At 41.8% G+C, this 1,153,433-nt stretch overlaps 2 protein-coding genes, 1 long non-coding RNA gene, 1 other non-coding gene and 5 pseudogenes across 4 annotated transcripts; 4 read left to right on the forward strand and 5 right to left on the reverse strand.

Moving 5' to 3' along the window:
- Window positions 1–33,027: 33,027 nt before the first annotated feature.
- Window positions 33,028–33,618, reverse strand: LOC114497132 (annotated as a pseudogene).
- Window positions 33,619–34,797: 1,179 nt separating this feature from the next.
- Window positions 34,798–35,326, reverse strand: LOC114497946 (annotated as a pseudogene).
- A 9,564-nt stretch (window positions 35,327–44,890) lies between these two features.
- LOC114497131 lies at window positions 44,891–45,979 on the forward strand (annotated as a pseudogene).
- A 33,906-nt stretch (window positions 45,980–79,885) lies between these two features.
- On the forward strand, window positions 79,886–182,133 carry WAPL (WAPL cohesin release factor). The gene is given in 21 exon segments (XM_036026723.1): window positions 79,886–80,349; window positions 83,017–83,537; window positions 113,280–114,326; window positions 117,259–117,377; window positions 155,928–156,023; window positions 157,410–157,562; window positions 157,814–157,950; window positions 158,652–158,763; window positions 160,784–161,011; window positions 164,005–164,116; window positions 164,482–164,579; window positions 165,790–165,866; window positions 168,719–168,894; window positions 169,217–169,227; window positions 169,229–169,333; window positions 169,705–169,877; window positions 172,100–172,190; window positions 172,192–172,297; window positions 174,575–174,663; window positions 179,366–179,461; window positions 179,795–182,133. Coding segments are annotated over 20 exon segments (3,591 nt in total). The 5' UTR covers window positions 79,886–80,349; window positions 83,017–83,038; the 3' UTR covers window positions 179,861–182,133.
- On the reverse strand, window positions 177,442–177,541 carry LOC114498239 (annotated as a pseudogene).
- Window positions 182,134–237,989: 55,856 nt separating the features above from the next.
- GRID1 (glutamate ionotropic receptor delta type subunit 1) lies at window positions 237,990–969,654 on the forward strand. Its single transcript, XM_028514000.2, has 16 exons — window positions 237,990–238,380; window positions 240,484–240,639; window positions 401,608–401,892; window positions 468,617–468,822; window positions 678,526–678,579; window positions 722,506–722,676; window positions 736,206–736,367; window positions 738,356–738,475; window positions 839,943–840,044; window positions 841,464–841,661; window positions 845,111–845,435; window positions 846,611–846,749; window positions 923,848–924,043; window positions 950,404–950,570; window positions 956,952–957,192; window positions 966,678–969,654. Exons 1-16 carry the CDS (start codon window positions 238,302–238,304, stop codon window positions 967,104–967,106), a joined length of 3,030 nt encoding a protein of 1,009 aa, XP_028369801.1. The 5' UTR covers window positions 237,990–238,301; the 3' UTR covers window positions 967,107–969,654.
- LOC114498348 lies at window positions 581,832–581,957 on the reverse strand. The gene has a single exon (XR_003684772.1). It is a non-coding gene; the product is annotated as a U6atac minor spliceosomal RNA (small nuclear RNA).
- LOC118500792 lies at window positions 649,783–655,644 on the forward strand. The gene is made up of 3 exons (XR_004903373.1): window positions 649,783–649,898; window positions 650,699–650,703; window positions 655,633–655,644. It is a non-coding gene; the product is annotated as an uncharacterized LOC118500792 (long non-coding RNA).
- A 33,195-nt stretch (window positions 969,655–1,002,849) lies between the features above and the next one.
- Window positions 1,002,850–1,003,640, reverse strand: LOC114497130 (annotated as a pseudogene).
- Between the last annotated feature and the right edge of the window lie 149,793 nt (window positions 1,003,641–1,153,433).

Here is a 1,153,433-nt window from a genome sequence, read left to right on the forward strand (position 1 = left end):
TAAAATTCAGGGTGGGCAAAAGGGGTCAAGGTAATCAAAAGGTATGAATTTCTAGTTACAAAGTAAGTAAGTTCAGGGATGTAGTGTAAAGCATGGTGACTTTAGTTAATAATTCTATATTGAATATTTGAAAATCACTAAAAGAGTACATCTTGAAAAGTCTTATCACAAGAAAAAATTTTTGTAACCATGTATGGTGATACATGTTAACTATACTTATTTTGATGATCATTTTGCAACATATACAAAGGCAAAACTATTACATTGTATACCTGAAACTAACATAACATTATATATGAATTACACTTCAATTTTTTAAAATGCACAAAATTCATTCCTTAGACCTTTGACATTTCCTAGCTAACACACAGAACCCTCTAGTTAGGGCACACAGAGAGACTCCATCTATCCCAGGAATTATGTACTTTATTATTATTACTTTTTTTCCTTTGGTAACATGCTGAAACAGCAGAAGAAGCAATTTTCTTCTTTAAAATGATTTAGTTGACCTCAACCACGTTCCTGAGCAGTTCCCTGCAAAGCAGGGCATTTGTCTAAGGGAGAGGGGAAGGGAGGAAGGGACACACTGTGACTTATGGCAGCCCAGAGCAATTTCTGACTACTCAGAGAGGACAGGCATGGAAGACGAACGGGGTGAGATATAAATCTACATGAAATACGAAGATGTTCTTTGTGAAGAGTGATGCTGGTATATAACATGTGTCTGGGCCTGTTCTCTGACAAGCTCTGAAGCCCTCATTTATCTGAATGTTGCATAACTGGCACTGGAAGATTTCTGAATGAAAAATTTGCATTTGAATTAACTTTGTCTTTTGATGAGACTATAGACATAGCAGCTTTGCATGCGAAATCCCAAGGCTATAAATGTTGTATATTCCTTCTCATTTTAGTCTAGCAGGTAAAGAGACCTTGGTTGGCTTTCCAGCTTTGCCCCATCTGCTGTAAAAATCTGGGAAGTGACAGGAGTCAGGCATCTCTGAGACTCACCTGTGGAATCAGGGCATTAGCACCTGCTTCATCCATGAGAAAATATGTAGAGTGCTCTAGCATGCTTCCTCCAGACTTGGAGCCTTATGCCTTCAGATGCTACTGAAACAGGACAGGGGACATTCTGGCCTCACCTGGAGCTGCAGTGTTTGTACAGCACAAATGCCTGCACCATCCCCCAAAGACACTGGGGTCAGCCAGGCCTACACGTTGCAGAGCTATGTGACCTTGGACAACTCCATCTCACTCTCTGAGCCTCCCTCCTTCCTTATCTAAAGATAGCAATGCCAAACTCATTGGATTCAGTGCTTTAATTTAACCAGAGGACAAGAGTCATCCCACGTGGGCCTAGAACACAGCAGGCTTCAGCAGTGTCAACCCCTTCTCCTTTACCTGGTTGTTGAGGGCCCTGAGATGGACAATGGGGCTTTCCCTCTCCTCTGGAGCCAAGGCACTTCTTGTCAGGCTCATGGCCCACTTTGTGGCAGAATGGGGGCTCCTCACCAAGTCCTCTCAGGTGGGGGCTAGAAGGGCAGCAAGAGACGAGACAGATATATGGATCACAGCCCCTTTCCCAGAGAAGGGAGGTGAGCTCCCTGCCCAAGTACAGCCAGTACCCCACCTCTCCTGCCTTCAGGACATGTGGGGGTTGGTTACTTGCAGGGCAGCAGGTTGGTAGGAAGGTGCTCATTCAATCCTCTGGAAGACCAGCTTCTCCAGGAGCTGTGGTAAATCTCAGGCAGCCAAAATCAGGGACTGGTGATGGCTGCATCCTCCAAAGTAAGTTCTGAAATACAGCAGAACATTTCAGGGACTCCAGTTCTCTCTCCTGTCTTCCTTTCCCCACTCAGGTCAGTTGAGGCTCTGGACTGAGCTCCCAGTGAGCATACAGTGTACCTCTGTGAGCCTCTGAGACCTCTAGCCTCTCTCCTCTCTTCCTGCCCACCACCCTGTCCATCTGCTTTCACATCAAGCCCCCAAGGAATATCAGAATCGCCTGGTAGTCTAACAAATTATGGTACCTAGAGCCTACCCCCAGAGACTCTGGATTTAGTTGGCCTGGGGTGTGGCCTACACATTGGGATTTTTTTGAAATGCTGCCTAACATAAAATCATAGGCATCTGATTGCATCTTTCTGCCAGTACTGTCCATGCACACACCTAGACTCACAGATGACCCCACCCCTCCCCTCCCACTTGCTTTAGGTCCCCTTGGCTCCAAACTCTCTGTTCTGCATATTGCTGCTGCTTTGGAGCTTAGGCCTGAAAGCAAACTCTCTCACTTTCTCTGACCTTTAGCTGCTAGGGACTGGATTCAGGCCCTATCAGGTCTATCTAAGCCTCTGAAAAAAAAGGTGGTGATGGGGGGTTCAGGTACTTGTTGCTTATGGGCAGAGGGACAAAAGAGAGGAGCCTAAGTGACAAGGACTGTGATAAGCAGAAGCTGTGTGGCCAGGCAGACTAGGCAGGGTCCCTAGCCTGGTATCTGCAGGTAGAATTCAGGGCATCCATGAACTCAGGTGAGAAAATGATGTCATTGCTTACACTAATCTCTACCTAAAATTTAGCATTTCCCTTCATTAGAAACTCAGGCAAAACTCCACAATAGTCTTACCTATAAATTTGTCACCCAGAGAAATCACTGCTACTTTTATATGACAGTTGAATTGTTGCAGATAATGGTACAGTATTGATTTTGTTCATGACTACTTCAAAATTATGGTCCTGCTTGGACCTGTCACCAGATTTTATTGTTGATTCTTGAAGAAAACATCCTGTTACTCCATCGCAAAATGTGTTATCTAGTATTTTAGTAACACTACTTCACTGTAATTGGGTTCCTTTGTAGTCCTCTGTATTTTATTTTATGCCTTGAAAACACCCCAGAGACTGCAATGGAATCCAAAGCGATCCCTGGCACAGAAAGGTCAAGAACTGTTGAGTAGAAATTGAGGCAGGAGGTGTTCAGAGACCAGGAGGTGGGAGAGCTGCTGTTTTGCTGGAAGACTCCTGTCTGCGCCAACTTCAGTTGTTCAGCTGTGCCTGGATCCCCCCGCCAGCTGGTCTGACTAGGACTCTCCAGCCTTGAGGCCCCACCACACATCCCAACCTCTGAGCCTGGGCACCTGGCTGCAAGTTCTGCCTTCACCTTTCCTCTCAGATAAGCTGTGACTTCTTGCAGCCAGCATTGCTGACCAACACTGTAAGGGTGGAGAGTCTTTGGGAAGCCTGAGTCACCCAGAGACCAGGGGACCACGAAGTGTGACAGCTGTCCCCAAGATAGATTCTGAGCAGGTGAGCTGTGCTTGGGGCCTTTCACTGGAAAGACAGGGTCGACCTTTGCTGCAGGCCAGGGGCCTCCAGGGAGAGCTGGACAGAGACCAAGAAGCGAGAGGCAGGTGAAGAGCTGACTGCCATTTCCTGGGCTTCCCATCCGTCACAAAACAGAATGCCCAGTGCCCCACAGCATGGACCCTCCAGCTTGCCTGCTGCTCTGCACTTTTCACTTCTCTACACTTTTCACTTCAAGAAGCTGTCATCTCCACTAGGAACCTCACCTTTCCCCCTGATCATCTAAAAGCTTCTTGGAATCCTAATTCTGAAAGCAAAAACTTCACAGATTCTCCCCTAGGGCTATAGACCGGGAAGCCTGCAATTTCACACCCCTTCCCTGTGCTCCCCTCTGGACTCTGGACTGTATCTGCAGTGGTGGGCAGGGGTGAGTAACTGTGTGATGGGATTGAAGAGTGAGTGCTTCCTGCTGCCCCACAAATTCCTGAAGATGAGCGCAGGCAAGGGAATTATTGGACTTGTTTTGTAGTTTTAATGTGTGATCTAATTCATACCAGCACATACTTTCAAAATGAAATTACACAAAAGGTTTATCATTAAAAATAGTGCCACCCTGTCCAGTGTGGCTCAGTTAGTTGGTCATTGTCCTCCAAACTGAAAGGTTGCTGGTTCTATTCTCTGTCAGGGCACATGCCTCGGCATCAGGTTTGGTCCTGATCTGGACACATAAGGAAGGGTCGATGTTCCTCTCTTATATCCATGCTTCTCTCCCTCTCTTTCTCTCTCCCTTCATACCTCTCTCTCTCTCTCTAAAAAAAAAAAAAAAAAAAAAAAAAAAGTGCCCTGTCCTATTCCTTTTACTCCCCAGTTTCACTTCCTGGAATCAACAGTTTTTAACTCTTCAGTATTTCTCCTGCTGTTTATCTTCGTATTTATAAATAAAAGGTTTACACTATTGAATCTTGTTTAGAAAGATATGGAAAGAGACTTTTCTTGTTATTGGTTAAAACCCCAAAGCAGAGATCAAGAGGCTTAAGGTCCCTACATTCTAGAAATAATGGCACAGAACTGCTTGACAGCCTTCTAAGGGCACATCAGAGGAGCCCAATCTGACCCTTGGAACTCCTCTTCCCCACCACACCTCAGCATTTTTGAGAAGTGCACTGGTGTTTTTCCTCCCATAGAGCTGGGTTTGCCAGCTCTATGCCAGGTTTGCCAGGTTTGTGAGTGCCCATCCCCACTTCTTCACAGGGATGTTCAGCTAGGCCATTTGTTGGGGGGACCCCTGATAACAGTTTCCCTAGAGAGGAGCTGAGTGGAGAAGAGGAATGGTGAAGGAGAGGAGCATCTCAGCATTCCCTTAGCCTCCTGTTTTCAATCCCCTGACATTCACCTTTGCCTGATGCCCCAGGGATGAGACCCTGTGATTTACTCACTCCAGAAAAGACCCTGTAGTCTACTGTGATAGGGAGATAGCTGTGCAGAGATGGGAGGACTCCAAGGGCTCTGAACAGTGCCCTACAATCCTCTTTGTGAGCTTCTTTTCTCCCCTTCACCTCTTTCCCAAAGTGCTGCTCACAGTGAAGCCTTTGGCTAATCCTTTGGTGGATGGCTTATGGTTGTTCCATTGGTAGTTTAGGACTTGACTTTTGGGGGGCTACTGAAGCAGGGGTATCAGTTCACTCATCCACCTGTTTCTAGGTTCCAGACTTCTTTTGTTGTTTCCTCTTCAGTTTTCCTTATCTTTTGAGTTTTATGTCTTTATTATATCCATTTACTGGGATTTTAATGGAAGTTTGGGAAAATTAGATGCATGTGTAATTTAGAAAAATTAGATGCATGTGTTCCATCTTCCATCTTTATCTGGAAGTCCCCAGTTTTGTTTTTGCTCTGAGATATATGAGGTTGTGCGTTTTTTGTTTTCCCCTTTCCCTGTAGGCTGTGAGGATGGGGGCAGGGACAGGAGTGGACAGAAGGCACCAGAGCACAGGGCTGACACACTGCCAGTCTTTGTTAGGATAACCGTATTCTGCTGTCTTCTAAAAATGGTTAATTAGAGCCCAGGCTGGCGTAGCTCAGTGGATTGAGCGCAGGCTGCGAACCAAAGTGTCACAGGTTTGATTCCCATCCAGGGTACATGCCTGGGTTGCAGGCCATGACCCCTAGCAACTGCACATTGATGTTTCTCTCTCTCTCTCTCTTTCTCCCTCCCTTCCCGTCTCTAAAATAAATAATAAAATCTTAAAAAATAATAAAAATGTTAATTATCAATAGGATGTATTTTTTTTTTAGCTCACTTGGTTAGTTACTGGGGGAGAGAATATCTGTGTGGAACTTTTAATTGACTATTGGAATCCATGACTTGGAAGGTTCTCCATAATTATCTTTGTGCATCAATGTCATCCTTTTTGAGGCTTATTTATCCAAAGTGCCTGAAGGGGGACAATGAGATGTTTGTTGGTCAGGAATCTGGACCCTCTGCTTGAGATTGGCCATCTGCCCCCTCCCAGCTCCTCCTCCACAGTGTGGTTGCTTCACACAGTACAGCCAGCCCTGCATGACACACTATCCTGGAGTGCGCTGAATAGGAAAGCCCAAATTAAAACAAACTGCTTTAATTTGGGGACTTAAAACATTATTTGCTTTTACAGAACCCTGAGCCTTAAAAACTAAAAGTTTTTAAAGCACCTTCTTCCCCAAATCCTAGGTCTAGTTGAAAAACACAACCAGAGTTCCATAGTTTTCTTCCCAGCCCTGAACTAGAGTCTCCTGGATTTGGGTTCCTGACAACACAGAAGTGATGTCTCTCTGTGAGAAAAGAAGCCAGGTCTAGGATAACTGACTATAGTTTGTCTTCAGCCTCATGGAGGAAATCTGAGCTGCATTTGTCTCCATCACAATTTTGCTGTCCCTGCCTCTGGTTAGTGAACATGGAGAGGTTTAAACCTAGGAGGACTGGGTGTGAAGCCTCAGGCACCTCTGAGGCCCTAGATGGGGACAGGACTCCCTCCTGGGTCCAGCACCTGCTGAGAAACACAAGACAGAAGTCTGCAGGAGCCAGGGACAAGGCTAGGCTTTAAAGAGGAAACTGGCATCAGGAGTGACAGAACCTGTCCTCAGAGCCAGGCTCAGGCACACTGAGAAGGGTGGAGGTGCTCTTCAGACATGCATGTGCCTCACTAAGGGCCACTAAGCAAAAACTGGTCCCAGCCCTGGCTGATGTGGCTCAGTTGGATTGTCATCCCATAACTGAAGGGTTGTGGGTTTGATTCCTAGTCAGGGTACATACTTGGGTTGCAGGTTCAGTCCCAGGTCTGGGTGTGAAAGCAAAGCAGATGTCATAGCAATGTTTTTCTCTCTCCCTACCCCTTTCCCTTCCTTTCTCTCTAAAAGCAATGAAAAATGTCCTAGGTTGAGGATTTAAAAAAAAAAAACAACAAAACAAAACAGAAGAACTGGTCCTATTGAGGATTTACCCTCCTCCCTCCCTTCTGCCTCTCCCTCAGCCCTGGTCCTGTGCTAGAGTTGGCTCTCCCCGAATAACTACTGGTGTGTTTGAATGGGGCTGACCAGGGTGGGGCCCAGGAAAGTCTCCCTAAGGGCTTCCTGCTTGCTTCTGTAGCTTTACAAGGGGAGGGACTGTGACTGTATTGTGTAGGCCCTCAACCCACCCTCATCTGCCACTAGGTCCTGCCTCTGCCCACCTGCCTAGAGCTCTATGAACAGGGCCAGTCTTGAGGGCCACCCAGATGACATTCTTGCCACTTTTAAATCAGAATACCTGGAAGTTCAATTTTTAAAACACTGAAATATCAGGGTGGGAAGGACTGAGCTAGATCCAGGAGTGGGGAGAGCAGAATAGGGAAGAGGAAAAGCAGCCAAAGGTGAAGCAAAAGTCCTAGCCTCTGCCTGATACTGAGAACTCTGGAGTATAAATTACCCTTGGGAGTTGATTCAACCTCAAAGCAGGGAGCTGAAACTTTCATCACTAGCAATAAAGCAGTGACTACAAGCTACTTGGAGGAACAAAACACCTAAGCACTTACAGTTCATACAAGGGGTGAGAACTCTCAGGTGCCAGCCCTGAGCAGGGGCTGGTTACACAGGCCTGATTGAATGGGTGCTACAGGACTGGGCAGAACACCAAAATGCCTCCTGCATTTAGCAAGTAATTGGAATGAAATTCCCCAAAAGGTGAGCTGTGCTTAGTGAGGCACAGAATTCAAGAGTAAAAAGGAAGGTCAGTGGTCATTGTAGGTAGCCTCTGAGCTTCTGCCCCACCCCCTCTCTGGATATAGGAGGCTCCCCTCCCTTACAAAGATTTAACATTCCAATTTAATCATCCTCTCCATAGCCCACCAGAGTGTCCCGTCTGACCCATCAGCTAACTCTCAAGCTTCTAGAAGAGCCTTTGGCCAACATCTTCTCAGATGACTGCTATGATGACCCTAGTACTCATCTCACCAGCTCCCTCCATATTCACTCTTAGGAGACTTTCAGCAAAGAAATTATCTGACCTTGAAAAATTATGGTGAATCCATCTGCTTCTCCATTTTGCCAGTGTTTAGAATGACCATATGTAGGGGTTTAGACCAAACCACCCAAGATGTACCTCAGCGGTATGCAATGAGTTAAAAGCAATGGAGATCCTTTAGGCTCAAGATAAATTTGTGCCACCACCCCCGCCCAACTATCTAAAACAATTTAAATTAAGTGTCTGGCATGTGATAGGAGTAATCACTAGAAATGACTTTTTACCGATTTACTTATCTCTACGACATGACAAACTGATTCCTGAATATGTGCTCTCCTTGAAGTTACCTTCTGAGCCTTCAAGGTGCCTTACTTACCTCATCCCTAGCTCAGAATGTCATTTCTGTCTCTCAACCTTTCTTGTAGGTGGGGTCTCTGACTCTCCATTTATGTTGGGTTCCCATAACACTATGTATATAAATGAATTTAATTATTCATACATTTAATTATTCATTTAGTTTATCTTACTAATTTGTCTCATGTCTCATGGTTTGATTATTGGGCCAGCTGAGAGAACCTTGAAAGGAAGAAAGTTTCTTCCTCCCCCATACCAGCAATGGATGTAAAATCCTGAGGCTTCCAGAATTTGCCTTTTCTTGCTTTCTATATAGTGTGTCATTTGTCCTCCTTTAGTGTGTCCTCCATCACTGAAGGCTCTAGATGCAAGGTCCACACCTGCTGTGTTCACCACTGTTTCCTGAGGTCACTCCTAGTGCCCAGAAGAGAGGGAGGTGCTAAGTGATTGTGCACTGAAACAGAGCTGATGTCACAGGGTGATTTTTCTAAAACAAAGTTGTGAAGAATAAGCTTCATCTCAGTCAGATTCCGTGGAAAACAGTCTGAGGCAAAAGCTTAGGTGCTAACCACTTTGGGGGGGAGTAAAGACCCAGGGAAGCAGGAGTGAGACAGGGCAGAGAGGCAGGGAAGCAAAGGAAGGGTATGACTGTGCTGACCACAGCACTGTAATAAGATCAGTGATTACTTGGCCATCCATGATGTCTTCAGAGGGGCAGTATGAACCATCATGATGCCAAGAAGTCTGCCTTGGAGAAGGAAGAGAGAACTGACCCAACTCTCATCTCCGCATTGCTGTGTTTACTGAGTGTCCTGGACAGGGCCCTCTCCACCCTGCACTTGTGTGTGGTGCCACCCAAGGCCCAGCTAGCACTGACAGAACTGAATCCCAAGGCCATGGTGGCACATCTTTGGCATTGGCCATTGCTGGGCAGTAGCGGGTTAAGCTAGACAGTAGGCAGAAGCCAGTGGCACAACCCACCTGCCCTCCTACAGCCCATAGCTCTGAAACTGGCCTTGCAGGTCAATAAGCATGCTGACAGCTATGAGCTTTTGGCTTTTCAATGTCTCTGCATCTGGAGCTCTGTGTGCCTCACCTTGGGACCAGCCTTGGGACTGGCCTTGGGACTCAACTGACCATGCCCAGCAGCCCCTGCCCCTTTCAAGTGAGTGCCACTTGGCAGCTCTGGAATCCTCACCACCCAGCCCTCAGAGATCCCACCTTGGCACCAACATCCTTTAAGCTGCCTAGAAGCCCCTGGGGCAGGACCCTCCTGACTGAGTAGTTCTCTGGGAGGCAGAGAGTGCTCATTTCACAGATGAAACACTGGTGTAGACCAGAAGCCAGCCTCAGCATCCCCAAGGGCACCCTGAAAGCAAGAACACCCTCAATCTCAATCTGGTCCATCCTTCTACCCTCCCTCTCTGCAGTCTTAGAGCATCCCATGAGGGAGGCCTCAGGCTGCCCCATGGCGCCTCATTGCAACCACAAGGTAGAGCAGAGAGCCACTCTAGACAGAGCCCTACAACTCTCAGACCTCAACACCCCAGGGCTCAGAGCCCACAGATGCAGGTAAACCAGACAAGCAGTTGTCTTATAGCAGTGACAATCCCATTTTAGAGACTTTGCTACCTGGACCACTGAGAAGGAGGCACCAGTTACCCCTCCACAAACCTTTCTGGGTCTCCTCCTTTCCTGGTGAGCACCAAAGCACCTGACTACATCCCCAACGTAAAATTCAAACCTGTCATAGCTTTGATTCTCCCCCAGAAAGTCCATACATTGAATGCTGGAGAAAAAAACTCAAATGTAATTCTTATAACCTGAGAAAATAATTGTAAAATGACATCTACAGGAAGAAATACATGCAAACAGTGGAAGTTTTTTGAAAGAAGAAAAGAATAAAGAGAGGCCCATGTCTTGTCAGATATAACAAAATATGCACCAGAAAATCAGTGTAATAAAACACTGTGGGACTACAGAGATAAAATAAACAGATCAACAGAACAGAAAGTACAGAGACCAGAGACCCACACACCTATGTATTTGTATGTCACAGACCACACTTTCAAACTCTGGATAAGGATAGATTTTTCAATAAATGATGTTGTTAAGCATTTATACAGGTAATTTTAATCCATTTTAAAAAGAAACAACTTTTCACAGCAAACATTTAATAGTAAAAATCAGTTCATGATAACAGAGCAAAAACAATACAAACAAAACCAACTAAGCAAGAAATTGTAGGGATATATTTTCATAATCTTATAGGTCTTTCCAAAACATTTCAGAAAAAACAAGCCACATAGAAAAATATTGACAGGTTTGTCTACCTCAAAAATATAAATTTTATTTACAAAAAAATGCAGCAAAAACAGACAAATTAAAAGCCCAGAAAGAGCATTGATGACATGTATAACAGACAGAAGCTAATATTTAGGTTTTAATTAAAACCAAATGGAGATCCCCATAGATATCTGGAATCTGGTAAAAACACATAAAACAGCCAATCACAAAGAAACACTAATGGCCAAATGAGGATACAAAAGACACTAAGGCTCATTAAGTATATGAGAAGTGCACATTTAAAAAACAATGAACAGGCTTAAACTCTTTAGCAGTTTTCTTTTTTTAAGTATATTTTATTGATTATGCTATTACAGTTTTCCCAATTTTCCCCTTTACTCCCCCACTGCTCCCCCAACTCTCCAGCATTCCCCTCCTTAGTTTATGTCCATGGCTTGTACATATAAGTTCTTGAGTTCTCTGGTTTCTATACCATTTTTCATCTCTCCTTGCCTATTTTATGGCCTACCAATTATGCTTCTTCTTTCTTGTACTTTCCCCATATACCACCCGTGTCCCCTTCCCCACTGAACTCTCTCTATACGACATCCATTTCTCTGATTCTGTTCCTGTTCTGGTCGTTTGCTTAGTTTTTGTTTTTGTTGTTTTTCTTTTCTTTTTTCTTTTCTTTCTTTTCTTTTAGGTTAATTTTGTTGATAGTTGTGAGTTTGTGTCATTTTACTGCTCATATTCTTTATCTTCTTTTTCTTAGATAAGTCCCTTTAACATTTCTATATAATGGCTTGGTGAAAATGAACTCCTTTAACTTGACCTTATCTGAGAAGCACTTATCTGCCCTTCCATTCTAAATGATAGCTTTCCTGGATAGAGTGATCTTGGATGTAGGTCCTTGCCTTTCATGACTTGGAATACTTCTTTCCAGCCCCTTCTTGCCTGCAAGATTTCTTCTGAGAAATCAGCTGATAGCCTAATGGACACTCCTTTGTAGGTAACCTTCTCTTTTCCTCTTGCTTCTTTTAGGATTCTTTCTTTTATTTAATCTTGGGTAACATAATGATGATGTGCCTTGGTGTGTTCCTCTTTGGGTCCAACTTCTTTGGGTCTCTCTGAGCTTCCTGGACTTCCTGGAAGTCTATTCCTTCACCAGAGTGGGGAAGTTTTCCTTCATTATTTATTCAACTAAGTTTTCAATTTCTTGCTGTTGTTCTTCTCCTTCCGGAACCCCTATAATTCAGATATTGGAATGTTTCAGGTTGTCCCAGAGGTTTGTAAGACTCTCTTCACTTTTTTGAAATCTTGTTTCTTCATTTCATTCTGGATGGATGTTTATTTTTTCTTTTGTTCCAAATCATTGCTGCGACTTCTGGTTTCCTTCCTGTCACTGTTGGTTCCCTGAATATTTTACTTTATTTCACTTTGGGTATCCTTCATTTGTTTTTTCAGTTTTTGACTAAACTCAGTCAGTTCTGTGAGCATTTTGATACCAGGGCTTTAAAGTCTCCATCAGATAGGTGTTTTGTCTGTCTCCTCATCTCTATTCTCTTTCTGAGATTTTGGCTCGTTCTTTCATTTGGGCCATATTTCTTTGTCTTGTGAAGCTGATAGTTTATAAGTGGGCAGGGCCTTAGGTATTCAATGGGCCAAACCTCTTTGCTGCTCAGCAGTGCCACCTGTGGGGGAGGGGCCAGAGAGGGAACAGTGCAGCTTGCCTGCTCGCCTGCTTCTCTCTAGTGCACTTTCCAATGGATTGTCATGTGAGCCTGGAGTTTTCTCCCACCCCGGGCAAACTGCATAGCCCACAGCACCTCTGAGTCTCAGTTTCGCCTTTAGCTAGCCCCGCCCATACGCCCACTGCCCTCACCACAGCGAGCCTGCCAACTGGTCCGCAGCTTGCTGCTGTTTTTCTGAGTCAGCCTGCAGGGTCAGCTACCTTACCAGTCTGGTGGTTCTTGGTTGATTTTTTCTTTAATTCCTTGGTTATCAGAGTTCCATGCAGTGTTTGATTTTCTGACGCTTTTGGTTGTTTATTGATTTTAGATTGGTTGTTATCCTCCTTTTGGTTGTGTGAGGAAGTGAAGGGTTCTACCTGTGCCTCCATCTTGGCTGGGAACTCCTCTTCAGCAGTTTTCATTTCTAGTTATATGTGGCTTGTATTAACTAACCATCCTGCCGATAACATTTATAAATTCTACACAAATATCTTTTCTCTCTCTCTTATTTTTTACTTTACCTTTATTATTGATGCTATTACAGATGTCCCCATTTACCCTGTCCCACCTTTGCTCTCCCTCCACCCGTCCCCACACTCCCTTCCCTCAGGCCACCACCACACTGTTGTCTATGTGTATGGGTCATGCATATACCTTCTTTGGCTAATCCTTCCACCCTTTTTTTCATCCAACCCCTCGCTACCCTTCCCCTCTGACCGCTGTCAGTCTGTTATTGTTACATGTATCCATGCCTCTATTTCTATTTTGTTCGTTAGATTCCACATATAAGTGAGATCATATGGCATTTGTCTCTTTCTAACTGGCTTCTTTTCACTTAGCATAATACTCTCCAGGTCTAGCATGCTGTTGCAAAAAGGTAGATTTCCCTTCTTTTTTTTTTATGGCCACATAGTACTCTACTGTATAAATGTACCACCAGCTTTTTTATCCACTCATCTACTGATTGGACCAAATATTTTTGAAAGCAACTGTTTGAACATTTGAGAGCAACTAAAAGCAGGCAAGAACCAGAGGGTATATGGTCCTTAAAGAAAGGAAGAACATGGAGTGAGAGTTCTTGTTTACCCAGCTTTTTTCCCCTGAGGGTCACTCATCACTCCTCAGATCTGCAGAGGATAACTGGGATGGAGTAGGTGTAGGTGGAGTGGGGATGGGAATAGATATCAAGCAGAAAGATGCCACATTACTGGGCTGAGGGATCAGAGGTCAGGGCTTCAGAGTAGCTGAAATTGGGGGATGGCATAGAGGGAATCGCAGAAAGAAGGAGACAACAGAGGGAAAACCCCAAGTCCGTGTAAAAACCCTCAAATCTTGGCTGACTGATCCTAAACTGTATATGTATAGTGAAGACTCCAAGAAATTCAGAGGAAAGCAAGAGCTTGAACAGAAATTTCAACACCTCTCTAATGCTAGAGAAACAAGAGTTTGGAACTTAAATCCCATCAAATTAGAAGAGCTTGGCAGATACTTTGGCTTTTCTCATTGCAAACCCAGAAAGGCCACTTCCTGGGACTAAGGACTATACCTAGGGCTTAAGAAGCAAAATTGGAACAGAACGGCTCTAAAAAGTCTAGAACTAAGGCTTCATTGGACCAAAATACCTGCTTGTGATTTAATTTCCTCCAAAAACCAAACCTGACACTCGTAAGTGGAAGGTAACAGAATTTAAAATTTAAAATTTTTATCAAGCACAATATTTACAAATCAATAAAAATTTGCCAGCCATGCTAACAGGCAGAAAATGTGACTCATAATATAGAGGGATATGGTCACTAACAGCAGACTAACTGATGATAAAGATGTTGGAATTTCTCATAGCCAAGTATTTTTAATATTTATTATTTATTTTTAGAGAGAGGGAAGAAAGGGAGGAGAGGGAGAGAAACATCGATGTGAGAGAGAAGCATGGACCTGTTTGCTTCTCACATGATCCCCAGCTAGGGGACTTAACCAGCAACCTAGGTATGTGCCCTGACCTGGGAATTGAACTGACAACCTTTCACTCTGCAGGACACCCAACCAACTGAGCCACACTGGTCAGGGAAGCAGCCAAGCATTTTTAAATAAGTACTATAATATGTTTAAGAATGTGTGGGAAAAATAAATAGGAAAGGTAAATACATAGAAATTTCAGGAGAGATGCAAATTCTAAAAAAGAACCAAATGCAAATGCTAAAACAAACATAAACAATATCTAAAATAAAAAATAAAATTGAAAGACCTAAAAGTATAAATGTACCACAGCTTTTTTATCCACTCATCTACTGATTGGACAAAATATTTTTTGAAAGCAAAAAATATTAAAAGTTAATTGGACTGCACAGGGGAAGAACCATGAACCTGAGGACAGTCAATAAAAATACCCAAACTGAAGAACAGGGAAAGAGATCCGGACAAAAAGAACAGAGTTTTCAGTACTTGATAATATGACTGTTGCATATGTAATTGTTAGAGAAACTACTCAAATTATAGTGTGAAAGCTCTCAGTAAATGACAATAAATTAGATTGAATTATACTTGAAAAAAATGCTCAATTGGACCCTAAAGAAGTTAGATGAAGTGATGCAAAGAATAAATAAGACAAGCCCTGGCTGGCGTAGCTCAGTGGATTGAGCGCGGGCTGTGAACCAAGTGTTGCAGGTTCCATTCCCAGGCAGGGCCACGTGCCTGGGTTGCAGCAACTGCAACCCAGCAACTGCACATTGATGTTTCTCTCTCTCTCTTTCTCCTTCCCTTCTCCTCTCTAAAAATAAATAAATAAAATCTTAACAAAAAAAGAATAAATAAGACAAATAAAAATAAATAGCAAGGTAAAATAAATTCAACCATGTAAACTAATACTAAATAAAGATTACTAAAGTAAATTAAAAACAGAGGATAGGAAGTGGAGGGAAATGAGTGAAGGTGGTCCTAAAGGTGCAACCTTCCAGCTCTAAAGTTAATAAGTTCTGGAAGTGGTGACTATAGTTAACAATATTGTATTGTATATTTGAAAGTTGCTAAGAGAATGGATCTTAAAAGTTTTCATTACAGGAAAAAAATGTATCACTATGTGAGGTGAGATAGATGTTTACTAAACTTATTGTGGTGATCATTTCACAATATATACCTACTCATATATCAAATCATTATGCTGCACACACTTAAACTATACAATGTTATATCTCAGTTTATATCTCTGTGAAACTGGGGAAAACCTTAAAAGGCATAAATGATCAGGTTGGATAATAAAGCAAAATGCAAGTATTTGTTTCTTTATATATAAGTTGAAAACAAAATGGAAAGGCTGTACTTAAACTGATACAATATACACCTAAACCTAATACAAAATAATATGGAATGTAAAATGTAATTTAAAAATAAAATTTAAAAAGTGACTACACTGCAGCTGGAATCCTGGCATCACAAAAAAAACCCATGAAATCTGATATGGCTATACTATTATCAGACAAATTACACTTTAAGGCAAGGAGCAGTATCATAGATAAAGAGGGCAATTTTATTATCATTTTACCAATTTATGCCAATCAACTTTATTTGCAATAGCATACCCACAGTTCTTTCTTCTCATTTCCATCAATCACTTACTTAATACTAAGGTACCTTGAACCCATCCAGGTTGGTGGGAAAGTGTTATGAGCTGAACTGTATCCTTCCACCAAATCCATATGTTCAAGTTCTCATCTCCAGGACCATAGAATATGACTGTATTTGCAAATAGGGTCTTTAAACAGGTAATAATTAAGGTTAATGAGGTCATTGGGTGGACTGCAATCCAATATAATTGGTGTCCATCTAAGAAGAGGAGATTAGGACACAAATACAGGAAAGGAAAGACCATGTGAAGACACAGGGAGAAGATAGTCCATCTAAAAGCCAAAGAGAGAGTCCTGAGACTGAAACCAGCACTGGCAATACATTGATCTTGGACTTAGAAAATTATTTTTTGCTGTTTAAACTACCCAGTCTGTGGTACTTTGCCATGGAAGTCTGAGAAAACTATTACAGAGAGCAAAACCTTTATTTTCTTCTTTCTGAGCAATTTTATCCCATTGAAAGGATTTACTGGTGACACCTAAATCCATTCAGATTTTCATTATGGATGTAACAGGAATACTCTTGTTTTGTTCCTCATCAAAAGGCCTAGTTCTAATTGTGTTTTTGTTGAAGGGCTTCTCAAATTTATAGCTTCCCTATTGAGGGTGAGAAGCATTTGCCACCCCCAACCCTGAAACTTCCTGAATTTCTACGTGCTTTCTATTTCCCTCCATCCCTCCTTATAATAAGCTAGTCCATTATTTTCTGGGTACTTCCCTTGCTTAAAGTATCTTGTCATATGCAGCCAACCTTGACCAACACATTTTGTTTTTTGTCTCTTCTCCTGGAGCTATAAGCTTACTATGTTTATTTCTCTAACTTCTAAGTTACTATATGTGATGGTTTTGAAAGTTGTACCCATGTAAATCAGTTTTCTTGCCCCACCAGCTGATCCTTGTTTGAGTCAATGTCACAAAAATAAGGTTTTTGTTAAGGCACACTCCATCTCTCAGCATCAATTTCTGTATCAATTGAGGTATGATAAATTAAGTAAAAATCTTAATGACATAAAATTGTTACTAGAAAAACCCTGGTTCTTCTCACTGATGCAGTAAAGAATTACAGGTCAGCAAGCCTATTAGTGTGCTCAGGAAGTCTATTAGTAAATGGGAGAGCAAAAGCAAGGGTAGCTGGAGCAAGGGTGGCAAAAATCCCAAGCAGCCAGCACCCAGGTGGCCAGAAGCTAGATGCCAAAAAGGTCCAAGAGGCCAGGAGAAGAGAGAGAGTCCTTTGTTCTGAGGACTTATATAGTTGGTGGGATGAGAGTGAGGGAGTTACTTGTTGATGGATGGGTAAAAGTGGTGTCAGCCTTTGCCCCAGGAGATGTGACTACCTAAACATAGGTATGGGTTGGGGTCTGTTAGCCTGAACCCTTATCTTTTTTATTTTAATTGTTGTTCAAGTATAGTTGTCTCCATTTTCCTTCTACCACTCCCCCCTCCCCAGCCATCCCTACCTCCCATCCTTGATCCTACCCTTCTTAGGCTTTGTCCATGTGTCCTTTATACATGTTCCTTAACAACCCTTCCCCCTAACCACCCCCCAATATCCCCGCCCACCTCCCACCTGGTTACTGTCAGTTTGTTCTTAATTTCCTTATCTTGCTCCAGACTCTATTTGTTCATTTTATATATGTGATGAGGAGGTGGGAGGGGAGGTGGGAGAGGCAGGCAGTTAACCAAAGTTGTTTTATGGGCCTTTCTTTGGGCACTGTAGTACCCCTCCCCTTTCCCCTTCTAGGCCTGGGGACGAATACACAGTCTCAAGGTTTTCCTTTCCTGAACTTGTGGACATGATACACACAGAATTTCAAGGGTTTTTCCCCTGCGCTATCGTAGTTTATTTGTGTTGTTTGGAATGCCTGACAGCCTTATCAGACCAGACTCAGGATTAGTGGGTCATGGGTAAGACATGTTGTCCTTTGCTTTTAGCCTCCTGTATTAAGTTCTTTGTACAGATAGCAATGGTGAGGGCCCTGCCTTTATTTTCCCTCTGGTCACTTATTCCTAGCTGCTACCTAAGTGTTAAAAGGCATTGCCAGCAACCAGGATGCTAGCAGCTGGCCAGCAACTGGCCAGCAACAGCAGCACTGTCTCAGAGCTCTTCCTATGCTATCTCCTACAACAAAATAACAAAGTTTATTGTTTGTTTATACTGTACATCTATTGCCAGTTGCGGTGGTGCCTGCATTTCATACCCTCTCATTTCAGGATTTAGGCTAAAAGAGCAGTCACACCAGACTGAAAAGCATAGGTGGCACTGTAGAGTATGACGTATTGGCAATTAGATGTTCTGGCCCTGAAGTGACATACATCATCTGTTCTGATTGACCAGAACTCTTCATGTAGTTCCCTACCCAACCACAATGAGGCCAGGAAGTGCAAACAACCAGGTGCCCTGAAGGTGGATAGCAATTTTTTGGTCAAGAGCATAATCCAACTGCATATGAACTATATAATCAAATATATTCTAGTTCTGGTGAAACAGAGTCATAACATTACTAGAGTTGCAACACCCTCATAAGCCCATTTCCAAACCTAAGGACGCCCATGACCAGTTTTTTAACAGCACAAGTACATACTGTGAAAATTTCTCCTAGCCTTCCACCAAGGACCTGTTGTGCTTTTGTGAGGTAAATTTGCCAGGTAAGAGGGAACTCCTAAATTTCCATTACAAGTGACCCTGACTTTGAGATAAAACCAATTCCTTAATAGCTAGACCACCAACTTGGTCCACCAATCAGGGCCTTAAGGGCATCAGGTGAAAAAAAAAAAAAGAGTATCAGTGATAACTGAAGCTTTAACCAAAGTAAACAACACGAACTATAAAGCAGGAATCACTAGTGTCCGTCCCAGTTCTGATTACATAGATAGGTGCAGATGGCCTGACTAGCATGGACTCTGCTCCCCAACTTAAAGAGTGGAGCCTACTGTAAGAATTGCAATAGAAATCACCAAGTGAAGCCACTGGAGCCCCACCCCTCCTGGCCAAAAGAGGAAATGAAAAGGAAGCTAACTCCTTTAACTCCTAAATTGGAGGGAGTGTGGGAGTGGTGTTTGCCTTGTCTCCTGCACTTGAACATTGCTCCCACCTGGCTTTAAGAGTGCATGCAGCTCCAGAAATAGTGAGTCAGTGAGAAACCAGTAGAGACTCAGATAAGAGTCCTCAGGTGGTACCTAAGGATAGCCAATCACCAGGGACCAAATCCAGAGCATATGCAGAGTTCTTCTTGTGGAGGTATTAAGAGACCTATTCAAGGCAAGTAGGAGTAACTTCACAAAGTCAAAAAAAAAAATCTAGAAGGACAAGGGGAAGCAGAGTCTTCTCAGGAAATGAATCTGTCCTTCTATAACTAGAAAAGCACTGTATATAGCCAATGGATGAAACTCCTTATCAAAATATCTCAGTTTTTTTTTTTTTCCCAATTTGGGTCATCGTGGAATATAAAATTTTGAAATATAGAAGAAATAGTTATGTCTGTGTTCACCTACTTTATTAGTTACTCATATATATTTTAAAAATGTTTATTGATTTAGAGAGAGAGACATCAATGTGAGAGAGAATGTCGATCAGTTGTCTCCCCATATGTGTTTCCAACTGGGGATCGAACCCACAACCCGGGTATAGCCCTGACTAGAAATCAAACCCCCAGCCTTTTGTATAGGGGCTAATGTAGTAATACCAGTCAGGGTATAGTTACTCATATTTTAAACTACATGTTTTATAAAGCAATATTTCAATCTATAAATGTTTCTTTTTTTCCATTCTGCATTTGTCAAAACAACCCCAGGGTCTTGATCACCCCGAAGCTTCCTGTTGAGTCATCCAACAAGTCTTTTAAAAACTTATTTCTATAGAACAACAAAACCAAACGGCTTGAAAATTTCGATTTTCTGCTTATCATCAAAAGGTCCTATGGAAGTAAGTTTTCAGATGGCGCACTTATTGTAAGTGGAAATGAGGGACCCACTAGACCTCCCTGTGGAGGTGTGAGGCTGGTGTGACACTGAGGGAACACCCAAAGAACTGTCTACCAAGGGGGGTAAAAGCAGATAACCCTGGATTGACTTGTGAAATGGTCACAACAGATTATGTCACAGGCAAAGAATCTAAAAGTGCTACTTAGGTTAAAGAGAAAAAGATTTGATAGATTAAAAGTAATGCAAGTGTCCAGTCAACAGAATGCAATGTATGACTCAAACCAACATTTGGAGAATGACTGGGTATTGTATGTTTTTAAGAAATGATTGTTATTTTAAAAATAAGGTAATGGTATAGTATTTATGTTAAAAGAGTTCATTTCTACAAATACTGTTTAGCCTTTACTTTAAAATAGTCCAGCAGCAGAGGCTGGGGAGGAGACAGTGTGTGTGTTGGAGGGGAGAATAAAGAAGAAACATGACAGGCCACAGCTGATCACTGGTCAAGCTGGGTGACGTGTACTTGGGGGGGGGGGGTGATCATACTATTTCTCTCTACTTTTAAGTATGACTTTATCCATATTCAAAATAAAACAAACAAAATATTTTCAAAAGTTTGTTTTTCAAACTCAGGTAATTTAGAGTAAATCTTATAATGTTAGATACCTTTTACATTTTATTAATTTATTGGGGTGATGTCAGTTATAAAATTGACAGTTAAAAGGACTAGATTATTATTCTGTCTTCTCTGAAGAGTCTATGAAAACAATAACTTTCAATATGGTGTCTGTGTTGGTAATTGAAATGAGGTCCCACATTTACTAACTAGTAGAGTTTGGATTTGGTCTCTGGCAGCTTCACTCTGGAGCTTTCTCCCTTAATAACTATGGGAGTTAGAACTTCAGAACCTCATATTAGTTTATATCACAGATCTCTCTTCTGTCTTGATTTAGATCAGGACTCGTAGTTGGTCAGCTAATCAGGCAGAAGTGGGCACTTGTGCTGGAAAGTGGCCTACCAGCCTTGAACATTCAGTATGCCACAGTCATTGCCAATGTCTTAAAGAAGAAAAGGAGAACAAGGGTCAACCTGGAAATTCAGTTAAGTAGAGTTCAGTTAAAAGACGTGGAGTTTAGTTAAAATAACTGCTATTGTATTTTGAGGAAATAATGTATTAGTCAGCTTTTCTGTGGTAACAAATAGCCCCTAATCTCAGTGATTTATAATGATACACATTTTTCATTCACACTGCATGTTGGTGTATGCAAATCAGTGAAAGTGACTTCATTTCATGTCCCTCATTCCAGGGACTAGCCTGAAAAAGCAGCCCCTGTTTAGGACATGCCATGCTTAGAGCAAAGGGAAATAAGCAAGAAACAGAGCTGAATCATCTACTAGCTTGTTAAGTTTCTACTCAAATGTGGCGTGTATTACTCCTGTTCAATTCCAGTGGCCAAAGCAAGTGTCATATTGCAAAGGATGTGGGGAAGTGCACTCAGTCTTTGGGAAAGTGTTGGGAACCGCCCTGCCCAGTTGCAGAAGCTGTAACCACCGCCAAGGCTAAGGCTGAGGGAGCAACCTTGGACTGTAAGCCACAAAGGAGACAAAAGCTTATCTCCTGGCAGGAGTGCCACCTCTGTTTCTTTTACTTCATCCATAACTGGCCCCCAATGCTTGGTCAGTTAGCCAATGACAGGTAAGATTCCCCAAAGGGGGAAATGACCTAAGACAGCACAATCATGTGGAAGGCCCCCAAGGAAGGACTTTGGGGGCTACAGCAAAAGGGGGTGATGGACCCTTGCCCCTCAGCTTTGACAAAGCCTGAGTCCTCATTGTCTCCAAGAAATCTCCTAATCTCTTGGCTGCCTTAGTTCCCTTGCTCCACCTAAGCCTGAAACAATGACAGAGGGTGGTGCAGCCCTGTGCTGGAAAGGGCGGGCACCCCGGGGTGATCAGGCCTAAAAAAGAATATGTAAAATCCTGTGAAAACTGCTTTGTTTAGAATGCCCTCAATTAAATGATAAGGGTTCAAACAAGAAGTAAGTTTGTTCCTCAAAGTTTTACACCTCTTTAGCTCTCTGTCCCTGACTCAGAATAGGCCCTCAGAGTTCTTTGTTATCCACTGTTTGATCCTTACTTCCTGGCAATAATTAATGAGCTATACCTGAATTCTTGTGTAAACGAACCCAATAAAAGCCCATTGAGGAACAGGCTCCTGGCCCTTCTCCTTTGAGAGATCGGCCACCTTTCCTCCCCAAGCAGATCACATCCTGGTAGACTTATTCTCATCCGTGGTGGCTGCGGGAGCCCTGTGGGCAAAGCCCTCCCCCCACAGGGAAACCACTGAAGATTACACATAACCCTCTTATAGGGAAGAGAACAGATGGTTGGAATCAATAGTCCAATTTCTTGCATAGTTGAAAACCTTAACTGCAGTAGAGTGTAGGAATATTGGTATTATTTTTCCATTTTCACAGTTTCCCTTTTTGAATTATTTATATAATTTTTACCAATTTAAGATCTGTTCTGTTAGCATCAATTATAATGTCTATTATCTGGTCTTTAATATGTTGAAGAGATTTGCTGACTGAAAATCACACCATTCATCTTGCATCAATCAATCTGTGTGAAACTGGAAAGTCAGCATTTGTATTGCCTGTTACTACCAGAACCAATAAGTAGGGACAAGGATTTAATCTATATGGGTGCTTTATTTAGATGCCAGTGATCTGAGAAGACAGTGGGTTACTTACCCCTAAAAACCATCTTAACATCTCATCTCAAGCTGACCTTTCTATAAGAAGAAAGGGTAGGTTATGGGTTTGGAAAAAAGAAGCTTAATTGGATAAGAGTTTCAGTCCAGGGCAATTTTCCTTGTACTTCTTTATCTGTTGAGCAACAGTTCTTTATCTGTGTCCAGACATTCCCTCTCTAGAAGACAATGGCTTGCAGATACCTGGGGAACAAAGATTGAATTGCTTGTTGATATCTTGGAGTCATGTAGCTCATGTATTCTGGTTCCTGGAATAACAGCTGTCCACATGCAGTAATCACTTAAATCTATCAACTAAGGCTAAAATATTTAATTCTTGAGTTCCCTTAATATGTGTACTTGATTATTTGTTGTTGTTTTCTTTAAAGATTTTATTTATTTATTTTTTTAGAGAGAGTGGAAAAGAGAAAGGAAGAGAGGTAGAGAAACATCAATGTGTGAGGCAACATCGAAGGGTTGGCTCTTGGTCTGCAACTGAGGCATGTGTCCTGACAAGGAATTGAACTGGCAACCTGTTGGTTCTCAGGCCAGTGCTCAATCCACTAAGCTACACCAGCCAGGGCTGGGTTTTTTTGTTGTTTTTTTTTAAGATTTTATTTATTCTTAGAGAGAAGGGAAAAGAGGGAGAAAGAGATGGAGAGAAACATTATGTGTGAAAGAAACATCAATCAGTTGCCTCTCGCACATCCCCAAATGCGGACCCAGCCCACATCCCAGGCATGTGCCCTAACTGGGAATCAAACCAGTGACCTTCCAGTTTGCAGGCTGGTGCACAACCTACTGAGCCACACCAGCCAAGGCTTAATTTGTTTTTGACAGAACCCAGGATGCTTTGCTTTTACCTTTACAGCATTTGTGACTGAACCTCTTCCTCTCCCTGTCCTGGGGCATAGAGAAGTAGTCACACCATATTGATAAGTGAAACTAGTCAATCACAATATGATCCTTTTTTATATATTTGCATAGAGTAGAAATATCACTGAAAATATATCCACTACAATGCTAACAGTGACTTCCAGTCAAGATGGCAGCATAGGTAAACATGGTTTACCTTCTCACACAACCACATCTCAAAATTACAACTAAAATATACAACAACCATCACTCAGAACCATCAGAAATCAAGCTGAATGGAAGTCTGACAACTATAGAATTAAAGAAACCACCTCCATCCAGACTGAGTCACAGAGCTGGCAGATAAGTACCATATCTGAGACTCCATCAACCTGGCTAACACTGTTTGCTCTGCTCTGGAGATCCCCTGGGACTCTTCCCCACCCAACTTATTGGCCCACCCAAGCTGTTAAAAGAGAATTTTCCATATGAATGGCTGATCTTGGCTTATGCTTCACAACTTCCTAAATACTCTAAAAAAAGTAACAACTGGCCTCAGGGAGCTCCAGCTCACTTACCTCTTGCTAAGTGGCCCCAGGGCCAGCACTAGCAGCAGCCAGCCTTGATTCACAGCTTGTTTTCACCTGGGAACCTCCAAGATCAGCATGAATTGCAGCCATCTCAGATTGCTTTATGGGCCAGGCAGGGTAGCCCTGGGAAAAACACAGGAGGGGGCTGAACTTGGCCTGCACCTCCAGGGAAACCCCAGAGCCTGCACAACCAGTGGACAGCTACAGATCATGTTGGAGCACCACTACCCTGCCCCTGCACAGCTGATCCACATGAAGGGTAGACTCTAGTGGTCAGTGGTCACAGACAATCCTTACAGCTGGTTGGCCTGGGTAAATCCCTCCCACTGACTTGCCAATAGCAATAAAGGATTAACTACAAGAGGAGGGTATACTCAGCCCATACAAAGGGTGCGCCTTAGTACCCAGTTTGGGGGAGGCTGTACCACTGGACCCTACAGGACACTTACTACATTTGGCCATACTACCAAGACATGGAGCCAAAGTAGCTCTATCTAATTCATAGAAGCAAACACAGGGAGGCTGCCAAAATGAGGAGATAAAGAAACATGGCCCAAATGAAAAAAAAAAAAAAACAAATCAAAACTCCAGAAAAAGAACTTAACAACATGGAGGTAAGCAATCTGTCAGATGCAGAGTTCACAATAATGGTTATAAGGATGCTCAAGGAACTTAGTGAGGACCTCAGCAGCAATAAAAAAGATCAAGTCAAAAATGAAGGATATACTAATTGGAATAAAGAACAATTTACAAAGAAATAATAATAGAGTGATGAAGCAGAGAATCAAATCAATGATTTGGACCATAAAGAAACAAAAAAACAATCAGCCAGAACAACAAGAAGAAAAAAGAATCCAAAAAATCTGAGGATAGTGAAAGCAGCCTCTGGGACTACTTTAAATGTTTCAACATTTACATCATAGGGGTGCCAGAAGGAGAAGAGAAAGAGCAAGAAATTGGAAGTCTATTTGAAAAAATAGTGAAAGAATACTTTCCTAACTTGGTGAAGGAAACAGAAATGCAAGTCCAGTAAACACAGAGAGTCCCAAATGAGATGGACTTGAAGGGGGCCCACTCCAAGACACATCATAATTAAATTTGAAAGGTTAAAGATTGAGAGAGAATCTTAAAAGCAGCAAGAAAAAAGCAGATATTACCTACAAAGGAGTTCTCATGAGACTTGTTTGTTTCTCAAAAGAAACTGCAGGGATTGGCAAGAAATATTCAAAGTGATGAAAAGCAAGTACCTACAACCTAGATTATTCTATCTCGAAAAGCTATCATTTAGAACGAAGGACAGATAAAGTGCTTCTCAGACAAGGTGAAGCTAAAGGAGTTCATCATCACCAAACCGTATTGGCATGAAATGTTAAAGTTACTTATTTAAGAAAAAAAGATCAAACTATGAACAGTAAAATGGCAATACATACACAAATATCACTGAATCTAAAAAACAAACTAAGCAAACAAGCAGAACAGAAACAGAATCATGCATATACAGACCCTTGGGATAGTAGCCGTTAGGGAGGGGGGTCCAGGGGAATAGGGGAAAAGGTGAAGGGATTAAGAAGTACAAAACTGATAGTTACAGGATAGGCAGGGGGATGTTAAGGGCAATTATAGAAAATGAAGTTGCCAAGAACTCATATACATGACCCATGGACATGAACAAAGGAGAGGGGTCGCTGGACAGAGTTGGGGATGCTGGGTGGAGAGGTTTAGGGGGGGAAAGTTATGACAACTATAATAGTATAATCAATAAAATTTATTTAAAAATTAAAACAAAAAATAAAATAGTAATAGTTATCTTAGGGTGGTAAGATAATTTTATACATTGGCAAGATAAACAAAAATCGTTTCTGTTAGAAAATTATATCCTACCCTTAGGATTACTCCAATAAATTTTTAAAAGATTTTATTCATTTATTTTTAGAGAGAGAAGGGAGGGAGATAGAGAGAGAGAGAGAGAGAAACATCAATGCGCGGTTGCTGGGAGTTATGACCTACAACCCAGGCATGTGCCCTGGCTGGGAATCAAACCTGTGACACTTTGGTTTGCAGCCTGCGCTCAATCCACTGAGCTATGCCAGCCAGGGCTTCCAATAAATTTTTTAGCACAATTTCCTGCACACAATCAATAATAATCACACTTAGGAGAAAATAAAATAATAATAACAAGTATCAGAATAGTGTTCTCCCTCTAGGGAGAAACCCAGCCCTCTCTTCTTGCATCTTCTCCTCAAGCATGTTACCTTTGCTTTTCCCTCTCTAAAGCTCCAAGGGCCCTTATTTTGTTTCTGTAACTTGTTTCCTGAACTTACACAGGCCAGCTGGCTAACTTCTACTACCTTTGTAACTTTCTATATCAACTTTGTTATAATTTGAAAAAAAAAAAAGAGCCATAATAAATAATAACCCACAGAAAGAGACCCACAGATACTCCAGACTGTGGAATTATTAGGTTAACACACCTCTGAAGTAAACTGTACCACACTTTGGAGAACATATAATCATGTTAACTATGCAGTAATCCATTCCCCACCTTTCTTCTTCTACCTTCCATTGTAATCTTTATTAGTGCCCTCCTTAAGTTTCAAATGTATAAAAGAAGCTGCAAACTGTTGTTCTTGGGCGCATTTGAGAGTTTGCTCTCTAGCATATATGTCAGTCAGTTTGGCTCAAATAAACTCTTATAAAATTTTTCTACAGGTTTGGACATTTCATACATCAACAAAAGCCATTTCCACTCAGAACACAGCTCCTTTCCAGGAGCTTAATACAGTAATTAGAGACTTTCCCAAATCTAAGCAAGAAGGCCAGCTACCTGGGGGAGCCAAGGACAGATATGATGCAAGTATCTGCCAGAGCTCCCAGAGCTCATAGTGGGGAGGTAGCACTGACACCTAATGACTCTGACAGCAAATCAATGGCTTCACTAGTTACAACAAGTGAGTATTCCAATTTGGGGAAAGAAAGATGCATTTGAGCTGAGCTTTGAGTTTGGATGAGTCAATAGGTCACATAAAACAGTGTGACCAGAGCTGTGCTATTAGCCCCCAATGCCTCAGATACAGGCAAGGAGGGAGGAAACAGCTCCCTCTGGCTAGGCAAGGATTGCTAGATGAATCACAATGCCCAGGAATTTGGAAAGGGAGCCAGGGCTCAGAGCAGCCCCGTCTGCAAGGTCTGGTGTCTGCCCATGGCCCTGCCACCCACAAAGGGCCTGCCTGGAGGAAGTGGGAGAGAGGTCCCTGCTAGGATTTCTCTGGGGAGCATGGGGCCACCAGCACTCAGGTTCTTGCACCTCTGTGAAAGAGAGTCTTGGAGGAACTAAGATAGCCTGATGTGAAGGCCAGAACACAGGAAGAGAAACAGAAGCCTAGCTACCAGATCCACAAACTGTGTGAGGCCTAATCCAAAATACTTTGCTTGTTGTTCACATCTGTAAAATGGATCATTCATAAGGGATCTTATGTTCTTTAAGCTCTTTTCAAGTTTCGGCATTTTTGCAATTAACCCTAAAGACCCATGAGCAAATAAAGTCATTTTGTGAAATATAAGTGAACATGCAATATATTCAATGTATGTGATTGTAATTCTTTAGAAGTAACATACTTTAGTAGTATACAACAGTTATTTGCTTATTTCAGCCACTCGTCTGGACATAACTTCCATTTGCCCTCCAAACCCAACTCCACCCTTCTCCCCTTGCATCTGCTCTTTATGAATTGCCTCAATTTGCTTTCAGATGAGTTTGGCCAATGGGAGAAACCAAGCGAATACAGAACCTCGCACTTATGTCCTGGCTGCGGAAGTAGTTGCAACAGTCTCCAGGAGAGTTGGGAGCCCACCTGCAAGTTCATAGCCAGGGTCGCGACAGTACAGGCTGGCAGTGGGAACACAGGCAGCTGCTAGCAGAGGGCTTACTTGGCCCGCAGCCTTGCACCAGCACCTGGTTAAAACCTCCTAGTGTAGGCGAGCACTTGGTGCCCAGACTTGGAGCCAGGGTCCCGCACCAGCGCCGGGAAGGAGGCTTTCGCCCCTCTGACCCCACCCAGAAAGTGAGATTTTTCGAAGATAGGTGCTTAGTAGGTGAGTAGGGGTGGACAGTCAGTGTCCCGGACTAAGGTTCTGAGGTCTGCAGAAAGGAGGGATGCCAGGGAGGGACAAGAGGGTTCTTAACCCTCGACAGGCCCCAACTCTGACCACTAACAAATTAGAACTTTTCAAAGTAGTGGCAGATTGGCACCCGTCACACTGGGTGTGCCACTTGGTACTATCGGAATACTTTGGGATCCTCCACCAGCCCAAGGAACAGAAAGCACCCATTGTGCAGACGAGGAGAGGGAGTTTGGAGAGAGCACGTGACTTGCTCCAAAGGGCGCTCTGCAGGCACAGGCTTCTCAGGTGGGGATCCGGGAGTCCAGCTCCCGTCTATCCTCTGGACTATCCCAGCTGGCAGAGAAAGCTATTGAACCTCATTGGAACTCCAGGGCTTGGGTGAAACCCCACATGGGCCAGAGCCCGCATCTCTGCAGGCGCCCTCTGCACGGATGCCCTTGCACTTAGGTTGGGCCGCTCCAGGATGTGAACTTTCCCCTCCACCTGGAAACAAAGCATTTTGACTCCTTAGTGGTTCTCACACTTAGGTGGATATCAGAATCACCTGGGAACTTGGTAAAAATGCAAAGGCCCAGGGCCCACCTACTACAACTAGCCATAGACTCCCTGTTCATTAGTAGCTTCCCAGTGATTGTTGGAGAATCACTGCCTTAAGGCAATGACTGTATTTTGTCAGAGAGGCTGCACCACCTGAATTACACAGGGAAAAACTCTCAACACCCCCTATACAAAGTGACGAATGTTAACCCAAAGATATGCTGAATCTCTTCAAATTACCATATAGATATGCTCTCTCCAGTAAAAGCCACTTTGAATTTTTGGGGAAACTTAAGGAATGAATTTCAAATGAGACTAAAAAAATGAATGTATAGCCTGCGCTGGTGTGGCTCAGTGGATTAGTGCTGGGCTGCCAACTGGGAATGTGGCCTGTTGGTTCTCAGTCAGAGCACAGGCTTGGGTTGCCATATGCAGGATCCCCAGTTGGGGGCAGGCAAGAGACAACTGATGGATGTGTCCTCTAGCACATGGAGTTTCTCTCCCTATCCTTCTGCCTCCCTTTCCCTCTCTCTAAAAATGAATTAAATATTTTAACACTGAATGTATAACTAATAATGAGTGGCAACATAATGATCATTGGAGAAATTCAACTCAAAATCACAGTGAGATGCCATTTTACACCCATTAATTTGAAAAAAAAGGGGGAAGTAACAAGTGTTGACAAGGATGTAGAGGATTGGAACCTTATGTATTGCTGGGTGGAAATGTAGAATGGTACAACCACTGTGGAAAACAGTTTGGGGATTCATCAGGAAGTTAAATATAGGAATATATTATTCAGATTTAAAAAGAAAGGAAATTCTGACACTGTTGGGAACCACCCTGCCTGGTTTCAGAAGCTGTAACTGCTCCCCCCCCCCCCCCCCACCGACTAAGGCTGAGTGATGGGCCTTTGGACCATAAGCCAGGAAGGAGACAAAGCTTATCTCTCTGGCAGGGGCACTGCTTCTGCTCCGTTTTCTTCACCCTGCCTGGCCCCCCGATGCTCGGTCGGTTTAGCCAATGACGTGTAAGATTCTCCAAGGGGGAACGACCTAAGACAAGCATGATCACACGGAGACCCTCAGGGAAGGACTTGGGGGGCTATGGAGAAAGGGGGTGATGGACCCTCGCCCCTCGGTTTTGACATAGCCTGAGTCCTCATTCTGTCTGTGAGAAGTCTCCTCATCTCTTGGCTGCCTTACTTCTCCTGCCTGACTTAAGCCTGAAACAATGCTGGTAGTGGGTGCCACCCTGTGCTGGAAAGGGCAGGTTCCCTAGGGCAATCAGACCTAAAAAAGAATATGTAAAATACTGTGAAACATGCTTTGTTTAGGATGCTCTCAATTAAATAATAAGAGTCCAAGTGAGAAGTGAATTTGTTCCTCAAAGTTTTATGGCTCTTTAGCTAATTGACCCTGACTCACAATAGGCCCTCAGAGTTCTTTGTATGTTATCTATTGTTTGATCCTTACTGCCTGACAATGATTAATGAGCTTTACCTGTATTCTTATGCAAATGAACCCAATAAAAGCCCATTGAGGAAAAGGCTCTAGTCCTTCTTTTTGAGAGGTCGGCCACCTTTCCTCCCCAAACAGATCATGTCTTGGTAGACTTATTCTCATCCATGGTGGCTGGGGTGGGGGGTGGGGCCCTGTAGGCTGAGCTCCCCCGCTACATGACACATACAACATGGATGAGCCTTGAATACATTCTTTTAAACTAGTCACAAAAAGACTAATATTGTCAGATTCTATTTATATGAGATATGTGGATAAGTCAAATTCACAAAGATAGAATCATGGTTGCCAGAGGCTGAGAGGAGAGGAAAACAGGAAGTTGTTATTTAATGGGTATAGAGTTTTAGTTTTGCAAGATTAAAAATTTCTAAAGATTAGTATCACAGGTTCAATTCCCAGTCAGGGTACATGCCTGGGTTGCAGGTCATGACCCCCAGCAACCGCACATTGGTATTTCTCTCTCTCTCTCTCTCTCCCCCTCCCTTCCCTCTCTAAAAATTAAAAAAAAAATTTTCTAAAGATTAGTTGCACAAAAATGTGAATATATTTCATACTACTAGTACACATAGAAATAGTTAAGGTGGTAAATGATGTGTTATGTGATTTTTTAATTACAACTTTTTAAAAGTGAAACATAGAATTACCATATGATCTAACAATCTCACTTCTGTTTATATAACAAAAAAAAAAAAAGCAAGGTTACCTGTCTCCCAAAATATTGAAAGCAAGGACTACAACAGGTGTGTGTTCACCAAAGGTTATAGCAGCACTATTCACAATAGCCAAAAGGTTGAAACAACCCAAATGTCCATCAACAGATGAACTGATAAATACATTGTGGCATATAAACACACTGGAATATTATTCAGCCATCAAAAGAAATTAAATTTGATATATGTTACAACATTGTAGACTTGAAAGCATTATGCTTAGTGAAATAAGACAGACACAGAAGAAGGACTAAGGACTAATATAGTGTGATTCCACTTATCCAACATACCTAGAATACCTACATTCATAGAGACAGAAAGCAAATAGAGCTTATGAAGAGTTGGGGGATCAGGGGATAGAGACATTATTATTTAATGGGTCCAGAGTTTGTTGGGGATGATGAAAAATTTTGAGTATAGATAATGGTGATGGGAACAGCATCAAGAATGGTTCAAGACACTGAATTGTGCACTTACAAATGATTAAAATATGAATATTGTGTTATGTGCATTTTACTGCAGTTTGTTGAGTTAAATAAAAAATAATGAGTGGCAACTTTTTGGATCAGATTTTTTAAAAAGCTAAAATGATCAAAACACTGTAACACTGGGAAACAATATCAATGGATCAGAGCAAATGGTCCAGAAACAGAGCCTTGTATACACATAACTTCAGGAGGGCTCCATAGCGCAGCCTGGCTCTGAGATACTTGTGCAGTGATTTGCTAAGGAGGAGTTCTCAGAACTCTTGAGGAATAAGGAAAGCAAGATTGGATGAGGGAAGAAGCTGGACAAGCTGTGGATTCAGCAGAAGCCTAGCATCAGCCTGATCCTTCATGGGCTCTGGAGCATGACTGGCACCACAGAGGTTGTTTCCAGCTTCAGTGGCCTAGTATGCCCTGTATCCATCAGTCAGTGGCATGCATGGGGTAGGGTGGGGTGGACTTCCCAGGAACTGGTGGGCAAGCCAACTCCTGTAAGTTGAGGTCAACACTCCCTAAAACAATGCAAGTATGGGCTTTAGCAGTCGAGGGTCCCGGCAGCAAGGAAGTAAGTGTACCAGCCTGGAAAAGGGAGTTTGGACACCAAGACACCAAGAGTCTCTCTATAATATGGTTAAATAATAAATAAAATGTAGCATTTCAAGTTGAAATGGAAAGGATAGAAATCTCAATAAATGATGTTGATACTACTGACTATACATTTAAAAAAGAGTTTTCATAACGTGAATGAAAATAGGTTCCAAAATGGACCCAAACTTTACCCATCTTAAAGAACAATAAACTGAGCCCTGGCTGGCATAGCTCAGTGGATTGAGAGCGGGCTGCAAACCAAAGTGTCGCAGGTTCGATTCCCAGTCAGGGTACATGCCCCCCATGTACCCTACATGGTTGCAGGCCATGACCCCCAGCAACCACACATTGATGTTTCTCTCTCTCCCTCCCTATCTCCCTCCCTTCCTTCTCTAAAAATAAATAATAAATAAAAAATCTTTTAAAAAATTATTAAAAAACCAATAAACTGGATTAGTTCTCTATTTCTGTATAATAACTTAATCCAAAATTTAGCAGCTGCATAATTCTGGCTCAAGTCTATTATGAGGTTGTAGTCAAGATGTGAGCCCAGACTGAAAACATCTAAAATTTCAACTAGAAAGGGATTCATTTCCAGGATCACTTAGGTGGTTGTTGGAAGGCCTCAATTTCAGTGGCTGTTGACTAAAGTCCTTCTTCCTCACCAGGGGCATCTTCATAGCTTTTCCGAATGTCCTAACAATATGGCAGCTGACTTCTCCCAGAGTGAGGGGCCCAAAAGAGAAAGAGAGCCCAAGACTGAAGATACACTGGTTTCTAACCTACTGCCAGAAGTGACATGCCATTAGTTCTGCCATATTCTTTTGGTCACATTGTACCAACTCTGGCACTATGGAGAAGATTATATGAGGGTGTGAACATTAGGAACAAGGATCATAAGGGCTATCTTGGAGGCTGACTACATGAGTCCTTGAAAATGTATTAAAAAGTATTTTCATAGTCTTAGCAGCTTTGCATGTCAATAAATCCAGAAAGCATAAAGGAAATATTGACTATTTTATTCAGGCAGAAGACATGACTTCCTTGGTTTCCTTTTTTGACAGTAGCTTCTTCCTTGTTGCACATAGTTTTGGTTGGTATGGCTGTCTGGATATGCTTGCCACTGTAAAACAACTTTAAAAACTCAGTCTTTTTTTTTTTTTAGAAATGTTATTTTCTGTCAACCTTATTTGTGGTCCAGTCTGTTAAAATTTTGTGAAAGAACAGCTGAAGACCACTCACTGGTTGTTCCTACCCACTCAGTGGCCTGCGCAGTGGGAGCTGCAGGCTTCAGGGGCAGGCTGAGCGCTCCAATCTTTAGTAGGAAACTCCTGAACAGGCCAGAGGACATCTGCACCTTCAGACCAGTCTGTGACCTCAGGCTGATCGGCAGTGAATTTGGGAGCTGGAGCCATCCACTCACCCTGTAATGCTCCTTAGTCACAGCCTTTTCAGCAGTGGCCTGATCTCCCTTGTCGATCTCTTCAGGACCTCTGTAGAAATAGAGATCAAGCAGAATCTCCCATGGGTGTTCACAGGAGACAGTGCCACAAATGCATAGAACTTCTCAGGCCAGCATCTACCACATCAGACCCATTGAGTGAGCCACCTTGTTGTTGCCAGGGATGGCAGTGTCCACACAGTGCAGAGGAGAGTCTGTATGACACAGAGCATTGGTAGGCAGGTTAACACAAGACTCCTCTGTGAGATACTGGTGGTCAGTCCTGGGATCCACCAGAAGTAACCACCAGAAGTCTGGGTTCCTGGAAAGCTGCATGGATCTGGTTAGTGATGTTTCCTGGAGTGAAGCAGCCTGCACAGGGGTGGCTCTAGTGGCAGCAGCAACCTTCAGCACAGCTTACTGACGCAGACACCAACAGGGTTTTCAATGGCAACAATGGCACAGGCTGCCAGCAGAAGCCTCTCCCAGGTTCTCTTCAGATTTATGTTGTAGAAACCATCAGTTTTCCTATTGTAGATGTACTGTTCCATTTGGAAGTCAAGGTTGATGCCACCTAAGTGGGTTCCTGCTGCAAGGAATTTGAGGACATCCTTCTCCTTAATTTGCAAGACATCAAGGGCTTTGTACATTATGAAAGTTTCCCTTTAAGTTATGTGGTAACCAAGAATAATGCCATTTGGGTCCCTCTCTGGGTAACATGGAAAGTCAAAAACTCAGTCTTAACTCAATCAAGTTCTCCTCCTAGTTCAAACAGAAGAGAGAATGATAGAGTCCCCTAGGAGTGGAATGAATGGCAGGTTGGGAAGGCCTCTCTGAACAGGAAGCATGAAGGATCAGCAGGAGTCTTCACTCTTGTGGTGGATTAGGGCAAATCCATCTCAAAGGCTCGCAGTGACCATCTGACCAGTACCTGAACCACCCAGGACACTCAGCTTAGTAATTGCCTTTCAAAGAGAGTATGCCTGCATCATGCTATGAGGTCTTTTTGCCTGCCTGTAACAAAAAGATGCACCCAAGTTCTAATAACATTTCTGCTGCTCCAAATTTCAGGTCAAAATTTTCAACACCCTTAGAATTTATGCCTCTTTCACTATAACTTGTCATGGAGCTTCACTCAATCACACACTCAGTGAGCCTGAGTTGTCCTCAGTAAAATAGGGTAATAATCCCAAACTCCTAGGAGTATTGTGAGGATAAAAGGAGAAGGCAGGTGAAAACAAGCTGGCACCTAGAATGTACACTAGATATTTCTATCTGAATTACAAATAACTTACTGACAAGTTTTCAGTTCAAGTTCTTTAGGTGCTAGATCACTTTTTTTCATTTTCTCCTGCAAAAAAAAAAAAGCTTTATTGTTTCAAATTAGTCCATGGAATTGGAGAGGGCTCTAGGGTGGTTAAAAGGCCTAGTGATTGCAAGAAGAGGCTCAAGCAGAAGTCCAACACCAGGGGGATGCAGAGGGGACTCTCAAATGCTGCTGGGCTCTAAAGGCTCTTAGTTGTGCTTAAGGGTGAGCCCTTTGAAGAATACTCACCCAGCACAGCCTGGGGGACAGCCAGCCTGCTTAAGTTAGTCAGGTGGTCACCTATCTTCTTGATGAGTTTCACCTCCTCAACTAAAAAGGAGCTCTCCAGAAAGTCACAGAGATGGGTGTTTGTGTGGGCAGAACCCAGGGCATGCAGATCCAAAAGGGATCTGATTCAGTTTCTTCACTTTGACCAGGCAGGCTTCCATGTATCCTAAGTTTCACCCCAGTCGTCTTGGGACAGCTTCTGTAAGTCCTGAAGAGGGTGCAGTGGCCGCTGTGCTGGCTTTGCATCTGCAAGAGACATTTTGTGCCCTCATGTTTCTCCTTAGCCAGCTCACCAAAAAAGTGGCCCGTGCCCTCCAAAGCCACATCACTGAGGTTGAAATAGAAGCCCAGGGAGAGGTAGATGTAGGAGGCCCATAGATGCAGGTTGACCAGGAAGTTGATAACGGCCTCCACCTTGGTGGAATAATTCTGACAAATGTGGGAGCTCATGGTAGCTCAGCAAGGAACTAAGCTGAAAAAACAGTGTTGACTGGTCTCAGAGGCAAGGTGTGGCTAAGATGCTTCTTAGGGTGCGACTAGAAAAGAGGTTGGAGGGTGGCTGGAAGCCAGAAGAAGGGACATCCTTGGGTCTGTTCCTTTCAAACACTCTTGAAGCAAGAGACTGATCTCAGAGACTGCTAAGGACACTGCCATAAGTTATCTTTAAATAAATTATCTTCAATAATTATTTGCCCAATTACAAAAATCATACATCTTTATGGTTGAAAATTTGGAAAGGCAAAAAAGTAAAAATAAGCTAATAAAAATCACCAGTCACTACGCCTAGTCATATTGCAAACTCCCATGCAACTCTTAAATATCTCCATTTTAATATCTGTCGAATATGTCATTCTGTGGATCTATTGCGGTATCCTATTGGTGACTGCTTCTATTACTTCAATTGTGCATTGTTGTCAAAAATTCTATGATAAACCTCCTTGAATAAATCTTGGTGTACATCTACTGCTATTTCTTTAGGAGAGACACTCAGAAGTAGAATTTTAAGGCAAAGCACAAATATAATGGAAAGGGCCATTGGTATTAGGGGTGAACTAAATCCTCAAAGAATGGTAGAAGTTGGGACCCTAATATGTCACCTGCTGACCCACATGCATGACCTGCCTACTGGCAAAATCTCCAGGAGGACAGCTGACAACACCTACTCAGGGGTCCAGGACCCCAACCAAAACCCTTTAGAGGAACCCTTCTCAGCGTTTTAACCAAGGCCCCTGCACAGCACTTTCACTCCAGCTTTTGGGCATCTCCTAGAGAATTAGTTGAGCTTTACATTTGATTGTTTATTTGATTAAAATCCTAGATTTATTGAACACGCTTTTAACCTTTGAAGCCCTACCATCACATTTGATATTTTGGTACTCTTCTTAGAGAGCAGGACCTACCACTCCCCAGGTGAGGACCTACTCTATTAACTTGACTTTCTAGTTAGTCCCATAGCAGTGTCACATATTTGCTGGCTGAACACAGGATGTAAAAGCTGAAAGCTGATTTTGTGTTTCAGTTCCCTCCCTCCTCACTCTTTCTGGTGCACAGGGGTAGCCCAATCCCCTTTTTTGAACAGTGGGGCCCCCTCTTGCCCTCCATCTGAACCCAGGCCAGACGTATCCTTGCATCTTGGCTTCACCCTGTAAAGATAAACCTTATCCCTTGTTCCAGAGCTGCTCCTTCCTCTCTCAAGGCCAACTGCACTCCTTATCTGGAGTACAGGTCCTATCTATTGCCTGAGCAGGGAAGCTTTATCCTATAACTAAAACTCTTGCCAACTCAAGAAAAATGCTTGAGAGTAGAGAAGGTTTAGGGAGGGAAAACTTCATCCTCTTCTGAAATCAGGAGTCCTGGGGCGCCATGAGGGTCAGCACAGCTTTGTAACAGTACAGCCTAACCCACGTGACTTACTCATGAGCGAACTGAGGCCCAGAGACCGGTGTGGCAAGTCCAAGGCCACACAATGAAAGTGTCACAGCCAGGACTAGGATAGGGGTCTTCCCCTGCCCCCTCTTCTGACTAAGACCAAAGTCAAAGGCTAACTGTTCCCATGAATTTGGCAGGTGCAGCACCTCTGCGTCCCTGCCATACTCCATCACTGTGAGGATAAAATGGAGTAGATGCTGTGTTGTCCCAGGCACTGTAATTGGCTGAGGGATAATAGTACAAACTAAACAGGCCCTTTACTTGCCCACACTTAACCTGTATGGATTTATTTGTTCTTCACAACCCAGCCAGGCAGGTACTATTGTTATTCTCTGTTTTATAGACAAACTGAGGCCAATGAAGTTAAGTAACTTGCCTGAAGTCTCACAACAGATAATGGGGAAAGCTGGGATGTGAATCTAGGCTGCATAAACTAGATATCTGCAGGTGCAAGCATATGAGAAGTGCCAGAAGAAGGAAGTGTCTGAGCTGAATTTTGGAAATTTGGATAGATTGGCAAGGGAGAAAGGTCAGCAGGACAGGGAGAACCACATGAGCCTCAGGCAGATAAAGGAACGTAGAGCCAAATCTCTGTGCCCAAGGATCCCAAAGGCACTGGGTGCGCTTCTCTGCTGCTGTACTCCCATTTTGACCCTAGCTGTGGAGTACAGGAGGGCCCTAAGGTGGAAGCTGGTCGCCTTCAACTCCTGCAGGAAGTGGCTACCACTGGCCTCTGGTAGGAAGGAAGGACCCTCTTCAAGCAGCCTTAGTACAACTATCCTGCCACTGGGTGACACTGTAGCTCCTCAGAAAGGAAACAGCGCTCTCAGAGAGACTGGCCACAAAAAGGAGTGGGGGTACCACTGAGGCCTTCCTCTGCAGGGATTTGGTGTTCAAAGAGGTATGAGAAATAGCTCCTGCCTTCCAGGAGCCCACGGTGGGACAAATGAACACATGGGTAACTAGTAAATTTCTCCAATAATAGACATAGTTGTTTCAACAACTGGTTCCAACTGAGGGTACCAGGGAGGAGGCGGCATTTGAGCCTGGATGTAAAATTTGTGGATTGGCCATTCTAGGACAGGGTGGCTGTGATGGCACTGGCTCCCAGAGTACTGCATGCAGATGTGGGGATAGAGGAGGGGGCTTCCAGAATCTCTACGAGGGCAGTGGTTGGGACCTGAGAACTGGGGGTGGCAGAAGGCTGGGCCTCTGTGCACAGAGGCTTCAGCACAGCCTTGCCAAGGCACTCTTTGTCTCCATGAAGCACTTAGTTCAGAGGCAGAGGAGAAGCCCCTAGTGTTAAATGACTAGAAAGATGCTGGAAGCCCCAGGCAAAAATAGAAGACAACTGGCCTCCTGTCCTCTTGCTGAGCCTCCCTGGAGAGCACCCTCAGTCCCACCTTGCCACAGGACCTGGGTCCAGGTATAGCAGCTCTTGGGGCTCAGTGACTGTGTCTGTAAAAGGGTTTTTTCGTGTACACAAATATGTTGAAAAATGAAAAAGGTTAATCAGAAGCCACAGAGTAGGAAAAAATAAACCCAACAGCAAGAACAACCTCTGATGTCTCTGCTGGTCTGAGACCAGCCTTGGTCTTCTTTCTGGAGATGGGTCACTGGAGAGGAGGACCCACTCCCTGGCATCAGGCCTGGGCAGGGTCCAGAAAATATCATTGCCCTTGGAGAACTATTCATCTCCATGGTGTCTGTAAAATTTGATAGGCTGAGCTTAGCAACACAGAAATGGTTTAATATCTATCTGGTAGATACACTTTCATTACATTTTTAAAGGTAAAAAAATGACTCCCTATTTCCAGATAGTCTGTTCAGAAGTTAACCCATAATGATGTTGAAACCCACATCCTAGTGGCTGAACTAAAATCAGCTTCATAAAATAAAACACAAGGAGAGAGAGACTACCTGCAGTTTGTGACTAAACCGTTCAAACCACTGGAATAGTCCTGAGGGGCTTTGCTGGACTCTTGCCCGCCTGCATCCACCACCTGAGGGGACCGCCTGTTTCTTTCTGCCCAGTCCAATGACAAGAACTGAGGGGCAAGGGGGCCAGGAGCTGTGGGCCAGGGCCCAGTGTATTATTTCAAGCAGGTATTCCCATACCTCCTTTTATATTTACAAGTAATGCAGGTGAATGGTGATAAGGGCTCTTGGGGGCCCCAAGGGTTTGCCAGGAAGGGGGCTGCTCCTCACACTGTCCTCTACCAGTGTCCAGTCACAGAACCAGATTTGCCCACCCAAACTGGTCACCTTTTAGAGAGATTGTTCTCTTCAACCCAAAGACAACTCTAAAAAAGGCACATAGCCTTTTCTCCAAGCTACATGTATAGCATGTACAACCTTTTCATTTAAATAACATATTATATATATATATATATATATATTAAATTGCATCCAAAGATGCTTTTATTTACACATTTCACTTTAAAATAACAGATAATTATTAGAATAATGATGAGGGGAGGAGAGGAGGGTGCCTGAGAGGAGGTTATGGGGATTAAGGGAATAAAGCTTTTCTGCTCCTGCCCTTCCTTCTGCCTTTGCCCCTGTTTGCTTCTAAACAATTACTTTTTAAAAGTACAGAGTCTTGCAGCAATAAATCAAGAAATACATCCTTGGCTGATGTGGGTCAGGGGGTTGGGCATCACCCTGCAACACAAAAGATCACTGGTTCAATTCCTGGTCAGGGCACATGCCCTGGGTGCAGGCTAGGTCCCTAGTTGGGGGTGTGCAAGAGGCAGCCAATGGATGTTTCTGTCATACATCAGTGTTTCTCTCCCTCTCTTTCTCCCTCCCTTCCCCTCTCTCTAAAAATAAATAAATAAAATCTGTAAGGAAGAAGGAGGGAAGGAAGGAAGGAAAAAGAGAAAGGAAGAAAGAAAGAGGAAGGCACTTGGCCCAAGCTTTGGGATAACATACTCGGTAATCAGATTATATGTAAATTTCCCTGGCTGGCGTAGCTCAGTGGATTGAAAGTGGGCTGCGAACCAAAGCATCACAGGTTCAATTCCCAGTCAGGGCACATCCCTGTGTTGCAGGCCACGGCCCCCAGCAACGGCACATTTGTGTTTCTCTCTCTCTCTCCTTCTCCCTCCCTTCCCTCTCTAAAAATGAATAAATAAAAATCTTTTTAAAAAAGGATTATATGTAATTTCATTCCCAAATTGATACCTGACCAGATTTGGTGCACACTTGCTTCAGCTTTGCACACAGAAAGCTGATCTTGGAGGAGGGGCCGTTCAGTTCCCCCCACCCCTTTTCTCCAACACACACACACACATACACACACCATAGATGTATTATCTGCAACTGTGTGTCCCAGGAGAGGATTTGGGGGGACCTAGGAATTTATCTATTCCTCATCTGCCCTATAGAATACTTTTAATCTGTAGGTTTCCTGGCACCGCTGAGTTTTCTTTATCAATTTAACACATATGAATTTAAGCAGTGTTTTGTCTGGTCTTTCCATCTGAGTTTACTGTTGATTTTGTCATATTTTCCTTGTATATTATCTTTAATACATAAAGAATTCATATAAATAAATTAAAAATGAGTACTTCCATTTAAAAAATGGGAAAACATGTGAAAAATACAATTCACAAAAGGTTAGGAAATGCCCAGGGTTAGTGAGGTGTAACTGGCCCTCACTTTCTATGATTATGCATATAGTTTTATACAGTTCTTTCAATCAGTAATAGTTTCAAAATTTTGAATGTGTACTCTTTAAAATCAAGCAATTCCACTTCTGAAATTTATTCCATGGAAACATTTGCCAAACTAAGCAGAGGCAGATGTACAAGGATTTTCCTTGTAGCATTATTTGCTATATAGTCCATCAAGAGTAGATCAGTAAGCCTTGGTGAGGTGGTTCAGTTGGTTGTAGTGTCATCCTGTACTCCGAAAGGTCGAGGGTTTAGTTCCTGGTCAGGGCACATACCTAGGTAGTGGGAGGCAACAGATGGATGTTTCTCTCTCTCTCTCTCTCTCTCCCTACCTCTCTCTCTAGAGTCTGTGTATGTATGTGTTGTCTGAGAGCTCTCTCTTACTGCTGGAGACCACTCTGATCTCAAAACAGTCCAGAAGAGACAGAGGGTTAATCCTTGCATGTAGTAGCCCTTTATTTAAATGCAAGCAGCAAGTGGTGCATAAATGTGCCTGCTCCCTCCCTCCTCAGGTGGAGTAACATGGAAGCAGGAGTTCTACACTGGCTTCCAGAGTTCCATAGCATGATCTTTAGTTGCCTACAATAGTAACTTGCTTGATACATACTCTGTATTGACTTTCTTCCCTATCTTACTTTCCCATGCCCTTCCTAGGGTTTCCAGGGACCCCTTCTCAAATAAACTACTTTCACTTAAATCCCTATCTCAAAATCTGCTTCTGGGCTTACTCAAACTAAGACACTGTGCTTTGTTAGCCAGTAGGAAACAGGAATCAGCCATGATACAGGAGCCAAAAGGTCTGAGAATAATAATCACACCCCACATGGCTCCTTGATGCCCAATTAGCTCTCTGGGACAACCTAGAAAAGAGAACATATCAAACTTCCCTCACAGTTTCAGTGTTCTAGGACAGGGATTGGTAAACTTTTTCTGTAAAGGGCCACTAGTAAATATTTAAGGTTTTTTGGGCCAGGTGGTCTCTGTTGCAATTGCCCATCTTTGCTACTGTAGCATGAAAGCAAAGATAATACAGCAAAGAATGAGTGTCTGTGTTCCAAAAAACTTTATTTGTAAAAGGGCAGCAGGCTGTAGTAAAACTGTACTTTATTGAACCCAGGACTACAGAGAGAGGCTGGGCAATTAGCTGGCCTGTATGGTGTGCTAAGGGGGAGGTGAGGCCAGTACTGCCTTAGATTCTATGAGTCCAGCCACAGGACTCTTGCATGAAAGTCCCATGGCTGTGCAACCAAGCCAAGAAATACTATATCTGTTAATAATGGGGTACTCAGTGTATTTGTTTCCAAGTTCAAGATGAGCTTTCCACTTCACTTTCCTGCTAACAGGCCACTGTTCCTAATAAGGAGAGTGGTGCCCTGTAAGAAAAAAATTAAGCTTACCAGAAGGAAAAGCAACTCAATATTTTAAAAGATATATAAAATGGTGAATTCAATTGATATTCCAAATAAGTCAAAGAATGCAAAACTTGATTACAAATAATTTACAAAGCAATAAATGGAATCTTCTGCTAGAAACTGAAGGCGTAACATTGATAGATGACTGTGAGAAAGACTTTGTTTATGATACTGAAAAGTACAGAACCATGTTCACCAAGAGGGAGTTGATTTAAAGATGAGTGAAGGTGTTGGTAAAACAACTATTCTAAATAATGCATATCTCCTGATACGGTGAATTACATTTTGGAAAACCTGCAAATAAGCTACAAAACTACAGTTGGTTACCCATTCCAGTTCCCAAAAAGAATTCTCCATAGTGAGCTTTCTGTAGCCCTTGAGCCATGTTTAGACCCAGTTTTTGGAAAGGTTCATTTGTTAGCTTACCTAAAGAGGCAGTGAGCCCAAGAACGAAGAACAAGTAGTATCTGACTATTTTCTTTTTTGGTGGTGTTATTGGGCTTATGAGTAAGAAAATACAGAAGACAGACAGTGTGGCAGAAGCATGTGTTGAAATATTAATCTTTGTGCTTTTCTCTGTTCACTTCCTACTACCTTCTGGCCCTCTAAGTATAGTCAGCCAGGACCTTCCCACAATCCTGCCTTAAGGTCAGATGGGTAGGGATAATCAAAGAACTCTTAGAGGTTTTTTAAAATATATTTTATTGATTATGCTATTACAGTTATCCCATTTCCTCCCCTTCATTCCCCTTCACCCTGCACACCCTCTCCCACCCACATTACCCCCTTTAGTTCATGTCCATGTGTCATAAGTTCTTTAGCTTCTACATTTCCTATATACTATTCTTGCCTCCCCCCATCTATTTTCTACCTACCATCTATGCTACTTATTCTCTGTACCTTTTCCCCCTCTCTCCTCCTCCCACTCCCCTGTTGCTAACCCTCCATGTGATCTCCATTTCTGTGGTTCTGTTCCTGCTCTAGTTGTTTGCTTAGTTTTTGTTTTTGTTTTAGGTGTGGTTGTTAATAATTGCGAGTTTGCTGTCATTTTACTGTACATGTTTTTTGTCTTATTTTTCTTAGATAAGTCCCTTTAACATTTCATATAATAAGGGCTTGGTGATGATGAACTCCTTTAACTTGACCTTATCTGAGAAGCACTTTATCTGCCCTTCCATTCTAAATGATAGCTTTGCTGGATAGAGCAATCTGGGATGTAGGTCCTTGCCTTTCATGATTTGGAATACTTCTTCCCAGCCCCTTCTTGCCTGAAAGGTCTCTTTTGAGAAATCAGCTGACAGTCTGATGGGAACTCCTCTGTAAGTTACTGTCTCCTCTCTTGCTGCTTCTAGGATTCTCTCCTTCATTTTTACCTTGGCTAATGTAATTATGATGTGCCTTGGTGTGTTCCTCCTTGGGTCCAACTTCTTTGGGACTCTCTGAGCTTCCTGGACATCCTGGAGATCTATTTCCTTTGCCAGATTGGGGAAGTTCTCCTTTATTATTTGTTCAAATAAGTTTTCCACTTGTTTCTCTTCCTCTTCCCCTTCTGGTACCCCTGTAATTTGGATGCTAGAACATTTAAAGATGTCCTGGAGGTTCCTAAGCCTTTCCTCATTTTTTTTTGAAGTCTTATTTCTTCATTCTTTTCTGATTGTATGTTTTTTTCTTCCTTCTGGTACACGTCATTGATTTGAGTCCCAGTTTCCTTCCTATACTATTGGTTCCTTGTGCATTTTCCTTCATTTCACTTATTGTAGCCTTCATTTTTTCATCTAATTTGTGACCAAATTCAACCAATTCTGTGAACATCCTGATCACCAGTGCTTTGAACTGTGCATCTGATAGGTTGGCTGCCTCTTCGTCGCTTAGTTGTATTTGCTGTGGAGCTTTAATCTGTTCTTCCATTTGGACCATTTTTTTTGTCTTGTCATGCCTGCTACATAGTAAGGGGCAGAGCCTTAGGTGTTCACCAGGGCAGGGCAACCCAAGATGCTGGGTTGTGATGCTGTATGTGGGGGTGGGGTCCAAGAGGGAACAATGGTGCTTGCTCTGCTCTCTGTCAGATTTCAGTGCCTTCTGCTGCTTCCCCCAAGGAAACTGGGCCTTTCTGGTGCTGATTCCCATGTGGGTGGGCTTGCATATATTCTAGGACCCTGTGGGTCTCTCCAACAAACTCTCCTGTGAGGCTGGGAGTCTCTCCCTGTGCCTCAATCCCCAGAGGTGTTTTCAATCAGTGTTTTGAGGCTTTATTTCCCCGAGCTGGAACGCTGGGTTGTGTGGTCTGTCTTACTCCCCAGTTTCACCTGGCTTATCTGTGTGCGAATGTGGGACTGGCCCAGTCAGCCAGCTGCCTTGCATGCTGTGTCTTGCTTCACAATCACCGCCTCACTGGGTCTGCCCATTGCCACCCTGCACCCGGGGTCTGCCAGCTGCTGCCTGCGCGCCCAGGGTTTGTCAGCTGCTGCCTTGCACGCCCAGTGCCACCACTTTTTTTTTTGCTGCAACCCCTCTCCACCTGGCCAACTGACCCCCACCCCACCCCCGTCCTACTGGTCTGGATGAATGTGTCTATTTTAACTCTTTGGTTGTAGGACTTCCATACAGTTCAATTTTCTGTCAGTTCTGGTTGTTATTTTGCTTCTAAATTGTTGTCCTTATTTTGGTTGTGCGAGGAGATACCGTGTGTCTACCTATGCCTCCATCTTGGTCAGAAGTCTCAGAACTCTTAGAGTTTTAAAATAGGCTTTTGGCATTCGTGACAAAGACAGCACTTTGACAAACAAAATATTGGAATTCCCAAAGCTTTCTCTGGCCTTCAATAACCAAAAACCCCACAAAACAACAACAACAACAAAAAACCCACAAAAGAATTCAGGGCATATAACTTACACCACAAATAACTGTTTAGAGAAGTGTAGCTAAAATGCCAAATTAACCCCAACTCACACATAGGAGATAAAAGTTCCACTGATTGGCAAAACAAACTTGAAGAGATGATGGAAGGGTTCAAGTCAATGTTCAGTAGAGGGGAGGGCTATTGGCTGGGGCCTGCGGGATGCTGCTTCAGTGAGGGGCTTGATCATGGCCACCTGTCTGTTGCTTTTTTGGGCTCCACTCCTCCCGCCTGCCTGACACCACATGCCAGTAGTACAGACTCAATTCTTCTAGTGCTCTCGGGTGATGCTTTGAGCAGTGTCACATTTTATGCTGGAAAGCTGGTGGGTACTATGGGGAAAGATCAAAACAAAAGAAAGTAGAGCAGGTGCTAGGAGAGGAAGAGGAATATGTGGTGGAAAAAGTTCTTGACCATCAAGTGTTAAAGGGCAAAGTGGAGTACCTCCTCAAGTGGGAGGGGGTCTCAGATGAGGACCACATGTGGGAGCCATAAGGGACCCTGGATTTCCCCAACCTCGTTGCTGAGTTTCTACAGTCACAGAAAGCAGCACACGAGACAGATAAATCAGAAGGAGGCAAGTGCAAAGCCGACTCTGATTCTGAAGATAAAGGAGAGGAGAGCAAAACAAAGAAGAAGAAAGAAGAGTCAGAAAAGCCACGAGGCTTTGCCTGGGGTTTGGAGCCAGAGAGGATTATTGGAGCTACAGACTCCAGTCCAGAACTCATGTTCCTCATGAAATGGAAAAACCCTGATGAGGCTGACCTGGTCCCAGCTGAGGAAGCCAATGTCAAGTGCCCCCAGGTTGTCATATCCTTCTATGAGGAAAGGCTGATGTGGCATTCTTTTCCCTTGGAGAATGATGACAAAAAAAAGATGACAAGAATTAACTCTCCTGAGTACTAGCCCCTGTCACATCTGACTGTGGGTTTCAGGTGGAGTGGGGAAGGAGTTCTACTTGTCTTGACACCCTAGAGGTGGCTTGAGAAGATGTCCTTTGAAGAGCCTGTATAGTTTCTGTGTCCTACAGCAGCCCAAGTGCTTTTAAGTCATTCCATATTGTATAGTTTGCACACCTATCTGAGTGGAAAGGAAGGAGGATGTTTCAAGGCAACCCATTCTGCACTTTGCTGAGAAAAGCAAAGGGCTTCTATGAAGGACAAAACTTGCAGAATGGGTGTGTGGGAGAGAAGAAAGATACTGTAGATCTTTAAAAAGCATCTCCACAACACATAGCTTTCTTCCCAGTAGTGTTAACTGCATTTTTACAGCATAGCTTTTGTGTAGTTTTTTACTATTACTGGTGTATTATTTGGGGGTGGAAGGGGTGGAATGGGAAGGAAGGAAGATGGGTAGGATTATTTTTGTTAAAATTTGGGTCCATGTTGGGGAAATCATGAAACAATGGATAGAACAAATAATTAATGATTTGGTTCTGTGTCCAGAATATTTTATCTTTAAAAAAAAAAACATCATTTCCAACTAATTGAAGACTGTGAGAAACTATTTAAAAGCTGCTAATGCCTGAAACTTACAAGCCAAGGTGTTCCCTGCCTGAACTTAATGCTGTTCCCAACAAAGGACTAAGCCAATTGATAAGTTACCAAAGCTGCCATTTTGGGGATTGAAACTGGCTGAGAAGGGCAAGTCTTTTATTGGAGCATATACATAGGCAGGCCATTCTGTTTTAGAGGTGCTACTTCTTAAAATTGACAAGACCCTTTCTTTTCCAATTATGATGCTATAAATAATAGCTTGTCCATCCAAGTTACTGGTTGAGTTTTTTAGGGAGGGAAAGAGGGTGACAGGAGGCATGAGAGTAAAGAGAAGAGCCCATGCTCTTAGGGTAGAAAACTCTTGGTGCCTCTCTGTTTTTTGAACTTTGGACTCTGAAACCATTGGTGGCAGAGTTTAGTCACTGACAGCACAAGTTCACTGAATCACTTAAAGAGCTGGATTATTTCAATAGCTCTGGTCTCAAGGAGAAGATTAAACTTTCATACTGGGGCAGTGGTTCACTTTAAAAACACACACACAAAAAAACCTTTTTATCCTAAGAATTAACTAATACCCAAAATGCTGCCTTGGCTCATGAGATCCATCAGTTCTTGACATCATCCAGTCCTGCATCTAGAACTTCACTGTAAAATATTTTTAGGCATGTGTTAGGTTTCTGGGAAAACTTTGTTTAAATGTAAACTTCATACCACACTGTCAGTTTTTGTCTTAATAAAACTATATAGATTTACTTTAAAAAAGAAATAAAGAAAGGTTCAAGTCAAGTTTACATGGACATGACTGTCATGGCAAACAAGGTTAGAGTCAACATGAGGACATGGCCCAAAATGCCTCTCTAAGTTTGGACTGGAGAAGTCATTTCTAATTTTAAAGTTTTCGAAACTTCAGAAGTCATAGAATAAAAAGTCCATCAATAAATTATATAATATTCAAGTATTTCTGCATGGCAAAAAAAAAAAAAAAAAGCCCTGGCAAGTTAGATCAGTTGGTTTGAGCGTTGTCCCCATATACCAAGAATGCTGGTTTAATCTCCATCAAGGCACATACAAGAATGAACCAGTGAATGCATAAACAAGTGGAATAACAAATTGATGTCTTTCTCCCTCCCTCCCTCCCTCCCTCCCTTCCTTCCTTCCTTCCTTCCTTCCTTTCTCTCTCTCTCTCTCAAATTAATAAATAAAATTTCAAAAAAATTCTAGAAGAAATTGTCAAAACAAATGACAGACTTCCATTTCAGGCCATTAGGGAATAAAAAGCACCAGATTTAGCATCTCACAAAAAAAAAACAACAACAACAAAAACTGGACAAAATACATGAAACAATTGCTTTCAGACATCGAGTTACAGGCAACACACAACTATGATATTTGAAAGGAAGGAAACAAAGGAGTTGAGTCCTGTGATCTTCACAACTGTCTGCCAGAAGGCATATTTCAAACTATGGAGTAAGGAATGGGACACCAAACAGAGCCCAGCAATCTTGCTTAGATGAATAGCCAGAGACACAGTTCAGGGTGTCTCTGAACTGTGTCTCATGTGGCTAGAAATTTCAGGGCATAGTTCAGAGAGGACTGAATGATATTGAAAATTAATTCTCAAAATCTCCTTAGGGAACTTCCGGCCAAGATTGAGGCATAGGTAGACACCCCGTGCCTCCTCGCACAACCAAGATAGGGACAACAACAATTTAGAAATAGAATAACAGCCAGAACTGACAGAAAACTGAACCGTATGGAAGTCGGACACCCAAGAAGTTAAAATAGACACCTTCATCCAGACTGGTAGGAGGGGCGGAGTCGGGCAGCTGGGTGCGGAGAGCAGAGATTGATGGGACCCAGTACGTAAGGCATCTGGAGCACACAAGACCGCAGCTGGCAGACCCTGGCTGAGGGGTGGCAACTGGCAGACCCAGCGAGGCAGCGATTGTGAAGCAAGGCACTGAGCACAACCCAGGATCCCAGCGCTGGGAAACAGAGCCTTGGGACACTGGTTGAAAACACTTGTGAGAATTGAGGTGCAGGGAGAGACTCCCAGTCTCACAGGAGAGGTCCTTGGAAAGTCTCATGGTGTGCACAAGCCCACCCACACAGGAATTGGCACCAGAAGGGCCCAGTTTGCTTGGGGGAAGTGGCGGAAGGGACTGAGGCCTGATGGAGAGTGGAGCAAGCACCATTTTTTGCTCTTGGACCCTGCCCCCACATACAAAATCACAACCCAGTGACTGGGTTGCCCCGCTCTGGTGAACACTTAAGGCTCTGCCCCTTATACGTTACAGGTGTGACCAGACCAAAGGAAAAAAAAGGATGGCTCAAACAGAATGAAAGCCTCACACCATCAATACATTTAAGTGACTGAGAGATAGCCAACCTATCAGATGCACCGTTCAAAGCACTGGTGATCAGGATGTTCACAGAATTGGTTGATTTTGGTCACAAATTAGAGGAAAATATGAAGGCTACAATAAGTGAAATGAAGGAAAATGCACAAGGAACCAATAGTATAGGAAGGAAACTGGGACTCAAATCAATGACGTGTACCAGAAGGAAGAAAAAAACATACAATCAGAAAAGAATGAAGAAATAAGACTTCAAAAAAAAATGAGGAAAGGCTTAGGAACCCTCAGGACATCTTTAAATGTTCTAGCATCCAAATTACAGGGGTACCAGAAGGGGAAGAGGAAGAGAAACAGGTGGAAAACTTATTTGAACAAATAATAAAGGAGAACTTCCCCAATCTGGCAAAGGAAATAGATCTCCAGGATGTCCAGGAAGCTCAGAGAGTCCCAAAGAAGTTGGACCCAAGGAGGAACACACCAAGGCACATCATAATTACATTAGCCAAGGTAAAAATGAAGGAGAGAATCCTAGAAGCAGCAAGAGAGGAGACAGTAACTTACAGAGGAGTTCCCATCAGACTGTCAGCTGATTTCTCAAAAGAGACCTTTCAGGCAAGAAGGGGCTGGGAAGAAGTATTCCAAATCATGAAAGGCAAGGACCTACATCCCAGATTGCTCTATCCAGCAAAGCTATCATTTAGAATGGAAGGGCAGATAAAGTGCTTCTCAGATAAGGTCAAGTTAAAGGAGTTCATCATCACCAAGCCCTTATTATATGAAATGTTAAAGGGACTTATCTAAGAAAAATAAGACAAAAAACATGTACAGTAAAATGACAGCAAACTCACAATTATTAACAACCACACCTAAAACAAAAACAAAAACTAAGCAAACAACTAGAGCAGGAACAGAACCACAGAAATGGAGATCACATGGAGGGTTAGCAACAGGGGAGTGGGAGGAGGAGAGAGGGGGAAAAGGTACAGAGAATAAGTAGCATAGATGGTAGGTAGAAAATAGATGGGGGGAGGCAAGAATAGTATATAGGAAATGTAGAAGCTAAAGAACTTATGACACATGGACATGAACTAAAGGGGGTAATGTGGGTGGGAGAGGGTGTGCAGGGTGGAGGGTAATGAAGGGGGAAATGGGATAACTGTAATAGCATAATCAATAAAATATATTTTAAAAAATCTCCATAGGTATCTCTGTCAATCTTTGCTGATGTGTAAGGTGAATACCTATGACAAAACTCCAGAAGCCTGGGTATTAAGCAGTCAAGAAGCTATGAGCTCAATGGTTTCCAGAACTCACAAAGGGCTAAAACACATCTGAGTTCTGACCAGCCAGAGTGGAGATCTTTAACTGAGAAGTTAGGGCATTCAGCAGAGGTCCTAGGTGGGACATGCGTCAGCAAAAGGGCAAAACTATTCCTAGAATATAGGCCTCTCTATATCCACTTTAACAACACTTTTTTAAAAGCCTCAAAGGACCAAGCTAAACTGCAGGTAGCTTCACTGGTATGAGAACAAAGCCCAACACCTAGTAAAGGAAGACAACCAAATTCAGGCACTCAACAACATAAATCACTGTCTAGCACCCATTCAAATTTACTATACATTAAACAAACCAGAAAATGTAATCTATAACTAGGATAAAAATTAGGCAGTAAAATGGAGCATTGACTTTTTTTTAATGCTGCCAAGGATATGAACCTATCTATGACTCTTGGTGGAAGTAAGAGACCATCATTTTCCGCTATGGAAACCATGAAGACTAGATACTCACTTTTCCAGCTTCCTTTGGAAGTAGAGTGTGGGCACATATGACACAGGCTCAGCCAACCAGTTGTATCTCTCCAGTACCTGAAGTGAGAGCTAGTGGTCTGAAGAATCCTTTCTGGGATCATCAGTGGCAGCAAGGGCACCATCCAGGTCCTGGGGGAGTGAAGGTACCCTAGAACCAATGTTAGCAGAGATTCCAGGGCTGACTGTGGTGATAGCTCAGGTCCCATGTTGACAGATCAAGTAGATGCAGTAGTGTCCTCATTTCACATCACTGGTTCATTTTACAGCATAATTTTTGCTGTGATTCTGGCTGCATCACTTACCCTGGACTTGCCAATTTCCAGGCCTAATTTTCCAACTTTCCCAATATTTATTCTATAATATCATCCTTTTTGGAGAAATATATATTCAAGTCTTCTGCCCATTTTATTGTTAATCTGTAAGAGTTCTTTATATATTCTGGATATAATCAGTTCTTTATCAGATGTGTAATTTGTAGTTCTCTCATTCTATGGTTGTGTTTTCACATTCTTGATGGTGTTGTTTGTATCCCCAATGTTTTTAATTTTGATGATGTTCAATTGTCTTTTTCCCCTATGTTTTCTTGTGTGTTTGATGTCATATCTAGTGAAGGTCATGACGGTTTCATTCTGCATTTTTTTCTAAGGTTTTATAGTTTTAGCTCATATTTAGGTTTACCATTCAGTTTGAATTAATTTTTCCACATGATGTGAGGTGGAGGTTTGACATCACTTTTCTTCATGTGGATACTCAGTTGCCCAGCATCACTTGTTGAAAACACTTTTTCTTTCCCATCGAATGGTCTCAGCATCTTGTTGAAGCCAATTAACCATAAATGTAAGGGTTTATTGTTAGATTCCAAATTCTACTTTCAGGGTTATTTGTTATGAGCAACAGAAACCGATTCTGAAAGATTTAAGAAAAATGGAATAAGGGATAAACTCAATGAAATATAAACAAAAATATCACCAAAGAAGATATATGAATGGTCAATGAACACAGGAAAAGATGGTCGCCATCTGTTATTACGAGGGCAATGTAAATTAAAACTATAATCAGATACTATCACACATCCACTAGATCAACTAAAATTGAAAAGACTGACAATTGTTTTGATTATAGGGATAAACCAGAACTCATATACTTCTTTTTTTGTTGTTATGTTTTTTAAACATTTTATTTATTTATTTTTTTAGACAGAGAGGAAAGGAGGGAGAAAGAGAGGGAGACAAACATCAATGTGCAAGAGAAACATTGATCAGTTGCCTCTTGTATGCACCACTCCCCCCAACCAGGGACCTGGCCAGCAACCTGGGCATGTGCCCTGACTGAGAATCTAACCAGTGACCCCTCACCCTATGGGAGGACTCCCAACCCACTGAGCCACACCAGCCAGGGTTCTTTTTCTTTTTTAAATAATAGTGTGGGGGAGGAACAAATTTTCCTCTACACTCAAGGTTCTTTTAGCTGGTCTAATAATTAAATAGACGTGAAACAGATTAGCAAGAGAAAATAATCAAATTCAATACATACATATGTACAGAAGTACCACATGCATAAGAGAGTCTGAGACCCTGCACACATGAGAAGTTCAGAGACAGAAAGTGCGATTGATGCATATAAAACATCCTGAGCATCCTGGGCAAGTGGCTCAGTGGTTTGCGATGCCATCCCACACACCAAAAGTTTTCGAGTTCAGTCCCCAGTCAGGGAACATAATTAGGTTGAGGGTTCATCCCTGGTTGGGGCACATAGGAAAAGCCAACACAATCCATGTTTCATTTTTCTCTGTATTCTTTCTCTTTCCCTTCCCTTCTCTCTGAAATCAATTAGCATACCCTCATGTGAGGAATAAAAATAAAGCTAATTATTTTTTAAAGGACATTCTGAACTAGGGATGAGGTTATAGACCTTGGGAGCTTCAAAGGATCGTTGCAGGATAAGAAGAGCAGTTGTTTAGCAAATAAAAGTTTACTCTAACATATATGTGAGTCAAAATGAGATTATCACTAGTAATACTTTTTTATGGGCAAGGCCCCTAATTTAAACTCTTCTATGTAATTAAAGGGAGAGACTGAAGTGTCTCTTGAGCCAAAGCTAAAATTGCCTTTAGCTCAAAATAATTCTTGTCCCAGTGAGGCACATTTTGGGGAGGCTCATTCTAAACCCCCACAGTTGCTATCCTAAGGGTATGTCACTGTGGTATAATTACTTTTTTAATGCATAACCTCACAAAGCAAGGGCTGTGCACTAAAGCCTGTATGATCATGAGCTTTCCATTCTATATTCGGGCCCTTTTGAGGCCTAAATACGGTTGTGTCAACAAAGCAGAAAGTTTCCCCAACATTGAGAACTTAGCTTAGTCTTTGGTGTTCATGCCACATATCTCATCTTCTGGCCCACATCCCAGATTCACACTTCAGCCTATTATACAAACTTTGAGTATATAAAAATGTATTTCCTTAACAACATTTGCTTATAAAAGCAAAAAAGTCCTACAGTAACATAGTAAATGTACCAAAATAGGGGGAATGCCAGATAAATTACAGCACATCTTCTTAATGGATATTATGCAATGATTAAAACATGATATTTGATGTCTTTGTTGAACCATTGAATCACTGAGAAAACACTTAATGGAGAAAGTGATCTATAGTTATACAACAATATGAATTTACATAAACAAAAGCCAGGAAAACACCCCCTCAGAAAAGTTGCTATGTAGGATATGGGATTATAAGTGATTTTTTAATCCTACATATGAGGACATACTTATTGATTTTAGATAGAGAGCAAGGGGAGAATGGGGGGAGAGAGAGAGAGAGAGATCAATTGGTTGCATCCCCTATGCACCCTGACCAGGGATGGAAGTCATAACCTAGCTATGGTGTCCTGACCAAGGGATTGAACCTGCAACCTTTTTCATGTAAGGGATGATACTCCAACCACTGAACACCCTGCCAGAGCTACATTTTTCTATTTAATCTCTGAGCCAAGTATCTTCTGTTTCCTGTTCCATATCCTCATATCCATTTTTCACCCCTCTGCACCCACTGTGTGCCCCAGAGGCTAACCTGAGAAAGAAGCAGCCAGCTCCTTCCTTCTTCCAGCTTCCCCTTGGTTTTGGCCAATGAGGAGCATTAGCAGGAAATGGACACAGAGGAGAGAGCACCTGAGGTGCTGGTTCCCCAGGTCTCTCTGCAGACTTTCTACTGGCTCACTGGGTCCTGCCACCAATGGTCCCATCTCCCCATAACATGGCCCTTCACAAAATCTCTCTGTCTCCAGATTTTGTCCTCTAGACCCAAGGGAGGTGTCATTTGTTTTCTGCCAAGGCCCTGACCGATATAATCCCTAAAGAGACAAGGAGTAACTCATCCAAATTTAAGAGTTAGTAAGTAGTATAACTGGGTGGAAAAACAGGTCTGTCTGCATCTTTTTTAAAAATTACTTTATTGTTGTTCAGTTACAGTCGTCTGCATTTTCCTCTCATCACTCCCCACCCCTGACCCCAGCCAAACCCACACCTCCCTCCCTTGCTTCCACCCTCCCCCTTTTTTTTTGTCCAGGTGTCCATTATAGTAGTTCCTGAAAATCCTTCCCTCCACTGTCCCCTCCCCCCGTCCCCTCTGCTATTGTTAGATTGTTCTTAATTTCAATGTCTCTGGTTATATTTTGTTTGCTTTTTGTTGATGTTGATTATGTTCCACTTAAAGGTGAGATATATGGTATTTGTCCCTTCACCACCTGCTTATTTCACTTAGCATAATGCTTTTCCAGTTCCATCCATGCCTGTCACAAAGGTTCGGAGCTCCTTCTTTCTCTCTGCTGCATAGAATTCCATTGTGTAAATGTATCATAGTTTTTTTTATCCATTCATTTACTGATGGGAACTTAGGTTGCTTCAGCATCACTAGACAACAGAGAGATGCAAATTAAAACCACAATGAGATGTCACTTCACACCAGTCAGAATGGCCATCATAAACAAATCACAAACATGTGTTGGAGAGAATGCGGAGAGAGAAAAGGGAACCCCAGTACTGTTGGCAGGAATTCAGACTGGTGCAGCCACTGTGGAAAACAGTATGGCAATTTCCTCAGAAAACTAAAAATGGAACTGCCTTTGACCCCAAGCAATGCCACTGCTGTGATTATACCCTAAGAGCCCTGAAACACCCAACCCAAAAGAGAACCTATGCACCCTCAATGTTCATAGCAGCAATTTACAATAGCCAAGTGCTGAAGCAACCCAAAGTGCCCATCAGTGAATGGTGGAGATCAAAAAACTCCGGTACATTTACACAATGGAATTCTGTCTGGCATCTTTGTGCCAAGTCAACTGCACTGTCCAGGAGGGAGATTGCTTCAGGACGAGCAAGTTGAGCTCCTGAGATGAGGTCCAGCGCTGGGCATAGGGGAATGTACTCTTTGCCTGCTTCATGCTCTAGACCACCGCACAGCCAGGGCCCAGTCCCTCTTCTGTCTTTCCTGAAGTTCGTGTGTGTACCCCCTCATTATTAGTTGTCCACGCATTTGTCCAGGAAGCTTTTGCGAGCCCAGAGATTCTCCTTAGTTGGCCCTTGTAATAGGTTTTTTTAAAACATGCTTACAATTCCTTGAGATTCTTCCAATTGGGAGTGGAGTCTAATTATCCTCCTTCCCCTGAAATATGAGCTTCCCCTGGTGATTTGCTTTCCAACAATTAGAATACGAGAAGAAAGGATTGTGGCATCACTTCTGAGGTGGGTCATAAAAGTTTGATCAGTTTCTGCCTGCCTCTCTCCTTAAGATACCATCATTGAAATCTAGCTACCATGCTGTAAGGAGACCTGGGCCCACCTGGAAAAAGCCACACATGGGCTGGGTAATCTAGCTGTTAAGAAAACCTTTGCTCCTAGCCATGGTTTTACCTACAACTATGTGAGATAGCCCACTGAGAGCTACCTAGCTGAACCCAGCTTACTCCAGGAATGGAGAGATAATAATAAAATGATTGCCATTGTTTTAAGTCACAAAGTTTTAGAATAATGTGTGACACAGCAATAGAAAATTGATGAAGTCCCTCCTGCAAAGAAATAGTGGAGTCACCAATATTGATTCTATCTGAAGTGTCCAGTATGTTCTAGGAGACTACTCTTCTCTAATTCTTTCAAAAATTTTCCAAATCTGCAATTTTTAGCTCCACCATGATATTATCCTAAATTTTGCTCCTGGACACTTTAAAAGTTGATAACTTCTTAGAATTAAATGTACCTGAATTCTTGTTCAGAATAAGGTCATATCCTAGAACTTGCTTTTTTCACTGAGTGATATATTGTTGACAACTTTCCAAGTGAGTGAAGATAGGTATCTTGCTTTAAAAAAAGAAAAAAACAACTTCATAATATTAAGTTCCAGTTTTTAAGAGTTTTCTCAAGCTGTCTTCTTTTTGTCTTCAGAGGCAGTCGGCTGCTTCAGGATGAAGCCGAACACTTTCTTTCTAGCTGCCAGAAACTCATTGAAGTTGGACAAACCAATGCAAAACTTCATGCCTTTTATGAGAAATGATATAGCCATAGCAGTTGCTGCTGATACTCTGGGAGAAGAATGAAAGGGTTCAAAATCAGTGGGGAATGACCAACAAGGTTTCCTCACGAAGTAGGGACTCTGTAGGTGAGTAGGGACATTCCTGTTGTAGACCAAGGGTGGACTGGAGAAAGAAAGTGCAAACCTGTTCCCAGTTGCACTGTGGATGCCATCTCAATGATCTGAACTGGGTCATTGTAAAGAAAAAGGGGAGGGGGGAACTGTGGAGATATTCCTGGTCTCACTGATACTACCACTGCCTCATCGCTGGGGCCCAAAGACCTAGCAGAATCTACAAACTTTTTTTGACTCTCTAAAGAAGATGATGTATGCAATATGTTGTAAGAAAGCCCCTGAACCAAATAAGGTAAGAACCTAGGTCAGCCAAAGCACCCAAGATTGAGTTGTCTTGTTACTCCACAGTCCTGTAACACAAACACCACATATTGTTCTGAAGAAACACTGTATTAGAAAAATAAGAAAGAGACCACAGAATATGCTAAACTTTGGTTAAGAGAATGAAGACGCCAAGAAAAATGCTGGAACAGACTGCCAAGAGTTGTAGGCTATCATAAGAGCTTCTCCTCTAAGTCTGATATCTAATCAAAAATGAATTTTTCTAAGAGTAATGAATAAATAAGAACAGAGATTTGTTTTCCTGGTCAAGGAGGTTCCTCTTATTGGTGCTGGAGCTGTTCCTGAGGGAGTGGGGTCATGGGACCCTCACCCTCAGCTACTTCCTCCTGCAGGGGATACTCTGTCCCAAGGGTACCTCTTCCATCAGCTTCTGTAACAGGCAGGATTGATAGGCAGGGGCAATCCTCCCCAGCTAGTGGCTGTAGGGCGCATGTGCAAGGTAGCGCTCAGCAGCCAATCTCCAGCTCCTCTACCTCATACAGAGTGGCTGTGTCCAGTGAAGTGGTCACTGATGAGGCTTACAAGATACTATGTGTAGTGCGCCTGTATAGCCAGCAGGAGTCTCCTTGACAATGAGCTTCATCCTGGGCAGAGATTTTTTTTAAGAGTTTTTTCCAAGTTGAATATGTCCCCAGATAACATGTACTTACCACTAGAGAAGTCGTTAATTTATTCATTTTATACATTAATTTTCTCACTTTCTTGTTCAAAACATCTAAAGTGTTCCATACATATGTAGTGGTAGTTTTTTAAGAAATTAAGAACTTTTTAGAACTCTGACTAATTTATAGAGGCAATTTTTGCTTAAGTTAACCAAGGTGGTTTTATTTGCAGTGAAGATCCTTAATAGAATAGCAGTTTCACATGAAGTGTGAGCAGATAGACTTTCAGGGAAAGTAAAGGATCCAAAAGGTTCTATTATGTTTCCCATAACAAAGTACCCATTGAGACAAGGCTCTGGGGACCTATGGCTGCCACAAAAAAATATTGCATAGGAAATGAGGAATTCAAGAATTATGGTGATGGCATGCTTTAAACTCTGTTGGACAATTTAAGGAAAGAGATTGATAAAACAAGGTGCATAAATTATTTTTCTGTTTCTACTTCCTTTTACTTTTTATTCTTCCCTGAGGCTGGTCATCTTCTCTAGATAGGGCAGAAGATATCTGTGGTAGGCATCTTTTAAGATGGCTCCTGCTATTCAGTGCGATTGTATAAACATGGACCTATGACTTACTTCTAACAATGAATTTGATAAAAGTTGATGGGATATCACTTCCAAGATTAGGTTACAAAAGATATGACTTCCAACATGCTCTATTGCCTTCTGTGTTTGCACACTTTAATAAGTAAGCTGACATTTGGAGAGGTCCAAATGACAAGAACTGAGGGTGACTTCTGACCAACAGTTCTTAAGGAACTGGATCTTGTCAACAACCATATGACTGAGCTTCAACATGGATCCTTCATCAGTCATGTCTTCAGAGGAGACCACAGCCTTAACTGATACCTTGATTGCTGCCTTGACATAAAGGGTGCAAATAAACTGTGCCCAGATTCCTGCCTTACAGACATTGTGAGATAACAAGTATGTGTTAAGTTTCCTAAACTGTAGAGTAATTTGTTATGCACCGACAGATAACTAACATTAATTATTTCGGGATGGGAACTTTCAAAGGCATGGCATGTTGCTATGTTTCCCATAACGAAGTACCCATTGAGACAAGGCTCTGTTGGTATCTAGTGGCTGCCACAAAAAATATGCGCATAGGAAATGAGGAATTCAAGAATTATGGGTAATGGCATTGCTTTACACTCTGTTGGACAATTTAAGGAAAGAGATGATAAAAACAAGGTTCATAAATTATTTTTCTGTTTCTAACTTCCTTTTACTTTTATTCTTCCCTTCTCTTATTTTCCCTTACCTTCCTGAAAATTCAATCCTAAAAGTATTAGGTAGGACAAAGGAGGGAAGGCATTTGTGCCAAACAGGGAGGACCATGGAAGCACAGGGTGGAGTATGCAAATGAATTGGGTAAGGAGAGCATTTGCATAGGAGGGCTGTCCAACATGAAAAGTCAGAACCTGAGCTGTCATAGAAAGGCAGTCACTCAGGGTTGTGGTCTTACATAGGTTTAGAGTCCTAAGAAGTTGAGAAGGACAACACGCAGAAGAGAGCTCAGTGAGGTGTCACAGCCTGGAGCAGGGTAATGAAAGTGTGTTAGTTATCTCTTGCAGCATTAAAAAATTACGCCCAAATTTAGTAGGTTTAAAAAATAATCTTTTGCCCTGGCTGGCGTAGCTCAGTGGATTGAGCGCGGGCTGCGAACCAAGTGTCGCAGGTTCAATTCCCACATGCCAGGGTTGCAGGCCATGGCCCCAGCAACCGTACATTCCTGTTTCTCTCTCTCTCTTCTCCCTCCCTTCCCTCTCTAAAATAAATAAATAAATCTTAAGGAAAAAAAAGAAAGAAATTATCAAAAAAAGAATAATCTTTACTACTTCATTGTTTCTGCAGGTCAAGAATATGGACCGGGCACCGAAGGAATGGCCTGTTTCTGTTTGTGCCACTTGGGGCCTTGGCTGGTGGACTGATTGATGGAGGGCTGAAAATCATCTGAAGCATTGGCTGACACTTCTATCAGGTGGCTAGTTCATTTCTGGAAAGTCAGTGATAACAAACTGGCTTCTTTCCATGTGGGTCTATCCAACACATGGCCATCTTCACAGACTGTTGAGTGGCCTCATGAAGCAGGAGATAGAAGAGAAAATCCTGAGACACTGCAACTGTCATCAGTCAGCATCCTGATTTCTGAGAATCACCTTGTGGCAGCTGATAATAATTAGTATTGTGGTTTTTTTTCCTGAATGGACAATCAAGGAGATTGTGGAAATTGCATATGTAGAAATTTAAGTAAAAAATCCTATGAAGCCGTAACCATTCAATAGAAGGGAGCCATTTCCCTGGCCAGAGATGGCCTACTCTCGTGTGTTGGGAAGTATACTTTCCTTAATAATTTCCTGCTTGCTTTGCTTTACAATATATGTGTTATTAGTCCCAATTCTTTGTTCACAACCACCAAGAGCCAGGACCCCCATCTCCATCTGCAACAATTTGGTGAGCCAGCCAGGAGGTCTTCTGTGAAAATGCCAGAGTGGTAAGACCCTTCCACCCTCTCCAGTAGTTGAAGGAGACTTTCGTTCTCTCTGTCTCCTTTATGCCTGGGGACACCCTGGCTCTTTGAAGAGAGTTTGTCACTTTTGTGATGGGTTGGCAGTTAAGAGCCAAAAGGGCACCTGCCACCTAAAAAGACTCCCGAGTGAGAATTATCTGGTCATGGATTAGAATTAGAGACTAGCTTCCCACCAAGCACAAGACAATATCCACGCATGGAGGCGCTCTAAAACATACACCTTTCCCCTTCCCTGCAGATTTCCATTCAGGACCATTGTAACTCTTGGAAAGGGTTGCCGGGTGCACCTCCCTTCTTTGCTGTGTCCTCTTGTACCTTCAGCCTCATTTAAAAGGCAACCACATTCCAAAACTTGCTCCACCCACTAAATTTTGGCCTCTATTTGTACCTCTTCCCTTTGTGCCTACATTTGCTGAACTGAGGCCAACGTTGGTGAGCCCTTTAAAATCCTTTTGGAGGCCTTCCCAACCCAGGTTAAGTTTGTAAAAAAGATGAGGAAGAGCAGAGGTAGTAATCAATTATGAGAAGCAGAGGAACAGAGGAAACTAGGAGTTAATCAATTATGAAAATATTTCAAGTAGCAGCAGAGGAAACTAATTCAATTTCAAGGAAACTAGTCTGAGACAACCAGTTACAAGGAGCAGAAGAAACTAGTTTGAATTAAGGATGAGAAACAGAGGAGAGTTCATCAATTTCCTCTAGTACTTTAAAAGCAGTTTTTCTTTTGGTCTTAGGAAATGTTTCAAATGACTGGTACAGTCCCCTCCCTACAACTCCTTGCAGGAGTTCAAATTAGCCAGTCTCTTCATGAGGTAGGCCATGCCCAATTTAACTGAAGCCTCTGAATTAGACACCAGGAAAGAGGGTACAATTAGTCCATGGCAACTCTAGTTTGTTTTCTGCTGATCAGCACACTCAAGCTCTCTTAATTTCATAGAGATGTCTGGTAGCTTAGAGCGGTGGGATAATGGGGGATGCCCTGTAACCCAGTAGAGAACTCCTGAGGCAAATGAAAAGGGATGTTTCTAGGGAGCAAGGGAATTCCACTCTCTTCTTCTTTTCCGCATGTATGCCACAGACAAGATGGGTAACACACTCTTTATTCCCTCAGGATCCCTGTTGGGATGCATTCCTAGAAATTGGGAGAAATTTTGATCCTAAAATCTCAAGAAAAAGAGGCTAATTTCCTTTTGCAGTGTGGCTTGGCCTCAGTAAAAACTAGGAGTTGGGGAATTTTGGCCTGAAAATGGTAGCAAAAATTACAACACCATATTCAGTTAGACCTGTTATATAGAAAGTTAGGCAAATAGTCAGAAGTTCCCTATGTCCAAGCCTTCATGACATTGTACCACAACCCAGCCCTTTGCTCTGAGCTAAGGGAGGCAGCCCTTCTAGGGGTCAGTAATGACATTCCAGGTGGCTCCCTTCTAAGTTCCCCACTTGTCTCATAGGAGGAACCAAGTAGACCCCGGAGTCCTGAAGCCTCTGCTCCAACCTCAGCGGAATTAACTTCTCCTCCATCCTACTACCAGAAACCAGTCCAGCAAGGCATACTCATAGCAGAGCCTCATGTCTCCCCACCACTCCTGCCATCTGGCCTTGAGGGAAGTAACAAGTACAGAAGGCCCTATTTGGGTACATGTACCCTTTTCAATAACTGACCTGCAGCAGTGCAGGGATAGACTAGGAAACTTCTCTGAGGTTTCCTAGTCTATCCCTTATGCTTCACTATTAACTTCCAAACCTTAACCCTTGCCTTTGACATGTCCTGGAGAGACCTTTATATAATCCTGGCCACCTGTTGCTCTCCAGAAGAAAACCAACAAATCTAGGAAAGGCCCGTATACATACATGCCAATCACATGCTCAAAACCCCAATGATGTAGGATTCACAGTTCAGGCATTCCCAGATCAGGGTCCTGAATGGGACTATAATACAGTGGGAGGGAACAGAAATAAAGACACTATGATATAATGTTTATTGGCCAGAATAAAAAATTGTATTAAAATAGTGAATTATGATAAAATCAAGAAAGTCACTCAGGGAAAGGAGGAGAACCCTGCTCTCCTCTGTAACCAACTGGTGGAAGCATTCTGGAAATATACTAATTTAGATGCATCCTCTCCAGAGGGCCAAGTACAAATAGGACAACACTTTATCAGACAGTCAGCCACTGATATTTGTAGAAAGCTTCAGAAGTTACAGTTGGTCCCACAAACTCCTATAGCCCAGCTGATAGATATTGCCTTCTCAGTCTTTAATAATTGTGACTTGGAAAAGGGGCAGAGCCAACATAGGAAAAAGAGGGAAGAAAACAAGCCAAACCAGTGGTGTGAGCTGTTAGCAGAGCCATTGGCAACGCCAGGTAACCCAGGCACATTAAGGTAACCCAGGAAAGCCACAAAAATGGCAAGGGCAAAAAGACTGAATATGCTTTAAGTGCAAATGTTCTGGACATTGGGCAAGGGATTACACTAGGCAACCCCCAGGACCATATCCCATGTGCAAAGATGCAAACCCTGACTCCTGGCACTGGAAGGTAGACTGCCCCCATTCCCAGAGTGGAAAGGGGTCATCACTTAAGCCCATGGCAACACAAGGATTGAGGGTGCCCAGGGAGCAGATTGGTCCCAGCCTACACTTGCATTTTGATTGCTAATGAGGAACCCTGGGTAACTGGATGTGGCAGGTAAGAAAATTAACTTTCTTATTGATACTGGGGTTACTTACTCTGTTCTCAATTCTTACATTGGACCTTTTTCCTCTAGGTCAGTTAATCTTATGAGGGCTGAAAGAAAATCTTGAACTTCTTTCTATACACCCTCTGCCATCTGTCTATTTGAAAGCCAAATTTTTAAACATTCTTTCCTAATTATTCCACAGTGTCCTATACCATTACTAGGACAAAACTTTGGCCAGCTTAGGAGCCATTTTGAAGTTTTAGGAGGTCTCAGTTAAGATCTCTAAAATTATGTTAGCCAATGAAAGAAAACTAGCAAATGGCATCCCAGAACAAATTTTACAAAAAGTAGGTCCCATAGTTTGGGACCCTGGAGTTCCTAGAAAAGCTAAGACAGCCCAACCAGTTCAAATTCACTTAAAGCCTGGGAAGGCCTATCCCCACAGGAAACAGTGTCCTATCAAACAGGAGGCCCTAGAGGGTCTGCAGCCCATCACAGAGGAATTTGTTACACAGTGTTGCTAGTGCCCTGCCAACCCACCTGCAATTCTCCAATCCTCCTCTGTTCTTAAATAGACAAAGAAGTACAGATTGGTCCAAGATTTAAAATTAGTTAACAAGGCCATAGTTGCCTTCCATCCTCTTATAGCCAACACTTACACCATACTCACTCAAGTACCAGATTATACTCAGTGGTATATAGTTTTAGACTAAAAGATGCCTTATTTGGCATCCCTGTCCACCCAGATCCCTAATACCTGTTTATATTTGAGTGGATAGACCCCAAAACAGTGACCCATCAGCAATATACTTGGATGGTACCATGACAAGTGTTTAGAGATAGCCTTCATCTATTTGCAAAAGCATTAGAAAATGATCTATGGGGCCCTGGCTGGTGTAGGTCAGTGTATTGATTGCAGGCTGCGAACCATGCATCGCAGCTTCAATTCCCAGTCAGGGCACATGCCTGGGTTGCAGGCCATGGCCCCCAGCAACCGCACATTGATGTCTCTCTCTCTCCCTCTCTCTCTCTCTCTCTCTCTCTCTCCCTCTCTCTCTCCCTTCCCTCTCTAAAAGAATAAATAAATAAAATCTTAAAACAAACAAACAAAAAGAAAATGATCTATGGGAATTATAATTACAAGAGTGAGCTGTCTTACAGTGCAGCCCCCAAAGTAAGCCTCAGATCATAGTACCATCTGAACTCTGAACTTTCTTGGGGATTGGGGATATTGAATCTCTAAGAAAAAGGCCCAGCCCTGGCTGGTATGGTTCAGTGGATTGAGCACAGGCCTGTGAACCAGGGAGTTGCTGGTTCAGTTCCCAATCAGGGCACATGCCTGGGTTGCAGGCCAGGTCCCCAGTGGGAGGCACACGAGAGGCAACCATACATTGTTGTTTCTCTTCCTCTCTTTCTCCTTCCCTTCTCCTCTCTCTAGAAATGAATAAATAAAATCTTTATAAAAAAAAAGAAAAAGAAAAAGGCCCAAATTACCAGATAGAAAGTAAACTGTTTTTTTCAAGAGTACATTTATTTATTTTTAGAAAGAGAAGAAGGAAAGGAGAAAGAGAGGGAGAGAGAAACATTGGTTCATAGCCTCTTGCATGCTCCCAACCAGAGACACAGGCATGTGCCCTGACTGGGAATCAAACTGGTAACCTTTTGAGTTGCAGGCCAGCACTCAATCCACTGAGCCACACAAGCCAGGACAGAAAAGCAAAGTATTTAGGATATATCTTAACCCCGGGATCTAGACAGCTGTCAGAAGAAGGAATAAAAGCAATCACTGACATAATACCATCTGCTACCAAACAACAACTCTCCTCTTTCTTAGGAATGGCTGGATATTGCAGAATTTAGATCCCAGGCTTTGGATTAATTGCAAAACCTTTACAGGAAGCTACTAAGGGGCCATACACCAAACCCATTATATGGGGAAAGGAACACGATCAAGCTTTTAATAAAATTGAGTAGTCCCTAGTTGAGGCTCCCAGCCCTAGGCATCTGTACCTTAAACAAGACTTTCTGTTTATATATAGCAGAGAAGCAGGCAATAGCCTTAGAGGCCTTAGTCCCGTGAATCTGGATGGGTTGCATATTTCTCTAAAAATCTAGGCAATGTAGCAACAACCAGGTGGCCTCCATCTCTAAGAGCAGCTGCAGCCACAGCTATGCTGACAGAGGAGGCTACTAAGCGAACTCTCAGGCAGAGGTTAAAAGTCTTAACTCCATATCAGGTACAAGGAGTATTAGAAATGAAAGAGTATTTCTGGCTAACAGGAAATGGATTTACTGGATATCAGGCCCTTCTTCTGGACAATCCTGAAGTAACTGTAAAAACCTGTAACACCTTAAATCCAGCCTCCTTCATGCCTATAGAATCATCACCAGACTTGATGCATTCCTGCTCAGAGATTATTAATCTTACCTATTCTCACGGAACTGACTGGCTAGACCGACCAATCCTTAGAAAACCCTGATGAAGAGTGGTTCACTGATGAAAGCAACTTGTACAGAATGGGCAGAGAAAGGTGGGATAGTTAGTTTAAGTGACACCACTGAGGCATGACCCCTTCTATCTTTGACCTTGGCCCAAAAGGCTGAAATTTTGGCCCTTGCTCAAGCTCTTATTCTAGGACAAAGAAAAAAAAGGGTTAATATCTATATAGATTCCAAATATGCCTTCTTTGTTCTGCATGCTCATACTGTCATATGGAAAGAAAGGGGGCTCCTTAATGTTAGGAATTCCACCATTAAACATGGACCAAGTATCCTAAATGTATTAGAAGCAGTTAAGCTCTCTGAGCAAGTGGCAGTCATGCATTGCAAAGATTACCAGAAGGGTAGGTCTCCTATCTCTCAGGGAAATAGAAGGGCAGACCAAGAGGCAAAGAAAGCAGCACTAGGGACTATTGAACAGCTGAGCTTATTCCCCTCTGTGTATGGCTCAGATATCAAGCCCAACTATACATCTGGGAGATATCTTGGGCTTTGGAGCAAGGGGGCATCCATGAAGGACCTTGGATATATGTTGGCCAAAAACTCTTCCTTCCCCAAGCCTCCCAGTGGAAATTTTTAAAGGCTTTGCATGACTCCTTCCACATAGGAAGGGATGCCACAACAAAAAATGGCTTACAAATTATTTGTAGTCAATGGACTACAACTACCATAAAGGGCATTTGTCAAGCTTGCACCCTTTGTGCCTACAACATCCCTGGGGGAAAACAAAAACAAAAAACAAAGAAACCCTTTCCCTGCTGTGAAGAGCCGATTCAGTGAAGAAGGTCCTATCTAGGAGAAGACTGACAGATTGACTTTGCCAAAATGCCTCCCTGTAGAGGATATAAATAAAGGATAGATACCTTTATTGGATTGACTGAGGCTTTTTCAATAAGAGCAGAGAAGGCCACAGAAGTAGCAAAAACTCTCCAAAAGAAAATAACACCCCAATTTGGTCTCCTATGCTTCCTACAAAGAGGTAATGGGCCATCCTTTACATCAAAGATTATTCAATCAATCTCTGAGCCTCTAGCATAAAATATTACTTTCATTGTGCTTGGAGGCCTCAGTCCCCTGAGAAAGTAGAACAGGCAAATCAGACCTTAAAAAGGGCATTGGCAAAGCTCTGTCAAAAACTTTGGAAAGTTGGGTTAAATTACTACCTATAGCACACATGAGAATCAGGGGCTCCCCTAAGATCAGTACTAGACTCAGTCCACTTGAAATGCTAAATTGTAGAACTTTCTTAACTCTAGATCTGATATTTTATACAGAGACCCATCAAATAGATAAGTATATAATAAACTTAGGACAGGTATAAAAAGCACTACAGGAATATGAAAATAAGGTTTCACTTGCTCCTAAAGGAGAATTCTGGGGGATCAGATACTTCTCAAAATTTGGAAAGAGGGATCCCCTACAGAAAAACTTAGTCATAAATGGAAAGGACTATATCAGGTTGTCCTAAGTACCCCCATATCTGTGAAGCTACTAGGGGTAGATAGTTGTATCCATATTTCTAGAGTAAAACCAGCAGATCCTTCCCCAGATCAGCAGAAGAATTGGACTCCACTTATGCCTGTGAACCCTTAGAAGACCTCAGATTCCTATTCAAAAAGAAGAAACCATAAAGATGAATCAATATGAAGCCTCTTCTGACTAACAATCTGCACTCTTGCTATTCCTTCTTAGGTCAATAACTCCTTCTTCCAAATTACCCAGGATTTATTCTGGAGCAATACCTATAACAGTTGATGGGTTGCCATCACCAACCAAATTACAGTGGGTGAGGAATATCCCTAATAGTACTTTGGCCAAACAAACTACCAACAGATAGTCCTAACCTCTGGCCCTTGTATCTTTCCAGTCTTGAACAGTGCCACATCAACAAAATGATGCTCGAGGGTCTTCAACCAATCTGTAAGGAATCTGATGCCAACACTTTACAATACCAGGTGTCCATGCCAGTCTTAGGAGCTCTTCCCCAACCACTAGATAAGATAGGATGACAGTTTCATGGTTCTCAGCAGGCAGGGTCTATTGTCCCATTCCAGCAGGAATTGAATACTGAAGACTGGCCACCTTTCTCAGAAACTGCCCCCCCCCCACAAAGTTTTTGAGAACCGTGTCTCTCAGTGGAGAGTTGAAATAGGAGATAGAAAAGGAAACCCTGAGATACTGCAGCTGTCATCAGTCAGCGTCCTGATTTCTGAAAAATCACCTTTTGAGAGCTGATAACAGTTAGCATTATGGTTTCCTCCCTAAGTGGGCAATCAAGGAGGATTATGGGAAATCACATGTGTAGAAGTTTAAATAAAAATCCCATAAAGCCTGTAACTATTCAATAGAAGGGAGCCATTCCCTGGTCAGAGATGGCCCAGTTCCATGAATAAATTTCCTGTTTGCTTTGCTTTATAATATCTGTGTGGTCAATCCAATTCTTTGTTCATAACCACCAAGAGTCTGGACCCCTTCTCCATCTGCAACACTCACAACATGGCAACTTCTTCCCTGAGAACCCTGAGATTCTCAGCGATCCCTGAGAATGAGCCAGGAAGAAGCCATGCTTTTTATTACCTAGGCTAGAAAGTCTTGTGGTGTCATTTCCATTGTATTTTGTTCATTAGAATTGAGTTACTAAATTCAGGTCCCAGTCAAGGAGAGGGGTTCCGCTTTTTTAAAAAGATTTTTATTTAGCCCTGGCTGGGTAGCTTAGTTGGCTAGAGCACTATCCCAATACACCAAGATTGTGGGTTCAATCCTGGTCAGGGCACATACAAGAAGCAACCAATGAATGCATAAATAAGCGGAACAACAAATCTCTCTCTTTCTCTCCCCTTCCCTTTCTCTCTCTAAAATCAATCAATACAATTTAAATCAATCAATACAACTAAAAATAAATAAATAAATAAAATCTTTTTAAAGATTTTATTTATTTATTTATTTTTAGAGAGAGGGGAAGGGAGAGAGGGAAAGAAATATCAATGTGTAGTTGCCTCTCATGCGCCCCCACTGGGGAACTGGCCTGCAAAGGGGTTCCACTTTTTGAAGAAAGGAATATCAAAGAATTTGCAGACACATTTCCAAACCATTACAGAAGACATGGAGGGGTAGTCTGGTGTAGGGGCTCAGAGCCTGAGCAGAGTGAAAGGGCATACACATAGAGGCTGGGGAAGGAGGACAGCTAGCATTGATGTTAGAGCCCCAGCAAAATGAAGAAGACATCCATGCAAGAGAAACACACTGGTGTGGGGAGTTGGACTTTAAGTGTGTTTAAGGAATCCTGTGAAGTTTCTAACACCTAAGGGTTCACCTGGAGATTTCTGAACCATTCTTGGTGGCATCTCTAGTCAAAGCAGTTTTTGGGAGATTATCTTGGAAGTGATATCATCAAAGGGGTCCACAAACCAATGATACAACCTGACAAATTCTGAGAGGGAGCTAGACTAACAGGAAGGGAGGGGACAGAGAAGAGCAAAGTAAAAGCTGTCCTAGGAGCATGTCAGTAACAGGGACTGAAAAAAATTCAATGAAATAAAAGTCTAGGAGGCAACGGGCTCTATGTCTAAAGGTTCAACCAGCAGCTGTAGTGATGCAGGTGTTCCAGAGGTCTGGGGACCAAAGGTTTGCAACTCACTGTGGGTTCTTGGCTTCACACAGGAAAGAATTCAAAGATGGGTCAGTATAGGGTTTAAAGTGAAAGAGAGTTTATTAGTAAAGTAATGAGACAGAGTGACTTCCACAGACAGAGCAGCCCCTCCATAGTGGGTTTTAATTCTTTTTGTTTAACCTTTTCTATTTTTTTATTGTCATTCAAGTACAGTTGTCTCCATTTTCCCCCATCACTCCCCCCCCATCCCAGCCATCCCCTTAATTCTTTTATCGAGGTTTATTTAATCAAAGGGTAGGGCATTCAATAAGAGGGAGAAATGTTCAGAATTTTTCCAGGGTGGGGGAAAGGTGGAGACTTCTCAGAAGAGCCCTCTTGGCCATTGTGTGTCCTTAGATGGACTTTCCTTTTCTGATCATGGTGGGGAGGGGTACATTATTTAGCATGCTGCTGTATGACAACGAGTTTATAATGAGGGTAAGGGTTGTCTCAAGGTTAGATTAGTTGTCATGTTGGATTTAGCTTGTCTTCTGCTGGATCTAAACCATAAATCTGTTGGAGATTGGTTTTACTATCTCCTAGCACTTTATAGCCCTTTGGCCACATACCCTATTTTATCTCAGCTGCAGCAGAGAGGTGATGACCATTGGCTGTGGTGGAGGGTGGAGGAAAAGAATGTCAAAGGGGAGCATTCCATTAGGCAACTCACTACTAACAAAAACACACCGAAACTGGACAGCCCAGGTAACTACTACGGAATAACAAAGACCAACTTGGCAGGAGAAAGGAGGTATAAATAGGGAAGTGGAGTCTAGGAAGGTCCTGGAACTGAATACTTGTATTTGGGCCTGAACAAATTTCATGACCTGGTGCCTGAAACTGGATGCAACATTGGGAGAAAACGTGCATTTTTCAAGGCAAAGTTAAAAGAGGGTAGGCATCCTTTCTCAGTGTTTGAGACTAGTAAGCAGTCTCTGTAACTGTCAGGCAACTGGCCCTGGGCAGGGCAAGATAAAACTTGAAGCTCCCTGGGATGGACCTTATAGTTTATCAAGCAGTCCTGAAGCAGCATGGCCCTTAACTCACTGGTGCCTCCTAAAAACCTTTTGGGAGGAGGGAAGAGGACTGTATAATTGTCCTCATTTTTTAAAAACTGACACCAAATTCCCTTTCCACAATTTCAAGGGCATTCTTGGAGGTATCTCCGTGATTCCAGAGACTAGTGCACAGCCCGAGGTGAATACGGGAGACCCTGTAAGAAAACATTTATTCTTCAAGGGAGGCCCGTGTGGAGGGAAGCCAAGGCCCGGGAAAGCCGAGGGCACACACATCTAATTATAACGGCGGCTACCAGCTTCGTAGAGTACTATCAGGGGTCGCTGAGGGGTTTGGGAGCAAAGAAGAGGCCACGGGCCAGAGGGTTTGGGTATTCTGTTTGGATGAGCTGAAGCAGGACGAAGGGAGCGATGCAGATGTGATTGCGGGGGAGAGGAGAGTGCCGCAAAGACGCGAAGGAACGGTGAATCTGGGAGCTAAGGCAATGGTAGCGTCACGCCGCGGCTGGGTAGGCAATGCAGCCCGTGACGCACCATTAAGCGGTCTCGGGTGCCCAAAGCCCGCTCCCCACGGCAAGTTCGCGCCCACGCTTTCTCGGGCTGCAAGGCTGCGCCACAATGGGAGCAGTGGGTGCCATGGGAGGCATGGAGGTGCGGGGTGTTCACCTAGTCAGAGCTGGTTAAGTGCCCGTTGCTAAGCACTTTTGGGCTTAACAGCCTCAAACACGGAGGTCAAAGCCCAGATGGGGTGGACAGCCAATCTCACAGCCCCTTGTCGGTCCTCCACAGCTCTCCAGCAACTGAATGCAGAGGCCGCACGCTCTCGGACCGAGGGAGCCCTAGGACCTGCCTTCACTCCTCGCTCTGCATCTGCTTCCCGAGCTTCGACCTTTCAGCCGCATAACCTTGGGGCCATCGACCTGCCTGGAAAGTGGCCGGGAGGTCATTAGCACACCAAAAGGGGGCCCAAATGGTGTCTCTGTCTTGTAAATGCAGAATCCGGCCCCAGGGAAAAGTGGATCCCCAGGGTACCCCAGCTCACTCGGCCCATCTCCCAACTCCGGAGCACATTCATTTGAAATGAATGTAAATATTTTGAAGCTTTCCTTGAGTCTGGGTCTCGCTCTTTGAAAGCAGGCTGAAGCCTCTGGGATTAGTAAACAAACCAAACTCGCTTTTGGCTGGGTGGGAACAGGATAAACATTTGTTGGTCTAAAAGAGGGTGGAAGGCAGTATGTAGACAATCGCGGGGAAATTATTACACAGTGCCAGCCACTCTTTCAAAAGACCACTTTGTACACAAATTCCAGGACAGAGCCTTATTTGCACCCCACAGTGTCAGGGCTGCCGTAGCCTGGCCATGTACCCCAGCTGCGTGGCTTTCGGCCCCAGCCTCATGCAAAAGAAACCGGGTCACAGTAGAGGGCGTTGGTAGGCGGAGCCAAGCCCAGGTCCCACCCCGGTTCTGCTTGGCTGGAGCCCAGCACAGTTCCACTGTGGAGTGGAGGCTAGGTGATCATAGTATCCGCAAAAGATAATAGTACCTTGGAGCATTGACACTCCACCAAGCACTTTTTCGGAGCCCTTCACGTGGATTAACCTGTGAAAAGACTTAAGTCATCGAATCACTTCTTTCTAGAAAGGGTACATTATCTGCTCTCCATCCATCCTCACGAAGTGAGAACAGATTGGGGGTGCACCCCCGTAGTTTATGGGGTCCCAATTATGCAGGTATGCTGCCCACAGCCGGGTACTTGTGCTGGGGAGGAGCTGCGGCCGTCATCAGGGCACCACTTCGTGGTCCTGAAATGCTGCCAGGCCTCCACAATCCCCAACTTCAAGGTTCTTTTAATCCACTAAATCCTCCAAGCAGGCGCTGTCTGGTCTCCCAAAAGACTTGCCTCAAGCTGGGAAAGCCCAATAAAGGAGTGATTTAACCACGGGAGCCAAGAACACTCATACATAATGAAGCAAGGCACACAAAGGACAGAATTCTTTCCCACTCTCCTGGGAGAAGCCCCTCAGCACAGGCAATCTCAGAGCTGCCCAACCTATCCAAACTATGGATCAGGCTGTAGTATATACAGAGGAAAGGTGGCTCACTGAGGAGCTGTCATACCCACTAAAAGTCTAGAGTTGGTCACCAAAAGAAATCCCAGCCCGGATTTTTCATAAGCATTTCTTAGAAATCCAATTCCTCCTTTTTCTCTTTCCCAAGGGCAGTTGTGGATGCTCTGGACCAGCTGAGGGACACAGGGAAGGGAAGAAAAATATAGTAGAGGAGCCCCCCTGTATTCCAGTGACAGCATCTGGGTGCTGTCAGAGGACCCAATGGGCAGGGTGGGAAGAGACTGCATCACTTGGTTAAGAGAAGACACTGTGACCTGGAATCCGTGATGCCTAGCTTTGTACATTTCCATCTGCCGCTCTATCCTCGGTGCTCACAGAGACCATACCTGACTCCACTAACCTGGCCTTTTTCCTCTAAACACCTCTGAAATCTCAACTGGAGCCTCACTTCCCCAGACAGGTCTGAACCTCCTGCTTGAATGGACAAGCAGAAGGATAGGGTTTCTCTACCTGGCATATTTAGGACCAAGGATAGTACATGCTTCATGCCTATAACTCTTGGAAAAACTGACACCTCTTAAGTTGCTGGGTGACCTTGGGCAAGTCATTTATCATTGTGCAGTATTCATTAAATTTCCCATCAGTGAAATGGTGGGGTGGTACACCCCTGAAAGGGGGATGTCAAGACACCTGCACTGTAAACCCTGCACCTGGAAGCCTGTTCACCTGTTACTACAATCTCTCCTGGAGCTCCACTGTTAAGATGGTAGAGAGAAAGTAATGTCACTGCCACACTATCATCAGTCCTGGAAGTGAAATACCTGAAACTGAATCACCCTGGCATCCTGGTTTGGGTGAGTAGCAGTCAGAGACAGATCGGCTTTCAGAGCAGGTGAGACCTCTCTCCTATCATTCTAGGGAGGCAGTCAGCTAACACCACCTCACTGCTAAGGTGGATCTTGCTTCCAGCAGGATATCCCACTGCCTTCTGCATAGGAGGTGAGCCCAAGCAAACCTTCACTGACATTCAATACCTTCCTTGTTCTGCTTCCACTGTTTCCATCTTAAGGATATTAATCCCTAGCCTGCCCATGGTTATCAGAATTCTTTTACAATATTTCCAAGATTAATATGTAAACTCATATTATCCACTTTCCAAACTTAGTCTAGTAGCGCAAAATACCATGTTCCTGGTTTTCTGTACCTACTTTTAATTTAGAACCTATGGAAATAAGAAAGAAAGGATGACTGACTTATATGGGAGAGTGTATGACACATGAGGAGGTCCCTCAGTGGAGAGGGAGAAGGGTGGTCCAGGCAGAGGGGAGTGCATGAGTCCAGCAGTGGAGGCTTGAGACCCTTGAGTCATGTTGTTATAGCAGGGGAGGAGAGGAGGTGGGAACCAGGAATGTGTTTGGGTGGCAAAAGGCTGTAAATGCCAATGCAAATACCAATGGATATGCACTTATTTCTGGGAGACAATGGGGAGTCATCAAAGTTTTTAAAGAGGAAAGTGCCTTATTAAGTTTATGTTTAGAAATACCATTCTGGAGTGCAGGCTGTGAACCAAAGTGTCGCAGGTTCAATTCCCAGCCAGGGTACATTCCTGGGTTGCAGGCCATGACCCCCAGCAACCACACATTGATGTTTCTCTCCCTCTCTCTCTCTCTCTCTCTCTTTCTCCCTCCCTCCCTTCTCTCTCTGGAGATAAATAAATAAAATCTTTAATAAAAAAAAAGAAATACCATTCTGGTGGTGATGCAAGACTGGATTCATGTTTTAAAATACACTTTAAAGTTCACAGAGCAATTGAGTATATACGGCATATAGAGCTCCTATATACCTTCCTCCCAGCCCCCACATTTATCATTGTCTAGTATTAGTGTGGCATATTTGTTACAATTAATGAACCAGTACTGATACATTAACTAAAGTCCATAGTTTACATCAGCATTCACTTTTTGTGTTGTACAGTTCTCTAGGTTTTGAAAAATGCATAATGTGGACCCACCTTTACAGTATCACACAGAATCATTCACAACTCTAAAAATTCTTGGCACTTTGCCCATTCATTACTCCTCCTCCCTCACCATGAACCCCTGGCTTGATAGCTCACTTATTTTGGTAAGTCTATTTTATATTTTCCTTCAACAAATATTTATTGAACTTCTGTATCAGTTCTCTAACACAGACATATGACATAACTAACAAATTTACTCCTAGTGGCTGCATTAAGAAGGTAAAAAGAGATTAAATTAATTTTAATAATATTCTATTCACTCACTATATTAAAAATATTTCAATATTTAATCATTATAAAAATTGAGATACTTTATATATATATATATTTGTACTAAGCCTTTGAAATCCAGCTTATATTTTATATATCTAGTGCATCTTAAGTTGGACTAGCCATGTTTCCCATGCTCAGTGGACACATGTGGCCAGGCAGTGCATTACTGTGTGGGGAGAAAGCAGGGATCAGAATAGACTGTGTCCCTGCCCTCACATAGTTTACAGTCTAGGGTGGGAGACAGATAATAAAAAGTAAAATTATTTCAGAGAGTGTTGTTACTAAGAAAACAATACACCTGAATTATACAGAGACTAGGAAGCTGATTTAGATTGCTAGAAGCTGATTTAGTCGGGGAAAGCCTTTCAAGACTGAAATCCAAATGAAAGGCAATTAAACATCAATTATCTATTGCCACAATAATTGCAGAACAAACCATTCCAAAATTCAGAGGCTAACATAATAATAACTAGTTATTATTGCTCATGAGTCTGTAAGTCAGCTGGGCAGTTCTGGTCCCAGGTAAAACTCACATGTGCATCTGTGGGTGGCTGCAGGTCAGGTAGGTGGCTATGCTGATCTTGGCTAGGCTTGCATGTTTGGGGTCTGCTGGCTGTTGACTGGTGTTGGATGACCTCAGCTCTTTTCAATGTGGCTTCTCACTCTTCAGCAGGCTAGCCCAGGCCTGTTTTCATGGCAGAGGCAGGGATCCAAGAGAGAATGTGGAAGCATTCAAGAATTCTTAAGGCTCAGACTATATAGTTTCTGCCATGTTCTTTTGGCCAACACAAATTACAAGTTCAGCCCCAGACCCATGGAGGAGCTGCAAAATCATATTGCAAGAGGTGTGCATATAGGGAGGAATGGAAAGTACGGGTAATTTTTGCAATTAATCTCCCATATTACTTAAAAAAGCTTTCAATTTCACTAGGAAGTTATAAAAATTCTGTACTACTTATGTGTGCCCAATATTTTATCCTCAAAATATAAACACAAAAGTAGAAACTGCAGGGAGAAATTGGCCCTGGCTGGGTAGCTCAGTTGGTTAGAGCATTGTCCTAACATGCCAAGGTGTGGGTTTGATCCCCTGGTCAGGGTACATGCAAGAATCAACCAATAATAAATGAAAAATATAAGAAAACTTAGAGAAAAAAAAGAGTTACAGGGAGAATTTGACAAATTACTCTTAAATTGGGGAGGTTTTAATGTACCTTTTGCAATTATTGGTAGACCAAGAACACAAAAAACATTAGTATATCTTTGTAAAGATATAGAAGAGTGGAACACAATTTATGAAGTTTTTGGTCAACAAATACTTATAGTGTACTCTCTGTGTGTGAGGCACTGTTTTAGGTCTTCTGGGCAGATAGCAATGAACAAAGCCAACAATCCCTGTCCTCAAAGAGTTTATATTCTAGTGGAAGGAAAACAAAAAAGAAACAAGTTAATTATGTATAACAAACATGATTACTTTGGGGGAAAATGACAGGTAAGGATGTAAGAAGTGCTGGGATGGCAAGGTAAGGAGTAGTCACTACTGAGCAAGACACTTGAGTGAAGACCTAAAAGAGGTGAGGAAGTGAGTCATGTGTGTATCTCCAGAACTAGTGGAGGGAACAGCAAGTACAATGGCCCTGACAGGAGCTGGTTTGGCAGGTTTTAGAAGTTGACAGAGGCAGGCTCGGCACTGTGGGAAGAGATGGAAGTAGTCAGAGGCCAGATCATGGAGGACCTTGTAAAGTCATGCTAAGGATTCTGGATTTTCCTCTTGGTGATGGGAAACCCCAGGAGGGTTTTTTTCTGGGGGGGAAGGGGTGAACACCCTGGGGAGAAGACAGCTGTTTCAAGACAAGAGTCAGGTAGCCGGGATTTAGAGATTGCTGGGTACCAATCCTTGTCAGGCAACATGTCCCCAGGTAATTTCCATAGTTTTGTCTTTCATTTACTTAGAGAGTAGTTTATTTCCCAAAGGATATCACAACCTCCAGAGAACATATTCCAATTATCCTGGAAAACAAGGTAATTGGGATTATAGTAGTATTTATTTTCTCCAGTCTCAGAATGAAAACCTATCCAAAGCAAGAACAAAACTCCATTAACTCCATAAAGCACCCCTCTCTCCATTGGGAAAACTGTCAACAATTATAGAGTCATAGGTTATTGAACTTTTAGTTTCAAGTCACTTTCCTTTCACAATATAATTTACATGAAAAAAGGAAATAAATGGAACCATTTATCCAACAAATATTTGTTGGGCACCTGCCATGTGCCACACACACACTCTTCTAGGTGCTAGGGATACAGCAGAAAACTAGACAGGCAGAGATCGCTGCCCTCACAGGGATGATGAATATATAAGAGAAACATACAAAATGTGACATTATATGAGAATATAAATGCCCTGGAGAAAAATAAAGTAGGAATAGTGAGCATTTGGGAATGTGGGTGTTAGAATTTAAAATAGGTTGGTCAGGGTGAGATTAATTAAAAAGTCACATTTGCCCACATGGGCAGAGTTGAGAGTGTCCACAGAGAAAGGGCAGTGCCTGGCTTACCTCTTGCAGGGCCTCGTAACACAGCTACTGCAAGGTCAAAATGTACAATTTATACTTTTATTTTGCATTTGATGGCAAGGAAGAATTTTCTGTAAATGTGTTAATTTCTGACTTCCAGTTCTCTGAACTGAATTTTATAAGTTGTAATATATTTTATTAACATTATCAGAAAAAGACTGAACAGCTCTATTTAGCGACTCCAATTCTGAGAGTTCCCATGTCAGGAGTAGAACAAAGGCACAGTAATGGCATACAGATCCTTCTGTTTTCTTTGCAGGATTTTCCTTATTCAGCTAAAGTGAAGTTTGAGTCCACCTAAGTGGAACCCAAGGTCACAGGGATTCTGCCCTCCTCCATACAGCATACAGGAGGGCTGTCTGCTGTGTCAAAGGGTATGAGCTTGGCGCAGATCCAGGATTTCAGTTTCTGGAATAAATATGACAACAGCGAGAAAAAGCCCTGTCCAGCATGACTCATTTGGTTGAGCATCATCCTGCAAAGTCAAAGGTTGCTGGTTCGATTTCCAGTCAGGGTAGAAGCCTGGGTCACAGGCCTGAGAGGCAACTGATTGTTTTGCTTACACTTCGATATTTCTTCCTCTTTCTCCCTACCTTCCCCTTTCTCTAAAATAAATAAATAAAATCTTTAAAAAATATGGGGAAAAAAGCCAGATGTTTGAGAGCTTGCACAGAGGCAAGCTAGCAAAGAAGAAAGCACCTAGCTACCTGCTGTGTAAGAGGCAGATCTGAATGAAGAGAACCAATCTAGATGATGGGACTTCAATAAACCAAGGGAACTTAGCAAACAAAAGCAAAATAAAAATAAAACAAAAAGCTGGTTGCCTATGTGTTATCTACACTGGAATCTAGTCTGCTCACTCTGGTGTGGAACTCAGGGCCAAGTAAAGGGATGAGGGGCCTTCAGGGCATTTGCTTGCTACTTCGGAACAGAGGAAGTAAAGCCTGCAGGCCTAGAGTCTGGGCTTCCTCCAAAAAGGCCTCACAGTGGCCAGGTTTCTCCGCTTGTCTCAAGTGTGGGTCATATAAGGGTCGAGAGGTCTACCATAGCTCTGCTCCATATTCATATACTAAGCTTCCATATATTTAAACACATTTTTTTTTACTTTTCAAAACATGTACCATTTTCTACCAGATCTAAGAATGTCTACAATGGAAATCAAATATTTAAGAAAAAGTTCAACTCCCTCATTAGTTGCAACACCTTGAGTGAACGCCAACCTCTCCATTTCCTTGCCTGTAAAATAGTGATAACAGGCAGGGATGCATATGAGGCTTTCCAGAAGAGCCCAGCCTCATACTTGACACATAGTAGGTTCTTAACATTCCCCCTTTCCCCTTCATACAAACAAAAAAATATCAGGCTGTTGCCAAATGCTATGGGTACACTTTAAATCAGTGATTGTAAACCTTTAACGTGTGGACCAGTCACCTCAGGGAATCCTGTAAAGTGGAGATTCTGATGCAGTGGAGTTTGGTTGTGAACAGGAATGCTGTGTTCCCAACAAGATCCCAGGTCAAGTCTATGCAGCTCACTAGGGAATCATTCTTTGAATAACAAGACTTTAATACTACTAAGTTCTATTATGTAACACTATTACCACACAAAAAGCCCTCAAAAGGGTTCCACAGATTGTCTATTTCTTTTGAAAAAAGGAACTCTTCATTTCAGCTTAGTGCTGTCACTGACCCAGTCAGTTCCCAGCTCCAGCTAGGCCAGGGCACAATGAATTTATCCTGTGGTCCCAGAGGGTTCACAGCACCCTTCTACAGGAAGATCTTGAAATTGTCTCTCCACCACTTTTGGCTTTTTGATCTTAGCCTTTGCCTCTGATAATTACCCCATAACTACCACCTACCACCGTGTTATTTAAATAATTATAGTAAGGGCAGTATGTGCCTCAGGGGGCGATCTTCAAACAAACTGATAAAACAAGATCCTATGCTGATTTTTTTAAAAAGACAAAACTGACCTATATATGTGCACACCAACCAAAGTGAAATATACAAACTTGTTATAACTTCCATTTTTATGGGTTACCTAAGAGCTGAATTGTTTTGAACCAAAGAAAGTATCAATACAGCATTTGGAAAATTGTAAATGTCAGAATATTAATTTTGCAAGCAGTGATGTGGAAGTTAAACATTTCAACCATGCTAAGATCCACCTCAAATTCCTATTGGGAAGGGCTGCAAGATTTCTGAACTACTTTTTTCTTTATTCGGAGTTTTCGAATATATTGAAAGAACTTGGTATCTTCTGGGTGCCTTCAAAGCAAATTATCCGTTTGTGGAAGAGGCGGGTTTTTCATTGAAAGCAACGAGCAATTTTCTAATTTCCCAGGTGGATCTCCATTAACAGGCTACCAAACGAAGGGCCGTCGGAGCCCCATAAATATCGTGCCCCTCTCGGGAGAAACCGACTGCGTTACTCTTGAGAACTGTTTTCCGTTACAGCCTTAAAAAACAAAACAAAAAAAACAAAAACACCTTTCTACTTCTATGAATATGCGTGATACACTGACCTGCGAAAATCTTAACGTGGCACATGAGATTGAACAGTGAAAAAGACTTTTTCTGTATCTCCCACCTCTTTGTCCTCGCCGACAGTTTCTTTAACTTTTTTTAATGAAAAACTATACACAAATGGAGACTAAAATAATGAGCTCATGTGTACACATCACGCAGCGTCAACAAATAACATCCCGTTTGTTTGTTTTATTCTTTCTCCCCCTCAGTTTCTATGGGAGTTGAGGTACATTCCAGGTATCAGCATCAGATCATTGTATCTGTCAAAACTTTAGTGTCTTAAAAAAACCCCACATAGCCATATTACCGTTATCACACACCCCAGAATGTAATGTTAATTCCTTAATACAATCTAATATTCTCGGGGTCACTTTTAACCGGTGCGCGAGTCGGAGAACTACGAAGGTAAGGGGCGAGGGGTGGGAGCGGACGCATTAAGTCGCTGCGGCCCGCGGGGGCCCGGCACCCGGGCCTCTCTGCTTCCGCTGTCGTTACCTGCGCCGGGCCAACACCAAACAGGCCCAGTCGAGGGCAGCTCTGAGACCCGAGCTCCCGACACCCACACTCCCGAGCTGCGGTCCCAGTAGGCCCGGCGCAGCTGCACAACCCACCGTCCCCAGACACCGGCAGGTCCCTGGAGGGGAAACGATTGATACAGCTGCCTGCACTGTGCCCCCGACCCTCCCCCGCGACACGTGCATCTGCCGGCGGAGCCGGGATCTGGAGATGGCTACCGAGCCCGGTCAAGCCAAGGCCGCCAGAGGCATTCGGCCAGTCGCCCGCTCCCGCGCGGGGATCTCAACACCCGCGACTTCGAGGACAGGGACTACAACTCCCGTCGGGCCCCGCGGCCGGGCCTAAGGCGGGCACCCGAGCGTGCGGGGCGCGGCGCCTGCGCGGCGGTTTGAGTAAGCGGCCGCGCGATTGGCTGCGGGGTCAGGCGGCCGCGCGGAGCCTGTGGGAAGCAGAGTGACGGAGCGAGCGGCTGTTGGAGGAAGGAGGTGGGGGCCGGGAGCGCAAATGGCGTTGAGATGGTTCAGGGCCCTGTTCAAACTCCAGCGCTGACCATTCACCGGCGGAAGCGGCGGCGCAGGAGGCGGTGGCGGCCCAGCGGGAGCACGTAACAGAACCAGGTGGCCAGGGAGGCCTAGGCCCAGACTCGGTTGGCGGCGCTCAAGGCTAGGAGGGAAGTTGCGGTGCCGCCGCTCCTCCCCCCCCCCCCCCCTTCATCGGGTTTCCTATTTACCGCGGGCGGAGTCGCGGGTTTTGACGGTGGTGGAGCCCCTTGCCACTCTTCGCGCACCAGCGGGCCCTGTTCTTCCGTGCGGGACTCCGGAGCCCGCCCGTGGGCCGTTTGGGGCGGGAGAGGCGGAGGCGGCCCGAGGCCAAAGCACCCGCTTGGCGCCGAGGGTAAGTAAGGTTTCGGTCGGCTGTCTAGGGCCAGAGCGAGCCAGTGAGGTCGAGGAAGGAAGGATTCTGGCTGAGGGTGATGATAGTCTCGCTATGTCACCCCCCCCCCCCCCCCCCCGGCTTCTGAGGAAGTTGGGTAGGGGAACCAGAAGAACTCTCCTTTTCCTTTATTTGTCCCTTTTCTGAGTTCTTTCCTTGCGGCTGCATTTACTTCCCGCCCCAACTGCTGTCGAGTGTGTTGGTTTCAGCCCTGAATCCTTGGCCGTCTTTTCCTTCTTCTCTGACCGCTACCGAGGCCTTACACTGCCCTGGGTATTCGGTGGCGGAGGCTTCCGGGGCGTCGGAAGCGACATCGCTTTCCTGGGCGGTGGGGGCGGGGAGGAGAAAAGTTGCGTGAGCTTCCAGCCGAAGGCGGGGGGGCGCCTACCTTCTGGCGTACCGACGGCCCGCAGGTGAGGCTTTCTTGGTTAGCTTTACCTTTTCCGGTTTCCATTCCTAAAGTGAATCCCCTAAACCCTTGGGGAGCCGAAAGACACTAGATGTGGAAGGGGTTTGGTAAGTGTGAGGACTTTTTATCCCAGAGCACATACCTGAAAATTCGACCTGGCTTTGGGCTAAGGGAGGAAAACACCCAGCGACTGAAGACGACTAGTTTGAATCCTTCTTTCCATTATGGTAGGGTGATAGTCTTTTGGAAGTTGAAGCCTGAGCAAGATAGCCTGGGTACTTAAAATAATAAACATATGAAATAAAACTTAAAATATAATGTCAAGTATATCTGCACACTTATTTTGAATTTATACGTATTTTACACTAGTGACTTATAAAAAAAGACAAAAAACTGTAAAGGGGGTATTATATAATGAACTCCCATTTCTTATCTCTCAGACTTAACAGTAACTCCACTAAAATTTTCTCGTTTACACGCCTTACATTCTGCACCCATTAACATGAGAGAATCGTTAACATTATTTCATCAATATTTCAGTATATCTTTGTAAAAGATGTAAATTCCTTTTAAAAATATAAGCATGATTTTTCTTTAAAATAATTCCCTTGCAGACTTTCAAGTTACAGCAGATTGTAGGACTATTGAATGCTTTGTGGTTCTAGGGCCATTTTTGCAATGAATTTTTCTGGTGTGGTTCTAAAGGTGCTCAAGTTTAAATTTTTAGCTTGGATTTCAGTCAACATTTTTAGGTCATTACCGTGTAGGTGTATCCAAAACATTACAGCTTCGTTGGGGTGTGTGTTAATGTAGGTCTGTAGATCAGGGCTTTATATTCTTGTAGAAATGAAAACCACTTTATTTTGTAATTCTTGTAGCTGCCAAATGTACTTAGTTGTGGTTAGGATATACTTAAGAAGGACAATAAGATTTTTTTTAGTGTAAATCTACAGTAGAAAGGAGAAGAGATCTCCCTTAGCAAGAAGTTTTGTGATGTGTTAAAAGGTTTTCAAACTATTTTGGAGTCTTAATGTAGACGTGTGTGATGACTAACTTATTATTTTGTCATATTAGAGTTAGCTTCCAATCATATATGAGAGGAGGAAATCCTTTACTGAATATATATAAAACTAAGTTTATAGTGATTAAGTTAATGAAGAGATAACATTTAAAGGTAGATCAACACTTACTCAAGTATCATTTCAGTTGTTTTAAGGGTGAAGATATTTTCAGTCCCCTAGGCCATTGTTCATTTTTTTCTAGTTATATTTAAATATTGATAATTAAACTTAAGGTCAAAGAATAAGAAATGGATAAGAGTTGGAAGTGCTTAAGAAGTACTGTAACTTTTCAAGTTTTTGATTATTTTGATTTATGTCCTAAAAAGTTTTGTCCTAGAAATTGTTATTAAAATGTAGCCAAATCAGATAAATCAATGTATCTTTTATAAAGTGAAGAAAAATTAAAGTTATGTTTTTGTTGCTTGCTTTAATAATCCATGGACCACTGTAAAATGTTGGAATTCACCAGCTCCAGAAAATGTAATTTCAGCAATGAGTTCAATGCTGTAGGGACAAGAAGACAAAATAAGTATGGTTTCTTGTGCTTAGGGAGATGACTAACTAAAGAATATTTTTCAGATCACACTTCAGATTACATTAGATCAAGAATTAGAATTTAAGGTTGGGTTAAAAGCTACATGTTATATGTAAAAAGAGCTCACAATTTCCCCAAATTCCCCCCCATATTAATAAGTGTTCTGAAATTTCAAAGAACTAAATTTAGTAAATTATTTGATATTTCTGAGATCCTGAAAAATATGAATATTTTGTGCTTGATTTTATATTAGGGAAAATTACCATTAAGATTATTTTTGAAGGTATAACTGATGTTCTTAATAGTAGTAAGTAGAGTCATTTGAAACAAAAAAATTGATGTTCCACTATAAGTTGGTTTTTGTATATGTTGTATTATAAGTTGGTTAGTCTTACTCTGTAAGGAGCATATGAATACATACTTGTAGAAAAATTGACATGGAGTACATAGAGTAAAAAATGAGCCTCTTTACAACCTCTCCCCATATTTATTTAATGATTTTAAAAGATTTTTATCTTGAAAATTGAGAAGTCACACGAGGAGAACTCCTTAGTTCTTATTTTTGTGTTCAGTGTTAACTTGTGTATTTGGTGATTATATATTTTCTTTTTTTTTTTCTGCAGAGAATATGAAACAGGTGTCAAAATGACATCCAGATTTGGGAAAACATACAGTAGGAAAGGAGGAAATGGCAGTTCAAAATTTGATGAAGTCTTTTCCAACAAACGGACCACCCTTAGTACAAAATGGGGAGAGACCACATTTATGGCTAAATTAGGGCAGAAAAGGCCCAATTTCAAACCAGATATCCAAGAAATTCCGAAGAAACCTAAGGTGGAAGAAGAAAATACTGGCGATCCTTTTGGATTTGATAGTGATGATGAGTCTCTACCAGTTTCTTCAAAGAATTTAGCCCAGAGTAAGGGTTCCTCTTATTTAGAAACAAATGAAGCTGCTCAGCTGGAAGATGTCACTTCTGTACTTGAAGCTAATAGCAAAACTAGTCATGCAGTGGATGAAGACAATGTTGTAATAGATAAATGCTTACATTTAGAGGATACTTCGCTTGAGAAAGAAAAGAACACAAACCGAATCTTAGAAGATGACGCAAGCAAAAGTAGTTGCGCTAAATTAATGACTTTAGGTAAGTTTTGATTTTCTTTATTGTGAGCCAGAGTTTTGTGTAAGTTATTTAGTTAAAGGATTTACATTCTAAAATACCATACTTGTTGGGTTTTCTTCCTGCATTTATGATTAATGGGGACTACAAATAATTTTGTAGAAGATTTAAGAACTTTAAAGAAAGCAATTAGGGGTTGAAATTTTACAAAACACCTGGACAATATTTCTAGGCCATAACTCATTTTGGGAATAGTCTTTTATAAATCCCTAACTCCAGTTGCAATAAGAAATATCTTTTTGTTGTGTTAGGATTACACAATATCTCATTTTTGTTACTGTGGAGGATTTGGATGGCTACTGATATTGAAGATGAAATGAGCATTTACAATGAAGGTTAGGTTTAGGAGTGTTAAGCTTTCCTCCAAAACTAGTTTAGAAAGACTAAGGAGGTGTTAAGTGCAAACGCTGAATAATTGAATTTCATTGCAAATTGAGACTAGTTTGTAGTCTGTTCTGCACAGGTAGCAATGTATATTAATAGATTTTAATCCACAAAATTAGATGTATTTTTAAAACATTAATTTATAAATTTGGCAGCTAGTGTTCATTCCTAAAACAGTATATTTTATCAGTTGTACCCCTACTCTTTTTGTAAAGGACTTGAGACTTATAATAAGTGATTGAAGTTCAATGAATTAAACACATTGGAGTTCTAAGATTGGAGGTGGTGGGGAGAAACACATGCACCTTATCAGCAATTGGACAACAATGCCACTGCAGTTGAAAACAAACTTTAGCTCTTGACCTATATTTACTTTACTTTGCCAAGAGGCTTGGCAAAGTTTAGTAATATTCTGGTTATATAAATCTCATACTTTGAAAGAAGATATAGACAAAACTTCAGTACTCAGTTCTTAAGAGGAATTTGTTCTTTGGAGGCTTTTAATATTGGGGGGCTTCAAACAGTATGATAAAAGACTGCCTTGCACCGTTTCTAGTGAAAATGCTGGACCTTTTTTCACTTTTTCTCACCTTTGAGTGAGAGGACGAGCCAGCTGTTATCGTCATTCCCTTCATCCTCCTGGTTAATTCTGATTTGACTCTCATTATGCATTGGTCATGTTTTTCCTGAAGCATTATTTATAACCTAGGTTAACTTTACATAAAAAAGCAGAGCGGAAAAACTGCTCCCCAAAATCAGGTCCTAAAAAATGTAGTATAATCGAGCAAAAATGAACTTTCTTGTATAAAGCTATTTATGTATGCATGTATTTATTTTTAGAGAGAGGACAAGGGAAGGAGAAAGAGGAGGAGAGGAACATCAATCAATTGCCTCTTGCATATACCCAACCAACTGAGCCACACTGGTCAGGGTGATCCAAAATGAACTTTTAAGTTAGCTCTTCTCATTTTATAATCAGGCTCAAAGAGCTCAAGTGACTATCCAAAGTCGGCTAGTAGGAGAGTTGGGATGGGATTGAATTATTGATCTTTCAACATGTTGAGCAGCTACTGTGTGTCTTCCACTGTGCTAAGGCTCTTGAAAGGCTATATTCTTAACTGTCATATCTTGTCCTCTGACAGTTGACTCACAGTGTGGGGCAAATAGGCTAGAGGAAGATGAGGCTGGAGAAATGATAAAATTGGTCAAGGAAGGCAGACATAGTCTTTCCTAAGGGCCATCTTTTGGAGGACAATAGGTTGGCATCATTGGTGGGCAAAGGGTATCAAGAGGATGGATGTTTATATAGAGGGAGAGCAGGAAAGTTAAATATTCAAAGGCAGCAACTGCATATATTGCTTTGCTGATGTTACATCTATGTATGAGGGGGGACCCCCCAAAAAGCAGAATTGTCTTCTGGAGGGAGGGCCACTTGTAGTACGGGCTTCCCTTGCTAGGTGAGTGTCCTCATCCTAGCTGGTGCAAACTGGTGTTATGAAAGGCTGTGTTGGGCTTCAGTGAATTTTTTGAAGACTTTCAATGAGTTTGTCCATTTCATGATGGGTGATTTACAAGTGCACCTGCCCACACCACGCTGAGTGTTCAGTTTTTGACCAAAAATGGCATGAGCACTGTGCCCCACCCTCCCTATTCACCCAATCTCGCCCCTACTGACTTTTGTTTCCCCTGATGAAAAAAGTCCTCAAAGGGAAACATTTTGCCCATATGGAGTAGGTGGAACAAAAAACAGCAGAAGCACTAAAAGGCATCAAAACTGACAAGTTCAAAAGCTGTTTTGAGCAGTGGAAAAAATGTCTTGATGGGTGTATTGCATCAGATGGAGAGTAGTTTGGGAGTGACTGAAGTTTAAGCATGTACCAATAAATACATACGGTTTTTAAATTTTTATTTTATTTTATTTTATTTTATTTTATTTTATTTTATTTTATTTTTTATTTTATTTTAATCATTGTTCAAGTACAGTTTTCTCCCCTCTACTCCCATTCCAGCCCACCCACCCAACCCTGCCCCCTTCCCCCCCATTACGCCCCACACCTAGTTTTTGTCCATCTGTCCTCCAAATTTGTTCCTGTAAACCCTACCCATTCCCCCCTGAAATTCCCTCTTCTCTCCCCTCTGGTCACTGTCAGACTATCCCCTATTTCAGTGTCTTTGGTTATATTTTGCTAGTTTTTTTTTGTTTTGTTTTGTTGTTTAGATTCCTGTTAAAGGTGATATCATGTGGTATTTGTCTTTCACTGCCTGGCTTGTTTTGCTTAGCATAATACTTTCCAGCTCCATCCATGCTGTTGCAAAGGGTAGGAGCTCCTTCTTTCTCTCTGCTGCATAGAATTCCATTGTGTAAATGTACCATAGTTTTTTGATCCATTCATTTACTGATGGGCATCTAGGTTGCTTCCAGCACCTAGCTATTGTAAATTGTGCTGCTATGAACATTGGGATGCATAAGTTCTTTTGAATTGGTGTTTTAGTATTCTTAGGATATAGTCCCAGCAGTGGAATTGCCGGGTCAAAAGGCAGATCCATTTTTAGTTTTCTGAGGAAGTTCCAAACTGCTTTCCATAGTGGTTGTACCAGTCTGCAGTCCCACCAACAGTGCACTAGGGACCCCTTTTCTCCACAGCCTCTCCAACACTTGTTGTTTGTTGCTTTGTTTATGATGGCCATTCTGACTGGTGTGAAGTGGTATCTCATTGTGGTTTTAATCTGCATCTCTCTGATGGCTAGCGATATTGAGCATCGTTTCATGTGTCTTTAGATTTTCTGTACGTCCTCCTTGGAGAAGTGTCTGTTCAAGTCCTTTGCCCATTTTTTAATTGGGTTACTTGTCTTCTTAGAGTGGAGTCGTGTAAGTTCTTTATATATTTTGGAGATTAAACTCTTGTCTGAGGTATCATTGGCAAATATGTTTTCCCATACAGTTGGTTCTCTTAATTTTGACACTGTTTTCTTTAGCTGTGCAAAAGCTTTTAATTTTGATGAGGTCCCATTGGTTTATTCTTTCCTTTATGTCCCTTGCTCTAGGAGACAAGTCAGTAAACAAGTTTCTGCGTGAAATATCTGAGATATTCCTACCTACGCTCTCTTCTAGGACTTCAATGGTGTCACGCTTTATATTTAAGTCTTTTATCCACCTTGAATCTATTTTTGTATAAGGTGTAAGTTGGTGCTCAAGTTTCATTTTTTTGCACGTAGCTGTCCAGTTCTCCCAACACCATTTGTTGAAGAGGCTATTTTTATTCCATTTTATGTTGCTGCTTCCTTTGTCAAATACTAATTGACTGTAGAGGCTTGGGTTTATTTCTGGGCTCTCTGTTCTGTTCCATTGGTCCATGTGCCTGTTTTTATGCCAGTACCAGGCAGTTTAGATTACAGTGGCCTTGTAGTATAGTTTAGTGTCAGGTATTGTGATCCCTCCTACTTTACTCTTCTTTCTCAAAATTGCAGCAGCTATTTGGGGTCGTTTATGGTTCCATATAAATTGTTGAAGTGTTTGTTCTATGTCTGTGAAATATGCCATTGGTACTTTAATCGGTATTGCATTGAATGTGTAAATTGCTTTTGGTAGTATGGACATTTTGATGATATTAATTCTTCCAATCCATGAACACGGTATATGTTTCCATTTGTTTGTGTCTTCCTTGATTTCTCTCCTCAGTGTTATGTAGTTTTCTGAATACAGGTCTTTTACCTCTTTGGTTAGGTTTATTCCTAGATATTTTATTTTTCTTTTTGCTATTTCAAATGGAATTTTTTCTTGATTTCTGCTTCTGCTGTTTCATTGTTGGTGTACAGAAATGCCTTTGATTTCTGGATATTGACTTTGTATCCCGCTGTTTTACCAAATTCATTTATTAGGTCAAGCAGTTTTTTGGTAGAGTCTATAGGATTTTCTATGTATACTATCATGTCATCTGCAAACAGTGACAGTTTTGTTTCCTCCTTTCCGATTTGGATGCCTTTTATTTCTTTTTCTTGTCTGATTGCTATGGCTAGAACTTCCAGTACTATATTGAATAGAAGTGGTGAAAGTGGACATCCTTGTCTTGTTCCTGTTCTTAGTGGAAAAGATTTTAATTTTTGCCCATTGAGTATAATGTTGGCTGTAGGTTTCTCATCTATGGCCTTTATTATGCTTCCTTAAACCAGTCCCTTTAGCATCTCTTGCAGAGCTGGTTTAGTGGAGGTGTATTCTTTTAGACTTCTTTTGTCTGAGAAGCTTCTTACTTGGCCTTCTATCTTAATTGAGAGCCTTGCTGGGTAAAGTAGTCGTGGTTGCAGGCCTCTGGTTCTCATTACTTGGATTATTTCTTGCCATTTTCTTCTGGCTTGGAGTGTTTCCATTGAGAAGTCAGCTGTTAGCCTTATTGGGGCCCCCTTGTATGTTACTTCCTGTTCTCCCTTGCTGCCTTTAAGATTCTCTCTTTGTCTTGAAATTTTGCCATTTTAATTATGATGTGTCTTGAGGTGGGCCTCTTTGGGTTCCTCTTGATTGGGACTCTGTGTTTCCTGGATTTGTGTGACTTTTTGTCTCATCAGATTAGGGAAGTTTTCCATCATCACTTGTTCAACTAGGTTTTCGATCCCTTGTTCTTCTTCTTCTCCTTCTGGTATCCCTATTATACGGATATTATTACGTTTCATATTATCTTGCATTTCTCTTAATCCCTCTTCATTTTTTCTGAGCCTCCTTTCCTTTTCTTGCTCTTTCTGGATGTTCTACTTTGTCCTCTAGCTTGCTGATCCGATCTTCTGCTTCATCGATCCTGCTTTTCATTCCTTCTACTGTGTTCTTCAGTTCAGAAATTGTATTCTTCATTTCCTCTTGGCCCTTGTTGAGAGTTTCTATTTCCTTTTTTATGCTGATGTAGTGTTGAGTGAGTTCATTGTAGCTTCCCTGTAGTTTCTCGTAGCTCATTGTGAGCTCATTGAGCTTCCTGACAATCACTGCTTTGAATTCAATATCTGGTAGTTGAATTGCCTCTATTTCATTTAGCATTCTTTTTGAGGCTTCCTCCTTTCCTTTCATTTGGGGATTATTTCTTTGTCTTCCCATTGTTTGTGAGACTCTTGTTCGCCTCAGCTTCTTATATTGATCTGTTCTGGCTCCCTGGGTTTATGTTGTGAACTTCTTTAGTAGAATAGCAGAGAGTTTCAGTGGTGCTGTTTCCTTAATCTCCCAAGCTCACTGGTCTTGGGCTGTCGTTTAAGTTGGCTTTGTGTTTGCCTTTGGGTTTTGATTGTTGCTGAGTCTTTCTTTGGTGGTTCCTTCCCACCAGCTGGTTAAATGTGGGTCACTCTGTCCACCACCTTCTGTATTTTGTTGTGCTGGTGAGGGCAGGTTGTGTTGAAGCTGGTTCTTCTGTGTGTACAAGGTTTAAAGAAACCTTGTTCAGTTGTTTGTATTGGGTACTGCCTCTACTGTTTAGTTGTATTTCCAGATAAGTCCTGGATTGAGGTTTGTGTGGTTACTACTCCCTCCTTCACCTTCTTCTGCTGTTATCTGTTAGTGGTTCCTTTGTTGTTGGGTTTCCTCTTCCAGTGGGTATCCTCGTGTTCACCTCCTCCACCTATTCTTTTGTGTCATCAGTTGGAGGGGGAAGGCAAAATGGTTTAAGACAGCAACAGAGAATTCTATGCTATTTACAGTAGTAACAAGTAGGGAAGATATAGGAGATCCTTTCACTATGTATAGTGTTAACCGTGGTCTTCCACCCAGCTGGCTGATTTTTAGAAAGGATGGAAAGAAGATAAGACTCTTGTTGGTGGAGGAAGGATTGTGAGTTGGATCTATAAAGCAGGGAGGTTGTGGGTGGTCAGATTCTGGGGTAAGGTGAGAGTAAAGGGTAGTAAATAGGTGTAGTGTGTGAGAGAATAGAGTTAACCACTACAGTAATAGAGTTCAGGAAACTTTGAAATGGGCTACGATCTGGGGGGGGAGGCGTGTTGTGAAGTAATTACAATTGCATGGAACAGCAGTTATTTACAATAATATTATGGCAACATTCATATGGCAGAGTCTATGAGATCTAGGTAACAAGAATAGGGAGTACAGAACATCGAGTAGTGTGCTGATGGGACACAGGTGAGTTAAACGACAGTAGATTAGTAATACAGTATAGAAAGAGATATCAGGGGAAAGCTGTCAGGTCATACAATATATCCAGCCTAGCAAAGCAGGCTGTACAAAAAGAAGAGGGACATAAAAATACCGTTAAAAAAAGATGTAGGAACACTGGAAAAATAATAATAATACAAATATGCAATAACTTGCAGGTTCTCTGTAATAGCAGAGTGACATTTATCTCACTGTCCCAGCTGTTGTGATGCCCCTTCTTTGGGTTCAACTTTGGTCTTTTCACAGATCCAGGATTTTGTCTCACTTGTAGGTATTTAGGAAAAAATTTAAAAAAGTAAAAAATAGAAAAGGCAGATGAAGGAAGGAAGAAGAGATAAAATTGGAGGACAGGAAGGAGGAAGGAGTAAAACAAGAAATCAGGTAAGAGAGGAAAAGGAAATCAAAAGAGAATAAAAACAATAAAACTTTAAAAATTAAAAATTGTTAAAAAAATAAAATCAAATTAAAAAGTCTCTTGATTTCAAAGTGGCCAAACCGGTTTTTCTGCTCTTGCTGGTTGAGGCAGGCTGAAGGATGATTTGTTTGGCTTTTCTTCCTTGGCCAAGTGGAGTTCGCACTGGCTCCTCAGCTTTGGGCCCTGGGTGTGGGAATCAGGTCTTTCCCCAGGGTTACTGCTGTGGGCTGGTGTGCGGGGATGCTCTCCTTGCAGGCACGCCCCTGCGACGGTGTGCCCGTCCGCTGGTGGGCTGGTGGGCTGGTGGGCTGGTGTGTGGGTGGGCCGGTGTGCCTGTGCCTGCTCGCCCACAGCTGGGGACCAGACAGGCTGGAGCCACTGATCACTTTAGGAGAATTCCCCAAACAGTGTCTGTGTCTATTCACTCCTTCCTCTTGAGAAATTCCTCCCGTTCAAGCCCGCCGCTCCCCACAGTGGCCTGGCTTCTCCCACCGCCAAAGCTCCAGCCAGACCAGTGACCGTGGGAGTATGGGTCCACTGCGCGACTTGGCCCCTCCGGTGTCCACCGCCTCCAAAGCTGCTCACATCCCCCGTGTGTTTGCCAGCACCTGGATTACTCCCAGAGCTGCTCAGACCTTGTTTGGCTGGGGAGGGAGCAGTTGACCTGGCTCTCTCCCAAGAACCCTATGGTAAACCCAGCAGCGGCCCTGGGCCTGGGGCTGCAGCCCCGGGACCACACACTTGTCCTGGGACCCTACCTTGTTGCAGCACTCCCCTTAGGATCCGTTCTTTGTCCTTTCGGTTCTGCCACAATCCTTGGTCCTCTGTTTTCAAAAATGCTGAAATATGTTGGTTGCTTGCCTTTCTACTCCATAGATCGGTCAGGATTTTCTCTCCTGAGCAGAGGAAAGCCGAATCTGCTCCTTCCTACTCCGACGCCATCTTAGATCCCCTAAACTTTTTTTTAATTATATTTTTTTAAAGAGTGAGAAGGAGGGAGAAAGAGAGGGAAAGAAACATCAATGTGTGGTTGCCTCTCGAGTGCCCCTTACTGGAGATCTGGTCAGCTATCCAGGCATGTGCCCTGACTGGGAATTGAATCAGCGAGCCTTTGATTCACAGACTGGCAGTCAGTTTACTGAACCACACAGCAGCCAGGGTTAAATACACTTTTTAAGAAAATTATTTATTTGCTTATTTATTTATTTTCAGGGAGAGGGGAGGGGAGGTAGAAAGAGGGAGAGAATACATCCATGAGCCAGAGAAACATCTACCAGTTTCCTACTGCATGCTCCCAACCTGGAACCCAGCCTGCAATCCAGGCATGTGTCCTGCCTGGGAATTGAACCAGTGACCTTTTGGTTTGCAGACCATTGCTCAATCCGTTGAGCAACAGCAGACAGGGACAATATTTTACAAATAAATTACGTTTTTTCAGGGGGTCCCCCTCATGTATATGTACTGTATATGTCTAAACTGCTATTTGAAGTTTGGTGGGAATTGGAAACAGTTTTGTGTGGAAAGGAGATACTAGCTTCCTAGGCTGATGCAGCTAAATGATACTGTTTTGTTGCTGCTACTGTGGCTTGACTGAGAATCCAAACTCCATTATAATGGGCTTGTGAGTAGAAAATGTATACCAAAATACAGACAAATAAATGTTAAAGAACATCTTGTCCTTACTCTTTCCTCCTTCTCAAGGCACCCATAGTTGGAAGGGTGTAGCTCTGGGAATATTTCATTTTTATCTCCTCTCCTTTGGCCACTCAGAGCTGCAGCACCCTGGCAGCCCCTTGTAGGATAAGAAGGGAGCTTTGAGGGGGTGCTTTTAAATCTCATAGTAGTCTCATTCTAAATTGTTTTTACAAAATTCAGTTCATAGGTTTACAAGTTGGTTACAGTTCTGGGAATACTTTGACATGTTGTGACCTTTTTTTTCTTTGCCTCTGCCCTGTAAAATTTGGCTTCCCTGTATCTAAACTCTTGAATTATGTCTGTCAGATTGTCATTGCCTTTATTCTCATCCAGAAAGCCTTCTAATTTTATAGGGTTTTAGAAACCCAAACCTAAGTTTTTGATAAAAGGAATCTATAAATGTAAAGTGGTTCTTAACCTTTTAAAAAATATATTTATTTATTTTTAGAGAAAGGAGGAAGGGAGGGAGAGAAACATCAATTGGTTGCCTTTCTTATGTGCCCCATCTGAGGGCCAGTCTGCAATCCAGTCATGTGCCCTTACCAGGAATTGAACTGGCGACCTTTCGCTTTGCAGGATGATAACCAACCAACTCAGCCACACCACTCAGGGCTCCTAACCGTTTTTTGAATTGGAGATCCTTCTGAGAAGGATAAAATTTGGGCTTAAGGTAAAAGTACTCGTATACCTACTTATGTCATAGAAGTCTCTGAAATCCTTAGCAGGTCATGTTCAGGCATTTTATTCAAGAACCTTTGAGAAATTTAAGATCAAGCTTATTCAGAGTGTACACTTTCCATAGTTTCTGCCCAGTTGAATGTTCCTGTTCATTCAGACCATTTTTCACTGTATAGTTAGAGTAGTCCCTCCTTATCTGCAGGGGATACATTCCAAGACCTCCAGTGGATTCTGGAAATCATAGATACTATTAAATCCTACATATACTATGTATTTTCCTATACATACCTACTTCTTATAAAGCTTAATATATAAATGAGGCATAGTGAGAGATCAACAATAATAAACTAGAACAATTATAATAATGTTCTGTAATGAAAGTTACACGAATGGCTTCAAGGTCATTATGAAGTAAAATTTACTTGAAACAAAAGCATTACGATACCTCGACAGTCATCTGATCAGTGGAAAAGGCTACTAAGTGAGTAACGGATAGGTAGCTATATAAAGCTATATATATGTGGATATGCTGGACAAAGGGATGATTCATGGCCCCGCAAGTTGGAGTGGGATGGTGAGATATTTTATTATGCTACTCAGAAAGGCACAGAGTATAAAACTTATGATTTCTTTATTTATGTCTTGCTCTGTTTAATAATTTTGGATCCTGGTTGACTGAACAATTGAAACCATTGAAAATGAAATTGCATGTAAGGGTGGAGAGGTGTGCTATTGTATATCACATCAGTGAGAAGGGCTTATCTAAGCTCAAACTTAAAGTGATCTCCTCCTCTGTAGGGAAGTTTGTGGTTAATTTTTAGGTACTGTTGAAATTATTTGTTTTAAATATTTTATACTGGATAACAGTTTCAAAAACTATGATTTGTTTGAAGAGGAAACTCAATGATGAGCTCATGATAAAACATATTGGTTGCCATTTTCCAAATAGATGCTTTTGCTTGATGGGTAAGGGAATAAGAAGTAGGATTACAAACTGAGAACCACAAGGAATAATTGAGTTAGTAAAATGTCCTAACTTTTGATTTAAAACAAAACTAAGCTAAAAATTTAACCAGCTTCAGTGGTTGTCAGCATATGGCATATTTTATTTCATCTATTGTATGTGCTATTTCCATCTCCCATCCTCTACCCCCTGCAGATTTAGGGTTTCCTATTTATAAATACTTCAGTTGCAGTTGCTGTTAAAGCCATGAGTACTCAAACAGGTGTGCCACTTAAAAACAACTGTTAACAGGACCTAAATGTTTGCTCTTTTAAGAGATCTTAGAATATTCTTCAGTGTAGAATCCAGAGCTGTGTGCATTAAGGGAGCTTCTCTTGTATTTTGTATAAGGTTTTGTATAAGGTTACTTCCATTTTCCATCTGTGCTTTCGGCTCTAGATTTTTAATCTGGAGTCTAGAAAAGTGCGCAAAGATTTATGTCTATTTGGAACACTTTACTTGCCAGCCAACTGGGATGCAGTTTATACATCCTGCTAAATATTGAGATAACTACTGCATAGGCTTTTAATTAGCATAACTGATTTTGTAGCCAGTAAATTTTTTTCCATTTGCTTAAGCTGTACTGAATGTGTGCAAGAGGGATGCTACTGTCAGGAAGTTAAGAACTTTGATTTAGAATTGAGAATGATTTTTAAAAAGGGAAATGATTGTTCTATTTCTGAAAGCTTAAAGTAGGCCAGGAACTTATGACCTCAGATGAGATTGTCATCTGCTCATTGGATGCATAAAGTCTAGGCGATTAATGAGGATTATTAAATAATTTTGAAAATGTGTATCAGCAAGAGTTCCTTGCCTTAATTTATGTATTGAATGTATTTATTGTATAAAATATATTTAAGTCATACCTAAAATCAGCTTCTTTTAAGAGAAGTGTGTAGGACTCTGCCATAAAAGAGAATGAAATCTTACATTTGCTACAGCATGGATGGACTTAGAGGGTATTATGCTAAATTGAAGTAAATCAGTCAGAGAAAGACAAATACTATATGATTTCACTTGTTTGTGGAATCTAAAGAACAAAGTAAATGAGCAAACAATTGAAACATTTTTAGATACAGAGAACAGACTAATGGTTGTCGGGGTGGGAGTTGAGGGTTTGGGTGAAAGGTGAAGGGATTAAGAAGTTACTGATTGGTAGTTATAAAATAGATATGGGGAAGTAATGTACAGAGTAGGAAATATATTGACTATATGGTGCCAGGTGGGTACTGCAAATATTGGGGGAGTACTTTGTGAAGGGTATGATTGTATGACCACTGTGCTTTACCCCTAAAGCTAATACAAAATAATACTGAGTGTAAACTGTAATAAAAAAGATAAAAAGGAAAGAGAAGTGGGAAAGATTCCTATTGTTTATCAAGTTCCTACTGGTGCCAAGTCCTTTATATATCAATTGATTCTGAATCACAACTATGTAAAGCAGGCTTTACTCCTATTTTTGGCAGGTAAGGCACAGTTCATAGAGGCTGAATAACTTGGAACTATTAGGTGGAAGATCTGAGAAACATCGACAGTATTTTTTTATATAGTGCTGCTGTATTTTGATGTGAATAAATACAATTTTATCATTTAAAGTAATAGACTTACTAAATGATCAGCTTTGTCATGATGTTGGAAATTATTTTGATAAAGAGCAAATTATGGATTCTCTCTAAGCAATTTTTTAAAAAAATATTTTATTTATTTATTTTTTAGAGAGGGAAGGGAGGGAGATAGAGAGAGAGAGAAACATCAATGTGCGGTTGATGGGGGTCATGGCCTGCAACCCAGGAATGTACCCTGGCTGGGAATCGAACCTGGGACACTTTGGTTCCCAGCCCACGCTCAATCCACTGAGCTACGCCAGCCAGGGCCCTCTAAGCAATTTTTTTTAAAAAGATTTAATTTTTTTAGAGAGAGGGGAAGGGAGGGAGAAGGAGGGAGAGAATTGGTTGCCCCAACTAGGGACCTGGCCCAAAACCCAGGCAGGTGCCCTGACTGGGAATCAAACTGGCAACCTTCCGGTTGCAGGCTGGCACTCAGTCCACTGAACCACACCAGCCAGGGCTATTTAAGTAATTTTTAAAAATAATAGACATGATGGCCAAACTACTTACAATACTTAGTGAATAAAATGGCCTTTTTACAATTAATAAGTATATCCTTTTAAATTTTTTTGTCCTGTATGCAAATGAAAATTCAACAATATGGAAATTCTGAAAGAGGCACTATAATTTATCTTTAATTCTTGCCCAAGGATATGTTTATTTATTTTGAGAGAGAGAGAGAGCGCGCGCACGTGCAGTAGATAGATACAGGCCTCCCCACTGTGGATCGGACTTGAAACCTAGGGATGTGCCGTTACTAGGGTTTGAATCTGTAACCTTTCAGTGTGCAGGATGATGTTCCAACTAAATGAGCCACCTGGCCAGGGCAGCACTATAATTTTAATTAAATTCATTTTTTTTTAAAGTAGAGCTTCAACTTTTTGTGAAAGATTTTCTTAGTAAAAAGATCATTCTTACAGCTTAAGCAACAATAAAAGTGCAGGTGACAACACATTTTTGTATAGCACTTGATGCTTTTCAAAAATTTTCCTTATGTATTTCATATTAGAATTTAGAGTGGGAGTTACATCATTAATTTTTCTGATGTAGCCACTGGCTCTTCAGGAAGCATTTCTCAACTTTTCCAGGGCCCTGAGGGTAGAGGAAGATGAATTTGTTCATCAGAAGGTCTGGTGGAGTCCTTTCTAAGTATCTAATTCTTATTTGGTGTCCTTTATATCAGGAGTCCCCAACCCCTGGGCCTCGGACTGGTACCAGTCCTAGCCACACAGCAGGAGTTGAGTGGCAGGAGAGCAAGTGAAGCTTCCCTTCTGGAGAAGATACTGCTTATTCATATTCTAATGTGCAATACAGAGATTGAATAAAAAATAAGAAATGTGCTGGAAATTATGGAAAAGTGTAGCATGCTATGAGAGTGTATATGTGAGCTCAGTGGAAGGATGGGAGATAAGATTGTTTATGGATAGAAGCATTGTTTTGTTTTTCTCTTATATAGTGATAGAAGTTAACTCTGCAAAGGAGAAGGTAGGGCAGGGATAGTATGGGGGCTCAACGGGAGACGCAAAGGGTTCAACCATGTTGCCGAAAGTGGAAGAAGAAGCCGTCTAAAGAGAGGATTTCTGGGCATTACTGGGGACTAAGTTGAAGTTTGTCACTAAAAACTCGTTACTAATCTGCTCATTGTATGAGTGAATGTGTCCCCTCCCCCCAGTAGGACCTATTAGCCAGAACCTGCACAAAATATAGAGTATTGATAGGATATTTAGAATTATTCTGAATTGGCATTTTATCTGACAAGATGTGGAATGAACAGCAATAGAAGAAAGAAAATTTCTCAGAGTGATGGAAGTGATAGACTTTTGGGATTTAAAATGGTAACTGCACAGGCCTGGTTGGTAAGAGAAAGGAGAGAGAGGGTGAGTATACTGAGAGTCTTATTAAATAAAAGTCAAGAATGGGATTACTGGAACAAACAAAGTGGGTAGTTGGTAGGTTGTGATTTTAAAGTCGGTTCTTTAGTTTTAATACTTAAGAAGTGAAACCTTTTAGGACATAAGTTCCTGATGACATTGTGAGAACTGGTGGCTGAGATGGAATGTGGAAGACTGTTGCTAGGAAGTTAAAGTACTGGGAGGTTGGGGGTTGGGATTTGGTGGAATTCAGGATAACAAAACTGGCCTGGAGAGGTAGATTATAATCTTGTGTGAAACCCTTTAACTAAATGAAAACTAAGAGGTGGTTAACATAACAGGTGTGGGAAAGATTAGAGGGTAACTAGCTAGGCGGCAAAAGCCTCAAAAGAACGGGCTTTTATAAGAAGGGGGCGGAGTAACAGTTCAGTAAAGAAGCTCTGGTGGTTTGGGATGGGAGTAAAAGATAGAAAATTGTGCTGCAACAGCAATTAAAATGAAAATTAAAAAAAAAAAGAAGCTCTGGGGAGCCAGCATACCATTGACCCCAAAACATTTTTAGTTAGGTTTCAGCTATGATAAGGAAGTGGGAGTAGAGTGAATGAGCTCCAAGTACATGTGAGTATGGTGATGACTCAGGGCTGGATACTCTGGACTTAAGGAGTGGGTGGGTGGTGGTGGTGGGCTGTTGGATTACAAGATTGGAAAGACATACCGATGCATTTTGAGTATTAGAGTATGAGGGAAGGTAAATGACAAAATGTGTTTACATTTTGGATCGTGACCCAGAGAAATGGATGAGAGGCATGGTGGCTCTAGAACCAGATTTTTCTAGAGTAGTTTTCAAACCTTTGTTTATAAATCATCTGAACAGTTTTTTGAAAACTGTCCCCACTCCATACATTTACCACCTTTCCCAAAATATTTTTAAATTTTGCATTTTGATGTATTACTCAAGGTTCCAACTGGAAACATGTCATGCTCCAATTACTCTCATATTAGAAAAGTTAATTTATAAAGGGGTTATTTATAGAGATGTGGGAGGAATGTTAGAGAAAGCAAAAGAGATGATACCCTGGCCTTGGTTAGCTGCAGTGAAGCTGGTATCCCCCATTTTCACAGGGACAGTATTATCTGAGCCATATAGAGGAAGCTACCTTCTGTAGAAGGGCCTTGTAAGGAAAACACTGGAGGAAGGAGTAAAATACCATATTTTCAGATCGTAAGACACACCTAGGTTTTAGAGGAGAAAAATAGGAACAAATTTTGAAGCAAAAAATGCGGTAAAATATTTAATAACGTAAATACCATAATATTTCACCAATGTAAAATGTAAACAACTCAACAGCAGCATTAACAACCATTATTCTGCCCAAATGGGGTGGTGTGTCTTATAGTCTGAAAAACACAGTACCTTGAACCTAAACTCTTTTCCTTCCTTTGTTCTTCTGGGACTCCTCATGGGTTGAACCGTGGTAGCCTGAGGGTAAAGAAACTGTTTGATACAAGTCACCTCCTAGGGCTGAAATTATGGTGGAGAGTAAACCTGGAAGGCCAAGTGGAAGATACCTGGTGTATTATTTAAAATAAGAACCTAAACACCAAACTAAAGTTCTATGGAAATGTATACAATTATGTATTCACTGTCAAGAGATAGAATAATAAGACTATTTCCATCACCTCAAAAGTTCCTCTGTGGTCAGTCTCTTCTCTCTCCAACCCCTGGCATCCACTGATTTGTTTTTTGTCCCTGTAGTTTTGTCTGTTCCAAAATGTCATATACATGGGCTCATTTAGTATGTAGCTTCAACAATCTGGCTTTTTCTAACTTTGTATAATGCTTTTAAAGAGTATTCCATGCAGTCGAATCATTAGTTCATCATTAGTTCCTTTTTATTACTGGGTAGTATTGCATGTGCATTTGTCCCATGATCCATTAAGTAGTTGAAGGACATTTGGATTGTTTTCAGTTTTTGACAATTATGAATGAAGCTGCTGTAAAACATTCACATTGAGGTTTTGTGTAGACATGTCCTCATTTCTCTTGGGGAAGAACTAAGATACAGTATTTCTGGTCATGATCTTAAATGTTTGCAAAGGTTATAATTTCCTGTAAATATTGACATTTTAAAATAAAACTAACATGTACTTTAGGTATCATAGTGATTTCTTTTAACCTTTACAAAATAGATGCAGAAAAATACACAGCATGATACATAGAAATATGTATTTAGCTTAATGAATTATTTATAAGAGCAATAACCTTATATCCCCCAGCCAGGTCAAGAAACAGAATTTTGCCAAGCACTCCAGAAGGTCTTCCATGTGACCCACTCCTTTACCCACCAAATAATTGCTGTCCTGTCTTCTATTGTAATCTCTTTGATTGCAAATGCCTTAACTATTTATTGTTCATTTTCATACATTAAAAAAAAGTTCTTCAACAGCCATATTTATATTGCTCCTTTTCCTTTTTGAAACTGTAGTTCCTACTTCCTCTTCAGAATTTTATACTAACAAATATATGTTTAGTCTTTTAATGATCATTTCCTCATAAATCTTTGAACAAACTATGTATACTTATATTTAAACCTCTGAGAATTTCTGTGATTATAATGCTCTAAGTATTAAGAACTCTTGATTTTTATGGTCACAATTACTAGTGTATTATTGATCAAATATGAATGCTATACATTTTAAAGGGAAATCTATTGGAAATGTACCTCTTAATGACATGGTAGGGCTTTTTCCAGTTAGGTCATGTATATCTTAGATGATGAATATCATTTCTAGAATAAGAAAAGCTTGGACATCTGTCTTTTTTTTTGTCCATGTAAATATTGAGAGACCATATTGATAAAAATAATGGACAGAGTTTTGTTAACAGCAGTTTCTATTTGTAGAGCAATAATTGGGAAGTAACTGACATGGAGAGGATTTGTTACCTAGATGTTAAAGTTACTTAGTTATTAAAAATAGGAGCCAATAGTTAGAGCAATATACCATAGTAATATTAAAGATAGGTGAGTGATAGGCTGTTTTCATAATGTGGGAGAACGATTAATTTCTAGTGGGTGGTTTGTGGACCAGAGTACATGTGAAGTTGAGGATTTAGAAGTGAATTTCCTTAAAACTTAATTGTTTGTATATGAGGTCTATCCAGAAAAAGCCCAGCCATTGTTAATATAATGAGAATGGTTTGTGTGATATCAGTGTAACCTAGCAGCCAAGGAGAGTGGACTGGAATTCGAATGTGTGAACAATGACGACTTCACCGTACTAGTCAGTGGCGGTGGTAGACACCATTGAGTGAGTGATCATGTGCATTGTGGGGCCGTTGCATTCAAAATGACTGAGCGAGTAGAGCAATGAATCTGTGTCAAATTTTGCATTAAACTTGAACATTCCTCTGTGGAAACCGTTGGGATGATTCAGAAGGACGCAGCTATGGGCAACTGGTGATTGGCAGCTTCATCACAACAATGCACCTGCTCATGCATCACATCTTGTGCAGAGTTTTTTGGCACAACATCAAATCACCTGAGTGACTCAGGCCCCCTACAGCCCAGATTTGGTGCCCTGCGACTTCTGGCTTTTCCCAAAACTAAAATCGCCTTGAAAGGGAAGAGATTTCAGGCCTTCAATGAGATTCAGGAAAATACGAAGGGGCAGCCAATAGCTATTGGGAAAACTGTGTGAAGTCTCAAGGTGCCTACTCTCAAGGGCACTGAGGCGTCATTGTCCCATGTACAGTGTTTCTTGTGTTTTGTATCTTCTTCAATAAATGTCTCCATTTTTCATATTACATGGCTGGATACCTTCTGGACAGACCTTTTTTGGAAGGTGTTAGTGTAACTTGAGGGGTCTGAGGATCTAATTAAAGAGTTAATTGCCACCTACAAGGGAGGCCCACTGGTTGAGGAGTTGCTGGGGTATGTGTTGTGCTTCCTGTTTTATTGGTGAGCAGGTTGGGTAGCTTGAGCAGGAGGCCACAGGCTTGGGTGGACTATGGTAGTTGGCAATATGGCTGGCTCTCAACAGGCTGTGTGGATGTGGGATGACAGGCAGAGTTGACTGTAGAGGACCAAGTTGAGTAGCACTTCCCAAGTTTTATGTTTCTTTTTAAAATTACATGTAAAAGCTGTGTTTCATAGGTATGCTTTATAAAATATAGAAATGTTTTAAAATACCAGTTGAAATGTTTAACATTTTTAAAGGTACTTTTTACCTTTCCAGTCTTTGAGTAAAATTGATCCAGTGTGGAAGATGTGGCTATTTTTCCTGTGGCTTTTTAGGTGTCTCTAAACAGCCACATATCCTTGTTGGCAGTGAAAAAAAAAAAAACATTTCCTTTCCATAGAAGCAAATACTTCTTACATAACTTTTCAGTGTTTAATGTACATAGCATCAAATCTTTTTATCCTTAAATCACACAAATGGCAGCATGATTCTGTGTGTAATATGTTTTATATATATATATAGTGCCTTTAAAAACACTTAAGGAAAGATTTTTTAAGATGTGAACTTAACTATATTTTTATATCTACCTTGTTCTTGTTTTTTAGCATCTTCATGGTTTTCCGTTGTATGGATGTACCTTGTACCTTAGTTTAAACTAGTCTCTTAGGGAATTTTGGCTATTTTAAGTTCTTTCCTATTACAAATAAATGCTACATTGATAATCTTTCTATTTACATTTTGAAGCATTATGTTTCAGTATAGGAGATGCTTCTGTAAGTGGAATTGCAAGGGCATACATTTTTTTTTCCCCTCCTCCTCCTATTAGACTGGACTTTGCCATTTGAAAAGTAGGAAAGTGTTTATTTTGGGAGCTTAAGTTTTAAATTTTAGGATATGTACATCTTGTTTTTTTAGTTTAAAATTTTTATTTGGAAGCTTCCCAGTCATCGCTAGTCATCCCTAGGGTGACCATTTATTATTGTTTCAGCCTTTCTGGTATAATGCTGTGCTCATCCAAGCAATTATGACTGTTATGTATAGTTAAATCCACATGCTCTTTGGCATCTTTCTCTTTCACTTATTGTATTTTGGGGCTAATTCTCTATCAATATATAAACATTTTTTTTTCTGGACTCCATTCATGTTTTACTTAAGATATTGCTGCATGGTGTGTCAGCTTCTATACATGCTAGAAATTCCTTAACTGAGTCTTTGTTGATGTCACACTTTTGAGTTGCTTTCACTGTTTCTGTGAAAGCTAAATTTTTAAGTTGCTTTAGTTTTCAAACAAACACCATTTAATAACTGTGTGACCATCAACCAATAACTTAAGTGTACTGTTTGTCATCTCCAGAATGGGATACAGGCTCATATTTTCTTATCTGAAGCCGCTGGAGCCAGATTTGTCTTGGAATTTAGAATTATTTTGGAATATAGAAAATGTATACATCCATCAGGGTCTAAGGTGTCAATCAAAGACAGTGTTTCCTCATAAAAATACCATCCTAATAGGATAAACACTATTAATAGCCTCACTTAGGTTAAGGTCAAGTTTTGCTTCAGAATTATTACCTTCCTCTGATGGCTGCTATGAGATCAAATGAATTGACAGAAAGTTTTTAGAACAGTACAAGAAACATGCTGATGGTTTTGTGAATATAAATTTAGTTCAACTTTGTTTTACCCTGATTTTTTCCCCTAGCTTTATTGAGGTATAATTGACATATAATGTTGTGCGCTTTGATTTTTAATTATAAATGAAAGAGTATCTTTTCATAAGTTATTCATTTCTATTTTTTTTTCTATTAATTGCCTCTGTATCTCTAGTTTTTTTCTACTGGGATGTTGGATTTATTGATGTGTAGAAATTCTTCATATATTTTAAGGAAATTAGAGTTTTATATTTTCCTAGTAACTACTGAGTGCCTATTTGATATCAGTACAGTTTGTTTGGTGATGATTGTTCAGGTTTTCCTATTTTTATTTTTTTTCCTTTTTTAAAAAAGATTTTATTTACTTATTTTTAGAGAGAGGGCAAGGGAGGGAGAAGAGAGGGAAAGACACATCAATATGTGGTTGCCTCTTGCATGCCCTGATGCCCTGCACTGGGTGGGGAACCTGGCTTGCAACCCAGGTATATGCCCTGGCTGGGAATTGAACCAGTGACCCTTTGGTTCACAGGTCTGAGCTCAATCTACTGAGCCACACCAGCCAGGGCTTGCTTATTTTTAATTGGATTGTTAATTTCTCATTGAATTTTAAAAGTCTTTTACATATTCTGGATACAGGACTTTTTATCAGATATATTTATTGCAGACATTTTTTCCAAGTCTGTGGCTTTCTCTTAACAGTATTTTTTGCAGGGAGATGTTACTAATTTTAATCAAGTTCCCCTTTTAAAAACAGATTTAGTTTTAGAGAGGAGGAAGGGAAGAGGAAAGGGAAGGAGAAAAATACAGAAGTGCGAGAGATATGTCAGTCCATCACCTCTCACATGCCCCAAGCTGGGGACCTGGCTTGCAACCCAGGCATGTACCCTGGCTGGAAGTCGAACCAGTGGTTCCCAGACTCGCACTCAGTCCACTGAGCCACAAGCCAGGGCTAATTAAATTCCATTTCATTAAACATTTCTTTTATGAGAATGAGGTATATACTCTCTTTTCCAGGCAGCTCCTTCTTTGTTGGGCAGTTCTAATTACTCTTAAATATTCTTGCTTGGACTCCTGGCCAAGATGGAGGCATAGGTGGATGCACCGTACCTCCACGCACAACCAAGACTGGAACAATAACAATTTAGAGGCAGAATAACACCCAGAACTGACAGAAAATTTATCTGAATGGAAATTGGACAGCCAAGAAGTTGGAATAGACCCGTTCATTCGGACTGGTAGGAGGGGCGGAGACAAGCAGCAGGGGTGCAGGACACAGCGCAGAGAACAGTGACAGTTGGGCGCATAAGGCAACCGGGAGCATGCAAGGCATCTGGGACACGCAAGATCTCAGTGGGTGGACCCTGAGTACGCAAGCAGCAGGTGGCAGACCCAATGAGGCGGCAATTGTGGAGCAGGGCAGAGCATGCAACCCAGGATCCCAGGGAAGGGACTGAGGTCCCATTGAGAACGAAGCTACTGCCATTGTTCCCTCTTGACCCCGCCCCCACATACAACGTCACAATCTAGCGACTGGGGTGCCCAACCCTGGTGAACACCTAAGGCTCCGTCCTTCACTGTAATAGAAGCAACCAGACCAAAAAAAAAAAAAAAGAGAGATGGCTCAAACGGAAGAAAAAATCAGTGCCCCAAAACTCATCCTTTTGAGTGACCAAGAGATAGCTAACTTATCAGATGCACAGTTAGCTAACTTATCAGATGCACAGTTCAAAACACCTGGTGATGAGGAAGCTCACAGAGTTGGTTGATTTTGGTCGCAAATTAGATGAACAAATGCAGGTTACCATAAAAGAAATGAAGGAAAATGCACAGGGAACCAATAGTGATAGGAAGGAAACTGGGACTCAAAACAATAGAGTGGACCAGAAGGAAGAAAGAAACAACCAAACAGGAAAGAATGGAGAAACAAGAATTCAAAAAAAAACCCGAGGAAAGGTTTAGGAACCTCCAGGACATCTTTAAACATTCCAACATCCGAATTATAGGGGTACCAGAAGGGGAAGAGGTAGAGCAACAGATTGAAAACGTATTTGAACAAATAATAAAGGAGAACTTCCCCATTCTGGCAAAGGAAATAGACTGCCAGGAAATCCAGGAAGCTCAGACAGTCCCAAAGAAGTTGGACCCAAGAAGGAACACACCAAGGCACATCATAATGACATTAGCCAAGGTAAAAATGAAGGAGAGAATCCTAGAAGCAGCAAGAGACAAGGGGGCAGTAAACTACAAAAAAGTTCCCATCAGACTGTCAGCTGATTTCTCAAAAGAGACCTTACAGGCAAGAAGGGGCTGGAAAGAATTATTCCAAGTCATGAAAGACAAGGACCTATATCCTAGATTACTCTATCCAGCAAAGCTTTCATTTAGAATGGAAGAGCAGATATAGTGCTTCTCAGATAAGGTCAAGTTAAAGGAGTTCATCATCACCAAGCCCTTATTATATGAAATGTTAAAGGGACTTATCTAAGAAAAGAAGATAAAAAAAATATAGTAAAAGGACAGCAAACTCACAATTATTAACAACCACACCTAAAGCAAAACCAAAAGAAACAGCAAACAACTAGAACAAGAACAGAACCACAGAAATGTAGATCACATGGAGGGTTAGCAACAGGGGAGTGGGAGGAGGAGAGACGGGGAAGAGGTACAGAGAATAAGTAGCATAGATTGTAGGTAGAAAATAGGGGGAGGGTAAGAATAGTATGAAAAATGTAGAAGCTAAAGAACCTATGACACATGGACATGAACTAAAGCGGGGGGGGGGATGTGGGTGGGAGAGGGTATACAGGGCGGAGGGGAGTGAAGGGGGAAAATGGAACAACTGTAATAGCATAATCAAAATATATTTTAAAAAATAAAATATTATCAGTTCTTATAGTTTTTATTAATTAAGTGATTTCTACACATTGAATAATTTTTTCCCTTTCCTCAGAGGTACTCAGATATTTAATTTAAAAGCAGCTTGTGTCCTGACTGGTATGGCTCAGTTGGTTGGGCATTGTCCCACAAAGCAAAAGGTTGTTGGGTTTAACTGACAATCAGGGCATATGTTTGGGTTGTGGTTCAGTTCCCAATCAGAGTGCATACCGAGAGTCAACCAATTGATGTCCTCTCTCACATCAATATTTTTCTCCCCCTCTCCCTCCCTTTCCTTCTCTGAATGAATGAATGAATGAAATCTTTAAAAGCAGTTCACACATGATGGTAGCACCCATTTACCTTCCAAGTTATTTCATGGGTTATGATGTACAAAGCCACTTATTTATGATTTGTACAGCCCTCTTAGCAGAAGTTGTAGGGGTGTGTGTGTGTGTGTTTTAATTGATTTGAGGGGGAGATAGAAACATTGATTTATTGTTCCACTTATTTATGCATTCATTGGTTGATTCTTGTATGTGCCCTGACTGGGGATCAAAGCCACAAGTTTGGTAGTTTGGCGTATTGGGGTGACTAACTAACTGAGGCACCCCTCCAGGGTTGAAGGTTTTATTTAAATTTAATTCTCAGCACATCACATGATATACATTTGCCCAATACATTAGATTTTTTAACCTCTCATTTGGATGTTTTTATTAATGTAGATTAAAAGTACATGATTTACAGGTACATGAGTATTTAAGTAAAAATGAAGGTCAGTAATAAAAAAGAAGATAGTTTGTCTGCTTTAGTATTTCAGTTTTTTTAGCAGCCATCACTACAGTTAGTGTAATGTAACATAACTCAGTATGGGTCTTTTTGTGAGGTCTTGGGCCATTGGTTTAATTGGTAGCCTTTGCTGTTGTTAGCCTCTCTTTCCTCATCTGTGTAATGATGGGTTTGGTGAAAAGTGAAAGAAACTATTTTCACTTTTTTATAAGAAGGGTGAAGGAAATACACAAGATCTGTCCAGAAGGTATCCAGCCATGTAATATGAAAAATGGAGACATTTATTGAAGAAGATACAAAACACAAGAAACACTGTACATGGGACAATGACGCCTCAGTGCCCTTGAGAGTAGGCACCTTGAGACTTCACACAGTTTTCCCAATAGCTATTGGCTGCCCCTTCGTATTTTCCTGAATCTCATTGAAGGCCTGAAATCTCTTCCCTTTCAAGGCGATTTTAGTTTTGGGAAAAGCCAGAAGTCGCAGGGCACCAAATCTGGGCTGTAGGGGGCCTGAGTCACTCAGGTGATTTGATGTTGTGCCAAAAAACTCTGCACAAGATGTGATGCATGAGCAGGTGCATTGTTGTGATGAAGCTGCCAATCACCAGTTGCCCATAGCTGCGTCCTTCTGAATCATCCCAACGGTTTCCACAGAGGAATGTTCAAGTTTAATGCAAAATTTGACACAGATTCATTGCTCTACTCGCTCAGTCATTTTGAATGCAACGGCCCCACAATGCACATGATCACTCACTCAATGGTGTCTACCACCGCCACTGACTAGTACGGTGAAGTCGTCATTGTTCACACATTCGAATTCCAGTCCACTCTCCTTGGCTGCTAGGTTACACTGATATCACACAAACCATTCTCATTATATTAACAATGGCTGGACTTTTTCTGGACAGACCTTGTATATGTTGTTAATGTGTGTGCATGTGCATCCATCTCTAGGAAATGCACATAGTGTTTTTTCTTTTGAAAATTTGTTTCTATTTTTAGAGAGGGAAAGGGAGGGAGAAAGAGGAAGAGATACCGATCAGTTGCCTGTCCAATGCAAAACCAGGGACCAAACTCAAACCTAGGTATGTGCCCGGATGGGGAATGGAAGCAGCAAACTTTTGCTTTTGTTCTATTTTTATCCCCACCTATTCTCTTTTAAAAATGGATTATTTTGAATTAAGCCTAGGCATTGTACTACATACATAAATGTAATTCTTTTACAGGTAAGGTTTCCAAAAAGATATCTATAGTACTAAGGTAAAGTACTTAACTATGTACCTTGGTCAATTTTTATGTTTTAAGCTTTTGAACAGGCTATATATGGACAGTACACTATTCAAGAGGTACAGATGTCTCCTCATTCATCCCCATCCCTAATGGCAGCTATATTTATACATAATATTTTATACATGATGTAGATCTGCCTCATTCTTTTTATAATTACGTAGTATTTAGATACGTACTGGGTGATAATTTAGGTTTTTATTGATAGGTATTTGTGTTTATGAAAACAAAAACTAGAGAACAATGTTGTGAGTTTCCTTGTTATATTTCATACTCATGGATAGTTTTTGTAAATACTTAACAAATAAAACTGCTTGCTTAAAGGTAAGTTTATTTCTTTGACGGGTACATTTTTAATTCTAAAAATATTACCAAATTGCTCTTTGTAGTGGTTGTACTGACATATGCTCCTACAGAAATGTAGTTCTATTTTTTATTGCTATGCAGTATTTCTTTGTATGAAAAGATTACTCTAGGTTATACTGTTAATGAATATTTAGGTTTCATTGTTTTGCAGTGATGTTGCTGTGAACATATTTGTTATGTTGAACGATGTGGAATTGCTAATATTTGATTATTTTAAAAATGAGAGTTTTATATGGTTCAGTTTAATAGGTCTTTTGGTGCACATATGCATGAGTTTCTCTTAGGTAAGTACTTTTTAAGTGGAGTTTCTGGGTCTTATGTGTTAAACAACACTGGTTGTGTGTGTGGTAATGTCTCATAGTTTTAAATTGCATCTTTCTAGTAACTAATGAATATAAGCACCTTTTAATATATATATATTTTATATGTTTGTTGGATATCCTTTCTTATCAAATGATTGGTCAGGTCCCTTGATATCTTTTACTATTGAGTTGTTGGCATTCCTTTTGTAGTCTGTATACCTCCCATTTCCACTATGGTTTGTCTGGTAGTTCTCGTAAGTAGTGTGGTTTTTTCATAAGTAGTGGGTTTTTTTTGTTGTTTTTTTTTTCCAGTGTGTGTTTGTTTTTTTTTAAATGTACAAATTGGTTTTGATGCAATATCTTTTCCTTTATGGTTAATGCTTTTGGTATCTTGTTTTTAAGAAATCTTTCTGTGCCTGACAACATAGAGTATACTCCTGTGTTTTAAAACTTTTACCTTTTCTCCTTCATATTTAGGTTTCTGATTCATCTGGGTTTGTAGGAAGAACTCTTTAAATTAAGGAAATTGACCTTCTAAAAATAAAATGAATTACAATTATATTTTCTACATTTTTTTGACAACTTTTTTTTGCAGGGCTGAAATTTTAGATTTTATGTAAATTAATGTGGATTATGAGTTTTGTATCAGAGAAGGAACTTCATCATTCCAGGGTAATGCATTTTTAAAAATTATCTTTTGTGCCCTGGCTTGTATGCCCAGTGTATTGAGCACTGGCCTGTGAACTGCTGAAAGGTTAGATTTCTAGTGGATTCCTTGTCAGGACACATACCTGGGTTGTGGGCCAGGTCCCCAGTAGGTGGCATGTGAGAGGTAACTGATGAGATGTTTCTCTCTTTCTTTCTCCCTCCCTTTCCATCTTTCTAAAAATAAATAAGTAAAACCTTTTGAAAAATTATTTTATAAAATCTAGTTTCCGTTTTTGTGTTTAAGCCTTAGATTCATCTAAAATATATTTTCATGTTTGAGGGAAAATCCAGCTTTTCTTTTTCCCACATATTTAAGTACCTTTATTGAATAATCTATCTTTGTAGAGAATTGATATTACAGTCAGCATATACTGATCTCCTGCGTTTGGTTTGCTCTTTCTCTTGTCCTTTAAACAAATAAAAAATATAGAGTGTTTGAAAACTTGGTAAAACAATAGATGCTCTCCTTGAAAAATGGGTGCATAAACTTTTTTTCATACAGTTTCATAAGATTTGCATAACCTGTAAAAGGCATTCATAGATCTTTGATCGAACTCTCCTTCCTACTTTTTAAATACTTCAGCGAGTTCACTTCACTCACTGAAGCCTTGCATCAGGGGTGCCAAACTCATTTTCACTGGGGGCCACATCAGCCTCGTGGTTGCCTTCAAAGGGCTGAAATAATTTTAGGACTGTATAAATGTAACTGTTAAGGCGTTGAAATTACATTTGACCCTTTGAAGGCAACTGTGAGGCTGATGTGGCCCCCAGTGAAAATGAGTTTGACTTCCCTGCCTTACATCATCCTACCTGTTTAATTTCTTCTATATAAAAGTGTATATACACTCATTATTGAAAAGTACTGATATGCTTATATTTATTATTAAGGGAGTCATTTGTTTCCCTTTAAACTTAAAAATCCTTAAGAAAATAATGGGCATTTAATTAGTCTTTTATGTGAGGTTGCTCACTGTTTTGTTTTTTTTTAGATAATCGGAATGAGGATTAGAGAAGTAATATGACTTGGCAAACTTTTACACATGTAGTTGTTGGCTTAGCTGTGTGGTTCAACCCCATGCTGTTTAAAACTCCCAAATTCTGTGTAGTCTTCATTAAGATAAATTCCCTCCCTTGTGTGTTACCTAATACACTAAAGATTGAGTAACTATCAAGTGATGCTAAAATGAAATGAAGTCAAAAGGCATTAAGTATCTAATTGAATTACAGATGGTGCTCAGTTAAGTTGTGTACCAAACTTTCTACACATCCATTGTTTACCCTTTAGCTTGAGGAAAAGCAGTAGGCCTTATAATGTGGTTATGGATTCCTTGCATGAAACTGATAGACACAGGACATAAGGGAGTTAGTTTATTTTTTTAATACTCACTGGAGGACATGCTTACTGATTTAGTTTTTCGGCAAGAGAGGGAGAGAAACATCAGTCGGTTCCCTCTTGTACCCAAGCTTGACTGGAGACTGAACCTTCAACCCAGGCATGTGCCTTGACGGAAAATTGAACTGGTGACCTTTTGTTTTACTGGATGGTGCTTTAATCCTCTGAACCACACAGTCAAGGCAAAAGCATTTGTTTTATATATTAGGATACTCTTGTGGAGAACTTGGACAGCTTTTCTTAGGCAGAACTTTTTGTTGATTAAATTGGATTTTATCTGTGTAATGTATTTCAGAAGTTTAAAAATGTAATGTACTGTAATAATTCAACTGTAGGATTGTTTGCATATATAATTAAATACATGAATAGATTATACTTACTAATACAACTTAATTGTATATCTTTTAGATGTAACTTGTTTCTATAGGGCTCTTTATTACTCTGCATTTAAAACAAATTTATAAGATAGGCTCACAACTCTTATATAAAGACAGCTTATTTATGAGAATAGTTACTATTAAGACATAATATGGACTTTCTGATTTTAGGGTAAATGAATGTAATAAGTGAAGCTTGGAGTAGTAATTTTTAATAAAGTTTAATAAAGTTTATTGTTCACTTAAACTTTTAATTTTAAGTCAGAAGGTGTTTATTACATAAAATAATTAGAAACAGCCTAAATAAATTTTGTGACATTAAGACAATGGGATGTGCTATACAGTTATAAATATGATGTAGTATGACATTCAGTTGACATCTTACGAACCTTTATGGAGCTAAATACTAATCATTCCCATAAACATTTATTCCTAAATAGTTCCTTCAGTAACAATATGAAGTAGTTGGGGTTAGTGGCTTCCTTTTTAAACAGGTGAGGCAATTAAAGTGTTCAGGAAAACTCCCAAAGTTAGGAGTCTTACCCGAGCTCTAAAGAACTAGTTTAACCATGGAAATAATAGTTTCTGGATTCAGCTAATAGTGCTCTTTCCACTTGTTATAAAAGCAGTCATATTATTTCTTCAGGTGTGAATTTAGACTTGGCCTTACTGTTCCTCCTTTTAGAGTATCAGATGTCACCCTGACAGGGTGGCTCAGTTGGTGGGTGTGTGGTCACGGGTTCGACCTCTGGTCCAAGCCTCTGCCTAGGTTCTGCGTTTGGTCCCTGGTTGGAGTATATAGGAGAAGGCAGTCAATTGATATTTTTTTCTCACATCTATGTTTCCCTTCCTCCCTCCCTCTCTAAAATTTCAATGAAGAAAATGTCTTCAGGTGAGGATAAAAAAATAGTTATCAGATGTCATAGCTTTTAAATTTTGGTTTTAATATTTTATACTTAGTGATTGGAACTTCTAAGGTTATGATATTATAGTACCTAGCCTTGAGCTGGGAAATATCTAAGAATAAAACATATACCTATAATATAAATTAGATGTCTCCTAAATAAATATTGAGTAAATACAAATCGTAACAAGTTAAATAACATTTAAACCCATTGGGTAGCATTAACAAGTATAGGTACACTTTTATTTTTTGGTGTAAACATTTGCCAGTGTTTTTCTACCAGTGAGTGCTGGGAAAATTAACATAAGTTTGAATTGTGTTTCCATCTCTCATTTAGAAAGGTTAACAAAAATGTCTCTGATAAAAAGTACAGACAACAAAAATGATTCCTCAAGTACAAAATGAATAAGCAGTTTAAAATTTACTCCTGACTGATATGCATAAATAACCACTGTAGCCATTTAACTTAGGCATATCAGAGCCACTATTTAAAAAAAATTATTGGCCCTGACTGGTGTGGCTCAGTGGGTTTGGTCATCATCCTGCAAAGCATAAGTTCACTGGTTCAATTCCTGGGCAGGGCACATGCCTGGGTTGCAGGCTTGATCACTGGTGTGAGAGGCAACTGATCGATGTTTCTCTCTCACATCAATGTTTCTCTCTCTTTTTCCCTCGCCCTCTCTCTGAAAAGAAAGAAAATCTTTTAAAAAGCCAACATCTTTGAAAATATTTTAAAAAATTATTTGAAGTCATATGACTTTTAATTAATATGAAGAAAGAATGGAAAGCAGAAATAGCTAAAGAGACCTGATCTTGTGACAGGTTTCTGGACAGAGCTGATTTGCCTGATGTGTACTCTTACCCCAGAGAAGTACAAATATATCAGGATGTTTTTATTTATTGTATTGATACTGTTTTTATTCTACTAAATACATTTTAATTTAAGCATTTTTATTTGACAGACTCATGGTACCTCTGAGGTTTGGCTGAGTCATTTATATGTCATTTTGAATTGATCCAGTTCCTTAGCATTATTGAAATCTCTTGAATTAGAACAGTAATTTTAAGGGACCCGGGTTCCTAGGGAGAGGTCACTAGAAGGCATGAAAGCTGTATGTGTATATATACAAAAAAATGTGGAAGGGGAAATGTCAAATGTATAAACATTAATTTTACAATTTAAAATTATTGCAATTCAAAATTAATTGATTCTGTCCTATTAGTCAAATATCCTTGTTATTTGTTAATTTACTTTGATGTCTCTTGTCTTTAATCCTTTGACTTAATTTTTATTTTATAGATAAAGTGGAGAATTTTAGTGATGAATATGAAAAGAATAGTCACCATATTTACAAAAATGCTGAAGACATTACTAAAAAACTCAATGCAGAAACTATAGTGGCTTCTGGATACAAAGCTGATGAAATCAAGGAAACAAATGATACTTGGAACTCCCAACTTGGAAAAAGGTCAGACTCTCCATCAGAAATATCTCTGATTAAGGGATCTGTAAGAACTGGTTTGTATGAATGGGATAATGATTTTGAAGATGTCAGATCAGAAGATTGTATCTTAAGTTTGGATAGTGATCCTCTTTTGGAGATGAAGGATGAGGATTTAAAAAATCGATTGGAAAATCTGAATGAAGCCATTGAGGAAGAAGACATCATGCAAAGCGTTCTTAGGCCAAGCAACTGTAGGACGTACTGTAGGGTCAATAAAGCAAAATCCTCACAAGGAACATCAAATTTTGATAAGCTGTTAGATGGCACCAGTCAGGCTTTAGCCAAAGCAAACAGTGAATCAAGTAAAGATGGCCTGAATCAGGTAAAGAAAGGCAGTGTAAGTTGTGGGACCAGTTTTAGAGGGACAGTTGGACGGACTAGAGATTACACTGTTTTACATCCATCTTGCTTGTCAGTTTGTAATGTTACCATACAGGATACTATGGAACGCAGCATGGATGAATTTACTGCATCAACTCCCGCTGATTTGGGAGAAGCTGGCCGTCTAAGAAAAAAGGCAGATATTGCAACTTCTAAGACCACTACTAGATTTCGACCTAGTAATACTAAATCTAAAAAGGATGTTAAACTTGAATTTTTTGGTTTTGAAGATCATGATGAAACAGGAGGTGATGAAGGAGGTTCTGGGAGTTCTAATTACAAAATTAAGTATTTTGGCTTTGATGATCTCAGTGAAAGTGAAGATGATGATGATGATGACTGTCAAGTGGAAAAAAAGACAAGCAAAAAAAGAACTAAAACAGCTCCATCATCCTCCTTGCATCCTCCTCCAGAAAGCAATGATAATTCCCAGGACAGTCAATCTAGTACTAATAATACAGGTAAGACGTTTAAGAAAATATTATTGTAATAAATCCCTGTCAAGCTTAAATCAGCAGCTACATAGTTTCCTCCTAGATACTCAACTTTAACTTATGTTTAATTTTAATAGAAGTACTGTTTAGAACAGGAGTGCCCAACCCTTTGGCATCTCTGCACCACACTGGAAGAAGAGTTTGTCTTGGGCCACACATAAATACACAAATACTAACGAAAACTGATGAGCAAAAAAAAGGTCCGTGCATAATTTTCATGATATTCGCCACCACAGATAAGCAAAAGTAGTCCTCGCATAATAACCCTAATTATGCAGCAGCACTTTCGCTAATCTTTTAAAATCATCAAGCAGGTCCCAAATTTGTGATCACTAATATAAAAAAATGTACGTATCTAAGTAGCAAAACTTAGTATAATACTAAGTAATGTTTTAAGTAAATTTACGATATTGTGTTTCATAGCCATCCTGGGCTGCAATTTGGACACTCCTGGTACCTTATCCAAAGATACAACATTTTAGGTGTTAATAATCAAGTTCTATATTGTAAGGAACTAATTTGTAGATCATGGAGTCTTTCCATATTTTTGAATTCTACCTTTAGTACTTGAGAATTTTTAAAAGAGACAGAGTGTGTGTATGTGTATGTTCATGGTTAGCAGACATCTTGATGTTTCAGTTTTGAAAATTTGAATGTATTGGAGACATAAGGATAGATTTTGGACATTTAGAATTACATTGATAGTAGATGGTTGTAATGAGGGAAATACTAGAAAATTAAAATTGATTAACAGCTGTGCATTTGGCTCAAAAGTAATCAACTAATGAATGTTTAAAACATTCTCAAGAAATCTTAAGTTTAAAGATTTAATTAAGATTTAATTTAATTAATTAAAATTAAATCTTTAACAGTAAAAATTAAATCTTAAAAATTATTTTCTTAAACTTATTTAATAAAATTGAAAAGTGATAGTTAAGTATTGATTCTTAATAGTAAAAATTTAATTCGTCTTTTAATATAGTAGGATCACTAATGACTATAGGTCCTCAAGGAGTTGATAGTCTTCACTGTGAGAGACAAATAAAAGGAATAGGTTAGCTTTGCTATAGTTATTAGCTCACAGAGGCTTTGTGAAGTGGATTGACTGTTGAGTGAGGAAGAGTATGTGAAAACCTCTGGGACAGGAGCTATATTTATTTGTATTAGACCAAATGCAGTTTTTCTGTATTGGTTTACTTGTTACATAAAGCTTTTGTCCTGCTAGGGTCATAGAGGAAGTGTCATGGTGAATTAGAATTCTAATAGTACTCTTCCACATAGGTTTTCACATAGAATATAAATCATACTTGAAACCACCTACTATTTTGCCTTATTTGGCTTAAAAATAGTTTTGCTAGATTAGAATTACTGTTCTTTTAAACGATTTTATTTTTTTATTTCTAGAGAAGGGAGAGAGAATAAGAGAAACATCCATGTGTGGTTGCCCCTCGTATGCCCACTACAGGGGACCTGGCCTGCAACCCAGGCATGTGCCCTGACTAGGAATTGAAACAGCGACTCTTTGCTTCACAGTCTGGTGCTCAATCCACTGAGCCACACTAGCCAGGGTGAGATTAGAGTTACTATTAATTTCAAAACTGGAATTATATAGCCCTCTAAAGGGCTCACCCCTGACTCCCCTACTGCAAAAAAATAAGAGTATTGTCAGAATTTTCCATGTTGTCTTGAATGTCTTTGGAGAACTAAAATTTTAAGAACCTTGCTATAGTTACTTGAGATCTACTGGGAAATCAGATTTAAAGTTAATCTCTCAGGGGGATGATAAGTAGCAGTGTATGAAAACTGAGCTCCTGTCCTGCTGCAATTTATGTAGCTCTTATGCTAACCTTGATAGCAAATTACCTGCAGTTGAATATCTGTGGCTGAAATTTATATCTTGGGGTAATGTAACCTTTTAGACTTTAAAATGTGAAATCAGCCCTGGCTGGTGTGGCTGAGTGGATTGAGTGCTGGCCTTGAACTGAAGGTTCAAGGTTTAGATTCCCAGTCAGGGCACATGCCTGAGTTGCTGGCCAGGTCCCCAGTTTGGGGCATGTGAGGGGCAACTGATTGATGTATCTCTCTTACATTGATGTTTCTTTCCTTCTTTTTCTCCCTCCTTCCCCTGCCCTCAAAAAATAAATAAAAACAATCTTTTTTTAAAAAGTGAAATCATTAGGCTCTTTCAAAAACTTGATACCAAATAAAATTTTAAAATTAGAGACCATTTGATTTGCAGTTTAAATCTTCATAGAATGTATAAAATAACAAACATTTTTAATGTTTGGTCTTGAGAAAAGTTATCATCTCTCCTTTTCAAAGCTTTAAAAAAATAAACATTTATAATTATTTGGGAATTAATCTGATCTTTTGTGTGAGGACCCTTAAATTATTGAACTACATTGTATTAGGTCATTTTGTATCTTTTGTCAAAGATAGCTATCCTTTAAAATCTTTTAAAGTAGATGTAAGTGGGCATTCTTTGAAGGCCAACATGACTGTGTCCTTAAATTCTAGGAAAATGTTATAGATACCACCTGATTTGTGTGTGTGTGTGTGTGTGTGTGTTTAAACTAGACTATGCCAATGTCAGTGTCCATATCCAGGAGTTATTTTGTAAAAGAATTGATTTTACCATTTATACAAAATAAAACTGGAACAACTAGGTTTCTGATTTTTTTCTTGATGGGGGTGGTGGGGGTGGGACAAGTAGGGTGAGAGTGGGAGAATGAGACTGAATATTGTTGGGAATATTTTGTATTTTGTCAACTATGTGGTGCTTCTGTTCCTTTGTTCTTTTTCCTCTACAGTATCCCTCTCTCCCCATCAAATGTGTATAGGTCATTTGGTAGAAAATTTCAAATATTAGAAAGCTAGCTACTTTTGATTACCATTTCAGAAAACTTGGATTTCACAGAGGACTTGCCTGGTATACCTGAAAGTGTGAAGAAGCCCCCAAATAAACAAGGAGATAAATCAAAGGAAAATACCAGGAAGATTTTTAGTGGCCCGAAACGGGTAAGTAAGGCATTATCTATGACTTGTGTTATGTTTATTATTGGAGGGCTCAGTTCTTTATTTTTTTTTTAATTTGGAAATCACTGACAAACATGGCAATTAACTTTTCTTGCAAAGAATAAATGTAAGTCGTTTTTTTAAAACACTGTCACCATTTTTTTCAAAGCGTGGTAAAATATATTTATTATATGCAAATAGACACCTTGGTGACTTGGTGACATTAAATACATTCACAGTGTTGTATAACCATCACCATTATTTATATCCAAAACATTTTAATCATCTTTAACAAAAATTCTGCACCCATTAAACAATAACTCCTATGATTCTCTGTACCTTTACTTCTTCCTCCCAGTCCCAGTAAACACTATTTTTTCTGTCTCTATGAACTGGCCTGTTGTATCTCATGTAAGCAGGTTATTTCACTAAGCATAATCTTGTTAAGATCCATCAATGCTATAGCCTGTATCAAAATTTCATTCCTTTTATGGGCTAAATAATATTCCATTGTGTATCCATTTATCTGTTGTTGGACATTTGGGTTATTTTTACCTTTTTGGCCATTTGAGTCCCTGCTTTCAATTCTGTTGGATGTATACCTAGGAGTAGAATTTTGGGGACATATGGTAGGTCTTTGTTTAACTGCCCAACTATTTTCTACTTTGGCTGTACCATTTTATACTCCTACCAGCAATGCATGAGGATTCTAATTTCTCCATGTCCTCACCAGTACATATATTTTAGTTTTCGTTTTTTTTTTTTTTTTATAATAGCTATACTAATGGCTGTGAAATGGTATCTCATTGTGGTTTGATTTGCATTTTCTTAACCAGTGATATTGAACATCTTTTCATGTCCTTGTTGGGTATCTGTTTTGGAAACATGTCTAATTCAGGACCCTTTGCTCATTTTTGAATTGAGTTGTTTTTATTGTTGAGTTACGGTTCTTTTATATTCTAGATATTAATCCCTTATTAGATACATAATTTGTACATAGATTTCCCCATTCTGTGAGCTGTCTCTTTACTCATTTGATAGTGGGCTTTAATACACAAAAGTTTTTAAAATTTTTATTCTTTTAATTTTAAGATTATTTTATTTTTAATTTTAGAGAGAAGGAAAGGGAGGGAGAAAAGAGGGCAAGAAACAAAGAGGGCAAGGCAACATTGGTTGCCTTCCTGTGTGCCCCAGGGGACCAAACCTGCAACTCAGACATATGCCTTGGTGGGGAATCAAACTGTGGTGACCTTTTGATTTACTGGACAATGCCCAGCTAACTGAGCCACAGTGGCAGGGCACCCAAGTTTTAACTTCAGCCAATTTCAGTTTATTTTTTTTTTTTGTTGCCTGTGCTTTTGGTGTCATATCCAAGAAATCATAGTGAAATCAAATGTCATGTAAGCTCTTCCAATGTTTTCTTGTAAAAGTTTGAACTTTAAAACTTACATTTAAATCTTTGATTCATTTTGAGTTAATTTTTATATATGGTGTAAGCAGTGGTCCCCAACCTTTTTGACACTATGAACCGGTTTCATGGAAGACAATTTTGGGGGGAGCGGGGTTGAGGAGTGGCCGCAGGGGTATGGGGTAGGAGGCAAAGCTCAGGTGGTAATGGAGGGAAAGCTTCCCTCACCTGCTACTCACCTGCTGCAGTGTGGCCTGGTTCCTAACAGGCCACAGACCAGTACACTGATCCATGGCCCGGGGATCGGAGACCCCTGGGTCTAAGTTAAGGGTCCAGCTTCATTTTTAATGCATTATGTGAGTCATTTTAATATGGTTTAGCATAATATTGAGAATAATTTGCTTGACTTTACCGTTTTATTAAAAATTTCTTAAATTAGCCTTGGCTGGCGTAGCTCAGTGGATTGAGCTCGGACTGGGAACCAAAGTGTCCCAGGTTTGATTCCCAGCCAGGGTACATACCTGGGTTGCAGGCCATAACCCCCAGCAACCGCACATTGATGTTTCTCTCTCTCTCTCTGTCTATCTCCCTCCCTTCCCCTCTAAAAATAAACAAATAAAATCTTTTTAAAAATTTCTTAAATTAAGTTGTTTTATAGTGTTAAATCTATTTGTTATTGAACATTATAGTTAGAAGTTGTCTGAACCTTTTATAGATTGAATTGATTTTAAATAACTGAAGAATGAATGTGTCTTATGGCTTCATTTAATTTTTATTTTTTTACTCTTTGTAAAGAGGAAATTGGGAATCTTGTCAAAGTAATTGTGCCCTACTCCTGTGCCCCTGGGTGCCTCACCCCCAGGAGAAAAAAGTGCTTAATGCTAATTTCAACAGAGCTAACTTGTTCTAGGGCTAGGAGCCAGAGTGGTGTGGTGTAGACTAGTCATTAACGCTTAGGTGAGGTTTTTGGTTTATTGAAAATTGTGTATGACATGCATTGATTTCCAGAGCAGCAATTTAAATCAATCTGGTTTTTTTTGGTCTCAGGACCACTCTACAGTCGTAAAAAAACTTTTGAGAATCACAAAGAGCTTTTGATTATATGTTATATCAATATCATCAAATTAGAGAAATGAAAACATTTCAAACATTTAACAGTTTTACTTTAAAATAACAGTAACCTATTACATGTTAACATATTTTTATGAAAAAATTTTCTTTAAAAAATAGAATAACATTGTCTTACATTTTTTGCAACTTTTAAAAAAAAGTTTGGCTTAAAATTGACAGCTGGATTCTCATATCCCCTGCATTCCATATATTTCATTATATTATTTTGGTTGAAATATATGAAGAAATCCAGCCTCACACAAATATGTGGTTATATTTTCAGTAGCCTATTCACATATCTGCCAACAATCTGTGATACTACACTTAACTCAACAAGTAGGATTTTTTTGAAGATTAGTTTCTTAAAGAACTTGGTATCTAAAACCATTCCAATGAACTTTCTATGCTGTTACATTAAAATCTATTAGTCTGTCTTGCACTTTGAATGCATTTTTTTACACATGCCTGCTTGTAACAATTATACATTGGTCATTTGTAAAATTCTGGTTATATTCATGCAGATCTTTCAAAGGGGCTCACATCTCATTATGCAGCATCAAAAATTTTTGTTAATATTGCTGCCAAACTCATCACAAAATCCTTTTACAAGACCAATACTCTAACCCATCACAAAATCCTTTTAAGTATTGGGAAGCTATCAAGTTCACAGTTTTTCAAAATTTTAGTTTTTGCTTAAAAGTTGAAAATGTTTTATTGGTAGAAATTACTTTAGGGAAAATGACTGACAGTGAGAGGACCACTTTGTTTAATTGGAAAAATGTCTGCCTAATAAAGTCTGTGTAGGCATAGTGTGTCAATCTTTCAAGTAAGGAATGGTGTGCCAGGAAAGAAAGTGGCTAGTTTAGCTTGCAGCCTGAGCAGTGGTGTTTTTTTTCTTTAACTGAACCACCATACTTTGTATACAGCAGAGGAGTTTTATGCATACTCGTTTTGTCACACAGAATATTAGTGCATCAAGGGTTGTGATTTGATAAAATTAATACTTTTTAGTCCTTCATCACAGGCCTTTTCTAATGTGAAACTGGCATTTTATTTTTAACTGTGAAGTAGATGGCAGTGAAGAGTCTGACTACTTAGTACACTTAAGAGTCCCTACCCAGGGTGGTAAGGCACCAACAACTTTACCACAATTGCTTTTGTGCTATCTGTACAAGTGTCATAATTGTGAAAAAGGCAAATAACATTATTATTATTGTGGAAATGATTTAGGCTTTGTAGACAACCAGAAAGTTTTGTGGATCCCTAAGGGATGCACTTTGAGAATTTCTGGATTACAGCATTCTACTTTATTTTCCTCCCTCTGAACTTTTTTATTTTGAAAATATATGAAAGAGCAGTACCCATGAATTAATTACCCATATCCCTCTACCTAGATTGATTTCCATGTAACATTTTTACATAATTGCACACATATGGTGTTCTCTCTCTCTCTCTCTCTCTCTCTCTCTCTCTCTCTGTATATATATACACGTGGTTTTTTCCTGTTTGGAAGTGAGTTATAGGTAGTATACATTTCTTAAGAAAAAGAACAGTCCCATGGCTGTCTTTGGTGATGTGATTATAATACTTACATCTTTATTCTTGAGCACTCTCCTCATCTAAACATTTCCTATAGAACTGATTTTTTTTTTGTCTTCTAGAAGTACCATATTAAAAATTTATGTGATTGTTTTCTGATGACAATCATGTAAGCTTTTATACCACTATTAAAGCAAGACTAGTGTCTGAGAACACTGGAAGTGAAGTTTGATAAGCTTAATTGGGTTCAGGTTAAATATATTTTGGCAAGAATACTTCAAAATGACATTGTGTATGTTGTTTCACATCAGGAGGCACTATTCTTAATATGTGTGACCACCTAATGAAGGTTGTGATCACCAGCTTTCTCCAAAATAAGGCTACATTTTTTCTTTTACAATTTAATTAGTAAGTAAGCTTCTGGGTGCTGCTCTGGTACCATGTGAATATCCAGCCTCCATTATTGTTTTACTTCAGCATTTTAGCATCCATTGTTGATCTTTGCCTGCATCATTTATTACACTGTCAGTTGAAGAAGGGAGTTTTCTAATTGCTATTTCTTCCGCATTTAATAATGGGAATTCTGTAAAGAGGAGTTCCCCCCCTCCTATAACTGAAGGTAGGTCCGCCTGCTTACTGCTTCAAGAGCCCATACTTGAGAGGCAGGTGCTGATGTTAAGGAAAGTGATTTTAATTCGGGTGCTAGCAACCTGTAAAATAGAGGGCTTGTCTCAAAGCCCATCTTAACATCTCAGTGCAGGCAGGGGTTTTTATAAAGAAGGGAAGACAAGGAGAACAAAAAGAGATCGGGGGAGAAGCTGTGGAAGTGCAGACAGTATCCTTTCTGGTCCTGATATGGGTCTTTAATGTCAGCGTTCTGTAACCCATTGGTGCCAACCACATTCCTGCAGTTGGGTGATCTGTGTTACCTAAAGTTGTGGTCATGGCTGTTTTTTGTACAAGCAGGAACTGGAACTGCTGGCACTTGCAATATGCTTACAAAAAAACTGTCAGTATGTGAGTTCTTTTTATCAGTTTGTTAGTACATTTTACTCTAATTCCATTTCATGGTAAATCAGAGTAGTAGAAAGGCTTTATTTCCTGTTACACCTCACCCCACTCTATCACAATAGACCAATAATTTTTACTTAATAAACATACTTAGATTTGACCACTGTGACCTTTCAAGCTATCTCTTGTGTTCTTTTGCTAGAACCCCATCATCTTTGAACACTTCCCTAGCTTTCTGCACAAAAGATTACCCAGACTCATCTTGTACTTCACATGTTTAAATCATGGAATCTTCCACTGATCCAGGGATCCTTGGTTTTTCTGTGTGTATGGATTAGTATTTAGAAACTGGATTAGAGTGCTGGGTATATTCATTGCTTCTGGGCTCTTTCATTGGACACAGCTATGAAATATGTTGAAAAATAAACTCTGAGATTATATTGATAGTTTGATTTCAAGTTCAACATTGTAGAATTTTGTACATAGCTTACTTGCTCTATTCTATATACAGCACATATTACTTTTAAAATTGTAATTACCAGTATTACCAGTATTATGAACAGTAAATAAAAATTTCTTTCCAATTCTTTTTGTCTTCAGATTACTTCACTAAGGATGAAGTAATAGTGATGGGTTCCCACAAAATGCTTGGGTTGCGGGTTTGGTTCCCAGTAGGGGCATGTGCACAAAGCAACCAGTTGATGTTTCTCTCTCTCACATGGATTTTTTCTTTCCTTCCCTTCCACTCCCTCTAAAGTCATTAAGTATGTCCTCTGGTGAGGATTAAACTTTTTTTTTGAAGTTTTATTTTATGTGTTTATGTTAACTCAATATATTCATTTGAGTTCATTTGTACTGGTTTGTGTTCAGCTTTTTAACTTTTGTTTTAAAAGTAATATTGGAGTCAGGTTTTTTTTGGCTAATGAATGGCATAGAAGGCAGCAGTATAACATGTACTTGACCTGATTATGAAGGAGTATCTCTGGGTTAAAGTAAATCAGGTCATGCAACCTAGTAAGCAGAAGACCTATTTACTGTTGATAGATAATGTCAGAGGAAACATTGCTTATTTATAAAACCAAAAGAGATTTGAGGTTGAACTCATTTGAAAGATGTAACATGGTTAAAGCCCTGCCTTAAAACTGTAGTTCTAAACATTTTATTTCCTGAAGAGGCTTATTCCACTAAATATTTTAATTTCTTTTTTTTTCTTTTTGAAAAAAGATTTTATTTTTAGAGAGGGGGAAGGGAGGGAGAAAGAAAGGGAGAGAAACATTGATGTGCTAAAAAAACATCAGTTGGCTGCCTCTCACACACCCCCAACTGGGGACCTGGCCTACAACACTGGCATGTTCCTTGATGGGAAATAGAACCAGCAGCCTTTCTGCTTGCAGACTAGTACTCAATCCACTGAGCCACAACAGCCAGGGTTTAATTTCCTATTTAACCTTCCATTGCAGTATTTTTCAAGACCCTTTTAATTTTAAGTGGAATTAAGTTAGAATTTTAAAATGTGATACTACTACTATTTAGATGGATCTGTAAGCTTCAAAAATGAAACTTGGACCCTTAGTCTTTAGTTCTTTAAAAAGGAATAAAAAGTGTTCTAGACCCCATGAAAGTTACGTGTTATTATGGAAATATCTAGGAAAAGAACTTGGCCTTGACCAGTGTGGCCCAGTTGGCTGGGTGTTGTTCCGCAAAGTCAAAGGTCTCCAGTTCAATTGTTGGTTATAGCACATGCCAGGGTTGCACGTTCTGTCCCCAATTGGGTCATGTATGAGAGGCAAGGGATTGATGTTTCTCTTTCACATTGATGCTTCTCTCCATCTCTTTTCTCCCCTGTTTCCCTTCTCTCTAAAAGTGAAATAAATACAGTCTTATAAAAGAACTTAGAAGTGGACTTCAGGAATAGAGCAACAAGAAATTTAGCAGCATAAAATCCCCAGTGTTTGTAAGAAGTAGGTCATCCATTTGCCTTTAACATTAAAAGACTACTTAAAAGTTGTTCAAGACAACCACTGAGAAACAGAAATAGGAATTTTTTTAACCTATTAAGATTTGATGAGTATAAGGAAATAGAGGAAATAAATGGAATCAAAGTTTTTTAAGCATTAAGTTAGGTTACATAAATTAATATAGTGGAAATGATAGAACTGGTTTATATATAACGAATTAGGATTCGTGTTTTCTGTGCAAAACTAAGATAAGCTCAATTCCTGAAGGAATTTTTATGTAGGTTATTTCTCAAATCTCCAGAGAAAGAAGAAAGGTGGGGAGCGCTTGTAAGTGGGTGTAGAAAATATTCTCAGCAGTTGTTCCACTTCTCTATTATAATAGAAACTCCATCCTGTAGCTGATAGGTTAGTGGGAATATCTGGGTCTTCAAGACACTAATGACTCCATTTTCGAATGCTAAAGAGGTAGCCAGCCCATAGCTTATAGTGGCAGGAGTTTCCTTCCTTACCTATCAGGCTTAGCCTTACCACTGGAGATGTTTTGCACTGAATAAGTCTTTGCTGTGGAGGGTGGCCCTGCATATTGGAGGATTGGCAACACATCTGGCTTCCACCCACTAGATGCAACACCACTCTCCTGCAGTGCTGCTTTTCCCCACCCCCTTGTTTCAACCAAAAATGTCTTTAGATGTTGCTAAATGTCTTTTGGGGGGTCAAAATGGAAGCCCTTCCCATGTGGGGTTATGAATGGTTTGAGAGTATGGCACAGACTTGATGCCCATTACTCCTATATACTTTAACATGTAGTCTCTATACACAAAAACACTCTCTTGTATAGCTATAGCATGAAGTCTATCCAGAAATTATCCAGCAACTTAATAAGAACAACAGAGATATTTATTGAAAAAGATATAACATACAAGAAATATTATACTTAGGACAATGACACCTCAGTCCCCTTCAAAGTAGGTACCTTGGGACCTCACACAGTTCTCTTGGTGTCTTTTCTACAGTTAGAAACATTCTGCAAAATCTTTTGTTGGAATTGCCATCAGCTGCCCTGTTGTATTTTCCTGAATCTCACCAATGGTCTGAAATCTCTTCCCTTTCCAAAGGTGATTTTAATTTTGGGTAAAGCCAGGGTGCCAGATCTGGGCCGTAGCGGGGCTGAGTCACCTGGGTGATTTGATGTTTCACCAGAATCTCAGCACAAGATGTGATGCATGAACAGGCACATTGTCATGATGAAGCTGCCAATCACTAGTTGCCCATAGTTGCGGCCGTTTTTGTGGTATTGCATTTCAGTCGATGGAGAACATTGAGGTGTAGTACTCCTTATTAATTATTTGGCCTGGAGGGGCATACTTGTGATGGACAACATCTTCCCAATAAAAAAACACAGTTAACATGGTCTTGATCTTGCTGCAACTTTGCTGCACCTTCTTCGGTTATGGAAGCCAAGCAACTTCTATTGGGAGAACTGGTCCTTGGTTTCTGGATCATAGCTGTAGACCCATGATTCATCTCTGGTTGTGACCTTCTTGAGGAAATATGGTTCATTGGTAGTGGTTTGAATCAAGTCATTAGCACAGTGTTCCTTCTCCTCTGGTAACAGAAGTCATGGAACGAATTTTGTCATGACATAATACATGCTGAGATCCTCTTTCAGTGTCAGACACAGTAGTTTTCAGACACAGTAGTTTTTGGAATCTCCAGATCAGCTTCTAGTTCTTGCACTGTCAGTTGCCGATCTTTGTTGATGCAGTACCTGTTCAACAGTCTCAGGTGTTCTGCCTGTTGCAGGCCTTTCAGAAAGCGGATTGCTTTTCAACAGATTTTTGGCCATCTTTGAAGTGTTTGTGCCACACTTTTATTTGCATTACACTCATTGCATTGTCCCCCCAAAGCCTTCTGAATCATCTGAGTAATTTCCGTAGAGGAAGCTTAATGCAAAATTTGATGCAGATTCATTGTTTTACTCGCTCAGTCATTTTGAATGTGATGACCCACAGAATACATGCTCATTCAACAGCATCTACTGCCTCCCACTGACTAGTACAGTGAAGTCATCATTGTTCATACACGTGCATTCCAGTCCACTCTCTTTGGCTGCCAGATTACATTGATGCCATGCAAACTGTTCTCATTATATTAACAATGGCTGGAATTTTTCTGCACAGAGCTTATATACCCATCAAAACCAATGCAATAATATAGTCTAATCCACACATTAGTTCAAATTTCACCATTTGTGTCAATACTGGCCTTTATAGCAAAACATAATCACCCATCCCAATCTCCCAAACTGCCCATGATCCAATCCAGAACCGTATGTACTGTATTTAGTTGTTATAAATCTCTATTCTCCTTCATTCTGTAACAACTGTGTCTAGGTTTTTTCATGTCTTTGGCATCTTTGAAGAGTTAAGATGAGTTATGTGTGGAGTGTGCCTCAATTTGTGTTTGTCTGATGTTTCCTCATGATTAGATTTTGGTTATGTGTATTTGGCAAAAATACCACAGAAAAGATGCTGTGTTCTCACTGCATCATATCAGATGGCACAGTGTCAGTTCGTACCATTACTAATGATGTAATCATTTGGTGTGGTATCTGCCAGGTTCCTCAACTTCCTCATCAAACTTGGATCCACTAATTTCAGCATTGATTTTTGTCTGGATCAGTTTTTACTCTGATGGTAGTTTCGTATTTTTTCCTAATTACACTGTTTCTTCTGCAGTTATTGGTATTTGACTTTCTACTCCAAGGTAGATCTTTTTCTCCCTTCCATATCTATAAGAACACATGTATTCATATATTCATTATATAATATATAAATATATTCATGTATTCATTCCTTTATGCCAATGTGAACATAAGTTCTTGTTTTATTAAATCATGTATTACTGTTATTTAACTGATAGTACTATCATTTTGATACTAAGATTTTATTTTTTTAGGATTTGCCTGTGAGTGTTTCTTCACAGTGACTTTTAACATGTCCCACCATTTGGCATTTTCTTACACACTGTGTTCAAGGCCCATCATATAAATGCCAAGCCCTGTGCTCAGCCATTGCTCCAAGGACTCCTGTTTTCATTTTTTTAAAGATGTGTTTATTTTTAGGGTGGGGAAGGGGGGAGGAGAAATAAAGGGAGAGAAACATCTGTGTGCAAGAGAACCATCAGTCATTTTGCCTTTCACACAGCCCCCAACCATGGACCTGGCCCACAATCCAGGCATGTGCCCTGACCTGGATCAAACCAGCATCCTTTTGGTTTATAGGATGATACCCAACCCACTGAGCCACACCAGTCAGGGAGACAGACCTCTGTTTTCTTTTAGTGGAGAATGGTATTTAGAAATAAAGACCTGGTCACTAGGCATGGTCATTTCCTATGGGGTATCATTGCTTCTAGGCCTTTTTTGAGTTGACAGAGCAGGAAAAGTAGATGCATATTCCCTTCTCTGTCATGCACATACCCTTTTGTTTTCATATATGTTTAGAATCATGAGTTCAAACTGATAATTTCAATTCTAGTTCAACACCATATGTCTTATTCTGACCTTAGTACTTTCCACATTTTATTTCACTTTGCTGACAGTATGAAATCTGGTTTCTGTTATGTTCAATATTTTTATGTATTTGCTCAAACCTCATATATACAACCAGTTTTCTTTTTCTTTTTTCAAAGATTTTATTTCTAGAGAGAGGGAAAGGGAGGGAGAAAGAGAGGGAGAGAAACGTCAATGTATAATAGAGGACACATGATCAGTTGCCTTTCATATGCCCCCACTTGGGGCACTGGATTGCAACCCAGGCATGTGCCCTCACTGGGAACCAAATCAGTGACCTTTTGGTTTGCAGGTTAGTACTCAGCCCACTGAGCCACAGCAGCCAGGGCTGTATATAACCAGTTTTCTGACCACATATATCTCTGCAGGTTTTAGTGCCACTGACCAAGAGGTCCATCTTCCCTCACCTCATTTCCCCATGTTAGAAAGCATTAATTTTTTAAAATATATATTTTATTGATTATGCTATTACAGTTGTCCCATTTTTTCTCTTTATTCCCCTCCACCCTGCACCCCCCTTCCTACCTGCATCCCCCCCCCCCCTTAGTTCTTGTCTATGGGTCATACATGTAAGTTCTTTGGCTTCTCCAATTCCTATACTGTTCTTAACCTTCCCCTGTTTATTTTGTACCTACCATTTATGCTACTTAATCCCAGTACCTTTTCCCCCATTCTCCTACTTCCCCTCCCTGCTGATAACCCACCATGTAATCTCCATTTCTGTGATTCTGTTCCTGTTCTAGTTGTTGGCTTAGGTTTTTTCCTCCTTTTTTTTAGGTTCAGTTGTTGGTAATTGTGAGTTTGTAGTCATTTTACTGTTCATATTATTCATCTTCTTTTTCTTAGATAAGTCCCTTTAACATTTCATAAAATAAAGGCTTGGTGATGGTGAATTCCTTTAGCTTGACCTTATCTGAAAAGCACTTTATCTGCCCTTTCATTCTAAATGATAGATTTGCTGGATAGAGTAATCTTGGATGTAGGTCCTTGCCATTCATGACTTTGGAGTACTTTTTTCCAACCCCTTCTTACCTGTAAGTTTCTTTTGAGAAATCAGCTGACACTTGTATAGGAACTCCTTTGTAGGTAACTCTCCTTTTCTCTTGCTGCTTTTAAGATTCTCTCCTTATCTTTAATCTTGGGTAATGTGATTATGATGTGCCTTGGTGTGTGCTTCCTTAGGTCCAACAAAAAAGTTGGGAGACTGAGCTTTCTGGACTACCTGGAAGCCTATTTCCTTTGCCAGATTGGGGATGTTCCCCTTCATTATGTTTTCAATTTCTTGTTCTTCCTCTTCTCCTTCTGCCACCCCTATGATTTGCATGTGGAACATTTAAAGTTCTGTTCCTAAGCCTCTCCTCATTTGTTTGAATTCTTGTTTCTTCATTCTGATCTGGTTGAATGTTTATTTCTTCCTTGTGCTCCAGATGGTTGATTTGAGTACTGGTTTCCTTCCTTTCACTGTTGGTTCGCTCTATATTTTTATTTATTTCACTTTTCATAGCCTTCACTTTTTCCTCTATTTTTTGACCATACTCAGCCATTTCTGTGAGCATCCTGATTCCCAGCATTTTGAACTCTGCATCTGATAGGTTGGCTATTTCTTCATCTTTACTTCTATTTTGGGGGCTTTCATCTGTTATTTCATTTGGACCATACTTTGTGTCTCGGTACACCTGTTACATTGTAAGGGACAGAGCCTTAGGTAATTGCCAGGTCAGGGCAACCCATGTTGCTGTGTTGTGGCACTGTATGTGGGCGAGGGGCCTGAGAGGGAACAGTGTAGCTTGCCTTTCCCTTGCCTGGCTTTTAGTTACTTCCCTGCTACCCACAAGCAAATTGGGCCCTCCTGGTGTTGATTTCCAGGTGGGTAGGCTTGTGTACATTCTAGGACAATGTGGGTCTCTCCAGCAAACTCTCCTGCAAGCCTGGGAGTTTCTCCCACTGCTGCAACCCCCACAGGTTTTACATCCAGAGGTTTCGAGACTTTATTTCTATGTGGTAGAACCCTGGGTTGTGTGGTCTGTTTCACTCCCCAGTTCCTTCTGGTTTATCTGCATGCAAATATGGGAATACCTAGTCTGCAGCTACCACCTTGCTGCGTGTCCTCTCTTCCTGGCTGCCCATCTCCACCCCTCCTACCAGTCTGGATGAATGTTTCTTCTTTAACTCCTTGGTTGTTGGACTTCTATACAATTTGATTTTCTGGCAGTTCTGGTTGTTTTTGTTTTCCTTCTTTTGTTGTTTGAAGAGGCAAAGTGTATCTACCTATACCTCTATCTTGGCTAGAAGTCAGAAAGCATTTTTTCAGCATGCTAGCTGTGAGAATTTTCTTCAACACCTCACCAAGGTGGGTTGTTCATAACAGTATTGAGGGCTGGCTGGAGCAACACATGAGGCAGAAAGAAGACGAGGAGAGTGAAGAAAACTTCTGGTAAGAACATAGTTGAAATGATTACTCAGAAAAGTTGTTACTTGTTGCCCTGACTGTTTTGGCTTAGTGGGTCAGGCATCATCCAGCAAACTTAAGGTCGCCTGTTCAGTTCCCAGTCAAGGCACACGCCTGGGTTGCAAACCCATGCCTGATTGGGGGCGTGCAAGAGGCTACTGATTACACATTGATGTTTCTCTTCTTCTCTTTCTCCTACCCTTTCCCTCTCTCTAAAAATAAACAAAATCTTTTTTAAAAATTGTCACTTGCTGGGGAGAAAAGTAAAAATAGGGTTTAAGAGATTGGATTGGAACATACTTGGATATAAGTACATGTTTCAACATACAGGTTTATTCATAATTTGGCAATTTTAATGCTTTTTAAAAAAAAATATGCCATCATATTTCTGATCGCTGGCTACTGTTTCCCTACATCCTGTTATTTGCAGTTGTCATATGTGTGCTGGTATACTTATATTTTTGTTTAAATTCTAGCTTTTCATTCAGTTGCTGACCATCTGCCCTCTTCAAATTGTTTTACTTACGGTTATCTTTTTTCTGTATCTGGAAATTTATTGACCATCCTGGGATCTAGTCATTAAGATGTAACTGTGAGATTCACTGTATTCTCACGGACTAGATAGAAACCTGAGACATACAATGGGTGTGAAGTGTAAAGAAAACAGACTGTAGCTATTGGTTTGCTGATGAGGGATACTAGCTGAAATGTAAAAAAAAGTACAAGGCCACGGCTCCCCATTTATAGCTCAGAATTTGGTGATCCAAAGAGCCGTTGAAGCTGAACATGTTCTGGCAGAGCCTGGATGTAGAAGTGGGTCAGTTTTAGTTGGCTTTTCTTTGTCACCTTTTTCAATTGATTTTAGAGAGAGGGAGGGAGGGAGAAAAAGAGAAACATTGATTTGTTGTTTGACTCATTTATGAATTCATTGGTTGATTCTTGTATGTCCCTTGACGAAGGATCCAACCCACAACCTTGGTGAATCAAGGGCGATGTTCTAACCAGCTGTGCTTACCAAGCCAGGGCTCTTTTTCATTGTTTTTATTCAACATACTTGTATACTACGTGTATTTCACTGTTCTAGGTGCTGGGTATACAAAAAGAGTAAGACGATTGTCTTAAAAATGCTGTCTGGTGAGGTAGAATGTTTTTGCTGTATGGAAACTTTTCAGTAGTCTTAGTATTTCTTCAGTGTGTTCGTTCCAAAGCAGAAACGTCTGTCTTCCTTTCGTACAGATAGTATTTAACTTAAATTTTAAGCCAGGTACTTAGACCATTGATCTGTATTACATGAAAACTTAGGAAAATGTATATAATATTTTCTATGTAGTCTAAATCTTGTGGGATTTTTTTCCTGTAGTATTTTATTCTGGAAGTATTTTAATGAGGAATAAAAGTACTATTAATATTTTTATTTCCTTTAGTTCAAGTGCCTTTAAAGTTTGAAAGTTCAAAATATTCCACTGTAATTTATTTTCTAGAAAATAAAGTTTGAAATAAGAAAATACAGCCATACCTTAATCAAGAGCCTGAGAACTTTGACATACATTTGACACTTGGCCAGAGAGTGTGTATATGTGTATGTTAGGGTGTTTATAGTTTGGAATTTTATTTTTCCAATTTTTCATATACTCTATGGTTCATCAGGATTCAGACATTCAGAATACTCTTCTCAACTTTTCTTGATTCTCTGATGACTTCATGCTAATGATAACCACAAGTTAACATAAGATGTAGAATACTGGGAGTGTTTGTGGGTGGTCACCATATTTTTTTCACCTTTAAATTTCCAGAGTCTGAAATGTACAAGGAGTTCATAAATGTTTATTTCTGGAATTTTTGGAAGTACCTTTCAGTAAAGAGTTGACTTTTAGTACTAACTACTATTTTTATATGTCTTTGAAAATCAGTAAGCCTATTAAATTTCAAAAGATTTCAGCCAATATTCTTCAAATACTTTTTGTCTTTGTCTCTGTTTCCCTTTGGAACTTCTAGTTTACACACTTGTCCTATGTCAAGTCAGCCTAAAATCATCAGGTAAAACCTGTAGTCTGACAAAATCAGCCTACTTACTGTAATAAAGGATATTGCGTATCAGTGAAACCATGAGGCATCTTACCAAAGAAAAGCTTTTGTAGGATGTGGGGGAAACTGGGGATTTTAGATGAAATTTAAATGAAACTGTTTGAGGAGCAAAGTGGTACTTTCTTTGAAGGGCTCAACATCAAGTCATGCCTGCAGAGTGGGCCCAGGGGTTCTCTTAGGAACCATGATATTAAAGTAATTGTGGAATGTTATCTCTTCAAACTCCTTATTTGAAGCTCTGCACCTCTCCAAAGTTACTTAGATTGTCCGAGAGAGTATTGGACATTTTAATCTTAAGATTTCAAACAGCAAAGTTTCTGACAGCTTATGGTTACAGTAAATTAAATTTCACTTGAAGTGAGCAAGCAGCTGGAGTAGTCGAAGACAGTGTTTTTATAATACTACAGCTGTAACATGTCCTTTGGAACAATATTGTTTCCTATTGACTTTACAGCTTTTTTTTCCCTGTCATTCCAGCCTCATGAATGACAGCAGAGTTTTATAATTGTAGTTCATTTTTGCCTTGTCGTATACTTTAGAATCTAAAGTTTAGATGTTTAGTTTCTATTGCTGCATTTTTCAGATGATCTCCAATGTCTAATCTGTTATTAACCTCAACCATTATAATTTTTACCTCTGAAAGTTTAGTTTGGGTCTATTTTGTAGCTTTCTTGTCTACTTAACATTCAGTGCCTTAAAAAGGCATAGTCTATGCCTTTTTAAATACTATGTGGAATATAGTTATTTTTAATGGCCTTGTCTACTAATGGTATCATCTGTATCATTTTCTGGGTCTGTTTGTATGGTTGATTTTTCTCCTCATTATGAGTCATATTTTCCTGCTGTTTTTGTATGTTTGATAATTTTTTTAAAGATTTTATTTATTTATTTTTAGAGAGAGGGGAAGGAAGGGAGAAGGAGAGGGAGAGAAAGATCAATGTGTGGTTGCCTCTCCCCTGGCTCTCATTGGGAACCTGGCCTGTAGCCCAGGCATGTGCTCTGACTGGGAATTGAACTGGCGACCCTGTGGTTCACAGCCCACGCTCAATCTGCTGCGCTACACCAGCCAGAGCTGTCTGATAATTTTTGATTGGATGCTAGTTATTTAAACTTTTACTTTGTTTGGTACTGGGTATTTCCCTTTCGAGTTTTGGCTTATTCTGAGATGTATTTTTGTTATTTTTGATCTTTATGAGGCTTGCAAATTTTAAATGGGAGACCAGCCTTTAGGGTTCACGTCCTCTCCCCCCAAAACATATTACCTGGCTGCCCTGAATTATAAGATTTTCTGTTGTGGCTAGTAGGAACATGAACTTTTTTCGTCCCTGGGACAAAATAGTTTAGGGACTACTTCCTTTGGTCTTTGGGGGAAGTCCTTTTTCTTGCCTCAAGTACTTTTTTTTCACACATTAGTTCATCATTATTCAGCCATCAGTAGTTGAGGAGGACCCTCTGTAACTCTCTGAGTTCTTTGTGCATCTCTCAGAGAACTGTGTTGCATGAGCTCTAGCCACCTTCATCTCCCTGGACTCCAGAGAGACTGCTACTGGTTGGACTCTGCGTTCTCACCAGGGTAATTGTAGGGCTTATAGCACGTGTTTCCCCTTCTCAGGGTTCACTGTGCTGATGTTCAGTGTCTAAACACATTTCATAGAGTTTGTTCAGTTTGTTTCAGGTGGAAAGGTAAATTTGGTCCCTGTTACTCCATCTTGTCTAGAAATGGAAAGCCTAGATTCATAATGTGTTAGGATAATTGCTATGCTCTGTATCCTGTAGTCTAGAAAATGTTTTTTTTTCTTTGATGAGAATTTAGGAATATAATGATTAACTCCAAAATTAATGATCCATTCTTGTTTCCTTCTCATTTTTTTCTCTTCTAACCTTGCTTTTGACTTGATCTGAAATTTCATATTAAGTTGAAATACAGTTGTATCCTCTTATGTTTAGTCATGATTTATATATTGCCTGTATAAAAAACATTTGAGAAAGTATACATGTATAAATTTGGCAGAATCAGGTTAAAAAAATGAGAAAATTGTGTTAAAAAGTAGGGAATAGAATGAGATGAAGTTTAAATTCAAGCCTTCTTGTCTGATTGATTTCCTAGAGACCTACCAGAACTATAACTTTGAGCTTCTTAAAAGCCAGAGAAGAGATTGTTAGTTATATCCCTTTGCTTTTTAGGAAGGACCACTAAAAAAGAAAACTCTTACTAACCTTGGGTCAGGTATGGGTTATGTTTTAATCTTTTCCTGTGCCTCAACTGAGGTAGTATTGCTATTAAACCTTAATTTGTTGTTGATGGGTTATTAACAATATTTAATTTTAGAGTGTAAATGAAGGATATCTTTATCCCTTCCTACTTTGTAAAATTGCCTGTATTAAGGTTATATTCATCTTTTATTACTCTTTGATTTCTTTCTTTTATTCTTATCTGCATTTCATGTAGTTACTTCATGGAAATTAAAATTGTATCAACTGATAGAATAATAAATGATTCATACTTTTCTACCTTATAAGTTTTTTGAGAGAACTTAAAATTTTTAAAATGTTTTTATTTGGAAATAATTCTTTAAAAAGTTGTTTTGGAAATAATATCAAAATTGTGGAAAAGTTGCAAAAATAAAATAGTACAAAGGACACTTTTTTGAAAAAGATTTTATTTATTTTTTAGAGAGAAGGGAAGGGAGGGAGAAAGAGAGGGAGAGAAATATCAGTGTGTGAGAGAGACATATGTATTGATTGGTTGCTTCTCGCATATCCACAACTGGGGACCTTGCCTGCAACCCAGGCAATGTACCCTGACTGGGAATCAAACTGGTGATCTTTCTGTTTGTAGGCTGGTATTCAGTCCACTGAGCCATACCAGCCAGGGCCTTCTTAGTCTGATTACCTTATAAATTTATTTTTAGTTGTAGTTGACATACAAAATTATGTTAGTTTCAGGTGTACTATATAGTGATTCAACATTTACATACCTTGTGAAGTGATCACCACAGTAAATCTGTCCACGTACGTAGTTATTACAATATTAATGACTATTCTTTATGCTGTACATTACATCCCTGTGACTTATTTTATAACTGCAAGTTTGTACTTAATCGTCTTTCCTACACATCTCCTCCCCCAACCATCAGTTTGTTTTCTATGTCTATGAATGGTTCATTTTGTTTGTTCATTTGTTTTGTATTTTAGATTTAACATATAAGTAAAGTCATACAGTATTTCTCTTTCTTACTTCACTTAACATAATACTCTCTAGGTGTATCCATTTGATTTTTTTTATTGGTAAGTAATATTGTAAATATATTCACCACATCTTTATTTGTGGCAGTGGACACCTAGGTTGCTTCCTTACCTTGGCTGTTGTAAATAATGCCACAGTGAACATAGGGGTGCATATATCGTTTTGAATTACTGTTTTCATTTTCTTCCAGTAAATACCTAGAAGTGGAATTTTTGGGTTGTTTGGTAGTTCTTTTTAATTTTTTTTTTTTTGAGGAATTTCCATAGTGGCTCCCCTAGTTATAATCCCACTAACAGTGTAATAGGTTCTCTTTTTCCCATATCTTTGCCAGCAATTGTTGTCTCTTACCCTTATTATCTTAACATTTGCTTTTTCATTTGTTATCTCTCTATTTGTGTGTGTGTTATATACACCCAAACATATAAACACTAAGTTTTTTTTCCTGGGTAAGTTATAAATACCATAGCCCTTTACCCCTAAATACACTGTATATTTCCTAGTCCAGTTATATGTCCCCATCACAGTAACCAACTTATGTAAATTTAACATCATCTGGTATTGTTACCTGATCTGTTGTGTCACTTTTGTCATTGGACAAAGTAATGTCCTTTATAGCATTTCTCTTCTGATCTAGGGTCCAGTTTTGGGTGAGGGACTCCATTTAGCTGTTACATTTCTTTATTCTCTTTTAACCTGGAATGTTGCCACAGTCTTTTCTTTGTCTTTTATGACATTGACCTCCCCTGATCCCTTTAAAAAAATTTTGTCATTTTTGTTTATTCTGAGGTTTCCTCATAATTGGGTTCAGGTTATTCATTCTAGGTCTGGATTCTGTGTAAGCGATGATGTTTTCTTTCAGTGTACCACATTTGGAGGATGTTAATTATGATCAACCAGTCAAGAGGTTGTCTATTCTCCTACTGTATAATTATTTTTTCCCTTGCAACTAAAAAGCAGTCTTTGAAAAGATGGTGTAAGACTATTCATATACCTTATTCCTTATTAGATACTCTCTGATTTAGATTACATTTCCTGATCTAGTGTTTACTATGCTGCTTGTAAAATAATTACTTTCCATTTCTCACACTCTGTCTGTGTTTACTAGTCAGTTCTCAATACTGCTATAATTGTGAGCCCACCCTTCACCCATTTATTTATTTTTCTTTTATTAGTATGGACTCATGAATCCCTATTTTTGTTTTTAGAATTCATAATTCATTACTTATTTTGGGGGTTAAATTTGTCTCTATTTGGCTAGTGAAACCTCTTTAGGCTGGATTTTTTGTCCATGTGACATGCCATAATTTTATGAGCATTTCCTTTTTCTGGCATAACATAATGTTCCAGGTTCATCTTGTACCTATTTACTCCAGCCTTGAAATCAGGCCTATTCTCTGAGGAATTGTCATTCCATTTAGAGGGATATGATACTAGAGACCAAGATCTGGGCTCTAGATGTACTTATTGCTCCTTGGCCCATTTAGCAGATGGAGATAGGAAACCTGCATATGTATGCTTATACATTAACATACATTCATATATGCATATAGATTCTTGCATATGTACATATTTGTTTCAGAAATCATGAGTCCACACTATCCCCAATATTAATCCATCCCCACAGGATTCTTTCCTTGCTTTCTGTCTAAACCCTGACTCCCATCAATGTCAACACATTTACTCAAACCTATAATACATTGAAATAGTTATAGAATTTTTGTCCATTCCGCTACAATGAATTAATTTAATGTGTTCAGGATTTCTTTGCAATCCTGCACATGCCCCACTTTAACCCAGTGCCTTACTGAAGGTATAAAGTTGAATACGGTGTTCATAAATTACTTAGATTAGTTCTATCTGCCTGCCTTTTGGTTTGTCTTTCTGTTTTCCCTTTAATGTGTCTATTTCTTGCTTGAATTACAGGTAGGTTTATTTGTTCTGGCTTGCTTTCAGTTTTAGTTTTTTTCCCCCTCTTCATTTTTAATGATTTATTCTTTTGAATGTGTACAACATTAAAATACTTCCAGAAGTCAAAACTACAGAAAGGTAAGTTCATTGAAGGGTCACTTTATTGAGATATATTCCAGTCCATCATCCACCCCTTGTATGGTTTTCTGCTTTGTCTTTTTTGTTTCTTTTTATATAAATTAGTGCAAAATTTCTTGCTTTCCCTCATTCTTATATAAATAACATCTATATGTGCTCTTTTGCACTTTGCTTTTTTAATCTAGTAATAACTCTTGTAATCCACTCTGTTTGGATTTATAGAGATCTTGAGTATATATATATTTACAGTTTTTTAAAAGTTGGTTTTAGACTATATTTTGAAATTGTAAATTGTTTCTTAAAGCTATATGTGTATAGGTTATATATGTACAGGAAGTCTGCACTTAACATTGTTGATAGGTTCTGCAACTTTAAGTGAAAACGTATAACAAAACCAGTTTTACCATAGGTTAATTGACGTAGATAGGAGTTAAGTTCCTGTGGTATATCATCAATATTATGATGAAACGATGTTATTAAAGGACCTGCTATGTACCAATTCAGGGTTGGCAAATTTTTATATTCAGCACATTTGGTCCTAATTTGAGATGGAGATTGTTCAGAGGTTGTTGTCTTAAGGTTTGGTTCAGTTGCTGTAAGAGAAGTTTCAAGTTAGTTCTTAAATAAGTAGCTTATTTTTCTCTGGCTTACCAGTTCTTAGGAGTTTATCTCGTTCTTAGGAGTTTATCTCTGGACTGTTTTCATTTTGTATTGTTGTTGCTAACTTCCTCTCTGGTGGTGTTTTACCATTTCTAGACTATTACAAGAGCGTAGAAGGAATGAGAAAGGGGTAGGCAGTGAATAGTCCTAGAAGACCTGGACCCAGAAGGTTACTATTTGCCCACACAAATAGCAGATTTGTTGGATAATCTGGTCAGGTATCTGTCAGTTAAATATTCTTAAAGGAAAATGAAAGGGATAATGAATATTCTCTAGGCACAGGTGTCTCAGTTTCTCTTTTTGTATTTTGAAGTATGATAATCCTTTCCCTCATACAACCTATCAATTACATACTTAATGGTATTTTTAGTTGTAAAAAGCTGACACCTATTTCAGCTGATATTTTTATCTTGGTTCATTCTAATATCTTTAATAATTGTTGAATTAAAGACTAAGTTATATTTTCACAAAGTGCCAAATATGGAATTTTGTGCTTTGTTACTTGGATTTTTCAGAGTCCAGGTTATAATTCTGATACAGCAATGGCTGTCTTTTATAAAACTTCTACTACCAATTATACTTTTGAAGTTATACTCACAAACAGCGGAGTTGTAGTGTGCATTATTCTTCAGGTAGAAAATTGACAGTGATTGACAGTTTTCTTATAAAAATAGCAGCTGTATCTTTAAAAGGTTTATCTGTAGCATTTAATTGAATCAGGCAATAAAGAAAGATTTTTCAGCTCTACTACTTCCTTGTACCTGTGGAATACATTCTCTTCATAATGCTCTGTATTATATCTAGTTCTTAGCAGCACTGACATTCTTGGTTTTAGTTTAGCGATACTGGCAGTTTTCCTTCCAAATAATTTAGTTCTCTGAGTATTTTTTAAATTTTTTTCTTTTAGATTTAATTTATTTGTTTTTAGAGAAGGGGGGAGGGAAAGAGAAAGACAGGGAGAGAAATATCAATGTGTGGTTGCCTTGAACTCCCTATACTGGAGACCTGGCCTGCATCCCAGACATGTGCCCTGACTGGGAATTGAACCACTGACCTTTTGGTTCACAGGCTGACAATCAACCCACTGAGCCACACCAGCCAGGGCTAGTCCTCTGAATATTTAATAAATTACGAAATTTTAAGCTTATTTTTGTCATAGTTTAGAATTTAGAACATTTTGAGATTAGATGATTATGCTCAAAAGTTCTAAAGAGCTAAAAGTTACCTTAATCTTTGTAAAGCTTTTGCCTCAAACTTCCTCAGCATTTAACACCCATCTTTTAAAAAAAAATTTCTTAACAGTTTTTTAAAAGGACAAACCCAGATTAATTTTCCCTTTTGGATTGCCATCAAAGTACCATGCATACTTGTACATAGTAGCCCTTTGCGTTTTTCAGAAGTCACTTACTTGTAGAGCATGCTGATTGAATGTTGGTGAGAGTGACTCTGTTTTTATGATATTCTTGAGTGGATGAATCCAGATCAGCACACTGTATTTGTCCTCATTTAGTTTAAGTCTTTGAAATTCAAATCAATTTGGTTATATTGTTTAAAAATTTCACATGACTTAAGGGAGTTATTTTAATTTTTTACCCTTTTGGGAACCAGTTTAACAATGGATAGCATAATACTGCCGTTTTTTTCTTAGCTTTTCATGAAGGAATTCTTCTTTCCTCTGCTTTTTAATTGTGATTTGACACACCAATTTGCTAACCACAGCCTTGGCATTATAATAGTAAAAAACTGGTATTTATCCATTATTTTGATAGAAACTAGATTGTCTCTCATGGGTAAATGCTTCATAAGCCTGTCATTGACATATTTTTTCCTTAGCTGTAATAGAGTGTTAAGGTTCTCTTGTCATAATTGCCTGAATAATTAAATAGTAAGGAATAGTATGTTTAAGATGCCTAGGACTGAAATATGTTATAATGATTCCAAATGTTAATAGAGTATTCCTAAAGAGCTTTGTATTTAATTTATGCTAAATAATTTTTCTCGTTAGATTTCAGAATAAACAGAAATCACAAATATTTTAATACAGAAAATATAAAGAATTTGGTTAACATGAAGTGTCTGCTTTTTAAACCAAAATAAAATTAACAAGATTAAAGATAAGCCTACTGTGGCAATCAGAATGGCCCAATTAAAACTTAGCTAGGTTGCTGAATGGTCAGGATAATTTTCATTTTTCATGAAAAGTTGACTGCTTTTGTATTGCAGATACTGTACACAGTAACTTTCACTGAGTGACATTAGCATGTGACATAGTGTTGTGATTTTCATATACAATTCATTTAGGTGCATGTAAATTGTCATATCATTTTTGGAATAATGGAAAGATCTCAGTCTGTCATTGTCTGTGGTCCCCCTCTTCCAATGTGTATTAGCCAATTCATATATTTTTTTATCTCACTAATTTTTTAGGTAGTAGGATGTGTCTTCACCCCTCCCTCTTTCTATAATAAACCTTATATTAACCATGTACAACTTTCAGTTAATAGTCAAAAGTTATCATTGGATCTGTTTTCTTTCAGATTACTTATTAGCATTAAAATGGTAAAAACATCATCAAAAACATTAAAAATAATAGGTCCTGGCTGGGCTCAGTTAAAGTATCTTTCTAATATACCAAGGTTGCAGGTTTTATCCCAGATCAGGACACATACAAGAATCAACCAGTGAATGCATAAATAAGTGGAACAAGAAACTGATCTTTCTTTTCCTCCCTCCCTCTCTAAAATCATTAAGTAAAAAAAATATATATTTAATAGCATTACCAAATAAACAGAAAGTTTATCAAATGTGTTCTTTTAATATAACTTAGTTATCCTCTCCACAGTTTTCAAGGGCTTTTGAAAGAAATTCATGTGGTAACCTCTTAAGAAAGTTTGTGTGACAGGCCCCTGTGCCAAAATGGCTGCTAGGCTTCTCACTGAGTCTAGTTAGCCACAGGAGCTCTTCTTAGTAGGTGTCTGTTTTTCCTCTTCAATATTTACAGGGTTCATCCATATTTTAGCATATAATAGGATTTCCTTCTATTTTATGGTCAAATAATACTCTGATGTGTGGCTGTATCTCATGTTTTCTTCATCCATTCATCTGTGGACCAGATATGTTGTTTCCACTCCTTGGCTATTGTGATAAAATGCTGCACTGAGCATGAGAATGTAGATATATCTTTGAGATCCTGATTTCAGTTCTTTTGGATAAATAACCTTGAGCTAGAAATGCAACATGTGGTGGTTCTATTTTTAATTTTGGGGGGACCTTTATACTGTGTTCCATAATGACTTTACCATTTAAATTCCCACCAGCAGTGTTCAGGGAACCAATTCTAATTTGTCTGAATTCTTGCCAACACTTGTTTTTTACTGTGGGGTTTTGTTTTTGTTTTTGTTTTTGTTTTTGTTTTTGTTTTTTACAGTGTGATATGATATTGTGATTTTTTTTTAAAGGTTTTATTTATTTTTAGAGAGGGGAACTGAAGAGAAAGAGAGGGAGAGAAACATCAATTGGTTGCCTCGTCACACATGCCCTAACCAAGAACCTGGCCTACAGTCCAGGCATGTGCCCTGACCAGGAATTGAACTGGTACCCTACAAGTTTGGGGGACAACACCCAACCCACTGAGCCACTCCAGGCAGGACTGTTCATATAAGTTCTTTGGCTTCTTCATTTCTTATACTATTCTTAACCTCCCCCTATTTTCTACCTACCATTTATGCTACTTATTCTTTGTATCTTTTCCGTCTCTCTCCCCTTCCCATTCCGCCGCTGATAATGCTCCGTGTGATCTCCATTTCTGTGACTCTGTTCCTGTTCTAGTTGTTTGCTTAGTTCATTTTTGTTTTTATTTTTGGTTTTTAGGTGCAATTGTTGATAGTTGTGAGTTTCTTGTCATTTTACTGTTCATGTTTTTCATCTTCTTTTTCTTAGATAAGTCCCTTTAACATTTCATATAATATAGACTTGGTGATGGTGAACTCCTTTAACTTGACCTTACCTGAGAAGCACTTCATCTGCCCTTCCATTCTAAATGATAGCTTTGCTGGATAGAGTAATCTTGGATGTGGGTTCTTGCCTTTCATGACTTCAAATACATGGCTCTTCTAGCCCCCTCTTGCCTGCAAGGTTTGTTTTGAGAAATCAGCTGACAGTCTGATGGGAACTCCTTTGTAGGTAACTGTCTTCTTTCCTCTCGCTGCTTTTAAGATCCTCTCCTTATCTTTAATCTTGGGTAATGTAATTATGATGAGCATTGGTGTGTTCCTTCTTGGGTCCAACTTCTTTGGGACTCTGAAGCTTCCTGGACTTCCTGGAAGTCTATGTCCTTTGCCAGATTGGGGAAGTTCTCTTTCATTATTCATTCAATTAAGTTTTCAATTTCTTGCTTTTCCTCTTCTTCTTCTGGCACCCTTCTTGATTTGGATGTTGGAACGTTTAAAGATGTCTTGGAGGTTCCTAAGCATCTCCTCGTTTTTTTGAATTCTTGGTTTTTCATTCTGTTCTGGTTGAATGTTTTTTCTTTCTGGTCCACACTGTTGATTTAAGTCATTTTCCTTCCTGTCACTATTGGTTCCCTGTACATTTTCTTTAGTTCACTTAGCGTAGCCTTCCTTTTTTCATCTAAATGTGACCAAGTTCAACCAATTCTTTGAACATCCTGATTACCAGTGTTTTGAACTGTGCATCTGATAGGTTGGCTATCTCTTCGTTGCTTAGTTGTATTTTTTCTGGAGCTTTGATTTGTTTTTTCATTTGGACCTTTTTTTTTCAGATGGGGGGTGTCTCCGGGCGCCTTTTATGTAGTAAGGGGCAGAGCATTAGGTACTCACCAGATGGGACAACCCATGTGGCTGCGTTGTGAGGGAGGGGTCTGAGGGAACAATGCCACTTGCTTTGCTCTGTGCCAGTTTTTAGTCACTTCCCTTACTACCTACAATCAAATCGGGCTGTTCTTGTGCTGATTCTTGGGTGCGTGGGTTTGTGTATGTTCTGGGATCCTGTGGGTCTCTCCAGAGAACTCTCCTGTGAGGCTAGGAGTTTCTCCCACTGCTGCCTCAACCCCCACAGGTGTTGTCATTCAGAGGTTTGAGGCTTTATTTCCCCTCACTGGAACCCTGGGTTGCATGGTCTGTCTCGCTCCCCTGTTGTTCCTCCCAGTTCATTTGCACTTGAATGCGGGACTGCCCAGTCTGTCCCCCACCGGGTCCTCCAGTCGCCACCTTGGCGTAGGTCCTATCCACCACCAGACTGCTTGTCTCTCCCCCTCCTACCGATCTGGATGAATGTTTCTTCTTTACCTCCTTAGTTGTCAGACTTCCATACAGTTTGGTTTTCTGTCAGTTCTGGTTGTTTTTGTTTTTAAATTTGTTGTCCTTTTTTGTTTGTGCAAGGAGGCACAGTGTGAGGAGACACATGTGTCTACCTATGCCTCCATCTTGGCTGGAAGTCTCGAAATCTTTTTTTCTTTTAAAATGTATTTTGTTGATTATGCTGTTATAGTTGTCCCAGTTTTCCCCCTTTTACCACCCTCCACCTGCTACCCCCATTCCTTCCAGTGATCCCCACCCCCTTAGTTGATGTCCGTGGGTTATGCATATAAGTTCTTTGGCCTCTCCATTTCCTATACTGTTCTTAACATCCCTCTGCTATTTTGTACCTATGGATTGGTACTACTTAATCCCTGCACCTTAACCCCATTCTCTCCCTTCTGCCTCCCAACTGATAACCCTCCAAGTGCTTTCCATATTTGTGATTCTGTTTCTTTTCTGCTTTGTTTGGTTTTTTAGATTCATTTGTTGACAGTTGTGACTTTATTGCTATTTTAATGTTTATAGTTTTGATATTCTTTTTCTTAGTACATTTTCCTTTAACCTTTCTTGTTATAATGGCTTAGTGATGATGAACTCGTTTAGCTTTACCTTGTTTGGGAAGCACTTTATCTGCCCTTCAATTCTGAATAGCTTTGCTGAGTAGAGTAATCTTGGCTATAGATCCTTGCTTTGTATCACTTTGAATACTTCTTGCCAGTCTCTTTAGCCTCAAAGTTTCTTTTGAGAAATCAGCTGATAGTCTTATGGGAACTCCCCTGTAGGTAACTACTTTTCTCTTGCTGCTTTTAAGATTCTTTCTTTAACCTTTGGCATTTTAATTATGATCTGTCTTATGGGCCTTTTTGGGTCCAACTTGTTTGGGACTCTGCCCTTCCTGGACTTGTATGTCTATTTCCTTCACCAATTTGGGAAATTTTATTTATTTTTTCTTTTTTTTTCAATTAAGTTTTCAATTTCTTGCTTCTCTTCTCTTTCTGGCACCCCTATGATTTGGATGTTGGAATGTTTGAAGATGCCCCAGAGAGCTTCTTTGCCTATTGTAGTTTTTTTTTAATTCTGTTTTCTTCTTGCTGTTTTGATTGAATGTCTTTTTCTTACTTATGTTCCAAGTCATTGATTTGATTCTTGGCTTCATCACCTTCACTGTTGGTTCCCTGCAGATTTTTCTTTATTTCAGTTAATGTAACCTTCATTTCTGCCTGGATCAGAAATGCTGTTGAAGTATCTGATGAGTTCTTTGAGCATCATGATACACCAGTGTTTTGAACTCCTCATCTGATACATTGCTTATCTCCATTTTGTTTAGTTCTTTTTCTGGAGTTTTGTTCTGTTTTTTTCATTTGGGACATATATCTTTGTCTCTTCAGTTTGGCAGCCTCCCTGTGTTTGTTTCTGTGTATTAGGTAGCACTGCTTTGAGTCCCTGTCTTAGTAACGTGGCCTGTTGTAGAAAAGCACACCTGTAAGTTGTATGGGGTGGAGCCTTAGGCAATAGGCACCCGTGTTACTGCTTTGTGGCTATATGTGGGGGAGGGCTCAGAGAGGGGACCTACTGCCTGGCCTCTGGAGTTTTGCCTGGGAGGGAGCTGTCTCCCCCCATTTGGCCAGATGATAGTCACTTTAATTTCTCTCCATATGCCACTAGTGCCCCTTTATCTGTTGTCCTGGTGCTGAATTCCAGAGGAAGTGAGTCTGTGTAACTCATTTATGGGCCCTTTAAGAGGAGTCTCCCAAGAATCCTGCAGTTTCTTCTGCTGTCCCAGTCTCTACTGGTTTTTACAACCAGAAGTTATAGGAGCTTCTCTTCCTGGTGCTAGAACCCTGGGCTGGCTGGTCTGGTCTGGGGCTGAGATTCCTTGCTCCTGAGTTGCCTCTCCCGATTTTTATCCACCACATGTGGATGTTGGATTGCCCATTCTGTGTCTCTGTGCAACTTGGCACTACTCAGCTGTGCTTCTCCACCTCTCCACATCTCAGCACCTTCTACCCATCTGGAGAAATGTGGCTTCTTTACATCCTTGGTTGTCACACTTCCATACAGCTTGATTTATGATTCTGGGTGATAATTTGTTTTGTAGTCTAGTTGTAATTTTTTCTGTAGTTGTGTGAGGCATATTTACCTATATGTCCATCTTGAGCAGAAATCATCTAATTTGCATTTTTTCTTCTTTATTTATACAGGAAAATTTATTAGACTAGATAAAACCAAACTAATAGAGTCATGCCAGTGGGCTGGCAAGTGAGTTTCTTCTGGGTTGAAGGGAAAACCTAAGTGAAAAATGCAGACTGATCTGAAGGAGGTGTCTGGGGTTGGGTGGCGTGTGCCTGTCCTCAACTTTGTCCCTGGCCTCCTGGCCTAACCTAGTAGGGATGAGTGGGTTCTGGTAGCAATGACTCCAAGAAATTAGACAAGTAGGACAGGAAACTGATTGGGTACATTCTCTCAGTGGCCACTGGATGGGGACCTCGGGGACCCTTCCCTGCTGTCTCGCCTTCCTCCTCTTGAGGCCCTGTTTCCTCCATGGGTCTCTCTTGGATCTGTTCTAGCATGGTGAGCTTCTTCATGGCGGCAAAGCGCTTTGCTCGGCTGGCTGTGGATTTGTCAATAGCCTCATGCTTCTTCATGAGTTTCTTTATATTGTCCACTGTGTTTCTAAAGTCCTGACTGGCTAGGTAGAGCTTTATCCAGAGGTGTACTGAGAGAACTGGTACACTTCCAGCAACATGCTAAGCCGCTCCCAGTTAGCCTCCCGCTTCTTCATCTCCTTCCTCCTGGAGTTTTTTTGTGATCTCTTCAGAGGAATGGTGCTGCGGCTGCAGCCAGGGACTCACCAAGCTCTAGGCAGGCGTTGAAGTTCTTCGATACGTATTTTTCTTAATGATTACTGATGTTGAACTTTTTTTCATGTACCTTGTTGGCCCTTTGTTTTCTTTGGAAAAATGTAAGTAGTCCTTTGCTCATTTCTTGTTTTTTTCTTTCATTCTTTTCTTGACATTGAATTGTAGGAATTTCTTTTTTAGTTGACCCTTGAACAATGTGGGAGTTAGGGGTGCTGACAGCTCACCCCCTCTGCAAGTCAGAAATCCACATATAACCTTTTTTTTTTAATCTTGGGGGAGAGAAATTTTGTTGTTTCACTTATTTGTTTATTTATTGGTTCCCACCTGGATGTTGCTCCAGCCACTTGAACTACTCAACCAGTATAGAAATCCATGTATAGCTTTTCACTCTCCAGAAAACTATACTTGGTACTTAGCATCCATTGATTCAGCCAACTGTGGATTGAAAACAGTATTTCAGTTTACAGGTGGGAATTTGAAAGTACTGTTTTTGATCCACCATTGGTTCAATCTGGTGTTGGTTGATCTGCATATGCAAAACTGTCAGATACAAGGGCCAACTATATTTACTGAAAAAAAATTGTGTATTAGTAGACCTGTGCAGTTTACACCCCTGTAGTTCACAGGTCAACTATATTTTGGATAGTAATCCCTTACCAAATATATGGTTTGGAAATAGTTTCTCCCATTCTGTAGGTTGCCTCTTCACTCTTTTAATCTTTTCCTTTCCTGTGCAGAAACCTATTAGTTTGATGGAGTCCTACTTGTCTATGTTTCTTCTGTTGCTCATGCTTTTGGTGTCATTGCCAAGACCAGCATTACCTATCTTATCTTGCATTTTTTTTTCAGGAGTTTTGCAATTTCAGGTTTAATGTTTAAGTCTTTGATTCATTTTGAGTTGATTTTTGTGTAATCCAGTTTCCCTGCACCTTTTTTTTTTTTTTTAATAGAGGGAGAGAAACATCTATGTGTGGTTAGCTGTCACGCGCCCCCTACTGGGCACCTGGTCTGCAACCCAGGCATGTGCCCTGACTAGGAATCAAATCGCCAACCTTTTGGTTTGCAGGCTAGCACTCAATCCATTGAGCCACACCAGCCAGGGCCCCAGCACCATTTGTTGAAGAGACTATTCCCATTGTGTAATTGGTCTTGGCACCCTAAAAGATGATCATTTGACCATATATATGTGGATTTAATTCTGGGCTCTCCATCCTGTTCCATTGGTTTGTATATATCTACAATACCTTTATGCCAATACCTTACTGTTTTGATAACTGTAGCTTTGCAGTATGTTTTGAAGTAGTATGTTTTGAAGTCTGAGTCCTCCACGTTTTCAAGGGGTTTTTTTTGTTGTTGTTATTTCTCAAGTTTGTTTTGGCTACTTAAGGTTGTTTGTGGTTCCATATGAATTTTACTTTTGTTTTTCTTATTAGTGTAAAAAATGCCATTGATAGTAATTCATTGTATCTATAGGTCACTATAGATAGTGTGGACATTTTAACAATATTTTTTTGCAGTCCATGAAGACAGAATATCCTTCCATTTCTTTGTGTCTTTAGTTTCTTTTAAACAGCGCTTTGTAGGTATCAGTATAAATATCTTTGGCCTCCTTGGTTAAGTTTATTCCTAAGCATTTTTATTCCTTTTTTCCTTTTTCTTTCTTTTTTAAAAATATATTTTATTGATTATGCTATTACAGTTGTCCCATTTCCCCCCTTCATTCCCCTCTACCCTGCACACCCTCTCCCACCCACATCCCCCCCTTTAGTTCATGTCCATGTGTCATACTTACAAGTTCTTTAGCTTCTACATTTCCCATACTATTCTTACCCTCCCCCTGTCTATTTTCTACCTACAATCTATGCTACTTATTCTCTGTACCTTTTTCCCCTCTCTCTTCCTCCCACTTCCCTGTTGCTAACCCTCCATGTGATCTCCATTTCTGTGGTTCTGTTCTTGTTCTAGTTGTTTGCTTAGTTTCTTTTGGTTTTGCTTCAGGTGTGGTTGTTAATAATTGCAAGTTTGCTGTCCTTTTACTATATGTGGTTTTTTTTTATCTTCTTTTCTTAGATAAGTCCCTTTAACATTTCATAAAATAAGGGCTTGGTGAAGATGAACTCCTTTAACTTGACCTTATCTGAAGAGCACTTTATCTGCCCTTCCATTCTAAATGAGAGCTTTGCTGGATAGAGTAATCTGGGATATAGGTCCTTGTCTTTCATGACTTGGAATAATTCTTTCCAGCCCCTTCTTGCCTGTAAGGTCTCTTTTGAGAAATCAGCTGACAGTCTGATGGGAACTTCTTTGTAGTTTACTGCCCCCTTGTCTCTTGCTGCTTCTAGGATTCTCTCCTTCATTTTTACCTTGGCTAGTGTCATTATGATGTGCCTTGGTGTGTTCCTTCTTGGGTCCAACTTCTTTGGGACTGTCTGAGCTTCCTGGATTTCCTGGCAGTCTATTTCCTTTGCCAGAATGGGGAAGTTCTCCTTTATTATTTGTTCAAATACATTTTCAATCTGTTGCTCTACCTCTTCCCCTTCTGGTACCCCTATAATTTGGATGTTGGAATGTTTAAAGATGTCCTGGAGGTTCCTAAACCTTTCCTCGGGTTTTTTTTTGAATTCTTGTTTCTCCATTCTTTCCTTTTTGGTTGTTTCTTTCTTCCTTCTGGTCCACTCTATTGTTTTGAGTCCCAGTTTCCTTCCTATCACTATTGGTTCCCTGTGCATTTTCCTTCATTTCTTTTATGGTAACCTGCATTTGTTCATCTAATTTGCGACCAAAATCAACCAATTCTGTGAGCTTCCTCATCACCAGGTGTTTTGAACTGTGCATCTGATAAGTTAGCTATCTCTTGGTCACTCAAAAGGATGAGTTTTGGGGCACTGATTTGTTCTTCTGTTTGAGCCATCTCTCTCTCTCTCTCTCTCTTTTTGGTCTGGTTGCTCCTGTTACGGTAAGGGGCAGAGCCTTAGGTGTTCACCAGGCCTGGGCTCCCCAGTTGCTGGGTTGTGACGCTGTATGTGGGGGCAGGGCCGAGAGGAAACAATAGCAGTAGCTCCGTTCTCTGTGGAACTTCAGTCCCTTCCCTGGGATCCTGGGTTGCGCGCTCTGCCCTGTTCCACAATTGCCGCCTCACTGGGTCTGCTAGCTGCTGCTTGCATACTCAGGGTCCACCCACTGAGATTTTGCGTGCCCCAGATGCCTTACACGCCCCTGGTTGCCTTATGCACCCAGCTCTCCCTGCTCTCTGTGCCACGACCCGCTCCCAGCTGCTCATCTCCGCCCCTCCTACCAGTCCGGATGAATGGGTCTATTTCAACTTCTTGGCTGTCCGACTTCCATTAAGATAAATTTTCTGTCAGTTCTGGGTGTTATTCTGCCTCTAAATTGTTGTTGTTCCAATCTTGGTTGTGTGTGGAGATACGGTGCATCCACCTATGCCTCTATCTTGGCCGGAAGGTCCCTTTTTCTTTTTTTATCCTCACCTGAGGACATTTTCATGTGCTTTTTTAGAATTAGAGAAGAAGGTAGAGAAGAAATATTGGTGCGAAAGAATCATTGATAGGTTGCCTCCTCATGCACCCTGACCGGGGGTTGTATCCACTTGGGCTGGGAATGAACCTACAACGTAGGCATGTGCCCTTAGCGGGAATCAAACCCGCAAACCTTCAGTTGTGGGATGATGCTCCACCACTGAGACACAGTAATCAGGGCTGCATTTTGTTCTTTTTGATGCTGTTTTAAATGGGACTTTATTAATTTCATCTTTTGTTTTTTGTTGTATGGAAATGCAACTGATTTTTATATGTTGATTTTGTGATGTACAACTTTACTGAACACATTTACTAGTTCTAAAAGTTTTTTTGGCATGTGTAATCTTTAGGGTTTTTAACATGAGATTGTTATTTGTGAATAGAGGAAATTTTACTACTTTCTGTTTTGGATGTCTTTTTTTTTTCCCCTGCCTGATTGCTTTTGCTAGTATGTCCAGTGCGATCTGTGTTCGGTAAAAGCAGTGAGAGGGTGTCTTTTTCTTGTTTTTGATGTTAGAGGAAATGCTTTCAGTTCTCATTGTTGAGAGTGATGTTAATTGTGTTGTGGGATTTTTTATAGATGCCCTTTATTACATTGAGGTAATTTCCTTCTATTTCTAGTTCATTGAGTGTTTTTATCATGAAAAATGGTTGAATTTTGTTGGATGATGCTTTTTATGTATCCGGTTGAGATGGTTGTGTGATTTTTGTCCTCCTTTTCTGTAACTATGGTTGGTTGATTTTCATGTTGATCCTTCTCTGCATCCTAGAGATAAATCCCACTTGGTCATGGCGCAGGATTTTTTATTTATTTGTTTTTACAGAGAGGGGAAAGGAGGAAGAAAGAGAGAAACATCTATGTGTGAGAGAAACATTGATTGGAGGCTTCTCACTTGGTCCTAACGGGATCTGGCCCGCAACCCAGGCATGTGCCCTGTCTGGGAATTGTACTGGCAACCTTTCAGTCCACAGGCGAGCACTCAATCCACTGAGCCACAATAGCCGGAGTTCATGCTTGATTTTTTTCTAACGTGTAGTTGAATTTGTTCTAGTATTTTGTTGAGGATTTTTGCATCTGTATTTATCAGGGATATTATCCAGCACTTTTGAGCTGAGTTAGAACACTGTGTCACAGTCTGCTTTTTTTTTTTTTTTTTTAGATTTTATTTAGTTATTTTTAGAGAGGGGAAGGGAGGGAGAAAGAGAGATAGAGACATCAATGTGTGGTTGCCTCTCATGTGGCCCCCCCACTGGGAACGTGGCCTGCAACCCAGGCATGTGCCCTGACTGGGAATCGAACCTGTGATGCTTTGGTTCTCAGCCCGTGCTCAATCCATTGAGCTACGCCAGCCAGGGCTCACAGTCTGCTTTTAATGGTGTTAACAAAGTGTTTTCATTTCAGTTACTCCATTTGTTTATTGCAGTCCCTCTGTTAGTTAGGTAGAGCATATATTCTAATTTTCTTATGAGGATACTGTACTCAGAATTGTATATGATCACATAGTAACTTATTATTAGTATTATCAACAATAATTCTTATATAACACATACTGTTTTAGGCATTCTTTTAAGTGTCTTACATATATTTATTTAATCCTCAAAACAATGATGTGTTAAAGGTACTGATATTAACCCTATTTTACATATGAGAAAAACATTGAATGACAAGTAATAGAGCTTACTGTTTATTTGGATTTTGTTTTTATTTTATTTTTTTAAGATTTTATTTACTTTTAGAGAGATGGGAAGGGAAGGGGAAAGAGAAGGAGAGAAACATGATAGGTTGCCTCTCACATACCCTCAACTGGGGACCCGGCCCGCAGCAACCCAGGCATGTGCCCTGTCTGGGAATCAAAACAGCAGCCTTTCAGTTCACGGGCTGGCACTCAATCCACTGAGCCACACCAGCCAGGGGGGTGTATTTTAATCTAGACCATCTGGTTTCTGAGTCTGCTTTGTTGACTGTTTGGTGTGTTGCCACTTACAATTAACTAGAAGGGTGTTAATTTAGTATATAACCTTGACCTGCTCTGGTATTTTGTTAACCTCTGGAACCAGATAACCTTTTTATTCCAAAGATTTCCTGAAATCAGTGCTTTAAAAAAAAATAGTGCTTGAGGTTTGAGGCACCTGTTCTTTCCAAAAGTTGGTTATGACTGTGGTTCAGATATTATAGGCTGCTTAAATGAGGGATCTCTCACCTAGTAGTCATACAGGTTATACAGCATATGCTTGAGTGCCTATGTGGTTGTGCCTCAAGAGGCTTAAGTTATTGCATGAGTGTATAAATTGCTTTAGATTACTAATGCATCATCACTTTTTGCAAACATTTTACACAAGACTAATGGATCTATATACTGAATACAAATGAGAGACTTTCTATTTCATGTAAGTTTCACAGTAAGATTCTTTTTAACATTGTGATTTCCTAACACATTTAGCCCTGGTGGGTCAGTTGATTGGAGCATTGTCCTGTACACCAAAAGGTTGTGGGTTCAATCCCAGTTGGGGCATGTACAGGAGGCACTAATCAGTATTTCTTTCTCACATTAATGTTTCTCTTTCTCTCTCTCTCTTTCCACTTTTTTCCTCCTTCTCCTTCTCCCTTACACTCTCTAAAATCAATAAACATATCCTTGGGTGAGGATTAAAAAGATTTCCTAACACATTTAATATGTGAATCCGTTTTAACTTGATCTTTTAAATACTAGTTCTTGTGGAATTTACACTGTTATCTTGATGTCATACATGGTTATTTTGAAGATATATTTGCAAAAAATGATAACTTTGTATGAATCTTATAGTTACATTAGTTCGTTGCTTGCTAGTAAGGGAAGATGGTGAATTTTTTTAAGTTTATTTATTTTTTACTCTTTTAGAGAGAGGGTAAGGGAAGGAGAAGGAGAAACATTGGTGTGTGGAACATCAGTTGGTTGCATACCCATAACTGGGAACCTGGGCGACTTTTCAGTTCACAGGTCAGCACTCAGCACACTGAGCCACACTAGCCAGGGCAGGTAGTTAATTGGTTAATATAGATTTTTCCCAATCTTAAAGTATATTTCTCCTTGTATTCTTTTTTTTTTTTTTTTTTTTTTGTATGTGGTGCTGGAAATTTGATTATTGCACTCTTTTGTTTCTTTTTTTAAATATATTTTATTGATTATGCTATTACAGTTGTCCCATTTCCCCCCTTCTCTCCCCTCCACCCTGTACCCCCTCTCCCACCCACATTTCCCCCCTTTAATTCATGTCCATGTGTCATACTTACGAGTTCTTTAGCTTCTACATTTCCCATACTATTCTTGCCCTCCCCCTATCTATTTTCAACCTACATTCTGTGCTACTTATTCTCTATACCTTTTCCCCCTTTCCTCCTCCCACCCCCCTGCTGCTAACCCTCCATGTGATCTCCATTTCTGTGGTTCTGTTCCTGTTCTAGTTGTTTACTTAGTTTCTTTTGGTTTTGCTTTAGGTGTGGTTGTTAATAATTGTGAGTTTGCTGTCCTTTTACTATACATGTCTTTTCTTTATCTTTTCTTAGATAAGTCCCTTTAGGATTTCATAAAATAAGGGCTTGGTGGTGATGAACTCCTTTAACTTGACCTTATCTGAAGAGCACTTTATCTGCCCTTCCATTCTAAATGAGAGCTTTGCTGGATAGAGCAATCTGGGATGTAGGTCCTTGTCTTTCATGACTTGGAATATTTCTTTCCAGCCCCTTCTTGCCTGTAAGGTCTCTTTTGAGAAATCAGCTGACAGTCTGATGGGAACTCCTTTGTAGTTTACTGTCCCCTTATCTCTTGCTGCTTCTAGGATTCTCTCCTTCATTTTTACCTGGGCTAATGTCATTATGATGTGCCTTGGTGTGTTCCTCCTTGGGTCCAACTTCTTTGGGGCTCTCTGAGCTTCTTGGATATTTTGGAAGACTGTTCCCTTTGCCATAATGGGGAAGTTCTCCTTTATTATTTGTTCAAATACGTGCTCAATTTGTAGCTTTTCCCCTTCCCATTCTGGTACCCCTATAATTCGGATCTTGGAACGTTTAAAGGTATCCTGGATGCTCTTAAGCTTTTCCTCGATTTTTTGAATTCTTATTTCATCATGCTTTCCTGCTTGGTTGATTCTATCTTCCTTCTGGTCCACTGTATTGTTTTGAGACTCAGATTCCTTCCTTTCACTATTGGCTCTCCTCCGTGTATCTTCCTGTATCTCTTTTATGGTAACCTGCATCCTTTCATCTAAATTGCGCCCAAAATCAACCAATTCCATGAGCTTTCTGATCACCAGTGGTTTGAACTACGCATCTGATAGATTGGCTTTTTCCTGGTCTGGTTGCTCTTGTTATGGTGGGGGGCGGAGCCTTAGGTGTTCACAGAGGCTTGGCACCCCAGTCGCTAGATTGTGACGTTATATGTGGGGGTGGGGGCAGGGGCGGGAGCAGGGATGGGAGCGAACGATGGCAGTAGTTCCGTTCTCCTGGGCTCAGACCCTTCTCTGTGATCCTGGGCTGCGAGCTCTGCCCTGGTCCACAATCGCTGCCCCACTGGGTCTGCCAGCTGCAGCTTGCGTAATCAGGGATCACCACTGTGTTCTTGCGCCCCGGTTGCTGTCGCACCAATTTCGCGCCAAATTTTCCCTGACCTCCGCGCGCCGCCGACCCGTACCAGCCCCGGGCCCACCCGGCTTGTCTTCTCCTACCAGTCTGGATATATGGATCTACTTCAACTTCTTGGCTGTCCGACTTCCATTCAGATAAATCCTCTGTCATTTCTGAGTGTCATTCTGTCTGTAAATTATTGTTGTTCTAATCTTGGTTGTGCGAGGAGGTACGGTGCATCCACCTATTCCTCCATCTTGCCGGAAGTCCGATTATTGCACTCTTAATAAAGACAGAAAATCTCTGAGATTCAAACCATTTATTTGAAGATTCAAGGACAAATTTTAACATTTGGAAAGGATAGACAAAATAGTTTTGCTCTTTGTTTAACCAGTCTCCTTTGAAAGTAAGAATTTGTACCTTTTATACAGGTTAAATCCTATAGATTTGGTTATACAGGCTCACAGTTCTTCTCAGCTCTGAAATTCAGATTATTAAACTGAAAGTTTTTTTCATTGTTACAGTAATTGATTTGCCAGCAAATTACCCTAAACTGAGGTGAGGCAATATCCTACTTAGTGTAAATATGTGTACATTTTCCTGCAGAAATCATAGATGCTGTTATATTAGTACTACTTTAGAATCTACTATGTTTTGTAACATGTGGCGTATGTACCGTATTTACCTTTATAAAATTTGAAAACTTTTGAATGATGGCACTCATCTGGTCACAACAGTTCCACTTGAATGAATGTGGACCTTTATCACTTGTCATAAGCTGCCTGATTTCCATGGTTGGAGGAATGTGGGGTGTGAATCAGCAGCATGAGGAATAATGGACATGTTGAATGAACTATATTGATTAAGTTAGTACAAGCCTGGCAAGAGTTTTAATTTCTTCTCTTGGATGGTAATAGTTGTTCAGAGTACTGATTGTCAGTTTTGTGGCAGAATACCACAGTGACTCCATCAGGAATAGTCATGGGAGTATGGTGGGAATACAAGCCAGATACTGTGTAACCTGCTCTGGATAGGGTATATGCGTATGCATTTATATTATTCATTATGATCTTATTTATGAAATGAGACAGTTTTATAAGAATGCAAAATATGGAAACAGTTGACTTTTTTTTTGTCTCTCATTTCTGTAGTCTCCTACAAAAGCTGTATATAATGCCAGACATTGGAACCATCCCGACTCAGAAGAACTACCTGGGCCACCAGTAGTAAAACCTCAGAGTGTTACAGTAAGTGAACTGTACTTTTTAATTTTGTGTTTGTTTGATTTGCTATCTTTGTACATAATTGGAAAGTCCCTGGCTTCCCTGTTTAACAGTTTATTTATTATTATTTTTAGAGAGGGGAAAGAAAGGAGAAAGGGAGTAAAACATCAGTTGGTTGCCTCTCACATGCCTCCAGTTGGGGACCTAGCCCACAACCTAGTCATGTGCCCTGACCGGGAATCGACAACCTTTTGGTTTGTGGGACAACACCCAGCCCACCAGTCAGGGCTAGCAGTTTCTTTTGGACTTCCTAACTAAAAATTTGAGGCTTCAGTTTTATTCTGTGGAAAAATAAGGATTGTGGACAGGATTATAAAAATTCTGTTCTTACTAGGTTATAAATAAAAGCCTTAAAAAATATTTGGCCGCTTTTTACTTCTGACCCACATCGTATGGAATTATGGTATTTAGTTTTAAAAATGCAATTAGTCCATATTTGAAATTTGTATTAACTATTAAGAACTGGATTATAAATTACATCTTAAATCAATCTTAAAGTGGCTTTGAGTGGTTAATTTGCTTTTTAGAGGAGGACTTTTTTTTTGCATTCCTGTAATACCTTTCACTTCAAAACACATTTGAAAAAGATTCTTATCAAATTGCTTTCTTCAAAATAATTGGTAGGACCATACATTAATACTTCTAGATAATGGTAGTAGCACCTCAGTCATCTGGAGCTATCAAAGAGTGAGTTCTTTATAACAACAAAAGTCAGAAATAGAGATCTTTCTAAAATACAACGTGTAGTTAGTTCCCTCTCTTCTTAAGTTGAGTATATGAAATTCCTTTTACTAGTATAAAACACATTGTGCAAATTAGTAATTAGTGGTTCTTTATCTCTTCTAATGGTCCTGGAGACAAATAACAAATAACAGATTGTGTGAAGTGTTAAGTTTGAAAAAGAACAGAAGGAATTCCTGAGTGGTTCTTTGTAAGTAAAACCTATGTTAATCTTACCTAGTAGTTGAATGAAATTTTAAAATATCTTTTATTACTGCCCTGTGACCAGGATGGCTCAGTTGGTTGGAGAGTCATCCTGTTACCAAAAGGTTGCCAGTTGGATTCCTGGTCCGGGCACATGCCTAGGTGGCAGGTTCAGTTCTCAGTCAGGGTGCATGCAGGAGGCAGCCAACAGATGTTTTTCTCTCACATTGATGTCTGTCTGCTTATCCCCCCATACCTTCCCCCCTTTCCTCCTCTCTCAAATGAGAATGAAATAAACCTTTTAAAAAATGCCTTATGACCTTTCAGAGGTGTCCTTTCGTCTTTTTTCTTAAGCTAAATTTGCTAGGTACAAAAGATGTTACTATTTTTATATATTTTAGAATAACCAACTACCTTTTTCAATAGGTGAGGCTGTCTTCAAAGGAACCAAATCAAAAAGATGATGGAGTTTTTAAGGCTCCTGCACCACCACCCAAAGTGATAAAAACTGTGACAATACCTACTCAGCCCTACCAAGATATAGTTACTGCACTAAAATGCAGAAAAGAAGACAAAGAAGTAAGCAGCCATATAGTTTTACTGCACGTGGATAGATTTCTGTATGTAACATTTAGCTTTTTAATGTCTGATATTCACAGCTTTGAGTCACAAGCTTAATCTTGAATTAGTACCACCAGTGTTTTGAAAACATCTTTTAGTTGCCCTGTAATGATTTTATACACTTAAATAAAGTACAGCACACCCATAGATTTAACTAAATATGCTAGTTCATAGTTAAAAAGGAGGTGGACTCATTTTTTTCTTGGCAGTTATACACTGTTGTTCAGCATGTGAAGCACTTCAATGATGTGGTAGAATTTGGTGAAAACCAAGAGTTCACTGATGACATTGAGTACTTGTTAAGTGGCTTAAAGAGCACTCAGCCTCTAAACACACGTTGCCTTAGGTAAGTTCTTCTTTTTATGTTTAATAATTGTATGTATGCTATAGCTCATTAAAATTTTCCAAGTGGATAGAGCTAAACATTTGTGATTTAGTTATCGTGGATGTAGTTTATAGCCAGTAATAACATGTTAAAATATGATTGATTTCTTTAAGGGACTTGATTTTACATGGACAAAGGAAAGTTGGATGATCATAGCCTTTTAGCATAGTATATGCTTCAGTTTTCAGATTCTTGAAAGAAGCGTTATGTTAAAGAATCTTTTAAGTTCTTTTCCAGTCCAAAATTTTAGACATGCATGTGATAATTACATTCATTTAAGCATGTTTTAATTTGGACAGTCTTTTGCATACTATAGTAGATTGAATATCTTTGAATTATCCAATCAGAATATAGCCAATGAAATATTTATATCTTCATGTATCAAAGGTTTTATGAAAAGCACCTGAGACTTTCTGCTTTTAATGGTAATAGAATGTAAGAAATACATTGAAGATGATGGTTTGTTATTTATATAGTTTAATATAACATACCTAATTATATATTATGCATGAGTAAATTTTTAATAATTTAGTTTGGCCATCTTTATATTTTGATCTACACAAGCAATGCTTTGACACCCACCCGCATTTGCTTGTTTTGGTATTGCGCAAACAAAATACTAACTATTTTTAGTCTCCCTAACCTAGTCTGTTTTCTTCCAGTGTTATTAGCTTGGCTACTAAATGTGCCATGCCCAGTTTTCGAATGCACCTGAGAGCACATGGAATGGTAGCAATGGTCTTTAAAACCTTGGATGATTGCCAGCACCATCAGGTATTTTTAAGTTTCTGGAATTGAGAAGCAATATTTTAAAATTACAGTCTACTTGGTTATTGACAAATATGTTTATTTGATATTCACATATAAATATTTGCTAAGTATTGGTTGAACTTTAGTTAAATATGTAGAGCTTCATGCCAGAAGTTACTGCTTAATAAATCATTTAAGATTATTTTCTCATGGCAGTTTTCCTTTTGTAGCTTTATACTATTAAAACATTGTTCAGCCCTTGCAGGTGTGGCTCAGTGGATTGAGTGCCAGCCTGAGAACCAGAAAGTTGCTGGTTTGATTCCTGGTTCAGGGTACATGCCTGGGATGCAGGGCAGGTCCCTAGGTGAGGCATGCGATAGGCAACTAATGGAATGTTTCTCTTGCACATCAGTGTTTCTCTCCCTGTCTTTCTTACTCCCTTCTTCTCTATCTAAAAATAAAATAAAAAAAATTATTCAGGTATCATAGCTAACATACCATATCGTACTGGAGATTTAATTCTATGGGCACTGATTTTCTCTAATTAGAAGGTACTGGAAAAGAATTTTTACTATTTGATATTAATAGTATGACCAAAAAAAAGGTTTTGAATTTTTTTTTAAAAAAGCATTTTGTCTGAATATTGAATCTAGCTTGGCTCATTGTGAAAAAGAAATTCATTTTCATTTTGACTTTGATGCATTCTCTCAAAAATATGTAATAAAAGTCATGTTTAATGTTTCTGAAGTTAAAATATAATCATCATTAATTATCAATAGTGGTATTTAAGAGGGCTTTATTTTTGTTCAGGGAAATCATGGTTTGTTTGTTTTTTTAATTTTACTTATTTATTTTTAGAGAGGGAAGGGAGGGAGATAGAGAAACATCAGTGTGCAGTTGCTGGGGGTCATGGCCTGCAACCCAGGTATGTACCCTGTGACTGGGAATCAAACCTGCGACACTTTGGTTCGCAGGCCGCACTCAATCCACTGAGCTACGCCAGCCAGGGCTGGAAATCATGTTTTAAATGCAGAATAGTATACATAATCTAATACTTAGTCTTCTGAAATGGAAAGCAATGTATTTAACCTTGAGTGAGAATAACTTCATCACTGAGTTGTAATAGATATAGAACAATGAGAGGGGGAAAGAGAAAAAACTCTTAATTTCCTTTGTTACGCAGTTATAAGAGGACCAAGATGTTATTGATGTGTTCTTGGGGGAGGATCTCCCAAGGCCTCTACTTGTGTCATTCTAATTTCCAAAAGTAACTTCCTGTGTAAGCATTTGATTAGTCACTTAGTCTGAAATCTCTCTGCCTTGGAGGGTTTAAAGTTTAAATGTTTACATAGTTTATTGTGTTTCTATGTATTGAAATAAGTACAAGTACAATGTTATTATATGTTGGAATAATGTTACCTAAACTATACTTGTAGATTTTACAACCTATTAGAAGCAAAGTGTGCTGATCTGAATGATTTTGAGAACACATAATTTTATTTTTAATTACTTGGTTCAACCAAATCTGATTGGTTTATTTTAAAGAAATGATCTAAATGTGATTATTTGGGCTTCTTATTTTTATATATTGACACAGACTCAGTTTCGTTTATTTTATAGGAAAAAAGTAGCTAAGTTTCTGATACAGATTTTAAAACACAGATTACTGATTTTGTTAATTGAAATTGGGTTTTATTTGCTTAATCATAAAGAATAAGTGAAATGTATTGTAAAATAAGATTATATAGAGCTGAAAAAAACATGTTCTGTAAACTCTTCCTTTAGCATGGAATGGCCAAAGAAATACGTACTTCTACTTATATTCTAGCTTTGGAGCATTCATGTAGGGGAGATCTAGAGAAAGCAAAAATTTAAGCAGCAGTACTTTGTTTAATTCACATTTCTATAGAATATTTTAAGAGGTAGGAGTTTCAATAAATAAAACATTTTTAATGTTTCCACCATGTGAATAAATGTCAAAATGATCTTATTTCCTGAAATTGCCACTAATTAATTACATTATATTTTTTGGGATCTGTTGAAGAATCTGTCCCTTTGTACAGCTGCCCTCATGTACATATTGAGTAGAGATCGTTTGAACATGGATCTTGATAGAGCTAGCCTAGATCTAATGATTCGACTTCTAGAACTGGAACAAGATGCTTCTTCAGCTAAGCTACTGAATGAAAAAGACATGAACAAAATCAAGGAGAAAATTCGAAGACTCTGTGAAACTGTACACAACAAGCATCTTGATTTGGAAAATATAACGGTGCGTTTCCTCCTTTCTACTATAAAATGAAAATTACTTCTAGAAAGTTTTTAATTAGCCACAGCAAATGTGCAACTTTGGACAGATCATTTAACCTCTTGGTTTATAATTCAGCAAATTCTCCTAAGATTTAGTTCTGAGCATGATTTCTGTTTCCTGTCTAAAGTTCCTAAACTACCTAATTTTTTTATTATACTTTGCCTAGTCCTTTTCTCTTGTTGTTGTTGTTGTTGTTGTTGTTGTTTTTAATATAGAAACTATGTTTAAACTATTAGGAATTCTCATTCTCATTCTCTATGGATCTCTGCAGTAAGGATTCAGAGAATTTGCAACAGCCATTTTCAATGAGCAGTCACTTATTCCAGTATCTCAGGGTGTCTCATTAACTGCTTCAAAGAACTAAGACTCAGAAGGAACATTCTAAGACACCTCCCTCTCTGGAGCGGTGTCCTTCATAATCAGAGTCATGGCCAGTTGGCCACCCTTATGCTCAACATGTCTCTCTCCCAAGTTTAAGATGACTGTGCTGCTTTTCAATGATTCTAGTTCTTTTTACTTTTATAATCAGTAATATCCCCCAGGATTAATGGGCCAGTGGAAGATAATTTGTCTTGTTGCTTTGAAAAAATAAGATTATTTGTTCATATATAACCTGACTTTCAGGTATTTCCAACATCAAAACTATATAAACAGTGTTTTTTTTTCTACTACACACTAAACTGAAGGCTGTGGTAATTGCCTCAAAAATTATAGAATGATTTGTTATGCTAGCCAAATATGACTTAGGGATATTGCTGTGTTTGGCAAAGGTAAAATAGAGAGTTTGGGTAAAGTGGGGTTTGAGAGGGGAAAGCAAGTTAGCTTTAAAAGACAAGATACAAAATTGATGTGCACTATTAAGTAGTACTTTCATGTATTAAAGTTAGACAAATGCTCAGATGGTGGATAAATGGTCCCTCTACCTCACCAAACTGTTTTTATACTATTTTATATTAGTAATTTCTACTTGTTTTTAATATTTTTACAGCATATACACATTTCTACTAATATAAAAGTAAATTTGAGCCTATGATTTTTATTTGCTACATAACTGAATAATAAATGTATCTTTATCAGGTTTTTTTTTGTTTTGTTTTGGTGGTTTTTTTGGTTTTTGTTTTTTGGTGAGGGGGAAGGTCTCATATTGTTCAACATTTATATTCTTTACAAGTATTTGGTATTAAATAACATTATAACCTTGTTTATTGAATTTCCTCCACGGTTTGTTGAATTTATTAGGATGGTAAATACCAGCACAGTAATTTTCTTATATTGTGTTGAATAGAGTAAACTATTACTCTATGATTAAAACCAGAACAGAGTTGCTAATTTTAGAATGTCTTTCTTCCCTCCTAAGTTAATACTGTGTTTATTTTAAATCTTAAGTAGACATTGTTTATACAGTGACTGTCCTCTGTGCTTAAGTTTTGTTTTATTAGTTATTTAATTTTTTTTCCTTGAAGTATATTGCCACTCCTGATATGCCATGGATAATTTAAAATATTGCTATTATAATGCTTTCAGATATAACTCAGATAACAGAGCCAGTTTGGCTGTGCTTTGCCTTTTGAGGACTATTCCAGTTTTCAAATAAAATGTTTGAATTGTAGGTTGTGTTAAAATGCTAGTTTATAATACACTGAAAATAGCCTAAAATGTCAAGAGTTCTTTTAATGCCAATACAAACAAATGATAAAGTTCCCATTTAGTATAAGAACTTAGGATCCTTTGCCATATTGACATCAAATTACTATCCCCTTTCTTCCTAAATAAAGAATGCTTCATTAGGCTTCAGATTCACTATGTGACTTGTGAGCCTAATATCCCTGAGCCAGTCTCATTAAATTAGTCTTTCAGGGAATTAGAATGAGAATTGAGCAAAACGGAATGTTTTTGTGGTATTGAATTTTCTGTATTTGTCACTTTGGACATCAGCCTTGTTAAAGAGTAGGCTAAAATGTTCTAGATGTCTTCTAAATCTTTTGGGGACTAACTGTATATTTTTTAAAAGAAATACAGTAGAAGTTAAAATAATAATTAAAGGCAAATAAAGAGAAAGAAAAACTTCAGCCTGGCTGTAAATATAACTTACTGTTCTGTGTTTCCTCTGGTGGTGGTCCTGAATCATTATTTATGTATAATTTTGTCATGGTGGCCACATGGTATGTATCCAAGCTGCTAACCCTGCAATATAAAATTTAAACCTGGTAAATCTGAAACACTAAAAGTAACAAAGGATTTTTATTTGGAATAGATAAGAAAATATATATAATAAGAAGAAAAAGATATTATATATAATAAGAAGAAAAGATAAAAATATATATGATAGAAAGAGAAAAGATAATCAGGTGAATAGGGAAAGAGAAATTGATGGGGGAACACAGTTAATTAATATGTGAAAAATACTGAAGCTTATTATAATTGGAAAAATACAAACCAAAGCAATAAGATACCATTTTTTCACCCTTAGGAAAAAATTTAAAGTGATAAGCTTTTGAGGATTCAGGGCAACTGACACATCCACACTTTGCTCTTGGAGTGTTCCTTGTTATGGCGTTTGTGGTAAATTAACCCAATAAATTGATGTACATTTAAATGCATGTACACTTTAATTCAACAGTTCCACCCTTAAGTCTCTATACCTTAGAAATAACACCAGTATATATTTCATTGAACTGATAAATGATAGACTACTTTCAATAATGGGTTTTCTCCATGAAAACAAGTCCATAGTTAAATAATTCTTCAGCTTATACTATTCAGATAAAACTTAAAATCACTTCAGTTTACTTCTAAAAGCACTTACTACATTATAAAGAATACTGTGGAACAAAACAAAAGAATACTATGGGCTTGTAGCATGCAGTGAACTTTTCTAAAGAAAATCTGTAGAAGTGTTGCCTCAGAAACATTGCTAAGAGTGAATATTCATTAATGGTACTTCTGATTTTTAGACTGGGCATTTAGCTATGGAGACATTATTGTCCCTTACTTCCAAACGAGCTGGAGACTGGTTTAAAGAAGAGCTTCGGCTTTTGGGTGGTCTGGATCATATTGTAGATAAAGGTAAGATAAATGCATGTATAATGTTTTTATATATTACTTAAAATCCTAAAGAAAATATTTTATTTACATAATTAAAAATAATGGCATCAAGTTGAAAAGATCTGTTCTTTTAGTAGCATCTTGCAAATCTCTTAACTTTTAAAGGAAATACTATTAAAGCTTTGAAATTGGGAAGTTATAAAATAATTACAATAAATTAGTCTCATACATTTTAGCATCTCATAGTGCAAAACTTAGAATAAATAATGTTCAGGGAGGTTCCGGCATATTCGTAGCATGTGTACAGATGGCTTTTAATGTTAATTAAGGGGGTAGGTATTGAGATAATGAGACATACTAACATATATCCTCTTCTTTTCTTTTAGTGAAAGAATGTGTGGATCATTTAGGTAGAGATGAGGATGAAGAGAAACTAGTAGCCTCATTATGGGGAGCAGAGAGATGTTTACGAGTTCTAGAAAGTGTAAGTATGGATAACTATTTGAAAATTATTTAATCTTAATTGTGACTGCGTGAGACTGCTAAATCACTTATATTATATAGCTCTAGGGTTTTACATTTTAAAGTCCAAATTGAAATTGTATTCTTTGAGCAACCAATGTTAATTATCACAAGTTCAATGAAGAGCAGTTTAGTCTTCAAGAATACTTGCATGTCACATTTGTTTATATTGCCAAGTGTTATTAATATGTTCTTTCCTTAATGTGGAGTTCTGCTTAAATATCTTGAGGAAATGTTACTTAAATCCAGTCAGATTATTTAAAGAAACTAATAAGGATTTTCTTGATTTAGCCATTACTAGAGTCAGATTGTTTATAATCACAGTTTATAATAATATTTGGTATTGAATGATACTGTTGAACTATGTGCCATAAGTATATTTGTTTTGCTTTTATGAATAACTACCCAGTTCAGTATAGTTTAGAATTTATGCTGCCTGTGAAGTTCAGGATGCATAGATTGATTGTTGATCAGATTGGAGTAGCTAGGTGCTTTTTGAAACATCTATGGGAAAATAATCTAGTATAAGTTGAAAGTTTCTGGCCCTGGCCAGGTAGCTCAGTTGGTTAGAGTATCATCCTGATACGTGAAGGTTACAGGTTTGATCTCGGTTTTAGGGCACTTACAAGAAGCAACCAATGAGTATATAAATAAGTGTAACAACAAATAGATATCTCTCTTGATGTCTTTTTCTGTTTCTCTCTCTCTCACTGTCTTAAAACAATAAATCAAAATTAAACAAAAGTTACGGCATTGTTAAAATTCAAGTTGTTTCTTCTCTTCTGGAATGTATTAGGTACATTTCATAACATATGCAGAGGTGGTCAGAAGTATGTTATAGTTGTCATGTGTAAATAATACTGTAAATAATAATACAGTAATAAACTCTTTCATATACTCACAACTGTAAACCTACTTTTGCCCACCCTTGTATATTTATTCTAATGAATCCATTTAAGAACTTTATTGTATAAGTTAGAGACTGCTCTTTTAATTTTATTAATAAAGTGATTGCTCATTTAAATCTGGAACATGTGGGTTGTTATTCCCTTACATGACAAGGACTGAATTTTCTCATTTTTATGTATTTTAGAGCACCAGGCATAGTGTGTTGTATGTGAATGAATAAAAGTTATGTATTGCCACAATCATTTCAAGATTTTTCCTTCTAGGTAACAGTGCATAATCCAGAGAATCAAAGCTACTTGATAGCATATAAAGATTCACAACTCATTGTTTCATCAGCTAAGTAAGTTTTTCTGAAATATGCTTTTTATTTAAAGCATTTGTATTGATCATAAAGGAAATATGATTGTGTCACTTTTCTCCCTAAAATACTTCTGTCTGTTGAATTCTGTGTACCAGAAGCAGTATAGTATAGTAAAAGTTAGGAGTACAGATTCTGGAGCCAAAAAGACTGGAATGTGAATCCCATCTTTATAACTTCAGCCCTTGAAACTTTAGGCAAGGCAGTTACCATATTTTTCAGACTGTAAGGCACACTTTTTTTTACCACATTTTTTGCTTCAAATTTTTTTCCTGTTTTCCTCCTCTAAAATCTAGGTGCATCTGGAGTCCGTACCATAAGACACATGTAGGTTTTAGAGGAGAAAAATAGGAAAAAAAATTTTTGAAGCAAAAAATGTGGTAAAAAGGTGCATCTAGATAGTCTGAAAAATACAGTACTTGCTGGAAATTCTTCAGGGTTATTAATAATTGTATCTACTTAAGGTTGTTATAAAAATTTAATATACATTTATATGTTATGTATAATATTTAAAAATGTCTATTAAATAATAAATACTAAAATTAAAAAATTTAAGTTCTCTTGTATGTTATATATTATGAACATATATTAAGAAAGTTCATACAATGTGAAGTCTAGAACAATGCTTGATCTATAGTAAACACTAAGTATTAGTCCTTATTTTTATTGTAAGTGAACTTCACTGTTCCTCTTCTGCCCTTTTGTTATACCTGTTTTTCCAGATCTATATGTAGCTTCTTCCCCCATTCTACACTCTCTCAGCCCAAGTTGTATGACATTAGGCAAATACTATCACCCCAGTACAGCAGCCTCTTCCTAATATCTCTGCCCTAATTCTTTATATCTCTGGCCTCTAACCTGTCCAGTATAGTACCACAGGGGGTTAACCTTTCTCAGATCTCTGCTTTATAAAATAATGCCAAACTCCGAATCCCTGTGATTACTTTTTTTGCATGTATGTCCAAAATCCTTAGTATGGTGTCAGAGGCCCACTAACCACCTGACTCAAGTTTCTGGTTTTTAACCCCTTATTTTGGAGAATTTCATACATGACAAAAGGAGATGAAGTATGTATACATTATTGAGCTTGAATAATCATTGATCATGTCCAGTCTTGTTTCCATCTGTAACCCTATCCATTTCCCCTTTTATATTATCTTGAAGCAAAGTACAGGATTTCTTATCATTTCATACATAAATACTTAGGTACATAAAAGAGGATTCTTTAAATAAATATAACCACTTTACTATTTGCATACCTGTATATTAATTGCTTAATATTATCATATGTTTAGTCAATATTCAATATCTAGTAGTGTCTAGTTTCTGATAGATTTTCTTTATCTATGAATTTCCCCATCCATCTCTTATATCTTGTATTTTTGTAAATTTTGTATCACACTTAGTGTACCCTTAAGAGCATGTGGTCTAGTTTTGTTTTTTTTTTTACCCTGTTTTACCCTCCCTTTACCAGAGAGTGTTTGTTGCAAGTTAAATCTATTTCTTCTTTGTAAAATATCTTTTGTGTATTTTGACTCCTTACAAGGACAGGTTTTAGCTGTTTTGTCATAATTAGGAATTTTGCTTCAAATGTCAAATGTCTTAGCAGTAGAGGTTAGAGCTGGATATTTGTGAAAGTTCATTCATCTGGCTTTTTTAGCTTTCTGTAGAACTCTGATAAATGCAAGAATAGCATACTGAGTGCCCTTTGCCACTCACCTCTCAACCCAAACTGCGATATAGCTCATTACTACTTAAGGCAGTTAACAATAATGGCATGGTAGTTCTGGCTAACGTCCCTAACATATAAATAAATTATTTTAGATGAGACAATGAGGAATACCTTCCTAACCAAAGAATATGATTTAAGGAGTAGCTAGAGGGAACTGATAGAGTCAGCTTACATCATCTCTCATCTTTCATGTCCTTCTTAATGGACATGGTAATTTAAGGAGAATTTTCAGAAATACTAGGCCTGCTTCAGCATCACCTTTGTTGTTGTTTTTGTTATTAGGTAGCATATTGAGAATCCTGGGGTGCAGCTGATACCTTGATGTCTGCCAGAACACATACAATACATATATCAGTTAAATGACCTCTTGTCATTTGCTGTAATGTTTATGAAGTATTTCATACCCATCTATACAAGGCTACTTATTATGCAACACTAATATAAACAATATTCTCTACTTGCTAAGAGCAAGCATTCTAAATGAAATTCAAAATATTTAGTGTTAGCTCTTAAACTTTTAGCTTGGCCCTTACTGGTGTGGTTCAGTGGATTGAATGCAAAAGCAAAGGGTTGCCAGTTCGATTCCCAGTCAGGGCACATGCCTTGGGTTGTGGTTGAGGTCTCCAGTAGGGGACACATGAAAGGCAACCACACACTGATGTTTCTTACCCTTTCTTTCCTCCCTCCCTTCCCCTTTCTCAAATAAACAAACAAACAAATAAGTAAAATCTTAAAAAAAAACTTTTAGCTTGTTTGGGAGGGGTTGTGGTAAGTTATTTGCGTTGGAGAGATTGGTAAAATGGGAGGCAACTATAGGTAATACAGATAAAAAACTTCTATATTGAGTTTATAATTTAACTTGGCCTGGAAAAAATCAAAATTATCAATTTTCCCAAAATAAATCAAACATAGCAGCTAGTGTGATACCAGACATACTTGGTACCTGATTGAATAGTTGATACATTATAACTTTGGGAATAAACAAAATAAATTAATTTGGCAGCATTTATGACAGATTTGAAATATTGAAGTCTTAAGTGAATAGAAATTTTAGTATAACTCTTTTTTGTTTAGCCTAATATCTACATTGGTTCCTTTTAAGAGCATTACAACATTGTGAAGAATTGATTCAGCAGTATAACCGTGCTGAGAATAGTATATGCTTTCCTGATAGTAAACCTCTGCCACAGCAGAATGTAACTAACCATGTAGGCAAAGCAGTGGAAGACTGCATGAGGGCCATCATTGGCGTGCTGCTCAATTTAACTAATGATAATGGTAAGTAATAATTTTTTATGTGTGTTTCTCATTTTGAAAGATTGTATATTTACATACAAAAATAAGTTATTCCCCGTATTTCTTAATGTTGTAGTTTTTTTTTTTTAATTGCCATCATGTACAATTTATTTATATATAGATTTAACTGTTTTTAGTTGATATTTTAGAACTAGCCATGTATCTTGGCTTGGAAATATACAATCAAAAACGTATTTCAAAAAATATTTCATTTCTAATTTTAATACCGTTGTTAATAAATATTGATTGTTGGTATCATAAAGAAGAATCGGTAACAATTTTCACACTTGTATTTGTATTTTAGAGTGGGGCAGCCACCAAAACAGGAGAAACAAGATGGCTTGATTGGCACGCGATGAACTGTGTGCTTCAGGTTCCAAAGTACCTACCTCAGGAGCAGAGATTTGATATTCGAGTGCTGGTGAGTTTGAAGTGACGTGTTCAGAAATGAGTACTTAAAGTACTTGATTAATGATAAAAACGTCATCTTAGTTTTGGGGTTAGAACCAATTGTTTGCTATATTGTGGTTTCAATAGATCCTTATGAACATAATCTCATGGCACAAAAGAGCTGTGAAGGACCCTATGTACAAATAATAAATATAAAAACTAAAAGTGATTTTTTTAAAGTGGTGAAATCATTCTTTGGGAAGACCTTAAATGCTAGTTTTTAATTAATTTTGTGGGTGGCAGGATGCTAATTAGGTTTGTAGTTGCCATAAAGTTATGTATGTTGTGTTCATTTGCTTTTAATTCTCAACTATGGTAATAATACATGTTTTAATTTTGTAGGGCCTAGGTCTACTGATAAACCTAGTAGAATATAGTGCTCGGAATCGGCACTGTCTTGTCAACATGGAAACAGCGTGTTCTTTTGATTCTTCATTCTGTAGTGAAGGAAATGATAGTTTAAGAATAGCTGGACAAGTTCATGCTGTTCAGGCTTTAGTGCAGGTAAGCAACAAGTTAAAACAAACTAACAGCTTCAGTTTGTGCATCTGTCCAATTTCCTTATGGTTGTACCTTTTCTTCCCCTTACCCTCACCTCCTCTTCCCTCTCTTTTTTCCCACCTCTCTCACTCTCATTCTTCTCTCACCAGTTCAGCAATACCCTTACTTACACTTACTCTCCTGACTATATTCCACTGTTATAATCATTCTTAGGCTTTGTTAGTGAAAAGCATAAACAAGGCATATTTGTTTATGAGTCAAAAGTAGATTATTAATAAAAAATTAGGAATCAGCATCAGCCTCACCTTACCCAATGTAAGTCCTCAATCATTTATTCGTTTGACCTAAATGTAAGGCCATACTTTTCAAAGTACATATGTGGAGTAATTTTCTGGCTTGGGAATTGTGTCAGAAGGTATATATTTAAAATTGATGTCCTCAGTTCTCCCCACCCCAATCACCAAACATATACTTCCTCCCTCCAAAAAACTGTATGAGTTGTTATTTCTTGACAACAGGAGGCATTATAATTTTACTTTTTGCCAGTCTCATAAGTTCCTAGCTGCCTTTGTCATTCCCTTAGATAACAGTTTGCATATATTCAGAAGTGATAATGAAACATACTTTCCATTGTTTCTGAAGCCTTTGCTAACCTGTTAATCATTTGGCCTCTTTGAAACTAATAATGCTTGAGCTGTCTTCTAAAAGTAATCTATAACAACTTGATCTTTTCCTTAATTATAATTAGGAACCCATTTTCATCTCTTATTTTGATCTCAAACCTTTATACTTTTGCCCTGGCCAGTGGGACCCAGTGGTTAATTGAAGGGTTGTGGGTTCAGTTCCTGGTCAGGGAACATACCTAGGCTGTGGATTCGCACCCCAGTCCAGGGCATGTGATCCTCAGTCTGGGCACACGTGGAAGGCAACCAGTGCTTCTCTTTTGCATCCATGTTTCTTTCTTCTTCTCTCCCTTCCTCTCTCCTCTAAAAACAATGAAAAAAGGTCCTCAGGTGAGGATTTAAAAAAACAAAAAGACTTCTTTATAAAGTATTCTTAAGGACTTCTTAAAAAGTATTGGAGACTCCTAAGATCTTTTTGTTTTATGCGTGCTCTGTCTTTCCATATTTTACTGAATTAGAAATCAAAACTGAGAAAATTGGGAAACATAGGCACCCATTCCATTTAGCCATTAGAGCACTAATACAATCACATGACATGCATTCTGGAAAACTCATGAGAAAATGAAAGAAGTCACTTTGACTCTTGATATTATTATGAATGCAGTTTTGACCTCACAGACTCCCTGAAAGGAACTTGAGCCAATTTTAAGAAGTACTATACTTTATATATAAAATGTAAATTTTATTTTTTAAGGGTATTAAGGTTTATATACCACTCTTCTATATACTAAGCAAATCTTGGAGATCTACTTGGCATTTAATTTTCAGGTAGTCTTTAATAACTTACATTTTTTCCTAAATCATACCAGTATGTCAATGCTTTCTGTATGATCAGCACTGTACCAGCACAGGGGAAATAAAGTAAGTGAAGACAAGGAGTTTGATGACCCTTTTTGACGTAGAGTTTCACTGTGTACTTCCATTGACAATTGCACTTCCATTTTTAATAATATTAGTTGAGTTCAGTTCAGGGTCTTTCTCTGAGATCTTTTGTTTTTATTTTTTTATTGGTTTTGTTTATCTCTTAAATTTTCTTTTAAAGAAGCCATGTTGCTTTTACCCAATACTATGTAGTTTTAGTCAGTATGCTTTCTTCTGTTCAGTTAATCCATCCATTCTGCTTGCGTTTTTAAATTTTTTTTAAAAAATCAAGTTTTGGGGGTGTTTTGCTTAAATTTTTTGTCAGTATTATCCATCAAAGGAAAATAATGAGGTTTTCATTTTTACAAACAGAATGCCTCCATCATTAGTTAAACGCACTTAATTTACTTGGTTGAATCCCAGTAGCATTTATACTTTTGTTTTGGCCTTCATAGGATGTAGAGCAAGGATGGTCAGAGCAAAGGCTTTTATTGGTACTTAACCTTTTGGTCTACTGCTGTACTACCCTGAATATGCCTGATCTCATCTGATACTTAACCTTTTCATCAGAAAACATGCTTCCTAGGTTGTTTGTTTAAAAACAAACAACTTTATATTTGAGTACATATATGTTGGTTGGTGATGTCCTTTTAATGATCTTCAAAAATAATTTTTGTCAGCTATTCCTGGAGCGAAGAGCGAGCAGCCCCAGTTGGCAGAAAGTAAACAGATGAGTTGATCAAAGATGCTCCCACCACTCAGCATGATAAGAGTGGAGAGTGGGCAAGAAACAAGTGAAGAAATACAGTGGGTATCAACTGAAAAGACCGATGGTACAGAAGAGAAACATAAGAAGGAAGAGGATGATGAAGAACTTGACCTCAATAAAGGTATATTTATTTTGGGTGGTGTATTCAAATGGAAAATAGTGGGCCTATTTTTTTTTCAGAACATACTTTTAAATCATATGTTATAATCTTTTATTTAATCTGTCTTATGGCGTCTTTAATTCAGTGCACACAAGCTTTGATACTTCAGTGGTCATAGGAGTTCTTGCTGGCTTCCTAGCAGTGAGGAAGGCCTATGTGTATTTCCAGAAGGAAATACTTTCCTTCCTGGGCCAACCTACTTACCTGTAAAGAGAAGCAGCTAGTTTGCCCTCTGAAGGTTTTACAGTTTTGAAATTTTGAGATTCTTTTATTGGCCTCATTTTATAAACTGAGATCTGTCAAAAAATCATCGTTCTCAAATGGTGTATACATAGTTGGTAGCAAACACAGTAAGGAATATACTGAAGGTAAGTGCTTTCATTAACAAACATTACCTACTGTTTCAGGAATTGTGATACTTGATTTATGCAAGTTCTACAAAATAGCCACTTGTAATCTCATGTTACATAAGTTAGAAAATTTAAATAATATGTTCATTTTTACCCAGTTAGGAAGCAAGCACCAACAGTGCTTCTCAGTCTCTCTCTCATGCCCACTGCTCTCCAAATCTAACGTCATTAGTTCTGGTATTGTAATAAATCTGTTTTATTTTCTCATTTACTAAGTTTTGATGTTTCTTTCAGCATAATATTTTTGGTTGCTTAGCATCCTTTAAACAATAGCTTTTTTGGGAGATAAGTATTAGCTTGTGAGGGCTACCTTAGCAAAGCACCTTAGACTGAGTGGCTTAAACAATAGAATTAATTTCCTCATAGTTCTGGAGGTTTTAAGTCCAGCATCAAGGTGTCATCATGGTTGATATCTTCTAAAGCCTCTCTTTCTGGTTCGTAGATGATCAGATTCCCCTGTGTTTTTACATGGTCTTCCCTCTGGAGTGTCCTAATTTCTTATGTGGACAGTAGTTAATATTAGATTAGGCCTGCCCTAACAGCCTCATTGAAGTTAGCTGTCTTTTTAATGAAACACCCCATGTCCAAGTGTAGTCACACCCTGAGGTCAATACATAAATTGGGTGGGGATACAGTTCAGCCCCATATAAGATAAATTCATCCTTTTAAAGTAACCAATTGAGTAGTTATCAATATAGTCACAGAGTTGTGCAGTCATCATCGCTGTTAATTTGAAAACATTTTTATCACTCCCAGAAGAACCCTGTACCCATGAACAACAATTATCTCTTGTTCTTCCCTCCTTAGCCATTAGAAACTACTGATCTACTTCTGTCTCTGGATTTGCCTATTCTGGACATTTCATATAAATAGAATAATACAATATGACCCTTTTTGACTGGCCTCTTTGACTTAGCCTAATGTTTTCATTGTTCATCCATGTTATAGCATGTCTCAGTACTTAATTTCATTTTTGTAGCCAGATATTCCATTGTATGTATATATCACATTTTGTTTATCGAGTCATCAGCTGATGGACATTTGGGTTTGTGTCTACCTTTGGTTGTTAGGAATAATGCTGCTATGAACATTTCATGTACAACTGTCAAACCGTTTTCCAAAGTGGCTGTGCCAGTTTAATTTCCTACCAGCAATACGTAAGGGTTCCAGTTTCTCTGCATCCTTTCAGTTATTTGTTTCTTTCATTTTAGCCATCCTAGTTGGTATGAAGGTAAATGTCACTTGATTTGCAGTTCCCTAGTTAATAAATGGTGTTGAGCATCTTTTCACTTGCTTAGTGGTCATTTACATATCTTTGCAGAAATATCTATTCAAATGTCCATACTTTATATTAGTTTGTCTTTTTGCTGCACACATTCTTTATTATATTTTGGATACCTGGCCCTGATTACAGGTACATGATATGCAGATATATTCTAAGGGTTGTCTTTTCTGTTTCTTGATGGTATATGATATCTTTTGAAATAAAAGTTTTAAATTTAATGAAGTCCAACTTACCTGTTTTTTTAATTTTGTCATTTGTGGTTTTAGTGTTGTATCTAAGAAAACATTCCTAACAGTGTCACAAAGATGATGTTTTTTTCTAAGAATTTTATGGTTTTAGCTCTTATATTATCTTCCATTATCTCATATCTTCCATTTGAAGTTTTTTTTGTTGTTCATTTGTGTGGATATCCCATTATCTTAGTATCATTTATCAATATTCAGTGTTTTGGAGGAAAGGGTAACTAACAGTTGAACAGACTTGCTGGTTTCTTGAGTTTTTATTTTCTGATATACTGTTAACATTTTTTTTGTTTATTCTTAGCCCTTCAGCATGCTGGCAAACACATGGAGGATTGCATTGTGGCCTCATACACAGCACTGCTTCTTGGGTGTCTCTGCCAGGAGAGTCCAGTAAGTAATAGTTCAGTGTTGTTTTATGTGCACTAAAAAAGATTCTGTTATGACAGCTTCATACCATTATCTAATTAACTTATTTATTACTTTGGTGTGTCTCAGTTGATTGGGCATTGTCTTGCAAACTGCAAGGTTGCCAGTTTGATTCCCAGTCAGGGCACATGCTTGTGTTGCAGGCCAGGTTTCCAGTTGAGGGTGTGTGAGAAGCAACCGATGAATGTTCCTCTCCCTCTCTTTCCTCTATCTAAAATAAATAAAAAATTTTAAAGATAACTTTCAGATATTTGGTAAACTTTTTTACACTTTGTTCATTTACAGTTTACATTCATTATTATTTTGTACTAGTTTCAGGTACACAAAATAGTAGTTAGATAGTCATATGTACTTTATGTGTTCTATATTTCTAATACTCACTTGGTGCTACCATAGTTATTACAGTATTGACTGTATTTCCTATGCTGTACCTTAAATTCTCGTGACTATTTTGAATTTGGGTGAACTTTTAAAGGTACATTCCAGAGTAAGAGTATATTGTGTTTAATGAGAACATTCTTGACTAATGGATGATGAATCAATTCACATCCCTTAGGTTGAAATAAAAGAAGGGCATAATGTAAAACCTATGCTCAGCTGGCTTAAGATGGAAAAGTCTAGCCTCAGTGATACCGGGGACTCAGATAATTTCTGTCTTTAAACTCTACTTTTCCTTTGCTAGTTGTCCTCATGGTCCTGTGCTGGCTCTAGGTATATCTAGCAGAAAATGGTGGCCTCTTCATGTATATTTCTTTTCAGAATAATGCTTTTTTCCCCTATAGGACCCATTCCCACCCACCACAGCAAGTAGACTTCCCCTCATCTTGGCCAGTATTGACTCACATGCTTTTATTTGAAGTACTCACTGACTAGGAAAATGGGGCTGCCATATGTATTTAGATCATTGTGATTTAACTACAAGAAGTGTGAATGTCTAGTCAGTACAGTGCTGAGAGAGCACAGAAGTGGATGGTTCTGGCTTTGGTAGAGTCTGCTTTAAAATGGGGAACTCATGGGGGTTCAGTTGTTTTGCCTTTTGTTTTTCTTTTTAAAAGGAAGGGACCAGTAGAATAGCAAAATTTTAAAATGAAAGTAAGGTTTTTTTAGGCATTCAGGAGGCAAGAAAGTGTCTATTGTGTAGTAGAAAGGTTAACTTCTGTTTTCTGAGACTGGAAGATTGGAAGAAAAAGCACAGTAATATAGAATGGCTTTTTTAGGAGAGACATTCATGCTGTGGGCCTATCTACCATCCACACTTTCTCATTTTTCCTGTCCAGTTTTCTGTATTGCCTTTTCCCTACCTCCCCCGTCCTACAACCCTTCCCCTCCCATCCCATATCCGTGTGTCTTAAGTCCTGTATATTTTTCTGAATATTTTCTTATCTTTTCCGTGTTCATATTGTAGTCAAGCTCTGATCTAAATGCACAGTAGCCCACTTTGTTATGGCCCTTGCTGGCACCACTGCTTTTAGGGTCAAGAGCAAATTTCTCATCATGACTCTGGAGAGCCCTGTGAAATCTTCATTTTCTTTCTGTGAATCTCTTCAGCTAAGCCCTTCCAACAAAGGGAAGAAGAAAGAGGCAGATCTCAAAAAGGGAACCAGGGGTGAAGTATTTAAATTTTAGGGTGTCTTACGTCTCTAAAGAAGTGATAAGGTCTCTCTATTGTGGGGAATGTTGTGAATTCATAGAACCCAGATGTCTTTCTTGCCTTGGGAATCATTATGAGTAACCCAAAAAAGCTAGCCAATACCACAAAATGTGAAGGAAATTGGTTTGCCCAGTGTAAGTGGAAGAGAGACAGGAAAGCAGGTGGATTATGTATAGTAAATGCTATGGTGAAGGACATCATGCTTAGGAAGCCTAGGAGACTTGGTGTCATTTTCCATTGCCCACCAACCACCTGGTACATGCAGTGGTCAGTTCCCTTGATGGTCTGCTCTCTTGACTTTCTCCATTCCTGAAATCTAGTATGCTGCCACCATAGCTAACTCTTAGGAATTTTTCTTGGCTCACCGTCATTTAGGGAATGATGACTTTGTTTACTTCTATAAGACCCCAGACTTAAAGCTGCTTCTCCAGTTCCTCAGTCTGTCATACCCCTTGGATACTTTTCTAAATTTCCCAAATAGGCCATGCTGTTTCCTTCTGTTCTTTTTGTACCTCCCACACTACTCTTTTTTTTTTTTTTTTTTAAGATTTTATTTATTTATTTTTAGAGAGGGTAAGAGAGGGAGAGAAACATTAATGTGTGGTTGCCTCTCACACAACCTGGCCCACAACCCAGGTGTGTGCCCCAGGTGGGAATCGAACCAGCGACACTTTTGCTCATAGGCCCGCGCTTAATCCACTGAGCTACAACCAGCCAGGGCTCTGTCAAAGACATTCTTAAGTCCAGCTTTACCATGGCCATTACTCTTACATCCTCCACTTCAGTGTATTTTTAAAACATTTTTTTAAATCTCTTAAGTGTTTTAGCTACAAGGTTTGTGCTAGGGGGACCTATGGTGGCTTTTGGTGGGGAGGTTCACTTAGAATATGGGTGATTGATAGATATCACATATCTTAGCACACGGTGATTTTAGCAACTTTATTTTTTAATTGTTCAAGTACAGTTATCTCCATTTCCCTCCACCTCTCCCCTTGCTCCACTCATCCTTGCCTCCCACCCTCGATTCTATCCCCTTTGGCTTTGTCAGTGGGTCCTTATATATGTTGCTTGACGACCCTTCCCCTGTTTTCAAAAATATGGAATGGTTCACGAATTAGTCATTCTTGCATTGGGGCCATGCTAATGTTCTCTGTATTGTTCCAATTTCAGTGTATGTACTGAAGTGAGCACTGTCTTAGCAACATTTTTTATTAGATCTTTTTGAAACTGTATTTGTACCAATATTTTGTTCTTTACAATTTCAAAAGTACCCAGACAAGAATAAAAAACAGGAGAAGGGGACTCATGGCAGATTTCCTAAAAGAGAATAATTGTAGTTTCTCCTTCCCTGCCCCCATCAACAAAACTCAAATCAGAAGAACTCTTGCCCCTGCCCACCCTTCACCCTCAACCTCAGGACAACATGTTTCTTTTGTGTTTTTTGTTACAGGTGAACCTTTTTAAAAGAGCCTTTCCTTTTATTCTTTATGAACTTTTAAAGCATTTTAAAGATATACTGAAATAGTTTACTTCCCCACAAATAAGATTTTTTGTTTGTCACCATTAAGTTTGAATGTTAAACAGATCCTTGGACTGAGAGTTTATACCCATCAGCTCATTCAACTTCAAAGCCTATGTCCCCCAGTAACTTTTCCAGAACTGCTAACCTGAGTTTTCCCAGTTCAAGCTTGGGTTTCTTCAGCATTTTGACTTTTCTAACAGTGACATCATGGAACAGATAAATAGAGGCAAGCCTTTTCCTTATGTTTTCCAGTGTCGTCTGGGATCAATTTATTGACCACTTCTTCCAAGTCATTTGTTTGCACCCTGGGTCATGATTTCCATCATTGTCTCCAGATTTGGCAGACCTGTCTATAATTGAGAATAAGAGGTCCTCCAAGTCTGATTGTTTTGTTTTTGTTTTTTAGTAAAACCTACAGAATAGATGAAGCAAATAACCATCAGTAATTCTTGACATCAACATAAGCTTCAATCATGTTATGTCGTTTTTTGACTGTGGAGCACATTTTGTCTCCAGTAAGATCCATAGGAATTAGTCAGACAGTTTTTGCCCAGAACATCCTCAGTAATTAGCTTGAATTTTTTAAATGCAACTTCCTCATTTTGTAAATCATCTAGGCTTACTTCAAAAACACGACCCTTGAGACTATCAGATACGATGTTGGTTCCTTGAATTGGTTTTTCCACTATTTTTTCCATTGAACATAGCTCATGCTTTTACATCATACCAGTATTTCTTAGAAAATGGATCACCCACTTTGTTCTTGGCTCCCTTTTTGCTACCTTTTGTAAGGTGCTTGTTTTTATCAACTGCTGTGGTGCTGCTCAGAGAGCCAAAAGGCAAAATAGAACAGTTTTTAAAGCAGGTTGTATATTTTTCTTAAAACAGATTGGTTTATATATAGTTTGGCTGCCTCTGGCTAACAATGTAGGGAAACACCTTAATCTCTCCTTTTTTGATGTCATTCTCCTCCTGGATTATACTAGATTTATTGGAAAGATCTAGTTCATTCCTAACCTACGTAATTAGTTGACTTCACCTGTGGAACGTGAGAAATGTTCTTTGATCTTTTTCTTTCTATTTCATAAGCAGCCCTTGAGTACATTCTGAATTGTAACTTTTTAAATCTGCATTCCTTCCTCCTCCTCTCCTAACACCACTCCCTCGTAACATACACATAAATATACACTCAACAGCACATTTTCTTTTAGGCACTTTCCTGTGTATTTACAAAAGTAAAAATGCACACACAATTTTTTTTTATGGCCTTGACAGCTTTTTCCTTTCTGTAGATAGGATGGGCTAGGTAATGAGGACACACATGCACACATGCAGGCACAGTTAGGGAGTATGGAAAAAGGAAACTGTATGTTAACCAAGGAGTTTCAGGGACCCTGCAGAAGTTTGGAACAGGATGTGTGCCAAAACTACCAACACAATGCAAGATCAAGCTCGTGTTTTCTGCCACTAATATTTCTTTGATGTTTCCTCAGATTAATGTGACCACTGTGAGGGAGTATCTTCCTGAAGGGGACTTTTCAATAATGACAGAGATGCTCAAAAAATTCCTGAGCTTTATGAATCTTACTGTAAGTAACTTTTATTGCAACTTCTATGGCTTTATATATAAGTATGATACATTAATGACAGTAGAAATAAAAATACTGTGGCCATTGAGTGGAAGGCAAAAGGGATCTTCTTTTAATAAGTATGCTCTATTTTTTTAACATAATTGTTAAGTATTATGGCCAAATATATTGATAACTATATTATCAAAGCCACAGTTTAATCTCAGTGTGTTTTGATTCATAGTGTTCAGTTAGTAAAACTAAAGGATTTATGCTTTGATGTAATACTTTTTAAAAATTTGTAAAATATTAACTGTTACTTCCTCTCTATCCACCCCACCCTCCCCCTTTCAGTGTGCTGTTGGAACCACAGGCCAGAAATCTATCTCTAGAGTGATTGAATACTTGGAACATTGCTAGCTGCTTTACCTTTGCTTCAGGTGCTTGGTAATGCTGGAGCTATTCTTAGACAAAGAAAAGTCATGAAAGAAGTCCTTGAAGATATACCAAGAACATTCATCAGTATCATTCACATTTGGATTTTTAAGGCCTCCTGATTTCTTCGTCATGCATTCTGCATTTGCTAAATGACAGTTACTACATCAATCTGCAGCTATCAAAAATGAGGGAAAAGGTTCAGGCTGTTAATTCCATGCAGTATTTAATTACACTTACTTTGGCAGAGTTTATACTATCCCCTTGTTTTCTTGCTTTAGTCTAGGCAAGTTTTAAGGGGGAAATTTGTGCTGCTGTTAGTGCAACTGCTGTGTATGTTGAGCCACTGTTGTCATGCCAGCCAGGTGCAAAGGCAGCTTAGCTACTGAGGTATCGAATGTTCTGTGGACATTCTAGACAACAGCTTAGTTCCTTTTTTCAGGCTCATTTGCTTTTGCTATTTTGTTGAATGATTCCAATCGTAAATAAAGCTTCTAATAATTTTGTGAATTATTTTTCTTGTTGTTCCCTGAACTACTGTCTGTATTTAAAATTAGATGGAATCCAAAGACACAAGGGATGAATAGCATATTTTTTATTTTTGATTTGATTTGGGTTGTCAAACTGTTTTTCACTTTTAGAGACCATGACCATGTTCATTATATTATCATAATAAGTCATAACTATAGACGCAAGAAAACAAATAACAGCTTAAGGGACTATTATATAAGAAGATGTGCCCTGTTAAAGGATGAAGCAAAATAGACAAACCCAGGGTAGTTTACGCTTAATGTTAGGGGAGGCTCTTGAAACATTACTAAGTTTTATTGGAGGACTCTCTAGATATATTTTCTAATGTTCAATACAGTAAATTATAAGAAAGCTAAAACACCAATGTGGAATTCATGTTTCCAGATAATGTGTATATTCTTCTGTAGAGTGACAGGATCAAATGCATAAACGCAAAGCCTTAAATTGCTGGTGTAGAAAAGATCCTTTTTTTTTTTCCCATTCAGATTCTTAGTTCACAGAGCAATGTGTTGTTTGGAAAATAGTCATGAAACACAAAACATATTTAATTTCACAACATTGCAAATTTTTCTTGTATTATTTTTCAGACCACTGGTTATACATTTAATCTTAAAATTGATTGGGCCTGAATACAGGCGTTCCAGAGATGTATTTCTTTAATATTTTTAAATACCTTTCAGATAGTTATATCATGTTTCTTTATTGGATTTGTAAAACTTGAAGCCATAAAAATATTAGTTTGGTGTGTACTGGGGAAAATAGCTAAAAGTCTAATTTTTACTTATTTAGACTTTGTTATTTCCTTGTATAAAGTGACAAATCGGGGCTCTTGTATCAGTGCCAGCTGTAATGTTTTTTAATGCAGTGGCTGCCTTCTAATGTCTTCCTATTTTTGATAATGCAGATTGTTGGGAAATCTATAAGGAAGTAACTGGTTGCAGGCAAATTATTTTCTTCTTCCTCCTACCTACTCTGACCCCACCCATCACCTTTTGAGAGCATAGTATGCCAGTGTAACTTGGGAAAGACTGAGGTTGTATTTGCCCTGAGTATAAAAGCTAGCCTAGCCAGCTATTTTAAAAGCTTATCAGTAAATTATATCCTTAAAATTGCATTAGATATATTTTGTTTAATTTTAAAATACATTGATATTTATTAATCATTGATTTAAGAAAAGGAACAGAATGTTGGTAAAACTGACTTGACAGGTGGTAAGAAATATAAAACATTTGGATGAGAACAATCAGGGGCGAACTACATTTTTCTGTTACACTGGTAATCATTTGAGAATTGATTTACCTCAGTGTTTAACAGTTTTTTGTTTTGTTATTTAAATAATAACTAATTGTCAAGCACTGATAGAGATGTAGATTTTGGTGGGGCAAGGTGGGGGAGAAATCACCTCACCAAACTGCAGTGCATTTGTGTGTTTAACCCTCAGAGAACTCTGCATTTTAGGGTACTTGAGGCTGACTTAACAAATTAAAGTTTTAAAGTAATGTTTTTTCCATTGTAAATATTTCTGTAAATACTACCAGTTGGAAATTAGAACAGTAGAGTACTTTTCTGAATTTAATCTTATTTTTATTTTATACAGTATTTCTCAGCTGTGATCTTTGGAGCAAAAGCCAACGGCAGGAAAAAATAGTTTGTACCAGTTTCATGAAGTATGTCTTTGGGTTTTTGTAAATAATTTTAACTCAAATAAAATTGCTACTTTCAATACACATGTTGTCTTTAACATAAATCTGTTAAACTTTTGGAGGAAGAAATCTCATGAACTTGATATAGATGACTTAATGGGAAACATAATGTGTCACTTAAGTGAATTTCACACTTTAAATCTACACATAAAAATTTAACCAATTTTTGTTAGATATTACGTACTTCTCCATGTTTTTAATAATACTCATGTGAATATAATGTTAATTCTCAACAACTCAGGTTCATTAGGTACAGTGGTTTTCTCGTTGTGTAGTTAGGTCCTTGGTGTGCTTATTACAAACTTCCTTTAGTCATTTGTGCCTCTGAATATGACCTAAGACTGAGTTTTTACAGCTGGTTTTTAGTTTTTTCAATTTCTTCTTAGTTGTCAGCCTTTAAATTATTGGGTTGGGTAAAAGTCCATGTATTTTTTCTGTAAAATAAAAAGACATTTTTCATTTCCACCAATAACTTTGATTTGGATATTTTTGAGTATGTCAGCTATCAGCCACTGTTGGCTTCTAGTGGGTAGAGGCCAGGGGGTGCTGCTAAACATCTTTCAAGACATAAGACAGCCCCACAGCAAAGATTTGGCCAAAGTGTCAATAGTACAGAGAAATTTCACAAACCACTTTTTTAAAAGTTTTATTTTATTGGTTATGCTATTACAGTTGTCCTGATTTTTTCCCCTTCACCCCCCTCCCCAGCACCTGCCACTGCTTCAGGCAATCCACCCCTCCCCCCACCATTGTTCATGTCCATGGGTCATGTGTTTAAGTTCTTTGGCTACTCTGTTTCCTATACTGTACTTACTATATCCCCATGGCTATTCTGTAACTACCTATTTGTACTTAATTCCTTCACCACTTCACTCTTTCCTCTACACAACTCTCGTATCTGACAACCATCAAAACACTCTGTATATCCATGATACTGTCTCTGTTCTTGTTTGCTTAGTTTTTTTAGATTCAATTGTTGATAGATTTATATTTTTGCCATTTTATTATTCATAGTTACGATCTTTTTCTTAAATAAGTCCCTTTAACATTTCATATAATACTGCTTTGGTGATAATGATCTCCTTTAGTTGTTTCTTGTCTGGGAAGCTCTTTATCTGCCCTTAGATTCTAAATGATAGCTTTGCTGGGTAGTGCACTCTTGGCTGTAGGTTCTTGCTTTTCATGGCTTTGAATATTTCTTGCTAATCCCTTCTAGCCTGCAAAATTTCTTCTGAGAAATCAGCTGACAGTCTTCTGGAAACTAACTCCCCTGTAGATAATTAATTTCTGTCTTGCAGCTTTTAAAATTCTCTCTTATCTTTAACCTTTGGCATTTTAATTGTGTGTCTTGGAGTGGGCCTCTTTGCAGCCATCTTGTTTGGGACTCTGTGCTTCTTGGACTTGTATGTCTATTAACTTCACCAAATTAGAGAAGTTTTCTTTCATTATTTTTTCAAATAGATTTCCAATTTCTTGCTGTTTACCTCTTCTGGCACCCCTATTCTGTGAATATTGGACTTCTTGAACTTGTCCCAGAGGCTGCTTAAACTATCCTCATTTTTATGTTGGTTTTTTTTTTTTCTGATTGGTTGTGTTTGTTTTGTTTTGTTTTGTTCTGTTTTGTTTTTGTTTCTTGCTTCCTTATGTTCCAAATCTTATTTAATTTCTGACTTCATCCACTCTACTGTTGTTTCCCTGTAAATTGTTCTTTATTTCAATTAGTGTATCCTTCATTTCTGACTGGATCTTTTTTTATGACGGTGTGCTGAGGTCTTCACTAAGTTCTTTGAGTATCCTTATAAACTAGTATTTTGAACTCGGCATCTGATAGATTGCGTATCTCCATTTCATTTAGCTCTTTTTCTGGAGTTCTGATCTGTTCTTTTATTTGGGCCATGTTTGTCTCCTTGTTTTGGCAGCCTCTCTGTGTTTGTTTCTATCTATTAGGTAGAGTTGCTTTGACTCTGTGTCTTGGTAGTATGGCCTAATGTAGTAGGTGTCTTGTAGGGTCCAGTGACCTAGCCTCCCAACACCCAAAGCTACGTACTTGAGGTGTGCCCTTCAAGTGGGCTGAGTACATCCTCTTGTGGTTGAGTCTTGATTGCTGTTGGCAGATAAAAGAGAGGGATTTACCCAGGTCAGTCAGCTGCAAACATTGGCTGTGACCACTGACCACCAACCTCCATGCTCTGTGGAGGATCAGTTGTGCAGGGGTAGGGTGGTAGTGCTCTGGTGTGGTCTGTAGCTGTCCACTGGGTGCACTGGCCTTAGGGTGTCCTGGGTCGTGTAGGCCAAGGTCAGTCCCCACCTGTGTTTTGCCCCAGGGCCACCCTTTCTGAGCTGTCAAGCAATAAGATGGCTGCTATTTGTGCTGGAACCGGAGAGTCCCATGCAAAGCCAAGTTGTGAATCTAGGCTAGCTGCTGCTACTGCCAGGCCTATAGCTCACTGAGGCCAGCTCTTGCTTGTTTGATAAGATTTAGGAAGCTGTGAAGCATGAGCCAAGACCAGCCATTCATATGGCAAACCAGCCTGGGTGGGTGGGGCAGAGTCTAGGGATCTCCAAGGTAGGTCAAATGTATGGCAGGTTGATGGAGTCTCAGATATGGCACTAGCTTGCTGGCTTTGTGGGGGGAGGGTTGAGAAAAGGGGCAATAGCCTTTGTTTGCCTTGATGTTAGATACTTGAGTTTCTCCCTCTATGCCTGTAGTGCCTATCAAGCAGCTATACCCTGCTGTTGGAGCTCAGAGGGAGTGAGTCTGAGTAGGTGAGACTGTGTGTGGGTTCTTTAAGAGGAACTGCTTTGGGCTCCAGAAGTTTATTCCACTGACTAAATCCCCACCAGTTTTTGCAGCCAGAAGTGTGGGGACTTACCTTCTGGCCTTGGAATCTTGTGCTGGGGGTCTGATGTAGGGCTGGGACTCCTTGCTCCTGAAGATACCCCTCTAAAATTTTTGCCTACCATATGTGGGTGTGGGAGCAACCTGTTCTGTGTCTGAGCCCCTCCTACTAGGCTCAGTGGAAGTGTTTCATTTCTTAGTTGTCAGACTTCCATTTAACTGAGTTTCTGACAGTTCTGAGTGATGGTTCTATATTTCAGTTGTAGTTTTGATGTGGGAAGAGGTGAGCCGTGTCTGTTTATACCACCATCTTGACCAGAAGTCTGCAAACCACTTTTGACATGTTTGATCATTTACAACACCTTCTCCATACACTGCACAAATCTTTTTTGTGTTGCATTTTTACCTTTCTTGAAATAATAAATCATAATCTAAAAATGTATGTTTTCTTCCGTCTTCAGTATTAAAATGGCTGCACAAAATTTCAGTTTTGATGTTTTCTTAAAAATTATGTGACAGCTGTCATGATACAATCTAATGAAATTGTTTTGAATGAAGTTAAAAGACAACTAAGGACTACTAGAGCCATCTTACAGAAAAAAAACTAAATGGACTTTTTGGCCAACCCAGTACAAGTGGATTCCTCAATCTCTCCTCACTTTTAACCACAAAACTGGATTGAAAGACCTCTCATGGGTGTTCCAATCTACTTTCCCTCCTTACATAAACAGTGTAGAACCATGTTTAAGAATGCAAGGTATGGCTATAGAAGGACCTAAATCACATATATAAAATTTGAATATCAGTAATATTTTATTGATTGAGCAAACTTATGAACTAACTTTTGTTCTGTTTACTCAACTAGAAAATGGGGATAGTAAGTAGTTACCTAAGGGTTACCTAATAGTTGTGAATATTAAGTAAGACAGTATATGTGAAGCATTAGCATAGTGTTCCAAACCTTGGTCTTGGTAAATAGTAGCTTTTCCCAAACAATTCTGTTTTAATTCTGTTGGGAAATTTAAATGTTCAAAATAACAGTAGAATACTTGACCATTTTGGACACTTGGAGTAATAGCTTTCATATTACGGAGGTGATTGAGTTTGGGTTTATTTTTTATTTTTGAAGATTTTACTTATTTTTTAGAGAGGGGAAGGCAGGGAGAAAGAGGGAGAGATATATCAACATATGACAGATTGGTTGCCTCCTTCATGCCCCAAACCCCAGGGACCTGGCCCACAACCCAGGTATGTGCCTTGACTGGGAATCAAACCATTCAGTTAATGGGCCAGAGCTCAGTCCACTCAGCCACACCAGCCAGGGCAAGTTTGGTTTGGTTTACTTTTAACAGCGAGTCTCTGAAATTGTCCCCAAGTTTGTATTAATATCTTGGTAATGACTAATAACACAGAGGCAAGATGGAACAAATTTTAGAGTAAAATATTAAACACATCCTTCAGGTTTTTAACATTAGAAGGAAAAACTAAAAGAGGTTTGCACTATTCTCTGTCAGTTAATAGTCTTCTGATACAGGATGCATAGATTAGTAACTTCATGTACAAAGTCTTTACAAGCAAAATTGAAAAATACTGTTGAATGTTTTGGTAAAACCTATTAGCTTTTTGTATTTGCAGTTTGAAAACTTCAAGACAAGTATTAGGTTAAGGAGCAAAAATAGAAACCATATCTGTATATTACCTAGTTTTCAGTTATTTAAAGGACCTCTCTCTTACCCAGAATTATATTTCAGAGGATGTGGGTAAATGAACTTCTGTTCCAAGTCTCATAAATCTTAATGTAAAGTAGTATAATACGCAGTAGATTGTAATGAAGGCACATGTTAAAATCCTTACAGCATCCAGTAAAAAAATAATGCAAAGTGCTAGAGCTGCTTACAAGAATCAAAAGGAAAAAAAATGATTGACCAAGGGAAAAAATGATAAAAATAGAACAAATAGCAAACAAACAGAAGATGTAAGTAAAAGCAAAAAGTGCTTTTCTCTAGAACAGGAACAACTAAGGATGTCCACTAAACCTAGTGATTCCAATAAATATATTAAATGTAAGAAACAGATTCTCAGTTAAAAGGCAGAGATTATTAAAAGGTAGAGAGATACTAAATACAAGTATACAAATAGTTTGAAGAAAGGATAGGAAAAGATGTGCCATGCAGCTTAATTATAAACATGGAGTGATAATCAGTAAAAAAAAAATTATGTGTGCATCTTGATAGTAGGGCTGTGAAAATCACAAAAAACTCAAAAGTCACAAGTACAGTTTGATATTTTAACAACCCTCAGGAATGATAGGATATATTTTTAAAAATACGATCTGATGACAATATCAACTACCTTGACCTAACTGATACTTACTGTACAGTGCACTCAACAATTTGCCAAATGCACCAAGAAAGTTTCTGTAAGATCATATGATGGGTCATACAAGAAGTCTAATGAATTTCAGATGACTGAATCCTTGACCACAGGAAGTATATTGGGAGTCAATACAGTACAATAGGTAGAAAATAATATTGGAAAATTAAACACACAAAGTAGCAGTCAAAAAATAAGAGAAATTAGTATTTTAATCCAACTGACAAAATATAAGAATATGTGGGATTCAGCTAAAGCAGTGCTTAAAGAAAAAGAAGCTTGACATGTTAGAAAGAAGGCTTCATTCAAATCAACCATCTTAATCTCTACTTCAAGTTAGAAAATAAGCAGAAATAAAAATTTTACAAAGCCAAAATTTGTTTCTTCAAAAGTTAATAAATTGATAGATGATTAATAAGAACAATCCAGAAAAACATTATGAATTATCAATGTCATGAAAGATGGACTATAGAGCCTATAGATCTTTATAGAATAAATAGTAATATTATGAACAACTTAAGCCAGTAAGTTTTACAATTTAGATGAACAAATTCCTTGAAAAGCAGAACTTACCAAGACTGACTCAAGAAATACAAAACCTGATCTGCACGATTTTCTATAAAAGCAATTTATATTTTTAATCTTCCTAAAAAAAGTCCTGTGCCAGAAGATTACTGGTGCGTTATAAACCATTTAAGAAAGAATTAATACCTAATTCAATCTTCAAGATTTATTGAGAGCAGAGAATAATTCTCTGTGATTTACCCACATATCCCTAATACAAGGCAGAGAATGGGTGGGGAAACAGCTATAATCCAACATTTCATACATGTTACCAAACAGAAGTGGGATTCGGCTACATGCTGCCACCCATATACGCAAATCGCAGAGGCAGAGGTTTGGTGGGAAAGGGAAAGAGTTTTTTTACCCGAAAGCTGCAGAATCTGGTGGGATGGCAGGCTTCTGCCTCAAAGTCCATGCCCTCTGGAAAACCCAGGGACTCTATCTCAGACTAGTTGGAGGCTGTACGCAGAGTTCCTTCCTCCACTGAAAAAATACAGCCCCTTGGGAAATGCAGGTGGCCACTGCATGATTACCCAGGGAGCTTGGCTTGTTCCAGATTGCATTCTGGCTTTAGCCTCTGCCAGCCGCAAAGCAGTGGCCCGTACACCTGGATGAGCAGTGGGTTCTAGAGAGAGTGGCGGCTCTCCCTTCCCTCAGTTTATATCTCTACCCCTGTGGGCCAGGCCAGGCCAGGCGCTCCAATTTCCGCATGCTTTGGGAGGGTCCGTCCCCCAACCCAACCAATGTGTCTCCTCTCAGGCTGGACTGACAGGTCTCCACTGGACTTCTAAGGGAAGAGGGTTTTTCCCTTAGCCAGTCACCCTTGCTAGCCTTCCATAAGCTCAGCTCAATGGTTTCCTCTTGGGGCCTCCTGAGGTGGTGGTGGTGAGAAGGTGGGTAGTGTGTCTATGTTGCGTGCCAAGCTAGCCTGGTTACCCAGGCAACTTGGTGCTTCCTCTGCACCTCTCCCCTTGGCTCCTGGGGCACTGGCCAGGTTCTGGCTATCACATATAGATAAAAATCTAACAAAATATTAGACAATAAAATTCATTACTACACAAAAAGGATAATACATCACAACCAAGTGGGGTTTATCAAAGGAGTACAACGTTGGTTTAACATTTAAAAGTCAAGACAATAAACTGTTAACAATATATTGCATGATCATCTCTTTAGATAGAAAGTATTTGACAAATGCAACACCCATTTATGATTTTGGAAACCCCAAACTCTCAGCAAACTAGAAATAAATAGGAGCTACCTTAATCAGATAAAGAACATCTATGGGAAATGCAGTAATGCAATGTATAATATTTTATTCCTAAGCAAGAGCAAGGCAGAGATGTCCGCTATCAACACTTGTACTCTTTTCTAAAGTAGAACTGATGAGCTGACCTTAAATTCACATGGAAATACAAAGGGCCTAAAGTAGTCAACATAAACTTAAAGAATAACAAAGACGTACACTACTGAACTTCAAGTTTCATCATAAAGCTACAGTAGTCAAAACCACATAATATAAGCACAAGTACAACATAGATTAGTACAACAAAGAGAGCCTAGAAATACACCTACATATATATGGTCAACTGATTTTTTACATAGTCACCTAAGCAATTTAATATAGAAAGGAACATATTTTTAACAAATGGTTCTGAAACAATTGGATATACATTGCAAACAAAAACAAAACCCCTATCTCATGCCAAACACAAAAATTAGTTCCAGAAGGATCATACCTCTAAATGAAAAAGCTGCAACTATAAAGCTTTTAGAAGAATGAAAGAACATCTTCATGATTTGGAGACTGGCAATTTTTTAGACAAAATATAAAACCAATAACCACTAAGGAAAAAAACTGATTAATTAGACAATCAAAATCAACAACTCCTCTTCCTTAATAGATACCATTAAGAAAATGAAAAGGGCTCTGACTGGTGTGGCTCAGTGGATGGGCGTTGTCCCACAAAGAGAAAGGTTAGATTCCTGGTCAGTGCACATGCTCGGGTTGCGGGCCAGGTCCCCAGTTGGGGGCATGCTACAGACAACAGATCGATGTTTCTCTAGCAGATCAATGTTTCTCTTGCACATCAATGTTTCTCTCTCTTTCTCCCTCTCTAAAAATAAAAAAAATAAGTACAATCCTTAAAAAAAAAAACAAAATGGAAAGGCAGGCCAAGACTGGGACAAATTATTCAGAACTCATATGCTTGACTAAAGACTTGTATCCAGAATTCATTAAGAGAATAATACTAAATATTGGCACAATGATCAATTGGAACTCTGTGTGTGGGAATATAAAATCATAACACCACTTTGGAAAAGTTTGAGTAACTCTTCATAAAATTAAAGATACATCTGTCCTGCCCTGGCTGGCGTAGCTCAGTGGATTGAGTGCAGGCTGCAAACCAAAGCATCGCGGGTTCGATTCCCAGTCAGAGCACATGCCTGGGTTACAGGCCATGGCCCCCAGCAACCGCACACTGATGTTTCTCTCTCTCTCTCTCTTTCTCCCTCCCTTCCCTCTCTAAAAATAAATAAATGAAATCTTTTAAAAAATAAAATAAATAAATAAAATCTTAAAAAAAAATAGCCAAATATTGGAAACAACCCAGCTGTCCATCAACAGGCAATGGATAAACAAATTGTGATATATTTACATAACAGAATACTACTTAGCAATAAACAGGAATGAACTCTTTCAATTAACAAATGTGGATGAATCTTATATAATGCTGAGTGGGAGAAGCCAAATAAAAAGCCTACATATAGCATGAATCAACTGGTACAAAATTGTAGAACAGGCAAAACTAGTCAAAGGTGAAAATGGTCACAACAATTCATTTAAAAGATAAGAACAAAAATTAGATGAAAAATTCTATATGTTTAGAAATTTTAAAACACACATCTTGATAACTCATGGGTTAAAGAAATTATAATGGAAGTTTTTCAAGAATTAGAACTAGCCTTGGCCTGTGCAGCTTCAGTTAGTTGGAGTGTCATCCCATAACCAAAGGGTTGCAGGTGCAGTTCCCCATCTGGGCACATACCTGTTGTGGTTCTGGGACAGAATGGAGGCAACAAATCGATGCTTCTCTCTCACATCGATGTTTCTCTTTCTCACTCTTCCTCTCTCTCTAAAAGCAATGAAAAAAATGTCTTCGGGTAAGGATTAAAAAAAGAATTAGAATAAAATGATAAAAATAAAATGTATCAGAAATCCTGGGATGTAGCAAACTGTATGTAAGGAGAAATGTTTAACCTTAAATGTTTATATTTGAAAACTAAAATGGCTGAAGAAATCTAAATTATACACTCTCCATTTTAAAGAGAGAACAATAGTTATAGACTAAGGAAAGAGAAAGTAAGGAAAAAGAAGCTAATAGAATGTTAAAATAATTTGGCCAAAAATGGATCCTTTGGAAAGGGTAATCTAACTTTGGGAATACTGACCAAGAAGGGAGAAATAAAGTACAAATTTAAAAATTAAATGTAAAAATACATAAGTACAGAGACAGAGATAAAAAGTCATTAACTGAATACTCTGAATAAATATATGTGAATGAATTTAATAAACAAAGTTAAGTACTAGAAAAATAAAGTGAACAAAAACTGACACAAAATGAAATGGAAAGCTGAATTAGTATTGAAAAAAATTCCATAACACATATAACACAAAGTTTATGATTTTGAAAGTTATTTCCACTAAATTTTCAAGAAATAAACAATTCCAATTGTTTATACGAATTCTTCCACAGCATTGAAAAAGTGGGAACTTCCCCTACATACTCAATAAAGTCTGTATAACTTGGATAACAAAGTAAGACAAGGGCAACAGAAAAAGGAAAATTTCAGGGTTATTCCACTCATAAACATTGACACTAAATTCCTTACTTAAAGTTTGTTAGCAAGTTGAGTCTAGCAATTTATGAAAAGATAATACAACGTGTCCAAATGGATTTATCACAGGCATGCAGTGATAAATTAACAGAGAAATCAGTAACCACTGTTAGCTCACCACACATTAATGGAGTAAAGGAAGAAAACCATGGGGTCTTCTCCATGGGTGCACAAAAAGCATTTAATTAAATTCACATAGTATTGAAAGATAAATATTTAAAGTAAAATATTACCTAAAATAAATATTTTACTTTGAGTATTTGATATTAACAAAACAAAGTCAAAGGTACTAAGGAAAAACATCTTTTAGCAAAGTAGAAACGGAAGGGAACTTCCTCTAAACAACTAAAGATATCTAGTAAAAACCTACAGAAATTATTCTTAGTAGTAAGATCCCTAGAAGCATTTGTTTTAAAATCAGGAACAAAACAAGATTTTCCAGTGTTAGTAGTTCTATTTAACATTATCTTAGAGGTCCTAGTATTGTGATAAAACAATACAAACAATTACAGACATAAAAATTGGAAAGGAATAAGTAAAGCCTGAAACCATGTGCAGATGATAATGGTCCACCATGAAAATCCAAATAAAAACTTGGAGAATTTGTTAGAAGTAAAAGACAGGTTAACAATACAGCAGATATAAATTCAAAAAACAGCCAATAAAGGAGTTCAGATCAACTCTCCTGCAGAAAATAATTAAAATGCTGGAATTTTTTTCTTAAGGCTTTGCAGCACTCTCACAATGGCACATTACTTGGCCTAACTGAGAGAAAGTGAGAAGGAAGAACCTACCACCTACAGTCACTTTTGCCCCGAGGGATCTGCTACTCCAGAAAAAGTAACAGTGAAATTTAAATGCAACAACTTTTATGAGTCATAAACATTACACTTTCATTTTCTAATGATAAAATGGTCAATTCACCAGGAAGACAGAAAAGTTTAAAAATTGTTTTCACCTAATATGATCTTGAAATACATAAAGCAATAATTTCCAGAATTCTAATGATAAATAAATTGATAATCCAGACTTTATCACAATTAAGACCTGTTCTTAGAAGGACACTGCTCAAAGAACAAATACACAAATCACAGACTGGGAGATATATAAAAACTCCAAAAACTCAATCACAAATGGGCAAAAGATTTCAACAGACTCTTCACTAAAATAAATACAGTACACATAATTGTTATGTGGGTTTGTAGGAGATGCAAGCATCATGAGAAAACTTTTGGGAGTGAAATACACACTTATTATCTTGATTTTGGTGATGGTTTCATTGGTTATACCCATGTCAAAACTTACAGAATTGTACACTTTAAATATATGTAGTTTATTTGATGTCAATTATACTTCAATAAATTTGTTAAAAATAATAAACCTCCATATAAAGAAAATAGTAGGCCCATTCACCTTTACTGGTGACTTTTCCAACATATTAAAGGGAAAAATGATAGTCTTACACACTCTTTAAGGCAATAGAAAAAAAAGAAAACACTTTCCAACTAAACCATTTTATGGGACCAGTTTATCCTTCATATCAAAACCTGACAAGAGCATTACAAGAAAGAAATATTATAATCCAATCTTTCATAATTTAAATGTAGAATGGTAAATAAAGTATTAGTGAGTTGACTTTAGCAATATTTAAAAATGTTAATACCTCACAACCAAGTTGAGCTTAAATTAGGACAAAAGACAATCTGGGTATATGTACACGAGCTTGCTGAGTGGCCTGGTCTCAATCCATGGCCCTCTTCTCTACCCTCCCTCACTCCACAGTGGCCTTATCCAAACTCATGGGTTAGAGTATCATCTACATATTGATGACTCCTGAATTGATACAATACTCACCCTTTCCCCTTGTTCATCTAATAGTCCTCTCCTATCTAATATGTCTACAGTGAACTCCGTGTCCCTCTCCACCCACAACCTGTACTTAACCCATCAGGCTTTCATATCTCATTTCCTTTCGTTAAGCTTCTAGACTCCCAACTGGGAAAGATTTTGACCTTCCTCACTCTCTTTACATTGAATTCATTCATCACCCTCTCATTTCCATTTTCAAATATGCTCAGAATCCAATTATGTCTCACTACCTATTGCCAGGTATTATATTTTCATTATTTATCATCTCTCTCTCCCTCACTAGCATGAAACCTTTGTGAAGGCAGGTCCTCGTCTCTTCCATTACTACTAAATTTCAGTAGGTAACATCACCTGATATGTACTAGGCACTCAATCAATATTTTTATAACTAATGACTTACAGTAATTTTTCATATATCACAAAAGCTTAAAAAGTTGATAGCAATTTTATGAGGATGTAGGGCCACAGGTATACTGGGGGTGTGACTGTAATTTGTTACAGCCTTGTTAGACATCAATTTAATGATGTCTATTGAAATTTTAAAGTGTATATCTTTTGACCCAGGAAATTTATCTCTAGGAATTGACTTGGAGAAAATGCTTACACTGTACACAAAGAGTGAGTACTAATATTGTGCAAAGTCATATTGTCAGGGAAGAATTTAAGTTGTGTACAACTTGTAATCAAAATATATTTACATCATATACATGTACTTCTGAGTACGTAGGTAGAAATATTCTGGAAGTCTACCTATCAGGCTGATAACAGTGAATAAGTTTGGGGAAAGCTAAAGGGAGATTTCAAGGTGACCTTGTTTAATCTGTATTGATTTGAATTTCTTTTTAAATACATTTATTCCTTTCATATGTATTAAAAAATTTCAAAGGGACTTCTGGCCAAGATGGAGGCATAGGTAGACACACTGTGACTTCTCGCACAACCAAAATAAGGACAACAATAATTTAGAAACAGAATAACAACCAGAACTGACAGAAAATTGAACTGTATGGAAGTCCTACAACCAAGGAGTTAAAACATTCATTCAGACCAGTAGGAGGGGTGGAGTTGGGCAGCCAGAGAAGGGGTGGAGAGGGGTAGCATGGCACAAAGAGCATTGGGACCAGGCGCGTAAGACCCCAGCAGGCGGACCCTGGGCACACAAGTGGCAGCTGGCAAACCCCGGCCAAGGGGTGGCAACTGGCAGACCCAGCAAGGCGGCAATTATGAAGCAGGGCACTGTGCACAACCCAGGATCCCAGTGCTGGGAAATAGAGCCTTGGGACACTGATTGAAAACACCTGTGGGGGGTTGATACACAGGGAGAGGCTCCCAGCATCACAGGAGAGGTTGTTGGAAAGTCCCATGAGGTACACAAGCGCACCCACACGGGAATCAGTGCCAGAAAGGTCGAGTTTGCTTGGGGGAAGTGGTGGAAAGGACTGAAGTCCTGTGGAGAGTGGAGCAAGTGACATTGTTCCCTCTCGGACTCCGCCCCCACATACAGGGTCACAACACAGTGACTGGGTTGCCCCGCTCTGGTGAACACCTAAGGCTTCGCCCCTTAATATGTAGCAGGTGTGACCAGACCAAAAAAAAAAAAAAAAAGATGGCTCAAATAGGAAAACACATGAAAGCCCCAGAACTGATCCTTTAAAGCGACTGAGAGATGGCCAACCTATCAGATGCACAGTTCAAAGCACTGGTGATCAGGATGTTCACAGAAATGGTTGGATTTGGTTGCAAATTAGATGAAAAAATGAAGGCTACAATAAGTGAAATGAAGAAAAATGCACAGGGAGCCAACAGTGATGGAATGAAAGCTGGGTCTCACATCAATGGAGTGGACCGGAAGGAAGAAAAAAACATACAGTCAGAAAAGAATGAAGAAACAAGAATTCAAAAAAATGAGGAGAGGCTTAGGAACCTCCAGGACATCTTGAAACATTCCAGCGTCCGAATTATAGGGGTACCAGAAGGAGAAGAGGAAGAGCAACAAGTGGAAAAGTTATTTGAACAAATAATAGAGAACTTAAGCATACTCACAAAGGAAATAGACTTCCAGGAAGTCTAGGAAGCTCAAAGAGTCCCAAAGAAGGTGGACCCAAGGAGGAACACACCAAGATACATCATAATTACATTACTCAAGATAAAAATGAAAGAGAGAATCCTAGAAGCAGCAAGAGAAAAGGAGACAGTTACCTACAAAGGAGTTCCCATCAAACTGTCAGCTGATTTCTCAAAAGACACCTTGCAGGCAAGAAGGGGCTGGAAAGAAGTATTCCAAGTCATGAAAGGCAAGGATCTACATCCCAGATTGCTCTATCCAGCAAAGCTTTCATTTATAGTAGAAGGGCAGATAAAGTGCTTCTCAGATAAGGTCAAGTTAAAGAAGTTCATCATCAACAAGCCCTTATTATATGAAATGCTAAAGGGACTTATCTAAGAAAAAGAAGATAAAAAACATGTATAGTAAAATGACAGCAAACTCACAATTATTAACAACTACACCTAAAACAAAAACAAAAACAAACTAAGCAAACAACTAGAACAGGAACAGAACCACAGAAATGGAGATCACATGGAGGGTTAGCAACAGGGGAGTAGGAGGAGGAGAGAGGGGGAAAAGGTACAGAGAATAAGTAGCGTAGATGGTAGATAGAAAATAGACAGGGGGAGGGCAAGAATAGTATGGGAAATGTAGAAGCTAAAGAACTTATAAGTATGACACATGGACATGAACTAAAGGGGGGAATGTGGGTGGAAGAGGGTGTGCAGGGTGGAGGGGAATGAAGGGGAGGAAATGGGACAACTGTAATAGCATAATCAAAAAATATATTTAAAAATTAAAAATAAAAAAGTTTTTTAAAAAGAAACAATTTTATTAGGAGTACAGAATGGCTCATAAGATATACACAGTTGAGAACAACGTGCTTTGCTGATGGAATGGAGATAAGCAGAGTGGGAAGGCTGACTGCCTCAAGAATTTGTTTGTTTATTGAACAAAAGGTTTTTTAAAAATTTTTATTTATTTATTTTTAGGGAGAAAGGAAGGAAGGGAGAAAGAGAGGAAGAGAAACATCAATGTGAGAGGGAAACCTCAATCGTTGCCTCTTGTGCGCATCCTGACTGGGGACCAAACCCACAATCCAGGCATGTGCCCCAACTGGGAATCAAACTGGTAATCCTTCACTTTGCCAGAGGACACCCAACCAACTGAGCCAGAATGGTTGGGGCTTCAACAAACACTTTTGAATATCTGCCATGTGCAGACTTGTGCAAAGTTCTCCTTAAAGGATCAGGCCATCTTATTTACCCCTCTACAACAAAATTTGCTTGATTTTTCCCTAGAGATTCTGTTCCCCTCTGTACCTGCCTCACTCTTTCACCTTTTCACCCTTTTCTCTATGGACCTCTTGTGTCTCATGGGTTTAACTTGACTTGGATTCAACTTAGGCTCTTCCTAATAAGCATCTGTCTCAGTCAGCTATAGCTATGTAACAAAGTATACCTAAAGTTAGTAGCTTAAAACCACAGGCATTTTGTCCTCATGGTTCTCTGGGTCAAGAATTTGAGTGGAGCTCTGTGAAGACATGGCATCATCTTGTAACAGGGTGCAGCCAAGAGGGGGGCCCCAAATAGGGATTTGGAATGGGGTCCAGAACTCAAGGTATCCAGGAAATATTAGAAAGATATATAGGATGTCCTCATCCCTCCCCTACCCCAACCCCCCACCGACAGGTGTGAGTTGGGGGAAGGGACACATGGACCAGGAACATGAAGAGCTGTTTTGTACAGCGACAGCTTTGCAACTAACCTCTGGCATGGTCATTTAACATATCTATAACCTTTAACTGGTTTCATAGGTATGTTAAATAGCTGTGGTCATGTGGTGAGCCAGGGGGATGGAAGGCACTTCCACCCAAGATGTAACTGAAAGGCAGGTCCCCCTGGTTACAGTGCCTGTGTGAGAGCTTGGAGATGACTGGCTCCACACCACAGGGCCACGCCTGCCCAGACTCACTATGGCAGCCCAGAAAAGTTGGAAAATATGGAAGTGCTGGCAAGTGTAACTGATTGCAGGAGGAGTCATAAATGAGGGTGTAGAGGAAGATTGGCACGGGAACTTAAAACCCAGACACAGCAGCCATTGAGAGGAGAGCCACACAGTTTTCACCAGGGTGAATACCACCCCCATCCCCGGCAGCTTTGGTAGGAGAGGACCATGAGGCTGTGGACAGAGTGGGGACTCCTGCAACCATGCAGCTTTGGCAGAGAACCACCACTTGGCTTTGCCGGGGGAGAACCATGCGGCTTTGCCAGAGTGGGGACCCCTGCAGCTTTAGGGAGAGTGAGGACCCCATGGCTTTGGAGTGCTCCCTTCGGCCACGTGGCTTAAGAAATAAGAGAGACCTTGCCTGGAAGGAAAGGGGTGCAAGAACTTTTGTTGGTGAGCCATGAGAAGGTGCCACATGACTGGATTAATTGGAGATCCTGCCTGGATGGCAACACAGCTGATGGTGCCAAAAGCCTGAATCATGGACGTCTACTTCTTTTCCTGAGATACGGTACCCCAGATTAGGGCAGAAGAAGAAGGAAGGACTGTGTGCATCTGTCGGTATCCTAAAGGACTTTGATATTTTAATGAGGACATTAGGTCACTACTTTAAGTCTGTGTAGCTTTAAATAAACATTTCCTTTCCTTTTCACAAATCTCTGACATTGAGAGACATCTTTCCTCTGGCAGCAGACAATGCGAACCTAGTGGGGGTCCTTTTGGTAATAGTATATTGTACCCTGCCCCTTGGGCCTATTTCTATAACAATCTGGGGTGGCAAAGCTAGGCCTGCCCTCTTCTTAAGATGCCAGCTCATTAGGAATTACTTTATTTCCCTTTGAGCTCTTGTAAAACTGTCAAATAGTGGCTGCCACAATCCCTAAAACAAACATAAACAGATGCTAAACCAGGGCCTTGGGCTTTGTACCTGCATCAGTTATCCTCTGTGTTTAGAAGAAACCATGCTTAAGGAAATGCAGAGATATTGTTCAGTCTATGATTAGGAAACTAAGGCTGTTTTAAAAATATTTTCTTTCTTTTAAGAAAGGAAAGAGCCCTGGCGGGTGTGGCTCAGTGGCTTGAGTGCCAGCCGGCAAACCAAAGGGTTGCTGGTTCAATTCCTAGTCAGGGCACATGCCTGGGTTGCAGGCCAGGCCTCCAGTAGGGGGCACTTGGGAGGCAACCACATATTGATGTTTCTGTCCCTCTTTTTCTCCCTCCTTCCCCCTCTCTCTAAAACAAAATAAAATCTTTTTTAAAAAAATTTAAAAGTTATAAAAAAAAAGAAAGGAGAGAAAATTTTATCTTAGGTAAACCCCAGACTGGACAATTAAGTCAGTCCCTTCTCTTAACAGTGTTCCCTGCTACACCCAGCTACTTCCTTGATTTCCCATCCAGGATAGATGTTTGTAAAGCCAAAGCATCCATACAAATAAATGTAGGTGGGACAAAACAGAAATCAGTATCAAAGACTTAATGGATCAAACACATCAATCAGCCTTCTGACCCAGCAGATTATTTCAGGAAGCACCATGGAGCTCAGTCAGGAAATTCCTGTGCCCTTCTGAGCTTACAGGGGCAGGGAGTGTCACTGTTACAGGACAGACTTGAAGAACGGGGTACAACTGAGTTCACCCTTATCTGTTCACCATAGCCGTGGCCTTCTCTAGGCTACAGTTCCCACATCTGTTGGTGTGACAATTAATGAGAGAGTGCACTTAAAGCCCCTACACCATGCATAGTATCTGACAGGTGTTCATTAGGTGTTGGCTTCTACTGGGACAACTGAAGCAGCCCAGCCCTGCAGACAGCTAGCCGTGTCTACCCACTTTATCAGCAGTCATGGAACCAGGCCCCAGGAGGCTGTCACCATCCGGCGCTGCCTCCTGCAAAGTGGTTCCCCATTTTCCTGCCACACAAGGCTGTGCATACTGTAGCTCACCCCTGGAGTGTGCATCACTGTCAAGTCATTTCACCAGGTGAAAGTTTTGACTGAAATGCCATCGTCTTAATTTGATGTGTAGAGGAGATCTACATGCTACATCATAGCATGTACAAGTTAACTTTGGGGCAAGGCTCAAGGGAAACTTCTGTTGTTCCTTTTTTACCTTTGCACTGTCTTGGAAATTAGTTAGGAGTTAGCTTGTTCACAGTTTACAAACTCTTCAAGCATGGACCTGGAACCCCAGAGTTGAAACATCAGCTCTTCTGGAAGTATCTAAAAATTGAAGGCCATGTCAGGCAAATCCTAGGTGCTCAGCAAATGTTAGTAATTTATACTAAACATCCCTCAAAATGTCATCTTAGGTTAGGGAGGCAAGATGAGGTAGCAGTTGGGAAATAACAGGTGTCCAAGAAAGATAGTTTGCTTAACTCCATTCTGGTTTCTCTTGTATGTGATTTTGCTATGTCACTTGCTCCTAAAACCCTAAAAATAAATGTATTTAAAATTAGTCCACTTAAACTATTTCTGGCTGGACATGGTAGACCATACAGTCATTCAAGCTTACCATTTCAAACACTGTTCAATGATCCATGGGTAAAGGTTTATTCAGGGTCTGGCATATGTATATAGTGAATGTTCAGGACCAATGAGCTACTTTTATGAAAACTGTGTTTAACCAGTACATACTTAAGTAATATTTGGTTTGTATTATTTAATTTTCTTTGGTATGTTATATAGCCAGAGTACTGATAGCTACAATACTGAAACTCTGAAAGTTTATTTTTTATTATTTTAGTTTAATCACCAAAAATTGTTTGATGGTTCACATGACCAATCATGCAAGAATTCAAGCTGAAGCACTTCGGAAACTGTTCATAGTCTAAATGTTCAACTCAGGATGTGGTTTCCACCCTAAAGCCAGTCCCAGCTGGCACTCAGTTTCCTTTTATAATTTAAGTTTTATCTGTTTCAGAGTAAAATGTGTGTGTACTTTAAATGTCCAAAGTTTTACAATAAAAAAAGCTTAAAGTGAAACATAATGGTTCCCTGGGCTTACATTGCTGCTTCTTGATTTTTCTGTTGACTGGCTCCCCTGGAAACCTGGGACTCCCCTCACCCAGGTGCTGCCTGCATGTATGCTTGTCCTCCCAACATAGCTGTATCACAAGTTGTTGTGAGATCGGTGTTCAGTGTGAAGATCGAGTAGAGCAGCTACATAAATATTACTGTCTGTGAGCCACATATAACTATACCATGATTACATTTCTTGTGCAACTTTTTGTTACCTCTAAGTCAACAATTTGCCTTGTTTTCTAAGTACCTATCTCTAATTCTTCCCAAATCGCCAACTGGCATGTAAATCACTTTCTAAAACATTCGAGCTGATGAGGTACCCCATTACCTTAATTTTTTCCTTAACTATGTCCCTCCTGGTATCCTCCCATTTCTAATTACTCTCTTCCTTAGAACTTTAAGCCTTTCTTCCTTGCTGTAAGAAATTGGAATTTATTTTAGAAATTGACCAAGATAAAAATAAAAAGTTATTTTAAGGTAGTTTCATCAGGATCTTGAGTATTCAAACATGAACAAGTGTAGCTTCCTGCCCTTAACAAATTCAGTCTGGGCCAGGAAACCCATAGAACAGAAATACTTGAGATCACGTAAAGATGCAGGGGAGACAACAAGAGGCCACCCCAGACAGGCAGTGTAGGTGCTGGGCCCCTGCCTGCCTTTGGAATAAGGCAGACCTGGGTTTGGCCTGATTCTGCCTCTTGTGGGACCTTAGGTAACCAACTTAACCTCCTGAAGCCTTGATTTATTTCTGTGTTGAAGACAGACATCACTGCCTTCCAAATGTTGCAGAGATCATATCAGAAAAGAGACATGGAAAGCACCTAGCATCACACTGGACCCTTCAAATAGCACTGCCCTTCCAACCTCAGCAGTTGCAGTCACAAAAATGCTCCAAATAAAATCTAAGGTCCATATACCTTAGATTTATCCCAATAAGAATTTCACATCACAATCATCCTCCCAGAAATCATGATAAAATTTTTTGCAAAGTTGCAGTTTTGTAACTAGGGGAGTAAAAAGCTCAAAGGTACATAGTTCCTGGAAGGTAGTAACTTCATTTCAGTTCATGCACATTTCAGAGTATGAACTCTGAAGTTTTTTATGTGTCAGAAATTCCTTGCCATGGTTGTGAGAAAAATTCCCCCAGTAAAAATTCTCCTGTTTCCTACTCTCAGAGAAATATATGATTTCAATTAGTCATTAGTCATCATTAGTATTACTTAAAAGCTAAAGAACCATTTTTAAAGGGCCACAGTCCTGGGCGCCTCCCTCCACTGGATGCTCCCTCAGAGTCAATTGGGCTCCTGCCTATTGGGATCCGCCCTGCCTGGTTTCAGGAGCTGCAACCCCCCATAGCTAAGGCTGAGTGAGAGACACTAAGGAAACAAGCCTGTCTCCCTGGTATGAGCACTGTCTGCTCCACGTCTGGCCCCCATTGCTTGGTCTATTAGCCAATGACAGGTAACATTCCTCAGAGGCTGATGGATGTAAGACAGGCACGATCACGTGGGAAGGCCCTCAGGGAGAGACTCAGGGGGCTGTGGAAAAAAGGGGATGATCAACCCCCGCCCCCTCAGCTTTGACAAGCCTGAGTCCTTATTCTGCCTGTAAGAAATCCAAATCTCCTGGCTACTTTTGTCTCCTCTGTCCACCTCAGGCCTGTGGCAATGACAAGGGGCAGTGCAGTCCAGACTAGAGACAGCAGACCTCCCGGGGTAATTAGACCTGAAGCAGAGAATATGCAAGATCCTGTGAAGCTTACTTTGCTGGAGGATGCTCTTAATTATAATATGAAGAAGGTACGGGCAGGAAATGAAACTAGCCCTTTAGGTCCTGTGGTTTTTTAGGTGATAAGACCCCAACTCAGCATGAGCCCTTTTAGCTCTTTGAAAGTTATCTACTTATTTGGTCTTCCCTGCCAGACTATAATCAACAAACTGTATCTGTATTCCTACCCAAAGAACCTAAATAAAAGCCTGCTTGGGCAGGAAGGTGTGGCACTCCCCCCTTGAGAGAGTGGCCATTCTGTTCCTATTCCTCCACAGGACTCGGTAGTCCGTGTGTATTTCTTTCATTTCCTCGATCATCTGCAGCACTTGCGGTTACTGCTGACCGGTGACTATGTCACCTGCTGCTCAAGCACCTCCTTTTCCTCCCACAGTCATGACTGTTTATCAGCAAATAGTCACATTCTCATCAGAGCTTTGCTCGAAGCTTTTTGAGTTACACCCTGTTCCGATATTTTAAAGTACTTTAAATACCTTAAACTATGTGGAAACCGACTTTTTTCAATAGTATTCACTGTTTTCCAGGGTATTTTTAGAGGATTAAGACATTCAGTAAAAAGTTCTGAGAGCCATTTCCAGTTGTGCATTAGTCTATCATATGGAGTGTGGGGAAATGTACATTACCTGTTAACCCCTCAAGAACTCTTAGTTATAGGTAATATGTCATTTATATTCACTGCCTGCCACTGTCAATGATGATAATCTGTTACCACAAAGGTCAAGTTTACACTGTACTATTAGGACTGTTGTAACTAAGTTAAGTGTGATTTGCTGGGACCTTGTTGAATACAACCAGATCATCATTTAGGAATAGTTCAATATTTTAGCAACCTCTGCAGGCAGCTACTGAGTGGAAATGCCAATTGAAAGGTTTTTTTAGGCTCCGCTGAGGAATAAATGCTAATCAGCCACAAAGTTAGGCAGTATAGAGCTTTATTGGGGTTTGCGCACCCAGGCAAAGTTATCTGGTCTGCACTGTGAGGCCAGGGAAGTCGCATCTGAGCAGAGAATATGGCGGGGTTTTATCTTGGTTGGCTCTCTTCGTGGGACCTGGGGATTGGTCCCCTCTGAACAAAGAGGCAACATATCATTGGTGGTTCTCCTCATGCCCTGGTTTGATGTGAGCCAACTCTTCCAGGTTGTAGTTCAGCTGCCATTTTGTGGTACAGCTGCCAGTTTGTCCTACCCTGCCCATCCTGACACCAATAATACCAACTTTCCATCTGTTCATTTGATTTTCTGTCCTTTTTATTTTGTTGTATTAAAAAATACAACTAAGTGACTAAGAGATAGCCAACCTATCAGATGCAGAGTTCAATTCACTGGTAATCAGAATGTTCACAGAAATGGTTGAATATGGCTGCAAAATGAAGGAAGAAATGAAGGCTATACAAAGTGAAATAAAGGAAAATATACAGGGAACCAACAGTGAAGGGAAGGAAACTGGGACTGAAATCAGCCATTTGGATTATAAGGAAGAAATAGACATTCAACCAGAGCAGAATGAAGAAACAAGAATTTAAAAAAGTGAGGAGAGGCTTAGGAAACTCTGGGACAACTTTAAATGTCCCAACATCTGAATCACAGGAGTGCCAGAAGGAGAAGAGAAAGAAATTGAAAACTTATTTGAAAACTGAATGAAGGAGAACTCCCCCAATCTGGCAAAGGAAATAGACTTTCAGTAAGTCCAGGAAGCTGAGAGAGTCCCAAACAGGTTGGACCCAGGAGGAACACACCAAGGCACATCATAATTACATTACCCAAGGTTAAAGATAAGGAGAGAATCTTAAAAGCAGCAAGCAGAAAGGAGACAGTTACCTACAAAGGAGTTCCCATAAGACTATCAGCTGATTTCTCAAAAGAAACTTTGTAGGTAAGAAGGGGCTAGAAAGAAATATTTGAAGTCATGAAAGGCAAGGACCTACATCCAAGAATACTCTATCCAACAAAGCTATCATTTAGGATGGAAGAGCAGATAAAGTGCTTCTCAGGTAAGGTCAAGTTAAAGAAGTTCATCATTTTGAAGCCCTTACTATATGAAATATTAAAGGGACTTATCTAAGAAAAAAAAGAAGATGAAAAATATGAACAGTAAAATGACAAGAAATTCACAACTATCAACAACTGAACCTAAAAAGCAAAAGCAAAAATAAAAATGAACTAAGCAAACAATTAGAATAGGAACCGAGTCACAGAAATGGAGATCACATGGAGGGTTATCAGTGGGGAGGGTGGAGTGGGACAAATGGAGGAAAATGTACAGGGAATAAGAAGCAGGAGTGGTAGATACAAAATAGACAGGGGAGGTTAAGAATGGTATAGGAAATGGAGAAGCCAAAGAATTTATATGTATGACCCATGGACATGAACTAAGGTGGGGAATGCTGGTGGGAGGGGGATACAGGATGGAGGGGAATAAAGGGTAGAAAAAAATGGGATAACTAATGGCATAATCAATAAAATATATTAAAAAAAGAAATGTAACATATAATCCATATAAGACACAAAAGTTCATCACATACTACTTGACCTAACAAGTGTCAACAAATCCCAAAGAATTTGTAATATGAAGATTATGTAATGCTAGCTGGTGTGGCTCAGTGGATTGTTTGTCAGCCTTCAAACCAAAAGGTTACTGGTTTGATTTCCAGTCAGGGCACATGCCTGGGTTGCAGGCCAGGTCCTCAGTAGGGAGCACAAAGAGGCAACCACACACTGATGTTTCTTTCCCTCTGTTTCTCCTTCCCTTCCCCTCTATAAAAATAAATAAAAAAATATTTTTTAAAAGATGATGTAATTCTAATAAAAATTTAAAACAAAAGTTGTAAAAACTCCCATACATTTGGAAATTAAAAATATATTTCTAGATAATCTAGGGGTAAAGAAGAATGGATATTGAAAAAGACTTAAAAGTAACCCACAGTAAAAAATCACATCAACACTTAAGGCATACAGCTCAAGCACTGGTTTCAGAAATATTTCCGGATGGACTAAAAATCTAACCATTAAAAGCAAAATTATAAAACATTTAATAAGAAAATATTGGAAACTAGCTTATGGTATCAGATGTAAGAAAGAGTAAGATACAAAAAGCAAATCCCGTAAAGTAGAATGATAAATTTGAGTATATTAAACTTATAAACCAAAAATAAACAAAGAGAAAAGGCAAAGCACAGCATAGGAAAAGGTATTTCCAATGCCTATTGTTGACAATTAACATACAATGTATGACAAACTCCAATAATATAAGAAAAAGACATGCAACCTAATTAAAAATGTGTGAAGGAAAGAATGAGCAGTTTGCAAAGGAGAAAACAAAATGGGCCATGAAGAACACAACCTCACCAATAATTGAGAGATGCTAATTTAAAAAAACACAATGTACACTTGTACACACCCATAAAATCTGCAAAAATTACAGAGCCTGATAATACACTGAGCTGGCGAGGCTGTGATGGAAACAGGAAGTCATGTACTCTGCTTGGGGGAATATGAGTCAGCTGACCACTTGGAAAGCAACTTGGCAACCCTACATAGATTTTTGCACACCTTGTGATGACATCATTTTTAAATGTCTGCTCTAGAGAAGCCCTTTCCCATATTCATTAGGACACATTACCAAGACGTTCACCATATCACTGTCGATAATTCTAGAATGGAAACAACCCAACTCTCCTGTGGTTGGGGAATGGGTGAGTGAATTCTGGAATTGCTCCAAAGCAGCAAAGTCAGCAAGGTAGAACTCCACCTGCATCACACCTAAACATCAAAAGCACAGTGCAAAAAAACAGGCAAGTTACACTGCGACATGCAATGCGCAAATTGAAAGACACATGGAAACGTAATATACATTATTAATGGAGATATATGCATATATCAAAGTATAGAAAAGTCGATTAGATCTTACAGCAAAACACTTAACATAATAACTGGTCCTGCACAGCAAAGCTTCAGTTCTTAGGGAGGGGATGGGCCTCAGCTATAGTTAGAATGATTTCTTTCTTTCTCTCTCTCTCTCTTTTTAAGATTTTATTTATTCATTTAGAGAAAGTGGAAGAGAGGGAGAAAGAGAGGGTGAGAAACATCAATGTGTGGTTGCCTCTCACATGGCCCCCCCCTAGGGACCTGGCCTGCAACCCAGGCATGTGCCCTGACTGGGAATCAAACTGGCGATCCTTTGGTTCACAGCCTGAGCTCAATTCACTAAGCTACACCAGCCAGGGCTAGAATGATTTATTTCTATTATCAGGAGAGTGTAAGGCTCCAAGGCAAAAGGACATTGTGGGTTATTTCTGCATGATGGGTACAGCAATGTCTGTTATATCTTTAGTTGTCTGCATGTTTACAGGTTTTATAATTATAATATGTTAGCTCTGCATTGGTACTATTTTTCCCATTGAAGTAATCAGAAGAGTTGGAAAATAATTAAGAAGGACATAACTTTATTGCTCTGTGGTTCAGTGCTGTGTCCTTGGTGATTGGAAGAATCACTTCAGCCTACCAACAGCTTTTTGTGGGGAGGGCTGGCCCATGCCCAGCAGGCATGTGCCCAAAAGATGTTTTTTTCCCTGATGCTTCTCTTGCCCTACTGCTGGGCCCCACCCCAAATCCATCCTGGGGCCCTGCTCAGAGGCATGTCCTCCATGCTATCTACAGCATCCCCAGTCCTGTCCACCCTCCACCCCCTCAGTTTCCCCTTACTTATCTGGCAGTGTTAGAATTATGTGTGAGGTCATAGGAAGACTCACTAGCAGAACACAATAACAGAATGAGTGTTTTAAAAGAAAAACTGGTGGCAGCCCCCTCCCTAATCACACCCCAATAGCTGTGTTCCTCCCAGGTGTGTCCACATTCCTGGTCCCCACCTCAGTGTTTGGGTGGAGCTGTGCTCACTGACCACTATATCACTTGCACACATTTCTGCATCTTCAGTTCATCTGGGAGGATCAATGCAGGGGACAGTGTGGGGCCCCACTCAGGAGGAGGTGGGGAGGAAAGCTGGCAGGAGTATGACTTAGTCCTTCCCATTTCATTTGTCTTGGAAGTTCTTGTGACTTTCACCTATGCTGCTCAAGTGAATTCCCTGGGACACCCAAATATTATCTTTAAGCATCATTCACTTAGTCATTTTGTTTATTCACCCATCCCAGCCCGTCCTGAGCTATGTGTGACCTGAGTTGCAGGTGGGTACAGGCGCTAGTTTTGTTTCAGAGTGCTTGTGTGGGGACAGACAGGAAGGAGAACCTGAGCTCCTCTGGCAGTGTGTGAAAAGATTTCCAGGAGGAAGAAGGGCCTGGCTGGGCCTGGCAGGATGGGGCTGCAGGGCTGGAGGTATGTGAGCCCAGCCCCAGTGAACATGCTTTCCCTCTGGTCCCCATCTTGTCCCTTGCAGCTCTTCTAATTGTTCCACTTCTACTCTCCCTCCCTCCCTCTTTCCCCTATACTCAGTATTTTCTCACCGTTGCAGACTTAGGGCCCCATACCTCTGGAGAGTAGGTGGGGTGAGGGGCTGTTTCTTCTCCTCCCATCCAACCTCAGCCTGGGAGATGATGTAATCTGTCCTCCTTGCTGCTTTTGGAGCATTTCTCCTTTCCTTCCAGACTTTTCTTGTCTTTAAACCCCTGTGTTCCACACTCCACTCTCGTTTTTGGAGGACAGGGAAGCCACAGTGTTGCCCCCTTATTTCAGGTTCCTCACATGCTCTTGCCCAGCATCTCCCTCCTATCCTCACTCTAAGGTAGGCCCACAGGGCTCAGGGGCCTGTTCCCACACCCCCTCCTTCTCTCCTGTTTTTCCTGGAGGTTTTCCAGCACCCCCAACTGGCCCAGCAAGCCCCACCCTAAAAGAAAACAAACCAAACTTTCCTTGATTCCACATCTCCCTGCAGTTGCCCTCTGTTGTCCTCTTCCTTTCCATCTGCAAGCTTCTAAGAACTGTCTGCACAGGCCCTGCTACCCATTGTCTCCTTTCCCCATCTTCCTTGGTGCCTTTACTTGGTGCATATACACTTTAGTCTCTATCTTTACCCAGTATCCTGTCTGCTAAGGTCACTGGGGACCTCCCAGGGCCTTGTCCAAGTCCTGGAGTCCTTGACCTCCAGAGTTTGCTGGCCTCAGTCTCCTGGATGGCTCCTTCTCCTCAGCTGGCCTCAAATTGCACACCAGCCCTCTCCGCTACTGCTCATATCTTGGAGAATCTCCTTGCCTGCCCTGCCCAGATGGCAGAGTCTCAGCTCTGGCTGTCCATTAGAATTACCGGTGAAGCTTTGTACAATGCTGATCCCAGGCCATCTCAGTCTGAGCCTGCAGGGGAGGGGTGGGGTCATTGGTATTTTTCAGAGCTCCCAGGTGATGGTGATGCTCAGATTGCTTCCCAGCTTGACTTCTCTGCTAAGTGCCAGCTGCTGGTGTGACAGTGCCACCTGGTGGCTTTCTCAGGACATAAAGTGGGGTGGAAAGAAACAACTTCTAAAATCTGGTGTTTATTAAAGAAATCTGTGCTTGCAGCTTGAGCTTGTCCAAGATACTGCTCCCACACGATCAAGTCTCTTGATCAAATACAAAATTCTTTATAATGTGCCTAGCATTCTTTCAAGTGCTTCACCACAACCATATGACATAAATATTATTATTCCCATTTTACAGACGAGGAAACTGAGGCACAAAAAATTGCCTGAGGCCATGCAGGTAGCAAAACTTGAGCTGGGATTACACACCCAGACAGTCTGGCTTGACTATTGCGCTCATAACCACAGCACTGGCTGCAGCGAGGCTGCTGCCTTTGAGGGGCACAAAGGCTGGCAGGGTCGGCTTCTTGAGCTGTGCATAGGTTGGTATAAGGACAGGCAGGCAGATGGCGGCTGCTATCACAAGATACACTTGACAATCTCATTTGCTGCTGCATTTATCTGTCCTTGGACGTCTCGTCCCAAGAATGAGGCTGGCTGTAACATTTTATCCAGGCCCAACGCTAGTGTAAACAGAGTCCAACTTCACCAGTCACGAGCATTTTCATCAGCTGGAGCAAAAATACCCTCAGCTCCGGGGGAAGTCCCCTGGTAGGCATTTTTTTCTCAATGACCTCAGTAGGAAAGTGGATCAAATTTTATCTAATCTCTAGTTGTCTAAGGTTTAATTAGCCCCAAATTGTCTTCTGGAACTCTTTCCCCCCCCCCCCCCCCCCCCCCCCCCCCATCATGCAGCAGCTCCATCTCCCCAGTTGCTCAAACCAGAAACCTGAGGGGTTGCTGTGTCCCTTTCCTTCTTCACTTCACATGCAATCAACTCATGCCCATGTCCCACTGAACTTCAAAACAGACTGATCAGCACCATCGCTGCCGCTGTCCCTACCTCACACTCTTTTCCTCAATTTCTCACTCCTTCTTATCTAAAAGAGGGATTTAAAAAACAAACCTGTCTCTCTGCTAACAAATAGTAAAACTATCAGTGGCACTTCAAAGGGAAAAGTCCCAAACCTCAGCCAGCCCTCAAGCCCCTCCTCCTCCCGGCAACCGTCCTAGCCTTGTTCTCCTCAGTCCAGTCACATTGGCCTTATACCTGTCCTTCCAAGAGATGAGCCCGCCCCAGCTTCCAAACGCCTCAGGCTCGGACTCTGATTTGCTCTTTACCAGACAATGACTCACCTTCAGGTTGTAGCTCAAATAACAGAGGTCTGTCAGTCCAGAGTCCGCGGTTCCTCCGTCAGGCCTCGGCTCAGGGTCCCCAGCACTGCCAGTCCCTTTGGCTCAGTCCCTGTGGTCGCAGGAGGAAAAGGCGGGAGGCTGGGATCTGAGGCAACATCAGGTGCGCCCAGCGGGATCTGTCGCCCTCTGGCGGCAGGGGCGGACCTGGCCCTCTGGTTCCTTCACAGGTCCTGTGATGCTTTGAGTAGTCCGGGACGCGGAGAAGAGGTCCCGCAGCGCTCCCCGGATTCCCCGCTAGCTTCACACTTAACGGCACAGAACCAGGAGATCGCGAGCCTCCAGCTGGGGAGACACTTCAGACTTCAGATACTGACCCCGCCCCACCACTGGTTCCGCCCCTTCAGTTTCCTTGATGGTAACCAGGTTGATTGGTGGCCAGGCACATTGGTGCAAATTCTCAGTTCTGCAGTTTTACTGTGCAGCGTGTGCAGGTCACGTTTATTAATCTTAAAAAAGGTGGCCCACCCCCTTCTAAGTGCCAGGCATTCTTCCAGACACTGGGTGTGCCGTAGTGAATAAAACCGACAAAAACCTGCTGTTGGCTGCTTACAGCCCAGTGGGGGGAGACTGATAAATAAAATAAATGAGTTTAAAAAGTATAGTATGTTAGATAAAGATAAGTCCTTAGCGGAAAATATTTTAACACCCTAAAAAATCTTCAGAGCCATGGCTGGTTGTGGCTCAGTGGCCGGACCTCCCGCCTGCGAACCCAAAAGCGGCAGATTCAATTCCTGATCAGGACACATGCCTGGGTTGCCTGCCAGGTCCCCCAGCTGGGGGCGTGGGAGAGGCAACCCATCCAGGTTTCTCTCTCATATGGATGCTTCTCTCCCTCTTTCACCCTCGCTTCCCCCTTCTCTAAAAATAAATAAATGAAATCTTAAAGAAAAATCTTCCCAGTATTCCTCTCCTTCTGCCCTAGATGTAACCGCCATTCTCACTTCACCGATAATATATAAAAAATAGTTTTTACCATTTAAATGCATTCCAAAACCATTTTTTGGCTGCTATTTGTTTATTTTGTTTGTTTGTTTGTATAGAGAGAGAAGGGAAGGGAGGGATAGAGAGAGAGAGAGAAAGAGAGAGAAACATCGGTCTTGCCTTTTGCACCCGCCCTAACCAGGGACCTAATCCAAACCTGCATGTATCCGCAACCTTTCCATTTGCAGCAGATGCCCAACTGACTGAGCCTCATTGGCCAGGGCCATTTATTTAAAAAAATTAATTTAATTTTGTCTAGCTTTATTGAGATATAATTCACAAATAAAACTATAAGATGTTTAAAGTGCACACTGAGGATTTGATATTACGAATGCATTGTGAAAAGACCCTGCAAGGTAATTAGCACACTCATCACCTTACAGTTACCCACTTTTTTGTCGTTGTTGAGAACATTTAAGCTCTACTCTCATAGCAAATTTCAGTTATACAATACAGTGTTATCAACTATAGCTACAATGTGATACCTTAGATTTTCAGATCTTATTCATCTTATAACTGAAAGTTTGTACCTTTTACCAATCTCTTCCTACCTCCTTCCCCTTGCAACCAGTTTTCTACTCCTGTTTCTGTGATTTTAGCTTTTTTTAAAAAGATTTTATTTTTAGAGCGGGGAAGGGAGGAAGAAAGAGGGAGAGAAACATCAATATGTGGTTGCCTTTTGAGCGTCCCCTACTGGGAACCTGGCCCACAACCCAGGTATGTGCCCTGACTGGGAACTGAACCAGCGACCCTTTGGTTCACAGGCCAGCGCTCAATCCACTGAGCCACACCAGTCAGGGCTTAAGTTGTTTTTTTTTTTGTTTTGTTTTGTTTTTTTATTTCAATCATTGTTCAAGTACAGTTTTCTCCCCCCTACTCCCGTTCCAGCCCCTCCACCCAACCCTCCCCCCTTCCCCCCATTACCCCCCACCCTTAGTTTTTGTCCATGTGTCCTCCAAATTTGTTCCTGTAATCCCTACCCATTCCCCCCTGAAATTCCCTCTTCTCTCCCCTCTGGCCACTGTCAGACTATCCCCTATTTCAGTGTCTTTGGTTATATTTTGCTAGTTTTTTGTTTTGTTTTGTTTTGTTGTTTAGATTCCTGTTAAAGGTGATATCATGTGGTATTTGTCTTTCACTGCCTGGCTTGTTTCACTTAGCATAATGCTTTCCAGCTCCATCCATGCTGTTGCAAAGGGTAGGAGCTCCTTCTTTCTTTCTGCTGTATAGAATTCCATTGTGTAAATGTACCATAGTTTTTTGATCCATTCATTTACTGATGGGCATCTAGGTTGCTTCCAGCACCTAGCTATTGTAAATTGTGCTGCTATGAACATCGGGGTGCAAAGGTTCTTTTGTATTGGTGTTTTAGTGTTCTTAGGATAGAGTCCCAGCAATGGAATTGCTGGGTCAAAAGGCAGATCCATTTTTAGTTTTCTGAGGAAGTTCCAAACTGCTTTCCATAATGGTTGTACCAGTCTGCAGTCCCACCAACAGTGCACTAGGGACCCCGTTTCTCCACATCCTCTCCAACACTTGTTGTTTGTTGCTTTGTTTCTGATGGCCATTCTGACTGGTGTGAAGTGGTATCTCATTGTGGTTTTAATCTGCATCTCTCTGATGGTTAGCGATATTGAACATCGCTTCATGTGTCTTTAGATTTTCTGTATGTCCTCCTTGGAGAATTGTCTGTTCAAGTCCTTTGCCCATTTTTTAATTGGGTTACTTGTCTTCTTAGAGTGGAGTCGCGTAAGTTCTTTATATATTTTGGAGATTAAACCCTTGTCTGAGGTATCATTGGCAAATATGTTTTCCCATACAGTTGGTTCTCTTTTTATTTTGATACTGTTTTCCTTAGCTGTGCAAAAGCTTTTAATTTTGATGAGGTCCCATTTGTTTATTCTTTCCTTTATGTCCCTTGCTCTAGGAGACAAGTCAGTAAACAAGTTTCTGCGTGAAATATCTGAGATTTTCCTACCTACGTTCTCTTCTAGGACTTTAATGGTGTCACGCTTTATATTTAAGTCTTTTATCCACCTTGAATCTATTTTTGTATAAGGTGTAAGTTGGTGCTCGAGTTTCATTTTTTTGCACGTAGCTGTCCAGTTCTCCCAACACCATTTGTTGAAGAGGCTATTTTTATTCCATTTTATGTTGTTGCTTCCTCTGTCAAATATTAATTGACCGTAGAGGCTTGGGTTTATTTCTGGGCTCTCTGTTCTGTTCCATTGGTCCATGTGCCTGTTTTTATGCCAGTACCAGGCTGTTTTGATTACAGTGGCCTTGTAGTATAGTTTAATGTCAGGTATTGTGATTCCTCCTACTTTACTCTTCTTTCTCAAAATTGCAGCAGCTATTCGGGGTCGTTTATGGTTCCATATAAATTGTTGAAGTGTTTGTTCTATGTCTGTGAAATATGCCATTGGTACTTTAATAGGTATTGCATTGAATGTGTAATTGCTTTTGGTAGTATGGACATTTTAATGATATTAATTCTTCCAATCCATGAACACGGTATATGTTTCCATTTGTTTGTGTCTTCCTTGATTTCTCTCCTCAGTGTTATGTAGTTTTCTGAATACAGGTCTTTTACCTCTTTGGTTAGGTTTATTCCTAGGTATTTTATTTTCCTTTTTGCTATTTCAAATGGGATTTTTTTCTTGATTTCTGCTTCTGCTGTTTCATTGTTGGTGTACAGAAATGCCTTTGATTTCTGGATATTGACTTTGTATCCCGCTGTTTTACCAAATTCATTTATTAGGTCAAGCAGTTTTTTGGTGGAGTCTATAGGATTTTCTATGTACAGTATCATGTCATCTGCAAACAGTGACAGTTTTGTTTCCTCCTTTCCGATTTGGATTCCTTTTATTTCTTTTTCTTGTCTGATTGCTGTGGCTAGAACCTCCAGTACTATATTGAATAGAAGTGGTGAAAGTGGACATCCTTGTCTTGTTCCTGTTCTTAGTGGAAAAGATTTTAATTTTTGCCCATTGAGTATAATGTTGGCTGTAGGTTTCTCATATATGGCCTTTATTATGTTGAGGAATGCTCCCTCTATTCCCACTTTACTGAGTGTTTTTATCATAAATGGGTGCTGTACCTTATCAAATGCTTTTTCTGCATCTATCGATATGATCATGTGGTTTTTGTCTTTGCTTTTGTTTATGTGATGTATTACATTTACTGATTTGCGTATATTGTACCATCCTTGCATACCTGGAATGAATCCAACTTGGTCATGGTGTATGATCTTCTTAATGTACTGTTGGATGCGGTTTGCCAGTATCTTGTTGAGGATTTTAGCGTCAATGTTCATCAGCGATATTGGCCTGTAGTTTTCTTTCTTTGTTGTGTCTTTATCTGGTTTTGGGATTAAGATGATGTTGGCCTCATAAAAAGAGTTTGGTAGTCTTCCATCTTTTTGGATTTTTTGAAATAGTCTGTGAAGGATAGGTGTTAGTTCTTCCTTAAATGCTTTGTAGAATTCTCCTGTGAAACCATCTGGTCCAGGGCTTTTGTGTGTTGGGAGTTTTTGGATTACTGCTTCAATTTCTTTTGCTGTTATTGGTTTGTTCAGGCTTTCTGCTTCCATTTTATTGAGTTTTGGAAGGTTATATTTTTCTAGAAATTTGTTCATTTCATCTAGGTTTTCAAATTTCTTGGCATACAGCTCTTTGTAGTAATTTGTTACAATCCTTTGTATTTCTGTGGTATCTGTTGTAATCTCTCTTTCATTTCTGATTGTGTTTATTTGGGTTTTCTCTCTTTTTTTCTTGATGAGTCTGCTTAAAGGCTTGTCGATTTTGTTTATCTTTTCAAAGAACCAACTCTTGGATTCATTGATCTTTAGAATTGTGCTTTTAGTCTCTATGTCATTTAATTCTGCTCTGATCTTGGTTATTTCCTTCCTTCTGCTTGCTCTGGGCTGTCTTTGTTGTTGTTCCTCGAGTTCTTGTAGACGTAGGGTTAGGTTGTTTGTTTGAAATGTTTCTAACTTTTTTAGGTGGGCCTGTATCGCTATGATCTTCCCTCTCAGGACTGCCTTGGCTGTGTCCCATAAGTTTTGGGTTGTTGTGAGTTCGTTTTCATTTGTTTCCAAAAACCGTTTGATTTCTTCCCTAATATCATTCTTGACCCATTCATTGTTTAATAGCATGCTGTTTAATCTCCATGAATTTGAGTGTTTTGGGTCTTTTTCCTTGTGGTTGGTTTCTAGTTTCAGTCCCTTGTGATCCGAGAAATTGCTTGGTATGATTTCAATTTTTTTGAAATTGTTGAGGCTTGTTTTGTGTCCTATCATGTGGTCAATCTTTGAAAATGTTCCATGTACATTTGAAAAAAATGTGTATTTAGCTTCTTTGGGATGGAGGGTTCTGTAAATATCAGTAAAGCCCAGCTCATCTAGGGTATTGTTCAATGCCACAATATCTTTGTTGATGTTTTGTTTGGAAGATCTGTCCATTTTTGATAGAGGGGTGTTAAAATCCCCCACAATAATTGTGTTGCTGTCCATATCTTTCTTGAAGTCCTCTAAGATTTTCTTTATGTATTTAGGTGCTCCTATGTTGGGTGCATATATATTTACTATGTTTATGTCTTCTTGGTGAATTCTTCCCTTGAGTATTATGAAATGACCTTCTGGGTCTCTCTTTATGGATCTTCTTTGGAAGTCTATTTTGTCAGATATGAGTATTGCTACCCCGGCTTTTTTTTCCTGTCCATTTGCTTGGAAAATTTGTTTCCAGCCCTTCACTTTCAGCCTGTGCAGATCTTTTATCCTGAGGTGGGTCTCTTGTAGACAGCATATGTGTGGGTCATGTTTTCTTATCCAATCAGCTATTCTATGTCTTTTGATTGGAGCGTTTAGTCCATTTACGTTTAAGGTTATTATTGATAGGTACTTATTCATTGCCTTTTATGTATGTGTGATCCTCTCTCACTCTCTCTTTTCCTTTCTTTCCTTGAAGCAGTCCCTTCAGCATCTCTTGCAGAGCTGGTTTAGTGGAGGTGTATTCTTTTAGACTTCTTTTGTCTGAGAAGCTTCTTATTTGGCCTTCTATCTTAATTGAGAGCCTTGCTGGGTAAAGTAGTCGTGGTTGCAGGCCTCTGGTTCTCATTACTTGGATTATTTCTTGCCATTCTCTTCTGGCTTGGAGTGTTTCCATTGAGAAGTCAGCTGTTAGCCTTATTGGGGCCCCCTTGTATGTTACTTCCTTCTTCTCCCTTGCTGCCTTTAAGATTCTCTCTTTGTCTTGAAATTTTGCCATTTTAATTATGATGTGTCTTGAGGTGGGCCTCCTTGGGTTCCTCTTGATTGGGACTCTCTGTGTTTCCTGTATTTGTGTGACTTTTTGTCTCATCAAATTAGGGAAGTTTTCCATCATCACTTGTTCAACTAGGTTTTCGATCCCTTGTTCTTCTTCTTCTCCTTCTGGTATCCCTATTATACGGATATTATTACGTTTCATATTGTTTTGCATTTCTCTTAATCCCTCTTCATTCTTTCTGAGCCTCTTTTCCCTTTCTTGCTCTTTCTGGGTGTTTTCTTCTATTTTGTCCTCTAGCTCGCTGATCCGATCTTCTGCTTCATCGATCCTGCTTTTCATTCCTTCTACTGTGTTCTTCATTTCAGAGATTGTATTCTTCATTTCCTCTTGGCCCTTGTTGAGAGTTTCTATTTCCTTTTTTATGCTGATGTAATTTCATTGAGTTCATTGTAGCTTTCCCTGTGTTTCTCGTAGCTCATTGTGAGCTCATTGAGCTTCCTGACAATCACTGCTTTGAATTCAATATCTGATAGTTGAATTGCCTCTGTTTCATTTAGCATTCTTTTTGAGGCTTCCTCCTTTCCTTTCATTTGGGGAGTATTTCTTTGTCTTCCATTGTTTGTGAGACTCTCTCTTGTTCACCTCAGCTTCTTATATTGATCTGTTTCTGGCTCCCTCAGTTTATGATGTGAACTTCTTTAGTAGAGTAGCAGTGAGTTTCAGTGGTACTGTTTCCTTGACCCCCAAGCTCGCTGGTCTTGGGCTGTTGTTTAGTTGGCTTTGTGGTTTGCCTTTGGGTTCTGATTGTTGCTGAGTCTTTCTTTGGTGGTTCCTTCCCGCCAGCTGGTTAAATGTGGGTCACTCTGTCCACCACCTTCTATATTTGTTTGTGCTGGGGAGGGCAGGTTTGTGTTGAGGCTGGTTCTTCTGTGTGTACAAGTTTAAAGAAATCTTGTTCAGTTGTTTGTATTGGGTACTGTCTCTACTGTTTAGTTGTATTTCCAGATAAGCCCTGGATTGAGGTTTGGTGTGGTTACTACTCTCCCTCCTTCACCTTCTTCTGCTGTTTTCTGTTAGTGGTTCCTTAGTTGTTGGGTTCCTCTTCCAGTGGGTATCCTGGTGTTCACCTCCTCCACCTATTCTTTTTGTCATCAGATGGAGGGGGAGGGCAAAAAATGGTTTAAGACAGCAACCAAGAATTCTATGCTATTTACAGTAGTAGCAAGTAGGGAAGATATAGGAGATCCTTTCACTATGTATAGTGTTAACCGTGGTCTTTCCACCCAGCTGGCTGATTTTTAGAAAGGATGGAAAGAAGATAAGACTCTTGTTGGTGGAGGAAGGATTGTGAGTTGGATCTATAAAGCAGAGAGGTTGTGGGCGGTCAGATTCTGGGGTAAGGTGAGAGTAAAGGGTAGTAAATAGGTGTAGTGTGTGAGAGAATAGAGTTAACCACTACAGTAATAGAGTTCAGGAAACTTTGAAATGGGCTACGATCTGGGGGGGGGAGGGGTGTTGTGAAGTAATTACACTTGCATGGAACAGCAGTTATTTACAATAATATTATGGCAACATTCATATGGCAGAGTCTATGAAATCTAGGTAATAAGGATATGGAGTACCGAACATTGAGTAGTATGCTGATAGGACACAGGTGAGTTAATGGACAGTAGATTAGTAATACGGTATAGAAAGAGATATCAGGGGAAAGCTGTCAGGTCATACAATAAAACCAGCCTAGCAAAGCAGGCTATACAAAAATAAGAGGGATATAAAAATATTGTTAAAAAAAAAGATGTAGGAACACTGGAAAAATAATAATAATACAAATTTGCAATAACTTGCAGGTTCTCTGTAATAGCAGAGTGACATTTATCTCACTGTCCCAGCTGTTGTGATGCCCCTTCTTTGGGTTCAACTTTGGTCTTTTCACCGTTCCAGGATTTTGTCTCACTTGTAGGTATTTAGGAAAAAATTTAAAAAAGAAAAAAAATAGAAAAGGCAGACGAAGGCAGGAAGAAGAGATAAAATTGGAGGACAGGAAGGAGGAAGGAATAAAACAAGAAATCAGGTAATAGAGGAAAAAGAAATCAAAAGAGAATAAAAACAATAAAACTTAAAAAGTTAAAAATTGTTAAAAAAATAGAACAAATTAAAAAGTCTCTTGATTTCAAAGTGGCCAAACCGGTTTTTTCTCTGCTCTTGCTGGTGAGGCAGTCTGAAGGATGACTTGTTTGGCTTTTCTTCCTAGGCCCGTGGGGTTCGCACTGGCTCCGCGGCCCGTCCGCCGCCCGGCGCGACCGGCGCGACCCGCGCTCCCGGCCCTCCGGTGCGGCCCGTCTGCTGCCTGCACGGCCGTCTGCCGCACGCCGGTGCCCCCGCGGGCGGGCGGGGCGGGCGTGGCCCTTTGTCCCGCAAGCCTGCGCGCTCAAGCTGGGGAGCAAACAGGCCAGGGCCATGTCACTTCAGGAGAATTCCCCAAACAGTGTCTGTGTCCATTCACTCCTTCCTCTTGGGAAATTCCTCCCGATCGAGCCCGCCGCTCTCCAGTGGCCCGGTTTCTCTCACCACCAAAGCTCCAGCCAGAACGGTGACCCTGGGAGTCCGGGTCTGCAGCGCGACTCGGCTCTGGCGTTCACCGCCTCCAAAGCTGCTCGCCACCTGGTGTGCCCGCCAGCACCTGGACTCCTCCCAGAGCCGCCCAGACCTTGCTCGGCTGGGGAGGGAGCAGCCGACCTGGCTCTCTCCCACTAACCCTACGGCAAACCGAGCCGTGGCCCCCGGGCCTGGGGCTGCAGCCCCGGGACCACACGCCTGTCCCGGGAGCCTACCTTGATGCAGCCATCTGTTCTTTGTTCTTTCGGTTCTGCCACAATCCTTGGTCCTCTGTTCTCAAAAATGCTGAAATATGTTGGTTGCTTGCCTTTCCACTCCAAAGATCGGTCAGGACTCTCTCCCCTGAGTAGAGGAAAGCCAAATCTGCTCCTTCCTACTCCGACGCCATCTTAGATCCCCAAGTTGTTTTTTATGGATTGCACACATAAGTGATATCATGCAGTCTTTGTCTTTCTTTGTCTGACTTATTTCAAAGGAACCCTATGGCATATAGTATTTTTTGTTTTGTTTTTCTCTCCTTTTGTTCAACATTATGTTTGTGAGCATCGTGTATTCTATAGTGGTACCTTGTTCATTTTCATGACTGCATAGTATTTCATTGTAAAAATAGATCACATGTTATTTATTCTACTGAGATGGAAATCTGGGGTTGTTTGCGGGTTTTGGCAGTCACAAACAGTGTTGCAGTGGATGTTTGTGTGTCTGTCATTCATGCACCTGTGTGGGGGCCTCTCTAGGGGAGAGTGGACTTGCTGGACCAGAAGGCATATGCATCTTTAGCTTAAATTGATGATGTCAAACTGTTTCCAGACTGGTTATATGAATTTACACTCCTATGGTTTGAAGGGTATGCAGTGGTTTCTGTCTAGTTTTAATTTGCATTTCCCCCATCACTAGTGGATTTTCTCTTTTGAGAAGTACCTGTTCAAATCTTTTGTCCATTTTTTCTATTGGGTTGCTATTCCAGTTCTTTATTGCTGCATTTAAAAAAGAACACCCCAAAACTTAGTGGCTTAAAGTGGGAGCACTAGCTTTCCTCATGAGTCATCAATTTGAGCAGGGCTGGGCTGTCAAAGGCTGGGACGTGATCAGCTGAAAAATGCTTTCTCATAGCACGCATCTCAGCATAGTCAGATTTCTTACATAGTAGCTGGTTTCCCCTGAGAGCAAGCATTGCAGAACACCTAGGGGGAAGCTGCATGTTCCAGATATGTTGCATTTGCCAAGCAAGTCAACTAAGGCCAGCCACATTCAAGCAAAGAAGAGGCCCACCTCTCAATGAAAGAAATATCAGGAATCTGTAGTCACCTTTCATCTGCAGTTGTTTAGCTTTTTCTTATATGAGTAGAGGAGTTCTTTATATATTTGTGTGTGTGTGTGTGTGTGTGTGTGTGTGTGTGAGTTTTGGAATGATCTCTTTCGTCATGGCTTTCTACTCTTTGTTATGTCTTTTTCCTGTTTTTGTGACTAATGCTTTTGAATCTTGTTTAAGGTGTTTTCTCTCTCTCTCAAGTTCATAAAAAACTTTCTAACTTTCTAAACTTCTAAAAGCTTTCTAACTTTGTCTTTCCTAGTTATGCCTTTAATCCACCTGGAATTACTTCAGTGTGTGTTGTGAAACAGTAGTCTTTCTTCCATGTGGATATTTAAATACCATTTATTAAGAAGAATGTAGTTTCCCTCTCTGCTCTGCATGCCACTTCTGCCAGACAGCAACTATTGTGAAGTGTCCCTTTGTGCTCCCTGTTCTGTTCTAATTTTTCTCTCCTTAGGTCAATACCACACCATCTGAATTTCAGTCGCAGTATACTAGGTCTTGCTGTCACAGGTGTGCACAGGTAACCAGGTTCTTAGTGATCGAGGACAAAGAATTGAACCGAACACACAAAGTTTATAGCATAAAGAAAGAGGGAAGATTTATTAAGTGATAGTACACTCCACAGGACACGGGAGTGGGCCAGCTCTGAGCAGAGAAAAAGGGGCACATGGGCTGGGGGATTCTATTCTTATAGGGCAGAAGCACCTTGCTAATCTTGGCGGGCTTTTTCCTGCGCAGGTACAAGGAGTTGGATTTCAAAGCTACTGCGCATGTGTGGTTTCCTATGATTTTCTTGATTGGCTACTGGAGAAGGGAGTCCCACAATGTTATTTCATTATAATGATATTATAATGAATCAGGGGTAGCGCGCAGGCGCATTCTATGATTCAGAGTTATCCCAGTAAACAGGAACAACCCGTCTTAGGGGGTCTTTGTCATGTATAGATGTTTTCTACCTCAGCCCTGCGGGGGCCTCTGGAGCTTCCTTCCTGACTATCTCCTGCCTCATTGCTATCTGGTACAGTAAATTTTCCCACTGTGTTCTTCAGCAGCATCTTGGCTATCTTGGCCCTTTACACTTCCTACAAATTTTGAAGTCACTTGACAGCTGCCACAAAAATATCTGTTGAACTGATGTTTATACCATACTTACTCATCCAGTATTTATTCACCATATATCTTTCCATCTATTTAGGTGTTCTCTGGTACTTGTCAATAGTTTCATAGTTTTCTCCTTGCACACTTTTTTTTCCATATAATGCATAGGTTTGTCATCATAGTTTTTGACTCTGCTGGAAATCTGGGTTTTCAGCAGTCACAAACAGTGCTGCAGTAGGCCTTTGTGTGTCTGTCATTCATGCACCTCTGTGGGAGTCTCTTTTTCTCTTTCAAGCCATTACAATGCAGAGAATATCATCTGTGGATTTCTGTTGGGGACCGCCCTGCCTGGTCTCAGGAAGCTGTAATCCCCCGTGACTTAGGCTGAGTGAAAGACCTCCGGACCAGGAGCCACTAAGGAGACAAAACTTATTTCCCTGGCATGAATGCTGCCTGTTCTAATGCCTGGCTTCCCTTTTGCATGATTGGCAGTCAATGACCGGTAACAATTCTCTAAGAAAGAGAATGAATCTAAGACAGACGCTATCATGTGGGAATACCCTAAGGGAAGAGACACGGGGCTGTGGATATGAAGGGGTGATCGACATCAACCCCTGCCCCCTTGGCTTTGTCAAAGCCTGACTCTGTGAGAAATCCAAGTCTCCTGGCTGCCTTTGTCTTCTCTGTTAACTCAGGCCTGCAGGGGTGGCCCAGACCAGAAACCGCGGACCCCCAGGGTGATCAGGCCTGGGACATAGAATATGCAAGATCCTGTGAGATCTGTTTGCTGGAGGATGTTATTAACTTGGAATTTAAAGGCACAGACAGGAAACCTTTGGAACTTGTAGTCCTTTAATATGATAAAACCCGAAACTTTGCCCAGAATCACAATGGGGCTTCTGTCTGCACCTTTGTAAGTCACCTACTTCTTTTGATCTTTTCTGCTAGACTGTAAATCCACAAAGTAAGTCTGTGTTCTCAATAAAAATCTGCTAGGGAATGGACACAGGACACCCTCCAGGAGAGAGGGTGGCCAAGCGGCGCTCTCCACGAGAGAGAGTGGCCCTTTTGTCCCTATTCCCCCACAGGACCTGGTTGTCTCTGTATGTTTTTCTTGTGTTTGGTGAGCATCCGCAGCTGAGATGGATACTGCTGGCCAGTATCATCCACAGATTTCTAAAGTTGAACCAACTTTTATTCCTAGAATAGACCAGATTTGGCCATAACAGATGATTCTCTTTGTGTATTGTTGAATTTGATTGGTTAATATTTTTTTAGAATTTTCATTTACTTTCATGAAAGTAGTTGGCTTATAATTTTTATTTCTCTGTCTTTGTGTTTCCTTTTTTTCAATTTTGTGGAAGAGTTTTTGTAATACAGACATCATTTCTTCCTTAAATATTTGGTAGAATTCACCATTGAAGCCATTGGGCCTGGAGTATTTACATTTCTTTAATAATTATAGGACAAATCATATTTCCTATTTCTTTTGGTGTAAAATTTGTATTTTTGAAAGAAATGTATTCATTTCATCTGATTATGTTTATATGTTCAAATATGTGTTTATAATTTCTCATTATTTTAATGTTAGTAGGATGCTTAGTTAATTTCTCTTTTTCTTATTCTTGGTTACCTTTCTGTGTTCTTACTATCACCTCCTTTGTGCTCAGTCTTGCTAGGGGATTTTAACTTCAGTAGTCATTTTAAAGAATGCTTATTGGCTTTTTGTTTTGTTTTAATTTCTCTATTATATTTTTAATGTGTTTTATATATCATCAGTTTCTACTCTATATTATTTCCTTTATTCTACCTTTTTGAGTAATTTTTTTCTAATACTTGAAATAGATGCTTTCTCATTAATTTTCTGTCTTTCCTTCAAGGCTATATAACTCTCTTTCTAAGTATTCTAAGGACTTCTTAAATGGAAGCACAAATCTTGATATGTAGCATTTTTGTTATCATTCTACTCTAAATATTTTAAAATTTCAATTTGTCATTTCTTTTTTGCCCACTAGGTTCTTTAAAATGTATTTCTTAATTTTAAACATATGGAGATTTTCAAATTATCTTTTTATTATCAATTACCAAGTTAACATTGTTGTTAGAAATAATTTTTAATACTATTTCAGTCAAGCATGGTCTTCTTGGGAATGTTTCATGTATACTTGAAAAATGTATGTAGTCTTCTCTCATTGGGTGCAGAGTTCTTGATGTATCCTTTCAGGGGTGTCGAAACCTTTGGTGTCCCTGGGCCACACTGGAAGACAAGGAGTTGTCTTGGGCCACACATTAAGCACATTGTGACACGTAATCACAAATAAATTCTCATAATGTTGTAAGTAAATTTACGATTTTGTGTTGGGCCACATTCATAACCATCCTGGGATGCATGCAGCCTGCTGGCCTCAGGTTGGACACTCCTGTGTATATTAATAATAATATTGTTCAAATTGTCTGTTTCTTTATTAAATTTAAACTGTTTTTGACTCCTTTTTCTATTACTGGTAGACTCATGATGAATTCTCCCATTATGATTTTGGATTTATCTATTTATTTTTATAGATCTATAATGTGGGGTTTCATATATTTTAAGACTCCATTATTAAGTGCATACAATTTTAAAATTGTTATGTCTCCTTGGTAAGTTGAACATTTTATCATCATGTAATAACCCTCTTTACTTAAAATTTAGTTTTATAGTCACATAGCCACCCTAGCTCTTTTTCAGTTAGTGCTCATATAACACAGTTTTTATTCCTTTTACTCTCAATCTTTCTATATCTTTATGTTTTAGATATAACTTTTGTGAACAATATGCAGTTGGAATTTTAGCAAATCCAGTGTACTACCATTTGCCATTTAACTAAAGCATTTAATTTTCTTACATTTAAAGTAATCATTGTTGTATTTGTGTTTGGAAATAACATTTTATTTTGTGCTTTATACTTATCACTTCTGTTTCTTTTTTCCTCTTTTCTTGAATTTGATTATATTGTATCATTTTGTTACACTCCCCACCTCAGAAGTTTCCTCTGTCACTTTTTCTGTGTGTGTTTCCCCTCAAAATTAAAATATACATTTTTAATTTACCCAAATCCACAGTTACTCAATACTTTTCCCACATTCCTTGACAACACATGTATTGTCTTGTATTTTAATTCTGATTTTTTTTAACTCCATGGAAATTACTGTTGTAGACAGTGTTCATTTGTATTTACCCACATATTCAGATGCTCTTTGCTTTTTATTCCTCCTTGTGTATCAGACCTTCCATCTGGGATCACGTTCATCTGCCGGAATATCTCCTTTAGCATATCCTTTAGTGAATATCTGCTTCTAAATAAATGCTCCAAGTTTTTATTTGTCTGAACATTCTTATTTCATCATCATTCTTGAAAAATATAATTCCCTCTGTCTGGAGTTATAGGTTGAAAATGTTCATTCAGTTCATTAAACAATCATTTCACTATTTTCTGTTTTTTATATGCATGTGAAGAAGTCATCTGTCACTCTAAGAAATCTTTTTTTTTTCTCTAGCTGCTTTTAAAATTTTTCTTTGTTTCTTTGGTTTTCTCTCATTTCACTATGAGGTATCCAGATGTAGATTTCTTATTGATTATGTGATTGAGTTCCAAGGGTGTATCGAATGGGTTTTAGGAGTTCGGGAGGGCTGGGAGATAGGATCAGCCAAGGGGATATATAGGCTTTGTAGGGGGCTGGGATCCCACATCTTGGAGCCTCAGTTGTTGGCTCTGAAAAAGGATTGGTGATATTTACTTTGAATTCATGTATTAATTCAGTAAACATTTATTGACACTCTGGAAGGTGTCAGACCTTAACCTGGGTAGGGGGAACACAAGGATAAGCCTCTGCTTCTGAGACTCTGCCAGCTGGTTTGGAGGCAGATGTGTAAATTGGCATGAATGATGGATGTGCTACAGCCAAAGGCAGTACAAAGAGGGGGTGATTTTACATGGGGTTGGGTAACAAAGACTTTGTGGTTGGAGGAGCTTGCATTTATCTTAGAGGCTGAGTAAATTTTCACTTCTCAGGAGAGAGGGCATTCCTAGGAGGGAACTACATGATCTACATGAGCAAGGGCTCAGAGGTGAGAAATAGTGTGGCTCCTTACTATTTCTGAAATGTTTTGTAGTGTGGCTCATTACTGTTTCTGAAACTGGGGTCCCATTGGAGGGTTTCTGTCTTAGGCGTGTATCTCTGGTTGCCAGTGATACATCCTTAACAGATGACAGAAACTCACACCCCAAATGCAGGGTGGGCAGGGTTACCCTCACCACCTCTTCTCTGCTTCTCTGGGTCTTCCGCCTAGCAGAAGTTATGTCTGCCTACCTCACCTGAGTTTATATCTCACATTTACTATCACCCAAGAGAGACCGATTCTTTCTCTTCCAGTTAAAAACATCCTGGGGTGGAGGTTGCCAATTGACCTAGTTTCGATGAGGTAGTCATCCCTGGACTACTCAGGCATAGCCTAGGGTCTTCTAAGAACTTGGTTTCTCCCGCTATGGCCCCTAGTGTTGATGCAGTTCCCAGGGGAGGGGGCCTTAAGGTGGCATCAGTCCTGTAGATGTTCACTACAGGGTGAGGAGTCCGACCTTTGCTCTGCAGTGAAGGGGGCTCAGTAAAGGGTTTATTTTATTTAATTTACTTAAAAATTTTTTTCAATTACAGTTTATATCCAGTAATATTTTGTATTAGTTTCAGGTATACAGGTTGGTGGTTAGACAATCCTGTACTTTACAAAGTGGTCTGCCTGATATTTCAGCACCCACCTGGCACCGTACAGAGTTATCACAGTATTATTGATTATGTTCCCTGTGCTGTATTTTACATCTCCCTGACTATTTTGTGATTACCAACTTGTTACGTCTTTAATCCCTTCAACCGTTTTCACCACCAGTCCCCCAATCCACTTCCCTAATTTACTTTTACTTTTATTTTCAACTGTGATAAAGTACACACAACATACAATTTACCACCTTAACCATTTTTAAGTGTGTAGTTCAGTGACATTAAGTGCATTCGGTGTTGTGCAACCATCACCACCTGCCACCTCTGGAACTTTTTAATCTTCCCAAACTGAAACGCAATACCCATCAAATGTCAACTGCCCATCCTCCCTCTTTTCCTCCAGCCACTGGCAACCACCATTCTACTTTCTGTCTCTATAAATTTGACTTTGTTAGATACCAGGTATGAGTGGAATCATACAGAATTTGTCCTTTTGTGTCTAGTTTATACACTTAGCATAATGTCCTCAGGATTCACCCATGTTGTAGCATGTGTTGGAATTTCTTTTTTAAAGCTGAATAATATTCCATTGTCTGTATATACCACATTAAAAAGCTGTTGGTGGACACTTGGGTTACTTCTACCTTTTGGCTATTGTGAATGCTAAAAACATGGATATAAATATCACTTTAAGGTCCTCTTTCAATTCTTTTGTGTATATGCCCCAAAGTTTAATTGCTGAGTCATACGGCTAGTTCTACTTTTAGTGTTTTAAGAACTCCCACACTGTTTTCAGTGGGAGCTGCATCATTTTAACATTCCCACCAACAGTGCACAGGCTTCCAGTTTTCTCTACATTCTCACCAATTCTTGTTAATTTTTATTGTTTTGGTATTTTTGATACTAATAGATGTGAGCGTATATTTTTCATTTTTTGATTTTCATTTCCCCTTATTAGTGGTGTTGAACATTTTTTCATGTGGCTTATTCGGCCATTTGCATATCTTCTTCAGAGGAATGTGACTTAAGTCTTTTGCCTCATTTTAACATGTTGTTGTCATCATTGAGTTATAGTAAAGGGTTTTAAACAGGGTGTCATAAATTGACCTATGATTTGGGAAAACTTTTTTGGAGCTTCTGCAACTTTTTGCAGTAATTGTGTGAGAGGAGAGGAGGGCCAGAGCTGCTGGCTTTGGGGAGGACAGACACTGCACACAGAATGCCTTCCCAAAGGCCCACCTGGGCTTTCTTCCTGTTCTGGATCTTGGGTGGCCTATGACAAAGGGCCACCCAGGTCATTTTCCCTTGGATTCTGGGGTCTGCTTGGATCTAGCCTTTTACAGACCTAGGGAAGGCTCAGGGCAGCCCCATTAGGTCCATGTGAAGCATAGGGCCTTCAGTCCTTGCACATGGCCCAAACAGAGAATGGTTATAAGTGGGGATGCAGTACACCTGTTTTTCTCTTCTGCAACAGTGGTCTCGTCATAAGGGCTCAGCTCTAGAGACTGTAGAAATGCAACGCTGGGACATGTGAGGGCAAAGTTTCCTTTTCCCTTTTCTGACTATGGGATGGTTCAAAGGTTGTTGGGCTGTGGAGCCAGACTGCCCAGGGTTCAAATTCCACTCTGCTACATAACAGCTAGGAAGGTTACATAACCTTTTTTTTTTTTTTTTTTTACTTCAGTTTCCCTCTCTGTTCCATGGGAATAATTAGTGTGCCTCCCTTATAAAGGATAGAATGAGGATTAAAAGAATTAATAATGTATGTAAAGCATTAGAACGGTGCTTGGGCTCATAATACTGTGCTTGGCTCATATAACTGTTGGGTATTTTAATGTTATTTTCACTGAGATCAGGCCCTGTCTAGATTTCGACTGACCCTTCAGCTGTCCACAGCTCTCCCAGTCCAAGGCACTTTATCCTTTAGCCGTGTCCTTAAGTTTCACGGGGCTCTCAAAGCGTCACAGCCGGGCCTGTTCCCCAGGCTGCCAGAAGAAAGCAGCATTGCACCACGGCTGAACCTGGGCAACGCAGTTGGTCCAGTCTAGGTGGCTGCATCTTTTTCGTGGTCCCTCCAGCCAGGCGGGCTTGGCTGCTTGGCACAGGAGCGGGGTGACTGCGGACATCTCTGACTGGCCCGGGGCTCGTTGGGACCTGGGAGCCCCACCGCCTTCTCCCTACGCCCTCGGGGCACGAGGCTCTTTCTTGGCACCTTGAGCAGCCTGGAAACGCTCACCCAGTGCACAACCTCCCCCTCGTGAAATGGGGGTAACTATACGGTGTCGTTGGGTTTGCGCCAGGCCAGGTGCGGAGTGAGGAGCAAGAACTGTGATAACAACCTCCACCAGAGACTTCCTTAGCGAGGGAGCTGGGCGGGGCGGGAATTACCTGGGAATGTGTGACCGACTTGAGGGACAGTGTGGCCTTGAGGTTTCCACTCAAGGCTGGTGGTATGGTCCTGAAGAGAGGGCCAATCTGGGCACGAGGGAGGAAGAGCTTGAACACTGGCCAAGGGGATCCCACCTTCATCACTTGGGGTCACACACATCCCTCCAGCAGATGGTGGCAGATGCAGGTGAGCCCCCCTCAGGACTCCCCTGGCAGGGAAAGACCTGCCAAAGAGCCACAAGCTGGCAAAAGAACCCTGAGTGACCCCAGTGTTCAGGAAATGTACATTAAAACAACTTTGAGTACAACTTTTCAAAAAAAGAACCCAAACCACTGGAAATTAATAATGCTCCAGGCCAGGCTAGTGTTAGTGGAGGTGCAGAAAAACACAGGCATGAGTTGCTCGTGAAAATGTAAACTGGCTTTAAAAAACAACTTTCGAGAGCAATTTTGGAAATATGCATTAAGAGATTTAAACTATGCATAATCGTTCTAGGCATTTATCCTAAGAAAATAATTGCATAAGAGCTGAAAATGTCTGTATAAGTATTTTTACAGTAGCATTGTTTATAATGGTGAATACTGGAAAAAAATGTCCCATAGCAAATGATTGGTTAAATAAAGTTTGATAGATTCATGGAATGGAACTGTAATTGGCCATTAAAAATAATATTTTCAGGAAACAATTTCATGGCAGGGGGAAGTACTCACATTAAAATGTTCATTTATTAATTAATTCATTCATTGATTTAACTAACATTTATTGAACATCTAGACATACCAGGCATTGTTCTAGATAAGGGAATAAAATTATAAACAAGGTGGATAGTATCCTTCTTATCATGAGGCTTATCTTCTATAGAGGGAAAGAGACAATAAGCAAGTGAAAAATAAATTAATTTCAGGAAGTGATACTTTTGTCTGGTTCTATTTAAAAATTATACCTGAGTAGAAAAAAGGACAGGAAAATAAACATCATAATATCCAAGTGGTTATTTATGGTTGGTGGTATCAGTTAGGATTTGTGTTACTAATAACTGAAAACTTTCAAACAGTAAGGGCTTAACTGTCCCATGTACACAGGATTGAGAAAGCCCATCCCTGGTGTCTGGTGCTTCTGTCACCCTGGGACAAAGCTGTCAGTCCCCATGCTTGGCTTCTCAAGGCCACAAGACAGCAGCGTCTCTTCGAATCTCCCTTCCACATTCCAGGTGGGCAGAAGGGGAAATCTTTTTCCTCCTGAGGTGTTGCCTCTTTATTGTGGAGGAATAGAATTCAGCCATCTTCTGATTGGTCAGAAAGGGCCAGCCTACTCCTAGCTAAAGGGAGGTCAGGAAGAACTTGGAAGTGGTATTATGAATGATTGTAATTTCTTTCTTCATGTTTTCTGGCATTTTCTAAATCAAACTAGATATTAAAACAAGTTTTGCATAGAGGGGAAAAAAGGGCTTTTTATGTTTTAAGACATTGGGTGGGTGTGGATTGCTCCAGGGGAAGCCAGGGCAGAGTGAAGGCAACTGCAGCTGGGCTCAGACACACCTGAGAAGTGCATAGGCCTTTGCCACTGATTCCTGTCCCCTTTGGTCTTGTAGGCTCTACACCTACCCCCAACACAGGCTAGCACATCTTTGAGAGGATGACTAGAGGTGCAGGTCCATGGCTGCCTGAGTGAGGGCTGCTCCCTTCTGTCTGTCCTAGCTCTCTCCATTTGCTGGTCTGCAGGAGGGGTAGATGTTTGCAGCCTGGGCTAATGCAGGGCTGGGCCCACTGGCCCTTGGGTCTTTCTCTGGAAACAAGCTGGAGTTTGCCCCCATGCACAGGCCCTGGTGGCCCATGCCAGGCCCACCTGGGTTTGCATTGTGGCTTCTGTACTGTGTTTATTTCCTGTGGCTGTTGTATCAAATTTCCACAAATTGGGTGGCTTAAAACAACAGAAATGTATTCTGTCACAGTTCTGGAGTCCAGAAATCTGAAATGTGGCAGAGACTCTAGGGGAGAATCCATCCTCACCTCTTTTGGCTTCTAGTGGCTGCTGGCATTATTTGACTTGTGGCTGCACTGCTTGATCCCTGCCTACATGGTCACATTGCCTTCTGTCCACTTCTCTTATGTGGACACTTGTGATGGCAGTTAGGGCCCACACAGACAATCTAGGACCATCTTCTCAACTCAGTTGCAACTGCAAAGACATTTTTTCCAAATAAGGTCACATTTACAGGTTCCAGGGATTAGGACCTGTATGTATGTCCTTTGGTATATACATTTCAGTCTATCATACCCATTAACTGTCCAGGGACCTTACTTCACTGAGTCTCCATGATTTCATCTGTAGATTGGGGATGAGAACCCTGTTTCACAGGGTCTTGTATAGATCACCAACCATATGAGCAGATGACAATGGGACTGGGCCTCTTTGCAGTTGAGCCCTGCCCTTCCACTCTGAGGTCTGAGAACTATTTTCATCTTCTAGGGCAGCTTCTTCCCCCCTCCCCATTGAACATTGGCCTGTCCTGATTCTGGAGACAGCTAAAGAGGACCTGGGGGCCTGCATCTTCATGGCCTCTCATCTGCAGAGGCTTGTCCTCATCTCCACGCATTTCTCCTTCTTGCATTGCCAGCTCCCTGCAGCAAGGTGGATGCAGTGCCACGGTACAATGCACAGGCCTGGCACTTGGCAATGGTTAGCCACATGCAGGTTCCCTTCCTCCCCTGGGGGCCTCCCTTTGGGGCTTCTGCTCCCTCCTAATTCCACTTGTGTTCTCGAACACCAAATCCCTGGGTCTCTCTGTTTCCAGATAAATGTCCCTGAAGCTGGGGACCTTGCCCAAGCCTGCCCAGCATGTCAGGGGTGGATACAGGGCCTGTGCCATCTCCCTGCCTCTTCTGGAGGAGCACTGGGCAGCCCCTGCTCCAGGCTGAGTCCCCGGGAGCATCCCTGGGAAGCAGTACCTTTACTCTTTGGGTTTACAGGGTGCTAAATGCACCTTGACACTCATACAGAGAAAATCAATAAAAATTTCATTTCATTGCTGGATGAAGAGTTTTACAGGCCAGAAATCCTGCTCTTGGGAATGGGCGTGTCCACTATCAGGTCTATTAGGGGCTGCATGGCAGAAGGGCTGAGTCTGGGGAAGGGGCATTTTGCCAGATGAGCCAGGGCTCCAGGCAAATGTAGCTCCCCTTATCTCTGCTCCCCGGAATGATGAAGGGCTCAGCTCTGAGAGGCTACAGGCTCAGGCTGGTGGGAGCTGCTGGGCTTTACCTGACTTAGGATGAGAAGAGGTGGGATGGGTGAGCCTCTCACATTCATTTAACCAAGTGTTGGGGCCTCCCCTATACATCTCCAAGCCTGGTGTGCAGGCTGACACTTGAGTACCCTTCACAGGTATGAAGCAAGTTGGAGTGAGCCCTAAGGTTCCACTTTACCATGGACACCTGCAGCTCCCTTCCCTGGGGAGGGAAGATGGCATATAACTGGCACTGAGCCAGGATGGGTCAGTTTCCTGTGTGCATCCTGGTAGCCAGGGGGACAAGGGCTTTACCACTCTGTCTTGACTCTCTATTGTGTACCAGTGGTCCTATGGGTTCCCTAGGATGCCCACTGAGGACGCGGTGGTTGACATGACTCAGGCTGCTGTGTGGGGCTACTCCAGACCTTGCTCTGTAGAGACCTGTCTGGCAAGGGGTGTCTGGCCTCAGCATCTCCCACTAGAGCCATTCTGGCAACTTCCACCCCAGCCCCGCCACTGATTCTTCTTCACATTTTCCTGTTCTAACCTCTGCATTCCTTATGGGCTTCTACATCCATGCCTTTCCCTTCTGGTCTCTCTGCTTGGAATGTGCACCTTTTTCTTAACTCAGTTCAACCTGCATGGAGTCAGTCCACTGCAGGGACACACTGCAGCAGATGCGAGGGGCAGGAGGAGACTTGGCAGTGGCGGAAGGGCAGGAGGTCTCTGTGATGCTCCATGTCCTGGGTCTGCAAGGTTGTGACTCATGTTGGGTGTGGGGGGGGGTCATAACTTTAGCTCAGGGGATAGATGGGCCAGGATTTGGTTCCCTGCCATTTGGCCCTACCTAGGGAGTCAGGAGCTCCCCAAATGCAAAAAGGGAAGAACTACAAAGTCCAGGGGCTGGAGAAAAAGGGGAGAAGCTCCCTAGGCCTTGTAGCTAGGAAACAGGGACCCCAGCAAGCAGCCTAGGAGGTGCCTAGGCCAGCCTTTGGGCTTAGAGACACTTTGTGGCTGTGGTTTTCAAACTTTAGACTCTCAGTAGCCAAACATCTTCCTCATACACAATGGACTTAGGGTATCCATGTGTGAAACTGACACAAGTGGCATAGGTCTAGAGCCTTGGAAGCCCCAATCTCCTCTAAAAAACCTCCTAGGTCCCAGCTGGGGGATGCACACCTGGAGGATCACTGCTTTAGGAGGAGGTTGGGACACAGGCGGCCTCAGGTGGCCTGAGACTAAGATGGCAGCTCCTGGGGGGCCTTCCTGGGAGTGGAACCTTCCTTCCCTTTTGCTTTCCTTGGGTATTTGGTAATGCATTTGTGCAAACTCCAGCCTGCCTCTTTTGGCCTGAGAGAGGGATAAAACTTGCTGGACTCTGTTGGGTCAGGGGAGCCAGATGAGCCTGAGCTGGTGTTTGGTCCTGCCACCTATCCTGGAGAACATGGGTCCAGGGACCAACTTCTGTAGTTCCAGCTTGTTTTTGTGAAGGCAGCATCTTGTCACAGTGGTACCTTTTCAGACTACCTTGGTTCTAAGGAGACTGAGCACCCTATCCTGGGCCCGTTTCTAGACTGTATACTGCAGATAAAAGGGTTATTTTGCCCTGCAAAAATGAGGAAATGCTGTGTATGATTTCCTTCTTCCTCACTGGCCTATGGGATGTGGCTCCAGCAAGCAGAAACCCTCCCCACCTGGGCTGCTGGCCATGAACACATGCCCTGTGCCATGGGCAGTGCTGTGGGAAGGGTACCTGTCAATGTACAAAACCTGGTGTGGTCAGGGCATGGCTCCAGCAAGGTGTGTTCAGGAAGGGCATGTTCAGGCTATCTCCCCCCATGCCTAACCTTGGGAAAACTGAAGACCCAGTGAACAGAAGGTTGGAATAGTGGAATGAGTAATGCAAAAGATTGCCAGCCTGGAAAACTGAAAATAAAAACCCATGAAACTAACTAAGAATAAAAATAAAATAAAGAATATGGCAACATAAGAGAAGATCAAATAAAGCAAATACAAACTGAGAAACAGTAAAAATGAGATGAAAGAGTTTGACAAGCAGGTGTAAGGAAGACAAAGTAGAGGTGGGCAGTTAACATACAAGGAAAAGCAGCTACATACAAGGAAGGGTGAAATAAGCAATAAATAGGGTGTTTATTTTCTTTTTAAAGAAAACTCTGGTGGGTTAAGAGGGATTTCGTGAGCTCAGACACTGGCAGAGAGTGGGTTCCCTGGAGTCCAGGGGTCAGGCCCAGCCTGGAACTTGGTTTGTAGGGCTCCATGCCTGGTTCCTTCTAAGATGCTGGCTGGCCCCTCCCTGGGCAGTTGACCCCCAGGACTTGGGTTGGCCTCCTCCTGAGTACACAGGAGACCTGGTCTTCTGTACCAAACCTGCAGAGAATCCCCTAGGCTGGCCCTTGGTGTACTTGTGCTGGCAGTAGCCTCATTGCAGAACCTGGGCTGAATAGTTTTAGAAATCCATAGAGCCTGGGTCAGCTCTATGCTGGAGAGAGAGGGGGCAAGGCAATCTTTCACGGTACAGTACCATGTCTAGTACAGGGCTCTCTAGGAGAAACATGACTGGGGAGGGGTTGGGCTTTGATGGTTTTACATGGAACAGGTAGCTCCTCAGGGACTGTGCCAGGAGCTGACAGGGTCAGGACTCAGGCTGGCCCTTCCTTAGCCTGGTTTTTGGTGGGGTGAGAAAGAAGGAGACAGAGAAAGACGAGTTCTGAGATTGTGGAATGCCAGAGGTTAAGTTACAATGATTTTGGCTTTTTAGTGGATCACTGTGGCCTCTCTCTTTTTGCCTTGACATTTAATCTGCAGCTTTAGTGGCAAACTCCTGGTTGTCAGTAATGTTCCAGTTGAGATTCCCAATGGCTTCAGTTTATTTTTTTGCACCTTCCTTCAGTTTTCTTGTGTGTAAAATGGGAATGCCATCTCATGGATAAGATGTAGGGTACTACACACAGTGTCTGCCTGTGGTTAGAATCAATATAACTGAAGGTCTCTTTAGAAAAACAATGATCTGTGTTGGCTGAACTCTGTGCAAAAGGATTTATTGACTCAGTTTTAATTTCTGTGGATACACCTTTGTGTAATGAGTAACAAAATCAACAGGGCTGAGTTCTGGATCTGCTAGTAACTCATTTGGCACCTTGGGCAAGTCCCTCCTTTCTCTGATCCTCAGTTTCCCCTCTGTGAAATGAGTATCCATCATATGACCCAGAGAATGCTGATCATTACAGTAGGGGTGAATTTGCTTATTGGGTAGAGTGGCTTCCCTAGAAGCTAGTTTTTGGGCAGGAAGTTTTTGCAGTCCCAGAGGTTATCAGGGCTTAAAGGGACTGGGCTGGCCAGGATCAATAAGTAACTAGGGTCTTGATGAGCCTGATAAAGCCCTGATAGCGTCCCTGAACCTAGCAATTCCAACTTAAGATGGCAGAGAGGATTCAAATAGTCTTGCTTGAGATGGGTGTGCAGAGGGCCACAGTGATCTCTGGGCCTGCCTCCCAGCTCTAGGAAAAATGGGACCTGTGCAGAGTGATCTTTGTGGCTAGGAAAGGGGTACCCAAGGCATTCCAGTCTGGCAGAGAAACTGGCCAGGTTTGGCAGCATCTGGGGATGGTGAAGGACCCCATACTGTGGGAGATGGAGGGAAAAGAGGTACCCAGGAGAGGAGGTGAGGTTGCTCCAGGTCAACAGCTTCCAGGGTGTTCCAACCTGAGTCATTACCCTCAGGTGCCAAACCAGGGGGACCTCATCAGCCATTTCACCATCCAAACTAGAAACAGATAGAAGTATTCCCCAAACTGTGTGTGTTGGTGGGTTGCCTTCTTAATGTTTGGAAGTAGGTCTTACAGCTTGTCTCACTGCAATCATGCTACCTCTACCTAGCATAATATACATCAAGAAAAACTTTAGGCTGGGTTACAAGTATCACATGCCACCTCTACTGACACAGCAGGGGCTCAAACAAGTGAGCTTGGGGGTCCTTCATCCTATGACTCTTGACCTCAGATTTGAATGCCTGACCACAGCCACCACAGGAACCAAAATGTTATATAACAAAATCCTTTATTTTTTCTCCCTACAAACAGTGGATGGTGGAATTTCAAGGGGATGAGAATAGAGGCTGGAGGTAGGGGGGTGGAGAGGTTGGGTGTGGCATGTTTTACAATTCAGGGCTCCTAAGGCAGGTTTCTTGAGGAAGTGCTTTTGTGTGGGTGTCACACTCAGCCTAGTGGCCCAGCCTCCCACAGGCATAGCCATTCCTCTCTTCTCACACTTTGGCCTTCTCATCGTGGAAGTCACTACCTGCTTATGTGGTTCCTTGCAATTTCTCCAACCCAGCTTCTCCTCTCCACCGGGCTGCCCCTGCTTAGCTGAGTCAGCCCCATTAGCCACTGCAAAGATTGCTTTATTGCTCTCCAAGACTGGCCCCATCTGCACTGGCTCCTTCCCCACCTTTTCAAAGTGAAATTTGCCAGTAAGTCCTCTATGGGCCAGCCCAATCCCTTTAAGCCTTGATAACCTCCATGGCTCACAGCTTGGGACACGCGCATGCACGCGTGCACACACACACACACTTCTTTCTTCCTGCCTTGGCTGGCTAACAATCAACATCTGCAGTCCTCCCCTCTTTCTCCCTTGGTAATGCCCACTCAGTCTTAGAACAGTACCCTCCTCCAGGAAGCCATCCCTGACTGTATTCCAGGATGTCTCAGGGCACAGGATGCACTATGTATACATGGCTCATTTAAGGAAACTTGCCACATCTTTTAATGATCTGTTTCTGTGTCCGAGTCTCCCACTGCTTAGGGAGTTACGGGCAAGGGTTGTTGCAGAGCCTCTTGGAACCCCGCGTGCCCACTGCATGGCTTGGACCCCGGCAGGGGCCTTGGGATCAGACCAACAGGGCCAATGGGTTCTCCCGGGCTTGCAGGAGCGCCCCGTTGCAGGAGGGCGCAACGGGGCTTCCACCCAAACCGAGCTTCCACGGAATCCGGGTCCCGGAAGGCTCAGCTGCCTCCCCAAAATCGCGGGTGTCCCACGTGGAGCCCACTTTGCCAGGGACTTCGGCAAGATGGAGCTGCGGGTCTGCCTTGCGACCTCTTCCCGGGCTTAAGCCCAAACAGTTTAACTCTAACAATGGTAGTGGCCGGCTGGAGATATTTACCCAATAACAGAGGGAGCCCCACTTCACGGCTTGCGCGTGAAGGCTCGGTGCAACCTGAGACTGAGAACGGCGGCCGCTTGGAAGGCGCCTCACGTCCAGGCGCCGCAGTCACGGCTGCGCCGGTTTCCGGCCTTGAATTGGGCCTCAGAGTCCGAGCCTCCTGCACGCCTCCGGGCTGAGCGCGAGATCCGCGGGGCGGGGGGGGTGGGTGCATGCCAAAGTCCGGGCCGCTAGCTAGGATTCGAGCCTGCAGTGGCCCGTCTGCTAGGTGATGCTCGGCCGCGGCGGGTCCCCTTCAGTTCCCCTCGCATTCCGGTGCCCGTCTCAGAGCCCTGCCCCGTCTCTCCGTGGGCCCTGCGAGGGGCTCTATGCCTCAAGCGTGGGGGATGGCCGGAGACGCTCGGCTGCTGAGGTCGGCGGGCGCCGGCGCTCCGGGACTCTCCGAGGGCAGTCGGTGGCCGACTGTTGTCTATCCTTCCGCCCCTGGCGAAAGTGAGAAGGGGGGGCGGGGCGCGAAGCCCAGGGCTGCCAAGTCTCCGCGCGTCTAAGGCCCGACTGACCTTCGCCACGCGCCGGCCTCAGAGTGTACCCCAGGCCCGAAGCACCGAGCACCCGGCGCCCCTCTGAGCAGGGAGAGGGGGAGCCGCGCGGTTGAGGCTGAGGCTCCGCAGTCACGTGGTCGAGAGGCGGACGGTGGGGCGGGAGGCGGGCAGGGAGGGGAGGGGGAGCAGAGCCTAGGGGGAGGGGGGAGGGGGGGGGGAGGTGGGGGAGGGGAGGGGGCGTCCTCCGCAGTTCGCTCCTGGCCGGGGCTCAGACTCACAGCGAACCCAGAGCCGCCGCGCCGGCCTGGCCGCCCCCACCTCCACCTCCGCCTCCACCACCTCCACCTCCACCGCCCCTCCGGCCCCCCCACACGGTCTCTGCCGCCTCCGAAGCCGCCCGAGCCGCGGGAAACGCCACCGTCGCTGCTACCGCTGGCCGCCCCCGCCGCGCCGGCCTGGGATCGGGCTGCCACCGCCACCGCAACCGCCACCAGAGCCGGAGCGGGAGCCCGACCGCGCAGGGCTGGGCTGGGCTGGGGCGGCGGGGGGGGGGCGGGCACCGGGAGCAGGGGCGGGCGCGCGGGGAAGACGCACGGGCGGGTTCGGCTCTCCCGGGGACCGGCCCGGGACTGCACCCGGACGGGCGCCTCCCCGCTCCGCGCTGCCCTCGGCCTCACCCCGGGCCCGGGCGGATGAGCCGCGCGCCTGGGGGACATGGAAGCGCTGACGCTGTGGCTTCTCCCCTGGATATGCCAGTGCGTGTCGGTGCGGGCCGACTCCATCATCCACATTGGTGAGAGCTGCAGGCGGCTGGGCATAGGCTGGGCGGGGGCCTCAGCAGCGCAGGAGATGTGCGGCATCCAAACTTGGCAGTTCTGGGGTCCGAGGGGCTCTAAGGGCTGTGCTCCATCGAAGGGCCGCGCCGCGGTCCCGCGGGCCCCTCGCTGCTCCCCCTGGCTCCAATCCCTGCGCGGGGGCCCCTCGGCCTCTGCCGACACTTAGGGCCGTGGCTGCGGGGAACGGGGTGCTGGACTGGTGCCCAGGCCGGCACCCCTGGAGGAGCCGTCGGCGGGCTCCGGCCAGCCCTTCGGTGCAGCTCAGATCAGTGGGGAACAGGGGACGGACGCGGCCCGGTATCTTGCCAAGTTGTCAGGGCGGAATCAAGAGAGGCCCAACCGGAACCGTGTTGTTGTGGGTGGGTGCTGTCAGCTTGTGCCACTGTGTGTGCGCCTGGCACCGTATTGGTGTCTCTTCGAGAGGGCGTTGGGGTATGTGGGGCTATCTGAGCCTGTGTTGGTGAGTACGAGACTGTCAGTCAGCCTGTTTGAGTGGACCCAGTGTTTGTTTCTCCCGTGTGTGTCAGTGTATCTCTCCGTGTATGTGTGGGTGTGTGTGTATCTGGTTGTGGCGACTGCAGCCCAATCCTGGACAGTCCCAGACTTTCCTCAGGTTCAAGTCTTGGGGGCCAGCAGACGCTCCGGGTTATGGGAGCCGAGGGAAGAAGAGTGTGGGCGGTGGCGGTGGCGGTGGTGGTGGTGGTGAGGGGAGTGTGTTCGCTGAGCGGGAAGAGGTAGATGGAGAGAGAGAGCCGGTAGAGAAGATGAGAGTGGAGAGGAGGAGGGGGTGGACGGAGGGGGAATGTGTGGGAATTGGTAGCAGGAGAAGAATCCTAGGAAGTTGGGCTGGGTTGGGGGAACGACGGCTGTTGATTTGGGTGAGCTCCTCTGCATCGCCTTTACGGAAGTTGGGGGAGACCAGGGAGCACGGAGAAACTGGGGATTCGGAGGTGTGAGAGGAGGCCGGAATGGTGGGACAGGCGGGCGAGGGAGGAGGGCTTGGGGTGGAGAGGGGTGATGAGGGACCTAGGCTTGGGTTTGGTGGGCTGCATCTTCCCCCTCCCCTTGCCTGGGGCCGGGTATCAAACAGCTTCCCATGGCGGGTGGGATGAGTGTGGGTGTGTGGGCGCTTGGGTTGCGGTCAGTATTGCCGCTCTGGGTGCATCCTGGAACTGGGGGCCTCCCTCAGCCACCAGCTCTGGGAGGATCATTGGGTCCATCTCTGGGGTGGTGGGCACTTTGGAGTTGCCCAGGCTGCAGGGCCAGGCTTGGCCAGACAGAAGCTCAGAGTGGACTAAGGTGGTGCTAAGCGAGAAAATGGCCAGCCAGAGGCCACCCTCGAAGAGCTTCTGGCAATTCTAGAAGGCCCTTTCAAGATCAGCTCTTTTTGGGCTTCTCAGCCCTGCTGGGTCAGAAGGCAAGGGGTCTAGGGGACATTCCCCTCCACACAATATTCAAGCAGGAAGAGGAAGTGGGGAGAGATGGGGAGCAAAAGTTGGAGTCCATGGGCAGGGCTGGGCAGTGTTGCCCAGGAGCCAGGTTGGCACTGAAATGCTGGTTATTCAAGGCCCCTGAGTAAAGAAGCCCCTGAGCAAGAAAGCCACCCCAGACCTACCTGCTTAGCTCCACACACAGGGGAATGTGTAGGGCAGAAGGAAGTCATCATTCCCTCTTGAGTTTGGGGTAGGGGATCTTCCTGGTTTCTGGGGTGTCAGAGCATGTGTGTGCTACCTGAGGTCACTCCAGCTTGGTTTAGTCAGTTGTGTGGGGCATGGCTGGATCATGAGGGGGCTTGGTTTGAGACACTTGTGAACTGGTGAGAGCACCTGCGATGTGCATGTGTAACTCATGTCAACTGTGTGCACATGTGTGCTGTGTGTGTGTGTGGCATCCTGTGTTGGTTGACTTAGAAAAGCCTTTAACAATTCTGAAATGCTAGTCCAGAACTTCTACCACCTGGCAACCAGAAGTTCTGCCAGCCCCATGACTGAGGCAGGAGTGGGGAGGGGGTGGGGAGGGAGAGCTTTCCAGGCCGGGTCTTGACCCCTGCTTTCCTCCAGGTGCCATCTTCGAGGAGAACGCGGCCAAGGACGATAGGGTATTCCAGCTGGCCGTATCAGACCTGAGCCTCAATGATGATATCCTGCAGAGCGAGAAGATCACCTACTCCATCAAGGTCATCGAGGCCAACAACCCGTTTCAGGCCGTGCAAGAAGGTGAGTGGTCATGGTGCCCAGGGTTAAATGGGCCACGGCCTTTGCTGGCTTGCGACGGGCTTGGCCATGCGGAGCCTCCTATGTGCCTGGGCAGCCGCGGTGCCAGCCACAGTGCGCGTTCTCCACGCCTCCCCAAAGCAGTGACGCTGGTAGTACTCTGCGCAGGGAGGCTGGGGGGAGGGGAGCTTGCGAGCGCGGGGCGTGTCCTGGGTTCGTGAGCCTGCTTTCCAGCTGGGTTGGCGCGCGTGTGTGCCCTGTGCTGGCCGCGCCGGAGTGAGTAGCTCAGGGCCGCGTTTATTTCTTGAGTGTTTGTGGGTGGACGTGTCTGCGTCCGTGCACCTTCCCTGACCTCGATGGGCCTGTGTGTGGTGTCTTCCTCACTGCCAACGGAGGAGCACTTGGAGGCCGAGCCTGCAGTCTGTTCTCTCCGGGACACAGCCCAGTACGCGCCGCATTTCGCATCCTTCGTCCGCTCAGTGCTCTGGCTCCTCGTTTCTCGGCTAGCCTTGCACCTCTGCCGGATTTGGAGGAGCCGATTTCTCAGCTTTCGCTGTCAGCGCCGCAGGTGGAGGCGCCCCGGCCTGGGCCGAAGGTAGGCGCTGTTTGACCAGGAAAGGAGTGGAGTTGGTCCAGGCCTGGTTCAGGTAAATCCTAGCCTGTGCCTGGGCCGCTCTGGGTCACAGCCTCTGCCTTAGATCAGGCCTGGGGGCAGGGACAACAAGTGCACAGAGCACTAGACAGGATGGGGAGAGCAGTGTTAGGTGTTCCCTCCTCTCATTCCCTTCTTTCTCTTCTACCTGGCACTAGGCTGGCTCTGGAACCTGGGTTCCTCCCCCACACCACTCACTTCCTGGTTAGGGCCTGAGGCTCTTTTTGCCCCTGACATCTGCCCAGACCAGGTCCCTTTCCTTTCCTCTGCTTTCCTTCTCTTATCTGTGGACTAGACTTTGAGGCCAGGGGTGCTGAGGATAAAGGGCATGGCTGGTTGCACAGAATGTGGGGATTTTTCCTAGGAGGAACTGGCAGGACTGTGGGTGTAAGGAGGAGGTGGGTTGGTGGGGGCTCCAGGCTGGCCCTCCCTCCCCCAGCCTGCTGAGCTGAGTCCTTCTGCTGCCAAGGGCTATAGGTTGGCTGTGGGTTTCTTGGGTACTTGCAAAGACAGGGTGACTCAGTGAAGGCTCTGGTCTGGGTCCAGAAGGTTGGAGCTCATGTTAGGGAGAACTTTGGCATTGGAAATAGGTCTTTTGGGGAGTCTTCTATTCCTAGGTGTAATAGTGGGAGAAGGCCAGCTCTGGGGCCTGAAGGTCCAAGTACAAGCATGTTTAAGGTAGTTATATTGAACCCAGAGTTTTGAGTGTGCTTTGGGGCTGTAGTGAGTGGGGTGAGGTTGCTGTTGCCCATCATGATAACTGCTCGTCCTGGCTTGGCAGTACCCATGGTCAGATGTCCACTGGACTCCTGGGGGAGGAATCCCTGTCCTTGGTGTGTGTCCCACCAGCAGTCCCTGCCCCACCATTGCCCACCCCTGGATTTCTTTTGTGAGCCCTTGTGAAAGTGGGCTCTAGCCAGGTGATGATGGGCCTCATTAGGCAGGAGTAACTACCTTGAGTGGGGATCTGGCTGACAGAAGCTTGTCCAGTTATATGCCACAATTTTCAAAGAGCATCCTGCTTCCTTGGTATTGTTCCACATGCTTGTCTCTGTGGACATTCATTCTTTGTGCTGGGGAGCTGAGGACACAGTAGGGAAGCACACATTTCCTGCACCCAGGAGCTCACAGTGTGACAGGACCCTGCCTATGTCCCACAATCCTAGCCAATTTTGCCATCTGGGAATGAAAGTCCTAGTGTTGTAGATAAGCTGAATTTTTTAAAAGATGAGTCCCAAAACTAGGACTTTAATGTAAAATTTGATTTTGAATTACTGTTAACTAATCAAATTATTTACCAACATATTACAAGCCCAGGAAGAATAGCTATGGGGCATTCAACCCTCAAACTCCAATGCAACTTTTTTCCTGGAGACACAGGGCCCCACCCAGGGACTTTTTCTAATGGAAACCTTGCTTTCTAGGTCCTTAGTTCCTCTATTTGTGTAACTGAAAAATATCTCGGGCTCCAAGGATTACAGGCTGACGCAGTGTCACATGTGTGAGAGTGTGTGTGAACATTGTCCTAGGCAGTGGATTCTGATGGCTGCAGTTGTCCAGGTAGAGGGGTACTGACCAGGTATTGCTGAGCTGCCTGCAGCCCAGGAGAGTATGTGCTGGTTAAAGATGGTATGTGCTTTCAACTTATGAGCTGTGTGGGCAGAAATCCAGAGTGTTTTCCCATGCCCTTATATAGAACCTTGGATGTCTATGAGGGATGGGAGGAACCAGCCCCTCCAGGGCCTCAGGGAATGCAGAGAAGTGCTCAGAGGCTCCTTTTCCCTAGCCTGGGGCTTGGCTGGGCAGGTACTCAACTTGCTTAGAGCCTTTCCTTCTCTGCTGTCTGGGGTGCTGTCCATCTGTGGCTTGGCCCTGCCTGATGGATATCTTATCTTTCTTGGGCCTGGATGTTCATTGCAATAGGACATGGGTGGTAGATACAATTTGGGTGGGAAAGGAAAGGCTTTTTGGGGGAGGAGGAGAGGCCAAAGATGAAGGGGGCAAAGACAGACTGGGGTTTAATCTCCATCATGGATTGGAGAAGCTCCCAGTGATCCCCTGTGGATTGGGGATTGAGCTGATTCTGTCCCTGTTTTGGTCCAAGAGACAGCATTTTAACTGGGGTCCAGCTGCTTGCTACCATGTGCAAGAATAACGTGAAGATTTGTGGGGAAGGAAGGAGGTTTTTGTTAACAGGGTATGCAATTTGAGGGGGCCTAGAGCGTTCCTGTTCTGAGCCAACCTTATCCACAAAGCACAGGAAACCAGCCACCCACAGGGCCAGAGTCAGAGTCTAGCCACCTTGCCCCATCTTATCTGCCCTTTTGGAGCTCACAGCAGCTACACAAATGGGTCTCCATCCTCAGGCTCTCTGTCTTTCTGGTGCACATGTGGGTTCTAGTGTCACCATCACTTTGCTGCAGCTCCCTCTGCTGAGGTGTGCTTCCAGATCACTCCAGATTGCCGTACAGGGGAGGCTACATCCGTGGGGCCCTGGTGTCCAAGGTTGCCTGTGCCTCTGGGGCTGAGGAATGTTTCCAGCTCAAGCCTCTGTGTGCTGCTCTCAGGGTAAGCCCAAGGGCTGGTGCTGTTGAGGACTCTGTGACTTGGCTTCTGACTGTGCAAGGCCTAAGCCCTGAGCACACTGCAACTGAGGATGGGAGGCAAGCAAGAGAATAGATTTCTGCCTGTGTTCTGTTTTCAAGTACCCTCCCCAAGTCTCACCCAGTGTGGGAGTGTCCAGCTTTTCAACCAATGTGTACCAATGTACACCATGTTTGTCTTTGCCCCTCTTCTGGCCACCATGTTCCACAAGGGGGCAGTGTTCAGAGCCACGCATTAGCCTGTGGTATCTCAGCCTGGGGTGGGGTTCTGGCCTCTGCTGTGGCTTGCTGACCTCTGCCATACACAGGTGTTTTGACCTTTTCTGCCTGCGCACCCTCAGTATAAGCTCCCCCTGGGTCATGAGCTCGGCTGCCAGAGCCATGCACACTGGGTTGTTTACAGTTCCTCCAACAGCCTTCTCTTGCTGCTGCTGTTTTAATCTGTGGCCTTGGCATTTCTCCCTGCCCTTCTTCCCTGCAATGGGGGAGTGCAGCCTCTGTGCTGGGTCAGGGTTCCCCTGGATTGGAATCTCCCCCACTCCCTAGCGATCTGGTCAGACCCTCCTGTTATAGCACCATAAAGGAACTGTTTTGAAACCCTGTCTGCCTCACTTGCAGTGTGACCCTGGGGGAGTCCAGGCCCTGCCCTGAGCTTCTGTTGCTGTATGTTAAAAGGAAACAATCATAGTACCTTCCTTATGGGATTATTGTGAGGATTAAATGAGTGAGATGTGTGTGCATTGTCTGTAGAAGGCCTGTGTTAGGTGTTCAGTAAACACTGAGTCTCTCTCCTTTCTTTGATCCAGCTGTGAATTCATCTCAGCTTCTCTTGAGGCTGTTGATGTTTTCAGCTGCATTGTTTCTTAAGCTAATGAATTTCTTGAGAGCAGACCCTCACTGACCTTTCTACAATATTTTCAACTTTTTATTTAGCTTCCTCACCCCTGATTACAAAAGAAATGCATTGCTACAATGAGCATGTGTTAATTTAAAAATGTAAAAAGAGAAAGGGTAATGCATGTTCATTCTGTAAAATGTGGAATGTACAGGAAAGAGACAGGACAATTTATATTTGGGAGAAATTATATTTATAACCTTGCATTTCACCCCAAACACTTCCTTACTTCCAGTCTTGCTTGATTCTCAGCAGGGGACTCTGTCAGACTCATAATTAAAGTGATTAAAACTGTAAATAACTTCTTTCAGACTGAAAAAATGTTTTGTTTTATAATAAATAAGTTCTCTTAAGTAAAAAAAGAGACAGGACAAAATCATTCTGAATTCTACCTTGTTATTTCCTTCTAGTTTTTTTTCCCACTATATTTTATAAATGCTGAGAGCTTCTTGTTCAGTTGTAGGTCTTCCTTTTTTTGTTTAACATATCATTGACTTTTTCTGAAATCACTGGTGAACTATTTGTAACATTACTTTTAGCAGCTGCATATATTTTTCAATATTCAAAACCAACTTATATATTTTTTATACTTTTGATTTTATTGTTGTTCACGTACAATTTTCTGCCATTTCCCCCACCTCTCTCCACCACCCCAGTCCTACCTCAGTTCTCTTCCCGTTTCCACCCCCTTGTTGTATTGTCCATGTGTCCTTTATAGTTGTTCCTATAAACCCTTCACCCTTTTTGACCTTTATTTCCTCCCCCTCCCTTCTGGTTACTGTCAGCTTGTTCCCAATTTCAATGTCTTCCATTATATTTTGCTTGCTTGTTTGTTTAAAACAACTTATTGTTGTAAAAGTGGAATCATTTATGCTGAGATATGCTTAAGTATTACTGAAGAAAATAAGAAACTACTTTGAGTTTTGGTCCTGTGATTTATACCTACAATTTCTTCAGGCCAATTTTTGTATATAAGCTCCTTACAAACTACCTTTTAAGCTAGTTGGCCAGTCTTTATGTTTTTATGTTAAAAAATGGATGGCACTTGATAAAGATTTAAAGTTAGCAAATAATAACAAATTATATTTACATCTTGAAAATGTTATATCTTAGATTTAGTTGGCAAAGTTCATATTAACAAAGTGTCAACATTTGTCTTCTAGATACTAGAAGAGATGCTAATTTGCTAAATAAAAAAATTTATATTGCTCTGGCTGGCGTAGCTCAGTGGATTGAGCACGGGCTGGGAACCAAAGTGTCCCAGGTTCGATTCCCAGCCAGGGCACATGCCTGGGTTGCAGGCCATAACCCCCAGCAACCGCACATTGATGTTTCTCTCTCTCTCCCTCTCTCTCTCTCTCTCTCTCTGTCTCTCTCTCTCTGTCTCCCTCCCTTCCCTCTCTAAAAATAAGTAAATAAAATATTAAAAAAACTGTATATAAAAAAATTAAAAAAAATTTATATTGTTTTAAAGTGTCTGTTCAAGGAGAAGATTATATAAATGCATAAATGAATAAAAGAACTGGTTGAATACAAGTCTTCTCTGTTCACAGTATTATTTTGTACTATAAGTAAAAAACTCAAGTTATGAGTTATCCTGTAGAGATATCTGTCATAGAGTGGAAGGACAACAGTTTAAGGAAAAGAATGAATAAAGGAATATATGTGAGGCAATATTCCTTTTAAGCCCAAGTGTTTAGGAAGACAAAGTAAAAATCCACCAAAGTATAGCTTAGTGTTCACAGAATAAAACATGAACAGGGAAATAATATGAAGATAAACTCAGTGAGCTTGTTGAGGCCCTGATGGTCTTGGTTGTTTTGTGTTGGTTACTCCTGGGTTGTCACCCTGCCCTCACACACTGTGTTGGTACAGAGGCATTCTGCTAGATGGTATTTCTCCCTGAGCCTTGATGCCTCTGGCATTTTCCTTGGCTTCCCTTCAGAATTATAGATCCTATGGCAGCGATGTCCTTGCACCCCTGCAGTGGAGTCACCGTTCTCTCTGGCTCTCTGGGAGTGGCTTTATTGGTTCCTGCCTGGGAAATACTGTCAGGGTCTCCCTGAATGTGATGTTAGTGCCAGTAAAGATGCCTGTAGGCCCACTGCCATCATTCCCACTCACTCGGCTGTACTAGTTTTCTCTTAGCATTGAAGCAGATTTTGCCACAAAATTTTACTTGTTTAAAAACATACCGTGTTTTTCAGACTATAAGACACACCCCCAATTTGGGAGGAAAATGGGGGTGCATCGTATAGTCTGAATGTAGCTTACCTGGCTCACTCTGGTCAGGGGTGGGGGTGGGCGGGGGTGGGCAGTGGTGGAGTGGGATCTCAGGTTATTAAATATTTTACCACATTTTTTGCTTCAGAAAAATTTTTTCCCTATTTTCCTCCTCTAAAACCTAGGTGTGTCTTATGGTCTGGTGCATCTTACAGTCTGAAAAATTTGGTAAACTTACCATCTTATAGTTCTGCGGATCAGAAGGACATAGATCTCACTGACTAAAGTCAAGGATAAGTTGTGCTGATTCTATCTGAAGGCTCCTGAAGAGGCTCCATTTCCTCATCTTTTCAGCTTCCAGAGGCTGCCTGCCTTCCTCAGCTCCTGGTCCCCTTTCTCCATCTTCACACCAACAATGGTGGGTGTGGTTCTTCTCATGGCCTGTCACTCTGATTTTGCTTCTGTTGTCACAGCTCCCTGTGTACCTCTGATTCTTCTGCCTCCCTCTTCTAGAACCTTTGTGATTCCATTGGGTCTACCTGGATAATCCAGGGTTAAAGTTAACTGATTAGCAACCTTAATTCCATCTGTAGCCTTAATAGTCCTTTGCCATGTAGCCTAACATATTCACAGTTCCAGGGGTTAGGACCTGGGGAACTTTGTGGGCTGTTACTTGCTTCCATGTTGGCACACATGTTGGTGCCCACTGTAGGCAGTGCATGTTGTCCACCCTTTCCCTTTCTTCTGCATGGTTGACTGCACACTTGCTTACCAGGTGGCATTCTCTTGTCTTAGCCAGACCATTAGAGTTACCGGGGACTTACAGACATATTTTCATGTTTGCCAAGTTCGCTCTGGAGAATGGCACACTGCAAGCCTGTGGGCCTCTGTAGACTTATTTGTGCTCTCCAGCAACACACCGATATCCTTCCCTGAGCCTGGAAGCCGCTTGTGCCTAAAGAAGTTCCTAAAGAATATGCTTTTGTAAATTTGTGTCACTACTCAGGCCAATGACCTCCGTTTTTAGCCAGAATAGGTTTTCCTTCAGACCCTTCCCACTTGCCTCTCCTCTACCTCACCACCTACCTAGAGCCCAAGGGGGCCTTGCAGAGGTCAGTCTTGCTTGGGTGCCACAGAAGCTGCTTTCTTGGTCCCACAAGGGCTGCTGCCAGAGATGCTTTAAGTCTGAAGATGGCTGTGCCCATGGCTGTAGGTACGGATGGCCCCTTACTAGGGCTGGGCTAGGGCTGGGGAACCATCTAGTTCTCTCTCTGATTCCTCAAGCCTGTGGCTGTGTAAAGGAATGACTGCCATCTTTTCCCTGCCAAACCCCCAAGCTTCAGAGCTGTCTTTCGTTCTAGGGTCCCTCCTTTGTGTGTATACACACGCACATGTGCATATATATATGCATGCATGCACATGCACACACACACTCTGAATTTTTATAGACTATACTCCTGTCTCATCTATGTCCACATATTTTGGGTTCTAGAGGCTCCCTTTTAGTATTTTTATTGCCATGTGCTTGCTCCCAGATTGGGAAGCTGGGTTTAACTGGCAGTGAACAGGTGGACACCTCACACCACTTCTGCAGGTTTTTCTTTTGGAGGGTAGCTGAGTTTGACTGTTAGCACTCAGAGCCACATCTTCTAAGGGCAGATAGAGATTGTCTTTCCAAATTCTTGTCAATGCCAGGTCAAAATGCTCTAGCCTGTCCCCTCTAGCCATCATCTTACTTCTTTACTTGGCCGCCTCACTACCCAGAAAATGGTTTCCTAAAAACCTGGAACATTCAGTCTGTACTTGTTGTTCCTAGACCATTTCTAACCCAGTCTGATCCCTGGATGTGAATCTTTTTAGACTTGGCTACTTAGTGCAGTGACTCTTTGTCCCTACCCTTTGGTTTTGTTCTGTGGTTCACTTTATGTCAATCAGGTTAGACTAAGTCATGCTGTGGTAACAAATAATTCCCAAATCTCAGTGGCTTAACATAAAAATTTATCTCTTGCCCATGCTACAATGGCCATCACTGATCAGCTTAGAGCTTGGTTTATCTTGGTCACGGTCACTCAGCTTGAATATTTCCAGTGGCTGTGCCAGAAGAAAAGAGCTCTGGGGGTACTTGGTCTGATGTGATACATCTATGTCACTTCTGTTTAAAACTTACTGGGTGAAACAATCCCAGCCAGTCTTAAGGAGTCCAGAAAGCACAGTCTTACAGTGTGCCTGGAAAGGGAAGAACTAGAAATATTTGGTGAATGACACAAATACCTATGGCCCTATTCATGCAAAACAACCTCCCATTTCCTTGGTGACTTATTAAAACAATAACAACAACAACAGTTTTAGGTAATGGATCCTTATTGAGTCAAATCCATGGCTCCCATCAGTTCCCCTTTGCCCGTTCATTTACTTTTCCTTCTGCCCCCAAAAGATCTGGGCAGCTCTTTGATATGGTGGGAAGTCAGAAAGCCTGGGTCCTCAGCCCCAGCCGGGCTCTCACCTATACTTTTATCAGTGTCTACCAATCTTGTCCTCTGTAAACTAGGGCCTGGACAGTCCCTGTTCTCAGAAGACTTGGGCCAAATGCTTCCTAAGTAATGAGGTGGAGATTGGCATCCAGGCCTTGCCATTGCTGGGGCCAGCACCAGTGAGCTCCCCCAGCTGGACTTCAGCAAGTTGGCCCTTCTTGTGGCAGCAGCAGGGCTCCCTGTGGCCCTGCTCCTCTTACAGACCTCCCCTGCTTTCTCCTTCATCCCCTTCCCATACCCTTCTCACCCCTGTGTGCCTGCACAGCAGCTCCTCTCTCTTTTGTTACAGAATTGGGCAGGGCAGAGACTCATTTCTCTGCCAGGAGCTGGTGTGTTACAGCCCCTTGGGGGTGTGGCCTCTCTTGACAGGCAGGAGCCTAGCAAGGCGTATCCCGTCAGCTGGGTTCTCAAAGACCTTCCTCCTAGCGTGTATAAATAGCCAGTTTTCTGGCCAATGGCCATGGATTGGGAAGAGAAAGACCCAGAGTTCTCCCTTCCAGCCCTGAAACATCGGCAGGGTAGCTGCGAGGTGATTAGATGGCCTCCTTCTCTATGTTTCTGGGCTTAAGCTGTGGGGGCGGGGGCAGGCACCCAGTGGGGGAAGCCACAGGCTGCCATCTGGGGGCCCAGGATGGTCTTCAGTCTGGGGTGCATCTCCTCTTCCTGCCAGATCTGGGACATGTGGCCCTGGCTGGCCCAATCTACCCAGTTTGCTTCCCTCACATCAGTCCTTCATCAGACCCAGACAGAGGCAGCCAGATGTCACAGCTGCATCTCTGCTCCTGTTCCTTTCTATTGCTTAGCCTGGGTCGTCCACGCCTCCACATGAGAACAGATGTGGCGCTCAGGATATGGGGGCAGGAGGAGGCTTGTTGCCCTCCCTTACAGACTGGGGTTCCCGTTCCTGCTCTGCTCTCTTACTCTGTGCAAGTTTCTGTGACTGGAGGGTGGGAGTCACAACACAGAGGATAGCTTTGAGGGTCAGTTGAGAAAATGAACTAAAACGCCTAGCTAAGGGCCAGGCAAAGAGGTAGGGATGGTTGTCACATTACCAGCCTGAGTGGTCCCAAGGGGCTTTTGGCCTCCTGCCCTTCTTCACCTGGGCTAGGCAGGATCCTCCAGCTGCTGCACCATTTAGGGGAGCTGGGAGTTGTGCTGCAGCCTTTTGCAGTGTCCCGAGGGAGCAGGGGAGGAGGTCAGTACTGACAACATGGTTCCTATGGAGGCTGCCTAGAGCCATCTGTGTGGACAGGGGCTCCAGGAACCTGCAGACTGCCCCTGAACAGAATTGTAATCTTGCTGTTCTGAGTGCACAGAGTGGCTGGAATCTGCCCCATGTGGACTAGTCCCCTAGGAACCTGCCATAGGGCACACATAACTTGCTCTATTTGGTGGAAAGGTGTCAGGCAGGTCTGGGTTCAAATCTCAGCTCTGGGACTGACTAGCTGAGAGGTCACTTGCCTTGTCCTCCAAACCTCAGTTTCACCATCTGTGAAGTAGTGATGGTTCTAGAGAGGTGATGTATGCACGGCAGGAAGAAGGCTGTCAGCCAGCAGAAGTCCCATGGGATGCCCAGTAGAAGTGTGTTCAGCCTCATGCTGGGATTAAGAGTTTGGGTAGTGGCATGTAAGGGTGTTGGTAGGCATTTGTTCTCCCTGAGTCCTGGGCCCCTGCCAAGGGTATATGATACCCCTTGGTGGTACAACTCTCAGGTAAGGGCAGAGACGTGGACTCCACTGGCTAAACTCCATCCCCTCTCCACCCCACCCCTAGAAGTAGCCATTTCTGTGCTGGCTCTGGCATGGCCTGAGCCTCTGCACATTCAGCCTCAGCCTGGCCAGGCCAGTGGGCTCTGCACTGCCTCCCTGTTTAGCTTCTCCTGCTCTGTGCAGAGGTGGAGCCTAGAGGTCTTGCTATGGCTCTTCTCCTGAATTGCTTTCTTCTCAGCACCCAGAGGCTGGAGAAGAGAGGAACCACATTTGGGGGCTCTGGGCCGGGCTCCCTGTGCTTGTCTCAGCAGTGGTCATTATGTGGGCTGGCACTAGGCACTGCAGTGGTCTTGACTTGGCTCAGACCTAAGGTCCCCTCTGCCTTTCCTGTCATGGCTGCAGACATCAAATACTGTTCCTCAGCCCTAGGGCTTTCAGGACTCTGCTCAGAGCTCTAAGTAGCCCACACAATCTGGTGGGGTGCCTCCAAGTCCTATAGACTCCTATTTTGGGCTCAGATCTCTGACAATGCATCTCTCCCTGTCAGTGAGCCCCAAGCTGGAGCCTCTGCTCAGGGCTGGCTTAGAGCTTTTCCTGTGTACCTGATAAAGACTTTGGGGGGCTGAGGTGTGACACTACACACCCACAGCACTGAGCTGGGGCTGTACAGGGTGTCTATAGCCAGTGTTCCTCCAGGGACAGTAGGCAGGGTGGCCATGACCCTGGGGGAGCATGTTGTGGTGGGCAGCGCTGAGGAGGGAGGACTGTCAAGGAGGTTGGGTCAGGACCTTGGCAGTCTATGGAATCTGGGCAGAGATCCCTGGCCCTATGTGTGCATGAGCGCATGAGTCTGTGTCTATGTGATCTTGAGTATGTGTGCATGTGTGAGTGTATATGCACATATGTGCATGTGTACTTGAGCATGTGTGCATGAGTGTGTGCACTTGAGTATGCTTGAGTGTGTATGTGCATGTGGTGCAGATACTCATGCTGTCCGAGCACGTTCAGCAGAACTATCTAGCAGTTCTAGCTGCTGCTTGGAGCCCCTCTAGTCCCTTCCCTCTTTGTCCTCCTCCTGGACTTCCTTCAGGTCTTGGTTCAGATGTGGCATGCCAAGGGAGCCCCCAGTGCCCAGAGGAGGCTGGCCTTGTCATGTGTTTCCCCTTGCCCTGTTGATTGGGCTGCAGGAAGAAAGGGACTCAATCTCTTTTGTGGCATGTTGTATCCTCAGCTCTAAGACGGAGCAGTTCATGAGGCATTCAAAAAATACCACTTCCCCCGTGACTTCTGGGGAAATCCTTGGACCCAGATGTGTGGTTCTGACTTGGGGTCCCTCTGAGATCACCCCAAAGAAATGGTTGTTGTGGTGGTAGCTGCTCAACTTGGCCAAGGTCGAGAGGAGGCTGTGGGCAGTGGTTTGGGCCCTTCCTCATTGTCGGTGTCCTCTTTGGCACTTTGGCATTATGTCAGTGGGGTAAGGGTTGGAGCCAGTCTGCCTGCCCACACCAGGGAGTGACTCTCTTGTGGTCCCAGCCATTCAGGTAAGCAGAATCAAAGGGTCCTGGTGTCCAAAACTGGAGGTGATATGGTTGTGCATCCTCCCAGATTCATGTGTTGGAGCCCCAGCTCTCAGTGTGATGGTATTTGGAAATGGGGACTTTGGGAGGTGACTAGGTTTAGATGAGGTCTTAAGGGTGGGAGCTTCATGATAGGATTAATTATAAGAATAGACCAGAGAGCTGTGAGCTGCTTGTTCTCTCTCTCTCTCTGTCTCTCTCTCTCTCTCTCTACTGTGTGAGAAGGTGGCAGTCTGTGGGCCAGGAAGAGAGAGATCTTATGAGGAACTGGATCAGCCAACACCTTGATCTTGGATCTCCCAGTATCCAGTCTGTGAGAAATAAATGTCTGTTGTTGAAACCCCAAATCTATGGTATTTTGTTATGGCAGTCTGAGCTAAGACTGGAGGGGAAGGGCTGTGGGTGTCCCCTGGCCTGGCACCAGACTCTGTGGGCAAACTCACTGAGGGAATTGGGTCAGCCCTGCCCCTCCCAGGACCTTGGGGCTCACACACGTCAAATAAGATCCAGGTACCTCTGAGGATCAAAGATTCTCATCTCTAACCTAACTTTATATTCAGCCAGGCTGTGTCTACCCACATGTTTGAAGATAGCCACTGTGCCCCTTAAAGGGTTTCTCAAGGCTGCACATCCTGGAGCCCGATGATGTTTCATCTGATTCTCTTTTGGATCCATCCGTTTGTCACCACCCCTGTTAACACTCCTGGTGTGCCTCAACGAGGGACTTAACTTGCTGACCACAGCTTTCCTGCCTATAAAATGGAGATAGTGGCACCTCCCTTAACAGGTTGTCTTCAGGACCAAGTGAGGTAGTGACTGTAGAGAACTCAGCCAGTGCCTAGCACCATGGAGGTGCTCAGTAAACAGGAGCCACAGTTACTATCTTCATGACATCATCTGGCCAGTGCAGAGGGAGGGGGGCTGTCACTGCATCTTCTGGACTCTCTGCTGATGTTAATGAAGTCTGAGTGAACACTGGCTGTCAGCACCGCCTCCCCCTGTGGCTCTGGGGGAGACTTTGGTCCTTAAGCCTGGACTCTTTGTCCAAGAAAGGGTGACACCTCAGGTGACCCAATCTGGAGCCTGTGCTATTTGACTCCAGTGTGCACCTTCACACTGACTGCTTTCAAGTCCTGTTTGTTCAGGGCTTTGTGACTCTCACTCGTGCCTTCTGGGGACTGGCTCTCCCTACCGGTCAGAGCCAGCATGCAGGAGGCCTGTGCTATCTTCACTGATTTCATAAATGCTCCAAATGCTGGGCTTAGCCCCTCCCACTGCCCAGCTCCCTAGTCTGCTGTGGAGCTGATATTGGGTTTGACCAGCACCCATGGGACACAGGGTTGCATCAGATGGAAACACTGATATCTCACTAACTGCTGCACCATTGCACCTGACTCAGTCATGTACTGTTTCTGTCTGTGCACATTGTCTTATGTACAGCCTTCACGAATCAGCATGCTGCAGTCCTCTGGGAGCCTGAGCCTTTTCAGTTCATCCTTCCTTCATTGTAGAAGCCTCAGGCACAGTCACCAGGGTGGCGCTGGGACCCAGCACAGGAATCTCACCAAAGGAAAGAATAGGGTGGGCTCAGTAACATTTGTTCTACTACAGGCTCCTGGTGATGGCCTGTTAAAAAGCTGAGGTATCTGGTGATACCTGGTGTCTGTCGACACCTTGTGCCCAGGGCTGGATGTGCAGCATCGCAGGATGACCCTGGGGGCCACTGGGAATTATACAGGGAACAAAACTAAGTAGGAGTTGTTTGGGAAACATGAAGTATTGGTAGCCAAGCCAGGATTCTCCTTGTTACTTACCTGTGACCCTCCTTTTATCCTTGGCCCTTGCCCAATTCTTTCTAGTTTCACTGCCATCTCTTTAGCTTCAGCCTGGATCTCTGCAGTCACTTGCTCACTATTCCCTGCCTCTGCCTTTCCCTTTAGGCCCTTGTTCACAGAGCAGCCAGAGTTACCTGTAAAATCAATCCAATCATCTCCCCCTCCTGCAGAAACCCTTAAATGGTTCCTGCTATATTAACAATAAAATCCAGACCCCTTGCCAGAGACTGCAAACCCCTAAGTACCCTAACAAGGGCTGACCTTACCTGCTCTTGACCTCTCTGCTTTAGCCACATTGGCTTTCTTCATGTCTCCAATAGGCAAAGCATGCTGCTGCCCAAGGGCCTTTGCACGTGCTGTTACTGCCATCTGGAAGACTCCTCACTTGACATGCTCCTTTCCAGCCTTCAGCTGTGCCCCAGATATCACGTTCTTGGAGAAACTCCTCTTGGCTCCAAGTAGGGCCCCCCTTATTCTGTACCAAAGCCTTCTTTTCCTCCTTTGTGTGCCTCCCCATCTGTAGTTGTTCTTATTTTATTTCTGAGGAACAACAGGTCCGTGAGGGTAAGGAAGTATCTGTCTTATTTACTTCCAAATTCCCAGAGTCACACCTGGTTTGGGCTGGTCATGGGTGCTCAGTAAAAGTCCCTGGATGGGGGACACAATGGACAGACATATTGGACTTCCACTCTTGAGATGCCTGCAAGCTCACTGTGATTCTGCCTTCCTGTTCAGGACCACTTGGGGCCCTGTGACATGGGCCTGGAGGCTTGTTGCACTTACAGCAGTCCTCTCCTGCCCACTAAAGGCCACTTGTGCTGGCTTTTCTCTCCTGGCCAGTTCTGGATTTGAAGATCTTTTCTTGGAGCTGATGGCATTGCTCCTCCCTGGCATGTCTCTGGGGCGGTGAAAGGCCTAGCATGAAGGGTACAGCTGGAATGGAGGGATCTCCCACACTCACTGGCTGGTGTGGGACATAGTTTTTGTGGCTTCATTTTGGAAAAGTGTTTTCCTGCCTGAGCTACCCTGTCAGGGGCTCAGGACCAGTGGCCTGTCCACAACACCCACTATAGGCCTGGGGTGTGCCTGTCAGGGTGGGAGTGGAGTTTGGTGGGGAGGGGAGCTACACAGGGGAAGCAGAAGCTCCTCTGGGCCTAGGTGCTAGCTGTTGGGGACTCTGTGGCTGGTGGCTGCTTGGTTATTGGGTTGAGCCATGACCTGGGCTTCTAGTCTTGTCTGCTACCTGGTGTCCTCTGGTGGGCTTGGGAGCCTTGGTCTCCACATGAGTGATATGGGGATGACTAGGGCAGTAGAAGAGGTTGAGTTGGGGGGGGAGGAGCAGCTGCAGGTCTGGAACCAGGGACCCTAGCTGCTCTGAACTTGGTGGGGTGGGGCACTGTCCAATACTTCTACCAGCGCCTCTTTGGCAGGTGCTCCAGGGGCTGGTAAACAGTGGCTATGTGCCAGGATGTAGCTGGCACCCCTGCCACATTGGCATCTGATGGAGCAGGAACTAGAACTCTCCTGGTGAGCAGGGGCTGCAGGGGCTTTGAAGCTCTGTTGTTAATGATGAAAACTACATTAGGAGAAGACCCTGAGCATGGCTCGGGAGTCCGACTATCAGACTGCTTAGCTCCTGTCAAGAACATGAACTAAAGGGAGGAGAGCAGGTCTGTGATGAGTATTAGCACCCATTGATCAGTACTGGTAAGTGCTCTGCCCTGGCCATGCCGCTGGGACACCTGTACATTTGCACAAACATGTAGTGTGCATGGCAGTTCAGGCACCTGCACAGAGCAGATGGGTCCCTGTCAGCCTTGCACCTCAGAGCCTACCAGGGCATCTTCCTGACACCCATGTCTGGCTGAGCTCCTGGGCTCCTTGCCTGCAGGATGATGTCTGTGTCCAGCATTTGAGCCCTCATGGTCTGGCCCTGGCCAGGTGTCAAGCCTCATCCCTGCTGCATCCGGCTGCCCTCCCTGTGCCAGCAGAGAGGGCCTTGGTCTTCTCTGTGTTTACCCACTTGCTCCTGTACCTCAGTCTCCCCATCACCTTGAGGTCTGGTCTCAGTTTGGTATGCTCTGCAGGAGGCCTTCCCTGGCTGCTTTGCTCCCTTAGCTGGGTCTGGGGCCTCCTCTTTTCTGCCACCCTGTCCTACATGTGTCCCGTTGTGTCCTGGTTGGTGCGTATGAGGCCTGTGAACTCGAGTACCTTGAGCTCTGCCTCTCAGCACTCTGAGGCACACAGGAGTGAGTGTCCCAGTGAGCTCACAGATGTACATCTACAGATAGGCTGAGACCTAGGGGCTGGTGGGGCCAGGGGTCATCTCCACAAAGATCCCCTCCCTGGGGGATCCTGTCAGGTGGCCTGTTGGGTATGTGTTATGAGGACCCTGCCAGGTGGCTGAACCATTCCACCCTGGGGTGTGTGCCCCCACTTTATATGTAGATACAACCCATGCCCTTGGCCTCAGATTCAGCCTCTTCCCCGTGGGTGGGTTCTTCCTATCCCCACATACATATTGTGGGCAGGGGTCTGTGCTCCCTTCTTCCAGATGGCCCATTTGTGGCCACTCCTGAGAGCTCTGGTCAAGAATCCAAGGGAGTGGAGGAGTCCTGGGGCTGGCAACCCCTTGCCCCCTGACCAGCTCTGCTCACCCTTCTGTCTGGTGGAGGTACTGCCCCAGGCCAGCCACAGGAGGCTGAGCTGTCAGGGCAGTACTAGGAGTGCAGGAATTGGGGGTCGGCGGGGGGTGGGGAGGGAGAGGACGGGTTCTGTCATATTGTCAAAGGCTCCTGCAGTCTCCTGTGCAGTGTCTGCCTTGCTCTGAATCTGAAGACTAATTGAATAGAAATTCTCCACACTGTGAGACAGAGTTTGGACCCTCCCTAATCTCATTAAGAAGTCCCCTGACAGTCTCATTAGGTGGCTGGCTGCCCGGAGAAGGTATATCCCTGCCAGGGGGTGGTTAGGCCTTGGAGGCTGTTGCTGGGATCAGGTCCCTGTCCAGCCACCCCTTCCAAACACAGGTCCAGGCAGAAGTGAGGCTGTAGTAGGTTCACCAGCCCCTAGTCCTTACTTAATTGGTTACAGTTTGCTGGACTTAATTGCTTTAAAATTATTAACTGCAGTTGGAGCAAGCAGGTGACAGGGGTTGAGGAAGAAATTTGAGCCTCTTTATGGGGCATGAGGTGGGCCAGGACTAAGAGGTTGGTTTCAGATCAAGACCATTCTCCTGGGGAACCCTGGCAGGCTGTGTTTAGCAGTGAGGGCCTGGCCCTCCTGGCCCTCCACCCTGCTTGCTGTGGCAACAGATCTGGGTGTATCAGGGACAGACCAGTCGGCTAAGAATATGATCTATGCTACAACAGAACAAAGCCATCTCAGGGCTGTGGGAACACAATGTGGTGCCTAAGCTAGCATGAACTTGGGAGCAACCAGAGGAGGCTTCCTGGAAGAAGAGACTTTTGAGCTGAGTTTTAACTGGGGAATAGGGGGTTGGTCAGGTGAAGAAAGGGAAGCTGGATCTCTGGGTGGTGGAACAGCTTGAGCGATAGGCTCAGAGGCATGGCCTGGCAGGATCTGTGAGCTCTCCAGGGTTCTGGGCATAGGAGGAGGGTGCTGACATTCTGGTGAGATCTGCAGGGGTGTTAGAGCTCCCTCTCTGTGGTCCCAGTAGTAGTGGCTCAGTTTCTGGGCATTGTGCCATTGCTTGGGTGCAGGCTGCAGACCATAGAGAGGACATCAGGGCCCAGAGCCATACACCTAGGTCTAGACTTTGAGCTATGAGGGGAGAGACCCATAGGGATGTGGAGATCCTGAGGGGATAGTCAGCCCTACCCACTCCCTGCCCCTCCAGACCCACAGTAGATGAGCTGATGGGGTATGTATAGCTGTTGATTTTCTTCATCAGAGCTCTGGGTGTGCTCCTTCAGTTCAGACTGAAATACAAACTTTTGCTCCGCAATGAGGGGTTCCTGGCTAGATTATGAACTGTCATTTAGTCTATCCCCCTGTCCCAGGCCCTTTGGTTTTCCCTTCCCAGACACTGGACTCTGGAGTTCAGTAGAGAGAGACAAAAGGAGAACCAGCCATCACTAACTTTGAGACCAGAGTCTCCAGAAAGGACCCCCCCTCTCATGTTGGCTGATGTGGGAGCCACCTCTTTTCTGACTTGGGAGCCTCAGCCACCAGATGCTGTGTGCACCCAGCAGAGCTCTGAAGTGGAGATGGCTTATATTCTCTGTAAGGCATATTTCTCTGAAAGGAGTATCTTGTCTTATCTGATCAGGCAGTGGAGTGATGGTATGTGTGTGTTCTAATTCATAATTTTATAGTAATTTAAAAAACTCAAGATATTGGTTTTGTTTCCATTAGTGAGATGGTGGCAGGCAGTAAAGCCTGCTGTCTTTTTATAATCAGATTTAAATTGTTTTAATTATACAGCCCATATTCTCCCAGTAACATACCATCTCTGTGAGTTAATGGGCTTTGAAATCTCCCTTTGTTGCATACTCTGTAGATACAGATTTTTTTGTTAAATGATTTATTTTATATATATAAAATTCAGAAAATTAGCTTTGAGGTAGCTTCAGATGAGTATTGGGAGTTTCTGTTATGTTAGAAGAAGGCAAATAAATGTCTCTAGAAAACCCAGCCCCGATTCCTGGTTGGAATTCTTAGTATCTCCCCATCTCAAGAGCAGTGTTTTAAGAATACAAATGATGTACAGAACTATTAGCATTGTTTTGACAGCAGCAGAGAGAACATTTGCTGTATAAGTTTCTCTGTTGATCCTTCAGTGACAGATATGAGAAAGGATATCTTCCTTCTTTCCTTCCTTGTTCCTTCCTTCATTCATCCATCCATCCATTCATTTCCTGAGCACCTACTGTGGTTTGGCCCTCAACTAGGGGGTGCACAGCAAGGAAAGCCATGATGTTTATTCTGGGAGAGCTGATGCTTTCCAGGGAAACAAACATTTATTTATACTTGGGAATACTTATTCCTAAGTGAGACCTTTTCAATGGATGGTGCTTCCACACCTTGAACTACTGGGCAGGCTCACCCTCTGCTGAGGAGGGTATTTGGCAAGGAAGCTGTGCAGGCTCCCTGGGGCTTCCTGGAGGTGCGGTGGTCCAGAACAAATCTCCTGTTCTCCGGACCCACAGCTCCCCTCAGCGGGGGGCCTGACCTTGTCTCAAGACCCCCTTGAGATCTACAAAGGCCCACCCTTCATCAGTGGACCTCCAAACTGGGTGAGGCTTCCCTGGTCAGGCCATTGGAGTTGCCAGAAAAGATTCCTGGATCCTGGTGGCCATTGACTGGTGATTCAGATGGTGTGTGTGTATTGTGGGCAGGTGGGACTCAGCCTCCTTGGTTTCCCTGGCCTGGGCCTGAGGCACCACTGGGATCAGAACTTGGTTGACCAGGAAGTGTTGTGTGACTTTTGTGATTCACAGCCTTCTCTGTTCCTGATGCTGGCTGTGGCAGCATGTGCAGTGGTGCATCTCGGGCGATGTGCCCTCCAGTATGAGAGCAGTGTTACCTGGTCCTTCCCTAGCACCCTCTTCTTGTCCCTGCTTCTGGAGTACATGGGCACTGTATTTGGAGCCCCTTTGGCTAAGGTTCTCTTAACACTGGGATGGGGAAAGGCCTGAATCTCCTAAAGGACTCAGGAGTGAGCAGGGTGGGCAAGGCCGAAGAACCAGCTGTCCCTTGCCTGCACCACCCCCTCCATTGGAAAGGCCCAGAGTGACTCTTCTTTACCAGATATCCCAGTAAAGAACTTCAAGCTTAGAACCCTTTCCCAGCCTATGGGAGAACTTCTAGAATTAGTGTCCTTAAATCTGGACCTCCCCCCACCCTGACTAGGCTCAGAAACCATGGCAAAACATCCCAGGCTAAGAATCCCCATGGCAAAACCATAGGTTCTGCATCTCTAAGTTAACCCCTCAAAATAAAAACTGCAGCCTTAGAAGGCTGTAGCCTAGAGAACTACTTTGGAAACCTGCCAGCTCAGACCCTCCAAGCTAAGGACCCCTGTACCTTGCCCTTTCCCACCTCTCCTCCTGCTGTAGTCAGATCAGTGGTACATTACTGTTTAGAGTCTTTGCATCTCTTGTTCCACCTTTTATTTCCCTTGATGTTAATGACTGACTTTTTGGTAGTTTGGTGCTTTGTTTTCTATGCATTTCTTATTAATTTATCCCCACATTGGTGGCCAGTCATCTGAATTCCCTCTTGCTTGGCCCGTTCACGTTGGCTATGGCTTCCATTCCACCTCCTGTGTCCTGGAGCCTCCAACTGCTACAGGGGCCTCTCCCTCAGAATAACCTGTGAGGCTCACTTTTACCCTCACTTTAGCCTCACCTGTGAGGCTCACTTTTATAGGGGTTTGTCCCTAACCCCTGTTCAGAATTTCATCCTGTTCTCTGTGCCACTCCCTGGTACTTTTGATGGTGCCCTGTTTTTCTCTGTGGAATGCACCTCCCTCTAATGTTCCATTTGTCTAGATGCTTGATCTTGTTCTTCTTTGTCCACTTCCATCCTGAGTGGAAGCTTTAGGAGGGCGGGCACTGCTGTCTTTTGAGTCCCCGTCTCTGGCACAGGGTCTGGCACACAGCCAATGCTAGTCGGTGCAGCTCGCATGAACAACTGAATGCTTCGGAGCTGGTCACCAGACTCTGGCACAAGATGCTGTTAGTGATCTCCTGAGAGTCCCTCACTTGCATTTCCTGAGGTCACCTCCCTTCTGAGGCCACCTCCGGTTGTGCTGACTTCCAACTTTCCTCTTCTACTCCTGTCCTCTTTTGTTCTCATGGGTTCCTCAGCTATGTGTGGCTGGCCTCATCACTGCCCATCAGTGTGTCCAGTGTGTCCATCCCTGAGGGCCAGCTCCTGGCCATCCTCCCCAGTGGGAGAATGACTTCCCCAGTGTGTACTGTGCAGTACTGTTTTGCCTGCCTGGCCCAGCTTTGAGGTGCAGCGGGAACTACACGAGCCCTGGGAGCAGCAGGTTAATTAATGCAGCTGGAGCCAGTTCTGGGTAATTACTGAATCTATCCCCAAGCACAGGCACCATCTCCTGTGTGGGGCTCTGTAGTGCTAGGGCCCAGCCTCTGCCAGCCTTGTGTTTTCTTCTACTCTACACTCCCACTTTCTCCTCTTCCCTTGCCTTCCCTGCAGCTCCTCCAAGGGGCTTTTCTGGAGGGCAGGATTCCTGGAAGGCTCCTAGGAGATGCCCAGGTATGGTACTGCTGTGGATATCTGTTCACTTCCACAGATGTTCACTGGTGTCATGACTGGGTCAGCCACTGTGTTGGGTGCTGGGGTGGGTGGTGGATGCGGCAGGCACATGGAGCTCCCTGTCTAATGGAGAGGGGTTGAGAGACTTTGGAGGCAGAGTTTTTTTTTACCTTGAATAATTTATTTAAGCTCCCTGATCTTCACCTCCCTCATTAATCACATGGGGATAAACATAGCACCTGCTGCCCAGGTATTTGAATCAATTAAAGTGGAAACAGGATGCTAGGAGGTGTTTATTGGGAGTGGCCCTGTTCCCATCTCCAACACACCTCAGGGTGGCTCTGAGGAATTCAGGGGCATTCCCCAAGCTGGCTTCAGAACTCCAGGAACTCACCATGGAAGGGAGAGGAGAAGGGGAAAGATCAAGATGAGAGCTGTACTGGACAAAATAGCAGAGGAATAGGACAGAATTGAAAGTTTATGTAGGAATGGTCCTGGGGCCAGTGGGACCTCCTGGGTCCCTACAGGGAGGCCCTTTCTGCTGGCCTTAAGGGTTGAGCTGAGCTTGGTAAAGAAGGGCAGGGAAGGCACTCTGGGGATGTTGGGATGGGCATTGTCATGGAGTTCTTATGGCAGGTGGACCCTCAACATGGGTAGGAGCAGCAAGTTTCTTAAATGAATACCAGTCAGAGCTCCTTCAGTTGTATGGGACAAGGTTCAGCTCACCCTGGCCTTTGCCAAATGGGGGTTTAGAAGGGCTGGATCCTAGGCTTTAGAGTGAACAGTTTGTTGGTTCTGCTTGACTTCCTTCTTTTGCCAGTCTTCCTCCATCTGTCACTCATTCTTCCTTCTTAGCAAAAATGGCAGGGGAAGACACCCGTTCCCTATCTGCTCCAAGGGATCAATCCTCAGAGGACTCTAATTGGCCCAGCTTAGGTCGTGTGCCCCACTCATGAGCCAATCAGTGCTACCAGAGATGGGGGTATCCTCATTGACCAGCCATATACCTCACTCCTCTCCAGGAATGCATGGAATTGGAAGAAAAAGTGCCTTGAAAGAAAGTAAGACTTAGAAGAATAGGGTGAATGAGTAAATATGCTGTTCATTCAGAACTGTAACTGCTGTGGCCACCCCAAGAGTATTTCTGCTTCTGCAGCTATGCTGATGGGCCACTGTTTTCCTCACCATGTTGTTTTCACAGTGGGCCTGGGCCTTCTCTCCTAGTGGCGAGTTTCCTTAGTTTAGAATAGCATGTGTCTCCTTTATAGCTCTGGGGAAAGTCTCAAGTTTGGTCAGTGTCTCCCTAGGCAGGGCCTTTTGTTGTGTTATAGCTGGGGCCCTGCTGTGTTTAGGAGCCACTTGTCCCTTACAGGACAGTGTCGTTGGGGGGAATGGCCTGGCCACAGCCTCCTTGGTACATGAGTCAAGGATCAGAGGCTCCCACTCCTGGCATACCCTGAAGAAGCCTCTGGTTCCATCCTGCCCACACTTAGTTTGGAGGGGTGGGCTGGCTTGCTGGGGACCTCTGTCATGGCTGTGTTCATGGTGGGTGGGCTTGTAGCCATCCATTGTTAAGTGATCAGTCAGTTAGATAGAGTGGGACAGGCAGTCAGCTCGGCTGTGCGAGGTCTTTCTAGAATGTGTACAGCTGATGGGTGATGCTTGCATGAAATAAAACAACTGTCAGAAACAATTTATAGCCATATTTCCATGGAACCAGGCCTGGTTATGACTTTGCATGTTGCCTCCTGGCAAATGAGCTTTGTCACCCAGTCATTGCACTTTAGTACCTGCTGTGAAAGCCAGCCCTGCAGCTGGCTGGGCAGGGGTACCCCAGGGCTCCAGGCACCCAGGGGGTGGTACAGAGAGCTGATTCATGTCTGGGAAGGTGTGGAACCAGGGTAGATGGGAAGCAGCCCTAGCTGTGACAGTGGAGAGGCCAGGCTATGGACACATACTTGGATTTCTTGTGTAGCTGCCTGCTTGGGCTCTAGAAGACCTCCTGAGTCAGCAGGCTTCATATGCTGTGACTCTGCTTTAGGAACACCGACATTCTTGGAGGACCTCACCCCTTGCCCTCCTGTCTCTGAGGTGTCATAGCTCTTTCATTCAGTCACTAGGCTTAAATGTGGGCTTGGCCTGGGGGTTAGGGGCTAGAGATCACAGTGGACACTAACTTTTAGTGTCTGCATCTGCCATTGTTAGTGTTTTCTTAATGTACACAGACATGTACACATGTACATGTGTACATCTCTTGTAAACACAGTGAAAAATCTTAGACACAACATTGGATTTATTAGTCCAGTGATCCAACTCCTAGGAGGACAACTTAGTATCTATGACCAACCCAGGCTGCAGGCTGTAGAAAGGTGGAACAGCTGCTGCCATCTTGCTGTTTCCAATCAGAGCTGATATTTATGATCATCTACTGTGATGTTCATGTGACCCCTGGATTCCTACCCCTTCACTGGCTGCAGAGGCCCCCTGGAAACCATACTCTGTCAACCCCAGGGGAGGCCCCTTGAGGGTTTGCTTTGGGCCAGGACCAGGAGAGAGTCAGGAGCCTGCACATCCTTTCCCATCTTCACAGTCTCCTGGGGGAGGTGCCCTCCTGTCATTTTGGGAGACTCAGCCATGGGAAATGCAAGGAGTTGGGAGTCAGGTAGTTCCAGAGGGCTCTCTCAGCTCTCTGCAATGTACCAGTTCACTTGGCATCTCTTCATGCAGCTCCTAACTGTGTGCTGGGGGCCTGCTGAGTGTTGCTGTCTGTGCTGGGTGCTGGGGATATAGCAATGAATGGGAGAGGCCTCATGACTCTGTGTCATCATTTTTAAGATGGGGACAGCCATAGCTACCTTCCAGGGCTGGTAAGAAATGGAATGAAGTAACAGCATGTCCCAACATGAGTTCTATAGAACTAATTCTACAAAATGTTTTGGGAGAAACAGACTTTGTGGTTGTATACATGTGACTCAGATATTTCTCTTGGAGACATTGCCATGCACATTGGCATATTAAGGTTCTGAGAAGTCCTGCAGTTAAGCTCAGTACTTTTGTGAACTCAGCATTTGCAGGCTCAGTTGAACATGAAACTTTCTTTGGCAGAGCACCTAGTAACAGTTTGTATGTCAACCCATGGTTGTTGGTGCCAATTCAAATGCCAGTAGGAATTCCCAATTTGAGGGATGGTGAAGAAAGAAACTTTATTCAGTGTAAACAAAGATACAGCATGGTTGTGAAAACAGCACTGCTGTGGAACAGCTCAACAGTGTTACAGTGCTGCTGTGAAAACAGCATGGCTGTGAGACAGCTCTCGGGCCAGGAGGCCATGGGGCCAGGCCCCTCTCCAGCTAGACAGCTCTGCTTTGCTTCTGGATGGTCTGCTTTGCTCTTCTCTGCTCCACTCCACGCTGGGCTCTACAGATAGCTGTTTCAGCTTAGCCAGGGAGAGGCAATCAGTGGAAAGGGAAAGTACATTCCCCAGGCTAGAGGGGAGCTGGCTTATATGGACAGACATCTCTGCCCTGTCCCTGATTTGTCTGTCCTCATGCAAATCAGGGCTCCAAATCATTGCAGTTTGATTGGCTCAAAAGACACTGTCCTGATTGTTTCTAATAAAGCCACTCTGATTGGATGGGAAAAGCCTCAATCCTATTGGTTGAAATAGGATTCCAGGGAACCTTTATAAAGGCTGGCTCAGATGGCAGGAACACAGTGCAGGCAAGCAGTTCAGTGCGGAGGCAGGCAGTTTAGCTCAAGCTTCTCCCTGCAGTGTGAGAGGTTCCTATGCAGAAATGACTGCTAGGCTCTGCTTTTTAAAATTTTGAGCGCAGTTACCCACCAGGAGCACTTCTTACTAGGTATCTTTTTTTTTTCTCAGGATTTACATATGTAATTACTGCTTCCAGAAACCCATTTTGGAAATGCCAAGGCAGCATCTCCAAAATAACCCTGGGGAGTGCCCTGCACCTGGGAGGCTCTCAATAACTGTGAGTGTCTCCCTGTCTCTACCTTGAAGGAGGTCTAGGGACAAACCAGACCCTAGCTGCCCAAAAATTACCTTGGTGGAGCTGATAGTAGTTAACATACTCAGGTTTTAATGGTTGCAGCAATGACAGTCAAAGTGAGTTTAGTTGTAAAAAGGCAAGGAGTGATTTCCCCCATGCTCTGCCAAAATAGGACTCCATAAATACTGCAGCAAGGTGTGCTAGGTGCTGCACATAGCTCCTGGTGGGGAAAATCTCTGCAAAGCACCATCCAATAGCAAATGTCTCTGCCCAAGCCACTTCTGTTCTTGTTAGCAGGATACACCACTTGACAGATTTACCTGTTGGTGCCACTGGCTGGCTGGGGATGGCAGCTGATTTACCAGGTCTGTGTTCTGGAAGGAAGAGGTGTCCCTGTAGCCACTGCAGTAGGGAGAGATGAGGACATGGGAGGCTCTGCAGACCTAGCCACATACATCTTTAGCTTCCTAGTCATGGTACAGGATCAGGGAGTCAATTTATGTCTCTGGAACATGGGGACCATGATGCCCAGCATCATCTCTGCCTTGAGGTAGGGACTGCATCATTCCCTCCTGTGTTGTTATAATCCAGCACAGGTGAAAATCAGAATTGGGTTTTGAAGGATGAATAGGAGTTTCTTATGCATACAGTAGATGAGCATTCTAGGCAGGGAGCACCCCATATACAAAGGCATGGAGGTTTCAAAAAACTCCGACATGGAATGACTCATATATAATGAGGCACAGGGGAGTATGTAAGGACTGGACAAGTGACAGAAAATCCTTTTCACTCAGGTTTGTTAGGGCAGCTGTGGGAATGTGCTTCCTTGCCAGAGAGACACCAGGAAGGGAAACACGTTGTGTTCAGAGACAGTAGTGTTCCTTGCCCTTACCCCACTCTAGAGAACTGGTTTACTTCATCCTGACAGCCAGCAGCAGCGATAAATGAGGGAGATGGAATGTGTTATTTTAATTATATATTCTCACCACCTAATTATAATTTTAATTGATATGTGAGCAGGTGTTGTGATCCTCTAAGCAGTTTAAGGAAGCACATTCCCTGGAAAAGGAGCACAAGTTGTTCTATTCATTAGTCAAGCAGATGGAGAGGCTGGAAGTGATGGGCTGGAGCCAGGGGGCTAGAAGGTCAAAGGGAGGGGGAGGCAGCTTTTGCCCTGAGTGGTGCAGGAGGCGAGGGACTTGCCCTGGAGGGGCTGGGCACAACATGAGAAAAGAGGAGTGGAGGGGAGAGAGGGCATGGAGGGGACAGAAGGGAGGGGAAGAGAGGAGGAGGTGGCTAGCATCCTATGCTAGAATATACTTACTCATTTTATTTTACCTCAACAAACATTTATGGAGACATTGCTGCAAGGCAAGCTCTGTGCTAAATGCAGGGGATTTCAGAATGACTTCAGTACAATTCTTCCTAAACATGCTCCCGGTCTGGAGGGGGGGGGGAAGGAGGATACATGTGGAAACCATTCATTATAGTTCATGAAATAAATGGGAAGTTATCATAGAAGCAGCATAGACTACAGGGAAAGCTTTGCTTTCTAGTGAAGTCAGGGAAGGCTTCCTGGAGGACACTTGTGTTGGGGTTTTGAAGTATAAATAGGAGTTGATGAGGTTGTCTAGGGATAAGGATAGGAGAGAGTGGTGGGGGATGGCATTCTAAACAGAGGTGGGAAGCTGTGTGGGATGTGCAAGGAGTGCCTAGTGGTTTTCTGGATCACTGGTATAAGTGAAGATCTGGTGAGAGACGAGGCTGGAAATTTGACTGGTAAGGGAGTCTCCCAAGGACAGGAGCTGGACCTCATTGTGATGGTAGAGAGGAGATGGGAGGGATTTGAAGCTGGGTGATGTGATGAGGTTTGGGTTTCTGGGAGATCTTCCTGGTGGAAGATAGAATAGAAAGGCTGATGGTGCAACCAGGGGGAGAAATGGGGAGGAGCTTCATGAAGCCAAGGGCAGGTCCATGGAGGCTGGATTCTGGACATTGTAGTGAGGGAAGGGGAAGGTCAGGGTGAAGGCTGAGTCTGGGCTCAGGCCTCTAGGGGAGGCCGTACTTGAGATGGGAAGTTTGGGAGGAGCAGAGGGAGGCAATGAGGTTAATCTGGACTGTGGAATCTGGGGTGCTTATGGGGCCTCCTGGTTGAGACATCCAGGAGTAGAGGGCTCTGCTGGAGGCAGCACTGTGGGAGTCATTGTTGGAAGGCAGGGATTAGGAAGCCCCAGCAGGGATGAGGTAGGTATCTGGAAAACAACTTTAAAATTTTATTCCATTTAAAAATCATTTTTATTTTTCAATTACAGTTGACATACATCATTATATTAGTTTCAGGTGTATACCCCAGTGATTAGACATTACATAACTTACTAAGTGATCATCCTGATAAATCTCACATCCCTCTAGCACCATATATAGTTATTAAAATATTAGTAACTATGTTCCCTATGTTGTACTTTACATCCCCATGACTGTTCTGTAGCAATCAGTTTGTACTTCTTAATCTCTTTACCTTTTTCTCTCTTTTTTTCAAAGGTTTTATTTGCTTATTTTTAGAGAGAGGGGAAGGGAAGGACAAAGAGAGGGAGAGAAACATTAATGTGTGGTTGCCTCTCGAGTGCCCCCTACTGGGGACCCTGCCCACAATCCAGGCATGTGCCCTGATTGGAAATCAAGCTGGCAGCCCTTTGGTTTGCAGGCCGGCACTCAATCCACTGAGCCACACTAGCCAGGGACCCTTCCCCTTTTTCATCCATCATCCATCTCCACAACTGTCAAAATGTTCTCTGTATTTGAGTTTGTTTCTTTTCTGCTTGTTTATTTATTTTGTTTTTTTAGATTCAATTGTTGATAGATATATATAAGTTGCCATTTGTTTTTCATATTTTTTGATGATGACCCCCATTATTATTATTATTACTATTCCTCTTCTTCTTTCTCTCCTCCTCCTCCTTCTTCTTCCTCTTCCTCTCCTTCTCCTTCTTCTCCTTCTTTCTGTTTTAATGTTTCATATAACACTGGTTTGGTGGTGATGAACTCCTTTACCTTTTTCTTGTCTTCAAAGCTCTTTATCTGTCCTTCATCTAAGTGATAGCTTTCCGGGGAGAGTAATCTTGATTATAGGTCCTTGGTTTTCATCTGATTGAATATTTCTTGCCAATTTCTTCTGGCCTGTAAAGTTTCTGTTGAGAAATTAGCTGACAGTCTATGGGAACTCCTTCGTAGATAACTAACTGCCTTTCACTTGCTGCTGGTTAGATTCTCCCTTTGTCTTTAACCTTTGGAATTTTAATTCTAATGTGTCTTGGTGTGGGCCTCTTTGGGTTCATCTTGTTTGGGACTCTCTGCACTTCCTGGACTTGTATGTCTATTTCCTTCACCAAGTTAGGGAAGTATACTGTCATTATTTTTTTCAAATAGGTTTTCAGTTTTTGCTCTCACTCTTCTCCTTCCAGCACCCCTGGAATGCAAATGTTGATATGCTTAAAGTTGTCCCGGAGGCTTCTTACACTATCCTCATCTTTTTGAATTCTTTTTCCTTGCTGTTCTGATTGGTTGTTTTTTGTTTCCTTATATTCCAGATTGCTGATTTGATTCTTGTTTTCAACCACTCTACTGTTGATTTCTTGTAACTTATTCTTTATTTTAATTAGTGTATCCTTCATTTCCGAGTCCTCCTTTTTTATGCTATTGAGGTTCTCACTAAGTTCACTGAGTATCCTAATAACTAGTGTTTTGAACTTGGCATCTGGTAGATTGCTTGTCTCCATTTTGTTTAGTTCTTTTCCTAAATTTTTGCTCTTTCTTTCATTTGGGACATATTTCTTTGTCTCCTCATCTTGGCAGCCTCCCTGTGTTTGTTTCTATGTATTAGGTAGGTCTGCTACATTTCCCAGGCTTGGTAGAGTGGCCTGAATGTAGTAGTTATTCTTTAGTGTCCAGTGGCACAGCCACCTTGATCACCCAAGCTAGGCACTTGAGGTGTATCACCTGTGTGGACTGTGTACCCTCTCCTGTTATAGTTGAGATTTGATTACTTTTGGCATGGCAATGGGAGAGATTTATTCCCAGGCTGATCAGCTGCAAGCACTAGCTGTGTCCACTGACCACCAGCCTTTGACCACTGTGGAGGATCAGCTCTGTAGAGGCCTACCCCACAGAGCAGTACTTACTTCACTGGGGCTCTGGTGCACACTAGTCCACCACTTGAGTGTGTCGCTTCTGGAGGGGGTGGGGTGGTGATGTTTCAGTGTGGTCTGAAGCTGTATACTGGATGCGTTGGCTCTGGGGATGCCCAGGATGTGCAGGCCAAGATTAGCTGCTGCCTGTGTTCTGCCTGGGGCCACCTGGCATGAGCTACAAAGTGACTTGTTGATAGCTGCTCCTTGTGCTGGGCTTGAAGGTGCTCAGGCAAGTCCAAGCTGTGAGCAAGGCTGCTGCTGCTGGGTCTGGGGCCACTTAGCAAGAGGTACAGGCATGCTGAGGCCAGATGCTGCTTGTTTGAGAGATTTTGGGAAAATCTGAAACATGAGCCAAGACAGGTCTTTCATATGCAAAAGCCAGTGGAGACAGCCTAGGTGGGCCTGAAAGTTGGGTGGGGCAAGGTCTCAGGGAATCACTAGGACAGGGCAAACAGGGTGAGCTAGGTTGATGGAGCCTTAGATATGGCACCTGCCTGCTGCACTCTATGGGGTACAAGCACCAAAGGAACAGTGACCCCTGCCAGCACTTATTTATGGGAGAAAGCTTTCCCCTTCAATTCTTACCCTGATGCCAGATAATTCAGTTCCTCCCAGTATGTCTCTGGTGACTTTCAAGCTGCTTCCCTAGCATTAGAACTCAGAGGGATTGAATCCAAGTAAGTCTGTGTGTGGGATGAATGCCTGGGACTCCAGAAACCCCCTGCCTCCCTTGGCCTAACTCCCTGCTGGTTTTCATAGCCAGAAGTTATGGGTACTTCTCTTCCTGGCACTGGAACCCTGGGATGAGGGACCTGTTATGTGTCTGGGACCACTTACTCCTCAAGGAGGACCTCTGCAATCAAGATACCCTTCCCAATTTTTAACTGCCACCATGGGTATGGGACCAGCCCATTCCTCATCTCTGCCCCTCCTACCGATCTGGATGTCTCTTCTTTAATTCCCTAGTTGTAGGACTTCCATTCAGCCAGATTTAAGGCAGTTCTGAATGATGGTTATTCTGTAGTTTAGTTTTGATGTAGTTGTGGGAGGAGATGAGTACTGCATTTACCTATGCCATTGTCTTGCCTGGTAGTCTACATTATTTTTAATTTTAATTTTAATTTTTTTATTTTTTTAAAATTTTATTTTAATCATTGTTCAAGTACAGTTTTCTCCCACTTACTCCCATTACAGCCCACCCACCCAACCCTCCCCTCTTCCCCCCTTAATTTTTATTTTATTGTGGTAAGAACACTTAACCTGAGATCTATTCTCCTAACATATTTTTAAGTGTACAGTAAAGTATTTTTAACTATAGGTACTATGTTGTACAACAGATCTCTACAACTTACTCACTTTGCATGACTGAAACTTCATACCCCTAAATAGAAACTCCCCATTTCCCCTTCCTTCCCAGCCCCTGACGACACCATTCTATCCTGTTTCTATGAGTTTGTTTTAGATACTTTATATAAATAAAATCATGAGTATTTGTTCTGCTGTAACTAGCTTATTTCATTTAGCATAATGTTCTCAATGTTCATCCATGTGGTCACATATTGCAGGATTTCTTCCTTTTTTAAGTTTGAATTGTAAGGATATATCTCATTTCTTTATCCATTCATCCATTGAGGGATAATTATGTTGCTTCCACATCTTGGCTATTGTGAATAATGATGCAGTGAACATAGGAATGCTAATATCTCTTTCAGATACTAATTTCATTCCTTTTGGATATATATCCAGAAGTAGAATTGCTGGATCAGAGGGTAGCTCTATTTTTAATTTTTTGAGGAACCTCCATACTTTTTTCAATAGTGGCTACACCATTTTCATTTCTAGTAACAGTGTTCAAGGCTTCTAATTTCTCCACATCTTTGCCAGCACTTCTTTTTCTATTCTTAAAGTATTTTATTGGTCATGCTATTACAGTTGTCCCATTTTTTCTCCCCTTTATCACCCTCTACCCTGCACCTCCCCCGACCCTCCAGCATTCCCTCCCACCCTTAGTTCATGTCCATGGGTCATACATATAAGTTCTTTGGCTTCTCCACGTCCTATACTATTCTTAATCTCCCCTTGTCTATTTTGTTCCTACCAATTATGCTTCTCATTCCCTGTACCTTTTCCCCCATTCCCCCCCCCTGCTTCATGATAACCCTCCATGTGATCTCCACTTCTGTGATTCTGTTTCTGTTCTAGTTATTTGTTTAGTCTGTTTTTGTTTTCTAGGTTCAGTTGTTGATAGTTGTGGGTTTGTTGTCATTTTACTGTTTACAGTTTTTATCTTCTATTTCTTAGATAAGTTCTTTTAACATTTCATATAATAAGGGCTTGGTGATGGTGAACTCCTTTAACTCTACCTTATCTGGGAAGCACTTTATCTGCCCTTCCATTGTAAATAATAGCTTTGCTGAATTGAGTAATTTTGGATGTTAGGTCCTTGCCTTTCAAGTCTTCAAATACTTCTTTCCAGCCCCTTCTTGCCTGTAAGGTTTCTTTTGAGAAATCAGCTGATAGCCTTATGGGAATTCCTTTATAGGTCACTGTCACCTTTTCTCTTGCTGCTTTTAAGATTCTCTCCTTATCTTTAATCTTGGGTAATGTAATTATGATGTGCCTTGGTGTGTTCCTCAGTGGGCCCAGTTTCTCTGGGTATCTCTGAGCTTCCTGTACTTCCTGGAAGTCTATTTCCTTTGCTAGACTGGGGAAGTTTTCCTTCATTATTTTTTCAAGTAAGTTTTCAATTTCTTGCTGTTCCTCTTCTCCTTCTGGGACCCCTATGATTTGGATGTTGGAATGTTTAAAGTTGTCCCAGAGGTTCCTAAGCCTCTCCTCATTTTTTTAAAATTCTTGTTTCTTCATTCTGTCCTGGTTGGATGTATATTTCTTCCCTTTGTTCTAAATCATTGCTTTGAGTCCTCCTTTCCTTCACTTCACTGTTGGTTCACTGTACATTTTTCTTTATTTTACTTTGTATAGCCTTCATTTCTCTCTTCCTTTTGCGACTGAACTCAGTCATTTCTGTGAGCATCCTGATTACCAGTGTTTTGAACTCTGCATCATAAAGGTTGTCTATTTCCTCATCACTTGGTTCTTTTTCTGAAGTTTGATCTGTTCTTTCATTTGGGTCATATTTCTTTGTCTTGGCACACCTATTACTTTGTAATGGGCAAGGGCCTTAGGTATTTGCCAGCATGGGGGAACTCTCTTTGCTGAATTTTGGGGCTGTCTGTGTGGGAGGGGTCTGAGAGGGAACGATGTTGCTTGCTTTCATGCTTGACTCTTGCCTCACTTTCCATCACTTCCCTCACTTCCCACAAGCATATTTTGCCCTTTCAGGTGCTGATTTGCAGGTGGGTGAGTTTGTGTATGTTCTAGAACCCCATGGGCCTCTCCAATGGATTCTCCTGTGAGAGTAGGAGTTCCTTGCACCTTTGCAACCCCCACATGATCTTATAGCCAGAGCTTTTGAGTCTTTAGTTTCCTGCACTGAAACCCTGGATTTCTCAGTCTTTTTCTCTTTCCTGTTATTCCTCCCAGCTCATTTGCCTTGCCTGCAAGGTCTGCCACTTTGCTGCACATCCTGACACCTGGCTGCCCATCTCTGTCCCTCCTACCAGTCTGGATGAATGTTTCTTTAACTCTTCATTTGTTGGAGTTCCATGAAGTTTGATTGGCAGTTCCAGTTGTTTTTTGTTTTCAAATTGTTATCCTTCTTTTGGTTGTGTGAAAAAGCAAAATGTTTCTATCCATCTTGGCTGGAACTCTTCTTTTCTTTTTAAAGATTTTATTTATTTATTTATTTTTTAGAGAGAGGGGAAGGGAAGGAGAAAGAAGGGGAGAGAAACATCAATGCATGGTTGCCTCTCACATGCCCCCTGCTGAGGACCTGGTCCACAATGCAGGCAGGTGCCCTGACTGGGAACTGAACTGGCAACCCCTTGGTTCGCAGGCCTGCACTCAATCTAGTGAGCTACACCAGCCCTAACAGCTGGTATTAGGGTTTTAATACTACCATAATAGGTATGAGGTAATATCTCTTTGTGATTTTCATTTTCATTTTCCTGATGATTGATTATGTTGATCATCTTTTCATGTACTTATTTGCCTTTGTTTACCTTCTTTGGAGAAATGTCTATTCAAGCCCTTAGCCCATTTTTATTTGGGTTATTAGTTTTTGTTTATTTGTATTTTTTTTCCTATTGGCCAATGGAACAGAGTAGAGATGCCAAAATTAATCCACACAGTAGTTTCAGCTGATCTTGGACAAGAATATACAATGGGGAAAGAATAGTCTTTTCAACAAATGCATCTGGGAAAACTGGATATCCATAATCAAAAGAATGAAATTGTGCCATTATTTTATACCATATATAAGAATTCCCAAATCAACTCAGAATGGATTAAAGACTTAAACATAAGACCTGATACTGTGTAACTCCTAGAAGAAAACATAGGGGAAAAGTTTCATGACAGGTTTTGACAATGATTTCATAGGTTTCATACCAAAACCAAAAATTGACAAGTAAGAGAACATTAAATGAAAAAACTTATACACAGCAAAGAAAATAATTAACAGGGTTAAAGGTAACCTATGGAATGGGAGAAAATATCTGCGAATTATGTATCAGATGAAGGGTTAGTTTCCAAAATATATATTGAGCTTGGCTTTTAAGAGGCTTCTTAGTGGGTGCTCTTAGGATCCATGCCTGGGAAGGGAAGGAAAGAGACAGAGTCAGGCCTGGGCAGGTGCCAAGATAAGGAGTGAGGCCATTTCAGGAAGCCCCAGCAGATACCCCAGGAGCAGACACCCCAAGATGGGGTGTGATGACCCTGCAGCGGTGTTCTGACTTGGATGCAGAGGGCCAGGCCCAGCACACCCCATGCTCCTCGGCTCTCTCTGTTTAACCTTCTCCTGAGGTCCTGAGATAACCCTGTGGGGAGATTAGAGGTCTCTGTTCCCCATTTAGCCCTACCTGGTAATGTCTACCATATGTTGACCCTGGGCACTATAGTTTCAAATGGTGCTGGGGTAGGGGGTTCTGGGGGTACAGCCATGGCAACTGAGCTTCAGAGCCTTCCCTCTTGGCCATTCACAAAGCTGCTCAGACTCAACTGTGCACTCACCTACCTGGGTGGGAGACCCTTTCAGGGTGGCTTTGGGTGTGCTTCCTGCCTTGTTCAGGGGTGCCCTGCATGGCCAAAATGCCCAGTGGGAATTTGGGAAGGTGCTTAAAGAGGCCACAGGGCTCTGGGTAGCTGGGGAGGTGAGGGGTTGGGGAAAAAATGGAGTTTAGCGCATTCCAAAGAACAATCTAAGCCTCCAGCTTTGCACTGGTGACAGTGATCATCTGCCAGACCCTGCCTGCATGTGCTGGCCCTGCCACAGCCTACCCCGATTGTCTACAGCAGAAGTCTTGCCATCCTTCTGTGACGGGGTGTCCTTAGAGGAGGCCTGAGCCTGGGTCACACAGCCTGCCATCCCCTTCTGTCACTGTGCTTTTCTTCTCTTTCCTCCTTGCTCACCAGGGTGAGTGGGGCTGTAGGTCTCTTGCTGAGTGAACTTGCACTGGTCCTCCAGGCCTCTGGGCCTCAGTTCCTGCACTATGATGTGAATGTGATGACTGGTGCCATGGGCTTAATGGGCCTGCTTGGCACACGGCAGCCTCCCTGTACTTGTTGGTCTGTCTCCCCCCTCTCCCTCACCCTCACACCTGGCCTCACTCTGGCTTTGCCATGAGCCATGCCAGGATTAGTTCCCAGCTCCTCCTTTTCCTGGCTTTGTGGCTTCACACAGGCCATGAAGACTATCTGGGTCTCTCCTTGCTGCTCCACCTGATGTTAACTGTGACAGCAACCGTCTTACTTGATGAAGTGTGGACTGCATGCAATGATGTTCATGATGCTTAGTCAGGGCTGAGAAATGGATGCAGCCCTGTTGGTGATAGTGTGCAGTCTCCAGCTGTCTGCTCTAGGTGGCCTTTCTTGGGCCCTGGGCTACAGGTAAGCTTGTGGAGGGGGTGCTGGCAGTTGGGAGATCTGCCAAGCCCAGGTGGTATTGTCAGCTGGCAGAACCAGGGGTCTGCAAGGGGCATCCTGTGTCTGCCTGAGACACTATAGAGAGGGGACCCTGAGCTTCCCTGGGATGGATGGAGAGGGTGGAGGGAGAAAGGAAAGTTCGTGAACTCTAGAAGGGAGAGAGTGTGCACACAACCCCTGAGGCAGGAAAAGTGAGTCTGTGGTCAGAGGGCAGGGCTGTGTACCTGGTTGACTTAGCAACATTATTTTGAGCCTCTCCAGTGAGCTGGGGACTCAGAAGAAACAGAGATGTGGTCCTGTCCTGGGGGAATTCATAGTCACATCCTCATACAGGTCCTGATGCCTGACTGCTGGGATTGGGGTAGAAGGGCTGCAGGGACAGGGAGTGGGAGGGGTGGGCAAGGCTCAGCTTGTGAGGGAGGGCCCATCATAGAGGCAAGAGCATGGGAGCGGGACAGGAGCAGGGGAGGATGCTGCGGTTGGGCTGTTGGGCTCCTCACAGAAGCTGAACTGAATGGGAGGGCAGTGAGAAACCACTGATATGGGTCTGCTAAGCTGTGATGTGGCCTGGTTTGCACCATAAGAGGTTCCCTTCAACTCCTCCACAAAGATCAAGACTCTGGGTTCTTGTGTTGAATCTTGAGTTGCCCAAAATGTGGGTAAGGAGGAGATTGGAGTGCTGGGTGGAACAGAGAGACCCCAGCAGGGCCCTATCCCCTGGGAATCTGCAGCTGGGATCTCTGGGTTCTGCCAATGGGCTGGTCAGGGGGTGAGTGGTATACTGTAGGGGATGGTCATTTGGGCCATTCTGACATTGTTAGATGGGGCAATTAACTCCTCCTGGCCTGCTCCCATCCTCCGACCCAAAGGCAAGGGGTCCCTGTCCAAAGCCCTTCCCAGGGAAGGTAGCCCACAGGCTCTGGTTCTTAGACATTAGCTACATTCCTGGTTTTCATGGGGACATGTTGGGGTACTTGGCTCTCTAACCACATGGACCACATACCCTTGACTTGTTAGCAGTTGGTGGCCCTTTGTAACCACAGAGGCCCCTGAAGTCCTGACATTGTTGGGGGTGCTCAGGGACACGGTGAGGCTGTAGTGATGGGGTAGAGGCAGCCCAGTGTTGGCAGGGCAGCGGCATGCCAGGCTGGCAGGGCTGGTGAGGACAGGTGAGCCAGGCAGCTACCTTATAACTTCAGTTCTGGTGGTGGAAATGCCACATATGAAGGACCCTGCACCCCTGTGTCAATCCCTTAGCTGGGGCTCCTTGGACCCATCCACCTATCCTAGCATGGCAGGACTTCTGAGGGGATGGGCATTGAATCAATTCTCAGGACATGAGAGAACCTGTAGGGAATTTCTCCCAGTGGAGCAGTGGGCTCCAGCCATCTCCACATAAAAATGTTTGCTGAAGTTTTCTGATTGTAAAAGCAATACATAGACACTACAGAAAAATTGGGACATACTGAAAAACACAAGAAAGTAGATAAATTTTGCTAGGAACCCAGTCATGCAGAGAACCTCTGTTCACATCTTCCAGCCTCTTTTCTTGCAGACTTCCTCCTCACATGGTTGAGCTCATACTAATCACTTGGTTTTGTCTTCAACCTTAACACTTCAATTTCTTTAAATGTCACAAATGCATCCATTATAAAAGATTTAAGAAATAATTGTAAGAAATAAAAGTCCCAGTTCCCTCATCAGGGGAAAATTGAAAGCAGGTTGCTCTATATCCTTCCAGAACTTTCTTTTTGTGTGTACATTTATGTACACACAAAATGGAATATAGTGTTTTGCTTTGTGTGTTTTAATTATATAAATAAGGCTGACTATATGTGTTATACTGGACCTTGTTTATTTTTACTTACCAATGTGTCTTGGCAAGCTTGCTGTGCTATTTCATATAAACACACTGTATTCTAAATAGATTCTTGTAACACTTTTATCTGTTAATAGCTATCTAGGCTATTTCTGATTTTTCACAATTACAAGCCATACTGTGATTAAGATTTTTAGAAATGTCTATGAATATTTATCTAGGTAGATTCCAAGATGTGGAATTGCTTGGGCGAATGGCATGCACAGTTAAATTTTAGCTTTTGCCCAATTGCCTTCTAGAAAGCTGAATCAGTTTGCACTTCCACCTGACAGTGTAAGAAGAGCATCTACTTTCTCACATTCTCGGCAGCACTTGATATTATCAGCCTTTTGATTTTTGTCAATCTGATGGCTCATAGGCAGCACCTCATTGTTAATTTGATTTGCATTTCCCTAATTATGGTGAGTCTTTTCATACTAGCTACATGACATATGTTATTCTAGCAGATTTAATTGTTAATAAAGAGTATTTAAATTTATTTATCCAGATAGTTCATTGCAAACATAATTAACAAAGGCTCTATCCTCTGATAGAACACTTAGTGCGCTCAATGGAGAAATCAGCACTGGCTACTGCTGGTGATAGATAGATTGGTGCCTACTGATGTGTGTGCACACTGTCATTCTCAAGGTAGATTTGCTGCACTGTTTTGGAGCTTGTGTAAATTCTTTAAGATGCTGTTTTTGAAGAGTGAGGTCTCTGGCAGTGAACAGAGGGACTGGCTAGGGCTCTGGGTATAGATAACTAGTGTTTAACCAGGGTTATAGTGTGCCTTGGGATCTCTGAGCACTGGGATTTTAGGATATCCTACTTTCGTAACTAATTGAAAATAAAAACAGTGCCAAACTGCAGCATGAGTGTGAGGATGTCCAGTGAAGGTGTTAGTTTTCTCAGGTTGACTTAATTTGAAATAAAATTCTTTTAGAAACCTATTTGTGTTTAGAGCCCCTCCCACTATGCTGGTCATCTGTAGGTAATGTGGCACATGCTTTACTCTGGCCTCTGTTTAACCTGCAGTGTGCCTGCAGACTTGGCCACACCTCCCAGGTAAGTGCATCCAAGGGACCCCGCTGATTAGTGGAGCATGGCACTGCCCTTGCTTGGTCTAGTAGGGCTCCATTGCTGCCCTTCCAATGGCCAGTCATTCTTCTCTGTCTTATATGGCCTTTAGTGTTTTAAAATTAGATTTTAATTTTAGTTTCATGGTCTATTTAAACTGCCTTGTACTATTTAATTTTTTTCCTCTGATTTCCCAGTTTGTATGCTTTAGACCATTTTTCCCTTCTTAAAAACTTACACACATTTGATTAAGTAAGTGACTGCTCCGAAAATTCTTGTGATCATTAGCTTCTTGTCGCCTGCTTGTGTCAGTAATTGTAAATGAAAAGGTGTGTCTGTCACTGGGTGCTTCAGATATGTAGGCTGATGAAGTAAGAGCTGTTGTCATCACATCCTGATAGTCACCATGCAGGGACATAGTGTGTTTCTCTGTTTATTTGGAGTCTTTTGATGCTTTTAATAAAGTTTTACATTTTTCTTCACATAGATCTTGCACATTTCTTATTAGGTTTTCCCAGGGATTTATACATTTTTTTCCCCAATATGAATGAGTTTTCTAGTGGATTACATTTTCTAATTGGGAGTGCTGGCATACACAAAAGCTATTCATTTTGTATATAGATTTTACATCCAGGAGTTTTGCTGAACTCCTTTGTGACCTCTAATAGTTTATTAATTCATTCTCTTTGGGCTTATTGGTAGATGCTTATAATTTCTACAAAATATACCAATTTTTATCTCTCATTTTCAGGTGTTATCACATTGCCTAGGACAATGTTAAGTATTGCTAGTGGTACAGTATTTCAAAGTATCATATTTAAGTGTGATTCTTGCTGTAGCTTTCCAGGAGATGTACTTTATCAAGTTAGGGTAGTTCTTTTTGATCCCTATTTTACTAAGAGTTAGGAAGAGTTTTACTGAGAGTACTATTTTGGTCAAACCCAGCAGGTTCCCCAATTCAAATTCATATCTAACTAGTCTGGAATATCTGTTGCCATGTTCACTTAAGGCAGCAGTTATGAAAAAGAATGTTTTAAATTTTCTAAGTATATAGATTGGGGGTGGTTTCTTTTCATTGGTAATTCCCAATCCTATTGCATTGGATTCAGTTAATGTACAATAAATTTATGAATAATTTCTCCTTTAGTACTCCAGTGAGATTTTCACTGTAGAGAGCTGGGTGTACATGGCAAAGACTGTGCTGTCTCTGTTGGGCTCCATGAAAGAGGGCAGAAGTGGAGGTTGAGAGCAGACCCAGGAGCTAGTGCCTGGACTTGGGCCCAGCCTGCTGACTGTATAATGGTGGGTAGTGGCTGGGCATCAGTTTCATTCATGTAAAATTGGCATCACAACAGTGCCTATTTTTTTCCTATTGAACCTGAAATGAAAATGTTGACCTCACCTTTGTGAGTGGATTTGTTGGTTTCCTCTTTAATTAGCATCAGTTTGCTTTATCTATTTTGAAGTTGTGTTGCGAAATTCCTAACACACCTGTTATGTTTTTGGGATGAGATGTACCTTTTATCAGTATGAAATGTCCCTGTCTATTCCTTTGAGTGCTTTCCATCTTGAATTGTATTCTGTCTGATAAACATCTTCCTTTTCCTGAATTATTTTTTATTTGGTATTGTGTTTCTCATCCTGTTATTTTTAGCCTTTCTAGGCATTTACCTTTGTATCTTTTGTGAAATAAAAAAAATCTGCTTCATTTATTGCAGTATTTATTAGGGGAAGTTAACCCATTTACATTTAATGGGATGACTGATAGGCTTGGACTTTTTTTGTGCCATTTTATTTTGTGTTTCTTATTTATTCTGCTTTCTTGTACAGTTTTTCCCTTTTCTTGCGTTTTGTTGGGTTGATTGGGTTTTCTTTGTCCTGATTTTTGTTTCTTAAAGCAATGTCCTCTGTAACAGAATTGTTGCCGGCTCAGCTATCATTTTGGGTAGGGCTGTCCTTAGAAGGTTGCCCTCTTCCCTGAACTGTAGGACATTTAGCCTTCCTAGCCCTGGACACTAAAGCACAGGTAGATCCCTGCTCATCACTGAGACAACTCAAAAATGTCCCCTTCCCTCTGTTCCCTATGGAGAACCATCTAATAAGTGTTCAAATAGTGTATTTTTGTTTTGTAGTGATTACTTATATTTCCAAGAACTATTTGAGCTCACATTTGATCTCACCATGTAGCAGTGTTTCTGTGGTCTCCCTGAGCAAATCAAAAACTTTAGTGTGACTTAACTGCTTTCATACCCAAACCATGTCACCACTTAAGAAGAGATAAACTAGGATTTTAGTTTGAAATTTTAATACTTACAACCAATAGATGGTTTTAATAGTGAATTCACAATTTTTTCTCACCTCTGCTTTTGTTTCTCACATCTTGTTCTTTGAGTCATATATTCTTTTTGTTGTCATTGAGGCAAAATTAATTTTACATAAAATTCACGATTTTAACCATTTTAAAGTGTACAATTCAGTGACTCCAGTATACTCACAATGGTGTACAACCATCATCACTATCTAATTCTATAACATCTTTATCCCCCAGAAAGAAACTCTACCCATTAGCAGTCATTCCTCATGCCCCTGTTCCCCCTTCGCCTACTCGTCTGTTGCCTGGACTCATTTTCATGGTGCCACCACTTGGCAATTCTCTCCATGTGGGTGATGAACTTTTCTGTGGGAGATAAGCCTTCTGTGTACTCATGTGTATGAGAATGCCTGTCCCCTTCTTAAAGACTGAGGGGAGAATTTAAGGTTTATACCATTTCTCTCTCGGTGCTGATGCACTGTTTTACTGCCTTGTGTGCATCAGTTGTTCTTATAACAGTATGAGCTGAATCTTGTATAGTGGGCTGTATATGCCAGGGCCTTACACACGTCAGCCCATCAGACTTGGACATCACTCTGGGAGGGAGGTACTGTTCCCCATCAATGGACAGAGGCAGTGAGGCAGAATGAGGACCACTCTGTAGCAAGGAAAGAGGGGTTGCTGTTCACACCCAGGCCACCTGATTCTCAGGTCGACATTGATTGCTCTGACATCTATTCCTCTGTAAGCAACCTGTGTCTTTTTTTCCCTGGTAGAATTTGACATTTTTTCTTTTTCCTCTGGGTTCATAAATTTCACCATTCTCTGCCTAAACATTATGTTATTACATAACCCCTACTTTGCATTTGTGAGTTTGTTTGTTTTTTTTTAATCTGAGGACTTGTGTCCTTCTGGATTTATTTGTTTTCTAGCTTCCTATATTCTCTCAGATGTGTTCTTGGAACTCCTTTTAGATGATGGTTGCGGTTTACATTCCCCATTGCCCTTTGCTTGACTTTAGTGCTTTTCATCTCTGGGTTTTTGGGCCACCATCTTGGAGAATTTCGGTCTCCATCTCCAGATTACTAAATTGACCTTCATTTGCTCCATGCTGCTATTCACCCCCTTTATATACTTTAACCCTGAAGTGTTTGCTTTCTAGACGTAGTCCACTCCTTTTCTTTTGTGGGTGTGATGGCCTCTCCCATCACTCTGAGTTTACTTGTTTTAAAACATTGTTCTGCTTGTAGTCCCTCTGTGTCCTCCAGTCTTGGTTCTTATACCTGATGAGTTTGGTGTATCTCTTTCAATGTGTAGATCCTCTTAAATATAGGTGGGTGATTCTGAGTGTACTTGTATTTGTGTTTGAAATTTCCCATTGGACTGTGAGGCTAAGCCCATCCCCAGCAATGACTGGATTGGGTACCTGGGGTATTGTGTTGGTGGCCCCAGGATCTAGTGTTTGGGGTGTGGGGGTTCCACTTTCCTTCTTTGTGTTGGTGCCCCTTTAGGGCTACCTGACTCTTGGGAATCAAGTACTCCTACTCCTTGCTCCTGTGGGTCATCACTTTTGTAGTTCACTGCTTGGCGTTGTGGGAAGGGACACCTGGATGCCTCTCCTAAGACCCTCCCATCAGCCACCCTCACAGGCTTCCTCTGTGTCCTTATTTCCTCAGCTCTCAGCTTGGAGAAGCCTCCTTCACTGCTGCCTTCTCCTGGGTATGTTTTGGACTATGGTGCTGTTCCAGTCTGAACCCATCAGTCTTCTGCCTTTCAAGGATTCCTCATGATTTCTGCCCTATCAAAAACCCCATTATTGTTTTCCAGCACTATTATAGCTTTTAAAAATTATTTACCTTTTATGTCATTTTAAGGGTTTGTGTTGGGAAGGAGAGGCTGAGCATGTCCTCAGACCACCATCTTGATCCCATATCTGTTTTTTATGGATGACCTTGTCCCAGAAGGACCTTCCAATGTTGCACACCATTCCATGTAATTACCATGGTAGGGTAATCATTTCCTGGTCACAAAGGTTCTTTGTAACTACTATTTTAATGACTGCATGGTACTTTTTCTAGTGGCTATACCTTAACTGACTCAATCATTTCCCTTCCCCCCACCCCCGACAATTTGCTATCATAAAAAATGCTGTAACGAATGTCTTGTACCTAAAACCTTGCCCACCTTTGGAACTATTTTCCTACTGTAGAGTCTTAAGTGGATAAGTGTGTGTGTTTATTATGGTAAAATACACATAAAATCTATCATTGTAACCATTTTAAGTGTATAGGTCAGTGGCATTGCATAGGCTGATGTAGCTGTGCAGCCATTACCACCATGTACCTCCAGAGCTTTCTACCCAATAAATAACCCCATTGCCCTACCCCCAGTGCAGTAGAACAGCCACTGTTCTACTTTCTGTCTGGATGAATTTGACTACTGTAGATACCTCGTATCAGTGAAATCTTGCAGTATTTGTCCTTTTGTTATAGGCTTATTCACTTAGCATGTTTTCAAGCTTTACTCATGCTGTCAGTGTGTGTTTTAAAATGCCCATTCTGTCCCCCTTTCTCCCTGAAAGTCCCCCTCCCCCATGTTTGGGAATCGACAGTGCTCTTAGGAGATGGCCTGGGCGCCTCTTCATTTGTGTACAGAATGCCTTTTCCGGGAGATGGCCATCCTTATTTACTTAGTGATTCATCTCAGAGCCAGAGCCAAATGAAATGGAATTTCATTCCCAAAAGGGCTGGTCTGAAAGTTTGTGCCGATAAACATGCTTTACCGTAATCTGTACGTTGAGTTTTTGTGTTCTGCCTGCTCTGTTAGTCCTGCATCTGCCAGGTGCTTTGTTGCCATGGGCTGTGGGGCCCATGTGTGGGTAGGCCCCATGATGCTTTGTGCCTGTGGGGTGGTGACAGTAAGGGGATGTGGTTTAAGTATGAAATTACATTTTTGTTACTTTATTACTGTCACTGAGGGAGTGAGGGGCTCCAGATCCAGCTGCTTCTCACTGCAGTTCATGCTTGGATATATGATGCTAGGAGGACAGAGTACAAGAGTGGGAGGGAGAGGGCCACCAAACTCAGCAAACCCTCTTTAAAACCATCAGCAGAGTCCTTACCTCCTCACTGCCCTCATCAGCAACTTCTGCAGACAGCAAGAGTTCCTTCTGCCCAGATCATCTCAAGAAACTCTCTGAGGGAGCCATGACCACAGCCATTTTATAGGTGGGTAAATGGATCTCCTCACCCAATGTTACAGCTCTGGCTTGTTCCCTGTGGCAGGTTGTATGCTTTATCCATGAAGAGGACAGCCAGAGGTCCATGTGGTCTGGAGCAGGCATGAGGAAGCAGTGGGAGGGGGAGTCCTCATCACTTCTCCCTGCTCTACCACTCTTACCTCCCTGGGCCTCAGCAGGGACAGCAGAGCTATGCCAGTTCAGGCACCATTGTTTCTACTGCCCGCTGCAGGGGTTTCCCTGTGGAATGTTCGAGACTGGGCCAGCCAGGTGATGGTGCAGTAGACAGAGTCTTCGTAGGGTCCTGGAGGCAAAAGCTAGAGACCCAGATTGGATTCCTGACTCTGTGATCCTGGATGAGTGACCTGGGATCACCCACTTAACCCCTTGAAGCCTTGTTCCCTGTTGCTGTCACACTCTTGGGTTGTGGTGAGTTTTGCTAAGGTTGATATGTCAGTCTGGTCTCTGTGCTTCTATTACCAGCACAGCTGACAGAGTGAGACTTGTAAAACAAAGGCAGATTACATCACTCTTCTGGCTATAACCTACAGTGGCTCCCCATTTGTCTTAGAGTTGAAGCCCATGAGGCCACTCATGATCTGGTCCCTTAATACCTATTGGGCCTTATTTCTTTTTTCTCTCTGTGTGCTCCCTGTGCTTCAGCCACATGGCCTCCTCTGTGCTATTTGAGCACCCTAGGCATGGCCCAGCCTCCGGGCCTTTGTGCTCTCTGTTCCCTTTGCCTTCAGTATCCTTTCCAAGATACCCATGTGGCTTCCCTTCCTACCATCTCTGAGTGTTTGTTCACATGTCACCTTTTCAGTAAGACCTATCCTAGTCCCCTATTTTAAGTTAAAGCCCATTCCCCAATCCCAATTTTACTTTCCCTGCTCGGACACTTATCACCTGTATTTACTTGTGTTTTTTCTTATTTTTATTTGTCTTGAAGTTTTGTGCATTTATTTGAGCCAAACTGACAGCAATTGCTGAGAAGCAAAACCTCAACAGATTGAGAAAATGCTCCCTACTTGTTATTTATTTATTTTTTGCCCTTTCTCTTACTAGAATGCTTGGTACACAGTAGGTACTCAGTTGAGTCAATGAGTGAGTGAGTGAATAAGAGTGTCCGGCAAGTTGTCCTGCCTGTGATAGGGTCTCAGGAAGAATGAGTTCTTTCCTCTCCTGCACTCCCTTCCTTTGCCCCTGTCCTTAGGCCTAGCCCCCTGGCTCAGATGTGTCTAAGCAGAGTTTGGACAGGCAGGACACTAGTCTTCTCACCTCCAGTACATCCCTGGGACATCAGAAGTGGGGCTTTCACAGCTGGAGGGGCAGCGTTGTGGGCTTTACTCACACCTCACAGCCTGGCCCCGCAGGTGTGGAGCAGGGGCTTGGAGCTGCTACTGTAGCAGAGCACAGAACTTGATTGCGGACAGGGGGGCGTTTCTAACCCTGGTATGGCTTCTGCCTGGAAGTGGTGGCTTTGCCTATGTCTGAGTTAAATGCAACATGTAGAATTAAAGCCAGAGTGAGAAATGATTTCTGGGGTCAGCCTTGTGTCATTATCGATAGGAACCTTGATGGACAGTATGGGAGCTGCCTGCTTAGCTCCTGTGTGTCCCTTGTGTCCCAAACCCCTGTCCCCTGTTTCTCTTACCCTGAGAGTTCTATCGTTCCCCAGCTGTGCTGACTCTTAACAAGGAGCATGGCACTGTAGGGAGAACCAGCTCTCTATACCTGCTCAAGAACAATGGGCACAGCTGGAAAGAGAGGTTATAATCTACTAAAAGAAGAGTGAAAGGCTGGCTTCCTTACTATTTAATAGAGAGGCATAGGCATCTTGTTGTAGGGAAGGCTGGAAGGAGGCTATGTCCATCAGCAGGGTCTGGTAGGTGTCTGTTAAGGGCACCTCACCTCTGCCCTTGGGTTCTTCACCTGTGCAGAGTGAGAACCAGCACCCACTGCATTGTGGGCAGGCTGGTCACACTTGACACTATCACCAAGGTGTTGGGTCATTGCTAGTAGCAGCCCTGTTGAGGTGGGCCACGGCCTTTCTTTGAAGAGCAGGCCCACAGTGGTGTGAGGTGCCCCAAGCACCTGGGGCATTTTTTTCCTACTCAGGAAGCTCCATCTGGCCTTTCAGACTGTATGAGCCAAGTGAATATACCCTGGGAAGTGTCCCTTGGCCTCCTTCTCCCTAAGTCAGAGCCTGGGAAGAGGGCCCATTGTCCGCATGGCCCGGCCAGAAGCAGTGGCTGAGATCTCTGGGTGTAGGGTGCCTGCTGCATATGGCCTGCCCACCTTTCCTTTGCCATCCCAGTGAAGGCAGGGTATGAACATGGCAGATGGCTGCTCCCCCCAACAATGGCAGTGTGGAGAATTCATTTCAGAAGGTGGATGTAGTTGTGGGTAATTGAAAACACTGTCAAGCTATTTGTCATAGTTCTTACAAGTGCTTTCTCCTTGGGTTGTTCATAACACTCACAGAAACCCAGTGCCCACAGAGTACCCCCTCCCTGTATTCCTCTCTGTAGAGTCTGTCTTGTTCAGAGCAGGTGGCGGGGTGCTTGCAGGTGGGCCAGCCCGGAAGACGGGCGTGCAGGCCTGGGCTCTGCAGTCAGGGATCTGAACATTGCAGGACAAGGCACAGCCTGATCATAGCACTGAACTGCAAGCACAGTGTTTAGAATCATGGAGTGAGGAAGTCGGAACAAAGGGGCAGCTATGCTCCCTTGGGCTGAGCCCTGAGTCCCTAAGCAAGGGACCAAGGTGGGCTGGGGGTGGGGGACGGAGTGTCTGCTTTTTATAAGGAGGTAAAGGATGGGGTCTTGGGCAGTTCACTTCTGAGAGAATTTAGATATGTAGTGTTCTTTGGTGAGTGGCCCTGGGGCCACCTGTCAGAATCACCAAGGCTGGATTTCCATATAGCTTGCCGTTCCCACCAGCCCCACCTAGTCTTTTGGAGAAGGGCCTGGGATATACATTTTGACAGGGCTAGTTCTTGTGATCCCTGTACACACTGTGTGAGAAGCACTGGCTTGGAATAAGGTGGTTCTGAACTCAAGTCTGACTCTGTCTTGGAGGATACCACACAAGACCAAGACAGGTACCTTATCTGGAGGCTGAACAAGCTAGTGTTGGGTTTCTGTGTTTGTGAGCAGTGTCCATAAAGATGACCTTGGAGTGACAGAGCCTGGTGTCCAGGACCACCCAGGTTTCACACATTTACTGCCAGATCCTTCCAGGCCAAGCCCTCTAGGCACCCATCCTGAGGGACTGCTGGACACAGGAAGGAGCTCAATGGCTGGGATGAGCCCTGGTTTCAGGGATCTTAGCCATCTTTATGCCAGCCACACTCACTGGAGCTTCTGACATCACGGCTGGGGACAACCTTGGGATTTGTCACATCCATGCTTGTGTAGAGCTTATTTTATGGTGGGTTTCAGGCTGGGGGTGTCAGCCCTCATCAGTTCAGACCTTGAGCAGCCAGTGCTACCTCTTGAGGGAAAAGTTCAAGGGGCAGAGCATGGAGCCTCAAGAATGAAGAGCAGGGAGCCACCATGTTTGGGAGGAAGAAGAGAAAACTGGACCTGAGCTGGCCTTAGCAAGGAAAGATAAAGCTGGAAAAACAAAAAAGTGATTTTAGTGCATTAGGCTTTAGGTGGGAGAGACTGTTTATGGATCATTTTGTTTTGGATGGTGATAGGATAGTGGTTAGATTAGTAGGAAGCCGGTCAGCTTGAAAGGAGGACATTTATTTATGAGATTGCAAAGGGAAAATTGTTTGCAAGAAATACAGGGGTTTTGTTGTAATAGCATCAGGTTTAACAGAAACAACAAGTGCTAGCAGGCCTGGTTGTCCATCAGGGAGCCAGCAACCAGGAGTGCAAATCTGTGGGCGAGGGATTTAGGGGCAGCAGGAGCCTCCAGCTTTCAGCTGCTCCCCAACCTGGAGAACCCCAGCCTGGAGGAGGCTGTTCCTGTCCTGTAGTTTTTCTGAGCTTCGGCATGGAGGTTTCAGATCCTGGAACCTGGCCCTGGGGAACCTTGGTGATCATGGGGTTTGGGCAAGACCCAGGATGCCACCAGTCCTAGGATAGTGTTGCATCCCATGCCAGGTCATGTGGCACTGCACCTTTAGAGGGGAGACCTCCCGGTCACAAAGACCCAGAAAGGAGGCTTGCAGGTAGTTCTTCCGGTTCCTGTGCCACACCGTGAGATTGGGAGATAGGGGACCTTAGCAGGGAATCCCAGAGGCCTGGAGAATCCTCTGCTTATTACATAGACATTTCTGTGCTCAGCTCATGTGCCCAAGAGATGGGGAAGGCCACAGGGACTGGGCTCCAACTCCAGACCCACCACCTGGTGGTTGAGTGGCTTAGCAAGTGGTGGAGCCTTTCAGAACATTTGTGTCATCATCTGTCAACATCCCAGGGCTGTCGTGAGGGTACTCTGAGAAGATGTGTGTCAAGAGCCTGGCACAGTGCCTGGGACATTGTTAGTGCAGGGTAATGGCAGCTGCCAGTATAATTACTATATTATTAATGGCAGGGGAGTGAAAGACAGCCTGCCAAGCCTCAAGTTCTGGAGCCCTCCCCTCACTGCCCACCCTTAGCCCTGGTCCCCTCCACAGGAGGTACCTCTTACCTGGGCTCCTTCTTGTCCCAGGCCCTGACTGGCTGCTCTGTCCTGGCTCTGCTCTTGGCCTTTCCCTCAGCCCTGGAGCCTTCTGTAGCTGAGCCTGGTGAACCTTTGCCACTGCCCCCAATGGTACCATGGACAGAGTCCTGAGTTTGGCATCCTCTGTCTTGGTTTCCTGTCTTATGGAGCTATTTTGAGGTCCCTTCACTCCTCTGAATGGGACACCAAAGTTGCTGGACCATTGCTGATGTTTTCCCTGGCATTTGGTTGCCCATACCCCCTCCTGCAGGGGAGGAAACCCTGGTCACCATCCACTGCAGTCTAGGTGAGTTGTGCATCTGGGGATGGGGGGAGGTGGCTGTCCTGAAAGCACTTGACCATTTGCAAAGGGCTCATTCTCCTTAGTTGTCTTGTGAAATGTGGCCAGTGGTCACTTCCAGATGAGGAAATGGAGGCCAGAAAGTGGCAGGGTTAGTAAGTGATGGACCAAGATGTGAGCCTCTCTCCCTCAGCCCTGCCCATGCCACCAGCTCTTCCCACCCCACTGCTTCCAGGCCTAGCCTGCCCTAGGTTCAAAGGTCTAGGTGGGTCCTTCCCCATGGTTTGTAGGGAGGCAGGACCAATGCCTCTGAATCCACTGCTGGAGGCAGACAGAGAGAAATCCCTTCCTGGAAGAGCAGCTTGGAAAGGAAGGAAAGCAATCACTTTCCCTTATCTGACTAATGAGGGGTAAGCCTGCTCCTTGGGAGACAATAAGTGGATGCTCTTGTCATTAGCTCCAGGAGAGAAAGAGACAGCGTATTTAGGGTGGGGGCAGGGGACCAAAGAGTGCATTTTCTTCATTCACGTCTCAGTAACACTGTAGAAAGTCATTTTTTCAGGTAGGGGAAATTTCATTTTTGAAAGTGAAATGACTCTAATGTCATCTGGGCTTGATGGAGCTATACCACCTGGAAACATTAGGAGGTAGCTTTGCTTTGTTTTCACCCACATTTAACTTCACAGTAGCCAAGGTGGTCTGAACTTTACAGAAGTGCTCCTGTCAGCAGAAAGAGCCTACAGAATGGCACTCAGCCAGGAGGCACTTTGCACAAATTACAAGTGCTGAGAAACAGAGGCCAACCCAAGGGAGAAGCTGGCTTCCCACTTCTGTCAATGTGGGTGGGGCAGGTACCCTGGGCTGAGTCATCAGGGACCCTGAAAACAGTTGACTCAAGGATTGCAAAACCAGCCAATTAAAACAGATTGTGGTGCTGCCAGTGGGGCTTTGACTTAGCTTCTGAACCCCAACTCAGTTTGGGAGAATGGACAGACAGGGAGAGAGAATGAAGGATCATGTTGCATTTCCTTACTCTGGGCCTGGTATTCTTAGGAGTTAGGAGGCCCACGACACCTCTCTAGGTGTTGAGTGAGAAAGGTGTGGTCTAGGTGTTTGTCTTGCCTGGTTGTGTGGGGGTGGTGTGTGTGTGTGTGTTTGTGTGTATGTGAGAACAAGTAACACCTTCAGGTTTTGATGGAGGGAGGTTTTATTGCATGTGGGGTTCATACTCCTTGTGTGATATGATGGAACATTATGGGAGCAAGCCTGTGGGTGACATCCATCTGCTGTGACTGGGCCTTCCAGCTGCCCTGAGTGTTTCTCCTATTCCCTGTTGGAAACTGCATGATACAGTGCAGAGGGGATGGGCTTTCACATGTGACAGTCTGAGTTTGTACTTACTGGCTGTGTGCTTTCAAGAATATTTCATAACCTCTCTTGATTTCCTCACTGGTAAAGAGGGAATGAATTTCTAACAGGCTCTTGGGGAGCCTGTTAGAAATTCAACATATGTCTTAGCTTTCTGGCTGGCACAGAGGAGGTGCTCAGAAAATGTTAGTGTCTCCCTCCTAACCTTTTTCTTTCACATTCCCCACTGCCCCCTTCTCTTCCTCTTCCCCACCTCCTTCTTCCCCTCCTCCTCCTCCATCTTGACCCACGAAGCTCTTTCAGGATGGGTTGGCTGGAAATCTATCATGCTCACCTTCCTGTACTCTCTGCTGTCTGGGACAGAGAAATCTGAGCTTGGAGATAACAGGTTATTATTGTGCAGACCTCTTCACAGTGTTAGCAAAGCTGGCCAAGTTGTAAATTCCTCTGACTTTGGGTTTTTGGAAACTCCAGAAATAAATGTGGGGACATTTTAGACTCCAGCAACTGAAGTGTACCTGGAGTCTCTGGTACAAGATGACAGAAGGGCAGCAGGTGTGTTTGGCTGGGTTTGAGTGGCATCAGCTACCTCTTCTAGAATTTTAGCCTCTTTGCAGAAACAAACAAAGCAGGCAGTGGGAAGCCTGCATTCTGGACATGTATATGCCCCTCCCCTAACACTCAGACAGCTGGGTTCTCTGAAAGGGCACTGGAAGGATGGTGAATCAATCTGTAGTTGGAGTCTTGGAGACTCAAGGCTCATTGGTGGGGTCAGGCACAGGCTGAGGGCTGACAGGGCCCTGTTCTTACCACTCTCTCCACTGTGGGTTGGGAAACATCCACTAAAGGCCCTGATGAGAGTTCTGGGTGATGAGGAGGCATCAAGTGCAAGTATATAAAGACTGGAGCAGCACCTTGGGGTATAGTCTGTTGAGAAGGGAATGGTGGGAGAAGATATGGAGTATTGGGCTGTGTCTATTTATAGCAGGAATCCACTAATGGCTGTGGCCCTGGTTAGAAGGATATAAGCTTGGGGATGGGGAAGGGGGCATGAGAGTTGTCCCTAAATTACTCTGGATCAGTGTAGAGCCAGTGGAAGAGTGAGATGAGGTTGGGGGGACTGCCCTGTGCATTTGGGTTCTGGCTCAGATGACAATAGAAGGGATTTCAAGCTGTGCAGATGGTGAAGCTGAGGCTACTGGTCTTGTCAGGTGGCCTTGGGCCAGCCAGCTTGGACCAGAAGGGGTGGTGGTAGGCTTGACCAGATCTGTCTGTGAGTTCTGAGAGAGGATGGGGTGGGGAGACAGAATGGAGTTGACTGTCCTGGATGTGTGCATATTACAGGGTGGAATGGAGGGCAGGGTTTAGAGCTCCAGAGGCTGAGTTTTTTTGAGGCACTGGCTTCAAAGATGCACTAGAGAGGATGAGGTCTTTGTAGGAGGAGCAGCTTCAGTGCACCCTGTGCATGCACATTGCACAGGATACATTTTGGAAGGAAGGCTGTTGAAGGGTGTTGACCCCACTCCACTTATTGGTCTCCCTTATGTGGGTTTTTTGGTGGTAGTGACCATGGAGGCCAGAGATCATGCTGCTGCTACTTGAAACCCATAATAAGAGTCACCAGGAGAACAGTGTCCTTTTCAATTCAGGGTTCCCTTGAGGTAGAGGTGCTACCAGGTAGAACAGATGAGGTAGTGCAGACTCCTCCCATTTTCCACTCTACTTGAAACTATATGAATAAGAGACACAACAGGCAGGTATGTCCACAACTCCCTACAATGTGTGCTCAGTTGTTTCACTTCATAAATAACCTGGCCCTCACCCTTACACCCTTTTTCTTTGTCTACTATTCAACCCCTCTATTCTACCCCAGTACTACCTCTAGAATAGTTCTTATAGGACTGTTTCTGGTTACTTATTTTGTTAATTATCATTCATTAGTATAAGGAGGAGACCCCTTCATGGGTGATTGAGAATGGAGCCTGCAGTTTGTGTGTGAGCTGGACCCTTTTTTCACTTTGTCAAATCCAGCTGTATTTATGACTGTTGATGCTCCTGTGATCTCAAGAAAATTAATGCTCTGTAGTTTACCACCCCTTATCTCCCCTGTGATTTTATAAATCTTAAGTTCTAAGACAGGTTCTCCTAAACCTGCTAGTTTATTATATCATCTTACTATTAACATAAAGCATGGACTGTTTCCAAACATAAATAACAAAATAATTATATCTTTAGAAACTCTCAAACAAGTATATTTTATATACTTACTATTGAATCCAATACATTCTCCTTTTCTAGCACAGCAATTTCTGTTTTGATAATAATTTGATTAATATCACATGACAGGAGGGTTTATGACTTGTGAAAAGTGACACAAGGTCACCCTGACACTTTGTGGTATTTTTTGTTCATAGTCCACCAGTACATTTGGGTATAGACTTCCTAACTTTTTAGAATATGTAGGAACAACAGCCTGTTTGAACCAAATATCCACAGATGCTGAAGTGGCTCTGGCACTGCTGCCAAGGGTCAGGACCTCATCCCTATGTCTGATGGCCCTAGTTCAGGTCTGGGCATATAGGGACACATCTGATCACTCAGAGGTAGGCTGATTTCACAGGTCTTTGAAGACTATGGTAAGGCATATCTTGGGCAGGGTCTGGCTAGAAAGCAAAGTGTCTGGGGAAAGTAGCCGAGAAGGGCTTGAAGCAGGAGGTGAGGGCAGACCTGGTACTTGAACTCTGGATAGTAAAATTCACTCCAAGATGGCAGTCAGGTATGGGGATAAAGAATGGTGGTTCTGATATATAGAAGAAGGCACATTGATACTGGTAGGAGGGACAGAGATGCAGACCAGGCTGGTCCCATACCCATGTGTGGTGGGTAAAACCAGGAGGTATATCTTGGCTGTGGAGGTATCCCACTGAAGAGTGAGGGGGTCCCAGCCCCACAGCAGGCTCCCTAGCCCAGGGTTCCAGTGTTTCCATCAACCTGGTTCATGGTTTCTTTGCACTGGCCTTGTGATTCCCTGAGGTTCCAGGCTCAGTACTAGTGGCAGCTAGACTCAGTTTGTAGCTTGACCCCTCTTGGGTACCTCCCTGCAAAGCACAACTAGTATTCATCTGTTTTGTAGCTCGTATTGGGTGGTCCTGGGCAGGGCATAGGTGGCATCTGACCTTGGCTTGCACCTCCTAAGTGACCCCAAAGCCAGTTCACCCAGTGCCTACCTCAGACAATGCCAGAGCACCACCCACCCACCTCCACGAGCCACACACTCAAGGGGTAGACTCAGTGGTACCAGAACCATGCTGAAGTGAATTCTGCTCCATGAGGTTGACCACTGCACAGTACCTCCTCTGCTAGAGTTGTGGCTGGTCCTTGTAGCTAATGGGCCTAAGGGTCAATCCCTCTCATTGACAAACCAATAGCAGTGGAGACTCAACTACAACAGGGGGGTGCACACAGCCCATATCGGGGGATGCACCTGGAACCCAACTATGGTGTTTGGGGAGGCTGTACCACTGGGCCCTACAGGACATGTGCTACATAAGACTACCTTGCCAAGACTGGGAGACACAGCAGATCTACCTAGTATATAGAAACAAACATAGGGAGGCAGCCAAAATGAGGAGACAAAGAAACCATGCCCCAGATGGAAGATTAGGAGAAATCTCCAGAAAAGTCCTAAATGAAGCAGAAGCAAGCAAACTACCAGAGTTCAAAACAATGTTTATAATAGTGCTTAAGGAACTTAGGGAGACTTCAAAAGCATGCAAAAGGACATATACACCATAAAAACACTTTCAGAAATGAAGAATATAATAATTGAAATGAAGAATACACTAGAAGAAATCAGCAACAGATTAGATGAAGCAGAGTACTGAATCAGTGAATTGGGAGACAAAGTAGCAGAAAATACTCTATCAGAGTAGAAATAATAATTAAAAATGAGAATAGTTTAAGGGACCTCTGGGACAACATCAGGAGTAACAACATCTGCATCATAGGGGTACCAGAAGGAGAAAATATAGAGCAAGGGATTGAGAACCTGTTTGAAAAAATAATGATTGAAAACTTTTCTAACCTGGTGAAGTTCAAGAGGCACAGAGAATCCCAAACAAGATGAACCCAAAGAGGCCCATATCAAGACACATCATAATTTAAATGGCAAATGTTAAAGACAAAGAATCTTAAAAATGGCAAGAGAAAAGCTGTTAGTTATCTACAAGGGAGCTCCCATAAGACTGTCATCTGATTTCTCAACATAAACTTTGCAGGCTAGAAGGGACTGGCAAGAAATATTCAAAGTGGTGAAAGGCAAGGGCCTAAAACTAAGATTACTCTACCTGGAAAAGGTATCATTTAGAATTGAAGGATGGATAAAGAGCTTCCCAGACAAGAAAAAGCTGAAGGAGTTCATCACCATTAAACCAGTATTACAAGAAATGACAAAAGGTCTTCTTTAAGAAGAAGAAGAAAAAAAGATAAAAATATGAATAATAAGTTGGTAATAAATACATATCTATCAATAATTACTTTAAATGCAAATGGATTAAATGCTCTAATTAAGAGACAGGATGGCTGAGTGGGTAAGGAAACAAGACCCTTACATATGCTGTCTATGAGAGACTCACTTCAGATCAAAAGACACACACAGACTGAAAGTAAAGGGATGAAAAAATACATTTCATGAATATGGAAGCAAACAAACAAAAAAGGTGGGGTAGCAATACTTTTGCCAGACAAAATAGATCTTAAAGCAAAGGCTGTAACAAGTGACAAAGAGGGACCCCACAAAGAGGGACAGACAAATACCTACTTTTAGGTATTTATCCAAAGAAATCCACAATACTAAATAAAAAATATGTATGTACCCCTATGTTCCTTGCAGCGTTATTTACAGTAGCCATAATATGGAAGTGACCTAAGTGTCCATCAATGGATGAATGTAGAAGAAGTGGTACATATAGACAGTTGAATATGATTCAGCTGTAAAAAAAGAATGAAATCTAGCCATATGTGACAACATGTATGGAAGTAGATGGTATTGTGCTGAGTGAAATACATCAGACAGAGAAAGACAAATGCCAGTTGATTTCACTTATACTCATATGTGGAATCTAAAAAGCAAAATAAATGAACAAGCAAAGCCAGAACACTCATAGATAGAACATTTTGACAGTTGTCAGCTAGAAGAGGGGTTGGGGGGGATGCATGAAAAAGGTGAAGGAATTAAGAAGTGCAAATTGGTAGTTATAGAATAGCCATGGGGATGTAAAGTACAACATAAGGAATATAGTCAATAATATTGTAATACCTATATATTGTGTCAGATGGGTACTCGATTTATTGGAATGATCATTTTGTAGGTTATATAGATGTCTAATCACTGGATTGTATACCTGAAACTAATATGATATTGTATGTCAACTGTAACTGAAAAATAAAAAACATATATATAAAAAAAGAATGGTGGTTCTTCCCCTCCTAGCTCTGGTCAAGGCACACTTCAGGAGTGTAGGTCAGAACCTCAGACACAGCCAGTGTAGTGCCATTATCTCAAGCACTTCGGAATCTAGATACCCACGAGTGCGCTGCTTTCTCTCTGGAACTTTTAGTCCTTAGGGAACCTTGGATCCCTTTATGTCAACATGTGCCCCAGGACTTTGGATCTTTGTTTCAGGGAAGGCCCTTGTTTTCTAGCCTAGGAAAAAGATCTTTCTCCCTGTACCATTCTCTTCCTCTTTTTCTTCATTGCTGTGACTATTGGCTTCTGAAAGCCAGACTATGGCAAGGACAGGAGGGAGAGAATGGAGAGAATTGAGACTCTGGTTTGAATCCAGATGTTTCTAGATAGCTTTTTGGCCTCTTTTTGTGATTTGGAAGTCTCCTTGGAGCAGACAAAGGAGTGCCAAATGTGATTAGGTACTATTTTAAATCAGTGAGAGGAAGGTGACTGGGGAGGGTTACCCAAGCAAACAGCCTTCTCCACTGGCCTTAGCTCAAGAGAGCCCTGGACAAGCCACCAGGGCTCATTAACACTCACAGCTCTTGTGGGAGCCAAGACCTGCTGGGTCTGGGACTGTGGCAAGAGAGGCCCCCAAGATGGGCCATTTTTTTTCTGGTTTTGGAGAAAAGGCTGGGACCCAAGTTGTTTGTATAAAGAGTTGCTTGAAGAGTCTAGATGGAATGATCCCTCAAGGCATTCCCTCTTCTCTGCATTCACTTGTCAGATGGAGTCAGCATTTCCCATGTCTGGGAGACATCTGAGGAAGGAGCATTTCTAAATGTAGTCAGGGTGAATATTGGGGTGCTTATCAGCCACAAATGGTGGGAGGAATTGGGCTGGATTTTGAAGTCAAAATACTTGTTTGTAAACCTGGCTCCCTGCCATCTTGTTGCAGGGTCTTTGCAAGGATGGCTCTGATGCTCCTCAAGCCCCAGGTGCCTCAGCTGTAAATGGGGACAGTGTTGCCTGCCTTATAGAATTGTGAAAACAAGAGACAAAATACAGAAAGTGCTCAGAGGGAGTCTGAGCCTTCCCATTTCAGAGGAACCAAGACATTTTGTGATCCTTCAAAAATCCTTGGAGGGAGCCACAGCAGCCCGGCCCGGGAGGAGGACAGACTATTATTCCCAATTCCTTGTTTCTGAAAGTTGGTGCCTGTGGCTAATGAAGACCCCCACCCACTTCTCTGTGCATGGGAGGCTGAACTGAGGAGCCTCTCTGTCCATGCAGAGGTTATCCCAGTGATGTCGGCATTTCCCCCCTCACTCCACAACCCTCCAGCCATTGGGGCTTCTGATCTACATGTTAGATATTCCATTGTTTTCTAGGGCAGGAGGGAATGAGGGGTGGGAAATGAAGTCTGAGAATCCCATAGTTGTAAACTAACAGCTCTTTCTTCTAGGTTTTACATAATCATAAAGACAGATCAATCCTTAGCCATGCTACTTCTAGTTACTTTAAGAGAAATAAAGAAAGATCGATGGGACACACCTCAGGGCAGGCATAGGCCCTGCTCTCTGCTTACCTCTCATCAGCATGCTCCCCCTGACCCTTCCAGGATCTTGAGGGAGGGCTTCTTTCAGGAGGTAGTGTATTTGTCAGGGTTCTCCAAAAAAAAAAAAAAAGAGAACACATAGCTACGCTTCTTTCTCTCTCTCTCTCCCCATACAGAGAGAGAGAAAGAGAGGAAGAGAGAGCAAGTGGGGGGTGGGGGAGTGGTTGGTGGGGGAGATTTATAAGGAATTGGCTCATGTGATTGTGGGTACTGGCAAGTCCCAAATCTGTAGAGCAGGCCAGCAGGCTAGACACCCAGGGGACTGTCTTCCTTGGGGGACCTCATGTTTTCTAAGGCCTTCAGCGGGTTAGATGAGGTCCACTTACATTATGGAGAATAATCTGCTTTACTCAAAGTCTGCTGAGGTAAATGTTAATCACATCTTAAAATACATTTACAGTAACATTTACACTAGTGTTTGACCAAACAATTGGTCACGGTAGCCTAGTCAATTTGACACATAAAATTAACCATCACAGATGGGGACAGTGCCATCCAGTGGTTATGTTTAAATGCAAGAGGCTCAGATCTGGGTACAATCACACCTTGATCATGAAAAGAAAGTGGGTTCTGAGTATGCCGGGCTGAATTCTGGTCTCTGCTCCTCCATGTTCTTGGAAGTGAGATGTTACCTTGTTCTCCTTTGGGCCTTAATTTTCTCATCTGTAAAATGAAGATTATTTTATAGGAGTGCTAAAGATAGGCTGAGGTCATGGAGATCATGGGTGGGGCACAGTCTAATTTTACTCCCAATTTCTCTTTCTACCTTTCGGGGCTTCTGCCTGCAGCCCTGGTACCTGCCATGCTCTCTGGGCTGAGGGAAGTGGACGGAGCTGAGGTCTGCAGGGCTCATCAGATGACTGCTGGGTCCATGTCTGGGGTCCAGGAGCAGGTGGCACTCTCTGAGGGACCTCAGCAGTAGACTGTGGGTAGGGAAGGGCCAGAGTTCATGGGAAGCCTGATGTGGTAGCTGAGGATGGGATACATGGAGTATGTGTTCAGTTGTAGGAAGGGGTGAGAAATCCTTTCTGCCGATGTCCTTCTCATCTTAATCAGGTCTCCACTCTGCCCTCCCTTTGCCTTGGTGCCTCTTAAACTTACAGCTTCTGGGTTCCCCAGGAAAGGTCATGTGGTATGTCACTGAGCAGAGTGCATTTTGAAGCAGGTTGTTGAGGAGGCAGACCATGAACGCAAGACACAGAAGTATAGTGAAATGAGCTTGGGACCCTCTCAATGCCTCCTCTGAGTGAGGTAAGAACTGAGAGTTTCACCACCAGGGCCAGGGGCTTCAACAGCCTGCCTGGGAAGAGTGGTTGAGAAGATTTAACATTATATCTTCCCATGGCACCACCACCTGTTCACCAGGAACTGGTTCATCAAGTCCCAGGAACTTGGTCAAGGCACTGCTATTTGTTTCTAGGATCCACCTGCAGGAGCTTTGGCTGGGCGTGGTCCATGCCAGATGCCAGTGTGAGGAGAGAAGCTAGAGGTCACATATATGGAGCTGTGCGGAGTGAGGTGAGGCTTTCAGCAAAGCTGGGCCTGGAGCCAGGATGAGGGGGGAGTGGAGTCAGAGCCAGTCAGAGTGAGTGACTCAGGAGAGATGTGTCAAAGCATACCCTGTGTCAGAAGCCCATTTTGGGGGGTGTGGCAACAACCTTGATGGCTTAAGAGTCTGCTTCAGATACAGAGCAACCTAAAACTCTAGAATATGTTCACTCTATTGAACAAGCAAGCATCCTGATGAAGGGGAAGGAATATTGAAGATGAGAAAGGTCAGTATAATGAGAAGTAATGATCTGAGAATAAAAAGGGAAAATTCGTTGGGTCTGTGAAAGGTCAACAGCTGTGAGGTCAATTATCCTGGAGATAACTTGCAGAGGTGGGTCTTGGACGGGGTGTCCCAAAAGGTACTAGCATGGGCAGGAACAGCTCAGGATGAGCCTTGTCCCCTCTCCAGTCAGCATCAAGTGAGTGCCCAGGGAGAATTCAGGTTAGGCTTCTCAAATAGCTCTCTCTGAAACCAGGAGGGCTGCTGGTGTGTTACAGATAACTGGGGTTGTCACAGAAATCCTGGCCCCAGCCCTTACCAGCTCTGTGATGCGGTGCAATGTGGTATCCAGTAGGCAGCTCAATTTCAGTATATGAGCTGTAAAATGGGGCTAATAAGGCCAATCTCTGAAGTGATATGAAGATAAATGAGGAAAACAAATATCAACTATTCTCATGCCTAGTAGGTAGTAGGTGCTCAAGAAGTGTGTTTTCCTCTTGCTTACATGTCCTCTACTCGCTCCCTACCTGCTGAACCTAATCCCCGCAAAGTCAGAGAAGCACCCGAGCTGACTCTACTTTTTGTTTAGAAAATCTTTTTATGAAGTAAAATATTCTTTCCTTTTATTTCTAATTTGTATTATACAATTTTTCATACATACAAAGTAGTAGAATAGTATAATAAACACCCACATATTCATCACCTAGATTAAAATTGTTAACATTTTGCTACATTTCTGCTTCATTTATTTCTTTTTGGAAATATTTTAAAATAAATTACAGACATTATGATATTTTACTCCTACATACTTATGTATCCCTAAAAATGTAAGACATTGTCTATCCAATCACCAAGCCATTATTATGCCTAGCTGAATATCATAATTCCCTATTATAATCTAACAATTCATATTGAAATTTCCCTAGTTACCCCCAAAGTATCTCTTACAGCTGATAGGTTCAAGTCAGGATTCAACTAAGGACTATATGTTGGCCATTGGTTGTTATTTCTTGTAAGTCTCTTTTTATTGAGACTAGAGTTTGTCAGATTTTCATGTGTGCATGTGATTTATTTACCTGGAGTTTTGTTAAAATGCATCTTCTGATTAGAGGGCTGGAGAAGAGCCTGGGATTCAGCATTTCTGGCAAACTCTTAAGGGATGTTGTTGCTGGTGGTCCATGGAATATACTTTGAGTAACAAGAGTCTAGAACATTCTCCACATTTCCTTCACATGACTATGACTTGTTGTAGAGCATAGGCTGGTTGCCCTGTAAAATGTTTCCTCTGCTAAATTTAGCCAATTGTTCCCTTCTGGTGTCATTTTACTTGTTTATCTAGCATTGCATTGGAAGTTAGGTCTGTTAAAAGTGATCCAGGTAAGACATTTGTGGCAAAAATACATCACTGAGGTGCTGTGTGCTTTGTATTGCATCATATTGAGAGGCACTTAAAAATATCATTCATTGTGATTTATGGTTGGGCATCAAAGTGCTTGACTGCTTGGGATTGTAGCAGGTGCTATTAGATGTAAGGGTATACATTTGCAGATTCACTAGCTATGTCAGATTCTCAGAGTCGTTAGAAGTTTTCAGTCACAAAAGACACCCAAGAGTGCTTCTCAAACCCTTGAGTGATATCAGAGCTGTCCCTGGTTCATCCATCTGACCCATCTCCTCACCCATAGAAGTACCATTGCAGTGTGAGGGCCATTGCCTTTTGCTGCTGTGTCTCCCAAGGAGACATGTTTACACCTTTGGACTGAGTCCCAGGAACTTGGTCAAGGCACTGCGTTTGTTTCTAGGATCCACCTGCAGGAGCTTTGGCTGGGCGTGGTCCATGCCAGATGCCAGTGTGAGGAGAGAAGGTAGAGGTCACATATATGGAGCTGTGCGGAGTGAGGTGAGGCTTTCAACAAAGTTGGTCCTGGAGCCAGGATGAGGGGGAGTGGAGTCAGAGCCAGTCAGAGTGAGTGACTCAGGAGAGATGTGTCAAAGCATACCCTGTGTCAGAAGCCCATTTTGGGGGGTGTGGCAACAACCTTGATGGCTTAAGAGTCTGCTTCAGGTACAGAACAACCTAAAACTATAGAATATGTCGACTCTATTGAATCAGAATAGCTGGTATCCACAGTCTATAAACAGCTGCTCTCTTTAATAGTTACTGAGGCCTTAAGAAGGGCGGAGAGCCTGATCATAGAGGAGAACTTGGGGTGGGTTATCAGTGATTATTGTCAACCCCTGGGACCAGTGATGGCAATGGTTCAGGCAAACACTGCATGGGGGCCAGATGAGCCAAGGGCTTGGTGAAGTGGCTCTCATTCTGAGGCTTCTGGGGTCATTGCTGCCCCTTTCCCTGGCAAAGCTAGTCTACAGGTTGAATGGTACTACGTGTTTGAGAGTCCATCAGCTGGGCTGGTGTATGCCTTGAGAAACAGGTCTAAATCTGGATGTGCCTGCTCCCCTCTTTAAAGAGTAGGCAGAGCTGGAGAGAAAAGCACACGTGTGCAGGCTCAGGGGAAAGATAATGCTGTATGATTTTATATCTTCTTTTATGCTCTGGCTTAGCCACATACCGTTAGCACAACAGGAAGGAAAATGAATGGAAGTGAAGGGTGTCAGTGGCTGAGATAGAGATGGGGCTGATTGAATCTAGGTTTTCCTTTAATGCAGCTTGAAGGGGAAAGTCAATGAGATGGCCTGTGCCAGAGTCAGCCAGGGCCTTGGCACCGGGGCCAAGTGGAGGCATTGTAGGTGTGTGTACTCTCAGCTTACCTGTGACTTGTGGCTTGGTGATGACGAGCTGGCCTAGCAGTCTCTTTTTTGCTTTTCTGGTGGGTTTAGTTTCCTTTTCAAGTAAGTATTTATTCTCTTTGCCTTCCTTGGAGGGCAAAAGGGCTCTCTAGGGCTTGCACATGGTTTAGCTCTATAGAGTGAACTAGCAATGGTAGAGAGTGGGAGTGCCATGTTCCCCACTTGCACATGCTTACTGAGTTTCAACTGGTAAATGGTGGAGGTGAAATTTGAACTCAGTCTTTCTGTTTCCAAAGTTCCTGCTCTTCCTGCTGCCCCATAACATGGTGGTTCTGTTGTCTCCTAATTTTTTCCTCTCGGCCCAGGCTCCTGGGTCCTATCTGGACTCGAAGCCCATTTTCCAGGTGGGGGTGGGAAATTACTGTCTCCCCTGGGGCAGAGCCTGGGAAGTTTCTTCCTGGAGAGTGTGCAGACCATGGATGAGTCCTGAAAGATGGGGAGTTTTCCAGGAGGTGGGGTGGCTCAGGCATCCTAGGAGAAGCAAGGCAGAGGCCTGGGGCTTCCACAGAGCCTGAGCAGGCCAGGCCTGGTTGGGCCCCAGGGCCTGATCCAAAATGACCCAGGGGTACCATGAGTCCTTAGCCCTACATGGTTTTTGGAACTCAGTGGTGAACGTCAGATGAGGCTGACCACATAGCCAAAGAGATCCCTTTCTCCAAGTTTTTATGTAATACCTAAAAATGCTGTTCCACTGGAATGGAAATAATAGAGCTAAATCCCATGGTTCTATTTTCATTTTCTATATTCCTACACAGTCCTTGTCCACAGACATATTTGTAGTCACAGTACAACTACAATTTTGGTTACAACTTTATTTATTATACTGTAAACATTTTCCACTGTAGCTGCAAAGTTTTTTCATAATTATCATTTCAGTGGCTGCATAAATTGGCCATTAAGTTGATGTTCTCTCTCTCTCTCCCTTTTTTTTTTTACTTCATGTAATTTTCTTTTTTTTCCCTTACAGTTTTCTTGGGGAATAATTAACATATACCATGGTATAAATTTAAGGTGTACTAAGTTGATGTTCTTTATGTAAACATTCCCTTTTCTTAGAAGTTTAGATTTTTTTGTTGTTGTTGGATATTTTAAATCATGTATTGTTGAACATCTTCAAGTAGTGTTTTCCTTCTAATGAATTATTTTTTTCAGGAAAAGTGAGATTATTGGGCCAAAAACTATGGGCATTTTCATGGAACTTGCAGTGGTAACACCAAACTGTTTTTGAAAAGGAGATTTCTTCATCAGCTGTGGGAGATCAGTGTTATTACAACTCAGAAAGCATTTGGCATTGCAGTTACAAACTTTTGTTTTCCTTTGTTGTCATTTGAATAGATGTGAAATGACTCACCATTTGATTACCAGAGAGATGGAACCTTTCTGTGTGGCTGCTAAGGTTAAATCTTCACATGTGGATTTCTTGTTCGGTCCATTCACCTATTGGCATCTGGAAGTTTTCATAATGATTTGTGAGAACTCATTTTATTATAGAGTTATCAATAACCTGCCAGATACATTGCTGTAAATACTTTTCCCAGACTGTTTTTATTTTAGTTATCTTGTTTCTTTTCTGCAAAGCTTTTGTGCTTTTATATTGTTGAACCTGTTATCTTTTTATTTGTACTTTTTTAAAAATCAGTGTGGAACTTAAAAAGTTATAACTCTCTCCAAAGAACAGATAAAGTTTTTCTGCTATTTTTATTTGACTTTTCTGTTTGATTCTTTAACCTCTCCAGAGTTTATTTTTGTTGTGTGAGGTAAAGTGTGTTTAAGAATTAATTATTTTTCTTCCAAACTACCAGTTATTACAGCACAATTTATTCATCAAAATTCTTTTCTGCATTATTTGATGAGGCCCACCTTGCAATACATTAAATTTTTATGCGCAATTAGGTCTATTTATGGATTTTAAAATCAGGTCCATATTTCTACTTTGTACCAGTTTTAAAGTACTTTTGTTATTGCTTTATAATATATTTTTAGATCTAGTTTCCTCTTGTTATTTTTCTTTACAGAATTTTATGTATTATTCTTATCTGTTTATTTTCAAAATGATTTTAGAATAATTTTAGTTAATTCCTTGAAGAAATCCTTTTGAGATTTTAATTAGGGTTGAATTAAATTTATAAATTAACTTTTAGGAAAATTGTCATTTTTATAAGATAGTGTTCCCATTGGGGTACAGTTATTTTCTCTATTTATTCAAGTCGTTTTTTATAACTCCCAATAAAGTTTGGTCGTTTTCTTTAGTAGGTCTTGCACATCTCCAGTTAAGTTTATTCCTAAGTAGTTATACTCTGTTGCTGTTGTGAATGAGATCTTTGTTTTCACTTTATTTTGTATTTATGCCTGGCTAGAATACAATAGTAAAATAATTAATTTTTAAAAATTTATATAACCAAGATGGCAGTAATAATTGCAGAATTCAAAAAGAAAGCTAGGAAGTAACTCACAATCTCACTAGTTTATTTTACTTTATTTTATTGCTTTAGAGAGTGAGAGAGAGAGAGAGAGAGAGAGATTGATTTGTTGACCCACTTATTTATATATTCCTTGGTTGACTCTTGCCTGACTGGGAATGGAAACCACAAACTTGGTACATTGAAACAACACTCTAACCAACTGAGCTACCTTGCTGGGGCAATCTCACTGTTTTAACAAGGAAATGGTTTTAATTTTTCTGTGGATCTTTCTAGAATTTATTCTCAAATAGTCATTGTGCACAGCTGTAACCACAGTGGTGATCTGTTTGGCATCCTGTGGCTTCTCTTGTATTATATTATAAGCATTTCTCTTCTTGCTGCAGAATTTTGTTAATGGTCCAATTTAATGGTGAGCCATGGGGACTGCATGTTTTTTCTCAGACATCCTAATGAGCATGTGGGGGCATGGGAAGTCAGCTCTGGCACTGGCCATGGTGGGTAGGTACAGTGATTAACAAGAGGTTGGTGGAGTGAGCATTATGGAAGGCTGCCTGGTTCCCAGCTGGGCTTGCTAGGGCAAGGCTGATCCCAGCTCTATGAATCTCCCTGGAAACTGGAGGAGCCAAGTATCAGAAGTACAATTTGCAGGAGGAATGGGGAAGGCAGCTTTTGAATCAACTGATGTAAATTGTCCTCTACAGTCAGATGAACAGTATACTTTCCAGCTGTCTTTGGCTTTGGTGTCTTTTGGGCACAGTGCACATCACTGGTATGTCTGTATCTCTCTCTCATTGTTCCTTCCCACAAATGTTTATGGAGTGCCTGCAGAATGTTGATTAGTGCAGGAGATACAGATGAACAAGACAAGCTCAGATGTGACCTACAGTGTCCTTGGGCAAAACACCAACCTGCTGCTCCTGGTGGAGAAAAATGAGCTTCCATGCTGACCAGTCTCACTTTAAATTCATGATGCCCACTTCATAGGATACTTACTCATACTGGCTCCATCATAGTGCATTTCTCTAGTCCATTCATTCTACCATTTCCTTTGACCTTCTTGTCTCTTTTCAGACCTCTGACACCTTATCCCATTCATGCTGCCCACCCCCACTAACAGACTTGCTTCCCATATATAATATTATGGAGAGAAGAGAAGCCAATGGAAGGTAATTTTCCCATGCTGACCACCACGTCAGCCTGCCCACCAGTCTGCCCACAGATGCTGCTCTGGGTCCTCCTGACTTGCTCAGGGCCCCAGCTTCGGCCGTGCCTGCCTTCAGGCACTGGGTTCTGTCCCCTCTTGCTCATTGAAGGCCACTGCTCTAGCAGTTCTGTCTTTCATCCTCAAGTTTCCTTTTCTGCTAATCATTCCCATCAGCTTCCAAGCAGACTGTGCTATCTCCTGCCTGAGAAGCCTCTCACTAGGCCTCATTGTCTCTCCATTACTGTCCCATTTCCCTCTCCCCTTTATAGCACCATCTGTCCACTATCTCCAAAGCCTCTCCTTCCAATTGCTCAGGCACGTGCTCTTACAATGACAGTCAGGAGAGCTCCTCTCAGCCGAGAGTGGCAGTGAGGGTGGAGAGGATGCATGGCAAGGTGGCACTCCAGGTAGGTGAGGCGGTGGCTTCTGGACTGCGTGGTCCCACATTCACATGAGGATAAGCCTGGAGGAATAATTGGGAGACGAAACAGACCATGCAGCCCAGGGTTCCAGCACAGAAAACTAAAGCCTCAGAACCTCTGGCTGTAAAAATGTGTGGGGGTTGTGGCGATGGGAGAAACTCAGTCTCCCAGGAGAGTTCGTTGGAGAGACCCACGGGGACCTAGAACATACACAAGCCCATCCACCTGTGAATCAGCACTGGAGGGGCCCAATTTGCTTGTGGGTACCTGGGGAAGTGACTGAAAGAGGGGTGAGCGGCTGAGCAAGCAGCATTGTTCCTTCTCTGACCCCTCACCTACATACAGCGCCACAATGCAGTGAAGTGGGTTGCCACGCCCTGGGGAATACCTATGGCTCCACCCCTTACAATGTAACAGGTGCTCTAAAACAAAAAAAATAAGGCCCAAATGAAAGAACAAATAAAAATTTCAGAAAAGAGCTAAGCAACAAGGAGATAGCCAACCTATCAGATCCAGAGTTCAAAACACTGCTTGCTAATAAAGATGCTCACAGAAATGACTGAGTTCAGATGTAAAATAGAGGAAGAAGTAAAGGCTATGCAAAGTGAAATAAAGGAAAATGTACAGGGAACCAACAGTGAAGTGAAGGAAACTAGAACTCAAATCAATAATTTAAAACAAGAGGAAGAAATATATATCCAACTGGAACAGAATGAAGAAACAAGAATTCAAAAAAAATGAGGAGAGGCTTAAGAACCTCTGGGACAACTTTAAACATTCCCATATCCAAGTCATAGGTGTCCCAGAAGAAGAAGAGGAAGAGCAAGAAATTGAAAACTTATTTGGACAAATAATAAAGGAGAACTTCTCCAATCTGGCAAAGGAAATAGACTTTCAGGAAATCCAGGAAGTTCACAGAGTCCCAGAGAAACAGGGCCCACTGAGGAACACACCAAGTCACATCATAATTACATTACCTAAGATTAGAGATAAGGAGAGAATCTTAAAAGCAGTCAGAGGAAAGGAGGTAGTTACCTTACAAAGGAGTGCTCATAAGACTATCAGCTGATTTCTCAAAAGAAATCTTACAGGCAAGCAAGGGCTAGAAAGAAGTATTCAAAGGCATGAAAGGCAAGGACCTACATCCAAGATTGCTCTGTCCAGCAATGCTTTCATTTATAGTGGAAGAGCAGATAAACTGCTTCCCAGATAAGGTCAAGTTAAAGGAGTTCATCATCACCAAGCCCTTATTAGATGAAATATGAAAGGGACTTACCTCAGAAAAATAAGATTAAAACTATGAGCAGTAAAATGACAACAAAGTCACAACTATCATCAATTGAACCAAAAAAAACAAAAACAGACTAAGCAAATAACTAGAACAGGAACAGAATCGCAGAAATGGAGTTCACATGGAGGGTTATCAGCAGGGTGGGGGGTAGAAGAATGAGGGAAAAGGTACAGGGAATAAGAAGCATAATTGGTAGGTACAAAATGTGACAGGGGGAGGTTAAGAACAGTATAGGAAATGGAGAAGCCAAAGACCTTATAGATATGACCCACCGACATGAACTAAGGGGGGGAATACTGGGAGGAATGGGGGAACCAGGTGGAGAAGGATAAAGGACAAAAAAATGGGACAACTGTGACATAACATGATCAATAAAATATACTTAAACAACAACAAAACCCCAAGAAATTTAACCAATAAGAAAAAAAGAACAGTTCCTCTCAGCATCTTAAAGACTCCCACATCACTTTGTCCAGTGATCCAATCATCTCAGTCCTCTTACCTGAGCCAGGTCGGCATTTGGAACAACTGACACAGCCCCTCACCCTTTCTGCTGGGCTAAGGGGAGCCAGCAGGCTCCTTTCTCCCAGTTCTCCTGGCCTTCCCAGTTCTGTTGCCTGGTCCCACTCATCTTCCTGACCTCTACATATTTCAGTGTCCCGTGCCTCAGACTTTGAACATTCTCTTCCCTGGTGATCTGGGTGCTGCTCATCACTTTGAATACCACATACACCAATGACTTCCAAGTGTCAAGATCCAACTGGCCTCTGTCCTCAATTCCAGGCTTGCTTGTCCACTTGGATGTCCAAGTTGTCCACTCTGTTGGCTGACAGGCCTCTCAGATGAGCATTTCCCCAGCAAAGCTTGGTTTACTAGTCTAAGCGGGCTCCCTGAGTTTACTACATCTGCCCAATACTGTTCCATGTGCTCAGGCCCAATGTTGTGGGATCACCTCACCCTCCTCCCTTTCTCTTGTTGCAGAAGCCCATCCTTCCAGCTCACCCCACTTAATACCCCCACAGCTGCTGTTCTTTTTTAAAAAATATTTTATTTATTTTTAGACTGTTTAGGAAGGGAGGGAGAAAGAGAGGGAGAGAAATAGCAATGTGTGGTTGCCTCTCACATGCCCCACACTGGGGAACCTGGCTTGCAACCCAGGCATGTGCCCTGACTGGGAATTGAACCAGTAACCCTAAACAGCTGCTATTCTGATCCAAGCTGCCTCTGGCTTTCACCTGGATTATTCTAATAGCCTCCCTGCTCCTGCCTTTACCCCTTTAGTCTGTTTGCATCCCAGCAGCCAGAGTGATGCTGGTGCAAATAACTCAAGTCACACCACTCCTCTGATCCCAACCCCCAGTGGCTCTCATGTCACATGGCAAAAGCTAATATTGTGATGGTGGTGCCAGGCCCTGCACAGCCTGGCCTCTCTGTCTGACCCAGTTCCCGCTGGGTCCTCAGCACTAGTGTGGCTCCTCTGGGGACTGTGCCCCAGGTGCTCTTTCTGGAACTCCACACGGCACCCTCCCTAGCTTCAGAGGCATTTGCTTCAAGTGCTCCCTCAACAAGGATTCCTGGCCTCCTTTCTATACTCCTCCAACTCCCCACCCATGGCTTTTGAGACCCCATCCCAGATTTAGTTTTATCTACAGTGGTGATCACCAACTAGTATACTCTATAATCTACTAAGTCATTTTCTGTTGTCTTGACTAGAGTGTAAACATCTAAGACATCAGGGATATTTGTCCAGGGTGAAATGACTGCACCATGTGCCTGGAGCAGAGTGAGTGCTGATGATGTTTGTGAATTAATGAATAGTGAGTGAATGAAGGCCTTTCAGTCCAGCAAGAGTCTCCCCCTTCTGTATGGCTGGTGATACACACCTCCTGAGGTTGGTCTTCCTGCTGGAAGCTTGATGTGGATGCAGGTTAATACGTGCTCTCCACTCTCCCAGCAGCGTCTCCTCCCTGAACTGGGGCCCAGGCCTACAGACAACAGCCTGCTTTGTGGAGAACACAGAAGGGTTGGGTCTGGCACTGACCTGGGGGTTTTTGTTTGAAATGTAATGTATAGAATATTAACAATAAAGGAAAAAATCTTTAACATGTATGCAACTGGCTCTGTTTAACAGAGCCAACTAATCAAATCAAATGGCTCTTCTTTTATGCCCACTCCAATTCCCAAGGCCTCTGCTGGCACTAAAAAGTTTCCTTGGGTCTTTGTGAGCAAGCTCGTGGGGGTGACTGCGGGAGCCTCATGGGCATCCTTTGGGGGCTGGGACAGGACATGGGGCGAGGCCACTGTCTGCATTTGGCATATGTGAGCCCCAGAGGCCACGGGGCAGCCCTACAGTGGTCCAGAGAGAAGGGGGAGAGTGACTGCATGTCTGTGAAAAAGGCCTGGGCTCTGGGAGACCCTGGGCTTCATGGGATTATCCCACAATATCCTCTGGATAGTTCTAGGCTGGGCACAGTGCGAGGCTTGGGAGCAGATTATGGGCTGGATCTGCAGCAGGGCTGCTATGTGGCAGGTCTCTGGGGTGCTTAGGCCTGGGATTTTCGGAGAGCTCTGTCTGCTATCTTTCACTAAGTCCATTTTTTCTGAGCCCATCCATTTCCTAACACATATACCCACACTCACATGCACACAGAGACTTACACACTCTCACATCCACCCCACATACACTTTCATGCAGTCACACTTATATACATACACACACTCACACATGCATATACACTCATATACCCACACTCACACTCACATACCCACATTCATAGAAACACTTTGTGCTCTGAGGAGAGGGAGGAGGGAATGTGGTGAAAGCATGGACCTGGGCACAGGTGGCTCCCTCCAAGCCCGAGAGGCAGCAGATCTCTGTTTGCTCTTGAGGCCCAGAGGAGGTGTCCAGGGCTGGTATGTTCTGGGACATCAATAGGAGCTTACCAGCAAATGCAGTAGGCTCTGCCTTCCTGAGAACTGAGCCTTTCTTCCCAGTATAGTGATGCTTCCCTGGGGCATGTGGCTGCAGGGAGACACAAGAATTATTTTCTCTGTCATTCTGTTACCTTGCGTGTCTTGACAACCTCTTGAAATGGTGTTTGCAGCTGAGTAGATGAAACTGCGTCCTGCAAATAGGAGCCATGGATGGGCCACCCACTCTGCAGCAGAGCTGGGGCCACAGCAGAATGGGAGTAAGTGGGCCTGTAAGACCCCTGAGTCTGTGCTGGGGGTTGGCCTCCTGTCTTGGACAGACCTGCATTCTTTGTTTCTGCTGGTCTTTCCAGGGAGGGAGGGGCATCTGTGGAGGGGCTTCCCCAACAATGCGCAGTTCTCAGCCTCCTCCTCTGCCCTAGTCTCCAGGTGTCAATTACAGTGAAGGGGAGGAGGAGGCTCCAGTCTGGGAGGCTCCTCTGGTTGTGGGGCCCTGGTTGTGTCACTACCTTTGATTTTCTCTGTCGAATGGGGACACTAAGCCTCCATCAAGGACTACGTGTTGTTGGACTGCTGCCACCACAGGTGTGTGCTGTGTCTGTGTGTTGTCTTGGGGTATGGTGCTAGCATTTACTGGGTAATGCTTTGCTCTGGAAATGGTGGAAGTGATGGATATGGAAACACTCAACCCTGCATTGATTCTTGTACCAGCTGAGATGAATATGGTGGCAGGGGTAAGGCAGCCCCTCACCCAGGAGGAGGTATAACTAGGGCTTCCTTCACAAGGAGGATGGCTTGCATTGAGGCCTGAAGGGTGAGTGGGAGTTTTGTCCTATGTCCCTGGGCTAAGGCAAGGCCAGTGTTGAGAAGGCTGTTGCTGGGTGAGCTGGTGCTACCTGGAGGGGGCGTGGACCCTGACTCAGCTTGCACCTTCCCTGGGAGTGACTCCTTCCTGCTTTCTCTGGCCTCCTCAGCTCCCCTTGTCTAGCTTTTGATGCCATCTCTGGGCCAAGACTTGAGCCAGCTGAGGGCATTAGAGTCTGTGGGGCCTGGGAGTGGGGGCCTGGGTTCTGATCTTCCTGTACCCCAACTTTATGTGTAGATTGTTGACCTTGAGATTTCTGGGCTCCCCTTCCCATTTTTTTTTTTTTACCACTGTCTCCTCTGGCTTATTCATGGGTCTCATGTACATGGCCCAGAGTGGCCACACTCCTGGGGGCCTCTGAACCTCTGGGAAGAGAGCAGCTGGCACTCCCACAGTCTGTCCTGGTCCTGTAAGTCTTTCAAGGCCTGCACCTTTTCTGTTCCTTCTGTACCTCTCAGGGTCTGGCAACTGGACATTCAGGATGTCACCATCCTCCCTGGGGTGCTTTCTTTCCAGGGCTCCTCTCTCTGGCCTGGACCTCAGGGATGCAGTGTGGCCTGATGGCAAGTCCTTTCTCAATTGTCTATGAAATGAAGTGTGGGTGCTTCCCACATTGTAGTCTTTGCCTCCTTGCCTTTCCCCATTGTAGCCTTTCATGCTTTGCCATTGCTGTTTCCTGGAACATCCTTTAAGGGATGGCTTGGCTGCCTCTTCCTCTGGGGAGCACCCCAGTACTCTCAGACAAGGTGCACACTCCCTCTTCAGTGCTCCCAAGGTTGCTTTGCAGTCCCTCTTTGTTCAATCAGGTCTCCAGTTTTAGGATAATTACTTGTTTATTTTTCACTGAGTCCACTGCTTATTAGAGGCATGGGAAACTGTACTAATCAGGACTATTTCAATTGTAAGCAATAGAAATTCAAGTTAAACTGGTTCAAGTGAAAAAATGACAAAATTTTGTTTTGAAACTTAAAGAGGGTGATCCAAGGATATGGCTCGCTTCAGGCATGGCCGAATCTAGTGATAAAGTGTCTTCAAGACTCTTTTTTATTTTTTAAATATATTTTATTGATTATGCTATTAAGTTGTCCCATTTTCCCCCTTCGCTTCCCTCCACCCTGCCCACCCCCTCCCACCCACATTCCCCCCCTTTAGTTCATGTCCATGTGTCACAAGTTCTATAGCTTCTACATTTCCCATACTATTCTTGCCCTCGCACTGTCTATTTTCTACCTGTTGCCTATGCTACTTATTCTCTATATCTTTTCCCCCCTCTCCTCCTCCCACTTTCCTGTTGCTAACCCTCCATGTGATCTCCATTTCTTTTTTTTTTTAAGTTTTTAAAAAAGATTTTATTTATTTATTTTTAGAGAGGGAAGGTAGGGAGAAGGAGAGAGAGAGAGAGAGAGAAACATCAATGTGTGGTTGCTGGGGGCTGTGGCCTGCAACCCAGGAATGTGCCCTGACTGGGAATCAAACCTGCGATGCTTTGGTTCGCAGCCCGCACTCAATCCACTGAGCTATGCCAGCCAGGGCCTGTGATCTCCATTTCTGTGGTTCTGTTCCTGTTCTATTTGTTTGCTTAGTGTGCTCTTGTTTTAGGTATGGTTGTTACTAACTGTGAGTTTGATGTCTTTTTTTACTGTTCATATTTTTTACCTTCTTTTTCTTAGATAAGTCCCTTTAACATTTCATATAATAAGGGCTTGGTAATGATGAGCTCCTTTAACTTGACCTTGTCTGAGAAGCACTTTATCTGCCCTTCCACTATAAATGAAAGCTTTGCTGGATAGAGCAATCTTGGATGTAGGTCCTTGCCTTTCATGACTTGGAATACTTCTTTCCAGCTCCTTCTTGCCTGCAAGGTCTCTTTTGAGAAATCAGCTGACATTCTGATGGGAACTCCTTTGTAGGTAACTGTCCCCTTGTCTCTTGCTGCTTCTAGGATTCTCTCCTTCATTTTTACCTTGGGTAATGTAATTATGATGTGCCTTGTGTTTCTCCTTGGGTCCAACCTCTTTGGGACTCTCTGAGCTTCCCGAACTTCCTGGAAGTCTATTTCCCTTGCCAGATTAGGGAAGTTCTCCTTTATTATTTGTTCAAATAGCTTTTCCACTTGTTGTTTTTCCTCTTCCCCTTCTGGTACCCCTATAATTCGGATGTTGGAAAATTTAAAGATGTCCTGGAGGTTCCTAAGCCTCTCCTCATTTTTTTGAATTCTTGTTTCTTCATTCTTTTCTGTTTGGTTGTTACTTTCTTCCTTCTGGTCCCTTTCATTGATTTGAAACCCAGTTTTCTTTCCATCACTATTGGTTCCCTGTGCATTTTCCTTTATTTCTCTTATTGTAGCCTGCATTTGTTCATCTAATTTATGACCAAAGTCAGTCAATTCTGTGAGCATCCTGATCACCAGTGCTTTGAACTGAGCATCTGATAGGTTGGCTATCTCTCATTTGCTTAAAAGTACTGGCTGAGGGGCTCTTAATTCTGTTTGAGCTATCTGCCCCTCCCCCGCCCCCACTTTGGTCTGGTTGTGCCTGTTACACATAAGGGGCGGAGCCTTAGGTGTTCACCAGGGCAGGGCACCTCAGGCTGGGTTGTGACGTTGTATGTGGGGGCAGGGTCCGAGAGGGAACAATGGCACCTACTCCACTCTCTCTAGGACTTCAGTCCCCTTTGCCGCTTCACACAAGCAGATTGGGCCCTTCTGGTGCTGGCTCCTGGGCGGGTGGGCTTGTGTACTTTCTTGGACTCTGTGGGTCTCCCCAAGGAGCCTCCTGTGAGGCTGAGAGATTCTCCTGGCCTCAACCCTCACAGGTGTTTTCAGTCAGTGCCTTTAGGCTTTGTTTCCCGGCTCTGGGTCCCTGGGTTGTGTGGTCTGTGTCGCTGCCATTTTCGCCTAGTTTATCTGCGCACGAATGTGTGGCTGTGGACAGCCAGCTGCCTTGCGTGCCTCACTGGGTCTGCTCGTTGCTTCCCATGCCCAGGGTCTGCCACTGGTCTGTCAGCTGCCCCTGTGCTCCTGGGGTCCGCCAACTGCCGTCTGCGCCCTGCGTGCCCACGTCTGCCAGCCACTGCTTTTTCCTGCCAGTGCCCCTCAACCCCTCTCCGTAGGCCTCTGACTCCGCCCCTTCTTACTGGTCTGGATGAATGGTTGTCAGACTTCTGTTTGGTTGATTTGTCTCTGTTCTGGTTGTTTTTTGTTTCTAAATTTTTGTTGTCCTTAGTTTTGGTTGTGCGAGGAGGCACAGTGTGTCTACCTATGCCTCTATCTTGGCTGGAAGTCCACTGTCTTCAAGACTCTTGCTCTTGTTTTTTCTTTCTTGCTTCTTCTGTGTGTCTTGCCTCTCTTCTCTCATTTGGCTTCATTCTCAGGAATGGAGCACCAGGCACTCCAGCTTACCTGGTCTCTGGTGTCCACAGTCGCAGCACAGCTGAGGGTTTCTGTTCTGAAAGCTCCAGGAAAGACCCTAGGGATGTTATATTGGCCAAGCGTGAGCCACTAGCCCATCCCAGAACCAGTCAGGCACTTGGTATGGGTAGGTCTCCAAGTAGGGTATAGGGCCAGCCTACCAAAAGTCATGCACTCAGCCTGGAGGCAGGTGTCCCTGCAAATGAAAATCAAGGATGCAAGGCTGGGCAGTGGATGGCCCTGTAAGAGCCATTCAAGCTTTGTGAGCAGGGAACTGAGGGGATCAGAGCTGTGCTTTAGAAAGGTGAAGCCAGCAACAGTTAGGTGAATAGGTTGGTTTGGGTGTAGCATCCTGGGTCTGTGGAAGCAGGGGTGGAAGAAGCTGAGGTAACAGCTTGATCTTGGCCTGTATGGAATCACTAAGGGCAACGAAGGGGTGCAAAAGGGATTATAACTTATAGACAGTAAAAGTCATTGATGTTCTGTTTACCAAGGATTCCCAAGCAAGTGAAAATAATGCTAGTGACAGTCTCATGACACCTTCCTGTCTTCCTCATGCAAGTGTATGCCTCAGGAGTTCTGCTTCTTATTGCCTAGGGTTGATGTCTTTGGGTACTGATTACTCTTTGCAGAGAGATTGAGGGTTGAGGGTGCATTCGGCCTCACAGACTGTGCTTCTCCCAGCTAGCATGGTGGGGTTCTTTGGTTTGTCCATCTGATGACCTTGAGTGTCATGGACTTATGAATGTGCCTGTTAAGCTTGTGAAGGTGGGCTCTTGGGGCCCAGTGAGAGCTATGGGGCAGAGCATATTTTTGTTCACATCTGAGCTGGGGCAGTCTGTTAAGGGCCTGCTCCAGCTGCTGACCAGGGAGGCGGGTTTAGTGCTGGGGAACTGGGAGACTGCTGCTCTCCTGAAGCCTTTGCTCTGCAGCTTGTCTGGTGCCCACACTGCCTGCTGCTGAGGAGGCCAGTGCAGCTGTGTGTGGTGTTTAGGGCAAAACCCTGGCCAAGTTATTTGGCAGTTTGTGTGCTGCTGCTTTGGGGCTGTTGGTGGTATTGGCTGTGGTGAAATGTCAGGGGGAGCCTGAGGACTAAGGTGATGTTTTGAGGAGGCTATGATGAAACCAAGATCCTTTTCTTCTAGAATGCTCCTGAAGGACCACGATGGCTGTTCAGCAGAACTTCTGGGTCCTCATAAGGCCCTACGTGTTTCCAGTTTCTGAGTCAGTTGGAGAGGAAGGTTCTAAAGTGAATGGTGGTCACATTCTGGAATAAAGTGCTCCATTAAAAACTCATTCATAGGCCTGTTACCTATGTCTTGAACTGATCTTAAGCTGATGTTGCTAGAGAGAACCTCCTTCCTCAACATGTAAGTATGTACAAACTCTCTAAGTGAAAGGCACTGTTATTATCCTTCTCAAGTCCTAACTGGAGACGATGGGTTCTCACCTCTTTGAGCATGTTCCTGGGGTGCCTGGTCCTTCCAGCTGAGGGGCTGATTGGTCAGGAGACACTGGGGCCTCTTGGTGTTTGCTGCTGAATGCAGCTCTGGCATGGCAGGGAGGTGCATGGGCAGGGAAATTCTGACCTGTGGTGAATGCAGCCCGGTGGTCAGAACTGAGAGTCCCGTCCTCCCTCCATGTGCACAGGCTTGGTGTCCACTGGCCTGCAGTCCAGTAGAGCATCTCTGGTGTGGTGATCACAGCCATGGGGACCTTTCTTCAGGAGGCAGCAGTATGACTCAGCAAGCAGCACCTGTAGTGGAAGCAGAACATGGCAGGGACTGGGGAGCTGTGGGCATGGCCCCGGGCCCACGTGGAGCGCATGTCAGACCTGAAAGTTCTGGGTCATGTCCCTGCTGCGGGTGGACTGAGGAGGAGTTTCCTGGAGCCTGTGTGCACATTCTCCATTGATCCAGAGCACAGCCACTTAATGACTTGGGTGGCTTGGTAACCTTGGAACAGTCCCAGAGCAACAGGGGTTCTGAATTAAAAGCACATGGATCAGAATTGAGGTTGATCACATGAGATACTATCCAAACCAGGAAACTTCTGAGAGTGAAAGTTGGTACCATCAAAAATTGTGCCAAAGAACAAGTGCAGCTGTGCTGTGCTGGGTGAACCAGGATGTGTGTCACCCTGCCAGGGCAGGCTCTGTGGAGGGAGCCAGGGTGAGGCCCTGATTGCTGCAGGTCTGCCTGAGTTGTCACATCCTCTGGACTAGCTTCGCACCATTGTCTTTGCTTCTGGCACAGTCCACATGGCCTATTTGAATCAGGGGGCTGGGCCAAGTACTGTACAGTTGTTCATTTGGGTTTTTTTTTCTCTTGCAAAATGTACTTGATTAAACAGTAGCAGCAACTACCTCTAATTGAGTGGTAAGTTTTTTGGGGCCAGGGGTAATGCCCTGGACTTGCCCTTAATCATGTCTTGCTTTGAGATGGGCATCCAATTGTCAGTTAGGGGTGAATTAGTGACAAACCAGCCCCAACCCCTCAGGAATACCTTGGAGAACTTAGGGTCCCTTTACAATGAGAGCTTCTTACATGGCATGTCCACTTCTGCCAGGCCTTGTTTCTTCTCCACCCTCAGTTAGGCTCCTTTCCCAATGGGCCTCCTGTGCCCTCACAGGCTTGTGTATGCTTCTGCATCTCACTGTATCATCCTTGAGGGTCCTGTTTTGTGTAGCCTTCTGGTCTCTGGGTGGAATGGTCACCCTGTCCTGCTCTCCAAGCCCCTGTGGCACCAGCAGGAGTGAAGTGTCCATCTGCCTCACCAAGCTGGGGTTCTCCTGATGGCGCACAGGAGCCTGAACAATCACCACCTCGGTGGGAAGGAACAGGCATGCCTGCCAGGAACATGCTCAAGGAGGTAAGAACCCGTTGTCTCCAGTTAGGACTTGATGAAGATAATAATGGTGCCTTTCATTTAAAGACTTTGTGCTCACTTACATATTGAAAAAGAAGGTTCTCTCTAGCAAACACTCATGGGTGGCCATGTCTGTGACCCAGGACCAGGATCTTGTAGGTGCCCAAACAGTGGTGGCTCAGTGCCAGGGGGCTTTCTGCTGGGATGGGGTCCCCAGAGCCCCAGTTTCTTCCCTTCTTGTTCTATACAAGGGTCCAGCTTACTTTCCAGTCACAAGGGAGTGTAGGCAACATTGATGGAGCACTTGTGGGACCCAGGCCCAGAGTAGAGATCTTTGTTGACTCCATCATGAGGTATATGTACTGCTCTTACCTCTGTCTCACAGATGAGGAAGCCAGGTTAGAAGCCAATAACGCCATCATGGTCACACAGCTGTGCCCGGTGGGACTGTGATTTTATCCTATACCTATCTGATCTGATTCCAGGACAGTAACCCTGTGCTGAGCTACTGAGAAGCATTCTGTCCCTGCTTCCTGTGGAGGGCATTTCCTGCCGCAAATTCCTGCCCGGCTCCTTGTGGCTTCACTTGTTAGAGGAAGCTAGGCCCAAGGAGCCTATGGTGGGAGGTAGAGCTACTTGAACTGGGAATCTCTTCCCTGATGACAGAGCCATGGCAAATGCCTCCATCTCCATCCCTTGACCATCCAGAGATGGAGGTACACAGGCAGCTCTTAAAGACACTCTTCCTAGGTCCTTGATGAAGGCCTAGGCTCAGCTCTAGGGTCACTGCTGAGTGGTCACCCAGGCTTACTGCCATCCTTGATTCCTCATCTGTAAAATGGGGAGATTGAATATATGATCCTCACAGGGTTGTGGTAAGGATTAAGATTGAACCTATATACATGCATTTAAAAAAAGATTTTATTTAGCCCTGGCTGGTGTGGCTCAGTGGATTGAGCACTGGCCTGTGAACGAAAGAGATGCCTGTTGGATTCCCAGTTGGGGCACATGCCTGGGTTGCAGGCCAGGTCCCCAACAAGGGGCGTGTGATATGCAACCACACATTGATGCTTCTCTCTCTTTGTCCCTCCCTTCCCCTCTCTCCTAAATAAATAGAATAAAAAAAGATTTTATTCATTTATATTTAGAGAGAGGGGAAGGGATGAAGAGAGGGAGAGAAACATCAGTGTATGGGTGCCTCTCATGTGCCCCCTACCAGGGACCTGGCCTGCAACCCAGGCATGTGTCCCATTGGAAATTGAACCAGTGACCCTTTGGTTTGCAGGCCAGTGCTCGATCCACTGAGCCACACTAGCCAGGGCGATATATGTATACACATGCATTTATAACTCTAAATACCTCTACTTCCACCTATATCTAATCTGCATTTATGTCTATGTCTACATCTATATCTGCATCTATATGTAATCTATACCTATATCTATATTTATGCATTTATATGTATACATCTAATCTATATCTACACCTATATCTATACCTGCATGCATATCTGTATCTCCCTATTTCAGAACAGTACCTAGCATGCAGTGAGCACTGTGCATGTTAGCTGACTTACAGTTATTACTACTTAAAGCCAAGTGCTGGGGTGCAGTGCTTGGTCTATCTGAGGACCTGGAAGCACACCCACCCCACCCTGCCCTCTGCCACCTCCTTGCCCTATACTATCTCCAGGCTTGATCTGCAGATCATATGGCCCAGGTTTCCTGTTTTATTGACCTGTTCTGCAGGGACCCTGGTTGTTTAAACAGAATGTTTATTAGAAGGTGCTCCCTTTGTTTCTGTGTCTGAAGTCTCCCTGGCTGCACCCTCTTTGTGGGTCATTAAGAATGTCACACTTGGTTTAGGTGAGCATGTCACCACAAGGCTTCTCTGAATATTGCGTGCAGGGTGATCCTGAAGGCACCATCCAGGAGCTCCCCTTCTGGCAAGCTGAGACTGAATTGGGGTTGGTGTGTGGAATATGTCATCCTGATGGCCACGGTGCCCTAGCTTGAGGGACATAGGGCCTCTCCAAGCTGCTGAGTCTGATGTTGCTGGTGCTGGGGGACAGTGTTTACAGGAACACCTTGGGCCCTCACTCTGCCTGGTAGGGGCAGAGGCAAAGGTCCCTAAAGTCACTTCACTCAGAGGGAGAACTGTTGACATGTGGAATGTGAAGCTGGTGTAGTAACATGTAGGGCTGGGTTCAGGAACAGCAAAGTCCCATTGTACCCTTCAGTGACACCACTGCTAATGTTTCTGTTGTGTAGGTCATGACACTGAAGCCCAGGAGTGACTGAGCTACTCCAGGCCACCTTGTGGATTGGGGCAGAGCCAGACCTGTGTGATCACAGGTCCACTTCTCTTCCCTTGTGCCACAGGTCTTGCCCATCCCAGCTTGGCCATCTAACCTTACTCTTTCTTCTGTGACTCTGCCCTTTCTTTAGATTCTGACCAGGATGTTGGCACTGATGGCAGAGGTGGTTCAGTCTCCCCCATAGCATCAGGTTCTTCTAGGGAGTGGCACACTTGGCCTCTCTGCCCAGCACACCTGCCACACTTGTAGCCTACTGGACCATGCTGCGGCATGACCTGGAGGTCCCACATTCATTATTTCAGATCTGCTTTGAGATGGGAGTGTGAGGGCTCTTCTTGAACACGTGCTGTGTGCTAGGATCTCTGTGGGGTCTTGAAGTCTACCTTCCCATTTCATTCTCTAGCATCTATGCCAAATGAGAACTGCCTTCTCAATTTTCTGTTAAGCAAGCCAAGACTAAGTGGTAGAGTCACTTTTCAGGGTCCCAGCTTGTGTTGTTGGGATGTAAACCTAGGTGATGGATGCTAGGGCCTGTCAGTGCCTGACTACTGGTCTAGCCTGCCTTCCACAGAGGGGTACAGGGAGGAGAGACAGGCCTTGCCTCTAGCTGTGGGCACTCTCCTTTATGTGCTGACACTGAGGAGTCCTTCCCAGGCTCAAATTCTCCACCTGGCTGCCCAGGAGAATCATCTGGGGAACATTGAAAATGTGCTCATGTCTGGGCCTAAGCTCTGATCAATTGAAATTCCATTTCTGAAGGTGGAGCATGGGCTTCTGTGTTTACAAAAAACTACCTGAAGCTGATTCTGATGCCCAGTGAAGGATCAGGACCATTGGTCCCAGGCTTCAGGTGGGTAGGTATGTGGGCAGGAGAGAGTCCAGAGTCCCTGCTTCCTCCCTATTACGGCTGAACCTGGTCCTCCCAAGTCTGGAAAATTTCATAAAGAATAAAGTTGCTTTTCACCTTAGTTCTTCATTTTGAGTTTTTGTATGAACTCTGAACAGGCCTGTGTTAGGCCCAACCACCTGGCTTGTGGGCAGGAGAGGACTATAGATGTGGAAGAAAGAATGCCATAATTTCCCTCCAGTCTAGCACAGCCCTGGCTAGAAGTTCTATCTGAAAAGCTAGTCCACCTTACTGCACCTGATAACCCCTTAGCAGCCCCTGTGCACCTCAACTTCTTTCACAATTCCTGCAGTTTAGTGGCAGGCACAAGGTAAATGTCAGGCCCCTTCCCCTTCTCCATTTCCTGCCTTTCTTTATCTATGGGTTTCATTCTCTTCCTCCTCCAAGAAGTTACTTCCTCCCCTTCTTTCCTTCTAGCACTTACTGATGTTGTTTTTCTGTCTGTGCCAGGCCCTGTTAGAAGTGCTTTGGAGGTTGTAGAGATGAGCTAGATATAGTCTCTGCCAGTGTCTTTCAGTACAGAGATCAGACAAAAAAAATGTCCCAAAGGGAACCTACTCCTGGCCATGAGGGACGGACATCATGTCCTGAGAGCTCAGAGGCAGTGTGATCCACTTGACTGGTAGAGTCAAGACTTCTTGAAGTAAGAGGCATTTTTAGCTGATCTCTTAGGGCTGGGAAGGACTTGGATGTGAGTAGAAGGAAGAGTGATTGAGGCTGGGGAAGGAGCTTAACAGGGAGGAGTGGGGGTGAGAGAAAACATGAGATTTTATGCACTGACAAGGGACACCCTAGGGGATATATGGGCATCAGTGAGTCAGTTTAGCTGATAGGAAGGGTCAATAAAGGAGGTCACAGGAAATAACATTGGAAAGGTAGGTAGGGGGCTGGGTGTGACCTGGAAAGCTATGATGGAGTCTGGATGGGTTTCTAGTAGGGGGACAGGATGATGAGTTTTTGTAAAATAAATGAAAGGGAAGAGAGCTAGTCAGCCCCTGTTACAGTGCAGGTGACCAGTGACTGAGAGAGGAGGGCCTTACTCCCTGACATCTACAAGGATTCTTATTATAATGAATGATACCCAGGTTAATTGTTAAAAATTCCATTGCAACCGATACTATTGCTGTTCTGAGTTTAGCAGCCACATTGAGGAATTTTTGAGCTTGGCTTTGAATTTGCTCCTGAAATGGAGAGGCAAGGGATCATTGAAGGAGCAGCATTTACAGGAGGGAGAAGGAGGAGGAAAAGGAGGACATTATCTTGGCAGAAATTTTGTCCAACTTGTCCCTACATACTTCAGATTTTTGATGCTACAATATATTTTTTTGATTTTTTAAAATTTTAACTTGTGATTGCTTATTGCTACTATGTAGATGTACAATTGACTTTTGTATAATCTTGCACTTAGCTACATTGCTAAACTCACTAGTTTTAGCAGCTTTTTCAGGTCTCTTATATCCTATTTTCTACATAAATGATCATGTTGTCTGTGAATAAAGACAGTTATTTTTTCTAACTTGGATGACTTTTCTATTTCATTTTATTGCTGTATTTCAAGTACTAGAACTTCCAGTAAAATGTTAAATTAAAGTGGTAAGAGTGAACAACCCTATCTTTTTCCTGATTTGGGGAGAAAAATCATTCAGTCTTTTATCATTAAGTATGATGTTAGCTGTAGATTTTTGTAGATTTTTTTTTTGTCATATCAAACAGTCCCCATCCCTGTATAGTTTTCCGAGAGTTTTTATGAGGATGACTCTTTTTGTGTTTGTTGAGATATATATAGGAGTGGCTAAAAGAAAGTTTACAGTTATTCATATAGAAAAATAATATAATAATAAAAGAATAAATTCTATATTCTATGTACTCACAACTATAAACTTACTATATCTATATATCTCTGTCTCTATCTCTATAGTAAATTTGTTAATGTAGTGACTCATAGCAGTTGATTTTCAGATGTTAAACTAACCTTGAATTCCTGGGATTAAATCTCACTTAGTCATGATGAATTATCATTTTTATGTTGTTGGACTTTATTTGCTGAAGTTTTTAAAATCTATGCTCATGAGGTATATTAACATATAATTTATTATTTTTTCTTTTAATGTTTTTGGTGTTGTCAGGGTAACCTGCTACCAAGGTTATTTTGACTTAATAGAATGAATTGAGTAGTATTCACTTCTTTATAATTTTGTGAAAGGGTCTATGCAGAATAAGTATCACTTATTTCTTAAATGGTAGGTAGAATTCACCAGTGAAGCCACCTGCTTCACTGAAGTTTTTCTTGTTGGAAGGTTTTCAACTACAAATTCCATTTCTTTGGTAGGTATTAGGACTGTTCAGGATATCTTTTTCTTGAGTGAACTTTGGTATTACGTATCTTTCTAGGAATTAGTCTATTTCATCTATATTGCTGAACTTATTGTGGATGTTCCAACAATATAGTGATCTCCTACTGAAGGATATCTTGGCTTTTTCCAAGTTGTGGCAATTATGAATAAAGCCATTATAAACATCCTTATGCAGGTTTTTGTGAAGACATATGTTTTCAACTCCTTTGTGTAAATACCAAGTAGTGTGATTGCTGGATCATTTGGTAAGAGTATGTCTAGTTTTGTAAGAAACTGCCAGTCTGTTTTCCATAGTGATTGAACCATTTTACATTCCCTCTAGCAGTGTATAGGGTTCCTGTTGCTCCACATTCTTGTCAACACTGGGTGGTGTCAGTGTCCCAGACTTTGGTCATTCTAATAGATGCATAGTAGTATCTTATTTTTACCTGATGATATATGATGTGCACCATATTTTCATATGCCATCTTATCATTTTCCATCTGTCTACCTTCTTTGGTGAAGTGTCTGTTAAGGTCTTTGGCCTATTTTTTAAATTGGGTTTTTTATTTTCTTACTATTGAATTTTAAGAGTTTTTTAAAAAAATATTTTGTGAGACTTCCGGCAAGATGGAGGAATAGGTGGACACACCGTACCTCCTTGTACAACCAAGATTAGAAAACCAATAATTTACAACAATAATTTACTATCAGAATAACACCCAGATCCAGCAGAGGATTTATCTGAATGGAAGTCGGACAGCCAAGAAGTTGAAGTAGACGCGTTCATCCGGACTGGTAGGAGAAGACAGCCAGGCGGGCGCGGGGCTGGCTCCGGTCGGCAGCGCGCGGAGGTCGGGGGAAGGTTTGGTGTGAAATCGGCGCAAAAGCCATCCGGGGGCGCAAGAAGGCAGCGGTGATCCCTGAGTACGCAAGCTGTGGCTGGCAGACCCAGAGGGGTAGCGATTGTGGACCAGGGTAGAGCTCACAGCCCAGAAGCCCAGACAAGGGTCTGAGTCCAGGGGAACGGAACTACTGCCATTGTTTTCTCCCGTCCCGCTGGCGCTCCCGCCCCGCCCCCACATATAACGTCACAATCTAGCTACTGGGGTGCCCAGCCCTGGTGAGCACCTAAGGCTCTGCCCCCCACCGTAACAAGAGCAACCAGACCGGAAAAGAAAAAAAAGGAGAGATAGGGGAAAAAGAAAATATGTTTTCAACAGAGCAGATCAGTCCCCCAGGACTCATCCTTTTGAGCGACCAAGAATTAGCCAATCTATCAGATGCGCAGTTCAAAACACTGGTGATCAGAAAGCTCACGGAGCTGGTTGATTTTGGACGAAATTTAGATGAAAGAATGCAGATTACCATAAAACAGATGCAGGAAGACACGCGGAGGAGAGCCAATAGTGAAAGGAAGGAATCTGAGTCTCAAAACAATACAGTGGACCAGAAGGAAGATAGAATCAACCAAGCAGGAAAGCATGATGAAATAAGAATTCAAAAAATTGAGGAAAAGATTAAGAGCATCCAAGACACCTTTAAACGTTCCAATATCCGAATTACAGGGGTACCAGAATCGGAAGGGGAAAAGCAACAGATTGAGCACGTATTTGAACAAATAATAAAGGAGAACTTCCCCAATCTGGCAAAGGGAACAGTCTTCCAAGAAATCCAAGAAGCTCAGAGAGCCCCAAAGAAGTTGGACCCAAGAAGAAACACACCAAGGCACATCATAATTACATTAGCCAAGGTAAAAACGAAGGAGAGAATCCTAGAAGCAGCAAGAGGTAAGGGGACAGTCACCTACAAAGGAGTTCCCATCAGACTGTCAGCTGATTTCTCCAAAGAGACCTTACAGGCAAGAAGGGGCTGGAAAGAAATATTCCAAGTCATGAAAGACAAGGCCCTACATCCCAGATGGCTCTATCCAGCAAAGCTCTCATTTAGAATGGAAGAGCAGATAAAGTGCTTCTCAGATAAGGTCAAGTTACAGGAGTTCATCATCACCAAGCCCTTATTTTATGAAATGCTAAAGGGACTTATCTAAGAAAAGGAGATAAAGAAAAGACATGTATAGTAAAAGGACAGCAAACTCACAAATATTAACAACCACACCTAAAGCAAAACCAAAAGAAACTTAAGTAAACAATTAGAACAGGAACAGAACCACAGAAATGGAGGGCACATGGAGGGTTAGCAGCAGGGGGGTGGGAGGAGGAGAGAGGGGGAAAAGGTATAGAGAATAAGTAGCATAGAATGTAGGTTGAAAATAGATAGGGGAGGGCAAGAATAGTACGGGAAATGTAGAAACTAAAGAACTCATAAGTATGACACATGGACATGAACTAAAGGGGGAAATGTGGGTGGGAGGGGGGTACAGGGTGGAGGGGAGAGAAGGGGGGAAATGGGACAACTGTAATAGCATAATCAATAAAATATATTAAAAAAATATTTTGTATAATCGTCTTTTATCAGATGTGTGTTTTGCAAATATTTTTTCTTGGTCTATAGCTTTTCTTTTAATTCTCCTGATATTGCCTTTTGCAGAGTAGAAACTTTTAATTTAATGAAGTTCAGCTTATCAATTATTTATGTCATTGATCATGTTTTTAGTGTTGTATTAAAAAGGTAACACCATACCCAAGGCCATCTAGGCTTTGTCCTATCTTATCTTTTAGAAGTTTTAGTTTTTTGTTTTACATTTATACCTATGATCCATTTTTAGTTAATTTTTTGAAGTATATAAGGTCTGTGTCTAGATTATTTCTTTTCTTTTTCTTTTTTTGCATGTGGATGGCCAGTTCTAGCACCATTTGTTGAAGAGACTGTCTTTACTTCATTGTATTGCTATTGGCTGCTTTGTCAAAGATCAACAGACTATATTTATGTGGGGCTATTTCTGGGCTCTCTATTCTGTTCCACTGATCTGTTTGTCTATTCTTGTGCCAAAACCATAGTTTGGCACAAGAACATAGTAGTCTTGATTACTGTAGTTTTATAATAAGTCTTGAAGTTGGATAGCATCAGTACTTCAACTTTGTTGTTTTCCTTCAATATTGTGTTGGCTTTTCTGGGTCTTTTACCTCTCCATGTAAACTTTAGAATTAGTTTGTTAATATTTATAAAATAACTTGCTAGAATTTTGGTAGGGATTGCATTGAATCTACAGAGCAATTTGAAGAAAACTAACATTTTGACATTTCTTTGGTAGGTATTAGGACTGTTCAGGATATCTTTTTCTTGTCCATCTAAATATTTAGGTAGATATTCCATATCCCCATGGAAGGAAGGAAAATGGAATATCTACCTATATATTTAGATCTTTTTATTTTATTTATTATGAGTTTTGTAGTTTTCCTCATATAAGTCTTATACATATTATCTTAGGTTTATATCTAAGTATTTCATGCTTTGGGTGCTAATGCAAATGGTATTATGTTTTTAATTTCAAATTCTACTTCTTTGCTGCCAGTATATTGGAAAGCAGTTGACTTTTGTATATTAACCTTGTATCCTGCCATCTTGTTATAATTGTTTATTAGGTCCATAGGGTTTTTTTGGTCAGTTTAAAAAAAATTTTTAATATATATTTTATTGATTATGCTATTACAGTTGTCCCATTTCCCCCTTCAATCCCCTCCACCCTGCACACCCTCTCCCACCCACTTCCCCCCCTTTAGTTCATGTCCATGTGTCATAAGTTCTTTAGCTTCTACATTTCCCATACCATTCCTGCCCTACCACTGTCTATTTTCTACCTATTGTCCATGCTACTTATTCTCTGTATCTTTTCCCCCTCTCTCCTCCTCCCATTTCCCTGTTGCTAACCCTCCATGTGATCTCCATTTCTGTGGCTCTGTTCCTGTTCTAGTTGTTTGCTTAGTTTCTTTTGGTTTTGCTTTAGGTATGGTTGTTAATAATTATGAGTTTGCTGTCCTTTTACTACACATGTTTTTTTTTAATCTTCTTTTCTTAGATAAGTGCCTTTAACATTTCATAAAATAAGAGCTTGGTGATGATGAACTCCTTTAACTTGACCTTATCTGAGAAGCACTTTATCTGCCCTTCCATTCTAAATGAAAGCTTTGCTGGACAGAGTAATCTGGGATATAGGTCCTTGCCTTTCATGACTTGGAATACTTCTTTCCAGCCCCTTCTTGCCTTCTCTTTTGAGAAATCAGCTGACAGTCTGATGGGAACTCCTTTGTAGGTAACTGTCCCCTTATCTCTTGCTGCTTCTACAATTCTCTCCTTCATTTTTACTTTGGCTAATGTAATTATGATGTGCCTTGGTGTGTTCCTTCTTGGGTCCAACTTCTTTGGGACTGTCTGAGCTTCCTGGACTTCCTGGCAGTCTATTTCCTTTGCCAGAATGGGGAAGTTCTCCTTTATTATTTGTTCAAATACGTTTTCAATCTGTTGCTCTACCTCTTCCCCTTCTGGTGCCCCTATAATTTGGATGTTGGAATGTTTAAAGATGTCCTGGAGGTTCCTAAGCTTCTCTTCATTTTTTTTGAATTTTTATTTCTCCATTCTTTCCTGTTTGGTTGTTTTTTTCTTCCTTCTGGTCCACTCTATTGTTTTGAGTTCCAGTTTCCTTCCCATCACTATTGGCTCCCTGTGCATTTTCCTTCATTTCTTTTATGGTAACCTGCATTTGTTCATCTACTTTGCGACCAAAATCAACCAATTCTGTGAGCTTCCTGATTACCAGTGTTTTGAACTGTGCATCTGATAAGTTAGCTATCTCTTAGTCACTCAAAAGGATGAGTTTTGGGGCACTGATTTGTTCTTCTGTTTGAGCCATCTCTCTCTCTCTCTCTTTTTTTTCTTTTTGGTCTGGTCGCTTCTATTATGGTGAGGGGCAGAGCCTTAGGTCTTCACCAGGGTTCGGCACCCCAGTCGCTAGATTGTGACGTTGTATGTGGGGACGGGGTCGAGAGGGAATAATGGCGGTAGCTCTGTTCTCAGTGGGACCTCAGTCCCTTCCCTGGGATCCTGGGTTGCGTGCTCTGCCCTGCTCCACAATCGCCGCCTCACTGGGTCTGCCAGTTGCTGCTTGTGTACTCAGGGTCCACCCGCCGGGATCTTGCGCACCCCAGATGCCTTACGTGCTCCTGGTTGCCTTATGCGCCCAACTCGCTCTGTTCTCTGCGCTGTGCCCTGCGCCCATGCTGCTTGTCTCCACCCCTCCTACCAGTCTGGATAAATGGGTTTATTTCAACTTCTTGGCTGTCCGACTTCCATTCAGATAAATTTTCTGTCAGTTCTGGGTGTTATTCTGCCTCTAAATTGTTGTTGTTCCAGTCTTGGTTGTGCATGGAGGTACAGTGTGTCCACCTATGCCTCCATCTTGCTGGAAGTCTCTAAAATTTCCCATATAGACAATTATATCAACTGTGAACAAAGACAGTTTTATGCTTACCTTCCCAATCTATATATTTTTATTTCCTTTTCTTGACTTATTTTATTAGCAAGGACTTCTAGCATGATGTTAAAAAGGAGTGCTGAGAGAAGACATCCTTGACTTGTATTTGATCCTAGTGGGAAAGCTGCAAGGTTTTAACCATTAAATATGATGTTAGCTGCAAGTTTTTGTAGATAGTCTTTATCAAGTTGAGAAAGCTCCCCTCTATTCTTAGTTTACTGAATTTTATTGTGACTAGGTATTGGATTTTGTTAAGGGCCTTTTCCGCACTTATGAGATGATCTTGTGCTTTTTCTTCTTCAGCCTGTTGATGTTATAGATTACATTGATTTTTAAAGTATATTTTATTGATTATGCTATAACACTTGTCCCAATTTTTGTCTCCTCTTTCTTCCCCTCCTCCCTGCAATGCCCCCCTCACCCTCTAGCACCGCCCCTACCCACAGTTCATGTCCACTGGTGGAAGTTCTCTGGCTTCTCCATTTCCTGTACTATTCTTAACCTCCCCAGGACTATTTTGTGCCTACCTATTAAGCTTCTTATTCCTTGTACCTTTCCCCCTCATTGTCCCCCTCTCCTTCCCCATTTATAACCCTCCATGTGATCTCCATTTCTGTGATTCTGTTCCTGTTCTAGTTGTTTGCTTAATTTTTCTTTTTTAGGTTCAGTTGTAGATAGTTGTGGGTTTGTTATTTTACTGTTCATAGTTTTTGATCTTCTATTTCTTAGACAAGTCATTTTAACATTTCATATAGTAACAGCTGGGTGATGATGAACTCCTTTGACTTGATCTTATCTGGGAAGCACTTTATCTGCCCATCCATTGTAAATGATAGCTTTGCTGGATAGAGTAATCTTGGATGTAGGTCCTTGTCTTTCAAGTCTTCAAATACTTCTTTCCAGCCCCTTCTTGCCTGTAAGGTTTCTTTTGAGAAATCAGCTGGTAGTCTAATGGACACTCCTTTGTAGGTAACTATCTCCTTTTCTCTTTCTACTTTTAGGATTCTCTCCTTATCTTTAGTCTCGGGTAATGTAATTATGATGTACCTTGGCATGTTCCTCCTTGGGTCCAACTTCTTTGGAACTCTTGAGCTTCCTGGGTTTCCCAAAAGTCAATTTTCTTTGTCAGATTGGGGAAATTTTTCTTTATTATTTGTTCAAATAAGTTTTCAATATCTTGCTCTTCCTCTTCACCTTCTTGCATTCCCATGATTTGGATGTTGGAATGTTTAAAGATGTCCTGGAGGCTCCTAAGCCTCTCCTCATTTTTTGAATTCTTGTTTCTTCATTCTGTTCTGCTTGAATGTTTCTTTCTTCCTTCTGCTCCATACCATTGATTTGAGTCCCAGTTTCCTTCCCATCACTGGTGGTTCCCTGTACATTTTCCTTTACTTCAGTTTTCATAACCTTCATTTTTTCCTCTAATTTGTGACCATATTCAACCAATTCTGTGAGCATTCTGATTACCAGTGTTTTGAACTGTGCATCTGATAGGTTGGCTATCTCTTTGTCACTAAGTTGTATTTTTTTTCTGGAGCTTTGATCTGTTCTTTAATTTGGGCCATTTTTTTTGTCTTGGTGTTCCTTATTACCTAGTAAGGGGCAGAGCCTTAGGTGTTCACCTGGGTGGGGCAACCCATGTCTCTGCGTTGTGATGCTGTATGTGGGGGGGGGGGGTCTGACAAGGAACAGTCCTGCTTGTTACACTCTCTGCTGGTTTTCAGTCACTTCCCCTGCTACCCACAATCAAATAGGGCCCTTCTGGTGCTGATTCCCATGTGGGTGATTTCGAATATGTTCTAGGACAATGTGGGTATCTCCAACAAACTCTCCTGTGAAGCTGGGAGTTTCTCCTGCTGCTGTCTCAACCCCCACAGGTGTTTACAGTCAGAGGTTTTGAGGCTTTATTTTCCCACACTGAAACCCTGGATTGCGTGGTCTGTCTTACTCCCCAGTTGTTCCTCCTGGTTTATCTGCACACAGATGTGGGACTGCCCAGTCCTCCAGCTACCGCCTTTCCTGCCTCAGGCCTTCAGTCTCTGCCTCCTCGAGTCCTCTCTGCCTTGCTCGAGTCCTCTCCACCTGGCTGCCCGTCTCCACTCCTCCTACCAGTCTGGATGGATGTTTCTGCTTTAACTCCTTGGTTGTTGGAATTCCATACAGTTGGATTTTCTGTCACTTCTGGTTGTTTTTTGTTTTTGAATTTGTTATTGTCCTTCTTTTGGTTGTATGAGGAGGCACAGTGTTTCTACTTATGCCTCTATCTTGGCTGGAAGTCCAAAATACAATGTAAATCAGTTAAGAATGGTCATCTTTCCATTGTTACAAAGAGCAACAGTCCTCTTTTCCTTAGTCCTCTCCTCATTTACCCATGTTAAGGAGAGTCCAGGGGAAGTGGACCTCCACTCCTTCCAGGACACTGGGTAAGTGGATCTCTTTTTTCTTACTTAGCCTGGCTAGCGAGTTATTGATTTTATTGATTTTTTTTTGAAGAATTAGCTTTGGGCCCTAACTGGTGTGGCTTGGTTGGTTGGGCATCATCGACAAAGGGAAAGGTCAGTGGTACAATTCCTTGTCAGGGCACATGCCTCGGTTTTGGGTTTGGTCCCCAGCTGGGTGTGTGCAAGAGGCAACCAATCAATGTTTCTCCCTCACATCAATGTTTCTCTCCCTTTCTTTCTCCCTCCTTTACTTTCTTTCTAAAAAACAAATAAATAAAATCTAAAAAACCCACCAAGAATTAGCTTTAGTTTTGTTGATTTCCTCTGTTGATTTCCTGTTTTCAATTTTATTGATTTCAGTCTAATTCTTATGAATTATTTTCTGTTGCTTACTTTGGATTTAATTTGCTTTTCTAATTTCCAAATGTGGAAAATGAGATAATTTATTTTAGATCTTTCTTCTTTTCTAATATATGCATTTAATGCTATAAATTTCCCTCTAGGCACTGCTTTTTCTGTATCCCACAAATTTTGATAAGATGTGCTTTAATTTTCTTTTAGTTTCAAATATTTTCAGATTTCTCTTGAGATTTATTTTTTGACTTGTGTTACTTAGAAGTGTGTTATTTAATCTTCATGTATTTTGGGATTTTTCAGCTATAGTTCTTTTATTGATTTCTACTTTAATTTCATTGTGTTCTCAGAGAAGACATTGTATGATTTCTATTGTTTTAAATTTGTTAACGTGTGTTGTATGGCCCAGAATGTGATTTATCTTGAACATTTCATGTGAGCTTGAGAAAAATGTGTGTTTTGTTGTTGGATGATGTAGTTTATGGATGTCAATTATAGCCAGTTGATTGATAGTGTTGTTGAGTTCAACTATGTCCTTATTGATTTTCTGCCTGCTGATCTGTCCATTTTTGAGTGAGCAGTGTAGAAGTCTCAAACTATGATAATGGATTCATCTATTTCTCCTTGTAGTTTTATCAGTCTTTTGCCTCACATAGTTTGATGTTCTGTTGTTCAGTGTATACACATTAAGAATTGTTGTCTTCTTGGAGAACTGATGCTTTTATCATTCTATAATGCATTTTTATCCTTAATAATTTTCCTTAATTTCACATATACTCTGTCTGAAATTAATATAGTTACTCCTGCTTTTCTTTGATTAGTATTAGCATGGTTTATTTCTCTTTATCTATTTATTGTACTTTAAATTTGTGTGTCTTCATATTTAAAGTGGCCTTTTTGTAGACATTTAGTTGGGTACTGTTTTTAATGCATTCTGAAAATCTCTGTCTTTTAATTCATGCATTTAGATCAATGACATTCAAAGTGATTATTGATGTAATTGGATTAATATACAGAGGAACCTCGGTTCTCAAACTTAATTCATTCTGGAAAACTGTTTGAGAAGCAGTTTGTTCAAAAACTAAATTTCCTTTGTCTCCTGAGAGATGTGTGACTGATCATACAGGTATCAGCATGAAAGGGTAGTCAAGTAGAGAATCAAGACCTGAAGTTTTGTTAGATAACTGAGACATTTTTTCTGTGAACAAGTTGATTGAGAACCAAATTGTTCAAGAACCAAGACATTTGAGAACTGAGGTTTGACTGCATTCCATATTTGTTTTGGGTTTCTATTTGTTGCCCTTGTTCTTTGTTTTTGTCTTCCACTCTACTGCCTTTGTGGTTTTATGGAACTTTTTATGTGATTCAGCTTTCTCTGCTTTCCTAGCACGTTGGTTATACTTTTTTACAAACTTTTTTGTGGTTACCCTAGTGTTTTCAAAATACATTTACAGCTAATCTAAGTCCCTTTCAAATAACACTGTGCCACTTAATGGATCATGTATCTTATAATAGCAAAAATACCAGTTCTTGCATCCCATCCTTGTATTATTACTATCATTTGTTTCTCTTCTGTATGAGTTATACACACATATACCTAAGTATACACATATACACAAGATAAAAAGACTACATAATTGAATATATTGTTGGTATTTTTATTTTGAACAAACTGTTCTCTTTAGATGAATTAACAATAAGAGAAAGTTTTGATTTTACTTTTACTTATTCCTTTCTTGATGCTTTTCCTTACTTTATGTACATCTGAGTTTCTTTTTTTTTTTTTTTTTTAAAGAGTTTATTTATTTTTAGAGAGAAGGGAAGGGAAGGAGAAAGAGAGAGAGAGAAACATTGGTGTGTGGGCCTCTTGCGCGCTCCCAACTGGGGACCTGGCCTGCAACCCAGGCATGTGCCTTGACTGGGAATCAAGCCGGTTACCCTTTGGTTTGTCGGCTGGTACTCAATCCACTGAGCCACACCAGCCAGGTACATCTGAGTTCTTATCTATTTTTTTCTTTCTCTCTAAAGAACTTTTTTAGCATTTATTTTTTAAAAAAGATTATATATGTTTATTTTTATAGAGAGAAGGGAAGGGAGGGAGAAAGAGAGGGAGAGGAACATTGATTTAAAAGAGAAGCATCGATTGGTTGCCTCTCATAGGCACCCTGACTGGGGATGGAACCTGCAACCCAGGCATGTGCCCTGATGGGGAATCAAACTGGTGACCTTTTAGCTTTGCAGAACAATGCTCAACCAACTGAGCCATATTGGTCAGGGCTTCTTTTAACATTTATTGCTGGCAACAAATTCCTTCAATTTTTGTCTGTCTGAGAAAGTCTTTATTTCTCCTTTACTTTTGAAGGGTAGTTTCACAGGATACAGAAATCTGGGTTGATTTTTTTTCTCTCTCAACATTTAAAATATTTCACTCTTCTTGCTTACATGGTTTCTGTGGAGAAGTGTGAGATAAAATTCTTATCTTTGCTTCTCTATAGGTAAAGTGTTTTCCCTCCCTTTGGCTTCTTTCAGGATATTTTTTCCCAAGATTTTAAAAAATCACTGATTTTGTGTAGTTTAAAAATGATATGCATAGGTTTAGTTTTTCTGAGGGGGCTATTACCCTGCTTGGTGTTCTCTGAGCTTCCTGGATCTGTGGTTTGGTGTCTGACATTAATTTGGGGGAAATGCTCAGTTATTATTGTTTCAAGTATTTCTTCTGTTACATTTCCCCCCTTCTTCTGTTTCTATTACATGTATATTATGCCTTCTGTAGTTTTGCCACAGTTGTTTGATATTCTGTTCTTTTTTTCCAGGCTTTATTCTCCTTGTTTTTCAGTTTTCAAGGACACTACTGATATATCCTGTAGTTCAGAGTCTTTCCTCAGCCATGTTCAGTTTACTAATAAGCCCTTCAAAAGCATTCTTCATTTGTTACAATGCTTTTTAATGGCAAGCATTTTATTTTGTTTTTTTTCCTTAGGATTTTAAAAAAGATTTTATTTATTTTTTTAGATGGGGGAAAGGAGGGAGAGGGAAAGAAGCATCAATGTTTCTTTCAAAGTGGTTGCTTTTTGTGTCCCCTACTGAGGACCTGGCCTGCAACCCAGGCATACGCCCTGCTGGGAATTGAACTGGTGACTCTTTGGTTTGCAGGTTGGCGCTGAATCCACTGAGCCACATCAGTCAGGGTCTTCCTTAGGATTTTTAAATCTTTGTTGATACTGCTCATCTGTTTTTTCATGCTGTTTATTTTATTCATTAGTGTCCTTAGCATTTTAATCATAACTTAAAAAAAGTCTTGGTCTGATATTGCCCATATTTCTGACATCTCTTGTTCTGATACTTGTTCTGTCTCTACCAATTTTTTTTTTTTGCTTTTGTATGCCTTATAATTTTTTTCTGATAGCTGGGCATGATGTACCTGGCAAAATGAACTGCTGTAAATAGGCTTTTAGTGATGTGGTGGTGAGGTCTATTGGGGGAGGGAAAGTGTTGTATAGTCCTATAGTTGGTCTCAGCTTATGCCTCTGCTCTGTGAACTTCGTGAGTGTTTCTCAGGTTTTTATTTTCCTACTTTAGTCGGGATAGGATTGATAGAGTGGGCCAGGTTGGTTAGGTTCTGGTAATCTCCCAGCTGGTTAGCCTCTGGAACCTAGTTTCCTCTGGGGGCAGCTAAGAAGAACAGATTTAATTGGTATGTTTTAAAATGACTCCTTTCCCCTTCCTTCATCAGAAGTTTTAGGGGATTTTTCTCCGATATTTACTGTGGGAACTTATTTGATCTCCTGGAGGTAAATCTCATGGGATTGTGGAGGCTCCTCTAATATTGGGTTTCCCTAGCGTTTTTAACCCTCAAAGTTGTCCACATTGAACCTCCAGCAATTTGTCAATCACAATTCAGGCTTTCCTACCCCAGCACTGGTTCTCCCAGTGGTTTTCACTCACAGCAAGAAGCTGTGACTCCCTGTGTTTACCTCTTTCTTTAATCTTGAGGCAGCCACTTGCTCTGTGTTCTGCCCTCTCATTGCTCCAAGAAGACTTGGATCCATAGAGAGAGACTCTTTAATCTGTTCAGCTTTTTACTTGTCTTTAGGGCAGAAGGACGACTTCCAAGCTCCTAATGTGCAGAGTAGGAGATTGGAAGTCTGCTCTTCTTTTTAAAACAAATTTGTAAGATAGAAACAATACATAATGTTTTTCTTTGTTACAGTTTTGACATAAAGTCTACTCTTTCCTGTTATTAGTACAGTCACCCCCTTTTTTGTGTGATTACTTTGTGTGGGAAATAGCTTTCTCCCTCCTTTTATTTCAACCTACATATGCCTTTGGATCCAAAGGAGTTTTTTTTTTAAAGTATTTATTTATTTACTTTTTTAGACAGGGGAAGGGAAGGAGGAAGAGAGTGAGAGAAACACATGTGGCCACCTCTCCTGTGCTCTGAATCAGGGACCTGGCCCACAACCCAGGCATGTGCCCCAGCTGGGAATTAAACTGGCAGTGATCCCTTTGTTTGCAGGCTGATGCTTAATCCACTGAGCCACACCAGCCAGGGCCAAAGGGAGGTTTTTTATAGACAGAATCTAGTTGGATTGTGTTTTTAAAATCCATTCTCAACTCTCTGCCTTTGATTGGAGTTCAACTCACACATATTTAAAGTAATTATTGATAAGAATTGACTTCTGCCATTTTGCTTTTTGTTTCCTGTATGTCTAAATACAATTTTGTCTCTCATTCCCTCTTTTACTGCCTTTGCTGTGTATATTTTTTTTGTAGTAAACCATTTGGTTCTTGTTTAATTTCCTTTTGTGTTTATTTCTTAGATATTTCTTTTGTGGTTACCATGAGAATTACATTTAACATCCTAAATTTATAGGAACATAATTTGAATTGATTTTATCTTGACTTCAGTAGCACACAACTATGCTCCTGTACAGCTCCATATGCCTTTTGTTATTGTTATCATAAATCACATCTTTATATATTATTGGTCCATTAACATAGATTTATAATTAAAAAAATTCATTTGTCTTTTAAATCATGTAGGAAATAAAAAATGGAGTTACACATCAAAAATACAATAATAATGTCTTTTTTTTATTTGCCCATGCAGTTACCTTTACTGGAGCCTGTTATCTCATCATGTGGCTTTGAGTTACTATCTAGTGTCCTTTCATTTCAACCTCAAGGACTTCCTTTAGCATTTCTTACAGGGATTATCTAACAAACTCCCTCAGCTTTAATTTTTTTAAAATCTGAGACTGTTTTAATTAAGTTTGGTTTTATTAATTTTTTTACTGTGATAATTATATATCACAAAAACAGTACACCCCTCACACAACCACATCAAAATTACAACTAAACTATAGAACAACCATCATTCAGAACCACCTGAAATCAGGCTGAATGGAAGTCCTACAACTAGGGAGTGAAAGAAGTCATATGGAAACTGGAAGGAGGGTGGAGGCAAGGAATGGGCTGGTCTCACATCCATGTCTGGAGGATAGAAATCAGGAGGAATATTTGGTTTGCAGAGTTACCCCCTGAGGAGTGAGGGGTCCCTACCCCACACCAGGCCTCCCAGTCCAGGGTTCTAGTGCTGAGAAGAGAAGTCCTTATAACTTCTGGATGTGAAAACCAGTGTGGATTGAGGCTGAGGGAGATGGTAGGCTTCTGGGGTCCCAGACAGTTTCTCTCAAAGGACACATGCATGAACTTACTCAGATTCACTCCCTCCGAGCTTCAGTGTTGGGGAAGCAGATTGAAAGGCACCAGATACATACAGGGAAGAACTAAATGATCTGGTATCAGGGTGAGGGCTGTGGGTGGGGGAAGCTTTCTCCCAGAAAGAAGTGCTGGCAGAAGCCATTATTCCTTTGCTGAACCCTCCCCAAACAGAGCCAGCAGTAGGGTACCATATCTAAGACTCCAACCTGGCTTATACTGTTAGCCCTACCCTGGTGAATCCCTCAGGCACTACACCACTCAACTTTTGGTACCACTCAAGCTGTTTCCAGTGGTTTTTGTGTATGACTGACCTTTCTTGGCTCATGTTTCAGATTTTCCTAAAATCTCTCAAACAAGGAGCATCTGGCCTCTCTCTAAGCATACCCTATACCTCTCTCTAAGTGGATTCAGAACTTGCACTAGCATCAGCTGGCCTTGGTTCACAGCTTGGCCTCGCCTGCGCAACTTCAAGCATAGCACAAGTAGCAGCCATCTTCAGATCACATTGTAGCTCATGTCAGGTGATTATGGACAGAACATAGGGTACAGCTACCTCCCAGAAGCCCTAGAGCCAGTTTACTCAGCAGACAGCTTCACACTACATCAAAGCCTTACCACCCAAACATTTCCACAAGTGAGGCTGAAGAGGGGCACTTAGTGGGTAGAGCCTCTCTGAAGTAAGTCCTTCTTTGTGGGACTTACACCTGCACAACTGTTTGTCCAAGATGGTTGGGGGTCGGTGGTCATTGGTGGCAGCCAGTCCTTGCAGCTGATCAGCCTGGGGAGGTAAATCCTTTCCATTGATGTGCCAACAGCTATAACAGCTCAACTACAACAGGAGGGTGGACACAGCCCACTGAGGGGCACACCTTGAGTGACCAGCTTGGGTGATAGGTGAGGCTGTGCCACTGGATCCTACAGGGTACCTACTACATTAGGTCATGCTATCAAGACAGGGAATCATAGCAGCTCTACCTAAAACATAGGAACAAACACAGAGGGGCTACATAAATGAGAAGACAAAGAAACAGGTCCCAAATAAGAGAACAGAACAATACTCCAAACAAAGTGGAGACAAGCAATCTACTACATGCAGAGTTCAAAACACTGGTTATAAGGATGTTCAATGAACTTAAGGGATGAGTAGATGAACTTAGAGAGAACTCCAACAGCATATAAAGGACATGGAAGCTATAAAAGAGAACCAGTCAGAAATAAATGATACACTACTTGAAATGAAGAAGAATTTATAGGGAATCAGCAGTAGAGTAGATGAAGCCTAGAATCAAAACAGTGATTTGGAATATAAGGAAGCAAAAAATACCCAATAAGAACAGCAGAAAGAAAAAAGAACTTAAAAAATGAGGATAGTGTAAGGAGTCTCTGGGACAACTTTAAACATACTAACCTTTGCATCATGGAGGTATAAGGAGATGAGAGAGAGCAAAAAATTGAAAACGTATTTGAAAAAATAATGACAAAAAACTCCCCTAACCTGGTGAAGGAAATAGACATACAAGTCCAAGCAGTGCAGAGTCCCAAACAAGGTGAACCCAAAGAGGCCCACACCAAGACACACATCAGAACTAAAATGCTGAAGGTTAAAGACAAAGAGAGAATCTTACCATCAGCAAGTGAAAAGCAGTTATCTACAAGGGAGCTCCCATAGACTGTCAGCTAATTTCTCACCAAACTTTACAGGCCAGAAGAAATTGGCAAGAAATATTCCAACTGATGATAAGCAAGGACCTACAACTAAGATTTACCCAGCAAAGCTATTATTTAGAGCCAAAGGACATATAAAGAGCTTCCCAGACAAGAAAAATCTGAGGGTGTCATTACCACTAAATAAGTATTATATAAAATCTTAAAGGATCTTTTTTAAGAAGAACAAAAAAGATAAAAAATATGAATAAATTAAATGGCAATAAACTGGCAACTGAATCTGAAAAACAAAGTAAATGAACAAGCAGAGTGGAAACAGATTCATAGATATAAAGAACACTTTGACAGTTGCCTGATGGGAGGATGGTGGGGAAGGGGATGGAGAAAAAGGTGAAGGGGTTAAGAAGTACACATTGGTTGTCACAGAATAGTCATGAGGTATAAACTATAGCATAGGGAATATAGTCAATAATATTTTATTAATTTTGTATGGTGTCAGGTTGGTGTGAGATTTGTTGGGATGACCACTTAGTAAGTTATGTAATTTCTAACCACTGGGGCATACACCTGAATGCAATATAATAATGTTGCATTATTATATATGCAATGTTGACATATGTCAACTGTAATTGAAAAGTAAAACATAATTTAAAGTAAAAAATACTGTACTATCTTCTAGAAAATGATAAATTTCATTTTAATAAACCCAACTTAAATAAAAATAAAGGGGAAAGGAAGGAGGGAAGGCAGGCCAATTCTCCCAGAAAACTGGGGCATATTAATAGACAACTTTTTAAATGTAAATTTGTCTCATATTGTCACACATTAATGGTTACTATATTTTTAATAAAATATATTTTTTGTATAGACATAAGTCAAAGAGTTTATACCTGTAGTGGGTCAAACAGTGTGGTTCCCAAAAAGATATGTCCATGTCCTAATACCTAGATTCAGTGAATGTTATCTATTTAAAGTATCTTGTTATCTTGAGTGAAACTCATCTTGGATTTCTGAGTAGACTCTAAATCCAATGACAAATTTTTTTATAAGAGACAGAAGTGAAGAAGAGATACACACATGAAGAGCAGGATATAAAGTGACTATGAATGCTTATCTGGTAGTGATTCATCAATGTGGAATGCTAAGAGCATAGAGAAGAAAGGAAGGATTCTCTCCTAGAGCTTCCAGAGGGATTGAAGCCCTTCTGCCACCTTAAGTTCAGACTTCTGGCCTCCAAATTGTGAGAGAATAAATTTCTGTTGTTTCAAGTGACAAAGAAGAAAAAAATTACATAACATTAAATTTATCATGGTTATACCATACTTAAACATACAGTTCAATGGCATTAAGTACATTCACATTGTTGTGCAATTGCTACCCTTCATCTCAGAAATTTTTTGTCTTTCCAAACTGAAATTCTTTACTCATTAGGCAATAACTCCTCAATCCCCTTTTTTCTCTCCTCCTGACAACCACCATCCACTTTCTGTTTCTATGAATTTACTCCAAGCACCTCATATAAGTAGAATCGTACAGTATTTGTCCTTTGATTACTGGTTTATTTCACTTAGCATAATCTCTCTTTCATTTTGAAGTATAGTTTTGCTGGATATAGAATTCTTCATTGACAACTTTCTCTCTTTTTCCTGCACTTTAACTATGTCATCTCCACTGCCTTCTGGCCTTCTTGATTTCTGATGAAAAAATTGGCTGTTAATCTTACTGACTGTTATGGGTTCAATTGTCACCCCCCCACCCCAATTCATATGTTAAAGTCCTAGTCCACAGTATCTCAGATAGTTGCTTTATTTAGAAATAGGATCATTGCAGATATAATTAGTTAAGATGAGATCATTAAGCATAGGCCTTAATCCAGTATTACTGGTGTGTTTATAAAAATGAGAAATTTAGACACATAGGCAGATATACATAGGAGGAAGATAATGTCAAGGGAAAAAGGAGAAAATAGTCATATACTAGTCCAGGACAGAGGCCTGAAACAAATCCTTCCCTCACTGTCCTCAGAAGGAACCAACACTGCCAACACCTTGATTTCAGACTTCTGTGCTCTAGAACTGTGAGACAATTTCTGTTTAATCCACCCAGTTTGTGGTATTCAGTTACAGTGCCTCCAGTAAACCAATATATTGGGGATCAGTTGTACATGATTAGTTGCTTTTCTCTTGCTGCCTTTGAGATTCTCTCTGTGTCTTTCAACAGTTTTTCTTTTTAAGATTTTATTTATTTTTAGAGAGGGAAAGGAGGGAGGGAGAGAGAGAGAAACATCAATGTGTGGTTGCTGGGGGCCGTGGCCTGCAACCCAGGCATGTGCCCTGACTGGGAATTGAACCTGTGATGCTTTGGTTTGCAGCCCGTGCTCAATCCACTGAGCTATGCCAGCCAGGGCTCAACAGTTTTTTATGATAGGTCTGTGTGGTTCTCATTGAGTTTATTCTACTCAGAATTCATTGTACTTCTTTGATTGTAAATTTATGTATTTCATGACATTTGGGAAGTCCTTGGCTATTATTTCTTTAAATATTGTTTCTTCCTTCTCTCTCTTCCTTCTCCCTCTGGGGCACTCATAATGGTATTATTATGCCCCCCAAATCACCGACTGGTGTCCTTATAAAAATGAAAAATTTAGACACTTAGCATGTGTTGCTATAACAATACCATTGACTGGGTAGCTTAAAATACAAATTATTTTCTCATAGTTCTGTAGGATGGGGAGGTCAAAGATCAAATCGCCAGCAATTTGGTTCCTGGTGAGGACTTTCCACCTGGCTTACATGGTGGAGAGAGAGAGAAAGCCATTTTTTGATGTCTTTTCCTATAAGGATACTATTCCTATTTGGGCTTTACCCTTATGACCTCTTTTAACCTTAATTTTCTTGCTTCAAATACAGTCATGTGTCTGGGGAAAGGGCTTCAACATATACATTGGAAGAGGGGCACAATTTATTTTTTTGTTTGCCTGTATGTTTTTATTATTTATTTATTTAAGAGTTTATTTATTTATTTTTTGAGAAAGGGTAAGGGAAGGAGAAAGAGAGGGAGAGGAACATTAATGTGTGGTTGTCTCTCATGTACCCCCTACTGGGGACCTGGCCTGCAACCCAGGCATGTGCCCTGACTGGGAACTAAACTGGCAACCCTTTGGTTCACAGGCCTGCGCTCAATCCATTGAGCTACACCATCCAGGGAACAGCTTTAGAATTTGTGTTTGATTCCTTCTTAGTAATTTTATTTGTTGATGTTTTCATTTTGTTCATATATAATTTTCCTGATTTTTTTTAGTTCTTTATTTGCGTTTTCCTTAAGCTGTTTGAACACATTTAAAACAGTTATTTAAAGTTATTGTCTAGTAATTCTGATGACCCTGTTTCCTCAGGGATAGTTTCTGTAAATTAATTTTGTTCCTCTGCATGGATCATACTTGACTATTTTTTTTGTAGACCTTGCGATTTTTGTTGTTTTTGAAAACTGGACCATTTCAATATTATAATGCAGTAACTCTGGAAATTATATTCTTTCTGAGAAGTTTGATATTTTAAAAATTGTTGATGTCTGAGTAGTCCATTGCTTAGTGATTTTTTCAAACTATTTTTGAAAATACCATATACCTTGTTTTGTGTGTGGTCACTGAAGTCTGTTCCTTCGGCTTATGTTCAGCTACTATTTTGATAGAGAGTTTTTCAATACCAGGAGTTCAAAACAAAGCAAAACAACTACTACTACTACAACAAAAAGAAACACAAATAAGAAAAATGAAAAAATCCAAAACATCTCTGAGAGAGGTTTACAGACTTACGGTGTGCTAGAGAATTCCTTTAACACTTAGCCAGGCTTGCATTGGTTCTAGGAATCAGCCTGAGGTGAAAGTTTAGGGTTTTTTCAGTTTTTTTTTCCTGAGCATGGATCATTCCCTGTGATAGCGTGGCTTTCTAAATTTTTTCATACAAATGGGTACTTTTGTATATCCTAATTTTCCAAAGAATGCCCCCGCCCCTGCCGTGTTTTTTTCCTGAGCTTGAGGCAGACTGTCTTAACTGTATCTTTTGCCCCAGGTGTTTCTGGGTTGTTGTTCACCCTTCACTTTTTAAACTAATGTCTGCTGCATTTTCATCTAAGTTTCAAGATAGGCAAAACATAGACTAGACTAATGCCTATCCTAGTTCTTCAGGAAGCCCCCGGGTAGTCTGTAATAGACATACACAATAATTTGTGAATAAGGTCTGCTCTGCTGCCTTCGGACCCAGGGATTAAGGTTCTCCACTGGGAACACAGGCTGCCACAATTTTAAGATTGCTGCTTTATTGGAGGGGGAGTGGGGTTAGAGCAAGTGAAAATGACACAGTGTTTTCCTACTGTTTTAAAGTTGCCTTTTTCTTGATTAAGTGTTCTCTTGGTTTCTGTAAACCTTTGGCTCTTTTGAAGAGTTGTGGCAAAGTTGGTTATAGGAGTTTCTGCTTGTGGGTTTTTTTTTTAAATTTTTGTAGGGAGATGAGAGCTAAGAACTGCCTATTCTGCCATTTTGCTCCACTTTCATTTTTTTTTTTTTTTTTGGAAAGATATTTTAGCTGGATATAAAAATCTAGGTTGAGCCCTGGTTGGAGTGGCTCAGTGGACTGAGTGCTGGCCTGTGAACCAAAGGGTCACCGGTTCGATTCCCAGTCAGGGCACATTCCTGGGTTGTGGGCCAGGTCCCCAGTAGGGGGCACATGAGAGGCAACCACACATTGATGTTTCTCTCCCTCTCTTTCTCCCTCCCTTCCCTTCTCTCTAAAGAATAAATAAATAAAAGGTTTTAAAAATCTAGGTTGATAATTTTTTCTTTTATTAACTTAAAGTATATTGCTTCATTGTCTTCTGTTTTGAAATTTGCTGTCATCCTTGTGCTTGTTCTACTGTATATAACATATCTTATTTCTCTAGGTGGTTTTTAAAATATGTTCTCTTTATCCTGGTTTTGAACATTTTGATTATGATATGCCTTGATGCAATTTTCTTCTTTATGTTTCTTGTGCTTGGGAATTTTTAAGATTTTTGGATATGTTGGTTTATAGTTTCTATTAAATTTGGAAATTTTCATTATTTTTTTCTTTCTTTTTCTTTCTTTTTTTTGATCACAGTATACTCCAACCTTTATTTCGTTTTTTTAATATGTCATTAATTTTTTCTATAAATATTTTTTCATTTTCTTCTTCCTCTCCTTTCCTCTCTTCAGGAACTTTATTTATACATATGTTAGACCACTTGAAGTTGTTCCACAGCTCACTAATATTCCCTTGCTTTCCTTCCTCTTTTTTCTGTATTTTATTTTGGATTTTTTAGTCATGTCTTCATGTTCACTAATGTCTTTTTATGCTTTATCTAATCTGAAATTAATTTACTCAGTTTATGTTTTATCTCATTATAATTTTATCTCCAGAAGTTTAATTTGCATCTTATTTTATATCTTTCATGTCTCTACTTAACTTTTTAAAAAAGATTTTATTTATTTATTGTTAGAGAGAGGGGAAGTGAAGGAGAAAGAGAGGGAGAGAAACATCAATGTCTGGTTGCCTCTCACATGCCCCCCCACTGCAGACCTAGTCTGCAACCCAGGCATGTGCCCTGACCTGGAATTGAACTGGTGACCCTTTGGTTCTCAGCCTGTGCTCAATCCATGGAGCCACACCAGCCAGGGATGTACTGAACATATGGCATGTAGTAACCTCCGAACATATGGCATGTAGTAATATGACTTTTAATATCTTTGGCAATTCTGACATCTGTGCCAGTTTTGGTTTGGTTTTAATTGATTTTTGTCTTCATATGGGTAGTATTTTCCTGCTTCTTTACATACCTCATGAGTTTTGATTGGGTTATAGACATTGTGATGATATTTCTGTATTTCTAGAAATACTCTTGAGTTTTATTCAGGGATGCAGTTAAAATACTTGAAAATAGATCCTTTTGAGTCTTTCTGTTATCATTTGTTTGGCAGGACCTATTGCTGCTTAATCAGGACATTTCTGTGTAATCTACCCACTGTCTTTTGAATCAATTAGTTTTTCTAGTCTGGTTGGAAATAGGCACTGTTTTAGCCTTCTGTGAATGTCAGGCACTATTCCTTCAAATACTTTTGGACGGTTCTTTTCATGGCCTTGGGAAATGTTTTACTCTACTAAGTATGTGAGTGGGACATTCTGAAAAATGTCCAAATTTTTTTTCCTGTGTACATCTTTCTCTTCTCTGGTATCTCCTCTGTGAACTCTGGCTACCTTGATTTTCCTGGACTCTCAGTTTCAAATCCTTAAGTCATTTGCTAGATTCTGCCTGTATGGCCCCCACTCTGTGCCACTCTGGAAACTCTTATAAGATAGTAAGCTGAGGCAACTGTAGGGCTCACCTTGCTTTATTTTAGTCTCAGAAATCATTGTTATTTATTTCCTTGTGTTTAGTGTCTTGAAAACTATTTTTTTCATATATTATAGCCCTCTGTTTTGTTTTCAGGAGGGAGAGTGTTTCTGGCTTCTGTTACTCGATCTTGGTCAGAAGCAGGAGCCCAAATTACTATTGTTTTTAATATTGATAATTTAGGTTTATTTAATGATGGAGGGAATGGAGAGGATGAAGATGTGAGGGATGATGGGGCAGAGACAATTGTTGGAATGAGGTGGGATAGGAAAATGTAATTGTTTAATCTACTATTGATTAATACTCAGAATCCTATGGGTATTGGGGGAATAATTCATAGTCCCCTCCTTCAAGTAGCCCGTGATTTGAAAGAGTGGGGGAATGGTATATAGCTGTTTTAATAAGGAGACACAGTTGCTGACACAAAGATGTTTCATATTTCCAAACTCTAAAGAATTAGATTTATTTAGAACAGTTTTTTCACTTAATGCAATTATAAATGCTGTTCCAGGAAGGCCTACAAATCAAGATAAATTTGTTCAGCCTTTAAGGGAAGATGATAGTTAATTTTGTGAGGAGACTATAGGAAGGAGCTTGAGATCTGGGGTCAGAAGAACCACCTATGAGCCCTCCTGGCTCTTTCCTCAGGGTGCCTTAGTGCCTGCATGCACAGTAAAGTGGATCATGGCTGCCATCTTGTAAGGTTTTCTTGGGGTGCACATGTAAAGCATCCAGTGGGATGCCTAGCACCTAGGAGGAGATCTGTAAATGGTTCTCATGTCTTTATGCAGAATGAGTCGTTGGTTTGTGTCTTTGTACAGTGTGACTTTCTGATGGGCATATTCTAGTGAGTCCCATGTACCCATACCTGACAGAGGTGGACCCTTCCCAGACAGAAACTTTGGGGCTTTGGTTTATGTACTGCAATCTGCGAGATGCAATTTCTGTTTCTTATGAGTCTCCTTGTTCAATAGCAGTCACTCCACTGTTATGGCCTTTAATCAGACAAGTCTGAAGACTTAATGTGACAGCAGGAGGCAAACAGATGTGCCCATATCTCCAAGAGTTGTTGCCATCCTGCCTACAGAGTGGCTTCTGCTTGGGAATGGAGACTAAAGGACAGTGAAAGCATCCCTAGATGGGTCCTGAGGAAAGGACATTGTGATGCAAAGAGGAAGAGAGGAAGGACAGAGGACAAGGCGAGGCATGGGGATGAGGACAGGAGGACTCCTTATGAACAAGGTATCAGTGTAAGTCAGGGTTCAGGTGCCACAGAGGAGCCCTAAATAGGAGCTCTCAGAGTGTTGCCATTTGTCCATGTGCATGTGTGTCAGGGCGGGGCTTAACCTGGAGCACTGGCTTGGTGACTTTGGTGGGCTCAGTACACCAGGAGCCTGGGGCCTCTTTGTGCTCTGTGTGGCTGACAGATGCCATCACCTCAGATGCAGCCTGTCCTAAGTTGGCTGGATGGTGCCTGGGCTTACCCATGGCAAGCTGAGGGATCAGACTGGCTCATCCTGTTCCCTAACCCCCAAACATCTTGGACCCAATCAGAGGGACTGACAGCCTTCAGCAAAGGAGGACTCCTAAAGTGCAGGTACCTTACATGCAGTGTTTGTACTCCTGATATCTTAGGAATACCCCAGGGGGATAAGCATTGTTGCACCAATTTTACAATGAGGAAATGAGGTTCACAGAGAGTTGTCCAAGCTAAGATGTGTCTTAGTCTGTATTTAACTTATCTACGTCCAAACCTCAATCTTTCTTTCTTTTTTAAAATAAGATTTTATTTATTTGTTTTTAGAGGGAGGGGAAGGAAGGGAGACAGAAAGGGGGAGAAACATCGATGTGCAAGAGAAACATCAATTGGTTGCCTCTAGCATGCCTCCAATTGGGGACCTGGCCCCCAACCCAGGCATATGCCCTGACTAGGAATTGAACCAGTGATCTTTTGGTTTATGGGATGATGCCCAACCCAGTTGAGCCATACTAGTCAGTACCAAACCTCAATCTTTCTGACATGACCCAGTTTCCCTTTCTTTTGGAGATTTAGTCATGTGGTCATCACAGGCCTCTAAAACATATCCAGAAGCAGGCCTGCTTAGGAAGTCAGCAGGGGGTGGTGTGTGTTATGGTATCCTGCAAAGACTTGACACCTGTGCCGTCCTGGACAGGTCCAGGAAGCATTTGTTTTCTCACTCACTGCATTGCCCAAACAGGCTAGCCTATGTGGCTGTAATAAGCAGCTTCCAGTCTCAGGAACTATGAGCTTATTGTTATCTTCTCACTCCAGGGACCAGGACAAGGAACAGCCACTATCTAAAACACTCTTGATGATATTGGTAGAGAAGCAAGAACTAGCTGTGAAAATTCTGCCTAGAATGAGTACATATCACAACTGCTTACATTTCATTGTCCAGAGCAGGTTATGTGCCTGGCCTGGCACAGTGGCAAAGGGGAGTTAATCAGGCATTGGTGACAGTAACAGTCTACAGTGGGTTCTCTGTGCTGTCCCATCAGTGATGACTTTTACAGCCCCTGAAGGTATCTCTTTTTGTGAGAGCTGGGGATGTCCTGGGGCTGTCTGGGGACAAGGGTCCTGCTCTCTGCCACCAGGATCTCACTGTCTAGTGGAGAGACAGCCTTACTCCAAAATGGGCTGCCTCTGAGACAGAGGAGCTTTGTCTGACAGGTGAACATGGGGCTGGGGGGTACATAGGGGTAGTGTTGCATTCTGCATATGGAGAATTGCAGAGGAGCAACAGTTAGACACTACATTCAAAGATAAGAAGTCCCCAGCAAGGGACAAGAAAGGAAGGAGCTCTTTGGTCTGAAGGACAGGATGTGCAAAGGATGGAGGGCTGAATGCAAGTAGCATGTGTGTTTGGAGCCCTGGGGGCTTCTGGGAGTGTGGTGGGTAGGGGAAGAGGCCAGAGGGGTGGGAGGGCCAGGAGTGAGGCTTTCAGGGACTTTGCTGTCTCCTTACTGAGCTGTAGTTTTGGAATTTTAGCCTGTGGGTGTGGTGGGCACTGGGAATGGCTTCCTAGGAACCCCAGTTAGGTCCTTTCCCCACCTGCATCAGCCCAGCCTGGGTTGCTCCAGGCTACATAGCCAGTCTAAACCCTGCTTCCCTGATGGCAGCTCTTGCTGTTCACCCTGGGGACATGAATCAGCTCCATTCTTCGAGAACAAAAGCTCCTGGGTTGCCAGGGGGATGCAGGGGCTGCGGCCTGCACTTCCTGGAGCTGCTATTGGTGTTAAGAAGAGATGGGCACAGAGCTCCAGAGTCTTGTCCTGAGCAGGGTGGGGCTGCATGGAGGTGCCTCTCCTATGTCACCCTAGTTGAATGGGGTTTTCTGTGGGTCAGAGCTGAGCAGAGGATCTGCATAGACTTGGGTTTGAATGTGGCTCAATAAGTTGGTGGCTATATAAGTTTAGGTTTCCCATCTCTGATTCCTCAAATTATTTGGGGTAATACTAATTAGCTTGCTGGGTGGCTGAGATATTTCATGAGAGAATAGATGGAAAGTCCTTCATCTGTTCATCTATTCAGTAAAGGTTATTACTGTCTGCTGTGTGCCAAGCAGGTCCCAGATCTGGACTTCATGCAGTGATGTGAGGCTGACATGGCCCTGTGCGGAGTGAACAGTCTGGCTGGCACCATTCTGGGCACACAGGGCCACTCACTAAATGGTAATTGCGAGCTCCTGTTCTTGAGGTCAGGAACTCTGTGGGGGCTAGAAGAGCCTGCTCAGGTTTAGAGCATTTCTGGGAAGTGGAGGGACAAGGGAAGCCTCCTCCCTGGTAGCCCTGCTGAAAAAGATGGGGAGGGAGGAACTCATGGAAGACCCTGTGGATTTAAGCTCTGTCCTGTCTGTGAGTCCCAGGGTATTTCCTGAGCCAGTGAAGGTTGCTGCAGTTGGCTTTGGGCCCACCATGGAGTCAAAGCCCAGAGCAAAGTGGGGCTTTCTCCATCTCTCCCAGCAGGCCACAGAGCTGGGGGTGGGGAACCAGTTTGGGGAGGGCTCTGAGCTGAGCTGATACCAGTTTAGAGACCTGGGAGGGAGAACAGGGTCAAAAGGTCCCTTCCTGGGAAAGGACCTGTCTCATCTGGCACTGCTGCCTTGACCTCGCTGCCTGCTCACACAAGAAAGGTGGGGAGCCTTGGGCCAGATTCAGGCAGGACTGCAGCTGGTGCAGAGCCTGGGGGCTCCTCAGCTATATGAAAGTGCTGGGAATCTGTGATGTGTTTGGGGACCAGATGCGGTAGTTTGGGGGTTGTTGACAGAATTTTGGAGTATTCAGGAATGCTGTATGTGCATTGTCCATGATGGGATTTGGGGAGGGAGAGGGGTGTGCTTGGAAAGCTTTTGGATGGGTCATTGGTGCTCTGTGTTGATGGCAGGTGCTGGGGATCATAGGTGTGTTGGAGAGTCTGTGACACTGGGGTATTTGGAGAGGATCATTCATAGTGTACTCAGATTGCAGACCAGTGAGGATGGGGTAGATCCTGGTGGCCAGGCGGTCATTAGTGTCCATCCCAGTGGTTTTGTGTTTTAGCTCTGAAGGTGTGTTTCTTGTCTCAGCACCCCAGGGCCTTCACAGCTTGGGCCTGAGGCTCTGAGAAGGGTTATTGGGCAGAGGGTCCTCTCTGCAGGCTGAGTCTTGGGGGCAGGGGAGGCAACGGGGGTCACGGAAGTGAAAGAGCTGAGTCAGGGCAGCTGGGGCATAGGAGGCTGCTGCTCAGCAACTTTGCAGATCCTCAAGGTCATTACATACTGTTGTTAGTGGGAGAAAGTTACAAAATGAAAATTAACTGTTGGAGAAGATTGATTTGTTTGATGTCTAACCAGGAGCAGCCTTTTATTGCTGTAAAATGTTGATTTCCTCTCACTGCCAAAACAGGGGAGTCTTAGTGGCACTGAAGAAAGATAGACCCCTATTCAGAACCTGCAAAAAACATGCCTATGGGGCCCAGGTCTCTACCCTCCATTTACCGTAACTGCAGGAGCAGACTCAGTGTCTGGTCAGATTTCACTGACCAGATAAGGCAAGAACAGATATGTGGGCATACCAGCCATGCAGCAGGGGCTGGTAGTAAGACTCAGAGCTGTGGATTCAGATACAGCTGGGCTGAAATGCAGGCCCGGCCACTTAGAAGCTTTGTGCCCTGGGCAAACCTCAGTGTCCTCATCTGTGAAGTGGAGGAGTGTAGCTGTTTTTGACTTCATAGCATTCAGCAACAGTGCCTGGCTGGTCTGGGGTTATGGGGGGTGGTGGGGGGGTTGTCAGGGGGTTGGGCTGGGTATAGCTGAAATGATCAGAAGCTGATGTGATCCAAGACTCAGATCACTTTCCTAGTAGCAGCATCAATCAGGAGTGAGCATTAGACTGAGGGCAGGACACAGGTCAAAAGGCAGGGAAGTAGAATAGGCTAGCCAGGACAATTCATTAAGATGAGACTTTACCAAGATAGGGGCATCAGGAACTCATGCCTACTACTGGGGGCTGGATAGTGTTGACCATTCAGCCTAAAGGTCTGGGCCAGGCTGGCCTGGGGAGGCATGAGCAACACCTATCTGTCCCCAGGGTATAGGGAGCTTCTTCTAGCCCATGGCACTTTACTTGCTTGATTGTGGCTAGGAAGAAAAGGGCTGAGCAAATGCAGGTCCCACCTGGCTGGTCTCAGGCCTCAGTGGCATATGGCAATGTTCGGGGACTTACCAGGAGTTACGAAGCAGCCATCCTCTCCTCTCCTAGGAGCTTCTGAGTGGCAAAGGGTGTAGTTGGCTGTAGGTTGGAGGGACTTCTTCATCTGTGGGCCTGAGGAGGAAGGGGCAGTAGTGATGCAGTGAATGTATGGGAGGTCTCTGTGTTGGGCATCTGTCTGTCCGCATGCCTGCCTCTTTATTTCTCTGAAGGAGGCAGGGGCTGGGCCTGCAGCTGCCTGGGCAGAGCAGCTCCTTTGTGGGACACAGCTCCTCTCTCTGGTTACGGAATCACCGCCTTGCTCCTCATCTACCTCGACAGTCCACATGGCGCATTGGGCCAGCCTATTTTGAGTGAGAAGATTGTGGAAGTCTCATTTTCCAGGTGGAGCCAGCACTCTGGGAACTGTTCAGGGAATGGGCCTGACTGGGAGACAGCCCCTAGATTGGTGTGGTGAGCTGCGGATGGGTGTGAGCCTGCATCCAAAGCTTTGAGGTAGGGACAGCAAGGCCAGATGTCACTCAACCCCTAGGCTGTTCTCCAGCCCTTGGGGTGGGGATTTAGGGTGCTAAGGGACAGACAAGATGTAGGGAGGACAAGCAGTCCAAGGAGATGCTGCAGAAACTGGAGGATGAAAAGAAATTACAAATGAAGGACAAATATACAAGGAAGTGCCAGCCTTCAGAATGGGGGATGTTGAAGTTTGAGGGTCACTAGGTTTCACCTGTTGGTGCGGCTAGGCTTTCAGCTCCAGGGTGGGGCAGTACTGCAGCTGCTGCAATGGAGAAGGGGGGTGCCAGCAGGTATAATTCATGGTTCAGCCTGATCTGGCATTAGGTAGAGACTGGTAAGACCCTTACTGGTAATGAGGTGTATGAGTACCTTGGGGTCTCATACTGCAAACAAAAAAACCTGACCTGGGGGCAGAAGGCCTGGACTCTGCTCCTAGTTCAGTCATGAACTTGCTGGAGGCCCTGGAGAAGTTCCTCTCTGGCTTTCAACATGCTCCTCTGTAAAATGCAAGCCATTGAGGGGTAGAAGGGCTTTCAAACACTTTGAAGCAGTGGAATCCTTTGTTTAAATGAAATATTCCATTACTTCTCTTCTTAACTGAGTGTAATGGTTGGAATATCTGGGGGTGTGGGATGGGAGAGCTGGCCAGTGCTCTGCTCACCTCCCCCTATTGAGGACACATTTAATATCCAGTGGTCTAGCCTATTTCCAAAGCTATGCTTGCATATACTTGTTCTAGATTTTTAAAATTATGCACATTTTAAACCAACCTTTACTAAGCACTTGATATGTACCAGGCACTGTTCTAAGCACTTTACAAATACTAACTCATTTAATTCTCACAACCCAAGGAAGGAGGTGGGGAAACTGAGGCACAGAGTGGTAGAGTCACAACTCAAGGTCACACGGCTCTTTAATGGCACAACCAGGATTCCAGCCCAGGCAAGGGGAGTATAGGTTCAGTTTTCCCACCTGTTCCCTGTGTCTATAGATGACACTATAAGGAGGTGGCTTGTCTCCTGGGAGAAAGGCCACCCAGTATGTGACTCAGGGCCTGTTGCTGCAAGCTCTTGTCCCAGACAGTGAGTCTCTGTCTGTGGAGCCTGGATGTGGACCAGTTGGGAGAAACCAGATCTTCCTTGCTGTCCTCTCCCCATTTTCCAGCTGAGACCACCGAGGCATTGCGATGTCAATGGTGGAGTTTATAAAGGCAATATTGCAAAGCATTGGTGTGTAGGAAATTGAATGCAGGAATTTCTCCGCCAGGCACACACTCTATCTAACCACCAAATTTATTTAAGCAGATAAAATGCAGGGGGTGTAATGTCAGATTAATGGATAAATAACTGTTCTGGTTTTTGGCAGGATGGTGGGGAGCTGCAGTGAGAAGCCTCATTATGTGCTGCTCTGCCTCGAAGAACAAGCCTCGCGCAGCAACCCCAGCACCCGGGCCCATGAACAGAGCATTAAATTGTTGGAAATGGCTCTCCTTCACTTGCAGAACAAAGATGTTTTCTCCAGAATAAATTGACTCCCTCTCAGTGCGCTGAGCCTGGGTTTCCCACAAATGCAGCCTATACTTGTCCTCCCCTCCGCTCAACTCATGGGTGGGGAGGAGGAGGGAGGGTGTGCAGTCCTGGAAACCCAGGCACCGGGTGCTTCCTGCCAGATGAGGGCACTGGCCCAAGGGGCTTCTGGCTACTGGGCTCTCTGTCGCCAGGCCTCTGTGGATTTATGGGAGCCAATCGGTAGATAGTCGTGTGGGCAATGCAGGAGTTTCTGGAGGAATGAGGTTGGAATGAACATGCGTTGAGAGGCTGTGTGTGTTGATAGGACTTTGAGTTTAAGGTCCCCTGGTTTGTGTGTTGCTCTCTAGCAATGTGATCTTCAGGCAAGTTATTTAACCCCTCTGAGCCCAGTTATCACAGAAATGGGGATGGTGGCCCCTCCTACTGGGCTGCGGGGAGTAATGAGATAAATAATGCAGACATTAACTCAAGGATTTTGAAATGGGCCAGCCACAGCCAACTTTTAGGGGTGGAGGCATGGGCACAGTCCCACAAAGACTCCACCTCCTCTTTCAGCAAACCAGAGTCCCAAGGTGGGCAGGACCAAGGAGGCTGCTGTGCTGCTGCTGGGCCTTGACCTCCTAGCATGCACCAGGGTGCTGCACTGTAGGACTCAATCTTCTTTTTTTTATTTTTTTTAATTTTTTTTATTTTAATCATTGTTCAAGTACAGTTTTCTTCCCCCTACTCCCATTCCAGCCCACCCACCCAACCCTCCCCCCTTCCCCCCCCATTACCCCCCACCCCTAGTTTTTGTCCATGTGTCCTCCGAATTTGTTCCTGTAAACCCTACCCATTCCCCCCTGAAATTCCCTCTTCTCTCCCCTCTGGCCACTGTTAGACTATCCCCTATTTCAGTGTCTTTGGTTATATTTTGCTAGTTTTTTTTGTTTTGTTGTTTAGATTCCTGTTAAAGGTGATATCATGTGGTATTTGTCTTTCACTGCCTGGCTTGTTTCGCTTAGCATAATGCTTTCCAGCTCCATCCATGCTGTTGCAAAGGGTAGGAGCTCCTTCTTTCTTTCTGCTGCATAGAATTCCATTGTGTAAATGTACCATAGTTTTTTGATCCATTCATTTACTGATGGGTATCTAGGTTGCTTCCAGCACCTAGCTATTGTATATTGTGGTGCTATGAACATCGGGGTGCAAAGGTTCTTTTGGATTGGTGTTTTAGTGTTCTTAGGATAGAGTCCCAGCAATGGAATTGCCAGGTCAAAAGGCAGATCCATTTTTAGTTTTCTGAGGAAGTTCCAAACTGCTTTCCATAGTGGTTGTACCAGTCTGCAGTCCCACCAACAGTGCACTAGGGACACAGCCTCTCCAACACTTGTTGTTTGTTGCTTTGTTTATGATGGCCATTCTGACTGGTGTGAAGTGGTATCTCATTGTAGTTTTAATCTGCATCTCTCTGATGGCTAGCGATACTGAGCATCGTTTCATGTGTCTTTGGATTTTCTGTATGTCCTCCTTGGAGAAGTGTCTGTTCAAGTCCTTTGCCCATTTTTTAATTGGGTTACTTGTCTTCTTAGAGTGGAGTCGTGTAAGTTCTTTATATATTTTGGAGATGAAACCCTTGTCTGAGGTATCATTGGCAAATATGTTTTCCCATACAGTTGGTTCTCTTTTTATTTTGATACTGTTTTCTTTAGCTGTGCAAAAGCTTTTAATTTTGATGAGGTCCCATTTGTTTATTCTTTCTTTTATGTGAAGGACTCAATCTTCTTAAGGAGGCTAGGGGAACAAGGCTTCCTGCAGGCTCCCCAAGGTCAGCCCAGTGCATGCCAGGTCCCTGGCTGATTGGGATCAGAATCTCAGGGGAGACTGGGCTTTGCTCTGAGGTAAATTTGGACTGCTGACCTGGGTGTCCTGGGTGCCCTGGGCTCTGTAGTGGTGGGGCTCAGAGAGGCTACCCAGGGGAACATTAACTGCTTTCTGCTTTAGAACAGCCCTTACCTCCCTCTCCTTCCTCCTCCTAGAGGACATTTAGTGTAGTGGAAAAGGTTCAGGCTTTGAGGGCAGATTCACTGCTGTCACCTCCTAGCTGTGTTACTCTGGGCAAATTGCTTCCTCTCTGAGCCTCAATTTTGCACCCCCTGCAGGCAATGAAATAATACTCCCCCTGGTTTGGATATGAAGTGTGGAGCTCCTGGAGCAGTGACTGGCATAGAGTAGGCTCTTTGGACAGTAATGTTCTGTAACATTGTGAAGTGCCTACTGTGTACCAGGCCATGTGCTGGTCCCCAGAGATGCAATGGTAAGCAAGGCAGCCATGTTGTGGGCCCCTAAGGGTTGGATCAGGGAGTAGGGTGACGTGTATGCTGGTGGCTGCCAGGATGCATACATTTCCTTATGTGCTACATATACGTACCTGCCCTGGGCCTTCAAGGGTGGGTAATCTGGGATTTTGTGTGGGCCTGGGAATGCAACTGGGGACAGAGGACAGATCCTGGCAGTATCTGGTCTTTGGGGCAGTGGGCTACCTCTCTCTATCTCTGCCTTTTCCTTCCCCCTTCTTGCCTTTCCCCTACTCCTCACCTGTTCCACCAGAGTTTCTGACTCATTCAGCCCAGAGGTTGGAAAAAGGAAAGTTCAGAAAATGCCATGGGCTCACATCTGGTCAGATGGAGCCTGCTGCAGGTCCGTGGGGTACAGACCCCTAATCGTTGATGGAGTTTCTCCTAGCAGGTGTCATCAGGCACTCTTCAGGCCCTAGAGTCCCAGGTGGGCAGAGTAGATGAGGTTCCTGTCCATAGAGCTTTCAGTCTTCTTAGTACCTGTTCTGAAATGACAGGTACTAAGCACTTTCCCTACATCAGGCTCAGTGCTGGTGCTTTACACATCCAGTACTCACCAGGAAATGGACAGTCTGTGGCCAGCTTTGAACCCCACCTGCTTCCCATGCTGGCAGGTCCTGTGTATCCTCCCTCTTTCCTACGGTCCTGCAAGCCCTGCCAAGATAGAGCTCTGGGTTCAGACAAGGTACATTGAAACTCGACTCTGTCCTATTATATTGCAAGTCATATAACCTGTCTGAGCCTGTTTCTTCATTCAAAAAATTGGGATAATACTTGTAAGATCTGCCAGGGTGTGAGGAGGAAGCATGAAGCATAAAGCTTGGAATGCTCTGGGGTTTGTGCCATGTGGCTGGGCATTCTGTTCCCTGGGGACCAGACTTGGAGATTGCAGTGACATCTGCAGTCCCATCCCTGCCCCTGCCATGCCTCCAGTTTTGGAAACGCATGTTAGGGAGCCATGGAAAGGCTCCTGAGGCAGTTCTCCACCCTCCTGCCCCACATCTTTGTTTAGGTCCAAATTAAAGCCCAAACAGAAAATACAAAACATTTCCTTCACGGTGAGTCTGTCTTGTCATGAGAACTGTCTGTTTTGTCAGCTCTAGAGTGAGCACGTGGCTGGTAATTGTGGAGTCTGGCTGTGAGAGTCTCCCCTGTGAGGCTCACTTTCCATCCTGTCCATGTCTGTTATCATAGTTATCACATTCCTAGGACACTGGGAGAGAAGCTCGGCTGGTAATTGTGGAGTCTGGCTGTGAGAGTCTCCCTTGCAAGGCTTGCTGGTGATTTTCTATTTTCTGGAGGCATAGCTCCCACCTCTACTTGCTGGCTCATTCTACTGGCTCAGCCCCTTAAGGGTCTTCTTGGCCTCAACTTTGAGCCTTCTGTGAGGTCCTGATATTGGTATAGTTTATTTCAGTTTGTCTGTGTCCCCACTGAGACCATGAACTCCTGAAGACCCAGCTGGGGTCCAGACAGAAGAAAAAAAGCTCTGATGAGGAGGGCAGTGGAGCACTTGGGGGAAGTGCAGACCTCAGAAGCATACCTGGCGTCTAAATCTAGCTCTGTCACTTGCTGTGTGACCTTGGGAAATTTCCCTAACTTCTCTGATCCTTGCTTTCCTATTTCTAAAATGAGAAGTGATACTGATTCCCACTGGCTGTAAGGGTTGGTATAAGGATCATCATGAAGTGATATCCACAGTGTGTAGCTAATGTCTGGTGCATAGTCAGTGCTTAGAAATGTTGGCTCAATAGTGGCAAGAAGCCACATGGACAGTTCCTGAATTTTCCTGTTGAAGGTAGAGCAGAGAACAAGGCATAGAAATGGATGGGCCTTGTTGCTCAGGCCACTCTCCATGAGTGTCCCTTGGTTGGAGTGAGTTCCACAGGCTGGGAGAAGGGCCAGACTCATGGTTGTCTTAGGACCAAGTGGGGCTGACTCCCACCAAGCACGCTCATGAGAGACTAGTTTTTTGTTGAACACATGCCGGCATGTTAATTCACAGGGAGAAACCCCTGCCTGGGCTCTCACATGCTTCTCCAATGAGAATTCCCAGTAGGGAGTCCAATCACAGTCAGATTGTCTGTGAGCCGAGTACCAGGCATACCCACTGTCCATCTCTACTGGAGGGAGCCTCCTGTGTGTATCTAAGGAGCCTCCTGGATCACCATTTGGAGCCTGCTTGGGAAAGACATCAGGATGCTCCCGTAACCTGGCTCCTGTACTGGCTGCACTTTCTTAACTGGGCTCTTTCCATCCTTCTTTTTACCTTTGCCTCCTTTCCCTCTCCCCTGTCCCACTTCCTCACATGTGCTGAAACACACAGACAGGCACTATTAGGAATGCAGTTCCAGCTGTGCTGTGCTCTTGATTAAATTGAAATAATTAACTTTTTTTCTGATTTTAAACTTTCAGATTTCTTTCCCTCTGTTGGTGGTACCCAAGTTTCCCTAATTTCTCTTTATAATTTGTATATTAATATTCATACAATTATGTATTTGTATGACTTAATAATATTCTGTGGCGGTTCAGAGATATTTTGTTCTCTGCTTGCAGGTAGTTCACAGACACGAATAGGAAGGATGGAACTATAATGTCCTCAGTGAATGGGGGCGCATGCAGAACTGAAAGAGAGGGAACGGAAAAGACTGTGTGGTCTGGGAGTGGCCAGTCTTGTATTTACACTTTTGGGGAAAATTATTGAATTGACAGCTTGCAAAGCTGACCCCCTAGGGCAAGGGGCTGGGCTCATCAAAGGAAGCAAATCCATGTTCTTATGGATTCTCTCCAGGCTTTGAGGGCAAGGCAATGGAGCACATGACAGACTTCCCCTTGTCATTGTCAGCCTGCATCTACAGGTCAGCACCCACCTGTGTGAGGCTAAAACTTCACCATTTCCCCATCAGTGTATCACTCTCTTTTTCTTTGAAATGTAAACAGGATTCAGTTATGAAATTTAGCATTACTTCCTGTGTACAAACTTTCCCTTAGACAGGTTTTGTCCTTCTGATTTCTAACCTCAGCTGTTTGTTCAGTTCTGGGAACTCTTCGGTTTGGCTTATAAAGATAGCTGTATGTGTTTCTCTGTCTTCTTTGGGAATCATAGCCCTTGCATTTGGGTTCTCCTGTACTTTCTCTCGTATTTGTCATATTCCCCATTTAAGAAAGAGCCTCCACTCATTTATTCTGTATTCTGGATATGTGTAGTCGATGGTCTCATTGTTTAGAACATCTACTGCTTCTTTCTGAAGGAGGATTTAAAGGCTGTTCTGATGATGTCCCCTTCCATGTGACTTGCTTGAGCCAAAGAAATAGAGATAAGAGTGACATAAGCCTCTTCTGCACAGAGGATGTAAGAGTTGTCACGTGGCTCTGGCATGAGAGATAGGGCAATGTGGATAACGATGCTGTGGAGGAAACCTGCACATGATTGCAATAAACATGCATGCAGTCTGAGAGGAAAATAACCTTTCGTTGATTTAAGCTACTCAGATTTGGAGCTAGCTTGTTATGACAGTATATTTTAGCTTAAACTGACTGATGCAATACTGATACAAATGTTTCTCAAATGTATTTTTTGTCTTACTAGTACAATTCTTTTGGCAGTACCGATTCTGTTTTTACTGCTTCCAGTAGTGGTTTAATAGAACCAGAGATATTAATTCTGTTTTCATCTCTGTTATTCAGTTGATGCAATGCCTTTTTTTCTCTTTGAAAACAACTGGTAGCACATTTCTAAAATCTTATGCTGTATGTATTTGCTGGTTTTAGGATTGGCTACTCTGAAGTTGTACTGCTTTTTATAATGAAACTGTAGGGATTTTTATTCCTTTTACCCATTTACGTATCTTTGGTTTTTGTCTATTGTCCCTTTCTATTTTGCTGAGGGATTTGGTAGACTTATGGGGTAAAAAGCTAGGTTGTAAGGTTGTAAGGGGACGCCCCTCACCTTCAGGACCCTTGGGAGGTGGGAAGAGTATGTGGTTAGAAGCTGGGCACATTTTTGGTTCATCACTGTTGGTCCTGCTGGTGCTCTGTGTTTCCGTAATTGCAGACAGTTTTGATTAGACCAAAGGGAGAAAGTCCTTGGCACTGCTCCCTGGTTCTTTATCTTCCTAGAGATAATCACTTTAGGTGTCTGGAATTGGCTCTCCTGTTGCCTTCCTGCTTGGCCTACCTCTTCCCAGGTTCTATCTGGTTGCCTCCCTTGTCCCTGGCTTTTACTCTGCTTCAACCACTGGGAGGCATCAGCAGGCACTCAGAGGGCTGAGCTGGATTTGCAGTAGCTGTGCTCCCCCATCAAAGGACACAGTTCGCATCAGGCCCATCAGGCTGGCCCTCTCTACCTGCTGCATCCTTGTCTAGGGCTTGCTAACACTGCCCCTGCGCCTGCTCCTTCAGGCTCAGGAATGGTGCAGCGCCCTGGGGCCATGAGTCCCTGAGTATTTCCCTAACCCTGGTCGGTTCCTCTTCTGCTCAGTTATCCTTTGGAATATGTGATCCGTTTCTTGTCCAACACTAATTTACCTAGAGAATGTGCACGCTTAGGCTTTGATATCAAGTTGAATTTCAGCAAAGTATTCTACAGTTCTCTCTGAGGTGGGCTGGCTGCCAGGACAATTAGGTGGTTTCAGAGATTGGATTAACCAGATCCAAAGAAGAATGGTTCATAAAAAACAGCAAAGTGTCTCTAGTGATATGCCTAAGGGCTCTGTCCTCAGACCTGTTCACCCAGCATTTTTATAAGTGACTTGGCAGAGGACATTGATTACTACTGATCCCACCATAGAGATAGTTAGTACAATGAATGACAGTGTTTGGGATCCCAAAGATATCAGCCATCTGGAATAATGGGCCATATTCAGCAAAATATATCTCAGCAGAGAAAAGAGATGAAGGTTTGGAAGTTTCGAAGACCAACAGTATAAGAAGAGGTGAAGATTCAGTGAGAAGCTTGTGGGAGGCAGATTTGGGTTCAACTACCTGTAAGTTAAATATAAGCCAACAGACTGATGTGGACAATACCGGGTGATTAACAGTATGACACCCATGATAAGCAGGGAGAGACTTCTGCTGAACAGGCCAGATGTCTGCTTTAAGCTGAGCTCCACATTCCATAGGGACAGTGGTACTGTGGGGAAGGTGTGAAAGAGGACAGCCAGGCCAGCTGTACAGAACACAGGAACTCATCACAGACATGGCTCTGCCATTCCTGAGCCTGAAGGGACAGGGGCAGTGTTAGCGAGCCCTAGACAAGGATGCAGCAGGCAGAGAGGGCCGGCCTGTTGTGAGCTGTGTCCTTTGATGGGGGAGCACAGCCACTGCAAATTCAGCTCAGTGCGCTGAGCATCTGCTGATGCTTCCCAGTGGTTGAAGCCAAGTAAAAGCCAGGAGCAAGGGAGCTAGCAGTAGAGTCCCTGGGGGCCAGCCTTGCCCTGGAGGGCACACAGCAGGATGGATCAGGAGGCACTAGTAGAATAAAGTAGCTTAGCAGGTCAGGCTGTGACCATATGCACTTCTACAAAAGTGCTGCCTAACCTCCATGTGGTGCTACACACAGTTACTTCATTAATGTTCCAAACAGTCCTGTGAATTAAGTATTTGTTTGGGGACTGATACCTTGTAATAGAGGGCTTGTCTATTGTCGTTTATGTATTTGCTTGCCAACAGGATGAATTTGACTGTAGTTGGTGGGATGTGATGATATTTACATCCTTTTTGCAAATTGGATGCCTGTGAGAGCCAGCCAGACCATTGCTGGTGGGAGCAGAGGCCCTGTCCTGGTTAGACACATGACCTTAGGCCAACAAGAAAGAGAGGGAAGAACAGGCAGAGTCCCCAGATTGGGAAGGGTTGGGTGGGTACCCATGGAGTTGCCCCTCTGTCCAGCGCTGTTCTGAGCAAGGCACACAGATAAAATCACAAAGACACACCTGTGGTGCTAGGAGAGCTATGTCAGCTTCTGAAAGAGCTGGAAGTTTCTGGTCCATGCCTGCTTTTAAAGGAAATGAGGGGTTGCAATCTGAATGGTCCTGGTTTCCTCTCCAGGAGTGCTGGTTAGCAGCTGTTATGTGCACTCTGGGGAGGTTGTGTGGTGGCTGAGGGTATGTAGAACGTAAGGAGATCTCTCTAGCTGTGAAATCCAGAGCCTCTGACCTATAAGACCAAGTTGGGCTCTTATGGGGACAGTGCTGAGCATGCCCCAGGATCCCTAGGGACAGTGCAGGATTCCTCTGAGGCCCAAGGCTGGCACTGAGCTAGGGAGCTGGTGAGGGCAGCAGGAGGAGATCCTGTCTAGCTGTGTGCTCAGAGCCTGACCAGGTGTGCCCATAGGCTGCAAAGGAGCTCAGCCAAGACATTGGTGGGCACGGGAGAGGGGGGGTGAAAAGGACAGGAAGGGTGACCCTAAAGGGCTGGTGTGTGTGACATTGAGCTAGGTCATAAGGTATGGAGATAGTTTGTTTTAATTATTATTTTAATGTATAAAGGTAATATAATTATATGACAGAATCTTCGAAGAAGAAGAAGAAGAAAAAAACCCTTCCACACTGTAACCTGACCAGGGTTGCATTTGGGCTGTTTCCTCTCAGGCCTTTCTCAAATATTTGTGATTCCTGAGGGAGTAGAGGGCAGGAGTCACACTGAGGTGGCATTTGGTGGGTGGAGGTCCCATGGAGCAGAAGATAGGGTGGTAACATCAGGGAGAGAGATTGGCTCCCAAGGACAGTCCTGGCCATGGGCTTCCGGGGCCAGGCTCAGACAGGACTTGTCCACAGTGAGCTCCTTCCCACAGCCTGCCCTGGAGGCTGGTCCTTATCTGGGCTTTCTGTATCCTTGAGGCTTTCCACTGTGAGTGCAGGTGGCTGTCAGTGAGTTAATGAGCAGTACGGAGACTGGCACGGCCAGCGTGGGCCCCCGTGCAGCACGGCTGGGGCGGTGCTGCAGATGTGTGTCCAGCCAGGTCTACTGCCCAAACTTCTGGTCCCTGGGCATTTTTGTGGCCTAGAGAGGAGCTCTTGGACACCAGACAGATGATGGCCATTCACAGGCATCAGGTGACTCTGCTGTCAGCACAGATGGGAGCTTGCTGGGCCCTCTCTGCCATTCTGAAGAAGCGCACCATGCCAGAGCTCTGGCTCTCACCAGGTGCACATCAGAATCACCTGGAAGATATAAAAGCAGTGATGCCAGGGCCCCAGCATTCTGGGAGTACAACCTGGTTATGAGGTTTTGAAAGCCTCACAGGTGCTTCTCAAGAGCAGCCACAGTGGTTCTTAAATTTCATGTGTCTCAGGATTACCTGGAAATCTTCTGAAAAAAAAAACCCCATAAATTTTAAGGCCCCACCTAAAAAGTTTCTGATTCATTAGGTTTGGGTGGGGCCTGAGAATTTACAAGGTACTGAATTTCAACACATTCTCAGGATGCTGTTGGTCTTGGGACAACAATTTGAGAATCACTGGGCTAGAGGAAGATAATCAGGGAAAATCCTGGTACTTCCAGGTGTGAGGACAGGTATCAGCTCTGCCAGCTGATAGGTGCAGGTGTTTTTGTCTGCCACCTAGAGGGGGCAAGAGATGTTTGTTAAATATGGCAAAGGATGGGGCTGGCTATCATAGGTGGTGAGGGAAGGTGCTGCTTGTCCCAAGTGGAGAGGGAAGGTATTGCTTTAGCAGATGGTGAGGAAAGCTGTTGGCAGTCACACACATGTGATGAGAGAAGGTGCTGTCAGTTATAGGTGGAGAGGGAAGGTGCTAGCCCTCCTGGTTTGCTAATAGGGGCATTAGATAATCAGGTGGAAGCAGCCTCTGGTTCCCAAGTTCAATTGCCTGTCTTCCCCTTTCCTTTTTCCCAGTGCCCTCTGAGCCTGGCCTGTGGGGTACCCCTATGTTACAGTGTAGCAGGGGTCTGAGAAGGCCAGTGAAGCTCCATGGCCTCCTTTGAGGTAGGTGTGTTTCTTGGCCTGGGAGGGAGGGGTGTTAAGGTAGGGAAGTAGCGTTGGGGCTCTGTGGTGGAAAGGGTTTTGAACCCTAGCCTGCTGGTCATAAATAACACATTTGCCACAGAAGGATGGCCCCAGGAAGCATAACTGTCCAGCATGTATTCAGAAGGCACATTTCAATGCAGAAGCCACAGGAAGAGCACCTTCATCTCCGTTTTTTATCATCAGTTTCCAATTGAGAATTGCGGCACCTCATGTCCCAGGGCTGCAGCCTGGTGCCTGTGGGAAAAACAGTTCCCCCAGAGGAGGCCACCAGAAGTAGGATTTGGAGTCCAATCTTTGGAGCCAGTAGCATGCAGATGAGCTGTTCTTGGGGGAAAAGACAGAGCTGTCAGCCGGGCTGAGTCTGATGTCCCTCGTTTCTATAGCTACAGTAAATGTAATTACCAAAGAGTAACCCTTTGTGGATTTCATTGTAACCTCAGATAGCTAATGACATTTACTGCATTTCCAGCAATCTGGAACAAAATGCTCATTTTGAATTATCATGAATAATGCCATTTTCCATCTTAGTTAAGTACTTTGTGTCATAAAAGAGTTATCTGCACAGAGCCCTTGGGCCTGTCAGTAAACATATTACAAATATTATCACCACTTATTTTCTGGATGAAAGATGTGGTGAAGGCCCAGAGAAACACTCCTCCCTTACATTATGACTCTGCTTGGAGACTCAGCAAATTCAGCATAAAATCATCATGGAGGTAATTCAGACTGTGCACCAATATCTCATGTGCAGCCGGAGGCCCCCAGAGATAATAATGTTATTTCAGGGAGCCCAAACTATGTAAATACATCCTTCCACCACCAGCCATGGTAGGTGTGTCAGTGTCACTTGGCTACCAGCACAGAGGATGCATACTGAGTGTCTCTGGTCTAGGAAAATGGAAGTCACTGGCTGCAGCTTGTTAGGAAGAAGGCACATCTCCTCTCAGTTCTTGGAGACATAAAGAATTTGCACACCAATGTAGATTTGGCACCAAACCACATAATCATTTCTCATCCATTTATTCATAGGCCTTGTGATCCCATCAATAATTATTACAGTGCAGTGTAATGGGGGTTCTGATGGAGGGGTACCAGGAGGGCTGGGATGGGAGGAGGCACAGTGGGGCAGGCACCTGAACTCCCTGGAGGAGTCCAGCTAGTCCCATGGGCAAGTACTGCTCAATCAGGGCCTAGGTGCTGCGATGGAGTTGGGCAGCCTGAGACTGAAGGAAGCTGCTGCAGGCTGGACATAATAGGGGAGTTCTTCTTAGGTCAAGTCTAGTGCCTCTGGCCGGAGAGAAGACTGGCATTGCCCTGCTTCCAACTGGGCCCATCACTGCTTCAGAGGTTCATGTTTGGAGGGAAGAACTCCAGTGGGTTCAGAGGTCAGCTGGATTCAGGCCCTATACCTGGCTCCACCACTTAGTAGTGGGGTTACTTTAGGTGAGTCCAGAGCCTCAGTTTCCTTATGTATAAATGGGCACACTCATACCTACCTCCTAGAGTGGCAGTAAAGATGACGCAAAACAATGCACCCAGATGCAGGTGCTTCTGCAGGTCTTGCACAAGGCACCTACTGTATTTTTTGGACTGTAGTTTTTTCCCCCCAAATTTGGGAGGAATAATGGTTGTTAATGCTACTGTTGAGTTCTGTTTACATTTACATTGGTGAAATACGTTATTTATGTTATTAAATATTATACCACATTTTTTGCTTCAAAATTTTTTTCCCTACTTTCCTCCTCTAAAACCTAGGTGTGTCTTATGGTCTGAAAAATATGATAATTTAGGCAAGGAGAGCACCCATCAGGCTACTTCCTAGGGAGGTCTGTGCTTATAATACTTTCTGGGACAGCCCTTGGCCCAGGTGGATCTAGAGAAACCTCACTAGGTGCCCAGCCCTGAGCTGCCTCCTGGCTGCACAGGTGTGTGGGAGGTGTCTGTGTCTGTGCCAGGTGTCCATGCTCTCTGATCTTGGTGATAGTATTGGGTGACCACAGAGGCAGCTGGGTGTTTGAGGGTCTGTTTAACTCAGGCCATCACCTCATCCTGACTCTGACTCTTACCGGCAGTGATTGGCAGACAGATTCCAAAGTGCCAGACCTTTGGAGGCAGTGCTCCTGTGTTGTCCTCCCAGCAGTGGATTGAGTAGATTCAGGTGGCAGTACCCAGCCCAACTCCAGATCCACAGGCTGCTGTATCTGCGACCTGACATTCTGGGGACCTAAGTGGAAGAGTACAAATCTAGGATTTTTCAGGAAAAGCTGGGTGGTGGCCCTGCAAGTCTTATGGGGACCAGTTCCTGGCAGAGGTGAGGGGTCTGTGAGCTGTGGATTTGGGGGTTGGCTGTAGTCTTAAGGCTGTGCATTATTTAGGGTAATTTTGTTATGTTGCATATAAAAATACACTCAATTTTTGACAAGCTTACTGAGTGATCCTGTTGGGGAACTGAGATGCAGAACACTCATCGGACTGGATCTTTAGAGAAAGTTGGAGGCTTGGCTCCTTGCTGCTCCTTGAGACCATTTCCCTTTGTTCCCCAAAGATACTCTGAGGCTGAGGCCTCCGTGAACTGTTCTTCCTGGAAAGCCTGTGTTTGGAGAAAGTAACTGTGGGAATGAAGGGGGTGTTCAAAGGCAGCAGAAGGGGAAAGTGTAATGCTGAGGGGATACTGGAGAATTCACCTCATCCATCCCTCTGCCTCTGCATAGGGCAGCCCTGAAAGCCCTGAGCAGAGAGGAACGTGTGCCATATTTGTTCGCTGGTGGAGATGCGTCTGCATGGAAGGAATCTTGGTCACTGGAGACACTGTCCCTATTGGCTCCTGCCTGTGCATATGCTTTGTGGGTCATTCTTGTTAGACTTATTCTTCCATCCATTCTTGCAATCATTTATTCATCCAATCATATAATCACTGATCCATCCATTCATGCATCCATTCATCAATATTGATGGGGCTGCCTATGAGCTGACCCTGTACCAGTAACTAGGGATTGGAAGGTCCCTTGCAGGGAGGCAGACATAGAAGCAGTTGTGCAAAAGGGACCTGACCAGGAGGCCCAGTAATGGGGTGATAATTGAAGGCTTTCTTGTTGGGGGGGGGGGGCGGGTTGGCTGCCCTAAGTCTGAAGTTCAAGAAGGCATTAACTTGGCAAAATGGTGATTGACAGAAACAAGTCCAGGCAGAGGAGACTGACTGGGCAAAGGCATAGAGACCTGGAACTGCTCTGCATTTGCGGTGGGGGAGGGGGTGAAGACACGGAGGTGAGTGGAATTCAGCAGAGAACAAATGGAGGTGGAGGATGGTGAGAAAAGAGCCTGGGTTGTAGGTGATACCCTCAACGAAGGTGTGACCTGTTGTTTTGCTGTGAGGGCCCAGTGTAGGTGGGTGGGACAATTAGGTCTGTGTTCAGGTAGATGTGTCGGATGTCAGAGACTGGAGAGGGTGAGGTAAGGGTGTTGATGGGGGAAGGAACTTAATTCCAAAGGGCACCTTGAAGGTAGGATGGATAGTGACCCCAGCTGGCTTCTCATGGCCAAATGCTGGGTCCTTTCTTGACTCCCATTTCCAACCCAGGGCACAGGTCCTGCTGTCAGGAATGGGCATGTGGGAACCTTGCAATCTCCTAAGATTCAAATGGGGGCAGTCTGTCTCTCAATCTAATGGTATCAAAGGGGAAGGTGTTGGGGGCAGGAGGGTTTTCTAGGGGTCCTTGTGGCTACCCTGCATCAAAGTAAGTGCAGGCCTTAGCGCCTTGTGTGTCCCCCCCCCCCCCCCCCGCCCCGGGAAAGTGAGGGTGAGTGTGGCTTCCCTTTCCAGAGTTCTCTCGGCTTCTTCAGTCCTGACAAATACTGGCATGTGGGGATTGTCATGCCCATTTTACAGACAGGAGCTGAGGTCTAGAGAGAAGACTGATTTATCTGTGACCAGCCCAGAAAGTAGGGATTTCTTCCAAGTCTGCTCATTCCAAAGATCTAGGCTATTTTTTTGTTGATTCATATAATATTGTTATTGTTGTTTCAACCACTCCAGGCAGCACACCCACCTCCTCTCCTTTCTTCCAGTTTGGTCCTGCAAATCTGTCTGAATATGGCCACTCACCTGGGCCAGCCTCAGCACTTAGGAAGCCATAAGCCTGCTGGGGGGTGAAGGTGACTGGTTGCTGGCAGAAGCCACCTCATTAGACAGTGCCTTGCATCTGAAGCCACTGTCTCTACTCTGTCTCCCTGCTTCACTTGTGGGTTTTGGGAAAGGAACCATGGGTTTTTAGATAGGCTCATGCTGGGCCTTTGGGACAGGATTCCTTGGTTAGCCATCTTTATAGAGGTTGTGGTGGCATGTATACATGGCCCCATGTGTCTGGGGGACCCTCAGCCTCCTCCCAGGGTCATACCCCACTGCGCTGTGAGCTGGCCCAGGGGCGTCCAGGTTGGCTGAGAGCTGTCTGGAGTCATCATGAGGAGCTCCCCTGCTTATTTCTTCTGGTGGTGGCCCTAGTCCAATCCCAGCCTGGACTTCTCTTGGGTCCCAGACTCACTATCCCCATCACCAGAGAGGCCACAGAGAGTGAGAAGGAGTGTCCATGCCAGGTTCTCAGTGAGCCCAGGTGGGCCATGTGGGTTCCCAGGGCCCTTGCCTTTGTATGAGTGGCTCTGGTCAGAGGTGCTGGGAAGTGGCACGGCCAGTGAGGAGAGGTGAGCTGAAGCCAGAGGCCTGAGGGTGGGGTGGTTTTGGCCAGACCTGGTCCCTAGATTATGGTGCCGTAAGCATATGATACATGTTAGCTATGAGTAACTGAATAAAGCTGATGATGATAGAAGTTATGACCATAGTAATAACAAGCCTTGGGAATAGTTGACCATCTGAGGGGTGGGGCAGGTCCTGGAATGTGAGCCCCTGGGTGGACAGCATTCTGACCTCCTAGGACTCCTGCCTAGACCTTGCTGTGAGCCTCTTGCCCTGAGGTGTTTCTTTGTCAGCCCTAGGCCGGGTGGGTGGGGAATGTGTTCTCCTCTCTCCCCTTGGGTGAAACTAGTCCCTGAGGGCCTGGGAGAATTGTTTTCAGGTATTAGAAGCTGGACACAGGCCTGTTGGTCTTTGAGGAGCCCCAGGCCACTACCAGGCCAGGTTCCTGGTGTCTAAGGTATCTGCCATTGCCTTAGGAAGGGAAGGGAACAAAATGAACACACTGAAACAATGGGACAGGGGGCTAATGGCCCTGGGTAGCATCAAGCCTCCAATTTTGGCCCTGGTGCTTCATTTATTTTGGGGTTTTTAAATATTTACCCAAAATGGAGAGGAAAAATCTTTTGGGCTGCAAGGCTATTCTGGAGGCAATGTGCTGAGAAATTCATTAAACCACAGTTAATTAGGGGATGAAAGATACATATATAGCTCATTAATTCAACCCTCATAATTTACATCTCTGAGGATATTGAAGACTAGCTCAGCTCAGGCTCAGAAATGATGTCTCGAAATACGGCCTCTTTCTGTGGCTGCTTCTCTGGGCCTGTAGGTCTGGGAGGGGGTGGTGCCTGTCCTTCGTCTGTCTGTCTGCCCACAGGAGAAGGGAAGCTGTGAGTCTCGCTGTCCCTCCTGCTTTCCTTGGGAGCGGTTGGCTGGGGTCCTGCTGCAGGGATGATAAACTAGGCTGTGCAGCCCCCTCCAGCTGAGCTGCTTAGCATAATGGTGCCTTGTCTGAGCAGATTTTAAACCCTATTGGATCTGGTTCCTAGATTGAAGACATTATCCCCAATTTAATCTGTAGCCATCAGAGAAATCAGGGCTTGAGCATCAAATCCCTATGCCTCTTTACCAGATAATAGTTCTTGTTCTGGTGCTTGCCTGAGCCTCTGAAGGGGCTGGGGCTGCCATGGCCTGCTGAGCCTGGCCTTAACACCCAGCTGGTTCCTGGAAGAAGAGCCTGCTCCTTCTCAAGACCCTTCCTGACAACTTGGGGCTATGACAGGATTACTGACCTTGCTGAGGTTCCCATTTCCTCACTGTTTCTTGTGGGGACCTGGGAGAAGGTATTGTTGGTGGAAAGTGGGGTTGGTTTATAAAAATTACCTGTCCTGGCCCCACCATCCAGTGCGTACTCAGACAGTGCCTCTAATTTGGAAACAGTGACATGGAGAGGAAGGGAGAAGCTGTGTGTGTGTGTGTGTGTGTGTGTGTGTATGCACATGTGTGTACAGCGGGATGGCAGTGAGGGCCAGAGGAGGCTGGAGTGAACATCCTAAAGGACTGGCATCTGCCCAGGTTATGTGGGGGATATGAGTAGAAGGAGAGTGACCATGAACCTGCAGGTGGGCATCCCACTCAGCTAGTGAATGGCTGTAGCACTTTGCTAAGTACCTTTCATCTTTAAGCCTTGTCTTTTTCATCTGCAAACTGGCAGCAATAATCCCAATTCTGAGGCTGTTTTTGAGAATTTGAGGAGATCATGCAATGGAAATTATTTATCCAGGGCCTAGCATGGAGCAACTGCTCAACAAGTGTTAACTCTTTTCATTATTAATTTTTGTTACTTTACGTTTCAGTTTCCAGGTTCTCATCTGTTAAACAGGGTGGTTATTGTCCATCAGTACTTGGTGTATAGGACCCAGCCAGCCAGCTGGCTTGGGGTCATATGGATGAATAGGGACAGGTGGGCAGAGCCTGGCAGGGTTTGGTCTCCTGGCCTGTGGTGGGACTCTGGAGTAACTGAGCCTTCAGATCTTCACCTGAGGACACCTGGCCTCAATTATGGCCTTCCTCAGTGAAGCCCTGCTTTTCTGAGCTCTGGTCTATCAAGACAGACCATGTCCTCTTCCTTGGGATTGGTGCCTGTTTCTGATGGCACACCTGTGAACCTTGCTGTGAACCACATCTTCTACCATAGCAGTGGCACCTAAAGTGAGAGGTGACCCGCACTGTCCTTGTACCGTGTGCTGGGCACTGTCCCTGGAATTGACCTCCTCACCTCCACCCTGGGAAGTGGGCACCTTTGCGACCCTTGCTTTACAGGGAGTTTGAGCCTGGTCCCAGGCCAGGCTGGTGGAGGGGAAAGTGTGCCTGGGTCTGGGTAGGGGTTGGGTGTGGGGCTGATGGAGAGGCCATGTCCATCTTTCCATCTATCCATCAACTGTGAGGGTTGGATCTCTGCCCTGCCCTTAACATTGTGATAATGGGCAAATCACCTCTGTGTACCTGAGCTTCCTCATCTGTGACCTGGGGTGTCATCACTCAAAGAAGATGCGGGCGAGTTTGCCATGTGACATGCTTAGCCTTGTATGGGGCACATCGAGAGCTCTGCTTATTGGGGTCTAGGGAATGTGGTGAAATGTGCTTCTAAGGGACACGGGGGGCCTCTTAGAAGAGTGGGCCTGGAGCTGGTCCCGAGGTCCTGAGGCTGGCATATGCCACTCCCCTTACTGGGGTCCTCCTAGGTCCAGGCCCTATATGCTGTCAGCTGGCTGTCTTACCCCTGTGGACTTGTAGAAGTGACCTAAGAAAGGCTGTGCCAGGGTCTGCCAGGGTGCGGCCTCCTGTGGGAAATTCCTTAGGAGTATGGGTCTGGAGGCTGCCATACCCTCCCCAGCCTCATTCCCTTCTGGAAGTAGAAATGTGTCAGGTCCCTCTGCCTGGCTGCCCTGCGGCCTGGCTCCCCAGGTCTCCTTGTCCTTCCATGCCCTTCTCAGTATCATATGGGGCTTTCGCCCAAACATTCCCTGGATGATCCAAAAACTAACCACATTTCCCAGGGCCACCATGTCCTTCTGTCTCCAGGCCCTTGTACATACTATTCCTTCTGCTTGACCCTATTTACTAGGTGAGCCTAGCTCAGCTTTCAAAGCTCAGTTCATGCTTTTAAAAATCTCCAACACCTGTCAGGTGGGGTTATTGGCTCCATCAGACTCCACTGTGTTGATAGAACTGGCACAGGAGTTGGCACATAGTAGGAACTCAACAAAGACTTGTGTAATGAATTAATACATGTTCTTTCCATCTGTCTATGCCATGTCTCTGTCTTCTCCATGTGAGCCCTTGAGGCAGGGCCCTGCCATTGTAGGTTTTCTTGATCCCTGTGTCTGGGCAGCAGTGCATGGGAGTGCATTCCTGAAGATCTAATCAGCACAGTGCCACTCCTCAGGCTCTGGCCTGGTTGGCTCGGGTTTGGATATCTGCCCCTTCTCAGGCCAGCCTGGGTTATGTGCCCTTAAGCTCCTGGCAGGACATCTGCCTGCCGGCACCAGCTTCCAGGGGCAGTAGCTGGAAGCTTGTTCCAGTAGAATTTGAGTAGGGACTTGCACTTGAACACTTATCACTAATTATTTATATTGTGGAATTGAGACTCATTCCATTACTCACTGATGAGAAAATTGAAGATCTATTGATATTGCAATAATTAATTGAATAAAAAGTGGAAATAACTATACAAACTCTGTCTGGGATTAAGTCAGTGCTATTAACTCCCTGATGGTGCTGAAAAGGAGTCTTGCTTAAGGGGAGTGTGGACTGGCCATGGCTTAGGGACCCTGTCCATTAGGGAGGGAGTGTAGACTGATGGTGGCGTTCTCTCTGGCTGGGTGCTGCCTAGAGGGCTGAGCCTGTGCCTGAGCTGTGGTGGCTCTATAAGGATGCCTCATTCCTAACCTGACAGGGATAAAGGGATCCCAATGGCCAGGGCCAGCCAGAGGGCAGAGCCTTTCCCCAGAAGGATTGGCGAGGGGGCTGGAGTTACCAAAAGGAGCCAGAGTCACTGCAGGGAGCACATGTCTTAGCCCTGGGCAGGTGAGGAGAGCAGGAAGCAAGGCAGTTGGCAGGGATGGGATAGGCTAGGGCAGGTAGGTTGAAAGATCATGAGGAGAATGGTGAGTAAGTGACTGATCCTCATGTAGTGGGAGATGGGAGCAACTTAAAGCATAGCTCTTAGACAACTGATGAGAGCATAGGCAACTGCCACCCGCTGAACAAGAGGTGGTCTTTTTCCAGAGCCCCATTGCCTGGGCTTCAACATCAGACTGTCCCCCCATGTGGATCTGTAAAGAGACAGTGTCCACTGATGCTAGGTCCTCAGGGATCTGAGGGGCTTTTCAGGGTCTCTGCCTCTGCCTGGCAGGTAGTACTTGAGGTGCTTCATGGAAGGAAGGTCACCTTTTATACCTTTCCATGTGGTGGGGCACTGCTCAATGCCTGGCCCTCCTGCTCTGTGCTTTGGACTTCCTGAGTCTGACCTGGGGTTCCCATCCTGCTGCCTCTGGAGGCTGAGGGCATGGGGACAGGCACAGGGGAACCACTTTGTGGTGGTGGTCATGGTACTGTGGCCGGAATGCTAGAATAGTTTGCTGCTGCTCCTGTGCGCTGGTAGGTAGGGAGTCCTGAGACAGCATAGCCTTTAAGCTAGAGGACTTCGAGGAGAGCACCCTCTCTGCTCTCGTCCTGTGTGCATGCCTCACACCGGCACTGTGGCTGCTCCAATTCTTTACCAGGGAGCACATCCCATGCACATGTAGTCAGTTGGTTTTTCCTCATCTGGAGCTAAAATATTCTCTCTTGAGTTGTGGCTATGCCCCTGAGGCCCTAGAGCACAGCTGGTTGCTCCATCTGCTGAGGAGGTAGGGCCCTGAGGCATGTCTTCCCTCCAGACTCACACAAGGAATCTCTTAAGTTCTCACTAGGAGCTTACTTCTGATCTGCTCACCAACTTGCTGCCTTCTCTGCTCTTTTCTCTTGGTGTTCCCTGCACCTCCATTAAGGGGCTTAGTGCAGGGGGAGAGGGTGTTCAGCCTCCAACCCTCAGAGTCTCCCTGAGCCCCTATGTGCCAGGTGTAGTTCCAGGAAAGTTTCTGTGTCCTAGTGGGGGTGTGTGCTGGGGTGGGGTGAGGTGGAGAGGATGGAGACATAAGGTCCTAAAGCCAGATGGCCTGGCATGCCTCTCCCCAGCTGTGAGCCTGAGGCATCGTGCCACCTTCTGAGCCTCAATTTCTTATCTGGAAATGAGATGTTTTACTTTCCTAGTGCCATCAAAATGAAGCACCTCAGACTGGGGTGCTTAAACAACAGAAGTGTATTGCCTCATGGGCCTGGAGCCTGAAGACAGAGATCAAGATGTTGGCAGGGTTATTTTGTTCTGAGGTCTCTCCTTGGCTTATAAATGGCAGTCTTCTCATTGTGTCTTTCAACAGCACCTTCCCTCTGTGTTTATCTATGTCCTAATCTCCTCTCCTTATGAGGTTTGGAGGACACCAGTCATACTGGATTAAGGTCCACTCTAATGACCTCTTTTTAACTTAATTATCTCTGTAAAGTCACTATTTCCAAATACAGTCACATTTTGAGATGCTGAGGGGTTAGGACTTTAATATGTGAATTTTTGGGGCACATACCATACTGTGGGGTAACGTCACTTCCTGTCACAGTCGTAATGAGGGGATGGTACAGTGTCCTTTCGTTCTCTCTGGGCTGACAGTTCCTTCCAGGGGGAAGAAATGCAGAAGCAGAAGCAGAGGACTGTGCCATCCTGGCAGCATGTGGAATTAAACATCGTTCATGAATGCATCTTGTCTGTAACCATTCCAGAATGTGCTATGTGCCTTGTCATTCTCTGTGTTGTTCTTGTGCTGTCCCCTCTGCCAATATATCTTGTTGTTCTCCCCCTGATTAATATCCTGTGCCTTTCAGGCTGTGCTCCCTTCTCAGTGCTCACACAGGGTCCTCCCCTACTGCCCTGTACTCCGCTTTGCTGCTAAGAGGAGATGGGGGTCCTGGAGAGAACATGTGGGGGATGCCAGCATGGCCGTGGGCCCAACCTGACTGAGGTTTTCCTCTGCACCAGGACCACACTGGGGGCTTCAAGTCAAAGAGAAAGGCCAGAACTTGACTTCCAGGGATGGTGTCGATGGTGGTGGGTCCAATTACTGAAGGCCTAATGTGCGGCAGGTCTCATGCCAGGCACTTTGCATACATCACCCCTGTTCTTCATTACAGCATGACAAGGTGTTATGATGAGTTCAATTTCCACGTGAAAAAAATGGAGAGTTTGAAATACTGCCTGAGGGGAAATATTTGCAAATCACTTATCTGATAATGGATTTGTACTATATAAAGAACTACAACTCAGTAAGATACAGGTGGCAAACACAAGGCCCGTGGACTGAATCCAGCCCTCCACCTTGTTTTATCTGGCTCAGCACCTTGTTTCTACCTGGTGGCAGTGCTGAGCTCTCACTTAACTCTTAAGGAGTAGTTACATTTATACAGTCTTAAAATTACATTTGGTTCTTTGAAGGCAACTGCTAGGCTGATGTGGCCCCCGGTCAAAATAAGTTTGACAGCCCTGCAATAAGGCAAGCTATCTAATACAAAATGGGCAAAAGATTTGAATAATAGCAAAGAAGACATACAGATTGCAAATAAATGCATGAAAGGTGTTCAACATTGTTAGTCATTAGGGAAATGCAAATTGAAACATGAGCCCTGGTCAGGTGGCTCAGTTGGTCTAAGTATTGTCCCATACACTGAGAGGTTGTGGGTTCGATCTGGGTGCAGATGGGAGGCAACCAATCAATGCCTCTCTCACATCAATGTTTATCTCTCCCTTTCTCTCTCTTAAATCGTAAACATATCCTAGGGTGAGGATTCAAACAACAACAACAACATCACGGGTGCCCTTTCACACCTGCTAGGATGGCTGGGGAAAAAGACAGTGACAAGTAGTTCAAGGCTCTGCAGCCACTGGAACCCTCATATACTGCTGTGGGAACGTAAAATGATACAGATCCTTGGAAAACAGTTTGACAGTTTCTTAAAAAGATAAACATATACTTAACCATACTATTCAGGAATTCCACTCCTAGGAATTCACACAAGAAACGTGGAAACCTGTCCATACAAAAGCTTGTACAGGAATATTCATAGCAGCCTTATTTATGATCGTTCCAACCTGGAAGCAACCGTAATGTCTGTCCACTGGGGAACGGATAAACAAAACTGGACATATCTATTCAGGGGACTACTACTCAGCAATAAAATGAAACAAACCATCGAGACATGCAATACACGGATGAACCTCAGAAACAGTACTTTATGTGAAAGAAGCCAGACACAGAATACTTCATGTTGTATGGTTCCATTTATGTGACATTTCTCGAAAAGGCAAAGCTACAGAGACAGCAAGAAGCTGAAGTGTTGCTTGGGACTGGGAGTGGAAGCAAGGACTGGCTACAAACAGGCACGAAGGGACTTTTTGGGGGTGATAGCAACATTCTAAAACTGGATAGTGGAGTTGGTTGCACAACTGTATACATTTGCTAAAACTCATAAAATGTGCTTTTAAAATGGATGAGCTTCATGGTATGTAAATTATATCTCAGTAAAGCTGTTTAAACAATCTTGCTGAAGACCTCAAAGCTTTCAAATGGCCAAGACAGACAGAGTTTAAACAAAGACTAGTCTTCTCCAAGGCCCATGCCTCTGGCCCACACTGTTAGGTAGGGACAGAGAGGTCAGGCTGGGCAGGAGTCGAGAGGCCTCTGCCCTCCACAGAATAGGAGCCCTAGGTGAAGTTATAATTACATTTGGCAGTGGTTGGAGGGCTGGGAAGTTGGAAAGTGCCTTCTGGAGGGCCAAGATTTTGAGGAAGGGAATGTGTGCATATGTGTAAGGCTGGGTAAGGGTCTGGCCTAAGAGGTGCAGCCAGAGGCTAAGCGGGCTGGCCCAGCAGCTCCAGGTTCTTTCTGCAGAGTCTGTCTGTATGTGCATCCTTTGTGCTGTTCTCCTCTCCACTGTGCCTCCCTTCCTGCAAGGTTTCTCTACTGCTATTGATTGGGCTGGTGGTTTGGCCCTCCATGAGCCCGCAGGTAGTGAGTGCAGAGATTTTCCCCAGAATTCATCTCAGTTCATTAAGGAAGCCATGGCTCCTGGGGCCTCCAGAACCCCTGCTTGTGATATTTCGCTGATGGGAGGAGAGCTGCAGGACCATGGAGGTCGCTTTCTCATCCTCCCATTCCCATCATTAGCATTCCAAAGTGCAAAACAAGCCTGGTGTTTGCTGCCTAAATATTTATGGAATACTACTGGGGTCAGAGGATGGGAGCAGCAAATGAAATTAAAGATTTACACCAAAATACCAACCAGGGGAGGGCTTGGGCCACGGCTTGTTTTCTGTGTTGCTTGGAGAAAAGGGTTTTCATTTTTCTTCCCAAAACTTTGCTTTCATACATTTTTGAAACAAAATGTGTGAAATTTTAATCTATTGTTTTACATCACATCTTCAAAAGTTGTAAGTTCCTGGGGAACAGGCGTGCTGAAGGTGCGGGTACTTCTTTGTGTTTGGACACACACTTGCGGGTTTTGGAAAAACCAGCTCCTTTGCTTGGCTTTCATTCTCAGGAGGGTCGTTATACAGTGTGGGGAGCTGTGCTCTGTGTAAGGTGAATTAGCGGGGAGCAGAAGTATGGGGCCAGGGCTGTCTCAATAACCCTGGCAGTGGCATACTTTTTTTTATGGGGCTGCCTCTGATCATACTGTGCATTTCATCCTGAGTAGGCGAGGGGAGCTGGAGCATTCATTGCCTCCAGACCACACTCGAGGGCTGGCGGGAAAGGAAGGGTGCACTCAAAGGGTAATCGGAGTGAGGTTAGTGACCTGACTTTACAAATGTGGGCAAGGTTAGGGAGACCAAGTGAGCCAGTGCTCATGGGGAGCAGTTACTGTCCATGTCTTGAGGGAGCAGAGGGGACAGTGGTGAGAGTATGGATGCAGCCACACCAACGCAGCAAGGAGGGAGCAGGGGAGCAGGGGAGCACCCCTCACTTCACCCCCCCTTACCCTCTCACCCTCTTATTTCCTTCTGGAGTCCCTCATGGCCAGATCAACAAAGGAAGCATGGGACAGGAAGTCCTGGTGATGCCAGCAGTTAGCCTTCCAGGTCACAAAAGTGGCTCCAGAGGGAGGGACACAGTGTCTTTGCTCAGGCTCCTTAGGAGCAGAGCCTGGGGCAGGAGGTGAGGTCGGTGCTCTGTTGAGGGGAGCAGAATAGAGAAGGAGAAAGAGCCAGGCAAGGGTGTGTTGTCATGTAGGTCTAGCCTGCCCTGATCTGGGGACTCTGGGACATAGGATTGTCTCCTCTGGGGGTCTGGAGGAGGCACCATTCTCTACTACCATGACTGTGTGTGAGCTGCTCTTAAGTGGGGAGTGGGCCATTACCTCAGGCAAGATGGCTCCCTCAGGTGAGGAGAATTTGCTGAACGAGGGAGCAGCTGTGACTCAGCATCCCAACACTGGAGCAAGCGGGAGTGGGAGCACGGCCCACTCAGAGAAAGGCTGCCATGCCACAGACGACTTGAAGGGTGGACCAATGTCAATTAGCAGATGTCTCTGAATTAGAACCCAGCTGCTTACTGCTTAAGCAGGTATTTAATCTGAATGCCAGTCATCCAGAAGCAGCACTGAGCCCGGATAAGCTTGTGACAGCAGAGGCAGAGTCGCTCTGAGGCTGACGGATGTTCCTCTCAAGGTGCCCGGGGCTGTTCAGCTGTCACCCAAACACACCTGCCTACCACTTAGGTTGGTCTGGCTTCCTGTCCTGAGACACCATGGCCAATGCAAAGGTTTAACTGAAGTGCTAACTCTGGTTATCTTGAGAAATTATACTGGAGGGTTTCTGCAAGTGCAGAATTTTTGATGAGGATATTTATCAGAGCCAAGCATTAATAATAAATGTGCATGATTTTTTTTATTAGGGAAGCCACAAAAAGATGGTTGCTTCAATTTTTTAACTCAGTGGAATCTTGAAGTTGCAGGCTACTTGGCTGTGGGAAAGTGCCTGGCTAATCAGTTCCCATTCATGTGCAAAATACTTGCTTAGCCAAGTACATCAAAATTCAGTCATTTCTTAAAAAAATGTATTTATAGGCCTCCCTTCCTTCAAGGGACTATGAGGAAGGTGGATTGAGAAAAATACAAATTGTTAATACCCTGAAAAGGAAGCCTTGCTCTGAGCCCTGCTAAGCATTTCCGGTTCTTTGAGAAAAACTTAGAAATGGGCATTTACCAGTATACTGTGGCCTTCTCTACTTTCCTTTACTCCCTCCTCTTGTTCCCACTGCTTCTCAATGTCTCTTTCCTTGGAGCCTGGCCTGATTTATCCTGGGGGTGGACAGGACATGGAGCCTGGGAGGAAGCTACCTATATCAAGACTGCTTTGGCCATGCTGGGCACTGTGCAGGCCCTGCCTTTATAGTGACCCTGTCCCCATTATAGAGACTGGAAAACTGAGGCTCAAGAGAGATGCCCTCGACTGCCAGCTAGAGAGGGCTCAGTGTGTCAGTTCTTAAAGGAGCAACGTCTGGAGCTTTCAGGATTGGAGCTGCTCGGCTTTCCCTTCTGCTTGGTCCCTATCTGATGGCTGCTGTGTTACCCTGGGGACCTCCTTGGCCTTCCAGTTGTGTTTTTATAGGGACAGGGAGCTAAGATTCAGGGCTCCCATGACCCCTTTTTCTAAACTTCTCCTCTGTAATCCCCAAAGGCAATGAAAATAGGACACTCTAGTCCTTGGGAGGGAGAAAAAAAATGTCAATATAGATACGTGGGAGGGTTTGCAGCATGGGTCCAACCCTCACTTCATTTGCTGCACCCCAAACACATGGGCATTTGTGGAGTGTGTTCTGTGTGCCAGCTGTGGGAATTGCGGTGAAAGGGCCTGGACGGCTTGCCTGCTGGGGAGACAGACTGGCAAATGTAGATGACTGTAGAGGTCTTTGCTGATGAGGAAATGAAGACACAATATCAACAAATTCAAACACAGTGGATAGGTACAGAATGGGAATTGGGTCAATATCAGATATCCAGTGATCTCATCGGGTGCTCATCCTCTGCTGCCTCCCATGGTAGCAAGTATTTTTTTTTGAGACAGAGTTGGAAAGGCTATTGTTTCCATTTGTCAAGTGGGAAAACTAAGGTCTTTAAAGACACTGTGATTCATACAAAGCCTTGGGTGTGACAGTACTTGGATGCTTACCTGAGAGGTGGTCTCTTTGAGGGCCCCTGATGTGTGAGAATGTTTGAGTAATAGACCTCTGTGCCCACCTAGTCTCAGCCCACTCCTGGCTCAGGCCATGGGGATTTGTAGTGAGGCTGGAGTAAGGTTACAAGTGACCTGCTGGCTCAGGGTCATCAGAGCTGGGGCCTCTGTCCTGGGTACAGAATGACTGGTTCTGAGGCAGAAGGGCTATGCCCTAAGTGTTCGGAGGTAATGGGGGAAGATCAAGAGGGCATCTATGGCCTCCTAGGAACCAGCCCCAGGCCCTTCTGTCACCCATCCAGGGGACACTGTCTTCAAAGTTTCAGGCAAATTAGCAGGGACTTCAGCAAACCAACCATTTCCACTTGGAATTTGAAATTGATTGTGGATGGTTTTCTGACATGTGTGCCTCCTTTCATTTGCAAAATGTGTATCACAGGCCCCTTCTGGAAGCCTGGCGAGGCAGGGAGCATCTCCTGTGTTTCTAACCATCGACACAGGGTTCCAGGTTTGCTGGAGCCAGCATTGTGTTTAGGGACCTTGGATAGAGCCCAGTGCTGAAAGTTCTAAGGACAGAGGACAGAGAGCCTGGGATGGCACCTTGGACAGATGCAGGGCTACTTGGGGCCCATCACTGTCCACACTACAGGGCAGAGGTGATTGTGCATCATTCCTGTACCTATCTGTGGAAGGAGCCTGTCTATGGGGACTCCTTCCTGCCAGCCCTGGGAATACAGAGGAGGGACCTGGGAGAAATCAGAGAAGACTTTCTGGAGAAGGTGACAGCTGAACAAATTCTTGAAGTCTCAAGTATGAGTGCATAGTGGCCAATGTGGAGTTTTGCAGATGGATGTAACGGCATGCAGAAGTGCAGAATCTTAAAAGGTGAGGTGGTTTAGGGAAGAGTAAGATGTGCAGGTGTGGAGACAGAGCGGAGGACTATTTCCTTGCCATGGGCTTGGCTCATCCAAAGTGAACTAGTATTTGCTGCCCTTTCATTGTACATCACATGACCAACTGGCTTCTGGGTGGGATGAGGTTTCATAGAGGTCTGGCAAAGCAATTCCTGGTTTTCTTGTCCATACTCAGAGACTCATTTTCTCATCTGTGAAGTGGAGATCATGATGAAAACTCCACAGGTGATCATGAGACAAGTGGAGACCAGTGGTGGCCTTTCTCCTCTGTCATTCTTGTTATTAACTCCCAACCCTGGTGAGCAGGGACTCTGGGATGGGGCAGGAAACGTAGGGCAGTGAGCGCCACATGGGGTCTGGAGCCAGATTTAGGAAGCTGGGACAGTTGGGCTGTGTGCAGGGGTGTGAGGGAATGACAAGCAGGAGGGCTGAAGCTGGGATGAGGAACCTCTTTCATGAAATGAGCCCTGGAAGCTCAGGATATCTGGACCAACTGTCATGTTTTTCAGTGGATGAACACCTGCAGGGGTCTACTGTGTGCCAGGCTTTGTGGTGGGGGATTCTGAGGTGAGCTAGACAGCTGTGGCCATATGCTAAGAGAGTGCCTCAGAGACAGGGGCAGTGTGAGGTGGCAAAATTGTGTAACTTGGACTGGGGGCCAGGGCAGGTCAGGGAAGGTCCCCAGAGAAGGGTGCCCAGGCCAGACTCAGTGAAGTGGAGGCTCTGGAGGAGGCTATAACAGGTGCCAGGGCCTGAGCAGGAGGAGTGGCTTGCCTTGCTTTCAGGGGGGCATGGAGGGCACAGTGCTCATCTCTGTTGACCTGTCCCAGGCAGCCCTCCAGGGATCAAGGAAGGGTTGGGGACAAACTGTATCTACTCAACAGAGCATGACTTGGAGTCTCCCTGAGGCCCCCTCCCCACCCCCAGAAAGCATAACTCAGGAAAATTCCACCACCTGAGCAGTGATAGGCCAGGTGTTGAGAAGACATTTTGGATAATTCTGTGTTCCAGGCAGACTGGGCAATTATAAATCTGCTCAGAATTAAGTTCCATGGTGCCTGGAATGGGTCCCTTTCCTGAGCTTTAAATATTTTCTATTTTTGAGGATGCAGACCCCCTCTCTGGCCCAAGGTAGACCCTCCTCACTGATGTGCCAGTTGCCTCCATACAGCTCACCCTTATATGGGACACCCTTGGGCAAGCAGAGGATCTGGAGGGGATGTGCCCCTCTCCCTTACTCCCTTGCAAAATGATTGAGATGCTCTGACTGGGAATTGAACCCACAACCTTTTGGTGTATAGGACAATGCTCCAACCAACTGAGCTACCCAACCAGGGTGAGGTGCCAACTCTTCAGAGCTATGACCTGTGGCTGGTGAGTGTGGAAGGAGTTTGGCCAGGGCAGAGGGGACCCAGGTGCTCATTTCCTGAGGTTGACCCAGCTCCCTTGGGAGTGTAGGGTCTCCTAAGGTCTCCAAGCTCTGCTCTGGGCTACTGCCCATGGGGACTAATATCCCTGTTGGGCACTGGGGAGTCAGATGGGTGACTTTGCTCTGGTCTTGGCTGGGCAGGCCCAGCTCCTGTGGTCCCTTATATGGGGCCAACACCCAGCGGCTCCAAGTTTCCTGGCCAGGGTTTCAGGTGGAATTAACTGGCAGCAGGGACAAGTCAGTGTTGATTGAGGCTGATTGCTGCAGGCAGCGACTGCAGGCTGCACAGAGTTATTTCCAGCAGCTCCAATTGTATCAGGAGGGCTTAATCCTTCTTAGTTCGTTTGTGTTCTGGCACATTGAGTGAGGGCAGGGGGCCAAGGCCGGAGCAAGGTCACACTTCCCCCTGGTTGTCTGCATTTCCCTTTCCTTCTACCCATCCATCTACACATTTGCCCACCCACCCACCCGTTCATTCACCATTCCTCCTTCCATCCATGCACCCACCCACCCAGCTATCCCCCTGTTGTCATCAGTCATTCCCTCCCACCCTCAGTGTTCACTGTTTATCTATTACATGCCAGACATCATGTCAGGACCCCAAGATTTGAGCCCTTCCCTCCCCTGACTCACAGTCTGGTGGTGGGGACTGAGCAGTGAGGTCCCATGTTGGAGGGGAACATGGCCACCATGGCAGCACTGGCTTGCCTTGGGAGGCGATCTGTGCTCAAGCTGTGGGTTGGGGACTAATAGGGACTTCATGGGTGGGACTTGGGCTGACAGTCCTGCAGAGAGGGGGCCAGCATGGGTGAGGGCTCAGAGGCAGGGGGAAGGGCAGCAGGGGGCAGGAAGTCACCTGTGTGATGCAGTGTGAGTGTGGGGCAGGTACTGGGGAAGGGAATGGAGAACTGGATGAGGCTTAGCTTAGGAGGTGTTGCACCAGGCCTAGGAGTGTGGCTGGTCCCATAGGGATGGGAATCTTTGGAGGTGTTACACAGGAGAGGGTTTTAGAAAGATTGCTTGGGTGAGGAATGTGTCAAAGGGCCAGGCTGGAGGCAGGAGGATGAAGGAAAACTCCTGAACTCTGCTTCAGAGCCCTGCTCCTTGCTTCAAGCTAGGCATCCTCTTTCCTTCCCTCCAGGGCTACAGGCCCTGCTACTATGCAGCTAGCTCTGTGGGAGTACTCAGGGTGGTGCCCCTGGGACTCGGTGCCAGGCTTGTAGACTCTCTAAGGTACCTAAGGCCCACCCCTTCCAGTGAATGGGTGCTTCAGATGCCACTGTCCTCTGACCTCTTTTTCTTGATACATTGTCCTCCAACTTCTCCCTCCCCTGGGCTTCGTCTTTCCTCTCAGGCTTCTCCCTCACTGTGAGGGGAACCTGATGTGGCCACACTCAGGCCCAGGGGCAGCCAGAGGGGGCATACTCTGTTCTTCTGACAGTCCGTGTGTGTGTGTGTGTGTGTGTGTGTGTGTGTGTGTTTGTGTGCTGGCTGTTTCCATGAGCTGCATAAATAGCTCAGGGTGGCTCCTGCCCAGGTGTTTGATAAGGAAGGAGGAACTGTAGGCCCTGAAGCCTGTGTGGGTGGGGTACACAGCATCAAACCAGAGAAAACGACAAGGCCAAGGTGCAGTAGTTCTTTGTGCTAGTCTCCAGGTGACCTTTGGTGGGTCACCTAATTAGTGCTGCAAGCTGGCTGAGCTCAGGGGACACTGAGTCTGGTTAAGGAGGCTGCAGGAGAGGAGAAATCCAGCCATTTCTCAGTTCAATGGATCCCTGAGCTGCTTCTGGTGCATGGGTGAGAAGAGGCTGGGCCAGGACTCAGGGTTCCTGCCCAGGTGGCTCTTGCTGCTGCAAATACCCCTACTACTTTGTGGAGTCTAGGGTGGGGTGCCAGGGAGTGTCACTCAGGAAGGTGGCTCTTCCAAGGGTTTTGCATGAGTTGCATGTGTGTGTCAGTGTGTTGTGTGTGATGTGTGGTGTGCTTGTGTGTGTGTTGTGTATTGTGTGTGGTGGCCAGGGATGGGTGGGTAGGAGCAGATGGTTCCCTCTTTCCAGGTGTTTGGCCCTGAGAATCCTCTGGAGGATGCCTGTGATATGATTCTTCTCTTTCATCCTTACCCTCTTCTTGCTCTGCCTCTGCCCTGTGCCCCATTGGCTCCCTTTCCCACCTGCAGGTCTTGACACCTTTATTGGGCAACTATTAATTGAACCAGGCCCCTTCGAATGGGCCCTATGGGACCCCAGCTCTATAGCAAATGGTTGTGAATCTGTGAGTGCTCCCTGCCTGACCCTGGTTGATCTAACAACATTCATTTAACAACAGTTCATTTACTGAAGGCTCAGCTGCTGCTGATGAATGTTATCCTTCAGTAGTGACTAGAAGCACAACTACATCAGGTCAGTGCCATTTTTGAACTTTAAAAATAGGTCCTGTCACTCAAAGAAGTGTGGAGACTTCTAAGTTGTGAAGATAGATTCTTAGCAGATCTTTCTGCTCCTCTCCCTACAACCTGGAGCCCCTTGGCCTTCTTGACTCCACTCTAGGGCAGGCTGGCCTTGAATATCTAGGGTGGGGACTGGGATACCAGCACCTCTTAATGCACCTCCTGGACCCTGCTACGTCCAGGCACACTTCCAGGAGTCAGTTCTTCCTTATACAAAATGTTTTTCAAGGAGAGTGCAAATTGCAATGAGCAATACATAGTCCTCATCTAAATATGATTATGCTTAAACACTGTAAATATTTGTTGTTCCCAGCCCTGAGTAGTGCTTCCCTTAGTGTTATATCCTTTTAATAGCCACCATTTAAGGCAAAAAAAGTGTTGCAGTCACTGTGGGCAGCTGCCTTCTCTGGTGCCAGGCTGCAGACATGCAGGGAGTGAGTGGAAGCAGACAGCAGCTATGTGGGTCTCAGTGCTGTGATTCACCTGGGGACCAGGCAAGTCACTGGGCACCTTTACTTGCCCCTGGCCTGTGGGAAGGACTGGGAGATGGCTTATCCCTTCTTTCCTCCCCTCTCCTCTGTTTTTATGCCAGTGTTCTCAGCTGGAAAACTGGAGCTAAAGTTCTGTAGGGCAAAATCAATACTTTCTATATGGAAATAGTCCTCAGTACTTTTACTTGATCTGACTCAACAGCTTCACTCACTTCTTCAATAAACATTCCCTAGGCACCTGTGTCTTGGGAACCCTCACCTCCAATAGCTCATAGGTTGGTAGCAGAGACAGAGGGTGACAAGTGCCAGGCTGAGTTGAGCTCTGGGCACAGGGGTGGGAAGGTCCCAGGAGGTTTTCTGGAGGCAGGCAGGTGTGAGCTGAGCTTTGCAGGGGAGGAGGGGGACAGGGAGCTTGGGTGTTGGTGTGACAATGGCCACTGTTGTGGAAGGCATTGTTGAGGGAGTGCACCTGGGTGCACTGGGGATATTAGCTGGTTGTCTCCCCAGGTGAGATCAGGACCCCTGGGACACAGTGGAGGTGTGGGTGGGTGGTGGTGGTAAGGGGGGTCTGGGGGTAGGGTCTTTGGGAAGAATGAGCTGCGACTGTTCTATTTGTGTCTCCCCACATCCCATCAGGCCCAGTCTTCATGCAGCTCTATCAGAACAGAAACAGCTATGCTGGGAGGGCCCAGAAAGGGCTGGGGCCATGGGTGTGGGGTGGCCATGGATCTGACCATAAACAGGATGGGCTGCAGCATCCCATTGCCCACACCTCCTTGTGTCTCCCTCTGCACATTCCTATGCTTTGAAGCTTAGGGGTCATCTTCTCATTGACTGTGTAGGAGTGTGGGTAGCTCTTTGAGAAGGCAGTGGGGGAGGAGTGAGCCAGGGTAGGGAGTGGTGCTCCTCTCTGATAAAGCTTTGCCCAGATAGATGCTGATGTGTAGGCTTACTCAGCTGGATAGCAACACCTTCCTTCTACCAATGCTATTATGCTTTAAAAAGATGCAGGGAATAGATTTGTAAGTCTGTGTATGTTGGGAAAGTTGAGGGGTTGTGGAGAGAGTGGGAACTTGGGGGGTTTAGTAGGAGGTGGGAAGGGGAGAGGTAGAGCCCAGTTAGTGGGAACGTGCTTGGGATGAGAGTAGGAAGGTTTTCCTTCCTTTTTTTTTTTATGTGACTTTGAACATCAATCTGTTGCCTTCTAGTCCTTGATGTCCTTACTTCTTGCCTCTTGGTGTTCACCTGGTGGTCCTTGTTCTTTACCTGGTGGCCCTTGGTGTTTACCTGCTGGCTCTTGGTCTTCACCCGTAATGCTTGGGAGAGTGGGAGGAATAGCAGGATCTGCTAAGACAGAATTACTTGAGTTTGAATTCAGGCTCCACTGCCTTCTTGCTACGTGACCTTGGGCTACTGACTTTCCTCTCTGAGCCTCAGTGTACTGAACAATGGAGACAATACTCCTTACCTCAGAATTGTCAGGCAGATCGAGTGAGGGAAGAAAGAGAAGCTTCCATGCACAGAGTAGTTTGACCAGTGTCAGGGCTCTTCCTCAGCCTGTTTTGCCGACAGCACTAGACACAGTATGGGGTTGTCAGTTGCTGCCCATGCCACTTCAGCCACATCTTGGAGAACAGACCCAGGCCTAGCTGAGGGCTGCTTACTCACATGGGCCTATGGGAAGGTACATACTTACCCAAAGGGCTGTCTTAGGCTGCCCTTCATTGGGGTATATGTCCCTGCAGAGAGGAGAGAGAGTGCTGAGGCAGGATACAGAGTTCAAATATCTCCAGAAGTGTCTGGAGTCACCCCTGCCAAATCCTAGTGAGGCTTAGTGGCTTGGATTGTGGCTAGGGCAGCTGCTTGAATTGCCATGGGAACTCCCTCTCAGGGCAGAGCAGTCTGTATGTGCTTGTGTGGGGCTACATGGGTGCAGGTGGTGTGCATACATACATGCTTGCTGGGTGGGGCATTCAGAGGGGCAAAGCTCCCAGTCCCACAGCTTCCCCTTTCTTCTGATGTGGACACTGGTGGCTGTGTCTTATCCCCTTGTTCCTTTGCCTTTCTTCAGGGAAGGTGTCTGGGCAGAGGAGAGAGAGGGACCACTGCCTTCCATGCCTAGGGCAGGGCTGGCGCTGGGCACCACTTTAGTCTGCTGTGTCTTCTAGGCCTAGCTCTTCATGTGGAGCCTCATTCACAGCAGGAAAATGCCTCGAAGGAGCACAAATCACAAGGAGTGGCATATTGGGCTTTTATTTGGCAGGGGAAAAGGGGTGATTCTCATCTGCTCTCAGAGCCTCCCTGCCCTGGTTTGGTGTATGTACCACAATGTACTACACTGTCCCCCAGAAGCAGGCCTGTTGCGTGTGTCTCATTCAGCAGGAGCTCACCTGGGCCTGTGCCCAGCTGAGCTTGCCATGTGTGCCCCCATCTGGTGACGCTGCTGTTCTATGTGTGCACCTGGCTCTGCCATCTACTGGTGCCTGACAGTGAGACAGGGGGTTCCTGCTCCCCTCCAGCTGTGCTCCAGGGAAGGGCTCATGTGCTGTTTATGCCCACTGTGACTTAAGAGTTCTGTGGCACAGCTCTGCCTGTGCTTATGCTTTCTGATGCTTTCTGATGCCTTGGACATGATCAATCTCAGTGATAGGGCTCCTGCACTTCGGGTCTCCCTTTATCACTGATGCCCTGTGTTGCCAGACCGTGTCTTCTAGGGTGCATCATTCAGGCCCCCTACCCCTTCAGTAACCAGGTCTGCCTGCCAGATGTGCCGTTGTGTCTACGTCCCCAGATCAGCCTGGCCTGGGACACACATGGCCTATGTGGGATTTCCATTAGTGGCAGAGGTGGGTGAGAGCCCTGCTTTTCCTTTCCACCCTGATCCACTCTTCTCTGCCAGCCCCTTCCATGGCACTCAGGTCTCAAACCTCCGGGGCACCCCAGATACTGACTGAGGGCTGAAGGGCTGGCATCACTTCCCCCTGCCCTTTGGGCCCTTGGCCTGGGCTTGGAGTAGGCAGCTTGTGCCTCTTGGAGGGCCTGGGTTTTGGACTTAACTCATGCTCACCACCAGCAGGGTGTGGGTCATACCTGACAAGAGACCTCACATCTCCAGGCCTTGGCTGTCACCTCAGTAAAGAGGGGTATGTTGACCTTGTTCTAGGCCTGTGGAGGATGCCAGGTAATGGTGTGTAGGGGTAGCACGTGTCACAGGTGGTATATGTCCCTCCTCAGTCCAGTTGGCTCTGGGGTGGGGCCTGGGCTCCTAGGTCCACCCATCTGCTTGCCATGCCCCCCACCCCTGGCCCCACTCTGTGTTTTTTAGCTGACCCTGTCCTCTGTCCTACAATGGCCCTGACTGTCCTTACTGCCTCCTGCCCCTGTAGTCCCTACTCTAGGTCCTCCCAGGGCAAAGAGCAAGAAGAGGGAGCTTAGGCCTCCTGTCCTCTCACTGTATCCTCACTGGGACCACCTTTCTAAAGGCAAGCTCTGAGCAGTCCTCACCTGTGCTCAGGAAGCCTCCAAGCCTCTGTGGTGCTCATGGGATCAAAACAAAACCCCTCAGCTGAGCAGAGAGGAAGTCCACTGTGAACCCACCCTCCTTGGGTCCCCCTTACCCCAGCATGAGAGGCTTACTCCCGGCAGATCCATAAATGCCATGTGTGTGCCTTGGCTCATGCCAGACTGCTAAAGTGGTTGCCCTTTTTTATGGTCTTCTTCTTATCTATGTTCTGCCCCAGCATCAGCTGCTCTGTGAAACCCTCTTTGCACTCTGAGCCACATGACCACCTTCCTACACTTCTCCTGCCTGATATCCTCCTGTGGACAGTGAGCCACATCCTGACCCTACCCCAGCTCCCTCTCCAGACGGCGTTTTTGGGACTTGGGGCCAGATCTGCATGATCTCCATGTTCCCAACGTGGACCTTGGAGTGGCTAGGGTCTTGGAGAGATTTGTGGTGGGCTCAGGGGGCAATTTGATTATCTGGCGGGGAGGACCTGGCTCCTAGTCTGTCCTCTCATGGCTGGAAAGGTACCAATGGCAAACTTGAGCATCACCAATCAGGTTTCTCATAAGTTTCTGGTTTGTCAATTTTGTTGTATTGTGTTTTGATTTTCTCTAAGCATTTGCTACTGTGAAAATTTTCATTATCACTGGCAAAGATCCCTTCTCATCCCTGCAGGCTGCAGGAGATTTCTGATTTCTCTCCGCATCTGCTCCAAAGCACCTGGGAGCTGGGATGGGCAATGTCCCTGGGCCATTAGGACTCTTTCTGCCTGTCCTCAGGGTGAACTATCTCTGAATTGGAATCAGCAGGGCTGGCCTGAATGGTCAGGGTGGTGTGGCCACACTTGTGTCCTGACGGCTTTGCCTCCACTTCCTTTGGATGCAGAGTTGGCCCAGCTGGGAAAGCTGCCTTTGGGGATCAGGCCAGCACCTGCACCATCCCCTTTTCTGTTCTTGACAGATGCTCAGGTGTTGGCCACTGGGCACAGGGGAGCTGCTTCCTATAACGGTGGCACTATCTCTACAATTTTAGAAGCTGGTGCAACTGGCTGTTGTGATGTCCAGAAGATGATATGTTAGAAATCTTGGGGTGAGTGAGAAGAGCAACAGTGGGCTTTGGCAGGTAGACTCCAGACTGGGTATTGGCCCTACTCACCCCACATCAGCAGAGCTGCTCCTGGGACGCACTGGGCAGAGGATGGCCTTGGGCATGATCAGTACTAACAATCAGCCTGGCCTTGCTTCCCTGGCCAGGTTCTGGGTTTTGATGTGTTTTTGAACCTGGCTGGGCAGTACTTTTCTCTGGTCTTAGCTTGTTCTGCGTATAGTAGGTGATTGGTTAGCTGCTCTTACCACTGGTGGCCGAAGTGCTTCCTGGGTTGTAACTTATTTGATTCTCATTAGTATTCTATCAGGTTGTTACTATGTGTTTTTCCCCTTTTTCATTTTCTTTTTGGCAGTGTCAAGATAATGCATCTTTATTTTATAAACATGGAAATGATTTATTTATGTTTAACATTGTATAATTATTTATTTAACAATTACTTATTCATTTATTTATTTTTTCCAGATTTATTGAGGTATACTTGGCAAATATAAATTGTATATGTTAAAGGTATACAATGTGGTGTTTTGCTATACTTATACACTGTGAAATATTCCCTTTTTCTTGATTAAATGTACAGTTGACCCCTGAACAATACTATGTTTAGGGGTGACAACCCCCCATGCAGTGGAAAATCAGCATATAACTTCACTCCCCCAAAACTTCATAGTTCCAGGACTCCTGTGGGTCCCCAAACGGAGGATTCTCAAGTCCTCTATATAAAATGGTGTAGATCAGTGCATACAGTCGGCAGTCCACATTTGTGAACTCCTAACTGTGGGTTGAAAACAGTACAGGTATATATTGAAAATATCCATGCTCTGGCTGGGTGGCTTAGTTTGTTGAAGCATTGTCCTGTGCACCAAAAGGTTGTGGATTTGATCCCTGGTCAGGGCCGTACCTGGTTCGGTTCCATGCCTGGTCAGGGTGTGTATGGGAGGCCAATGATTGATGTTTCTCTCTCACGTCAGTGTTTCTCTGTCTGTCTGTCTTTCTCTCTCTCCTGTTTTCACTTTCTAAAATCAATAAACATATTCCTGGGAAAGGAGTAAAAAAAAAGTAATGATTGCTTCACTTTGGCTTTGAATCCAGTATCCTCTTGTTATACTACACTGTTTCCACTAATATAACATCACTCTTCTTTAGACATTAGTAAATGTTAATTGTAAATTACAAAAAAAAAATCCATGTATAAGTGGACCCATGCTGTTCAAACCTGTGTTGTTCAAGGGTCAACTGTACTGATTATGTTTGAAATCACTGTGGTAGCCCAGTTTTGAGGTAGGGCATGGAGCAGGTGTGACTTGCCCATAGTCACCTGTAGCTCCAAGACTCACAGCAGGCACCTGAGTCCAGGCAGTTCAGCATCAGAATGTGTCTTCTTACCACTGGGCTGCTCTATCTTTCTCTGTGGGAGTGAACACTTTATTCCTTTGATTTTTAGCTCCCAGAGGGCTGGATAGCAGCCTGCTATCTTCCCCTATGGGTAATTGGGCATCCTCTGCACTAATGTGGGTTTCAGTTTAAAAGATGCTGGGAAGGAGGGTGCTAAGCACCTGATAAGGGAATGAATGATCAATGAATGAATGGACACTTCCCACAGGGAAGGAATAGCATCTTAGAATTGCTAATGATTCAATATGTATTTTGTGCCAGAGGCTGTACTTTCATGTCTTGTGTGTGATGTGGGTACTGTGACCTATTCTTTCCTGCCCTCCTCCCATTTGATAAAATAAGACACCGATGTTCTGACAAGTGACCAGCCCTGGCTCCTGGATGCCAAATGACATGGTGGGGCCTGGACTTCATGATTTCCCCCTTCCTGGAGGAGCATCAGTGCCTGGATGGACAGGAGTTTGTTTGTAAGAGGCACATCAGTAATTTGTGGGGCCACTTTTTCAACACTGTTTTGTTCAGTCATCTGTGGGTTTGGCCCACAGCTGTGTAGGCCCACAGCTGTGTAGGCACCAGCCTGGTTGGACTTCTCCACACAAGGACCATGACAAGGATGTGAAGAACACAGCAGGGCCTGGATAGTGTAACAGGTTAATTGGCCACCACCAATCCCGGGTGTTGCCTGCACTGGTGTCATGTGATGAGGGCTGTGGGGAGTGGTCTGCAGAGATGTGAGGGAGTGTGAAGGAGCTGTCCCTTTCTGGTCATTTCTCTGGGCTTGGCTACAAGGCATGGGGCTGGATGGCGGCAAGGGGGTGGGTAAGTAGGCTGGGCAGAGTGAGGAAGGGGCTGAGCTATGGATGGTGGCACTAGAGGAGAGGTTGGCAGCCCAAAGACCTTATTTATGTAAGGAACATTGTGTACTGGCAGGTGGATGCAGCTCTTCCAGCCATGGAATCAGGGAAGGTGGCAGGATGGAATGGGGGTTCCCCTGGGTTAGTAGAGCCTAGAAGCTAGGGGTTCTGTGGTGGCTTTCTCCCCATGAGAGTGGGCTATCCCTGCCCAGTGTGAAGGCTTCAGGTCAGTTCTTCAGTTCAGGTCCTCATCAGGTGACCAGCTGGGGGAGGCACAGAGAGTTAGATCTACTCATATTCAATATTCCCAGGCTGTTGGAAGGGGACTGAGGTGGGTGTGAGTGTCCCTATGGATGCTCACCCTAGAGACGGACCCACAGGGTGGTAATGATGACTGATTGTCCAAGGTTTGCCTGGTGAGAGCAGCCATCTCAGGCTGCTCCAGTGATGGGGGATGGGCCAGGGCCAGCATTATGCTTACCTCAAATTGTCCTATTGTTGCCTGCTTTCCTGGTGCACCTGGCTGTCCAATCTCAGGCTGGGTGCTAGGTAGAGAAACCCTTAGGGAGGGAGCTCAGTCCAGGGGGTGAAAGAGACCCACAAACAGATAGTGACACTGAGCTGCAATCATGTACAAATCAGGGGGGCAGAAGGGGCATGGCCTGTGTTGTTCTGACTGGGTGAAAAGGCCTCTGGAGAGGCAGAGGCACTTGAATTGGGTCTGGGTGATGATAAAGGAACAGCAGGGGAATGCAGATGCAGAGATTTGAGCTCGATGCATTAGGACCTCCTGGACCTCTGCTTTGTACCTTGAAGCCTAGAGGTTGCCTTCTGGAAGCCTGCTGGCAGGCAGGCCAAGCTGCAGAATTAGTGGAAGGTCTTGGAGCTGGGCTCAGCTGGAGTTTGGCTGTTTCTGTGCCCTCCAGTGTTTACAGGATGAGGCCATGGCTGAGAGGTGATTCTTGTTCCTGCTATACTAATCCCCAGTGTGGGAGGGACAGTGGTGCTAAGTGCTTAGCAGGCAGGCATCCATGGGTCAGCTTTCATTCCAGGATGGAGACTGGGAGCCCAACCACAGATGTGGGGCTTGGTCCCTTTTGGCCAGTTAGTCCTGTCAGGGAGAGCGGGCACAGGCTGGGTAGAGAGACTTGAACAGAGAGCGTGGAAGATGTGAAGGTTGGGAAATAGACCAGTGTATTGCTGGTATGTGGAGTTGAGGGGTGGTAGGGGAACCTCACAAATTGACTCCCAAGAAGTGGGGAGCATGGCAGGTATTTTGGGGGTATATATGGTGCTGAACTTTGGCCTGTAGAGTGGGTTGGTGGAAGAAGAGCAGGGAGCTTGGAGACCAGGGAACTGATAGGGGATTTGGGCAGACATGGGTGGGGGGGTGGCATTCACAGGCAGCATGAGGGGAGCCCAGGGAGAGATATCTGGCTCAGGGCACTGAGCATGCTACAAGAGGCCCCTGGGTGCTTGCTTGCTTTCGAGGTTCTTCATGTCTCCTAGGACTCTGTTCTGATTTCACTTCCACAATGTACATTTCTGTGTGACTCCTGGCCTGGAAGCCTGGCGTGCCATTGACAGAGTAGTAAGAGTCATGAATGAGGAGCTGCAAAACTATACATGAGCCAGCAAGATCCCACCCAGGAAGTGTTCCCTGAGTTTCTAGTCTTTGGGAGCAAGGAATCAGTTTTGATTCATTAATTGGTATAAGGATGAGGTCCTAGAGATCAGTGTGGTGTCTCCAGCTCTTCCCTGCCATCCTGCTTGGCTGTGTGCATCCTGCCTGCAACAGCTGTCCTTCTTCCTCTAGCTACTGTTTGTCATCCAGTGGGACACTATGGCCTATTGGCATCCCTGGGCTGGGCTGACTGTGAGACCAGTGGGGTGTGGGAACTCCCAGCCTGGAGGTGTTCCAGGAGAGACACTTGCCTGGGCACTGCTGCTCAGGCCAGGCATTAGGCTCATTGTCTCCTTGGCATTCTCTAAACTCTTGGTGAAATCCTTTTTCAGAATGGAGGGTTGGCTTTCAGAAACTCCCCTTGTTCAAATTGTGGAAGGTGACTTCACTTTTGGGATGATGAGCATCTGGGGACTTCGGCAAATTTGAAAACTCTGTGTCTGTACCCTGAAATATGGACACCAACAGTGCTTATCTTAGCAGAGTTGTTAGGATTATTAATTACATAGTTTGTTGCTATGCAATGCCAAGTTGAGTGCTGGGCCAGGGGTTGGGAGGATAAGCAGTATACAGGTGCTTCTGCTCATGGGCTCGTGGTTTAGGGAATGAGACAACTGGCAGCAGTGACAACATAGTTCACAATGGCAAACATGGGTGAGTGCTATGCAGACAAAATGCAGTGAGGGAAGATTGGGATCACAGAAAGTTCTCTTGAGGGAGTGATGGTTACCCACAAAAGTACAGGATGAGGAGAGTTAGCCAGACAGATACAGGAGGAGCCTTGCAGGCAGGTAGGGGTATGAAGAGACCCAAAAGTGGCAAGAGCTTTGAGTATCTCAGTTACTGCACAATGGCCAGCCTTCCACAACACAGGATGCAGGTGTGATTAGGCAGGGCCTTGCAGGCTCTGTTGAGGGTGTGGAATTTATTTTAAGCATAATGGGAAGCTAATGCAGATTTTAAGCAGGGACCACACAGTCTGGTTGGTATTTTATGAAGGCTGTTCCACGATATTGTGTAGAACGGGTGGCATGTGTCCTGGGGGGAGGTCCAGTGGGGAGGTGATAGCAATTTAGATGAAGGTGTTGGCAGTGAAGACAGAGGAAAGTTGACAGATCTGAGATATATTTTGGAGATAAAACATCCAGGACTTGGTGATGGCTTGGGTGCAGAGAGTCACGGAGAGAGAAGGGTCAAGAGCAAGTGGGTGGTTGGGACTCTATTTTACTGAGATTGGCAGATTAAGAGGGACAAGATCACACCCAGGAAGCTCAGTGTTGACATGCTAAGTTTGAGCTGCTAGTGGACTTACTAGGGGAGACCCCCAAACTGGGGGGTCAGGAGCCTGGGGAGGGTTGTGGGCTGAAGCAATAACTGTAGAATCAACAACAGGGCTGGGGTTTAACTTTTAATGGGATGGGTCTGATATATAAGGAAGGTTGATGATTTCATTGAAAGAGGACATAAGTGAGGGGTCTGGGTCTGAGTTTAGGAGAAGGAAGAGGTGGGACCACTCAGAGCTCATGAGCCTGGGCTTGCCTAAGACAAGAGAAGGCTCTCTCTTCCTCGACTTTTGCCAGATAGGTTGAAGAATCTGGTGGTAAGAAGTGGGATGAACTCCTAGTGATGATGGCTTCTATTTTTTTCTATGAAGAATGAGCAAAGTCATTAGTTGAACTTGGGGGAGAAACCCAGGAGGACTGAGAACAGCAAGTAAGGTGGTTGAGGGATGCAAGATGAAGGGCAGGGTGGAGAGCCCTGTTGAGTTTAGCAGTGTAACTTGGCAAGGGTCACTGTGTCGCCAGCTGTGTAGCTCTCTGACCCTCCTCTGATTGCTCACAGACATGGAGAAGTGGTTGGGCAGGTTGCCCCACCACAGGCTGATCCTGGGTTGGGATTTCACCAGCTAGGCTATATAGGAGCAAGAAGGGAGTGAGGGGGTCTGCAAAAGAGTGACTGGAAGGACGAATGGACAAAAAGTAAACTGAGCAAGGGACAGGGAATAAAGGCAGAAAGTAGCTGGTGGGAGGGTTGCTTAAGCAAAGGTCTACAGGACAGTATGCTTGTCAGGACTGTCCTGTGCTCTAGAGAGAGGGCAGAGGGGCCCTGTGACCCTCCCCTCAGGGGCAGCTCTTCATAGTGAGTGGCTTTTGTATAACTCTCCACTGACTTCCCCCATTTTATGGTTTTGTTTATCTTTTAAACAGTTTAATAAAACATGAAAAAACATTCTCTATAGATCAATAATTTACTCTGAGTTATGACAATACTAAATTTGGTCAATTATTCATTGACTATAAAGTATTTATAAATGCTACCTTAATTTAAAAGCATTAGCCATTAGAATTCAAATATTAATAAAGCTGGTGCCAACTAAAAGGAGGAGGGGAAGGGCACAGGTAATGAGGGTGTCAGGAGAGGGTGAGTGCTGTGGTTGTTATGATTATTTGAAGTAACGGGGTGGCAGTGAGAGCCCCCTGCTGGGGCAGGCAGAGGTGCTGGCATGCCTGGGCTGGCTTACTGGACCCCCTCAGAAAGAGGCCTTTCCTTCTGGAGGGCTGGGCTGAGCCTGGGGCTGTCCAGACCCTGACTCTCCCTTCCACTACCTCTGAGACCAGTGAAGCCTCGCCAAGCTTCTTTGGGTTGAGGACGCCTCTACTATAGGCTGCTTGAGTGTCCAGGTAGAGTGTCCTCTCGTGCCTTGTACATCTGGAAAAGTCCTGTCATTCTGATTTTCCAAAGGCTATTTAATAGCACCGGATGTTGCCTATTCAGGGACCACAGGAGAAGCAGGTATGGGTGTGCCCTAGGGAATGATGCATTCAGGGCACATGGTGGAGGGAAGGGCTGGGTTGCTTGTGGCCAGCATCACTCCCAGGTAGTGGCACCAGAAATTGTGCATCTCTTCCACTACAAGCCTTTTATGGTATATTTTCCCTTGGCCCTGGCCCTGGCCCTGGCTCTGGAATTTTCTGGGAATCCCCATGGGGAACGAGAAGGTAGGACATGAATTAGCAGTGGTGCCATAGTGACCTCCATGTTTGGGGGCACTTGTCTTATCTCTAGCACCCACTGTAGGCATCCAGTGGCTTGAGCTAAAGATTTGTTCTCAGAGAAGAGAAGCTTTGTATCTGCTTGTGGGATTCTTCTCTGGGGCCAGTGCTAAGTGTGGAGTTGCCCCAGGAGTTTCCATCCAAGGGAGGGTGGGGTAGATGTTCCAGGATTCTGGGCTATGTCCAGTGCTGGCTATCATGTCTTCCTGGGACTGGCTATGGAAGTACCCGGTGTTCTGGTTCTGAGGCTCCTTGTGCCGTTTGCTCTGGCTGTGTGGCCCCGGCCAAGTGGCCAACCCTTTCTGTGCTTCACCAGGGGATCAGAAAACTCATTAGGGGTGCAAGTTATGGAGATCCCACCTGATGTGGCCAGTGCTGTGCCTGACTTGTCTCGCCCTGAGTCCTGTGTGTGGAGAGCCTGGATCAGCAGGGTGCTGACATCTCACAGAGACTAGTGGGATGTGATTGTGGGGCTGTCTGCTGATGTCGGCTGAGTCCCAGGAATCCTCTCCTTTGGCCTCAACCCCAGCCTCTGAGTGGCCTTTCTTCCCAGTTCCTGGGAAGCTGTTGAGTGACCCTCTGGTCTCCTAGGCCACCAAGCTTGGGTAATGGGGTTCGAAGCTGCTCATTACATTCGTCTCTGCTTCTTACTTTCCCAGTTGATGAGCCATTCTCAGGGAGCCTTTATCAATTCATCTGCCTGTATTGTTGTAATCAAGAGAGATCAGCTTTATGACCATGTGATATTGGAGTCAAGGAATTACAACAAAGGCGGTTATCTTCTAGTGAGCCACAGAAACACCTTTGGGATGGAGAGGCAATAACAGTGGTGACTCCTATATTCCTACTATGTACTAGGCTGTGTAAATGGCTCTTCACATACAAAGACCTTTCACTGGATGTGTACAACAGCCCTGTGAAGTGGGTACCATTGCCTTTACTGGAAAAAAAGACACAGAGGCCCGGCCCCTTGCCCAAGGTCCCATGGAGTCTCCATATCAGAGCCCAGCTTCAGACTCAGGCTATTGGACCCCACACTGGTGTTTAGCATCTCTCTTCACAACCATGGTGTGAGTTCTGTAACGTCCTATCCAGGGAATGAGCATGTAACCTTGATTAAACTAATAGCTGATCTCACTTTGATCTGATGTATTTTGATCTTATTATTTTTATGTTAAGAGCCTAACATAACCGTCTAAATAACCATCATTTCAAGAGTGCCCCAATTAGCAGGCCATTCACAGTGGATTGGAAATTGACTTGCATCAGGCCTCTCCATTAGTCCCTGGGAGAGGCTTCCAGCCCTAATTACCCACCCTGTTTGCTGAGCCTGGAGGCTTGAGGAGCTTGCATGCAGCTGCAGGTGGCCATAGGAGCATGAGTTGGTGGTGCCCACCTCTGAGGGGAGGGCTGTCAGCTGCAGGAGTGAGGTCACCCTCTATTGTAACTACTGTTTATTAGGATTCTATGCATGACTTGGGTGGGGACATTGGTGGGGAGGTGGGGGTGCTGAGGGAGAGGGGCAGGAAACTGACATCTATTTAGCATCTTTCCTGTGCCAAGTATGGGCTTGACACTTGTGGTCCACATTAAGTCACTGTTCTCATAGCTCTGCTGGGTAGAGATTCTTATCCTCATTTAATAGAAACCAGAGGCTGAGAAAGGAGACATGCCACAGTCACATGGCTGCTGAGTGGAGCAACCCAGACTGGAACCATGAGATTCCAGAGCTAGTTTTGCTGTCCCTGTGAACCCAGGCCCAGCCAGAGAGCTGGCGTCTCTGGCTGCTAGCAAGGATGGGTCAGGGTGACCAGTCAGATGCTTGTGTATTCCCTGAGCATGTCGTTGTTGCCTGGCCCTGTTTGGTCATACTGCCTCCTTATCACACTGCTCTCCCCATCTTCTGTTGTCTGGATCTTGCTCTTCCTTTGAGGTCCAAGATACCATCCCCACATGTGTTCATCTTCCTCTGGGTTCTTCTCTTTTTTCTCACAGGCTGAATTGTGTGGTCTGTCTCCTTGGTAAATCAAAGATGGGACCCCTAGTCATTCTTCTCTTTGTCTTCCCCTCACCAGTGCTTAGTGCAGGGGTTTTCAAATAGGAGTGTGCTAAGTGTGTGTATGAAATAGGAGGTAAGGAACAGTCTGTGAGGAGTAGGAAGCATGCCTACATGGGGAAACTGAGTCTCAGAAAGAACCCAATGTATTGGAGTGGGGCCAGGGTTTGCCATCATAAGTCAGATGAGACCTGGCAACAGAGACCTGGGACCCAACGAGGGCCACAATGAGGGCATTTTCACTGGTGTCCTGGGCTGGGACCAGGGCTGGAGTTCCTGGATAACTTTATACCCCAGTGATACACAGTTTATTTTGTAAGTTTACCTTTTTAAAAGTTGTAAGTGCAATGTATTGTCATTGAAGAGAGTATGTGCAAGAAAGGGAAGGGCAATCCTTTTATCATAGTACCTTAGCTTTGAGTGCTTTCTCTTGCCTTTTTCATGAGCATGCTTTTCACCTAGTTGTCATCCTAGTGAGCTCACAGTTCCGTGTCCTGGTTTTGTCACTTAGCCATGTCTCAGAGGTGTTTTTAGATCAGATGGCATCTCAGTCCAGCACTGTCCCTTATCAGTTGTGTGGCCTTATAACTTGATATTTGGAAAATGGGTGCAGTGACTCCTACTCTATACAGATGTCATGAGCATATTGTGAATTCATGCATATAAAGTACTTGAGAGAATATTTGGCACTGAGAAAATTCTCACAGAGGGGTCCCTCCTCTTACATAGCTTCATACTTATCCATTGTTGCAGGATTATATTTTTTTGCTAAAGAAATGATCTGTTCACAACATGAAATTTTAACAAAATACAGAAAAGAAGGAGAACCATTTCTAGGTCTCTTTTAAAATGTGGTCACTTTTAATATTTTGCAGGATGTCCTTCTGTTTTTTTTTTCATGCATGCTCTTTTATTTACTTGATATTATAAAATATATACCTGTGTATTATTTTCACATAACTTTTATGACAAGCACTTTCCTATGTTATTGTAGTGTCTTCGTGAATAGTTTTAAAGTCTGCATATGTTTTCAGCAAATGGGGCACTTTCATATCACTCACTTATTTGTATCTTCTAGATTGTTAGCAATATCTCAAGAGTATGCACTAGTGTCCTTTATAGTGTTTTTGTATCTAGAGCCATTTCCATAGTTTGGATAAGTGCTCAAAGTGGAATTATTGGCCAGAAGGCATGAAATCATCCAGGCTTATGGTATTTTGCGCCAGCCTTTATTGACTGTATGGGCTGAACATGGTGTGTGTCTGGGGAAGGATGGTGACCAGAATGGGCATGACCCTTGTCCCCTGAAACTTGCATTCATGTAGGAAAGAAAGAGTAGGGAAATGTGGGGGTGCAGAGGGAGCACTGGACAAGGGGTCCCTAGCCAGTCTGGGGATGTAGACTTTGAGTCTCGAAACTAAAGTTAATGTGAGGTTCTACAGGCAACAGAAAACATGGCAGATTCCATGGGCCAAAAGTTGGGCTATTAGTTGGGCATAGTGGGCAGAGGTATGTGAGTAGTGTGAAGCCACACATCTTTGGGGGTCCTGCTGGACTACTTAAGAGGTTTGACTCTATCCGCAAGGCTTTTTGGGAGCCACCATGATTGGATTTCTGTTTAGCAGAGAACTCTGCAGTGTAAAGCCTTGGATGAGGCTGCTTGATTCTCAAGAAGGCTTCAGAGTCTCTTGTTTAACCATCCCAACCCCTGCCTCATGTGTGGAGGGTGAGGGGTCAGCAGGCAGAGCTATGGGCATTTGAATTATTGTCCTGACTGTGCAATGTGAGTGTTCTTGCATGGGGAGCAGCTACTTGATAGCATGGAGGTGATCTGCCCCTTCCTGCATATCCCAGCCTCCCACCACCTTGTTCTTTGGGCGTGCTCTGCTCTTGGGTTCCTGCACCCAGCCTCACTGAGGCATTACATAAAACCATGGGCTCTGAATCAAAAGAACCACATTGTCAAAGTTGTTCAAAAGTTGGCTGTCTGCAGCAGATGGCCTGCTGACATTCATAGTCTGTGTTTTGAAACTGCAGCTGCTTTCCCACATTTTTGCCATCACATAAAGCATTATTAATAAATGTTGCTTCAAAACTAGTGCAAGGGGGTCCAGTATGGTGAGATGTATCTTTCTGTTCATTGGTATGATGTGCCCAAAAGGTATAGGTGTGTAGGGGCGCCCCTTGTGGTCACTGAGTGACTTCAAAAGGCGAGTGCAGCTGTCCTGGAAAGGGCTGCTGGTGCTGCCTTGTTGGTCCTTTGAGCTGTGGTAACTGTCCTCAATTGGGAGCATCTTCCTTTGTTATTGTCAAGTGGCTGTTGAATAATCCTGGGCTTCTGAAACTAACTGCTTCATCCTGGGTTTGACCTAGTATTTTGATGATATGAATAAAGTGGACTTGGCCAGAAGGCAGAGGATTCTGTCTCCCTTTTTATTGACAACCTGGCCCTCTGGGGTAAGTGTCTCCCTGATTTTCTGATGTAATTGACTCCCTTTAGCCCAATCAGTTCAGTTCAGCCAACTGAAGAGCAGAGCACACACTGTTTTCCTGTTCTGGGCTTAGCCTTGGGGATATGCAGACCAACAAGATGAGTTCTTGACTCTTACGGAGCTTACAGCCCAAGTAGGAAAGAAGATGGTTAATTTAGTATTGCTGATGGGTGTCTCAAACAGATGTGGGTTGGATCCCTATTCTGCTACCTGTCCCTTGAATAGCTTAGGGCAAATAATTCTGCCTCTCCTGACCTTCGTTTTCTTATCTGTTGAATGGGCACAAGGGTGTCAAGCTGGCAGGATCACTGAGGGCATTAGAGGGACTGTGTGTGTGGGAGCCACTGGCCTGGCCTGGCCTCGCCTGGGGTGGGGTCTTGGTTCTTAGAGGGGGGCAGCATTTCTTGGGGCCCAGGCATAAGCTGCTGGGCATAGGCTGTGTGGATCCTAGCCAGTGCAGCATCACCCCCATGCTGACCCTTTCCTGTCTCTCTCCTCTCTTTCTAGCTTGTGACCTCATGACCCAAGGGATTTTGGCTTTGGTCACATCCACTGGCTGTGCATCTGCCAATGCTCTGCAGTCCCTCACTGATGCGATGCACATCCCGCACCTCTTTGTCCAGCGCAACCCTGGGGGTTCACCACGCACTGCCTGCCACCTGAACCCCAGTCCTGATGGTGAGGCCTACACGCTGGCCTCAAGACCACCCGTGCGCCTCAACGATGTCATGCTCAGGCTGGTGACAGAACTGCGCTGGCAGAAGTTTGTCATGTTCTACGACAGTGAGTATGGTGAGTTGAGGGGGGCTGGGGCCACTCTGGGGCTCCGATGGAGGCACAGCTGGGTGCTGGGAGACCTGTGTGCTGGGCCATCATGCATGGCAGCTGAGTGCTTTGGAGCAGGTGTGGAAGGTGTGGAAAGTGGCGGTGGTCTGAGCTGAGTGGGTCTTGGGTGGTAGGGCCCAGTGTGGACCTCTATGAGTGGGGGAAGAGCTGTGAAAACAGATCCATAGACGGGCACTGAAGTTGCCTAGCAACACCACCTTATCATGACAGCTGAAATTTGAATCATCTTAGAGTTTTCAATAAAATATTAATAAACTGCTGGCAGGGATATGAAGACTGCAGGCAGGCGGTGTGGGAGAATAGTGAGCATGGGTCTTCTCAGAAGTCTCTGCAAAGATTGCCTCTTACACTGGTTGGTTGCCCATCCTTCCCAGCTCCTTCCTCTCTCCACCCTGATCTGTCCTTAGTTTTAGGGTCTCAAACCAGTTTCAGGGGGAGGAACACCCTTAGTGTCATAGAGCCAGGCTGGGGTTGTGTGGGTCTGGGGACACTGGAAAGGGCTGGACATGGATTCTTTGAATACTTGCCATATGAAGAAAATCATAATTTGCTTGTTAGAAAACTGGAAAAATAGGCTTTGGAGAAATAGCTTTAGGTTTTCTCATGGCTGCTCTGTAAAAACAGACCAGTCCTCGTTCTGAGATAAGGTGGTTTCCACATTATGTGTTTTTTTAAAAAAATTTATTTTGAGATAGAGATTCACATACAATTATGAGAGATAATACAGAGAGATCCCATGTGGCCTTCACTGAGCTTCCCCAGTGCAGCGTTATGCATAACTGTCATACAGTATCATAAGCAGTATTTGACGTTGACACTATGCATAAACCTTTTTTGTATTTCCCAGTTTATATGCAGTTGGGTATGTATATTCACTTGTGTGCTGTTTTATCATGTGTGTATTCATGGGGCCCCACAGTAAGGTTTCTGAGTGGTTTCCTCACAAGGACCTGCCCTGCTACTGTTTATAGCCACGGCCACCCATTATGTGCCTTTAAAGAGGATGGGGGATGTTGAGGGTTGGCATCCCCATAGCTGGGGCTGGGATGGAGTGAGTGAACCCTTGAAAGTCTTACTTTGTCTCTTGGTGAAATAATTCCTTTGCCAAGAATGTAACTAAGAAAAGAATCCAGCATATGTTTGCATTTGCCTAAATACTCTGCTGTTCTAGGATTGGAGTGTTTTCCTCAGTTCTTGAGCAAATATACTGTTGGAGACTTCTTGGGGGAATTGAAGGGGCAGTTACTGTGCTGAAATAAACATGAGGTGGTGATGGGCGTAGGGCAGCCTGAGACTCTGGGTTCTGGAACTGGACTCTGTCCAGGACTTGTCCTCTCCCTCCCACCTCCTCTTAGTCTCTGGCCCTGGGAGGAGTTGGAGACATGTCAGAGCCCTGCGTAGCCCTCAGGGCATCTCTTGGGACCAGCCTTCGTCTGAGAACTCTTAGTGTTGGTGGCTCAACCCCAGTGTTGGGTCTGCTCTGAAGCTGGCCTGTGGGTAGATGTGGATGTGGCCAGGGTTGGAGGATTCCCAGGCTCACTGTCTATGGACCCTTCCCACCTTACTTCTCCTGGCATCTTTGTTCACCTTCTCTTCTGACCTACAGAAACTCTTTAAGCCCTGGTTTTCCCTAAGGCTTTGAGATGGTTTTGGTAGGAACTTTAACAACAGGAGGTAGGGATCAGCTCTTCAGCCTGCCCACCCTGTCTGGACTCCTGTAATTCTTTTTTTTTTTTTAAGATTTTATTTATTTATTTTTTTAGAGAGGGGAAGGGAGAGAGAAGAGGAGGGAGAGAAATGTCAATGTGTGGTTGCCTCTCGAGCATCCCCTATTGGAGACCTGGCCTACAACCCAGGCATGTGCCCTGACTGGGAATTGAACTGGTGACCTTTGGTTCACAGGCTGGCACTCAGTCCACTGAGCCACACCAGCCAGGGCAGGGCTTCTGTAATTCTTGCAGACTGGGTGACACATGCTCAGACTCTGTGCTTTCATCTTATTATGTCCCTAATCCCCACTCAATTCAAGACAAGTCCTCAAGGAATGGTGCCCTGACCTCTGCCTGTCCAAGCCTCCTCCCTTTCCTATGCAGCTGGCTCCCTGGTTATATGCTCCCATAGACACATGTCTCCTTCTCATGGTCTGCCCTCAGCTGGCCCCAACATATTCTTGAGGGCTGATCTTTGATGAACACTCTGCTCCTGTTCCAGGCTGTTAACCCCAGAAGAGTGGGCTATGTGCTGTTCACTGCTGTGTCCCTGTGCTTAGTGTGGGCCATGGCACAGAGTAAGCCCTAAGAAATTTTCCTTGTGAATGAACCAAATCATATAGGAGGACATGGAGCTTTCAAAAAATTTTAGCAGAAGACAAAGTAGAAATAGGGGAAATACAAGGGCACTGGATAGTCTGACCTCTGAGGTAGGGAGATGGGTTAGGTAACAGATGTTTCATTCTTCAGACACTCTCTCCTACTCCTCTCCTTTCTTCTCTCACCCAGAACCTTCAGTCAAAATAAAAGGTGTGCGTGCCTTCTCTTCAAACACCTACACTATTGCAACCTTTGGTGAGGTTGAAGTAAGTTTTCAAACAGACTGGCCTTTATCAGTAATTCCATAAATATGCAGAGTGACCAATAGCTCTCCTCTGGTGGACCACTGCAGGCAGTTGGTTGGTTCTTGAATGCTGTGTTGGGAGGAATTCTGAGGCTGTATGTGAGCAGTAACAGAAAGTGTTGATTGCTCTGTGAGGCCTCCATGGCACAGGGGAGGGACTAGTGACAATCTGCCCTGCTTGCTGATTCTGATCTAGGAGGTGGGTGGTGCAAACCTGCTGTAATTTGAATGCTGCTGTCCAGGGTGCTGACCCATTTTGCTTTAGACTTTTTGGAGGCCAGAGCTCTTGCATTGGATTCCATGCAGGAGACGTCCTGCCTTTTCCTGCCATGGTCATTGGCCACACTGATTTGACAAAGTTGGAGGCCAAGGTTTTGCCTCAAGACATTCTCTAGTATAAAACTTTAACCACCCACCTTGCTGCTTGTCCTGGCTCTGTCACTCACTCACAGCCCAGCCTCTGGCCTGTTTCCCAATATGCTTTGTGCTAGGTGAGCCCAGGATGTGGAAGCCCACATGCTCTGATGCAGCACATTTAGCCCCAAGAATGCAGGGTCTGGGTCTCCCTAGGCATGGCTGGTATTGGCCTGTCTGAGGGCCTTGGGAGGATTTACATTGCTGATATGCCCAAATGGGGCCTCCAGAACTCCTCCCCCCACCACTACAGCACTAGCTGCAGATAAGCCCAATGAAAGGCAGATTGACTCTAAAGATTGTATTATTCCTTCCAAAGTCAAACAGAAGTGGTTTGAAGATATAGCGACTCTTTTGGATGCTGATCTGCAAGTGTTTTTACATATATTATTTCATTTAAGGCACTTGATGACTCCCTTGGGTGGGCTAATTGCTGCATTTTACAAAGGAGGAACACAGGTCTCAGAGAGTTTTTTTCCAACTGTAATGCTCCTCTACTTGGCCAAGGCACCATCCTATTTCTATAATCTGGGGCTTGCTAAGCTCCAACTTCCCTCTCCTGTTCCAGTCAGGCAGAGTTGATGGCAAGGAGGGTGGTGGTTTGTAACTGACTTGGCATGTGCTAGGCTGATGAAGTTGGTCAGTTTAGTGCATGTCATAAGTAAGGTCCCAACCTTGCTGGGCAAGGCCTCGTTTTTCCTCACTTGCCTTTCAGCCTTCCTTTAAACCCAAGAATGTTCTGCCCTGGGTGGAGACTCAGGACTGGCCATTTGAGTCAGGAGTCAAGGGTCAGAGAAGCAGAGCAGTGGGTCCTGAGACAGAACTTGGCAGAGGAGTGAGAGGGGTTTGTATGTGCATGGTTTACAAAATGCAAGATGTGCCATTCGATGAAATTTCCTCAAAAATACATGTATGCTTGTTATGACAGTGAAAGGAAAAATAAAAGAGAAGCTGACATTTGGGAGAGAAAATCTGTAACATTAAAATACCAAAAGTTTGGATTGAACAGAACAGAGAACTCTGACTTGCTACTGCAAATTCTGGGATATTCATTGGTGTGTTGGTGAGGACTGTGCTAGGAGCTGCAGCCATAATTCTTCCTTAGTGAATACTTTTGGATGAGTGGTGGAGTTGTGATGGGATTTTAGAAATCATTGACTCATTCATTCAACAAATATTCACTGAGTTCCTACCATGTACATTTTAATTATTTTGCTACACACTCATTTTAGGTGAAGAAAAAGATGAGTGGAGTGATTTGGCTGAAGTTGCACAGGGCTGGGCTATGAAGTCAAGACCCCAGAGCTCTTTTCTCCTGGAGTCTCCACCTCTACCTCTGGGCTAGCTGGCAGGACCGGGACCCGTCAGGTGCTAGAATCCCACAGAAACAAAACATCACTGACATTGTCTATTTGTGCTAGTTCTAAAATTATTTTGAAAACTTAAAAGCTGTACATGATTACAATGCATATGTTAAGTTAAGAGAATGACAATAAAATGAACTCTCATGGACCCATAGTAGTTTAAAAAATGCAAAGGAGCTCTACCCTGGGGACAACTGCTCTCCTGATTATGTGCTCACCAGTTCCTTGGTTTTCTTTATGGTTTGTCATATAAAGAAATACAAAAATACAGCCCTGGACAGGTGGTTTGGTTGCTTGGAGGGTCATTCTACACAATAAACCATTCCGGGTTCGACTCCCAGTCGGAGCATGTACGGGAGGCAACCAATTGATGTTTCTCTCTCTCTCCTCTTTCCTCTGTCTCTAAAATTAATAAAACATCCTTGGGAGAGGATAAAAAAGAGAAATACCAAAATACATATTGCTTAGGTTGACTTGTTTGTGAAACTTAAATACATGGAATGACTCTTCTGTATGCTTTTGTGTTTGCTTTTTTCACTCATTGTTAGGATTTTGAGATCCACTCGTGGTGATGTGGGTATATTCAATCATTTTGATTGCTGTATAGTGTCATGTGGCTTATTATCTATTTTATTGTTATGGGCATGTGGGTTGTTTCCAGATATTTGCTATTACAAATATCGTTAATAAGAACATTCCCCTGGCTGGCGTAGCTCAGTGGATTGAGTGCGGGCTGGGAACCAAAGTGTCCCAGGTTCGATTCCCAGCCAGGGTACATTCCTGGGTTGCAGGCCATGACCCCCAGCAACCGCACATTGATGTTTCTCTCTCTCTCTCCCTCTCTCTCTCTCTCTCTCTCTCTCTCTCTCTCTCTCTCTCCCTTCCTCCCTTCCCTCTCTAAAAATAAATAAATAAAATCTTTTAAAAAAAGTTAGAAACATTTAGCAATTATAAAAAATTAAAAAAAAAAAAGAACATTCTTGTATTTATTTGTCTTTGGCGTTCCTGTGAGAGTTTTTTGAGGGTCTCTCCTGAGGAGAAGAATTGCTGGACTTTGGATCTATGCATGTTTCACTTCATTAGATCATTCCAAATTGTTTTCCACCCTACTTATTTATACTGCCATCTGCAACATATGAGAGTTCTCAAAGCTCCTAAGCGTGCCAACACCTGGTAGTGTTTTAATTTTAAGATTTTCATGTGAAAATGGTGTATTACTATGATTTTAATGTACATTTTCCTGATAACAGATGGGTTGAGCATCTTTACATGTCTTTATGGGCTATTTTTATTTTCTGTTTTATGATATGCCTACTAATTTTTTTAAATTTTTACCCATTTTTAAAATTGAACATTTTTGTAAGTTGGGTGTGTTGCTCTTTCAGTTAGCTATCTTAATGCACAAAAATTCTTTATTGCTTTCTTATCAAATTTATTCATCTTTTATATGCTTAGCTTTTTCTTGTCTGTTTAAGATCTTCCCCACCCAAATGTCATAAAGATATTTTCCTGCTGCACTGAGGGCAGATGTTATCCTTCTGGCTAGGTACCCATAGTTAGGTTCCCATGCAGGGTGCACCTGGCACTCGATGCTAGGCCACCTCTCCCCTGAAGCTGTGGCCCAACATTCCTCCCTGTTATAGCCTTGGGGCCAATCTTTTTCTTGGTGGTGATTGTACAGCTTGAGGCAACGTGGTCAGGGAGAGCTTCCTGGAGATGCTCACATGTAATCAGGGCCTAAAAGACTATTAGGAGGTAGGCACACAAAGGGCTCTGGGATGGAGGGGCATAGGAAGAGTATCCCAGGCAGAGGGAAGAGCATGCTGGAAGGCTGGGTGGGGGGTAATGAGAAGAGGGAAAGATCATATGGCTGTATTGTGGGCAGTGGTTATAGCTGGGCAGGCCTTAGGGGTCTCACTGATGAGCTCAGGATCACTGGATATTTGTGGGATCCATCTCATGCTACCTCAGATGATGCCTGTAGGCCCTGTTCTACATGCCCATTCCAGAGACCTGAGGGCAGACATACAGCCTAGAGGTCTTCATCTCCAGAAGATTCTTGTCCTTCCACTGCCTGTGTCCAGACTCACTGGCTGCACCTGGAAGGGAAGAAACTGACACAGGTAGAGGATCTATGATCTGACTGAGGGCAAACCCCAGGCTCAGAGTCCAAGCCAGAGGCAGGGCCTGAATGTCCTGGATGGCCCAGGTGACTTAGAAAACTGAGGAGGCTCAGGTGTCAGTGAGAGCTGGCTCATGTCCCTGCAGTCCTTAGTCCATGCTGGGCACTGTGCAAGCGCTTCAGTTGCACCAGCTCACATCATCCTCACAGAAACCCTTCCAGGTATTTGTGTGATCCCTGTATTACAGATGAGGAAAGGGGTTCAGAGAAGTGAAGGCACTTGCTCTAGGTCACATGGCTGCAGGGTGTGGGGCTGGCTAGGTCTGATTCCCGGTCCTCGTGTCAAAGGTGTGGGTAGCAAACACCGCAGGTAGACTCTTTTTTTAATGCATAAGGTTTTATTGTAGCATTTTTGGTAACAGCAGAAATTGCCATATGTCCATCTTTAGCAAATTAGTTAAGTATGTTATGTTATATACATTTAATGGAACACTATAGTTCTTTATGTACTAAGAGGCAATCCTTCCAACACATGGTACTGTTAGCTGACAACTGCAGTGCAAGAACAGTGGTATGGTGTTGCTCTTCACAAAAGCAAGCTTGTATGTGCATGTATGTGAGCACACACACAGTATAAGAAAGTGTTATGTTTGGGAGGGAGACACAGTGACTTGGGACAGGGGTGGAAGATATATTTTTTGCTGCATTTTTTATGCCTCTTGAGTTTTATATTAAGTGCAAAAATTAATACAATAATAGGCTGCCTCCTTCCCTCCTACTTACTGCCTGTGATGACTTCTCTGAGCTTCAGCCTCCTTGCCTAAGGAACAGGGATGGGGATTTCTGGGCCACAAGAGTAAAGGAACAGGCAGAGTGCCTGGTGCATGGCAAGTGGTCTGATAATAAGCCATGTGTGGGAGCCATGGGCGGCAATATTATTTTTTACAGGGCTGGATGTGGGCACAGGACCCTTTTGGTACAAAAGGTTTGGTTGTTTGCCTGTCTATCCTGGTTAGGGGCATGGACTCAGGAGCAGTCTACCTGGGTTGAATCTGGCTCTGCCTGTCTAGCTGTGTGACGTTGGGCAAGCCACTCAATCTTTTGTGTACCAATCTCTGCACTTGTAAAATAGGGATAAAATAGTCATCCCTGCCTGCTGTGGTCTGTGAGTGGATTAAATGACTTAATAGACTCAAAGGGCTTTACCAGTTCTGGCACATGTTAAGTGCTCAGTAAGACTTTGTACTTAGGAACTGCGCCTGGTGGCAGCTCACTGCTGCCCATTCTTTCTTGGCCTCTGAGCTGGTGCATCTCTACTGTGGCTTGTTCTGTGGCCTACACCACATCTTGGTGTGTTCTTGGTTCCTGGGGAAACAGAGCTTGGGGTCAGCCCTCTTTCCTGCAGGGGACACTCCAGCCCTCCCTGAAGTCTTTCTGCAAGGTCACAGGTGGCTCTGGTGAGCCAATGCACCTTCCCAGCCAGACAGCCTGACTGGTTCTCACAGTAAGTAGCCATCAGCTGTTGGACCTCATTCCCAAGCTTTCTTGAAGCAAAGCCCCCATAAAAAAAAAGAGAATTATTAGGACAAATGCAATTTAATTAATGTTCCATGCTGACAATGTCTAGTTTCTGGCCCCTGGCAAAGCAGGCCAGATGACTAAACCTCATTGTTGAGTGATCTTATTAATAACACATGGTATAATTATGGCATTAATTTAAATTGAGGTAATAAATACTTTTTCAAGAACAAATGAGTAAGTGGGTTTAATTGCTAAGACACCTACTAAGAAGTTTGACAATAACTTTACGGGCCGGGTGTTTTGGGTTTTGTTCTTCAATTTAATTACAAAGCAACTGTACTTCAGGCATGTTAATTGTAGTGTTTGCTAGATGATTAAAGTTTATTAACTCTGAAGTTCCCTCACCACCCCCATCAGATTCCAGAGCCTGTTTAGGGATGTGAGGTCTCACCTGATGCAGGCGTGGAGGAAGGACTGGATGGTGAGACCACTCTGTCCTGTCACACCACATGCCCCATTGTGTACCTGGCCCTGAGGGAGTTGGCATGACTGCAGCAAGAGCTCAGCCAGACCTCTGTGCTCCCCTCTTGCCATGTCACACTATACTGTTCCTTGGAAGGCCCTAAGACATTTCCCTTCTGCTGATGTTGATTCTCTAGGTCTCTTCAGCTCCTGGACACAAGATGAAACAGCTTTTATTGTTAAGTACCAGAATTTCAGCAAGGACAGTAACAAGATATGGCCCCATCTGGGAGGATCATTGGCCCAAATGGGATCCCTCCCCTCACCTAGTGAAGCGAAATATTATGTGCTCTTCAGGGTCTCGGTAAAACTGTCTCGTACACTGCTTTCGGGGAGAGCAGTGGCTCTTTTCTAATGGGATCCAACAATGTCAGGAGAGTGCCTTCCTTCTTTATCGAGGCATAATTGGCATGTAATAAAATACATTTTTGTTAGATGTGTGCTGTTTGATGAGTTTAGACAAATGTATGTACCAGCATACCCATCACTGCAGCTGAGATCCAAAACATTGCCACGTATAGAAATGACTTTCTTCCTGGCTGGTGTAGCTCAGTGGATTGAGCGTGGGCTGGGAACCAAAGTGTCCCAGGTTCGATTCCCAGCCAGGGTACATGCCTGGGTTGCAGGCCATAACCCCCAGCAACTGCACATTGATGTTTCTCTCTTTCTCTCTCTCTCTCCCTCCCTTCCCTCTCTAAAAATAAACAAATAAAATCTTAAAAAAAAAAGAAATGACTTTCTTTTGAAGAGAGAAAATTGTCAGTCACTTGCCTCTGGCTCCAGTCACTTCAGCACTGGTCTGGTGGCCATGGGCTCTGTGCCTGGAGTCCACGGGGCAGCATCTCTGTAGCCACTCTTCTGCTCCTATGAGGATTCTCAGGGACCTGCAGTGTGAATGTGGTTGGACAGGAGAGAGGGAGCAGGACAGGGATGTGTGGAAGGCAGAGGGGGTGGGCGTGGGGTAGGGGGACGGGGTGGGGCATGGGGCGTGGGCAGAGCCAGCAAAGGCCTTTGATGGAAGTGCTCTCCAGCTGGGAAGAGAGTTTCGATCTTCTGCTCGCTTGCCAGAGGTGGTTACTCAGCCTTCGCCAAGTGATGTCTGGCCCCTCCTTGGGGGGTGGCATTGGGTGGTTAGGAAGACAAGTTTCCGTGTCAAAAAGAACTATATTTCCTGCTCCAGTTCCTCCTGCATCCCAGGTGAGCCATGTGTGCTTCAGAGCTGTTTTTTCCAATCTCTGAGATGAGTATCACTGCATCTTCTCCTAGGCTGCTGGCAGAGCCAGGCCAAGCATGTGCTCAGAACACAGTAGCAGGGTGAGAACCTTACGCTTTAAGTTTTCCTCTGTCTTTTGCAAAGGGATCTCACCCGATACCACTGAGCTCTGAATAAGCCTTTTTGGAGGACTGGAAAGTAGGTTTGTCTGGCTAGTTGTTCAGCATGACTTGACTGGGCAGGGCCTGTGAGGGGAAGGCCTGTGGATCTTGCTTGTTTGTGTCCAGGCAGCACCTCTGAATCACCTTTAGGAACATTTTTCCCCTTGGGAGTCTCAGGAGGCAGGAAGCCTCTGGGAGGACTCTAAGATGTTTCCCTGTGAAGTGTCCTGTGGGAACCTTAGATGTTAATCCAAAGGACCACTGTGACCACTAAGACTTTCCACCCTGCACTGTAGTAACACCACCATCCTTGCAGGGGCCTCTACACCTTGCCCACTGTCACCTCCCCTTCTCCAGCTGCTCCCCCCCAGCTCCTTACTGCTCTGTGAACATGCCAAGTGCAGTCGGGCCTCAGAGCCTTTGCGCTGGCTGTTCCCTCTGCCTGGGACACTCTTCCCACAGGTATCTGCAGGCTGCTTGCTTACCTTTGGGGCTTTGCTTTCATTCCACTCACACAATGAGGCCTCTTCTCACCAACTTATTTAAAAATGGAACTCGCCTTCTCTTGACACCCTTGCCTCCTTCCCTGCCTTATTATTTTTTCATTGAATTTATTACCATTTATTTTTTTCATGTTTGTCTTCTCTCAGCTAGAATGTGAGTTCCACATAGGCAGGGATTTTGTCTGTTTTGTTGAATGATGCTGCATACCCAGCATTTAGAACAGTTCCTGGAACATAATAAGTGCTCAAGAAATATTTGATGATTGAGTGAATGAATCTATACTTTGGGGTGTTTCATTGTCCATTTATTCTTCCAGGAAGCATTTGTTCCTTTATTTCAGATTTCTAATTACAACAATAATGCATGCTTACTATGGAGTCCAAAGATGTTTGAAGGCAAAGCTCTGCCCTCCTCTTCTCCCAGTGAACCAGTGTGCTCAGCTCACTGGGTTTCCGTCTGTATCTTCCTCCTTGGCAGGTGTGGAGGAAGGGCTTGTATATATATGGGACCTGGGCCTGGTGAGAGTTCAGACAGATGCAGTCCTTGAGAAAGTTCAGCTTTATTGGAGAAATGAACACAAACTAAATATTTATATCACAATGTGGTGGCAGTAGTGGCACCAGGGTTTTGTGGGTGAGCCTGTGGTAGGATTTGGGTTCCATTCTGCCTTAACCTTTTTCTAACTTATCTCTGGGCACACTGACAGTTCTTTCTCCTCCTTAGTTTTCTCATTTTATAGTGGAGATATAAATATACCTACCTCAGGGGGTTCTTGGTGGTTGAAATGAAAGGAAATGATGGATCTGAGAGGGCTGAGCTCCCTGTGGTCCCAGACCATTTCTCATTTTTCTTCCTCCTCCTTGGCACCTAGGACAGGGCAGCTGTGCTGGCCTCTGACTGAGTGCTGGATAAAACTGCCCTGAGAGTCCTGAAGCCAAAAACCCCACTCTGCCCCTGGAGGTGGTGGATGTTGACTTACATCCGGAAGCAAGGAGAGCTTTGTTGAGTAGAGGGGGTAGGAAGGAAATTCCAGTAAGGGGAAGCCTGTGTGTAGAACATCAGGGAGTGAAACAGTGTGGCATGCTCATAAGGGAGGAGGGCCGGGTGTGCTGCAACTTCCTTCAAGAGCTGGGAAGTGATGGGAGATGACAGTGGGATGGGTGGGTGAGGCTTAGTCACCAGACTTGGGGGCATCTGAGTAGCCGATTTGTGTATGTTCATGGTAGGACTCACCCTGGTCTGATGTGAGGCATGTGCTGTGACACCAGGCTCATCATCCTGCAGGACCTCTCCTGTCTAGTGGGACGCTCAGGAATGGAAGCCTGGCCTCCTTGCTTGCATCACTGGGGGTATGAAGAGGATGAAATTGCTTGTATGTGGTGTGGCCAGTTTTCCACTGTAACATGCCCAGTGTTTTGGATTGTGGAGGCAGCCGCCCACCCCATGTTTCCCAGTGGAGACTCTGAGAGTGTTGACAAGGCCACTTAGAACCAGAAGATGGAGGTCATGCCTGACATGGCCATTGTTCCTATGGGGAGCATTTTGTCTCCTCTCCAGGCCTCTGCTTATCTAATTCCTTGATAACCCCCCAGTGCCACCAGATATGTGCCTGTGAGTGTTTGGGCACACTCAGAGTAGAAACTGCCCCCCCCCCCCCCCCCCCGACAATGGCCTGGTATACTGTCCTTTGACTTTGGGTTTGTTTTGGGTTGCTGGTCTGCCTGTTTGCTTATTTGTTTATTTCCTGCACACATTCAGAGAGGGTTTTGGAGGCTTCTGATGAGGCTTAGAGAGACAGAGAGGTTAAGAAAGTGGCACTCAGAAGATCAAGACAGGGCTCCAGTGGCTCCACTGGCTGGGAGGGTGGCAAGGATGCTGTGATCACTTGTTCCTGGCAACCCCAGTGAAAAGGGAAGAAACCGTGGCTTATGGCAATTGTCCCCAACCTTTTTGGCACCAGGGACTGGTTTTGTGGAAGACAATTTTTCCATAGATGTAGGGGTTGGGGAGAAGGGACAGAAAGTAGAGCTCAGGTGGTGGGTAACGTGAGTGAAGCTTCACTTGCTGGCCCACTGATAACCTCCTGCTGTGCGGCCTGGTTTCTAAAAGGCCATGGACCAGTACAAGTCCATGGCCTAAGGTTTGGGGACCCCTGGCTTACAGTGACCTCTGGGTCCCCAAGAAGAAATAGCAGGAAGCTTGATCCTCAGAGGGCCTAGTCTTCTCCAGCTCTGTAAAGGGACCTGATCTATGCAGGGAGACAGAAGACAGAATGGGTGCTAACTCCTGCTCAACTTTAAAGCAGATGCAGAGGTGGTTTTGCTTTTCAGTTGAGTATTGTTCGCTGACTGTGGAGTATGGCCCTCTGACTGCCTTGCCCATCCTGAGGTGGAGCTTGCCATTCTGGGAGGAGGGCAGGGTTAGGATGGCCACGGGGAGCTTTCTTTAAAGAGGTGATGGAGTTTTTGCATTCCTGTTCTGGTGTTTCTTTTTGGCCACTGAGTGAGGCCTCTGGCCCATTGAGCTCCAGGTACTATGTGAGGCCCTGGGGAACTGCAGGTGAGCATGGCAAGCTTGGTCTCTGTGTCTTTAGCCCAGCTGTAACTGCCATGAGAAGGGATGACGATCGTGATGAAGGCTGTTCTGAGGACCCTGGAGCTTTGACAGGGAGCTGGGCTTGCTGGAAGAGCCTGGGAAGGCATTTTGGAGTGGAGTTGAGCCCTGGTGGAGTGAGGAAGGCTGAGCAGAGGGAAGGACAGTGGAGAGAGGAAGCAGAGCTGTTCCAGGAGCTGGAAGAAATGATGCCTGGCTAGAGTGTGGTGTCTGGGATCAGGGACTGAGACATGGGGCACCCAACCCAGCTGGTGGACGTGCTGTGTGTTCTAGGGAATGTGGAAATGTGGAAGGGTAGTACACTTTGCTTTTTTTTACCTGTGAGTATTTTTAAAAATTATTTTCTACTATGTAAAGTATGAAATGAATATGTTCTTGTTTTAAAAAATGTAATGCAGACTGGTGCAGCCATTGTGGAAAACAGTATGAAATTTCCTCAGAAAACTAAAAATGGAACTGCCTTTTGACCCGGCAATCCCACTGCTGGGATTATACCCCAAGAATCCTGAAACACCAATACAAAAGAACCTATATACCCCAGTATTCATAGCAGCACAATTTACAGTAGCCAAGTGCTGGAAGCAACCTAAGTGCCCATTACTAAATGCGTAGCTTGAAAAACTGGTACATTTACACAATGGAATACTAGGGAGCAGAAAGAAAGAAGGAATTCTTAACCTTTGCAACAGCATGGATGGAACTGGAGAGCATTATGCTAAGTGAACTAAGCCAGGCAGTGAAAGACAAATACCATATGCTCTCACCTATAAGTGGGACCTAATCAATAAAGCAAGCAAGCAAAATATACCAGAGACATTGAAATAAAGAACAAACTGACAGTAACCAGAAAGGGGGTTGTAGGGGGATAATGGGGAAAAACAGGAGAAGGGCCATCAAAGGACGTGTATAAAAGACACATGGACAAAACCAAAGGGAGTAGGTTTGAGGGTGGAAGGCAGGGATGGGTGGCACTGAGGGGCATGTTGGAAAATGAGGACAACTGTACTTGTACAACTGTACTTGTACAACAATAAAAAATGTAAATAACATAGACACTTACAGTGAAAACTGTAAGTGCCTTCAAGGCTGCCTTGTCTTCCTCCCCATCACTGGCCTTCCTCTAGAGGTGAGTGAAGGCCTTTCCTGGCATCCACATCCACATTCACATATGTGGTGCTTCTCGAAAGCAGAAGAAGGATCATGCCTTATGTGTAGTTTGTGCCATGCTTTTCACTGGAGCTGCTTTGGACCTTTCACCCAATGTTGGCCCATTTGGTTCGACTTTGTTCTCCTTACCTGCTGCACCACATGCACAGGGTGGACTGGGAGCTTTAGTCATCCATTTTCTCATTTGGGTGGTTTCTAGTTTGCTGTTATAAACAGTGGGATAATGCACACCCTTGAATGTAGAGCTTTGTGCATGTGTCTAAATATTTCGATGGGGTGGACTGCTAGAAAGTACAGTTGCTGAGTTGTAGGGGACTCTGTGTTTTTAGTTAGGGGGCTAGAAGGATAGTGGTGAAGTGCTAGGTACCAAAATAAGGCAGGCAGGAAGGGATGTGTTTGGAGGTGAACAGACCCTGTTCTGGTCCCTGTTTTTATCTATGGCTTGGAGAAAGAGAAATTCTTGGATGTCAGTGTTGCTAAAAAGAGTGTGATTAGGGACAAAATCCAAAATAAGAGGACCATATGAAATGGAACAGGGGTTCCTTTAGGTTAGCAACAGTATTTGTGAGAACTGATGTGAGTTGAGTCAGGTGCAGCTTGGTGGGGGAGGACAGTAGGAGGTAGATGGTGAGGAAGAAGGTGGCCCCTGTGGTGTGTCCTGCTCTGAAGAGACCACATCTGTCTGGTGGGATTGAGCCAAGCTGACATGAGTACAGTGAGAAGGGACCCCAAAGTCCCAGGAGGAGTAGCTGAGGGGCCAGGGCTGGGAGAAGAGCTGATGAGGTGAGGAGGGAGGTGGGGGACTGAGGGTAGGGGGTTCCTGAAGGCCCTTGAGTCAGGAGATGCTATAGTGCAACAAGACCCTGGGACTGCTCCACCTTCTCTTCATGCCCTTCTGCGTCTCACTCTCCAGGCCCTCCTGACACACACTCTGGCACCATTCACAGAGGGACACACACAGAGCTCAACCTTAGGGCTAGAACTCAGAGGCTGCACCCTCATTGTTTGGTAGGTAAGGATTTTGTTGCTGGAGATCTCTACAAGTCTGTGGCATTGGCACAAATGACAGTGTCGCCTATTAGTCTTTTTGACATGTACTGGAGTCTGCCTGTGTGCTGGGAACTTCCCACTTTGTTTTTCACTTTTTATTATTTTTTACTGAGGTAAAATATATACAATGTGAAAGTTACCACTTCAACCATTTGTAAGTGTACAGTTCAGTGGCATCAAGTACACTCCCACCGTTGTACACCCATCACCACCATACATCCATGGAACTATTTTCTTCTTGCAGAACTAAAACTCTGTACCCATCAAACATTAACTCCCTTCCCCCAGCCCCTGGCAATCACCATTCTACTTTCTGTCTCTGTGAGTTTGACTACTCTAGGCACCTCATATGAGTTGGATCACACAGGATTTATCCTTTTGTGACTAGCTTATTGTATGGCACAAAGTCTTTAAGGTTCATCCACATTGTAGCTGAATAATATTCCAGTGTGTGTACCACATTTCATTAACATATTCACCTGTTGATGGACATTTGGGTTGTTTTCACCTTTTGTCTACTTTGCTTTCTGAGGGTATTAGAAAAAAAGTGTAGTCACTTGGGAACCTCTGTGTGTGTGGCATGGATTGGTGTGGTGTGTGTGGTGTGCATTTGTATGTTATATCTTTTGGATGACATTCATTCATTCATTCTTTACTTTGCCAACAAAGTCACTTTCCTTAAATTCAGTGCCCTGCTTAGAGCCTGATAGTGGCAACCTGTCTCCTCAACGATTGAGTTCAGATCCCTTCAGGTAGCCCATGAGGCCTTATTGTCAGCCACTCACCCACTATGACCTCTTCTGTCATTACACCAGACTCCCTGTATGCTGGCTACATAGGACGTACCAGTCATTCAGAGAGGAAGGTACTTAACAGGGGGGACTACTGAGTTGTGTCGGCAGAGGTGAAACGTGTAGTGGAATCAACCCAGACCAACAACTAGAGTAGGAAGGCATACCCAGTGCTGAGGGGGCAAATGGAAGAGATGGTTCTGGGGTCAGGGCCACCCATGGGGCTGGGACCTCCCAGAGGGACCACCTTAAGGGAGCTGGGAACATGGAGGAGGCACTGAGCTAATGCTAATACTCATTGTATTAAATGGGTTAATTGTAACAGAAGCTCACACACACACACACACACACACACACACACACACAGCTTCAGATGCCTGTGGTAATTAAAGTCAGAGGCACAGATGAATGTAGTTTGTGGCCAGCTATGTGTCTTGCCAACAGTCACCAAGAAAGATCAATAAATTTTCCTCCTTCTAACTTGGCATAGGTTTCACTGGAGGGTCTAGGGCAGCTCAAGGTGAAAATCTTCCTGAGGACTTCTGGTTATGGACTGCTTGGGGAGGGGAAATCAGACTGGGAGTCAGGTGCACTGCTGACCTACAGGATGGGGATGGTGTGTCAGGGACACCTTGGGGCCTGGAGAGGGGGCTATAGGAGAAGCATTCCTTCCTCCCAAGGGGTCCACCTTGGGCCTCTTTCTAGCCTCAGGGACTGACACTACAGTCAAAGGCTTGGCCACAAGGCCAGGCTGTGCTATACTGCCAGCCTCTCTCCAACACTGCAGAGGGCATAGGCATTGGCACAGTGTGATTCTTTGGGCTCCCACATTTGTTATGGGGACAGGGGTAGTGAGGGGAGGAGTGTGTGTTGTGCCCTGGAGCCTGTGTGCACAGGCTCACTAGAGCCACCTCTCCCCAACTCCATGTTCAGTGACAGCACTTCGGTAGATAGAAATTAGTACTTACACCATAGATATCAGCAGGTCTGTGCACCAGGGCTTTATATTCTGGAGAGCCACATGTCCCACCCTCAGGGTTTTTGTATGCCTGGGGTGGGGAGACAATGTGGCAAAACAGAGGATAGTTAAGGACATAGTTTATGCTGAAAGAAAGGTGGGTGGCATGGGGCTGAGTGATGGGAAGGCTTCCTGTGGGGCCCACTGGACCCTGAAGGGCAGGGAGGTTTGGGTGGATGGAGTGGGGGCTTCAGGAGGGGAGCAACCTGAGCATAGAAAAGCACCAAGGTTCTGAGACTAGGAATCATAGGAATTAAAGTCAGGTGAGTTTGCAGGCAAAAATGAAGGGCCTGGAAAGCCAGCTTAGAAGTTTGGACTTTTTACCTTGTAGGGCAGTGGTTCTCAGTGGGATATTGTCTTATGTCTGAGGACAGTTTTGGTTGTCATAACAAGACTGGGGAGGAGTGCTAGTGGCATCTAATGGATAGACACTAAGGATGCTGCTGAACATCCAGTGCTCCTCCACCCAAGACAGCCCCTGACAACAAAGAACTTTCTGGCCCCAAATGGCAGTAAAACTAATGTTAGGAAACCCTGCTATTGGAGCTGATGCAGATTCATGGTCAGGGATGTATAAAGTTGTATTTTTTTAAAGGTTTTATTTATTTATTTTTAGAGAGGGAAGAGAGGGAGAAAGAGAGAGAGAGAGAGAAACATCAATGTGCGGTTGCTGGGGGCCGTGGCCTACAATCCAGGCACGTGCCCTGACTGGGAATCGAACCTGTGATGCTTTGGTTCGCAGCCCGTGCTCAATCCACCGAGCTACGTCAGCCAGGTAAAGCTGTATTTTTAGTTCAGTGAAGAAGTGTTTTGTGTTTGTGCATGCATGTGCATTCACATGCATGTGTGACAAGAGATGGAAGCACATTGGTTAGGGTGGTGCCAGGGAGGTAGGTATCAGATGCTCCCTGAAGATCCCAGTACAGTGAAAGGAAGTGATTCATTGATCCAAAAGAACAGAGCAAGAGACAGCTGAGAGGGAAGTGGCAAGTCCAGTTTGAATTATGGATTTCCAGGGAAATAGAATGTTACAGAACTGACCCTGTGTACCTCCCTTTCTTTTCAGAGGAAGGCAGTGGAGCCTCAAAAAGTGCCAGCATGTGCACGTGGAGTTTGAGACAGCAGGAAATCAGAGGAAAGTGTCTTTGGACAGTGGAAAATGGTACTTGAGAAATAAGGTCACAGCTGCTTCTTGGGCAGGTATCAGGAGAGTCCTGGGCCTGGCGGACTGTGGCTTTTCTTGTGGCTTCCATGCCCCAGATGCCTATTTCCCCTGTGTTCCTTGTGGTTAGAATCTCAGAAAGATAGGTTCAACTTCTGTCTGCTACTTTTTTAGCTCAACCATTCTGACCCTCAGTATTCTTATCTGTCAAATGGAGATAACACTAGTATCTATCACGTGGCATTATCAGAATATTAAATGAGATCATTGGTGTGCCAGGCAGGGGTAGCAATGAGTGGGATGTTATGATTATTAATTTTTTAATTGTCACTTGATATGTTTCATTGATTTTAGAGAGAGAGGAATGGAGGGAGGGAGGGGGAGAGAGAGAGAGAGAGAGAAAGAGAAAGAAATATCAATCGGCTGCCTCTTACATGTGCCCTAACTAGGGATGCAACCGAGGTATGTGCCCTGACCGGGACTTGAACCCATAACCTTTTTGGTGTACAGGATGATGCACCATCCAACCTAGCCATCTGTCCAGGACTGATTATTAATTGTTTAACAGAGAAGGTTAGCAGGGGTGGCTGGGGGATGGCAGGTGGAGTAGACACGTATCCTACAGCTCCAGAGCAGCTCTGGGTCTGTCTCCACTATCTGAGGTGTGGGGGTCAGGTTCCAGTGACATCAGTTACAAACTCTCCCCCATTTGGAGCACAAAAGTGAGGGCTGTCAGTGACTCCTAAAAGTAAATATATCTCTCAAGTAATGACCATATGTATTTTCCGATTGTAAAATTTCAAACAACACCAAAATATACAAAGTAAAAATAAAATTTCTTCTTTTCACACCCTCCTGTTTCACCCAGTTTCCTCTCGTCCACAAGACTACCACCAACATTTTCTTTAGGGGTCTCTCAGCAGGACAGCCAGTGTGTGTGTTGGGGAAGAGGGGCTGCTCATGACCACACTGCCATATGCTTTGTCGTGTTTGTCACTTCAAGTGTGTATGTGTCACTCAGCAGTGCTAATTGAGGGTCTGTTCTTAGGATCTGCAAGGGGTGGGTAGGACAGGGCAGGGTGAAGGCCTGGAGACCAGCCCCTGGGCCTTGGGTGGGTCTCTCTTCCTGTGAGACTCATTTCTGCCACTCATCAGGACAAGGGGTGGTCCCTGTGGCTCTGGCAGCTCTACTTGTGTGTCTCTCAGTGGCCGAACAGTAGAAGCACCTTAGAAGATGGGTGGTGGGTGCTTCTCCTTGAATTAATTTCCCCATGGAACTGCTGTATGGAAATGAACCAATAACCACCAATTCCAGGTGCAAATGAGCTCTAGGCCTAGATCAACTTGAGCAGATGTGATGCCTTTGCACTATAAATACCTCTCCTGGAACTGAGGCAGCCCCGAGTGGCCTCAGTGCCCAGGAGCATCACCTGTTCTGCCTGGGGTGCCTGGCACTCTGGCTACTTTCAGGGATCTCACATTTCCCAGCCAAGTTCAGTGCTGGGCTCCCTGGATATATTTGTTAATTCTTACAAAATACTGGTAGAATAGTCTAATTAGCAACAGTAGATGATGATTTAGTACTCAGCTTCTGGTGCATACTGTCTAAGTTCACATCCCACCTCCACCCTTTTAGCTAATGTGAACTTGGGTGGGGTGCTTAATCTGTGTATGTGTTTGATTGCCCATAGGTTTCTATAGCATAGCATTCTAGTGAGGTTTAGAAGAGCTGCCACTGAGATAATACTTAATGCCTGGCACGCACAAAGCACTTAGCAGGTGTTTGGTATTACTATTAATTTCATTTGCCAGAGATGAAAATGAACCTCAGGGAGGTTAAGTCTTGAGGTTAAACTTGTCTGAGGTCACAGATCCAGCAAGTGGCAGACCAGGTAAGTCTGATCTCAAAGACCATACTTTTTCCTACTACAACCTGTTTGGATCTGTGTCCTCTGAAGATTCGTTAATTGAAGGGTCACACGCTCAGGTAATATTTAAAAGTGACCAGGGGAAGCCTTTTCTTGATTATTCCCTGGGATAACTGCCAGGACCACTGAAGACAGGGAAATGCTGTGTCTGGGTTTCTGATTTTTCCAGCTTGGATCTCTATAGCTAACTCAAAGGGACAGGTGGTTCTGCTTAGGTCTTAGTTTGTGCATCTTGGTTTGCTTGTCTCTGCACCTGTTTGCTTCTTTGTAAATGAATAAACTAGACCTGTTGGACTTTGCAGCTACATCAGCTTCTGTATCTTGTGACTGTGGGGTACTTATGTTCCCTTGCAAGTCATCCAAGGAGGTGATGGAGTGATTGCTTATAGGAAGAGAAGAAGCACTTTATGAACAAATACTGTGGGCTAGCATTAGGTGTGGTGTTTAAAATTTGATCTCATTGAATTGTCATAACAGCCTTGAAAAGTAAGTACTTTGTTCCCATTTTCCAGATGGGAAAACTGAGGGTAGGACAAGTTATTTAGTTAGACTAAGGTCATAAAGCCAGAAAATTACAGAAACTGATGGCTATGTGACTGTAAGTTCCATTACCTCTTAGAAAGGCAGAGGGTCTCAAATTAAGTACCTCAGCTTCTACCTAAGAAACTAGAAATAGAAGAGCAAATGAAATCCAAAATAAGTAGGAGAAAATAAGCAACATAGATAGGCATGGAAAACAAATAAATAGAACAAAAATGGAGAAAATAAATGAAACCAAAAGGTGGTTCTTTGTGAAGATAAAATTGATAAACCTTTATCTTGATTAGGGGGAGAGAGAGAGACAAATTACCAGTATCAGGAATGAGCGAAGTGGCATCTCTACAGATTCTAAGATATTAAGAGAGTAATAAGAGAATACTGTAAAAAACTTTATGCCAGCAAATTTGACAAGCAAGCTGAAATTCCTTGAAAGACACAAACTACTAAAACATGCTCAAGAAAACTTGAATAGTCCTGTATCTATTAAAGAAATTGACTTTATAGATAAAAGACCCCAGGGAAGGAAACTCCAGATCAAGATGGCTTCACTATTCAGTTCTGCCATATATTTAGGGAAAAATATTAATAGTTTTACACAAAGTCTTTCAGAAAATTGAAGAGAAAGAAATATTTTCCAACTCATTCTGTGAGACCAGTATTATCCTGATACTAAAACTGACCAAAAAAAGTTACAAGAAAACTAAACCGATATCCTTTATAAACACAGACACATAAAAAACCTCAATAAAATATTGACAGCATGTAAAAATGATGCTTCATTTTGACCAAGTGCGGCTTAGTCCAGTGATGTAAGGTTAGTTTAGCATTCAAAATTCAATTAATGTAATTCACTATGACTATGGATTTAAAAAGAAAAACCATAGGATTATATTGCAGAAAAAAATTTGACAAAATCCAACATCCAATTCTATTAAACCTCACAGCAAACTAGGGATATAAAGGAACCTTCTCAAATTTTTATAAAGGGCATTTATGAACAGCCTACCACTAATATCATACTTAATGGTGAAAGACTGAATCCCTTCCCCTTTAAGAGCAGAAATAAGACTAGAATGTTCATTCTTTTTTATTTTTTAAGATTTTATTTGTTTGTTTTTAGAGAGGGAAGGGAGGGAGAAAGAGAGAGAGAGAGAAACATCAATGTGCAGTTTCTGGGGGTCATGGCCTGCAACCCAGGCATGTACCCTGACTGGGAATTGAACCTGTGACACTTTGGTTCGCAGCCTGCACTCAATCCACTGAACTATACCAGCCAGGGCAGAATGTTCATTCTTACCACATCTACTCAGCATTGTATGTAAGGTTTTAGCTAGTACATTTAGATGGGAAAAAGAAATAAAAACCTTCCAGGTTGAAAAGAAAAAAACCAAAACTTTCTATTTACTGATTACATGATCATCTATGTGCAAAATTCAATAGAACCCACAGAAAATATACTAAATATTAAATCAACACATTATTTCAGCAACAATGTAGCATAAAAAGTCAATATACAAAAATCCATTGTATCTACATAATATAATAACAGACAAAATAAAAATAAAATGTACTATTTATAATAGTATAAAAATGTGAAATATGTAGAGATCAATCTGATAAAAATCAGTAAGATTTCTACAATGAAAACTATGCTGCTATGAGAAATTAAAGATCTAAATAAATGGAAAAATATGCAATGTTCATGGACTGGAAGACTCATTGCTGTTAAAATATCAGTCCTCAAATTAATCTATAGATTTAATGCAATTTCAAGAAAAATCCCAGCATATGTTTTTTGGGAGGGGGGTAAAATTTATGTGCTGATTTTAAAATTCATATGGAAATGCAAAGTACATAGACTAGCAAAAACAACTTTGAACAGGAAGAATAAATTTAGAGGACAAACTACATGACATCAAAACATTTTAAAAAGCTATAATAATCAATACTGTGTTTTTGGTGTAAACAGACAAATAGAACACTGCAACAGAATAGAGAACCCAAAAGAGGCCCTCCACATATGGACAATTGATTTTCAACAGTGATGGAAAGGCAATTGACTGGAGAAAGTATAGTCTTTTCAACAAATGGTGCTGGACCAAGTAAATACATGGTAAGAAATAAACTTCAATCTAACCTTGCACTGTGTATAAAAAAGTAAGTAAAAGATGGGTCACAGACATATGAAAAGCCTAAAACTATAAAAATGTGAGGAAACACAAAAGGAAATCATTTTGGCCTTAGGTTAGCAAAGATTTTCTATATACAACACCAAAAGCACAGTTCATAAAAGGAAAAAATTGATAAGTGGGTTTTATTAAAATCAAGAACTTGAAGAATTAATTCTCAAGGTGGTGGTGTGGGCAGACATGCCTTGCCTCTTTACTCAACCACATCAAAATTACAACTAAAATGTAGAACAACCATCACTCAGAACCATCAGAAATTGAGTTGAATAGATGTCTGACAACTACAGAATTAAAGAAACCACATCCAGCCAGTATGGTAGGAGGGGCACAAATTTGGAATGGGCTGGTCCCAAACCCATATGTGGTGGATAAAAATTCAGGAAGGATATCTCAGGAGCAAGGAGTCCCAGCCTCACACCAGGCCCCCTAGCCAAGGTTACAGTGCCAGGAAGGTAAGTCCTCACAATTTCTTGCTGCAAAAACAAGCAGGGACTAAGTTGGTGGAAGAGACTGCTGGAGACTCAAGCAGTTTCTTTTAAAGAACCCGCACCCAGACTCACCTACTCAGCCTTGTTCCCTCTGGTCTCTGGCACTGGGGTGGCAGCTTGGAAGTTATGAGTGGCATGCTGGGGGAGATTGAGGTGTCTGGTATCAAGGTGATCAGAGCCCATTGTCCCTTTTCTGGACTTACCCCACAAGAGCCACAGATCTGGCAAGCTGGTGCCATATCTGAGACCCCATCAATCTGGCTAACACTGTTTGACTTGCCTTGGATATCCCTAGAGATCCTCCCCACTCAAATTATAGGCCCACCCAAGCTGCTTTTCCATATGAATGACTTGTCTTGGTTCATGCTTCACAACTTCCTAAATCCTCTCAAACAAGCAACATCTTGCTCCAGTGAGCCCCAGACTTTGCACTAGCAGCAGCCAGCCTAGATTCACAGCTTGCTTCAGCTGGGACTCTCCAATCCTAGCATGAGTATCAGCCATCTCAGATTGCTTTATAGCTTAGGCAAGGTGGCCCTGAGAAAAACATAAGCCAGGGCTGATCTTGGCCTGCACCACCTGGGAAACACCAGGGCCAGTGTACCCAGTGGATGGCTTCAGACCACATCAAAGCACCACCACCCTACCCCTGCACACAGAGTCAAAGCAGCTCTACCTAATACATAGAAATGAACACAGAGAGGCTGCCAAAATGAGGAGACAAAGATATATGGCCCAAATGAAAGAATAGATCAAACTTCTAGAAAGAGAGCTAAACAAAATGGAGATAAACAATCTGTCAGATGCAGAGTTCAAAACACTGTTTATAAGGATGCTCCAGGAACTTAGTGAGGACCTCAGCAGCATAAAAAAGATCAAGTCAAAAACGAAGGATATACTGATTGAAATAAAGAACAATTTACAAGGAAACAATAGTAGGATGGATGAAGCCAAGAATCAAATCAATGATTTGGAACATAAGGAAGCAAAAAACAACCACGGAGGACAACAAGAAGAAAAAAGAATCCAAAAAAAGGAGGATAGTTTAAGTAGCTTCTGAGACACTTCAAATGTTCCAACATTTGCATCAAAGGGATACCAGAAGGAGAAGAGAAAGAACAAGAAATTGGAAAGTTATCTGAAAATATAGTAAAAGAAAACTTCCCTAATTTGGTGAAGGAAACAGACATGCAATTCCAGGAAGCACAGAGAGTCCCAAACAAGATGCAATGAGTCCCACTCCAAGGCACATCATAATTAAAATGCCAAATGTTAAAGATAAACAGAGAATCTTAAAAGCAGCAATAGAAAAACAGTTAGTTACCTGTAGGGGAGTTCCCATAAGATTGTCAGATGGTTTCTCAAAAGGAACTTTGCAGGCTAGAAAGGATTGGCAAGAAATATTCAAAGTCACAAAAAGCAGGGACCTACAGTCAAGATTGCTGTACCCAGCAAAGCTATCATTTAGAATCAAAGGGCAGGTAAAGAGCTTCCCAGAGAAGCAAAAACTAAAGGAGTTCATCATCACCAAACCATTATTATATAAAATGTTAAAGGAACTTTTTAAGAAAAAGAAGATCAAAACTATGAACAATAAAATGGCAAAAATACATATCCATCAACAATTGAATCTAAAAAACAAACTAAGCAAACAGGAAGAATAGACAGAATCATGGGTATGGGGTATATTTTGATGGTTGCCAGATGGGGAGGGTTTGGGGGAGTGGGTGAAGAGGTGAGGGGATTAAGAAGTACAAATAGGTAATTACAGAATAGCTATGAGGATATAAATTACAGTATAGGAAATGGAGCAGCCAAAGAACTTATACATATTACCCATGGACATGAACAATGGTGGCGGGATTATCTGAGGGAGTGGGGAATGTTGGAGGCAGGCAAAGGGGAAAATATCAGGACAACTGTAATAAGCATAATCAATAAGATAAAAAAATAAAGAATGAATTCTTAGACCTCTTTAAAATTAAGCTCATTGAAAAACACAGTTAAGAGAATAAAAAGACAAGTCACAGACTGGTAGGAAATATTTAAAACTATGTATTTGATAAAGGAATCACATACAGGTTATAAAAAGCCCTTAAAACTCAATAACAGTGCCTTGGCTGGTATAGCTTAGTGGATTGAGCATGAGCCCGCTAACCAAAGGGTTGCCAGTTCAATTCCCCATCAGGGCACATGCCTGGGTTGCAGGCCAGGTCCCCAAGTAGGGGGCATGCAACAGGCAACTACACATTGATGTTTCTCTCCTTTTCTTTCTCCCTCCCTTTCCCTCTCTCTAAAAATAAGTAAATAAAATCTTACAAAAAACCAAACTAATAATAAACAACACAATTAAAAATGGACACAATATTTGAGTAGACACTGCACCAAAGAAGATATATGGATGACAAATAAGCTCATGGAAAGCTGCTTATAATGATTAGGGAAATGCAAATTAAAACCACAATGAAAAGATTCTATATATCTGTCAAAATGGCTAAATTAAAGAGATTGACAAATCAAGTATTAGTAAGGTTATGGAACGACTGTTGGTGCGAATGTGAAATAACACAACTATTTTTGGGAACAGTTTAATAGTTTCTTAAACTGTTAAACATACACCTACCACGTTAGCCATTCTTCCACTATATATTTTATCCAGGGGAAGTAAAAGCATATGTCTACACTGAAGATTTATATAGCAGCTTAATTTTTAATAGCCTCAAAATGAAAACAACTGAAATGTCCATCAAAAGTGATTGGATAAACAAATTGTGGTGTGTTTATAAAATGGAATAACTACTCAGCAATAAAATGGAATCATCTATTGGTAAAAGCAACAGTGTGGATGAATTTCAAAATTATTAGACAGAGTGAAAGAAGACAAAAAAGAGTACATACTGTATGATTACACTTACATAAAACTATAGATCATGCATACTAATCTATGGTGACAAGGAGATCAATCAGTGGTTGCCTTGAGATGAATGTGGGTGGGAGGGACCACAAAGAGGTACAAAGAAACTTTGGGGTTTTATGAATATGTTCACCATCCTGACTGAGTGGTGATTGTGGTGATACATATGTCAAAAATGTATTAGATATTCACACAAATGAAATGACAGAGCAGGATTTGGTGCCATGACCTCTGTGTGGTTTGCACCACATGGTGCTTCCACAAACCCAACTCAGTGGGTACAGAACTACAGGAGCCCTGTAGGCCCTAACAGTGGCCTGGGCCTGGGCTTCTTGGGAGGATTTCAACAGGTCCAGAAGACAGAGAAAGGGGGCTCCAATTTCAGGCAGGCCTCTGGACATCTAGTCCCAATGTTGAAGATAAGTTCGAAGTTGGAATCAGATGACTGGAATCCAGCACACAGCCCTGCCAGCAAGCTGCTTTTCAAAATGAACCTGGTCTGATGATAGGAATGTAAGAGGAAACACTTCCACACAGCACTGAACCTTGCCACTCCCAGGATCCCAGATGGTGGAGGAGTAAGTGGAAGCTACATTAACTTCCCCTCAGGAGTAATCTGGAATTACAACTAAATTGTAGAGAAAACATCGTGAATAACCAACTGAACACTAGATGGAGAGAAGCCTTATAAACAAGAAAAGACAGAAGAAACCATTTCACCACAATGAGACTGGTAGGGAGTGTGGAGGAGGCATGAGAGGGCTGGCTGGGCTCCCACAGGTGGCATGTGAAGATCCACAGGGCTATTTCAGCAGCCAGGGGGTTCCCCCTGAGAAGTGTGGGGACTAAATCCTAAGCTGGGCTCCCCAGCCTACAGCACTAGTGCTGGAAAGGAACCCAGATGACATCCAGCTACGAAAACTAGCAGGGTTTCTCTCTGCTAGGGTGGCATGGCTAGAGATGCAGAGAGCCTCTTAAAGGGTCAGTATACTAAATTTCATTTGCAGCCACATACTCTGAGCTCCAGCAGAAGGAGGGCAGAGTGGACTACAGAGACTTAAAGAGAGTCTGGGGTTGGTGACTATAGGGAGAGAACTGAAGGAACAGCTTCCAGGATCCCTGTGCTGAGTCATTCCTACACTGAAGAAGCCATCTTTCTCGTGCAGAGCACTCCTCTCTAACTGGCATCAGCCTGGGGGGAAGCAAGAGGCCTGCCTACAGGAATTACTTTGCCCCACCCTCTGGTGCTGATCACATCTTGATTACTTTAACAACTAAGGCAGAAAATACAAAGCAGCAGCCAAAATATGAAGACAAAGAAACAGACCCCAAATGAAAGAACAAAAGAATTCTCCAGAAGAAGGACTAGATGAAATGGAGGCAAGCAATTTACCAGATAGGAGAGTTTAGAGTAATGATTATAAGGATACTCAACAGCATGAAAAAAGACATAGAAACCATAAAAAAGGACCAATCAGAAATAAAGAATGCAATAACTAAAATAAATAATACCCTGGAAGGAATAAAGAGTAGGTTAGATGAAGCAGAGGATCCAATCAATGATTTAGAAGACAAGGTATAAAAAAAACATCCAGGCAGAGCAGCAAAAAGAAAAAAGAAAGTATTTAAAGAAACAAGGAGGGCTTAAGAAACATTTTGGACAACATGAAGTGTAACATCTGCATCATGGGAATACCAGAAGGAAAGAGAGTGAGCAAGGGATTGAGAACCTGTTTGAAGAAATAATGACTGAAAACTTCCCTAATCTGGTGAAGGAAAAAGACACACAAATCCAGGAAGCTCAGAGAGTGCCAAACAAGTTAAACCCAAAGAGGCCTACACTGAGACACATCAGAATTGAAATGACAAGGCTTAAAGACAAGGTAAGAATCCTAAAAGCTTCAAGAGAAAAGGAGGTAGTTACCTACAATGGAGCACCAATTAGACTGGCATCTGATTATACAACAGAAACATTTTAGACCAGAAGAGAGTGGCATGAAATATTTAAGGCGATGAAAAGCAAGTACTCCAACCAAGGCTACTTTACGCAGTAAGGCTATCATTTAAAAGTGAAGGAGAAATAAGGAGCTTCCCAGACAAGAAAAAGTTAAAGGAGTTTATTAACACCAAACTAGTACTGCAACAAATGTTCAAGGACTTGCTTTAAGAAGAATTAGAAAAAGAGAAGGAAAAAAAAGAGGAAAACAGTCTAACAATAAAATGGCACTACATACGTAGCTTTCTTTTTTTTTTTAAGATTTTATTTATTTTTAGAGAAGGAAGGGAGGGAGAAGGAGAGAGAGAGAGAGAAAAACATCAATGTGAGGTTGCTGGGGGCTGTGGTCTGCAACCCAGGCATGTGCCCTGCCTGGGAATTGAAACTGTGATGCTTTGGTTCACAGCCTGCGCTCAATCCACTGAGCTACGCCAGCCAGGGCGCATACATAGCTTTCAATAATTACCTTAAATCTAAATGGCTTAAATGCTGCAACCAAAAGACATAGGGTAACTGAATGGATAAGAAAATAAGACCCATATAAAAGGTCCAGCAGAAGTAATGCCTGCTTGAGTGTGGTTGGTAGGGTAGAAATATAGGTGTAATAACTTATAGTTTTAATTTGAACATTTCATCTAAAATGCCACATGATATGCTTGAGTGTGATATTGTTGTATTAGAGAATTACATGCTTATGATTTTGCAATAAGAGATTTTGTAATAAAAAAGGGGTGTTATTTGTGCCCTGCCCAGTATATGCTGCCTCCAAGAAATCCATCTCAGATCAAAAGATATACACAGACTAAAAGTAAAGAGATAGAAAAAGATACCTCATGCAAATGGAAAAGGAAAAAAAAGATGGGGCAGCCATAAGTAGCCATACTTATATCCAAGACTATAGTAGGAGACAAGGAAGGACACTACGTAATAATAAAGGGAACAATCCAACAACAGGATATAACCCTATCAAACATTTATACACTCAACATATGAGCACCTAAATAGGTAAAGCAAATCTTGATGGACACAAAAGGGGAGATCAACAGAAATACAGTTATAGTTGGGGATTTTAACACCCCATTGACTTCAATGGATAGATCTTCTAGACAGAAAATCAACAAGGAGATAGCTGCCTTAAATGACATGTTAATCAAGGGTGTCTAAACTTTTGGTGTCTCTAAGCCACATTGGAAGAAGAAGAGTTGTCTTGGGCCACACATTAAATATGTTGTGACATGTAATCACAAAAAAAATCTCATAATGTTTTAAGCAAACTTATGATTTTGCATTGGGCTGTATTCACAGCCACCTTGAGCTGCATGTGGCCTGCAGGCTGCAGGTTGGACACCCTTGCAATTAGATCAAATGGATTTAATTGATATCTTCAGAGCATTTTACCCCAAAGCAGCTGAAATTAAAGTTTTACCTTTTGTGACAGTATGGATGGACCCGGAAAACGTTATACTAAGTGAAAAAAGCCAGTCAGAGAAAGACAAATACCATATGATTTTATTCATACATGGAATCTAATGAACACAGTGAACTAACAAGCAAAACAGAGACAGACTCATAATAGAGAGCAGATGACAGCTAGTGGTGGGGTAAGTTAGGGGGTGGAGGGATTGGACAAAAAGGAAAAAGGACTCATGGACGTAGACAACAGTGTGGTGATTGCTGGTGGTTAGGGGGGAATAAGAGGACTGAATGGTAATGGAAAAAATACAATGAAGATTAAATAAAAATATAAAGAGGAAGAATATATTAAATTGTATACTATATATTTGCTGTTTATTGCATATCAATTATACTTCAATAAAGCTGTTAAACAAATTCCTTTGCCTTTTCCAGGTACCATGCTGCCTGTCACAGTGGTTCTGTTCCCATGCCAAAGAAACCATCATGCCTGAATTCATGCAAACAATTGCATATTCTTTATGGTCTCCAAAGGCATGTTAGTTTGATAATCCATCTGTGTAACATCCATCACATAAGTGAGTCGTGCTGGCTTGCTGGAATCTGTCTCACAGGGAAGAGAAAGGGTGGAACTGTGATGATTATATCAGGGCCCCTTCCTCTCCCCCTTATAATGAATGATTTCAACTAATAGTCCTTGAAATGTACTACTAAGAGTCTAAGTGAATTGAAATCTTCTACAAGCCAACATCATGGTTCTTAATCTCAGTGTTATAATTTTCTTCCTTTATCAACTGTCTGCATTAAGGTTGATTAGTGAGTTGAGTCTCTGGTCTGCTCAGAAGCCATTGGTGGGGACAGATTAGCATGTTGGTTATGGAATAGCAGTGGGGAGAAGCTGTTCAGATGTAGCCAGACAGCTCTGTAATTAGCATGCCTGAGACACCAGGCTGCTATGCTGGGGAGGCCTTGGCTTGAATCACTGTGGAGCAGTTTGTTCCTTTCCACAAAGAAATTCATTAGCGGAGATCAATGGTGAGCAGTGTGGAGGCCCCAAACCCCCACCTCACTGCTGCCTAGCATCTCTGTGGCCTGGAGGCAGAGGTACATGCTGGTTTGCTGGCTGTTGTCCAGAACCAGTGGGCAGGCTCTTCAGGGCAAGGCAGACCCTGGAATTCTGCACACCCACATCGTGTTGCCCCGAACTCTCAGGGGAAGGACTGGGCACTCAGCTCTGGGGCTTGCTGCATCTGCTCAGGTTGGTATGGAATTGATGCCAAGTTCTGGTGGTAGTGGTGGTGGGTGGTGAGGCCTGAGGTTGCTGAGTTAAGCTCTTAAAGAAGTCTACCTCTTTTTGTTCCATGCTAGTTTGCAGACCAGTGGGAGCAAGGTATAGCAGCTAAGCACTGAAGCACACAGTTGTAAATCTGTTCATCTGACAAGTATTTATTATGTGCCTGCTGCATGCCAGGCTCTGTTTTAGGTATTAGACATTCACCAAGAATGGCAGAGTCAAGATTCCTGCTCTCATGGAGTTTATAGTCTAGCATAGGAGACAGAGAATAAATGGTAAGGAAGCAAAAAAGATAGATACCAATTAGTAATTAATAATAACTTGTTATTACTTAATGCCCAAAATACATATGACTTCCTCTCATTCAGAGGTTCTCTTCTTGGGTTCATAGACTCCATAAGCCCCTTGAAATTGTATGGAAAAGTATGTGTGTGTGTGCACACACTTATGCATGTTTCTACTTTTTGTCTCTGGACAAAGTATAGTTTTCACCAAATACTTAAAATGTCCATGTTTCAAGGAAGAGTAGGTCCATGACTGTAGTTCACCAACAGCCCTCATGTTGATGGCATAGGTGTCCATTCCTCACTCTCTCCTGAGTCCACCATGACCCTCTCCTCCTGTCTTTCTGAGTCACCTTACTCCCAGAAAGGTCTATGTTCCCGTCTCACAGTTGTGCTCTGAGCTGTTGCCAACCTCTTTGGGATCACATTGGGCTTTCTGAGTGTCAGGGGCCACTGTGCCCAGTACAAAGTCTCCCTGTAGTGATGAGAATGGGGTCTCTATGTACCATGGGATGTCCAGGTCCTGGGGGTCAGGGCTAGTGGCAGTTGGATGAGGGATCATTCATCTCTGCCACCCCCACTTGGTTGTTGCATACCAGCCTCTGGGGCTCTCTGTAGTTGCCAGAGTCATCCACCCTCTCTACCCGCCCAGCCCCCAGGCATCCTGAGCCAAGAATTGTCCCACATGCAGAGAGCTAGATCCTCAATGCTGAGTCTCTTACCAACCCCTGACACACATTTCCAAGAGCTGCAGAGCAGATATCTGCAGCCATGAATTCATGTCTTTTTGGTGGTATTGGTATGGATGACCTTGATGCACCAGGGTTTCTATGCTTCCAAACAGGGCAGCTCCTGTGTGCCTTCCCTGATAACCTCCCCAAGGCTGTAGGGCCTCCAGTCCAGGGCACTTTTCACCTGCATGGGTCACAGCCAGAATTTCTTTTGTCTTGAGAGTCCCAGGGAGCCATGGAATGCCTGCTGCCATCTGGTGCTTAGGGTCTCAGGAAATTTCCTTAACAACAAACTGCTTACAAGACCTGAGAAATGATGAAGGACACTTTTTCTGTTTTGGAAAAACACAGTGCTGCTGGTGCTGGTTGGAGCCACGGTGTGTGGGCCTGCAGGTGCTCAGAAATCAGTGCTTTCCCTGTTCCTGTCCAGGTCAAAAAAGGCTGGTCAGGAGCCCACTGGGCACCAAGTCTGCTCCTGGACAGCTCTTAAAGTTGTCCAGCATCCAAGCGAAGATCTCCATCCAGCCTGCCTGGGTCCTCAGCAACACTTTGGACCCTCCAGGTTAATTTACCTTGAGCTTACCAGGTCCATTCTGGGCCTTGTGGCTTCTCTGGTCTGGCCTGGACTCCATCGGCCTCCTCTCAGGAGGGTGCTGCCGGGACCAGGGGAGCACCTGTTGCTATTTTTGTTCTAGTCCCAGAGGTCTTTCATGGCCCGACTCCAGGGCCTGCGTTAAGCCCCTAACAGCTGCCTTGCTCCTGCCTATAGCCTACATAGAGATAGGGCCTTTCATGGACAAGCCCCAGCAGAATGTGGGGGAGCCTTTGGAGTAGGTGGTACACTTGGGCTTTCTACCATGAGGCTCCCTTGCTCAGGCATTTGCCTCAGCCCAGCTTGGAGCATGAAGCACATGGGGCTGGCATCTCTGGTTCCTCAAATGGCCCTTGCCCTTGACTGCAGGACGTTTACTGAGGCTTCCCTAGTCATGGCACATGGGGGGGCTGTCTCTGGAATAGATGGTCCCATTTAGAATTAATGGGGATGCTGGGGAGAAATCGTGTGCTGGGAGAAGAATGGGTTGGGGTTGGGGAGAGAAAATAGTCTCTCAAAATCAGAAAGGCCCAGAAAAACCTAGCTGCAGCTCCCAGGCACTGAGGTGTGGGCCAGGAGGCTGCTGAATTTAAAGAGCCCCTGGTTCACCATGTATAGAACATAGTTCTAAGGAATGAGCCAATTGATGGTCACCTAGAGGTGGCATGTTGGAGCAGTCTCTCTTGGGTCTGTCCTTTTTGGCAGTTGGATAAAACTCTTTCTGGGGCCCCTGAGCAACAGCAAAGTGGCCCACGGGCATGGTTCTGTAGCATGGATGGGAGCAGCCTGGATGTCCTCACCAAAGGCACTGTGCCAATTAGCCGAAAGTCAGGCCAGTTTGCCTTTAGAGTAGTCATTGGATAGCCAGTTTTCTGAAAGCTCAAAGATATTTTCCAAGGTATGTTGTCACCCCAGCCACTGCCTCTGCCCCTGTGATTTCTTCAGGCCAGGCCTTCTTACTCCACTGCTGTTTTCTTTGCAAAGGTAGGCAGGGGGAGGGGCAAGATGAATACAGGGATGAGCAAAAGCAGGTTTACAGTTCTTCCTATAGAAAGATATGCCGATTATTATTATTATTATTACAGCTTTATTAACTCAAAATAATAGACTGTATTTTGTGTACTCAAAACTGTAAACCTACTTTTGCTCACCCCTATGTGACATATAGGGAAACAATTCTCAGTGATGCCAGTTGGTATTTGAGAAACAAGTGATCTTGAGATTTGGCTTCTGGTGAGTTTGCCCCTATAACAGGTCACTAGATCTTGTCATTTGGGGAACTGACTTTGGAAATTTAGTTTTTGTGGAATTCAACTGATTTCTGAAGTGAAATATCACACAGAGGTTTGCAGGAAGCCAAATACCCTCTCCCTTCAAAACAGGCACCTCACCCATTGTGACCCTCAAGACTGTGACTCAGTCTCCTTGGTGGAGGGCAGCAGGGCACGTTCTTCACCACTGTGGACTCAGGTCTCAGGTCTCTCTCTCACATACACACTGTCTCTCTCACACTGGAGTCTTTGTCTTTTTTTCTCTGACACATACACACATGGAGGAGTCTCTCTCTCTCTCTCACTCTCACACACACACACACACACACACACACACTCTTCTGCCTGAAGCCTGCAGAGGAGAAGGCAGTTGGATGTTGTGGGTTTTTCCCCTGGGTGGCTCAGATCACAGCCATAATTGGAAGGAATGGGGAAAAGACAATGTGCTGCAATTGGTCTAAATAACCCTTCTTACTGAGTGTTAAAGGCAAATAAGTTCTTCAGGAGCAGACACAGCTTCTCCCTCCCTTGGGTTTTCTCACTGTTTTTGGAAGCACTTGTTCTTAGAGGATGTGTTCATCTGTCTCCTCTCAGGATGGGCGGAGGACCCTGCATGCTGCTGGCCTTTGCTGCTGCAGGGGTGAAGCACTGACAGTGACGTGATGGCAGCTGTGAACTGTGTGCCCAGGGCTGTTTCATGGACGCAGTGTATGGACTCACCATTTCTCCCCCAGATTTGGTTCCCTTTGGTCTTGGCTGGTGGCACCACTGTTATCCAAGTGATATTTCTTACTTACAACTCTCAGATCTTCCAGAACATCCTTCAGTTTGCCCTTTTCCCATCCCTACTGTTGCAGGCACACATCATTCTTACCTAGATTAGTACCATAATAACCTATCAAAGTTTCCCCAACCAGTATTTTCCCTCCCTAATCGATGGCTACCAGAGGACACTTGGGAACATGAATGTGATCAGTTGAATCTCAGCCTAAAAACTTTCAGTGACTCCTGATTGACTCAGGATCAAGTTCAAGCCTTGTGGTATGACCTCTAAGACCCTTCCCAGTTCAGGCCTTCCCTTCCCTCCAATACTGTTTTTCCACACTCTTCCACCTTTGCTATTAGTCTCCAGCAATGCTGGATTGCTTAGTTCTCAGAAACTGTGTGTGAAATGCTTTCTGCTAATGCCCCCACATTTCCAAGCCAGGAGGAGAGAAACAGAGAGAATAGCCAGGTCAACATTTGGAGACATTGTATCTATATCTATCTTTGACTTACAATGAAGTTATGTCCTGATAAACCCATTGGAAATTGAAAATGCATGTTGTACACCTAACCTGCTGAATATCACAGTTTAGCCTAGCCCATCTTAAACATACTCAGAACACTTACATTAGCCTCTAGATGGGAAAAGTAATCTCACACAAAGCCTATTTTTTAAATTTATAGATATTTTAAATATGTATTTTATTGATTTTGCTATTACAGTTGTCCCATTTTCCCCCTTTCATTCCCCTCCACCCTGCACACCCTCTCCCACCCACATTCCCCCCTTTAGTTCATGTCCATGTGTCATAAATTCTTTAGCTTCTACATTTCCTGTACTATTCTTGCCTTCCCCCTATTTTCTATCTACCATCTATGCTACTTATTCTCTGTACCTTTCCCCCCTCTCTCCTCCTCCCACTCCCCTGTTGCTAATCTTCCATGTGATCTCCATTTTCTGTGGTTCTGTTCCTGTTCTAGTTGTTTGCTTAGTTTCTTTTTGTTTTTGTTTTAGGTGTGGTTGTTAATAATTGTGTTTGCTGTTATTTTACTATACATGTTTTTTACCTTCTTTTTCTTAGGTAAGTCCCTTTAACATTTTATGTAATAAGGGCTTGATGGTGATGAACTCCTTTAACTTGACCTTATCTGAGAAGCACTTTATCTGCCCCTCCATTCTAAGTGAAAGCTCTGCTGGATAGAGCAATCTTGGATGTAGGTCCTTGCCTTTCATGACTTGGAACACTTCTTTCCAGCCCTGTCTTGCCTGCAAGGTCTCTTTTGAGAAATCAGTTGACAATCTGATGGGAACTCCTTTGTAGATAACTGTCTCCTTATCTCTTGCTGCTTCTAGGATTCTCTCTTTCATTTGTATCTTGAGTAATGTAATTATGATGTATCTTGGTTCACCTTGGGTCCACCTTCTTTGGGACTCTCTGAGCTTCCTGGACTTCCTGGAAATCTATTTCCTTTGTCAGTATGCTTAAGTTCTCTATTATTTGTTCAAATAACTTTTCCACCTGTTGCTCTTCCTGTTCTCCTTCTGGTACCCCTATAATTCAGATGTTGGAATGTTTAAAGATGTCCTGGAGGTTCCTAAGCCTCTCCTCATGTTTTTGAATTCTTGTTTCTTCCTTCTTTTCTGTTTGGTTGTCTCTTTCTTCCTTCTGGTCCTCTCCATTGATTTGAGTCCCAGTTTTCTTCCCATCACTATTGGTTTCCTGTGCATTTTCCTTCATTTCACTTAGTGTAGCCTTCATTTTTTCATCTAATTTGTGACCAAATTCAACCAATTCTGTGAGCATCCTGATCACCAGTGCTTTGAACTGTGCATCTGATAGGTTGGCTATCTCTTGGCCACTTAGTTGTATTTGCTCTGGAGCTTTGATCTATTCTTCTGTTTGGGCCTTTTTTTTCTTTTCTTTTTTTTGATGCACCTGTTACATATGAGGGGCAGAGCCTTAGGTGTTCACAGGGCGGGGTAACCCAGTTGCTGGGTTGTGACACGGTATCTGGGGCAGGGGTCTGAAAGGGAACAATGGTGCTTGCTCTGTTCTCTGTCAGGTTTCAGTCCCTTCCGCTGCTTCCCTCAAGCAAACTGGGCCTTTCTGGTGCTAATTCCTGTGTGGGTAGGCTTGTGCATGTTCTAGGACCCTGTGGGTCTCTCCAACAAACTCTCCTGTGAGGCTGGGAGCCTCTCCTTACACCTTAACTCCCATAGGTGTTTTCAATCAGTGCCCCGAGGCTCCATTTTATGATGCTGGGACCCTGGGTTGTGAGGTCTGTCTCACTTTCCAATTTTGCCTGGTTTGTCTGCGCACGAATGTGGGACCTCCTGGTCAGCCAGCTGCCTTGCGCACAGTGCCTCACTTCACAATTGCTGCCTCATTGGGTCTGCCTGTTGCCACCCTGCACCCGGGGTCTGCCAGCCACCGCCTGCTGTGGTCTTGCACGCCTGGTGCCACTGCTTTTTGTGCTGTGACCCCTCTCCACTTAGTTGCTGACTCCGCCCTTCCTACTGGTTTGGATGAATGTGTCTATTTTAACTCCTTGGTTGTCTGACTTCCATACAGTTCAATTTTCTGTCAGTTCTGATTGTTATCTTGTTTCTAAATTGTTGTTGTCCTTATTTTGGTTGTGTGAGGAGGCACAGTGTGTCTACCTATGCCTCCATCTTGGCCGGAAGTAGTTTATAGATTTCTTGTATGTGCCCCATATAGGGATCAAACCAACAACACTGGTATATTGGGACAATGCTCTAACTGAATGAGCACCTGGCCAGAGCCCTGCACAAAGCCTATTTTACAGTAAAGGGTCAGATATCTCATGTAATTTGTTAGGTATATCACTTTTCCACTGTCATGAGGGTGAAAAATCTTTGAACTATCCTAAGTTGGGGATGGTCTGTATTTATATCTGTATCTACACCTGTTTGGGTGTATCTCAGTCTGTTCAGGCTGCTATCACTGTCTCTATTTCTGTTTCTCTCTACACACACACACCACTTACACTGGTCTTAATGGAACTTTTCATTATTCTTGAAGGTCATGTGGAACACTGGTGTGCTGCTTAGTAAATAGATACATAAAGCAACTGATTGTATGTAAGGGAATTTATTGAGACCCTGATTTGAAAAAATTTATAAGGCCTTGCAAAATTTGAATACTGATTTGATATTGGAAGTTATTAAGGCAGTGTTCACTTTTTTGGATGTAGCCACAGTATTGTGTTTATTTTTTTAAAAAACCTTGTCTTTCAGGGATATGATTTGAAATATTAATATGTGAAAGGTAGGATATTAGAGATTTTTTCAAATAATTTCAAAATAATGTGGGTGGCTGAGATACAGGCGATAAGAGTTGAAACTTTTTCAAATATTTGAGGTTTTTTATCATATAAAGTAAAATAAAATCGTATAATAGCAATTTTCTCTAGTTATGCAAGGAATATTATTTGTTTTTTATTTTAGGGTTTATGCCTTAACTTTTCTGGAATTTAAGGTGCTATTATCACTTGCAGCTAGAGAGAGGAGCAGATGGCAGGATGAATGGATAAGTACGAGCAAATATCAAGAGAACGTGAAACTATGAATTGAGTTTCCTGGACAGGTTGCTTTTGTCCCTAGATACTTTATAAAGTGACATACATATAATATGTCATATTTATTTTTTATGAGGAAATGATTCATATCATGGAATTAAGTGGGCCAGTACTTTATGGTGGTGGGAGTCTCTGAGAGGCTTGAGAGTGGGCTCTGGAGGCAGACTGCCTGGCTCTGCATACAGTCATCTTCTGACCTTGGATCATAACTCCCCATCTGCAAAATGAGGGTGAAGATGGCAGCTGGAATATTATTCAGTCACAAAAAGGAATGGAGTACTGAAAAATGCTACAAGGTGAATGAGGCTTGAAACCTTTGTGTTCAGTGAAAGAAGACAGTCATTAAAGACCACATATTGTGTGATTCCATTTATGTGAAATATTCAGAATAGCCAAATCCATAGACATAATAAGTGGTTGTCAGGGAGTAGGTTGTAGGGTATATCTCAGTCTGTTTGGGCTGCTGTAACAAAACACCATATACCAGGTGGCTTCATAAACAATGAACATTTACTTCTTATAGTTCTGGAGGCCTGGAAGTCCAGGATGATGGTGTCTGGTGAAGAGCCTTTTCTAGATTGCAATGGCCAGCTTCTAGTTCTATCCTCACATGGTGGGAGGGGGTAGGGAGATCTTTGGGGTCTCTTTTATAAGAGCTCTGTTCTCATTATGAGGGCTCCACCCTCACAGCCTAAGCATTTCCCAATACCATTAGAGTTTGAACATGTTAATTCTTGGGAGACACAAACCTTCAGACCGTACCTGGGAGTGACTGCTAATGGACAAGAGGGTTCTTTTGAGATGGTGGGAATGTTCTGAATTAGACTGTAGTAATGGCTGCACAACTCTGAATATATTAAAAACCATTTAACTCTACACTTAAACAGATGAATGTGTGGCATGTAAATTATGTCTCAATAGAGCTGTTTGAAACACCCCACCCATATCATAGAGTTTAGTTGAGGATGAAGTACAATACTGTGCATAAAGGGTTTGGAAGAGGGCCTGGTGCATTGCACAGGGTTTATAATCCTAAATCCTTTACTGAAATCACTGGGAGTGATTTCCTCCAGCATTTACTTTCTGTAATGTTTAATATGATTCATGCTATGAAAATTCTGAAAGTCAGTGGTTTAGGTAGAATTACCATCTCAAGGTTTTAATGACCACACACTGGTCTGGAATTAAAAGCCTTCTAAACAGCCCTAAAATAGATTATTTATATTTCTCTATATTTTTGGTCTTTAAAAAAACCTCTTTTAAAGAAGCTCCAAATACTTTGGACTGTCTATAAACTGGCATTTTCTTGCATTATTCCTCCCACCCCTGCTCTCCATACCTCCCTCCTTAGACTGTCTACTTCTAGTACTCCATTTTTTCAAGTTGTAGAAGTCTTTTTAAAAAAGTTATTTTATTTATTTTCAGAGAGAGAAGAGAGGCAGAAAGATACAGAGGGAGACATCAGTGTGAAAGAGAAATATTGGTCGGTTGCCTGTTGCACACTGCCTGACTGAGGGACCGAACCCACAACCCAGGCATGTGCCCTGACCAGGAATCAAATCGGTGACCTTTTGCTTTGCAGGATGATGCTCCAGCCAACTGAGCCACACTGGTCAGGGCAGGTTGTAGAACTTTTTGAATCTTGGTACAATGTTGACTTTTAGATTCCATTAACAGGTTTAAAGCTATTTACTAGCTAATCTAATTGATTCATCATCTCCTAATTTATCCTTTCTTTCTTCAATAATCCTTTAATTGACTAAATTGTTGTGAGAGAGATGGAGAGACCAGACCACAGAAGTGGCTGAGAGTTGGCCTTGAGGTTGGGGGTTTCCTGTTTTTTTCAAACTCCAGGCTTGCAGGCCATATCCCTGGGCTCTAGGCAGAAGGCCCAAGCACCTTCTGTTCCCCAGGTCCATTTTTCAGTCCCTTTCTGGAGTACGAGGTCAATGAGCAGAATCCTTGTACTTTGTACTTTTGCTGCCCTGGCAGAGCTAAAGCATGCTCCCCATGGTGGTTGACATTAGAATTACTTGGTGGGTTTAGGAAAATACTGATGCCTGAGTCCTGCCTCTGGGTGTTCTGATGTAACTGGTACTTGGTGCAGAGATTATTAAAAGTTTCCGGGTGATCTATTATAATATGTGGCAAAATTTGAGAACCATTGCCTCAGTGTGAAGACACACCAAATGGGAGGTGTGAAGGCAGAGAAATCAAGAGTACTTAACTAGAGGGGGGAGGAAAGAAATGTGGAGGGTAAACATTTGACTCGGTGTAGAGGAAAAGCTGTGAGTAAATGTGCTATTTTAAACTGTCTGGCGTTCTTCTGAAAATAGATGGGAAGCAGGAGTCCAGTAACCCATTCAGCTTTTCGAACATGGACTAAAATAGCTTTCTTTCTGCTCTGACACATCCTCGGGCAGGACTCTTCCTCTGTTGTCAACCAAACATATAAGCAGTTGTTCTCTGGCACTCAGACATGTGTGTGCTGGTGACAACAGGGAGGTTTTGCTTAGCCACAGGCTCTTTGTGGAGTACTTCTCTGTATTTTCCTGTTGCTGAGGCAGCGGAGGTGTCTGTCCTCCTGGAGAAGAGCAGGCCCACAGGGAGGAGAAAAGGGTCCCTTCATTAAAGAACAGAGTGTTGGCCTCTCCTGGGGAAGGCTCCTTTTGAGGCAAGCACTGACAAGTTCCATTGTCCTCTGTGGGCTTCAAATCTTACTCCTATGAGGGGGCTGTCCCAGCTCCACTTTACAGGGAGTAAACTGAGGCTGGGGTGGGGGTGCTGTGTTGAAGGATGCACAGTTGGTGAGTGGTAGAGCCAGGATGAGAACCACATCATGTGCCCCCTTGCTCAGGCAGGGGTGAGTGCCGAGGAGGTGACATCTGCAGCTGCTTTGGGTGAGTTGGTGCAGGACCCCAGTCCTGGGGCCTGGCCAGAGCCCCAGAGGCTTGGACATCGCTACCCACTTTGGACCCTTGATTACCTGAAATACTAGGCTTGCTTGGAGTCTTCCTGGAGAGGTGGGTTGGGAAATTTGCTTTTCATCCAGCATGTTAGGAAAGTCCTGCCTCCTGAGAGCCCTGGGAATGCTGGTTAGGAACTCACTCACCTGGGCTCCTCTGCTGCCTCCTCTGTCCCCTGCCAGCCCCATCTGTGCCCTGAGCAACAGGACAGATTAGGTACTGTACCTTGAAGAAGGGGGGTTCTCAGAGCCCCAGGTGGAGCCACAGGGATGGCCACTGCACTGTTATGACAGTAAATCTCTTGGGATGGGGTATCTTCTGACAGTCCCTCCTATAGAGGGTGGTGGGGCTTTGTCTCTAGAACAAAGTCTTTTCCTCAGTGTGGGAAGGACCCATGTTCTAGAAACCTCAGCCTGGATTGCTGCTTGGAAATGTGTGGAGGAATTCTGAGTTCCTCTTAAGTTGCTTGATTTGCAGGCCTGACCAGTTACCCTGTTAGCATTCTCTGTGATCTCCCTTTGGTTTTCACTCTCATTTTCTCCATGGTGACATGCTCTCCACACCTCCAAAATAGAGTGAGGCACATGTGGGTGCCCGCAGAGCGGTGGTATGCTGGAAGTGGCTCACACCAGCTGGCTTCCTAAGTCCCTGCTCAGTGATGTCACTTTGGTAGCATGAAATTGACCACGGTAGAAATATTTACACCATGGAAGTCTTTAGAAGTCAGGGATTTATCCTTATTTACTTAAACCTTTGCCAGCACACCACTGCCCCTGGGGCTGCAGGATGGCCCAACAGTGCCTGTGTCATTCTTCATCTTTCCAAGCCAGTGTCACTGCAGGACTTGGTACCGAGCTTTCTCAGACCAGTGTTTCCAGAGGGCACTTGTGGTCATTGGTCTGCTGTGACTGGATCCACAGGTCTGGCTAACATCTTCACTGCAGTCATGTATAGCTGTTGCCTGGGTCCTGGGCTGGCTTGGGTTGCCACCTCTCATGTCAGAGCCCACATCCTGTAGCCTCCCTATAATGCCTTCACACTTTGGCAGCTTCTGCATCCATGTAGGAGACATGTTAGGGTGGAAATGAGGGACCTGCTGGAGCAGTGGGCTTGCACTCCCCCTTCTAGTTTGATCCCCCCTTCCATACAGGCTGAGCTGAACTCACAAAGTCCAGCTCACCTCTCTGGGCCTATGGGTTTTGAACACTGCTGCCTCTCATGTCCATCTCTCTGAAGCACATCTTCCCCAGGTCCCCCACCTATTATGTAATGGGATGTAAATGCATGTCTGTGTGTTGGCATGTGCTCACCTGGGCTTCCCCCAGGATTTGTGGGGGCTGCCTCAGCGTGAAAGCATGTGAGGAAGGGCAGCTTTTCAGGGGATGGTTGGCAGGTACTTAGCTTGGAATCTCCACATCTTACAGGGCAGGGGGATGCTGCTTCAGCAGGTGCTGTGTGAACAGCAGGCTTATTGGGTGCTGCCAATTATCTTGAGGCAAAAGGTGAAGTACTCCAGTCCCTGAGGACTCTCCAGGCCTGGGAGGCACCCTATGGGTACACAGCTCCCAGCTGAGGCAGGGTTGGCCGTCTTGGTGTGAGGGACAGGGAAAGGGGCGGCTTGCTTTACCTGGCCTGCTCTCTCACTGGCTCCACACATCAGCTAGGGAAGTACGTGTCACAGTGCCTGTTTTTCACAGGTGGAAAGTGAGGCTCAGATTGCTTTAGTCCTTGTCCAAGGTCCCACATCCTATAAATGCCAGGGGAAAGATTTGTCTTGGACTTGAAAGCCCATGTCTTTTCTCACCATATTGACTGAGTCAGGGGAATGAAGGCCCACCTGTGCACAAGCTGACTTTGCCCTGTGGTGCCTCTTACAGTGTCTGGACTTCCTTGGGCTGCCATCATGCCTCTGAGGGATTTCAGAACACTGACACCTGTATCTACCCCCTCCAGGTAGCCTGCCCTGATTGTTCCCTTCTTCTACCTTCACTGAACTGAGTCATTTCTTAAGTCTGAACTATGTGCTCAGGAGCTATGGGGTCAACATTGCTTCTTATTGCTCCTTCCTCCCAGGAGAACCCACTGTAGGCCTGGCCTCTCCCTGCCCCAAATCCTAGCTGTTCAACCCTGAGTCTCCCCTCCCCTTAAAGTATCTTCTGTCTTACAGGTGTCCCTTGAGATGCTCAGGCCGGATGCCTGGGCTGTTGCTGGCCTAGACCAAGCCCAATGTTCACTCAGCCCTCTTTTGTGTCCAAAAGCCAGAGGCTGAGGAATAAACTAGGGAGGCTGAACCCACAGTAGCTATGAGGCAAAGAAGTCAGCAGAGGCTCAGTTTCCTCATCACTAAAACAGGGACAATGCTACAGACCCCACCTGGCCTTGGTGAGGCTAAATAGGATGGTCCAGGCCCAGCATGTTGGCCAGAGCTGGAGGATGCTGCCAGGAAGCCCTCCCACCTGCCACCCCTGCAGCTACTTCTCTCACCCCTTAGAACCTTGGGTTTATTTGCCTAGTTCTGGTGTCCTTAGGAAGAGCTAGGGGAGTGATGTGTGTGACCTTTGGGATCTATTCTCTGTATCTTTGGAAGTTGCATCATTCTCTTCCAGAGCAGACAAGTACTCTGTCTCAGGCTAGCTCAGTAGTTCCTGTTGGAAGACGGGCACTATTTCTGGGCAAGGCCTGTATGAAGGCTTTCAGGCTACCTCTGTGGCTCCCTGCCCCTGACCATCCACAGGAAGACAGGTGTAGGGAAGGTCTGGCCAGATCCTGTCCAGTGGCTGAACATTTTCCAGGGGTAGGCCCTTTGTTCTGCCTTGTTGGAAGCCCCAGGTTGGCTCCCCAATGGACCAGCTCTTAGACTATGGAATGACCTTTTAGCTCCCTGACAAGATGGCACCAGGGTTTGTGGGGAAGATTGCAGTGCCACAGGGAGGAGGTGGTAGTCTCCTGCCCTACTTTGCAGGTTTTTTTCTGTGCTGGTGAGGGGTATGCTGTTATTCAGCCTCTCTGCCAACAGAGCCCCAGTGTTTTTGCTGGAGCAGCTGGGCAGAGATGCCCACATGCTCCCAAATTCTGAGCCTGGGAACTTGGGACTTTGGGTTTGGGTCCCAGCTCAGGCTGAACTCTTTGGAAGGTAGGAAGGAACTGGGTATAGGGCAGCAACCAACCCTGCCACAGTGTGAAAATAGAGACACCCAGCAAAAACTTAGATATGATGGTGGGCACCGATGGAAAATACATTCTGTCACATAACATTCTGGTTTGAGAAAGCAAAGATGGAGTATTTGTTCCTACCTGAACTTCAAATATCAGCCAAACCAGCTTCCACTTGCAATTGGGCCATCTTGGCTGCAGGCTCTCTTTGATACTTCCTAGCTGTGGTGCTGCATTAAGTTATTTATCCTCTCTGAGCCTCAGTGTACTCATCTGCAGAATGGGACAGTAATACAGCTCTTAAAGAATTCTCAGGAGAACTAAGTGAGAAAATGGTAAAGCTGGGCCTGAGGCCCAGTAAATGATGCTAATGACAGTGACAAAAAGGATTGCTGATAAAGACAGAGCTCACATTATGCAGGCTGATTTCATGGGGAGCTTTTACTCCATAGTCAGATGAGGTATTGTGAACCCTGCATAGGATGCAATGAAGGAGAATAGTTAATGCACACAGAGAGCAAACCTCTAGGATCACAGCATTATTTGTATTTTTCTATTGGACATAGAGGGGCTGTTGGAACTCCCCAATGGGTGACTTCTCTGTGGCTGTTAGTCCTGCCAGGTGCTCAGTCTGCCTCAGAGAACACATGGCAGGCCAGCTAAGGGCATCCCCGCAGGGTTGGGCTCCTGGATTTCCACCCATCACTGCTCATTTGTTTTTGTCCACTGTTCCTTGCACCCTAGGATCAGTGGCTTTTGATCCTAGGTCTGGTTCCTGGCCTGCAAACATTTACAGATATGCTTTACCATGGCCTCCCCATTCCACTGATGTACAGGAGGAAGTCTGTACTCCACCTTTATGTCTAGTTGGGGTCCCAAGGGAGGGGCTGAGTAAGTTTAGGATCCAGTGGATTAGAGGAAGGGCTTCTCTTAGGTCCTCTCTTGTTCTTTCGTCTGCTCAAATGCATTCCCTCCTTATACAGCTGGCAAACTCCTCCTCCAAGCTTCAGCTTAAAATCATTTCTCAGGCAGCCCTTCTTAACCCTTCTGACCAGCACACTGAGCCCTTGTTTAATGTAGTGTAACTATTTGGTTGTGCAATGATTACACACTGTTTAATTACACACTGTCTCTCCCCTGTTCTGGGTGTGAGCAGGGACTGTCTTCTAGGCCTATGTTGAGCGGGCCGCTCGGAACACAGGTGCAACTCCATACATGTTTGTATAGAGCTTGGGGTCCAGGGCTGGGCCTCCATGCCAAGCATTCTTTTCTATGCTCCAAGGTGCCAATAAGTGTGGGCCCAGTGAGGTTCTGGCAGTTCTGGAGTCCTGGGAGCTTCACCCACCCTCAGTTCTGAGCCTCTGTCTTCCTGGTTCCTAGGCTGCTGTTTTAGGTCACTAGGCAGGAGCCTCCCCCAGATTTTGTCCTTTAAAACTCATTGATTTTTGTGCTGACTTTTACAGTACAAATGTCATTGTTAGATAAAGTAATTGAAGCAGGTAATCTATTCACTGACCTCATATGGCCTCCCCTGCTCTCTTTGGCCTGCTGTGTCCATGAAAGTACTACTGGTGGAAAGTGCTTTGTCTCTACAGCAGGCCCCACCTGGGCACCAGGGCCTGGGCCCGCTGGGGTGAGCAGGATGGAGTGATGCAGGTTGTCAGGCTGGAGACCCATCCCTGCCATACCAGTGCCTTCTAAGAGGTGTGTGTGATGCTAGGGGATGCGTGAGGCTGTGCAGGCAGCTGCTCACCAGCCGGGGTCCTGGGACCATTGTTTCTCAGCCATTCAGTAAGGATAATCATACTTCCTTAGAAAGAGGATTAAAATACAGGTCTCAGACCAGTGGCTTTCACTGTCCTGGCCCCAGAGTAGGGACTCAGCAGGTTTAGCTCCATCCTCCTTTTTTGAGCAAGTCCTCCAGGTATGGGAGGGGCCAGGTAACCAGCAAACTGCATATTACCTATCACTTGAAACAAAGGGGAGCAGGTGCCCCCGAGAACAGAACTATATCACAAAGAACAGAAAACTGCCACTCTTTTGTTTTCAGGAGCTGTTTTAATGTAAGTTGTACAGCGACCCTCAGTTTCCACTTCCAGCTTTCCCACATATGCCCTGTGTGACCCCTGGAAGGTTACTTTTCCTCTCTGAGCTGCAGGCTACTGATCTTACAGTGAGGGTGTTTATTCCCACCTAGGGTTGTTTTGAGGGCTAAATGAGATAGAGCATGATTTCTGACACACAGTATGTCCTCAATGCATGCAGATGGTTTTTTTCTCCCTGTAATGCTGGGGTTGTTACTGATAAGCTTCTCTCTGCTTAGCATGTATGGAGCAGAGCCATGAGCAGTCACTTGAGCTGGACAGTGGTGACCACTAATAGGTTGCTGGCTCATGGCCACATAACTTCCAGATCCTTTGTTGACCTAGCCTCCTTCCCTTCATCTGAATGCCAAAGGTACACATCCGACTTCCCTCCTTTTGACATGGTTGTGTAAACTGTTGAAGTCATTGTTCTTAAAGTTCCTTGACAGTGGCAATGCCAGGTTTGGCCTGCAGGAGGCACAGTGGCTAGAGAGGGTTAGGGGCAGAGTAGGTGGTAGAAACCGAGCTGGGAGTTCCGTGTGTTTGAGATGGAATGTGTGCTTTCGAGAGGTATGCTTAGTGGGGAGAAAGGAAGGCACATAGTGCTCACTTACAGGGTGACTCATTCTCAGCTGGGGACATTGGCAAGACTGAGCATAGTGTACAAATGGTCGTCCTTCTTTGCAGACATGAGAGCCAACCTAGCCCTATCCCCTAGCTTAGGGATTGGTGTCATGGAAATATGGGATGAGGTGTCCTTTTGGCCCATGTGATGATGATGATGATGATGATGATGATGACGACGACGACAGTGATGATGGTAATGTGATGATGGTGATGATGATGATGGTGGTAATGTTATAGGGTGCAGCCAAGAGGAGGGACCCCAAATGGGTATTTGAAATGGGGTCCAGAACTCAAGGTATCCAGGAGATTTTAAGATGTCTTCACCCCTCCCCCCACAGGTGTGAGTTGGGGGAAGGGACACACTGAGCAAGAACATGCAGGGCTGTTTTGTACAGTAACAGCTTTGCAGCTAATCCATGGCATGGTCATTTAACATACTTATAGCCTTTGGCTGCTTGCTTAGATATGCTAAATAGCTATGGCCATGCTCTGGGCCAGGGGGTTGGAAAGGAACTCCCCCCTACCTCCCACCCAAGATGTGACTGGGGAGCAGGTCCCCCGAGTTACAGCACCTGCGAAGGAGCTTGGAGAAGATTGGCTCCATGATGTGGGGTCACACCTGCCCAGACCCAGGATGGCAGCCAGAAAAGGTGGAAAGGACAGGAGATTGAGGGCAAATGTGGCCGAGTGTGGGAGGAGTTGGAAATGGGGCTGCAGAGGAAGATTGGTGCAGGGATTTAAACCCAGATGCTGCAGCCATTGGAGGAAGAACCACGCGGTTTTGGCTGAGTGGGGACTCCTGTGGCCCTGGGGGAGAGAGGACCACTCGGCTGGAGCAGTGGAGAGAGGACCATGTGCCTTTACCAGAGTGGAGACCCCGCAGTTTTAGAAGGGGGAACAACCACCTGGCTTTAGCAGAGATCCCGGCTACACAGCTGAGGGTGCCGGGAACCCAGGGAGGTCTCCCAGCCAAGACAGATTACTGGGAAGAACCAGGGGCTGCCTGAGCCAAGGACTTCTATTTCCTTTACTGAAATATGGTACCCCAGACTGGGCAAAGGGGGAAGGAAGGACTGTGTGTGTTTGTGGGTGTTTTAAGGGACTTTAGGATTTTTTTTTTTATAAACTGTCTTTTTTTTTTTTTAAGATTTTATTTATTTATCTTTAGAGAGGGAAGGGAGGGAGATAGAGAGAGGGAGAGAAACATCAATGTGCAGTTGCTGCGGGCCGTGGCCTGCAACCCAGGCATGTACCCTGGCGAGGAATCGAACCTGCGACACTTTGGTTCACAGCCTGCGCTCAATCCACTGAGCTATGCCAGCCAGGGGACTTTAGGATTTTGATGAAGACATTAGGTCACTACTTTAAGTTTGTATAGCATTAAATAAATATTTCCTTTCCTTTTCATGAATCTCTGGCATTGAGAGACATCTTTCCTATAGAGAGTGGACACAACGGACCTGGGGGTTCCTTTAGGTTATAGTATGTTGTCCCAGGCCCCCCTTGTTGTTCTGTAACAGTAATGCTGATTATGATGGTGGTGGTGGTGATGATAATGATGTTGGTGATGCTGCTGCTGCTGCTACTGCTGCTGCTGCTTCTGTAGTGATGGAGTTTGCAAAAGAGTTTGCAAAAAAGTTAGGGACCAGCTTTGTTGGCCTTACATAGATCATGTGCCCTCTCCTAGACCAGTGCATGGGAACAGAGGGCTCTGGATTATTATGTAGGTATTATTATGCTCATCTTATACATGAGAAAATTGATGTTTGGAAAGGTTTGAAGCGACTTCCCAAGGTCACATGGCTGGGGGCACTGAGCAAGCTAGGTTTCAAACCCAGAGCTGTCTAGTTCCAAACCTGGGCTCTCTTCACTGCAGCATGCTGCCCCTAAGTTAACATCTGGTAAGTGCCTGCTATGTGCCAAGCACAGCTCTGGGTCCTGGGGACATAGTTGAAGAGAAGATGTGAGGACTGATTAATGAAGATGATCATTTCAGGAGGTGAGAAGTGTTATGAAGAGGAGGGGCAGGGGTTGGCACAGAGACACAGGTAGGGTGGAGAGGGGCCACCTGGCAGCTCAAGGAAGGGTTCTTTGAGGAAGTGACATTTGAAATGATAATGGGATGCATTGAAGGAGGCAGTAGATAGAAGCTGGGGAAGAGCTTTCCAGCAGAGGGAATAGTGCATGTGAAATCCCTGAGGTGGTGACAAGCTTAAGAGTTTTTGAGAAAGAGAAAGGAAGGCTGTGTGGCTGGAGGGTGGGGAAGGAGGGGAGAGAGAGAAGTTGGGTTGGAGAACCAGTTGGGCTATGTCTTGCAGAACCTCTTAGGTCCTGGGTAATGAGTTCAGATTTTACTCTAAGCATGTTATGAGGCCACTGGCGGGTTTTTAAGTGAATAGAGACCTGTCTGCTTTATGCATAGAAAAACTGGTGTCTGTGTTATGTGGTGGACAGACTGTAAGAGGTGGGGGTGGAGGCAGGGAGGCCAGGTCAGTTGGAGGAGGCTGTCAGAACACTGTCTGAGAGAGATGTTCATGGTGTTGCACAGGGAGGCAGCAGTGGCAATGGAGATATTGACAATAGAGAGGTTGAGTTTGAAGTATCTTGTGGATTAGAGGTGACGAGTGAGGAAAAGGGAGGTCTCCAGGGAGAATCCCAGGTGATGCTCTTCACTGAGATAAGGATTGAGAATTGAGAGTTCTGTTTTGGCTGGTTTGTTTGAAATCTTGTATCCAAGTGGACAGATATGTCTGGAAATCCTGGCAGAGTCCAGGGTAGTGATTTAGGTCAGGTGTGCATGGTACTTGAAGCCACAGGACTGGAGAGAAATTATATTACAAACAAAATTGATAAATACCCAAAGCTCATCATTTCCTATTTTGCTTCATCTTACCATCATCCATGCTCATGAGGCTATTAATGCCTATCGTATCAGAAATACCACACAGTGGTGTGCCATCTCTTCCCAAATCCATGTCCAGTGAAACCACGATGCTCAAATCAGCCACCTTGAGAGTATTTACACCCCAGAAGTCGAGGTTTTCTGTTTTCTTGGAGGCCAGTGGTTAAACATTTACTAGCATGATACTGCTTACAATGCTCACACATTCACACACCCCACACTCACGTGCACCTGTGCATACACTCATTCACACATATACCACACCCACATTACACATTCACAGTGGCACTCAACTCACACACACACTTGCATGCACACACACGCATCCACACACAATACAGTCTCACTGTTACACTTGCACCAGCATTTCATCTGCCTTAACATTACAGTCAGAAACCACGCCCAGGCCTGGAAGGAGAGCCAAGGCTGCACGGAGGCTGAAGAAACTGTACATCCTGCTTGCTAGCTCCTCCCCCACCCTCCCGGGGCTGGGGAGCTGACTCCCATATCCCAGCAAAATGGAGTCCCCCCTCCCAAGAAGCTCCTTCCTCATGGCTGCAGGTATTATGGCAATAAACCGTGACCCAAGAGCCCTATGTCCCTTTCCTTCTGAGACCCCATGCAGTTCCTAGCCTCTGAAATCCCAGCTGTGTCTCTAAAGGGGTTGGTAGGCCAGCCCGTGCCCGGCACTCTGAATCTTGACCTATGGTTTCCAGGAGGAGTGTGAGGTCAGAGCATGGGCTGGCCCCAGGTGTCTGGGGGGCTTGCTCCTATCCAACAGACCAGGTCACCCTTGGATGTCTTGTACCACCCTCATTCCCTCTATGTTCCTCTGCCTTCCTATCCTCCTTGGACCTGTAACTGCGCAACAGGTCCTCAGACTTTCCTTGAGCGGCACACGTCGGAGACCCACCAGAACTCCCCTTCCTCCTCCCTCCTATACTCTGGTCCCTCTGTCAAAGAGAGCCCTGAGGACTGTTAACCTATTCCTCCTTTATTCTGATGTATATAGTCAGGAAAAGGCAGGGGAGTGGAGATGAGAAGGGAGAGCTCCTGCCAGAGCTTTGACGTCTCCGACTGCCTAACCCGTGCCAGCCAACAGACAATTGGACCTGTTTTTTCTTCTGGGGAAGGGCTTGCTATGAACTGCAAATATTTCATTCCTGACAAAGTTTTATTGCTACTCTAGACTGGTAGGATTAATTCTAAGTGCTTTCTGGGGTGCCCATTTCCTTCTAAACTGAAAATCACTACCATGGCAATGAAAACTCACTCAGAATTAGAATCTGCATCTCCAGTTGCTCTTGTGAAGTTAGTGAAAAAGGCAGCTGTGGACTGTGAAAAAACCCATTTGGTGTCCCAAGCAAAGGCTAAGTGGCTGCTGCTGTGAGAGTGGCCTGCTGGCCATCGACCTCACCTATTCAGCATAATGACATAGGCACTGAGCCGTCACCTGCAGGCTGTGGCATCTCTGTCCTGGGTCACTGTAGGGCAGTCCTCAGTCCTTAGTAGACTATACATAGTGCTGGCCTGGGAGGAGGACACTGTGAAGAATGTGGATTTACTTTTGATTATTGGTTTTCCTGGAGAGAAAGGGGGCTAACAATACTGAGGTTCTGTGTGGCAGACATGTCCCCATAAAGAAGAGAGGCTAACTAAAGTCAGGGGCTTTGGAGCTGTGGCTTTAGCAGTTCCTTTCTTAAGTCTCAGTTTTACCATCTATAAAATGGGATAATCATAGCATGGCCTCCCAGCACTGCTGGAGTCAGCAGATGAGATGGGGAAAGCAAGTGGCTGGGCACAGTGGCTACAATGCCAGGGCATCCTTCATGGTCACTGCTCCTGGGGCGGACCCAACCCCAGTGGGGCATCTACCTCAGTTCAGGGGGGTCTTCTTGGACCTGAGCTTCCACCCCTGGACAGAGAATTACTTTTCATTAATTCACATAGCTTCCACATGTGTCTTTATTGAAATGCTAGTAGGTACCAGGCTTTGTGCTTTGAGTTCAGAATGTGCAGGGTCCTGGGCCACTGGTCAGGCACACTTGTTGCAGCTGGGATGGAACCCATGGGATACTGAGGCCAGCCCAGAGTCAGACAGCAGTCAGGGGCCCTCTTGCAGATCAGGCATGGACTGTAGTCTATGGGGCTCAATATTATAGACCTGGCCAGCCTGTATTACTCGAGTGACCGATGCTCCTGGAGCTCCAGTTTTCTCATCTGTAAATCAGGAATGCTAGCACAGCATCACAGGCTTGCTGTGAAGAGGACACTAATGACAGCATGTGGGGATAGCACACAGGGGTGCTGCATGGCTGGCACTTTGCTCCCCTCCTCCTCTGGTCTCAAGTTCCTGGCAGGATGGGCATTTGCCTTTGGGAAGAGGTCTAGGGGTGGCATTGGCACTGGCAGCCATGGCCCTGTTGCCTCACTGGCAGTGATCCCCACTTGTCCCCAGTTGTCTCCATCCTCCTTCAAGCCCTCGAGTAGCCCTGGCTTTTCTAGGGCCTTCTGGTGGCTGATGAAGGATGATCCCACAGTTCAGCCTTCACTTCTTGGGACAGGCCTGGGCAGGGGCAAGCATATGATGGATCAGCTCAAGGACATATTTTGGAATGAAAGTTCAAATTATATTTCAGGATAATACCCTGTCTCCCCTGGTCCCCACCATGAATCCCATTTGTAATTTGGACCAAGAGGTTCTGCTGGGTATTAACTAGCTTGTGATGGATGGGCTGGCAGTCCACTTAAGACTGCAGATCCTGGCTCTTAATTAATATAGATGTGGGTTTAATTTGGGGGTTTAGCAGGCATGTTTTGAAAGCTGGGCTGTGTGAGGCCACAGAGGCCTTTGCCCACTATGTTTGCTCCCAGAATGGCCTGGCTGCCTGGGTTGGTGCGTCCAGCCATGTCACCCCCTCTTTGCAGAGCTCCTAGTCTGCTGACTACCCATTTGATTATGACTGATCTTTGCCATGGTCTTGCTTTCAATGGCCAGGGTGAGGTAACCTCTGCTTCCCAGGCAGCACAGGGAAGCTGCAGCGCGCACACCTTCTGGGGGAGTCAGCTCCCCAGCCCCGGGAGGGTGGGGGAGGAGCTAGCAAGCAGGATGTACAGTTTCTTCAGCCTCCGTGCAGCCTTGGCTCTCCTTCCAGGCCTGGGCGTGGTTTCTGACTGTAATGTTAAGGCAGATGAAATGCTGGTGCAAGTGTAACAGTGAGACTGTATTGTGTGTGGATGCGTGTGTGTGCATGCAAGTGTGTGTGTGAGTTGAGTGCCACTGTGAATGTGTAATGTGGGTGTGGTATATGTGTGAATGAGTGTATGCACAGGTGCACGTGAGTGTGGGGTGTGTGAATGTGTGAGCATTGTAAGCAGTATCATGCTAGTAAATGTTTAACCACTGGCCTCCAAGAAAACAGAAAACCTCGACTTCTGGGGTGTAAATACTCTCAAGGTGGCTGATTTGAGCATCGTGGTTTCACTGGACATGGATTTGGGAAGAGATGGCACACCACTGTGTGGTATTTCTGATACGATAGGCATTAATAGCCTCATGAGCATGGATGATGGTAAGATGAAGCAAAATAGGAAATGATGAGCTTTGGGTATTTATCAATTTTGTTTGTAATATAATTTGTTTAATTTTAAGTGTATACAATTTAATTTATAGTGGCTGTGTTTAATAACTGGCTCACAAATTTCTTGAAAATTTAACAGTTGTCACTAATGTGATAGTTCAGGCCAGTTCGGGAATACCACTATGTGAGCATGTGTGTGAATGAGTGTGAGTACGAGTGTGCAGGTGAATTTATATGTCAGCAAGTCTGTTCATGAAGGTATGTGTGAACTTGACTGTCACATGTGAGTGTGAGCAGGTGTGTGAGTGAGTTTGCCTGTGCAAGCTGACAGTTGGGAGGCTACCCTGCACTGCCAGTACAGGTCTGCCCAGGGTGAGTCCCTGCCCTCTTCTCTCCTATGTTTCCGTCCCATGTCATTCCCAGCCACCCATCCTGGAGGCGTGACCTAGTGTCTGTCATCCCGTACTCCTTGCTTGCTGTCCTTCTCTGCAGCCAAAGGCCCTCCTGTCTGCCCCAGTCTCCTGCCTGCATTCAGGCTCCACTGGGCTTTGGCTTCTGATGGCCTCCAGACATTTGCCCTCCACGCCATACTCCCTCTTACAGAATTGCCAAGTGGAATTTTGAAATTTAAATCCTCTCTTGCACCCCAGGGTGTGTCCACACTGTCCTCGGTGGTCTGCCCTGCCTTGGACTCCAGCCTCCTCTGCACCACATCCTTGGGACACCCACTCTCTGCTGCCTCAAAAAGGGCCTGGCAAATCCATCAGCACACCCACTGACTGCCCCTGACCCCAGCTCAGCCTGATGCCCAGCCCCACCCCTTCCCCAGCAGTACCCAAGCAGAGGACTCCTGCCTTCCTTCCGCCTGGCACAGCCTACACTATCCTCAGGGACTGGCACGGAGAGTTGCTCCTGGGATGGTGTGAGGTCTTTGTGGGCAGCCATCCACCCCACCTAGTGCCCATCTGGTACTGGGAGGTGTGAGGCTCTGTGCATGGTGCCCAGGCTTGGCTGGGGCTGTATTCTTTTGCAGAGGTGGCATTCAGGGGCCTCCAGGGAGTGGCAGTGGTATTCAGAGACCCCTTGACATGCTTCACTCCTGGGTCTGGTTGGCATTGCCTTTTCAAAGGCAACGTTCCAGAGGAAACAAATTAAACCCAAGTGAATACCAGAGAGTAATTATGTAAATTAAATACATAAGTAAGAGAACATCTGTCATGAGGTCAGTGGAGAACTGTGAAGACGGAGGCTTCCTGTACCAGGGCTGTCAAGGAGCAGGGGGTGAGGGATAGCAGTGGGGGTGGTGGAGGCAGTGGAGAGGTGGCTGTGGTTCCCAGCCCTCCCCACACCTGAACTCTGTCTCAGGTGCTGTGTCCATCATCCTTTATGCCCCTGAACATGATCCTGCTATGTAGGAGGCTCCACCCTGAGCATTTCACGGAGACAGCAACTGAGGCTCAAGAGAGCTGAGGAAGCATGTTCAAGCCACAGATGGCAATGTGGATGAGCCCCTCTCCTGATATCAGGCTGCCTGGCTCTGGCCATGGGGGGCACTCAGGCACACACTGGAGCTCCTGGCTGACTCCAGAGCACTGACTCTTTTGGCCCTCGGTCGTTCCTCTGCCTCAGGGACTTGACAGGGAGTGTGCAGGAGGGGTGGGCTCTTGTGGGTGGGGTGTCCTGCTGGGGCCATAGACCCTGGTCTCAACTGACCCACAGACTGCCTTGATGCCCTTCCTTCTGTCTGATGCTTTCTGGCCAGTCCCAGGAATGCCACCATGGCCGTTTCCCTCAGGCCACCTCAGGATTCATGCCCCTCCTGGCCACAGAGGGCCATCAGTGGATCCCCCAGGATCCCCCCAGCTGCTGGGTTCCAGGGGGTCTTTGATCCTGATATCTTTGTGGTCTGGAGTACTTTCCTTCTGTCAACCCAGAAAAGGCCGGTTTCTTCTGCAGATCCCAGTTCCTGTGCTGAGCTCTGTGAAGGTTTCCTAGAGACCTTTCCTTTCCCAGACAGCACATGAGCAAACACTGTCCTTCCCATGCATTTCTCTGGGTTCCTAGCATGTCTTTGAGAAGTGCTTGCTTGTCTGTTTCCATTGAGCTCCTTGTGTGATCCTCTGATCATCTCTCTACCTCCACAATGGTGTGGTGCAGTGTGGGCACCAAAAGCCTGAGTGAGTGAGGTGTTCATATGGCCATACCATATCCTTGTCACTGAGGAGGTGAGCAAGGACCAGGGTCAGCAGGTGGTGTCCCCAGGTGGTCCCTGGGAAGGTCTGCAGATGTGGAACCCAGCCCAGTCGAGGCTGCTGTTTCCAGAAGCATGGGCTTTTCCTCAGAGTGAAAATTTACAGAATTAGTGAAGACACTGCATTTCACTTGTAATGTCAGTTATTAATACTGATTGCAAATTAATAGCTGGTAATGGGATGTATGACATTTTTACCTTGTCACCATTCTTAAAAGCTAGACTCGAGCACTTGACCAGCGTGCTCCATAGTCTCCCTGGAGCTCCATGTGCCTGATCTGGCAACTCAGGGCCGGGTGGGGAAGAGGCCCTGGCAGCCACCATCAAGTCCCATGCCTGATGTGGCACCAAGAGCAGAGGCTCTGGTTGTAGATGGGTCTGGGGTTGAATGTCAGCTCTGTTCTGAGCCTAGGACTTACCTGTGAAATGGGCATAATCTAATAATTCCCCACAGGTGCTTAAGGCTCAGATGAACCTCAGCATCTGCACATGATTGGAGGAGCTGACCTGCCTCCTTTTCATCCCTTCCCAGGTGCCTTTGGCTGATTGGCAAGTGTTGGTAAAGTGTCCTGGGTCTGGTATCAGAGGCCTGGATTTGAACAGTCCTGCCTCTAACTGGCTGGATGACTTTGGGCCATACCTCAGGGTATCATGGAGGCAATACTGCGAAAGGCTTAGCATAGTGCCTGCACAGTCAGGCCTTAATAAGCAAGTGCTCTTCTGAAGACTGTGCCATCAACCTTACCACCTGTGACATGAGTCCTGCCCTGCCATGGAGGGAGGTCATTTGTCTGTGAAATTGGACATTCAAGCATGGCTGTCTTGGGCAGACACTGGGAAATCAATCACTTTTCTAGATTTGCTTCAGGATCTTACTTAAATTAGAGAGAAGTCCAGGAAAATAGCCCAAACTTTCTTAAAGTGTGACTGTGGGTCATTCCTCTTGCCTGCTGTGTGGTGTTAATAGAGGGAGTCAAACTCTCGAATTTGGTTTCCCCATCTGTGAAGTAGGATGTTTATCCCTTCCTCATAGGCTGTTGCAGAAACAGAAAAGAAATGAAGCATCTAAGCATCCTGCGGCTCTGGAAAGGGGAATTCTGGCTCTGGGACTGCCTGCCGGGCACCAAGGACCTGAGGCATGGAGTGGCCTCTCTGGGCTGGAGGCCAGTCTCCTGCAGACGAGTCTGGAGGGATCTTGCTCCTTTTCCGAGGGGTGTGTTGGCACAGGAAAGAAGCCTATTGAGAAAGGCAGTCCTGGGTCCTCATCCTGAAAAATGGCATCAGAGCTGCAGGACTTTGCAAACCAACCCTACAATCTTAGAGCAAGAGCCGCTAAAATCAATATCAAATACCTCTTAAGTGAAAGGTGACAGGAACATCAAACTTTATTTGTGAAAATTCTAAGATCATTAGCATATTACGGATTCTTTAAGAAAATGATCTTATTTAGTTTGCAGAAGGGAATTGCAAATCCAAGGGACTGTTTATTGCAATGGGAATAAGGGACCTGCTAGATTAAAAAAAAATACTGAAGGAGCTAGAGATTTGAAACATAAAGACAATAGCAGATCAACACCATGGAATTTTATCCAAATATTGGAACCCAACTTGGAACAGAAGTTGGTGAATTATTTTATGAACCTATTTTCATCATAACATGTAAAATGCAAATTTTGGTCATTATGTAAATTAGTTACTTGGTGTAATTTACTTAATTCAAAGCACTTAATGCAGTGTGGTATGTTTTTTCCAAAGTGCCAGAGTAGATGCTTATTTCAAATTGTTTTTAATCTTGATCTTACAGCCTGATTATTTAAAGTGTTTTCCCCTTGTGTTTGTTTTTTAAATGGAAAGGAACAGAACTTGGGAGAAATGAACAAGTTATGATGAGGAGATGCTCTCCATCGCCAGGGCTTCAGGCCAGGAGTATGGGTAGGGCTCATGCATGGACTGTTGTGTCTGAAATGACACACGTGTCACATACCATTTGTGCAAATATGATCACAGATGACGTTCTTCTTTCCGGAATCTGCTCTTGGGTGGTTTCCTGGCTGGTCTGAATGAAACCTGTTGGAGCAGAAGATTCTTCGATATTGTGGGCTCCTATTATGGGTAGAAATTTGTTCTCTTTCTCAGAGTTTTCAATGGCAGCCCTCCTCCTTCAACCACTTTACAATTTTGGAACCTCCATTATCACAGAAGAGAAAGCTGACCTTTTTAGTCTTCTATTGTGCCATCTGACTATCAGGATGGCACCTCCCTTCTTGATGAGCCTCTAGAGCGAGAGAGATGATTTATTCATTTGGGAACCCTTTGGGGGCATTCCCAGGGCTGATGAGAGAGAATGTTGGAAGGGAGCTGACAACCACTGAATATCTATTTTGCACCATGCAGCAGCGATGAGTCCTCAGAATTGCAGCACTCCTACGAGGCTGGTGGGGTTAGCTGATTTGCAGATGGAGGAATGGGCTCAGAGAGGTGGCTACCCAAAGTCACTGCCTAGTGAAGGGGGTGATTCAAACCCAGGCCTGTCCTTATTCTGTGCCTTGGGGGACTGCAGCCAATGGGACTGCTGCTGTGTCCCCCTCACCCCAACCTCAAGCTGCATCCCAGGTCACCATGGGAGAGTGTGACTTGTTATTATGCAGACATGGAGAGACCAGCAGATCGAGAGACAACCTTCACTGAAAAGGTAGTTTGCTACAATTCCCAGGAGAAGGGGGTGCACTGCACCAAGGGGACCATGGGGGGAAAGCACCAAGGTTGGTCAGGAGGCAGAAGGAGAAGGGTAGCTGTGGGCAAGCGTCTTTGTTGTGGTTTTTGCAGGAAAGAATGGGTGAGGTAGGGTAAGTAGGCCAGTTTGAATAATTTCAGTGGGCTCTGGGGCACAGGGGTGTCCTATATGGATTGACTGCCATGAATAAATTCATCCATGAAATGCAGTCTGCGAATGGAACAGGTCTGGCATATAGGAAATGCTCAGTACATGGCAGAGGAGAGCCGTGGTCTGCTTTGGGCTCAGTCTTACCTGCAGGACTGAACGTTCCTTGAGGACAGGTCTATGAAGTTTTACAACTCTGCTGCTCTAGTACCCACTGCAAGGCCTGACCCAGAATAGTGTTCCAGGAATTTTTGAGGATGAAGGAAAGAAAGGGTGGAAGGAAGGGAGGAGAGAGGGAATGCATAGCTGGGCAGCCCAGGTTTGGCAGGTGAGGCACCAAATGGATTCTGAGTAGAGGGAAGGGATAGTAGTTTTGATTGGAAACACAGCAGGTGGGTCTTTGCCATCCTTCTTCTTGGAAACACTGGCTGCTTCGTCACCTGCAGACCCAGGCTCCATCATATCCATTTCTGGAGCTGTTCCATGCCTAGGTGGTGGGGACAGCAGTGGGTAAAAGAGGAGAGGCCCTGGGTAGGGGCCTTGGGAATGAACTTGAATTTGGGTTAACTACATTTGGGAGGGAATTCAAAGCATATATTTGGGGGCCAGATAAGAAGTTTCAAAAAAGTCCATAGAATCAAAGTTGTATCTCAGATTTTAGAAAATTTGCCAACAATCCCCAAACACTTGTAACTGTGAACTCCATCTGGGTGTGAGGAAGCAGCCCTCATATATATATATATATTACAATGCTAAAATCTTCTTCATAGGTACTCTCAGTTGTTAGACCTTTCATGGAAATTAAAAATAGTTGGATGAAGCAATGGGAAATGTGTTCTTTTGTTTTATTTTCAGAAAGAAAGTATTTAAAATACCCAGAGACTATCTGATTTTCAGAAGAAGTATTAGAGAAGTCACAGGTACAATCTTAGATTTTGAGAAAACTTTTACTCAATTTCAATTCCTAGCAGTAGGGCTTTGACTCCACCAGATATGTGACTACAGTGTGGTTGTTGAAGTTGCTCTGCATTTCAAGCTGATTCTTACTTTGGTTTAATTTGATTCCATAGACTTCTACTATCTTTCACTCTGTGCTTCACACTGAGCCTTGGGGTGTGTAGCACAGGAGCCTCAAGCCAGGGAGCTGCTTAAGTGTTCATGATATTCTGACAGAAATCACCTGGTGAACTTGCTGGTGTAAACATGCCATTTATTACTCACATTACAGGGAATGTACCTACAGTGGCAGCTCGTGCAAGAGACCACACCTCCTCCAGTCCGAGGCTCATTATAAGGGGCCTCAGACAAACAAGGCACATGTCCCACTCATGGCTCTCAACTCTATTACTTCAGTGTGTAAAAGGGTCAGGAAGCAGTCATAGGATAAGAAGCCACTCCCAGAAGGAGATAAGGAGGGAATTACAATCCATTTTAAAAATGAAACACATTCCTTCTGGCCAGTGGCTGTCTGACCAGTCCTTAGTCATGGGAGGGGGAAGGGCCATGTCCATTGACCCCACAGAGTGAATGGAGAAATGAGAAAGACCTAGCTCCTTCTTCCCAGATCCTCAAGTTAAGAAACTTGGGGGAAGTTTGAATTCTGACTCTGGATCTGAAAGGGTCTCTGATGAGAGGTATGATTTCACTTGGGTCTTGATGGAGAAGTAGGGTTCTATAAATTGCAAATTGGGAGCACCCAGGTAGAGGATATGCATGTGTGTGGTATGTGTGTGTGGGTGGTAGTGTATGGTGTGTGTGTGTTGGGGGGGATGACCAGGGAAGGGCAGAGCTTCTTTTCTGGAGTTTGGGTGCATGATTTCTGGTTGTTGTGGCAGTAGGTGATGGTGGCATAAAATCAAAAACAGAAAAAACTGTTGGGAGCACGGATTCTTATGTACCAGGTTCACAATATGTACAATATTTTATGTACAATAACAAAGTCTCTAGAAGTGACTTTGCATTTGTTTGTGATTGATTGGTACTTTTGAGGATATTAATTTCTTGGCAACTTTAAAATTAACTTGTGTTTTTCATGGAGGTTTTGGAGGAGGGCTATATGTGAGCAGATGTGAACTTAACAAACATCCTGGTGGGATGTATGGGAGAGGGCCCCATAGGAGGTTGGTGTAGAAGTCCCAGGAAGAAGTTGGTGATGCTGGAACCCAAGATGGGATCATGGAGATGAGCTTGAGAGATGTTTAGGAGGAGAAGTTGAGAGCCCTTGGCTGGCCTAGGTGTCTGCTGTTGCTATTCTCTGAGCCTTCCAGAGGGAAGCCCAGAATTATCTGGGAATGTGCCCAGGAGTCCATGAGGGGAGGGGTTGGGAAATGGGTGGGAGCAGAAGGAGCACATAGTGTCTGGCAGCCCAGGGAAGAGAGGGCTTCAAGAACAGGTGATCACAGGCCGGGTGCTCTGGAGACCCCCACTTTGTTGAAGGCCATGAAGTGCCAGAGGGTACACAGACCCAGCATTAGGGAGCTGGTCTGTGGTGGGGAGTTGGGACAGATCAGAGGAGGCCAAGGGCTTGGGCTCTTGGGGCCTGTGTCCTCCCCCTCTCCAGTGCTGTGTGGATGCTCCCTGATGCCCACCGAGTCTACTTCCTTCCATGGCAGCTCCATGATCTAGGCCTCCCTTCATGTGGTGGCACAGATGTAGAGATTTCCATAGGCTTCTCCCTGGTCTCCTCCCAGGACCCTTTCCCACCCTACCCCCACAGTTTCCTCCAGCCCAACACCTGTTTTCTTAGGAGCTCTGAGCACTGTTGGAAATGACCTATGTAGCACATTGTTTATTTGTTCCAGTCTGTTCTCCAGCCCCTGAAATGTGAGTTCCATGACAGCAGGAACACTGTAGGCTCATTCACTCTTGCTTCCCAGACCCGAGGAGAGGGATCAACAGAGAAAACTTTTAGTGAATATTGGAAAAAGGAGGGAGTGAATGAGCCTTGACAGGACAACCTAGTCGGGTGTGGGTATTGCAAAGACTTCTGGTGATAGAGTCCCTTGATAGCTCACAGGGAGGATCAGGGAAGCTGAGACTTGCCCTGGATGTTGTCACACCAGATTCCTCATGAGGATGGACTTGCCCATGGTCCCTGAGCTGCCTCCTTTCCTAGGAGGCAGAAGGCCTGTCCCTGTTCTGTGGGTGGCCGATGCCCTCTACATGGTTCCTGCTTCTCCTCACTGCCTCAGAAAGCTGGCACCTTTGCCTTCTCCTGCCTTTTCTGAAATGGGACTGCTGTGAGGCCTGCTGTGGCCCCATCAGCTTCTTCCTCAGTGCAGGTGGGTCTGGTTGGGGAGTGACACCAGCATGGTGGACTGGGACAGCCAGTATGCACAGGGGATGGCTTGGGCCAAGGTCCAGGACTCTGGGGGCAACAAAGGGTGTACTAGGGTATCCATTCTACTGCCCATGGGAGTAACCTCAGTTCTGTCCCTAATCTGCCATCTTGGAGGATCTTTCCTTCATGGGGAGCAACAGTGGATAGCTGACTTTCCTGGGAGAATGGTGTAGGGTGGCATTGCAAACTCAATCTCTTGTAAGAAGAAATTTTTGTTGGAGAAGCATGTTTCCTTGGCCTCATTCATGGGGAACGGCAGGAGGGTCAAATTTAGCTTGTGCTCTCAACTGATATTCTCACCCCAGCCTTCTCCAAGTGCAGCTGAGTAAAAGCTTCAGAGGCTGAGAGCTGATCTTTTCAGCCAAGTGTGAGCAGACAGTTGTAGCCAAGGACTGTGGTCCCCTGGGAGTGCTGCCTTCAGCCCACATCACTTTTCGTAGGTGTGAAGATGCAGTCGCTTGACAGGGAGCTTAACTTCTCCCTGATGGCTCTGTCAGGGGCAGCCCGAAAAGAAGGTAGACAGCAGCAGCTGAGGACATGCAAGAGCTCTGAGGGTTTGGTTTTTCTGTGTGTGCATGCCCTCATGTCTTCTTGTGGCACTTGAGACACCTGTCACCCCCCGACCCACTCATAGTACATCCTCTTCCCCAAGGAAATGAAACATTCCTTTGGGTTGCAATAGCTTTAGGCAGATGACCTCAGGGAAGGGACTGAAGGGACTTCTCTCTGAGCCTGAGAGGAGTGGCCATGGTGGTGTGATGCTGAGGTCCCTGGAGACCTGCCAGACTTGTGGGGCTGCAGGCACATATGCAGAGCCTTGCTGGAGCCCTCCCTGAGCATGTGCTCATGTAAACATACAGAAAGCATGCTGAGACAGACACAGCCAGTCTCTGCCACTTTAAAGAATTTGCAATAGCCATGGAAGGCACTGGAAGAAGATTGGGAGCTGATAGATGGCATATCTCAGGGTGCTGCCTTCATGCTTGTCCTGGTTGGCTCTTACTGTCCTGTTCTCTGTTTTCAGGTCTAAGTCAGAGCCGAGGCCATCAGAGTGAGGACTGTTGGTGTCCAAAGGGATAGGGCTGCAGAAGCTACCAGTGGCCTTGCCCTGGGACTGGCTCTCATTCAGCCGCATGTGGGCAGTGGCATAGGAAATACATAATGCATCTGGTGAACTTGGTCTACCAGTTATTATTGCTGAGAAAGAAATCATCCCATGACTTAGTGGCCAAAACAACAATCATTATTTTTTATGTCTGTTGATCATCCGGGCAGTTCTGCTTTGGCGTCACTTGTGCATCTGAATTTGGCTGGCATGTGGCTGGGGGTGGCTGCTTGGGGCCAACCTGGTTCTTCCTGATGTGTGTGTACCCTCTAGCAGGCTGGTCTGGGGGTGTTCTGTGGCAGTTCCAGAGTCCAGGAGCAGAAACAGAAATGTGTAGAACTTGATTCAAACCTCTGCTTATGTCAAGTTGTAACAGTCTTGTGGGACAAAGCAGGCCATCTGGCAAAACTCACATTGGGGCTAGAAGGGTTATCAGAGTGACAGGGCAAGGCCTGGAAATAGGACAGCTATTGCTAGGGGCCTAAATGCAGCTACTGTCCCAAGTTCGGAAACATTTATAGCAGCTTGGTGAAAAGACAGTTTCTCAGGCAGTACCATGCAATAAAACTTTTTGTGATGATCCATCATATGTGATCTATATCTGTGCTGCCCAATATGATAGCCACCAGCCAGATGTGGCTATTGAGTACTTGGGATGTGGCAGGTGTGACTGAGGAACTATATGTGTGGTTTTATTTAACTTTAATGAATTTAAGTTTAAATATAAATAGCCCCACATGACTAGTGGCTACTATGTTGGGCAGCCTGGGTTGAGGGAGGAACCATCATTGGCACTGGCGGAAAAGGAGCTAATTGGATCATGGATGTCTGCTTGGTGCTGAGATGTTTAAGCTTATAACTGGCAGGTATGAGTTGTGCTGTTCTCAGGAGAGGGAGGGTGCAGGGTTGACACCAGCCCTGAGATTTTCTAGTTGGGAGGTCCTCTATCCCTGTTGCATTTCTGCTCCCTGAGCCATTTCTGCACATTTGCCCTGCTATTCCCTTTGATCAGTGAAGAATCTCTGAAGAAACACCGAAAAACCTCTTAATACTTTTTGTTCGAGAGTCTTCAGGGCCACAGATCTCCAGGGTAGGTTGATGGAGATGGCCTGGCCTCTCTGGGAATCTGAGGGGTTTGATAGCCACCGGGCCTGTGTGTCGGAAGCCCCAGTACTGGGGCAGGCATCAGGCACTGTGTGGTCTTCCGTCAGTTACCTTTCCTCACTTGGCAGCTTTGGGTGAAGAGGTACCATCATCCTACTGGGCACCTTCTTTCTGTCTGACTCAGTGGGCAGAGCAACACTGAGGTCCCCATGCTTTGCCAGGCAAGCAGTTCTGGGCACACATCTGTGCTCCAGGGGCCAACGCTGCCTATGGATGAGGCTGGCTGAGATATGGCTGGACTGGAACACAGGTGCCACTGGCTTGAGTATCAGTCATGTGTTTGCCATTTCTAGCCAGGCTTCTATTTGGGCACTTCTCTGCCCTCCCTGTGGATCATAAGGAGGTTGTGTCTCTGGGCCTCCCAGGTGTAGGCCCCTGAGACACAAGCAGGTGGTAGCTTTAAGAATGTAGTTTTTCACAGTCCTGTGAAAACTGTAGTTGGCGACTTTCATCTCCAGTTTACAGATGAGCCAGATGAGCACAGACTGGATGGGTGATTTGCCTGAGTATTTAAGGAACGGTACTTCGTTCTAAGTGTGGTTGTCCACTGCTGGCCCTGAGGCCCTATCCTGAGGGCTTTTCTGAGGTGGGGAATAGGGCCTGGGCACTGACCCCTGGACCCCAGTCAGGACTGCGTGCTCTGCTCCCCTCCCTGGCGCTGTGTTTGGTTCTCCATGGCTACTCTTGTCGTGTCCAGCTGGGATTAGATTTATTGGTGAGCCAGTGCATGGTAAGACAGGCAACACAGGTACCCTGTGGTGCTCTCGTGGTGCCCGGCATGTGTGGAGCTCTGGAAATTTGTGGAATGGGCCTGAGGTGAAGGTTTGAGAGAGGAACTGGTTGAGAAAAAATCTGGTTGAATTAACACTATTTACTTTGAATTTGATTCTTAGGCCTCTTCATGCCCGTGACAGCCCATGGGCATCCCAGGTACCAGAAGAGTGCAGCTTATGAGATCTAGGTAGGCCCAGAGTGTCCTTTAGAGGGAGTGGCTCAGGTGTGGGTCTTGTCTTTGGGACCTATGGGCAGATATGAGTGAGATGAAGGAAACATCCCAGACTTTGAAAAAGTGGTTTATGGGTTGAGACTTTGGGTTGCAAGTGACAGAAATCCACTTGACTTGACTTTGGCTCATGGAACTGAAAAATCCAAGAGAGACAGGCTGGACACAGATGGACCCAGAGGCTTAAATGACATCATCAGGACCCAGTCTCATGCTGGGACCTGTTTGCCTCTGTGGGCTCCATTCATTGGCAGGTCTGAGAGAAGATTGGGCTCTGGCTAAAAAAAATATTTAGCATTTCTGGCCCTCAGAAGAGGAGGCCTCTCTCTAGCCCAGGGCTTGCATCCTGCCCTTTTGCTGTTCACAGGGGAAAGAACAGTCCTCTCTTTCAGGTGCTGCACCAAAGTGCCAGGAGGGCACTTAGTGGACCATTTTGGACCATCTGCTCTCCCTGTTGGATTTGGGATAAGAGTCACCCTGGCTGGAAAGAGAGTGGAGAAGTGTTTCATCCAGGATAGTCAGGTCCTGGGAAGAAGCCTCAAGGTTGGGGTGTGAAGATATGTAGGCTATTCAGTCACAGGAGTAGTGCAGGGCCTGCTTCAGTCAGGGCAGTCAGTGGCCTTAGATCACCACTGAGGGTCAAGGAGTCTCAGCTGTGGTGGTAGTGGGAGGTGGAGGGGAGCAGGGGCCAGGGCCAGGGACCACCAGCACGTATGAGGACAGAACTACCAGAACTTTTACTCCCATTTGGTGAAAGAAATAGGGAGAGAAAGGAACTCCTCATAAAGGATACTTTCTGGCCACAGGACCTGTTGAGTGGCAGAAAGTGCTCTCCATAGTATAAGACACACTCTGGGACTGCATATAGCCCAGTGATACATGGTATATGTTTACTTAGTTTGTCGGGGCCTGGGCTAATGAGTGATTTTTAAGAAAACATCTCCATTGGGGTTAGGGCCCTCTAATAAAGACAGGGCTCATATGTTTAACAGAAAGTCAATTAATTTTAGAACAGACAACTAGAAAATACTCTGACCTGTCTGGTGCCAGTCCTGGTGGTCTGATGGCAGAGAGATGACAACTGGAATTGGTGGGTTTCTCTCTGGCCTGGGTTGGTTTTAGGGGGCAAGGGCCATGCTAATGAGGTAGTGTGCCTGGGAGCTAGGGCAAACAGAAGGGGGTATTGGGCAGCTATATGCTAGTAACAGGTGTTGGGACTTAATCCATGCCTTTATTCAGGGGACCACTGAGGTAGACTTGGGCCCTCACTTCTGTGGTGGCCTGTACTGGGTGGGAGTGTTGGAGTTAGACCTTCCACAGTCTCTCTCCGCTTAAAGATTGTTCTCTCCTCTTCCTCTTTTCCTCCTACGCAGATATCCGTGGTCTCCAAAGCTTCCTGGACCAGGCCTCCCGGCTTGGCCTTGATGTCTCTTTACAAAAGGTGGACAAGAACATCAGCCATGTGTTCACCAGCCTCTTCACCACGATGAAGACAGAGGAGCTGAATCGCTACCGGGACACACTGCGCCGTGCCATTCTGCTGCTCAGCCCACAGGGGGCCCACTCCTTCATCAACGAGGTAGGTGGTGGGGCCTGTAGCCACAGGAGTGGCTACACAGGTGGCTCAGGTGGGCTGTAGCCATGGTCCTCTCATTGTGCGTGGCCCAAACAGACATGGGAACCCCTGGGTGCTGGGATCACAGCACATGCCAGGAAGGGGGAAACTGAGCACAAATTGGCTTCCTGACTGGTCCTCAATAGGTGACCCAAGACTTTCCCAGATGCTAAGAGGTTTGGGGCAGTGAGTACGAAGCCTCTTTACAAAGCACTGCCAGAGATTTCTGAGGCAAAACTCAGGCTGATAGTGTTTTTTTTTTCCTTTTATCTTTCTTCTCTTTTTTGACAGGTGTAAGCCTCTAGAGGTAAAGTAAATTTCCAGCTGTCTGAAGAGAGGGGTAGCTCTGCCTTGGGATGTGTTAGCACCTGGGGGAGGTGTTGGCTGCATATAAGCCCAGTGATACATGGTATATATGGTATATGTTTACTTAGTTTGTCGGGGCCTGGGCTAATGAGTGATTTTTTAAGGAAACATCTCCATTGGGGTTAGGGCCCTCTAATAAAGACAGGGCTCATATGTTTAACAGAAAATCAATTAATTTTAGAACAGACAACTAGAAAACACTCTGAGCTGTCTGATTGGTGCCAGTCCTGGTGGTCTGATGGCAGAGAGATGACAGCTGGAATTGGTGGGTTTCTCTCTGGCCTGGGTTGGTTTTAGGGGGCAGGGGCCATGCTAGTGAGGTAGTGTGCCTGGGAACTAGGGCAAACAGAAGGGGTTACCCAGTGGCTGAATGCTCCCTGTGCCTTCCCCTCTAGCTCCTTACCTTGCTGGCCCTCTGTGATTGAAAGTAAAATGAAGTGAAAGACAGAATTATACTAATCCTGTTTGCTGTTCATTGCTTTCTTATTCTGCTCTCCCCCCTAATTAATTATTACTCAGAATGCTACCTCATGCATCTGGAACCAGCGTGAAGCCCACTGCTATAGAACTTTGCAATTGGCCAGCAGCCCTGACGCAGTCCGTTAATCAGGCTTGGATCACGCTGGTGGTCAGCCAGGCAGTGATGTCCTGTCGGCACTCAACGTTTTCACCAGAACACATTTCCCTGTAGGAGGGGATTCAGGCCAGTCATGGGTAGCCCAGGATTAGCAGCTCTAATGTGTCCAGGTGTTGTCAGAATGTTTCCAGAAGTGTTTGCTCACAGGAAGCTTTTCTCGTTAAATTCCCCAGCTGGAGGTAGCTCCCGTGATGGTGTCTGTTAATTCTGCCGACAGCCTCTTCCCTCTCTTTTCTCGCCAGTCCCTTGCCTCCTCTTTTTGCTTTCTTTCCTCCTTGTGCCTGCTCTTGCTGTTAAGCTTGGAAGTGGGAAGAATATTGGTTTGAAAGTTATACAATTTGGGGGCAAATCCCAGTACCCCCTCCACTTACCGATTATGTGGCTTTGGGTAATTTGCCTCACCTTATAACCTCACTTTCTTTGTCTATCAAGTAGAGATGAAGGAGATGACAGGTACAGATAAAGCATTTGGTGTGTAGCTTCTCAAGCAGCACCCATTCTCTTTTTACTGTATGCATTCATCATATCCCTTCCAGAGAATTCAGTCCTTCCTCTGTCCCTAGGGCCTGCAAGGATTTAACACAAAACCAAGAATGGCCTAAGGATATTATTTCCAAGTGGCTAATTGTGCAGACTCCTGCAGTGTTGGATGTGCTTGTCTGGCTTTGGCTTGTTGTTGCCTTCTCCTTCCCCTAGATTGCTTTGCAAAGCCTTTGCTTTGCTAGGTGCTGCAGAGCTAGGGGTGTCCCTGGAGTGAATATCTGGCAAGAGTGACAAGCCCCAGCAAGTCGTGGCTGGAGACTGTGGGGAAAGACAGCAGCTGGATTTCATTCCTTCAGCTCCAACTGGTCAGAGTCTTGGTCTCTGGTTCCATGTGTCTACCACCAGGAGGGGTATACTATCCTTTTGAGGGTGTCCGCCACAGGCATCCCCTAATTCTCCCATTTTACAAATGAGGGAACTGAAGCTGAAGAAATTAAAGGACTTGCTTAAGGACATGGAAATAGTCACCAGGGGACTGGACAGAATTCAAGTGCAGATTTGACCCACCCCAGAATCCTGACTGCCATGCTGCTGGGATGGCCACAGGAAGTACAAGGGATTGCAGTGACAGTAGTGGCTAAAGGATGGCTATGCTGGCTTCATGTGGAGAGTATGGTTCCAGGGTCTGACATAAGTTTAGGGTGTTGATGTTGAAAGAATTTTAGGGCATCTACTGTGAGCCATAGGAGAAGGAATCTGACCCTGGAGGTGAACATGATCTATATGACCCATGTGGCTGACTAGCCCAGCAGGTCCCCTGGTAGAGACCTGGGGATGCCATCGCAGCAAGGAAGCTTCGTTCACTACCTGGAGGCATTCCATGGGCTTCTTGAGCAGACTGACACAACCTCTTCTTTGTTGTGACAAGGACAATGTTCATAAGGGTGACATAATACCAGGACATGCCCTGAATTTGTGAACTGAAAACATTGTTATGGGGCAGTAAATCCCTCCCTGCCCCACTGCTATGGATGGCATGTAGCTGTTGTGCCTGACCAGGCCTGGCCTGGGTGACCACAGGAAAGATGGATTATGTGGCCCTCCCAGCTGTACCTGCTCCCCTCCCCCACTTAAAAAGTTTGGCTGTTGGCATGGATGGAACTGGAGACTATAATGCTAAGTGAAATTAGCCAGTTGGTAAAAGACAGATACCATATCATCTCACTTATAAGTGGATTCTAACAAACAAAATAAACTAATGAGCAAAGTAGAACCAGAGGTGTTCAATCAGGGAACAGACTGGCAGCTGTAAGAGGGCAGGGGTGAGGTGGGGACTGGTTGAAAGATGGTGAAGGGATTAGTCAAAGAACATACATGAAGGATCCATGGACATGGACAACGGTGTGGGGATTGACTGTGCAAGTGTGGGGGAGCAGACTGGGTGGAGGGGGGTAAAGGGAGAAAAATTGGTACAACTGTAGTAGCATAAACAATGAAACATTAAAGAAAGAAAGGAAGGAATGAGGGAAGGCAGGCAGGCAGGCCTGGCTGTTGGAAGTGAGAGAAGAAGATGGCTTTGCTTGAACCTTTTATATTTTGCTACATGTGTATTGTTGGGAAGGTTGGCACTTACACTGTCATTGGTGACAAGTTCTGCATGACATGGACTTAGCTGTCTGGGATCAGCCAGGCTGTCCATGTGCTGTGTGTTGGGAGCCACTGCTTCTCCTATGATTGTGGGGGTCTTGGCCTGGGATCCATGTAACACTAGCCTCTCTGTGATCCCTTCTATGGGGAGCTGTCCTGGCTGGAGCCACAGGTTTGGGAAGCCTGGACTCTGGTAGGTGGGGGGTTGGGGGGTGCAACAGGCTGGGGTATTGGGGTCTGTCTGGGTGCTGCTATAACAGGCCCACTTCTAGATCCCTTTTATTGCTCAGTCTTTTTCTTTAAGATTTTATTTATTTATTTTTAGAGAGAGGTGAAGGGAGGAAGAAAGAGAGGGAGAGAAATATCAATGTGTGGTTGCCTCTTGTGTGCCCTCTACTGGGGACCAGGCCTGCAACCCAGGCATGTGTTCTGACTGGGAATCAAACCAATGACCCTTTGCTTTGCAGTATGGTGCTTAATCCACTGAGCCACTGAGCCACATCAGAGAGGCTTATTGCTCAGTCTTGATTCCACATCCCCTTCTTTGAGGTCTTCTGATAACAGTCTTGACAACCACATATCAGTGCATTATCTTTAAAAGGCTCCCCTTAGGGAGACCAAACTCAGGGATGACAGCCATCTGGTCCTCTGACTTGATATCTGGAGCTCATTGTGAGCTGCCCATGGGGGCTGCCGAGGGTGCAGGCTATGGAAGGAACTCTTTTCTCAGCAGGAAGACAGCTTCTCTTTGGGCTTGGTGTGGGAGCTGAGTGAGGGTGGGGGAGTTTTATAGTTACCCTCTACCTGGGAAGTGAGTTGGAGTCTTTCTGTCCTTACCTGGGCCTCAGCCCCTCTCTGGATTGTTGGCTGCTACATGAGGCATCGCTGGGCAGTGACAAGCACCCCTGATGCTCTATTCTCATGTAGCCCATCAGCCTGAACTGCCAGCCAGGGCAAGTGTGTTTCTTCTCTTCACTCTAGGGCAGTGGAACTCCTGAAGTGATCAAGGTGACAGCTGCTGGGAGGGGCCAAGAGCGGAGGCTGTGCCCCTGGGACTCTTGCCTATGGATGCTGGAGCCTTTTCCCTTCTGTTCATGGGTTTCTTCTTTTATTTCTCCAGCATGTTATAAGCCTGAGCACTGTGCCAGGTTCTGTGCTGGACACTGAGGCTATTGTCCTTGCTCTCATGGTCCATGTCCACCAAGCTAGGTCTTGTGAGAGCACTAAGGACGGGAGCAATGCCCTCTGCCCAGCAACATATAGTGTTGGCCAGAGGGTCAGTGATGCTTCCTGGAGTAGGTGACATTGTGGCCGGGTCCATGGGAACAAACTTTCATTAACCCCATAGCCAAGGCAGGCATGGGGGGAGAGAGGTCAGAGAACCCCAGAATGTTCAAGGACTTGTGTGTCATTGGGTTGCAGTAGGGGGTGTGTATGGTGTGGAGCTGCTAGAGCTGAGGCTGGGATGTCAGCAGGAAGGGGCTCCCTAGTCCAGGGAGGGGAATCCAAACTTTAGGATGGTTTATTCTTGCGTCTTTTTCAGGGTCTTTGAGGTTAATGGCCTAGAGTACATTCTATAACTATAGCCCCAGGGCTCTTGGGCAGTATGTGTGTCTTACTGTTCTTTCTTCTCCAGTTCAGGTTTGATGGGCAGATCTGTAGTTCATGGTCTGTTTTGGCCCTGGGCTTCATCTCATATTCCTGGAGGAGATTCCTTCTGTCAGCCATCCATCTGTCCATCCATCCATCTGTAACTGGAAAAGAAACCGGCATTTGGGCTGCCTGTCACTACCAAATCCAATAAGCAATGACAGTGATTGAATCTTTTATAGGCGCTTTATTCAGATGGCCAGTGATCCGAGAAGATGGCGGGTTCATACCCTAACAAACCATCTTGCTCTTTCTTTCCCAGCCAGATCTTTTATAAGGGAGTTGGGGGAGGGCAAACAAGGTGTCAGCGGAAGCCTTTGAAATTCAACTGTTGCCTCTAAGGGTGAAGGGTAGTCGTTTGCTTCTTCCTGGTACAGATATTTCCAGATGAGGTAATCCCCAGTCAGTGCCCCAGGAGGTCAACTGCTTAAAACTCAGGTGCCAGGATGGGCCTTATCTGTAGTTGCTGAACCAAAAACTCAACATACACATTACTTGTTAGATTTATGACTATTTACCTTAAGTTAAATTTTCCCAAGTCTTAAACCCCTATCACATCCATCCATCCATCCATCCATCCATCCTCCCAGGCACCCTGTCATCCATCCATCCAATATGAATTGGGTGCCTATGACAGACCAGGAACCATATCAAGAGTTAGCTGGGAACACAGAGGTTCCCCCACTCTACGGCCATAGTCCTTCTGGGCATTCTTTCCAGTGGCCTGTCAGAGAGGGCAGGCTCAGGGCCCTTAGTCACTGAGGCCTCCTCTGGGTGTGTGTGGGGGACTCCAGGACTTTGTCCTTTCAGCTCTCATTCCTCATTTCTGTTCCCCATCTCTAGGTGTACTTAGGCCTTCCTCTTTCTTTTTGTGTCCTCTTTATTTCTTCCTCTCTTCTCCCCTCCCATCTCTCTCGTTTCACTGGAAAGAGTAGAAAAAGTAAACTATTTTAAGCCATTTTAAGTGATAGTGCTGCAGGTGGCATTTACTTTGCAGTTAGACAGATACCACTGATCTCTTTCTATAGTGAGAATGATGGGAGAGAGAACATGAGGGCAATGGCCTATTGGTGGGACAACTCCCCATTGATCTGGGAGTGGGGGTCTCCTGCCACCCAGGCTGGGAAGAGTGAGTGACTGTGAAGGGACAAAGGTAGAAACGGCCACTCCCAACAGCTCTCCCCACCCCCGCCCAGACTGGTTCCTCAGCAAGGAGTGTGGCTGGAAGCAATTTAACCTTCAATAGAAGCATAGCCTAGGGTAACTCCTGGCTTCTAATCATTGCTTTTCAGAATATGCTGCAATGAGTGAGCTCACTCCCACAATTTGAATATAAAGACTGTATTTTTTAATTCATTTGTAGCAAAGGTAAATTAAGTAATCATAATGCTCTGTTTTCCCACATGATATATGCAAATATTTCCCACTCTACCACGGTAACTCTTTAGCAGATGACGTTATCACTCAGAGCTAGGATTATTCTGTTCTATTTAAGTATCATTTATCAGAATATTTTAAATTACTAATTAATTATAGATTAATTTTTAAATGTGGCCCTGCATTTGCATTTAATTACATCCTACTGTTTACGGATTTTAAAGCCTCAGTACTGTAGCAAAAATGCTGCAAGTCTGAGAAATTCATTCCCCCTGTCTCTCTCCATTTTAGAAATTCTTAGAAAGGAGATGGTGAAGAAGGAGTATGCTTCTAGAACAGAGGTATCAAACTCATTTTCACCAGGGGTCACATCAGTCTTGTGGTTGCCTTCAAAGGACCGAATGTAATTTTAGGGCTGAATAAATGTAACTACTCCTTAACAGTTAAGTGAGAGCTCGGTACTGCCGCCAGGTAGATACAAGGTGCTGGGCCAAATAAAACAAGATGGAGAGCGGGATTCGGCCTGAGGGCCTTGTGTTTGCCACCTGTGCTCTAGAGTTTGTTCTGGCAGGTTTGGAGCTCAGTGATGCTCAGGGCAGCCAGCACTCAGGCCCTGGCTGACATGGAGAAGGGAACAGGGAGATGTCTGCCAGAGCTTGTCCCAGATTCCACATGGCCACTGTCTCCTTCCTTCTCTGTCCCCACACTCTGCTTATCCTTCCAAATCTCTTGCATGCTGTGGAAGCCATTGTGGACTCCCTCCCTGGACACCAACAACTTCTGGGCTTATCAGGATCTGTGCATCCCAGCTCACTGCCCCTTCTTGGTGATGATACCTTACATGCTGGCCACCTGCTGCACCCTCAGCACACCGCCACTGCCATCCCCACTCTGACCATCTGTTTGTACCTCCACCCAATGGGACCTAGGAGTGTGCGAAGGCAGGAGCTGGGACATGTTCATCTTTGTTCATTGCCTTCTGGGTTCTGTGGCCATTGGTTGGCAGGCAGGTGGGATTCAGAAGCTCCAACCTCTGCCCTAAGCAAACATTCTGTAGAAGCTGACTGCCCACTGGTCAGATTAAACACATTCATAAGTGTTTAGCCAAGCAGAGATACTTGATTATTCTGAAAGTATTTAATGTTTGATTTTTTTGATATTTCAGAGGAGCACCCAGGCCCTCGTCAGGAGGAAATGCCAAATGTTGCTGGACCTCCTGGTGTTTGTTTTGATTGATTGTTGTCTCAATTTCCAGTATGCCAGGAATCATGCCACCCCATTCATGAACTCAGGGACAAAGAAGGCCTTACTGGGCTGTCTGGGAAGCCTCTTGGCTCCTTTCCAGGGTCAAACAGAGGGCTTGTGAACCTGAAGGGTAGGCCTGGAGACACCTGGTGTTCTCTTCTTCCTTTATGGGTCATTAAATAGCCAGCAACACCGTATCAGTTCCTCCCTGCAGGAATCTCTGTGGCTTATTAGCAGGTAGCCCCTTTGGTCAGGAAGGCAGCAGGAATGAGAAATAGACGTTTACAAAAGGAAACAGCCTGCAGCAGTCAAATGACTCAATTACCCTTTCTGCTCCTGGATCTACAAGGCCATTCAAATTGGGGGACTCCCTGGGGTGGTGAGTCAGCCATTTGTTGATTGAAGGGGTGGGTGGGGAGCCCAGAGGGGAAGCAGCAGAACTCCCCCAGCACTGCAGGAAGCCAGAAATCTGGGAGTGTGAAGAGGTAGAGGTGAAGCAAGGTTATTTAAACTGGAACAGATTCATTCAGAGAAGCTGTCTGTGCCATACAGCCCACATCTGGTGCCATCCTCTGTATGCTCCCAAATAGAGCCCTTGGTCGGTGCCAGCAGGAACTTGGCCTTGGCCACCTGTGTCCTAGCTGCCATTCAGCTTGGAAAAGGGAAGGCCTCTGCATCAGTTAGCTGATGCTGTGTAACAAACCATCCCACAACTCAGTGCTGTGAAACAAGCCTTTGTTGTTACTCATGAGTCTCCCAGTCAGCAGACTTGACTCTACTGATCTTGCCTGGACTTGCTCATGCATCTGTGGTCAGCCCCCTTGGTGGGGGCTGGCTGGTTAGGATGGTGGTTGGCTGGCTGTAAGTTGGGGTGATGGGGTCACCAGGCCACGGGCCGCTCATCATCAGGCATGCTAGCCCACACTTAACTCATATGGCTGCAGCAGAGTTCCAAGAAAGTAAATGCAAGTGCTCAGGGCCACTCCAGGCCTGGGCTCAGACCTGGTACATTGTCGTTTTTGCCACGATCTCTGTCAAAGCAAGCCATGAGGTCAGCTCAGACTGAAAGGCCAAGTGAGGAAACTCCTGGGAAACTCCTCCTGGGGGAACTGTGAGGTCACATTGGATACAGGGAGTGGATACAGGAAAAGAATGGCAAGTTGGGGCCATTTTGTAATTTGTCCATCATGTCCCAGTGTGCAGATGGGCTTTTTGGGAAGAAGCAGACAACTTGCAGGTCAGTGGGTGACAGGATCATATGCAAAGGCACATGATCTTACTCTCTTTCAACCTTGCTCATCTTTGGGGTGAGAGTGGTGAGGAGGAGCATGTGAAATGGGGCGGGGGAGAGAGAGAGAGCAAGCCTTTGTTTATCGAGCTCCATTCATAGACCAATTAACCCACCTAATTTTCCAAACAGTGCTAGAAGGAAAGTGCTATTCAGAGCAGTGGAGCCTGGAGGATTTCGGGATTTGCTCCTGCTCCCTCAGATAAAGGGACAGAACTGGGATGTGAATTCAGACTCCTTGACTCAGAGCCCAGCTGTTTTCTACTAGTGCCATTGGCAGAAGGAAGCTTATTGCCCATTTCTTCCTAGAGCATGTTGAAGCGAAGAGTCAATGACCATGACCACTGAGGTGGGATGGGGGAGGGTGCACTGGACACCTCTGAGAACTCATCTGAGGAATGGGGACACTCTCTCTCACCACAGTCCTGTGTTCACTAACACACCTGCAGAGAGTGGGAGGTGATGGTCAGACCTCCAGTACCTCTCTCCTTGGCAGCTGGAAGAGCAGCTTCCATGGGACCCTCTGGTCACCAGTGAGTCTGAGGGAATTTTATGTAACCCTTTTGTGGTGTGGTCAGTGGGGCAGGAAAGGGCAGAGTCCCCGGTGGACCTGGCCCAGCTCCTATTCCACCTCCTCACCATGTGCCTCTCTTAGCTCTGCTTCCTCATCTGTGCAGTGGATTTCATGACACTTGATGCACAAAGTTACCTTAAGAATTAAGCATGGGGAGCATTCTGGGTTACAGGTCTCCCTTTTTCTCTCTCACAGTGTCTAACACAGAGCTGGCACCCAGAATGTGCCTAGTAACTGCTGTGTGAATGAGGAGATGGATGAGTCTTAGAAAATGTAAAGATTTGGGGCACTGAGGGCATTGAGAAAAATGAAAAATCTTCTGTGACTTTGGGCAAGGTCAATATTCCAAATTTTTAAAAGTTCTAGTGATTGACATCAGGGATTCTCATGGTAACCTGCTGCTGAGTTGATTGACTGAAGGAGAGAAGTGGACATGGTTGATGGACTGCTAACAGGTGTGTCTAATGCCCATTTCCCAGCTGTTTTCTGTGTAGAAGTGTTACAGAACACAACAAGGGGGGCCTGGGATGATATACTATTATTGAAAGAAGGCCCCGGGTCCGTTATGTCTGCCGCCAGAGGAAAGACGTCTCTCAGTGCCAGAGATTTGTGAAAAGGAAAGGAAATGTTTATTTAATGCTATACAAACTTAAAGTAGTGACCTAATGTCTTCACCAAAATCCCAAAGTCCCTTAAAACACCCACAAACAGACACAGTCCTTCCTTCCTTCCCCCTTTGCCCAGTCCAGAGTACCGTATCTCAGGAAAGGAAATAGAAGTCCATGGCTCAGGCAGTCCTCTGGTTCTTCCCAGTTAGAACTCCGTCTCGACTGGGAGACCTCCCTGGGTTCCCAGCACCCTCAGCTGAGTCACCGGGATCTCTGCTAAAACCAGGTGGTGGTTCCCCCTTCTAAAGCTGTGGGGGTCCCCACTCTGCCAGGCCACGTGGTTCTCTTCTCCAGGGCTGCTGCGTGGTTCCCTCTCTCTGGGATGCGGGAGTCTCCACTCTGCTAAAGACGCATGGTTCTCTCCCTCAGGGCTGCCACGTGGTTCCCCTCCTCAAAGCAGCATGGTTCTCCTCCTCAATGGCCACCAAATCTGGGTTTTAAATCCCTGTGGCCAATCTTCCTCTGCAGCCTCATTTCCGACTCCTCCCACACTTGGCTTCACATGCCAGAACTCGTATCCTTCCAGCTTTACTGGGCTGCCATCATGAGCCTGGGCAGGTGTGGCCCCATGTCCTGGAGCCAATCCTCTCTGAGCTCCCATGCAGGCGCTGTAACTCAGGGGACAGCCCCCCCCCCCCCCCCCCCCGCCAGTTACATCTGGGTGGGGAAGTTACTTCCATTCCCCTGGCTTAGAGCTGATCACAGCTACTTAACATATCTATGCAACCAGTCAAAGGTTATAGATATGCCAAATGACCATGCCAGAGCTTAGCTGCAAGGCTGTTGCTATGCTAAACAGCTCTCAATGGCCCTGCTCCATTTGTCCCTTCCCCCAACCCACACCCTGGGTGGGGGGGGGATGGAGACATCTTAAAATCTCCTGGACACCTTAAGTTCTGGACCCCATTTCAAATGCCTATTTGGGGCCCCCCTCTTGGCTGCACCCTGTAACAGAAGTGGTATGACATCTCCTTCCCCCAGTGCATTACTGGCGCATCTTTAGTGTCTTTGTCCGTGAGCGATAACAGGGAGAAAGCAGAGGATGGGGGTGTGGTTTACGGTTGGAACCATGAAGACCTGGGGGAGAAAGGAGCTGCTGTGGGAGATCAGTGTGAAGGTGAGAGAGAAAAGAAGAGATGGAAGCAGAACATCAAAGGAAACATGCATGCATCTTCTAGCCCTACTCACAGACCCCTGGTATGCTGGGGGCCAGGGCAGGTGTTGGGTTTCCACCATACAGGAAAGGCAGAACTACAGGCACTTTAACTGCAGTAACTAGAGACAAGGCAGAAGACCTGAGCATGTCCTCCACTCCTGTGTCCCCCCTGACATTTCCTTCTTCACAGAGGAAATCTGAAGCTTTCAAATACTTGGTTGGGGACACGATGATGCTTCTTCAGGGGCTATAGCTGCCGACTGCACAGAGGAAGGGGCATTGCCTTTGGAGCAAATAGACACAGCTCAGATCCCAGCTCACTGTTGATGCCGTTTTTCTGAGCCTGTTTACTAGCCTGTAAACCAGGGTAATAATACCTTTCTGTCTCTAAATGGTGTCTGGCTGAGATTGTAGAACAAACCTGGGCTGTTGGGGTCATGGGTGGAAGTGTTAGTAGCTCTGACAAGCACTGTTGAGGCCAGTCTGACAGAAAGATGGCTTGGCACTCAGTCCGTGTCAGGAGGCATAGCTCTCAGAGCCAAGTGAGGAAAACCAGATGCAGGCTGCACTGGGTGGTGGGGGACCGGGCTAGCAAAAAGTGACCAAGTGCTCATCGCCCTCAGACTGCCCAGCTGGGACTGAGCACCAGAGTCTTGTGGCAGCATGTGGCTGGAGTGAACATTAGAGCCCATGGGAGATGGGAGAAGAGAAGGCTGCTGATGGTGGCCCAGGAGCAGGCTGGGAGTACGCAGGGAACCTCTCAGCTGTGCCCCCCTGGCTGGTAGGAGCAGGCACAGCTGCTACTGGTTTCTGAGGACTGCTGGTGGCTGGGCTGATAGAAGAAGGTGCTTACTGGCTGTAGTATTACTCTTCAAACAAGAAAGTCTCCTTCAGGTGGCCAACCATAACCAAGATAGAAGGGGCTCCTGCTTCCAGGCCCCATGTACTGGGTGCTTTTCCTTGGGTCTGCCTCTAAAGAGCTGCCAGCTTAAATGTAGAGAAAATTCACACTCAGGAAGAATTACAAGCAGGAGAATTGGGTGCCCAGCTGTGAGCACCCAGTTGGAGAGAACTCCATGCCTAGCACAGCAGAGTGGGAAAGGGTGCTGTGTAGCAGCTCTTGTCTCATTGGGTCCATCCAACCCACACAACCACATGAACCACTCGAGAATAATTCTGTAACTTGGGGATTTTGAAGATAGCCAAGGGATTAGATAAGAATGGCTAAAGCCACCCTTCGGGATTCCAGCCAAGCAGGTATAGCATGTCACAAATCTGAATGCCCATGACATCCAGACAGGAATATCAAAGTGAAGAAGCAGGTGTACTATAAGAATGAAGCATATAGCAACCGTGGGGACCTGGAGGTCACATCCTTCCCTGAAGGGGCTGATCAGACCCCAGTGAGGTTCCATAGGAAGATCCGGTGTGGCTGCTGCTTCCTGTGTCTCAGGAGGACCCAGAAATAAGGGCTTTACTATGAAATCTCTTAATTTTTAAATGTTGGCAACTAATTACAAAATTTATAAGCTCTCTCTTGACCAACTTTGCCTGTGGCAAGGCTGAGGATGAGGAGCCACGGGTAGGCTTAAGGGGAGAGGAGCCAGAGCAGGTAAGTGTGCATGGCCTTGGAATTAGTGCATTTGAGGTGAGAACCTAATCATTGCTCTATGTCTGCTGGCTGTGGACAAGTTATAAAGTTTCTCCAAACCTTTGTTTTCTGATTTCTAAGGTGGGGATGATGATGATGATGATGGTGGCAGTGATGATGATGACAATGATAATGGTGATGGTGATTATGATGATATCTGTGGCTATGATGGTGACGGTGGTGGTGTGATGGTGATGACGATGATGATGCAGCTATGCTTCTCACCAGAACCACTGTCTTTGGCATAACCTTTGTCTTGCTTGGAAACATGAATAACCTAGAGATCTCAGCTCAACCACTGAGTGCTCAAGTCAATTTTTATTTCATTTCTGGATTGGTGAGAAGTAGGAGAGGAGTCTCTGCTGTATGGGGTTAATGGGGCCTGGGGGCCAAGCCCTGTTTGTGGAGTCTGAATGAATGTTTCAGGAGCACACCAGGGGGAGGGACAGAGCATCCTTCTCTGTCTCACAGTGGAACCAGGGCTGTTTGGAAAGCTGAAGTCAAGTTCGACTCCTGGAAGAAGGATCAAGAGCGGTTTACTGCAGTGGCTCTGATGTTGGGCATTTGTCCTGGTTATCTATTGCTATGTGATAAACTATCCCAATGTAGTGTTTTAAAACAAAAATCATTTTATTATCTCTCATGTTTTCCTTGGGTCAGTAGGTGGTTCAGCTTAAAATCTGTCACGCACTTCTGGTCGCACAGTGGCTGGATCAAGAGGAGTGAGGGGCTGGATAAGCTGGCCATCTCTCCTTTCTATGATCTCCCCCATATGCTAGTTTGAGCTTCCCCACAGCATGATGGCCTTGTGGAGGTAAGATCTGGTTATGTGGCTGCTCAGGGCTCTGGTATGAGGGCTGCAGCAAGAAAGAATGAAGCTTGGGCTTGTCTGTTTTAGAGTCCTGGCTGGATCCACAATAAGACTGGGCTACGGTGGGCACCACATATATTTGGCTTTTATGGTGTAAACCTTCATGGTCCTACCATTTGAGAGTGGCCTAAAAGTGAGTAACAGAAGGCAATGTTTTTGTCAAGACATGAAATGAAATTGCAGTTACTCAAGGGATGGAGCCAGAGCCAGCTTGTAGGGTGGTTGGAGGCAAGGGCATGGTAGAGGGTGGAGAACAAGGTGGGGCCTTCCTGGTCCACAGTGAGCTCAGCATCCCTTCCCTGACTTAGCAGTGCTGCCTGCACCTTTCCATAGCTTCTGAGGGCCCCTCATTCCTCGTAGTTGCTCTTACTTCTTGTTATGGAGGGAAATTGAGGTCGTGAAGGAATGTGAGATACATGGGGTTGGACAGCTACCTTGAGAAATTCAACTGCCTAAGGTCCTTGGCTCATCCAGACCAGGGAGTCCACTCTAAGGAATATGAGGGATGGGATCCATATCAGGGCCAGGGGTGCTGGAAACTGGCTCAAGCCAGAGAAGAGGCATGTTGCTTTGAGGACAGTGGCAGCTGGCAAACCAGATGTTCTTCTTGGCATGACTTCCTCATGACAAAGACACTTCTCATCAAAAACTGGTATTTCTAAGCTCTGTAATCACAGATTTGGAGACTAGTCACATTGAGGGTGATGTTTAATATTTATGTCCAATTTGGCAATACCTGGAAATTAATTATCCTAGTTATAATTAAATCTAGTAATCCATTACATTGCCATATAATGGAATGTGGTTATATAGGATTCTAGTGAGGAAAATGGAGTTCTGAAGAGTAGAATTTGTAATTCAAACCCCAAGAACAAAAGCTGTAGATTTCTGGCTGTCATTTTTTATCCTGCCTTTTTCCTCGGGGATTCACTCATCATTAATTAAACATTTGGTGAAGGTTGGTACTAGAGGTATATGGGTGAGACAACCCTTTCTGTCCTCAGGGAATGTAGGAAACCATCAACAGTATAGGATAGGTGCAAGTGTAGGGGTGACTGGGGTGCTCACAAAAGCTGACACATCCATCCTGTGGTGAGGGAAGGCTTTCTGTAGGAAGCAAGATATGGCCTGATTCTTGAAGGACAGGCAGGAGTCAGCCAGGGAAAGCAGTGGAGAGAGAGAGATCCTAGGTGACGGATCAGCAAATGCAGAAGCATGGAAGGGAAGCATATGGGAGCTAGAGGAATTTCATTCAGGGAAAAAGCAATAAGTATTTTAATATGACAACATCAAGAGAAGCATGTAAAGGAAGAGTCAGAGCCAAAGCTGTGAAACAAGCCTGGGTGGCATGCTGGGTGCTGCACTCAATCCTGTGGACAGAGGGAACCATCACAGTACAAGTGTGCCTCATCACATCTGTGTTGCCAAAGCTCTGGGTGGCCTCAGACAACAGCATAGATTGCATAGGGAGATCTGGGGCCAGGAAGGGAGGCTGGTGTCAATATTCGAGTAAGCACAGACCTAGCACTGAGGAAGGTAGAGGTGGTGGAGGGGAGGGAACAATTTGGAGGACTATTCAGGAAATATATTGTACCAAATTTAGGAAAAACTGTGAAGATGGTACAGAGAATTCTCATATACCCTATATCCAGTTTTCCCTATTATGAACATCTTGCATTAGTATGAGACACTTGTCATAATTAATGAACCATTGTTGTTACATTTGTTATTAGCTGAAGTCTATGCTTTATCCAGATTTTTGTAGTTTTTACCTACTGTCCCTTTTCTGCTCCAGGGTCCCATCCTGGACACTATATTACATTAGTCACTATGTCTCCTTAGGCTTCTTTTGTTTGTGACAGTTTCTTAGGCTTTCCTTGCCCTTGATGACCTTGACAGTTTTGAGGAGTGCTGGCCAGGTCTTTTGTAGAATGCCCCTCAATTGGTATTTGTCTGATGTTTTCTCTGGGGGTATGGTCTTTGGGGAGGAAGGCCATAGAGGTAAAGTGCCATTCTCATCATGTCATATTAAGGGTGCCTGCTATCAACCCTGCTGATGTTGATCATGACTAACTGGCAAGGGTGGTGTTTATGAAGTTTCTTCACTGTAAAGTAACCCTTTCCCTTTTTCCATACTGTCTGCTTTGGAAAGATGTCACTATGTGCAGTGCATACTTGACTAGGGGGCTATACACCTCTTTGAGGGTATCTACATACATTAATTATTAGGACTTTTTTTTTTGGCACGGAAGAGTCCAGTTCTCTTTTTGAAGGGAAAATTAGCTGGTTGTGGTCTGTGAGGTTGATGATGGATAGGCTGGCAGGAGAGGACTCATAGCTGCCTTGAGAAGTATTCCTTGGGCCAACTATGCCCTTCAGGCCTAGCTCTAAGGGATAGCCCGATTGGTGGTGGATGGAGGACTTGGACACATTCTGGGCCTCCCCGGTGAGGAGTGCCCAGCACCCCCTCATACCAGAGCCCTGTGATCTGTCCTACTTCTTTCCTCATCTCCCTTTAAAGTGGAGAAGGCTATTTAATTGAACTTAATTCATTTCAAGTCAAACCTATGAGCACTTTTGCATGGTGAATTTTAGGTGTGTGTCAGGCCTGGAACTGATCTCTAGGAATAGAAAGATGAGTGAGACATATTCTCAGCCCTTGAGAAGCCCATCACCTGTGGGTGATTATCTTCCTCCTACAAGCAGTCTCTGGCCTCATGGCCTCTCTCTAAGGCAAACCAAATTTGCTGGTGTTTCCATCTCTGCCCCTTCTGTCTGCTTGGGAGGGCCATCTTCTCACCCCTGGGGCTTCTCCCTGAGTGTTCTTTTGGGAAGAAGGGAATAGAGTTGCTTTGGGTGTTTACATGACATTTTGGGGGTAGAGGCATTGCAGACATGCTTTGGCATCTACATTCAATGCCCATTCCTTCCTAAATACCTATTTTTCATGTGTTTTTTGTGTTTCTGTAAAAGAAAATTTTGTAAGCACTTATTGAATGTAGCCAAGAAGGTGACAAGTGCACTTGGTTGGTTTTCCTACTGTTTATCCCTGAGCTGCTGGAAGATATGCACATGTTTTGTGCTCCCAGTGTCAGCCCAGCAAGCTCTTTTACGCAGGAGCAGCCAGGCCTGGGTAACACTCTGTGGTGGGGTAACTGGCTCTGTCTGTCCTTTCCTATGAGCAAGCTGGATCTCTGCTTGGTCAGTAGAGTGCCTGAGCAGATGGGCCTGGAAGCATCCTCCTGAGGTGCAGTTCTGGCTCTGCCACTTGCTATCTGTGGGACCATAGGAGAACGTCTTGCCTTTTTCACCTGCAAAATGCAGGTAATGTTTTATTTACCTCATAGATGGTTGCTAAGAGTAGATAAGTTAACACATGTAAAGCACTTTAAAAAGTGCCTAGTAAATCTCTATGTAGAAAGTGTTAGCTGTTACTGTTTCTAACATAGACAGGATCGACTTATGACTTTGTGGGCTAAGCAATGGATTTGGGGATTCTCATTCATTCATTCATCCATTCATTCATTCATAAAATGTATCAAGCATATATACATATACTCATAGATTCTTTTATAGTTGAGTATTCAAATAGACGTTTACTGTTTCAGAATTGGTGGTGGGGGCAACAACCTCTATGGAGAGATGAAAAAAGAGCTGAAGTTTCTTTGTATGTGATTCTAAGTATGTCCAGCAGAGTAAGTCGCAGGTACTATCAGAGGATACTGGTGTTTCATTTATTTGTAATCATATATAACCAGTGGTGTGTCATGTCACTCTCTTTGTAGAGTCACATTAGGAGGAAAAAACAGACAAGTGATGATTGCTTAACAGTTCTTTACTGTTGTCCTTTGAAGACTGTTAGAGGAGCTGATTCATAACTCACACCACAACCTCTTAGAATCCTCATTCTCTGTCTGTCTTCCCCCTTGTCTCTCACAAGCCATTGTTTCCCCAAACTCTCCAGATATGTCACTGCTCATAGTCCATGCGTGCTCTTGCTTTTTTCTCTTTCTTCCTTTCTGTCCCTGTTCCCCTCCACTCCCTTTCTGTCCCTATAAAAGCCCAGGAGCCAGCTCAGGAAGCCCGAGGAAGTGGAGAAGATACTGAGGCTGATATTGGATTTCTATTAGTGGAATGGGAGGGAGGAGGATTCAGACGTGACTTTGTCCTGCCATGTGGTGATTTGTCTGCCCCACATGAGCAGCTGTGCCAGGTCATAGGAAGGTGACTGTGGCATGCACAAGGAGATCTGTGCATACACAGGGCTGGGAGCAGACAACATGCAAATGCACTTGATCTACCAGCTTCCCTCCCAATGGGCTGGGTGACTGAACAAGGAACTGAGTGCAGTTCAGACTTATGCTCCATCTAGGGACTTCATTAAGGGGCTTCATTTTCTCAGAAGACAGGGAAGACAAAAAGGCAGAATGAATTGAGAATGTTTCTAAGTGGGCAGACCTAAAATCAGAAGGAAATTGCTTGGCATGTTGGGTGTTGAGGTAGCAGGATTGTAGACAGTGACATCTGTCAGATCTGACGTCAGCCCCTGGCATCATCAAGACCCAGTGCAAGACGTGGATGAACCTGTCCTCCCTGGACCTTGGTTTCCTCATCTGGGGGATGGAAGTCATGTTGCCCCTTATAGGGCTGTGAGGAAGGTTGACTGGGATAAGCAATCAAGTGCAGGTTGTGGTGTTCTGTGACTGCCCTCTCTTTCTCCTTCTTCCCTGATCACTCTTTGGGCTTGTGTCCTTGGAAGAAGGCACAGGCCATGATCTGAGTCCCACCAGGAGGGTGCCTACTTCCACCTGGGGCCCCATAGTGATAGCCCTGCCTGGAGCTCCTGCTTTTATCTTAAAGGGAGTAAGGCACATTTACTCCACTTCATGTCTGGTGGACCTGTGTGCTTCATCCAACAACTTGGCCCTGCCTTGTACAAAGTACTGTGGGGCCACACCAGAGAATGAATCCTTGTTCTTGATCAGGGGAGTATGATTTGGCCAGGAGAACAAGACTGAGCCAGAAGAAACCAAAGTGGATGTTGCCATGACTTGTAGCAGTAACCTAGAAGGATGCTGATGCTTACCTCTTCAAAATAGACTTCAGCTATTGACTCTGCTTACATATCTCCAGAGATGGGCAACTCACCATCTATTAAGGAAACCCATTCTGTCATTGGGTAGGTAGCTCAACAGTAAGAAAGCTTTTACTTAATGTTATGCCAAATCTGTCCCATTACTCCTGGATCAGTGTTCTGGGGCCACATAATAATTTATCTTTTCCCCATGTCAGCTCCTCAGTTATCTGCAGACAGCATGCATTTACCTTGTGGTTCTCTTGGTAAGCCAAACCCTACAAGCTCCCCACCTGGTCTTTAGTCCATTGATATTTATTGAGCATTTTCTGTGCATACCCAAGCAACCATGCAAGGTGCTTGGGTATGGTGGGGAACAACATAGGTGAGGTCTCCATACTTATGGAACTTACATCATAGGTACAAGAGGAAGAGAGAAAAAGCAAGGTAACATCAAATGGTGAAGAGCCCTGGTGGGTCATTCAGTTGACTGGAGCATTGTGCCAAACACCACAAGGTTTTGGGTTTGATCCCAGGCCTGGGCACATATCTATCCCTGGTCAGGGTGCGTACAAGAGGCAACAAATTGACGTTTCTTACATTGATGTTTCTCTCTCTCTGCCCCCTTCTCTCTCTCTAAAACCTTTGGGTGAGGACTTTTAAAAAATGGTGAACAGTTCCCTAAGGAACCCAAAATAGGATGATGCAATAGGGAAGTGCCTGTGTGGCCAGGCCTTTGCTTTGGTAAGGGAGATTTTGCCATTGCCAAGGTCCCAAGGTTGAGAATAAAGACTGGTTGGTCAAAGAACAGAAAGAGAATACCTGTATGACTGGAGCTCAGTGAGAAGAAGGGAGAGGGTGATGCGGGGACGTGAGAGAGGAGGGTGAGGGTATGCCACGTGGGCTTTGCAGCCCATGTGAGGAGATGGATTTTAAGTGTGATTCAAAGTCATTGAAGTGTTTTTATAGGATGATGACATGACCTATTTACCATTTAGTGACTCCTCTGGCTGCTCTGTGGGAAGCAAGATGGATAGCACTGCACACATTGCATGAATAAGACCCTCCAAGACTCACTTTGACAGCACTGGGCAAATCAGGCTAAAGTTCTAGTGTCTCAGCAGAGTTGTGGTCAATGAGAGCATCTGAGTGTTGGTCCCTTGAATACCGAACTACTAGAGTTTTTTTCTGCTAGTGTAAAATTTGTATGTATTTTTACCCCCAATTATGGGGAACCCTAGCCAATGTGAAGCCTGCACACCTCAGCCACTATTCCTGGGCTCTGTGCGTGGCCAGGCCCGGGAGAAGAATGCTCCTGACACCTTCACTTCAGCAATCCCCAGCGATGCCTCATTCTCATTATGTATCATTAGAAAATATATCAGTGGAAATTGGTCTTTCATCTTCATCAGCATCACTTTTATGTTGTGGAAAAGGCTCGTCCTCATTAGGAGAGGAGAGGAGATGAGATTTGAGTAGGAGCTCCATGGCAGATCCTGCCATTGTCACTGCCACCCCCACTCCGACTCAGCCACAGTTGTCATTGAGCTGTATTTCACTCCTGCTTTCATCCTTCACTCGCTGTTTGTCATTTTTGGAAAAGGATCCTCTCTGTTAGCACATTTGGAAACCTATTTCCTAGCAGAGGAGAAAGGAACAATACAGGTTTTCATCTCAGACTAATTATGCCTCCAATACATTGATGCTAAATAAAACCAAGGGGAAGGTAATTGGAAATTCTTGATGTGACATTCACAGCTTTGAGGAAAATAGACGTTCACTTGAGGAGCTGGAAAGAGAATGCATATTCCTGTGACTGGTCAATGAGATCAGTTCCAGGAGGTTGTGAGTGAGACCTGGGTCACCCCTCATCCTGCAGACTTGGCCTGAGGATTCTCTGCAAGCCCATCTGTTTCTTGTTGGCCTGGCCTGTGCTCTCTCCTCACCTGGGTTGACAGGGATGACTCATGTTGCCATCTAAGGCATTTAGTGCAGCTCAGGTTTGCAACAGAGGGCATCTGTCTGCAGCCTTGTGTAAGCTGTGGGACTTTGGGCAAGAACTCTAGTCTCTGTGATTGTCCATTTCCTCATCCATCACACAGATCTAGTACCTCACAGTGCTGTGCAGGTTCTTGGGAGAATTTGGTGAGACAGTGTGTGTAACATGGAAGATTCTCCAGAAGTTTCCATTTTCTTTCAAAAAGATGTTATCTTCCTGAGGATTAAGGCTGTGCTTACCATGAGTGCTTCTTAACGTAAGTTTGAATTTTTTAAAAAGATTTTATTTATTTATTTTTAGACAGGGGAAGGGAGAGAGAAAGAGAGGGAAAGAAACATTAATGTGTGGTTGCCTCTCACACGCCCCCTACTGGGCACCTGGCCTGCAACCCAGGCATGTGCCCTGACTAGGAATTGAACCAACGACTCTTTGGTTTACAGGCTGGCACTCAGTCCACTGAGTCACACCAGTCAGGGCTGAGTTTGAATTTTTCAACATCCTTAAATGACAAGACTGGTTGGATCAGCTCAGATCTGGTTTCTGTTAGTCTGGGAAATAGTACACACCAGACCTGCTTGTTTTTCACATGAACATTTTCACCAAAATGCAAATACAGTGGAGGACTGAAGCAGTGGAGTATGTCTTGAGCAAGCCCTTTTATCTCTCCAATGTATCTCTTCTCTACTTGTCAAGCGGGGTGAGACCTGTCCCGTCCAATTTATAGGACATGTATATAAGGGGAATGGGATGGGACAGGTGTCCTTCAGGCTAGAAAAGACTCTGGTCCCAAATGACTCCAGTGACTGGGGAAAACCATATTGTCTGCAATTATTATTGATGCGTTGTTTTCCCTCTATAGTCCAGGAGGAGATCTTGGAGGGCAGGGGCTGGGTGTGACTCACTGAGCAGTTGCTCTAAGTTCTTCATCACACCCTGCTGTGACTTCATGGTGGGTGCAGTATATGTCCTGTGCTTTTGCTTTGGGTTCAGCCTGTGTCTTGCTTTGTCCAACAGTGTATAGGCAGAGATGACAATGTGCCACTTCTGAGCCTGGGCCATAGAGATACTGTTGTTTCCACTCTCCTCTTGAGTTTCTGCCACTTTCAACATTAAGAAGAGAAGAAAGTCCTGGATAACCCACTGGTCCCAAGAGGATGAGAAACAGGGGCAGACTAGAGTCACTGAGCAGATCCACAAACCTACAGTGAGAAACACATCTGCCCCAACCAACCTATACATCTGTGAGAATAAGTGACAGTTTTAGCCACTAGCTTTGGTTTGTTAGTTATGAAGCATTATTTTGGCAGTTTCTCTTTCTCTTTGCACGTCATATTTGTTCCTTTCTCTCTTTGTTCACCATGTCCTGTTACTGCTATGCAGAGACCCTTACAGGAGTTAAGGTAATGGTTGTTTTAACTTACAGAGGAGGGAAACCACCTGCAAGCAGGATAAACAGGAAGACAAATTTGTGTTGTGAAAGGTGTTCAATCTCTGCCATGGGTGGAGGAATGTTTGCTTAGAAAAGGGTCAGGAGAAAAGCAGAAAAAAAGGACAATAAGGGAACGTGGAATGAATGTTTGGATTTCTTTAATGTGGAAGGCATTCGGGGCTGGGCAGAGGAGAGAACTCAGATAATGGTGTGGAGGAGGGGAAGGGGCTCCTAGAGGGATGTGGGCCAGGCTGGGATCATGAAGCCAGTTGTGGCAGGAGCTGCCCTGACACAGCCCAGGAAGCCAGAGGGAGCAAATGCAGCAGCTGGCAGACTCCAGGCACTCATGGGCTCTTTGATGCAGTGCCTTTTCCAAAGGTGCTGATAGGATTTTGAAAGTGATCAAAGACCTCCCCTATTAAACACAGGATGGGCAAATCAAAGAGTGTGGGAAATTAGAAAGACCAGAAGTAAGGCAAACAAGAAAATGTAAACAACCCTGTGGAGAAAAGATGAGGGGAGCCTGGTGCAGGTGGTGGGTGTCAGGGCTGGCACTGCCCTAGCCCAGAGGCTTCCCTGGCAGGGAGGGGATGAAGCTGGGTCCTGGAATATCACCTGTGTGTGTGCGCGTGTTTGTGTGTATTCCTTTTCTAATGGAAGTTTCCAGTCCCAGAGGAGAACAGGGCAATTTGGTGAGGAAATTTTCATTCCAAGAAGGTGGTAATAACAGGTAATACTTGTTGAAGCTTACTATGGGCCAGGCACTTCCCAGACACTTTTTGTATCTTTTCTCACTGAGTCCCTTCAGTTCCAGATATTTCTTTTTAAAAATCCACCCCCTTTTCATTTGGGGAAACTGAGATGCAGAGTTTAGGTAACCTGACCAGGGTTTGGGATGGCAGTCTGGCTCAGGGCTGCCTTCAGAGCTTACTGCTAACATTTGTGCTGCTTGTATATTACACAAGTTCAAGGGACATCCTTCTGATTGTGGTCACTGTAGCTGTGGATGGTTATCATAATACACTCCCAGCTGTCAACAGTCTTGAGTAGAATTGATCTGTGGGCTGGGGCAGGCCTCCCACCTAATCCTGGGTTCCTTCCTAGAGTAGTAAGCAAACAACAGGAATGTGAGCTCCTGGATGGGATGCAGTGAGTGGAAGAACTCCCCAGGCCCCTGCCCCACAAGCTCTTGGAGACGCCCATGAAGTTGGGCATCTGAGCTGCCTGGAGGAGGAAGAGGCCCAGCAGACTGAAGGAGCCATAGCCTGCATGCTGAAGGCCTGTCAGCCCCTGGCATGCCAGCCCCAGACTGGCACCCAGTGTCCGGTGCTGCCTCAGGCAGCCGTGCTCACACTCACTGAGCCATCAGCAGGTATGGCATCTGGGTTCCAGGTCTCAGTGTTCCTGCTGTGCCTGCACCAGGAAAACCTCCTTTTCCTGGGTCTGTCCTGTAGCACTCCATTTGTGTCCACTTGGGGTTTCCATAGGCAGGTCTGGCCCAGCCCACCACAGGGTGGTGGGATTCCCCCCCCCCCCCCCAGGGTCCTCTTAAACTAGAATCCATCTCTTCTTGGACTCCATTCCTCCCCTAACCTTCTTTTTATTTTTTTCTTCACTTCTGGATGTCTTTACCTTTTCACTTCCTTTCTCCAACCATCTTAGCTACCAGTTCCCATGACCATACCTGGAGCTTGGGCAGCCTCAGAACCACTCCACTTCTGGGCTCTGCCATTCAAACCTTCCATCCTGCTCCGTTGCTTTCCTAGACATGTATTTTGACCTCACTGAGACGCCCCTATCCTAATCTCATCAGTGACTAGGAATAAGAGAGGTAAATGAGTTGGCCCAAGGAACAGAGGTTTAACATGAACTTAAGTCTCCCTCTTCCCCTCCCCACAAACAGAAATCTCTGTTCCCATCTCTAACACCTGAAAGCAGGTCCCTCCTTTCGTCCCCATACCTGAAAACAGGTCCTTCCTCCCATCCCCACACCCAAAGGCAAGTTCTTCCTCATACTCTGACACCTGTTACGTTTTCTTATAAGTCATTATGACCATATCAGGAATAATTTCTTATCACCCTCTTCTTAGCCCAGCCACTCTTTTCATTGTCTGTGTTCTTCTCTGACTGCCTGTGTATCTGTGTTACATAGAGGTACTAATAATCTAGATGCAATTTTGTCTTCTGCTTTTTTTGGTCTAACATCCTGGTATAAACATTTCCTGTGTTGTTATAAACCCTTCCTAATGATCCTTTTTAATGATTGCATTGAGACAAAGAATTGATGTTCTATAACCTACCTAATGTTTCCTGTTATTGGACATTGAGACTATTTCCACCTTTTCAGTCAATTTTTTCTGGATGCTGTTTCAGTGAAAATCTTCATGTCATGTTTCATTTTCTCTTTGGATTATTGCTTCTGGGAAATTTCCAGAAGTGGGTCAGAAGGGTCAGTGTGTGGACTGCTTAGTGGCATCTTTGTCTTGGCCCCCATGCCCAGTAGTGGGCATCACCACCCTCCTTTTAGAAACGGAGAAACTTCCTTTCTAGAATCATTTCACTCTGGCTTCCCCTTCCTGGAGCAGCCCTCATGCTTGTGCCCCCTTTGTAGGCTTCGCTAACTCCCATCATTTTTTGCATATCAGTCCAATTGCTGCTCCTTGGGGCAGCCTTGCTTTCTGCCCCAACCCCTTGAGGCCTGTTAGACATGCGTATGATACCTGTGCTTTTCTTCAGAGAGTGTATTTCACTCTGTGATGCCATATTATTTGATCCATGTCGGTCTTACCTCCTAGATCCTAATCTGTACTACAGAGGGCAGTACAGCCACTGTTGTCCCCAGTACCACACAGGGTCTGGCATACTGGAGGGTCTCACTAAGACAAGGGAATGAAGGCCCCATGTGCCCAGAACACTGCTGGTAAGGGGCCATTGGTCCCTTGCGCTCTGCTTTTCTTGAAGAAAATGATCCCCACACAGTGTACGTGTGTACCTTGGAAGGTACATCTCAGGCCTGAGAACTGAGTGAGAGACACAGGGGGCAAGAACAGCGAGCAGATAGGAGGTGTTCTTGGGAGACAGCATGGTGCAGTGAGATGAATGGGGGCCTCAGTGGCAGAGGGGACGCGCTTCTGATCAACTGTGTACTCAGTAACCATGGGACCTCAGTAACTGTGGGACCTCAGTAACTGTCAGACCCACTCAACGCCTGTGGATCTCAGTTTTTTCACCTGGATGATGGACTTGTGAATTACCTTTCCTCCCTCACTGCCTCCTTGGGCACATTAAAGCCACTCCAGTGTCCATGTCATTTGGCTGTCTCTCCATGTATTTGGGATAATGCTTGTGAAATTAGCCCATAAATTGAAAATGCTCCTTCAACTTCAAAGGAATGTGGTAAAATCCTCATCCAGGAGTTCAGAGCAACTGTAAATCCCTGTATTAAAAAAAACTAGGGTATAATTACGTGAATAAATCATGAAGTCAGAAGTGGGTAGGATTGATTCGTCAGGAAAATGAATCTCAGCAGCAAGTGGAGGCGTGTGGGGGCACAGGACCTGTCACAGCCCTGTCACCTGCTGCCGGTCTTGTTTGCTTTCCAGCTCTTGCTTCTGCCTCCTGCCCTCCTGTTTTCCTCACCTTACAGCCCTGCACCTGCTTTCCAATATGCTGCTTGACCATTGGCCTCATGGAAAGACCCAGTGTACTCTCTCTGGCTCTGGAGGGTCCTGGGAGCAAGGTGTTAGGGCTGAATTTTAGCAGAGCTTGAGTAGGGTGTGAGCCTGGGTACAGGCATGTGTTGGAAGCTGAAGGCAGATCCTTGTCCTGAGGACCTTGGGTGGAGAGTACATGGAGGAAGACATGGATCGCTCTCGGCACTTTTGCTGAGTTTGGCTCTGATGTGTGGCATGAGCTGTTCTCTGGACACAAAGGAGCTGGCCCTCCCTATCTGCTTGTCTGCTGCCAGTTAGGGCTGGGCCCTGGGGCCTTGGGATGCTCTGAGCATGGTAATCTTGCCCCTGTCTGGGCCATCTTTGTAGCAGAGACCTGTCCCCTTGGTGGGTACCCCAAGTCCTCACCAAGAAAATGGGTATGAACTATGCCCCACTGAAGTTAAAGGATACAGGGGTGGATGGCCTGTATTGAGCCTTTTCAGGGTGGTTTGGGCACCCCTGCACTTGCTGAGGCCTTGCCCACAGAATGCAGCAGGTTTGCAGGCTTGCATTGGGAATTGGCTGTAGGTGCATCCTAGGCTTTTACTTGGGCTGCTTGGCAGCTTTGTAAGAGGAACAAGCTCTTCCTACACATCAGGAACATTTATACATGAGCACATTTATTCCTTATAAACCAAAAGAGTCATCTTACAGGTGAGGAAGCTGAGGTGTGGGAGTTAAGTAATCTGTACAGAGTTGCACGGATTACCTAACCCCCACGGGTTAAGTTAGGGACCTTCATCCCCCTAATGAGTGGCAGGGTTGGGATTTGAATCCTGGTCCATGTGATTCTAAGCTTGCTCTTGTCATCTCTGTGGTATTGAAAAGAGCCAGGGTGGCAGTTGGATGCTGCCTTACCCGCTGGAATGGGCTCCCACTTACCTCTCAGCAGACTAGTGTATGGCCAGAATAGACCCTGAGGGCCACCCCAGAGAGCATCGGTGCTTATGAGAGAAGTAAGGCAAAGAAGCCATCCCTTTGAGGTTTGGGATGAACAATTTGTGATAAATGTGTAGAGATGGGCTAGGAGTATTGAGGTATGTGCCCAGCATCCCATTGGCAGGGTTTGGCCCAACAGTGCTTAGTAATGATTTTTGCTCTCCCACTGGTGTGGTTGAGGTCAAGGGAGGTGGACAGTGTATCAGGGAGCTGTGCTCTGCTTTGCTAGCCTTATGGTCTAAGGCATATCCTTTCCTAAGAACTATGGCTGGGAAGCAATGTGAGATGCTGTGGAATAAGGAGAGCCTTTACCCCACATCTGGAGAGTTGATACGTGACCAGCAGTGGGAATGTCCTCCTTGCTAATCCTGTCTAGTGTCATCACTCATCCAGATGGGGTCCCAGCTCTGCTCACCCTTTGGAGTCTGGGTGCATGAGCTAGGATGGTGGGCCGTGGATTGGGATGAGGTGGGGTCTCCTTGAGTGGTGAATTGTAACTATAGCCCTAGGGACTGAACTGTGGCTGGTGGGTAGGCAGGAGGCTATGACATCCATCATAGGTTTACCAGGAACTGCTGAGGGGTACAGAATTCCCCACTTGAACCCTGTACAGAATTCAGGGCCAGCTCCAGCCTTTGGCCTCAGAAGGATCCAGGCTGCCATGGGTGGCAGAGTGGTGCTCAACTCTAGCATTGCTTTCTTCCCCTCCAAGCTCCCCAGCAGTGCACTCAGGCTCAGGGGGCTGATGCCCGTGGAGTGTGGCAGGCCTGCTAACCCCTCCTGTTTGCCTTTGACCCTGCTCCCCTGCCCATCCCTAGGCCTTGTATTATGGTTATGAATGGTCCAGGGGAAGTCCCAGCTCCCAACCTTGGGGCCTCTTGGTGGCTCTTCCTGGGCAGCTTCTCCTGGGCTGAGGCACTTTTGTGCTGTTGGAATCATTTTGGGAGGAATTCTGATGTGCACTTCTCCTTAAGAGAGTGATTGGTTCTTTCTCTGACATAAGGCACGTGGTCTGGTGATGCTAAGCAACTGGTTTCTGGAACACCAGTCCTGGCTCTGCCTTTGCTGGATGGCCATGAGCAAACATCTCATCCTCTGTAAGCCTGGATGACCTTATGTGTAAAATGGGCTGAACACCCTCTCTTCAGTTGCTCAGGGCAAAAATCTTAGTGCTGTCTTTGAAGCTTCTTTCCCTCACATTTTGTAATTAGTCCTTCAAAATTCTGTCAGTTTGACCTTCAGGGCATCTGGAATCTGGTTACTCATCACCACACAGTGGTTGCCTCCCTGATCTAAACCAGCATTGTTCAGACAACAATCAATAATTGGCTTTCCTGCTTCTGTCCTTGGCCCACTGTAGCCAGAGCGACCCTGCTAAGATGTCTGCTGATCATGTCATTCCTCTGCCCAGGATCTTCCCATAGCTTCACATCTTGTCAGGGTAACAGTGGGAGTCCCTACCTTGACTTGAGTCAGGTAAACACACTTCCCCATCTGTATGGGATGGTTCCCATTTATACCTCTTGTCCCAGGGGAATAGTCACTCTGAAAATTGTCCTGGTTCAATGTATGTGAATGCATATGGCGGCTTTGTTTATAACAGCCCCAAACTGGAAATAACCCAGCTGGTGAGTGGATAACAAACTGAGTAATGCACCGGAATATTATTATTCAGCATTAAAAAGGAATGACCTACTTGATTACACAGCAATGTGGGATGATTCTCAAAAACATATGCTGAGTGCAAGAAACCAGACTCAAAAGACTTTATTATACTCCATGAGTCTGTTTAATGATGTTGAAAATGGGCAAAAACTATAGGCGCAAAAACTAATCAGTGTTTTCCAGGACCAGGACCAGGGACATCGACTAAGAGGCACGGGGAATTTTGGTGGGTGATGGAACTATTCTATATCTTCATTATGGTGTTAGTTACATGACTATCTAAGTTCATCAAATTGATAGAATTGTATATTAAAAAGAATATATTTTGCTATATGTAAATTATACTTCAATTTTAGAAACACTCTGTTTTAGATGATAAATTATATGGTCAAACTCTAAAGTGTTACTTGACCCAGCCATTCATCATCTCTTTGACCTCATCTATTATCCTCTAGTTCTTGCTGTTCTAGCCTCATGGGCCTCTGTGCTGTGCCTTAAGTATACAAGGTGGGCCCCTGCATGTGATCTCTATCTATATTTGTTCTCCTCTCTGGAACAGTCAACCCCCAGACAGAAAAATAGACCCTTATCTCACTTTCTTAATGTCTTTACTCAAAAGTCCTGCTGTCAGTCACTGATGACCACATAATGCTGTGTAACAAACAACCCCAGATTTTACTGGCACCCAGCATCTTATGCATCCCTGCAGGCTGGCTGGCGTGGCTCAGGTAGGCTAGACTTGGTGGTTTCTGCTTCCACCTGTGGGTCTGCTTCCTGGCATCCCGGCTGGGGCCGAGGATGGAGGATACTCTTTTGGTCATGGCAGAAGCACAAGAAGGCATGTGCCTGCACAAGCATATTTCAGGCTCTTGTTCATGTAACGTTTTTAATAATCAAAACTGTCACTGTCACTTTCCCAGGGAGGCCTTCCCTGGCCAGCCTACTGAAATGTTAACCCCCAGCCAGACTTTTGCTCTCCTTCCTCTCTGTGTTACTGTTTTTCTCACTACTCATGCTGGTATAACTTACTATATATTGTATTTATTTATCTTGTTTATTTTCTGTCTTCCTCATTGGAGTGTAAGTTTCACCAGAGCAGGGACATTTGTCTGTTTTGTTCACTTCTATATCCCTAGCACCTAGAAAAGTGCTGAATAAATATTTGGCTAAATGATTGAATGGGTTATGCTGAGAAATTACTGAGATGATGTATGAGACATGGTCAAAGTACAGCCCTGCATGCAAGAAATGTTCCGTAATTGTGGGTCTTATTAGTCTACGGATGTTGTTGAGAGGCAGAGTGTCAGTTATGCTTGTGACTGCAATAATATGCGTGATACGCCTTTGAAGGAAGATCTGTTTTAATTTTGGCTTCAGAGGAAAGGCACTGAGGCACAGAGAGGCTGGCTGTTTTTCAGAGTTACCTGGTGAGCCAGGGTCTCTTTGATCCGGAGGTCATGCATTTCCCCAATGTCATGCTGTCTCTGTACCTTCCTTCATGCCAATGACCAGGCTCTGGCCTCTCCCTGTACCAGAGTCCCTGTGGAATCAGAATAAGTGATTGGATCAGATCCTAGTTCCTCGGGGATGCAGAAGGTTGGCCCCAAACACCTGCAAGAGCTTCCTGGGAGCCAGGTGCAGTGTGGATACTGGTGGCTGTCCTGTGCCACGTCAAGACACTAGGCCTCGGTGCCCTGAGACCCCAGAGGGGTAGTTCTCTGCAGACTCTGAGGTGGTCAGACCCTGAGGATAAGTGGCCATGCCATTCATTCTGGTTCTAGCTCTGCTAATTAGTGGTCATGTGACCCTGGAAAAACTAACTTACTCATTGGACCTCTGCTTTCTGATCTGTAAAATGGGGATTACAAATTTCATTAGGCCTACAAATAGGACTGTTGTGAAAATCAAACCAGAGTGTCTTTGTGTTGAGTGTTCTGTAGATCTAAAATATAGATTTCATAACCATTAATATTTCAGATGGGCATCAGTGGCTGTCAATAAATAGGAGAGTTGTAGCAGAAGTGTGACAGAGAGCTTAGAGAAACTTAAATATGATATTGATTATTCTTAGTAGGTAAATGTGCAGAGAAAACTGTCAAATAAATCACAAGAGAACATGCAGCTTGTTAAACATATGGAAAGCCACTAAAATCCCAGTTGTAATAAAAGCAGACAGGATGCCATTTTCACCACTCAATTAAAGAATACCCAGTGCTGGCAAGACTTTTGTAAAATGAACACTTGCTTCTGCTTTATATCTGGGGAAGGCTTTCTGGAAGATTATTTAGTAATGAGTATCTGGAACTATAAAATGTTTATATCCTTTGACTGTGATTTCATTTTTAGGAATTTCTCCTATGGAATTATCCTAATTACATAGAAAACTTTCTGCATGATGTAATTCAGAACAGCTGGTGATAATCTAAAGAGCCAATGTTATGGGAATGGTTAAGGAAATTGGCATAGCCAAGTGACGGAGTTTCATACCTGCCCTCATTTTACAAATATTTGCCTAATTGCATGAGATGAACACATAGACTATGAGGAAAAAAATAAGCCACAGGATTATACATACCTTGGGGATCTTTGCATAGAACCAACTCTAGAAGGATTGAATAAAAATATTAATAATGGTTGTGGTAGGGTGCACTGAATATGGGTAATTTGCAATCATCACTTAATACTAAGCATTCACTGTTTTCATATCAGAAGAGTAGTGGAATAACTACATTGACTTTAAGTGGCTATAGGTGGCGACCTGGATAGAGGTGCTGTGGTTGGCACACCAGGGTCAAGAAACTGCTTTTTAATGTGGTATTATCATTAAAATTCATTTTTTTAGAAAACAAAGAGCTGCATTCTGAATATGTCCTGCTGGAAAATAACCACTTGATTGTATTTTCTTCACATGTGAATTTTTTTCACATTTAGTTTCTTATTACTTTCTCTTTTTCTTAAAATGTAACTTGAATCTTTTTGTTCTGCTTTCAAACTGAAGAGACAGTTTTATACACTTCAATCATGATCAATCTCCATGCAATTGGAAGGGAACAAGGTATTGTCTCCCACCTTTTGGAGATAACCATTGTCAAGTTGGAGCCCATTCAAAAGCCAAAGGGAACCCCCAATTTGGAGTGTGGCGAAGAAGAAAACTTTATTCAGTGCAAACAGCTCAATGGTGCTACAGCAAGGCTCTGAGGCTGTACTGGGGCCAGGTCCCTTTTCAGGTAGGCAGCTCCGCTCCTGCGAGATGCCTTGGATGTTTCAGGAGAAACACAGTCTTCAATCTTCCATGAAAAGGAAAAGTGTGCTCCAGAACCAGAAGATAGAGGGGAGCTGGCTTATATGGACAGAGGTCCCTGCCCTGGTCCCTAATTAGTCCAACCTCATGCAAATGAAGACTCTGAATCCTTACAGTTTGATGGGTTCAGAGGCACTGTTCTGTCTGGTCAGAATAAAGCTGCTCTAATTGGTCAAACATGCACAGCTCTGATTAGATGGAGAAAGCCTCAGTCCTATTGGTTGAAATAGGACTCCAGGAATTCCTTTATAAGGGCTGTCTCTGCTGGTAGAAACAGTGCAGGCAGGCATTTTAGTACAGAGGCAGGCAATTCAGTGCAGGCTTCTCCATGAAGTGCAGTTTGTCTGAGAGGCTCCTGTGCAGAAATGGCTGCTAGCCCCTAGCCCCCCACTTTGCCTTTAACAAAAAAATTTGAGCCCAGTTAGTCACCAGGAGCCCTTCTTACTAGGTGTCTTCTTCCTTTTCTTTTACATTCAGGGTTCATATCAACCATAAGAGTTAGTACATATCTGTCTACCTTTCCCAACATATACAGTGTCATGTAATCACACTTTATTCTTTTTGTAAAGGTTGGATCAAAATATGTACCTGTTTGTTTTTCATTTAGCAACATGTCTTGGACATTTTTCTTTGCTCATTAGGTTTTATTAGTGTTTGTGTGTTTTTTTAAATTTTATTTTAATCATTGTTCAAGTACACTTTTCGCCCTTTTACTCCCAATCCAGCCCACCCACACAACCCTCCCTACTTCCCTCCCATCACCACCCTCCCTCTAGTTTTTGTCCATGTGTCCTTTAAATTTGTTCCTGTAAACCCTTCCCATTGTCCCCTGAAATTCCCTCTTTTCTCCCCTGTGGTCACTGTCAGCCTGTCCTCTATTTCAGTGTCTTTGGTTATATTTTGCTTGTTTCTTTGTTTTTTTGTTTAGGTTCCTGTTAAAAGTGAGATCATATGGTATTTGTCTTTCACTGCCTGGCTTGTTTCGCTTAGCATAATGCTTTCCAGCTCCATCCAAGCTGTTGCAAAGGGTAGGAGCTCCTTCTTTCTTTCTGCTGCATAGAATTCCATTGTGTAAATGTACCATAGTTTTTTGATCCATTCATTTACTGATGGGCATCTAGGTTGCTTCCAGCATCTAGCTATTGTAAATTGTGCTGCTATGAACATTGGGATGGATAGGTTCTTTTGGATTGGTGTTTTAGTATTCTTAGGATAAAGTCCCAGCAGTGGAATTGCTGGGTCAAAAGGCAGATCCATTTTTAGTTGTCTGAGGAAGTTCCATACTGCTTCCCATAGTGGTTGTACCAGTCTGCAGTCCCACCAACAGTGCACTAGGGACCCCTTTTCTCCACAACCTCTCCAACACTTGTTGTTTGTTGCTTTGTTTATGATGGCCATTCTGACTGGTGTGAAGTGGTATTTCATTGTGGTTTTAATTTGCATCTCTCTGATAGCTAGCGATATTGAACATCGTTTCATGTGTCTTTGGATTTTCTGCATGTCCTTCTTGGAGAAGTGTCTGTTCAAGTCCTTTGCCCATTTTTAATTGGGTTGCTTGTCTTCTTAGAGTGTAGTCATGTAAGTTCTTTATATATTTTGGAGATGAAACCCTTGTCTGAGGTATCATTGGCAAATATGTTTTCCCATACAGTTGGTTCTCTTTTAATTTTGATACTGTTTTCTTTAGCTGTGCAGAAGCTTTTAATTTTGATGAGGTTCCATGTGTTTATTTTTTCCTTTATGCCCCTTGCTCTAGGGAACATTAAAGTCAGTAAAAAAGTTTCTGCGTGAAATATCTGAGATTTTCCTACCTACGTTCTCCTCTAGGACGTTAACGGTGTCACGTTTTATATTTAAGTCTTTTATCCACCTTGAATTTATTTTTGTATAAGGCGTAAGTTGGTGCTTGAGTTTCATTTTTTTGCACGTGGCTGTCCAGTTCTCCCAACACCATTTGTTGAAGAGGCTATTTTTACTCCATTTTATGTTGCTGCCTCCTTTGTCAAATATTAATTGACCGTAGAGACGTGGGTTTATTTCTGGGCTCTCTGTTCTGTTCCATTGGTCTATGTGCCTGTTTTTATGCCAGTACCAGGCTGTTTTGATCACAGTGGCCTTGTAGTATAGTTTAGTATGTTATTGTGATCCCTCCTACTTTATTATTCTTTCTCAAAATTGCAGCAGCTATTTGGGGTCATTTATGATTCCATATAAATTTTTGAAGTGTTTGTTCTATGTCTGTGAAATACCCCATGGGTACTTTAATAGGAATTGCATTGAATGTGTAAATTGCTTTGGGTAGTATGGACATTTTGATGATATTAATTCTTCCAGTCCATGAACACGGTATATGTTTCCATTTGTTTGTGTCTTCCTTGATTTCTTTCCTGAGTGTTATGTAGTTTTCTGAATACAGGTCTTTTAGCTCTTTGGTTAGGTTTATTCCTAGATATTTTATTTTTCTTTTTGCTATTTCAAATGGGATTTTTTCCTTGATTTCTGCTTCTGCTGTTTCACTGTTGGTGTACAGAAATGCCTTTGATTTCTGGGTATTGACTTTGTATACCTCTGTTTTGCCAAATTCATTTATTAGGTCCAGCAGTTTTTTGGTGGAGTCTATAGGATTTTCTATGTACACTATCATGTCATCTGTAAACAGTGACAGTTTTGTTTCCTCCTTTCCGATTTGGATGCCTTTTATTTCTTTTTCTTGTCTGATTGCTATGGCTAGGGCTTCCAATACTATGTTTAATAGAAGTGGTGAAACTGAAAACCTTGTCTTGTTCCTGATCTTAGTGGAAAAGATTTTAATTTTTGCCCATTGAGTATGATGTTAGCTGTAGGTCTCTCATATATGGCCTTTATTATGTTGAGGAATGCTCCCTCTATTCCCACTTTGCTGAGTGTTTTTATCATAAATGGGTGCTGTACCTTATCAAATGCTTTTTCTGCATCTATTGATATGATTATGTGGTTTTTGTCTTTGCTTTTGTTTATGTGATGTATTACATTTACTGATTTGCGAATATTGTACCATCCCTGCATCCCTGGAATGAATCCCACTTGGTCATGGTGTATGATCTTCTTAATGTATTGTTGGATGCAGTTTGCCAGTATTTTGTTGAGGATTTTACCGTCAATGTTCATCAGTGATATTGGCCTGAAATTTTCTTTCTTTGTTGTGTCTTTATCTGGTTTTGGAATTAGGATGATGTTGGCCTCATAAAAAGAGTTTGGGAGTCTCCCATCTTTTTGGATTTTTTGGAATAGTTTGTAAAGGACAGGGGTTAGCTCTTCCTTAAATGCTTTGTAGAATTCTCCTGTGAAACCATCTGGTCCAGGTCTTTTGTGTGTTGGGAGTTTTTTGATTACTGCTTCAGTTTCATCTGCTGTTATTGGTCTGTTCAGGCTTTCTGCTTCTGTTTCATTGAGTTTTGGAAGATTATATTTTTCTAGAAATTTTTCCATTTCACCTAGGTTTTCAAATCTTGGCATACAGTTCTTCATAGTAGTTTCTTACAATCCTTTGTATCTCTGTGGTATCTGTTGTATTCTCTCCTCTTTCATTTCTGATTGTGTTTATTTGGGTCTTCTCTCTTTTTTTCTTGATGAGTCTGCTTAAAGGCCTGTCGTCTTGGACATTTTTCTATTTCAGTAATATAGAAGTTGTAGACAAATGTCCCCTTTCACACACTGTTGGTGGGAATATAAATTCATATAAATATGTTTGATGGCAGTTTAGTAATATGTGTTATATTAATAATTTAAAATTCTCATATCTGTTGACTCTACTCCTGAGAATGTATCCTCCAGAGATACTCTGTTATGGACAGAATGTTTGTGTCTCCCATCTCCCCCAGTTTATATGTTGAAGTCTGAACCTGAATATGATGGTATTTGGAAGGTAATTAGGTTGAGATGAGGTTATGAGGGTGGAGTCCCCATAATGGGTAGTGTTCTTATAAGAAGAGGAATAGGCTATTGCTCCCTTTCTTTCCCATGTGAAGGTACAGCAAAAATGCAGAGTGTCTCCTCTGCAAATCAGGAAGGGGACTCTCACCGGGAACCAAATCTGCTGCCTCCTTGATCTGAGACTTCCCAGCCTCCAGAATTGTGAGAAATAAATGCTTAGATTTTCTTTAAGCTAGTCAGTTGGTGCTATTTTGTTAATAGCAGCCCGAACTAATTAAGACATACTTCCCACAAGGAGACATCTACTGGAGTGCCAAGAGCGTTCACTTGGCACTCTTATAGCCCACACTAGCACTTTGGTGTCTGGAGAATCAAAACACCTGCTTTGATAGGACAAAGGACATGTGGGTGTGGCAGCACAGGCTTGCTGTGGGCAGCCATGGAAGGCTGCACAGAAGCTTAGCAGGGCTGGGACACTGTTAGCTGTTGAGAGCCCTGGTGTGGTTAAGGTGACTAGGGGACACCCGGGTGCATTGCTTAAATCCAGGCACTGCATTCTTAACAGGGCTTTGCAAATTGGAAGTGAGAAGGAACAGAAATTTTGCTGAGCATCCACTGTGTTATGAGTGCTTTACATTTACCCTGTTTAAGAGCACAAACACTGATGTCAGATGAATCTGGGTTTAGATTCCAGCTGAGCCATTCATCAGTGCTGATGGTAAGTAACATTGGGGAGTTCTTGACCATCCCTGAGCCTCTGCTTCCTTCTCTGATCTTAGAAATGTCTGCTATTAGAGTGGTGGAGTCCACCAAGCACAGTACCTGGCTCATAGTAAGTGATCCATAAAGTTTGGTATTACCATTATTATTATTATTAATGAACACTCATGCCTACTGTGTAATGCAGGCATTATTAGCTCATTTACACATGAGGAAATCGAGCATTTATACAATTTGCCCAAGGCCTTATCACTGCTTTTCTTGTAGCATAGCTGGATTCAGGTACACAATCGTTTTTCTTCAGAACCTTTGCTGTTTGAACCATGCCCAATGGCACTGTCCCCTGCTTAGAGAGGTGGTGAGCTCCTCACTCCTGCATGCAAACAAATTTGACCATTGAATCCTTTTTACCAGAGTGTCTTGTAAACCTAGGGTTCCCTAGAGTGTACCCTGGACAAGAGGCTTGCTTGGCACTTGGCATGTGCAGGCTCTTTGGCTGGGCTGGAAGGTACCTCCCAGAGTGACCCAGCCTCATGGTCATTATCTTGCCAGTGTATTCGTGAGCTAGAGCTTTGCCCTTGGAACTAGGTGATTCTGCCATCATCTCCCTCTCATGGCCTCAGCCTCATGCCTCCTTCCTCTTAAAGCAGTGTGCTGTGATGGGCAGCAAAGGTTGATGGCCACAATGGGATGCTGTGGAACATCTCCTTCACCATCCAGGCACCTTAAAGAAGTTGTCTTTTGTGAGGACAGTCCATCTCCCTTTCATTCTTCCTCCTGTGACATGAGCCATTTAGGCTCAGGAACTGGGTGTCTTGGTTTTGCACTTTGTGGGGCTCCTGCAAGTGGCAATCAGGGATATTGTTTGGCATCCTGGATGCTGGACTTTGCTCTGTTCTCAACTTCTTTTTAAATTAAACATTTTACTGAGACATAATTGTAGATTCCAATGAAGTTTTAAGAATAATGCAGAGATATTACAATGTATTTTTTTCCAGTTTCCCCAAAGGTAACATCTTGTAAAACTAGAGCACAATGTCAAAACCAGGATGTTGGCGCTGATACAGTGAAGTCACAGAATATTCCCATCAGCAGCAGGATCCCACTTCCCTCCTGCCCCCAGCCCTTCTTGACCCCTGGCAACCACTAATGTGTTCTCCATTTCTGTAATTTTGTCATTTCAAGAATGCTATGTAAATGGAATTATACAACATGTAGTCTATGGAATTAACTTGTTTTTCACTGAGCATAATTCTGTGCAGATCCTTCCAGGTTGTTTCATGTATCCATAGTTCATTCCTTTTTACTACTGAGTAGTACTTTATGCTATGATTTCACCACAGTTTAACTTGTCATTCATTAAAAAAACTGGGTTCCCCCTGCACCATCCCCACAGTTTTTGGCTATTACAAATAACACTGCTATAAACGTTCATGTGTAGGTTTTTATGTGATCATGCTTTCACTTCTCTGGAATAGATGCTCAGGAGTGCAATTGTTGGGTCATATGGTAGGTAGTTGCATTTTTTTTTTAAGACTGCCAAACTGTTTTCCAGAATGGCTGTACCATTTTATATCACTGCTAGCAGTGTATGACTGATCTCATTTCTCCTCACCCTCATAAGCATTTGACATTGTCATTGTTTTTTATTTTAGCCATTCTAATAGGTGTTTGGTGGCATATCATTGAGGTTTCTATTTGCATTGCCCCTGTGGCTAATGATGGTAAATATCTTCACATGTGCTTATTTGCCATCTGTATATTCTTTTCAGTGAAGTTTCTCTTCATGTCTTTTGTCCCTTTCTAATTGAATTTTTTTTCTGTCAAGTTTTGCTAATTCTTGATATTCTGGGTAGCAGGTCTTTGTCAGATATGTGTTTTAAAAATATTTTCTCTAAGTCTGCATTTTGTTTTTTCACCCCTTTGTAGTTTGAAAAATCTCTGGATCTTTTGTTGAAAGTTTTTCATTTTGATGAAGTCCAGTTTATCAATTTCTAATGATTTTAAACTTTATGGATCATGTCTTTGGTGTCAAGTATAAGAACTCTTTGTCTAGGTCTACACCCTGAAGACTTTCTCTTATTTTTGTCTAAAAGCTTTATAGTTTTAGGTTTCACATTTAAGTCTGTGATTCATTTGGAGTTAATGTTTGTATAAGGTATGAGACTTAGTTTGAGATTATTTATCTATCTATTTATTTATTGCTTCTGGATGTGCGGTTGGTCCAGCACTGTTAAGGCTATTCTCCCTCCACTGAATTTGCACTTTGCTAAGGATCCATTTGGCATACGTGTGTGGGTCTATTTCTGGGCTCTCTGTCCTTTACCCTTATTCTGTTTGTTTCTCCATCAACACAACATGGTCTTGATTACTGTGGCTATATCTTGTCTTAAAACTGAGTAGACTGATTTTTCCCACTCTTTTGTTTCTTTAAAATTGTTTTAGCTATTCCAGTTTTTTCCTTTTCAAATAAATTTTAGATTAAATTTGTCTATATATTGAGAACTTGCTGGGATTTTGCTAGAAATTACTTGAATGTATATTTCAGTTTGGGTAGTATTGATGTCTGTACTATGTTGATTCTTCCAGTCTATGAACACAATACATCTCATCTCTCCATTTATTTAGATCTTTCCCCTTTAATTTTATTTATCAGCATTTGTAGTTTTCAGCATACAAGTCCTATACATGTTATACTTGTTATTTTAGATTTATACTTAGATATTTATGTTTTGCAATTGTATATGGTGTTGTATTTTAAATGTCAGTGTCTGTATGTTCATTGCTAGTATATAAAAATAATTGATTTTTACATGTGTATCTTTTATTATGTGGCCTTGATGAACTCATTTATGATTTCTAAAAGATTTTTGTAGATTCCTTGTGATTTCCTTTATATCATGTCATCTGCAAATGGGGCCAGTTATATTTTTTCCTTTCCCATTTGTAGGCCTTTTATTTCTTACTTTTATTTGATTGAACTGGCTGAAACCTTTAGTACCATGTTGCACAAGAGTGGTGAGAACAGATATTCTTGCTTTGTTCCTTATCAAATAGGAAATAAATAAAAGAGGAAAGCATTCAGTTGTTTTCACTGTTAAATATGCTAGCAGTAGGTTTATTGATAGATGCTCTTTGTCAAGTTGAAGAAGTCCCTCCCCTCTATATTCTTTTTTTCTGAGAGTTTTTATCATGGACAGACAGTGTAACTTGTGAAATGCCTTTTCTGCATTGATGGATATGATCATGCAAGTTTTTTTCTTTAACCTGTTAATGTGGTGGATTATTACACTGATTGATTTTCAAATACTAAAACATACTTGCATTGCTGGAAAGAGCCCTACTTTGTCATGTTGTAGAGTCTTTTTTGTATATGACTGGGTTCCATTTACTAACACTTTGTTGAGGATTTGTGCATCTATATGCATGATGATATTGGTCTAATGTTTTCTTCTTTTGTAACTGTCTTTGTCTGGTTTGGTGTCAGGATAATATTAGCCTCATAAAGTGATATGGGAAGCATTTTCTCCTCTTTCATGTTTTGGAAGAGGTTGCATAGAATTTGTGTTATTTCATCTTTAAGCATTTGACGGAATTTGTCAGTGAAACCATCTTGGTCTGGAGAATTCTTTTGGGGAAATTTTAAAATTATGAATTCAGTTTTCCTTATAGTTATAAGGCTATTCAAATTATTTAATTCATATTGGGTAAATTGTATGGCTTGTGCTTTTTGATGAATTTGCCTGTCTCAGGTAAGTTGTCAGATTTAGATGTGTGGCGTTGTTCACAGTGCCCTCATCATCCTTCTGATGATTCCAGATCTACAGCGATCTCCCCTGCTTTATTGCTGGTATTGGTAATTGTGTCTTTTTCTTTTTTTGCTGGTCTTGCTAAAAATTTGTCAATTTTATTGATCTTTCAAGGAACTAAGTCTTTTTTTAGTTATCTTTTCTACTTTTTCTGGTTGTTCTGTTTGTTTTCATTGATTTTGAGTTTTATCTTCATGATTTTCTTCCTTCCGCTTGTTTTGGGTTTATTTTGCTCTTCCTTTTCTAGATTGTTTAGGTATGAGCTTAGTTTATTCATTTGAGACTTTTCCTGTTTTCTAATGTGTGCATTTGACATTATAAATTTTCCCCTCAATACTGTTTCAGCCATGTCCCACAAATTTTGATATGTTGTATTTTATTTTCCTTTAGTTAAGTGTATTTTCTTAGTTTTCCTTGAGACTCTTCTTTAACCCATGAACTGTTTTGTAGTGTGTTGTTTGGTTTCCAAGTGTTTAAAGCTTTTACTGTTATTTTTCTGTTATTAATATCTAGTTTGATTTTATTGTGGTCAGAGAATGTACTCTGTAAGATTTCAGTTCTTTGAAATTGTTGACATTTGCTTTATGGCTCAAGATATGGTCTCTCTTGGTCTGTGTTCCCTGAACACTTGAAGGAATGTGTGATCTGCTGCTTTGAGTCGAGTGTTCTATAAAGATGTATCAAAATCTTTTGGTTGATAGTACTGCTTATATACTTCTATATTCTTCCTCATTTTCTGTCTAGTTGTTCTATTAGTTGTTGAGAGAGAGATGTTGAAGTCTTCAATGATAATTACAGATTTTAATATTTAGCCTTTCAGTTCTATCAATTTTTCTATACATATTTTGTATTCTATTGTTTAGTGCATGTGCATTAAGGATACTGTGTCTTCTTTGTGGATTGACCTTTTTATTATTATTGTAATGTCTCTGCCAATTTTCTTTGCTTGGAAGTCACTCTTGCTTTCTTTTGTTTAATGTTTGCATGACATAGCTTTTTCCATTTTTTATTTTTGACCTTCAATTTTTATATAGGAATGATGTTTCTACAACAAACCTGTTTGTTATGGACAGCATACTTGCTAATGGTTTTTAATGTACTGTGCTAATCTCTTCTAGTTGTGTTTAGACTATTTACATGGTGTCATTTTGATATGTTAGAGCTTTAGTCTGCCATACTATTTTTTGTTTTCTGTTGATTTTGGTTTTTGCTTCTCTGTTTCTTTTTTCCTGTCTCCTTCTGCATTACTTGGACATTTTTTAGAATTCAGTTTTGATTAATCTATAGAGGTTTTAAGTGAATCTTTTCACCTAGCACTTGAAGTGGTTGCTGTAAGTATGGCTCTCTCACTTCACACACACACACACACACACACACACACACACAAAATCTAGTCACAACCTAATGTTGGCATTTTACCAGTTCAAGTGAAGTATAGAAACCTTACCTCCCTTTATTTTTTACACTTCCCATTAGTAATATATAATTGTCTTATCTTACATATTTACTCTACATACATTTACAACCACATCAGACAGTGTTATAATTTCCTTCCAGTTTCAACCGTAATTTAGAAAGCTTAACAGGAGAAGGAAAGTATATTGTACTTAGGCATATTTTTGCCTACTGTATTCTTTTCACTTTTGTAATATTCTAAAGTACTATTATATCATTTTCTTTCTGTTCAGAGAACTTCCTTGCACTATTTGGCCAGGTTTGCTGGGAACAAAGTCTCCCAGAGGCTTGTCATGTGAAAATATTTTTGTTTTCCCATCATTTCTGAAGGATCTTTTTACTGGACATAGGATTCCGGATGGCAGGTCTTTTCTTTCAGCACTTGTAAAATAAAATGTGTCACTTCCTCATGGCATCTATGGTTCTGATGAGAAACCTACTGTTACTCAAATTGTTTTTCCCCCATAGGTAAGGTGCTGTTATCTCTTGCTGTCTCAAATAATTTTTTCTGTGTCTTTAGTTTTCCTAAGCTTGACCATGATGTGTTTTGATATGGATTGGGGAGCTTTGCCTGTCTGGGGTTCACTCAGCTTTCAAAATCTATAGATTTATGTCTTTTACTCAGTTTGAGTTTTCAGCCATTATATCTTCAAGTACTTTTTTATGAGTCCCACTCTCTTTCTCCTCACTTTTCATGACTCTGATGACATGAATGTTAAATCTTTCTTTAAAAAAAAAGTCCCTCAAATCCTGAGACTATGTTCATGTTTTTCCAGCCTATTTTACCTTTGTTGTTAGAGTGGGTGATTTATATTGTTACCTCTGCTGTTGAGAACACTGAGCTTTTTTTATTTTTATATTTTCAGTTATTGTATTGTTCAGTTCTAAAATTTTCATTTGTTTTTTTTCTTTACAAGCTTATATTTCTTTCTGAGACTTTCTGTTTTTTTTCATTTGTTTCAAGTGTATTCACAGTTTCCCATTGGACCATTTTTATGATGGCTGCTTTAAAATCTTTGCCAGATTGTTCTTAGCATTTTCATCATCTCCTTGCTGGAATCTATTGCTTGTTTTCTTTTTTTTTTTGTTTTTAATATTCATTTTGAGTTCTTTCTGGTTCTTGGTATGAATAGTGATTTCATTTGAATCCTGGACATTTTTAGGGATTTTGTTATGAGGCTCTGGGTCTTGCTTAAATCTTCTGTTTTTTTTTGCTGATTTCTTCTGACTCCACTGGAAGGAGGGGGCTGCTGTCTGATTACTACCAAATGAAGAGTAAAGTCCAAGTTCTCCTCTTGGCCTCTGTTGGGAGGTGGTTTCAGGATGTTACTGCGGGTCATATGTGAGAGTTCTGCCTCCATACTAAGGCCTTATGGATCCCTCCCTGGCTGGAAGAAGTAGGGGTGCCTGTTACTACTCCCCATGTGCACTGATAGCCTGAGGGAGTTGACCTCTCTATCTTTGGGTGGTAATGAAAGTCCTGACTCTCCACTGAGCTTTGCTTCCTCTGGTATTGTTCAGGTGGGAAAAAGGGAACCTGTCACAGTCTGGTGAAAGTGGAAGTCTAGCATCCACACACGCTTTTGCTGTGGTGGGTAAATGTGGGGTGATGCTTTGTTCTGGAGTATTTGGCTGGAATAGGGTGGTTATTGCCTGAAAGTTTTCTGTCTTGTTAGGCTACCCTCTTAATGGACCTTTGGTTAGAGAGAACGGGCTCTTTTATTTTTATTTTTGCCTGTTTCTGTTGATGTTTTTGGGTTGTCAGCTCTTTAGCTCCAAGTCTGGAATATATGAAGCAAAAAGAAAACCTGGGGACCTCATTACCATGTACTTTAGGTTCCAGGGTCCCTTGCCAGTGGTCTGGCTTCTCTCTGCTCTTTAGGCTTTCCTTATGTTTGTCTTCTGTATAATGTTTGGGATTTTGAATTGTGAATTGTGTTTAGTGGGAAGAATAGGGAAAAAATATGTTTCATTTCCCTGGAAGCAGAAGGCTGCACTCTGGCCAGCCCTGAAATATTAAAGCCCCTTTTTTTGTTGAGCCCAAGTTTCTCCTGGAGATCCCATATTTGTCTTTGAGGAGCAGAGTCACTGCCTCAGAGCTAGAATTCCAGTGCTATCTGACTCTAAGAAAGTGTTTAAGGACTCTCAAGTGAAGGATATTTATTTAGTTCTGAATTAACAGTTGTGATCTGCCTCTTTTTTTTTTTTTTATTTGCCTTCTGTCCCACTGTTGTCTTTTAATTAAACAATTTCTTTACAGGGTGTTCTTTAATAATTATGAATTATTAAAGATGTAAGCTTTCCTTTATCAAACCATGAGCTGTGTAATTGCTTAGACTTTATGTTTTGCTCTAGGGAAATTTAAGAATTGCAGGAGAGAAGGTGCTTCATCAATTGGTTGAGCAAGATTATGCCTTTAATGGACCCAAAACTACGGAAGCATTTGTGGGGCTGAAACAGTCCTCAGTTGTTGGTGAGGACAGAGGCAGCCAGTGTTGGGGACTCTGCAGGCAGTTCCTCCTTCTGCACTGACTGCAGGACGTGACCTGCATGAGCAGATGGAAGGCCAGGGAGTGGAAAGACTACCCTCTGCAGGAGCCAGAATGGGAGCTGGTAACTGCAAGCCAACCTGAGCACACCCTTGAGAACTTGGGCTGCCTTTTCAGGGTCGGGTGTCAGCAGTCCAGGGGGTGCTAGAGGACAGGTATGAGTGGAGAAATGAGGTTGTCTCCCTTGTGCTATCTGGGCTGGGTGCTCATCACTGTGATGCTAAGAGGCCATCTGAACGGGGAGGCAGGAGAAGGGTGCATCCTAAGCTCACCTGCTGTTAATTTAACAAATTAGTTAGTTGTGTTTCTCAGACAGCTAGTAAGTGGCCAATGATGGAAATAAAGAACCCACTCTCTTGTCAGGAGTTCATAGTCTGGAGGAGGAGGCAGGAAATACACAGATACACACACTTAAGTCTACATGTAGATTCACAGCCGTAAAGAGTCTCAACAACATATCACGCAATGCACAGATACTCCCAGACATACACACAAGACTTCATCCACCTAGAAACACACACTATTTTCCCATACAGAGTTGACGTAGCAGGCAGGATGGAGAGGCTCAGATGGGAATTGTGTAGAGCCATTGAAGAGACATCGGCAGCTGTGTTGGTTCCAGGCTCCATGCCGTTCGTATAAGTACATTCATTTTTTAACCCTAAACTATTGCTAATCTAGTTTCTATAGTCTTGGGTACACTCATTTCTCTTGTCATACCCATGTAGAAAAGCAGAGGAACTTGAAAAATGATAGCTCACATATATATAGATAGCTCTTCAGCTTGCAATTGGTTCAGGTAACTTTTACTGAAGCTCAGTTGAAGGTCCTGTGAAATGTGCTGGGCATAAACATGTGAAAGAGGTGAGGTCCCTCTCTTCCTATAGCTCCTGAACCTGTGGGATGGAGCCATCCAGACCCAGGGTACTGGCCAGCACACCTGCAATGCACACACTGATGCAGGCCACACCTGTGCACACACACACATATACACACACTGTTTCATTTTCTTATGATCCCTGTGGGTTCTCCTGGACCCTCGGACAGAATTTGAACCCCAGGCTTGTCACTGCCTAGCTGTGTGACTGGCAGTCATTCTCCCGGGGCTCACTTTCCCATCTGTAAAGTAGGGATAGTAATTCCTATCTCAAAGCAATTTTCTGATAGATCCGATGAGACTATAGGTGCAAAAGTGCTTGGCAGATAATATTCACTGGTTTAGTTAGTCCAACTATGACTCCTGTGTGCCCAGTGCTGAATTGGGTGCTAGGCCAAACATGACAGGTAAGACCCAGCCCTCATGGAACTACATGGTAGTGGGAGAGAGATGGCAAATTAATAAGCAAATAAACAGAGACAACATAAGTGAGGTAGATGATTGTGGAGAGTGGCGAGCTCTGTGGAGGGAAGGTGCAGGGGATGTGTGAGAGAATAGCAGGGTGGTCAGAGAGTGCCTCTTTGGGGTGAGGCCTGGAGGGTGAGCATGAGCCAGCCCTGGGATTGTTGAGCCAGCACTCCTGGTGGAGGGGACAAGTGTAGAGGCTGGGGGCCTCTGAAGGGCTTGGCAAACTGAGGAACAGAAAGAAGCCCAGTGGGGTTGGGGTATGGAGAGCTGGAGAGTCAGGGTGTAGTGCCCAATGCAGGATGGTTCTGGTGGCTGTGGGGTGAGCCTGGGTTCTGCTGGCAGGACATGACACAGTGCCATGAGCATCAGGACATGTCTAGTCCCTCAGCCTGTGCCTGGCCTAGTGCCACAAGTAGGTGATCAGCAAGATGTGTGGGGCTCACATCTTCTCTTTCTGCAAGCCTTGTGTACCCATGGGGCCCACAGGAACATGGAGACTTCCAGGTGGAAGTGACAGTACCCAGTTGCGCTCTGGCCCTCCTGGGTGGCCAGGCAATGAAGGAACCATGAGAGGTTCCTTATGGTTCTCCATTTGTTCTATGGGAGGATTCATCTCTTTTGGCTTTGTCTTCCAGGAGTGGTCAGGGGATTGCCTTCAGCTCCTGGGGAGTATAGCTCTTGTGGGCTGCAGTGGGGTGGGGCGTATCCTCACACTGGCCCAGCCATCCTCCCCCCACCTTGACATGACTTTACTCTTGGTTCCAGTGTTTTCTCACACTTGCCTGCATCTGCCAGTCCTATTGTAATGTCTTGTCCTTGCATGTCACCTGTGTCATACTGTCCTTCTTGGGGCTGGTGTGGCAGGGCCTGTGGAATGGCCAAAGCAAGGCAGAACCTGTGTGGGCTGGTGGATGTGGGTGCATCCCCAAAGCCCAGGAAGTCAAACCAAGGACTTGGAAGGCTTGTTGACTCTCCAGATTACCACCCCACTGTCCCTGAAGGGTGTTCCTGCTCACTCCAAGAGCAGTTGTTTCTATCCTTCCAACTCTGTTTTCCTCAGAAGCAGTGAGAGAGGCTTATCACAGTGCTTTGTGCAGAAACACTGTCCCCTGGATGGAGACTCCTCTTCATATTTATTTCTTTATTTATTTTGGAAATTGGGGTAATATATGCATAATCTAAAATTTATGTTTTAACCATTTTAAGTATGTAGTTCAGTGGCATTAAGTACATTCACACATTGCTATGCAACTGTCATCACTGTCCATCTCCAGAACTCTTTCATTACCTCAAGCTGTAGCTATGTTTCCATTGAACAACTTCCCATTTCCCACTTCCCTTGCTGCTGGCAGCCAATGTTCCACTTTCTCTCTCTATGAATCTGACTACTCTAGGTACCTCATATCAGTGGAATCATATAATATTTGCTTTTTCTTGTTTTCCCTTTTAAAAAGGATTTTATTTACTTTTAGAGAGGGGAAGGGAAGGAGAAAAAGAGGGAAGAAAACATTAGTGTGTGGTTGCCTCTTGCACACCCCCAAGTGGGGACCTGGCCTGCAACCCAGGCATGTGCCCTGACTGGGAATCGAACTGGCGACTGTTGGTTCACAGTCTGGCACTCAATCCATTGAGCCACATGAGCCAGGGCTGCTTTTTCTTTTTTGTGACTGCCTTCTTTTACTTAGTATTATGTCCTTAAGGTTCATCCATGTTGTAGCATGTGTTAGAATTTTCCTCATTTTTAAAGCTGAATACTATTCCTTTGCATGAGTATACCATATTTTGTGTATCTCTTCATCTATTGATGGAAATATGAGTTGCTTTTACCTTTTGGCTATTGTGAGTAATGCTGCTATAAACATAATTCCTTTTAAATAGCACCCATATGTGGAATTGCTGGGTCATATGATAATTCATTTTTAATTTTTTAAAATATATTTTATTGATTATGCTATTACAGTTGTCCCATTTCCCCCTTCACTCCTCTCCACCCTGTACACCCTCTCCCACCCATACCCCCCCTTTAGCCATGTCCCTGTGTCATAAGTTCTTTAGCTTCTACATTTGCCACACTATTCTTGCCCTCTCCCTGTCTATTTTCTACCTATCATCTATGCTACTTATTCTCTGTACCTTTTCCCCCTCTCTCCTCCTCCCACTCCCCTGTTGCTAACCCTCCATGTGATCTCCATTTCTGTGGTTCCATTCCTGTTCTAGTTGTTTGCTTAGTTCCTTTTGGTTTTGCTTTAGGTGTGGTTGTTAATAATTGTGAGTTTGCTGTCATTTTACTGTTCATATTTTTATCTTCTTTTTCTTAGATAAGTCCCTTTAACATTTCATAAAATAAGGGCTTGGTGATGATGAACTCCTTTAACTTGACTTTATCTGAGAAGCACTTTATCTGCCCTTCCATTCTAAATGAAAGCTTTGCTGGATAGAGTAGCCTGGGATATATGTCGTTGTCTTTCATGACTTGGAATACTTCTTTCCAGCCCCTTCTTGCCTGTAAGATCTCTTTTGAGAAATCAGTTGACAGTCTGATGGGAACTCCTTTGTAGTTTACTGTCCCCTTATCTCCTGCTGCTTCTAGAATTCTCTCCTTCATTTTTACCTTGACTAATGTAATTATGATGTGCCTTGGTGTGTTTCTTCTTGCGTCCAACTTCTTTGGGACTCTCTGAGCTTTTGGATTTCCTGGAAGTCTATTTCCTTTGCCAGAATGGGGAAGTTCTCCTTTATTATTTGTTCAAATATGTTTTCAATCTGTTGCTTTTCCTCTTCCCCTTCTGATACCCCTATAATTCAGATGTTGGAATGTTTAAAGATGTCCTGGAGGTTCCTAAGCTTCTCCTCATTTTTTTGAATTCTTATTTCTCCATTCTTTCCTGTTTGGTTGTTTTTTTCTTCCTTCTGGTCCACTCTATTGTTTTGAGTTCCAGTTTCCTTCCCATCACTATTGGTTCCCGGTGCATTTTCCTTCATTTCTTTTAGGGTAACCTGCATTTGTTCATGTAATTTGTGACCAAAATCAACCAATTCTGTGGCTTCCTGATCACCAGTGTTTTGAACTGTGCATCTGATAAATTGGCTATCTCTTCTTCGCTTAAAATGATGAGTCCTGGGGCATTGATCTGTTCTTCTGTTTGAGACATGTCTCTCTCTCTCTCTCTTTTTTTTTTTTTTGGTCTGGTCGCTCCTGTTATAGTGAGGGGCAGAGCCTTAGGTGTTCACCAGGGCTGGGCACCCCAGTCGCTAGATTGTGATGTTGTATGTGGGGGCGGGGGCGGGGGGTGGGAGGGAACAATGGCAGTAGCTCCGTTCTCTGTGGAACCTCAGTCCCTTCCCTGGGATCCTGGGTTGCGCGCTCTGCCTTGCTCCACAATTGCTGCCTCACTGCGTCTGCGAGCTGCCGCTTGCATACTCAGGGACCACCCACTGTGATCTTGCACGCCCCAGATGCCTTACATGCTCCCAGTTGCCTTTTGGGCCCAGTTCTCCCCGTTCTCTGAATGCCACAACCCACACCTGGCTGCTCCTCTCCGCCCCTCCTACCGGTCTGGATGAACGGGTCTATTTCAATTTCTTGGCTGTCCGACTTCCATTCAGATAAATTCTTTGTCAGTTCTGGTGTTATTCTGCCTCTAAATTGTTGTTGTTCTAATCTTGGTTGTGCGCGGAGGTACGGTGCATCCACCTATGTCTCCATCTTGCCGGAAGTCCCATTTTTAATTTTTTGAGGGACTACTGTACTGTGTGACTACACACTTTTGCATTCCCACTAATAATGCATAAGGGTTCCAACTTATATGTATCCTAGCAAACACTTTCTGTTTTTTTCTTTTTCTTCTTTAAATTGACTTGAGAGGGCATGGAGAAAGAGAGAGGCAGAGAGAAACATCAACTTGTTACACTTATTTTATGCATTCCTGGTTCTTCTTGTATGTTCCCTGACCAAGTATCAAACTCATATCCTTGGCATATTGGGATGATGCTCTAATTGACTGAGCTACCCGACCAGGGCTATTTTTTTTTTCCTTTCAAAATTAATAGTAGCCAATCTAGCGAGTGTGAGGCCTTTTCATTTTTTAAAACAAAGGCCAGCCATCACCTCTTCTGGGAAGTCTTCCCTGGTGCTTCCAGTCTGGCCAGGCACCTGGCCTCTGTGCTCTCTCAGGCCCCTTGCTTCCTGCGATTACATTTGGGTGTATGCAGCTTCTCCCTGGCCTGTGAGCATGTGGAGGGAACATGCTATGAATATGCAGTGCTTGTCCCCCTGTTCATGCTAGGGTCTGACCCACAGGGGGCTCTCAGGACATCTTTGTGGAATGAATGCATAACACTCAGATTTAGGATCATCTCCAGGGACTGCAGACTCAGAAAAAGAGCCTGGTCCCTCACCCTGGGGCTGCTGGTCAGTCCTAGGACATCAGAGGAGCTTTTTGTGGACACTGACACAGCCCTAGAAAGCAGCTGAATATTGCCACAGGGTCTCACAGCTAAAAATACTGAACACAACTTTGTGAATTGGAGTTTGGCCTGCTTGGGAGTGCGGTATTCAGGTAGACAACTGCACGGGAGGTGTGTGCTGAGTGGAGGTGTTTGGCAGTGTTGGCCAGAGTGACCTGATTCCCAAAGCTGATGGTGGTAGATTTATCATTCTTCTTTCCAGTGATGAAGATAATAACACAACTTACATTCTTTGTGATTTACTGGCAGCCCCTTTATTTCTCAGAATGGCCAAGAGACCTGGATCTGAATGTTAGAGGGTCTTTTACTATGAGTTGCAGCTGTCCTCATCCTCTGGGGAATGTTGGCTTCTGAAATGAGATTAAGGAGCAGACTTCTTTGCAGAAATTGCCCCCTTGCATTGAGAAAGGGGATTAACTGGCCATAATTGAGTGCCTACTGCATGTCAGCACCGTGCAAACCCTCAATACACTTTCCCTCGCTGGCCTCCCACAGCGCCTGAGGTACAGAGCTCCACATAGGGCTTACAAAGGTACACTGACAGTGTGGGGCCCCTGTAGCTGGCAGGCTCAGGGCTGAGCCCTACTGAAGCCCCTGGTGCCCTTCTCAGAGTCAGGAGCACCCAGCAAATGATGCTTTAGAAAGGGCTCTGCATGAAATAATACTGTTCAAGGGAAGAAGAAAATGCTGCTTTAAATTCCAAGTTCAGCTGGAAGTTGGGCCAGGTGGCATGTCGTCCACTTATATTCACTCATTTCCCTCAGTCGTTCTCAGATTTTCTAGAACCCCCAGGATGTGCCTAGCTTTATGTCGGCTGTGGTGATAAGATGAATAATGTGACCTCTTCCATCCTCCAGAAGCTCCTGGTCTAGTGGAGCAGAAAGGCAGGTGAGCCCTTCTGCCCTTCACCATCATAAACGCTGGGATAGAAACAGGAGCCAAGAACTGCAAGAGCACAGATTTCTTCTGTGAACTTTACCTGGGCCTGCAGAGGAGGGAACACAAGATCTGGAGGGATGAAAGCAAAGAAAGAGGGCAGGTCAATGTGTGCGAGGTCACAGTGGCATGCTTTGCTGTGGGAACTCTGCATGGCGGGAGCAGTGGGTGTGGGGGGGGATGGGGAGAGGAGGCTGGAGAGCCAGGCTGGGCTAGGGTGGCTGGAGGTTTCCTTGTGTGTTGTGTGAAGAAGCCTGGTATTTATCCTGTAGGCAACTGAGCCCTGACAGAGATTGCAAAGCCAGGAAGTGACCCTCTTAGCTGAGTTTTCTTTGAAGCTCCCTGTGGCACTAATGTTGAGGATGTACTGCAGTCTGGGGGCCACTGAGTGGCTGTTACCATGGTCCAGGTGAGAGATGATGAAGATAGGGCAAAGAGAACATCTGAAGAAGCTTGCTTGCCTAGAACAGCCTGATCCTGGTTAAATCCCCTTCCTTTGCACTCAGTGTCTGCAGCTGCACCTGGGCAGTCAGAAGTAGTTGAAGAAAAACCCACAACCAGGCTGCAGCTGGTCTCTCTGTGACCTGGCTGCCCACCTAAAATAGGCCCTTGGTGCCACCCAGGGATCCTACCACCTTCCTTAGGCCATTCATTTTTCCACTCTCCTAGATGAATATTTCACATGTTTCCTGTCCTTATTTCTCCAAAATGTACTTACTCTTTACTTCTTTTTTGCTTTTTAAAAAGTTAATAGATGTTACTTCTTTTGAGCAGTTTTATGTTTACAGAAAAATTAAGTAGAAAGTACAGAATTCCATATATCCCCCTCACTCTCCTTCCTAACTTCCCCTATTAATATCTTACATTAGTGGGGTATGTATGGTACAAATAATCAACCAGTATTGATATATTATTATTAACTAAAGTCCATAGCTAAAATTAGGGTTCACTCCTGGTGTTGTAATTCCGTGGAGTTGAACAAATGTATAATGACATGTATTTACTATTATAGTGTCATACAGAATAGTTTTACTGCCCTAAAAATTCCCTGTGTTCCACTTAGTCCTTCCTTCCTCTCCCCTAACCCCTGATAATCACTGATCTTTTTACTGTCTTCATAGCTTGCTTTTTCCAGAATGTCATATAGTTGGAATCCTTTTTAGATTGGCTTCTTTCACTTAGCAATATACATTTAAAGTTCCAACATGAGTTTTTATGGTTTAGTAGCTCATTTATTTCTAGCACTGAATAATATTTCACTGTCTAGATGTACCATAGCTTATTTATCCATTCACCTATTGAAAGGCATCTTGGTTGCTTCCAAGTTTTGGTAATTGTGAATAAAGCTGTGGTAAACACAGTGACCTTGCTTCTAAAATCACCGAGAAGACAGGAGCTTTGGTGACAGGGGGCAGGACAGAGGTATCTGTGCACCTGCTGCCACACACACAGGCTTCCATCATTGGTACCCATGAGCTTTGGCCTCTATCCTGATGCTGTGTGTGACCACTGCAGGCTCTTAGAAAGGAAGCTGTCTCCTTGGATGCGGGAATCCATTTCCAAGGATATGATAGATTCTGTTAACTACTCAAGGCTGGAACTCTTGCATTGTTAATGTCTCTTTTTTGAATGGATCACGTAACATGCTGTAATTTTCCCCATCTTTGCATAACCCTCTGTCCACCCCACATTCACCTCCTCTTTAAGCAAAAACTCTTCAAAAGAGTTATCTGTACTTGCTATTTGCACTTCATCTCTTCCCATTCTATCATGGAACTGCTCTGTAGGAGGTGCTGTTAGTGACTGGTTCATACCCCTCAAACCTTCCCTTTCAGTGGGCTCTGCCTATACCTGCTTTTCTGTGCCCACAGTTTCTTTCTGGAAGCTAGAAGGCCATGCTCTGCTTCAACTCCTCACGGGCAAGAATTATCAGAGAACTAGTACACCTGGGACAGCCCTCACTGAAGATAGATGGGAGCTGGTGTACAGATACCTCATCCCCTGTCCCGTGGGTGGCACAATCCTGAGGCCCACATTGTTTTTCAGGGGTTCCCTGCAGAACAAAGCTCCAGTCTCTATGTGGAAGCTTATCAACAACCCCATTACTGGCTGCTTGCCCTTCCCTGTATCACTTCCTACTCTCCACTGATTTTCTCTGGCCTCCCAAATGAATCCCTAGCACTTGAATGCTTGACTCAAAGTTTGCCTCTGGGAACCCAAACTCAGACACTTGGACCCAGGTCCAGGCCACTCCCTGGGCATCATCTGACTCCATTTCTTGACAGTTTCTGGCTCTGTTGATCATTTTCTCACTTGGGCTGTGGGACATGCTCCCTATGACTTGCTGGTCCTTTCACAAACTTTTCTAGCTGCCAGGGCTCAGCACCCACTGCCATGGAGGTCAGCCAACATATACAGAAAGGAAGTTGCATGTGCTTCAAAGAGAGCAGATGTCAGTTTTCTTTAGCTTATAGGTTGAGGGGAAAGGTGATGAGGGCCCAATATATGCCAGGCACTTTGCACTGTTAACTCATTTGATCTTGGTTACCAGCCTATAAATAAAGGAGCTATTTATCACTGTGTACAGAGTTGGGAACAGAGGCTTGGGCAGGTGGAATGGCTTGGCCAAGGGATTCAAACCCTGGTGTGTTCCATTCCTTCAGCTTTACAGAGGGAGCTACCTCTGAGATAGCTGGACTTGAAGGGACCCTGGTTTCTTTTTGTCTTCTTTCCTCCTCATTTCCTGCTCTGATGCATGTCTTCTTCCCTCCAGCCCAGTGCCCTGAGTCCTTGAATTGGCTGAGCCATGGAATAAGCCCCAGAGGGTGGAAGAAAAGATTAAATTATCAGTAGTGTAGAACCCTAGACACTCGCTGGTGGCCCTCACTCTCACCTTCCTATAACATTCAGCCTCCAGTGGGGAGAATGAGGCTGACTTCAGAATTCCTTTTTGGAACTGTGTTTAAAGGATCCAGGCCATTGGCTGGAACAGGGCTAAGTAATTCAGCAGACCACTCCAGATGGTCCCTGTGATTTGGCCCAAGCTGAGGCATTGAGGTTAATAATGGGGCTTCCTGGAACTGATGCACTCATATCCCCACTTGTGCCTCTCTGACAGTTGCGCTGCAGCCCTGTGAGGGAGCACTAGGCACTGGGTACAAAGCAGAAGCCCTTTTATGTGTGAAGGAAACTGCAACTGCTGGTCTGTCACTGAGTTTCTCAGGGCTGTGGTACCCTCAGGGCAGCTCCACCATGGAAGGGCTCTCTGTTCACATCTGTTGAGTCCCCTGGAGGTAGACCTGATGCAGGACCTGGTGTAGCCAGGCTATCTGTGAATTCGCATATGTGAGGAATGCCTTGCTGGCTCTCCTCTTTGCTGCTGATGCTGGGAGAAGGCGAACTCAGTGCCAAGAGGTTAGCTGTGATGCCCAGGTCACCAGGAACCTGGGCTCTATGGTGAAGGCTAGGGTTGGACATGTGCCCACCACTCCCTAGCAGCATGCATGGCTCCTGTGGCTCAGCCAGCCCTGGGCCCTGAGTCATGCTCGCTGCTCTGTGAACAGTGGAATGGGATGGTGGTGAAGGCAGAACCATGTGCTCCCATACCCATCCCGTGTTTTATTCCACATTCATGCAAGACAGAAGACAGAAGGCAAGGGTTTCAATAACATAAAGGCTTTTGAGAAAGAAGGTAGAACCCCTAATTTACATGATAGGGAGAAGAGCGGGGAGTGAGAAGGAAACAGCAAGGTGATGGTATATGGAGAAGCTGCTGCAGGCACAGGGTGTACCCGCTCCACCACCTGCCCATGCCGAGGGGCAGCTACTGACTGTCCACAAGGGGACATTTTGGATTTATATGTTTTATACTTTGGGGTTTTGCAATGAAGAAACAGCCATGCATTTTAGAAGGGAATGAGAAGGAGGCAGAATGCCCAGGCAGGAAAGGATCAGTTGTGTTGCCTGTGAAATTCATTTAAGGGCTTTGCTAAGCGTATCCTTGGGGTTGTAGCTGTGTCCTGGCCTTTGGGAAAGATAAGCCATGTGACCACAGCCCTTATCTAGCTGTGGAGTTGAACATCAAGCCCCATGCATTTCTTTGGAGATAGCTTATGTGTGCTCAGGGTAAGGGCTGCCAAGGGTGATGAGTACTGGCCCTGGCACTGCCAGGTCTCTCTTTAATCCATGTCCTTGAGAGTCTTTGAACATTAAGGCCACTGTGCTGGCTATGGAGCTGGATGTTGGCTCCTGTAAGCCCCTTGGGCAGCCTCAGAGGAACCTTCCATGTGAGCTTAGGAACGAAAGTTCTCTGAGCTTGCCTTGTTAGCCATGACTCTTGAGCCATATCCTTGTTACTTGGTGTCCATGTAGAGGTGTGTGGGGTCTGAGGTCAAGATTCCTTCCCATCCATGATTTATCTGCCTTCCGTACATTTGTTCCCCAGCCTCCCTTCCTGACATCTACCTATCTCTCAATATATGTCCTCAGAAGGCCACAAAGAGCTTCCAATCTACAGGTGGAGACAGCTCAGGCATTGTTCACATCAAAATGGGGGCAGACTCCTCTTTTCTCCTTTAACATACATGAATCTCTAGTCATAGTCACACTATACATGTTTTGATGGGGGTTTGTGCAGCTAGAGATATAGAAAGTAGAGTACATGATTCTGTCTGCAGGGAGCAGGGAATGTTTCATGGATGGGGAGGCCCACCTAGTCAGCTCACAAGGTTCAGATGGGACAGAGTGAGAAGGGGGAAGGGCACTCCAGGTGGAAGAAATAGGTATGCAAAGGCATGGTGGCTGGAGACTGCAGGAGGCATTCAGACAGTTACAGTGTGTTTTGGAATTATTGGATCAGAAGGCTTCACATGGAAGAGTTGGTGGTGACCAGATGAGGAAGGGGCTTTGGAGACTGTGGTGAGAAGCTGAGGCTTATTTTGTGGTAATTTGGAGGTAGGAGAAAGGTGTTGATGAATGGGACAGTGGAGGGAATGCTAAAGTCTGCACTGTTGGTCAGTTTTGGAGGAAGAATTGGAGGGGGCTGGGCTAGAAGTCAGGAGGGCAGTGAGAACATTGATATGGGTCCATGGGGTGAGTGCTAGTGGGATCCTTTTCTAGTGCTGTTCTGGCCACTATTCTGATGAGCCTGAGGTCTGGGAGACCTACTTGGTGTTGCCCTTCAGGCCTTTCCAGGAGCAACTCACACTTTCATTCCCTAGGGATGATGATTAGTTTTGTATCAACCTGGCTGGGCTGTGGTGCTCAGATGTGTGGGAAAACACTGTTCTGGATATTACTATGGGGGTGTTTTTGCATGAGATCAACATGTAAATAGGTTGGGTGACACAATTTGATATAACAGGCTGCAACCACTGTTGCTGAGTCAAAGAGGCAGGGTGGGGTGGTGGTGTGTGAGGAACCTTTTGTGGGGTCCATGGCAGATGAGCTGAGCCAGGGCCCAGCCCCTCTACATCTCTCATTGTGGGATGTTATGCTCAGATAGAAGCTCATTCTTTTTATACATCCATTCAGCATGTGCAGTAATACTCATTTATCCATTCAATTACTCATTCCCACTTGTTCACACATTTATGGGTGAGTTTGTCTCTTCACTCATTCATTCATTCATTCGTTCATTCAACAGCCACAATAATATTTGGATATTTACTTCTCCCCTCTATCATTCACATATCAACACTTGTTCCATCATTCTTTCATTCATTCCCCCATAAAAGGTGGCGGAGCCTTGTCCTGTTCCTTCACTGTACCAGGAGCTGAGGTCATGTTTTAAAAACACCCGTTGAGGAATTCTATGCAGCAGAAAGAAAGAAGGAGCTCCTACCCTTTGTGACAGTATGCATGGAAGTTGAAAGCATTTTGCTAAGTGAAATAAGCCAGGAGGTGAAAGACAAATACCATATGATCTCACTTTTAACAGGATCCTAAACAACAAAACAAACAAACAAGCAAAATATAACCAAAGACACTGAAATAGACAACAGGCTGACAGTGACCAGAGGGGAGAGAGGAGGGAATTTCAGGGGAAAAGGGGAAGGGTTTGTAGGAACAAGTATAAAGGACACATGGACAAAAATTAGGTGGGGGTGGAAATGGGAGGGAGGTAGGGAGGGATGGGGGGTTGGCTGGAATGGGAGTAAAAGACAGAAAACTGTACTTGAACAACAATTAAATAAAAAAATAAAAATAAAAACACCCATTCATGCCCTTCCCTCATGGAACTCTCCAGGACTCTAAAGGTGAGGAATGGATTTTTTTTTCTCCCCTGTCTTTTGACAGTTAAACTGTTGAACTAGCTCCATGTCTTCAAAGTGGTGTGGTTTCCCAAGACTGAAGGAAAATAATGGTTTGATGATGAATGGATCTACATTGTACCCTTGGTTTCTTGACCACTTCCACTTGGAAGAATGGGAATGACCCACAACTGGCAAGGGTGGCTCTGTGTCCTGCATTCCCATCACAGATCCTTGGGCTTTACTGGTTTGAAACCAGTTCTTGTCTGCCCCAACTGTCTGTACCTCTCTGGGTGCTGGTCAGCTGTGTAGGACATGTGTGTTCCTTCCTGTGTTCCTACACATGGCTTTGTGTAGGTTCTGAGTCTTGCTCTGAGGATTCAGGCCCAGTGATGTAGTGATGTTGGTTCCTGGTACTTATCTCAGCCTCAAACTGGCATTTGAGTGGTGCTCACATTGTGACCTGGGGTTTGCTGGAGGCCTGAGAGTGTTTCCAGTTATCCCTGGAGGAAAGATGTATACTTAAACTTCCCATCTGCAGGATAGGATACCCAGCTTCCTTTTCCTTCTGTATCATTTCAGCAGGAGGCAAGGAAATAGTATCATTGAAAACTCTGTTTCCAGACAGCACAACCACATCCCCGTGAAATCTGCCACAGCTCTGTTGGGGTAGACAGTGGGAACCAAAGATGTCCCGTGAAGAAGGCAGTGGCTCCTGTCTGATCAGCAGCCCCTCTCCCAGGATACGGAGGCTGTCCTCAGCCAGCTTGTGTGCAAGGGAGTTAAACACTGGGTTTTCTGACACACAGAACTGAGTGAATCGGTCCCCACCTAGGGTCACTCTGATGGGTGGAAGGGCTGCATTATGGACACACGTATTAGTCTGCTTAGATGTTTATAGAGTCTGTTTTACCAGTCATTTTATTCAGAACTTATTTCACTTACTAAAATATCTGGGCTGTAAATGTATCCTCTTAAATCCCTTCAACAAGTGAGGATTTTTCCAGTACTAATAAGTTACCTCCAGGAAATATGAATGAAGCTGTTGCTCTCTATCAATTCCTTATTCTTAAGACTCACAAAGCCACATTTGGATAATAAGGAAAACCCTATCAATTATCTTGATGTTTCCAAATATTGTGATTTTGGCATTGGGTAGATAATAGAATGGAATTTGAAATAATTCACCTCACCGGCATGCTGTGTGGATGCAGTGTGTGCTGCGTAGGAATGTGCACCTTTGGCAGGGTGCAGTAATGTGGGTGAACTGAGGACAAGTTGCCACTTGTTTTCCTATATATCTTTGGTGTAGACTGAAGTCTGTGGCCATTAAAAAGTATGGGATAGATTGACGAAAACACATTGGAAAGGTAAGAAAGGCAGTATGCTGATAAGATCTGAGTTGCTTTGTTTATGGTAAGACTTCTAATGTAGGCGTGTTGTTGGATTTTATTTCTTGACTCAGCTTGAGAACTTATGTTTGTCATCCTAAAGGATATATTTGGTTTTATCTCTGATATTTTATATTTCTTGCTGTTTCTTCTGGTTTTGTTTTTTGATATGTGATTTTGGGTTTCCACAGGATTATTTTCCCTAGTAATTTGGAATGAATACATCTTATTTTACATTTATAGTATTGTTTTTAATTACCTGTACTATTTTTAAAAACATATCTGTATTTCCTGAAACATACCTGTATTTCTTTATGAGAGAGAGAGAGAGAGAGAGAGAGGGAGAGGGGGAGAGAGAGAGAGATATGCAATTGATTCTTCTGGATAAGATGAGAAAATGCTGGTTACTGTCTGAGGGAGAAAGCAATAATTAGCCTAAAAAATGGCCAGGCAGTGCTTGCCCATGAGTCTTCTTTCAGCACTGTAGGTGTTACAGATTCCAAAAGTCTCTCCTGGCACCTGGCCTTCGGTTAGCGATAAATCTTAATTTACCATTTTCATCTTGGTGTGAGTCTTCATAGATTTTTCTGTAGAGAAGTTGTCTGACATATGGATTGTTGCCAGATAATGTCTTAAACTTGAAAATTTAAAAGATAAAACTTACCTTGTTAATCCCCTGCATAAAATCCTTCTATGGTTCTCTATTGCCCAGAATCATGTCCTGTTCCTCTATCCCCTATAGGGTCCCCAAACAGCTGCCAGCCTTTCCTTCTCTGCCAGCAACACCAAGTGACCCCTGTCCAATCCTCACACTCTCCTTTCCTGGCCTCTGCAGGTCCCTCTGGTTTCTACTCCCTCTTTGCCTTACTATTCCTGCACATTCTCCAACACCCATCCAGGTGTGGTCTCCTCCAGGAAGCTGTCCCAGCACCTGTCCCAGCAGCTGGGAAGGCTCCCCCAGGGGCAGTCTGGGCTCTCTTCTTTCACCGGCTACCATCTTGTGTTAGCATTATCGCTTGTGTAGCGGTGCCCTGTCTCTCTCAGTAGACCAGAAACTCTGTGGGAGTTTATGCCCCACCTCCCCACCACCTCACACAGTATACATGGGGCACAGAGCCCAGCACATATTAGGTGCTCAGAAAATGTTTGTCATAACTTGTGAAAAGAAAGATCTCAATCATTGGTTTGTCAAAAAGAAGATGTATGAATTCAATGGAATGAGGGTAAAAATAGAGTAAGTAAATGGCTTGGACTTGAAGGCAAGCATTGCTGTTAGAAGCCATTGTCTGGGCTCCCACTCACTGAGCACCCAGCATACTGTCACAGCACACTTCAGAGCACTACGAACCCCGTTTTATGCATGAGGAACCTGAGACTCAGAGAAGTTAAGTTGCTGACTTTGCTGGCAGAGCCAGGACCCAAGTCCATGTGCCACCAGCTGCTGCACCTGAACTCTACATTCATGCCAGGTGGACATTCTGAGAAGCATTGGGACAATGGGCCAGTTTCTCTACTCTCCCACAGAGGAGCTTGCTCAGAGCAAGCTGGGAAAGGGCTGGCAAAGTTTGTGTGTGCCTGTTGGGGAGACACTCCATTTGAGTTTATGCTTAGGCATTTCTTCTTGTAGGAATGTTAAAATCAGGCCAAGTGATTAAAAATGTTTACAAAAGTTAATACTTAAAGTAGATGAGCGGAGGGCTGCAGGCTGCAGCCTCAGTAGCTATAGGTGAAAAGGGAGGGGTTGTGCAGTGGCTCTCAGCCTGTTCCAGACTCATTCTTTGTTGGGTCCCCTCTGTTAGTCCTGGAGCTCTTCCAAGAGAAGAATGTAATCTAATCCATCCTGTTAATCTCTATATTAGCAGTGCCTAGTTCAGAGCCTGGCACATTCAAATGTTTGAGGAGGTATCATTTAATATGAAAACTAGTGGTGTCATGCCACTGGAGTTGCTCTCTCTCATTGCCACTCTGGGGGTCTGAGAGGCCAATGAATAATAGTTCCTATTGTTCACTGTGGAGAAAAGGGAACTTGAGCACCTTCTGGGATTTCCTTCACCCTATTCTGGTCCAGACACCAATGTAGGTGAGGATTCCTGGGGAGGGGCTTTTGGGGGACTGTGGGACAGGCCAGACAGGCCAGTCAGAGTTTAAAATAATTACGTTAATTTGAGCATAAGACCCCAAGGGCTATGCTGGGAGGAAATTGCCTCAGTGTGACAGATTTGGTTCTGGAAGGAGATTGTTGGGTAAAGGTGGGTTTAGGGGGTTGGGTAAAGGGTGTGGACTGACTGCTCCCTAGGGGTTCATGCTTTTGTTTTCGCTGCTCCCTGGGGTGCTGGCAGCCACACTGCCAACCCCCTGGTGTTCTCATCTAAGCCTCGTGTCTTGTACTGCTCTGGACAGCCCAGCCAAGAGAGATTTGAACTTCCTCAAACTTTCTCAAACTCTGAGGGGAAATAACAAGGAGGTAAGCATGGGGTATAGGAAGCATAGATAAAAATGCTGGTGTTCCTGGGCTTATATTGGGGTTGCCATTCCATATTCTTCTGAGAGATGGTCTCATGCTCCAAAGCCAAGAACTGAAATGACCACAACGGCTCCTCACCCAGGCTCCCTACTTTCCTCCTACAAACTCGTTCCCTTGGCAGGCATTGTATCAGGACCTACAGCAACCCAGGAGTTTCTTCCAGGGCATCCCTGTCTCTCCATGGTCACGAACAAGTAGCCTCACTCCCTTCACACACCCACCATCCACTTGGGGTTTGCTGGGTTTGTTTCCTGACAGAAACAAATGATCCCTTCATCAGACCTCAGCTGAGGCATAGAGGATTGCTCTGTTCAACAGGAAAGGAAGATGCCAATGGACTAACTTACCTTGTGACTTCCTGGGAATTTCCCCACTGAAAATAGAATTCAGCATGATTTCACTGATGAAGCTTCTCAGATGTTTGGGTTGTCTGTCAGGGAGTGAAGTATTCTCAGGGGCCTGGCTGTGTGGTCTGGAGTAACCCCCAACTCCGGAAGCTGGGGGTTGCTTAGAATTCTGCTAACCCCTAGGGAGAGTACACCAGCAGCCAGCAGCCATCTCCAAGTCTGCAATGCCAAGCGTAGTTGCAAACCTGGCCTGGGTGAGTGGGGCCCACTCCTGTCTGCAGCTCACATTAGGGATCACATAAACATGCCCATGCTCCAGTCTTGTGCCTCAGTCCTCCACTTCCCAATCTTCCCCTGCTGTTTGCTCACACTTCACTACCCTGTGATTCCCCAGGAAATTGTCAGGTCAAATCTAGTCAGAGGCAGAGGGGCTGCAGACCAGATTGGAGTTTTGTACTGTGGCTGTGAGAGCCAGGACTTGTTGCACCTGTGGGAGGGGGTGGGAGCACAGAAAAGTGAGACTGTGAGAAGGGAGCTTCCCCAACTCATGGCCCTGTGCTCACAGCATGCTGCCTATCAGCTCTGGGGGTCACCCCCTGGGACAGGAATGAACATTCACACAGGAGAAGATTAAGGTTAAGCTACCTGACTCTTAGGAATGATGGTACCCTTGGGTGACACCACCCAAGCAGACTACTTCTGCTGAGAGGTTCGTCATGGAACATGCTCTAATTAAGCTGGAGTGTGAGGGAGTGTCAGAAGGCACTGTCGCTGGTAGGAGCCTCCTTTACCTTTATGGAAACTGTTACTTCCTTTAGGCAGGGGCCAAAAGTGGGAATGTGTGCCTCAATCTATCGACCAATGAAATGTGCCTTCTAAATTAAAATGTGGGACATGCTTTACAATGGGAAATCAGAGAGGCAGCCAGTGGTTAGTTCCTTGCCACCAGTATGTGTGGGCTCCACTGGGGGTGATGGGGTGCACAGAATGGTGATTTGAGCACCTCTGCTCAGTGTGGTGAGGTTTTCTTTCTTCCTGCTGGTCTGTCAGCCTTGTTTGTGGGTCTTTTCAGATCTGTATCTTTATTCAACCTCATTCCCTAAACATGGAGAAGCAACATGGTGTCATGGAAACAGACTCACTTTGACTTCAGCATTCACGGGATCTGGGCCAGATCTCACCTTTGCCACTTAGATACTATGTGTCCTTGTCCAAGTTACATTCCCATTCAGAGCCTTGGTTTTCTTATCTGTGAATGATAGCCTTACTCCATATTTCACAAGTTTACTAAGGAAAGTTAGTGAAATAGTGGATGGGAAATGTCTTAACACAGTGCCTGGTACATTACTGTGCTCAGAGGTTAGTACTTCTGAGCTGTCACCTCTCCTGTTTGCGTCTCCTTCCCTGGATGCAGAACCTGATGTTGCACAGTGACTGTTTCAGGGCAGCTGTCAGGTGAGAGTCTACAGGGTGTGAAGGAAATAGGACAGAGCAGGAGAAGATCCTGGACAAAGCTGGGGTTCCTGGAGTAGGAATTGTACCACAAATGTATCCAGCTTGAGGAGCTGGGCTTTTGCATCCCCTCGTCCATTGGCCACAGCACCTATCCCCCCTGCCCCCCGCCCCCCGCCCGCGCCCCCCTGGCCCGCGCGCCCCCCCCCTCCCCCAAGGGAGGAGGTAACCTTCCAGGCATTTCTGGGTGAGGCAGAGCCTGCAGCACAACAGCTGGTACAGGGTCTGAGCAGGGAAACAGACCCAGCTACAAAGTCCCCTTGCCAACTCTGAAACTTTTTATCCCAGGAGTTTTTGTGTCAGCTGTAAATGCACATTTGAGAAAATTTTAACTATATTTCTGAATACCTGATACTTAAAAGGTTATTTGGTGCATGAGGGATGTGTATCAATTTCCCTGGCCATTTGGGGTGCACCATGCTTACCCTGTCATTTGGTGCTTAGTTCCATCTCCACACCCTGGACAAACCACAGGTCAAGCCTACCTGCCTGGCAGCTTTGAAGCCCTGGAGAGGGTATCTGCTGCCAACTTGGGATCAGTTCCAAATCAAGAAGTTCCCACCTTTAATTGGCCAACCCTCCAGCGTGTGCTGGAACAGCAGCTCTGTGCTGCTGGAGCAGCCTCTAATCAGCATTTGCTAAGGTTTCTTAACAGTTTATCAGTGCTTGGGACACTCAGTGTACACTCCCTTGTCAGCACCATGATCTCACTCCAGAAAGCCTGGAAACATTAGATGCAGAGCCATCCTGCATGCCTCATCAGCTGTTCAAAGCATGTGTGGTTTGGGTGCCATCAGGGGGAAATCTGTCAGCTCCACGTGATGTTAAAGGAGGGTGATTGATAGGTTAGGTCTATGCCGAGGCTCTGCAGCAGCACCAGGGGCTCTCTGGGTAGGAGTGACAATGGCTCATGGGAAACTCCAGGCTCTGCTGACTTATGGGATGCTTGTGCCCAGGGGCAGCCCTGATGGGAACTGGGCTATGGCTCAGGGTGTATGTTTGCCATCTGAGTCCATTGCTGCTGTGCAGTCACACCAAAGTACATTTCCTTAAAGGGGAGAAGGTGGCTCTATGGCAGGAAGGAGTATCCAGAGCCTCTGGAGTTAAGGAAACTTGGGTTTGACCTCTGCTCTGCCGCTTAGAAGCTGTATGAACTTGATGTTTCCCTGTCTCTCCTCATTTGGAAAATGGGGATAAATCCTCCTCTTTCAGGGATAGTAAGTAACCTTGCCTCACACACTGCCCATTGGAAAGTTCCAGACACATTTTAGCTACTCAGGTACAAATGTTATTATTGTTATTGGATTTTAATTCTCAGCTTGGGATTGAGCTCATGGTGGTGGTAAGAGGTAGGGGAACATGTAATCCCTATGGGCCTGTCTTTGGATAGGAGCCACCCAGAGAGGAGCATCTCCGGGAAGGGCTGGGGGTGCTGAAGGGGATGGTGAATAACTTTTCAGTCAACTTAGCCTTCTGCTGCATGTGGGAAATTGCGCCATCTTAATATTGCTCTCCCCCTTCTTTAAGCTGTCTTTTAAGAATGTTCTGTCAATTAGAAAATGCTTGTCAGTGAAGTGACTATTCTGGAAAACAACCTACATGACTTCTCTAGCACTTGAAGAATTTAAAATAATAGAAGGGGATTAACTTGCAGGGGAAGGCATTGTTAGGAAGGAGGACTGCTATTCAGAACTGCCTCCTTATCTCTGTGGTTTCATTAATAACACCTTTCATGCTATAGCCTCTCACATCTAGAAGGATCTTGAGTGATTAACAGATGCTGTGAATAGGAATCACTTCATCTTCTGCTGAAACACCGTAGCTTCTACTGGAGTGGCAAGCATTTGATTCTTGACAGTCTTGTCATGTCTGAGGAGAGCTGAGGCTGCCTTGTGGTTATTCTTGCCTCAACAAATCAGGAAGATGCAAACAATCACCAAATGAGTAGATTCAGTTCTGTAGAAGTCCCTGAGCCCCCACTGGGGGCCTGCCTCTGTGCCTGGTGTTACAGAGGGAGGGATGAGGATAGTCTCCACCCCAAGGAATCTCATCCCTAGAAAGATAGTTGGACAGTTAAATGACTGGGGACACAGGGCCGAGGAGTGCATGAAACATAAGGGTAACCAATTCAGTCATGAGCTGATGCAGGACTCAACATTGCAGGGACTGAGGGTGGGGGAATGGAAGTTAGGGGTAGGGAAGGCTGGTTTTGAGAATACACAGGCTGCCTGCTGCTTGGGTGAGATCCCATGGTGCTAGAGCAGAGAGACTCAAATTTAAGCAGCTGTCAGTCAGAATCCTGTGGAAAGTTTGATACAGTGCAGGTTGTTGTCCCCCCTCCCCCTGCCACCACCATGGAGTTTCTGGTTCAGGAGGTCTAGGATGGGGCTGAGAATGTGCATTTCTAACAAGTTTCCAGGTGCTGCTGCAAGGCCAAGGGGCTCACCATGAGGTGTACTGCGCTAAAGCATTAAATGCAGGGATTGCAATCTTAGCTGCCCACAGAGGCCAGCAAGGGAACTGGGTAGAGGCACTCATGGGGTCTGTGGCCAACTGGGAAGCATGCACCCTATGAAGAGAGAACAGCTGCTACTCAGCCACAGACTGTGGAATGTGGGATGAGTGTTACTAGATCTTTCATTTGGTCTGGAAAGACTGGGAGTCTCAATTTTTTTTCATAAGGTACTTATTTTTATAACGCCACATGGGTCTGAGAAAACACATCTGCAGACATCCCATGCCCAGTAAGTTCTTAGTTTGCGACCTTTCTTTTAAAGAATGAATAGGAATTTGTAAGTGGCCAGGGAGAGGGGACTTTCCATGTGTAGGGAATCTTCTATGCAAATGCCCAGAACTATAAAATACCTTGAGTCGGGAAGTGCAAAGCCTTCTGATTGGCTGGAGCAGGAGTGGATGCCCTTGGAGGGGAAAGGGAGGGGTGGAGCTGGAGCAGAAGGACAGAGGCTGGCAGGGAACAGCCTTCTGTAATCTGTGTAAGGTTTAGATTTGATCTCTGATCCCAGTATTGCTGGCTTTGCCTGCTGACCTCAGTTTTTCTGTCTCAGACAGAGGACAGTTTGATTACCATTGCAATGGCCCTGGTAGTTGGAGGTAGACACTGTGGACACAGAGTTCTGATGCCTCACACCTGCCTAGGTGACATGCTTCCCTTGAAGGCCAGTTTCCAGGAGGGGCCTTGGGTTTATAGTGATGACTCTCCTATGAGCGGGCTCTTTGTTCCTGCTTTCTCAGGATGGGAGCCTGGGGTCCCTTCTTTTATTGTGATCCTGAGAAGGTGTTTAGGTCAGACAGACCCAGGCTGAGGTCCCACATTCACCACTTGCTGTATGACTTTGTGCAGATTACTATAACTTTCTCAAACCTGGTTCCTCAACTATAAAATGGAGAAAATCATTGGGAGCACTAATAAGATTATTATTGAAATTATTTTTAATATAAAAGCCAATAGATTATTTTTCTAAACTACATGCTTTTTTATAAATATCTACCCACTACCTTAAAATAAACATTATTAATATTTTAATATTAACATTTTATATCTATTATTCTAGACCTGGACTAACAAATTAATTCTTTCTTAAGACAGTATGTAGTAAGTATTGTTGGTTTGTAGTACACATGGTCTCTGTTACAACTACTCAGTTTTACCCTTATAGCCTGAAAGTAGCCACAGAAAATTCATAAATGGAAGGGTGTGGTTGTGTTCTAATAAAACTTTATTCCAAAAACAGGCCTGTGAGTTATAGTTTGCTGGTGCCTGCCACTCCCCCCCACCCCCCCCAAATGAGGATACCCAGTGCCATGCCAGCCAAGGGGCATGAGGCCATAGGAAGAGAGTGCCCCAGGCAGCGGGGATGATGTGAGGCTGCTGCAGAGTGGGCAGCTGCTCTGCCCCTTCCCTTGGGCTTTGGGAAGGTTTCACTTGGGAGTCCATTGATCCCCTGATGACGGGGAGCAGGGAGCTCAGCTCACTCACCGTCCAACTCTGTTAGGTGCAGCTGTTTGGAGGGCTTTGATGCTGTGAAGGAAGAAGCTGCTGGTGGACAAGACACAGGTTCAAATGTCATCCCATGAAAGGCCCCTAGATTCTAAGTGGCTTGTCAGATGTGGGGCAGTTCCCTGTGGCCTGGAGAATCAGGGTGTTGAACCCAGACTGGGAGCTGTGGTCTCAGGAGGGGTTCTGTTCACCCTGAGCTCTGGAGTACTGTTGCTGAAATAAGAAAGGGGGCCTGTGAGGCCAGGGCCCTACTGTGGTGGAACATCTGACACTAGGGTTTCGGACATAGTTAGGAGATAAGACTTCAGAGTGGGGCAGGCAGGCTACAATCCTGGTTTGCCCTTTCATGCCTGTGCTCTTGAGCCAGTGAGCCTCCCAGGCCTTTTGGACCTGATCCTGGGGATATGCCACCTTCAGATTTTGGGTATGCATGTCAGGTGCTAGGTTGGCAGGGCTTCTTCTGTCTGATGGGTGGCGCTGGACCAGTTTCACTCTGCCTCCAGAGCTAGTTCCCATAAATTCTAGAATTCAGAATGGCTTCCAATAGGAAGTACTTTTTGCACTTTGCTAGTGGGAATGTCCTTTTTTTAGGGGAGAGGGTCAACTTGAAGTTAAACATATAAACTCTTAGAGATGCAGATAAAAGAGTCAGATGTCTATTTGTAGCATTGGATTTATTAACTTAGTTACACATCCATATTTAAACTCACATGTTATGTAAAATAATATATTGATTTTAGAAATACTGCTTTCTTCCCCTCTCACATTTCATGGAGCAGTTTTATTCCAAGCCTTCCCAGGCCTCCTCAGCTTCCATGGCTGCCAGAGCCGCTGCATGCAGTGACTAACCTAGTTTTCCAGGGGACAGAATCTCTGTTTCTGTCATAGTTGTTTGAGATCCAGCATTTTGTGGATCTCTGTAAAATGCTATCACTGGAGATTTTATCCCAAGCCACCCCCATCATTTGCATAACATTAGGAGAGTGTCGTGTTTTTCTTTTGTCTTTTGTACTGTAGGTTTATTCATGCTCTCCACAGTGTAACTACTTATGGTCTTGCCCTTTATAGCAATTTGTAAAGGCTTGTTTAGAACAACATCCCAGCTTGCAATTCCAAGGTCATACTCAGGAATAATTATTGAATAGGGGTCAAGTATTTTTGCCTCTTTTTTTAAAATAATTTCATCAGGCAACCTTTTATAAGCATCCAAAACTAGCATTGAATGAGTTCATTTCAGGCTAATGTCTTTTCCCCAAATGGTACTTTGTTGGTTAAAAGAAAGTAAATGAGAGAACTACCCTTTAATAGGAGAGAGTTTGTCAGGAATTTAAATATAAGTTCACTCTTTCTTTTTTTGAAGGATGATTTTGCAGAAAACTATCCTGCTTTCTACTTGGTCATAAAGAGTATCAGTGGCTCTACCACTATTTGTTGAACTGAATGAATGAATGAATCTAAGGATTTTATAAATACTTAAGTTTTGCACAATGCCTGACATGTAGGAGGTACTCAGAAAAAGCCAGTTCTTTCCCCACTCACCTGAGTCCCATGGCATCTTTCCTCCTCTTTGTTTAAGAGGTGACCAGCATAGAAACAGAAAGGGGTGGGGGCAGGGGCTGGGTGGACATGGGCAAAGGTGGGGAAAATGGGGACCTTGTAATAGTATCAATAATAAAATTAAAGTAAAAAAAAAAGAGGTGACCATCAAGTCACCTTTGCATGACCTCTGTCACATGTGATGTTGCCAGGCCCCCTAGAATCAGGGACCTTTGACATTACCCTTCACAGTGGGACTCACAACTTGAACGGGTCCTGCTTCCTTTGCCTGCCTTGTCTTAGACAACACCTGCCTTCATCATCTATCTCTCCACTTTGTTATGATCCTCTTGTCAAAGGGCTTGACACATGTTGTTCCCTCTGCTACACATGCTTTCCCTTGGCTCCCTCCTCCTTAACTCCTCCTTAACTCCTATATCCATCGCTGGTGTCCCTTTTTCAGGGAGTTGTCCCAGGTCTTTAGAGCAGGTCAGTTCCTGCTTATCTTCTCTCAGTTCTGAGTACCTTTCCTTCTCAGATTATAAACGAACATGCATTTGGATGGTTGTTTGGTGCATGTTTCTTCTCCTGGATTATAAGCTCCTTAAGAGCAGGGACCTCATCTGCCTTTACAGCTATGCCCCCCATGCTCAGTGTGGTGCCAGACAGAATGCAGGTGCTCAAGATGATGTTTGCTGGACATTTGGAAGAGTGCATGGTAGTTGCAGATTAAGAAATTTGATGGAGGAGGAGGCATGTTATTCATATAATCTTGACCTGCTTCCTGTATCTTGAATGCCTTCCCATTGGGCTCTGGCAGTTTTTGGTTTCTGTCATTGTGCATAAATATTCTGGGCTTAAGAAATAAATACCTGTGGATGCCCAGAGCCTCCATCCATTGGTCATGGTGCCATTTCTTCCTTTGGAAGGAATGAATTTGACCTTTCAGTGTAGTAGCCAGTTTGGGGATCACATGGAGCCAAGGGAAAGGGCTGAGAGTTATCTGAAAAGATTCTTGTAATGGAGAAGCTGAAATTGAGTGCAAATGAGGAACCAGTAGTAGTGAAAACAAGAGTTTGGACCTGATAGTTTCTGTATCAGCATACCTAGAGTTTGGGCCTGGGCTCAGCACAAATCAAGTAGAAAGCCAAGCAGAAAAGGGTTGATTTCTTCCTTTCTTCTACCTGACTTTTCATGAACACAGGTGTTTCATCCAACCTCTAGTTTCTCCCTCCTCCCCTAGCCCTCTAGTGCAGGGGACTCATTTTTGTACCGTGGGGCTCCCTTCCCTTCCCTTCCCTTCCCTTCCCTTCCCTTCCCTTCCCTTCCCTTCCCTTCCCTTCCCTTCCCTTCCCCTCCCTTCTCTCCTTCCTCTCTCCCTCCCTCCCTGTTCCTCTTTCTCTAATAATCCCTTCTGGTTTTATTCTCCAAGTAAACTGACTTATACTAAACTTTTTGTACCAAGATCTGCTTATGGAGATAGCCAACCTAAGACACCATGGATCCTCCATTCCCCAGTGCAAAACTCTCAGAATTCTTGCAATTCATCCATCCATTCATTCATTTAACAAATATTTGTTGAATGTATAACATATGCCTGGCACTGTGTTAGATATTGAGCATGCCCTGGTTGGTGTGGCTCAGTGGATTGAGTGCTGGCCTGTGAACCAAAGGGTCATAGATTTGATTCCCAGTCAGGGCACATGCCTGGGTTGTGGGCCAGGTCCCTGGTTGGGGTTGTGTGAGAGGCAGCCACACACTGATGTTTCCCTCTCTCCCTCCCTTCCCCTCTCTCTAAAAATAAATCAATACAATCTTTAATAAATAGATACTGAGCATACAAGTATAAGCAAAAGCAAGCACAATTCTTGCTCTCGTGGGGTTTACTAACGTATGAGAAAGGTGAAAATTAACTACAAAATTTACATCGACAGGAATATGGCTTCAAGATGCATTAAAATGCAGGGAAAGAAAGGGATGTGGTTCTATGAGAGAGAAATCAGAGGAAGCTGACTCAACCTGGAGGGTCAGAAGAAACTACCCTGAGAAGTGATCTTTGAGCTGAGGCATAGGAAACATGTACCACACCTGTGTGTGAGGGATGTGGCTTCAGGAACTGAATGAAAGCCAGGGTTCCTGGAACCTAGCAAGAGATGGTGAGAGTGAACCCATGAGAAGGCCAATGGAGGGACAAAAGTCAAACTTTCAGGATCTTGTATTGAGGAGTATAATCTTCATTGAAAAACAAACAAACAGACCATGGCTTGGTTTTATACAGCATAGTAGCAATAAATAGGGTGGGGATCCAAGCCATTTTGATGGCCATTGAAGGAGAAGGTAAGACCACATCCTAGTCAGCCTGGCACATCTAGGAGATTGATATTTGGGTAGCATAGAAGACAGTCATTATCTACCTCATTCCTAACTTGAATCCTAGACATCTCCTGGGCAATCTCTAGGGAAGTGATCACAGGAAAGATTTTCCTGAAATAGAAGCTCAAAGATCATGTCTTCTGAGAAGCTCTCTTTAAGGCATTTCCTCCTCTTCTTTCCCTCCAGATCATAGTTGGTTACCTTTTATGCATACCTGTAACCGTGTAAACCTCTGCAGGACTCTTCTCGCTACTTGACTGGGGTTCTTCAAGGACTATATCCACATCTCATTCATCAGAGTGTTCCTAGAGCCCCAGAGACAGTGACTCTTTGCCTGTGTCCTTAGTGCATTTCATCTTTTCTAAGAGTTCCACTGCAGCCTAAAGGCTGGGGCACTGCTCCCACTCTGAGGGAAGTACATGTTGTCCTCTGATGCTTCATGACATCTGAAATGAAACTATCTTTGCACAGCAATTGGGCCCCAAGTCCCAAGGGCTCCTGATTGCTGTGTGATTTGCAAGCTCTTGGAAGTAGCTGCCAGGCCACCATATGCATGGCAATAGTCAAACTGCCTTCAGAAGCTACTGCCTCTGCTACAAGGTCTACCATGTGGCCTCGGAGAAGCTGTAAGGGGCTCTGTCTTCTACATGGGCATAGACTACAGCTGTCTTTATGGTGCTGGGGACCTGAAACAGCCTTCTGTCCTTGAATGTCCACTAGGGACCCAGGCCCCACCAGCTGCTCATGCTGTGTTAAATGTGTGGCTCAGCAAGCACATTTGTGGAGATAGGTTTGAGGAAAGGTAGGTAATGGGGTAGGAATAAGCAGCTCCTAGGAATTTTGGTTTCTAGAGCTCAAGACTGGAGTTTCTGGGGCACTGGAGTTGGGAGCAAGATGAAAATTCCTGAAGGACAACCCTTCCTTGTTCTTCTGTCTGGAGAGGCAAAGCAGACCAGTGTAGACAAAGTAGCAATTCCCTTGGGCTAGGAAAGCTTTGCTTCAGTCTTTTCTTTGTTTTATGTATAGTCTGACCTCAGACAATTCATTTGGATCATCTGGTCTTCAGTGTTATTACCTATGTAATGAAGGAGTTGGAGTTAATAACTTCCAGGTCTGTTTCCAGTTATGGAATTCCATGTGCCTGAGACATTTAGGATTATAGGATAGCTAGAAGCAGAGGGCAGCCCCTGGATGTGGCTGAGAAATATTCTGGAAGTGGAGTCCACCTGCTCTGCTTACAGCCCTTAACTGTTTCTTAAGAGTGCAGGCTTTGGACTGCTGTGAGATCTTATCTTAGTCAGCTTGGGCTGCCCTGACAAAATATCACAGGCTGGGGGACCTTAAACAACAGAAATCATCTTCTTATCATTCTGGAGGCTGGAAATCCTACATCAGGGTGATGGCATGGTTGGCTTCTGGTGAAGGCCCTTTTACTGGCTAAGAGACAGCTGTCTTCTAACTGTGCATTCTCATGGGATGGGGGGGGTGAGGGGGAGAGAGAGAGAGAGAGAGAGAGAGGGAGAGAGAGGGAGGGGGGGAGAGAGAGAGAGGGAGAGAGAGAGAGAGAGGGGGAGAAGAAAGAGATCTAGTGAGCTCTGGTGCTTCTTACATGGGCAATAATCCCACCAGACCAGGGCCCTGCCCTCAGGACCTCATAGAATGCTAATTACCTCTCAAAGTCTCTATCTCCAAATACCAACACACTGGGGGGTAGGGTTTCAACATATGGATGTTGGAGGACACAGATCATAAATTCACTCCATAACTGGAAAACTTCTCAACTTGAATGTGGCAACAATAATGTTACTCACCTGTATCTGTTACCTATTGCCATAATAATGCAGTGAGACAAACGATTCCCAAAGTTAGCAGTTTAAAAAATCATGTATTATTTTTCAGGCATCTATAGGTTAGCTGGGTGGTTTTGCTGATCTGGGCCCAGCTTGGCTGATTTTGGCTGGGACCACTCACATCTGTTGTTAGTGGAGGTCTAGGCTGGTCTATTTGGCCTTGGCCAGGGTGGCTGTTTTCCACATGGTCTCTCACCTCCAGTAGGTTAGCCCAGGCTTGTTCTCAGGAAAGTAGCAGAATTACAAGAGAATGAATGGAATTGAGGTCTAGGATTAGAATTGGCACATTATCACCTCTATTTTACTTATTTTCCCCCCAAAAGTCACAATATCTGCCCCAAATCAAGGGGTAAAGTACAGACTCTACCTCTTAATGCAAAGCCTCATGGCACAGGGCACACATACAGGAAGAAGTGGAGAGGTGGGGCCGTTTTTACAATGAGTCTTCTACACTACCTCCTACCCTTGCTGGTAGACTTCAATAAAAATTGTTTATATTATTGCAGTGCCTGAGAGTAAAAATACATTAAGTGATGGCTGCTATTGTATTATTAATAGATTGATGATTTTTTGTGACTAGGTACAGGGTCAGCCACTTTATGTAACCAAAGGCCAAAAGTGACAAGTACATCTCTGGCCTCAGTCTTTGCAGGGCATGCTCATAAGGAGAAAGGCTGTGGAAGAGTGAGGAGCCACCTCCTAGAAGGGGAGTCAGTGGGATGCTGGCCTTGACCTTCTTTTAGAGCAGAGGGAAGATCATCCAAAGTTTGAATTGCCAACATTGTCATCTTTGATGGGAGGTGCAGCTCAGCATATTCTCAAAGTTAGTCCACTCTGCTCTGGTACCTGCTGAGGGAAAGTATTCTGACCCCCCTTCCTCAGACTTTCTTTGCTTCTCAAGTGCCCACTCTGGTTTTACCTTGCCTGCCAGCTCTCCAACACTCATTTCATTTTCTGGTAGACAGACACAGCCACTCTTTGCCCCCCTCATGGGTCCTGTTGAATCACACCTCTGGATCTTCATCTATGCTTTCCTCTGCCTGGGACAAAGACTCCCTGGGCTCAGAGTTCTGAGAAGGCATTTCCAGGGATAATCAGAGTTATGTGGTTTCTTGGTTCTCGGACTGAGGCACAGGGACAGAACTTTGTGGGGTAGTATCCCACTATTTTTATCTGAAGACTCCCTCATTAAAGTTACATCTTAGGCAGGCCTATTTGTAGAGTTTGAACAAGTGGAGTTGCTCTAAGGGTGCGTGAGTGCATGTGCATATGTAAGGGAGAAGCTAAGTGTAGGGCGGACCCTCAAATCCTGCCTTCCTCCCTCTTGCCCTCTATAGCCCCTGAGGAGGTTTTGGATTTCATCATTAGTGCAATTTAAAAAATACTAGAGTAGGGAATCTGGACAAGTGATGTCCAGTAGGGTACATCTCTTGGATATCAATCAACTAAGCTGAGCTTTTCCTTCCTCCATCTTTTTAATAACATTTATTACTTTTATTACATAAGTAATACACATTCATTGAAGAAAACTAGAAAAAATTAATATGCAAAAAAGGAATAAAAGTTATCCATAATCCCGCTCCCAGAGATAGCTGCAGTGAATATGTTAGTGTACATCTTTGCCAGCAGAGAGTAAACATCTTTTGGTATCATTAATATTTGCCAGAATAATTTTGATGCTTGCTTGGCATTCTTTTGTATGGGAGGCCATGATTTGTTGACTCTATTGTTGAGCATTTACTTAGAGGTACAGTTTTGTGTCTAAGTCTTAAACCACATTCTTAATGATTTCCCTAAAAAAGGCTTCTAGATATTTAGTTGCTAGAGACAAAGAGCATTCATTGCTTCTTAAAATGTTTTGAATTATAAAATATGCATAGGTACATGCACACATGAGTTTTATATTATATATATGAAGAGTTCAAAAGCATTAGGATGCATATATCTTATGTTTTCTTTCTTCACAATCCTGTTATTTGTATTTGGCACTTGTTTGTTGAGTCCTACAGAGATTGGCCCTTTTTCTTTCCCATCATTCTCCTTCTTTTATGTCCTCTATCTCCGTAGTTCTAGAGTTTCACTTTATTTTTGTGGTCTCTATAATCTATTCTATTAGCATTTATTTCTTTTGAAAAATAATTTTAACATATTAACTTTTGAATAAATAATGCATTCCCATGGTTCAAAAATTAGCAGTGTAAATAGGTAGACAGTAAAAATTCTCCTAAGCTCTATTCTGCTCCATCCCTTTCCAGTCTGTCAGATAAACACATGAGTAATTGTGGTGTGTGTGGGTTCCTCCCAGATTTTCATAAGTTATAGGCAGATATGAATATAAATCCACATCCCCCACCTTTTATGCAAATGGGTGCATGCTACGTGTAGCTATTCTGCATTTGGCTTTTATCACTTGGAAACACATCTAAGAGGTATTTCCATACTGGTATATAGAGAATGTTTCTATTTTTCTCCCCAGTTGCATAGTATAATATTGTATTGGTGTGTCATAACCTACTTAACTAGGGCTCTAATGATAATATTTTGGTTCTGTTCAACCTTTTGCTGTGAAAAACAGGGCTACAAAGAATAATTTTGTAATGAGGTCAGTTTATATTCTTGCAAGTATCAGTTGGAGTCCTAATAATGGAATTGCAGAGTAAAAGGATGTTTGCACTTGTAATTTTGATAGAAATTGCACAGTTACCTTCCATAAGGGTTCTGCTGTGAATACTACCACCAGCAATGTATATGCCTGCTTGTTTGCCAATAGTTTCATCAAGAGGATGTGTTATCAAACTTTTGGAATTTTGTCAATCTGATAGATAAAAGTAGTATGAGAGAATAGTTTTAGTTTGCAATTCTCTTTTGAGTGAGAGTAAGCATCTTCTCACATGCTCAGGAGTTATATGTATTTCATTTTCTGTGCCATGAACTTTTCCTACTTTTTAGTGGTTTTAGGGAGCTCTTTATATTACAGAATTTATCCTTTGATCTTTTGAATAAGTTGAAAATATTGAACCCAGTTTGTTGTTACTTTGCTTTTTTTGTGAGCAAGTTTTTTATAGTAAAATTATTAATCTTTTCTTTATTGTTATTTTTATTACTTTTAAAATTTTATTTTGAATTACAATTTACATTCAATATTACTTTGTATTTTTTTCAGGTAGTTAGACATCATATACTTTACAAAGTATTCCCCCTGATATTTCAAGTACCCACCTGGCACCATGTATAGTTATTACAATACTTTGACTATATTTTCTGTGCTGTACTTTATATTCCATGACTATATTGTAACTACTAATTTGTACTTTTCAATCTCTTTACCTTTTTATACAACTCCCCAATGCCCTCCCATCTGGCAACCATCAGTCTGTTTTCTGCAGCTATGAATCTGTTATTGTTTTGTCTGTTTATTTATTATTTGTAGACTCCATATGTAAGTAAAATCATATAACATTTGTTTTTGTCTGTCTGACTTATTTCACTTAGCATAATACCTTCTTGATCCATCCATGTTCTTGCAAACAGTAAGATTTTTTTTTTATGGCTGAGTAATATTCCATTATATATATGTACCACAGTTTTTAAAAAACTTTTTCTTGTTATTCAAGTACAGTTGTCCCACATTTTTCCCCATTGCTCTCCCTTGCCACACCCACCCCCCTTCCCACAGCCTCCCCACCCTGTTGTCCATGTCCATAGGTCCTCTATACATGTTCCTTGACTTGCCCCTTCCCCTACTTTCCCTGTTATCTCCCTTCCTTTTCCCCTCTCCACTTGTCTATTGATGGGTGCTTAGGTTGCTTTCATATTTTGGCTGTTGTAAAATAACACTGCAGTGGACATAGGGGTGCATATATTGTTTCAAATTAGTGTTTTGGATTTTTTTGCACATATATCCAGAAGTGGAATTGCTGGATCATATAGGAGTTCCATTTTTAATGTTTTGGGGAAACTCCATACTGTTTTTCAGTGTGGCCGCACCAATCTCCATTCCTACCAGCAGTGCATAGGGATTCCCTTTTCTTTACACCCTTGCTAATGCTTGTTGATTTATTGATGATAGCCATTCTGACAGGTGTGAGGTGGTATCTGATTGTGGTTTTAATTTGCATGTCCCTGACGATTAGTTGCATTGAGCATTTTCATATGTTTATTGGCCATCTCTATGTCCTCTTGGGAGAAATGTCTATTTAGTAGATTGACTTTTTGTTTTGTTGATTATTTTTTTGGTGTGCAAAAAAAGAATGGATTATAATCCCATTTGTTTATTTATTTTTTGTTTCCCTTGCTTGAGGAGATATATCATTAAAAATATTACTGAGAGAAATGTTAGATTTTACTGCCTGTGTTTTCTTCTAGAAATTTTATGGTTGAGTCTTACATTTAAGTCTTTAATCTATTTTGAGTTTATTCTTGTGTATGGTGTAAAAAAGTAGTCTAGTTTCATTTTTTTGGCATGTATCTGTCCAATTTTTCAACATTTTTATTGACTAGACTGTCTTTAACTCATTGAATACCAATCTTATCATTTCTCCCTTTCTAACCCAGTTTCTGGCAGAATTAGATAAATAGACAATCTGAGATTGAGCTCTAGCAAGTGCTTAATATGCATGTGTGTGCTCCACGGGAATGGTGGAAGAGAGTCTCACCTCTGAAAACCAGCCATGTAAGGGGCAACTTGGCCATTCTGCTAAAGAAAAACTGACAACAGTGTGATGGGTTTGAGGGGCAACCAGGAGAAGGGGAAGCGCTGAGCTGCAGGCAGGACCCAAATATGTTTCAAGAAGACTTTTGTATTTTTTTAAATGCTGACAAGTAAGACGCATAGGATGAAATCTGGTTTCAGTGGTGGTCAAAATCAAGGAATGCAACCATTCCCCAACAGGCCGGAGTCCTGGGAAATGCATGACATCTGGGGTCACCCTGATTCTGGTAAGTTCCCTATGACTATGCAATGGCTAGATTTGCTCAGGACCAGTGAGAAGGAGCCTTTGCCTTATCCAGGGACCATATGTGTCTGTCCTTCGTTTGTAATATCAGGCTTGCTTTCCACCTTCTGGCTCAATCTCCCATCCTCACTATAAGGCCAACCTTTTCCATGCAGTAGCCCCCCTCTATCAGGCCTCCTTGTTCAGGAATAATGTCTGTACGAAATTGTATGGTCAAAAATATCTACATTGCTAGAACATTGGGTCAGATCTAATGGGATAAAATTCGATGTGAATCAATGTAATATGTAAGAGACATCACCCATCACCCCATCCCAACTATCTATTTGAAGTCTGACCCAAACTTTGGAGTGAGATTATGGTTTTCACATGAGAAGCTGTTGTGGCCCTGGTGTTTGTACACACACACACACATACACACATGCACGTACACACGTGGTGGCGATACCTCCAGGATCTGATGAAGGCATTTAGGTTTTCATTGGTTGACTGATTGTCAACACACCAAGTTCACATCTCAGCTCTCTCAGCTCTGTGATTGACTAGCTAATGGCTTTTGGACCAAGTTGCTTAACTTTCCCAAACATGAACTTTCAATCTGTGAAGTAATAATAGTAATGCTATGTTCAGGAAATGACTGAGACTGGCAATATGTATAAGTAGGCTGGCACCAGTATTGACATATAGAAGAGCTCTTTTTTTCCCACTTATTACACCAATTCTCTGAGAGTAGTGAGTTACTATTTCCATTTTTTCAGAGAAACTGGGCCTCAGAAAAGAGGAATCACAGATGTATACCTAGGTCTGTGGGTCTCTAAAGCTGGTGAGCTTTTCAGATATTCCTCAGAGTCCCATAAGTTTTTATGATTATTTTTTGACATTAAGAACAAGGTGAGTCTTCAGTCTGATATGTCATGAATAAAAAGCCTATGTCGATTTAGGCCACTTGGATTCACAGTTTTCAGCTCTCTCTCTTGTCTCTCAAATGGCATTTCTACAAGCATCTACCCAGCCTCCTGGGTTAGGAGGGAAGAGGCCTTTAGTGTCAGCTGGAAGCATTGGCATGGACCCTGTACATTGGACCTTGAGCCTAGAAATGACTTTATTTTCAAGTCCGATTGTGTGCCCTGCCTCTGAGCCTGAAGGATCCACTTGGGCCTACCCCGACAGTCTCTCTAACATAGAATATGAGGTTGCAGCAGTTGGGGTTTTAGTGTTTTCTCCCTTGGAGGTCCCATGAGGCTTTGTAAAGCTCAGAGAAAAGTGACCGTGTTGAGAGACTAATAATCCCAGGCAGCTGTTGCCTGTCTGCTCTGCTTCTGCTTGAGATGGGCACTCAAGTGATCCTTCAGAGGTCAAAGAAGTCAGTGTCTCTATTTTTTTTTTTTAAAAGGCACTATGATATGCCTATGGACTTAAAATAAAATGAATACCAATTAGAGCCCTTAACTGGTGACCTTTGATCCTGGAGCATCAAAATAGTTTCTCTTCCATCCTAGGCATTTGGAGTTAGCATCCAAAAATGAGGAAAACCTATAAATATGTTCATTTGTCTTCCAGGATGATAAAATTGAGATCAGGTCCAGGAGAGCAAAAGCTGGAGGGGACAAAGGGAATGCAGCCATCTCATTGACACGTGGGTGTTTCCTAGGAGGACAGAGAAGCCATTTATTTTCTTCTGGGAAATCCTGGTCAGCCAGAGAATGAAAATCCAAATGCCTTCATCAGCATAGTTTATGCTTAAATTCTCCACGGCTTCTGAGAACAGAAGCTCAATATTACAGTGAGCTCACTTGCTGGTGGTTTTGTGGCTGTTTTTATGTAATTACACATGTAATTCCATTTCCCAGTCTTGATTAAAAGTCATTTTTCTCCCTGGACACCGTGTCTCCAGTGTTTCTGCTGCACTGTGGAGTGCATTGAGGTGGCTCATGTGTGGATGAAAGACCATCAGGACTTGGCTGGTGCAGGATCACCACTGAAATTATCTCCAGCAATCATTGCTGGGTTCCAATTAGCCCAGCACTTCTTTGATTTCCTCTGTCCTTAAAGTTTACTTCATCACAGTATAAAGGCAGGGAGAAGTGCAGGGTTAGGAACTTAGTTTAGGCTAGGTAATATAGTGATGCTCCCCCCAAAAATCCTAATTAACCATGAAATTGTGCACACTGCCCTGGTAGTAATGAGTCCCTGAACATCTCCATTCACTGGGAGTAATTGCATCATTTCTCAGGCTGCTGCCATGTCACAGGAAAGGGCCAGCACTATTAATCACTTGATGCAGAATAAATGATTTTTAGCTTATGTTTTAATAATGTGTGCCTGGCTCAGGTTCGTGGACTCAAGGCTTGGCTCTAGTCCATGCTTGTGGGTTACTGTTCAGCCTGTTGTCACACTCCCTTCTCCCATCAGGGTCTGGGTAGCTCGGGAGGCTGAGTTATTTAGATGAGTGGGTTTTGTGCTGGGGAGCCATCTTTGATGGTGAATTCAGGTTTGGTCTTCTCGGTCATTGATGGTGAGGCTTCAGTGAGCTTAACTAAGATTAATTGGTTTTGACCATGAGCAGCTAATTAGCTTAAAGGCAGTCCTTTGTTCTGATGCTCAGAGAACATGTTACTAAGCTCTGGAGAAGTTCTGTAACCCACTGTTCCAGTGGCCTGTCTTAAATGGGGACAGGATGAAGACTTTGCTGTTAAATAGACCTGGATGATGTCTCCACTTGACCACTTTCTAACTATGTGGCCTCATGCAGACCCCTCTGAGTCTCCATGTCTTCTATATGAAATGGGCTTAACAATTTGTAGTGTCTTGCAGGGAATCAGTGCATTTACAGATGTAAAGCAGCTGCATAACAGTGATCAATAGTTGGGAGTTTTATGGGAGTAATTGTCCAGAGATGAACAAATGGTATTTCCCTCCTTGATAGTGTCCCTTGCCAAGATAACAATCCCTCTTTCCTCCTCCATTGGCATGGGGAAAGCAATCCAAATGGATGAAGGTGAGTTTAGGACTTAACTATAATGTATGGTTTTTGTCAGACCAACTCTTTGAGGGGATAAACTTTAAGAAGAGAATAAAGAGAGAAATTCTTAACTTTCTACTTGATGTGGTCATGCTGGCTATAACCAAGAACTCTTCCACAGGCTACTTTGTATCTTGAGACCAAGATAAAATCACCTTAATACCCTTGTATAAGTCCATGGCCAATGAAAGTCCAAAGCTGTCCCAGAGATAACCACATGTCTCCAGTGGTTTATAATCTACTGGCCTCCTTTCTCTCTGGGCCATGGTTTCAGCATGTGCAATCTCTACCCAGCCCCATGTCTCCCCAGTAGGAGCCTTTGCTCTCCTCTGGTTCCAACAATAACCAGAACAAGCCTTACATCAGTCAACAGTCATCACACCAATCAGTCATGGGATTGGGAGACTTTCCTCAGGATTTGCTGGTTGGGGCATCCTGAGATAGTCAGCTATCACTTAATGCCTAGCCTTCCTTCTGACATCTTGCTTTCTCTTCTTCTCTCCCTCTCTCCATCTCTGCTCCTTATTCTTTCCTTCCCAGATTGTTCCAGAGTTCCCATACTCTTTTCCTCTATTAAATGGACTGCATTCCCCTCCTCTGAAGCTTGGGGCTAGTCAACACTCAGGCCTTCTGTGGCTTATCTGTTGCCCTAAGCAATTGTCAAATGCTGCCCTCACTAGATAATTCTCTCCCTAAGAAAAATCCCAGTCCTACTTGTCAAGATAATTTTTCCCACTTCATTACCTATTGACCACCTATCGATCTCCTCATTATATGATCATTTTGCTCTGCAGTAACTGCTAGAGGACATGTGGATGTGGTAAATCAGCACCTCTAGACCTCTGTCCCATCAAGCTGCTGTAGAGGCAGAGAGTCAGGGTTGGGATTCCAGCTCTGCCAATGATAGTTGTGAGACCCTTAGGCAAGTTATTTAACTTCTCTGTGCCTCAGTTTCCTCATGTGAAAAATGGAAATAACAACAGAATCTATCACATTGGGTTGTTTGTGGATTAAATGAGTTAATGCAAATAAAGCTCCAAGAATACCACCTGGCACATGATAAGCACTCAGCAAATGTTATCAATATTGAAATAATTTCCATTAGACTAGGGTCCACAAGAAAAGAATTTGTAAGTCTCTGTATCCCAATGTGGAGAGAGGGCCTGGAACATGGCAGTTGCCCAATAAACATCTGAGGAATGTGATGCAGACACTGGCCTGCAGTGTCTGCGTCATTATGGCTGAAATGAGACATTCACGTGGACTACTGAGTCGGGTGGAGGAAAAGGGACAGCATGGCTTTTCTCTCAAGGGGAGCAAAAGTCATGGCCTCTGCCATGACAGGCCTTTATTGGGTTTCTCTGCCCATTACATGATGGTCCTCATTTACTATGCACAGGTTCGCTTTAGGTGGTTACCTTTTACAGGAAACAAAGGAGCCAATGCTGCTAATCACATCACAGAAGAGGGACATTTGCAAATGAAAAGTCAAAAGTGGTTGAACCAGTTACACTCATCCTTGGAAGGTTTAGCATAGTTTTTAGGAAGTTGCTTTGCAGTAAATGTCCTCAATTTAGGGTGAAAGAGTTTTAGCAAAAAGCAAGACTCATATTGCCCTAGGCACATTGCAGGCCTGATTCCCCATGGGAGAACCTATCCATGGGCATGGGTCCTGTGCATCTCCCAGTGGGAGCTGGGCCCATGCCACACAGAATGGTCTACTACAGGAATGAATGTATGATAAATTTGTCTGATTCTAAGACCAACTGAGCCAAGAATGCTTTCTAGACGTTTTTTTGACCTGTATGAAATATCTTGTCAAAATGAGCTGCCACGTTCTCCCCAAGAACAAAGGGTTTAGACTTCTTTAGCAGAGGAATGTGTGCTTTCAATGAGGCCCCCAGAAAGCCTGGAAATTACTCATGTTGTCCTCCCTGACCAACTCCCCCATTCCATACTGATGCTGATTTACATCCCAAGGAGCTGGGAATTCCCTGAGGGGTGGGGGGTTGTAATAGCACTTATGTGATGTGATTAGTAGGTTTGTTTCCTTTGAATAAGGCTTTCTATGGAAGGTCAGGAAAATTGGGTGGGCTATAATACATTCTCTGTGGACATGTGATAGAGAGAAGCCTGCTCAGATACAGAATTGCTTTTATGAATGCCTCCTTCTTCTCTAAGCAAATCACATAGCCTCTGTAGAACAGTAATGTTTCAGGCCTTTCTGGCTTGGCAGAAGGACTGGCATTAAAATATAAGCAAAGTTAAAATCCCCTGTTGGCACGTCAGAATGGTTAGGCCAATGCCGGTTTATAAGCTTATGCACTGCGATTACCAAGAAGGAAAGGAGGAAGGTTGTGGGGGTGTTTGCCTGGGATTTGAAAATTATACACTGGACACACTGGAATGCCATTAATTCCTTCATTCAACAAACATGTATGTGCACTGGCATAGAGAATTGAACACAGCACAGTTCAGTTCTGGACCTTTGGGACTCCACTCTCTTGAGCAGTGTTTATGGTGCTCCAGTGTACTGGAGCTTGGTAACATAGATGACGTTTTTCTCTCTCTTTCTCTGACATTTTTCAGTGGATGATTAAAAAGAAATGTAAAAGTGGTATTACATATTAATATATTACTTGCTTTCTTAATATTGAATACATGTGTAGATGATATTTATTAAGTCTTTCAGTAATCATATTAAAGTATTTTATTTTTATTTTCTATTGTCATGCATTAATTCTCACTGAAATTTAAAATCCTGTAGGCTTATATCACATCATATAATTCACCTCGTAGGTAAAGATCTAGTTATTTGAAGTTCCAGAAAGTACAAATTTTGTAGATTAATGAAATTCAATGTAAGGGCTGACATTTGGGGAAGAGAAATGGGAGATGTGAGAAGAAATTGTTTTTGTAAGAGTGGTCAGAATCTGGTGATTGAGTTATTTATGATACAGTTATAGTTCTGGAGAGGGTTTATTGAATACAGTCGAGCTATGAATTTGCTAGAGATCAAATCAAAGCTCTGGCTGGATGCAGAGCTGAGGTAGGTCACCTATAGCCTGCAGCCTGCCCACCTGTGCCCTTTCCTGCATATCCAGCCCCATCACTGGTAATTCAGGCTGGGGTCAGAGGGAGGCATGCAGGAGAGCCTTCAGGACACAGTCTTAGGGGAGGCCTGCCTGGGGCTCTCTGGCTTCCTTAATGAATGGCCCAACCCCCCTGGCTGTCATGAAAGTCTTCCTTTTGCTGATCTAATTCCCTCTGGATGGAGGGGGAGTGCTTTTCTTGATTTTGGTTCTCAGATTCTTTATAGTCTTTTGAGTGAGCCACAGAGATGGAGGGCTCAGGGTGTGTAGAGACGAGAGACTCTGAAAGGGCCCATGTTCTATGGGAACGTCAGGCTGCCTCAGGTGGACTCGCAGTTGGCCCCCTCAGGCCTCCCTCTCATTTCATTTCAAGTCACCACCCCCTATAAAAAACCGGCCAGGGAGGTTTCTAAACAAGGTCAGCCTCTTTCCCCAGGGTCATGGCAAAGGCCCTTGGGCTTCTCCTTGAGCTCCTGATGGTGGAGATGGTGCAAGCAGGTGGGCCTCTTGCTCTGTTGCTGTGGTGTCTGAAAGACTTCAGGCCTTGCAGGAGGCTCTATAGGGGCTCAAGTCCTTGCTCCAAAGGCTGACTGACACCCTGGGTTGGTGTGCAGGTGCAGATTTGAGTAGACCCACCCTTAAAACTACTGGTCCAAGGTATTCTGGGAGGGGGATGAGCGCGTGGAGTGTGACGTTACCCCTGTGTGATCCAGGAGTGGTTGGCATTCCTGCACCAATGGGCAGCCACATCACAGATCACACATGCAGTGAGCACAAGAGAGGAATGATAAGGAATCCATTAAGAGGGCAGACTGCAGAGGGAAGCAGAGCCATAGAGAGTGGTCCTCTGAGCTGTATCTAGAGCCCTCCAGGCTGAGTGTGTCCCTGCCCCACACTGCAGAAAGCTTGTGTCCTGCAGTCCAGAGGCCCAGGTTGGCCCAGAAGCCCAGCTTGGCCCAGTTCTTTTTTAGTGTTAGGCCACACAACAGCCGATGTTCCACCTGGAATGGGGTGGGCACTCCATGGAATGGGCTTCCCTTTTCATCTCTTCTTTCACCACCTGCGAGCTGATTGATGAACATTTACCAGCAGATACTGGTTGTGGTTCTCACTGCCAACTCATTCATCAGCCTTTTGGTGTACATCCATCTGAGTGAGCTTGGTGACTCTTCAGAGAAAAACAGCTTCTGAATTTCTTCATGAATAAGGCTAAGAACAGGCTCTAGAGCAGGGGTGTCAAACTCATTTTCACTGGGGCTGAATGTAATTTCAACTCCTTAACAGTTAAGGAGTAGTTACATTTATACAGTCCTAAAAATATTTTGGCCCTTTGAAGGCAACCATGAAGCTAATGTAGCCCCCAGTGAAAATGAGTTTGACAATACTGGCAACTCTTTTGGCTTCTCCCTATGGACCACACATGATGTAAGAACTTGGCATGAAGTAACATATTAGTCCTCATAGGACCCCTACAAGGTAGGTATTATTATTACTACCATATTAGTTTCTGGATGAGAAGCTTGCCTAACAGCACACTTAGTACCCAGCCAAGCCAGATTCTAGGCCCTTGATGTCCATACCCTTGACCCTTAGGCTCCTGGGCCCCACTTCTCTCAGGTCACACCTCCTCAAGTGACTGTTATTAACTCTTCCCAGAGGGCAGATCTTGGTCCTTGACAGCCTTTGGTTTCTTTCAAGAAAAGAAGTAGATCTTTCAGTAATTGAAGCTTGGATGGTGGGTTTGGTGATATTTCTGTTGTTCTGGAGCCCCTTGTTCTGTCCCAGAAATTGGTGTCAAAGGGTTCCTTTAGAATCCACTCTCATTGCATAAGAACTTTTAATAATACATCTGTAATTTGTGACATATATTCTCTAAGCAAAATATAGTAAGCCATGCTTCAGGGAACACATTGTGCTGCAGTACTAATTAATTTGTCAAGTTGTGACTAATTATAAAATGCAGTGTTACTTATTTTGATCTGTAATGTAGCCTACATTGTTTGAACTACTAAATGGGAAGTGGGAGAGTATGGGAGAGTGGAGCCTTCCTTCCAGGCTGCAGAAGCCGTGGGCCCAGTGTCTTGGTTCCCTCTGAAAGAGTGTATGTTTCAGCTGACCCCCCACTTCTCCCTGTAAGGCCAGAAGTCCTCCTGGACTCCTTGTGTGCCCCTAGGTGGTTCCTCTCCCTGCTGGTCAGCTGGCTGCTGGGTGCTCCCGCCTGGGATGCATATTCTGAGGAGGGGCTTTTGGGGTAACACCAAAGCCCTTAGTTTCCTAATTCTCCCACTCCTCCTCCACCCCCTGGGATTGGGATGCCAGACAGGATCACTCCCTGTGGGCCTCTGCTGGCCACAGGGAAGTGTCAGAGGAACTGGCTCTAGACCTCAAGGCTGGGTCTTCTAAGGGTTGGGGGTGACAGGCTCAAAGGGAACAGCAGGGTGGCCACAGCCAGACAGAGGCTGGCTTCCAAGACTTCTCGGGGGGCGGGCAGTGTTCCTTGGGAGATGCACCAGTACAGGGGCAGGTCTTTGGATTGGCTGCTTAGAAGCTTGATTTTGTCAGTACCTTTGGAGGGACTTCCTTCCCAGGATACACTCACAGCAAGGAAACTTCCAGCCAAGGAAACCCAAGTGTGACCCTAGACCAGGACACTTGGGATGGCAAAGCCCACACCTCCTGCCCACCCAGGGACCACTGTCTCTCAGCAGGAAAGCCAGTGCCTGAGCCATCATCCCCAGGTCTGGGGGGCTCAAGTCTGGGGTCCTGACAGCGCTTGCATGGGTGCTACCACGTTCTGCTCCTTTTGGCTTCCTTCCCCATGTTCCAGGTTGATCACTTCCCCTTCTTTTCCTCAAACTGATTATGATGCATTTGGTGAGGTACCCCCACAGCCCTGTGCTCGGAGATTACCCCCAGGTTGGCTATACTGGGATGGGCTACAGAAGGCTCTTTTGGTTTGAGGCTCCCACCTCAGTGTCTGATGACATCAGTTTTCCACCCCCATGTTATTCTATTAAAACAACTGCTATTTTCATTGGGAGTGTGTATTAGCTTATAAATATCTATATTAATATTTATATATTTATGTAATATGTTGTAGAAATATTTACTTTATACTTACTGTCTATTTTTTTAATGAATAATATCTGTTTTGCTCACCAGGGCATACTTGGTGGCTAGCTCAAGGCCTGGCATCTATGGGTACTTAATAAAATAGCTGCTGAATGCACAATTTTAGCCCTGAGAAGAGACCCTGGGAACACCTCTTAGACCTCTGTACTGCCGGCCCTTGGTTCTGGACACCCATTCATGGCATTTGCCTGGGACTTGTGGGCATCCGGCCGCCACTGGATCCTGCACAGCACACGCCCATCTTCAGTGTTTCCATAGTCAAGAGGGTGCTTGATGAAATTGAAAGCCTGCAAATTTAAAATAGATACGTGGGAACCCTTTTTTGGGCAACGTACAATTAATCAACCTTTGGAAGTCAATCCTGCAGGATATCATTGAGACAAATAATTCAGCATGACTAAGGAGGGGATTAGAAACCTCTGTGAATACGAATAGCATCTGATATCAGGGAGCTTCCCTTTCCAGAGAAACCCATCCCAGTGCTGTTAGGTAAGATCTCACCACCAGCTGTGATGGAGGGAGAACAGGCCATTAGAACAGAGTAGATAAGTAAAGAGGGCTGGGGAGAGGGAGGTTGTAACTACTTCCCTTTGCCTGGTGGGGGAGAGAGGTTCTGACAAGCAAGGCAGCCCAACCCCAAAAGCCTCTGAACAAATAACCACGATCCCTGAAGGCTAGGACCTACACTCAATAAGTCCCTTATGATTCTATGCATGTATGCCTCCATGCATCCATCCATTTGCTTATCTGCCTGCCTATCTCTTCATGCACCCATCTGTCCATCCATCCATCCATCCATCCATCCATCCATCTTTCCACTTGCTTGTCTGTCCATCCTTCCATCAAGGCACAGTACGTGGACATAAAGGTGAAAACATAGATGAAGCTCTTGTTTTTGGAAATTCACAGCCCAGTAAGGGAGAACATATTGAAAACAGACAATTGCAATAGTGCATGATGAGAGTGATTGCAGGGAACCTTCCAGATGCTATGGGAACCCTGGGAAGGACCTCTTACTAGGAAGTGAAGCTTCAGCTGGTTCCCAGGGAAGCAGCGTCATACTGTAGAAAGAAAGTTTGCTTTGAAACTAAACAGACATGAATACTGGCTTTACTATTTACAATGTGAGTGACTGTGGGCAAATTATGAACCTCTTAGAGCCTTCATTTTCCTCACCTTTAAAATGGAAACAAGAACATCCTGTGGGTTCTGTGGGGAGTCGGTGAGATGATGTTGGTGAAGGGCTCATTAGAGTGCCTGCCATTGGGAGCTGGGGGATGAGGGGTAAATTTTGGCATCTTTCCCTTTGCTTGTCCTGTGCTAGGTCTCCCTTTATTAGTTTATTTATAAGATACAGATACTGTTTAAGGATGTTTATACATCTTTTATTTAACACATACACATTCACACATATCCATAGAATTGACAATTCTTAATTCAATATTAAAGCCTTTTCCTGGACAACTCAGGAGGACATCTGTTACCTCAATGCCATTAGCTTCCTTAGCACACACATAAGTGCCTCGTTAAAAAAATATTAAATACTAACACATATAGCAGGAAGCTTGGGCTTTCTGTTTGATTACTCTGAAGGGTAAGTTTGCTTAATATGAACTAATTTATAATTCTGAAGTTGTAAATTTAAATAACACTGTTCTCATGGAACTTTTTTCTGATGAATCCAATTGTAGACATAGAATGCATTTCAGTGGTGGGAGGTGGGGGTGGAACCCAGGTAAGTGGGGTGAGGTGATACAGGATGACACCTAATTCAAAGGGAACGGATTTAGTATGTTTTAACACTGAAGCCCAGTTGGTGGGAACTTGGCATATATGGAGTGATTACCATTTCCATCTTGGGGCCCTCAGAGGGCCATTGGTTCTGTGGGTACAATGGGAGAGAGCTTATATTCTTGCCTGGTGGCCAGGCTAGCTTGGAGTTCCAGCCTCTAACTGAGGGCTCAGGCTGAGAGTGGGGGTAGGGGTTGACTGGCTGGGCAGTGCCTCCCTGTCTGGTGCTCCTGGTGGTTGATTTCAGTCCACACTTCTGTAGGGCAAGGCTGTAGTCCTCCTACAGAGCTTGAGGAGGTTTCCATGCAAGCCTAGGTAGGGTTTTTAAAAAAGGAAGTCTAGCTTATTTCACTTAGCATAATGTTCTCCAGTTCCATCCATGCTGTCACAAAGGGTAGGAGCTCCTTCTTTCTCTCTGCTGTGTAGAATTCCATTGTGAATATGTACCACAGTTTTTTGATCCATTCATTTACTGATGGGCACTTGGGTTGCTTCCAGCATTTGGCTATTGTAAATTTTGCTGTTATGAACATTGGGGTACATAGGTTCTTTTGGATTGGTGTTTCAGGGTTCTTAGGTATAATCCCAGCAGTGAAGTTGCTGGGTCAAAAGGCAGTTCCATTTTTAGTTTTCTGAGGAAATTTCATACTTTTTTCCACAGTGGCTGCTCCAGTCTGCATTCCCACTAACAGTGCAATAGGGTTCTCTTTTCTCCACACTCTCTCCAATACTTGTTTGTTGAAAGCCAGGCAGTGAAGGACAAATACCATATGATCTCACTTTTAACTGGAACCTAATCAACAAAAGAAAAAAGCAAGTAGAGTATAACCAGAGACATTGAAATTAAGAACAATTTGACAGTAACCAGAGGGGAGGTGGGAGGGGATAACGGGGGTGGGGGAAGGGTTTTCAGGAACAACTATAAAGGACGCGTGGACAAAACCAAGGTGGGGGGGGTGAAAGCAAGGAAGGGAGGTGGGATTGGCTGGGGTGGTGGGGATTGGTGAGGGGTAAATGCAGACAACTGTAATTGAATAATAATAAAATAATTAAAAAAAAGGAAGCCTAAGTCCCATCTCAGCTATACCAAGTTCCTAGCCTTCTTCAACTCTGCTTTCTTCTTACCCTACTGACAGAGGCTGAAGCATTATTCATATTAATGAGCCTCTTATTGTCTGCTGTTCTAGTTTTCTCTCTCCCTCTGAGGAGCCTGCCAAGCAGGGCACCATGTGCTCCTGGGCCCTTAATAAATGTTTGATGATGGTAATTAGATCATGGGCAATTTGTTACCATAACATTTATTTTTTACATTTTTCTTAGACATGGTATCTGTCTCCAGCTCTGCTTGACTCAGGACAGCGATTTCATTTTTGTAAAGAGTATGGCCCAGAGAGATAGTGGTACACTGGTGAGGACAGAGTGCAGGTTTTAGAGCCTTGCTGTGGGGCTCACATCAGGCTTTTTGACTCTCTAGCTAGAAGAATTTGGATGAGTTGAATCTTGGTCTGAATTTCCATTATTGGTGAAGATACCTATACCTAAAGATAATTCTCATCACTAATAGACTATTTCAGGGCAGACAACAAATACTCATTTTGTTGGTAGTGGTCAGGGCCAGGCCAGTGCACTACTCACCTGAAGTCAGACAGTAAATCAAGATCAGAGACCTGGGCTTCTAGTCCTTTGGCCCACAACCCCAGTTCTGTAACCTTGCTGAGTTTATAAAATTCCATTATCTTCCCAAAATTAAGTGGACAGAATTGTTCCCAAACTTAGCATAGAAGGGTGGGAAATTTGTTCACTCACAAAGATGTGGGACTACTTAGTTGGATGGGTCAGGGAGCAAAGAGACTCTATTGGAGACAAGAAGCAGTAGGCTAAGATGGCCCTTTGTTAATAATTATTCCATCAAGGAAGCATTGTGTTGTGACATGGGCTGCCTTGGGGCCAAACATATATAGAGGTTGACTGCTTGCTCAGCCTCTCTGTAGCTGTATAATTTGAGACAAGTCACTTTAGCTCTCTGAGCCTGAGTCTTCTCATTCATGTGACGGGATGTTAATTCCTACCTCAATGGGTAGATGTATGGATCAAGTCAGGTAAGGAGGCGATACAGAGCCTGGTGCCAAACCTAACATTTGTTCTCTTTCCTCAACTCTACATAGCCAACAATTCATGATGATGATAGTCACACTAATGATGAACAGTTACTGTAGTGACTATTATAATAATGTGAGCATGCATCTTATGCCAAATAATTGATTAGGAAACCAGAGGTGAGGAAACACAATGTGGAACCTGATGTTTAGGCAAAACAAAGACAACATCTATGAATGGAACAGCCATCAGCTGCTGGCTTCACATGAAGAATTTATTCTCAGGGGAAACTGGGAGGAGCATCTCCTGACCCCCTAAGGATGACATTTTTATCTGAGTTAATGAATAAAACTCTGAAACTGAAGCAATATTGTTTCTATCCATTAAAATGAGATAAGCATTTCATAGCAGCACTGTTCACAATGGCCAAAGAGTGGGAACAACCCAAATGTCCATTAGGTGTTGAATGGAGAAATAGAATGTGGTATATATCCATACAGTGGAATGTTATTCAGCCAGAAAAAGGAATAAAGTACTGAAACATGAGACAACTTGAATGAAACTCAAAATCATTATGCTAAGTGAAAGAAACCAGGCATAAAAGGACAAATATGATTTGGGTGTGATTCTGTTAATATGAAATGTGAAGAATAGGCAAATCCACAGAGATGGAAAGCATGTTAATGGTTGTTAGACCTGGGTGTGGGGGGGGGGCAGAAATGGCGAGTGACTGTTAACAGGTACAGGGTTTCATTTTGGGGAGATAAATTTCTTTTGGAACTAGTTAGAAGTGATGGTTGCACAACATTGTAAACATACCAGATGCTACTGAGTTGTACATTTTTAAATGGCTAAAATGGTGAATTTTATATTACATGTATTTTACTGCAGTTAAAGTAATCAGATAAGGGAGGTTTGGATTCCATCCTAGGAGGCTCTCAGGGTAGACTGCCACCACTGTGTGGTGCTCTTTTTCTGCCCCCACCACCATCTACTACTGTTGCTCCATGGGTCAGACATGGGACAGAACACTTTAGACACATTCTTTCTTTTTTAAAAAATTTATTTTATTTTTAGAGAGAGGGGAAGGGAGAAAGAGAGGAAGAGAAACATCGATTGGTTTTCTCTTGCACACACCCAAGTGGAGACCCGGCCTGCAACCCAGGCATGTGCCCTGATTGGGGATCGAACCAGTGACCTTTTGATCTGCAGAATGATGCCCAACCCACTGATCCACACCAGCCAGGGCATAGACACGTTATTTCTTAATCTTTACAGCAGCTCTCGAGTTCTGCTTTATAGACCAGGAGCCTGAGGCTGAGAGAATGTCATTCATTTCCTCAAGTCACAGAGCCAGCATATGATGAGCTGGTGTTCAAAGTCTAGCTGTGTCCATCTTTGTGGTATGGCTAGACTTGCCACCATAAATGCTGGTTTCTTGTCAGCCATTATAGTCATTGCCATTTATTGAGCACTTAATATGTGCCTGGCTTTGTGCAAGGTCTGGGCTGCCTTCTCACCACCAAGGTTTGCTTCTGAACCCCCTATGCCTAACATAGTGTGTGACCTCTGAAGGAGGGTAGAAACTGAGTGATAAATAAGTGACAGGTTTTTTGTCATTGAGGTTGTTGACTTGGTGGTTGATGGCTAACAGAACTGGATGGGGGAGGGGTTTTCTCTTTGACCACCATTAATGTGAGTGATTTCAGCAATTGTGAGCCTGCCTCCTAACTTCTCTGAAATAAAGCTTCTTAAAACCATCATCTTCCTTTCTCCTGATACTTGGCAGCCACAGCTCATCAAGCAGTTGAAAATCATTTTTATGTGCAGAAATGAACAGCTCAGTATTGTAAATTTTAAAAATGAACAAACTCTTAAAGTGTAAACAGTGTACTTCAAGTCATGGCAGAAAGCAAGCATTTCCATTCTTGTGAGAGCAATGTGCGCACATATAAGTTTCAGATATTACCGAGTGACGGCAAAGCATATGTCTAGAACCTGTCATCTATATGCAAATAGTTTGTGATGTGGTGCATGAATCCCCCACAAACAGTGTGAAGTGTGTATAAATTATACAATAATATAGATGTTGCACATATGTTAGTTTGAGCTAATTATCATCAAAACTTTGGGCTTGTGGTGGGTGCATTAACAACACATTTACAGGCCTGATAGGGGTATGGGGGATGATCTTTCTGCAGCGGAGCGTGGGAGAGCAGTGTGGCCCCTCAGGGCACCAAGAGAAATGGCTAGACCCTAAGGCAGAGGGCTAAGAGATAGGTTCCCTAGGCAGGGGCATGGCTTTCAGTTTTGCAGTCCTGAAATTCAGTTTTAAAGGGGTCCTGGGGAGTTCAATGAGACAGAGGCACTGTTTTACATTAGCTGAAGGGCTGAGACTGGGTTCTTCATGATGAGAATTCCACTGTCCACTGGGCTAGAGTCTCACCCTGGCTGAGTTGCATGGGTTCAGTGCAGAGAACAGACATTAGGTTCTTCTCAGGTTCAAAATCCAGCCCTCTCACTTACTGTGTGTGTGAAACACCTGGGGGAAACATGAACCCTTTGTAAGGGTCTGTTTTCTCTGTAAAATGTGGAGAGAATGGGTCCTCTCTCAGGGTTGTAGTGGGCATCAAAGTGATACCATTTGGAAAGAACTTGGCATGCGTAATGAAGCCCAGTTGGTGGGCCCTTGACTGTGGTTGTGATTGTAGGAAAGACACAGGGGATGCCGATTCTAGTGAGAAGACTGCCTGGTCTCCTTATCAGAGCCAGGTGATGGCAATGGCAGTGTCAGTGAGCAATGCAGCAGAATGCAACATGTCCCCATTAAGGCTGGCCCTGCCACCACACTGGGACACAGGGGGATTGCTATCATCATGATTTTTGAGGACCTACTATGTGCTAAGCAAATGCTTTGCATGTATTTTTTTTTTTTGCCCAATCTCCCAAATTGGAGGGGTGGTATTATTACTATTTCTGGTTTACCATTCCAGGAAATTGTAACTCAGAGAGTGGCAGCCTTATACCCAGGTCACAGAGCTGATCAAAAGGAGCCAGGATTTGAGTCTAGCTGTGTCTGAGTTTGGACCAGGCTGCTCTGTGGCTGTCTCCTTCCATCAGTGCAGCTTCTCCCCAAATAGTGCTGTCCACATGGGGACATGTTTCTGCATTTTGAGCCCTTCTCATTACATTTCTGTGTTTAAAGCAATTTCAAAACCATTGGTGCTATTTCAAGCTTCTGCTCATTGAGACTGAGAGTGCAAACTTCTCAGGCCTAACTTTCTGTTATAAGGACCACTGGGCCTCAGATGACGTCTTAGGATGCCTGGCCTCACCTTGCCTAGTATTTGGGTGTTTTCCTTGTTTATGTCTTGGCAGATGAGACTGAGGATCTCTCTGCTCCCAAAGTCCCTCTGTGCTGGGAAACTGGCAGCCCCCATATGCCTGCACCAGCAGTGAGTGATGAGGCTGGGCTAGGTCCTCAGAGAGGAAACTGCCAGGGGCAGGGAGGAGAGGCACTCTGGCCCATCTGCTGGGAAGTCATGTGGTGGACAGAAGGGAAGTCTGGACTGTAGCCAGCTGGAGAAGCTGACTCAGTGCTGGGAGCCATTTGCTGGGAGAGGCCTTGCACTTGGCTCAGATCAGCTCCCTTGCAGAGCCCTGGCCCCTACTGTGTCATGCTGAGGTTCCTCACTATGCCTTCTTATAGAATGCTGTGTACCATTTAGACTAGAGCATCTCACAAGCGAATTTAACCAAGTATATTTTGGGCCAATTGAAGTTGTAGGCACACTGCCTGGGGAAAAAATAGATCTTTTCTCATTTAATGTGTGGCAGATGAGAGTGATAAGAGGCCCATGTACTCTTCCCTGTGCACAGTGATTGCTTCTCTGGGGCCAGGGGCTGGCTACCTCATTATCCTGCTTTTCGTCATCACTTTGGAGATGTTTACATTGGTGGTTCCCACCAGAGAGCTGCGTGATAGTGGAAGAGGGGTGGCAAAGTGGGATCAGGAAAGTTATTTCACAGGATGCTAACCAGGTCTATCTGTTTCTACCCATGCATCTGGGAACTGGGTTGCCTCATCCCAGACTGACCATCACAACTGTTGCTTTGCTTATGCATGGCTTGGAGGCTGTCAAAGAATGGACACCCACCTTTTCCTCATCCTCTGTTGAAGGGTGGGGACCCTTGACAGGGAAAACTGATAATTCATATCATTTGCTCCCCCTGAGGGACTGTAGAGACATAATGAAGAGGAAGGTATGAGTTCAGCACAGTTAATGAGCACTCATTCACTATATGCCTTGCATTCAGACATGATTGTGATTATTATTTTGTGTGTTTGTGTGTGTACACTGGTTTGTTTATTGCTGTAGTCTCAGTGAGACCTGGTGAGGCCCTCATCATATGCAGCACAGAGATGGGAAAGGGAACTAACGTGTCATGTGAAGGGGGCAGATATGTTTGAGCTGAGAGAAGTGGGGGACAGATGAGACATAAGACAGAGGCTGGGATGAGGCCTAGCTGCTTGCTTGCATGGCTGTGTAAATTGTGTGTGATTCATGGAGAATAAGATGACAGGAGGAAGTACGTGTCTGACCAGGGGGCGAGGGAGAGTCCAGCCTTGGACATCTTGAGCATGCAGTTGTTTGTGCTGCATACACATGCAGGCATTTTCAGTAAGCAGATGGTAGTAAAGAAGTGGTGTTCAAGAGAGGGACCTGGGCTAGAGGCCAGGGTTTCTAGCTCATGGTAGAAGCACTGTGCTTGGAGTAAGTTGTTCAAAGAGATAGTTCAGAAGGAAAATGGACTTAGGGACACAACCAGAGTAAACAGGATGGGCAGAGGCAGTGGGAGGTCAAAATGAGCTCATAGTACTTAGCTTGTGGAGTTGTGAGAATCCTAGGAAGTGATGCAGGCTGAAGTGCTTACAGCAGAGCACAGAACACAGTGAGGCTGCAGGCTGTATTTGTTGCTGCAGTGGATTGTAGTGGCAACTATTGCTCTGTCTTGTGTCTGACTTGATTTATCCAGCCTTTCTTGGGCACACTGTTCACCTTTGTACTCAGTCAGTGAGGAAGGGAGCTGGGACTCTGGATCACATTCCTTAGCTGCTCAGTGGAGACCCTGGGACAGAGTGGGAGGTGGCTGTACAAGAAGGTGGGACTTCTGAGTGCCCAGGGCTGGATGGAAGGCCAGGAGAGCTGGGGTTGGTCTTCCCAGGAGCAGTGGTTAAAATCTCCTGTGGGTCTGCCCAACATGTGACTCTAGTTTGGGCCCTGGTCTCTTAATAATCTTATGGGTCTTGAAAGAGATATTTGTGATATCATCTATTTTTTAGTTGACTAATGGCTTCAAACTAGCCCCTCAAAGAGAACTTGGGAGGAAAAAGAACTTCAGAACCTTCCTCATTCTCCCACATTTCATTGACTTTGGGGTCCTGGGGGTTGGCATTGGCCAGCCCCTGGGACTTCCCTAGCTATGTCCTATAGTCTTTCTCTGTCCAACATGGGAACCACCAGCCGCATATGGCTACTAAGTACTTGAAATATGGCTAGGACCTGACTTTTAAATAATATTTAATTGTGATTAATTTAAATTTAAAAAACTGACAATTCAAGCATTAGAAAAATTTTAGATATTTTGGGAAAACTTGATTACCTGAATCTACTTTTCTAAAGGTAAATTTTATGAAATCTAAATCAGATTGGGTATTTCTGATACAAATTTAGCATTCAAATTGAGATGTGCTAAATTGTGTGTGTAAATGTAAAAATATACACCAGTTTAGAAGGCAATACAAATATAAGCTATCTTATTAATATTAATTTTATAATGATTACATGTTAAAATGGTAATATAGTAGTTTCCCCTTATCCATAGTTCTACTTTGTGTGGTTTCAGTCAACTGCAACCCAAAAATATTAAGTGGAAATTTCCAGATATAAACTACATAAAAGTTTTAAATTGTGTGCCATTCTGAGTAGCATGATGAAATCTTGTGTTGGGTCATCACATCCCTTAGTCTAGTGTATTCAGGCTTTATAAGTTACCCACCCATTAGTCGCTTAGTAGTCATCTCAGTTGTCAGATCTATTGTCCCAGTACCACAGTTCTTGTATTTAAGTTACTGGTGTTGCTCAGTGGATTGAGTGCCTGTGCATGAACCAGAGTTGATGGTTTGATTCCCAGTCAGGGCACATACCTGGGTTGTGGGCCAGGTCCTTGGTTGGGGGCACGTGAGAGGCAACCACACATTGATGTTTCTCTCCCTCTCTCTCTCTCTCCCTTTCCTTCTCTCCAAAAATAAATAAGTAAAATCATTAAAAAAATACTTATTCACGTATTCATGTGAATACTTATTCACAAAAATACTTAATAATGGCCCTAAAGCGCAAGAGTAGTGATACTGGCAATTCAGATATGCCACAGAAAAGCCATCAAGTGCTTCTTACAAGTGAAAAGGTGAGTGCAGTACGATAGGTTATTTTGAGAGAGAGAAACAGAGTTATATCAAATTCATATAACTTTTATTACAATATATTGTTATACTTTGTTATTGTTGTTAATCTGTTACTGTGCCTACTTTATAAATTAAACTTTATAATAGGTATGTGTGTATAGGAAAAAATCTAGTATTTTTGGGTTTGGTATTATTCACAATTTCAGGCATCCACTGGGAGTCTTGGACCATATACTCCATGGATAAGGGGGGATCTACTGTATTTTGGATCTATTGGGATAAATAAAATATGCTATTAAAATTAATTTCACCTGTTTCTCTTTACCTTTTTAAGGTGGCTACTAGAAAACTGGGGAGACTGACTCAGCTTCTGGTCTGAGAAGCCCACAGCTCTAGGTTTCACTTAGAGAATACGCCATGGGGTGAATGTGGAAGTTTTGCAGGTTTGAAATAGAGTAATCATAATGTATGGTAAACTACGGACTTATGGTGATAGTGATGTGTCAGTGTAGGCTGCTCAGTTGTAACAAATGGACCTCCCACACAGGTGGGAGGCTCTGTGTGTGACAGGGTCAGGGAGAATAGGGGGACTCCCTGTACTTCATACTCAATTTTGCTGTGAACTTAAAACTCCTCTAAAAAATAGTGTATTTAAGAAAAATACCAAACTTTAAGCAGAGAAATGGAAAAAACAAGAAACAAACAAACAAACAAAAATCAAAACCAGACATCTCAGCGTGCCATCAATGCTTTTTTGGTAAAGAAATTTGTTCAATTAATCTCTACTAATCAAAGAAGACACCTGCTTATCAAAGCTTGTCATCGTCTGAGCGTCCTTGAGACTGCTTGTCACACCACACAAAGCTGAGATGCAGGCAGGAGTTGCCTGCCCATAAAGTGAGGAGTTTCTCTTGAGATTCTCACCAGGGAACTCAGAGAGGGCCAGAAGTGAAGGGGATGCTGTTTCTTAATTTGTCCTCTGTTTTGGAGAACAAGACCTAAAATTAAACCTGGTGATTATAGGCAGACTCCCCCCCAGCTTTGCTCAGGGACGTGGCTTTGCACTGTAGAGCCAATTTCAGACACTGATCTTTTTCCCAGGCCCAGGGCTGAATTAAGCATGTTTGAGAGTCAGAAAGGACAAGAATATCTTACAAAGTGGCCCTCAAGAGTTTAGGGGGACTGTTAATATTTAATCTCCTCAGCTCTGTGTTCAGTTATGAAAATTATCAGTCAGAATTTTTTACTTTTCTGTTTGCATATTATACTTCAGTAAACATAGCATACTTAACAAAAGGCCCCAGATGTGGCTGTCACCATCACCAAACCCACAAGGAGCTGGAGGGTGCTGTTGCCCAAGGGGCTTTTCCACCTCCCCAGGGAGGCCTGGCTGTCTTTGCTGGCTTTGCTTGCCAAGCGCCTGTAGTGCTGGCTGAAATGACATTATGCTTTAGGATTTTGCAAATGGAGAGGATAGAGTTAATGATGATGGATTGCCAAGTACTGTTCACTCTTTTTTCACTGTCTGCTACTCCCTCTGACCTATAGTCACCTTCACAGACTTCTTCATTTTAAGAGGCTGGAAACTGGGGCCTAGAGAAGCCAAGAGACTTTAACAAGGTCACTGGGCAAAGATTTGAACTCAGTTCAATCCGAGTCCCCTGGGCCCCACAGGCTGTGCCAGGGGCCATGCCCAGGGCTACATGGGGTCCCACAGGCTGGAGCTAAGTGGGTGGGCTGCCTATACTGTGGGCTAGTCTGTCAGTGTCCAGGAGCCATCCTACCAGTCATGGGATCAACTTGTGTTCTTCTCCTGTACTAGGTTCCATCCTTGCTCCCGTCTGATACTTTACAAATGTGTGACAGCCCCCTCCCGACCCCACCACCATATAATGTAAATCAGTTTTTCTCCCACATTGGATCACATTTGCTCATGAGTGGCTCTGCGGCATCTCACCTCTGCCAGTGTGTTGCCAGCCCTCAGATGTGAGTGTGCAGAATGCTAAATGAGCTCCCTTGATGTTACACCTGAGATGTGTTTGTGTTATAAATGGGTACAAATTGAATTTGGCTTTAGGTGATGTATGATGTCTGTCACGTTTTCCTCCATGGTAGGACAGTTAGAGGAGAGCTAATTTGTTTTAGGTTGGGCATTTCCATGCCTTCGGAGTGTTTGAGGCTGCCATCTTCCCTCTGTTATTACTAGGATGGAGCCACAGCCCTCTGGTCTGTGAGTGAGCTGGCCGTTGCCACCAGGATGCTTGCTCAGGCCCCCTGACCCGTGGCATGCCTGCCCAGGATGTCCCGTGGCCCTGACCAGAGGTGCCTTTGCCTTCTTTGACCCCTGAAGACCTGGCTTGGAGTCAGACAGCACTATATTTGAGTTCTAATCTGCTGTTCATTATTACCTACCACATTGGGGTATGGCTTGAAGCAAGCCTTGTGCCTGCTCTGCACCTGAATGCTAACTTCCACTCAGGGACTTCTGACAAGGATCCAGAGGACAATCTGACAAGGGCCAATCAAGGGTGTTCCATATGTGTAAATTGCTTTTCCTGATCTGTAAAGTGAGAGTGTGAGGTCCACCTGCTACCCTGACAGGCTGCAGTGAGCAGGTTAGAGTGAGGTTGTGCTCGTGGGCAGGAAAAGGGGAAGCATCCTGTGTCCTGAAGCCCCCGGTCCTGCAGAAGCTCAAGGTTGCTACCTCCTCCCTGATGGGGCGCTGTGACCATCCTCATGAGAACCTGTGGTAAGCATGGGGAGCTTGCTGTTACAGTGTTTGTGGGAGCACAGTCACTTTACCAGAGCACAGTGTTTGTGCAGAGGGAAGTGGGGTGGAGGCAGCAGCTGTGAGGCAGGCTTGCAGTTGTCAGCACTGGGAGTATGTTGTGTGCTGGTCTCTAGATCCCTCTGTGGATCAGGAGCCAAACCTGTCTGGATGTATCCCCTAGTGGGCTTCCAGGAACCACCAGGCCTTTGGCTCAAACTGCTTATGTCCCTCCCTTTGCCCTGACTTGACTAGAGAGAGACCTCTTCCTGTCCTTGATCATCTCTGAGTCTGGACTCAGTATTGGGTCTGCTGACCATGCATCTTGATTTGGGGCTTTGCCAACTTCTCATTCCATGTGTTGAGTGTCTTTGGGAGGAGGTCCCTTGTGGACTGGATCTCCTGGAATGTGCCAAGTACAGAAAAATATATGGTTGCATCATGAGGAAGGAGAGGGTAGTGTTTTGTGGCTGGTGGCAGAACCCTGGGTCTGAGGCTGGTGGAAACTCCTGCCACTCAGCCTCTGACGGGGCTGGGAAGCAGGGCTGCTCCTCTCAGTGACACATCAGAGCCCAGTGATGCACACCTTGGGGATGAGTCTATGGCCCCAGCCTTTAGCTTTCTGTCCAGATCTGGTGGGCTCCAAGAGCTCAAAAGGAATAGCCTCTGCTGCCTAGCAGCTGGTGTGGGCCCTACTGTCCCATGGCACGCATCAAAGCCAGCTGTTTGCTCTTGGCCTTGGAACTGTAATACAGAACCTGGAAGTTGGAGTGAGAGATGGGTGGTTGAGCTGTGCTGACAATGCTGTATGTGCAATTGATGTTACACTGTAGGATGCGTCTGTCTTGTAGTATTTGCTCACTGCTGTGTTCTCTCTCCCTACAGAATTTGGGAGGCTGGAGAGTAAGTCACTGTTTCACTTGCATCTACCACAGGTGCTCACAAAATCCTGACTGACCTGGGGCATTTTTGGTGTTTCGAGGAGAGGTTTCTGATGCCAGGATTTGGTTATGGCTTATGGTGTGAAGCAGCTCATGAGAAGTCTATATCCCTAGGGCTGAGGGGGATGGCTCAGTGACAGTCACCCCTGAAATGATAGTGTTGATCCTCCTGCTTGGAATGTGATCATTGCCCCAGACTTTTCCCCTTTACCCACATTTATGAGGCAAACACATCACCAGCTGAGAAATGGTGTGTTTGCCTCATACCAAATTCCAGCAAGTCCAATCTTTTTTTCTGTACCCTCTAATCTTCATAGTGACATGTGTGTAACCTCTTTCTGGGATTTCAGGCCCTTCCTAGCTCAGGTGCCTGGGAGAGTCTGTGCTTGAGGAGTGAGAAGGATGCAGCAGGTGTGTGGTGAGGTGGTGCCAGTCTGAGGCTGGACTGTTGGACTCAGAGATGAGCCAGGCACTGGTGCAGGAGGCCAGTCTCCTTCTCACTTGGTAGCATTCCAGAGTCCACAAAAGACTTGCATTCTTTCCACTTCTTCCTCATCTCCCCTGCATGTAATCCCTTCAACTGCCTTTCTTGCCTCAACATGCTCAGTTAGCAAATCATTCTTTTTTCAAGACAAGCTACGCTGATTCAAGTGACTCAGTAGAAGGACATTTGAGTAGGCAGCTGAACTCTGATTGGATGTCTACCCCTTGTCCTGGGGACATTAGGGACAGCATGGCTCACTGTCACAGTGAGTAATGACTCTGGGAAGGCTCCTCAAAGATTCCAGGGAAGGTGGTGGCTGAACCTCCATCTCTACAAACAAGGCAGAGGCAATGGGCAGCAAAAGGTTAGTCTGTTCTGGGGCTGCATCAGTGCTCACTCAGATCTGATGTGGGGCCTTTCAACCCAGCTCTCTGATAGCTCAACTTGCTTTGTGACCAGCCATGCATTAGGTCCCATGGGAGTTGCAGAGAAAGGAGCTGCAGAGCAAGGAAAAGTGATAGACATCTCTTAATACTTACCCACATGCCTGGACTTTAACATTTGGTTGTTACTGTTATAGGTAAATGAGGAAGCTGAGCCTCAGAGGTCTGGCTCATTTGCTCAGTGTCTCACTACAGCAAATAAATGTTGGGATAGAATTTGAACCCAGGGACCTGCCAGCAAATCCAGTCCTTTTTTCCATACCATCTCATCTTCACAGTGACGTGTGTAACTTCTTCCTGGGCTTTCAGACCCTTTCTAGCTTAGGGCCTAACAGAATATTGCCACATTGTAGTGTTCAGTAAAAGTTTATGGAGTGGGTGCCCATCAGTAAATGAATGGATCAAAAAACTGTGGTACATTTACACAATGGAATTCTATGCAGCAGAAAGAAAGAAGGAGCTCCCACCTTTTGCGACAGCATGGATGGAACTAGAAAGCATTATGCTAAGTGAAATAAGCCAGGAGGTGAAAGACAAATACCATATGATCTCACCTTTAACAGGAAACCAAACAACAAAACAAAGAAACAAGCAAAATATAACCAAAGACACTGAAACAGAGAACAGGCTTACAGTGACCAGAGGGGAGAGGGGAGGGAATTTCAGGGGAAAAAGGGAAGGGTTTACAGGAACAAATATAAATGACACATGGACAAAAACTAGGGGGTTGGAAATGGGAGGGAGGTGGGGAGGGCTGGGTGGGTGGGCTGGGATGGGAATAAAAGACAGAAAACTGTACTTGAACAACAATTAAAATAAAATAAAAAAAAAGTTTATGGAGTGAATGGATGAGCCATTGCTAGACTTAAGATTGATACCGTCCCTCACCAAAGTCCCCTGGTCCTGTGTATATTGAGTGTAAGAGGTGAGGTCTCTACTCTAGTCTGTGGTCTCTCAGCCTCATGGTTCTGCCCATCAAAGTGCTCATTGTTTTGTGGGGAGACAGAATAGTACACGTATAGCCCTGGCTGGCGTAGCTCAGTGGATTGAGCGCGGGCTGGGAACCAAAGTGTCCCAGGTTCGATTCCCAGCCAGGGTACATTTCTGGGTTGCAGGCCATAACCCCCAGCAACCGCACATTGATGTTTCTCTCTCTCTCGTTCTCTCTCTCTCCCTCCCTCCCTAAAAAGAAATAAATAAAATCTTTAAAAAAATAATAATCTGATACTTTATTAAAAAAAAAAGAATAGTACACGTATAAGAGGGACTGAGTTTAGGGGTGGAAGCCCAGGCTCTGAGAGAGAGAAGAGGACCAAGGTATGTGGTTAAACAGTCTTCAGACTCAATAACAATGAAATATCGCAGGATCATGAAAGATGTGAAATGGAGGAAAGAAAGGCTTGCATTCATTCATTCATTTTGTTTTCTTTCTTTTTTCTTTTTTAATTACAGTTGATATTCAATACTATTTTATATTAGCTTCAGGTATACAGCATAGTTGTTACAGAACAACGAGGGGGGGGCAAAGGCGATATACTATTACCCGAAAGGAACCCCCCAGGTTTGTTATGTCTGCCATCAGAGGAAAGACATCTCTCAATGTCAGAGATTCGTGAAAAGGAAAGAAAATGTTTATTTAAAGCTATACAAGCTTAAAGTAGTGACCTAATATCTTCATCAAAATCCCAAAGTCCCTTAAAACACCCACAAACACACACAGTCCTTCCTTACCCCCTTTGCCCAGGCTGGGGTACCATATCTCAGGAAAAGAAATAGAAGTCCGTGGCTCAGGCAGCCCCCAGTTCTTCCCAGTATTCAGTTTCAGCTGGTAGGCCTCCCTGGGTTCCCGGCACCATCAGCTATGTCGCCGGGATCTCTGCTAAAGCCGGTGGTGGTTCCCCCTTCTAAAGCTGCGGGAGTCCCCACTCTGCCAAAGCTGTGTGGTTCTCCCTCCTCAATGGCTGCAAGGAGCGGGGTTCTCTGCTAAAGCCCCATGGTGATTCTCTCTCACAGGGCTGCGGGAGTCCCCACTTGGCTAAAGACCAGTGGTTCTCTCCTCAATGGCTGCTGCATCTGGGTTTAAATCTCTGCACCAGTCTTCCTCTGCAGCCCCATTTCCAACTCCTCCCACCATCGGCTACATTTGCTAGCCCTCTCATATCCTTCCAGCTTTACTGGGCTGCCATCGTGAGTCTGGGCAGGCGTGGCCCCATGTCATGGAGCCAGTCTTTAAGCTCTTACACAGGCCCTGTAACTCAGGGGACCTGCCCCCCAGTTATGTCTTGGTGGGGAAGTTATTTCCATTCCCCTGGCTCAGAGCATGGCCACAGCTATTTAACATATCTATGTAACCAGGTAAAGGTTATAGATATGTTAAATGACCATGCCAGAGGTTAGCTGCAAGGCTGTTGCTATGCAAAACAGCTCTTAGTGGCTCTGCTCCATTTGTCCCTTCCCCCAACCCACACCTGTGCGGGGGAAGGGTGAGGACATCTTAATATTTCCTGAACACCTTGAGTTCTGGACCCCATTTCAAATCCCTATTTGCTCCCCCTGCCTTGGCTGCACCCTGTTACATAGTGGCTAGACATTTATATAATTTATGAAGTGATCTTCCTGATAAGTGTACTATATACCTCGCACCATACACAGTCATTACAATATTATTGACTATATTCCCTATGCTGTACTTTACCTCCTCGTGACTATTCTGTAACTACCAATTTGTAGTTACAGAATTTGTAGCTACTCCTCATCTTTGCCACTCATCCCCCCAACCTCCTTCCCATCTGGCAAACATGAATTTGTTCTCTGTATCTAAGAGTGTTTCTATTTTGTTTATTCATTTATTTTGTTCTTTAGGTTCCACATATAAGTAAAATGGTGTTGCACTTGTTTTTCTCTGTCTGACTTATCTCTCTCATGAATGCACACTTTAGAGAGGACTCATAGAAATAAAGTTATTTATAACTTTTGCCTATGTGGTTGAAAATGCAGAGGGCTTGCTTTCTTTGATTCCTCAGCAAAAATGTGCTCTTTCATGTACTAGGGATTCTGAAATGGTGATCTCTGACACTCTTATAAGATATGCTGCTCTTTGGGGCCAATCTTTTGAGACTTTGGCCCCTGGATAGCTCTTTCTCGCCAGCCCAAGATCAGACATAACGTTGGGTGTCTTCACTGACCATGTGGTTACCCTTCAATTATGTGACTTCACATTTCATTTGACCTTATTTTCAGTGACCCTCTCCTCCATTGCCTTCAGCTTCCTACTTGTGTGGCTGCACCTTGGTCCTTAGCATCTTCTGAAACTACTCCACCTCCCAGCTTCAGCTTTCTGACCACATCCTTAACATTCCCTTCTTCTTTACCTTCCCCTCCTATACCTTCAGGGTTTTGATGGCAAACAATAGAAATCAGCTCTAGCTAATGTAACCAGTGAATATAGTGAATTGCTAGGATATTGGGAAACTCAGAGAATCAATAGGAAGTCTGGATAATCAGCTTGAGGAAACAGGCATCAACCATGTGAGTTGGGTCACAGAGGACACTGTTAAGTCACACACTTGACAACAGTCTGGTTAGACAGCAGGGCCATTGCTAGAGTCCCACTGCCAGTTAGTTGCACTCTGCCCCACTACTGTTACCACAATTACTCTCTTAATTGTACCACCATGGTGTCAGTCCTCTTAGAATTTTTGCATATTTTACCACTTTTATTAGACTTGGAGAGTTGGGAAAGACCATCTAGTTTCTGCTTTTACAGTAGCTGCCAGAGTATTGAGAGAGGAAATGTCTAGCCCCATGCAATACTCTTATTCAGAGGAATGACCTTTTCTTCTAATAAGGGTAAAGTCATGGTGGAATTTTCCCCACACTTGAAGGGAGTTTAAATGCTGGACAGCCAAATGAAAGCCAAATGGCCACTACATTTCATTCTTTTCACTGACTAGAGCCCGGATGCATTTATGCAATAACTATTTCTGAGCACTTGCCATCTACTGGCCCTGTTCTAAGGGCTGGGCAGTGAACAAAACAGAAGAATTCTTGTTCACATGAAATTTTGGGGAGATGGACAACAAATGCAATAAATAAGGATGTGGTATATTTTGTGTTGATACATTTTATTTTTTAAAAAAGAACCAGAAAAGGCCCCAGTTGGAGTGGCTCAGTGGATTGAGTGTTGGTCTGTGAACCAAAGTGTTGCTGTTTTGATTCCCAGTCAGGGTACATGCCTGGGTTGAGGGCCAGGTTCCCTGCATGGAGTGTGCAAGAGGCAACCACACATCAATGTTTCTTTCCCTCTCTTTCTCCCTCCCTTCTCCTCTCTAAAAATAAATAAATAAATAAATAAAATCTTTTTAAAAATACGGGAGACAGAGATATGAAATATTTAGAGACACTCAATTTCAAATATGGTGGTAAGGGAAGGTGTTACCAGGAAGTTGATATTTAAGCAAATACCCAAAAGGTGGAGAAGTGTGCTATCTGAATCACTGGCAGAAGGGTATTCTGGGCAGAGAGGGCAGCGGGTGAGGAGACCTTAATGTGGGAGCTTGAGTAGATATGGGAACTCAAATGCAATACTGTCTAATGAGGTGGGAAGCCAATATGGCTGGAGCCACATGAGACAGGCAGAGAGTAATAGGACATAAAGTAAGGCAGGTAACAGTGCCAAGTCTGAAAACTTGCTCCTTTTAAGTCTCTGACAATATGGACAGAAAAATACTGACTGAGTGTAACTAGTGCTATCACAGTTCACTTTTGGTTAGCATCTGTATATTTTGGCTAGTGATCTTTACAGTACGCCTGAATTTGTTCCTCCATTCTCAACTGAAGGCAGGCCTGTATGGGTTGATGTCCTGTATGGATTGAGAGAAGGACTGTTGTAGGGCCAAATGTGATGTTTGTGAGAGATGTTCTGGTGGTTTTCTTGTTGCTTCAGGACCTGATCAAATATGACCAGGGATATTCCACTTGCACTTGATGAGAGGATGCTGGTACACATGTCTACTCTTTTGACTCAGGAAATCTGAAGACATCCTTATACATTGGGAAGTTCAGCCTAAGTGATGATATTGTTTTCATTGTTAGGCATCCATTCTCTCCTACGTCTTGTAGCAAGTCAGATACTATTTTGTAAGATGGGAATAGCTATTTTCCAACAGGGCATAACTTTGCTTCCAAACCCTAGGAACCTCCAGACAGGCCCTACTTTCCTGAGCTCTGTACTCTTTACTGTTGCCACGTTGAGTCTGAGTTATGGGAGTGGAGTTAGCACAGCAGCTTGGACAAAGCAGAGAGATCACTCTCTATGGGCACTACTCAATGTTGTCAGAATTTCAACTCACTCACTAAGTAGTTGGAAGTGATACACCTAAAGATGATATTAATGCTTCTGAAATCCCAGTAGGCCCACCAGTGTTGTGCCAGTACCTCTTTATTAATGACACAAGATACAAGGAGCAACATCTCATCCTTTATTTGCAGAACATGTTATTAAAGCACTCAGAACATTGGCACCCCTAAAAAACTTGGCCATGTTTGGAAGGTTCCTGTACTTTCATGGAAATTATTTTCTAGATATATACACATGTCTTACCAAGGCACTTGGTACCTGCTAATTTATAATTCACAGCTTATCAACATAATGTCGTCAATGTATTGGACTAGCATGATATTCTGTTGGATGGTCAGACAGTCAAATTCTGGTGAACTGTGTGGTTCAGAGCCAGAAAGTTGATATCGCCCTCAGGTAGGACATTGAAAATTTATTTCTGTATCTACCTGGAGAAAGCTCACTGCTTCTAGTGGGTTTTGTTTGTTGGGAAAGAATAAAAAACGTACTGACAGATCAATAACTGTGTACCAGTGGCTAGGGTCTGTATTGATTTGATCCAATAAGGAGGCCACATCAGGAACAGCAGATATAATTGGAGTCACCACTTGATTAAGTTGATGATAATCCACTGTCACTCCATATGACTCATTATCTTTTGCATCTGCCAATCTAGAAACTTATCTAGGGATGTAATTGGAATCCTCTGCTTTACACCTTTCAAATTTTAATGATGATGCTAATTTCTCTGATTTCCCTAGGGATATTGTAGTGTTTTTATTTTCTTCTTTTGTCTGGGAGAGTGAAATGGTTTTCACTTTGCCCTTTCTGCCTTATTAGCCCTTAGTCGATTTTCAGGGAGTCAATCAGAAGGTTAATAATATTACTGAAGATATCTATTCCAAACACCCATTCAGAAAATGGAGAAACAACCATTGAGTAAGTCTGGGGTCCTTGGATTTCCTATGAGGCTGACTTGGGTCAAAACTCAATTTTCCTTTGACCTCAATTAGCCTGTTTCTGACCGATGGGCACCAGTGATGTTCCAGGTTTCTAGGAATTAGGATTAGCCAAAATTCAGCATCCAATAATACCCAGGAGGTCAGACTATTTCCTTTTCTTCAGTGAAAAGTTATCCTGTTAAATAGTTTCAGGTCTCTTTGAAAAAGGCTAAGAACAGTCATGATACTTAATTGTGATGATTCAGGAAGTCCAGGTCTTCCTTTCATTTAAAGAGTTCAGGGTCATTCAGGGGGTGCAGGGTTTGGACATTGAATGAAAATAGTCAGTGCTTCCATTTTTATGGCTTAAATAGGCTTCTTATTCCTTCAGCCCCCTGCCCCAGTTATATGAATTAAGTAAGGTCTTGGTGGGTCGCCAGTCTACTTTGTTTTGGAAACCTCAGGGTCAATTAATTAACCATCAGCTATCCCTGGAAGTGAGAACATTATGATGCCTATCTGGTCCTGCTGCTTATTCCAGTCACTAGGTTCACTACCTTTGGTGTTTGGGTGCTGCCACTTGTCTTCTGACTGTCTCTGTTGAAATTGGGGGTCCAGTTATAGTTTCAGTTGAACTCTATAGCCTATAGAGACTGTGCTCTGAAATATTTTCCCAAATTGCTGGTACTCCCTTCACCTTTGTGTCTCAATATTTCTCAACACTTGGTGAAGGGAGTGGCTTATGGGAGTGTGGTTGAGGGTGAGTAGAGGGAGATGGCATATGATAAACTGATCGTAGTAATCTATGGTCTTTGGAATACTCTATCTGCATTATGTCAGAGACGTTCTGGCATTTCACCTTCATTTGGAGTGAATCACTGTTGACTTTAGATGTCTGTCAAATAGCTGAGCAAACAATTAGATGGCTTCTAGCTGCTTGAGTTAGAACATTAAATATAGAAGTCTGGCAAGTACCTCCATTTCAATGAATTTAATCTGATCTGAGATTGTATTTCGGTGTCCTTGGTCTAGTCCATTCAGGGTCCATTCCTATACATGTATTCCTGGTGTAAATTAGCTAAGCCCTGTGACATTTTGTGTGTGAGCAAGCCTCCCGCTTGCAGGCTTAACTTTGTAATTGGTCCTTCAAAGATGCTGGGACTCTAATTATAGATGTAGAGACAGTGGAGAGAGAGAGAGAGAGAGAGAGAGAGAGATAGTTTGCAGTGGTGTTAGGGCACGATAAAATTGGGTTTCTTGTTTCAGAGTAGAAGCTGCAATCAGAGGAGTTTGAGCCCTACAAACAAAGGAGAATTATGCTTACAGGGAAGGGAAGAGAGGTTGTTTCAGCTGATATGAGAGGCTGAGCAGGATTGAGAGTAGTGAGGCCACTTTGAGTCCTCTTAAATTCTTCCATTAATACCCATTTCAATTATTTGCTCCTTCATTCTCAGTCATTGCCCCAACTCCACCATAAGAGACTTAGTGATATTGTGACTGCAACTAATATTATATTTCAACACCTGTAAGGCCTAAAATTCAGAGATCTGAGTTTTTCATTTTTACAGTACAGGTAGAAACTGTCACTCTAACTGACTTAATTCTCATTAATTTCTTCATGCCTTTCATACTGCTTTTTGGGAGTGGAGCCTTAGTCCCCCAAAGCCTTGCCTTTAATTAATTAATCAATCAATCCATTAAGTCATTAATCATTTCATTAATCCATTAATTAATCATTTAATAGTCCGTTAAGTGACCATTTAATAATCCATTAACTATTCAATCATTCCATGAATTAGTCAATCAATTAATTAATTGATGCATCCATTCAATAAATACTTCATGAGTATCTATTATTAGGTATTATTCTAGGTGTTAAGATATAGCAAAGGAAAACAAAAACAAAACAAAACAAAACAAAAAGAAACTGAGAAAAATCCCTGACCTCACGGAGCTCTCAGTTCTAGTAGACATTTTATTTCAGATGGTCACAGGTAATAATTTAATGAGCTGTTACTTCATCACTGCAAAGTACTGTTGGTTTTCAGCTTCTCATTCCTGAATTCCAATGAGAATTTCATTATTTTACCCCTAGTGGTGCCAGATTGTCAGTTCCAGATATCTCTCATTATTTCTTATTACAATAGACTATTAACTTGTCCTTACATATTCACTGTGACCACCTCTGATCCTCATTCAGAGTGATTTTTTTCCAAAGGCAAAATATAAGAGTCATTTCCTGCACCTACTCTCTCTTATCCAAAATTCCCTTTAAGATTTTAATTGAATTTGGTTAAAGACCAGAATCTTTGAGGCCTTTATGGTCTGTCTACCACCTAACTTTGCACATATTTCTTCTACTTTGTTGTTCCTTTAATCAAACACACACACACACACACAGACACACACACACACACACACTTTTAAGAGGTTACTTCCTTTTCATCTTTCATAAAGAATTTAAAGCTCATTTCCTGACTCCCTTCACACTGCTGCCAACATGACCTGGTCCCTCAGCACCCTACCTGCTCTTTAGAGCCCTTAGCTGTGTATGTGATCAAGCATCTGGCATTAGAACTGTCTGATGAAGGGTTCTTCCTTTGCTAACAAACAAGTGGGGCCCCAGACAGCAGGTGTCATGTTGATGTTTGTTTACCATTGTATTCCCAGTGCTCAGCACAATGTCTCAATGTAGCAGTATTCAACGAAGATTGCCTAATGAACTAATAACACCATGATATGCATTCTAAAGACTGTTCAGTTGCTGACAAAACAGGGACAGTACTGGTACTACTGTCAGTTGGGCCAGAGGCCCCTGCCGGGATTTCAGGGGCAATCAGGGATGGCTTCCTGGAAGAGAAACAGTTTGAGCCAAGAAGTAAACTAAGTTTGTCTCTAAATGAGTGTTTGACAGTAGCTTGGGTCTTTCTGTTCTAGATCCTATTTTATGCCTAATATTGAAACCTGGATGAGGTAATTGTTGGTTTGAAATCACTGTCTGGAGTCAAGGAAATGGAAAGAAGTAGCACTTTCATATCAGCCTTTGGAGACCAGTGAACATGTGTTTCAGCCTGTAAACTTCCTGCTCGTTTATCTGCTAATGATTATGATCTGGCTTTTTGGGTTTATTTCCTTTTTGTCCCTTCTGGTTTCTGATACAGAGAATTTAGGCAGTTTACAGAACCCAGCTTAGGTTGGGTTAGGAAACTTCCAGGTTATGTGTCCCTGTTCCTCATCCTCCTAAGTCCTTTTGGAGAGCAAGAAAGCCTTTGCAGGGGAGGAGCATAAACAGTGTTTGGAAACTAGAACATAACTACAGCTTATCCCATTATTCTAGCTATTTTTACCTTTTCTCTAGGCGATGAGGTCACCTCTTTTATCACTGCTGTTTCATTTGTCCAATAAACTACCCATTATCCATCTTCAACAGCATGGCTTGGCTTTATCTCAGGCAAATCGGTTCCAGCAGATAGACTGATTACAAGCCATTTCCTTCCCAAATTCAGTATCTTGATGTTCCTGTTAACTTTCATCATTAGGGCTGTAGAATTCTCTCTTGCTCTGCTCAAATGCTTGCATAAATAAAAATGGCTGCAGCTAAGCCCCAATCCTCTGCCATTTAAATCCCCATTTATCTCACTCTGGGATGCTGGCATAGAAACCTCATTTATGCTATTGCTTTGAGGAATGTCAGGAGGGACTTGCTGTTAAAGAATTCTCCTGCAATAAACATTTATGCTCTTTGCAAGGATGAGGTCATAGCATTTGTCTGACCAGAGAAAGACAGGTGTCTTCTCAAAAAAATGTTACTACATTTTTTCATTTATATTTTGGACTCACAATTGGATTAGTTATAGTCCCTGGTTTATGACACATTCTCATTATTACTTTATGTAGCCAGAGTTTGTTATATAGCATTTTGAATACTATATAATATTACAGTGGGATGCTATTGTAAATGGTTTCTCCTTTCTAATCCATTCTCCTATTGATGGGCATTAGGCATGATGCCAAGATTTTGCTATTATGAACTGTGCTGCTGTGAACATTCTGGTGCATGTTTCCTGCCATATATACATGGGTAACTTTTTTCTTGGAGTGGCATTGTTGGATTGTCAGGACTAAATGTGCAATTTACAAGAAAGTTATAAATTGTTTTCTAAATTGGCTGTATCAATTTATCTTCCTCCCAGGAATGCATAGGAAGTGCTCTCAATTCACTGCTCTGCAGCACATGGAGGGCCCTTGATCTGTGTTGATGGAATGTGTGTAAATGGTGTTTTATTATGGTCTTCATGCTTCATTTCTGTGATTACCCAGGAGAGGAAAGATCTCACAGCTTTATTGTTCACAGGTGTTTATTTTTCCTGAATTGCCCATTTCTGTCTTTTGCTCATTTTTTTGTTTGTTTGAAGACTCTTCTTTGTTGTTCTTTATATATTATTGATATTAATCCATTGTCAGTTGTAACTTATAAATATTATATTCTTATTTGTCTTTTTTTACTTTCTTGAAAGTTTCCTTTGATAAACAGGAGTTCTTAATTTGGATGTAGTCAATATTTATCAACCATTTATTTTATATAGTTTTTTTGTACCTAGAGCAGAAGATATTTACCTATATAAAGGTGTTAATGGTGTTAGTCCAACTACAGTTAATGTTTATGTTTGGAGCGAGTTAGGGATTGAAATTCACTTTTTCTCCCAAATGGATAGCCATATTTTCTGGATCCATTTTTATTTATTTATTTATTTATTTATTTATTCATTTATTTATTAAAAACAGTGGTTAAATGCTACAAAGTAGGTGGGAATGCCTTAACCGTATGCGTGTTGTTAGGCCCAAGGGCCTCTTCCATCCTTGTCAAGGGGAGTGCTAACCTTTTCTCCTTTTATACAACACTGGATCCATTTATTGAATAGTCCCTCATGTGTCCCATGACCTGATCTGCCACTTTTGTCATCTAGAATATTTTCATATGCCTATAGTATCTATTTCAGGGCTGTGTATTCTATTTCATAGGTTAGTCTATCTGTTATTGCCCTTGTGCCACAATGTCTCAAGATGTAGTTTGATAATAATTCTTGGTGTCTGGTAATAGAAGCCTTTTCTCATTAGCCTTGTTTCTTGGTAGAACGTTAGCTATTTTTGTCCTTTATACTTCCATGTAAATTTGAGAGCAAACTTATTAGGGTCCATGAACATCTTGTTGGGGTCTTGAGTAGAATTGCATTAATTATACAGATAAATTTGGGAATAATTTACATCAACATAATGGTATGCATTTTCATTTATTTAAGGTTTTCACAGCTCAGATAGAACCTTGTATCTAAAACTTCTCTTGGCTGCTGCCATGAGAAGCCCTCATCTATTCCTCCATAGTCATAACAGAAGCCATACCCCATAATTATACATTTCTGTATATTGCCTTAATTCAATGTCTGATCAGTTACTAAATACTACCAGGAAGTAATGATTATCTGACATCAAGGAGTCTGGGCTTGGTTGTTGCAGCCATAACTGTGTCCCTCCACCCGGATTTTGACCACAGATCCCTTACTTGACGTTGGCAGTTAATTTATCAATGGTTTCTATAGGTGTTTAGTTTCACTTCTCTTGGTACTGTTTTCCTGGTAGTCCAGGTATCTTGTGCTTTGTTAGATATTTCAATCATGCCCACACCCTCATTCACCTGCTACCTAATTGATTAACCAATTGATTAGTCTGCATGATTAACGAGGACACTCCCCAATAGCATTTACCCTCGTCCTTGGTTTCTCTTAGTGTGTTAAGGGAAGCCCCTTCTGTGGTAGGAGGGTTGAAGGTTCTCTTTGTTTCATTCATTTAGCAAGTGTTTATTGAGTGGAACTGGCCACTGGTATACACTAATGTATGTGCTGGGGGAAGAGGGTATCCAGGAAGCTCAGGGCAGAGCCATCAGGGTCAGCTGGTTAGAGCTCTGGGCCAAGCATAGGGTCTTCTGCAGAGAAAAGCATGTTCAAATCAGCAGTCCTAACACTGAAACTGATCAGCTTTTAAGATTTCTGACCTGTATGCTATTTGTGTTTGATTGCTGGCAGAGCCAAGCCATGTCTGCCGTCTTGGCTTTTGTGTGCTGTATGCTTTAGGGAAAGGTGTGGGATTTGAGTCCAAAAGTGCTTTGTCTTTGTGTATCCTGATGGGAGACCTGGACAAGTTATTTAGCTTCTGTAAGCCTCAGTTTTCCTCCTTATAAGATGGGATTAATATTAATAATAGGTACCTGAGAGTGTGGTGTTCTGATAATTAATGACTTCCTTGTGGTTCTTTCAAGAGACTCTAAACAGGAGGGAATAGGAGCAACCCACCCAGGCCTTTTTTCATCTGCCCATTGACAGCTGTATTTGGGCTGCCTCTGCCAAGCAAGGGCTGGTGAGAGGGTATATGAGTCAGGGTCTTCCAGAGAAATAGCACCAATAGGATATGCATATGTGGATGATATTTATTCATTCATTCATTCATTCATTCATTCATTTAAATAAGTGGCTCATACAGTTATGGAGGCTTGAAACTCTAAAATCTGCAAGGTGACCAAGGAAGAGCCAATGTTGCAGATAAAATCTATAGGTCTTCTGCTGGAGAGTTCCCTCTTACCCAGGAAGTCAGCCTTTTGTTCTCTTTAAGCCTTCAAATGATTGAATGAGGCCCACCCTTATTATGAAGGGTAATATGCTTTACTTAAAGTCTACTGATTTAAGTGTAAATCTCATCCAAAAATGTCCTCACAGAAACATCCAGAGTAATGTTTGACCAAATATCTGTCCACTGTGGCCCAGCCAAGTTGACACATAAAATTAACCATCACAGAAGGGCTTTGGGAAGTTCTTTTAGCACTTGTATGTCTTCTTCAGTAATTAGAACATTTTTCAAACATATGTAAACATCAGGGAGAATTGCAATATACCACCATGTCCATTTCACAGAGGCAGAATTACAAAGTGTAAGAGATCACAGAGATTTGGGGCCAGATGGCCTACGTTTGAATTCTGGATGTGTAACCTTGGGCAAGTTACTTACCTTGTCAGTGCCTCAGTCTCCCCACTGGTAAAAGGGGTAAATAGTACTGTTCCCTCAAAGTCATAGTGAGGGTTACATGATGTAATATATGTAAAGCATAGATCAGTGCCTGACACACGGCTGTTTCTATCACATCCTAGATCTAATAAATTTTAACATGCTATGTTTGCTTCAGATTTTTAAAAAAATTTATTTATTTATTTTAAACAGAGTGGAAAGGATGAAGACAGAGAGGCAGAGAAATATTAATGTATGGTTGCCTCCCATGTGCCTCCTACTGGGGACCTGACCTGGCCTGTAACCCAGGCATACTCCCTGACTGGGAATACAACCAGTGATCTTTTGGCTCACAGGCCGGTGCTCAGTCCACTGAGCCACACCAGCCAGGGCCTGTGTCAGACTTTTAAAATGAAAAATCACATATAGTTGAAGACTCCTATGTTTCTCTCCTCAAGTTCACTTCCCTTTTTCATTCCTCAAAAGCAGCATTGTCCTGAATTTGGCATCTAATTTTTTCTGCATCTTAACTACATATCCATTAACAAGATATAGTCATGTTTTCTGTGTTTCAAGTGATGAAATATGATATCATATTATACATAATATCCTGTAACTTGCTTTATTTCTTACTCAGTTAATGTTTTGGGGATTTAACAACTCTGATATATAGAGATTCATCTCATTTTAGCTACTGATTGGGTTCCTTTGTGTGAATAGTTGACTTTCCTTGACCTCTGTTGCTAGACATTGGACAGTTTCTAATGTTTCGCTATAATAGGCAGCACTGTGATGAAAGCACCCCATGGCTTTCCTTGTGTCCAGTGTGTGATGGGCTGCAGTTAGGGTGGCATGTTGGAAGTTCTCTGGGTATTGCCAAAGAACTTTCCAAGTTAGCTGTACTTTATTTTTTACATCCTAACACTTGGTTGATATTGTTAGACTTTAAAATCTGCCTATCAGATATGTATAAATGGTGCTTTGTTATCACATGTAGCTCCTTGTTTGCAGATGTTTGAACGTATTTTCAGATATCCATAGATCGTTAAGTTTCAAAGCCCTATGGAAAGAGAGCCACCCTAACATTTGGTGTCTGCTGATGGCAGCCTTCTGCACATATTTGAGACTGGTGAAGATAGCAAAGTGGTCAGGGACAGCCAGGGCTTCACAAGCCAGCTGCCCCATGTCCTGCTGGCTGCCAGAGGCCTTGATAGCTTTGAGAAGCTACATGAGCTCTTTGGAGTTCAGAGTGGTTAGGCTCTCCTGGTTAGTGACTGAAGTAGTGTTCTAAGTGGGGCACAAGTGCCAGAGAATTAAAAATACTTCTTGTTTTTGAATAGGAAGCTGACATGTTCTCAGGACAGCAGGGCTATATCTGGATGAGCAGCTGTCGGCTGCCTCGTGGGCTCTCCCAGCCAGCTTATGTGCTGAGGGCTCCCAATCTCCCAGCATTCTGCTTCCTGGGGGCAAGTCTAGAGTAGGTGCAGGTGCAGGCTCAGGGCCTGCAACTCTACTGCCACTGCAGCTCTGCTACCCTACAGGGCACTTGGCATAGTGTAGTTGGGCATTTTCATTTGTTAATGAATGTGCCAAGTGTCTCTGGTCTGTTATGAGCTGTACTAGGAAGGGGAGATAGGAGGGGAATATGCCTTTGTCCTTATAGGTTTACCACTGACATGGCAAAATGAATCAAACTAATTGCAGGGCAGTCACCCCTCACTCTCCAGGAAGTTAAGGGCAGCCCCAAGGTTCCAAGGTACTTACCTTCAATGAGGAGGCTTAAAACAGTTTTGTTTTTTTTTTAAAATCAGTTTATGGCTTATCCTATTCATATTTGTACCTTCAGCAGAATATATAGGCTATGGAACATAGTACATGCTCAGTGAATATTTGTCAGGTGAATAAATAAACTATTGAAGGAAGATGCAATGATTCTCGTCAACTGTGGTTTTGAAATGCTGCTTTTGTTTCTATATACTATAAAATTTAAATTCTACAGTCTTTTACTGTATGCATAATTCAACATAGTCACTTTAATCAAAAGAACACAGCAGTAAACATGTCTCCTTCTTCCTAGAATATGTGGTTGAATCTGGGGGCTTGTAAGGGGTAAGAGATTTGTTTATATCCTTCCCAGTCCCAGTAACTACCACTATTATTTTGTGAAAAGGCCAGACAGCTAAAGATTTCACTGAGACTTAGGAAAATTAAACACAGGAGAATGCAAGTACAAAAAAACCATTAAATTTTACATCTGTGAAGGCTGGTTCAAAACTTTATAAGAGGTATAGCCTATATTATGCAGGGCGGGGCAAAAGCAGGTTTACAGTTGTATGTAAAGCAGAATTTATTCTTGTATTATCACTTATTAATTATTGTATAATTTTTCACATAAACAACTGTAAACCTGCTTTGCCCCATTCTGTATAAAAACATACAACTCAGCCCTGGCTGGCGTAGCTCAGTGGATTGAGCGCAGGCTGCGAACCAAAGCATCGCAGGTTCGATTCCCAGTCAGGGCACATGCCTGGGTTGCAGGCCACAGCCCCCAGCAACCGCACATTGGTGTTTCTCTCTCTCTCTCTTTCTCCCTCCCTTCACTCTCTAAAAAAATAAATAAATAAAATCTTTAAAAAATCTTAAACATACAACTCAGGGAGGCTCTTTTTCTTTCTGAGCAGTTCAAAAATGTGATTCAGATAAGGGGCACAGAGAAGTAATGCCACTGGAGCGCTTTAGAATCAATTGCAATTAGTACATTGAACAAATTAATGCAGAGCTACTGTTTTACCTGATTTTTCCTATTTTCTATAAAATCTTGATTTTATAGGTTGAATTGTATCCTCCAGAAAGGTACGTTGAAGTCCTAATTTCCCTAAGTAGTCAATGTGAACTTATGTGGAAATAGAGTCTTTCCAGATTTGATAAAATTAAAATGAGGTTTAATTAGGGAGGTTCTAATCCAGTATATTTGTTGTTCTTAAAGAAGAGGGAAATTTGGACACAGACACACAGAGAGGAGACCATCATATGATAATATAGACACAGAGGGAAGACAGCCATGTGCAGATGGAGGCAGATTGAAGTGATGTGGACACCAGCCCAGGAATGCCTGGGGCTACTAGAAATTTGGAGAAGCAGGCAGGATTCTTCCCCAGAGGATTTGGAGAAAGCATGGGCCTGCCAGTACCTTGATTTTGGACTTGTAGCCTCCAGAACTGTGAGTGAATACATTTCTTTGTTTTAAACCACTCATTTTGTGCTTACGTGGTTACAGTAGCCCTAGCAAACTAATGCACTTGATGTAGCTGTAGTTTCAATAATCAATATCAGACATATCCTATGGATAAGGGGACTTTCTGAATCATTGGATGGGATTCTGAACTGTGCAGCAGAATCAGACACCACTGAAGCCAAATCTCTGCTTTTATAACAGATGCCCTTTCATTGCATGGCCAGATTCCTTTAGGAAACCCTTTCAGACTGCATACAAGAAAGGTTGGCGATCAGTGCTGTAAGAACTCACCAAGTTCAGGGAAAAGTACCTGAATGGTGCTCCAGGCTCAGGAGGGGACCACATCTGCTCCATCAATGCTTTATCATTCTTCTTCTGTGTCTTCTAGTTTCCATGTATTTTTTGTTTTATTTGTAAATTTTTAACCTAAGAAACTCTCATGCAAGGCCATGGAGACTGTTTGATGCATGCCACTGTGCCCCATCTGGTTTGTGTCATTTTACTACTGTTGTTTTTTTTGTTTTTTTAATAGTTCTCTGGATCTTAACACATATGGAGATTCATGGGGTCACCACCTTAATCAGGATACCCAACAGCTCCATAAAAATTTCTCTCATACTCTTCCTTTATAGTCCCACCACTTCCCCATGCATTACCCCGATCTGTTCTTCATCATGATAGTTTTATTATTTTAAGACTGTCATATAAATTAAATCAGACAGTATGTAGCCTTTTGAGTTTGGTTTCTTTCACTTAGAATAATACCTTTGAGATTCATTCATGTATGTGTCAATAGTTCACTCATTTTACTGCAGAGTAGTATTTTATTGGATGTACCATAGTGTGTTTATCCACTCACCTGCTGAAGACACTTGGATTGTTTCCAGGCTTTGGTGATTATGAATAGTGCTGCTGAAAACATTTGTGTACATGTTTTTGTGTGAAGATTTTATTCCTCTTGGGTAAACATCCAAGATTGGGTTTACTGGGTCATATAGTAAGTGTATATTTAACTTAATAAAACAGCCAAACTTTTCCAGAATGATTGACTTATTTTGAGTTAGCTCTTGTATAAATTGTGAGGCTTAGTTGAAGATTTTATAGGGGCAAGGGGTCCATGGACGTCTAATTGTTCCTACACCCTTTGCTGAATATCTTTCTCTATTGAGCAGCTTTTTCACCATTAAAATCAACGGGCCATATTCATGTAAGTCTATTTCTGGACTCTGCTCTGTCCTAGTGATCTGTTTGTCTGTCCCTTCACCAATATCATGTTGTCTTGACTACTTCAGCTCTTTAGTAAGTCATAAAATTAGATAAAGTGATTCTTTCAACTTCTTTAAAATTGTTGTAGCTATTCTAATTTATTTGCCTTTCAGTTGATTTTCAAATAAATTTTAGGAAAAAAATGTCCATATTTAAGAAGTACTCCTGGAATTTTGATCACATTTTCCTTAAATTTATAGACATATTTTGGGAGAATTGACATTATTGCTATGTCAAGTCTTCCAATCTTTTATCACAGTTTTTCTTCCATTTATTTAGGTCTTTGATTTTCTGTATCATTATTTCATAGAGATTCTTTACAAGTTATGTTAACTTTATAATTTATTTCTTTTTTGGAGCTATTGTAAATAGCAGTGCTTTAAAATTTTGTCTTCCAATTCTACATTACTTGTAAATCAAAAGTACAGTTGATTTTTGTGTGTTGATCTTGCATTCTGTGCCTTTGATAAACTTAATTGTTGGTTGTAGGAATTGTTTTGTAGAGTAATTGAAACTTCCTACATAAACTATCTCATGATTGTGAATAGGTCAGTTTTATTTCTTTTCAATCCATGTGTTTTAATTTCTTTTTCTTGTCTTATTGCACTACCTATAACTACTAATGAGATGTGGAATAACAATGGTAAGAGCGGATATCTTTGCCTTTTCTTGATGTTAAGGAAGAGCTTTCAGTCTGTCAATATTAAGTATAATGTTAGACATAGCCTGAAAAGGTTTTTTGGATACCCTTTATCAAGTTGAGGAAGTTCTCTTTCATTCTCAGTTTTCTGAGAGGCTTTTATAATAAATGCATTCTGAATTTTGTCAAGTGATTTTTATGATCCAGGGATACAGGTTTTATTCTTTAGACCATTAATATAGTATATTATGTTGATTTATTTTAAATATTGAATTAGTCTTATAGATCTCATGTAATCATTATTTATTATTCTTTCAATACAGGGTCTGGCAGAAGTAACACCTGCTTGAGTGTGATTGGTAGGATAGTAATATGGGTGTAATAATTTATAGTTTTAATCTGAACATTTCACCTAAAATGTCATATGGTGTGCTTGAGTGTGATACTATTATGTTACAGAATTACATGCTTATGATTTTGTAATAAAAGGTTTTATTTTTTTTATTTTTTTTTAAAGATTTTATTTATTTATTTTTAGGGAGGGAAGGGAGGGAGATAGAGAGAGAGAGAGAGAGAGAAACATCAATGTGTGGTTGCTGGGGGTTATGGCCTGCAACCCAGGAATGTACCCTGGCTGGGAATCGAACCTGGGACACTTTGGTTCCCAGCCCGCGCTCAATCCACTGAGCTACACCAGCCAGGGCTGTAATAAAAGGTTTTATAATAAAAAGGGGGCACTATTTGCATCAGACCCTGTATATTGCTAGATTCAATTTGCTAAAAATAATTTTTTGAATATTTTTGTGTCTATGTGCAGGAGAAATGTTGATCTTTAGTTTTCTGTTTTTGCGCTGTCTTTGGGTTTTGTCATAGGGTATGTTGGTTTCATAAAATGAGGGAAAATGTAACCTTCTCTTACATTTTCTTGAAGAGATTTTGTAGAATTGGTTTTATGCCTTCTTTAAGAGTTTGGTAGAATTTTCCAGTAAGATCATCTAGGATTGAGGATATTTTGGAAAGCTTTAACTATGCATTAAGTTAATTTGGTACTTATATACTATTCAAGTTATTGATTTCATCTTTGGTGAATTTTGGTGTTTGTGTTTTTCAGTGGATTAGTCTGTGTCATCTAAGTTACTGAATTTGTGTAGAGTCATTTGTTGTATTCCCTTATTTTCCTTTTTTTTTTTTTTTTAGAGAGGGAAGGGGGGGGGGGAGAGAGAGAGAGAGAGAGAGAGAGAGAGAGAGAGAGAGAGAGAGAGAGAGAGAGAGAGAGAAACATCAATGTGCGGTTGCTGGGGGTTATGGCCTGCAACCCAGGAATGTACCCTGGACACTTTGGTTCCCAGCCCGCGCTCAATCCACTGAGCTACGCCAGCCCGGTTATTTTCCTTTTTAATGTCAGCAGAGTCTGTAGTGAATCCTCTTACATTCCTGACATTGGTAATTTGTGTCTTCTCTCTTTTTTTTTCTTTTTTGGTTTTGTTACTCTTTGTTACTTTTTCTGAGAGGTTTATCAATTATGTTGATTTTTCAAAGAACTCATTTTGGTTCTGTTTATCTTATCTGTTGTATCATGTTTTCAATTTGTTTGATTTCTGCTTATCTTCATTATTTCCTACCTTCTGCTTCCTTTGAATTCAGAAAGCTGTTCTTTTTCTACTCTCTTAAAATGGAATCTTAGATTTTTGCTTTGAATTCTTTCTTATTTTTAATGTAAGTATTTTAATGCTACCATTTCTCTCTAAGCACTGCTTTACCTGTATCTCATAAATTATAAAATGTTGTGTTTTTATTTTTGTTTAGTTAAAAATGTTTTCCTACTTTCCTTTAGACTTTGTCTTTGATCCATGGATTATTTATAATTGTGTTCTCAAGTATTTGAATGTTTTTATATTATTTTTGTTACTGAATTTTAGTTTAATTCCATTATAATGAGAAAAGCTTTTTATGATACAATTATTTAAAAATTTTAAATATTTGTTTTATGAACAGCATATGGTCTTTCTTGGGGAATGTTTAACGTGCACTAGATAATAAAATATATCCTGCTGTTGCTGTGTAAAGTGTTCTATAAATGTCAATAAAATCTAGTAGGTTGATGGTACTATGATCTATATCCTTGCTGTCTTTCTGTCTACTAATTCTATTATTGAGAAAATAGTGTTGGAGTCTCTATAATTAAGAGTTTATTTATTGCTTATTTCATTTCCTCCAGGCATGTTTTGATACATTTGAATTTCTGTTTTTAGATACATACACATTTAAGGGTGTTATATTTTCTTGGGAAATTGACCCTTTCATTATTATGTAATGGCCCTCTTTATCTATGGTAATTTTCTTTGCTCTGATGTCTCTTTTGTCTGATATTAATATAGCTGCTGCAGCTCTCATCTGATTATGTGTTTTTCTTGTTATATGTTTCATTCACTTATACTTGCAGTGAGTTTTTTTAGGGAGCATATGATTAGTTTGTATGTAAAATTTCATTCTTACCACCTGTCTTTTGATTGGTATGTTCAGGGTTTTACATTTAATGCATTTGTTTAGATATAGGTCTATCATTTTCTTGTTTTTGTTTTATTCTTGTCATTTTTGTTCCTCTGTTTTCCCTTTCCTGCCTTCTTTTGGGTTAATTTAACATTTTTCTTTTTAGTATTTCTTTTGGATTTATGTACTGTGATTTTGGCACTAGTAGTTTGAGATAAGGTGACCATTATACTGTGTACTGAGATTCAATATTCTACCATTTTAAATGAGTATATAAGTCTTGCCCTCTTTTAGTTTCCTTTATTCTCCCCCAATTTTTGTTATAGTTGTCTTACATGTTATACCTACACATTATCAGAAACTCAGCCATTATTTCTTTAAATATTTTTTCTTTTTTCATTCTGGGAATTTAGTATACATGAAAGACTAGATCTTTTGTTTATATTCTACAGATTCTTGAGTTCATTTTTAAACAAAGATTTTATTTATTTATTTTTAGATAGTGGGGTAGGGAGGAAGAAAGAGAGAAACATCGATGTTCGAGAGATACATCTGTTGGTTGCCTCTCCAATGCCTCCAATTGGAGACCTGGCCTGCAACCCAGGCATGTGCCCTGACTGGGAATTGAGCCAGTGATCCTTTGGTTTTCAGGCTGCTACTCAATCCACTGAGCCACACCAGCCAGGGCTGAGGATCTGTTCATTTTTTGAATCTTTTTTTTTTTCTTAGTGGTAATTTCTACTGATGTGTTTTCAAGTTCATTCAGCATGATAGCTCCTCTATCGTCTCCATTCTGCTATTGAACTGATCCAATGAGTTTTTTTTAAGCTATTTTATATCTCAGTTTAACTTTTCTATTTGTTTTTTTATTTCTTCTACTTTGTTGAGATTTAACTTTCCAATTTATTTTAAGGGTTTTTACAATTGCTTGTTGGAACATTTTAAAAATACTTGTTTTAGAGTTTTTGCCAAAAAATCCCAACATCTGTTATCTTGGAGTTGAGGTCTGTTGATTATCTTTTCCCATGTGTATTGAGATTTTGCTGGTTCTTTTTATTGTGAGCGTACTTGGATTGTATCTTGGACATTCTGAATATTATGTTATGAGATTCTTGGTCTCATTTACATCCTATGCAGGATGTTGATATTTTTGTTTTAGTGGTCAAGATAAGGCCACAAGTTCTAGCATGTTGCTTGTAGGGTATTTCTAATGTCAGTTCTGTTTTCAAAGCATATGCAGTGTTCTTCTGATCTGCCCCATGTATGTGCCACCCAGTGGCCAGTCTGCAACTTAGTTGTAATCTGTTTTTAAATTTTGTTCTCACAGTTTTTTAGTGTTTTTTTTTGTTTGTTTGTTTTATATTCTGATTAGCATCCTACCCATGCATCAGGAGCTCAGGATGAGCCCAGGAGTTCATAAACAGCTTGACGGAGCTACTTTCCTAAGTTCCTCCCTCTCTGTGACATTCCTAGTACTTTTCTGTTCCTGGGTATTCCCTTTAATGGTCTTCCAGCCAGATATCTGTGACTTCTGTGCTTTTAACCTGCTGTATACTTTTGTGACTTCACCTGTCCAGGGCCAAGTGGTAAGAGAAACAGAGGGAAAAAACTTGATAAACTTAAAGCTAGTTTGGTGGTACTTCGAATTCTTGTTCCCTTTCTATATATGTCTGCCACTATTTACTCTTCAGATTCTTCCAATAGCTGCTGCATGCATTCTGTCCAGTTTTTGTGGCTATGTTCAAGGGGAGAATCAGGGTGGTGTGTTATTACTCCATCATGTTCTATCAGTGCTTCTTAACCAGATGTGTACTTCCAAATCTGCTATGGAATGTTCTTCCCTTGTGTAGTTTTTATGGAGCCCTCTAAGTGGGGTTGACAAACTTTCCTCACCCCTAAGACTTCAGACCCTTGAACAATGTAGTCATGATGGGGAAGTCCCTGGAAACTGAGACAGAACCAACAGACAGGGTGCAGGGGATCCAGCTGCTCACTAGTCGGGGATTACTCTGCTAGGCAGATGTTCCTAGGACATTTGGTCTACCCAGAAACAAAATACAGGATAGCCAGTAGATGGGAAATTAAAGAATTGGCTCATAATACCATATTGAGAACTACTTTGTTCCTGAGTGAGGCCTCCACATCAAGTTGTTACATGTGAAGCTTCAGTTTCCTATGGGTGCAGACAATTTTTCTATGGGCGCAAGATTCCACTTCTGGAAAATCACTTAGTAACATAAAGACCCTCAAGTCTAACATAAAAATAAATGAAAAGACTACACAACACAATTATGTGCCTTTGAAACATCTATAGTGAGTTTGTGAAACCAAACAGGGTCTATAAAGGTTAATTTTACATTTGCCTCTGTTTCAGCTAGATATTGGCTGGCAGCAATGCTGAAAACTATAAGCCTAGTGGCATTTGGAGTGAAGATACCATTTTCTCTTCTTTTTTTTTTTTAAAGATTTTATTTATTTATTTTTTAGAGAGGGAAGGGAGGGAGAGAGAGAGAGAGAGAGAGAGAGAGAGAAAGAGAGAAAGAGAGAGAGAGAGACATCGAGACATCAATGTGCGGTTGCTGGGGGTCATGGCCTGCAACCCAGGCATGTGCCCTTACTGGGAATTGAACCTGCGACACTTTGGTTCGCAGCCCGTGCTCAATCCACTGAGCTACACCAGCCAGGGTCCATTTTCTCTTCTTAATAAATCTCATAGATTAGGTGCTGTTTCATTGTTCAAGAAACTTTAAACTGCGTTAAAAAATAAGGGATTCTTGTGCACAGAAGCTTCTCCCTTTAAAACACCACAGGCTACTCTCCTAATCCTGCCTGGGTAACTGGAGATAAGGTTCCAGCCATGGTTTCCAGACCATCAGTTGACCACTGGGGTGACGTGACCCCAGCGTTTTGTCCACTGTCACAATTGCACCGCATGTGCCTAGCATGTAATAGCCCACCAGTGAATGAAGTGGATGCCTGGTGCTCTGGCCAAGATACACCTCTATTTCTGTGTCCCAAGGCCTCCCAATATGTCTTGGGTTCAGTTGGTTTTATAGATACATAGAAGTGGCAGCTGGGTGTCTGTGTAGTCCTCAGACCTTGACTCCAGGTGTGCAATTCAAGGGCAGCAGTGTTGTGTGCAGAGACTACAGTTGTTAGCAATTATTGGCTGGATTTTAGGCAACTTCAATCCAAGTAAGCTTTCCCCCAAGGAAACCACCTTGCCTTACTTCTGCCTGTTCATGGACACAGTGACTGTGGTCCCCATGGCTTTCCCTGAGGGCCTGGACGCCCAACTGTGGGTCACTGTACAGCATTGTAAGACCATATGGAGCATTTATTTTTTGGCTGGAAGAGCTATTTGGGGGCATTGACTGAGCCCCTTTCTGGGTCTAGTTTGCTCATTTTTCTTTCCTGTTTTTTGTTGTGTTTGAAAAATTGAAACAGCTTGCAGCCCCTGGCCCAAGACATGTCCAATTAGCTGATTCATCATGGAGATGACTCAACAGGACTGGAGTCCAGTGAGGTTAAAAGATGCAATGCTCATCCCTGTGGCAGGGACACCTGCTCTATGTTGCTGGGCAGCTGCCTGATAGGGTTTGGAGCACCCTCTGCAGGAGGGTTGCCCTTCAAGGAGACATCATGTCCAACAACAGAAAAGGGTTGCATGACTTTGACTTTGGGTGTCTCATTACTAAGCCACAATTCTCTCATCTTTAAAATGGGTGTGTAACGTAATTTACTTTGTAGCTTTGTCATAAAGACTAAATAAGAATGCATGCAAAAGCAATCAGCCACAGGTCTGCCATGGAATAAGGACTTACTTATTAATACTTACTAGTTGTGGGCCCTGGGTGAGATACCTAATTTCTCTGAATTTTCTCCTCATGTGTAAAGTGGGAACAGTAATAACTTCTCTGCAGACTTGTGAGAGGAGTGAATGGGATACAAATATAATTAATTGTCTTCCTAACCCTCCTTCATTTATATACATGTCTATGTATTGGAAACATTTGCTAATATCTGAAAAAGGTGAGCCTTGTACAGAGAAGTACCCAAGTGAGGTAGTGTCCTGGGATTAACCACACCATCAACCAGAGAATCAGAGACTTCATCTCTAAAACCATCGTTTTCTACTATGTATCTGTCAAATCCCATTTGGCTACCCCTGAACCTGCACAATTTGTACTCTCTGTCCCTTTCTAAACCCTTTCTTTCTCCCTGTGCAACTACATGCCCTGCCTGACCTACATCTCTTCTCTTTTCCTAATTACCTTAACAAGCCTTGTTGTCCTCTGGGGGCAGCCTTCAAGTTGAAGGTCTTTTTCCCCTACATTCCGTGTTCCCCAAGAGGTATCTTCTTTGCTCCATATCACTACTCGCAGACCGTATCTTTGCCTTCCTCCTCCAGCACTCCAGCTCTTTCTGGACTCTGCCTGTTTGCCTCTACCGCTCTCTCTCCACCCTCAAGGTCAGTTCCCTCCCTCCTCCTCCCTTTCTATTCACTGAACACTAAGGCTCACTCTCTTTCCATCCCAAGTCTGGCTCATTCCTAATGATTTTCACATCTTGGCCTCTCATTTTCTTAAACTTGATATCTAGAGTTACATTTTGCTACCCACCTGAATGAATCTCTACTTTCATGGGTATCATACTCTAGACCTGCCCACCAGAACTAACTACACTGGATCTGAAATGCAAACACAATATGGCGTTCCCCAAGCATTGCCAGTTTTTGAACTGACATAGTCTTCAAACTTAGTGAGGCCTCTAACCCTACACTTTTCCACAAAACCCTTGTCTCCATGTCTTCTGAGTTCAACTTCAAAGTAATAATTTTATAATACTCCCTTCCTTGCCTACCCAACTTCTTGAATCCTTTCCTTTGAAACATTTGCAGGAGCTGAACCCTGCTGCCACCTTTGCATATGTGTCGGAGCACTGAGTGTTGCCATAGAGAATCCGAAAACCAGGTGGCTGGTTTTACTTTGAGCTTCCATCACAAATTTCATTTCATGTGTTCTTCCTCCTTAAATCCCTATTTCATACTTTGTCTTCTGCTCTCAAACCTTCCTCCTCCTCTTTTCCCACTTTTCAGCCATTAGGTGGGAGCATCATCATCTCCATCTCCAAAATTATAACCTCACTGAATCACACCTTTAGGCTCCCAACCCCCACCTGTTATTCCAGGGGGAGTAAGTGTCCCTCCTTGCAAAGCCACTTCCTGCCCTGGTCTCTGGATCCATCCGCTTTCTTCCTCTCTAGGATTTTGTTTTTCCTTTTTTTTTTTAAAAGATTTTATTTATTTATTTTTAGAGAGGGAGCCTAAAAATAAATTAGAGAGGGAGAGAGAGAAACATCAATGTGCAGTTGCTGGGGGTTATGGCATGCAACCCAGGCATGTACCCTGGCTAGGGATTGAACCTGTAACACGTTGGTTTGCAGCCCACGCTCAATCCACTGAGCTATGCCAGCCAGGGACCTTTTTCTTTTCACATATCCTTCCTATATTATCAGTTTCTTCTTCTCCACTTGTTCATTGAGGCTTTGCCTAGGAACTTGTTTTAGAATCTTCTATCTAAAAACAAACAAAAACTACAAAAATTCCTACATTTTCTCACATTCCCCTCCCCCTACTGCCCTGTTTCTTTCATCTTCATTTCCTCTCCTTTTATCCACTTTTCAACCCACCACAGTGTGGCTACTAACAGCTTCATCAAAGCTAATGTCTTCATGTTTCTAGTCCAGCATGGTTTCCTCTTTCTTGCCTCTCTGGAACCTTTGACAGGGTTGAACATCACTTTCTTGACACTTTCTTTTTCTGTACTTCTAAGTTGTTACCATTAGCCTGCCCATCTGTTTCCCAGGCCCTTCTCTGCCATCCACAGGGCCCCTTCTCTTACCAAACTGAACTGTTGGCAGTCCCCCAGGAACAGGGCTGTGTGGCTTCTCACTCCTGTCAACTTCTCCCCGGTAATCTCATCTATACCAGTGCCTTTAAATATTTGCACGTTAAACTACTTCAAATGTTAGTCTCTATCTCAGGCTCTTCCTCTGAGCCTTGGCATCTGCTTGGATGTTTCACAGGATGTTTCACAGGTACCAAAGCCCTAACAGACCCCAAAGAGAATTCTCCAAACTCCTCTTCCCCCAATTGTGCCCCTGCACAAAATGGTCCTACAGCTATCTGGATGCTTGAGCCTTAAACAGAAGTCATCCCCAATCCTCCTTTCCTTCACACTCTGTGTTCTATTTGATGGACCCTCCAACATCATAAGGAACTATATCTAGCCAGTGGGAAACTAGGGGCCCGCACCTCAATGACAGATGATCAGATACTTCAGACAATGCTGGTCATATCTCTACATCTGTTCCCTGCCCACGTAGGCTGGAGGAGTGGAGGCCTGAGAAGTAAGAGGAGCCTCATAGGGGACCATAGTTCCTCCTCCAGGACAAAGATTAGTCATGCCTTGGGGGATAGTGTGAAAAAACATTAAATGGGGGTAGAAAGAGTCTGGATTTTTAAAATAACTAACAATGCTTAAAGTTTTGGGTGTGACTCTGAAACCAAGGAGGATGAGTGAAGGAAAAGAAAGCTTTATATATTTTTATTTCACTGGGTTCTCATTGTTACATAAGACAATGACAACAAACCTCCTGTTTAAGACTGTTCAGAGGCTTTCTATTAAACTTAAAAGGAAACCTGAATCCTCACAGTCTGTGTGTTAGCTGTAGGGACTCGATGGTGAACAAACTCAATGTTTTATCTTCCTTCATGAAGATTTCAGTGACTATGGGACATAGACATCAGGCATATAATTGCTCAGTCACGCAAAATAGTACAAATTGTAATGTCTGGAAGGAAAAGTCAAGGATATTAAGTTGTGAGATGGTATTGTTAGGGGTCTGATTCAGATCCAGGTTCTGGAAAGGAATGTGAAGAAGTGTCACTTATACTTGGATATGAAGGGTAAGGATGCTTTTTTTAAACAGGAAGTCATGGGGAAGAGCATCCTGGGTTCCAGAGGAAGAAAGAGCTGGCTGAGGTAAGACTGAAAGGGGTGAGGTAAGGCTGAGAGGGAGGGAGGAGAGGCTGAGGGGAGGGGGGTGAGGCTTGCTATGAGTGAAGTAAGGCTGGGAGAGATGTCCTGATCCTCATAGTGAGGCTTTAGAAGGTGAGAACAATGACTCCATTTGGGGCAGGTTTTAGAAAGACCACTCTAGCTTCTAGGCTGGGGAACTGGTAATACCCTCTGAGGCCTGGGCATTAGCAAAGGGTGGCTGCCCTGGAGTCTGTTGAGGTGCTCCACCCCCCTCCATCCCCCTACCCTGGCACTGACGCAAGATGGGAGGAGTGGTTAGGGTGGGGCAGGGAGGCAAGTTCTGACCCATTCTGAAGCTGAGGCTGCGTTCTCACCGAGGAATCAGCACCCACAGCTGGGAGATGCAGCCATGTTGGAAGGGGCTGGTCTGACCAGGGAACTGAACAGGGGCATAGGCAGAATCTGGGCTCTGTGGAATGAATGGAGCAAATGGGGACTGTCCCTATTCCCACTCTCATGGAGGCTTTGAGAGAGAAGGCAGCTTTTTCTGTGTTGTCTTTTTCTGCATTTCAGTACCTAGAATGATCCTTTGGGCTTAGTGCTCAGCAAACACTTATTGAACAAATGACTATTCCACATATGTTAGACTCAGGGGCAGAGACAGGTTGAGCTGACTAAGGAGCCAAGGTAAGTTCCAGAAGGCTCCAGCACCCCTGCCCACTTCCCCACCTCTGTGGGCTAGATGCTGACATGCCTTCGCTTGCTCAGACCTTTTCTTTCTCCCAGTGTAGCTGACAGGCAGGGCCAGTTGCAGGCAGGACTGGCTGGGATGCTTCTCACAGTTGGCCCCGCTGTCAGGCTTCTCTCTGCAGCTAAAGTTTTTCCCCCAGCAGAATGTATAAATGCTTCAGACAACAACCTGCATTATTATTTTTTTGTTCACTTGGACTGACTGCTTCGGTGCCCGCCAAGGGCTCTCCATGGACATCTCACTAGGAAATATTCTGGGCTTGCCACCTGCAGGTGGTTCCCTTTAAGACAAAGGAAGTCTGAGACAACTTCATTACCTTCCAGGTTTTTCTTCATTAAATCTGGGCTGCCTCAAATATGGAAGTATGACCTACCATGGACTACATAGCATACAATCTATATGCATTCAATTTATCTGTAAGTTCAAAAATACCCGTGAGGCATGCAAAGTTTTTCCTCTAGTCATGGTTAGTGTTTTATAACTTTATTAAATGATTTATCGAGCACCTTGAGTACAACAGACACTGTATCAGACATTTAGCTCCCAACATCTTGTTTTATTTCCACCATATCCCTGTGAGGTATTATTTTTTTTTCTTTAAGAGATGAAGGCACTTCTTCAAATTTGTCAGGATTTGTACCAAGGAACTGGGCCTTGCTCTTTTCTCCTTGTGACTCTGACAGTGGGGAGATAGGCTGATGACAGCTGACTTGTTCTATTTTTGTCTCTCCCTGCGGGCCAGGCAGCCAGATCTGAGAGATCAGGTGGGGCTACTTCTGGAGATGGGACCTCCTCCAGACACTGCTTTAGGTCCTGTGATAGAAAGATGGATGGAAGGGAGGAGCTCAGATGGGGGTGCGTGGGAGAGATAGACACAAACAATTATTCAACCAGGTGGTGACAATAGGGGGGTGGCATTCTGGGGGGCTCTGCAGGCACTGAGCAGCTATGCTGAGACCCTGAGAATGTGGGCTTTGTGCTGATAGTGGCTCCTGCAAAGAGGGGCTGCCCCATAAGCTCACTGTAGCATGCTACAGGCCCTGCCTGTGGCCTCTGAATGCCATAATCTAGGTAGATACAGGGAGGGTGCTTTGATTTTATTACTCAGGTTCAGACATTTTTCTCATGGTTACTGTTGGGGAAGTCTGAAGTAGGCGGCAACTTAGTGTTGCTCTTTGCATTAGGAAATAGAGTTATGTAGTGGAAGATGCCCTGTGCTTTCTTTGAATCAAAAAGCCCTGGTTTTGAACACAAGTCTGCTCCCTGTTTGGTGACCTTGGTGAAGTCAATGAAGCCTCTCTCAGTCTCACTTGCAGCTTGGGATAGAAGTATCTACTGCTATCATGAAGAATAAATGGTGTATATCAGTGATTCCCAACTCAAGATGCTTGTCCCCCAGGTGACATTTGGCAATATCTAGAGACATTTTTGGTTGTGACAGCTGGTGGGTGTGGTGGATACCAGCCAGCAGTATTCATCCCTGTTGTGGATGGTTGTCGAAACACAAGAAAAACATACACAGAGACAACCAGGTCCTGTGGGGAAATAGGGACAGAACGGCCACTCTCTCTAGTGGAGAGTGTCCCGTATTCATTCTCAAGCAGACTTTTATTGAGAATACAGATTTAGTTTGTAGATTCACAGTCTGGCAGAAAAGATCAAAAGAAGTAGGTGACTTACAAAGGTGCAGACAGAACCCCTGCTGTGATTCTGGGCAGAGCTTGGAGTTTTAACATATGGCTCAAAGGGCTAGTTTAGGTTTCCTGTCTGTGCCTTCAAATTCTAATCTAATAACATCCTCCAGCAAACAGATCTCACAGGATCTTGCATATTCTATGTCCGAGGCCTGATTACCCTGGGGGTCTGCCATTTCTGGTCTGGGCTGCACCACCCCTGCTATTTCCGCAGGCCTGAGTCAACAGAGGAGACAAAGACAGCCAGGACACTTGGATTTCTCACTTCTAAGAACCAAGACTCAGGCTTTGACAAAGCTGAGGGGGCAGGGGTTGATGTCCATCACCCTTTTATTTCCACAGCCCTGAGTCTCTTCTCAGAGGCCTCGTAGTGATCGTGCCTGTCTTAGGCGATTCCCTCTGTGGGAAATCTTACTCGTCATTGGCTAACTGATCAAACTTAGGAAGTCAGGCACAGAACAGGTAGCGTTCATGCCAGGGAAATAAGTTTTGTCTACTTAGTGGCTCCTGGTCCGGAGGTCTCTCACTCAGCCTAAGTCAAGTGGGGTGGGGGGCGCGGGTTACAGCTTCCTGAGACCAGGCAGGGCAGTCCCCAACAGGTGGGGAGAGCCCAGGTGCTGTTAAGTGCTATTCAGTGCAGAGGGCAGTCTTCACCACAGTAACTTATTCAGCCCAAATGTCAGTAGTGCTGAGGTTGAGAAACCTGGGTGTCAGTGATAAGCTTCGCCTAGTGCTGAGTACCCAGGAGGGCGTTAATTAAGATGAATTAGATCAGAGGATTAAAAGTGGAGGCCTCCTTGCTGGGAGTCCTGTCAGGTACCCTGATGCTCCACAGTGGGTTGCTGGGACCCAGGGTGGAGGTGGGAGATTGTGAGTAAGAGTGTTCATTGTCAGGCAGCATGAGGGGTCCTGCAATTTGCTGACTGAGGACAGTTCCTTTCCTCTTTGGGGCCTTGTTTCCACCACCTGTAACAAAACATATCCAACAGCTTCCAAGGCCTATCTGGGTCTGATGCTTCTTTCCAGGGACCAGCAGGTACCGGCCAGGACCAATGCTTTTGAGGGCCCACCTGCTCCCAGCTCCTAGCCTAGACTAGGCATACTCCAGACTATACCTGCCTGCACTTGCTGGAGAGAAGTTGCAGCAGCTGGGGGAGGGCTCTCTTTCCCAGAACCCTCATCATGGGCTTTGTTCTTGGCATAACAGCTTGTACCTTGGCCTCAGGTGGCCAGTTGGTAGAGAGACAACAGACTGTACCAGGTATGCTGAAGGAGGCCCTTGAGGTTAGACTGGGGGTGGCAAGGAAAAGGGGAACTCTTTTGTCTCTTCCACGTTCCACATTGGCTGGTTTCAGTTTTCTCTGAGGCCACCATGTAGGGGAACCAGGGGCAAAGGGCATCTGTTAGAGTTGCTGGCAGCAGGTACAAAGGAGATTAGTGGGGCAGGGAGAATGCCAGGGGGATGTGCTGGGCCTCCCTCTGTGGTCAGGGAGAGGTGAGGCCACTGAAGGTCATGGGGGGGTTGTGGAAAGGAGCGCTGGATTTGGGCCAGGGTGTGGGGGTTGGCAGGGTGTGGAGGACAGAGGCTGACACCTAGATGTCTAGAGGAGACAAGGGACCAAGGGAGGTGAAGCAGGCATGGGAAAAGCTCAGTTTGGACATGCTGAGAGTGAGGGGTCTTGGGAGCACTGGAGAGAACAGAATTGTGTGGTAAAGGATGGAGAGAGGGAGCCCTCTTCTCTTGGCTCTCCCCAGTCCCAAGGTTTAGTGATGAAGTCCGCTCTCCTTTGATGGAGACTTGGCAAAAGAAGTTCCTTGAGTGACAGACATGGCCTTGAGGAGAAGCTGGGCACCTGAGAGACTCCATAGTCCTTCCTTGAATTGGCTACTTCCTACTGACCATCCACAGGGTCCAGAGGCTTATTGGTCTGACAGCCTTGAATGTGATACACTGGCCCAGGAGAGGTTAGGCAAGCAGGATTCTTGGGTTGTCTTGGAGGAGGTTCATTCTGTTCAAGTCTTGACATCCCCTCTCTGGGTTTCAGTTTTCTCTTCTTTAAAATGGGATAATCACTTCTGCCTGTTCCTCTCACAGGGAAGCTGTGAAAATGAACTGGGCTCATTTCTGAGGCAATGCAGCACTGTGAATTCAGTAGTTACCACCAAGCTGAGGGCCCTCTCAAGGGCCACTGCATTGGGGCACACAGCTTGTCTCTCTCCATAAATTTGCACATCCACCTTCCTCCTGTCTTCCCCTCCCCCTTTTTTCTGCATGTGGCTCTCACAGCCTTCCTGGTTGAGCTGGGTCCTACCCCAAGCCAGGGCCCACTTGACAACTCAGCAGAGGCTGTCTAGTCATACTTGAGACAGAGTGGTGGGCACAGGACAGGAATGCCCACCTGCTCCTCTGGAAGCAGGTCATGGTTGGTGTCCACTTCTACTTGGGCAGCTTAACCCCTCTCTGGGGGTTGTCAGGCCCTGGGAATCTGTGATCTTTCTAGTTCTCAAATTGGCTAATTGGCTCCACAATAGAGGGCTTTGGGAGAGAACACCATGTGTATTTCTAAAGTGTCTTTAGGGAGCCATAAAAGTGCCAGGCTATGTTCTTTATGGTGGTTTTTAAGGTCCTATTTAAGAGATTCTTGAGATTTCCTGTGTTTGCCCGTGGGTTGCTGTTGCTGGGAAACTTGTACTTCTTGGAAGGAGTCTCCTTTCTAGCTGCAGCAGCACTTACGGGGAGAAATTCTCCCCACAGGGTGGAGATGGTAGTGGAGGAAAGAAAGTCCTGGTGTGAGCCAGGTGCTGTGCCAAATAGATAACATCTTATCACCTTGTACTCCTACTAGAGACCCATGTGGCACTGGGGTTGTCCAGGGACAGGCACTGAGGTTCCCAGAAGTTTCTGATCTGTCTCAAATCATGCAGCTTCAGAGGGTTGGGCTTACTAGAAGTCTTTGCCCTACTCCCTGCACCATCAAAACCACCAAAAACACCTGGACTCACCCTCTTAAATATAACTCAGATCATTTTTGCTCAAAATGCTTCCGGTGGTTCCTGTTCTCACATAGAATAAGACCCAAAGTCTTTTATTTTTTTGTTACCTGTAAGGCCCTCATGAAATGTCTGCTGCTCCCTCTGGCCTTATCTCTGACTTCCATTCCCCATGCTTACCTGGAGCCTGCTTTTTGGTTCTCAAACATGTCAAGAAAGCTCCCACCTCAGGGCCTTTGCACCAACTGTTCTTTCTAATTGGATCACCTTTTACCCAGATAGCTGGGACTCTGAGAGATGCTGCCTCATCAGAGCAGCAGTCCCTGACTGCCCTTCCTAAAATAACACCCTCTTGCTTCCTTCCAGCCCTTGCCATGCTTTACTTTGCAGTGTTTGCATGACTGGTTGCTCTATCACATGTTAGTTTGATGGTCAGTTGATGTGTCTCTCCTACCAGACTGAGATCAAAGGGGTCTTGCCCCAATTGCACCATCTATGCCAGTAGTGGCTCCCTGATGAATGAAGGACTCATTGAATGAAAACCAGGATCCAAGGGCAGTCGGGAAGGGGAAGCACAGAGAGTGACAATAAGGAGAAGACCAGGCCTTTTAGACAAAGCTTCCAAGTGTGGATACCTGGGCCTAAGGACACCAGCTTGCCAGGGAGCCTAGGGTAAGAAGGCCTAGGATGAAGGAGCTGGGGCAGCATTTGAAGGAGGCCAGCATGAAGTCGTCTGCCTAGCACTCTCGGCTTTTTTCTTTAATAATCTACCAGTCTTTTACCCCATAATGTCTGGGTGGGAAAGCAGGAGTGTTTCCCATGGAGCAAAGAGCAGAGAGGTTTGTCTCCTGGGTAGGAGACTGCTGGAGATGAGCTTCTGAGGGAGGAATCAGGGTTGTTCTGGTAGGCCCCAGCCTGGGAGCCAGTAGAACTTTGGTTGAGAAGTTGAGAGTAGGAGTTAGATTTTGTTAGCTGGGTGCCCTTGAACAATCATTTCTAGTCTCAGAAATTCAGTTTTGTTATCCATTAAATGAAAATGAAAGTTATCCTTTTAGCTAAAGCTCAGTTTTCCTATGGAAAACATGGGGACCACCAAAACATCAGCATACCTGGCTTCTGCTGTAGGAGATTCAGACACAGTGGTGGTGATGGGGCTTTGCAGGCGATGCTGATGTGCATCCTGGGGGTAGGGAGGGCTCATGTAGGCCTCCTGCTGTGCACTGGCACCCTTGGTCCTCAGCTCTATCCTTAGGGAAACCAGACCATCAGGAAGCTCTGCACTTGGCCTTCCTTATGCCCTCAGGCCTCTTTAGAGTCTCTTACACAAAGTGACAGCTTTTGTCAAGGGTTCTGAAGGAGACATGCCAAGTGAGATTTGCCTCAGTCTCTCTGGCTGTCACTATTATTGATACAGGTGTTGTAGAATGAAGCTGAATGTGGGAGTCAGAGAATGTATCATTCATTGCCACTTGTTAGCTTTGCAAACTCTGCCAAGTCACCATAAGGATGCAGAGAGGGTGTGTATAAAGATGGCCATTGCATAGAGCAGATTGCTCTGCACAGGGTGGATGGTTGGTGTGGGGTGAGTCCAGGCTGGACCTGGTCAGCACCCCTTCCATGCTGGGTCATGTTCTTCTAAGTGTCTGTGGGCTGAAGTGGTCCTCTGTGTCAAGGGTCTCATAGTGTTCCCAGCATGTAGTTGATGGTCAATAAACATTCGCTTTGTCCCTCGAGGAAATTGTTCATTGCACAGTTTGGAGGAATATCTTTCAGAATTTAGTGAACATCTGCTTCCTCCTCCCTGACAACATGATCCATGAAACTGAACACATTTTCCTTTGTTGTTTTCACTGTCAGGAAGGTCAAGGCTATTAATTCTGATGTTTGCACAATTGTATTCCCCTTACCCTTGTTCTAATTTATTATGCTTTATTTATGTTGTGCCAGTGATTAAATATGTTCTTTGTGGTAAACCACACCAGTTCCTCTGGAGAAAATGCTTATAAGTAAATGCAATATATTTTCTGACATTGACAGACACATTACTGGCCGTTCTGGGGACGTTAGCCTGGCTGACAGATAGAGGCGAGTGACAGCCTGGCTGCTGTGTGGTGCTGGGCTCAAGCTGCAAGGATGTGGCTTTGGGGCTAGCCCTTTGATCACAGGATGGGTGGGAGCATGCTGCATGTGGGCGCTGGGTAGTTGCCATGGCCTGGAATTTCTGCAGGGGCATTGGGGACCTGTGGTATAATTTTGGGAAGAAATGGAGACCATGTTACAGCATTGTGTCCTCAGGGAGCATCCTTGAGTGTGCGTATGCAAAAGGGAGTGCTTCTAGATTCTGCAGGTGTCTGTGGGAGCCTCGCTCTCCTCTGCTCACTTTATGTTGTTAGAAATGTCCACAGTGGTTCTTATGTCCTTGTTTCCCAGATTTTTTTCTCCTTCAGAGTTGAGATGTCACTGTCCATGGGCTGAACCTCACTCAGAGATGTGTTTGTGTGGCTGCATGGTGTGTTTACAACACACATTGGAATGCCTTTAGGTGGGCTTACACCCTCAGGTCAGGCACAGGCCTCAACCCCCTCTTGGAGTCCTCCCTGCCTGTTCCCCTCACTCCTCACTATATGACCTGCCTGAGTCAGAGTCTGTGCTGCCTCCAGCTCCTGTAGGTTGACACCATAGGCTGTAGGATGGAAGGAAAACACTGACTGAGCAGTCACTTTCCTAAGCATTTTTACAACTCTAGTCTCCTTTCCCACAGTGATGGGATTTCAATCCTACAGCATAGACATTAATTGTACTTACAGTGGAGGGGCTGAACCCTGAATCAATTGTGTAAGTAGAGCATATTCCAGTATTTTAAGCATTCCTGGATTCTACACGGGCTTTGGGGTGCCATCTCTCCCCAGGGGCTGCGTTTTGTCACAGGAAAGACTAGTCTGGGATCCATGGGCCAGCACCACCTGCTTAGGAATACCTGTTCTCCAAGGGCCTCCTGTTCTCCATGGGCCAGCTCCACCTGCTTAGGAATACCTGTTCTCCAAGGGGCAGGAGAAGGACAGTGGTTCCTTTGATGATTTCAGATCACTGTGGTCCCACAGCTCATTGGTCAGTTCCAGATTTGGCAAACTTGTGCCAATGTGCTACATTTTCCTGGGTGCTCAGCAACTCTGCATTTCTGCTTTTGCCTGTTATCTGGAACTTGTAAAGGCTGTCAGTCCTGAAGGCAGAAGTTTTCAAAGAGCAAGACAGAGATAAGGGGTTTGAGCTATAGCTGCTGTTTTTCCTTGGGCTGCTGTAGGTACCCTGGGAGACAGAACAGCTCTGTCTCCTAGGTATCAGCCCAGAATGTGAGCATCACTGTTGTTGGTGCATGCATGGGAGGGCCTGGGGTAGTGAAGGCCAGGGAGGCCAGATGGATGGGTCAAGTTTTCTAAAAACAGGAAGTAGAAGCTTGTTCCCTTTGTGAGTTATGGGGGGAGCCAGAATCTGGAACTTTCCTTCAAGGTCAGTGAAATCGGGGAAGGGGGCGCCCTTCTCTGCAGAGAGCCAGGCATGGTTCTGTTGAGTGATAGTTCAGACTGTCTTCACTCAGGCTGGAGGCACTCGTATTCCTCTGGGAAGTGACTCCAAATCATTTGACTTTGGGCCACTCTAGCAATTGTGCTGTACTGATGGAGCAGAGCCCCTAGTGATTAGTGTGGATCAAAGTGCTCAGCAAAACTCAGCCTTACAGATAGATTAATTGCTTCAGGTAATGATCACAGTAGGATCTTGGTTATTTTGTTTTTACTAGAAAACAGAACAGAAACATAATAATCAAATTAGAGGAAATAAATGCTTTTATATTATGGGAAAAGGGAAGAGCATAGCACAAACATATTCAGATTCTAAGAAAGACAGGACATATAATATGGAAACATTAGCATCCACTACACAACACTTGCCCACACAATGGTTAGCTGGTGAAGTGAACAGAGGCAGAGAGAGTTCTGAGCCTTAGGTGAGCTCTCTCATGGCTTCCTGGCACACTGACATATGATACATTATTTCTAAATGATAGATTTTGGAGGAATAAAAAAACACATATGTATTGTTGATATTTGTCATGTAGGTGACATATATTTTATAAGAAAGTAAATCACCATTGTGTTTTTTTTAGAGGGTGGGGATATGGCCTATGAAAGAGCTTAACCTTGAGTACTGACTTCCTTGATTACCCATTGGGCCATCTACTGCTTCATGGGAGCTTGCTTGAAGAAAGCTACTTGGAAACCCACTAAGCACAAGCCTGGATAAGGATAAGCTATTTCCTGGAATTTTGGGTTCTAGCTGAGCCTACTGCAAACTTGCCCCAACTCATTGTCCACAGGGAGGCATGTTGACTTCCTCTGTCTGCAAATTCTAGGCTGATCCCCATGCTGATCCCAATCAGAAACTCACCATCTACTAGGTCTAATGGAGTATCTTGTAGATTTCATTTCCCATATGACAGAAGAGTTGATGAGAACAATTGCTACCTTGGGCTTAAGTGTGGATGATGTAGAGGAACTGTTTGGCAAAGTAGAAGTGAGAAAAACCTGGTGCCTGGCTGCCCAGATGATCTTCCAGTTTCTGAAGTCAGGAATGGAAGGTTGGGCAAGCACATGCTCACCTGGGGCCTCCATAAGAGGGATTTCCAAAGGCCAGAGTTATCTCAGTGTGTGTGTGTGTGTGTGTGTGTGTGTGTGTGTGTGTATGTTTAATCCTCATCCGAGAACATTTTCCTTTGCCTTTTTAGAGAGAGATTGGAAGTGAGAGAAGGAAACATGGATGTGAGAGAAGCATCAGTTGGTTGCCTTTGTATGCACCCAGACCAGGGATGGTATGTGCCTGCACCAGGGTTTGCACATGCTGGCAACACCTGGACTGGGGATGAATCCACAACCCAGGCATGTGCCCCAACTGGAATTGAACCTGCAACCCTTTGTTTAGGGGACAGTGCTCCAACTGCTGTGCATACTGGCCAGGGTAACATCTCAGTGTTTTTGTCAAAATAAGGGAAGATGGTTCTTTGGGCTGTAGAGACCCTGAACTGAATGTGGGCAAATGATCAGAATACCCACAGAGGAGAGAGGGAATGTTGGAGCAAACTGACAGAGTCATATGTGGAGATTCTGGACAAATTCACATTTAGGACATGGACATACAATGGGGATGTCCATGTCCTAAATCTCTCTTAGGGGATGCCTAGTGTAGCAAATTCAGATTTATATGATGCCTTGGATATAGGTCTTGTAAAGAAAATGGAGAAACAGCACTTTGAGCAGGAAAATTAAGTTGATGTATGTGTAATTTTAAACATATGCACCCAGAGGTTATTGATTCACTGACTGATGTCAATCAGAAGAGGGCTTCAGAGATGGTCCTGTCTCCTTCAACATGTCCACCATCTATGAAGAGCAGTGGCATGATGACTAGACATGCAAATTACAGCAAATCAGCAGGGACATCTATTTCCCTGGTAATATGGGCCAGCTAATATATGAGAACCTACTTAGTGAAGTGCTTTCAGAGTTTGTTTACTTGATGGGTGACAATCCCAACTATCTCCAATGTCTGAAACAATATGTCAGAGAGAAGATCAAATCTGACATGGAAAAAGTAAGAGTATTCTACCTTGGTTCAAAAGGTCAATTGCAGTATTTGGTCCAAAAATAAAAACAATAACAATATATGACATTTGTTGAGCTCTTGCTACTGAGTAGGCATAATGCTGAGTGGTTGTCAGACATACTCCATCTAGTCCTCATGGCAGCCCCATGAGATAGGCCCCTAAGTAACTATCTCTAGGTCATGTGGTGTGGTAGAGTAAATTACTGTGCATCAAATATCCATTCTTTTCCCTAAATGTCCATCAGTGAGTTTAGTTCTATGCACAATTAGTAGTGAACCTGACCATGAACTTGCGTTAGCCAATGACATGTGGGCAAAAGTGAGTGTGAGTTCTGAGCCTGGGCCTTCAGTGGAAAGGCATGTCTCCACCTGCCCTTCCTCTTCTGACCATGAGAAAAAGCACATGTCCCAGGTATTCACTGCCTCCTCACTGAGCCCAAGAATGAAACATGTGGGACTGGGTCATCCAGCTGCCCCAGAGACCTGCCAGTGGGGAAAATATATCCTCAATATTATAAGTCAGCAAGGTCTTGTGGTTGTCACTTAACAATGCTGACTGATAAATAGCTCCAGTTTGTAGCTGAGCTGTGATTCAAATGCAGACAATGTAACACTAGAGCCCCTGCTCTTTGGCATGTCATCATGTTTGATTGAAAGAAATAGGGAGGAATAATTGAGGAGATTTACTATATTCCCAGGTATAATCTTTTGGCTAAATATAAAAAAAATCTATTCTCAATTTATAATTATAGTTAAATATCTATCAAGGTCTCAATCAAAGCGCCCATCAGTAGACAAGTGAATAAAAACCTGGGGTACATAAATACAGTGGAATATTACTTAAACATAAAAAAGAGCAAAATCTTACCATTTGCAACAGTGTGGATAGACCCAGAGGGTATTACCCTAAATGAAATAAGTCAGTCAGAGAAAGACAAATACCATATGACTTCACTTATATGTGGAATATAATGAACAATATAAATAAATAAAATGGAAACCAACTTGTAGATACAATCCAGAGAACAGACCGATGGTTACCAGAGGGGAAGGGTTGAGGGACTGGGTGGTAACAAAGGAGAAGGGATGGAGAAGTAACACATTGGCAGTTACAAGGTAGCCAGGGGATGTAAAGTACAGCATAGGGAATATAGTCAATAATTATTGTAATAACAATGTATAGTGTCAGGTGGGTACTGGAAATATCAGGGGGAACACTTTGTAAAGTATATGATTGTCTAACCAATGTGTTGGACACCTGAAACTAATACAGAATACTATTGAATGTAAACTGTAATTGAAAAAAATTTTTAAAAATTTTAGTCAACATTTTTATTGGACTTTAACAAAATGGTTAAACATTTGCACTGGAAAGAGAAATTTGGTTAATATAAAATTACTCAGGAAACAGAAAACAATAAAGGAGACCAGTATCAACAGAGTTTAGGACATACAAACCAGTTATTTGGTGAAGTAGAAGTGAGAAAAATCTTGTGACAGGCTGCTCAGATGACCTTCCAGTTTCTGAAATCAGTAATGGAAGGCTGGACAAGCACATGCTCACCTGAGACCTTGGTAAGAGGGATTTCCAAAGACCAAAGAAATTTCAGCATTTTTATCAAAATAAGGGAAGATGGCTTTTTGGGCTGAAGAGACTCTGAACTGAATGTAGGCAAAAAATCAAAATGACCACAGAGGAGACAGGGAAGTTTGGAAAAATCAGCAGAGTCACACATGGAGATTCTGGACAAATTCATACTTAGGACTTGCATGTGACAGGAGGGGGGATGCCTAAGGTAGCACATTCTTACAGACCATTTGGATATCCTCTTTTGTAAAGGACCTGTTCAGATCTTTTACCAGCTTTACTTTTTCTTGAGTTGTTGGTCTTTTTCTTTTTGATTTTAGGAGAATTATTTAAAATATATATTCTGGATAGAAATCCTATTTGGGTGTATGTATTACAAATATCTCCTGTCTTTCACTTGTTTTTTTCACTCTCTGGTATCTTTTGATGAAAAGCAGTTATTAACTTTAATAAAGTACAATAGATCATTATTTTTAAGGTTACTGTAGTTTGTGTCTTGTTTAAGAAATCTTTGCCTACTTCAAGATCATGAAGCTACCTTTTTGTATTTTATTTTAGAAACTTTATTGTTTTACCCTTTACATTTAGGTCTGAAACTGAATGACTCCTGGGGAAGGTTGTTACTGGGGAATTGCTGTATCTCCTTTCACTTAGGTTTGTTAATTATATTCCTAAATGTTTTATCTTTTTATGCTCTTGTCAGTATAATCATCTTATTGATTCATGTTCAGACTGTTCACTGTTAGCAGCATATAGAAATACAGTTGGTTTTGTATGTTGATCTTGTATCCTGCAAACTTGCTGCCTTAGTTTATCAGCTCTAATATTTTTTTTGTGCTTACCTTAGGATTATCTTTCCACAAGTCCATGTCATCTACAAACAGAGGTAGTTTTACTTCTTCCTTCCTACTTACAGGTGACTTTAATTTTTTTCTTTCTTAATTGTCATGATTAGAAGCTGAAGTACAATGTTGAGTAGAATTGGCAAGGGTGGATATTCATGTTGTGTTCTGATCTTAGAGAGACAGCACACAATCCTTAATCATTAAGCATGAAAAAATGTGGATTTTTCATAGATGCCCTTTTATTATCAGGTTGAGAAACTTTTTTCTAGTTTTGATTTGTTGAGTGTTTTTATCACGAAAAGGTGTGGTATTTTTTTCAAATGCTTTTTTTTTTTGTTTGTGTAGAGATAATCATGTGGTTTTTGTCCTTTATTCTGTTAATATAGTATATCACATTAATTATTTTTTTAGATGTTAAATAACCTTGCATGGGTGCATGCCCATACTTCCCCTGTTTCTGTCCCCACACGTGGGTTCTCTCTGCCTGTCTTTTGCCTCTGTAACTTAGAGAGAGAAAGAGAGAGAGGGAGGGAGGGAGGGAAAGAAAGTGAGAGAGATTTAGAATACCCTGGGGAAAGAAGAAGAGAAAGACTGCACCTTAATTTTAATTCTGTTAAGGTCTAATTAAAATCACTGTATGAGGGACCTCTGGCCGAGATGGAGGTGTAGGCAGATACAGTTTGGCTCCTCCCACAACCAAAAGTGGGACAACAAATTTAAAAACAAAAAATAACAAGAACTGCCAGAAAATCAAACTGTATGGAAGCCCTTCAGCCAAGATGTTTAAAGAAGAAATATTCATTCAGACTGGGAGGAGGGGTAGAGACAGGCAGCTAGGGTGGAGAGGACTTTCAGCAAGGTGCGGCTGGAGGACAGTGGGCAGTAGCTGGCAGAGCAGATGGTCTTACATTTGTGTGCAGATAAACTAGGAGGAACAACTGGGGAGCAAGACAAACCTTGCAACCCAAGGTTCCAGTGTGGGGAAATAAAGCCTCAAAACCTGACTGGAGAAAACCTTGGAGGGGGGGGGCAGTTGAGGTGGCAGGAGAAACTCACAGCCTCACAGCAGTGTTTGTTGGAGATACCCACAGAATCCTAGAACATACACAAAACCACCCACCCAGTGATCAGCACCAGAAGGACCCAATTTGCTTATGAGTAGCGGAGGAAGTGACTGAAAGCCAGCATATGCTGAACAAGCAGCATTGTTCCCTCTTGGACTCCTCCCCCACATACAGCACCACAACGTAGCAATGTGGTTTGCCCTGCCCTGGCAAATACCTAAGGCTCTGCCCCCTACTACATAACAGGTGCACTGAGACAAAAAAGTATGGCCCAAATGAAAGAACAGATCAGAGCTCTAGAAAAAACACAACTAAGTGAAGAAGAGATAGCCAACCTATCAGATGCACTGTTCAAAACACTAGTAATCAGGATGCTCACAGAATTGGTTGAGTATGGTTGCAAAATACAGGAAAAAGTGAAGGCTATGGAAAGTGAAATAAAGGAAAATGTACAGGGAGCTAACAGTGACAGGAAGGAAGCTGGAACTCAGATCAACAGTTTGGACCAGCAGGAAGAAATAAACTGTCAACCAACAGAATGAAGAAATAAGAATTCAAATAAATGAGGAGAGGCTTAGGAAACTCCAGGACAACCTTAAACATTCCAACATCTGAATCATAGGGGTTTCAGAAGCAGAAGAGGAAGAACAAGAAATGGAAAACTTATTCAGAAACATAATGCAGGAGAACTTCCCCAATCTGTCAAAGGAAATAGACTTCTAGGAAGTCCAGGAAACTCAGAGAGTCCCAAAGAAGTTGGACCCAAGGAAGCACACACCAAGGTACATCATAATTACATTACCCAAGATTAAAGATAAGGAGAGAATCTTAAATGCAGCAAGAGAAAAGGAGACAGTTACCTACAAAGGGGTTCTTATAGACTATCAGCTGATTTCTCAAAAGAAACCTTACAGGCAAGAAGGGGCTGGAAAGAAGTATTCAAAGTCATGAAAAGCAAGGACCTACCTGCAAGATTACTCTATGCAGCAAGCCTTTCATTTAGAATGGAAGGGCAGATAAAGTGCTTCCCAGATAAGGTCAAGTTAAAGGAGTTCATCATCACCAACCCCTTATTGTATGAAATGTTAAAGGGACATACCTAAGAAAAAGAAGATAAAAAATATGAACAGTAAAATGAAAACAAACAACTATCAACAACTGAACCTAAGAAAACAAAAAAAATGAACTAAGCAAACAACTAAAACAGGAACAGATTCACAGAAATAGATATCACATTTAGGGTTATCAGTGTGCAGGGGGAATTGGAAGAATGGGGGAAAAGGTACAGGGAATAAGAAGCATAAATGGTAGATACAAAATAGACAGGGGGATGTTAAGAATAGTATAGGAAATGGAGAAGCCAAGGAACTTACATGTATGACTCATGGACAGAAACTAAGGTGGGGGAATTATGGTGGGAGGGTGGATACAGGACAGAGGGGAATAAAGGGAAAAAATGGGACAACTGTAATAGCATAATCAATGAAATATATTAAAAAATAAAATAAGTTGCTTTGTATTTTAACCCTTTCAATTTTATTGAGGCTTATTTAATGAGACAGCATATGATGGATTTATCCTGGGGAAATGTGTACATGAGAAGAATGGATATTTTCTCATCTTGTTGAATGGAGTTTTCTTTGGAATTCTGTTAGGTCAGGTTGGTTTATAGTGTTCATAACTGTTTCATTGTTGACCTTCTATCTAGTTGTTTTATCAGTTATTGGAAGTGAGGTATTGTCATCTCCAACTATTATTGTCAAAGATCCATTTTTACCTTAATTCTTTCAGTTTTGCTTATATTTTGGGGACTCTGTTTTTAGATGCATATTTATACATATCCAGTTAAATATAATTGTTATATATTCCTGGTGGATTGACTATTTTATCATTATAAAATATCCATCTTTGCCTTTAGTAACACTTTATATCTAAAAGCCTATTTTGTCTAATATTACTCTCTTTTGGTTGTTGTATCAATGCACATATTTTACTTTCAAAGTATTGTATCTTTGAACCAACAGTGCGTCTATTGTAGCCTGCATCTGGTTGGATCTTTTAAAAAATTCATAAGTGCCAATCTCTAATTTTTAAAAAATCCTCACCTGAGGACATTTTTTTTTCATTGCTTTCAGAGAGAGAGGAAGGGAGAGAGAGCGACATCAATGCTAAAGAAAAGCATCAATTGGTTGCCTCCGAAATGCGCCTGGACCAGTGGTTAAAGGTGCAATTTAGATATGTGCCCTGACCAAGAGTCAATCCTGCAACCTTTTGGTTGTGGGACAATGTTCCAACCAACTGAGTCACACCAGCCAGGCCCCAATTTCTGCTTTTTGGTTGAGGTGTTTAACTTATTTACATTTAATGTATTACTGGTAAAGTATAATTTGCATTTCCATTTTGCCATTTTATATGGTTTGTTTTTTATATGCTTTATGTCTTTGTTCTACTATTATATCATTACTACCTTATTTTGCATTACATAGATATTTACTAGTATAAATTTTTAATTCCCTTTTTATCATACATTTTTGTGTTATTTTCTTAGTGGTTCCCCTGAAGATTTCAATTAAGACCTTAAAACAACCTAGTTCAAGTTAATAGTTGATGCAGACATTGGCCTGCAGTGTTTGTGTCATTCTGGATGAAATGAGACATTCACACAGACTACCGAGCCTGGTGGAGGAAAAGGGACAGCGTGGCTTTTCGCTCAAGGGGAGCAAAAGCCTGGCATCTGCCATGACAGGCCATTATTGGGTTTCTCTGCCCATTACATGATGGCTCTCATTTACTATACACAGGTTCGCTTTAGGTGGTTACCTTTTACAGAAAACAGAGCCAATGCTGCTAATCACATTTTGAGGGATATTTGCAAATGAAAAGGCAAAAGTGGTTGAACCAGTTACACTCATCCTTGGAAGGTTTAGCATAAATTTTAGGAAGTTACTTTGCAGTAAATGTCCTCAATTCAGGGTGAGAGAGTTTTAGCAAGAGCAAGACTCTTAGAGGCCTAGGCACATTGCAGGCCTGATTCCCCATGGGAGAACCTATCCATGGGTGTGGGTCCTGTGCATCTCTGAGTGGGAGCTGGGCCCCTGCCATGCAGAATGGTGTCCTACAAATAGTAGCTTAATTTTTTATTGATTATTCTATTACAGTTGTCTGAACTTTTCTGCCTTTGCCCCCTCCACCCAGCCTACTCCATTCTCTCTGGTGATCCCCCCTCCTTTGTTCATGCCCATGTGTCATGCATTTAAGTTCTTTGGCTACTCCATTTTCTATAATTACTCTTAATCCCCCTGCCTGTCCTGTAACTATCAATTTGCACTTCTTAATCCCTTCACCTTTTGCCCCATTCCCTTAGACTCCCCTCCCCACTGGCCACCATCCCAATGGTCTCCATGTCAGTGATTCTGTTTCTGTTCTGCTTGTTTGCTTAGTTCGTTTTTTAGATTCAGTTGTTGATAGTTGTGAGTTTATTGCCATTTTAATGTTCATTGCTTTGCTCTTTTTTCCTAATATCATTCCCTTTAATATTTCATATGATAATGGTTTGGTGATGATGAACTCCTTTAGATTTACTTTGTCTGGGGAGCACTTTATCTGCCCTTTGATTGTAAATGATAGCTTTGCTGGATAGAGTAATTTAAGTTGTACGTTCTTGTTTTTCATAACTTTGAATACTTCTCACCAATCCCTTCTAGCCTGCAAAGTTTCTTTTGAGAAATCAGCTTGAAAGTCTTATGGAAAATCCCCTGTAGGTAACTAACTTCTTTTCTCTTGCTGATTATAAGATTTCTCCTTATTTAATCCTTGGCATATTAATTGTGATGTGTCTTGGTGTGATGGACCTCTTTGCATCCATCTTGTTTGGGATTCTCTTTGCTTCTGGACTTGCGTGCCTGTTTCCTTCACCAAATCGGGGAAGTTTTCTTTTATTATTTTTTTCAAATAGATTTCAGATTTTTTGCTCCTTCTTTCTCCATCTGGCACCCCTATGATGAGAATATTGGATCATTTGAAGTTGTCCCAGAAGCTGCTTATACTATGCCCATTTTTTTTGGATTCTTTATTCTTATTGTTCTGATTAGTTGTTTTTTGCTTCTGTATGTTCCAAATCATTGATTTAATTCTTCACCTACTCTACAGTTATTTACCTGTAAATTGTTCTTTGTTTTGATTAGTATATCCTTCATTTCTGACTGGATCTTTTTATGCTGCTGAGGTCCTTACTAAGCTCCTTGAGCACCCTTGTAACCAGTGTTTTGAACTCTACATCTGATGACTGCTTATCTTTATTTTGTTTAATTCTTTTTCTGCAGTTTTGTTCTGCTCATTCATTGAGGCCATATTTTTTTCTCTTCTCATTTTGGCAGTCTCCCTGTGTTTGTTCCTATGTATTAGGTAGAGCTGCTTTAACTCCATGTCTTGGTAGCATGGCCTAATGTAGTAGGTGTCCTGTGGGGTCCAGCAGCAGAGCTTCCTCTAACTCTCAAGCTGAGTAGTTGAGGTATACCCTCTCTGTGGGATGAGTACTCTCTCCTCTTATGGTTGAGTTTTGATTGCTGTCAGTAGGACAATGGGAGGGATTTACCCAGACCAGTCAGCTGGTAGGACTGGCTCTGACTCCTGGCCAGCAACCACCTCCCTCCATGGCTTGTGGAGGTGGTTGGGTGTTGGTGCTCTGATATGGTCTATAACTCTTCACTGGGTGCACAGGCTCTGAGTTTTCCTGGATGGTGCAGACTAAAGTCAGCCTGCACCTGTGTTCTCTCTGGCACCCCTTGGTGTAAGTTACAAAGTGATCTGCTGATGGCTGCTGCTGGTGCCGGGTCTGGGGCCACTCAGTAATAGGTACAGGGTCTGGGATCAGCTGTTGTTTGTTTGAGTGGATTTAGGAAGGTCCGAGGCCTGCATCTAGTGCAGCCATTCAAATGGAAAAGTCCCTGTTACTAGTGTGGGTGGGCCCATAAGTTGGATGGGGCAGAGTCTTAGGTAATCATCAGGGAGAGAATAACTTTGTGAGCCAGGCTGATGGAGACTCAAATATGGTGCCTCTGCACTCTGACTCTGTGTAGGGGAGGGCTCAGAAAAAGAAGAGTAGCTGCTGTCTGAGTTCTGTCTGGGAGGAAGCTGTCTCCTAGGTCTTGCCCTGATGCCAGACACTTCAGTTCCTCCTCATATGCCACTGGTGCCCTTTAAGTTGCTGCTGCAGTGATGGACCCTAGAGGGAGTGAGTGTGAGTATGCGGGGCCCTGCAAGAGGAGATGCCATAGTTTCTTTTGCCCACCAAAACCACACTGGTTTTAACAGACAGAAGTTTTAGGGAATTATCTTCCTGGCACTGGAACCCTGGTATGCATGGTCTAGTGTGGGACTAGGATCCCTTGTTCCCAAGATATACCTCCATTTTATGCCCACCACACATGGGTTTGAGACCAGCCCATTCTGCATCTCCATGTCTTTGCCCCCTGCCTCTCCTACCTATCTGGACAAATGTGGTTTCTTTAATTCCTTAGTTGTCAGACTTCCATGCAGCTCAATTTTCTGACAGTTCTGAGTAACATTTGTTCTGTAGTTTAGCTGTAAATTTGCTGTGGTTGTGCACTGGGGCAAGCTATGTTTACCTATGCCTTCATCTTGACCAGAAGTCAGTAGTAGCTTAATTTTCACATTGTACAAAACTTTGCTCCAATATAGCTGTTTTTTCCTCCTCTTTTGTACTATTATTGTCATACAGATTATGCAGAGAAGTGATAGTCAGCACCTGGGACTAAGGCAGTGACAGTGGCTAAGTAAGGGAAAGTAGGAAGGGAGGGAGTGGAGAAAGAATTCAGTAGTGAAATCCATGGCCTTGGGACCTAGTTGTACGTGAAGGAAAAAGTCAGAAGAATCAATTTGTGTCTGACAGATGGAGCTTGTTCCACATGAAGAATGCTGTAGACTATTGGTTTCAGCTGGCTTTAGGAACATATCCCAGAATCCATAATGCAGGTACAGCAGGAGAAATGAATGTGGGAGTAGCAGTCCCCAGCACAGGCTTTGGCAACACAGAATATTTTTCAAGACTCCCTTGGCTGGTTGCGAGGCTCTTCCTAGGTCCATACAGAACCTACTTTTTATCTCCAGTGTATCCTTACCACAATATTTTAAAATTATCTGCTTATGTGCCTATCTTTCCTTGGAAACAGTGAGTGCCTTAAGCATGAGAACCACTTTGAGTTGCTGGCTTATGCCAGAATAAGAGCTTCCCAATGGTGTTTTGAACTGAAGGTGGTTTGAGAAGAAAAGGGAATCTATCAAGCTACTGCCTAGTGGTTACATCAATTCCTATATCCCTGTATAAGTTTAGGACTTCCCAAGCTTGAGCAGTGTATTTAGTGTCCTCAAAGAGCTGAGAGTCCACAGATTGTGAATCTGGTGCCCAGTGATCAGTGTGCCAACAGTGGACAGCATCATGAGTGCTTATTGAGCAAGGAGACTTAGCTTCCCAATTCAGGATGGCCAGTTGTGAGTTGGCCTCTCCCTAGCTTATACTGCCAGTCCTTGTCTATTTAGGTGGTGAAGTCATTAACACTTCAACCATTCTCCCAGCTCTGTTGACTCTTTTACCCCAGGTATTTGTGAGGTCCCTGCACTGACTTGGTGGTGCAGGGCTCACTGAACTAGTGCTCCAATACTTGTTGTCATGTGCTTAGCAGGACTGTGTCCACCTTCTGGAACTGGGCTCTTGCATTCTGGTTAGGCATGAAGTTGTCACAGCCCTCCTCAGTGTGTGAGATACCTCCCAGAGAAAGCTGCTCCCTGATGCATAGTGATTTCTCCAGAGCCACCTCCTTGTCTGCCATGGTCCTCCCTGAGAGCTCCCAGGTACCTGTGGGCCCACCCTGTACTGGAAACAACATTGTGATGGTACATTCTTTCTTCCCTCCTCATCTGGGGAGCTAATGTGGCTCGAGGCAACATAACTTCCCTGGGCATCATTTTTGAGTGGAGCTTTAGAGCAGCTATAGAGTTTGTTAGGCACTTGGCAATTCCACTTAGCCGAGCAGAACTTTTCCTGATTTAGAGGTAGGCAGCTTCAGGTTGTCTCCTTAAGTGGAGAAGCAAAGTAGACCTGGAGGAGAAGGCTGAATGAAGGGAGGGCTTCTCAGCAGAAGCATCTCCTCCCAGTCAGGTCCAGCCTCCAGATGCTGAGCAGCTTTATAGTCAGAAAAGTGAATCTGTGAATGCTCAGAAAGAGCATTGAGGAAGGAAGAGGGAAGGAAGAAGGGAAGGAAAAAAGGGAGGGATGGAGGGAGGATGGTAGAATTTCTGGGTCCTATAGCCTGAGGTCCTGGAACACATGCCTCCATTTGTTCCAGAGCCCCATTGGTGGGATACCCCCTTAACTGGTCTGGGCCTCATTGTGTTCCTCATACAAGGTCACTGGTGTATGCTGACTAGTTTTGTTCATAGCTTCTAGACTGACAGATATGAGGACTTATTCAGCACAGCTAATGAGCCTGGTGGTGCTCGCTGATGGGTGGGGAGCAGACTGGGTGAGGAGAGACAAATGGGCCTTACCTTTGGGGAACAGTTGCTATTTTTCAAAAAGCACTTTCATATACATTACCTCATTTTATCTGCAGCAATATCATGAATGTGTTATTACCATTCTGTTCTTTTTAGAGGAGAAAATCTGGGCTTAGAACAGTCCTGCCACTCAGCTGAGGCAAGGCTACTCCTGAGATTTATGACACCCAGCCCTGGAGTCCTTCACTCCCAGGCCCAGACAGCCACACTGGACTGTTGTTTGCCGGCACATGTGTGTGCAAGAGAGACTCCTCTAGCGGGCTTTTGTCAGTCCACTGGGTGAAGGCAAGGGTTAGTAGGAGGCTTTGCAGAGCCCTCTCTTCCCTCCCCAAGTCATCTACTTCAGGAATCAGCATTTTCCTCAAAAGACTGAAAGAAATGTTTTGCCTAAGAGAGGTCAGTGCTCAAAATTGTGCACCCAGAAAGAGAAAACGGGGTTCCAATTGACTGAGGGAGGCATGGAAGTAGAAGTGATTAAACCAGGCTCCATTAATCATTCATTCATTCACTCATTCATTCATTTAGTTGTTCATCACACATGTACCAGGAAATGGTAATGCCAGGCATGGTGCAAGATTCTTAGGGCTGGAGGTCAGGAAGAGAGACATCCACATGAATAACACAGAGCCCTGCCCTTGGCTACTAGAAGCACAGAGTGTTCTCCCTTCTCAGCTTGGCTAGTGTTGTGTGCATGACTGCATGTCACTGTGCACACTGAAGGCACAGAGGAGAGTTCAGAATTGAGGGCTAGAGAAGACTTCAGCCAGGAGGGGATTCCAGACCTGGCTGGGAAGGCCCACTGCACTGTGATTCAGTAAGAAGCTTTTCCAGTCTGCACACCTACAGGCTCCACATGAACACCTCTTCACTGTCTGTGGGAGCAGAGTGGTAAGAAGACTTTGCTCCTAGGAGTGGAAGGTGGTGCAACCACTGTGGAAGACTTAGAGTTGAGTATAAAATTACCTCATGAGTCTACCATTCTGTGCCTAAATATTTACCCAGAAGAAATGAAATCATATGCCCACACAAAGACTTGGATGTGAATGTTTAGAGCAGTTTTAATCATAATAGAAAATATCTGGAAATAATCCAGATTCCCATTTGGTGAATAGATAAAGAGACTGTCATGAATTCAGGTAATAAAAAACTACACAATGGTAAAAGAAAACCTGATGATCAATATAATGATGAGGATGAATCTCAAAAATATCCATCCATGTGGAGTAAAAGAAACCAGATTTAAAAAAAGAGTACTTTGTATATGATTCCATGTACATGGAACCCTAGAAAAGACTACTCTGATCTATGGTGAAAGCAGATCAGTGTTTTCCTGGGGTGAGGTGAGTGGGAGGCTGACTGGACAGGGCACAGGGAACTTTCTAGGGTGAAGAAAATGTGCTATATCATGATGATAGTGGGAGGCATGTATATACTTGTCAGCTCACTGACTTGCATACCTCAAAGCACAAGCTAGAAGAACATTGGGAAACATCTTGGAGACTTTCTGCCATGCCATGTCTTAACTCCTTTATCTGCCAGATATTGGGAGGCCTAGGGTTCCCAGGAGAGGGTTCAGTGTGGCTAAGTCAGTAGAGAGGTGTTACTGAGAGGTGTTGTATTAAGGCTGTCTAGAAGCACAAACAATAATATATATATGTTTTATATATAATATTTTATATATGTAAAGAGATTTACTATGAGGAATTGGCTCACACAGTTATCGAAGTTGCCAAATCCCCAGCTCTGTAGTCAGCAAGCTGGAGACCTCAGAGAGTTGATGGTGTAGTTCCAGCCTTAGTCCAGAGTCCTGAGACCCAAGAAGATCTGATATTTCTGTTCAAGCCCAAAGGAAAAAGACAGATATCCTTGCTCAACAGTCAGGCAGGAGGAGTTCCCTTTTACTCAGCTCTTTTATTCTATTTAGTCTTCAGTTGATTGGATGAGGCCCACTCACATCAGGAATGACAGTCAGCTTGGCTGGGACTACTGATTCAAATGTTAATCTTATCCAGAAACACCCTCACAGACACTTGCAGAATAATGTTTTCATTTGACTAGTTTGGGTACCACCACATGGTCCAGTCAAGTTGACACACAAAATTAACCACCACAGGGGTCTCTCTGGGGCCTTGGAGCAGTAGACAGGTGTTGTATTATTTGGTCTGTGTACACAGTTTAGTGTTCCAAGGTACTTGTGGGGCAGGGAGGTAGTTTGGAACAACCGTCCTGCCCCCCAAAAATAGAATCAGATTTTTCCCTGTTGGCACACATGCTTTCCACCCCACTAGCCCTTAATCTACATTTAGAATCTCTGCTGCACCATTGGAAAAAGAAAACCAGTATTTCCTATAGAATTTTGACCACACTGAAACAGGAGTGATACATGAATAATTGGGATGTGGAAAATGAGTGAGTAAGGCTTAGTTTGTTCATTCGTCTATTCATTGACTAATTTAACATGTGTTTACTGAGTTCCTACTTCTGTGTGCTAGATACTAAATGCTGGTGACATTTGTGGTGTCCTTGTCCTTGAAAAGATTATGCTCCAATAAGAGGGGCCATTGTGAATTAAAGTCACCCAGAGAAGTAAAATTCAGTCTGGTAATGCCCATGCAGGAGCCGTGTGGAGTCCAGGAGTGGCCCTGGGTGGCCTGACCAGAGGTGTGTCAGGAGGGGTTTCTGGAGGATGATGGCCCTGGATCTGAAGGTCTGCCTTTGTTGTCAGCTTGCCGAGTTCTGCCATCACCAGCCTGAAAGGTCCCTTTTTCCTGATGGTTTGTTGTGGCAGTTATGGGTTTGTAAAGGTGCATCTGAGTGGCAGGTTCTGGTACCTGATGAGCCAGAAAAGATAGACCTCCCAAGCCTACCAGCCTTTTCCTTTACCCTTCATCTTGCAACTCTGGGGAAGGTGTGTTGAGGAAGTGTGGCTGACCCTTGGGACTGGTGCAGAGAAAGAGTGGTTTGCACAGCAGGCTAGGGGTCTTGCAGGGCCACCTGTGACTGTGAACTAGAATGTCTGAGGCAGGTATGACCTACCAGGAGGGCTCAGAGTGTCAGGATGTTCTTATCTTCCTTTTCCCTGGGTGGGCACATTTATCTTTTCCTCTTCCCGCAGCTGTGTTCCTTTTGGAGAGCTCCTTCTTCCTCTGTGTTGTTTGGGGGGATTTCCCCTCTTACAGATGCTATAGGGACCTGATATTTTTCCTCATTGCCTTATACAATCAGAGAAGGCACCAAGACCCAACCTGGAGATCACATGCTTTTTTGTGGGGCTTTGAAAATTGGAGGATCAGAGACCCACCCAGCTAGAGTTAACTCATCTGTGGGTGTGCAGCTGGGGGACAGTCTTGTCATACCATTCCTGCTCCAAAGTCATTTTTGTAGTTTGTTCTCTAATCCCTGGAGCTGCCTCATATCCCAGCTTCATTCTCATGCCTTTGGCAGGGATTCTGTCAGCTCCTGTATCCCCTCCAATAATTCCCCGACTTTAATTAGAACTAATTCCTGATGTTTGCACTAGAAAACCCTGTAGTGGTTGTAACTTCCTGGACCTATTTCAAATTGATGCTTCCCATTCCTATCCTGCCCTGCACTTACATCATCAGTGTGAGGAGGGCACTTTCAATCAGCTCAGTGCACCTCTATTAATTAGAGTTTGTAGAGTACTGGACTGTAAAGGGGCTGTTCTTGTGCTACTATTGCATATGTGGGCAGCTTATGGGCATCAAGCCACACCCATGAGCCCAAACCAAGCTAAGATTCCCTTGGGGTCAAAACTGCATTTAACCCTTGCCGGTAGCTCAGTTGGTTGGAGTGTGGTCCTGTACACCAAAAGGTTGCAGGTTCCATCTCTAGTCAGGGTATAAACCTAGGTTGCAGGTTTGATTTCCGGTCAGGGCACATAAGGTAGGCAACTGATTGATGTTTCTCACATCAGTGTTTCTCTCTCTCTCAAAAAAAAAAAAAATCAATAAACATATCCTTGGGTGAGGATTAAAAAAAAATACCTGCACTTAATCCCCACCCACTTTCATCTGAAAAGAAAAATCCTGAGTATCTATTTTATACTTTCTTAATATATGACACTTATGTAGTATATTGAAGTTGCAAATATCCTCCTGAATTTTGAAAGGAATGAGCATCCAGAGAAGATTGTGGGGAAGGTTTGGGTTAGAAGGAGCTGGAATAGACATTGTTTGGGAAGAGAGCTGGCACAACCAACTAAAGGCTCAGATGGTCAGTGGTGCCCAATTGTAAGGACTTTTCTAGCAGACCAGACCATTTGAGGCAGTAGTTTACAGTCTGATTCAGGAAATTATCTTGGTTAAAATTAAAACAGGAAAAATATGGGGATAATGGAACATGAGCATAATGGGTGTTGAAGGGGGAGAGTATGAGCTGTCTGGCTGGTAGTGAGGCTGCCCAGAATGCTGAGCACCCTGGGTCCTAAGTAACCATAGTTGGACTGTAGCCCTCCACTTCAAGGGCCAGAATTTAGACTCAATTCTGCCAGGGTATTTGGAGGTGACTCAAGCTAGACAAGCTCACAAGAAGCTGTTGTGTGTGTCAGATCCAATTTCCTTATTATACTGAGAATTAGAAAGGGCCTGGCAGCCCACATGGCCAGTGGCAGCCAATAGGCCCTCTTGTGGAAGCTGAGCTGGAGTAGCTTCATGGGGGTCCAGTAGTTTATGTGTGCTGGGTGGTGAGAAGTACAGGAGTGTCTCTTCCAACACTATTCATGGTGCCACTGGCAGACAGGGGCAAAGTGCCTGGCACGTAGAATCCTCAGTAACACTGTTGACTGATGGACTGAGTGAATGAATCACGGAGGCCTGAAGTCTTCATCTGTCTGTTGATACAGACCTTTCTGTGCCACTGGACCTTTTGGTAGCTGGTTAGAGCTCTCTTTTTTCTTATCCCAGGCAGAGCTAGAGTCCTGGAAACACTTTTCTATTCTTCACTCTGCCCTGGGTCTTACAGTAGTGCAATAATACCCTTAATGAGTTCATGTTCCTAGGCCCCACTGTTTCTGCTTTGACTGCAAAGACCCTTCTAGGCCAGGGACTGAGTAGCTAGCCCGCCAGACCCTTCTCTACTGATTTCACCTTCCAAAGGAGGACCTTGCATTCAGGTTCTTAGCACTTCCAGGTCTCTTATGGTTAGAGGTTGGAAACCTGGATGCACTTTCTGGGGGGCCTGTTGGGATCTCCATTTCTTTTGTTGCTTGCTCATGGCTTAGAGGTTTGCCACCATGATGCTCACCTAGTGGTCCTAGTCCTTGTGGGCTGGGATTCTGGAGCAAGGTCAGAAAAGCTTCTGTGCCCTAGTTCCTGCTGAGTGAGCAAGTTCCTCTTTGTACCATGCAAGGGACAGGGAACAGGATTCTTTCCTTCCAGTTCTAGCAGCTCATCATCTCTGAAGGCCTGAGCCACTGAGGGGATCACTGCCCTCTCCATTCCATTATGTGCATGATTTGCCCAGGGAAGGGGCTGAGAGCTGACAATCATGTATTAAAGCATTGAGTGTACTTGTATCTATGCACTCCAATTCTTTACACCTGTTTCAGACAATGTTTTAGAAAAGGAGAAAAAACACTGAAGTTCAACAAGCACATGAAGTGGGGTTGACATTTGATATCCATGACCTCATTTAAACTCCAACATCACAGGGAACTATGGCTCAGAGCGATTAAGTGGTTTATTCTAGATCACACAATTAGTAAATGTTTGAGTTCACACTACTTCAACAATTATTAATAAATTTACTACCTTTATCTGCATTTTGAGCATTTAACACAGTTCAACAAGATTGAAAGGACCTGGGAGGCAGGCATAGGAACAAATAACACCCAATTTTCTGCTTATACTAGAGCACATAGTTTATCACTTGGCATATTTGTTTGATACAATAATTGGCAGCCATTGATTTATAGTGGAAGTGATGGCGTAGTTCTTTCTGACAGTTTATATTTAATTGAACATCCCTCCTCCTCCTGTTGTCACTCATTTATCATTAGAGGGCCATCCAATTATTACCTTCATTAATGGCATTTCCTGGTGGGGCCAGGGCTTCCCCCAGCTCATTCTTTCCTCCATTGTATATGTCTGTTAATGTCAGGTCAGTTTCAGTTGCTTCCTGTACTTTGTGGAGCAGACTTGGTTGTGAAGTGCCAAATGCAAGTTCAAAAGCTCTTGTTACTTGGAGATTATTTAGCTCTCTTTTGTAAATTAATTTTTTTCTTGCAAAGACAGCCAAAGCACCACAATGATTTTCTACCACAGAGAGTTAATGAGGCTTAGGGGAAGATGTTTAATAGAAAAACATTGTCCCACACTGAGAATTTGGAACTCTGGGTGGAAAAGTTGCTGATGAATATTAAAACCAGAAAGTGTGATGTTTTTGTGTGAGGGTTTCTGTCAGAGTGCACATGTGTTGTGCTGAGAAGGAGTTATGCCTGTGTCTTCATGCATATTATTGATATACTCACACAGAGAGACTAAAATGATAGGCCTAAAGCAAGGGAGAGGGGTATGTGATAGAGTTATTGCTGGGAAGCCAGGAGTATCCCAGGGCCCATGGAGTCTACACAATGGGGAAGATTTTCTAGCTTTGTGTAGTTTAGAAGTTTCTTCTTACAAAATGTCCTGAAAACTCTATTGTTCTCTCAAGGTGATAGCCTAGATTGGTGGAAGTAAAAAAAAATGTATACCAGTGAGCTCAGAGAACTGAGCTGCAGAGATGTAGTTCAGTCCCTTCCTCCCTCCCTCCCTCCCTGCCTCCCTCCCTGCCTCCCTCCCTCCCTTCCTTTGAAGTTTTTATTTGGAAAGGGAGGCAAGTTTTGGAGGAAAACAAACCTCCTTAAATATAAGTTTTGTGCATATACTGAAGGCGTTTCGATAATATTGTGATTAATATCAGAGTGCCCACTACATCACGGATGAATTGGGGTACTGACTTGTGTAGGGGGATTCAGGAAATAAAGAAAAAGATCAGTAAAAGAAAACAAAAATTTCTAAAACAGTAAAGTTCTGTCTAACTTTTTCTTTGTATAGAACTAAAAGTAGGCTGTTTTGTTCTCTGAATTGTTTTGAAATTTTAGCCTATTCTAGAAGTTTGGTTTATTGTGCGATGTTTCTAGGTTGGTGATATTTACTCCATATTTACTAAAAGTTATTAACTCCATTCATTTGCTCCCTCATACAACCCCCTCCTTTTTGTTTTTTAGAGTGCCTCAAAGGCCTTGCCCTACAAGAAATAGGAGGGGACTCAACAAACATGTTTTTAAGAGATTGGTTGGAAAGTTGGCATGTTACTTGAGATCATATTCCTTAGGAGCAGAGCTTGGCAGGGATATTTGTGAGCCCTTGATTTATTTATTTTTTTTTAAGATTTTATTTATTTATTTATTAGAAAGGGAGGGAGATAGAGAGAGAGAGAGAGAAACATCAATGTGCGGTTGCTGGGGGTCATGGCCTGCAACCCAGGCATGTGCCCTGACTGGGAATCGAACCTGCGACGCTTTGGTTCGCAGCCCGAGCTCAATCCACTGAGCTACACCAGCCGGGAGCCCTTGATTTATTGATTAAGGGAGAAACTTGGAAAGGAGTGAGGGACATGGGATGGAGGATGAGGTGAAGCTACTTAAGAATGTGATTTCAGCAGAAACCAAGCCTTGGCCTGACCCTGAGGAGCATGAATGGGTTCTGCAGAGTGTCACCTTTAGGTGAGAGAGCCAGCTTTTGTTTTCAAGCCAATGGCTATGGCATGGGAATGTGATTCTGCAGGTAACTAGCTCCCAGGTACCTGGGCTTTGGTTCCTCCTAGGAAGGTTGTAGGTGAGAGCCTTTAGCCCAGCATCTATATCCTCAGGGGCAAGGCCATGGCCACTAGACTAGGAAAAGGGATCCTGGAGTGTGCACCAATGGTGTCTTCTGCAGCTGTGTTCATAAAGAGCCTTAAATCAAAGTAGAAGAATAAGAAGTGTCCCTAGAGGTTCAGATAACATGAAATTGGAGTTCACAGAGGGTACCTTGATCTGGGTGAATCTGGGAACTGCATGGGAGAACTAGTATATGAAACAAATCTGGAGAGATTTGAAATTTTGCACATGGTTTTCTGTGACAGAATGCTAACTAAAGTTAGCACAAGGAGAAATTCAGAAATGAAACGTGTGAGTTGACTTAATTGTGATGTCTAAAGGATACACTTTCAGAAATCTCTCTTTTTTTTTCTGCCTGTCTCTTTCTCTGTACATCGATTCAGCCTGTCCTATTATTTGCCTGCTGATCTAATTAGATTCTGTCACATTCATTCATTCATTGAACAAATAAGCATGTACTGTGTTACAGACAGAACCCCCTGCCCTTCCAGGGTTCATAGGCCAATTTTCCCCATGGTGCATAGGATGGTGGCTTCCAGTCCCAACCCAAATTTTAATGGTTTCTGATCCCAAGGAAAATAGATGCTGAGTCTATCCCTGCATTTATCTGCCACCTCTCTTGGAAAGGCTAGGTTTGGTCTGGGTGGACTATATTCTTGTTATGTAAGCTGGTCACTGAACATGAGGATGGAAACCTTCAATGGCCAGGAGTAGAGTGGGATCTTGTGAGTGGTATCCAACCAGAACCAGATGAAGTCATGTAGGAACCAGTTCCAAATGGAATGCATTTGGAAGTCCGTGCATCCCTCCATCTATCCACTGGTCTAGACAGGCCCCAAACTCCAGGTGTCTACCATGGGTACACAGGCCAGGGTACAAGTCAGGCAGTCATTACCATGGAAGGCAACCCTTGAGTGGTTATGAGATCAGAGTGTAGGGTATGAGGAAAGGAGTGGGGCAAATCAGGCTCGGCGCACATTTGGGAGGATGCTGAATTCCAGGCCAGGACTTTAGACTTTATTCTATAAATCACAGAGGACTCGAGGGCTTTGCATGATCAACAGTGGGTTTATGAAGATCACTACAGCAGGAAGTTTGTACTTGACATATGGTTTATAAGATTTGAGAACTGACTGAATTAGAGGATAGGTCAGAGGTGACTGCAAGTCTGTGCTCCTGCTTTTAAATATTTTTAGGCCTTCTGAGATACTCCCTCCTACTCCTCATCAGGACTATTTATCTTAGTCTGGGCAGGTTTGGATTCTGGGATCTTCTCCCATCTGTAGCTATGTCATTAGTATTAGTCTTGCTTTTCGCTGGGTGTTTTACAATCCTTCTGGCCAAAGTCTGGGATGCACTTATGATTGTATAGAGCTTTACCCTCCCTGGCTAACACATTCTATTAAAATGATGGGGCTACTTTTCCCTCAGTGCGCTTACCACTCATTTCCTGAACCACTTGTCCTTAAATCCAGAATAGTGACTTCTCTTCCATCACTTCTTCCACCTCCTGAGGTGGGCAACTGTCACTTCAGGTGTAACTGCTCTTGGTTTAATGGCTCCTCAAGCAGATATTTTAGAGGATCTAAATTTCCCACAGCTTCTGTGTTTTGTCTTCTCCTATTTCTGCAAGTGGAAAGGAAGCAACTTAAATTTATTGATCATTATTTTATGAAATTTCCCCATGCCCTGTTAGCAAGGAATAGTTTCTGCTAGACTTCCTTACCAAACAGGTATCTCTCTGTCTGTCTATTGGTCTATGTATTTATCCATCCATCCATCTATCCATTTGTCCATCCATCAGTTTGTCCCTCCATCCATTTTTATATCTGTATCCCTCGATCTCTGTCTGTCTACCTGTCTGTTTCTCTCTCCCCTATCTCCATCTGTACACACACACACACACACACACACACACACTGGGGGAACTACCAGATGTTTTTGTTCATTTAATTTCATTCATTAACATAAACTCATCAAATCCATATAACCTCTCTCTAAAGTAAATATTATCTCCAATTAAAATGAGGGCACTGAGTTTCGGGGAGGTTAATAATCTGTCCAAAATCACAGAGTTAGTCTTTGGAGGTGCCAGGAGGGTAGGTCAGATGGCTTGATGTAAAGATTGTGCTCATTAGACACAAACAATGTGGTATCATCATCTATAACAACAAGACACTGAAAGCACTGTAAATGAAAATCAATAGGAGATTAGATGAATAATTTAAGGTTTATCCATGAAAGGGAATACAATGCAGCTTTTCAAAAGAATGAATTAGACCTATATACACAAAGGTTTGAAAAACATTCATGATCTATTGTTTCATAAACAAAAAGCAAATTATACAATTGTATTGATAACATGATCCCATTTCTGTTAAGATTATCTTTATATATACATAGAAAGTATCTGGAAGGATGCCCAAAAGTGTGCAGTTACCAGTTACTGCTTGGAAGTGAGATTGGGGAATAGAAAGGAGTTTTCAATTAAAACTTGTTTGAAAATTTTTTTTAAAAGATTTTATTTATTTATTTTTAGGGAGGGAAGGGAGGGAGGGAGAGGGAGAGAGAGAACCATCAATGTGCGGTTGCTGGGAGTTATGGCCTGCAACCCAGGCATGTACCCTGGCTGGGAATCGAACCTGGGACACTGTGGTTCCCAGCCCATGCTCAATCCACTGAGCTATGCCAGCCAGGGCGAAATTTTTATAAATATTATTTTAATAATAGTTACTTTTATTATAAAAATTTTAAAGCTAGCTTTTGACTATCACACCCAATACCAATGAAGAGTTGATATCTCTTCTTCTTCCTCCCAACTTTTCTTCATCTCAAAGTCAAAGCTTTTCCTTTGTTCTCTCTACCCAGATTCAGACATCATGTCCACATGTTTCACTCCTCTCCAGTTTGTGTATTTCTGTCAGCCTGAAGCTTTTTTGGAATGCTTTTCCTGATTATAAAGGTAATACTTAATAATAAAAATGTAAATTGAGACAACAATGAAATATATTACCGTTCAGAATGATAATATATAATTTTTCCATAAACCACATTTTATTTAAAATTTAAAAGAAATGCATATACTTAGAAGTATTCAGGATATCAACAAGGCAGTTGCAACTTTTGTTTTTTAATTATAAGCTAGCATTCATGTTCATGGATAGGAAGAATTAATGTCATTAAAATATTCATGCTACCCAAAGCAATCTATAGATTCAGTACAATTACTATCAAGATACCAATGGTATATTTCACAAAACTAGGAAAAAGATTCCAAAAATTTATATGGAATCACAAAAGATGTTGAATAGCCACAGCAATCTTGAGAAAGAAGAACAAAGTTTGAGGAATCATGCTACTTGATATCGAACCATCCCACATGGCCATAGTAATAAAAACAGCACAGTATAGAATAGAGGCCAGAAATAAACCCACCCTCTTGGTCAATTAATATTAGACAAAGGAGGCAAAAACTTACAATAGTGTAAAGATAGTCTGTTCAGTAAATGGTGTTAGGAAAATAGGACAGATGTGTGCAAAAAAAAAAAAAAATGACACTAGCCTTGGCCAGGTAGCTTAGTTGGTTAGAACATTGTCCCAGTAAGCCAAGTTTGTGAGTTTGATCCCTGGTCAGGGCACATACAGGAATCAACCAATGAATGCATAAATAAGGAGAACAACAAATCAAAAAATGAAACTAGACCACCTTCTTACATCATACATAAGAATAAACTCAAACTATTTTAAAGACTTAGATGTTAGACTCAAAACCATAAAAATCATAGAATCTCAGACATTTCTCATAGCAATATTTTTTTTTGATATATCTCCTCAGGCAAGGGAAACAAAAGAAAAAAATAAACAGATGGGGCTGACTAGATCAAACTGAAAATTTTTCTCACAGCAAAAGAAACCATCAGCAAAATGAAAAGACAATCCACTAGATGGCAAAACATATTGGCCAATGATTCATCTAATAAGGTAAACTTTGTAATATCCAAAATTTATAAAGAGCTTAAACTTAACACTAAAAAAAATCCAAATAAAAATGGACAAAGGACCTATGTAGACACTTCTCCAAAGAGGGCATACAAATAACCAATAGGCATATAAAAAGATATTCAGCATCGCTAATCATTGGAGAGATGCAAGTTAAAACCACAAGGAGATATCGCCGTACACTTGTCAGAATGTCCACCATTGATAAATCAACAAACAACAAGTGCTGGCAAGGATGTGAAGAAAAGGGAACCCTTGTATAGATTGGTCACTGTGGAAAGCAGTATGGAGTTACCTCAAAAAATTAAAAATGCAACTGCCCATGACCCAGTGATTCCACTTCTGAGAATTAATCCAAAGAAACAAGAAAAACACTAATTTGAAAAAATATATGCACCCCTGTACTCATTGCAGTGTTGTTTACAATAGCCCAGATCTGAAAGCAGCCCAAGTGTCCACCAGTAGATGAGTGGATAAAAAAGCTGTGGTACATTTACACAATGGAATACTACTTAGCCATAAAAAGAAGGAAATTTTACCCTTTGTGACAGAATGGATGGACCTGGAGAACATTGTGCTAAGTGAAATGAGCCAGTCAGAGAAAGACAAGTACCATATTACTTCACTCAAATGTGGAATCTAATTAATGAAATGAACTAATAGGCAAAATAGAGACAGACTCATAGAGAGCAGAGTGACAGCTCTGGGGTGGGGGTGTTGTAGGATTGGGTGCAGGGGGCATGGAGGGGTTGAACAAAAAAGAAAAAAAGAGAAAAAAACTCATGGACACAAACAACAGTGTGGGATTACCAGAAGGAAAGGGGGAAAGGGGTAGTTAGAAGAGGGTAAAGGAGGGAAAATGGTGATGGGAGGAGACTTGGGGTGGTGAACAGACAGTACAGTGTATGGATGGTGGGTTGTGAAATTTACCTGGAACCTGTTAAATTTTGTTAACCAGTGTCACCCTAATAAATTCAATAAAAAGGAAAAAAATATAAGCTGGTATTTAGTTGACAGAACAATGATTTAACTTAAGCTGTGTGAAAAGCAAAACTACCATTCATGTATAATTTATACAACACATGATCTCCTTTAGGTTTCCATGTAATTTACAGCCCCCACACTGTATTGTAGTAGGTTGACTGATGGCTATTGAAAACCTTACTAAAAGACAGGGTTATCTTACTATTAGGTTTACCATTAAAAATGATCTTACATATCCTTATAATTCAATTGTTCTAAAAAAAAAACAACAAGTGAGATGTGTGTAAGGCAGTTAATTCCTTTGGAGACTAAGGAAAACCTACACTAGAATGAGCCATTTCATCAACTTATCTTCAACCACCTCATCCTCATTTTCTTCTCTTCTTCCTTGTCTTTCTCTTTTTATCCTTGATAACTTCTATCTTGGAACTATAGAGTATTATGCTAAGTGAAATAAGCCAGTAGGTAAAAGTAAATACCATATGATCTCACCTATAAGCGGAACCTAACCAACAAAACAAACAAGCAAGCAAAATAGAACCAGAGACATGGAAATAAAGAACAAACTGACAGTGACCAGAGGGGTGGGAGAGGGGAATAACGGGAAAGCAGGGGAAGGGTCAAGTTAAGGAACATGTATATAAAGGACCCATGGACAAGGACAATGAGGAAGGAGGATTGAATGTAGGACATGGTGTGGACAGGGGAAGGGACAGCAATGGGGAAAAATGGGGACAACTGTAATTGAATGACAATAAAAAGTTACAAAAATTAAAAATAAACTCCATTTTGGAATAATTTTTGTTTATTAAACCTAGTATTGAGAGTTATCTACCCTTTCACCCTGTTTGCCCTAATGTTAATGGTCAATCTAATAAAATCTTACCTTACCATGCATGTTCAAAAACTAAGAGACAAAACTTGGCACATTACTACTAATTAAACCCCAGATTTTATTTGGATTTCATCTGTTTTTTCTGTAATGTCATTTTCCTGCTCCAGGATCTCATTAGGGATACCACACTGCATGTGGGGCAACTTCCTTTTTCCTATGCCAGGCTCTCCTTTAACCCAGGAAAGCAATCTCATTTTCAAAATTTTCTTCAGCTTGGCAGAGTTATAAGGCTTCAGTGTTATTCACTGTTCTCTCAATTCTTCTGCAACATCTCTGCTCCTTGATGGCTGTGTCATAGGCAGAACAAGCAAGAACCAGGTTAAAGGAAGCTGTTTTGCATATTGAAATTTTTGAACCTCTTTTCTTCCCCTTTAGAGGCTTCTATAATCAGATTTGTATACTTTTGTCATGTCTTCAAGGTCTTCTTTTTCCTTAGAAGACATGGTGATTCTTTTATTCACTAAACATTTTTGAGAAAATTCCGTGAAGTTGACTGAAGCATTGGGGTGATGCTTCCTCTGTGTCTTCCTGTGGTAAACGTCCTGTAGAAATGTTGTAACATTTTCCATGCAGGAATGCTCAGCGGCAGCCTGGAGGTGAACCACAACACACTAGGACATCACCTGGGTCTTCCAGAGCAATCTGTGACCACAGCTTCATTCACAAAACTGGCCATTATGACCCTTGCTGTAGGGGACATATCAGTGAAAATATTGCCGCATGAAATATCTGAGATTTTCCTGCATATGTTCTCCTCTAGGACTTTAAAGTTGTCACAACTTATATTTAAATCTTTTATCCACCTTGAATTTATTTTTGTGTATGGTATAAGTTGGTGCTCGAGTTTCATTTTTGTGCATCTATCTGTCCAGCTTTCCCAACACCATTTGTTGAAGAGGCTATTTTTACTCCATTTTATGTTGCTGCCCCCTTTGTCAAATATTTATTGACCATAGAGACTTGGGTTTATTTCTGGGCTCTCTGTTCTCTTCCATTGGTCTATGTCCCATCAGTAAATGAATGGATCAAACAAAACAAAACAAAACAAAACAAAAACACAATGGTACATTTACACAATGGAATTCTATGCAGCAGAAAGAAAGAAGGAACTCCTACCCTTTGCAACAACATGGATGGAACTGAAAAGCATTATGCTAAGCGAAATAAGGTGGGCAATGAAAGACAAATACCAGATGATCTCGCCTTTAACAGGAACCTAATCAACAAAACAAACAAACAAGCAAAATATAACCAGACACTGAAATTGAGAACAGGCTGACAGTGACCAGAGGGGAGAGGGAAGGGAATTTCAGGGGAAAAGGGGAAGGGTTTGCAGAAACAGGCATAAAGGACACATAGACAATAACAAGGCGGGGGTGTGGAAATGGGAGGGAGGTGGGGAGGACTGGGGTAAAAGGCAGAAAACTGTACTCGAACAACAGTTAAAATAAAAAAAACTGGGCAGTCTGCTGGCAAACACTCTCTAGTTTTTAAGTTATATTTAATCTGAATAATAAAAGTTATGAATGGCTATCAGAACAAGTAAAAGAATATAACGGAATATAAAGAAACATAAATCGGTGATTTCTTTCCCTCCCCAAACACCATGCCACCTCCCAACTCTAGCCTGCTGCACTAAAAGTTATTGAATAAAAATTATTTCTATGTCTATAGATGAATTTACTTTCCCCCCCTCACCTGAGACATGCGTTCATTACTTTTAGAAAGAGAGGAAGGAGATAAGAGGAGAGACAGAGAGAGACATTGAAGTAAGAAAGAAACAGATCGGTTATCTCCAGCATGTGTCCTGACAGGTCATAGAACCCAAAACCTAGGTATGTGCCCTGACCAGGGATGGAACTTGTAGTCTTTTGGTGTATGAGGTAATGTTCCAACTATCAGAGCCACCCAGCCAGTACTGAACTTATTTTTTACCTTGAGCTTGCATTTTGCTGGGGGCCAGAGAAAGCAGTCCTAGCCTTGTTGCATTTCCCTGTCTTCCCTTCTCCAGGAGTCTCTGAGTGGTGGTGGAAATGTTGGTAGTGAGGACTGCTCTGATCCAAGTTATCATCTGCCTCCCTTCTCCTGAGCCATACCCCATTTCTTCCAGAATTGAGTGCTGTCATCTTTCCTGCTGTATTCACTTTCTCATGTCCTTAGTCACTGACACTTACACTGTGTCCTTATATGCAGCTGTGATTGTCCTCATCCATGACTCTTAGGTCACCAGGCAGCTCCAGGCACCACACTGGCAAGTGTAGGCACAGTTCTGTGAGGTGCCTGAGGCCTGGCTTCCTGGGTGCCTAGGAACCCTAGCCTCCCAATGAAATCAAAGACCAGTTCCCCTTTACTCAGGGCCACTCAAGACTGATTGGCCATTTGCCTTATCACTCCTCCCCAGGGCTGGCTTTGGGCTGAGGCCCAAGATCTAAGGAACGAAGACAGCACACCCTTCAGAGACCTCACTGGTCTCTAGCATTCAGGTCTCTCTTGCTCTCTTTTCTTGTCTTACTGAGGTATTTTTATCTTTTATGGCACAGAAAGTAATTTTTCAAATGGGTTACTTAGGGCAGTGGTCTCTAAGTGTGTGGCACAGTTGATCCCGTGGTATATGAAAAGAAAATATTAAAACTTATTACTTTTTAATTAAAAAATAAAGGAGCTGTGCTTTCCTATATTTAAGTTGGCATTGGGGCCAATGGAGTGCTCAGTGAATTTGGAGTGGTGAGCACACCTGTCTCTCTAACGCAGCACATCCCATTAAACCTGCCATGGGACTCCACTGGCTGTTTGCTTTGACAACTCCCCTGCCCCCCAAACAAAACAGGACCTTTAAATTCTTTACAGCACTTTGTAATGAAATGGGGAAAAATTTTGAAGCCTTTTGTATACAACTCACAATGACCTCATGGCAGTGTTTAAATGGCTTGTTGAAAGTGATGTTAAAGTTTTTTTTTTTTTCACAAAAAGACAGATATTCAAGTTTATTGACCTTTGTTTGAGATGTTAGTATTAAATGCTACCTGTCATTAATTTTAAGTTTTGAAAAATTAAACATATTTAATCTGTTCCTTCAATGGAAGACATGAGAAAGTAATTGCTTTTTGAAACACAAATCTTGCTTTTGAGAAAGCATTTTGAAAATGAATGTTTTCAAACATATCACCCATAAATAATACTTTAAAAACCCTCATATCTGTAAATTAAAAACAAACAAACAAACAAACAAACAGGAAACAGTATTTTCTAACCTGTATTATGAAGTTTTTCAGAGTGAAGAGTTTTTAACATATTTAGAAACTACTTATTAAAAATATAAAAATCCAATCCCTGAATGCTAAGGAACACACATTTCTAATTCATGTATAAAAATTTTCTAGAGTGAAGAATTTCAATGTGCTTTGAAATTACTTCCTGAAAACATGAAATTTCAGTATGTTCTGAAACCTTTGCAAGAAGAACTGGTTAACATCTGGGAAGATGAAAATGTTTTAGCCAACTTTTGACATATTCTTTGCTTCTGAGATGGTGAGAAAGCAATGCCACTGATAATGAACATCTTCTATTTGGACAACTAAAACTTTTGAGAGCAGCCTCTTTCAGCTACAATAACTGTTAGAATCAACTATTGAAATAAATTGAAACTGGAATCAGGTCTTTGAATTATTGTATCACAAAAGGTTAAACCAAAATTAAAAAATAAAGCATTTCAATTACATTGCTGTAACTAAAATTTTCTGTGACTGAGAATGTTTTTAGTAATAGCAAAAAGATTTTCTTTAATAACTACATAATAATAATATATAATATTTAAAATAGATTAATTCCTATTTTGGCTGTCCTTTCAATAGTCATACTATTGTATATGTTCCATAATCTGTAACAATTCGTGTCTGTAATTTTTAAGTACCTACATACACATGGCACTTGCTTGAAAAGTTTTACTGATAGGTATACATAGTTAGGATGTTTGGTAGTCATGGTTTAGATGAAGACTTAAGAATTTGAAACTCCAAAGCCATGAATTAACCTCTCTTTTTATAATCTTCTGTGCAATCCATTATTTCCATGTCTTTCGGAAGACCACTGGATAAAAGTAAATTGTGAAATAAAAACATGTCAGTATTCTTCTGCTAAAGCATGTACACATACATCCTCTTTTTTATTTTAGAAAAATCAAATTATATCAGTTACACTGTCAACTACTTTAAAATTTTCAAGAGTAAATCAAATTCGTTCCTCTTAAATTAGTAACTAGAGCTTTAATTCATTTAAAAATATTTATATGTGCATGTACTACCTGTTATTACACATTTTTGTATTGAGAGATATCATTTTTTCTCAGGGGTTCTTTTCCTTTTTTTCCTTCTTTCTCTCTCTCATTTTATCTTTACCCTACCTTCCTTCTTTCCTTCTTTCTTTGATGATTCTCCCCAACCCCCACCAATACAGACAAAGCTCTAATAAATAGCCTTATACATTTTTATTTCTATAAGATAGATTCCCTAAATTAGTCAAAAGATATGTGTATTTTCACTACTTCTCAAATAAATTTGCAGCAATTTACACTCTTGTTTGTTCAGATTTCAAAACAAAAGACACATTTTTAAAATTTTCACCAATAACTTTATTAAACAATGTATTCACTGTTTTGTTCTAGTACTTTCTACCATCTTTCAGGCAACTTCATAATTCCATCTTCCCGAAACTTTTTATCATTTTGAGCAAGGACTATCCCAGGTGCCTTTTGCAGTCTTCCATGGAATTGAAATTTTTTCCATTAAGAGAATTTTGTAAAGACTGAAATAAATGGAAATCCAGAGGTGCAATGTCTGGTGAATACGGAGGATTAGTTGGAACTTCCCAATCAAACTGTAACAGTTTTTGCCTGGTCATCAAAGAAACATGCAGTCTTGCATTATCCTGATGGAAGATTATGTGTTTTCTGCTGAATAATTTTCATTAGAATTAGTTGAGGGCTGCTTTCAGTTGGTCTAACTGGGAGCAGTACTTGCAGGAATTAATCATTTGGTTTTCTGGAAGGAATAATAGTAGAGAACTCCCTTCTAATCCCACCATAAACACATCATCACCTTCTTTGGATGAAGACCAGCCTTTGGTCTGGTTGGTGATGGTTCATTTCACATGCCCCACAGTCTCTTCCCTTCCACATTATTGTAAAGTATCTACTTTTCACCACCTGTCACAATTTGGTTTAAAAAGAGAACATTTTCATTAGGTTTAAGTAGAGAATCACATGTGGAAATATGGTTAAGAAGGTTTTTTTTTTTTTTTTAACAATTTTTTTTTAAGATTTTATTTATTTATTTTTTTAGAGAGGGAAGAGAGAGATAGAGAGAAAGAGAGAAACATCAATATGCGGTTGCTGGGGGTCATGGCCTGCAACCCAGGCATGTACCCTGACTGGGAATCGAACCTGCGACACTTTGGTTCACAGCCCGCGCTCAATCCACTGAGCTACGCCAGCCAGGGCTAAGAAGGTTTTTATTGCTTAACTTAATGTGGTACCCAAACATCAAAATGATTAACATAACCAAGCTGGTGCAAATGATTTTCAATGCTTGATTTTGATATTTTGAGTATGTTAGCTATTGACCCTGTGGTGTAACATTGATTACTCTCAAGTAATGCTTTCATTTGATTGCTGTCAACTTCAATTGGTCTTCCTGACTATGGAACATCATCCAGTGATAAATCTCCAACATGAAACTTTGCAAACCACTTTTGGCACATTAGATCAGTAACAGGACCTTCTCCATACACTGCACAAATCTTTTTCTTTTGTTTCAGTTGCATTTTTACCTTTCTTGAAATAATAAAACATAGTATACTAAAAATGTTGCTTATTTTCTTCCATTGTCAATATTAAAATAGTTACACAAAAATTCACCAACTTTAATACATTTTTAAAAATGCATACTGATGTGATAGTTGTCACAGCACAATCTAACAAAATTGTCTCAAGTGAAGTCAAAGACAACAAAATGCTACTAGAGCCAGCTTACAGGGAAAACTGAATGAACTTTTTGGCCAACCCAATATTTATTCCTTCGCATCTTTGCCTGGACTGAAGTTATCATTCATCTTCATTTTTGTCAATTTGATGGGTAAAAATGATGTTATGTTAAAATTTGCTGCTTGTGAATTTGAAAACATTTTTTACTTATTAGTTGTTTTTGTTAGCTTTTGCTGCATAACAAACTCACACAAAACTTGGTGGCCTAAGGCAACAGCCATTTATTTAGCTTATATTTCTTTGGATCAACACTTTGGGCTGGGCTCAACTGGGCAGTTCTACTATTGGTCATACTTCAGCTCCCTTATGGGGCTATAGTTAGCTTCTGGTCAGCTTACCGGCTATGGTGGTTGCATTTGGCTGGCTGAGTGAGGTAGGTGAGTGGGCCTTTCATCTCTCATCTTCAGCCAGGCTATTTTGGGCCTGTCACAGGGTTGCTGTGGCTGGGATCCTCAGAGAAGCAAGGCAGGGTAAGCCTTAATACCAAATATATATCTCTGATTGCATTTCCTTTTGGCTAAAGACAGGGAGGATGTGGAGGAGTAGACTCCACCTCTGATGGGAGGGGTCTTTGTTTGCAATCAACCACACTAGCCTTTTAAGTTTTTTTCTGCATCTTTTTGCAATCTTTCACCCCTTTTTAAAATCAATCCTAAAGGAGCTCTTTGTTTAGTGATATCAACCAGCTGCCTGTTTATACATTGCAAATATATTATCTTGTCATTCATCTCTTGCCTTTGTTCGTGGTATCTTTCACAGTACTAAAAATGATCTGGCTTAAGAAGTTCTTTCTCAAGTAATACTCATATTTCTAACATTGTTTTCCCTAATAGTTTAGCCTTTTTATTGTTTCCATTTAGAGCTTTAATCTCTCTGGCATATGTTTTTATATGGTATATATCTTATGTATCTTTGATTTATTCCAGCATCCTTTATTAAATTTATTTATTAAATACAGCATTATTTTCCCATGAAGTTGAAATGTAATTTAAAAAAATTAAAGATTTTATTTATTTATTTTTAGAGAAAGGGAGAGAGGAAAAGAGGGAGAGAAACATCAATGTGTGGTTGCTTCTCATGTGCCCCCCTGGCCTTCAACCCAGGCATGTGCCCTGACTGGGAATCAAATCAGTGACCCTTTGGTTCACAGACCGATGCTCAGTCCACTGAACTATACCACCCAGTGCTATTTTTAATCTATAATATTCCTATATATATTTTGTTTGTATATATATAGTATATATACCAATACAACATAAAAATTCCACCTCTAGGAGTTTATCCTGCAGAAATAGTTAATCAAGTAAACAAGATTTATGGGCAAATATGTTTGTTGCAGCATTACAATAGTGAAAAATTGAGAACTACTCTATTTTGAATCATAGAATTAGATAATTGAATACATATCTTAGGGATATGTTCTGAGAACCCCAGTGGATGCCTGAAACCACAGATAGTACTGAACTCTATTAGTGGAGAACCTTTATGGCTTGTCTTTGGTGTATAAGAATTGCTAGTGTCACTACTCTTACAGTCTGGGGCCATTAATTGAATAGACTAAGGGTTACTTGAACACAAGCATTTCGGTATCGTGACAGTTGATCTGATAACTAGAAGGCTAATGGGGAGTAAGAGGGTACATAGCATGGATACACTGGGCAAAGAGATGATTCATGTTCTAGGTGGGACAAAGTGAAATGGTTCAAGATTTCATCATCCTATTACAGGGTGATTTAAAACTTATGAATTATTTCTGGAATTTTCCATTTAATATTTTCAGACCACTATTTGACCATGGATAAATAAAACTGTGGAAAACAGGACTGCAGATAAGAGGGTAATACTGTAGGATAATAGAATTTTACTCAGCTGTTACAGAGAATGTATTAGCCTGATAACTCTAAGACATATTGTTCAGTGAGGGAAAGAACACTGTGGAAAGCACATGTGGTATGATCTGACTGTTATTAAACTACCTGTGTACCCGTATTGCACACATCCAAAGAAACAGTCAGTAATATTTTAAAATACAGATGTGTTTTTCTTTTCTTTCTATGCCAAGTACCTGACTTCCTTCAGTTTCAGGCAGCAATTAGACTATGGCCTGCTCCTGCTATGAGGAAGGGACAATAGTGTTAGTGCAGAACAGGAGAGCTCAGAGTCAAAGTTAATTATCAGCTTTGGAACTTCAAAACTGGTTAGAAAGGAAGGGTAGTGCAGGCTGTGTCAAAGGGCTCCTGACATCAGGTTTGTGACATAAGCCTCAGCTACCCAAACGCACCGTCCAACCCACATAGAGGCTGTAATATCATAGATCACACCAGCCCAGGGGAGGAGAATCTGAGCAGAGAGTGATCTCAGAGTGTAGGAGGTGCATCTGAAAAGGCTTTGTGTCTTTGAGGCTCTTCAGGGTAAAGAAGGGAGGTCTGGGTCACAAGTTTCAGTGAGGGATATCTGAGAGTCAGGGAAACCCTGCCTGAACTCAGCTGAAGTGGTAGCCCTCACAGAAGTCCCCTGAGTCAAGTGGCTGCAGCACAAGGAGAACAAACATTTCTCTCAGAGGCAGAGAGAACCTGAGAAAGCCCCTCTCAGGGACGAGTGGGAGAGCATTGAGAAGTTTTCCATGTGGCTCCTTGAAAGGGGTTTTGAAAAATGGAGGACCAAAGCTGCTGCAGCAGAAGAGGGCTCACAGTAGAAAAAGGGATGTCTCAGAGTGTTTGACATGATTTGGGAAACTTGTGGAAACTTGATGCCTTGGAGTCTGACAGTTGGGATAGATCCTGCAGGCCAAGACCAGGTGAGAGGTATATCTCAGCACACACTAGCAAGGTCAGAAGATAAATCAGCACCAGACACCCACCCCCCCCCCACACACACACCTGAATAACATGTTAGACTGAAGATGCATGTCCAAGGAGAAGAGAGCAGGTGATAAATCCACAGAGAAAATCCTTATTTGCCTGAATTTATTCTCCATTCCTTCAAGTGAAGTTTCTGCCACTAGGTGGAATGGGGGCTTGAGACAGAAACAGCACTCAGTTACCTAAAACTGAAGCTGCCCCCTTTGCACACCTGCATTTGCAGCCTGTGAAACTCATGCCCTCTACATATATATTTAGATATACATAGAAAAACATCTGGAAGTATTCATAACAAGCTGTTCCCTGTGTTAACAAAGTTTAATTTCCTGTACTGAACACAGATCACTTTTGCAATAAAAATGCAAATCTAGAAAAATATTTCAAAGTATGTCATGTTCATTGTAGGCAATTTGGAAAATACAAAAAGTACATTTAAAAATAAATAATCTGAATTCCCACCAGGAAAATAACTATTTTTAATATTTTTATTTATTTTCTTTTATATGTATATATGCATATATATTCAAAGTTTATAGATGGGCATATATGTATATTCAAAGTGCATACAGTCTTTTTTTTCTCACCTGAGGACTTTTTTAAAGATTTTATTTATTTAGTTTTAGACTAAAGGGAAGGGAGGGAGAAAGAGGGAGAGAAACATCAATGTGTGGTTGCCTCTTGCATGCCCCCTACTGGGGTCCTGGCCAGCAACCCATGGATGTGCCCTCACTGGGAATTGAACCCATGACCCTTTGGTTCACAGGCTGGTGCTCAATCTCCTGAGCCATACTAGCCAGGGCACATACAGTCTTTTTACACAATCAAAATTATATTGGTATTTGCTATCTACTTTTTCCCTTTCAATCTTGTTAATGAGCATTTTCCCATGCTATTGAATATTCTTTGAAAACATACTGTAAAAGAAGGTACATGCTCTGTGAGGTATACACTATAATTTTATATACACATGTGTACACACACACACACACACACACACACACAGTTTCTATATATAGGTGAGAATATGGGGGTTAGAAAGGTTAATAAGCTTACCTAAGAACACCCAGCTAGCATATGGTACAATTGGGATTTGAACCTGTATCTTCCTGATTATTAAGACCAATCCTGGCAAGGTGGGATGAATAATTGAATAAATGTCATAGTCTGATCAAAAGTACCTGACAAGTGTAGGTCCTTAATAAATAAGATTCTTCAACCGTGCTGCTTTTCCTTCCTTGGGCAGGGCAATTCTCTTCCACAGAAGCTCTTGTTGCTTCAGCTCTTCTGAAGCTCTTCCCTTTGGCACCTGGGTCTCTGCCTTTGTCTGCTCTCCAGGGTCTGGCAGGCACTGTTCTCCAGCCTGGCTGTGGCTGTGGCTCCTGTGCATTTCCCTCCTGCACTGACACCATGTTATTACCATGCATCTGCAGGGCTTTGTGTCCAGGTTGTCCAGAAGTATAACAAAACTTTACCCAGAGGATAAGATTCAAATAGTTCAGGCAGCCAAAGTTCTCCAGCACCCCTTTAAATTTAAATGATCAATCCAATGAGTTATTGTGGAAGCAGTAACTGGATTTCAGCTAGGAAAAGTCTAGGGTCTATAAAATTCACATAAATCATTCTGAAGGTATCTAGAACTATAAGTCATCCAGACATCAATAGAAACAAATGCTTCTCCAGTTCCTTATTTGGAAGTCACATCAATATGTGTGTGTGTGTGTGTGTGTGTGTGTGTGTGTGTCCCAGAATCTACATTCATTCTTTTTTTAAAAAAATTTTATTTATTTTTAGAGAGGGGAAGGGAGGGAGAAAGAGAGGGAGAGAAACATCAATGTGTGGTTGCCTCTCGCACGCCCCCTACTGGGGACCTGGCCCTTGCAACCCAGCATGTGCCCTGACTGGAAATTGAACCAGCGACACTTTGGTTTGCAGGCCAGTGTTCAATCCACTGAGCTAGAATCTACATTCATTATTCACTCTAATAGCTTTAGAAAGGAATGCACACGGTACTGGGAATTCTTGGGGTCCATTCAAGATCATTCCTCTGAGCTTGGCTTCCTAAGAGAATAATCCAAGCTAAGCAAGATTTTACCCTCTCTCACAGATTTACTAATTCTAGATTTTAAAACCTAAATGCCTCCTTGATCTAGGCAGATAGTGTAAATGAGGGCAAAGGGCTGGGGAAAGACACTCAAGAGTGGTAGAGATTAAACAAACTAGAAAGAAAGGGCATATCCCTTAAAAAGGCTTTCAAATGCAATTAAGAAATTATTGTGGGAGCCAAAGAACCCTGACAATTTACTACTCCATCCAAGAGGTGATGTGGTTTGCAGAATAATGCCCCCACACATACATTTCTGCCCTAATCTCTGGAACCTGTGAATATACATACAGGGTGGGGCAAAAGTAGATTTACAGTTTTGAGTATGTGAAAGTTTATTTTTGTATTATTATTTATTATTGTTTTATTTTTCATATGAATAACTGTAAACATACTTTTGTCCCACACTGTATATGTGAGGTTATATGGCAAAGGAGGGATAAAGTTGCAGGTGGAATTAAAATTGCTAACAGTTGACCTTAAAATAGGGAAGTTATCCAGGTGAGCCAAATGTAATAACAAGGGTCCTCAAAAGTGGAAGAGTGAGGCAGAAGAGGCAGTGGAAGATGTGACTACTGAAGAAAGGCACAGAGAAATGCAGTGTTGCTGATTTTGAAGATGAAGGAGGCTCCACAAGCTAAGTAAAGAGATCAGCTTCTAGAAGTTGGAAAGGGCAAGGACATGGGCTCTGTCCTTAGGGCTTTCAGAAGGAATACAGCCCTGCTGACACCTTTATCCTAGCAGACCAGGACACATATCAGACTTCTAACATTTGAATTCCAAGAAAATAAATTTGTGTTGTTTGAACTTCTAAATTTGGAGTAATTTGTTGCAGCATAAATAAAGAACTAACATTAATGGTATCTTTTCCATGAACCATAAGGAAATCTCAGTCTGCCCCATTGGGGCCAACAAGACCTCTGTGGGTAGGGTGAGGGGGAAAGGCATAGACTTGACTAAGCTATTGACTCCAGTGAGCAGGATCATGGGCACTGAAGGCAGTTCAGGTGAGCTGGCAGAGAGGTTATTCTACAGACTTGGTTCCAAGTAGGGCTGAGCTGTGAACCATCTGTAGAGGGTTGGCCTCAGGGCACAGCCATTTGGCCAGGCATTGTTTTCTAGGGGGCCACAACCATCACAGTCCATGCTTAAGATAACCAGCCTTGGGCAGACTTTAACAACCACACTAAATTTATTTCATTAATTTTTGTTTTTTTTTGAGAAAATTAATTTTTAAAAGTGATTATACAGAGTGTATTTCTGTGTGACTTCTTTGGGTTCAATATGACAGATTTTTTTATTGTTGGCATTAGCACATTTTATTTATTTATTTATTTTTTAGCATACTTTAGTTTTTTAAAGCTTCCTGTGTCAAGGATTAAGTATCTGATTTCAATTGTCCAGCTAGGAGGGCTAATAAAATTGGTTTGTAGCCTATTTCCAACCTATTGCTATGTTGTTACAGGTGATGTCCCATGGAGCGCTGAGTTGTTGGCAAGTGTTTGGACTTCCAAACACTGCAGATTAGAGTTAGAGGGGCTCTTATACATTTTCAGCATGTGTAGTCACTACCCCTGAAGTTAAGTCCTGGCTGTGCTGTACCACAGTGCATTCTCATGTGTCTGAGCTTCATTATTCTCATCTGTGTAGTGGGCATAGGGACAGAAATTACCCCATAGGGTTGCTGTGAGCATTCTGGGAGCTCAGCCATATAAACTCTGAGCACATTGTCTAGCATATATAGTTAAGTGCTCAAATAAAAATAATAATTTCTTTATATTTTATTTAAAATTTGGAATATATACTCTGGAAAATTGGAGAAGGCTGTATTGAGGGTCAGGATAAAAAGTAGAGGGTGGGATTTAAGCCCATCTGAGCATTTATTTAGATGCTGGTGGTCCAGTAGAGATCATGGGTGTAGCTGAGAGCTCTCCCTCAATATCAGGCCTACTTATAGAAAAATATGTCCAGATATTTTCCTTCTTAATTCAGGCAGATTTTCTTGGAGAACTGGCCCTAGGGAGCTGGTGTTCCCCACCACATTTTGTCTATCAAGAGCTTTGGAGTCATCAGAAGGGAGGCAGTCGGGTCTTCTGAATAAACTGTGTTGGTTAATATATTAAGCTTACAGGCTTGTTAGTTTGAGACCATATAGCTAATGAACCTGACATAAAGAGTCTAGATGTTCACAGATCACATTAGCCTTATCTATATGATGAATACATATGTGAAGAAGAAAGTTCTTGCTGGGCTTGACTTTCTGATATTTAGTGTCAACTCTATGTCAAGGTTAGACTAAACCAGGGTTTCTCAACCTAGGAACTACTGACATTTTGGGGTCTGACAATTCTTAGTGTGGGGGGACTTCCCTGTGTGTTGTAGGATGTCTAGCAGCATGCCTGACTTCTGGATGCCCACTGGATGCCAATAGCTTGCCCCACTCCCCAAGTTTTGGCAACCAAAAGTCTCCTAATGTTCCCAAATGTTTCTGGGGTGGGGCCCCAAAATTACCCCTGGTTGAGAACCACACTGAACTAGGAAATGGGGTTACAAAAATTAATCAGTCTAAGGCTTTGCCACTAAAAATCTCACACTTTAGAGGGGAACCCCCATGAGAATTGGTCCATGACAGTGCAGGGCTGAATACATGTGGCAGAAGATTAGAAAGACCAAGAGGTGCAAGGGGTGGCTGTATATTCACCACTGTGGCTTTGCTGGGTCAGTATTTTGAATACCAGTTTTGTTTTCCTGAGGCCCATGGGGCCAGATGACCCTAGTGCAAATGACCCCAAACCAGTCTACATTTTTACTTTCTGAATCTGTTTCTCATATGTTAGATTAGGCAGTTTTCCCTTCTTGTTCCTAGTCTGGCTCTGGCACTCTTGCTCAGGCTCCACCCAGATTACACCAGAATTGCCAGAGGTAAAACCTGAGTATACACATTTTTTTTAAGGTTTCCTGGGTTAACCTATGTACAGGGTTGAGAGTCACTGGTGTCAAGGAAAAGAGAAGAGACTGACTGAGTGTTTGAGGAAAGTGGACCAGGTGGGCTTGTTGCATCTCTCGAAATCAGCTCTCCAGGGAGGGCTGGGCTGGTTCATGCAGTAAAGCCAGGGAATGACAACTATGAAAACCCCAAAGCATTGCTTTAATTTATAAAATTAACTCCATTGATTTGAAAAACAAATGTGAATTAAAATTAATTTATTAAACCAATCTTTAAACTTAGTACCAGAAATTTCATTAATGTTATTTTTAAACATGCTGTCTTTAACTATTTTAAATTGAACATCAAAAATGGTTCAGTAAAAACACTGAACATCAGCTTTTTCTCTCAAATTAGAGTCAAGTGTTTTTTCTTGAATAGATTCTGTGAGCTGGTATTCAAAAGAACCAGTTTTCCTTACCTTAAACTCAGAACTGAGGGGTGATGCATAACCAAGTCAATCATGCCACTGTATTCAGCACAGCTTGCTTCAGTTTAAGAGACCTCTGTGGTGCCTACTATGTGCCCAGCACAATCTTAGAGGTTGAGAGGCAGATGTCTAAAGAACAGTCTCTTGAGGAATGTGTACTGAAGACATATAAGGAACAGAAACTGTGCCTTTGGTTCATCCATCAGTCTATCCAGGGCCAGGCCAGGAAGTAGGTGGAATAGGTAAGGGATCTGAGCATTTTCAAATGTCCTCTGGGGAAGACAAAAGGCAGGTGCATTTAGAAGTGACATGGGAAAGGATGAAATGTTTTTCCTGCAGCCATGTGAGGACTATGAAGGTTATGGTCAAATGGAGGACATGGCAGAAACTTGACAGGCGTCTTAGTATCACAGGAGCCAAATCAGCCAAGCAGGATCACCAGGCACTTTCCTAGCCAGAAAACCAACCATCAACGCTGCCAGTGAGACCAGCACATGGGGCAAAGGACCAAACCAGACCAGCTGCATCAGAGGAGAATGCTCAGCTCTGAGGTCCTTCCACATCACTAAGTCATGAAAACCTGCCTTTGGAAGAAAGAGCAGGGGAAAGGGGAGGATATCTAGAAGGCCCAGAATCCACCAAAGAGACAACTGCAAGCATACCCCAGAGAAATTGTGGCTTCAGTTCTAGACCACTGCAATAAAGGAAGTATCACAGTAAAGCAAGTCCTGATCTTTTTTGCTGGTGGAGGATCTTGTCTTCAGATTATAAAAACAGAGTGTCTATTCTGGGTATTTATCCAAAGAAACTCAAAACACGAATTCAAAAAGATGTGTGCAGCCCTAAGTTCATTATTTACAATAGCCAAGATACAGAAACAACCAAAGTGTCCATCAATAGATAAATGGACAAAGACTATGTGGTACAGCCATACAATGGAATATTACTCAGCTATGAAAAAGAATGAAATCTTACCACTTGTGACAACATGAATGGACCTACAGGGTATTATGCTGAGGGAAATGAGTCAGACAGAAAAAGACAAATACCATGTGACCTCTCATATGTGGAGTGTAAAAACAAAATAAATGAACAAACAAAGCAGAAACAAATTGATAGATAAGGAGAACAAACTGATGGTTGCCAAATGGAAGGGGTTTAGGGAGCTGGGTGAAAAGGTGAAGGGATTAAGAAGTACAATTGGTAGTTACAAAATAGTAACAGGGGTGTAAAGTATAGGGAATATAGTCAATAATACTGTACTAACTGTGTATGGTGCCAGGTGAGTACTAGGCTTATCAGGAGATTCCTTCATAGGTTATGTAAATGTCTAATCACTATACTGTACATCTGAAATTAATATAATATTGAAAGTCAACCAAAAATCTTAAGAAATATTGATATGGAAAAGTAAAGGAAAATTGGGGAAAACTCCCAGAACATTTCTGAAGTACAATAAAGTGTTGTATTTCTGTAAACCCCCAAAGTGACCGAAACACAAAGTATGGACGTATGTGTTTCCCTGGTGCTCAAGGCTAGGGATGGAGCCCTGTGAAGATAGTTCTGGAAAATAAAGAGTCTATGTTATTTTTGCATATTTGAGTAAAGAGGGGAGTAAATTGTGAATCAGGTATGTATCATGTCATCTGTTCAGATCTGTTGCTTGTTTTCAATATTTGTTGAGTGAGTGTAGTGTTCTAAGCATGAATATCTATTGGGTAGTTCCTAAAGGCCAGGAATTGCATTAGGCACTGGAGATTAAAATAATCAGTAAGACATGCACAGTCCCCTAACCCTCAGGGAGATTGCACTTTAGCATGGAAAGAGCATATGAAGAGATGATCTATATTAACTGCCTGCTGTTTGCTAGGCGCTTCATATGCATTATCTTTGTAATGCTTCATAACCACCTCATTGTGTGGATGGGGACAAAATACCACTGATCATACAAGATGCAACACAAGAATTAGGGTGGATTTGGGTGTATGAGTGAACACACACTTTCTGAAAGGTAGCTACATTTTCCCTTTCATCAGAGTTACCTCAAATGCCTCTCAGCAGCTAGCCCTTAGAGGTCCCTATGAACATTTTCTTTTTTTCTTTTTTTTTTTTTAAGATTTTATTTATTTATTTTTAGAGAGGGAAGGGAGGGAGATAGAGAGAGAGAGAGAGAGAGAAACATCAATGTGCGGTTGCTGGGGGTTATGGCCTGCAACCCAGGCGTGTACCCTGGCTGGGAATCGAACCTGGGACACTTTGGTTCCCAGCCCGTGCTCAATCCACTGAGCTACGCCAGCCAGGGCCCCTACGAACATTTTCGGAGCTGTCTTGAAGATGTATAGATGGTCATGCCTGGAGAGGTTTGAGGGCCAGATCTTCTATTCTGAGAGGAGACACCATAGCACAGATGGGAGAGGGGGACCACAGGTCAGAGAGGGGGATAGTTTTGGCCCGTGGACCTTATTTGACTGCAGAGCTGGACTCCTCCCTTTTGGGTTTAAAAAGGATTTGAAGATAATAAATAATGGGAAATTGTTGGTATCAATGAGTTGGAGAACAGTGTGGGTTTTGAGTGTTAAGCAAGCCTGCCCATACTGTTTTGCATGTGCTGAATGGTGTCACAGTAGCATTGATAACAGGAAGTCTAGTAACAAAAAGGCATGCAATGATAAATTACTTAAAATAAAGTTACAATGTTAAAGCCAAAGGACCAAGGGCAAAGGGATCTTTATGCCAGAAAACCTACTAAGGGAAACTCTTAAAGTTGACCTCAGTTCTGAGCTTCCTGGTAGTCAAAGGCAACGACAGAATGAGACAGCGTAACGCTCTGTGCCCACTACAAAGAAGAATGTCAGTCCATTGCGAGATAGGCTCCTAGTTCCTATTTTATTTTTTAAGTTTAGTGCTTTGGGAGACATTTATCATACGAGTCTCTAGATAAGGGACACAGAACAACATAATGGATAATGTCTTTGCTAGCAGATTTACAAACAATGCAAATGTGATTCATACGGCTGCTTCTTATATTAGCCCTGGCTGAAAGCCAAAAGCATAAACAATGTGATATTCTAGTTCAGTGCTAGTTTTTCTGTGGGAAGCTGAAATGATATCACCCACACTTGGAGCTTCTGAGGGATTTGACTTAGCATGAGGTAGAGCTTAGAAACTCTAGAAGAATTAAAATGCAGTGTTTCTTAGGCTGTCTTGCTGGCTAGCTTCTCCTTAATTTTTAACATGTTGCTCCAGCATTATCTGTTTCAAGAAACCTTCCCTGACTCTTGAGGTTGAGTTAAATGTCCTGTTATGTGTTGCCCTAATACCCTGTGCATACCTCCTCCATAGAGTCTACCTCATTATACCTGGTTATGTGTTTGCATTTTAGATATGGTGAGATCTTGAAAGGTGGACATGACCTCAGTTATGTTTCTATTCCAAGCTTACACAGTGGCTTTGGAACATAGTAGGCCTTTGCATATATTTATTAAGCATACCAAAACTCAGGGTAGTTGTTAGTATAAGGGCAGGTAGTATACAGGCTGGTTAGGCTCTGGGCTTTCGCATCAGATTGCTGGGTCCCATTTTGGGCTTCTTACACTATCTAGCTCTACTACCTTGGACAAATTAAAGAATCACTCTGTGCCTTGTTATTCATCTGAATTATGGGACTAATAACAGTAGCTGCCTCAGAGGATTGCTGAGGGAATTAAGGAAATTGATATATGAAATGTTCTTAGTACAAGTACAGTCCAGGTGCATAGATATTGCTGTGTGTAACTGGCTATGATGAGTGGTGTCTGTGATGTCCCTGAATCTCTTTTGCCAAGGTTAGTGAACAGATGGGCTCAGCTGTGGTCTCTGCTGGGCTTGGCATAGAGCCACTTGTTGGTCACTCGAAAGCAGCTCCTGTGTCCAGGCTCATGGACCTGCAGGGAACCAGGGAACTGAACTAACACTCCACTCATTGACATTTCAGGACACCTCTGTCTAGAAGCAGCCTCACCCATCTTTCTCAGAGCTCCCTCTGCAGCCACACTGGAGCATTTCTGTGGAAGGACATTTGAGATTTCCGAGTTGGAACTCTGTCTCCGAGGCTTTCCAGCCTTCTTTGGGTGGCCTTTTACCTGGCCTTATTTTCTCTTGGGAGGCAGTTGAACTGTTTTGGGAGGCAGCTGGCAGAGACCTTGGGATCCTTTCCTGGGTCAGTTTCTTATTTCCTGTGTGAGCTTGGGTGGGTAATACATCATCTCCAGCCCCAACTGTCTCATATTTAATAATAGAGATGATAGTGCCACTTGACGGGGTGGTTGTTGTAAGGATTCAATGAGGTTATCTATGCAGGGTGCTGGGCCAGGACCTGGCATGTGGTCAGCACACACTCGAAGTTAGATGCTATTTCTCTAGACTTTGCTAAACTCACTTCTCTGAAGTCAATCCCTTGCCATTTCTCCATAACTCACATTAGAATTCAACTTTGGGAACACAGCCAGGAAAATTCTGAAGGCCTTAAAGGTTTAAGTCAGCTGTATCCCAATCAAGGCCCCTGGGACTTATTTGTGGGCAGGAATTAGTGCTCACTAACCTGATCCTGGAATTATAGGAGCCTTATGTACAACCCTCACCAACTTGGCCCTCTCACAGCAGGTAGGTAGCCTGGCACTGGGCCCAGGCCTGGCTAGCAACCCCAGCCAGCCTTGCCAGCCTCTAGCTACTTGTGGACATCCAGGCCAAAACAGGCTTCTCACTTCCCTGTTCATGCTAACTGAATTTTTTACTTTAAAAGGCACACAAGTATTTTACAAGAAAAGGATTAAGGAAAAAGTTAAGTACTTCCCATCAGACTTGTGCAGGAAGGATCACACTAGGAGTACGTCTAGCCACTATTTTGGGTCATTGTAGGCAACTTGGACTCAGAGCAATTTGTCTACATGCTTACTGTTATTTTTAAGGACAGGGGATGTTTTTGACCTTCACAGTTTTGCTCATCCTCACTCTTCCTACCTAGGACTTTAATGAACTCCTTTTTCCTTTAAGTTTATCTAGACTTCCTTACCCTCCAGACCAGCCCCTCCATGGACCCTTTTCCATTCTTCCAACTGCTTTTACTCATCTGTTTAGGGCCCCTCCAGGCAACTCATCCATCCATGAACTTGTCCCTCATCCCGCTTCTCCCAACAGAACCCTGGTCTGATCTCCCACAGCTTCCTTTGCTGCTCTCTGCCCACCCTCTGTGAGGACAGGGCATCTAAGAAACCCTCAGCCTGGATTTAGGTGGAAGGAGCCCAGATCCCTGTATTCTGTAGATGTTTAAATCATTCACACTTCTAGAGAGATGTGTTGATCAAAGTGAAGCCAGTGTGTTTGAACTATTTCTTTGAACAGGCTATTAGAAATCACCAGACTTCACGCACATCCAATTGATGGAACTGATGGAGACTCCCCTGTCCTTACCTTGGGCTGTCTGAAGTATGTTTATTTAAATGGGCTCTGTGATGAAGTTGCAGGATAAGAATCCGACATTCTCTCTGCCTGGGAGTGATAAACAGAACCTGAGTCCAAAGTATGCTTGTGGACATGCTCAAAAATTCTCTGTGAAATCGTACCTGTTCAGTTGCTTGATATTTCAAAGAACATGCTGCTCCAAAGAGCCTGCAGGGTTAGAACAGAGAAGGGAGCTGTCCTTCTCTTATTCTGAAGTCTGGGCAGGCAGCCTCACCACCCTACAGCTTGTAAGATCTGTATAAGAAGTTTTGGAGTTTGGATTCTCACAAGCTTTCCAAGCTTGGTGCAGAAAAATAATATTCCTTTTATTTCTAGTTTTGCCTCTGACTTTCCCTTTCTTGTCAACCCTGGCACAGGCCATGGTTATCCCCAGCATGCCTTCCTTCAGTGCCCTCTATCAGTCAGTATTCTTAGTTGCAACAACAAAAACCTACTCTAGTTGGCTTGAGCAAAAAGGGAATTTATGGACTTACGATTGATTAAACAATTCTGATTTGTTGCCCCTGTTTATTTTTTCTTTCCCCTAAACTATTCTAAACTGAGAGTTAAGTTAAATGTTATAAACCCATAAGTCAGAGAGTAAATGGGAGGGGACAACAGCAGTTGGGAGCTTGGGGCTAGATTTTGAAAAACAGGAAGTATCTGGAGGAAGAGTGACTTGCTCAGCAGAGTAAGGATGTTTTAATGGCAGTGTCTCATAATATAGATGCTATTGAAAAGTGAGGTCTTCCTACCTTCTCTGAGAGCCTCAGTCCCTACTGCACCCCACCAGGCCCCAGGAAGTGGAATGAGGCAGGTAGCAGAGACCAGAGAAAATTAAACAGAGATCTGCATGGTGGGTAGTGGGACTTTTATTTCCAGTTTTCTTGTCTGCTCCCCAAAACCTGGCAGCTGGAGTAGACATTTCAGGCAGGATGTAGAGGGAATCCTTTCTGGAGAATCTGAACAACTCTGGGGAAAAGACCTCCAGGTGCTGATATTGTAGAGGAGAGAGGTATCTTTACAAAGGCAAGGAAGCCCAACAATTCATCCATCCACAGGCACACCATGCCCTACAGTAGCTTTTGAATGCCTCACTTTGAATATGAAAGGACAACTAAGTATCTTATGCATTTCAGGAAACTCATAGGAGAGGCTACAAAATAAACAAAAAAGGGATTGGGGCTAACTTAGTTTGAATAGGATAATATGAAAAAGAACAGAGAGCACAAAAGAGCCATCAAATATAAAAAAATAATAACTGAAATGTAAAAAAATCCAGTTAAAGTATTAGAAAATAAAGTCGAGAAAATAAAACAAAAAGTAAAGAGGTATAAAATGGGAGTAAAAAGTTGACAAAAATGAATGACTCAATCTAGGTTTTTCAGTATTTTTCTACCATAACTTCTAGAGAGAACAGAACAAAAATGGAGAAAAGGCAAATATATATATATATATATATATAAACAACAGTCCACAACAAAATTGTCTTAGAACCAAAGGACGTGTTTTTCCAGACTACAAAGTCCCACCGACCATTTAATTCTTAGCCAAATAAATAAAAAGAACACTTGCATCAAGGCCCTTTAATGCCAAGTTTCAAAGTATGAGGGTAAGGGAGACAAGAAGAAAAGAAGGAGGAGGATGAAGAAAAGGAAGGTGGACAAGTGAAATACAAGGAATAGGAATCAGAATGGCATTAGGATGCTTAAAAGCAAGACTGGATTATAGAAGATACTGGAGAAACATGATTGCTGTGGAAGAATTAGTATTACCCTATTTTGTAGTAAATAAAACAATCAGTCAATATGATAGCATATTTTTAAAAATTCATATATGCAAAGACTCAAACATTTATACACCATGCACAGTTTCTTAGGATGGGTTTCAGAAAAATAAAAATAAATGAATAAATAAAAGCAAACAGCAACAGGTACAGGATTTCCCTGTAGTAGAGAAGAAAGAAAAGTGTCAGGGAAGCCTCTGGTCATTCATCTGGACAACAGGCAACAGAGAGCTCTGAGAGGCTGTCTCCATGGTGGAAGAAAACAGGCTATTTTATGTTGTTGAGCATTTGGACAAATACATTATGGAACCGGTATAAATACATACAAATGAAGGCAAATCTTTGGTTTGAAAAGCAAGAAACACACAAAAAAGCAAAAGTTATATAAGCAAGGAAATAATATGATCATCATCCACTACTCGGCTGAGTAGGGTCCAGTATTTTCATAATAAAGTCAACACTTATGATATAATTTAAAAATTGCAATACAACTAGGTTGGGAATATTGTGAAGGGAAATGAAAAGATTAGGGGTCATGTAAGAGATTTAAATCCTTAGAAATATAATTGATAATGCTAATGTCTAAAATTGATCAATCAAACTGGAGAACTATGAACATATGATTAAGAAATGGAAGGAAATATTGAAGAAATAGCTGGAAGAGTTATAAGTGTTTGCCTCTGGAGGACAGGACTAGGATCAGGGACTGCCATTTGTCAACAGAGGGCTTTTAATACTGCTTGATTTTTAAACTATGATTTAGTATGAAATAATAATTTTGTAAACTATGGCATATGATTGTCAATTGTGCTTTGAAATCACTTTGTTGTTTCTCCCTTTAAAAAATGTTGATTGTTTTTATTCATCACATTGGTCTTACCAGTGTTTGATATTCAGATTTAAAAAATAAATATTTTCTATTGCTTATAAAAAGCTTTAAAACACAGTTAATAAGAAATAAAAGGAACTTACTCAATATTAGGCAACTCACAGAGGTGTGTAGAAAGCTGGAGAACCAGAAATGGAAATCTATGGGAGGCTGGATACTGGGGACATGATCAAGGTTACTCCTAGCAAAAGTCTGGATAAGACATTATTGTTAGCTAATGTGTTATACAATTCCCTTGTCACTGGAATTGACTCCAAATTAAATCTTTGCCTCACTCTCTCAAGAGTCAGAGAATCTACTGAGATAAGCTAGGTCCTGCACTGACCTGTGTTACTGGAGAGAGGGACCTTCTTCCTTTTAACTAGCTAAGACACACACACAGTGGGTGTCTCCACAAATCAAGGATTTTCTTATATGGGGTGGACAAAATGCTACGATGGTCTCTTACTCCTATGGTCTCTTACTCCTTTCTCTCTCCCCCAAACCAGTGGGTTCCCCTAACCACAGGGAACCTGTCTATAGAACCTTAGGATATATTGAGACCCAAGCATCAGTCTTGTCAATCTCTCAGACTTTTCAGATGAAGACAGTGAAACCTAGGGAAGTAAAATGAGATAGAAGAAGAGAAACAGCTAGGACCCAGGTCTTGTTTACATACAGAATCTCCCTTGGCTAATCAGCATAGGCCTAAGCTGGTAAAATTCCCACCACCCTGTTCAACAAATCTGAAGTGAAGAGGATCATGTTGCCAGACAGGAAGAGGCTCCAAAGTTGTCTGAACAGTTTGAATGGTGCAGTGGACAGTTTCCAACACGTGGAATTTACAAGGATAACACGAAGTCTTCCAGTTGGGCTTAGAAACCTCTGAATCAGTATGGAGTATAGAGGGAAGGTAGGGGTATATGTGTGAGTGTGTAGGTATGCACATGCATATGCATACAAGTAATAATTTTAAAAAAATACATCCTTGGGGAATGAAAACAAGACAGCTGGGTATGTGCTCTGATGTCCCTGGGGTGTGGTGGATCCCTAGAAGCATCACTAGAAGCAATAGTGGTCCAAAGGTGAAAGTGCAGAAGTTCCTGTCTTCCTGTCATTCCGCCTGGCTCCCAGGCTTCCCGTGTCACTGGTCCTACTTGCATGTATCTGTAGATGAAGCCAGCTATCACCAGTTCTTACACCGGAAGATGGGCCCTCTAGGCTAACTTGATGCTGTGGAATCTGCCTTGTGCTGTGTGCACACCTTCACCTTTTGTCTGAGCTAAAGTCCTTGCTTTAGTCTGATTTCTTCCCATGATTACTTCTCTCTCCCAAACTTCTAAGACTTTTTCCTCCAACTCCCTGCTGCATAAGAAGTTACACTGGAATTCATCATCTTCCTCATTTAGCCTTACATGCCTCCTGTCTTTATGTAATTTCATGTAGCAGTCATGTCAGATTCCTTTATCTCCACAGCTCACTTGGTTTTCACTGATGAGTATATCCTGTCAGTGTTTTCATTCTAAATATTTTAAACTCCTTCCCCTCCTGTACAGCCTAGTGACTTCACTCTTCTTTGGACTTCATCACTATTTTTTGAACCACTGTAACTACTTTCTACTTGATCTCCTAAACTCACACTTGTGAAATTCTCCTCCCTGTGGTTAATCTTACCTATGTGAATTCCAGATCTGACCATACACTTCCCATCTGAATTTTCTATCCTGGGCTGCTGAAACCTGAAGTGCCATGCACCTGACACTGTTCTGTTGTAAATTTAGTGTGTTGTAAAGTATCATGTTTTCCTTGAACAAAGAAACAATAGTCTGGGAGATAAGTTTGGTAAATACTGGATTTAGCCAAATTCAATAATTTTCTGTGATATGAGGATTTTCCTGTTACAGTGTTTTGTGATTCTTCAGGGTAGGGATGTAAATGCAGTGTATCTTAAACCTTATGACCGCATATTCTTATTCCTTTTTAAAGATTATTTTCACCTGAGGACATACTCATTGAATTTTTTTTTTTTTTTGGCATGGAAGGGGAAGGGCAGGAGAGAGGGAAACATCAATGTGAGAGAAAAACATCAATCAAAAGTTGTCTCTCATCTCTCTTATACACCCTGACTAGGACTAAAGCCACAAGTGAGGCATGTACTGCGACCAGCAATAGAACCACAACCTTTTGGTTTATAGGATGATGCTCTACAGTTGGCCCATTTGTGTGTTTTTTTTTGACAGAACCTTTAGCATATCCTGTATTAGTGTGCTAGAGTTTCCATAGATTGGTTGGGTAAACAACAGAAATTTACTGTTTCATAGTTCTGGGGCTAGAAATTCAAAATCAGGGTGTTGGCAAGATTGATTTGTGTGTGTGTGTGTTTTTTTTTTTGAGGGCTTTCTCCTTGGCTTACAGATGGTGTTTGATGTCTCTTGTGTACCCTCACATGGTATTTTCTCTGTGACCAAAATCCCTAGTGTCTCTCACTCTTGAAATAACAGTCACATTGAAGTAAGCCTACTAAATGGCCTCATTTTAACCTAAACACCTCTTTATAAACCTTAAGCTCTTTTTTATTTTCATCATTGTCAAGTACAGTTTTCTCCCTTTTACTCCCAATCCAGCCCACCCTCCCAACCCTCCCCACTTCCTCCCATTACCACCACCCCCTAGTTTTTGTCCATGTGTCCTTTAAATTTGTTCCCGTAAACCCTTCCCATTGTCCCCTGAAATTCCCTCTTCTCTCCCCTGTGGTCACTGTCAGCCTGTCCTCTATTTCAGTGTCTTTGGTTATATTTGCTTGTTTCTTTGTTTTGTTGTTAGGATCCTGTTAAAGGTGAGATCATATGGTATTTATCTTTCACTGCCTGGCTTGTTTGCTTAGCATAATGCTTTTCAGCTCCATCCAAGCTGTTGCAAAGGGTAGGAGTTCCTTCTTTCTTTCTGCTGCATAGAATTCCATTGTGTAAATGTACCACAGTTTTTTGATCCATTCAATTTACTGATGGGCATCTAGGTTGCTTCCAGCATCTAGCTATTGTAAATTGTGCTACAATGAACATTGGGATGCATAGGTTCTTTTGGCTTGGTGTTTTAGTATACTTAGGATAGAGTCCCAGCAGTGGAATTGCTGGGTCAAAAGGCAGATCCATTTTTAGTTTTCTGAGGAAGTTCCATACTGCTTCCCATAGTGGTTGTAACAGTCTGCAGTCCCACCAACAGTGCACTAGGGACCCCTTTTCTCCACAACCTCTCCAACACTTGTAGTTTGTTGCTTTGTTTATGATGGCCATTCTGACTGGTGTGAAGTGGCATCTCATTGTGGTTGGTTTTAATTTGCATCTCTCTGATAGCTAGCGATATTGAACATCGTTTCATGTGTCTTTGGATTTTCTGTATGTCCTCCTTGGAGAAGTGTCTGTTCAGTCCTTTGCCCATTTTTTAATTGGATTCCTTGTCTTCTTAGAGTGCAGTCGTGTAAGTTCTTTATATATTTTGGAGATGAAACCCTTGTCTGAGGTATCATTGGCAATATGTTTTCCCATACAGTTGGTTCCTTTTAATTTTGATACTGTTTTCTTTAGCTGCGCAGAAACTTTTTTATTTTGATGAGGTCCCATTTCTTTATTCTTTTCTTTATGTCCCTTACTCTAGGAGACATGTCAGTAAAAAAGTTTCTGCATGAAATATCTGAGATCTTCCTACCTACATTCTCTAGGATTTTAATTGTGTCACAGTTTATATTTAAGTCTTTTATCCACCTTGAATTTATTTTTCTATAAGGCGTAAGTTGGTGCTTGAGTTTCATTTTTTGCATGTGGCTGTCCAGTTCTCCCAACACCATTTGTTGAAGATGCGATTTTTACTCCATTTTAGGTTGCTGCCTCCTTTGTCAAATATTAATTGACCATAGGACTTGGGCTTATTTCTGGGCTCTGTGTTCTGTTCCATTGGTCTATGTGCCTGTTTTATGCCAGTACCAGGCTGTTTTGATTACAGTGGCCTTGTAGTATAGTTTAGTATCAGGTATTGTGATCCCTCCTACTTTACTTTTGTTTCTCAAAATGCAGCAGCTATTCAGGGTTATTTATCATTCCATATAAATTTTTGAAGTGTTTGTTCTATGTCTGTGAAATACCCCATGGGTACTTTAATAGGAATTGCATTGAATGTGTAAATTGCTTTGGGTAGTATGGACATTTGATGATATTAATTCTTCCAGTCCATGAACACGGTATATGTTTCCATTTGTTTGTGTCTTCCTTGATTTCTTTCCTGAGTGTTATGTAGTTTCTAAATACAGGTCTTTTACCTCTTTGGTTAGGTTTTATTCCTAGATATTTTATTTTTCTTTTTGCTATTTCAAATGGGATTTTTTCCTTGATTTGCTGCTTCTGCTGTTTCATTGTTGGTGTGCAGAAATGCCTTTGGTTCCTGGATATTGACTTTGTATCCCTCTGTTTTGACAAATTCATTTATTAGGTCCAGCAGTTTTTTGGTGGAGTCTATAGGATTTTCTATGTACACTATCATGTCATCTGCAAACAGTGACAGTTTGTTTCCTCCTTTCCAATTGGATGCCTTTTATTTGTTTTTCTTGTCTGATTGCTGTGGCTAAAACTTCCAGTACTATATTGAATAGAAGTGGTGAAAGTGTACAGCCTTGTCTGTTCCTGATCTTAGTGGAAAGATTTTAATTTTGCCCATTGAGTATGATGTTGGCTGTAGGTCTGTCATAAATGGCCTTATTATGTTGAGGAATGCTCCCTGTATTCCCACTTTGCCGAGTGTTTTTATCATGAATGGGTGCTGTACCTTATCAAATGCTTTTTCTGCATCAATTGATATGATCATGTGGTTTTGTCTTAGCTTATGTTTATGTGATGTATTACATTTACTGATTTGCAAATATGGTACCATCCTCGCATCCCTAAAATGAATCCCATTTGGTCATGGTGTATGATCTTTTTAATGTATTGTTGGGTGCAGTTGCCAGTATTTGTTGAGGATTTTAGCATCAATGTTCATCAGCGATATTGGCCTGAAGTTTTCTTTCTTTGTTGTATCTTTATCTGGTTTTGGAATTAGGATGATGTTGGCCTCATAAAAAGAGTTTGGGAGTCTTCCATCTTTTTGGATTTTTTGGAATAGTCTGTGAAGGATAGGGGTTAGCTCTTCCTTAAATGCTTCGTAGAATTCTCCAGTGAAACCATCTGGCCCAGGGATTTTGTGTGTTGGAGTTTTTAGATTACTGCTTCAATTTCTTTGTTGTTATTGGTCTGTTCAGGCTTTCTGCTTCTTTTTCATTGAGTTTTGGAAGATTATATTTTTCTAGAAAATTTGTCCATTTCACCTAGGTTTCAAATTTCTTGGCATACAGTTCTTTGTAGTAATTTCTTACAAACCTTTGTATTTCTATGGTATCTGTTGTAATCTCTCCTCTTTCATTTCTGATTGTGTTTATTTACGTCTTCTCTCTTTTTTCTGATGAGTCTGCTTAAAGGCTTGTCGATTTTGTTTATCTTTTCAAAGAACCAGCTTTGGATTCATTGATCCTTAGAATGTGCTTTTAGTCTCTATGTCATTAATTCTACTCTGATCTTGGTTATTTCCTTCCTTCGCTTGCTCTGGGCTGTCTTTGTTGTTTTTTCCTCGAGTTCCTATAGACGTAGGGTTAGGTGTTTGTTGGAATGTTTCGTACCTTTTTATGTGGGCCTGTATCACTATGAACTTCCCTCTCAGGACTTCTTGGCTATGTCCCATAAGTTCTGGGTTGTTGTCAGTCATTTTCATTTGTTTCCAGACACCTTTTGATTTCTTCCCTAATATCATTCTTGACCCATTCATTGTTTAATAGCATGCTATTTAATCTCCATGATTTGGGTTGTTTGGGTTTTTTTTCCCCTTCAGGTTGGTTTTCTAGCTTCAGTCCCTTGTGGTCCGAGAAAATGCTTGGTATGATTTTCAATTTTCCTGAAATTCTTGAGGCTTGTTTTGTGTCCTATCATGTGGTCAGTCTTTTGAAAATGTTCCATGTACATTTGAAAAAAATGTGTATTTAGCTTCTTTGGGATGGAGGGTTCTGTAAATATCAGTAAAGCCCAGCTCATCTAGGGTATTGTTCAATGCCACAATATCTTTGTTGATTGTTTTGTTTGGAAGATCCCTGTCCATTTTTGATTACGAGGGGTGTTAAAATCCCCCACAATAATTGTGTTGCTGTCCATATCTTTCTTGTAGTCCTCTAAGATTTTCTGTATGTATTTAGGTGCTCCTATGTTGGGTGCATATATATTTATAGTATTATGTCTTCTTGGTGGATTGTTCCTTGAGTATTATGAAGTGACCTTCTGGGTCTCTCTTTATGACCCTTTTTTTGGAAGTCTATTTTGTGTGATGTGAGTATTGCTACCCCAACCTTTTTTCCTGTCCATTTGCTTGGAAAATTTGTTTCCAGGCCTTCACTTTCAGCCTGTGCAGATCTTTTATCCTGAGGTGGGTCTCTTGTAGGCCGCAGCATATGTGTGGGTCATGTTTTCTTATCCATTCAGCTATTCTATGTCTTTTGATTGGAGCATTTAATCCATGTACGTTTAAGGTTATTATTGATAGGTACTTATTCATTGTCTTTTATGTACGTGTGTTCCTCTCTCTCTCTGTCTGTCCTCTTTTCCTTCCAGTCCTTAAAGCAGTCCCTTTATGAATTTCTTGCAGAGCTGGTTGGTAGATGTGTAGTCTTTTAGACTTCTTTTGTCTGGGAAGCCTTCTCATTTGGTTCCTCTATCTGATGAGAGCCTTGCTGGATAAGATCCTTGGTTGCTCACCTCTGGTTCTCATTACTTGGAATATTCCTTGCCATTTTCTTCTGGTTTGAAGTGGTTCCATGAGAGCCAGCTGTTAGGCCTTATGGGGCTCCCTTGTATGTTACTTCCTGTTATCCCTTGCTGCCTTTAAGATTCTCTCTTTGTCTTGAAATTTTGCCATTTTAATTATGATATATCTTGAGGTGGGCCTCTTTGCGTTCCTCTTGATTGGGACTCTCTGTGTTTCCTGGATTTGTGTGACTTTTTGTCTCATCAAATTAGGGAAGTTTTCCTTCATTACTTTTTCTACTAGGTTTTCGATCCCTTGCTCTTCTTCTTCTCCTTCTGGTATCCCTATTATATGGATATTATTATGTTTCATATTGTCTTGCATTTCTCTTAATCCCTCTTCATTCTTTCTGAGCCTCTTTTTGTTTTCTTGTTCTTTCTGGGTGTGTTTTCTACTTTGTCCTCTAGCTCACTAATCTGATCTTCTGCTTCATCAGTCCTGCTTTTCTTTCCTTCTACTGTGTTGCTCAGTTCAGAAATGGCATTTTTCATTTCCTCTTGGCCCTTGTTGAGAGTTTCTATTTCCCTTTTCATGTTTACATAGTTTGCAGTGAGATTGTTGTAGCTTCCCTCCAGTTTCTGATAGCTCATTGTGAGTTCATTGAACTTCTTGATAGTCATTGTTTTGAACTCACTATCTGATAGTTGGGTTGCGTCTATTGCATTTAGCATTTTTCCTGAGGCTTCCTCCTTTCCCTTCAATTGGGGGTTGTTTCTTTGTTTTCTCATTGTTCGTGGGTTTCTTCTTGTTAGCCCTGTTTCTTAAATTGATCTGTTCTGGTTCCCTGTAATTATAGTGTGAACTTCTGTGGTAGAATACTTCTGAGATTCAGTGGTGCAGTCTCCTTCATGTATCCTGTGTTCACAACTTCCCTCTACTCTTTTTTGTGATCAGTTGGAGGAGTAAGGCAAAATGGTTTAAGAGAGCAAGATAGTATATTATGATATTTACATTAGCAGCCAGTAGAGAAGAGATGGGTTATCCTTTGGCTCCTTACAGTGTTAATCATGATCCTTCACCCCATTATCCACGTTTTAGAAAGATGGAAAGAAGGTAAGAATATTATTGGGGATGGAAGGATTGTTAGTTGGATCTAGAAAGCTGTGAGGCTGTGGGAGGTCAGATTCTAAGGTAGCGTTGGAATAAAGACTAGTAAATAGGAGTAGTGTGTAAAAGAATAGAGACAACCCCCACAATAGTATAGTTCAGGAAATTGCAAAGTGGGCTGAGATCAGGTAGCAGGATTGAGTAGTATTTACAATTGTATGAACTAGGTCTTATTTACAGTAATAGTAAAGCAACAGTCTTGTGGCAGAATCGATGCTACCTAGATAACAAGAATAAGGAGTATAGAACCTTGAGCGGTGTATTAATGGAACACAGATGAAGGATAGTAAATTATTAACATACTGTGACTGAGATACTAGGGGGGACCTATCAAATGACAGTATAACCAGCCAAGCAAAGAAGATTATACAGAAAGAAAAAGAATACCAAACTACTGTTAAAATAAAAAATGTCGGAAAAGTGAGAAAAATGATAATACAAATTTGCAGTAACTTGCAAGATTAAAAAAAAGGAAAAAAAGCAGAAGACAGAGTGCAGGAGAGATAAATTTGGAGTGGAAGGAATAATACTAGGATGAATGGAAGAGAAACATAAGGGATTTAGAGATATAAGAATAATAAGAATTGAAAAATAAAAAGTCACTTAAAACACAAGATAAAATCAATCAACCAACAACAGCCAAAACAAAACAAACAAAACAAAGCAAAACACAAAACAAAAAAAACCTCTTGTTGGTTCCTAACTGGCCAGACCAGTTTTTCTGATCTTGCTGGCTTCAGGTGGCTGAGGGACATTTGAAATGCTTATCACCCTTTCCAGCCAAATCTCAGTAAGTCTCTCAGGTACTATCCCCAGGGCCAATCTGACTTTCCCCTGCAGGACCCTGGGTTCTCCCGAGCACACTCTCTGGAGCTCACTGCAGCGGTCTCCCTGGCTCTGGGTCCTGCAGGGCTCCTGTGACTTTTTTGTTTCAGGATGCATGCTCCTGGGATTGCAAGGAGACTTGCCCTTCCCCCAAATTACACCAGGGCAAGCTCTATGATCTCAGGAAGGACCCTCGAGGTTTTGGGATTCACGGTGCCATCTCTGGGGATGGTAAAAGGCACGTGCATCCACAAAATTTTTGAGTTTCGGGCTCTAGGAACTCAGTAAGCAGCGTCCCTTCCGGGTTCACAGTGGGAGAGTCAGGATTCCTGAGGGGGTGTGCACTTTCACAGTTCAGCACTGCAGGCTCCAAAAACCTGATACCGCCCTTGCCCTTTCCTGGATCGGCGCTGGGATGTCTGGGTTTTCCATCGATTCACACTCCCACCAGGCTAGGAGTGCCAGCGCACTTCCTGGCCGCCCCTGGTCGTGTGGGCTGGAGGCACTCACTTCTCCCTGGGCTATGGGTGGGTGCTCACAGTCCCTAGGCAATTTTTTTCCCAGTCCCCTCTCCCTGGTGCCCTCAGGCAGACCCCAGAGTACCAGGCCTGGGGACTGCAACCCCCCTCCCGAGCTGATCCCTGGGCCCCTTTTGTCCTGAAGCAGTCTCCTTACCATCTGGTTTTTCAGTGATCGCTATAATTTTTGATGTCCTGTTTTCAAAAATGTTTCAGTAACCTAGGCCATTTGCTCTGTTCCTCCACCGATCCGCGAGTTTCCCTCCTCTTCACAGAAGCCGAGAATCACGCTGCTTGAGTAAAGCCGCCATTTTTCCCAAACATCAACCTTAGCTCTAAATACAGCCATATGATGAGGTATTGAGGATTGGGACTTCAACGTATGAATTTGGAGGGGCCAGAATTCAGCCTATAATGTCCTGAGGACATTAGTGTTAGTGTCCTTTGCTATTCTTCAGGGTAGGAGTAGAAATGCAGAAGGCAGATATGACCATGCACTTTCCACCTTAATTTGCAAGGTAGGAAGAGGCTCCAAAGCTGTCTGGTCTGACTGTTTGGATAGAATAGTGACCTATTGTGACAGGGTAGGGAGCAAGATAAATATTTGAGTATATTTACTCCATATGCTCAGGACAGAAAATGAAGTTCTGATTGAGGGCCATAGAGAAACATTGATTAAGAAGAATTAGAGGAACAGATATGGGGCTCTTTACACAAACTGTATTTTCTGTGCTATACTTTATCTATTTCTTATAAGAATAAGACATCTTTATGGTTGATTTTGATTATAATTATTTTTACCATCTAATAGGACCAAATCCCTATCCACATGCTGTTACTCAATCACCATTCCCCAGCCTAATTCCCTTTCTCACCTCTAGGCTTATACATGCTGTTACATTAGACTGGGAGACCCTACTGTCCCACTACTAGCCATCCCCAACATAGCAACTTCTACTCTCTAGGACAGTTGTTGTCTGGCTTCTGATTTGCTAAGCACATCACTATCACTGCACTTTCTCCCTTTACCCAGTAGAATTCTCTCTGTATGGGTCTCTCTCTCCTAGTAGGCTGGATTTACTGAAGGACAGGGTCCAAGATTGCCTTACCTCCACGTCCTGCTTTTGCCATAGTACTCGGCACCTTGTAGGAGCCCATGGCATTCTTGTTAAATGGGTGAGTAGGTACTGCTTTTGCCTCCATCTGGCCTTCTCATGGGTTTTCCTGAGTGTGACACCTGCTTCTTTGACTTTTTAATCCCATAATTTTCAAATTAGATGAGTCAGAGAAGCCTTTCATTCTTCCTTCGGCCTCCCTCATGCCTTGCTTTTTCTCTAGACATTGTAAATTCCTCCAGTGGCCTATGGGTCTGGGTTCTTTTCCAGCCCCAAAATTTATTTTAGTGGCCCTTTCCATGGGCTCTGTACAGCCATACCAGCACTAATCAGAATTTTCTACCCTACCCCTGGGCTATAGCCAACCTAGTGCTAGAGAGAAGAGTCAAGAAGCATCAAGTCTATGCTGAATGGATGCAGGGGAGGGGCTGAGACCCCCAATGAGCCTCCTACTGGTGGGATAGCTGGAAAAACAGTTTATAAGACATGGTTGGTGGTGAGTTGTCCTGCTGCTCTTTCTACCCCAAGTACTGATCCTGGAAGTCCTGTGTTCACAGGTTTCTTGCCCAGCAATACTATCCATGGGCAAGGCCTTTCTAGCCAGCCACAGGTGGAGGCAGGCTTGTGGGGATGGAGAGTAGGCAGGTGGTCCATGCCCTGAGCACAAAGCACATGAGTATTGGGCTTCTGCTTCTTCCCCTCCCAGCAACTGAGTTTGGGGTGACATTGTTTTACTATTGGGCCCAGAGGGCTTTGGGCAAAAGCTCAGCTGCTGGCCATGCTCAGGTCTGCATCCCAGCTTCACATTGCACAAAGCTCAGAGGCTTTGCATTGAACTTGGAGGGAAGCCATCTTAAAGGCTATAAGATAATTTATACTATGGATTCTGAAGAAGTTTCTTTTTCTCTCTTCCCATTTCACTGAGTTTGCAATATTTTTTATTCCATATTCTCTATGACCTCAGAGCTCCAGCCATGGCCTCTCTTGGTCATTTTCAGTGGAGCCAGAGTCCCAAGCTGAGCACCCAGGTGAGCCTCTGTGCAGCACCTCCTCCCCATCCCTGGTCCTCCAATGCAGGGTACTTCCCTGCTTTCCCATGTCACATATCAGGGACTCCTTTCCTAACAAATCCTGAGCCAGGAAACTCTTCTAACTCTTGTCTCCAGAGTCGAAAAGAAGATGTTTTTCTTTCTATTCCATTTTCTAAAAAGACTCATAAAAAAGTCAGACTCATAAAAAAGAATACAAATTATACCCAGTAGCTCTTATCAGGTAGGTAAAGAATTGCTCCTTTCAACTTTATTGCCTTAAAAAGAATTCAGATGCTTCCATCTTTTAAAAACAATTTAGGTTGAAGAAAGGAATTAGATCTATGTGCAGTTGTGGCTTGCCTGGTTTTGATGATTTGAGCGGGTTGCAATGTTAGCCTTGAATGCCACTGATGCTTTAATTGAGCAGCCTAGGCAGTGTAGTTCCTCCAAGGGACATCCCACTGTGGGTCTGTGTCTCTAGGCTGATAGCTACACATGAAGGCAGACCTGTGGAGCCTTGTGTGACCCAGAAGTGCTGGGAGGGACTCTTCTGCCCTAAATGGTGCCCATCCTCTCCTTCAGCAGCTTCTGATGCGGTGGATCCCAGGAGCCAGTCTTTGGATGCAGGCAGTTCCTTCTCAAGGTCCAGTATATATGTGCAAATACTGGTGTGAGGAGTAAGAAAACATTTCTAGTCAGTTTTGGACTTGCTTTGCTTGTATCTGAAAATCACTTGAAGCTGGAGCTGAACAGCAGAGTGTATGAGAAATGGCTCAGCACAGCTACCTGTCACCCAAGAGCCATGTCCTCTGCCCTCTGGAGGATCATGTTGTCCTCCAGATTGTTCACAGCCCACTGCAAAGGTTGGCAGCTGCTCTTGCCAAACCAGAGCAGGGCATAAATAGGCTCAGAAGTGATTTGTTTTTATATATCATGATCTTCAAAAGGGATTGTGTGGTAGCATCCATGGGACCAAGGGCCAGGAATGCGTTTCTCTTGCATGAGACAAGATGGGATAGAGAAGCTGGCTCCTGTGGCCTTCCATCAGGACACAGCCTAGACGTCTGTAAGAATGAGAACATGGAGAGACGTATTTGGCCTCTGTGCCCTCCAGGTGGCAGGGAAATTATCGACCATTGGTTAAAATCCAAGTATCCATCAGATGTTATCATTGGCACTGCCTGGCTGCACTTCTCTGAGTTTATCTCATTAAATGGATTGTGCCTGCGAGCAGACTCCATTTCATTTTTCTGCCCATATTAATGTTTCTTCATAAATTGTCCACATGTAGCATGTTCTCACTTTTATTACAGTAAATTACACCTTCTGCACAGCCCTGGAACCTGTCTCTATTTCATCTTAAGGATCCACAAATGATGTGTAATGAATCTTCATTCCCCAGAGGCTATGAGTGGGAACTTCTGCCCTCTGCACAAAGTGGAAGGTGGTTTGAAAGAGCTGTTTATCTTAAATTTGGTAAATAGGACTAAGGTTGGGGAGTTCTAATGATTGACTAGAAATTGTTCATATCTATCAGATTTTTATATGCATTTAATTAATTATACTTTCTTTTTTCAATAGCAACATAATAGTTTCTCTGAGATCAAAGCCATTGTCAAAAAAATTGATGAACACTATCTCTCCAGTTATGGTAATACTTTTTTAAATGCCATCAACTGACCAAACTAGTCCAGAACTTCCATTGTTGTTAAGTGGGATATATGGGAACTTGTATCAGGAGGTTCAGCACTCAGCACAAATGAAGAAACTTACTACATTCTGGTAGAAAAGCTCTAAACTTTGACCATGTTTTTATCAGCTTCCAAAAGGTCATAATATCTTACATTCATCCACCTTTCAAGTTCACTTTGTTTCATCTTCAAGTTCTCTCAGATGTGTAGGATAGAGTGCTATTTTCAAATACAGGCAGTACTTACTTTGCATGACGTAGTGTTAACTGAAAATCAAGTGCATACTGAAGCCATGCAAAGCAAGGACACAGTCCCATATGCATGGGTTTTCGTAAATACGGTACTATGCACAGCAAGACTGCCTGTATGTCAGTATCCCTTTTCACTGTTCAGAGCTTCCTGTTTATGTCCCTGACCTTTCTCATACTCAGCATAGGAAATAGATGGGAGTGTTAATCCACCCACTTGTTCATTCCATAGACATCTTTTGAATTTCTGCCTGGCACTGTGTTGGGCAAGGGTCTGTGTGATAACTAGACCAGGCCTTAGCCCTTGAGGAACTCACCTCTTTTGGAGGGACTGGAGGCTGCTCTACATGTACAGAAATCCTTCAGCAACCAGAGGACCAACTGACCCCGGGGTTCTGGGGGGGGTGGAGGGTGGTGGTGGAATCTGACCCCAGAATCTAGGATCTGACTTTACAGAAGCATCTGGGGGCTCCCCAGAGTCCACTGTTACAGGCACTCACACTGTTCTGCATCACTTTCCCAACTCAGCCTTTTGTTTTTGCATTAACTATTTACCAAAAATGCAGAGTGTGAGTTTGTCTTCTCTCAGCTCCATTGGCATGAAGCATTAGTAGATGCATGGCCTTTGCCTCTGAAAGGCTGCATTGTGCTGCCTTGTTGCACTAACCTGCTGGTGACTTTGGGCAATTTTTTCCAACTGTAGGCTCAATATCTATGGCTGTGGTGAGGGCCCAGTGAAGTATCATTGCAGAAGGCTTAGCTCAGGGTCTGGGGTTGGACCTGTCAGTGCCAATGATTGCACCATCCTGGACAGCCCTCACCTCCAGCCTTTTCCTGCCAGCACCTTCTCTGGACTTCCGGGTGGCAGGCTTAGATCTTCCTCAGCAAAGAGTCTTCTTTGCACTCCCCAGAGGTGGGTTTGGAAGCTATACAGCTTCCAGAGCAATGGTTGAGGTGGAAAGAGATAACCTATACTTGCTTAAGAGAGGCTGTATTCTAGGAAAGATCTGGGAGAAGAATCTGGAAAAGAGATTTGCATAGAGTCCAAGATTCCCCAATGGGACCTAGGAGTATGATCTCCCCAGAAACTAGGAGCCACAGAATTGGGGAGAATGTTAGGGCAGTTTTCCTGTGAAAGCAAGGCCCCAGGAGGCTCTGGAGATAAGGCTGGGATGAACGAATTAGCTACACTATAATCTTGAGTTCTTTTTTCCTAGAAGGCAGGCTCTGAGACTTGGAGTGGCCTGAGATAGTTCAGTAATAACCATGGTTTCCTGGTGATACTGGCATAGCTTCTGAAACTCAGGCCCCATGGTAGTTGCTTTTCTTATTTACTTGTAAATGGGCTCCTCAAATCAACCATAGCTTTGCAGCCAGTTACTCCCCTTGCCTGCAAGTGGAGGGTGGGGCATCACAGTCCCTCATGCTTCAGAGGGTGACAAGGCACAGAGGACATTGTTCCCAAGTAGCGTGTTGTTGCTCAGATAGCAGTGGGTCTTTAAACTTAGCTCCATATCTGCCCTTGGGAAATGTCAGGGCCTGGGCTCCACTGTGGGGGTTGGGTGGGAGAGGGGAGTTCTGAAGTGTTAGGGCTTGGGTTTTAAAAAGATGCTTACTGGCAACAAGCCTTCTGTTACCTCAAGGCTCCCAGTGTTTGGAGGGTGTGCCTAAATAAGTGGCCAAGAGCTAACACATACATAAACAATTGGTGACATTTGCTCTTTGTAAAATAAATCCTCAGTAATGTGGCTGGAAGGTTTCCATGTTGAGGCTTTTTTCTACTCCATTTATTATTCCTTTAGGCCAACCAAAAATGAAACAGGCTCATACTAGTGTGTGGTGGGCCTAGTCTGTTGAATGGAGGAAGAAACGAGAGATTATGCACTTCTATACATTCAAAAGAGACCACCAAATGCCAATCAGGTAGGAGATGTGAGTGGAAGGAATGGGAGGACCTTCGAGTTAACCGTTCATCTATAGTGCTGAAAGCTTTATATTTAATTTCATCTAGTTCTCACAATAACCCCAAGGTGGAAGGTGTTTGTGCTACGATGGGTTGCAGAAGCAGATTTGGAAGTGAGAATTTATTGAGAAGTTACCCACAGGATGAAAGGAAGACAGCAGGGAGTGAAGACTTGCAACAGGGACATGAGAGAAGCCAGGGAGTGAGCAAGGAAGCAGTTTTGGCTTGTCCTACAGAGGGATTCTGAAAACTGCTAAGCTTGCATGCAGAACTGTCCCCTTTGGGAACAGGACAGCAGAGATTTTGTGTGTGATGCCCTCAGTGCTTGGTTAGGGTTGTAGCTTTTCAGGCACCACGAATGCCAAGCAGGCTCTGGCAGCCTGACCCACAGGCGTCTGCCATTGGGAATGAGCACACAGAAGCCAGTGTGCTCAAGATCCTAGTGGGAATTGAGGGAAAGGGGCGAGCAGCAATAGCACTTTGGCATTGGACCACCTTTTAGACGAGGAACTGCTGCTGTGAAAGGTGGAATGGCTCACCTAGGAACACTCAGCTAAGCAATGGCCAGACTGGGATTTGACATGTTCCGCCTGCCTGCTTCCTCCTTACATTGCTCACTCTGAGAGGAAAAGGAAGTATTGGCCTCTGAGTGCGTCATGGTTGGGTGAAACAGGGATACAACAATACTTCAAAGGGGAATTTGGTCCTGGGAGGGACACTGCCCACTGGGCTCTTCCCACAGCGCTGGCAGCTTTCAGGTAATTAGGAAGGGAATGAGGGGTATTTTTGCTTATCTGCAGTAGCTTCTTCTTACCATCCATCTCAGCTTCTGTATGAGTTGCACCCTCTGGAAAAAGCTGCAGCCAAGTGCCATTTATTACACGTGAGGAAAAGAGGCTTAACAAATTAGCTGATGCTTAACTGGTGAGAAAAAGTAGAATAGAAAGTCCGCCAGTTGTCCTGTGGGGTTTTCTGATCAGTTCTCTTCATCAATATTCTCTGTGCATGAGTCTGAGACTAGGTGGGAAGATTCCTTAGATTAGCCAGGGCTCCCACCTGCTCAACTGACAAGTGCCCACAACTAAGTCAGGTCTCTGTGCTGCTGGTTCTCATGGGGACATACAGAGGACCTCTGTCACCTGCACAAGTGCACTCACATCTTCAGATTCCCTACACATTCTGGAGCAGGGCTCCCGGTCCTGAAGGTCAAGAGATGGTTGGGGCTCTGAAACATCGCAGGATCACCATTCTCAGTGATTTAGGATTTCTAGGACTGGAGCTGAGGTGTCTACATTTTTTTTTTAAATTTGCCTTTCTTTTTTTTTTAAATTTTATTTTTCAATTTACTAGTTTTTTTTAAGATTTTATTTATTTATTATTTTTAGAGGGAGAGGAGAGAGAGGAGGAGAGAGAGAGAGAGAGAGAGAGAGAGAGAGAGAGGAGAGAGCGAGAGAGGGAGGCCGAAGAACGAGGAGAGCGAAGAGAGAGGAGAGAGGAGGAGAGGGAGAGAGAGAGAGAGAGAGGGAGAGAAGGGGGAGAGAGAGAGAGAGAGAAACATCAATGTGCGGTTGCTGGGGGTTATGGCCTGCAACCCAGGCATGTACCCTGGCTGGGAATCGAACCTGGGACACTTTGGTTCCCAGCCCGTGCTCCATCCACTGAGCTACGCCAGCCAGGCTGGTGTCTACATTTTAAAAAGCTCCCTAGGAAGCCTTTACGTCAGAAGTGACAAACTCATTTTCACTGGGGCCACATTAGCCTTGCGGTTGCCTTCAAAGGGCTGAATGTAATTTTAGGACTGTATAAATGTAACTACTCCTTAACAGTTAAGTGAGAGCTTGGCTGTGCTGCTGGGTAGAAACAAGGTGACAGGCCAGATAAAACAAGGTGGAGGGCTGTATTCAGCTTGCGGGCCTTGTGTTTGCCAGCTGTGCCTTAGATTGTTGGGGAAGGTCATCCCGAAGATGTAACTGCTGATTTGAACTGTGAGCTAAACCCAGGCTTCCTACTCCCTCTCCTGTGCTTGGAATGTACTTTCTGCTTGCCTTCCCAGTGCTAGAAGCTACCCGAGGACATGGCCTTGAGATAGCAATGTGATGATGAGACTATCTGTAGTGGGTTCATGACTGAACCCAGTTAAGGCCCCTATGTGCATAACAATCTAGTTAAGGCCTCTAAATAAACTTTAAGATTCTGGAGGGCAGGTGTAGAAAACTGTCCTGCAGCCACCTAATACAGGCCTTATAAGTTTCCCTTGCTTATTAAATCTGCCATCTACCAATCTGGAGTGGTCTTCCCTTTTCTCCAGTCTCTTCCTGCCCTCTGGATATAGAGGCTGGTTTCAGATTATACTGAGGAAGCTCCTGGCTAGATTTGCAGAGCAACCTACATGCAGCCAAACTGGCGAACCACTGCTGCAGAATGTCAGTGCATGATGGAGCCTTAGCCCTCACCCGTGACCAACCTTCATGCCTATACTTAAAACCTTTCAGGGCACTGCTGTTCGCCTTCCACTTAGGCACTTTCCATGAGACTTTGTTACTCCTGAGGCAGCCTATTCCATCTTGGATGACTTGGAAAGTCAGAAAGTTCTCTCTTACATTGAGCTGATATCTGCCTTCCTGATTACTAGAGGCTGTTGTCCTAGATCAACATTCAAAGGCTGCAAAGAGTAATTTCAATCTCTCTTGCACATGACAGTTCTTTATGTGTTTAGAGAAACTTATACTGAACTGGCCTCTAAGCTTCTCCAGTCACTTTAACTGGGCACTGATTTACCCTGTTCCACTCCATGATCAATTCCAGTTTGCAGTGTTCTCCTTCAGGCCCAGTAGCCAATCCCTCAGGATGCAGAATGGACCTGTAGCTTTTTAACTTTCATGGGTCTTTATTCAATACTATTGCTTTCAAGTTTCATCTCCCCGTTTACCCTTCTCCTGGAAACAAGTATAGGACATTGAGATCAGCCTTGTTAAACCACATATCTTTTTCAGATTCAGTTCAGTGTTCTGGCTTTCTGAGGTGTGTTGGCCTCCTCACAGCTTTGTCATGTGCAGGTTTGATGGGCATATGACTGGTGTCCTCCTGAGAGCATTAAGGAGGTGCTGAGGGGTTAGGAATGAGGCAGACGAGAGCCCAGCAGGGTGCTTTGGAGTGTTCTCAGAGCACTGTGAGTCCATGTCTTCCTCCCCCACCCATCCCTTCCCTGGGCCTCCGAGCTCCTGAAGATACTCATGAAAGTCTGCATGTTGAGAGGAGAGAGGCTGTGGGCTGGGTGGCCATGACTGTCCCCTGAGGTGCTTTCCCATCGCCACCCCTTCTAAGCATCTGAAGTCCTCCTAACTTCTGTGGAGAGGGCTTGGTTTACCAATTTATACAATGAGGCAGGAGGTGTCTTCAGGATAGTACCCCATGAGGTGCCCAGGCTAGTACAGACTCCTGTCTACTTGTCTTCACAGGAGCTGGCCTCATATTCACAGGCTGGAGAAGGAGTCTGTACTCTTCACACTGACATGGCCCAGGAAAGCCCCCTGGGACACCCTTGGTGTAAAGATGTGTGATACTAGAGCTGTCCTGAGTACTCCCTAGGCTCTTATTTCCACATGCTTATTGTGTTGGTCAACAAACTTGTTCATTGCTTATGTAAGTGAGGTTCTAAAAGAACCCCATGTAATAACAGTGTTGTGTAATAATGGGTCTCACCTATGGCTGGTCACTGGGGAGGGAGGCTCTTCACCCTTCAATTCCTCATCTGTTAAGAAAGATGAGTCAGGTCTCTACATATTGATAAGGAAAACTATTCTTGGTATATCAATAAGTCAAAAAATGATAGGTATATCCTGATATGTATTTCATGATCCTGTTTTAATAAAAAAATCTGTCTGATATGTGTATGTAGATAGTACTTGCAGATGGAACTAAATATTTCTGGATGGAGACACCTCAAATGATCTCTCGGGTGTGAATTTGGGGGGATAATGGGCATTTTTACTACTTCAGCATGTTTAAAAATGGAGCAGGGTTATGGGATGATATTGAACATTCTTATTTTTTCTGTATTTTTTCAAATAAAAAGTAATAAAAATTATATTACAAAATTATAAAAAAATAAAAATGAAAGAGGGCTATGATCTGATAGCTCTTTGCCAGTTTCATAGATGGCCTGGCACAGTGCTTGGAGCTAAGTAAGTGCTTTGCACATGCAAAATGAGTATTTTTATGGGAACATGTTTGAAAACTATTGGTTCTTTCTGATGCAGACTTTGTCCAGCAGGGTCCATATGTTGTGGATACGATGAACAAATTCACATGGACTGCAGAAGTCCTGTTGAGAAAAATGGACAGCACGGTCACTCCCTCAGTGAGAGAGCACCCTGACCCTTGCCTGGACAAGCTGTTATTGCTTTTCTGGGAGCATTACCACAAGGAAGGTCTTCACTCATCATTGTCAGGCAGTAATGATCAAGCCATAGATAACATTAAAAGAACTATGGGTTTATTCTGAGGGTCAGTTAGCTAAAAAGCCATAAAACTTTGGGAAACAAACTCATTTCATGCTTGGACACTTATCAGAAAATTGAGGACATTCTTAGCAAAGCAAGTTTCATAGGATTTTATGCATTCTTTCATTGACCTGATTGCCCTGGAGAGCTGCCCATTTCTGCCCAGGGCTGCCCTGCCCTCTGGCATTGTTTCAAGCTTAAGTCAGGCATGGGAAGTAAGGCAGCCAAGAGATTAGGAGACTTCTTGCAGAGAGAATGAGGACTCAAGCTATGTCAAAGCTGAGGGGCGAAGGTCTATCACCCCTTTTTCTATAGCCCCCAAGTCCTTCCCTGAGGGCCCCTTCATGACAATGTCTGTCTTAGGTCATCCCTCCCTTGAGGAATCTTACCTGGCATTGGCTAACCAGTCATCCACACAGGGCCAAGCAGAGTGAAATGAAAGGGGGAAGAAGTGGCACCCCTACCAGGAAGATAAGCTTTGTCTCCTTAGTGGCTTATGGTCCCAAGGTCTCTTAACTGAGCCTTAGCCATGGGGGGTTACACCTTCTGAAACCAGGCAGGGCATTCCCAACACTTCCTACTTCTTTCAAAAAAGCACTAAAAAATATCTGAGAAACAGTATAAGTTACTGGGTCCTATTCACTTTGCCCTCCAACACTTCATTCACACATTCAAGAACACTTATTGAACACATACTCTGTGCTAATTATGGTTAAGTTTCTGGTACATAACTGTGACCAAAACAGACATGGCCCCTGACCTCATGGAGACCCCCACATGGTGGAGGAGATAGACAATAAGAAATAAATAAACTGATAACTATTCAAGTACAAGGATGGCAGGTACTATAAAGAAATAGAACGATGTGCTATGAGAGAGAATAATAGGGGTAGGGTTACTGCCCAGAATAGAAAGAGCCACTTCTCTGGGTCCTAAAGAATTGAAGGCAGCTTAGGGTCTCAGCTATGAGCTGTTATCTTCCTGGGTGTCATTTAGGTGGCTAGAAAGCTGCTGTAACACCCTCTTCCAGATTTCTGATACTCTTGCCTCGAGCAATGATGACACATCCTCTAAGTGCTCCTCAAAAAGGAGTTTGCAGGTATTCTCCGAGAGGGGAGAGGTGCCCAGCCTGGGGCCCTGTGATGCCCATAGGAACTGAAACTTCTAACCTTGCTCACGGTTGGTGCGTGAAAGCTCTGAAGAATAGCTGGAATCAGATGTCTGTGTTCAAATGACTTGTCTTGTAGCTCAGGCAGCCAGAGATGGCCCCAGGGGGACAGTATGTTTTGTGAGGAAAAAATTCTTCAATGTTTATCAAACCCTGTCTCAACAGTCATCCTGTGTATCTGCCAACTTCTGGCTTGCTTCTGTTCACATTCATTTTCTTTTTCTCTCTGCAGGCTGTTGAGACCAACCTGGCTTCCAAGGACAGTCATTGGGTCTTTGTCAATGAGGTAAGAGCTCAGAATGGTAAGGGGCATGGCCTTCCCTGAGCCCTGCCCCTTGGGAAAGCTTGGAGTGAACCTTTCAGGTCCAATTCTGATTTGGGGTGCTAGAATGATTTGAGGGGTCCACTGTGCCCAAATAAGAGGTTAGAGAGGTTAGGACTTGACTGCCAAGATGCTTACCTGAAGCAGGTATGAATCAATGAAAGAATCTAGACTTGAGTCCACAAGGAAGTCTGAAGTCAAAGAGAAGTTGTATCAGGTGTTTGGTGTGTAGGGTGAGTGGAGGCAGCCAGTCAGGTCAGGGGCTGGAGAGAATAGGGTAGGTTAGAAAATGGGGTACAGAGGGCATGGGGTAAAAGAATGAGGAGGAGACTGAGGTTGCATTTCATGAAGGAGGTTAAAGGTATGTGTGTTTTGTGATTTTGTGTGAGTGCATATATGTAAGAGTATGTGTGTGAGCATATATGTATGTAGAAATGCATGTGTGAGTGTATAGATAAGTGTGTGCATATGTATGTGAGTGTGTGAGAGTGTGCATGTACAGGTGTGTGATTGTATATATGTGTGCATGTTCCCCATGCAGCTGGTGGAGGTGAGATCTCTCCCATTGACTGGCCACCTTCTGGTTTGACCCTGGGAGGAATGGCAACACCAAAGTTCCAAGGTGGCTTGGTCCGTTCTCACTAATTACACCCTGGCCTCCTCCATGCTGCAGGCATGGCACAGGTGTGTCCTGTAACCACGCCCTAGCTTTACTAAAGAATCCCCTCTTCTCCCACATTCATTCCGGAAGCACTGACCCAGGCAGCGTGGGTGCCTTGCAGGCTATTAACAGAGCTGACTTCAGAAGATGTTTTCTGGTGCCTGCTTTCATCAGGGCCTTGGCCTCAGCTGCTTCTAAATTAACTGATCAGTTTCTAATGGCCTCATCCTAGAAGATGCAAAGTTTATCGTGTGAGTAATTTATTTGTTTATGATGTGTGTTTCTTCTTTAACTCAGTGCTAATATGGCTGGAATAGTTTTGGGTAGCTTATTTTAATAATTTCACAGGTATATCAGATAGTAGCTCCTTGCAAGGTCTACTTGTCATGGATTTCCTCCATATATTATTAGCTCCATGTCCCCGTGGGCCAATTGGAGACATGTGCAATAGCCACCATTGACCTTGAGTTGCTGATGGCTGTGCTGGTAATTAGGAGAAGGGATGCGACAGCTATTATTCGGAGCATGTAGAGTCCTCCTTGGTCTTCAGGAAGTTTTGATCCCCTGGGTTTTGCAAGCTTCTTTACAGGCTCTTCAAAGTCTAGTTTTGTTTGTTCCCGAGAAGGGCTGTGTTCCATGTGTCCCTTAAGGCAAATATCTGCTGCTGAGTTTACTTTTTGGTGACTCCTCCTAATTGAACAGGCAGTGTTTCTCTGTTTGCCAGTCTTTAAAAGTGCTCTGTTTTCATGTTTCTAGACTGTTTCCTTTTCTCTTCCCTACATCTCAACTCACCCCCAGGGCCCTCTGTCCCTCTTGATCCCCTCTTCAGAGCTGGGGTTCATTTCATACTGTCCTGTGTGAGGCACCCCCAGGGCATTGCTGGGGCACTAGAACCCAGGGTTTATTTCACTTCATCAGGAGGAATCAGGTGAAGGCACACTTATTAGAGCTACACTGGAGCAGGCTCACCCAAGAGAATATCTGTGCCTCACCTGTCAGCAGTGCACCCTGGGCCAGCACACCCTGGGTTGAGTGTGTTTTCCAAAAGGGACCTGCCTCTTTCTGGGCCTCCTTTTCTATGGGGAGGCCCTTGGCCCTTCCTTTTTAGAAATAAAGGGATAGCAGCTACCATTGCTTGATCATCTATTATATATGCCAGGCACTTTACTATACTTGTTACCATCCTTAGTCCTTATCAACAACCCTGAAGGCAGTTATTATCATCCCCATTTTACAGATGGGAAAAGGGAAGCTTGAGAGGTTAAATCACATGTTCAAGGTCATATAGCTATTAAATGGTTTATCTTGGTATTCTATATGATGACTTTCTGGCTCTGAAGCCTTTTACCAAGTGGCATCATCATGCACATGGCCTTGGCAAAGATTCTTAACTGGTGGACAGGATCTAATTCAGTAAGGCCAGTTAGTGGGTCTCAGGTATGCACACTGACAGGGACACATATGGACATTATTGAAGTCTGCAAGGGGGCCTCTTGCAAAGCTTGAACCCATAGATCCCGGCAACCCCTGTGTGGCCTCTGGCTAATGATGGAGGTGTTCTCTAAATTGTACACACACTTGTTCTTAGGAGCCAGCTATATTCACAATGACTGTTTCCTGTCATAACATGGCTCCATTGAACACACAGTCCTTGTTACTCTTAGGACAGTTGCTGGCTAGGATAAAATAAGGTGGGGAAAAAAGAGTCACATGCAGGCACTTGGGGCTCTAAGATTCAGCAACTATACCGGGGCTCCATCATTTTGCTTCTAGAACTAAAGAAATTCAGTTTCTCAGAGGAGGTGAGGTCTAGGCCTCTTATGTTTTCTTCCAAAGAGACCTGAAGTGGGTCCCCAGCTCTGCCTGTGCCTCTTCAGTCCTTACAGGATCTGTCTTCTGGTTTCCTTCTCTCTATTTGTCTTGCTTAATGTATTTTCCTGGATTCAAGATAAACACTCAAGAGCACATGTTTTTGTTTGCTTTCTTTATGCAGTGGTTTTCTTACTATGCCTCCCTTTACTAATGAATATTGGTGTTGCATATGACAGGGCCTGTTTCATTTGGAGAAGGGAAAATTGGATTCGTACAAAGGCTGGTGAGTCTGTGAGCCTCACTGATAGTTTCTTCAGGTCTCTGGATTCCACTTGGGGAGATGGCAGACAAGTGCTTTGGGGTATAAACTATATTTTCATTGATTATGTTACATTTAGCTTGGAGGAGGGTAGAAGATTCAAAGAACTTGAGGGAAGCAAAATGAACCATTAGTCAAGAGGGCCAGAATCTCCAATGCCCCATGCAAAGTGTAGATTTTTGAAAAGGTTTGCTTGAAGTCAGACTGGTGTACACAGGGTAGCACAAGTTGCTTTGATAAGCACTTACCAGTTGGTCTTCTAGAGAAGACAGTGGCAGTAATTAAGACCAGAGTCTCAGGGATGGTGGGGACCACTCTGGGTCATTCATCAGAAGCTGCCAGTTCAGGACCAGACAGCTTTGACTTTGGATGAGCTAGGTGTTTTCTGGAACCTCATTATCAGCTAGGTTGGAGTGCTGCCTCTTCACCTGGGTGGACTTTAGCAGATACCAGGTGAGCCAGTCCTCTCTCTGGCCCGTTGATTCCCTGATGTGCTCACTGCTGGATGGAATCTGTACAAGAGAGGAGTGGCCTTCTGTGAGTCTCTGCATCCAGGCAGGAGACATGTATCTCATGATCTGGCCACCTGGGAACCTTTTGGAGGAAATATTTTATGGAATATGTATATAACTTCCAGCTTCTTCTACAGCCAACCATGATGCAAACTTAGAGCTCGTTGTTGTTGGACAGCTTGCATTGTTAGTCTACTCCTTCCAAACATGGAACCAAATTACACTTTAATGGAAATGGTTCAAATTGCTTAATAAGCACTGCAGAAGCACATGTATAACTCATGAGGTGCTTAGGTTTTCTCAGCAAGTGAAGCTCTGAGTTATGACCTGTGGCTCAGCAGGGGCCCAAGGGGTAGGTGGGTTCTAAGTAGGGAGGAAACACAGCTGACAGGCCCTTAGCATCTCTGCCCTGTTTCCAGCATATGTTGATGACTCCCTATCCCATGTCCATTCCAGACCCTGCCTGTGAGCTTTAGACCCAGAGATCCAGATGCCTTCTTTACTCAGCTGCTTAGAGGCCTTATGACCATCTCCAGCTCAGTGCATCTTTATCTGAATCATCTGGCTCAATGTGGTTTTCACTGAGTGCTCCAATCTTAGGGCCAGTGTCCCATCCTTCTTGTTGCCTCCCTAGCTAATAGAGAAAAACCCCTCATCATGTGCCTGCCTCAAGCCCACTGCAAGATGACCTTTACCACATCTGTGGCGTGTTTACTTCTCAGCCTTCTGCTCACTAACTCAGGGTCATCCCAGCAAGCAATGGTGCCTTGCTGTTTCCTATATTTATTATCCACTCCTGACTCTGGGCCTTTGCCAGGATTTCCTTTTATGCCTGGAATGCCTTTCATGAATCTTTGATTGTCAAGGACATACGTTTCCTGCAAGGGTCTGCTAAACATTGCCTCTTCCCAGAAGTCTTCCTTCATTTACCCCATTAGAGGTACTCACTCTGCTGTGCTGGGGACTGATACAAGCATCTGACTCCCTGATCAGCCTGTAAGTAAGAGCTGAACTTCCTTTCTGACCTGGCAATTCTAAGGTCCTGAGTCCCCCATGCGAGGAGCTCAGCCACAGAAGAGGTGCTGGGTGAAGGCTCCCATTACAGCATCTGCCTGTTGCTTTCTCACCTTGATGCTGCTTGTTTAATGGCCTACACATGAAGGGAGAGGCATTTATAATCACCTCGGTCTTTCATGGGCTCAGAAAGCTGTGATCCTCCTTTATGAGCCACAGCTGTGGTGTGTCAGCACCCTTTGTTTCATGGCCCCACATTTTCCTGCACCTGCATTATGAGTCCCATGGGGTAAATACTTCCTCTGAGGCACATGCATGCTCCCTTCAGCCTGGAGCAGACCATTGTCAGGTAGTGGAGTATCCTGGGAGGTGGGCAGGGGAAGCACTGGCCAGGATTCCTACAGCAGTCTCCAAATTGTGTTTGGGAACAGATGTTGTGCCATTTCATAGGTGTTTGTGGGAAAAGGATTCTGTGATCAAAGAGGGTGGATAATTTAAATGGCAAGGAGCAGGTGTCTCCTGCAGGCATCTTTTGTCTCTCATATATGCAGTGCTTTCCAAGGATGAGGCAGTGCACACTGTCTGCCACATGCATTTGTGTTCCAACACACTCCTGTGCCTTTTCTCTTGTTACCTGCTCACCTCTGCTGAATAGGTTTTTGGCAGGTGGTGGAGTGTCAGGGCCCATGTGTCCTCCCATGTGACACATGAGGCTGTTCACAAGCTGACTTCAGAGCCCTCTGAACATAAAAAGACCATGAGATGAATACTGAATTGAATAGCTTAAAGAATTCTCTACTTGGGTCATAGAGAAAGAGAGGAAGGGAAAAGATTAATTTTTCTTCCTTTCATTTTGAATATTCCAATTCTGTTTGGATATTAAGTCCCTGTTCATCTACCATCTGCAAATTAATTTAGTAACACTCAAAAAATGTTTCTTCTAATCTATTCACTTGTTTTTCTCTCCAGTCCTACTGAGGAGTCTTTGAGGACAGGAATCATATCTTACCCACCTCTGTAGTCCCAGCTGAGAACTCAAATAAATAATCAGGGTTTCCCATATATCAGGCATTAGATGGAGCCAGGCACTTTTTTTTGAGCATCACTTTCTTTATCTGTATTGAACTTTAAAAATTAATAGCTTTATTCAAGTTTAATTCACATACAATAAATGCATGTATTTAAATGTACAACTTATGTTTGACATATGTCTCTATGAGACCGTAACTATAGTGAAGGTAGTGAACATGGAAGACACCAAAGTGTCTTTGTGTCCCTTTGTGATCCTACACCCTTGCCTCCCCTGGCCATCTGTTTCTGGCACTACAAATTATTTTTATTTTGAAGAGTTTTATGTAGATGGAATCATAGTATGTATTTTTTTATTTTCCTGTGGCTATTTCCCTTCAGATAATTATTTTGAGATTCATGCCTATTGCAATGAATAGCAATAGTTACTCTCTATTTGTTGAGAAGTAGTATTCAAATATATGGATATGCCTCAATTTGAATATCCATTTACCATTGATGGGTATTTGGGTTCTAGATTTTGATGATCATAAAAAAGTCTGCTATAAACATTCATGTACATACAAGTCTTTGTGTGGATATATGCTTTCATTTTGGGGGGTACATATTTATAAGTAAAATTGCTGGGTCATATGATACAATTATGTTTTAGTTTTCTAAGAAACTTCTAGTTCTATGAGAATTCAGTTGTTCCACATCTTCTTCAATACTTGGTTTGATCTGGGTTTTTGGCATTAGTCATTGTAGTGGTGTGTATGGTACCCCATTGTAATTTTTATTTCGCTAGTAAGAATAATACTGAGCATCCTTTCCTGTGTTTAGATGCATCTACATCTGTGTCTTTCTTAAGGGGAGTCTGAGATAATTGAGTTGAGACATTTATTTATTGATCTTAGTGCTATAAACTTCTGCTTAAGGGATTTAATGGCAACTCCCAAATTTTGGTATGTTGTGTTTTCATTGTTATTCAGTTCAAAATACTTTGTATATTACCTCTTGATTTCTTCTTTGACCCATGGGTTGTTTAGAAGTATGTTACATAGTTCCCAAATATTTGGGGATTTTTCTCTTATTGATTTTTAATTTTAGTTCCATTGTAGTTGGTAGAGAATAGTTTCTATTACTTGATTCCTTTTAAATTCACAGAGACTTATTTGAAGTCCAGTCTATTGTTATTCTTGATGAATGTTTTATGTGCATTTGAAAAAGATGTGTAATCTGTTGCTGTTTTATAAATGTCAATTAGGTCAATTTAGTTGATAGTGTTGTTTATACCTTTTGTCTCCTTGATGATTTTTTTGTCTACTTGTTCTATCAGTTATTGAGAGAGGGTATCAAACAGTCTTTATATTTTTATTATTTTATTTTATTTTATTTGAGAAAGGGAAGGAGGGGAAAAAGAGGAGAGAAACATCAATGTGTGGTTGCCTCTAGTGCACCACTTACTGGGGACCTGGTGGGAAACCCAGGGCTTGTGCCTTGACTGGGAATCGAAGTGATGACCATTTGGTTGACAGGCTGGCACTCAATCCACTGAGCCACACCAGCTAAGGGCAAAATAGTCAACTTTAATTGTGAGCTTGTCTGTTTCTCCTTGAGGTTTAACCAGTTTGTTGTTTCATATATTGTGAAGCTTTGTTATGAGGCGTAAATGTTTAGAATTTTTATGTCATTTTTTAAAAAAGATTTTTTATTACTTTATCTTTAGATAGACGGGAAGGGAGGAAGAGAGGGAGAGAAACATCAATGTGTAGTTGCCTCTAGCGCGCCCCCTATTGGGAACCTCTCTGCAACCCAGACATGTGCCCTGACTGGAAATCAAACCAGAGACCCTTTAGTTCACAGGCTGGAGCTCAACCCACTGAGCCACACCCGCCAGGGTAGAATTTTTATGTCCTTTTGATTAATTGATCTGGTATCATTATGAAATGACTTTATCTCTCTACTTCTGAAATATTCTTTGCTGGGAAATATACTTTATCTGATATTACTGTAGCTATTACAGATTTGTTTTGATTAGTGTTAGCATAATTCTTTTTCCATTCTTTTACTTTTAACTGACTTGTTTCTTTATGTTTAAAGCATGTTTATTGAAATCCTTTCATACTTGCCTCTAGTTATTTTATCCATTCTAACAATCTGCTTTTTAATGGATGTGCTTAGATAATTTACATTTAATGAGAGTGTTGATATTGTTAGTAGAGGGTGGAGTCAAATGGGAGGGGGAGCTCACTTATGTCACGCGCTGCCACCATGCGAATGTGATCGCCTAGGGGGTGATGCTGTGAACAGTTAGAGAACCAAGTCCCCAGGTACTTCAATTTATGTTAGTCCATTTTACAGGCAAGGAAACAGAGGCTCAGAGAGATGGATTGACTTTTCAGTGTCACTTAGTAAATGGCAGAGTCAAGATTTGAACATGGGTATGAGTGACTCCAAATTTAAGAAATACCTCATATATGCCCCATGTCATGCTGCCCCTCTCTTACCTGTCCCTCTCACACTCAGCACTAACTAAATGCTGAATACATGACTGATTCCCAGCAATATTAGAAATTTCTCATAATTTAAAAGTAGTAATAAGAGAGGAATATGGCATTGAGGTAGGAGGGAGCAGATTCCACTTCCCCTGACACACGGGAGAAAATCCTAGCTGATCTACTGAGTAAAACAGCAAACAACCAACAGTACCTCAACATATATGAAAATAACGGACCAAAAATTGTAGTGGAACTGAAAAACCAGATGGTAAGGAGAGTGCTTCAGGACAATAAGGTCCCAGAGATCAGCTTGGGGACGAGGTCACTGCAGCCCCAGGCCCGGCACACGCTGGGTCTGCCATAGAGTCCTTGGGAGGAAGCTGGGTCAACTGCTCCCTCCCCAGCCAAACAAGGTCTGAGTGGCACTGGGAGAAACCTGGTTGCTAGCAAACATACAGAGGCTGTGAGCACCCTTGGAGTCTGTGGACACTGGTAGAGTTGAGAGTCGAGCAACGGGCCCTGACCCCCATACTCACAGGTCTGGCTGGAGAATTGGGCTGTGGGAGAGGCCAGGTCAGTGTGTGGAGCGGCAGGCTTGAGTAGGAGGAATTTCTCAAAAAGAAAAAGTGAAAAGACAGACACTGTTTGGGGAATTCTCCTACAGCAATCATACCTGCCTCCCCGCCACCCAGCCAGGCAGCAATCCTGAGGTTGTGCGGAAGGTTGTGCTTGTGCGTAGGACCCTGCGCATCCCCATAGAATTGGGGAGGGTGAGGCAGCCTGGCTGAGCATGTGTGAGAGCACGCCCCGGCACCCCAGCCCACAGCAGTAACCCTGGGGAAAGACCTGAATCCCACACCCAAGGCGCAGGGGAGAGGTGATAGGATAGCTCCCAGGACAGTTCTCACGGCTGACTGAGTACAGATCTGGAAGGAAGAAAAGCCATACCAATTGCCCCTCAGCCTGCTGCAGCCAGCAAGACCAGAAAAACTGGGCTGGCCATTTTGAAACCAAGAGGATTTTTAATTTTATTCTATTTTTATTTTTTAAATAATTTTTAATTTTTTAATTTTTATTATTTTTTTCTCTTTCAGTTCCTTTTTTTCTCCCCTCTCGTTTTATTCCTTCTTCCTTGCTTTCTTCTAATTTTATCTCTTTTTTCTTTCCTTTGTCTGCCTTTTAAAAAATACCTACAAGTGAAACAAAAACCAAAACAAAACAAAACAAAAAAACCCCTGGAACTTTGAAAAGACCAGAGTTGGACCCAAAGAAGGGGCAATCACAACAGCTGTGACAGTGAGACAAATTTCCCTCTGCTATTACAGAGAACCTTCAAGTTATTGCATATTTGTATATTATTATTCTTCCATTATTCTTACATCTTTTATTTAATAGTATTTTTGTATTCCTCTTCTTTCTGTATATTCTGCTTTGCTAAGCTGGTTATATTGTGTCACTTGACAGGTTTTCTCTGATATCTCTTTCACAGTGTATGCTAATTTACTGTCCTTCACTTTACTTGTGTCCCATTAGCACACTATTCAAGGTCCTATACTCCATATTCTTATTACTAGATCACATAAGTTCTGTCATATGATTGTTGCTCTAATATTATTGTAAATAATTGCTGTTCCATACAATTGTAAATACTTCACAACACCACTCCCAGATCTTAGCCCACATCACGGTTTCCTGAACTCTATTACTGTAGTGGTTAACTCTATTCTCACACACTACACCTATGTACTATCCTTTACCCTCATCTTACCTCAGAATCTGACCCCCTACAACCTCACTGCTTTCTAGATCCAACTCTTAATCCTTCATTTCCCAACGAGAGTCTTATCTTCTTTCCATCCTTTCTAAAAATCGGCTAGTTGGGTGGAAGATCACGGTTAACACTATACATAGCCAAAGGATCTCCTGTCTCTTCTCTATTGGCTACTACTGTAAATATCATAGAATACTCTCTTGCTGCCTTAAACCGTTTTGCCTTCCTCCTCCAACTGATCACAAAAAAGAGTAGGTGGAAGCAGTGAACAGCAGGATACCCACTGGAAGAGGAAAGCCAACAACAAAGAAACCACCAACAGATAACGACAGAAGAAGGTGAAGGGGGGAGTGAAAACCACACAAACCTCAATCCAGGACCTATCTGGAAATACAACTAAACAGTGGAGACACTACCCAGTACAAACAACTGAACAAGAGCAAGAGACAATCCTCAAAACCTTGTACAGAAGAACACCCAGCTTCAACACAACCTGGCCTCACCAGGACAACAAAATACAAGAGGTGGTGGACAGAATGACCCTCATTTAACCAGCTTGTGGGAAGGAACCACCAAAGAAAGACCTAACAACAATCAAAACCCAAAGGCAAAGACAAAGCCAACGTAAATGACAGCCCAAGACCGGTGAGCTTGGGAGACCAAGGAGACTGCACCACTGACTCTCACAGGTATTCTACCACATAAGTTCACACCCAGGGAGCCAGAACAGATCAACTTAAGAAGCTGAGGCTAATAAGAAGAGTCTCACAAACAATGGGAAGACAAAGAAACAATCCCCAAATGAAAGGAAAGGAGGAAGCCTCAGAAAGAACGCTAAATGGAATAGAGGCAACTCAACTATTAGATATTGAGCTCAAAGCAATGATTGTCAGGAAGCTCAATGAGCTCACAATGAGCTACCAGAAACTACAGGGAAGCTATAATGAACCCACTTAAAACTATATCAACATGAAAAAGGAAATAGAAACTATCAACAAGGGCCAAGAGGAAATGAAGAATACAATTTCTGAACTGAAGAACACAGTAGAAGGAATGAAAAGCAGGATCGATGAAGCAGAAGATCGGATCAGTGAGCTAGAGGACAAAGTAGAAGAAAACACCCAGGAAGAGCAAGAAAAGGAAAAGAGGCTCAGAAAGAATGAAGAGGCACTAAGAGAAATGAAGACAACATGAAACGTAGTAATATTTGTATAATAGGGATACCAGAAGGAGAAGAAGAAGAGCAAGGGATAGAAAACCTATTTGAAAAAGTAATGATGGAAAACTTCCCTAATTTGATGAGACAAAAAGTCCCCAAAATCCAGGAAACACAGAGTCCAATCAAGAGCAACTTAAAGAGGCCCACTTGAAGACATATCATAATTAAAATGGCAAAATACAAAGACAAAGAGAGAATCTTAAAAGCAGCAAAGAGGAAACAGGAAATAACATACAGTGGAGCCCCAATAAGGTTAGCACCTGACTTCTCAATGGAAACACTCCAGCCAGAAGAGAATGTCAAGAAATATTCCCAGTAATGAGAACCAGAGACCTGCAACCAAGGATACTTTACCCAGCATGGCTCTCAATCAAGATAGAAGGCCAAATAAGGAGATTCCCAGAAAAAAGAAGTCTAAAAGAATATACCTTGATCAAACCAGTTCTGCAAGAGATGCCAAAGGGACTGCTTTAAGGAAAGAAAGGAAAATAGAGAGAGAGAGAGAGAGAGAGAGAGGAACACAGGTACATAAATGGCAATGAATAAATACTTATCAATAATAACCTTAAATGTAAATGGATTAAATGCTCCAATCAAAAGACATAGAATGGATAACAAAGCATAAACTACACATATGCTGCCTTCAAGAGACCCACCTCAGTACAAAAGACCTGCACAGGCTGAAAGTGAAGGCCTGGAAACAAATATTCCAAACAATTGGACAGGGAAAAAAAGCCAGGGTAGCAATATTCGTATCAGACATAATAGACTTCCAAAACAGGGCCATAAAGAGAGACCCAGAAGGTCACTTCATAATACTCAAGGGAAGAATCCACCAAGAAGACATAAACATTGTAAATATACATGTCCAACATAGGAGCACCCAAATACATAAAGAAAATCTTAGAGGACTTCAAGAAAGATACTGACAGCAACACAACTATAGTAGGGGATTTTAACACCCTACTATCAAAAATGGACAGATCTTCCAAACAAAATATCAACAAAGATATTGTGGCACTGAACAATGCCCTAGATAAAATGAACTTAAGACATATATAGACAGAATCCTTCATCCCAAAGAAGCAAAATACACATTCTTTTCAAATGCACATGGAACATTTTCAAAGATAGACCACAAAGCAAGCCTCAAAAAATTCAAGAAAATTGAAATCATACCAAGCATTTTCTCCAAACACATAAGACTGAAGTTAGAAACCAACCTCAAGGAAAAAATGCAAAAACACTTAAACTCATGGAGATTGAATAGCATGATATTAAACAATGAATTGGTCAGGAATGAGATCAAGGAAGAAATCAAAAAGTTTCTGGAAACAAATGAAAGTGAACTCACAATAACTCAAACTTATGGGACACAGCGAAGGCACTCCTGAGAGGGAATTTCATAGCAATATAGGCCCACATAAAAAAGTTACAAACATTCCAAACAAACAACCTAACCCTACGTCTACAAGAACTCGAGGAACAACAACAAAGACGGCCCAGAGCAAGCAGAAGGAAGGAAATAACCAAGATCAGAGCAGAATTAAATGACATAGAGACTAAAAGCACAATTCTAAGCATCAATGAATCCAGGAGCTGGTTCTTTGAAAAGAAAAACAAAATCGACAAGCCTTTAAGCAGGCTCATCAAGAAAAAAAAGAGAAAGGATCCAAATAAACACAATCAGAAATGAAAGAGGAGAGATTAAACTGATACCACAGAAATACAAAGGATTGTAAGAAATTACTATGAAGAACAGTATGCCAAGAAATTTGAAAACCTAGGTGAAATGGACAAATTTCTAGAAAAATATAACCTTCCAGAACTCAATAAAAAAGAAGCAAAAAGCCTGAACAGACCAATAACAGCAGATGAAATTGAAGCAGTAATCAAAAAAATCCTGACACGCAAAAGTCTGGATCTGGATGGTTTCACAGAAGAATTCTACAAAGCATTTAAGGAAGAGCTAACCCCTATCCTTCACAGACTATTCAAAAAAAATTCAGAATGATGGAAGACTCCCAAACTCTTTTTATGAATCCATCATCACCCTAATCCTAAAACCAGATAAAGACACAACAAAGAAAACTTCAGACCAATATCCCTGATGAACATAGATGCTAAAATCCTCAACAAAATATTGGCAAACTGCATCCAACAATACATTAAAAAGATCATGCACCATGACCAAGTGGGATTCATTCCAGGGATGCAAGGATAGTACAATATTTGCAAATCAGTAAATGTATTACATCACATAAACAAAAGCAAAGACAAAAATCACATGATCATATCAATAGATACGGAAAAAGCATTTGATAAGGTGCAGCATCCACTTATGATAAAAACACTCATCGAAGTGGGAATAGAGGGAGTATTCGTCAACATAATAAAGGCCATTTATGACAGACCTGCAACCAACATCATACTTAATGTGCAAAAACTAAAATCTTTCCCACTAAGATCAGGAACAAGACAAGGCTGTCCACTTTCACGACTTTTATTCAACATAGTATTGGAAGTTTTAGCCACAGTAATCAGACAAGAAAAGGAAATAAAAGTCATCCAAATCAAAAAGGAGGAAACAAAACTGTCATTGTTTGCAGATGACATGATAGTGTAAATAGAAAGTCCTGTAGACTCCACCAAAAAACTGCTTGACCTAATAAATGAATTTGGCAAAACAGCGGGATACAAAGTCAATATCCAGAAATCAAAGGCATTTTTGTATACCAACAATGAATCAGCAGAAGTAGAAATCAAGGAAAAAATCCCATTTGATATAGTAAAAAGAAAAATAAAATACCTAGGAATAAACCTAACCAAAGAGGTAAAAGGCCTGTATACAAAAAACTAGACAACACTGAAGAAAGAAATCAAGGAAGACACAAACAAATGGAAACATATACCGTGTTCATGGATTACAAAAATTAACATCATCAAAATGTCCATACTACCCAAAACAATTTACACATTCAATGCGATACCTATTAAAGTACCAATGGCATGTTTCACAGACATAGAACAAACACTTCAAAAATTTATATGGATCCATAAACGACCCCGAATAGCTGCTGCAGTTTTGAGAAAGAAAAGCAAAGTGGTAGGGATCACAATACCTGATATCAAACTGTATTACAAGGCCACTGTAATCAAAACAGCCTGATACTGGCATAAAAACAGGCACATGGACCAATGGAACAGAATAGAGAGCCCAGAAATGTACCCTTGTCTCTATGGTCAAGTAATATTTGACAAAGGGGGCAGCATCATAAAATGGAGTAAACACGGCCTCTTCAAAAAATGGTGTTGGACAGCTACTGGACAGAACTGGACAGCTACGTGCAAGAAAATGAAACTTGAGCACTCACTTACACCATACACAAAAATAAATTCAAGGTGGATAAAAGATTTAAACATAAGCCATGTCACTATTAAAGTCTTAGAGGAAAACATAGGCAGGGAAATCAGGGATATTTCATACAGCAAGATTTTTACTGATGTATCCCCCAGAGCAAGGGACATAAAGGAAAGAATAAAAAAATGGGGTCTCATCAATATATAAAGCTTCTGCATGGGTAAAGAAAAGAGCATTAAAATAAAAAGAGAACCAACTGTATGGGAAAACATATTTGCCAATCATACTTTAGACAAGGGTTTAATCTCCAAAATATATAAGGAACTTACATGACTCCACTCTAAGAAGACAAGCAACCCAATTAAAAAATGGGCAAAGGACTTGAACAGACACTTCTCCAAGGAGGACATACAAAGGATCTAGAGACACATGAAAAGATGCTCAATATTGCTAGCTATCAGAGAGATGCAAATTAAAACCACAATGAGATACCACTTCACACCAGTCAGAATGGCCATCATAAACAAAGCAACAAACAACAAGTGCTGGAGAGGTTGTGGGAAAAAGGGACCCTAGTCCACTGTTGGTGGGATTGCAGACTGGTACAACCACTATGGAAAACTGTATGGTATTTTCTCAGAAAACTAAAAATGGATCTGCCTTTTGACCTAGCAATTCCACTGCTGGGATTATATCCTAAGAACCCTGAAACACCAATCCAAAAGAACCTATGCACCCAAATGTTCATAGTAGCACAATTTACAATAGGCAAGTGTTGGGAGCACCTAGATTCCCATCAGTAAATGAATGGATCAAAAAACTATGGTACATTTACACAATGGAATTCTATGCAGCAGAAAGAAAGAAGGAGCTCCTACCCTTTGTCAAAACATGGATGGAACTGGAAAGCATTATGTTGAGTAAAATAAGCCAGGTAGCAAAAGACAAATACCATATGATCTCACCTTTAACAGGAACCTAAACAACAAAACAAACAAACAAGCAAAATATAACCAAAGACACTGAAATAGAAAACAGGCTGACGGTGTTCAGAGGGGAAAAGGGAGGGAATTTCAGGGGAATTTCAGAGGAAAAGGGGAAGGGTTTACAGGAACAAGTATAAATGACACATGGACTAAAACTAGGGGCAGATGGGAGTGGGAGGGAGGTGGGGAGGACTGGGTGGGTGGGCTGGGATGGGAATAAAAGATAGAAAATTGTACTTCGACGACAAAATAAAATTAAAAAATAAAAAAACGTAAAATGTTTAAAACAAACAAAAAATAAAAGTAGTAGTAAGTTCTTGTTGTAGAAGGTCTTATTATAAAACTTTTATTATTAGATTTATTCCCTTTATGTTATTTTACATTATTTTAAAAACTCCTATGGAAAAGGTGAAAGAACCTGCAAAAGTCACAGAAATAAGCTAATACCTGTTACATGAGTAGCGTTTGAAAGGAACAAACTATATTCACTAGAAATGTGTCTATGAGATTTCACTTTCATACTTATAGATACATGAGGAAGTTGTTATGTAATATTGTTCTTCATCCCTTTTCAATGTCCCCTGGGGAGGGTATTTGCTGTTGCACAGATGGGGGGTTTGGGGACCAATAACTAAAAAATTAGGGATGGACTGTTGTGTTAGACCAGTCTTTGGGACATACACTATGGATATGTGTTGGCTCCAGTGCTTGCCACTTCTGCGACTTTAGGCCAGTTGTTTTACTTCCTTCTTTGTACCTTATTTTCCTTATCTGCTCTGTGGTATTCATGATAGCCACCTCACAGGAAAGTTGTGCAGATTAGACTAGATAACTCATCTGAAGGGACCCAGCATGAGGTCTGGTTATAGCAAGCACTCTTAAACGATAGCTTGTCTTATTAATAAATAACGAATGTCTTATGGAAAAGTTTGTCTTTGGAATTTAATCAAGCATACCCATATTTAAGGAGCTGATAAGAGGTCAGTGCATGTCTTCATGGGGAGTGTAGGGGGATTGGAACATGGCTTGATGCATCAGTTGTAGGAATGTGAATTACAGCATTTCTGTGTTTTGGACTTACTGGTACCCTAGTTCTCCCTATCTCTGCCTTTTAAACTCTTATACATCCTTTCAGACCCAGTTCAAATTACTATCCCCCTACTCTGCAATACCTGTTAATTTCTTCCATGACCTTTCCTTCTTTCATCACCCCAGGAACTGAGACTGTGATTCTTCAGTGGTCCTTCATTTCTTCCTCTATGTCCTGTCTCCAAACCAGGACTTATAAGTCTTAACAATCTTCCATTTATTCATCACATATGCACCACCTATGAGTCACTAAGGATGGTCAGGAAAATCCTAGAGATGGGTTTCTCACCCTCAGAGAGCGTATGGTATCATGGCTTAGAAACATGTTGATTACTAAACTGGATCACTAAACTACAGCTAGACAGGGGTTGTAGGAGCCACTCCAGATCCCTGCTCCTTGCAGACAGAACAGCTTAGACAGACCCTTACCACTGCTGTGGAATCAAACTCCCTGATTTAGAAGTGAGCCAATTGTTACCAACAAGTGCGTTGTTGTTTTGTAGAGTTTTGACAGAAAATTGCTTGAGAAAGGGAGTGCTGACACTTAGGGAGTTTTAAAAATAGTTGTAATTACTACATGCAGCAAATGTGTATGAAAACTGAAGGTTAGTGTCTCTGCCTTTCTGCATTCCTATCCATCGCTCTTCCTTCAAATGGATTCTGGTGGATTCATATAACTTGACACTTGTTTCAGAAAGACCCCATTATCTGTGCCTCCTTCCCTGTTATTACACCTCCTTTGCCAGGCTAGATAATCATCATGCGTGGAGAGGTGAGAGGAAGTGCACACACACACACTCCTGCTGCCTTCACATGCAGCATGGGGGATAGCAGGCCTCCAGTGGAGCCCCCAAAGATCATCCTTTCAGACCTGGAATGTGGAAGCAGAAACAGAGGCAGGATACAGTTCAAGCCACCGGAACTTCTTGTGAAATGTCTTAAATGATTTTGAAGGGCTCACAGAGACCTTGCGCTCAGCTTTGGTTCTCTTTTTCATTGTCTCTAACCAGAGGATGTTATGTGCACTGGGGCAGCCTGTTTTTTAGAGCTTGTTGAAAAATCCCAAATGAATATTGTGCAATTTCAGAAAAGGGGGTAAGGAAATCCCTAACTGTCAGTGATCAGAGCTAGGATGCCATTTCCAGCAGCCTTGGAGACTGACTGCCTGTCAGCTGCTGAAGTGAGGAGGGCTGAGCAGCCTACGGCTGTCACCATCAGGCCTGCATTCCTGCTGGCCAGGTGCAGGGAGCAACTCCTGGTCAAGCACTGCTGAAGAACCCATCTTGTGAGGTCAGTAGGGTCTGAACTACACCCTTCTTGACCTCAGATTTGTGCTTTTGCTGTGGGTATGGAAGAACAGCTCTTCATGTGGTTGCCCTTGGAAGTGAGGAGACTCACATTGCTGTGTCTGCTGTGTGCTAGGTGCTGCTTTCCATGCTCTATAGACCTTGTTTCAAAGCCAATTAAATCTGTCTGTGAAATCCCATTACAGGGACAGCAAGAAATCTGATCCCAATTATAACAGGATTGCTTCCTCCTTGCCCTCACAAAGGTTGAGTAAAGGTTCCTGGGTTTTACACTGTCATCAAGGTCAATCATAGAAAATCTCTGTAGACACTCAGGAAGCTTTAACTTGCTTTGGGTCTCAAGCTTGGCATGGCAATTTTTTTTTGAGAGGCATGCTTGGGGCCCAGCCTTCCTAAATGGCCACCAGTAGTCCTTTCTGATATCACACCCTATGGCTAATATGTATGAGGGCAGGGACCCCCTCTCCATTAAAACTGGAAGCTTCCTTGCTCAGGCTGCTGTGACCACCTTCATTCTCTAAGCCTCTTAGCCAACCATCATTGTCAGTCCACCTATTTATGAAAAGGAAATCTTTTCTTGGGATAAAGAAAAGCACATACTTTCTAGAGCATAGAGTGTTGTTGATCTCTGTGTGGTTGTGGGAGGGACAGGGATAGAAGGAAAGCAGAGAAAAATTGCTGTAATTCTGATTCTTCTACAATAGTAGAACAAAATGCAAATTAATATACCAATGAATTATCCTTTCAAACAGTCTTACATATGTCATTTATTTTGCCAAATTGAGGTTTTCCTGTTATGTTCAGTTTGTGTTCAACTGTTTTCAATTAATAATTATCATGAACATTTATCATGTGAGTAAATAGTATTTGAGATAATATTTAATGGCCTTGTATTTGTCTCTCATTGGAAGAATCATAATTTAGGCAAATCTCATTTTTTTGAAACCTAGCTTGGTTACTGCTATTGTAAATAATACTGCAATCCTTCCACCTGGATCTGCTGCTGTCTCCGACTCCTCATGCTGGTAGAAGTATTGTTTCTAAGTATGGGAACTCTCAAAGAGCCTCTTTTATCAGTGTGCCTGTCCCATCTCACTCTTGTGTCTTGTGAATATGAATATAATCCATATTTTTCATTTTTAACAATATTATAGGTAAAAAAAGCTCACTACATTGTTTTAATTTGTTTTTCTTTTGCTTGCTATCCAAGTCAAACACTTTGAACATTTATTTATTGATCAAGTCTATTTTGAACTTCATGATTTGTTTGCTTATATTCTTTGAAGGTACTTTAGTGTTTTACTATATGGCTAATTTTTACAACAACCTTCTGAGAAAGGTATTATTAACACTGGAGTATAGAAGATGAAATTGAGGCTCAGAAGAGGTCTGAGGTATCACTGTTGTATAAAGACAAGTTGGAATTTTAAGCTCAAGTTTGTCTCATTTTAAAGCCTGTGTTATCTCCCTGTAGTACTACCTTTGAACCAGCTGAGTACTGCCTTAATGGGAGACACATGTTGATTCATGTATTTTAAAGGTCAACTTTTCTGCACCAAGCCAAGTAAGTCTTCCAGTTGCTACATTGGATTAGATCATTTTAAATTTTGAATCAAAGCTTGGTTTTGCATCCCAAAGTGACATAAAATTTTCTATTTACCTTAGTTAATTAACAGCAAAGTCATGAAAGCTACCCTGATTTTCATCCAATAGAAGGAATGAGCAAGGTCAAAGGCTATGGAAGACAATGTAAAGTCTGTTTATGATTAAACCCAAGAAATGCTATTTATCTGAGGCCCGGCCTCTGTTCTGTGGAAGTCTCCAATGGCTCTAAAGTGGGCCCCTCTCCGAGGACTTGCAGGGAAGGAGCGGGTACTCTTCTCACTCTTACAAGGAGTAGAAAGCACAAGTTCTCTTTCCCCTCAAAGAAATGTTCCCCACTAAATCCTCTTTTCCTCAATTTTGACTCTTCTGGACTTTTTATAGCCTCCTTGGGTTGAGAGTTTGTAGATACTGATTCTCAGTCATTTTCCTTGACCAATGTGTGTCAGGCACTTCATTATGGAATTTCATATCATTAAAGCTTGGTCCTCCAAGAGAAATTCCAATTTAGCATAACAATTCAATTTAATATAAAATGCTGTTTCCTCCCACATATATTGGTTTTAGGAAAAGGGGCTCTATTATTTGTTAGGTTTTTGTACCTCAGCTCACACCACATAGTCTTCCTGTATGGGATGAAAAGTAGTAATAGCAGTAAGCTACTTGGACTGGGAAGTGCAGTGATAATTGGGTATGAAAGTATGAACAGACATCTAATAATTGAATAAAGCCTTGGAGTATAAGGTGTTAGTAGGTGAGAGAGAGTGTGAGGAGACTGTGATGCACAAGGACTTTGACTTTTATTCTGAGTGAACTGAGGAGTGATGAGATTTGGATTATATTTTCACCCTGACTCCTGTGTTGAAAATACACTGTGGGGGTTGGGGTAGGAAACAACAGAAAAAAGGGGGAAAAAAAAGAAAAATTAAGGGCTTTAATTAGAGATGGTAGTGACTTGGACCAGGAGTGGTATGAGTGGTGGTGCTAAGGTATGCTTAGATCCTGGACTTTGGAAGGTCAGGCTGGCAGACATTGCTCACCAAGCTGATGTACAGAGAGGGCACATGACTAGTCCAAGAGCAAGCTCCTAGCAGGTGTTTAAAGCAGGGGAAGGGCAATGGGGGTTTTATGGTATGTGATTTTATGTAGGGTGCTCTGGATTTGAACCCAGGCAATCTGCTCCAGTGCCTACAGTCTTATCATTTTACAAACTTTTTGTCAAAGTTACAATTTGGAGTTTTGACACACACACACCCATGGAACTATCACCAAAATCATGATTGTGCATGTTTGCATTACCCACACAATCTTCCTTCTGCCTCCATGTAATCAATTTCTCCCTTGACCCAATCACACACAAGTTCTGATCTGTTTTCTGTCACTATAGATTACTCTGCATTTTCTAGAATTTTATATCAATGGAATCATACAATACATTATCTTTTTTGTCTAATTTATTTAATTGAGCCTAATGATTTTGAAATTTGTTCATGTTGTTGTGTTTATTGATGGTTAATTTTTGTATGTGGTATGCAATAAGGGTTGAAATTAATTTTTATTTTATTTTTGCACATGAATATTTAATTGTTCCAGCACTACTTGTTGAAAATGGCATCCTTTCCCCTTTGTATTTTTTGCTGAAAATCAATTGGCCTTCAATATTTGGTTGTCTTCCTGGACTCTGTTTTGTTTGATTTACTTTTATATCTTCACACCAGTGCCACACTGTATAATTATAGCTTTTTAGTTAGTTTTGAAATCAAGTGAAGTTCTCTATTTCTTTATTTTCTAAAAAAATTACTTTCACCCTTCTAGTTCCTTCACATTGTCATAGTGCTGGGACTCAGGTGAGTCATGTGAGGCACCAGAGGCTCAAAATTGAGGAGAGACTCACTCACTAGTTTATGCAAGCATCTCAGGCTAGCTCTGGCCCTGCACTGTCCATACCAGTGTTAGAATTAATTGGTCAGTTTTCAGGATTTAAGTTCCATTGTGTTGAATCCAGAGATAATTTGAAGCAGAATTGAGATCTTCACAATATTGTTTTCTGATCTATGAACAAGGTATATGTTTTCAGTTATTTATATCTTTCTTAATTATTTTTAGTAGTGTTTTGCAGTGTACTGGCTTGTTCAAATCTTCCATTCTTATTTAATAGTTTTAATCCAATTGTAAATAGCATTGCTTTTCACATTTATATTTGCAATTGTTTGTTGTTACCATGTAGAAAATACAATTAGTTTCTGAATATTGACCTTGTATCACTTTCTTTTGTGTCTCTTCACCTTTAATTATGATATCAGGTACAGGTTCATCATAGATGCCTTTAATCAGGTTGAAGAAATTTTATTTAGTTTGCTGAGGGTTTGTAACATAATTGGAAGTTGGATTTTGTCAAATACTTTTTATGCATCTATTGAGATAGTCACATGGCCTGTCTTTTTAAAAATTCTTTTAATGTGGAGAACTAAATTGATTCATTTTAAAATGTGAAACTAATCTCACAGTCCTGGATAAACCCCACTTGATCATGATGTTTTTCATTTTCTTTTTTTTTTAAATTGTTGGGTTTAATGTAGCTAAAGCATTTTAGCTAAAGCATTAGATACTTTAGAAAAGCTTTGTATTTACATTCATGAGGGATATTAGTATGTAGCTTTTTAATGTTGTAAACCCTTTAGTTGGTTTTGTAATCAGGGTAATGCTAGCTTCCTTAAATAAGGTGGGATATGTTTTCTTCTCATCACTTTTCTGAAAAAAATTATGTAAAATTGATATTATGTATTACTTAAACTTATGTAGAATTCACCAGTGATGATATCTGAGCCTGGAGGGGTTCCCTCCATGGGAAGATTTTTAAACAGCGAATCTGTTCTTTTTGTAGTTATAAGGATAATTAGGTTACCTGTTTCTCTCTGAGTGATTTTTTTTTATTGTTTGTGCCTTTCAGGAAGTTGTCCATTTTATCCATATCTAATCTATTTGTGATATATTATCCACTTTTTGTTTTTTATTCTTTAAAAATGTCATGTCAGTGACTTCTGGTTTGCCTTGCTTCTGATGAGAAGTCAGCTGTCATTCTTATCTTTATTTTTCTCTGTATTAAGTGTCTTTTTCCTCTAGTTGCTTTTAAGATTTTTTTCTCTGATTGTGTGCTTGGGTGTGGATTCCATCAAATTTAAAAAATGCTTGGCCATTATTTTTAGATATTTTTTTCTTTGTCTTTTCCCATAATGGACTTGAATGACATATATAATATTAGATTGCTTAAGTTGTTCCGCTGCTTTCTAATGCTGTATTGATTTTTTTTCCTCTGTGATTCATTCTGGAGATTTTTTGTTCCAAAGTTTTAAGTTTATTAAATGTTCTTCTGTAGTGTCTGATCTACTGTTGATTTCACCCAGAGTACTTTTCATCTCAGACACCACATCTTTTATTTGTAGAAATTCAATTTATGTGTTTAATTTCTCTCCCTCACATGCACATACTTTCCTTTAACTTCTTAAACAAATAGTGTGTATTTATAATATATGTTTTAATGTCCTGTTGTACTTATTCTGCCATCTGGGTTATTTCTGGGCTTGTTTCTCCTCATCATAAGTTGTATTTTCCCATTTCTTTGCATACCTGATCATTTTTAATTAGATGCCAGACATTGTGAATTTTATATGCTTGGGTGCTGAGTCCTTGATCCCTTTTTATTCCTTTAGTTACCACTCACCCCCTCCCAAGGGCACAGTTAAATTACTTTGGAACATTTTGATTTTTCAAGACTTGCTTTGAAGCTTTGCTAGGCGGGTCAAAAATAGTCTTTAGTTGGTGCTACCTTGTCTAATTAGACCCATTAATGAGGATTGTTAAACATGATCCTTTCAGGTGATTCTTTTTTTTTAATTATTAATACTTATTTTTAGAGCAGTTTTATGTTCACAGATAATATAGGTGGAAGGCACAAATTTCCCACACACCCTCTGCCATGACAAGCACAGTCTCCCCGTCATCACCATCCCAGCATTGTGGTGCATTTGTTATAGTCACTGAACTTTTACTGATATGTAATTATCACCCAGAGTCCATGATTTACATTATGTTCATTCCTGGTGGTGTACGTTCTCTGGGTTTAGATAAATGTGTAATTGCATGTATCCACCATTATAATATACCTTTTAAAGAGTAGTGTTACTGCCCTAAAATTCCCCTCTGCTTCACCTGTTCACTGATGCCTCCTCCCAAACCCCCTGGTGACTGCTGATATTTTACTATCTTCACAGTTTTGTCTTTTTCAGAATGTCAGGGTTGGAATTATACAGCATGTAGCCTTTTCAGATTAGCTTCTTTCACTTAGTAATAGGTATTTAATGTTCCTTCATGTCTTCATGGCTGGATATGTATCTTTTTTCTTTTTTTTTTAGTTCTTTCTCTTATTGTTTTTCAAGTACAGTTGTCTCCATTTTCCCCCACCATTGCCCCCACCCCAGCCATCCCCACATCCCACCTTCAATCCTACCCTACTTTGGCTTTGTCCATGAGTCCTTTATACATTTTCCTGACAACCCTTCTCCCTTGTTCCCCACATTACCCCCTCCGACTTCTCCTCTGGTTACTGTCAGTTTGTTCTGAATTTCAATGTTTCTGGTATATTTTGCTTACTTGTTTGTTTTGTTGATTAGGTTCCACTTGTAGGTGAGATCATATGGTATTTTTCTTTAACTACCTGGCTTATTTTACTCAACATAATGCTCTCCAGAACCATCCATGCTGTTGCAAAGAGTAGGAGCTCTTTCTTTCTCTCTGCTGAGTAGTATTCCATTGTGTAAATGTACCATAGTTTTTTGATCCATTCATTTACTGATGGGCACTTAGGTTGCTTCCAGCACTTGGTTATTGTAAACTGTGCTGCTATGAACATTGGGGTGCATAGGTTCTTTTGAATTGGTGTTTCAGGGTTCTTGGGGTATAATCTCAGCAGTGGAATTGCTGGGTCAAAAGGCAGTTCCATTTTTAGTTTTCTGAGGAAATTCCATACTGTTTTCCACAGTGGCTGCTCCAGTCTGCATTCCCACTGATAGTACACTAGGGTTCCCTTTTCTCCACAACCTCACCAGCACTTGTTGTTTGTTGCTTTGTTTCTGATGGCCATTCTGACTGGTGTGAAGTGGTATGACTGGTCATTGTGGTTTTAATTTGCATCTCTCTGATGGCTAGTGATGCTGAACATCTTTTCATATGTTTCCAGGCCCTTTGTATTCTCTCCTTGGAAAAGTGTCTGTTCAGGTCCTTTGCCCATTTTTTAATTGGTTGTTTGTCTTCCTAGAGTGGAGTCCTGTGGTTCTTTATATATTTTGGAGATTAAACCCTTGTCTGAGGTATCATTGGCAAATATATTTTCCCATACCGTTGGCTCCCTTTTCATTTTGTGTGGATGTTTTCTTTAGCTGTGCAGAAGCTTTTTATTTTGATGAAGTCCAATTTGTTTATTCTTTTCTTTATGTCCCTTGCTCTGGAGGACATTATTGGTAAAAATATTACTGCATGGACTATCTGAGATTTTTCTGCCTTTGTTCTACGCTGGGATTTTTATGGTGTTGTGACTTATATTTAAGCCTTTTATCCATCTTGAGTTTGTTTTGGATATAGTATAAGTTTGTGGTTGAGTTTTACTTTTTTTCTTTTTTTGCATGTAGCTGTCTAGGTCTCCCAACACCATTTGTTGAAAAGGCCATTTTTACTCCATTTTATGCTTCTGCCCCCTTTGTGTAATATTAATTGGCCATAGAAACTTGGGTTTATTACTGAGCTCTGTGTTCTGTTCCATTGATCTATGTGTCTGTTCTTATGCCAGTACCAGGCTGTTTTGATTACAGTGGCCTTGTAATACAGTTTGATATCAGGTATTGTGATCACTCCTACTTTGTTTTCTTTCTCAAAATTTCTGTGGCTTTTTGGGGTCATTTATGGTTCCATATACATTATTGAAAGGTTTGCTCTATATCTGTAAAATATGTCATTGGTAATTTAATAGGGATTGTGTTGAAACTGTAAATTGCTTTGAGTAGTAGACATTTTGATGATGTCAGTTTTTCCAATCCATGAACATGGCATATGCTTCCACTTGTTTGTGTCTTCCTTAATTTTTTTTTTTGTTCAGGGTTGTGTAGTTTTCTGCATACAGGTCTTTTACCACTTTGGTTAGGTTTATTCCTAGGTACTTTATTTTTTTTGTTGTTGCTATATCAAATGGGATATTTTTCCTGATTTCTGTTTCTGATATTTCATTGTTGGTGTGCTAAAATGCCTTTGATTTTTGGATATTGACTTTGCATCCTGCTGTTTTGCCAAATTCATTTATTAGGTCAAGTAGTTTTTTGGTGGAGTCTATAGGATTTTCTATTTACACTATCATGTCATCTGCAAATAATGACAGTTTTGCTTCCTTCTTTGAAATTTGGATGCTGTTTATTTCTTTTTCTTGCCTGATCACTGTGGCTAGGACTTCCAATACTATATTGAATAGAAATGGTGAAAGTGGACAACCTCATCTTGATCCTGATCTTAGTGGGAAAGTTTTTGTTTTTTTCCCATTGAGTATGATGTTGATTGTAGGTCTCTCATATATGGCCTTCATCATGTTGAGGAATGCTCCCTCTACTCCTACTTTGCTGATTGTTTTTTATCATAAATGGATGCTGCACCTTATCAAATGCTTTTTCCTCATTTATTGATAGGATCATGTCATTTTTGTCCTTGCTTTTGTTTATGTGATTTATTACGTTTATTGATTTGCAAATATTGTACCATTCTTGCATCCCTGGGATGAATTCCATTTGATCATGGTGTATGATTTTTTTAGTGTATTGCTGGATGTGGTTTGCCAATATTTTGTTGAGGATTTTAGCATATATGTTCATCAGTGATATTGGTCTGAAATTTTCTTTGTTATGTCTTTGTCTGGTTTTGGGATTAGGATGATGTTGGCCTCATAAAAAGAGTTTGGAAGTCTTCCCTCTTCTTGGATTTTTTATAATAGTGTGTGAAGGATAGGGGTTAAGTCTCCCTTAAATTTTTTGTAAACTTCTTCTATGAAATTGTCTGGTCCAGGGCTTTTGTATACTGGGAGTTTTTTTTATTACTGCTTCAATTTCATCAGCTGTTATTGGTCTCTTCAGGCTTTCTGCTCTTTCTCATTCAGTTTTGGAAGATTATATTTTTCTAGAAATTTGTCCATTTCTCCTAGGTTTTCAAATTTCTTGGCATATAGTTCTTTGCAGTAATTTCTTACAATCCTTTGTATTTCTGTGGTATCAGATGTAATCTTTCTTAGGTGATTCTTTCCATTGATTCAAGTAGTTTTCTCACACACATGTGCTTATTAATACTCAGCTACAGACTCAAAGTGAACTTGCTGCAGATTTCTGGAGGGCTTTTTCTTTGTAACTCCGTCTTCACTGGAATTCTGCCTTACGAATTCTAATTGTCTTGGCCTACTCAAAGCCCACACTCTCTTTTCAATTCATAAATACCACCACGTTCTGCTTGGGTTCCCCTTCCTCTGCTGAGCTTCCTCTGCATGAACGTCAGGCTCACTTATCTGTTTTTTTGCTCCTGAGTATCACTGTTTGATACAGACACTGGCCTGCAGTGTCCACATCATTATGGATGAAATGAGACATTCACATAGACTACTGAGTCTGGTGGAGGAAAAGGGACAGCATGGCTTTTCTCTCAAGGGGAGAAAAAGCTGCATCCTCTGCCATGACAGGACTTTATTGGGTTTCTCTGCTCATTCCATGATGGTCCTCATTTACCATGCACAGGTTCACTTTAGGTGGTTATCTTTTACAGAAAACAAAGGAGCCAAATGCTGCTAATCACACCACAGAAGAGGGATATTTGCAAATGAAAAGGCAAATGTGGTTAAACTGGTTACACTCATCCTTGGAAGGTTTAGCATGGATTTTAGGAAGTTACTTTGCAATAAATGTCCTCAGTTCAGGGTGAGGGAGTTTTAGCAAAAAGCAAGATTCATAGTGGCTTAGGGACACTGTAGGCCTGATTCCCCACAGGAGAACCTATCCATGGACATGGGTCCTATGCATCTCTGAGTGGGAGCTGGGCCCACGCCATGCAGAATGGCCTCATACAACTGTTCAGGTATGCTTTCTGTCCAGTATCTGAAAACAAACTTGTTTTTGTTTTTTGTTATTTAAAATGCAAGGTGAGTCCAGTCCCTATTAATTTCATTATGGTCAACATTTAAACTCTTAAATACCATGCTGTATACTCTCTATTCTACTGAATTTATATTCTCACATCTTACACTGGGTCTACACAGCTAGATCCATTTCGATGTAAAGGGTTTGATATGATCAACACAGGGCTTATAAATTTCAGAACCATCTTCTCCAGTGCTATGGGCCATGGACTTTTATTTTCAAATAATCTTTGGATTTTTTTTGCATTATTTCAAGATATTAAATTACAAATGAAATTGAAAATTATATTTTTTCAGCTCCTTGGGGATAAAAAGACATGTGATGTTAATGTGAGACATAAGGTCTCATTTTTGTAGTGTTAGAGGTAGTTGTGCACAAATAAAAGCAGATTTAAATATTTTCCTGAGACAAACAAATAGGTATTGCAAACAAAATAATTAAAGTGGTTTCTAACAGGTAAGCAAATCCATCTGCTATTATATATATTTTTCTGGTTGAATATGTGTCTGAGGAGTAAGGTGCAAAATGAACCCCCAATAGCCTTGTAGAATTTTAACAGAATAAAAAACAATGGCTTTTGTTACAGAGATAGTTACTTAGGTCAGAGTTTTAGATACCATAATTTTTGAGGTTCTCATTATTTTGGTATGCAGTTCTGAGGAACTCCTTTCTCCTTTCCTCTCTTTTGCTCTTTTTCTCCCCTCTCCCCTCTATTCCTCCTTCACTCCTTCCTCCTTCCCTCATGAGCACTTACCAGACCTTGAGCTTGGACTTGGAAAAGGGAAGAATGTGAGAAACACATTCCCTGCACTTAAGAGCTGGTTCTGTTTCTATCTCTTGTGTAGGTGGAATGACAGGTTTCCTTCTGATTATGTGTAGAGAGCACTGAGAATTCACTGTGCCCTCAGATCTGAGTCAGAAATGTAGGTTTATAATAAAGGACCAGAGGACTTCGGATCTGAGTAAATGGAGTTTCCTTATGCAGCTCTTTTCCAGGTGAATTTCATGCTTTTCTGCTGGGGGCTTGGGATTGCATGAGGGGCCGTTTCACTGCTTGTGACTGAGAGTGCTGTTACCTGTGGGACTCCTACTCAAACTCTGCCCTGAGTTGTTAAACTATGAAGACTCTAGATTTGCCTTGCCCTACAAATGTCAGGCAAAGCTATTTTTAGCTCATCCCTATAGTTATTGTAGTGCCTTTAATATCCAGGCCTAGCCCTGCAGTAGTATGTATTTCAGGTCCAATTTAGAGCATATTTCAGGAATATCACATCTGAGAAAACAAGTGTAAAGTTAGTAATCACTGACCCACTTCTGGGAATTGATTTGACCTGCTTTAGATGTTCTGAGTTCATTAGAATGAAAGGAAATTGCATGGACAGAGGTAGAGGGGATGGTCATGGCTTGTGACAATGCAGAGCTTGCAAGGTTGGTGTAAGCAGGAAGGCAAAGGGGGAATGGAGGAAAAAGAGGGAGAAGGAGGAAGAGTGAGAGAAAAAAGGAGATAGTGGAAACAGGCATGGAGAAAGTAAAAGTAAAAGAAAGAAAAAAAAGAAAATAGTCAAAACAATCTTGGGAAAGAAGGACAAAGATGGAAGCATCAGTTCCCTGATTTCAAATTATATTACAAAGCTATAATAATTAAAACAGAATGCTTTGGGCCTAAAATCAGAAACATAGACCAGTGGAACAGAATAGAGAGCCCCATAACAAACCCATACATACATGATCTATTAATTTATGACAAAGAACCCAAGAATATAAAATATACAGGGAGAGTTTAAGAATGGTATAGGAAACAGAGAAGCCAAAGAACTTATTTGTACAACCCATGGACCTGAACTAAAGAAGGGGGTGGATGCTGGAGGGTGAGGGGTGTGCACAGTGGAGAGGGGATAAAGAGGAGAAAAAAATGGGGAAAATCGTAATAGCATAATCAATAAAATATACTTAAAAACCACAATGAGACATCATCTTATACCTATTAAGATGGCTATTATCAAAAAGACAAGAAATAAAGTGTTAGGGTGTGGAGAAAATGGAAACCTTGTTCACTCTTGGTCAGATTGTAAATAGGTGCAACATAATGGAAAGCAGAATGGAAGTTCCTCAAAAAAATGAAAAATAGAGCTGCCACATGACCTAGCATCTTGTGGGTATTTACCCCAAGGCAATGAAAACATTAATTTAAAAAGATATGTGTACACCCATGCTCATTAAAGTATTATTCATAATAGGCAAGATATGGAAACAACCTAAGTGCCCATCAGTAGAGGAATGGATAAAGAAATTTTTCAGCCATTCGTGACAGCATGGATGGAACTCAAAGGCATTAAGCTGAGTGAAATAAGTTAGATAAAGAAAGACAAATACCATATATCTCTCTTAAGTGTGAAATCTAAAACAAAAATAAAAACAACATAAAATGAAACTCATAGATACAGAGAATAGATTCAGATTGGTGGTTCCAGGAGTATAAGAGGCAGGGGTTAAGTTGGGGGGTGATGGGAGGGTGGAGAAATGAGTGAACTTTTTTCAGTTTAAGCAAATTGAATAAAAATTAGAAAATAAAAAGAATTCCTAAATTTAAAAAAAAACAGAGAAGAGAGCTGAGAAGAAAAGTAGTTAGGTCTCCACACGACCCACTCGAGCCTGTCCATCATCCATAAATAACCAGCCAGCCAGAGGAGATTTAGTGACCTTCTCTAGTAAATTCTGGGAACATCTTTGGGTCCTCTGGCTCATTGGAAGGCAGATCTCCACCTTGTGCTCATGGTCAAATAAAAGAATAAAATCAAATAAAATGTAATGAAATACAAAATCAGTGAAATACAATAAAGGAACCACTAAAAATGCAAAGCACTAGAATCTTTCTTTGGGCTTTTTCTGGACAAAGATAGCAGATTCTCCTGATAAACCAGTAGGTGTAGGGAGGATTTCCCAGCACTGCACAGAGAGCCTGAGGGTACATCTGGCCTGCCTGTGACCATAGCCAGGTGCAGATCTTTAGGGACCAAGGTCAGCTGCTTATTGCTGGCTGTTCTGACAGCCTGGTCATGGAAATGGGCTGTGATAAGGAGGTGTGATGGGAGGAGAGTTCTGTCACCTATACCCTGGGAAGCCCAGGGTAAAAGGAACAGGCAGGGCGCTAGCTTTGTTGTAAACAGAAAATATTAGTATAATTTATAAAAATAAAATAGTCTATGTAAGTTTTCAATCAGAGGCCATTTTACTTAATGGTAAGATAGTTGAATACTGGTTTGATACCTTGGCAGAGAGTCCAGTGTATCTTGGGATCTCTCAGAGATGAGGAGCAGGAAAGAGCTAAATGGAGATTGATGTATGCTCCGCAAAAGGGGTTTGGAAGAGGCTGCAGGAGCAATGGAGTGAGAAGAGGGTCAGGAAAAGGGCTACTCTGGCTTGCCTGGAGGCCAAGCTAAGGAAGGTCTTTTGAGGCTTTCAATAATTGTAGAAAAAGTTTTAGGTTTCAAGTTGTAAGGATAAAGAATACTAGCTGCAAGGCTGTGTGCTAAACATGTTGAATCTCATTCAATCAAAGTCACTAAATCAAAGTCAAAACCCTGGGAAGAACTATTATTCTATTCATAGATGACAATCAAAGGAATTAAGTGCCTCATTACACAACCAGAAGAGAGGAGAAGCCAGGATTGGAACTCAAACCCATCTGATTCCAGATCATCCTCTTTTCACTTCATTATGTAATAGACCAGTGCTTCGAAAATGTTAACAGATAGTTACTAGACTTATTGTAGTAATCACTTTGTAAGGTATATACATGTTGAATCAGTGTGTTATATACCTGGAACTAATATATTTTATGTCAACTATAATTAAAAATAAATTTTAACAAATATTAACATGCCTATGAATAACTCAGAGATCTTGTCATAAGGTAGCTGCTGACTAGATTCATCTGGGGGTAGGGGCAGATATTCTGCATTTCCAACAAGTTTGCACATCATGCTGATGTTGGTTCATGGACCATACTGTTAAGAGTGGTGGAATCCTCTCTGGCTATTTTCTACAGGCAAAATAGGAAGACTTCATACACACTCTGTGAGCTTTTAGGGGATGACTAATGAGACAGATCATGTGCCTGGTCAGAAACACCACTCAGAAGGTGATCTCCTGCTGTCATCCTTTGTCTGGGGTGTGTAACCAGTACTAAGCTTTGGCAGCTTCTTTCCACTCTCTCTTCCTCACCTGGATGTCCTTAGTTTGCCTTGCCTTAAGCACTCCATAGTGAACACAGCAGACAGTCTAAAAAACCTTTCGAGAATTAGTGGGAGTAATTCTTTCATCACAACTCTATCGAATCCTCTTTGTAGTTTTCAACTTCTCTCAAGCCAGCTTTGTCTATGAAGTTTATGTACTATCATTAACTTTAGATTACTGACACCATGCTTTTTAGGGGGGAAATAATAAACTTTATTATTTCTTTAGAGTTGGAATAACGCTGATAACACATAGGTGTTTGATAGACCTAGGTGTTTCTAAGGAATAAAAGGAAATAACTTACAGCCCTATATAAGTTTAGAGTTCTATATAAATGTTTAAAAATATTTTCCCCTCATATTAGAAGGTTCAGAAATTTTACTGATTTTTTAAAAATTTAATTTATATCAATTTTTCCCATCAAAATTTATTCCCTCTATACCCTCTTCCACCTTCACCCATCTCCCTTCCCTTAAAGATCATACAAATACTTATTTGTGCATGAGTTTTATATCTGTTTTTGTCAAAATATATAGTTAGAAAAAGGAGATTCTTTCCATTTTAAGTGCTATTTTGAAGATTTTTTCTCATTATAAAAAATTATCTACTTTGTTACTCAAATAGACTTGGATCAAGACTTCTGCAGTGACTCTTTCCATGTTTTCAATTTTACAATATTCTTAGAAGGTTAAAAGATGCAGAACGTGTTATAACAAACACCTACGTATTCACCATTCAATTGTTAACACTGAGATCTCAATTTTTAAAATATGGACTATTTCAGGTATAATTGAAGCCTGTTCTATGTCTACTCACCAGTCACATTAAATTCTTTATCAGTCAGCTTGTTTTTTTACTATAAGCTACAGAAAAACCTGAGTCCAATTTCCTTAAATGGTCTGAAGGTTTAGTAGAAACGGCTCAGAGACAGGTCACGAGGTTACAGGGCGGAGTGATTCAGAGGCTGAATAGTATTCTCAGGACCCTGTTCTGTCTGAGTTGTGCTGGGCATGCTCTCAGGTGGAATCTCCCCATGATTCAAACCTCCTCAGGCAAAAAAGGCCTAGGTTTTCTTGGTCTTCTTCTTAGGATTAAGCAAACTTTCTCAGAATCCCCTCACACATTAAAACCATAAATGAAGTCATATATCCTTCTCTAAAACTGCCTAAATTAGTAGGACCACTCACTTTGGCTCAGACCAAGCAATGTATCTCTGCTTTGGGGTATTGGAGTCACCTCCCATCACCTTGAATGCCATGTGGTACAGGGAAGGGCACCATTTCACACTAGGGTTATTCCAGTGTAGAAGAGGAGGGCAAAGACTGTCAGGTTGGAAGCAAATTTGCTTGTTACTCTCTTTATTTCCCCACTGGCACTGACTGCCTGAAATTGTTGTGTGTTCCTTATGTTTAAATTTGTATTATGCTATTACATAAATCTGTACTATAAATGTAGCTTACTAGGTGTATAATTCTGTAACTTGCTCTTCCTTTTCTTTGTTTCTCTTCTGTTTTCCTTACTTCTTTTATCTATATTTTTAAAGCAATATAATATTGTAGGTTTGTTCAGAAATTTTTATAGCTGCTTAGTAGTTTATCATATAAATACCATTGCTTTTTTTTTTCCATTGCTTCTTCAATTATGTTTTTGTTGTTGTTATATCAGAGACCTGAGTGTAGGTGAGGAAGAAGCAGCTGAGTTTGACAAACACTGAAACTCCTGTGTTTCCAAATTAATCCTGTTGATGTTGTCATCATTTAAAATTTTTTTTTACATAGTTAGCAACAAATAGGACTTTAAAGATCATTTCTAACTTCCATATCAGTTTTTCATCACCTTTTTTGAGTCAAAGTCTTTCTTAAAGATCTAATACAGCTGATCTTCACATTCTCAGATTCTCAACAGGAAAATGAGTACTTGGAGACTTTACACTTTTTGGAATGGTGGGTTCCCTGAAGCCAGCCAGAGGCCTTGGATGAAGACACAGGTTGCCTCTGAGTAGAGGCAGTCAGGTCTTATTCTGTTCTTGCTGTGCTCTCTAAGAAAGTTTTGCTTTTAATCACTGAATTAAGTACATGCCTTCAGGGAGGATGTGAGGATTGGCTTTCCTTTAGAATTTGTCTGACTTTTCTTTAGTCTCAACTCTTTGTAAGTGAAGTAGAGGTCTGTAGAGTTTCCTAATAATTTATTTGACTAAAAATGAAGATTGTCTAAGCTTCAATGTGCATTCTTAGTACAAATTTAGAGGCAGTGAGTATTTTTATTATTCAGTGCATGAAACACATCTTACATTTTATTGTTTTCATAGGAAATCTCTCTTTAAGTGTGTTACACAGTAGAAAAGAATCTTTTTCCCCCTGATGACTGGCAAGAAGGATGCAAGGTTAATTGGAAGCTCTATCCTGTTCTCTACTTGTTTTAGTTGTTATAATATTTTTGTTATTAGTCTGTAGGTACTCCATCCACTGAAAAAAGAGCTAGATTCAGCAGTATTTTGTTATCATTCTATTCCAATTCCACCAATCGGTATATACTGTAGATCCTATATTTTTCTTTACAAAGATGATCCATTTGAAACCATAATAATCTAAGTCTCCATCATCTCTCAGAGATGATCTCTTAAGTGAACAGTATTGATGAGAGATTTTTTTAATATATTTTATTGATTATGCTATTACAGTTGTCCCATTTCCCCCTTCACTCCCCTCCACCCTGTACACCCTCTCCCACCCACGTTCCCCGCTTTAGTCCATGTCCATGTTGTCATACTTATGAGTTCTTTAGCTTCTACTTTTCCCGTACTATTCTTGCCCTCCCCCTATCTATTTTCAACCTACATTCTATGCTACTTATTCTCTATACCTTTTCCCCCTCTCTCCTCCTCCCACCCCTACTGCTAGCCCCCCATGTGCCCTCTATTTCTGTGGTTCTGTTCCTATTCTAGTTGTTTGCTTAGTTTCTTTTGGTTTTGCTTTAGGTGTGGTTGTTAATAATTGTGGGTTTGCTGTCCTTTTACTATACATGTCTTTTCTTTATCTTCTTTTCTTAGATAAGTCCCTTTAGCATTTCATAAAGTAAGGGCTTGGTGATGATCAACTCCTTTAATTTGACCTTATCTGAAAAGCACTTTATCTTCTCTTCCATTCTAAATGAGAGCTTTGCTGGATAGAGCAATCTGGGATGTAGGTCCTTGTCTTTCATGACTTGGAATATTTCTTTCCAGTCCCTTCTTGCCTGTAAGGTCTCTTTTGAAAAGTCAGCTGACAGTCTGATGGGAACTCCTTTGTAGGTGACTGTCCCCTTATCTCTTGCTGCTTCTAGGATTCTCTCCTTCATTTTTACCTTGGCTAAAGTAATTATGATGTGCCTTGGTGTGTTTCTTTTTGGGTCCAACTTCTTTGGGGCTCTCTGCGCTCCTTGGATTTCTTGGAAGACTGTTCCCTTTGCCAGTTTGGGGAAGTTCTCCTTTATTATTTGTTCAAATAACTTTTCCACTTGTTGATCTTCCCCTTCTGGTACCCCTATAATTCGGATGTTGGAACGTTTAAAGGTGTCCTCGATGGTCTTAAGCTTTTCTTCGATTTTTTGAATTCTTATTTCATCATGCTTTCCTGCTTGGTTGATTCTATCTTCCTTCTGGTCCACTGTGTTGTTTTGAGACTCAGATTCCTTCCTTTCACTATTGGCTCTCCTCCGTATATCTTCCTGCATCCCTTTTATGGTAATCTGCATTTTTTCATGTAATTTGCATCCAAAATCAACCAGTTCCATGAGCTTCCTGATCACCAGTGTTTTGAACTGTGCATCTGATAGATTGGCTATTTCTTGGTCACTCAAAAGGATGAGTCCTGGGGGACTGATCTGTTCTGCTGGAAACATATCTTCTGTCTTTCCCTGTCTCTCCTATTATTTTATTTATTTATTTATTTATTCTCCGGTCTGGTCGCTCTTGTTATGGTAGGGGGCGGAGCCTTAGGTGTTCACCGGGGCTGGGCACCCCAGTCGCTAGATTGTGACGTTATATGTGGGGGCAGGGGCGGGAGCGGGGACAGGAGGGATCAATGGCAACCGTTCCGTTCTCCTGGAGCCAGACACTTTCCTGGGCTTCTGGGCCGTGAGCTCTGTCCTGGTCCACAATCGCTGCCCCACTGATTCCCCCAGCCGCTGCTTGCATACTCAGGGATCACCACTGCGCTCCCACACCCCGGATTGCTGTCGCGCTGATTTTGCGCCAAATTTCCTCCGACCTACACGCACCTGCGACCCGCGCCAGCCCCGCGCCCGCTCGGCTAGTCGTCCCCTACCAGTCTGGATGTACGGGTCTACTTCAACTTCTTGGCTGTCCGACTTCCATTTAGATAAATCCTCTGACAGTTCTGATATTATGACTGCAAATCATTGTTGTAAATTATTGTTGTTCTGTTCTTGGTTGTGTGAGGAGGTACGGTGCCTCCACCTATTCCTCCATCTTGCCAGAAGTCCGATGAGAGATTTATGGGTAGAACCTATTAGATTATAGGAAGGTAAGCTAACAAAGAAATTCAGGATGGACAGCAAAAAGTGGTGGAAGCTGAAGAATATTTACATTTTTGTACCCACAATAGCGAGATGATTCAAGAATATAATTGGAATCTGATCAAATGGACAAGGTTATATATTCTTTTCTTGGGCCCATCAGAAAGGGTCCTCCTGCTGATATTAATGATAATAAACTTAGGAGAAGACACTTAAATGAAGCAAATACAAATTTTAGCATAATAACTGAGGTTTAACTAGTCTCACAGCCAAGACATATATGGAGTTTGGGAGATAGGTGTATATTCCAGAAAAAGGGGAAGATTACATGCTAAAGAATAAAAATTCTATATGTAAGATTCTGTAGTAGTATTTTTATGGAAGAATAATTAGCCTGAGTGATACTCTCAAAAGGAAAAGACCTAAAAAAAGCTGGATATTATATTTTTAAACAGATCACTGAGCAGTCAAGAGTAATGTTCTCAGAGGCCAATTAGAGTGAAAATGAAAACTCTAGGAAATATGTGAGCTTCGAATTTAGTTTTTTGCCTTGAATCTATTGGCCAAACTGTAGAGATGTTAAGCTTTTATTCTTCTGGCTATGTGGGACATAGAACACATGAGATCATAGAACACATGAGATTTGATTGGTAAGAACCAATCAAATGTGGAGCCTAATGAAAATTTACCCATAAAGTTAGAAACTTAGAACTCATTGTAAGGGTTAACTAGAAATGAACTTACCATATAGAGGGAATAACAAGGAAAATTTTCTATCTTGACTTTGGAGCTGCATGGAGGGAAGAAATTTTCTTGAAATTTGGCAACTCTCATGCATGCAGGATTGTGGGCCACGTCACACCTGTGCTGCCTATCGAAGCTCAAAGGAATACAGAGTATTAAATTGTATGGTTACAGATTGTCAGTGCTCATAATATTCTGTGAAGTAATGCAGATTACAGTCAGACTTCACAGAACATATAAGAAAATTCTAAGAAAAATAATATTGTATACATAAGGAAAAAAAGAGCGAAAAGGGGGAGGGAAGGGAGAAGGGGAGGGAGAAAGAAAGGAGGAAGGAAGGAAGGATGGAAGGAAATAAAAGAGCCATCATGAGTGAGAGCCAGAAAAAGAAAAGGACAGTTTAAAGAAACTTGAAGTGACTTTATTTACTACAGTTAAATGGCATAGAATATTAAATAAATAGGCTTAAATATGTTTAAAACATTAAAAAAATGCTTGAAAATATGATCAAGGAACAAAATACATTTTATTAAGAAAGAAACAGCTTCAGGAAATTAAAAACCTAATAATTGAAGTTAAAAATAAGCATCAAAGTGGACACACATATAGAGAGAATTAATTACGTGAAAAAACATGAAGAGGTTATTTAGAATGCAGCCCAAAGAAACAAACAGATGGAAAACATGAAAGGAAGGTCAATACATGGAAGAATGATAATATCTGACATACTTTGATTGGAGTTCTAGAAGGAAATAGGAGATAATGGGGGAAGAAATCATATTAAATGATAATATAGTTTAGAATTCTCTAGAATTATTACAAGAAAACAAATGGCAGATGTGGAAAGCCCAAGGGTCAGGGGCAGATGTGGAAAGCCCAAGGGTGAGGAGCAGAATAAAAATCTAAAAATTCACACCTAGACACCTCATAGTGTGACACTGCAGAACACCAAAGACAAAACAATCTAAGGACTATTCAGAGAGAAAACACAGGTCATCTTCAAAGGAGTGGCAGCTAGACTGATCCCTAATACCTTGAAGTAGTGGGCTGAATAATGACCACCAAAGATATCCAGGGCCTAATCCTTGGATATTGTGTGTTACCTTATATAGCTGGAGATATTTTGCAGAATTGATTAAGTTGATGATCTTGAGGTGGGGAAATTATCTTGGATTATCCTGGTGGGCCTTTAGGCCTAAATGTAACCCTAAATGTCCTTATAGAAGGGAGGCAAAGGGAGATCTATGTATGGAAGAGAATGTCATGTGGGCACAGAGGAAGAGATTAGAATGATGTGGCTGCAACCCAAGAAATGCCAGCAGTCACTGTAAGTGAAGCTCTAAGAGGCAAGGAACAGATTCTCCCCTGGAACCTCTGGAAGGAGTGCCTCACTTTTTGTGATAATTTTTTATTGCAGTTGTAGGAAACTAATACATTGGACAAAAAATGGAAGACAGAGGACCACATCATATTGTTTTCAGTGTGCTAAGAGAAAATAGCAGTCAACTTAGGATTTTATTTTTCAAGAGTGAAGTTAAAATAAAGAAATTTTCTTCATTTTAAATAAAGAATAAATAAAATAGCAAATAAAAACTAAGTTTGTCTTCAACAAACTCACATGAAGGGAAATTATAAATGAAGTATTTCAGGAGAAAGAAATGATCACAGATATAAAGTTTGATGTCCAGAAAAGAATGTCTAACAAATACGTTGATACATACTGGTTCAATAGACGAATATCAACTGTTCAAAGTAATGAAATTATATTATGAGGCCATAAAGAAAGATAGAATTAAAATAATGGACATTGTTATCACATTAGTTGGGAAGATGGTGATTAGAGATAAACACTGAAGAAGAAGAGTAAAAATAGTGATTAACTTAACACTTTGTTAAGGTCTGTCCAATAAAAGTCTAGCCATTGTTATCATAATAAGAACAGTTTGTGTGACACTGATGTAACCTGGAAGCCAAGGACAGTGGACTGGAATGCACATGCATGAACAACGATGACTTCACTGTACTAATCAGTGGGGGCTGTAGATGCCATTGTGTGAGTGTGTGTACTGTGTGGCCATCACTTTCAAAATGACTTGAGTCAGTAGAGCAACCAATCTGCACCAAATTTTGCATTAAGCTTGCACATTTCTCTGCAGAAACTATCTGGATGATCAGAAGGCTGTTGGGGATGATGCAACCAGTGCAGCACAAATAAAAGTGTGGCATGAACATTTCAAAGATGGTCGAGAATCTGTTGAAGGTGATCCATGTTCTGGAAGGCCTGCAACAAGCAGAACACCTAAGAATGTTGAATGTGTACAAGTTGCAGTCAACAAAGATCAGTGACTGACAGTCACTAGAAGCTGGTCTGGGGACTCCAGAAACTACTGTGCCTGAGATTTTGATGCAAGATCTTGGCATAAAATCTGTCATGGCAAAATTTTCTCTGTGGCTTCTGCTGCCAGAGCAGAAGGAACATTGTGCTACAGTTGCCAATGGCTTGATTCAAACCACTACATGAACTAGTTGTGCCAATCACATAGGAAAATTTGGACAACATGATGGAATTTTTAGAAAAAAGTGATTTAGGACAAAGGAGGAAAAGTAAGCAAATACCTATAAAATAAAGAAATTTAATTAGTAATAAGAATGATTCTACAAAGAAAATGCCAGGTTAGATGAGTTTATGGGCTAGTTCTACAAAACATTCTAGAAATTGGAGAAGATATTGGTAGCATGTGACACACTTATTATCCAGAATTTTTAAAAGCCCATCAAATATGCCAGAGACCCTACCTGATAGAAATTGGACAAAAATACAAAAACAGGAAAGGAAGCACAAATGATTCAAAATGTATGAAAGATACTTAACCCTTTTAAGAATTATGGAAGTGGAAATTAAAATCCAATTATGTGCCCATTTATACTCACCAGATTGGCATATATTAGGACATTGTACACTGTCGCATGCAGGCAAGGATACAGAGCAGCCGGAACTCTCTTTACTGTATGTGATTATAAATTGGTACAATCACTTTGGAAATTTTGTATTATCTAGGAAATTTGAACATGTTCATACTCTCCTGTCAAGGAACTCTGTTCTAGGTAGGTACCCTAGAGAAATTCTTCTACAAGTGCACCAAGATGCATACACCTGGAATACGTACATTGAAGCTTTGTTCATGATAGCAGTCAAACAAAAACATTCAAATGGTAATCCATGATAGAGTAAATAAATGGTGGCAGAGTCACACAATGCAATTGTATGTAGCTGTGAAAATGACTACACTAGAGTGGCACCCATCACCATGAATAAATAGCAGAAAATGAAAGTTAGACTAGTGGGTTTTAAATGTTGGTGAGTGCTGGAATTATCTGGAGGGCTAATGGAGAGCTGGATCTCTGCAGTTTTACCATGTCCCAGGTGACCCTGATGTACAACAGAGCCACTGAGTTAAAACAACTACAGGAGGCCTGCATACAGACTGGTCAGCTCACACAAAGCTAAGCAAAATGTACAAGTTGCACATTATTTGGGTTACATATGTAGTCATAACATGACAAAGGCAGGCTCTTTGTGAGCAGGAAGGTTCAGTGTTTAGGGAGGAGGCATCTGACCAAGATGCAATTTATATTTTATTTCTTAGGTTGATGGAAGGCACACTGAAATCATTTTATTACCCATATCTTAATGTATGTAATATTTGCAAGTTAAATATGTTTGACAATATAAACTTAAAAAGTAATAAAATAAGCAAGATTATTTTGTGCCTATGCACTCCAGTGAGTGGCCGAGTATGACTGTTACTGTTGTCTCCAGTACTTCCTTGCTGACTTCAGGGGAGGTCACACAGTATGTTCTGTCTTGCTTCTTCTGCTCATCAACAACAGTATCTGGAAGGAATGTTCAACGAGAAGGGCAAGTTCATTTCTCAAGTGAGTTGTGTAAATTGGTGGCTTGGAGTGTCCCATGTGCCCTTAGGAACCCAGGCACTGGGCCCCCTCAGGGTGGCCCAGAGGCAGCTTTGGTATGCAGCACAGAGTCACTGCCCAGCTGGAGTGAGCAGATCCCTGCCTGTACCCCTACAGTAGTAAAGAGACCCAGTGAGACCAATAGGATTGGAAAGGGCCTGGCATGGAGCTGCTGAAACTGACTGGTGACGTGGGTTTGGAATTCTCCAAAGATAATGGCACATCTCTAGGAAAAGAGGTGACCCTTTTCATTGTCTCAAAGGAATCTAGGGAGTTGCTTCTGTGGTTTCTTAGATTCTGATTGTAGCTATCTCTGTACTGTATACTAAGAATAGGCCCAGAATTACTAGCAGGCAGGTAGCAGTGCATTGATGGACAGAGTATGTGCTTTGACCCAGAGTGAGTGGATGAGAACTGGGCCATGGGAGACAGGAAGATCTCCAGAGATCCAGCAGATCCTCACTGCAAAGGAAATAGTTGGGGAGAGCTATGCCAGGGTCTCCATAATCCTGGGTGGGAAGAATGATAAAGGAACAGTCTGGAGATTAGACAGCATAGGGTAGGGGCCAAGTCCTCTGATTTACGTCATAACTGCCACCAGCTCTCTCATCCCAGGAGCTGCTGCAGGTTGTCAGGGAAAGTGATAGTTACACTTAACTAGAAAGGTACTGTGTGTCTGTAAGTCAGACTCCCTGGAGACTTCCAGGGTCCTGCTTGGGGTGCAATGGGGAATACTCAGTGACACTGACTTTCCCTCTAGGAAGCTGAGGATGCAGGAAAGATTTAATAAGAGAACTTCAAAAATAAGTGAGAAAAGCAAATGTGTGCAACATATCCATTTCCTCTCCAAGGTATCTGGGCTCTGATTAACCCCTTATGCATAAGTCAAATTATGTTCTTCATGACCTCATGTTTTTTCCTACATAAAAATCCCTCCCCAAATCTAGTTTCCTTTTCCAAGTAAAATTAGCTACTCTTCTCTTTGCTCTTTTTTATAGTCATCCTTACTATTAGATCACAATGGTTTTTTTTCTCACCTTACTAGCCTAAGCTCGGCCTCTGTGAGCAGGGCAGCCCAGAGCAGAGCACCCAGGCCCAGGCTCAACTCCATTATCTGCTCTTGTTCTTGACCCAGCTGGTTTCTGGGCCCATCTCACCTTGTGGCTCTGAGATGTAAACACTTTGCTATTTCCCTGCTTTTGATTGTCAGTTGGTTCCCACCCAACAAGATCATCTTCCCTTCAACAGACTTTTGTCAGAAATATATAGGTCAGTGGTTTATACTCAGATTCAATATGTAATAGCACTTTAATTCTTTTGAGATTACTGCATTTCAGCAGTAATTACTGCATTACTGCATTTGAGAACTATTGATTATTCTAAAAGGATGCAACTCTTAATTTCTTACCTTCTCCCAGATCCAGCACATGGTTTCAACTGGACAGTCTTTGCACTCATGTCATATTCCTAAGGCAGTTCCTAAAATACACTGTTTACCATTTTACCGTTAAACATCTTGTTCTTTAAGTGACTTTGAAACAGATGATCACTAATATCTAACCTCATTAGCTCTAATTATAATACATCATTGTCTCAAAGCTAGAACGTATCATCTGCAAGAGGAAGACTGAAGAGCTATTTTAAAACATGGTTATTCACAGTTAAAATCTTGGCTTGCAGCCAACCACCAATTAGGGCACTTTTTAGAGATAGCAAAACAGAACAATCTGACTCCCACTGCTGAAACCTCATGCCAGTTTCCCTGACTGTATTTCCTGTGCTGCTCTCAGCCATGGAACACTTTTTTTGCCTATGGAATCCTCTTCTGTGCAGCAGCCAGAGGTTTACAAAAATGTAAATCTTATTGTTTAGGCTTGTATGTGCCTAAAACTTTTCAAGGGCTCCTCATCGTCCTTAGTGTGGGCATTTTAGCCAGCTTTACTGATCCCCCACCCACATCTGTCCCAGGACACAGCTTGAGGGCTGCCTTTGCCCACCCCTCTTTTCTGCCCGCAGCCCTGCCCCTTTCTAAGCCCTGGAAGCCTGTGATGTTTCAGAAATCCTACTGCCTCACAGGATGCAGCTGCTCCCCCATCTTCAGCAACACCACCAATTCAGCTCTGCTTTGCTGCACACCCTCTCTGCCCTATATGTAAGCACTTTGCTTAACAAATTCATCCTACAGGTTCAGCTTCAGTGCTAATTCCTCAAAGAATCCTTGTCCTGGAAAAAGCTCCCTGTGGCTGGCTCCCTTTACTATTTCTATGCTCAAGAGTGCTCATTTTAAATAGGATAATAATAGGATCTACCTTGTGGAATTCCTAGGGCTGTTGTGAGCACCAAATGAGATAATGTGTGTTAAGAGCTTAGTGCATACTCTAACATGGGACACACAGTGGATTTCCTTTGTCTCTGGGTTTCTTATTGCATCACCAGCATATATCATCCTGTGATGACCTTGAGCTTCACTGCCTGGATTAGACCTGACTCATTCACAGCCATATCCCCAGTGCTTAGCACAGAACAAACCACAGAGGAGATGTTGAGTAGATTTCCTGCCACAAATGAATGGGTGGATACATTTTCAAAATTTGTATGCAAGTTTAAAAAAGAATCTAATTACTGAAGACTTAGAGGGAACTCATTGCATTTTTTGTCAGAGGAAATTGTGTCAGAGGAAACCAATTTTCCTTGCTTAAGTCAGATTGATAACTCCCAACAGAAAATTTAGCCTTTACTTCCAGCTAATATGCCTGCCATGACTTTTGACATCACTGGTTCTTAAGAGCTTGATTCTGTGGAAGCCAATGCATTGGTGGTTTAGCCACAGACATCTTTTTCTGGCTTCAGGGAAAGCATTGAATAATCCTGTTTGCATTTTGGGGTTAGCAAGTATTATTTGTAAACAAGCAACTAATACAATGTGTGACCTGGGACCAACCATTAGTTCCTTTGGCATCAGCTGTTCAGGCTGTCAGCCTCCTAATGGGCCTTATGCAGAAAAAGTTTGTGAGTCAATGGTAAGCATGGGTCTGGTTATCTTTCCAGGAAATCAGTGACCCGGAGATTCTGGATTTGGTCCACAGTGCCCTTGGCAGGATGACCGTGGTCCGACAGATCTTCCCGTCTGCCAAGGACAACCAGAAATGCATGAGGAACAACCACCGCATCTCCTCCCTGCTCTGCGACCCCCAGGAGGGCTACCTCCAGATGCTGCAGGTCAGTGCTCACCTCTCAAACTCCCTCCAGGACAGAGTCATACCCATGCTCTTGGTGTGCCCACATTCTTTAATTACTAGAACTCTGTTATTTGATGACCTTGCAACCAGTCCACAGGGTAGTGCCTCTGAGCAGCATTAGCCGGCAGTCATAGCTATTGTCCACAGACAGGTCCTCTTAGCTCATTGTGTGTGTCTTGCTGTTAAAAGTTACATGCTGACCTAAGGAGCTTCCTGTCTCTTACGCTTCTGTGATGACTTTTTCATTTGGGATGGGTTATCTGGCAGGACTAGGGATGGAGCCTTCCAGTGGGAAGTGATCATTTTGAACCTTCTTTAGGTTCTTCCCTGTAGAAAGAGTTATATGGATGTGGCTCTTGTGAAACAACTAGGGCAGACTCATTTTCCCTGGGGGCCACATCAGCCTCATGGTTGCCTTCAAAGGGCCAAATGTAGAGCTCCTTGCCCCTAGTTAAAGAGTAGTTACATTTATACAGTCCTAAAATTACATTTGGCCCTTTGAAGGTAACTGTGAGGCTGGTATGGCCCCTGGTGAAAATGGGTTTGACATCCCTGAACTAGGGACTCAGATGACTGACTCATCTGCTGAATACTGAGGTCATCCAGGATGCTGCTGCATCCCAGCTGAGCAGGGAGGGACAAGAGGGCAGGACCATCACCTGCCTACCCATTCCATTCCTTCTAAGTCAAGAAGAACAGTATTTATGGTCAGCCCTTCTGCCTGTCCCTCAGCGGAGGTGCAGCCTAGGAGCAGGATGTGGAGCTGTGCACCTATCATGAATGGAGGTTTTCTCTTGGGGGTAACAATGTAGCACTGTGGAAAATGTCCATTGGAAGCCTAGTATCTGCTTCTTCATTAAAAATATCATGCACAGAAAACTTTCCTTTGTACTTGGTGGGAGCCAGGTAATATTTCTTCCAATAGGGTTTGTGAAAATTGCCCAGGAGTTTGTGCATGTGACATGCTTGCCATTAAACATTTAAAACTAGTTACATCTTTTTTCCCAGCCAGGCATGTAGAAATCAGGGTTGTGGGACAGAGACAGGCTGTTCCTGCCATTTGAGTTTCAGTCCTATTGCAAGGCATTTTGATGGTACCTCTCAGGAGGTACACATTTTGGAGAGGGGAATTATTAGATTCTCTGGAGTAGGCTAGGTACTGTGTAATTTGCCAAAGCATAGAATCCAATCTATAATCTTATATTTGGTGGGGGGTGAGGGGTGGGAAGAAACATGCCCCAGCAGATGGTAAACACTAGAAATGGGTTCTTAAGGAAGTACAGAAGACACTGATTTTTCTCTGGAGTAGTTCCCACTCTCCGTGTTCACTGCTCCAAGGAGCCCTCAGAAGGTCTGAGTCTTTCTAAGCTGATGAAAGGTTTGGCCAAGAGAAGACCAAAGGCCTCTTTAGGACCCATGCATGGACTTGAGAGCTCTGGGCATAAGGGCCAGGAAGAGAGGCAGGTGCTTGATGCAAGATTTTATATTTTTGGATGCTGCTGGTCTGCTCTGCTTTCCTCTGTTCTGGAGTTTTGAAGAAGGGTTGAGGGCTAAGTACATCCCTCTCAGTGTGCCTCTGTATTTATCACCCCTACTTTCCATAAGGGAGGAAGAGCAGTGGATGATGTGGCTCAGGCAGTGTGCGCCCACCCCTACATCCCCACCAGGGCAGGAGGGAGAGGGGACTTTGTCAGTCTCTGGAGCCACATTCTCTCTCCTTGAAGGGCTTCACTCTTCTCCAAAAACATGCTAGCCTTATCCCTACCATACCTGGCCTGTACCCAGCCATTTGTCCAGTTTTTGCTTAGTCATACTACACTTCTTCTACTTGAGCAAAGGAGGGGCCACTTCCCACTGCACAAACATGCACTACACAACTTGGGGTAAAGAGGGGAAAAGCAGTTCTCCTTGAGGCCTATGATTTCTTGTTTTTCATGGATTAAAAGGTACAGGTGGACTTAGCTACACAGCAGACATACTGGATGTAAAGAATCTAACCTGGAGCATAATATAGAAAGGGAGCCTGATGAGGAATCCAGCTGAGGCCATACTAAAGTCACCCACACACAATAAAAGTATCAACAAAGGCACAGCTCAAAGGCGTGTGGCTAGTCATCATCAAGTGTGGTCAATGCAATATCAGCCGTAGAACCCTATCCTCATACCTCTCTCTGTTCCTGCTGAGACCCAGGTACTATGTAGAAGGCAGGATTTAACAGTGACATCACAGAGATCTTTAAGTGGTAGCCTCAGTAGTAGCAGTGGTGGCATAAGTAGTAGTAGCAGCACAGCAGTAGTAGTAGCATTATTAGTAGCAGCAGTCATAGCAGCAGCAGCAGTAGCGGCAGCAGCAGCAGCAGCAGCATAGTAGTAATTGTAGTAATTGTAGCAGCAGCAGTTGAGGCCGCAGCAGTAGTAGCAGTAGTAGTAATTATAGCAGCAGCATAAAACAGGAGTGAGATTGCTTGGGTTCAAGTTTCAACAACTCTAGTACTAATTATTTAATCATTATTATTTATTTGCCATTCTGTATCTCAGTTTCCTTCTCTGTAAACTGGAGATTAGAATATTACCTACCTCTTAGTGTCACAATGAAAACTTAATAAGAGAACATATAGAAAGCATTTTGAGTGAGACTGAGCTATTAATGATATCATTATGGAAGAGGTGGCCAGGTGTGTCACAGGGTTTCCATGGAAAAGCTGAACATAGCCTCAATTTTTTTTCTATGATGTTGTGCACCTATCTTCCTGGGTATGGTCTTTAAAAGCATCACATCAGCTGGGAGAGCATTTCTCATCTGTTCAAAGCCCCATATTATAGACATCATGCACCACTTACTGTCCACATCACTCATGCAGGTACTTAGAGTTGCCTTCTGTGGGAGAGGAGAAGGCATGTCTTTGAGACCCACTGAGTTCTTCATATACAAGACCCTGCTCACCAGAGATCTTCAGTAGGTCAAATGGGGTGGATCTGTTAAGAATGTGGGTCTTAACATAAGTTAAAAGATCTCTAGAAGCCTTTTTATAGATTTATAAATAAAATGCCTTTTTAAAAGAATATCTTTGTTGCATCTGCTTCCTTGTGTGGGACAATGATGAAAGGGAAATGTGGATTTATTTACTTGTCCTGGCCAGTAACCATTTGGGCAGCTTGTAGATTCATCCCATTTATAAGCTAATCTCTTTAAGTTTCCTTAGTAGCTATTACCTTTTCTTTTTTTCTCAATGATGGTGTAGAAGGCAAACTAATTTCTACTAGCCTCTGGCTGTGAGATTTATCGAGGAGATTCTAACATGTTTAGAACAACCAACTGAAGGAAAAAACGTTTATGTTATGGGTTATTAACTTTGTCTTGATGAAATTAATGAAAATCCTTTTGGAAATGGAGCTCTCAAGTCCATCTTCAGTTTCTACTTCTGACAGCTGCTCTTAGGATGATAATTCTGGGTTAGAAGTTTTCATGAGGACCATCAAGAAAAGGACCTTTTATAAGATCATCCATCTCTTGGTTTCGCCGGGGATCTGGCCTCAGAAACTCCATCTTCTTCTATGAGGCCTGTGGTCAAGGCTTTCTGTGCTGTAAAGCCAACCAAGCACTATTATAGCAAATCAGTTTGGTTCCTATTTAGTACAGAGGAAGTCCCTTGGAAGAAAATACCTAAATCAGTGTCTTCTAGTGGCTTTAAAAGCATTGAATTTGCCAATGTGCAGTGCTGTTGTATAGTTTTCCGTATCAAGCACTGTCTTATTTGGGTGTTTCCATTCCTGTTTCCTTGACAAGCTAGTTTAGGGCTTGTCTGATTCAGCCAATAATAAAAGTGATAACCAGCCCCTAACAACCCTGAGACTTTGCTAAGATTCCACAGGCAGCGGTGCTCCAAGGAGAATCTATAACAAACTCGGTCTTCAGAACTGCACTACATGGCAACTTCCAGGCTGTAATTGAAGTAACAGACATATTGTCATATTGACACCCCATTTATATTCAAATGCGTATCCAAAGGAGGATAGGCAAATGATATAAGCTGTGTTGTCTGGTAACTGTGGAGCCTGATCCTTGAATTAAGTTGTTGGGCCTGATGTGGTTTATGATAAAATGCTCCCTCAGGTTGGAATTTCTCTTCCTTGTGCATTTAAAATTGAGTGGCTGGATAGATGGATCCTCCCCTCCTTAATCTTTTAAAGCATTTCAAAACTTCACTTCCTGCATGTGTCTTTGTTTCTTTAAGGCTTTTTTTGTATCCTTCTGTGGCTACAAGTTTTTTGTTCTCTGCAAGTAGAATCCTTTCCTCTGGAGCAACCCCCTCCAGAGGTACCTTGGACTTCATGTCACTTTCACAGGTTACTTCATCCTAAAGACCTAGATGGAACCTTTAACAACTAGAGTGGGGAAGCAGGACCATTGATGCCTTTGTTAGAGACAATTGCACAGGTAATCTCTTTGGGTACAACTGGTTGCCATTCTGCTTGCAGGTGGCAACTTGTGCATTTGGAACTAGAAATTCTATGGTATGGACAAATGCTCCTCCTCACTTTCTACTCCCTCCCCTTGATTCAGCTGTGAGCAGAGCTCCCCATCCCCTTTGCCCTCTGCCACCATCTGCTCCTTCCTTTAGGCCTGGCCGTGGTGCCCTCTCTCTAGACAGGTGGGCTGGCAGCAGTTTGGCAGAGAGGCCTGGCCTGAGGATGGATTTCTCAAGCTGTGTCATCTGGACATCAGCTTGTCCTCCCAGCTGGACCCTCTGCTGGCTGCCTGTCTGACTTTTCTGGATGACCAGAGCCTGTCTGAGGATCTAGTCTGAGGTCAGTTCCTGCTGGTTGCCTCTTTGAGGTCTCCCTGAACAGTCTACTTGGCTTGATTAATGACAGAGGGAAGAGAAAACTGGGTATTTTAGAAGCCTAGAGGAAATGCAGCCTTTCCTAATGAAAGCATTTCCCAGGGTTTCGGCTTTGGTGTGGGGTAGATAATTGTCTGGTGGCAAGATGCAGCTGGCCCATGTGGCCCTCACTGTGGCCTGCTATTCATCTTCCTTTGCCTTCAAGGACGACTCTTACCCTGATAATATGTATGCACAACACTTTCCAGGGCCCCTGGAGTACATTATAATGAGTCAATGCTGGAACACCTTAATCTGATTTGTATAAATTCTCAGAGCACAGAGCACCAGGAGTACAGCCAGCCAGCTACAGGTAGGTTCTTCCAGGACCTGTCCCTTCCAGTGTGATGGGGGCGGGCACAGGACTCAGCCTGCTGAAGTCCAGACAGGATTGGAAACATACAGGTCTCCTGAATTGCTCAGCACATTTATTTGATGGGGGGCTTATGTTTTTATTACTCCTGTTTCTAATCCTGCTTCTGAGGACAGAGTAAGTAAACAGATCATCTGAATCCCTGATGGGGCTGCCTTGACCCCACCCAGTGCTGACCCAGTTGGGAAATCAGTGCCTTTCCTGGTTCCAACAGGACAACAAATGGGAGTCTCAGAGATGATGTCACACATAGAGGTCAGGGATCTCTGGTGGGCTTTGCACTATAGCTGCACAAACAGCCTCTGATGTGCTAAGTCCCCTCTGTCCATTTTGCTGGCTTCCTTATCCACCCTCTATTTTATCCTTCTGGGTTTTCACACCAAAGTGAATTCTCCTTATTTTCTCATGAAGATCAATTTAACAATCTTATTGGTAGCCTTTGCTCCTGCTGACCCAAGGTATATTTCTAAATAAAATATAGTTACTGATGAAATGGGGATGCTGGTTCTATTTTAAAAAATCAAACCTGTTTTTCCATCCCTGGTTCTCAGTTGGCCTTGTGTGATTGATCTTTAATTATCCAGGAGGGTGTACCTAGGTATCTTAAGATCTGCAAGGTCCAGTCAAGAGCTCTTGCCTGAATTGTCTGTTCTGCCTCCCAGAGATGTGGCTTCACCTTCCCTATTTTCCATCTGGGGACCCACGTCTTTTATAGGTAAATGACTTTGGAAATCCAAGCCTTGCCAGGATCCCACATATCATGGAAATGCATACCTAGATTCTGACTGGAGGTGACAATTCCACATGGAACATGCTGGTCTGGAGCTCCTATTTCCTTTTCCCAGCATAGCTTCTGCCCTCTATCATTCATATTCTAAGAGGCAACCTTTTTGCAAATACCTTGACATCTCTTTACCTTGGTGTTTTTCTTTCCTAAGAACAGGTTTAAAACTATTCATCCAATATTCATTAATTCCACAAATATCAATTATCCACTTAGTTGGTGCCAGCTTATATGATGAAATTTCACAAATGTTCTCTTTCTTAATTCTCACAAATCCCAAATAAATTGGGACTATTAGCCAGTATGTTGTAGTGTGTACCAGTTAAGAGAATGGCATATGCAAGGCCCCAGAGGCCCAGGCGAGCAAGGGCAGATTTCTGTGTGTCTGAGGCAAGAGGTGAGAGGGAAGAAGGTCAGTTGGAGAGCAGGGCAGCTTCCAGGGTGTCAAGGGCAGGGTGTGCATCCAAGAAAGACACTTGTGTACTGGACAGAGGGGTAGAGCCTGAGGCTGGTAGACAAGGTCACTAGTGATTACCATCTCCCTAAGGAGAAATGAGGGTACTCAAACCATGCTGTGGTGATGGGAGGTGACCATGTAGAGAGAACAATAAGGAAGCTTCTGGGGACTGAAATATCTAAGCCTGAGCAGGAGACAGGGAACATGGTGCCTCCCACAGGGTTGGGTGGTAGCTAGTCCTTGTTCTAGTCATGCTCTGCCTGCCTGCTTCTCTCTCCTGCACACCTGGGTGGTCTCATTGCAGTATTGCCTGTGCTGGAGTCTCCCATGGCTGAACCAGCCCTACAGTGCAAATGTCAGGCTTTTGATTGCAGTGGACCAAGCCACCTCCCTTTCAGGAACTGGGGTCAGGGTATTATCGAGGACCCCACTCTGCGCCATCCTGCACTGGTACCTTTTATGGAACATCCCAAGGGCAGAGATGTGGCCTTTCCCTCACCTCAGTGCAGACAGCTCTGAAAAGGTCCTGCTCAGGCGCAAGGGGCTGTGGCAGCTGTGACTTTGCACCTGGGGTTGGAAAGAGGCCAGGGATGTATGTCCAGGTCAGCAGATTTTAGGCAGTGTTAGGAATAGAATGCTCAAGGCTGATCCTTGCTCAGTCTTCTGGTTACAACCTGCAAAAGTCAGATGTGACCCCTGCTTGCCCTTGAATAGCTTTTGGACTAAGATGATTTGGGGGAGAGGGTGAGTGGTGTTGGCAGATCCAAGTTCATTTCCTCAACAGGTCCCATGCTGTGTGCACCAGATATGTGCTGGGACCCAGAAACTGCAGACACCCTGGAGGAGCTCTCAGCTCACCCACATTGAAGTCAGATGGAAAATCCTGCTTGGGTCCTTTATTTCCTCTTCCATTTCCTTCTGTCTTTATCCCTCCCAAATGGAAAACACATGCAAATTGCTTAGGACAGTACTTGGTGTACATTGCTACTTGCATTTCATAGAGGGTAAGTCAGGGCCACCCACAATACCTCTTCAAGACCTCTGAACATATTGTATTTTACTATCATCAATGTAAGACTAGAACAAGTCTTGACTTGTTCAGTAGCACTCAGCAAGTGAGTGCAAGTGGAGATTCAATTTGCTCATTCAGTAATTATTTATCGAGCATATTCTATATCTATGCACTTCTGTCCAGATAGGGGTTATAGCAGTGAACAGAGCTGACTCAGGTTGTGGTGAAGCCAAAACTTTGCCTCATCCTACCATGCCATCAGGTTAAGCTGCATAGACAGTAGAATAAGAGTTGTACAGTATGACAGTAAGAGAGGAACTTTACATATACAACAAAGTCTGTCCAGAAAGTATCCAACCATGTACTATGAAAAATAGAGACATTTATTGAAGAATATACAAGATACAAGAAACATTGTACATAGGATAATAATGCCTCAGTCCCATTCAAAGTAGGTATCTTGGGACCTCACACAGTTCTCTCAGCAGCTCTTCCACTGTTGAAAATCCTCTGCAAAATCCTTTGTTGGAATCGCCATCAGCTGCCCCATTGTATTTTCCTGAATCTCATCAATGGTCTGAAATCTCTTCCCTTTCAAAGGTGGTTTTAGTTTTGGGAAAAGCCAGAAGTTGCAGGGCACCAAACCTGGGCTGTAGGGGGTGCTGAGTCACCTGGATAATTTGAGGTTTTGCCAAAAAACTCTGCATGAGACATGATGCATAAGTTGGGCGCCTTTTCGTGAAAAGGCGTGAAGCTGCTAATCACCAGTTGTCCATAGATGACAGTTTTGTTGTATTGCATCTCAGCTGACAAATAACATTGAGGTAGTACTCATTAATTGTTTGGCCTGGAGGGACAGCACCTTCCCAATCAAAAAATACAGTTAACATGGTCTTGATCTTGCTATGACTTTGCTGTACCTTCTTTGGGTGTGGACTCTTAATTCATCTCTGGTTCATAGCCATCAACCCATGAGACATCTTCAGTTCTGACCTTCTTGAGGAAATCTCATTCATTGGTAGTGGTTTGAATCAAGCCATTGGCAACTGTAGCACAATGTTCCTTCTGCTCTGGTAGCAGAAGCCACAGAGAAAATTTTGCCATGACAGATTTCATGCCAAGATCTTGCATCAAAATCTCAGGCACAGTAGTTTCTAGAGTCCCCAGACCATCTTCTAGTGACTGTAGTCACTGATCTTTTTTGACTGCAGCCTGTACACATTCAGCATTCTCAGATGTTCTGCTTGTTGCCTTCCAGAACATGGATCACCTTCAACAGATTCTTGACCATCTTTGAAGTGTTTGTGCCACACTTTTATTTGTGCTGCACTGGTTGCATCATCCCCAACAGCCATCTGATCATCCAGATAGTTTCTGCAGAGAAATGTGCAAGCTTAATGCAAAATTTGGTGCAGATTGGTTGCTCTACTGACTCAAGTCATTTTGAATGTGATGGCCACACAGTACACACACTCACACAATGGCATCTACAGCCCCCATTGACTAGCACAGTGAAGTCATCATTGTTCATGCATGTGCATTCCAGTCCACTGTCCTTGGCTTCCAGGTTACATCAGTGTCACACAAACCGTTCTCGTTATACTAACAATGGCTAGATTTTTTTCTGGACAGACCTTGTATCTCTAGGGTGGTCAGCTGAACCAGCTGAGTTCCTGCCAGTTTTGTCCCCACCTAGAATGAGGTCACAGGCTTCAAGGAGAGCCTTGGGTCCCTCTCCTGATTCTGGTTCTTGTTTGTTTCTGACTTAATTCCCTCTGGTATCTCTCATCTGGTTTCAGTTCCTTTGCTTTGCATCCAGGTCTTTCCTATGTCAAAACCTTTGCCCCAATACTTTGGTTTCTCCTTTCTTCTCAAGAACTCTCACCTGAAATGCTGTTTTTGGTTCCTTGTCCCTTTTGTGCTGCATTATAGATAGGCTAGCCAGAACCTCAGGCTCTCACTTGCGGAAGGATGAGGGTTTAAATAATGACTGTATCTGCTCTGCTTGACTTTTCTTGGCAAATGAGCTTTGTGTTGTGCCTTACCTGAGATGTGAGGGAGAAAGGCAAGGACTTCTTTAACCAGCTCCCCACTATTGCCCCTGACTTTGTCCTCAGTAGCTCCAGCTTGGGCTGCTAGCCCTCAAGACCAATGGTTAGGAGAGTCCACACAGCTGGGAGCCTCTCTCCTTCCAGACTGCCCCTGTTGGTTCAAGGCATGGCATAACTAAGCCCTGACCCTAGTCTTCACCAACCTGCCCTGAGGAAAGGCATTTCCTACATTTTTCAGGACTCAGGGGAGCCCCAAATAGAAGCTGCCCTTCTACTCTCCATTCTTGACCCTTTCCCCAAAACTTCCCTCTCTGGACAGCCAGATTGTGAGGGTAGCACTCCTTCCTTTGTATCCCCAGCAGTGAACCCAGCAGGTCACCCAAGTTAGGACACTGAGGTTGAGGAAGAGCTGCAGAACAATGCAGAGTGTCAGCTTCTGTCTGAGGCAGGAACTACTGAGATAGCACCTCACCAGGAGAAGGGGCGGCAGTGAGTGGAGAAGATTGGACAAGCTCCAAGTAAAGACTAAGACATTTTGAGTAGGCTATACATGAGAAGCAAATAGTTGTTTAAACAAAGGAGGTTCCCCACCCAAGTCACAGATGGAGGCAGCAAATCTTTCTTCCTGATATATTTATATATATAAGGAAAAATATATATAAGTATATATGCATTTGTTTTATACATATATTTTTCTCTTTATATATATTTTTTCTCTTTATTATATATATGTGTATATATATATATAGCAGGAAAAAATATATATATATTTGTTTTATATATACACTTTTCCTGTCTCTATATTTTCTCTCTTTGTGAACCAAGATTAGTATGTGTCTTCTTATTAGGAGATCCATCCAGCCATCCACCCATCCATCTCCCTATCTCCCTATCTCCCCTCCCACGCATACCCATTCATCCACCTATACACTCATTCATCTGTCTATTCATCCTTGCATCCATCCACCATGTGTCTATCCATCAAACATACATTAAGTACCAGTCACATGTCTTGGGTAATGCTGGATGCTGGGTTCTAGAGATAATGTGTATATATAGAGAGATATCTAGAATAGTGGGGAAAAAATCCCCTATGCTTAAGAAACTCAGAGTTTGGTGAGTAAATGCACTTATGAACTGACAGTGTGTAGATCATGGCAGAAGGTGCCCAGGGTGACAGAAGTGGGGCAGTGGGAAGGCCTATCCATACCTGGGAAAGAGCGTTGCTCAAGCCTGTTGTCCCCTTGAACTGAAATGCATTAACCCTTCTCAGAAGACACACTTGTGGGAGGGCTCAGGGCTTCCTTTGGCCTTTCTGAGTCACATCCTGTTTTTCCCTCTTCATTTCAGACCTCTCTGTATTCATACATTCATTAAATACCTCAATTCATTGTGAGTTGAAATGCCAGAGGGAAGAAGGGAAGTACCACTGGGTGCTGGTCTGGGCCACAGCTGGGGTGCTGCCGCCCCTGTGTATGAGTGTGTGTAAAGGTGTAGATGTGTCAGAACATCCCACTGGTTGAATAGCATCAGCTATGAGTGGGTGGTTGGGAGATGCATGAATGTCTTGAGAAGAGAAATCTTCACATCATCAAAGTGTCTCAGCTTTGAGTTATCCTTTCAGAAAAAAAATTAAAAAAATAAAACCAAGCTAATTCTAAGTAGCTTACATTCTCTTATAAAACATCTCCATTATGGCTTTGTATTCCAGAGGGAAGGCCAACATGTCAAAAATAATTTTGCAGTGGCAGTGGCTCCTGAGAGCTGGAGTTGTGGGGAGGCTGACAAGGGCAGGGAGTGGGTTAGTCTTTTGCCTGAAGAAATACTCTCCCAGGGATGTAGGGATGGGAGACATGGCTCTGTCCTGGTGTTCCCTGTAGGGCAGAAGGTGAATTCCAGGTGGTTGGAATCATTTCTCTCTGCTGTCAGATAAGCACCTGTGTATTGCAGGGCCCTAAGAAAGGTTGCCAGGTGCTGACATGCCTGCTTCCCTTTGTCCTGAGGCTCTTGTTTAAGTCAGCAGGGGTCAGTCATCCCAGGCATCCTCATGCCACCACTGAGGTATCTCCTGTCCATCCTCCATCCACTTCTTACCCCTGCAGCATGCAGAGGTGCCAGGAACATGGGCCTTAGTGGCATACATCTCTGTGCCTGCTGCAAGTACACAGGTTGAAAGCAGATCGGCAAGGGCTCTGTGGGAATGGTCAGGGCACAGGGATACCATTGAAACAGTCTGCTCTGCTTGAGAGTTAGAATGGGTGTCTGGGCAGGCATGATATAGCAGATGTTTTTGATGTCCTGCACCAGCTCCCTTTGGCCTGCGTCTGATTTCAGTTGCAGAGGACAGTTCCCTTAACACAAGCTCTTGTCTGTTTTGAGGGTACACAGTCTATGTGAAGACAGAAATTCCAGGCTGAGAAGAAGGTATGGGAGTGTTGGGAGTGCAAGGGACATTCTGGGGAGTGGTAAGGGCCAGGCTGCGAGGCAGCTGTGGTTTTTCCTGAAGCCCAAGGATCTTATTTGATCTTCCCAGGAGTCCTGTGAGGCCAACAGATTGTTCTATTTATATCTGGTGATTTTGTTTTCCTGAAATATTTTTAGCAGGCACCTTGCTGTTTAGAAATGCAGAGAATTGTCCCTTTGACCCACTTTGGCTGATGATTGTTTGTGCAATAGCTCCTGGGAGGAGGGGGTGTCCTGAGGGGTAACACCTGAGAACAAAGCTGCCTCGCTCCTTATGGAGGACCCTTGCTGGGTCCCTGAGAAGGCAGATGTGGGTGTTTGGGCTCCTCCAGATTATGGTCAGGGGAGTGAGCCTTGGCCCACCCCTGGACCCCACTGCCATGGTGTAGCTCTTCTTGCTGTTATTCCAGCTTCTCCCTCACAAACTTGTTCTCAAGAGCTGAGATGGCTAGGTCTCCTCTAGGGCCCAGCTGTACTGTGGACAGCTAAGCAGAGGGCAAGTTCTCAGATGTGCATAGTTGCAAATCCCCAAAGTGCCCCCTAGCTGGCCATGATGCCACTGTGAGAAGGTCTGTGGCATCTGAATCTCCATCCACACAAGCTGCCACAGCTCACGCTGGCCACCATCATCCCCAGGCCCAGCCAGGAACCAGAACAGTTGTAAGGTAGAAATGTGATTTCTTGGCATAGATCCTCCACTGGAACCCTTCTCCCTAAAGTTCCCAATGTTGTTACTACTTAGCACAGCAGACCAGACTCAGCATGGCTCAGTCCCTGTGTTTCTCTTGAGCCCACTCCCTCCCTACTCTACTCGTTGGTTCAGTTGAACCTGTTGAACTGTTTTCTTAACCGGGTTTGGCCCATTGTCTGTTTTTGTGAATAATATTTTATTGGCACATCCTTTGTTTGTGTATTTTCTATGGCAGCTTTATACTATAACAGCAGGATCAAGCAGTTTCAAGGAGACTGTAAGTCCTACAAAGCCTAAAATCTTTACCTTTGGTCCTTTACAGGATATTCTGATAGACTATGCCCTACCTGGCCGTATTCCTTTGCACAGTCATGCCTTTGCATACTGCTGTGCTTTTTCTAAAAACCTCTCCACTCTTTATCCTATAATTCTTCTAGACTGAGCTTTCTGCCCATCCTTCCCTCCCACCTTTGCTACCTGAGGAGGATATGTCCCATTCCAGTCTCCCACAGAACTTGCATACAAGACTCAATTGTGACAATGACCACTCTGGTTCTCCTGTTGATGTTCAGATCCACCCCCAATTCTAGCTCCTAAAGCAGGGCTAGGTCTTACTCTATTCACCTCCTGCCTGGTGTTTTGAATGTATACCTGGAAGGCAGAGGATTGCTGCATAGATAGTGGGTACCACTTCTTAGTGTTACCATTCAGAGTCACCCCAGCCCTCCACTGGTTTCTTCTCCTCTCTCTGGAAGTGTACCAGTGGAAAAGGTTTCACCACCTTTATCTTTGCAGATCTCCAACCTCTACCTGTATGACAGTGTTCTGATGCTGGCTAACGCCTTCCACAGGAAGCTGGAGGACCGGAAATGGCACAGCATGGCAAGCCTCAACTGCATCCGCAAGTCCACCAAGCCATGGAATGGAGGGAGGTCTATGCTGGACACAATCAAAAAGGTATGTGGGAGGGAGAACCCTCCTGGGCCAAGGCCTCCTCGCACCCCTTCCTCACCCCTGCCTCCTGCAGCAGGTGTCATGAACGGAGCTCTCTTCATGGTTGTCCTGGCAGGCCCCTCCCAAGCTCCTGTCTTTGCCACTCTTTCTGTCTCAGTGTTTGAGGGAGGAGTGAGCTAGGGCTCATGTCTCTGTGTTATTATGATTGTCTCTGTTTTCATATGTGAATACTGGACATCAGAGAGGTTAAGTAACTTGCCCAAGGTAATAAGTACAGTAGTCCCCCCTTATCCACGGTTTTACTTTTAGCAGTTTCAGTTACCCATGATCAACGATGATTGGAAAGTATTAAATGGAAAATTCTAGAAATAAATGATTCATAAGTTTTAAATAGCACACTATTATGAGTACCTGCTTCATCTCATCACATTGGTATTGTATCATCTCATATCATCATAGGAAGAAGCAGGGTGCATGCAGTGCAATAAGATATTTCAGGAGAAAGAGAGACCACATTTACATAACTTTTATTGCAGTATGTTCTATTTTATTCTTAGTTATTGTTGTTAATATCCTATTGTGCCTAATTAATACATTAAACTTTATCATAGGTACATGTGTACAGGAGAAAACCATAGTATATATAGGGTTTGGTACTATCCATGGTTTGGGGCATCTATTGGGGGTCTTGGAATATATTCCCTATGGGTAAGGGGGAACTACTGTAAGTAAAACAATGGAAGCAACTGCCTAGCTCATGTCTGCCATGGTTTATGAAGAGGCTGTCTCAGTTGGCAGTGCTTATCATAGGTGTGCTTATCAGTCGAGACTGCAGCCTCTGTGTGTGTACATACATGTGCATGTGGGTGTGTTCATCTGGGTGTGGCTGTGAATATGCATGTGCAGGTATTCTGCACTTGTGATGTGTCCCATGACATACTAAAGCACAACACCAAGTTAGAAAGCTAGATTTGAAGTGAATTGGGTAATCCACAGAAGATCTGTTAGTTTGAATTGGCTTTTAGAGGCTTCAAAAGAGCATTTAAGGAAATCTGCAGTGCTAGGAGTTTTAGTCACAATAAATTGTGTGTGATTTCAGTAGCTGCAAACATATTCTGGTGTTAGTTTAAATCTACTGCAGCCCAAGCCAGACCTGGGTGTCCTCTTGGGCTAGCTCAGGCCCTGGGACTCTCCCAGCTCACTGATTATGGGGGATTAAGCCTGGATGAGACCCCCTCCCCCAGTCTTGAAGAAAGAAGTGGCTTTACCACAGGGTAGCTCAGCCCCTCTGCCACCTGCTCTTACAGAGCCCACTGAGCCACTGGAGAGAGGCACTGGTCACATGCCCCCCCCCCCCCCCCCCCTCAGTCTGTGGCCATCACCATGCCCTGTGCACAGTTTCTCCTTCTGTCCTTGCAGGATCTGTGATGTGGATCTAAGTAATCTAGGCTGATGCTAGGAGGTGAGCAGTGACTTGCCTAAGGTGGCACAGGTGGCAAAGCCAGGATTGGAGCTGGGCTTTGGCTTCCAGGTCTCATGCTTGCTGCTTTGCAACTCCCACAATGTGCCTAACATGGCTCTTGTTGACCTTTGACTTTCTGCTTGGCTCAAGCTAAGGTGAGCCCCTGGGGCAGGCTGCAAGAGTAGACTGTAAGCTTCAGTGGGAGGGCACAAAAGCTGTTACTCTTTAATTTCATGGCTAGCACAGTGTGTGGCACAGAGCAGGTCCTCTAATCATATTGACTACATAAATGACAGGTGCAAGCCTTAGGGACTTTTCCTGTGAGTCATGGCCTGGGAAGTGTTGATCTTACTCCGAGGCCCTAGGACTGCCACTGACTCTTTTCTCATTACAGTGTACCCACCACTCCCCCAGACCTTGATTGTTCACTTCTTGGTGACCACTTTTGTTTTCTTTCTTGCCTTGGGCTTTCCTCCTCTCCCCTGTCCATATCTGTCTTACCCTGAATGATTTTTCCTTCTCTCTGCAGGGCCACATCACGGGCCTCACAGGGGTGATGGAATTTCGGGAGGATAGTTCCAATCCCTATGTCCAGTTTGAAATCCTCGGCACAACCTACAGTGAGACCTTTGGCAAAGACATGCGTAAGGTAATCCTCAGGGGCCCACCTCCTCCTCTTCCTGCTATGGTGGCATAGGCCCTGTGTTCTGAGCAGTGCTGACCAGCACAGAGCCTCCACCCCCACCCCCAGTCTCTGCTGATGTTGCCATGGTGCTGGTGTTTATGCCAAGGTGGGGAAGAGGCTCAGAGAGTTCCAACAGAAAGTGCCCAAGTGCTGCTGATATAGTCTCTGAGTACAGTAGGGACCTGGAGGGCCAGCCCTGTGGTCCTGGGCAAGCCTGGGAGGGCAGTGCGTTTCTCCAGAATGGCTGAAATCAGCCCAATGGCAGGGACAGGTGTGACTGGCTGAGGCAGGAGTCAGAGGCTATAGCCAGAGAGTATTCTTTAGATCCAAGAGTGAGACAAGGCCATGAGCAGACAAGTGACACAGAAGGAGGGTAAGAAGCTGGGAGTGCTGGGGCCCACTGGAGAGAAGGAAGAGGCACATGGGCTTAATCACTCAGGGTGGGCTTTGGCTGTTTCATTTGGTACTCCTGCAAGTGGTGGGCCTGGGGGCTTTTCCAATGATACTTCCCTTCTCTTATGAGGGATTTTAGGATTGAGGACTGGAGGCTGGCATTGCCCAGAGCTGGGATCCCTGGAGTGAAGGCACAGATGGATATGCTCATGATGTGAAGGGGCCACAGGCTTAATCTAATGAGGATAACATCAAAGTATTGGTTGGTTGGCATGTACTCAGGTACAGACTCACACAGTGGTCACACACATTCACAGAGTCACACTCACATTTCCGTAGACTTGAAAGAAAGATGTTTCTTCTAATGACAGTACCCAGGAGACAAAGAGTGTGGTGAGCTCTCAGCAGGGCAGGGTAAACTCTTGGTAGAGATCCCTCCACCCTGGATGCTGGCACTGGTTGGGGGCAGAAAAGAGCTCCATGATGTGGGGGTACTGAGAATCTAGGTGAGGGGTTCTCCGCTGTGCTCCTGGAGGGCCAGATGGAAGGATGCATGTGTGAGGCTGTGGAGGGTGTGAGAGCTGTTGAGCATTTAGGGACTGTCATCAGCTACAACATGGGAGGACTGTTTCCCCAGGGAGAGGCTGGGGAGACTGAGGGTCCATGTGTGATGTGGGTAGGGGGCACTTTCAGGCCATCCTGTGACAGAAGGTAGAGTCATGGTTTGGTCATAACAATATGGAAGGTTCAATAATTGATTGAGATGCAATGGTGATGCATATGGTTTGATGACAATTGGGGGCTCAGAGGTTTGTTTGTGGCATCATAGATGGGATGGATGGCTGGTGTGATACCCTGGTGGGCCAGAGTGGGACCTGTAGTGCCAAGGGTGCCAGGGATGTCAGTTAGGCATACCCAAAGCTGTGAGGCCTGGTAGAGGGCTGGGGACAGGCAGTCAGCATTGGTCTGGGACATTTATGGCCACAAAAGAAGTTGACTTGTGTTGGGACTCCCACCTGGACAGGGGAAAGCAGGACACAGCACCATTTCAGTCACTCTGATAGGAAAGGAGCTTATCAAGCATAGCTGCCTGAAGCAGCGACCATTCCTGTCTGCCACGGTACTTGCCTTCAGTCCTCAGTGTTCCTCTGCTGTTAATGACAGTCAGGCTCTGTCTGCTGGATCCTTTGCTGCCTTGTCCTCTTCTGTCAGCTCAACTCTAACATCAAGGACCCCCTAGTGGGTGGAATATTGGCTATGGAGGTCTCTGCCTCATCTTAGGCAGCTGATGGGGGACATGTTGACCACTCCAGGGACCTGAGACAGCAGGAGGCAGTGTCCTCCACTTCCTGCTTCAGGTGCCTGGGTCTTTTGTGTTGCCATGGCAACACTCCTCCAATACCCTAAAGCCAATGGGAGCTGGAATCTCTCAGTATAAGGAGCTTCTGAGCACAAAGCCTGGGTGTAATTGAGTTGAAAGAGAAGCTGATTTTCAAGTGGGCTTTATTTTTAAATGTATCCTTTTGTCATTTTAAAATCTGCCCTTAATAACTACATATCCCAGTTGTTATCTGCCTGCCTGGCAGCTTATCATGGTTAAAGAGAAGTTATCTGGGAAGCAGGAATGGATTTACCATAGCAAATGTTTGTTATTCAGTCCCAGAGCACATTAAAGAGAGGTCTGGGAGGTGTCAGGATGAAGCAAGGAGAGTGCACTGGGGCAAAGTGTGTCATGGCTATCCATCATTTAAAGGCAGGGCTGAGCTTGGCTTCTTGGTGGAAGATGGGGTTGTGAGGGGTAAGGCTAGGAAATTGGGGTGGCATAAAAATGAAGTCGGGGTGGACAGCAGATTTGAGGATAGGGTTAGGGTCCTGAGGCACACAGAGGCTGCAAAGATCAGTCAACCTAAGGGGGCAGGGGCACTCTGAGGAGCTCCCTCAACTGCATGTCTGTGGTCATGCCCAGTGTGGAGCTGTTAGAACAGCCAACAGGGTCGATTATTAGATGCTGTCATGTTGAAGCAGAGCCAGGGGATCCCTGCAAAGATCACATGTATCTTAATATATGTATATATCATAATACATTATTCATCTATCATCTGTGTCAGTCTGTGTGTACATACATATGTTAATTTAAAAATAACTACAGCAAACAAATGCAGACACAAAAGCCCAAATCAAGTAACTTCTTTAAGATTTAAACCAAGAGTGCTCATTTGAATGGATGCAAATGGATCATTTTTCAAGGTAAATAGTCTGAAGGGAGATCTCAGGGAGGGTGAGTCACCCAGATGTTTTAGATTAAGTGGCACCAGGAGATGGTGATTACTCTGCCCTTTCAGAGGATGGAATGAATGGGTGATCACCTTTCACTGCAGAGTGCTGGACAAATACTAATGAAATTATCTCATCCAGGAAGTGTGTTCTTGTTGAGGGTGTGCTGGATGACAGAATCAGAGGTCTGTGTCTCCAGCTTGTTGTGTAACTCTAAGCAGAACATTAATCATGTCTGTGTTCTGCTTGCTCTCAGGCAAGGGAGATGACCAAGCAACCCCCCGCCAAGGGCAAGTTTTGGAAAGTCCAGTCCAGCTCCCACAGGATTTGTCCTGACATCCATCTTGTGGGTACATGCTTGTTCCTGTTGGAACCTTACAGCTTTCTATTTGGCTTTCTCTTTGTTCAGACAGAAATCTCTAAAGGGGGTTCCCATGGACCTGTATCTGTCCATGCAAATATCCTTAGCTTATGCCCTGAGCTGGGATGGGATTGTTGGAGGGCCCCTCTAGGACAGTTTCCAATGGTGGGAGCGTGTAAAGCTGTTTAGGACAGGACAAGAGGAAGCTGAGCAGGGACAATGGGCCACCTATAGTAGGCAAAGGCACTTCATATGTATGTCCTCTCACTATCTTGGGAACCTTTGCATTATTCCTGGCTCTGCCCCCACCCCCAACGCTTTGCACCCACTTCCCTTCAATGACTCTTTATTTTCTCAGATGGAAGATACAGGTGCTGCAGAATTTGGCAGTGAGGACTCTCCCATGTGGCCTGGAACATTAGCTTGGGGAAGATGGGGATTTCTTCTTGAGCATTCTACCCCAGACCCCACAAGAGCAGGGAGGCGCAGGCAGGCTTAGAACATGGCCTTGTGCCTCAGAGTGCCCTGGACTGCATGCAGTTCCTCCCCACACCAGGTGTCCACGCCTCAGGCCAGAGGAAGGAGGAGGGCTCTGTGTGTCTGGGCAGTGCCCAGCCCTGCTTCCATGCCCATGAGCAGATGTCCTCTTGTTATAAAGACCAAGGACCAAGAGGGACCTGGGAGCTTCACCTCTGATAAGATTTTATTTGGGGACTATTTTGATGTGATTAATGGAAGAAGGAAAACACAGTTGTATTTTTTTCCATAAGCATGACTTGCCTGGAGTATAGCACCCACTACCGCCCTGCAGAAACGTTTCTTCATGACATGATTGCTAAGGATGTCTGCCCTTCTCCATCCTAATGCTACTGGTGTGGGAGACTCATTTCCCTCTTTCCACTAACACGGGGTCTCTGATGTAGTGAAATCCTGGGAAAATTGCCGACTTTTGCAGGTCCTTTGAATCTTATTTCCCATGGGCACCATCCACCTGATTCACTGGCTCAGTGGAAGGCAGCCTGACTCCTTAGGCAGGAGGTGGGGAAGTGGGCAGCAGCATCTGGAAGGCCTGTGGGTCTGCTCTATGAGTTGGCATTCCAGGACAAAGGACACCCTGATAAAAGAGAACAGGACTGTATCCTACTCCTTTTGATGGAATAGAATTGAATTAGGACCAAGAGACTGAGAAAGAAATTTGTTCAGTGGTTTTCAAGCCTCTCTCTAGTCCTAGAAAAATCTGTTCCAGCAGAATCTTACTGCAACCTTAATATATTAAATAGTGGCAGAAGCGGACATGTGGTTATTAAAATAGCTAGGGAATTGCAGTAGTGGGCCTGAGGTTCCCCTGCACAGTCTCCCCTAGCCCCAGCATCTCCGTGGTTTTTTGAGCATCTCTACCTGGGAAATTGGGACCCCGATGCTGGAAAGCCTTGATTATGCAGCACCGACAAGTGGCTGTGCTGGGCTGGAAAGAAGATATATTGTACTGGGATGGAGGGGGCATGATTGTGACACAGGACCCATAATATCCTTCCTGAATTCCCTCACTCCCCTCAGCTCACTTTCCACTCCATGCTCCTGTCCTCCTCACTCCCCCAGCCAATATTAAGGCCTCATGATCCGTCCCCATGGGTCTGGAGCCTGCTGACTTGATGTTTCACTGTGCCTTGGGCCAGCCTTCTTGTCCAAGCAATTACCTAGGGAAATGGGAGGGCTTCATTTTCCTTTATTAGTTTAAGATACTTCTGCTTGCTCTGTCAATTTAGATTCTTCATAAAAGCTGGCTTTGCACAGGAATCCAATGCTCCCTTGAGGTCATGTCCTCAGGAGGGCCTTGTGGCTGCTGATAATTTAGAGAAATAATTGCTCATCATACAGTGATTACCATATCATAGGACCCCAGCCCTCCCTGGGCTTAGAAATGCATATGCCATTAACATTCTGGCCCAGGTCTGTTACTCTCTGTTACAAACTGTCCCACATTGTTCTAAGCAGTGAGTCACAAGTTCTAAGCAGTGAGTCCAGGTGGAAAAAGCAGCAGTCAGAAGACAGGATAGCTCTTAGTAATGAAGTAGAAGCTGCCTCGCACAACACGGGTGGAATCCCTTACCTGGTGACTCCAGCTGAGTGTGCCGGAAGCTGTGCAGTGGGTTCAGGATTGAGCAGGGGGAGGTGAGTGGCGATGAGGCTAGGAGGATCCAGCCTAAGAATTGTGTGGGGTCTCTATTAAGCTTCTGATAGAGACTCCCAACTCTGCACAGCAAGTCACAGAAGAGAAATCAACTTCAGCCTCTTCATGGATTAGCATTCTTTCAGTATATTTCTCAAGAAAAATGTCAGCCTTTCCAAACTCTTGTGCAGAGTGGCTTTTGACAGAGCTGAGAACCAAAACAAATGCTACTTCATCTGAGTAAAGGGATAAGGAAAAGATACAATTAAGTACTGTTTCATTTTTTGAAATAGCACCAATACATGCTTATTTAGGGGTCAATGTTTAGAAAATACAGATAGATGGAAATAATAATAAAGAAGTCAGCTATAATTTCTGAACTAAGGAATAAATACTGTTAGAATTTCTGGTGCGTTTTCCTTTCTTTTTCTTTTTTTCCCATCCTCTATACATGGAGGTAGAGATAGTGATAGGTATGGTTTTCAAATTGGTATTTATTGTACATACATTTCATAGCCTGACTTTCCCACTTAATGCTATATTGGGAGCATTTTCTCATTTCTCTATCCTTTTTCACTATGGTTTTTAATGGGAACATGTTACTCAATTTACAGGGAGCCATCATTTATTTTATCTTCCTATATGATAATCGTTGGGGTGTTTTTACCATATTATTATAGAATAGTATAATAAAGAACATCTAGAATATATACAATTTCATTACATCTATGTTTATATCCTTGTATTTTTGAAGAAGTAAAGTCAAACCAAGGATAATAATTTTTTGGTTCTTTCTGTGCTTGATACATACTTTCAAATTGATTATAGAAAGATTTAACAATTTCACATGTACCAGTTGCATATGGAAATCTCTGTTATATCCTGTGCTCAAAAAATTGAGTGATATATATTAAATATTTTTGCTAACTTGGTAGCTGTATGAAAAATAATGTTGCTAAATTTGTATTTCTTATGGGATTATATTTTTTAAAATATAATCATTGGTCATTTGAACTTCATATTTTGTAAATTATACCTCAGGTCCTTTACTCTTTAATATCGGGGGTAAAATTTTTCTTGCCAACTCATACGACCTCTCTGAAGGGAGTTAGTACTTATTTGTGTCAAATATTTTATACTCATAAATTGTTTGCCTTTGAAAAGACAAAATCTAAGAAAAGATTTTCACATATAAACACTTAATATTTATGTGTTTGTATTTCTTAGAAAGTCATTCCTAACTTGTAAAGTAGATACTATTCATTCAAACTTTCTTCTAGTAGTTTTATGGTTTGGTGTCATTTCAATGAAATCTACAATCCATTTGGGATTAATTTAGGATAGATTGTGATGTGATGACCTAGCTTTTACATTTTTGAGTTATGTTTCTTACTACCATTTATCTAGAATCCTGCCTTTCCCCATTGATTTGAATGTTACATTTATCATATGCTCTATTAAATTTTACATATCTCCTCATTGATTAAAAAAATCTCAGTCTTTTTTCCCCTCTCCTTTTTTCCCTCAGTTTCATTTTATTCTGTCTTTGAACATCGTCAGAATGCACTTGCTGCAAGTAACAGAATGCTTACCTCAACTGCATTAAACAATACCGTAAACTTAGTATCTCACTTTAAGAGAGGCCTGCAACTAGGGTGGCTCCCGGCTTGGCCAGTTCAGGTGTTCAGTGCCCAGATCAAAGGCTCTGGTCTTTTTCATCTTTTTACTTGCCTGTTCTCAGGACAAGTCTCAGCTAGCCTAAGTTTCACCATGGCTGTGGCAGGCAGTTCCAGTTGCTGTACCCCTTAAAGACAGCAGCACCTGGAGGAAAAGGGTGATTTCTTTTTGAGTGTCTTCTTTATATAAATGGGGAGACCTTTCCCAGGAGTTGACCCATATAATGATCATTTGCTTTTTTGTTATTGCAGTTGAAATTGAGGTTTTCCACCTAGATGCATGTGTGACATTGACCTATAGTTTTTCTCTCAGACACCTGTGTTCAACTTATATTGAGCTTGTACTCCATAATATGAATAAGAAATCACTCATTGTTTTGCACTTATATGGACAGAGCCTTTGGAAATTGGAGAGAATTTAACTTGTAAAATTATCTCAGCTGGATGTTGATCTTAGGACTATTAACTTGATATTTTGGAGACTTTTTTCCCTTGGTTTTTAGATTTCCTTGAGTCATTTTTAGTAATCTACAGAAAATCTTGCATATCATTGGCATTTTCAAATTTATCATTAAGTTCCATATAGTGTTTGCAAATAATGTAAAAAATATTTCCCTTAAACTATCTCTCTTTCCATTCTTACTATTGTGTGTTTGTGTTGTTTCCTTTTATTTCTTCATTAGACTCTACAGAATATTTTTTATTGATTAAAAAAAGTCTGATTTGTTTATTCAATTTTGTTGTGTGTTACTCTAATTAATGGATCTTTTTATATTCCTGCTTTCTAGTGTTCCTTTTATTGTTAATTTCAAAACTTATATGAGGTGTTAGATAATTTATTTTTATTCTTTCTAGTTTTGCAATGCTATTTTATTTTGGATAAAATTGTGGCTGAATCCTAGTAGTTTTTCTAATATAAACTAATATTGAAAAGTGCCGAAATCATGAGTAAATCACAGTGAATGAAATTTTCAGAAGTGATCAATCATCCTCACAATCAATAGTCAGCATCAAGAAGCAGAACATCCCCAGTGCCCCAAAGGTCTCTCTGGGGCCCCCTTCTGGTCATTGTATTCACCAGCAGAAACACTTTTTGAAAATTTCTTTAATTTTTATTGTTATTCAAGTACAGTTGTCTCCATTCCACCCCCCACTCCTCCCCACCCCAGCCATCCCTACCTCCCACCCCTGATCCCACTCCCCTTGATTTTGTCCATGTGATCTTTATAGTTGTTCCTGAGAACCCTTCCCCCTTTTTCCCCCATTATCCCCTCCCACCTCCCCTCTGGTTACTGTCAGTTTGTTCTTAATTTCAATGTCTCTGGTTATATTTTGCATGCTTGTTTGTTTTGTTGATTAGGTTCCACTTATAGGTGAGATCATATGGTATTAGTCTTTTACTGCCCGGCTTATTTCACTTAGCATAATGCTCTCCAGTTCCATCCATGCTGTTGCAAAGGGTAGGAGCCCCTCCCTTCTTTCCATTTTGTAGTATTCCATCGTGTAAATATACCACAGTTTTTTGATCCATTCATTTACTGATGGGCACTTAGGTTGTTTTCCAGCATTTAGCTATGGTAAATTGTGCTGCTATGAACATTGGGGTGCATAGGTTTTTTTGGATTGGTGTTTTAGGGTTCTTAGGATATAATCCCAGCAGTGGAATTGCTGGGTCAAAAGGCAGTTTCATTTTTAGTTTTCTGAGAAAATTCCATACTGTTTTCCATAGCGGTTGCACCAGTCTGCAATCCCAACAATACACTAATGTTCCCTTTTCTCCACATCCTCTCCAACACTTGTTTGTTGATTTGTTTATGATGGCCATTCTTACTGGTGTGAAGTGCTATCTCATTGTAGTTTTAATTTGCATCTCTCTGATGGAAACACTTGACAGCTAAAGCACAACTCAGTACTCTTATATAACTGTCACCTTTTGCTCAACGTTGTGTTTGTGAGATTCATGGTGATTATTGTATGTACTTTTAGTTCATTCATTCTTACTGTGTTTTAAAATGTAGATTTTACTATTATTCCTCCATGGTGAGGCCAAGTGATCAGCCTGTGCCTGCCATGAAAAGATTGTTACTTACAGTTCCCAGATGGAGGGGCACACCATACCACACTATACCACACCACGTAGGACCACATTGGAAAGCATCAGGGACCAGTAGGAGGCAGAGGGAACAGGAGAAAATGTGGGCAAGAGTCTTTATTGTGTTTTTTGCAGGAAGGGATATGGGAGACAGGGTAAGCAGATTTAGGATTGGCTAGTTTGGATAATTTCAGGGAGCTGTGGGGTTGTAAGGACTACCCCTGGTTGTCTGATATGACACCCTGGCTCTGGGATGGTTAGGGCAGGGGAGTAGTATCCCAGAATATAAGAACTCCATAAAGTTGGTGGTTGGGAGTGCAGGCTCTGGATTGATTAGTTTGTGTATAAAAGGCACTATCTCTAGGAATTGAGTAAACCTGGTAGGGGCAATCTCTCTAAAGGTTAGGAAGGACCTGGATATTAGATATCAAAGCATCAGCAATGCAGAAAATAACATTAAAAATGATTAACACATGTTGACATGTAATATTTTTAATGAATATTTCATACTTTATCCTATTGTTGACATGAGTTGTTTCCATATTTTTGCTACTACCAATAATACTTCCATAAACATTCAGGGAACATATGTATGTCTTTCTGTTGGTTATATACCTGAGAGTGGAATTGTTACTGAATGAAAGTGGGATTTGGAAGCCCACCATCACCAATACACAAATCCCAGAGGCAGAGGTTGGTGAGAAAGGTAAGAGGTCTTTATTAAAATTCTGCACAAGTGGCAGGATGGGGGACTTCCCATCTCTAGGCTCTTCAGGCTCATCTGTTCTCCAAAACACAGGCAAAGTCCAGCCATTCCCAGCAAGACCAAAACCCAAGGCAATGCCCAGAATTTCCACCCCATCCTTATCTGTTCTTTGGAACTGGAGTTGGCTAAGTGGGCAGCTGTCCAGTTTCAGGCTACCTCCTGGAGTTTGTGTGTGTTGCCGAAGCTGCCATTGGCCATGTGGCTTCCAGGGGTATAAGGTCCTGCAAATGTACCAGCCAGTGTGTCTGCAAGGGGGGTGAAGAAGTGGGTCATTTCCCTGGGTTTATATAAGTTACCCGCCTGGGTCGTGTCAGGTATTGTCCCAGCCCAAACTTTCACATGCTCTGGGAGGGTCCAGGTCCCCCAACCAATCCATAGGTTTTGGATAGATTCAGACTGATAGGTTTGTCTGTTTCAGCACCTCCCCCTCTGCCACCATTTTGACCTCTATGGAACATGTGCCTGCCTTCCCCTGGTCCCACCCCTAATCAGGGACCAGAAAGGGGAATAGGAGGGCTTTTCTCTAACTATTAGTTAGATAGTTAGTCTAAAATAACTATTATTTTTCTAGCTTTACATGCTCAATGTAGTGCTTTCTCTCGTGGCCTTCTTGCCTGGGGGTGGGGAATCTGTCACTAGGAGCAGGACACAACACATTGGGGCTGAGTGTTCATAAGGCTGTTGCCTGGTTACCCGGGCAATGCAGACTCATCCACTGCCTTGGGTCCCTTTTTCCCCTCCATAGTCTGGCCAGGCAGGCTATTGTTCTCAGAATTACTAGGTCAAAAGATATATGCATAATAGATTCTATGATACACTTTTCTAAAGCACTTGTACTAGTTTCAGATTTCCCCAGTCTGGATGCTTTCAATGTGAGAAGAGCTCCATTCCACAGAATTTCTCCTATCCGCCACAGGTGAGAAATAAGTTGTCCCAGACACAAATTTGCTGTTCCAGTGGGAAAGGTGGTAGCAATTCCCTCTAGCGGGGAATGCCCCGAGCCCTTCTCCCAAATGGCTTTTATTGGGAATGGTATGTGCAGGGGTATACAGAATACATGCATAGCTCATCAGTCAATGTCAAAAGGTTATAGTCACACAAAAACAGGTATTATCTATAAATAACAATTGAAGGAACACAGAGATTTGTTATAGGTCAGGGCCTGTTAGTCATGCTGATGCCAGATGGTCTTTAAGATATGTTTCATGAGATAAGGGGTTTACTCCTTATGCCTTGAACTTAAACATCCAGTTTATATCACCAAGGCTATACAAAACAAAGCAGAGCAAGCTTCAAAGGATACAATGTATTTATCAGGCCTGATTCCCACCAGAGCCCTGAGTGTTAGAGTGGGGTCATGTCTGCTACCTGTTTCCTAGTTTATCTAGGAAAGTAGGTTACCTAGTTTTCAGGGAGACTTACTAGCCCCTTTCAGACTCTGCTCTTGTGTGGCCACAATCTCCAAAACCACACAGAGTAGTCCCCAACATCTCCCCCTTTTTTGTTTGCTATGGAGTCATAACCAAAGGCACTGGAGCCACTGTAATCAACAGGGTCATGCTAGGCAGGCTTCAAAGAACAAAGGTACATTCTTTCTTAGGCCAGATTTGCCCATGGGAGCCATTTGTTCTAGTACAAGGCTGAAGCTGCCTCTGACACTATTTTCAGGCTGAGTCAGGTAGGGGAAGCAAAGCAGCCAAGAGACTAGGAGACTTTTCATAAATAGAATGAGGGCTCAGGCTATGACAAGGCTGAGGGGTGAGAGTCTTTCTGCCCCTTCTCTATGATCCCCTAAGTCCCTCTCTGATGGTCTCTTTGTGACTGTGCCTGTCTTAGGTTTCCCCTCCTTTGAGGAATCTCATCTGTCTTTGGCTAGCCAGTCATCCACCCTGGCCAAGGATGGGGAAGTGAGGGAGGAAGGAGCTGTGCTCCTGCCAGGAGGATAGGTTCTGTCTCCTTAGTGGCTCATGGCCCCAAGGCCTTTAAACTCATTCATAGCCATAGGACTCTTTTGTCCGTTAATGAGGCTATAGTCCCTGAAACTAGGCAGGACAGCTCCCAAAATCTCCCCCTTTTTTGTTTGTTATGGTGGACATGGTGGTAAGTCCAATGAAGTGTATACAAACCCTGGAAAACAATTTGTATATGCATTTCAAGGCACAAAAGACCACAATGATTAGGAGACATCCCATAGCCCCCATTACCGAGACATGCAAATTTAGTTCTTCAAACCAAGTATTTGGATCGAGCCATTGTAAGTTCTCATGCAGGGTCTGAAAGACCTCTTGTTCAGTGAGTTGATTAATCTCCTGAAGTTGTTGATGTAGCTAAAGCTGGATTCAATCGATTTGTCCCTTGAGATTGGAGGAAAAGGTCCCTCACAGGCAATGTTCAACCTCCTCCCATGAGTGCTTACTGGAGTTCCACTTCAGGGGGGTGACACACAGCTTAGAGAAGCCTGGATCACAAGTGAGTTGTTGGCAGGTGACAAAAGCTTCTTCATCATCCATATTATTTATTCTCTCCCTGCTTCCTGAGGAGGGTAAAAATGGGCCAACTGGTATCTCTGGTTGAAGGAAGGGAATTGCTGGCCAATGTAAGGTGAGGAATACTTTCCGGGCTGGGCACCTGTGACCAGAGCACTTCCCTGGCTAAGTTCTGGTTATGGCAGGTTCTACCTTGCTAATGCTCCCTGGTGGGTCTAAGTGGAGGAGGGTATTCTCAGGTCTATGAAAACGAAGAGACTTTATGGACTGGCCACTTGCTGTGATGGAATTTCCCTTGCCCAGGTACCCAAGTGTCTCTTGGTGGGTCATGGGAGGCTCAGGCTGGTGTGGAAGGAGAGTATTTCCTTGGATGGGCCATTTGTTGCCAGAAGGTCTCCTGAGGATCAACTTTGCAGCTACATCTGGGCTTCGGCTGGCTCAGGGAAGAATGACCCTACTCAGGCTACCTTCTGTTGCTAGACTGGGAGTTCCCAATTCCAGGTCCAAGTTGTTTTCCTCTGTTGTTTGGAGATCAAAACACTCTGTCACTATGTTGTTCCTCCAGTCCTGGGTTCCCTAACCTGTTTGCCATCTTATTCTTCAGAGCTGTCCTTTGGTTGCCTCCTGCATTATTTCCCAGGGTTTAATAGTCATATTTAACAGAGAAGAGTGGGGAGAAATGTGACTGCCCCATCTTGTTCAGAAACTCTCATGCTGATTGATTTTTGAAAGTTAAGCCATTTTTTATTGCTTAAATAAACCCTGCCTGGTCATAATTTCTTAACTTTGAATATCATCACATTTAATTTTCTAATATTTTGTTAATAATTTATGTTCACAGAAAGTTTGTAGTTTTCCTAGTAGTAATGTTCTTGTTAGATTTTAGTATCAATATTAGAGGGCCGGGACTCTTGAAATGAGGTGGAAATCATTTTCTTTATTTCTATCTCTGGAAGAGTTTGTGTGAAGTTGCTTCAACTTCCCCCTTAAATGTTTGAAAGAACTCACTATGAAGCAAAGTCATGCTGATTACAATACACAGGCACACACATGTTAGCATGTATATTTAGGTTGTATAGTCTTTCTTTAGTTAATTTTTTACGTTGTGATTTTTAAGGAATCTGTCCATTAAATTGTGAAGTATCAAGGCACAAAATATATTGTCCTTTTATTGTTGATTTTTGTTATTTGCATTTTGTCATTTTAGTCTTTGCAAAAGGCAAATTTTGACTTATTACTTTTTATGTTTAAAATTTTTAAATTTATATATATGTTCTTATTTTATTTTCTAATTTATTTTATTATGATTTGCTATTTTTAATAGCTTCTTGATATGTATAGTTAGATAATTTATTTTTTGTTTCTCTTCTTTTCATTTAAATCTATGAATGTTCTTCTCAGTACTGTTTTAGATATATTCCACAAATTTTGACATATTTAAATATTATCCCACTTAAACATTACTTGATTTCCTTTTAATGTTCTTTTTGATCCATGGTTTGATTTAGAACAGTGCTTATTTTCCAAGTGGAAATTTTTTAGTCATTGTTATTAATAGTATCTGACATGTTTCCAACATGATCAAAGAAATTGTGAATGAGTTTTGCTCTTTGAAAGTTTGGGTCTTACTTTGTGACCCTCCCATGGTCTACTTGAGCCAATGTTCCACAAGCCTTTGAAAAGACTGTGTACTCTGTCTTATTCTCTCCTGTAGTAACTATGAATTTTCCTATTTCTCCTTTTATATTAGTCTAATTTTGAATGATATGTTTTGAAGCTATGTTATTGGGTACATACAGATTTAAAATTTTGATATTTTGTTTGTGGACTGATCTTTTATCATTATGAAATGTTTTTTGTTATGTGTACTAATGTTTCTTGCCTTAAAATTTATTTGTTTCATAATATACCTGGTATATTTGATTTATAATGGGTAATGTTTATTGGTCTATCATTTCCATTATTTTATTTTTAAACATTTCTTCCATATTGAAAGAATGTTTTATTTAAGCAGCTTGAAATTGTAAATTTTATTTTAACTAAATATTTATTTATTTACTTATTTATCCATTTTTTAATTACAGTTGACATTCAATATTATTTTGTATTAATTTCAGGTGTATAGTATAGTGGTTAAACAATTATATAATGTGTGAAGTGATCCATTCAACAATTCCAGTACCTCCTGGTACCATACATAGTTATTACAATATTACTGACTATATTCCCTATACTGTACTTTACATCCCCATGACTATTTTGTAACTGCCAAATTGTATTTCTTAATCCCTTCACCTTTTTCACGCAAACTGCCAGACTCCTCCCTCCTGGAAATCCTGTAACTGTTCATTTCTTAAATTCACTCTGACAATTCTAAGCTACTGATTGGGATATTTTGTCTATTTACATACAAAGTAATGGCTAATTTATTTGGGCTTATGATAATTATTTTCCTATGTGTTTTCTATTGGATCTATATGTTTCCTATTATTTTTCTCTTCTTTCTTGACTTTATGTAAATTATTTAAAATATTTTATTTTTCTTAACTCAAATCTACATATATTTTTAAACCCTATAAATTATTACTATTTGGTTTATATAGTCAATGTTTTTTGTATTATACTCATGCAAGTGTTCCCTCTTCTTTTATTTTCTGGAAGAGATTGTATAAAGTAGGTATTATTTCTTCCTGTAATGTTTGGTAGATTTCATGAATGAAGCCATTTGTGCCTAAAGTTTTCTCTTTTGAAAGATTTTTATTTTAGTTACAAGTTAAATATCCTTAATAGGTATTTGATATATCCCAGTTATCTGTTTCTTTATGAATGGATTATGAGAGTTTATATCTTTCAAGGAACTGGTTCTTTTCATCTAAGTTATTTAATTTATGAGCATAAATGTTCATAATGTATTTATAATGTTTCCTTATTATTTCAACCTATGTGGGTTTCTTTGATTCTACCTACTTTGGGTTAATTTGCTCTTCTTTTTAGCTCCTTTATCAAAATCTTGGTTTAGTGATTTTATGCCTTTTTCTTTTTAAAATATGTAAGTATTTACATATTGGATACTTACACATATATTTTAAAACTTTCATAATTTAGAGCTTTTTTGGGAAAAGATTGTTATTCCAAATTGATTTTGTCTTGATCACATAATATTCTCTGTGTGATTTTAGTCCTTTTAAATTTATTGAGACTGATGGGAAAACAATAGTTTTTCTAGGCGAGTAGTCCATTTGTGCTGCATTTGTTAGATGTGTTTGAGTTTGTACATAGTATTGTTCAAGTCTTCTATATATTTACCAATATTGTGTTCTTTTTTAATGCCAATCACTGAGAGAAGAGTATTGTCATTTTCTGTCATTTTTTGGTTCATGTATTTCAATTGTCCCATTGGTACAGTTGTCCCATTTCCTGTATTATTCCTATATTTTTATCATATGTGATACACAGATTATGATGATTTCTTGGTGAATTATTACTTTTACTATTATAAAACTCCTATTCTTCCCTCTGCAGGGTACTTGATCAGATATTAATATAGCTACTGGATCTTTCTTTGTGAGTGGGTTTGTTTGCTTTTCTTTATTTATCCTATTACTTTTAACCTGTTTATTTAAATGTAAATAACATTTTTTATAGATAACACATTTGGCTATAAAAATTCTTCTGACAATCTTCTTTTATTTGTGTATTAATTTTATTTGTATTTAATGTACCAATAATTATTTACATGGTTAGGTTTAAGTCTGTAACTTTGCTGTGTGCCTATTTGTACCATCTGTTTTTTTGACTTTAAATAATTTTTTATATTTCAATTATATTATTAGTTTCAGGTGTGGAAGCAGTGATTAGATATTGTATAACTTACCAAGTGATCAGCCCAATAAATTTTGTGTCCATGGGACACTATACATGGTAATTACATATTATTAACTATATTCCCTGTGCTGTACTTTATATCCCTGTAAAGGGATGACTATTCTGTAACTGCCAATTTGTAATTCTTTTTAAAAAAGATTGTATTTACGTTTTTTTTAGAGAGAGGAAGGAAAAAAGAAAGAGAGGGAGAGAAACATCAACCTGTGGTTGCCTCTCATGCGCCCCTGCACTGGGGACCCTGACTGCAACCCAGGCATATGCAACTGAGACTGCAACTGAGAATTGAACCAGTGATGCTTTCGTTTGCAGACCAGTGCTCAATCTATTGAGCTGTACTAACCAGGGTCCAATTTGTAATTCTTAATCCCTTCATCTTTTTCACCCATCTCCCTAACCCTCTCCTGTCTAGAAATGGTGAAAATGTTCTCTGTATCTGTGTCTGTATCTGTTCCGCTTGTTTGTTGATTTTGTTTTTTAGATTCAATTGTTGATAGATATGTCTTTATTGCCATTTTATTATAAATATTTTTAAAATTATATTTTATTGATAATGATTTTACAGTTGTCCTGAGTTTTCCCTCTTCCATCCAGTACTACTTACTCCCTCAGGCAATGTCCCCACCGTTGTTCATGTCCATGGGTCTTGTGTGTAAGTTCTTTGGCTGCTCCATTTCCTATACTGTAATTTACCCCCCCCCCCCCCCCCGGTTATTCTGTAACTACATATTTGTACTTCTTAATCCCCTCACATCCTCACCCATTCCCCCACACACTCCTCCCATCTGGCAACCATGAAAATGTACTCCATATCCATGATTCTATCTATGCTCTTCTTGTTTGCTTGGTTTGTTTTTTAGATTTAACGGTGGATAGATATGTTTTTTCCCCATTTTATTATTTATAGTTTTGATCTTCTTTTTCTTAAACAAGTCTCTTATTTCATATAATACTGGTTTGGTGATGATGAACTCCTTTAGTTTTATCTTGTCTGGAAAATTCGTTATGTGCCTTTTGATTGTAAATGATAGCTTTGCTGGCTAGAGCAATCTTGTCTGTAGGTCCCTGCTTTTCATGACTTTGAATGTTTTTTTGCCAATCTCTTCCAGCCTGCAAAGTTTCTTTTGAGAAATCAGCTGACAGTCTTATGGGAACTCCTCTATAGGTAATGAACTCCTTTTCTCTTGCTGCTTTTAAGATTCTCTTTATCTTTAACCTTTGGCATTTTAATTATGATGTGCCTTGGAGTGGGACTCATTGCATCCATCTTGTTTGGGACTCTCTCTGCTTCCTGAAAAGGCATGTCTATTTTCTTCATAAAATTAGGGAGGATTTCTTTTGTTATTTTTCTCTTTTTTTTAATCAATATATTTTTTTGATTCTGCTATTACAGTTGTCCCATTTTTCACTCTTTATACCCCTCCCCCCCGCAAACCCACTCCCACATACATTCCCCCACCTTAGTTCATGTCCATGGGTTTACATGTGAGTTCTTCGGCTTCTACATTTCCTATATTATTCTTGACCCCTGCCTCCCACCAGTCCATTTTGTACCTACCACTTATGGTATTTATTCCTTGTACCTTTTCCCCCATCCCCTCTTCCCCTTCCCCACTGATAATCCTCCATATGATCTCCATTTCTGTGATTCTGTTCCTGTTCTAGTTGTTTGCTTTGTTTGTTTGTTTTTTAAGGTTTGGTTGTTGATAGTAGTGGGTATCTTGTCATTTTACTGTTTATGTTTTTTGATCTTCTTCTTTTTCTTAGATAAGTCCCTTTAACATTTCATGTAATAAGGGTTTGGTGATGATGAACTCTTTTAACTTGACCTTGTCTGGGAAACACTTTATGTACCCTTCCATTCTAAATGATAGCTTTGCTAGATGGAGTAAGCTTGGATGTAGGTCCTTGCTTTTCATGACTTGGAATACTTCTGTCCAGCCCCTTCTTGCCTGTAACGTTTCTTTTGAGAAATCAGCTGACAGTCTAATGGGAACTCCTTTGTAGGTAACTAACTTCTTTTCTCTTGCTGCTTTTAAGATTTTCTCCTTATCTTTACTCTTGGGTAATGTAATTATGATGTGCCTTGGTATGTGCTTCTTTGGGTTCAACTTCTTTGGGACTCTCTGACCTCCCTGGACTTCCTGGAAGTCTATTTCCTTTGCCAGATTAGGGAAGTTCTCCATTATCTTTTCAAACAAGTTTCTAATTTCTTACTCTTCTTCTCCTTCTGGCACCCCTATGATTTGGATGTTGGAATGTTTAAAGTTGTCCCAAAGGTTCTTAGGTCTGCATTAATTTATTAAATTCTTGTTTCTTCATTCTGTTCTGACTAAATGTTTATTTCTTTCTTCCACTCCAAATAGTTGATTTGAGTCCTGGTTTCTTTCCCATCACTGTTGGCTCCCTGTACATTTTCCTTTGTTTCACTTTTCATAACCTTCATTTTTTCCTCTATTTTGTGACTATACTCAACCAATTTTGTGAGCATCCTGATTACCAGTGTTTTGAACTGTGCACCTGATAGGTTGGCTATCTCTTCTTCATTTAGTTGTATTTTTTCTGAAGCTTTGATCTGTTCTTTCATTTGGGCCTTTTTTTTTTTTTTTTTTTTTTTTTGCTCTGTGCAGTAAGGGGCTGAGCTTTAGGTATTTGCCAGGGTGGGGCAACCTGGCGCTGTATGTGGGGGAGGGGTCCAAGAGGGATCAGTGCCACTTGTTCATCTCCCTGCTGGCACTTAGTCACCTCTGCGGCTACCCACAGCAAATTGGGCCCCTCAAGTGCTGTTTCTTAGGTGGGTGGTTTTGTGTACATTTTAGGACCCTATGGGTCTCTCCAATGAACTCTCCTTTGAGGCTGGGGATTTCTTCTGCCACCTCAACCCCCACAGATTTTTTTCAGTCAGAGGTTTTGAGGCTTTATTTCCTTGCACTGGAATCCTAGGTTACACAGCCTGTGTCCCTCCCAGTGGTTCCTCCCATTTTATCCGAATGCAAATATGAGACTGCCCACTCCAGCAGCCACTGCCTCACCCGGTCTGTCAGCCACTGCCTTGCCACAAGTCCTCTCCTCCTGGCTGCCCATCTCTGCCCCTCTTACCAGTCTGGATGAATGTTTCCTCTTTAACTTCTTGGTTGTCAGACTTCTATGTAGTTCAGTTTCCTGTCAGTGCTGGTTGTTTTTTGTTTTTAAATTTGTTGTTGCCCTACTTTTGGTTGTGAAAGGAGGCATAGTGTATCTAACTACACCTCCATCTTGGCCTGAAGTCCTCTCATTATTTTTTTTTCAAATAGATTTAAAATTTCTTGCTCTTTCTCTTCTCCCTCTGGCATCCCTATGATGAGCATGTTGAACCTCTTGAAGTTGTCCCAGAAGCTGCTTATTCTCATTTTTTGGGGGGGATTTTTTTTCTTCTTAATGTTCTCGGTAGTTGTTTTTTGCTTTCTTATGTTCCAAATCATTGATTTGAATCTCAGCTTCATCCATTGTACTGTTGTTTCTCTGTAAATTATTCTTTCATTCAATTAGTTTATCCTTCATTTTTGACTGGATATTTTTTATGCTTTTGAGGTCCTCACTATGTTCTTTGAGCATCCCTATAGCCAGTGTTTTGAATTTTGCATCTCATAGTCTGCTTATCTCCATTTTATTTAGCCCCTTTACTGGAATTTTGATCTGTTCTTTCATTTGGGCCATGTTTCTTTGTTTCTTCATTTTGGCAGCCACCCTGTGTTTATTTCTATGTGTTATCTACAGCTGCTGATATATTTGTCTTTTTTCTTGTTCTTCTTCCTAAAGAAGACAATTAAACATATCATGTAATACTCATTTGGTGATGAGAACTCCTTTAGCTTTTTCTTGTGTAGGAATCTGTTTATGGGTCCTTCACGTCTAAATGATAGCTTTGCTGGGTAGAATAATCTTGGTTGTAGGTCCTTGTTTTTCATCACTTTGAATATTTCTTGTTAATCCCTTATTTCCTATGAAGTTTCTGTTGAGAAATGAGCCACAAGTCTTATAGAAGCTCCCTTGTGGTTAACTAATTGCTTTTCTCTTGCTGCTTTTAAGATTCTTTGTCTTTAATGTTTGGCATTTCAATTATGATGTGTCCAGGTGTAGGTTTCTTTGGGTTCATCTTGTTTGGGCCTCTGCACATCCTGAACTTGTATACCTATTTCTTTCACCAGGTTAAGGAAGTTTTCTGTCATTTTTTTTTCAAGTAGGTTTTTAATTTCTTACTCTCTTTCTTCTCCTTATGACACCCTCATGATGTGAATGTTAGTATGCTTGTAGTTGTCCCAGAGGCTCCTTACACCATCCTCATATTTTTAGATTCCTTTTTTTTTTTTTTGCTTCCCTGATTGGTTGTTTTTTGCTTCCTTACCTTCCAAATCTCTAATGTGATCCTCTGCTTTATCTACTCCAGTGTTGATTCCCTATAATGGATTATTTATTTTCCCATTTATTTTATTTTATTGTTGTTCAATTACAATTGTCTATCTCTCCCCCTACCTCTATCTGCAACTCCAGACATCTGCATTTCCCTCCCCTGATTCCAACCCCTTGGTTTTGTCCTCGTGTCCTTTATAGTTAGTTGTTCCTGAAAACCCTTCACCATTCTCCTCCCATAATTCCTTTCCATCTCCCCTCTGGTTACAGTCTATTTGTTCTTCATTTCAATGTCTCTGGTTATATTTTGCTTGCTGGTTGGTTTTGTTGATTGGGTTCCACTTATAGGTGAGATCATATGGTTTTTGTCTTTCACCACCTGGCTTATTTCATTTAGCATAATGCTCTCCAGTTCTGTCCATGCTGTTGCAAAGGGTAGGAGTTCCTTCTTTCTTTCTGCTGCATAGCATTCCATCATGTAAATGTACCATAGTTTTTTGATCCATTCATTTACTGATAGGCACTTAGGTTGCTTCTAGCACTTGGCTATTGTAAATTGTGCTGCTATGAACATTGGGGTGCATAGGTTCTTTGGATTGGTATTTCAGTGTTCTTAGGATATAATCCTAGCAGTAGAGTTGCTGGGTCAAAAGGCAGTTCCATTTTCAGTTTTCTTAGGATATTCCACACTATTTTCCACAGTGGCTGCACTAGTCTGCAATCCCACCAGCAGTACACTAGGGTTTCTTTATCTACACATCTTCTCCAACACTTGTTGTTTGTTGCTTTGTTTATGATAGCAATTCTCACCATGAAGTGATATCTCATTGCAATTTTAATTTGCAACTCTCTGATGGCTAGCAATACTGAATATCTTTTAATATGTCTCTGGATGCTTTGTATGTCCTCCTTGAAGAAGTGTCTGTTCAAGTCCTTTACTCATTTTTCAATTGGGATTTTTGTCTTTCTAGAGTGGAGTTGTTTGAGTTCTTTATATATTTTGGAGATCAAATCCTTGTCTGAGATATTATTGGCAAATATGTTTTCCCATATGGTTAGTTCTTTTTTCATTTTAATGCTGTTTTCTTTAGCTGTGCAGAAGATTTTTATTTTGATGAGATCCCATTTGTTTATTCTCTCCTTTATGTCCCTTGCTCTAGGGGACATATCAGTGAAAATATTGTTGCATGGAATATCTTAGATTTTCCTGCCTATGTTCTCCTCTAGGACTTTAATAGTGGCATGGCTTATATTTAAGTCTTTTATCCACCTGGAATTTATTTTTGTATATGAGGTAAGTTGGTGATCAAGTTTCAATTTTTTTGCATGTAGCTGTCTGGGTCTCCCCATACCATTTATTGAAAAGGCTAATTTTACTCCATTTTACACTTTTTACCCCTTTGTCAAATATTAATTGACTATAGAAACTTGGGTTTACTTCTTGGCTTCCTATCTGTTCCATTGGTCTATGTGTGTTTTTATGCCAGTACCAGGCTGTTTTGATTACAGTGGCCTTGTAATACAGTCTGATATCAGGTATTGTGATCCATCCTACTTTTTTCTTCTTTCTCAAAATTGCTACAGCTATTCAGGGTTGTTTATGGTTCCATGTAAATTTTTGAAGTGTTTGTTCTATGTCTGTGAAATATGTTACTGGTACTTTAATAGCAATTGCATTGAATCTATAAATTGCTTTGAGTAGTATGGACTTTTTTATGATGTTAATTTTTTAAATCCATTAACATGGTATATGCTTCCATTTGTTTGTGTCTTCCTTAATTTCTTTCTTTAATGTATGTAGTTTTCTGAGTATACATGTTTTACTTCCTTGGTTAGGTTTATTCCTAGGTACTTTATTTTTCTTGTTGCTATATCAAATGCGATTTTCCCCCCTGATTTCTGTTTCTGATATTTCATTGTTGGTGTACAAAAATGCCTTTGATTTCTGAATGTTGACTTTGTATCCCACTGTTTTTTCCAAATTCATTTATTGGGCTGAACTTGTAGTCTATAGGATTTTCTATGCACACTATCATGTCATCTGCAAATAATGACAGTTTTGTTTTCCCCTTTCTAAATTGCATGTCTTTTATTTTTTTTTTTCTTGTCTGATTTCTGTGGCTAGGACTTACAATACTATGTTGAATAGGAGTGGTGAAAATGGACAACCTTGTCTTGATCCTGATCATAGTGGGAAAGTTTTTAGTTTTTGTACATTGAGTATGATGTTGGCTTTAGGTCTCTTGTATATGACCTTTATTAGGTTGAGGAATGCACCCTCAATTCCCACTTTGCTGTGTGTTTTAATCATAAATGGCTGCTGTACCTTATGAAATGCTTTTTCTGTGTCTACTGATATGATCATGTGATTTTTGTCTTTGTTTTTTTGTGATTTATTATGTTTATTTATTTGTAAATATTGTACCATCCTTGGATCCCTGAGATGAATCCCACTTGGTTATGGTGTATGATCTTTTTAATCTATTCTTGGATGCAGTTTGCCAATATTTTGTTGAGGATTTTAGTGTCTATGTTCATCAGCAGTATTTTCCTGAAGTTTTCTTTCTTTGTTGTGTCTTTATCTGGTTTTGGGATTAGGATGATGCTGGCTTCATAAAAGGAGTTTGGAAGTCATCCATCTTCTTGGTTTTTTTGGAATAGTCTGTGAAGGATAGGGTTTAGCTCTTCTTTACATGCTTTGTAGAATTCTCCCGTGAAACTGTCTAGTCCAGGGGTTTAGTGTGTTGGTAGTTTTTTGATTGCTGCTTCAATTTTGTTAGTTGTTACTGGTCTGTTCAGGCTTTCTGCTTCTTATTCATTCAGCTTTGGAAGATTATATTTTTCTAGAAATTTGTCCATTTCACCTAGGTTTTCAAATTTCTTGGCATACAGTTCTTCACAGTAATTTCTTAACAATCCTTTGTATTTCTGTGGTGTCAATTGTAATCTCTCCTCTTTCATTTCTGATTGTGTTTATTTGGGTCCTCTCTCCAGTTTTCTTCATAAGTATGCTTAAAGGATTGTCAATTTTGTTTATCTTTTTAATAAACCAACTCCTGGACTTATTGATGCTTAGAATTGTGCTTTTAGTCTCTATGTCATTTAATTCTGCTCTGATCTTGGTTATTTTCTTTCTTCTACTTGCTCTGGACTGCCTTTGTTTTTGTTCCTCGAGTTCTTGTAGATGTAGGGTTAGGTTGTTCATTTGAAATGTTTCTATCTTTTTTAGGTAGGCCTGTATCTCTGTGAACTTCCCTCTCAGGAGTGCCTTTGCTGTGCCCCATAAGTTTTGGATTGTTGTGAGTTCATTTTCATTTGTTTCTGGAAACTTTTTGATTTCTTCTTTAATCTCATTCTTGATCCATTTATTGTTTAATAGCATGCTATTCAATCTCCATGTGATTGAGTGTTTTTGTTTTTTTTCCTTGAGGTTGGTTTCTAGTTTTAGTGCCTTGTAATCAGAGAGAATGCTTGATATGATTTCAAGTTTCTTGAATTTGTTGGTACTTGTTTTGTGTCCTATCATGTGGTCTGTCTTCGGAAATGTTCCATATGCATTTGAAAAGAATGTGTATTTTGCTTCTTTGGGATGAAAGGCTTTATATGTATCAGTTAAATCCATTTGATCTAGGACATTGTTCAGTGCTACAATATCCTTATTGACACTTTTTTTTTGGAAGATTTATCCATTTTTGACAGTGGGGTGTTAAAATCCTCTAGTATAATAGTGTTGCTTTCTATATCTTTCTTGAAGTCCTCAAAGATTTTCCTTATGTATTTGGGTGCTTCTATGTTGGGTATATACATGTTTATAATGTTTATATCTTCTTGATGGATTCTTCCTTTGAGTATTATGAAGTGACCTTCTGGGTCTTTTTATGGCCCTTGCTTTGAAGTCTATTTTGTCTGATATGAGTATTGCTACCCTGGTTTTCTTTCCTGTGCATTTGCTTGCAATATTTTTCCCAATGCTTCACTTTTAGTCTGTATAGGTCTTTTGTCCTGAGGTAGGTCTCTTGTAGGCGGCATATGTGTGGGTCATGTTTTATTATTCGTTCAGCTACTCTCTATCTTTTGATTAGAGCATTTAATCCATTAAAATTTAAGGTTTATTATTGTTCATTTTTCCCCCTTTGTACTTGTGTTACTCTCTCTTTCACGCCTTTCCTTTTTCTTTTTATAGCAGTCCCTTTCATAAATCTTGTAGGGGTGGTTTGGTGATGATGTATTCTTTCAGCCTTCTTTTGTCTGGGGAAATCCCTATTTTGCCTTCCATTTTAATTGAGAGCCTCCCTGGGTAGAATAATCTTGCTTAGAACCTTTGTTTTTCATTAGTTATTATATCTCTTGCCATTCTCCTCTGAATTGGATTGTTTCTGTTGAGAAATCAACTGCTAGCTTTATTGGAGCCCCTTTGTGCATTACGTTTTGTTTCTCCCTTGCTGCTTTTAACATTTTCTCTTTGTCTTTAATACTTGCCATTTTGATTATCATATATCTTGGAATTGGCTTCTTTGGGTTCATCTTGATTGGGACTCTCTGTCTTTCCTGAACTTGTATGTTTTTTTCCCTCTTCAGGTTTGGAAAGTGTTCTGTCATTATTTTTTTAAACAGCATTTCTATTCCTTTTTCCTTTTCTTCTCCTGGTATTCCTAGGATTTGAATGTTGTTGTGTTTCATATTTCTTGGAATTCCCTTAAGCTTTCTTCATATTTTTTTTTAGTCTTTTTTTGGTACAGTTGCTCTACCTAGGTGTTTTTTTCCACTTGTCTTCCAGCTCACTAATTTGGTGCTCTGCTTCCTCCAGCCTGCTTGTAGTTCTTCCTAGTCTTTTTTTTATTTCTGAAATTTTGTTGTTCATTTCTTCCTGGTTTTTGTTTATAGTTTCTATTTCCTTTTTCATACTGTTGTACTTGTCACTCGGTTCCTTGTAGTTGTCTGCAAATTCCTTGAGCATCTTTATAACCATTATTTTGAATTCTATATCTGATAGCTCACTTATCTCCATTTCATTTAGCTCTTTTAGTGGTGAGTCTTCCATTTCTTTTGATTGCATGTTCTTTTTTGTCTCCCAATTTTAGGTGACTCTTTTTGTTTGTTTCTGTGCCTCCTGATGTTTTGCTTTGCGAGCTGTCTTTGTAGGGTGAACTTCTATGGTAGGAATTGTGTGGTATTCAGTGATGTGATTTCTTTAATCTTTTTGTCTATATGTTCTAGGTTTGCCCTTTCTTCTGTTAGAGTGGGTTCTCTTGTTGTACTTGGGATTTTGCCTTTTGGTGGTTCTTTTGTTGGTGGTTTCTGTCCTCCAGTGGGTATACTGATGTTTGCAGTTCCCACCTATTCTTGTATGTGATTAGTGGCAGGAGTAGGCAAAATGGATTAAAACAGCGGGAGAGTATTCTATGGGATTTAAAGTATCAAAAAGTAGAGAAGAGGTAGGAGATTCTTTGGATAAGTATAGCATTAACTGTAATATTTCACCAAACTAGGCAGTTTCTATAAAAGGTGAAAGGGAGGTAAGACTCTTGTTAAAGGAGAGGAGGATTGTGAGCTGAATCCAGAAAAACGAGTGCTTGCACCAGGTTAGATGAGGAAATACAGTGAAAGTAAATGATAGAAAGTAGGAGTAGAGTATGAGAGAATAGAGTTAACCACAATAATAAAGGTCAAGAATAAAGTAAAATGGGCTAAGATCAGGGAGGGGTGCTGCGTAGTATTTAAAATTGTATCGAACAACAATTATTTACAATAGTGCTGAAACAACAATAATATGATAAGAAATATATTATGTGGATAACAAGATTAGAAAGTACCCAGTCAAGAGTAGTGTGCTATTGTAACACAAGTGAAGTGAAAGAAGGAAAATTAAAATACAATATGAAAGAGAGAACAAGGAAAACTAGTCAAGGAAGAATGCAATTAAACAGAAATGAAGAAAACTAAACAGAAAAAAGAAATAAAAATACTAATAAAATAAAAGAAATAAAAATAATGAAATAATAATCATAATACAAATAAACAATAAAATGCCAGTTCTGTGGGATAGCAAAGTCCAATTCATCTCAATTTCTCAGCTTTCTGGGTTAGCCTTGTGCTCCCCCTTTGGATCTGTCTCTGGACCTTTCACAACTCCAGATCTTATTGTCTCATTTGGGGGAAGAAAAGTAAAACAGAGAGGAATGAAAAAAAAAATAAGCCTCCTGTTGACTTTAAACCTATTGAATGAGTTCTGATTGTCTTCCTGGATGCCTCAGGAAGAGGTGGGCTGGGCTTTGCTTTTCTCCCTTCCTATGGTTTTTTGAGGATGGGGACCAGGCCTGGGCCACAATATTTACAGTTGCCCAGCCTCCAGCCCAGGTCCTCCATGAGCCGCTGGGTCCTCAATGTCCATCCGTACCAGGCCTGCACCTTTAATTCACCAGTTGCATGGAGGTCCATGCGGTGCACCTCTTCCTTGCTCTTTGTAAGCCCACCATGGCCTGGGAGACTACTACTGAACAAGCAGTGCCAGTCAGTCTCTGGGTGAGCGGCATGAGTTAAGCTTGTGTGCATTGCCCAAATCAGCCTCTGGGCGAGTGGTACCTCAAACAGCCAGAATCAGCTGCAAGTCAGGCAAGTGGCTTAACTCAGCTGCCAGGCTAGTGGCCTGAGCCAAATGCAGGCAGGCAGTTCAAATCAGCCTTTGGCTGAGCCAGCTGCTGCAGGAGAGTTCCTTACAAAGCAGCTGCAAGCATTTTTTTTTTTTTTTTGAGTAAAAGGCTCTTGTTTAAGCCCACCTTTCTTAATAAGCGTTCGGGTTTTCATACAGCCCAACTTTCTAAACAGACTGGAGACTATTTGGGTCAGGGTACAACGTGACCCAACTCTTCTCCCTTTTCCAGGTGTCACCTGGCTCCCCAGTTTCTTTGGTAATGACCTAGCCAGTATCCACAGTCTCAGTGGGTATGTACCGCCTCTGTGTGTTTCCCACTTTGTCTATTCCCCCCAGAGACTTCAAGCATCCAGGTCCCTCCTGGTGCCAGGCTGCCTTCCCTGCTTTGGTAGGGGAGGGAGCTGGTCATCTAACTCTCCTCCCTGTATCCTGTGGTGGGTGCTAGGTGGAGGGCTACAGCACCCTAAGTCCCTGTGCAGATCCCAGAGACCTTACCATCTCAACACAATCTCCTTACTGTCTGTTTTTCAATGTCCTCTAAAATTTTTGGCCTCCAAACTTCATATTAGCTGAGATTCCATTGGCTGTTCACTCTGTTTCTCAGAAGATCTGCTAGGTGTTCTAGCTGGGCACAGGGAGAAATGGGCTCCACTCCCACCTACCTCTCTGCCATCTTCTATCTTCTGGATTATTCATTTTAGTTAATGTGTTCTTCTCTGCTGACTGGTACTTTTTTAGGTTTTCTGATTTCATTTTTATATTTTCTATCTCTTTGTTGAAGTTTTAGGTTTATCTACTCTTCTATATTCATTGAGCATCCTTTTAAGTAGTGTTTTGAACTCTGCATGTAGAAGATTGCTTGTCTCCATTTATTTTATTTTAGTTTTATTTTTCTGAAGTTTTGTTTTGTTCTTTCATTTGGGACATGTTTCTTTGTTTCCTCATTTTAGCAGCCCCTGTGTGTGTGTTTATTTCTATGTGTTAGGTAGAGCTGTTACTTCTTCCATGATTGGTAGAGTGACCTAATGTAGTAGATTTTCTGTAGGGTCCGGTAACGCAGTCTTCCTGATCACCTGAGCTGGGTATTTCAGGTGCACTGCTCCCCACCACTCACTGGCCTGGTTTGGGCTATTTATACCCTCCTGTTGTAATTGAGCATGACTGTCAATGGCATGGGAGGGATTTACTACTAGACTGATAAGCTGCAAGGGTTTGATGTGACCACCAAGGAGGATCAGCTGTGCAGGGGCCCTCTCCACAGAGCAGAACTTACTTCAGCAGGGCCCTTGTGCCCACTGAGTCTGCCCCTTGAATATGTTGCTTATGGGGTGTTTGGGTGGTACTTTGACATGATTTGAAACTGTCCACTGGGTACGCTGGCTCTGAGGCCTCCCAGAAGGTGCAGGCTAAGGACAACCACTGCCTATATTCTGTTCAGAGCCACCCAGCATGAACTACAAAGTTATCTGCAGATAGCTGCTATTTGTGCTCAGCTTGGAGATGCCCAGATAGGGCCAAGGTACAAACCAAGGCTGGTGCTGCTAGTGCCAGGCCTAGGGCCACTTAGCAAGAGGTATGGGCCATGCTGAGGCCAGATGTTACTTGTTTGAGAGATTTTAAGAAAATCTGAAACATGAGCCAGGACAGGCCATTCATATGGAAAAGTGACTGGAAAGCACTTGGCTGAGCTTACAATTTGGGTGGGGCAATGTCTCAGGGAATCAACAGGACAGAGCTAACAGTGTTATCCAGGTTGATGGAGTCTCAGATATGGTGCCTGCCTGCAGGGAGAGGGCTCAGAAAAGGAACAGTGGCTTGTGCCTATACTTATGTCTGGGAGAAAGCTACCACTCCAGCTCTTGTCCTGATACCAGACACTTTAGTTCCTCCTGTATGTCCCTGGTGCCTTTCTAGCTGCTTCCCAACTGCTGGAGTTTATAGCAAGTTAGACCAGGTGTCTGTGCATGGGTCCTTTAAGAGGAAATCTGGAACTCCAGAAGCTTTCTTTCTCATTTAGCCACAATCTCTGCTGTGGTTACAGAAGTTATACAGACTCCTTTTCCTGGCACTGGAACTCTGAGCAGGGGAGCCTAATGTGGGGCTGGGAACCCTCCCTGTTGGAGGGGACCTCTGCATCTAAGATATCCCTCTTAGTTTTTACCCAACACAAGTGGGTGTAGGACCAGCCTGTTCTGTGTCTCTGCCCCACCTACAGTTTCCATGTGGCTTCTTTATATCCTTAGTTGTAGAACTTTTTAAAAACTGTCATACTAGGGATTTTATTTTAGTTTTTAAAAATATATTTTATTGATTATGCTATTACAGTTGTCCCATTTTTCCTCCCTTTATTTCCCTCTGCTCTGCACCCCCCTGCCACCTGAATTCCCCCACCCTTAGTTCATGTCTATGGGTCATACATATAAGTTCTTTGGCTCCTCCATTTCGTATACTATTCTTGACCTCCCCCTGTCTATTTTGTATCTACCATTTATGATACTTATTCCCTGTACATTTCTCCCCATTCCTGCTTTCCTTCTCTTCACTGTTGGTTCCCTGTACATCTTCCTTCATTTTACTTTTCATAGCCTTCACTTTTTCCTCTATTTTGTGGCCATACTCAACAAATTCTGTGATTATCCTGATTACCAGTGTTTTGAACTCTGCATCTAATAGGTTGGCTATCTCTTCATCACTTAGTTCTATTTTTGGAGCTTTGATTTATTCTTTCATTTGGGTGATATTTCTTTGTCTCTGTGCAACTGTTACATAGTAAGGGGCAGACCCTTGGCTACTGGCCAGGATGGGTCAACCCACATCACTGCATTGTGGCACTGTAAGTGGGGGAGAGCATTAAGAGGGAACAATGCCACTTGCTCAGCTCTTGGCTGGGTTTCTGTCACTTCCGCCACTACCCACACAGCTAATTGGGCCCTTCTGGTGCCGATTCCTGGGTGGGTGAGCTTGTGTATGTTTTAGGACCCTGTGGGTCTTTCCAACAAACTTTCCTGTGAGGCTGGGTTTCTCCCAATGCTGCAACCCCCACAGGTTTTACCTCCAGAGATTTTGAGGCTTTATTTCCTTATGCTGGAACCTTGGGTTGGGTGGTCTGACTTGCTTTCCAGTTGTTCCTCCTGGTTTATACACATGCAATTGTGGGACTTCCTGGTCCACCAGCCACTGCCTTGCCAACCCAGTCCTCTACCTGCTGCCTTACTGTGAGTCCTCTCCTCAGCTGCCCGTCTCCGCCTCTCCTACTGATCTGGATGAATGTTTCTTCTTTGACTCCTTGGTTGTTGGACTTCCATACAATCTGATTTTCTGGCAGTTCTGGTTATTTTTTGTTTTTAAATTTGTTGTCTGCTTAAAATTGTTGTTGATTGTGCAAGGTGGCAAAGTGTATCTATCTACATCTCCATCTTGGCTGGAAGTGTAATTGTAGGACTTTTGTTTAGCTCTATTTCCTGTGGTTCCAAATGATAATTGTTCTGTGGTTTAGTTACAATTTTGATGTGGTTGAAGGAGGATGCGATAATGCATTTACCTATGCCATCATCTTGACCAAAAGTCCCTTCTGGGGTTTTTGTTGTTTTTTCTTTCTTTGTTACTATCTTCTTTGTATTATGTTTTAGTTCACCATTTAATCTCCTTTCTTCATTTATTAGATATGTGTCTTCAATTTTTAAATGTATTTTTAGTGTTTGTTCTAGTGTTTATTATATGCATCATTAATTTATCAAGTAATATTATACCAATTCATGCATAATGTAATAACCTTACAACTGTATACTTGCAATTTCCAGTATCCCATACTTTATTACTATTATTATTTTTACTTCTATTTATATTTTATACTCACAGTTTATTGTTAGTAATTTTGCTTTACACACTCAAATACCTTTTAAAAGTGAAAAAAAATTAAAAGGAATTATATATTTACAATTTACTTTTTATTGATGTTAAATTAACATTTCCATGTGATATTATTTTCAAGTAGACAAAAAAACTTCATTTAACATTTTTTTAAAAGATTTTATTTATTTATTTTTAGAGAGGGAAGGGAGGGAGAAAGAGAGAGTGAGAGACATCATTGTGCGGTTGCTGGGGGCTGTGGCCTGCAACCCAGGCCTGTGCCCTGACTGGGAATCAAACCTGCGATGCTTTGGTTCACAGCCCGTGCTCAATCCACTGAGCTATGCCAGCTAGGGCTCATTTAACATTTTTTGCTGGGCATTTGTTTGTCTATTAATGTATTTTATTTTTCCTTTTTTTGAGGTATTTTATTTTTGCTGCATATAGAATTCTACTTTGATCATTAATTTTATTTTTATTACTTTTTATTTTTCAATTTCAGTTTACATTTAAAATTAATTTCTGTTACTCGAGTGTACAGAATAGGGGTTAGACAAGCATATCTTTTACAAAGTGTTCTTTGTGTTATTTCAAGTATCTGCCTTGCACTGTACACAGTTATTATTCTGCTATTGACTATATTTCTTATGCTAGCCTCTACTTCCCCATGATTGCTTTGTAAGCGCCAATTTGTACTTCTTAACCCCTTTATCTTTTCCATCTAGTTCCCTAAACTCCCTCTCCTCTGGCAACCATCAGTCTTTTCTCTGTATCTGAGTCAGTTTCTATTTTGTTTGTTTACTTTATTCTTTAGATTTCACATATAAGTGAAATCATATTATTGTTTTTCTCTAACATTTCATTTAGCATAATATCCTCTAGGTCCATTCATGTTATTGCACATGGTAAGATTTCATTTCTTTTTATGGATGAGTAATTCCATTGTATATAAGTACCTTATCTTCTTTATCCCTCATCTATTGATGGGCACTTAGGTTGCTTTCATATCTGGGCTCTTGTACATAATGCTGCAGGGAACATAGAGACACATACATCTTTTTGAATTAGGGCTTTGGATTTCTTCAGCTAAATACCCAGAAGTGGGATTGTTGGGTCATATTATAGTACTATGCTTTAATTTTTTGAGGACCCTTTGTACCATCTTCCATAGTGACTGCACCAATAGGCAATCTACCAAGAGTGCATGAGGGTTTCCCTTTCTCCACATCCTTGACAACACCTGCTGTTTGTTAATTTATTGATGATAGCCATTCTGATAGATGTGAGGTGATATCTTATTGTGGTTTTAATTTGCATTTTTCTAATGATTAGTGACATTGAGCATCTTTTCATAGGTCCATTGGCCATCTGTATGTCCTCTTTGGAGAAATGTCTATTCAAGTCCTCTGCTCATTTTCTAATTGGATTATTTTTGGTCTTAAGTTGTATGAGTTGTTTATAAATTTTGGATATTAACCCTTTATTGGATCTATCATTGTTGAATATGTTCCTTCATTAAGTAGGTTGCTTTTTTATTTTGTTAATGGTTGCCTTTGCCATGCAAAGACATTTCAGTTTGATATAGTCCCATTTGTTTATTTTTTCTTTTGTTTTCTTTGCCCAAGGAGATATGTCAGAAAAAAAATTATGAAGAGCAGTATTGGAGAGGTTACTCTCTATGTTTTCTTCTGAAAGTTTTATGGTTTCATGTCTTACATTTAAGTCTTTAATCCATTCTGAGTTTACTTTTGTATGTGACATAAAAAGATGGTCAGGTTTCATATTTTTTTTGCATGTACCTGTCCAATTATTCCAATACCTTTTATTGAATAGACTGAGTTTACCCCATTGTATATACTTTCCTCTTTTGTTGTAGATTAATTGGCTATATAGATGTGGGTTTTTTTCTGGACTTTCTGTTCTGTTTCATTGACCTGTGTGTCTGTTTTTATGCTGGTACCATGCTGTTTTGATTACTGTAGCCTTGTATAGTTTGTTATGAAGTAGCATAATACCTTCAACATTGTTCTTTTTTCTCAAGATTGTTGTACCTATTTGGGTTCTTTTGTGCTTCCATATAAATTTTAGGATTAGCTTTCTAGTTCTGTGAAAAATGCCATTGGTATTTTGATAGGGGTTGCATTGAACCTACTGATTGCTTTGGATAGTACAAACATTTTAACTATGTTAATTATTTTAATCTATGAGTATGGTATATGCTTTTATTTATTTGTATCTTCTTCAATTTCTTTCTTCACTGCCTTATAATTTTTCAAATACAGGTCTTTTACATCCTTGGTTAAATTTACTTATAGGTATTTTATTTTCTGATGCAATCGTAAATGGCATTTAAAATATTTTTTTGTTCAGAACCACAGAAATGGAGATCACATGGAGAGTTATCAGTGGGGAGGGGATTAGGGGAGGGTTGAGGAAAAGGTACAGGGAATAAGAAGTATAAATGGTAGGTACAAAATAGACAGGGGGAGGTTAAGGGTAGTATGGGAAATGGAGAAGACAAAGAACTTATATGTATGACCCATGGCTGTGAAGTAAGGTGAGGGAATGCTAGTGGGAGTGAGTTGCAGGGCTGAGGGGAATAAAGGGGAGAAAAAAATGAGACAACTGTAATAGAATAATCAATAATATATATTAATTTTTTGTAATAGCTATTGGTGTATAAAAATACAACTGATTTCTGAATATTAATTTTGTATCCTGCTACCTTACTGAATTTGATTAATTTTTTACTAATAATTTTCATTATATTTTGGATTACATTGTAATTGGTAAGAAGCCTGCAATAATTTTTATAGTTTTACTTTTACTCTGAATATTTTTTCTTTGGCAGATTTTTAAAAGATAATTTCTTCTTTTTAGCAATTTGATTATAATGTACTTTAGTGGTTGTGTGTGTGTGTATGCGCCTGCCTAGTTATTCTGGTGAGTCTCTATGGCTCTCTTCATCTGTCACTTTTCTCTCATGGGTCACAGCCCTATAATGCCTCTTGTTTAATATCTTAAAATAGTTGTTTTGAATATTAAGTCCACTTTTTTAGTTATTTATGTTGGAAGTGCTTGTGTGATGTCAATCACTTTGTTATAATAAAGATTAAGAGTTCTTTTTGAAGTTTAAAATTTTCCCTTTTAAACTTTAGGTCTCAGTCTATCTGGAAGTGATTTTAATGTATAACATGAATTGGATATAATTTCATATTTAAAAAATTATGAGTAACCATTTACCCCAGTGCATTTATTGAATAGGCCTTTCCCTAATGATTTATACATACACAAATATACACAGTACTGGATTCTCTGTTCTTCCAAGTTCCTGGGAAAACAGTGTTTTTTTGATTAGCATTTTGGACTGTACTGATAAATTTAGAGAGAACTGATCATAATCATATCATATTATCTAACATATGTCCTTCCTTGATCATTGGTTAACTTTTTAAAGGTCTTTAATGACTTTTAGTAATTTTTATATGTTTCTCCACATGGATCTTGCATATATTTCATTAGATTATCTAATATTGTAAATGCTGTCTTTTAAAAATATTTTTTCCTAATTGCTTAGGGCATAAATGTACATTTGACTTTAGATGAAATAGATTTTATATTTACTCATCTTGCTAAATTCATATCTTACAACTAATAATTTTCTTCAAGGTTATTTTATTTGTTTAATATATATATTAACATGTAACCTACAAATAATAACTCATTTTCTTCTTTCTATTTCTTATGTCTTTTTTCCTCTTATTGCATATTCTAGAACTTCTAGTATAATATCAAATAAATTTGATAATGAGTATCTTCCATCTTTCTAATTTTAAAATAATTGTTTTATTATTCTCCTATTTCAGATTATGTTTATTAAATGTACTTTGCAATACCTTTTATCAGATTAAAGAACTTTCCTTATATTCTTAGTATGTCATGATTTTCTTCATCATGAATAGATATGAACAGTATGGAAACTCTTCTGCCTTTGTGAACTGATGACATGGGCTTTCTCTATTAATTTGCTTACTCTAACTTGTATGCTATTATACTTAGTTATTTAGAATTTTGTTTTAGATATTTTTGTTTAGATATTTGCATCTTTATTTATGAATGAAGCAGTTCTGTAAAATTCCCTTCTGGTACTGATTTTGTTTCTTTGGGGACCAAAATTATTGGGGATCATCTTATGGATTCATAAGATGATTGAGAATCTGCTTTTTCTTTGTATAATTTCTAAAAAGACAGAGACTTTATAAATTTACTAGAAATTGCTGGTTAAAGTGTCAAAAACTCCTCTGTGTAAAAAATTTTAAGTACTGTTTTAAAATTACTTCAAAGACTATAGGAATTTTCATGTTTTATTTCTTTTTGAATCATTTACATACCAGCTTCAGCAAATATATTTTTAACTTTTAAATTTTATTAGCATAAATGAATTAATAATATTTTCTAATATTTTATCTCTGCTATATTGGTAATTGTTACTTTTTTATTGATAGAATTTATTTGTACCTTCTCTCTCTCTGCCTTTCTTTTTCTTGAAAAATTAATAGTCACTTATGAGTGTCTTATTAATAGAAACTTATTTTGGTATTCTTTTTTAAAAATTAACTTTATCTTTGATTCTTTCTATTTTAACAAAGCAAATAGTCCAATTTTGTAACCAGATTCTGCCAGAAGTAGTTACTAGCTGTGTTGTCTTGTGTAAATTTTATAAGTTCTTTGATATTCTGTTTCCACCTCTGTAATGGAAGTAATCATTGTACCTACATCACATAATTGTTATGAAGATAAGATGAATTGGTAATTGTAAAACACTTAGAATAGTGCTGGGAAAATAGACAGTGATATATTAACAATTTTTTAGAAAATAAATATTTTATTTCTGTTATCTCTATTATCTCCTTTTTAAAATATCTTGGGGATTACTGTTTTCTTCCTAAATTTTTAGGTCTTGCTTCTCTTCTAATATATAGATTGGAAACTATTTCTTTAAATTACCACTTTTGCTCTATGGTTGCTGTGTTGTTATTATTATTATTATTTGGTTAGTATTATTAAATCTCTGATCTCTGAGTTATTTAGAAGTACCTAATTTTTCATATATAAGGATAGATTACTTATGCTATTTTCATTAACTTGTAACCTTTGATTAAGAATGACACTTGTTCATGTTTAGTATGTAATCAGTTTTTGGAAATATGCCATGTGTGTTTGAGAAGAATGTGTATTTTTACATTATCCAGTGCATAATTATAAGTTCATTAAATTGTGTTATTCACATCTTCTTACTATATCTGGGTGATTATTTGGTCTGCTTGACCAGTGATTGAGAAAGCTGCTTAGAAACTGGTCATTATGTTGTCGTATTTTTACATTTCTTTTTGCAATTCTATATGTTTGCATTATACATTTTGAGGCTAATTTATTAGGTGCAAGCTTGTTTAGACATATTTTTGATTAATTAAACTCTTTAACATTTCTAGTAAGTTTCTGGTATTCTTTATATTTTTGCCTTAATTTCTATGTTGATGTTGAATTTCTATTTTTGATATTGATTTAGGTTTTTTATTTTTAAATTTGGATTCCTTGGCAATCCTTTTCTCTTTTGTTTACTTTAACCTCTTTGTGTCTTTAAAACAGTTTATAAATGACACTCAGCAGATTTCCCCCCAATCATTGATTTTAAATTAGAAATAATTATTATGAGTAAGACATTTGAATCATAACTTACCCAACTTATTTTGCATTTTTAAATCTTTTTTTTTTTTACTTTTCTCAAATGATAAGAAGTGTAGCTGCTTTACACCATTAATTTCCTGTCACCCACAGCATCTTGCTATTTTCTAGAATTTTCACTTTGGTTTGTTATGGGACTATTTGCCTTTTCTTTTTGGGGGTGTTCTTAGCCTTTTGAAAGACAACAGGAAACTTTACAGGTATATTTTCATCCATATTTTATGAATCTCCTGCAACATCTGCTAGGTTTGTTCCTTTTCTTATTTTAGTGTTTTCTCACAATTTTTTTTTTGAATGGACCTTTGTGTGACAAACCTAATAAAGCTTTGTATGTGAGGCTTTTTTTATGACATTTGAAAGGCAATTTTAGTGGGATGTAAAATTCCAGGTTTAGTGTTCCTTTGTCTCAAATGACTTAAAAATACTACTCCATTGTCATGTGAGTCCAGTGCTGCTTTTGAGAATTTGCTGTTAAATGGTGCTGATTGATTATTTGCTCTTCAGAAAATGGTTTGAATTTTTCATTTGTTCTGGATTTTCTTAAATTTCATATAAATACTTCCTTATTTCCCTATATTTCATCCTGTGGCACTTTCAACCTAAGGTTGTAAATGTTTCTTTAAGTCTTAAAAATTTAACTGTAGAATTCCCTCATTTACTTTCTCCTTACCATGCTTCAGTACCTCACCCATAGTGGCCTTTTTGCCTGTCTTCCTTAGCCTCCCTCCTCTGATTTTCTGTGGTGTCCTACATGGTCCATGGATTCTTCTACTACTTCCTTAAGCCTTGCATTACTGTGATCCAAATGAAAACAGCATTGCTTCTTGATAGTCTACCTACTTTTGAGAGGAAAGTGGCAGATTGCATATAATTATTAGACATCTAAAAACTCATGTTCAGATGTATAAATTGTGTGCTTAAATCATTGCAATGTTCAGTGTTGTTGCTTTTTCTCCATGATTTGCTCATCTTGATTTCTGAGCTCTGCTACCTCTTTTAGGCTGCTAGGTTATATAGTCACACTATTTTTTTAACATGCTGGATTATATATTCATGTAATTTTTCAAGTATATCACTTTTTATTAACTTCTGAGCCTTTTAAATCTGGCAGCATCTTCCTTAACCTAGATTGTACTTCTTGTGTCATTACATGAACTGGAGGAGACATTTACTCTTTCTTCTGTTTTTAGTGTATAAAAAAGTGAAAGTCTGAAATCAAACTGACTTTAGTCAACATAATTTTTTATCTGTACAAATTTGTGGTAGTATGTAGTTTTTGTTCAATTCAATTTTTTCAAGCAGCAGCAGTGTTTATTCAAGACACAAAAGACACAACAATGAGGGAATCTGATCATGTTCTCTTCTCCCTGGAGGGGGTGGATGTCAGGAAAACCACTCCCTTTGCTTTGTTTTACCAGAATATGTCAAGATTTATTTTAAATAATTTTCCTTTGAGCATTTTAAGTCCCTTTGATTTACAATTGTTTATTCTGTCTGTTTTGGTTCTGCTAAAGTTTTTGTGCACTTGCAGGTGTGTGCATGTATTTCCTAAGCGTATGCATTTCTGGTGTTGCTCCCTTTCTCTATCCTCTCCATACTCTTCACCTTGGCCCTTGTCGTTGCTGTCTCAGTCATACCCTTCACCTTGACAGGAAGAGGAGGCGTCTCCTCACCAATTCAGCATTCTTTTCTTTGGTTCCAATGTAGACTTGAATGTGGGAATTAGAAGTTTGGTTTTATTTGCAACCCTCTGTTCCTTGACTAATAAACTCCACTTTTAAGGTCAGCTTCTTTTTCGTTCTCTTCCTGTGACTTTCCATCTTAGTTCACTTTTTCTTTAGTTCTTTGTAACAGTTTCATAAAGAAATGTCCTAAGAATGACTTTACAGATGTGGTTGACTACATTGTCTATTGCACTGTCTATAGTCACTTTGTCTGGCTGTCTAATCAATTATTTGGTAAGCAACCACCATCCTGGCTGTAAGAGGGCAAGATTTTTTCTACATGAGCGACAAGTGCTCATTTCCCAGGGTTGAGAGTGGCCTTGCCTGTTCCCTTTCTTCTTCACATCTTGCCTGATAGCTCTCTGGGAATTGCTTTCCCTGAACGGATTCAGAGCATTTTCTGAAAATATGATTCAGGGAACAATAGTTCTTCCAAATGGATATAATGTTAAGTGAAAAATAAAATTCTGTGAATTCAAATGCTTTTAAGACATGTTGACAAACAAAACTGTCAAGAATTCTTTACTGAATGGTTTTTCAGAGCCTTTGATGGCTCTGTAGCTGCTTGAGATGGAAGCTCTTTGAAGTGCATCTTGTGAGACTGGTGTTCTGCAGAACACCTTTGGGAACATTACCATTGCATGTCTAGGTTGATGTAGATATTTGTCTAGTTGCCCAGGAGCAGGAAGCACATACTATGGGAGTTGATGGAAACCACTCAAGTTGGCATAGGCCCTGGGCTCCAGAGCAGGCAAAGAGGGCAGGGGGAAGTTAGAATATCTGTCTTGGTGTTTCAGAAGGCAAGGCTGTCCTCTCTTCTGCTGAAAAACATAGGTAGTCCTAAATATATTTCTCAGTTCATATCCATAAACCTTATATTCAATGGAAATTCTCCCAATATTTACAATAAAATGACTACCAGTATTGTCTTCCTCTTTTCTTTTTGATCTTTTCTTTTATCATTTCTTTGTCTTTGTAAATATTTTAGTAAGAAGTTGGGAGAGAATATGCTATCTTCCATATTGAACTAGAGACATAAATACTACAAGAGTTTGGTGAATCATCACATTAAGTTTGCTATTTCTTTGGGAGCAGGAAAAGCAGTCATTTGTAAGTATGCCAGCTTTATACTTTTCCATGAGTGTGTGACCTCAAGAACAGGGCTGTGTTGCCTCACGATTGCAGCAGGAAAATGCAAGGTCATATCTCTGGCTCAGCAGCCTTTGTAGTATATGGATCTATTGGCACCCAGCAGTAATATTGGCTGCACATCTGGCACTTGTTTAGAAGTAAAACTTGGAACTTGCTACTACTTAACCCCCATAAAAGGTAGAATGAAAGAAACAATACTTCTAGTGGATTACTGAAAGCTATTCAATCTGTCAATCATTTGGACACTAAAGTTTATAATCTGGTGAAACTGGGTATAGAGTGAGCTTCCTCTGTTGAGAATTGTTTCTCTATGGAGACCCATTTTTGGTGTGATGTCATTGGTTGTCACTGAGGGACATGGTTAGAAAAACTCATTATTGACTTTATTGTGAGCATGATCTTGGAAACATTTGATGCCTGACACATTTTCTCTATAAGCACTGAAGCACTGACATTCAGTCTCAGGGATAGAAATAGCTATGTTTGCTTTGTTCTATAGTATTACAAATCATGTAAATGATTAGGTTACTGGTCATATTAAGTAGTTAAAATGATGGGTGACAGAGTTGATATTTAAATTATTATAGCAGGCTGATAGGGGCTAACTAAGTAACCTCAGCAGGGGATAATCAACAGCCTTCATTTGGATGAAAACAATCAATTGAAACACCTGTCCTGACAAAGAGTTTAATTAGGCATTTCCAAAAATGTGTTTTGAGCAACAGTACTGGAAGGAAATATTTCCCAAAGGAAGGGGGCCCTGGGGAAAAGTAAGTGTGGGAATCATTATATGTTAAATTTTTCTTATGATGAGTCACAACACATATTAGCATATTAAAGTTTGTAATAAAGAAATCTGTTTAATTTCTGTTGTATCTGTTTTTTTCTCCCACAGGACTTTCCTTTGGCTGCTCTTATTCCCCGTAGGACCTAGTACTGTTTGAGACCTGCTTAGTAGAATTCACTTTAGAAAGTGCTGGGTTAAGTCATTCCACTTCAGACCAATGAGTTTTTCCTCACACCATTGACTGTCTCTCCCATTAGAATAATGCTCTTACTTTTTCATACACTCTTTATTATCTGCCTAGAACCTTTTCTTTACAATAGTGGTAATAGTTAATATTTCCAGAGTGCCTAGGACATGTTATACTTTGTATAAAGTTAAATCAATGAGCATAACAAGAATGCTGAAAGATGGGGCTTTGGGGTGACCATCCAGTACTGTTCAGGTTGCGGAACTCCATGGGACAGCTGGGGGTCCATGAGCAGGACATGATTCCTTCATTCATATTTATACTGACCTTCTTCAAGTCTGTCCTAGATTCTTTTATTTTTAAAAAAATTTTCAATTGCAGTTTACATTCAATATTATTTTGTATTAGTTTCAAGTGTATAGCATAGAGGTTAGACAATCAATCGTATCATTTACAAAGTGGTCCCCCTGATATTTCCAGTATCCAACTGGCACCATACAGAGTTATTATGATATTAAGGGCTATATTCCCTATGCTGTACTTTACATCCCCATCACTCTTTATAAAAACTAATATGTACTTCTCTATCCCCCTGTCACCTGGCAACCATCAATCTGTTCTTTGTATTTATGAGTCTGTTTCTGTTTTGTTTGTTTATATTGTTCTTTAAATTTCTCATATAAGTGTAATCATATTGTATTTGTTTTTCTCTGACTTATTTCACTTAGCAAAATACCCTCTAGGTCCAAGATTTCATTCTTTTTTATGGCTGAGCAGTATTCCATTGTACACATGTATCACAGTTTTTTGTTTTTCTTTCTTTTTTTATCCACTTGTCTACTGATGGGCACTTTGGCTGCTTCCACACCTTGGCTATTGTAAATAACACTGCTGTAAACATAGTATAGTTTTTTTAGTTAGTGTTTTGGGTCTCTTCAATATCCAGAAGTGGAATTGCTGGATCATAAGGCTGTTTAGCTTTTGAATTTTTGAGGAACCTCCATTTCCTCAAAAATGTTTAGTCCTGTCCTAGATTCTGTGAATACATTTATGACTATGAAATAAGCATTGTCTCCAAAGGGTTAATATCTGGAGTGGTAACTGGCAAATGAACATACAAGGGCCCCACATGTGACAGGAACTGGGAAAAGAGACTCCAAAAGAGGAAGTGATTAGTGGAGAATTCTGGCTTCTAGTGTCTGATGACTTATTATGATATAGAGGTTCAGGTAAAACTTGATTGAGAAGAGCTCACTTGAGCTGTTGGATGGACAGGAGCTGCCAGGTTGGTAGCATGCTAAGGATTCCGGAAGGCAATGCACAAGCCATGTCCCTGCAGGATGTGGCACCAAGGTGTACATAAGGAACTTCCAACAGTTGCTTTTGCTTGAGGCACTGGTTAGTGTAGCTGGACTACAGAACCCTTGGGGAGAGGAAGATGGATGATGGATCTGGAGAGGTTGCCAAGGCCCATCCTTGTGCTAAACTACAGTGACTAGGTGTGTATTCACTCTATGCAAGACACAATTGACTGGGATCTAACACCAAATCTACTCAGAGAGTTGGTAAAGGCCTTTATCTTCACTTGGTAAATGGGGATAAAAGTGGAACTCACCTCATAAGACTTTTTGCAAGGTTTAAATAAGATAGTGTGGGCTTAGCCCAGTGCCTGGCATACCATCTGAGTTCTGTAGGTTGCCTATATTATATAAAAGCTAGTTCTCCATTATAGAAATTCTTACAGAGGAATGTGGGTTTCTCCAAAGGCAGTGGGGAGCAACTGAAGGATAGTAAAGGGACCATAGCATGGTCAGTTTTCATTTTAGATCATTCCAAGTGGTGAGGGATTGAAGAGAGGAGAGATTGGAAGCAAGGAGGTCATTGAAATACTCTAAGATGGAGATATTGAAAGGATGGGCCAAAGCTCCGGCAGGGAGACTAGAAAGGACCACAAAGGAATTGTAGAAGGGAGATGGGACTTGAAACTGCTTAGGATGACTACGTTACCATGAGTAATTGAGGCCTTGCCTTTTAAAAGTACACATTGGTCTAGAAGTGGTGTTGAGACGATATGTCTTATAGAAGAATAGGGGTGTGCTCTGTGTTGTTCCAGAAGGGAGAGATTATAGGGAGACAGCTTGGCACTAACATAAATTTCTAACAAATTAGCCAGAAGACAGCACATGTCTTGTGAGATAGCAAGTGCCAAACTCTGGGGTGTTACTTTTGTCATTCTATTGGGATATCAGGAACAGAGACTTCAACTTCAAGGGGGAGGAGAAAACTTCATTTGAGAAGGCTTCTGAGCCTCCCTGTGGATCTGGGAACTCAGGGCTGTTATCTGTCGTCTTGTTTAGCCTGTATGTGAGGAGGGTGAGGGGTGGGGGTGGGGAGACCAGGGTCCTGAGGCCTTCAGTAACTCTCAGCTGAGATGCTGAGCTAGATTCCTGATTAATTAACCCTGCCTCCTGCCAGAGAACAAATACTTTCAGCAAGAAAGAGGATTCTGGCTTCTAGTGTCTGATAACTTATTATAATGTAGAGTCAAGAGGAAAAATCATTTAAAAAGTGTTGAAAGGCACCTCACCAGGGCTCCTTCCACTGGTGGAAATAGCAATATGAAGTTTGAGGCCTGGAGTCTTGAGGTATCATCCAGAGGCAGGGACAACAAGTCTGCATTTTGGAACTGACAACTACAGCTTGTTTCTCCACTTCTGCTACCGCCACTGCCATGGGGAACTCTACCTGTCAAAATGTCTTTCTGGTGATGCTAGCAGTGGGGACATGATTGCCCAGTGAGATGGGGAGCTGTTCTAGGCTGGCTTAGGTTTTGGAAAAGGCTGGGTGGACAGAGAACTTTTGCTATGTTCTAGCCTGTAAATGAGTTTTCTCTGGGCCTCTCCTCTGCCCAGCTCTTTCCCGAGCTTCACAATTTGCTTTTCATCTGTGTCTGTTGTTTTAAAATCTCTTCTTTGAACCTTTTTTTCTCTCTTCCTAGATTTTATTTTTCCTTTGAGAGACCAGTAACTTATTTGAGGCAGGGGAGGATATTTGTCTGAACTCTCTATCTTTTTATTTTTCCCCCCTAAGAGATAGTTCTACTGATAGATTTCACATTTTCTTTATTTGCTCTTTCGGATGTTTCTTTCTCCTCCATGCCTATTCCCACCCACCACCCATTTTGGAGGTAAATTCTGTTCATATGCTCATTGTTGCTCCCTTTCTAGTTGTCATCCATCTTTGAGGAGTGCTTGCTTCCTGATAAAGGAAGTGGGGCAGGGGAAGATAGGAACTGAAGGTATAGGGGTGGGGCTGCCCTGGACATCCCTGCACTCTGCTGATACTCTCACAAGTCTGCAATTCACTTTGTCATGGGGGTGTGTCTCCCTGTGATTTCCAGGATTGAAAATATAAAGGGATTTTCAGACAATGCCCTTAAGATCTACATTCTTCTTGTGACTTGGGCTACCTGCCCTCAGCTCCTTTACTCTGCCTCATCTCAGGGCATCTTTCTGGGCTGGGGCATGATGGGAGACCACAGCATGGACTTTTCCTTGCTCCTTCCCATACCTTCTGTGGAATCCCCATGATCCTCTCCTCTGGGGATACCTGTGTTCTGCTCATGAGCATTTGTCTCTTCACTCAGGTGTACCCCCACAGGTGTGCTCCTGGAACTGTGTTTTGCAGTTTCTGAGGTGAAAGTCACTCATTGTCTTTGGGAAAAGCAAGATTAGAAGGGGAGCAGGTTATGGGGGTGGCAACAGAGTGTCATCCCCAGGGCCTCAGGGAAACTAGGGCCAATGTCAGTGAGTTTGTCACCTCTGCTTCAGAAAACCTCAGGCTGTGGTTGGCATCTTGGAGAGCTTCTCTAATAGGAGAGCAGGGACTGGGTGGCACAGGGCTCTGTGCAGCCTGTAAGGAGGGCTGCAACGGGGTCGTGGCTGGAAGAGGAGGAATGACACACTAGGATGGCCCTATGTAGACCATCCCACTCCATGGTCCTGGACACAAGGACCTGACCAATAGAGCTGGGCACACCTCCATTCTGTGTCTCTGGATGTCCACTTACCAAGCAGGGAGGTATCCACCCTATGTGTACCTGACCAGCCAGGACAGGACCAGGCCCAAAGCCAATGACCCCTGTGTGTCCTAGTCCCCCATCCTGATGGGGCTTGAACCCTCTCTATCCTATCCTATCTGTTGCCCTCACCCAGTTAGCCCATTTCCTAGGATAGAGCTTTCCTTAGACCTAGCTCTGAATTTCCCTTGTAATTTCTCTGTCCTTAATGCAGTGTCCTGTCAGATGCAGACATTGTTTGTTTCTTGCCAGTTTCCCCTTTTTAAGGCCTGAAATGGCCCCTGGGTATAGAGCCAGGTCCCCTGAGGACAAGTGACTAATAACAAACTGCTGGTGCTTGGCGAACTTAGTGTCATCTCATTTTATCATTCTTCTGCTCAATCTGTGTTTATTAAGTTCCTGGTATCTGCCAGTCATGGGGTTAGGTGCTAGGGAAATGACAGGGACAAAAGGATACACAGCCTTGTGCTCCCACATTTGGAGTCTGGTGTTTGGTCTCCACCTCATCCAGCAGACACTTTTGATGATGCTCTGAGTGCTGTGATTGGGGGAGGACAGAGTTGCTATAGGAGAACACAGAGCAGTGCCCACAGCCTGGCTGGGTGTGGTCTTAGGGTGAGCTTCCTGACAAGGTGACGTCTAAGGTGAAGGCTGAAGCAGAGTTAGGCAAAGGAGTAGAAAAGGCAGAGCACTCCCCACAGATGGGAGAGTAGGTGTGAATGGCCAGGGGTATGAGAAGGGTGGGTGCTGCCATTAAAGAACTGGGTGCTCTTCAGTGTGGGTGAATAGGGAGATTAGCAGGGCCAGTCACTCTAACTCTTACACTTGTGCCTGTGTGGACTGTATTCAAGGGTAGTGGGGAGGTTTGCATTTTTATAAGATTACTGTACCACCGTGTGGGTATGTTTAGGACCATTTGAACCTAGAGCCTGGGGTGCTGCTGCACCTCTGCACTGTGCTTCTGCCACCTGTATCATGAGGTGTTGAAATTGCCTCGGTGCCTTGGGGACTGTCTACTTATGCAGGTCTGAAGTCAGCCTGGTTCAGAGCCTATGTTCTGAAACTTAAGAGCATTTGCTGCTTTAAATGTGGCAGAGGAATTCATAAGGTCCTGCTAAGGCCTCATCATCTGAAGCCCACTGGGGAGCTGGAAGGGCTGGTTGATATTTTGAACCATACCTTGTTTCAGACATGGTGCTCTGAAAAACCCACTTTTCACTTTCGGAAATGATCTTTCTTCAAACCCCCCATTTTCCATAAGTTTAAGCTGAGGCCCAGGGGGAGATGTGACTATAGACTATTCCTCTTGATTCATGGTGCTACCTAGGCCTGGCGTGCTGGCAGTCCTTCCGTGGAAGCTCCCACATCTTCCCCAGGTCCCTGGGCTGGTCTCAACTTGCACATGAGTGGCAGAGCTTTGTGGAGTGTTGGTGTTGGCAGGTGTTTTGGTCCCAGAGCTGGCTCTGTGGTTCCTGCTTACACAGTCAGAATTCTGAAATTCAAAAATATATAATAAATAGATGACCTAAATCCAAGTGGAGTGGGGCACCCAGAGGGAAGACAGAGCAGATTTATTTATTTATATCCTGCTTCATATCAGGAAAGGATTAATTGCAGCTTACAGAAATAATGTACAATGAGAGGGGTTTTTTTGTTTGCTTGGCTTTTGTTTTTGTTTCTTCAGGTCTGAAGTCAGCCTGGTTCAGAACCTATGTTCTGAAACTTAAGAACATTTGCTACTTTAAATGTGGCAGAGGAATTTCCTCCAATCAAGGAATGGAGGAAATCGGGAAAAACCGGAAATGAGGTCAGGGATGCAACATGAAGCCGTGGAAAGATTAGTGTATAATATGCATGCAACCCCTAGTCCTTTTACCCCAGGTGTTTTCCAGCCCAGTTGTAGTGAGTCCTGACTTGGGCTGAAGCCTTGAAGGCTGTCACATCCTCCCAGCTGGTATAGGTGATGCTCAGCGACTCTGCTAAGAACTTGACCAGTTACTGGAGGTCAGCACCTGATACTCTTCTTGTGCTCAGAGGCTACTTACTAGCCACAGAGGAGAAGGCAACAGTTGCTGTCAGTATTAGGCTGTCCTAAGGCAAACATAAATCAGGCATTGGAGAATATGAGCCCTCCAGATACTGAGGACTGAGGAAATCTTCAGTGAATGATTTATATTAAGAAACATTAGTGTTTGCCTTTCACCAGAGACTGAATTCCTGTGGTCAGCCTACAAATCCTCATTGACCTGCCTCTGAATAATCCACCCTACTAGGTGCTCTAAAGGAGAGGACAATGGGGAGACTTCCCACAGCAAGAAAACCCATAAATATACTGATAAAAGGTCAGGTAGATGGTAGGAAGGTAACAGGAAGGGCCCTGGTAGAGATGGAGCAGTGCTGGAGGCAGGGATGTGTTCTGCAGAGGTCTTTCTGAAGAAGCAATGTACAAATTGAAACCTAAACATGGAGAGGGAGAAAGCCACATAGAGATTCATGGGAAATGTTGTAGGCAGAGGAAAGGACAGGGCAAAGGCACCAAGGTGTGACCAACCTTGGAGAGTTCTGGGGATTGATGGAGGTCCATGTGATTTCGATGATGTCTTTGACTTCACAATTTCTATCTTTGTCCTAGGGCTCCAAGGGCCTGTACCAGAAAGCCTGGCTTGGACTAGTCCAGGTGAGAGGCTGTCCCTGGTGGAGGTAGGAGTGGCTCAGGTAGATCCAACAGTTCTGCCTCTTAAAGCAGAGGGAGCTCATGAGTCCTGAGTGGACATGGGGTTAGGGCAGCAATGTGTCAGAGGAGACTTCTTTTCCAGTCAGGATTGGCCTTACCTGATGAGAGGGGAGAAGAGCTGGAGTAGGGTCTGCATGCCTGAGAGTTTGGGGATAAGGATTAGAAGAAAGAACCAAGGGCAAGAACCAGGTATCCTCTAATAGGTGCCCTCACACTCCAGAGATCAGGTGCTTCCTTCAAGAAGTGTCCATGACTCTTGTTTCTAACTCATGATGTCTCTGTGGTTTTCAGGGAAAGGACCTCCATGTAAGGACCATCTAGTCATTGCTTCAGCTTACCCATTACTGGAAAACTTCTGGTCCCCTAAGCAGAGGATGGAGGACCAAACTTAGCATTATATTTAGGACCTATAAGAAAATGACCTTGCCTGGCGTCCTCCACCAGTGAGAGCTGATCATTGGCAGTGTGTGGTATGCAGGGACTGAGATCATGCTTACTCTGCTTTCATCTTATCAGATACAGGCTTTGAAAGAGAGCAACAGGGGTGTTGTGAGCATGCCACTAGAGAGTCTGCCTTGGGCGGGATCTGTTCCATGCTGAGTTGTTCTCCTTCTAAGGCTCTGTATCACTGCAGAGACTCCCCGAGTTGATGTGGGTTGGGGTTTTGATTGTGCAAGCCTTCAGATGCCTGACAGTGGGAAATAGGTGTGTGAGCTCAACTGTTTGGGCCATGTGGCAGCATTGTGACTGGTCTGTGTTCATGGATACACCTGTACTTTGGTTCTCTATCCAGAAGGCAGGGGCCAACAGGCAAACTTAGTGCTGAAAAGCAAAAGCTGGCCTGGTAGCACCTTGCAGATTTTCAGAAAAGCATTAAGTTGGATTCAGTTTTTCTTGGTGAATGTAGGGAGCAGAGATAATAATCTAGCAGCACTGGCTGAGCTGTGTAAGCCCCATGTAAAGTCCAGGGATTTTCACCTTTGCAGGAATGGCTACCAGCTAAGAGGAAACTATGTGGAAATACAAAGCTACTGGTTTACTTACACTAACACCAGTATCCATAGTCAAGGCTTTTCTGCACTTTTGGGCTCCATTCAAATGTGTTATTTCCTAGTGTCTATGCAGACAGAATAGGGGCCATGTTTGCAATCTGCCAAATACTCTTTCTTTCCTGCCTTGATGGGCCCAACTCAACGTTCAACAGTGCAATGAGCACCTGTCTTTCTAGCCAGGCCTGACTGCATTCCATAAGGAAAACTTCTCCCTATAAAGAAGAAGTATATTTAGAAAGTAAAAGGCTGGCAAGCTTGTAGGCATTAATACTTTTAAAATTTTTTCCTTCATTCATCAGCTCTTAATTGGAATCTACTATGTGTCAGACATTCTGCTAAGGGGTAATTAAAAGCAAAATGATTTCTTTTTTTTTTATGAAGTTTTATAGCCTCCTGAGGGTGACCAATGAGTAAGCAGATAGTTATGATGTGATAAGTATTTTGCAGGGCTAACAGGAGATAAAAGCAGAGAGCATAGCTGGGAGCAAACCCTGGAGAGTGACTGTGGAATGGATTCCATGAGTCCTATGGATGCTTCTCAGACCCAGGAAGAAACTAGTGGGGAATGCCTGGTAGTACAGGCCCTTGGCTCCTGGTTGTCAGCTGGACAGACAAATCAGAGGAGGGCTAGGCTTTGGTAGACCTACCTGTTTGGGGATAGTCTGGCTTAGGGAGATGGTAGAGGTCTAATGGTGGAGCTGTGCACTCAGCTGGTCATATGCCTGGCTCCATCGACGATTCAGAGAAGTGGGAAGTCCTGGGGTCTGAGTAGTGGTGCTGTCATGGAATTGGGGCAGCTGTGGACAGGGAAATTGGGTTGCTTGGGCAGGAGATATCCATGACATCAGCACCCAGTTATCCTACCCCAGCATTCAAAATTCCTACAGGCTTCAATTCCTACAGGAGAGATTAGTGAGAGGGAATGAGGCCTAGACATTGGAAGCTAATACTGAGGTTGGTACCCAGCCTGTGGACAAATCAGGAGCTACTCAGGTAGCAGCCTTACTCATGGGACTTGTTTTTAATGGAATACAGGTGTACAGCAGAGCTGTGACTCAGAGGGCACTGCAGATTTCATAGCCAAGGCAGTCATAGGCTAAGTCCTTCTACCCAAGGTCAGCATTGTTCAGCCTAGGCTGGGCATGAGGATGAAAGCACTGGCAGGCTTCATGGGGGACAGGGAATGGCCAGCTGGGGCAGGGAAGGGCCAGTTACATTTTCCAGACCTTCCTTTTCACCAGACACAGTCTGTCCTGGATGTTGTATGTGTGTGATCTCACTACAGTGCTACATGAATGGGAATGGTCTCCCTACCCACCAGAAATGCAATGAGACTCAGAGGGAGTCTAAGGTACTTGCTAGTGTCTCAGCAGTCCTTGGTAGATGCTGCTTTCTAAGCAGGCCTTTGTGGCCTGATGGGAGATGGCAGACCTGAGCTGAGAGAAAGGGGGGAGTGTCCCTCTATAGCGGAGGATATGATGGTCCCTGACTGCATTGGGCATGGTAGGAAGCCCAGCCATGACTCTGCCCTTCACAGGGCTAGCCTGGTTGGCTGGGTGTGACCCTCAGGTGAGCTGGCAGGAGGCCTCATTCTCTAATGGTTGGTTTGTTTCAGGGTTGAAAGCTTCTCCCTCTCACTGCCCCTCCTCATCTGCCCTGTCCTTTGCAACCTGGGCCCTGGGAGGCCTTAGTGACTTCCAGCGCTCACAGCAGGTACATCAGCCTCTACACAAATCTCCTTCATTGGCTGGGTCCTGGTGGGGGAGTGAGCGTGCTAATCTAATTGGCCCTTTCCCCCTCTGTAATTACTGTCATCTGTAACAATAATTACAGTCCATTTTATTTTAGTGCCACTTATCTAAATGTGGATGTGCACTACTGTGATTGCCAATAGAATTAAGCCCCTGGGTGTGGCAGCAGGGTGGGGATGGTGTGTGGGGTGCGGAGAAGCTGCCTCACAGCTGTGGAGACTGCCTTTGCAAGGCCATTGTTGCTCTCCCGGAACACCCCTTTCTCCTCTGGAGTTCATCATGCTGCAGGGCCTGGGCCATGAAGCCACAGGGAAAGAGGAAGGATTATCATGTTAACTCTAGGTGGAATGACTCAGGTCACTCTAGGGAGGGAGTGACCTGATAGCCAGAGCAACCATTGGCTACAGCACCCAGGAGGTGGCCACTGTAGTCTGGTTGCAAAATCCTTTAAGGGTAGGGATAGCATCTTCTATACACACTTTTTTCAACTGCCTAATATGAAGTCTGGTACATGGTAGGTGTCTAATGAGTGTTTGGTGAATGTCATAAAAGTAGCATTTTAAAAAAATACTGTGTCATTTACAATGGCCATTGATCTAGGCACCTTTCTACTCATGAGTCCAGACTCCTGCCTCTGTAACCTGGGAAAGATGATTACTTGGGGAAATATGTTATTTAACAAAAACATTTTATTTTTCACAGCGTTAGGTGGTAGAGCCAGAGACAGTGTGTGTGTGTGTGTGCATGCATGCACATGTGTAGGCAAGTGTAGTCTGTGTGTGGGTATGTTGTATTTTATGTGTATGTGTGCACTTGTTTGATACGTTTCTGTGGACATTTTTCCTTTTATTTCTATTGGAGGGGAGCTAATCTTCTGTCTTGTCTCACTCTGAGCCAGACAAATTTTGTAATTCCTTTCCAGGGTTTAGAGGTCAGGGGGACAGAGGTGGTCGTGGTGCTGGAAAGTTGGGTGTAATCCGTTTATTACTGGAGGCTTTGCTATGAAGTCCAATGGGGCTTCTTTACCGAACTCACTAGATATCACCAACAGAGACAGATGAAGTCAGCATACCTGTTCTTGGAGACTGGTAGAGACAGATGATTTCATTCTAGCTTGCAAGCCTCAGACTCTGGAGGTCATGCTTCTGTCAATATGTAAAAGTGTCTGAGTCCTCACCCAAATTTTGGTGGCAACCTCAAACCTCCCCTGCTCCATGCCAGGAGTGCTGAGCATCTCAGAAAACCTTGCTTTGTCCCATTTACCCATCTGTGTTATTTGTTCCTGCTTCCATTAAAATCATCCGATGTTCATTTTATCTCCTGCTGTGGTCTCTTTCCTTGGTGTTGCTCTAAACCACTGTGTAACCACACTCTTTTCCTTTTATACTGTAATAATTTATAGCAGAGTTTCAGTAAAGGTTTGGGGATGTTCAGAGACCAGCACAGGACATTCTTTATCTCAATTTTTAGCCTCCAAGGTTAAAATCTTTTCCACCCCAGTCGAGTTTATTTCTTATCCACAATGAGTGTTCCTGACTGCTCGCAGTGTGTGGGGGCACGTGTGTGTGTGTGTGTGTGTGTGTGTGTGTGTGCGAGAGAGAGAGAGAGAGAGAGAGAGAGAGAGAGAGAGAGATATCTCCTCCTAGTCATGCTGGGCCACAGATTGAATAACTTATCCCAATGCTGGGCAAGACTAGCCTGTATTCAGACAGAGGAGGATAGTTTGGGGATCTCCTTGGAGAATCATTGCTAGGCTTAGAAGTGTCACATGTCATATATCATTGACCAGAACTCAGTCACAGGGCCATGCTAAAATGGGAATGAGGCTGGCAATGAAGTCCCACTGTGTGCAGAGAGAAAAGGAAGAGAATCTGGTAATCAGCTGCCACCCCTGCCACAGTTAATCCTTCTGGTCACCATTATAATATTTCATCTCTTCCTCACACAAAATCTGTATACTCCATCCTCAAAGGAGACAACAATCCCAAATCCCATGAGGCCTCTGGGTCTTGCCCAAAGGCCAGAAATTCTGAACTATGTCAGCTTACCCTGAGACTCCTTGTGGTCCTGTGATGGAGCTAAAACAGGCAAACTGAAACCTCTGGTTGTCAGCAACCCTCTTCTCAAACCACTGATATATAGTCCTCAAATTGGGACCAGATAAATGCAACAAACATTCTTACTCAGGAGAAAGAAGAAAAAGAAGTACCCAGCATTCACTGAGAGCAATGCCAAATTCCTGGGAGCCCCTATGAGGTCCTCTTCTTGGCAGTGGATGAAGTTATCTGGTGGAGCTCAGTTTTGGGGTTTTACTCTCTTGGGGAGTCCTGATCCATGTCCTCTACAGTCCCTCTCTAGAGGCTTGTTCCTTACCCACTAGCTGCTATGGTCACATCTGAAGTGGGTGCTGTAGACTACATATGGGCTCAAGGACTGGTTTATATAGTCAGGGCTGGTGTTTGATATATATATAATCTCAATCATCCAGCACAAATAATGCCCCTTTGTATCACAAAATCATAAGCATGTAATTCTGTAACATAACAGTATCACACTCAAGCACACCATATGACATTTCAGCTGAAATGTTCAAATTAAAACTATAAATTATTATAATCATGTTATAACCCTACCAACCACACTCAAGCAGGTGTTACTTCTGCTGGACCCTGTATATATTAATATGTATATAAATAGGTAAGCACATGATGAGGTGTAAGTCAACAAATACAGAGCTGACATACTTAAAATCTTGAACTGGGAGATTCCTAGTTAAACAATAAATTCTCCAAAATAATTCCTCCAAGAGAAGAGTCATATTTCTTCAGCTTTCCTAAAATTTATGTTATTATCTTTGCTCACTGACCTCTAGCTCTTTTTAATCTGGAGCAGATTTTACTGAAGGTTTGATGTGATGGAGGGAAGTTACATTACAGACCCAAGTAGGAAACCACACAGACACTGAACATTACATGTTCTTGTTTTTATTTTTTCATTTTTAGTTTTTTAATCCTCACCCAAGGATGTGTTTATTGATTTTAGAGAGAGAGGAAGGTAAAAGAGAGAGAGAGAAAAATTGATGTAAGAGGAACATCGAGTGGTTGCCTCCTCTACATGCCCCAAATGGGGACTGAACCTGCAACCTTGGTGTGCGCCCTTACCCAGAATCAAACTCATAACCTTTTGGTGTATGGGACAATGCTACAACCAACTGAGCCACCTGGCCAGAGCTGCATGCTCTTGATTTTGAAGGCCCTAAGCTCCTTGTGATGTCAGGGACTTCAATGAACCAATCCATCCACATAATCTGTGTTTCCTATTATGTGCTGGTGTAGCTGTCCTTTTTTAAAGGCCACAGTTCTCTGGATGCTCTTGGGACATTTTATTTTGACTCAAGCAAATGTCTGGTGGCAATGCTTTTATATTTTTTCAGAGTAAAATTGTACTGGTTTTTCTAGAAGAAAAGGAACATTGGGTCCACCCTGATTGCCCATTTGTGCCCTGAAGCAGTTTTCAGAGGTGATTCCTGGCCTTGCCAGTGGTAATCCTCAACTCACCTCATGGCACAAGTGGGATGTGTTCCTATTAGGACCTATGGCTTCTACAAAAGGATTTCATCTCCACCTTGCTCTATTTCCTCCTAAGTCTCAGAGGTCATTACTCAACTGGTGGCCAGAAAGCTGTACTCCATGAGTTTGCTAAGCAGTACCACGAAAATCACAAGTATACCATTGACCTTTCTCTCTATAAATCAGCTTCAAGAAAGTCCATTCATTGCGGAATGCATGAAGGATGATTGGTTTCTCGTCTCTTCTTGATGTTATAAACTACATTCTAAAGTCAGTCTGTGTATTTGAGGGTGACCCCTTGAATGCCCAGCCCTCCCTATACCCTCATCAGGACTGGTTTGAGTGCCTTGTACTTTGGCACCAAAGAAACAGAATATGGGAAGCTTCTAACTGCATTTATTTCAAGGCTGCTGCTAATGATGCTGTTGGCCACTTTGTTCCACAGAGTCTGAGTTTATGATCTCCCAGGAGACAGTTCTCTGAATGATAATGGCTAAAACAGGTGTAATACCCAGAGCAAATTGTTTGCTTGTATCTTCCGGATATGAGAAATTAGGTGACTAACAGGCTTTTCCTATCTGTGCCAACTCCTAGGAGGTTGAGAGCAAAAGTGAGGCTCACCTATTGGAGATGTGGAGATTATCTTTGAATTCTAGTTAGGTTCTGGTTCCAGTTCATTTCTATTCTTATTTATTTTCTTTCTTCTTTAGATCTCATGTAAATATGTGCTATTTTATTGCAATTGTTTCGTAAGCTGCCTCAAATCTCTCCTGGAAGAAGGTTTAGACATGCACATACAAACACACTAACTTACACTTGAATCTTTATAGAATAGGTTTAAAGGCTAATGTGTCCTGTCACCCCCGACCTTTCCTGATTCCACTGTGTAGCTGCCCTGGCCTCCTTGCTGCTCATTTTATTTACCAGGCGTGCACCTCAGGACCTTGCACTTGCTCTTTCCTCAGCCTGAAATGCTCTCCTACCCCATATTCACATGGCTTACTTTCTCAATATTTTCAAGTTTTTATTAAATATCTCTTTTTCAGTGAGGCTTTTTTGCCCACTTTACTTAAAACTTCAAGTCCTGTCCAGACGGTCAGGTAGCTTGGTTGGTTGGAGCTTCATCTTGTACACCAAAAGGTTGTGAGTTCAATTCCTAGGCAGGGAACATACCTAGATTGTGGGTTTGATCCCCAGTCCAGGCATGTGTTGGAGGCAACCTATTGATGTTTCTCTCTCTCTCTCTTTGTTTCTCCCCCGCTTCCTCTCTCTAAAAAATATCAATAAACATATCCTCAGATGAGGATTAAAAAATTTCAATACCCAGCCCTGGCTGGCTTAGCTCAGTGGATTGAGCGTGGGCTGTGAACCAAAGTGTCGCAGGTTCGATTCCCAGTCAGGGTACATGCCTGGGTTGCAGGCCATGACCCCCAGCAACCCCACATTGATGTTTCTCTTTCTCTTTCTCTCTTTCCCCCTCCCTTCCGTCTCTAAAAATAAAAATAAAATAAAATCTTAAAAAAAATTTCAATACCCAAACATGCGCTCTGCCTCTTCTTATATGATCATTTGTATTTGTCTGTTAGGGCTCTACAGAGAAACACCAGAGAAGCGATAGATAGATAGATAGTTAGATAGATAGATAGATAGATAGATAGATAGATAGATAGATAGCAAGTGTGATTATGGAGGCTGACAAGTCCTAAGATCTGCAGGGTTAGTTGTTAAGCTGATGAAACTCAGGAGAACTAATGGTGTAGTTTCAGTCAGGAAGCCCTGCAGGCTCAAGAATCAGGAAGAGCCAATGTTTAAAATTTTTTTATATATTGATTTTTTTTACAGAGAGGAAAGGGGGGAGAGAGGGAGAGAGAGAGATTGAGATTTGTTGTTCTACTTACTTATGCATTCATTGGTTGATTCTTGTGTGTGCCCTAACAGGAGATCGAACCCACAATGTTGGCATATCAGGACAATGCCTTAACCAAATGAGCACCCAGCCAGGGCAAGAGATCAATATTTTAGTTCAAGCACAAAGTCAGGAGAAAGACAATGTCCCAGTCTGAAGGCAGTCAGGCAGAAGATAATTCTCTTTTAGTCAGAGAGGGTCAGCCTTTTTGTTCTATTCAGGCCTTCAACTGATTGCATGAGGCCGACCCACATTGAGGAGAAGAATCTGCTTTATTACAGATTTCAATGTTAACTTCATTCAAAAATACCCTCACAGAAACACCAAAACCAATGTTTGACCAATGAACTATCAGGCTACCTGGTGGTCCAATCAAGTTAACACAACATTAACCATCATACTAACACACTCTTTATTTTGCCTTGTTTTTCTTTTTGTCTATATTCTTCCACTAGACTGTAGCATACAGAGGAGCTATAATTTTTGCTTGTATGTTTATTTCTGGACCCCAAGGTTTAGAACAGAGCCTGGAATGCTAAGTCAACATTAGTGGACTAAATGAAGAAATTCTGTTTTCAAGAAAAGCTGTCAATAGATAATACTGCTCATTCCACAAAGGTCCTGTGAAATACACTGATTATCAATAATTCAGGCCTTTCCTTGGCAGGATGTTATGATGTAGATTCAGACTGCTTGGTGTGTGCACGTGTGTGCATGTGCACACACATTTCTGGGGTGAGGTTTGTTGTAAAGGGTTGTATTAGTGTTGTTGCAGTGGTTATCATTCTGTCCTGACTAGTAGTTCCCTACTGTAGTAGACCTAGCTGGATTTTCAACTTAGAATGTCATGCAGTTCTTAAAAGAATATTAATTTGGGTTTTCTATAATTAACCTTTTAATTTATGCCTTGAGGAAGATTAATTTTAAAGCAAAAGACTAACAAAAATAGGTCAAACCCATGCTAACCTATGGAGAATTTTTGACCTTCTGAATTATCAGCAAGTTTATAAGAACTTGTCAGCGCCTGGTGATTCATGGCTTCTGAGACCAGATATTTTGAGGTTCAAATTCAGGCCCAACCAGTTACTGACAATGTGAAAACCAGTTTGAATTAGTTTTTTATGCACAAAAAACCCTGGTATGTTTGTTTTCTGGACAATTGAGACAATGATATTCACTTCATTGACATTAAATATGATTGTTTGTATGATTGTATGATTACTCAAGAGGCTTAAAGGAATACATGAGCAGTTCTCAAGCCAAGCCCTGTGGTTGGAAAGTCTGTACCTCAGTAATCTGCCTATTAAGTACATCATACCAGAATTTTCTCAACTGAAGTACATGTTTACACTGGTGAACCACCACTATATTACAGCTTATGTCATTGACAGTGCTTCATTTTACAAAAGGAAAGGTTATTCATTTGTCAGAGATACACTATAAAAAATAACATTATGGATTTCAGAAGACAAATAATTAATTTCTGGTGGTACCAGAGTGCTTATGTGGTGTAGCGGGAGCATCTAGAGGTTTCTTGATATTTGAAGGGAAATGTTCTTCCCCAAATGAAATTATGACTCAGGAGTCCAGGGGAATTAGCTTTTGTTTCTTTGTTAGAGGAAAAATTACACTTGATTTGATATTGATTTTTTTAAATAGTGTTTTGCTGCTTTCATACTTACTCTGAGGGCAGAGATTCAAATGCTGGCTTTTAATCCTATAAACACCTACTCTCTGCTCATCTCCCTTTTGGCTGGCGGAGCTTGGAAGAGGCTCCTAATGATATTTTGCAGGGATTGGAGGCAATACTTACTGGGATACAGAGAAGCATTCAGTTCTTTGCCCTCTAGGTGTCTAAGCATGGAACCACCCATTGGGTCAAGCAGGACATCCAGTCTCTCTTGACAAGACCATGCACATGGGAAATTATAATGGCAGCAACTCTTTATTAAGCACTTAGGACATGACAGATATGTGGAACTCAGAAACCCCTGCTCCTTTTGTTTCAACCTGTTTTGATCTGGCACCACTTGAGTTGTGAGGGAGAGAGTACGCAAGTCTGGGCTAGTGCTTCTGGAAAGTAGGTAGAATGAGATTTTGCCGAAAGGTGTACTGCCCTTGTCACCCCTTCCCATTCCCTGGCAGGCATCTTTCCATCGTCCCAGACTAGTGTGCAAAGCCAACCAGGTCCCAGTGCAAAAGATCACCTTCCTGAACACACTGGCATCAGTGAAGCCACCTACCATTTCTGCATTTCACTTCCCCTGTGCGCTGTCCATTCTCATCTCTGCAGCTTCTTTGTCAGTGTCTCTTGGGTGAGATTAGCTAGTATTACTGACTGCTGACTCAGGGGCAAAGTGATAGGAAAACATGCCTGGAAGGGGCAGTTGGGACCTCTTTAGATACTGTAATTAACCTCATCATGTTTGTCCTTGTAGAACAGATACACTATCAGATGCTGTCCAATCTTTCTGGTATTCAACATGTTTTAATTAAAATGGAAAGGTATGGACTGGGCAGGGAGAGGAACAGTTAAGCCTGTCCTTCTGAATTTTCAGAGGAGTTCATTGTCCTGTTTGTCTCTTTTTCTGAAAGCTCTGGGAGTAGGGTCTGCTGGGAGCATAGAGTCTGGCACCAAGCAGGTGCTTAGTAAGCCTCAGACTGAGGCAAGTGCAGTGAGGAAACCCTGGCAGGAGAACGGAGCTGGCTCCCACTGGTGAGAGAGGTTCCACCCCGCAAGGCAGATTATGGATTTTCTGATTGAGTGAGGCAGGGGAAGAGAAATCAAGCCCTGTTTTCTTTTGATGTGTTTTATGTGCTTGCCTGGAGGCATTCACAAAGCAGAAATACCAGCAAATGAGACAAGGCATTCCAGGGCCAGGGGTGTCTGAGCTACACATTTTCCTTACTTGAAAGGTATGGACTTTTCTGTTAAGTTTTTCTCCAGCAGCAACATGGTTATATGAACAGGAAGAAAGAAAGGTATTTTATTTCTCAGAAAATATTTTGGAAAATGACAAAACATTTCTAGAACTCTATTGCAATAGTGATCTCATTCTCAGACTTCTTAGATGCTTTCTCCTCCACATCTCTCTAAATACTATTTCCTGAGAATATTGTATCGCCCCACCCATTTCTCAGTTGACACCTGTCATGACCCACCTTGGAGGATCTTCCATTTTCCTCATTTTTACCTCAGGAATCTTCCTAAAGTACATTGTTGAAGTCTTTTAATTTTCCTGCTAGGAATCCTTGGTTTCCTATTGACTATAAGTTAAAATCCACAGCCTCTTCACAGCACATGTGGTAGTCTTGTGTCCATTTGCTAATATTATTTCCCACAGGTCCCTGCCCATCCACTAGACCACAGGTGGCAAACACAAGGCCTGCGGGCCAAATCCGGTCTTCCACCTGGTTTTATCTAGTCTGGCACCTTGTTTCTACCTGGCAGCAGCACCAAGCTCTTGCATACCTGTTAAGGAGTAGTTACATTTACACGGTCCTAAAATTATATTCAGCCCTTTGAAGGCAATCATAAGGTTGATGTGACCTCCAGTGAAAATGAGTTTGACACTCTGCACTAGACCGTGAGCTTCCTAAGGTGAGGAACCACATCTTTTTGCTGATTACAGCAACCCATAGCAACTAGCAGAGAGGAGAACCTCATTTTTTTTTGTGAATAACTACACAGTTGTTGACAACCTGGGCCAGGGGGCACATTGCTAGGTGTTATTAGCTGTCATCTCACCTTGGCTCCCCTTGTTGCCTGTGTCTTACTTCACAGAGTCATCTGCTCATCTTCTGGTCACTCTGTACCCCTCCTTCCCACCCATGAGCCCCATGGATTTCCTTCCTGCCTCACGGGCATGTCAGATGTGGGCTTATCCCATGAATCTGAGCTCACAGCTGGTCTCATACCTCCAGGACACCTTCTGCCAGAGTTGGTGCTCTCCACACTTCTCTGTTTTAGCCCATATACATTGTTTCCTGCTTCTGTCTTCTGTTTCCTCATCTCTGAAATTTTGTAAGGGGGATCTTCTGGTAGATCCTGTGGCAACATGGAATGTGGCCTTTAGATACCCAGGAACTGGTTAAATGAATGAGTCCTGAGATGACAGATTATGGACAAATATACTTGGGGTGTGGATTCATTCTTCCCTCAATATCTTCTGCATACCAGAGTGTCTAATGATTGTTAAATGTCTGCCTACTACAGATGAGTGATGTGATATCCTGAGCTAAGATCACTTCTTGATTTGCCTGGGACTAAGGGGCTTTTTGGGAGGTGGGACTTTCCCTGCCAAACCTGGGTTGGTTCATCCTTCTATCCTGATCTGTGGATAATTGAGAAGCCTCAGTAGAAAAAAGGCAGATAGAGTTGGGTATTAGTGGCCATAAGAATCCTTGCTGCCTCTTTCATTGGATTACTATCTCCATGAATATGAATAATGAGAACCTAAAAAAATGGTAATGTGGAATAATCAAAATTTGTATGTTGGTTATCCTGCATAAGGCTGTGTATATCTTCAAAGATTTTTAGGGACATTTATGTTACCAGCCCAAAATCTATTTGCCCGACATTTCAAAACATCAGAGTTTGTAATAAAGAAAGTTTTATTGATTAAGAAGTTGCCCAGATAAGAACATGGGGGCCTCAAAGGTTCCTCAAATACATCTTAAGAGAGTCCAGAATTCAGGCTTATTTTCATCAAGGGAAGGGAGAATGGAAGGGGCAAGAGGCGACTGACAACTCCGTACATCTGGGCACCAACAAGATCCAAGGAAGAGTAGGAAATTTCTAAATCTCTTTGTTCCCTGTCTATTGAACTCTGTTGATGTGAATCTGGTCTTGAGGCTCTTGCAAATCTTTGATAAAGTCATTATTTTATACAGGTTTCCTCACCTCTTTGGGAGAGATACCTTCTGACAAGGGGCTGTTCTTCTAAAAACTCAAGCCTCAAGCAGAATTCCTCTTGTAATTAGCACATCTCTAGCAGGAGCTATTAGCATGAAGGCCATGGGAAAATTGCAGACAAAGTCAAAGTCAGCAAGCATTTTACTCTGTTGCATTTGATTTACCTTTTCCACTAATTACTATTCATATAATTTTTCCATGGCAACAGTTGGGTTGTTGATGTGTCTCTTTCTTGTTGATATTTACGAGTTTTTAAGGATTAGGGAGATTAACCTTTTTGTTGTAATCTCAACATTGCCAATATTTACCCCAGAATATTGATAGATTTTTTTACTCTACTTATTATCATTATTAATGTCACTAATATTTTTAACCACATGGAAGTTTTTTTTTTTTAAATTATTTATTTTTAGAGAGAAGGGAAGGGAGGGAGGAAGAGAGGGAGAGAAACATCAATGTGTGGCTGCCTCTCAAGTGTTCCCCACTGGGGACCTAGCCCGCAATCCACTGAGCTACACCAGCTGGAGCTGGAAGGTTTTTTATGTAGTACAATTACCATTTTTTCTGGTGTGCTGTGTGCCTTATGTGAAGACTGGATCCCACATAATATTTTTCAGATGGTCACCCAGTTCTCCCAACACCATTTATTGAATAATTCATATTTTCTGTACTTTCTTAGGGTTTGGTTAAGGGCAAAACATTATGAACTTTCATCCTGCTGTAATGGATTTTAGCCTGGGATTTCCAAGGAAGGTGATAAATCTCTCTGTCAAGGGCTCTGGTGTTTGCATTCCCAGTTCTCTTTGGTATTATTATGCACTTCTTAGCTGTGTCACCTCCTTTCCAAGTCTTTGAGGCTGTTATCCTTGGAAAAGGGATTCTTCGCTACAAAAAGCAACTTAAAGGCCCACTGTGTCTGATGGGCTTTCCTGGTGGCTATAGTTATAATGCCAGCCACTACCATTTGCAAGCAGAGAGCTCTTAACAGATAGCTCAAGGCTTACTAGTCTCTACTGGATAATTCTGCTTCAGGACAGGATGGGTGCTGCCAGCTGAACAAAATATTTGCAGGTGGGATTGAGTCTGCATCTGGGAAAGGAGACCTTAAAAGCAGAGGACAATGCCAGCAGTTGGGCATATGGAAGTACCCAGGAGATGGCCACTCACCTCCCCTGAATTCTGTTCTACCTACCCCTTTCCCACCCCCACAACAACTCTTGTGGATGGAATAATTAACAATAAGCTGAAAACTCCAGCAAAATGTAAACAATTTGGGACTTCCAAGTCCTGTTTTTCTATCTGTGCATTTTTATATAAAGTTTATTTCCTCTTTATAAAACCAAGCATGCTTGTTGTGTATAGATATCCTTTTTTAAAAATAGGAACTTTTAAAACTTTTAATTGTTCAGGTACAGTTTTCTGCCTTTTACTCCCATCCCAGCCCATGCCCCCCAGCCCTCCCCACCTCCCTCCTGTTTCCAACCCCCCCTGTGTTTTTGTCCATGTGTCCTTTATACTTGTTCCTGCAAACCCTTACCCTTTTCCCCTGAAATTCCCTCCCCTATGCCCTCTGGTTACTGTAGCCTGTTCTCTATTTCGGTGTCTTTGGTTATATTTTGCTTGTTTGTTTGTTTTGTTATTTAGGTTCCAGTTAAAGGTGAGATCATACAGTATTTGTCCCTCACTACCTGGCTTATTTCACTTAGCATAATGCTTTCCAGTTCCATCCATGCTGTTGCAAAGGGTAGGAGCGCCTTCCTTCTTTCTGCTGCATAGAATTCCATTGTGTATGTACCATAGTTCTTTGATCCATTCATTTACTGATGTGCACCTAGGTTGCTTCCAACACTTGACTATTGCAAATTGTGCTGCTATGAATTTGCATTTTTGATAAATATGATTCAATAAAGAATTTGAAACATCTAAAGACACCAAAAATTTTAGAAAATAACTGATAAAATTAGAGTCTAGATAATGAAGGACAAGAAATTAATCAAGCTGGGGGTGGGAGGTGATGGTACGGGAGAAGACTAGGAAGTGTGAACTCTATAATATAGAACAAGAGCAACATTGCACACAAATTTGGCTCCACATTTTCTAATGGACAAAGTGAAAAGGGGAATAGTAGTTACAATCTTTACAATCAGTTAAAGGACCCAAGTCCTGGGGCCTAATTCTCCCAAAGCTCCAAATGGTCACTATAAAGGAATTTCACACCTTAGTGGGTTGACAGTCGTCTATGTGGATTTGATTATAGGAAACAGGAGGAGCATAACATGATGTGTCTGTCCTTAACCTGGTGATGGAGAAGATCCTTCACTTCTGGTTAGCTTTGCTGGCAGGGTGGATCTGGGTTGAGTGAAACATAGAGTGTGTCCAATTCAAGAGGATTTTTTTTAAAGAGAAGGAAATGAAATATCAATATAAAATCAGGCATGAAAATGAATATTTACTGAGAATAAAATTCATAAAACATATCATTAAAATATGTGGAAATGCTGACAAGTACAACAAATCATACACACACAAACTGCCTGGCACACAGTTATATAATACTCTTTCCCCTATCTTTATTTTTTTTGGCTACTGTTTGACCTTCTTTTCACATGACCTTTTTGAATTTTATTTTTTTTTTCATGAGACTAGAAAGATAATTAAATCTTTTGGTACAGTTGATTAAAAGTTTTTAAAAAATTAATAGTTGTTAAGAAAGGTTTTATTCAGCTTCTCATTATTGTTAAGGTCTTGTAAATTTATGATTATTGTCAGATTAGGGTTTTCATATGTGAGTTATAAGATGTGTAAGATTTTTCCACTGCTGGATTCTGACTGGGTTTATTTGAAATCTTATCTCTTTTCCAATGCCACATGCTTCCAGTGCCAGAGGCTGCAGGGCATATGCTTCTATGACACAGCCTCACCTGTGCACCTTCGTATGAGCCCTGGTGAGTTGGCATATAGGGTGACTGAAAGAAACCCTGATCACCACCCTGGGACAGTGGGCAATAAGTTAACTATGCACAGAAGTGACATCACACCATAGAAATGTATCCTGCTAAACTCAAACCAAACATATAAAACCTTAGCTTCCCCAAATTTATACTAGTTTCCCCAACAGCAGTAGATGTAAAAGGAAGTGTAGCTGAAGGGATTTTGAGTGGAACATTGGTCTTAATTGATTTCAGTTAAGTATCTAAATTCTGCAAATTCTACAAAACAAAGTAACATGAAAGCCCATAGCTAGGGCCCATTGCTAGTAGTTGGTGGGGCCAGAGCAACAAAAAGGCCCTGAGGCTGAAATCATTCCCTTTAGTTAAATCTTCCTCTGCCTCCAGAGCTCCACGAGGTAGCCAGGATTACGTCCCACACCTCCTGGGGGTGGGGGTTGTCATACGGGATTTGGAGGCAGACACCAGGTCCCATTTTTTTTTTTTTTTTGCAGTGGGACCCTGGGCTAATTACTTAACATCTCTGAGACTCAGCTTCAAACTTGAGATCATTAAGATGATACAAATGTATGGGATTGTCCTGAGAATTAAATGGCATATGTCAGTTGCTTTGTGCAGCACTTGGAGCATCATAAGCTTAAAATAAATATTAAGTGTAAAAATACACTGGGCATCCTGAAAGAGACTGTCCAACTACTTGTTTGTCCTCGTTGGGACCAAGAAGAGATCCTGCTGCATTATAATCCAAAGACCTTTCATATTTTAGAGGCATAAAGGTATGCCCTTCAGATAAGTAGAATCTTGAATTTAGTGGTTCCGTTTTTTGTTTTCAATTTTCCTTGAACCATGCTTGGGTCCACACTCTGGCTACATTAACCAGAAGTGTAAGCTCAAGATTAGAGCAAATTATAGCTGCTTTTTGTGACTGGAGTGAAGGCACTGACCTAGCCTGAGTGGAGGAGGACTAGTTGAGGGTCACAGGTTTACTAACCTAATCAGACTGGATTGGGGAATAAAGTCCAAATATGTTTTCAAGGGTTTTGGACAACTCGTTAGCATGGGTTGGATATTCATCTGCCTCTGTCTACCCACTGTGTCCTGAGCGCTAGCTTGCTCTGAACCCTTTGCTGCCTATGGGTTACCTGCACCAGCCCAGGTGGCCAAGTTTCTTCACTCCAAGAAGGCTGGCTGTGAAGGGAATTAGGAAAGCCTTTTCCACCTAGGTTTTTTTCTCCCTGTCCCTGTATAGTGTAACTGAGAGCTTGTGAGTGCTGCCAGAAAGCACTAGGTGGGCCTGGGGAGAAGTTCCATATTTATTCCTGAGGCTCTGTAGTGGATTGATTTGCCAGATGTATCCTTACTAATCATTAGGGGGACTCTGTTGCCCTTTTAGAAATGATCACTTTGAGGACAGGGCCCAGCAGTGTAAAAAGACACTGGACCTCTCTGATTATTAAATTCTGCCACTCTTTGGCTGAGGAAGGACTTACTGAGCATTTCAGGTCACCTCTCATCACTCTTTCTGTAAAGGCTCACCATATCATCCTGATCCTGTACAAACTGGATTTCTGCAACAGAAAACATGTTTATTTAACTTTTATTAAGAACTGATTTGGAAGCATCCAGCAGTCTCCCGAGGTCTTTTCTGTGGCCTCCTCTGCAGTTTATGTATTATTTAATCACAAATGCAATCTCACTGAGACTGCTGGATTTTCCTCATCTGCCTCCCCACAAAGAAATGAAATTATTCCCTGAACATCTTAGATCACGAAATGGTACCTTTTGGAAATGAAAAGATAATGCTGTTTATGTATGAGCATGAGAGAATTACTTAACTTCTCTGTAGTAACACTGATTAAATTGAAATGTCAGAGCTAATGTTACAGTTAATAAATGTTATACATATTCAAATCTGTCTAAATACTCAAGTTTCTAACTAATGCAGAAGATACTGTTTTAAAATAACAGGAATATCTATATTTTCTTGCAAATGTCATTTGTGCTATCCATTTCCAGTGATGCAGGTAAACTGTATTATAGGTAAGACCCATGTTGGTGATGTCTGTGGGTACTGTTTTGTTATTTAGAATTTTCTTAGCCAGATAAATTGGTACTGCTATGAGTAATTGGCCTAGCATTTGGGAATGGTTTTGTGACTGGTTGCATTTTGTAAATCAGAAGGTGGTGGGGTAGTGTGTGATGGAAAAATGGAGCATCAGATATCAGTAAGCAGGAGCCTTCAGTGGGGGTGGCAGGTGGGCCTCCCCTGTGCTCCCCTCTTACAGCCTCCCAGAGAAATTTCATCATTGTCCCTTCTCTACTTCATAAGAGAAAGTGTGTAGATGAGAACTGTTATTTCTGTGGCTCCGTGGGCATGTTTGGGCTGATGGCCATAGCACCCTCTCTTCAGAGGAACAGAACATAGAACATGGAGGGGCAGGGACCCAGAGGAATGGGGATTAGGATTGCAGTGTGGGCAGCTGGGTTGGGGTTACTGACAATGGGGACCAAGACTTCAGTCTTAGAGGATCTGCCTGTCCTCTGGAAAGTCAAGTCTTGATTTCTGAAGAAGAGTGGCACCTCTTCCTCTGGCCACAGGAGATCTTTGCCAGTTTGTTGTCTACCACCCCCTCTCCCCAAATGCCATGTTCTGTTTCCAGAGAGAGTATGAGATTTCTAGCCCCCAAGCTATAGTTGCAAATTCTACCCCTGCCTCATGTTAGGTGTGTGACTTTAGGTTAGCTTTTAAAGCTGAGGTTGCTCAGAGGCCTCATGTGTTGGGGTGGAGTGGGGCATAGCTGTCTCATGGGATCATTTTGCTTAATCAGTGAGCTGATGTATATCAGGCATCTGGGAAATCACCTGGTACATGTCAGGCACTCCGCCTCCCATATGCTCCAACCTGACCTGTAGTTTTACGTCTAGACTGGGGGTTCCCTTCCCTTCCTCCCTCCCTCCCTACCCTCTGTCCTGGAAAAGTCCAGTTACTAGTTTTTTGGTCAGAAAGAAGGGAGCAAGCAGTCTGTTCTTGCTCTCCCTGGCATGTGGCATAGCCCAGGGCTCAGCTGGAAGGAGGAAGGTGATTGAGTCAGAGTCCTCGCATCCAGGCAGATCGGACATGACTTGTTCATTCCAGCTCCACAGTGGAATGTCTGTGACAGCACAGCTGGCATCCGAGGATAGGTAGCTCATCATGCTCAGAGAATTCTAATTCAGCAGGATTTACCAGCAAAGGACTGCAACAAAGAAAGGATATATTAAAGTGTGCATTAGGGATTATAGTTATTATAAATTACATTCTTTGAAATCTCATTTAGACCCAGGAAACAGACTGTGTTTGGAAGGTTCTGAAGATTAATCCTTTCAGAACAATGAAGTGTCGGTGATCATTTGGAGAAGTAATTATGCCAAATTTAATTATCATGCACGTGCATTTCATCGACATCACATTGCACACCCAGAGGACAATGGGAAAAAGACTGCCCCAGTACTGGCCCTTGATTGAGGAATGTGGCACAAAATTATACATGTAATAATTGAGTGTCACTTAATATGCAGCTTGATGCATACAGAGATTGTGGGTGGAGTGAATGGGAGAGGGCGTTTGGCACACTCAGCAGATATGTGAGATATTTGGAAAGGCTTTTCAATATTTTCAACATATTGGAGAGGAGCAAAATACATTTCAAGTAGGCTGATAAAAATGTTTCCCTGTCTTAAGCATTTCTTTTGTTCTCTGTTCTCCTGGTATCCTCATCTCTTCTGAATTGCAGGACTCTGTTTGCAGTGCTCAAATGAGCCACTCAATGGGACTTTGAAAGAGTGTGTGTGCGTTTGTGTGTGTGTGTATGTTTCTGGGAGCACAAGGGAAATCCAGGGGTGTCTGGTGGGCAGATGGACCATAGCTGTGTGGATCTGAAGGTTTTTGGAGTTTGCGATATTGCAGGCTGACCTACTGGGGTCCCGTGTCAGGTTTATCTGTGTACTGGTCTTCCCAGCTTCCTCCCTTTTGTTGTAGAACATATTGCTTCACCTCTTCTTTGGAGGGCTTCCCCTAATGAACCCAGGTTGGGTTGGGTGTCTGGCACTAACTTGCACAGCAGAACAATATCATTGCTAATTTATATACCTGTTACCTTTCTACACTTTGGGCATCTGCCATGAGAGCAGTGATGATATCCTTTGCTCAGCCCCCAGCACAGCACCTGCCTCGTAAAAGGTTCAGTAATATTTGTTTGATAAATGATAAAAAACCAGAAAGAACAGAAGTCAGTTTCTCTCTATACATCCCTAATTGTGCTGAAGTCTAAACAAGCTGCCTCCAGAGCTACTTTCTTTGATTTGGGGATGTGATCTATAACATTTTGAAGATAAAACCATTAGTGTCTGAAATGTGAATCTTCCACTTGATTTGTGATCAGGAGCTAGTGAGTTAGCTTATCTGGGTCTCAATGTGAAACCCATGGCATGGGTATCCTTGAAGTAACAAACTGAAATCATGTGTGGCAAGTGCCTGGCAGGTGGCAGGTGGCAGGTGTTCTGTGCTTCCTGGGATACCCATGAAAAGTTACTTTTTATTTGCTGAGCTGAGCTCAGAGTCTTTATCTTTTGAAGAGTTGGCTAAGAATTAATTAAGGATCCTCAGCTAGAGGGAACAGCTAGAAACTAACTTCAGATTGGAATAGCTGTTATTGCACTTATCAGTGCTGTGGGGCAGGAGTGGGCACTGGGCAAATATGCCCATGTTGAAGACAACCATTTTCCTGGCCTTCAGCTTAGAACCTCGCTGCCACAGGTGGACTTTGATGACCCTGCTGGGATTTGGTATCCATGAGATGCATTTTTCCCCCAGACAGAGGGTTTTACCTTCAAATTGCTATGGCCAAGAATGGCTACTACACAGGAAATTCAGGCATAACTCCCATCTCACAGATGGGAGCACTGTGGAGGCTATTCTTGAGAAATCATGGAGAGTATTGCAAATATACATCTGTTGTTGACCTCTGTTTCACTAGCTGATGCAATGAGTATGACCAGCCTCAGTTGCTTTTATAAGAGATTGACAGACTTAAACAAACAACAGGTGTTGGAGAGGTTGTGGAGAAAAGGGAACCCTAGTGCACTGTTGGTGGGATTGCAGACTGGTACAACCACTATGGAAAACAGTATGGAATTTTCTCAGAAAACTAAAAATGGATCTGCCTTTTGACCCAGCAATTCCACTGCTAGGATTATATCCTAAGAACCCTGAAACACCAATCCAAAAGAACCTATGCACTCCAATGTTCATAGCAGCACAATTTATAATAGCCAAGTGCTGGAAGCAGCCTAGGTGCCCATCAGTAAATGAATGGATCAAAGAACTATGGTACATTTACACAGTGGAATTCTATGCAGCAGAAAGAAGGAAGGTGCCCCTACCCTTTGCAACAGCATGGATAGAACTGGAAAGCATTATGCTAAGTGAAATAAGCCAGGTAGTGAGGGACAAATACCATATGATCTCACCTTTAACTGGAACCTAAATAACAAAATAAACAAACAAGCAAAATATAACCAAAGACATCAAAATAGAGAACAGGCTGCAGTAACCAGAGGGCATAGGGGAGGGAATTTCAGGGGAAAAGGGTAAGGGTTTGCAGGAACAAGTATAAAGGACACATGGACAAATGGGACTCGGTTGTGGGACTTCATTCAGCTGTTGGATCAGCAAGGGACTAAAAGGACTGGGCCTTGCTTTCCAAGTGGTTTTCATCCTGAGCTCTTTCTAGTGTGGCCAGCTCAAAGGAGGGTCACAGAGCACAAAGGTGAATCTAAGTTACCCCCTGAGGCTGCAGAACTCCTGCAAAATCATTTGAGTCTATTGGTCAAAGCACAGCTTTACCAGAGGCCAGTGAGTGAGCATCCACTGAAACCCTTAGTCCCCGGGTTTCTCCTCTATTGGCTTGGTTTAGTTCTCATGCCTTAGATCCTGCTCTTAGCTCAGGGTACATCCCAACAGCTAGTAGATCCCTGGAGGTATAGTACACAAGTAGTTGGCAGACTGTAAGCACATTTTGATCAACAAGTGAAGCCACCTCTCCTTAAAGTGGAAAGCTACTAATGGCCTCTGTCTTCCCTATTGTACACAAAGCTGATAACGGTGCCTACCTCATTAGGGCCTCTTGAGGGTTAGAGGAATTATTATTTATACAGTGTCCAGAACAGCACCATATACTTACCAATTAAATGAAGCAAGAAGGGATGAATAGCTCAGTGCACAGGAAAAATGGACAAGTGGCTGGATGTCTGTATATATATGTAGGTGGGGGATGAGAGGTAGAGGGATGGAGGGTGCGGGAGAGATCACCTGAGTGAGGAAGGTTCCAGTGGTGTTCAGCCCATGGCTGGGTATTGATATGTCTTTGTGGCTGTGGGAAGGGCTCTGAGAGGTCAGGGTGCCACGGTCTAATTTTACAATGGGATGACTTGGGGCCAGAGCCAGGAGAGAGGCCTGTGCTATTCACATGAGCCTGTTCAGGACTTTCTCATCCAAGTCACCAATATATGGGGCCCTCAGAGTCTCTCCCTGTCTGGAAGGGAGGAACAGCAAAGGCATTTTTCCAAGGGGCACACATGCTAACCTGAGGAACCTGCCACCCTTATAGAACAGAACACAGCAGGTGACTGTGAGATCCTCTCTTCTTGGACTCTGACATGGTACTTCCACTCAGGCACACCCGGACACTTGTTATGGATCCCTGATGACAGAGCAGACCTGCGAACACATGTGATGAGGGCTCCCCATGCTGGCCCCTCCAGCACCCTACTCAGCAGATGCTCTTTCATTGCTCTCTGGCACAGCTTCAGTGCCTCTAACTTCCCTTTGAGGCTCAGTTGTCCCTGTTCCCTAGGACAAACCAGCCCTTGCTTTGGAACAACTCCCTGCTCATTATCTTTGGGTAAGAAGAAAAGACTTTCCCATGGTCCAGCCCAATCCTGACCTAGCTAAGAGAACCTGGCCCTGCTGCAGTTGTGGAGAGAACAGTGTCCAGAGGCCTAGAGGAACCGCTGCCCACTATGCACTCAGGTGGAGTGAGGGCAGAAAATCCCCCCAGTTGTCATCTGTGGGGGCTGGCATGCACAGAAAACACACATATGGTCTATGATCTAAGGAGGCGAGAGGGGACTACTAGGTGTGGGTGGTCTTACAAACTTTCAAAGCATCCCCAGGTAGTGGCTGACCTTGTTGTTGAAGAAAGGCTAGGAAGAAGCTGAATTTGGACAGAGCTCAGCAACAGCTTGACTAGTGGGACAGAGCATGCCAGGGATGCTGAAGAGTAGGCACAGGAGGCAGAGCTGAGCCATGTACTGTGTACAGAGGTAGAGCTGAACCAGGTTCAAACTCTAGGTGCACCCCAAACATGCTACGTGAATCTAAGCAAATTATTTAAATCTCCAAGCCTCAGTTTCCCTATCTGCAAGGTGAGGACTATCATCTTATCTGCTGTAAGATTATATGATGAAGCTGCTAAAAAAAAGTGTCTGATGTGTTCTTGGACTCAGTAAAGCCTGTAGCATGCCCCTATGCTAAGAAATATTCTAAGGGGGAATGGGAGCACCAAGAAGGCCAAGACAGCCTGTTTGTGCCACAGCAATCCCTGCACAGCCTCTCTCAGACACCAAGGGCATCCTTACAGATGCACCATCGGGGGAGTACAGATTAGTGGTTAGAGTGCATCTTTGCACTCTAACTGATTTTTCCTGATTCAATCTTTGCATCTGCCACTTCCTAGTTGATCATTTTGGGGAAGTTCCACAGCATCCTTGTACCTAGGATTTTTTACCTGTAAAGTGAAGGTAATAGCTGTTTCAAATATCCTTTACCACATTAAAACAATTATCAAACTTAGTGGCTTAAGGCAGAAATCATTTTGAAGTATTTTACTTTTTTCTCATGTTTTTGCTGTTGGACAGAGTTCAGCAGTAGCTCATCTTTGTTCCATGAAGCATTAGTCAGAGAGGATAAATGGATTTACTTCCACGATGGCTTCACTCACATGACAGGACAGGTTGTGGGGCTGCCTGGAGCTCAGCAGGAGCCACTGGCTGGGGTGCCTCAGTCTCCTTCCATATAGTTTCTCATCATTGCTGGGCATGGTGGCCTCAGGGCAGTCAGACTTCTTGCATGGCTGCTGGTGTCCCCCAGAGTGTAAAGTGAAGGCTGTCAGGTGTCTGATGGTTGAAGTCAGAACTGCCTCAGCATCAGTTCTGTCCTGTTGTGTTGATTAAAGCAGGTCAAAGGGCCACCCAGGTTCAAGGGGAGGGAGCTAGAAAAGGGTGTGACTCTCTGGAGGTATGAATCATTGAGGACCACCAGAAAGACAGCTCACCATAGTCCCATCTCTCTCAGAAGGCTGTTGAGGGGATTAAATGTCTTTATGAGTCTATAGTACTTGTACAGTCCTGAGGGACCCTCTTATACTGAAAGGTAGGACAGCGGAGTGCCAAATCTAGAGAATCCAGCCAAACTGCAGGTATCCCACCACTCACTAGCAATGTGATCTGGGACAAGCTACTTAACCCCTATGAGCCTCAAAGTCCTCATTTGTAAGGTATAGATATTAATAAGCACTTGCCTCAAGAATGCTGTAGGAATTACGTAAGTGGGTGTTTGTAAAGTGTTTGAAACACTTTAACAACACTGAAGTTTAACACCAGTGTTTAATTTTTGATCATTTGGTGCACTAAAGTGCCTGACACAGTAAATGTGACAGAGCGTTTGTTGTTATTTTAATGCTAATCAGAGCCAAATAAAATCTCCGAGTCTTTCCGTGGATCAAGTCACTAGCATCAGCACTTCCCACAAAGCAAAGTGACTTTTACAGAAGCCCTGTCTTCTGCCTAGTACCCGAGTACTAATCAAGGTCATCCTGCCCTCTGCCACCCTGCTGCTCACTGCAAGACAGTCCAGTCTTATGGGACTCGCTGTTGGCTCCAGAATCAGCTTGGCCTGATAGCATCCTTATACCCCCAAGGCCTGGTCAAGCAGCTGAATGCTTCTATTCTTGGGGGAAGGCAACTTCCCCCAGGGAGTCCCCACCACTCTGCTTTATTGACAATGATCACACTTGTTTCTTTGTCTTCATGAACAATCAAGTCCCTCTTAGAATACACCTCCCTGACTTTCTCTTGACTAATCACTATATGGAAACAACACTCAATAACCAGAGAGAACTGTCTTCCTGGGTGGTAAAAGGTGATTTGCAGAGTAATAGGAAAAAAAAAAACACATTGTTTTCACCCAATCCATAATTAGGTCTTGGAGAAACAAATTAAGTGAAGGCAAAATTATGTGTCTTTGAAGCATGAATACTAATCTGCATAATGATGTACATTTAATGGTTTTAATTTCCAAGGGAAACTATTTTAAAAATGAGTTTGGAAAATGTATTTTCCCTTCAATTCTATGTCTATAAAGTGAATTCCCCAGGCCTGGTGCAGTATCACCCCAGCCTGAAATCCTAGATAATTACTGATGACTTCTTTTTCATTGAATATTTTATTATTGTTCCATTACAGTTGTCCCAATTTTCCCCCAATTGCTCTCCACTTCCCCAATCCCTCAGAATCAATCCCCGCCCTGTTGTCCATGTCCATGAGTCATTCATATATGTTCCTTGACTAGTCCTTTCCCCTTCTTTCCACCATTACCCATCTCCCCTCTGGTCACTGTCAGTCTATTCCTTGTTTCCATGCCTCTGGTTCTATTTTGCTCATTTGTTTGTTTTGTTCATTAGCTTCCTCTTATAGGTGAGATCACATGGTATTTATCTTAAACTTAATACATTAAAATGCCTTCTCCGTCTGAGGGCACCCTACCATGCCAGGTAAAGAATGAGTGCAAGAAAGGAATGGTCCCCAAAGCATGGCACCTTGGGACTTGCTTTCTTGCCCCATACCACTGCCTCCTCCTCCAATCCCCAGTCCTAAGCCTTTTCAGTAGGACCTTTGATCATCACCATTGTTGTTGTTATAAGTATATAAAACAGAATTCTGACATCCATTTTTGTCCGTAGCACTGTAGCTAGCTTACCTTCTTGGAAAATGGTGACACAACAGAAAACTTGGAGTTAGACAGCCCTGTCTGACTTAAGTTAGTTCAGCCACAAATGAGAAACTTGGAAAGTGCTGACCTTCAACTGTTCATGACCTATACAGATGGCAATTTTATATAATTCAGCTTTATTATATGGCTACATATGGTAAGCATTCAGGAGATGGCAGATGGTATTATTATTATTATTATTATTATTATTATTATTATTAAATGCATTATTTAAGCAACTCAATTGTAAATGGAGACAATACCACCTATTTCCTGGGTTCTTGGAAGAATTTGATGAAATTACATGAGATAATGTGCTTAGAACTCTGCCTGACATATCAGCCACTTTGCTAATTTTGGGTTTGCTGCCTGGAAAACCAGATTAACTCAGAAGTCACAGGGGCCTTGCACCCCTTTCTCTTTAAGCCTGTCAATCTCTTTATATATATATATATATATAAATATATATATATATAGATATATATATATATATAATATATATAATTTTTAAATTTTATTTTATTTTAATTGTTGTTCAAGTACAGTTTTCTGCCTTTCACTCCCAGCCCATCCCACCCACCCTTCCCTCCCCACCTCCTTCCCATTTCCATTGCCCCCCTTAGTTTTTGTCCACATGTCCTTTATACTTGTTCCTGTATACCCTTCCCCTTTTCCCCTGAAATCCCCCTAAAATTTCCTCCCCTCTCCCCTAATCACTCTTTAACATCATGTATCTTTCTCTTTGTCATACTTTTTTTGAGCTTTCTAGGCCCAGAGGATTGTTCTTTCCTCTGTCTTTCCACAATGCATTCTACAAACTCTCTTCTGATGAGTAATCCATGATTTTAATTAGTTTCTATTATTGTACTTTTTTCCCTCCAAGGCCACAAATTTCTCTAGGATAGGGACTATGCTTTATTCATCTCTGTGACCTGTGCTTGCCAGTTTCTGGCATGTGGTGCACTTCAATAAATGTTTAATTAATCAATCTTTTGATGATTTAGTGGAAGAATCACTCTGTGAATCATTGCCCAGATTTGGAAAATGACACCTTTGATGGAAGTGAGGCTGTCTTCCCCTCCATCTGTTGACTAAATAGTCATTTAAGCTGCTGTGATGTGGATTTTAACATCAATATGGGGATTTCACTAGATCAGTGATCTCATGAGTGAAATAGGCCATTAAGTGAATGTTTTATTATAGGTTTTTCATTTCCTAAAACTTGAGAAGGAAATGACACCTTGCAATATTTACTATCTAGATTGACACTGGTGCTTGTAAGGGAATGGTTCTGCCATGATGCCCTGACAGTCTTGCATGTATCCAGACAGGCCACTAAGGCAAAGGCTTGAACTGTAGTTAAGGTAAGTCTTACTGGCCTTGTGATCCTTTTGGAACATGAGCAAAGAAAGGCCTGTGAGGAGTAGTTCTGTAGTCACCTCCCACTCTCCTCCCTATTTGTTTTGTGAGGCTGTCCTGAGACAGTTTCTCCTTGCCTCTCAGGTTCTAATAAGTTATGAGACTCTCTGTACACTGGATTTAGCTGTAGGCTATATAACTGCTTAGCTGAAGTCTAGAACTGGCTCCTCAGCAATGGGCCACCCTACCTCTGTGTTACAGTCCTCCAGACCCTTTTGTTTCAGTGTTGTCATGTTTGGTATGTGGTAAGAAGCACCCAGGAAGCTAGCACATTTGGCTACTCTTCTTTCTCTGCCTGTATAAATAATAAAACTGTATGAATCTAAAAATGCCTTGTTGTATCTTTACCAACCTAATCCATTAGGCTTGGCCAGGCTTTGCCTGTATGCCTGACAGTCCTGTTTACGTATGGCAGAGCTGCCCAGTGATCTGCAGTAAAGAACAGCTTCCTTTGATTTTTAGTCTGCCACCAACCACTATTTTCAGGAATTATAATAATGTGAATTTCTTAAAAGATGAAATGAAATAAAAGACATACAAAATAGAGACGTTCCTCCCTCTTTAGTTAAGTTAGATTACTCAGTGTAATCTGTCAAGTTGCTAGATGTTTATAAACACTTCTTATTTTTCTACTTATCTTATTGAGGACTAGAAACAGTTTGAGGGCTGGCATTGGTCCACAGACCACACTCCACACAGCACTGCTGTGTGCAATGTGAGGTGCCCAAGGGAACAGGAGGGATTTTAGAACACAGATGGTTTGCCTGAGTGCTCAAGTTTTTATTTGATTTCAATAAATGATAATGTATTATAACTCATATTTGCAAGTTAAGGGATTAATTGGTAATACTGAGTTCTAAAAACAGCTTAAAAGTTACTTGTTATAATTTATAGATTGGAGATAGTACTAATAAGGCAGGCACAGATAACCATATAAAAATGGAGGAGTAGACATTTCTCCAGATTTTAGTCTCAGCTCCCTGTCAGCTATATTATAAGGTAAAAACAATAATAATATATTCTTACATTATAGGAAGTTGGTTAAAAATTCCAAGTTATTAATAGAGCTATTTAAGGTATTATATTCAATTTATAATGGGTTAAGTATAGATATATATGGTCTTGAAATATTCCCTAATGATAATACAATCTATTGAGTCTAGCAAGACATTTAAGAATAATTTATTGTATCTGTATCTCCACTTGTAAAATTCCACTTTATATATATAATATATACATTATGTTAATATATATATAGTATTCATAAATAATCATTCATATATTGTTTTGAGGCTTAACACTCCTTCACTGATGGAGTAGTGTCCAGGAAGTGTGAGACCATGGCACAGGGTCACCTACAAGGCTTTGTCAAAACTTGGAGAAGGTGGTCAGTCACATCTCAACCTTTACCCTGTAGGCCCAGGTCAGTATTTCTGGACTTGATCCATCTGCAGTGTGTCTCTAAGAGCATGAACTCAGTACTGGCCCAAGGATGTGTTTCCCAACAATTCTACATCATAAAGGTCCTGAGGGCTGGGATTGTGTGCTTCAGTCTTGTACCAATTAAAGGGATCATAAAGATAGACTCAAGGGGCTCATTGACTCTTTCTCCGGTTTGTTTATTCCAAGTTTTATTAAAGAATGTGGATTGAAGAAAGGCCACTGTGGGAAGGCCCATGTACCTCTCTCCTGGTAGACTAAGCTGACCTGCATAAACGAGAGGGTGATGATGATAACTTTCAGTGGGTCACTGACATGGCCATACTGTGGGCTTCTCAGCCCCAAACACTGCCTCCCTGCATGAAAGCATGACTTAATTTAAAATTACAGTTTATTTTTCTCATTGTAAAAGCAAGTCAAGCTCATTATAAAACATTTTTAAATATATTAAATTCTATTTTATAACTAGAAGATTGTATTTCTTATTCTCCTTTGCCTGTTTCATCATAACCTCCTTCTTTCTGGCAACTGTCAGTTTCCTCTTTGTTCCCATGAGTCTGTTTTGGTTTTGTTTGCTTTTTTTTAGAGGACATGTGGAAGTGCAATCATGTGATCTTTGTCCTTCTTGTCTTACTTATTTCTTGTCTTACTTACTTAGCATAATACCCCCTAGGCCCATCCATGTTGTCACAAATGGCAAAATTTCATTCTTTTTTTAATTGAGGTGAAATATTCCATTGTATTCGCATCTTTTTTAAATCCACTTATCTATATATGAATAATACCTAGGCTGCTTCCATATCTTGTCTATTGTAAATAATGCTACAATGAACGTGGGGGCCAACTACACTTTAATAAGAAAATTTTTAAAAAGTGTGTTGAATTCTAAAGACAAAAACCAGCAATAATTTCATTCCTTAAAGGGATCATTGTTAACTTTTGTATGTATCTATTTATTTTAATCTACCTACTATGATCTATTCTGTATCCCCATACTATATAACATATATTAATATTAAATATATATAGTTGTAATAAGAATATGTATTTATCATTTGTCTTTTTTTTTCTTTTTAAAATTGTGTAATCTCAATTCCCCACCTCTTACCTCTACTGACCTCAAAAACCACTGAAAAGACTGTGCTGAACCATTTTTTGGAACTGAGGTTTCCTCTCCCATGTTACAAAGCTCAACAAGTGAAGGCATGTGGACTCACTGCAGTGATGGGCAGTCATACATTTTTATTTTGAATGTAACATTGTCCCTTAATGTCACCTTTGTCTACTGTATAAACCCTTTCCAAATTCTTTCCCAGACCTGCCCCAGTACAGAGCTTGTTAGAGCCAGCTCTGTTTATCCCTAATATCTGCTGATTTCATTTGCATGTGATTTGGCCCATTTATAATACTGTTACCAAGAGAAGGAGGCCTGTAACCAGGGCAACCAGAAGGGATGCTTTTGCAATTGAGACTTAGCCAGACTTTCTGCTCTGCTTAGTTGGGTTTTGATCTACTCTTGGATCCCTTCTCTCTTGATATGGTGAGAATGTACACACCCAGAATCCCCCTTCTGCCATGCCCTTTTCTCCCAGAGCCTTCCCTCAGTCCACTAACACAACACATTCTATTTCTGCTGACTAAACATTTCTTCAACAGTTATGAAATTTCCCTTCTAATTATAACTACCTAACTGTAGGAGACCATTCTGCGTGGTGTGGGCCCAGGTCCCACTTGGAGATGCACAGGACCCACACCCACAGATAGGTTCTCCCATGGGGAATCAGGCCTGCCATGTACCTAGGCCACTTTACTACTTGCTTTTGCTAAAACTTCCTCACCCTGAATTGAGGCAGCAAGTGCTTACTATAACTTCCTAAAATCCATGCTAAACCTTCCAAGGATGAATGTAATTGGTTCAATTACTTTTCCCCTTTCTTTTGCAAATATCCTTCTTCTGTGATGTGATTAGCGGCATCGGCTCCTTTGTTTTCTCTAAAACATAACAACCTGAAGTGAACCTGTTCATAGTAAATGAGGACCATTATGTGATGTGCTGAGAAACGCAATAATGGCTGGTCATGGCAAGGGCCGAGGCTTTTGCTCCCCTTGAGAGAGAAGCCATGCTTGCCCTTTCTCTCCACAGGACTCAGTAGTCTGTGTGAATGTCTCGTATTTCATCCACAATGTGGCGGACCACACAAGCCGGGTTCTGTATCACCTAACACTTTTAGGGGCATCATGTTTTCTAATGTTATAATCTTTAATAATAATTTTTAACACTGCACAATAATTATATCTCTTAACTAACAGTTCTCTAAATTGGGTTTTAAATTATCATTTTTTGTTTGTTTTTATCATTATATTTAGTTCCCTGATGGTCATATTTGTGGGTAATTTTTCTGTCTTTAATGTGTAAGCTTCCTTTCCCATAAAGTCTCCCAGAACTGAAATGACTGGTCAAGTGGTGCAGTTGTAAGGCTCTTGATGCATACTGCTAAGTACCCTCTACAGTGCATCATTGTACCCTGGATTATGTTGTTCTCATTTTACTTTATCATCACTAGGTATATCACTTTCAGAAAATATTTTTATAAGCAAGAGATAGCATTATCACTACAACTCGTCTTGTGTTGTTTGGTTGAACATATTTTCACACTTGTTAGGTAATTGGATATTTTCTTTTGTGGAAATATTTGTAGTTTTTTCCACATAATTACTGGTTTCCTCCCTTTTTAGTTTTACAAATATTTTATGTTGCAAGGTGTTCTGTCTATGAAGGTAGGACAGATGCCCTGTTTTTGACACAAAAGTATTACACCTTTCAACCAATCATGATGATGATCTGTAGGGGACCGATTTGTTTCAGTCTGGCAAATGTGACTCAGCTCTGTATTGAAAACCTACAGAAGCAAAGTGGTGGGTGGGAGCCAGGCCTTCAAACTGAGTTTTCCCATGGGAATCAGGCCTAGAAAATGCATACAGACTGTTATGGCTTGCTCTTGTTAAAACTCCATCACCCTGGTCTAAAATAACAAATGTGTATCATTTATCTTCAAGGTAATTTCCAAAGCCTGTGTGAATTCACCCAAGGACAGAGATAATCAGCTCGCTGCCATTCCCCTCTGCATGTTATTTTCATTTCCTTGATTGTACCTACAATGTAGACAACAATATTCTATGTAATAGATAATAAATTTTTCTCTGATGTAAGCCCTGAGAAAAAACAATAAAAGCCTGTCTAGGCAAGGGTCAGGGCTCTCTCCTCTTGAAGGAGTGGCTGAGGCATTCATAGATACTCTCTCCTTGAGAGAGTAGCCATGCCGTTCCCTTTTTCTCCACAGGATTGCTGTTGCCTGTGCGTTTATTCTTGTTTCCAGTCACAACAGGCAGACTCTGCTGGCCGGAGTCCACCACAATGATCAGATGAACAAGTTCTTAAGTGAAAATGGGTTGGAAGTGTCCTGTACCTCTCAGCTGAATATTTTCTGAATTTTGGGTGAGGAAAAGCACTGTATGAGCTTATTTTGGGATTCTTCCAGATCCATACTCTATTCACCTGTCTGCACTGAGATAGATGTTCCTGTTGGAATTTAGCTAGCTATAAAAATAGGCATGCATAACTGCATTATTTGTTATAATGACAGTAATAATCATTAGCTTCTATTGAGTGCCTGCTCTGTGCCAGGCATTTTAACAAGTGCTGAGGGTACTGCTGAAAATGTGTCAAAAATATTCTGTCCTTAGGTATCATATATTCTAGTGAGGGGAGATAAACTATACACATATAAAATTTTAGCAATTATATAAAATAATTTGAATAATTTCATGTATACTATTCAGAAATGAAACAAGAGAATAAAAGAGACTGGAACTTAGGGAGTCTACTTGGATAGGATCGACATGGATTCCCTTTAGAGAAAATGAGGACAGATTGATGCAAAGAAACCAATGCAAAATACTTCAAGGTTAAATGTTTCTAGAGGAAAAACATGTACAAAGATCTAAACTAGGAACAATTTTGGAATGTCTGAGAAACAGAAACAAGGCCAGAGTGGCTGTTTTAGATAACTACTAGGAAATGATAAGATGTTATTAGAGGACTGAGCAGGGATCATGGAGAATGTTGTAGGTCATGCTTAGGAGTATAGATCTTTCTTTAATTGGGAACTAATGAAGCATTTTAAAGTAAGAGTGATATAAAATCATTTATGTTTCTGAAACATCACTCTGCCTGCTATTTGAAGGATAGACTAGAGTCAGGATAAGTTGGATTGTGCTATTGTCAGAGACTTAATACAATATGAGTTTATTTTTTGTGTATGCAAAGTTAGTTGCTTAAGCAAAGACTTCAGAGATGTCCTTGACTTCACCTTCCATGTAAAATCCATGAGGCTATGCATCCGAGTTCTAACAAATGTAATGTTTGCAAAAGTGTTTCTTCTTTTGGTCCAGAGGGCATAAGAGTTGTGTGTTTATCCTTCCATCTCTTCTTTAGTGCCATGGAGGTCACATGTTTGTAGCCTATAATTACAAGATAGATGTTGTCGGAATCCCTGAGTCACTGCATAGAAAAGATATTCTCTAGAAGTGACTCAAACCTACCAAATAGAGGCTTAGAAATTTAAGGGAACATATGGTTATTTGGTAAACAGTAACTACCTGTAACCATGTGAGCTGGCATGGAAATACTAATAATAATAGGGATACCCATTGCAAGGCAGCTTCAGTGATCCTGAGGGTAATGATGGCTGGGATTTGGGAGGCAGCAATAGAGATGGTTCAATTTCAGGATATATTTCAGGATGATGTAGAATCAAAAGCAGGAGCCTTTTATGTGGGAGGTAAAATCAGGGATGACTGTGATGTCTTTGACTTAAGCAACTAAGTGAGTGATGGTACTTGTAACTGAGGTGAGGAAGAAAATAAAAGATTATTGCATGATGTGTATTTAGAGAGTTTGGGGATCAAAAGATATGTTTTGGAGATTTTTGATTCTGAGCTTTCTATTTGGTATTCAAATGGAGATGTCAAGTTGGAACCTGAACATTGGAATCTGGAGCCCAGGGAAGAAATCTGTTCTAGGAATTTAAATTTGGAAGTGATCAGAACACAGGGGGATTTTAAAACTAATAAGAACCTGCCATCAATGCTATTATATTCTGTATTTTCTAAAGAAGGAAAACCTTGCCCAAGGTCATAATTAGCATGTGATTGAGATAGTGTTCAAATTCAAGTCTGTCCAAACTCATTCTGCCAAAGATAATGATTGCTTTAGAATTATTTTTTTAGTTTTTTTTTGTTATTCTATTACAGTTATCCTAATTTTTCCCCTTTGCCCTCCTCCACCCAGCCCACCCCCCTCCCACAGTCCATTCCCACTACGTTGTCCATGTCCATGGATCATTCATACATGTTCTTTGACTAGTCCCTTTTCCTTCTTTCCACCATTATCCCCTCCCCCCTCCCCTCTGGTCACTGTCAGTCTGTTCCATGTTTCCATGTCTCTGGTTCTATTTGCTCATTAGTTTATTTTGTTCATTAGATTCCTCTTGTAAGTGAGATAATGTGGTATTTATATTTCACCAACTGGTTTATTTCACTTAGTATAACACTCTCCAGTTCCATCCATGCTGTCACAAAAAGTAGGAGGTCCTTCTTTCTTTCTGCTGCATAGTATTCTGTTGTATAAATGTACCATAGTTTTTTGATCCACTCATCTACTGATGAACACTTATACAATGTCAACTTATTATTCCATTTTATAGCCCTCAACCCTTTTTTTTTCATACATGGTTTCACTAGTGGAGAAAGTATATGAAAAAATTCCCACCATCAATTTTCAGGTGATAACTATGAGACATAGGATATTCAAAGTACTTGTCTAAGGTCATATGATATTTCTCAGGGAACCTTATTCTTGATCTGCAAGTTTTTCACCTGTACTGCATTATACTATACTGTATTGCCTCTTAATCAAAAAGGAGTTCTGTGAACATTTTACTCCATTTCATTCATTTCCATTCAATTACAAATGCCCTTACTGAGTATTTGCTCTGGGATTTAGAGGCCAGAAACAGGCAAATATGCTCAGCTGCTAACCTCAGATATACACAGTGGAGATGGCCAGATGCCCCTTACTCTTGAGACTCATTTCCCTGCACATAGCCTTAGCTTACCAGAGGCAGAGCCCTCTGCAAATCTTACACGGTAGTGTATTGATCATTTTCTGTTTTTGTTGTTGTAGAAATAAAGATGCTTTATTTGGGTTATCTTCAGATCTGAGATACATGTGTAATCTAAAGAAGAATTGCCAGTACTGGAAGCAAATATCATTTACCTTCTGATTATGGACTATGAAAGGGAAAGTAAGAGGTGGGAAGAGCCATTCTTCTCCTATACTGTCTATATAGTCATCTCAAGGAATCTACTCTCCCATGTAAAGTTTTCAAAACTCTGTCTATTGGTTTCTATTTCCTAATATCACTCCCAGGTTATATATACTAATCACTTTTATGAGTAGATTTTAACTTTTTATTGTTACCTTTATAATACATTTTCTGTTATTAACATAACAGTTAATATTAACTGTTTGACTCTAGTGCTGAGGGGAATGAGGCTCCATTTTCCATTTGTGCAATTGGAGAAATCTCTGAAGTGTAGGGCTAGAAGGAAGGGACAGGAGGAAAGACATATGAGGCCAGTGAAGATTCCAGGTTGCTCCAGTGTAATGATCTCACTCCCAGGAGGTCAATAAAATGTTGAGAGAATGGGAGAATGCTGACCTCAGGGATGTGTTTGGCTTCTGTGCCTCATCTGTAGCCTCACAGTTTAGATGAGGTTCCATTACCATGGAAGTTAACAACCTTTGGGACATTTGTTCTTTCTTTCTTCCTTTATGAAATAAGGAAATGCTTATGTAGGCCCTACTCTGTGCAGAGGGAACATTTTACAAGGAAAGTCCAGTGGTCTTGGATTTAGAAGTCTTGAGTTTACAGCCTCCCTGCAATATTTAGTAGATACTCAGCAAGTCTGAGTCTCAGTTTCTCTACTAGCAAAACTGAGGATAGTAATTGCTATTCTGCATACCTCACAAAGTGTTTGTGGCAGTCAAATGAAATGTAGTGTGTGACAATGCTTTGCAGAGTAAAAACAAGTCCACCTATTATATGGGAGGCATTACTTTAGATGTGTGAGAACACAGAGGAATGAATCAGCACTTTCCTTAAGATGAGCATGAGGACAAATGTATAGAAACTTTATTATTGATGCACAATAAACTATCCCAAACTCAGTGGCTTTGAACAGAAACCATTGTATTATATTTTACAAATTCTGCAGGTCAGGGCTTTGGTTGGGCAGTCCTTAGCTGGGTGATTTTTGCTTCTTGTAGCATCAACTGAGATCACTTAGTTATACTTAGTTATACTCTTGAGTATACTTAGTTATACTCAAGAGTTCTTCACTTGCATGTCTCACACCTTGACAAGGTCATAGAAGCATGAGCCCATGTGGAACTATCTTCCAGAGCTCCTACATGTGGCCTTGTCAGCACAGTAGTCTCCGGGCTATTGGATATATTACATGAGCAATTGTTACAAGAGAACAAATTGGATGTCACATGGCCACTTGGAATGTAACCTGAGAAATCACAGTGTCATTTTCACCATAATGAATAAATTCCAAGTGAAAATAGTCAGAATTCAAGGAGAAGAAGAGGGGTTAGGCTCTACATGTTGATGGGTAAGTGACAAGGCCATGTTCTAGAAGAACATAGGAGATAGATGATGTTGTTCCTACCCTTGGAAGATACAATCTGCTGTAGTCCTTCCTCTGGGCACTATGACCCACACCCCTCCCAAATGCAAACTACTCTTATTCCTTCCCTCAAGAATCCCAGAATCTCACTCCATAATGGCATCAGATTGAAGTCCAGGATTTTATTATGTAATCAGGTCAAAGAAAGAATGAAGCTCTTTGATTGCAGATTCTTGGATTTGGCTCTTCAAGTATAGTTCCTGTCTGTCTGAAGACTTCAGTGTAAAATGGCAAGTTATGTTACCTCTCCATACTTAATATATTAAGGTAAGACAGTGATAGGATAACTACAATAAACATTACCATTCATAAGGGAAAGAGGTGATGGGAGGCACGTAATGGTTGCTTGTCTGGAGAGTAATTCTGTTATCCATCTGGACTAATGTTATTAACATCTTGATTAGGGCCTGTTCCTACAACCTGGGAATGAGTCTCCACCTTATCCATCCTCTGAACTTTGATTCTGCCATCTAAGCCATCCTTACTTTTCCATAAGAATGCATACTGTGTTTACAGCTGAACAGTTTTCTTAGCTACTTCCTGTACATAAGAAGTTCAGGGACCTAAAAGTCTCTCTTTCATTTTACATTTTTTGGTTTCATTTAGTCTAAACTGGCTGTGCGTCTGTCATTACAGTTCTTTTAAAAATTGTGTGTTTTTATTAAGTTTATTGGTTATTCACTACATTAGATGAAGACCACCTCCACAGATTTCTTGGAGACAGGTTCTTCTCTCCCTTGGGCTCCCTAACAGGCTGCTATGGAATTTTAGGAGCTATTGTCACATACTCCTCAGATTGTAGAAAGCCACTTTTCTCTCTGAATGGTCTACAAGACACTATCTTAAGTATTTCTGAGGCCTTAAAAAGGGTTTTACAGTTGCACTTTTGATTTCATAGGTTCACATTTTCTGAGTAGCCTGTGGGGTTTGTTCTTTGCATCAAGAACCTCTATTGTTTTAGAATTTTCTGCTAGACGAGACTGCCTCTAAGAAATACTTTTATTGTTGAATTCAGCAAATCATGGCTTCTATATATTTCCTCTAAATTTTTGAAACAAAAATCCTTTAGTCTCTCTATGAACTATCTATGCATGTATGTTTACATTCTGGTATATAGCTAAGAGAAAACAGAGTACTTTAATATTCTGCTCGATATTTTCTTAGCAAGAACCATCAGTTTATTAAGTAGGTTGTTCTATTTTCCATATCACTGTTGGTGACAATTTTGCTAAATTTTCTGCCACAGTGTAACAAGGGTACTCTTTCCCCTAGCTTTGAATAATATCTTCCTCTTTCCTTTAAACTGTTACAGTCAGTCTCCTTGAAGCCCATTTTGTTTCTACTAAAAGTTTAAGGTCCCTCTATGTTCCTCCTTCTACACAGTCCCAAAGGCAATCCCACTTATATTTTCTTTATAATGCCACTATCCTTCCATGTATCAAGCTCCATTCAAATGCCCTAAATTTGCTATTGTAAACATAAACTTTGTTATATCTTAAATATTCAGCATGTCATAAATTTGGTCAGAGCTTGGCTTGGTGGTTCTTTTAATGTTAACTGAGATCACTTGATGATTCTGCACTGGCTGATGGGTGGATCCTAAGGGTCAACAATGGCTTCATTCACAAGTCTAGTGTTTCCATAGAGGTGGCTGGAAGGCTGGATACACTGGGGACTGTTGCCAGAGTAACTGCATGTGATTTTTCCAGCATGGTGGTCTCAGGGAAGTTGAATTTTTTCCATGGTGGCTGACTTCTCCTTGAAAAGAGATTTTAAATAGTGAGTGATTCTGTCTTCCAAGGGACATTTGGTAAGGTCTGGAAATATTTTTGATTGGTATACTGGAAAGGGGAATGCTATTTGTATTACTGAAGCCAAGGCTGAAAATCCCTGTCCTAGAATAAGCATCCCAAGAGTCAAGCAGAATCCTGATGGCCTGTTCCAATGGAATCTCAAAGACATGCAGCCTCAGATTAAGATCAGATTTTAAGAGAGCAGAATTAAATTTCACTTCTTGATAAAGAGGGGGAAATCACATTATAGAAGAGCACGTGAGATGGGAAATATTGTCACAATCACTTTTAGAAAATACAATCTGCTGGAGGAACTACCAGAGAAATCTGGATGTGATTAGTGCCATGAAAAGGGGCAAGTGTATGCTATGAGGATGCAGTGGGACCTGTCACTTTCTGTCAGAAGGATAAAATGGGGTTTCCCAAAAGCATGACAATTAAACAATTTTTTATAATGACAAATTAAACCTGAAAGGATAGTGTTTTGAAAAGTAGCCTCTTCACAAATGGTGCTGTGAGATCTGGAGAGCTACATGCAAAAAGAAAGAAAGGAAGGAAGGAAGGAAGGAAGGAAGGAAGGAAGGAAGGAAGGAAGGAAGGAAGGAAGGAAGGAAAGCCCTGGCTGGCATAGCTCAGTGGATTGAGTGCGGGCTGGGAACCAAAGTGTCCCAGGTTTGATTCCCAGCCAGGGTACATTCCTGGGTTGCAGGCCATAACCCCCAGCAACCGCACATTGATGTCTCTCTCTCTCCCTCTCTCTCTCTCTCCCTCCCTCCCTTCCTTCTCTCTCTAAAAATAAATAAATAAAATCTAAAAAAAAAAGAAAGAAAGAAAGAAAGAAAGAAACTCAACCACCAACGTACACCATATGCAAAAAATAAACTCAAGATGAATAAAAGATCTAAATATAAGTTGTGATACCATAAAAGTCACAGTGGAGAACATAGGCAAGGATATCTCAGATATTCCATGCAGCAATATTTTGACCAGTATATCCCCTAAAGCAAGGGACATGAAGGAAAGAATAAACAAATGGGACTACATCAAAATAAAAATCTTCATGGCTAAAGAAAATATCAGTAAAATGAAAAGGGAACTAACTTAATGGGATATTATATTTGCCAATGATATCTTGGACAAGGGTTTGATCTCTGAAATAGATAAAGAACTCAACCAACTCCACCCCTGGAACACAATCCAATTAAAAATTGGATGAAGAACCTGAACAGACACTTTTCCAAACAGGACATACAGAGGGCCCGGAGACATATGAAAGGATGCTCAGGATCACTAGCCTTCAGAGAGATGCAAATTAAAACCACAATTAGATACCACTTCACACAAGTCAAAATGGCCATCATAAACAAATCAACAAACAGCAAGTGCTGTCAAGGTTGTGGAGAAAAGGGTACTGTAGTACAGTGTTGGTGGGAATGCAGACTGGTGCAGCCACTGTGGAAAACAGTATGGAATTTCCTCAGAAAACTAAAAGTGGAACTGCCTTTTGACCCAGCAATTCCACTGCTGGGATTATACCCTAAGAAACCCGAAACACTGACCTAAAAGAACCTATGCATCCCAATGTTCATAGACGCACAATTTACAATAGCCAAGTGCTGGAAGCAGCCTAGGTGTCCATCAGTAAATGAGTGGATCAAAAAACCATGGTACATTTACATGATGGAATACTATGCAGAAGACAGGAAGAAGCTCTATCCTTCATGACAGCATGGATGGAACTAGAGAGCATTATGCTGAGTGAAATAAGCCAGGCAGTGAAAGAAATACCATATGATCTCACTTATAAGTGGAACCTAATCAGCAAAACAAACAACCAGGCAAAATATAGTCAGAGACATTAAAATAAAGAACAAATTGACAGTAATCAGTGGGGAGGGGAGAGGGAAGTAAAGGGGAAAAGGAGGGCAAGTGTCATCAAAGAACATGTCTAAAGGACCCATATGGACAAAGCCAAAGAGGGGTAGGATTGAGGGTAGGACATGGTGCTGTGTGGGGTAGGGGAAAGTGGTGGAGGGAAAATGGAGACAACTGTATTTGAACAACAATAAAATTATTTAAAAAGAATAATAATAAAAAAACATATCTCTTTAAAAAAGGAGAAGTTTATGGTTGGGGGTAGAACATTCTAGATGGAGGGAACAATGGAAATGAAGGTGTCAACTATTAGGAATCAGTCATGTGTGGCTTTTGGGCCAAATCCAGTAAAGTTTGTTGGAACCCAACCACACTCATTGAGTAATGGACCATAGAGATCATATTACCCCAGAATCCTAAATTATTTACTGTCTAGCTCTTTATGGAAAAGTTTGCTGACCCTTTGACTAGTTCATTGATTTATCTGTTTATTCAACAAATACTTATTAAGCGCATACTACATGCTATAAATTAATCAGATGCTGAACATATGATGCTGAGCAAACACAAGCAAAACAGACAATTTTTACCTTAGGGCATGGTATCAGAAATTGTAATATATGAGAGGTATAGAGAAAACGACAAAATCCTATGCTTATGACTATTAAGCATACTGCGGAAGAGTGATCTGGGAAGGTTTTTTCAGGAGTATAGCTCATCAACTCACTGGGTAAGACTTGCCAGATGAGAAAGAGCCAACCATGGGGTGTGAAGAATAGAGATAAGTATGTCAAGGAAAGACCTTGGCTTGAGAGAGTAGTTGAAAGGTGGCCAGTGTCAGTGAAGTGCAGTGAGCAAGGTGGAAAATGTGGCATAAGACAAGATTGAAGGGTAGGCATGGGCCAGATCTTGGACAGTCTTATAAGCTATGAAAAATATATATGTTCTTTAATCTGAGTTTAACAAGAAATGACCTGACAATTTTAAGAAGGAGGTTAAATTAAACAATTTTCATTAAAATGAAAGAAAGCAAGAAAGGAAACTTTGGTTGTGGGGTGAGGATTAGATAGTAGGCAGATAAGAGAGGAATTGGGAGAGAAGTAAAACAGCTTATAAAGATCTGAGCAAGAAATAATGGTATGATCTAGAAATTATGCTTCTTAGACTTCCTTGTGCCTCTGCATGGCCTGGGAATCTTATGAAAATGCAGACACTGACTCTACAGACATGGGATGGAGCCAAGATTCTTTGATTTAAACAAGTCCCAGATGACCTATTTCATAGACCACACTTATGTAACAAGGGTCAGGAGGTAAAGGCATAATAAGTAGATTTTAAAAAATGTCTTCAGAATCATTCATTTTACTAACTTTTTTTGTGACTTGAAGTCATAAAGCAAGTTTTCAAAAACAAACAAACAAACAAACAAACAAAAAACACCCATGCAAAAGAGAAAATCCAGCCCAGGCACTTTCAGTCATAAATAAATGAGTGTTGAGTGAGAGTGCCTTTTACAGAGCTTCAGATAGGTGATGTAACCTGGTAACCAGAATTTGAGAAAAGCCCATTATTCCAGCCAGTTAATAAGGAAGTGCCCAGGGGATGGTTAATTTTATTAATTTTTCTAATAAAATTTTATTGAGTGAATAAAAATGAAGAAGAGATAGTCCCTGCCTTAAAAGAGATATAGTATATTTGAGAATATATAGACATGAATTTTAATATATTGTGTGGGATGGTATTGTCAGAGGGAGACAGTCTTTTTAAAAGGTACAAGGAAGGATCTCTATAGTGATCTCCAGAGGGTAAGCAGACTCAGAGAACAAAGGAAGAGGAAAGTGTTCTAGGGAAGAGGAGGTGGCCCAGATTTTACAGAAAGTATGAGGAGAGACACCTGCTGCTTTTTTCAATGCAAGGTCTCATAGAACTGGCTGTCTGAGGTACCTTGTCAGATTTCAGACTTATGTATAGTGTATAGAGTGTGTATAGTAACATTAATTCTAGTCAACTTAAACTAGCAAGAATTTCTTATGCTGCTTGATGGATCTAAACCTAGTATAGATCTGAGACAAAAGAAAGTTTTGTTAATAACAATAACTAATGTCTATTAATAATTAGTAACAGAGGAGGAGGACACTTTTAGCCCAGAGAAAGAATATGACCAGTTCAAGTGACTTGCCAGAGGTCACTCAACATGAGAGCAGAAGGACCAGAATTCCAGCCTGGCATGTCTCACTGCAGATACTGCCTTTGATAGAACTTGCAGTTTATTTAGAGAGACAAAACCAATATACCTAAAACAATTAGAGATACAAAATCAACATTGCAGTTATAAGCTATATTGCAATGCAGTCTCAAAATAAAAATAGCTTTATTGTTTTTCTTCTGATTATAGAAGCAATGCTTCCTCTTAGTAAGACAATTGAAACATGATTGTATAGAACAAAAGATGAACATTTCCACAATCCTATCACTCTACCTGGTGCCAGTAATAGCCACTTAAGCTACTTTTTTGTCTTAGACATGCACAGGCATCATCTCACAAAAAGAAATAAGCATTAAGAGAAAATGGATCATACTATATTTAATGTTGTGAAAACTATTTTTCCATGCACACTAAGGAAGTCTTTGAAGGTTAAACTGTACTTATGTTCTTCCTAAACCTTTAAAAAGACACATTCAGATTTTCTAGATTGTCAGATAATTTCTTGGTTCCTTGATACCCTGTATTTCTAGCTAGTTCAAGCATGATGACCCAAGGGCACTAACATTGGTCATGGTTATTATCATCATTATTGTTGCCATAAGGTCATCATCTTTGCCCAAGAGTCAGAGTTGGGTCACGTGACAGTACAGGTCAGAACCATTACCTCGCCTCTCCAGCATATGGCTCCATTCTTTCTTCAGATGACTATCAATAAGTTTGTGTGTATGTGTGAAACAAGTCAGGTTTATTTAGATGCAATTATCTGTAATAAATTTACCCATTTTAGGTGTACAGTGTTTGATTGGCTCTGACGAATGTATACAGCAGTGTAATCACCAAAACACTCAAAATTCAGAATACTTCCATTACCCTCAATAGTCCTCCTTCCTCTTTGCCTTAAATACCCTTCTCCCATTCCTGCCTCAGGCAACCACAGATCACTTTCAGGACCTATAATATTGCCTCTTCAAGAAAGTCATATAAATGGAATCATAAAGTGTGTGATCTTCTGTGTCTGGCTTCAGTCACTTGGTATAATGCTTTTGAGCTTTACCCAGGATGTTGCATGTGTGGATAGCTTGTTGCTTTTTATTGCTAAGTAGTATTTCATTGAATAAATAGTCTACACTTTGTTTATCCATTCACTGATCACCATGATTGACATTTGGAGAATTTCAATTTTTGACTATTATGAATAAAACTTCTATGAACATTCATATGCTGATCTTTGTGTACTTTCTGCTTCTCTTTGGTAAGTGACTAGGAAGAGAAATGCTGGTTGGTATGTATGTTCAGTGTATGTTTAACTGGATAGTATATTGCCAAACCGTCTTCCAGTGTGGCTGCAACTTTTGATTTCCAAATCCTTACCACCACGTGGTAGTGTCAGTCTTTGATTTTAGCCACTCTAGTGAGTTTTAATGCCACATCCTGTGGTCTTATTTTGCATTTCCCTGATAGCTCATGATTTTGAACATATATATATTTTCTGTACTTCTTATCTTTTCATATACCTTCTTTAGAAAATGTCTTTTTTCTAGTTTTAAAAATTGGGTTGTCTTCTTATAATCGAATTATAAGATTTCTTTACATATATTGAATACAAGTCTTATATTGGCTATATATGTATCTAATATTGTCCCATAACTTTTGGATACTCTCTTCTGTCCTTTTTTCTCTCTCCACCTGGTAGAGGTTTGATGGAAGAGCTGATGACCATGTGTTTGTGTCTAAACACCAAGGGAGCACCATTGTTTTGCTGGCCCATACTTGGCCTTGAAGAATATGATAAAATTTAAGTTTTTTCTTCTTATTCACTTGTGTAACTACCACTCTTTTGTCCCATGCTTTGTCAGAAATGAAACATTTCTTGTATCCTATCTCTCTTTGGAGGGGCTTCTTATTTCCTTTGCTGATTATCTGACCTTTTGTTTGTTACAGTGAGACCAACATCATCTTCCTGCTTTCTGTATGATAACAGAATTAGAACCTCCCCCATCCTCCTTGTGAATGTGATGGAAAGACTCCATTGCTGGTTCCACTGCAATTTACCCCTTCTATCCCTGTCCAAGCCCAGTGGACTCCACATGCTCCAGACTTTTAGATAGGAGAGGCTAGGGTTTGGACATGTCCACAGTCTCCATCCAGAATGGCCTTGTTGCCAGCATCAGTGACACTTCTGCTAGTTTTCTTTGTTTTCCACCCCAACACCACTGGGGGTGTATCTTTCTTTCATCCTTACTACAGTTTTCTCATGAAGCCCATATATGTGACAATGCTCCAGTCTGTTTTATGTCCTTTCAGTGTCTTGTGGCTCAGCTGTCTGGACATTTAGCACAAGTTCTGCTGGAGCTCGTTTTAAAAGAGTACAACTTTCACCAAATGCTCAATTTCCTGTGCAAATGGTCCTGGACTGAGACTTCAAGTTGTCCCCTGCCTCAGAGTAAGCCTCTTCCTCCCTCTTACACTGTGTCTAATCTTTGGCTGTGGTCCCAGCGCCTTTCTCAGCAGGTACGTATGACCTGATGATCATCCCCTGTGGTGTTTGTACTCTCAGGCCCACATTTTAGGGCCCTGATATACTGCACTTCCAAAAATAAACTTTTTCCCCCAGAATAACAGATATAAAGCATTTGATTCAAATTTCTATTATTTAATGATTAAAAATGCCATTGGTGATTGCTGGGGGGAAGTAGATATACGGGGACTAAATGGTAAAGAAAAAATTACAATAAAGATTAAATATTTAAAAATGCCATGTGGTACACTTTTTAATGTACTTTCATAATTAGGAAATTTGCTCTATCTGAAGTTATTTTTTTGGCTTTTCCTTTTTGTTGCATAGGTGATATCTAAATAGTATATTGACAAACATTTTTAGAATTCCCTTCTGTATTTATTTATTTTTCTTCTTTTAATATATTTTATTGATTATGCTATTATAGTTGTCCCTTTTTTTTCTCCCCTTTATTCCCCTTCACTCTGCACACCCCCTCCCACCTGTATTCCTTCACCTTAGTTCATGTCCATTGGTTGTACATATAAGTTCTTTGGCTTTTACATTTCCTATACTATTCTTACCCTCCCCCTGTCTATTTTCTGCCTACCATTTATGCTACTTATTTCCTGTACCTTTTTTGCCATTACCTCCCTCCCCTTCCCTGCTGATAACCCTCCATGTGATCTCCATTTCTATGATTCTGTTCCTGTTCTAGTTGTTTGTTTCGCTCATTTTTTTGTTTTTTTTAGGTTCGGTTGTTGATAGTTGTGAGTTTCTTGTCATTTTACTGTTCATAGTTTTGGTCATATTGTTTTTCTTAGATAAGTCCCTTTAACATTTCATGTAATAAAGGCTTGGTGATGATGAACTCCTATAACTTGACTTTATCTGAGAAACACTTTATCTGCCCTTCCATTCTGAATAATAGCTTTGTTAGATGGAGTAATCTTGGATGTAGGTCCTTGCCTTTCATGACTGAATACTTCTTTCTAGCTCCTTCTTGCCTGCAAGGTTTCTTTTGAGAAACCAGCTGATAGTCTTATGGGAACTCCTCTTTAGATAACTGTCTCCTTTTCTTGTGCTGCTTTTAAGATTCTCTCCTTTTCTTTAATCTTGGGTAATGTAATTATGATGTACCTTGGCATGTGCTTCCTTGGGTCCAACTTCTTTCGGACTCTTTGAGCTCCTGGACTTCCTGGAAGTCTATTTCCTTTGCCAGATTGGGGAAGTTCCCCTTCATTATTGTTTCAAATAAGTTTTCCACTTCTTGCTCTTCCTCTTCTGCTTCTGAAACCCCTATGATTTGGATGTTGGAATGTTTAAGGTTGTCCTGGAGTTTCCTAAGCCTCTCCTCATTTACTTGAATTCTTATTTCTTTATTCTGTTCTGGTTGAATGTTTATTTCTACCTTCTGGTCCAAATGTTGATTTGAGTTCCAGCTTCCTTCCTGTCACTGTTGTCTCCCTGTACATTTTCCTTTATTTCACTTTCCATAGCCTCATTTTTTCCTCTATTTTGTGACCATATTCGACCAATTCTGTGAGCATGCTGATTTTGTTTTGAACTGTGCACCTGATAGGTTGGCTATCTCTCCTTCACTTAGTTGTATTTGTTTTTCTGGAGCTCTGATCTGTTCTTTCATTTGGGCCATTTTTCCTTGTTTCTGCATGCCTGTTACATACTTAGGTGCAGAGCCTTAGGTTGCTTCACCAGGGTGGGGCAACCCACATTGTTGCGTTGTGGTGCAGTATGTGGGGGAGGGATCTGAGAGGGAACAATTCCACTTGTTCAGCTCTCTGCCAGCTTTCAGACACTTCTGCTGCTAACTACAACCAAATTGGACCCTTCTGGAGCTGATTCCTGGGTGGGTAGTTTTGTGTACATTCTAGGGCCCTGTGGGTCTCTCCAACAAACTCTCCTATGAGCCTGGGAGTTTCTCCCACCACATCAACCCCCACAGGATTTTTCAGTCAGAGGTTTTGAGGCTTTATTTCCCCACATTGGAACCCTGGATTGTGTGTTCTGTTTCACTCCACAATTGTTCCTACCACTTTATCTGCATGCAAATATGGGACTACCCACTCCACCAGCTGATACCTTGCTTTCCCTGCCAGCCACCACCTTGCAGTGAGTCCTCTCTGCCTGGCTGCACATCTCCACCCCTCTTACTAGTCTGGATAAATATTTCTTCTTTAATTCTTTGGTTGTCAGACTTCCATACAGTTTTGATTTTCTGTCAGTTCTGGTTGCTTTTTGTTTTTAAATTTGTTGTTGTCCCTCTTTTGGTTGTACGGGGAGGCACAGTATATATACCTACAACCTTGTTTTGGCTGGCCCTTCTGTATCCAAAAATGAACTCTTCATTAGACCTTACTTCAGGAACCCTGGCTAAAAATGTTAGTATTCTATCCTTAAATGCTTATACTTTGCTTCTGAGATACTGTGTTTGTGTTATCCCTGCAGTTAGCCATAGCTTAAAATTGATGACCTGGAATCAGTGTGGGCCAAATGCCCAATTCAAGCTGATTCAAGATGCAGGTTCCCACTTTACCTGATCCCCACCAAAGGCTGTGATCCTTTTAAGCATACAGTGAACACGTTTATTTTCCAATAACAATGGAAAATGAACAAAAGATGATAGTGTGGTGTTTTAGAAAAGTCCATGCACCACTGTGATTATAAAGGCACTGTGGCTGCAGTTACTGAAACCTGTATCTCAGCTGCTGGCAGTTACTGGTTGGTGAGGATACAGTTCACATGAGATTCCCACTATAGCTGTGAGTTTTACAAACACAGTCATAAAAACTTCACTTCCTGTTTCCAACACTCGCTCTAGACAAGCTTACCACCAAAGTATGGTTCACTCAGTTGTAAAATGTGACAATTTAGGTTATTGACCTATTGCCTTGTTGGATATAGTTAAATATGACATTTGGGATTAAGCATATCAACCTTCCTTCCCTCCTTCCCTCTTTCTCTCTTTACGTGAAATTGATCATTTTCAGTCTCAGAGCTATAAAGCAGTTGGATTGCCTCTCTGCTCCTTTTTAGCACTTTGAAACATCTCTGTTATTAGATTACAGTCCAAAAAGTCCAATCTCCTACAAGAGGCATATTGCGTTGAGAGTTAATAGTCCTGTGTTTATTGTGGACAGGGCCACAAAGTCCCAAATCCTCACATCTCACAGTTCAAATACTAACATGAACACCCCAATTGACTTGGAAAATATATTGGCCCAAGGCCAGTGGTTTATGAAATTTATTCTCCAATTGGCTGATCTCACAAACAGTTGTTTGTCATAATCAGATTTTGAAAGCATATATCTCCCTTCAAGTGATGATTGTGCTGTAACCTCTGGCTCCATGTGCACCTCTGGTCTGGGCAAAGAAGATCTTGGCGATGAGCAAAAACCGTAGCCGTCTTATCAAACACTGGCAGTTCTTGTTTTGTTTAACAGTGCTGGAAATTAGTTTTTCAGGCACTGATCTTGACAGGTCAGCTGTCAAATGTGGGTGTTTGTGGCCATAAATTCATCAATCCCATGAACAAAATTCTTTCTGTGAAATACAAGGGGTAGTCAGAGCAGAAGCACATGTGTACAGATGAAACAACCTGTGGCTGTATGATGAAGTGTCAGGCCTTCTTTGGGTAAAAGGTATTTCTGGTTCCCTGTTTATCAAGCCCATCAGCCTCATTTGGCTTTTATTGACTGAAACTTTTTCCTCAGTGTTTTGAACCGGGAGAACCAGGTACCCACAGCAGGGAGATGGGATACAGCCTCTCCTGTTCTTGGTAGGCTACAAGTTTGGGAATCCATTTAAAGGCTTTATTTAATTTTAAAAGACTCCACTGGAGTCTTTTGTTCGGATTGTGACTTTCTCTGTTCTGGTCTTATGTATCACATGTTCAGAGGGATGGCCTCTCTCAAGAATGATGGTTTACCTTACTGGCCTTAAGATTTGGGCAAGAGCACAAAGCTTTGTGGAAATAATGGGGTTTACTCAGCCTGTGATTCTCAACTTTGGGCTGATGTGAGGGAGTAATAAAGTCTTGCCAAACTCGAAGGATCCCAGATCCTGAAACATGCTTGCATTTGATGTGTTTGAAGGCAGAATTTTGGTTCATTTTGAAGTGGGTTTTATTTTTTATTTTTTGGTCAGAATATAGAATGCCTGAAGGCCAGTGAGAGAGAAATCTGTATTAAAAAACACTAAAAGTAATAAAAAATAAACTTTAAACCCTAATTATTTTCAGACAAAAAATAGGAATAATAACATACTTAGAGGAATGTTTTTCCCTCTCATGAAGTTCTACTTTGATTTCAATGGCCTTATATTGGGATTGTCTGAGTAGTAACTAACATGGTGCTACCCCTCTTCCTTTATGGCAAAAGAGTGCCTGTCTTCATAAAGCTGGGCCTCCACAGTGGCCATTTCCCTGTCTCCAAACTCGATCAGCTCATGGGCCCTGGAGAGCTTGTAGAATGAGTTTCCATGCTGGACCAACTATCAATGTGCCTCTTCTAGGAGATGAGCACCCCTCAGCCACAGCTCCTTGCAACCAATGGACTGATTTATGGGGTTCTGACTCTCAGATTGGCCTTGACATATCAACAGATAATTTAATACATTTGGTTTTCTTTCACTCAGCCAAGCATACAAGTAAGTGCATATGACAGGATTTTGATTGATTGTCTGACCTACTTATTTTTATTAAAAGCTTATTTTCCATTCTGTGAAAGTAGTAAAAAACATGCTAAAAACTTTGAAGAGCATAAAGAAGTAACAATAACCATTCATAATTCTACCAGCTAGACATATTCACATAATACACTTTAACATACCTCCTCCCACTTTTGCTACCATCTTTTCTAAAAAACATAATTAAGGTCATATTGTATATATAGTCTTATACCCTGATTATTTATTTTGTGATTATTAATTTATTTTGTAATAGTTTATATCAAAATGATTTTCTCCTTTGAACATCCCCTCAACGTGGTAGGCAGGGAAGATATTTTTTTCTATTTTACAGATATGAAAATGGAATTTCAGTGAAATTAAATTTATTCAACAAATATTTGTTCATTGCCTTCTGTTTTGTAAGCATTGTGCTGCAAAATATGCTGTCTGAGGTCATTCAGGTAAGTGGTGGACCACAGCTAGAACCTCTGCTGAATCATAAACATATGCTAACTCCACACCAAGTTTTCATCTTCTTCTACAAATCTACCTCAGCTGTGTAATTAGGTGATCTTTAGGAGAACATGGCATTCAAGGCAAGGTTGGAAACCCTGAGATGGGAATAAGCAAGGCAAGATCTAGTTTGCAAGTCTGAGACTTGAGAGAGTTTAGGAAGACAGGATTTTGATCCCAGGGGACAGGGTGAGAAACCCAGATAGCACAATTGGATCAGTCTTAGGGCCAGAATGGAAAGCACTGGAGATTATTTCTATTGCGGCCTTGCATACACAGTGATAACTGGGCTAAGCTCATTATAAGCTGTGAGGAGTGTATCCTACTAATGAAACAATAATGGGAACCTGGGAAAGGGGGTTACTGGACAGTCTCTGGACAATGCCCACAAATCTCCTGGAAATAAAAACTATTCTAATGTGAAAACATTTTTAAAAAATAAGAGTTTACCAGGCATCTGAAGAGAAATGGCATTTCAGGCAAAAGAACTGGATATAGAGAGTCAGGAGGGAACATGATGCATATGAGAAATGTTAGGCATTTAGAGGGGTGTGGAGCACACTGTGGCTATATAAACTAAAGTGAAGTTGTGAGTCAGGCTTGGGTCTGAAATAGGAAAGCCTTTCTTTTAGGCCAAGCTTAAAAGTGTAGGGTTTATCCTGTAGAAAATTGGAAGTCATTGGGACAATTTAACTAACACAGTTCATGTTTAAGTTTACTTATTATAAAGGTACCTTTCAGCACATTAGAAAAGGGCCATAAGAGATGGCAGTTGAGGGTAATCAATGGGGAAACTATTGCAATGCTCTGAGACAGAGGTGCTGCTGCCCTGAACCAGGCAGTGAGCTAGAAGCATAGTGTGGTATAGGCAGGCATTGAGAGGCAGAGACCTTCTTGAAGCTGAGCTGAAATCCTAGAAGGACTGGCTTCATCCCAACAGCTTCTTCCAGTCTCCATTTTCTATCCTCATGACTTAATTACAATCCCAATATAGAGACAGGTAGAACCTGGTTTATCAAGGACACACAGAACCCCATTGCAGGCACCTTCCAAGCCAGGGCATCACAGAGTCTAGATGTCCCTTCACCTATGCCAGGGAGGTTCAGCAGGAGGCGTTAGAAATTCAAGTCCTGGTGCAGGCAGAATGTCCACTCCCTGGAACAGTTACATGATCATGAGGACCAGATTGCTTCCATTTCAATACTGTGAGTCATTGAGGTGGGCTGCTGAACCTTCCTGGGATGAGTGAAGGGATATCTCGACCATATGATGCCCTGGCTTGGAAGGTGCCTGCAATGGGGCTCTGTGTGTCCTTGATAAACCAGGCTCGACCTGTCTTTACATTGGGATTGTACTTAGCCATGAGAATAGGAAACGGAGGCTGGAAGAAGCTGTTGGGATGAAGCCAGTCCTAGGATTTCAGCTCAGCTCCAACAAGGCCTCTGCCTCTCAATGCCTGCCCACACCACCCTATGCTTCTAGCTCACAGCCTGGATCAGGGCAGCAGCACCTTTGTGCAACAGACCACACATCAGGGTTAAGTGGAGAAGATTCAAGTAACCCAAATACACACCAAGAGTTCCCCAAGTCCATGTAGGAGCATCCAAAGAAGGCAGGGACTCAATACCTTGACTCCTTTTGGCTGAGTTTGCTCTCTACCCTTTGACCAGCATTTTAATCCAGCTGCATGAATTAAATCTGGTCCCAGTGCTATTTTCTGAGACCCAGTGGAGAAAGAGCCATGAGATTTCCTTCTCACTATTCCAGTTCCCAGAGTTTGGTGTCTTCGATGTTCTTAAGCAGGATAATGGGGAGATTTTAACTTTGCTCTTTACTACACTATTCCTAAAATTTTTTAATGGTGGCTGTGGTGATCTCCTCATAGTACACAGCCATGCTTTTAACTAAATGACTTATTCATCACTGCCAAGTACCCTATTAATTTGGAAGGAGTGCATCTTGGTTGGTATCATGTCCTAAGTGACAGCATGTTTACAGGTTCATTTTAAGCTAGATCTAGAACTATGTATATCATTCTGATGTTCCCACTTGAGGCCTCAGGGTTGTAGTATCTTCCAGGTGTATTGGTTCCACAGTTCTGGAACTGTGGCCTCATAGGCATGGCTCAGTGTGCACAGATGTCAAGACTATGGTAAATGCTGGGAGAGTACAAGTATCTTTAAATGGCACTGTTGGTGTCACCTTTAGGGCCCCTGGTAGCACTTTCCTGCAGACAGGTGGTTCTTCTTGGCTTCACTAGAGGTCTTCTGTATTTTATGGAAAATACAGAAGAGTAGATGTCATCTGTGGCAGTCTGAATCTTTAACCCCTTGCTACTTAAATGGTGGTCCATGGATCAGTAGCAGCAGTACCTGAGAGCGTATCAGACAAATAATCTTGGGCCCTGAATCAGAAAGTGCCTGGAAAAAGTTCATGGGTGTTTTGTGTGCCTGTCACATTTTGAGGATCACCGTGTTAGCCTATAGCATGGTTCATGATCTCAGATATGCATTAGAATTACCTGGAGAGCTAATATATCCATATCTAGTTCACCACAGATTAATTAAATCTGAATCCATGGGGCCTGACCTTCAGAATGTTTTAAAAGTCCTCTTAAGAAATTCTAACAAGAAACTGAGTAGAGGTCCAATGACCTGAAGAGTAGGGGTTGTCAACCAGGATCACAAGGAAGTGTTAACGTTCCACATGAGGAAGTGCTGAGATCCTGATTAGGTTGGATTGAGATGGGGGATATTATCTGTATGTTTTTACATATCACCAGTTAACAATTGAGAATCATTAATGAGATGAAACTTTCGTCATTGCTGCTCAGGCCCTGCAGAGATAAAGGGAGGGGAAACAGTTGCAAGAACACCTGTTTCCTATTGTTTATGAGCCAAGATGGGGTCCCTGCAACCATGTGAGTGTGCCTGTCAGAGATACATTGGACTATTAGATCCTGCAGGCTCAGGGAGGTATGGAAGATCCAGAGCCCATGTATTCTTGGCATCTATGTGCATGTCAGGGAGAATGATGAAGTTTGCACTACAATGAAGACAGGCAGTGAGCTCTTGACTCTGCTGGCAGTAGGTACCAGGGGGCAAGCCAAGCTGTACACTTGGGTCTTTGTTACCAGTTTCACTGCTGAGCATCATCCTATGCTGGCTGGTGGTGACAATGGCTGAACTCAAGAGCTCTCTGGACTGGGTGAGTCCAAGGAGTAATTAAAGAAAGAGGACACTTTGTAGGAGACACAGAGACATGGCTTCAGTGAGTGGACAGAATAAAACTGGACATAGATGTTCATGCCAGAAACAAGTTTTTACCCATTGATTTCACTTTAAGGACATGGTAAGCCCTCAAGATCCAGATGGGCTGATGGGGAATTTAAACTTCTCTGTCATAGTTCGGCCTTTCTAAGGATTTAACATGGTTCTGGGTCTTTGAGAAACTCAGAAGGTGTAGTCCACCTACCTGCCTGATTCAGAATCCTGGTTTAAAAAGCAAGTTCCAACAGTGGGCACATGTGCTCTGTCCCTCACACTCTCTTTTTCCTTCACAGCTGGCGACGTGGGACTCAGAGAAGGGCCTGAATGGCAGCCTGCAAGAGAGGCCCATGGGCAGCCGCCTCCAAGGACTGACTCTCAAAGTGGTGACTGTCTTGGTAGGATAATGCGCCTGTGGGGCTTTTGAGGCAGAGGTTTCTTTCTGTTGTATTTAATTCTGGGTCTGGAGAGATGGGGATCTTGACTAGTGGCTTGAGTTTTCATAAGACATTTCACTCAAATAATTTTGTCAGTAAGGAAAGGAGTACATTGGAGCTTCTGTCCCAGGACCTCCTGCCTCTGAGGACTCCTGTGGAGGTCACTGGGCTTCTGTAGGGAAGGACCACTGAGCCGGATCTGCTGCTGGGCACTAGAGCAGGCAAAGCTTCTCTACTTGTTCTTGGATGTAAACAGGACCTTGACCTACTGGTGGTCCTTAGGAGAGCTTTGCTGGCAGCCAGCATCTTTAGAAAGATGCTGGGAGGAGGATATTTTCTCAGCACCCAACACCACTGATGGGCCTATGTGACACACAGTTCATAATAAAGACTATTGGTTGCAATTTTTCTGCACAGTTGTCCTAGAATCATAGACTTTTATATCTTTAAGTGACCTTAAGAACATCTTGCTTCAGTTTCTTTTTAAAAACTTTTTAGAACTGTAGCCAGTGGGTTCTCTTATTAGCTGGTCACAGACAGTCCAAATGTTTCCCTCTGTTGTAGCAGGCACTAGTGTCTCAGCTCTAGAAACCTTCAGTAGTGGTGATCAGGTATTCCCTATACACACACCCAAACAAACATATTCTGTTTCCCTCGAAAATATTAAATTAAGGAGATACATTCTTTGGGTTCTTTGCCAAAAGGCTTATTGTTATTCAGTTTCATAGGGTGTGGTGGGGAAGACTGAGGTGTTTTCCACATGCCCACATGCCCTACAGGAGCACATGTGACTAAATATGGCATGATTTTGGACTTGGGACTTGGGATTTAATCTTATCCTATCCTTTGACTTATGATATGATCATGGTCCATTAATCAGCATCTGTTTTCTAGTACAACCTGATGTAATACTGTCTTCTCTCAATCTAATAGCATAGAACTTTATTGTTATTTATTATCTTGGAGAGAAATTTATACATTTCTTGTGTGGGTACTGAAGAATTATGGCATTTCCTGAGGACAGAGTGCTGAATGTCACAAACGAAAGAATGAAAGCAAGCCATATTGTCTGGGAAATGGAGTTCTGGGAAGAGCCTTAGATAACATAACATAGGACAAGTAAATCTTTGTTCCTCCATCAACAAGCTGGCCAGAGGGATCTTCCTGTTACTGTATGCTGAGTGTCCATAAACTGCTTTAGGGAAAGGCCAAGAGGTTCAGACTTCAAGCCCAAATTGGGTAAATAAATACATGCACATGTCTGTAAACATTCTGAAGCTACAATTCATCAGTACTGCTGAAGAGTCAGCAGTACTCTGGAAAGATGTTTATTAATTAACCTGTTAATTAATTGAAAAATATTCATTTTTTTGTCCTCAGGAAGAACCTTTTGTGATGGTGGCTGAGAACATCCTTGGGCAGCCCAAGCGCTACAAAGGTTTCTCCATAGATGTCCTGGATGCATTAGCCAAGGCTCTGGGCTTCAAATATGAGATTTACCAGGCCCCTGATGGCAGGTATGGTCACCAGCTCCATAACACCTCCTGGAACGGGATGATTGGGGAGCTCATCAGCAAGGTAGGTCCCAGAAGCGTGTCTATGGGGTGGGGCACCATAGTCTGCCTCTGGGGTGATATCCACATTTGGTCCATTGAACAGTTGGAACCTTGGGACCAACTAATCAAACCACAGTTACCACTCTCCACATACTGAAGTCTTTGTTTCAACACCTCTTCTCCCCACCATACCCATTTCTGTTCTTTTATTTTCTCGTTTCCTGGTACTCTTCATTTTCCTTCTGTACCCATTATTCTCATTCTTTTAAAGTCTATCCACTGTGCCTGCTCTGTAATACACCCTTCATGAAACCCATCCCCATATTTGGACTGAAATAGAAACCTAGTTCTCAAAGAGGGTGGGTAATGGTGAGTGCCTATTCTCTCCCACATGGCTCATCAGTGGGATGTGTGTGCATGTGTGTGTGTGTCTGCATTGCTTGCATTGATATGTACAAGTGATATGGCACTCCTCAGCTCCTCATACTAATTTAGAGTCAATATTCTTCCTCCCTGCTGCAGAGCCTGAGTCCTCACTGAGACCCATGACATGAAGCCAATTCACAGTGTTCACATTCTTGTCCCTGTCATCCCATGTCCACTGGGTCACTTCCTTACAACCATTGTTGATGGGGGTGACTGACTCAAGCTCTCCCTCTCCATGGTTACTGTTATCACTGACCTTGATGTTTTCAATGTGCCTATGGACAACTGGGATCACAGTGCTTTGAACATCTCACCTCCAGTGACCTTTGCTTGTTCTTCACTCTAGTACCCACATTCACACATCTTGTTAGCACCTTACAGGCTATTGTCACTGTCCCATTTTATGACTACAACCTAGTGTACTTTGGAGTCTTTGGGCCTTTGCTCCTAAAATACACCTCTTTTGCTTTATAAATCCATAAAGGCAGAGCAGAGGCCCATAACTCTCCAATTTTTCCCAGGATTTTAAAAAAACCTTATCATAGTATAATTTATATACTATAAAATGCGCCCATTTCAGTTCAATGATTTTTAGAAAATTTACTGAGTTGTGTGACCATCTCCATAATATAGATTTGGGTTACCTCCATCACTCCAGTGAGATCTCCCATACTCATGTATAGTTAATCCCCTTCTCAACCCCAGCACTAGGCAATCATCAATCTACTGTCTGTCTCTATAGACTTCTTTTAATGAACATTCAGTATAAATGGAGTCATGTATTTGTGGTCTTTTGTGTCTGGTCCTTTCCACTTAGCATTTGCATTCAAGGTTCATCCTCCTCTAAGGTTTCTGTGTTCTTCTTATACTTCATTCTTTCCTGACTGGTGTGCCCTCTGTAGTTGACCAGACAAACCCCTGTAATCCCCTTTATTCCTTGTGATTCTGTTTTTGATTTCTTCTTCCACCCCAACCCTGACTTGATTCTGTTATCTCTCTTGTAACTCTGGTATTCAGGTTGTTGCATATAATTAGGGAAGAAAACCACAAATATATCCAGATGGATGTATTAGCCATGTGTGGCTCCTACTTCAGCTGGACCTTCAAGACAGGCTGAGTTTCCATAACTTGTTCTTTGTCAGGTCCTTTGGCAACATTTCTTAGGAAATGTTTCAAAAGTTTACCGTTCTCCTCAAGCAACCTAATAACCTATCCTCAATTTAAAAAAAAGAAGATATGAATTATGAAATTCACATCTGCAGATACAGGCCCTCACCACCATTTTAGAGGGGGGAATGTTTTTCTTTCTGCTATAGGTCATCTTTCTACCTGTCAATTCCTTTGTGTCTCCCCTAGACCTGGCTTCATATAGTTTTCCTCCATCCTATATTATAGACCTATCATGCTCCACTAGATCTCTTTCTCAGTACTTAACTATGCTCCAAATTCTCTAGATCCTAAAACAAACAAAACTCCTGGATCTTGGGTATGTGCTAAGAGAAGCAAAGCAAAGGCTAGAGATAAAAATATGACAAGTATAAGAAGAGAGTGCCAACATTATCACCTCCAACATCTTTTTCTTTTCTCTAGATATGTCATTGGATTCCAGCGTAGAAAATCAATATATCTGTCCCTCTAGCCCACATATTGAACCTGATAAAATCTTTCTATATATGCTTCCCCAATTTGAATATATAGGTTAGAGCTACTGTTATAATTGGTCATTTTATTTATTTATATTTTTTATTGTTGTTCAATTACAGTTGTGTCCATTTTCCCCTCACCACTCCCCTCACCCCAACCATCCCCACATCCCACCCTCAATCCTACCCCTTTTTGGTGTTGTCCATGTGTCCTTTACACATGTTCCTGAAAACCCTCCCCCTTTTATCCCCTTTTATCCCCTCCCTTCTCCCCTCTGGTTACTGTCAGTTTGTTCTTAATTTCACTGTCTCTGGTTATATTTTGCTTGCTTGTCTGTTTTGTTGATTATTGGTCATTTTAAACTGAACTTAATTATGAGGATGCCTTCTACTTCAAGGCCCAAGAGCCAAGATCAAGGTGATCACTGTACATTTTAGTGCTCTTGTGGCTGAGGGGCTACTCTAGCCCATGACTACCTATCAACATCTATCTAGACATAGGGGTCCTAACTTCTGCCAGTTTTGGTACCTTTATTTCTTAGTCTAGTTCTTTCTTAATGGGGATCTTTGATTATCCTTAAAATTAAGCCCATCTTAGAAATCAAGAATCTTGCCAGGTACATTTAAGGTCACAGCACAGCATGCCCAGAGGGTCCCTTCACAACATAGCATTACTATATGAAGAATCAACCATGTATCTGCAGGCCATGAGTTAAGGGAGGCGGAAGAACAAAAGAAGCAGAGGACCTTTCTTTTTCTTGGTGGATGTTACTCTCTGTCATAGAGTCTGCATATAAAACAATCAGGGACTGATACATTAATGAGGTTCAAGGTAGTTGTAAAACTCACAATACAACTTCTAAAGTGTTTTAGAAAAGAAAGACATTAGTGTGTGTTAATGGAGTTTGAAGAGGCTTGATAGAAAAATGGAGTGTCTTTGTGGCCTTGAAGAATAGGGATGATGCAGATACAGCTAGAAGATAAAAGGAACTTCTTGGGGTGTGCTGTCATTGTTGTTGGTGGTGGTGTCAGTGGTATCAGAGTAAAATACTAGCATAAGAAAGGGGATAGCTAAAGTTTGCTTAGGGGGAACAATAAGGAAGTGAAGAAAAAAACTATAAGTTATACAGAAATTAAGAAGCTATATAGACTCTTTTCTCCAGAAGAGGTTCCCAGGAGTTTCGAGCATTTAGCAGAGAAATTTGCAAGGTAAAGGGAGTAATAACAGACAACTTAGTGTTGTTGGATTTGCCTTAAAAATTTCAAGGTCACAGAGTGTCAACTCAAAAATCCCATTTCCTCTGAACAGAACAACTCAAAGGACAGAGGCAGACCTTGACACAGGGTAAAACCCTGCAATTAGCTGAGGACTGTGGTCTGATGAGATGTTTCTGCCTTTCAGAGAGCAGATTTGGCCATCTCTGCCATCACCATCACCCCAGAGAGGGAGAGTGTTGTGGACTTCAGCAAGCGATACATGGACTACTCAGTGGGGATCTTAATAAAGAAGCCCGAGGAGAAAATCAGCATCTTCTCTCTTTTTGCTCCATTTGATTTTGCGGTCTGGGCCTGCATTGCAGCAGCCATCCCTGTGGTTGGTGTGCTGATATTTGTGTTGAACCGGATACAGGCTGTGAGGACTCAGAATGCAGCCCAGCCCCGGCCATCTGCATCTGCCACTTTACACAGTGCCATTTGGATCATCTATGGGGCCTTTGTACAGCAAGGTACCTCCCTTGTTTCCTGATAGAGTAGTCCCAGGAGCCTGGGAGAATTTATCCACTGGTAAATTTCTCAGATGTGTGTTGCCAAAGCCATTGTAAATGCAATTTGATTTAATCTCTAGGACAGTACTATTATGCTGCATCCAATTTGTCTGAGTAACATCAAATAAAAATTAAATGAAATGATAACAAGGAACTCAACTTCAAATCCTGATTCTCCACTTTAGATAAAATTAACTTTGGAGTTCTGCTTGGCACTTTCTTCCCCTCCCACATTAGATTGATTGCCATGTACATGAGGTCGTAAGATGAAACTGAATCTTGCTTAAATTGGAAGTCTTCATGGGAAAAACATGACAATTGTTTTTCCAATCATCTAAGTAGTACTCCAGACATTTTTGAGGTATGATGTCTCCTATCTCTGAGAAGTCAGAGAAATACCTGCAGAGTTACAGGATTTTGCAATTTTGACCAGAAACAACAAATTGGGTTCTGAATATGAGTCTTGGCTCCGTTTGTACCATGGCAGCTGTGCATCATTTGTTTGTGAGGTTATATGAGAATGTTCAGTGTGAGCTTTTTTTCTGCTACCACATAAGGGACCAAGGAGTAAAAAAAGCTGACCTCAAAGAGGCAGCTTCTGCCCAAAAGCCACATGCAGTAATTTCTGAAAATCCTAGGGCAAAAGATTATCTAGTGAGGGCTGAATATTAATAAATGTGATTTCATACATCTTATTTCTGAGGTTTAAAGGAAAGAAAGCCAGGAATAAGGTAATTCTATATTTATAGAATTCATGAGACTACTCTATGTGAGGTTGACATTGGAAATGGATCTTATATCAACCAGGTTGTGACATGGAAGTTCTCAACACAGTGAGGTAGAGTCTCCTCACTGGAAGATTTGATATTAGAACTTTATCTTTGGTGTTTTGACAAATACCATATCAGTAAAAGGCCATTCTTGGCTTTTCCATATTTTTTGGTCTTCCACCCTTTCCAAGATTGGTGGTCTTAGGGTTCTTTCCCCAAATTGTCACAGACCCTATAATAAGCTGGCATCACTTTGCTGCTTCCCAGCACATCACCAGTGGAGGCTCCCTTTGTCCAGATAAACTCTGTGGGGAGGGGAGTGAGAGTGGAAGCCCAGGGCCAATCTATTTTGCCTGCTTCCCACAGGTGGAGAATCTTCAGTAAACTCCATGGCCATGCGTATCGTGATGGGAAGTTGGTGGCTCTTCACCCTCATTGTGTGCTCCTCCTACACAGCCAATCTTGCTGCCTTCCTCACAGTGTCTAGGATGGACAACCCCATAAGGTAAGACAACCCCAGGCTCCTTCCAGAACTGGGCCATTCACCTCTGGGAGGCTGTAGAGAGAGGATGTGAACTTGGTGCCACGGAGGCAGAGAAGCTGTTATTTAAATCCATGAAGAGCTTCACTCCTGTTGTATTTTATTTCATGCACAGTTAAATAAATGTGTAAAATCATTAAATAATATTTCTATGAACATGTAAGGCTTCTTAACTAATAAATCAAAACACTGAAAATTAACAAATTAGATTTTCTGAGGTATTTAAACATTAATTACAAACTGATTTAATCAAATTTTCTAAACATTCAATTAAAATGAAAACCCCAAGTCTAATATATTTATTGAAACTTCAAACACCTCAAAATTATTTTAAGGCATGCTAATTATCTCAGGGATTAGAAAACTTATTTAACTTATATTTAAAAAAATTATAAAACATTGAAACCAAGGACTAAAAATGTTTCTTCATTTTACCAAAATGTTAAAAATATGGAAATACCTTTCTTTTATGATCAGATTCCCAACTGTGTAAATTACCAAAGAACTTGGACAAAGTGAGTGTATGTTGGATATGTGGTTGCTGAAGTGACCACAGGCACAGATCTGTCCTCTATTTCCATGGGTACAGTATCTGTTTCAGTATCATCTCTTACTTGATCCCTTATAGTTTTCTGTTTCTTTTTCTTTTTAAAAAATATTGTTGGGTCTAAAGGCAGATCCATTTTTAGTTTTCTGAGAAAATCCCACACTGTTTTCCATAGTGGTCGTATCAGTCTGCAATCCCACCAACAGTGCACTAGGGTCTCCTTTTCTCCACAACTTCTCCAACACTTGTTATTTGTTGCTTTGTTTATGATGGCCATTCTGACCGGTGTAAAATGGTATCACATTGTGGTTTTAATTTGCATCTCTCTGATAGCTAGCGATATTGAGCACCTTTTCATGTGTCTCTGGATCCTCTGTATGTCCTCCTTGGATAAGTGTCTGTTCAAGTCCCTTGCCCATTTTTTAATTGGGTTGCTTGTCTTAGAGTGGAGTCATGTAAGTTCTTTGTATATTTTGGAGATTAAACCCTTGTCTGAGTACCATATGATCTCACCCTTAACAGGAACCTAATCAACAAAACAAACAAACAAGCAAAATATAACCAAAGACACTGAAATAGAGAACAGGCTGACAATCACCAGAGCACCTGAGCGGAGAGGGGAGGGAATTTCAGAAGAAAAGGGGAAGGGTTTACAGGAACAAGTATAAAGGACACATGGATAAAAACTAGGGGCGGGGGTGGAAATGGGAGGGAGGTGGGAAGCCTCTCACTGGGGTGTGGGCTGGGATGGGAGTAAAAGACAGAAAACTACTTGAACAACAATTAAAATTAAAAAAAATGTACAAAAATTTATTGTTCAAGTATAATTGTGCAAGCCTTTTCCTCCCCCCACTCCCTCCACCCCAGCCATCCCTATCTCCCTCCCCTGATTCCACCCTGCCTTGGTTTTGTCCATGTGTCCTTTATAGTCGGTTTTCTTTGTCCCTGCCTTAAGTGATTTCTCCTTTAATTCATCATACTCACTATCCTTGTAAGGATTCTTTAGATCCACAGTACTAATCAAGTCATTCATCCTCAACCAGTTTCTATGGCTCCCAACTGCCTACTTTAAAAAAATCTTTATTGAATTTATGGGGTAACATTGGTTAATAAAATTATATAAGTTTCAATATGAATTTCAACTGTATATGTATTGTGTGTTCACCACCCAAAGTCAAGTCTTCTTCTGTTACCATTTATCCAACTACCTTGTTTATAAACATTCTGACTCCTTGAGTACGATTCAAAATTTAGTATGATATATCTAGGTTTTTTAAATTGACATTTTTATTGAGGTAATTACAGATTTATATGTGGTTGTAGAAATAATGCAGCAAGATTTGATTCTTTAATTAGTTTCCTCTGATGGTATCATTTTATCAACAATTTTATTTTATTAAGATTTTATTGAATATACTTGATTGATTCTATTTGGAGTTCTCTTCTTGTGTTCATTTCTGTACTGTTTGTGTGTTTGGGCCATCATTTGGTTCTATACAATCTTGTCTTATGTGTAGATTTGTGTATCTACCATCCCAGCAAAGATCTAAACAATTTTATCCCTGTAAGGATGCCTTGTGTCATCCTTTCATAACAACACTCCCCTCCTTTAAATTTCTTCCCCTCCAGTTTTGTTTCTGACCCCTGAAACTGCTAGTGCGTTCTCTATTTCTAAAGTTTTGTCATTTTAAATATGTTATTTAAATGCAATCATACCTTTTGGGCTTGGCTTCTTCATTTAGCATAATTTATTTGGAGATTCATTAAGTTGTGTATATTAATAGTTGATTGCCTTTTGTTTCTCAGTAGTATCCGATGTACCATTTTCTTTAATGAGTCACCCATTGAAGGACATCTGTGTAGTTGTCAGTTTCTGGCAATTATGAATAAAGCCACTGTGAACATTTATGTGTAGGTTTTTGTGTGAACATTTGTTTTTATTCGTGTCCAAGTATGCAAATACTGAGTCGTGTGGTAATTTCATGCTAAGTTTTATAAGAAACTATCAAACTACTTCCCACAGTAATTACCATTTTATATTACTACTAGTGATGTAGGAATGATCCAGTTTCTTTGTATCTTTGCTGGCATTTAGTATTGTCATTATTTTTTGTATTTTACCATTCTGATAGACATGGAGATATATCTCGTGATATTTTACTTTGCATTCCCTTAATGACTAATTATGCTGAATACCTTCTCAGGTGCTTATTGCTATCTGTATATCCTCTTCAGTGAAATATCTCTTTATTTATATTACCTATTTTTTAAATGGATTGCTTGATTGTTACTGTTGAGTTTTGAATGTTCTTTATATAAATACCAGTCCTGTGCTAGATATGGGGTTTGAAAATATTTCCCATCTCTCTGTATTTTGTCTTTTCAATCCCTGAACAAGGCATTTTGTAGATAAAAGTATTTAATTCTTATGAGGCCCAATTTATAAATTTATTATTTTGTGGGTCATGTGTTTAGTGTCAAGTCTAACTCTTTGCCTAGCCATAGACCCTGAAGATAATCTCCTGTTTTGAAGTTCTTTTTCACTAAAAATTTCATAGTATTGCATTTTATTCTACAATCAATTTTGAGTTAATTTTTGTATAAGATATAGGTTAAGTTCTATGTATTCATTTATTTTTTTTGTCTATGGATGCCTCATTGATCTAGTACCGTTTATTAAAAAGGCCATTACCTTTTATTTAGTAATTTGTCAGAAATCAATTGGATATATTAGTGTGAGTGTATTTCTAAGTTCACTGTTTAGTTCCATTGATCTAAGTGCCTATCTCTTTGCCAATACAAAACTTCTTGATTACTGTAGCTACAGAGTAAGGCTTAATATTGGTCAGAGTACTCCTTCCCATTTTACTCTTCCTTGTTAAGATTGTTTTAACTATTCTAGGACCTGCATATTTCCATGTAAATTTTGGAATAAGCTTGCCTATGTCTATAAAAAAAAAACTTCTGTGGTTTTAATAGGAGTTGCACTAATTATAGTTGTAATTGCATTAAACCAATAGGTTATAACTTGCTGAGAATATTTATTATGAACAAGTATTCAGTTTTATAAAATGCCTTTTTCACGTTGATTGACATGATCATGTGATTTTTTTCTTTAGCTTGTAAATACAGATTACACTGATTGTTTTTCAGATATTGCATACTTTGAATGAATCTCATGTGGTCATGGTTTATAATTCTCTTCATATGTTGTTGGGTTTTGCTAATATTCTAGTTGAGGATTTTCTATTCTAAATTCATTAGAAATATTAGTTTGTGTTTTTATTTTTGTGCTGCTTTTTTCAGTTTGTTTTGATATCAAGGTAACACTGTACACTGCTGTTTCCCTTTCAGAATCAAGAGTGAGACCATGTAGTTATATTTCTTCCTATATAAGATGATACTACAATACTTTTATTTCCTTTTCTCTTTCCATTTAACCATTTTGCTGTTGAAAGAATTTAAGATTTTAGATCCAGTTTACTATGGTTCTTCTTTTTTTATGAATTTTTTTATGGTTTCTCTAAGATTTATATATGGCATTTTCATTCTTTTATTTTATCCCATCCATATTTATAGTCATTACTTGGATTGAATTCTATGTTCTAATGGTTTCATTGCTTATTGACTGTCTCTTTATTCCATGATATAGCCATTATTAATATCTTTATTTTGTTTAATTTTTGTCTAGCTAGAGTAGCCCTTTGAGCAATATATTTTAGCAAGAGTGATATATTTTCTGAGATAATACATCTGAGAATATTTTCCTGTTGCATGTACACATGAATGAAACTTATCTGGGTATATAATATTTTTGTGTCATATTTTTTCTCTAATATTGCATAGAATTTGCTCCATTACTTGAATTCCATAGAATTTGTTCCATTGCTCTTCCTATACGTAATGCTACAGAGAAGCATGAGAATATCCCACTCACCTTTCCTTTCCTCTCTTTCATTTCCACTACTTCTTTTGTTTTGCCTCTTTTTCTTCATCTCCTTTCTATCCCTCCTTTCCCCCTTTTCCTCCTCCTCCTCCCTCCCTAACTCTTCTTTTCCTCCTCTCTCCTTCTTCTCTTTTTTCTTGCCCATTCTCTTCTTTCATCTGTTTTATTCTCTGTCCTCCTTTCCCTTTCCCCTTCCATTTCCCTTCTGTCACCTCCTTCCTCACCTCCTCACTTTCCTCTTCGTGTTCCCTTTTTTCTCCTTCTCCTCCCCCTTTTCTTTCTCCTCTCCCTCTTCCCTACCTTTCCCCTTTCTTCCTCCTCCCGCATGTCTTCCTCCCCTCACTTTTAAGTTTTTCCTTGTCTCCCATCTCATCTCCTCCCGACCCTCCTTCTTCTTCACTTCTTCTTTAGGATACTTTTTCTCCTTTTTCTATTATCCTCTCCTTCATTTCCTCTTCCTCTTCCTCTTCTCCTTTGTTCTGCTCATTTTCATATGTTTTCTTCTTTGTAATTAACCTTACTAGTATCCTTTAATTTTAAAACATCCATCAATATTTAATAGTCAACCTACATGTTATTAATTATGCTTGGAATTCTATGATTCCTATTTACATTCAAAAAGAAACTTGAACTTTAGCTCCATAACTTTGTCATCTATTAAATTTTTCCTATCTACTTTATCTTTCCCATTTATCTTTGGTTTCCAGGAGCATTAATTTTTTTATTATATATATTGGTGCTATTAGTTCTCCATCTCTGTTGTTTCCTCTTTGATCATTTTCCCAGAATCCATTTCATTTTTATTCTGGAGGGGTTTTTCAGTATGTCTTCCATATTTCTGATTAGATTTTTTCGAGTGTTCATATGCTTTGTCAACAACATGAATGAATATATAAATTCTGTGGTTTTATTTCCATTTTTTTCTTTGTTCCTCCCACTCTGTTAGTATCTCTTTTATTTCTTAGCTACTATTTATGGCACAAGTTCTTTTTTTTCTATTTTTTTATTTTAATAATTGTTCAAGTACAGTTTTCTCCCTTTCACTCCCATGCCAGTCCATCCACCCAACCCTCTCCACTTCCCTCCCATTACCACCCTCCCCCTAGTTTTCATCCATGTGTCCTTTAAATTTGTTCCTGTAAACCCTACCCATTCTTGCCTGAAATTCCCTCTTCTCTCCCCTCTGGTCACTGTCAGTTTGTCCTCTGTTTCAGTGTCTTTGGTTATATTTTGCTTGTTTGTTTTGTTGATTAGGTTCCTGTTAAAGGTGAGATGATATGGTATTTGTCTTTCACTGCCTGGCTTATTTCGCTTAGCATAATGCTTTCCAGCTCTATCCAAACTGTTGCAAAGGGTAGGAGCTCCTTCTTTCTTTCTGCTGCACAGAATTCCATTGTGTAAATGTACCATAGTTTTTTGATCCATTCATTTACTGATGGGCATCTAGGTTGCTTCCAGCACCTAGCTATTGTAAATTGTGCTGCTATTGTTGTGGAAAATCCACCCACACGTGGGGAGATAATGAAGCACAAACTTTATTATGGGGGGGGGGGCTCAGAGGAGAATCCCAAATTCTGAGCCCAAAAAGGCTGGGTTAGGGGTCCTTTTTATATACCAGTTATACAGGCAGAAAGGGAGGGGGAACCAGCTGCTGAAAGCAAGCATTCAGAAGCAAGAGCAAGATTAGTGACCTTCAGATAACGTTACATAGCAACGTCTTGCTAGCCGGCTCCTTACCTAAAAATAACTTTTACTCAGCTTTTGTCCGAACAAAACTTGCAAGTGTTACAGAGAGCAGTTTCCTTTCCTGCCACACTATGAACATCGGGGTGCAAAGGTTCTTTTGTATTGGTGTTTTAGTGTTCTTAGGATATAGTCCCAGCAGTGGAATTGCAGGGTCAAAAGGCAGATCCATTTTTAGTTTTCTGAGGAAGTTCCATACTGCTTTCCATAGTGGTTGTACCAGTCTGCAGTCCCACCAAAAGTGCACTAGGGTCCCCTTTTCTCCACAGCCTTTCCAACACTTGTTGTTTGTTGCTTTGTTTATAATGGCCATTCTGACTGGTGTGAAGTGGTATCTCATTGTGGTTGGTTTTAATTTGCATCTCTCTGATAGCTAGCAATATTGAACATTGTTTCATGTGTCTTTGGATCTTCTGTATGTCCTCCTTGGAGAAGTGACTGTTCAAGTCCTTTGCCCATTTTTTTAATTGGATTCCTTGTCTTCTTAGAGTGTAGTCGTGTAAGTTCTTTATATATTTTGGAGATTAAACCCTTGTCTGAGGTATCATTGGTAAATATGTTTTCCCAAAAAGTTTGTTCTCTTTTAATTTTGATACTATTTTCTTTAGCTGTGCGGAAACTTTTTATTTTGATGAGGTCCCATTTGTTTATTCTTTCCTTTATGGCCCTTACTCTAGGAGACATGTCAGTAAAAAAGTTTCTGCGTGAAATATCTGAGATTTTCCTGCCCATGTTCTCTTCTAGGACTTTAATGGTATCATGGTTTATATGTAAGTCTTTTATCCACCTTGAATTTATTTTTGTATATGGTGTAAGTTGGTGCTCAAGTTTCATTTTTTTGCATGTAGCTGTCCAGTTCTCCCAACACCATTTGTTGAAGAGGCTATTTTTATTCCATTTTATGTTGCTGCCTCCTTTGTCAAATATTAATTGACTGTAGAGACTTGGGTTTATTTCTGGGCTCTCTCTTCTGTTCCATTGGTCCATGTGCCTGTTTTTATGCCAGTACCAGGCTGTTTTCATTACAGCGGCCTTGTATAGTTTAGTGTCAGGTATTGTGATCCCTCCTACTTTACTCTTCTTTCTCAAAATTGCAGCAGCTATTCAGGGTCATTTATGGTTCCATATAAATTTTTGAAGTGTTTGTTCTATGTCTGTGAAATAAGCCATTGGTATTTTAATAGGTATTGCATTGAATGTGTAAATTGTTTTGAGTAGTATGGACATTTTGATGATATTAACTGTTCCAATCCATGAACACGGTATATGTTTCCATTTGTTTGTGTCTTCCTTATTTCTTTCTTCAGTGTTATGTAGTTTTCTGAATACAGGTCTTTTACCTCTTTGGTTAGGTTTATTCCTAGATATTTTATTTTTCTTTTTGCTATTTCAAATGGGATTTTTTTCTTTATTTCTGCTTCTGCTGTTTCATTGTTGGTGTACAGAAATGCCTTTGATTTCTGGATATTGACTTTGTATCCCACTGTTTTGCCAAATTCATTTATTAGGTCCAGCAGTTTTTTGGTGGAGTCTATAGGACTTTCCAGGTACAATATCATGTCATCTTCAAACAGTGACAGTTTCGTTTCCTCCTTTTCGATTTAGATGCCTTTTATTTCTTTTTCTTGTCTGATTGCTGTGGCTAAAACTTCCAGTACTATATTGAGTAGAAGTGGTGAAAGTGGACAGCCATGTCTTGTTCCTGATCTTAGTGGAATAGATTTTAATTTTTGTCCATTGAGTATGATGTTGGCTATAGATCTCCCGCATATGGCCTTTATTATGTTGAAGAATGCTCCCTCTATTCCCACTTTGCTGAGTGTTTTTATCATAAATGGGTGCTGTGCCTTATCAAATGCTTTTTCTGCATCTATTGATATGATCATGTGGTTTTTGTCTTTGCTTTTGTTTATTTGATGTATTACATTTACTGATTAGCGAATATTGTACCATCCTTGCCTCCCTGGGATGCAGTTTGACAGTATTTTGTAAAGTACATTTTTAAGGTACTGTTGGATGCAGTTTGCCAGTATTTTGTTGAGGAATTTAGCATCAATGTTCATCAGTGATATTGGCCTGAAGTTTTCTTTCTTTGTTGTGTCTTTATCTGGTTTTGGAATTAGGATGATGTTGGCCTCATAAAAAGAGTTTGGGAGTCTTCCATCCTTTTGGATTTTTTGAAATAGTCTGTGAAGGATAGAGATTAGCTCTTCCTTAAATGCTTTGTAGAATTCTGCTGTGAAACTATCTGGTCCAGGGCTTTTGTGTGTTGGGAGTTTTTTGATTACTGCTTCAATTTCTTTTGCTGTTATTGTTCTGTTCAGGCTTTCTGCTTCTTTTTCATTGAGTTTTGGAAGATTGTATTTTTCTAGAAATTTGTCCATTTCATCTAGGTTTCAATTTTTTTGGCATACAGTTCTTTGTAGTAATTTCTTACAATGCTTTGTATTTCTGTGGTATCTGTTGTAATCTCTCCTCTTTCATTTCTGATTGTGTTTATTTGGGTCTTCTCTCTTTTTTTCTTGATGAGTCTGCTTAAAGGCTTGTTGATTTTGTTTATCTTTTCAAAGAACCAGCTTTTGGATTCATTGATCCTTAGAATTGTGCTTTTAGTGTCTATGTCATTTAATTCTGCTCTGATCTTGGTTATTGCCTTCCTTCTGCTTGCTCTGGGCTGTCTTTGTTGTTGTTCCACTAGGTCTTGTAGACATAGGGTTAGGTTGTTTGTTTGAAATGTTTCTAACTTTTTTAGGTATGCCTGTATTGCTATGAAGTTCCCTCTCAGGACTGCCATCGCTGTGTCCCATAAGTTTTGGGTTGTTGTGAGTTCGTTTTTATTTGTTTCCAGAAACCTTTTGATTTCTTCCCTAATATCATTCTTGACCTATTCATTGTTTAATAGCATGCTATTTAATCTCTATAATTTTGAGTGTTTTGGCTTTTTTCCCTTGGGGTTGGTTTCTAGCTTCAAGCCATTGTGATCTGAGAAAATGCTTGGTATGATTTCAATTTTTTGAAATTTTTGAGGCTTGTTTTGTGTCCTATTATGTGGTCTGTCATTGAAAATGTTCTGTGTTCATTTGAAAAGAATGTGTATTTAGCTTCTTTGGGATGTAGGGTTCTGTATATATCAGTAAAGCACATTTCATCTAGGGTATTGTTCAATGCCACAATATCTCTGTTGATATTTTGTTTGGAAGATCTGTCCATTTTTGATAGTGGGGTGTTAAAATCCCCCACTATAATTGTGTTGCTGTCCATATCTTTCTTGAAGTCCTCTGAGATTTTCTTTATGTATTTGGGTGCTCCTATGTTGGGTGCATATATATTTACAATATTTATATCTTCTTGGTGAATTCTTCCCTTGAGTATTATGAAGTGACCTTCTGGGTCTCTCTTTATGGCCTGTTTTTGGAAGTCTGTTATGTCTGATATGAGTATTGCTACCCCGGCTTTTTTTTCCTTTCCATTTGCTTGGAAAATTTGTTTCCAGCCCTTCACTTTCAGCCTGTGCAGGTCTTTTATCCTGAGGTGGGTCTCTTGTAGGCAGCATATGTGTGTGCCATGTTTTCTTATCCAATCAGCTATTCTATGTCTTTTGGTTGGAGTGTTTAATCCATTTATGTTTAAGATTATTATTGATAGGTACTTATTCATTGTCTTTTATGTACATGTGTTCCTCTCTCTCTCTCTCTTTTTCTTTCTTTTCTTAAATCAGTCCGTTTAGCATCTCTTGCAGAGCTTGTTTGGTGGAGGTGTATTCTTTTAGACCTCTTTTGTCTGAGAAGCTTCTTATTTGGCCTTCTATCTTGATTTAGAGCCTTGCTGGGGAAACTAGCCTTGGTTGCAGACCTCTGGTTCTCATTACTTGGAATATTTCTTGCCATTCTCTTCTGGATTGAAGTGTTTCCATTGAGAAGGCAGCTGGTAGCCTTATTGGGGCTCCCTTGTATGTTACTTCCTGTTTTTCCCTTGCTGTCTTTAATATTCTCTCTTTGTGTTGAAATTTTGCCATTTTAATTATGATGTGTCTTGAGGTGGGCCTCTTTGGGTTCCTCTTGATTGGGACTCTCTGTGTTTCCTGGATTTGTGTGACTTTTTGTCTCATCAAATTAGAGAAATTTTCCATCATTACTTTTTCAAATAGGTTTTTGATCCCTTGCTCTTCCTCTTCTCCTTCTGGTATCCCTATTATATGGATATTATTACATTCCATGTTGTCTTGCATTTCTCTTAATCCCTCTTCATTCTTTTTGAGCCTCTTTTCCTTTTCTTGCTCTTTCTGGGTGTTTTCTTCTACTTTGTCCTCTAGCTCGCTGATCTGATCTTCTGCTTCATTGATCCTGCTTTTCATTCCTTCTACTGTGTTCTTCAGTTTAAAAATTGTATTCTTCCTTTCCTCTTGGCACTTGTTGATAGTTTCTGTTTCCTTTTTCAGGTTGATGTAGTTTTCAGTTAGTTTATTGCAGCTTCCCTGTAGTTTCTGGTAGCTCGTTGTGAGCTCATTGAGCTTCCTGACGATCATTGCTTTGAACTCAATATCTGATAGTTGAATTGCCTCTATTTCATTTAGCATTCTTTCTGATGCTTCCTCCTTTCCTTTCATTTGGGGGTTGTTTATTTGTCTTCCCGTTGTTTGTGAGACTCTTCTTGTTCGCCTCAGCTTCTTATATTGATCTGTTTTGGCTCCCTGGGTTTATGTTGTGAACTTCTTTAGTAGAATAGCAGTGAGTTTCAGTGGTGCTGTTTCCTTGATCTCCCAAGCTCACCGGTCTTGGGCTGTCATTTACGTTGGCTTTGTCTTTGCCTTTGGGTTTTGATTGTTGTTGGGTCTTTCTTTGGTAGTTCATTCCCACTAGTTGGTTAAATGAGGGTCACTCTGTCCACCACCTCTTGTATTCTGTTGTGCTGGTGAGGGCAGGTTGTGTTGAAGCTGGTTCTTCCATGTGTATAAGGTTTAAAGAATTATCTCTTGCTCTTGTTCAGTTGTTTGTATTGGGTACTGTCTCTACTGTTTAGTTGTATTTCCAGATAGGTCCTGGATTGAGGTTTGTGTGGTTACCTCTCCCTCCTTCACCTTCTTCTGTTGTTATCTGTTAGTGGTTCCTTTGTTGTTGGGTTTCCTCTTCCAGTGGGTATCTTAGTGTTCACCGCCTCCACCTATTGTTTTTTGTCATCTTGTTTCAGCACTCTTCTTAGGGTCCGGTTTTTCAGTTCCGCCACAATCCTTTGTTCCCTATTTTCACATATGCTGAAGTATGTTGGTTGCTTGCTTCTTTACTCCGGAGATTGGTCAGGATTTTCTCCCCTGAGCAGAAGGAAGCCGAATGTGCTCCTTCCTACTCTGATGACATCTTAGCCCCCACAAGTTCTTCCTATAGTGAATTATACCTATAGAGAAACAAATATTTTAAAAATTTGTCTTGATTTTCTTAGCGTATATTTTTCTTACAATCTGTTTTTAGTGTCTTTAATGAAATATAATATAGGTATATTTATACATTATTTTAAGTGCTGCATCTTTTCTTTATGGCTTCACATAGTTGTTTTTGATATTTAGTTTGCTTTTCCTTGATTCTGAACCCTTTCATACGGGTAGATAGGGTCTCCTTGAATCACCCAATAGTACACCTGGCTGCAGGTAGATTCATCCTCTCAGGACTTAATTTTGGAAATGTAGGTAGAAGCTATGATGTAAATTGCTATGACCAGTCCTGTGCCTAGGTAGAGAACGTTCTCATTTGAGTTTTTGTCCTGGAGACAAAGTTTCTGTTTCTTAAATTCTGATTGATCCTGCCCTTTAACAGTAAGAAAATCCATAGTGTAGTTTTTTTTTAACCCGTTTTTTCTGGTATTTCTATTCTCTGTAGCGTTGACAAATGACAGTGAACTGGGATTTCTGTATACTATACCCTGCAAAGCCCAGAGGAAACTAGGGGCCTTCCATTGCTGCTACTTTGCACTGCTTTGTCTATATAGATATAAAAGAAAATTCCCTGAGATGATGCAGGATAAATTTGAATCTCCCATTACTGTTCCCATTAACTTACTCCCATCTCCCAAAAATATCTGATTAGTTGATAGCATTCTTCCCTAGGTTTATGAGATGTTATTCTCTATAATTAAAAAAAAGCTGTCATTTCATTAGGTTCCCTGAAGAATGAATGATTTATGTTTGTCTTCTATTAATGTATCTTTCTTATTAATCCAAATGATCTTCAACCTATACATTTTCAAACTAATATAAAACTATCCAATATTAATTATAATCCTCTTATAAGTATTTATAGTTATTTTGCAAATAAATATTTTATGCTTTATTTTGTTAATGTGCTGTCTCATTGTTTGATTTATGGATGTTAAACCATCCTTGCATTCCTGGGAAAATTTCACTATGTCATGGTGTATAATCTTTATAATGTATTGTCAGATCCAGTTTGCTAATAATTTGTTGAGAACTTTTACATCTATGTTCGTCAAGGACATTGGCCTATAATTTTCTTTTTTCTTTTTTATAATGTCTTTTTCTTTGTTATCAGGGAAATGCTAGCTTTGTAGAGTGAGTTTGGAATCATTCCTTCTTGATTTTTTTAATGGAACTTTTTCTTGTGCCCACATATCTACACATTTTCAGAGGAGAGAAAAAAAAGCTGAACTCACCAGTAGCCTAATTTATCCCAAGTTAGTTTTCCTTTCAGTCATCTTGTTATAAAGAAATAACCAGCCCTGGCTAGTGTGGCTCAGTTGGTTGAGTGCTGGCCCGTGAACCCAAGGGTTGCTGGTTTGATTCCCTGTCAGGGCACATGCCTGGGGGTTGCAGGCCAGGTCCCCATTAGAGGATGTGTGAGAGGCAACCACACACTGATGTCTCTCTCCCTCTCTTTTTCCCTTCTTCTCCCTCTAAAAATAAATAAGTAAAATATTTTTTTAAAAAGAAATAACCACTATTCCTTGCTATAAACTTTTGATTTTAAGTGGTGTATCATTTTTTGCAGTTTTATGATAAACTGAAATTCTAGATAACCTTGGGTTACAGATGACTTCTTAGACTCAAAGAAGGATCAATAATAAATTGATGTTAGACTTAATTAACATAAAAAATTCTGTGACAAAGGCACTTAAAATGAGAAGACAAGCTACAGAATGGGAGAAAATCTTTGCAAAACACATATCAGTAATATACAAAGAACTATTTATATAGTAATGAAGAAAACAAACAACCCATTTTTAAGAAGTGAGCAAAATATGTGAACAGAAACCTTACCAAACAAGTTATACACATGGCAGAAAAGCATATGAAAAGATGCTTAGTATCATATAACATTAAAGAACTGAAAAATAAACCAAAAGTTAGATACCACTACACATCTGTTAGAATGGCCACAGTTCAAAATACTGATACCATCAAATGCTGGTGAGAATGTGGAGCAACAGGAACTGTGTCTTATTGCTGATGGTAATTTGAAATGGTATAGTTGCTTTAGATGAAACTTTGACAGTTTCTTGCAAAAGTAAATGTACTCATACTGTGTGACCCAGAAGTCGTGCTCCTTGGTAGTTATCCCAACTAATCAAAAATACATGAACACAAAAGCATTCACATGAATCTTTATAGCAGCTTTATTTACCAAAATGTGGAAGCAACCAAGATGTCCTTCAGTAGGTGAATGGATGAATAAACTTTGATACATCCAGACAATGGAATATTATTCAGTGCCAAGAAGAAATGAACTATTAAGCCATGAAAACATGTGGAGGAACTTTATATATTGGTAAGTGAAAGTCTTTGATAAATATATTAAATATACATATATATATATAAGACAAAGAAATATATATGGGTTTTAATGAGACCTATGTCAATTTTAAGATATATTTGTGAATAAAAAGTGAGAAATATAAACAATTTATAGAATCAATGCAATCCCTATTAAATATCAATGACATATTTCACAGATATAGAATAAACATTTCAAAAATTTATATGGAACCATGAATGACTTCCAATAGCCTCAGGAATTTTGAGAAAGAAGTACAAAGTAGGAAGGATCACATATCTGACATCAAACTGTATTACAAGGCCATGGTAATCAAAACAGTCTGTTACGGGCATAACAACAGACACATAGACCAATGGAACAGAACAGAGATCCCAGAAATAAATCCAGGTCTCTATGGTGAATTAATATTTGACAAATGGAAAAGAAGCATAAAATGGAGTAAAAATAGCCTCTTCAACAAATGGTATTGGGAGATTTGGATAGCCACATGCAACAAAAAGAAACTCAACCACCAACCTACCTCATACACAAAAACAAATTCAAGGTGGATAAAAGACTTAAATATAAGTTGTGACACCATGAAAGCCCCAGAAGAGAACATAGGCAGGAAAATCTCAGATATTCCATGCAGCAATATTTTCACCAATATATCCCTTAAAGCAAGGGATATAAAGAAAGAATAAACAAATGAGGCTACATCAAAATAAAAACTTATGCATGGTTAAAGAAAACAGTATTAAAATGAAAAGAGAACCAACTGTATGGGACAACATATTTGCCAATGATACCTCAGAAAAGATTTTGATCTCTAAAATATATAAAGAACTCACATGACTCCACTCCAGGAAGACAAACAACTCCATTTAAAAAGTGGGTAAAGGACCTGAACAGAGACAGTTGTCCAAGGAGGACATACAGAAGGCCCAGAGACATATGAAAGGATGCTCAGCATCACTAGTCATCAGAGAGATGCAAATTAAAACCACAGTGAGATACCACTTCACACCAGTCAGAATGGCCATCATAATAAACAAATCAACAAACAACAAGTGTTGGAAAGGATGTGGAGAAAGGGGAACTCTAGTGCACTGTTGATGGGAATGCAGACTGGTGTGGCCACTGTGGAAAACAGTATGAAATTTCCTCAGAAAACTAAAAATGGATCTGCCTTTTGACCCAGAAATTCCCCTGCTGGGATTATACCCTAAGAATCCTGAAACACCAAATCAAGAGAACCTGTGCTCCCCAATGTTCATAGCAGCACAATTTACAATAGCCAATCTCTGGAAGCAGCCTGTGTGCCCATCAGTAAATATGTAGATCAAAAAACTGGTTACATTTGCATGATGGAATACTACACAACGGAAAGAAAGAAGGAGCTCCTACCCTTTGCAACAACATGGATGGAACTGGAGAGCATTATGCTAAGTGAATTAAGCCAGGCAGTGAAAGACAAATACCATATGATCTCACCTATAAGTGGAACCTAATCAACAAAACAAAGAAGCAAGCAAAATATGACCAGAGACATGGAAATAAAGAACAAACTGATAGTAACCAGAAGGGATGGGGGAAGGAGATAATGGGGGAAAGAAGGCAAAGGGTCCTCAAAGAGTATGTATAAAGGACCCATGGACAAAGCCAAAAGGGTGTAGGATTGAGGGTGGGAGGTGGGCATGGTTGTGGTGAGGGAAAGTGGTGGTGTGAAAATGGAGACAACTGTATTCAAATAAAAACTAAAAAATGATTAATAAAAAGAAAATCTAATATATGAAGAAAGACATTGAACAGTATCATAACCAAATGAATATGATCTGAATTTACCTTATCAACTTTTGGGGGTAGCATAATGTTTAAAATGTTTAAATTTTATTCTTGATTGTGCTAGCTCTCTTCACTGGCCACTGCTGGCTTCACAGTCTCACATGCCCACTTTCCAACCATCAAGTCATTCAAATTTGTAACCTCAGAATTAGAAGACCTTAGTGATTGTGAATTAGCAAATTCTGTAGACCCTTGTTATTCAAAGTGTGGCAGACACAGTCTCGTTGCTGGAGTAAATTGGAGCCTTGCCTTAGATCTCCTGAATCAGAATCCACATGTAATTAGGTCTCCAAATGATGTATATTCACACTGAAGTCTGTAAAGCTCTGCTTCTGATTAGAAAAAAGAAAAATGATCTTTAAAATCTCAATAGTCTAAAGCAACTGGTTGCATGTAACAAAAGCATTTTAACAGTTACATATCAGTTTTTGCCTTTGGGGCACTACAAACTGGAAAAGGAAGGCATTGCATAGTAATGGTACTCATAACAAAGAATATGGCACTTCCTTCACATGACATGGTGGAGTAACAGGTCAGATCAAATCAGACCTTCTCTCATTAACAAACATAAGACTGAGAATAAATATGCTGTCTACAAGCATTTTAAACATAAAGGTGCACATATGTTGAGAGGAAAGAGAAGAAATATGTTGTGAAAACAAGTGAGCAAAAGAAAGCTGGTGAGGCTCATTTAATATCAGACAAAGTAGACTTTACAGCATGCACAGTGATTTTCAACATTTTTCATCTCATGGCACATATAAACTAATAACTAAAATTCTGCAGCACACCAAAAATATATTTTTTGCTGATATTACAAGAAGTAGGTATAATTTTGATTCATTCACAGCAGATGGCTACTATTGTGTGGGCTGTTGTCATCTTTTAATCTGATAATCTAAAAGAAAAGGGTCTAGTGCCCCTGACTAAATAGTTAGGTATTGCGTGATTTAAAAATTCTTGCAGCACACCAGTTGAAAAATCACTGCCATTGGGAATTACAATGATAAAAGGCTCAATTTCGCTGGAAAGACAACAATTCTAAATATGAAATATCAAAGTTTATGAGGTAAAATCTGACAAATCTCATGGGAAACAGAAAAATCTAAAATAGTATTTCCACTGTATTCTCTTAAAAATTGACATAAACTAAAGAACAGTAAGGCTATAGAAAATTTAAATGACACTATCAGCTAACTTGACATAATTGACATTTCTAGACTAGGACACTATATCCAATGGTTACAGAGTACACATTTTTTTCAAGTTCTTGTTGAACATCCAAGAAGACAGATCATTCACTGGCCACGGAGTTAAATCTTATGAAATTTCAAAAGAGTAAAATGTTAAAGAACATGTTATACCACTATAATTAAGTTAAATTAGAAATCACTAATCTAGAAAATCTCCAGTAAAATTTAAAAACCATAATTCTAAACTTGTATGTTAAAGAAAAAATTCTCAATATAAATCTCCCTTTTCTACTTTTCTCTTTCATAGACTCCAGTACTTTTCTTTCTTAGCAGTTTTCACATTGAGTAACTATGTATTTATGTGTTTACTTTTGTTTAATATGAACCCATCCTTCCAGATAATAAACTCCATGGATCCGGGGACTGTTTTTCCCCATTTTATAACAATGCTCCACACAACACAGTACCTGACACAGCTCAGCTACCATAACAAAATCTTATAGACTGGGTGTGCTAAACAACAGGAATGATTTTTCACAGTTCTGGAGGTTGGGAAGTCTAAGGTCTATGTGCTCGCAGGTGTGGTTCCTGGTGAGAAACCTCTTTCTGGTTTGCAGATGGCCCCCTACTACCTGCTGGTAAAGACAGAAAGTGCTCTGGTGTTTCTTCTGATAAGGTCACTAATCCCATCACAGGGTCCCCACCTTCATGACCTCATCTAAACCTAATTACTTCCCAAAAGCTCCACCTCTAAACAAACACCATCACATGAGGGCAGAGACTACAAACTTGTGAATTTAGGGGGAAACACAAACATTAAGTCCATAGCACACAGTATGTATACCCAATTCATAGGTTAAGTGAATGAATTAATTATTGAAGGTAGATCTGTTCTTTTTGATCTGTACATAGATAATTAGGTTCTCTTGGCATCAGATGTGTCTGAAGTTGAGTAAACACCCTTTGGAAGTGACGAATTGCTTATTCCTAGAGGTGTGGCTACAACAGCTAGGAATCATGACTGTCTCTGTTGTACTCTAAATTCATGTGTTGTGTGTTCCCTGTTTTTTGGGTCACACTCCATTTATATCTCTGCATGCAAGGAAGGAGGTAGCTTTTTTTCTAATTATTTTTATCTTGGGGGCAGATACTATGTCTGGTAATGTATTGATCTACTTGGCAAGGAGTTGACAGGACACCTTTCTCTAAATGTTGAATTGGAGGTTTTTGACATCTTTTTATATTTTTTTCCTTTTTATTCTTCTATTGGTCCTGTCTTCATGTGTCCATTAGAATTTTATGAAATGCAGTTTGCAGTCTAGGTACTGTTTCACATTTGAACCATGAAATACATAAACTGAAAAACTCCAGATCCTATAGCTGTGATAAGTCAGAAATCTGTATGCACAAACTAGCTGTAGGCTTTGTATTTATGTTCAGGTTTATGAATGTATAATATGTTAACAGGAATTATATCATTCAGCAAATCTGGGTTTGTAAGGGGCAAAAACATTCTGTGCAACTCCTGTGATGGGAGCATGCCCCCTCTGTCCTGTCACATCCAGAACTGCAACATCCTGTTACAAAAGGAACATCAAAGGCATGAATCTAGCCCTCTAAAACAGAATGCTGGGTTCCAAAGGAAGTGTAGAGACAGGCCTTCCAAATACTTACTCTGTAGACTGTATTTAAGAAGAAGACCTTCCTCTATGGCTAACCTCAAGTGGCATACCCAAGATGCTGGGAGACTTCAAATTGGTATCACTCCTGTTTTATTAATTAATTATTATTATTTTTTAATCCTTACCTGAGAATATATTTATTGATTTTAGGGAGAGAAGAAAAGGGAAGGGAGGAGGGACAGAGAGAGAGAAAGAAAGAGGTTGGTTGTCTCATGTATGAACACCTACAGGGATAGAATTCACAAACTTCTAGTGTACAGAGTAACATTCCAGCCAAGCTTACCTGGCCAGGGCCCATTTGATTTATTTTAAATAACTGACTTTTTTTCATGAAAAGTTTTATGTTTATAGGAAAGTTGAGTGGAAAGTGTAGCATTCCCATATGTTTTCTCCCCCCATTTCCCCCTGCTCTTAACATTTTGCACTAGTTGGTATTTTGATGAGCCAACAGAATGCCATAAATTATTATTTACAAAAGGTCATAGTGTATGTAGGGCTCACTCATTGTGTTGTATATTCAAGAGATTTTGATAAATATATAATGGGATGTATCCACCATTAGAGGAGCTTACACAGTAGTCTCACAGTGCTGAAATCCCCTGTGCTCCACCTATCCATCCTATTTTCTTTCCCCTGAAATAATTTTTTAACTAAGCAGAAATTAGGGTCATTCTGAATAATTACCTCCATATTCTTTAGAACTACTCTGTCAATAGATTATATCCATTCTACCTCCTAAATCTTCCAAATATCTGTCATTTCTCTGCCACTGCCAGGTCCTGATGACCACTTAGATTATTAAATAGCCTGCTGACTTTTCTTTTTCTCTTTTCTTTTTCCTTCAAACCTTTCCCTATATTGCCATAGGAAACATCTTTTTGAAGATAAATGCTTATCAAACAGTTCTTTGCTTATAAATCTCCAGTGATTCCCCACTGGATATCTCAATATACACCCTGTACTTAGCTAGTTTAAGAATTGAATTTTTCAAGGTGTGGGGTTTTTTTCCTTTTGATTTTTATCTTTAGGAATTTCTTTCCATTATTATTTTCTATGGCAGATTCTGTATAAAACTTAAATTGAATTTTAACTGTTCATTCATTTGTTCCCTTTATATTTCTATCATCAGACTTATTACATTGAATTATTGACATTTATTTATAAAATCTCTTTTTCATTAGAGCTTGAGCTGTTTGGGGGTAGGAATGGTGTCATGTTCATATTAGAATTCTTCACAGTAAGCAAAGGGCTTAGCACTTAGGTAGGACTTAGTAGCAGTTGAGTGAGTGTAAGTTCCCTTGTCCAAAGGAAATTGGCAAACCTAGAGTGAGTAGGGAAATAAATAGTTAAAAACTGAGCATTGAAAGATGGAGGAAGAAATGAGTGGACATAGAGAGCAAAGAGCATAAATGAGGTACTGGTGAAACTAGGGAAAAGAATATCTACTGCTGAGAATGAACTGCCTCACTGGACTCGTACAGTCTGATGTGGAACATTTGGGTGCCAGGGAGGCTATCTCAAGAAATACCAAGACAGATATAGTGACAACGTGAAAATGAGACCACCCAGTGTATAAGGGGTCCTCAACCCAAGAATCCTTTGAAGTGGAAACAAGGTAGTTTAAATGAATTGGCTGTTGTTCTTGGTGTTCAGCAACTGTAGAATCATCTATCTTCTAGCCAATGCAGGTGTTCTTGATCTTCAGGGACTGCCTTCTACCATGCCCAGGTTAAGCATCTTGAAAACAACAAAAATATTTATGTCAAATTTGGGACTATGTGGAGCTGTTATGATTGTAATTATTTCAGAAAGAAAATAATTAATTGATAATGCAGCACCCTCCATTTGTGCATGATATGTTTCAAGACCCCTGGTAAATGACTGAAATGGCAGATAGTACCAACCCCTATATATACCATTTTTTCTATATATACATAGCTATAATAAAGTTTTATTTATAAATTAAGTACAATAAGAGATTAATAATAACTAATAATAATAAACTATAATAAAGGTTTTGTGAATGTGCTGTCTTTCTATCCAAGTATCATATCATGATGATATAAGCTAATAAAATGCCTATGTGATGAGAGGAAGTGAGGTGAATAATGTAAACACTACAACATAGCATTAAGCTACTGTTGACCTTCTGACAATACATCAGAAGGAGCATTATCTGCTTCAAGTGATTCTGGGATATCAAGCCATGATGGTGACAGTGGTGGATGTCAGGAGCAGGCAGTGTTGATGGTTGGAAAATTTTGATATTTTCTGACTGTAGCTGACCATGGGTAACTGGAATTGCAGAAGGAAAAAAAGTTTGGGAGAAAGAGAAACTGTTTTATTTAAATGTATTATAATAGACATGAAATATAAGGAAAAGCTAAGTATAACTTGGAAGCTCAGACTACATAAAAGAAAAGTTCTAAAATTTTAGGAGGAAAGGTCTTTAAATAATGAAATGGTAATTATCTAACTCAGAAATGATCCCAGTAAGTGGGGGACAGGAGGTGACTGCCCAGGGTCTCTCCCGTGGTGTCAGACAAGTACAGAAGTTGGGAGGCAGTGTACAGGGTAATAACAAAAAACAAGGATATCACTTGGAGACATGTTAGATAGGGCCAAGTTACATAAATTAGCTTCAACTGAGGAAAAATGGTGAGGAAACAAATGTAAACTTTTGGCAGAATTGACTTTTAAATTAAAGTTTTGATTTTTAAAATGTCATAAGGAAAGAGAATATCAGCGCTTCAGGAATACCGTGTGGTATTAACAGATGATAAAGTAAAGCAGAATCTTGCTGCAATGTAAAAAATATTGGGTTAGAACCTTGTGCTAACAAAGTGGCCTGTTATTTGTGTGATTTTAAGTGGTCACTTCATGGATCAAAGACTTAGTCTTTTCACTTCCAAAATAAATACATAGGATTCAGTTCAACACCAGTTCAGTGGCATGTTATGTTCTTTAACTAAATTAAACTTCGTAAGATCCAGCATGATATGGGCATTCAGTTGTTCCTCGATAAGTAAATGAATCTATCTTTCCCTTGACGCCTTTTTAAAATCTGCTCCCAGATTTAACTGAATAACTATCACAAGACACTGGAAATTTGCTGAATTATATGCAAGTGCACTGATAATAATGTTTGAAAAAGGGAATGGTATCAGAATGTCAAAGATGGTTAAAAATCTAAATTTTTGAAAAACAGTTGAATTATTCAGTTTTTTATTTGATATCTAGTGAATTTGATGTTCAGCCACAAAAAATTTATAAATGATTTATTTGAAAGGATATTAGTGAATACTTAGAAAGGACAAAGTGATCCTTAGGTGCCAACATCCCAAGTCATGTTGGCTTAGGCTAACATCTTTCAATTTGTTTTTGATAGGTTTATTAGACTAGCAAATGAGAATAATTCTATAGAAATAGTATATCTTGGTTTCAGCAGTATATTTGATGGTCTTGCATAGTAATCTTGTAGATAATATGGAAAACATGGTTTATGGTTAAAATATATTTGTAACTGGTTAAAACTGTTGCAGAGCATTAATAAAATAATATTTTATTTAATTTGACAGACAGTTGAAATCATTGTGTTCAATAACATCAAAGACTTACATTAAGAGAGCAAAGACATGGTAATCAATTTCACAGATGATGCAAAATTTTTTATGATTTATTTATTTATTTTTATTTTTTTAAATTTTATTTTAGTCATTGTTCAAGTACAGCTTTCTGCCTTTTACTCTGGGGAGGAATGGGTGGGTGGGCTGGAATAGGAGTAAAAGATGATGTAAATTTTAAAAGACATGATATGTTTTATGTAAAAGTTATTACGAAAGTACCTACTGATCAAAGACAATTAAATATAAAAAATCAAAGTACAAAAATACAAGAATGGGTATTTCAATATAAGATTATCTTATTGCAGATTTAATTTCTGAGACATTCAGACAGATATGGCTTATTAAAATCTTCCTCTCTAAGATAATTTTGATAAAGTTGTGTATGCCAATAATCTTTTCTTGAAAATCTGAAAGTCATTTTATACAGTTTTTCCATATTTAGTCTCTTACCATCAATTTAAATCCTATTATTTGCAGAATGCTTTTGGTAGATATCTCAACAACAAAATATATTTTTCTTTTCTAAAGTCCTTTGTTTATACAGATACATTTTGTTTCTGTTCTTTGTTTTATTTTATTTTTTAAATCATTTTTTGTTATTCTATTATGGTTGTACCAATTTTTCCTCCTTTGCCCTCCTCCACCCAGTGGACCCTCTTCCTCCACCCCCCTCTCCCACAGTAAATTTCCACACTGTTGTCCATGTCTGTGGGTCATTTATACATATTCTTTGTCTAGTCTCTTCCCCTTCTTTCCACCATTATACCCCTTCCATTTCCCCTTCCCTTGTGATCACTTTCATTCTGTCCCATGTTTCCATGCCTGTGGTTCTATTTTGTTCATTAGTTTATTTTGTTCATTGGATACCTCTTATAAGTGAGATCATATGGTATTTGTCTTTCACCTACTGACTTGGTTCACTTAGCATAATATTCTCCAGTTCCATCCATGCTGTAACAAAAAGTAGGAATTCCTTCTTTCTTTCTGCTGTGCAGTATTCCATTGCGGTTTTTATATTGAAGTATACTGGTTGGATCCAAGTTTATGCTCTCTAGCATGCAGATTCTACAGGAGATGAATGACTAGCTTTATTTTTTCCCCTTTAGATCTGCCCTACCTTCTCTCTCTTTGTTTGAGCGTGAATTCTTGTAGGGTATCTTTAACAGATTTTTTTAGTATGTGTACAAGTAGTACATGTTACATTTCTTTATATTTCCTCCCTTTCAGTTCTCATGTTCCTATATTTCATTGTTTTGTTGTATTTGAGGATGTTTTTCTTCAATTATAGCTTTGTTATTCCTTCCAAAGTTATTTACACAAATCTTAGCAATCCCTGTATTCCAAGGATGGTGCTCTTGTCTCTGCAGCTATCATCTTTCTATTTTCTTTGCTTTTTTTATATAGATTCTGAGGCAACTTTTAAAGTGTATTCTTTGTATAATTTATTTTGTGTTCTTAACCCTCAGTGTGACTTTCATTTGAGTGGTTACAGTTTTCCTCCTGCAATTCATTTTATAAACCATTTTCTTTTACATCTTAACCTTGTTGCTGTTTTCTTCTTAGACTTTCTGTACTAGTTTCAAAAATGTTTGTAAAGAAATGGCACATTTGCTATTTTATCAAGTTGTAACTTTTGAGTGATTGTGTGATATTTTATCATTTTATGGTTATTTTATTAAGAAGTTGGATGACTAGTGAGTACTAGACAGAAACCACTTTAAACTTGAAAGTCTGAGATGGCTAATCTGTTGACTGATTGAATTAAGACTCTAGATGATATCAACAAAGTGCTGAAACCAGCAAGATGGATAAATATAATCTGACAGGCTGCCTAAAAATAATCAGCCACTTAAGTACAGGACAGGATAGGGGATGCCTGAATTGGTATATTTCCAGGCTTATACATTCAGCTCACTGCTCAGCCTATTTTCCTGCCCTTCCCAGGCAATCTGTCCACTCTGAAGACTTCAGTTACCACCAAATGCTGAAGATGTGACATCTGTGGCCCTTGTCCAAGACAGGCACTTACACTCAGCCTGTTTAACACTGAACTCATTAGCTTGATCCCTAACTGTTCATCAACATTATTTATTAGTTGAAGAGCATCCCAAATTACATGGTCACTCACGCATCCTTAGCCCAACCTGCTCCTGTTTCCCACAGGAAATCATTTGCCACCTATAGTATAGATTCAGTCTGCCTCATAATTGTTTCTCAAAATGTTTCCCTCAGAGCAGGTGCTCAAACACCTAGATGGCTTCCTCCCTGCCTTGGATGTGTTTATTTTTTTCCTTCTTTCCTTTTATTCACTTCCTGCTGAGTATCTTTTTAAAAGAAAAATTTGATCATGTTATTTCCCAACACCACCCTTCTCCAAGGAAAAGTTTATTAATGATTCTCTGCTAGAAGTGTAAGCTGTTTTGGAAATCATCGAAGGTAGTAGTAACATTACCACCGTTGCCTGCCTTTGCAACCTCACCTTTCTCTGTTCCCTCTCAGGCTTTGATATTTTAATCATAACAAGTTGCCTCATTTCTGTGTTTTTGCAATTTTCTCCATCCTGGAATACTTTACCCATCTAATCTTCCTGGAAACCTCATGATTTTCCAACTGAGAACCTACTTGAATGATTCAAATTCTGTGAATCCTTCTGAGATCTACCAGATACTATGGACAGTCCCATTTTTCTGTGCTTTTGCAGAACTTTTCACACCATAGTATTAATGGCCAACTCCTTTTCTATTGAAAATGTGTCATGAATAGATACTATATTCCCTACAATTTTAAATACATTGTGTGACCCAATCATTTTCAGCTTAGTTGCCCCCATTCCCCATCATACATTAGGTCCTTCAATTCTTACTGTTCCAGATCTAGTTTATCTGCTCTTCTTGAGTTGTTCTTGAACTTCTCTAATTTAGTTCGTGTTCCCTTCTTTAAAATTTCTTATCATAGACTGTCTGTTTCTAGTATGTTGTATTTTATTCTCATTGCCTTATGAGTCTTAAATAGTAATTATATTTTTAATAAATATTTCTTATTGTTACCATAAAAATGTAAATACAAAAAAAATCACAAAAGTTCTCCTTGTCCCAAAATAATGAATATTTTTATCTGGAGAAAATCATTCTCTGTGTCTGGCTCTGCATATTTATGGATGGATTTAGAGAGGTAATCTAGGAAAATGGAATTATATGACCAAACCTATTTTTAGTAAAATCATTATTTATTTTTACTTGACTTTGAGGAAAAGTGAATATAAATAGAACTAAAGATATTACTGGAATTTGATAGATATTTCTTCATCAAGGGAATTACTACTTCCTAAATTATTCTTCTGTGATTATAAAATCAAATCAGAAAAATAAAAAAAATTCAAGTACTTTTTAACTACCTGCTCCAATTATTTGAATCTCTAGTAAGAAAGAAAATGAAATTATCATAAATAGATGTCATCTCATTTCCATAACCATTTGTTTCCATTTTTTGCTAGTTATTATATTTACATTGTTAAAATTATGACATTTGCATGTCTTTTCTGTAACCACAATAACTCAGAATTGCCTAATATTAGTTCTATAACTAATGAGTTTAGAGCTTGCTCAGGGCTTATATTTTTATCAGAGGTCACATCTCATCCTGGTTATCTTGGTTTTTGTACAAGTATTTGAATGTAAAAAATTAAAAAAATAATACTACAAGCACTTATGCCCCACCACCCACATGTAACAAATATTACTTAATCAATTTGCTTCAAATTATGTGTCTAAAGTAAAATCTTATAGATACATATTTGAACCTATGCCCAGGTTTCTTTTTTGTATGCTACCCATGAGCATTTACTGATATGAATTCAGAGTATCGAGCATATATATCATTATTTTTAACATATTTAATATCTATTTCAAAATATCTTTTTTCTTTTTTAAAATATATTTTATTGATTATGCTATTACAGTTGTCCCATTACCCCCTCTTCATTCCCCTCCACCCTGTATACCCTCTCCCACCCACATTCCCTCCCTTTAGTTCATGTCCATGTGTCAGAAGTTCTTTAACTTCTACATTTCCCATACCATTCTTGCCCTCCCCCTATTTTCTACCTACCATCTATGCTACTTATTCTCCATACCTTTTCCCCCTCTATCCTCCTCCCACTCCCCTGTTGCTAACCCTCCGTGTGATCTTCATTTCTGTGGTTCTGTTCCTGTTCTAGTTGTTTGCTTAGTTTCTCTTTGTTTTTTGTTTGTTTGTTTTAGGTGTGGTTTTTAATAATTGTGAGTTTGCTGTCATTTTACTGTACATGTTTTTTTATCTTCTTTTTCTTAGATAAGTCCCTTTAACATTTCATCAAATAAGGGCTTGGTGATGATGTACTTCTTTAACTTGACCTTATCTGAGAAGCACTTTATCTGCCCTTCCATTCTAAATGAAAGCTTTGTTGTATAGAGCAATCTTGGGTGTAGGTCCTTGCCTTTCATGACTTGGAATACTTCTTTCCAGCCCCTTCTTACCTGTAAGGTCTCTTCTGAGAAATCAGCTGACAGTCTAATGGGAACTCCTTTGTAGATTACTATCTCCTTATCTCTTGCTGCTTCTAGGATTCTCTCCTTCATTTTAATTTTGGGCAATGTAATTATGATGTGCCTTGGTGTGTTCCTCCTTGGGTCCAACTTGTTTGGGACTCTCTGAGCTTCCTGGACTTCCTGGAAGTCTATTTCCTTTGCCAGAATGGAGAAGTTCTCCTTTACTATTTGTTCAAATAAGTTTTCCACTTGTTGCTCTCCTCTTCTCCTTCTAGTACTCCTATAATTTGGATTTTGGAACATTTAAAGATGTTCTGGAGGTTCCTAAGCCTCTCCTCATTTTTTTGAATTCTTATTCCTTCATTCTTTTCTGATTATATTTTTCTTCTTCCTTCTGGTCCACTCCATTGATGTGAGACCCAGCTTTCATCCCATCACTATTGGTTCCCTATGTACTTTTCTTCATTTCACTTGTTGTAGCCTTCATTTTTTCATCTAATTTGTGACCAAAATCAACCAATTCCATGAGTATCTGGATCACCAGTGCTTTGAACTGTGCATTTGATAGGGTGACTATCTCTTGGTCACTTAAAAGTACTGATTGTGAGGCTTTCATGTGTTCTTCTGTTTGGGCCATCTTTGTTTTTTCCTTTGGTCTGGTCGCACCTGTTACATATGAGTGGGGGAGCCTTAGGTGTTCACCAGGGCAGGGCACCCCAGTCACTGGGTAGTGATGCTGTATGTGGGGGCAGGGTCCAAGAGGGAAAAATGGCACTTGCTCCACTCTCTGTCGGATTTCAGTCCCTTCTGCCACTTTCCCTGAGCAAACTGGGTCCCTTTGGTGCCATTTCCTGTGTGGGTGGGCTTGTGCACCCCGTGGTACTTTCCAATGACCTCTCCTGTGAGGCTTGGAGTCTCTCCCTGTTCCTCAACTCCCACAGGTGTTTTTAATCAGTGCCCCAAGGCTCTTTTTCTCAGTGCTGGGATCCTGGGTTGCTCGCAGTGCCTTGCTTCACAATAGCTGCCTTGCTGGGTCTGCCAGTTGCCACCCCTTGGCCGGGGTCTGCCAGCTGCAGTCTTGCGTGCCCCAGATGCCTTACATACCTGGTCCCAACACTTTCTATTCTTAGGGTCCAAGACCCATGCCCAGCTGCCCGATTCCGCCCCTCCTACTGGTCTGGATGAACGTGTCTATTTTAACTCCTTGGTTGTCCGACTTTCATACAGTTCATTTTCTGTCAGTTCTGGTTGTTATCTTGTTTCTAAATTGTTGTCCCTATCTTGGTTGTGTGAGGAGGCACAGTGTGTGTACCTATGCCTCCATCTTGGACAGAAGTCTATTTCAAAATATCTTAATATATTTATATCTTTAATATATTCAATATAATCTTTTTAAGTAAATAGTATTATACTGTCTGTAATTTACATAGAGTAGAAAATCTATGTAATGCCCTTTACAATCAATATTTTATACATAAAGGTCTAGTCCATTTATTTAGATGCCACAGTGGGGTATATTTTAACTCTATATATTCATATGTATTTGTCTATCTCTCTACAGACATTTGGATAGTTTTCACTATTTTGCCAGTATTGATAGTTCTGCAGTATGCATGTTTGTATGTATCTTGTGAGCACATGGACCTACTTCTTGGGATACATACCTTGAAGCAGAATTGCTGACTCATTAATATAGGCCTATTGTATTAAGTATTGACATATTGCTCTCTAATGTGGTTTTGCAGATTTACCTTCCCAATATCTGTGGAAGAGAGTACTCATTGTTTATCAACATTGTGAATGTTTGATGATTTCATAGTTTTCCCTTTTGAAAATCTGATGAGTATGATGTCATATTTTATGACTATATTACTTTTCAGTGTCCTTAGTATTTTTCATAATTTTATTTCCACTTTGGGTTATTCTTCTGTACATTTCCTATTCATGTCTTTTTGCTTTTGTTCAAGTGGGTTGTTTTAATTTTATCAAGATTACATTCGTCTGTTTTATGTGTAAAAATATTTTCTTTCTCTCTGTGGCTTATACTTTCTTCTCAGTATTTTTTATTGTGAAGAAGATTTTGATAGTAGTATAGTCAAATTTATAGTTTATACTCTTTAGGGTTGTTATGTTTGTGTGTTATTTAAAATTATCATCCTTAACTCCAAGTGGTATAACTTACTTTAAAAATTATACATTATTGATTTTCCACATACAGGTCTTTTATTCATCTTGAATTTATTTTGGAGAGTATCATTTAACCTATATGAATAAACAATTTTTACAGTACCATTTGTTGGAGACTCTATGCTTTGACTTCTGATTCTTTTAAATAAACATTTTAATTTAGAATAGTTTATATTTACAGAAAAATTACATAAATCATACAGAGAATTCATGTATACTCCTAACCCAGTTTCCCATATTATTAACATCTTCCATTACAATGGAAGAGAATATTAAGTTCCCTTTCTGGTGGAGGGAATAGCTATGTAAGTTATTTTGGAATTCTTCTCTAATGGAGATTTATCCCTTCTCTCCCTTTTTATGTATTTATTCAGTCATTAATTTATATTAGTGTGAATTAACATTTTATTCTTTAAAAAATAATGCAACACTACTGTATGTATTTTGTTACTGAAATTATTTCAGCTTCAGTCATTGGTAGCTTTTTTGGGTTCACCTCTAAGGAATACCCACACTCTTAATTTTTTTAGCATTTCCTTGCTTTTTGGATGCAGTAAAAGATGCTGTGTGACCATCTTGTATAGTCCCTGCCCCAACTCTAGAATAAACCATTTCTCCAAGTACTCTTATTCCTTTTGTTTAAGAAACATATTAGAATCTAAGATGTGGGCTTTAGGTGAGTTCATTGCTACTAGGTATCACTGTTTCTAGAGACTCTTCTAGACCTTTTCAGAGATCAGGAAGTATCCATATATATATACTAACTCATGTAACTATCATTGTTTCTTTGTCTACTCATCAGTTTCTTTACTAAGCTAAACATGAACTCATATTGTTGTCTCTGATCCTAATCTAGTAGCACATGTTTATTCTAGTTTTCTCCTTTTGCTTATCTGTAATTTTCCTCTCCAACAGCCAGAAACCTGGATCTTGTTCTCCATGCTTCATTTATTCATTTCATCCCAGTGTATATGTACAACAGTCTCAGAATTATTAGGAAACTCCTGTTTGAGACAAATTTAGCAACCAGAACACTGTTCACAGGCACTTTCTTTTGTCTTGAGGCTTACACTTCCCAGTCCAACTCTGTTTTCTAAAGTTACTTAGGTCAGTCTATCCTTCTGTATACCTTTCAAAGATTATGTCATATATTTGTATTGCAGTTAGATTCCTGTCACAATTTATATTCTATCTAAGGTTGCCCTGAAATCCTGATCAATTTTTAAAATGTGTAGGCATTAAAGTTCACTCCTTTTGCTCTAAAGTTCTGTGGGTTTTGACAAGCCCCACTGGTTTCCAGTGCCTCTTCTACGTAAGCAGACTTTGTATGTCTCTGAGGCTCTGTCTGGACTTTCTTTGCTCTTCTAGTGATCTTTTTGTTTGTGACTATGCACTGTAATACTTTTGTAATTGCCACGTTCATCTTTGGCTTTCTTTTCCAGAACTGGCTTTGAGGCATTTCCTTTTAAATACGCTTAAAGATAAGCTTCTTAGATCTTACAAAAACAAAATCATGTGATATTTGTAGATAAATTTTGGGGGTAATTCGCCTTTTTATGACACGGGTCTTTCTAGTCATGAACATAGTATATTGTTCCTTCCTTCTCTACCTCCCTTTCTTTCTTCCTCTTTCTTTTTTCTTTTCTTTCTTCTTTTAGCTTCTTTTTTCTTTATTTCATATTGAATTTTCTAATCCTTGTAAATGCAGTCTCTCTCTTTAAGCATTCTTCCTCTCAATTTAATTTAATGATGTTTGCCATAAATACATAAATACCTTTTGATAGATTTATTACTTGGTTCTTGAAATTTTCATGGTATTTTAAATGCTATCTATAATTTTTAACTTTGATTTGTATATTTTATACACATCTTTTATATGACTAGTATATACAAAATTATTTTGTATATTGATTTTATATCTAGCAACTTTTCAGAAAAGTCATTAATTTTAATAATTTAATTATAGATTCTCTTGGGATTTCTATGTACATAATTATATCATTTGTGAAAAATCAGGATTTTATTTTTTGCATTCCTTAGAGTTTCATTCCCTCCTCTCCTTTAATGTACTAAATAAGATCTCCAGTATAATGCTGAATAAAAGCAATGTTAATGGGTACTGTGTACTGAATTGTATCTTTCCAAAATTCATATGTTGAGGCCCTAACTTCCAATGGGACTGTATTGGAGATATGTCTCTAGGGTCTCTAAGGTCTCTAAGAGGTAATAAAGTTAAATGAGGTCGTAAGATTGGGGCTCTAATCTATAGGATTGTGGCCTTATAAGGAAAGGTAGAGAGATCTCTCTATCTCTTTCTCTGACATGTGAGGACACAGTGAGAAGTGCCACCTGCAAGCCAGAAGAGACCTCTCAGCAGAGCATGACCATGCTGGCCCTCTGATCACAGCTTACAGAACAGAGAAAATAAATTTCTGTTTTTCAAGCCACCAGTCTTTGGTATTTTGTTATGCTAGTTTGAGCTGCCTAATACAGATGTTGGTACTGAGAGTGGGGTGCTATTGTAACACATGCCTAACTTGCGGAAATGGTTTTGGAATTGAGTAATGGCTGGGAGAGTTTTGAGGTACATGCTAGAAATATGGATGTTAAGGGAAGTTCTGGTGAGGTCTTAGATGAAAATAATGTGTAATGGTAACTGAGGAAAGGCAGTCCTTGCTACAAGGTGGCAAAGAACTTCACTGAACTATGTTCTAGTGTGTTGTGGAAGGTAGAACTTATGAACAATGAAATTAGATATTTAGCTGAAAAGATTTATAAGCAAAGTGTTGGAGAAGAAGCTTGGTTTCTCCTAACTGATTATAGTAAAATGTGACAGGAAAGAGGAGGGGATTGTTAAGTGAAAAGGAACCAGAACTTGAAGATTTAGAAAATTTTCAATTTATCTGTATTGCAAAAGTGAGAAGGCTTGTTATAAAGAGAACACAAAGGGTATGGCTAAACAAACAACCATTTAATAAAGAGATCACAGGTGGGGCTAATGGGCTTAATCAGCTTTCAGCAAAAGCCAGGAATAGAATGGAATGAAGGAAGTCATTTGGACTTCTTGGATGCTACAGGACTGGCCCATGGGTTTATTTGGCTGTGAATGTACATTGTTCTTCAAGGAAAGGGGATCACATGAAGGTGATTTAAAGATGATCTTGACAGTCACTCCTTCCACAGGCCAAGGGGGCAAGGCTGTTTTCAACTCCCTTTGAGTTGAAATCATCCCACTTTGCCTCATGGGTGCAGTCACCTTCTTCGAGAGCTTCCTGGGCACAGCCTCACAGACAGCTAACAGGGAAGGCTGGTCCTTCAGAGCCCCCAGGGTGGGTGGTGGCAACTCCAGTGAAAGAGTATTAAGCCAAAGAGGGTGATTCTTCAGCCTTAAGACCCAGTGGAACTTACCATTAGGCTTTGAACTTGCCTGGGACCCATTATGCCTTTTTCTTCCAATTTCTTTCTTTACAATGGGACTATCTATTCCTCTCTTAAGTTCTAGAGATCACTTCTTCAATCAAATTTGTATATTGTAATTGAGAAAGACTTGAAGCCCTCTCTATCCACTTTGATAGTCACAGATCCCTCAAAATGTCTGTAGAAGATCTCCTTCATTTTTGTCCAGTGAAATTTTGTTTTCCTGTTTTTCTTCTGCATGTCTACAATAGGCCTCTAGAACTTTCTATAAAGTGAGGTCTCTAATGTTGAGTATGTTTCAGGAATATCTATTGGACAGAAGGAATATCTGTTGGAATTGCTGTTTATATGGGAGTGGTGATGAGCTGGATGTGAGGGCTGCTCGCCCAACATGTTGCTTTAGGAAATGAATATCACTGAAGTACTAATTGTGAAAAGAGGTGCTTTACCAGACTAGCTGAGGCAAACTGAGGAACAAAGTAGAAATAAATCATAAGGGAAAATGTAGGATGTTCTTCACATCCTTGGAAGTTGAAAAATGACCACATCTGAAAGGCTGTCTAGCCATGAGCCATCTTTCCTGGAAGAGAATGCTATAAGAAGGCTCTTCTTGTGCATTTGAAGAGAATTCTCAGAACAGGCAAGCTTGTAATTCCTTCCAAGTGCCTATTTTAATGATCTTGGCTGCATCCCACACACAGTGACTCAACCCAGTCAAGTCTATGTTAAGTCCATGCAGGTACACTTGGAGGAGACCTCAGCCTCTGCTGGGAAAGGTTGCCTGAGGTCTCAGCCACCTCTTCACACTCAAATTGGAATCACAATTTTTGTTTCTTTTTCTACCAAGCAAAGAAGTCTGCATTTTACAGGGAGGTGGAGAGAATGGCAAATAGTATTCACATTTTTTTTGTGAGCCACAAGCAGTAGTGTGCTGGACCCAACTAGCAATAGTTCAGTAACATTATGTTTCTAACTTAAAACTGGCCATGGGGGCAGTATCATACCATGGAAATTTGCATACTTTATGGTTCAGGGCTTTTTATTTATTTATTTAGGTTTTTCTTGAAAGTCTGTTGTTGAACAGTCACTCCACAGACCATGTGCTATAATTGCTGTACAACCACTATATGCTACACTTGCTAGTAAATGTCTTAAAACATAATGTTATTATGCCTCACAATTTTATTATCATTCCAGTTCTGTATGAGGTGGGTACCATAGTATTCCTGTTTCACTGAGCAGAAAATAGAGGATCTAAGAAATTAGAAACTTGCTCACTATGACCCGACAACTCATGCAAGCTTGGGTCCTGGGGTTCACCCCTCATTCTTCTCATATTAGTTCATTACCTTTTCCCTCCATCCTCAAAACCTTTTGGGACCCTTGTCTCTTGCCACTGAGCAGCCCATTGGTTCTGACAGGGCAAGTCTGTCTTCCTGTCTTCATCACTTAGGACTTATTGCTCTCTCCTGCTTCTCCCGCATAAAAAAAAAAATACTCCAGTCCAGGATGTGGAAGGAGATGGGATGCTTTCTCCATGTTTGCTAGTGCATGATCTCTGCTAGGGAGTTCACTGAGAACATGCTTTAGAACTAATTGCCTTGGGTACCTTGACATCTATTCAACTTGGTTATCATCAGCTCTGTATAAGATGTAAACATGTGTGGGGAGAGTGGGACATACATACTGTCATGCTTAGAAAAGATTCTCCATCAGGGAGATTTCTGTTTGACATGGAAAATAAAAGAAAAGTAACAATTCTAACAGAACAACCAGAGTGATGTGTCAGGTGCGTGGGCCAAAGGCAGCATGAAGGAAATAATTATTCTCCACTGAGTTGGCAGGAAAGGAGCTGAGCCATGAAGGAGGTGTAAGATTTAAAGTGATGGCAAGCAGCAGGGCATTCCAGGTAAAGAAGCAATGTTTGTTGGGTAAAAACAGAAGTGGGAATCAACAGTGTATTTGGGGGGGGGGGGATCACATTGGAGTGAAAGGAGCAAAAATATGGAGGCTGTTAGACAAAGGTCTGAATCCATGCCTTGGGACATAATAAAACTTGTGCAACTTTTTTGATCCAGGTTTTTTCCACCCAGAAATCAATGAAAATACTAGCATCAGTTAATGCATTTAAAAATGTTGCATGCAGTGGTGGACCCCCAGGAAGAGGAGAGAACTCATTCAGTGTGCCTTTGCTCTATTCCAGGGTTCAGACTAGGTGGAGAACAGGGATCATAGAGGAGCCAAGAGGATAAATTTGGACCTGAGGTTGGCCCAGGTTCTTGGGTTCTTAGGTCTTATATGCAAGAGGCCTTGCATATAATATCAGGTATTTCTGCAGTTAATGTCTAGGTGCAAAAGGGTTTCAGGAATTGGCTGTGATCATGGTGACGCATTTTGGAGATATGCTTGTATGAATATACTGGAGTGAGAAGCTGTAAGATCTTGGGCTAGAGAAGGGGTCAGGGTATGGTGTTCAGGGGGTGTCCCTTGGGGAAGAAGCACCAGTGGAAGAAGATAGAGTGGAAGGTGATGGCAGAATTTGGATGCTGGGAGGATGTGGCCTGGAAAAAAGAGTTGGGTGAAGGGTATTAAGTTTGGCATTTCCAGATCTGCCTGCTGCCTAGTTCCATTGCCATACTCTGAACTCTTCTCCCACTCAACATAGACTTATCCTCACATTTACCCTTCAATGTTGGAACTCAAGCACTTCTAGGGAATGGCTGCAGGAGCAAGCCTGGGCATCTAAAGCAAGAACAAGGCAGTGTTGTTGTCTATTACATGGCCTGGCATGGTCAAGTTTTCAGCAGATGCAGTGGAACCCAGGATGTCCTCTCAGAGCAACATGACACCTTCTGTAAAACCACCCATGCTGATCCATTGCCCCTCCCTAGGCCATTATAACCATTGCCTGCTCAACACTCTCACACTACTCCTTATAGGGAGTAGGGCTGCATCAATGACAGGCACTAGAGTGTGTTAAGGTTACTGTAGGGGATCTTATAGATAATTGCCTCTGTGTCTCTAATTTAATTATGGATACTTTCTGCCTTTGTTATATCACTTGATCCTCTTTTAGTTTCTTTTCAGCTATATGGGTGACATTTTCTTAGGAAATATTTTTGCCTCTTGCACATTTCTATCCTACCAGTAACACATTTTGTTTAGCAGACCAGGGGCTCCTTGACTCTGTGTCCTATGTTCTGCATCTTTCTTCTGCTTCCTGGAAGACCCTGCTGTCCTGCTTCTCCAGGACACTGCTTCCCCCTTTAGTTTTGTTGTTACATCCTCTAAGAGGTCTTCCCAGATACTTCTAGGATGGGTTGAGGAACAGATGGAAATGTGTAACTGCTGACTTGAGAAAAGTAAGGCCTGTTAAACCCAGAGCCTTTAGAGGCTCCCACCAAGAAGTGCATGTATCATTGCAGAAGTTAATAAATTCCCAGTGGAGATGCTGTATAGATCAAACCCAGGAGGGCTTGCACAGAACCTTGGACAGGAGTCACGTTCTAGGAGATGGCCAAGGACAAGGAGAAAGGTATGTGGTCAGGGAGGCTGAGGAGAGGTCTAGGGAGTGGGATAGCCATGGGGTTCCAGGTAGTAGGCATTGTGGGGGTGCAGCAGGGGTGGTGGAGCTGATTGGTCTGGGGTTGGTATCAGAATCCCCTGGGGACCTTGAAACTATGTCTCCGACCACCACTGAGAATTGTTGCCATGATAGTTAGGCCTTGTTGCCAACAGGAGGATAGTTTATCTCTAAACATGATGGGACATTTAAGATTGGAAAGAACACTGGATTAAATGACAAATTAAGTCATCAACATTCTTTCAGAGCCTGTTTTCTCTTATGGCAGGTGTAGATTACCTATAATGATGCATGTAAAACAGCAGTGTGGGACTTGGCTGAGTGTAGCTCCCTCTCTTTTATCCACTGAGAGAGAAATTTAGTTGCATACTAAGGATGTAATTTAAACTTCAGGTATACAAATCAAAGTTGAAGAAGTGAAGTTATATGATTATTGAGAACTTCAATAATGGAAAGCAAGAGAGAGAAGGCAGTAGCTTTCAGCTGTGGTGGTGGCAGGGTTTGTGATGGGGAAAGAGCTGTCCAGGAATATCTGGATATTGTAGTTACTGTTTTCAGATGGGGCAGACCTACTCATGCTTTTGAGTGTAACCAGAGATAAGAGAAAGGGGCTGATCTACAGGGCAGTCTTTAAGAATGGAGAAAATAAGATTAAAGGAACGATTCCAGTAAAAAAAGGGAAACAGAGGTGCAAAGACCACTTGAGGTGATGAGACCTCTCCACAAGCAACCAGCTGCAGAAAAACCCCAGCTTCAAGCTCATCTTTGGGTATAGATCCTTTTAGATGTACACTGTTCCAGGTTTACAATTTCAGCTTCTAGGGCTGAGAAAGGGCGAAAGAGAAGCCTTGAGCCGTAATTGTCTTTGAACATGTTGGAAGGAGGCTGGTACAGGAGTAGAAATAAGGGCATTATATCCAGCCTTTGATCTTTTCCTTTACGACATCAACAAAAAAAATTCTCTGCTGAATCATCCCAGTTGAGATTTCTCTTGGGTCATTGGCCAGGAGGAAGGTAATCATTCCTCTTGGCACCCAGCACAGGCTTGAGACCCCTCACTTTGAGGCCTCAATTAACAGACACAGTAATGATAATCCTGTTCTTGCAAGGAAGCCTACTCCAGGCCTTTCCTGAGCTCTGGCCAACTTAAAATTTGGGTGTGGGGGCAGGATAGGGAGTGTTGGAGAAATGGGATTCTTAGTCCTTGAATGCCATTAACTAAAGAATAAGAAACAGCACCTTAACTGCACATGTCCTATTCAGATCCCTTCTGTAGACTCTAGTGCTTTCTTGGTGTTTGAGGAGGCTCTGGTACCACTACTCTCTAGAACTGCCTGTTTCTTATGTCGCAAGGTGCAGCTCTGTCAACTCACTTCTTTCTAACATCATCAGTCTTCAAAATACATTGTGCCTTCTTTTGTCAATCATTATTCATGCTGTTCCTGCTCCCTGGAATGTTCTTTGTGGTTTATTTACCTCCAGCATCCTGCTTTTTTTTTAGGGCTCCAGCTTATAAGCACTGCCTCCTAGGAGAGACTCAGGTTCAGACCCAAGAGTTTATTCTCTCCAGAGAAGGTCCCATCCAGCTAGGATATGAGAAAAGTATTAAGTGCAGAATGCTGTGAGGTAAAAATAACCTAGACTTTGGTACTCAATGAATGTAAGTTTGTATCTTCTTAGCTCCATTTTCTTGGACTCTTAGAAATATGAATCCCTTCTCCATAGGCTGTTGAAAAGATTGATACAAACACTATATGAGTATACCTAACACATGGTGGATCCTCCTTTAGGATTACTGAAGGTCTTTTCTTTCCCCTCTTCTTAAATTCCCAATTCTTTTTTTATTTATTTTTTATTGTTGTTCAAATACAGTTTTCTCTATTTTCACTCCACCACACCCCTCCCAGCCCCACCCATCCCCACCCCCCACCCTCAAATCTACCAAATCTTTGGTTTTGTCCATGTGTCCTTTATGCATATTCATTGATGGCCCTTCCACTATTTTACCCCATTACCCCTCTCTCCCTTCCCCTCTGGTTATTGTCAGTTTGTTCTTTATTCCAATATCTCTGGTATATTTTGCTTGCTTGCTTGTTTTGTTGATTAGGTTCCACTTATAGGTGAGATCATATGGTGTTTGTCTTTCACCGCTTGGTTTATTTCACATAGCATAATGCTCTCCAGTTCCATCCATGCTGTCATGAAAGGTATGAGCTCCTTCTTTCTTTCTGCTGTATAGTATTCCATTGTGTAATGTACCAAGATTTTTAATATGCTCATTTACTGGTTGACACTTTGGCTGCTTCCAGCACTTGACTATTGTAAATTGTGCTGCTGTGAACATTGGGGTGCATAGGTTATTTTGACTTGGTGTTTCAGGGTTCTTAGGGTATAGTCCCAGGAGTGGAATTGCCAGGTCAAAAGGAAGTTCCAGTTTTAGTTTTCTGAGGAAGTTTCATAATGTTTTCCACAGTGGCCACACCAGTCTGCATTCTGATCAGCACTGTACTACAGTACCATTTTCTCCACAGCCTCGCCAGCACGTGTTGTTTGTTTATTTGTTTATGATGGCCATTCTTACCAGTATTAAGTGCTGTCTCATTGTGGTTTTAATTTGCATCTCTCTGATGGCTAGTGATGCTGAGCATCCTTTAGTATGTCTCTGGGCCTTCTGTATATCTTCCTTGAAGAAGTTTCTGTTCAGGTCCTTTGCCCACTTTTTAAATGGAGTTGTTGTCATGTAAGTTATTTATATATTTTGGAGATCAAACCCTTGTCTGAGGAACCATTTGCAAATATATTTTCTCTTGAGGTTGGTTCCCTTTTCATTTTGTGTATGTTTTTCTTAGCCATGCAGAACCTTTTTATTTTGATGTAGTCCCATTTGTTTATTCTTTCCTTTATGTCCCTTGCTCTGAGGGATATATTAGTGAAAATATTGCATGGAATATCTGAGATATTCCTGCCTATATTCTTCTCTAGGACTTTTATGGTGCCATGACTTATATTTAAATCTTTTATCCACCTTGATAAATTCCCAATTCTTGATGCATCCAGGAACTCTCTGACCTACAATCCCTCCTCCTTACCCAACCACCAAATCACAAAGGTGACTCAAGCCAGACCCAACACCTCTGTTCACTGGAAACTTTGTGCTGGTATGCTGGCTGGCTGGTATTGCTTGGCCTGCCTTGACCTGGTCTTAATTAAAACCTACCTGCCTTAGTTCCACTTCATCTCTTGTCCTGGTGAACATTTAGGATCTTGAGATCCCATTTTAGCAATAGATTCCAGGCTTAATATTGAGGTGACTCTGGCTGTCTTGGGGGTTAGGAAGTCTGGATCAGAGGTTATCGAAGGAGGCAAGATGCATTACACAGTCCAAAATCATCAGGAGAGCTAAGGATGTGCAGCCCAAACAGGGGAGCTGAAGAATTGGTTCGTCATCTTGTCTGAAAACAGCAGCCACTATAGAGCCTAGCCCTTATTTATTTCATTTCTTCCCCTAAAAGAAAAATGATTGTTTTGATAACTATGCCTGCCACTAACTAATAGCAAACTCAGTGACTAATTGTGCTTGAACCTGGTGAATAAGTGAAATTAATTGTCCTTGCAGAGCTTGGATCCTGAGGACTTGAAGGAGAGCAGAAATGCAGGCTTGCAGAGAGCCAACCATATGAAAATGTGGAGTTTTATCAATCAAGTCAGACATTCAGGGTTCAATGGTCACTTATGATGTGCTCACTTCTGTGCCTCAGAGTTTTCTGTAACTTGTAAGTGGATGCATTTCAAGCTACCATCTGCCAGCCTAGGGCAGGGACAGGCTCCTTGGAGTCTGTATCTCCATTTTGGTGTGTTTGAACTCACAGATCCAGGCCTCTTGCCTCTTGTTAGGACTCCTACAAGTAGAGCCTCAGCTGAGGATAATTGCTTTACAGAGGTGTAGGTGGAAGGGGGAGAATCTCAAGAAAAGCAGAATGAAGGAAATAGGGTAAGGAAGGGAAACATTGCTAAGCAAGGATGTGCTAGCAGCTGGAAACTAGTGGTCCACAAAAGCCCCAGAGAGTGGCCCTACCTTCAGCCAGACAAAGGGGCTGATCTTTTATGGTCTCATGTCATTCTGTTGTTTGCAGCTACCCCATGCAGAGGAGATGGGAGGGAGGTAATTTCTAGGAGAGGCAGCTCCCTTTATGGAGGGTAATTCTCCTGTGCCATTAGCAGGTCTAGCTGATTTTCCTTCCATGAGCAAGGACTTGGAAAGAAGAACAAAGTAGGAGGGATAACAATACCTGATATCAAACTGTATTACAAGGCCACTGTAATCAAAACAGCCTGGTACTGGCATAAGAACAGATACATAGACCAATGGAACAAAACAAAGAGCCCAGAAATAAACCAAAGTCTCTATGGTCAATTAATATTTGACAAATGGGAAAGAAGCATAAAATGGAGTAAAAATAGCCTCTTCAACAAATGGTGTTGGGAGATCTGGACAGCTACATGCAAAAAAAATGAAACTCGATCACCAGCTTACACCATACACAAAAATAAATTCAAGGTGATAAAAGACTTAAATAGGGGATTCTCAAGATGGTGGCAAGATAGGTCGGAACAGAGTCCACTTCCCCCTGCATACAAGTGAAACACCTAGCCAATCTTCTGAGGAACAGAGTGAACAGCCAACAGTACCCCAGTATATATGAAGTTTGGAGACCAAAAATTGTAGAGGACATAGAAAAATCAGATGAGTAGGTGGAAGCTGTGAACACCAGATACCTACTAGAAGAGGAAACCCACCAACAAAGGAACCACCAACAGATGAAAACAGAAGAGGGTGAAGGAGGAAGTGAAAGCTACACTGATTCAACTGAGGACCTATCTGGAAATACAACTACATGGTGGAGAAATTACTCAGAACAAACAACTGAACAAGAGCAAGAGAGAATCCTCAAAACCTTGTACACACGGAAGAACCAGCTTCAACAAAGTCTGTCCATACCGGCACAACAGAGTACAAGAGGTGGTGGGCAGAGTGACCCTCAGTTAACCAGCTGGAGGGAAGGACCCACCAAAGAAAGACCCTACAACAATCAAAACCCAAAGACATACAGAGAGTGAACATGAACAACAGTTCAAGACCAGCAAGCTCAGGAAATCAAGGAGACTGCACCACTGAGTGTCACAGATCTTCAACCATAGAAGCTCACACCATAAAACCAGGGAGACAGAACAGATCAATTTAAGAATCAGAGGCTAACAAGAAGAGCCTCACAAACAATGGGAAGACAAAGAAACAATCCCCAAATGAAAGGAAAGGGGGAAGCCTCAGAAAGAATGCTAAATGAAATAGAGGCAAGTCAACTATCAGATATTCAGTTCAAAGCGATGGTTATAAAAGGAAGCTCAATGAGCTCACAGAGAATTACCAAAAACTACGGGGAAACTACAGTGAACTCACTGCAAACTATACCAACATGAAAAAGGAAATAGAAACCATCAACAAGGGCCAAGAGGAAAATAAAAATACAATTTCTGAACTAAACAACACAGTAGAAGGAAACAAAAGCAGACCTGATGAAGCAGAGGATCGGATCAGTGAGCTGGAGGACAAGGTAGAAAAAAGCACCCAGAATGAGCAAGAAGAGGAAAAGAGACTCAGAAGTAATGAGGAGGGGTTAAGAGAAATGCAGGACAACATGAAATGGAATAATATCCATATAATAGGGATACCAGAAGGAGAAGAAGAGCAAGGGGTAGAAAACCTGTTTAAAAAAGTAATGATGGAAAGCTCCCCTAATTTGATGAGAGAAAAAGTCACACAGATCCAGGAAACACAGAGAGTCCCAATCAAGAGGAACCCAAAGCGGCCCATCTCAAGACAGATCAGAATTAAAATGGCAAAATTCCAAGACAGTGAATCTTAAAGGCAGCAAGGGAAAAACAGGAAGTAACACACAAGAGAGCCCCGATAAGACTAGCAGCTGACTTCTCAATGAAAATGCTACAAGCCAGAAGGGAATGGCAAGAAATATTCCAAGTAATGAGAACCAGAGGCCTGCAACCAAGACTACTTTATCCAGCAAGGCTCTCAATTAAAATGGAAGGCCCAATAAGGAACTTCCGGACAAAAGCAGCCTCAAAGAATATATCTCCTCCAAAACAGCTCTGCAAGAGATGCTAAAGGGTTTGCTTTAAGAACAAGAAGAAAAACAGTGAAAGAGAGAGGAACACAGGTACGAAAAAATGGCAATGAATAAGTATCTATCAATAATAACCTTAAATGTAAATGGATTAAATGTCCCAAATCAAAAGACAGAATAGTTGAATGGATAAGAAAATATCACCTGCACATATGCTGCCTACAAGAGACCCACCTGAGAACAAAAGACCTAAACAGGCTGAAAGTGAAGGGCTGAAAACAAATATTCCAAGGAAATGGACAGGAAAAGAAAATCCAGAGTAGCAATACTCATAACAGACAAAATAGACTTCAAAAGAAGAGCCATAAAAAGAGACCCAGAAGATCACTTCATAATACTCAAGGAAAGAATCCACCAAGAAGACATAAACATTGTGAATATATATGCCCCCAACATAGGAGCACCCAAATACATAAAGAAAATCTTGGAGGACTTCAAGAAAGATATTGGCAGCAACACAATTATAGTAGGGGATTTTAATACCCCACTGTCAAAAGTGGACAGGTCGTTGAAACAAATTATCAACTAAGATATTATGGTATTGAACAATGCTGTAGATCAAATGTACTTAACTGATATATATGCAGTCTTTCATCCCAAAGAAGCAAAATACACATTCTTTTCAAATGCACATGGAACATTTTCAAAGAGAGACAACATGATAGGGCACAAAACAAGCCTCAAAAAATTCAAGAAAATTGAAATCATATCAAGCATTTTCTCCAAACACAGGGGACTGCAATTAGAAACCAACCTCAAGGAAAAAACCTAAAATACTCAAAATCATGGAGATTGAATAGCATGCTATTAAACAATGAATGAGTCAAGAATGAGATCAGGGAAGAAATCAAAAGTTTCTGGAAACAAATGAAAATGAGCTCACAACAAGCCAAAGCTTATGGGACACAGCAAAGGCAGTCCTGAGAGGAAAGTTCATAGCAATAAAGGCCTACCTAAAAAAGATAGAAACATTTCAAATAAACAACCTAACCCTATGCCTACAAGAACTCCAGGAACAATAAAGAGAACCCAGAGCAAGTAGAAGGAAGGAACTAACCAAGATCACAGCAGAATTAAAAGACATAGAGACTAAAAGCACAATTCTAAGAATCAATGAATCCAGAAGCCGGTTTTTTGAAAACATAAACAAAATCAACAAGCCTTTAAGCAGACTTATCAAGAAAAAAAAGAAAGAGGACCCAAATAAACACAATCAGAAATGAAAGAGGAGAGATTACAACCGATACCACAGAAATACAAAGGACTGTAAGAAATTACTACAAAGAACTATATGCCAAGAAATTTGAAGACTTAGGTGAAATGGATAAATTTCTTGAAAAATATAGTCTTCCAAAACTCAGTGAAGAAGGAGCAGAAAGCCTGAACAGAACAATAACACCTGATGAAATTGAAGCAGCAATCAAAAGGCTTCCAACACATGAAAGCCCTGGACCTGGTGGTTTCACAGGAGAATTTTACAAAGCATTTAAAGGAGAGCTAACCCTCATCCTCTGCAGACTATTTCAAAAAATTAAAGAAGATGGAAGACTCCCAAAGTCTTTTTATGAAGCCAGCATCATCCTAAACGCAAAACCAGATAAAGACATAACAAAGAAAGAAAACTTCAGTTCAATATTGCTGATGAACATAGATGCTAAAATCCTCAACAAAATATTGGCAAACTGCATCCAGCAATACATTAAAAAGATCATACACCATGACCAAGTGGGATTCATCCCAGGGATGTGAGGATGGTACAATATTTGGAAATCAATAAGCATAATATACCACAGAAACAAAATGAAACACAAAAATCACATGATCATAGCAATAGATGCAGAAAAAGCATTTGATAAGGTACAGCACCCATTTCTGATAAAAACACTCAGCAAAGTGGGTATAGAGGGAGCATTCCTCAACATAATAAAGGCCATATGCGGGAGATCTATAGCCAACATCATACTCAATGGGCAAAAACTAAAATCTTTTCCACTAATATCAGGAACAAGACAAGGATGCCTGCTGTCACCACTCTTATTCAACATGGTACTGGAAATCCTAGCCACAGCAAACAGACAGGAAAAAGAAAAAAAAAAGGTATCCAAACTGGAAAGGAGAAAGTAAAACTGTCATTGTTTGTAGAGGACATGATAGTGTACATAGAAAATTCTTTATACTCCACCAAAAAACTACTTGACCTAATAAATGAATTTGGCAAAACAGGCAGATACAAAGAAGTCAATATTAGAAATCAAAGGCATTTTTGTACACCAACAATGAAATATAAGAAACAGAAATCAGGAAAAATTACATTTGATATAGCAACAAGAAAAATGAAGTACCTAGGGATAAACCTAAGGAGGTAAAAGACCTGTACTCAGAAAACTACATAATACTGGAGAAAGAAATTAAGGAAGACAGAAACAAATGGAAGCATGTACCATGTTTATAGATTGGAAGAACTAGTATGATCAAAATGGCCATACTACCCAAAGCGATTTATAAATTCAATGCAATCCATATTAAACTACCAATGACATATTTCAGATATATAGGACAAAGATTTCAGAAATTTATATGGAACCATAAACGATGCCAAATAGCTGCAGCAATTTTGAGAAAGAAGAACAAAGAAGGAGGGATCACAATCCCTGATATCAAACTGTATTACAAGGCCACTGTAATCAAAACAGTCTGGAACTGGTATAAAAACAGGTATGTAGGCCAATGGAACAGAACAGAGAGGCCAGAAATAAATCTAAGTCTCTGGTCAATTAATATTTGACAAGTGGGGAAGAAGCGTAAAATTAGCCTCTTCAACAAATGGAGTTGGGAGATCTGGACATGCAAAAAATGAAACTCGATCACCAACTTACACCATCCACAAAAATAAATTCAAGGTGGTAAAAAGACTTAAATGTAAGTTGTGACACCATAAAAGTCCTAGAGGAAAACATCAACAGGAAAATCTCAGACATTTCACACAGCAACATCTTCACTGATATGTTCTCTAAAGCAAGGGACATAAAGGAAAGAATAAACAAATGGGACCTCATCATATTAAAAAGCTTGTGCATGGCTAAAGAAAACAGCATTAAAATGAAAAGGGAACCAACTGTGTGGGAAAACAGTGCCAATGATACTTCGGACAAGGGTTAGATCTCCAAAATAAATAAAGTACTCACACAACTCTACTCCAGGAAGACAAAAACAAAACAAAACAAAACAAAAACATTAAAAAATAGGCAAAAGACTTGAACCAACACTTCTCCAAGGAGGACATACAGAGGACCCAGAGACATGAAAAGATGCTCAGTATCACTAGCTATCAGAGAGATGCAAATTAAAACCACAATGAGATTGCACTTAGCATCAGTCAGAATGGCCATCATAAACAAATCAACAAAGAAGTGTTGGAGAGGATGTGGAGAAAAGAGAATTCTAGTGCACTGTTGGTGGGAATGCAGACTGGTGTAGCCACTGTGGAAAACAGTATGGAATTTCCTCAGAAAACTAAAAATGGAACTGCCTTTTGACCTAGCAATTCTACTGCTGGAATTATACCCTAAGAACCCTGAAACACCAATCTTAAAGAACCTATGCACCCCAATGTTCATAGCAGTACCATTTACAATTGCCAAGTGCTCAAAGCAACCTAGGTGCCCGTCAATCAATGAGTGGATCAAAAAAGCATGGTACATTTACACAGTGAAATACTATGCAGCAGAGAGAAAGAAGGAGCTCCTATTCTTTGCAACAGCATGGATGGAATTTGAGAGCATTATGCTGAGTGAAATCAGCCAGGTGGTGAGGAACAAATACCATATGAGTTCACCTTTAAGTGGAACCTAATCAACAAAACAAAGAAACAAGCAAAATATAATCAAAGATATTGAAGTTAAGAACAAACTGACAGTAACCAGAGGGGAAGTGGGAGGGGATAATGAAGGGGAGGGTTTTCAGGAACTACTGTAAACACATGGATAAACCAAGAGGGAGGGTGGAAGCAAGGGAGGGAGGTGGGTTTGGCTGGAGTAGGGGGGGAATGGTGGGGTGAAAATGCAGACAATATAATTGAACAACAGTAAAATAATTTTTTGAAAAAAGGATTTTGAATAAATCCTTGCTCTTTGCTCCCATCCCCCTGCACTGTAGTTTACCCCTGTGGCATTGTCCAGCCTTTTTCAGTAAAAACCACCTGGTGACAGGCAGGGCAGGAGGTAGCATTTGCCATATGCCCTTGACCAAGCTTTGGATTCTGAACCTAGGGCCTGAGTGTGGACCTTCATTCCAGCCATGGCTCCCCTGTAGGCCCCTGGCTTCGCAGGGTAGCTGGGATGTTGCTCACAGTGTTCTCCTCCCCCTCACCCCATTTCTCCCTGTCGTGGACTCCATCTTGGCCTCTGATACTGCCTCAGGAATTAAGAACCCAGCACAAGCAGACATCTGCACAACTGACACTTCCAATTTTTTTTCTGCATGGGTTAATGTTATCCTAGGCTTCACAGCATTTCTATACTAGGGCACCTGCTGGACACTGAAGAAACATTATTCCTCTTGTCTCAGAAGTCTGAATGCTGACTATGCTTGTAATCTCCCCCTTGTTTGGGAAACATAAAGATGGAAAGAGTGGTAGGGGTTCACTTTCGACTACATAAACACATTTTAATTCACTTACTTTGTCATTCTCTCGGACATCTCCTTTAAGGATCTTGAGCCATAGTCTACAGAACTGGATCAGGGAACCCCCAAGTGACACACATAAAATGTCATTCCTCAAAGTAGCCTTGCCTATGTACAGTCATCATGTGTTGCTGCTCTAAGGTCAGGGTCCTCCTGCAGTGTTTTGCCCCAGGTTGACTTCTTTTTTTAATTGTTTTATTGTTGTTCAAGTACAGTTGCCTGTATTTTCCCCCTTCTACTCCCCTCACCACAGCCATCCTCACCTTCCTCCCCTGATTCCACCTCCTTTTGGTTTTGTCTATGTGTACTTTATAGTAGTTCCTGAACATCCTCCTCACCTTGCCCCCCATTATCCCTTTCCACCTCCCCTCTGGTTACTTTCAGATTGTTCTTAATTTCAATGTCTCTGGTTATATTTTGCTTGGTTATTTGTTTTGTTGGTTAGGTTCCACTTAAAGGTGAACTCATATGGTATTCGTCCCTCACCACCTGGCTGATTTCACTTAGCATAATGCTCTCCAATTCCATCCATGCTGTTGCAAAGAGTAGGAGTTCCTTCTCTTTTTCTGCTGCATAGTATTACATTGTGTAAATGTACCATAATTTTTTGATCCACTCATTTACTGATGGGCACTTAGGTTGCTTTGAGCACTTGGCAATTGTAAATGGTGCTGCTGTGAACATTGGGGTGCATAGATTCTTATGAATTGGTGTTTGAACCAGCAGTTCCACTGCTGGAATTTTATTATAAGTACCCTGAAACAGGCTGACTTCTTTATTGTCCCTAACCTGGAAGAATCTGGGCAGGAGGTGGGGTGGAAGAAAAGGGCATTTGCATTCTAGGCTGTCCATGCAGGGTCAATTGCTAGCTCTACTGTAGCTCCTTCCTCCTTTCAATCCATGTCTCTTATGAGTGCACTGCCCCAGGGTAGGCACTCACATTAGGTTCCTTATGGACCCTGTAATAGTGTGAATAACTTCTGAAAACTTTTCCTGAGATAGGTTTCTCTTTTGGGGGACAATTTTCCTAAGAGAAAATGTCACAAACCAATAGCATTGAGCCTGATGGACAATCTCTTATGACTTCCAAAACAGCTGTTAGGCCATTCATAGAGCATTGAATATGAACCCAGAAATGAGCTATAAAATTTTTTAAATACATTTTAATAGTTTACATATCATCAGTTTACATAGACCAGTTCTCTACATTCCTGAATTTTATATCTGGAGTTTGCCTTCTTGTATCTCCTCCTGGAATGAAGGACCTAGTGTATCTTTGGCTATGATTTGCATGAGTAATGAATGAACTTCCCATTAACCTACACTAGGTGTGTCAGTGGCAGGTAATCCATTTGTCTCTTCTCTGTTAGGATAGATATATGAAGCTCTTACAAAATCTACAATGTCAGCTCTTTTTTTAGAGAGTGGAAGGGAGGGAGAAGGAGAGAGAGAGAAATATCAATATGTGGTTGCCTCTCATGTGCCTGTTACTGGAGGCCTGGCCTGAAACCCAGATATGTGCTGTAGACTGGGAATCGAACCAGCAACCCTTTGATTTGCAGGCTGGCATTCAATCCATTGAGCCACACCAGCCAGGGCAGTGTCAACTAACTCTTAATTTCTCTTGTGTTAACTGGTGTGGCAGGGTTCACAAAATACTCTCTGTGATCCTGAATAACCCTAAAACTCTCTGAGTTTCTAATTCCTCATCATTCAAAAAAGATAATGGCTGCAGCTGATTTCATAGGATAGTCACCTTAATCAATGTAATCTGATTCTTGGAAAATTGTAAAATGTCATATGAGATATATAAGCTTTTATAACCCATAAATCTGTGAAACTTTTTATAACATGTCTTTCTTGAGCTTTGAGCTGTGTAGCAGGGTACCTTGAAGCTGTTCTCTTTGATTTGGTTTTTCCTGAGCACACACTTCCTGGATAGTTGGTCTGTGGGAGGCTTTTGGAGGGACATGTAGAACCATGTGGAGGAAGATGCAGACTTTTTAATGTAGGTGACTACATGGAGAGAACAGACTAGCCCCACAGCTTCATAATTAATTGGCATGTCATAGCACAGAAGCCAGAGAAAAGGCCCAAAGAGAAGGGCATGTGGTCTGGAAGGGTGGATGATAAAGGGATCACAAAGGAATTCTCATCTGAAGTAGGACAGTGTGGCAAGGACAGGTAGAGATGTGGAAAAGAAAAGTAAACAATTTTTAATTGAAGCCAAGTTAAAAAGTGGGTCTATAAATGCATGAGCGTGATCTGAGAGGAATTCATAGCTAGACTAAAGCAAAGAGAGATCGGAGTCATAGGGGCCTGAGAGGAGAATGCTGCACTAGCTGGTGACAGGGAAAGAAAGTAGAAATGGAAAAAAGAAAGGGTTTGCAATAGAATTCTATTGATTAAATATTGATTAGAAAGGAAAGGATTATTAAATAGGCCTAGGACTTTATGTTTGGGGGATTGAAGGGATGGCAGTGCCCTTAGGGAAATAGAGAAGTTAGGTAGCTTTGAAATAGGAGGGTTAGGTGGTGGAGTTCTCAGAGTAGAAGATCCCTATTTTGGTATTCTGGACATGCTTGTTGCAACCCTATGAAAATGAGGGGATCTGATGGATAAGAGAGAAGCAGAAAACCATCTGAAAGTGGGTGAGATGAGAAAGAGGAGAAGGAAGAAGTAATGGTGTGAGATGAAAGGAAAAGGCAAACCAGCATGTTACCAAGATAGATGTCCAAGGAGAAGGCAGTTTCCAGGAGGTGGTGGTCTGCAGAGTCCACTGCTGCAGCATGGTAGGGTCCCCACTGACTGAGAGGTGGGAGCAGAAGGCAAAGGTGAAGGACCTGAGGGGACTGTGGAGGATTCACATGTGCTTTTCATGCTGTAGTTGTAGTCAATTTTGTCTTTATAGATTCAACATTGTGTCTTTAGATTCTCTTGTGCTTGGGTCCCATTTTAACCTTGTGATGTTGTTTTTGGACCTTTTTCTGAGGTATCTTTTTTGTAGTCTTTCTTTTTTGAGGGGCTGTATTCCTTCAGTTAATTATTCAATGTGGAAATACAATGAGCATGTAAATGGCAAAAACATCCCTAGCAGTTCGTCTAACACCCATCTTGTTACTGACTCAGCATTTGATGCCCATTTTGGAGCCTTCTGGTTTTGGGAGAATCTGTACAGCCGCATTTCCACAATGAATTCACAGTAATGCTATTTCCCTGAGATAGAAATAGTGGGGCTAAATAAAGTTAAAAGTTTTCTTTTAAAGGATGTCTCTGAGTCTTTACTATATTATTATGCAGTTTAATTCTCCAAGAAAAAGCCATGGTGTTCAGCATTTCTCAAATGAATTTTTTATGAACTCTCCTTTAAAAAATAAAAGTTTATTTCCTAAAGAATATGAGAAAGACAATTCAATAAACTAACTCAATACAAATATTTTTCATCACATTTTTAAAGGAAATAAAAGTCTTTTTTTTAATGACACAATTTTGCCAGTATTCCTCACTGTGGGCCAAAGCATAACAAAACACATTCTGGGAGATGAGAGCCTGCAGTCCTTCCTTAGATAACCTGATCTAAGGATGGGCAAAACCAGGACCTATGATGCAGGGCAGAGTTAGGAAGCCAGGAGGGGTAGAGCTGGGAGTCACACTGAGAAGCAGAAGGAAGCCTTGGGTGGAAACTTAGTCAAGAGCCATGTGATGGGTAGAGATGTAGAAAATGAGCTAGGGGCTTCAGAGAGTGTGAGCATTGTTATATGTGGATGTTTTGATTTTTATTTTCCTCAACTGACTTATTCACATTGGACATCATTTGACTTTTATACCTCTCTTCATGTCCCCTCGAGAAGCTCTCAGAGTCCTCCCAGATCCCCAGCTCCCTCCTTTGTGAAGTTAACACTGGCTTCCCAATGATTCCATGATTGCAAAAAGAGATGCTATCTGCAAAGCACTCTGCATGGTGCCTGGCACACGAGGGTATTTAGTAAAGATAAGAGTCACCCAACAGCCTCCACCTTACTTCCCCACTTTCCTACATGGAGTGGACTTTGTGGAGCCAGAGGAAAAGATAATGCCCTGGACTTGGATTTGGGCCATGGAATAGCCGTTAGCCATGGCAAGGTGGGATGGGGCCTCAAGCTTGTTTAGGCCTGGAGTGGGAATCTTCTGATTAGCTGTGTTATCCTACATTGGAATTAGGGGGGTCCCAACTTGGGTAGTGATTTCCAAACACCTGACTCTGCCAGTGCAAATCCTCAGGGGCTGCCAATGTGTCCTCTGGGTCACTTTGTTTTCCCATTTGCCCGCCTGAGATCCTGACTTCTTACACCACACTCCATTGTCATGACTTGACTTCTGGACTCACGGGAAGAGTCATGAGCCATTGAGGATACACTGACCAATGTGACTCTTTGCTGTGCCATATGGAGTGTGAATATTGGTGGCCCTCCCTTAGGAGTCTTGTCTTATTCCATGTTTGAAACAGAGGATAAAGTTCACCTTTCAGCAGTAGTGAGTTCTGCCTCACACCCCAGGCAAGATGCAGAGTCTACTGAATAGGGGCTGAGAGTCCTGGCTACTCATCAGCTGTGTGCCCTTGGGAAAGTGACTGTCCTTTCTGGGCCTCCTTTTCCTGGACTATGAATTGAGGTAATTTTGAATGATTTCCAAATTTCCCTCCCACTTTCCACAGAGCATCTCAGAAGTGGCTTCTGGCTCAGCATACCAAGAAAAACATTCTTTAATGTAAGGTCAAGAAGAGAATTTTTCCCTCCGCTGCAGAGCTCTACATTGAGAGGATACATGTCAGCCCACACAGACCCACAAGAGGTGCCCCCTCCCCCACCCCACTGTTATAGCCACACATTTTGTTGCTCACACACAGAAGGGAATCAGATCTCTCTGCATTGCCTTCTTATATTCTTGCTCTCTGCTTTTGGCTGAGAAGTGCAAGGCTGGTGCTGTACTGTCCTCTCTAGGATTTCTCTTGATACCTCTGTGTTGGAGCATTTCCTGTGCCTGAGTCTGATAGTTTGTGGGAGGTGTGTGGGTACCTGGTGCCCTCACATGGCTAATGTACCTTCTATCTTAATAATGGTGGTCCAGACACATAGCAAGTTAGCACAGGCATTTTGTCTGAACATGGGAGCACTCAGCTGGCAAGATGTGAGTGATCTCTGCAAGGTTGTCTTTTGCTTGGGACCTGGGGAATGGTGGGAATAGTGGGTGCCTGGATCAGTGGAGACACAGAGAAGGAGGAGGTGCCATGTTTTATAAGGGAAGGAAGTGGAGTCAGGTAGCAGGACCAGGAGCGGAGTATCACTGAACTGTTATTAGGGTTTATGGTAATGACATACTCTGCAATAGGACAAGCTGGACTCATCCATTCACCCACTCTTTATTGATTATTTACTATATTACAGGCATTGTGTTCAGTTCTAAGGACACAGTGAGGGAGAAATTAGACCTATCCATTATTTTCATGGAGCTTAAAACATAGAAGTACTGTTAGTAATACAGGATAGGGAGCCAGATTGCCTGAGCTTATATTCTGGACCCAATATTTCATGGAGGTGTGACTCTGAGCAACTTGCTTAACCTTCTGGGCCCAAGATTCCTCTTCTGTGGATTACAAATAATTATAGACCTACCTAAAAGGGTTGTTCTGCAAATACTCAGAACACTGCTCTGTACTTAGTAAGCACTCACAAATAATCTCTTATTTATATTTCTTCTTTTTGTAAATAACAGCTTATTAGGGGATCCAGCAAGCAAATATGAGACATGTATTATATATAAGACTTTGGTTAAAGAAGAAGAGCATGCTACATATAGAATGCTGAGGGTGGGAGTCTACTGTACTTTTCTTTTTGTAAAGATTTTATTTATTTATTTTTAGACACAAAGGAAGGGAGGGAGAAAGAGAGGAAGAGAAACATCAGTGTATGGTTGCCTGTTACATGTCCCCAACTAAGGACATGGCCTGTAACCCAAGCATGTGCCCTGACTGGGAATTGAACCAGTGACCCTTTGGTTCACAGGCCAGCACTCAATCCACTGAGCCACACCAGCTAGGGCTATTCTATTTTTCTGATGCTGAGACTCAACTCTTCTCTATCTGTCTGTTCCTCTCTGCTTCTGCTTATTTCTCACCTTCTTATAGCCCAATAAACATGCTCTTTTGAACTAGGGCATTGGCAATATTGGAGGAAAACATAGATCTCAGGAACATCGAGGATGTCAGCTTAATCATACCTGTTAGGATATGACATATGGGAGAAAAGCTGAAGTGAGAGGCAGGGCAGCCCCAGTCCTGGTCAAAAGCCTGGGTAGCTGGTGATGGTTCACCTCACATTATGTATACAGGGAAAGAACAGACTCAGGTGCCACCAGGAGGTCCAGTTGGGACAGATAAATTTTAGATGCTTGTGGAGATGCCTAACAGGTAATGACTGTAAGGAAGCTCAGGATGGCCTGAGGTCATATCCCCTATAGTATAAGAAATTGGGGCATACAATACAGTTGACTGTTAAGACTAATTTACTGACTAGAGTGGAATTGACCTGAATTTAAAAATACAAACATGACAGTTTCTGAAATCATCCCCCTTTATCTCCTCATGCCTTATAAGCTAACTCTAATTAAATGTTGTACTCATCCATCCAAAGTTGACAGTACCTGTCCTCCCTGGGGAGAAGAGTCTCGTTGGTTGGGAAGTCAGAGTCCCAGTGTAGCCTCTGCTTGTGGGAGGGACTGCAAGAGGTAATGATCTTGCAGAAGGAAGCTCTGAGTCTGGGAGGGCTGTCCCACCAGGAGAACCATCCCAGGACTGGTACTCTGGACAAAGCCTGTTCATACTATCCTGGTTTCCATGCCTCCTGTTTCATCATAGCATTGTGGGCAAGTGGTTTTAGTTAAATGTGGTTTTGAATTCTGGCTGAGCCATTGACTAGCTAGACCTCAGTTTCCTCATCTATAAATGGCACCACTCTGTCTGTCAGTATATTGTGAAAATTGAATGCATAATAACTACCCATTAAATATTAGCTACTCCCTAGGCCAAATGAGGAGACATTTATAAAATTAATGTCTAGTTCTTTACAAAAGGGGTGGGATATCAGATGGTCACTCTTGGTCTAGTTTCTTTGTCAGGTTTTAGGAGGCATTTGCCGGAACCAGAGCCATTACCTCCATGGGTGAGCTGGGCATACTTCTTTCCACCCTCCCTGTGAGGGAATTATGCTGATCTTGCCTGGCAATGCGCCTCCCTTCCCGAGACAGCCTGGAGATGCATATTTATGTGTTTCTAGTCATCACCCAAGAGCTCAAATTTTGCTGTCCTTGGTGTCACTTTAATTAATATGCTTCTGTGTGCTAGGTGACAAAACTGTGTTGCAAGGGTGGTAGGCATTTATATCATGATGGGAGAGAAAAAGGTATTTTGTACCATTTTTCTTCTTGAGTTTCATGATTAATCTTTGCAATCAATACTACTTTATTTTTGGCTCCAGGAGGTGGTGGAGTGGAATCAGACTGTCAAGCAATTTAAGGCTACATCTGCATAAATAATAGAGCTGGTTTGGTAGTTTCACTCTAGGTGAGCGCATGTGTCCCCAGCCAGATGTGGCAGTGCCAGGCTCTGTGATTCTCATGCCAGCTTTATGATATGTTTGATTTAGGTAGAGTGCCTGGAACCTGCTGGGACTAAGTTGTTATGAAACACCATCTGTAGTTTTCCCTCTAATTAATATCATAAGAATCAGGATCTTATGCTTTAATTATCATGTTAACCCTTTACAATCATGGGAAGAGAAGGGAAAGTAAGGAGTGTGGATGAAGGTGTTCTTTAGAGGCTGTTGGATCTATGTATTAGTCTCCTTTATTTTGAGCCCCAGAGCTTTTGGCATGTGGGCTGATCACTGCCCAGATGTGATCTTGGGGCTGCTTATGTTTGCTTATGTGGAAAGGAAACTGAAGTGTATGGGCCTGATAGAGAAGGAGTTCACTGAAATATAAGTCACACCCACTTCCCAGACTCTGATAGGGAATTTACTTTAACAACATTAATAATAATTATATAATAATGATAATGATGATGATATCAGTGAGTATCATTTATTAAATTACTCTTATTTTATTATATTATATAATATACTATATATACTCTGTTTTTGTGTGTGTATATATGTATATACTTAATATATATACATATATAATATATACATTGTGTTGTATAATTATGTGCTAGGAGTTGCTTAAGTACTATACATAAATTTTGTCATTTAATTTTCACTACATTAAGCTTTTATTGCTGATGAGGAAACTGAGGCAGATAACCAGTCTATGCAATTGATAAGCACCAGAGCCTGGATTCAAATGTAAGCTTGTTTGAATCAAAACCATTGCTTTTCACAGACATACATCATTTAATAAAATATCCATGTTCAAAGTTGAAAGGAAAGTGTCCAGGTTGAGGGGGGACCTATTGTGTCCTGCTGAGTTTCATTTTCTTCAGGGGAAATAAAGCCTCAGCTTCCAATATTGCTGCCATCACACCCACCATGGTACCCATAGCTGTGGCTTCAAGCTTGGCTTGTAGAGAAGAGGCTGAGCTCATGCTTGGGTTCCTTAAGCACAGCGAGGTTTGGCTGGGACTGTGAAACTGCTTTATCAGCTCATGTGAAATTAAAAAACATAAATACTTTCAGACATTATAAGAGATAAAAAACTGGAAACATAAATTGTAAAGCCTTAGATATAAGTCTAGTCTCAAAATTATCCTCTAATTCCCAGGGAAGATCATTCTGGAGCTAGACACTGCTAGGAAACCTTTGCTTACACCAGTTCTGACTATAGGACCACTGAGAAGTTACCTGTCCTATATGCCATGGCTTCTTTACAGGAAAATGGAGATGTTTATATACATTTCCACTCTTGGCTTTCATGAGGATTTGACAGAGTGTCTGACTCATAGTAGGCATTCTTTAAACAGCATGAGTGCTCTTGCTGGAAGCTCATACATACGGTCCTTCAGACTAACTGTGAGAGGAGGCTGTGACCTCAGACTTCCAGGCAGGAGCTGCCTACTAGGCATCTTGACATATATCCATGCTTCAGCTCTGCTGCACATTAAGATCAAGTCACTATTCCATGTGGCTACGAGCCTGGTACCAGGAATGCACATGTCATGCTAGAGGGGAACTGTGTCTTCTACATTCTAGGAAAGCCCAAGTCTCTTCATAGGTTAACTGACTTGTGTATTTCCTTATTCCTCAGGCAGCCATTGAGCACTTATACTGGGTTGGGAATTGGTGAGGTAACAGCACTCCAGTAAAATCACCATGTAAATGACATATGACCATACATTAAGGGTTGCCTGTAAGCAAGGGTTGTTCGTTCGTTCGTTCGTTCTTTCTTTCCTTCCTTCCTTCCCCTCCCTCCCTCCCTCCCTCCCTCCCTCCCTCCTTCCTTCAATTCATTTGTTCTTTCTTTCTCTGTCTTTCATATATTCCTACAGCAAAGATCATTTGTTCTTATTATGTGCCTGGCCCTGTGTTAGGCTTTACAAAACTTAAAGTTTAAAAAACTTGAGTGAGAAAAACATGGTCTGCACCTTTATGGAGTGGCATTTGGCAAATCAGGAGAGCCAGCAGACTGGTGACTCAATACAGATCAATGAGACAAGTGCTGTATGGAGAAGTGTTGGGGGCTGTCAACGCTTAGGAGTATATTAGTTTCTGGGGCTGCTGTAACAATGCACTACAAATTGGGTGGCTTAAACAATAGAAATTGTCCCACAGTCCTGGAGGCTAGAAATTCACCATCAAGGTGTTGGTAGGTTTGATTCCTTTTGAGGACTGTGAGGGGGAATCTGTTCCAGTGTCTCTCCAGCGGAAGCTGGTTGTTTGCTGACAATCTTTGGCATTTCTTGCTTGTAGATACATTACATTGTAGATATCTGCCTTCATTTTCACATGCTGTTCTCCTCCTGTGTATGACTATTTGTGTCCAAGTTTACCCTTGTTATAAGGATATCAGTCATATTGGATTAGGGCCCATGCTAATGGCCCATTACACATGATGACCTCTGTGAAGATGCTATCTGCCAATAAGGTCACATTCTTAGGTACTGTGGGGTAGGATTCCAATATATCTATTTTGGGAGGGGCACAATTCAACCCATGAAAGGGGAAATATCTTAGATTGAATTCTTGAAATAGTGATGTGTAAATCATGACACAGAATATGAGGAAGTGGCTGTGCATTTAGAAAGAAGTGTCCTTGTGGCAGAAGGGAAGGGCCAGAAGTGAGAGAAAGCACAGTGAACTTGGGAAGGAGTCTGGACAGAACATAAAGTGTAGGTGTGGTGGCAAGAGGATCAGGTGAGCACAAATATTCCTGTAAGGCTCAGAGAATTGTGTTAGGAGAGGTAAATCTGTTTGAAGGGGAATGGAGAGCCATGAAAGGTTGTTCAGGCAAGCTTCATGGTCAGAACTCACCACAGCCTCTACTGAGAACCTTGTCACACCAGCAGGGAGTTGTACCTCCCACAATGCAGGGTGCATCTCTGATCTGGTCAGCTGAGTTTTCCCATTAGGCCTGACATGAGAAAAATACTGTATATGACTCAGTTCAAGCATGGTGGGGACATAGCCTCTTCTCTGGGAGACAAGTCCTGTGGTTTGAAAAGAGAAGGGAGACTGTCTTCTAGTTGGCAATAAGCATTTGGGTTATGGGAAAACAATGTGCAGGGATGGAGGGAGATGTGTCTTCCTAGGGATGGCCCTCGTTTTCTGACTCCTTCCTCACTGGGTTCTTCCATGGCTCATGGAGCCTCTCATATCCCTATTGAACCCTCTTCTACCTTGTGGTCTCCTCATGCCACCTCCCTCTAATTCGTTGGCCTCTGCTTTTTCTAGCTTGACTGGTCAGACTCATGAAGGGTATTTTCAGAAATGCTTTTACAGAGAGTTGTGAGCATTCCCTGAATTGTTTACCTGACTAGAACCTCCAGAATAGGAGAAAAGGATGAGGCTACAGAGATGTGTGGCTTATACATCATTCATCTACTCAAACAAATAGAAATGTGCTGTTTATAGGGTAATTCTTGTGATCTGGGCATCAAATCCAGGTACAGCCTGGTCTGGTGCTCTAGGCTCAAAATATTGGGAGACAGGAGTCATGGCTTCCATCCTGCCTGGCAAGATGCCCAGAGAATGGAGCAGGAGTGGTACATTAAAGGGTGAACCTTGTTTCTGGCAGACACAGTGATCTAGAGAGTCAGCAGGCTCAGGGCACACCATATTTGAATAACACAGTCCTTTGAGGAGTACCATGGAACTCTTGTTTCTCTAGGAGGTGGCAGGCAGCTTTCTCCTAAAATTCATCTACTCTCCCTGCCAGAAGATACTCTTACCCCATGGAGGAAGGAGTTGGCTTTGCTTTGGATTTGTAGCTGGTTTTTGCACATTTTCTTTCATCCTAACCCACCATGGGGACAATATTATGTTGCTAAGTGTGGATGGCTTTGAGGATGGTTAATTTGCTTTGCTATGTCAGATATGCTATGGCTGCAGTCTTGGTGTGACCTGGAAGCAAGGTTCTGCAGCCCTTATTTCTGTAGAGGTGGTTGTAAGGGTCCTGTAGGTACAAAGCCCCTGGAATCCAGACAAACTGGATTTTAATTACTAGTTGCCTGTTCTTTGTGAGGTCCCCTCCACAGTTGCTGTGAGATCCTAACAGATCTCAAAATAAGATTCAGTTTTTGAAGTAAACTACCATGTGTTGGAGAAAACAGTCCACAGTGCTGCGTTGTTGGAAGAGAGTCCTAAAGAAGATAAGGTTTTTAGTGCCACTCTATGTCATTGAATCATGAAATATCACAGCAAAGGAAGACCTGAGAAATTATCTTGCTTAGGAGTTTTAACCCCAAATGTTTACAGGACAGACAGAATGTTAATGTGGGTCTAAGACCATATGTAGTGCTAGGGCTTGCAGTGACCCAGAAATCATGCACAAGTTAAAAGCATTCAAATTCAACACAAACACTACACTAGCCCAACAAGCCACTTCTGGACTTGTCATGAAGGCTGGCATTTTATAGCCATGATACACCATAATTCTCCCATAGAATAATTGGGATAACTGAGGCACCCATTTACTGAGTGTCTCCCATGGACCAGCACTAGTCTCAGTGCTTTGCCTGAATTTGTTCAACCTGTGATTATCCCTGTTGTGTAGAGGAGGAAACTGATGCACAGAGAAGTTGGGTACCTAGTCCAACCCACAGAGTTAGCAAGTGGTAGAGTAAGATTTACAACCATGGTCTGACTGTATTACGGAAATTCTGGATCCCTTCTCTGCAGTGCCACATCAGTGCAGGTGCCCCTCAGAGCACAAGGGGCATTCTGTTGCCTCAGCAAGATTCAGAACCCAGATCCTGGACTCACAGTATGGTAGCACCAAACTGAACTGTGTGGCTTCTTTCATGTGCTCCTGCTTCTCAAGAGGTAAAAGGTCAAGGGGTAGAGCTAAGTCTTTAGAGCCAGAGCAGACGGGCACACATGCTCAGGAGGGTCCTGAGTAAATTGGTGCATATCTTTTTCTTGGAGAAGTTAGTTCCCCTCTCAAGACAAGGACAGCAACAACTTCCTTCCAGGGCTAGTGGGAAGATCCAATACAGGAGTGACTAGCACAAGGCCTGAGTCTGTTTGGATGCCCCCTAACTACCAGTGTCCTTTTCCCCCCCATGGAGCTACAGAAGCCATGGTTTATTTTTGCATCATCTTCCATGCTGGCTTATGTAGTGTTCCATCCACAGCTGCTGGGCATTCTGTTCCCATCAGACAGTCTACTGGTGTACATGGGCAGAGTTGTCCTGAGTAGCTTGTCCAACCTCTAAGAAGTTAATGTGATGAATAATTATCTTAGAAGATAAAAACCAGGACCATGATTAGTTCTGCCAGCATTCTGGTACTGCAGCTGTAGGCAGTGTTCCTCTGAGCAGCACAATGGTGCCCACCTGGGGAGTGCAGCAGATAGTCTCTGTCACCAGCCAGAGAGAGTGCCAAGTGGAGACTTTTTGGCTTGTAGGGCTCCTGAGGTGGTGGCTGGCACTTATCATCGATAATGATGCTAGAAGAGCTTTTGTCCAACAGAACACCAGCTGTAACTGAATGGTCCAATCATCCTTAGTTGGAGTTGGTTTGGGAAGGTCTTTCAGGTACTGCAGAGATGCAAGCATGGAAAAGCTCAACATAGCAGGCCAGCAAGCTCAACCTTTTGTGGCTTGGAATAGCTAAAAAAATCTCATCATTTTTTCACCTGTAAGGCAGGTGAATAGCTTACCACAGAGGGTATTTCTGAAGATTAAACAAGCCAACCCTCATTTGGCACTTGGTGCAAAGTAGGGTTCCTCCTTCCCCTGAACCCGAATAAGACTTATCAGTAATAGAATATACCTTTATTGTTCTTACTCTCTTGCCTAACTTTTCCATCAGAGTCTATATCCTTGTTAGAATATTTTTAAGTGGTTCACATGTTGTAGCCATACTTAATTACAGCTGGTTTTGTGGTGTTCAGTAATAGTCTCACGTGTACTACTTTCTTGTTAGCTTCCCCATGAGGGAGGGGCTGGAGTCTCTTTTCTTGCACTGTGAGTACTGGTTGCCCAGGCCCATAAACAAGCTTGAGGGGTTGATGTTTCATGTGCTGTGATCCTTGCACTAACTGCTGCTGTGTTTGGTTGTTCTGTCACACAATTCTGCCTCCTGTGGAATCATCACCATTTCACCATAACTTCTCCTTTATTTCAAAGCTTGTCATAGCAAGCTGTAATCTGAGTGTTCCAGCCCTCCAACAATACCTCCTCCTTCTTTCCTCTGTTCTTCCTGTCCTGGGGTTCTTCCATGTACACTCATAAATGAGCACACTCAGGCCCTAAACTGGTGTGCACTCATGCATTCACCCACATGTATAAGCACATGGACTCATGCTGCTCCTTAGCTCTGCCTTAAAATACATGTGACAGCTTTCTGCAGTACCTTCCCACTGCCCAGTGTACAGGACACACCTACTTGCTCATCTCACACATACACAGATGCTGTAATTGTCTAGGGAACTTTAGTAGTTCATTTTCCCATAATTTTAAAAAAGATCTCTTCTTTTTAAATTATAGTTGACATAAAATATTATATTAGCTTCAGGTGTATAACTCCATAATTAGACATTTATATAATTTACTAAGTGAACACTCTAATAAATATAGTATTCACCTGGCACTATACATAGTTATTACAATATTATTGACTATATTCCCTATGCATCCCAATGACTATCCTGTAACTACCACTTTGTACTTCTTAATCTCTTTATTCATTCATTTCCCCAACTCCTCTCCCATCTAGCAACCATAAGAATGCCCTCTGTATGTATGAATCTGTCTCTGTTCTCCTTGTCTGTCATTTGTTTTAGATTCCTCATGTAAGTAAAATTATCTGGCATTTATCTTACTCTGTCTGACTTACTTTATTCAGCACAATACCCTCTAGGTCTATCCATGCTGTTACAGATGGTGAGATTTCATTCCCTTTTATGGCTGAGTTATATTCCATTGTATTTATGACCACTTCTTTATCTATTCATCTATTTTTGGACCCTTAGGTTGTTTCCATATTTGGCTATGGTAAACAGTGCTGCAGTAAACATGTGGATGCATACACTTTTTGATTTAGTGTTTTGGGTTTCTTTGGATGAATATCTGGAATTGGAATTGCTGGGTTTTTCTTTGTCTCTTGATAGCCTTTATTCAAAATCTATTTTATCTGGTATAAGTATTGCTAACCCAGCCTTTTGTTTTGTTCTGTTTTGTTTCCATTGTCAGGAAATATCTTTTTCCATCATTTTACTTTCAGTCTGTGTGTGTATTCTGATCTGAAGTGTGTCTTTTATAGACAATAGATGTAAGGGTCTTGTATTTTTTATCCATTCAGACACTGTGTCTTTTGATCAGAACATTTAATACATTTGCACTTAAAGTAATTGTTGAGAGATGTATATCTACTACCATTTCATTATTCATATTTTGATCTTTTTTCTTGTTGTTCCTAAAGAAGACCTTTTAACACTTCTTATAGTACTGATTTGGTGGTGATGAACTCTTAGCTTTTTCTTGGAAGCTCTGTATCCATCCTTCAAGTCTAAATCATAGTTTTGCCTGGTAGAGTAATCTTGGTTGTAGGTCCTTGCTTTTTTTTAATTGTTGTTCAAGTAGAATTTTCTATCCTTTACTCCCATCCCATCCCACCCAGCCAGCCCTCCCTATCTCCCTCCCATTTCCACCTGTCCCTAGTTTTTGTCCATGTGTCCTTTATATTTGTTCCCCTTTCCCTTTTCCCCTGAAATTCCCTCCCCTCTCTCCTCTGGTCACTGTCAGCCTGTTCTCAATTTCAGTGCTTTTGGTTATATTTTGCTTGTTTCTTTGTTTTGTTGTTTAGGCTCCTGTTAAAGGTGAGATCATATGGTATTTGTCTTTTACTACCTGGCTTATTTTGCTTAGCATAATGCTTTCCAGTTCCATCCATGCTGTTGCAAAGGGTAGGAGCTCCTTCTTTCTTTCTGCTGCATAGAATTCCATTGTGTAAATGTACCATAGTTTTTTGATCCATTCATTTACTGATGTGCACCTAGGTTGTAAATTTTGCTGGTATGAACATTGGGGTGCATAAATTCTTTTGGATTGGTGTTTCAGGGTTCTTAGGATATAATCCTGGCAGTGGAATTGCTGGGCCAAAAGGCAGATCCATTTTTAGTTTACTGAAAAAATACCATACTGTTTTCCATAGTGGTTGTACCAGTCTGTAATCCCATCAACAATGCACTAGGGTCCCCTTTTTTCCACAACCTCTCACTTGTTTGTTGCTTTCTTTATGATGGTTATTCTGACTGGTATGAAGTGGTATCTCTGGTTTTAATTTGCATCTCTCTGATAGCTAGCAATATTGAACATCTTTTCATGTGTCTCTGATCCTTGCTTTTCATCACTTTGAATATTTCTTGTCAATCCCTTCTGGCCTGCAAAGTTTCTGTTAAGAAATAAATTAGCTGACAGTTTTATGGGAGCTCCCTTATAGGAAGGTAAACTACTTTACTCTTGCTTCTTTTAAGGTTTTCTCTGTCTTTAATTTTTGACCTTTAAATTATTATGTGTCTTGTGAGCTTATTTGGGCTCATCTTATTTGTGGACTCTATGCTTCCTGGACTTGTATGTCTTTTTCCTTCACTAGGTTAAGGAAGTTTTCTATCATTATTTTTTTTCAAATAGGTTTTCAATTTCTTGTTCTCTCTCTTCTTTTGGCACTCCCAAGATACAAATGTTAGTACACTTGAAGTTGTCCCAGAGGCTACTTACACAATCCCTTTTTTTTTAGATATTTTTTTTTCCTGTTTTGATTGGGTGTTGTCTGCTTCCTTATCTTCCAAATCTCTTATTTGATCCTCTGCTTCATCTACTCCACTATAGATTTCTTGTAATGAATTCTTATTTTCAGTTAGTGTATTCTTCATTTCTGATGTGTTTTTTTTTAGTTTCCTATCTTCATGTTGAAGTCTCACTAAGTTCATCTAATCTTTCCCTAAGTTTATTGAGCATCCTTATAAGCAGTGTTTTGAAGTTTGCATCTGGCAGATTGCTTGTCTCCACTTAGTTTAGTTTAGTTTTATTTTTCTGGAATTTTTTCTGTTCTTTCATGTGGGATATATTTCTTTGCCTCCTCATTTTGGCTGCTTCCCTGTGTTTGTTTCTGTGTATCAAGTAGAGCCTCTATGTCTCCTGGTCTTGGTAGAATGGGCTTATGTAGTGTGTGTCCTATAGGACTCAGTGGCACAGCCTGCCCAGACACCTGAGCTGGGCACTCCAGGTGCACCTCTCCCCATCCATGTGGACTGAGTGTACTCTGTGTACTCTCCTGTTGTAGTTGAGCCTTGATTACTGTTGGCAATCAAGACTATAGGCCCATTTAACCATCATTTTTGCACTTTCATTATAATATACTTCTGTAATTATTTTGTAATTATGCCCTCAATCCTATTGTTACTACTTCTTAGTTTTCATTATTTCTGCTTTTTCACAGTAAATTGTTACATGTTTCCATCTTTAATTCTTCTCCTCTATGTGTCAATTTTACTTTCTCCTTTCCTACTAACTCTCTTTGTTCTCTCCCCAATCTCTCATCTGCCAAACTGGAAATGATTTCACATCATGTTCCAATGACTCTGAGCTTACTTCCTACAATGTATTTTGCACAATGGTTTTGATGATCAGTTTACTTGTTAACATTCCTTAGTTACCTATGAACTATTTACCATCACTAGCAAGTAAGTATATGGGTTTTGGGATCAAGTAGTCCTGAATGGGAACACAGCTCTCCTACTTGCCGCCTCTGTGACCTTCCATCGCTTACTTCATTTACTTTATACTTTATTTTTTTTATTTGTAAAATGGGTGAATAATACTGGTTTTGTGAAAAAGTATTGCTGAGGTTAAGCAAAGCAATATAAATGAAGAATTAGCACAGTACCTGCAAGTTAGCATTATTATAGCTTTCTTCTAGCATAGGAAGTTACTGCCTGCTTAGGAAGTTGCCACAACAGAGGGGCTCAATCAGACATGTGAGAAAAAAGAGAAATGTGAGGTAAGGATGGTGAAAACAAAAGCTATCAGGGAAAGAAGGGGTTTGGGCTGTTCCTTTGGGGCAGAGGAGGATGCAGGCTGTGACAGGAGGCTGTGAAGGCACCTTCACAGCCTCTGGGAGGGCTGCTGCTCCAATTTGCATTTCAGTCACATTTATGACAGCCTCAAAATGGATTAAGAGCCCTAGTGTGGATATATTAAAGGTTAATGGTGCATACTGCTTTCGCATTGATTTGTGGCAGCAAATATTTGTGGGTATTGAGAGCTGGGAGCCAGCCATGTTCTTGGCATGGAGGTATTGCTGGCTGGCAAGGCTATTTGTGCAAGGCTCCCCTGAAGTGGGGGGTGAGGGCAGCTAGTCAGGGAACTGGGGAAGCAGACAGAGGTTGCTGGGGTTCAGGCCCAACAATATTCTCTCAGTTAATATTAACTTCTGTTAGATCCACAAGAAACCTGAATTTTAAAGCTTCAAGAGCCTGGGGAGAACCTGGCCTCGTACTTGGGCTCCATAGTTATTAGTTCCTTGGCTGGCTCTGGTCACAGGACTTTGTGCTCTGCCTTCTGGCCCAGACTTGAAGCATTTCCACTCAAGCTCCTCAAGCCATCACTATGGCTGCAGATGACTGAGCCACACTTGTCCTGAAAGGAGGCTCATCCACCCCAGATGAAGACTTCCAACAGAGTATACCATCTATATATTTGAAAAAATGAAAAAATGGCTAATCCATTCAAATATTATTCATACATATAAGTTTATACAACCCTGTGTTCCAGTCTCTGTTGTAGGTAGGGGGACAAATTATCTCAATTTGACTGGAACTTGCCTGGTTTTAGCACTGAATGTCGTGTGACCAAGAAACCTCTCTGACCTGTGCAAACCAGGACGATTGGTCATGTGGCTATCGGCACTGGTGATACAACAATAAACCAAACAACTCAGCCCAACTCTAGGGTAAGAACTGATATTAAACATCCAGGGATATATTTCTTTGTTTTTATCGCATAATTTCAGGAAGGTTATATTTTATGTAGGGTTGTAAGAAAAAAACTTGAAAAGGTGACATTTAATTAGAGACTCAGGACACAGAAGAACTGAGCCAGTTGGAGATGTGAGGGAAGGGTGTGCCTGGATGAGGGGAAACAGTTACAGAAATCCTGAGACAGGATGACAGAGAAGCCAGGGTGGTGAGAGCAGAGGTACTGGGGTCCAGATTGTATGGGGCCTTTTAGGTCACATGATGATTTTGGATGTTCCTCTGTGAGATGAAAAGTGATTAAAGGGTTTTTAGGAATGAAGTGACATGATATGACAAAGGATCACTCTCTCCCCTGAGGAACAGACTATAGAGTTAATGGTGGAAGCAGGAGACAATTAGAGAGATGATTTCAATATCCAGGTAGGATGCAGAGGGGTTCATAGTGAAGGTAATGAAAAATGATCAGATTCTGGATCTATCTTGATGATAGCAGATATCCAATGTGCTGAAATTGTATGTGACATAAGCAAGAAATGAAGAGATCAGCAGAGATCCTAAAGCTTGTGGGCACAGCATGTCAAAGAATAGAACAACATTTGACTGAGGTGGGTGAACTAGAGAAGAGCAGATTTGGTGGCTGGTTTTAGGGTTTATAATTCAAGAGCTTGAGTATGAATATGTTCAGTTTAGGGACCTATTAGCTATCCATACAAAGATATCAGGTGGGCAGTTGCCTGGAGATAATAGAGTCAGTGGTGTCAGGCAGGGTTGGGGTCATCCATTGGTGCCATAAATGTACAGAGTATATATGCAGTGTGTGTGTATGGAAAAATTCCAACCATTGTTAATATAACATGAATGGTTTGTGTGACATCGATGTAAACTGGCAGCCAAAGAAAGTGGACTGGAATGTGCATATGTGAACAATGATGACCTCACTGTACTAGGCAGTGGGGGTGGTAGACACTGTTGAGTCTTGTTCACTGTGTGGCCTTCACATTCAAAATAACTGAGCAAGTAGAGCAACCAGTCTACATCAAATTTGCATTAAGTTTGAACATTCTTCCATGGAAACTACTCAGATTATTCAGAAGTCTGCAGCAATGGGCAACTGGTGATTGGCAGCTTCATCACAACAATGCACCTGCTCATGCATCACGTCACATCAAATCACCCAGGTGATTTGTTTGGCAACACATCAAATCAGCCCCACTACAGCTCAGATTCAGTGCCCTGCAACTTCTGGCTTTTCCGAAAACTAAAATTACTTTTGAAAGGAAAGAGATTTCAGACCATCGATGAGATTCAGGAAAATGTGACAGGGCAGCTGATGGAAATTGGGAGAACTGTGTGAGGTCCTAAGATGACCACTTTGAAGGGGATTGAGGCATTTTTTTCCTATGTTCAATGTTTCTCATATCTTGTATCTTCTTTAATAAATGTCTCTACTTTCCATATTACATGATTGAATGAGTACCTTCTGGACAGATCATATATATATTTATTTATATATAATTAATTATTATATATTATATATATAATCTCCAATTAGCTTAACTAGCATGGGGAAAGGGGTTTCACTAGAGAAGAGAAAGGATCTCTGAACTGATCCTGGGACACCCCAAAATTCAATCTGGGAAGAAAAAAACTAGAATGCAGACAGATAATGAAGCATCTTAATGGTTGGAGAACTAAGAAAGGGTGATGTCTGAGAAGCCAAGTGAGGGAAGGTTATCAAGGACAGTGCAATAAAGTTTGTCATTCTCTGGTGGCATTAAAGTGAGAATGGGGATTGGCCCTCATATTTGGGAAACCATTAATGACCTTGACAAAAGCAGTTTCAGTTTAGTGGTAGGATGAAAACTTAAAGTAGGTTCATGAGAAATGGGAACAGTGTGATGGAGATGGGAACCATAGATAACTCCCTGAAAGACTAGAGAGTGGTTGGAAGAACCTCTAATTTCAAAGCAGGACTTTTTAAAGTGATAGATGATGTACGTGTGGACATGCCAATGGAAATGATCCATAGAGAGAAGCAACTTCATGATGTAGGAAATTGAATTGACAACTGGAAAAGCAATGTACTCGAGAAGGGAAGAAAATCTGGGATCCAGGAGGCAAGTAGAGTTAGACTTGCATAGGAAAAGGGTGGAGCCACCATTTTAAAAGGGTGCAGGCAGGTATTTTTGTGGTTTTAGAAAAGGAAATTCTTTATACAGAGGCAAAATTCTCTACTTATTGCTTCTACTCTTTTAGGAAATAGAAAACAGGGTCATTTTCTGAAAGTCACCTAAGAGGGTGGGAAGATGAATTAAACAGAAGAATTTAGAATATTTCTAGGCAGCATAAGGATACATTGAGGCTAGTGGTCATGATTCTAAAGTTAGATCCATCAGCATGCTTGTCTTCAACCTGGATTTTCCCCTGTCATAGACACTATAAACACAGAGTTGTTTTAAACTGGGTTTGATTCTTTCAGAAAACATGAAATCTGTACCTGTTGTTTGTCAGACTGAATGTGGAGTGACAGGGATAGAGATGTACACAGAGTTCAGCTCTGAGGGAGCCCACTGTTGACGTGGGAAGGCAGACACATCAACAACCACACATTAAGATAGGCTAAGCTGAGAACACAGAGAGGGGCATAGGTATGAAAGGATCTAGTCTTACTCTTGGAGATGAGAGTTGAGCTGATTCTTGGAAGGAAGGTGGGTTTTAACCACAAAAATAAGGCAGGATAGGCCCCTTAACATTTCTTGCAATACTGGTTTGGTGATAATGAACTCCTTTAGCTTTGCCTTGCTGGATAGAGTAGTCTTGGTCATGGGTCCTTGCTTCTCATCACTTTGAGTATTTCATGCCAATCCCTTCTGGCCTAAAGTGCTTCTGTTGAGAAATCAAGCTGACAGTCTTATGGGAGCTCCCCAGCAGGTAACAGTCTCTTTTGCTGCCTTTAAGATCCTTTCTTTGTTTCTAATCTGTGCCATTTTAGTTATGATGTATCTTGCTGTGGGCTTATTTGGGTTCATCTTGGTGATCTCACTTATATGTGTAATCTAATGAATACAATAAACTGATGAATAAAGTAGAAAAAAATGCATGGATAGGAACAAATTGAAAGCTGTCAGAGAGGAGGGGTTTGGGGTGGCTGGATGAAAGAAAGTGAAGAGACTAAGCAAAAAAACCCCACTTATATATAACACGTAGACACAGATAACAGTGTAGTGATAGCCAGAGGGAAAGCAAGGTGAGTGTAGGTGGAAGTGGGCAAAAGGGGAAAATGAGGATGGAATGAGACTTTGCTTTGGGTGATGGGTGCATGATGCAATGTACAGATGATGTTTTGTTGAGTTGTACCCTTGAAACCTGAATGGTTTTATGAATCAAAGTCACTCCAATAAATTCAATAAAAAATAAATAAAAGAAGGCAGGATACTTGCATCGCAGATGGACAGTGAGCCTCAGTTAAGGCTGGGAGGTCTAAGAGGGTGGAGCACCTGCCAGGCTGGCACCTGAGATCAGGGTTCCTGAGGCCAAAGACCCTTTGCCAAGCACATTAGAGTTCCCTAGATTTCACTTAGTGAGGGATGAGGACACCCAACCTCTACTGCATGCCATGGATTTGGCCTAATACCTGACCACTGTTATTTGACTTGACTGAGGTGATTGATGCTCACAGCTCCTGCCCTCAGCACCTATTACTGCACCCTGCTCACATCTAGGGTCTGGGCTGAGTTTGGCAAGTCAGCAGCACATACACACACTTGCCTTCCTTTCAGAAACTCATACTGGTCTACTCTGTTCTGCTTTAGCAGCCAGGACACCAGGCCCAGGCTGAATCCAGGCAGGAGGTTCACAGGTGAGGTCAATTCCAGCCTGCACTGGTGATGGAGCCTGTATCCTAATGGGCCCTGGATGTCTGGGATGGTTTGGGTCCCTCTGGGTTAGTCTTGCTCTGGGGACTGAAGATACAACTATTACAGCTCCCTGGAGCCTGCTCCCTACAGCCAGCAGGGCAGATGTTTGATGGGGGGCAAGAGAGGAGTCTCTACTCTTAGTGGATCTTGGCTGCACTGGGCTGAGGAAGGGGACATGGAGGAGATAGGATGGCAGAGAGCTAAGTTCTCAAGGCCTGGTACTGACTTTCTTCAGGCAGCAGAAGGATTTTTTAAGTCATTCAGATTGCACTTGTGTTTACAGTGTAATAAAAATACAAATTTTGCAGAAATACATTTGTAAAAAATAGAAGCTTCACAACTGTTTGGTGCTTATTCCTCCTACTTTTGTCCTATATATTTTTTACATTTATTAATGGTTCATTTTACAATACACAAATACATTAAGTTTTTTTCACAAAGTTTATTTTGGCTATCTTTTAATTTTAACAGTAATCAAAGAAATGGGATTTAGAGAGAAGAGTGTGGAGGGAAAGTTGAGGTAGGGGTTGAGCACATCTCATCTGGGCACTTGGTACACAGAGGGTGCTCTGTGGCCAGTTTGTGGGGCACATGTTTGAAGAAGGGCTTTGTGGCCTTCCATGTCCTATAATGGTGTGTTTTCCTGCCATGGGCCACACAGCTCTCATCCTGTGTCCTCATACTGCATGAACCTCACAGTGTCCCTAGCTGGGCTTCACTCTGCAGTCACTCTGATGATGGATTTTGGATACAAGGAGCCTGGTATGAGACCCTAGCATCACCTTCCCCAGTGTTCCTAGAAGGTACCCTGCAGGTGTTGAGGGAGCTGTGCCTGAGGAGGAGAGGCTGGCAAGCCCCAAACCTGCTGGCCTTTGTAAGCAGAAGGCCAGGTTTCTGCTGTCTTAGCTCGCAATCTCTTCTCTCATCTCCTCTCAGCCCAGCCCAAGGAAAGAAAGATGTTAGACAAATACATGCTCTGGATGTCCACTCCAATGGCTAACACACCCCCTGCATACTTTATATTATCTCTCACTGCATTGTTTTCCATGGTCCTCATTCTGCTTTATTTATCTTCATTGCACTTTTTATCACTGACTACATGACATCTGGGGTCCATTGACTGTGCCCCCCACAGGTCACATCTGACCTACAGCCTGTTTTCCTCCAGCCTGAAAGCTAAGACATTTTCTTTATTAAAACATTTTTAAAGTGTTTCCATTAAAAAAAAACACACAAAACCAAGAAATATGCAACAGAGTAGTATATGGCTCTCATTACTCACATATGCACTATCTGTGCCTTTCTAAAATGTTTGCTGACCCTAGGATTACATAATTATTTGTATCTTTATTGTGGATATTTACATGTTTATTTTTTTGTGCTCACCTCCACCAGGTCAACTCCACAAGAGCAGGAACTTTGTCTTGTTCATGCCATATTCTTAGGTCTAGCACAGTGCTTGACACTAGCAAATGCTTAGGAAATATTTTCTTGAATGAATGAATGAATGCTCCTAGAAAGCCTTTCAGAATCCAGGGTTGAACTTGCTTCTTGGAGTGTCTCAGATCCTTGAAAAGCCTGGGTCTCGGGGAGAAGAGAATGGTAAATGTGGCAAAGCTTGGGCTAGGAGAACAGTACATGAGAGAAATATGAGAGAGCACACAAGGCTCAGTGGGGAGTTTTGGGGAAGAAGACCCAGGAGAGATGGAGAGATGGCAGCTCTGGTATCTGAAGGTCCTGTAAGCAGGCTGTGGAAACACAGCCAGGCAATCCCCACTGATCTGTGAGCATCATCTCTTGTGGAGTCAGACATGAGAGATAGAAAAGTGAGATGCTGGAATGATAGTGAAGACATCTGGGGCTGTAGTCAAGACCAGAAAATAACAAAAATGAGCACTCCATTCTCCTGTGCCTTTGGGTCACTCCACTACCTTCTTTTCTACATAAGGAAGAATAATAGGACTTTGGGATTTAAATTAATCAGGGCCAATATTATGGCAACCCCACAGTTGTTGAAATCTGTTTTACATATGGTGTATATTGATTCTGATTTGTTGCAAGTGTATTTATCTTCATTGCCAATGTAAATATTTCTGTAACATGCAAAGATGTATTTATAAATGCTGCATTATTGATTTTTCTCGTGTTGCAAACACATTTATCTCTTTGTTCATGAAAATGTATCTAGGAAATAGTAAGATTGATTTATGGAGAAAGGTATGGGGAGGAAGAGAGGTGGTGCTGAGCTGGATAAACTGTCCTTGACCATGGCTGAAGGAGACTTGTGGGTCTATCAGAAGGTGCATATTTAATTGGAGGAAACTGCTCTCAGAGGCAAGGGATACTTTCAAAGTCCTTTTATAAAGCATTCTCATGTTCTTATTGGAATCAGCTATGCTGATTTGCTTTGGTTAAGAGAGACCCCAAAAAGAAGCACTCTAGGCCAGGAGATACAAAAGAGCAGCTCCCATTGGTCCCAAATGTAGTTTCAGTTAGTGTACGTTTGAGTGAAAAGTATTGACTGAAGTTAGAGGGGAGGCTAAGCTTTGCCATGGGAGGATGCCAACACAGAAGATTTCTGAAAGGTAAAGTATAGAGGTAGGCAGCAGACCAGAGAGGTAAAGAGTAAGGTACAATGTGCACATGCCTACACCTTGACACCTAATTAGTGAATCCAGAGCAGGTGGGCAGCCTGGGGATGATGCCTTTAAAGACATCTCCTCTAGCAGCTTTCATTGCCCAGATGTTCAGAATTTCCTCAGGGAGGCCTCTTCTAAGCAGGTACCTTCATGAGCTATAAAAACTAGGGTCCAGGTTGCCTACCAGGGAATTTTGGTGTTTCCATGCACATCCTGGGGTTCAGATGTTCTCAGATCAGATCACCACTTTAGGCAGATGCATGAAGATGGCAGATTGGACACAGATAGTCAATCATTTGCATGTACCTTGGCAATGAGGGGGAAATAAGATCTACCACAGGCATCTTACTGGGGAGACAGATGGGAAGATGCCATGAGCCTGGAAGCACTGGAAACATGCTGCCTGCCCACAACTACTTCCATCCAGGTGTGACCACCTGGGTGCCATCACCTGTCACTCTTTCATGTGGCCTTATGTGACTTATCATATTGATATGTCATTCAATGATTTGAATGACTTATTGGTAGCCTAACAGAAGAGCCTATTTATTAACCATTGAGAACATGCTGAATATTTGTCTGTGATCTTTAATCTTCACCCATCCTGTTAGAAAGAGATGAATTAAGAAAATGAAGTCCTGAGACACTGAAAGGCTTGCCTCAGTCAGTGCTTATAGAACCTATACATACATCAGAATCACCTGGAGGGTGGTGAAAACACAAATTGGTCAGGGCCACCCCAAAATTTCTGAGGCAGTTGATCTGATGTGAGGCCCAAGAATTTGCATTTCTTGAAAGGGTCCAGATGGTGCTGATGTCACAGCCCTGACACCACACCTTGAGAGCTACTGGTCTACCTAAAACAGTCCAGCCATTCAGAGCCAGAATTCATACCCATGTCTGTCTGATTCCAAAACCTATGTTGTTTTAGCTGATACAAATTGCTCCATGCTATGTGTCCCAAATGAACCTTGTGTTTAAACATATCAGTGCCTTCTCTACCCCTTGGTTCTCTATCTGGCTCCTTCTACCCATCCTTCATGACTCAGCCTAATGTTTTCACTTCTAGGAAGTATTTCTTTTTTTCCGAAGGCACTGACTGCTCCTCCTCTGTTTCTGGGCTCCCCCATGCAGAATTCTGCTTTTAGTCTCTCTCATGTTGTTTAGTTGCTCCTCTGACCATTTGCCTATCTCTCTCTGTGGACCCCATGAGAGGGATAGTCCTTGCTTTATGTGCTGCTGAGCCTTACCTAGTAGGTATTCAGTGACTGTAGGTAGAACAACTGGTTGAATTATTTCAGCTAGTTAATCAGGTACCTAAGGTTTATAGAAGCCCTACCTATGATGAGCAGCTCTTCTTATTTCTGGAGTGGGGGAGGCACTTTCTAGCAGTTGTTGCTGAAGAGACTAGTTTGCCAAAGATGCTAAATTAGATGTGTGCTAGTGCAGCTTTCTCCAGGCTAGGCACCCTGGCTTGTTTCAAGGGCCATCCTATTTAATAGAAACATCTGCTTTCTGCTGCCTGCCAGTGTTGGCTTGGAGCCTGGGTGGTTGGATGCCCATGTTCTCCTTTATTCCTCCCCATGTGTCCCTTCCAAAACTGTGCACTCAAGATGATGAGTGCTCCAGGAAGGCAGCTTTGGTGTGTGAATAGTTGGGCTTTCCTGTTCAAACCTCTAAATAGCTTTTTATAGGTATTGTCACTCTGAAATATGGTAGAACCCACTGTGTGCTGGGCACATTATTGAGCTTGGAAATCTTTGAAAGAAAAAGTGTGAATTTGAGATGAGAGAGATCCCTCTACATAGACTAAAGGTTATGGGAGGTGATGGATGGAGTTGATTGGCCTGAACCATGAGGTTGGCATAGCAGAGATGGGGGGAATATTTTTGGGGTAGAAACACTGAGTTCTACTAAGACAAAAATGGAGGTGAAGCCATAAGCATTTGGGCTGCCTGTTTGTCATCTAGAGATGCTCTGTGAACCTCTGTGCAGGGGCACAGTTGTGAATAAATACCAAGGGAAAAGAAGACATCTCCATTTCAAATGTAGGGATGAAACAGTAGTGCTGCACGCCTTGGAAGTAATCCATTTAATCCATACTTATGGAAACTGCAGTCATGTAGAGCAGTTCAGTATTTAGACTCAACTGTGTAATTCATTCTGATGTTTCCCATTCATCAAAGCATTGTGTTTGTTTGTATTAATATGAGAAAAAATTAAAATGTAGGGGGAAAGATCCCCCTCCTTTGCAGGTAAATTACAATGGAGTTATAGCCCTTGGGGCCCTTCAAGCACAGCAACATCTTGCTTCAATTAGATATAAATAATGAACAATAATTAGAAATAGTTCTTCATCAAATTTGTTATTTTATGTTTCCTTTCATTTGTAATGTATTGAAAGGAGTACTGAGCTCTGATTCTGGACTGTGTAGCAGGGCCTGAAAGATTGCTACGGAGTATGTCCCCAAAGCAAGAGGAAGTATTCATTGCTGGCTCCTCAGTGCACATGCTGTGAAGGCTGGTGTCAGCCTGGGTTCAGTGTTGCAGATACAAACATGGGCAGCTTCAGCTTCAGCCTTCCAAATTCTTAAACTCTAATGGAGGACATATATAGATAATAATAGTGCAGAATAATTGCTGCTAGTTACTGGACACTGACTTTGCATCAGGCACTGCTCTAAGAGCTGAATACACATAATCCCATTTAATCTCTACTGCAGCCCTCTGCTGTAGGCTTTGCTTCTAACTATTCATTCATTCATTCATTCATTTATCTATATCTTTCTTAAGAAAATTCTTTTAAATTTTTATTTATTTATTTTTTAGAGAGAGGAAAAGGGAAGGAGAAAGAGAGGGAGAGAAACATCAATGTGTGGTTACTTCTCATGTGCCCCCAATTGAGAACCTGGCCTGCAACTCAGGCATGTGCCCTGACTGGGAATTGAACCAGCAACCCTTTGGTTAGCAGGCCTGCACTCAATCCACTGAGCTATACTAGCCAGGGCAGAAAATTTTGTATTGTTGTTCAAGTACAGTTAGTTGTCTCCATTTCCCGACCCCTACCCCCCACCCTCTCTACCCATCCTCACCTCCCATCCTTGATCCTACCCCACTTTGGCTTTGTCCAGGGGTCCTTTTATATGTTCCTTGATGACCCTTCCCCATTTTCCCTTGTTATCCCCTTCCCCCCCTCTGGTTACTGTCAGTTTGTTCATTATTTCAATGTGTCTGGTTATATTTTGCTCGTTTGTTTTGTTGATTAGGTTCCACTTATAGGTGAGATCATATGGTATTTGCCTTTCCGTGCCTATACTTTCAGGGAGCATTTCTATAGTTTGTTACTCTAACCTTATTTTTAAAAGATTTGAAAACTGAGGCACAGAGTTTAGCTAACTTGCCCAGGCCCTCAGTATTTAGTGATGGTGGTTGGGAAGTAAGGCCTGTTGTTGGACTCCAGAGTCCCTGCTTGATCCCACCCTGGTGTGCCACACTCTGAAGTCAGGGAGATCATGCTGTCCTAGAGCCATGCAAATTGTAGAGATGGCACCAGGAGTTGAGGGGTAGCCATGGGGAGAGGCTTCCTGTGGGGAAAGGTAGCAGCTGGATCATCAAGAGGTTTGTAGAAGTGTATCACATGAATGAATGAGATAAAGGGATTCCAGACAGAGGGAATCCATGGTTTGGTGCTATAGAGGTGGACTGTGTGGGAGTTCTCATTTCAACATTGACTATGGAGCTGTGTGTAGGGTGAGCAACAGCTGCAGATGAGACCAGGGATGGAGGATTTTGAAGGTCATGTCAAGAAGATTAGATTTCCTTGGAACAATGACTCAGTGAGAAGTGGGGATGCTATTCTAGTTGATAAAAAAGAGGATACCAATTTCCAGAAGAGAAATAAGCAAAGAGCAATCAGTTGAAGCCTGTAGTAACAGCCTGTCTCACTACCAAGCTTTTTGTTTTTTGAAATTCTGTTCTTTGTGTGACATTCTCTCAACACACTAAGCCAGGTGCGGCTCTCTTGGGCAAGTAAGAACTTTGTGCCCGTTGGTCCTTTCTAGTGTGACTCCATTTCTTACACCAGAGGGCTTTCCTCCTCCTCCTCTGCCACTGGGTCTTGGGCTGTTTCTAGGCTTTTCTGATACACCCCTTCCTTCAGTGTATACCTGGCCTGAGTTACCTGCTTCTCTTCCATGTACAAAAAACCCAAGGCCCTCAGAAATGTCTGGTTTTATCTTTGCCATCTTTTAAGTAATGGTCAACACAAGAAAATCATTGATCTCATATAAAAACCCAAATTTATTTTTTTATTGACAAACAAATTGGTGGGAGATGCCCAAAAGCTGACAACAGGTTAGAACTCCAGAAGAGCTGTGAGCTTTGGAGGCATGTGCCTCTTAATTAGTATAATCCCTGGGTGTGTGTCTGGCCCACTCCAGCACTCAGGGTCATAGAGCAGTCACTGTCATCACTCTTATGAACATATTTTTCTTTCCCGTGCTGCAGGTGTTTGAGTTGAGGCCGTCAGTATCCAGCCTCTCATGTTGCCCTGACTCCCACTTTGTGATTGTCTGTCTATATGTTTCTGAAGCTAGACTGTAAGCTCCTTGAAGGCAAGAATCATGTCTTATTCATCCTTTTGTCCCTTGAACTTAGCACAGGACCTGGTTTTAGGTGTGGATAACTTTACTGAGTTAATGTATGCTGAGGAAACATAACTTTGATAGAAGAGGCCTTGGCAAGTCACACTCTGGGCTGAGGGATCTGTGCTGCTGGGGATTAATGGTGAAGAATGTGGGCCATGGGTCACAGCTGGGCTCAGATCTCAGGAGGGCCTTGCAGCCCATTGTATCCATTCAGTGGCAGCCTGGGCCCATGGCTCACAATGTTTTTGCATTTCAGGACATTCCAGGACCTGTCCAAACAAGTGGAGATATCTTATGGCACCGTCCGGGACTCTGCTGTGTATGAGTACTTCCGAGCCAAGGGTACCAACCCCCTGGAGCAGGACAGTACATTTGCTGAGCTCTGGAGGACCATCAGCAAGAATGGAGGGGCTGACAACTGTGTGTCCAGTCCTTCAGAAGGCATCAGGAAGGTAGGCGGGAGCTGGCCATCTGGGCATATGTGTGCTGTGATAGGTGCTGTGGGAATAGTCATCCCCAAGGTGGGCATCTTCTTTGAACAGCCCTGTCACCTGCAGAGTCATCCATCTTCAGTGGGTCAGATAGGCATTTCTCCCTGGCCTGTGAGTGTCAAGTGGAAATGCACACATATTCTTTAGGTAGGTGCTCATTCTTGGCAACAGAAGAGGAAGAGGCTGCCTGTAGGTACCACATGGTTGGTTTTCAAGGGGGTCAGTGCAGAGCAGGCTGGTTAAGCTTGAGACAAGAACCTCCCTCCTTGTGGGCTCATAAGATGGTGACCCAGGAGTGCCTTCTTACCCCACATAAAAACACTCAGAAAGGAAAAAGCAGAGAGCCAGGCAAGAGGTGGGGGAAGTGAGAAAACAAGGTTCAGGAGAGAGTGGTACACTGTGGGTCTCAGCTGTGGAGAAGGGGTGTGCTTGGGAGATGGTGGTAAGGGCATCAAGCTCAGGATGGAGGCTGTGCTTGCAGAAAACAAGGGAGGATAGGGTTGGAAGAAGCCAAGAGAGAGGGAGGGTGGAGAAAAGTCATCACATTCTTTAGCACTCAGAATTTGCTAATTTATTTCAGTTAATTTCCATTATGAACTGAATTGATCATCATTACCCCATTATACAGATGAGAATCAGAGACACTAGGTCACCCTCCTGTTAGGGCCAACGCCAGGGATTTCAGGCTGAGGTATTTGGCATTTCTCCACCAAATGCTGTGGAGATCAGTGAGGAGGAAGAGAATGAAATGAAGGCAGGTGTCATAGCATGCTGCTGTTGGTGATATCCTTTGTCCAGTGATCCTCACATCTAGTGGCTACTGTCCCTGTGGCCATTAGTGAATGAGGTGAGAAAGATGTGCCCTCATGTCCAGCACCACTGCCTCTCTGAACAGGGTGGTTCTCCAGGGTACCTCAGCTCCCCTCCCTTCCATTTCCTCTCCACCTGCCCACCCCTTCTGTGGCACTTTCCACACAAAGTCGTGTGCATTCTCTCTCACATACACACACTCAGACAGGCTCACATACACTCACACACATGATCTTACACACAGACCCCTGTCCAGCCTGCCTCAGGTATCTATGTCTATGGAACCATCTCATAGGTTTTCACACTCTGCCACATACTCACACACTTATGCACACACACACCTGGGTTCAGTACCCCCAGCTGCTTGGAGATCACTTGACCTGAATGCAGAAGGCAATGGATATAAAGGGACAGTCTGGGGAATGCTTCAGGGCCACCAGGGTCCACCACCCTGCTCTTCATGATGACAAGCGTCCTCAGCAATCTTCCAGCCCTCCCAGGAGAACCCCAAGGAGGCTCAGGGAGAGAGGTAGAGATGTAGTCCTGCTTCAGAAGCAGTGGGCATTCTGTCTGAGCGTGGCCTCTGTCCTGGGGAGGGACATGATGGCTGGCTGTAGCACCTGGGCATATTGAGAACCCCACAGGCATGTGTCCTCACATTGCAGTTAGCTCAGGATGGCTTCTTGTCCCTGAGCCACTTTGAAAAGCAGGAAGTGTCTGGGTTTTGGAGCCTGACACATCTGAGTGTGAGTACCAGTTCCATTGCTCACCAGCTGTGTGAACTGGAGCACCACTCTTCTTGTCCTGAAACCCTCAGAGTTGAGAGAGGCCTGGGCAACTCTGGGGTTTCTTTCAATGCTTAAAACATTTAAAAGTTCACATTATGATAAAGTTTGAATGTTTACATTGAATGAAGTAATACCCTAGCAAATATAATAAAGTGCAATATAAATGTTGCTATTCCCATGCTTACAAGATTTATTAAAACCTCTTCATTTTTAGTGCACTACATAGGATGGTGCTCTGACCTTGAGCCATTGGTCTTCTTTCATCCCTGACAGGGAATATTCATGGCTGTAGGTGACCTCATTTGGAGATAATGAATACAAAGTTGATTTAAGGCTTTTCATTAATGTAAGTCCTGGGCCAAATGGCCTTAGAGTTCCTCTTGTCTGCTTTCTTTGTCTCTCTTAGAGAGCCAATACTCCCATCCACATAGGATGCTTATGAAGATTCATTGCAACAAAGCTATAAAAAGCACTTGTTATAAAAGAAAAGATAGCTAATTTTGACTTACTAAATTTATATTAATTACAAAACACTAAAAATATAAAAGCAAGTAACATATTGGGAGGAGATATTTATAGTGCATAAAACCTGTATAAGATTAGTATCAAGATTATATGAATAACTTTTACAAATCAATAAGAAAAGTTCAAACAATTTAATAGAAAAGTGGGCAAAAGACTTACAAGGCCTTTCACAGAAGAGACAACGCATATGGCCAATAATTACCTGAAGAGATATTCAAAATCATTAGTGATCCAGGAAATGCAAATTGAGACCATAAAGATATTTCATTTTATACCAATTAGACTTGCACAAAATAAGAGGTGGTGGAGAGGATGGGAATAGCAGGTGGTCAGTTGCAGTGGGAGTGTACTCAGTATAACCACTTTACAAACTAGTTTGTCATTCTCTTATAAAATGGAGTATTTGCATTCCCTATAATCCAACAATTCTACTCCTATGTATTCATCCCAAGTAAACTTCCATATGCATTCCAGAGACAAAAAAAGCATTGCTTATGGAGCCAAATCCCTGGAAACAATCCAAGTGAGCATTAACAGGGTAAAAAATATATAACCTGCAATGAAATGAATCCACTCTAGCTTCATGTAATAGTATGGATGAATCTTAACAGAATAACAATGAGTAAATGAAAGGCATTAAATGTAATTTCATATGGGTCATATAATAATAACTTACAACACAATACCCTTTTAAAAATATATGGGACTCATACACACATCCATACTAATGATAAAACACAAGCTTAATGAAAGTGGTTACTGCAGAGGGGAGGGGCAGAGCCACAGGGTGGGGAGAAAAGCCTATTCATGGATATAAGTCAAGTTCAGTGTAGGCTTTAGCTTCAAGGTCTTTTTAAACAGTGTATTTCTCATTATAATAAATAATAAATGAGTTAATTTAAAAAGTTGGCCATTCCTGGACAAAAGGATGGGTGTTTGGAACCAAGAATTATGATCAATCCCATTCTGTGCACCAACCTGCTCTTTGAAATAAATAAGTCCAGACCAAGGCAGGCCAAGTCTGGCTCTCACATGCCAGCTCCTTCTCTCCTTGCAGGCTCCCCTGTGCTGCCTACTTCTCCTCCTGGTGTATGTCACAAGGGCAGACACCACTATTAAACCCCTCTGGAAGGTGATAAATTTGGATATGGGTCATCAGGGAAATGTCTCTTTGTCACACTACTTACCCCTTGTCTGTTGCTGACAATTAGAAATCATTCGCCTTCTGGTAATATTTAGGGCCCTACTCATCAATAAAGCAAGGTTAAGAAAAATAAATAATGGAAGATGTAAGTATAGGACTCCTTACAAATGCCTATAGCTTCATAATGTTGAACCTACTCTTTTTTTTTTCAGTACATGGGATATGTTACTTTTATGAAAACTTCATTTTATAACTCACAACCTGGCTTTGGGGTCACAAATCTTTCTCTTGCATTTGGATCTTTAAGAAAAAAAATTATTTCCAGCAGCAGACAAATGTTAAGGATTTTATAACTAGTGTCATAAAATTGAGTTTATAGTGCTGTCTGAAATGGAGTGCACTGCACATTTTACTGGAAGGAGAGCTCAGATTCACTCTCAGATTCTCCTTCCTGTGACTGTTTGGATGACTACTGCACCTAAATGCTTTTATGAAACTCTTCCCATCCCTAGCCCCTACAGAGCTACCCCTAACCCCCAGTCCATGGCTTCGGAAACCTTGTGAATCCTGGGCATTGGCAGACCAGGCTGGCAATGGCCATGTCCTGAGTGAGGGTCATGTTCTGAATCCAGGCACTGTAAGGAAAAATCCAGCATGTTGGGAAATATGGACCCAATTTTGGTATTCAAGGACAAGTGGCTTCTCTAAATACCAAACAGAGCCTGCTTCTGTGTGGAGCAGGCCATCTGCAAAGGTGAGGAGGGGATGCTCCTGAGGGGTGTTGCAGGAAACTTCTTCAGCTAGGGGAAGATGACCCCACTTCTAACTTTCAATTCTTTCTTGGTGACTCTGCTGCATTTCTGGAGAGTGCTTAGTAGTGAAATGATGTCTAATTGCTGCTAAAGTTAAGAAGCTTGGTATGGAGGGTAACCTTAGAGAGATGTTATTACTTTTTCATTGGGAGTGCTGTTTTTAATGACTTGGCACCAGTTTAGGTGGGAAACTGCTTAGCAAGAATTGATCACTGTTCCACCAAATCAGAACTGAAAGAAGGGGTTACAAGTGTCATGATTGCCCTACCACTGTGACCTACTCTCTCTTCCCAGTGTCCATCCAGACAAGGAAGGGCAGATCTTTCTGGGCTCGCTGAAGAGAGCAGGAAGGAATTTGGAAGGAGAGGGAAGTTTCATTTATTTATTAAGAACCTACAACATACATGTTTTTCAACAAACCTCCCTGGCACCCAGTAAATCTCAATGAATACTTGAACAATGATTAAAATAAAATAAAAATTAAAAATAAAAAAGAAGAAAAAAATCTTAGTGAATACTGGATTGTCCCTGAGTGAGGCATCTATTTTCTGTCTGACTGAGTAGAGTCACATAAATTAGGGAAGTAGTTAGTGCCATCAATTAGCTGGTTATCCCCCATGGCTTCTGTAATGAAAGGGACAAGAGAAATAGCTCTGGGGTCCCTTTCAGGATTATCTCTGGATAGCCATTTCTTAGGGAAGACCATTTGATCTTCAGAGAGAAGGGAGAGCTGCCTTCATTCCCCTTAGTCACCTGCACCTGCCAGACTTGAGGAAAGACTGGCAGGAAAGGGCTGGCATACTACCGTCCAAGGGCCAAGTCTGGCCCACCACCTGTTGTAAATAGTTTTATTGGAACACAGCCATACCCATCCATTCCCATAATGCCCATGGATGCTTTTTGCTACTTTGGCAGACCTGAGCAGTTGTGACAGAGATCGTAAGGTCCCCGAAGCCTAAAATAGTTTATTTCCTGACTCTTTACAGGAAAAATTTGAGCAGTGGGTGGTCCAGGAATACTGACCCTGGGTCTATATCCTCTAACAGCACATGGGCACATGCAGCAGCACATAATATAGCTCGACACCACCTAATAGCATGTAGGCATGCCTTGTGGTGTATCATCTAGCTCTATGCCATTGAGTAGCATATAGATTCTGCCTACAGACTGTCCTTTCTTGTCCTATTCAGGTCTAACTCTGTTGGCCCAGAAGCTTCCCCCTCACTGCACCAGCACCTGGCTTTGTTCCTGCCTGGCCTAGTCTCTCCCTGGAATCTATTGAGCAGGTTCTATGTCCCTGGCACTGTGCCAGATGATGTACATAGATTCTTCCTTTTATCCAGAACAAAACTACTCGTTTAGTATTGTCTCCAGCATGTAGAAGTGGGACCTGAACCTCAGAGAGGTTAAGTGGCTGTTGAAGGTCACATAAATAAGAGTAAACCATGGCATAGTCATCAGAGTCTCACTTCAACCTGCCCCTTCCCAGGGACATCCCCATTTCAATACCTCAGCATGTCTCCATGCCCCCCTTCCCTGTGCATAATCTTTACTTACACCTTTATTTCCCTTCCTCTTTTACATCATCAAAATAGTAAGATGTATGCCTGGCTCTCATTTTTAAAAGGCTTAGCTCTCCTTCCATGTATCACATCAAAGGTTTTTTAAGTCTTTGATTTTTATCTTTTGATTTGCAAGCTATTAAAATATCAATTAGAAAAAATCTGAGATGCAGAATTCAACTGGCAAGTGATTCAAATTTATATGATAATAATTTTGTTACAATAAATCAGACTTTAATGTTGTCGGTGGGCTTTTATTTTCTCTAGCTTATCAACTCTATCAAGTAACATCCAGCATAACACAATTTCTGTGCAATGCAAGGGCTGACCTAGACTGCCAATTTATTAAGCCTTTCCATAAATCAGATCTAATATTTAATAACATTGTCAAATGGAATACAGTGTTAATAGTTTAAATGTCAGTCTTCACAGCTCATTGAGCTCTTTAAATAAATAGACAAATAGTTCACTTCAGACCCTGAAGCTGGAGATAGTGTTTTTCAGAGGGAAGTAGCTTTTGAGTCCAGCAGTTGTAACAGAAGGTGGTTTTTTCCACTCAGTAAATATCTCTGAGGTCATAAAGTACGAATACAAATGCAGGGAGAAAATGTGCTCACAAATCTTATTTATTTCCACGCTGATCCAGTGCTTGCCCTGGCAGCAGCTTTTGAGTGAGTATTGCCTGTTAGCACCTGCATTTGTTCCTTCCCTTTGCTCTCTGCTCTGTGGCGAGGGCTGCTTTCACTCTACACACTCCCTGTGGAGTGTCAGGGACCATGCCCTTTGGAAGAGAGAGTGGTCCCAGGAGGACCCTACCTCCCACTCAAGAATCAGGAACTTTGTGCCCCACAGTGCTCTCCATTTGGAGGGAGTGAGGTGAGGAGGCATCCTGGTTCCACAGCATGCTGGGAGTTCTACTGAGGTGGAAGAAGAAGCTTTCATGGATGGTACCCCTTTGCATTTTGGGGATTATCAGGAGGGTTTGGCCAAGTTGATGAAGGGGGTCCTTAACACAGGCCTGATAGCCTAGAAAATGGACTGATACAAACTACACAGCCTTATGTAGTGGAAAGCAGTAAGGAGCTATGGATCTTGCAGTCATGCTTTAAGGCATATGTTTTGTCCTTTCTTTGTTTCTAAATCAATGCAGATCAGGGGTTCTATATACCTCCTTCCTTCTCATGTGGAATAATAATTTATCTCAATGTCTTCTGTACTTGCTCAAAAGGCACTTATATCCATTTTGTAAGTCAGATAGTCTCTTCTCTTTATTCATTCATTTATTCACTAATTTCCCCATTCAATAAATGTAGTTTGGATAGCTTCTACATAGGAGTTTTGTATTTAAGTTCCAATTTCAGCCTAATTTAATTCATGGCTTTGGTCAAGTGAATTCAGCCCTTTCAGCTATCTGTGAGACTGAGGAAAACCTGCCCAGACTTGTGAGTTCACCAATGCATAAAATGGACAGTGTGGATTGTAGCACAAGGCTGACATTCAGTGGATGTCAGCAAACTAATTTAGTACCTGCTCTGTGTTATGAAAAGAAGATAATAAAAAATATAAAGGAAAATATTGTTTTGTTTTTTTAAGAGGTATATTTTAAATACAAGAAAATGCACGTATATTGTTTATCTCATGGGTTAAGACAATTGTATATAACAATGTAATCTCCAACCAAAACAAGATATAGAACATTTCCATCACCTTGAAAAGTTTTCTCAAGTCACTTTCTAGATATCTCTCCCTACTCCCAAAAGCAACCACTTACACATTTCTAGTGCTGCAGATTAAATTTACTTGTTCTTGTAGTTCAGATAAATAGGATAACGTAAAATATGTATATTTGTGTTTAGTTTCTTTCACCCAACAAAATCCCTATGAGATTTATCTACGTAGTTGGGGATGTCAGTACTTAGTTCTTTTTTTCCCTTTGAGTAGTATAGTGTTCTATTATATGAACAAACTTTCATTTGTTTTTTTTATTCTCCAGGTAACGTACATTTCAGTTGTTGATAACTTATGGCTATTATGAATAAGACAACATGATAATTTTTACATGTCTTTTGTGGAGATATGTTTTCATTTCTCTTTGCTAAGTACAATATGAAAGAGTAGAATTCCTATGTCTATGAGGAACTGCTTCATCACCTCCAATGTGGTTACTCTATTTTACACTCCCACTATTAACAACCTACTTAGGTACTTATAAGTTTCAGTTGCTGGACATCCTAGCCAACATTTAGTGTTGTCAGTGTTTTTGACTATATAATTCAAGAATATCTGATGTGAAGGCTATCTCATGGTTTTGATTCCTATTCCTTTGGTGACTAATGATGTCAAGCTCTCTTTCATGTGCTCATTGGCCTTCCAAATAGTTTCTTTCATGAATTGTATGCTCAAGTCTTTTGTTAATTTTTACTGGGAACTTCCTGTTTTCACTGTTGATTTAGGTGAGCTTTTTAAAGTATATTTTATGGATATAGGTCTTTGATGAAATATAAATAATGCAAATGTAATTCCCAGTCTGTAATTTTCCCATTTATTTTCTTAATGCCATCATTTGAGAAGTAGAAAATTTTAATTTTGATAAAAACCCATATATTATTTTTTTTACTTATGGTTAATGCTTTTTTGTGACATGTCTAAGAAAGTTACAAGTTTTATTCTAGAAGTTTTTACATTATATATATGCTGCGTCTAAATTTTGGTTTGTGTATGGAATAAAGAAGTGGTTCAGGTTGACTTTTTCTCTTCTATACATATATCCAATTCACTGACTTTGTACCAGTTATTAAAAAGACTTATATCTACTTAACAAGGTAGCAAGTAGACTAGCTGCCTTGATAAAAAATCAACTGGCAATATACGTGTTTGTCTATTTCTGGATTCTCTATTATGTTCCATTGATTTATATAGCTATTCTTATGTCAATACAAAAATGTATTGATCACTGTAGCTTCATAATTATTCCTTAATTCTATCCTTTAAATCATGTATTATAGGTTCTCCAACTTCTTTTTTTATAAGATTTAGGCAACTTTAGAGTTTTTTGCATTTCCATTTAAATTTTAGATCACTTTGTCAATTTCTTTAACAAAACTTGAGATTTTGATAGCTATTATATTGAATCAATAGATCATTTTGGGAAAATTGATATCTTTACAACACTGAGTCTTCAAATCCACAGACACAGTTTTTCCTTTCAAAACACCAACTTTGACATTATTGATTTTATCTGCTTTTATATTTTATTGATTTCAGCTTTTTTGCTGATTTTTTATTTCTTCTATTTACTTTGGTTTTAATTTGTTCTTACCTCTTCTAGCTTCTTAAAGTTGAAACTTTAGATCATTGTTTTTATTCTTGTTTTCTTCCCTAACATAAGTATTTAAAGCTATAAATTAATTTCCCTCCATTCACTGTTTTAGTTGACTCCCATGGAGCTTTAGATGTTGCATTTTCATTATCATTCAGCTCTAAATGTAAAGCATCAGACTTAGTCATTTTCTTCAAGGTATCCCTACTGACTTCTCAAGGACAGCAAATGATTGTGACTTCATGTGGAGAAGGCTTCTGGGACAGAGAACTGGGATTTATTCTGCTTAGTGAGGTTGAGAAAAGCTTTCTAAGGTAGTCTTATCATGCACAAGCATTTTGCAACCCAAATGCCAAATTCCTTTTCAGTTTTGAAGATATCATTGTGAGAATGTGAGAGAAAGTTGGCAAACAGGAAATAAAATACACAGAAAAATAAGGGAAACCAGAGAGAAAAAAAAAGTTGCCTGGCCTGTGAGCAAAACCCATTTTTTTTAAAGTTTCTTTTTTTAAAAGATTTATTTATTTATTTTTAGAGCTGGAAGGGGGGAGAGAGAGAGAAAGGGAGGGAGGGAGAGAGAGAAACATCAATGTGCGGTTGCTGGGGGCCATGGCCTGCAACCCAGGCATGTGCCCTGGCTGGGAATCGAACCTGCGATACTTTGGTTCACAGTCCGCGCTCAATCCACTGAGCTATGCCAGCCATGGCGCAAAACCCATTTTTAATTCTACTAAATGTGTAGTTTTCTTGTAGGGGATTGTGGGGAGTTGTATTTTCTCTGCTTGACAGTCACTGTTTACAGAACCCCTTCTTGGGTCTCAGGCTTAGTGTCAGGTGTTTTGGCTACCTAACATGCCTGAGCCTTTTTCACATGCTTTTAACTCTGCTACAACCTAACTCCAAGTGCACTAAGGTTAAATAGCCCCTCATCTATGTCAATATTTAAAATAATAATAGATTTTGAGAGGAAATTTTAGGTTACACACTTATAATTTAAATGTAATATGCTACCAATATAAGAAGTTTAGAATATTCCTAAAAATAAGTAGAAAAGAACCAACCAAATATGTTTTTTCCCACCACCTAAATAAAGTACTAGGAACTCTTGTTTTTGTGTAGTCTTTTCTGAATGTTTCAAAAATTGTAAAAAATATGATGTTATAAAAATATAACTTGTCCTGCCTTTTTCTAACACCATTGTAAAACTTTACAAAAATCATTTTAGTGGCTAATCAATATTTCATCAAATACATGTAAAATAATTTATTTAAGCATTTCCTTCTCAATTGTCATTTGGTCATTTCCACTTTTTCACAAATATAAACATTATAATGAACCTCATCATGACAATGGATTTGCTACATGTATTTCTTCAGGTCAAATTCTCTTTTTAAAATTCTATTTCATTTTAGAGAGAGGGGAAGAGAGAAATAGAGGGAGAGAAACATTGATGTGAGAGTGAAACATCGATGGTTGCCTTTCATCTGTGCCCTGACCTGGATATAGAACTGGCAGCCTTTCACTGTGTGGGACAACGCCCAACCAAGCCACACCAGTAAGAGCTTCAGGTCAAATTCTTAAAAGTAGAATTATGATATCAAAAAAGTATATAAACATTTAAAGTTCTTGATAAAATATTCCTGCGAATTGCAATAAGTAGGGGCTTATTCTTATCTTTGGGATCAAAAAAATACTCAGGTTTCAGCGTTTCTTCTTCTTTTTTTAAAAAATCAAATCCTATGGATTTTTGTAGAATTTTTTTATAAATTGTTTTTTTTTACTTTTCCTATGTCCTTTATTGTGATTTTTCTTTTTTTCCTCTTTGTACAGATGCATATATACATGTATTTTTTTGCTGTATTTTACTTTATTATTCTGGAGACTGGAGTTCAGAAGAAATCACTTTTATTTCAACTCATGTTTTTATTGGCGCACATTCAACATTGCCATCAGTGATCCATGAATTTTAGTGGGTATAAGGAAATTGAGTAAGGTCACAGTTAGATATCTTCATGTAATACTCAGAATTGATGCACATAGACTCCTTTGGCAAATGTGTATTTCTACAATGATTTACTATATGAAATATTGTATCTTTTATCCAGTCATTTATTTCATCAACTCATTTACTAGTATTGAGCTCAGTTAATATGTAAGAGTGTACTCAATCCTTTCCTCCTAACATAGAGTTAGAATTGGTGTAGGTCAAAGTGAAAACAAAGACTGACCTTGGACAGTATGTTATTTCAGAAATAAAAAAAAAGTTTTCTTTTTTCTTACTCTACTGAGAAGCCTTCCCTCCTTTGGGACCCTGGGTCAATGTTTGGACAATAATTTAATCATAATGGCTTCCAATAGAGAGGCCTGGAATGGATTGAGTGTGGTATTTTCTCCCATGTATTAGCTCAGTTGTGCTTCAACACAGCCCACTTCATTAATGAGGAAACTAAAGTTTGAGGAGAGCAAGAGACTTCTGAAAATCAAGCTTTAGTCAGTACTGGACCCAAGGTTTGAACTCAATATTTTTGTTACACCAGTGCCTGTAGCATTAGTTTGTGAGACTCAACAAAAATGGAGGAGATACATGATCGAAGAGGAGCTTTAGTTCCCTCCTGCCAATCACTGTGTTTTCTGTTCACAGGAGGGAAAGCTGACAGTTCCTTTCTGTCTCTGCACATTTGTACACCATGATGTGTGCTGCATGCCATACCATTTCCTTCCTTTGTTGGCCAAGCTGGTTTCTGGTTATCTTTCAAGTCTTAGCCAAAGTATTCACACTTCCTGTGTTCTACCTGAAGTTCCTCCGTCCTCTACACAGGGCCAGGGGCTTTCCTAAGACACTGTGTATCCTAGAGTACCACTTGATCAGATGTAACTCTATTCTCAGTGTCCTGCTCTATCACATTCTTCACTAGACTCAAAGCCTCCCTGGGGCCCGACCTGTCCCTCATTAATTTGTCTGTCTGTGTCCAGGGCCTAGAGCAGAGGTAGCCTCAGCAGCAAAGCACTTGGACATCCAAAGCCTTCTATCCTTTAAAAAATCAAACAAAATAAATGTTCAATGAGTAAGAGATGAGAGTGTGCAGAAATGCATCCATGTGCAATCTTTCTTTATTGTGAATGAGTGGGATGCTGGCACCCAGTTGCAGGGAGAGCAAGGAGTAAGGAAAGACAGGGAAGGCAGGGAGGCCTAGTCATTCTCCTAGAGCAGGATCCCATACAATGAACTATGTTGGACTTATAATACTCTACTGCATAACTCTGATGCTGATTGGTTTGGGATAATACAGTCTAAAGAACAAGGAAAGCCCCCACTGTGACTCCCTTATTAAACTGCTTTGCTTTGAGTTTCAAGCATTGCCAAACAAATCTCATTATGAATTCTTTAATTACTTTCTTTTGCAATTTGTAATTTGGTAGGGGAAGCTTTGGACTCAAACCAATATCTGTGCCACCATGTTAACTTTGATTATTTTCAAACTCCTCATTAGAGAAGTGGGGGGATGTTCACTCCTCTTAAATGTGACTTTATTTTTCAGATTTCCTATGTCCTGTAATTTACTCTGTACCCAAGTCTGATATGCTTCACCTTAGTGCTGACTATAAATATGAGCTGATTTTACTTTATTTGTTCCACTGAGTATTATTGCTTTTGGGCTTTGTGACTTAAGTTTTTACATTTTGAACTGAATTGTTTACTTGATTAAATTAAAATCAAGGAGTGATTGCTAATGAAAACAATTTTGATTTATTGCATCAGCCAGTTTCTTGGAAATTTTTTAGCTTACTTTTATTGTTAGTATATTTTATTCTTGTTGTTATATATTTTTTGTTTGTCCAGGAGCAAAAAGGGAGAAAAAGGGAAATAACATTTATAAAGCATTATCATATGTGTTTTATCTTCACCAGGGTATTTTATGATATTTCTATTTTGAAAATAAGGAATGCAAAACTTAAAAAGGTTAAAAAACTTGCCCAAAGATTATCAGACTCTTTCTACCATGCATGTGTTTATTATTATTACTAATATTATTACCATCACCATTGTCATCATCAATAATAGGAAAGTATTTGAGTAGGAGTCATGGTCTCCACTGGGATAGGTAGCTCTAAGAGTTTCTTTACTCTCCAACATAATTGTATTAAGATTGTCTTTGAACTCTGTGTTTTAACATTTTAGAGTGTGTGTGTGTATGTGTGTGTGTGCGTGTGCACATGAGACAGACAGAGAGAGAGAGGAGAGATGAACAGGGAGAGAAAGAAGAGTAAGAGATGTGAAGCTGATTAACTTGAATCAGGAAGAGTAGAGAGAACAGTAAAAGCATGTCTCCCAAGGATCAGATAAAGAAAACAAATGGTGAAGAAATGGCGAAGACAGAGTGGATTGGGTATATCTACTATTTGGAGTAGATATACCCAATTCTCCATATAGAGAATTGGGTATATCTACTAGACTCTCTACATGGAGAAGGTCTTGGGCCTGTTCTGTGAGACCCAGATCTAAGACCTCAGTTAGTTATACATAAGGTGTTGAGGGGTGATCACAACACTTTGTAGTAGGTGTTTGTCATCCCTGGGCTATGTGGCAGGTTTCTATTAAGGCAGTGCCCCTGGCAGACCCCTCTGGTGGCAAATCTTTCTGATTCTTTGACTTTAAAAAGCTGTACATCCTGACAGTAGGATGGATGTCAGAGCTTGCTCTGTGAGCAATGGGAGTCCATTAGGATCTTTTAGGGCAGAATGTGACCTCTTTTGTAGCTCCTCAAAGTGCTTTAAGGCTATTGTGTTAGTTCTCACTCTCAAGGCTGGCATTTTTGCAAAGACCATAAAGGAATACTTAGCCACAAGTGGAGTTACAAAATGAGACTCTTCAACATAAAGCCACAGGGATAGTCTCTCAACACATTAAGGGGTAATCTTTAATATTAATTGTGATCACATGCAATTTTACTACTTCTCTCCTTCCAGTGTTATAGTTTGAATTGTAAGTTTCCAGCAACCCTTTATGGCTAAAAAACAAACACAGAGGAAAGCCACCCTGGCCTCAGGTTATAGTTTAATGGGTCTCACTTGAGCTTTGTCTCAATGAAGTAAAATGCTTAGTTAAGACAACTTAATGTAGTGAATACTGTGGGATTTGAATTAACAAGAACTGGGTTTGGTTCTTGCAATTCATCTTTTGCCAGAGATGAGGTGTTGGGCAAGTTAACTACTGATCAAAGTCATATAAAAAATAGGAATAACAGTACTGGGTCTTCCAGAGTCATGATAAAGATTATAGGTGATGTTAAAAGGATTAGTGCAATGCTTTAAAGAGTATATTTTAAAACAGGAGTTCTAAAAGTGTGGGCCTTGGACCAGCAAACTCAGCATTATCTAGGAATGTGTTAGAAATGAAATTCTTGGGCCCCACTTTAGACCTAATGAATGCGAAGCTGAGTATGGGAGTGGGGGTTGGGGGAAATTAGTAATCTGTACTTGAACTTGCTCCCCAGGTGATTCTCTTGCCCTCTTAAGCTTGAGGACATAGGCTTGAATGAATGTGCTTATTGTTATGTTTGTTGTTATATTATTACTTCACCTGTTCTGGAATCATAGAAAGTGACTCCTAGCCAGAGGCTGAAGGTGCTTATTGATGCCGTTCCTGAGGGTCACCTCTGAAGGAGCAAAAGAAAGGACAAGGGTAGGAGGCAGACCCAGAGGGGCAAACAGGACATACCCTACCCAGCTCACTTTGATTCAAGGCCCAGGCTTTCCAAATTTTAGTATTCATCCCTTCTATTCTTCAGTAATCATTTTATACATATTTATTCAGCACCGAGTGTATGCCAGATGTCATGTTTGGACAGTGAAAAGACATGAATGGCCTAGAGACTTAAAAGCTATTGTGTGTGTGCATGTGCACGTGCATGGAGAGTATTTGCATGGCCTTATCCCAGCGCTTGTTTATGGGATGTTTGACCACATGGGCACCTCTGTTCATGTATTCTTAGGTTGTTTTCCTTCTCTAGGATGACATTTTTCATTTTGTACTATTTTCTCTTTGTAATCTATTTTGTATCTGGGCAACCCAATTTACTCTTTCTTTTAGATCATTTTTAATCTTTTTCATGGAATACTTAAGACTACAATACTGTTTATCATGGTCTTTGAACAATTTTAAATTTTGACAAATCATTGAAAATCAGTGTGTTCCTTTGCCCCACTGATAGTGTGCAATTTCAGACTTCGAGGGAAGAGACATTGATTTTTCCTAATGAGGGCTTTCCCTTTTCCTTTTACCAAACCCACTCCTTCTCCTTTGGAAATATGAGAAACTACCTCCCACTAAGACAATACTCAGCTTACTAAGTAAGATTGTTTCTTCCCAGAGTGTCATATACCCTGAAAGAGAATGCAGCCACAAAGCTTCTATGGGGTCAGGTGCTGGAGGCAAATGTCATTAGCAAAGTTTGGCCAGGATTAAGCAGCAGAAGAGAAAAAAAGCAGCAGTGTGATAGAGGCAATTGCTTGGGGACTCTGTATGGCTCTTCCAGGACACTGTTGTTGAACTTCTGATGTGGAAGACAGGAAGACCATTTGTAGTCAAGTAGATCTGGGGAGATATTAAAGCTCTGCCAGTAGCTGATTCTCTGATCTTGGGCATAGTCTGTCCTTTCAGAGCCTTGATTCCCTTGAAAAATGGGTATGATTTGTACCATGGAAGTTTGTCCTGAACTTACTAAAAAGAGAGTGCATGGGAAGGCATCAAGTAGAGGATGCTGTGGGAAGAAGACATTGTTGTGACTTTCCTTTAATATTTGTCAATAGCCTTGGTCTCTCAACCCTATGATTTCTCCTCCTGTATTTAGTGCTCTAACCCAAGACCCTTGAGACATAATACTAAGTATACTCTCAAAAGAAGATCAGAAATTAATTGATACTGTGGTCTATATCCTTGGCTCTAAACTTAGCACACCTCAGGATCACCTGGAGAGATTATTAAAACAGATTTTTTGGGCCACACACTTCCAGAGTCTTATTCAGTGGGTCTTATATGGAGCCTGAGAAAAGTTCTCCTGATGGTCCAGGGAAAGCAATTTGATAACCACTGGTATAGGGGATGTCAAAGCTGGAGAAGACCTTAAGGACTTTCTGGGTTGTTTTCCATTTATATAAATTGGTAGTGAGTCAGTAACTGGGCCAGGACTATGGCCCAGTCTAATAGTCTTTCTAATTTACCAGGCTTATGAGTGAAGACAAGTTCAAGTATTATTTTCCCCAAGGCAACTGCATTTTAATGAGGATCCAACCCTTAAGCTGTAAGGATGATGCTGGTAGTGATTATCATGATCATGAGAATAATGTCTTTTTTAACTCTTTTTTATTGTTGTTCAATTACAGTTGTCCCCCTGTCCTCCCCATTACTCTCCCCTGCCCTGCACACCCCCACTCCTACACTGTCCTACACTGAATGTGGAATGTAGGATAGTGTCTTATTTGAGTTTCTTCAATGCATCAGACATTTGCTATGCTATTTGTTTCTGTGATGAGCCAGTGAGGACTTGCTCTTCCTGAGTTCCTGATGAGGTCTCTTAGGCCCAGAGAGTTCAGGTGGCTGGCCAAAGATACTAGGGGGAAGGTCTCATCTACCTATCTCCATACCCTTGCTCTTGCCAACATACCATGCAGTGTTGTCTGTCAAATGGAGTTGAAAACTATAAAGAAGGTTAAGAAATCAAAGAGAAGGTACTGTAAAAATAAGGACATTGGTGGCATGAGAAATTACTTCTCACCCTCTGTAGCCCTTGCTGTGCTCCTCACTATTGACTGTATTTCTCAGGAACATGGGAATACCAGGATTAGACAGGAAATTATTTGCAAAAATTGTCTTGCAAAACTAGTGCCTGGCCATCAGGAACTACTGTCTGCTGCCATAACCTTAGAACATTTTCATCATCTAGGTCTTCTTGCCCAGGTAATGGGTAGCCTCCCTGGAACCACCATGATGGATTTCTTACGGCCACACACACACACACAGCACCCATCCTACCAGATGGCCTTGCCTCCCATTTGGTTGTGTTATCTCATTGCCCAGCTCTGTTCTATTTACTCTGATTTGAAGCCAGGAGCCAAATTGACTTTGTGTCCTGTGGACATTTGAAGAAAGCAACCATTATACAATTCTGGGAGAGCTCAGTTGCCATCTGACCCTCCCATGAGCCTGGTGGTGTGCCTGTTCTTGCTGGTCCAGGGACTGATCCAGGTAAAGGGTAGAAGGTTTCCCTAGAGATTCCTGAGGTGGGCTATGAACAAGTCTGAGGGTCCTGCTGATTGCTGGTCTGTCCTACATTTTATGCCATTTTGGACTGTGTTTCTATTGTTTTGAGAAGCCAGAGAAAGATAGGCTCTTATCTCCAGCTAAAGGTCTGCTTTTCCTGAACCCTTTGTGGCTCTCCATGTGCTTCATACCTATATTTACTTTGTTGCTGCTTCCCTGGGAGCTGTGGGCTTATAATCACGTGTGCACAAACACACATTCCCAAGCACACACATGTACACATTTACACACACTTACACAAATGCATACATTCATGTGCACAGATTCTCCTGTGCACACTCACACACATACTATCCACACACTCTCACAGAGTGGTTTCTGACTTGGTCAAGGTGAAGGAAAAACAGCTGACAGATTGATCTGAATCCAGCAAGGACCATAGGAAGGAGGAGACAGAAATTGTGTTTAGTTCTCATTATGTGCCAGGCAGAGTGCCTTGGATCTTGTTAATTTTATACTCAGAGTAATCCTCTAGGAAATGATTATAGGCCCTCAAAACTTGAGGCTCACCGAAGAACTGAGATGTGGAGTAGGTGGGTCTTCACCCAGAATCCTGCTCTTTTCACCACACTATGCTCAAGGAATGAGGCTGAATCACTAACATTACCCTCTTGGTCAGCTGGAATCACAGAAAAAATGCCTGCTGAGCTTCAGAAAACATGGGCAACACAGGAGAGTGAGAGAAATCAACAAGTCACTTATGATGGCATCACCCAAATATGAGTGTTTGGTGCTTGGTTTTGAGTCTTCATAAACAAGATTTTTACATAGTGATTTAAAAAGGGTATCACAGTATAATTATTCTGTTGTAAGAGATCTTTTTACACTAAACAGTATAATACTGGTTATCATTTATTTAGCACTTAGCATATGCTTGCAAGGCCCTACATATGTCACATTTATTGAGGAATATAATCCTCATCAGAATTCTGTGAGGGATGCACCATTTTATATCCAGTGGAGCTGAGGCCTGGAGATGGTGAGCAACTTGCCTGCACTCACACAGCCAGCAGGCAGTGGGGCTGGAATTTGAATTCACACAGTTGAGCTTCAGAACCCAGGCTGGCTCTTGTTTACCATGAACAGTTGTTTCCCTTAGCAATGAATGTTCTTGTAAAACACAACAGTAACATTAACAGAATACTCCATCATCTAATGCTGTCATTTACCTGGATAATTCTCAGTTGTTGAATATTCAGATTGTTTCTAATTCTTGCTAGTTTAAACAGTGTTGCCCTGAAAATTTTTGCACCAGCATCTTTTCAGAAACTGAATAGTTCCTTAGGATAAATCCCTAGGAGTGGAATTGCTACATATGCACATTTTAAAAGCATTTGATTCTCCCCTCTGAATTGTCATTCCAGAAATACACACAAGCCCAAAGGCCTGCTAGCAGACTGTAAAATCATCCTTTTCTCCAGAGAAGAACTGGGTTTGTTTTATTTTGATTTGGCACAGTGCATGTACAGGTATAACTGTAGCCAAGGTGCAGGCTGTATGTGGCAGTGTGTTACCATCTCCTGAATATGACCAGAGGAGCAGAATTATGGGATGCTCATAGGGTCAAGCCCAGCTTTGTTGGCATGAGGGTTGGGTAAGGAGAGGCAGTGGGCATGCTGCTGGATGGTTAAAACACAGGAGAATTCATCAAGTTTCCAAGAGTCCCTAGTATCCTGGTGACCCCATCCAGAGATGGCACAGGCTACCCTGTCCTCCCTCGTCTGGTGTTTCAGCAGCTCCATGAACCAACTTTGTTTGTAAAGCTAGAGGAAGACAGTCGTTACCATTCTAGTATGTCCTGTCATCAGCATTCCCCTGGGATGTGCTCAGAGGACAGGGACACTGGGAACAATTTCCCTGTCTTTGCCCCATGAGTCCCAATAGGGCAGAGGGGAGGGCACAGGCTTTTCTGTAAGCAGATGGATCTCAGGTTGACCTGGCTCTGCCACTCACTGTCTGGGTTTATTTGGGACAAATTGCTTCATTTTTCGAATCTCAGTTACTTCATCTGTAAAATGGGATTCACATTCTGCCCTTTGGAAGTGTATGGTGGTTGGAAAAGGAATCAGGTTTCTTGAGGCCCCAGCACTTAGCAGGTGCCCCATACCTACCCTGTACCTGGCACTGCAGACACCTGATTTCCTTCTGTACTAAATCTTTTCTGACAGCATTTGTGTTTGATGTTGGCAGTACCAGCATTCTTGTTTTGGGAACAATATGGTTGCTTACTCCTTCCAAAAGCAGTTAGGATGGAGTACATGAATATAATGAAGTTCTTGCCTTGAAGGCTTCTGTCTCTGAAAGTTTGTGCTCCAAGTGAGTTCTGAGCAGGACAGAATCAGTTGTGCAATGAAAGGCCATGCAGTCTCATTTTATTACCAATGTGGAGCAGCAGAGTGAGTCATAGAATATCCAGCTCACTCATGGCTGAGTTTGTGGTGCTCAATTAGCCAGTAATACAAGCTGAGTGTTTTCCCCTAATGTTAGGGAGGATGCTCCCAGCACTGGGGCCAGACAGTCTCAGGGTCTCAATCCCTTTCCATTTATAGCACTCTAGTGTGTGGGTAGACTGGGGATGGCATGGACTTCAAGGAGGGGCTTGGGTCCTGTTTGCTAAAACACTTGCTGGGAGATTAGCCAGGGGCAACCTGTCTACCTGCTTCTGTCCTGACATCCTGGGGATGGATGCCCAGATGCCTTTGACTTTCTCTAATGTCAAAACTGTTCTTTTCTCCTTTCTCCAAAGTCCTCATATCTGTTCTTTTTGTGTGTGTGTGAACCAAGTGTCTTTTGTTTTCTTGTATTCTTCTTTATTTCTTTTTAAGGGAAAGGGGAGAGTAAAATGAAGCAAAATGTTTAGATGCAGGTCAGGCATGTAAAGGATACTTTCCCAAGTGTTCAGGTGGTGTCGGGGAGCCAGTGCCCTGGGAAATGGGAGTGCTCTGCCAGGCTTTTGTGTTCTGTAGATAAGCAAGGGCACCTCCAGGCCTCAAGGGCACACCAGGAGATGAAGATCAGCTTTGGTGCCTACATAGTGTGTGATAGCATAGATGGTATAACAAGGTTAAAGAAGACATTTTAATCAATTTGTCTTAAGACTTATCACTAATCCCATTCAGTTCTGTAACAATCTTGTCTATCTTTGGGCATATTATATATCACATGTATACAGAACATTAATGATAGTGGACATATTCTACTGTTTTCAACTACTTTTTATGTATAAAGGAGGTCTGTCTGGAAAAAGTCCAGCCACAATTAATATAATGAGAATGGTTTGCACAACATTGATGTAACCTGGAAGCCAAGGAGAGTGGACTGGAATGCACATGTATGAATTATGATGACTGTACTAGTCAGTACTAGTACATACATAGTACTAGTCAGTAGGGGTGGTAGATGCCGTTGCATGAGCTTGTGTACTGTGTGGCCGTCACATTAAAAATGACCGAGCGAGTAGAACAACCAATCTGCATCAAATTTTGTGTTAAGCTTGAACATTCTTCCATGGAAACTATTCTGATGATTCAGAAGGCCACAGCTATGGGCAACTGGTGACTGGCAGCTTCATGACGACAACACGCCACTCATGTATCACATCTTGTGCAGTTTTTTTGGCAAATTGTCAAATCACCCAGGTAACTGAGACCCCCTACAGCCCAGATTTGGCACCCTGTGACTTCTTGCTTTTCCCAAAACTAAAATCACCTTTGAAACAGAAGAGATTTCAGACCATCAGTAAGATTCAGGAAAACATGAGGAGGCAGCTGATGGTGATTGGGAGGGCTGTGTGAGGTCACAAGGTGCCTACTTTGAATGGGACTGAGGTATCATTGTCCTGTGTACAATGTTTCTTGTATCTTCTTTAGTAAATGTCTCTTTTTCATATTAATGGCTGTATACCATACATATATGTTTCTACTTAGTCTTTATAATTATTATCTGTTGCCTAAAATCTCATTAAATTTGCGAACCATAATTTATTAGATTATTTCCCTAAATTAAATATTTAAACTGATCCCATGCTTATTTTGTAGGCAGTATTGGATTTAAAATATCTTTCATGTCTTTAAGATACATAGATGCATTTGGCTTACTTTCTCAGTTAAATTCCCAATTTGATAGAGTAAAGGATATAACTTAAATGGTTATGTTATGTATCACTGCATTACTTTCCTTAGGATTATGGCTTTCTGTGATGCCTATAGCCATGAGGAATCATGACAAGTTTATCAAAACCTCATTAACACTGGATATTGTTAATTTAAAAATGTGGAAATGGTAACTTACATTTCTAGGTGATATTAACGTTCATCCTTCTACTTTATTAGTTAATCTGCAAATGCTTTCCACAGTTTCTGGAGGAACCTTGGGCTCTAGTCCAGGACCACAGAGCTAGCCTTAAAGGGCTCTCCGGGTTGCCTTGCCCACCTGGGCTTTGTATAGAGTCAAAGGCTCAGGGAAGGCTAAGCTGAATCCACTGGTCTTGTCTCCAGCCTTACTTTCTGACAGACACATTCCATGGCATTGATGCATGCTAAGTCAGTGATTAGAATTTCAGAATACATTTAATATTGTAAATGAGCAAGCCAGGTAAGGGAAATTTAACCTGTTAAAGAAATGAATACAGTATTTTTTTTGTTTTAATACAGGACACAAATCTGATATCACTTTTACCTTTAAGGCATTACAAAATAAATGTCAACAAACTATTTGCAAATAGCTCACCATCTATCATACCTCTTCTCTGATAACATTCTTCTTTAATTCACTCTCTATAGCCACCTGGGAAGTGAGGAAAGACAGGACTGGGAGACACAAAGAAGAGCAAGTTGGTATGAACAGGAAGTGGCAAAACAGCCAACTCTAATGATCTGTTGTGCCACTTGGCCAAGGGACTCCCAGCTCCTGCAGGAAGGTGTTTGGGTTCATGCTTCTCTCTCTCTGAGGAATACCAAATGGAACACAGTAGAGAAAAGACTAGATTCCTGCCAATACTCTGTCCTCCCAAGAGACTAGGAAAAATCCTCAACAAAAAGGAATAGTTAATATAAATAGGAAAGGGAATTGTCTCAAAGTGGGAGAGGTCTCTGGCATGGAATTGAAGGGATGGAGATTGGAGGAACACGGGGTAGAAATGAAATGCTTTCCCAGTGAAAGTAGATAATAGATCAGAGGCTGAGCCCATAAAAGAGGGAGCTGGACCTCAGAACAAAATGGGGGAAACACACAGACTCAGAAAAGGAAGAGGATGAGCTTGTGAGAAGAGAGGAGCAAGAGGAAATTCTTGGCTTTCCTAGAGGTAGGTGTTTAGTATTATTTGCTGTCTCCTACATATAGAGAAGCTTGTGGATGAGCATCACAGAGTAAGAAGATGGATACCTAATTATCCTAATTATAAGGGGCCACATGAAAAACCAGTTCTTCTAATCCTACAAGGAAGAGGTGCATTTTAGAATTTGGGGAGATTGTAGAGCTTATTCTTAATGATGAAAGAAGAAGGTCTATGCAATATAGTCATGATGGGCGGGGTATTTGGACTTCTTAGAGATGGAATCTAAAATGTTCCTGAGTACATGGTCAGATATAAGAAGCCTTTTGTCTCACCCAGGGTCTGTGACACACCAAGAAGATCAGGGAGACTGTGCAAGGTCCAGAAAGTTTTACTTGAAACTGATGAATTTGAGAACCCCAGGGAGGGCATTGGTGCTGCATTTTACTCAGCCTGGAGCTGAGTGAGGAGGACCTAGGAAGCCCTAGGATGTTGAGGAAGTAAGGAAGGGAGGTTGGAATGGAGAATGTTTCATAAGAGTAGAGCCCCACTGGAGCTGGAGCTTCTGATTGGTCCACATATAGGATGTGGCACATCAGCCCCTTGGGGTCCTCCCTGTTCTGGCATTGTCAGGTAGATTAGGTATCAGCCACATGCTTATTGAAGCAGACATAAGAAATATAATAGTAAATCTAGTCCCTGTTTACAAATTAGGAGATTGAAGGTCTGGGGTAATCAGCATTTCAACAAGAGAATTTCTACAATACTTTCTCCTTTCTTCTCAGCTGCATTCCTGGTTAGCAGGAATTTGCCACTGAAACATTGCCAGTATCCATGCCATATGTTTTCTGCCTTTTCAGCTTAGGCCAACAGGACTATAAATGCAACTTCCTTCATGCAACTGTACTCACCTGTCAGCCCAAACTGGAGCCACAAATGCTTAAGGCTTGAAGAAATCCAAGAGTCCCATTAGAACGGCCATGCCAGGCTTTTGTCAGAGTCAGTTTCCACTTGGTCTAGTCCAGCTTATTTCTTTTTCCTTTGTGGAACATCACTTGAAAGGTAGAAGCAAACCTGATCTTAATCCTTCCTTCAGCATGACATGCCCTTTTGAAATCGTACAAATAATGATGTCTGATTGTCGTGTTGAATTGTGAGCATGGATGTAAAATGCTCCAAAGTCAGACTAAAGCCAAATACTAGGTCATAAGTCAACATTTTGCTGAAAAGCTTGGTTACTAAGAGATGCAAAATGTATATCTTTTCATGAGAAAACTTGTTTGTCAGTAGGAAAATGTTCTGAAGGCTGTTATCTTCCCATGTGGAGGGAGAGAGATGAGTGTAATTTTGCAACCTGGGTCAAAGTCCTTTAGGGACTTCTGAAATTTGGATGGCCAGGAATGAGAATTTGATGTAATCCTTGAATTGCTTCCTGAGGTGAAAGTCAATAGGTAGCACAAGTGTGTCACTGGACAAAATTACATGAATGGCTAGGAGCAGCCTGTTCCAGGGATGCCACATTCTGCTCACAAATCCTTCTGATGAAAAACTTGTGATGAGAAAATGAGCTATGATGGCCAATTGGCACTTTGGGTCCCAAAGGAAGTCAACTCTTGACTAGCTTCATGTAAGCAGCTATGGTGCTCTTTGTAAAGTCTCAGTGGACATAAAAACTCAATTGAATAAAGAAAGGAGACAGAAGCACACCCTTGACAACATCATGAATCTGGTGGATTGCCAGCATGGCCTTTTGTTGCCTGAGATGTTTCAGCCCAGACACCAACCCCAGACTGAGGTCCTCTAGGATCTGTGGGAGCTATGGTGGGAGGGAAGGAAAAGGCAAACGGGTTTATGCTCACTATAGAAATAAAACCAAAAACTTTGCTGCATTAAGAATATTATGCTCTATTTTAAGCTGGCCAAGTGATGATTTCTGGTTTGCATCTCTTTCCAAAATGCAAAGCAGCTTACATTTTTTTCTGAGTGCCCAAACTCCAGACAAAATGGCTCAGGACAGAATCAAGAGTCTGCTGTGGATGGTTGTGCTGGAGTGGGACTTCAGCTGTGGCTGCAGGCAAATTCCTAAAGGGATAATCTGCAACTATTGCATTGACACAGAAACAGTGACACCAAAAACTTGGTCTTGTGTATGTGTGTATGTATATACATAAATGTGTGCATGCAGGTGTGTATACATATGTGTTGTGCATGTATGTATGTGCATACCTTTTTAAAAAATAATTTTATTGTTCAATTACAGTTGTCTGCATTTTCCCCCCACCACTCCCCCCCAACCCCAGCCAAACCCACCTCCCTCCCTTGCTTCCACCCCTGCCTTGGTTTTGTCCATGTGTCCTTTATAGTAGTTCCTGAAAACCCTTGTCCCCATTATCCCCTCTAACCTCTCCCCTGGGTACTCTTAGATTGTTCTTAATTTCAGTGTCTCTGGTTATATTTTGCTTGGTTGTTTGTTTTGTTGATTAGGTTCTACTTAAAGGTGGGATCATATGGTATTTATCCCTTACTGCTTGGCTTATTTCACTTAGCATAATGTTCTCCAGTTCTATCCATGCTGTACCAAAGGGTAGGAGATCCTTCTTTCTTTCTGCTGCGTAGTATTCCATTGTGTAAATGTACCAGTTTTTTGATCCACTCATTTACTGATGGGCACTTAGGTTGCTTCCAGCACTTGGCTATTGTAAATTGTGCTGCTATGAACATTGGAGTGCATATGTTCTTTTGGATTGGTGTTTCAGGGTTCTTAAGATATAATCTCAGCAGTGGAATTGCTGGGTTAAAAGGCAGTTCCATTTTTAGTTTTTTGAGAAGATTCCATACTGTTTTCCTCAGCAGCTGCACCAGTCTGCATTCCCACCAACAGTGCACTAGAATTCCTTTTTCTCCACATCCTCTCCAACACTTGTTTGTTGCTTTGTTTATGATGGCCATTCTGACTATTGTAAAGTGGTATATCACAGTGGTTTTAATTTGCATGTGTCTGATGGTTAGTGATGCTGATGATCTTTTCATGTGTCTCTGAGCCCTCTGTATGTCCTCTTTGGAGAAGTGTCTGTTCAAGTCTTTTGCCCATTTTTCAATGTTTCTTTTTTGTCTTCCTGGAGTGGAGTAGTGTGAGTTCTTTATATATTTTGGAGATCAAACCACTGTCTGAGGTATCATTGGCAAATATGTTTTCTCATACAGTTGGTTTTCTCTTAATTTTAATGCTGTTTTCTTTATCCATGCAGAAGCTTTTTAGTTTGATGAGGTCCCATTTGTTTATTCTTTCCTTTCCTAATTTAGATATTCAGTCACAGCCACTTTGGGCCACTGAGCCTAGGAGTATCTCCCATGTTCACCCTAAGCAGGGTCCAGACCAGGTTTGTGTAGCAATATTAAATGGACACTATTATGCTCCCCCTAATTCTCTGGTTGGAAAAAATCTCAGTTCCCTGGGGTCAGACATTTTGTTGTCTCCAGGGTGAGCCTGCTTCTCTGAGAAACAGGTCCATACCACTGTGAGATGTGCTGCACTGAGCCTGCTAGAGGCAGCATCCCATGCTTTTCTGTCTAACCTCAGTCAGTGTTATCAACCAGTGGTGGAATCTGTAGACCAGAAAATTGGAGGAGAGTTTGTGGTGCTGGCTGGTAGGCAGGAGGAGCTATTTAGGAGGGTCCCTTAAAAATCTCACCATTGAGATGCTTCACTGCTTGAAACTAATACAGCAGATCAGGCCTGTCTGATTGCATGATATCTTTCATCTTTCAGGCAAAGAAGGGGAACTATGCCTTTCTATGGGATGTAGCTGTGGTGGAGTATGCGGCTCTGACTGACGACGACTGCTCTGTGACCGTCATCAGCAACAGTGTCAGCAGCAAGGGCTACGGGATTGCCCTGCAGCATGGCAGCCCCTACAGGGACCTCTTCTCCCAGAGGTAGGCACAGTCATCAACTCTGCTCTGGTAGCCCCTTCTGCTGAGGTGGGAGGATAACCTCCTCTCAGGAGATGAGAGCCAACACAAACTTGTTCATTTATCACCTTTTCCTCAGCACTGACTATGTGCCAGTACTTGATCCTCCTCTCACCCACACTAATTCTGTGCCAGGTCCTGAGCTACACAGCAGGAAGTATACGATCCCTTCCCATGAAGTTGTATGGTCTCGCTGCAAAATGTGATGTGAGAAGGTGATGTCAGCATAGGGCAGTAAGTGTGACAGAAAGGATATTCTGGGGATGAAGGAGGGTATCTGATCAGACCCAGAAGATCAGGGAGGGCTTCCCATAGGAAATGACACCTGTAGCTTGTAGATGAGAAGGAGTTAGCTACATAGTCCCAGTAATTTAAAATTAATGAATAATTAATGGGATCTGGCAAGGGCCCAGTAATTACTTATTTTTATTTTAAGATATTTTATTGTTATTCTATTACAGTTGTCCCAATTTTTGCCCTTTGTTCTCTTCTGCCTATCCCACCCCCCGCTTCCACAGTCAATTTCCACACTGTTGTCCATGTCCATGGGTCATTCATACATGTTCTTTAACTAGTCCCTTCTTTCCACCATTATCTACTTGTTAAGATAAATGCAAAGTAGGAAGAGTCAATGTGAAGGCTTGAAAAAAAGTGAGGTCAGAGAAGCAGATGGATTCCATAGTTATCTGTACATAGACTAGGGGATAGACGTTCTCTACTGGGGCAGAGAGGGGCCCAGCCCTCATTACATGTCTCGTCTTGGTCCTCCCCAGATCAGCTTCCTAGTAATTATTATTAGCAAATTGTAGGCGTGTTGGTGGAAGTGGGGAGGAGGGCTGTATAGGTAGGAGTATTCAGCCTAAGACAATGTACATGGATTTCCTCCACCAGAAATGAATACAGTACATCTAGCTTGCATTGCCTTTTAATTAGCTTCCCATGTTATTTGCTGGTGTCAATATATCCCTAGCCCCTTGAGTAAAATATTCTGTTATCAACCAACCCTATTTCCTGCCACAGTTGTTTACCTTGGTCCTTGATCTGGTGACCCTTAGCAGAGAGGGTGAAAGTGAAGAGTATGGGTAAGCTCAGTGGCCTTTTGCCAGGAAGCAGCCTGATAACAGGAGCTCTAATTCCTAGAGACATCTAAGCCTTAAGCCCACTCATATATGTCTGTGAGGTGACATCCTGGTGGGTGAAGGGGGCAGAACTATAGAGCCTAGAGAAGTGTCTGTATGGACAGGCTCTGCCTTGGTCCACCAAAACCCAAAATGTGGCAGAGGTATCCAAGTGAAAAGGCCCAGAGGGTTGTCAGGCTTAGGGGTAAACCCCAGTTGCCTGATTAATGCACACATTCTAGCACTGAGGGTCACCTATTTGGAGGGATAGGCATCATTAGAGATCATTGGTTTAACCTGGGGTCACTCAGCCAGCTGCTGTCAGATTTGGAAGAAGAATGAAGGTCTGTTGAGCCCCAGTGCTCTGCCCATGTTGCTCTCAGGTCTACCACCTTCCATCTCCTACCTCCTAGATTTTGACTGGCATCTTTTCATCATGAGCACTTGAGCCTAAGCCCCATCAGGGAAGGCCAAGGAGGAGGGCCTCTGACTCATTCATTCAGAGGCTTGTTTGCAAAACTGGGAAAAGGGATAGAACTAATTAAGTTAAATGAGGCCTTTGTGTTTTCTCTGGATTTTAATCAAGTGTACCTTCTATGCCTCCCTTTGCTCCCTGGAGCAGAGAGAGATGACAAGAGAGAAGAAGGAGTAGTGATTTATCAATTGCTCAGATTAAAGGCAATTGATGAGAGAATGGCTTCTCTCCAGATGTATAACACACTACTGTTCTTGAGGTTTACCTCAGCCTGCATTCTGAGACAGGAGGCTCAGGGCATTCCACAGACCATCAACCTGTGGGCACCTCTCTGGAGCAGATGGTTAGGGAGCTTGGGGAGCAGTGCAGCAGCAGCAGCAGCAGCAGCAGCAGCAGCAGGTAGCTAATGTGCCATAGGAGAGAGCTCAGAGAAGCACAAGGGTCCCCGGGGAGGGAAGCGCGGAGTCCCTGTGCATTCACACTGCTTAGAGATCTCCTGCAAGTCTACTGAAGTGAATGCTGATGAGCAGAGAAAGGAGAGATCTTGACTCTTAGCTGGATTGTTCAAAGGAGTCAGGGAAGTGGGGGTTTCAGACAGTGTTAGAGGTGGACCTGGGAATACTCCACCTGGAAATGAGTGGGGAGAGGTGGTTGCTCACCCCCAATATCTAAGACTTGCTGGATGCAGATGGAACTTGATGTCCTTTGTGTGCCTCTAGAGGGCAATGGACCAGGACCAGTGTGGGAGTGTGGGGTCCCAGAGAAGCAGACTTGCCCTGGAATAGGCCTGTGCATTTCTCTCCACTTGCTGACAGCAAGGCTCTATTAAAAATTTCTCCCAATAGAGACTGCTCCCCCAGTCCCAGGGGTCATCATAAACAAAAGTGGCTACCTCAGTTTCCTTGTTATCCTGGCAAGAAGCAATTTATTAATCTTTGTTTGAATCAGAAGGCCATGTGCTCTATGACCATAGGTAAATGTTGCCCGTGGATTATGCTGGCTTCCTCAATTATGTCATCTGTCTCTATATTGCAGCCCCTTTTGGGCTGGAAGCACCACCCTCTCTAGCCTGGGCACATGGATGTCTACTTGGGGGATGCTCTAATCTCAGGTTGTCAACTGACTGCTGCCAATGGCTCTTTAAGAGGCTCTGTTGTTTGGTGCATGCAGAACTGTGAGCTGTCTCCAGCTGGGTCATGCCTGAGAGGAACAAGGCTGCAGGTCCAGAAATCAATGCTCCATGCCATGAACAGAAAAAAGGGTCTTGTGTAAATAACAGATCCCAGTCTTGTCTGGAACTATTATTATCTTCTTTCCCTTAGTCCTGGGAACTAAGCTATTTCTCTAAATTTGCCTATGGCCCCTTGCCTTTGCAAAGGACAGGTTGTATAGGCTACAACTTATGTGTATGGTGGGGGTTAAGAGCTATAGCCCATTTGTGGACCATGGCATACAAAGTGGGCATTCAATAAATGTTTAGCAACTTAATACCCATTTGTAGAACACCTATTGTGTAGCAGGCTCCACACCTATTGATTGAAGGAAAACACCTGCAATTATATCTGTCTGGAAAGTAGAAAAACTGGCTTCAGGAAGTGGCTTTTATCACTCTGGCTCCCTCATAAGCAGTATAGATTATTATGCTGTCCATTAGTTTAGCCTCATTCTAGGAATCATTCTATGCCTGTGACTTGCTTTATCTTTCCTCTGTTGCTTACATATTTAAATTTTCTTTTCAATTTATTTGGTTTTTATTTTACTTGATGTTTTCATATAAATGCCTTACATTTGTCCTAGAATAATATTGGGCATAAAAAATACCTACAATTATAAGGAGCCAAAAGAAGAGACACATCAGCAAAATGAAACAGCCTGCCTGACAATGCAGTCAATGAGCAGGACAGTGGTACCTGGCCCCACAGTGTGCTCTCTGTGGCCAGTCTCATCATCCCCTCTGCCAGAATCTGAATCTCAGAGAGCAGGCTGGCTGCACCATCACCTGATGTTCTGGAAAGATCATGGCCTCTTAGGTCAGCATGACCCAGCTCTGAAGAGGAGCTTTGCTACTTTCTAACTGCAGCTGTGGACAAGTCATCTATATTCTGAGCCTCAGGTCTTCAATAGGTAAAACAGACACAGTAAGGATTACTTTGCAGGCTCTTATGAGGATTAAAACAATGTGAATTCATGAGTTCCTACTATGTTCTCAGTAAAAGGCAGTTCACATCAATACTGGGCCAATAGGACTGCTGGTCAATATGGCTGCTAGACTGTAACTATTAACCAGCTTTTATGATCTTTACCTGAGCAGTAGTCATGTGTTCCCTTTTTTCATTTTGTCACAAGAATTCTGCGAGGTAGATGCATCTATTGTGATGATGAGAGAGCTCAAGTGGTAAGGTTTGGTAATATGGCTAGTACAATGTAAGAATCTGGGTATGAGCTGATGTCCATCAGAGTTCAATCTGTCCAATGAACATGAATCTCAGCTGATTCTCCATGGTGAGCCAGTACTTCAGCCAAAAGTCTTTTCAGAGGCCCTGAGGTCCTGCATACCCTGCTCAGCATTTCTGTAACAGCTCAGAGGCCCAGCATACTCATATCTACCAACAGAGACTTAATGAATGGCTGGCCAGCATGGACCAGTGGACATATAGACAGGTAACTTCCCTAACACATCCTCAGCACAGAGGTAGCAGGACACTGCAGCTGCTCAGTTAATCAAGGGAAGTGCCATGTGAGAGATCTCTGGCCTCAGCCGCATACTGAGCATGATCCCATACCACACAAATACAGCATGTAAATCATGTGTTTATCTCAAGGCCAAGCTTCTACATGCACATCCATACTCTAAATCTTTTGTACCAATCTATACCCTAGGCACTTAATGGACATTATCTCATTATCTCACCATGGCCATTTTAGTTTAGGTGTATTAATATTCAGTTAATAAATTCACATAATTATTGATACAACAAACATCCAATGGATGACCCAAGTTATGCTGGCCATTTTGCTTGGTTAGGGGAAATCATGGAGAGTAACACACAGCTCCTGTCCCAAAGGATCTACTCACTTATTGGGAATCTAGGGTCTTTGTTGCAAAGATGAGGAAGCTGAGATTAACAGGACAAGTCACTTATCTGAGGGTAGCAAACTGAGATCTGGTGCTCCTAAAACCTACCTACTCTGTGCACTGAGTTGGACTAATCCCAGCCAGTGAGAGGCCATGTGATACTGTATCCATGATGCTGACAGGCCAGGGAACCCTCTTGGGCTGTTACCTTCCCTGTCCACTCATGACAGCTTGTGCATGGGCATTGAACTCAGCCTCAGCCTGCATCACAGCTGGCCTGCAATGCAGGTTCAGGGCAGAGACTGCTCAACTGGGCAGTTGACAATGAGTTTCTCTTGGTTATAAAGAACCACCACTTTCAAACTGCATAAACCCAGAGGGGTCAGAGATGTCCAGAGAGTGTTGTCAGCTGAATATATTACCATAGATTGGGCTTAAAGATCCCCCTCCACAAATGGAAAAGCTTGAGTATGAGGAGCCTGGGGGCTACCAGCCACCACTAGCTTGCTGTTCAGACCACTGGATTATAAAGGGAGCCCTTAAAATAGCACAACAAAGGAAAACTGTCCCCCCCCCCCTCCATTTACTTGGGGAATATGGGAACAGTGGGTGTTGCCGCACATTTGCACTCAGGATACAATCCAAACTTTTTCCCACCCTCTCAGAGCCCATGATCTGTCTTGGTTCCACCTGCTTCCTTGTTTTTATCTCCAACGTCCTCCTTCTCATGCACCACACCCCTCATCAGTCTCATTGGCCACATTTTAGCTTCTCAGACACACTGAACGTTTATCTTATTCCAAATGTGGTTCTAGTCTCCAGAAGGTTCTTCCTTCTCCTGACTTTATGCTAACCCTGCTACCAACCATAAAGGGACTTTGGCAAAGTATTTCACCTCTCTGTGCCTCAATTTTCTTCTCGGTAGAAATGGGAAAATGGAAGTAACCATGTCAAAGCGTTGACATGAGGATTGCATATGATTTGTTAAGCACTTAGAATACTTCTTAACACTCTCCTCTCACCTCCTTGATGAGGTTTTCCCTCAGCCTCCAGTTTAGGCCATCATCCCAATGCTATTTCCTAGCACTCTACCTTCATTTATTGTATGGCCACAGCTCTGTCTCTATGTTGATAGTCTGATTGTTTTCATGTTTGTGTATGTGTCTCCAGACCACAAGCACAGTGGTATTGAACATCATGCTTGGTACAATGAAGATGCTCCTTAAATCGAATAAATGAATGAATAATTTGGTGAATCCTAGTAAGAGAGACTTAGAATACAGGTATTGAAGTTTGAGAGAAAGCATTTTGTAAACATGAACATCCTAAGTCCACAGCCTAAGTGTGTGTCTCATCCATTTCTGTATTTCCTGATTTCATCCTCTGAGAGTGCCCCAGGATCCCATGTGAAGGGTCCTTATGTGTTTTGCTGTTGGACTGTATCCCTGGCCAGGGGGACAGAGTGGGAGAGGACATAGAGGCTTTTGAGGAGGAGAGTGACAAAATCTGATGTGATTTTGGAAAAAGCATTCTGCCTGCAGAGTGGAGAATGGATTGGGTGGAGAGGAAAGCTGAGGCAGAGAGTTGCTATGATGGTTTAGCATTGTCTTTGGTGGGGCAACTGTGGCGGGAAAGGGGCTGAGAACCCCATGGCTCATGTGGATTATATCTTTCAGACTCCTGGAGCTACAAGACACCGGGGACCTGGATGTGCTTAAGCAGAAGTGGTGGCCGCACACAGGCCGTTGTGACCTTATCAGCCATGCCAGTGCCCAGGCTGATGGCAAGTCCCTCAAGCTGCACAGCTTTGCTGGTGTCTTCTGCATCCTGGCTGTTGGCCTTCTCCTTGCCTGCCTGGTGGCTGCCCTAGAGTTGTGGTGGAGCAGCAACCGGTGCCACCAGGAGACTCCCAAAGAGGTCCGTGCCCTGGGTTCTGCTTCTCCTTCATAGTCTAGAGGCTGTGCAGTGCTATTGGGCTACTTGATGGGTGGTTTTCTTCCCATTAGTATTTTCCTGAGTCATTTGTCTGGAGGCAGCAGTCTTTTATATTGGGGGTGGTGGTGTCATCATTTTATTTTGATTTTAAAGCCAGAAAAAAATGTAGGGGGTGTATTCATGCTTGAACAAAGTATCAAGGCATCAACCATGGCCGCACAAGTCCTGGTTTTATCTGTAGAGTGGGTATAGCATAAGCAGCACCAGAGAGCCCTTCCCCACCCTACCCTACCCATGTGCCTCCTCCTTCTCAAGTGGAGGGGCCCACTATAGGGTAAAAAAGGAGACCACATTCCCTCCTGGTTCTCTTTGGCTTCTCACCAAGGCCCACAAGGCCTGTGCTCTCAGCATGTGAGGACCAGCTCCTGCCCTTCCTATTGTCCCTTCCTTCCTCTCTGGCTCCTCCTTGGAGGACCTAGCCTTGCCCTCTTCCTACTAGGCACACCCTGCACAGGGAATATTGTGAGTCTGTTCAGACTTCAGGTTTTGGGAACACTTTCCTTCCTGTGTGTATCAACCACAAGCTGATTCTGCCCTCCACACTTCCTTCTCATTGGGATTTTGCTCTTCTCCAGGCTCATTTTTAAAAAATATGAAGCCTTCATTAAGGTCCCCTGGAGAAAACTCCTTTAAGGAAGGGTGGTGAGGAGTGTGGTTTGTAATGATGCTCTGCCATCAGAAACCTATACACGGACATTGTAGCACAAGCCCAGCCACTCCATCACAGGGCTGTCACTGCAGGTATATGTACCTTGGCTACTTCTCAAATCACAGCTCCATTTATAGTTTACATGAAGACAAACAGGTATAAATTTCAAACAAGAGGCAGTAAAGTAACCAGCACCAAATCCAAAGAGGCAGCAGAGGCATCGCTGCCATTTCTGCCTCCTGGAGAGACTGGCTGGCCACGTGCCATACATACATCAGTCTGTTATGAAGCCCTGGTTGGGCTGGGGGTGAAGACAGACTCTTACCACCTGCTTCTCCCCACCCAGGTCTATAAGCACAGCAGTGGGCAGGTGGGTGGTGTGCTCTTAGAACCACTCCCATTTGGACCAGGGAGGACCAGCTCACATTGTACCCATTCTCCATGTTTTTTTTAAACCTAAGCCACCAGCCCATTTTCCTTTGTGCAAATTTCCCTTGGGTCAGGGGAGCTGGAGAGGCTTCTAGGTAGGTGGGTGAGCATCACACTGTCATGGAGGCACTGTCCTGGGCTGGTGTGGTGGAGTAGGGATGAAGGGGAAAGAGACTCAGGCTCAGCCCTCCAAAATGTTCTTTGTGAACCAGGTTCAGGGAGATGCCATCCTTCCTCTATTGGAAGTACTTGTTTGCTTTCAGCCAGGTCCCCCAGCTTAGTGTTTAGTGACAGGCCTGGCCTGGACAGCCCAGAATGAATTGTCAGGATGTGAGTATGTGAATGTGTGTGTTTGTGAGTGTGTGTCTGTGTTTGTGAGTGTGTGTGTGGGTGGGGAGAGAGAGAGACTAGAGAGACATTGAAGGCAGAGGTGAAAAGAGAGGGAGCTGAGAAAGACCAGGAAACAAGGGATAACCTAGAATGAGAAGCAGCTCCCTCTTGACCAGAAAACACGTAGTCTTCCATTCTGGCTTCTATATATGCCTGAGATCTCAGGCATGAGAGTGAGGACAAAATATATCATTCTTGCTTACAAAATATGCAACTTCCTGTCCAGGCTGCTGTTGACCCACTTCCAGATAGGAAGGAGAAGCAATGAAGAGGCAGGTTGGAAAAGCACAGTAGCTGCCTTTCCTTCAGCCCCTTTGGGTGTTGCATGGAAAAAAGGGGAAATATACCGTCCTTTTCCTGTTGTTAAGGGTTTCTGATTGTCAAATGAAGTTTCTCCCTACCTTTTCTTCCTCCTTTAATACATGTGCCCTTAGGAACACAGGTCCTGTCCTCAGGGACTCACTTCCACATGGGCAGGTGGGACAGAGGTCCACCTTCCATCCTGCTGATCAGGGCCACCCTGAAGTGTGCAGCAGGTTCTGTCAAGTGTTGAGGGGCATGCAGCCAGCCTGGGCATGGTGGGACCATCAAGGGTAGGGTTCAGGTTAGTAATGAGTTCTTGGGGGTTGGGGTTGTTAGAGCTGAGTGCTGAAGAATTTGTATAAATCGTAGAACCTGGGATGAGACTAAGTTGCCTTTCAGGCAGAGTGAACAGTGTGGGGATAAACAAAGTCATTATACCTCCCAGAGCTCTGGGGGCTGCAGTGTTAGCACCAGCAAGGAGGTAGGTATGGAGGGTGCTGGAGTGGAAGCAGGGACTTTCTCTGAAGGACTTAGATGCCAGGGGTTTGAATCTTATAAAGGGAGTAGGAACCAGGAGAGCAGTAGAAACAACAGGATTTTAGAAGCATACCTTTAAAACCTTCAACAAGTAATGAGGGTATTTAATCCAGATCTTTGTGTTACTGGTTGGCTGTATTTTATGGAGCAGAATTTGCAATTGGGTGAGAGTGTGTGGTTTATCTTCAAATGCTTTATTTTGGGGGCATTGGCCATATTTATTAAGAGACAGAAACCTGTCTTTGGGTGGAGTCCTAGTTATATTTAATGGCCTGTACAGATGTCTTCAGAGTTTAGACACTGCTTGAGGAAGAGTAGTAATATGCATTCAACCTCTTAATACTCATGTAGATTTGACCTCATATTTTTTCTAAGGAATCATATGATTATATAGTTACCCAATGCAGGTAAGCACACCAAGCTCTGTAGATGCAGTTAAAGCCACCTGCTAGATTTATGGGGGAAGTGGAATCATTGCTCTCAGAATAAAATATTCATGAAATAAAGATGAGAACTGCACAAGTGGGAGATGACACACAGACTGAGGGATGAATCATCCATCACTGGCAGGAAGCTTGGAGTTCTTGTTGCCTCCTGCCTTGCCTGCCCTCCCTGGCCCCTGCATCCATTGCAAACAGGAACTGACAGAGGCCATGGTGGCCAGGCAGCAGTGGCAGAGGAGCAGTTGGGCCTCTCTATGTGGCCAATGGGCTGGCCTCAGTCTGCATGCCTGCTTGTTCTTTGTGGGAGATTTGATCCTGGGACCCATTCTTTGACTCTACACCCTTCCTTGCCTCCATGCCTTTGATGCTTTTTAAACGCCACATAGAGATTTTTCTCTCTGGTTCCTCTTCTCTCTTCATTTATGCTAAACTCACAGTGTAGCCATGGGGTTCAAAGAGGGAAGGTGTGTGAAGTGCCATATGCAGCATGTGTCCCATGGGATGTGCTTAGTGAATGGTAGCCAAGGGACTACTCCCTAAAAGGGCCTTGTGTTGTACAGGAAGGGATATAAGGATGACCAGTGACATCATTAGTGCACCTTCCCTGTGCCAAGAAACTGTCATGTTACTTTCTCGACTCCCTTTGAGTCCCTTCAACATTTGAGGGAGGCCTCCTTACCCTTGGGAAAATGAAACTCAGAAGTGGTCTGGGAAGAACTGGAATGTGAGGGAAGTGTCTGTCACTGGGCCTTCCATCAGGTGTGTAGAAGAGCAGGAGTTTCCTTAGCCTTTTTCAGAGGTTTTCAAGAATGAAGGGTGTAACTGAGGATTCTTCCCTATGCCAGAGAGAAACTGAACCCCAGTTTCTCTCTTCTGAAAACTAAGCCGGACTCACTGGCTACATTGTTGATATCAGACCACTTAGAGTGAGAGGAAACTCATGCCCTTAGCCCAGGGACTTCCAGGAAGGAGGCATTAACACTTGTCATACACCATATCTATCTCACAAGCAGCTCAGATATGACTCCCTTCTATAAAACCTCCTCTGCCTACCTCCATGGTCCATCTTCATGCCAGGGGTAATGCCAAATTGCCACTGATGCTGTACTTGCCTGTCTCTGCTTTAGGTTTGCTGGCACTTCCCACCTCTGCATTCCCATCACTTTGTCCAGTCTCTGGAACAGTAGGATCTCTTGTTGAGAGATGATGAATATAACTGAAGTATTGAGCACCTTCTACATGCCAGGGACCAAGATGGATGCCTTACCAAGAACATTAGCTCATCTGGTAGTAGGAGCTCAAAAGTATTTATCGAAGGAATGAGCCAGTCTGGGTGCCTATAAAGAAAATGTTATTAATATTCAATTGTTGTATAAATCATTGCAGCTGAATCAATGGCTTTCAATTCCTGCTGCACATCAGGGGTCATTAATCCTGGGGCTTTTTCAAAGTATAGCTGCTTGGGATCCATTCTCCAAAGGGTTGTATTAGGCAGGTCTGGACAACTGTAATTTCTAGAAGCTTCACATGTGCTTTGATGTCCTGGCAAGGTTGAAAACACTGGTCTACACCATCCTGCCAAGGGGAGATTGGGAACATGCAGCCCAGGTTTGGGAGCTGGGCAGATGCCTCTGATCCTGACACTCCACTTACTGTGGAATTGTGTAACCTTGAGCAAGACTGTTCACCCCTAGCCTTGGTTCACCCCATGTACACCTGTTGCAATCATTGGCTCCCTCCTCTCATTGCCCTCCCCCACAAAATCTGCAGTTGAGCCCATCAACTTTTTCTCATCATGCTCTGAAAAATTGCGCAGCATTCCCTGAGACCACTTCATTGACTTAACTAACATTCAGCTTCTTTGCACTTACACAACCATTAATCTCAGACTCCCAGCCCAGCTCTTTGGGGTCCGGAACATCTTTGGAGCCACACTTAAGAAGATTATGTTGATGGTGTTTCTCCCAGCTGTTGGGTCTCATTTACCACTTGGTTGGTCTCAAGGACACCTCCTACAAGCATCCCAGATGGGAAGTCCTTCAATACATTTTGTTCCTGCCCAACTTAAAGTAGAAGCCATTGGATGCCAAACAAAGTTCTAATGAGTCCCATGTGTGCCTAGCTATTACATAGATGATAGTTTAGTTAATTACTGTTTTCCAGTACACTGTGTTATTTCCACATTGGTGAACAGCGGCTTAATTACAGAACTTTATCTCTCTGCAAGACAACGTCTGGGAAAGGGTCCCCAGTAACCTCTGCTGGCACATCTGTCATCATGTTTAATATGAAGTGAGAAACACAGAGCTGGAATTCAGCTGGATTCATGGATTAATGCCATTGGTAAATTTTATGTCATAGTCAAGGATATTTCTCTAGGTTAGTTACCTATGGTAAATTAATGAAGGGAGGAGCAAGTTTCCAAGTATCTCGCTATATCTGTCATTACTTGGTTGAACACTGAAACTTTGGGATAATGAAAGTATAAACTGATGTAATTCACATTTAAAAGCTCATTATTTGAATTTGCATAACATAATAGAATACCCCATTTTGTCTAAAATAGAGATGATTATTTGGATCACTCTTTCCTTGAGTAGGTAGATTATTTCAGCCTCTTTCCTTGGCCTAGGGGCCACCAAAAATAACAGTGTGTGCTAAGTCTTTGGCCCCAGGTGATCCAAGAAGACAGTGCCCCCAGGGTTTCCAAACAAGGTAGTTTTCTCCAGTTCTCTGCGCTGCAGCTCTGGCTCTGGCAGAAGCAGGCATCATGGAGGGTATGTTGGGAGACTGAGAAACAGGCTGCGTGTGTTTTCCAGAAGAGAATGCATAGGCGTTTGCTACAGTTCCACTTATTTTCTCGTTCAGTTAAACAACAAATGCAGGAAGCTTGTGATGGCATCCCATTCCTCTAGGGTTTGCTTTGTGTTGGGGCTACTACCAGGAGTAGAATTTGGATAGAATGAGGTCCCATTGGTACAGAGAGAATGAATTTTTGACTGCCACTCAGGGTGGGAAGGTAACCCTTGAAAGTTTGTTCAAGTGATATGGATATTTTTTCTCTTTGTCCTAACATGGACAGGTTATAGGCCAATAAATAACCTCAAGTTGGGGCTGATACCCACTGCACACTTAGCAGTCCTTGGAACTGCTTCATTTGCCCTTAATTTAAGGCAAAAAAAAAATGTGGATTGATGAAATTATATATTCAAGCTCTTTCTTCCAAAAATACTAACTGTAGGGTAATTGGATCATCTTTACAACAATGCTCTGGGTTGGTCTTTATTCTAGAAGCTTTGATGTTACCTGATCCACTCCTCACTGCTGTGATTATTATGCTAGATTGGTGCTGGTTCCCTACCAGCTTTATCACACTCCTCCTCTCCTCCCCACCAAACCTCCTCTTCCTTGTCCTTCACTAATGAAGGATTTCATTTTGAAGACCTACTTTGCTCACATTTTTCAGAGGATTTTTGTTGGTGGGTCTTCCCCCAAAACTCCCTTATGTTTGTTCTCCTGGCATTCAGTACAGAGGCTCCTTTCACTTTTCCTCTACTTTCAGCTCTCTGCCTCCCTGTGGTCTTCTTTGATAGGAGGTTCTCCTTTCTCTGTCTCTATACTCCAGCAAAACAGGGAGCATCTCATGAACACCTGTCCTGACCCAGTGCTCATTTGACTGATCAAAAGGGCCAAGCCCTTTCTTCTAAATGCCAGAATCCAGAGCGAACACATCTGGGAGTAAGACAGTTGCTTCCCACTTTGTTAGTCTGCTCTTAAACTTGACTTCTCTCCATATCTAATGGGATCTTTAAAGCCCTGAAAGGAAAATAGAAAGCAGGAAAGGCAAGATTATGCAACTGACTAGTTTTCCCAATGATCCCAGGACCACTTACTTGGTCATCAGTTTTCCTTTAACAGAAACTAAAGGCTGTGCCAGAGAGGCACTCTGTTTGTCTCCAAGCCTTCTCCAAGCTTTGCTGGCTGCAAAGAGAAGGGAAGGTTATATTATTAAATCCCAAGAATATCTGAAATTATCTCTCAGTTTCTCTAGCTTCAAGGAACTCTGGTTTCAGTCTTGTGCCTTTCACATATTTTGAAATGAAAACAGTCTGTAGATACAAATATTTCCCAACATGGCTGTGGTACTGACTTTGGCTAATGCAGATAAAGGAGCCAAATCATAAGCTTATCAGAACTCACAGCAGCCAGGAGAAGGCAGAAGTGGCTGGGTAATAAGCAGGAACCAAGGCTTGTCCAGACAGCTGGGGGGGCAAGATCCAGGATGATGGTCATGGAAGAGAAAGTTTGTTGAAGCACTACTACTGTAATGGATGGAACATCAACTACTTTCTGTCTCTTTATCCCTATGTTCAGGATTCAGATACAGTCTTTGCTTGGGTCATGGTCCTGCATTTTGGTTACAGGTGGTCAGACAACTTAAACTCTTATCCATAAGGGAAGAAGTAATTTCCCCAAAGCAAGTAAACCACAGTTTTCTTAGACTGGGTGAATTGATGGTGAGTGGCCCTGAAACAGCCAATACTCAATATGACAGTTAAAAATACTATTAGCAATAGTTTCACATGCAAGAATAAAAACAAACATAAGTAAAATGGAAGAAATATTACATAGAGGAAAGGATCAACCATGCTGTAATGTAATTAAGAAGAGAAATTCAATTTGCTTTGTTATATATTTTACAAACTGTTGAAGGAGTCAGTGAAAGACATTGCATGCATCATATTTAGTTGGGCGATGTAAAGGTTTATTGGTCCCTAGCCACTTTCCCCAATTTTACCCATGACACTTGCCTCCCAAAGGTGATCCCAACTCAGAGATGGTCTTTCAACGTCAACTAGCAGAGTTCTGCTCTGTGGAACTTCAGATCACTGGAATCTTGGCTCTGTCTACAGAGATGTGCCCATGATATCTGATGTCATTTTCATCTATGACAGCAAGCCATACCCATAGTCTCAACCACCCTCAAACTAGTTGGCTTTCTTATTCTCAGGTTTACTTCTGGATTGGAATATTATAATTTTTTTTTCCTGGGGGAGGTTCTTGGAAAAAACAGCAAGTGTCACACTGGAAGCCACGCTCTCTGTGCTAGTCATGAACTTGACAAAGGTGTGGAGAGAGCAGTGGCTCTGTTTCATCTACCCCATTGGGTGTTGGGAGAAAGGAGTGAACTGCAGAAGCACCTTCTTTGCCTGAGAAAGGCTGGATTGAGTCTTCATGGGGGTCAGTCACGTGATTGTACAGAAGTGAGAGGGAGTTCAAGTTAGTTGTTTAGGGTTTCCACTTCCTGGGGTAAATACTCTCCTTCCAGCGCTATAGGATCTCAAACAGCCACTGGAATGGTCCCTAGATTTGTGTGGTTTCTTCTGTTTTCTTTTGAAAGCACATTAAGGACTTTCACATGTCTTGGTTTGTCTAACAACTCTACAAAATGGGCAGAGGATCAGTTCTTCTTTCCACTGTATGGATGTCAACATTAGACAGCCTGTGGTGTTTCATCTCAGAGTTGGGCTTTGACATGGTATTTCTCTTGGAGTTGGACATCTCATGCAGGAGGCATGACTTTGACCTTGCCTGGCACATCAGCACTCATGATGCCTGAAAGTAAATTTGCAACTTCTAACACCTCATTGAGGGGCTGTTGTAGCTCGTCCACCAGGCAGCTGCTCTTGTGCCCCACTTCACCGTGGGAAACTGAGGAAGCAGATTCTATCGTATTTGTTTTTAAGGAGCTTTAAAGCAGTGTGATGTCCTTGGTTTATTCTGACATTGCCAACAAATCATCAAGTTATTTGAAAGGAATGACACTTGTTCTATTTTCTTTCTTAAGCAAATAAATAAATAAAACAATTTTTTTGATGTCATTCATCATATGGAGAGACTCAGGAGTTAGGGCCATAGCCATCTTGACAGCCAAGGCCTTATGTTACCAGAAAAATCAGCCGATCCTTGGGAACTCCCTTCCTTCACCATCCCCACTCCTCACCCCCATCCTCATCCTGGAACCAGGCCCCCTGAGCTTTAAAACAGGGGCATGCTCCTCCCTGACATCCTTGGAGATTTTATTCATGGAGAAAAGCCTCTGAGCAAAGCAAGACCTCTCCTGTGGCTCCAGGCACTACCTCTGCCTCTCACTGGGGTATGTCTCTGAGAACTCATTTATCTTTCTGAATCCAAGCTTTCTTTGTGTAGGGTGGACATGAGTACATCAAGTCTGTTGGGCATTATAAACTCTAAATGGCAAATATATGGGGCCCATTAGAAGCTTAAGGATCATTCCCTTTTGCTCCCAAGGTAAACTTCCTCCTGTGTCTGCCAGTTCTTCAAAAAGTCTTCTCCCAAGATTATTGGATGGGAAGGCAATGATTTGAAGCAGAGTGTGAAGGGGAAGCATATGCTGCCAAAGCTGGCTGGTGGGATCCTTGCTCCTTAGGGGCAGTGTCCTAGGCTGCTGGTCTCAGGTAGCTGAGGGCTGGACACAGCTGAGGGGAAATGGGAGAGATGGGAGGCATGGGAGCATGCTCACCCACTGTCCAACCAGCCAAAGAGGCCTGGGGTCTCCAGGCCTCAAGAGTTGTAGATAGCCAGCCTGGGCTCATAATAGGGCTCAGCCTGACCTTCCTGTGCTTTCCCTCCAGGACAAAGAAGTGAATCTGGAGCAGGTTCATCGGCGTATGAACAGTCTAATGGATGAAGACATTGCCCACAAGCAGATTTCCCCAGCATCTATTGAGCTCTCGGCCTTGGAGATGGGGGGTCTGGCTCCCAGCCAGGCCTTGGAGCCAACACGCGAGTACCAGAACACCCAGCTCTCAGTCAGCACCTTCCTGCCTGAGCAAAGTAGCCACAGCACCAGCCGGACACTCTCATCAGGGCCCAGCAGCAACCTGCCACTGCCACTGAGCAGTTCGGCCACCATGCCCCCCATGCAGTGCAAACACAGGTCGCCCAATGGGGGGCTGTTCCGCCAGAGCCCAGTGAAGACCCCCATCCCCATGTCTTTCCAGCCTGTGCCTGGAGGCGTCCTTCCAGAGGCCTTGGACACCTCCCACGGCACCTCCATCTGACTACGCCACCCGCCCTCCCACCCGCCCATCTACCCACCTGACCAGCAGAGCTTTTTAATACAAGGAACACAAACCACACACAGAGAGACTTTCATTCTTCTTGTACATACCTGTAAATAATGACAGAATGGAGTGGGGTAAAAGTGTATTTTGAATATTCCCAATTTTCGAAGTCAGTAAAAAAAAACACAAAAACTGTATGAATGGCTTTGTAAATTTTGTTCTATATGAATAAAAAGGCAAATTACTTGTGATCATTCTGAAGTGCCAAAGAAGCCCCCTGTCCCTGAGCCTTTCTGAGGGCAGGAGGGGTGATCAGATAAAGAGCCCCTTCCTGCTGGGAGAAGGGAAAGTGAGGAGCAGGTCCCTTTAGAGGAGCCCCAAATGCTGCTTGCTGTTGTGTCCACGGTTTCCTCCCACTTTCCTCCACTCCTGACACCTTGTTCTGCTTTTAATCCTCTTGGGTAGATAAACAGCCTCGACCAGCATTGGCCTGGTCCACTGTGACCCAGCCTGCTATCGGAGGCTCCTAGGACATGGGGCAGTCCCATTGGTCACCCCACTGTGTGTCACAGTGTGCTGTGGGCCTAAGAGAAGTGCCCATACTGACGTGATGGTCTCTGATGGCTTCGTGCTGACATACTCTACTATTGGCCTTGTTTTTTACTTTGTTTTCCTAATTAGAAGAATCAAGTGATAGAATACGAGAGAAGGGGGGCAGGCCCCAACATTGCCTTGAAAAGGGCAGGACAGCGGTGGATTTGGCCTGGTGAAAGGTTTGTAGTATAAGGAAATTCAAGGTATGGTGGATAGATCAGGTGAGGTAGTGGGAGGAGAGGCCAGGTAAAGGGAGAACGTTCTGTTGGATTTGGTACCCATGGTCCCAGGTGAGAGAGAAAACTGTGGTCATAGATGCAAGGAGTATAAGCTTTGTGGTTTCAGGTAAAAGGATGCTGTTAGAGTGGAGGGAGAGCCGTAGGTAAGCATACTAATGCTCTAGTGGATGGCAAGCTGGGAATGATGAAATGGACCATGTGCATTCAGGTGGGAAGGAGCCTTGGCTCTTAGAGAAGGGACAGCATAACTTTATGCAATGTGAGGACAATTAACTCTCATCTGCCAGGGAAGTAGATCTCCAAAATAAAAGGATGTCTCTGAATTTGAACCCTGAAGATAGTCTGCCAAACAGACCCAGGACCCAACATGCATCCTCATTCCCTGCTTTGCCATCTCTCTTGAACTCCAGAAGCCTACAAGCCATGATACAGTTCTTAGCAGGGGCCCTCCTGGCTGAGAACATCTTATAGTCTCTGAGATTCCCAGGCTTATCGCTGAGCTGGTGAAACTGCTGGGAAACTCTGCTTCTTAAAGTTAGGGTAACCCGGCAGTCTGCTTCCCTCTATTGCCCTTTCTGGGACAATTAAACTGTAGAATCAGAGAAAACACCACTAGGAGCAGAGTAAGTTGAGTGATCTTAGCTGTATCACTTCATTTCTTCTCCTCTTACAGACTAAGATAATTCTGTTCTCCTCCCCTGCCAGAATGGTGCATGCAGCCTACAGCTGGCACTGAGAGGTAGGGCTCCCTCTCCAGCAGGAATCAGGAAGATGAGATCCTGGGTCTGTGGTCATGGAGAAATATAAAGTCCTATTGATTGCCTTTCCAATAGCCTTGTAGAGTTACTCCAGAGATGTATTTATGAGGGTGATAACTAGTCTAGGATTGATTTCTTCCCTGAAGTCCTGAATGGCATGATTGAGCAGTAAGGAATGGCTGCATCACAAAGTCAGCTGAAAGCACCCTGGGAAAGAGAGTGTTTATAATTATTCTATTTATCTCTGGATGCTAAGAATGGCCTGATATCAGTGCTACTAGGAGATGCACTGACTGACATTTCTCCAATCAGAGTGAGTAAACCAGAAGCTGGGTGCATGCTCACGGTGATGTCCAGGTGAGTGGTTGTTACACTGAGGAAGATAAGGCTCCATTTTCTTTCCATCAGCACTTGGGGGGGCTCTGCCCTGGATGGTCATTTTTCATATAATCTATTTTTTAAATCAAATTGTCTCATTGCCTTATCTCACACCCAAGTCTGTTTTTCTCCCAAGATGACCTGTCTTTGGGGAATATCATGGATGTTTTCTTGGACAGTGTTGCTAAGAATGGGTGTCAGGGAGAGGAGGGAGATGACACACGTCGTGTGTGTGTGTGTGTGTGTGAGAGAGAGAGAGAGAGAGAGAGAGAGAGCACAAGCGCGTCCTCATGCTGTGACCCTTCACCATGTTTATGTTATTTTAAAAAATTTCCTAATCTTGGCATGAGGGAAAATGATTAATATTCAAGCAAGTTCTCTAGAAAAAAATCTTCCCAACTCAGATTCTGTCTCAGCTCAGAATGTATCATTTTTTCATGCTTTGCTCTTTGGATTTATAACTCTGTTTAGACTATTCTATACACTATAGGTATATTTTGTGCCTTCAGACACTGCAAATAATAATTAGCATTTGGATTAAAGTTGTTTAATAATAAAACTTGACTTTGTTCCCTACCCTGTTCTTCTCTGGGGTGAAGAAATGTTAGCTGCTTGTTCCTGCATGCTCTGGCCAAGAGCTGGATTCTGTCCCATTAGTGTGGGCAGTCATGAGTGAAACTTTGCTGATTATGTGGGTCTCAGATATGCTTTGAGGTGGAGGCATGCCCTCCTCATCCTTTATATCCAGAGTCCTCCACATTGACTGGGGGCTATGTGAGGACTTACTGAGAAGCAATTCTAATTTTTAGTTATCCTAACGTGTGAGTTCCCTTGAACATGTGAGTTCTTGGAAATCTCCTAGAATAGAATTTGGCTGCACTACACAGAGAAGTGTTCACATGGCATTGTGGAATGAATTCCTTTTAAGTGTTAGCTGATTTCATTTCTTCTCTCATCTCTACACGCACTTAGACCTAAAATAAGTTGTCTCTCTGTGCTTAGGCCTCAGCCTTAAGGGAGTGGCTATCTTGAAGGATGCACAACTTGCTCCTTAGCATTTGGCTGTCAGAGGGTCTTGGGTACCATTGCACAATGAACTCCCATATTCCTAGTCATTTCTATAGCCCCTGATCACCACCTGGTCCCTGGACTCCCACATTCATATGCTCCCAGCTCTACCTTTTGTATCACAAGGATCCCCTCTGACTTCTCAGCCTTCATAGGAGTAACAACTCCACTGTTATCCCTGGGTCAAGTAGAACTAACTTGAGGAGTGTGGTTTTCATGATCAAGATTTTAACTTCCAGGAAGTGAAAGTAGAGTATCCAGCCCTTATTCCTCCATCCCTGCACCAATGAGAGACTTCTCCCATTGTTCAATGCTGGGGACAAACTCCAAAGGCTGGGGGTGTGGGGACTTGGCAGACATTACCAGATTATCTGGACAGATGAATCTGAATGGGACTCCTAAAGGGCTATGTTTTCTTTTATTATTATTAAAGATTTGTATTTATTTCTTTTTAGAGAGAGGGGAAAAGAGGGATAAAGAGAGAGGGAGAAACATCAATGTGAGAGTTAAATATTGATCGGTTGCCTCCCACATGTGTCCCGATCAGGGACCGAGCCTATAACCCAGGCAAGTGCCCTGACAGAGGATCAAACCAGTCATCTTTCCCATTGTGGAACAATGCCCAACCAATGAAGGCACACCAGTCAGGGCAGGGCTATGTTTTCTAAAGGAAAAGCAGCTCTGTTCCTAAATTCTAAATCCTTCCAAATCTTACCAAAATGACACAAGTCCATACCCAAGTGTATCTTTTCAAGCACTGAAAGAAGACCAAGGACACATAAAAGAAGAGAAAAAAAACACTCTTTGGCCTATGCCCTCTCATTTAATAGGTACAGATATGGGCAAGTTCCCATGGAGAGCGTGGATGCATGCATGAACTTATGCTTCCAAGGCTTACTCATGGGCCTCTGCCATCATTCTGAGTAAAGATCCTTGAGAAACTCATCTTTCTCTCCCAAAGGTACATGCTCCCAGATTAACTTCTATATCTTAACAAAAGCCTTGTTTTGTGCTCCTTGCTTTAACAACACAAGATTTGATAAAGCTCCCCAAAATCTGAACTGACCTTTCCTTGCTTTGGATGTAATAAAAGAGAGAGAATTTGTGTTCCTATTGTAACATTTGCTACAACGAAACCATTATTTTAGTTCATGCCTGCAGTTGCTTTTAATACATGGAATTGTGCTTGATTCTCATTATACTCGCCCTTCATACCAGGCAACTCCAGTTAGGTAACAATTCCCTATTCCAATACTTTTAATATTTCTTTTTTTCCACCTCCCTGGTATGTAGTTATGTTACTTCTGAAAGAAGTGCACACATTTTAGATAAACCAGGTGAGCTAACAGTTGACAAAGGAGGGACAATTGTCAATAATATCAGATCCTCCTGCTAGCTTTCATTCTCTCACCTCTGAACTTGATATTGGGTGCTGAGCTCCAGAGAGAGGAGAGGTTCTTTCTACAGCAAGACAAACTCCTGCTGGAAAAATTTGCAATGGCCAATGTACAGGATCTGAAAGAGGGGATATGTGACTGAATATGCCTCAGGAAGTGCTAGGTCACTGGCAGATTCAAGCATACAGTTGCCAGGATCAACCAGGTATCTAAGCTCAGAGGAAAATGAAATATTTGCCAACACACTACATAAGTCATACGCAGGTATATGCATGCATATACACACATATACAGACACTAAAGTCCCTACAGACCCCCCTTCAGGCACATACATGCAGAATTTAACACACATGGCAATGCTTGAGTGATGCCAGCAGATAAATTTCTACTCATCAGATCTGGAAAACAGCACAGGGAAGGAAGGAGGCCATTTCAGAGCTTCCTTGTTCACTACAGTCTTAATGCAACAATCAACCAAGCACTTTTCTGTAATCAGTTGCTACAGAGGGACACATCTCTTGCTAAGTGGCCTTTTTCTGGCCAAGCACCCAGGTGTGCACAGCAAACTGTCCAATAACCCTTGCTCTGAAATCCTCCTGATTTTCAATTAGAATTCCTGAAATATGCATAGAAGCCTCAGGCATTCCCAAAAGCATGCTAATTGTTTCTGACTAAGAATACACATTATCATCATATTGACATCAGTAACCATTTATTGATTAGGTTTATTATTCTGAGGGACTATTCTGTCCCCTTTATATACAGATGCTCTTTCATTCTGAAGCCAGCCCTACAAGGCAGAAATTACTATCTAAAATTCATAGAAAGGGAACATGATACAAAAAGGCATGGCCCCAAAGCTGGTAAGTGGCAGTGCTGGCACTCACAGTTCCTTGTCTGTCTGACTTGGCATATGTTCCTGTCTGCACAGGTGGATCTCCCTTGGTAGGAACACATCTGCTGTCCCTTAGCCCTGGGCCCATGTTGGCCTGCTCTGTCCCAAGATGCAGTGGCACCATCTCCCCCAGATCCCTCAGCCTCTGCATCTGCTGCCTCCTCTCTGGTGGCTTCAGGGAGCATTGGTTAGTATATGCTCGTGCATCGCTGAAGAAGTGTGGCTACCCCAGATTAAGAGGATCATGCCTAACCAGAGTCTGGGCCAGGTGTCTGCTGCCCTGAAGCTACCCTTAGCCAGGCAGGAAGTCAGAGTCAGAAAACAGGCTGCTTCTCTAAGGGAATATCTCCTCTAGTAGGCCCTGCTTCTGCATAGAGCAAACTGTGCACCAGGCCAAGGGAAGCTCCAGGGCCAATTAGCGCCCTGAAGAGCTTTAGCATTCTCCCTCAGAGCAGGAGTTCCGTCCCTGAAATCCCTGGATACATCTCAGAGGTGCCTGAGAAACTTCTAAAATTGTTTGTCATATTGCTGAGCACTGTGGGTGTGTGCATTCCCACCCAAAACAGCGTCCATATTTTCCAATATGTTTTTTAAATTCTCTTGTAAAAGCTCTAAGTCAATGCCTGTAAAAGTTGAGTCAGACAAGCCCCTGTATTCCACTCTCCCAGGGCCTGTGTTTAGGTGTAATTCCATTTCAGTACTCCTCTGAGGGGAGAATAATTACAGAACAGTGATGAGAGGAGAGAATGTGGAAAATGCATTGCATGTAGGGCCTCTGGGACTTTAATACAGAGGCAGAGAAGTCTCACTGGCAGGACACATAGGGAACTGCTAGACACAGGGGCAGAGGGTGATGCTGATAGGTGCCTTAAACTTGGTGCATGGATGGGAAGGTAGTCCAGACAAAGTGAGGGAACAGATACTGAAGCTGGCTTAGTCTGGACTGAAATCCTACTTCTGACCATGACATCTTAAGCACACTGTTTTTTATTTCTTTGAGTCCCACTGGTCCCTTCATATATTAATGATAATAATACCTATCTCATTGACTTTTGTGAGAACTCCATAGTTAAAATAATAATCATAGTTGGAAGGTACTGAGTATTTACTATGTGTCAAAGTTTTCCCTAAATCATCTCCTTTGTTCCTATTGTTACCATGCATGGTAGCTAACAAGGAAAATGAAGCTCAGAGAAGTTGAATGTCATGCTAATATTGTGTAGAAGGGATGAGATGTTCAGGAATTTGGAGTGCAGAGCCTGTGCTTCTACCCATGACCCTGTATTAGTACTCTACATTGCAAGTGTCAGTGCAGGGACTGAGATAATCTGTACTTGCCTTGTTCTCCAAGCCCTGGCTCATGCTGTCGCAGGTGCAAGAAGAAGGGATTGGTATCCCTTCGACCTCAAACTAGACAAATGTTCTGTGTTAATAAAATAAGTGAGACCTGGTTTTTCATTTTGGTTCTGGATTTTCCAGCTGTGTGATCTTGGATATGAGGTGCAGAGAATGAATCTATAGAGCTATCTGTGATCCATGATTGCTAGAATGAAGTTTTCCTAGCTCATAAGATCTCCTATTTTGACATCTGAGTCCCTTGTGGACACTACACAGATCCAAAAGACCAGGGTTGGTCCTGACAAAGAAAGAGCATGTTTGCCTTTTCTTCTTGGAGGTCAAATTACTTTTTCTCTCCATTAAGGTAGAGCCGTATGCATATTCTACTGCTCATGGAATAGGTACAAACTGGGTACCAGACAGATCTGGCTTAAAATCTGGTCATTTTTGCTTACCAGATGGGTATCCTTAATTGCATCACTATCATTTCAGAGCCTCCTCTCTATCCCCTCACCTGTAGAATGGGATCTGAGTCCTGAACTGCTGTGAGGATCAATGATAATTCAGGTAAGGTGCCTGCACAAATACATCCTTATTAATGACAGTGCTTGGGGTGATCTGCATACCTACTGCTCAGCCTCTGAGCTCAGCCAACTATCTCATCCATAACATTCACATATGCAACATTTGCTGCCAGCTTGGGCAGCAGGCAGAGTGCCAGCCAGGGCAGAGAAAGCAACATTTCCATTTTCACCCCACACTGGTTTATTTGCTATGTGCCCCATCCCTGTGCCTCTGGGAGATGACAGTGCTGGCAGCCCTTGCTTCTGTTCCTGAGATCCACTCATGTAATGATTCTGACTGTTCCCAGAAAGCATATGAAAAGCAGCCTGGCTTACCTGGAGAGGTATGATTTGATTGTGAGCTGTTCAATCAGTGCTATCAAAGCCTGACTTCCAGGTGTGCTAATACTGAAATGCAGACAGAAAGAATCAGGGTCTGGGGAGGGAGCACCTCCAAAGCTGCCAAGATACTGATGAATCTGCAGGAATATAGCTTGAGGTTTATGGTCATATATGCCATAAATCTCTGGACTTTCAGTGGCTTCCTGGAGTGCGAGCCCTTTGCTTCTTGCAGTAAGACTCAAGTTCCACGTGTTTGATAGGAAAAATAAACACATAATTTTGAGTGACAAAGAGTGTGTGTGCTGATATAATTGTATGCTTATTCTGTGCCTGTTTTTAGGTTCTTCCACTACATTATGTCTGAAATTCACAGTAGCTGAATCATCCTCAGTCAGCAACCTGTTGTCTGGACAAGCTAAGTTGTCTCAGGTGGAAAGAAGGTGCTTCTTGCATTCAGTAAAAAGTGACATAGCTGACTGCTAGATTAGTAAGAATCTAGCCCAGTAAGAAAGAGAGGACACATTGGAACAAGAATTTGAGGAGGGACCACTCAGAAAGTTGTCATGAAGAACCACAAGGATAGTGAAGAAGCCTGTGGATGTCAACAGCAGCACACACTCACTGTAGTAGGAGGGGCATGCTTTCCAACTGGGAGAGAAGCAACTGAAAGGGGCTGCCTCAATCCACCTCCATGAAATGAGCCAACTGATGGTGACTCCAGAAGCAGAGAGCTGCGGGAGCACCAACCCTGACTTCATTGCCCCTTCTCCCTCTTACTCTCCGCCCATTCCAACCACAGGGCATGGAGCCCAGTGAAAATGTTCACACTGACCAGCTTCCTGGAGCAGAAAGCAGGGTGGAGAAAAATGAATGCTTATGAGGGTATGAGGAGGAAGGAAAACAAAATATATTTAATATAGTGGGTCCAGAGGAGAAATAAAGGGACTTACATGGATTATATGCTCAAGATGTCTTATGAGAATTATCTTTTCTTATCTTGGAAAATTAAGAAAAATTTTTGACAAATGAGGGAAATGAGATACAAAAATTAAATTGTTTGCTCAAGATGGTCCAACTAGACTGTTGTCTTAATAAAACCTGTGCTCTTTCCACCCTAGATTGTCCTGCATGTTCAGAAGTTGTAGTGATTAGACACCTTCAGGCAGGGAGGGGGTTGCCTCCCCAGATTTGGGACGCAGCCATCAAGGATTTTGCAAACTGTGAGTTAAGGCAGGCAGAGTGGAGTATATAGCTTTTGCGGAGAAAACACAGTTGAGGTAGAGCAAACTGTATCCAGCAGAATTCTAATTTAGTTGTTAGAGGCCAGTCTTTTGAAGGATCTCCAAATACCAATGTGGAGAACTATATACGAAGCAATGTGTCAGAATCACAAAGTTGTGCTTTTAAAGTCAGGTTCTGTTATTTTTTTAGCTACATCACTGTAAGTCACTTAACCTCCCTGGGCATCAGTTCCCACATCTATGAAATCAATATACTGAGGGCAACAATGCCATCATGAAGCATAAAATTAAAAAATTAGAATAAAGCACCTAGTACCAGCATCAGTGGGTAACACATAGCAAATGTTCAATCAATGATGACCACCATTAGTGTAAGAAATATGATGGCAAAGGGCGCAACTCCAAAGCTACAATTAAAAAAATATTTTTAAAAAATATTTTTAAAAAAGCACACTTGGAAAGGTGCACAAATCAAAAGTGTACACAGCTTCATTCAAGTAAAGAAGCTGATTTCTCTCCCATAGCCACCATCCAAAACAGAAATAGAACATTACCACTTTCCCAATTGATATCCTCATCACCCCAAAATTAACCATAACTAATCTATACTATAACCACTGACTAATTTCATATATCTTTGAAATTTGTATAGATGGAATCAGTTATCCTTCTTTTGATCCAGCTCTTTTTAAAAAAAATCTTCATCCAAGGACATGTTCACTTATTTTTGAGAGGGAGAGAGAGACAGAGAGAGAGATAGAGAGACATCAATCTGTTGCCTTCTATTTGCACCCTAACTGGAGATTGAACTCACAACCTAGGTGTGTGCCCTGACCAGTAATTGAACCTGCAACCCCTTGGTGCACAGGACAATGTGATGCTCCAACCAACTGAGCCACTCAGCCAAAGATGGTTCAGCTTTTTTTTCATTCGACATTGCCTTTAGAGATTTATCTCTGTTTCTGTGTGAAGTCATTTTCATTGCTATCAAAGATTTAATTACACAAATGTCACAATTTATGCATTCTACTGTTGGTAGACTTTTGGGTTGTTTTCACTTTGCATAATCACAGTCTCCCTATGAACATTTTTTTTTTTTTGTGAATTTATGCATGCCTTTTGGTGAATTTGTGTATGCCTTTGTGTTAGAGTGCTGGGTCATAGGCATACATCTGTTCTACTTTATGTAAATACTACTAAAATGTTTGCAGAAATAGTGGTACTGATTTATGCAAGTCACCTGCAATGCTTGAAAGTTGCGATTGTCCCACATTCTCACTATCACTAGTGCTGTTGGGTATTTTAATTTCAGCCAGTCTAGTGGGAATGTAGTATAGCTAACCGTGGTTTTAATTTCCATTTTCCTGATAACAAGATTGAGACTTTTACATATGCCTATCTGAATTTCTGCTTTTGTGAACTCTCTCTTTTCTTTCATGACTTGCCTTCTCATTCTCTCTCTGGTATCTTTTGAGGAACAGAAACTCTTAATTTAAGTGAGGGTTTATGTATTGACTTTCTCCTATCCTCAGTGCTCAATATGTCCTATTCTGTATCTCAAAGCTTTATTTAACCCAAGCCAGCATATAGTCTCCTAAACTTCCTTCTAGATATTTTGTTGTTGTTTTTCCTTTTACATTTACATATATTGTACAATCTTCTGGAATTGATTTTTGAGTTGGATGTGAGATACAGTGAAAATACAAATACAGATATTTGATTATTTAAGCACCATTCATAGAAAAAAATTCCTTTTGTCATTGCATTGCAGTGTCAGATTTATCATAAATCAGGTGATCTTGCTTGTGTTGGCCTGTTTTCATATTTTGTTCTATTGGCCCATGTGTCCATTTTGCACTAATACCACACTGACTTAGTTACTGTAGCTCTGTGATGATTCTTGATACCTGGTCATGTATGTCAGTCCTTGGCATTTACACACAGTTTTTGAAATCTCCATCCTATTTTTCACAAAAAAATCCTCTTGAGAGTTTTATTGAAATTGCATTTAATCTTATACACAAATTTTGGGGAAATTGACATCTTTCCATTTCATTCTTTTCAACTTTTCCATGTTACTATACTTAAGGTGTGGCATTTGTAAACAGATTAAAGTTCTATGTAAGTGTGTGTGTGTCAAATTTAATATGATTTTTAAAAATTTTATTTTAATTGTTATTCAAGTACAGTTATCTGCCTAACTGAAGTAATTAGTTCATTCACATTGATGTAGTTGATTATGTATTTGGGTTAGAACTATGTCATTTTTTTCTATTTGCCCTTCTTGTTCGATGTTAATTATCTCCTTTTTTTCCCATCTATTTTTCCCAAGTATTACTTAAAATAATACCTTGTTGTTCAATATTCTGTTAGTTTGTTGGTTATACATTCTTATATGATCAAAATTCTTAAAGAAATTACATAAAAAATATAAATACATATTTTTCCAGGTCCATGACAAGGTCAGGATCTTAAAACATTCTAAATCTGTTTATTATTTTATTTCCAACCTTTTATTATTTTAATTCTACATATATTTTCAACAAGACATTATCATTGTTATACAGTCAGGAATCATTTGGGTTTACCAATACAATTGCCTTTTCTGTGTCTCTTCATTTCTTCTTCTCTTTCTCTGTTTCTTTATAATGTTATTTTATTTTATTTTTTTTGCCTCAGTGACTGTTTTAAGAATTTCTTTAGCTGGCTGTTTTCTGGTGACCAACATCACTCTCTTTTGGTAAGGAAGATGGATAGAAATACACCTTTATTTTATTTTTCCTTTCAAATTATAATTTCACAGGCTACAGAATTCTAGGTCAGTATTTATTTTCTTTCAACACCTTAAAGATATTAATCTTTTGTTTTCTGGCTTCCAGAGTTTGTGCTAAAGTCACTTCTCAGTATTATTGGGTTGTTTTTGAAAGGATTGTTTCTTCATCTGACAGCTTTTAGGATTTCTCTTTGTCTTTGTATTTTTGATAGCTTTACTATGATGTGTTTAGGTGTGGTTTTCTTTGAGTTTCTCATGCTTGTTTTTTTAAAATTTCTTGAATCTATGAGCTGTTATCATTTGTCAGTTTTGGTAAAACTTCAACCACTCTCTTTTTCTTTCCCTTCTGTGCCTCTGTGTGCATTTAAATATTTTTAAAAGAACAATACATAAGTCCCTTAAGCTCTTTGGTGTATTTTACATATTTTTCCTTTTTAACTTTTTCAATCTAGATATTTTTTTTAATGGACTGAACCTATCTTGCTTTTCTTTGTCTAAATTCTACACTTATGGGTCTGATTTTATAATCTGTTTTTTTTTTTTCATTTGGTTGTGGTTTTAATTTGCTTTTTCATTCTTTAAATTTTTCCACATTTTACATATATTCATTTTTTGGTGTAATAATATTATTTTTACTAGGTCTTGATTTTAGAATAATTTTAGTTTCACAGCAAAATTGAGTGGAAAGTACAGAGTTCTCATATACCCTTTATCCCCACACATGCACAGCCTCTTCCACCATCAACATTCTGTTATGTGTTTTATCTCTGTCTTTTCTATTCTTTCTAAAAGAATTCCCTGTCTCTGCTTACATTACCCATCTGTTCTTGTATATTGTCTACTTCTCTGGTGGAGCCTTAGCATATTAATCATAGTTACTTTAAATTCTTGGTCTGATAATTCAAATACCCCTGCCATATCTGATGCTGGCCCTATCTCTTAAATATTTTTTGCCTTTTAGCATAATGTATAATTTATTTTTTGCTAAAATCTATACATGATGTACTTGATAAGTGAAACTAGTAAATAGGCCTTAAATAATGTGGTGCTAGGTTGTGAGAATAGGGGAACTATTCTATAGTCCTATAATTAGATTTCAACACTTTTTAGTGAACCTCTGTCCCTGGTATGTGAATTTAATGTGCTTTTTACCCCTCCCCTCTTAGGTTAGAGAAACAGAGGAGGTGATGTACAGAATTCTGGAAGCCCTAGAGGAGCAGCTATTATCATCAAAGCCATGATATAACCTACAATAGGATGGCTAGAGTGGGCTGGAGTTATGTATTTCCCTTCTCCCATGTTGGTTAGGTTCAGCTAAAACCCCAATAGGTTAAGCTTAGTAAGATAGCTTCTCTTGACTTCAAGTTTTGTTTAAAAGAAAAGAATGCACTAGTGTATTTCAAAATGATTACTTTTTCTTTTTCCCTGCTGGCAGCATAAGAAGGTTTTTCTTTGTATTCATTATAAGAACCTGGGAAGATCATTATTATTATTATATAAAAATAATAAACTGTGAGGGTGTAACCTAACAACCATTGGGGTCCTACCACTCACTGCCAACAAGCAAAAACTCTGGGGGCAGAATTTGGTGGGAAGAGAAAGAAATCTTTTATTCAAAGGCTATATGCAGTTTGAAATAATGGCAGGAGTCTACCACAAAACCCATTCATTTCCTCTAAGACACTCAAAGAAAATCACCCTGCCATCCTCTGCAGGCTCATTTCAAGGCTGTTCCAGGAACTACTTCTGCCACCCAAAAGTATATCCTTTAAGAAACTGCAGCTTGATTAGCTGGTTTCCAGTCACTGTCTGGCTTCAGGCATCTTTCAGAGTCTGTGCCTGGCATCCTACTCACAACACTGACCTTTTCCTTCTTCTGCTGCCCTCTGGTGTGTCTCTATACCTGGCTGGGCAGGACCCCCTGTAGCCCAGCTGTGCTGGGGAAGGGTGTGGGGCTTGCTGCTTGGACATACCACCAGGCTTCCTCTTTTTCTGCCCTACTGGGCCAGTGCCTGCTGCACTCCTGGTCAGGCAGGCCCACATAGCAGCCTGGGAGGGGTGCTGGACGGGAGTTCCCAGACCACGTGGTCACCAGGGCCTGCCAGCCCAAGAAATCTAGCCCCATCCATCCCACCCCACTCAGACCTCACAGTGCAAAAGAGGGGAAAACAAAAAGAGTGATATTTTTGTTCTCTCTGCTTCATATAGTGCAGTGTGCAAAATCTTCCGCATGGCAGAAGCATACAGGCAGCTATTTCTCTCTACCATGCTGCTCTGCCTGGTTGCCAGGACAACTACTCATGCACAGTTCTCAGTGCTTCCCAACCCCACCTGCCCTACCAGTGGCGAGGTGCAACCTGCTGTGCCTGGGTTCCTCAAGCCCCTCTGCCCAGCAAAGCACCCAGGCTACCAATTTTACAAGGGGACCCCTCTTACAGAGACTCTGAGGTTCCTAACTCTCTGACTTGTCCACACTGAGCCTCTAGCAATTTGTTAATTACAATTCACGTTTTCTTACCCTGTGTTGTTTCCCATGGAGTTTTCTGCTTTATGGATTTCTGCTCTGGTAAGTTGTGATTCTCTGTATCTGCTAATTTGTCTCCGTAGTTTTTGTACAGTAGTTTGCCCTGTGACCTTGTAAGGGTGGTCTGGCCAGATCGCTGGGGAGCAGGGGAGACCACAGCCTGGGGGAACTCCAGTACAGCATGAGAGGCTTCCCCCTGCAGAAGGGAGGGGGAGCAAGGGAGAAACCCTGAAGTGGCAGGAAAGTCTTCCCTCCTGGAGGAGGGAGGGTCTACTACAGAAGGGAGGTTGCTCGAGGCAACAGCAAAGAAGCTAGTGCTGCTGTTGCACTGACAACTGAGCAGCAGCAGCCACCTTGTGCTTCCATATCCTCAGGCAACAGTAAACAACTAACACAGCTCATGACTCTGCTTGCACAGAGCCTGCACGGTCTGTGTAGGCTGGATGCTTTGCCCCTGGCCAAGACTCTTGTGCCCCTGCATGCATCTGGGCAACTCGTATTCTGTTCCAGATCATGGTGTCCAGAGGAGGGGCAAAGACACTGTGTGGGCTGATGCTCATGGTGGAGATTTGCCTGGAATTGGTTGGGATTTGGGTGCTTTGGCAGCATGTGGGATTTGGGGGGAAAGATTTAAAACAGTGAGCATGCAGAAATTCATTCTCTCTTCCTCACCCCTCACCCCTAGTCAAGGTGGTGTGCAGAGCATTCTCAGAAACTGCAGGGTGCCACGCCCCAGTCATGGCTCTTGGGTTGCTCTACTCTCACGGTCTGGAGCAGGCCTGCATGGGATGCACACTTTTTCAGCAGTGGGCTGGCAGGACACTGCGACTCTGCACCACAAAGCTCATGTCCTGAACTGTTTCCATCCTCTCACCTTGAGAGCAACACACGGACATGTAGTCGAGGAAAGTTCCTCAGCCCCAAGGACATGAGCTGCCTTGAGCATTGAAGCCACACAGAGGGAGCCCCTAGTATGACTGGATGTAGTGATCTGACAGTGTGCCTGGCACTGAGAGAGGGAGAAAGATGCTGTGGAGCAATGGAGATGCTGGCCTCGAAAATGCACATGTTGGAGAGAGAGAGACCCTGGAGCTGGAGAGGAGATCTGCCTGTATAGTGGCCTTGCACTTCAAAAATGACAGATAAGCATGGAGGGAGACTTCTGAGCATAGCTTTGGATTTGTCTTTTTGGGAACAAAGGGATTTCTGTGTTTTGCAAAAGTGAATGGCTTGGAGTAGGGGAGATCTCAGCTCCCCCAATTTGGGCACCTTGTTAATAAAAACCTGTTTCCTTTCCCACCAATCTCTGTTTTTTAGTTGTGTATGGTGGCAGGTGGCCAAATCCCAAATTGCCCTGTAACAACCTCACTTCTTTGATGGATCTAAGAGTTGATTTTTCAGTTTGTTCAGAATTTTACTTGTTAAGATGGAATGATAACCTCCAAGCTTCTTATATGCCAGACAAGAATCCAGAAGTTATTATTATTTTCTTATGCCTGGCAATTTTTTATTGAAAGCTGGACATTGTATATGACAAAATATGGAGACTCAAAAAGATATTCACTTTTCCCAGAGATAATTCACTCTATCATATAGCAGACAACTAGAATGAGACAGATAACCTCAATCAATCAGGAACTGAACTGACTTGAGCCAGCATTTCATTTTTTATAGGGTCATGTATACTCCTGGTTCATTCCACTCCTAGTCTCTGTAGTTTCCCAGATATCACAACAGAAGTCCTGGAATGTTTACCAACTCCCTCCTCATGGCTTATTCTTATCTTCATTTTTTGTTTCCCCATCACACAGTAATATAACCAAAGATGCCACTCACACTTTTCATTCCACTTTTCCTCAGTTTCTTAGTCTATTATTCTACATAGCTAAAAATAAACAAATCCTTCAAAACAAAAACTGGCACAGAGTGTGGTTCTCACTATGCCCTACCTCTCCCAGGATCTTGGTTCCCTAAAAAATGGCTGCCTTGACTGGCCCATTCTCCAACTTTCATTTCCCCAGTTCTATGAGATGTGAAAAACTTGATTAACTCACAGTCCTCCCTTAGGTTCTACTCAATTTTCAGACTGGCTTCTCAGTCCCTTGTTGAACTCCAAATTGGAAACAGCCAAGGGGAAAAGCCTCATGCAGTTCTCCATTGGATGCTGGCTCTTGGCTTTTACTGTTTCAGTTGCTCTTTAAAAATTTTAGACAGATGGATCTTTTATTTTGTTCAACTTTCCTAATTGTTGTTCTTGGAAATATTTGTCTTAATAAGCAAGAATGGACACCCTGGGACCACTTACTTAGAAAAAGTAGAAGTTGCAGCCAAATGTTCATAGAAACTGTGAGATAAACAAAGGTGATGTAGAGAACTGTGAAAGCTCCTAGAGGGGCAGATATTACCATCAAATCCATGAAGTGAACTGTAGCCACAATAGAAGAGGCCAAGTTTCCTTTCAGATGAGAATCATTTGTAGTGTGTTGTTTGGAAAGATGAGACTATGTACTTGATACAGGGCCACCCCCAGTAGAGTGAAGGAAGCAGTTCTCTGACAGCCATACAATGGCTTCTTGGTCATGGATTATAAAGGAATTCCTCATAAAAGGACCAGTGCAGAGCAGACCCACAGGGCCAGGGCAGCTCCATTATCAGTGGTGTGTTAGAGACTGACCTTACCAGCTCACAAGAGTATATTGTGTATATATTCTCCCAATTCTGTGTGTAGTGACATGAAATTAGCTATGATGGGAGTATTTACACCATGGAAATCAGGAAACACTATAAATCAGGCCTTTGTTTTATTCAAATAATTAGTTATAAAACATATACCAGCACACTACCATCCAGATAGAAGGACATGTGGCAGAATACTAGGGCCATATTTCAAGCCCTATAGGTGTCTATACTGAGGGTGACTCAGTTCTAGGCACTGTGAGAAACTCTTTGCATACACTTCACCATTTAAATCTCAGAAAAACATGCATACAGTGTTTTGGGGACACAATCATGGAGGCTAGGAGATTTTGTGCAAGATTACATAGCAAAACAGATTCATCTGAACCCCGAATTATTGTACTTAACCAGTGCACTAAATATCTACTGTGCAGCAACAAAAATGGGAGGACAGGTTCCAGATTTGAAACCTGGAAAGTTGTCTAGTTATTGAGAGCAGACAGTGTAGTGTGGAGAAGGTTTAAGACTGTTGCTGAAACTGAGCACACAGTTAAACCACATAAAAATGCAGGTGCTAGAGGTGCTTAGTCACAGGACAGCAAGGTTAGGAAGTTGGGAGGCAATAGCTAGTCTTAGGCACCTCTTTGACTAATGGGCATAGCACAGTGATATGGGAGACTAGAATGAGCAATATGAGAAGGATGCATGCTAGAGGTTAGCAGGAACCTAATCATGGGGCTTAGTGGCAGCTCTCTGCACTCATAGTGAGTAATTTTTAAGAGTCAGAATTTGTCTTAAAGATTTGAAGTTCTAGTTATGCTTTTCAGTCTGATACATGGGCACAACTGGGAGCTCCTGTATCCGGGAGAGGCAATTTGGTCAAAATAGAACCAGCAATCAAGATACTGATTGTGTCCAATTGCTTCAGTATTATACAAGGACTCTGCAAGGTAGGGCATCAGATATTCTTACCTATGAAGAAACACCTTGTAAAGACTGGAACACGGAGGTAAGAGGACATGAAAACATTCTAAGGACTGAGCAGACCTAGCAGCAAGACTGAGGAAGGACATAAGGACCCCAAGTTAAGGGTCTGAGGGACTCAGTGCAATAATCAGACCAGGCAGAGCAAGAGCCTGCATATAGTAGCCATCAACCCAATGGCAGCTATTGTTGAAGATAGGGTCATGACCTCTGCGTGCTTAGGTTGGGACAAATTCTTTTCTCATTGCTAGTGAATATTTTTTCTTTGGAGGTATGAGAAATGCAGAAGTCTTAGCAGGGCATAACAAAAGCTATCCTTTGTTGGATGAGTCTAGGAGATATCAGATGGATGGGGAGAAACTGAATGGACTACATAGTGAGATAAATGGAACACAGGATGGGCTAAGAGAGGTAGTTAATATTTATCAACAGCATGCTGGGCACCAGCTTCTTCTGGTGATGCAAAGATGCATAGAAACTCCTATACAGATATCAAAGCAACATGACACCCCATGGGGACATCAGAGTATCATGAGGGTGTCTTTACATGCTGGTCTGCTAGAGACAGTTCCAGTTTATGCTTGCTGTTTAAGCAGAATTATTAGTAGCTTCAATTAAAAGGATAATTTATGTGGTCACTCTAGCTATCATGGATATGCTGGTTAATTTTAAGTGTTAATTTGGCTAGGGCATGGCAACCAGATATTTAGTTAAGCATCAGACTAGCTAATTTAAGAGATTAAGAGATTAAAATTCAACTCAATAGACTTTAAATAAAAAGCAAATGGCCCTTCATAGTATGAGTAGGCTGATCAAGGTTCCAAGGGAAGAGAGAATGCTGCCTCCATTTTGCCTTCAGACACAAACTGCCCTGGATTTCCAGCCTGCTAGTTTGCCCTACAGATTTCAGACTTGCTAGCACTTTCTCTCTTTCTCTCTCTCTCTCTACACACACACACACACACACAGTGTTGGTTCTATTTCTCTGGAGAATCTTGACTAATACAATGGACCTTATGTATAAAGGACTAGGAGGACATAGCTGTAAGAGGCTTTGTTTCTCCTGAGCCCAGGAATTTGAAGAGCAAGCTGTCTCAATAACAAGGCTGATGAGGGGGTGGCTCTGTAGATGAGGGGAGAGCTTGGGGATGTTGGGGAGTATTGTATGGCTGAGAACTGGTGGGCAGGGTCTAGAAGAGGAAGTGGTGGGTGAACTCTGCAGCACCAAAGCAGTTTGCACTCTTGATAAAATGTTCCTTAGGAGCAACTAGGGGAAAACCTAGATCAACTTACTTTTTCCTAGGGCTCTCTCTTGCTGTGGATGAAGTGGTAGGATGGAGGAAAGGGTGACAACAGGGATAAGAGTGAGAACATGTTTTCCATAGCTCAGAGAGTCAGAACACCATTCTAAGTCCAGGCAGCTGCAGGGAGGATGGAAAGGACAGAGATGGATTTGAGAAAAATTGTCCTTCATTTCTTGTTGTTGCACCTGTTTGGTGATATGTATCCTAAATAAACCCAACTGTTTTCTCGATTTTAATGCTTAGACAGTGGAGCTCAGGTGATAAAAGCTACGCAGTAGAGCAGATTGCTGTTATAAATTCATGATCACCAGTCTCAAAGAGACCTGAAAATTCTGCTAGGACTTTCTGGCCAATTCAATCTTCACTTTCCCCAGAAACTGTTCACACTTTTTCAATGCCATGAACATGCCTCTTTTTCCCTCACTCAACATTTTTAATTAAACTTTTAAATTTTTATATTTATTTTCTTGTTTTTAGAGAGAGGGGAAGGGAGGGAGAAAGAGAGGGAGAGAAACATCAATGTGTGGTTGCCTCATGTGTTCCCCACTGGGGACATGGCCTGCAGTTCAGGCATGTCCCCTGACTGGGAATGGAACCAGCAACCCTTTGATTTGCAGTCCATGCTCAATCCACTGAACCATAGCAGCCAGGGCATTTTTAATTAAATTTAAAAAAAATTGAAATATGCCATTGGTACTTTAATAGGTATTGCATTGAATGTGTAAATTGCTTTGGGTAGTATGGACATTTGATGATGTTAATTCTTCCAGTCCATGAACACAGTATATGTTTCCATTTGTTTGTGTCTTCCTTGATTTCTTTCTTCAGTGTTATGTAGTTTTCTGAATACAGGTCTTTTACCTCTTTGGTTAGGTTTATTCCTAGGTGTTTTATTTTTCTTTTTGCTATATTGAATGGGATTTTACTCTTGATTTCTGCTTTTGCTGTTTCATTGTTGGTGTACAAAAATGCCTTTGATTTCTAAACAACAAAACAAACAAATGAGCAAAGTATAGCCAAAGACACTGAAATAGAGAACAGGCTGACAGTGACCAGAGGGGAGAGGGGAGGGAATTTCATGGGAGAATGGGAAGTGTTTACAGGAACAAACACTTCCCATGTCATAAAGGACACATGGACAAAAACTGGGCGGGGGGGGGGGTTGGAAATGGGAGGGAGGTGGGGAGGGAGGGGTGAGTGGGCTGGGATGGGAGTAATGGACAGAAAACTGTACTTGAACAATGATTAAAATAAAATTAGGAAAAAATTAAAAATAAAAAATTGAGATAATTATAGATTCACATGTAGTTTTAAGAAATAATACAGAGAGATCCAATGTACCTTTTAGTCAGTTTCCTCCAATGGTAACATCTTACAAAATAGTAGTACACTATAAACCAGGATATTGACAGTGATATAGCCAAGACAGATAATTTCATCATCATAGGACTCTTCATGTTATCCTTTTATTGACTTCTCTCTGCCTCCCCTTCACTCCTAGTACTACTAATCTGTTTTTCTTTTTTTAACTTTATTTTTACTGTTGACATTAATCAGATGTCCCGATTTCCCTCCCCTGCCTTTACCCACCTGCACCCAGCTGTTGCCCCTCCCTTCCTTCTGGCCATCACCACAATGTTGTCTTTGTGCAGGGATTATACATATATGTTCTTTGGCTAATCACTTCACCTTCTTTTATCTAGTCCTCCCTTCTCCTTTCCTCTGACAGCTGTCAGTCTATTCCATGTGTCCATGCTTCTGGTTCTATTTTGTTTGTGAGTTTATTTTGTTCCTTAGATTCCACACATAAGTGAGATCATATGGTACTTGTCTTTCTCTGATTGATTTATTTCACTTAGAATAATAATCTCCAGGTCCATTCATGCTGTCGCAAAAGGTAAGATTTCTTTCTTTTTATGGCCATGTAGTATTCCTTTGCGTCAATGTGCCACAGATTTTTTATCCATTCATCTACTGCTGGACACTTATAGCCATGCCCACTTACCCCTGCCCTTCCTTAACTCCTAGCTACCACTAATCTGTTTTCTATTTTCATGATTTTGTCATTTTAAGAATGATAAAATTCAGCAGTTTCTTATAAAATCAACATGTAATTCTCATGACAGCAACCCAGTGGAATCAATACAGTATGTACCTTTTTGGGATTTGCTTTTATCACTCAGCATAGTTCTCTGGAGAGTTTTCCAAGTTGTTGTGTTGTGTGTATTAATAGTTTGGTTCTTTTTATATATTTCATGAGTAATATTTCATGATATGGATATAGCACTGTTATTTTAACTGTCCACCATTGAGGGCCATCTGAATATTTCCTGTTTTTGCCTATTACAAGTAACCCTGCTATAGACATACACATTCAGGTTTTAATGGGAATATAAGTATTCATTTTTATGGGATAAATATCCAGAATTATAATTACCAGGTTGTAGTTGTTATACAAGTTACATGTTAGTTTTATTTTAAAAAATGGGCAAATGCTTTTCCACCATCAGTATAGCAGTGGCCAAAGTTTTCTATATCCTTTCCAGCATTAGTGTTGTCAATATTTTTTATTTTAGCCATTCTTATAGGTTTGTAGTGATATTTCATTGTGATCTTAATTTTATTTCCCTGATGACTAAATGGTATCAAACCTTATTTTGCCATCTGAATATCCTTTTGGGTGAAATGTATGTCTCTTGTATCTTTACCTATTTTCTTTTCTTTTCAAATATTTACCTGGGGATATATTTAACTTTAGAGAGAGAGGATGGGAGAAAAAAAGAGAGGGAGAGGGAGAGGGAGAAAGAGGAGAAGAGAGGAGAAAGAGAAAGAGAAACAGGCATTGATGTGAAGGAGAAACATTGATCAGTTGCCTCCAATGGACTGAACCACTGGCCAGGGCCTTATTCCATTTTTTTTTACTTTCTCTATTTATAACATAATCACCTTAAATATTTCCATTACATAGGTTTAGAATTACATTAGACTGTGTTACAATTTTTGCTTCAACCATAAAATATAATTACATAAATTCAAGAGAATAGTTTATTACATGTACCAAAACTTGTGTTTATATGTTCTTTCTTCCTCCTCATGTTCTGAGATTCACTCTTTTATCATTCTCTTTCTTTTTAGGGAAACTTGGGTAATAATTTTTAGGGTAATCTGTTGATAAAAATTCTCTTAATTTTTCCTTTATTTTATTCTGTTTTAATTTCCTCACCTTTCCTGAGAATATCTTTGCCAGGTATAGGATTCTGTGTTGACAATTCTTTCCTTCTCAGCACTTGAAAAATGTATAAATACTACCTTTTGGTCTACATGGTTTCTGATGAGAATTTCACTATTATCCAAATTACTTTTTCCTTAATAGGTATGAGGAAATAGAAGACATAGGTAAAAACAAAATAATTATTTTACCTATGTCTTCTACTTATTTGTTGAAACTTTCTATTTCTTTGCTGAGACTTTATTTTTCTTTATTTCAAGAGCATTCCTAATTGCCATTAGAGCATTTTTTAGTTAAAGCTGTATTAAAACCTTTGTCAGATAATTCTAACATCTCTGTTATCTCAGCATTGGCTTCTATTGATCATCTTATTTTATATACTTTGAGATCTTCTGGGTTCTTTGTATAATGAGTGATTTTCTATGTGAATCTGGATATTTGGGGTATTATGCTTTGAAGCTCTGAGTTGTCTTTAAAACTTCTACTTTAGCTGGCTTTGTCTTACTGATATTGCTCTGGTAGGAGACAGTATAAGCACTTCTTGGTTACTTTCTTGTAAGAATTAAAATTCAGGTTTAGCACTTAGCCTCCATTGACACCCAAGATTAGGGGCTCTGTTATTTCTGGGCGGAGGTAGAAGTTTTCCCACTAGTCCTCCTTGACATTGTGATGGGGGTTGCCTTTTTACTGTTGGTTGCTCATGAAAGTCCTGACTCCTAGGTCTCCCTGGCTACTTCCCCAGTTACTAGGGAAAATGCATAACTTTTTTTTTTTTTGGTTCTCTAATTGGCCTTATCTGTTAGTACCTCAGTTTGTGGAGAGGTGTTTTGTTGCAACCTGACAAAGGTAAAAGTCTAGACTCTGCACTTGGCTTTTGTTGGCTTGTGTAGAGGTGGGCCACGATTTTTTCAGTTACATTTTATTATAATAAATCATTATTTATAGTGTTCTGTCATCTTAGACTACCCATTTCCTGATCCTTTGGCTAGAGAGAGCAGGCTTTTGTTGAAGTTGTTTTTTTTTTTTTTTTTAAATGTATGCCTATTAGTGTTCCCAGGTTGCCTGCTTCTTCAGCTCTATGTCTGGGATATATAAGACAAAAACAAAAGAAACTCACTATTATGTTGTTCCTTCTCATTCCCAAATCCAGCTAGTCAGACACTTTGTTACCTTTCAGAGTCTTCTTCTATGTGTTTTACATTTGTGGACCCTGAGAAAGAAGATACCTACTAAGAAGGGCTCCTGGTAAAACAGAGTCTAGCAGTCATTTCTACACAGATGGCAGAAACACAGTTCAGGCATTTCATGCAAACCACTCTTCAGAGAGAAGGCTGCACTGAACTACCTACCTCTTCACTGCACTGCCTGCCTGTACTGTGTTTCTGTCCTCTCAGTCAGCCCTTATAAGGAAGTCCCTGGAATTCTATCTCAACCAGTAGGACTGAAGCTTTCCCCCATTCAATCAGAATTACACAGCTATATTCCCAGCAATGTCTTCACTAACCAATCAAACCAAAGTATTGCCAGTGGAAATCAGGCTCTTCCATGGGATTATGAGGAAACTATTCCAAGCACCTACGTACAGGAGATTGTAGTGTGGCAAGATGGTTTATTCAGGTGGAAATCTGCCACTGGGTTTCTAATTTCTCATCTCCCTCCAACCTGCCATGGAAAATCAGCCAAAACAAAGGCCAGTGCCCAGAGTTTCTGTGCTATATTTAAATTTAATCCAGTATAGCTCACAAGCAGCTACTTCGTGGTCTCAGTCCCTATCTGGCTAGCTTACCTTGCATTCTTGGCTGTGATCTGTTGCTTTGCTGCAGTAGCCTGGCTCCTGCCTGGAGCATGAGTTTGGAGTTCATGTGGCCAGTGGCCATATGCCTGCTAAGGCCACATGGCTATGTAGAGAGGAGGTGTTAGTGAAATGGGGCAAGTGTGGGTCAGCAAGGAAGAGAGAGAGAGCTGTTCTTTGTTAGCCTAAGATTATATCCAGGACCTTATTTAAAATAACCAAGCAAATTCCAATCTTTCATGGGCTTTTGATAGGTACACCCCCTAGTTAGACTGATAGGCTTTTAAGGTAAAGCACCTCCCCTTGTGCTCCCCCAGCAATCTGGTACCAAAATGGGGAAGGGAGGAGTATTAATCCCCTTGGTGGAGAAATGCTGTAATCCCTGTAGTGTGAAACTAGATTCCCAGTAAAGCAAACAGACTCATGCTCTCCAGTTTATTAAGCTCAGTGTCTAATCTCCTCACTCGCTCTCTCATTAATAACTAGTTAATTACATACAGTAGTAAGAACAGCTTCATTCTGACCAGTCAGGACAATGCCGTTTGGATCAATAAAACTGAGAGACTTTGGAGTCCTCATTTGCGTGAAGACAGAGCAATCAAGAACCAGGAGAGAGGACTTCTGTTTATATAAGTCAGCTCCCTTCTAGCTTTGGGAGTGTGCTTTTCCTTTTCACTAGAGACTGAAGACTGTGATTCTCTGGCTAAACTGAAACACCAAAGAGTTGCCAGGGCAGAGCAGACCAGCACAGGCCAGAGCATACTGGCACAGAATGAAGCAGATTGGAACAGACCAGTGCAGAGCAGCACATCACTGGCACAAAGCAGAGAGCTCTCTAGCTAGAGAGGGCTAGATGCCCTAGGCATCTAGGGGTGCCTATATGCCTCATAGCCATGCTATTTTCACAGCTGTGCTGTATCACAGTTGAGCTGTGTGCACTGAATAAAGTTACCTTCTTCACCACATACTAATTGGTGATTTCTGTTGGCATTGAATTGATACTAAAGTCGATAAATTGACATATATAATGTTCATGTATATATATATATATACACACACACACACATATACATACATACATATATATATATATATATATATGTATTTAGATGGAAGAATTGGAAATATGTTTTCTCCAACTTCCTTGAAGCAAGAAGTCCTTGCTCAGCTTATTTTATTCCATATCTACTTCATAGGAATAACAAAATAGAACTTATGAAACAAGAATTTCTTTGTTTTCCCAATTATAGACCTATGAAATGACCTGGTTCTTTCCCCAATTACTCCCCCTTTTTTCTTGTTATAATAAAGAAGCCTTCCCACCTGTGAGCTATTGAACACTAGGTCCCATTTACACCTGCTCCCACTGGAACATTAAAAATAGATTAATTATCTTTCTTTTCCCTTATATATAGCTTCCTTCTGTTAACTAGATTTTTCTATTAGCTTTTATTGTGCTCAGCCCCTTTCCATTAAATACAAGTCAAATGTTGGCCTCACATACTCTACAGCTATTGCTTTGGCTTGCCTCTTCTTTCATTGAATTTCTCAAGAGAAAATGCCCTTATTTATCTCCCATCTACTCCTCAACCATTCCATAGTGCTTTTGGTTCCCCTAATTCCACCTCCAAGTAGCTCTACTAAATAGAGGAATTTTTTGTGTGTGCCATCTTTCTTGAACTCTTAGAACCTTTTGGCTCTGATGATCTTGTCCCACTTCTTAAAATATTCTCTGCCCTTAGTTCCCATGAGACAGCATTATTCTGGTTTTCCTCCACTTCTACGACCATTGCTCTGTCTTTTTTCTGAACCCATTCTCTTCTATCCTACCGATAAATGTTGAACTTCTCAGAGTTTGGTCAAAGGCTCTCATCTCAGGTCACTCAAGTTTTTCTCCCTGCATATTTTCATCTATTCCATGACTTCATTAAACAACTACATGCAGTTATTTACATATTTATCCAGACTCATCTTTCCTCTAAGGTTCATACTTATAATCTATAATTCTTCTTGAAAAGCTGAAAGTCCCTACAAACCAAAATGTCCTGAACTGAAATCAACATCTCCGCAGCAATCCCTTAGTACCCTTCCCCATCACATAATGCTCTTCCCCTGTTCTCTTAGTTTGTATATGACACCATTATCCCTCCAATTATAGAAGCCAGGAACCTATGTAGCAATTAGATATGCTGTTCTCTTCTTCATCTCCCATATTCAACACATCATTGTGTCCTGTTGACTTTACCTCCCAAGTAACACACTAGCCTTTCCACTTGCCTCTAGTCCCACTGCCCTTATACTCATTGAATAAAGTCAAGAGAACACAATGGAAGCAAGAGGCTGTAAAGAAGTTTGCCTTATGTATATACCACCCACACATTTTTTAATTTTTAAGGCAACCATGAAACCACATGCTGAACTTTACTTTGTCCTTACTAGACCATCTGCATCTTCACTTTGATAGGAACCAATCCATTTTACCAGCCAGCACCCTTCATGTACATATGGACCTAACTGATTAACCTAGCCAATTCTGTATCTGCAAAGACAACTTCAATGCAATTGTAGTTGTGGTTTTTGACCTTATAAGCCTTGCCTCTGTTTGTCTTCTTTGGATCACAATTTAGGTTGCTACCTGGATCTGTGCCTCCTGCAACACAATCTTCCGTCCTCCTTTTCCTTTAAAAAATATTTTATTTATTTAATTTTAGAGAGAGGGGTAGGGAAAGACAAAGAGAGGAAGAGAAACATGGATGTGTGAGATAAACATCAGTCAGTTGCCTCTTGCATGCCCTGTACCAGGGCCCACAACCCTGGCATGGGAATCAAACAGGTGGCCTTGAGGTTTATGGGACCACGCTCAGCTCACTGAGACACACCAATCAGGGCCCTCCCCCTTTTTCTTACTCAAATAAATGCTTTGTATTTTCTATTACAGATTAAACTTTTTGTTGTTGTTCACAAGGCTATCATCTCTCTCCTGCCACAGCTACTGCCACAGTAGCCTAAATATTTCCCTACATCGATTCTTGTTCCTTACCAATCTGGTTACCACACTACAGCCAGAGTAATTTTTTCAAAATTCAAATTTGATTCTGTCTCTATTTCTCATTCCCTCTTTCTCTGTCTCTCTCACACACACATACTCACATGCTTAAAATTTATAGATGTCTTCAATTGTCTTGCTAATATTCTTAGAACAGAGACATAACTTGTTTATGTAGTCTAAAGCTCCATATGGTCAGCTTTTGCACTCCATCAGTGAGACTGGAGAGTCTGAAGAGTCTCATTTTGCACAATTTTCCCTCAATTCTGTTTCAGTCACACTGGCTTTTCAATGAAGGTCATTTTCCTGCATGAACCCATTTATCCTCCTGTACTTAAACTCTTTATCTTTCCCTCATCTTTTAGTTCCTGGCTCAGTCATCATTTCCTGTTGTACCTTAGCAGTGTTTCATTTGTTTGATGCTTATCTTATTTATGTCTCTACCTCTGCACTTGACTTTAAGAGTCATGAGGCATAGAATGTTGTTTATTGCTTGTCCTTATATTTCCCATGTGTAGCGCAATACCTCACAGAATGTGTTGCACAAAATGCTGTAGTTGATATTTACTTCATTTGCAAAGGATTTCAAATACATATTTTAGAATAAATGAATGAGATAAAATCAATGGGACTTAATATGAATTAGGCATATGTATGGGAGTAATTGATGTGAAAATGTTAAATGTCGGAGACTCAGAGAATGCAACAGGGAGCAGTCCTCACAGCCCAGGGCACTGATCAGGGCAAGCCGGCTCTTCTGCCTGCGGGAAGGGTGGGGGAGGAATGTACCAGCACTCAGCAAGAAGGCCACCAATGTGGCTGGAAAGGTGCAGAGGGTGCACCCAGGATGGAGAGTGTGATGGAGCAACTCAGCCTCCTGGCTAATTGCACAGGGCTAGCACCATGGTGCTATGGGGCGATAATGAATCTGCTGTTTATATGTTAATACCAATGATTATGGCGGACAGAACACAGGTCTATTTCTGAACTACCATAAAATCCAAGTTTGATGTTAATTATGCATTTAGACATCAAAAAAACTTGCTTCACTTTGTAGCAAGTTATGAATCTGTGGAATACTTGATTCTATTAAAGAGAGGAGCAAATCCTTACTGTCAAGATATTTCAGGCTGCACTCTACTTCCTTTGGCAACTAGATATATTTATAACAAGTGCATGAGTAAATTATTAGAATACAGTGCTGATGTCAACATTTGTAATAATGAAGGCCTTATAGCAACACACTGGCTGCCTGTGAATAGGTGGACAGAACTATTCCATGACCTTGTACAACACGTCAGTGATGTCAATGTTGAGGATGCAATGAGGCAGATAGTGCTGCATGTAGCCTGCCAGAATGATCACAAGACAACAGTGCAGTGCTTTCTAGACAGTGGTGCTCATATTAACAGGCCAAATGTATCAGGAGCCACTCCATTGTACTTTGCTTGCAGTCGTGGTCAGAGTGACACAGCACAGATTTTTCTCTTACAAGGAGCCAAATACCTGCCAGATAAAAATGGAATAGTCCTTTTGGATATATGTATACAGGGTGGATGTGGAGACACCTGTGAAGTATTAATTCAGTATCACCCTAGTCTTGACACAGAATGAATATACATGAGAAACATGTCTGAGAAAACATGTTATGGCAAGTTCTAGATCATTTACCTCAGCAAAGTGAAAGCCAACACTTAAAGATTTTAACAAACTTTGCTGAAGGAAATTGCCACAACAAATGGTCATAAATTGCTTTGTAATCAGAAAGCATTTATATTTTATGTATACTAAGGCCTATCTGAAAAAGGTCCAGCCATTGTTAATTTAATGAGAATGCTTTGTGCAACATCTTTGTTACCTGGCAGCCAAAGAGAGTGGACTGGAATGCACATGTGTGAACAACAATAACTTCACTGTACTAGTCAGAGGGGACAGTAAATATCATTGAGTGAGCATGTGTACTGTGTGGCTGTCACTTTCAGAATGACTGATTGAGTAGAGCCACAAATCTACATCAAATTTTGTGTTATGCGTAAACATCCTCCACCTGAACTATTCAGACAAGTCCTCAGCTATGGGCACCTGGTGATTGGCAGCTGCATCACGACAATGCACCCACTCAAGCATCATGTTTCCTGCAGAGTTTGTGGTAGAAACAAATCACCCAGGTGACTCAGTGCCTCTACAGTTCAGATTTGTTTCCCTGTGACTTCTGGCTTTTCCCCAAACTAAAATCACCTTTAGAAGGGTGATTTTAGACCATCAACGAGTGTCAGGGAAATACGACATTGAAGCTGATAATGATAGGGAGAACTGTGTGAGGCCCCAAAGTGCCTAATTTGAAGGGGACTGAGGTGTCATTGCCCTATGTACAGTGTTTCTTGTATCTTATATCTTCTTCAATAAATGTCTCTATTTTTCATTTGAAAAAGAAAAAAAATGACTGGCTAAGATGGAGGCACAGGTAGATATACTGTGCCTCCTTACAAAACCAAAAGAAGGAAAACAACAAATTTAAAAACAAAAACAACTGGAATAGACAGAAAAATTGAACTACATGGAAGTCTGACAACCAAGGAGTTAAAGAAGAAATACTCATTCACGCCAGTAGGAGGGGTGGAGACTAGCAGCCAGGTAGAGAGGACTTGTGGCAAGGAGGCAGCTGGAGGACTGGGGTGGGAGAGGCAGTGGCTGGCATCCCACATTTGCATGTGGATAACCAGGAGGAACAATTGGGGAGTGAGACAGACTGTACAACCCAGGGTTCCAGCATGGGTAAATAGAGCCTCAAAGCCTCTGACTGAAAAAATCTGTGGGGGTTGAGTTTATGGGAGAAATTCCCAGCCTCACTAGAGAGTTTGTTGGAGAGATCCATGGGGTCCTAGAATGTACACAAACCCACCCACCTGGGAATCAGAACCAGAAGTGCCCAATTTGCTTGTGGGTAGTGGCAGAGGGGACTGGAAGCCAGCAGAGAACTGAGCAGGCCTCATAGTTCACTCTTGGACCCCTCCACTACTTACAGTGCAGCAATATGGGTTGCCCCACTTTGGTGAATACCTAAGTTCCCACCCCTTACTACATAACAGGCACTCTGAGACAAAAACCATGGCCCAAATGAAAGCACAGATCAAAGCTCCACAGAAAATATAACTAAGTGATGAAGAGATAGCCAACTTATCACATGCACGGGTCAAAACACTGGTAATCAGGATGCTCACAGAATGGTTGAGTATGGTAAAAAAATAGAGGAAGAAATGAAAGCTATGAAGAGTGGAATAAAGGGAAGCAACAGTGAAAGGAAGGAAACCAGGACTCAGATCAATGGTTTGGACCAGAAGGAAGAAATAAACATTCAATCAGAACTCAGTGAAGAAACAAGAATTCAGAAAAATGAGGAGAGGCTTAGGAACCTCTAGGACAATTTTAAATATTCAAACATCTAAATCATAGGGGTGCCAGGAGGAGAAGAGAAAGAGCAAGAAAGAAAAAAACTTATTTGAAAAAAGAATGAAGGAGAACTCCCCTCATCTGGCAAAAGAAATAGAATTCTAGGAAACCCAGGAAACTCAGAAAGTCTCAAAGGAGTTGGACACAAGGAAGCACACACCAAGGCACATTATAATTCTATTACCTAAGATTAAAGATAAAGAGAGAATCTTAAAGTACCAAGAGAAAAGGAGATACTTATCTACAAAGGAGTTCCCATTAGACTATCAGCTGATTTCTCCAAAGAAAACTTACAGGCAAGAAGGGGCTGGAGAGAAGTATTCACAGCCATGTAAAGCAAGGACCTACATGTTGGGAACTGTTCTTCCTGGTATCAGAAGCTGTAACCCCCACCAAGGCTAAGGCTGAGGGAATGACCTTTGACCATAGGCCACCAAGGAGACAAAAGTTTATCTCCCTGGCAGGAGCGCCACTTCTGCTCTTTTTACTTCATCCATAACTAGCCCCCAATGCTTGGTCGGTTAGCCGATGACGGGTAAGATTCCCCAAGGGAGGAACGATCTAAGACAGGCACGATCACTTGGGAGGCCCCCAAGGAAGGACTTTGGGGGCTACCACAAAAGGGGGTGATGGACCCTTACCCCTCAGCTTTGACAAAGCCTGAGTCTTCATTGTCTGTGAGAAATCTCCTAATCTCTTGGCTGCCTTACTTCCCTTGCTCTGCCTAAGCCTGAAACAATGACAGAGGGTGGTGCAGCCCTGTGCTGGAAAGAGCGGGTTCCCCGGGTGATCAGGCCTAAGAAAGAATATGTAAAATCCTATGAAACCTGCTTTGTTTAGAATGCTCTCAATTAACTGATAAGGGTCCAAGCAAGAAGTAAGTTTATTCCTCAAAGTTTTACACCGCTTTAGCTATCTGACCCTTACTCAAAATAGGCCCTCGGACTTCCTTGTTATCTATTATTCGATCCTTACTTCTTGGCAATGATTAATGAGCTTTACCTGAATTCCTGTGTAAGCAAACCCAATAAAAGCCTGCTCAGGTGGGAGAATGGGGCGCTTTCTAGTAGAGAGAGTGGCTGTTTTGTCCCTATTTCCCCACAGAATCTGGTTGTCTCTGTGTATGTTTTTCTCATGTTTTGACGAGCCATCCACAGTGTTCTGCGGTCACTGCAGGCCTGTGGTTGTGTCACCTACATGCAATATTACGCTATCCAGCAAAGCTTTTGTTTAGAATGGAAGGGCAGATAAAGTACTTCCCAGATAAGGTAAAGTTAAAGGAGTTCATCATACTAAGTTCTTATTATATGAAATGTTACAGGGACTTATTTAAGAAAAAGAAGAAGATAAAAATATGAACAGTAAAATGACAAAAAACTTGCAACTATCAACAACTGAACCTAAAACAAAAACAAAAACAAACACAAACTAGGAAACAACTGGAACAGGAACAGAATCACAGAAATGGAGATCATATAGAGGGCTATCAGCAGGGAAGGAGAGGAGCAGAATGTGGGAAAAGATACAGGGAATAAGTACATAAATAGTAGGTAGAAAATAGATAGGGGGAGGTTTAGAATACTATAGCAAATGCAGAAGCCAAAGAACGTGTATATATGACCCTTGGACATGAACTAATGGGGCGGAGTGCCAGAGGAAGGGGTGTGTGTGGGGCAGAGGGGAATGAAGGGGGGGGAAATGGGACAATTGTAATAGCATAATCAATAAAATATATTTAAAAAGGAAAAAGTAAAATATTCTTAAGTTTTGATTTTGGGCAATTTTGTCGATGCTAGTGCAATTGACTAAAGAGATTACAAAATAATTTAGTAGGAGGAGATTGGTCTTATTTTTTGACATATACATAGGGTTTACTAAATAAGTACAGATCTAATTCTTCAGTTGAGGTCCAGACTTAGTAAATTCATTTTGTAGTCACTAGCTTATAAATGGTATTTGTAGTCTTAAATGTGGATCTATATTGTGGAGGAGGGGGAACAAATAGAGTGAGAAGAAAGGAGGGTCGAAGATAAAACCCTGATTAGTGTACCCTAAGATTAAAAATGTGTCATCATAGAAGTCACTGGAAGAGGAAGTTTCAAAAGAAGGATATGTTAGAAGCTATAAATTTTCATTAATATGAGGAATGAATTGGGAATTGTGGAGTTAGTCTTTCCATAGAGGCCTGTGGAGATGGCAGGATACTCAGGGATGAATGAAGTGATTGATAATAAACAGAAGGACACAGTAGATACTTGATGGCAAGATGGGATCCAGGGAACTTTGTGACAAAGTGAGGTTCTACTTAAGAACAGGAGGATATTTGAAACCTGGGGGGACAGAAATAGGGAAGGTAAAGGGAATTCAGAGGCAAGTTGAGGGAGATCATGCTTAATGACCTAAATTTTCTCAGTGACATAGTTCATCAGTTAAGAGAAAAGGACAGGATCTTTTGCAGGGTAGGGAAGCTGAAGATGAAGATAAGATTGAAAGCCATCACTGTGGGGAATAGGAAAGGGAACCAACTAGAGCAGGAGAAAGGATTTTTGAGTGAGACTGAAAGCCATACTTGTGTAGTGGAATTTACCCATTAGCACTATGCATCCTCAGGGAAGCAAAGGTGAAAATAGGGGGTTGTGTCATTTTAGGCCTGGACATCATCAGAGTCTATGCAGAGAATATTAAGAATCGGGGCAGGGGAAGGAATTAGTAAACATGTAGTTGAAATGGTTGACGACAGCAACCAAGTTGACAGGATAGAAAATGAAGCTGGGCTGAGTTGCTGATGCACTCAGAAGATGAAACAGAACTATGAGGCTTAAGTTAGGGGTAGTTTTATTGAGACAGGTTAAGAGGAAATCTTTAGTCAGGCACTGAAAGGTTAAATTACAAACTGTAGAAAAGAAGCAGTAATGTGAAACCAATAAAAATGCATAGCTTGATGTTAGACACACCTGTGTATGAGTCTTGTTTCTTTTAATTAATAGTTGTACAAACTTGGAACTCAATTATTTTATCTTTAAAGTAGAGATAATAATTCTGATGTCAAAAGCTTATAGTGAAAATTAAATGTGATAGTGCTCATGAAGCACTTAGCACAGTTTAAAAGATGGTACACTCTCTAGAAGCAAGTGGATATTTGTACTGTTACTTTCATGATGATCATGCTATGACCTCAGAGTGTGGCTGTAACTGAGTGGCTGAATATGTCCAGAAGTGCAGGATTTTGGAGTGGAAAAGACCGGAAACTAGGGTATAGGAAGAGTAATTCATATGGCTGTTTAGATGGATAAGAATATCCTTGCTTTGTCTCATAACTGATATGGGTGCCATGGCTATAGGCTAGAGATGGTGCTCTTGGCTTCCCCTTCCCACAAACAGCACTTAACCAAGGAAGTCCAAGGCCCATTCCAACTGGGACCATTTTACAACTGCAAGTACGTGCACAGCCAAGTTCAGTTTTGTTTGCTTGAAGTCACTCCCTGTATATCACAGTGCTTCATTTGCAGAAAAGTACGCTCAGGTTTCAGTAATGAGACCTTTTTTAATTGTTTTATTTCTGCCCATAAATTGGTTCGGAGTCAGCCAAATATGCTATTAATTAGGAGACAAACAGCAGAGGCCAGTCCATAGCATTTCCCTTTGCTGATTTAAATAGTCAGCTTATTTGGAGTCAAGCCATATTGATTCTGAGAAAGCTTTATTCAATTAGTACCCATGTGTGCATTCAGCACTGTGTAGTCAATGAGGACTCAGGTGGGCTGGTGAGTGACTCTGAACACTTCCCAATAGTATTTAGTCACCACATGTCTTGCATAGAAGATGGAGGGACTCTGGCATCTGCAAGATGGCACTTGTGCTGCTTCTGCGGACACTGACTACAATCAGCACCTGCAGGGCCCCTATAGTCCAGTTGGAAACCCATTAAAGACCACATCAGGGTCTGCAGTGCCACCTAAAAGACCCGGGGAAGATAAATAATGGTGCCTAGCTTAAGAAAAGAAAGGAAGTTAGCAGTTAATAAGTGCCTACTGTGTACCAGATACTGTTCTAAATGCATTACTGATAGAAAAATCATTTTACTGTCTCTTATAGCAAAGACACTAGGCTCAAAGAAGTAAATGCCTTGTCTAGGTTCACACAATATGGTGAAACTGAGATATGAACCCAAGTGTTATGGAGTCTACAGCTCACATGCTTATGGGACTACTAGTGGGTTTTTGTTTTTTCCTATGTGTATATGTGTGGGGGGGTGGTGATTTCAGGGCTTACTGGGAAATTTGAACATATTACATAATGAATTATGTATTTGTAGCTTAATAGACTGTCTATGGGGGGAACATCCAGGCCCAAGGTAAGATTCTTGTATGTCAAAGCAGGGTATTAGGTGTCTAGGACCCCAAGGCTTATTGGGAAGGTGATGATGAGAATAATTGGACTGATAGTTGCCTATAAAAGGTGATGAGAGACTTTTCTGGGAAATTTTCAGGAAGATCAGAAATCCAATTCTGTCCGTTGGATCTAATAGAACATTACCACACTTCAGAAGTGATGACCATCTTTCTTTTGGCTTAAACAGCCTGAAATGAAGTGAGAAGAAAGATGAAGACCAGAAGACGCAGGGGTGGTAATAGGATTTAGCATATGAGGGTTACGGAGATTTTGGTAGAAGAATGATTTCACTGGGATAATGGATAAAGTCAATGAAATATCCTCTCATCAGGAAAAATTACAAAAATAAAACAGAAATTAAGTGCAGGAGTCTGGATGTAGGGTACTCAGCCATCCAGTTTGACTAGAATTGTTTTGGTTCTCAACTGAAAGGCCATCATCTGGAAAATCTCACAGCCTGGAATTAATCATCAATACAGATTCTATGACAGGCTCAGGAAGGGGGTAAGGAGAGGTGGTAGGGCATCTAAGTGCTTGTAACTGTAGTCAGTTATCTTTCTCAGCCTCTGTGTTTTTAATTATAGAGAGAAGGATTCCTCTCTTGTGTGGTTACTGATGAGAATTTTTTTCAGTTTATCCATATTCAGTTTTATTCTGAATTAACCAACTGCAAAGAGTGCACACCAAAGAACAGAAAAAGGTAAAAGAACCAATCAAAGAAAGTTCCCTGGCAAGTGGGAGAGAGGCATAACATTAGTTAGGAGCCTTATTTAGGGAGGGAAATGTTGTCCAGGTTATGGATGCCATTTTTGTCAATGATTTGAACACTGAAGGTTGGCAGATTCAGGATGAAGCATTTCTGGAGTTTCTCTAGATATTTCCTAAAAAGCTCCACTGCCATCTTGCATGAGATAGTTGGTGTCTAGTACTGGTCCAGGACACTGAGAGTCAGAAAGGCACCACAGCCATGGGCTACAAAAGGGGCCTTGGCCAAAGCTGCCAGATAGTCCATGTAGTAGAGTATCAGACCCTCATGCTCATCATAGCCAGCTAGAAGGATGTCAACATGATATGAGGTTCACCTCTGAAGACAGTCAGCCAGCTTTTGGCATGTGGAATTAGCTGCTGCTGTGGGAGACAATTCATAACCATTTTGCATCTTATAAAGTTGCACAGTTTTTTTTTTTCTGAATATATGCTACAAACTGTACAGTGTATCCAGCCTCTCAAATACATAGGAGTAAGATTTTTTCACTCATCTTAAACATCTTGTCATGATTATCCTTCATCTGGATAACACTGGTAGCAGCCACCTGGTTGGAGGCAACAAGGATAAAGTCAAGGCCCTGGATGCTGATGATACCTCATGCCAAGGTACTCCATGTTGGTGTGAGGGTTTGGAACTAAAAGGGGTGAGGAACTAAAATCATGGAGCATTCTCTATGAACCATGCTGACACTACAGTGTCTCTTTAATACTCACTTGTAATATTATTATTTTTCTTATTTGATAGATAAGAAAAAATGAGTTAATGAGGCAGTAAGTCACTTGTCCCAAGCTATATGATGAAGGTGGTAGAGTTACACTTGAGAACAAGATAGTAGGGATAAGAAATTACATATAGCTAAAAAAATTCCTTGCAAGTGGGGTTGTAAAAAATCCAGGGTTGGTTGCCCCACTGCCCAAGTAGGTCCTTTTGATGCAGGTGTTCCAAGGGTCTATGGACCCTGAAGTCCATGACCCACTGTGGATTCTTGCCTTTGTTCAGGAAAGAATTCACATAAAAGCCAGCATAGAGTTTGAAGTGTCAGAGAGTTTATTAGTGAAGCAGTGACACAGAGAGTGGCTACTCCACAGACAGAGAAGTCCCTCCATAGTAGGATTTACTTCTTTATTGAGGTACATTTAATCCAGGAGTAGGGCATTCAGTAAGGGGGAGGGATATTCAGAATTTTTCCAGAAAGGGGTTGAAGACTTCTCAGGGAGCCTTGTCAGCCATTTTGTGTCCTCATATTGGCTTTCCTTCCTGATCACAGGAAGATGTCATGGTGGTGTCACAGGGTGCTGTTGAGCACGCCAATGCATTACAATAGGTGTAAGAGAAGGCTAGCAGTTACTGCAAGGTGAAATTAGTGGACATGTTGGGTGTAGCAAGCTGGTTTTCTACTGGTTCTAAGCAACAAATTCACTGGGGTGTTGGTCTTACTATATTCATGATAGTCTCTGTAGGCCTTACAAGATGTAGCCATTTTGTCACAAACCTCATCTCACCTTCTACTGAGAAGAGTGGCTGGGGGTGAAGTTACTCCATTTTGAAGTGTCTGAGCTACAGGGTGCCTGATGGTTCTTAAAAGAGCTGACCCTTTTGACCTGAAATTTTGTATTTTTTAAGAAAAAAAATAACTACTCTTTTGAATTTCTGTTAAGTAGAGAATTAGTCATTCCAAGCAAATAGAGATAAAATGGAGTAGGATCTGTTGCAATAATGCCTAAGCATGCTTGTCAGGTATTATTTCTTCCTGGCTTGAAAGAGGAAAATCATCTCAGAAAAGAGAAGATGCCTTTGGGTATGAAATCTGTTTTCACAGAAGCTGGTTGGCAAGCATTTAACCAGGTGGAGATACACATACCTTAATCCACTGAAACCCAGAAGTTCACAATCTCTATTGGGAAATTAATCATTTCTCATTGAATTAACTTTTCCAAAACCGACTCTGTAGTGCAGAGCTCCTTGAGAGATCTCTGGATCATGGCACTCAGAACTTCATGGAAGCCTGGATCTGCCATCCTGTTTTGATGTAGGAAACTCCAGCCAGAGTGGTTTTCACACTCAGTGCCCCAACATTATACATCTTAAAATGAACAAATAACATAGAGATTCTGATCTTTGAAATGGTAATTTTATATTTTATTTATGTTTGTTTGTTTGTTTGTTTATTTGGAGGTCTCCCACTGTTCACTTTGTTATTGTAATGTGGCATGACATTGTTAGAAGTCTGTGCCCCAAGCCTGCTGAGAGACAGCCCCAAGGACTAACTAGGGTGGTCACAAAAGAGAAGTCCATGGGCAGGTATTCATGAGGTGGTGCCAAAAAAAGTATCATAGTCATCTTCTAAGTGTGGATTATGTGGGAGTACACAGGAGGATGGGAATTTTTCAAAAATAATTTTCAAGAGTATGAGAAAATATTAGGACTCTTCTTCAGTCTATCTGCAAGTTTTCTTGGGGACACTCTCTTCTTCTCTTTGCATTCTTGATTGGCATTGGTAACCAGTTCCTTGGGTCAGCAGGCTCTGATTCCACACTCACCAGAGAGCTCCTAGTGGGAGCTTTCTTTTCAGTTTATTGGAGGGCTCATACCTGTTTTGGAGAATTGAGACATCTTAATTCTTGAGTGACATAAGAAGTTTTTCATGTCTCTGTTAATTAACAGGCAATAATTGCCTTTATTTTAATAATGTATACTTCTTTGTGTTGATTTTTTTAAATTGAATTTATTAGGATGAAATTGATTTATAAAATTATGTAAGTTTTAGGGATACAATGCTATAATACATCATATGTGTATTGTATTGTGTGTTCACCATCCTAAGTTAAGCTTTTTTCATCACCATTTATCCCTCTTCTACATCCCCCACCTCCCTTTACCTCTTGCAATCACTATATTGTTGTCTGAGTCTATGAGTTGTTTTTCTTTGCTTAATCCCTTCAACATTTTTTCCCAGCCATCAACCTCCTTCCCCTCTGACAGCTGACAATCTGCTCTCTGTATCTATGAATCTGTTTCTATTTTATTTGTTAGTTTGTTTTGTTCATCAGATTTCACATATAGGTGAAACTAGAACAAATACTCCAAAAATGTATATGAAACCACAAAAGACCCCAAGTTGCTACAGTGATCTTGAGAACAAAGAACAAATTTGGAGGAATCATGCTACCTGGTATCAAACTATACAACAGGGTCATAGTCATCAAAACAGCATGGTACCAGCATAAAAACAGAGATATAGATCAATGAGAATAGAGATCCCAGAAATGAACCCACACTTTTATACTCAATTAATATTTGACAAAGGAGGTAAAAACATACAATGGGGCAAAGACAGTCTATTCAATAAATAGTGTTGGGAAAATTGGACAGACACATGCAGAAAAGGAAACTAGACCACCTTCTTACACTGTACAAAAAAATAAACCATGAATAGATTAAAGAGTTAAATGTTAGACTTGAAACCATAAAAATCCTAGGAGAAAACATAGACCATAAAATCTCAGACATTGCTCATTGCAATATTTTTTCTGATATATGACTTCAAGCAAGGGGAACAAAAGAAAAAATAAACAAATGGGACTATATCTAACTAGAAAATTTTTCATAGCAAAGGAAACAATCTATGAAATGAAAAGATAACCCACAGAATGAGAGAACATATTCACCAAAATATCTGATAGGGCTTAATATTGAAAATTTCTAAGGAACTCATAAAAATAATGTCATACCCCCCCAAAAAAAAATCTAATTAAGGAATCAGCAAAGGACCTGAATAGACACTTCTTCAAAGAGGACATACAGATGGACAATAAGCATATGAGAAGATGCTGTGCATCACTAATCATCAGAGAAATGCAAATTAAAACCACAATGAGATATCACTTCACATCTGTCAGAATAAATCAATAAATCAACAAACAACAAGTGTTGGTGAAGATGTGGAGAAAAGGGAACGCTTCTGCACTGTTCATGGGAATGCAGATTGATGCAACCACTGAGGAAAGCAGTATGGAGTTACCTCAAAAAATTAAAAATGGAACTACCTTATTACCCAGCAATTTAATTTCTGGGAATATATCTAAAGAAACTAGAAATTCTAATTTGCAGGAATATAAGGCTCCCGTGTTTATTGCAGCATTATTTGAAATAGCCAAGATTTGGAAGCAGCCCAAGTGCTCATCAGTAGATGTGTAAATGAAAACGAGGTCGTGTATTTATGCAATGGAATACTACTCAGCCATAAAGAAAGAAAATCATGCCTTTTGTGACCACATGGATGGAGCTGGAGAGTTTTATGCTAAGCGCAATAAGTAAATCAGAGAAGAAAATGATAATTTAAAATTTTTTATTCAAAAGCTTTCAATTTCTGTAGAGAAAAATTTTCTAAGCAGGGCAAAAGTGACAGCTAATCAGTGTAGAATTAGAACCACCAATCTGCAACTTATTATATAGAAATTTATTAAAAAAATGTTAGCAATGGATGAAAAACCTTTGGGAAATGTTTTTGGGGAAAAAATTGTGCAGTGACAAATATTACTGACTTGATATCAATTATAGAGACTGTAGGTATAAATTCAATATTACATCACTCATATGACAATAAACATGCAAAGAACAAAGTAAATTAAGCTACTACAGCAAGGTTTTTATATTCTTGTTAGTAATATTGTGATTTATCATAAGAAATATATATTTGGTTTTTACCCCATTCTGCCACAGAACGCCAAAAATGTTTAGAATTTCTTATAACAGGATAAAGGTATCTCATGTTATGTTAAAGGGGTGTTTTTTTTCCAATGCACCTAAACATGAGGGTAAGCTGCCAAGAGAACCAACCATGTGATTGGAAGGTTGGAACTTTCAGTCCCACTCTTCTTGACCTCCAGAGTATGTAGAATGGCTGGAGGTTAAATCAATAACCAAAGGTCAGTGATTTAATCAATCATGCCCAACTAAGAAAGCTTCCATAAAACCCTCAAAGGGAAGAAGATTTCAGAGAGGTTCTGGTTTGATGAACATGTGGTGGTGTTGGGAAAAGTGGCTAAATCCTAGAGAGCATAGAAGGTCTTCATCCTTTCACATACCATGCCCTATACATCTCTGTCATCTGGCTGTCCCAAGTTATATCCTTGTATAATAAACCAGTGACTTAGTGAGTAAAATGTTTCTCTGAGTTTTGTGAGTCACTCTAGCAAATTAATCAAATCTATTGGTATCTCTGATCTATAGCTAGTTGGTCAGAACCTCATGTGACAACCTGGATTTACTATTGGTGTGTGAAGGGGGAGGCAGTCTTATAATCTGAACCCTTAATCTTTGGGATCTGATACTATATCTGAGTAGATGTTATCAGAATTGACTTGAATTATAAGATATTGGTATAGGAAAACCTCTACTTATGTCAGAATTGGTGCTCAGAACTTTTCCTTGTAATAGTAAAGTGGTATATTTAACTTTTAAATTAAGGATTCTTACTGTAATTTTAATAATAACCAGTAATGTAATACAAGGAGGTATAACTGAAAACCTAAACAAGAAATTAAAATTAATGACTAAAAATGAGTTTTTAAACAAGAAAAAGATAAAAGAGTGACAGAAGAACAAAAAATGTAATTGAAGGAAATAAAGTAATGCAACTAAAACCAGCATGTCAATATATACATTCAATGAAAAGAATGAAACACTCCAATGAAAAGATACAGTTAATAGGTTAGGTTATTTAAAAATGTCAACTTTTGACCCAGCAATTCCACTGCTGGGATTATATCCTAAGAATCCTGAAACACCAATCCAAAAGAACCTATGCACCCCAATGCTCATAGCAGCACAATTTACAATAGCCAAGTGCTGGAAGCAACCTAAGTGCCCATCAGTAAATGAGTGGATCAAAAAACTATGGTACATTTACACAGAGAAATACTGCACAACTGAGAGAAAGAAGGAGCTCCTACCCTTTGCAACAGCATGGATGGAACTGGAGAGCATTCTGCCAAGTGAAATAAGCCATGTGGTGAAAGAGTAATAATACCATATGATCTTACCTTTAAGTGGAACCTAATCAACAAAACAAACAACCAAGCAAAATATAACCAGAGACATTGAAATTAAGAACAATCTGAAAGTAACCAGACAGGAGGAGGGGGGGATAATGAGAGGAAAAGGGGGAAGTGTTTTCAGGAACAACCATAAAGGACACATGGACAAAACCAAGGGAGGGGTGGAATCAGGGGAGGGAGGTTGAGATGGCTGGGGTGGGGTGGTGGGGAGTAAATGCAAACAACTGTACTTGAACAACAACAAAAATAATTTTAAAGATTGTTTATCAGTACATAAAGAAATACTAGGAAAATTACTGCCAGATGGCATCTCTTATCTCATTAACCTTTTCCCAAACTCCTTACCTACCCTTTTCTTCTCCTTATAAAATGATCAGCTTGAGATGGGATGTTAAGATGGTTTTTAGGGTTCATAACCTGCTATCTTCTCAGATTGCCAGCATATGCATGAAGTACCCATGAAGATTCAAAAATGAAATCGAATAAAATAAAATAAAACGTAAGTTAGAATTTTTTGAAAAATGACAAGACTGGCAATATTTTGTCTGTAAGAGAAGGGAATTAACTGTATGGGAGACTAAATTTGTCAATGATACATCAGACAAAGTTTAATCTCCAAAATGTATAAAGAACTCACACAACTCAATACCAGGAAGACAAACAACCCAATTAAAAAATGGACAAAGGGCCTGAACAGACACTTCTCCAAGGAGGACATACAGGTAGCCCACAGATATATGAAAGGATGCTCAATATCACTTGCCATTAGAGAGACAGATGCAAATTAAAACTACAATAAGATATCACTTCACACTTTTCAGCATGGCCATCATTAATCAATCAACAAGTGCTGATGAGGTTGTACAGAAAATGGAACCCTAGTACTATGTTGGTGGGAATACAGACTGCCACAGCCACTGTGGAAAACAGTATGAAATTTCCTCAAAAAAATAAAAAATGAAACTGCCTTTTGACCCAGAAATTCCACTGCTGGGATTATACCCTGAGAATCCTGAAACTTCAAAGGAATTTAGGCACCCCTATGTTCACAGAAGTGCTATTTACAATAGCCAAGTGTGGGAAACAGCCTAAATGCCCATCAGTAGATGAATGGATAAAAAAACTGCTACATTTACACAATGGAGAACTATGTGGCAGAAAGAAAGAAGGCATTCCCACCTTTTGCAACAGCATGAATGGAACTGGGGTGTATTATGCTATGTGAAATAAGCCAGTCAGTGAAAAACAAATACCATTTGATTTCACTTATAAGAAGAATCTAATGAACAAAATGAACTAGCAAGTAAAACAGAACAAGAGACATGGAAACATGCAATACACTGACAGTTGCCAGGGAGGAAGGAAGAGGTGGGGACTGGTTGAAAAAGGTGAAGATATTAGTCAGAATATGTATGAAGGACCTGTGGACATGCACAACAGTGTGGGGAATAACTGTGGGAGTGGGAGGTGGGCTGGGCAGAGGAGGGCTAAGGGGGGAAATGTGACAACTGTAATACAGTAAACAAGAATAATAAAATAAATATATGCTTAGATTGATTGAGTAAATATTGATAAAAATAATATTATGAAACCAATAGCCAAAAGAACACTGCTGGCAATATTAATAGTAGACCAAATAGAATTCAAGTTATGAAGACTTACCATGAAAAAGAGAAATATTTTATAATAATGTCAGTTTACTTGGAAGACATAAGCATAATGAAATGTTTACAAATGAATGTCAACTCCTACTTTATAAAACTGAATTGAAAAAGGATCAAGATTCAATGTGTAAAAGTGAAATATAAAAAGCATTTAGTAGTAAACATAGAATAACTCTGTGACCTGATATAGACAAACATTTCTTAGGACATAGATAGGAACATCCATAACAGAAAACAACATGGATAAATTATACCTTATCAAAGTTCTGCTGATCAAATGACATTCTTAATAAAATGTGTAAACAAGCCAAAAATATGGAGAAAATGTTTTTATTTATACCACATATAGCTGAAAAAAGAAGCATCCAATATACATAAAGAACACTAAAACCTAGTGGAAATAGTTAACAATTGAACAAAAACATTACAAATATGACATTAGAATGATTTGTATGCCCCCACAAAAGTATTTAACCTCATTAGCCATTCCTCCCTCTCCTTCTTCTTCCCTCTCACCTGCTCAGGTTCTTCTTACTTGCTCTGTTGAAGCAAACTGCAGTATTATGACCTTCCCTTTGGAGAGACCCATTTGTTAAGAAACTGAAGTTCAATAGCTAATAATGAACTAAGGTCCTCAGTTCAACAACCTGTTAGGAACTGAATCTTGTCCATAACCCCATGAGTGATATAGAATCATAATTTTTCCCAGTAGCACTTTGAAGTTACTGAGGCCCCAGCCACACCTTGACTTCAGTCCAGTGAGAGACCCTGACCCACAGAACCCAGTAACCTGTGTGTGCCCAGATTTCTGTGCTCAGATTCCAAATCCACAAGAATTGTGAGATAATAAATGTTTATTGCTATGAGCTGCTAAGTTTTGTGATAATTTGTTACATAGCAATAGATACTTAACATAGTGACTTTGTAAAAAATCAATTAATTGTCCCCATGTCTGGACTTTTTCACCTTTTGACCTATTTGTCTGTATTTTACCCCAAGAATCGACTCTTATGATTTCTGAAGTTTTTAAATTAGGGATTTCGAGTTCTATAATTTTGTTGTTTTTTCTCAAGGCTGTTTTAGTTATTCTAGGCCCTTTGTTTCCCATATTAATTTTGGCACCATACTATCAATTTCTAAAATAAGTAAGTACATAAATAAATAATAAAAACCTGATGTGATTTTGATGGGAATTGTATTGAATCTAGATCATTTGCAATGAATTGACATCTTAACCAAGCTGAGTATTCTAATACAGGAATATGATAGATAACATCAATCATCTACCTATATATCTATCTACCTATATATCTATCTACAGATCTATCATCTTTTTTTCTCTATAATTCCTTTTTTTTTAATTTTTAAAACTTTTTTTAGTTAATTGATTTTGGAGGGAAAGAGAGAGAGAGAAAGAAACATTGATTTAAGTTCTACTTATTGATGCATTCATTGGTTGATTCTTGTATGTGCCCTGACTAAAAATCAAACCTGCAAACTTGACATGTTGGGATGATGTTATAACCAACTGGACTACCTGGCCAGGACCATCTTATCTAATTTCTTGCTGTAATATTTTGAAATCTTTAATATAGAAGATTTGCATATTATTAATTTTCCCTATATATGTTTATAATATTGTTGGAGGTGTTATTATTTTATAAATTTTATTTGTCAATATATTTTGCTAGAATTCAGTTATATTTGCTTTTCATATATTGACATTGTCTTCTGTGACTATGATAAATTTATTTTTTACTTTTGGTAGTGTTTTGGTAGATTCCAGTGGTGGTTTTTACATACACAATCATTATCTGAAAATACTAGTAGGCAACAATTTTACCTCTTGTTTTCCAATCTTTATTTTCCTACCCTTTCTCCTTCCCTCCATGCCAACCCCCTTTTCCTTCTTTCTTGCCTTTCCTCATGTTCACTTGTCTGGATGGCCAGTGCAATGTGGACTACAAATTAGGAGAACAGATATTTTTTCTTCTTTTTGATCTTACTGGAAAAGCATCCAGTATTTTGCAGTTAAGCATGGTGTTAGTTATCATGGGTCTTTTGTTTTTGTTCTGTAAATGTACTTTATCAAACTGAGGGATTTCTCTTTTTTGCTCTTGGTTTCCTGAGAGTTGTTATCATGAAAAGGTAGTATATTCAATCATTTGCTTTTCTTCATTGACTAAGGTGATAATTTCTTCTTTTTTTCATTCTTTAAATATACTGAATTGCATTGGTTGATTTTCAAATGTTAAAACAACCTTGCACTCCTGAAATAAATTGTAGTTGATGATTTATTATCCTTTTAATCAAATGCCAGCAAATCGTGTTTTCTCTATGTAACCAATTTTGCTGGAATTTGACTAATTTTATCACTATTTTTAAAGCCCTGAGTTGTCTTTTTTAAATTTATCGCTTTTATATGTTATTGACTGCTAATATCTATTGTTTTTCCTTCCACTTATTTTTGGTGTCATTTTTTCTCTAAGTACCTCTTTAGCTCTAACCCACTCATTTAGATGCTGGTTTTTCACTATCACTCATTTTGAAATATTTTTCAATTTTCTGTCTATGGATTATTTAAAGTGATATTACTAAATTACCAAATGTTTGGGGATTATCTGGATATCTTAATGTTGTTCATTTCCAATTTGAAATCCTTTTTGTCAGAGAATATATTCTACATGATTCTACTCTCTACTCAATTTATATTGAAACTCATTTTATTACCTAGAATAACTGTCTGTCCTGGTGACTTCCATTTGCATCTGAAAATAATGGGTATACTACAGTTTTGAGGTGAGTTGTCCTATAAATGCAAATTAGGTCAAGTTGCATGATAGCACTTTTCAAATCTTGTCTTTACTGATTTTTATATACTTCATCAGTTACTCAAAGAATAGTATAAAACAACCCAACTACAGTTTCTCTCAACTCTCCTGCATTGCCTTCAGTCTTTCAGTTACTGAAAGCCAGAGTTGCCTTCATTAATCATTTTTTCATAGTTCTTTTCCTACTTCCGCTTTTGGGGGATATTTAACTTACACTTGGGTGTGGGTCCACACACATCACTGGGTCCTCTGTCAGCTCTTGCCCTATAGCCAATAATTTACATACTAACTCTGGGTATTTAGGGAAGACCCACGGGAAAGGGTTGGTGGGTGAAGAAGACTATGGCTAAGGTAGCTGAGAATTTCAAACTACCATGCAGATCCTCCCACTCATCCATGGCAGGTTTTTGTGCATTCCCCTAAACCTCCTCCATGATGGATTTTTCCTCTTCACACTTCTTCAGGAGCCATCAGCTCCTTTTATCCTATAATACATTTTTTCTTTTCTGGAATTTAGTGTATTTGTGATCTCAAGGTTCTGACAGTTTTCAAAAAATATATTTTATTGATTATGCTATTACAGTTGTCCCATTTTCCCCCCTTACTCCTCTCGACCCTACACACCCCCTCCCACCAACATTTCCCCCCTTTAGTTCATGTCCATTAGTTGTACCTATAAGTTCTTTGGCTTTTACATTTTCCATACTATTTTTACCCTCCCCCTTGCTATGTACTACCTACCATCTATGCTACTTATTCTCTGTACCTTTCCCCACTCTCTCCCTTTCTCCACCCCTGTTGCTAACCCTCCATGTGGTCTCCATTTCTGTGGTTCTGTTCCTGTTCTAGTTGTTTGCTGAGTTTTTGTTTTTGTTTTGGGCATGGTTGTTAATGATTGTGAGTTTTTTGCCATTTTATTGTTCATAATTTTTATCTTCTTTTTCTTAGATGAGTCCCTGTAACATTTCATATAATAAGGACTTGGTGATGATGAACTCCTTTAACTTGACCTTATCTGAGAAGCACTTTATCTGCCCTTCCATTCTAAATGAAAGCTTTGCTGGATAGAACAGTCTGGAATGTAGGTCCTTGCCTACATGACTTGGAATACTTCTTTCCAGCCCCTTCTCGCCTGTAAGGTCTCTTTTGAGAAATCAGCTGACAGTCTGATGGGAACTCCTTTGTAGGTGACTGTCCCCTTATCTTTTGCTGCCTCTAGGATTCTCTCATTCATTTTAATTTTGGGCAATGTAATTATGATATGCCTTGGTGTGTTCCTCCTTGGGTCCAACTTCCTTGGGACTCTCTGAGCTTCCTGGACTTCCTGGAAGTCTATTTTCTTTGCCAGATTGGGGAAGGTCTCCTTTAATGTTTGTTTGAATAACTTTTCCACTTGCTGCTCTTCCTCTTCTCCCTCTGATACCCCTATAATTCAGATGCTAGGACATTTAAAGATGTCCTGGAGGTTCCTAAGCCTCTCCTCATTATTTTGAATTCTTGGTTTTTTTGTTGTTGTTGTTCTTTTCTGGTTGAATGTTTCTTTCTTCCTTCTGGTCCACTCCATTGATGTGAGACCCAGTTTCCTTCCCATCACTATTGGTTCCCTGCATGCTTTCCTTTATTTCACTTAGTGTAGCCTTCATTTTTTCATCTAATTTGTGATCAAATTCAACCATTTCTGTGAGTATCCTGATCACCAGTGTTTTGAACTGTGCATCTGATAGGTTGACTATCTCTTCATCACTTAATTGTATTTTTTCTGGAACTTCAGTCTGTTCTTTCATTTGGGCCATTTTTTTTTTTTTGTTTTGTTTTGATGCTCCTGTTATGTAGGGGCAGAACCTTAGGTATTCACCAGGGCAGGGTAACCCACATGGATGTGTTGTGATGCTGTATGTAGGGAAGGGGTCAAGAGGGAACAATGACTCTTGCTCTGCTTTCTGCCAGATTTCAGTCACTTCCCCCACTTCCCACAAGCAAATTGGGCCCTTCTGGTGCTGATTCCCATGTGGGTGGGTTGTGTATGTGTTAGGAACGTGTGGGTCTCTCCAACAAACTCTTCTGTGAGGCAGGGAGTTTCTCCTACTGCTGCCTCAACCCCCACAGTTGTTTTCAGTAAGTGGTTTGAGGCTTTATTTTCCTGTGCTTGGGCCCTCAGTTGTGCAGTCTGTCCTGCTCCCCAGTTGTTCCTCCTGGTTTATCTCTGCGCAAATGTGGGACTGCCTTCTCCACAATCCGCTGCCTCACTGGGTCCTCCACTACCCCCTTGCCAGGAGTCCTCTCTGCCCAGCTGCCTGTCTGCACCCCTCCTACCAGTCTGGATGAATGTGTCTTCAGCTCCTTGGTTGTTGAACTTCCATAGTTTCATTTTCTATCAGTTCTGGTTGTTTTTTGTTTTTAAATTGTTGTTGTCCTTCTTTTGGTTGTGTGAGGAGGCACAGTGTATGTGCCTATGCCTCCATCTTGGCCAGAGGTCTCTCTGACAGTTTTTTAAAAGTATAGTTTTGTTGCATAATCAGCTTGTTTCATTGATAGTGTAAGAAAAATGATATCTTGTGACTTTCTAAGTAAGAACAGGAAGAGAAAGTGTCAGTTGATTTTTTTATTATAGCGTTAACATTTTAAAGTGTATTTTTAAATATGTAAAACATTTATTTGACTCAAAACCAAAAGTGTATAAAAATATAATATGAAAATTTTTATTTTAATTCTTTTTTTCTTTTAAAAATAATGAACTATGATCATTTTTACAATCTCTCCTTTTCAAACATAAATGTGTGTGTGTGTGTGTGTATGTAGATATATAATTTAGGTAGATAAGTATTAATTTCCCATTCTTTTTACACAAGAGACAGAATTCTACAAATTGTCCTGTACTTTGTTGGATTGTAAATTTAAAAAAATATTGTAGTTGATTATAATATAGAAAAATATAAAAATGATAAGAATATAGCCTAGTGAATAATTACAAATGAATATATTTGTGTGATTACTATATTTTCCTCCAAGAAATAAAATGTTAACAGACACCCATAAATCTCTGTCATGTCTTCTTTCAGTTATTACACTCTCACCCATTCTCAAATATAACCACTATTCAGGCTTTTATAACACTATCACCAATTAGTTCTGCCAGCTTTTAAAATTTTACAAGTGAAATCATACAGACATTCTTTTGTGTCTGGCTTATTTGTTCAACAATATATTTGTAAGAGTCAACATTGTTTCATTCAAACTTTAGGTCATTCATTTTTATTACTGCATAATATTCCATTGTATGAACTCATAAAATTTATTTATTTATATTAGTAGAGAGTTTAAAAAGCTGAACAAAAATTACCTAAATTATAGACCTTGGCTGTTCACAAGGCTTCCTCAGTTTTGGCAAATCAATATTTTTAAAGGGTAAGTGTGTGGTAGGGAAAGGATTGTCTATTTATTGTTTACTGCGTATTTATTTGTATCAATCTTTTACTGTATCTCAGGCTCAGAGATGTGCATTACTGGAACTCAACCATTCAATCATGTAGTACAAATACTTTTATTTTTACTTAATTTTTTAGAGTTGTTTTAGGATCACAGAAAAATTGAAAGAATGGTACAGAGTTAATTCATATAGCCCCTATCCCCGCCACATGCACAGCCTCCCCTCTTATCAGTTTTCCTCACCATAGTGGTTAATTCATTACAATTGGTAAATATATATATTGATACATCATAATCATCCAAAGTCTGTGGTTGACATTAGGGATCATTCTTTGTGTTGTACCTTCAATGGGTTTAGACAAATGTATAATGAAATGTATCCACCATTACAAAATCTTACAGAGAATTTTCACTGCCCTGAAAATCCTTAGTTCTCCACCTCTACAGTTGTTTCCTTCCAGAATGTCATGTAGTTGAAAATCATACAGTATGTATTCTTCTCAAATTGGCTTTGTTCACTTACTAATATGATGTGCAAATGTTCTTTTTAATTGGTGTTTCAGGATTCTTAGGGTATAATCCCAGCAGTGGAATTGCTGGGTCAAAAGGCAGTTCCATTTCTGGTTTTCTGAGGAAATTCCATACTGTTTTCCACAGTGCTTGCAACAGTCTTCATTTCCACCAACAGTGCCCTATGGTTCCCTCTTCTGTGTAGCCTCATCAGCACTTGTTGTTTGTTGATGTGGTTATGATGGCCACTCTGACTAGTCTGATGTGGTATCTCATTGTGGTTTTAATTTGCATCTCTCTGAAAGCTAGTGATGCTGAGCATCCTTTCCTATGTCTCTGAGCTCTCTGTATGTCCTCCTTGGAGAAGTGTCTCTTCAGGTCCTTTGCCCATTTTTTTAATTGGGCTGTTTGTCTTCCTGGAGTGGAGTCATGTGAGTTCTTTATATATTTTGGAGATCAAACTTTTGTCCAAAGTACCATTGGAAAATATATTTTTTTCATATGGTTGGTTCCCTTTTCATCTTGCTGATGTTTTCTTTAACTGTGCAGAAGCTTTCTTTTTTTTGTTGTTGTTCATAATAATTTCTTATAATCATTTGTATTTCTGTGGTATCAGTTATAATTTTTCCTCTTTCATTTCTTGTTGCGCGTGGGTCACCGGCCAGCAGTGACCATGGAATGCTGTGGATGGCTCGCTGAAAAACACACGAGAAACAAACAAACATGCACAGAGACAGACTAGTTTCTGTGGGAAAGTAGGGACGGAATGGCTACCCCCCCTAGTGGGGAGGGCCCTGATTTACCGTCCATACCTGCTTTTATTGGGCTCATTTTGCATAATAATCCAGGTAAAGTACAGTACTTATCAGGGGGAAGTAAGGAACTATAGAAAACAAGGAACTCTGCCAGTCTATTTTGAGTTAGGGTCAAAGAGCTGTAAGACTTTGAGGAACAAACTTCCTCCTTGGACCCCTCTCATTCAACTGAGAGCAATCTAAACAAAGAAGGTTTCACAGTAATTTACATGTTCTTTCTTAGGCCTGGTCACCCCAGGAATCTGCCCCTTTTCAGCACAGAGCTGTACCACCTTGTCATTGTTTCAGGCTTAGCACGGGAACTAAGGCAATAAGGAGATTTTCTCCCAGAGGATGAGAACTCAGGCTATGTCAAAGCCGAGGACCGAGGGTCCGTCACCCTCTTTTGCTGCAGCCCCCAAAGTCCTTCTTTTGGGGGGCCTCCCAAAGTGATCGTGCCTGCCTTAGGTCGTTCCCCCCTTGGGGAATCTTACCCGTCTTTGGCTAACTGACCAAGCTTTTTGGAGTTCAGCAGCAGAAGCAGCATTCCTGCCAGGGAGACAAGCCCTTGTCACCTTGCTGGCTTACGGTTCCATGGGCGTTCCCTTAGCCTTAGCCTAGGCGGGGGTTTCAGCTTCTGATACCAGTCAGGGCGGTTCCCAACAATTTCTGATTTTATTTATTTGGATCATCACTCTCTTTATATTGATGAGTCTGCTTAAAAGTTTATTGATTTTGTTCATATTTTCAAAGAACCAGCTCCTGGATTTATGGATCCTTTGAATTATTCTTTTAGTCTCTGTGTCATTTAATTCTGCTCTGATTTTGGTTATTTCTTCCTTCTACTCACTCTGGGCTTTGTTTGTTGTTGTCCCTCCAGTCCTTGTAGATGTATGTTTAGGTTGTTTATTTGAAATGTTTCTGTCTTTTTTAGGTAGGCCTGTATCACTATGAACTTCCCTCTCAGGACTGCTTTTGCTGTTTCATAAGTTTTGGGTTGTGAATTCATCTTCATGTTTCCAGAAACTTTTTTGCTGGGAACTGCCCTGACTGGTATCGGAAGCTGTAACCCCCACCAAGACTAAGGCTGAGGGAATGACTTTCGACCATAGGCCACCAAGGAGACAAAAGCTTATCTCCCTGGCAGGAGCATCACTTCTGCTCCTTTTACTTCATCCATAACTAGCCCCCAATGCTTGGTTGGTTAGCCAATGATGGGTAAGATTCCCCAAGAAGGAATAACCTAAGACAGGCACAATCACGTGGGAGGCCCCCAAGGAAGGACTTTGGGGGCTACAGCAAAAGGGGATGATGGACCCTCACCCCTCAGCTTTGATAAAGCCTGAGTCCTCATTGTCTTCGAGAAATCTCCTAATCACTTGCCTGCCTTACTTCCCTTGCTCCACCTAAGCCTGAAACACTGACAGAGGGTGGTACAGCCCTGTGCTGGAAAGGGCGGGTTCCCCAGGTGATCAGGCCTAAGAAAGAATATGTAAAATCCTGTGAAACCTACTTTGTTTAGAATGCTTTCAATCAAATGATAAGGATCCAAGGAAGAAGTAAGTTTGTTCCTTAAAGTTTTTTACAGCTCTTTGACCCTGATTCAAAATAGGCCCTCAGACTTCTTTGTTACCTATTGTTTGATCCTTACTTCCTGGCAATGATTAATGAGCTTTACCTGAATTTCTGTGTAAATGAACCCAATAAAAGCCCATTGAGGAACAAGCTACTGGCTTTTCTCCTGTGAGAGATCGGCCACCTTTCCTCCTCAAGCAGATAATGTCTCAGTAGACTTATTCTCATCTGTGGTGACCAGGGGTGCCCTGCGGGTGGAGCCCCCCCCACCACTTTTTGTTTTTTTATTTAATCTCATTAATAACCCATTCTTTGTTTAATAGCATGCTATTCAATCTCCATGGATTTGAATGTTTTGAGTTTTTCCTTGAGGTTGGTTTCTAGTTTGAGGTCCTGGTTGTTTGAGAAAATGCTTGATATCATTTCAATTATCTTGCATTTTTTGAAGGTAGTTTTGTGTTCTATCATGTGGTCTGTCTTTGAAAATGTTCCAAGTGCATTTGAAATAAATGTATTTTGCTTCTTTGGGATGAAAAATTGTATATATATCAGTTAAGTCCATTTGATCTAGGGCATTGTTCAATGCTGAAATATCCTTTGTGATGTTTTGTTTGGAACGTCTATCCATTTTTGACAGTGGGGTGTTAAACTCCCCTAGTGTAAATGTGTTGCTGTCTATATCTTTCTTGAAGTCCTCCGAGGTTTTCCTTATATATTTGAGTGCTCCTATGTTGGGTGCATATATATTTACAATGTTTATTATGTCTTCTTGATGGATTCTTCCCTTGAGTATTATGAAGTGTGTTCTGGGTCTCTTTTTATGGCCTTTGTTTTGAGGTCTATTTTGTCTGATATAAGCATTGCTACCCTGGCTTTTTTTCCCTATCCATTTGCTTGGAATATTTTTTTCCAACCTTTCACTTCCAGTCTGCAAAGGTCTTTTGTTCTGAGGTGGGTCTTTGTGGACAGCATTTGTGTGAGTCATGTTTTCTCATCAGTTCAGCTATTCTGTCTTTTTATTGGAGCATTTAATCCATTTACATTTAAGGTTATTATTGATAGGTGCTTATTCATTACCATTTTATCCCCTTTGGACCTGTATTTCTCTCTCTCTCTCCCTCTTTCCCTTCCTATTTTTATGGCAGTCCCTTTAGCATATCTTGAAGTGCTGGTTTGGTGGAGGTGTATTATTTCAGCCTTCTTTTGTTTGGGAAGCTCCTTATTTTGCCTTATATTTTAATTGAGAACCTTGCTGGGTATAGTAGTCTTGGCTGCAGTCCTTTGCCTTTCATTCCTTGGAATATTTCTTGTACCTCTCTCCTCACATGCAGTGTTTCTGTTAGGAAGTCAGCTGCTAGCCTTATCATAGCTACCTTGTATGTGTCTTCTTGTTTCTCCCTTGCTGCTTTTAAGATTCTCTCTTTGTCTTTAAAACTTGGCATTTTAGTTATGATGTGTCTTAAAGTAGGCCTCTTTGGGCTCATCTTGATTTGGACCCTCTGTGCTCCCTCAATTTTGGTGAACTTTTCCCTCTCAAAGTTAAGGAAGTTTTCTGATATTATTTTTTCAAACAGATTTTCTATCTCCTGCTCCTTTTCTTCTCCTTCTGGTATTCCTATGATTTAAATGTTGTTGCATTTCATGTTATCTTGCAGTTCCCTTAAGCTATCTTCATATTTTTTGAGTCTTTTTTTTTTTTCATTCATCTTCCCTAGCTGGGTATTTCTTTCTACTTTGTCTTCCAGCTCACTAATTCAGTCCTTTGCTTCATCCAGCATGCCTGTAATTTCTTTTAGTGTTTTTTTTTTTATTTCAGAAATTGTATTCTTCATTTCTTCCTGGTTCTTGTTTATAGTTTCTATTTGCTTTTTCATACTGTTGTCATTCCCACTCAGTTCTTTGTATTTGTCTGTGAGTTCCTTGAGCATCCTTATAACCATCCTTTTGAATTCTATATCTGAAAGTTGCTCATCTCCACTTAATTTAGCTCTTGTAGTGAGAGTTCTCCATTGCTTTGGATTGCAGGTTCATTCTTTAACTCCCCATTTTAGGTGACTCTTTTTGTTTGTTTCTGTGATTCCTGTTGTTCTGCTTTCATAGCTGTCTTCATATGGTGAACTTCTATGGTAGGAGTTCTGTGGGATTCAGTGGTATGTTCTCTTTGATCTCCTTGTCTGGATGCTCCAAAGTTGCCCTTCTTTTTCCATTTCAGTGGGCTTTCTTGTACTTGGGTTTTACACATTGGTGGCTGCTTTGTTGGTGTGTTCTCTCCTCCAGTGGGTTAACTTGTGTTCACAACTCCCACCTTATATTGTATGTGATCTGGGGCAGGGAGAAAGTGGAGTGGATTATGACAGCAGTAGATTAGATTATTCTATGGGATTTAAAGTACCAACAAGTGGAGAACAGATAGGAGATCCTATGGATAAGTATAACAGTAATTGAGATATTTCATTCAACCAGCCACGTTTTTTAAAATGTGAAAAAGAGATAAGATTCTTGCTAGAGGGGAAAAGAATGTGAGCTGACTGTAGAAAGAAGAGTGCTTATGTAAGGTTAGATGGTGAGATATAGTGAGAGTAAGGGATAGAAAATTGATGTAATATGTGAGAGAATGAAGTTAACCACAATAGTAATAAAGCTCAGGAACATAGTAAAATGGACCAAGACTAGGGAAAGGTGCTATGTGGGAATGGGGACAACAATAACATGAAAAGAAATATGTTATCTGAATAAAAAGAATAAAAAATAAAAGACCACAAGTAGTGTGTTATATGAATATGAGTGAAGTGAAGGAAGGGAAATTAAAATGCAATATGAAAGGGAGAACAAAGAAAACCAAACAATGAAATCAAACAAACAAATTGAGGAATATTACACTACAAAGAAAATAATGACAAAAATAATAATAAAAAATAAAAATAAAAAGTAAAAAATAAAATGTAAGCTCTGTAGGATAGCAAAGTGAATTTTGTCTCAGTTTTTGGTGTTAGTCTTCTGATATCTCTCTGGATCTGTCTTTTACACTTTCACAGCTCCAGGTCTTACTGTCTTACACTTGGAAGAAAAAAGAAGAAAAAAAAAAACAAAAACTAAACACCTCTTGCTGACCTTTAACCCATCAAGTGGACTCTGCTGTTCTTCCTGGATGTTGCAAAGGGGGCCTGGGTTGCATTTATTTTCTTTTTCCTTCCCTGTGGTTCTTCACTGGGGGCTTGGTCTGGGTTCCAATATTCACACGTGTCAACCTCCACGTGAAGCCCTAACAGCTCTGTGCAACCCTCCTGTCCATATTTGCCAAACTGGTGACTTTAATTTACCTCAATTTGCCACCCTTTGATTAGTCTTTGAGGTATACCTTGGGAGAAACTTGCACCCCTCCTCCCTCTTTGCTGGTCTGAGCGCTGTGCATGTGAAGTCCCTTCAGGGCAGTTTAGGCCCCCTATTAAATTAAGTCTCTCTGGGGACTGCTGCCCCTCTCTGCCCCACTTTGATCAGTCCTTGAGGTGCCTTGATTTGGAGCAAATTGCACCCCTCCTCCTCCCTCTTTGCTGGCCCTGCCCACCACTCAAGTGTTCCTTAAACAGTGGCTGAGAGCCTTTTTTTGAGTAAATTCCTTTTTTTTTGCTACCACCATTCTTATCAAGCCCCTGGGTTTTTTTTTTACACAGCCGAACTCTCTTACCAGTCTGGAGCCAGATAGTTCTGGGTCAGGGTCCTGTGTGGCCCACCTCTTCTCCCATTTCCAGGTGTCATCTGGCTCCCCAGTTTCTCTCCTACAGTCCCAGCCTGCAACCGCAGTCCCAGCGGGGGGAACACCACCTCTGTGGGCCTCCTACTGCATCTTTATTCCCCTCAGTGATTTCAAGCATCCAGGTCTTTCCTCTTGAGGGACTGCCTTCCCTGCTCTGTGAGGGGAAGGAGCTGCAAAGTTACAATGGCCAATCAGCTCTCCTCCAAAGCTCCTGAGGCAGCTGCTTTCCTGGTTCCCAGCACCAGGTGAGGCCTGCAGCAGCCTTGGTCCCCACATAGGTCCCAGGGACCTTACCATGCCTACATAGTCTCCTTGCTGTCTGTTTTTCAAATTCTCTGCAGTCTTTGGCTTCCAAACTTCATATAAGCTGGGATTCTGTTGGCTACTCACCTTGTTCTTCAGAAGATCAGCTAGGTGTCCCATTTAGGTACATAAGCAAATGGTTTCAGCTCCTACCAACCTCGCCACCATCTTTCTCTCTTAACGTTGTTATTTTAATTTGTCATTGATAATGACATATGATGTGGAACATCTTCTTATATGCTTATTTGCCAACTCTTTGTCTCTGATGAGTTGCCTGTTTGAATCTTGGCCCATTTTAATTTTGTTTTCTTTGTTATGTTTGAGTTTTAAAAGTTCTTCATATATTTTGGATACTAGTCCTTTATCGTATATGTTTTTGGCAAATATTTCTATCAGTCTATAGTTGTTTCTTATTCTCTTGATACAGTCTTTCTTAGAGCAGTTTTTAATTTTAACAAAATATAGTTTATCAGTTTTTTCCTATGGATTTTGCTTTTGTGTTGTATCTAAAAAAAATCATTATCAATTCCAGCCACTTAGATTTTCTGTTATGTTATCAAAATTTTGTATTTACATTTAAATCTATATCCATTTTGAATTAATTTTTGTGAAAAGTGTGAGGTCTGTATCTAGATTCATGATTTTTTTTTGTATATGAATGTCCAGTTGTTCCAACAGCATTTGCTGAAAAGACTATCTTTTCTTCATTAATTTGTCTTTGATTTTGTCAAAGTTCAATAGAGTGTATTTGTGTGGGCCAATTTTGTGTGCTCTCTATTCCATTTCATTGATTTATTTGTCTATCCTTTTGTCAACACCACAGTTTCTTAATTACTATCATTTCTATGAATTTTAATACATATCTAGATTCATATAGCTACCATCATAATAGCAAACAAAACAATTTCATCACTCCAAAATAACTCTCTGATGTTTTTTCTTTATGTCCATATTTCCCACCCACTCATAATGTCTGGCAACCACTTATCTGTTTTCTATCACAATAGTTTTGCCCTTTTGGGACTGTTATATTAATGAAACCATGTGATATGTAATATTTTAAGGTTGGCATCTGTCACGCAGCATATTGCTTCCCCCAGTTTCATTGAATTTATTGGAGTGACACTTGTTAACACAATTATACAGGTTTGAGGTGCACAATTCTGCAACATATTATCTATATACAGTATCATTTTATTCACCATCCCAAGTCAAGTCTGCATCCATCAGCATTTATCACCCCATATCCTCCACCTCCTACTATACCCTAATCCATCACCATACTGTTGTTTGTGTCTACAAATTTTTTCTCTTCTTTTTCTTATTTGTTCAATCCCTATACCCACCTACCCAGCTGTACCCCCTCACCCAACAACTATCATCCTTTCCTCTGTCTATGAATCTATCAGTATTTTGCTTGTTATTCATTTATTCATTAGATCCCACATATGTGTGAAATCATGTACTTGTCTTTATCTAACTAGTTTATTTCACTTAGCATAATGTTCTCCAGGTCTATCCATGCTGTCACAAAGGGTAATGTTGGGTTCACCAAAAAATCTATATATTTTTTCCCCATAAAACAAAAGACACATTTTAAATTTTCACAAATAACTTCACTGATTCGAATATTTTGAGTATTGTTGGCTATCTCCCACATAGTACAATGTTGATTCTTCTCAGTTAATGTCTTGATTTGATCACCATCAACTTCAGCTGGTCTACCCAACTGTGGAGCTCTGTCCAGCAAGAAATCTCCAGCATGAATTTTTGCAAACCACTTTTGACACGTTTGATCAGTCACAGCACCTTCTCCATACACTACACAAATTTTTTTTTTTTTTTTTTTTGCATTTCAGTTGTGGTTTTACCTTTCTTGAAATGATAAAGCATAATGTGCATATTTTGCACATTTTCTTCAATCTCCAATATTAAAATGGCTACAAAAAATTCACCAATTTTAAAGTTTACTTTTAATGCATACTGATAATGATACCTGACATAATAAAATCTAACAAAATTGTTTAAATGAAATTAAGGACAACTAAGTGCACCTAGAGCCATCTTATGGGAAAAAAAACAAATGAACTTTCAGGCCAGTCCAATATTTCCTCTTTTTATAGCCACATAATATTCCATTGTGTAAATGTACCATAGTTTTTGTTATCCACTCATCTACTGGTGAACACTAGGGCTGCTTCAAAATCCTGGCTATTGTAAATAAGGATGCAATGAGCACAGGGATGCATATATTCCTTGAAATTAATGTTTTGATATTTTTTAGGTAATTTTCCAGAAGTGGAAGAGCTGGGTCATAAGGAAGTTCTATTTTTAATTTTTTGAAGTAACTCCATACTGCTCTTCACAGTGGCTGCACCCATCAATATGAGGGTTCTCATGTCTCAACATCCTTGACACTACATCTTGTTTATTGAGATTTATTGATGATAGAAATTCTGATACGTGTAAGGTGATATCTCATTGTGGTTTTAATTTGCATTTCTCTCATGATTAGTGATGTTGAGCATATTTTCACATGCCTATTGGCCATCCGTATGCTGTATATCCTCTTTGGAGAAGTGTCTACTTAGGTCCTTTGCCCACTTCTTAATTGGATTGTTTTTTTGTTGTTGTTGTTTATTTGTTTGTTTGTTTTGGTGTTGAGCTTTATAAGTTCCTGAGAAATTTTGGATGTAAACTCCTTATGAGATATATCCTTGGCAAATATGTTCTCCCATTCAGTGGGGTGTCTTTTCATTTTGTTGATGGTTTCCTTTGCTATGCAAATCTTTTTAGTTGAGTTTAGCCCCATTTGTTTACTTTTTGGGATCCCTTCCCTGAGGAGATATATCAGAAAAAAATATTACTATGAGAAATGTCTGAGATTTTACTGCCTATGTTTTCTCCTAGGATTTTTATGGTTTTGAGTCTAACATTTAAGTCTTTAATCCATTTTGAATTTGTTCTTGTGTGTGGTATAAGAAGGTGGCCTATTTTCATTTTTCTGCACATATCCATCCAATTTTTTCAACACCATTTGCTGAATAGACTGTCTTTACCTTATTATATGTTTTTGCCTCCTCTGTCAAATATTAATTGACTATAAAGGTGTGAGTTTATTTCTAGTCTCTCTATTCTGTTCCATTGATCTATGTGTCTGTTTTTATGCCAGAACCAAGCTGTTTTGATCACTATGGCCTTGTAGTATAGTTTGATATCAGGCAGTGTGATTCTTCCAACTTCGTTTTTTTTCTTCCAAAATTGCTGTGGCTATTTGGGTTCTTTTTGATTCCATATAAATTTTTGGAATATTTGTTCTACTTCTTTAAAATATACCATTGGTATCTTGGTAGGAATTGTATTAAATATATAGATTTCTTTGGGTAGTATGAATAATTTAATGATGTTAATTTTTCCTATCCATGAACACAATATATGCTTCCTGTTATTTGCATGTGCCTCAATTTCTTTCTTTGATGTCTTATAATTTTCTGAGTAAAGGTCTTTTACAGCCTTGATTAAATTTATTCTTAGGCATTTTATTGTTTTTAAAGCAATTGTGAGTGGGATTCTTTTCTCCAATTTTCCTTTCTCATAGTTCATCATTGGTATAAAAAATGCAACCAATTTCTGCATATTTATTTTGTATTCTGCTTCTTTACCAAATTAATTTTCAGTTCTAGTAAATTTTGGTGGAATCTTTTCTCTGTATCATGTCATCTGCAAATAATGACATTTTTACTTTTTCCTTTCCAATTTGGATATCTTTTATTTATCCTACTTTTCTGTTTGCTGTGAGTACGACTTCCAGTACTATGTTGAATAAGAATGGTGAAAGTGCACATCCCTGTTTTGTTCCCAATCTTAGGAGAAACACTTGTGGTTTTTTGTCCATTTAGTATAATGTTGGCCTTTATTACATTGAAGTATATCCCTCCCATTCTGAAGTACTGAGAGTTTTTATCATAAATGTGTGCTGGATTTTATCAAATGATTGTTTTTCATCTATTGATATTATCACGTCATTTTTATTCTTCATTTTGTTTATGTGGTATATCATGTGTATTGATTTGTGTCATACCAACCTTGCATCCCCAGAATAAGTCCCACTTGATCAGGATGTATTATACTTTTACTATATTGCTGGGGCAGGTTTGATAACCTTTTGTTGAGGACTGTAGCATCTATGTTTATCAGGCATATTGTCTGTAATTTTTTTAATTTGTGTTGTTTTTCTGATTTTGGAATTAGGATAAAGCTGGCCTTATAAAATAAACTGGGAACTTCTTTCTTCATGAATTTTTTTGGAATAGTTTGAGAAAGGTAGTGGATGGTTATTCTTGAATATTTGGTAAAATTCATCTGTGAAGCTATCCAGTTCATGACTTTTGTTTGTTTAGAGATTTAGTATTACTGCTTCAATTTCACTAGATGTAATCTATCTATTCAGATTCTCTGATTCTTCATCATTCAGTTTGGGAAGATTGTATGTTTCTAGGAATATATCCATTTCTTCCAGATTGTCTAAATTGTTGGCATAAAGTTATTTATAATATTTTAATACAATAGTTTGAAACTTGTTACTTATCATTTTTCATTTATGATTTTATTTATTTGGATCCTCTCTTTCTTCTTAATAAGTCTGATTAAAGGTTTGTGAATCTTGTTTATCTTCCAAAGAACAGGTTCTTAGTTTTATTGATCTTTTGTATTGCATTTTTAGACTCTATTTCATTATTTCTGTTCTGATCTTTATTATTTCCTTCCTTTTACTCACTTTGGGCTTTGTTGTTCTTCTTTCAGTTCCTTTAAGTGTAAAGTTAGATTCTTTATTTTAGATTTTTTCCTTTTATCTGAGTTATGCATATAATGCTACAAATGTCCCTCTTACAACTGCTTTTGCTGTGTCTCATAGATTTTGGGGTTGTTGTGTTCTTATTTTCATTTGTTTCAAGGTATCTTTTAGGTTTTTTCCCTTAATTCCATTATTAACCCACTCATTATAGTAATACCTTATTTAGCTTCCATATCTTTGTGTGTATTTCAGTTTTTATTTTGTGATTGATTTCTAGTTTCATAGAATTATGGTCAGAGAAGATGCCTGATGTGATTTCAATCTTAAATTTATTGAGACTTGTTTTGTGTCCTAATATGTGGTCCATCTTAGAATATATTCCACGTGCACTTGAAAGGAATGTTTATTCTGTTGCTTTGAGATGAAATGCTCTGTAGATATCATTTAAATGCATCTGATCTTATATGTCATTTAGAGCTGCCATTTCTCTATTGATTTTCTGTCTGGAAGATCTATCCATTGATGCCAATGGGGTATTTAAATCCCCTACTCTGACTGTATTACTGTCAGTCTCTCCCTTAATGTTCATCAAGATTTGCTTTACATATTTAGGTGCTCCTATGTTGGATGCACAAATATTTACAAGTGTTATATACTCTTGTTTGACTGCTCCCTTTATCATTATGTAGTGCCCTTCTTTGTTTCTTACTACAGACTTTGTTTTAAAGTATATTTTGTTTGATGTAAGTATTGCTATCACTGGTGTTTTCCCCTTTATATTTGCATGAAATATCTTTTTCCATCCCTGTACTTTTAGTCTGTGTGTATCTTTTGTCCTGAGGTGTGTCTTGTAGACAGCATATATATGGGTCAGGTTTTCTTATTTTTCTTTATCTTATATTTGCATGAAATATCTTTTTCCATCCCTGTGCTTTTAGTCTGTGTTTAGTCTGTGTTTCTATATCTTATCTTATTTTATATTTGCATGAAATATCTTTTTTCCATCCCTGTACTTTTAGTCTGTGTGTATCTTTTGTCTTGAGGTATGTCTTGTAGACAGCATATAAATGGGTCAGGTTTTCTTATCTTTTCATCTACCTGATGTCTTTTGATTGGAACATTTAAGGCATTTACATTTAAGATAATTACTGATAGATACATATTGACATTTTATTCTTTTAACTATGTTCCTCTGTTTCTTTTCCTTTCTTCTTCATAAAACAGGCCCCTTTTCCCTGGCTGGTGTGGCTTCATGGACTGAATGCCAGCCTGTAAACCAAAGGGTTAGCAGTTTGATTCCCAGTCAAGGCACATGCCTGGATTGTGGGTCAGGTACCTGGCTGCAGGGGTGTGCAAGAGGCAACCACACATTGATGTTTCTCTTCCTCTCTTTCTCCCTCATTCTCCTCTCTTTAAAAATAAATAAATAAAATGTTTTTTAAAAAACAGACCTTTTAACATTTCTTTTAACACTAGTTTGGTGGTAACAAACTCTTTTAGTTGTTTTCTTGTCTGGGAAACTATTTATCCTTCAATTTTAAATCACAATCTTTCTGAATAAAGTAGTCTTGGTTGTAAGTTGTTGCTGTCATCACTCCAAGTATTTCATGCCAATTCCTTTCTGCCAGAAATATTTCTGTTTAGAAATCAGCTGACAGTCTTATGTGAGCTTCCTTGTAGGTAACTGATGTTCTCTTGCTGTTTTTATGATTCTTTCTTTGTCTTTAAGCTTTTCCATTTTAATTATAATGTGTTTTGGTGGGAGCATCTTCGGGTTCGTCTTGTTTGGGATTCTCTGTGCTCCTCAGATTTGTATGTCTTTTTTCCTTCACTGGGTTAGGGAAATTTTAAATCATTTTTTCAAATAATTTCTCAATTCTCTTGCTTTCTTGCTCTTCTCCCTCTGGTACCCCTATTGGGTGCATGTTGTTATGCTTTATGTTGTCTCAAATCCTGCTACCTATCCTCATTTTTTTTTAATTCTTTTTTTTGGTGGTTGCTGTTGTTATTGGGGTTCTTTTCTACCTTGTTATCCAAATTGCTGATTAGATCCTCTGCTTCATCCAAGCTACTGTTTATTCCTTTCAGTGTATTCATCATTCCAGATATTGTATTCTTTATTGCTGCCTGGTCCTCTTTTATGGTTTCTATGTCCTTTTTTATGCTCTTGAGCATTCTTATAATCATTACTTTGAACTATATCTGATAAATTGCTTGCGTACATTTCATGTAGCTCATTTTTTTCTGGAGATTTCTCCTATTCTTTCGTTTGGAGCCCATTTCTTTATCACCCCATTTTTTTTGCCTATTTGTATTTGTTTCTATTTATTAGATAGATCTTCCATGACTCCCAGTCTTCATAGGATGGCCTTATATAGTAGGTGTTCTGTGGGATCCAGTGGTGTAGTCTCCTAGTTCACCTGACCTGGGTGCTACAGGGATGTCTGTTGTATGAATTTTGTGACCCTGTTCATGGAATTGAGTCTTGATTGCTATTGGCCTGTGTGTGTTGGGATTGATCCTCAGGCTGGCTGGCTGTGAGGCTGAGCTCTGCCCATAGCATGTGAGCTTTTGTGCAGGTACTGACTACATGAAATGGAATTTGCCTCAGCCAGGTTTGGTGCCTGCTGATGTCTCCCTCTGGCTATTCCACTTATGAAGCCTATTAGATCCAGCTTTGATGTTTTCTGAGCTGGCTACTCAGTGTGTTAGTTCTGGGCTTCTAAGGAGGGCCTCTGATGCAAGCCAATGTCAGATGCTGCTTGTCAGTGATCCCATGGCAACCTATTTGTAGCTACAATTATTCCATAGTTTGTGGATGCCTCTGTCTGGCATGGGTGTACATGGGAATGACCACATTGTACAAGAAGGCCAGCTTTAACCAGCACCATGCTAAGAGGTGGGCCAACAAAAATTCCAAGGTACCCTGATGAGATTGTCCTCCTCCTATCTGCTTCCTGCCTGCCTCCTGTTAGCCTCAGTCACTAAAAGAACCCCTTCCTGTACTTTTCAGCTGAGCATAAGCTCCACAAGGTGGTGTGAGAGAGAGTCCAGATGGTGGGGTTATTGCTTTCTTACAGGCTGATGCTTAATTGGGGGTGTGCTCCACCCAAGAATCATGGCATCTGTTGTATGAGGGAATGACTCAGCACAGAGATCCTGGCAGTTGACTCATTTTTTTCTCTGGAGCCACAGTCCCCAGACTCTCTTCACATGGCTAGTTTGCTATGCCCTCCTCTGCCAGAGCCTATGCAAGTGTCTGTAAACATAATTTTTTTCCATTGGCCTTTTAAATAGGCACCTATATCTCTGTAGCAGACACCTGCTCCTCCCTGGTAGACAGAAACTTCACTGCTTTTCACAGCCAGATGTTATGTGGGTGCCTCTTTTTGGTTCTTGTGCTTGATGTTGGGGGACCTGGCTTGGAGTTTAGACCCCACACTTCTCAGGCTTAATTCCTCATAGCTGAGTTACCTATCCAGAACCTCAGCTGTACCCCATCTTCTGACCAGTCTCAATGTGGCTTCTTCTGTAAATCCCTTGTTCTAAGACTTCTCTTCAGCTGTCTTCAGTTGGTTATTCAAAATGATAACTCTAACATTTGTTTGTAATTCCAGTTTGGTCCTGGAAGAAAATGAGTCAGTACAATGCTTTTGAAATTCATCCTTATTTTGAGTGTATTCAATAGATGTTTGTTAGTATGGCTAAGGGATATTCTGTGGTGTGGATGTAGCACTGTTTGATTTTGTTTGTATTCCTTAGTTGAGAGATATTTAGATTATTTCCAGTGTGTGGTGATTAATAGTTAAGGTGCTGTGAATATCTATGTACAGGTTTGTATGTGTGTGTGTGGGGGGTAAACATGTTTTCAGTTCTCTACGGTCAGTAACTAGAAGTGAGATTGTGGGGCCATATGATAAATATATGATTAAGTCTACAAGAAACTACCAAACAATTTTCTATAGTGGCTGCAGCATATTTGATTCTGACCAGTATTGTATGAGAGACACACTTGCTCCACATTTTTGTCAGCACTGGGTGTTGTCAGTAGTTTTTAGTTTGGACATTCAACAGATGACAGTTATATTTCATCATGGTTTTAATTTGCATTCAGGTCTCCTCATGTTCAACATTTTTTATGTGATAATTTGCTATCTATATAGCTAATTTGGTGAAGTTTCTGTCAACCTCTTTTGCCTATGAAAAATATGCTTTTTGTCCTTTCACTGTGGGTTTTTAGTGTTCTTTATTATTATGAATTGAAGTCTTTTGTCAGATATATAATTTATAAATATATTCTTTTAATCTTTAGCTTGTCTTTTCACTCTTCTGATAGAGTGCAGAGTAAAAATTGTTAAATTTGATGGTCTAGTGCATCAAAAAATTGTTTCATATACCAAACTTTTGGTGTTATATCTAAGAATTCTAATTCTTTGCAAAGCCCTAGGCCATAAAGATTTTCTTCTAAAATATTTATAGTTTTGCATTGTACATTTAGGTGTGTGATCAATTCTAAATTAATTTTTGTATAAAATGTGAGATGTAGGTTAAGTATTTTCTGTTCATATGTGTCAAATTGTTCTAACATGATATGTTGAAAAAGACAACCTTGTCTTCATTGAATTGTTTTTGTAGCTTTGTCAAATATCAACAGGCCATATTTATGTGGATCTATTTTTGAACACTCTACTCTATTTCACTCATCTGTATGTTTTTTCTTCACCAATAACACAGTGCTTTGTTTACTATAGATTTATAGGAAATGTTAAAATTAGTGTGATCATTAGAAATTTATTCTTTATTATTGAAATTCTTATAGCTATTCAAGTTTTTTTTAACTTCCCATATAAGTTTTAAAATCTGTCTGTAAATCTACAATATGTTTTGCTGAAATTTTGGTCAGTATTACATTCATTTACAAATCAAGTTGGGAAAAATTAATAATGCCTTTACTATATCGAAGCTTCTAACCATGAACATGTGTCTTTGTAGGGCTGCTATAACAAAAATAGCATAGACTGGATAGTTTAAACAAAAAACATTTATTTCTAACAGTTTTGGGAGCTGGGAAATCTAAGATGAAGCTGCTGGTAGTACCAGTGTCTGGTGAAGACCCGCTTCTTGCCGTGTAGTCAGCTGCCTTTCACTGTACCTACCTATGGCTGAGAGAGAGAGATCATTTCCCATGTTTCTTCTTATAAGTGCAAAATGGTGATCCTATCTATGAGGGCTCTGCCCTCATGACCTAATTACCTCACAAAGGCTCCAACTCCAGATATCATTACACTGGAAATTAGGCTTTGACACATGAACTTTGGGAGAAAAGCAAACATTCTGTCCAAAGTAATATGATGGACCTCTCCATTTATTTGTCTTCTTTAATTCATCATTCTTTTTGTAGTTTTCAGTACAAAAAATATCATACTTGATTATTTTAGATGTAAACCAAACTATTTTATCTTTTGTTATTTAAATAGCTTTAATTTCTCTTTTAATTTTACATTATTAGTACAATAGTCCCTCCATATCTGCAATTTTGCTTTCCATAGTTTCAGTTTTAGTCAACCAAGTTATGAAAATATTAAATAGGAAATTTTAGAAATAAAAAATTCATACATTTTGAATTGTGTGCCATTCTGAGTAGCATGATGAAATCTCACCTGTTTTTTCCATTCTTCCCTGGACATGAATTATCCCTTTGTTTATTGTATCCATGCCATGTACACTACCCCCCATTAGTCATTTTGTACTCACAACAGATCAACTGTTATGGTATCACAGTGCTTGAGTTCAAGTAAGCCTTATTTTACTTAATGCTACATTCACAAAACTTTTATTTGAGTGTATTGTTATAATTGTTCTATTTTATTAGTTGTTAGTTGTTAATCTCTCACTGTGCCTAATTTATAAAATACAGTTTGTAATAGGTATGTACACATAGGAAAAATCATATATGTATGTGTATATATATGCTTGATAAAAATCAAACATATATTTGGCATATATGTGTGTATACATATATTTATGGCTCAGTACATGTAGTTTCAGGTGTCCACTGGGGATCTTGGAACATATCCCCATTGGAAAGGGGAGACTACTGTGTGTAGAAAAAAGATTGACTTTTTCTTATTTGACTTATGTCCTGTAACCTTGCTATATGTATTTATTATTATTTCTAGAGGTTTTACATTTGTTTAATTTTTATTTTTTATTATCTGGGATTTCTTATCTGAGATTTCAGAGTTCTATTTTCAGCTCCTGAAGTGATAACTGAAGGGCTTTTCCCAAATGTGTCTCTGAGCCGATGGTCACCTCTAGATTTCAGTTTGAATTGCATTCAGGTCAAGGAATCCTGGAGGAAAACATGTAAACTCCCCAGTATTTTCATGATGTTTTAGATTCTGGTCATCTTTCTCAATCTACCTAGTGCTATTTATATTTCAGAGTCCTACAATAGTTCCTTCAGGTATCGGATTCTCTAGGCAAGGCAGTCACAACAATGAGACAGACGCAGGAAGTGTGGTTAGTTTACATAACAGAACTGAAACTTCTGCCATCCAGCTTTGTAGCATTTTTTTGCAGGTTTTAAAAAACTTTTTGTTTTAAACTAAACTTAGTCTCATAGAAGGTGCAAAAAGCATAGGTGTATTCTTCACCCAGTTTTTGCCACTGATAACATTTTACATACCATAGTGCATTTTCAAACCAGAAGATTGGCAGTGGCACAATACTATTGATTAAACTAGATTTTATATGGGTTTCATCAGGGTTTTTTCTTTTGTTAACTATAGGGTTCTGCTATCACTACAAAGAAACTCCCTTATGGTACCTCTGAATAGTCATAGCCTCCCTTAAAAATAACCTGGGCAACCACTGATTTGCTCTCCATCACTATAATTTTGTCATTTCAAGGTTATTATGTAAGTGGAATCATTCAGTATACCCATGAGCTTTTAACAGAATCCAATCTTTGGCACCATGCATTTTGCTGCTATTAAGTATTCAGGCATCCAGCAAAATTCTTTTACTGGGACAAAAACTGTAAAATACTGTTCCCCTCTGCTCAAATTCTTCTAATAAGTACAACAATTTTTAAAGACATTATAGTCCAGGGTATATTTATATATATAGTGACTAGGGTCTGTTAAGAGACCAAATACCCCATCGTTGCTCATTTCTGAGCTCCCAAGTGCTGGCCTGCAGGAGTCAGAATAAAACAGATTTCTAGAACATAGTACACCTGCGTCATAACTTCAGGTCACAAACTATGATGGGGGTCAATGTGTGCTTTCTCTGTAGTCCCAGTGCCCTCCCCACCCCCCGCTTTCATGTGACTGTGAAGGGTGGAGAAAGGTGTGCTAGCATAGCACAGTGAAGCTGTGCAGGAAAGGCACATTTAAACACACCTATTATACCTGTGGCTTTGACAAAAACGTGTTTCAACCCCTTATGAATATCTCTGTGTTCCTAGATTTATTTTTAGCTGCAGTACAAGAGATTTTTTTGTTTGTTTGCTTTTCTATTTACTCATCATTATTATTTCCTCCTGAATCGCTCATTATGGCAGTAGTCATACAGTAATCATCTGGAAGTAAATTATTATTTATTATGTATCAAATGCCATAAAGCTTACTAGGTGCCTCTAGTGATACCAGTCACTGGCTACAGAACTTACTGCCTCACAAGGACACTTACTGAGGCTCTGGAGTTGGAGGTCTAAAGCTGGGGCAGGCAGTTCTGGGAGCAATCTGTTCTACCCTGTGTGACTCCAGCATGGAAATGGATATATGGCTCAGGAAACAGTAAGGACACAAAGAAGGAATTAGATCAAGCACAAAATCGATGTAGATTTAATAGGTGAGGGTGGTGGTTCCTATAACAGCATTGTGGCTTGACTCCTTCAGTTATGAAAACAGAACTCTGATTCTCATATCTTCTGAAATAAGATTCCATAGTAATAAGAGAGGATAGGGAATTAAAAAAAGGAGGACAAAGGTAACTCACATTTATGATTATCTTTGTGTCCCAGCATGGGTCTAGGTTTTGGAGTTTTATAAAAGACTGGAACCCACGGTGAGATACAGAAAGTAGACAACAGATAAGTAAATAAATTGATAATGTAATGTTTAAGAAAAGGACTAACTTTGGCTAAGGAGATGAAACATAAAGAGATGGTTATTTTTTAATTTTTTAAAAAATTTTTTAAGATTTTAATTTATTTATTTTTAGAGAGGGAAGGGAGGGAGGGAAGGAGGGAGAGAAAGAGAGAGAGAGAGAGAGAGAGAGAGAGAGAGAGAGAGAGAGAGAGAGAGAGAGAGAGAGAAACATTAATGTGTGGTTGCTGGGGGTTATGGCCTGCAACCCAGGAATGTATCCTGGCTGGGAATCAAACCTGGGACACTTTGGTTCCCAGTCCATGCTCAATCCACTGAGCTACGCCAGCCAGGGCTGAGATGGTTATTTTTGATACACTGCTAGGGAAGAGTGTTCTGAAGATGTGGCCTTTGAGCACAGACCTTTATGAACTGAAGGGGTGAGCCATGTAGGTAACCGGGGAACACCACATTAAGGTCATGAGTGGGCATTCTTGGTGGGTGGAAAGGCAGGGATTCCATCAATGGAGTTGGAGCCCAACAATCAAGGAGGAGGGGCACAAGGTGAGGCTGGAGCAGCAGCCAGGGGCAGACATGCATGCTGTGGGGAGGTCTCTGGTATTCTCAAGGTGATAGTGAACCATGGAAAAGTTGAAATGGGATTTCATGATCCTGTCTATGATTTTAAAAGTTCACTTAGGATACTGTGCTGATGTGTGGAGAATAAACTAGGGTAGACAAGGGTGAGAATATGTCTGTGTTTAAGTGACAGTCACTTGCCAGGCTAACACACCCATAACATTTGATTTCTACAGTGATATGGGAGAGAGGTCAAAGTCTCCACATGGCAGCAGAGTCCACAACTCAAATGAATTAGCAAGCTGGTCCAGGTGACTCATGAAATAAACAGCAGAGCTGGTATTTGAATACAGGGCTGCCTCATTCCTCATGTCTGCTATAATCCTGTACATAGCCTGATTGCAGATGCTTTACTTTTGAGAATCAAGGAAGGCCATTCTCTCTGCAGTCTCCTTTCCATTCATGTTGTTTCCTTCCTTGGGCAACAGAGACAAGATGAGTTTGTCACATTTTCATGGTTAAATCTGTCAGCTGCTTTGTGCCTTCATGCCTACATTCACCAGCTCCCTTCCTGGTGTCTACAGTGGTCACCAGAAAACACATGTGCTGATCAGGTGAGCCCAGCCCTCTGAGAACACTCTTCCTTACTCCTGGGATTACTTCCATGTTTAAGACACCAGCCACAGAAATCGATGCCATTTTTGTACAACAGAAATGAAATATCAGAAAGAAATGAGGGGAAAAAATCCCGTTTACTATAGCAACAAGAAAAATAAAGTATCGACTTCTGGCCAAGATGGAGGCATAGGTGGATGCACCATACCTCCATGCACAACCAAGATGGAACAACAACAATTTAGAAACAGAATAACATCCAGAACTGACAGAAAATTGATCTGAATGGAAGTCAGACAACCAAGAAGTTGAAATAGACCCGTTCATTCAGACCTGTAGGAGGGATGGAGACGAGCAGCCAGGCACGGGTTGTGGCTCGGAGAGCAGAGAGAGTTGGGACTGGGTGTGTAAGGCATCCAGGGGCTCATAAGGCATCCAGGGCATGCAAGACCGCAGCAGGTGGATGCTGAGTGCACAAGCGGCAGCTGGCAGACCCCGGCTGAGGGGTAGCAACTGGCAGACCCAGTGAGGCGGCCATTGTAAAGCAAGGCAGTGCACGCAACCCAGGATCCCAGCACTGGGAAATAGAGCCTTGAGACACTGATTGAGGACACCTGTGGGAGTTGAAGCACACAGAGAGACACCCAGCCACACAGGAGAGGTCCTTGGAGGGTCCCACAGCATGCACAAACACACCCACATGGGAATTGGCACCAGAGGGGCCCAGATTGCTTGGGGGAAGCAGCAGAAGGGACTGAGGTCCCACGGAGAATGGATCAACTGCCATTGTTCCCTCTTGACCCCGCCCCCACATACAACATCACAACCCAGCGACTGGGGTGCCCGGCCATTGTGAACACCTAAGGCTCCTCCCCACATATGTAACAGGCGCAACAAGACCAGAGAGAGAGAGAGAGAGAGAGAGAGAGGGAGATGGCTCAAACAGAAAACCAAATGAAAGCCCCAGAATCCATCCTTTTAAGTGACCCAGAGATAGCCAACTTATCAGGTGCACAGTTCAAAACGCTGGTGATCAAGAAGCTCACAGAACTGGTTGATTTTGGTTGCAAATTAGATGAACAAATGTAGGCTATGATAAGAGAAATGAAGGAAAATGCACAGAGAACCAATAGTGATGGGAAGGAAACTGGGACTCAGAACAACAGAGTGGACCAGAAGGAAGAAAGAAACAACCAAACAGGAAATAATGGAGAAATAAGAATTCAAAAAAAATGAGGAGAAGCTTAGGAACCTCCAGGACATCTTTAAACATTCCAGCATCCGAATTATAGGGGTACCAGAAGGGGAAGAGGTAGAGCAACAGATTGAAAATGTATTTGAACAAATTATAAAGGAGAACCTACCCATTCTGGCAAAGGAAATAGACTTCCAGGATGTCCAGGAAGCTCAGAGAGTCCCAAAGCAGTTGGACCCAAGGAGGAACACACCAAAGCACATCATAATTACATTGCCCAAAATTAAAATGAAGGAGAGAATCCTAGAAGCAGTAAGAGATAAGGGGACAGTTACCTACAAAGGAGTTCCCATCAGACTGTCAGCTGATTTCTCAAAAGAGACCTTACAGGCGAGAAGGGGCTGGAAAGAAGTATTCCAAGTCATGAAAGGCAAGGACCTACATCCCAGATTGCTCTATCCAGCAAAGCTTTGATTTAGAATGGAAGGGCAGATCAAGTGCTTCTCAGATAAGGTCAAGTTAAAGGAGTTCAACATCACCAAGCCTTTATTTTAAGAAATGTTAAAGGCACTCTATATAAGAAAAGAAGATAAAAACATGTATAGTAAAATGACGGAAAACTCACAATTATTAACAACCACACCTAAAACAAAACCGAAAGAAACTAAGCAAACAGCTAGAACAGGAACAGAACCACAGAAATGGAGATCACATGGAGGGTTAGCAACAGGGGAGTGGGAGGAGGATAGAGGGGGAAAAGGTATGGAGAATAAGTAGCATAGATGGTAGGTAGAAAATAGATAGGGGGAGGGCAAGAATAGTATGGGAAATGTAGAAGCTAAAGAACTTATGACACATGGACATGAACTAAACAGGGTGGGGATGTGGGTGGGAGAGGGTATACAGGGTGGAGGGGAGTGAAGGGGGGAAATGGGACAACTGTAATAGCATAATCAATAAAATGTATTTAAAAAAAGAAAAATAAAGTACCTAGGAATAAATTTAACCAAGGAATTAAAAGGCCTGTACCTGGAAAACTGTTACACTGAAGAAAGAAATTAAGGAAGTTACAAATAAATGGAAACATATACCATGTTCATGGATTGGAAGAATTAACATAAAATGTCCTTACTACCCAAAGAAATCTATAAATTCAACATAATTCTTATTAAAATTCCAATGGCATATTTTACAGACCTAGAGCAAATGCTTCAAAAATTTCTATGGAAACAAAAGGACCACAAATAGCCTCAAAAATCTTGAGAAAGAAGAACAAAGTTCAAGAGATCACAATACCTGATGTCAAACCATACTATAAGTCCACTGTAATCAAAACAGTTTGGTAGTGGCACACGAACAAACACATAGATCAATATGTGAACAGAATAGAGATCCCAGAAATAAATCCATGTGTCTACAGTCAATGAATATTTGACAAAGTGGATATGAGCATACAAAGGATTAAAAGTAACCTCTTCAACAAATGGTGCTGGGAGAACTGGACAGCTACTTGCAAAAAAAAAAAAAAATGAAACTAGACCACCAACTTATACTATACACCAAAATAAACTCAAAATGGATAAAAGACCTATATATTATAAGTTGTGACACCATAAAAGTCCTAGAGGAAAACATAGGCAGTAAAATTTCTAATATATTTATGTAGAAATATTTTTGCTAATGTATCTCCTAGGACAAGGGAAATAAAGGAAAAATAAATAAATGGGACTACATCAAATTAAAAAGCTTCTGCATGGCCAAAGAAACCATCATTGAAATGAAAAGGGAACCAACTGTATGGGAGAACATATTTGCCAGTGATAATTTGAACAAGGATTTGATCTCAAAAATATAGAAAGAACACATACAACTCAATACCAGGAAGACAAACAACCAAATTAAAAAATAGACAAAAGACCTGAATAGACACTTCTCCAAGGAGGCCATATAGAGGGCCCAGAGACATATGAAAGGATGTCCAACATCACTAACCATCAGAGAGATTCAAATTAAAACTGCAATGAGATATCACCTTACACCTGTCAGAATGGCCATCATTAATAAATCAAGAAACAACAAAGTGCTGGTAAGGTTATGGAGAAAGGGAACCCAGTGCACTGTTGGTGGGAATGCAGACTGGTGCAACCACTGTGGAAAACAGTATGGAATTTCCTCAAAAAACTAAAAATGGAACTGCCTTTTGACCCAGTGATTGATTCCATTCCTGGGAATACACCCTAAAAATCCCAAGTTACCAATTCAAAGGAACCTATGCATCCCTATGTTCATAGCAGCAGTATTTACAATAACCAAGTACTGGAAACAGCTTAAGTGCCCATCAGTAGATGAGTGGATTAAAAATCTGTGGTACATTTACACAATGGAATACTACACAGCCATAGGAAAGAGGGAACTCCTCCTTTTTGCAACGGCATGGATGGAACTGGAGAATATTATGATAAGTGAAATAAGCCAGGTGCTGAAAGACAAATACCATTATGATCTCACCTATAAGAAAAATCTAATGAACAAAATAAACTAATGAACAAAAGAGAATCACAGTTATGGAAACATGGAACAGACTAACAGTGACCAGAAGGGAAGGGGAAGGGACTAGTTAAAAAACATGGATGAATGACCCATGGACACAGACAACAGTGTGAGAATTGACTGTTGGAGTGAGAGGTGGGATGTATGGAGGAGGGCAAAGAGGAATAAACTGGGACAAATATAATAGAATAACAATTTTTAAAATCACCCCTCCCGCCCCAGAAAAAAAAAGAGTCACCAGCCACAAGGAAGAGATTTTCTCTATTCTCGACTCTCCAGTGCTATTTTCCCAAGTATGATTTCTCTATTTTGGTCATCCTTAGAACCCAAATACTATAATTAACCTATATTTTCTTCTAGTGGAATCATAACTGATATGGGTTCTGATAGAGAATGATGATGGCATCTGTCCAAATCCTCTCAATTCACACAAAGAGGAAAGATGGACATTTGTGGGTAATTGATGAAAAAATTCAGCAATTTTGCATCCTGAGCAGAGTATAGAGGGAGCCCTAGCTTTCCATAATTTCATTATATCTGTGTCATCCCTCTGATTCTCTTCTCTTTGGTGACATAGCACTAAGGTCAACTTTTTGCCATGGCTTCCACTTGAACCTGTCCACCTGTTATAGCAGTGCCCAGTGTCCTCTCTGAAAGAGGCAATGTGATAGTCAGAAAGACTTGGGCCTCCAGAATCCCACTGTCTCATTCAGAGTCCTAGCTCTATTACTCACTGATGCTATACTACCGGGAGGGTTTTGTGTGTGTCTCCATTTTCTCATGTGTGGTATGTAGTGTGTGCTGGGGAAGTGAGAACTCCTTTTGTTGTGTTGCTTTGCTGATTACTATATCAGGGAAAAGCTGAGGTTGACTGCACTGGCCATTTTCTCCAAGTTCATGAGCCTGGGGACACTCAGTGCAGTTATTTTCAATTACTGCCTGCTCAGGTTGAAAAGGAATCAAAGTACAGCATAGGGAGTATAGTCAACAAAATTGTAATAACTATGTGTGGTGCCAGATGAATACTAGACTTATTGGGATGATCACTTTGTAAGGTATATAACTGTCTAATCACTATGTTGTACTCCTAAAACTAATGTAATATTATACATAAAATATAATTTAAAATAATTTAAAAAATGAAATAAGGAAATAAAAAGGCATGAAGGAGAGCTACCCCAAGGCTGATCCTGCCTCACAGACTTGCCCCTTGCCTCTTGTGGTGACTAGGGAGTGGAGCTCCACTGGGGTTTTCTCACCTCCCTCAGGGATACACTCCAGTCTCAGGAGGGAAGTTGTGTTCCCTTCTTGGCTTCAGGGAGATTTCCTTACTCTTCTCCTTCCTGTGCTAGATTCAAGATAGTATTTCCCAATTCTTCCCCCATTTTTCCCTTGAGGATTTGGTCAAATTTACGTTGTGAAGTTAGTTTGTGAACCAGTCCTCTCATTGACTACATTTTATCAGCCTATTCCATGCCACTCTGGAGGTTTAGGCATGCCTCCTTACTTTCCACTGGATGAAAATAAGGTGTACTTTAGAAATCCCTCAAGTTTATTTTTCACATTTGATTGCAACCCAGGCCTGAAAAAACATTTTTTCCTATTTTTATTATCTTTCAATACTTCTAATTAAATTATTGGAGATAAAGGCAGATTCCTGAGATAGTGTTCAAATCACTATCTTACCTAAATTCTTAAGCAAGACCAAATTTTGCTGTATTTTTTGAATGATATGGAGTTCATATATCCCCTAGATAGGCCTGCTTGATATTGGGATATCAGAGCTGCTGAGATACCACCAGAAGACAGTGATCTAATAACAAAGCAAGGGGTTTATTGAAAGCGGGGTCCCTTGGGAGCAAGGGAGGGGAAGAAGTTGAGCTGAGGCCAGTTCTCAGCTCAGGCCAGTGCCCAGCTCAGACCAGTTCCCACCTAGGTGGTTCTGTATAGGGTTTTTGAAAAAAAAAAAAAACCCCAAAACCAAAAAACAAACAAACAAAAAAACTGTGCACTGTGGGGAAGTAGTCTTTTAACTGGTTACTTTGAACCGCTCTACTTTCTTCCTTCTCTTATTGGATATTTATACCCTGCAGCTCTCTAGCTCCTGGAACTTGTTTCCATGTCTTTCTAGTTCCTGGAACTATCCTGTCCCTGACCAATTACTTGGGTGCTGTCCCACCCTGGCCTGTTTGTTCCAATATCCTGTCTTGCTGGCCCAGGTGTCTCTTTGCAAGGCCAGACAAGACTGTCAGATGTCTCTAGATTAAATCTTCCTATTTGATTACATCACCTTCCCAGTGATTCCATCACTGGTAAAGTCTGGCATTTCCAGGAGGCAATACAGCACTCTTCATGTATAACAAGGACAGCACCTTGGCTTTGATTGCTACTCTGACTGGTCGCATGAGCTCCAGCACTTGACACATGCCTGCCTTCAACTCTCACTGTCCTGCAGGCCCCAACTTTATACCTGCAAGGCTACTTGTTATAGGATGCAGCCAGGGTGGCCCCCTAAGAGGGATTTTTAATGGGGTCCAGAACTCAGGGAGTCGAGGAAATACTAAAAATATAGTATGTCTTCAACCCCTCAAGTCTGAACTGGAGGATTGGACACATGGAACAAGGCCATTGAGTTATTTTGCATATCAACAGTTTTACAGCCCAGAAAAGCTGGAAAAATATGGGAATGCTGGCAGATGTAGCCGATTGTGGGAGGAGTTGGAAATAGGGATGCAGAGGAAGATTGGTACTGGGATTTAAACTGAAGCACAGTGGTCATGCTAGGTTGGGATCACGTGGTTTCAGGTGCTGCCTTTTGCCATGTGGCTTAGGAGGTAGGAGAGACCTTGCTGGGAAGAAAAGATGAAGGGACTCTTGCTAGTGGGCCATGAGAAGGTGCCACGTGGTTTTGGATTAACTGGAGATCATGGACTGTGACACAGTTGATGGTGCTGTAGACCAAAGGAGGCTGGCCATCCACCTGAGTATGAATTACTGGAAAGAACCGGGGGTCATCTGAGTCATGGACTTCTGTTTCCTTTCCTGAGATATGGTTCCCTGGACTGGACAGAGGGGGAAAGAAGGACTCTGTGTGTTTGTAGGTATTCCAAAGGACTTTGGGATCTCAGTGAAGACACTAAGTCATTACTCTTAAGTTTGTATAACTTTTGAATAAATAATTCCTTTCCTTTTAACCAATCTCTGGCATTGACAGCTATAATTCCCTGGTGGTGGGCAAGGCAACCATAGTACAAGGGGACCCTGGGAGAAAGGAGGGGGGTCCATTCGGTAATAGTATGTCATTGCCCCATGGGTCCATTCTGTAACAATCCAATCATGTGAATCCTTAAAATACAACTTTCTCTATTTAGTGGCAAAAGAGAAAGCAGAAGGAAAAGTTACACATCTGTGAAGAGTGAGAAGGACTTGATGCACCTTGGCTAGTATGCAGATGGGAAGGATTATGTAGGATAGAACCTAGATATCTTCTAGGAACAGAAAGCACCCCCTAATGACAGCTAAGATTGAATTCTTCCAACAAACTAAATGAGCTTGGGAATGGATTCTTTCCAACATCTTCCAAAAATTGTCCTAGCTGGGCCACATCTTGCTTTCTGCTTGTGAGACCCAGAGTATAGAACCTAGCTGAGCCTTCCCAGACTTCTGACTTATAGAATTGTGAGCTAATAAAAAATTTTATTTTATGCTGCTGAATCTGTGGTAATTTATTACAGCAGCAATGGGAAGCCAATATATACCCCTTCATGAGTAATCAAGTTCTAAATAGAAGAGGTAAATTGAGTCCCTGAATAACCTACTTACCAAAACTCAATTAGTGGGTGAGCTCAGTGGTGTGATAAAAGAATTCTTTACATTACAAAAAGGTGAAAAGTTTGCTTTAAGTAGCACTTATTCAAGTGTTTGTTTACAGATCATTACTTGCTTAGCAGGAGAAACTTAAAAGCTTGAAGTGTTCCAAGCTATTGCTGATTAAATAGCAATCAGAAATGAAGATAAAGTATGAGATTATAACAATAACAAGTGGACATTTGCACATGTATTGAAATTATTTCCATTTTACATAACAAAGCAAAAATTCCAGAAGGTCCAGCTCTCTCCAGGAAACCTGCTCTTTTTAAAGTTGCATCTAATGTGATCAGGAGAATACAGCTCTGAAGGCCCTAGAAGAAAAAGGGGAGCCAAGGAATTTTTGCCTTTGGGCTCTTTTCTCCAACCTATTTTGCCTCTTAATTCTTTCTAGTACTGAACTTTTGACTAGAAGAGCAGGTAGGGAGGAAAAATATCAAGAAATTCAGAAAATGAATGAAGAATCTCAAAAACAGGGATATTGATTTTCAGAAAAGGCAAAGGGGAAACCTTATTCCCAGGGACTGCTGGTAAAGAAAAAAAAGTGGTCAGTGACACTTGTTAAATGTGGTAAAGGAGACTTTATTTAGGATCACTGCAATAGAATTTTACAGGGGGCAAGAGATAGGGGTCCACTCTGAATACAGATAGGCAAGTGGGAATTTATAGCCAAGTTGCAGAGTGGGGCCAGTGAATGGAAAATTACTAAGAAATATCAGGAGCAGGAGAGGTTCTAGCTAAATTGACTTAGCAGTATTCTTGTTAAAGGCAGGCCAAGGTGATCAGACATCATATGTGGTTTGGTAAGGGATGAGAAACCAAATCATGTTAGTGTAGGTAGCTAGATATTAATAAAGGAAGGGATCAAAGAGAACCAGACATTATTAAGCCCCATAATAATCTGGGGAGCTGAACTGGATAATAAGCCTGTCTTGCTAGGAAGTTGCAGCATTCCTAGGCACCCCAGGGGACTGCAGTATTGTCCCACCAAGGGGATTAACACCCCTCCTTCCACTGTGTAGGAAGGACCAGCTTTTCAATTTCCCAAGGTACGACTGGTCCATTTGCCCAGACTATGGGGGAGGAATAAAGAACAAAGGGGAAATCCCTCTACTGGGTATATGCCCAAACAAGTACAAGATGGCACAATGGGAGGTACTAATATGAGGCATGTACAGTAGAAGACAAGGTGGCAACCACAGAAGCCTGTCAGTCTAGCATGGAAAAAGGATCAGATTGAATAAGGGACACAGAACCTTGGAAGATCTAGGATATGGATTGGTTAGAGGGAGGACCGAACATAAGCTCATGGAGGTTTTGAAAGGTGGTTATTTTGATAGAGCATCTGGTCTTTCCCAGGTTTATGGTAATATAATCTGAGTCTAACAAAGACAATCTCTTACTCAGTAACATGTGCTCACCCATGCACTTGTGCAATCTCTCTCTATAGCAGCCATGTGGGCCTAACAACTGCCTATAGCTCAGTGCCTGTGTAGACTCCAAGCATAGGCTCCAAGTATGATCCTGGGTATGGCAACGCAGCAGCAGCCAGAGATAGCTGAGAACGGAAGATAAGCCAGATGGGGACAGAGACTGAACTGGACTAAGTTTTGGCATGACACAGAATCTCTGGACACTAGCCTTTCTTCTGGGCATGATGAAGACAGGGCTGGAATTTTTCCACAGTCAGATGGATGGGAGGGAGACTTTGAGACTTGGGGGCAGTCATTTATTGCAACCCTAAAAAAATCTTACTACTCTGAACAACGATTAAAATAAAATAAAAAAAAAACTTACTACTGTATCTCAAACTCCCATGCATGGGTCCCCAGAAATGCTTTTCTCATGACTCCACGAAAGGACCCCATTTCTACTAGCAATAGTCAAATATCAAGGGTTGGGGAGTCTTGCTAAACTGACTTAGCAGGGTTCTTGATAAAATTGGATTTTACTAATAGGTGCATAGATGGACTAGGAGAAGGTTCAGAAACTTGACTGAAGTTTGATCAACCAAAGAATCTTTGTCACCAGGATTGCTTCACTTGACTTACATCATCTCGTTTAATTCTGCAAGATACACAATACCTCCCACCTCACTTTTTAGATAAATAAACGAAGGTTCTGAGAGAAAAAAACCAATTTGTTCAAGCTTATAAACATTTAAATAAAGTGCAGGCTCAATTTGGTTTCCTGTCATTTCTGTTATCACAAGCTGCTTCTCCAGACATTTGCAGAAGTGAACAGGTGATGAAGAGAAGTTATAAGAGCAACATCAATTTTACCTTTATAACAGTGACCTTAGGACTCTGACCAGGTAGGAACAAATTAAAAATTTTGATTAAAAGAGTCCTCAGTCCTTTGATATTTTCTCCTCCTATACATATCAACTAAATGATAATTAGCCCTAATAATTTTCACAATTATCCTTAATGGTTATTATCTAGGCTTTCTGAGGGTCTAGAGACCTGAGAGTCTGTGACCCATTCTGGGTTCTTGGCTTCATGCAGGAAAGAATTCAAATATGAGCCAGCATAGAGTTTAAAGTGAATTTATTAGTGAAGCAGTGAGACAGAGAATGGGCTACTCCACAAAGAAAGAAACCTCTTCTTTAGCAGAATTTACTTCCTTTATTGAGGAATAGCTTTTTATTTAATCAGGGGTTAGGGTATTTAGTAAGTGGGGAGAATGTTCAAGATCTTCCCAGTAAAGAGATGGAGATTTCTAAGAGGAACTTTACTGTCCATTTTGTGTCCTTATATGGGCTTTTTGTTTCTTCACATGGGGTGTGTTATTTAGCACACTAATGTATTACAATGAACATATAATGTGTCTAGGCATTACTGCAAGGTGAACTCCAGTCATCTTGTTGGATTGAGCTGGTCTTTGTTTTAATTCATAAGTCCAGTGGGTGGGGGGGCGTAGTGTTATTTCTTGATAGTTTCTGTAGCTTCTATTGATTGCAGCTGTTTTGCCACATATCCTATCTCAGACTCAGAATTCAGCTGAAGCAGAGACATGTTAAGTGCAAACAGCCTATTGTCAATCAAAACTGACAGTGGAAATAGGAACCATTCATTGCTAGGATATTCTATTGCCCTGAACTCAAACTTTATCTTAAGGATACTAAAAGTTTTAATATTTATTTGAGCCAAGTAAGCATTCTTTTACTTTCACAGTAATTACAGCTTGGTGAATACTGAGGTAGTTCATAATATAAGTTCAGTCTTACTAAATACTTTATCTGGCATAAAATAAGCATCTCATAAGTATTTCTTAAATTAATAATGATCTCTAGCTAACTCTGACCCTTCTCATAACCTTATGGTGTAGTCAATCATACATCCCCTACTCTGACTCATTAAATAATTAAGACTCTTGTGGTCATGTTTGCTGCATGTATATTTATTTCCTTCATTCTCTTGAGTATTTTCTTTTTGGTAGCTCAAATAAAAGTTTGGCTTTTACTAAATATCTTCTTTGTGGCAAATAAATTCCCATAAAGTACTTATTAATTTTGATACTGGCCGTATGCAAAATGGTATAGTTAGTGGCAGTAGAATTTTAATCATGCTGAAGACCACTAAGAAGAGGGTAGAGGAATGATGATTTTCCAGAGTGGTCAAAAAATAAGTGATATTGTGAAAAATGAGTTGGAATCATCCAGGTGGATAAAGGAATAAGTGAAGGACAAAGCACATGCTTTTGAGGGTTTGATGTTCTAAGGAACATATTGAGAAGCTCAGACATAGCTGATTGAGGTGGGAACAAAGCATGAGAAGGAGATGGAAAAGTTGGTATAATTCTGATGTACTTCTGGCTTTGCTTACACATAGGCTGAGCAGACTACCCTGGTGCCTAACAATGACCTGACCAAGAAGCAAAGCTGACAGATGCTTCATTCCTGGTTGAAATGTAAGGTTAGGCTGAGCTAGCATAAGACAATCCACTGCAACTGGGGCTGAAATGAGAGGCAGGCCAGAATGATGTGGTAGGCAGCATTAGGAATCTCTGTTGTACATGCTTTGTGCATGTGACTTTTAGGTCCCTTTGAATTACCAAATATTGTCAGGAAGCCAAGGAAGCCCAGGTGAGATCAAGATTAAAGCAGAATGGGGCTTGAAATAGTCCATCCAAAAGTCCAAAGGGAGTGGAGACATGTTAGATAAATGGCTACACCCCTGCTCTGGCTGCATCTGCTGGCTCCTCTGTAACTTACTGACCTTAGTAGAAATTCAACTCTTGGTTCTTTTATGAGACAGGGTGGGATCCTGTCTCAAACACCTGGATAAGCATTTGGGAGAGACAACAGCCAGACACTGGAGAATGACAAATCTGGATGGGAAAATTGTTTTAGAAAAAGAAATCTGAATCCTTTTTACAACATTTATTTTCCAGTTTTGCATATTCCATACCACTCCCTATAATTTCAGTTCATTAACACATTCACCCTCCTCCCCTGGAACTCAAGGGGTTTAAGGTCTCTGACAGAAAACAGATAATGGAACCCCAGGAGACACCAGGTCAGCTTGGGGGTGACCTAATAAGGGTTGGGGGAGAGCAGTAAGAGGGGAATGAGGGAGGCCTAGAGAAAGCCTGGTCACTTAGCAGAGAGAGGAAAGAGTGAACAGTCAGATGTCAGAGAAAGATCAGGCAAGATGCCTATTTGTAGAATCCATTGAGTGTAGCACTGACTGAGTAAAACCAAATCAGCTAATGTATGGTCCCTATGGCATTGTTAGAAGTTCTGAATTTTAAGAACTAAGTTTATTAGTGTTACTTTGCTTCATTATTGACTTCTCCACCAGGATTATGATTAATAAGACTGAAAGTTTATTTAAATTGTCAGAAATCACTTCTAAACTGAGAACACTAGTCACCTAATTTTCCAGTGAGCTTCCATCCAGCTCCACTGGCATCCATCTGGCTTTACATTCACCCTTAAGAGCTTTATTATTTATGTCTACTTTCCCTAACTTGAACCCATTCTGTTGTTTCCCTGTCAAGCTCCAGACTCTTCCATAGGGCATCTTCCTGCTGTTTCAATTCAAGGCTGAGTTAACCTGAACCATTTCTGAAAGCTTTTCTCTTATGAATCTGTTTGTCCAAGGCAGTTGGCCACTTTGCTTGAAAGCTGATGAAACCTATGGAATGTAGACACATTTTTTTTTCAAGTTCAAGGGCATCAAGATTTGAAAGGACTCCTAAGATTTGAAAATGGAAAAAATGTGCAGATTACTCACCAACAGCCTTGGGGGTAAGTGGAATATGTGGCAATGGTGTCGGGGATATGAAAGGGCAGATTCACTGAAACTTCCCTTGACTGTCCTAATAAGGGAATTCTTCTTCCTACTCCCTGAGCAGGAAGGAACTGAGAACAGTGAGGCAGCCTTGAGATGGGGAAGCTTCATTTCCCTCAACTGGCCCTTTCCCCTGCTGATTGTCTCCGTCAGATCAGGCCCCAGGAATCCAAACTTGCCAATGATCCCCATCTATCACTTCACAGCTGACTTTCTGGATAAAAATCACTCCTAACATCTGTAAAATATTTTCTCCTCTCATATACATTAGAATCTCCTGCATCTGGAGCAGGCTTGAATATTCATGATCTCATTTGATGCTTACAACTGTCATCTATAATTATTATAATGATGATAAAAATTATTTAATACTTAATCTGTTCCTGGCATTATTCTAGAGGTTTTATGGTACCTAATTCAATTCTATTAAATCCTATAATGGAGGGATTTTATTATCCCCATTTTTCAGATGTGGAAACTAGATATGTTATGTCCCTCAGGGAAGAGTATCCAGCTTTGCAAAGTCATAATGCTTTTTGGTTACATGGCTGTGTAGGGTTGCAGAATATGTCACCCCAAAATATACCATTTTGCACAAGGATTATTTTGAGCTGAAAGCAATTGTGAAGCAGATGCAAGACAAGTTCTCTGCCTTCCCTCTATTTGCCTAAATGTAGGACATACATTTACAAAGGTGTACTCACCTCACCAAGAAGGACAGAAGTTAATCACTGGAGATAACTCTAGATCATTATCAGCCCAAAGATAGCATTAGAGAACTCTACATAACAAATCTTGCTAAGAAGTGTTCCTTATGTATCATAACTTTCCCCATACATTTGCTTTTCTGCAATTTGCCCTTAGACTCTGAAAGTCCTTTTTTTGTGTCATGTCACTTCTCTAAAAATGTATTTTTTATTGTAGTTAAGAAGCTGTATAAGCCCAATTTCTAACCACTCCTTTGAGTTACTCATGGCTGAGGACTCCCATGTGTATTTGAGATGCCCATATGAATAAACTTCTGTCTGTTTTTTTCTTGTTATTTTTTGTCAGTCTAATTTATAGGGCCTCAGCCAATAAACTTAAAGTGGGTAGACAGATTTTTTTTTTCTTTGTGTACAGTCAGTATCAAAGATCAGGTGCCCTCATCGTCTGTGCTTGTTTTATAAGACCAGGTTGCTGCAAACAAATCTTATAGAACAGTGCTTCTCAGACTCTAATGTTCACGGAATCACCTGCGGATCTTGTTAAATGCAGATTTCAATTCAGTAGGTCAAGGGGTAAGGCCCAATAATTTATTTCTATAATGTCCTGGATGATGCTGAGGTTGTGACCTGTGTCCGCAGGTGCAATAGTAGCAAGGATCAGGAGACTGGAGATGTGACCCCAATCTCCAGTTCCCTAAGATTAAAAATCACTTTCAAAAGAAGATTTTTTGCCACCTGGCCCTCATCTTGCTAGCAATGACCACCCTGAAGTCAACTGTTTCAAATAGGCAGCTGAGCTGGCTGTGTAAAAGGCAAAGAGCAATTACTGGAGAGCCTCAGATAATCTGATTTTGAGGCACCAGGATTCCTATTTCTGGGCCCTGTGGAGGGCATTGGTTCTAGAAAAAAAGGTCAGGACCCTTTATCTTGAAGGCAACTTTATTTGGTATGGGAAAAGGATGAGGCAGGGGACTAGATGTAATTTTTTAATTCTAAAGTGTGTATTTTCCCCTCAGATTATCCAATCATCATATATGTTTTACAAATCACTTGTAAGATATTTAAAATAATAAAGAAACCATTAAACTCACTTATTTCAAAATCTAGCAATAAACACTATTTATAATTTTCATATATTTATAATGAGTTTTTCCAGCTAGATGAAGATATGAGCTGATAAATAAAACAGTTGGTATAAAGTTATGCTAAAAGCATCTTCCTATGTTAATAAGGATTCTTCATAGACATTATTTTTAATAGTTGCAAAATTTTCCATAGCTTGTTCCCAATCATAATTTCTTTAACTCTTACCATACTTCTGTCCTTTCAAGTTATTTTCAAGTTTTCACTGTACTGAACAATGTTGAAAGAAATCTTGATATACATTTTTGTGTGGTTTCCTTATAATAATTTCCCAGGAGTGAAGTTAGGGGAGTGATGGTTTTAGATATTTTTGAGATTTAGGTTACATATTGTTATATCACTTTCAAGAAACACTGTATTCTGTAAAGGATGTTTTATGATTGTCTTCTTCAAGATATGACCTTGGATTATGTGACTGAACCCATTCTCAGAAACTTCCTCCTGAGGAAAGTTCACAGCATGCCCTAGCTTTTTTCTTTGTAATTGTTTTCCCAGGCTTTCCTCCTTCTCATTATCAGAAAAGTGGCAGTGGAGGACCAATTCGGCCCTTAATGCACTTTTACTAATTGCACTATATGTTACACATTTGGGTCATGGTAGTTTGGGATTTTTGTTTGTGTGTATTTGGGGAAGGAAATGAAAATGAGCCAACAGAATGAGGGACCAGTGATGTGGGGAGCCCAGTGCCACATGTCTCCAGCTGCACACTTCATCCCAGGAGGCCATGAGAAGATATGCAGAAGGGAACTGAGTACAAAGGCCCATCAAAGGTTGACTTTTTTGGGTCCATTTTGATTATCTGGTAATTTAATTGCAGTTAAGTTTAATTGCATTTAAATTGGCTGTGATTTAACTGTGGACCATTTCCCATCCCCAAGGTTGTATTATGTTGTTTTTTAAATCACATGTCTTGTGACATATTTCCTTGTGGAAGACATGAGAGTAGCATGGGCTGTACAGGAGACAGCATCCTATGACACCTGACAGCTTCCTGTATCACCCTGTTAATGTCAGTTTAAGCAGAGTCTTCTCTGTCTTGGGCATGAGAAAGGGCATATTGTTGAAGAACCCAGGGAGCTCATGATCTGCAATGGAGGAAGGATTCACATGGGAGAGGTGTTGGGCACAGTGATACTGACTGTCAGCTTAGAGGTAAGCAGGGAAGAGGCATGGAGATAGGAATGAGCCCTTGTCTTCAGAATAGACTACAAGTAGTGGAAGGAAGTTCTTGAAGCACAAATATGATAAGTCCACAGTTTAATCAGAGCCTGGCCTCAGATGGAACCAAGATCTTAGCCTAAGCATTGATTTTAGTCACATACAAAGCATTAACATTAGTCACAAACTGGACTTGTTCCCAGGCTCACTAAGCTCTGATAAAACCACCATTTTTAACTTTGACCCTGGCCACAGAGTTAGGTTGTAACCTGGCAACTGTCTGAGCCTTAGCCCCAACCAAGAACAATCCTACTTATCCATTCAAATAATATTTGTTCAGAGCTTATAGGATACATGATTTTGAATCATTCTTTGACCTTGAAGCCTCATCACCTCTTCCAAGTATTAGTGTGGTATTTAATTAGGTAATATGTGTGTCCAATTAGTGCAATTACTGTACATAGCTATTACCATTCCGTATCCTATCTACAGTCTGAGCCTTCCTAAACCCTGTCACTATTGGGGGACAATAGTCTTCTCAGGGTGTGAAAAGGGAGTCTTGTAAGGCTCCCTAGCGGTCCTCATGAAGTCTTGCCTTCCTGGTCTTACATAGACAGTGCCCTGGGTCTAAGAGCTGAAACATCTGCTCACTATGGTACCCGGTTACCTCCCTGCATCTTCATAGCCTCCTTCCTTCACTCCTGTTTCGGCAGAAATACTCCAAGAGGAGAAGACTTTGGCATGAGATCTTTCTCTCTTTAGCCTCTCTTCACATACAAAGATGTTTCCCCTTAGCTCAGATGTTACGAAGGTACAGAGGATGGCTTCTCTGGGGTCGAGAACTGGATGTTCTCTTGCCTCTTTAAAAAGCAGTGGTGGGGTGGGGGGGTGGCTAAGATGGCGTCGGAGTAGGAAGGAGCAGATTCGGCTTCCCTCTGCTTAGGGGAGAAAATCCTGACCGATCTATGGAGTAGAGAGGCAAGCAACCAACATACTTCAGCATTTTTGAAAATAGGGGACCAAGGATTGTGGCAGAACCGAAAGACCAAAGAACGGACCCTAAGGGGAGTGCTGAAACAAGGTAGGGTCCCAGGACCAGCGTGTGGTCCCAGGGCTGTAGCTCCTGACCCGGGGCAGCTGCTGGGTTTGCCATAGGGTCCTTGGGAGAGAGCCAGGTCAACTGCTTCCTCCCCAGCCAAACAAGGTCTGAGCAGCTCTGGGAGGAATCCAGGTGCTGGCAAACACACGGGGGCTGTGAGCACCTTTGGAGGCAGTGGACACCGGAGGGGCTGAGTCTCGCAGCGGACCTGGACCCACATGGTCACCAGTCTGGCTGGAGTGTTTGGTGGTGGGAGAAGCCAGGCCATTGTGGGGAGCGGCAGGCTTGAACGGGAGGAATTTCTCAAGAGGAAGGAGTGAATAGACACAGACGCTGTTTGGGGAATTCTCCCAAAGTGATCAGTGGCTCCAGCCTCCCTGCTACCCAGCCCTGGGTGCGCTGGCACGTGGGCGCACGGGCACACGGGCAGGCGTGCGCGTGCAGGGAGAGCATCTCCGCACCCCAGTCCACAGCTGTAACCCTGGGGAAAGACCTGATTCCCACACCCAGGGCGCAAGGCTGAGGAGCCAGTGCAGCTCCACTGGCCAAGGAAGAAAAGCCAAACCAATCATTCCTCAGCCTGCCTCAGCCAGCAAGAGCAGAAAAACCGGTTTGGCCACTTTGAAACCAAGAGACCTTTTAATTTGGTTCTATTTTTTTTTAACAATTTTTAACTTTTTAATTTTTATTTCTTATTCTTTTGATTTCTTTTTCCTCTCTTTCCTGATTTCTTGCTTTATTCCTTCCTCCTTCCTGTCTTCCAATTTTATCTCTTCTTCCTTCCTTCATCTGCCTTTTCTATTTTTACTTTTTAAAATTTTTTTCTAAATACCTACAAGTGAGACAAAATCCTGGATCTGTGAAAAGACCAAAGTTGAACCCAAAGAAGGGGCATCACAACAGCTGGGACAGTGAGATAAATGTCACTCTGCTATTACAGAGAACCTGCAAGTTATTGCATATTTGTATTATTATTATTTTTCCAATATTCCTACATCTTTTTTTAATAGTATTTTTATATCCCTCTTCTTTTTTGTATAGTCTGTTTTGCTAGGCTGGATATATTGTATGACCTGACAGCTTTCCCCTGATATCTCTTTCCATACTGTATTACTAATCTACTGTCCTTTAACTCACCTGTGTCCCATTAGCACACTACTCGATGTTCTATACTCCCTATTCTTGTTACCTAGATCTCATAGACCCTGTCATATGATTGCTGCCATAATACTATTGTAAATAACTGCTGTTCCATGCAATTGTAATTACTTCACAACCCCCCCACCCCCATATCTTAGCCCATTTCAAAGTTTCCTGAACTCTATTACTGTAGTGGTTAACTCTATTCTCTCTCACACTACACCTATTTACTATCCTTTACTCTAACCTTACCCCAGAATCTGACCTCCCACAACCTCCCTGCTTTCTAGATCCAACTCACAATCCTTCCTTCCCCAAAAGAGTCTTATCTTCTTTCCATCCTTTCTAAAATTCAGCTAGCTGGGTGAAAGATCATGGTTAACACTATACATAGTCAAAAGATCTCCTATCTCTTCCCTACTTGCTACTACTGTAAATAGCATAGAATTCTCTGTTGCTCTCTTAAACCACTTTGCCTCCCCCCTCCAACTGATGACAAAAAAGAAGAGGTGGAGGAGGTGAACACCAGGATACCCACTGGAAGAGGAAACCCAACAACAAAGGAACCACTAACAGATAACAACAGAAGAAGATGAAGGAGGGAGTAGTAACCACCAAACCTCAATCCAGGACCTATCTGGAAATACAACTGAACAGTAGAGACAAGTAGAGTATTGTACCCAATACAAAAAACTGAACAAGATTTCTTTAAATCTTATACACACAGAAGAACCAGCTTCAACACAACCTGCCTTCACCAGCACAACAAAATACAGGAGGTGGTGGACAGAGTGACCCTCATTTAACCAGCTGGTGGGAAGGAACCACCAAAGAAGGACTCAACAACAATCAAAACCCAAAGGCAAACACAAATCCAACTTAAATGACAGCCCAAGACCAGTGAGCTTGGGAGATCAAGGAAACAGCACCACTGAAACTCACTGCTATTCTACTAAAGAAGTTCACAACATAAACCCAGGGAGCCAGAACAGATCAATATAAGAAGCTGAGGTGAACAAGATGAGTCTCATAAACAATGGGAAGACAAAGAAACAATCCCCAAATGAAAGAAAAGGAGGAAGCCTCAGAAAGAATGCTAAATGAAATAGAGGCAATTCAACTATCAGATACTGAGTTCAAAGCAATGATTGTCAGGAAGCTCAATGAGCTCACAATGAGCTACCAGAAACTACAGGGAAGCTGCAATGAACTCACTCAAAACTACATCAGCATAAAAAAGGAAATAGAAACCCTCAAAAAGGGCCAAGAGGAAATGAAGAATACAATTTCTGAACTGAAGAACATAGTACAAGGAATGAAAAGCAGGATTGATGAAGCAGAAGATTGGATCAACGAGCTAGAGGACAAAGTAGAAGAAAACACCCAGAAAGAGCAAGAAAAGGAAAAGAGGCTCAGAAAGAATGCAGAGGGATTAAGAGAAATGCAAGACAATGTGAAACGTAATAATATCCGTATAATAGGGATACCAAAAGGAGAAGAAGAAGAACAAGGGATAGAAAACCTATTTGAAAAAGTAATGATGGAAAACTTCCATAATTTGATGAGAGAAAAAGTCACACAAATCCAGGAAACACAGAGAGTCCCAATCAAGAGGAACCCAAAAAGACCCACCTCAAGACACATCATAATTAAAATGGCAAAATTTCAAGACAAAGAGAGAATCTTAAAGGCAGCGTGGGAGAAACAAGAAGTAACATTCAAGGGAGCCCCAATAAGGCTAACAGCTGACTTCTTAATGGAATCACTCCAAGCCAGAAGAGAATGGCAAGAAATAATCCAAGTAATGAGAACCACAGGCCTGAAACCAGGACTACTTTACCCAGCAAGGTTCTCAATCAAGATAGAAGGCCAAATAAGAAGCTTCTCATACAAAAGAAATCTAAAAGAATACACCTCCACTAAACCAGCTCTGCAAGAGATGCTAAAGGGACTGCTTTCAGGAAAGAAAGGAAAAGAGAGAGTGAGAGAGGAACACATGTACATAAAAGGCAATGAATAAGTACCTATCGATAATAACCTTAAACGTAAATGTTAAATGCTCCAATCAAAAGACATAGAATAGCTGATTGGATAAGAAAACATAACCCACACATATACTGCCTACAAGAGACCCATCTCAGGATAAAAGATCTGCACAGGCTGAAAGTGAAGGGCTGGAAACAAATTTTCCAAGCAAATGGACAGGAAAAAAAAGCTGGGGTAGCAATACTCATATCAGACATAATAGACTTCCAAAACAGGGCCATAAAGAGAGACCCAGAAGGTCACTTCATAATACTCAAGGGAAGAATCCACCAAGAAGACATAAACATTGTAAATATACATGCCCCCAACATAGGAGCACCCAAATACATAAAGAAAATCTTGGAGGACTTCAAGACAGATATTGACAGCAACACAATTATTGTGGGGGATTTTAACACCCCACTACCAAAAATGGACAGATCTTCCACACAAAATATCAACAAAGATATTGTGGCATTGAATAATACTCTAGATGAAATGGGCTTTACTGATATATACAGAACTCCCCATCCCAAAGAAGTCAAATACACATTCTTTTCAAATGTACATGGAACATTTTCAAAGATTGACCACATGATAGGACAGAAATCAAGCCTCAACAATTTCAAAAAAATTGAAATAATACCGAGCATTTTCTCGGATCACAAGGGACTGAAACCAGAAACCAACCCCAAGGAAAAAAAACCCAAAACACTCAAATTCATGGAGATTAAATAGCATGCTATTAAACAATGAATGGGTCAAGAATGATATCAGGGAAGAAGTCAAAAGGTTTCTGGAAACAAATGAAAACAAACTCACAACAACCAAAAACTTATGGGACACAGCCAAGGAAGTCCTGAGAGGGAAGTTCATAGTGATACAGGCTCACCTAAAAAAGTTAGAAACATTCCAAACAAACAACCTAACCCTACGTCTACAAGAACTCGAGGAACAACAACAAAGACAGCCCAGAGTAAGCAGAAGGAAGGCAATAACCAAGATCAGAGCAGAATTAAACGACATAGAGACTAAAAGTAGAATTGTAAGGATCAGTGAATCCAAGAGTTGGTTCTTTGAAAAGATAAACAAAATCGACAAGCCTTTAAGCAGGCTCATCAACAAAAAAAGAGAGAAGACGTAAATAAACACAATCAGAAATGAAAGAGGAGAGATTACAACAAGAGAGATACCACAGAGATACAAAGGATTCTAAGAAATTACTATGAAGAACTGTATGCCAAGAAATTTGAAAACCTAGATGAAATGGACAAATTTCTAGAAAAATATAACCTTCCAAAACTCAATAAAAAAAGAAGCAGAAAGCCTGAACAAACCAATAACAGCAAAAGAAATTGAAGCAGTAATCAAAAAACTCCCAACAAACAAAAGCCCTGGATCAGATGGTTTCACAGGAGAATTCTACAAAGCATTTAAGGAAGAGTTAACCCCTATCCTTCACAGGCTATTTCAAAAAATCCAAAAGGATGGAAGACTCCCAAACTCTTTTCATGAGGCCAACATCATCCTAATTCCAAAACCAGATAAAGACACAACAAAGAAAGAAAACTTCAGGCCAATATCACTGATGAACATTGATGCTAAAATCCTCAGCAAGATACTGGCAAACCGCATCCAACAGTACATTAAGAAGATCATACACCATGACCAAGTGGGATTCATTCCAGGGATGCCAGGATGGTACAATATTCGCAAATCAGTAAATGTAATACATCACATAAACAAAAGCAAAGACAAAAACCACATGATCGTATCAATAGATGCAGAAAAAGCATTTGATAAGGTACAGCACCCATTTATGATAAAAACACTCAGCAAAGTGGGAATAGAGGGGGCATTCCTCAACGTAATAAAGGTCATATATGAGAAACCTACAGCCAACATTATACTCAATGGGCAAAAATTAAAATCCTTTCCACTAAGAACAGGAACAAGACAAGGATGTCCACTTTCACCACTTCTATTCAATATAGTACTGGAAGTTCTAGCCACAGCAATCAGACAAGAAAAAGAAATAAAAGGAATCCAAATTGGAAAGGAGGAAACAAAACTGTCATTGTTTGCAGATGACATGATAGTGTACATAGAATATCCTATAGACTCCACCAAAAAACTGCTGGACCTAATAAATGAATTTGGCAAAACAGCGGGATACAAAGTCAATATCCAGAAATCAAAGGCATTTCTGTACACCAACAATGAAACAGCAGAAGCAGAAATCAAGAAAAAAATCCCATTTGAAATAGCAAAACGAAAAATAAAATACCTAGGAATAAACCTAACCAAAGAGGTAAAAGACCTGTATTCAGAAAACTACATAACACTGAGGAGAGAAATCAAGGAAGACACAAACAAATGGAAACATATACCGTGTTCATGGATTGGAAGAATTAATATCATCAAAATGTCCATACTACCAAAAGCAATTTACACATTCAATCCAATACCTATTAAAATACCAATGGCTTATTTCACAGACATAGAACAAACACTTCAAAAATTTATATGGAACCATAAACGACCCTGAATAGCTGCTGCAATTTTGAGAAGGAAGAGTAAAGTAGGAGGGATCACAATACCTGCCACTAAACTATACTACAAGGCCACTGTAATCAAAACTGCCTGGTACTGGCATAAAAACAGGCACATGGACCAATAGAACAGAACAGAGAGCCCAGAAATAAACGCAAGTCTCTACAGTCAATTAATATTTGACAAAGGAAGCAGCAACATAAAATGGAATAAAAATAGCCTCTTCAACAAATGGTGTTCGGAGAACTGGACAGCCCTGTGCAAAAAAATGAAACTCGAACACCAACTTACACCTTATACAAAAATAAATTCAAGGTGGATAAAAGGCTTAAATATAAACCGTGACACCATTAAAGTCCTAGAAGAGAACATGGGCAGGAAAAAATCTCAGATATTTCACACAGAAACTTTTTTACTGACATGTCTCCTAGAGCAAGGGACATGAAGGAAAGAATAAACAAATGGGACCTCATGAAAATAAAAAGCTTTTGCACAGCTAAAGAAAACAATATCAAAATAAAAAGAGAACCAACTGTATGGGAAAACATATTTGCCAATGATACCTCAGTCAAGGGTTTAATCTCCAAAATACATAAAGAACTTACATGACTCCACTCTAAGAAGACAAGTAACCCAATTAAAAAATGGGCAAAGAACTTGAACAGACACTTCTCCAAGGAGGACATACAGAAAGTCCAAAGACACATGAATCGATGTTCAATATCGCTAGCTATCAGAGAGATGCAAATTAAAACCACAATGAGATATCACTTCACACCAATCAGAATGGCCATCACAAACAAATCAAGAAACAAGTGTTGGAAAAGTTGTGGAGAAAAGGGAACCCTATTGCACTATTGGTGGGATTGCAAACTAGTACAACCACTATGGAAAGCAGTATGGAACTTCCTCAGAAAACTAAAAATGGATCTGCCTTTTGATCCTGTAATTCCACTGCTGGGGCTATATCCTAAGAACACTGAAACACCAATACAAAAGAACCTTTGCACCCCAATGTCCATAGCAGCACAATTTACAATAGCTAGATGCTGGAAGCAACCTAGATGCCCATCAGTAAATGAATGGATCAAAAAACTATGGTACATTTTCACAATGGAATTCTATGCAGCAGAAAGAAAGAAGGAGCTCCTACCCTTTGCAACAGCATGGATGGAGCTGGAAAGCATTATGCTAAACGAAACAAGCCAGGCAGTGAAATACAAATACCACATGATATCACCTTTAACAGGAACCTAAACAACAAAACAAAGAAACAAGCAAAATATAATGAAAGACACTGAAATAGGGGGCAGACTGACAGTGACCAGAGGGGAGAGAAGAGGGAATTTCAGGGGGGAATGGGTAGGGTTTACAGGAACAAATTTGGAGGACACATGGACAAAAACTAGGGGTGGGGGGTAATGGGGGGGAAGAGGGGAGGGTTGGGTGGGTGGGCTGGAATGGGAGTAAGTGGGAGAAAACTGTACTTGAACAATGATTAAAATAAAATAAAAAAAAAGCAATGGCATTCTCTGTCTTAGTCTGCGCTGTTATTAACACATTACCATAGACTGGGTGGCTGAAAAGCAACAGTTGTGAAGGCTGGGAAGTAGCAGATGAAGATCCTAGCTGATTTGATACATGGTGAGAGCCCACTTTCTGGTTTAGAGACATCTGTCTTCTTGCTGTGTTCTCAAATGACAGAAGGGGCAAGAGAACTCTCTGGCATCTCTTTTACAAGAGCGCTAATTCCCTTCATGAGGACTCCACCCTTATGACCTTATCACCCCCACTAAAGGTTCTACATCCTCGTACTATCACACTTGGTGGTAAGATTTCAACATATGACTTTTAGGGGACACAAATGTTAAGCCCATAACATTTGTCTTTGACACTGTGGCAGAATGTGGGTGAAGTTTGCCACCTGTTAGTGACTCCTAATGATCATTCCTGATTCACTGATGATTCAGCCAGTGGTACTAGGCTTCTAGAGTTATAAGAACCTAGGCTTTTACAGGTAGTATCAACCTGGCTTCCTCCTTCAGAGGTAAATACTTGGGCATTCTGAACAATTCTGGTCTGTATGACATCTGCCATTCTGGAACTCTCCCACCAGGCCCCAACCCCCAGAATGCATGGGTATTGCCCAACAAATTAAGGGTGATTCTGAATTCTGAATAAGCTCTCAATCATAAGTTCTCACTGGGACTGTGTTTGCAAGAAATGCTCATCTCTCTTGGAGACTCAAGGGATGACACAAATTTTGTGACAGACCACAGATAAGTTTCTTAACATCTTTCAAACTTCTCAGTTTTATTATTTGTAATCAGGGAATCATAATATCTGCCATGGAAAGAATTAATGAAGTTTCTGTCAATGCACTATGAAAGTTTAATAAAATAGTCCAACTTTCAGAGTGAGTCAAAAATCTAAAACATTGTGAACCCAGATCAAGTCCTTCTATACTCTGCCTCCCCTTCTCCTCCAGCCTCTCTTTACCTGCTGCCTTCCTGCTGCTGCCTCCCCAGAAGCTCTGCTGCAGCCCACCTGCTATCCACACCCCTCATCCTGTTCATCCCCCACCCACGTGCACACATCTCTCAATTCAATCTCCAGAGTTCTTCTCCTTTCTACTACTTTCTGCCATCTAAACTGTTTCCAGTCTCAGAGAACCCCTGTTTGATCAGTTTAGTGCCCATAGATCTCTGCTTTCTTTACTGTTTCCTGTACAGTTGTTGGTTTACTAATAGCTCTATGAGTGCCTGATCTGTTCTAGCAGTTTTAGAGCTGTTTTCACTGAGGGAATATAAGGCCCTTAAGGAAACAGCTTTCATTCCCAGCATAGATGAGTTCAGGCCTCAGTTCATGGGAATAAAACTAGGATGTTCTCCCCTGTCACTTCCCAGACCAGAAAACAGTGCATAGAATATGGAAGACAGACAGATAGTGATGTTAGCAAATTTGGCTATTGTATTCCTATTGTTCCTGTTGATCTCCCCAAGTCCTGAAATACACTCTGATTCTCTGTCTCTCAATCTCTCTCTCTCTCTCTCTCTCACACACACACACACACACACTTATACCTTCATAGAACAGAGCTCAGGACTGCCTCTCTTTCACTGCAGCAAAGCTTTGCAACTGGTTTCTCCTAAGCAGTTTATTGGGAGTCTCTATTGTTATGAACTCAGATTTTGCTTATAAAGTAATTTATCTAAACAATTCAGGCTGATCTTGTCACTGTCTGACCACTCAAAGGGTTTGGCTAATTGCACAGTGCTCTGACTTCCGATGCTTTCTCTTGGCCACTTCAGATATGTGCAATAAAGAAGAAAGGTAATAAAAGCACTAATCCATTGAGGTATAACTCTCCCGGTGTTGGAGGACTGAGAGAAAATTTGAGCCTAGGTGCTTTCCAGAAACCTCTACAAGTTTTGCTTTAAACACAGGCTTATCCCAAAGCTAACAAAGACAATCTGACACAGCACATTTCATTTCCCCCACTTAAAACAGTCTCTCAGTTGTTCCTCATTGCTTCAGAGACAACGGAAAAGGGACTCAGTGCAAAACCAGATTACCTCTGATTTCATTTCTTTTTCAGTTTCATGGATCATAGGTTCAGGTTATTTTGAGAACTTCTACTGAAGAAGAAAAAGGCAAGGAATTCAATTTAATAACACTAGTAACATGACTGAGTGGGTCTGTGAAAACTTCTACTTTCCCTTCTTCCCTCCCTTCTTCCCATGCATCCTCCTCTCCTTCCTTTCTCAAACAAAACTTATTTTGTACCAGGTCACAGCTAGGTACTGAGGACAAGAAAATAATGGAAAACAATACCCTGCCCTAGTTCATAGGCTAGTTGGAAGAGGAGACAGTATAGAAGGGACCCAGTTTAGTCCTCTGCTAGTCACTGAAAAGTGATGCAAAGCTTTTCCTCTACTTGCTATGCCTCAGAGCTGTCAGACTCAGTGGCATCAAAAGTTTGAAAACTCGATGGATGGAGGAGGTCTAGACAAGAGAGGAGAGGTTGCAGCGGACAAAATTACAGTCAATTCTTTATTTTAAGAATCTTTTCTTTTCATTCCATTTTTAATAGACTTTCTTCTTATGCACAAAATAAAAACTCATTTAGAAACATTGTTTAAAAAGATAATAGCCACATTTACTAAGTTCCTACTTGGTGGTGAGGCCCTGAGCAAAGTGCTATATAGGAATCACACATCTCATTGCTGTCGACTCTTGGAGAGATTGCTACCAAGGTGAGAGAGCAAGTGAGTGGTACACTAGGATTCTAATCAAGGTGTATTAATTTCGTAGTGAAGTATATTAGCTACTCATATATTCTGCCAAGAAGAAAAAGGGCCAATTTATTACACTGTAAACTCATTTTGGTTAGTATGCCTTTTTCTTTCTAATATTTATAACTCTTATGTTAACCCCAATTGCATTGGACTCCACTTTCAGATTGATATTTAATAACATTGGCAATGCAAATCCAAACCATGCTTGTTAGAATGCTATCATCAAAAAATCAAGAGCTAAAAAATACTGGCAAAGATGTGGAGAAAAAAGAACCTTTGTGCACTGTTGTGGGAATGTAAGTTGGTGCAGCCAGTATGGAAAACACTATGGCAATTCTTCAAAAAATAAAAAAAATAGAACTACTGTATGACTCGGCAATCCTACTGCTGGGTATATGCCAGACAAAGAAAGACAAGTACCATATGATCTCATTTATATGCTGAATTAAAAAACATAAATACAAAAAACAATTCTTACTTATAGAAGAAGAGATCATATTTGTGATTACCAGAGGCAAGAGTAGGGGTAGAGTGAGAGAATTGGATAAAAATAGTCAAAAGGTACAAATTTTCAGTTATAAGATAAATAAGTACAGGGGATGTACTATATAACATGATGACTATAGTTAATACAGCTATATGGTATATTTGAAAATTGTTAAGAGAGTAAGTCCTAAGAGTTCTCATCATAAAGAAAAAACATATCCTTTTGTATCTATAGAAAGTAATGAATATTAACTAAACCTATTGTGGTAGTCATTTTGCAATATATGTGAGCTAAGTCATTATGTTATACATCTTAAGCTTATACAATGTTGTATGTCAATTTTATCTCAATAAAACTAGGAAAAATAACATTGGCGGTAGTACATAACCTTACCTCATTTCAGATTTCAAAGTTTTAATAAGCATAGATGCTTACTTTTACCAAAGTCTCAGGAACTATTCAGATTATTTTGACCTACAAATATGGTTGATAATATCAATACACTTGTGAATATTGAAGCTTTGTGTATTTCTAGTCAAGGTGTTCTGAGAGTGAATGAAACATATATAGGCATTCCCTGATGCATCAGAAATCATAGTGAGGTACATACCCATCTCTCCTTGTAGTAGAATAAATAGATAATACACAAGAAAATAAGTACAACATTTAGATTGCAATTAACATCACAAAGAGAATAAACAGAATTCTGTGATAAAAAATAATGGGATATAGAAGGAGTAGTCGCTATGTTTATAAGAGGATCAGTGGCAGAATTCTTCTGATATTTAAGCTGAATTCTAGAAAATGAGAAAAAGTTGTCCATGTAGAAAGCTGAGACAGTACAAATTCAGGAATCTGGCAATATAAGTATTCCGAAGTTAAAAATTGTCCATGTTCTAGGAAGCATCATAATATCTCTTAGCTAGAGGGGCTGAGGGGTTTGACCATACCCTGGTAGGCAAGGGCAAGTTCTTTGTGATACACACAGTGGGTAGCTTCTGAAGAATTTTAAGCAATGGAGAGGTAGGATATAATTACTATCTTTAAAATATTTATTTGGGGAAAATATTTATTTGGTTACTGTGTAAATTGGGACTCCTGATAAAGGATTAATTTATAAAGAACTCCTACAACTAAGCCACTAAAAACAAACAACCCAATTAAAATTGGACTAAGGACATGAGTAGACATTTATCCAAAGAAGGTAAACAAATGACCAACAAACACATGCAAATATGCTCACAGATGCAAATCAAAGCCATAATGAGTTATTAGTTTACACACATTAAGGTGGTTAATATAATCAAAATTGAAAATAAGGATTGGCAAGAATGTGGAAAAGTAGGAACCCTTTTTTACTGCTAGTGGGGATATAAAATAGTAAACTAATGTAAACTAATGGAAAACAGTATGGCTGTTACTAAAAAAACATACTATTGCTATACAATCCTACAATTCAACTTCCGAGTATATAAAATAATTTCAAGAAAAGACTCAAAGAGATAGTTGTACATCTAACTTCACAGCAGCATTATTCACAATAGCTAAAAGACAGAAGTAATACAAGTGTCCATTGGCAGGTGAATAGATATATAAATGTGGTACTAACATGCAAATGGAATATTATTCAGTCTTGAAAAAGGAGATTCTGACACATGTTATAACATGGATGAACTTTGAAGGCATTATTCCAAGTGAAATAATGCAGTCACCAAAGGACAAATACTATATGATCCTACTTATATGAGATACCTTGAGTATTCAAATATATAAGGTACAATAGTGGTTGCAAGGGGCTGGGGAGAATGAAAATTAAACAGTTGTTCAATGAGTATAGAAAGTGAAAATGAGAAAGTGAAAATGTTCTGAAGATGGATAATGATGGTTATGGTTGCATAATAATGTGAATATATTCAATGCCACCAAACCTGACATGGTTAAAATAGAAAAATATATCATTCATATTCATATATATATATATATATATATATATATATGGAACTTCTGCTCTGACAATGACACAGAAACTGGCATTAGATTGCCCCTTTTGCCAAAAACATGAAACTGGACAAAACATATGAGGTAATCTTTCAGCCAAAGCAACACAGCACCTAGAAAAGAATGGTAATTCATTAAGCAACCTATTATCACAGTTCAGGTCTCTACCAGTGGATAAATTTGTATCAGCACTGCAGTGAGCTGCAGTCCAAAGAGAAAACAGCAGCATCACTGTTCAGAGAAGGCAGATATTGAGATTTGAGGTAGTTAAAGATATTGCAATTTGATTGCAGATATTAGAGGGAAGAAGGATGAGCAGAGGTTTCCCCTTGTGTTCTCATGAGTTGCCATTAAGAGCGAAGGTTGTGTACTTGTAAAGTAAGATTACCACTTAGAAGAAAAAGGTAGCTGCTATAAGATGGAGAATGGAACAGACATGACAGTTCAAGCAGTGCTTAGGGTTACTTGGAAGCATCTGGATAGACACACCATAAAGGCCTTCCCTCCCCAGGAAGGATTGCATTCTCAAGTAAGACCTACCTTAGACCACTCTAACAAAGTCTAAAAGCAAACTTAACAAGATTCTGAGGAGAGAACAAGATTGGAGGTGGAGTCTTGCAAATTTGAGAGTCTAGGAGAACAGGTTTGGCTTTCAACAGATCTTCCATAATAACAGGCAAAACAAATTTACTCATTTCCAAAATGAGCAGACAGTATTCAAGCTACCTACTCAAACAAAAGCCAATACTCTTCAGAAGCAGATAACAGGATCTAAAGTCCATACAACTTAACACAACCATGTCCTGTATTAAAAAAAGCAAAACAAACAAAATAAAACTACTGAATCTGGATAGAACTAAGAAAATATGACACACAGTAAAGGGGGAAACATCAATAGATACTGACCACATGGTATCTCTTACTAAGGATTTAGCAGAAAGCAACCAAAACTTTAAAGCGGCTTCTATGAAAGTGTTCCAAGAACTTAAAAAAATGTTCAAATAATTTAAAAAAATATCTTATTGAGTGAAGAGATCAGGAGTCTCCTCAGAGAAATGGAAACCATAAAAAACAGCAAAATACAAATTTTGGAATTGACTGATATGAAAAATTCATTGCATGGAGATATTAACAGACTGGAGTTGAAGAAAAGAAATTAAGCAGTGGACTTGACTCCAGATAAATATAAGCCATCTAATCTGAAGATGAGATAAAATAAAAATTAAAAATTCAACAGAACCTCAGGGATATGTTGATCAATATCATATAGTCTGACATAGATATATATAAATATGATTTTCAGAAGAAGAGACTAATAATAACATAGAAAAATACTTGAAATATGGTGGCTTAAAAGTTGCAAAATGTGATGAAAAAGTGGCTAACAGATACAAGCTCAATGAACTACAAGCATGATAAACACAGGGGAAACCACTTCTATGTATGTCATAGTTAATCTACTAAAACCAAAGGTAAGGGAAAATCTTGAAAGCATACAGTGGAAAGAAAAGTCTTGTTATGCACATGGGAATAAAAGTGAGATAGACCATTCACTTCTCATCATGAAGACAGAAGGCCAGAATACAACGGAATGACATCCTCAGGGTGCTGGTTGGTGGCAGGGGGGTGTCAGTCCATTAGATTCTATGCAAACTAAAAAACATCTCTAAAAAATGTGGCTGAATAGAGAAATCTGATAAGCCAAAACTGAGAGAATATGTTCCCAGAAGATTTGTAATAGAAGATATTCTAAATAACACCCTTAAAGCCAAAAGGAAATGATGTCAGACAAAAACTCAGTCAGATACCTAGGAAGTAAAGAAAGGCAACAGAAATGGAAAATTAACAGTTAAACACAAAAGACTATGCACTTTTTTCTACTTATAATTCTTATAAATATTAACTGGCTTTAAAGTAATAATAATAACATCATAAGGAAGGATTTATAATTTAAATGAAAACAAAAGGACAGGGTACTAGAGAAAGTGGTTATGTAAATAAAATCATACTGTTCTTTAGTTATTCCATTTGAAAGGTGATACATGGGAGGTGTGAAGAGTGAAGTGAAAAGTTGTAACATCACAAGTGAAAAGTGTCAAAGGTGAAGTGGTACAATAGTAATCTCACTAGTTATTGAAATTGAAAAATGCATCTTATTAGCTCTAGAGCAACTGCTAACAAAGTAACAAAAGAGGTCTTGTAAGAAGAGATGAAATACAAGATATTGTACAGTAGTCAACAAATCCTCTTCATCCCTCTCCCTCAATAAGGAAAAAGGGCAGGAAAAGAACAACAAAAGGCCAAGTGGAAATGAATAGCACAATTGTGGATTTCAACCAACCACAGGAATAGCCACAAAAAATGTAAATGAACTAAATACTGATTAAAAGTCAGAGCTTCTCAAACTGAAAAAAGCAGGATGCACCCCCATGCTCTTTACAAGAGACACAAACAATTTCCAGGCTCATGTGGTGTCACCCATGAATTCTATCAAGTGCTGAAGGCAGAAAAAATTCCAGTCTTAAGAACTTTTACAGAAACCAGAGGGAAAGGAGGTGCTGCCTTCCTCATATAAATCTAGCATTATCCTGAGTCTAAAACCAGACACATATATTATTGAAAAAGAAAACTATGCAACTAGGCTCCTTCATAAACCTATATACAAAAGTCCTTAAAATATTAGTTAATTGTGTCTTTAGTTGGGCCTGCTTTCTCATTCTCAAAATTCATGTATTTATCTTTTAACCCTTAATTAAATTCAAGGTGGTGTTTCTCTTATTGATATTTATAAAGGCTTTCATAAAGGTATTAATTTTAATTTGTTTTATTTTAATATAATTTAAATTATTTATAATATAAATTATCTTAATTTAATACAATATTTTAATATTGCCTTGGTCATTTAACTCAATTGTACAAAGGGTCTGTGTGTTTAGAATTTAATACTGTTTTATCTTGTTCCCAGAACCCTGTGGTCATTTAAAAAGAAAGTAGAGTACAAAATACATACATTTGGCAAATTAACTTTTTTACTGTATTATTCATTTTATCCCTAAAATTCATTTATTCTTGCCTATTTGGTATGTTAAAGATTTAGAGAATTGGTTTAGTTTCCTAATTTGATTATAGTTCCATTTATTTCTCTTCATATTAGAGCAGTTATGTTTACATTGGTGCAGTGTTATTTAGCATAAATAATATATGATCCATCTATGAAGAGCAATTATCATTACCCATAAAGTTATTAATACTTTGTTTATACACGTCCTATTTATCTTTAAGCATCCAGTCCAGGAAGCACCTCCTCAGGGCAAAGAAGCCTTGCCCTGAGCCCCCAGACTCCCTTTTCTATATCTGCTCCACCTGCTATGCTTCAGTCTTTTCTTGTCCTGGCTGTACTTTTATAAAAAACTTATTTTATTTATTTTTTTAGAGAGGGGAAGGGAGGGAGAAAGAGAAGGAAAGAAACATCAATGTGTGGTTGCCTCTCTCATGCCCCCTACTGGGGATCTGGTCTGCAACTTAGGCATATGCCCTGACTGGGAACTGAACTGGCAACCCTTAGGTTTGCAGGCCAGTACTCAATCCACTGAGCCACACCACCCAGGGCATGTTGTCGTGACAGTCCCTTATTACCAGGCTGCATCATGTGATGTTCTTCCTCATTAGATTGTGAGTCTTGTGAGAATGAAGTGCATGACTTATTTTATTTTATATTCCAATTCTTAGCATAGTTCCTGGATTTGGGATGAAGTTGGATGAACTTTGTCAAATGGGATTGAAAGAAAAGTGACCAGAAAAATAGGCAGTATATTTAGAAATAGTCATCATAGACCTTAGAAGATGTGCTGGGTATGCAACAATGCGATGAATTTGGAAATGAACAGAAAAGCAAAGGGAAAGAGGTATCAGCTGACAGTGCCCTCATGACCCCTGCCTCACCCCCAGCACCTTTTCCAAATCCTTCTCTTTCCTGCCCTTCTTTGCAATCCCTCAATGTCTTCCCAGCATTTCCCTCCCCTGATGCCCTGGAGTGAAACAGGTCAGAAAGCATGCTGTTTATGTGGCATGTCTCCAGGATAACATCTGGCATGTCTCCAGGATAACATCTGACATGTCTGTGGCATGACACCATTCTTTACAAGCCACTTCTTTTTGTGTTTCTCCCTTATATGGAAAAAGGATAATGGGGAGGTATCTGGACCACTTTGTAGAGACAGGGAAAAGCAGTGGGAGAAACATGTTCTTCACAGCTTAAGTGTCCTCACAGCTTAAGCCCTGTGGATTTCTAAATACTTCCTGAGCTGGAGCATTGGCTGGGGTTAGTCAAGGGGCAACTAGTTCCAACCTACTTCTCCAGCTTTAACCTATTCCTTGTCAACCCTATCGCTCCTTAGCCTTCATGCCTGGGAGGAGGGAATGGAGGAAGGGGTCTGACCAAGAGAACCATTTGCAGTTCTTGAAATCAGTATTGTGTGCTTTATATTTTGGCCTTTGCACCATCTGTTCCCTCAACCTTGAACACCCACAGCCCTTACTTTTTGCACCTCCTGAAACTCTATAACTTTCAGGATCCAGCTCACATGTCAATTGTTCTCTGAAGCCTTTCCTTTTATCTAAAGAATGTTGAAAATATCTTTCTGTGTGCTTTTAATATTACCTGGTAATTTAGCTAACATAATTCTTTTAACATATAGAGTTTGGAAACATATAAGTTTCCAAAACTTAGCCACTATAGGTTCCCATAGTCTAAAAAACCTAATTCCTTTGTCATTTTTCAAGGACTGAGACAAACCTGTGTATGCGACTGAAAGGAGCTTGCTTCAGCTTCTCTCTTTTTCACCTCTAGTTCCCCATCACTCTCTCAATTTGTTCTTAAGTGCCTAGATTTCAAGTGAAAGAGTCCTGTGTCTTGTTAAAGCAGTCCCCTAACTGCTCTTACTAATCAAGCGAACTCTCACTTATACTGAAATTTCATAAGCCAGCAGTTGCACAGTTCACATCCTTGTATGAACTCACAACATTCTCATCTGAGCATAAAAAAATAAAAATCCAGGCAAGTAAGGCAAACACTGACAGAGTGATTAATTTTTTACTCCAGTCTAAACTTTCCTGACTCCAAAGTCCATGCTTTCTCCATCCCACCATGATGGCCCCTCCCCCTGACAGCACACACAGCCCAGCCTTCTCTGTCTCACCACATCATGCCCATGCTTTTTCTGGTGTTAATCTATCCTGATTAGAATGTCCATCAGAGTTTTTGTAAGAGCTACTCAGTAATTGCTCAGTTACTGATGGTCTGCTATTGCCCCGACAAATTATTGAAATTATAATCTTGGCTTTTTCTCCTCAATCCTCCTCCCATTATTGAAAACCCTCTGTATGTCTGTCCATGGTTCTGCTTTCTTCCTAGTTCATGCCCTCACATTGCATCTTTCTGGACTCTGGTCACAGTATAGGTCTGAAAGCAAATAGATGTAATACATGCACAGTCAATCTCTCCCTTATTTAACTTGCATACATTAGCAATTTCACGAGACAAAAGGGAAAACAAGATGTATTATTCACTGTATCCAACTCAAGGTCTAGCATCTCCAGGTGATATGTCATCTTCTCTGTTATTTCTAAATGTGGCTTTGTATAGTCTATTGACTTCTGAAATGAACTGTAAATTTTAGCACCACATTGCTCAGCTGTGGTGCTAAATTCAATTATTACCTCACTCAAAACAATATGGGAGGATGGCAGAGGAGTGAGTGGAAGCCACACTAGGATGACACTAGTAGGAGCCTCCTCCCAGGATCAATCTGGAATTAGAACTAAATTGTGGAGAAATTACCCAGAACAAACAATGAAACAATAGTGAAAGAGAAGCCTTATAATCTCAGACAGACAGAAGAACCAGCTTCGGCACAATCGAAGGAGTTGTGGAGACTCCTAAGGAGTGCAGTGGAGACTTGAGAGGGCTGGCTGGGCACCCACAGGTGGCAGCACCAGTGGGATAATTAAGCAGCCTTTTGGATCCCCCTAAGAAGAGTGGGGTCTAAACCCTAAGCTGGGATCCTCAGCCTAGAACATCAGAGCCCAGAAAGTATACAGATAACAACTGGTGGTGAAAAGCAGCAGGGTTGGTCTCTGCTAGAGATGGACTGCTAGAGATGCAAAGAGCTGTTTAAAGGACCAACACACAAATTTTCATGTGCTGTCACTTACTCAGGGTTCAGGCAAAGGAAGGAGCAGAATGGGCTGGAGAAAACTAAGGAGAGACTGAGGATGGAAGCTTTAAGGACAGAACTGAGAGAGTAGCTGCCAGGATCCCAGTGCTGAGTCAGCCCCCAAACAGTGGCAGCCATCATGCTCAGGCAGACCACTTTCCCCTGAGTGGCAGCAGCCTGAGGGGAAACAATAGCCCCAATCCCAGGAGGAATTCTATCATGCCCTATGGGATTTAAGCCTGACTGCTGAGTGCAGAGTGACTAGATTAACAACTGAAGGAGAAAACCAAAGACAGCAGATCTCTGGCAGTCTCAGAGTACTCTGCCTAAGGTCAAACAGGGTGAACATCTAATTTCACCAGAGGCAGACTCAAAAACAAAAAACAATGGTAAATCCTAAAGGCTACTGAGACAAAATCCACTGTGGTCATCTCCATGATTACTGATATTTTCTTTCCTGAACAGCCTTTTAACATTCATTGCTTGGTAAGCAAGTTTGATACTATTAAGTCACTAGAATTTATACCATGGGTTATTTATCTCTTTTCTTATTATAGTCTTAATTTCTTTATACCCTTATTAATACTGGTTCATTTGCTGTTGATACTGAGGTTGCAGGGAGGGAGATATTTTTTCAGAGGTGGGTTTGTTCCCTGGGCTTTGTTGTTTTGTTCTGGCAGCACCTGAAGAACAGCATACAAGATGTGGTGGGCAGAGTGACCCTCAGTCAACTAGCTAGAGAGAAGTACCCACCAAAGAATGACCCAACAACAATCAAAACCCAATTGTATCCAGAGAGCCAACATAAATGGCATTCCAAGAGTAGCAAGTTCAGGAGATCAAGGAGATTGCACCGCTGAATCTCACAGGTCTCCTACCATAGAAGTTTACACCACAAACTCAGGGAGTCAGAACAGACCAGTTTAAGAAGCAGAGGCTAACAAGAAGACACTCACAAACAATGGGAAAACAAAGAAACAATCCCCAGATGAAAGGAAAGGAGGAAGCCTCAGAAAGAATGCTAAATGAAATAGAAGCAAGTCAACCATCAGATATTGAGTTCAAAGCAAAGGTTATCAGGAAGCTCAATGAACTCACAGAGAATTACCAAAACTACAGGGAAACTACAATGAACTCACTGAAAACTATATCAACATGAAAAAGGAAATAGAAACTATCAACAAGGGCCAAGAGGGAATGAAGAATACAATTTCTGAACTGAAGAACATAGTAGAAGGAATCAAAAGCAGGCTACATGAAGCAGAGGACCAGACCAGTGAGCTAGAGGAAAAAATAGAAAAAAAAACACCCAGAAAGAGCAAGAAAAGGAAAAGAGGCTCAGAAAGAATGAAGAGGGATTAAGAGAAATGCAAGACAATATGAAACATAATAATATCCATATAGTAGGGATACCAGAAGGAGAAGAAGAGGAGCAAGGGGTAGAAAACCTGTTTGAAAAAGTAATGATGGAAAACTTCCCTAATTTGATGAGAGGAAGTCACACAAATCCAGGAAACACAGAGAGTCCCAATCAAGAGGAACCCAAAGAGGCCCACTTCAAGACACATTATAATTGAAATGTTAAAATTCCAAGACAAGGAGAGAATCTGAAAGGCACCAAGGGAGAAACAGGAAGTAACATACAATGTAGCCCCGATAAGGCTAGAAGCTGACTTCTCAACAGAAACATTACAAGCAAGAAGGAAATAGCAAGAAATATTCCAAGTAATGAAAAGCAAAGGCCAGCAAATGAGACTACTCTAATCCAGCAAGATACTGCTGGGCACTTAGGTCACTTACAGCACTTGACTATTATAAATTGTGTTGCTGTGAACATTGGGGTGCAGAGGTTCTTTTGAACTGGTGTTTCAGGATTCTTGGGGTATAATCCCAGCAGTGGAATTACCAGGTCAAAAGGCTGTTCAATTTTTAGTTTTCTGAGGAAATTCTGTACTGTTTTCCACAGTGACTGCTCCAGTCTGCATGGCCACCAACAGTGTCCTAGGGTTCCCTTTTCTCCATAACCTTATCATCACATGTTTGTTCATTTGATTATGATGGCCATTCTGACCCATGTGAAATGGTATCTCACTGTGGTTTTAATTTGCATCTCTCTGATGGCTAGTGATGCTGAGCATTCTTTCATATGTCTCTGAGCCCTCTGTAATTTCTAGAACTATGTTCTAGGAGGTCTTTTGCTCATTTTTAGTTGCACTGTTTGCCTTTCTTGAGTGGAGTCATGTGAGTTTGTTACAGAGCACAGGCCGGGCCCAAGGGGGGTGAGGACAGTATACTGTTACTGAAAGGAACCCCTACTAGGTTCATTATGTCTGCCACCTTATAGGAAAGACATCTCTCAATGCCAGAGATTTGTGAAAAGGAAAGGAAATCTTTATTTAATGCTATCAGACTTAAAGTAGTGACCTAATGTCTTCATTAAAATATCAAAGTCCTTTAGGATACCCACAGACACCCAAAGTGCTTCCTTCTCCCGCTGCTCTAATTCGGGGTACTGTAACTCAGGAAAAGAAGCAAACATCTGGTATCCAGGCTCCTGACACCGTCAGCTGTATTGCTGTCCAGGCAGGATCTTTAATTAGCCATGTGGCACTTTCTCATGGCCTACTGGCAAGAGTTCTTTCACCCTTTTTCCAGACGAAGTCTCTCTTGCTTCCCAACCCACGTGGTCAAAGGGAGCACCTCAAAGCTGTGTGGTTCTCTTCTACCAAAGCTGCAGGGGTCCCCACTCTGGCCAAAACCACATGATTCTTCTCTCCACTAAAGCTGCGGGTGTACAAAACTTCGAGGTGGGGGTCGCCACTGTGCCAAAGCTGAGTGGCGATTCTTTGCTAAGCTGCATGGTGGTTCCCTCTCCTAAAGCTGTGGGGGTCCCCACTCTGCCAGAAGCGCGTGGCTCTCTTTCTAATGGCTGTTGTGTCTGGGTTTATATCCCTGCACCAATCTTCCTGTGTACTTCCATTTCCAACTCCTTCTACAATCAGTTACACCTGCCAGCATTCCTGTATTATTCCAAGTTTACAGGGCTTCCATCCTGAGTCTTGGCAGGGGTAGACCCATGTCATGGAGCCAATCTTCTCCAAGCTCCCACGCAGGTACTATAACTCTGAGGACCTGCCCCCAGTTAGATCTTGGGGGGAAGTTCCTTCCATCCCCCTGGCTCAGAGCATGGCCACAGCTATTTAACATATCTCGGTGATCAGCCAAGGGCTATAGTTATGTTAAATGACCATGCCATGGATTAGCTGCAAAGCTGTGGCTGTACAAAACAGCCCTGCATGTTCCTGCTCCATGTATCCCTTCCCCCAACTCACACCTGCGGGGAGAAGGGGTTAGGACATCCTAATATTTCCTGGAAACCTTGAATTATGGACCCCATTCTAAATCCCTATTAGGGGCCCCCCTCTTGGCTGCACCCTGTATCAAGTTCTTTGCATATTTTAAAGTTCAAACCTTTGTCTGAGGTATATTGGCTAATATATTTTCCTATATGTTTGGTTCCATTTTAATTTTGCTGATGTTTTCTTTAGCTGTGCAGAAGCTTTTTAATTTGATGAAGTCCCATTTGTTTATTCTTTCCTTTATGTTCATTTCATTAGGGGGCATATAGATGAAAATATTGCTCTATGGAATATCTGAGATTTTCCTGACTACTTTCTCCTCTGGGACTTTTATGGTGTCACAACTTATATTTAAGTCTTTTATCCACCTTGAGCTTATTTTGTGTACAGTGTAAGTTGATGGTCAAGTTTCATTTTTTTGCAAGTAGCTGTCTAGATCTCCCAACGCCATTTTTGAAGAAAGTATTTTTACTTCATTTTATGTTTCTGCCTGCTTTGTCAAATATTAATTGACCATTAGAGACTTGGGCTTATTTGTGGACTCCTATTCTGTTCCACTGATCTATGTGTCTGTTCTTATGCCAGTACCAGGCTGTTTTGATTATAATGGCCTTGTAATACAGCTTGATATCAGGTATTGTGATCACTCCTACTTTGTTCTTCTTTCTCACAATTGCAGCAGCTATTCAGGGTTGTTTATGGTTCCATATAAATGTTTGAAATGTTTGTTCTATATCTGTGAAATATGTCATTGGTATTTAAATATGTATTGCATTGAATTTATGAATTGTTTTGGGTAGTATGGACATTTTGATGATGTTAATTCTTCCAATCCATGAACTTGGTATACGCTTTAATTTATCTGTGTCTTCCTTAATGTCTTCCTTTAGTGTTTTGTAAATTCCTGGGCAGATGTCTTTTACCTTCTTGGTTAGGTTTATCCCTAGGTACTTTGTTTTTCTAGCTGCTATATCAAATGTGATTTTTTTCTGATTTCTGTTTCTGATATTTCATTGTTGGTGTACAAAAATGCCTTGGATTTCTGAATATTGACTATGTATCTCACTGTTTTGTTGAATTTGCTTATTAGGTTGAGTAGATTTTTGGTGGGGTCTATAGGGTTTTCTGTGTACACTATCATGTTATCTGCAGCTAGTGACAGTTGTACTTCCTCATTTCCACTTTGATACATTTTATTTCTTTTTCTTGTCTGATTGCTGTGGCTAGGACTTTGAATACTATGTTGAATAGAAGTGAAATCAGACATCCTTGTCTTGTTCCTGATCTTAGTGGGAAAGCTTTTAGTTTTTGCCTATTGAGTATGATGTTGGCTCTAGGTTTCTCATATATGGCCTTTATTATGTTGAGATGTAGTCTCTCTGCCCCCACTGTGCTGAGTGTTTATCATAGATGGGTGCTATAGCTTATCAAATGCTTTTCCCACATCTATTGATATCATCATGTAATTTTTGTCTTTCATGATGTTTATATGATGTATTACATTTATGGATTTGCATATATAGTACCATCCTTGCATCCCTGGGAAGACTCTCATGTGATCATGGTGTAAGATCATTTTAATGTATCACTAGGTGCAGTTTGCCAATATATTGTTGAGGATTTTAGTGTTTATGTTCATCAGCATTATTGGTCTGCAGTTTTCTTTCTTTCTTGTGTTTTTATCTGGTTTTGCAATTAGGATGATGCTGACTTCATAAAAAAACTTTGGGAGTCTTCTCTCTTCTTGGATTTTTTTTGCAATAGTATTAGAAGGATAGTGTTTAAGTCTTTCTTAAATGTTTTGTAAAATTTTCTTGTGAAAGAGTCCAGTTCAGGGCTTTTGTGTGCTGGTAGGTTTTTGAGTACTACTTTGACTTCATCAACTGTTATAAGTCTATTCAGGCTTTCTGCTTGCTCTTTATTCACTTTTGGAACATTATATTTTTCTAGAAATTTGTTCATTTCACCCAGGTTTTCAAATTTCTTGGCATATAATTATTCATAATAATATACTACAATCCTTTGTATTTCTCTGGTATTTGTAAATCTCTCCTCTTTCATTTCTGATTTTATTTATTAGGGTTCTCTCTCTTTTTTTCTTGATGAGTTTGCTTAAAGGCTTGTCAATTTTGTTTACCTTTTCAAAGAACCATCCCCTGGGTTTTTTGGGTCCTTAGAATTGTGCTTTTAGTCTGTAAGGCATTTAATACTGCTCTGATCATGGTTATTTCCTTCCTTCTATTTGCCCTGGGATGTCCTTGTTTTTGTTCCTTGAGTTCTTCTAGTCATAGGATTAGGTTGTTTGTTTGAAATGTTTCTGTCTTTTTTAGGTACACCTGGATTGCTATGAATTTCCCTTTCAGGACTGCTTTTGCCGTGTCACATAAGTTTTGGACCATTGTGTGCTCATTTTCATTTGTTTCCAGAAACTTTTTGATATCTTCCCTTATCTCATTCTTAAGCCATTAATTGTTTAATAGCATGCTATTCAATCTCCATGAATTTGAGTATTTTTGGGTGTTTTCTTGAGGTTGGTTTTTAGTGTCAGGCCTTTGTGGTCAGAGAAAATGCTTTATATGAGTTAAATTTTCTTGAATTTATTGAGGCTTGTTTCATGTCCTATCATGTGGTCTATCTTTGAAAATGTCCCATGGGCATTTGAAAAGAATGTGTATTTTGCTTCTTTGGGATGAATGGTTTTGTATACATCAGTTAAGTATGATTTGGCATTTTTCAATGCTGCAATATCCTTTGTGATATTTTGTTTGGAAGATCTGTCCATTTTTGACAGTGAGGTGTTAAAGTCCCCTACTATAAGTGTGTTACTGTCTATACCTTTCTTGAAGTCCTTCAAGATTTTCCTTATATATTTGGGTGCTCCTATGTTGGGTGCATATATGTTATAATGTTTTGTCTTGGTAAATTCTTACCTTGAGTATTATGAAGTGTCCTTCTGGGTCTCTTTTTATGTCCCTTGTTTTGAAGTCTATTTTGTCTGATGTAATGATTGCTACCCTGGCTGTGTTTTGCTGTCCATTTGCTTGAAAAAGTTTTTCTAACTCCTCACTTTCATTCTGTATCGGTCTTTTTTTCTGAGGTGGGTCTCTTGTAGGCAGCATATGTGTGGGTCATGTTTTCTTATCCATTCAGCTACCCTATGTCTTTTGATTTGGAGCTTTTAATTCATTAACATTTAATGTTAGTATTGATAGGTACTTATTCATTGTGCCCGTTTATCCCTGTCTGTCTATCTGTCTGTCTCTCACTCTCTCTCACTGTTTTTCTTCCTCTTGTTAAAACAGATTGTTTAGGATATCTTGCATTGCTGGTTTGGTGGAGGTGTATGCTTTCAGTCAAATTTTTTTCTGGGAAACTACTTATTTTGCCTTCCATGTTAATTGAGAACCTTGCTGGATAGTGTAGTCTTAGTTGCAGGCCTTTGTTTTTCATTTTTTGGAATAATTTTTGCCATTCTCTCCTGGCCTGTAGTGTGTCTGTTGAGAAATCATCTGCTAGCCTAACTGGAGTTCCTTTGTATGTTACTTCTTGTTTCTCCCTTGCTGCTTTTAAGATTCTCTCTTTGTCTTTAAAACTTGGCATTTTAATTATGCTATGTCTTGGAGTAGACCTCTTTGGGTTTATCTTGATTTGGACCTTCTGTGATTCCTGAACTTGCATGGCTTTTCCCCCCTCCAGTTTAAGGAAGTTTTCTGTCATTATTTTTTCAAACAGGCTTTCTATTCCTTGCTCTTTTTTTTTCTTCTGGTATTCCTGTGATTAAAATGTTGCTGTGTTTCATTTTGTCTTGCAGTTCCCTTAAGCTATCTTCATATCTTTTTATTCTTTTTTCATGCAGTTGTTCTACCTGGGAATTTATTTTTACCTTGTCTTCCAGCAAACTAATTTGGTCCTCTGCTTCATCTAGCCTGTTTGTAATTCCTGGTAGTGTTTTTTTATTTCATAAATTATATCCTTTTTTTCTTCCTGGCTCTTGTTTATAGTTTATGTTTCTTTTTTCATACTGCTGTAGTTCTCACTCAGTTCCTTGTAGTTTTCTATGAGTTCCTTGAACATTCTTACTACTATTCTTTTGAATTCTATATCCAGTAGTTTGCTTGCCTCCATTTAAGTTAGCTTTTTTATTGGAGAGTTTTCCATTCCTTTCATTTGCAGGTTCTTTTATTGTATCCCCATTTAGGTGACTCTTTTTATTTGTTTCTGTCATTCTGGATGGTCTGCTTTGCCCATTGTGTTTTTAGGGGGAACTTTTGTGGTAGGAGTTCTGTGGGACTCAGCCATGTGGTCTCTTTGATCTCCTTGTCTGAATGATCCAGTGTTGCCTATTTTCCACTGTGTGGACTCTCTTGTTGTACTTGGGCTTTACCTGTTGGTGTATCCCCTCCAATGTGTTTACTGGTATTCACATGTTCCACCTTGTCTTGTATGTGATCAGGGACATGGAGAAGGCAAAATGGAGTAAGACAGTGGAGGAGTATCCTGTGAAATTTAAGATAAGAACAAGCAGAGAACACATAGGAGATCCTTTGGAGAAGTACATCAATAACCATGATATTTCACCCCACTAGTCACTTTTTATAAAAGGTGAAAAAGTGATAAGACTCTTATTAGAAGGAAAAAAGAATGTGATCTGACTTTAGAAAGGACAGCACTTATGCAAGGTTGGATGGTGAGCTATAATGAGAGTAGGAGACAGAAACTTGGCATAGTGTGTAAGAGAATAAAGTTTACCACATCTTTAATAAAGCTCAGGAAGATGATGAAATGGATTAAAACCAGGGAAGATTGCTGATGGGATTTGGAATAGCAATAATGTGATACAAAATATATAATCTAAATAAAAAGAATAAAAAGTAAAAGATCAAGAGTAGTATGTTATTGGAATATGAATGAAATGAAAGAAGATAAATTGAAGTGCAATATGAAAGGGATAATAAGCCCTGGCTGGCATAGCTCAGTGGATTGAGTGCGGGCTGGGAACCAAAGTGTCCCAGGTTCGATTCCCAGCCAGGGAACATTCGTAGGTTGCAGGCCATAACCCCCAGCAACCACACATTGATGCCTCTCTCTCTCTCTCTCTCCCTCTCTCTCTCTCTCTCTCTCTCTCTCTCTCCCCCCACTCCCTTCCCTCTCTAAAAATAAATAAATAAATAAAAGAACTCAATATGGATTAAAAAAAAACAAAAAAAAAGAAAGGGATAATAAAGAAAATCAAACAAACAATGAAATCAAACTAACAAAATAAAACTAAATGGAAAGAAGAGACATAAAACAAATAAAAAATAAAAATAACAAAAAATAATACCATGCAAGTTCCAAATGATAGTAAAGTAAATTTGTCTCACTTGTTGGTGTTAGCCTTCTGACTTCTTTCTGTATCTGTCTTTGGTCTTCTCAGAGCTCCAAGTCTTACTGTCTTACGCATTCATTTTTAAATGTCCTCTGCAACCTTTGGCTTCCAAACATTGTATCAGCTGGGATTCTGTTGACTGTTCACTTTTTTCTTCAGAAGATTGGTGAGGTATCCCAGTTGGGTGCATGGGCAAGTGGGATCTGCTCCCATCTACCTCGCCACCATCTTACAACCCCCTCTCTTTCATTCTTTTATGAAGTTAATTTTGTGTTTCACATACATTTATTTTACAGTGAAAACCAATCTTATACTTATGTAATAAATTGTGTTTGGAAAATATGTGTTTATGTGTGTAATTTGATTTATAATATTTTAAAAAGGCTTTTAACATCTGTTTAAGAAGGATACATAATTTTATTTATTGTAATGTCCTTGTCAGGTTTTGGATGATGGATATGATGGTCTCATAAAAATGATTAGAAAATATTTTCTAATGCATATGTTCTGAAATATTTGTGTAAAATTCATTTTTTCTTAAAAGTTTTGAGGAATTTATTAGCAATATTTTCTAAGTCAAAATTTTGTTTTTGTAGCCCTGGCTGGTGTAGCTCAGTGGATTGAGCACAGGCTGCGAACCAAAGTGTGGCAGGTTTGATTCCCAGACAGGGTACATGCCTGGGTTGCAGGCCATAACCCCCAGCAACTGCACATTGATGTTTCTCTCTCTCTCTCTCTCTCTCTCTCTCCCTCCCTTCCCTCTCTAAAAATAAATAAATAGAATCTTTAAAAAAATTTTGCTTTTGTAAGCAAACATTTTTAATTAAACATTCATATATTCTTACTATTTCCTTCATTAGGTTTTATAAATTGTGATCTTTAAAAACTTTGTACTTTTATATTAATTAACAAAACTTTAGCATAAGCTTGCTTATATCATATTATAACCTAATTTAGAGGATCAGTAGGAAATTTCTTTTGAAGTTTCTGATATTTTCTAAATTTTATTTTGTCTTTTTTCTTCATCATATGTCTTGCTATCATTTTACCAAATTTATTTGATTCTCCCCTATGCCCCCAAATTTTGATTTTTATTATTGATATAATTCAGGATTTTATTATTATTTAGGTCAACTCGTTTATCAATATTCCCTAATATGTATTGAGATTTCTTCTTTGAAATATAGGTTATTTTCTAATTTTTTGGTATTAATCATTTAACTTCGCTGTGGTAAGAAAACATATTTTCATATCAACACATTAAAATTTCTTGAAAATCTGTCTTATGTTTCAAATGATGATCTATTTATATATTTTTGTCTCATGTACCCTCATAACTAATGAATATTATCAAAAGGCCAGATGCTTTGAGTGAAGTGAGGATTATACCCTAAAAGGAAATATTATATTTCATGAGTAAAGGTAAAACTGAAATAGATTCACTTTAACAAACCCTAATACTACATCTCAATAAGAGCAAAATGAGGTGCCAAGATTCAACTGCTTAAAAGAATTACAATGTAACACCCATTGGAGGAAGACAACATGATTCAGAACCTCTACTATAAGACCACAATGAGCAGTATTTAATCATAAATCAAAATATTGAAAGAATTGGGAAAGTTACACATTGTTGAGAAATAAAATAATCAATAGAAGCAGATCCAGAGAAAGACAATGGAGTTAGCATTACAGAACTTCAGATCAAGTATGTAGATACATTAAAGATAGTGGAAAAAGATGGACAATTAGAAGGAAAAGTGGATTATTTCTATAATGAATTAGGATAGAAAGAATTTAAGAGTATCCTATAACTGAAAAATCAATATCCAAAATTAAGAATTTATTGAATAAATTTATAGCCCTAAACATACCAATTAGTAAATTTGAGGACAGAATAATAGAAAATAATGCATAGTGAAGCATAGAAAAATGAAACAAAAAAGACAAATACAACATAAGATGTGATAATTAATTTAAAGTCTAATATAGTCCAATTATGACTCCTGAGAGAAGAGAAAGAGAATGGGACAAAACATATGAAGATAACATATTGGTATATCTTTGAAATCTGGAAGAAAGATATCAACCCACATATTCAAAAAGCTCTGCAAACTCAAATCTGGATAAATATAAAGAATACAATACCCATGTATTTCTTATTCCAGAAAGATAATACAAGGAGAAAAACTTAATGGTGACCCAAGGAAAAATGGTGCATTACTTTTGAGGAAGTAATGGTGATAAGGCTGCTGGCTTCTTTCCCTGACTGGTATGGCTCAGTGGATTGAGTGCCAGACTGTGAACCAAAGGGCTGCTGGTTTGATTCCCAGTCAGGGTACATGCCTGGGTTGTAGGCTAGGTCCCCAGTAGGGGGCATGTGAGAGGCAAACAGATATGATATTTCTCTCCCTCTTTTTCTCCCTCCTTTCCCAAATCTAAAATAAATAAAATATTATTTTTAAAAAAGACTACTGACTTCTTAACAAAAGCAATGGAAACCACAAGCAATGAAATAAAGTGCTGAAAGGGGAAAAAATGCTAACATAGAATTCTATGACCCTTTAAAAATAAAGGTGAAAATGTCATTTCAATCAAAATCTGACCACATTCATTGCCAACAGCCATGCATTACAAAAATAATTAAATAAAATGAGGACTTTTTCAATTTTAAGGGATACCACACGGAAGCACAGACATTCAAGAAGTGAAAAGCAGAGAATACTTTTTTTGTGTGTGTGTATACACACAAAATACATACACATACATATATATAGTATATCCTAAGTAATGTAGGAAGAATGAAATAATAAAAATTGAAGAACAATGAAAAAGAAAAACAGTTACACAATTGATTTTATCAAACAAATTAAAATGTCAAATGTATGTAAAGATTAATAAGTGATAAGCCACCAACATGACTGATCAAATCCAAGGAGAGAAAAACCAAATTGCCAAAACTGAGAACAAAAATGTTGTATCATTTTCAGGCCCACAGACATTAGAAAGATGATAAACCTTTATGCTAAAAATTTTGATAATTGAAGCATTTTTTTACAAATTATTTAAAAATATAACTTACCAAAAATATATCTAAAGAGATAGATAGAAGTTCTTTCACCCATGAAATTTATTAAATTTATAATTCAAAATACTTCAAACAACAAAAAACTCTCAATTTCTAAAATAAAACAAAAACAAAACAAACACATGAAGAAATCTCCAAGCCCATATCATATAGCTCTACTGCTGAATTCTTCTAAGTAATTAAGATAGAAACATAAACATCTTTCACAAAATAATGTAGAGAATAAACAAAGATGTAATACATTGTGACTCATTTTGATGAGGCAATTATAATATTGATATTAAATCACTACAAGTGAAATATAGGGAAATAATATTATATATCATAACTCATAAAAAGATATGCACCATACAAAGTATTAACAAGATAAAATTCAGCATTGTATGAAAAGGATAATACATCAGATAAATGGTTAATGCATATTCAGCATTGCAAGATTGATTTGTCACTCAAAATATCAACCAACACGTTTTAGTATAATAATAGAAGAAAGGATAAAAACACAAATAATTTTAATTGGAGAAGAATAAGGTATTTGATAAAATTAACATGACTTCATAACAAGAATTTTTAGTAGACAATGATTACAAGGGAACTTTCTTAATATGAAGAAATATATTTATAAAAACATGCAGTAAACATTTTGCACATTGGAAAAATAGTGAACCCTTTTTGGTGAATAGCAAACAAACAAAACACAAGGATGTTTATTATTACTATTGTATTTAGCATTGTATGAGAAGCCTTAGTGTGCTCCATATAGCAAGAAAAAATAATAAAGTAACACAGTTTGAAAGTGAAGAAGAAAATCTATTTCTTTGGCTGGCAACAGATAGAAAAAAACAAGGAATTCCCAAACTAATAGAATTAACTACTGAATGGCTACTGATATAAGGTCAGTACTCAAAAACCAATTGTATATTTATAGTCTAGCCATCAAAATTGGAAAATGACATTTAAAATTAACATTTAAAACACCATAAAATATCTAATAACTTAGTCTATATCTAATGCCATCTATATAATGCTTGTGAACTTAAACAAAAGCATATTGCTGAGAGAAATTAATGAAGACCTACATGAATGGATGGAGGCACAGTCCATAGTCATGAGTATGAAGATGTGAAGCTATCAATTATCCTTAAATTTATCTAAGATATTTTTTCTTTCTGTGAAAATGAATAAGTTGTTTAAAAAGATAATGTGGTATTCACAAAAGGATAGACAAGTAAAAAATAGACAAATACACCTCTAGTTTACAGAGATAGAACTGCATATATATAATCACTTAATTTAGGAGAGGGGCACTACTATTCAATAGGGAAAATGCATTTTGAATAAAAAAATGATAGAATAACTTGACATCTGTATAAAAAAAAACCCAAATCTACCTTTATTCTATGAAGCATATGTGAAAGATAAAACAATAAAGTTTCTAGAATAAAAGTATAGGGTCATATCCATGACCTTCTGGTGCACAAAATTTCAACAACAGAACATAAGCTCAAATAATTAAAGAAAAAATATGTTGGTCATGGAAATAAGCATTTATTTTTATCCAAAACAACAGCAACCAGAAACTGAATAGGTATGCCTGAGAGATGATATTTTATCTATCTATTCTATCACCTATCTGTCTGACAAAGTGTATTGTCTAGACATTTTATATAACAATGCACATGAATCAATAAGAAAAAGACAATAGAATTTATTCTATAATTTGTCTCTAAAAATGGGAAAGTACTTCAATCGGCATTTTACAGAGGAGGCACTTTAAAAATGTCCAAAGAATATATGAAGTGTGATTGTCATCTTTAGTCATCAGAGAAATGAAAGTTAAAATCACAATGGAATGTGTCTGTATCTCACAAAAATATCTAAAATGAACAACACTGGCAACTTCAAGGGTTCATGAGAATTTGGAACAATCATACCTATCCATACCTCAGATAACTCTTTGACAATGTCTATTAAAGCTAAAAAAAAGGTGCCAATCCTCCAACTCCACAATTCCACTTGCAGATACATATGCAATCAAGAGAGTATATTCAGATGTCTACAAAACATGCACATACAAGGATGTTAATGAAAGCTTTATATAATAGTCCAAAAACTGAAAAAAAAAGTATGATAGATTATTTCCAAAGATGGCAAAAACAATATCTCCTTTTCTTAATGTGGGGAGAAAAACATGAAGTTTCTTTGAAAAAGCTAAGAAGAGGGTTAAAAAAAACACATACAAAAATAGTGTGAAGCCAGAAGCTCTGTGCAAGTGCCAGTGAAAAATTTGTGGTGGGGAGTCAAGTGAAGAAATTTATCACTTCGAGCAAAGTACATAATTTTTAATTTTTGTGTTCACTGTCAAATATGATTTTAAAAACTCATGAGTAAAAAGATTGTCTATTGTATGTACCTGTATTGATGTTCATTCCATAGTTCTTTCTTCCTTCATAATGTTCTAACATTCCTTCAATCATTTTCTTTCTATTTGAAGATCCTTAAGATTTAGTAAAATTTTTTTAGTTTTCCTTCATCTTAGAATGTCTTTTGTTTCCTTTTTGTTCTCCAAGGAGAGTTTCACTGAATATAGAATTCCCAGTTAAGAGTTCCTTACTTTGAGCCCTTGAAAAATATTGTGCCACTTGTTTCTGGTCTCAATGATTTTACGTAAGAAACTCATTGTATCCCCAGATTGAATTGGTTTCCTCCTTTAGATAAAGTGTTGTTTCTCTTTCAATGATATCAATACTTTGTTTTCAGTTTCCAGAAGTTTATTATGTATCTTGGCAAGGATTTCTTTAGGTTTATCTTATTTATGCTTTTATCAACTTCATGAATCCTGAAGTTTATGTTATCCCTAAAATTTGAAAGTTTTCAGACATTATTTCTTCAAATACTTTTAGGCACACCCTCTTCCTCTCATCTTCTGGAATTCTGATAATATGAATGCTAGTGCTAAAATAGTGACCTTTTTATTTTTTTCACAAGTAGCTGAGGCTGTTTATTTTTATTTCAGTCTGCTTTTTCTATGTTTTCAGATTGGGTAGATTGTATTGACTCTCTTTTCAATTTCACTTATTCTAATCTTTGTCATCTCCACTCTAGTATTGAGCCCATCTCATGATTTATTTTAAATTTCTGTTATTGTATTATTCAGGTTTATGGTTCCCTTTTGTTTCTTTTTTATAACTCCTGCTTCTTTGCTGAGATGCCTCATCTTTCTGTTTGTTTCTAAAGAATTTGTAGTTATTTGTCAAAGCATTTTTATGATGATTCATTTAAAATCCTTGTCGCATAATTCCAATTTCCGATATATCTTAATGTTGTTATAAGTTAATTGTGTTTTACCTTCAAGTTATAATTTTCATGATTCTTGCTATGACTGGATTTTTAATTGCAAACTGACATTTTTATCATAGGATAGTATGGACCCTATGTAAACCTCATTTCAGCAGACAGTCTCCCTGTTTAGATTTAGCATCCAGGTTTTGTACTACTTTGGTGGGCTTTGGTTTCAAAGACAATTCCATTTGTCAGTACATTTGCAGTGTTATTTTGGTATGCTTGGTTTATCATGTTTGGTGGGACTCTCATTAATTTCTGCTGGTACTTCTTGGGGAGCTGGAGTGGTTTCTGCAGGCAGGGCTGCCTGGTGCCTCTAGATGGGCAAAGGGAATCCAAAGCCCAGAGGAATGAAGAGCGCTTCCCAGACCAGGCTGCTTATATAGCATGATATATTTTGTTTTCAAACTCACCTGACTCTCACTCAGTCTGGCAGAGAAATGATCTTACCCATGCTGCTTTCTGTTGGTAGGTTGGGGGTTTGAAAAAACTGGATCTAAACTGCTTTCCACTATTGGGTGGGCTGAAGTGACCTGCCTTTATGATTGTGTTATGACCCTTCAAGGCTGGGCAGGTTTATGGTATTCACGCAGATGAAATAATATTCACAGAGCTGTTGGGATGGCTGCCATGCCTTTATTCATGGGTGGGTGAGCCACGCACACTGCAAGCTGCATGTCTTCCTGTATGTCACACATCATGGCCCTTCCTCTCCAGTGTGGCAACCATCGTCGCACCTGTCCCCATGCATGTGTCTCTCATAATCACCCCAGTGAGAAGCCCCTACTTGTTTAAATACTAGAGGCAAACAAAGCCAGAAAAAAATGCCAGAACATTACATAACATAGCATAATTTTGCTCATGCAAGCCCACTTCATGTTATGGGAACAGTTTATTGGACCCAGTTTCAAGGCTATGAGAACACTACTTATCAGGCCCCTCCAAGGCTATGGGAACACTGCTCCTCTTAGTTACCTAGACACCTGGGTGGGGAAGCCAGACTGCCTCCATTTACACTACAATAATATTCTTTTAGTTCTGGGTTCCTTAATCAGTATGACTTTCTCTTTCCACCTTTCAGAGTTCTTCTTGATTGGCTCTTGCGTTATTTCCAGGAGTTATGGTTTTTAGTGAGAAGAATCAAAGAGCAACTAATCTATATTTTATCTGAATAGGAAATTTCTAAAAGAAAAAAATTTAAAAACAGAGATGTCTATTGTTTTGCATGTTGCTAGGTTAAAACTTTCCTTAATGTCTCCATTACCATCTACAACCAATTTTCTCAAAGTCTGTAATATACAAACATAATTGTCAGTAAAATCCACATCTAAGAATGAAGGTGTGCATATATGTGTGTGTTGAGAGAGAGAGAATCTAAGAGAATGTTCTTCATAGATACATGCTATGGAGCTGGAAACAATATTTATAGAAAGTAACCCAGAAGTTATTTAAATCCAGTAGCAGCTGAAATCAATGCCAAAGGTCATCATGAGAATCTGTCTCTTGTATATTTAAAAACAGCATCTGACAAAGCTAAAGCCTTACAAAATAGTGCTGGATGGTGTGGCTCAGTAGATTGAGCATGGGCCTGCAAAACAAAGGGTTACTGGTTTGATTTCCAGTCAGGGCGCATGCCTGGATTGCAAGTCAGGTCCCCAGTAGTGGGTGTGTGAAACGCAAGCACACATTAATGTTTCTCTCCATCTCTTTCTCCCTCCCTTCCTCTCTCTCTAAAAATAAATAAACAAAATCTTTAAAATTTTTTTACAAAATATGGGATGGGGATCTAGGCAACCTTAACAAGTAATCAAAAAGCTAGGAGATGCCAGTCGATGTGTGAGTTAGTGTGCTTTTCCTTATCATTGGATCAGGACTTGTGCTGTTTCAAATTGTAAAATTGTTGCCATATTTGGAGATAAGTAGAAATTTAGATAAAGTGGCTCTAGATTCATTGTAATCACCTGTGTTTGTGATGTTTGTGTTTGCATTGTAAGGTAGCCAGGTGATATAATTTATCCATTTGATGATCTGAGTTGCCAAGAGATTTTATATCTATGCTCATTTGTCTATTCAAAACCCATGCACATGTCTATGAATTTTGAGTTGGAGAACACACTTATTCCAGAAAGAATGTTCAGTGTTTGGTTGGTAGCTGGTGTCCTGAGTATGGTTGGTATTGCCAGCAGGAACATGCAAAGAGAGAACAGAAGAGACTCAAAAGCATTCTCAGGAAACTAGAGTATCTAAGGAATAGACATAGACAAAGACCTGAGAATGGGGACTAATACAGAACAGAAAAACAACGGCAAGAAAATGGTATTTTATTTATCATGTTACCCAAGATAAAGAAGGTCAAGGACTTGCCCTTGCAAGAGTCTAAGATGTAAATACTCTGGGCAATGGGAAGGTCAGTTCCAGTGGGTGGTGAGGATGTAGGATAAACTGCAATCATTGAGCAATAATCATAAGATGAAAATGTCTGATCTTTGAAGAAAGATAGCATTTCTTGCTGAAATGTGCATTCCTGATAATCCCCTGTGAAGAACCTGGCACATGACAGATGTTTAATAATATCCTCATGTGCCCCCTTGGAGTCTGGGTTTCTCTGCCTCCTCTAGGGAACGGCTATGGTCACTCTTCCTAGAAATAACTGCTAGGTTTCCTGCAGCTAGCCTAGTGGCTGCACCTCCTGATGGTGCTTGACACACACCATTGTAAGCTCTTGGTATTAAGCCATTGACCCCATCTCCACTCTGGCTGCCCTTAGCCTGCTCACTAGTGAGGGCTTGGTGCTTATTATCCCAAAGAGCCTAGAGAGGGCATAGGTTTTGCTTAGATAATTTCACAGAGTGATGACAACTCATTCATTATAAGTGAAAATGTTAGAATAAAGGAAACACACTGTTTAACAGCTGTAGGTTTAAGACAGGGTGCTGTCAATCATAGTCTCTCACTGGGCAAAGGCATTTTTAATTAGTTGGTTTGGGAAAATAATCAAATGGAGGACATTGTTACTAAACAGACAAATGAGAGTTGGATGCTTTACAAATTATACCTTTTCTCTCTGATGTTGATCACCGGATCAGCATAGCCACACTATTTTTGTAAGCATTTTTCATTTCAATGCTCTGTCTTTTCTGAGTGGAGATGTTTCCTTAGCTTCATCATTTAATCTCTCTTCTCAGTTGCAAATAGCTTTTCCTGGGTCTTCTTTGACTGCACTCCCCTATGCCCCTTTGAGACTCAGGGGTGTCTTTCAAATAAAGAATTGCATCAGACTAAGCATGATTTGATTTATATTTTAAAGGAAAGGAAAACAGAATGTATTTCCTCTATAATATATGCTAAACATTTCCACGAGTTTTATCTAATTTACTCTTTACCACAATTCATTGGAGTATGTTTTATTATCCCATTTTAGAGATAAAAAATTGAATCAGATAAGTAACATGTTTATAATTACATACCCATTTTATAATAAAATCATAATTTATAACCATGTCTGTCTTACCCTGTGCATTGCATTCCACAGTGCAAATTAAACCCATTTGATCACATAGTACCCTGCAACACGTGATCTCCCCTCTACCTGGAAAACTCTTTCCCTGTGACTGGATCCTTCTTTTCATTTAGACATAAACTTAGATATTATTTCCTCATAGAGCCTCTTATGACCACTTCAAGCCCCCAGTAGTTTCTATCACAGTAATGGTCATTGTCACTACTTGGCACTTTATTATTTATTTTGGATGTTTATCATCTGTTTTCTCATTCTAGAATGAAAATTCTGTGAGACCTCTTGTTTTCCTTAGTCAATCCCATGTTCAATCTCTATAACTTTCATATCCTTACCACTCAATAATTGCTTGGTAAATGAATGAATAAATACATAGATTATGAATTACATAAATGGCTAAATAAATAAATGACTAGAAATTCTCTACTCCATGAACTACATTTTTAAAATTTATTTTTTAATTTTTTAAAAAATATTTTGTTTAGTTTTGTTATTTTAAAAAAGAATTTTATTGTTGTTCAATTACAGTTGTCCCCATTTTCCCTCATGGCTCTCCTCTGTCCTGCCCACACCCTCCCCCCCAACACTTTAACTGTTAAGTTTTGCCCTCTAATATAAATGATAAATCAATAGTTCTAGAAAGGAATTAAATCTTCAAACTGATTGGTCTTAGCTGATTTGGAATAATATACAGAGGTTGAGTAAATAAAAGCCAGCAGAAAAAAAGAACATTAATGGGGACGAAAGAAAATTTGAATTTTATTTCTAATTTAGCAATTCATGGCTAAGTGTTGCAAATACATAATTTTTGTGGAATCAAATTCCTCCCCTTTTTATTGCTTTAAATTCTAAAGTTAATGTGTAAATAGTTACCTGTTTTTCTAAGGCAAAGCCCCAGTTAGCACCCAGGGCCTTGAGTCCTTGGAAAGTGTTCCTTAAAAAGAGTAATTTCTTATGATTGCAGACCATGAAAAATTACATATCAGTTTAGATTCCTGGGAATGTCAGTATGTTAGTTTTCTATTGCTATTCTAATAAAGCACCACAAATTTGTGGGGTGGGGATACTCAAGGGAGGGGGAGTGCAGGTCAGAAGAGGATTAGGGGGAGAAAAATATGGGACAACTGTAGTAGCATAATCAATAAAATATACTTTAAAAAAGTTAAAACTTAAACATGTCCAGAAAAGGAAAATAAAATATCTATGATACCAACCTTAAAAAAATTACCACAAACTTAGTGATTAAAATGGTACAGATTTATTATTTTATAATTCTAGAGTTCAGAATTGTTAAATGGGTCATTTTACAGGTAAAGTAACATCTTACAGACTTGGAAATTAGAAAGATCATAGCTTGGTTAATATGTTGGGTTTAACCTAGTAAATTTGGGAGGAAAAGGGAGAAATCATGAAATGTTTCTAAGTTTGTAAATTGAGTAACTGGAATAACGGTAGTGCTATTTGTTAAAAGGCAGGAATCAAGAGAAAAAGGAGGTTTAAAAGGAAAGATTAGGACTTCTGTTTCAGATATGTAATATTTGAGATGCCCATTAGATCATCAAGTAGGGCTGTTGAGTGGACAGTTGGATGTATAAGTTCAAGAAAATGTTTAGGCCCAGAGATAATTAGGGAGAGACATTTCATAATGCTAATAGCTTAACTGTCAATTCTAATATGCAGGTCTTAATAACAGAGATTTAGTCAAAGACTGACAGAAGTACAAAGAGAAATAGACTAACCTAAGGCATATCTGGAAGTTTTAACATGCCTCTCTCAGAACTGATAAAAGAAACAGGCAAAATAATCAGTAACCATGTATAAGACTTGAACAAAATGATTATCAAATCTGACAGAATATATTATATATAGACCATTGCTCCCAAAAGACACAGAAAAAAACATTACTTTCAAGTATACACGAAACATTTACCAACTCTAGTTACATTCTGGGTGGTAAAGGAAATTTCAACAAATTTCAAAGTACAAAAATACAAAGATCAATTTCAAAAGGGTTATAAATCTATATATAAATTCAAAACAATAAATCTTCTGGAAGATAATGTTTAAAAATATGCTTGCAATCTTGGTATATAAAAAACTTTGAAAAATAGTACATAAATATCTGTAAGTATAAAGGAAAATATTAAAAAATAGGAAAGTATTAAAATTAAGCATGTTGTTTAGCAAAATACACTATTAAGAAAGAAAAAAAAACAAAGCTACAGAGTGAAAGAAGATATTTGCAGCCCATATAACCAGCAAAGGACTCACATATAGAATGTATAACTAGTTCATTAAGAAAAATGACTGCCCAATAGAAATATGGGTGAAAAAACTGAACTAATATTTTACCAAAGTTTTTGTCCAATTGGTCAACAAATACATTTTTAGGAGTGTCCGACTTTATGATAAGCAGATAAATGTAAATTTAAATTACAGTATATTACAACACTTTACTCACCAGAATGACTAACAGAAAAAGAAAGAGAATGCTGAAAAATATGATGTGGAACAGAAGAAACTCTTATACACTCCTAGTAGAAGTATAAGTTAGGGTAAATATATTGGGAAACATTTGGCATTATCCATTAAAACTGAAGATATATAAAGCCTATATTCCTCACTTTTATATCTATCTGCACATTCAAAAAAAGTCTGTAGGTATGTACCAATATCCATGTGCAAGGTTGGTCATAGCAACATTATTTTTCAGAGTCCTAAGATGTGAAAAGTTCAAGTCTATCAAAATAGAATGGATAAAGAAACATGTTTATATAATGTAAAACTTTAATGATGAAAATGTATAAATTATAGCTTTGTGCAATAACCAGGTGAGTCTCACAGACACATTGTTGATAGAAAGAAACTAGGTGTAAAAATTGTTAATATAAATTTAAAACATCTGGCAAGCTGAACTATGGCATTTAAAGATGTAAGTCTAGGTGGCTAAGCTACACAATAAAGTAAGGGAGTGCTTAAGTAAAAGTAAAAATAGTTAACTTCAAAGGGTAGAGAGGGAAGAATTGAGAAGAGCGAAGGGGAGGTTCAGAGGTGCTGACAGCATTCTATTGTTCTATTTTTCACCGGAGTGGCAGTTAATTGGTTGTTGTATTTTTGAAACTGTGTGATAAACAAGAGTAGGCAAAAGTAGGTTTACAGTTGTGAGTATGTGAAACAGTTTATTCTTGTTGTATTATTTATTAATTATTATATTATTTTACATATGAACAGCTATATACCTACTTTTGCCCCACCCCATGTTTTCCAATTAAAAAATTGTGCCTGTGTATGTATTGAGAGAGAGAGAGGGAGAGAAAGAGAAAAAGAGAGAGGAGATGTGAGGAATTGCTTATGCAGACAAATTTAAAAAGAATTTTATCTATAAGAAGAAAAAGAGAAGCATCATGGCAATTTTTAAGAAATTGTGACTATTGGTGAAGTAGGTTTTTAAGACAGGAAATATTAGGGTATGTTTGTGCACTAATGATAATTCTGCAGAAGAAAAAAGAGACATCATTGAGGTTGAACCCAGAGAAAATTACACAATGTAATGTCCTGGAAGATGGTGTGAGTGAGCTGCAGACCATGAATGGAGGGATCAACCTGTCAAGAAGGAGCCCTCCAGAGAAAGGGTGCTTGAAGTAGGTCCTGATGAGTGTGAGTATAGAAATTTCTATAGATATGAGTATTAGAAGGCTCTAGTGAAGTGTGGACCTCAGCCTCCTCTTAGGCTCATCTCAGCCTCTGTAGTTTTCTTTCTCTTTCTGCAGTGGACCACGCTCCTTCCCACTGAAGCACGTGTGCATGTGCTGTCTGCTGCACAGACTGATTGCACTCTTGGCCCCCCTCACCTGGTTAATACCTGCACATCCTGTTAAGTCTCAGCTGAACCAACATGCAAGCAGGAAAACCTGAGCTGTTTGTCCAGGACACACTCTCAGCTCCCAGGGCAACTTTCTCTCAGAGCACAGAGCCCTCTTGTGACCTCTCCATATTCATTTAATTTGGGCTGTCCTTCCACAAGAGAGTATGTGCTATGTATTCAGGGAGTATTTTTTCTTTGGATCAACACCTGGCACAGTGCCTAGCATCTTGTAAGCACCATTTTTTTAAAAGAAAATGCATGAATGTATGAATAAATGAAGGTCATGCAGAATATACTTAGAAATATTATTTGAAGAATTCAGAATTTGTTGGCAAGAAATATTATCAGCAATAATGTTTATGCTCACTGAACAAATGCTCTAATAAATATTACCCAGTAAATCACATATTCATTTAGACAGCCATTTACTAATAAATATGCATTTAGTAATGACATTGTGGGAATGGTCACAGAAGCAATTAAATTTTTGTGCAGGTAGAAGAGTTCTGAGGAAACAGAGCCTGTCTTTGGAGTTTATAGTTTAAATTTTAATTCAAGCTCATTTTCTTATGAATTTGTTAGCATTGGATGTCCTCTAAATGAATTGAGCTATTATCTTCTTATTAGTAAAATAAGACTACTCAGTTATCCCTTATATTATTTTTCTGAAGATTGTACACAGTAACCTATGTAGGGGCTCATAAGGTGCCTGGTGCAGAGCTGTGTCTTCCCTTGGTTAATAACTAAGTGGATAAATGAGGCAGGATTTATGCATATTAATGGGGATGGGGGACTGATGCTAAAGGAAAGGTTGAGTTGACCATCAAACCCTTAGATAAGTACAGTGTTACAGCTGGGAGGAACTTAAAATTCCTGTATTCAGAATATATTCTTTATATTTGAGGCCTCTGTGGCCCTGAGAGGGAAAAGGCTACTGCAGGTTGATGGCCTTATCTTGGAGCAGAGGTCAGCCTGTATCTTAAACACCACACAATTCTTCCTCCCTTGCCTATGGCACCTCTCTCTGGGGAGCTCAAAAGGTAAGCTATTTTGAGCCAGGAGCTGGATAAAGAAAGGCTCACAGCAGTGGCTAGCCTTGGTCTTACCATTGCTTTGGCCTCCTGGGATGCTTCCTTTCTTACAAGGCACTTTAGGTCAGCAGGAATGTGAGTGCACTTGTGAAATTCAATTAATTAAACAGCTTGTCCACACATGCCCTTCCAGGCCTGGCCAAGGCAGGACTAGGAAGTACTACTCCTCTAAATAATCAAGTTTCCTGACAACCAGCCTTACCTTCTACCAGCTCTTTTTTAGGTTTTCCCTCATTCTCTCTTCATTCTATTTTTTTCTTTTTATATTCTTTTATTGATTATGCTATTACAGTTGTCCCATTCCCCCCCTTCATTCCCTTCCACCCTGCACACCCCCTCCCACCTACATTCCCCGCTTTAGTTCATGTCCATGTGTCATAAGTCCTTTAGCTTCTACATTTCCCATACTATTGTTACCCTCCCCCTGTCTATTTTCTACCTACCATCTATGCTACTTATTCTCTGTACCTTTTCCCCCTCTCTCCTCCTCCTACTTTCCTGTTGTTAACCCTCCATGTGATCTCCATTTCTGTGGTTCTGTTCCTGTTCTAGCTGTTTGCTTAGTTTGTTTTTGGTTTTGTTTTGGGTGTGGTTGTTAATGACTGTGAGTTTTTTGTCATTTTACTGTTCATGTTTTTTACCTTCTTCTTTTTCTTAGATAAGTCCCTGTAATATTTCATATAATAAAGACTTGGTGATGATGAACTCCTTTAACTGGATCTGAGAAGCACTTTATCTGCCCTTCCATTCTAAATGAAAGCTTTGCTGGACAGAGCAATCTGGGATGTAGGTCCTTGCCTTTCATGACTTGGAATACTTCTTTCCAGCCCCTTCTTGCCTGTAAGGTCTCTTTTGAGAAATCAGCTGACAGTCTGATGGGAACTCCTTTGTAGGTGACTGTCCCCTTATCTCTTGCTACTTCTAGAATTCTCTCCTTTATTTTAATCTTGGGTAATGTAATTATGATGTGCCTGGGTGTGTTCTTCCTTCTTGGGTCCAACTTCTTTGGGACTCTCTGAGCTTCCTGGACTTCCTGGAAGTCTATTTCTTTTTCCAGATTGGAGAAGTTCTCCTTTATTATTTGTTCAAATAAGTTTTCAATTTCTGGCTCTTCCTCTTCTCCTTCTGGTACCCCTATAATTCAGATGTTGGAACATTTAAAGATGTCCTGGAGGTTCTTAAGCCTCTCCTCATTATTTTGAATTCTAGTTTCTTCATTCTTTTCTGTTTGGTTGTTCTTTCTTCCTTCTGGTCCATTGCATTGATTTGAGTCCCAGTTTTATTCCCATCACTATTGGTTCCCTGTGAATTTTCCTTCATTTCACTTAGTGTAGCCTTCAGTTTTTCATTTAATTTGGGACCAAAATCAGCCAATTCCGTGAGCATCCTGATCACCAGTGCTTTGAACTGTGCATCTGATAGGTTGGCTATCTCTTCATCGCTTAAAAGTATTTGCTGTGGAGCTTTGATCTATCCTTCCATTTGGGCCATTTTTTTTTGTCTTGTCGTGCCTGTTACAAATGAGAGGCGGAGCCTTGGGTGTTCACCAGGGCAGGTCAGCCCAGTCTCTGAGTTGTGCAGTCTGTGGGGGTGGGGTCTGAGAGGGGACAATGGCTCTTGCTCCACTCTCTCTCGGATTTCAGTCCCTTCTGCTGCTTCCCCCAAGCAAACTGGGCCTTTCTGGTGCTAATTCCTGGATGGGTGGGCTTGTGTACATTCTAGGACCCTGTGGATCTCTCCAAGGAGCTCTCCTGTGAGTCTGGGAGTCTCTCCCACTAGCTCAACCCTCACAGGTGTTTTCAATTGGTGTTTGGAGGCTTTACTTCCCTGAGCTGGGGCCCTGGGCTGTACAGTGTGTCTCACTCTCCAACTTTGCCTGGTTTGTCTGCGCGCGAATGTGGGACTACTTGGTCAGCAAGCCACCCTGCATGCCTCAGTGGGTCTGCCCACTGCCACCCCATGCCCAGGGTCCCACAGCCACTGCCTTGTGCTCCTGGGTCCACAAGCCTCTGCTGCAACTCCTTTGTGCCCAGCGCCCGACTCTACCTGGCTGCCCAACTCCACCCCTCCTACCAGAGTGGATGAATGTGTCTAACTTCTTGGTTGTCAGACTTCTGTACAGTTCAATTTTCTGTCAGTTCTGGTTGCTTTTTTTTGTTTGTTTGTTTCTAAAATTTTGTTGTCCCTAATTTGTTTGTGGGAGGAGGCACAGTGTGTCTACCTATGCCTCCATCTTGGCTGGAAGTCCTTCATTCTATTCTTGATGGAAGACAAATTTGATATATAGGGGTGTGTTTTGGATATTAAAATAGTGCTGCATACCAAATTTTGATTTGAAATCTCTGAAAGCTTGAATTATACAATTGTTTTTGTTGAAGTTAGGGTGAGCAACTAAGATATGATCTTCTTCTGTCTTGAGTTCTAACAAAGTAACAGCAAAAAGCATGGATATATGTATATACAGGAATTGGCAAAATAGGTTTACAGTTATTTGTACGGAAAATGACAAAATTATTAATATATAATAAAGAATAAACTATGTTTCTGTACTCACAACTGTAAACCTACTTTTGCTTACCCCTGTACATGACTGATGTGTTTTTGGGGTACACCTGTAATCCTTAAATATAGGTGTTATAGTTAAGTAAAGCCAAAATAGGGCCACTGGTTTTCTTTTATATGAAGCAGGGGATAAGGTGCAGAAGCTTGCCTTGATGTTTTAAGGTATGAGTTGAGAAAACAGAGTCCGATGTCCTTATCATAGACTCAGATGTCAGGAAGTAAGAGCAGGGGCATCAGATTCCAGTTTTGAAACAAATTAAGTGCTCTTTCTAAGCTAGTGAGGACCCTGGACTCCAATTAAGTGCAGAAAGAGAAAAATGTAAGTGTTCAGAGAAGAGGCAAAAGTATTGATTCCAACATTTTCTCCTTCAAGGAAGTTAAATAAAAGTCTCCCTTTCTATGAACAAAGTAAACGCAGGGAAATGTTGTTTTCCTCTGACATTCTCCAAAACATTCAATTTTAACATAGTGGAGTTGAGAGTCTACAGTCAATTAGGTCAATATAGTTGTCGTTTTTGAGGCTGGATATATATGACTTTGGAGTAGGCCTGTCTTTTCTTTCATCAGGTCACTCTTTATTAGAGGTGGAAGCTTAGATAGGCTTCCCTACCCAGGAAACTAAAATGGGTTAGAATGGGCCATTACTTAAATTAAATTAAATTAATTAAAATTTTAAGGTCAAGTTTTGCTCTTGGTAAATGGTTTACCCATGATTCTATTTCCCATCACACATTAAGTCCAGTCATATTGCCCAGTACAGAATGTCAAAGAAGATGGCATAATGAACGGTGCATGTTTCTAGCACCTCCAAATCTGAGCTATCTGTCTCCAAACCTCTTACTCCCACAAGTTTGTGAAGAGCCCACATGGTTATAAAACTCAGTGTCTGCCCTGCACATCAACACTTAGAAAACACATGTACATTTCTAGTTTTTCTGGCATTTTTTTTCCTGGATCACAGTATAGAGTATAATTAGAACCCTCATCATTGTAAATCAAAGATCACTGTGGAGACTTAATGCTATTTAGAGACTATATTATCAGATCTGATTTGAGACTGACTTTAACCCCTCACAGTTCATCACCCACATTTAAAATCACTTAATTTCTATTTCCTTTTTGTTCCTAATGTTTAAATAAAGACACTGTCCAGTGATCCCATGTATCTTGGTAATAAGGTAATCTACTTTTTTTAGTAGAAACTTTCTGACATGTTTCATTTCCTTATATTCCTCATAATCCCAAATGTTTGCTCTTATCTCTATAATACTTGTATCTCAAACAGGATCTTAGGGAATTTGTTCCAAGTCTTTTTAATTCTACATGATCTCATGAACTTCTGAGTTTTTATTGGTAAAGCTGAGTTTGAAAAATACTAATCAGCATAATGAATTATCATAGGTTCTCACGGTGGCTGCTGTGTGTGACACTCAGGTTTCATCAAAGGCAGCAGAAGAGCATCAAGCTAACAAATGAAAAAAAATTCATTATTCACAAATATCAGGACTCTAGGAAGTGTCAGGTACTGTTTTAGATGTTGTCTGGATATGTCAGTGAAAAATCAGCCAATACAAACTGCCCTCAAGGATGTTACATTTCTTTCAGGGTAGAAAAATAATACTCAAAGCAACCTATTAAACACATATGCTATGTTAAAGTGTAATAAGTATTATGAGGAAAAATGAAGAAAAAAGAAGCTAGAGGTTGCTGCATAGTAACAAATTACCATTTTAAATGTAGTCTGAATGCACACACACACACACACAGTATGTATGTAAGATGGAAATGCAATTGTAACATTATCATCTGGTATAGCCTGGGGGCCTGGGTAAATCTAGAAAGAGAGGCGTCAGAGTTGCACCTCTTGCAGTCATATTTAGAAGCAAATATGAGAAACAAAATTTTTGCAACCTGACACTGTTTAGGAGAGTTGCAATTGACCCTAAGGCTATAATTATGTGGTAAACATAGATTAAATTGTTAGGATGAGCCTAACAAGAATAAATCATGGAGTACAATAAGAGGGCTATAGAGGGTAAAGAAACTACATTATCAATGAGTTTGTATTAAATATTTATAGTGTCTTGTCTTACACTATGTATTTTACAATGTTATTTCATTTCATACACTAATAACTTGAGATGATGCATAGATTTACCTCCTTTTGGCAGTTCAGGAAAATGAGATACAATGGTTAAGTGATATCCACTGGTCCCATAATGTAATTTACAAGGTTACTTCCCTCAGTCCAGTATCTAATCTAAGACCTTGCATTGCATTTCATTGTCATGAATCTTCATTCTATTTTAATATGAAAGAATTCTGAGATTGTGTTTATGTTGCTTATGTTGATGTTTTTGAAGACTCCAGGCATTATAGAATGCCCATCAATTTGTATTTGTCTAATGTTTCTTCATAGTTATTTTCAGGTTGTTTTTGTTGTTGGCAATAATAGGAGTGTTGTACTGTCTTCAAAATATGAAATCAGTAATCACATAATTCCCTATCCCCAGTATTAGTGATATAAATTGAATATGAACATGGTGTTCACCAGGTTTCTTAACTGTAAAATTACTATCTTCTCTTTTACAATAAAGTTTTGAGAAGATACTTTGAGACCATATAAATATAATTTACCCCATTAAACATTAAATCACTAGTTTTAGTATCAATGAAGATTTTCTAACTTCATAATTCCCTCTATAGTTAGTTGGTGTGCTCCTGTAAGAAAGACTTTCCCTTCTGTATTTACTAATTTAATCATTTATTTACTTATACTAGTTATATTAATATAAACTCATTATTTCTTGCTCTTTTTAATGGGTGAAACCCATTATGTCATTATATATTTGGTGCTCAATTTGTACCAGAATTGGCTAGTAGGAGCCCTTCAGCTTGGCTCTTATGACCCTTAAATATATACCATGAAGAGGGGGATAGTACTATGGAAGAGGGAAAATTACTAACAAACTTAAAGAAATAATGAAGTTTATTATGGAACGATTGTGTACAAATAAGTCAGATAACCTAGGTGAAATGAACAAATTCCTAGAAAGACACAAACTGACTCTACATAAAATAGAAAATCTGAATAGACTAATAACAAGTAAAAAGATTCAGTCAGTAATAAAAAAATTTTTTACCATGAAGTACATGACTTCACTGGTACATTTTACCGAACATTTTTGGATGAATTAACACTGATGTACCGGTCTTTTTCAAACTTTTCCAAAAAGAGTAAAAGAGGAAGGAATATTTTCTAACTAATTATATGAGGCCATTATTATCTTGATAGCTAAATCAGGAAAGCTATCACAAGAAAAAAGTAACCAATGATGTCTCTTACAAATATAGATGTAAAAATTCTCTACAAAATACTAGTAAACTGAATTAAGCACTATGTGAAAAGGATTGTACACCTTGCATCTAACCCAGGAATGCAAGGTTGATTCCACATATAAACATCAATGAATGTCATATACCATATTAATAGTAGGATGAAGGTAAAAACACATCCTTATCTCAATAGAAGCAGAATAAAGCACTTGAAAAAACTCAAGACCCTTCCATCATAAAAACACATAACAAATTGGTAACAGAAGAGAATTTACTCCAAATAATAAGGATATTTATGAGAAACCTATGATAAACATCATTCTTAATAGTGAAAGGTTGTCAGGACCAAACAAGGGTGTCCTTTATTCTACTGTTCATCAGTGTTCTAGAGGTTCTAGCCAGGATCATTGGGTAAGAAATGAAATGGACAGCATATATATTGAAAAGGAAGAAGTAAAGCTACCTCTGTTGGCAGATGGCATGATTTTAAATATAGAAAATACTAAATAATCCACAAAAATGCTTATAAGAGCTAATAAATAAGTTTAGAAATGTGGCAGGATATAAAATCAATATATAACAATCATTTGTATTTCCATATAGTACATATTGTAATAATAATCTAAAAATGAAATTAATACAGTATTAAAATATTAAATAGTAGTTTTAAATTTAACAAGAGGTGTAAAAATAGTATAGTGAAGACTACAAAATATTGCAAAAGAAACTATTTAAAAAACAAAAACTAAAGAACATCTAAATATTAGGTTGATCAAAAGTATGTATTTTTTCTGTAAAATGAAAGACACATTCTTCATTTTCACCAATATTTTTTTAAAAATACTTTTGATTTTCCAAAAAGATGGAAGACTCCCAAACTCTTTTTATGAGGCCAACATCATCTTAATTCCAAAACCAGATAAAGACACAACAAAGAAAGAAAACTACAGGCCAATATCACTGATGAACATTGACGCTAAAATCCTCAACAAGATACTGGCAAACCACATCTAACAGTACATTAAGAAGATCATACACCATGACCAAGTGGGATTCATTCCAGGTGTGCAAGGATGGTACAATATTCGCAAATCAGTAAATGTAATACATCACATAAACAAAAGCAAAGACAAAAACCACATGATCATATCAATAGATGCAGAAAAAGCATTTGATAAGGTACAGCACCCATTTATGATAAAAACACTCAGTAAAGTGGGAATAGAGGGAGCATTCCTCAACATAATAAAGGCCATATATGAGAAACCTACAGCCAACATTATACTCAATGGGCAAAAATTAAAATCTTTTCCACTAAGAACAGGAACAAGACAAGAATGTCCACTTTCACCACTTCTATTCAATATAGTACTGGAAGTTCTAGCCACAGCAATCAGACAAGAAAAAGAAATAAAAGGAATCCAAATCGGAAAGGAGGAAACAAAACTGTCACTGTTTGCAAATGACATGATAGTGTACATAGAAAATCCTATAGACTCCACCAAAAAACTGCTTGACCTAATAAATGAATTTGGTAAAACAGCGGGATACAAAGTCAATATCCAGAAATCAAAGGCATTTCTGTACACCAACAATGAAACAGCAGAAGCAGAAATCAAGAAAAAAATCCCATTTGAAATAGCAAAAAGGAAAATAAAATACCTAGGAATAAACCTAACCAAAGAGGTAAAAGACCTGTATTCAGAAAACTACATAACACTGAGGAGAGAAATCAAGGAAGACACAAACAAATGGAAACATATACCGTGTTCATGGATTGGAAGAATTAATATCATTAAAATGTCCATACTACCAAAAGCAATTTACACATTCAATGCAATACCTATTAAAGTACCAATGGCATATTTCACAGACATAGAACAAACACTTCAACAATTTATCTGGAACCATAAACGACCCCGAATAGCTGCTGCAATTTTAAGAAAGAAGAGTAAAGTAGGAGGAATCACAATACCTGCCACTAAACTATACTACAAGGCCACTGTAATCAAAACAGCCTGGTACTGGCATAAAAACAGGCACATAGACCAATGGAACAGAACAGAGAGCCCAGAAATAAACCCAAGCCTCTACGGTCAATTAATATTTGACAAAGGAAGCAGTAACATAAAATGGAATAAAAATAGCCTCTTCAACAAATGGCGTTGGGAGAACTGGACAGCTATGTGCAAGAAAATGAAACTCGAGCACCAACTTACACCTTATACAAAAATAGATTCAAGGTGGATAAAATACTTAAATATAAACCGTGACACCATTAAAGTCCTAGAAGAGAACGTAGGTAGGAAAATCTCAGATATTTCACGCAGAAACTTTTTTACTGACTTGTCTCCTAGAGCAAGGGACATGAAGGAAAGAATAAACAAATGGGACCTCATCAAAATTAAAAGCTTTTGCACAGCTAAGGAAAACAGTATCAAAATTAAAAGAGAACCAACTGTATGGGAAAACATATTTGCCAATGATACCTCAGACAAGGGTTTAATCTCCAAAATATATAAAGAACTTACGCGACTCCACTCTAAGAAGACAAGTAACCCAATTAAAAAATGGGCAAAGGACTTGAACAGACACTTCTCCGAGGAGGACATACAGAAAATCCAAAGACACATGAAGCGATGCTCAATATCGCTAGCCATCAGAGAGATGCAGATTAAAACCACAATGAGATACCACTTCACACCAGTCAGAATGGCCATCAGAAACAAAGCAACAAACAACAAGTGTTGGAGAGGATGTGGAGAAAGGGGTTCCCTAGTGCACTGTTGGTGGGACTGCAGACTGGTACAACCACTATGGAAAGCAGTTTGGAACTTCCTCAGAAAACTGAAAATGGATCTGCCTTTTGACCCAGCAATTCCATTGCTGGGACTCTATCCTAAGAACACTAAAACACCAATACAAAAGAACCTTTGCACCCCAATGTCCATAGCAGCACAATTTACAATAGCTAGGTGCTGGAAGCAACCTAGATGCCCATCAGTAAATGAATGGATCAAAAAACTATGGTACATTTACACAATGGAATTCTATGCAGCAGAAAGAAAGAAGGAGCTCCTACCCTTTGCAACAGCATGGATGGAGCTGGAAAGCATTGTGCTAAGCGAAACAAGCCAGGCAGTGAAAGACAAATACCACATGATATCACCTTTAACAGGAATCTAAACAACAAAACAAAACAAAACAAAAACTAGCAAAATATAACCAAAGACACTGAAATAGGGGATAGTCTGACAGTGGCCAGAGGGGAGAGAAGAGGGAATTTCAGAGGAGAATGGGTAGGGTTTACAGGAGCAAATTTGGAGGACACATGGACAAAAACCAGGGGTGGGGGGTAATGGGGGGAAGGGGGGAGGGTTGGGTGGGTGGGCTGGAATGGGAGTAGGGGGGAGAAAACTGTACTTGAACAATGATTAAAATAAAAAAAATAAATAAAAATACTTTTGATTTTTATTGTTTAAGTACAGTTTTCAACCTTTCCCCCATCCCTCCCCACCACCCCGGCCTTCCCCACCTCCCTCCCCTGTTTCTACCCCCTCTTGTTATTGTCCATGTGTCCTTTATAGTTGTCCTTGTAAACTCTTCAAACTTTTCCCACATTACCCCCTCCCCTCTCTCCTCTGGATATTGTCAGCTTGTTCCCAATTACAGTGTCTTTAGTTATATTGTGTTTGCTTGTTTGTTTTGTTAATTAGATTCCAGTTAAAGATGAGATCATATAATATTTGTCTTTCACTGCCTGGATTATTTTACTTATCTTCAGTTCCATCCATGCTGTCACAAAGGATAGGAGCTCCTTCTTTCTTCCTGCTGCATAGAATTCCATTGTGTAACTGTACCATAGTTTTTTGATTTACTCATTTACTAATGGGCACTTAGGTTGCTTCCAGCACTTGGCTATTGTAAATTGTGCTGCTATGAACATTGGAGTGTATAGGTTCTTTTGGATTGATGTTTCAGAGTTCTTAGGATATAATCCTAGCAGTGGAATTGCCAGATCAAAAGGTAGTTCCATTTTTTGTTTTCTGAGGAAATTCCATACTGTTTTCCACAGTGGTTGCACCAGTCTGCAATCCTACCAACAGTGTACTAGGGTTCCCTTTCCTCCGCATCCTCTTCAACACTTGTTTGTTGCTTTGTTTCTGATGGCCATTCTGACTGGTGTGAAGTGGTGTCTCATTGTGGTTTTAATTTGCATCTCTTTGATGGCTAGTGATTCTGTGCATCTTTTCATATGTTTCTGGACCCTCTGTATGTCCTCCTTGGAGAAGTGTTTGTTCAAGTCCTTTGCCCATTTTTAAATTGGGTTGCTTGTCTTAGAGTTGAGTCGTGTGAGCTCTTTATATATTTTGGTGATCAAATCCTTTTCTGAGGTGTCATTGGCAAATATGTTTTGCCGTATAGTTGGTTCTCTTTTAATACTGTTTTCTTTAGTTGTGCAGAAACTTTATATTTTGATGAGACCCTATTTGTTTCTTGTTTCCTTTATGTCTTTTGCTCTAGGGGACATATCAGTAAAGATGTTGCTGCATCAAATGTCTGAGATTTTCCATCCTATGATCTCCTGAAGGACTTTTTATGGCGTCACGACTTACATTTAAGTCTTTTATGCACCTTGAATTTATTTTTGTGTATGGTGTAAGTTGGTGATCAGGTTTCATTTTTTTGCACGTAGCTGTCCAGATCTCCCAACACCATTTGTTGAAGAGGTTATTGATGCTCCATTTTATGTTTCTGTGCCCTTTGTCAAATAATAATTGACTGTAGAGACTTTGGCTTTTTTCTATCTATTCTGTTCCATTGGTCCATGTGCCTGTTCCTATGTCAGTTCCAGATGGTTTTAATTACACTGACCTTGTAATACAGTTTTATATCAGGTATTGTGATCCCTCCTATCTTGCTCTTCTTTCTAAAAATTGCTACAGCTATTTGGGGTCATTTATTGTTCCATATAAATTTTTGAAGTGTTCTATATCTGTGAAATATGCCATTGGTACATTAATAGGAACTCTGTTGAATCTATAAATTGCTTTGGGTAGTATGGACATTTTGACAATGTTAATTCTTCCAATCCATGAACACAGTATATGCTTCCATTTGTTTGTGTCTTCCTTGATTTCTTTCTTCAGTGTTGTGTAGTTTTCTGAGTACAGGTCTTTTAACTTCTTAATTAGGTTTATTCTTAGATACCTTATTTTTCTTGTTGCTATATCAAATGGGATTTTTTCCCTGATTTCTGTTTCTGATGTTTCATTATTGGTATACAACAATGCCTTTGATTTCTGAATATTGACTTTGTATCCCACTGTTTTGTCAAATTCATTTATTAGGTTAAGCATTTTTTTTTTGGTAGAGTCTCTAGGATTTTCTGTGTACACTATCATGTCATCTGCAAACAATGACAATTTTGTTTCCTGTTTTTCCATTTGGATGCCTTATATTTCCTTTTCCTGTCTCATTGCTGTGGCTAGAACTTCCAATACTATGTTGAATAGAAGTAGTAAAAGTAGACAATCTTGACTTGTTCTTAATCTTAGTGAGAAAGTTTTTAGTTTTGCCCATTGAATATGAAGTAGGCTATAGGTGTCCCATAGATGGCCTTTATTATGTTGATGAATGCTCCCTCTATTCCCACTTTGCTGAGTGTTTTTTATCATAAATGGATGCTGACCTTATGAAATGCTTTTTCTGCATCTAATAATATGACCATGTGATTTTTGTCTTTGCTTTTGTTTCTGTGATGTATTATAATTATTGATTTATGAATATCGTAACATGCTTGCATCCCTGGGATGAATCCCATTTGGTCATGGTGTATGATCTTTTTAATGTATTGCTGGGTGTGATTGACAATATTTTGTTGAAGATTTTACCATCTATGTTCATCAGTGATATTGACCTGAAGTTTTTTTTCTTTGTTTTTTTTTTTTTTTTTTTTTTTTTTCTGGTTTTAGGATTACAAAGATTCTGGCTTCATGAAAAAAGTTTGGGAGTCTTCCATCTTCTTACATTTTTTTTGAATAGTCTGTGAAGAATATAGGTTAGCTCATCCTTAAATGCTTTGTAGAATTCTCCTGTGAAACTGTCCAGTCCAGGGCTTTTGTGTGTCAGGAGTTTTTTAATTACTGCTTCAATTTCATCTGCTGTTATTGGTCTGTTCAGGCTTTCTGCTTATTCTTCATTGAGTTTTGGGAGATTATATTTTTCTAGAAATGTGTTCATTCCACCTAGGTTTTTGAATTTCTTGGCATACAATTCTTCATAATAATTTCTTACAATCCTTTGTATTTCTGTGGTGTCAGTTGTAATCTCTCCTCTTTCATTTCTGATTGTGTTTATTTGGGTCTTCTCTCTTTTTTTCTTGATGAGTCTGCTTAAAAGCTTGCTGATTTTGTCTATCTTTTCAAAGAACCAGCTCCTTGGTTTTGGGGTCCTTAGAATTGTGCTTTTAGTCTCTATGTCATTTAATACTGCTCTGATCATGGTTATTTCCTCCCTTTTACTTGCTATGGGTTTTGTTTGTTGTTATTTATCCAGTTCTTGTAGATGTAGGGTTAGGTTGTTTATCTGAAATGTTTCCATCTTTTTTAGATAGGCCTGTATCACTATGAACTTCCCTCTCAGGACTGCCTTCACTGTGTCCCATAAGTTTTGGCTTGTTGTGAGTTCATTTTCATTTGTTTCCAGAAACTTTTTTATTTCTTCCTGGATCTCATTCTTAACGTCTTCATAGTTTAATAGCATGCTCTTCAATTTCCATGAGTTTGAGTGTTTTTGAGTTTTTTCCTTGAGGTTGATTTCCAGTTCAGTCCCTATAGTCAGAGAAGATGTTTTCTATGATTTCAATTTTCTTGAATTTTATGAGGCTTGCTTTGTGTCCTATCATGTGGTCTATCTTTGAAAATGTTCTTAGTGCATTTTGAAAGAATGTGTATTTGCTTCTTTGGGAGGAAAGGCTCTCTATATATCAGTTAAGTCTATTTGATCTAGGACATTGTTCAATGCCACAATATTTTTGTTGATATTTTGTTTGGAATATCTATTCATTTTTGACAGTGGGATGTTGAAATCCCCTACTGTGATTGTGTTACTGTCAATATATTTCTTGAAGTCCTCCAAGAAATGGAGGACTTTCTTTATGTATTTGGGTGCTCCTATATTGGGTGCATATATATTTACAACGTTTATGTCTTCTTGGTGGATTCTTCCCTTGAGTATTATGAAGTGACCTTCTGGGTTTCTTTTTATGGCCCTGTTTTGGAAGTCTATTTTGTTTTATATGAGTATTACTACCCCAGATTTTCTTTTCCTGCCTGTTTTCTTGGAATATTTTTTCCAGCCCTTCACTTTCAGTTTATGTAAGTCTTTTGTCCTGGAGTGGGTCTCTTGTAGGCAGCATAAGTGTGGGTCATGCTTTCTTATCCATTCAGCTATTCTATGTGTTTTGACTGGAGAACTTAATCCATTTACATTTAAGGTTATTATTGATAGGTACTTATTCATTGTCATTTCTTGTACCTGTGTTCCTTTCTCTCTCACCCCTTTTCTTCCTTTTTTAAAAACCATTCCTATAGCATTTTTTGAGGGGGTGGTTTGGTGGAGGTGTATTCTTTTAGACTTATTTTGTCTGGAAAGCTTCTTATTTGGCTTTCCATCTTAATTGAGAGCCTTGCTGGTTAAAGTAGCCTTGGGTGTAGGCCTCTCGTTCTGATTACTTGGAATATGTCTTGTTATTCCTTTTTGGCTTGTAGCATTTCCATTGAGAAGTCAGTTGCTAGTTTTATTGGGGCTCCCCTATATGTTACTTCTTGTTTCTTTCTTGCTGCCTTTAAGATTCTCTCTTTGTCTTGGAATTTTGCCATTAAACTATGATGTATCTTGAAGTGGGCCTCTTTGGGTGCCTCTTGATTGGGACTCTCTGTGTTTCCTGGATTTGTGTTACTTTTTCTCTCGTCAAATTAGGGAAGTTTTCCATAGTTACTTTTTCAAATAGGTTTTCTATCCCTTATTCTTCTCCTTCTGGTATCTCTATTATATGGATATTACTACATTTCATGTTGTCCTGCATTTCCCTTAACCCCTCTTTTTTCTTTCTGAGTCTCTTTTCCTTTTCTTGCTGTTTCTTGGTGTTTTTTTTTTCTACCTTGTCATCCAGCTCCCTTATTCAATCATGTGTTTCATCCAGTTTGCTTGCAATTCCTTCCACTGTGTTTTTTTATTTCTGACATTTTGTTATTCATTTATTCCTGGTATTCATTTATAGTTTCTATTTCATTTTTCATGCTGATGGAGTTCTCACTTAGTTTCTTGTAGCTGTCTTTGAGCTCCTTGGGCATCTTTATAACCATTATTTTGAATTCTATATCTGATAGTTTGATTACCTCCATGTTGCTTAGCATTTTTAGTGGGAGTCTTCCATTTCTTTTGATTATATGTTCTTTTTTCAGTCTCCCCCTTTTAGGGAAATCTTTGTGTTTGTTTTTGCTCTTTGTGATGTTTCTCTTTGCTAGCTGTCTTTGGAGGTGAACTTCTATGATAAGAATTTTATAGGGTTCAGTGGTGTGGTCTCTTTGGTCTCCTTGTCTGGACGCTCTAGGTTTGCCCTTTCTTCTGTATGTGTGGGCTCTCTTATTGTACTTGGGTTTTTATCTTTTGGTGGCTCCTTTGTTGGTGGTTTCTCTCCTCTAGCAGGTGTACTGGTCTTTGTAGCTCCCACCTATTGTTTCATGGGATCAGTAGCAATGCGTAGGCAAAATGGATTAAGACAACAGGAGAGAGAGAAGGAAGATGGTGGTGGAGTAGGAGGGAGCAGATTGGCTTCCCCCTGCACATGGGGGAAAATCCTGGCCAATCTACGGAGTGGAGGAGCAAGCAACCAACATACCTCAGCATATGTAAAAATAGGGGACCAAGGATTGTGGTGGAAACAAAAAAACAGTCAGTGAGAGGAGTGCGCAATGTGGTAGGGTCCCAGGGACCAGTGCGGGATTGTGGGGCTGCAGCCCCAGGCCCAGAGCCTGCTGTCGGGTTTGCCACAGAGTCCTTGGGAGAGAGCTGGGACAACTGCTCCCTCCCCAGCCAACAGAGTCTGAGTGGCACTGGGAGGAACCAAGTTGCTCACAAACACACAAGGGCTGTGAGCACCCTCAGAGTCTGTTGACACCAGTGGGGTTGGGTTGCAGAATGAGCCCTGATCCCCCATGGTCATCGGTCTGGCTGGAGAGTTGGGCTGTGGGAGAAGCCAGTCCATAGTATGGCGCAGCAGGCTTGAATAGGAGAAATTTCTCAAGAGGAAGGAGTGAAAAGACAGACACTGTTTGGGGAATTCTTCTACAGCAATTGACATCCTCCCTTTCACCCAGCCAGGCAGTGATCCAGAGTTTGCACAGAAGATTGTGCTTGTGTGGAGGTCCCTGTGCACCCCCATAGTGCTGGGAAGGGTGAGACAGTCTGGCCAAGGGTGCACAGGTGCACTCCCATGGGGGAGTGCATTGCCACACTCCAGTCCACAGCAGTAACCCTGCAGAAAGACCTGATTCCCACACCCAGGGCACAGGGACCAGGAGCCAGGCTCCCCAGACAGTGCACATCGCTGACCGAGTGCAGATCCCAAAGGAAGAAAAGCCATACCAATCAGCCCTCACCCTGCTGCAGCCAGCAAGAACAAAATGGCCAGTTTGGCCACTTTGAAACTAAGAGACTTTTTAATTTTATTCTATTTTTTTAACAATTCTGAATTTTTAAATTTTTATTATTTTTATTCTCATTTAATTTCTCTTTCCTCTCCTTCCAGCTTTATTGTTTTATTACTTCCTCCTTTATTTCTTCCAATTTTATCTCTTCTTCCTTCCTTCATCTGCCTTTTTTATTTATTTTTTTAATACCTACAAGTGAGACAAAAATCTGGATCTGTGGAAAGACCTGAGCTGAACCCAAAGAAAGGACATCACAACAGCTGTGACAGTGAGACAAATTTTGCTCTGCTATTACAGAGAACCTGCAAGTTATTGCATATTTGTATTATTATTATTTTTCCATTATTCTTACATCTTTTAATTGTATTTCTTTATTCCTCTTTTTTTTCTGTATAGTCTGCTTTGCTAAGCTGGTTATATTGTATCACCTGACAGGTTTCCCCTGATATCTCCTTCATAGGGTATTGCTAATTTACTGTCCTTCACCTCACCTGTGTCCCATTAGCACACTGCTCAAGGTCCTATACTCCCTGTTCTTCTTATCTAGATCACATAGGTTCTGTCATATGATTGTTGCTCTAATATTATTGTAAATAATCGCTGTTCCATGCAATTGTAAATATTTTACAACACTCCTCCCAGATCTTAGCCCACTTCAAAGTTTCCTGAACTCTATTACTGTAGTGGTTAACTCTATTCTCTCACACACTACACCTATTTACTATCCTCTCACCTTACCTCAGAATCTGACCTCCCACAACCTCACTGCTTTCTAGATCCAACTCACAATCCTTCCTTCCCCAACAAGAGTCTTATCTTCTTTCCATCCTTTCTAAAAATTAGTTAGCTGGATGGAAAATAACGGTTAATACTATACATAGCTAAAGTATCTCCTATCTCTTCCCTTCTGGCTGCTACTGTAAATATCATAGAATACTCTCTTGCTGTCTTAAACCATTTTGCCTTCGCCCTCCAACTGATCAAAAAAAAAAAAGAGGAGGTGGAAGTGGTGAATACCAGGATACCCACTGGAAGAGGAAACCCAACAACAAAGGAACCACTAACATACAACAGAAGAAGGTGAAGGGGGAAGTGGAAACCACACAAACCTCAATCCAGGACCTATCTGGAAATACAACTAAACAATGGAGACACTACCCAGTACAAACAACTGAACAAGAGCAAGAGAGAATCCTCAAACCTTATACACACGGAAGAACCAGCTTCAACACAACCTGCTCTTACCAGCACAACAAAATACAAGAGGTGGTGGACAGACTGACCTTCATTTAACCACCTGGAGGAAAGGACCCACCAAGCAAAGACCCAACAACAATCAAAACCCAAAGACATGTACAGAACCAACCTAAATGACAGCTCAAGACCAGTGAGCTCGGGAGATCAAGGAAACCGCACCACTGAAACTCACTGGTATTCTACCACAGAAGTTCACACCACAAACCCAGGGAGGTAGAGCAGATCAATTTAAGAAGCTGAGGCTAACAAGAAGAGACTCAAACACAATGCTAAGACAAAGAAACAATCACCAAATGAAGGGAAATAAGGAAGCCTCAGAAAGAATTCTAAATGAAATAGAGGCAACTCAACTATCAGATAATGAGTTCAAAGCAATGATTGTCAGGAAGCTCAATGAGCTCATAATGAGCTACCAGAAACTATAGGAAAGCTACAATGAGCTTACTGAAAACTACATCAACATGAAAAAGGAAATAGAAACTATTAACAAGGGCCAAGAGGAAATGAAGAATACAATTTCTGAACTGAAGAACACAGTAGAAGGAATGAAAAGGAAGACTGATGAAGCAGAAGATCGGATCAGCGAGCTAGAGGACAAAGTAGAAGAAAACATCCAGAAAGAGCAAGAAAAGGGAAAGTGGCTCAGGAAGAATGAAGCAGGATTAAGAGAAATGCAAGACGATATGAAACATAATAATATCCATATAATAGGGACACCAGAAGGAGAAGAAAAAGAGCATGGGATAGAAAACCTATTTAAAAAAGTAATTATGGAAAAATTCCCCAATTTGATGAGAGAAAAAGTCACACAAATCTAGGAAACACAGAGAGTTCCAATCAAGAGGAATCCAAAGAGGCCCACTTCAAGACATATCATAATTAAAATGGCAAAATACCAAGACAAAGAGAGAATCTTAACAGCAGCAAGGGAGAAACAGGAAGTAACATACAAGAGAGTCCCAGTAAGGTTAGCAGCTGACTTCTCAATGGAAACACTTGAAGCCAGAAGAGAATGGCAAGAAATATTCCAAGTAATGAGAACCAGAGGTCTGCAACCAAGGCTACTTTACCCAACAAGGCTCTCAATCAAGATACAAGGCCAAATAAGAAGCTTCCCAGAGGAAAGAAGTCTAAAAGAATACACCTCCACCAAACTAGCTCTGCAAGAGTTGCTAAAGGGACTGCATTAAGGAAAGGAAGGAAAAGAGAGAGAGAGAGGAACACAGATATGAAAATGGAAATGAATAAGTACCTATCAATAATAACCTTCAATGTAAATAGATTAAATGCTCCAATCAAAAGATATAGAATAGCTGAATGCATAAGGAAGCATGATCCACACATATGTTGCCTACAAGAGACCCACCTCAGGACAAAGGATACACTCAGACTAAAAGTGAAGGGCTGGAAAAAAATTTTCCAAGCAAATGGACAGGGGAAAAAAGCCAGGGTAGCAATACTCATATCAGACAAAATAGACTTCAAAAAAAGGGCCATAAAGAAACACCCAGAAGGTTACTTCATAATACTCAAGGGAAAACTACACCAAGAAGACTTAAGCATTATAAATATATATGCACCCAACATAGGAGCACCCAAATACATAAAGAAAATCTTAGAGGACTTTAAGAAAGATATTGACAGCAACACAATTATAGTAGGGGATTTTAGCACCCCACTATAAAAAATGGACAGATCTTCCACACAAAATATCAACAAAGATATTGTGGAATTGATCAGTGTCCTAGAGGAGATGGACATAACTGATATATATAGAACCCTTCATCTAAAAGAAACAAAATACACATTCTTTTCAAACACACATGGAACATTTTCAAAGATAGACCACATGATAGGACACAAAGCAAGCCTCAAAAAATTTAAGAAAATTGAAACCATATGAAGCATTTTCTCTGACCACAAAGGACTGAAACTAGAAACCAACCACAAGGGAAGAAACCTGAAACACTCAAAACCATGGACATTGAATAGCATGCAATTAAACAATGAATGGGTCAAAATGAGATCAAGGGAGAAATCAAAAAGTTTCTGGAAACAAATGAAAATGAACTCACAACAAGCCAAAACTTATGGGACACAGCTAAGGCATTCCTGAGAGGGAAGTTCATAGTGATACAGGTCTACCTAAAAAAGATAGAACATTTCAAACAAACAACCTAACCCTACATCTAAAAGAACTCAAGGAACAACAAAAAAGACAGCCCAGAGCAGGCAGAAGGAATGAAATAACCAAGATCAGAGCAGAATTAAATGATATAGAGACTAAAAGCACAATTCTAAGGATCCATGAATCCAGGAGCTGGTTCTTTGAAAAGGTAAACAAAATTGATAAGAGTTTAAGCAGGCTCATCAAGAAAAAAAGAGAGAGGATCCAAATAAACACAATCAGAAATGAAAGAGGAGAGATTAGAACTGACTGCACAGAAATACAAAGGATTGTAAGAAATTGCTATGAAGAACTGTATGCCAAGAAATTTGAAAACCTAGATGAAATGGACAAATTTCTAGAAAAATATAATCTCCCAAAACTCAATAAAAAAGAAGCAGAAAGCCTGAATGGACCAATAACAGCAGATGAAATTGAAGCAGTAATCACAAAACTCCTGACACACAAAAGTCCAGGTCCCGATGGCTTCACAGGAGAATTCTACAAAGCATTTAAGGATGAACTAACCCCTATCTTCCACAGAATATTCCAAAACATCCAGAATGATGGAAGAGTCCCAAACTCTTTTTATGAAGCCAGCATCATCCTAATCGCAAAATTATATAAAGACACAACAAAGAAAGAAAACTTCAGGCCAATATCGCTGATGAACATAGATGCTAAAATTCTCAACAAAATATTGGCAAACTGCATCCAACAATACATTGAAAGGACATACACCATCATCAAGAGGGATTCATCCCAGGGATGCAAGGATGGTTCAATATTCACAAATCAGTAAGTGTAACACATCACAGAAACAAAAGCAAAGACAAAAGTCACATGATCAGATCAATAGATGCAGAAAAAGCATTTCATACGGTACAGCACCCATTTGTGATGAAAGCACTTAGCAAAATGGGAATAGGAGGAGCATTCATCAACATAATAATGGCCATATATGAGACCCTACAGCCAGCATCATACTCAATGGCCAAAAACTAAAATCTTTCCCACTAAGATCAGGAATAAGGCAAGGTTGTCCATTTTCACCACTTTTATTCAATATAGTATTGGAAATTTTAGCCACAGTGATCAGACAAGAAAAGGAATAAAAGGCATCCAAATCAGAAAGGAGGAAACAAAACTGTTATTGTTTGCAGATGACATTATAGTGTACATAGATAATCGTGTAGACTCTGCCAAAAAACTGCTTGACCTAATAAACAAATTTGGCAAAACAGTGGGATACAAGGTCAATATCCAGAAATCAAAGGCATTTTTGTATACCAACAATAAAACAGCAGAAGCAGAAATCAAGAAAAAAATCCTATTTGATATAGCAAAAAAAAAATACCTAGGAATAAGTCTAACCAAGAAAGTAAAAGACCCGTATACAGAAAACTACACAACACTGAAGAAAGAAATCAAGGAAGACACAAACAATTAGAAACATATCCCATGTTCATGGATTGGAAGAGTTAACATCATCAAAATGTCCATACTACCCAAAGTAATTTACAGATTCAATGCAATACATATTAAAGTACCAATGGTATATTTCACAGACATAGAACAAATACTTCAAAAATTTACATGGAACCATAAATGACCCCAAATAGCTGCTGCAATTTTGAGAAAGAAAAGCAAAGTAGGAGGGATCATAATACCTGATACCAAACTGTATTATATAGCCACTGTAATCAAAACAGCCTGGTAGTATCATAAAAGAGACACATGGACCAATGGAACAGAACAAAGAGCCAGGAAATAAGCCCAAATCTCTATGGCCAATTAATATTTGACAAAGGGGGCAGTAACATAAAATGGAGTACAAACAGTCTCTTCAAGAAATGGTGTTGGGAGAACTGGACAGCTACGTGCAAAAAATGAAACTTTAGCATCAACTTACACCATAAACAAAAATAAATTCAAGGTGGTAAAAGACTTAAATATAAACCATGACACCATTAAAGTCCTAGAGGAGATCATAGGGAGGAAAACTTCAGATATTTCATGCAGCAAGATTTTTACTGATATATCCCCCAGAGCAAGGGACATAAAGGAAAAAATAAACAAATGGGATCTCATCAAAACAAAAAGCTTCTACACAACTAAAGAAAACAGTATTATAATAAAAAGAGATCCAACTGTATGGGAAAACTTATTTGCCAATGATACCTCAGACAAGGGTTTGATCTCCAAAATATATAAAGAACTTACACGACTCCACTCTAAGAGGACAAGCAACCTAATTAAAAACTGGGTAAAGGATTTGAACAGACACTTCTTCATGGAGGACATACAGAGGATCCAGAGACACATGAAAAGATGCTCAATATCGCTAGCTATCAGAGAAAAGCAAATTAAAACCACAATGAGATACCACTTCACACCAGTCAGAATGGCCATCATAAACAAAGCAGCAAGCATCAAGTGTTGGAGAGGTTGCAGAGAAAAGGGGTTCCTAGTGCACTGTTGATGGGATTTCAGACTGGTACAACCACTACCGAAAGCAGTATGGAACTTCCTCAGAAAACTAAAAATGGATCTGCTTTTTGACCCAGAAATTCCACTGCTGGGATTATATCCTAAGAACACTGAAACACCAATCCAAAAGAACCTATGCACCCTAATGTTCATAGCAGCACAATTTATAATAGCCAAGTGCTGGAAGCAACCTAAGTGCCCATCAGTTAATGAGTAGGTCAAAAAACTATGGCACAGTTTCACAATGGAATTCTGTGCAGCAGAAAAAAAGAAGGAGCTCCTACCCTTTGCAATAGCATAGATGCAACTGGAAATCATTATTCTAAGCAAAATATGCCAGTTGGTGAAAGACAAATACCATATGATCTCACCTTTAACAGGAACCTAAAGAACAAAACGAAGACACGAAAAAATATAACCAAAAACACTGACATAGAGAACAGTCTGACTGTTCAGAGGGGAAAGGAGAGGGAATTTCAGGGGAATTTCAGGTGAAAAAAAGAAGGGTTTACAGGAACAAGTGTAAAGGACCTCTGGATAAAAACTGGGGGTGGGTGGAAATGGGAGGAAGGAGGTGAGGGCTGGGTGGGTGGGTTGGGATGGGAGTAAAAGAGAGAAAATTGTACTGCAACAACAAGTAAAATAAAAGAAAAATCCCCCGAAATAAAAAATCAACTTCATATAGATAATACCGAAGCCTACTGAATATGCAAAAAATATGCGAGAACACAATTGAAAATCACATTTTCCTCAATTATTAAATAAAGGAAAGAATACTAAAAAAAAAGAGACAGCAGTAGAGTATTTTATGGGATTTAAAGTACCAGCAAATAGAGAAGAGATAGGAGATTCTTTGGATAAGTATAGCGTTAACTGTGATATTTCACCCAACTAGGCACTTTTTATAAAAGGTGGAAGATAGATAAGACTCTTGTTGGAGGGGAGGAGGATCGTGATCTGAATCCAGAAAGCAGAGTGCTTGTGTAAGGTTTGATGATGAGATATAGTTAGAGAGTTAGAGTAAAGGATAGAAAGTAGGCATAGTGTGAGAGAGAATAGAGTCAAGCACAACAATAATAATACTCAAGAATTAAGTGAAGTGGGCTAAGATCAGGGATGATTGCTGTGTATTATGTACAGTTGCATGGAACAACAATTATTTACAGTAGTACTGGAATATACTTGTACAGTAGTACAAGAAATGTATGATTTGGAAAACCATAATAGAAAGTACCCAATCAAGAGTTGTGTGTTATTGGTACATGAGTGAAGTGAAAGAAGGAAAATTAAAATACGTTAAAGAGAGAATAGGGAAAACCAGTCAAACAATGCAATTAAACAGAGAAATAAAACAGAGAAAACTAAACATGAGGAAGAGAAATAAAAAAATAGTAATAAAATAAAAAGTAAAAATAATGAAAAAATAATACACATAAGCAATAAAATGCTAACTCTATGGGACAGCAAAGTGACATTTGTCTCAGTTTTTCAATTTTGTGTGTTAGCCTTGTGCTCCCCCTTTACTCCATGTCTTATTGTCTCACTTGGGGGAAGAAAAAAAAGGAAAAAAACTAGAGAAGTTAAAAATAATGATCCTCCTGCTGACTTTAAACCTGTTTAGCAAGTTCTGCTGGTCTTCCTAGATGCCACAGGAAGAGGGGGGCTGGGCTTCACTTTTCATCCTTCCTATTGTTTTCAGAGGATGGGGACCAGGTCTGGGCCACAATATTCACTGTTGCCCAGCCTCTGGCCCAGGTCCTCCGTGAGCTGCCAAGCTCAAATCAGCCACTCAGTCTCTGGGCATGCAGTGCAAGACAAATTTGGATGTATGGTCCACTTGACCACTCAATCTCTGGGGGCGCAGTTTAAATCAACCTGCAGACAAGCCAGCCGCTGCTTGAGAGTTCCTCACAAAGCAGCTTCCTGCTGTTCTTAACAAGTGCACAGCTTTCTACCCTGCCCAACTTTCCAACCAGTCTGGAGACAATCTGGTCAGGGTCTGAGACAGCGCACTTCCTCCCTTCTCCAGATGTCACCAGCCCAGAACTTCAGTTTCTCTGGTGCCAGCCTCCACAGTCCCAATGGATGTACAGTCATACCTTGCTATATCACAGTTCACTTATTGCAGCTTCACTGTATCACAGGTTTTTAAAAAAATATATATCTAATTCTGTATTGTGGAGTTTTTGCTATATTGAGGGATTTTGCAGTATATAGGTATTTATATAATATTTATGATTTTAATTATTTTTGCCTAAAAATTTAAAACAATATAAAAATATTAAAAATGTTAGTTCAAACATATTAAAAGAACATTAAATTGAAATAAAATACAATATGTATTTCATTAGCAGATGAATACTGTACTATACACAAAGAAGTACTGTACACAAAGAAATGCAGCACACTACTACCCCTTGTGCAAGTTTGCCCACGTGAGATTGTACATGGCACATTATTGGCTGATGGAATGGAAGGCGACCAACCACAGCACGGTGTTCTATGTCCTGGGCGCTGATTGGCTCAGTGACCATAGCATCAGTCTGTTTTCTCTCCCATACCTTCAGCATCTCTCCTTGTCCGCTTAACATCCATGTCTGATCACTGTTCATAGTGTTGCTCTGCAGTGTTGTGTTTTTGCAAAATTTTTGTAGAAGTTCGAATTTATTTCAAGCCCTATGATGCCACCCAAACATTCTGTGCCTTCTTAGGCTTCTGGCAGTGAACTCAAGCATCAGAGGAATATGCTTACCATCAAAGAAAAGGTGGAACTTCTCGATATGTTAAAGGAAGGCAAAAGCTACGTGGCTGTAGGCTACCATTACGGGATCAATGATTCTACTGTTTGCTACATAAAGAAAGACAAAAATATTAGATCTACAGCAACAATGACTTAACAAGACTGCAAAGAGGGTGGTCACTTCCTGCAATAAGGCCATTGTGAGGATAGAGTCTGCATTGGCCCTGTGGATAAATGACTGCAGGAAAAAGAATATCTCGCTGGATACCAACACCATCCGGACGAAAACCAAGAAACTTTATGATAGTTTTGCAGGATGCAAGGACATTCACAATGGTGATGAGAATGAAGACGAGGACAACAATGCAGAAGCAGGACTGTCAAGTGCTTCTCCCACCAGACCAACCCCATTCAGTGCCAGCAAGGGCTGGTTTGACAAATTTCAGAGATGCTTTGGACTCAAGAGTGTTTCTCTACATGGAGAAGCTGTCTCTGCAGATAAAAAGCAGTGCCAGCAACTACCCATAACTATGTTCATCACTTGGATGAAGAGATCAGTTATACCTATGCCTTTAGTGGATATAGAAGTTATGGTCCAGGGCAAAGATACTGCACCACCTGATGAAGCGCCTGATGAAGTGGTGCCTTGAGAAGAGCTGTATTGCTCTTCTTAGCTGTGCAGTATATTCATCTCATAGTCATCACCTTCATCCCCATCAGTAGCTATCTAAATAATTCATATCTTCATCATTCAAGTTGTATGAGTACCCATATAGAATTTTATACGTTGTTAAAATTATGTAGATTTAAGAGTGTAGAAAGTGTTTAAGAGCATATGAAGTGTTTATAAGAGTGTGGGAAAGGTTAACAAGAGAGTGGGAAAGGTTTATAGGAGTGTGGGAAGGGTTTATAAAGCCTTAAAATATATATAAATAATAAAATAAATATAACGCCTCTATTTGGCAAATTTTCACCTATTGTGGGGGTCTCTGGAATGTAACTTCCACAATAAGTGAGGGATCACTGTGTACCAAAGTGTGTCTCCCACTTTGTCCCTATTCCCCTCAGTGACTTCCATCATCCAGATCCCTCATGATTTTCATCAATAATTTTATTGATTTGGATGTTTTGAATATGTTGGCTGCCTCCTGGGTGGTATAACATTGATTGTTCTCAATTGATATATCTATTTAATTGCTATCAGTCTCAACCTGTCTACCCAACCATGGAGCATCTTCCAGAGAGAAATATCCAGCATGAAATTTTCCAAACCACTTTTGACACCCTTGATCATTTGCAGCACCTTCTCCACACAATGCATATACATTTTTATTTTTTTTTGCATTTCAGTTGTGTTTTTACCTGTCTTGGAATAATAAAGCACAGTATGTGGGAAATGTTGTATATTTTCTTCTATATTCAATATTAAAATGGCTACACAAAAATTCTACAATTTTGATGTTTTTTAAAAATGCACTCTGATATAACAGCTGTCACAATACAATGTGACAAAATCATTTTGAATAAAGTTAAAGATAACTAAGTGTGGAGACTTCTGGCCAAGATGGAGGTGTAGGTAGATACACTGTGCCTCCTCATACAACCAGAAGAAGGACAACAAATTAAAAAAAAAGCAACCAGAACTGACAGAAAATCAAACTGTATGGAAGTCCAACAACCAAGAGGTTAAAGAAGAAACTTTCATCCAGACCAGTAAGAGGAGCAGAGATGGGCAGGTAGGTGGAGAGGACTCACAGGTGAGGTGATGGCTGGTGGAGCAGGCAGTCCCACATTTGTGTGTGGATAAACAGGGAGGAACAACTGGGGAGCAAGACATACCATACAACCCAGGGTTTCAGTGTGGTGAAATGAAGCCTCAAAATCTCTGACTGAAAAAAACCTGTGGGGGTTGCTATGGTGGGAGAAACTCCCAGCCTCACAGGAGAGTTCATTGGAGAGACACACAGAGTCCTAGAATGTACACAAACCCACCCACTAAAGAATCAGCACTAGAAGGGCTCAATTTGCTTGTGGGTATCCAGAGAAGTGACTGAAAGCCTGGCAAGAGCAGAGCAAGTGGCATTGTTGCCTCTAGGACTCCTCCCTCACAGACAGTGCCACAACACAGCAAAGTGGTTTTCCCTGCCCTGGCAAATACCTAAGCCTCCACCCCTTACTATATAACAGGCAGGCTGAGAAAAAAAATGGCCCAAATGAAAGAATAGATCAAAGCCCCAGAAAAAATACTACTAAGCAATGAAGAGTTAGCCAGCCTATCAGGTACACAGTTCAAAACACTGGTAATCAGGATGCTCACAGAATTGGTTGAGTATAGTTGCAAAATAGAGGAAAAAGTGAAGGCTATGAAAAGTGAAATAAAGGAAAATATACAGGCAACCAACACTGAAGGGAAAGAAACTGGGACTTAAATCAATGGTTTGGACCAGAAGGAAGAAATAAACATTTGACTATAACAGAATGAAGAAATAATAATTTGAAAAATGAGGAGAGCCTTGGGAATCCCCATGATAACTTTAAATGTTCCAACATCTGAATCATAAAGATGCCAGAAGGAGAAGAAGAAGAGAAAGACATTGAAAACTTATTTGAAAAAGTAGTGAAAAAGAACTCTAATCTGGCAAAGGAAATAGACTTCAAGGAAGTCCAGGAAGCCCAGAGAGTCCCAGAGAAGTTGGATCCAAGGAGGAACACATAAAGGCACATCATAATTACATTACCCATGACTAAATATGAGGGATAATCTTAAAAGCAGCAAGATAAAAGGAGACAGTAACGTACAAAGGAATGCCCATAAGACTATCAGCTGATTTCTCAAAGGAGACCTTACAAGCAAGAAGGGGCTGGAAAGAAGTATTCCAAGTCATGAAAGGCAAGGACCTACATGCAAGATGACTCTATCCAGCAAAGCTATCACTTAGAATGGAAGGACAGATATAGTGCTTCCCAGATAAGGTCAAGTTAAAGGAGTTCATCGTCACCAAGCTCTTATTATATGAAATATTAAAGGGACTTATCTATGAAAAAGAAGATCAAAACTATGAACAGTTAAATGACAAAAAAATTCACAACTATCACCAACTGAACCTAAACAAACAAACAAACAAACAAACAAACTAAGCAAACAACTAGAACAGGAACAGAATTATGAAATGGAGATCACATGGAAGGTATCAGCGGGGAAGGGGATTGGAAAATGGAAGAAAGGTACAGGGAGTAAGTAGTATAAATGGTAGGTAGAAAATAGATAGGGAGAGGTTGAGAATAGTATAGGAAATGTAGAAGCCAAAGAATTTATATGTATGACCCATGGACATAAACTAAAGGGGGGTGGAATGCAAGTGGGTGTGTAGGGTAGAGGGGAATTAAGGGGTAAAAATGGGATAACTGTAATAGCATAATCAATAAAATATATTTTAAAAACACAATTAAAATTTTAAAATATATTTAAAAATGCAACTAAATGGTGCTAGAACCATCTTATGGAAAAAAATCCAAATGTGCTTTTTGTCCAACCTGACAGATAGAAAAGCCCCTGTGTTCATGGGTTGGAAGATTTACTATTGTCAAAATGGCAATACTCCCCAAATTTATCAAAAGATTTAAGCTGAAACTTTTCAAAATTCTAACAGATTGTTTTCTATAAAGATGGCCAGAAGATCCTACAATTCATATGAAAATGCAAGACCAGAAGAGTCAAAATAATTTTGAAAAAGAAAGACAAAGTTGGAAAACTCACACTTCTGGATTTCAAAACTTCTTACAAAGCTATAATAATCAACTCTGTACAATGGTATTAATACAAATATAGACACTAGATCAATGAAAGAGAATTGGGAGTCCATAAAGAAACAGTCAAATTAGTGGTTAATTGATTTTCAATAACAGTACCAAGACAATTCATTAGGGGAAAGAATAGTTTACTTTAAAGATTTTATTTATTACTTATTTTTTGAGAGAGGAGGAGGAGGGAGGAAGAAAGAGAAAGGGAAGCAACTATGTGAGAGAGAAACATCTGTCTGTTGCTTCTGATACCTGTACATGCCCTGACCTTGGACTGAACCCACAACCCAGGTATGTGCCCTGACTAGGAATCGAACCAGCAGCATTTTGTCTTGTGGGACGACATCCAACCAACTGAGCTACACTAGTTAGGGCTATTTTGTTTTGTTTTTTACAAAAGATCCTGGGGTAACTGGATATCTACATGCAAAAAAATAAAGTTGAAACACTACCTGTCACCATTTAGAAAAACTAACTAAAAACTGGATCAAAGGCCTAGCTATAAAATCTAAAACTATAAAATTATTACAAAAAACACATAGGGGTAAGTCTTTACAACTTTGGATTAGGAAATAATTTCTATGATATGACACCAAAAGCATGTTGTAATAAAAGAACATACAGATGAACTGAACTTCATCAAAAGTAGAAATTTGTGAATTTCAAAAGATGTTAATAAAATGAAAAGACAACCCCTCACATGAGAGGAAATATTGGGAAATTTTATATGAGATTAGGATATGGTATCCAAAAGATATAAAGAACTTTTATAACTCAACAAAAATAAATAATCCAATTTAAAAATGGGTAAGTCTCTGAATAAACACTTCTTCAAAGAAGATGTAGAAATGGGCAATAAATACATGAAAAACGTGTTTGATTCCACTGGTTCCTAGGGAAATGCAAATCAAATAAAAATTAAATATAGCTTCACTCTTTGGGTTTTAATCTAAAAAGACAGATATTAACAAGTATTAGCAAGAGTACAGAGAAAATGGAACCTTAATGCATATTAGATGAGAATGTAAAATTATGTAGCTGCTATGGAAAACAGTCTGGCAGATCCTCAAAAAGCTTACCAAAAAATTAAAACTGGTCATGACCCATGTGACTCAGTTGGTTGGGTGTTGTCCTGCAAAGTGAAAGGTCACTGGTTCAATTCTGGTCAGAGCACATGCTTACATTGTGGGTTTGGTCCCCTGTTGGGGCATGTATGAGAGGCAACTGGCTGATGTTTTTCTCCCATATTGATATTTCTATTTCTCTCTTTTTCCCTCCCTTTGCCTGTCTCTAAAAATAAGTGAATAAAATCTTTAAAAAACTTAAACCTAGAGTTACTATATGACTCAGCAATTCTACTCCTAGGTATATACCCAAAAAGATTGAAACAGGTTTACACACAAAAAAGTATGTCAATGTTCATAGCAGCATTAGTTATGAAGCCAAAAAGTGAAAACAACTCAACTAGTGAATAGATAAATGAGATATATCAATATAATGAAATATTATTCATTGAAAATCAGCCACAAAGTACTGATACATGCTATATTGTGTATAAACATTGAAAACACTATGCTAAGTGAAAGAAGCCATCCACAAAAGGCCATATGTTATATAATTTCACTTGTAAAAAAGTCCAGAATAGGCAAACCCATAAAGACAGAAAAGTGGTTTACTTTTTGCCAGGGCCTGAAGGAAGGGCATATTAGGAGTAACTGCTATAGAGTTTCATTTTTTATGAGGGGGATGATTACAATGTTATTAAATTATATAGTGGTGATTTGTTCACAACTTTGTAAATATGCTAAATGCCACTTGATTGTACACTTTTGAACTTTGAAATGGTGAGTTTTATGGTATGTGAATTATATCTCAATAAAAAAAATGTCCTTATTGGCACTTGGTCACTTTGTGGGGTGGACTAATGATCCAGGTTTATTTTGTATTACCTCTGTTTTCTAAAGAATCTTGTTTCCTTTTAGTTGAGATTGTATTCACATACCAAAATGTGGGTTTAGGTATGTTTATTATTACAGTGGTATTGCTTCTGGAAAATCTTTCATCCTCCCTTTCTTCTTCTTCTGGGTCTCATTAGGTGGATGCAGCTCTGCTTCTATCAGCTGATGTATGACATGGGACAGACAGCAATCAATGCACAGACCACTAAAAGCTCAGCTCTGCATCCTCCGAATCCCTCGGCTTGGCTGGAGATTATTTTATTGGGGATTTTGAACAGAGGCAAATGGTAATTATGTTATAGCTGTTACTCTGTTGGATGTCAGGGTTATTTGAAGATATTCAGCTGATATTCTGTGATATTTGGAAGAGAATCCAGGAAAAATCAAATCAGCTACAGATGCCATTGACAAGTCACCTCCTTCTGCCAGGTCCTTATGGGAGATATGTGTGCATAAAACAAAGCCAGGTAAATCAGCACTTTATTCATGACACAGTTTAGCCCCAACCACAATGAATAAGTTCAAATTTCTCACCTACACCTGGGAGAATCTTTTACCTTGGGCAGGTCACCAGCTCTAACCTCCTCTAGTTGAAAACCTAAATGACTTTCAGAACTTCATTCTACAGTTCTGGGAAGGTCACACATGCAGGAAGAAGCAGAGTAGTGCCAGTGGTGGGAAGTATTTTTCCTATGAAACAAATGCCAGGAAAGGCAGTTGAGAAAAAAGCAGGAGAGGCAAACTCTCACAGGGCTAAACACAAAAAAATTGAGAGAAGGTTCATAAAAACAAGATATATTAAATTTTATTTGAAACAAATTAATATCTAACAAAAATAAAGATTAAGTTGTGCAATATAATCCCAGAATTTTAAAAACCATATGCATGTAGAGGATATCACAGGATGGTAGTCCAAAAATGAGCACACATTTAAATTTGTATGATGGATGTTTCCCTCCTTCAGGTGGAAACCTCTATATCATTTGATGCATTAACTGAATGGTCTTCCTGTATTACCAGACTCATGATAAATTCAGAGCTGCCCTAATCATGCCCTTCATTGCAGTGTGGCAAAGAAGATGGCATTTGTATTAGTTTTCCCAGGCTGGGAAACTGTTTACCACAGACTGCATGGCTTAGACAACACAAATATATTTTCTCAGAGGCCTGGAGGCTGAAGTCCAAGATCAAGACATTGGCAGGGTTGGTGTGTTCTGACACCTCTTTCCTTGTCTTGTACATGCTGGTCTTCTCTGTGTCCTCATATGGTTTTCCTTCTGTGTGTTCCTTTGTCCAAATTTCCTCTTTTTATAATAAGGCATTAATCATATAGGGTTAGAGTCCACCCTAATGACCCCATTGTAACTTAATTACCTCTTTAAGACTATCTACAAATTTAGTCCCATTCTGAAGTACTGGGGCTAAGACTGAATTTTGCAGGGACACAATTCAGCTCATAACAGCATTTACTAATTTCTTCTTTTTATAATTTCCTCTTTTTATAATAAGACATCAATCAGATAGGGTTAGAGTCCACCCTAATGACCTCATTGTAACATAATTACCTCTTTAAGACTATCTACAAATTTACTCCCATTTTGAAGTACTGAGGGTTAAGACTGAGTTTTGCAGGGACACAATTGAGCTCATAACACACATTTACTAATCCTTAACCCAGCACTTGACTATATCCATTACTAATGCCTGTCCAACTGGAGGGTTGTATGTAATTTCCTACCCCCCATTCACTCAAAGAAAAGGGATAGAAAGCAAGAAGACCCTCAGCCTCACCCTCACTATCAGGAAAGTAGAGATGTGGCATATAGTTTGATGTCACAAAAATAAAAGCAACATGACTGAACCAGGACTCCTCTGGCTTGTGATTTCTGAGTGGGCATTGCATCACTGACATCTTTGGAATAAACACATCTTGTTATTGTCACATATCTGAACAACTCAAGTTTATCTGATGTTCAATGCCACAGGTGATGCTTTAGTTGGTTTGTTTTATGCACAATACTATTTTGCCTTTCCCTCAGTTCCTTTATGACTTCCTCAACAGGACTCACAGTTGACTATCACCTGAGAGTCAGGAAGAAGCAGGGGATGGCAGAGACCTGGCTGTTCCCTCCTTTCTTATATGCCCAGTGCTCTTAGAGCCTGTTGAAACATTTGCCCGCTTTTCTGGGCAGCAGAAGGCAGCCTCTGGAGAAGGTTTCACTGAGAGATGGGAGATAGGTGGGGTGGGCCATCCTTTCCTTCCGGTATTCATTCAGGCACTTCCCTGTTTATCTGCTGCAGTGAAGCTCTGCTAATGTGGAAAAAAATAAATTAATTAAAAAGAAATTCAGCACAGAGCACCCGGGAGAATAATGGGGATAATAATGCCACTATTCATTATTTTAAAACAAACACAGTTTGGAATGTGGATCCATCTGGAAGTGTTAAATTGGTTCTTAAAAGAGCAACTGGCAAGGGAAGAGCACATGACCAGCCCAGGGACAAAAGATTACACTTGAGGCCAGCAGTGTAGTCTCTTGTAGTCCTGGTTAGCCCTGCTAGCTCAGCCACAAACATGAATATTGTCAGAATATAATAAGAAGTATCTACCATGTATCGAGCACCTACTTGGTGCTCTATATTCTTGATTTTATTGAATCCTACAACTACCCAGTAAAATAAATATTTTCTCCATTTCTATAAGAAGAGACTGAGGGTCAGACAAGTTAAGACATTTATGTAAGGTCATATAGGTCAGCCATGGCAGAGATGAATTCAGTCCAGATTGATTTGACTTGAAATCCATGACTGTCCATTTACCTTGTTGCAAGGCCAGAGATAATGCTTGCACTGTGAGACAAGACACTCTAGGCTCCATCCAGACTCTAGAAGGGGTGAGAGAAGGCAAGGCATGCAAAAAGGAAGAAACTATTTCCATTGGGCAAGTCAAGTCCAGATGTCCTTTCCAGTATGGCTAAGTGAAGGCACCAAAAAAGGTATAATTTGGGATGGGTCATTTGCAAGTTCTGCTTCAATTCTCTTATCTGTAAATGAGAACTTAAATGAAATTAAAGGTGTGTTTTTTGGGTTTCCTTTGCTAAAATCTCATGCCAGAAAGAATATTACTTACTGAGCCATTTAGGTACTTATAGGTTTAGAAGGACCTGCAATGGGTGGGAGCCCATGCTAGGACCTCAAGGACAGGAGAGGTTTTTAAAGAAGGCAAACATTCTTGTGGGCTGAGCGGGGGGCTGTCTGGACCTGGTGCACTAATGTGGTCATACCCTGAGACCCATCTACTCTGTACCAGTTGAATGGAAGAACCACTATGATGAGGTGAGAAAAGCACAGTTTGGAATCGGACAATTCTGGGTTTAAATTTTGTCATGGTGTGTGTCCATCCTGGGACAACTCTGGATTCAATTTTTGTCATGGTGTGTTTCCATCCTGGGAAACATGCTCAACTGCTTGGGGCCTTAGTTTCCTTGTTTACAAATTGGGGGAAATAATACAACCTTATAGCTAATGGGGATAATTGAATGAGACACTGGTGTGAAACAGCTGATGCAGTGTTTGGTCTGGTGTGGTGTCCTTTTTCCTTCTTCACTTCACATCCCTTCAGGAGAAAGATTTCTCCCCTGAGAGGTGATTCACAGGCTCTAGGTAATGTCTGGCTTGGGGAAACTGTAAGAGCTATGCTTCTTAAAGTTATTTGGGGGTGTAGGCACTTTTGAGACAAGATGAAATTTTTACAGTTCTTTCTCAGAAAAGAATCGCACTGAGCTATAAACAGTGGCTCACACTTTTAGAAATCATCCCTCCTGAAATCTCAACCACACATTTCAAGTGGCATCTTTGTCCTTGCAGAAGGGAAGGGTTTGGAAAGCCCTGTGTGTCCTTCCTCACAGCTCTTGAGAGTTCATGGAGCTGCTTATGACTCAGTTCACAGAAAACTGGAAAACCTTCTTAGAAAAGCAGTTGAAGGCCAGGTGGGTTGCCTGCTGGCCTTCCCTAACTGGGTTTCTTGTGCTTGCATGTAAACATGTACTTGTTAACCTGTGCTTCCTAGGCCCCATAGCCCTTTCTGATCTATGACATCAGCAGGAGCACAATAGTGAGGGAGAAAAAAGCTCCAAGGTGTCTGGATTGAGTGATGACCTCACCAGATGTTCTAGCCTGGCCATTTTCATGTAGCTTCCTGGAGCACACTGAAGGCTGCCAGCTGCTTCTCTCCAGAACATGCTCTGATGTACTGAGGTGGCCACATTCCTCTATTCTCAGTTATCCTATGCAGCTACAATCATCTGTCTTCAGGCAATGTGTTCACACCAAAAGCCAAGGACTCCCATCTTTTGAGATCAATGGCTTTTTATTTACGACCTAACAGAACAAGAATGGACCCTGTCTGTGCTTTAATGCAAAAATGGACCCCTTGGTTCCCAGCCAGCCTTATGCATCTAAAATCTGGCAGTCCAGGCAGCATCAGAGGCAACAGCAGCAGCATCTTTTATGCAGGAGACAGCTGCCACTTGCTCACTCATATGACCTCCCTTGGGGAGGTGTCTGCAGTTGGTGTTACCATCTGGCTTTTATCCTCCCTCCCCAGGCCAGCAGTTCTGTCCCTGGGCTACCCGATTGATTCTGACATAATAACACCCATACTTTGCTGAGCTTCTTCTAAATGACAACATGTAGGAGACTAATCTGCATGGTGTGGGCCCAGTTCCCACTCAGAGATGCACAGGACTCATGCCCATGGATAGATTCTCCTGTAGGGAATCAGGCCTGCAATGTGCCCAGGCCCCTTTGAGTCTTGCTCTTGCTAAAAAACTCCCTCATCCTGAATTGAGGACATTTACTACAAAGTAACTTCCTAAAATCCATGCTAAACCTTCCAAGGATGAGTGTAACTGGTTCAACCACTTCTGCCTTTTCATTTGCAAATATCCCTCTTCTGTGATGTGATTAGCAGCATTGGCTCCTTTGTTTTCTGTAAGAGGTAACCACCTAAAGCTAACCTGTGCATACTAAATGAGGGCCATCATGTAATGTACCAAGAAACCCAAAAAAGGCCGGTCATGGCAAGGGCCAAGACTTTTGTTCCTCTTGAGAGAAAAGCCATGCTGTCCCTTTTCCTCCACTGGACTCAGTAGTCCATGTGAATGTCTCATTTCATCCATAATGACATGGACACTGTGGGCCGGTGATTGTATCAACAACACACATTACTTGTGCCTTCCCTCCACACTGCTCAGTTTTTGTGTGTCCTTATCCTGTGCGCACAAGTTTTGGATAACAATAATTTTCATCTCCCAGTGGCCCCCTTCCCATTGCCACTTCACCTTTTGAACAATCCCACTCTCCCTCTAGCTTTCTCAATCTCATTACCTCATTTTTATTATTCTTTTTATTGTTATTCAAGTAAAGTTGTCTCTATTTCCCTCCTACCACTCCCCCCACCCCAGCCATTACCTTGTTATATTTTATCTCTAGGTCTTACCATTTTCCAAAGTTCTGTTACTTATTTTTGTTTTTACTGGTTTATTATCTGTCTTTCCTGATGAAGGGCAAGTCCATGAGAACAGAGCCCTGGTCACTCCTGTTCATGTTCTATCCTCAGAACAAGGAGTAAGCACACAAAAGAAATTCTGGTTAATTACGTGTTTCTGGCAAATGCAGCAATATATTATATGCACTTAAAACTTTCCCCTGGATCTTGTTTTACTAGGAATTTTATCCATCCTGGAGAGAAGGACTCAGGAAGCTTTGCAGATTGAGGGGTTGAGCTTAGTTGTATATCTGAGATAAAATGTGGTGCCTTTTTTTAAAGGCTTTTATTTATTTATTTTTTAGAGAGGGAAGGGAGGGAGAAAGAGAGAGAGAGAGAAACATCAATGTGCGGTTGCTGGGAGTCATGGCCTGCAACCCAGGCATGTACCCTGACTGGGAATCGAACCTGTGACACTTTGGTTCACAGACCGTGCTCAATCCACTGAGCTACACCAGCCAGGGCAAATGTGGTGTCTTGACTGTATACTCTACTTCACAATCACTGTGGAGGTGTTTTACTGTTGTGTTGGCTGTTATACATCTGAGTACCTACATCTTGTTTCTGACACCTGCTTACTCCTGCAGTTTTCAAACTCAGCTTGACTTACATGCATGGGATTCTGAGTGAGTTCCCAGGAATGGTCTTCTATGCTATATTATATAGTCTGATCCTAAACACTGCTGCAATTGTGATGATGCTAAAAATGATGGTCAGGCTCAGGGGCTGACATGCCAGTGTGGGTCCTGTGGGTGGGCCCTCAGAGCAAGATCATCTCCATCCTAAATTTGTGGTATATAGAGCCATGGGGACTTACAATGCTGGGAAAACTGGTGTTCTGAGCATAGGGGGGTCTGTGGTGATGATGATGATGATATGATGATGATGAAGATGACGATTAAAATATATGAAACACTTTCACTTTTATCAGAGCTCTGCTAAGTGCTTTATACATTATTACATTTGGTAATCACAACAACTAAATGTGATAGGCCTAGTTATCATCCATATTTCATTCAGATGAAGAAACTGAGGCCCAAAACAGTTAAATAACTAAGACTTGAGTATGACTGTGAAGCCCAGACCTTTAACCACTGTGTTGTAGCTTCTGTTCTGGTTGAGGTAGGAAGAATAGACAAGAGGGAGCACGCTTGAGGGTGGAGAGGCTGGTTAGGAGGTTCCTGCTATGATTAAATGGGGATTGCTGAGAGCTTGACTGGGCAGAGCATGGAATGGTTTCTCTAAGGTACCACTCTTGACCTGAGGGACAGAAGCAGGGAAGAAAAGATACAGTGATAAAATGAGAGGACAATGCAGAAAAGAGTAATGATAAAATATCCTAAAGTATGAGGCAGAGACTATAAAGATGATTCAGGCCAGGAGAGAACATGTGTACCCCATAGTAACAGTGCTGAGAGCATAAAACACTGGATACAGGAAGAACAAGGAATTTCCGGAGAAACCAGGGGGAAAAAAAGCAGTATGCTGGGGGTAGGAGTAGTGATGAGAGAGGCAGGGCTGCTGGACTGAGGAGGCCCAGGTATAGCTAGGAAGTGATACAAATGTGCTAATGTCTCCTGGTGCAGTGACAGATACCAGGTTGAGATGTCTGTTGCAGACTTCAGAGAAGATGAAATGAGTTACAAAGCTGGGAAATCATTTTTCCAAGCCATTATCTTTTTTTTAATGATTTTATTTATTTACTTTTAGAGAGGGAAAGGAGAGAGATAGAGATAGAGAGAGAGAGAGAGAGAGAGAGAGAGAGAGAGAGAGAGAAACATCAATGTGCGGTTGCTGGGGGTTATGGCCTGCAACCCAGCCAAGCCATTATCTTAAAAAAGATTTTCAAAATTGTATTATTTTCTTCATTTATCATATACTCCCTTTCCCACATTGCATTTCCTTAGAGTAGGCTCTGGATTATCTTGATTGACCTTCTGAGAGGCTGAACACCAAAGTAAATATTAAGTGTTTACTTTTTTCTTATACAAACTCATATAATTTTTCTAACAAATTATTAGGGCAAAATGCTTTACAGAAACTAGAGACAAAAATGATACAAAAACATTTGTTCAGTGCACACTGTCCTGGTATGTTCACAACATGTGGCTATGATCCAATGAATCAGATGATTCACATTTTCCTAAACACATTGAGGAAGAGTGCCAGTGTTCATCCAGCTCTGGTTCTTCCCTCTTTCTTGAGTACTTGGAGGAAAATACTCTTTTTATTTGAGTGGGGTCCAATGACTGTTTCTAATAAATTAAATAGGAATGGGAATAAAGTTACTTCTGGACTGACTTATTCAACATCCAGTGTTTTCCCTCTATGTAGTCTCTTCTCCTGCCCAATAACTTTAGGGGTCACCTATTCAGCCTCAATGCCTTAGTGACTGTGTGAAGTAGCATCCATGCTCCCAATCCCACCCCAGATCCTTATTGGACATAAAAAATAAACTAATGTAAATGTTTCTTGTGTTAAGCCTCTGATATTTCAGGAATTATTGCTTGAATTTTTTCCCTTTTCTGCATAACAAACTGCTACATCCCCCCCACCCCCCAATACCCAGCTGTCCTATCACCACCTTGTAGGGGATTTTGATCACCTTTGGGCAACAATTACTGATTCTTTTCATCCCCAACAGAACTTTATGGACACCTTATTATTGCTTTGTGTTACATTTATCTGATCCTCATTAGACTGAGTTCTTGGCGACCAGGACCAAGTGTTATTTATCTCTCCATCCCTAGCACCAGTATAAGCCTGGCTCTGAGAAGGAAGTCACATAACAACTCTTTGATTATTGAGCTTAGTCAGGGCATGTGGCATCTCTGATAAAATTCACTGATACTACTCCTAAAGTTGCTCTCAGTTTTATTCATTTAGATTCTTGTTCCTGGAGTCATCCTATCAGTGAGGCCCCACATATTTTGCCTTAATGTCATTTCTTCAGGATATGTCTCTGGATATTTAGGAAAGCACTCTTGAGGATGGATGCTTCTTTATTCTCTTTGGTTAGTGTCCTACTTTTATTATTAGATTGCTAAGTACTAGACTATTTGTTACAGTCTGGTCTTGGATAAACCACAATAGGTTATTAAAGCACAGGACTTAAGCCTGGATTTGGTTCTTGATTCCTCCTACTGATGTCACCTTGATCAAGTCACATTCTCTCTCAGACTATCACATCCATAATCTGAAATAAAGAACAACAACTTCCTTTTCGGCGTTGTTGTGGGGTTTAAATAAGATAGATAGTCACTTATAAAAGATAGATAGTCACTTTGCATTTTCTTGGACTAATTGAAAAACTTCCAAGAGAGCAAAAGAGAGAGTATGTGAAAAACCTTTGAGCACTTCCCTAACCCCCTATCCAGGCAAAATCTTCTATCCAGACCTCACTGATGAAGAATGGGCAGACACTCTGCCAGGCCCAACATATGTGTTACCACCCACATTGTGGAGTGAGGCCCTAAAGTTCAAATTTGGGGTTCTTATGGGCTGTTGCCAGCTGGTGAACATTCTGCTACCATGGAAGCTTGCATTTTGAGTTAAAATATCAACTACTGAGGGTGCAGGGGTGGGCTATGTTTGCTTAATTCCTACTACTTTCCAGAACCAGGCCTTAACTGAGATCTAAGGATGAGCTCTACCTGAGGTGTCCATTACACCAAAATTGTGTGCACATACTTATGAGAAGCTTTTATATTACTTCTTTTCCCTTAGGTAAGGATTGAAATCAGTTTCTCAAAGAGCCCTGTGATGCAGAAAAATGGAAGGGACGTCAAATTCTGCATAATAACAACACAGAGATGGCAGCTTAGTACCTGACCACATTGTGGGCTCCAATAAATATGGGGCCTGGAAAGAGGGAGAGCAAGGAGGTGCATTGTGTGGGAACCTCCTCCAGCTCAAATGTCTTCTCTTTCTGAAAATGTCTGTAGTAGAATGGGCAAGTCAAAAAAAATCTGACTGAACAATGTTGGGCAGGACTGACTGAACAATGTTGGCATGGGTTCATCTTTACTGTGTCCTCTGTGTCAGCCCTTTGCCTTGTAATCCCACAGGAACCTCATGGATAACCTCTAAGGGTGATGCTGCCAGCTGCATTTTACTGTAGGGAGAAGGAGTCCAGAAATGCTAGTCAACTTTTCCAAGAAAAATCAGCTAATAAATTCAGTTCAGAATTTTAAACTCAAATACGTCAGACTCCCATTTTAGAATTTTTGAAAAGAGAAGTGAATTACAGAATATTCACTGTCAGTAGAGGCAACTGCCTCCCTATTCCCTCTCCAGGCTTAACAAACATGAAAGCTATGTTAGACTCAGGGAAAATATCACCATCCTGGGTAATATAGAACAAAAATTTGTTTTATTCTAAAGGATCAGACATTTCCATCTCTCCTTCCTTCTTTTCCACTTGACTTTCTTTCTTCCTTTGTTATCTCCCTCCCTTCCTTCCTTCCTCCCTCCCTTCCTCCCTCCCTCCCTTCCTTCCTTCCTTCCTTCCTTCCTTCCTTCCTTCCTTCCTTCCTTCCTTCCATCTCTTCTTTCTTTTTTCCACTAATAGTTCCACAAATGCCTCTCTTATATGAAATATAGAGTACAGGGCATTGAGGGTCATACAGACCTTAAAACATGCCCAATGTCTCTTTCCTCTCCTAAAACTACTTAAAATCTTAAAAATCTTAAAATCTTAAACTACTAGGATACTAATATCTAACCCAATATACCAACAACAACAACAAAAAAACTACCCAACATAAAAACTCTAAGTAGGAATTTAGGAGAATAATTATAGAATTGTTGGGTGAAGGCACATTTTAAAGAACAAAGTTGATACTATAATAAAAAAGCAAAATATATAATGTTTTACTTGCAGATATGTAATGTTACATCTCTTTCACCTGAAACTGAAAGAATATAAATTAATCTAGCTTATGTTAAAAGAAAATTTGGAGACATTTGTAGCTGGAAATCCTAACTTCATATGGGTCTAATAATTAAATTCCTGAATATGTTAGAAATTCCTACATCTTGATATGCTGTCCAGCTGGATAAAATCTGAATGAGTTTATATATGGGGACATATGCACACATTGCTGACCAATCTGTAAATTGCTGTAACATTGTAGAAAAGTAATATCAGGGCATTAAGTGCAATTGAAAACATCTATTTCCATCTTCAGGAATTTGATAGTAAAAACATATGGTAGTAAAACATATGTGTACTATCACAGGATGTTTATCACAGCAATATTTACAGTATACAAAACAAAAATAAAGTATAAAGATAAAACAATTTAAATATATATCAGAAGGGGGGTGGTTGAATAACCCACAGAATACTCTCACTATGAAATTTTATGCTTTGTTGAGATACATGTGTGTGAATCAGAAGGATGGCCACGAGGAGTTACTATATGAAAACATATCAAGGTGAAGAGTTGTGAGTACAGTATTCTCACACTTCTGTAAAACAGTACAAATCATACAGCAATTCTATGATCAGAGGGAAAGACAAAGAACAAAACACACAGATCCAATGGCTAATGCTGATTATCTCAATTCAGTGGGGTTGGGAGGTGGGAAGAAGTTGAAATATTAATATTTATATTTATAATTTTGCAATTTTTAAATGTGTTAGAACTACTATACCTCCGTTTTTGTAATTTATAAAATCAACATAACAGAAGTGGAAAATCAAATAGGGAGAAAACATTCAGCATACTCCTCTGCATTAAGAAGGTATGGGTGGGCAGCTGAGTCCCCAGACTATGAAGAGGTGGCATTTCAAAGAACTGAGTGTGGCCTGGTTATTTCAATACTGAGGTGGCTGAATAGACTCAGGACCCACCTTACATATAGGAAGAGGGACTGACTCTCCAGAGATGTCAGGTTTTGGAGGAGATCTTGAAGAAAACCTCCACATTTTACAACCTCTTAACATTAAAAAGAAATGAGAAAATTGGTGATATGTTGCTCAAAATGTGATTGAAGAGTTCCTAATTTTAATTAGAACTGGTCAAAAATATTCATGATATTTATCTTTGTTAGAAATTCTTGAGGTAGGTAGGACTTCCAGCAAGATGGAGGCATAGGTGGATGCACCGTACCTCCATGCACAACCAAGATTAGAACAACAACAATTTAGAGCTAGAATAACACCCAGAACTGACAGAGAATTTATCTGAATGGAAGTTGGACAGCCAAGAAGTTGAAGTAGACCTGTTCATCCAGACCGGTAGGAGGGGCGGAGCCAGGTGGGAACAGGTCGGGTTGGCAGCGCGCATGGTGATCGGGGAGAACTCGGTGCTAACTCGGTGCGAACTCGCATAAGCCATCCGGGGCGCACAAGATCGAAGCAGTGGACCCTGAGTATGAAAGCAGTGGCTGGCAGACCCAGTGAAGCAGCGATTGTGGACCAGGGCAGAGTGTGCAATCCAGGATCCCAGAGAAGGGACTGTGATCCCAGGAGAACAGAACTAACATCATTGTTCCCTCCCACCCCTGCACCCGTTCCCACAGACAACATCACAATCTAGCAACTGGGGTGCCCAGCCCAGGTAAACACCTAAGGCTCCGCCCCTCACTGTAACAAGAGTGACCAGACAGGGGGAAAAAAAAAGGGAGACAGAGAGAGACATGTCTCTGACAGAAGAACAAATCAGTCCCCCAGGACTCATCCTTTTGAGTGACCAAGAAATAGCCAGTCTATCAGATGCACAGTTCAAAACACTGGTGATCAGGAAGCTCACAGAATTGGTTGATTTTGGACGCAAATTTGATGAAAAAATGCAGGTTACCATAAAAGAGATGAAGGAAGATGCACGGAGAGCCAATAGTGATGGGAAGGAAACTGGGACTCAAATCAATGCAATGGACCAGAAGGAAGAAAGAACAACCAAACAGAAAAGAATGAAGAAACAAAAATTCAAAATAATGAGGAGAGGCTTGCTTAAGAACCTCCAGGACATCTTTAAATGTTCCAACATCTGAATTATAGGGGTACTAGAAGGAGAAGAGGAAGAGCCAGAAATTGAAAACTTATTTGAACAAATAATAAAGAACTTCTCCAATCTGGAAAAGGAAATAGACTTCCAGGAAGTCCAGGAAGCTCAGAGAGTCCCAAAGAAGTTGGACCCAAGAAGAAACACACCAAGGCACATCATAATTACATAGGCCAAGGTAAAAATGAAGGAGGGAATCCTAGAAGCAGCAAGAGATAAGGGGACAGTAACCTACAAAGGAGATCCCATCAGAATGTCAGCTGATTTCTCAAAAGAGACCTTACAGGCAAGAAGGGGCTGGAAAGAAATATTCCAAGTCATGAAAGACAAAGACCTACATCCCACATTGCTCTATCCAGCAAAGCTCTCATTTAGAATGGAAGGGCAGATAAAGTGCTTCTCAGATAAGGTCAAGTTAAAGGAGTTCATCACCGCCAAGCCCTTATTTTATGAAATGTTAAAGGGACTTATCTAAGAAAAGAAGATAAAGAAAAAACATGTATAGTAAAAGAACAGCAAACTCACAATTATGAACAACCACACCTAAAGCAAAACCAAAAGAAACTAAGCAAACAACTAGAACAGGAACAAAACCACAGAAATGGAGATCACATAAAAACATGGAGGGTTAGCAACAGGAAAGTAGGAGGAGGAGAGAAGGGGAAAAGGTACAGAGAATAAGTAGCATAGAATGTAGGTTGAAAATAGATATGTGGAGGGTAGGAATAGTATGGGAAATGTAGAAGCTAAAGAACTCATAAGTATGACACATGGACATGAACTAAAGGGGGGGATGTGGGTGGGAGAGTGTGTACAGGGTGGAGGGGAGTGAAGGGGGGAAAATGGGACAACTGTAATAGCATAATCAATTAAATATATTAAAAAAGAAATTCTCAGCATAATTTCTTTGTTGCCCATTGCAAACCATTCTGTATAGAACAATTTATTTATTTTCTTCAGTTTCAGCAAGTCTGTAGCTCACCTTCAGCATCTGCAACAAGTTGTGTCATGATGTGCATTATTTTAAAAATCATAAGACATTTGCTGAAGTGAGAAGACTTGGGAAATTTTTTCAGAGTGCAAATTAGATGGAGGACATGGATCTTAGATGGTTGTATCAGTGCCAAAGGACAACTTAGTTTTCTTGGATGCCACTGAACAGCATAATAAAGGCTGTTTCACAGGCTTTCAGTTCCCCACCTGTGTTATAAGCAACTGGGTCATTAACCTCAAAAATGTCAACTTGTTCATGTTAGTGTGAAATGAGTTACAAACCAAGGGAGTCTGCAGAACTGGCAGGTATCATGGGTAACGTGCACGTGATAATCCATCCTTATGCTTATTCAGGCCAAATGTCTGGACAGAACAGAGATCTGAGAGTAATCCATGGGAGTGTGTCCCTGTCACATCTGCTTGTGACCTTTGGGAGAAGAGCATAAGGCAGATTTGGGATGAGCAGGACTGGTGTGACAGTGGAAAACCCAGGATATAGAATGCAACCAAAGGCTGATCATGAGCACAGACCAAGGGAAGAAACAGGGTTCAACTGGCAGAAACAGGGTGGCTGCATCAGAAGGCCTTGCAGGGTGAAGAAGATGGAAATGTGCTTCCGGCTCAGCATTTTCCTTCACTGTTCTATGAACCACCCCACCTCCACCTTCTTCAAGGATCCATAGCTTATGTGTCCTAGGAAAAGCAGGCTGTGTGTGGGAGTCCCAGATTCTTTACTTAAATTTTATTGAAAGTTAATGGCCAACTATTGACTGTCTTAGTTTGCTTGGGCTACCACAACCAAGTGTCACAACCAGAGTAGCTTAAACAACAGAATTTAAGTTTCTCACAGTTCTGGAGGCTAGAAGTCCAGGATCAAGGTGTGGACAGGTTTGGTTTCTTCTAAGTGCTTCCCTTTGGTTTGTGGTTAGCCACCTTCTAATGTGTTTTCATGTGGTCTTCCATTGGTGTGTGTCTATGTGTTTATGTACGAATCTCTTATAAGGACACTGGTCATATTTGATGTAGACCCACCTATCATTTTAACCTAGATGCCTTTTAAAGTCTTACCTCCAAATTTAGTCATATTCTGAGCTACTGGTAGTTAGGAGTGAATTTGGGGGGACACAATTCAGCCCACGACATCAACTCTTTCCAGAAATGGTATGTGTGTATGTTTGTACATATGTATGAATATGAAATGACTACCTTTCTTCCTAATAATACTTTATTTCCCCTAGTTTTCAACAATTACCCATGAGCATCCCCTGAGCTATATACCTCCATAGAACATGCCATTTATACCCTTCAGAGAAACAAGGTACCTCTAGGCATGTCATGTAAAACAGCTTCGAAGCACACTTTCATCACTGCCCTCTGTGCTGGGCAGAAGCACTGACTCCTTAGGAGGGCCTTAGGTGAGACTCTTCTCTAGATATGGTTCTGATCTCAGCCCATTTGTCTGCTAGACCCTAAAGGTGCAGGAATAATTTACCAAGCACTCATTCTATGCTCAGCTGTTCACCAGGCTCTACATGTAGGGTTTAACACATTGACATTATATGTCCCTTCTAACTCTATGGCACCATAGGTCCATGTACATAGTTGCATGTTGGTTATTATACATTACTTATTTGGTGCAAGGTGTTTTAAATGCTGTGCAAATATTAATTCATGTAATCTTTACAGGAACCTTGGGAGACAGGCTCCTCATTATACATACTCCATAACTGAAGAAACTGGGACATGGAAGCAGCACAACCTGCCTGAGGTCAAACACTCACCCAGTAGTAGAGCCTGCACCTGAAATCAGGTGGTCTACACAGCCTTTTGAGAGAGTATCTGCTATCAACACCTTGCAGATTAGGAAAGAGTTTCATAGCTGTTTAGACCCAGGGGAGTCTAACTCTAAAACCATTTTTCTTTCCATTGTGCCAGTTTCTTTGCTCGGACATTGCCTATTCCCCAGAGCCTGGGCTAGTCCTTTCTCCTGTCACACATTCCTCATAAACACCCAGAGCCAGGCACAGGTGCTTCTTCACATTAGTATTTCAGAGCATAAAGTGTCATTAAGCCCATTCAGTAAAATGGGAAAAGCATAAGCTTTAGAGTTAAGTAAATGTTTCTTCAAGCCTCAGACTTCTTCATTTCTAGCTCTGTGGTCTTGGCCAAGTTACTTAACTGGTCTGAATCTGAGTTGTCTCATCATAAATGTGAGAATAATAATAATGTTGGGTCTTACAAGTTCACTAAATGGCAGTTAACTTGTTTATCCTCTCACTACTGAGAAGTGTGGTAGATTGACTTCCATGTGATTCTGTAATTCTCTCCATCAGGAGATGACATGCATGTCCCTACCCTGGAATCTGGGTTGGCCTTGGAGCTTGTTTTGGCCACAAGAAAGTGACAGAAGTGATAGTATCAGTTATCTGATATCAATTCCAAGTTTTAGGGGTCCTTGGACACTTCTACTTTTTCTCTTGAATTCTTACTGCTGCTGTGAGAACAAGCCTGGTCTAGCCTGCTGGAAAATGAAAAAACAAATGGAAAGGAACAGAGTCAACCTGAGGGATGCCATCTTAAACCAGCAAGCCCTAGCCAGCTGGCCAGCTGGCCATAAGTACATAAGCAGGCCCATCTGAGATAAGCCAACCCCACAGCCATTCTGTGGACTCCTGAGAAATAAGACCCGATTGTTATTTAAGTTATTAATTTTGGTGTGGTTTATTATGCAGCAATAGCTAACTGATGCTATCAGAAATAAATACTTTTAAGACTATTTAGAAAAAGAAGCTCCAAAACACTCAACTTACCCCTGAGTAATGTTCTCTCTCACGTGTCCTCCCATAGGCATGCTCATATTCTTTCATGTGTTCATAAGAGAAGCCCCACACAGGCAACTAGATGTTAATTCTATCACTAAATGAGAGCAATAGACACTTGTTTCCATGGGTGCAAATAAACTGTCTTTACTCATGCTTCTCAATGTCTTTATGTCAATATTGGCTTATGGAAGTGGGGTCTTTCTATGAGGGACTTAGAGTTTAATTTTAGCAAAGAGGCTGAAATTTTGGCAAAGAGAACACAATACAAATGACATTAAAGTATTAAAGAAAGAGTCATCTTCCTCCCAACCTGGCCAGCCCAATACAATTAGTGCCCCATAGTCATGGTTCTGGGCCCTTGTTAGGCTTTCTGTTCCTTGGTGATAGCCAAAGCATGGGGGGTACTTTTCTGAGTGACTGAGGCATACCTCAAGTCCCTGTTACAACTATTGGCCTCACATGAACCTTCAGGGCTTTGTAGCATTTACCAGGCCTCATGTAATTATTATGTGTGTGTGAGAGTATGTGTGTGTTTTTCTACTTCTTTATATTACACAGCAGCAAGGCTAAAAAGTATCTATGATAGGTAGTTCCTACCCCAGTTGAAAGATGAATGAGGAGTTCCACCAAAGCTGCTTGACTTTGGACAGTCTATCAGTCCCAACTATAGATTACAGTTGCCTTTGTATCCTTTGATTCTAGCACAGTATCAGTATAGTCCCCTAGTAAATGTCTCCTGCATGGTTGAGTGAACCTGAAATCATGGTCCATGAAGAACCCCTCTATCACCTTCCTCCAAACCCCCTCAAACAAAATTTCCATTTCTTAGAGATCAGCATAATTGTGAGGAGCCTAAGCTGGATTCAGATTTCAGCTCCAGCACTTTATACTTGAGTGATCTTGTATAAGTTCTTTAACATTGATAAACTTTAATAAACTCACATATAAAATACCCAGTAATATTTATAGTGTTGTGGTGAGGCAGTACACATAGGTAGTTAAATTAGTACATTTAGGACATTCGGAATACTTCCTCCTGTCATACAGTAAACACAAAATACACATCACCTACTTACCATTTATACATTTGTTTAAATCATACTTTCAGAGCAATGATTGTTTTCCAGTTACAAAATATGCAGAGATAAAGCCCTAGCTGGCATAGCTCAGTGGATTGAGCGCGGGCTGGGAACCGAAGTGTCCCAGGTTCGATTCCCAGCCAGGGTACATGCCTGGGTTGCAGGCCATAACCCCCAGCAACTGCACATTGATGTCTCTGTCTCTCTCTGTCTCTCTCTCTCTCTCCCCCCCCCTTCCCTCTCTAAAAATAAATAAATAAAATCTTTAAAAAATATGCAGAGATATAGGTCAAAGAGACTGGCTCTTTTGATTGTGCACTGTGATATACAAGGGATGATTGTTTTGGAGATGAAAATACAGGTGTGAGGGAGTTCAGGGAGGGAACCATATGATTCCTGCTAAGCCCAGGGAATTGGGGGAGAAATCACAGAGAAGGTGATATTTGTGTTGAGTTTAGAAAGGATGAGGTGGAATTTGACAGTTGAAAAGGTCAAGTATTCCAGGCAGAGGGAAAGCCCTATGGGAAGGAGTCAGGCCATGCAGACCTGAGTTTTGTTTTGGGGTGTGTGAAGACATTCTGAATCAGACAGAGAGGCTGTCAAGACAGAAGTGCCAAGAGGTAGAATTGCAAGGGAGATTATGGACAGAAGTAGGTCCCTGGTCTTTTGGAGAAGGTCTTGTTTGCTTTGGTTGCCTGTGCAAGAGGGAGGAAAATAATGTTATTTTGCATGTTGGAAGAGAATTCTACTCAGGGAGAAAATTATGCTTGTTTAAAAACATGCCTAATGGGCTTTTCTGAATATGATTGGAGGTCCTGTTGGAATTGTGTGAATGGGTTGGAGTATATTAAGTAGCAATAAACATGCAGTAGAGTAATTACAGGAAGAGGGAGTGCAAGAGAGAAGAGGTGCAGGGTGGAGCAAGCCTGGAGAGAGGATGAGGGAGAGGCAAGCACAGGAAACTGTGGAAAAGATCCCACCAGGCAGAAAGTTGAAAGTAGGGAAGGGCCTACAAGATTGCTGAGAAGAGGACCAGCTTTTTGTCACTTGGTTTTAGGCTTTTGGCTGTGCAGTGCTCTCATGTCTCTTCAGGAAAGGCAACCTCATAGCCAAACAGCCAGCACAAATGGTGTTTTCAAGAAATCAAGGGACAGGGGCTGAGTTCCAAGTTGGGGTCAGCTCAGGGTAGAGGTGGTAAATCACTGAAGAAGGGGAGGTGTTGGGACAGAGAGTATAAATTAGGTGACAAAACCAAAAACATTCAGGAAGTCATAAAAGTATAGGGGAAGTATTAAAGTTCAGAACCAAAATAGCACAAACTTTTAAACCAATTTTATTCCTATTAAAGAATAGAGAGACACCAGCTGTCACTTTTGGCTACACATGTATGTCATGTCTCCCATGAGAGCTACAGGTACTATGTCTTTTTAGAATACAGTGTGCAGCTATTGCATCAAGAGAAATGAGAATGACTGATTTTGAGGGTATTTTAAAATTTTAAAATTTGGTATCTTTAACTTTATATTACATTTCATGGCCATTTTTCTTTCTCAGCAATGTTAAGATACCCTGACTTTTCAAGTTTTCCATGGCCTCTTTAATTCCTTAAGCTCATAAACTAGATAGTATCAAACACAGTGGTGCCAGACTTGGTGTGTCTCCAACATAGTGAAACAAAATGCTAGGAATGTTCTCAAACTCATGGTGCCTCAGAAAAGGCTAAGCATTTTTAATTCAGGCATCACTAAGTAGCAAGGAAGAGAAACACACTCCAAGTGTTATGAACAAAAGGGAGGTTTTTAAAGGAGGATATTGCAGTTACCTTAAGGAACCTAAAGCAAGGTGTGGAGCCAGGTCTGGAAAGAAACACAGAACTGGAAAGTTAGGAGTCAACTGCCTGCTCTCTAAGGGTCACGTGGTCTCTTGATTCTTCTTTTTCTGGCAGTATTTCTATCTTCCTTTGCAGGCAACTTCTTCTACCCCAGCATGTGTGGAATCCTCAATCAAATGTTCCACAGAGGCTAGCACTTCACCTCAGTTCAGATTCCTGGGAGCCTGACTCTCACTGGTTTGTCATGTAGATTGGCTGCTGGCTCAGAGTCTCCCTCCCTTCCAATCATCTGTATCTGGGAGTAGAAGAGGTAGCATGAAAGTAGGTTCTTACATACAAAATGAACTAGTTTGAAAGAAATAATATTAACAAGAAAATATCCTCCTGCTTGAGGGTTTAGTAGCTCCTCAGCAGAGAGAACACTAGCTTTTAGGGTACTGGGTCTGCATGGCCTCAAGCCAGACACTTATCTCTGATCTAACTTTCTCCTGTTAGCCATTTTGGGTAGGAGACATGATGATCCCATTACACCATTAGTGACTTGCTCCAGAGCATCATAACACTTTAGGGTGGGATCACAGTTTAATCTGTAGGTACCTCCTTTCTTCATGAATAAGAACAAGCTGAAAGGACCTCTATTGGGGCCTGTATTGTCGGAGTTCATTGCTTGGCGGCCCAGGCCTTCCTAAACCCTGGCTCTGCAGACCTCCTGAATGTGCTTGAAGAGTTGGGTGGCCTTGCTAGGGTAGCTGGCTCCACAACTGAGTATTGTTTTTGCTGTTGCAGCAGCAGCACTTAAATGGGCCAAGGAGACACAGAAAGACAAGTATCCCATGAAGATGCTGCTTGGTGAAGGAAGGGCTCTTAGAGAACTAAATGGATCAATTAGTGGAGGCCCATAGGAGCCTAAGGGGAATGTTTGCATGCCATTGTCAAAGGCCCTGGGTACAGAGATTCCTGTATAGAGAGACCTTTCATACATATATGCATGCACACACATCCTTACACAACATGAATGAACACATATAAGTATATAAATTTGTGATATATATATTTATGTAGCATACATTAGGTGCACTGAATCTACATGATGGGGACTCAGGTTTGCCTCTTTGTACCTGTGTGATCCTGGATAAATCTTTCTCTCTCTCTCTGATCCTCATGTTTTGCACCAATAAAATGAAAGTATTATAAATTTTTGAAGACAATGTGAGAAAAAACTGAGATAATGGTTGTAAAAAATGTAGTGGCTACCACATATTTAACTATGGATAAATGTAAACTAAGTATAAATTACTATTAAACTACAGTACTTAGACCTACATACACACATATTCATTCTGCATGCATGCACATTTCTGTACACATATATCTTTGCATATATAATAACACAAACACAATGATAAATACCAGTATACATAATGGTGTTATACACAGCCATGGATAGTATGGACATTTACGAGGATTCACATATATTCATATATATATGTATATCTATCTATATCTATATATCTATATATAATCTAAATCTATTGTTTGTATACCTATTGTATATATCTATCATCTATCTATCTATCTATCTATCTATTTATCTATCTATCTATAAGTTCTGCCTGGAAAAAGTCCAACCATTGTTAATATAATGAGAATGGGTTGTGTGATATCCACATAACCTTGCAGCCAAGGAGAGTGGACTGGAATGCTCATGTGTAAATGATGATGACTTCACAGCCATGTAATATGAAAATTAGAGACATTTATTGAAGGACACATAAGATACAAAAAATATTGTACATAGGACAATGATGCCTCAGTCCCCTTCAAAGTAGGCACCTTGGGACCTCACACAGTTCTCCCAATTGCCATCAACTACCCTGTCATATTTTGCAGAATCTCATTGATGGTCTGAAATCTCTTCTCTTTCAAAGATGATTTTAGTTTTAGGAAAAGCCAGAAGTCACAGGGTGCCAAATCTGTGCTGTAGGGGGCTAAGTCAACTGGGTGATTTGATGTTTTCAGCCAAAAAACTCTGCATGAGATGTGATGCATGAGCAGGCATGTTGTGATGAAGCTGCCAATCATCAGTTGCCCATAGCTGCAGCCATCTGAGGCATCCAAATAGTTTCCGTGGAGGAATATTCAAGCTTAATGTATAATTTGATGCAGATTCATTGCTCTACTTGCTCAGTCATTTTGAATGTGATAGCCACACAGTACATATGCTCGCTCAGTGGCATCTATTGCCCTCACTAACTAGTATAGTGAAGTTGCCATTGTTCACACTTGTTCATTGCAGTCACTGTCCTTGGCTGCCAGGTTGCATTGATGCCCTGCAAACCATTCTTGTTATATTAACAATGGCTGGGCTTTTCTAAACAAACCTTGTTTTATGTGTGTGTATGTTTATATACATATAAACATGTGCACATGCTTATGTTTAGATGCATATGTTTATACAAACACATGTATATAGACATAGATATGTATTATATATTATACCTATATGTATAAATATATTTACAAACATATATGTATACATGTTTATACTTACACATAAATATAAATATGAGATCAGTCACCTTAACCATTTGAACTAGACTTTTACAAGTAAGTAAGAATGCATTGGGTGGAACAAAGGAAGAATGGGCAGTGGAAGCAGTGTGTCTAAAAGCACAGAGGTGCTTACTTTAAAGGGAACTGAGGCATCATTGTCCTATGTACAATGTTTCTTGTATCTTTTTCAATAAATGTCCCTAATTTTCATATTACATGGCTAGTGAAGTCATCATCATTCACACATGCGCATTCCAGTCCACTCTGCTTGGCTGCAAGGTTACATGGATGTCATGCAAACCATTCTCTTGGATTATACTTATATATAAACATATACATGTTTATACATATATTAATATGTATTTATAGAAACATATACACATGTTTATAAGTATATTTACACATACACATATGTTTATAAGTATATTTACATATATAAGCATATGCATATATATGAACATACACATATGTAAAGGTACATCAACTTAGACAAGCCCATATTAGACATGTACAAGGAAGTCTGGCACAAATAATGCCCCCTTTTTTTATTACAAAATATTTCATTACAAAATCATAAGCATGTAATTATGTACCCAAGCATGCCATATGGTATTTTAGGTGAAATGATCAAATTCAAACTATAAATTATTATACCCATATTATTACCCTATCAACCACACTGAAGCAGGCCTTACTTCTGCTGGATCCTGTATATGTGCATGTAATACATATGTATCACAGCCATATATACATATTGTATATGTGTGTTAATATAAAACACATTTTACATAGTGAGAATTTATCTTTGATACTAAGGTAGATCAAGATAATTCATAGTTCTGGAAATAATTCTCTGGTTTGCTGATCTTATTACTTCACTTACGAAAAACTACTTCTTTTGGGGGAAAATACTTAGAAATACCTAGATTGTGTACATGTACTGTATAATTTTTATTAGCCTGTTGATGATGGAGAAGGTCATCACTTCCTGTCTGGCTATGGAGGAGAGACACCCCCTTCCCTGCCTGGGAAGAGGAGCCACTCACCACCCCCCACCCCCACATGAAGAGGCTGTCTATGTTTGGAGCACCACCAGCCAACTGTGGGTTGAGCTTTTCTCATACAGAAGCTCTGTCTTCAGCTCTGACTCACAGAAGACTGGGATGGGTTTGCACAAGGTGTTTTTATCCTTTCTTCTCTTGGTAATATACCCCATGGTTTATCACTGCTGAAGACCTCAGTCTGTATTGGGGAGCTGTGTGTTCAGTGGGGGTACAGTGTGCAAGTCAGAGTCCTCTCAATCTATGTGCAGAGTCCCAGACTCCTTGGGAAATTGCATTCATGTTTGGTCTTTCTGAGACTGGAGAACAAGGCTGTAATCATCCTAGCCTATAGCCACCTGGGCACCTGGGGCCCTCCACGCTTAGGACTCTGAGCCATGACCATGAGTCTGTCTAGGATCTGTGGGTTTGCATGGATCCTTTTTGGAAAGATACTAAAACATAAGGGACTGGAGGTGCAAGCAGAGCTGGCAGGAGACAGCCCTTTTTGCAGAATAGTTGTGCTGCATCCAGGGCAGCAGGCTGCTTCATTTATATAGTCTCACTTCCATTTCTAAATTATGAAAGGAATAAAGAAGGAAGATTTTGATCCATCAAATTTATGGATTCAATAACTATTGCCATTTCAGACAACAGGGATCTCTGGGGATTATTTTTCTATGTATGCTTTGGTATCAGAGAGGAAGAGACAAAGGATAAATATTCTGCTGTATTTATGAAATGTCAAATGTGCTTTCTGGGGTAATTACATGAATATTGAATAGCCTTGCTAGAATTTACAACCTTGCAACTGAGTGTCTGGGGATGCTTCTTGCCAGCAGCATCCCTGTAGGCAGGACAACAGCCCTGGTGCAAAGAACCCAAATGGAATGGAATCCAGCCTGTTCCAGTACAACCTGTCATTGTCACTGCAGCTGGGTGATTTGGCCAAACTTCATAAATATTGACCATTCAACAAGTCTGTGTCAGTCCCAGTGGACATCTTTAGCATTGAGGAGGACTGAGATGACATTAAATATCTCATGGCAATTCTTAAAAGAAAAAGTGCAGTCTCCTTTTTTTTGTTGAGTTAGTTAAATCAAGTTAATAGCCTCAGGAACATTCTCAAGTCCTCTTTCACTTTAACCACTGACAACTTTTATTATAAATATGACTGCTCTAATCTCAGAAGTGTTTCTTAAAGCCCTAGCTTGCTTTGCCAGTTTTTTTTTCAGGTACCCCAGGATTATTTAAGTAGCGTTCCATTTGTCTCCCTGCCTCTAGCTCATTCTTTATGTTGCCCTCTGAGTGACTTTTTTCTTTAGGATGTCATAATTATACTTTACAGCTATATCACCCACTACTTCCCCTAAGCCCTGTGACATAGCTCCTCATTGCCACTACTACTTCCTCAGCCTCTACTAGCCCACTCTGTTCCCATACCTCTGTGCTTTTAAACATACTGCTTCCACTGCCCCTTCTTCCTTTTCTCCACCCAACACATTCCTACTTACTTGCAAAAGTCTAGTTCAAATGGCAAAGGTGACTGATCTCAAAAAAGTTGGCTATGAAGTATGAAATCCTCTCATTCCAGGCCCAGCTCTTAAGAGTTGCATGAGAATTTTAGTTATTATGCAAAGGTACCAGGATTTTGGGGCACAGGGAAAAGAGAAGAGGGATAGTCCAAAGTGGAGCAATTGAATGATGTGTGGAAGAAGAAAAGATGGTCCCAGAGGGGAGATGAGGACAAGTCTGGTACTGTTCTTATTGTAACAGGTGAGTCAGGGGCCTGGAAGGGAAGGGCGGTGTAAAGATAGGTAGATTGAAAGTGGGAAATGTTGGATAAAAGACATAACTCCAGTAAAGTGTATAGGACACCTGAGAACATCAGAAGTTAATTGGAAGGAAAAGGTTAGTTGTGCCAACTAAACCATCTGTTACAATTTTTAGGCATCGGCAATTTGAAATCTGCCTTTGTTCATATCGGGTCATCTGTTCTTAGCAACAGTTACAGTGGTGATGTAATTGCCACTTCTTTTGAGATAAGTATGGACTTCTCAGATAATATATTCTTCCCTTTGATTCCATTGCATTTTATCCATGCTGGGATGGCTCTAGACAGGTGTAGAGAGGCTCTGCTAATGTCTATGCTAAAGGTCTTAGGCAGCTAACATGTATCTACCTTGAATCAGGCAGTGTCATTGCCCTGTATCAGTCGTCATTTGCTTATCTGTTAAAGAATATCACCCTGTGATCATCAAAGCTTTTCATCTTAGGCTCTGCCTATACTTCTCTTAGATTTCAGGCCATGCTATGGATTTTTCTCCCTCTCATCTACTGATGTTCAATTTGGAAGAGTTTCTCTTCTCCATACGAATAGACTAATAGTTTCTACTTAACTAAAACAAACAAACAAAACCCCCCACCCAACCAATTACTTTAGCCATATGCCACAGTTCAAAATTTCCTAAAGCCCTCAAATGGGCAAATTAGATCCCAGATGGGACTTTCAAGTACAGACAAATTGTCAAGGAGTGGGGTAAAATGTACAGTTCAGGCCCACTTCCCCCATCTTTCTGGGGATAATGCCCCAGCAACCCATATGGAATATGGTTATTAAAATAATGAAAGAAACCTGAACCAGGATGGGATTAAACATGAACTAGAATGGGATTACGCAATATGGAAGGATCTATTGTGTTTCTTTCATTATTTTAATATACACATTACATGATGATTAATATACATATATATGTGCTTACATATATATGTGCACATCTAAACTACCTATGTATATGCATATACAACACACACACATACGCACATACACTGAAATGGAGTACTTTGAGCTAGACTTGAGCCATGACCCAATCTGCTCCCCTGATGGCAATTGGCATCATGAGATTGAAACAAATAACCAAACAAAGAAGAAACAAATAAACTTCCAAATGACTGCAAGACAGAGTAGTTTTTATCTTCTCTGCATGATCAAAGACTCTCCGTCTTTAACTATCAAAAAATGAGAAATATGGACAGTGGCTTTCCTGTGCCAGTGACATCTCTAGCACCTTCATTCCAGCATGTATTATGCATTGAAAAGGAGATTCCCATTTCTGTGTGCTGGTTCCCATTTCTGACTTTTTTCAATATATCACATTCTCTCAAGATGGAGATATTTCTTCATCTTTGCATTCCTACTGTTAACTATATAGCCTGGTAGATAGGCGCCCAATAAAATTTTTTTATTTTTATATAATTTTTAATTTTTTCAATTACAGTTGATGTAAAATAGTATGTTAGTTTAGCTGT

Source organism: Phyllostomus discolor, chromosome 5 (assembly GCF_004126475.2).
Source record: "Phyllostomus discolor isolate MPI-MPIP mPhyDis1 chromosome 5, mPhyDis1.pri.v3, whole genome shotgun sequence".
Classification (NCBI taxonomy): Eukaryota; Metazoa; Chordata; class Mammalia; order Chiroptera; family Phyllostomidae; genus Phyllostomus; species Phyllostomus discolor.

Coding starts and splice junctions, on each gene's coding strand:
- GRID1 (XM_028514000.2), top strand. CDS start 238,302: ATGGAAGCGCTGACGCTGTGGCTTCTCCCCTGGATATGCCAGTGCGTG. Junction 736,368..738,355: donor TGCTGGACACAATCAAAAAG/GTATGTGGGAGG, acceptor TTCTCTCTGCAG/GGCCACATCACGGGCCTCAC. Junction 950,571..956,951: donor AGGGACCTCTTCTCCCAGAG/GTAGGCACAGTC, acceptor TATATCTTTCAG/ACTCCTGGAGCTACAAGACA.